The sequence below is a fragment of the Lathyrus oleraceus genome, chromosome 2 (genome assembly GCF_024323335.1).
Source record: "Lathyrus oleraceus cultivar Zhongwan6 chromosome 2, CAAS_Psat_ZW6_1.0, whole genome shotgun sequence".
Lineage (NCBI taxonomy): Eukaryota > Viridiplantae > Streptophyta > Magnoliopsida > Fabales > Fabaceae > Lathyrus > Lathyrus oleraceus.
The window spans coordinates 103,078,100-104,231,532 of NC_066580.1; the positions used below are offsets into that span (position 1 = coordinate 103,078,100).

General features: G+C 39.6%; 1 protein-coding gene, 2 non-coding genes and 1 pseudogene across 3 annotated transcripts; 1 reads left to right on the forward strand and 3 right to left on the reverse strand.

Annotated features, from left to right (window-relative positions):
* Window positions 1–191,155: 191,155 nt before the first annotated feature.
* Window positions 191,156–191,255, reverse strand: LOC127124962 (uncharacterized; annotated as a pseudogene).
* Window positions 191,256–665,892: 474,637 nt separating this feature from the next.
* On the reverse strand, window positions 665,893–665,999 carry LOC127124153 (small nucleolar RNA R71). The gene has a single exon (XR_007803783.1). It is a non-coding gene; the product is annotated as a small nucleolar RNA R71 (small nucleolar RNA).
* Window positions 666,000–732,334: 66,335 nt separating this feature from the next.
* On the forward strand, window positions 732,335–732,441 carry LOC127125055 (small nucleolar RNA R71). The gene has a single exon (XR_007804520.1). It is a non-coding gene; the product is annotated as a small nucleolar RNA R71 (small nucleolar RNA).
* Window positions 732,442–1,074,122: 341,681 nt separating this feature from the next.
* Window positions 1,074,123–1,074,734, reverse strand: LOC127122099 (uncharacterized). Its single transcript, XM_051052502.1, has one exon. The coding sequence runs from the start codon at window positions 1,074,732–1,074,734 to the stop codon at window positions 1,074,123–1,074,125; it is 612 nt and encodes a 203-aa protein (XP_050908459.1).
* Between the last annotated feature and the right edge of the window lie 78,699 nt (window positions 1,074,735–1,153,433).

The following is a 1,153,433-nucleotide window of genomic DNA, read 5'->3' on the forward strand; positions in this document are numbered from 1 at the left end:
ATCCACACTACCGGCTTGAGCAAAAGTAGTAGCTTCGTTGATGAGGAAATCAGATGGGAACCCAAATAATCCTCCTTTCTTCACGCAATGAGCCTCTATCTCAGACTTCTTCAAGTGAAGAGCTTCAACAATAATACTAGATTGGGGAATCACCTCCAATCCACTAAAAGGCACTCTACTAGAAATAGGTATCCCCAAAAGATGAGAATACTCCTCCATGGTAGGCATAAGCTGATAATCTAGGAAAGTGAAACAATGGTAGAGGGGATCATAGAACTGAACTAGCACACTCAAGAGTCCTTCAACCACATCAGCAGACAAGATGGAAAGAAGCTTCCCATGATGTTGTTTGAAGTCAATGGGATCTAATACAAAAGATGCTAGCTTCCTTAACTCTTTCAAGTCAGGACATCTGAAACTGTACTTCTTAGTGTTCCTTCGTCCATAATCCATAGTCTGAAAATATTTGCAAATGATACCTTAGTTCCTTGAAATTTTCGTGTGATGAATGTTATGATGCGCATGAATGCATGAATGCAACAATCACAAATAAGGGATCACACACAAGGCAAATAAAGGTCATGGGATGAATCAAGTCATTGTCAAGATCAATCATCAATTTTGGTGGATTATGGTTTACACCTTATCAAAACCCAAGTCAAGAGCATGGAGTTTGGGTAAGAACCATCCCAAAGGAGTGAACTAAGGATAAAAACTTGTGGGTCATGTTCTAAAAAGTTCCCAGAGTCTTAATTCCATTTATCGGATATTACATGTTAAGATGACTGACTCATCGACCCATAATATTCTCAAGAGAACCTCGTCTAAGTGTAGTATCGTGTAACAATTGTTATCAAGTTTACACTTGAACAGTCTCCGCACTACGTCCTAAATAGGCCAAGAGGGAGGAGATGTTCTACGGTCCTCAGCTTCTCAGACCCAATTAGAGATAGTAATGCCAAACCACAAGTCTCCACTGAGCAGATGGGTCTCAAGCCAACTTGTTAAGAACTAATCCACACAAGTCGAAGATGACTATACCATCTTCCTATCTTAATTTCACTCAAGTTCGGGTTAGAACTTATCTCACCACTCAGAGATCACCAAGCATAACAAGCAGATCATATCACACATACATATAAACAAACATCACATATATACAAATATATACACACTAAAAGTAGGCTAAACCCACTGGAGACTACTCCGCAGCAGAGTCGCCACTTAATTTCTGTAGCGGTAAATTCATGATCATCAAGCTATGGATAAGCTAGAGATCAAATAACTAGAGTCGCCACCGCGCTTTTATTGTTTCCAAGGGAAAAGGTAAAAAAGTACGAACAAAACCCAAAAGTAAGAATTTTTCAAATCAAAACTAATAAAATGTCAGAGACTACAGGTAATGGGGTTGTTTACACAAAGGGAAGGTGTTAGCACCCAATGTGTCCTAGGTACTCCTAGGGAGCCCTTTTTGTATGCATATGTACTTGATATAAAGTGATGTTTACAAACAAATAGAATGGGGGGATGAGAAAAGAATTCATTAATTATATTTTTTTTGTTTTACAAGACCTTCGGTCTTGTGCCTACGTACCAACATAAAAATGAAGAATCAAAACCTCGTACTTCGTGATACAAATTTAAAAGTGGATGCATTTCTTTTTAACAAAAATTGAGTTTGAAATTCACTAAGGCCTAAAAATGTTTTGAATGAGTTAGTTCTTTTTTGGATTTTTGAAAGTTTAAGTCAAGTATAATTACATTTATTCACAAGTTTGATTTAAGAAAAGAAGTTTGAAAAATGCAATGGCATAAGATAAGTTCAATCAAAGAAGGTTTTGAAAAAGAGAGGGAGAGATTTTGAAATTAAAGAAAGTGGGGAGAAGATGTAGAGACTATCCTATCTACAAAATTAAAAGTTTAGAGTTGAAAAGATTTGACCAAATGGGTAGCAATCCAATAGACAAGAACGTCAATAGAAACCCAGAATTCTCTTGGACTTTTAGAATCAAGCAACACACAAATGCACAATTATATTAACCTTGAAGAGCAAAGGCATCAAATAAAGATGGCCACATCCAAGCTTATCCATTCCATGATCTTCTTCAAAATAGCCCATGTAACAGATGAATTTCACAAGTCACAGGTTCAAAATAACAGCTTCACAATGATCATGTTGCAGATGAACTCAAAAGGATCTTGAATGATGTATCAGATGATGTTTCAAATTGCAAGCACTTGGTTTCTCAATAAGTTGGCATTTTCCAAGTTCTTTAGCATAGGAATACTGCCTAAATTCTAAGTCCACATGCCCAAGATCAAGCCAACAGTCCACACAAAAGTTTTTTAGGGTTTTTGTTGTTATTATGTACATTAATTGTCAAAGACCACCCAAACAAACAAAGTATACACAAACAAAATATATCACACAATATGGTTCAATGGCAAATGTATAAAAGCTAGAAGTGAATGGCATTAAAGTAAAGGGCTTGAAATTAAAAGTTAGTAGTTAATAGGTTAGAAGTTAGTATTGTTTTGCTTTTGCTTTTCATTTTAAGACATTCTTTGGAGAACACTCAACCCACTTATCACAAGCATGGCTCCTTGATCCAAGATATCTTCCAAAGGAAGAAAAAAAGGTCAAGTTTCCACATAATACCATGAAATAGGGGAGACTTACAATCTCACTAACTAGAATGCTTATGCCTTTTATGTCTCAAATTTAGCACTATGTTAAGCAATCGTAATTGGAGTTATGTAGAAGTCACAACTATTTGAGGTCGGGCAATAGAATTTTGGTGTTAATGCATGTTAGAGACATAGTATAAGAGACTATGCTCATGAAACATACCACACACAAAAAAAATATGCAAAAGGTGTGGCCTAATCTCATCCATACTCATGTTAATTTTTCAATCAACTAGCCTTAGGATTTTGAGATATCATAGGTCAAATGGAATCAATGAATGAAGAAGGGGAATGAGATGAAGTGGGAGGGGAATAGGTGAAAACACAAAGTGGTCAAAGGAGGACTTTTACCAAATTAATATCATTCATTCATTTTGGGAGATGGAATATACATTCTATCAATCCCCTAAATCCAATGAAATTAATTTGACAAAGTCAAATCAACCTTGACCAAGGCCCAACAACAATAATCAAACTCAAACAAGTCATCACAATTGGTCCACAATTTTTTTTTGGCGTTTAATCAAATTAAAAATACTAAAATAAGGCATTTAAATTAAATATGGTTTGTCAAATTCCTAAAACTTCATCAAAACACCAAAGAAATGGCCATGAGATTTATCAGAGGTTAAACAAGGTCAAAAGGCCTTGGAGATAAAATTTCATAATTTTTGGACATTTAAAAGTACTTTTAAACAATTAAAAACAAATGCAAAATCAATTAAATCATGAAAAATATTAATAATGATCCAAAAAATAATTTTAATTCAGAATATGAAAGAGGAAATTTTTTGGTGAAACTCCCATTTTTTTTGTATAAATATTAAAATTAATATGAATTAATGAAAATAAAAGGATTAAAATGAAAATTAAATGATTAGAGGAAACGTGGACCACTTGATCTCCCTCATTCATTGAGGTGGCAGATTAAATGGACACAAGCGCGCAATCCACGATACGCCTGAGTCAGCGTGCCACAGGAAAGGTAATTCAAACCAACGCACGAGATTATTTCATTTTAAATGGATCATGTGGCTCTGAACACGCCAACTAACCACCAGAGCTACAGCTCCGGTCTCCTTTTTAGGCGAGCCTCGCCGGACTGGTTTAGTCATAACCATCACCAAAATTAAAAAGAAGGACATGATTTCAAAGTAAAAATGGGACTGAGTACGAATCTAACCTCAATTTATCCTAACTCCAAGTATATTGAGAGATACATGGAGTTGAACTTTGAGGTACATGAACTGAGTTGCTTCGATTTGGCCTCAAAGCAACTCAATCTTCTTGCCTACTTTGGTAGGACTTCAGAAAACCAAAGAATCAAGAGAATTGAGCAAGATTGGCAGAGAATCTAAGAGATTAAAATATCTGGAAAATACCTTCAATGTAGGTCTGGATTCAGCTATTCTTTCCTTGGCTCGTGCTTGATCTCACTCCAAATGCTTGCATAAGAATAATTGAATGCTCAAAAGGTCTTGGATCCCTGGAGTTTTGAACCTCAAAACAGTGAGAATTCAAACTCAATTTCAAGTGAAATTCTCAGGATTATCCTTTGGAGTGAGAGGGTTAGAGGTTTGGGATCAAAGTTGGCGCGAACGTGTCTGAAATTCTGAGCATATGGAGCTCTATTTATAGCCAATTCAATTGATATTTGCACACTTGAAGTGAACTTCCAAAGTTAGCAATGTGTGATGCATGAGTGCATGGGCGTGTGCAGGCTGAAGTCATGTTGGAATGCTAGGCAATTGTACATGGATGCTTGAAGTTCAATTTTGCCAAATGATGATACCATGTTCAATCCATGCGCAGTCTATTCATTTCTTGTCCAAAATGAATGAACTTGGACCTTTTGGAAAGGTTAGATCAAGAGGAACAAGTTTCATGTTCAAAACTTTTCAAGTTGGAGCTTGGAACTTGACTAATTTTGAGGTGGAATTTTGGAAATTTTAAGATATTGAAAATATTTCTAAGTGTCAAGCCATATGTCTCAATATTCCACATTGCTTAACTTTTTATGTGAGTTTCAAATGAGAAAAGTGTCTTCACCAAAGTTGTAGCTCTTTCAAACACCTTTAAAATGGTAACCAATTTCATTTCATTTGGATTCGAAATGATAGAGTTATGAATTTTTGAAGTTTGGAAAAATCACTTGATCAATGGTACAGGTCAAAAGTGACCTATAATGTAACCTCATATCACAGGCTCATAAAAGTTGAATTAGCTCTCACTACAAACATAAAAGTTTAATTAGACCTCTTTAATTTGATTGTGCAACTTGGAAATATTTTATCTCATACAAATTGAGCAAGTTATGGCCTTGGGAACTTTCAAATTAGGGTTTAGACAAAATGACCTATAATGTCATTTAAACTAAGTTTTCTCTTGGAATAATTTTCATACGGTGAAAATTGTAGGAGATAGGGTGTAGGGAGACCCAGTTTTGATCAGATGAATTCATCTGGCCAACCACCATCAACCAACTTGTTAATCTTCAATTCGCTTGACTTTATAGGCTCATGGTAGATCATATATACATAATATGATGAATTTTGAACTGTCCCTTGAGAAATTTGATCAATTGGTGAGATAGCTTGTTGGAGAAGTTACTCAAGATACCCAATCAAACTAGGGTTTCCAAGGCAAATCACCCTTAAACTCTTGAAGAAAACTTGATCAATATAACATGTAGAGATCATTGGGACTCATATATGATGTTTATGACCATCCTTGAATCAATACATGGTTGTGCTCTTTGTCATGAGGGTCTCAAACCCTAGATGTGAACTTGATAGATCAATGGAGATCATGCCCTACCTATAAAGGATTTAGGCAAATGCAAAGACATACTTTTGGTATTTTGGTTAGTGAAATGATAAAATACAAGTATGATACAATCCGATAGTGCTTGATGATCTCTGCCAAAACAAACCCTATGAAAAAGGTGTAAGGAGGATACCAAGGTATGATCCCAATGTTAATGCATATGATGGAATTGCATGAGGAATCTTAGGGTCAAAATTGGGGTCTTACAACCACTACCGGTTACTGGGCAGAAGACCGCAAAAAGGAGGAAACCCGTCATCCATAGAAAGCCAAAAAGGGAGAATATCCGTCATAGGTTAGGATGAACATATCAAGGATAAACTACCGGGGAAACACAAGACGAATCCGATTGGAAAAACCAGAGGGAGTAGATTACTATCATCGGGTATTGGGTAAGAGTAAGGTACTCACAAATCAAGAAGAATATTACCAAATACTGGGTAACAGACTCTCAGGGGACCAAAAGCATCTATCTAGGTAAGGTCTAGAAAGTGATAGTCAATCAAAGACTCGACCTGTGAGGATATAACTCTAGGGGAGTGGTTCCATCCAGATAATCAACTTGGGAGGAAGCTGAAATGATAATCATCCACGAGGAAATAACTCAGGGGGGAATGGGAAAGGTTAAATTCTTTTTGCTTAAGAGGTTAACACTCTACAATTGAGGGAGGACAGACACACCAAATCAGCGTGGGGGAATGATATCACCGTAGCAGAAGACCAGAAAAAAATAATGAATCAAGAAGTGCAATAATAATGCAATAATGAAATTTATATGAATGTATATGTATATATATATATATGCCTATGTATATGTATATGTATATATGATGATTATGCTTGACAAAACAACCACAAAGGATACAAATGTCACTGATCTGAATCATCGCTATAACACTCGGCTAATCTCGATGGGATGGAGGCACCAACTGGAGAAAAAGAGTCGGGGACATACATAAATCATCCACCTCAAAATAGCTCGACCTTAACTGAGGAAAGAGAGAAGATCCGCTGAGGATCTGCATCATCAACTCGGCGGGGAATTTTAGGTTAACACCATATTAGAATGGGACACAACATTGGAGAGGACCACAAAATACTGCTCAAGAATCCATGATGACAGGGATCAGGAATGAACTATGCTGGCGACTTAAGGAGAAACAAAACCTTGCACTGGACCTATGCAAACCATTGAGAATACATGCTTACAACTCAGTTGAGGAGGAGATCTCAAAACTTAGTTGGGGAAACTGAAATGCTGAACAACTTGTTTGGGAAAGACCAACAATGCTTTGCACTCCTAAGACTTACCTACTCTTAGACTGCTGTTGATATTCCTTATTCAGATCGATTGCTCTTTTTAAAGTAATTGCTTTTGTAATTTTAAGAAAAAAATTATTTTGATTTTGATTGATTTTAAAATTCTCATCATAAAAATATATTTCTATTTAGCTGAAAGATAAATAAGAGGTGAAACAATTGGATAAAAAGCTCAATTTTATTTAATAGAATTGTAGTCCGTAAATGACAAGACTCCATAGATCTTTACAAAAGTTAAAAGATGTTAATTTACATGGAAAATGGCTACATTGAATACAATGACCACTAATCCTTATGCCAACTTCAATTTCCAATATGCTCTTGGCTTTGGTTGAAGATGATAAATCAGAACCAAATGACTTACTCAAAAGTGTTCTTAGATTGGAGATAAACCGAATGCAGTTACTTGCAATAATCCCTAATTTTTGTATAAATTTCCCCAAGTTAGGGTACTCAACCTATCAAGATAAATCTTTCTGTTTTATGTCTCTAATTTTTGCCTGGATCGCCCTTTAGGGTTTTCAATCCACTGAGATGCTCATATTTGCATAACCCTCCATTTCGAGTTTTCAACTTAGCGAGATGTTCTTTTCTTTTTAGGCTAAGTATTTCTTGACTACATCGGCATTCACAAGACAAGTGAACTCTTCACCATCCATAATTATAAGAATCAAAGCACCGCCTAAAAAGGCTCTCTTGACAACATATGGGCCTTTATAGTTAGGAGTTCATTTTCCCCTAGCATCAAGTTTGAAAGATATGATCTTTTTGAGCACAAGGTCATATTGTCGGAACACACGAGGCCTGACCTTCTTATCAAAATTTTTCTTCATTCTTTGTTGATATAACTGACCATGACATATGGTAGTTAATCTCTTCTCTTTAATCAAATTCAGCTGATCATACTAGGTCTGACACCATTACGCCTCAGTCAACTTGGCTTCGATTAAGATATGCAATGATGGGATCTAAATATCTATTGGGAGTACAAATTCCATGCCAAAAACAAGTGAGAAAGGGGTTTCCCCTATTGAAATGTGGATGGATGTACGATACCCATGTAAAGCAAATAGGAGCATCTCACGCCAATCCTTGTAGGTTACAACCATCTTCTAAATGACTCTCTTGATGTTCTTATTTGCAGCTTCGACGACCCCATTTATCTTAGGTCTGTAGGCAGAAGAATTATAATGTGCCTTTTTGTATTCTTTGCAAAGAGCTTCCACCATATTATTGTTCAAGTTCGATCCATTATTAGTAATGATCTTACTTGGCACACCATAATGGAATATAATCTGATTCTTGATAAACCTTACAACACCTTGCTTGGTTACATTCCCATACAATGCCGCTTCAACCCAGTTTGTGAAGTAGTCAATAGACCTCAGAATGAAACGATGTCCATTCGAAACTATGGGCCTAATCATACCAATCATATCAACTCCCTACATCGAGAAGCGCCATGGAGAGGAAATGATATTCAACAGTATCGAGGGAACATGAATCTTATTTGCATAAATTTGACACTTGTGGCATTTCTTCACAAACAGGCAACAATAAGATTCCATTGTCAGCCAATAGTAACCTACTTTCAACATCTTCTTAGCCATAGCATGTCCATTGGAATGGGTACCAAAGGAACCTTCATAGACTTCAGTCATCAACAGGTTTGCTTCGTGTCTATCCACGCATCTGAGCAAAACCATATCGAACTATCTCTTGTAAAGCACATCACCATTCAGGTAGAAGTTTCCAACTAATCTTCTCAAAGTCTTCTTATCTTTCAAAGATGCCCCATGCAGTTGATATCAAAATACCAAGGTTTTTAATCTTTGATCACTTCAACAACAAACACATGAGCTGGCCTATCAAGACGCATCACAATCAAATTAGGAACTTCATTCCAAAACTTTACCACAACCATCGAGGCCAAAGTTGCAAGAGTATCTGCCATCCGATTTTCATCTAGAGGGATATGATGAAACTCAACCTTTGTAAAAAAAGTTGAAATCCTTGCGTAATCTCTATATTGTATCAAACCGGGTTGATTCGTCTCCCATTCAACTTTGATCTGATTTACAACCAAAGTTGAGTCTCCATAGACGTCAAGATACTTGATTCTAAGATCAATGGCCTCTTCATACCCCATAATGCAAGCTTCATACTCAGCCATATTGTTCGTACAATTGAAAGTGAATCTAGTTATAAATGGAACATGTCTGCCTTGAGGAGCATTAATCACTTCCCCAATGCCATTACGATAATGATTAACAGCTCCATCAAGTACCATACCCCAACGGGAACCAGGTTCTGGCCCTTCTTCAACCAATGGTTCATCACAATCTTTCATTTTCAGGTACAAAATCTCTTCATCAGGAAAATCCTCCTAGTTAAAGCAGGTTTCTCAAAAATATACTTGATTAGATCCATTTTGGATATCAACCAAGTAATATGACTCAACATATATTGGCGCAGACACTTAGCAGCCCAAGCCAGTGCGCAATAAGTCTTTGAAGCACAGAATATCGAGTCTCACAGTCGGTGAACTTCTTACTGAGGTAGTAAATAACATATTCTTTCTTTCCAGTTTCATCTTGTTGTCCTAGAACACAACCCATACATTCATCAAGCATATCCAAATACATGATCAAAGGTCTTCCTTCAACAGATAGAGACATAATTGGAGGCTTAAGCAGATACTCTTTGATACTTTCAATAGCTTTATGGAAATCCTTGGTCCAATCACAAGACTGATCTTTCCGAAGAAGCTTGAATATAGGTGCACACGTGATGGTCATATGCGAAATAAATCTCGAGATGTAATTCAAGCGGTCGAGAAAAACTCTAACTTGCTTCTCAGTTTTGGGCTAAACCCACTAGGGAAGTATCAGAATTCCCCAGCAGAGTCGCCACTTTTCTATAGTGTGGTATTCGTTACCTTATGGTTTATTGACTAAAACAAAAGTAAACATACAATTCGAGTCGCCACCGCACTTTTATTTATCCAAAGGAAAGGCTAAAAAGCGAACAAAAGCCAAGTAAGAAGTTTTATCAAATCAAAAACTAATAAAAATGTCAGAGATCTGGGTAAGGGGGTTGGTTATGAAATGGGAAGGTTTTAAGCACCCAAAACATCCTTATTACTCTGAGTCCTTTTTGCAAATGTGTATTGTAGGTTGGTGTAGCGGGGTATTTGTTAGGTTTAGATTTATTGACTAAATCAAAAGTAAATCATACAACTCGAGTCGCCATCGCACTTTTATTTATCCAAAGAAAAGGTTAGAAAGCGAACAAAAACCGAGAAGTTTTATCAAATCAAAAACTAATAAAAATGTCAGAGATCTGGGTAAGGGGGTTGGTTATGCAATGGGAAGGTTTTAAGTACCCAAAACATCCTTAGTACTCTAAGGGAGCCCTTTTTGCAAAGTTGTATGGTAGGTTGGTATTTGTGAAAAATATTTGTGCAAACATGATTGGGGAGATGAGAAAAGAATATACAAATTATTTACAATTTTTGTTGTTTGAATGGATAAACCCATTGCCTACGTACCATCACAAAGGCAGGATCAAAACCTCGTAGTTCGGGGTAAAAATCTCAAAAGATTGGTGAGTTGATTTGATCAAAAGGAGATTCAGATCAAAATTGTTGAGATGTAAACCTTTGAAGTGCAGCTTTGATGAACACGATCCAACCAGACTCTTGCTTGCAGGTTGATCTTGAGATATGGTATGAGTGCAAGGCTAAGGAATAAGTATTGAAGATCAACTGATTTTGTTGAAATTCAAACTTGAAAAGAGAAGTAAAAATTCAAAATTCCTTTGGTGTGAGGTTGGGTATGGATTTCAGCAGAGCTTTAGGCGCCTTCTGGTTGATAATTGAATGAAGCAAGGTTCCTATTTATAGCTTAAATGCAAGGCAAGGTGAGGAGAAACTCGTGTGCATGATCATTGGGTCCTCCATGCATGGGCCTGTACACGCGCATGTGAGGCCCAAAACCAATTGGAAATGCAAGCTGAAGTCACTTGGAGTTGAAATTGATGTGCATTCTGAGTTGCATTGGCTTGTGCATGAAGTTTCATCATGAATTCCATAATTGGGCATAAATGTTCCCCTCTTTGAAAGTCACTCATAGGAAATCCAAACATAGTCATGTGAATAATGGTTGGAAAGGTCTTCTCATAAGGAACAAAAACTATGTTGAACAAAAATCCATTTGGAGTTTGGAAAATTGTGAAAACTGGCCATGAAGTTTGATGTACAAAACATGCCTTTGAAATATTTGTCAAAAGTGACCAACTTCAAGCCCTTCTTTTTCAATGATGCAGGCCTCAAATGAAAACGACTCTCACATCAAAGTTGTAGTTGTTTTCAAGATAATCAACTTGGACTTAACTTTTGCATCATTTGGAGTTTTTATGAGAAAGTTGTGGGCACTGGAAGTTGGACTTTTTCAAGATCCAATGGCTTTGGTCCAAAGTGACCTATAATGTTTTGTATTATCACATGTGTTTATTTTAGTATTATGATGTTTTGTCCAACATAACATTTTAAGCAGACATCTCAAAATTTCCCATGCAATTGGTTTCACCTCAAAATCATAAAAAATGAAGGAGTTAGGTCCTTGGGAAGTTGACCCAAAATTAGGGTTTCAATAAAAATGACCTATAATGTTTTGAGATGAATGATGACCTTCCAAGTTTCAAATGAATTTTTGGTAAACAGGAAAGTTGTTCATATGGTTAGTAAGAACATTTTATCTCTTAGGGTCATCTTCATGTGACAAACACATCAAAAGTTAGGTCTCAGTGGATCTCAGTTTGGTCAGATGACTTGATTGGTCAACATCTCAAGGCCAAACTTCAAATCTTGATGAATGAATGATTGAGGACACTAACATAGGCACATATATGCATAAAATAATGAATAAAAGAACTTCCCTTGATTTAATTTGATCATAGGTTGAGGTTGCTTCATGAGCATGGCATAGTCAATGCACAACTGAATTAGGGTTTCCTTGGGAAACAAGCCTCAAGCCCTTTGGGTTATCTTAATCAAATTGACAAATTGAGATGCTTGGGAGACATATATGATTATTGAGAGATTTGGGAACCATTTTCATGCTTACTTTCATCCTCCTCTGGCCACTTCATTGAGCATATGAGCCTTCTAGGAGCAAAGGATCTCATGATTACTTGAGCTTCAAAACAAAATATGTTAGTGACATATTTTGTGCTTTTTGTTCGTAAAAAAAATAAGGAAAGCAATAATATACAATTCAAGCATGCTTGGTGGTCTCAAACCAACTCAAACAGGTCCCAACCCTAGGGTTAAGAATCCAAGATGCTATGATCCTTGAGGCAAATGCAATGACCAATGACATGATGCCATGAGGGATCTTAGGGTCAAAATTAGGGTCTTACAGATGCCCCTATTTAAGGTCATTCTAGCTGGAGATATGAAGGTTAAAATCTTCGTCTCGACGAGGTATAATGGACTTAAATAATAACAAAGAGACGGATTTTGGTCCCTAAGAGACCTCATAATGCAGATGTATGCATGCAACAGTTAATACTCTATGGGGATATGTGTCCACGAAGGAAAAAAGAAATCAGGAGAAACTGAGAATCCATAAGAGTAATAGACTCACTAGAGAGACAAAGACTCTGGGGAAAATAGGGTAAGAATGCGTCAGCAGGTCATGACTTGAAAACTTGTTGGGAGACACGAAGGGATTCCATGAAAATAAATCAATGGAAAGACTCGAGCTGACGCCAAGATGCATGTATTGGGGTATATGCCAATACAGTAAAATTATCCACAAAGGATACTTCGGATAAAAATCCGGACTCAGGTGGGGATGTCCATAAAGGACTCAGCTGAGGAGGAAAGCAACGAGATATTACCGATTACTGGGTAATAACTCAAAGAGAGACATGTGATCAAACACCGGTATAAGGGTGAGAGAACAACACACTCATAGAAAAAAATATCTAAGACCGGTATAAGGGTGAGAGATATTAATCATCCAAAACATATGAGGAAGACCTAAAATTAGGCATATTTCAACTCAGAAAAATCTGACTCCACATGGGACAAAAAAGTCATAATAGGGAGAAGTGAAATTCTGGTATCAGATATAAGATGTCGAAGGTAATGTTACGACACTGATATCTGCTAACACATAATGGATAAAATAAACATAATGGTAAAGCAAATAACACAAGCAATTGTTAACCCAGTTCGGTGCAACTCACCTACGTCTGGGGGCTACTAAGCCAGGAAGGAAACTCACTAAAATAGAATTAGTTCAAAGACTCTCCGTACACTTCAATAAGTTAAAGTCTTTCTCACCTAATCTCTACCCGTGCAATTTCTACCTAAGCACTATTAGATATGAGAAACCACTCACTTCCCTTACAATCACACATCAGTGATTTTAAACAACAATCCCTTGTGAAAAGAAAATACTTTTCAATTACACATTCTTGATTTTACTTCACAGTTTCAATCAAGAAGACACACTCTTGATCTTGCTTCAAAGCTTTGATCAAGAAGACACACACTCTTGCTTAACAGCTTTAGAGTGACAAATTACAACCACAAATCAGTCCAATTCAATCATCAATGGATGACTTGAATGACCTACAAGTCTTATGACTAAACAGACACAAACCCTAGCTCTCTCTCTATATTTCGCTCAGTCTTGGTTGTGTGTTCAAACAGGTTTTCTAAGTCCCTTTTTGTAGAAGCATTTTGCTGGGCTTGGACATCTTGAAAACCCTAAATCTATTTTCCAATCAAATATTTTTATAACAGCTGGTTAGATCTCTTTGGAAAATAAGTAAATCTGGTTGTAATCCATGATTGAATGCGTCAGCTAGCCATATCTTCAATCATCTAAAGATTGCCATTAATTGTGCAATCACAAAACACCAGACATTTATACTGAATGTTCTGTGTACAGGATGTCATGACATCGAGTCTGACATCCTGGAAAAATCCTGCATAATCCAATAATTCCTTTTATAGCTTTTAGCAGGTACAACCATATCAGATGCCATGACATTATGTATGTCATCTGAAACAATCCTGCATGAACATATCTTTCATTTAAGCTCCAGCAGGTACATCCAATATCAGAAGCCTTGTCATTGTATGTGGCATTCTAAAACAATCCTGCATGCACATGTTCTTGAACTCCAGCAGGTACATAGGTTATCTCATGTTAAGACATCACACATGACATCTTGTGAACACTCTTTGTTTTATCAAAATTGCTGCCAACACTTAGAATCAGCAAGAACAAGGAAGGAACACCAGGGATACCTGTTACTTGGCATATGATAGGTGACCAACCAGTCGTGAATTAGGGAATATTTCCAAGACACTCATCATCCGAAAGGAGGGCTGAAAAAGCAAACTCGAATACAGGATCGCATGGAAGATTATCCACAACCGGTTACTGGGTTAATAAAGGATAGATCGACCGAAAAGAAAGGACATCAGGATACCGGCTACTGGGTATAAAATGATGACCAATCCAAAGGAGAAACAATCACTACCAAGCAAAGGGTTAATGAAAGATGACTCGCTAGGGATACATTGACAAGAGCAATGATCTAGAAGATATATCACTGGTTACTAGGTGATATACTCAAAAATGAAGGAATATCAATACCGAATATTGGATAAAGATAACCAACAAAGAGGGAATTACATCTACCGGCTACTTGGTAGAAAACCACAAAAATAGGACTTACAACTACCGGTTACTGGGTAGAAGGCCAGGAATCCGCTGGGGAGAGAATGAACAATTACTGTTTACTGAGTAATTGATCATATGAACCACAGGGAACTGCAGGGGAAATAATAAGAAAGGGGTCAATCTAGAAACAAACTAGAAAGACACAATGAAACAAGACGCAACACAATGAGGATATAACTCAGGGGGGTAATTCCATCCCAATACATATTTAGGGGGGGGACTGAAATAATAATAATCCACGAGGACATAACTCAGTGGGGAATGTAGAAGGAAAGATAAACATTTTATGCCTACGAGGTTGACTCTATTTGGAGAGATCAGACAAGCATCTGCTTAGAGAAGAATATTTCACCAATAACAGGAGATAACAAGCAAAGATATATGGAAAAAGATGCAACATGAATATCTGAATGCTATGATTATGCATGTATATGCGTGGTTTATGTATGATTAATGCTGACAAACAGACATATCTAACACAAACAAGTCCAAGAATCAACGGGCAGACATCCGGTATAACATCTCAAAAGAGAAGGCCAGGCCCACCGGAGAAAATCCAATCTGGTGGGGAGCATATAATACCAAGACACCAATCACCGCTAGGGATCAAGCAGAGTCGTTGCCAGGGTCAAAGACTAATGTCGGGGATCAGAGACCACTGTTGGGGATTAGCAAAAGATCACAGCTATCAACTGCCAGGGATCTTCCAATAGTTCTCGGGAATATGCAGAGATATTGATAAGATCTGTCATAAAATAACTCTACTGGGGATCTTATCAGGGGATGATGTGAAATTCTCTGTGGGGAACAAACATCAATCAAACATTTTCTTCTAACCGCTGAAGAAACATCTCTGCTACCGGGAGAAGAAACAAACTGCTCAGCTGGGGAAGCTATAGAGTCACCGCCAGGGATTGGCTGCTGAACAGACAAAAGGTCCGATGTAGAGAAAACTCTATCGGGGAGCTCAACACGGATAAGATCCCTCGTAGAAGAAACACTAATGGGGAACTTATCAGGGGAAAGGATATGAAACTCTATGGGGAACAACCACCAAACAAAAGTTTCAACAAATAAAACACTTCCTTCCATCTGCCGGAGAAAGAACCAATGCTCCATTGGGGAAGGACACAACATCTTCACCACCAGTCCTGCTAGGAGGAAACCTTCCAATAAGGAGGGGAAAACAGATATCAAGCTCTGATTAGGCAACTCCACTGGGGAAGACTGAAGGCGATCATACTGGGGATAATCTGCTGCTAGCAACCCTTACGGGGATGAGTTCTAAGTCAACCTGCTGGGGAGAGACTACAAGCCTAACCTGCTGAAGATTTCCACTCATGCTGGGGAATGCCTGCCTGCTCTGCGGGAGATTTCCATTTATGCTGAGGGAAAGGCCAACTTCCTCGGCAATAGATAGCATATCAATTTTTTTTAATCAATTTATAAGGGATTTTAGATCAGTCCACACAAGGGATGACAACCATATAATGGATAAAACACATATGCTAGACTCAGACTCTCTGGGGATCTAAGGATGGAGGTATACATATCTCCCAAAAGATCAAGGCCAAAACTCCAGATTCCCTGGGGACTTCATGTATCACCTTTCTCTGTGCTTGCTGAGGAGACAACCTGAAAGATGATGAAGAGAAAAAAAATATGCTAGGAATATGAACAAATGTCTTACCCTTTTGGAAATTGTACTATCCTTGGGAGAGCACTGAAGATGTTCCATATATCCTCTCAATCATTGTGAATGTTCACTTTGTTTAAAAACGGTTTTACAAAAACTTTATTTGTCTAAAACAATGATATTTATCAATCAAAACATGCAAACATTTGTTATGCAGAAACAAATAAGAATGCAAAGAATTGGTTAAAGACTCAAATTTATTTGATAGAATGGTAGTCGGCAAATGGCGAGACTCCATGGATCTTTACAACTTTGAAAGTGGTGATATATATTAGAAAAAAGGCTACATTGAACATAATGACCATTTCTCCACCAAATCTGAATCCAATGTATTTGAATCTTCAGTTGACTGAGCGAGAATCTTTGACAAAAGACGGCCTGTAGAACAAAGTCTTGACAGGATGCAGTTACTTGCCAAATCCCTAATTTTTGCCTAGATTTCCCCAAGGTTAGGTAATCAATCTAACGGGATATATATATTCATTTATTTCATGTCTCTAACTTTTGCCTGGATCGCCCTTTCGGGTTTTCAATCCACCGAGACGCTCATTTTTGCCTAAGTCGCCCTTTCGGGTTTTCAACTTAGCGAGTTGTTCTCTTTTGTTTTAGGCGAAGTATTTCTTGACTGCATCTGAATTCACAAGAAGAGTGAAATTCTCCCCATTCATAGCTGTAAGTATCAAAGTACCGCCTGAAAAGGCTCTCTTAACAACATATGGACCTTCATAGTTTGGAGTCCACTTTCCCCTGGAATCGGGCACGAAAGACAAGACTTTCTTGAGCACGAGGTCACCTTCGAAGAACACACGAGGCTTGACCTTATTATCAAAGGCACTCTTCATCCTTTGCTGATACAACTGACCATGGCACATGGCAATTAATCTCTTCTCTTCAATTAAATTCCACTGGTCATAACGACTCTGAACCCATTCAGCCTCAGTCAACTTGGCTTCCATCAAGACTCTCATTGATGGGATCTCAACCTCCACGGGGAGCACAGCCTCCATGCCATATACAAGAGAGAAAGGGGTTGCCCCTGTTGAAGTGCGGACATATGTACAATAGCCATGCAAAGCAAATGGCAACATCTCATGCCAATCCTTGTACGTAACAACCATCTTCTGGATAATCTTCTTGATATTCTTGTTAGCAACTCAACAACCCCATTCATCTTGGGTCTATAAGGTGAAGAATTATGATGTGCAATCTTGAACTCGCTACACAACTCTTTCATCATCTTGTTGTTCAAGTTAGATCCATTATCAGTAATGATCTTGTCTGGCACACCATAATGGCATATGAGTTGATTCTTGATAAACTTCACGACCACCTGCCTGGTCACATTCGCGTAAGATGCCGCTTCAACCCACTTGGTGAAGTAATCAATTTCTATGAGAATAAAACGGTGACGGTTTGACGCCCTTGGCTCTATCATGCTAATCATGTCAATTCCCCACATAGAGAAAGGCCATGGTGAGGAAATAACATTCGAAAGTGTCGGGGGAACATGAAACTTATCCACATAAATCTGACACTTGTGGCATTTCTTCACATATTTGCAGCAGTCAGACTCCATTGTCAGCCAATAGTAACATGCTCTCAACATCTTCTTTGCCATGGCATGTCCATTGGAATGAGTACCAAATGAACCCTTATGGACTTCAGTCATCAACAGGTGTGCTTCGTGTCTATCCACGCATCTGAGTAAAACCATGTCAAAATTCCTCTTATAAAGCACATCACCATTGAGGTAGAAACTACCAGATAACCTCCTCAAAGTCTTCTTATCTTTAACAGATGCCCCAGGCGGGTAAATCTGACTTTGGGGAAAACATTTGATATCATAATACCATGTCTTATCATCTTTCACCTCTTAAACTGCAAATACATGAGCTGGTCTATCCAAGCGCATCACAGTAATATTGGGGACTTCATTCCAGAATTTCACCAATATCATCGAAGCAAGCGTAGCAAGAGCATCTGCCATCCAATTCTCATCTCGAGGAATATGATGGAAGTCAATCTCAGTAAAGAACGTTGAAATCCTCCTTGCATAACCTCTATATGGGATGAGGCCAGGCTGATTCGTTTCCCATTCACCCTTAATCTGATTAACAACAAGGTCCGAATCACCATCAACATCAAGATGTTTGATCCTAAGATCAATACATTCTTCCAATCCCATAATACAGGCCTCATACTCCTCATATGATTCGTGCATTTGAAAGTTAGCCTTGCCTTAAAAGGAAAATGCGCACCCTGAGGAGTTATAATCACTGCCCCAATACCATTTCCATACTGATTAACAGCGCCATCAAACACCATACCCCACCGGGAACCAGGCTCTAGCCCTTCATCGAGCGTAGGCTCATCGCAATCTTTCATCTTCAAATACAGAATCTCTTCATCAGGGAATTCGTACTGAACAGACTGATAATACTCAATTGGTTGATGAGCCAAGTGGTCAGCCAGGATACTACCTTTAATAGCTTTTTGAGCTCGATACTCAATGTCATACTCAGACAACAGAATCTGCCAATGGGCGATCGTCCTAGTTAAAGCAGGCTTCTCAAAGATATACTTGATTCGATCCATTTTGGATATCAACCAGGTCGTATGATTCAACATATACTGGCGTAAATGCTTAGCAGCCCAAGCCAAAACACAACATGTCTTCTCAAGCATTGAGTATCGAGACTCACAATCAGTGAACTTCTTGCTCAGATAGTATATAGCATACTCTTTTTTTCCTTATCCATCTTGCTGACCAAGGACACAATCCATAGAGTCATCAAGCACAGTTAAGTACATAATCAGTGGTCTCTCTTCAACAGGCGAAGACAGAATCAGAGGCTCACACAGATACTCTTTGATACTGTCAAAGGCCTCTTGGTAATCCTCGGTCCAATCATGACACTGATCTTTCTAGAGGAGCTTGAATATAGGCGTACATGTGGCAGTCATGTGGGATATAAATCTGGAAATATAATTCAAGTGGCCAAGAAAACTTCGGACTTGCTTCTCAGTTTTGGGCGCAGGCATCTCTTGTATTGCTTTGACCTCGGCAGGATCAACTTAAATACCTCTTTCAACTTCAATACCTCTTTCACTAACACTTGTTCGGACTTAGACGAAGTTTGTACTTCCTTAAACGCTGAAAAAGCTTCAACAAGTGCTCTACATGTTCAATTTCCTTTTTCGACTTCGCAATCATATCATCAACATATACCTCGATCTCCTTGTGAATCATATCATGAAACAAGGTAGTCATAACACGTTGATACGTTGCTCCAGCGTTCTTAAAACGGAAGGGCATCACTCGATAATAGAATGTTCCCCAAGGTGTGATGAATGATGTCTTCTCCATATCCTCGGGTGCCATTTTAATCTGATTATAACTGGAAAATCCGTCCATAAATGAGAAGACATTGAATTTAGTCGTATTATCTACCAACATATCAATGTGTGGTAGAGGAATATCATCTTTCGGACTAGCTTTATTCAAGTCTCGATAGTTCACACATATTCGGACTTTTCCATCATTCTTAGGCACGGGCACAATATTGGCCACCCATTGAGGATATGTAGAAGTCACCAGAAACCCCGCATCAATTTGCTTATGAACTTCTTCTTGAATTTAGACAAGGCTTGGAATGGAGTCCCAACCTCATCCTCAGCATCAATATAGGAGAAGCAAGATAAATGACTGACCAAGAGAGCCTTCTCTCCCCCTATCACCACCAACTTCTTATTCTTAACGAATTTCAACTTTTGGTGTAGGGTGGATGTCACGGAGCCTGCCTCGTGAAAACATGGTCTGCCAAGCAAACAGCTGTAAGACAAATTGGGATCTCAACTTCGCCAATCACAGTTTTGCGTGATCCATCAAAAGCTTTGACTACCACTTCGCTCTGCCTCATGGGAGGCCCCTGATATGAAAGTTTGGCCAGAGTGGATTCTGGCAACACATTGAGCGATGACCCTGTGTCTACCAGCACATTAGACAAGGAATCCTCCTTGCAGTTCATGGAAATGTGTAGAGCCAAATTGTGGTCTTTTCCCTCCTCGGGAAGATCAGCATCACAAAAGCTCAAATTGTTACAAGCAGTTATGTTTGCAATGAGGCTATCAAACAGTTCAATTGTGACATCAGCAAAGATAGGACAGATATCTTTGATGGAGTTTGAGGCAGCTAATCAAAAACATTATACTCACTCCTCTTGACGAGACTCAGCATCTCATCACAGTCCTCTTTCAGAATTCCATTCTGGCCAACAGGGAGAGGAGCTTTAGTATATTTATCAACAATAAGTGTCGAATTCGGAGAAGAAGAAGTCCCCATAGGACTGGCAGAATTATCAATAGCATCAGCTCTTCTCATGTCATCTTGGGTTTTCGGCGGTGCCGAGAAAACACGACCATTACGGGTCACACCACTGACATCAGATATACTCACAACAGAACTGGAGGGCAACGACACCTCCTTCCCATCTTCTAACACAACTGCGTTATATCTATAGGGAACAACTTTATCTGCAGAGTACGGGACAGGGCATGCTGGCTTGATTATAAGAGATGGAGAAGCCTTATTCTTGCTGCCATCATGTAAGACCCCAATTTTGTCCCCAAGATCCCTCATGGCATCATATCATAACATATCATTGCCTCAAGGATCATTGTGCACCTTGCTTATTTCCCTGTGGGTGGGTTATCTTTTTTAGAGTGATTCTTGATCACCAGGCATGTTTTGCATTTGTATAACATTGCTTTTCTTTTTACCACTAATCAAAAGTACAAAAATATGTCATCTAACCTTTGTCTTGCAGATGAAGCAATCACAGGTCAAAGCAGTCAAAGGCAGTCATTGAGCAATAAATGGTGGCCATTCTTGAGAATTTGGACCCCATGATCATTCACAAGATCTTACATGAGCTATGATGTCATTTTGAAGCAAAATCCCAAGTGGTAGAGGCTTGAACTTCATCTGAACATTGCCAGGTCATCTGAAGACCTAGAAAAGTCAATTGCCAAGTCAACTGTGGATTTGGAGGTGGGAAGTGATTAGAGATACTTCATTGATGTTCAAACAAGACTCATTTGACATTTCAAACATCAACATTGAAGAAAATAAAGTCAGGTCAAAACTTTCCAAAAATAGAAAGTGACCTATAATTCAAAATTGCCAAAAATGGAAAGGTTTTAACCTAACTTCAATTTTAAATTACATCATCAAGAAAGCTTCAAATGAAATTTTGTTGAACATGAAAGTTGTAGATCTTTCTCTCCCATTTCCAAAAAGTCCAAGATCATCAATTTTGCATGTGTGGTTAAGGAGATATGATCAAAACTTGACAAAGCGTGCATGGAGATTCAAATGGGCATAACTTCTCAACCAAAGCTCCAAATTGGATGGCTCTTTTTTGTACATTCTTCTTTTGACCTATACTTTCTAAATCTTGCATTACATGACATGAATCATCATCACATGAACATTGGCCACTTCACTTGATTTTTGGAGGGAAAATATGAAGTTTAAAATTGGTCAATTATTTGAACATTCTATCATTGCCAATAGCTCCAAATTGGATTTTTAAGTGAATTTGAACACAATCCCGTGCACTGTTCATCATGCATTTTCATGCATAGGGTGAAATCCCAATTTTGCATTTGCACTCCATTTTGGCTAATTCCAATTACCATTGCCTAAACATGATTAGAAGCATGATTAGTGGGAGGTATATAACACAAACCCTAACTGTTTTCAGCGGAGAACACTCATAATTTCAGATCTAGATCTAGAATTCCAAAAATTTTCTCTCAATTTTTCTTGCAATTTCTTCAAACACAAACCATTTCCATTGCTTGATCCTGGTTCCTGAAGTATCATTGAGTGGATTTGCACGTGGAATCAAGAGATTTGGTGCAGTTTTGAAGCATGCTCGAAGCTTGATGCATTAATGGTGAACTCAAATTCTGGTGAAATCAAGAGCAATTGAACCTCAATTCTTCCTCCAATCATCCATACAAGTGTTCTAGAAGAGCTTTTGAGCATTGCAAGGCCTTGGATCCATCGAATTTCAGTTCTGTTTCTTCAAGAGGTACATAAGTTGCTTAAGTTCATTTGAACTATTGCTTGGTTGCTTAACCATTTAGGTATAACCTCTCTTCTTCATGTAGTCTGGAAGACCTGTCCTGTTATTTGGGCAGGCACCTGTCTGAAGTCCTCCTTAAGAGGCCATGTTCTTGTGTGTTTATTTTTGTGCTAAGTAGGAAAATTCCGTTGATAAGGCAATTGGCAGATAAAAGAGATGTGTAATCCATCTCCTGCTATTCAATGTGTCATCCCCTTGCTCACATAACATGTTGATGCATTGTGGATATTAACCCAAGATCTTATAGAGTCAATCACTTGTGGAGAAGAGTTCCAACTTTCTGAACTCCCACACTTTCTATTGTTTAAAGCTCTCCCCGGCCAGGGATAAGAGCTATGAGGCACACCCCTCATCTCCATTTCATCTGCTTCACCATAACTCTCAATGTTAGGGTTAAGAGCTCAAATTACCCCATTCCAGTTGGCTGTAAAGCCTAACCTTGCTTGAGCCTAATTGCTTGTGTATAGTGTGTGCTATTTGACTTGTTGGTTTGATTGCTTGGCTCATCTGTGCATGTTTGCTTATGTGTGCCTTTGTGCATTTATTATCATTAATGGTACATCATTTCATAATCATTGTTCATATCTTTGTGATCATTTTGTTTTGAGGAGTCAATTGTAAGTCCATTTATTGGCAGTTGTTTCCTATGACCATTGAGGAGTCAATTGTAAGTCCATTTATTGGCGTTTGTTTCCTGTGATTTGGTAGGAGTCGAGTATAAGACCATTTATTGGCAACTTGTTTCCTCTTGCTTATTGCATCTTGTCTGTTTTTGTGAGGAGTCAATTGTAAGTCCATTTATTGGCATTTGTTTCCTATGATCCTTCTTTGTGAGACTAGTATAAGTCCATAGATTGGCATCTGGTATCCACCTTTTGTTTCTTTGTTTTGTGAGACTAGTATAAGTCCATAGATTGGCATCTGGTATCATTCTTTGTTTTAGGAGATTGGTATAAGTCCAGTGATTGGCATCCGGTATCCATCTTTGTTGGCTTTGTCTGATACATTATTTACCTGTTATTTGCTCATTGCCTATTCCAAAGGAATCACTTGGATCATCTTCTATATGATCTCAAGAGGTGAACATCTAAGAAGTTTTACATCCCTTAACCCTCACCCTTTTTGTCCTAAACCTCCTTTTGCTTGATGAATTCAAAAACTTGAAATAATTATTGTGCAAACACTTTCATTTCTTTTCAAATTAGAAACCTGGGCCTCAAGCCCTTGATTTTCAAACTTCATTTTTGATTATACTTCTTTTGAATTGAATTCTAATCATACTTTGACTTCTTTTGTGAATACATTCTAATTGGTTAATCCAACGCATTCAATTGTTTTGTGGCTTTGTCCATTCTTGATAAGTTTTTCATACATTAGCCATAGGTTTCAATTATCATAGTGGTTGATGTTAATCTCACCGTATCCTTAGTGAGTTGATTGTAAGTCTTCCATACTTATTATAGGGTTAACCCCTCACTAGTATGTTGAAGCCATCCTCGCATGGTGGATTGTTGATTCAGGTCGAGTTTTCTCCCGTTGATAATGAAAGACCTGAGGGCTTTTGTTTTAAAATGAATTCACTTACTTTTGGAAATCTTTTAGCCGAACTACGGCGTTTTGATCCTTGCCTTCCATGGAAAGGTACGTAGGCAACGGGTTCATCCGTTCAAACACAAAAATAATAAATTGTATATTCTTTTCTCATCCCTTCATCCATGTTTGCACAATAAATATTTCATAAACAAATAACCTTTCGTACAACAAGTGTGAAAAGGGCTCCCTAGGAGTACCTAGGACGTTTTGGGTGCCTAACACCTTCCCATTGCGTAATTTACCCCTTACCCCGATCTCTGATCTTTTCATTAGTTTTCTATGTGTAAAACTTCTTAGGATTTTGTTCGCTTTTTAGCCATTCCTTTGGATAAATAAAAGTGCGGTGGCGACTCGATTCCTTGTATACTTTGCTTTTGGTTTAATCAATAAATCATAAAGTGACGAATACACCGCTACAGAAAAATGGCGACTCTGTTGGGGACTATCCTTGGTGGTTTTGCCTACTTTTCACCCTTGTTGTGTGATATTGTTTATTTGTTATTTGACATATTTTTGTACAATTTGGGATAACTGTATTGATTGTAATGTTTGAATTGCTTGATATACAATTGCTGTTTGCTTTGGTGATCTCTGTGAGATGAGTTCTATACCCGAACTCGAGTGCACCTTAGGATAGGAGAAAGGCATAGTCTTGTTGACTGGTGTGGAGTATTCATTAGCCAGTTGACTTGCGAGCCCATTAACTTGGTGGAGGTCATGTTGGATTAATAATGTCACACAAGTTATTTATGGTTAGGCATTATTCTTTCAATCATGTGCCGTAGAAGCCAAGGACCTTAGTTTACCAAGCCCATCTTGGCCTATTTTAGGACGTAGTGCGGTGGTCGTTCAGATGTAAGATCTGATGCGATTGTTACGCGATTCTACACTCATAAGAGTCTCTCTTGAGAATATTTTTGGAATACGAGTATTCGTTCCTCCGATAATATTCGAAAGATGGGACGATGATTATGGGAACCTCTGGTAGAACATGTCTGGCAGGTTTAAACCCTAGTACACTCCCTTTGGGTGGTTCTTAACCGAGACTCCATGCTCGTGATTGTCAGCAAACCCGTGATTCATGGTTGAGTCATTCAGACAACCTTAATATCAATGGAACCTGGGTGTTGATAAGGTGAAAACCATAATCCACCAAAACGGATGATTGATATTAAGGATGATTGAGCCGGTTCATGTACCGTTAATATCAATGGAACTTGGGTGTTGATAAGGTGAAAACCATAATCCACCAAAATGGATGATTGATATTAAGGATACTATGAGCTTTCCCATGACCTTTGTTTGGTGTGATTTGCTTGATCCTTGAGTGTGATTGTTGCATTCATGAATTCACGCATTCATCTGCATTCATGTCATCAGAAAAAACAGAAAATTTTCAAGGAACTTAAAGGGTTTATTTGCAAAATTGTCAGACATGGAAAGACCAAAAAGGCATACGAAGAAGTACAGCTTTAGACAGCCCGATGTGAAAGAGTTAAGGAATCTGACATCTTATGTATTAGATCCCTTGGGTTTCAAAGCTCGGTATGGGAAGCTTCTGCCTCTGTTGACTACTCAGGTCGATGAGGGATTGATGAATACTCTGGCGCAGTTTTATGATCCTCTGTATCACTGCTTCTCTTTTCCGGACTTTCAGCTGTTGCCTACGCTTGAGGAGTATTCTCATCTGTTGGGTATTCCTATTCTGGATCAGGTGCCGTTCAGTGGCTTGGAGAGTATTCCGACTGCTCGAGAGATCGCAGACTTGTTGCAATTAGATGAATCCCTGATTAAAGCTCATATGACTACCAAAGGTGGAATTCAGGGTCTTCCTTCTGATTTCCTCATCGCTCAAGCTACTGTTTATGGGAAGGCCATGAGTGAGGATGCCTTTGAGGCTTTATTTGTGCTGCTCATCTATGGGTTGGTATTATTCCCCAACATCGACAAATTTGTGGATGTGAACGCTATTAGGATCTTTTCTATTCTTAATCCCGTTCCTACTCTATTGGGTGATGCCTATGTCTCTTTGCATCTGAGGAATGCAAAGGGTGGAGGAGTTATTGTGTGCTGTTTGCCTCTGTTGTACAAGTGGTTTATTTCGCACTTGCCGCAGACGCTTGCTTTCAAGGAGAACAAGGGATGTCTACGGTGGTCTCAGAGACTTATGTCTCTCACTAATGATGATATCTCTTGGTATGATCGCGTGTATGATACAGTTCAGATCATTGATTAATATGGTGAATTCCCTAATGTGCCTCTTCTTGGTACATGTGGTGGGATCAGCTACAATCCTATCTTAGCACGTCGTCAGCTTGGGTTCCCCCTAAAGGATAAACCTCATAACATTCTGTTAGAAGGTGTGTTCTTTCAGGAGGGTAAAGATCCCCAAGGCCTGAAAGCCAGGATGGTCCGCGCTTGGCGCAATATTCATAAGAAGGGTAGAAATGAGTTGGGTCCGAAGAATTGCATTACTTTCGAGCCATATACTTCTTCGGTCAGACAGAGAGCTTCTGAGTACCTTATGTCGTATGATCATCCGAGACCTACACCGTTGGATGTGGCTGGGCCTTCAACCCTCCCCAACCAAGGCGTAGAGGAGTTGAGAGAAGAAGACCTTTCACGTGCCTGGATCCGTGAAAGAGAAGAGTTGCTTCAACAACTTAAGGAGAAGGACGCTCTGATTGAGTTCCTCGAGCATCAGGTGATAGATGATCCTAATGATACCTGGACTTCTCTGCTTCCTCAGTCTTCCAAATTCTGGAAGAGGAAGTACGATCGACTTGCTAAGGAGAAAGCGGACATGGAAGAAGCCTATGAGAGAGAGATCAAGAAGCTTTGTGCATCTCGTCTTCCAGCATCCCGAGCTTCTAGGGATCCATAGGATGTTTATTTTCCTTTTCCCTTGTAATGATAAAAAATGTTGTACTTCTTTGTCTTGAATATATTTGATGAGATATTTTCCATATGCAATTAAAATGATTAATATTCGAAAATTGCAAATAATACCCTAAGGGTTCCTTGAAAATAAAAACAACGCATATGCACAAGCATTGCATGCATCATTTTGCATAAGCAGGTATCGTTCTTGATCTCCTTGTCTGTGGCCTAACTCTGTGCTCTTCATTTATTTTGAAGACAAGCTGACTCACCGGTACTATACCAGAGCCAATTCTGCTAGAGTGACGGATCAACTAGAACAAGAGAACAGAGAGCTGAAGGAAGAGGTCGCCCGTTTGAGTGCTCTGATGGAGCAATTCTTGGCTGCTCAGAATCAACCTTCTCCGCCTCCTGCAAATCCTCCCCAGAGGACTGTTATATCAGAAGTGGTTGCTCCGACAGTGCCAGCTGCCAGTGCTCATTTCATGCTGAATGCCATGCCAGCCGGGTTTCTGTGGGGTATGCCTCCAGGTTTCATGCTAGATATTCCAGCTCCAACTTTTGCTTCTATGCCGGCACCTAGCCCGGTCCTTGCTGCTCCTCCTCTTGTCGTGCATACCATTCCCAGGGTAGACGACACCATATATCATTCTGAGCCGTTTGAGGGCCCAGATGTTAATGAAAAGATGGATGCGATGAATGACCAATTCCTCGAGCTCCGAAAGGAATTGAAGACCCTTCGAGGGAAAGATTTGTTTGGCAAGTCTGCTGCTGAACTTTGCCTGGTTCCCGATGTGAAGATTCCGGTCAAGTTCAAAGTCCCTGACTTTGAGAAGTATAAAGGGAACACCTGCCCTCTCGCTCACCTGGTTATGTATGCCAGGAAAATGTCTACTCAGACAGATAATGATCAGCTTCTGATTCATTACTTTCAGGATAGTTTGTCCGGTGCGGCTCTTCGGTGGTATATGAGCCTTGATAGTGCAAACATCCGATCCTTCAACGACCTTGGCGAAGCCTTCGTCAAGCAGTACAAGTACAATGTTGATATGGCGCCTGACCGTGATCAACTCAGGGCCATGTCTCAGAAGGATAAAGAGACATTTAAGGAATACGCCCAGAGGTGGCAAGAGCTGGCAGCTCAGATTACTCCTCCGCTGGAAGAGAAAGAGATGACTAAGATCTTTTTGAAGACTCTTAGCTCATTTTATTATGAGCGGATGGTTGCGAGTGCTCCCTCTGATTTCACCGAGATGGTGAACATGGGGATGCATCTGGAGGAAGGAGTCCGTGACGGACGTCTGTCGAAGGATGAGAGCTCTTCTAAACGGTATGGGGCGTTTAAGAAGAAGGATGGGGAGCCACATGCTGTGCAATCCCATGCTAAACCAAGAAGACCCTCTGTTAAGAGGAAGCCTGTGCGTCATGCCAGCGGTCAGCATCAGGTGGCTCATATAGCACCTGTTTTCAGAGATAATGCTCAGCAATATCAGCAGCCTAATCAGCATCAGCAACAACCTCAGTATCAACAGCAACATCGTCCACAGCAACAGGCTTACCAGCCTCGTGGTAGCACCGGTAATCAGGCCAATCTGAATTATGATAGGAAAAAGATCACTTTTGATCCCATTCCTATGTCATATGCTAAGTTATATCCCTCTTTAATAGAGCGGAAACTGGTTACTCCCAGGGAGCCTCCGGCTGTACCTGCTAACCCGCAGTGGTGGTACAAGCCCGATCAACATTGTGTTTATCATTCTGGTGCTCCGGGACACAACATTGAGAATTGCTTTCCGTTGAAGACTAAGGTTCAAGACCTTATGCGATGCGGTATACTGAGCTTCGAGGACTTAGGCCCCAATGTTACGAAGAACCCATTGCCCGAGCATGGGAAATCAGTGAACATGGTCCAGGGGTGCCCTGGGAAATATAAAGTCAAATATGTCAGCCATATTCGACAGTCATTGGTCGAGTTGCATCGTTTGCTGTGTGAGTACAGCTATATGGAGCATGACCATGACAAATGCCGCATTTGCTCCGTCAATAGACTAGCTTGTTGCCAAGTGCGAAGAGAGCTTCAAGAGCTGTTAGATGAAGGTACTATAGAGATTCTTCAGAACCGAAATGTTGATGAAGATGAACCAGAGGTGAATGTTATCTCTTCTATGTTCAAATTGCCCGAGCCTGTTGTCATCCGTTATGATGGTAGCAAGCAGAAGGTCTCTCCTTCTCTGATAATTAAGCCTGCAGGCCCTGTGCCTTATTCTTCGGATAAAGCTATTCCCTTTCGTTATAACCCCGTTGCTGTGGAAGATGGGAAAGAAGTGCCTTTGCCTTCAACTTCCGTGGTTAATATTGCTGATGTGAGTGGGTTGACCCGTAGCGGTCGTGTGTTTTCTGCACCCCCGAAGCCTCATGTTGCTTCTGATTCTGCTGAGCGTCCGGTTGGGACTGCGGTGAATGTTCAGAATCCGACACCTGTTGCTAAACCCTCCTCTGTACAAAAGACTCCTGCTTCTTCTGTTGGCCCTAGTGGCACTGTGAATGAAGAATGTGATGAGATGCTGAGGCTCATCAAGAAGAGTGAGTACAACGTTGTAGACCAACTTCTACAAACGCCGTCCAAGATCTCCATATTATCTTTGCTACTGAATTCAGAACCCCATAGGGAGGCTCTGCAGAAAATTTTGGACCTGGCTTACGTTGATCACGATGTCACAATAGAACAGTTTGACAGTATTGTTGCAAACATTACTGCTTGCAACACTTTGAGTTTCTGTGACGCTGATCTCCCTGAGGAGGGAAGAGACCACAACATGGCTTTACATATTTCTATGAACTGCAAGACTGACGCCATGTCCAACGTGTTGGTGGACACTAGGTCATCTCTAAATGTATTGCCGAAGACCACTCTTTCAAGATTGTCATATCAGGGGCCTCCCATGAGGCAGAGTGGTGTTGTTGTAAAGGCTTTTGATGGGTCGCGTAAAACTGTGATTGGGGAAGTGGATCTCCCAATCAAGATTGGACCAAGTGATTTCCAGGTTACCTTCCAGGTTATGGATATCCACCCATCTTATAGCTGTCTCCTTGGCAGACCATGGATTCACGAGGCTGGCGCCGTGACATCCACCCTACACCAGAAGCTGAAATTCGTGAAGAATAAGAAACTGGTTGTGGTAGGGGGAGAAAAGGCTCTCCTGGTTAGCAACTTGTCTTCTTTCTCATATATTGATGCTGAGGATGAAGTTGGAACGCCTTTCCAAGCTTTATCTATTGCTGAGCCGATTGAGAAGAAGTCTCCTTCATTTGCTTCCTACCGTGATGCGAAACTGGCCATTGAATGTGGTGCAGTTGCTGGTTTAGGGAAGATGATTGAGCTTGAAGACAATAAATCCCGGGCTGGCATTGGCTATTCGTCTGGGGCATTCAACGAGCAAGGTTTGTTCAAGAGTGGAGATTTCATCCATGTTGATCAGACTGAAGAAGCTGCTGCTATCTTGGAAGAGGATGTAGAGGATTTGAGCAACTTCATCATACCTGGTGGTGTCTGCCACAATTGGGTCGTTGTAGATATTCCTACAGTCATTCATAGATCAGAGTAATGATTCACTTTGTTTAAAACCCTTCTCCCATGCCAAAAGGAGAAGTGATGACATTGTTGGCAGCATTTATAGAATGATATTTCATTCAATTAATGCATTGTTAAACATTTGTTTTTCCATTTGTTTTCACTTTTTGCTTTTGCATGAAATCAGTGATCACAAAAAACCATAAAAACAAGAATAAAAGCAATCTTTTTCATCTGCATAATGGTTTGCTTGTTTAAATTCTAAAGTTTTTATTATCCAAAATCATTATGCAGGTTGATTCTAAAACCCATTGAACATAATGATCCAACGCCACCTCCCAATTTTGAATTCCCTGTATTCGAGGCAGAGGAAGATGATGTTGAAGGGGTTCCTGATGAGATTACCCGTCTCCTTGAGCACGAGAAGAAGATCATTCAGCCGCACCTTGAAGATCTGGAAACAGTCAACTTGGGGTCTGAAGATTGTATTCGTATGGTGAAGATTGGGGCACTCCTTGAAGAGTCTGTCAAGAAGGGGTTGAATAGTTTGCTATGAGAATATTCAGATATCTTCGCTTGGTCGTATGAAGACATGCCAGGTTTAGATACAGATATTGTGCAAGATCAAAGATATGGCAGTGAAGATCAAAGAGGAAGTTCAGAAGCAAATTGATGCGGGGTTTCTGGTGACTTCTACGTATCCTCAATGGGTGGCCAATATTGTGCCTGTGCCTAAGAAGGACGGAAAAGTTCATATGTGTCTTGATTACAGAGATTTGAATAAAGCTAGTCCGAAAGATGATTTTCCTCTGCCACACATTGATATGTTGGTAGACAATACAGCTAAATTCAAAGTCTTGGGGAAGACAACATTCATCATACCTTGGGGAACATTCTGTTATCGAGTGATGCCCTTCGGTCTGAAGAACGTCGGAGCCACGTATCAACGAGATATGACTACCTTGTTTCATGATATGATGCACAAGGAGATAGAGGTCTATGTTGATGATATGATTGCTAAGTCCCGAACGGAAGTTGAACATGTTGAGCATTTGTTGAAGCTTTTTCAGGGTTTGAGGAAGTTTAGGCTTCGTCTGAATCCGAACAAATGTACATTTGGAGTCCGTTCCGGCAAGTTGTTGGGTTTTGTTGTCAGCGAGAGAGGTATTGAGGTTGATCCTGCAAAGGTCAAAGCAATACAAGAGATGCCTGCACCCAAAACTGAGAAGCATGTCCGAGGTTTTCTTGGCCGCTTGAACTACATTTCCAGATTTATATCCCACATGACTGCCACATGTGCGCCGATATTCAAGCTCCTTCGGAAAGATCAGTCTCATGATTGGACCGAAGATTGCCAGAAAGCTTTCGACAGTATTAAAGAATATCTGTCTGAACCTCCGATCTTGTCTCCGCCAGTGGAAGGAAGACCTCTGATCATGTATTTGACTATTCTTGAAGACTCGATGGGTTGTGTACTCGGTCAGCAAGATGAATCAGGGAAGAAAGAATCTGCTATATACTACCTCAGTAAGAAGTTTACTGATTGTGAGTCTCGATACTCTATGCTTGAGAAGACGTGTTGTGCTTTGGCTTGGGCTGCTAAGCGTTTGCGCCAGTACATGATAAATCATACAACTTGGTTGATATCCAGAATGGATCCAATCAAGTATATCTTCGAGAAGCCTGCTTTAACTGGGAGGATTGCCCGTTGGCAGATGTTATTGTCTGAGTATGATATCGAGTATCGAGCTCAGAAAGCTATCAAAGGTAGTATCTTGGCTGACCATTTAGCGCACCAGCCGATTGAAGATCATCAATCTGTTCAGTACGACTTCCCAGATGAGGAGATTCTGTATTTGAAAATGAAAGATTGCGATGAGCCTACACTTGATGAAGGTCCGGAACCTGGTTCTAGATGGACGATGGTGTTTGATGGCGCTGTAAATCAGTATGGAAATGGTATTGGGGCAGTAATCATTACTCCTCATGGAACACATATTCCTTTTACAGCAAGGCTAACTTTCAAATGCACGAATAATATGGCTGAGTATGAGGCCTGTATCATGGGACTGGAAGAATGTATTGATTTGAGGATCAAGCATCTTGATGTGTATGGTGATTCGGCCCTAGTTGTTAATCAGATAAAGGGTGAATGGGAGATGAATCAGCCTGGTCTCATTCCATATAGGGATTATGCGAGAAGGATTTCAACGTTCTTTACAGAAGTTGACTTTCATCATATTCCTCGAGAGGATAATCGGATGGAGGATGCTCTTGCTACGCTTGCTTCCATGATTGTGGTCAAGTATTGGAATGAAGTTCCCAACATTGCTGTGATGCGGTTGGATAGACCAGCTCACGTATTTGCAGTTGAAGAAGTCAAAGATGATAAGCCTTGGTATTTTGATATCAAGAATTTCCTTCAGAACCAGGTCTACCCGCCTGGGGCATCTGTGAAAGATAGGAAAACTTTGAGAAGGTTGTCCAGCAGTTTCTACCTCAGTGGTGAAGTGTTGTATAAGAGAAATTTTGACATGGTTTTGCTCAGATGCGTGGATAGACACGAAGCAAACCTGTTGATGACTGAGGTCCATGAGGGTTCATTTGGTACTCATTCCAATGGACATGCCATGGCTAGAAAGATGTTGAGAGCAGGCTACTATTGGCTGACAATGGAGTCTGACTGCTGCAAATATGTGAAGAAATGCCACAAGTGTCAGATCTATGCGGATAAGATTCATATTCCTCCGACACTTCTGAATGTGATTTCATCACCATGGCCTTTCTCTATGTGGGGAATTGATATGATTGGCATGATTGAGCCGAAAGCGTCCAATGGACACAGGTTTATTCTCGTAGCAATTGATTACTTCACCAAATGGGTTGAAGCCGCTTCGTATGCGAATGTGACCAGGCAGGTGGTTGTGAAGTTTGTCAAAAATCAGCTGATTTGCCGTTATGGTGTGCCAGATAAGATCATTACTGATAATGGATCTAATCTGAATAATAAGATGATGGATCAGTTGTGCGCTGAATTCAAGATTGCACACCATAATTCTTCTCCCTACAGACCTAAGATGAATGGGGCTGTTGAAGCTGCTAATAAGAATATCTAGAAGATTATCCAGAAGATGACTGTCATGTACAAAGATTGGCATGAGATGCTGTCATTTGCTTTGCATGGTTATCGTACATCTGTCCGCACTTCAACAGGGGCAACCCCTTTCTCTCTTGTTTATGGCATGGAGGCTGTTCTCCCAGTAGAGTTGGAGATCCCATCAATGAGAGTCTTGATGGAAGCCAAGTTGACTGATGCTGAATGGATTCAGAGTCGTTATGACCAGTTGAATTTGATTGAAGAGAAGTGATTGACTGCCATGTGTCATGGTCAGTTATATCAGCAGAAAATGAAGAAAGCATTCGATAAGAAGGTCAAGCCTCGTGTGTTCCGAGAAGGTGACCTCGTGCTCAAGAAAGTTTTGTCTTTCGCGCCCGATTCCAGGGGCAAGTGGACTCCAAACTACGAGGGTCCATATGTTGTGAAGAGAGCCTTTTCAGGCGGTGCTTTGATGCTTACAACAATGGATGGGGAGGATTTCCTCGTCCTGTGAATTCAGATGCACTCAAGAAATACTTTGCCTAAAAAAAAGTATGAAAGAAAAACAGAATAGCTCGCTAAGTGGAAAACCCGAAAGGGCGGCTTAGGCAAAAATGAGCGTCTCGGTGGAGAACCCGAAAGGGCGATCCAGGCAAAAATTAGAGACATGAAAAAAAAATATTTGTATCCCGCTAGATTGAGTACCTCACCCTGGGGCAATCTAGGCAAAAATTAGGGATTTGGCAAGTAACTGCATCCTGACAAGACTTTCTGTTCCGCAGTTGTCCTTTCGTCAGAGATTCTCGATTCGTCGTCAACTGAAGCTTCGAATACATCGAGATTCAAATTGGTAGAGAAAGGATCATTATGTTCAATGTAGCCCTCTTCCAATATATCACTGATTTCAAATTTGTACAGATCTATGGAGTCTTGCCATTCGCAGGCTACCATTCCATCAAATAAATTTGAGCTTTTTATCCAAATTATTTGCACTCTTATTTGTTTCAATTCAACAAATATTTTGCATGTTTTAATTGATAAAATGTCATTGTTTCAAACAAATAAATTTTTCAAATTGTTGTTTTAAACAAAGTGAACATTCACAATGATGAAAGGATACTCAAGAATATCTCAGTGCTCTCCCAAGGGTGGCATGATTTCCAACAGGTAGGATATTTGTTCATATTCCTGGCATGGCTGTATTCTCTTTCTGCAGAATGTTATTTGGGGTTTCTCCCCAAGCAGAGTTGTTGGTAGGGTTGTTCCCTAAGCAGAGCTTTTGTTGGGGTTGTTCCCCAAGCAGAGTGCTTGTTGAAGACTTCAGTTTCTTCTCCAGCAGTAATCTCTCCTCAGCATGGTTGCTTTCCTTTTTGGAAGATTCAGTGGTTGGTGGGTTGACACCCCGGTACTTCGTCTGTTTCCTCAACACAGGCGCTGGCGGAGTTGTTGCTATCTCTCCATCAGAGTGCTTATTCCTTCAGCAGAGTGGTGATAATTTTCCTCCTCAACGGTTGTTGAAAGGTTCAATATTTGGTGGGTTGATCCCCAGTTCTCCTTCTTCTCCCCTTGTGGAGTCGCCTGTAGATCCCCCAGTGGATTCGCCAGTAGATTGGTGGTACGGTGGATTGTATCTGTGATTTCCCTCCAGAGGCCCCGGCAGAGTTGATATCCTCGACTGGGTTGCTGTTGTGGCAGTTTCTGCCTGTTGAAATCTTTGTTTTCCCCAATAGGGTCGGTTGATGATATATCATCCATAGATTTGGTTGATTTCCTGATGCTTTTGATCCCCCAATAGAGTGGCTTGCGGCAGAATCTACTTGTGAGATCTTCTTTTCTCCCTCGGTGGGTTGTTCCCCAGTGGAGTAGCTGATAGTTCCCCAGTAGAGTTGCTGGTGCAGATAATTTCTACTTGTGTGATCTCTTCTCCCTTAGTGGGTTGTTCCCCAGCAGAGCTATTTGGAGTTGCTCTTCGTAGCAGTTCTTGTTTGTGCAGTGAACTCTTGTTCCCAGTTTGATACTGAGGTTCCCCTGCAGAGATTTCAGGACTTCTCCTTTTCCCCTACAGACTGGTCTTTGTGGCAGTTTTGCCTGTTGTGACTTTCTGTTCCTCCAATTGGTTTGATTATTGATCCATCACTCAGAGATTTTTTGATTTTCCTGATATCTCTGATCTTTTGCTTCCCCGCAGATCTTTGCTTTTAGCATGTAGATCTCCAGCAGATTGGCTTTCCAGTTGGATTTCTTGGGTTTCCTCTGGAAGTGTAGTACCGGGCGTTGATTCCTGGGCCTGTTTGTGTTAGACATGTCTGTTTTGTCAGCATTCATCAAACAAAAATTACGCATATTCATGCATATTTTCAGCATTCAGATATTCATATTGCATTTTTGCCATATATCTTTTGTTTGTTGTTCCCTGCTATGGTGATATAGATCTCCTTTGTAGATCTCCCCAACCAGATGTCGGGTGTCCAATCTCTCAATATAGAGTCGGCCCCATAAGCAGAAAGTGTCTGTCATTCCTTCTGCAGTTCCCCACTGAGATATATCCTCGTGGATGACGGTTTCTTCCGTTTCTTCCCAACACATATATTGGGATGGATTTTCCTATTTGAGTTATATCCTCATTAGGACGAGTCTTGATTCAGTTTGCCTTTTCGGTTCAATCCCGAATTGGCTTTTTGTCATTTGTTTCTTGTGCTTCCCTGTGGAATAAATGAATGAATTGCCCAGTAACCGGCAATAATTCTTTTTATCCCCAGCGGAATCGTTTGGGCCTCTACCCTTATACCGGTAGTTGTAAGTCCTTTGTTCCTTTCCTCTTGGCGGAATTTGTGGTTATATACCTTTTATTCCTCAGCAAGAGTTTGTGGTTTGTTATAAACCCTATGTTGTTTCCCGTGCGGATTTGTGATTCTTTTATTCCCCACACGGAGTTGTTGGTTTTCTACCCAGTATTCGGTAGATGTAAACCCTAATCCTTTTTATCCTCATCAGAGTTGATGGCTACTACCCCGTATTCGGTAGTTGTAAGTTCTATCTCTTTTCCCCTAGCAGATGTAACCTTTGTGGTTCGTTCTGGTTGATGGTGATTTTGTGGTTTTCTACCTCGTATTCGGTAGTTGTAAATCCTATGTTGTTGTGGTTGTATCCCCAACAGAGTTGGTACTTCCTTGTGGAGTAAGTTGAATAATTGCTCAGTATTTGGCATTCATTCACCTTATCCCTCACTGAGTCTTTGGTTTTCTACCCAGTAGTCGGTAGTGTTAAACCTTTTGTTTTCTCAGCCAGAATTTGGTCTTCTACCCCGTATTCGATAGTTATAAACCCTAATTTCTCCTCTTGGCAGAGTTAACCTTGTTGTTCATCCTAACCGATGATGGTTACTCTTTGTGGTTGTCTTAATCCAGTATTCGATGTTGATATTCCTCCCTTGCTGTTGGGTAGTTGCTCTTGAGTAAGCACTTGTATCCCCAGCAAATCTTCTTCTGGATAATTGCCGTTTGCTTGCAATTTTATCCCCTTTGAAGTCGCCAGCAAGTCCTTGTGGGTAATTGCTGTTTATGCAGTTCATCCCTAGCGGGTCATCTTTCATTTACCCTTTTGTTGGTAATGTTGTTGCTCCCTTTGATTGGTCATCTTTATATACCTAGTTTTGGTATCCCGATGCCTTTCTTTTCAGTCGATTTATCCTTTATTAACCCAGTAACCGGTTGTGGATAATCTTCCATGCGAGTATGTTATCCACGTTCTGACGGTAATGGATAATATATCTCATGCACTCTTCAGTCGAAGCCTATTGTGTTTCCCCAGTCGAGTAAGATTCGTTTTCCCTTCTGCGGAATCGAATATTTGTTTGTCTCCTGGATGATTGTCGTATGCTTGCAATTTATCCCCTGTGAGTTGTCTTTCGTTTACCCTGTTGTTGTTGGTAACGATCGTCTCCCTTTTTGGTTAGTCACCTTTTATATACCCAGTTATCGGTATCTCTGGTGTCTCTTCCTTTCAAGTATATTATTCACGTTCTGACGGTAATGAATAATATATCTCATGCGCTCTTTTGTTGGAGTCCTTTGTTGATTTTCCCCAATTGAGTAAGATTCATATTCTTTGTAGAATCGAATACCCATCCTTTAAACCGGTTTGTGTTTTGGATGATGAGTGTTTTGGCATATATACCAATCCACGTTTTCGGTAGGTCGCCTATTATATACCCAGTAACCGGTATCCCTGGTGTTTCCTTCCATGCGAGTATATTATCTACGTTCTGACGGTAATAGATAATATATCTCATGCAAGTATACTATCCACGTTCTGACGGTAATGGATATTATATCTCATGCGCTCTTTGGGTTTGTGTCCCCAGCTGAGTAAGATTCGTTTTCCCGTTGTGGATTCGAATGTCCATCCTGTAAGTCGATTTGCTTTTTCAAGCCCTCCTTTCGGATGATGAGTGTTTTGGTATATACCAATTCACGCTTTGGTTGGTCACCTATTATATACCCAGTAACCGGTATCCCTGGTGTTCCTTCCTTTCTGCTCCCTATTATGACCTTGGTCCCCTGTGGAGTCAGATTTTCCTGAGTTGATGTACCTTTTTCAGGTCTTTCTCAGATGTTTGGTTGATTGATATATCTCACCCTTATACCGGTCTTAGATATTCATTCTTCCTGAGTTTGTTACCCTTATACCGGTAATACCTCATTCTTTGGTGCTTCCCCAAGAGAGTCTCTTTGTTAGACATTTCTCCAGTGGGTTTCCTGTGGTGATTTTTTACCCTTTTGTTGTATTGGCGTTTTCCCCAATATATGCAATTTTCCCCGGCATGGAGATTCTTTGTGAATCTTTTCCCTAGTCCGAGTCCGGATTTTTATCCGAAGTGTCCTTTGTGGATAGTTTGAGTCAGCTTGAGTCTTTCCAATGGATATGTATTCCTTTGGTATCCTTCTTTTCCCCAGTTTGAGTCCTTCACTCCCTAGTGAGGTCTCCAGTCCAGTCGTGTTTTGTTCACGCAGTGTCTAATTCTTGTTTCCCTTAATTCAGAGTCGTGTCCTGCTCACGCATTCTTTTCCTTTTTCTTATCCCCTTGAGAGTCCTGTTAGAGTCTCTGTTCCTGGTGAGTGTATTACTCCGATGGATCGTCTTTTCTTCTTTATGGACCCATATTCCCCACAGAGTTTGTTTCTTTTACATGCATACATCTGCATCATGAGGTCTCTTAGGGATCAAAATTTGTCTCATTACTGTTATTTAAGCCCATTCTACCGCGTCGAGATGAAGATTTCTAAACTTCACTTCTCCGGCTAGAATGACCTTAAATAGGGGCATCTGTAAGACCCCAATTTTGTCCCCAAGATCCCTCATGGCATCATATCATAACATATCATTGCCTCAAGGATCATTGTGCACCTTGCTTATTTCCCTGTGGGTGGGTTATCATTTTGAGAGTGATTCTTGATCACCAGGCATGTTTTGCGTTTGTATATCATTGCTTTTCTTTTTACCACTAATCAAAAGTACAAAAATATGTCATCAAACCTTTGTCTTGCAGATGAAGCAATCACAAGTCAAAGCAGTCAAAGGCAGTCATTGAGCAATAGATGGTGGCCATTCTTGAGAATTTGGACCCCATGATCATTCACAAGAGCTTACATGAGCTATGATGTCATTTTGAAGCAAAATCCCAAGTGGTAGAGGCTTGAATTTCATCTGAACATTGCCAGGTCATCTGAAGACCTAGAAAAGTCAACTGCCAAGTCAACTGTGGATTTGGAGGTGGGAAGTGATTAGAGATACTTCATTCATATTCAAACAAGACTCATTTGACATTTCAAACATCAACATTGAAGAAAATAAAGTCAGGTCAAAACTTTCCAAAAATAGAAAGTGACCTATAATTCAAAATTGCCAAAAATGGAAAGGTTTTAACCTAACTTCAATTTCAAATTACATCATCAAGAAAGCTTCAAATGAAATTTTGTTGAACATGAGAGTTGTAGATCTTTCTCTCCCATTTCCCAAAAGTCCAAGATCATCAATTTCTCATGTGTGGTTAAGGAGATATGATCAAAACTTGACAAAGTGTTCATGGAGATTCAAATGGGCATAACTTCTCAACTAAAGCTCCAAATTGGATGGCTCTTTTTTGTACATTCTTCTTTTGACCTATACTTTCCAAATCTTGCATTACATTACATGAATCATCATCACATTAACATTGGCCACTTCACTTGATTTTTGGAGGGAAAATATGAAGTTTAAAATTGGTCAATTATTTGAACATTCTATCATTGCCAATAGCTCCAAATTGGATTTTTAAGTGAATTTGAACACAATCCCGTGCACTGTTCATCATGCATTTTCATGCATAGGGTGAAATCCCAATTTTGCATTTGCACTCCATTTTGGCTAATTCCAATTACCATTGCCTAAACATGATTAGAAGCATGATTAGTGGGAGGTATATAACACAAACCCTAACTGTTTTCAGCGGAGAACACTCATAATTTCAGATCTAGATCTAGAATTCCAAAAATTTTCTCTCAATTTTTCTTGCAATTTCTTCAAACACAAACCATTTCCATTGCTTGATCCTGGTTCCTGAAGTATCATTGAGTGGATTTGCACGTGGAATCAAGAGATTTGGTGCAGTTTTGAAGCATGCTCGAAGCTTGATGCATTAATGGTGAACTCAAATTCTGGTGAAATCAAGAGCAATTGAACCTCAATTCTTCCTCCAATCATCCATACAAGTGTTCTAGAAGTGCTTTTGAGCATTGCAAGGCCTTGGATCCATCGAATTCCAGTTCTGTTTCTTCAAGAGGTACATAAGTTGCTTAAGTTCATTTGAACTATTGCTTGGTTGCTTAACCATTTAGGTATAACCTCTCTTCTTCATGTAGTCTGGAAGACCTGTCCTGTTATTTGGGAAGGCACCTGTCTGAAGTCCTCCTTAAGAGGCCATGTTCTTGTGTGTTTATTTTTGTGCTAAGCAGGAAAAGTCCTTTGATAAGGCAATTGGCAGATAAAAGAGATGTGTAATCCATCTCCTGCTATTCAGTGTGTCATCCCCTTGCTCACATAACATGTTGATGCATTGTGGATATTAACCCAAGATCTTATAGAGTCAATCACTTGTGGAGAAGAGTTCCAACTTTCTGAACTCCCACACTTTCTATTGTTTAAAGCTCTCCCCGGCAAGGGATAAGAGCTATGAGGCACACCCCTCATCTCCATTTCATCTGCTTCACCCTAACTCTCAATGTTAGGGTTAAGAGCTCAAATTACCCCATTCCAGTTGGCTGTAAAGCCTAACCTTGCTTGAGCCTAATTGCTTGTGTATAGTGTGTGCTATTTGACTTGTTGGTTTGATTGCTTGGCTCATCTGTGCATGTTTGCTTATGTGTGCCTTTGTGCATTTATTATCATTAATGGTACATCATTTCATAATCATTGTTCATATCTTTGTGATCATTTTGTTTTGAGGAGTCAATTGTAAGTCCATTTATTGGCAGTTGTTTCCTATGACCATTGAGGAGTCAATTGTAAGTCCATTTATTGGCGTTTGTTTCCTGTGATTTGGTAGGAGTCGAGTATAAGACCATTTATTGGCAACTTGTTTCCTCTTGCTTATTGCATCTTGTCTGTTTTTGTGAGGAGTCAATTGTAAGTCCATTTATTGGCATTTGTTTCCTATGATCCTTCTTTGTGAGACTAGTATAAGTCCATAGATTGGCATCTGGTATCCACCTTTTGTTTCTTTGTTTTGTGAGACTAGTATAAGTCCATAGATTGGCATCTGGTATCATTCTTTGTTTTAGGAGATTGGTATAAGTCCAGTGATTGGCATCCGGTATCCATCTTTGTTGGCTTTGTCTGATACATTGTTTACCTGTTATTTGCTCATTGCCTATTCCAAAGGAATCACTTGGATCATCTTCTATATGATCTCAAGAGGTGAACATCTAAGAAGTTTTACATCCCTTAACCCTCACCCTTTTTGTCCTAAACCTCCTTTTGCTTGATGAATTCAAAAACTTGAAATAATTATTGTGCAAACACTTTCATTTCTTTTCAAATTAGAAACCTGGGCCTCGAGCCCTTGATTTTCAAACTTCACTTTTGATTATACTTCTTTTGAATTGAATTCTAATCATACTTTGACTTCTTTTATGAATAAATTCTAATTGGTTAATCCAACTCATTCAATTGTTTTGTGGCTTTGTCCATTCTTGATAAGTTTTTCATACATTAGCCATAGGTTTCAATTATCATAGTGGTTGATGTTAATCTCACCGTATCCTTAGTGAGTTGATTGTAAGTCTTCCATACTTATTATAGGGTTAACCCCTCACTAGTATGTTGAATCCATCCTCGCATGGTGGATTGTTGATTCAGGTTGAGTTTTCTCCCGTTGATAATGAAAGACCTGAGGGCTTTTGTTTTAAAATGAATTCACTTACTTTTGGAAATCTTTTAGCCGAACTACGGCGTTTTGATCCTTGCCTTCCATGGAAAGGTACGTAGGCAACGGGTTCATCCGTTCAAACACAAAAATAATAAATTGTATATTCTTTTCTCATCCCTTCATCCATGTTTGCACAATAAATATTTCATTAACAAATAACCTTTCGTACAACAAGTGTGAAAAGGGCTCCCTAGGAGTACCTAGGACGTTTTGGGTGCCTAACACCTTCCCATTGCGTAATTTACCCCTTACCCCGATCTCTGATCTTTTCATTAGTTTTCTATGTGTAAAACTTCTTAGGCTTTTGTTCACTTTTTAGCCATTCCTTTGGATAAATAAAAGTGCGGTGGCGACTCGGTTCCTTGTATACTTTGCTTTTGGTTTAATCAATAAATCATAAAGTGACAAATACACCGCTACACATCATATCTGACAACAACAGGTTCTGGTATTCTGAAAACAAGGGATATAACATTCACTTCATCCTCATCACGATTCTGAAGTATCCCGATCACACCCTAATCCTCTCTCGTTGCCAGTGCACACTCGACATCTGTCATGGTCATGCTCATAATGACTATATCCACATAACAGTCATAATCTCATCTTTCAGATATTATTGGATAAACGACTACTCGTATTCCAAAAATAGGCAAAGATGGGCTAGGTATTCTAAGGTCCTTGGCTTCTAAGGTATATATTGGAAAGAGTAATGCCTAACCACGACTACTCGGGTGACATTATTGATCCCGACAAAACCTCCACCAAGTGAATGGGCTTGTAAGTCAACTTGCTAAGGAATAACTCCACACAAGTCAACAAGACTATGCCATTCTCCTATCATCAGTGCACTCGAGTTCGGGTACAGAACTCATCTCACAAGAGACCACCAAGCACACAAGCAATTGATATATCAAGCAAATCATTCATTACAAACAATGTAGTCATCCCATATTTGCACAAAAAATATGTCACAAATAAATATAAACATACAATACAACAAGGCAAAAAGTAGGCTAAACCCACTAGGAATAGTGTTACTCCCCAGCAGAGTCGCCACTTTTCTGTAGCGGGGTATTCGTCACCTTTAGATTTATTGACTAAATCAAAAGTAAATCATACAATTCGAGTCGCCACCGCACTTCTATTTATCCAAAGGAAAGGTTAGAAAGTGAACAAAAACCGAGAAGTTTTATCAAATCAAAAACTTATAAAAATGTCAGAATTCTGGGTAAGGGGGTTGGTTATGCAATGGGAAGGTTTTAAGCACCAAAATCATCCTTAGTACTCTAAGGGAGCCCTTGTATGGTAGGTTGGTATTTGTGAAAAATATTTGTGCAAACATGATTGGGGAGATGAGAAAAGAATATACAATTTATTTATAATTTTTGTTGTTTGAATGGATAAACCCATTGCCTACGTACCATCACAAAGGTCGGATCAAAACCTCGTAGTTTGGGGTAAAAATCTCAAAAGAATGGTGAATTGAATTGATTAGATTTATTGACTAAACCAACAATCCACCGTGTGAGGAGAGGTTCAACATACTAGTGAGAGATCCACCCTATTATAAGTATGGAAGACTTATAGTCCAATCAATAAGGATAAGGTGAGGTTTACATCAACCACTATGATAAATCAAACCTTTGGCTAATGTTTATCAAAAGGTTTTAACAAAGGTGGTCATTGGAACCACAAAAATCACTTGAAGTGAGTTGTATTTACAAGTTAGAAGTATTCACAAAATGAAGTCAAAGTTGACTTAAGATTCATATCAAAATAAGTATTAATGAAAAGAGTTAGAAAAATCAAAGGCATAAGGCCTAAGTTTCTAATTTGAAAACAATGTCAATGTTTGCACAAAATGAGTTTGGCTTGGGTTAGAGTGAAGAGAAGAATAGAAAGGCTAGTCCTAAACAAGCAAAGATGAGAGAAGAGAATAAAACCCTTGGAGTTCCTTTCTTGAGATCATAAAGATGATTCAAGATGCTCCTTTCCTTTGGACTCAGCAATTAACTCAAGCAATCAAACAAATATTCAATCAAGCTCCTAGGAACTCCATTTGGTTTGTCTCTCTTAACTTGGATGCTTATGACAATGGTCCTTCTAACTATCTCAAGTTTGGAATCCCTATCACACAAGAACAAACAATCAAAAAGTTCACAATGAAATAAGAGGAATTGACAAAGAGAGAGTTTAGATTAGGGGTCCTTTCTAGTCAACTTCAAGATTTAAGGATTCTAAAGGCATGAGGCCTAGTTGCTCTTCAATCAATTTTAGCATTCTAAAGGCATGATGCCCAGTTGCTCTTGAACTCCATTAAGCATAGGTAAGGTCCTAATTCTAAGTCCTTTCTCCTTTTTTCATTGGGTTCACACAAACAAAGACAAAACAAGCACAAGGCAATAATATATTTACACAATAATATGCTCAAGTGAGCAAAAAGAAAATAGCATAAACATAAACATGAGCTCGAGTGAGCAAAAGGAAAAGGCAATATGAATAAATGAGCAAGAAATTAAATTGAATTAAAGTAAATTGCAAGAATTAAATGCTTGAATTAAAACTCAGGAGCATGGAGTCTGAATGAAGCCTGAATGGTAAGCCATTATGAACTGAAGTTTGTACAATTGATTCTTTCCAATGATGCAGCCATGTTAAAGCCATGCACATATCTAGCAATCTTTGTCCAAAACGCATGAACTTGGTTTTTCTGGAAAGCTTAGATCAAGGGGAACAAGTTTTATGTTGAACACTTTTTTCAGTTGGAGCTTGGAACATGGAGAATTTTGAGGTGGAATTTGTAAATTTCAACACGTTCAAAATTTTTCTAAGTGTCAAGCCATATATCTCAATATTCCACCTTGCTTAACTTTTTATGTGAGCTTCAAATGAGAAAAGTGTATTCATCACAGTTGTAGCTCTTTCAATGACCTTCAAAATGGTAACTAATTTCATGTCATTTGGGTTTAGAATGATAGAGTTATGCATTTTTGAAGTTTGGAAAAATCACTTGTTCAATGGTATAGGTCAAAAATGAACTATAATGTATCCTCATATCACATACTGATAAAAGTTGAATTTACTTTCACTCCAAACATAAAAGTTGAAGTAGACATCTTGAATTTGATTGTGCAACTTGGAAATCTTTTATCTCATAAAAATTGAGCAAGTTATGGCCTTGGTAATCTGCGGGTTAAAATTGGGGTCTTACAGTAGACATGTATAAGGATTGGCATGAGATGCTACCTTTTGTGTTGCACGGTTATCGTACGTCAGTATGTACCTCAATAGGGGTAACCCCTTATTCCTTGGTTTATGGCATGGAAGCAGTCCTCTCTATAGAAGTGAAGATCCCCTCGATGAGAGTCGTGATGGAGGCTAAATTAGACGAGGCGAAATGGGTTCAAGCAAGGTTCGATGAGCTCAACCTTATTGAAGAGAAGCGCCTAAAAGCATTATGTCACGGTTAATTCTATCAGAGGCGTCTTAAGAAGGCATTCGACAAAAAAGTTTGTCCTAGGGTATTCCATGAAGGAGACTTAGTGTTAAAGAAAATCCTGCCCAATCACAAGGATTCCAGGGGAAAATGGACACCAAATTATGAAGGTACATTTGTGGTGGTTAGATATTTTTCCAGAGGCGCTCTAATCCTAACAACTATGGACGGTGATGAATTGCCACTCCCCACAAATGTTGATACAGTCAAAAAGTACTTTGCTTAAAAAAGGGTGGAATAATAAAAGCCCCTAAATCGAAAACCTAAAAGGGCGATCTAGGCAAAAAATGGCTATCCTGGTGAATTGAAAACCCGAAAGGGCGATCCAGGCAAAAATTAGGGAAAAAAATAAAAAAATTCTGACTCGTTGAGTTGAAAAAATTAGGGATTAATTCCAAAGCAAAGAACTACACTTTCAGGCATTTATCATTTACCTGAAGAGGAAGAACCAATCTACTTGACTTTTTCAAAGGCAAGGTACTCGGACCGTCAAAGACATAAGGATCATAACAGTGTTGAAACTCAATGGGAACACAATTTTTATTGGCATTTTGTATTTATGCACATCAATTACCTCACTAAGGAATTGCATCTTTATGAAGAATTACCCATTCAAGGGTTAAATCAATAAAAATAGAAATTTTCTTATCAAGGTTGTGCCCAAATTACTTTTGTAATTATCTGTTTGTTTCCAAAGTTCCTTTATTTTTTATAAACATCATTCTTAAAATTTTTGGAGAAAATAAAACACGTATGTAAGCAAAATGATAAAATCACTCTTGAGATATCAGTAAGGGAGTACTCATAGCCTCCAAGATTGTTCTTGTTGCATAAAGATGCTGGATCATTCAAAGATAACCAGGGTCATTCCCATTGCTAGCAGTTCAATTTCCTTTAAAAGTGTACTCATGTGCAGCTTGTCACCAGCAAGTCTCTAGTGCAATTTTGAGATAAGCATTAACAAATTATGGCGTAGCTAAAAGTATCGATTGTTGAAAAGTCTGAACCCCTCAATAGCTCGAAATTCCCAAATATATTTCCAAATATCTACAAAAGCATTGGAGCCTGATTTCCATTAGGCCTCCCCGATGACAGAAAGTCCACAATGTTGGCATCTTCATAAAAACAAAATTCCTTCATTGGGGCAAACAAAAAACCTTTGTCTGCAAAAAGGCAACGCAAAAAGGGGTATACCCCAATTACTCGTTTGCATTCCCACATACATGACGTGCATCATTTCATGCATTGTTTTCCTGCCAAAATAGGAAAATTAATCAAAAACAATCATATCAATCATCTTCATATTTAGGCATAGCCTTATACAAAAATATCAACAAAAAAAAACTCGCATTCCTACATGCACATCCTAAATATCCCTAGCAATTGCATACTTGCCTACATCTCATGCATCATTCCATGCATGGTGCTTCAATCTGAAATGGAACATCATACAAAAAAGCATGACATAATTCAGGATTCGGGATCAATCATACACATCCTGGGATGTCCTCATTTAATTCAATGGAGTTATTATCCTGCATTGTACCTGTGGAGGTATTTCCCAGTAGTCATTCTTCAAGTTTATGATTGATAACGATATTCCCCAACATCTTTGTTATCATTTCTCCCTAAGCAGAGGTTACCCTAAAAAGTATCTTATGAGATTTTCCCTTGCAGAGCATTTCTAGTAAATCTCCTCCAAAAGGGAGTCTTTTCTAAAAATTCCCCCCGACAGACAAACATTTGAGATACTGCTTCATTTATCTACTTCAGATACTGCTTCATTCATCTGGAGAATCTCATTTATCTGTTCCAGATATTGCTTCATTAACCTGGAGAATCTTCTTTATCTGTTTAAAATGCTGCTTCATTAATTTGGAGAGTCTTATATGTCGTTAGAGGTACTGTTGTACTATCCTCGTAGAGTCTTAGAATCAATTAAGGTATTATTCCCCCATGTTGGAATATCTTAATTATATCATATAAGATGCAGCTTCGATTGATACAGAGAATCTCATTTATCTGTTCGAGACACCGCTTCATTAACCTGAAGAATCTTGTGTATCTATTTGAAATGTTGCTTCATTAATTTGAAGAGTCTTATTTGTCTTTAGAGATACTTCTCTAGTATCCTCGGAGAGTCTTAGATTTAACTAAGGTATCATTCCCCCATGTTGGAATATCTTAATTATATAATATAAGATGTTTCTTCGATTGATACAGAGAATCTCATTTATCTGTTCGAGTTACTACTTCATTAACCTGAAGAATCTCGTTTATCTGTTTGAAATGCTGCTTCATTAATTTGAAGAGTCTCATTTGTCTTTAGAGGTACTGCTCTAGTATCCTTGGAGAGTCTTAGATTCAATTAAGGTATCATTCCCCCATGTTGGAATATCTTAATTATATCATATAAGATACTGCTTCGATTGATACAGAGAATCTGATTTATCTGTTCGAGATACTGCTTCATTAACCTGAAGAATCTCATTTATCTGTTTGAAATGTTGCTTCAATAATTTGAAGAGTCTCACCTGTTTTCAGAGATACTGCTCTAGTATCCTCGGAGAGTCTTAGATTCAATTAAGGTATCCTTTCCCACGTCAGAATATCTTGATTATATCACATAAGATGTTGCTTCGATTGAGACAGAAAATCTCATTTTGTCTATTTGAAATGTTGTTTTTATTAATATGAAGAGTCTCATTCATTTTTAGAGATATTTCCCTAGCACCCTCGGGGAATTTCATGTGTTTAACTCAAGACACTGCTCTGCTAATGCTAAGAAAATCTTAGGTACAACTGAGGTATCAAATCTTAGGGATCTTTACTTGACCAAACCTTCATAAAACCTAGTCAGGTCTCGCATTCTTTGTTAGTTTCCCAACCCTAAGTTCTCCTAAATTTTTCATCATTCATTTCTAGAATTCATCTGCTTCCTTCATCTATGGAGTTTCATTCTATTATTTCTTGGTCCATAACCCATGACTTGTTCATACGTTGGTTATGCTGATTTCATCTAAATTACTTCAAGTATGTGGTTTTTCTTTGGTTTGTTCATTTGGTGCCCTTTGATTTATGCAACTTCATTCCTAGTTGGCTCTTGCTAGGGCATAAGGTTTCTTTTAAGTCTTATATCATCCCCACATGGTCCAACGGTTTTGTCATAGTTCTTTTATTGTTTATTCATGAATCTTTGGTTTAAGTGGTAATGATGTTCACATAATCATTTTCAATATATATATTGTAGTTCAAAAGTCAATTTGAGTCATTCCCATGCAATGTCATTCAAGTCCATTCGTTCTTAAATAATCACCAAAAGACAAAGTTCCTTTATGCATAGATTGTTCCACATCCATACATATAAAATTACAAGTTTGACCTTTTCTTGAACAATTGACTTTTTTGGTCAACCCGAACTGATCAAAGTCAACTAACTTACATTGAACACCATAAAAACTTAACCTAATCCATCTTGTTTGGTTCATCACCTGATTCCATTCTTACTTGTTTCCACTTTGATTTCTTTCAAGGCAAGCTACACTTGTTTATGGCATGACTACGAAAATTAACCAGGCCGAGGCACTTTTGCTTACAACGAACATGTTTAAGATATCAACGTTTAACTCTTTGGGGAATAAAACAGGGATTAGAAATACCTTTTTACTGGGTAGAATGCAACATCCTAATTTTCCATACCTTAAATAATATATATGATTATAATTGAGATTTTAACATCGCTAATTATTACAAACTAAACATTGAAACTAGCAGCTATAATAATTAACTTATCAACTAATTACTCTTAATTTTATTATTAATATTATTATTCAATTTAAATATCATCGTTTTATTTTACAAACTAAACTATGAAATTAGTCATTTAAATACTGAATTTTAAGTTAATTAATTATCCATATTATTTTAAGTTATTTTTACTTTTTTTACTTTTGGGATCTAGAAGGTTGATCAGTCGCCTACAATCCCGATGGGGATTATTATTTATGCATGCCAGGCAAGATGAGGGTCTTGGCCTGAATCCTCAGGGATGATCGACTTATAACACCTGGACTCCATGTGAAGTTAGGTGGCATAGCTCTTGGTAATTGGGAGTACGTTGGTGGCATGTGGTCTTGTGATATCTGATCTTGGTAAATGGGATAGGTATCCTCGACAAGGTTTAATGGCCTGAGTCAGCATATAGTTCAGGGATGCATTAGAATAAACACTTATAGAGTATAGATAAATATGGGATAAAGATATGCCTGTTCGAATAATTGTGTGGTTGTCATATATATATATATATATATATATATATATATATATATATATATATATATATATATATATATATATATATATATATATATATATATACACACACACACACACATATATATATATATATATATATATATATATATGTATTACTATTTTACATCCTATTCCCCCTTTTAAACTTGTACGTAAAACTTAGCCCTGTATTGTTTTTGTCTTACATCTTTGGATTGATCTATGACGATCAGGCGACGAGCTAGACCATTTAGGAGGGAAGGCTATGGAGTGACAAATTAAGATAATGTCAAGGCTGAAGGTTGCTAGTGTTTTGTCAAACGCTTATCACATCTTTACTAGTACATAATGTTATATACAGTCAGTATAAGTGTCAGTCCTATTGGACTTAGGAGGTCCTTCTGTTAAGCTTTCTTTTGATTTTCTTCATGTACTATTATTTTAAGTTTTATCTATGTGGCAAGGCCACTAGTCTTAACGGTGTCAAAATTTATGTAAAACATATTTGAAGCATATATATGTGAAGTAGTATATTTTAATTAATTCAGTCTTGTTATTTAAAATTTTTAAATTTTTTGTATTTTATTTTAGAATTTCACTAATGGGACATAGGCTGTCTCATTTAATGGTATCAGAGCTGGCCGATTCAGCTCGGACCGTAAGTGTTTAGAGTTATACTGACTGTATCAAGTTGGATTCCAAATCGGATGATAACTTTTCTTTTGCGTGTTGAGTCTTCCTCTTGATAGCCTTCTAATATACTGATCTAGGAAGTGTCTTTAACACACTTAACTTATTCTTCTTTCTTTTTCCCCCAACGGTCACAAACCCACGGTTACGTAACAGACATTCACAAAATTCACTATATAAATACTTCACACCTATTCATTATTTTCATATCAATTTCAATGTACTTATCCATACCTTACGAATGGCTAAATGTTTTCTTTTATTCATCACTCTTCTTGTCATTATCTTGTTTCTTATTGGTATTATCAAGCATGAAGAATTAGGTAAAGATTTCTTAGCAATAATGATAATTATAGTTTTACCATTACTAGTCTTAGCTTGGTTTATTAATAAAGGTTTTTAAATGAAACATGATCATGGTTTTTGTAATCGTTATTGAATAAATTGATATGCTTTTGTTTATACACTAAATATTGATTATCTTTGCCAAAATTCTATATATAATCATAACTAACGTTAAGCATTAATTCAACATATTAAACATAACATTGCATGTGAGAGAATTGACAAAATCCTTATCGATGATTTATTCATTGGGATATAAATATACATATTTATTATGTTCTTTATGTCTTGTGGATGATTGAACCTAATAACTTATCCTTTTCAGGAAGTTATGGTTCAGAACGCCAGAAATGTGAGGCGTGGTAGGAGTGCTGGTAGAGGCGCTAGTAGAGGTGTAGGTAGGAATGTGAGTGGTGAAGCTACTCCCAAGGGGTAGCTAACATCCCCATGGGACGAGAAGATCATTCCAAAACTGGAACAAACTCTCAAGCTGACACTCGAGATGTTCATGAACTTGCTGCGGCTGTGTTACTTCAAACACAACAAAATGCGTAAATCCTGCAAATCACTCGTGATCATCAACTTTTTCAGCAACAACAAAGAGAAACTGGGCATGAAGATACGGGATTGAACTCGTTTCTGAAAGGTAAACCACCACAGTTTGGTGGTGACTTTAATCCAAAGGGTGCTGAAAAATAGTAGCAAGAGATAGAGAAGATATTTTTTTCACTCACTGTAGAGAGAATAGAAGAGTCGGTTATGAAACATTCATGTTGACAGGCGATGCTAAAGCCTGGTGGAGAGGAAAACATAGATTATTGGAAGAGGAAGGAAGAGAGATCAACTAGATCTTGTTCAAAGAAGAATTTTGGGGGAAGTATTTTCCAAAGCTATGTAGGAAAGAGAAGGAGAGAGAATTCCAGAACCTGCGTCAAGGTGTAATGACGGTATGAGAGTATACTAGAAAGCTTGAATCCTTGCTAAAGTATTCTGAATTTTACCGCCTGCATCCAAGGGAAGAATGGATGTGTGAAAAGTATCAAGATGGATTGAAATATGATATCTAGAGGGCGGTTCTACCTTTGCATATTATGCGCTTTAGTGAGCTGATAGAAAGATGTTTGGAGTTGGAAGGAATTGACAGTAGGAAGAATCAATATGGATCAGGAGTACCAACCGGAAACAACAATCACAAGGGCCTCCTCTGCCTCCCACTGGTTATCGCATGCGTTTCACTATCCTTTCTCTTACTGAAACTACTCCCATACTTCTTGCTAGTCGACGCCTCATCTTTCGACAATCTTCCTTCACGGACCCCTTCTTCAAGTCTCATCCCCATATTTAAAATTTCAGTAAAGTCAATAGGGGCACTGGAGATCATACGTTCATAGTAAAATGAACTCAGGGTTTTGAGAAAGATTTTTGTCATCTCCTTCTCCTCCAAAGGAGGAGTGATCTGGGCAGCCAACTCCCTCCAACGCTGGACATACTCTTTGAATGTCTCATTGCCTTTCTGAGACATGGACCTCAACTGGTCCCTATCCGGCGCCATATCCACGTTGTACTTATACTGTTTCACAAAAGCCTCACCTAGGTCATTGAAAGTCCGTATGCTTGCACTATCTAACCCCATGTACCATCGGAGTACAACACCTATCAGGCTATCCTGGAAATAGTGAATCAGCAGCTGGTCATTATCTATCTGGGTTGACATCGTGCGGGCATACATCACAAGATGAATGAGTGGGCAAAAGTTTCCTTTGTATTTCTCAAAGTCAGGAACTTTGAATTTCACTTGCATTTTAACATTGGGCACTAAGCACAGTTCAACAACACTCTTCCCAAACAGATCTTTGCCTCTCAGCGTTTTCGATTCCTTGCGCAACTCAAGAAATTGATCCTTCATCTCGTCTGTCTTCTCATAGACATCTGGGCCCCCACACGGCTCGGAATGATGGATGGTGTCTTCTACACACGACAAAGTATGCACAACTGGAGGTGGCACAGACATGACCGGGCTAGATGCCGTCATGGAAGCAAAAGTGGGAGCGAAACCTTCTGGCACAAAATTCGGAGGCATTCCCCAAGGGAATCCAGCAGGCAGATTCAGAGCGAAGTGGGCGGTGGCAGCAGGCACTGTAGAGGTAACAACTTCAGAAATGACCGTCCTCCCGGGAAGAGTTGTAGGAGTTGGAGAAGCTTGGCTTTGGGCAGCAAGAACTGACTCCATCATGGCAGTCATCCGGGCAATCTCCTCATTCAAGTCTCGATTCTCTTTCTCAAGGTGTTCCATGATCTTTGGACGATTAGCTTTCGTGTTGTACCGGTGAGTCAGCTTGGCTAAAGCACAGAAGAACATCAATCAGACACCTGGAAAAAACCTGCAAATGCAAATGATGCATGATATGCAATGCTTGATTATTTTTATTTTCCAAGGAACTTACTATATCATTTGCAAAATATAAAAAATTGAAATGGCAATTGTAAAAAAATCTCTTTTTATTTTATATAAATTGGAAGGATTACACTGAGTACCATTTCTGAAACCAAAATAAAAGATACAAGAGAAAAGGAGACTAAACATCCTAAGGATCCCTAACAACAGTGTAGGAAGATCTGGTTGAAGGCGCGTACTTCCTTCGAATGCGACGAATCTCGGTCTCAAAAGAAGCCTTCATCTGAGTCTTCTCGAGGACAAGCTGGTCAACAATCTTCTTCCAAGCAACAGATGTCTGGGGCATGCTAGAAAATGAAACCTTTGGCTCTCTCTGACTCTTCGTCACTCGGTCTTCAAGTAGCTCAATCAGTGCATATTTCTCCATAGACTCTAACTGCAACTCTTCATGCTTCTTGCTCAAAGCATGGAAACGCTCTTCCCACATATCTTTCTCTTGCTTCATCTTGATGAGCGCGTCTTCCAACTCCTCTACATCTTGGTTAGGGAGAGTTAATGGATCGACCACAACCATAGACATAGATCTTTCACAAGGATAAGGCATCTTCAACTCCATAGCTATTTTCTTCACCCAAAGAGTGTAAGCTTCCAAAGCTACACAATTCCACGGGCCAAGCTCGGATCTTCCTTTCCTATGCACATTATGCCAAGCATGCACAATCTTCTTCTTCAAATGTTGGTGATCTTTACCGTCTTGATAGAAAAGACCTTCTAACAACATGTTATTAGGTTTACCTCTCAAGGGGAACCCAAGTTGACGAAGGGCCAAAGCAGGGTTGTAGTTAATTCGTCCTTGTGTACCAATGAGAGGCACATTAGACAATTCACCACAACTATCAATAATCTCCACATGGCTTCAGTACGGATCATACCAAACTATATCATAATTAGTGAGACACATGAGTCTCTAAGACCACCTTAGACATTGTTTGTTCTCTAAAAAAGCATGCGTCTGAGGCAAGTGCGAAATAAACCACTTGTACAGAAGAGGAATACAACAGACAATAGTTCTCCCACCCTCAAGTGAAGAGCTTCACGAATAATATTAGATTGGGGATTCTCCTCCAATCCACTAAATGGTACTCTACTAGAGACAGGTATCCCCAAAAGATGAGAATACTCCTCAAAGGTAGGCACAAGCTGAAAATATGGGAAAGTAAAATAATGGTAGAGAGGATCATAGAACTGCACCACTACACTCAAAAGTCCTTCAACCACATCAGCAGACAAAATGGACAGAAGCTTCCCATGACGTTGTTTCAAGTCCAAGGGATCTAATACAAAAGATGATAGCTTCCTTAACTCTTTCAAGTCGGGACATCTAAAACTGTACTTCTTAGTGTTCCTTCGTCCACAATCCATGGTCTGAAAATATTTGCAAATGATACCTTAGTTCCTTGAAATTTTGTGTGATGAATGTTATGATGCGCATGAGATGCATGAATGGAACAATCACAAGTAAGGGATCACACACAAGGCAAACAAAGGTCAAGGGATGAATAAGGTCATTGTTATGATGCGGATTATGGTTTACACCTTATCAACACCCAAGTTCCATTGATATTGACAAGACTTGATTGGATAAACCAAGAATCAAGGGTTTGTTGCAAGTCACGAGCATGGAGTCTGGGTAAGAACCATCCCAAAGGAGTGAAGTAAGGATAAAAATTGTAGATCATGTTCTAAATAGTTCCCAGAGTCTTAATTCCATCTATCGGATATTACAGGTTAAGATGACTGACTCATCGACCCATAATATTCTGAAGAGGAACTCGTTTGAGTGTAGTATCGAGTAACAACTGTTATCAAGTCTACACTTGAATAGTTTCCGCACTACATCCAAAATAGTCCAGGATGGGTTAAATATTCTAAAGGTCCTCAGCTTCTCAGACCCAATTAGAAATAGTAATGCTTAACCATAAATACTTGTGTGACATTTCCAAATCCAAAGGAGTCTCCACTGAGCAGATGGATCTCAAGCCAACTTGTTAAGGACTACTCCACACAAGTCGAACATGACTATACCATCCTCCTATCTTAATTGCACACAAGTTCGGGTTAGAACTAATCTCACCACTCAAAGACCACCAAGCACAACAAGCAGATTATATCACACATACATATATATATACAAACATCACCTATATAAAAATATATTCACACAAAAAGTAGGCTAAACCCACTGGAGACTACTTCCCAGCAGAGTCGCCACTTAATTTCCGTAGCGTGAAATTCATGATCATCAAGCTATTGACAAGCTACAGATCAAATAACAAGAGTCGCCACCGTGCTTTTATTGTTTCCAAGGGAAAAGGGAAAAAGTATGAACAAAACCCAAATAGTAAGAAGTTTTCAAATAAAAACTAATAAAAGTCAGAGATCACAGGTAAGGGGGTTGGTTACACAGAGGGAAGGTGTTAGCACCCAAAGTGTCCTAGGTACTCCCAGGGAGCCCTTTTTGTGTGCATATGTATTTTGTACAAAGTGATGTTTACAAACAAATAGAATGGGAGGATGAGAAAAGAATTCATTAATTATATTTTTGTGTTTGACAAGACCTTCGATCTTGTGCCTACGTACCAACATACAAGATGAGGGATCAAAACCTCGTAGTTCGTGCTATAAATTTCAAAATGAGTGTGTTGGTTTTAACAAAATTTAAGTTTGAAAGGCACAAAGGCCTAAATTGATTTGAATGAGTTAGTTCTTTTTGGCTTTTTTGAAGGATTAAGGCAAGTATTGTTAAGTTCATTTACAAGTTTGATATAAAACAGTATGTTTGAAAATGCAATGACATAAGGCCAAAGTTTCTATCTTTTTGAAAAATGGTCAAAGTTTAGAACAAAAGAGTTCACACAAAGAAGTTTTTGAAAATGGAGGGAGAGATTTTGAAATTAAAGGAGTGCGGAGAAGATGAAGAGACTAACTTATGCACAAAAATTTAAAAGTTTAAAGTTGAAAAGATCTGACCAAATGGGAGCATTCCAATACACAAGTATGTCAGTAGAAACCCATAATTCCCCTGGACTTTTAGAATCAAGCAGCACACAAATGCACAATTATATCAATCTTGAAGAGAAAAGGCATCAAATAAAGATGGCCTCATCCATGCATATCCACTTCATGATATTCTTCAAAATAGCCTATGTAGCAGATGAATTCCACAAGTCACAGGTTCAACAAAATACCTTAACAATGATCAATGTTGCAGATGAACTGGAGAGATCTTGAATGATGTATTTGTAAGAACAAAATTAGTTCTACAATAGAATTCCAGGATTTTGATGATAACAAAGGATGAAACCAAAAATGGCACCCTAACAAAAATTCTCTAAGTGTGCAGGACTCTGAACAGCAACAAAGGAATCTGATCGTCTTATCAGATACAAACGTTGATCAAATACAAAGTTCCAGAAGATCAGACGCATCTGAGAAAGAAGTGTGTCCAAGAAGTTCTGAATCTGAGCAAAGCAAGATAGAAGGAAGAACCAGAAGCTCTAAACATCCACGGGTCTTAGTTCTGATGATCTGATAGACCAGTACTCTCAGAAGCTCTGATGTAACCTCAATATTAATTCCTTCTGATGTAAAACTCCGAGATAACAAAGATTCTGATGAAGATTCTCCTAATCCAGAAAGAGTAACGGAAAGAAATTCTTCAAATGGAAAGGAAGTATTTTTAGAAAGAAATCATTCAGGGAGACAAATTGGTTATGGCAAGAAACACAGAAGTAATGACAATGAATGCTCATCAAACGCCCATATTCTGTCATCACTCCAACGGTCCTTCTCACCACTATATAAAGGACATCCTACTTCATTGAGAGATATACAACAACGCACAGAAAAATTCTTTACATTCTCTCTCAGTTTCTCACGAGCTGCCTCTCATACGTGAAAACACCTGTTTAAATATTCTGCTGTAATATTTGCTTACTCTTAGAAGCACTCTCCATTACCAATTTCTTTTACTATATTGCTTTTGTTCCTCAAGTGACTCTGTGCAGTCTGTATACTTGGGAGGACTAAGAGATCATTCTCTTAGACGTTTGGTTGTATTAATCTTTCAAGTTAGTGGATTAAGTCCTTTTTGAAGGCGAAATCACCTTGGCCGAGTGGACTGGAGTAGCTTTGTGTTATAAGCGAACCAGTATAAAATTTTGTGTGTTCTTACTTTTTAAAAAGCTTTTAATTTCTAAAACAATTCAAACCCCCCTTTCTTGTTTTTCTCACCTTCAGTTGGTATCAGAGTTTCGGCTCTGTTATTGATTTTGTAATCAAACACTTAACAGTGTAGAGAGATCCAGAAAGAGAAAAACTATGGCCAACACCAATGAAAGAGATAGTTACAACGTTAAGCCTCTAGTGTTTGATGGAGAGAAATTCTATTACTGGAAAGATAGAATTTAAAGTTTCTTTCTGGGCTATTATGCTGATCTCTGGGACATTGTCACAGTTGGATACAAATCTCCTGTAACAGATGCTGGAGTTGCCGTTTCCAGAAGCAAAATAACATGTGCTCAAGTGAGCAAAGGAAAAAGCAAATGGATAATATGTGCAAGAATAGTAAATTGCATAAAAGTAAAGAGCAATAAGTAAATTTTAATTGTTAATGGTTAGTGTTAGTAGTTAGTGTGCCATAAGGCAAATTTAGCGCTATGTTAAGCAATCGTAATTGGACTTATGTAGAAGTCACAACTATCTGAGGCCGGTCAATAATAATGTAGGCACCAACACAAGTTAGAAGTCTTGATTAGTGAACCAAGCTCCAACAACTTGCCATGCCAAAAAGAAAAAAGAGAATTGATCGTGTATTGGTTTAAGCCTTTTGCATGATTTAGAAAACAACCTATCCTTAATGCAAAGCCATTCACTTGATCAATTGATCAAGATGAATTAGATTTGAATCAAGGAAGATTAAGTCTCCCTAATCAATGCTAACTTATCAACCTTCAACACATTTATCAAAGAGAAAGAAGAAGAAGAAGAAGAAGGAGATGGAGAATGGATAAGGAAGTGGAAATGGAAAGATCAAAATGCATAAAGTGAAATAAGATGTACCAATCCATATGTATTGACCAAATGACATTGAAAGTCAAAGTCAAACAATAAGAAATCAGAAGTGAGATGAAGATTGGAGATTGAACAATAAGCATAATATTTTTGGCATTTTTAATATTAAAATAAACTTGAATTAAAAATAAAAGAATGGTCAAACTTCAAAATCACTTCAAATCGACCTTGAAAGGTCCAAGTGATTTATCCTAAGTTCAACAAGGTCAAACTCAGTTTGACAAAAAATTTCAGCATTTTTAAAAGTCAGAAACTATTTTTAATCAATTAAAAATGAATAAAAATAACCTAATTGAATTAAAATCTCAAATAAATCTCAAATCAATTATAAAATTGATGAGAATATTTTTCATAGATCCATCATCATTCAAATAGGTTAGGAAAATATTTTTGTATTTTTTGAATATCAAAAACTAATTAAAATGAATTAAAAATAACCAGAAAAGAGAAAATTCACAAAAAATATCAAATTACAAAATAAAAAAGATTAAAAATCATAAATAGAAACTAGAAATTATTTGGAGAAGAATGTAATTGGTTCCATATTTTTTGGATTCAAAATGAAGAAGATATGAATTTTTGAAAATAATGGAAATAAAAGAAATTAAAACAGAAATTCAGAAAATAGAAAAAACCACAAGCATCTGATCAAGCCTCATTAATTGACGTTGCTGATCAGACGGATATCAAAGTTGTATATCTTTTCAAGATAATCAAAATGGACTTGAATGTTGCATCATTTGGATTTTTGGTGAAAGAGTTATGGGCACTTGAAGTTGGACTTTTTTGCCTTTCAATGCATTTGGCCCAAAATGACTTATAATGTCTTGCATTATCACATGTAATTCCTTTGAGATTTTGAAATTTTGTTCAACATAACATTTGAATTAGACATCTTAATCTTTCCAATACATTTGATCCCATCTCAAAATCATAAAAAATGCATGAGTTATGTCCTTGGGAAGTTGACCCAAAATTAGGGTTTCAGTCAAAATGACCTATAATGTCTTGGAGTGGGAGATGACCTTCCAAGCTTCAAATCATATTTTGATGAACATCAAAGTTGTTCATATTGTCCTTACGAATATTTTTGCTTTTGGTATCATCTCCATTTGACCAATACACAAAAAGTTAGGTCTCAGTGCATTTCAAAATAGTCAGATGAATTGACTGATCACCTTCTCAAGTCCATGACTCATATCTTGATGAATTGATGATTGAGGACACTCAAATAAGTTCAAATATGTATGGAATGAAGAATTAAAGAACTTCCCTTGATTGTGTTTGACCATGGGCTGAGGTTGCTTCATGAGCAAGGCATTGTGGTGCTCAAGCTACAAACAAAAGATGTTAGTGACATATTTTTGTGCTTTTGGTTAGTAAAAAAAATGAGAAAAGCAATAATATACAATTCAACATGCTTGGTGATCTCCAACCACTCACAAGAGGTCCCACTCAAAGGCAAAGGGAACCAAGATGCTAATGATCCTTGAGGAAATGCAAATGCAATGTTATGATGCCATGAGGGATCTTAGGGGCAAAATTGGGGTCTTACAGATGCCCCTATTTAAGGTCATTCTAGCCGGAGAAGTGAAGGTTAAAATCTTCGTCTCGACAGGCTATAATGGGCTTAAATAATAACAAAGAGACGAATTTTGGTCCCTAAGAGACCTCATGATGCGAATGTATGCATGCAAACGGGGATTAAAAGTCATTGTATGGGACAGAGACTCCGTCGGGGATTAAAAGGATAGAGATGTGTGAGCAGGTCACGACTTGAAACTTGTTGAGAGACACGAAGATAATCCATGAAATAAATCAAAGGAAGGACTCGAGTTGACTCGAAGATGCATGTATTGGGGAATATGCCAATACAGCCAAAAATTATCCGCAACGGATACTTCGGATAAAAATCCGAACTCAAGTGGAGGAAGATCCTAACAAAACTCTCCTGGGGAAGCAATGGGAGGCGGTATTACCGGTCGCTGGGTAATAAGCTCAAAGAGACGTGTGATATGAACACCGGTATAAGGGTGAGAGAACAACATGCTCGGGAAGAATGAATATCTAAGACCGGTATAAGGGTGAGAGATATCAATCAACCAAATCATCTGAGGAAGACCTAAAAAGGTACATCTCAACTCAGGAAAATCTGACTCCACAGGGGACAAAAATTCATAATAGGGAGCAGAAGGAAGGAACACTAGGGATGCCGGTAACTGGGCATATAATAGGTGACCAACCATAGCGTGAATTGGGGAATACTCCCAGAACACTCATCATCCAAAAAGAGGGCAAAAAGCAAACTCGATTATAGGATGGACATTCGATTCCAAAACAGGGATACGAATCTAACTCGACTAGGGAAGAACAAAAGACTTCGACCAAAGAGTGCATGAGATATATTATCTATTACCGTCAGAACGTAGATAATATACTCGCATAGAAGATTATCCACAACTGGTTACTGGGTTAATAAAGGATAAATCGACCGACAAAGAAAAGCATCGGGATACCGAAATTAGGTATATAATGATGACCACTCAATGGGAGCAACAAACATTACCGGCAACTGGTATATGAAAGATGACTTGCTGGGGATAAATTGCCTAATCAGAGCAATTATCCAAGAAAAATGAGGGAATATCAACACCGAATATTGGATAATGATAACCGTCAATGAGGGGATTACATCTACCGGATACTGGGTAGAAAACCACGGAAGAATAACCGTCATCGATTAGGATAAACAAAAAGGTTAACTCTGCAAGGGGAAAATATAGGGTTTACAACTACCGGTATGAAGGTAGAAAACCACAGACTCCGTCGGGGATAAGATGAATGATTACTGATTACTGAGCAATTATTCATTTATACCGCGGGGAAACAGGAAACAAGTCACAAGGAGCCAATTTAGGATCAAACTAAAGAGGCCAACTGAATCAAGACTCCTCCTAGTGAGGATATAACTCAGCAGGGAATCCCATCCCATTATATGTGTTAGGGGAAGCAAAAACAACCATTGTCCACGAGGATACAACTCAGTGGGGAATGTGGCAGGAAAGATAAACACTTTCTGCTTAAGGGGCTGACTTTACATTGAGGGATCAGGCACCGACATTTGCTTGGGACATGTATTACCCACTTGCAGGGGATAACAAACAAAGATATATGGAAAAGAATGCAATATGAATATCCGAATGTTTGAAAAATTATATGCACACATGCGTGGTTTATGTATGATGAATGCTGACAAACAGACATTTCTAACACAAACAGCTCCAAGGGATAAGTACACAAACATCCGGTACTACATCTCAAGAGAGAAAGCCAGGTTCATCGGAGAGTATCCAATATGATGAGGGCAAGAGAACCAGGAAGCAAAGATCCCTGCGGGGGATGAACATCAGTAATTCCAGTTGGGGAAATGAGTTATTGCACAGATAAAGATCTGCCGCAACAGTTCTACTGGGGCATCTATCCGAGGAAGTAAAGGGATTCTGGGGATCAAACACCAAGTACCATACTCACCAAAGAGGTCACATCTGCTGACGAGGAAAGGTCACTACCCTGCTGAAGGGGAAAAGTGGTTAATATCTTACCAAACACTCCACCCAGTAGGAAAACCAACAAAAGGCACTGGAGGAGGAAGATATAGTCATGCTAGGAATATGAACAAATGTCCTACCCTGTTGGATCATACCATCTTTGGGAGAGCACTGAGGATCTCCTAAGTATCCTTTCGTCATTGTGAATGTTCACTTTGTTTAAAAATAAGTTATGAAAAATTCGATTATTCAAAACAATGATATTTTCTCAATTAAAACATGCAAAACATTTGCTGAATAGAAACAAATAAGAGTGCAAATAATTGGATAAAAGGCTCAAATTTATTTGATGGAATGGTAGTCTGCAAATGGCAAGACTCTATAGATCTTTACTAATTTGAAATTGGTGATATATATTAGAAAAGGGCTACATTGAACATAATGACCATTTCTCCACCAATTCTGAATTCGATGTATTTGAAGCTTCGGTTGATGACGAATGAGCAAGAATCTTTGACGGATGACAGTTGTAGAACAAAATCTTGTCAGGATGCAGTTACTTGCCAAATCCCTAATTTTTGCCTAGATTGCCCCAGGATGAGGTACCCAATCTAGCGGGATACATATATTCATTTTTTTCATGTCTCTAACCTTTGCCTGGACCACCCTTCCGGGTTTTCAATCCACCGAGACGCTCATTTTTGCCTAAACCGCCCTTTCGGGTTTTCAACTTAGCGAGCTATTCTGTTTTTATTTTTAGGCGAAGTATTTCTTGATTGCATCTGAATTCACAGGACGAGTGAAATCCTCCCCTTCCATAGTTGTAAGTATCAAAGCACCGCCTGAAAATCCTCTCTTAAAAACATATGGACCTTCATAATTTGGAGTCCACTTGCCCCTGGAATCGGGCGTGAAAGACAAGACTTTCTTGAGCACAAGGTCACCTTCTTGGAACACACGGGGCTTGACCTTCTTATCAAAAGCTTTCTTCATTCTCTGCTGATACAATTGACCGTGGCACATGGCCGTCAATCTCTTTTCTTCTATCAAGTTCAATTGGTCATAACGACTCTGAACCCATTCAGCGTCAGTCAACTTGGCTTCCATCAAGACTCTCATTGATGGGATCTCCACCTCTAATGGGAGTACAACCTCCATGCCATAAACAAGAGAGAAAGGGGTTGCCCCTGTTGAAGTGCGAACAGATGTGCGATATCCATGTAAGGCAAATGGCAGCATCTCATGCCAATCTTTGTACGTGACAACCATCTTTTGGATAATCTTCTTGATATTCTTATTAGCAGCTTCAACAGCCCCATTCATCTTGGGTCTGTAAGGAGACGAATTATGATGCGCAATCTTGAACTCACTACACAATTCTTTCATCATTTTGTTGTTCAAGTTAGATCCATTATCAGTAATGATCTTATCTGGCACACCATAACGACATATGAGTTGATTCTTGATAAACTTCACAACCACCTGCCTGGTCACATTTGCATACGATGTCGCTTCAACCCATTTGGTAAAGTAATCAATTGCTACGAGAATAAATCTGAGTCCATTAGACGCTTTCGGCTCTATCATGCCAATCATGTCAATTCCACACATGGAGAAAGGCCATGGTGATGAAATCACATTCAAAAGTGTCGGAGGAATATGAATCTTATCTGAGTAAATCTGACACTTATGGCATTTCTTCACATATTTGCAACAGTCAGACTCCATTGTCAGCCAATAGTAGCCTACTCTCAACATCTTTCTAGCCATGGCATGTCCATTGGAATGAGTACCAAATGAACCCTCGTGGACCTCAGTCATCAACAGGTTTGCTTCGTGTCTATCCACGCATCTGAGCAGAACCATGTCGAAATTTCTCTCGTAAAGCACATCACCATTGAGGTAGAAACTTCCTGATAATCTCCTCAATGTCTTCCTATCTTTCGCAGATGCCCCAGGCTGGTAAATCTGGTTCTGAAGGAAACACTTGATATCATCATACCATGGCTTATCATCTTTTACTTCTTCTACTGCAAATACATGAGTTGGTCTGTCCAAGCACATCACAGTGATATTGGGGACTTCATTCCAAAGTTTAACCACAATCATCGAAGCAAGTGTAGCAAGAGCATCTGCCATCCGATTCTCATCTTGAGGAATATGATGGAAGTCAACCTCAGTAGAGAACGTCGAAATCCTCCTCGCATAATCCCTATATGGAATGAGGCCAGGTTGATTCGTTTCCCATTCACCCTTAATATGATTAACAACGAGGGCCGAATCACCATATACATCAAGATGCTTGATCCTTAGATCAATGCATTCCTCCAATCCCATAATACAGGCCTCATACTCAGCCATATTATTCGTGCATTTGAAAGTTAGCCTTGCTGTAAAAGGGATATGTGTGCCCTGAGGAGTAATAATCACTGCCCCAATACCATTTCCATACTGATTTACAGTGCCATCAAACACCATACTCCATTTGGAACCAGGCTCTGGCCCTTCATCGAGTGTAGGCTCATCGCAATCTTTCATTTCCAAATACAAAATCTCCTTAACTGGGAAGTCATACTGAACTGACTGATAATCCTCAATCGGCTGATGTGCCAAGTGGTCAGCCAAGATACTAACAACATCTGCCAATGGGCAATCCTCCCTGTTAAAGCAGGCTTCTCGAAGATATACTTGATTGGATCCATTATGGATATCAACCAAGTCGTATGACTCAACATATAGTGGCGTAAGCGCTTAGCAGCCCAAGCCAAAGCACAACATGTCTTCTCAAGCATTGAATATCGAGACTCACAATCGGTGAACTTCTTGCTTAAGTAGTAAATATCATATTCTTTCTTCCCTGATTCGTCTTGCTGACCAAAGACACAACCCATTGAGTCTTCAAGTACAGTCAGATACATAATCAAAGGTCTTCCTTCCACGGGTGGAGACAGGATCAGAGGCTCAGACAAATACTCTTTAATGCTATCAAAAGCTTTCTGGCAATCCTCGGTCCACTCATGGGACTGATCTTTCCGGAGGAGCTTGAATATCGGTGCACATGTGGAAGTCATGTGGGATATGAATCTGGAAATATAATTCAAGCGGCCAAGAAAACCTCGGACTTGCCAGAACGGACTCCAAATGTACACTTGTTGGGATTCAGACGAAGCTTATACTTCCTCAAACGCTGAAAAAGCTTCGACAAGTGCTCTACATGTTCAATTTCCATTCTTGACTTGGCAATCATATCATCAACATATACCTCGATTTCCTTGTGCATCATATCATGAAACAAGGTGGTCATAGCTCGTTGATACGTGGCTCCGGCGTTCTTCAAACCAAAGGGCATCACTCGATAACAGAATGTTCCCCAAGGTGTGATGAATGTTGTCTTCTCCATATCCTCGAGTGCCATTTTGATCTGGTTATATCCAGAAAATCCATCCATAAAAGAGAAGACATTGAATTTAGTTGTATTATCTACCAACATATCAATATATGGTAGAGGGAAATCATTTTTCGGACTAGCTTTATTCAAGTCTCTATAGTCCACACACATCCGGACTTTTCCATCTTTCTTAGGCACGGGCACAATATTGGCCACCCATTAAGGATATGTAAAAGTCACCAGAAACCCCGCATAAATTTGCTTCTGACCTTCCTCTTTGATCTTCACTGCCATATCAGGATGATTTCTCCTGAGCTTCTGCTTTACAGGCACGCACTCAGGCTTCAAAGGCAAGAAGTGTTGCACGATATCAGTATCTAGACCCGGCATGTCTTCATATGACCAGGCAAAGACGTCGATGTATTCTCGTAGCAATTCAATCAACCCCTTCTTAACAGATTCTTCCAGGAGTGCCCCAATCTTCACTTCTCGCACACAATCTTCAGACCCCAAGTTGACTGTTTCCAAATTCTCGAGATGCGGCTGAATGATTTTTTCTTCATGCTCAAGTAAACGGGTAATCTCGTCAGGAATGTCTTCATCATCCTCTTCTTCCGCCTCAAATATAGGGAATTCAAAGTTGGGAGTTGGTGTTGGGTCATTATGTTCAATGGGTTTGATCAACCTGCATAATGATTTTGGATATGAAAAGCTTTAGAATTCAAACAAGGCAAATCATTATGCAGATGAAAAGATTGATTTTATTCTATTTTTTGAGGTTTTATATGATCACCAATTTCATGCAAAAAAGCGAAAAGGGAAAATAATTGGAAAAACAAACATTTAACATGAATCATATTGAATGAAAATATCATTGTATTTATGCGCCAACAATGTCATCACTCCTCCTTTTGGCATGGGGAGGAGGGTTTTTAAACACAATGAACATTACTTCGACTTATGGATAACTGTTGGAATATCCAGAGCGACCCAATTATTGCAGATTCCCCCAGGGATGACGAAGTTGCCAGAATCCTCTTCGTCTTCTTCCAAGATGGCAGTGGCGTCCTCGCCTTGACTGGTGTGGATGAACCCTCCACTCTTGAACAGCCCTTGGGTGTTGAAGACCCCAGATGAAAAACCTATGCCAGCCCGAGACTTGTTGTCTTCTAGCTCAATCATTTTTCCTAAACCAGCGGTTGCACCACGCTCGATGGCCAACTTTGCATCTTTGTAGGAAGCAAATGAAGGAGTTCTCTTCTCAATAGGTTCAGCAATAGATAAAGCTTGGAAAGGAGTTCCAACTTCATCCTCAGCGTCTATATACGAGAAGGAAGACAAATGGCTAACCAGGAGAGCCTTTTCTCCCCCTACCACCACCAACTTCTTATTCTTCACAAATTTCAGTTTCTGGTGTAGGGTGGATGTCACGGCACCTGCCTCATGAATCCATGGTCTGCCTAAGAGACAGCTATACGATGGGATAATGTCCACAACCTGGAAGGTAATCTGGAAATCACTTGGTCCAATCTTGATTGGGAGATCAACTTCCCCAATCACAGTTTTGCGAGACCCATCGAAGGCCTTCACAACTACTCCACTCTGCCTCATGGGAGGCCCTTGATAAGATAGCTTCGAGAGAGTGATTTTTGGCAATACGTTTAATGATGACCCAGTGTCCACCAGCACATTGGACATGGCGTCGTCTTTGCAAGCCATAGATATATGTAATGCCAAGTTGTGGTCTCTTCCCTCCTCGGGGAGATCAGAGTCACAAAAACTCAAGTTGTTGCAAGCAGTAATTTTTGCAACAATGCTATCGAATTGTTCTATCGTGACATCATGATCTACATATGCCACATCCAAAACCTTTTGCAGAGCCTCTCGGTGTGGTTCTGAATTCAAAAGCAAGGATAGCACCGATATCTTGGATGGCGTTTGTAGAAGCTGGTCTACAATATTGTACTCGCTTCTCTTGATGAGCTTCAGCATCTCATCGCAGTCTTCTTTCATATTGCCGCTTGGGCCAACAGAAGCAGGATTTTTTAATGTAGAGGAGGGCTTAACCACATGTGCCGGATTGAGAGTGCTCACAGCATTCCCAATCGGGCGTTCAACAGAATCAGCATTAGCTTGAGGCTTTGAGGGTGCTGAAAATACACGACCGCTACGTGTCAGACCGCTAACTTCAACAATATTGACAAAAGACAAATATGTCAAGGACACCTCTTTCCCATTTTTTACTACGACAGCATTGTAGCGATAAGGGACCGCCTTTTCGGAAGAGTACGGTACTGGTCCAACTGGCTTGATGGTTAATGCGAGAGAAACCTTTTGCTTGCTACCATCATACATGATGATAACAGGCTCATGGATTCGGAATACTAGAGAAATTACGTTGACCTCATCAGCATCTTCGTCAACATTTATGTTTTGAAGGATCTCAATAACTTCTTCGTCCAGCATTTCTTGAACATCTTTGCGCACCTGGCGACAACCTCTTTGATTGACAGAACAGACTCGGCATCTATCATGGTCATGCTCATAATGACTATAATCACATAGAAAACGATGCATCTCGACCAGAGATTGTCGAATATGACTGACATATTTGACTTTGTACTTGCCAGGGCAGCCCTGGACCATGTTGACAGACTTCCCATGCTCGGGCAATGGGTTCTTCTTTATGTTAGGACCTACGTCCTCGAAACACAGAATGCCACACCTTACAAGGTCTTGAACCTTGGTCTTCAAAGGGTAACAATTCTCCACGTCATGGCCGGGAGCACCTGAATGGTAAACACAGTGTCATTCGGGCTTATACCACCACTGGGGGTTAATAGGTATAGCCGGTGGGTCTCGCGGAGTAATCAACTTCCTCTCCATCAAAGAGGGATATAAATCTGCATACATCATCGGAATAGGATCGAAGGTGACCCTTTTCCTCTCGTAACTCGTGCTGGTTTGATTACTGTTTTGAGGCTCGTAGGCCTGCTGTTGCGGACGGTGCTGTTGATGCTGATATTGCGGATGTGGTTGCTGATTGTTGTTATGTTGCTGGTACTGCTGATTATCTCTAAAAACAGGTGCTATATGAGCCACCTGGTGCTGGTTACCGGCGGGACACACGGTCTTCCTCCTCACAGAGGGTCTTCTTGGTTTCACATGGGAGGTCACAGCATGTGCCTCTCCATCTTTCTTCTTCGCAAACAACCCATAACGTTGGCAGAAGAGCCTTCTTCTCTAGTCAGACGTCCTTCTCTAACCCCTTCTTCTAGTCGCATCCCCATATTCACCATCTCGGTGAAGTCAGAAGGAGCACTAGCGATCATCCGTTCATAATAAAAAGAACTCAAGGTCTTCAAAAAGATCTTAGTCTTCTCTTTCTCTTCTAGCGGAGGCACGATCTGTGTTGCTAACTCTCGCCACCTCTGGGCGTACTCTTTAAAGGTTTCCTTGTCCTTCTGGGACATGGCTCTCAATTGATCCCTATCGGGAGCCATATCCATATTGTACTTGTATTGTTTGATGAAGGCCTGTCTAAACCCATGTACCAACGCAGAGCGGCACCAGACAGATTGTCCTAAAAGTAGTGGATGAGCAATTGGTCATTGTCGGTCTGAGTCGACATTTTCCTGGCATTCATGACTAGATGGCTGAGAGGGCAGGTATTTCCCTTGTATTTTTCAAAGTCAGGGACCTTGAATTTCACAGGGATCTTCACATTAGGAACCAAGAAGAGTTCGGCAGCAGACTTGCCGAAAAGATCCTTTCCTCTGAGAGTTTTCAATTCCTTGCGAAGCTCAAGAAATTGATTGTTCATAGCATCCATCTTCTCATAGACATCTGGGCCCTCAGACGGCTCAGAATGATAGATGGTGTCGTCTACTCTGGGCAAAGTATGCACGACTAGAGGAGGAACAGCAAGGACCGGGCTAGATGCCGACATAAAAGCAAAGGTGGGAGCAGGACCCTCGGGCATAAAATTGCGAGGCATCCCCCACGAGAATCCGGTTGGCATGGCCGTCGGAGCAAAGTGTGCACTGGCTGCAGGTACAGTCGAGAGGACAATCTCAGAGATGACTGTCCTCTGGGGAGGAGTTGAAGGTGTCGGAGAAGACTGGCTCTGGGCAGCCAAGAATGATTCCATCAAGGCACTTAATCTGGCCACTTCCTCTTTCAGCTTGCAGTTCTCTTGTTCCAGATGATCCATCAGTCTTGAAATGTTGGCTCTGGTGTAGTACCGGTGAGTCAGCTTGTCTTCAAAATGAATGAAGAAAACAAAGTTAGACCAAAGGACAAGAAGCCGGGAACAAAACCTGCTTATGCACATGATGCATGCAATGTTTGTGCATATGATTTGTTTTTTTATTTCAAAGGAACTTTAGGGTTCTATTTGCAAATTTTGGAAATATTAAACACTTTTATATGGAAACATAATATCTGGGAAATATTTTATACCAAAGAAGTACAACACTGGTAACCAAACATAATACAAGAGAAAAGGGAAATAAACATCTTATGGATCCCTAGAAACAGTCATCTAAAGCTCGGGACACAGGAAGATAGGATGCACGAAGCCTCTTCACCTCCCTCTCGTAGGCTGCCTCCATATTCGCCTTCTCCTTGGCGAGTCGATCGTACTTCCTCTTCCAAAACCTGGAAGACTGAGGAAGTAGAGAAGTCCATGTATCATTAGGATCATCAATAATCTGATGTTCGAGAAACTCTATCAAAGCATCCTTCTCCTTGATCTGCTAAAGCAACTCCTCTCTTTCACGGATCCAAGCACGTGATCGGTCTTCGTCTCTCAACTCCTCTACTCCTTGGTTAGGGAGGGTTGAAGGCCCAACCATAACCAAAGGTGTAGGTCTCGGATACTCGTAAGGCATGAGATAATCAGACACTCTCTTCCTAACCCAAGCAGTGTAAGGCTCCATAAAACACAATTCTTAGGACCCAAGTCTTTCCTTCCTTTCCTATGAATCTTGCGCCAAGCGCGGACCATCCTGCCCTTCAAGTTTTTGGGATCTTTACCCTCCTGAAAGAACACACCCTCTAACAGAAGGTTATTGGGTTTATCCTTTAGGGGGAACCCAAGCTGACGACGTGCCAAAGCAGGGTTGTAGTTAATCCCACCACATGTACCAAGTAGAGGCACATTGGAGAATTCACCACAAGAGTCGATAATCTGCACACCATCATACACACGGTTGTACCAAAAGATATCTTCATTGTAAGACCCCAATTTTGTCCCTAAGATCCCTCATGGCATCATAACATTGCATTTGCATTGCCTCAAGGATCATCAGCATCTTGGTTCCCTTTGCCTTTGGGAGGGACCTCTTGTGAGTGGTTTGAGATCACCAAGCATGCTTGAATTGTATATCATTGCTTTTCTCATTTTGTTTACTAACCAAAAGGACAAAAATATGTCACTAACATCTTTTGTTTGTAGCTTGAGCAATCACAAGGTCCAAAACTTCTAGGAGATCATTGGTACAAAGACATGGTCAAGAGGAGATGAAAGCATGCATGGTAATGGTCCCCAAAGCTCTCATCCATCAAATATGCCTCCCTAGTACCTCAATGCATCATTTTTATCAAAGAAAGTCAAAGGGTTTGAGGTCTTGTTCTTCAAGGAAACCCTAATTCATCTGTGCACCACAATGCCTTGCTCCTGAAGCAACCTCAGCCCATGGTCAAATATAATCAAGGGAAGCTCTTTAACTCTTCATTTGATGAATATTTGAACTTATTTGAGTGTCCTCAATCATCAATTCATCAAGATATGAGGCATGGACTTGAGAAGTTGATCAGTCAATTCATCTGACTATTTTGAAATGCACTAAAACCTAACTTTTTATGTGTTGGTCAAATGCAGATGGTTCCAAAATAAAAAATGTTCTTAAGGACAATATGAACAACTTTAATGTTCATCAAATTTGGATTTGAAGCATGGAAAACCATCTGCCATTCCAATACATTATAGGTCATTTTGACTGAAACCCTAATTTTGGGTCAACTTTCCGAGGACATAACTCATTCATTTTTTATGATTTTGAGGTTGGATCAAATTAATTGGAAAGATTAAGGTGTCTACTTCAAATGTTATGTTGAAAAAATTTCAAAATCTCAAAGGAAATACATGTGATAATGCAAGACATTATAGGTCCTTTTTGACCAAAGGCATTAAAAGGCAAAAAAGTCCAACTTCAATTGCCCATAACTATTTCATCAAAAGTCCATTTTGATTCTCTTGAAAAGATCTACAACTTTTATGTTGGAGGTTTTTCCATTTGAAGCTTGCATCATCAAAACAGAAGGGCTTGAAAGTTGGCCAATTTTAGAAACCTTGCCTTGACATATCTTGCACCTTGCACTTTAAACTCAAATTTCATAAATTTCCACACTTCAAATGAGTTTTTGTCCAACATAACACTTGTTCCTTATACAAAGAACTTTCCAACCATTACCCACATGCCTATGTTTGGACTTTCTAAATGGTACTTTCGAAGAGATGAAGGTTTAGGTACAAATGAGGAATTCCCTTGAAATCTTGGTACATAAGCAATTGCCTTGCAAAGTCACACGTCCAAATTCATTTGGCTGATGCTCAGAGTTCATTTGGCATTGTTTTTGGGCCTTGTGCATGATCATGCCAGCCCATGAAATGAATCTTCACATGCCATGCACACGGATTGATCACAAGCTTCTTGCCACTTCCTCTATAAATAGAGACCTCATTCCATTCATTTCAGACGCCTGATTCAACCTGAAATGCTGCAGAATTCTCTCCATAACCATCACTAAAGAAGCAATTGCATTTCTCTCAATTTTTTTTTCAGATCTAAAATTCAACTTCATCTGGTTGAATTCTTAGATCTAATGCTTCTAAACCTTCAACATTCATCTCAGTGAACTTCTGTTTTAGCAAAGCAAGCAAGGCATCTCAGTGAACTTCTGTTTTAGCAAAGCAAGCAAGCAAGCAAGGCATCCAACTGGTATTTTCTTCGATTCTCCTCATCCATTGACCTATTTGCTTGGATCCTGTGTTGGCTGAAGTCCTCTCAATAGAGGCACCATGTTTATGCTTCTAATTTTTGAAATTCATTGAGTTCATGATGAACACCAGATTTTTCAACTTCGGATTTCTCAAATTATAGAAATCTTGAATGAAAATGGATGGTATAGGGATGATGTACATCATCCCAGCTTTCTAATGATGTATAGATCGCATGATTTGCTTAAGGTTTGGATCTCTGTAAATGTGGCCGGAAACTACAAGCTCACCGGAGAAGACGGTGGCTCCGGTGGCTGCTTCATTGCCAGATTTAATCTGGACCGTGTGATGGTGTTTCCAGATTCGATCCCATGTGTCCAATGTTATGACCTTTTTAAATGCATCATGCGCTTCATTTGACCAAGGCACATGGTAGGCGCGCATCTCTGGAGCGTATGATCTGCCAGCTCAATTAATGTGCTTAAGTCTAACGCTCCTTGTTTTTTTTGCATTTTTTATTTTCTTTAATTCCTTTTATTTCAAAAAATCATATCTCTCTCATTTTTTATCCAAAAATGATGGGACCAATTGCATTATTTCCCAAATAATTTCTAGTTTCTATTTTTGATTTTTAATAATTTTTATTTAGTCATTTGATATTTTTTATGGATTTTCTCTTTTCTGGTTATTTTTAATTCATTTTAAATAGTTTTTGATATTCAAAAAATGCAAAAATATTTTCCTAACCTATTTGAATGATGATGGATCCATGAAAAATATTCTGATCAATTTTTGAATTGATTTGAGATTTATTTGAGATTTTAGTTCAATTAGGTTATTTTTATTCACTTTTAATTGATAAAAATAGTTTCTGACTTTTAAAAATGCTGAAATTTTTTGTCAAACTTTGTTTGACCTTGTTGAACTTGGGATAAATTACTTGGACCTTCCAAGGTTGATTTGAAGTAATTTTGAAGTTTGCCCTTTCCATTTATTTTTAATTCAAGTTTATTTCAAATATTAAAAAAATGCCAAAAATATTTTATTCATTTTTTGACTTCCAATCTTCATCTCACTTCTGTTTTTGATTGTTTGACCTTGACTTTCAATGTTATTGGTCAACATATGAGGATTTGTACATTGTATTTCATTTAATGCACTTTAATTTTGCCATTTCCATTTCTCTTATCCATCTTCTTCTTATTCATCTTCTTCTTTTTTTTTCTTTTTGATCAATGAGTTGAAGGTTGATAAGTTAGCATTGGTTAGGGAGATTTAATCTTCCTTGATTCAAATCTAATTCATCTTGATCAAGTGATCAAGTGAATGGCTTTGCATTAAGGATAGGTTGTCTTTTAAATCATGTAAAAGGCTTAAACCAATACAAGATCAATTCTCATTTTCTTTTTTGGCCTGGCAAGTTGTTGGGACTTGGTTCACTAATCAAGACTCCTAACTTATGTTGTTGCCTACATTATTATTGACCGGCCTCAGATAGTTGTGACTTCTACATAAGTCCAATTACGATTGCTTAACATAGCGCTAAATTTGCCTTATGGGACACTAACTACTAACACTAACTATTGAGAATTAACATTTACTTTATGAAATTTACTTTTATGCAATTTACTATTTTTGCACATATTATCCATTTGCTTTTCTCTTTGCTCACTTGAGCACATGTTTATGTTAATGCCATTTGCCTTTTGCTCACTTGAGCATGAAGTTGTGTATATATTATTGTGCTTGTGTTTTTGTTTTGATTGTTGTGGACCAAATGCAATGAAATGGACTTAGTTTCTAGGACTTTCCCTATGCAAAGAAATGGAGAATTGTACTTAGATTCTAGGACCTTCCTTATGCAAAATTGGAGTAAAAGGACCTTAATGATGAAGATGGATTAGAAGGATCAAATCTCTAAACTCACTCTTGTCCATTCTTGTTTTACTTCATGGAACTTTTGATGTGTGTGCTTTTGTGCTAGGAGTTTCCATTTGAGCTTAATTGGAGGACCATTGCCATGTTCATCCAAGTGAAAGATACAAGACACATTGAGGATCTCTTATGAGACTTGTTTGATTGCTTATGCTTTGTGATTGCTTATTCCAAAGGATGGGAGTTACTTGGATCATCAATATGATCTCAAGCCAAAACTTTTTGTGCAAACATTTAACCTTTGTTTCCAACATTAGAAACCTAAGCCTTATGCTTTTGATTTTCAAACTTTCTTTTTTTACAATACTTATTTTGAATTGAATCCTGAAGTCAACTTTGACCATTTTTGTACATACTTCTAATTGGTAAGTATAACTCATTCAAATGTCTTTTTGTGGTTCCAATGGCCACTTTTCTTTTTTTAATCAAATTTTCCATAACCTTTAGCTATTAGGTTTGAGTTATCTTTGTGGTAGATATAATACTCACCTATATCCTTAGTGATGGACAATCAGTCTTCCATGCTTATTAAAGAGTTAACCCCTCACTAGCATGTTGAAGTTATCCTCACATGGTGGATTTGTGGTTTGGTTGAGTTTTCACCCTTTGATAACAAAAGGCCTTAAGGCTTTTGGACCAATCAATTCACCAACCCATTTTTGAGATTTTTACCCCGAACTACGACGTTTTGATCCTATTCTTTTTATAAGTTGGTACGTAGGCAATGGGTTTATCCATTCAAACACAAAATATAAATAACTTGTACATTCTCTTCTCATCTCTTCACTCATGTTTGCACAAACCCATTTTTACAAAAGACAACAACCTTACAACAAGTATGAAAAGGGCTCCCTAGGAGTACCTAGGATGTTTTGGGTGCCTAACACCTTCCCATTGCATAACCAACCCCCTTACCCAGATCTCTGTTTCTTTTACTAGTTTTTGTTAAAACTATTAAGTTTTTGTTCGCTTTCTAACCATTCCTTTGGATAAATAGAGATGCGGTGGCGACTCGACTTGTATGATTTACCTTGGATTTAGTCAATATCTCTAATGGTAACGAATACCCCGCTACAGAAAAGTGGCGACTCTGTTGGGGATCATTTGCCTAGTGGGTTTTGCCAACTTTTCATGCTTGTTGTATTGTATTATCTTGTGACATATTTTTGTGCAATTTGGGATTACTGTATTGTATGTAATGATTGATTTGCTTGATATTAATTCCTTGTATGCTTAGGGATCTTTGTGAGATGAGTTCTATACCCGGACTCGAGTGCACTTAGGATAGGAGAATGGCGTAGTCTTGTTGACTTGTGTGGAGTTATTCCTTAGCAAGTTTACTTGCAAGTCCATTCACATGGTGGAGGTCATGTTGGGATCAATAATGTCACACAAGTAAGTTGTGGTTAGACATTACTCTTTCCAATATAGACCTTAGAAGCCAAGGACCTTAGTTTACCAAGCCCATCTTGGCCTATTCTTAGGATGTAGTGCGAAAGTCGTTCAAGTGTAAGATTTGATACGATTGTTACGCGATACTACACTCATAAGAGTCTCTCTTGAGACTATTTTTGGAATACGAGTAGTCGTTTCTCCGATAATATCTGAAAGATGGGATGATGACTATGGGAACCTCTTGTAGAACATGTTTGGCAGGTTTAAACCCTAGTACACTCCCTTTGGGTGGTTCTTAACCTAAACCACATGCTCGTGACTTGCAACAAACCCTTGATTCATGGTTGATCCGTTCATGTATCCTTAATATCAATGGAACTTGGGTGTAGATAAGGTGTAAACCATAATCCACCAAAATGGATGATTGATATTAAGGATAACATGATCCATCCCATGACCTTTGTTTGGTGTGCTTTGCTTGATCCTTGAGTGTGATTGTTGCATTCATGCATTCATGCACTCATTTGCATCCATATCATCAATAATGAAAAAAAGATTCAAGGAACTTAAGGGGTTTATTTGCAAAATTTTCAGACATGGAAAGACAAAGAAGGAATACAAAGAAGTACAGTTTCAGACAACCAGATCTGAAAGAGTTAAGGAATATGACATCCTATGTATTAGATCCTTTGGGTTTCAAAGCTCGTTTTGGGAAGCTTCTTCCTCTTCTGACTACTCAGGTGGACGAAGGGTTGATGAGTGTATTGGTGCAGTTTTATGATCCCTTGTACCGTTGCTTCATGTTTCCGGATTTCCAGCTTTTTCCTACGCTTGAGGAGTATGCCTACCTTGTCGGTATACCTATTCTAGACCAGTTGTCGTTCAGTGGCTTGGAGAGTATTCCTACTTCTCAAGAGATAGCTGACATGTTGCACATAGATGAATCTCTGGTTGGTGCTCATATGACTACCAAAGGTGGAATTTAAGGTCTCCCTTCTGAGTTCCTCATTGCCCAAGCTACTATCTATGGGAAGGCCATGAGTGAGGATGCCTTTGAAGCCATATTTGTACTTCTCATCTATGGATTGGTATTGTTCCCCAACATCGACAAGTTTGTGGATGTGAATGCTATTAGGATCTTTTCGACTCTTAATCCCGTTCCTACTCTGTTGGGTGATACCTATTCCTCTTTGCATATAAGGAATGCCAAGGGTGGTGGTGCCATTGTGTGCTGTTTGCCTCTGTTGTATAAGTGGTTTATTTCTCACTTACCGCAGACGGTCGCCTTCAAGGAAAACAAGGGATGTCTACGGTGGTCCACGAGACTTATGTCTCTCACTAATGATGATATCTCTTGGTATAACCGTGTGTATGATGGTGTGAAGATTATTGACTCTTGTGGTGAATTCTCCAATGTGCCTCATCTTGGTACATGTGGTGGGATTAACTACAACCCTGTTTTAGCACGTCGTCAGCTTGGGTTCCCCCTAAAGGATAAACCTAATAACATTCTGTTAGAGGGTGTGTTCTTTCTGGAGGATAAAGATCCCCAAGGCTTGAAGGGAAGAATGGTTTGCGCTCGGCGCAAGATTCATAGGAAAGGAAGGAAGGAGTTAGGTCCTAAGAGTTGCATCGCTTTGGAGCCTTACACTACTTGGGTTAGGAAGAGAGCGTCCAAGTATCTCATGCCTTACGAATATCCGAGACCAACACCTTTGGTTATGGCTGGGTCTTCAACCCTCCCTGACCAAGGAGTAGAGGAGTTGAGAGACGAAGACCTATCACGTGCCTGGATCCGTGAAAGGGAAGAATTGCTTCAGCAGATTAATGAGAAGGATGCTTTGATTGAGTTCCTCGAACATCAGGTTATTGATGATCCTGATGATGCATGGACTTCTCTACTTCCTCAGTCTTCCAAGTTTTGGAAGAGGAAGTATGATCGACTCGCCAAAGAGAAGGCAGATATGGAGGCAGCATATGAGAGGGAAGTGAAGCGGCTTCGTGCATCTTATCTTCCTGTGTCCCGAGCTTTAGATGATTGTTTCTAGGGATCCATAGGAAGATTATTTTCCTTTTCTCTTGTATATGATTGACAATGTTGTACTTCTTGTCCCTGATATTATTTTATGAGATATTTCCATATGTGATGAATATTTCCAAAATTTGCAAATAAAACCCTAGAGTTCCTTTGAAATAAAAACAAATCATACGCACGAGCATTGCATGCATCATGTGCATAAGCAGGTTTTGTTCCCGGCTTCTTGTCCTGTGGTCTAACTCTGTGTTCTTCATTTATTTTGAAGGCAAGCTGACTCACCGGTACTACACTAGAGCCAACATTTCAAGACTGATGGATCAACTAGAGCAAGAAAACCGTGAACTCAAAGAGGAAGTAGCCAGACTAAGTGCTTTGATGGAATCATTCTTGGCTGCCCAGAGCCAGTCATCTCTGACATCTTCAACTCCTCCCCAGAGGACAGTTATCTCTGAGATTGTTTCATCAACTATGCCTGCAGCCAGTGCACACTTTGCTCCGACAGCCATGCCAACCGGATTTCCATGGGGGATGCCTCCCAATTTCATGTCTGAGGGTCCTGCTCCTACCTTTGCTTCTATACCGGCATCTAGCCCGGTCCTTGCCGTTCCTCCTCCTGTCGTGCATACCATGCCCAGGGTAGACGACACCATCTATCATTCTGAGCCATCTGAAGGCCCAGATGTCTATGAGAAGATGGACGATATGAATGATCAATTCCTTGAGCTCCGCAAGGAATTGAAAACTCTTAGAGGAAAGGATCTTTTTTGCAAGTCTGCTGCCGAACTATGCTTGGTCCCCAACATAAAGATCCCTGTAAAATTCAAGGTCCCTGACTTTGAAAAGTACAAAGGAAATACTTGTCCTCTCAGCCACCTGGTCATGTATGCTAGGAAGATGTCGACTCAGACCGACAATGATCAGTTACTCATCCACTACTTTCAGGACAGTTTGTTCGGTGCCGCTCTGCGTTGGTATATGGGTTTAGACAGCACGAACATTCGATCCTTCAACGATCTTGGCGAGGCCTTCGTCAAGCAGTACAAGTACAATATGGATATGGCTCCCGATAGGGATCAATTGAGGGGCATGTCCCAGAAGGACAAGGAAACATTTAAAGAGTATGCCCAGAGGTGGCGAGAGGTGGCAGCGCAGATTGTGCTTCCGCTAGAAGAGAAGGAAATGACCAATATCTTTCTGAAGACCTTGAGTTCATTCTATTATGAACGGATGATTGCTAGCGCTCCTTCTGACTTCACCGAGATGGTGAATATGGGGATGCGTCTAGAAGAAGGGGTTAGAGAAGGGCGTCTAACCAGGGAAGAAGGCTCTTCTGCCAAATACTATGGGGCATTTGCAAAGAAGAAAGATGGAGAGGCACATGTTGTGATCTCCCATATGAAATCTAGAAGACCCTCTGTGAGGAGGAAGATTATGCGTCACGTCAGTAACCAGCACCTGGTGGCTCATATAGCACTTGTTTTCAGAGACAATCAATAGTATCAGCAACATAGCAACAATCAGCAACCACATCCGCAATGTCAACAACAACAGCACCGTCCGCAGCAGCAGGCCTACCAGCCTCGAAACAGTAATCACACCAGCACGAGTTACGAGAGGAAAAGGGTCACCTTTGATCCTATTCCAATGACGTACGCAGAATTATATCCCTCTTTGATAGAGAGGAAATTGATTACTCCGAGAGACCCACCGGCTATACCTGCTAACCCCCAGTGGTGGTATAAGCCTGAGTTACATTGTGTCTATCATTCTGGCGCTCCCGGCCATGACGTGGAGAATTGTTACCCTTTGAAGACCAAGGTTCAAGACCTTATGAGGTGTGGCATTCTGTGTTTCGAGGACGTAGGTCCTAATGTGAAGAAGAACCCATTGCCCGAGCATGGGAAATCTGTTAATATGGTCCAGGGTTGCCCTGGCAAATACAAAGTCAAATATGTCAGTCATATTCGACATTCTCTTATCGAAATGCATCATTTGCTATGTGAATACAACCATTATGAGCACGACCATGATAGATGTCGAGTATGCTCTGTTAACCGATTGGGTTGTTGCCAGGTGCGCAAGGATATTCAGGAAATGTTGGACGAAGGAGTCATTGAGATTCTTCAGAATAGGAATGTTGACGAAGATGAGCCTGAGGTCAACGTGATTTCCCCAGTATTCCGGATGCCCGAACCTGTTATCATCAAGTATGATGGTAGCAAGCAGAAGGCTTCTCTTGTTCTTATCATTAAGCCTGCCGGTCCAGTACCATATTCTTCTGAAAAAGCAATTCCCTTTCACTACAACGTTGTTGCTGTGGAAGATGGGAAAGAGGTGTCCTTGCCATCTTCCTCTATCGTTAACATTGCGGATGTAAGTGCTTTGACCCACAGTGGTCGTGTGTTTTTAGCACCTCCCAAGCCCCAGGCTAATGCTGATTTTGTTGAATGCCCGATTGGGAATGCTATGCGCACTCCGAATCCGCCGCCTGTTGCTAAGTCTTCCTCTACATTGATAACTCCTGCTTCTGTTGGCCCAAGCGGCAATGTGAAAGAAGACTATGATGAGATGCTGAGGCTCATCAAGAAAAGTGAATACAATGTTGTAGACCAGCTTCTACAAACGCCATCCAAGATATCGGTGTAATCTTTGCTCTTGAATTCAGAACCACATAGAGAGGCTCTGCAGAAAGTTTTGGATGTGGCATATGTAGATCATGATGTCACAATAGAACAATTCGATAGCATTATTGCAAACATTATTGCTTGTAACAATTTGAGTTTCTGTGACTCTGATCTCCTTGAGGAGGGAAGAGACCACAACTTGGCTTTACACATATCTATGAACTGCAGAGACGACGCCATGTCCAATGTGCTGGTGGACACCGGGTCATCACTAAATGTATTTCCAAAAACCACTCTTTCAAAGCTGTCATATCAAGGGCCTCCCATGAGGTAGAGTGGAGTAGTTGTGAAAGCTTTCGATGGGTCGCGTAAAACGGTGATTGGGGAAGTTGATCTCCCAATCAAGATTGGACTAAGTGATTTCCAGATTACCTTCCAGGTTATGGAAATTCACCCATCGTATAGCTGTCTCTTAGGCAGACCATGGATTCACGAGGCAGGCGCCGTGACATCCACCCTACACCAGAAACTGAAATTTGTGAAGAATAAAAAGCTGGTGGTGGTAGGGGGAGAAAAGGCTCTCCTGGTTAGCCATTTGTCTTCCTTCTCATACATAGATGCTGAGGATGAAGTTGGAACTCCTTTCCAAGATTTATCTATAGCTGAGCCTATTGAGAAGAGAACTCCTTCATTTGCTTTCTATAGAGATGCGAAGTTGGCCCTTGAGTGTGGTGCAACTGCTGGTTTAGGAAAAATGATTGAGCTAGAAGACAACAAGTCTCGGGATGGCATAGGTTTTTCTTCTGGGGTTTTCAACGAGAAAGGGTTGTTCAAGAGTGGAGGATTCATCCACACTAGTCAGGATGAAGAATCTGTTGCTGTCTTGGCAGAAGATACAGAGGATTCTGGAAATTTCATCATCCCTGGAGGGGTCTGCAATAATTGGGTCGCTGTGGATATTCCTACAGTTATCCACAAGTCAACGTAATGATCACTTTGTTTAAAAACCCTTCTCCCACGCAAAAAGGAGGAGTGATGACATTGTTGGCGCATAAATACAATGATATTTTCATTCAATAAATTCATGTTAAATGTTTATTTTCCAATTATTTTCCCTTTTTGCTTTTGCATGAAGTTGGTGATCACATAAAACCTTAAAAAATAAAATAAAATCAATCTTTTCATCTGCATAATGATCTGCCTTGTTTGATTTCTAAAAGCTTTTCATATCCAAAATCATTATGCAGGTTGATCAAACCCATTGAACATAATGATCCAACACCATCTCCCAATTTTGAGTTCCCTGTATTCGAGGCAGAAGAAGATGATGTTGCAGAGATTCCTGACGAGATTACCCATTTACTTGAGCATGAAGAGAAGATCATTCAGCCGCATCTTGCGAATCTGGAAACAATCAACTTGGGGTCTGAGGATTGTGTTCGTGAAGTAAAGATTGGGGTACTCCTTGAAGAATCTGTCAAGAAGGGGTTGATTGAATTACTACGAGAATATGTTGATGTCTTTGCATGGTCATATGAAGACAGGCCTGGTCTAGATACAAATATTGTGCAACATTTCTTACCTCTAAAGCCTGAGTGCGTGCCTGTGAAGCAGAAGCTCTGAAGAACTCATCCTAATATGGCAGTGAAGATCAAAGAGGAAGTTCAGAAGCAAATTGATGCAGGATTTCTGGTGACTTTTACATATCCTTAATGGGTGGCCAATATTGTGCCCGTGCCTAAGAAAGATGGAAAAGTCCGGATGTGTGTGGACTATAGAGACTTGAATAAAGCTAGTCCGAAAGATGATTTCCCTCTACCATATATTGATATGTTGGTAGATAATACAACTAAATTCAATGTCTTCTCTTTTATGGATGGATTTTCTGGATATAACCAGATCAAAATGGCACTCGAGGATATGGAGAAGACAACATTCATCACACCTTGGGGAACATTCTGTTATCGAATGATGCCCTTCAGTTTGAAGAACGCCGGAGCCACGTATCAACGAGCTATGACCACCTTATTTCATGATATGATGCACAAGGAGATTGAGGTATATGTTGATGATATGATTGCAAAGTCGAAAACGGAAGTTGAACATGTAGAGCACTTGTTGAAGCTTTTTCAGCGTTTAAGGAAGTACAGACTCCGCCTGAATCCGAACAAGTGTACAGTTGGAGTCCGTTCTGGCAAGTCATTGGGCTTTATCGTCAGTGAAAGAGGTATTGAGGTTGATCCCGCAAAGGTCAAAGGAATACAAGAGATGCCTGCGCCCAAAACTGAGAGGCAAGTCCGAGGTTTTCTTGGCCGCTTGAATTATATTTCCCGATTTAAATCCCACATGACTGCCACATGTGCACCAATATTCAAGCTCCTCCGTAAAGATCAGTCCCAAGATTGGACCGAGGATTGCCAGAAAGCTTTCGATAGTATTAAAGAGTATCTGTCTGAACCTCCGATCCTGTCTCCGCCCGTGGAAGGAAGACCTTTGATCATGTATCTGACTGTTCTTGAAGACTCAATGGGTTGTGTCCTTGGTCAGCAAGACGAATTAGGGAAGAAGGAGTATGCTATTTACTACCTGAGCAAGAAGTTCACCGATTGTGAGTCTCGATACTCAATGCTTGAGAAGACATGTTGTGCGTTGGCTCGGGCCGCTAAGCGCTTACGCCAATATATGATAAATCATACGACATGGTTGATATCCAGAATGGATCCGATCAAGTATATCTTCGAGAAACCTGCTTTAACAGGGAGGATTTCCCGTTGGAAAATGTTGTTATCTGAGTATGATATTGAGTATCGAGCTCAGAAGGCTATTAAAGGTAGTATCTTGGCTGACCACTTGGCACATCAGCCTATTGAAGATTATCAGTCAGTTCAATATGATTTCCCAGATAAGGAGATTCTGTATCTGAAAATGAAAGATTGCGATGAGCCTACACTCGATGAAGGGCCAAAGCTTGGTTCTAGATGGAGTATAGTATTTGATGGTGCTGTAAATCAGTATGGAAAAGGTATTGGGGCAGTGATTATTACTCCTCAGGGCACACATATTCCTTTTACAGCAAGGCTAACTTTCAGATGCACGAATAATATGGCTGAGTACGAGGCCTGCATTATGGGATTGGAAGAATGCATTGATCTAAGGATCAAGCATCTTGATGTATATGGTGATTCGGCCCTCGTTGTTAATCAGATTAAGGGTGAGTGGGAAACGAATCAGCCTGGTCTCATTCCATTAATGGATTATACGAGGAGGATTTCAACGTTCTTTACTGAGGTTGACTTCCATCATATTCCTCGAGATGAGAATCGGATGGGAGATGCTCTTTCTAAACTTGCTTCATTGATTATGGTCAAACATTGGAATGAAGTCCCCAATATCATTGTAACGCGCTTGGACAGACCAGCTCATGTATTTGCAGTAGAAGAAGCGAAAGATGATAAGCCGTGGTATTATGACATCAAATGTTTCCTTCAGAACCAGGTATACCCTCCTCGGGCATCTGTAAAAGATACGAAAACTGTGAGGAGATTATCCGGCAGTTTCTACCTCAATGGCGTTGTGCTTTATAAGAGGAATTTTGACATGGTTTTGCTCAGATGCGTGGATAGACACGAAGCATACATGTTGATGACTGAGGTCCATGAGGGTTCATTTGGTACTCATTCCAATGGACATGCCATGGCTAGAAAGATGTTGAGGGCAGGCTACTATTGGCTGACAATGGAGTCTGACTGCTGCAAATATGTAAAGAAATGCCATAAGTGTCAGATCTATGCGGATAAAATTCATATTCCCCCGACATTTCTGAATGTGATTCCATCACCATGGCCTTTCTCTATATGGGGAATTGACATGATTGGCATGATAGTGCCGAAAGCGTCCAACGGACACAGATTTATTCTCGTAGCAATTGATTACTTCACCAAGTGGGTTGAAGCGGCATCATATGCAAATGTGGCCAGGCAGGTGGTCGTGAAGTTTATCAAGAATCAGCTTATATGTCGGTATGGTGTGCCAGATAAGATCATTACTGATAATGGATCTAACTTGAACAACAAAATGATGAAAGAGCTGTGTAGTGAGTTCAAGATTGCGCATCATAATTCTTCTCCCTATAGACCCAAGATGAATGGGGCTGTTGAAGCTGCTAATAACAATATTAAGAAGATTATCCAGAAGATGGTTGTCACGTATAAGGCTTGGCATGAGATGTTGCCATTTGCTTTACATGGATATCGGACGTCTGTCCGTACTTCAATAGGGCAACCCCTTTTTCTCTTGTTTATGGCATGGAGGCTGTACTCCCTGTAGAGGTGGAGATCCCATCAATGAGAGTCTTGATGGAAGCCAGGTTGACTGATGCTGAATGGGTTCAGAGTCGTTATGACCAACTGAATTTGATAGAAGAGAAGAGATTGACTGTCATGTGCCATGGTCAGTTATATCAGCAGAGAATGAAGAAAGCTTTTGATAAGAAGGTCAAGCCTCGTGTGTTCCGAGAAGGTGACCTTGTGCTAAAGAAAGTCTTGTTTTTTGCGCCTGATTCCAGGGGCAAGTGGACTCCAAACTATGAAGGTCCATATGTTATTAAGAGAGCCTTTTCAGGCGGCGCTTTGATACTTACAACTATGGATGGGGAGGATTTCACTCGTCCTGTGAATTCAGATGCAGTCAAGAAATACTTCGCCTAAAAATAAAAACAGAATAGCTCGCTAAGTTGAAAACCCGAAAGGGCGGCTTAGGCAAAAATGAGCGTCTCGGTGGATTGAAAACCCGAAAGGGCGGTCCAGGCAAAAGTTAGAGACAATAAAAAATGATGAATATTTGTATCCCGCTAGATTGAGTATCTCACCCTGGGGAAATCTAGGCAAAAATCAGGGATTTTGCAAGTAACTGCATCCTGACAAGACTTTGTTCTACAATTATCATCCGTCAGAGATTCTTGTTCATTCGTCATCAACCAAAGCTTCGAATACATCGAATCCAGAATGGGTGCAGAAATGGTCATTATGTTCAATGTAGCCCTTTTCCAATTATATCACCAATTTCAAACTTGTAAAGATCTATGGAGTCTTTCCATTTGCAGACTACCATTCCATCAAATGAATTTGAGCCTTTTATCCAGTTATTTGCACTCTTATTTGTTTCTATTCGACAAATGTTTTGCATGTTTTAATTGAGAAAATATCATTGTTTTGAAAAAATGAATTTGTCATAAATTGTTTTTTAAACAAGGTGAACATTCACAATGACAAAAAGATACTTAGGAGATTCTCAGTGCTCTCCCAAGGATGGTATGATCTCCAACAGGGTAAGACATTTGTTCATGTTCCTGGCATGGCTGTATTTTTTCTTCCTACGAAACCTTGGGTGGTTTGCTTTATGAGATATTCACCACTCTCCCCTTCAGCGGGGTAGCAACCTTTCCTCCTCAACATATGTGACCTCCCTGGTGGGTACTGTACTTGGCGGTTGATCCCCAGAATCCCTTACCTCCTCGGATAGATTCCCCAGTAGAGTTGCTTATGTGGCAGATTCTACCTGTGCAATAAACTTTTTTCCCAGTTGTGACTGATGATTCTTCCTCTGCAAAGATTTTGTTGTTTCCTGGTATCTCCGATCCCCGCCAGATTGGATACTCTCTGGTGATTTTGGCTTTCTCCCCTGAGATGTAGTACCGGACGTTTGTATGTTGTATTCCTGTGAAGCCTGTTTGTGTTAAAAATATATGTTTGTCAGCATTCATCATACATAAACCACGCATGTGTGCATATATTTTTCGAACATTCAGATATTCATATTGCATTTCTTTCCATATATCTTTTGTTTGCCATCCTCTGATAGTTGGTAATATATTTCCAAGCAGATATCGGTGTCTGATCCCTCAATATAGAGAGTCATCCCCTTAAGCAGAAAGTATTTATCTGTCCTTCCGCATTCCCCACTAAGTTATATCCTCGTGGACGACGGTTGTTTTCGCTTCCTCCCAACACATATATTGGGATGGGTTCCCCTATTGAGTTATATCCTCATTAGGACGAGTCTTGATTCAGTTCGCCTCTTTGGTTTGATCCTAAATTGGCCTCTTGTGACTGTTTCTTGTGTTTCCCCGTGGTATAAATGAATAATTGCTCAGTAACCAGTAATCATCCATCCTATCCCCGGCGGAGCCTGTGGTTTTCTACCCTTGTACCGGTAGTTGTAAACCCTATTTTCTCCCCTTTGCAGAGTTAACCTTGTTGCTCATTCTAGTCGATGATGGTTACTTTTCCGTGGATTTCTACCCCGTATCCGGTAGATGTAATCCCCTCCTTGATGGTTATCATTATCCAACATTCGGTGATGATATTCCCCTTGTCTCTTGGATAATTGCCCTGTTTAGGCAGTTTATCCCCCAACAAGCCCTATTTCATTTACCGATTGTCGGTAATGTTTGTTGCTCCCTTTGATTGGTCATCATTATATACCTAGTTTTGGTATCCCGATGCCTTTCTTTCTCGGTCGATCTATCCTTTATTAACCCAGTAACCGGTTGTGGATAATTTATCCATGCGAGTGTATTATCTATGTTCTGACGGTAATAGATAATATATCTCCTGCACTTTTTGGTCGAAGCTTTTTTGTTCTTCCCCAGTTGAGTAAGATTCGCATCCCTGTTTTAGAATCGAATGTCCATCCCTTAATCGAGTTTGCTTTTTTCCCTCTTTTTGGATGATGAGTGTTTTGGGAATATTCCCCAATTCACGCTTTGGTTGGTCACCTATTATATGCCCAGTAACCGACATCCCTGGTGTTCTTTCCTTCTGCTCCCTATTATGACTTTTGTCCCCTGTGGAGTCAGTTTTTCCTGAGTTGAAATATACCTTTCTAGGTCTTCCTCATATGATTTGGTTGATTAATATCTCTCACCCTTATACCGGTCTTAGATATTCATTCTCCCCGAGCATGTTGTTATTTCACCCTTATATCGGTGTTCAGATCACACGTCTCTTTGAGCTTATTACCCAGTAACCGACAATACCTTATCCCGTTGCGTCCCCAGCAGAGTCCTTTTTTGGATATGCCCGGTGAGTTCCCTTAGTGGATTATCCTCACCTGAACCCGGATTTTTATCTGAAGTATCCATTGTGGATAATGTTGTTGTGCTGGCGTATTCCCCAACACATGCACCTTCGAGTCAGCTCGAGTCTTTCCATTGGATTTACTCCCTTTGGAATTCTGTTCCCCAAGTTTTGAGTCGTGACCTGCTCACGCGTCTTCACCCTGTACTTCCCCAAAGTCTCTATCTCCCTAGTGAGGGTATTACTCCTATGGATTGTCGTTTTCTCCGGGTTTCTTTTCTTCTTTGTGGACACATATCCCCACAGAGTTTTTATCCTTTGCATGCATACATCTGCATCATGAGGTCTCTTAGGGACCAAAATTCGTCTCTTTGTTATTATTTAAGCCCATTCTATCCCGTCGAGACGAAGATTTTAACCTCCACTTCTCCGTTTAGAATGACCTTAAATAGGGGCATCTGTAAGACCCCAATTTTGTCCCTAAGATCCCTCATGGCATCATAACATTGCATTTGCATTGCCTCAAGGATCATTAGCATCTTGGTTCCCTTTGCCTTTGGGAGGGACCTCTTGTGAGTGGTTTGAGATCACCAAGCATGCTTGAATTGTATATCATTGCTTTTCTCATTTTGATTACTAACCAAAAGCACAAAAATATGTCACTAACATCTTTTGTTTGTAGCTTGAGCAATCACAAGGTCCAAAACTTCTAGGAGATCATTGGTACAAAGACATGGTCAAGAGGAGATGAAAGCAAGCATGGTAATGGTCCCCAAAGCTCTCATCCATCAAATATGCCTCCCTAGTACCTCAATGCATCATTTTGATCAAAGAAAGTCAAAGGGTTTGAGGTCTTGTTCTTCAAGGAAGCCCTAATTCGTCTGTCCACCACAATGCCTTGCTCCTGAAGCAACCTCAGCCCATGGTCAAATATAATCAAGGGAAGCTCTTTAACTCTTCAATTCATGCATATTTGAACTTATTTGAGTGTCCTCAATCATCAATTCATCAAGATATGAGGCATGGACTTGAGAAGTTGATCAGTCAATTCATTTGACTATTTTGAAATGCATTGAGACCTAACGTTTTATGTGTTGGTCAAATGGAGATGGTTCCAAAAGAAAATATGTTCTTAAGGACAATATGAACAACTTTCATGTTCATCAAAATTTTATTTGAAGCCTGGAAAACTATCTGCCATTCCAATACATTATAGGTCATTTTGACTGAAACCCTAATTTTGGGTCAACTTCCCAAGGACATAACTCATTCATTTTTTATGATTTTGAGGTGGTATCAAATGCATTGGAAATCTTAATATGTCTAGTTCAAATGTTATGTTAAACAAAATTTCAAAATCGCAAAGGAAATTCATGTGATAATGCAAGACATTATAGGTCCTTTTTGACCAAAGGCATTAAAAGGCAAAAAAGTCCAACTTCAAGTGCCCATAACTCTTTCATCAAAAATCCAAATGATGCAAACTTTAAGTCCATTTTAATTTTCTTGAAAAGATCTACAACTCTGATGTTGGAGGTTTTTCCATTTGAAGCTTGCATCATCAAAACAGAAGGGCTTGAAAGTTGGCCAATTTTAGAAACCTTGCCTTGACATATCTTGCACCTTGCACTTTAAACTCAAATTTCATAAATTTCCACACTTCAAATGAGTTTTTGTCCAACGTAACACTTGTTCCTTATACAAAGACCTTTCCAACCGTTACCCACATGCCTATGTTTGGATTTTCTAAATGGTACTATCGAAGAGATGAAGGTTTAGGAACAAATAAGGAATTCATTTGAAATCTTGGTACATAAGCAATTGCCTTGCAAAGTCACACGTCCAAATTCATTTGGCTGATGCTCAGAGTTCATTTGGCATTGTTTTTGGGCCTTGTGCATGATCATGCAAGCCCATGCAATGAAGCTTCACATGCCATGCACACGGATTGATCACAAGCTTCTTGCCACTTCCTCTATAAATAGAGACCTCATTCATTTCATTTCAGACGCCTGATTCAACCTGAAATTCTGCAGAATTCTCTCCATAACCATCACTAAAGAAGCAATTGCATTTCTCTCAATTTTTTTTCAGATCTAAAATTCAACTTCATCTGGTTGAATTCTTAGATCTAATGCTTCTAAACCTTCATCATTCATCTCATTGAACTTCTGTTTTAGCAAAGCAAGCAAGGCATCGTGCTCAAATTACCAGAACTCAAGCTCACACTCCAACTGGTATTTTCTTCGATTCTCCTCATCCATTGACCTATTTGCTTGGATCCTGTGTTGGCTGAAGTCCTCTCAATCGAGGCACCATGTTTATGCTTCTAATTTTTGAAATTCATTGAGTTCATGATGAACACCAGATTTTCCAACTTCGGATTTCTCAAACTATAGAAATCTAGAATGAAAATGGATGGTACAGGGATGATGTACATCATCCCAGCTTTATAATGATGTATAGATCGCATGATTTGGTTAAGGTTTAGATCTCTGTAAATCTGGCCGGAAACTGCAAGCTCACCGGAGAAGACGGTGGCTCCGGTGGCTGCTTCATTGCCAGATTTAATCTGGACCGTGTGATGGTGTTTCGAGATTCGATCCCATGCGTCCAATGTTATGACCTTTTTAAATGCATCTTGCGCTTCAGTTGACCAAGGCACATGGTAGGCGCGCATCTCTGGAGCGTGTGATCTGCCAGCTCAATTAATGAGCTCAGATCTAACGCTCCTCGTTTTTTTGCATTTTTTATTTTCTGATTTTTATTTTCTTTAATTCCTTTTATTTCAAAAAATCACATCTCTCTCATTTTTTATCCAAAAATTATGGGACCAATTGCATTATTTCCCAAATAATTTCTAGTTTCTTTTTTTGATTTTTAATAATTTTTATTTTGTCATTTGATATTTTTTGTGAATTTTCCCTTTTTTTGTTATTTTTAATTCATTTTAAATAGTTTTTGATATTCAAAAAATGCAAAAATATTTTCCTAACCTATTTGAATGATGATGGATCCATGAAAAATATTCTCATCAATTTTTGAAATGATTTGATATTTATTTGAGATTTTAGTTCAATTAGGTTATTTTTATTCATTTTTAATTGATTAAAAATAGTTTCTGACTTTTAAAAATGCTGAAATTTTTTGTCAAACTTTGTTTGACCTTGTTGAACTTGGGATAAATTACTTGGACCTTCCAAGGTTGATTTGAAGTAATTTTGAAGTTTGACATTTTCCAATCTTCATCTCACTTCTGTTTTTGATTGTTTGACCTATACTTTCAATGTTATTGGTCAACATATGAGGATTGGTACATTGTATTTCATGTAATGCACTTTAATTTTGCCATTTCCATTTCTCTTATCCATCTTCTTCTTATTCATCTTCTTCTTCTTTTTTCCTTTTGATCAATGAGTTGAGGTTGATAAGTTAGCATTGGTTAGGGTGATTTAATCTTCCTTGATTCAAATCTAATTGATCTTGATCAAGTGATCAAGTGAATGGCTTTGCATTAAGGATAGGTTGTCTTTTAAATCATGTAAAAGGGTTAAACCAATACAAGATCAATTCTCATTTTCTTTTTTGGCATGGCAAGTTGTTGGGACTTGGTTCACTAATGAAGACTCCTAACTTGTGTTGTTGCCTACATTATTATTGACCGGCCTCAGATAGTTGTGACTTCTACATAAGTCCAATTACGATTGCTTAACATAGCGCTAAATTTGCCTTATGGCACACTAACTACTAACACTAACTATTGACAATTAACATTTACTTTATGCAATTTACTATTTTTGCATATATTATCCATTTGCTTTTCTCTTTGCTCACTTAAGCACATGTTTATGTTAATGCCATTTGCCTTTTGCTCACTTGAGCACATAATTGTGTATATATTATTGTGCTTGTGTTTTTGTTTTGATTGTTGTGGACCAAATGCAAAGAAATGGACTTAGTTTCTAGAACTTTCCCTATGCAAAGAAATGGAGAATTGGACTTAGATTCTAGGACCTTCCTTATGCAAAATTGGAGTAAAAGGACCTTAATGATGAAGATGGATTAGAAGGATCAAATCTCTAAACTCACTCTCGTCCATTCTTGTTTTACTTCATGGAACTTTTGATGTGTGTGTTTTTGTGCTAGGAGTTTCCATTTGAGCTTAATTGGAGGACCATTGCCATGTTCATCCAAGTGAAAGATACAAGACACATTGAGGATCTCTTATGAGACTTGTTTGATTGCTTATGCTTTGTGATTGCTTATTCCAAAGGATGGGAGTTACTTGGATCATCAATATGATCTCAAGAGAGGGACTCCATTGTGGTTTTGATTCTTCATCCCTCATCTTTTTGCTTTGCTTAGGACTTAGCCCTTCTTCTTCTTCTCTTCACTCTAACCCAAGCCAAAACTTTTTGTGCAAACATTTAACCTTTGTTTCCAACATTAGAAACCTAAGCCTTATGCTTTTGATTTTCAAACTTTCTTTTTTTACAATACTTATTTTGAATTGAATCCTGAAGTCAACTTTGACCATTTTTGTACATACTTCTAATTGGTAAATATAACCCATTCAAATGTCTTTTTGTGGTTCCAATGGCCACTTTTCTTTTTTTTAATCAAATTTTCCATAACATTTAGCTCATAGGTTTGAGTTATCTTTGTGATAGATATAATACTCACCTATATCCTTAGTGATGGACAATGAGTCTTCCATGCTTATTGTAACACCCTTCTAAAATACCCCAAATATTTAATTAAAATAACAATATGTCAATCAGAGTAAATATGCAATTAAGGGTGTCACACAATATTTCACACCATTCACCAATATAACTGTCATGCTCTTTTATTAATTCAAAACATCAGCATTTGCATAAAACGCAGCGGATAGAAATCTCATCAATCATGTAAAACATGTAACACATTACATGTAAACTGGTTCAACAACCAACAATAAAACAATTAAAAACATCCCGTCCCGATGTTACATCTATCAGAGCATGACCCACTAAGGAGACTACACTAGACTCCAAGCACTAGCTTCTACTCAATCACTGCTCGTTACCTGAAAAATAGTTGTAAGGGTGAGTTCCTCAGTCGATATAATAAGCATTATAAAATCTCATGTAATGTTAAGTAAATAACACATTTCATCACCCTAACCATATCACAACTTCAGCAACGACAACATCAACTCATAATCATCCACATACTCAACACAACCACAAAACACACGTATAATATTGGAATACATCCATTCATATTATACGCCATACATACATTATGCAATGAGACTCCATGCATGCGGTACCGACTATTCGTGAACATATAGTTCAACTTCACCGACCAATCCAGGTACGGCTACCAAGCTCACTAGTCCCACTCATTTGAGACCTAGTGACTCACATCACTAATTCCTCACCATGGGAATTAGCTACCACCCCAAGGGCCATGCTATGCACGCTAATTCACCTAGCATGCAAACATCAACAACAGTCCAAAATGACTAACATCACTAATTCCTCACCATGGGAATTAGCTACCACCATAAAGGCCACATTATGCATGCTAATCACCTAGCAATGCAACATCACAACAATAATCCACAATGGACCTATGCTCACACTCTAAGCCATAAACAGTCCATTCACAAACACATGCATAATATATACATTCACAACATTATGCATACAATCATACATCATCAACATATTCATCACATAATCAAATTATGTTATCTCACATAATCAATCACAGCATTAGCACACTCTACTAATACCCCTTCTACTCAAAACAATGGGAAATGATCCCTATTACATCATACGCCAACATAGGCCAAACATCAAATGTGTACACAATATTTAGATAACAATTTTCCCACTTTCCAACAGTGTTAACCGGTTAACGCCCTGGGTTAACCGGTTAACGCAGACAGAACACGCTTTCTGGCAAAACGCAACAGTGTTAACCGGTTAACGCCCTGGGTTAACCGGTTAACGCAGACAGAACAACAATTTTCACAAATCACAACAGTGTTAACCGGTTAACGCCCTGGGTTAACCGGTTAACGCAAGCAAAACAGCAATACATCACAATTCCTAACAGTGTTAACCGGTTAACACCCTGGGTTAACCGGTTAACGCAAGACAGAAAGCTGTTCCTGCGCTAACACGAAGCAGAATGCAGAATTCTCCGCATTTTCCGCCGTTGAAGGACTTCCGGACCTCCGATTCCAATTCCGTAAAAAGCTATACGTTCGGGAAATCACTACCTAACCAATTACAGATTCAATTACGGTTTTCACATCATCTATTCATCACAATTTTTCAACATTCATAATCCAATTAGGGTCAAATCAACGGCTTATCACTACCCATTACATGCTAACCCATAATACCCATTAAACGACGATAAACCCCCCTTACCTGAGTTAATCCGGCGAATCTTTAAGCTTCAAGCTTTTCCGTTCTTCAACCCTTGCCCTCTTGCTCTTCCTCTTGCCCTTTCTCCACTTTCTCAATCGCTTCTCTGTTTCACGTGAAAACTCTTTTTACCAAATGGAACTCTTTTTCCTTATTTCCAACTTATATATTTTCCAATAATTATTATTCCAATAATAATAATAATAATAATCCAATAATTCCAATTATTTAATTAAATTAATAAATATAATATTAACTTAAATTAAATAATTATCTTATTTTTATCGTGGTGTTACAACTCTCCCCCACTAAAAGAGTTTTCGTCCTCGAAAACATACCTCAAGCGAATAATTCCGGATAAGACTCCTTCATCTGACTCTCAAGTTCCCAAGTCACATTGCCACCTGCTGGTCCTCCCCAACCTACCTTCACCAAGGCAATCTCTTTACCCCGCAACTGCTTCAACTCTCGATCCTCGATCCTCATAGGTGATGTTTCAACAGTCAGGTTATCTCTCACCTGTACATCATCTATTTGGACTACATGCGACGGATCATGAATGTACCTCCTCAACTGAGACACATGAAAAACCTCATGCAAATTCGCAAGTGATGGCGGTAAAGCGATACGATAGGCTACCTCCCCTATCCTTTCCAAAATCTGATAAGGACCAATAAATCGAGGTGTCAACTTCTTCGACTTCAAAGCTCGACCAACCCCAGTTATCGGAGTAACACGAAGAAACACATGATCTCCCTCTTGGAACTCAAGTGACTTCCTCCTCTTGTCGTGATAACTCTTCTGACGACTCTGAGCAATCCTCATCTTCTCCTGAATCATCTTAATCTTTTCCGTAGTTTGTTGAACAATCTCCGGTCCAACCACAGCACTCTCACCGGACTCATACCAACATAAAGGTGTCCGACACCTCCTACCATACAAAGCTTCAAACGGTGCCATACCAATGCTCGAATGAAAACTATTGTTGTAGGTAAACTCAATCAAAGGTAAATAACAATCCCAAGCACCTCCCTTTTCCAAAACACAAGCTCTCAAAAGATCCTCTAGTGACTGAATCGTCCTCTCAGTCTGACCATCAGTCTGCGGGTGATATGCAGAACTCAATCTCAGCTTAGTTCCCAAAGCCCTCTGCAAACCTTCCCAGAACTTCGATGTAAATCTAGGATCTCTGTCCGAAACAATACTCGACGGAATACCATGCAAACTTACAATCTTCTCAATATACAACTCAGCCAATCTCTCTAACGGATAGTCCATTCTGATCGGAATGAAATGAGCCGACTTCGTCAATCTATCCACAATTACCCAAATAGCTTCAAAATTCTTACTTGTCCTCGGTAAACCAGAAACAAAATCCATACTGATACTATCCCACTTCCACTCTGGAATAGCCAACGGTTGCATTAGCCCAGACGGCTTCTGATGCTCAATCTTCGACTTCTGACAAGTCAAACAAGAATAAACAAAACTCGCAATTTCTCTTTTCATTCCCGGCCACCAAAATAACTTCTTCAAATCATGATACATCTTCGTAGCTCCAGGATGAATACTCAAACCACTACGATGTCCTTCCTCAAGAATACTCTTCTTAAGTTCGGTAACATCTGGAATACACACCCGACTACCAAATTTCAAAATACCATTCTCATCAACTCTGAATTCACCACCTTGACCTTGATTCACTAGAGTCAACTTGTCAACCAAAAGCACATCGGATTTCTGACCTTCTCTAATCTCGTCCAGAATACCACTCGTTAACTTCAACATTCCCAGTTTAACACTGTTGTGAGTACTCTCACACACCAAACTCAAATCTCTAAACTGCTCAATTAAATCCAATTCCTTAACCGTTAACATAGACATATGTAAGGATTTCCGACTCAATGCATCAGCCACTATGTTTGCTTTACCCGGATGGTAATTCAAACCAAAGTCATAATCCTTCAGAAACTCTAACCATCTCCTCTGTCTCATATTCAGCTCTTTCTGATCAAACAGATACTTTAAACTTTTATGGTCACTGAAAACCTCAAATCTTGACCCATACAAGTAATGCCTCCATAACTTCAGAACAAATACCACAGCTGCCAACTCTAAATCGTGTGTTGGATAGTTCCTCTCATGAACCCTCAGCTGTCTCGAAGCATAAGCTATAACCTGCTTATTCTGCATCAACACACCACCCAAACCCAACAATGAAGCATCACAGTAAACCTCAAATGGTTCCGACGAACTCGGTAATATCAGAACAGGAGCAATAGTTAACCTTCTCTTTAACTCTTGGAAACCTTCTTCACATTTTGAGTCCCAAACAAACGCTTGCCCTTTTCTAGTCAACATCGTCAACGGTAACGCCAACTTAGAAAATCCCTCAATGAACTTCCTATAATAACCAGCCAAACCAAGAAAACTCCTTATCTCAGAAACTGACTTCGGAGCTTCCCACTTAGATACCGCTTCTATCTTAGAAGGATCAACAGCAACACCACCTCTTGAAATCACATGACCAAGAAAACTAACCTCTTCTAACCAAAATTCACACTTTGACAGTTTAGCAAATAACTTCTTTTCTCGCAGAACTCCTAAAACCACTCTCAAATGCTCAGCACGCTCTTCTTCAGATTTCGAATACACCAAAATGTCATCAATAAACACCACAACAAACTTATCTAGGTACGGATGGAAAATCCTATTCATATACTCCATAAATACTCCAGGCGCATTAGTCACACCAAAGGGCATTACAGAATACTCATAATGTCCATACCTTGTTCTGAAAGCAGTCTTCTGAATATCCTCAGTTTTCACACGTATCTGATGATACCCAGATCTCAAATCTATCTTGCTGAACAAACTCGCACCAACCAACTGATCCATCAAATCATCAATCCTCGGCAAAGGATACCGATTCTTGATCGTCACTTTATTCAGTTGCCTGTAGTCCACACACAACCTCATAGTACCTTCTTTCTTCTTAACCAATAACACTGGTGCACCCCACGGTGACACACTCGGACGAATAAATTTCTTATCCAATAGCTCTTCCAACTGACTCTTCAATTCAGTTAACTCAACAGCAGACATACGGTATGGAGCCATCGATATCGGTCTAGTACCAGGTACCAAATCAATCGAGAACTCAACTTCACGCTCTGGCGGTAATTCATTCACTTCTTCAGGAAACACATCAGGAAAATCACACACCACAGCTAGATCGCAAATCACCAGTTTGTCTTTAGCCTCCAAAGTCGCTAACAGCATAAACAACTCTGCCCCATCTGCTACTGCCTCATTCACTTGCCTCGCTGATAGAAACAAACTCTCTCCTTCCTCCATCTCAGGAAAGATCACAGTCTTATCAAAACAATTGATAGAAACTCGGTTAAACACCAACCAGTTCATACCCAAGATAACATCAATCTGCACTAGTGGAAGACACACTAGGTCCATCCTAAAGTCTCTACCAAAAATACTCAAAGGACAATTCAAACAAACTGAAGTAGTAGTCACTGAACCCTTCGCAGGAGTATCAATCACCATACTTCCATGCATCTCAGATATCTCTAACTTAAGTTTCACAGCACAATCCAAAGATATAAAGGAATGAGTCGCACCTGTGTCAATAATAGCTACAAGAGGAAAGCCATTAATATAACACGTACCTCGGATCAAACGATCATCTGCAGAAGTCTCAGAACCCGATAAAGCAAAGACCTTGCCTCCCGACTGGTTCTCTTTCTTCGACTTAGGACACTGTGGACTGATATGACCCACTTCTCCACAGTTGAAACAAGTCAGAGTCTTCAACCGGCACTCTGCAGCCAAATGACCACCTTTTCCACACTTGAAACACTTCTTCTCAGCACTGGTACACTCGTGGAAACGATGTCCCGCTTGACCATATCTGTAACACTTAGCAGGGGCACTGGAGTCTCCCCCACTAGACCTCTTCATCACACCCTGTCTCTGAAAACCTTTGCCAGCTGCATACGGTTTTCCACGGTCGTTCTGATTCTTGCCTTTCCTATCAACCCTTTGCTGATAGCTCTCTACTCTGGCCTTGGTATCCTATTCAAAAATCCTGCAACAGTCCACCAAGTCAGAAAACACTCTAATCCGCTGATACCCAATAGCCTGCTTGATCTCGGGACGCAACCCGTTCTCAAACTTCACACATTTCGAAAATTCTCCAGCAGCCTCATTATAGGGAGTGTAATACTTCGACAGCTCTGTGAACTTAGCAGCATACTCAGTAACAGACCGATTGCCCTGCTTCAATTCCAAGAACTCTATCTCTTTCTTTCCTCTAACATCCTCTGGAAAATACTTCCTCAGGAATCTCTCTCTGAACACAGCCCAAATGATCTCAGCATTTCCAGCAGCTTCCAACTCAGTGCGGGTAGCAACCCACCAATCATCTGCTTCCTCTGACAGCATATGCGTACCGAACCTGACCTTCTGGTTATCGGCACACTCAGTCACTCGGAAGATTCTCTCGATCTCCTTCAACCACTTCTGAGCGCCATCTGGATCGTATGCTCCCTTGAACATTGGAGGATTATTCTTCTGGAACTCACTCAGTTGACGAGCAGCTCTCATTCCCACAACATTCGGATTCCCTCCAAGTACTCCAGCTAGCATACCCAGAGCCTCAGCAATCGCAGCATCATCTCTACCTCTTCCAGCCATCCCTATTCTGAAAACCCAACAAGCTAAAACAATAAGTACTGATAGGGTTACACAACACCTATCCCGTACAGGGGAAACAGAATAATTACGACTCGACTCGACCGACTATGCTCTGATACCACTAATGTAACACCCTTCTAAAATACCCCAAATATTTAATTAAAATAACAATATGTCAATCAGAGTAAATATGCAATTAAGGGTGTCACACAATATTTCACACCATTCACCAATATAACTGTCATGCTCTTTTATTAATTCAAAACATAAGCATTTGCATAAAACGCAGCGGATAGAAATCTCATCAATCATGTAAAACATGTAACACATTACATGTAAACTGGTTCGACAACCAACAATAAAACAATTAAAAACATCCCGTCCCGATGTTACATCTATCAGAGCATGACCCACTAAGGAGACTACACTAGACTCCAAGCACTAGCTTCTACTCAATCACTGCTCGTTACCTGAAAAATAGTTGTAAGGGTGAGTTCCTCAGTCGATATAATAAGCATTATAAAATCTCATGTAATGTTAAGTAAATAACACATTTCATCACCCTAACCATATCACAACTTCAGCAACGACAACATCAACTCATAATCATCCACATACTCAACACAACCACAAAACACACGTATAATATTGGAATACATCGATTCATATTATACGCCATACATACATTATGCAATGAGACTCCATGCATGCGGTACCGACTATTCGTGAACATATAGTTCAACTTCACCGACCAATCCAGGTACGGCTACCAAGCTCACTAGTCCCACTCATTTGAGACCTAGTGACTCACATCACTAATTCCTCACCATGGGAATTAGCTACCACCCCAAGGGCCATGCTATGCACGCTAATTCACCTAGCATGCAAACATCAACAACAGTCCAAAATGACTAACATCACTAATTCCTCACCATGGGAATTAGCTACCACCATAAAGGCCACATTATGCATGTTAATCACCTAGCAATGCAACATCACAACAATAATCCACAATGGACCTATGCTCACACTCTAAGCCATAAACAGTCCATTCACAAACACATGCATAATATATACATTCACAACATTATGCATACAATCATACATCATCAACATATTCATCACATAATCAAATTATGTTATGTCACATAATCAATCACAGCATTAGCACACTCTACTAATACCCCTTCTACTCAAAATAATGGGAAATGATCCCTATTACATCATACGCCAACATAGGCCAAACATCAAATGTGTACACAATATTTGGATAACAATTTTCCCACTTTCCAACAGTGTTAACCGGTTAACGCCCTGGGTTAACCGGTTAACGCAGACAGAACATGCTTTCTGGCAAAACTCAACAGTGTTAACCGGTTAACGCCCTGGGTTAACCGGTTAACGCAGACAGAACAGCAATTTTCACAAATCACAACAGTGTTAACCGGTTAACGCCCTGGGTTAACCGGTTAACGCAAGCAAAACAGCAATACATCACAATTCCTAACAGTGTTAACCGGTTAACACCCTGGGTTAACCGGTTAACGCAAGACAGAAAGCTGTTCCTGCGCTAACACGAAGCAGAATGCAGAATTCTCCGCATTTTCCGCCGTTGAAGGACTTCCGGACCTCCGATTCCAATTCCGTAAAAAGCTATACGTTCGGGAAATCACTACCTAACCAATTACAGATTCAATTACGGTTTTCACATCATCTATTCATCACAATTTTTCAACATTCATAATCCAATTAGGGTCAAATCAACGGCTTATCACTACCCATTACATGCTAACCCATAATACCCATTAAACGACGATAAACCCCCCTTACCTGAGTTAATCCGGCGAATCTTTAAGCTTCAAGCTTTTCCGTTCTTCAACCCTTGCCCTCTTGCTCTTCCTCTTGCCCTTTCTCCACTTTCTCAATCGCTTCTCTGTTTCACGTGAAAACTCTTTTTACCAAATGGAACTCTTTTTCCTTATTTCCAACTTATATATTTTCCAATAATTATTATTCCAATAATAATAATAATAATAATCCAATAATTCCAATTATTTAATTAAATTAATAAATATAATATTAACTTAAATTAAATAATTATCTTATTTTTATCGTGGTGTTACACTTATTATAGGGTTAACCCCTCGCTAGCATGTTGAAGTTATCCTCACATGGTGGATTTGTTGTTTCGTTGAGTTTTCTCCCTTTGATAACAAAAGACCTTAAGGCTTTTGGATCAATCAATTCACCAACCCATTTTTGAGATTTTTACCTCGAACTACGAGGTATTGATCCTATTCTTTTTATAAGTTGGTACGTAGGCAATGGGTTTATCCATTCAAACACAAAATGTAAATAACTTGTACATTCTCTTCTCATCTATTCACTCATGTTTGAACAAACCTATTTTTACAAAAGACAACAACCTTACAACAAGTATGAAAAGGGCTTCCTAGGAGTACCTAGGATGTTTTGGGTGCCTAACACCTTCCCATTGCATAACCAACTCCCTTACCCAGATCTCTGTTTCTTTTACTAGTTTTTGTTAAAACTATTAGGTTTTTGTTCGCTTTCTAACCATTCCTTTGGATAAATAGAAGTGCGGTAGCGACTCGACTTGTATGATTTACCTTGGATTTAGTCAATATCTCTAATGGTAACGAATACCCCACTACAATCATTAGTGAGAGACATGAGTCTCGTGGACCACCGTAGACATCCCTTGTTCTCCTTGAAGGCGACCGTTTGCGGTAAGTGAGAAATAAACCACTTGTATAACAGAGGCAAACAACATACAATGGCACCACCACCCTTTGCATTCCTCATATGCAAAGAAAAGTAAGTGTCACCTAACAGAGTCGGAACGGGATTAAGAGTAGAGAAAATCTTAATAGCGTTCACGTCCACAAACCTGTCGATGATGGGGAACAATACCAACCCATATATGAGAAGTACAAATATGGCTTCAAAGGCATCCTCACTCATGGCTTTCCCATACATAGTAGTATGAGCAATGAGGAACTCAGAAGGGAGACCTTGAATTCCAACTTTGGTAGTCATATGAGCACCAACCAGAGATTCATCTATATGTAACATATCTGCTATCGCTTGAGAAGTAGGAATACTCTCGAAACCACTTAACGACAACTGGTCTAGAATAGGTATACCCACAAGGTAGGCATACTCCTCAAGGGTAAGCAAAAGCTGGAAGTCGGGAAACGTGAAACAACGGTACAAGGGATCATAAAACTGCACCAATACACTCATCAACCCTTCGTCCACCTGAGTAGTCAGAAAAGGAAGAAGCTTCCCAAAACGAGTCTTGAAACCCAAGGGATCTAGTACATAGGATGTTGAGTTCCATAACTCTTTCAAATCTGGTTGTCTGAAATTGTACTTCTTTGTATTCCTTCTTTGTCTTTCCGTGTCTGAAAATTTTGCAAATAAACCCCTTAAGTTCCTTGAAAATTTTCTTCATTATTGATGATATGGATGCAAATGGGTGCATGAATGCATGAATGCAACAATCACACTCAAGGATCAAGCAAAGCACACCAAACAAAGGTCATGGGATGGATCATGTCATCCTTAATAACAATCATCCATTTTGGTGGATTATGGTTTCCACCTTATCAACACCCAAGTTCCATTGATATTAAGGATACATGAACGAATCAACCATGAATCAAGGGTTTGTTGCGAGTCACGAGCATGGAGTCTCGGTTAAGAACCACCCAAAGGGAGTGTACTAGGGTTTAAACCTGCCAGACATGTTCTACAAGAGGTTCCCATAGTCATCATCCCATCTTTCGGATATTATCGGAGAAACGACTACTCGTATTCCAAAAATATTCTCAAGAGAGACTCTTATGAGTGTAGTATCGCGTAACAATTGTACCAAATCTTACATTTTAACGACTTTCGCACTACATCCTAAGAATAGGCCAAGATGGGCTTGGTAAACTAAGGTCCTTGGCTTCTAAGGTCTATATTGGAAAGAGTAATGTCTAACCACAACTTACTTGTGTGACATTATTGATCCCAACATGACCTCCACCAAGTGAATGGACTTGCAAGTCAACTTGCTAAGGAATAACTCCACACAAGTCAACAAGACTACGCCATTCTCCTATCCTAAGTGCACTCGAGTCCGGGTATAGAACTCATCTTACAAAGATCCCCAAGCATACAAGGAATTAATATTCAAGCAATTCAATCATTACATACAATACAGTAATCCCAAATTGCACAAAAATACGTCACAAAACAATACAATACAATACAACAAGTATGAAAAGTAAGCAAAACCCACTAGGCAAATTTATCCCCAGCAGAGTCGCCACTTTTCTGTAGCGGGGTATTCGTTACCATTAGAGATATTGACTAAATCCAAGGTAAATCATACAAGTCGAGTCGCCACCGCACTTCTATTTATCCAAAGGAATGGTTAGAAAGCGAACAAAAACTGTAAGACCCCAATTTTGTCCCTAAGATCCCTCATGGCATCATATCATATCATATCATTGCCTCAAGGATCATTGCACCTTTGCTTCCCTCCTAGTGGGTGGGTTATCTTTTGAGTGTGATTCTTGATCACCAAGCATGCTTTGCATTTGAATATCATTGCTTTTCATTTGTTTACTAACCAAAAGTACAAAAATATGTCATCTAACCTTGTTACTTGTAGATAAAGCAACCATTAGGTCAAGACAGTCAAAGTCAGCCATTGAGCAATAGATGGTGGCCATTCTTGAGAATTTCGGCACCATGATCATTCATCAAGAGTTCATATGAGTTGTGATATCATTTGGAATCAAGATCTCAAGTGGTAGAGGCTTGAAATTCATCAAGGCATTGTTCAGTCAGGTGAAACCCTAGAAAAGTTAACACAAGTCAACTGTGCATTCAATCATGGACTTGAAGGTGGGAGATGGTTAGAAAGGCCTTATTCATGTCCATGCAAGTCTCATTTGACATTTCAAACATCAACATTGAAGGATTTGAGGTCAGATGAAAAGTTTCCAAAAATAGCAAGTGACCTATAATTTCAAACTGCCAAAAATGGAAAGGTCTTCTCCTCAAATTTACATCATCAAGCAAGCTTCAAATGAAATTTTGTCCAACATGAAAGTTGAAGATATTGCTATCACCTTTCCAAAAAGTCCAAGAACATCAATTTCTCATTTGTGGTTGGCAAGTTATGATCAAATCATTGTCAAGGATTTTTGAACTTCAACAAGGCATAACTTTTAAACCAAAAGGCCAATTCATGTGGTTCTTTTTGGAGCAATTTTCTCTTGATGTGCACTATCATAATCATGCATCACCTTTCATTAAAACTCATCACAAAGAAAGTGCATTTTTCACTTGATTTCATTTTGAATTTTGGTGGGAAAATGTGAATTTGAAAAATAGGCATTATTTTCACTTCAAACCAATTGCCTTTGCCTCCAAACAGATTTTTGAGCTTGCTCCAAGTGAAAAACGAGCACTGTAGCATGCCATGCACATGTGAGGGTATTTTGGCCAAAATTGCATAACACTCCCATTTCACTTAATCCATTGCATTTTGCTTAATCATGATTAACAAGTTTGATTAGCAGGTGGTATAAAAACATAATCATAACAGAAATGCTAAAAAAAACAACTTCACATTTTCAGATCTAAAGTTTTCATCTCAAAAATTCTCTCAAACTTTTCATCGAGTTCTTCATTTCCTTGGCTTGTTTCTTGGTTTGTTGATGATCCATAAGCATTATTGAAGATTGTTGAGGGAAGATCTTGGAGAATTCTTGAAGAAATCGTGACTGTTGGAGCATTTGCATCTTCCATGGCAATTGGAGTTTTAAGAAGAATCGAGCATTGCTGAGTTACTTCTTTGCATCCATTCATCTTCCTCATCATTGTAGAACTTCTGTTTCACACTTCCAGGACCTGAGAAGCACGATCCCAGCTCTGCACCTTCATAGAGGTTAGAACTCGATTGCTCCAATTCTTGAAATAATGATGTGCCTCTTGTAGATCGTGGAACATAGGTCATTCTGCACTTTAGATCTCTTGATTTCATTGAGTTTTGAGAAAGTTATGTTGATTTGAATGTTGATTGATGAAACTTATTTTGATCGATGCATTTGATATGGTTAGATTTAGGTTAAATCAATGTTGTATTGTTGATGTGTGTTGAATGATGATTCAAATGATGTATGTTTCATAAATTTCTGGAATGGTTTGTTGTTGCTGATTATGAACGTGATGAACACGCATGAGTTCGTTAGGGTTTAGTTTCCAGAAGTGTTTTGATCCGCCTGGCCGTGTTTTTGCATGAATTTTGTGTTTATCTCCCGGTGCGTTTCATTAAGTGAGCGCCACATTTGAAAATTGGCACGGTTCGAGTCTGGCTTCCAGCATTCATATATTTTGCTTTTTGCATTTTATTCCAATTATGCTTTTCATGTTCATATGCTCCTTTCACTTTTTTTTAATTTTTCTTTCCATTCAAAAAATCATAACTCTCAAAGTAATGATCCAATTTACATGAGATTTTTTGTATAATGTTCATCACCATGTCTTCTATATTTTGATGATTTTTACTGAATTTGTGCTCGGTTGGATTTAAAAATTGCCTAGGGTTTATGTTTACATGTCATTCATTGCACATTGCTCGCCATTTCTTTTATGAAATCATGATGCTTGATCCAATGGAGCTGAAATTTTACATGCATAATCTAGACATTTTGACTGATCTTTTGGTATAGAGTTTGTGATTTTTGCATGTCTGGATGTTGAGTTATGATGTGATTATTGGAGGTGTGACAATGTGTGTCACACCATTTCTTGTTCATGTTGCTGATTTTATTTACCATGCCATTTGATTGCCAATTGATCTGAATTTTTGCATGATGCTACTTCTGGATGTTAAGTTTGAGCATGAATTTTTTTTGTAGAATTTTTGGATTGATTTCCAATTTGTTTGAGATTTTATCTTCTGGCTTGTCATGTTTGGACTTTTGATAAGTGTTGAACTTAAATGATTTGTGAAATTCTTATACCTTATCATATGAGCTTGAAATTTTGTACATTGATTCTTAACATGTTGGAGTTCATTTTGGCTTTGGTTTGGATCATTTATCATTTGTCATCACTGTTTTATGCTTGTGTGAACTTGATGTACCATTTGTGGTCTTGCTTGAGCTTGTTTATGCTTACCTTGACTTGATGATTTTCATTGACATGCTTATGCTTATCCAATTGCCATGATTTTTGGTGTATTGATCATTTGATCTGTCCTGTTTATGCATGGTTTTTCTTGGAATTTATTGAGCCATTCTTGTTTTGATTTGAATTGATTCATTCTGTTTGCCTCATTGAGCTTCCAACTTGCACACTTTGACATGATTGCTTTGTGAAACGATGTTGGTGAATGCTATGGATATGGGACCACTTGGATATTGTTCTTGATTGATTAATCTTGATCTTGGTCAATTTTCATGTTCTGTTTTAAATTTTTTTGCCCATCTTTGACCCTAGGACTTGTCCTAGAGGTTTGCTTCTCATGTTTGAGTTTGATTTTCAGGTTAAGGAAGCATATGGTCACAATTGGATTGATTCACTTGATTGAATGGTTTATTTGGTTTATCTTGACTAATTTGATTTGTTTTGTAGGATGCACTTAGCTCATTTGAGTTGAGTTTGTGCCTTGCACATTGTAGCCCTACTTGTTTGATTGTACATTGTCTGGTTGACTGTTGGATTGTCTGTTTATCTATTTGACTTTTTACTGATTGAGTTGGATTGTTTTTAGGTACATTAGTTGCTAAAGTTCATTATGAACTTGCTTTTGCTTTACTTTATAGCCTAAGCATTGAGGTAGAATTTCTTTTCTTCATGTAGTCTGGAGGACCTGGCCTGTTACTTGGCCAGGCACCTGTCTGAAGTCCTCCTTAAGAGGCCATGTTCTTGTGTGTTTATTTTTGTCCCCAAGCAGGAAAAGCCCTTTGATAAGGCAATTGGTAGATAAAAGAGATGTGTAGTCCATCTCCTACTATTCTGTGTGTCATCCCTTTGCTCACATCACATGTTGATGCATTGTGGATCTTAACCCAAGATCTATAGAGTCAATAAATTGTGGAGAGAGTTCCAACTTTCTGAACTCCCACACCTTCTGATATTTGAAACTCTCCCTGACCAGGGATAAGAGTCATGAGGCACACCCCTCATATCCTTTTCATCTGCTTCACCTTAACTCTCAATGTTAAGGTTAAGAGCACCATTTACCCTAATCCAATTGACTGTAAAGTCTAACCCTTGCTTGAGCCCAATTGCTTGTGTATAGTGTGTGCTATTTGACTGGTTTGATTGATTGATTGGTTCATCTGTGCATGTTTGCCTATGTGTTGCCTTTGTGCATTTATCATCATTAATTGTACATTATTGCATGATCATCATTTCATATCTTTGTGACCTTCTTTGGTTTGCCCATTGAGGAATCAACTGTAAGTCCATCAATTGGCCTTTGTTCCTATGATTTGGAAGGGATTGAGTGTAAGACCATTTCATTGGCCACTTATGTCCTCTTTGCTTATTGCTTGTGCTGGTTTGTTGTATGTGAGGATTCAATTGTAAGTCCATGTTGTTGGCATTTGTTTCCTATGATCATATGTTGGAGGTTAGTATAAGTCCAGATAGATTGGCATCTGACATCCATGTTTTGTCTTGATCTTTGGAGATTGGTATAAGTCCAGATAGATTGGCAACCGGTATCCAGGTTTTGTTTTGCTTTGGGAGACTAGTATAAGACCATTTATTGGCATCTGGTATCTTTGTTTGTTTTAGGAGATTGGTGTAAATCCATTTATTGGTATCCGGTATCCACCTTTTGTTTAGGAGATTGGAGTAAGACCAGTTATTGGCATCCGGTATCCATTTGCTTTGTTTGTTTGTTATTGCTCGTTTGTTGCCTATTCCAAAGGACACACTTGAATCATCTTCTATATGATTTCAAGAAGTGAACCCTTTTGAGAAGTTTTACACTCCTTTATCCATTCACCCTCTTTGTTCCAAAACCCCTTTTCACATGTTGCTTTCAAACTTGAAATAAATATTGTGCAAACATCTTCATGTCTTTTCAAATTAGAAACCTGGACCTTAAGTCCTTGATTTTCAAACTTCACTTTTGATAATACTTCTTTCTGAATTGAATCATAATCATACTTTGACCATATTTTGTGAATACTCATAATCAATTAACTTCACCCATTCAATTGTTTTGATGGCTTTGTCCATTCTTGTTAAGTTTTTCATACATTAGCCATAGGTTTCAATTACCATAGTGGTTGATGTAAATCTTACCTTATCCTTAGTGAGTTGATTGTAAGTCTTCCATACTTATTATAGGGTTAACCCCTCACTAGTATGTTGAAGCCATCCTCGCATGGTGGATTGTTGATTCAGGTTGAGTTTTCTCCCATTGGTAATGAAAAACCTTAGGGCTTGTGTTTTAAAATGAATTCACCAATTTTTGGAAATCTTTTAGCCGAACTACGGCGTTTTGATCCTTACCTTTGATGGAAGGTACGTAGGCAACGGGTTCATCCGTTCAAACACAAAAACAATAAAAATTGTACATTCTTTTCTCATAATCCCATTCATGTTTGCACAATAAATATTTCATAACAAATAACATTTTCATACAACAATTGTGAAAAGGGCTCCCTAGGAGTACCTAGGACGTTTTGGGTGCCTAACACCTTCCCATTGCGTAATTTACCCCTTACCCAGATTCTCTGATCTTTTCATTAGTTTTCTATGTGTAAAACTTCTTAGGCTTTTGTTCGCTTTTTAGCCAATCCTTTGGATAAATAAAAGTGCAGTGGCGACTCGAATTCTTTGTATGCTTTGCTTTTGGTTTAATCAATAAATCATAAAGTGACGAATACACCGCTACAGAAAAGTGGCGACTCTGCTGGGGAATTACATTAGACCTTCCTCAGTGGGTGTTGCCTACTTTTCACCCTTGTTGTGTGATATATTGTTATCTGTTATTTGACATATTTTTGTACAATTTGGGATAACTGTATTGATTGTAATGTTTGAATTGCTTGATATACAATTGCTGTTTGCTTTGGTGATCTCTGTGAGATGAGTTCTATACCCGAACTCGAGTGCACTCTAGGATAGGAGAATGGCATAGTCTTGTTGACTGGTGTGGAGTATTCCTTAGCCAGTTGACTTGCGAGTCCATTCACTTGGTGGAGGTCATGTTGGATTAATAATGTCACACAAGTTATTTGTGGTTAGGCATTATTCTTTCAATCATGTGCCTTAGAAGCCAAGGACCTTAGATTACCAAACCCATCTTGGCCTATTTTTAGGACGTAGTGCGGAGGTCGTTCAGATGTAAGTTCTGATGCGATTGTTACGCGATACTACACTCATAAGAGTCTCTCTTGAGAATATTTTTGGAATACGAGTATTCGTTCCTCCGATAATATCCGAGAGATGGGACGATGATTATGGGAACCTCTGATAGAACATGTTTGGCAGGTTTAAACCCTAGTACACTCCCTTTGGGTGGTTCTTAACCGAGACTCCATGCTCGTGACTCTCAGCAAACCCGTGATTCATGGTCGAGTCGTTCAGACAACCTTAATATCAATGGAACCTGGGTGTTGATCAGGTGTGAAACCTAAATCCACCAAAACGGATGGTTGATATTAAGGATGTTCGAGCCGGTTCATGTACCGTTAATATCAATGGAACTTGGGTGTTGATCAGGTGTAAAACCTAAATCCACCAAAACGGATGGTTGATATTAAGGATGCTCGAGCCGGTTCATGTACCGTTAATATCAATGGAACTTGGGTGTTGATAAGGTGAAAACCTAAATCCACCAAAATGGATGATTGATATTAGGGATACAATGAGCTTTCCCATGACCTTTGTCTGGTGTGCTTTGCTTGATCCTTGAGTGTGATTGCTGCATTCATGCATTCATGCATTCATCTGCATTTCATGTCATCAGAAAAATGGAAAAATTTTCAAGGAACTTAAAGGGTTTATTTGCAAAATTTTCAGACATGGAAAGACCAAAAAGGCATACAAAGAAGTACAGCTTTAGACAACCCGATGTGGAGGAGTTAAGGAATCTGACATCCTATGTATTAGATCCCTTGGGTTTCAAAGCTCGCTATGGGAAGCTTCTGCCTCTGTTGACTACTCAGGTTGATGAGGGTTTGATGAGTACTCTGGCTCAGTTTTATGATCCTCTGTATCACTGCTTCTCTTTCCCGGACTTCCAGTTGTTGCCTACTTTGGAGGAGTATTCTCATCTTATTGGGATCCCGATTCTGGATCAGGTGCCGTTCAGTGGCTTAGAGAGTATTCCGACTGCTCGAGAGATTGCAGACTTGTTGCATATAGATGAAGCTTTGATTAAAGCTAATCTGACTACCAAAGGTGGAATTCAGGGTCTTCCTTCCGAGTTCCTCATCGCTCAAGCTACCGTTTATGGGAAGGCCATGAGTGAGGATGCCTTTGAGGCTTTATCTGTGCTGCTTATCTATGGTTTGGTATTATTTCCCAACTTCGACAAATTTGTGGATATGAACGCCATTAGGATCTTCTCAGTTCTTAATCCCGTTCCGACTTTGTTGGGTGATGCCTATGTCTCTTTGCATCTGAGGAATGCAAAGGGTGGAGGAGTTATTGTGTGTTGTCTACCTCTGCTGTACAAGTGGTTTATTTCGCACTTGCGGCAGACGCTTGCTTTCAAGGAGAACAAGAGTTGTCTACGGTGGTCTCAGAGACTCATGTCTCTCACTAATGATGATATCTCTTGGTATGATCGCGTGTATGATACTGTTCAGATCATTGATTATTGTGGTGAATTCCCTAATGTGCCTCTTCTCGGTACATGTGGTGGGATCAGCTACAATCCTATTCTAGCACGTCGTCAGCTTGGGTTCCCCCTAAAGGATAAACCCCATAACATTCTGTTAGAAGGTGTGTTCTTTCAGGAGGGTAAAGATCCCCAAGGCCTGAAAGCCAGATTTGTCCGCGCTTGGCGCAATATTCACAAGAAGGGTAGGAACGAGCTAGGTCCGAAGAACTGCATCGCTTTGGAGCCATACACCTCTTGGGTCAGATAGAGAGCTGCCGAGTACCTGATGCCATATGATCATCCGAGACCTACACCGTTGGATGTGGCTGGACCTTCAACCCTCCCTGACCAACGTGTAGAGGAGTTGAGAGAAGAAGACCTTTCACGTGCCTGGATCCGTGAAAGAGAGGAATTGTTGTAGCAGCTCAAGGAGAAGGATGCTTTGATTGAGTTTCTCGAGCATCGGGTGATCGACGATCCGAATGATACTTGGACTTCTTTGCTTCCTCAGTCTTCCAAATTCTGGAAGAGGAAGTATGATCGACTTGCGAAGGAGAAAGCGGATATGGAAGCAGCCTATGAGAGAGAGATCAAGAAGCTTTGCGCATCCCGTCTTCCAGCATCCCGAGCTTCTAGGGATCCATAGGATGTCTATTTTCCTTTTCTCTTTGTAATATGATCAAAATTGTTGTACTTCTTTGTCTCGATTATATTGAATGAGATATTTCCCATATGATATTAAATGCTTAAAATTCAAAATTGCAAATAAATACCATAAAAGTTCCTTGAAAAATAAATAAAGCATATGCACAAGCATTTCATGCATCATCTTGCATAAGCAGGTATCTTGTTCTAGTCTTCTTGTCTGTGGCCTAACTCTGTGCTCTTCATTTATTTTGAAGACAAGCTGACTCACCGGTATTATACAAGAGCCAATTCTGCAAGAGTAATGGATCAACTAGAGCAAGAGAACCGAGAATTGAAGGAAGCGGTCGCTCGTCTGAGTGCTTTGATGGAGCAGTTTCTGTCTGCTCAGAATCAACCTTCTCCACGTCCTGCAACTCCTCCCTAGAGGACAGTTATTTCAGAGGTCGTCGCTTCGACCGTGCCTGCTGCCAGTGCTCATTTTATGCCGCCTACAATGCCAGTCAGGTTTCCTTGGGGTATGCCTCCGGGTTTCATGCCGGATATTCCTGCTCCAACTTTTGCTCATATGCCGGCATCTAGCCTGGTCCCTGTTGCTGCTCCTCCTGTCGTGCATACCATGCCGAGGGTAGACGACACCATCTATCATTCTGAGCCGTCTGAGGGCCCATATGTCAATGAGAAGATGGAGGCTATGAATGATCATTTCCTTGAGCTGAGAAAGGAATTGAAGACCCTCCGAGGGAAAGATCTTTTTGGCAAGTCCGCTGCTGAGCTTTGCCTTGTTCCCGGTGTCAAAATTCCAATCAAATTCAAAGTGCCTGACTTTGAAAAATATAAAGGGAACACCTGCCCTCTTGCTCATCTGGTCATGTACGCCAGAAAGATGTCTACACAAACGGATAATGATCAGCTGCTGATTCATTATTTCCAGGATAGTTTGTCGGGTGCGGCTCTCCGTTGGTATATGAGCCTTGATAGCGCAAACATCCGGTCCTTCAATGATCTTGGCGAAGCCTTCGTCAAGCAGTACAAGTACAATGTTGATATGGCGCCTGACCGTGACCAGCTCAGGGCCATGTCTCAGAAGGATAAAGAGACATTCAAGGAGTACGCCCAGAGGTGGCGAGAGCTGGCAGCTCAGATTACTCCTCCGCTGGAAGAGAAGGAGATGACTAAGATCTTTTTGAAGACTCTTAGCTCATTCTATTATGAGCGGATGGTAGCGAGTGCTCCCTCTGATTTCACCGAGATGGTGAACATGGGGATGCGTTTGGAAGAAGGAGTTCGTGAAGGACGATTGGCTAAAGATGAGAGCTCTTCTAAACAGTATGGGGCGTTTAAGAAGAAGGATGGAGAGGCACATGCTGTGCAATCCCATGCCAAGCCAAGAAGACCCTCTGTTCAGAGGAAGCCTGCACGTCGTGCAAGTCATCAGCACCAGGTGGCTCACGTAGCACCTGTCTTTAGGGATAGTGCTCAATATCAGCAACCTCAGCAGCATCAGCATCAACAACAGCCTCAATATCAACAGCAACACCGTCCACAGCAACAGGCTTACCAGCCTCGTGGCAGTACTACCAATCAGGCTAATTTGAGTTATGATAGGAACTTCGATCCGATTCCTATGTCATACGCCGAATTGTATCCCTCCTTGTTGGAGAGAAAGTTGGTTACTCCAAGGGATCCTCCTGTTGTGCCTGCGAATCCCCAGTGGTGGTACAAGCCAGACCAACACTGTGTGTATCACTCCGGTGCTCCGGTCACAACATAGAAAACTGCTTTCCGTTGAAGACCAAGGTGCAAGACCTGATGAGATGTGGCATTCTGAGCTTCGAGGACTCAGGCCCGAACGTTACGAAGATCCCATTGCCCGCGCATGGGAAATCTGTGAATATGGTCCAGGGGTGTCCTGGGAAATACAAAGTCAAATATGTCACTCATATTAGACAGTCATTGGTCGAATTACATCGTTTGCTATGTCAGTATAGCTATATGGAGCATGACCATGACAAATGCCGCATCTGTTCTGTGAATCGTTTGGGGTGTCGCCAAGTGCGAAGAGAACTTCAAGAGTTGCTAGATGAAGGTACCATTGAGATTCTTCAGAATCGAAATGTTGATGAAGATGAACCAGAGGTCAATGTGATCTCTCCTGTGTTCAAGATACCCGAGCCTGTTGTTATTCGTTATGAGAGCAGCAAGCCGAAGGTTTCGCCTTCATTAGTAATCAAGCCTGCAGGCCCTGTGCCTTATTCTTCAGATAAAGCTGTTCCGTTCAGATATAATCCCGTTGCTGTGGAAGATGGGAGGGAAGTGTCGTTGCCTTCAACTTCTATTACCAACATTGCTGATGTAAGTGGATTGACCCGGAGTGGTCGTGTGTTCTCTGCGCCCAAGCCTCAGGCAAGGGTTGTTGCTTCTGACACTGTTGAGCGTCCGGTTGGGACCGCTGTGAATGTTAAAAATCCGGCACCTGTTGCCGAACCCTCCTCTGTACAAAAGACTCATGCTTCTTCAGTTGGCCCGAGTGGCATTGTGAATGAAGAGTGTGATGAGATGCTGAGGCTCATCAAAAAGAGTGAGTACAATGTTGTAGACCAGCTTCTACAAACGCCGTCCAAAATCTCCGTTTTATCTTTGTTGCTGAATTCAGAACCTCATAGGGAGGCTCTGCAGAAAGTATTGGACCTGGCATATGTTGATCATGACGTCACGATTGAACAGTTTGATAGTATAGTTGCAAACATTACTGCTTGCAACACCTTGAGTTTCTGTGACGCTGATCTCCCTGAGGAGGGAAGAGACCACAACATGGCTCTACATATTTCTATGAATTGCAAGTCTGATGCCATGTCCAACGTGCTGGTGGACACTGGATCATCTTTGAATGTATTGCCAAAAACCACACTCTCAAAGTTGTCATATCAAGGGCCTCCCATGAGGCAGAGTGGTGTTGTTGTGAAGGCTTTCGATGGGTCGCGTAAGACCGTGATTGGGGAAGTTAATCTCCCAATCAAGATTGGACCAAGCGATTTCCAAGTTACCTTCCAGGTAATGGATATCCACCCATCGTATAGCTGTCTCCTTGGTAGACCATGGATTCACGAGGCTGGCGCCGTGACATCCACCCTACACCAGAAGCTGAAATTTGTCAAGAACAAGAAACTGGTTGTGGTAGGGGGAGAAAAGGCTCTCCTGGTTAGCCACTTGTCTTCTTTCTCATATATTGACGCTGAGGATGAAGTTGGAACTCCTTTCCAAGCTTTGTCTATTGACGAACCAATTGAGAAGAAGTCTCCTTCATTCACTTCCTACCGTGATGCGAAGCTGGCCATTGAAAGTGGTGCAGTTGCGGGTTTGGGGAAGGTGATTGAGCTTGAAGATAATAAATCCCGGGCTGGCATTGGCTATTGTTCTGGGGCATTCAATGAGCAAGGTTTGTTCAAAAGCGGAGGTTTCACCCATGCTGATCAACCTGAGGAAGAAGCTGCTGCTATCTTAGAAGAGGATGCAGAAGATCTGAACAATTTCATCATACCTGGTGGCGTCTGCCACAATTGGGTTGCTGTAGATGTTCCTACAGTCATTCATAGATCAGAGTAATTGTTCACTTTGTTTAAAACCCTTCTCCCATGCCAAAAGGAGAAGTGATGACATTGTTGGCAGCATTTTATACAATGATATTTTCATTCAATTAATGCATTGTTAAACATTTGTTTTTCCATTTGTTTTCACTTTTTGCTTTTGCATGAAATCAGTGATCACAAAAAACCATAAAAAACAAGAATAAAAGCAACCCTTTCATCTGCATAATGGTTTGCTTGTTTAAATTCTAAAGTTTTCATTAACCAAAATCATTATGCAGGTTGATTCTAAAACCCATTGAACATAATGATCCAACGCCATCTCCCAATTTTGAATTCCCTGTATTCGAGGCAAAGGAAGATGATGTTGAAGAGATTCCTGATGAGATTACCCGTCTCCTTGAGCACGAGAAGAAGATCATTCAACCGCACCTTGAAGATCTCGAAACAGTCAACTTGGGGTCTGAGGATTGTGTTCGTATGGTGAAGATTGGGGCACTTCTTGAAGAGTCTGTCAAGAAAGAGTTGATCAGTTTGCTACGAGAATATTCCGATATCTTTGCTTGGTCATATGAAGACATGCCGGGTTTAGATACAGATATTGTGCAACATTTCCTGCCTTTGAAGCCTGAGTGCGTGTCTGTGAAGCAGAAGCTCAGAAGAACTCATCCGGATATGGCAGTGAAGATCAAAGAGGAAGTTCATAAGCAAATTGATGCAGGGTTTCTGGTGACTTCTACATATCCTCACTGGGTGGCCAATATTGTGCCTGTTCCTAAGAAAGACGGAAAAGTCCGTATGTGTGTTGACTACAGAGATTTGAATAAAGCTAGTCCGAAAGATGATTTTCCCCTGCCACACATTGACATGTTGGTAGACAATACAGCTAAATTCAAAGTCTTTTCGTTTATGGACGGATTTTCCGGATATAATCAAATCAAGATGGCACCAGAGGATATGGAGAAGACAACATTCATCACACCTTGGGGAACATTCTGTTATCGAGTGATGCCCTTCGGTTTGAAGAACGCCGGAGCCACGTATCAACGAGCTATGACTACCTTGTTCCATGATATGATGCACAAGGAGATAGAGGTCTATGTTGATGATATGATTGCTAAGTCCCGAACGGAAGTTGAGCATATTGAGCATATGTTGAAGCTTTTTCAGCGTCTGAGGAAGTTCAGGCTTCGCCTGAATCCGAGCAAATGTACATTTGGAGTCCGTTCCGGCAAGTTGTTGGGTTTCGTTGTCAGCGAGAGAGGTATTGAGGTTGATCCTGCAAAGGTCAAAGCAATACAAGAGATTCCTGCACCCAAAACTGAGAAGCAAGTCCGAGGTTTTCTTGGCCGCTTGAATTACATTTCCAGATTTATATCCCACATGACTGCCACATGTGCGCCGATATTCAAGCTCCTTCGGAACGATCAGTCTCATGATTGGACCGAGGATTGCCAGAAAGCTTTCGACAGTATCAAAGAATATCTGTCTGAACCTCCGATCTTGTCTCCACCTGTGGAAGGAAGACCTCATATTATGTATTTGACTGTTCTTGAAGACTCGATGGGTTGTGTACTTGGTCAGCAAGATGAATCAGGGAAGAAAGAATCTGCTATCTACTACCTCAGTAAGAAGTTTACTGATTGTGAGTCTCGGTACTCTATGCTTGAGAAGACGTGCTGTGCTTTGGCTTGGGCTGCTAAGCGTTTGCGCCAGTACATGATAAATCATACAACTTGGTTAATATCCCGAATGGATCCAATCAAGTATATCTTCGAGAAGCCTGCTTTAACGGGGAGGATTGCCCGTTGGTAGATGTTGTTGTCTTAGTATGATATCGAGTATCGAGCTCAGAAAGCTATCAAAGGTAGTATCTTGGCTGACTATTTAGCTCACCAGCCGATTGAAGATCATCAGTCTGTTCAGTACGACTTCCCTGATGAAGAGATTCTGTATTTGAAAATGAAAGATTGTGATGAGCCTACACTTGATGAAGGTCCGGAACCTGGTTCCAGATGGACGATGGTGTTTGATGGCGCTGTGAATCAGTATGGAAATGGAATTGGGGCAGTAATTGTTACTCCGCAAGGTTCGCATATTCCACTTACAGCAAGGCTAACTTTCAAATGCACGAATAATATGGCTGAGTATGAGGCCTGTATTATGGGACTGGAAGAATATATTGATTTGAGAATCAAGCATCTTGATGTGTATGGTGATTCGGCCTTGGTTGTCAATCAGATCAAGGGTGAATGGGAGACGAATCAGCCAGGTCTCATTCCGTAGAGAGATTATGCAAGGAGGATTTCAACGTTCTTTACAGAAGTTGACTTTCATCATATTCCTCGAGAAGATAATCGGATGGCAGATGCTCTTGCTACGCTTGCTTCCATGATTGTGGTCAAGTATTGGAATGAAGTACCCAATATTGCCGTGATGCGCTTGGATAGACCAGCTCACGTATTTGCAGTAGAAGAAGTAAATGATGACAAGCCTTGGTATTTTGATATCAAGAATTTCCTCCGGAACCAGGTCTACCCGCCTGGGGCATCTGTGAAAGATAGGAAAACTTTGAGAAGGTTGTCAGGCAGTTTCTACCTCAGTGGTGAAGTGCTGTATAAGAGAAATTTTGATATGGTTTTGCTCAGATGCGTGGATAGACACGAAGCAAACCTGTTGATGACTGAGGTCCATGAGGGTTCATTTGGTACTCATTCCAATGGACATGCCATGGCTAGAAAGATGTTGAGAGCAGGCTACTATTGGCTGACGATGGAGTCTGACTGCTGCAAATATGTGAGGAAATGCCACAAGTGTCAGATTTATGCGGATAAGATTCATATTCCTCCGACACTTCTGAATGTGATTTCGTCACCATGGCCTTTCTCTATGTGGGGAATTGACATGATCGGCATGATTGAGCCGAGAGCGTCCAATGGACACAGGTTTATTCTCGTAGCAATTGATTACTTCACCAAATGGGTTGAAGCCGCTTCGTATGCGAATGTGACCAGGCAGGTGGTTATGAAGTTTATCAAGAACCAGCTGATTTGTCGTTATGGTGTGCCAGATAAGATCATTACTGATAATGGATCTAATCTGAATAACAAGATGATGGATGAGTTGTGCGCTGAATTCAAGATTGCACACCATAATTCCTCACCTTACAGACCCAAGATGAATGGGGCTGTTGAAGCTGCTAATAAGAATATCAAGAAGATTATCTAGAAGATGACAGTTACGTACAAGGATTGGCATGAGATGCTGCCATTTGCTTTGCATGGATATCGTACATCTGTCCGCACTTCAACAAGGGCAACCCCTTTTTCTCTTGTTTATGGCATGGAGGCTGTTCTCCCAGTAGAGGTGGAGATCTCATCAATGAGAGTCTTGACGGAAGCCAAGTTGACTGATGCTGAATGGATTCAGAGTCGTTATGACCAACTGAATTTGATTGAAGAGAAGCGATTGACTGCCATGTGCCATGGTCAGTTATATCAGCAGAGAATGAAGAAAGCATTCGATAAGAAGGTCAAGCCTCGTGTGTTCCGAGAAGGTGACCTCGTGCTCAAGAAAGTCTTGTCTTTCGTACCCGATTCAAGGGGCAGGTGGACTCCAAACTATGAGGGTCCATATGTTGTTAAGAGAGCCTTTTCAGGCGGCGCTTTGATGCTTACAACAATGGATGGGGAGGATTTCACTCGTCCTGTGAATTCAGATGCAGTCAAGAAATACTTTTCCTAAAAAAAAAAGGTATATGCAAATGAAAAACAGAATAGCTCGCTAAGTTGAAAACCCGAAAGGGCGGCTTAGGAAAAAATGAGCGTCTCGGTGGAAAACCCGCGAGGGTGATCCAGGCAAAAATTAGAGACATAAAAAAGAAGTATATTTGCATCTCGCTAGATTGAGTACCTCACCCTGGGGCAATCTAGGCAAAAGTTAGGGATTTGGCAAGTAACTGCATCCTAACAAGACTTTCTGTTCCACAGCCGTCTTTTCGTCAGAGATTCTCGATTCGTCATCAACCGAAGCTTCGAATATATCGAGATTCAAATTGGTAGAGAAAGGATCATTATGTTCAATGTAGCCCTCTTCCAATATATATCACTGATTTCAAATTTGTACAGATCTATGGAGTCTTGCCATTTGCAGACTACCATTCCATCAAATAAATTTGAGCTTTTTATCCAATTATTTGCACTCTTATTTGTTTCAATTCAACAAATGTTTGCATGTTTTAATTGATAAAATGTCATTGTTTTAAACAAATAAATTTTATTTATTTTTTTTCAAAAAAAATTGTTGTTTTAAACTAAGTGAACATTCACAATGATGAAAGGATACTTAAGGATATTTCAGTGCTCTCCCGAGGGTGGCATGATTGCCAACAGGTAAGACATTTGTTCATATTCCTGGCTTGGCTGTATCCTCTTTCTCCTGTTCTGTTGTAGGGGTGTTCCCCAGGCAGAGTTTTTGTGAGGGTTGTCCCCTAAGCAGTGCTCGTTGAAGACTTCAGTTTCTTCTCCAGCAGTTTTATCTCCCCAGCATGGGTGTTTTCGTTTTGAGAAGATTCTGTAGTTGGTTGGTCTGAGACCCCAGTACCCCATCTCTCCCCAGTGCAGTTGCCGGTAGGAGTTGTTGCTTCTCTCCTCAGCACAATCGCTTTTTTTTGTTAGAAGACTCAGTAAGTCGGTGGGTGACACCCAGTATTTTACTCTCTTGCCCGGCAAAGTCGCTAGCAGAGTTGTTGCTATCTCTCCATTAGAGTGTTGTTCCTTCAGCAGAGCAGTGTTTATTCCCTCCTCGGCAGTTGTGGATGTTGTTCCTCAGAAGAGTCAGCATTTGGTGGTTGATCCCCAGCTCTCCATTGTCCCAAGTGGGTTTCTCCGTGAATTTCCCCAGTGGATTCGCCAGCAGTTTTGTGGCTTGGAGGATTGTGTTTATGCAAAATCCCCAAGAATGGTTCTCCTCGGCAGAGTCAGGATTGTATCTGTGGTATCCCCTCAGAATCTCCGCCAGAGTTGAAATCTTTGTTTCCCCAGGAGGGCCGGTGGGTGATCTATCATCCATAGATGTGGCTGATTTCCTGATGCTTTTGATCCCCAGTAGAGTGGCTGATTGCAGAATCTACTTGTGTGATCTATTCTTCTCCCGCAGTGGGTTGTTCCCCAGCGGAGTTGTTTGTGGTAGCTGCTTGTATTTCCCAAGTAGAAGTGCTTGTTGCAGGATTCTACTTGGATGATCTGTTCTCCTTAGTGGGTTGTTCCCCAGTGGAGTTAGTTCGGAGTTGCTTTCGTAGCAGTTCTTGCTTGTGCAGTAAGCTCTTGTTCCCCTGCAGAGATTTTGGGACCTCTCCTTTTCCCCAACAGATTTGTCTTTGTGGCCGTTGCGCCTGTTGTGACTTTCTGTGCTCCAGTTGGGATGATTGTTGATCCATTACTCAGAGGTTTTGTGATACCTCTGATCTTTTGCCCCTCGCAGATCTTTGCTTTTTAGCATGAAGATCTCCAGCAGATTGGCTTTCCGGTTGGATTTTTCCCCTGGAACTATAGTACCGGGCGTTTGACTCCTGGACCCTGTTTGTGTTAGATATGTCTGTTTTGTTGGCATTCATCAAAAATAAATCACGCATATTCATGCATACTCATAAACATTCAGATATTCATGTTGCATATTTTGCCATATCTTTTGTTTGTTGTTCTCTGCTTGGTGGTATAGATCTCCTTTATAGATCTCCCTAAGCAGATGTCGGGTGTTTAAATCTCTCCATATAGAGTCAGCCCCATAAGCAGAAAGTGTATGTTTTTCCTTCTGCAGTTCCCCACTGAGATATATCCTCGTGGATGACAGTTTCTTCCGTTTCCTCCCAACATATATTGGGATGGATTTTCCTATTGAGTTATATCCTCATTAGGATGAGTTTTGATTCAGTCTGTTTGTTCGGATTGATCCCGGATTGGCTATTTGTCAGCTGTTTCTTGTGTTTCCCTATGGAATAAATGAATGAATTGCCCAGTAACCGGCAATGATTCTTCTTATCCCCAGCGGAATCTTTTGGGCCCCTACCTAGTAGCCGGTAGTTGTAAGTCCTATGTTCCCTTCCTCTTGGCGGAATTCGTGGTCATATACCTTTTATTCCTCAACCAGAGTCGATTGGTTTTCTACCCAGTATTCGGTAGTTGTAAATCCTATTTTCCTGCTCTCCAGCAGTTTATGGTTTGTTACAAACCCCATTTTGGTGTCCCGTGCGGATTTGTGATTTCTTTCATTCCCCACGCGGAGTTGTTGGTTTTCTACCCAGTATTCGGTGGATGTAAACCCTAATCTCTTTATCCTCATCAGAATTGATGGCTACTACCCCGTATTTGGTAGTCGTAAGTCCTATCTCTTTTCCCCTAGCAGATGTAACCTTTGTGGTTCGTTCTGGTTATTGGCGGATTTTGCGCTGTTGTGGTTTTCTCCCCAGCGGAGTTTGTGCCTCGTGGATAATTGCCGGTTGCTAGCAATTTTATCCTCAGCCAATTTTTTTGGTATTCTACCCCGTATTCGGTAGTTGTAAACCCTAATTTCTCCCCTTTTGCAGAGTTAACCTTGTTGTTCATCCTAACCGATGATGGTTACTCTTTGTAGTTATCTTCATTCGTTGTTCGATGTTGATATTCCTCCTTGCTTGTGGTCAATTGCCGTATGCTCGCAGTTGCATTCCCAGCAGTCTTCTGGATCATTGCCGTATGCTTGCAATGTTATCCCTTTGAAGTCTCCAGTGGGACTTCTCACCGTTTGCTAGTGATTTGTTCCCCGGATCATTGATTATTTATCAATGTATCCCCAGCTAGTTTTGTGGGTAATTGCTGGATGCTTGCAATTCATCCCCAGCGGATCACCTTTCATTTACCCGTTTGCCTGGTAATGACTGTTGCTCCCTTTGATTGGTCATCATTATATACCTAGTTTTGGTATCCCGATGCCTTTCTTTTCGGTCGATTTATCCTTTGTTAACCCAGTAACCGGTTATGGATAATCTTCCATGCGAGTGTGTTATCCACGTTCTGACGGTAATGGATAATATATCTCATGCACTCTTCAGTCGAAGCCTTTAGTGTTTCCCTAGTCGGGTAAGATTCGTTATTCCTTTGTGGAATCGAATATTCTTTGTTTCTTGGATAATTGCCGGATGCTTGCAATTCATCCCTTGGAGTTGTCTTTCGTTTACCCGGATGCTTGGTATCGTTTGTCTCTCTTTTTGGTGAGGCACCGATTATATACCCAGTATCCGGTATCTCTGGTGTCTCTTCCTTTCGAGTATATTATTCACGTTCTGACGGTAATGAATAATATGTCTCCTGCGCTCTTTGGTTGGAGTCCTTTGTTGATTTTCCCCAGTAGAGTAAGATTCGTATTCTTTGTAGAATCGAATATCCATCCTTTAACAAGTTTATGTTCAGGATGATGAGTGTGTTGGCAGTAAAAACCAATCCACGTTTTCGGTAGATCACCTATTATATACCCAGTAACCGGTATCCCTGGTGTTTCTTACCATGCGAGTTTATTATCTACGTTCTGACGGTAATAGATAATATATCTCATGCGAGTATTCTATCCACGTTCTGACGGTAATGGATATCATATCTCATGCACTCTTTGGGTTTGTGTCCCCATTTGAGTAAGATTCGTTTTCCCGTTGTGGATTCGAATGTCCATCCTGTAAGTCAATTTGCTTTTTCAAGCTCTTCTTTTGGATGATGAGTGTTTTGGCAGTAAAAACCAATTCACGCCTTGGTCGGTCACCTATTATATACCTCGGTATCCCTGGTGTTCCTTCCTTTCTGCTCCCTATTATGACCTCGGTCTCTTGTGGAGTCAGATTTTCCTGAGTTGGTGTACCTTTTCAGGTTTTTCTCAGATGTTTGGTTGATTGATATCTCTCACCCTTATACCGGTCTTAGATATTCATTCTTCCTGAGCTTGTTACTCTTGTGCCGGTGACACCTCATTTCCTTGTTGCTTCCCCAGGAGAGTCTCTTTGTTAGACATTTCTCCAATGGAGTTTCTTGCTGTGATTTTACCCTGTGCTGTATTGGCGTTTTCCCTAATATATGCACTTTTCCCCGGCAGGGAGGTTCTTTGTGAATCTTTTCCTGGTCCGAGTCCGGATTTTTATCCGAAGTATCCTTTGTGGATAGTTTGAGTCAGCTTGTGTCTTTCCAACGGATGTGTTGTCCTCTGGGAATTTTCTTCTTTTCCCCAGTTTGAGTCCTTTGCTTCCCCAGTGAGGTCTCTAGTCCGGTTGTGTCTTGCTCACGCTGTGTCAGTTTTGTTTTTCCCCAAATCAGAGTCGTGTCCTGCTCACGCGTTTCCTTTTTCTTTCTATCCCCAATAAGAGTCCCCGTGAGAGTCTTGTTAGAGTCTCTGTTCCTGGTGAGTGTATTACTCCGATGGATCGTCTTTTCTTCTGTGCAAACCATATCCCCACAGAGTTTTTGCTTTTGCATACATACATTTGCATCATGAGGTCTCTTAGGGACCAAAATTTGTCTTATTATTGTTATTTAAGCCCATTCTACCGCGTCGAAATGAAGATTTCTAAACTTCATTTCTCCGGCTAGAATGACCTTAAATAGGGGCATCTGTAAGACCCCAATTTTGTCCCTAAGATCCCTCATGGCATCATATCATATCATATCATTGCCTCAAGGATCATTGCACCTTTGCTTCCCTCCTAGTGGGTGGGTTATCTTTTGAGTGTGATTCTTGATCACCAAGCATGCTTTGCATTTGTATATCATTGCTTTTCATTTGTTTACTAACCAAAATACAAAAATATGTCATCTAACCTTGTTACTTGTAGATAAAGCAACCATTAGGTCAAGACAGTCAAAGTCAGCCATTGAGCAATAGATGGTGGCCATTCTTGAGAATTTGGGCACCATGATCATTCATCAAGAGTTCATATGAGTTGTGATATCATTTGGAATCAAGATCGCAAGTGGTAGAGGCTTGAAATTCATCAAGGCATTGTTCAGTCAGCTGAAACCCTAGAAAAGTCAACACAAGTCAACTGTGCATTCAATCATGGACTTGAAGGTGGGAGATGGTTAGAAAGGCCTTATTCATGTCCATGCAAGTCTCATTTGACATTTCAAACATCAACATTGAAAGATTTGAGGTCAGATGAAAAGTTTCCAAAAATAGCAAGTGACCTGTAATTTCAAACTGCCAAAAATGGAAAGGTCTTCTCCTCAAATTTACATCATCAAGAAAGCTTCAAATGAAATTTTGTCCAACGTGAAAGTTGAAGATCTTGCTCTCACCTTTCCAAAAAGTCAAAGAACATCAATTTCTCATTTGTGGTTGGCAAGTTATGATCAAATCATTGTCAAGGATTTTTGAACTTCAACAAGGCATAACTTTTAAACCAAAAGGCCAATTCATGTGGTTCTTTTTGGAGCAATTTTCTCTTGATGTGCACTATCATAATCATGCATCACCTTTCATTAAAACTCATCACAAAAAAAGTGCATTTTTCACTTGATTTCATTTTGAATTTTGGTGGGAAAATGTGAATTTGAAAAATAGGCATTATTTTCACTTCAAACCAATTGCCTTTGCCTCCAAACAGATTTTTGGGCTTGCTCCAAGTGAAAAACGAGCACTGTAGCATGCCATGCACATGTGAGGGTATTTTGGCCCAAAGAAATGGCCATGAGATTTATCATAGGTCAAACAAGGTCAAACGACCTTGGAGAAAAAATTTCATAATTTTTGGACACTTAAAAATATTTTTAAACAATTAAAAACAAATGCAAAATCAATTAATTCATGAAAAATATTAATAATGATCCAAAAAATAATTTTAATTCATAATGTGAAAGAGAAAAATATTAGAAATTTTTGGTGAAAGTCCCATATTTTTTGGATCAATATTAGATTTAATATGAATTATTGAAGAAAATGCAAAAAAAAAAAAAAATCAGAAAATGCTAAATTACGTGGACCATCAGATCTCCTTCATTTATTGAGGTGGTAGATCTGATGATCCAAAACGCGCGTTCCATGTTCTCCGGTGAGCTCCACCGGACTGGTCAACATGAACCATCACCAAAAAAGAAACAGGGACATGATCTTAAAGAGAAAATGGCATTGAGCTCGAATCTGACCTTTAATTCCTCCATTTCGAAATATATTAAGAGATATGTGGAATTGAAATATGTGGTACATGATCTAAGTTGCTTCGATTTGACCTCAAAGCAACTCAATCTTCTGTCCTACATTGGTAGGACTTCAGAAAACCAAATAATCAATAGAATTGAGCAACAATTTAAGAGAATCGAATAGTTTAAAATTTTTGCAAATTACCTTCAATGGAGATCTGAATACGATGGATCTTGATCTGAATTGTGCTTGGCTTCACTTCAATTGCTTGCAGGAAGGGAATGGAAAGGTTTAGAAGAAATGGACTCCTGGAGAATTGAATTCCAAAACAGTGGAGACTCAAGCTCAAATTCAAATGAATTTATTAGGGTTATCCTATGAGAGTGAAGGAATTTCAGTGGGGATTCAAAGTTGGCGTAATGTGTGTGTTAATTCTGAGCAAATGCAACTGTATTTATAGATGAATCAAGTGATATTTGCACACTCACTTCCACCTTCCAAATTTGGCAAATGATGATGCCATGCTGCATGGGCGCGCATAGGCCCATGAAATGATGGTTTGAAGGTCCAAATTGAAGATCAGATACTTTGAAGATTGATTAGATTGCAAGGCAACTGAACATTGATGCTTGAAGTTGGATCCACGCCAAATGATATCATCCTGTTTAAGCGATGCGCAGCATATGCATTTCAAGTCCAAAATGAATTAATTTGAGCTCTTTGGGAAGGTGAGATCAATAGGAACAAGTTTGATGTTGAACACTTTTTCATTTGGCGGTTGGAACTTAGAGAAATTTGAGGTGGAAGTTTGGAAAAATTTCACATATCAAAATTTTTCCAAGTGTTAAGCCATATGTCTCAATATTATACCTTGCTTAACTTTTTATAGGAGCTTCAAATGAGAAAAGTGTCTTCATAAAAGTTATAGCTCTCTCAGAGACCTTCAAAATGGTCAGCAATTTCATGTCAGTTGGATTTGAAATGATGGAGTTATGCATTTTTGAGGTTTGGAAAAATCACTTGATCAATGGTATAGGTCAAAAGTGACCTATAATGTAGCTTCATATCACATGGAAATCCAAACATCAAAGTTGAATTAGACACATTTATTTTGATTGTGCAAATTGGAAATCTTTCATCTCATAAAAATTGAGCAAGTTATAGCCTTGGAAAGTTGACTTTCAAATTAGGGTTTAGACAAAATGACCTATAATGTTTCAACATAGAAAATGATTTCCCAAGCAAAACTATCTCTAGGTCTCCACATGAAAGTTGTTTGGAGTGGAATTTAGAGTAAGTTTTCTCCTGGAATCATTTTCATATGGTGAAAATTGTAGGATATAGGGTCTAGGGAGACCCAGTTTTGATCAGATGAATTCATTTGGTCAACCACCATCAACCAAATGGCTAATTCCCAATTCTCTTGACTTTCTTGGCTCATGGTAGATCACATATGCATAAGATGATGAAATTTGAAGTGTCCCTTGAGAAATTTGATCAATTGGTGAGATAGCTTATTGGAGAAGTTACCCAAGATTTCCAGTCAAACTAGGGTTTCCAAGGCAAATCACCCACAAATTCTTGAAGAAAACTTGATCAATATAACATGTAGGAATCATTTGGACTGAAATATGATGTTCATAACCATTATTGAATCAATTCTTGGTTGTACTTTTCTTGGTTGTACTTTTTGTTCATGAGGGTCTTAAACCCTATATGTGATCTTGATGAATCAATTAGATCATGAACTACCTACAAAAGAGTTAGGCAAATACAAAGACATATTTTTGGTATTTTGGTTAGTGAAAAATGATAACATACAAGTATGATATAATCACAAAGTGCTTGGTGATCTCTCCCAAAACAAAACATATGAAAAGGGGTAAGGGGAGGCCAAGGTATGATCATAATAGTAATGCTCATGATGGAAATGCATGAGGGATATTAGGGTAAAAATTGGGGTCTTACAACTGCCCCTATTTAAGGACATTTTAATTGAGGAGGCGAAGGTCAAAATCTTCAGCTCGACTCAGTAGAATGGGCTTAAATAACAACATGGAGAAACAAATTTTGGTCCCTAAGAGACCTCATGATGAATATGATATGAATGCAACAGCTAATGCTCTTTGGGGAAATATTTCCACAAAGGAAAAGAAATTAGAGAGACCGAAAGTCCGCAGGAGTATAATGCATTCCATAAGGAAAATCACTGGGGTGACAGAGACTCTGGGGGAAAAAAAGAGTTATGCGTAGGGCAGGCTACGACTTAAAACTATTAGGGACTAGAGGAATTCCATACAAAAATGGAGACTCAGCCGGGGAAATAACAACATCTGCAAGGGATACGAATAAGTCAAGATAGAACTGAAATACTCGACTCGTGCAGGGGGAAAAGCGATTTCACTAAAGAAATGCGCACTCAAATCAACTAGGGAAGAAAAACTTCAACACATGAGGAGCAAAAATCTATTATCTACTACCTATTACTGAGTGAGGAGATAATAAAGATCTGACAGAGAGAACATCCGTCATCGGTTAAGATGAACATATCAAGGATGACTCGTTGAGGAAAAGCCAGGAGGGAGTATTCATTACCGATTACTAGGTAAGAATAACCATGCTTGGAAAAACTGCAGAAAATAGGATTTACAACTACCAGTTACTGGGAAGAAGACCAAAGGCTGAGAGTATCCGTCATCGGTTAGGATGAACATATCAAGGATAAACTCAACAGGGAAGAAAATCTTTCATCGGTTAAGATGAACATATCAAGGATAAACTTGCATGGGGATGTCATGGAGGATATCCGTCATCGGTTAGGATGAACATATCAAGGAGATACAAACTGAACAAAAGGGGTATTACATCTATCGAAAACTGGATAGAAAACCTTCGGAGAGAGAATCCGTCACTGGTTAGGATGAACATATAAAGGATTAACTCTGCGAGGGGGCAAAGTAGGATTTACAATAACCGGTTACTGGGTAGAAGACCAAATCAAAGAGAAAATCTGTCACCGGTTAAAGTGAACATATCAGGGATAGACTTTGAAAAGGGGAGTAAAAATAGGGATTACATCTATCAGTTACTGGAGAGAATACCAAAGTTAAGAATATATGTCACTAGTTAAAGTGAACATATCAAGGATAGGCCCCACGGGGGAAGAAAAGATATCCGTCACCGGTTAAGATGAACATATCAAGGATATACTTTTCGGGGAATAGATCCACTAGGGATAACGCTGAGGAGAAAAGGGTACTTTTGCCGGGTATTTGGGCAAGAAGTAACACACTGCAAACTAAGAAGAATATTACCAGTTACTGGGTAATAGACTCTTAGTGGACCAAAACACCAAAGAAATGGCCATGAGATTTATCCAATTCCTAAAAATAATGCATTAAATTCAAATATGTTTTGTCCAATTCCTAAAATCTCATCAAAACACCAAAGAAATGGCCATGAGATTTATCATAGGTCAAACAAGGTCAAACGACCTTGGAGAAAAAATTTCATAATTTTTGGACACTTAAAAATATTTTTAAACAATTAAAAACAAATGCAAAATCAATTAATTCATGAAAAATATTAATAATGATCCAAAAAATAATTTTAATTCATAATATGAAAGAGAAAAATATTAGAAATTTTTGGTGAAAGTCCCATATTTTTTGGATCAATATTAGATTTAATATGAATTATTGAAGAAAATGCAAAAAAAAAAAAAAAATTCAGAAAATGCTAAATTACGTGGACCATCAGATCTCCTTCATTTATTGAGGTGGTAGATCTGATGATCCAAAACGCGCGTTCCATGTGTTCCTGAGTCAACCGCGTGGAAAATGAGGTAATCAAAACAAACACTCCAGATTAAAACGGGAAACATGGATCATGTGGTTCAGACACATGACACATCACCACCGGAGCCGGAGCTCCGGCCGCTTTCTCCGGTGAGCTCCACCGGACTGGTCAACATGAACCATCACCAAAAAAGAAACAGGGACATGATCTTAAAGAGAAAATGGCATTGAGCTCGAATCTGACCTTTAATTCCTCCATTTCGAAATATATTAAGAGATATGTGGAATTGAAATATGTGGTACATGATCTAAGTTGCTTCGATTTGACCTCAAAGCAACTCAATCTTCTGTCCTACATTGGTAGGACTTCAGAAAACCAAATAATCAATGGAATTGAGCAACAATTTAAGAGAATCGAACAGTTTAAAATTTTTGCAAATTACCTTCAATGGAGATCTGAATACGATGGATCTTGATCTGAATTGTGCTTGGCTTCACTTCAATTGCTTGCAGGAAGGGAATGGAAAGGTTTAGAAGAAATGGACTCCTGGAGAATTGAATTCCAAAACAGTGGAGACTCAAGCTCAAATTCAAATGAATTTATTAGGGTTATCCTATGAGAGTGAAGGAATTTCAGTGGGGATTCAAAGTTGGCGTAATGTGTGTGTTAATTCTGAGCTAATGCAACTGTATTTATAGATGAATCAAGTGATATTTGCACACTCACTTCCACCTTCCAAATTTGGCAAATGATGATGCCATGCTACATGGGCGCGCATAGGCCCATGAAATGATGGTTTGAAGGTCCAAATTGAAGATCAGATACTTTGAAGATTGATTAGATTGCAAGGCAACTGAACACTGATGCTTGAAGTTGGATCCACGCCAAATAATATCATCCTGTTTAAGCGATGCGCAGCGTATGCATTTCAAGTCCAAAATGAATTAATTTGAGCTCTTTGGGAAGGTGAGATCAATAGGAACAAGTTTGATGTTGAACACTTTTTCATTTGGCGGTTGGAACTTAGAGAAATTTGAGGTGGAAGTTTGGAAAAATTTGACATATCAAAATTTTTCCAAGTGTTAAGCCATATGTCTCAATATTATACCTTGCTATCTTTTTATAGGAGCTTCAAATGAGAAAAGTGTCTTCATAAAAGTTATAGCTCTCTCAGAGACCTTCAAAATGGTCAGCAATTTCATGTCAGTTGGATTTGAAATGATGGAGTTATGCATTTTTGAGGTTTGGAAAAATCACTTGATCAATGGTATAGGTCAAAAGTGACCTATAATGTAGCTTCATATCACATGGAAATCCAAACATCAAAGTTGAATTAGACACATTTAATTTGATTGTGCAACTTGGAAATCTTTCATCTCATAAAAATTGAGCAAGTTATAGCCTTGGAAAGTTGACTTTCAAATTAGGGTTTAGACAAAATGACCTATAATGTTTCAACATAGAAAATGATTTCCCAAGCAAAACTATCTCTAGGTCTCCACATGAAAGTTGTTTGGAGTGGAATTTAGAGTAAGTTTTCTCTTGGAATCATTTTTATATGGTGAAAATTATAGGATATAGGGTCTAGGGAGACCCAGTTTTGATCAGATGAATTCATTTGGTCAACCACCATCAACCAAATGGCTAATTCCCAATTCTCTTGACTTTCTTGGCTCATGGTAGATCACATATGCATAAGATGATGAAATTTGAAGTGTCCCTTGAGAAATTTGATCAATTGGTGAGATAGCTTATTGGAGAAGTTACCCAAGATTTCCAGTCGAACTAGGGTTTCCAAGGCAAATCACCCACAAATTCTTGAAGAAAACTTGATCAATATAACATGTAGGAATCATTGGGACTGAAATATGATGTTCATAACCATTATTGAATCAATTCTTGGTTGTACTTTTCTTGGTTGTACTTTTTGTTCATGAGGGTCTTAAACCCTATATGTGATCTTGATGAATCAATGAGATCATGAACTACCTACAAAAGAGTTAGGCAAATACAAAGACATATTTTTGGTATTTTGGTTAGTGAAAAATGATAACATACAAGTATGATATAATCACAAAGTGCTTGGTGATCTCTCCCAAAACAAAACATATGAAAAGGGGTAAGGGGAGGCCAAGGTATGATCCTAATACTAATGCTCATGATGGAAATGCATGAGGGATATTAGGGTAAAAATTGGGGTCTTACAACTGCCCCTATTTAAGGACATTTTAATTGAGGAGGCGAAGGTCAAAATCTTCAGCTCGACTCAGTAGAATGGGCTTAAATAACAACATGGAGAAACAAATTTTGGTCCCTAAGAGACCTCATGATGAATATGATATGAATGCAACAGCTAATGCTCTTTGGGGAAATATTTCCACAAAGGAAAAGAAATTAGAGAGACCGAAAGTCCGCAGGAGTATAATGCATTCCATAAGGAAAATCACTGGGGTGACAGAGACTCTGGGGGAAAAAAAGAGTTATGCGTAGGGCAGGCTACGACTTAAAACTATTAGGGACTAGAGGAATTCCATACAAAAATGGAGACTCAGCCGGGGAAATAACAACATCTGCAAGGGATACGAATAAGTCAAGATAGAACTGAAATACTCGACTCGTGCAGGGGGAAAAGCGATTTCACTAAAGAAATGCGCACTCAAATCAACTAGGGAAGAAAAACTTCAACACATGAGGAGCAGAAATCTATTATCTACTACCTATTACTGAGTGAGGAGATAATAAAGATCTGACAGAGAGAACATCCGTCATCGGTTAAGATGAACATATCAAGGATGACTCGCTGAGGAAAAGCCAGGAGGGAGTATTCATTACCGATTACTAGGTAAGAATAACCATGCTTGGAAAAACTGCAGAAAATAGGATTTACAACTACCAGTTACTGGGAAGAAGACCAAAGGCTGAGAGTATCCGTCATCGGTTAGGATGAACATATCAAGGATAAACTCAACAGGGAAGAAAATCTTTCATCGGTTAAGATGAACATATCAAGGATAAACTTGCATGGGGATGTCATGGAGGATATCTGTCATCGGTTAGGATGAACATATCAAGGAGATACAAACTGAACAAAAGGGGTATTACATCTATCGAAAACTGGATAGAAAACCTTCGGAGAGAGAATCCGTCACTGGTTAGGATGAACATATAAAGGATTAACTCTGCGAGGGGGCAAAGTAGGATTTACAATAACCGGTTACTGGGTAGAAGACCAAATCAAAGAGAAAATCTGTCACCGGTTAAAGTGAACATATCAGGGATAGACTTTGAAAAGGGGAGTAAAAATAGGGATTACATCTATCAGTTACTGGAGAGAATACCAAAGTTAAGAATATATGTCACTAGTTAAAGTGAACATATCAAGGATAGGCCCCACGGGGGAAGAAAAGATATCCGTCACCGGTTAAGATGAACATATCAAGGATATACTTTTCGGGGAATAGATCCACTAGGGATAACGCTGAGGAGAAAAGGGTACTTTTGCCGGGTATTTGGGCAAGAAGTAACACACTGCAAACTAAGAAGAATATTACCAGTTACTGGGTAATAGACTCTTAGTGGACCAAAACACCAAAGAAATGGCCATGAGATTTATCCAATTCCTAAAAATAATGCATTAAATTCAAATATGTTTTGTCCAATTCCTAAAATCTCATCAAAACACCAAAGAAATGGCCATGAGATTTATCATAGGTCAAACAAGGTCAAACGACCTTGGAGAAAAAATTTCATAATTTTTGGACACTTAAAAATATTTTTAAACAATTAGAAACAAATGCAAAATCAATTAATTCATGAAAAATATTAATAATGATCCAAAAAATAATTTTAATTCATAATATGAAAGACAAAAATATTAGAAATTTTTGGTGAAAGTCCCATATTTTTTGGATCAATATTAGATTTAATATGAATTATTGAAGAAAATGCAAAAAAAAAAAAATCAGAAAATGCTAAATTACGTGGACCATCAGATCTCCTTCATTTATTGAGGTGGTAGATCTGATGATCCAAAACGCGCGTTCCATGTGTTCCTGAGTCAACCGCGTGGAAAATGAGGTAATCAAAACAAACACTCCAGATTAAAACGGGAAACATGGATCATGTGGTTCAGACACATGACACATCACCACCGGAGCCGGAGCTCCGGCCGCTTTCTCCGGTGAGCTCCACCGGACTGGTCAACATGAACCATCACCAAAAAAGAAACAGGGACATGATCTTAAAGAGAAAATGGCATTGAGCTCGAATCTGACCTTTAATTCCTCCATTTCGAAATATATTAAGAGATATGTGGAATTGAAATATGTGGTACATGATCTAAGTTGCTTCGATTTGACCTCAAAGAAACTCAATCTTCTGTCCTACATTGGTAGGACTTCAGAAAACCAAATAATCAATGGAATTGAGCAACAATTTAAGAGAATCGAAGAGTTTAAAATTTTTGCAAATTACCTTCAATGGAGATCTGAATACGATGGATCTTGATCTGAATTGTGCTTGGCTTCACTTCAATTGCTTGCAGGAAGGGAATGGAAAGGTTTAGAAGAAATGGACTCCTGGAGAATTGAATTCCAAAACAGTGGAGACTCAAGCTCAAATTCAAATGAATTTATTAGGGTTATCCTATGAGAGTGAAGGAATTTCAGTGGGGATTCAAAGTTGGCGTAATGTGTGTGTTAATTGCAACTGTATTTATAGATGAATCAAGTGATATTTGCACACTCACTTCCACCTTCCAAATTTGGCAAATGATGATGCCATGCTGCATGGGCGCGCATAGGCCCATGAAATGATGGTTTGAAGGTCCAAATTGAAGATCAGATACTTTGAAGATTGATTAGATTGCAAGGCAACTGAACATTGATGCTTGAAGTTGGATCCACGCCAAATGATATCATCCTGTTTAAGCGATGCGCAGCGTATGCATTTCAAGTCCAAAATGAATTAATTTGAGCTCTTTGGGAAGGTGAGATCAATAGGAACAAGTTTGATGTTGAACACTTTTTCATTTGGCGGTTGGAACTTAGAGAAATTTGAGGTGGAAGTTTGGAAAAATTTGACATATCAAAATTTTTCCAAGTGTTAAGCCATATGTCTCAATATTATACCTTGCTTAACTTTTTATAGGAGCTTCAAATGAGAAAAGTGTCTTCATAAAAGTTATAGCTCTCTCAGAGACCTTCAAAATGGTCAGCAATTTCATGTCAGTTGGATTTGAAATGATGGAGTTATGCATTTTTGAGGTTTGGAAAAATCACTTGATCAATGGTATAGGTCAAAAGTGACCTATAATGTAGCTTCATATCACATGGAAATCCAAACATCAAAGTTGAATTAGACACATTTAATTTGATTGTGCAACTTGGAAATCTTTCATCTCATAAAAATTGAGCAAGTTATAGCCTTGGAAAGTTGACTTTCAAATTAGGGTTTAGACAAAATGACCTATAATGTTTCAACATAGAAAATGATTTCCCAAGCAAAACTATCTCTAGGTCTCCACATGAAAGTTGTTTGGAGTGGAATTTAGAGTAAGTTTTCTCCTGGAATCATTTTCATATGGTGAAAATTGTAGGATATAGGGTCTAGGGAGACCCAGTTTTGATCAGATGAATTCATTTGGTCAACCACCATCAACCAAATGGCTAATTCCCAATTCTCTTGACTTTCTTGGCTCATGGTAGATCACATATGCATAAGATGATGAAATTTGAAGTGTCCCTTGAGAAATTTGATCAATTGGTGAGATAGCTTATTGGAGAAGTTACCCAAGATTTCCAGTCAAACTAGGGTTTCCAAGGCAAATCACCCACAAATTCTTGAAGAAAACTTGATCAATATAACATGTAGGAATCATTGGGACTGAAATATGATGTTCATAACCATTATTGAATCAATTCTTGGTTGTACTTTTCTTGGTTGTACTTTTTGTTCATGAGGGTCTTAAACCCTATATGTGATCTTGATGAATCAATGAGATCATGAACTACCTACAAAAGAGTTAGGCAAATACAAAGACATATTTTTGGTATTTTGGTTAGTGAAAAATGATAACATACAAGTATGATATAATCACAAAGTGCTTGGTGATCTCTCCCAAAACAAAACATATGAAAAGGGGTAAGGGGAGGCCAAGGTATGATCATAATACTAATGCTCATGATGGAAATGCATGAGGGATATTAGGGTAAAAATTGGGGTCTTACAACTGCCCCTATTTAAGGACATTTTAATTGAGGAGGCGAAGGTCAAAATCTTCAGCTCGACTCAGTAGAATGGGCTTAAATAACAACATGGAGAAACAAATTTTGGTCCCTAAGAGACCTCATGATGAATATGATATGAATGCAACAGCTAATGCTCTTTGGGGAAATATTTCCACAAAGGAAAAGAAATTAGAGAGACCGAAAGTCCGCAGGAGTATAATGCATTCCATAAGGAAAATCACTGGGGTGACAGAGACTCTGGGGAAAAAAAGAGTTATGCGTAGGGCAGGCTACGACTTAAAACTATTAGGGACTAGAGGAATTCCATACAAAAATGGAGACTCAGCCGGGGAAATAACAACATCTGCAAGGGATACGAATAAGTCAAGATAGAACTGAAATACTCGACTCGTGCAGGGGGAAAAGCGATTTCACTAAAGAAATGCGCACTCAAATCAACTAGGGAAGAAAAACTTCAACACATGAGGAGCAGAAATCTATTATCTACTACCTATTACTGAGTGAGGAGATAATAAAGATCTGACAGAGAGAACATCCGTCATCGGTTAAGATGAACATATCAAGGATGACTCGCTGAGGAAAAGCCAGGAGGGAGTATTCATTACCGATTACTAGGTAAGAATAACCATGCTTGGAAAAACTGCAGAAAATAGGATTTACAACTACCAGTTACTGGGAAGAAGACCAAAGGCTGAGAGTATCCGTCATCGGTTAGGATGAACATATCAAGGATAAACTCAACAGGGAAGAAAATCTTTCATCGGTTAAGATGAACATATCAAGGATAAACTTGCATGGGGATGTCATGGAGGATATCCGTCATCGGTTAGGATGAACATATCAAGGAGATACAAACTGAACAAAAGGGGTATTACATCTATCGAAAACTGGATAGAAAACCTTCGGAGAGAGAATCCGTCACTGGTTAGGATGAACATATAAAGGATTAACTCTGCGAGGGGGCAAAGTAGGATTTACAATAACCGGTTACTGGGTAGAAGACCAAATCAAAGAGAAAATCTGTCACCGGTTAAAGTGAACATATCAGGGATAGACTTTGAAAAGGGGAGTAAAAATAGGGATTACATCTATCAGTTACTGGAGAGAATACCAAAGTTAAGAATATATGTCACTAGTTAAAGTGAACATATCAAGGATAGGCCCCACGGGGGAAGAAAAGATATCCGTCACCGGTTAAGATGAACATATCAAGGATATACTTTTCGGGGAATAGATCCACTAGGGATAACGCTGAGGAGAAAAGGGTACTTTTGTCGGGTATTTGGGCAAGAAGTAACACACTGCAAACTAAGAAGAATATTACCAGTTACTGGGTAATAGACTCTTAGTGGACCAAAACACCAAAGAAATGGCCATGAGATTTATCCAATTCCTAAAAATAATGCATTAAATTCAAATATGTTTTGTCCAATTCCTAAAATCTCATCAAAACACCAAAGAAATGGCCATGAGATTTATCATAGGTCAAACAAGGTCAAACGACCTTGGAGAAAAAATTTCATAATTTTTGGACACTTAAAAATATTTTTAAACAATTAAAAACAAATGCAAAATCAATTAATTCATGAAAAATATTAATAATGATCCAAAAAATAATTTTAATTCATAATATGAAAGAGAAAAATATTAGAAATTTTTGGTGAAAGTCCCATATTTTTTGGATCAATATTAGATTTAATATGAATTATTGAAGAAAATGCAAAAAAAAAAAATCAGAAAATGCTAAATTACGTGGACCATCAGATCTCCTTCATTTATTAAGGTGGTAGATCTGATGATCCAAAACGCGCGTTCCATGTGTTCCTGAGTCAACCGCGTGGAAAATGAGGTAATCAAAACAAACACTCCAGATTAAAACGGGAAACATGGATCATGTGGTTCAGACACATGACACATCACCACCGGAGCCGGAGCTCCGGCCGCTTTCTCCGGTGAGCTCCACCGGACTGGTCAACATGAACCATCACCAAAAAAGAAACAGGGACATGATCTTAAAGAGAAAATGGCATTGAGCTCGAATCTGACCTTTAATTCCTCCATTTCGAAATATATTAAGAGATATGTGGAATTGAAATATGTGGTACATGATCTAAGTTGCTTCGATTTGACCTCAAAGCAACTCAATCTTCTGTCCTACATTGGTAGGACTTCAGAAAACCAAATAATCAATGGAATTGAGCAACAATTTAAGAGAATCGAAGAGTTTAAAATTTTTGCAAATTACCTTCAATGGAGATCTGAATACGATGGATCTTGATCTGAATTGTGCTTGGCTTCACTTCAATTGCTTGCAGGAAGGGAATGGAAAGGTTTAGAAGAAATGGACTCCTGGAGAATTGAATTCCAAAATAGTGGAGACTCAAGCTCAAATTCAAATGAATTTATTAGGGTTATCCTATGAGAGTGAAGGAATTTCAGTGGGGATTCAAAGTTGGCGTAATGTGTGTGTTAATTCTGAGCAAATGCAACTGTATTTATAGATGAATCAAGTGATATTTGCACACTCACTTCCACCTTCCAAATTTGGCAAATGATGATGCCATGCTGCATGGGCGCGCATAGGCCCATGAAATGATGGTTTGAAGGTCCAAATTGAAGATCAGATACTTTGAAGATTGATTAGATTGCAAGGCAACTGAACATTGATGCTTGAAGTTGGATCCACGCCAAATGATATCATCCTGTTTAAGCGATGCGCAGCGTATGCATTTCAAGTCCAAAATGAATTAATTTGAGCTCTTTGGGAAGGTGAGATCAATAGGAACAAGTTTGATGTTGAACACTTTTTCATTTGGCGGTTGGAACTTAGAGAAATTTGAGGTGGAAGTTTGGAAAAATTTGACATATCAAATTTTTTCCAAGTTTTAAGCCATATGTCTCAATATTATACCTTGCTTAACTTTTTATAGGAGCTTCAAATGAGAAAAGTGTCTTCATAAAAGTTATAGCTCTCTCAGAGACCTTCAAAATGGTCAGCAATTTCATGTCAGTTGGATTTGAAATGATGGAGTTATGCATTTTTGAGGTTTGGAAAAATCACTTGATCAATGGTATAGGTCAAAAGTGACCTATAATGTAGCTTCATATCACATGGAAATCCAAACATCAAAGTTGAATTAGACACATTTAATTTGATTGTGCAACTTGGAAATCTTTCATCTCATAAAAATTGAGCAAGTTATAGCCTTGGAAAGTTGACTTTCAAATTAGGGTTTAGACAAAATGACCTATAATGTTTCAACATAGAAAATGATTTCCCAAGCAAAACTATCTCTAGGTCTCCACATGAAAGTTGTTTGGAGTGGAATTTAGAGTAAGTTTTCTCCTGGAATCATTTTCATATGGTGAAAATTGTAGGATATAGGGTCTAGGGAGACCCAGTTTTGATCAGATGAATTCATTTGGTCAACCACCATCAACCAAATGGCTAATTCCCAATTCTCTTGACTTTCTTGGCTCATGGTAGATCACATATGCATAAGATGATGAAATTTGAAGTGTCCCTTGAGAAATTTGATCAATTGGTGAGATAGCTTATTGGAGAAGTTACCCAAGATTTCCAGTCGAACTAGGGTTTCCAAGGCAAATCACCCACAAATTCTTGAAGAAAACTTGATCAATATAACATGTAGGAATCATTGGGACTGAAATATGATGTTCATAACCATTATTGAATCAATTCTTGGTTGTACTTTTCTTGGTTGTACTTTTTGTTCATGAGGGTCTTAAACCCTATATGTGATCTTGATGAATCAATGAGATCATGAACTACCTACAAAAGAGTTAGGCAAATACAAAGACATATTTTTGGTATTTTGGTTAGTGAAAAATGATAACATACAAGTATGATATAATCACAAAGTGCTTGGTGATCTCTCCCAAAACAAAACATATGAAAAGGGGTAAGGGGAGGCCAAGGTATGATCATAATACTAATGCTCATGATGGAAATGCATGAGGGATATTAGGGTAAAAATTGGGGTCTTACAACTGCCCCTATTTAAGGACATTTTAATTGAGGAGACGAAGGTCAAAATCTTCAGCTCGACTCAGTAGAATGGGCTTAAATAACAACATGGAGAAACAAATTTTGGTCCCTCAGAGACCTCATGATGAATATGATATGAATGCCACAGCTAATGCTCTTTGGGGAAATATTTCCACAAAGGAAAAGAAATTAGAGAGACCGAAAGTCCGCAGGAGTATAATGCATTCCATAAGGAAAATCACTGGGGTGACAGAGACTCTGGGGGAAAAAAAGAGTTATGCGTAGGGCAGGCTACGACTTAAAACTATTAGGGACTAGAGGAATTCCATACAAAAATGGAGACTCAGCCGGGGAAATAACAACATCTGCAAGGGATACGAATAAGTCAAGATAGAACTGAAATACTCGACTCGTGCAGGGGGAAAAGCGATTTCACTAAAGAAATGCGCACTCAAATCAACTAGGGAAGAAAAACTTCAACACATGAGGAGCAGAAATCTATTATCTACTACCTATTACTGAGTGAGGAGATAATAAAGATCTGACAGAGAGAACATCCGTCATCGGTTAAGATGAACATATCAAGGATGACTCGCTGAGGAAAAGCCAGGAGGGAGTATTCATTACCGATTACTAGGTAAGAATAACCATGCTTGGAAAAACTGCAGAAAATAGGATTTACAACTACCAGTTACTGGGAAGAAGACCAAAGGCTGAGAGTATCCGTCATCGGTTAGGATGAACATATCAAGGATAAACTCAACAGGGAAGAAAATCTTTCATCGGTTAAGATGAACATATCAAGGATAAACTTGCATGGGGATGTCATGGAGGATATCCGTCATCGGTTAGGATGAACATATCAAGGAGATACAAACTGAACAAAAGGGGTATTACATCTATCGAAAACTGGATAGAAAACCTTCGGAGAGAGAATCCGTCACTAGTTAGGATGAACATATAAAGGATTAACTCTGCGAGGGGGCAAAGTAGGATTTACAATAACCGGTTACTGGGTAGAAGACCAAATCAAAGAGAAAATTTGTCACCGGTTAAAGTGAACATATCAGGGATAGAATTTGAAAAGGGGAGTAAAAATAGGGATTACATCTATCAGTTACTGGAGAGAATACCAAAGTTAAGAATATATGTCACTAGTTAAAGTGAACATATCAAGGATAGGCCCCACGGGGGAAGAAAAGATATCCGTCACCGGTTAAGATGAACATATCAAGGATATACTTTTCGGGGAATAGATCCACTAGGGATAACGCTGAGGAGAAAAGGGTACTTTTGCCGGGTATTTGGGCAAGAAGTAACACACTGCAAACTAAGAAGAATATTACCAGTTACTAGGTAATAGACTCTTAGTGGACCAAAACACCAAAGAAATGGCCATGAGATTTATCCAATTCCTAAAAATAATGCATTAAATTCAAATATGTTTTGTCCAATTCCTAAAATCTTATCAAAACACCAAAGAAATGGCCATGAGATTTATCATAGGTCAAACAAGGTCAAACGACCTTGGAGAAAAAATTTCATAATTTTTGGACACTTAAAAATATTTTTAAACAATTAAAAACAAATGCAAAATCAATTAATTCATGAAAAATATTAATAATGATCCAAAAAATAATTTTAATTCATAATATGAAAGAGAAAAATATTAGAAATTTTTGGTGAAAGTCCCATATTTTTTGGATCAATATTAGATTTAATATGAATTATTGAAGAAAATGCAAAAAAAAAAAAATCAGAAAATGCTAAATTACGTGGACCATCAGATCTCCTTCATTTATTGAGGTGGTAGATCTGATGATCCAAAACGCGCGTTCCATGTGTTCCTGAGTCAACCGCGTGGAAAATGAGGTAATCAAAACAAACACTCCAGATTAAAACGGGAAACATGGATCATGTGGTTCAGACACATGACACATCACCACCGGAGCCGGAGCTCCGGCCGCTTTCTCCGGTGAGCTCCAACGGACTGGTCAACATGAACCATCACCAAAAAAGAAACAGGGACATGATCTTAAAGAGAAAATGGCATTGAGCTCGAATCTGACCTTTAATTCCTCCATTTCGAAATATATTAAGAGATATGTGGAATTGAAATATGTGGTACATGATCTAAGTTGCTTCGATTTGACCTCAAAGCAACTCAATCTTCTGTCCTACATTGGTAGGACTTCAGAAAACCAAATAATCAATGGAATTGAGCAATAATTTAAGAGAATCGAAGAGTTTAAAATTTTTGCAAATTACCTTCAATGGAGATCTGAATACGATGGATCTTGATCTGAATTGTGCTTGGCTTCACTTCAATTGCTTGCAGGAAGGGAATGGAAAGGTTTAGAAGAAATGGACTCCTGGAGAATTGAATTCCAAAACAGTGGAGACTCAAGCTCAAATTCAAATGAATTTATTAGGGTTATCCTATGAGAGTGAAGGAATTTCAGTGGGGATTCAAAGTTGGCGTAATGTGTGTGTTAATTCTGAGCAAATGCAACTGTATTTATAGATGAATCAAGTGATATTTGCACACTCACTTCCACCTTCCAAATTTGGCAAATGATGATGCCATGCTGCATGGGCGCGCATAGGCCCATGAAATGATGGTTTGAAGGTCCAAATTGAAGATCAGATACTTTGAAGATTGATTAGATTGCAAGGCAACTGAACATTGATGCTTGAAGTTGGATCCACGCCAAATGATATCATCCTGTTTAAGCGATGCGCAGCGTATGCATTTCAAGTCCAAAATGAATTAATTTGAGCTCTTTGGGAAGGTGAGATCAATAGGAACAAGTTTGATGTTGAACACTTTTTCATTTGGCGGTTGGAACTTAGAGAAATTTGAGGTGGAAGTTTGGAAAAATTTGACATATCAAAATTTTTCCAAGTGTTAAGCCATATGTCTCAATATTATACCTTGCTTAACTTTTTATAGGAGCTTCAAATGAGAAAAGTGTCTTCATAAAAGTTATAGCTCTCTCAGAGACCTTCAAAATGGTCAGCAATTTCATGTCAGTTGGATTTGAAATGATGGAGTTATGCATTTTTGAGGTTTGGAAAAATCACTTGATCAATGGTATAGGTCAAAAGTGACCTATAATGTAGCTTCATATCACATGGAAATCCAAACATCAAAGTTGAAATAGACACATTTAATTTGATTGTGCAACTTGGAAATCTTTCATCTCATAAAAATTGAGCAAGTTATAGCCTTGGAAAGTTGACTTTCAAATTAGGGTTTAGACAAAATGACCTATAATGTTTCAACATAGAAAATGATTTCCCAAGCAAAACTATCTCTAGGTCTCCACATGAAAGTTGTTTGGAGTGGAATTTAGAGTAAGTTTTCTCCTGGAATCATTTTCATATGGTGAAAATTGTAGGATATAGGGTCTAGGGAGACCCGGTTTTGATCAGATGAATTCATTTGGTCAACCACCATCAACCAAATGGCTAATTCCCAATTCTCTTGACTTTCTTGGCTCATGGTAGATCACATATGCATAAGATGATGAAATTTGAAGTGTCCCTTGAGAAATTTGATCAATTGGTGAGATAGCTTATTGGAGAAGTTACCCAAGATTTCCAGTCGAACTAGGGTTTCCAAGGCAAATCACCCACAAATTCTTGAAGAAAACTTGATCAATATAACATGTAGGAATCATTGGGACTGAAATATGATGTTCATAACCATTATTGAATCAATTCTTGGTTGTACTTTTCTTGGTTGTACTTTTTGTTCATGAGGGTCTTAAACCCTATATGTGATCTTGATGAATCAATGAGATCATGAACTACCTACAAAAGAGTTAGGCAAATACAAAGACATATTTTTGGTATTTTGGTTAGTGAAAAATGATAACATACAAGTATGATATAATCACAAAGTGCTTGGTGATCTCTCCCAAAACAAAACATATGAAAAGGGGTAAGGGGAGGCCAAGGTATGATCCTAATACTAATGCTCATGATGGAAATGCATGAGGGATATTAGGGTAAAAATTGGGGTCTTACAACTGCCCCTATTTAAGGACATTTTAATTGAGGAGGCGAAGGTCAAAATCTTCAGCTCGACTCAGTAGAATGGGCTTAAATAACAACATGGAGAAACAAATTTTGGTCCCTAAGAGACCTCATGATGAATATGATATGAATGCAACAGCTAATGCTCTTTGGGGAAATATTTCCACAAAGGAAAAGAAATTAGAGAGACCGAAAGTCCGCAGGAGTATAATGCATTCCATAAGGAAAATCACTGGGGTGACAGAGACTCTGGGGGAAAAAAAGAGTTATGCGTAGGGCAGGCTACGACTTAAAACTATTAGGGACTAGAGGAATTCCATACAAAAATGGAGACTCAGCCGGGGAAATAACAACATCTGCAAGGGATACGAATAAGTCAAGATAGAACTGAAATACTCGACTCGTATAGGGGGAAAAGCGATTTCACTAAAGAAATGCGCACTCAAATCAACTAGGGAAGAAAAACTTCAACACATGAGGAGCAGAAATCTATTATCTACTACCTATTACTGAGTGAGGAGATAATAAAGATCTGACAGAGAGAACATCCGTCATCGGTTAAGATGAACATATCAAGGATGACTCGCTGAGGAAAAGCCAGGAGGGAGTATTCATTACCGATTACTAGGTAAGAATAACCATGCTTGGAAAAACTGCAGAAAATAGGATTTACAACTACCAGTTACTGGGAAGAAGACCAAAGGCTGAGAGTATCCGTCATCGGTTAGGATGAACATATCAAGGATAAACTCAACAGGGAAGAAAATCTTTCATCGGTTAAGATGAACATATCAAGGATAAACTTGCATGGGGATGTCATGGAGGATATCCGTCATCGGTTAGGATGAACATATCAAGGAGATACAAACTGAACAAAAGGGGTATTACATCTATCGAAAACTGGATAGAAAACCTTCGGAGAGAGAATCCGTCACTGGTTAGGATGAACATATAAAGGATTAACTCTGCGAGGGGGCAAAGTAGGATTTACAATAACCGGTTACTGGGTAGAAGACCAAATCAAAGAGAAAATCTGTCACCGGTTAAAGTGAACATATCAGGGATAGACTTTGAAAAGGGGAGTAAAAATAGGGATTACATCTATCAGTTACTGGAGAGAATACCAAAGTTAAGAATATATGTCACTAGTTAAAGTGAACATATCAAGGATAGGCCCCACGGGGGAAGAAAAGATATCTGTCACCGGTTAAGATGAACATATCAAGGATATACTTTTCGGGGAATAGATCCACTAGGGATAACGCTGAGGAGAAAAGGGTACTTTTGCCGGGTATTTGGGCAAGAAGTAACACACTGCAAACTAAGAAGAATATTACCAGTTACTGGGTAATAGACTCTTAGTGGACCAAAACACCAAAGAAATGGCCATGAGATTTATCCAATTCCTAAAAATAATGCATTAAATTCAAATATGTTTTGTCCAATTCCTAAAATCTCATCAAAACACCAAAGAAATGGCCATGAGATTTATCATAGGTCAAACAAGGTCAAACGACCTTGGAGAAAAAATTTCATAATTTTTGGACACTTAAAAATATTTTTAAACAATTAAAAACAAATGCAAAATCAATTAACTCATGAAAAATATTAATAATGATCCAAAAAATAATTTTAATTCATAATATGAAAGAGAAAAATATTAGAAATTTTTGGTGAAAGTCCCATATTTTTTGGATCAATATTAGATTTAATATGAATTATTGAAGAAAATGCAAAAAAAAAAAAATCAGAAAATGCTAAATTACGTGGACCATCAGATCTCCTTCATTTATTGAGGTGGTAGATCTGATGATCCAAAACGCGCGTTCCATGTGTTCCTGAGTCAACCGCGTGGAAAATGAGGTAATCAAAACAAACACTCCAGATTAAAACGGGAAACATGGATCATGTGGTTCAGACACATGACACATCACCACCGGAGCCGGAGCTCCGGCCGCTTTCTCCGGTGAGCTCCACCGGACTGGTCAACATGAACCATCACCAAAAAAGAAACAGGGACATGATCTTAAAGAGAAAATGGCATTGAGCTCGAATCTGACCTTTAATTCCTCCATTTCGAAATATATTAAGAGATATGTGGAATTGAAATATGTGGTACATGATCTAAGTTGCTTCGATTTGACCTCAAAGCAACTCAATCTTCTGTCCTACATTGGTAGGACTTCAGAAAACCAAATAATCAATGGAATTGAGCAACAATTTAAGAGAATCGAAGAGTTTAAAATTTTTGCAAATTACCTTCAATGGAGATCTGAATACGATGGATCTTGATCTGAATTGTGCTTGGCTTCACTTCAATTGCTTGCAGGAAGGGAATGGAAAGGTTTAGAAGAAATGGACTCCTGGAGAATTGAATTCCAAAACAGTGCAGACACAAGCTCAAATTCAAATGAATTTATTAGGGTTATCCTATGAGAGTGAAGGAATTTCAGTGGGGATTCAAAGTTGGCGTAATGTGTGTGTTAATTCTGAGCAAATGCAACTGTATTTATAGATGAATCAAGTGATATTTGCACACTCACTTCCACCTTCCAAATTTGGCAAATGATGATGCCATGCTGCATGGGCGCGCATAGGCCCATGAAATGATGGTTTGAAGGTCCAAATTGAAGATCAGATACTTTGAAGATTGATTAGATTGCAAGGCAACTGAACATTGATGCTTGAAGTTGGATCCACGCCAAATGATATCATCCTGTTTAAGCGATGCGCAGCGTATGCATTTCAAGTCCAAAATGAATTAATTTGAGCTCTTTGGGAAGGTGAGATCAATAGGAACAAGTTTGATGTTGAACACTTTTTCATTTGGCGGTTGGAACTTAGAGAAATTTGAGGTGGAAGTTTGGAAAAATTTGACATATCAAAATTTTTCCAAGTGTTAAGCCATATGTCTCAATATTATACCTTGCTTAACTTTTTATAGGAGCTTCAAATGAGAAAAGTGTCTTCATAAAAGTTATAGCTCTCTCAGAGACCTTCAAAATGGTCAGCAATTTCATGTCAGTTGGATTTGAAATGATGGAGTTATGCATTTTTGAGGTTTGGAAAAATCACTTGATCAATGGTATAGGTCATAAGTGACCTATAATGTAGCTTCATATCACATGGAAATCCAAACATCAAAGTTGAATTAGACACATTTAATTTGATTGTGCAACTTGGAAATCTTTCATCTCATAAAAATTGAGCAAGTTATAGCCTTGGAAAGTTGACTTTCAAATTAGGGTTTAGACAAAATGACCTATAATGTTTCAACATAGAAAATGATTTCCCAAGCAAAACTATCTCTAGGTCTCCACATGAAAGTTGTTTGGAGTGGAATTTAGAGTAAGTTTTCTCCTGGAATCATTTTCATATGGTGAAAATTGTAGGATATAGGGTCTAGGGAGACCCGGTTTTGATCAGATGAATTCATTTGGTCAACCACCATCAACCAAATGGCTAATTCCCAATTCTCTTGACTTTCTTGGCTCATGGTAGATCACATATGCATAAGATGATGAAATTTGAAGTGTCCCTTGAGAAATTTGATCAATTGGTGAGATAGCTTATTGGAGAAGTTACCCAAGATTTCCAGTCGAACTAGGGTTTCCAAGGCAAATCACCCACAAATTCTTGAAGAAAACTTGCTCAATATAACATGTAGGAATCATTGGGACTGAAATATGATGTTCATAACCATTATTGAATCAATTCTTGGTTGTACTTTTGTTCATGAGGGTCTTAAACCCTATATGTGATCTTGATGAATCAATGAGATCATGCCCTACCTACAAAAGAGTTAGGCAAATACAAAGACATATTTTTGGTATTTTGGTTAGTGAAAAATGATAAAATACATGTATGATATAATCATAAAGTTCTTGGTGATCTCTCACAAAACAATACCTATGAAAAGGGGTAAGGAGGATGCCAAGGTATGATCCCAATGCTAATGCTCATGATGGAAATGCATGAGGGATCTTAGGATCAAAATTAGGGTCTTACACATATGATATGAATGCTAAAAATAAACTCTCTGTGGGGGAAAATTTCCACAACGGAAAAGAGTTCAGAGAGACTGAAAGTTCGTAAGGAAAACTCACTAGGAGATAGAGACTCTGGGGATAAAGGGTTATGCGTAGGCCAGGCTACAACTTAAAAACTGCTGGGGGACACAAGGAATTCCAAACAAATGGAAAGACTCAGCCAGGGGGAATTAGATAGATCAGAATAAAAGTGAAATACTCAAACCAAGCAGGAATAATGATTTCACTAAGGAAATGCGCACTAATCTCAACTGGGGAAGAAACATTCTTCAACACAGGATGAGCTGAAATATATTATCCATTCCCAATTACTGGGTATGGAGATAATAAAATCTGATAGACAGGACATTCGCTACGAGTTAGGGTAAACATATCAAGGATGACTCACTGAGGGCCACCATAAGGCGTATTCATTACTTGTTAGTAGGTAAGAATAGACTTGTTGGGAAAAAGCCAAAAATAGGATTTACAACTACCGGTTACTGGGTAGAAGACCAAAAGGAGAGAATATTCGTCACCAGTTAAAGTGAACATATCAAGGACAATACTCAGAGGAAAGAAAATTCGTCATCGGTTAGGATGAACATATCAAGGATAGACTTGCTTGGGGATGTTAATGAGGATACCCGACATCGGTTAGGATGAACATATCAAGGATAAACCGCCTAAACAAAAAGTAAGAATTACATCTATCAAATGTTGGATAGAATACCATCAAAGAGAATATCCATCACCGATTAGGATGAATATATCAAGGATAGAATCTGAGGGGAAGAATAGGGAATACATCTATTATTTACTAGATAGAATAACAAAAGAGAATATTCGTCACCGGTTAGGATGAACATATCAAGGATAAACTCTGCAAAGGAAAAAAAAACAGGATTTACATCTATCGGTTACTAGGTAGAAGGCGACGAAGAGAAGGAAACTCGTCATCGGTTAGGATGAACATATCAAGGATTAACTCTCTAGGGAACAAAATAAGGATTACAACTACCTTTTTACTAAGTAGAATACCATCAAAGAGAGAATATCTGTCACCAGTTAGGATGAACATATCAAGGATAAACTCTGCAAGGGAAGAAAATATCCGTCATCGGTTAGGAGGAACATATCAAGGATATACTTCCTGGGAGACATGAAAACAAATCCGCTGGAGAGAAAAAAGGGGGGGGGGGAGGGTTACCTTTTTCGGGTATTGGGAAAGAAGTAACAAAGTGCAAACTAAGAAGAATATTATCAGTTACTGGGTAATAGACTCTTAGGGGACCAGGAATATATATCTAGGTAGGATCTAGAAAGAAACGATCAATCAAGACTCAACCCAATGAGGACATAACTCAAGAGGAATGATTCCACCCAGATAAACAACTAGGGAGAAGCTGAAATAGCAATCCACCATCAGGAAATAACTCAGTGGGGAAAGGAGAAAGGTTAAAGTCTTTCTGCTTAAGTGGCTGACACATTACAATTGAGGGGGGGACAGCAACACCAAACTGGGATGGGGATAAAGTACCACCATAACAGAGAATAAAAATCAAGAGAATGAATCTCAAAATATAATGATGCAATACTAGAGTTATATGAGTGTATATGTATATGTATATATATATATATATATATATATATATATATATATATATATATATATATATATATATACATATATATATATATATATATATATATATATATATATATATACATATATATATATATATATATATATATATATATATATATATATGATGATTATGCTAACAAAACAATCCTAAAGGATACAAAATTTTGTTGGTTTGAATCATCGATAGAGTTCTCGGCCAATCCACTAAAGAGGGAAACAACTGCTGGAGAAAAGAGAGATGGACATCCCAAAGGTTCGACCCTAGCTGGGGAAGAAAAGAGGAGGTCTGATGAGGAAACTATTACCCATCTTGTGGGGAATTTTAGGTCAACACCATATCAAATGAGAGACAACCCTACCGGGGAGCAAACACAAATAGTTGCGCTGAAACCAGGCGGAAACTCTGACTAGGGCTAAATCTGATGGCGACTTGTGGGGAATCAATGTTCTGCCGAAACTAGTGCAAACTGCTGCAACGAAATGTCTACATTCAGCTGGAGAACCAACATAGACTCAGCTGGGAGAAAGGGGAATTAATAGTTGGGGAAATCAACAAACACCGGGTGCTAATCATGCTACCGGGGATGAAAGAGTTATCGTACCTACTGCTTGGGAAGACCCAATAATGCTCCAATTTTAGGGCTTATTACTTTCAAACCACTGTTGATATTCCTTTTAATGAAATCGATTGCTTAAAATTAATGCTTTTATATGTTTAAGAAAATATGTTTTTAATTAAAACTTTAATTTAAAAAATGATCATAATAAAAATTGAAAAATATTTGGCTGAATTAAATGAGAGTAGAAACAATTGGATAAAAGCTCAACTTTATTTAATAGAATGGTAGTCTGTAAATAATAAGACTCCATAGATCTTTTAAAAAAGTTGAAAATGGTAATTTACATGGAAAAGGCTACACTGAATACAATGATCACTAAATCCTTCTTCCAACTCTCGATTGCTTAAAATTACTTTCACAACCAAAGTTGAATCTCCATAGACGTCCAAATACTTGATTCTGAGATCAATGGCCTCTTCAAACCCCATAATGCAAGCTTCATATTCTGCCATGTTATTTGTACACTTGAAAGTTAATCAAGCTGTAAATGGGAAATGCGTTCCTTGAGGGGTAATAATTACTTCCCCAACGCCATTACCATACTAATTAATAGCTCCATCAAATACCATGCCCCAACGGGAACAAGGTTGTGGCCCTTCTTCAAGCAATGGTTCATCACAATCTTTCATTTTTAAGTACATGATCTCTTCATCAGTAAAATCATACTGCACTGATTGATAATCTTTTATGGGTTGGTGAGCCTAATGGTCAGCCAAGACACTACCTTTGATTACTTTCGGAGATTGGTATTCAATATCATACTCTGATAACAACATCTGCCAACGGGAAATCCTCCTAGTTAAAGCAGGCTTCTCATATATATACTTGATTGGATCCATTTTGGACATCAACCAAGTGGTATGATTCAACATATATTGACGCATACGCTTAGCATCCCAAGCCAATGCGCAACAAGTTATCTCAAGCATAGAATACTGAGTCTGATAATCGGTGAACTTCTTACTGAGGTAGTAAATAGCACATTCTTTCTTCCCAGTCTCGTCTTGCTGACCTAGAACACAACCCATACTATCTTCAATCATAGTCAAATACATGATCAATGGTCTTCCTTCCACAGGCGGATACAGAATCGGAGGCTCAAGCAAAAACTCCTTGATACTATCAAAAGCTTTTTGGCAGTGTTTGGTCGAATCACAAGACTAATCTTTCCGAAGAAGCTTGAATATAGGCTCCCATGTGGCAGTCATGTGTGAAATAAATCTTAAGATATAATTCAAGCGGCCGAGAAAACCTCTGACTTGCATCTTATTTTTGGCCGCATGCATCTCTTGTATTGCTTTGACCATGGTAGGATCAACTTCAATACCCTTCTCGCTGACAACAAAGCCCAATAACTTACTAGAACGAACACCAAATGTACACTTATTGGGATGCATGCGGAGTTTATACTTCCACAAACGCTGGAATAACTTCAACAAATTGTCAACATGTTCCTCTTCATCAATAGATTTAGCAATCATATCATCAACATAGACTTCAATCTGTTTATGCATCATATCATGAAAAAGAGTAGTTGTTTCTCTTTGGTAAGTTGCACCAGCATTCTTTAAACCGAAAGGCATCACTATATAACAGAATGTTCCCCAGGGTGTAATGAATGTGGTCTTCTCCATATCTTCGGGTGCCATCTTGATCTGATTATATCCAAAAAATCCGTCCATAAATGAAAAGTCATTGAATCTAGTTGTGTTATCTACCAACATATCAATGTGTGGCAGAAGGAAATCATCTTTCGGACTGGCTCTATTCAAATATCTATAATCAACACACATGAGGACTTTTCCATCCTTCTTCGGAACGGGCACAATACTGGCCACCCACTGCGGATACTCAGCAGTCACAAGGAAACCGGTGTCAATCTGCTTTTGAACTTCTTCTTTGATCTTCATTGTCATATCAGGATGAGTTCTCCTTAACTTTTGTTTGACTGGCGGGCATTCTGGCTTCAACCATAATCTATGATCCACAATCTCAGAATCTAACCCAGACATGTCTTGATAGGACCAAGCAAACACATCTGAATATTCTCGGAGAAGATCAATCAACCCCTCCTTCACTTCAGGACATAGTCGAGACCCAATCACACCTTCCTTCACGTCATCCTCGGAACCCAGGTTGAATAAATCAATTTGCTCTTCGAATGGGTGAATGGCTTTTTCCTCCTGCTCAAAAAGACGGGACAATTCATCACTTACTTCTTCATCACTTTCCTCCTCAGCCTTAAACACAGGGAATTCAAAATTTGGAGAAGGAGAAGGATCATTGTATTCAATGGGGTTAGAAACCAACTTGCATAATGATTTAATATTTTAATTTTAGAGAAGTGAATTGTGACCAAATATTATGCAGATGGACAATTATTTTATTTATTTATATTTTTTGTGATTACCATTTTCAGAATAAAGAAAAAAGTTAAAATAAAACATCATAAATGTGGATGAATATAATTATACTTTATTGATGATCAAATTTGAAAATGCCCAAATAATGTTCACTTTTCTGTTAGGCATAGGAGAAGGATTTTCAAAAACAAATAAAAGCAATTACTTAGATCGATGCATAATAATAGGAATATCAACAGGAGTCCAATTGTCGCAAACTTTTCCATGCGTCACAAAATTGGTGCATTCTTCATCTTCATCACCCACGATCACTGTAACTAAGTGTTCCTCATTACCATGAATGAACCCTCCGCTATCGAAACTGTGTCGCGCATCTTGAACTTTAACCACTAACGAACCTCGTTGGAAACCCAAATCGGCTCTGCTCTTGTTGTTCGAGACCTCTACCATCTGTCCCCACTAATTTGACTGACCATCTTCAACAATTCTCAACGCATCTTTAAATGAGGGCATGGGTGCCCCACTCTCTTTTCCTCAACAATAGATAAGGCTTCGAAAGGAGTTCCAACCTTATCCTCAGCTTCTACATAAGAGAAAGATGACAGGTGGCTGACCAACAACGCCTTCTCCCCACCAACAATAACTAGCTTCCCATTCTTGACAAATTTTAATTTCTGATGCAACGTTGAAGTAACGGCTCCTGCCTTATGAATCCATGGCCTTCCCAACAAACAGCTATAGGCCCAATGGATATCCATTACTTGGAAAGTAATCTGAAAATCACTCGGACCTATCTTCACTGGAAGGTCCACTTCACCTATCAGAGTCTTGCGAGAACCGTCAAAAGCCTTGACGATCACGCCACTATATCTCATAGGATCTCCTTGGTACGACAGCCAGGAAAAAGTTGACTTAGGAAGTATATTCAATGAGGAATCGGTGTCACCCAAAACATTTGACAAAGCATCTTATTTACAATTCATCGAGATGTGTAGTGCCAAGTTATGATTTGTACCCTCCTCAGAGATTTCTTCATCACAAAAACTGAGATTGTTATAGAAAATGATGTTAGCCACACTATGATCAAACTGATCCACCATAACATCATGTTCCGCACAAGCTTTCTCTATAACTTTTTGCAGTGCTTCTCTGTGTGTTTTTGAATTCATTAGCAGAGACAAAACTGATATTTTGGAGGGAGTTTGGAGCAACTGCTCCACCATATTGAATTCACTCTTTTTAATCAATCTGAGCACTTCATCATCGTCGCTAGACTTCAAACCGCTGGATTTACCAGACTGCACTTTGGAACACTAGCATAATCTACCAGAGGCGCATCAACCTTCTTGCTAACAGATATATCTTCCATATTTTTTTGGAACACCGACCCAAAAACACAACCATTATGGGTCACCTTAGTAACATCAACTATGCTCACAATAGAACTGGTCGTAGGCAAAGGAACCTCTTGACCATTCTCTAACATGGTTGCGTTATACTGATATAGAACATCTTTATTAGATGATGTAAGACCCTAATTTTGACCCTAAGATCCTGAAGGAGAATTGCCATCCAAGGCGCAGCGGAATTTAAAAATTTCTCCATTTAGTGATCCTTACGAATGGGCATGATCAGTGATAGAATCGTTACCTCTTGTGGCGATCACGAATGTTGAACGATGACAATGTCTCTACTCAGTCCACACGAACGGATTCCTTCAATCTCAGTGCTAGCTGCTACGAATGAAGGCTTTGAGTGAGAGAGAGAGAGAGGGAAACGAAATTCCAATTAGTGTTACAATGCTTCTACCTAAGGGTTCTATTTATAGAACCACTTGTGTGGGCTTCAAGCTAAAAAGCCCACTTAAGTGTATCTTGGCCCATATCTTATAATATGCCCAAAATCACTTAAGTATTTGGTACCTTACCATATTTCATATTCCATTTAAGTGCACCATACCTTACGGTGTTCCTTAGTTACTTTATCTCTCATCAATCCGTTCTTTGTGTGTGACCCTGTAGGTTTTCGTGACTTTGGCAATTATATTAAATCACGCATTTAACATAATAAATAGTGAGCGGTATCTAGCAACATATCACTACTACCCAAGACACGAAAATGTCATGTGATCTGACTAATCCTTTTGTGATAATAATTATGTGTATAATTACCCTTTTGCCCTTATGTCTATATTGAGCACAAGGCATAGACCGTGTCATCCTTGTCCAGTTCAATATTGGGCCCATAGACATTTATCCTGCTACGCAGGATGGGCAAATTCCATCTAGGTCACTCATGTCCCTCAGCATGCTTTGTGGAGTACCCATCAACTGTCTTTATGGTTATCCAGTTACGGACAACGTTGGATCAGCAATAAAGCACTCGACTCTACTTCTAGGGTCCATAGTGGTTTCAAGTCGAAGAGTGTTATACACCATTATCACTATGAGAATAACTTATGACACTTTGCATAACATTCTATATAGTATTCTCATAGCGGGTCAATCCTGTATAAATATTACTCTTAATATTTATACTTATGTTTAAGACTTGATAACTCTTTATCCATGATCCATGAGATGTGATCATCAGTCTACAAACATAATAGTCTCCATGCTTTAATGTTATCCCACTTCACAATAAAGCTCGACTACGGATACTTTAAGAATAGTGTCCTTATGTTTAATGTGATCTCATGATTAAGTCATACTTGATACATTAAACGGACTATCTATTCCAGGGACTTTATTAAACAAACATAATAAAGAAAAATGCCTTTAATTATTAATAAATAATTCGATACAAGTACCAAAAGTATTGTCCTCTAGGGATTACATCAACAATCTCCCACTAGCACTAGAGCCAATCAGACATATCCCTAATGCCCATAGATCTAGTATGGCCATCATGCTTCTGTTGCGCAAGAGGCTTTGTCAGTGTGGGTCAGCAATATTGTCAAGTGTGGTTACTCTACATATTTTCACATCTCCTCTATCTATTATCTCTCAAATGAGGTGATAACGCCTGAGTATGTGTTTGGATCGTTGGTGAGATCTAGGCTCCTTAGCTTGTGCGATAGCACCATTGAACTTTTCTAGCTCACAGCGCCACCGTTTAAGCAAAACACATAACCATTGGAATCATTCATATTAAAGCGTCTCAGCACTTTGTCTATGTACTCTGACTTAGGCCAAGCAATTTTGTGATCTATCTCTATAGATTCTGATTCCTAATATATAGGCTGCTTCACCTAGGTCCTTCATCGAAAAGCATTTCCCCAACCAAGACTTTACTTGTTGCAGGGTAGGGATATCGTTTCCAATGAGTAATATGTCATCTACATATAATACCAGGAAAACGATCATGCTCTCACTAACCTTCTTGTAGACACAAGGCTCATGTTCGTTCTTGATCCATGAGTGATACATCACCTTGATCAATTATGAGATATCAATATCTCTCAGGTAGGTGACGTATCCTGCCTGACCTACACTTGTCTTGTTCTACTTGAGCAGGTTGCTCTTACACAACTACTTGTGTTTCATGCTCTAATTCCTCCATAGGTGTATCTATGCTTTGTGATTCTTGAATTTCTTGAAGCTCTACTTTCCTCCCACTGATTCCTTTGAAAATAAAATCCTTTTCTAGGAAAACTCCAGTTCGAGCGATAAACACTTTTCCCTAAGAAGGATTGTAGAAGTAATACCCTCTTGTTTCTTTAGGATACCCCACAAATAAGCATTTGTCAGATTTAGGCTCAAGCTTAGTTGAAATTTGTCGTTTCACATAAACCTCGCAACCCCAAATCTTCATGTAAGACATATGTGGTTTCTTACCACTCCATATCTCATATGGTGTCTTCTCAACCTTTTGGATGGAACACGGTTAAGTGTATAAGCTGATGTCAATAGTGCATGTCCTCAAAAGAAGTTTGGAAGATCGGTGTGACTCATCATGGATCGGACCATGTCTAACAGGGTTTGATTTCTTCTCTCAGATACACCATTCCATTGGGGTGTTCCAGGAGGAGTAAGTTGGGATAGGATCCCACACTCTTTCAGATGGTCATCAAACTCTAGGCTTAAATATTCACCACCTCGATCTGATCGAAGAGTTTTAATATTCTTACCTAGTTGGTTTTGTACTTCATTCTTGAATTCCTTGAACTTTTCAAAGGACTCTGATTTGTGTTTCATTAAATACACATAACCATATCTACTGAAATCATCAGTGAATGTGATGAAGTACTGAAAACCTCCTTTGGCTGGTATGTTCAGTGGTCCACATACATCAGTATGTATGAGGGTCAAAAGATCATTAGCTCTTTCGCCTTTTCCTGTGAATGGAGACTTTGTCATCTTTCCAATTAAACAAGATCAACATGTCTCATATGATTTATAATCAAAAGAGTCCAAGAGTCTATCTTTATGGAGTTTGGGAATGCGCTTCTCATTTATGTGGCCTAATCGACAATGCCAAAGGTAAGTTGGATTTAACTCATTAGGTTTCATCCTTTTAGTATTAATGTTATAAATAGGCATTTCAAGATCAAGGACATATAGTCCATTGTTCATTTGTGCAGTAGCATAGAATATATCATTCAAATAAATTGAGCAACAATTGTTCTTTATTAGAAATGAAAAACCAAACTTGTCCAAACAAGAAACGGAAATAATATTCGTGCTAATTGCAGGTACATAATAACAGTTTTCTAACTGAATTCTTAAACCACTAGGTAAAGTCAATACATAAGTCCCTACGGCTAAAGCTGCAACCTTTGCTCCATTGCCAACTCGTAGGTCAACTTCACCTTTTGCCAAATCTCTACTCCTTTTTAGTCCCTGCACATTTGTACAAATGTGAGAACCGCATCTAGTATCTAATACCCATGATGCAAAAGTAGATAAATTAATTTCAATAACAAAAATACCTGAAGTTGAAGTCTCTACTCCATTCTTCCTATCTTCCAGTGTTCGGTCTTACTGCAATGGAAGCAGGTGCCTTCTTTTGCTATGCCTCCACTAGGCTTTAAAGCAGCAACGGTGGGTTTGGGTTTGGCAACTTCCTTGCCTTTCCCTTTATCACTCTGCTTGGTGGGCCTTTTGTTCTGTCCCTTTCCATTTCCGATCATCAGAATGGACTTCCCTTTTGACTTCAGATTCTGCTCAGCAGTTCTTAACATTCCTAGCAGTTCAGGAAGAGATTTGTCCATATCATTCAATAAATATAAACATACAATACAACAAGCAAAAAGTAGGCTAAACCCACTAGGAAAATCAAGTCCCCAGCAGAGTCGCCACTTTTCTGTAGTGGGGTATTCGTTACCTTTAGATTTATTTACTAAATCAAAAGTAAGCATACAATTCGAGTCGCCGCCTCACTTCTATTTTTCCAAAGGAAAGGTTAGAAAGCGAACAAAAACCAAGTAAGAAGTTTTATCAAATCAAAAACTAATAAAGATGTCAGAGATCTGGGTAAGGGGGTTGGTTATGCAATGGGAAGGTTTTAAGCACCTAAAACATTCTTAGTACTCTAAGGGAGCCCTTTTTGCAAAGTGTATTGTAGGTTGGTATTTGTGTAAATATTTGTGCAAACAAGATTGGGGAGATGAGAAAAGAATTTATACATATTTACAATTTTGTTGTTTGAATGGATGAACCCATTGCCTAAGTACCATCACAAAGGTAGGATCAAAACCTTGTAGTTCGGGCTAAAAATCTCAAAAGATTGGTGAATTGATTTGATCAAAAGCCTTAAGGTCTTTTGTTATCAAAGGGAGAAAACTCAACCTAAACCAACGATCCACCATGTGAGGAGAGCTTCAACATACTAGTGAGGGATCCACCCTATAATAAGTATGGAAGACTTATAGTCCAATCACTAAGGATAAGGTGTGGTTTACATCAACCACTATGATAATTCAAACCTATGTCTAATATTTATGGAAAAAGTTTAACAAAGGCAGCCATTGGAACCACAAAAATCACTTGAAGTGAGTTGGATTTACAAATTAGAAGTATTCACAAAATGAGGTCAAAGTATGAATTAAGGTTCATTTACAATGAGTATTAGTTAAAAGTGTTTGGAAAATCAAAGACATATGGCCTAGGTTTCTAATTTGAAAACAATGTCAAAGTTTCCACAAAGATGAGTTTGGCTTGGGTTAGAGTGGAGAGAAGAAAAGAAGGGTTAGTCCTGAACATGAAAAGATAAGAGAAGAGATAAAACCCTTGGAGTTCCTTTCTTGAGATCATAAAGATGATTCAAGATGCTCATTTCCTTTGGACTTAGCAATTAACTCAAGCAATCAAACAAATATTCAATCAAGCTCCTAGGATCTCCACTTGTCTTGTCTCTCATAATTTGGCTATTCATGACAATTGTCCTTCTTACTATCTCAAGATTGGAATCCCTATCACACAAGAACAAACAATCAAAAGGTTCACAATACAAATAAGAGAAATGGACAAAGAAAGAGTTTTGGATTAGGGGTCCTTTGAAGTCATCTTTTAAGATTTAGCATTCTAAAGGCATGAGGCCTAGTTGCTTTTTAACAAATTTAGAATTCTAAAGGCATGAGGCCTAGTTCCTCTTGAACTCCATTAAGCATAGGTAAGGTCCTAATTCCAAGTCCTTTCTCCTTTTTGCATTAGGTTCACACAGACAATCACAAAACAAGCACAAAGCCACAATATATATTATTCACAATAATGAGCTCAAGTGAGCAAAAGGAAAATAGCATAAACATAAAATATGAGCTCAAGTGAGCAAAGGGAAAAGGCAATATGAATAAATGAGCAAGAAATTAAATTGCATTAAAGTAAATTGCAAGAATTAAATGCTTGAATTAAAGTTAGTGTTAGTAGTTAATGTTAGTGTTTCATAAGACAATTTAGCGCTATGTTAAGCAATCGTAAGTGGACTAATGTAGTAGTCTTACCTATCTGAGGCCGGTCAATAAAATTATAGGCATATAAAAACAAGTTAGAGATCATGACTAGTAAGCCAAGCTCCTACAACTTACCATGCCAAAAGAAAAAAAGGAAGGCCTTGTATGGATTTTAAGTTTTTTGCTTGACCAAGAAGCAACTTATCTTGGACACAAAGCAACTCACTCGATCTTTGATCAAGTTGAGTTTGATTTGGATCAAAGAAGGTTAAGCCTCTCATATGTCAAGGCTAACCACAAATCATTAACTCGTTGGCCAAAATAAAAAGAAGAAGAAGATGAAGATGAAATGAAATGGATAAAGGAGAATTCAAATGACATAATCAAAACACAATGATCAAATATGAATGAAATCAACATCAACCAATGATAAACAGAAGTGAAATGAAGATTAGAAGTCAATAAAGGTCAAACATATTTTTTGTATTTATGGAATTAAAATAAAACATAAAATAAAATGAACAAAGTATGGTCAAACTTCAAATTCAATTCAAATCAACTTGGATAAGTCCAATTGAATCATCATAAGTATAACATGGTCAAACAAGGTTTGACAAGTTTTCTCAACATTTTTTGAAAATAGAAACTATTTTTAAACAATTAAAAAATCAAGAAAAATAACACAAAGAAATTAAAATCTCAAATCAATTAAGAAATTGATGAGAATATTTTTCATAGATTTATCATCATCGATATGTGTTGAGAAAATATTTTTGGAATTTTTGGATATAAAAAAGTATTTAAAATGTATTAAAAACTATTAAAAACAAAATAATTCACAAAAAATATTAAATGGAATCACAAAAATAATTGAAAATCAAATTATGAAACTAGATTTTTCAAGAAAAATTTTAGTGTTGGTCTCATATTTTTGTGATTCCGAATAAGATAGTTATGAATTTTTGAAAATAAATGGAATAAAAGAAAATAAAACAGAAATTGGAAAAACATGAAAAATCAGGAAGCGCATGATCCACTTCATTAAATGACTTGGACACAATAAAAGGTTCAGAGGCGCGTGTGTACCATGGTCCACAGTCAAACGCGAAGTAAAACGAATTAAAATAAGTCAGCTGAATCATTGGCCATGATTAGAACACTGAAGCCTCATCCAAGGGCCTGGAATCATCCACGTGGGGACGGTGGTGGAAACCACCGTCTTCTCCGGTGAAACAATTGATTCCGGCCACCAGTTGCAGGTTTTTAAACCTCAAATAAAATGCACAAACCATATACCAAAATGAAGATGGGGTGATGTACATTACCCCTGTAACCGTGGATTTCTCTCAAGATCTCTATGGAATGAGAAATCTGAGCTTGAATTTCCAGGTATGAAAACTGAAATGCTTCAATTCACAAAATCAAAGCCACCACTGGCTTGCCTCTCACACGAGGACTTCAGAAAACCGTTTGAACACAAGCAATTCACATTATATGATGAGATTCAGATCAAAACAGTTTGAACATCTACCTCTGAAGAGCAGTTTTATGTAGCACGATCCACTCAATCTCTTTCTTCCAACTTGATCCTGAGATGATGATGATGCAAGGCTTAGGAATTGGAACCTGAAGATCAACCAAGGAAGTTGAAATTCAATTTTGAATTTGAGAAAATAAAATCAGAATTCCTTTAAGTGAGGTTGGGATTTGAATTCAGTAGAGCTTCAGGTAGCCTTAAGGTTGAGTTTAGAATGAGCATGGCATGGTATTTATAGTTGAGCTGCAATGGAAGTGAGGTAAAACTCGTGTGCATGAAGCTTTGGGTCCTCCATGCATGGGCCTGTGCAGGCGCATGGGAGGCCCAAACTCAAGTGGAAATGCAAGCTGAACTCATTCCAAGTTGAATTGGACGTGCAATTTGAATTGCAATTGCTTGTTCATGAATATTCAATGTGAATTTCATAATTGGGCCTAAATGTTCCCCTCTTCGAAAGTCACACATAAAAAATCCAAACTAAAATTCTGGTATCAGATATAAGATGTCGAAGGTAATGTCACGACACTAATATCTGTTAACACACACAGGATAAAGATACAGAATGGTAAAGCAAATGACACAAGCAATTGTTAACCCAGTTCGGTGCAACTCACCTACGTCTGGAGGCTACCAAGCCAGGAAGGAAATTCACTAAAATAGAATTAGTTCAAGGACTCTCCGTACACTTCAACAAGTTATAGTCTTTCTCACCTAATCTTTACCCCTGCAATTTCTACCTAAGCACTCTTAGATATGAGAACCCACTCACTTCCCTACAATCACACATGTGATCTTAAACAACAATCCCTTGAGAAAAGAAAATACTTTTCAATTAGACACTCTTGATTTTACTTCACAGTTTCAATCAAGAAGAGACACTCTTGATCTTGCTTCACAACTTTGATCAAGAAGACACACACTCTTGCTTAACAGCTTTAGAGTGACAAATTACAACCACAAATTAGTCCAATTCAATCATCAATGGATGACTTGAATGCCTTACAAGTCTCACGACTAAACAGACACAAACCCTAGCTCTCTCTCTATATTTCGCTCAGTATTAGTTTTGTGTTCAAAAAGGTTTTCTAAGTCCCTTTTTATAGAAGCATCCAGCTGGGCTTGGACATCTTGAAAACCCTAAATTATTTTCCAATCAAATCTTTTTATAACAGCTGGTTAGATCTCCTTGGAAAATAAGTAAATCTGGTTGTAATCCATGATTGAATGCGCCAGCTAATCAGATCTTCAATCCTACAAAGATTGTCGTTAATTGTGCAATCACAAAACACCAGACATTCACACTGAATGTTCTGTGTACAGGATGTCGTGACATCGGGTCTGACATCCTGGGAAACTCCTGCATAATCCAATAATTCCTTTTATAACTTCCAGCAGGTACAACCATATCAGATTCGATGACCTTGTGTATGTCATCTGAAACAATCATGCATGAACATGTCTTTCATTTAAGTTCCAGCAGGTACATCCAATATCAGAAGCCATGGCATTGTATGTGGCATTCTGAAACAATCCTGCAGGAACATCTTCTTGAACTCCAGCAGGTACATAGGATATCTTATGTTAAGACATCACACATAACATCTTGTGAACATTATTTGTTTTACCAAAATTGCTACCAACACTTAGAATCAACAAACTCCCCCTTTTGCAAATTTTGGTTAAAACATATATCTGTCCTTTTTGTTCACAAGGTAAACTATCAGCAGTTAAACAACTTAACAGTAGTTTAAAGAGCAGCAGAAGCAACACAATTACTAGCTTATATTTACTAGTAATACACACATGCACAAGGGTACTTCTCCTCCCCCTAAATATGTGCAACAAAAATAGAATTACTAGTTATTGATGCAACTAGTAAGACACACAAATGCACAAGGGTACCCCTTCTCCCCCTAAATTTGTGCACACAACAAACAGTCTCTATGAACATAACAGCTACTGTAACTCCAGCACCTGTACCAGCCAGAATGTCATTCTGACATCTGCTTCAACAACAACACTTGTGCACCATATCAGACATCCTCTTTGACACCTGTGCACTTCCTTTAATAATAGTTGTCCTCCAGCTATATACATCTCACAACTTCCACAACAGCTTTCATATCAGCACTTCTCCCCCTTTTTAGTAAAAATTGACCAAAGGTGACCTTTTTCCAAAAAAATAAAACTTCAGTCTTTCAAACATCAGCATCAGAATAGCTTCCAGCCACACAGTCTAATCTTTGCCATAGCATAGTTTACCCAGTCAGAAATATCCTCTGGGATAACCACAAACTCCTTTACTTGCTATAGGTTCTCATGAACACAAATCCCCAACTTCCCACTTAAACATTCAAATTGATTGGAATCCAAAGCTTTAGTGAAAATGTCTGCTAATTGCTTTTCAGTAGTAACATGCTCCAGAGTTATGATCTTCTCTTCTACAGGTTCTCTGATGAAGTGATGACGAATGTCAATGTGCTTTGTCCTGCTATGTTGAATAGGATTTTTGGAAATATTTATGGCACTCAGGTTATCACAGTATAATGTCATGACTTCTTGTGTGACATTGTATTCAAACAACATCTGCTTCATCCAGACCAGTTGAGAACAGCTACTCCTAGCTGCTATGTATTCAGCTTCAGCAGTGGATAGAGATACACAGTTTTGTTTCTTGCTAAACCATGAAATCAGATTGTTCCCCAAAAAGAAGCATCCCCCAGATGTGCTTTTCCTATCATCAACACTTCCAGCCCAGTCAGTATCACAGTAACCAGCCAACATGGATCCAGATCCATGTGTATACAACATCCCATAGTCACTGGTGCCATTGACATATTTCAGTATTCTCTTCACTTGGTTTATGTGACTGACTTTTGGTTCATCTTGATACCTAGCACAAACACCTACAACAAATGCAATGTCAGGTCTGCTTGCTGTGGGATATAGCAGACTTCCTATCATGCTTCTTTATAGACTCTGATCTACACTGACACCATTTTCTTCTTTGGAGATTTTCACATGAGTAGGAGAAGGTGTCCTTTTATGGCTTGCATTTTCCATGCCAAACTTCTTCACAATGTTCTTGGCATACTTGCTTTGAGATAGAAAGATAGAGTCTTCCATCTGTTTGACTTGTAGCCCAAGAAAGTAGGTCAGTTCTCCAACAAGGCTCATCTCAAACTCAGATTGCATTTGTCTAACAAAATGTTCAACCATCTGTTCTAACATCCCACCAAATACAATGTCATCTACATATACTTGTGCCACCATGAGCTTTCCTCCTTCATTCTTCACAAACAGAGTTTTTTCAATACCTCCTTTCCTCTATCCATTGTCAGTAAGGATTACTGTGAGTCTCTCATACCAAGCCCTGGGATCTTGCTTCAACCCATAGAGGGCTTTTTTTAATTTGTACACATGTTGTGGAAGATTTGGATCTATGAATCCTTTAGGCTGTTCAACATATACTTCTTCATTTAAGTAGCCATTCAGGATGGCACTTTTTACATCCATTTGAAACAGCTTAAATTTCAGAATACATGCAACTCCATGCAATAGTCTAATGGACTCAAGGCGAGCTACAGGAGCAAATGTTTCATCAATGTCTACTCCTTCAACTTGAGTATATCCTTGAGCTACTAATCTAGCTTTGTTTTTAGTAACAACCCCTTGTTCATCAGATTTATTCTTATATACCCACTTTGTTCCTATGACATTTACTCCTTCAGGTCTAGGAACCAATTCCCATACTTCATTCCTCTTGAATTGGCCTAACTCCTCTTGCATGGCATTGATCCAGAACTCATCAGTCAAGGCTTCCTTGATATTTCTGGGTTCAATCTTTGACACAAAGTAGCCATGTGAGATCACTTCCCTTGATCTAGTAGTGACTCCTTTATCTGGATCTCCTATGATAAGATCTTTGGGATGATCCTTCTAAATTCTGATAGAGGGTCCCTGGTTGATTTTGTCATCTTCAGGTTCAGCTTGAGGAGGTTCTTCTTCCTTATCTTTGTCTGAGAAGTCAGCTGGAGAATCATTTAGAGATGTCTCGACATCGTCTGTGACATCCGTCTGTTGGTCATCAACCACAACATTAATGGATTCCATCAATACATTAGTTCTGGAATTAAAGACCCTGTAAGCTCTGTTGTTTGTTGAATAGCCCAGAAATATTACTTCATCACTTTTGGGATCCATCTTCCTTCTTTGCTCACGATCAGCCAGGATATAGCATTTGCTACCAAATACATGGAAGTATTTGACTGTAGGTTTTCTTCCTTTCAAGACTTCATAAAGGGTTGTGGGAGTCCCTTTCTTTAATGTCACTCTGTTGTGAACATAGCAGGCTGTGTTCATGGCTTCAGCCCAAAAATGATAGGGCAATTTCTTAGCATGAATTATAGCTCTAGCTGATTCTTGAAGAGTCCTATTTTTTCTTTCCACCATACCATTTTGCTGGGGAGTGATGGAAGATGAGAACTCATGATGAATTCCTTCTGAAGAGCAGAATTCAGCAAATTTGTTATTCTCAAACTCCTTCCCATGATCACTTCTAATTTTGACAACAGGACTTTCTTCTTCCCTTTGAAGTTTTAGACAAAGCTCCTTAAAGACTTTAAATACATCATATTTTTCTCTTATAAAATTGATCCAGGTGTATCTTGAGAAATCATCCACCACCACATATGCATATTTCTTCCCACCAAGGCTTTCTACTTGCATGGGTCCCATCAAGTCCATATGAAGGAGTTCTAGGATTTTGGTAGTTATGTCATGTCTGAGCCTCTGGTGTGACATCCTTGTTTGTTTTCCAATCTGACCAAGAGGCCACAAGACTCCTCTTTTGTTTCTTAAGGTAGGTCCTGTCGCATCACGCAAAAAACCGGCGGGAAAACAAGAACAACAGAGCCGCCACCGTGCGTTATTTATCCCAAAAGAGGGAAAGGAAACGCTCAGAGTAAACCTGGGAAAAGACATGGTCTCGCGACCAGAGAGAAATGGGATCGGGAGTCGGTTATGCGAAGGGAAGGTATTAGCACCCCTACGCATCCGTCGTACTCGACGGGATCCACGCGCAATAGGAAGGAAAAATGGTTGCTGAAAACACTGCTCACACACACACGCACTGGCTGAAAGAGACACAAGAAAACAAACAAGACTGAAACTGAACTCGGCAGGATGTCGCATCCTGGGCCTACTTAGTCTATCAGGCATAGACATCATAGTCGAAGTAGTTCGGACTGGGGAAACGACACGTGCTCGCTAGGATATCGCATCCTATGCATACGTATCTCCTTTGGACGAAGGAGAATCAGAGCATTCGTAGCTCGGCTGACACGCACACAAAACAAACACTGGCAAAGGCAAACGTGGAGCCTGAATGCCAATCACTGGACTTACATCAGCATCCGAACCAAAACACACACAAAGAGGCAAACGTGGAGCCCGAATGCCAATCACTGGACTTACATCAGCATCCGAACCAAACACACGCACACTGGAACCTAACTGCCACTCGATGGACTTACATCAGCTTCCAAGCACACAACAAGACAAAACAAAGACACAGGCGCCCGGAGAGATCTGCTCATCTTCTGCCTACGTACCTCATCTGGTATGAGGATCAGGGCGACGTAGTTCCCCTACGCAGGGATAAAGGACTAGCCTAACCAGATAACAGAGGGAGACACAACACTAGGGAGACTACGACTCGAGCCTAGATGTTATCATGCAAATTCATCCCTAAGTTAAGGTTTCTAGCTAACTTGCACAGGAAGCCAGACTATCCTAATCATGACTTGCACAGGAAGCAAGCCACACCCGCACTTAACTTGCACAGGAGGCAAGCCAAGCAAAACCTAACTTGCACAGGAAGCAAGTCTAAACTAACCCTAACTTGCACAGGAAGCAAGTCAAACAAACATACAAGCACAGGTAGCACACACTATACACAAGCAAGTGGCTCAAACAAGGCTAGGTTTTAGTCGAGGGGTCATATCAACCTCAACAAACAAACCTCTGGAACTGGGTAAATGTTGCTCTTAACCTTGCCATTGAAAGACTAAGGTGAAGCAGATGAAAGGTGAGTGAAGATAAGACTTCACAACTCTTATCCCTGGCCTGGGAGAGCTTAAGACAAGAATGTGTGGGTTCAGAAAGTGGGAACCCTTCTACACATTTGAAACTGACTCAACTGTACGATTGTACAAGATCTTGGGTTTGTATCTACAATGCATCAACACAGTGGTGTGAGCAAAGCAGATGACACACTGAATAGCAGGGGATAGATTGCTTATCCCTTGGGTTCTGCCAATTGCCTCTTCACTTAGGAGGTCTTTGACTCTATGCAAGGACAAAATTAAACATCCACAAACATTGCCTCTTAAGGAGGACTTCAGACAGTTGCCTGGCCAAGTAACAGGCCAGGTCTTCCAGACTACATGAAGTTAGGAAGTTATACCTCAATGCAAATTGCTTATACAAGCAAAGCAAAGCAAAAGTTCACAAGGAACTAAGCAACTAAAAGCACCTGAAACAGTCAAGCAGATGTTAGTATGCAACTTCAAAACAAAGCAAAAAGAAACAGACATCAACAGTTAATTAGAGGCAAATGGATGTGCAGGGTATAAGGCTTAAGGCATGTGAGCCAAGCCACCTACAAAACAAACAAGTTAGATAATGATATTTAAGCAAGCTCAATCAAAAAGAATTGGTCTCATTGGTCATTTGTTGGTCAACCTGAAAACATAAGCTCAAAGGTGAGTAACAGGACCACTAGGACAAGCCTAGGGTCAAAAAGGAATGAAAAAGTCAAAACAGCAAAGGGAAAGCATCCAAAATCATGTTCAAACAATTAAGAAACACAACCAATTGGGTTCACATTCATATCAATCATCATCATCATTTCATGAACAAATTGGGTCAAGGTATAGCAAACATAAGCTCATAGAAGTCAACAGCAAGACTTAACTCAAAAGCAATCTTAAACATTTCCAAAAATCACCAAATAAATCATGATCAATCACAACCCACTGCATGGTAAGCATGTCAAATTTCATCTCATTTGGACAAGTGGAAGGCAGTCAATGAAAATCAGAAAGTCAAAGCAATTTTGAACATGCTCAAAGAAGTCAACCAAACATGCATCAACTTAGAAAAATCATAAATCAGAAATGGTGTATGATAAATGAATGGGACTAAAACCATGTCAAAGATTAGGGTGTCTAGTTATCTCATGTAAAATTTCATGTCCATCTAATAAAGTATGAGAATTTCACAAATGAAATGGGAACATGTGTCACAAAAGGTCAACATATGACTAAACAGGGGAGAAAATCTCAAAAAATTAGGAAATGCCACAAATAATTCCAAGAAAATTCACATGTAAACTAGACATACAAGAGTAGGTTCATGCAAAAAATCAGATCAATTGGAGGTCAAGAAGCATGGATCCAAAAATCATGAAGTTGGACATCAATGGTGTGACACAAATTGTCACACCCTAATTCAAAAATTCATAACTCACAATCCAGGTAAGATAAATTCACAAACTCTACACCAAAATCACCATGAGTGTGTCTAGTTTAAACACAAAAAAATTTGGGAGCCATTGGATAAAGTATCACCATTTCACAAATGTTTTGGCAAAGGGTACAAAATATGCATACATGTCACAAACCCTAATACCAATTAAAATCTATCCATGCAAAAATTCTGGAAAAATCATGATAAAATAATAGAGATTCAGATGAACACAACACAAAAATTCCCATGAAATTTGGATTTGAGATGGATAAGTTATGATTTTTTCAAATAAGCCATGCCAAATGAAATAAAAATTGAAATTAAATGAATTAAAATGGATTAATTAAAAACCGGATGGCATTCTTGTAATTTCTTGGACCACTTATTGAAACACGGTCGTTTTGGCCACGAAAATGAAATGTTCCTATTGGTTGTTGACTAACAGACCATGCCATGCACGTGAAGAAAACAGAAATTCTGGGAAATGGATTTTGAAATTAGGGTTTCTACACAGTAACAGTACCTTCATCTCCTTCAAATCGTGTTTCATAAAAATTTCCAGAAATCCAAATTGAGCATACATAAATGATCAGCACAGCATGGCAAACACGAATCCATCATTGGTTTTCATTAAAACACACTAACAATCATGAATCAAAGCTAAACATATTCAAACATCAGATTTCAAGTCAACATATCTTTTAGCATAGGCAACCATTTGACATGATTCAAACTTCAAAATGATTAGCATGGTGTGATCTAACTAAAGCATATAATGTTTTTTGGAATGGTTAAGGTCGAGGATTTACCAAATTTGAAGAACAGCTGTGGTGCAGTTGTTGTTTGGTCGTTTTGAAGTGAAACAGTTGCTCTTTATGCTTCTATAAGGTGGATGGAGGAAGAATCTTGGCTTCAAGAAGCTTGCTCGCGCTTGAATCTCACTCTGCCATGGCTGTGCTCTTTGAAAACAGTGCTAGAAAAGGAGCTTCCAGTTGGGAAAATATGGTTGCAAAGAGTCCACAATGATGCTTGGATGGTGAATAAACAATGACTTGCTCGAGTTCTTTGGAGCTTTTTGACTGATTTTGGAAAATGCAAGCAAGATGGAATTTTAGAGAGAGTGGAGTTCTTCTGTTTGGAGGCTGCAACTAGGGTCTCTAAGTGACAGAAAATCATGATAAAATCTGCTGTTTTTGTGGTACAAATCATGGTCCATGAAAATGTGGGATGTAGTTGTTGAAACATGTACTTTCTTTCCAATTTTCAAGCAAGTAGGGATGGCTGTATGTACTGCATAAAAATGACTTTGCAACATGTCTCAAATGCATTTTCAGAACATGTTTGATTGGTAGAATTGGTTAGAAATGATTATTTTGAAAAGTCAAAATTCAACTCACTTGAAATTAATTAAGGCAAGTTCAAAAAGGCCATTTTGATCCATGAGGTTTTGGTGCATGAGGGTTACATATTTGGAAAGAGGGGATCAAATGTGACTTGTAGGAAAAAACCCCACCCAAATTGGCCAAATGGTTTGAGAGATATGGCCTTTTGAAGTTCAAGAATTTCTGAAAATGATTTGATCATAACTTGCCAAACATACATGGGAATTGAGTGTTCTTGGACTTTTTGGAAATGGGAGAACAAGATCTTCAACTTTCATGTTGGGCAAAAATTCATTTGAAGCTTGTATCATGATGTAAGTTTGAGGATCAAGACTTTCCATTTTGGGCAGGTTACAATTACAGGTCCAGTTTCCATTTTTGGAAATTTTTGATCTGGCTTCAAATTCTTCCATGATGGTGTTTGACATGATATATGAGGCCTATTGGGACATGAATAAGCTCTCTCAAACCAAATCCAACCATCAAAACCATAAAATCAACCACAGTTGACCAAGTTTGACTTTTTAGGGTTTCTGACTGACTGTGCATTGACTGGTGACTTCTGAACATCCAATCCTTGACTTAATCACTTCAAATGGATCCCCAAGTCATGTGAACATGTTGGACCATCCCTAGGGCCTTGGCTCCTTGAGAATTATGCTTGCTTGCTTGATTGACTGATCTCCTGATCAGTTTGACCTAATTTCTTGATTGGCTTGCACTTGAGGCAAAAGGGACAATGCAATGCTATGCAGTGGACCATGTTATGCTATGACCTAATATGAGAATGCATGGACAATGATAGGTGCAAATTTGAGGTGCTACAGCTGCCCCTATTCAATCAGCTGGGAACCCGAATGGATGAGAGCAACGGCTGTCAGACTTTCAGGGTAAACAGGGATTGAATACCAAGAACCGTAGAATTTGCACAACAGGGATCCACCAATGGAAACGTCCACTGGGACTTATTACTGGGTATATATTTTTTTGGTTTTGTTTTTAAAGGGTACGAACACATCCAGACATCACAACGATGGTGAATGGGAAAAGACAACACAACTAGATGCCAACGGACAACTAGGAAAAACTCAACGTTTACCAAGACCAACGGAGAGGTAACCAGACATTAATGAATGACTGGAAGAGATACAATCATACGTCAACGGACGAAATGGGAAAAACTCAACGTTTACCAAGACCAACGGAGAGGTAACCAACTGGGGAATGGTACAACTAGACATCACCGGATGACTAGGAAAAACTCGACGTTTATCGACACCAACGGAGAGGAGGAAACTCTTCTGGGAGAGTGAACATATCCAAATTATCAACGGATGATCGGGAAAAACTCGACGTTTACCGACACCAACGGAGGGGAGGACTACTGCTGGGGAGACAGAACACAACCAAATCATCAACGAATGATTGGGAAAAACTCGACGTTTATCGACACCAACGGAGAGGAGGATTAACTGGGGACGACCCTATGGGGAAAGATATCAACTATACGCCAACAGACGCATAGGAAAAACTCGACGTTTATCGACACCAACGGAGAGGAGGAATACTTCACTAGGGAAGAAGGACACAACCAAATCATCAACGGATGATCGGGAAAAACTCGACGTTTATCGAAACCAACGGAGAGGTAACTCTGCATGGAGAGGGGTACAACTAGACATCATCGGATGACTAGGAAAAACTCGACGTTTATCGACACCAACGGAGAGGAGGAAACTCTACTGGGGAGAGTGAACACAACCAAATCATCACAGATGATTGGGAAAAACTCGACGTTTATCGACACCAACGGAGAGGAGGAATACTTCACTAGGGAAGAAGGACACAACCAAATCATCAACGGATGATCGGGAAAAACTCGACGTTTATCGAAACCAACAGAGAGGTAACTCTGCATGGAGAGGGGTACAACTAGACATCATCGGATGACTAGGAAAAACTCGACGTTTATCGACACCAACGGAGAGGAGGAAACTCTACTGGGGAGAGTGAACACAACCAAATCATCACAGATGATTGGGAAAAACTCGACGTTTATCGACACCAACGGAGAGGAGGAATACTTCTTTGATCTGACAATCGGAAATTGGCCTGAACGCCACTTCGGTCTGAATACCGGAAAATTGGCCTGAATGCCATAAGTACATCGACCTGATCGTCGGAAACTTCTTCGGCCTGAATACCGGAAAATTGGCCTGAGTGCCATAAGTACATCGACCTGATCGTCGGAAACTTCTTCGGTCTGAATACCGGAAAATCATAAGTACATCGACCTGATCGTCGGAAACTTCTTCGGTTTGAATACCGGAAAATTGGCCTGAGTGCCATAAGTACATCGACCTGATCGTCGGAAACTTCTTCGGTCTGAATACCGGAAAAAACATAAGTACATCGACCTGATCGTCGGAAACTTCTTCGGTCTGAATACCGGAAAATTGGCCTGAGTGCCATAAGTACATCGACCTGATCGTCGGAAACTTCTTCGGTCTGAATACCGGAAAAAACATAAGTACATCGACCTGATCGTCGGAAACTTCTTCGGTCTGAATACCGGAAAAAACATAAGTACATCGACCTGATCGTCGGAAACTTCTTCGGTCTGAATACCGGAAAAACATAAGACATATTATCTATAGCCGTCCAAACGTAGATAATACACTTGCATGGAAGATTATCCATAACCGGGTTGTAGGTTGTTAAATGGATAAACGACCGAAAAGAAAGGCATCAGGGTACCAGGACTAGGTAGGCAAAAGATGACTAATCAAAAGAGGATAAAGTTGCTTACTCGGAGCAAGTATCCAAAAAGAAGGGGAAGACCCAATGGGGACAATACTGCTTGATCAAGGCAAGTATCCAGAGGGGAAAGAATATCAATACCGCAAAGAGGGGATTACATCTACCGGTTTGTAGGCAGAAAACCACAGAAAGGTAACCAGTCATCGATAGGATGAGCACAAAGGGTTAACTCCAACAAGGGGATGAAAGTGGGATTTTACAACTACCAGCTAGTAGGTAGAAAACCACAAAGATAGGACTTACAACTACCGGTTTGTAGGTAGAAGCCACCAAACGATCTGCTGAGAGACGGAGTGAGAAAAAAGGATTTACAACTACCGAGTAGTGGGTAGAAGACCGTAAAGAAAGGACTTACAGCTACCGGTTCGTAGGTAGAGGCCAACAAATTCCGCTGAGGATAAGATGAGTGAGTGCTGGATAGTGAACGACCATTCATTTATGCCCCAGGGAAGTACAGGAGACAGCCAACAGGAAGCCAATTTAGGATCGATCCAAAAAGGCAGACTGAAACAAGACTCTTCCTAATGAGGAAAGAACTCAGTAGGGAAAACCCATCCCGTTAGGGAGGGAACGGAAACAACCGTCATCCACGAGGATGTATCTCAGTGGGGAAATGGCAGGAAAGGATAGACACTTTCTGCTTAAGGGGTCAACTCTATATGGAGAGATCAGACACACCCAACTCTGCTAGGAAAATCTATTGGAGAGATCTGTATCAACAAATAGCAGGAGACAACCATCAACAGATACACGGCAACAGCTGCACCATGAGTATCCGAATGCTATGATTATGCATGTATGCATTCTACCTAAAATGTATGATGAATGCTGACAAACAGACATGTAAACACACAGGTCCAGGAATCAACCACCCGGTACTACTCTTCTTCCATAGGGAATGCCAAAACACCAGAGAGCAAACGCGATCTACTGGGAATCGGGATATCAGGGAACAACACCATCCTACGGGGAGAGGAGAAGACTGCTCTGCTGGAGAGAGGAATGCTAACGTCTTCAGTAAACACTCTGCTTGGGGAACTGCCCCACAAAAGTATTCCAACAGCAACCTTGCTGGGAATGCCCCACGGTAGGGCTCAAACAAACCTACTGGAGATGCCCCACAATAGGGCTAATAGGGACTTGGAGAAACAATGCTGCACTGTCGGGGACATGAAGATGAACAACTTAAATCAACACTGCATCGGGCAACTTCACTGAGGAGAAACCAAAAGAGGTTCGACAGGAGAAAGATAAAGTTATGCTCGAGATACGAACAAATGTCTTACCTGTTGGTAATCATACCACTCTCGGGAGAGCACTGCGGATCTCCTAAGTATCCTTCCATCATTGTGAATGTTCCCTTTGTTTAAGAACAATTTTTTTGAAAATTTTTGTTTATTTTGAAAACAATGATACTTTATCAATTAAAACATGCAAAACGTTTGTTGAGTTGAAACAAATAAGAGTGCAAATAATTGGATAAAAGCTCAAATTAATGTGATGGAATGGTAGTCTGCAAAGGGCGAGACTCCATAGATCTGTACAAGTTTGAAATCGGTGATATATATTGGAGAGGGCTACATTGAACGTAATGACCTTTCCTCTACCATTCTGAATTTTCGATGTATTCAAAGCTTCAGTCGACGATGAATCGAGAATCCCTGACGGATGACAGATATAGAGCACAGTCTTGTCAAGATGCAGTTACTTGCCAAATCCCTAATTTTTGCCTAGATTGCCCCAGTGTGAGGTGATCAATCTAGCAGGATGCAAATTCTTTTTTTTTTTCAATGTCTCTAACTTTTTCCTGGACCGCCCTTTCGGGTTTTCAATCCACCGAGACGCTCCTTTTTGCCTAAGTCTCCCTTTGGGGTGTTCGACTTAGCGAGCTATTCTGTTTTTTTCTTTTAGGCGAAGTATTTCTTGACTGCATCAGAATTCACAGGACGAGTGAACTTCCATCCATTGTTGTAAGTGTCGAAACACTGCCTGAAAAGGCTCTCTTGACAACATATGGACGTTCATAGCTTGGAGTTCACTTGCCCCTGAATCGGGCACGAAAGACAAGACTTTCTTGAGCACAAGGTCACCTTCTCGGAACACACGAGGCTTGACCTTCTTGTCGAATGCTTTTTCACTCTCTGCTGATATGACTGACCATGACACATGGCAGTTGATCTCTTCCTTTCGATCGGATTCACTTGGTCGTAGTGACTCTGAATCCATTCAGCATCAGTCAACTTGGGACTTTGAGGGTGCTTTTGTTTATTTTGTTTCTTTCCTTTTGATTTTGCTTTTGATTTTGCTTTTGATTTCTTTTGATTTTGATTTTTTTTTTTTTTTTGATTTTGCACCCTCTTCTCTTTTTTTTTGCTTGTTTTTTCTTTTGATGCCCCAGTTGGCTGTTCTGCTGATTCTCGAGATACAACTAAGCGATCTTCTTTTCTTGCTCAAGAAGTCGGGAAATACCGTCAGGAATCCCTTCAACATCATCTTCGTCCGCTTCGAATACAGGGAATTCAAAATTGGGAGATGACGTCGGATCACTATGTTCAATGGGTTTAAGAAACAACCTGCATAATGATTTTGAGCATAAAAAGCTTTTTGGAAATCAAACAAGACAATCGTTATGCAGATGAAAAGATTGCTTTTATTCTTGTTTTTAGGGTTTTTTGTGATCACCAATTTCATGCAAAAAGCGAAAAGGGAAAACAATTGGAAAAACAAATGTTTTAACATGAATTTATTTGAATGAAAATATCATTGCACAAAATATTGCCAACAATGTCATCACTTCTCCTTTTGGCATGGGGGAAGGGTTTTTAAAACAAAGTGAATATTACTCTGACTTATGAACAACTGTAGGAACGCCCACAGTGACCCAATTGTGATAGATCCCTCCAGGGATGACAAATGTCAGAATCCTTTGCACCAGCAGCTTCTGTTTTTGAACAACCCTCTTTGTTGAAGATCTCAGAAGACAAGTCAACGCCAGCCCGGGACTTGTTATCTTCAAGCTTGATTAACACGGGGACCTAAATCCTCCAAGATCAGAATACCTGACCTCACAAGGTCTTGAACCTTCATCTTCAGCTGGAAACAACTATCCACATCATGACCAGGAGCACCCGAATGATACACACAATGCTGATCAGGCCTATACCACCACCGAGGGTTGACGGGTATGGGCGGCGGGTCTCTGGGAGTAATCAAGTTCCGCTCTAACAGAGAGGGATACAGTTCGGCGTAGGACATGGGGATTGGATCAAAAATGATCTTCTTCCTCTCATTACTCGTATTGGCTTGATTACCATTGTGAGGCTGGGAAGCCTGCTGCTGAGAACGATGTTGTTGATGCTGATATTGCTGAGTTGGTCTTCTCTGTTGCTGTTGAGGTTGAGTTGCTGGAATAGTCACAGCAGCAGCCTGACGATACTGTCCTCTGTTCACACTCCTCCGTCGGTGCACAACATTTGTTTCACTTTCTCCCCTTTTGGATGCCCCAGAGGATGGTTTCTTAGAACCGGAAGAACTTGAAGAGCCAGGATGGCGAACCGGAGCGCGGGTTGCTCTGACATTAACAGTCTCTGCAGCAAGAGGTTGTTCACTGATTCTGATCCTCCTCAATTCATCACTCACGGCATAATCATTGACGAGAATAGTGACAGCAGCATTCTCATGAACGGGTACACCCACTGGTGAAGCACGGTGGACTGGTGGAATCACGGCTTCCAGTCTCTGGGCTAAGGCACGCAGCTCCTCTTGCCCCTGAACAACTCCTTGCATCATTGTCGTGAACTGGGCCATGTTTGCCCTCATCTCGGCCAATTCTGCCTGAACCTGATCCATAATCCTCTGATGATTGAGTCTGGTTGAGTACCGATGCGGTCTTCGATCAGCTATCCTGTCTCAGTCAGGAACCAAAGTGGGAAGTCTCTCCCAAGCATGTCCGCAATGCAAGGATGTGCATGATATGCATGATGTGCATGATATGGGTACTATTTTGTCATGAATGATCCTGATAAAGGATATGCGTATGCGAGTTAACTTTTTTCTTTTTTTTTTCATGCATTATTATTTTTTGAAAATAAACATGCTATGATGCAAATGATGCAACATGACTGGTCAGGCTGTGCATCTCAAGGTACAGGGTCAAAGCTTCGGCTTGAACTCTTGAACCACAAACATCTGAAACCCAAAGTCAATCTGATCAACTGGCATCTGAACCCATTCTGAGGAGCCAAAACACTATCTGAGCGAGTACCCACAGATTCAGCCCAGGGATCCAAAATAAACGGAACCCTCTGATCAATACCAGGGTCAAACCTCCGGCGTCCAGAAATATATGTCCAGAATTCATAGTCACCATCAATACTGGGAGTCACCAACTGTACCTGTAATAATGATCAAACCCTTCCCCACTCACGGGTGTCATCTAGGCCAGGGTAAGGTCGAGAGAAACGCAGCATAAATAACCTTTCGCAAAATATCATCCTGTGCACACCCGATGTATGCACCGATAATATCCCACCAGGGTCTGAACTGCTCGTGATATCAATGTTCCGCTAAGTGGCGTACACCACCCGCTTCCCATGAATCACTCTATTCCTAGGTTTCCTAGATTTCACTCATAGCCTGGGTATTGGGCCTTTTACCTCGAGTAATCCCACCCCAAACAGAGAAACACAGCCATCACAGTAGATGAAAATGAATGAATGCAAACATTAATGCACATAATAAATGCAAACAGTAAATGTACATATATACAATGAATGCAATAAATAACAGCACAAAGCAACCAAAACCCTAACCTAGAGAGCGCTAGGAGAGACTCGCTCAGGCAAGATGGACCAGCAAGAGGTCAACTTCACTATTATCCCCAGCAGAGTCGCCAGCTGTCGCATCACGCGAAAAACCGGCGGGAAAACAAGAACAACAGAGCCGCCACCGTGCGTTATTTATCCCAAAAGAGGGAAAGGAAACGCTCAGAGTAAACCTGGGAAAAGACATGGTCTCGCGACCAGAGAGAAATGGGATCGGGAGTCGGTTATGCGAAGGGAAGGTATTAGCACCCCTACGCATCCGTCGTACTCGACGGGATCCACGCGCAATAGGAAGGAAAAATGGTTGCTGAAAACACTGCTCACACACACACGCACTGGCTGAAAGAGACACAAGAAAACAAACAAGACTGAAACTGAACTCGGCAGGATGTCGCATCCTGGGCCTACTTAGTCTATCAGGCATAGACATCATAGTCGAAGTAGTTCGGACTGGGGAAACGACACGTGCTCGCTAGGATATCGCATCCTATGCATACGTATCTCCTTTGGACGAAGGAGAATCAGAGCATTCGTAGCTCAGCTTCCAAGCACACAACAAGACAAAACAAAGACACAGGCGCCCGGAGAGATCTGCTCATCTCCTGCCTACGTACCTCATCTGGTATGAGGATCAGGGCGACGTAGTTCCCCTACGCAGGGATAAAGGACTAGCCTAACCAGATAACAGAGGGAGACACAACACTAGGGAGACTACGACTCGAGCCTAGATGTTATCATGCAAATTCATCCCTAAGTTAAGGTTTCTAGCTAACTTGCACAGGAAGCCAGACTATCCTAATCATGACTTGCACAGGAAGCAAGCCACACCCGCACTTAACTTGCACAGGAGGCAAGCCAAGCAAAACCTAACTTGCACAGGAAGCAAGTCTAAACTAACCCTAACTTGCACAGGAAGCAAGTCAAACAAACATACAAGCACAGGTAGCACACACTATACACAAGCAAGTGGCTCAAACAAGGCTAGGTTTTAGTCGAGGGGTCATATCAACCTCAACAAACAAACCTCTGGAACTGGGTAAATGTTGCTCTTAACCTTGCCATTGAAAGACTAAGGTGAAGCAGATGAAAGGTGAGTGAAGATAAGACTTCACAACTCTTATCCCTGGCCTGGGAGAGCTTAAGACAAGAATGTGTGGGTTCAGAAAGTGGGAACCCTTCTACACATTTGAAACTGACTCAACTGTACGATTGTACAAGATCTTGGGTTTGTATCTACAATGCATCAACACAGTGGTGTGAGCAAAGCAGATGACACACTGAATAGCAGGGGATAGATTGCTTATCCCTTGGGTTCTGCCAATTGCCTCTTCACTTAGGAGGTCTTTGACTCTATGCAAGGACAAAATTAAACATCCACAAACATTGCCTCTTAAGGAGGACTTCAGACAGTTGCCTGGCCAAGTAACAGGCCAGGTCTTCCAGACTACATGAAGTTAGGAAGTTATACCTCAATGCAAATTGCTTATACAAGCAAAGCAAAGCAAAAGTTCACAAGGAACTAAGCAACTAAAAGCACCTGAAACAGTCAAGCAGATGTTAGTATGCAACTTCAAAACAAAGCAAAAAGAAACAGACATCAACAGTTAATTAGAGGCAAATGGATGTGCAGGGTATAAGGCTTAAGGCATGTGAGCCAAGCCACCTACAAAACAAACAAGTTAGATAATGATATTTAAGCAAGCTCAATCAAAAAGAATTGGTCTCATTGGTCATTTGTTGGTCAACCTGAAAACATAAGCTCAAAGGTGAGTAACAGGACCACTAGGACAAGCCTAGGGTCAAAAAGGAATGAAAAAGTCAAAACAGCAAAGGGAAAGCATCCAAAATCATGTTCAAACAATTAAGAAACACAACCAATTGGGTTCACATTCATATCAATCATCATCATCATTTCATGAACAAATTGGGTCAAGGTATAGCAAACATAAGCTCATAGAAGTCAACAGCAAGACTTAACTCAAAAGCAATCTTAAACATTTCCAAAAATCACCAAATAAATCATGATCAATCACAACCCACTGCATGGTAAGCATGTCAAATTTCATCTCATTTGGACAAGTGGAAGGCAGTCAATGAAAATCAGAAAGTCAAAGCAATTTTGAACATGCTCAAAGAAGTCAACCAAACATGCATCAACTTAGAAAAATCATAAATCAGAAATGGTGTATGATAAATGAATGGGACTAAAACCATGTCAAAGATTAGGGTGTCTAGTTATCTCATGTAAAATTTCATGTCCATCTAATAAAGTATGAGAATTTCACAAATGAAATGGGAACATGTGTCACAAAAGGTCAACATATGACTAAACAGGGGAGAAAATCTCAAAAAATTAGGAAATGCCACAAATAATTCCAAGAAAATTCACATGTAAACTAGACATACAAGAGTAGGTTCATGCAAAAAATCAGATCAATTGGAGGTCAAGAAGCATGGATCCAAAAATCATGAAGTTGGACATCAATGGTGTGACACAAATTGTCACACCCTAATTCAAAAATTCATAACTCACAATCCAGGTAAGATAAATTCACAAACTCTACACCAAAATCACCATGAGTGTGTCTAGTTTAAACACACAAAAATTTAGGAGCCATTGGATAAAGTATCACCATTTCACAAATGTTTTGGCAAAGGGTACAAAATATGCATACATGTCACAAACCCTAATACCAATTAAAATCTATCCATGCAAAAATTCTGGAAAAATCATGATAAAATAATAGAGATTCAGATGAACACAACACAAAAATTCCCATGAAATTTGGATTTGAGATGGATAAGTTATGATTTTTTCAAATAAGCCATGCCAAATGAAATAAAAATTGAAATTAAATGAATTAAAATGGATTAATTAAAAACCGGATGGCATTCTTGTAATTTCTTGGACCACTTATTGAAACACGGTCGTTTTGGCCACGAAAATGAAATGTTCCTATTGGTTGTTGACTAACAGACCATGCCATGCACGTGAAGAAAACAGAAATTCTGGGAAATGGATTTTGAAATTAGGGTTTCTACACAGTAACAGTACCTTCATCTCCTTCAAATCGTGTTTCATAAAAATTTCCAGAAATCCAAATTGAGCATACATAAATGATCAGCACAGCATGGCAAACACGAATCCATCATTGGTTTTCATTAAAACACACTAACAATCATGAATCAAAGCTAAACATATTCAAACATCAGATTTCAAGTCAACATATCTTTTAGCATAGGCAACCATTTGACATGATTCAAACTTCAAAATGATTAGCATGGTGTGATCTAACTAAAGCATATAATGTTTTTTGGAATGGTTAAGGTTGAGGATTTACCAAATTTGAAGAACAGCTGTGGTGCAGTTGTTGTTTGGTCGTTTTGAAGTGAAACAGTTGCTCTTTATGCTTCTATAAGGTGGATGGAGGAAGAATCTTGGCTTCAAGAAGCTTGCTCGCGCTTGAATCTCACTCTGCCATGGCTGTGCTCTTTGAAAATAGTGCTAGAAAAGGAGCTTCCAGTTGGGAAAATATGGTTGCAAAGAGTCCACAATGATGCTTGGATGGTGAATAAACAATGACTTGCTCGAGTTCTTTGGAGCTTTTTGACTGATTTTGGAAAATGCAAGCAAGATGGAATTTTAGAGAGAGTGGAGTTCTTCTGTTTGGAGGCTGCAACTAGGGTCTCTAAGTGACAGAAAATCATGATAAAATCTGTTGTTTTTGTGGTACAAATCATGGTCCATGAAAATGTGGGATGTAGTTGTTGAAACATGTACTTTCTTTCCAATTTTCAAGCAAGTAGGGATGGCTGTATGTACTGCATAAAAATGACTTTGCAACATGTCTCAAATGCATTTTCAGAACATGTTTGATTGGTAGAATTGGTTAGAAATGATTATTTTGAAAAGTCAAAATTCAACTCACTTGAAATTAATTAAGGCAAGTTCAAAAAGGCCATTTTGATCCATGAGGTTTTGGTGCATGAGGGTTACATATTTGGAAAGAGGGGATCAAATGTGACTTGTAGGAAAAAACCCCACCCAAACTGGCCAAATGGTTTGAGAGATATGGCCTTTTGAAGTTCAAGAATTTCTGAAAATGATTTGATCATAACTTGCCAACCATACATGGGAATTGAGTGTTCTTGGACTTTTTGGAAATGGGAGAACAAGATCTTCAACGTTCATGTTGGGAAAAAATTCATTTGAAGCTTGTATCATGATGTAAGTTTGAGGATCAAGACTTTCCATTTTGGGCAGGTTACAATTACAGGTCCAGTTTCCATTTTTGGAAATTTTTGATCTGGCTTCAAATTCTTCCATGATGGTGTTTGACATGATATATGAGGCCTATTGGGACATGAATAAGCTCTCTCAAAGCAAATCCAACCATCAAAACCATAAAATCAACCACAGTTGACCAAGTTTGACTTTTTAGGGTTTCTGACTGACTGTGCATTGACTGGTGACTTCTGAACATCCAATCCTTGACTTAATCACTTCAAATGGATCCCCAAGTCATGTGAACATGTTGGACCATCCCTAGGGCCTTGGCTCCTTGAGAATTGTGCTTGCTTGCTTGATTGACTGATCTCCTGATCAGTTTGACCTAATTTCTTGATTGGCTTGCACTTGAGGCAAAAGGGACAATGCAATGCTATGCAGTGGACCATGTTATGCTATGACCTAATATGAGAATGCATGCACAGTGATAGGTGCAAATTTGAGGTGCTACAGGTCCCACATTCAGTTTTAATATGACCATACCCATTACACTCATAGCACTGAACTTCTTTGGGATTTTCTTCAGACTTTGTTTTCTTACCAAAGTTGTTGGATTTACTGATGTCAGATGTGATGTTCTTGACATTACCCTTTGCTCTCACATCTACCTTTTTCATCAGTCTGTTGAACTGTCTTCCCAGCATTGCTATCTCATTTGCCAGGTCTTCATCAATATCTTGACCACCTTCCTCATCTTCCTCTTCAGTGTTTGACATAAATGCTATGCTCTTGGCTTTCTTTTCAGCTCCATCACATATTCCCATCTCAAATGTTTGGAGGGATCCAATTAGCTCATCAACTCTCATATTTGAGATGTCTTGAGATTCTTCTATGGTTGTTACTTTCATAGCAAATCTCTTGGGGAGTGATCTGAGTATTTTTCTTACTAACTTTTCATCTGACATCTTCTCACCCAAAGCTCCAGAGGCATTGGCAATTTCAAGGATACTCATGTAGAATTCATGAATATTTTCATCTTCTTGCATCCTTAAGTTTTCAAACTTGGTGGTGAGCAATTGTAGTCTAGACATTTTCACTCTAAAGGTGCCTTCATGAGTGGTTTTGAGAATGTTCCAAGCATCTTTAGCTACTTCACAGGTGTTTACTAATCTGAAGATGTTCTTGTCCACTCCATTGAAGATGGCATTCAATGCTTTAGAATTTCCAAGGGCTAGGTCGTCCTCCTCCTTGGACCATTGTTCTTAAGGCTTTTTCTCAGCAGTGGCTTCTCCTTCTTTAGTAACTACAGGGTGCACCCAGCCTGTCAACACAGTCTTCCAAGCCTTGTTATCAAGAGATTTTAGAAAGGCTACCATTCTAGGTTTCCAATAGTCATAATTAGAACCATCCAAAATTGGTGGCCTGTGAACAGATCATCTATCTCTTTCCATTGTACCAGAAAGTATTGCCCCTAGATCTCACCCAGAACCAGAGCAGGATGCCTGCTCTGATACCAATTGAAATTCTAGTATCAGATATAAGATATCGAAGGTAAGGTCACGACACTAATATCTGTTAACACACATAGGATAAAGATATGGAATGGTAAAGCAAATGACACAAGCAATTGTTAACCCAGTTCGGTGCAACTCACCTACGTCTGGGGGCTACCAAGCCAGGAAGGAAATTCACTAAAATAGAATTAGTTCAAAGACTCTCCGTACACTTCAACAAGTTACAATCTTTCTCACCTAATCTCTACCCGTGCAATTTCTACCTAAGCACTCTTAGATATGAGAACCCACTCACTTCACTACAATCACACCTGTGATCTTAAACAACATTCCCTTGAGAAAAGAAAATACTTTTCAATTACACACCTTTGATTTTACTTCACAGTTTCAATCAAGAAGACACACTCTTGATCTTGCTTCACAACTTTGATCAAGAAGACACACACTCTTGCTTAACAGCTTTAGAGTGACAAATTACAACCACAAATCAGTCCAATTCAATCATCAATGGATGACTTTAATGGCTTACAAGTCTCACGACTAAACAGACACAAACCCTAGCTCTCTCTCTATATTTCGCTCAGTATTGGTTGTGTTCAAACAGGTTTTCTAAGTCCCTTTTTATAGAAGCATCCAGCTGGGCTTGGACATCTTGAAAACCCTAAATCTTTTTTCCAATCAAATCTTTTTATAACAGCTGGTTAGATCTCCTTGGAAAATAAGTAAATCTGGTTGTAATCCATGATTGAATGCGCCAGCTAATCAGATCTTCAATCATACATAGATTGCCATTAATTGTGCAATCATAAAACACCAAACATTCACATTGAATGTTCTGTGTACAGGATGTCGTGACATCGGGTCTGACATCCTGGGAAACTCCTGCATAATCCAATAATTCCTTTTATAACTTCCAGCAGGTACAACCATATCAGATGCTATGACCTTGTGTATGTCATCTGAAACAATCCTGCATGAACATGTCTTTCATTTAAGTTCCAGCAGGTACATCCAATATCAGAAGCCATGACATTGTATGTGGCATTCTGAAACAATCCTGCATGAACATGTTCTTGAACTCCAGCAGGTACATAGGATATCTCATTTTAAGACATCACACATAACATCTTGTGAACATTCTTTGTTTTACCAAAATTGCTGCCAACACTTAGAATCAACACAAACATAGGCATGTGAGTAATGGATGGAAAGGTCTTCACATAAGGAACAAAATCTATGTTGGACAAAAGTTATGGGCACCTGAAGTTGGACTTTTTCAAGATTCAATGGTTTTGGTCCAAAGTGACCTATAATGTTTTTTATTATCCCATGTGTTTCTTTTAGGATTATGAAATTTTGTCCAACATAAAATTTAAATTAGACATCTTATGCTTTACAATGAAATTGGTCTCGCCTCAAAATCATAAAAAATGAAGAAGTTAGGTCTTTGGGAAGTTGACCCAAAATTAGGGTTTCAGTCAAAATGACCTATAATTTTTTGAAATGACTGATGACCTTCCAGGTTTCAAATGAATTTTTGATGAACATGAAAGTTGTTCATATGGTTCTTAATAACATTTTTTCTCTTGGGGTCATCTTCATTTGACAAACACATAAAAAGTTAGGTCTCAGTGGATCTCAATTTGGTTAAATGACTCGACTGGTCAACTTCTCAAGTCCAAACTTCAAATCTTGATGAATGAATGATTGAGGATACTCACATAGGCTCATATATGCATTAAATAGTGAATGAAATTACTTCCCTTGATTGAATTTGATCATAGGTTGAGGTTGCTTCATGGGCAAGGCACAGTCAATGCATAATTGAATTAGGGTTTCCTTGGGACACAAACATCAAGCCCTTTGGTTTATCTTGATCAAATTGGAAAATTGAGATACTTGGGAAACATATATGACGATTGAGAGGTTTGTGATCCATTATCATGCTTGCATTCATCTTCATCTGGCCACTTCATTGGGCATAGGAGCCTCCTAGGAGCAAGGGATCTCATGATTGCTTGAGCTTCAAAACAAAACAAGTTAGTGACATATTTTTGTGCTTTTGGTTAGTAAAAAACATAAGAAAAGCAGTAATATACAATTCAAGCATGCTTGGTGGTCTCAAACCAACTCACACAAGTCCCTACCCAAGAGTAAGGAGCCACACATGCTATGATCCTTGGGGAAATGCAATGAGCAATGATATGATGCCATGAGGTATCTTAGGGTCAAAATTAGGGTCTTACAGATGCCCCTATTTAAGTTCATTCTAGCCGGAGATATGAAGGTTAATATCTTCGTCTCAACATGGTAGAATGGGCTTAAATAATAACAAAGAGACGAATTTTGGTCCCCTAAGAGACCTCATGATGCAAATGTATGCATGCAAAAGTTAATACTCTATGGGGAAGAATGGCCACAAAGAAAAAGAAATCAAGAGAAACTAAAAATCCATAGGAGTAATACGCTCACTAGGGAGACAGAGACTCTGGGGAGAAATAAGGGTAAAATGCGTGAGCAGGTCACGACTTAAACTTGCTGGGTGACCCGAAGGGATTCCATGAAAATAAATCAATGGAAAGACTCGAGCTGATGCAAAGATGCATTTATTGGGGAATATGCCAATACAGCAAAACTATCTACATAGGATACTTCGGATAAAAATCTGGACTCGGATGAGGAATATCCAATAAGGGAATCAACCGAGGAAGAAACAATGAGATATTACCGGTTATTGGGTAATAAACTCAAAGAGAGACATGTGATCAAAAATACCGGTATAATGGTGAGAGAACAACACGCTCAGGGAGAAAGAATATCTAAGACCGGTATAAGAGTGAGAGATATCAATCATCCAAAACATCTGAGGAGGACCTAAAAGGTAATATCTCAACTCAGGAAAATCTGACTCCACAAGGGACAAAAAGTCACAACAGGGAGCAAAAGGAAGGAACACCAGGGATACCGGTTACTGGGCATATAATAGGTGACCAACTGAAATTCTAGTTAATAGACTTTCGATGTCACACTGGATGTTATGACATCCAATTCTGCGGAGACAGGAATGATGCAGAACGTAAATGTAAAGTGCAGTAAATAACACAGACAATTGTTTACCCAGTTCGGTGACAAACACACCTGCGTCTGGGGGCTACCAAGCCAGGGATGAAATCCACTATAAGTAGTATTAATTTAGGACTTAAACCAACTGTTTAATCCTATCACTTGAGACCTACCCAATGCAATTTCAATCTTAAACTAAGATCAGAGTTCCTACTCACTCCCCCTCAATCACCACAGTGATTACAACCTTTAATAAGTTTAAAGTCAATGGCGAAGTTATACTTCAAACAACTCTTGATTGTGCTTAACAGCTTTAATCAAGAAACACAGCACTCACGCTTAAAAGCTTAGAGTGACACAACAATTACAACTCAATGAACACCCTAGTCCAATGCAATCATCTAGGTGATAATTGCTTGGCTCACAAGTTACACCTAATACAAGACACAAATAAAAATACAGCAGTGAAGTATGATGGTACAATGAATGCTTCACGCTTAAAACCCCTGAAATCTGAAAGTAGGATTACCATCCTTTTATAATGCAGCACTTGGGCCTTGTACTTGTATTTCCTAAAATTAAGGTTAAGCAAGTTATCCTAATTTCCACATATTTGGGTACTAATAAATAGGCTATTTGTTAGGTTCATTAATTGTAGCTCAGTTGTTAGTTTCCTGGATTTTAGCTCAGCTGTTAGATTCCTGAAAAATAGCCTGAGAAAAATACTGAAACAGAAAAACTAACCATCCTACACTTTATCATATGCTGCCAGGAATGAATGTCATAACATTCAGTTTGACGTCCAGAACATAGGCCATATGCTAGGTCTGTTATTCTCCTGAAAAATAGACTGTACTAAATGTTGAACTGTAAAAGACCAACCAGTCTATAATTCAGTATCAGTTGTCAGAGATAAATGTCATAACATTCAGTTTGACATTTAGACAATAGGCCATATGCCAGGTCTGTTATTCTCCTGAAAAACAGACTGAAATAAATACTGAACTGTAGCAGAAAAACCAACCTGCCTATAATTCAGTATCTGCTGTCAAGGATGAATGTCATAACATTTAGTTTGACATTCAGACAATAGGCTATGTGCCAGGTCTAATACTCTCCTGAAAAACAGACTGAACTAAATACTGAGCTATAACAGAAAAACCAACTATTCTATAGTTCAGTATCTGCTGTCATGGATGAATGTCATAACATCCAATTTGACATTCAGTAAATCCTGTATTAGCTAATCCTGCAGCATACTACTCAAGCATGTCATGACATCAGTCAAGACATCAGAGTACAGTTAGTGTTTTAACACAAAATGCATTCAATCAAACATCTACAAACTCCCCCTTTGGCAAATTTTTGGCTAAAACAACTTGGCATCACAACAGAGTTCACAGCAGCGGAAAACACACATCCTAGAAGATACTTAACATAGCTAATACACTCAGCACACATAGAGGTTGAACAGCAACACACTCAGCACACATAGAAGTTTAAAAAAAACTTCAAACAACAGCAGCACAAGCTCTGGATTAGAGGATCTTCAACATCTGTTCAAGCATAACAAATTTGTTGTCCTGGGGTACAGGTGTTACTCCCCCTTTTTTTCAAAAATGTTGCCAAAGCAACACTTAAACTTATAGACCAAAACAAAATAAAATTACACACAATTTTCAGAAACACAATCTTGATTTTACTTCACAGTTTCAATCAAGAATACCTCTTCTTGATCTTGCTTCACAACCTTGATCAAGACAACACCCACTTGATCTTGCTTCACAGCTTTGATCAAGTAGACACAAACTCTGGCTTCACAGCAGGTACAACCATATCAGATGCCATGACTTTGTGTATGACATCTTGAAACACTCCTGCATGAACATGTTCCTTAACTCCCGCAAGTACATATGCTGTCTCATGTTAGGATATCCCCTTAACATCTTGTTAACACACTTGTTGCAAGTGAAATAGCTATGATCTGTTGACCAATAAGAGCACACTTTCAATTGTTTAATAGTTTGAAATATTAAACAATACATTCCTAACATCCTTGGTTGCTATAAATCCTCAGAAAGGCATATTCCCAATTTTCCCCTTAAATTTTCAAACTGAGTAGCATCCAAAGCCTTTGTGAATATGTCAGCAAGTTGTAGTTCAGTAGCTACATGTTCCAAGGTAATCACTTTGTCTTCCACCAGATCTCTGATGAAGTGATGTCTAATGTCAATATGTTTGGTCCTGCTGTGTTGGATGGGATTCTTTGAAATATTAATGGCACTGAGATTGTCACAGAACAATGTCATGACATTTTGAGAGACATTGTACTCAGTCAGCATCTGTTTCATCCACACCAGTTGGGAACAACTACTTCTAGCTGCTATGTACTCAGCATTTGCAGTGGACAATGATACACAGTTCTGCTTCTTGCTGAAGCACGATATGAGATTGTTTCCCAAAAAGAAACATCCTCCTGATGTGCTTTTTCTATCATCAGCACTCCCAGCCCAATCAGTATCACAATACCCAGATAAGACATGCTCAAAGCCATGAGAGTATAGCATACCATAGTCACAAGTCCTATTGATATACTTGAGGATTCTCTTACCTTGATTTAAGTGACTCACTTTGGGTTCTGCTTGGTATCTAGCACCCACACCAACTGCATAGGCAATATCAGGTCTATTGGCAGTTAGATATAGTAGACTACCTATCATGCTTCTATACAAGCATTGATCAACACTAGAACCTCCTTCATCTTTAGTTAATTTTAAATGAGTAGGGCAGGAGTTCTTTTATGACTAGCATTATCCATACCAAACTTCTTAACTATGTTCTTGGCATATTTGCTTTGGGAGAGAAATACAAAATCCTCCATTTTGTTAACTTGCAGTCCAAGAAAATAAGTCAATTCCCCAACCAGACTCATTTCAAATTCAGATTGCATCTGGTTAACAAAATGTTTCACCATCTTATCTGACATTCCACCAAAGACAATATCATCCACATTAGTTTGGGCAATCATGATTTTTCCATTTTCATCCTTCACAAACAAGGTCTTATCTATCCCTCCTTTTTTGTACCCATTAGAGGTCAGAAATTCAGTCAACCTCTCATACCAAGCTCTAGGAGCTTGCTTCAACCCATACAAAGCTTTCCTCAACTTGTAAACATGTTTTGGCAGGTTAGGATCACAGAACCCTTTAGGTTGTTCCACATAGACTTCTTCATTCAGGTAGCCATTTAAAAAGGCACTCTTCACATCCATTTGGAACAATTTGAACTTCAGAATGCAGGCAACACCTAACAGCAATCTTATTGATTCAAGCCTGGCAACTGGTGCAAAAGTCTCGTCAAAATCAACCCCTTCAACTTGAGTATATCCTTGTGTCACCAGTCTTGCTTTATTCCTAGTGATTACTCCTTTTTCATCAGACTTGTTCTTATAGATATACTTGGTACCAATAATGTTAGTCCCTTCAGGTCGTGGAACTAACTCCCAAACTTCATTCCTTTTAAACTGCTCCAGTTCATCTTGCATGGCATTGATTCAATATTCATCAGTCAGGGCTTCTTTCACATTTTTTGGTTCAACCTTGGATACAAAACAGGAATTTGAGCTATTCTCCCTTGATCTGGTAGTCACACCACTATTGGGATCCCTGATAACATGAAATAATATCACATTCTACGACTCGATTTAATTAAATTATATTATTATTTACTTCAAATTACTTCATTTTATTCGATATTACTCGGTATTTTCTTTCTATTTATCTCAGGTAGCTTATTTGAAGCACAAGTGAAAAAGGGAAGAAAAGGAGGTGCAAAAAGAAAGGAAGAGAAGCAAATTCCACCAGGCCAAAGCCCAGCCCAAAAGCACAAGCGCTGCGCCTGTGACGAGCGTCACACAAGCTGTGACGAGCGTCACACCCTGCCTACTTGTGTTACGAGCGTAACACATGGTGTGACGAGCGTCACACCATTCCCCTATATTTTTGGCTTCAGAAGCGCAACAAAGACGTTGAGGCCTATTGTTACGCTTGACCATTTGCAACGTGAAGACTCTTTACACGGAAGAGCTTTGGAAACAGTTACAACAAGTGACCAATATAAATAGTAGTTTTTGGAAAACCCTACGGGACTCTTCTTCGCCGTTTTCTCTTTTTCGCGCTTTTTCTCTTCCAGCAGTGCAAGCATATTTTACAGCATTATTTTTTACAGTCTTTATATTTCTTTTTCCTTTGCAATTTCTATTTTCTTTTCCAGCAATTAATTAATTTTTCGCACAATAATTTCTACACCGGAAATTATTGTGTACCTTTTACTAGATCTAACCTTACGTTAGATCCTAGATTTTTATTCCTTCATTTTTATTTTTCTGTCTGATTGAAGAATTCAAGAACAAATCCAACCGGTCTGTGGTGAATGTTCAAGACTGCTATTAATTACTCAGGTTCTTTAATTATTGTTTGAATTTATATATGCCCTGCTTTATTGTTGATTTATATTATTTGCCTGAGATGAATTTCTTTATGCATGATAATTATTTAGATCTGTTTAGCATGTCTGGCTAATTTATTTAGGTATCGGTATGTAGAGTAAGCGGAATGAAGGAATCAAAACTAAGTTGGTTTAATTAAGTTTAAAATTAAAATCACTCTTTTCACGGTCTCAATTTACAGGTTTAATAACAAGGTTTTTGTACGAAAGTAAAAGACATAAAGAAGTTAAAATCAATAGAACGAGAGTTTGAGTTTTTGACTGGACAGTGTAAATTGGACATTAATTCTAGATCAGGGCGAGAGCAATTTTTAGAGTTAATTAAATTCTAATCTTTTTCAAAAAGTATTTTAAAGGTTGAATGTGAGGACGAGAGTTAAGCATTTGAATTTAATTATATAACCTAAGTCAACAGAGCGAGAGTTTGAGACAAGGGTGTTTAAACGATTAGTGTTTTCTTAAAAAGAGTTTCTACGGATTCTATTGTTTTCAAAAAGTGGTTTTTGACTTAACTAATAAGTGACATCTACGTTAATATAAAATCATAGTTTATTCAACAGAGCGAGAGTTTGAGATAAGACTTTTAATCAATAGTGTCAACTGAAAAGATTTATTTTAAAACCAAGAAACCAACGAAGAATTGATTCCCTAATTACGACGAACTGCATACCGATATCCGCTTAATTGATATTTAATCTAGATCTTAGTTTAGTTTCTTTATTTTTCCCCCAAACAACCAAAATATCATCTGCCTTAGCTTTACGAAGTAACCTTAGAAAACGGTATATCGATTCATAAGTCCCTGTGGGATCGATATCTTTTAAAACTACGCGATAGAACTGTGCACTTGCAGTTTGTACCCCAATTCGACTCATAAAGTCGCGATCAAGTTTTTGGCGCCGTTGCCGGGGATGGCAGAACCAGCTCGTGCTCTTCGAGATTACGCCGCCCCATCACAAGATGAGCCGCATTCGAGTATTGCTCCACCCGCAATCGAAGCAAACAACTTCGAACTTAAACCTTCATTGTTGCAGGCAGTGCAACAAAACCAATTCTCTGGAAATCCTACCGAGGATCCAAACCTTCATTTATCCGTATTTGTCCAATACGCTGATACTGTTAAAGCTAATGGTGTCACTTCAGAGGCAATTCGACTTCGTCTTTTTCCTTTCTCGTTACGAGATAGCGCTAGAAGATGGCTTCAGTCTCTTCCTTCCAACTCAGTCACCACGTGGAACGAGTTGAAGAAAGTCTTCCTTGCTCGATATTTTCCGCCGAGCAAAACAGCTATGTTAAGAGCTCAGATAAATGGATTTAAACAGAAAGATAACGAGTCTCTTTTCGAAGCATGGGAAAGATACAAAGACACGATGAGACTTTGTCCACACCATGGTTTAGAGGACTGGTTAGTAATTCATACCTTCTATAATGGTCTCTTGTACAACACGAGGTTAATAATATACGCCGCCGCAGGTGGTGCACTAATGAACAAACCTTATGCTGATGCTTACCAACATATCGAAAGCATGGCTCAAAACCACTATCAGTGGGGAAGCGAACGAACAATGGTAGAAAAACCTCAAACGAAAACTGGCATGTACGAGATAAGTAACCTTGATCATGTTAACGCAAAAGTGGATGCTCTGGTCCAGAAAATTGAAAGTTTAAATGTATCACCTCCAGCAGTCGTGGTTGCTATAACTCAGAATTGCGAAGTCTGTGGAATCCAAGGTCACACTCATGCAGATTGTCAACTCCTAACAGGAATCCAAGCGGAGCAAGTAAACTATGCTCAAGGAAGCCCCTACTCGCATACCTATAACTCAAATTGGAAGAATCATCCTAATTTTTCATATAAGAGTAATAATGCTTTATACGCACCTGGACAAGCTCCAAATCAAGCCCCAGCTATACCTCCGGGATATCAAAATCCGATCCCATCTACACCTAACAATAACGTTCCTAGGAAATCCAACTTGGAAATCATGATGGAGAACTTCATAGCTTCTCAACAGCAAACCAATAAAGATTTCTTAAACCAGAATGTACACACTGGCGAACAAATCAAACAACTAGCAAGTAAAGTAGATGCCCTGGCTACTCATAACAAAATGCTGGAAACACAAATATCACAAGTAGCTCAACAAAAAGCGCCCACTGCTGCCCCAACTAGTACATTTCCTGGACAGCCCCAACCTAACCCGAGAAGCCACGCTCATGCAATCATACTAAGAAGTGGAACGGAAGTGGAAGGACCGTCTGATCCAAGAACTGAGAACCAAAACTCTAAAAAGTCAACTGAGGAAGAAAATAAACCTAAGGAAAAGGAAGAGAGTAATAAGGAAACCGTAGAAAAGAAAGAACCTTATATACCTCCACCACCCTATAAACCACCTATTCCTTACCCTCAAAGGCTTATTAAAACCAAAGATGTGGGCCAATTTAGAAAATTTGTTGACCTACTGAAACAATTAAACGTCACAATTCCTTTTACAGAAGCTATTACGCAGATGCCCTCATATGCCAAGTTCTTAAAAGAAATTCTTTCTAATAAAAGGAAACTTGAAGATAACGAAACCGTTACACTCACTGTTGAATGTAGCGCTATAATCCAGAATATGCCTCCTAAACTTAAAGATCCGGGTAGTTTCTCTATACCCTGTCACATAGGAAAATTTGTCATCGACAAAGCCTTATGCGATTTAGGAGCCGGTATTAGTGTTATGCCTTTATCCATATGCAAGAAACTTGAAATGGGAGAATTAAGACCAACTAAAATGTCTGTGCAACTAGCGGATCGTTCTGTTAAATATCCTGTAGGAATTCTTGAAAACGTTCCCGTTCGCATAGGTCAATTCTACATTCCAACCGATTTTATAATTATGGACATTAGAGAAGATGAAGTTACACCCATTATACTGGGAAGACCGTTCTTAGCAACTGCCGGTGCAATCATAGACGTAAAACGAGGACGACTCACTTTCGAAGTGGGAGAAGAGAAAATTGAGTTCATTCTTTCCCAATTTTTGAAAGCACCTGCAATAGAAGACACGTGTTACTTCATGGATATCATTGATGAATGCATAAAAGAAACAGAGTTAGAAAATCACAAATCATCTGACTATCTTATAGAAGACAAACTTAGCCAATGTTTGGCAATAACACCGGACCCTACGCAGTGCCTTAAGAAACAAACCCTAGACCTGAAAACACTTCCCAAAAATCTGAGATATGAATTCCTAGACTTAGAACTTGAACGACCAGTGATAGTTAATGCAGACCTAGGAAAACTCGAAACAGAAAAACTCCTGCATATCTTAAGAAAATATCCAACCGCACTAGGATACAACATCACCGATCTTAAAGGAATAAGTCCTTCTATTTGTATGCACCGCATCATGCTAGAAGAATACTGTAAAACTTCTAGGGAACACCAGAGGAGACTAAACCCGATCCTAAGTGAGGTAGTGAAGAAGGAAATAACCAAGTTATTAGAGGCAGGTATCATATATCCTATATCTGATAGCAAATGGGTTAGTCCTGTACATGTAGTACCGAAGAAAGGAGGTATAACAGTTATTGAAAATGAAAAAGGAGAAACTATAACCAAACGAATCGAATCGGGATGGAGAATATGCATTGACTATAGGAAACTAAACAAAGCAACCCGAAAAGATCATTTCCCTTTACCATTCATTGATCAGATGTTAGAACGCTTAGCAAAACATTCTCATTTCTACTATCTAGACGGTTATTCAGGCTTCTTTCAAATACCAATTCATCCTGATGACCAAGAAAAAACAACGTTCACATGTCCTTTTGGTACCTTCGCCTATCGACGAATGCCGTTTGGCTTGTGTAATGCTCCTGCAACCTTCCAAAGGTGCATGATGGCAATATTCGCCGATTTTCTCGAAAACATCATGGAAGTCTTTATGGATGAATTTTCCGTATGCGGACAAAGCTTTGAAGAATGCCTTGAGAACCTAGAAAGAGTTCTAGAGCGATGTGTAAAAGTGAACCTAGTACTTAATTGGGAAAAATGTCACTTCATGGTACAAGAAGGAATTGTTTTAGGACATATCATCTCAAATAGAGGAATTGAAGTAGACAAAGCCAAAATAGAGGTAATCGAAAACCTTCAACCTCCGAAAACTGTGAGAGAAGTACGAAGCTTCTTAGGACATGCCGGTTTTTACCGACGATTCATTAAAGACTTCTCTAAAATAACTAAACCTTTAACTAGGCTATTGATGAAGGATGCTGAATTCATATTCGACAATAAATGTTTAGAAGCATTTCAAACGCTTAAACAAGCATTGATCTACGCACCCATAATGCAGACACCAGATTGGAATGAACCATTCGAAATAATGTGTGATGCCAGTGATTACGGTGTGGGTGCCATTTTAGGACAACGAAAGGATAAAAAGCTTCACGTTATATATTACGCAAGTAGAACTCTAGATGAAGCACAAATGAATTACGCAACAACTGAGAAAGAACTTTTAGCAGTAGTATTTGCGTTAGATAAATTTCGTTCTTACTTGGTCGGAGCCAAAATAATCATTTACACTGACCACGCTGCTATCAAGTACCTCTTAACAAAAAAGGATGCTAAACCTAGACTCCTAAGGTGGATCTTGTTGCTACAAGAGTTCGATTTGGAAATCAAAGACAAGAAAGGAACTGAAAACGTAGTAGCAGATCACCTCTCTAGACTCGAGAACCTTGAACCGGAAAGAACATCAATCAACGATGATTTCTCGTACGATAAACTTATAGCTACTTTGGGAGAAAATAACGCTGATAAACAGGTAGAAACCACCTTAGCTATATCTGTTACACCATGGTACGCTGATCTCGTAAATTATTTAGCTGCCGGAATAGTTCCACCTACTTTATCCTACCAGCAGAAGAAACGATTCTTCTATGACATAAAACACTATTACTGGGATAACCCCTTACTCTTTAAAAGAGGCCCCGATGGTATTTTCCGTCGGTGTATACCCGAAGAAGAGGTAGAAAATATCATCCAACACTGTCACTCCGCTCCTTATGGTGGACATGCAAGTACATCCAAGACCTGCTCTAAAATCCTACAAGCCGGTTTTTATTGGCCAAATATATGGAAGGATGTGCATGCGGCTATTAAGAAATGTGATAGATGTCAACGCACAGGAAACATATCTAGACGTGACGAGATGCCACAAAAGGGCGTTTTGGAAGTAGAGATTTTCGACGTGTGGGGGATAGACTTCATGGGACCTTTTCCATCCTCTTTCGGTAACAAATACATACTCGTGGCAGTTGACTACGTACCAAAATGGATTGAAGCTATAACTTCTCCAACAAACGACACACGAGTAGTAACTAGACTCTTTAAGAATATAATATTTCCAAGATTTGGTGTCCCAAGAATAGCAGTCAGTGATGGTGGATCGCATTTCATATCCAAGGTACTCGAAAAACTATTGTTTAAGTATGGCGTAAGGCATAGAGTCGCGACACCTTACCACCCTCAAACCAGTGGGCAAGTGGAAGTGTCTAACAGGGAGATTAAACAAATATTAGAAAAAACAGTCGCCACCTCAAGGAAAGACTGGTCATTGAAATTACCAGAAGCTTTATGGGCTTATCGAACTGCTTACAAAACTCCCATAGGGACAACCCCATTTAAGCTTATCTATGGAAAATCTTGCCACCTCCCGGTAGAATTAGAACATAAAGCCTACTGGGCTATTAAAAATCTAAATTTAAACTATAAGGCCGCCGGTGAAAAGCGAATCCTTGACATAAACGAATTAGAGGAACTCAGAAGAGACGCTTACAAAAATGCCAGAATCTACAAAGAAAGAACAAAACAATGGCATGACAAACGCATATCAAGGAAAATCTTCAAACAAGGCGATACAGTCCTTTTATTTAACTCTAGGCTAAAGTTGTTTCCAGGAAAACTACGATCTAGATGGTCAGGTCCTTTTCATATCACCAATGTCTTTCTCAGTGGAGCAGTAGAAATAAAAGGAAAATCCATTGAACCATTTACCGTAAACGGGCAACGTCTAAAACATTATCACTATGCAGAAAACAATGAAGATTCGCAAGTCTTGCACTTAGACGAAATGCCTCCAGAATTTATAGATTATATTTGATAGTTTTTATGTCGAGCTTGCGACATTAAACAAATCGCTTAGTAGGAGACAACCCACAAATATTTATTTATTTTATTTTATTTCTTCCTTAATTATTCTTTTAAATTTTGTTTAGTATTCATTCTTAATTTATTTTAATTTATTAAAAACTTTTCTCTTCTTCTTTCGGCATTTGGCCAAATCCTGACCAAAACTCTTGTTTTTCTTTTCTCTAGCTAACACTAACCTGATGGGACAAATTGATCGTATGGGTATCAAATTCAGAGGGAAAGCTCAGAAACAAAAGTTTGAGGAACTAGCCACGAGAGAGATGCTACCTAGTCTGTATGATGATGACTGGGCAATGACTGCCCTTGGACTAAGAGAAAGTGTCCTGTATTTGCTGAGTCAGATAGGGTGGGAAACCTCTCCTATCCGTAGACATTTCGTCACTTACCGAAGACTAACACTAGAATTCCTTAGCTCCCTGATCTACCTACCCAGCCATGGAAAAGGAATAAGCAGAGGTTTCATCCAGTTCAGAATGTTTAACATGGAGTACCAATTTAATATTCAAGACTTTACCAACCTTTTAGGTTTCCCTACCTCCCTTGATACATTCACAGTAAGCCAAGAAGAACTTTTTGAATATAGAGAACTTGAACACTTTTGGGGAAGCTTGACTGGAAATGACGATCCCGAGGAACATGAGTTTCCCTCTGGAAACATACATAACCCGGCCTTCCGTTATTTCCATAAGATCCTGACCCACACCTTATTTGGGAAGAAGCCAAACAGTACCTCAGTTTCACGTGATGAACTCTTCATCATATTTTGTGCTTCCCAGAACCGTCCAGTAAACGGTGCCACTTTTATGTTAGCAAATTTTGACCACCTTATCCAAGATGAACGAGCACCAATTCGAATAGGCGGTTTGATAACCATGATTGGAAATGCTATCGGATTACGTCAGCCTATGCTTGACTTAAGCCCTTTTTGTGGCATTACGATTATGAGTATACCCTTCCTCTTCAACACTATGTTTATAGCAAACCTAGGATCTGAAGAGTTTGAGCTTATAATTAATAACCAAGTTCTTTGCCTTTTCACCTTGCCTAGTCCTAGGACTAGTGTTCATAACCGCAATAACTGGCTCTACAATCTGAACGCAACACCCTCTCCAGCTAGATCCACTGAATCCATCCAGGACTATGAGATTTGTGATGACCAGATCCCTTATGCTGAATCTGACCCTCAGACACCATTTGGTTATTATGATATCGACCCTCCTCCTCAACCTGTCCCGACCGAAGAGTCGGCATTACCTAATCCCAGACATCATATGCCCGGAGATAATTATAACACCATCATTCAAGCCTTGATGTCCGAACAGGACGCCCTCAGAGAAGAGCTAGCTAACATGGGACAAGAATTTTTGGGTTACATGAGCAGTATGACAAATCAGTTCCACGAATTGCTATACCGTGTTAACTCCTTTGCTCCTCCGGCCAGAGATTATGCAGATGGATAGAAGTTGTTTTTCTTAGTTATTTAGTTTTAGTTAGATTATTCATTAATGTTGTTTCAAACTATGTTCGTATTTGTTTTTCTTTTTCGCATGTTTGCTTTTGTCTTCCATTGTTACATTATGACTATTTTATGAAGCTATTGATTTATTTTACTTTATTATGAATTATGCAATATCTAGCAATAATGCTCTCTACTGTTGCTACTTACATAACTTTTTAGAGAAAAATATATTTATGCAATATTATGGAAAGTAGAATAGCATGCAAGGCAATTTAGAAGTATCACAATAGCAAAAATAAAATAAAATATGCATAAGAAAATAACAGCAATTAACTATAATGGTAAAAACAAAGTACGTTGCCAGAATGACTGTGTGACGAGCGTCACACAATCCATTACGGTCGTCACACCAAGTGCCTATGACGCCCGTAACGCCCGTGTCACGAGCGTGACACCGTCTGGCTGTGTGAACGTTGCCAACCGTTGGAGACACGACCGTTGCACCACTTCACCTTTTTACCTTCCCCATTTATTCACATTTACCCACATTTATTTACTTTTCAACCACTTCCTTTCCATCTTCCAAATTTTTCCTATAAAAACCCACCATACCTTTCTTCATAAACCACAAATCATTCTATAAACTACATTTCTTCCTATTACCTTTACTTCTTTCAAACCACTTATCGATATGGCGGGCAACCAAGCTTTCGGAAATATCATCTTCCGATCCGAAGATGATAATTATCAAAGGGAGCAATTCGAACGTTTCCAACAACGAGGTGTCACCTCTACCAGGTATCCTGATTTAACTTGTCTACAAGAATTAGGATTACTTCAAGGTATAGAATGGATGCTTCGTCTTGCTGATTTAACCTTTCTATGCACGCATAATCAACCTACCTACCCATCCCTAACCTTAGAATTTTTAAGTTCCTATTCGTACAACACTCCCACCGGTGAAGACGAATTCGTAACCGGCACCGCAACCTTCCGTATGTTCAACACCGAGTACTCTCTATCCCAAAACCAATTGAGTACCATGCTACAGTTCCCCATAGAAGGTCAAGTCTACCCCAGAATCCCTCCAAACTCAAACTGGAACACAGTTGCCGCCTTCGACCTCTTTAGGAAAATATCCGGTGTAGATGCCAACAACTAGGAAGAGCTCCTTGTTTCCCATATACATAACCCAACTATCCAGTACTTTATCCGCATCCTGCAAAACACAGTTTTTGGAAGACCGAACAACAGCAAAGTCAACGCAAAGGAATTATTCTTCCTCGAATGCGTCTTCGAACCAGATACTAAGGTAAACGCCGCCTCCTTCCTACTTCATCATATTCGTACCCTATGTGCTAGAGGCCGTCAACCTTTTGTAATTGGTGGATTAATCACCACCATAGCACTTGGCTTAAACCTAGGGGACCGACTCCAAACTTTAGAATCTTTACCTCCCCTATTTATGGATATAAGCTATTGTCGGTCCAGCCGCCTAATTAAGAACAGAGTAGGTGGAAAATATTACCTTATGGTGAATAACCAGGCAGTCCCAAGCGTTGTTCTACCCAACATTACCCTAACAGATGTCACCAACCCCAACCGCCACCTCTATGATCTGAATGCTCCCGAAGCTACCGAGCCTTCACATGCAAACCCGTCTATAGACGAGTTCGAAGAAATGGAGCAAGGTGATCATGCTCCTGCACAACAATCAGTCCCGCTCAACCCTTCCGATAATGCAGCTGATCCATCCTCACGACGTCGTCGACGAAGAAGGCCTGCAACCAACGACGACATCATGGATGCTATTGATGGTATGCAAGTGCAGAATCTCGAAATGATGCAAATGATGCGCCAGATGCAACAACAACAGGAAGCGAGGAATGCCATAACCGATCAGCGGTTCACTGAGTTGCTCAGCAGGTTTGACGACTTAGAAGTACGTCAACGATCACCAGGTCCAAGAACAAGAGGCGGAAGGCAGCATTGACTTTACTTTTCTTTTCTTTTCCCTTTTTTGTATTTCTTTTGTTTTCTTTGAAACATTGGGGACAATGTTTCATTTAAGTGTGGGGAGGAAAACCGTGTTCTTTCTATTTTTCCTTTTTCAAGTATGTACTTTTCTTTTCATTGTTATTTCCCTTAATTTATAAATATATATATATATATATATATATATATATATATATATAATATATATATATATATATATATATATATTAAGTTAAGTCCCAAGTGTGAAAAATTTCTATTATCTATTCCCTCAAAATTTCCATGAGCCATAACAAAAATTCAACACACTCAGTAAGTATAAAGGTTGCTCATTTTATCGAACTTGAGACAAATTAACACAAAAACTATTACCGCCAAACACTCTAAACAAACCTCAACTTGTTAGATCAGAAAGGCACCTGTTATACAAGTCCCTGGACTTTTAACTTTATAGTAACCCCGAGTAGTTTATACAAGAAGTCAGCACCATCTTAATAGCAAACTACGTGGAGGGCCGATGAACATAAGTGAATGATTCCCAAAATAAAGAGAAAAATATATATATATCAGGAAATGCACTAATTAAGTTAGGTGATCCTTACCAGATCATTTAATCTAAAGGTTGCAGATCATACGAAAGCATAATACAAAAGATCCATTATGAGTTGGTTCAGCAGGTATCTGGTACTGAACTTGGTAGGGCGGACTACGGTCCGATCCCCCGCAATTTACAATGGATTAAATAACGAAGTTATCTGACTCATGTACCAGAGCTTCAAGCCGAAAAGGGGATCAGAATCACTAACCGGTCACTCCACTATGTGCGCGAAAAGATAAAGGGCTTAATATGATTTCGCTAGAATGAAAACGGGTGAAATAAGAGTAAAAGAACTAGGTTAGTTATAATAGCAGTGACTCGAACTGGTTTGCATAAGGTGAGGTTACCTGAGGTTGTAACGGTAGTTGTTGATGTCAAGATTAAACTCAAGTTGCTTCTAAACAAAATCTATTTGCAACCTAGTACGAATTGATGTGTGTTTTGAAATTTCATCTGGCTAAATTTTTCTATACTGTATTTTGCTTGAGGACAAGCAAAGGTCTAAGTGTGGGGGAGTTTGATAACATGAAATAATATCACATTCTAGGACTCGATTTAATTAAATTATATTATTATTTACTTCAATTTACTTCATTTTATTCGATATTACTCGGTATTTTCTTTCTATTTATCTCAGGTAGCTTATTTGAAGCACAAGTGAAAAAGGGAAGAAAAGGAGGTGCAAAAAGAAATGAAAAGAAGCAAATTCCACCAAGCCAAAGCCTAGCCCAAAAGCACAGGCGCTGCGCCTGTGACGAGCGTCACACAAGCTGTGACGAGCGTCACACCCTGCCTACTTGTGTTACGAGCGTAACACATGGTGTGACGAGCGTCACACCATTCCCCTATATTTTTGGCTTCAGAAGGGCAACAAAGACGTTGAGGCCTATTGTTACGCTTGACCATTTGCAACGTGAAGACTCTTTACACGGAAGACCTTTGGAAACAGTTACAACAAGTGACCAATATAAATAGTAGTTTTTGGCAAACCCTACGGGACTCTTCTTCGCCGTTTTCTCTTTTTCGCGCTTTTTCTCTTCCAGCAGTGCAAGCATATTTTACAGCATTATTTTTTACAGTCTTTATATTTTTTTTTCCTTTGCAATTTCTATTTTCTTTTCCAGCAATTAATTAATTTTTCACACAATAATTTCTACACCGGAAATTATTGTGTACCTTTTACTAGATCTAACCTTACGTTAGATCCTAGATTTTTATTCCTTCATTTTTATTTTTCTGTCTGATTGAAGAATTCAAGAACAAATCCAACCGGTCTGTGGTGGATGTTCAAGACTGCTATTAATTACTCAGGTTCTTTAATTATTGTTTGAATTTATATATGCCCTGCTTTATTGTTGATTTATATTATTTGCCTGAGATGAATTTGTTTATGCATGATAATTATTTAGATCTGTTTAGCATGTCTGGCTAATTTATTTAGGTATCGGTATGTAGAGTAAGCGGAATGAAGGAATCAAAACTAAGTTGGTTTAATTAAGTTTAAAATTAAAATCACTCTTTTCACGGTCTCAATTTATAGGTTTAATAACAAGGTTTTTGTACGAAAGTAAAAGACATAAAGAAGTTAAAATCAATAGAACGAGAGTTTGAGTTTTTGACTGGACAGTGTAAATTGGACATTAATTCTAGATCAGGGCGAGAGCAATTTTTAGAGTTAATTAAATTCTAATCTTTTTCAAAAAGTATTTTTAAAGGTTGAATGTGAGGACGAGAGTTAAGCATTTAAATTTAATTATATAACCTAAGTCAACAGAGCGAGAGTTTGAGACAAGGGTGTTTAAACGATTAGTGTTTTCTTAAAAAGAGTTTCTACGGATTCTATTGTTTTCAAAAAATGGTTTTTGACTTAACTAATAAGTGACAGCTGTAGCACCTCAAATTTGCACCTATCATTGTACATACATTTTCATATTAGGTCATAGCATATCATGGTCCACTGCATAGCATTGCATTGTCCCAGTTGCCTCAAGTGCAAGCAAGTCAAGAAATTAGGTCAAACTGATCAGGAGATCAGTCAACCCAGCAAGCAAGGGTGTTTCTCAAGGAGCCATGGCCCTAGGGTTGGTCCAACTTGTTCACATGACTTGGAGGTCCATTTGAAGTGTTTAAGTCAAAGATTGGAGGCTCAGAGGTCATCAGTTCATGCACAATCAGTCAGAAACCCTAAAAAGTCAAGCTTGGTCAACTGTGGTTGATTTTATGGTTTTGATGGATGGATTTGGTTTGAGAAAGCTTATTCATGTCCCAATAGGCCTCATATATCATGACAATCAATATCATTGAAGAATTTGAAGCCAAACAGAAAACTTCCAAAAATAGAAACTGGACATGTAATTTTAACTGCCAAAAATGGAAACTTCTTGATCCCAAACTTACATCATGATACAAGCTTCAAATGAATTTTTGCCCAACATGAAAGTTTAAGATCTTGTTCTCCCATTTCCAAAAAGTCCAAGAACTCTCAATTCCCATGTGTGGTTGTCAAGATATGATCAATTCATTTTCCAAAATTCTTGAACTTCAAAAGGCCATATCTCTCAAACCATTTGGCCAAATTTGATGGGGTTTTTTCCTACAAGTCCTATTTGTTCCCCTCTTTCCAAAAATGTATTCATCATTCATCAAAACCACACCATGCAAAATGGAATTTTTGGACTTGTCTTCATTAAATTCAAGTATGGTGCAAAAAGTGACTTTGTGAATTAAGTATTTTCAGTCAATTTGGCCAATTGGGATTTGTTTGGCATGATATTTGAGACATGTTCAAGGCCCAAACTCGGGCAGACCTTACACCTCCATGTGCATTTGGTTAAAACTTAGCAATTTGGCATTTGGCTTCATTTAAGTTAAACATGCTTAGCACCTTCATTAGCAATGTTAAACAGAAGTATAAAATCAACTTTTCTGCAAATTGAACCCTAGCTGCAGCCTCTAATACACAGAAAACTCTCATTCTCTCTCAATCAACATTTTCACATCTTGGCTTTTCTGCTCAAAATCTCCAAAAGACCACGAGCCCTCTTGGTTGTTCCATGATCTAACCAACATTTGAGAGCCATTTGGAGCATCAAACCCCAACTGCACAGCCATTTTCGAGCTCTGTTTCCTCAAGACACTTCAATGGCCAATTTCGATTTAAGCTAGATTTGAGTGGGCTGAGCTAAACTTCTTCAAGAATACATCATTTGGGACTAAGACCTTCATCTGTTCGAGCTCATACTAGCCAAACAACGACTGTTTCCTCCATTTCTTCCAAATCAAGTAAGATTTCGAGTTCTTCTTTTCTCAAAATTTTGCTATGCCATGTGTAGTCCTTGCTTTGCTGAGTATTGTGAACCTTGTATCATTTGAAATGGTTGAGTTATGCATGAGAAATCTGGATTTTAATTTTTATGCTCAAATAAGTTTTTGCTCGATTTGCTTTGTTCAAGATGAATTAGTGAAAATGGATGTCATATTCGTGTTGTGTGTTGATTGCTGATCATATTGATATGCTCGATTTTATTTTCTAGAAAGTTTGGTCATGAGTGATTGTTGATGATGAACACCGTTACTGTACAACGAACCCTGGACACTGTTGGAAACCCTAAATTTCCCAGAAATTCATCGCGTCTGCATGTGCACTGTTCCATTCCATAACAACCAATCAGAACATTTTATTTTGGTAGGCTATGCGCAGCGTTTTGGTTAATGAGTGTGGTATTCACAAAATTGCCATCGGTCAACCACCTTTGACTTGCTAAACCATGTTATGTGTTCATTTTGTTCCAAATTGTTACTCAACTTACAAAATTCCTAATTCACTCGTTTCAATTCCAAAATTCATGAAATTTTTTTCATCATGTTCATGAGAATGTCTACCTTTTTATCATGATTTTTAATGATTTTTTGGTTGGCTGGATTTTAAATGGTATTAGGTTTCTTGACATGTATGCACATTTTACACCTTTTGCCATTTCTTTTGTGAAATTGTGATGATGTATCCAATGCCCCTGAAATTTTTTGTGGTTAATCTACACTCATTCATGTTTGTTTTGATGTAGAGTTATTGAATTTATCATGTTTGGTTGTTAAGATATGAATTTTTGAAGTAGGGTGTGACAACTTGTGTCACACCATGGATATGCAATTTCATGAATTTTGATGACATGCTTCCTGACTTCCAATTGACCTAAATTTTTGCATGAACCTTCTCTTATGTGTCTAGTTGACTTGTGACTTTTTTTGGATTTATTTGAGCCATTTCCTAATTGTTTGAGTTTTTTCTTCCCTGCCTAGTCAGATGTTGACTTTATGTGATACATCTTGCCATTTCATTTGGGAAATTCTCATACTTTATTGGATGATCATGAAATTTTACATGTGCATACTAGACATCTTAAGCTTTGCACTGGTGTTGATCCCATTCATTTCTCATCTGTTGTTATGGAGTTATGATTTTTTGAAGTTGATACATGTTTGTTTGACTTCTTTGAGCATGCTTGAAATTGTTTTGACTTCCTGATTTTAATTGACCATCTTCCCATGATCCAAATGAGCTGAAATTTTATATGCATGTCATTATGTGGATTGTGATTGACCATGATTTATTTGGTAATTTTTTGAAATGTTCATGTTTGCTTTTGAGCTGAGTCTTGCTGTTGACTTTTATGAGCCCTCATTTGCCATGCTTTGACTTCTTTTGCTTATGAATTGAGGATGATGCATGATATAAACTTGAAACCAATTGGGTATGCTTCTTAAATGTTTGAATTTGATGTTGATTGGATATGGCTTGCTGTTTTGACTTTCTCATTTATTTTTGACCCTAGGCTTGTCCTAGTGGTCCTGTGGCTTATAATTGAGTTCATGTTTCAGGTTAAGCTACAAGTGCTTCAAAGAAACTTTTGCAAGTTGATTGGGTTTATCTGTTTATCATGAGCTAACCTTTGTTTTGTAGGTGGCTTGACTCATATGATTTGGGTCTTGTGCTTTTGCACATTTGTCTGTTGATTTAACTGTTCATTCCTACTTCCTTTTGCTTAAACTTTTGAACTGTGTACTGATCTGTTTGACTATTTCAGGTACCATTAGTTGCTTAGAACTTGCTTTGCTTTGCTATTTAGCAATTTGCTTTGAGGTAATCCCTTAATCTTCATGTAGTCTGGAAGACCTGGCCTGTTACTTGGCCAGGCAACTGTCTGAAGTCCTCCTTAAGAGGCAATGTTTGTGTATGTTTAATTTGTCCTTGTACATATGCAAAGTCCTCCTAAGTGAAGAGGCAATTGGCAGAACCAAGGGATAAGCAACCTATCCCCTGCTAGTCTGTGTGTCACTCACATTGCTCACACTACCTGTGTTGATGCATAGTGGGTAAAAACCCAAGATCTATAGAGTCTAACTTGTGGAAAGAGTTCCCCCATTCTGAACTCCCACACCTTCTGATATTGAAATGCTCTCCCTGGCCAGGGATAAGAGCAATGAGGCACACCCCTCATCTCCTTTCATCTGCTTCACCTTGGCTCTCAATGTCAAGGTTAAGAGCACCATCACCCATTTCCAGAGGTTTGTTTGTTGAGGTTGATATGACCCCTCGACTAAAACCTAACCCTTGTGTGAGCCCCTTGTGTGTATATAGTGTGTGCTACCTGTGCTTGTATGTTTGTTTGACTTGCTTCCTGTGCAAGTTAGGTTTAGTTTAGAGTAATCCTTGTTTGCTTTCGCCCTCGTTGCGATCCTTTCTCTCGCCCTCGTTGCGATCGAGCCTTTTCCTTTCTCTCGCCCTCGTTGCGATCGAGACTTTTCCTTCCTCTCGCCCTCGTTGCGATCCTTTCTCTCGCCCTCGTTGCGATCGAGACTTTCCTTTTCTCTTGCCCTAGTTGCAATCGAGACCTTTGTGCCTCCGTAGCCGAACTACGGCAACTCTGATTCTCATGTCCAGATGAGATACGTAGGCACGAGATGCGATGTCTTGTCGAGTTTGACTAACAACTAACACTAATTCTTTTCTCTCGCCCTCGTTGCGATTGAGATCTCCCCTTTCTCTTGCCCTAGTTGCAATCGAGACCCTTGCTTCCTGTGCAAGTCTTGTTTAGGATAGGCTGGCTCCCTGTGCCAGTTAGCTAGAAACCTTAACTTAGGGTTGACCTTTGCATGACAACATCTAGGCTCGAGTCGTAGTCTCCCTAGTGTTGTGTCTCCCTCTGTTATCTGGTTAGGCTAGATCCTTTATCCCTGCGTAGGGGAACTACATCGCCCTGATCTTCACACCAGATGAAGTATGTAGGCAGGAGATTGAGCTGATCTCTCCGGGCGCCCTTTTTCTTTTTGTGTGAGTTGTCTGACAGTTGCTAGGCTCGAGTGCCTGACTCCTTAGCAATCTGTTGTCCGCTTGTTTGTGTGTGTGCTTGACAGTTATAGGCTCGAGTCCCCGACTCCCTATTAACTTGTTATGTTGTTGTGTGCTTGGAAGCCGATGTAAGTCCATCGAGTGGCATTTGGGTTCCAGTGTGCGTGTGTTTTGGTTCGGATGCTGACATAAGTCCAGTGATTGGCAGTCGGGCTCCACGTTTGCCGTTGTCTTGTTTTGTTTGTGTGCGTGTCAGCCGAGCTACGAATGCTCTGATTCTTCTCTCGTCCGAGAAGATACGTATGCATAGGATGCGATATCCTAGCGAGCATGTGTCGTCTCCCCAGTCCGAACTACTTCGACTCTGATGTCTATGCCTGATAGACTAAGTAGGCCCAGGATGCGACATCCTGCCGAGTCAGTCTCAGTCAGTCTCTTTTGTCTCTTTCAGCCAGTGTGTGTGTGTTTGAGCAGTGTTTAGCAACCAATATTCCTTCCTTTTGTGCGTGGATCCCATAGAGTACTACGGATGCGTAGGGGTGCTAATACCTTCCCTTCGCATAACCGACTCCCGAACCCATTCTCTTTGGTCGCGAGACCATGTTCTTTCCTAGGTTTACTTCGAGCGTTTCCTTTCCCTCTTTTGGGATAAATAACGCACGGGGGCGGCTCTGTTGTTTCTTTCTTTTCCCGCCGGTTTTTCGCGTGATGCGACAGCTGGCGACTCTGCTGGGGATCATAGAGAAGTTGACCTGTGCTGGTCCATCTTCCCTAAGCGAGTCTCTCCTAGCGCTCTCTAGGTTAGGGCTTTGGTTGCTTTTTGCTGTTATTTATTGCATTCATTGTATATATGTGCATTTATTATTTGCATTTATTGTTTGCATCAATGTTTGCATTCATTCATTATCATCTGCTGTGCTGTCTGTGTTTCTCTGTTTGGGGGTGGGAGTCACTTGAGGTAAAAGGTCCAATACCCAGACCATGAGCGAAATCTAGGAAACCTAGGAATAGAGTGATTCATGGGAAGCGGGTGGTGTACGCCACTTAGCGGAACATTGATATCACGAGCAGTTCAGACTCTGGTGGGATATTATCGGTGCATACATCGGGTGTGCACAGGATGATATTCTGCGAAAGGTTATTTATGCTGCGTTTCTCTCGACCTTACCCTGGCCTAGACGACACCCGTGAGTGGGGAAGGGTTTGATCATTTTAACAGGTACAGTTGGTGACTCTTGGTACTGATGGTGACTACGAGTTATATTTCTGGACGCCGGAGGTTTGACCCTGGTATTGATCAGAGGGTTCCGTTTATTTCGGATCCCTGGGCTGAATTTGAGGGTACTCGCTCAGATGGTGACTCAGTTCTCCAGACTTGGGTTCAGATGCCAGTTGATCAGATTGACTTTGGGTTTCAGATGGATTGTGACTCCGAATTCAAGCCGAAGTTCTGACCCTGTGCCTTGAGACGCACAGCCTGACCCGTCATGTTGCATCATTTGCATCATAGCATGTTTATTTTCAAAAAAATAGTAATGCATGAAAAAAGTTAACTCGCATACGCATATCCTTTATCAGGATCATTCATGACAAAATAATACCCATATCATGCATATCATGCACATATCATCCTTGCATTGGAGACATGTTTGGGGACGTGACTTCTCACTTTGGGTTTTGACTGAGAGAGGATTGTTGATCATCGTCCGCACCGCAACCAGACTCAATCATTAGAGGAGTATGGATCAAGTCCAAGCTGAGTTGGCTGAGATGAGGGCAAACATGGATGAAGATGAAGGTTCAAGACCTTGTGAGGTCAGGTATTCTGATCTTGGAGGACTTAGGTCCCAATGCTAATCAAGTTTAAAGACAGCAAGTCCCGGGCCGACATTGACTTTTCTTCTGAGGTCTTCAACAAAGAGGGTTGTTCAAAAGCAGAAGCTGCTGATGCAAAAGATACTGACAGTTGTCATCCCTGGGGGGATCTATCACAATTGGGTCACTGTGGGCTTTCCTACAGTTGTTCACTAAGTCAGAGTAACAATCACTTTGTTTAAAAACCCTTCTCCCATGCCAAAAGGAGAAGTGATGACATTGTTGGCAACATTTTGTGCAATGATATTTTCATTCAAATAAATTCATGTTAAACATTTGTTTTTCCATTTGTTTTCCCTTTTCACTTTTGCATGAAATTGGTGATCACAAAAAACCCTAAAAACAAGAATAAAAGCAATCTTTTCATCTGCATAACGATTGTCTTGTTTGATTTTCAAAGAGCTTTTCATATCAAAATCTTTATGCAGGTTGTTTCTCAAACCCATTGAACATAATGATCGGACGTCATCTCCCAATTTTGAATTCCCTGTATTCGAAGCGGACGAAGATGATGTTGAAGGGATTCCTGACGAGATTTCCCGACTTCTTGAGCAAGAAAAGAAGATCACACTCAGCTGCATCTCGAGAATCAGCAGAACAGCCAACTGGGGCATTATCAAAAAAAAAAGAAAAAAAGAAAAAAGGAAAGAGGAGGGTGCGAAATCCAAAGAAAATCAAAAGAAATCAAAAGCAAAATTAAAAAAAAAAAAGAAAAGCAAGGAAAAAACAAAAGAGAAATAGCACCCTCAAAGTCCCAAGTTGGCTGATGCTGAATTCGATCGAAAAGAAGAGATCAACTGCCATGTGTCATGGTCAGTCATATCAGCAGAGAGTGAACAAGAAGGTCAAGCCTCGTGTGTTCCGAGAAGGTGACCTCGTGCTCAAGAAAGTCTTGTCTTTCGTGCCCGATTACAGGGGCAAGTGGACCCCAAGCTATGAACGGCCATGTGTTGTCAAGAGAGCCTTTTCGGGCAGTGCTTTGACACTTACAACAATGGATGAATAAGTTCACTCGTCCTGTGAATCCTGATGCAGTCAAAAAATACTTTGCCTAAAAAAAAAAACAAAAAGAAAAAAGCAAAAGCTCGCTAAGTCAAACACCCCAAAGGGCGACTTAGGCAAAAAGGAGCGTCTCGGTGGATTGAAAACCCGAAAGGGCGATCCAGGCAAAAGTTAGAGACATTGAAAAAAAGAAGAAGAATTTGCATCCCGCTAGATTGAACACCTCACACTGGGGCAATCTAGGCAAAAATTAGGGATTTGGCAAGTAACTGCATCTTGACAAGACTGTGCTGTACATCTGTCATCCGTCAGGGATTCTCGATTCGTCGTCGACTGAAGCTTTGAATACATCGAAAATTCAGAATGGTAGAGGAAAGGTCATTATGTTCAATGTAGCCCTCTCCAATATATATCACTGATTTCAAACTTGTACAGATCTATGGAGTCTCGCCCTTTGCAGACTACCATTCCATCACATCAATTTGAGCTTTTATCCGTTTATTTGCACTCTTATTTGTTTTAACTGAACAGATGTTTTGCATGTTTTAACTGATAAAGTATCATTGTTTTCAAAATAAACAAATTTTTCAAAATTGTTCTTAAACAAAGTGAACGTTCACAATGATGGAAGGATGCTTAGGAGATCCGCAGTGCTCTCCCGAGGGTGGTATGATTACCAACAGGTAAGACAATTGTTCGTATCTCGAGCATGACTGTATCTTTGTCCTGCAGAACCTCGTATGGTCTCTCCTCATTGAAGTTGCCCGATGCAGTGTTGTTTGAAGTTGTTCATCTTCATGTTCCCGACAGTACACGTTCTTCCTCCAAATCCCTGTTAGCTCTATTGTGGGGCATCCCCAGTAGAGTGCTGTTTGAGCCCTATAGTGGGGCATCCCCAGCAAGGTTGCTGTTGAAATACTTTTGTGGGGCAGTGCCCCTAGCAGAGTGTTTATTGAAGACTTCAAATTTCCTCTCTCCAGCAGAGCAGTCTTCCTCTCTCCCCCAGCATAGTTGCTTTTCGTTGAAGATTCAGTATTTCGTGGATTGACATCCCAATACTCCAGCATGTCCTCAGATAGATCCCTCAGTGGAGTTGTTTGCATAAGGAGCTTTATCAATGCCTATCTACTCTCATCAGAGATCTGGTCGCTTCTCGGTATCTCTGATTTTCATCACGAGTTGTTATGGCGCGTCCGCCAGTATGTTGAACTCTGTTCTCCGGTTGTGACTGACGATCCCTCCGGAAGCCTCTTGTGGCTCTTCCTCCCCTGCAGGATGAGGACTCTGGTTTTCCCTCCGGATGGTTGATTCCCGGACCTGTGTGTTGAACATGTCTGTTTGTCAACATTCATCATACATTTTAGGTATAAAACATACATGCATAATCATAACATTCAGGTACTCATGTTGCAGTTGTTGCCGTGTGTCTGTTGATGATTGCATTCTGCTATTTGGTAATACCAATCTCTCCAGTAGATTTTCCTCAAGCAAATATGGGTGTGTCTGATCTCTCCATGTAGAGCTAACCCCTTAAGCAGAAAGTGTCTATCCTTTCCTGCCATTTCCCCACTGAGATACATCCTCGTGGATGACGGTTGTTTCCGTTCCCTCCCTACACGGGATGGGTTTTCCCTATTGAGTTCTCTCCTCATTAGGATGAGTCTTGTTTCAGTCTGCCTTTTTGGATCGATCCTAAACTGGCTTCCTGTTGGCTGTCTCCCGTGCTTCCCTGGGGCATAAATGAATAGTCGCTCACTAACCGGCACTCATTCATTTTATCCTCAGCGGAATTTGTTGGCTTCTACCTACGAACCGGTAGTTGTAAGTCCTATTTTTGTGGTTTTCTACCCACTAGCTGGTAGTTGTAAAATCCCACGTTCTCCCCTTGGTGGAGTTAACCCTTTGTGCTCATCCCGATGATGACTGGTTACTTTTCCGTGGTTTTCTGCCTACTAACCGGTAGATGTAATCCCCTCTTTGCAGTTATCAGTATCCGGTTTGCGGTATTGGTATTCTTTTCCCCTTTGGATACTTGCCTTGATCAAGCAGTATTGTCCCCATTGGGTCTTCCCCTTCTTTTTGGGTATTTGCTCCGAGTTAGCAACTCTGTCTTCTTTTGATTGGTCGTCTTTTGCATACCTAGCCTGGTACCCTGATGCCTTTCTTTTCGGTCGTTTATCCATTTAACAACCTGCAACCCGGTTATGGATAATCTTCCATGCGAGGTTATTATCTACGTTTTGACGGCTATAGATAATATATCTCATGCACTCTCTGGGCAATCTTTCGATTGTTATCTCCAGCGGAGTAAGATTCGTATTCCTTGTGGAATCGAATGTCCATCCTTTAACAAGACTGCTTTTCTAGCCCTCTTCAGGATGTTGAGTGTTTTGGAAAACAAACCAATTCCCGCTTTGGTCGGTCACCCGTTTCATACCTACAACTCGGTATTCTTGGTGTTCCTTCCTGTTTGCTCGCTGTCGTGACCTTGTTCCCCAGTGAAACCCCCTGCAAGTGTTCAGCCTTGCCCTGTCATCTTGTGGATGTCAGTATCCCGTCAGCACCCGCGTGTGTTGTTTCTTTGGTGTTGGTAAACACCATCCGTCGGTGATTTCCAGTCATGCGTAAGTGTCTGGTCTTCTTTGGTGTCGGTAAACACCATCCGTCGGTGATTTCCAGTCATGCGTAAGTGTCTGGTCTTCTTTGGTATCGGTAAACACCATCCGTCGGTGATTTCCAGTCATGCGTAAGTGTCTGGTCTTCTTTGGTGTCGGTAAACACCATCCTTCGGTGATTTCCAGTCATGCGTAAGTGTCTGGTCTTCTTTGGTGTCGGTAAACACCATCCGTCGGTGATTTCCAGTCATGCGTAAGTGTCTGGTCTTCTTTGGTGTCGGTAAACACCATACGTCGGTGATTTCCAGTCATGCGTAAGTGTCTGGTTTTCTTTGGTGTCGGTAAACACCATCCGTCGGTGATTTCCAGTCATGCGTAAGTGTCTGGTCTTCTTTGGTGTCGGTAAACACCATCCTTCGGTGATTTCCAGTCATGCGTAAGTGTCTGGTCTTCTTTTGATGTCGGTAAACAGCCTCTTTCGATGTTCATAACGTCGCTCTCCCTTCCCTAGTGAAGTTTTCCTCCTCTCCGTTGGTGTCGATAAACGTGAGTCTCCCTTTCGTCCTATGACGTCTGGTTGAGTTTTCCTCCTCTCCGTTGGTGTCGATAAACGTGAGTCTCCCTTTCGTCCTCTGACGTCTGGTTGAGTTTTCCTCCTCTCCGTTGGTGTCGATAAACGTGAGTCTCCCTTTCGTCCGTTGACGTATGGTTGTATCCCTTCCAGTCATTCATTAATGACTGGTTACCTCTCCGTTGGTTCCGGTAAACGCTGAGTTTTTCCTAGTTGTCCGTTGGCATCTAGTTGTGATTTCTTTTCCCATTCATCGTCGTTGCGATGTCTGGATGTGTCCATACCCTTTGAAAGCAAAAACCAAAAATATTATATCCAGTTGGTGCAAATTTCTACGGTTCTTAGTATTCAATCCCTGTTTACCCTGAAAGTCTGATAGCCGTTGCTATCATCCATTCGGGTTCCCAGTTGATTGAATAGGGGCAGCTGTAGCACCTCAAATTTGCACCTATCATTGTACATACATTTTCATATTAGGTCATAGCATATCATGGTCCACTGCATAGCATTGCATTGTCCCAGTTGCCTCAAGTGCAAGCAAGTCAAGAAATTAGGTCAAACTGATCAGGAGATCAGTCAACCCAGCAAGCAAGGGTGTTTCTCAAGGAGCCATGGCCCTAGGGTTGGTCCAACTTGTTCACATGACTTGGAGGTCCATTTGAAGTGTTTAAGTCAAAGATTGGAGGCTCAGAGGTCATCAGTTCATGCACAATCAGTCAGAAACCCTAAAAAGTCATGCTTGGTCAACTGTGGTTGATTTTATGGTTTTGATGGATGGATTTGGTTTGAGAAAGCTTATTCATGTCCCAATAGGCCTCATATATCATGACAATCAATATCATTGAAGAATTTGAAGCCAAACAGAAAACTTCCAAAAATAAAAACTGGACCTGTAATTTTAACTGCCAAAAATGGAAACTTCTTGATCCCAAACTTACATCATGATACAAGCTTCAAATGAATTTTTGCCCAACATGAAAGTTTAAGATCTTGTTCTCCCATTTCCAAAAAGTCCAAGAACTCTCAATTCCCATGTGTGGTTGTCAAGATATGATCAATTCATTTTCCAAAATTCTTGAACTTCAAAAGGCCATATCTCTCAAACCATTTGGCCAAATTTGATGGGGTTTTTTCCTACAAGTCCTATTTGTTCCCCTCTTTCCAAAAATGTATTCATCATTCATCAAAACCACACCATGCAAAATGGCATTTTTGGACTTGTCTTCATTAAATTCAAGTATGGTGCAAAAAGTGACTTTGTGAATTAAGTATTTTCAGTCAATTTGGCCAATTGGGATTTGTTTGGCATGATATTTGAGACATGTTCAAGGCCCAAACTCGGGCAGACCTTACACCTCCATGTGCATTTGGTTAAAACTTAGCAATTTGGCATTTGGCTTCATTTAAGTTAAACATGCTTAGCACCTTCATTAGCAATGTTAAACAGAAGTATAAAATCAACTTTTCTGCAAATTGAACCCTAGCTGCAGCCTCTAATACACAGAAAACTCTCATTCTCTCTCAATCAACATTTTCACATCTTGGCTTTTCTGCTCAAAATCTCCAAAAGACCACGAGCCCTCTTGGTTGTTCCATGATCTAACCAACATTTGAGAGCCATTTGGAGCATCAAACCCCAACTGCACAGCCATTTTCGAGCTCTGTTTCTTCAAGACACTTCAATGGCCAATTTCGATTTAAGCTAGATTTGAGTGGGCTGAGCTAAACTTCTTCAAGAATACATCATTTGGGACTAAGACCTTCATCTGTTTGAGCTCATACTAGCCAAACAACGACTGTTTCCTCCATTTCTTCCAAATCAAGTAAGATTTCGAGTTCTTCTTTTCTCAAAATTTTGCTATGCCATGTGTAGTCCTTGCTTTGCTGAGTATTGTGAACCTTGTATCATTTGAAATGGTTGAGTTATGCATGAGAAATCTGGATTTTAATTTTTATGCTCAAATAAGTTTTTGCTCGATTTGCTTTGTTCAAGATGAATTAGTGAAAATGGATGTCATATTCGTGTTGTGTGTTGATTGCTGATCATATTGATATGCTCGATTTTATTTTCTGGAAAGTTTGGTCATGAGTGATTGTTGATGATGAACACCGTTACTGTACAACGAACCCTGGACACTGTTGGAAACCCTAAATTTCCCAGAAATTCATCGCGTCTGCATGTGCACTGTTCCATTCCATAACAACCAATCAGAACATTTTATTTTGGTAGGCTATGCGCAGCGTTTTGGTTAATGAGTGTGGTATTCACAAAATTGCCATCGGTCAACCACCTTTGACTTGCTAAACCATGTTATGTGTTCATTTTGTTCCAAATTGTTACTCAACTTACAAAATTCCTAATTCACTCGTTTCAATTCCAAAATTCATGAAATTTTTTTCATCATGTTCATGAGAATGTCTACCTTTTTATCATGAATTTTAATGATTTTTTGGTTGGCTGGATTTTAAATGGTATTAGGTTTCTTGACATGTATGCACATTTTACACCTTTTGCCATTTCTTTTGTGAAATTGTGATGATGTATCCAATGCCCCTGAAATTTTTTGTGGTTAATCTACACTCATTCATGTTTGTTTTGATGTAGAGTTCTTGAATTTATCATGTTTGGTTGTTAAGATATGAATTTTTGAAGTAGGGTGTGACAACTTGTGTCACACCATGGATATGCAATTTCATGAATTTTGATGACATGCTTCCTGACTTCCAATTGACCTAAATTTTTGCATGAACCTTCTCTTATGTGTCTAGTTGACTTGTGATTTTTTCTGGATTTATTTGAGCCATTTCCTATATGTTTGAGTTTTTTCTTCCCTGCCTAGTCAGATGTTGACTTTATGTGATACATCTTGCCATTTCATTTGGGAAATTCTCATACTTTATTGGATGATCATGAAATTTTACATGTGCATACTAGACATCTTAAGCTTTGCATTGGTGTTGATCCCATTCATTTCTCATCTGTTGTCATGGAGTTATGATTTTTTGAAGTTGATACATGTTTGTTTGACTTCTTTGAGCATGCTTGAAATTGTTTTGACTTCCTGATTTTAATTGACCATCTTCCCATGATCCAAATGAGCTGAAATTTTATATGCATGTCATTATGTGGATTGTGATTGACCATGATTTATTTGGTAATTTTTTGAAATGTTCATGTTTGCTTTTGAGCTGAGTCTTGCTGTTGACTTTTATGAGCCCTCATTTGCCATGCTTTGACTTCTTTTGCTTATGAATTGATGATGATGCATGATATAAACTTGAAACCAATTGGGTATGCTTCTTAAATGTTTGAATTTGATGTTGATTGGATATGGCTTGCTGTTTTGACTTTCTCATTTATTTTTGACCCTAGGCTTGTCCTAGTGGTCCTGTGGCTTATAATTGAGTTCATGTTTCAGGTTAAGCTACAAGTGCTTCAAAGAAACTTTTGCAAGTTGATTGGGTTTATCTGTTTATCATGAGCTAACCTTTGTTTTGTAGGTGGCTTGACTCATATGATTTGGGTCTTGTGCTTTTGCACATTTGTCTGTTGATTTAACTGTTCATTCCTACTTCCTTTTGCTTAAACTTTTGAACTGTGTACTGATCTGTTTGACTATTTCAGGTACCATTAGTTGCTTAGAACTTGCTTTGCTTTGCTATTTAGCAATTTGCTTTGAGATAATCCCTTAATCTTCATGTAGTCTGGAAGACCTGGCCTGTTACTTGGCCAGGCAACTGTCTGAAGTCCTCCTTAAGAGGCAATGTTTGTGTATGTTTAATTTGTCCTTGTACATATGCAAAGTCCTCCTAAGTGAAGAGGCAATTGGCAGAACCAAGGGATAAGCAACCTATCCCCTGCTAGTCTGTGTGTCATTCACATTGCTCACACTACCTGTGTTGATGCATAGTGGGTAAAAACCCAAGATCTATAGAGTCTAACTTGTGGAAAGAGTTCCCCCATTCTGAACTCCCACACCTTCTGATATTGAAATGCTCTCCCTGGCCAGGGATAAGAGCAATGAGGCACACCCCTCATCTCCTTTCATCTGCTTCACCTTGGCTCTCAATGTCAAGGTTAAGAGCACCATCACCCATTTCCAGAGGTTTGTTTGTTGAGGTTGATATGACCCCTCGACTAAAACCTAACCCTTGTGTGAGCCCCTTGTGTGTATATAGTGTGTGCTACCTGTGCTTGTATGTTTGTTTGACTTGCTTCCTGTGCAAGTTAGGTTTAGTTTAGAGTAATCCTTGTTTGCTTTCGCCCTCGTTGCGATCCTTTCTCTCGCCCTCGTTGCGATCGAGCCTTTTCCTTTCTCTCGCCCTCGTTGCGATCGAGCCTTTTCCTTTCTCTCGCCCTCGTTGCGATCGAGACTTTTCCTTTCTCTCGCCCTCGTTGCGATCCTTTCTCTCGCCCTCGTTGCGATCGAGACTTTCCTTTTCTCTTGCCCTAGTTGCAATTGAGACCTTTGTCCCTCCGTAGCCGAACTACGGCAACTCTGATTCTCATGTCCAGATGAGATACGTAGGCACGAGATGCGATGTCTTGTCGAGTTTGACTAACAACTAACACTAATTCTTTTCTCTCGCCCTCGTTGCGATTGAGATCTCCCCTTTCTCTTGCCCTAGTTGCAATCGAGACCCTTGCTTCCTGTGCAAGTCTTGTTTAGGATAGGCTGGCTCCCTGTGCCAGTTAGCTAGAAACCTTAACTTAGGGTTGACCTTTGCATGACAACATCTAGGCTCGAGTCGTAGTCTCCCTAGTGTTGTGTCTCCCTCTGTTATCTGGTTAGGCTAGATCCTTTATCCCTGCGTAGGGGAACTACATCGCCCTAATCTTCACACCAGATGAAGTATGTAGGCAGGAGATTGAGCTGATCTCTCCGGGCGCCCTTTTTCTTTTTGTGTGAGTTGTCTGACAGTTGCTAGGCTCGAGTGCCTGACTCCTTAGCAATCTGTTGTCCGTTTGTTTGTGTGAGTTGTCTGACAGTTGCTAGGCTCGAGTGCCTGACTCCTTAGCAATCTGTTGTCCGCTTGTTTGTGTGTGTGCTTGACAGTTATAGGCTCGAGTCCCCGACTCCCTATTAACTTGTTATGTTGTTGTGTGCTTGGAAGCCGATGTAAGTCCATCGAGTGGCATTTGGGTTCCAGTGTGCGTGTGTTTTGGTTCGGATGCTGACATAAGTCCAGTGATTGGCAGTCGGGCTCCACGTTTGCCGTTGTCTTGTTTTGTTTGTGTGCGTGTCAGCCGAGCTACGAATGCTCTGATTCTTCTCTCGTCCGAGAAGATACGTATGCATAGGATGCGATATCCTAGCGAGCATGTGTCGTCTCCCCAGTCCGAACTACTTCGACTCTGATGTCTATGCCTGATAGACTAAGTAGGCCCAGGATGCGACATCCTGCCGAGTCAGTCTCAGTCAGTCTCTTTTGTCTCTTTCAGCCAGTGTGTGTGTGTTTGAGCAGTGTTTAGCAACCAATATTCCTTCCTTTTGTGCGTGGATCCCATAGAGTACTACGGATGCGTAGGGGTGCTAATACCTTCCCTTCGCATAACCGACTCCCGAACCCATTCTCTTTGGTCGCGAGACCATGTTCTTTCCTAGGTTTACTTCGAGCGTTTCCTTTCCCTCTTTTGGGATAAATAACGCACGGTGGCGGCTCTGTTGTTTCTTTCTTTTCCCGCCGGTTTTTCGCGTGATGCGACAACAGCTACGTTAATATAAAATCATAGTTTATTCAACAGAGCGAGAGTTTGAGATAAGACTTTTAATCAATAGTGTCAACTGAAAAGATTTATTTTAAAACCAAGAAACCAACGAAGAATTGATTCCCTAATTACGACGAACTGCATACCGATATCCGCTTAATTGATATTTAATCTAGATCTTAGTTTAGTTTCTTTATTTTTCCCCCAAACAACCAAAATATCATCTGCCTTAGCTTTACGAAGTAACCTTAGAAAATGGTATATCGATTCATAAGTCCCTGTGGGATCGATATCTTTTAAAACTACGCGATAGAACTGTGCACTTGCAGTTTGTACCCCAATTCGACTCATAAAGTCGCGATCAATCCCCTATGATAAGATCCTTAGGGTGGTCTTTCTGAATTCTGATAGAAGGCACCTTGTTGGATGCATCTACCTCAAATTCAGGAGGAGTATCCTGTACATCTTCAGTCTTGACTGGTATGTCTGTTGAAGTCTCAAGGAATGTTCCAACATCCTTTATGGCATTGGATCCTTCATCTTTATCATCCACAATCACATTTATGGATTCCATCAGGACATTGGTTCTGGAGTTGAAAACTCTGTAAGCTCTGCTGTTAATAGAGTATCCTAGGAATATACCCTCATCACTTTTGGGATCCATTTTCCTTCTCTGTTCACGATCTGTAAGAATGTAACATTTGCTTCCAAAGATATGAAAGTACTTCACAGTAGGTTTTCTGCCTTTCCATATTTCATACAGGGTGGAAGAGGTTCCTTTTCTCAAGGTAACTCTATTGTGAACATAGCAAGTTGTATTCATAGCTTCAGCCCAAAAGTGCATAGGAGGCTTCTTTGCATGAATCATAGCTCTAGCAGATTCTTGAATAGTTCTGTTTTTCCTTTCAACTATCCCATTTTGCTGAGGAGTAATAGGTGAGGAAAACTCATGACTTATTCCTTCAGCTGAGCAGAACTCGTCAAACTTGGAATTTTTAAACTCCGTCCCATGGTCACTCCTAATTCGGAAAACACAACTATCCTTTTCCCTTTGGAGTCTGATGCACATATCTTTGAAGACATCAAATGCATCTGATTTTTCTCTAATGAAGCTTATCCATGTGTATCTGGAATGGTCATCAACAACCACATAAGCATATCTCTTCCCACCCAGACTTTCAACCTGCACAGGTCCCATTAAGTCCATGTGCAAAAGTTCCAGAGTTTTGGATGTTGTAGGATGTCCCAGCTTAGGATGTGACATCTTGGTTTGCTTGCCAACCTGGCATTCTCCACAGACTCTTCCTTCAATAATAAGCAGCTTTGGGATTCCTCTAACTGCTTCCTTGGATATGATCTTTTTCATTCCTCTTAAATGAAGATGTCCAAGACGTCTATGCCACAGCTTCACCTCCTGTTCTTCCTTGGCTGAGGAGCAAATTGAGGAGTAGTTTGGGACTTTAAGTTCCCATAAATAACAATTATCTTTGGATCTGGATCCTCTCATAACTTCCTGATTATCTCCATTCGTCACAACACATAATTCCTTAGTGAACTGAACATAGAAACCTTGATCACACAGTTGGCTTATGCTGATGAGATTAGCAATTAGTCCTTTTACTAACAGCACATTATTCAATTCTGGAACTCCAGAACTGTCCAGCTTACCAACACCTTTGATTTTTCCTTTAGCAACATCACCAAAGGTCACATAACTGGTAGTATGAGGTTGTATATCCACCAATAAGTTCTCCATACCTGTCATATGTCTTAAGCAGCCACTATCAAAGTACCAGTCTTCTCTGGTAGATGCCCTTAGAGTTGTGTGAGCTAATCTAGCAACCCATTGTTGTTTCTTGATGGGGGCATTATGCTTAGATGCCTTCTGCTCAGGTCTGATTTGAGGGGTCTGGTTAGGGTAACCATGCAACCTGTAACAGAAGGGTTTTATGTGACCAAATCTTCCACAGTAGTGACATCTCCATCTTTGAAATTTCTTTTTCTGATGGTTAATCCTCCTGTTTCCCCGATGTTGTGACATTGGCTGTGACTTCTGCTTGATTTTCTGAACTTCAGCCTTTGAGCTTTTGTGTTCAGTTTAGGATTTCTTAGCAAAGCCTAATCCAGACATGGTTCCTGATTTCTGTCCCACCTTTAAAATCTCTTCCAAAATGTCAGTTCCTTTATTCAGCATTCTGATGGATTTTGTCATTTGATCTAGCTTAGAGGTCAGGAAGGTTATCTCACCATTTAGACCATCTATGACTGTCAGATGCTTCTTCTTCTCAGCTTCCAGCTCCTTGATGAGTGTCTTCTGCTTTTCTCCTTGTATACACACTTCTGCACTTTTGATACATAGCTCTTTATATGAAGCAGCAAGTTCATCAAAAGTAAGTTCATCTCCACTTGAGTCATCATCAGAGGCACAGACACTCGTTAGTGCAGTGACATGTTTAGCAGATTCTCCTTCAGATTCACTCTCAGAGTCTCCTTCAGACCAGGTGAAAGATAGTCCCTTCTTTTGCATCTTGAGGTACGTAGGACATTCAGCTCTAATGTGTCCAAAACCTTCACATCCATGACACTGGATTCCCTTGCCTTGGTTAAACTTTTCTTCAGATGTTGATCTTTTACTGAAGTCAGACGAAATATTCTTGACATTTGGTCTCCCTTTTTTATCAATCTTCTTTATGAACTTGTTGAACTGTCTTCCAAGCAGGGCTATAGCTTCTGATATGCTTTCATTACCTCCAATGCTTCCTTCTTCTGAATCCTCTTCAGTATTTGATATGAAATTTATGCTTTTGTTCTTCTTTTCAACATTCTCACACAGGCCCAATTCAAAGGTTTGGAGAGAACCAATAAGCTCATCAACCTTCATATTGCAGATATCTTGAGCCTCTTCTATAGCAGTGACCTTCATGGAAAATCTCTTGGGCAATGATCTGAGAATCTTTCTTACAAGTTTTTCTTCAGACATTTTCTCTCCTAAGCCACCAGAAGTGTTGTCAATTTCAAGAATATTCATGTGGAAGTCATGAATAGTCTCATCCTCTTTCATCCTCAGATTTTCAAACTTGTTGGTCAGCATCTGAAGTTTAGACATCCTCACCTTGGAGGTACCTTCATGAGTTGTTTTGAGAGTATCCCAAACTTCTTTAGCCAGCTCACAGTGATGCACCAGTCTGAAAATGTTCTTATTTATCCCACTGAACAGTGCATTCAAGGCCTTAGAGTTTCCAAGGGCTAATGCCTCTTGCTCTTTGTCCCACTCTTCTTCAAGAACTTGCATAATGATTCCATCTTTACCTGTCTTCGTTGGATGTTCCCATCCTTTGTTGACATCTCTCCAGACCTTGCTATCCAGAGACCTCAAGAATGCTATCATACGAGGTTTCCAGTCATCATAGTTAGAACCATCCAGCATGGGTGGTCTATTTGAGAATCCTACATCCTTGTCCATGGTACTAGAAAGTAACGTCCCTAGATCTCACCTAGAAATTAACAGGATGGGTGCATGCTCTGATGCCAATTGAAATTTTAGTTAACAGACTTTCGATGTCACACTGGATGTTATGACATCCAATTCTGCGCAGATAGGAATGATGCAAAACGTAAAATGTAAAGTGCAGTAAATAACACACACAATTGTTTACCCAGTTCGGTGACAAACACACCTACGTCTGGGGGCTACCAAGCCAGGGAGGAAATCCACTATAAGTAGTATTAATTGAGGACTTAATCCAACTGTTTAATCCTATCACTTAAGACCTATCCAATGCAATTTCAATCTTAAACTAAGATCAGAGTTCCTACTCACTCCCCCTCAATCACCACAGTGATTACAACCTTTAATAAGTTTAAAGTCAATGGAGAAGTTATACTTCAAACAACTCTTGATTGTGCTTAACAACTTTAATCAAGAAACACAACACTCACGCTTAAAAGCTTAGAGTGACACAACAATTACAACTCAATGAACACCCTAGTCCAATGCAATTATCTAGGTGATAATTGCTTGGCTCACAAGTTACACCTAATACAAGACACAAATAAAAATACAGCAGTGAAGTATGATGGTACAATGAATGCTTCACGCTTAAAACCCCTGAAATCTGAAAGTAGGATTGCCATCCTTTTATAATGCAGCACTTGGGCCTTGTACTTGTATTTCCTAAAATTAAGGTTAAGCAAGTTAACCTAATTTCCACATATTTGGGTGCTAACAAATAGGCTATTTGTTAAGTCCATTAATTGTAGCTCAGTTGTTAGTTTCCTGGATTTTAGCTCAACTGTTAGATTCCTGAAAAATAGCCTGAGAATAATACTGAAACAGAAAAAATAACCATCATACACTTTAGCATATGCTGTCAGGAACGAATGTCATAACATTCAGTTTGACGTCCAGAACATAGGCCATATGCTAGGTCTGTTATTCTCCTGAAAAACAGACTGTACTAAATGTTGAACTGTAAAAGACCAACCAGTCTATAATTCAGTATCAGCTGTTAGAGATAAATGTCATAACATTCAGTTTGACCTTTAGACAATAGGCCATATGCCAGGTCTGTTATTCTCCTGAAAAACAGACTGAAATAAATACTGAACTGTAGCAGAAAAACCAACCTGCCTATAATTCAGTATCTGCTGTCAAGGATGAATGTCATAACATTCAGTTTGACATTCAGTCAATAGGCTATGTGTCAGGTCTGTTACTCTCATGAAAAACAGACTGAACTAAATACTGAGCTATAACAGAAAAACCAACTATTCTATAGTTCAGTATCTGCTGTCATGGATGAATGTCATAACATCCAGTTTGACATTCAGTAAATCCTGTATTAACTAATCCTGCAGCATACTACTCAAGCATGTCATGACATCAGTCAAGACATCTAAGTACAGTTAGTGTTTTAACACAAAATGCAGCCAATCAAACATCTACACCAACCAGACGTGAATTGGGAACATATCCAAGGCACTCATCATCCGAAGAGAGGGCTGAAAAAGCAAACTCGACTTACATGATGGACATTCGATTTTGCAAGGAAACACGAATCTTACTCAACTGGGGAAGAAAAAGACTTCGACTGAAGAGTGCATGAGATATATTATCTATTACCGTCAGAACATAGATAACATACTTGCATGGAAGATTATCCATAACCGGTTACTGGGTTAATAAAGGATAAATCGACCGAAAAGAAAGGACATCGGGATACCGGTGTAAGACCCCAATTTTGGACCCTAAGATCCCTCATGGCCCATATCATTCATATCATGGCCTCAAGGATCATTGCACGCCTTTGTACCCTAGTAGTGGGTAGATTGCCTTGTAGGTTTGTTTCTTGATCACCAAGCATACTTTGCATTTGTATATCTTTGCTTTTCATATGTTTATTATTCAAAAAGTACAAAAATATTGTCAGTCTAACCTTGTTGCTTGCAGTTGAAGCAATCATCAGAAATTAGGTCAAAGTCAGTCATTGATCAGTCAAAGCAATGGATGGTGGCCATTCTTGCAGAATTTGGGCACCATGATCATAATCAAAGGTTCATATGATTTGTGACATCATTTGAAGTCAAGTTCTCAAGGAATTAGGGTTTGGAAATCATCAGAAGAGGTTCAGTCATTCAAAACCCTAGAAAAGTCAAACTTGGTCAACAGTTGATTTAATCAGTGATTTGATGGATAGAATTGATCTGAAGGAGTTCATTCATGCTTGTATAAGCCTCATCTATCATGTTCAACCTCATCATGGAAGAAAATCAAGTCAAACAGAAATTTTCCAGAAATAGCAAGTGGACCTGTAATTTCAACTGCCAAAAATGGAAACTTCTTGATCTTAAACTTACATCATGATACAAGCTCCAAATGAATTTTTGCCCAACATGAAAGTTGAAGATCTTGTTCTCCCATTTTCAAAAAGTCCAAGAACTCTCAAATCCCATGTGTGGTTGTCAAGATATGATCAAATCATTTTCACCAATTTCTGAACTTCAAAGAGCCATATCTCTCAAACCATAAGGCCAAATTTGGTGGGGTTTTTTCCTACAAACCACATTTTTCATCCTCTTTCCAAAAATATAAATTTCATGACCTAAAACCTTGCCAATCAAAATGGCATTTTTGGACCTTTTGCATTTAAATTCAAAGTTTGACCAAACTTTGACTTTTTGAGTTTTTGACTTTTTCTTGATTTGGTCAATTGGGAAATGTTCCATATCACATTTGTGACTTGTTCCAATCCCAAAACCATCATCATACCACCATTTTCCCATCATTTTGAATCAAAATGCAAATTTGGCAATTTGGCAAAAGAAGCTTCACAAAAGTAAAAATCAGTACAGCATTTCACTTGTACAACCAAAGCAGCAGAAATGCAGTCTGTTTCCAGCCTGTTGCAAGCCCACTCGACCAGCCACTACACCTCCTCTTTCACTTGCTTCCAAATTAGCAAAATGCAAAAGCTTCATTTTCAAGCTAAGCAAGCTTAGCACTCCTTAATCCAACTCTAAACAGACCCTTATAAGGGACTTTTCAGCATTTCTAAACCTAGTTTTTGCAGCCTACATCACAGAAAAAGACACTTTCTCCCTTTCTTGCACATTGGCCAAAAGAGAATTTCTGCAGAACCATCAAAAGAAACTCGAATGCCCTTGGTTCCTCCCTGCTTTAGACAACATTTAGAGTCTTTTTGAACCAGTGAAACCCTGCTGGAACTCCATCCTCAAGCTCTGTTTTCCTCAGTCCCTTCCAATGGCAGATGGTTATTTGTTTGTTTCCAAGCTTCCTTGAGTCGAGAGAACTTCAATATCCAACATTTCCAAGCATAAACACTATCTGTTTCAAGGAGGATCATCAAGAACATCACTGTTGCACGATTTCCTCCAAAACAAGTAAGCAATTCGACTTCCTCCTTTTACCATGCCATGATGTGCTTTGAATAGTTTGTTTGATGCTGATTCAAATGAATGATAGCTTGCTTGAAATGGTTATGTCATGGCCAAGAAATCTGGATTTCATGTTGTGTGTCCAAACTTATTTCTGTTCGATTCACCTTGCTTGCTTTGATTCCTCAAAATGTGATGCTATATTATTGTTCCTTGATGATTAATGATGCTGTTGGTATGATTGATTGTGGATTCTGGACATCTTGAAATTTCAATCTGCATATTACTGATGAAGGCATGCTGCAGTTTTGAAACATTATTGTATGCTGTTGTTTGCTTGCTTTATGAACATTACCAATACCATGCTAGTGTTTTGTGTGCTTGGTTGATGATCATGAAACTGAATATGAATGCCCTGTTATTGTTCATGATGAAAGTATGAAGATACTTGATACATAAATTTTGCTGTGGTTTTCAAACTTATGCCATGCCTGGAGATCCCACTTGATTTGTTTGGTGTGTTTGCTTAAAAGTTGCATGAACCTTTTTGCTTACCATGTTAAGTGAGTTTATGTTGATGTTGGTGATACCATGATGTTTATCCCTGCTGTTTAGCTGTTTTCGAGCTGCCAAGAGAATTTCATGATTATGCTTGTTTGTTGTTGGTTAATGATGTTTTGATGTCACATAAGTACATAGGCCTTGCCATTTTGTGTCTTGCTCGAAATCTAACTGATGATGATGCTTGCTGTTATTTTGCAACGGTAATTTTTGTCCAGGAAATTCCACTTGTTGTGTTTGGCTTGTTGTTATTTTGATGTTGCATAATAATTGCCATTGGCCATGATGATTGATTGTGCCTGTTTGAAGTTGGCTGTGTGATGATGAACGCTGTTATGATGATGTTGTTTTGCTGTTAATGCTCATTGCCATATGCTGGATATGTTTTTGTTCATGTCCATGAATGCTGACTGTTTACAAGTGAATGCTGATTATTTACAAATGCCATGCTATTGTTTTGTGTTGTTTGATCTGTTGATGAAGAATGATGGATGTTGCTTTTATTTAAACCAAATACTTTGTCCGTAATTATGCTATACTTGGTCGAGTTTTGTTCATGATGATTGCTTAAAGGACCATGTTGTGCTGTTGTGTGATGTTGTTCAAATTTGTTTGATGTTGAGGAGCTTGCTTGAAGTGCCACGACCATTGCTGTTGTTGAAAATGCTAGGCTGCTATGTGCTGTTGTTTGTTCTGCTTTGTTTGGTCGAATGAACATGATAGACATGAACCATGCTCTTCTGCTGTTATGCTACTACCATGCTGTGTTGGTTGAATGAGGAACATTGATGTTCAATACCATGTTGTTGCTGTTGTTTGTTTTGGTTGGTGCTGCATGATGAGGTTACATTGCTTTGTTTTGATTATTGACATTGGTTACAGTTGATGCTTGAATGTTGAACAATTGATATTGGAGTTGTATGCTGTGTGTAAACCCCTAGTATTGCATGAAAACCCAGATAATTCAAGGTTGATTGACTGCTGTTTGCTATATGTTGCAATGCCATGTTATTGTATGATGTTGCTTGAAGCTTGTTTCTATGAGCTGAGCATATTGTATGCTGTTTGTTTGGATGCTTGTTGGTTGGAACTTCACTTGACGATTTTGATGAACACATTATGCTGCAAATTGATGATGAATACCATATATGCTGCTGTTGTTGAAACCTTGGCCTTTCCAGAAACCATGTTTTATGAGGATTGTCTATTGTTGTTACTCATGCTGCTTGAAGTATTTCAAAACCATGCTGCATTTTTGAAATCCCATGAGCATATCCCTTGCTGTTGTTTTAAAACCAATACCATGCTGATTGTTTACAGCTGCCATATTAATTATGCTATGCTTGGTCTAGTTTTGGTTCATTGGATGATGAATATACTTTGCTGCTGTTTGAAAATGAATACATGTGTGCTGCTATTTAAACCAAACATCCTGTTGTTTTTCCAGAAAACTGGCTTATGTATGTTGACTGCTGTTTGTTATATGATCATCATGGTTGTGTTACATTTGTGGTTTCCACGTGGCTGTTTAATTTTATTTGATGATGAGACATGATGATGACTGCTTGCTGCAGCTTAGAGAGCTTTGCCTAGGAATGTTCCTGCTTGTTTTGTTTTGATGTTTATGACAGGAAGCGCATTGAGATTTTCCTGCTGTTGGCTTGATGATGATAATTACATGATGATAACATTGAATGATGAATGCTTTATGCTGTTGTTAGTTGTTTATTTGTTGGAATCTCAATGGATGATGATGTTGATGACCTCAATGTTGATTACATGATGAACCATGCTAGTTAAACCTTGTTGTTGTGATTGCTTGCCCAAATTTTATGTGATGATGTTGTTGAACCCTGCTTGCTATAACATGTTGTCCATGTGCTATTGTTGGATTTTATTGTAACTGCTTGATGATGAGTGCACTGTTGTATTGAACCAAATATCATGCCCAGAAAAATCCATTGAATTATGCTTGTCATGTTTGGTTGTTGTTGGTTAATGATACATGTTGGACTTGGTGCATATGCTGTCTGCTTGATGTTGTTGTTGGTCGAATTCTGTTGTTGCTGTTGTTGCAATGCCATGTATGCTAGAAATCCCAAGGGTTTGTGTGAAAAAACCAGAAATTTGAATTGTGTGGTTGGTTACTGTTTGATTGGCTGAGAGCCAATCAAAACATTTCAACACCTTTGCCTTATGCTGTGTCGTTTCATTTAAGTTGGCAGAAATTACACAATTGCCACGCTGATTTTCCTTGTTGACCATTGTTTCATGTTTGTTTGCTTATGCTTCATCCATTTATCACTCAAGTTCCATAATTTAGTTCTCATTCAATTTTCATCAAAAAATTATGAATTTTTTTCCTCATACTCATGAATGTGTCTAGAATTTTATTGTGAATTTTAATTATTTTTCCATTGGCTGGTTTTTTAATGATAAATATTTTCTTGACATGTGTGCCAAAATGATACATTGTGCCATTCTCTTTGTGAAATTGTCATATTGCATCCAATGAGCTTGAAATTTTTTGTGGTAGAACTAGACACATTGACTTTCATTTCCATATAAAGTTTGTGCATTTATCATTTGTGGATTGATAGTTATGATTTTTTGAAGTTGTGTGTTGCATTTGGGGCTATACCATGATCATGCATTCTCACAAATTTTGTTCACACACTTCCTTACATCCAAATGATCCCAAATTTTGCATGAATGATCCCTTGTATGTCTAATTGAGGTATGAATTTTCTTGGAATTAATCTTGCTGTTTTCCATTTAATTGAGAATTTTCTTCCATACTTGGTCATTTGTTGACTTTTTGTGCTATGCATTGCCAAATCTTTTGTGAAATTCTCAAATCTTATTGTATGATCATGAAATTTCATATGTAATAACTAGACATCTCAAGCTTTGCATTGGTGTTAATCTCACTCATTTCTCTTTTGTTTTCAAATTGATATGATTTTTTGAAGTTGACCCATGCTTGTTGACTTTCACCATGCTTATTTGAACTTGGTATAACTTCTTGATTTTACTTGACTGCCTTCCTCTCATCCAAATGCCATGAAATTTTACATGTATACCATGTTAGATGTTAGGATTGAGTGAGATTTATTTCATGATTTTTGAAAATGCTTGAGTTGACTTTTGAATGAAGTCTTTGCTGTTGACTTTTGTATGCCTCCTTTGCTATGCTTTGCATTCTTTGGCTTATGAAATGACCTTGATGCATGATATAAGTTTGAATCCAATTGTGTTTGATTCCTACATGATTGAATTTGACTTTGATTGAATATTGCTTGCTGCCTTGACCTTTTTCTTTCATCTTTGACCCTAGGCTAGTCCTAGTGGTCTTCTAAGCTTATGTTGAGTTCATCTGTTTCAGGTTGAGCTACAATACCCCCAAAGACCTTTCAATTTTGATTGAGTTGGTTTGTTTATCATGTGCTAACATTTGTTTTGTAGGTGACTCATATGCTTGAGTCTTGGTGCCTTGCACAATTGGTCCCTCTGTGGTTGACTATTGGTCTATTTCCTTTTGATTTTGATTGTTGACTTGTTTACTAATGAGTTTGACTTTTTCAGGTACTTTAGTTGCCTAAGTTCTTTGAACTTGCTTGCTTGCTTTGCTATTTAGCATTTGCTTTGAGGTATAAATACTTCTTCTTCATGTAGTCTGGAGACCCGGTCTGTTATTTGACCGGGCAAACTGTCTGAAGTCCTCCTTAAGAGGCGATGCCTGTGTTTGTTTATATTTGTCCTAAGCAGGAAAAGTCCTTCAAGTAAGGCAATTGGTGGAAGGTAGGGATAAGCAATCTATCCCCCACTATTCAGTGTGTCCTCTCTTTGCTCCCAGTACCTGGTTGAAGCAATGAGATAAATACCCAAGATCTAATCGAGTCAATAATGTGGAGAGAGTTCCTATTTTCTGAACTCCCACACTTTCTTTGATGCTCTCTCTGATATGAGATTGAAGCAATGAGGCACACCCCTCATTTCCTATTCATCTGCTTCACCTGAGCCCCTCAATGGCCAGGTTAAGAGCGACCTTCACCTATTACAGTGGACTTTCAAAGTCAAACCCTCTTGTGTGAGCCCCTTTGTTTGGCTATAGAGTGTGCTGTTTGATATTCATTGCTTGATTGATTGCTTCATATGCACTTGTTTGCCTGTATGTTATGCATCTATCATCATCATCAATTGCCATTAATGCATGATCATCTCATTTGCTTTTTGTGATGCTATCATTGTTGCTTGCCCATTGAGGACAATTGTAAGTCCATTTCTTTTGGCCTTTGTTCCTGTGATATGGAAGGATAGAGTGTAAGACCTCATTGGTCACTCATATCTTCTGTTATTTGTTGTATGTGAGGATACAGTTATAAGTCCCTGTAAGTTGGCATCTGTTATCCTGTGATCATAATTTGATCTGTTTAACTTGTATGTGAGGTTGCAGTTATAAGTCCCTGTAAGTTGGCATCTGCTTTCCTGTGATCATAGTTTGTTCATCTGTTTGTGTGAGAGGTTGCAATTATAAGTCCCTGTAAGTTGGCATTTGCATTCCTGTGATCATATTGTTGCTTTTGTTCTTGTATGTGAGGATCCATTGTAAGTCCCTGTGATGTGGCATTGGATTTCCTGTGAGCATACTGTGGAGTTAACCTAAGTCCAGATAGATTGGCAGTTGACTTCCCTGTTTCATTTTTGTTTTCTTCTGAGGAGATTAGTGTAAGACCATTGAGTGGCATCTGATATCCTGTTCTGTTTTAGGAGACTGGTGTAAATCCATTTATTGGTATCCGGTATCCGCTTTTTATTTCTTTGCCTGCGGAGATTAGTGTAAGACCATTGAGTGGCATCTGATATCCCGTTTTGTTTTAGGAGATTGGTATAAGACCATTGATTGGCATCCGATATCCGCTTTTGCTTGCTTTGCTTGTTTGTTAATTATTAATTGCTATTCCAAAGGACACACTTGAATCATCTGCTATATGATTTCAAGAAGTGAACCTTCTAAGAAGTTTTACTATCCATCTTCATCCATTCACCCCCATTATGTCTTAGAACCTTTTTTCACACTTTATTTTCAAACTTGGCATAAGTGTTGTGCAAACATCTTCATGTTTTCAAATTTAAAAACCTGGACTCAAGTCCTTGACTTTTTCAAACTCCATTTCATAATACTTATTGGAATTGACTTTAATCATACTTTGACTCCATTTTCATAATCATAATCAGTAACTTCACTCATTCACTTGTTTTGGCTTTGTCCATTAATCTTTTCATACATGAGCTATAGGTTTGATTTATCTTAGTGGTTGATGTTAATCTCACCTTCTGTCTTTAGTGATTGAATTGTAAGTCTTCCTTGCCTATTATAGGGTTAACCCCTCTCTGGCAAGTTGAAGCTGTTCTCACATGGTGGACGTTGTTGTTTGTATAAGGTTGAGTTTTCTCCCGTGGATAACGTAAGACCTAGGGTTTGTGTTTAAAATTGAACCTAACCCACTTTGGAAATCTTTTAGCCGAACTACGGCGTTCTGATCCTTACCTTTGATGGAAGGTACGTAGGCAACGGGTTCATCCGTTCGAACCCAATAAATAATAAAAATGTATATTCTTTTCTCACCATCCCAATCATGTTTGCACAATCTTTATGTCATAACAAATAATAATCTTTTACAACAAGTGTGAAAAGGGCTCCCTAGGAGTACCTAGGACGTAGTGGGTGCCTAACACCTTCCCATTGCGTAATTTACCCCTTACCCAGAATCTCTGATCTTTTTATTAGTTTTCTACGTGTAAAACTTCTTAGGCTTTTGTTCGCTTTTTAGCCAATCCTTTGGATAAATAAAAGTGCGGTGGCGACTCGAAAATTTCAATGTATCTCATAGCTTATGATTTAATTAATAGATCATATAGCGACGAATACACCGCTACAGAAAAGTGGCGACTCTGCTGGGGAATATCGATCCTTGGTGGTATTGCCTACTTTTCACCCTTGTTGTGATATATTATTATTTGTCGTTTGACATATTTTTGTACAATTTGGGATCACTGTATTGATTGTAATGTGTGAATTGCTTGATATACATTTGCTGTTTGCTTTGGTGATCTGTGAGATGAGTTCTATACCCGAACTCGAGTGCACTCTAGGATAGGAGAATGGCATAGTCTTGTTGACTGGTGTGGAGTAGTCCTTAGCCAGTTGACTTGCGAGCCCATTCACTTGGTGGAGGTCATGTTGAACTAATAATGTCACACAAGTTATTTGTGGTTAGGCATTATTCTTTCAATCATGTTCCGCAGAAGCCAAGGACCTTAGTTTACCAAACCCATCTTGGCCTATTTTTAGGACCGTAGTGCGGAGGTCGTTCAGATGTCAGTTCTGATACGATTGTCACGCGATACTATACTCATAAGAGTTTCTCTTGAGAATATTCTTGGAATACGAGTATTCGTTCCTCCGATAATATTCGAAAGATGGAACGATGATTATGGGAACCTCTGATAGAACATGTCTGGCAGGTTTAAACCCTAGTACACTCCCTTTGGGTGGTTCTTAACCGAGACTCCATGCTCGTGACTCTCAACAAACCCGTGATTCGTGGTTGAGTCGTTCAAACATTGTTAATATCAATGGATCCCGGATCAGGTGTAAAACCTAAAATCCACCAAAGCGGCTGGTTGATATTAGGAATGTTTGAACCGGTTCATGTACCGTTAATATCAATGGAACTTGGGTGTCGATAAGGTGAAAACCTAAATCCACCAAAATGGATGATTGATATTAGGGATACATAGAGCTTTCCCACGACCTTTGTTTGGTGTGCTTTGCTTGATCCTTGAGTGTGTTTGTTGCATTCATGCATTCACGCATTCATCCGCATTCATGTCATCAAAAGAGAAAATTTTCAAGGAACTTAAAGGGTTATTTGCAAAATTTTCAGACATGGAAAGACCGAAAAGACATACAAAGAAATACAGCTTCAAGCAGCCCGATGTAAAAGAGTTAAGGAATCTGACATCGTATGTATTAGATCCCTTGGGTTTCAAAGCTCGCTATGGGAAGCTTCTGCCATTGCTGACTACTCAGGTGGATGAGGGATTGATGAGCACTCTTGCTCAGTTCTATGATCCGCTCTATCATTGCTTCTTATTTCCGGACTTCCAGTTGTTGCCGACTTTGGAAGAATACTCTCACCTTATTGGGATTCCGATTCTGGATCAAGTGCCGTTCAGTGGCTTAGAGAGTATTCCATCTGCTCAAGAGATTTCCAGTCTGTTGCACATAGATGAAGATCTGATTAGAGCTAATCTGACTATCAAAGGCGGAACTCAGGGTTTTCCTTCCGAATTCCTCATTGCCCAAGCTACCTTTTATGGGAAGGCCATGAGTGAGGATGCCTTTGAGGCTCTATTCGTATTGCTTATCTATGGATTGGTGCTGTTTCCCAACTTTGACAAGTTCGTCGACATGAACGCTATTAGGATCTTTTCAGTCCTTAATCCAGTTCCGACCTTGTTGGGTGATGCATATGTCTCCTTGCATCTGAGGAATATGAAGAATGGAGGAGTCATCGTCTGCTGTTTACCCCTGCTGTACAAGTGGTTTATTTCGCACTTGCCGCAGACAGTTGCTTTCAAGGAGAACAAGGGATGTCTACGGTGGTCTCAGAGACTCATGTCTCTCACCAATGATGATATCACCTGGTATGATCGCGTGTATGATACCGTCCAGATCATTAATTCTTGTGGTGAATTCCCCAATGTGCCTCTTCTTGGTACATGTGGTGGGATTACCTACAACCCTACGCTTGCACGTCGTCAGCTTGGGTTCCCCCTAAAGGATAAACCCCATAACATTCTGTTAGAAGGTGTGTTCTTTCAGGAGGGTAAAGATCCCCAAGGCCTGAAAGCCAGATTTGTCCGCGCTTGGCGCAATATTCGCATAAAGAGTAGGAATGAATTGGGTCCAAAGAACTGCATTGCTTTGGAGCCATATACCTCTTGGGTCAGACAGAGGGCTGCTACCTACCTGATGCCGTATGATCATCCGAGACCTACACTGTTGGATGTGGCTGGGCCTTCAACCCTCCCTACCCAACGTGTAGAGGAGTTGAGAGAAGAAGACCTTTCGCGTGCCTGGATCCGCGAGAGAGAGGAATTGCTGCAGCAGCTCAAGGAGAAGGATGATATGATTGAATTTCTCGAGCACCGAGTGATCGACGATCCGAACGACACTTGGACTTCTCTGCTTCCTCAGTCTTCAAATTCTGGAAAAGGAAGTATGATCAACTTGCAAAGGAGAAAGCTGATATGGAGGCTGCCTATGAGAGAGAGATCAAGAAGTTGTGCACTTCTCGTCTTCCAGCATCCCGAGCTAATAGGGATCCATAGGATGTTATTTACCTTTTCTCTTTGTAATATTTAAAAGAATGCTGTACTTCTTTGTCCTAATACTTTGAATGAAATATTTTCCATGAGTAATCAAAATGTTTAAATATTCGAAATATTGCAAATGAATACCTTGAGGGTTCCTTGAAAATCAAAGCATTTGCACAAGCATTTCATGCATCATTCCTGCATAAACAGGTACCCATTTTTCTGGTCTTCTGGTTCTAACCCTTTGATCTTCATTTATTTTGAGACAAGCTGACTCACCGGTATTATACGAGAGTCAACTCTGCCAGAATTATGGAGCAATTGGAACAAGAGAACCAGAGTCTGAGAGATGAAGTCGCCAGACTTGGCGCTCTGATGGAGCAACTTCTTGCTGCCCAGAATCAGCCTGTTCCTCAACCAGCAACTCCGGTTCAGCGGACGGTTATTTCTGAAATAGCTACATCAACGGTGCCTGTCAGTGCCCATCAGCCGAACGCCATGCCTCCCGGTTTTCCTTGGGGGATGCCTCCTGGCTTGATGCCCGATCTGCCAGCTCCAACGTTTGCACGAATGCCGGCATCTAGCCCGATCCCTACTCCTGTTCCTCCTGTCGTGCATACCATGCCTAGGGTAGACGACACCATTTATCACTCTGAAGCGTCTGAGGGCTCAGATGTTCATGAAAAGATGGATGCTATGAACGACCAATTCCTCGAGCTGAGAAAGGAATTGAGAACTCTTAGAGGCAAAGATCTCTTCGGCAAGTCAGCAGCCGAACTTTGTCTAGTTCCCGGTGTGAAGATACCAGTTAAATTCAAGGTCCCAGACTTTGAAAAGTATAAAGGGAACACTTGTCCTTTGGCACACTTGGTCATGTATGCCAGAAAGATGTCCACGCAGACCGACAACGATCAACTCTTGATCCACTACTTCCAAGACAGTTTGTCTGGTGCTGCTCTCCGTTGGTACATGAGCCTGGACAGTGTCAACATCCGCTCTTTCAACGACCTTGGCGAAGCTTTCGTCAAGCAATATAAATACAACGTTGACATGGCGCCTGACAGAGATCAACTCAGGTCTATGTCACAAAAGGACAAGGAGACATTCAAGGAGTACGCCCAGAGATGGCGTGAGCTGGCAGCTCAAATCACTCCACCATTAGAAGAGAAAGAGATGACCAAGATCTTTCTGAAGACTCTTGGATCATTTTATTATGAGAGAATGGTGGCCAGCGCTCCCTCTGATTTCACCGAGATGGTGAACATGGGGATGCGTCTTGAAGAAGGCGTCCGAGAAGGACGATTAGCTAAGGATGATGGTTCTTCCTCTAAGCGGTATGGAGCGTTTAAGAGGAAAGAAGGTGAAGCGCATGCTGTGCAGTCTCAGCCAAAGCATCGAAGACCCTCTGTTCAGAGGAAGCCTGCACATCGTGCCGGACATCAGCATCAGGTGGCTCATGTGGCACCTGTATTCAAGGATAATGCTCAACAGTATCAGCATCAGCAGCAATATCCACAACCGCAATATCCACAGCAACAGCAGCGTCCACAGCAACAGGCTTACCAGCCTCGTGGAAGTACAACCAATCAGGCTAATGTGAACTATGATAGGAAGAAGGTCAGCTTCGACCCGATTCCGATGACATATACAGAGCTTTATCCCTCCTTGTTGGAGAGGAAGTTGGTTTCTCCCAGGGATCCTCCTGCTATTCCTACCAACCCGCAATGGTGGTACAAACCAGACCAGCATTGTGCCTACCATTCCGGTGCTCCGGGCCACAACGTTGAGAACTGTTTCCCGCTGAAGAGTAAGGTTCAAGACCTTATGAGAAGTGGAATTCTGAGTTTTGAGGACTCTAACCCGAATGTCACCAGGAACCCATTGCCTTCGCATGGGAAGTCTGTCAACATGATCCAGGAGGACCTTGGGAAGTACAAGGTGAAGTATGTCAGCCACATCCGGCAGTCATTGGTTGGATTACATAAGATGCTGTGCCAGCACAGCTATTTGAAGCATAACCATGACCAGTGCCGCGTCTGCTCGGTCAATCGTTTGGGTTGTGACCAAGTACGCTGTGAACTTCAGAAGATGTTGGATGAAGGTACCATTGAGATTCTCCAGAATCGCAATGTGGATGTAGTTGAGCCCGAAGTGAGTGTCATCTCCCCGGTGTTCAAATTGCCAGAGCCCGTTGTTATTCGGTATAATAGCAACAAGCCTAAGGCATCACCTGCTTTGATTATTAAGCCAGCCGGCCCTGTGCCCTATTCATCTGATCAAGCCGTACCTTTCCGGTACAATCCTGTTGCTGTCCAGGATGGGGTTGAGGTACCTCTGCCGTCTACTTCTGTGACCACTATCGCTGATGTTAGTGGGTTGACTCGCAGTGGTCGTGTCTTTTCCGCACCTGTCAAAGCTCCTGCTGTTTCTTCTGAATCTGTTGAGCGTCCTGTGGGGACTGCTGTGAATGTTCAGAATCCGGCACTTGCTGTTGCCCAACCTTCCTCGCCTGTACAAAAGACTCCTGTTTCTTCAGTTGTTGGCCCGAGTGGCATTACTGATGAAGAATCTGATGAGATGCTGAGGCTCATCAGAAAGAGTGAGTACAATATTGTAGACCAGCTTCTACACACGCCCTCCAAGATTTCCATTCTTTCTCTATTGCTGAATTCAGAGCCTCATAGGGAGTCTCTGCAGAAAGTCTTGGACCTGGCGTACGTCGATCACGACGTCACCTTGGAACAATTTGATAGCATTGTTGCAAACATTACCGCTTGCAACACTCTGAGCTTTTGTGACGCTGATCTCCCTGAGGAGGGAAGAGACCACAACATGGCTTTACATATATCCATGAATTGCAAATCTGATGCAATGTCCAATGTACTGGTGGACACTGGATCGTCCCTTAATGTATTGCCAAAATCCACACTCTCTCGTTTGTCGTATCAAGGTCCTCCTATGAGGCAGAGTGGGGTTGTTGTAAAAGCTTTTGATGGGTCGCGTAAGACCGTGATTGGGGAAGTTGACCTCCCAATCAAGATTGGACCAAGTGATTTCCAGATCACTTTTCAAGTAATGGATATTCACCCATCATACAGCTGTCTCTTGGGCAGACCATGGATTCACGAGGCTGGCGCCGTGACATCCACCCTACACCAAAAGTTGAAGTTTGTGAAAAACAAGAAATTGGTTGTAGTAGGGGGAGAAAAGGCTCTCCTGGTCAGTAATCTATCTTCTTTCTCGTATATTGATGCAGAGGATGAAGTTGGGACTCAGTTCCAAGCTTTATCTATTGATAAACCAATCGAGAAGAAGTCTCCTTCATTCACTTCCTACCGTGATGCGAAGCTGGCCATTGAATGTGGTGCAGTCGCTGGATTAGGGAAAGTGCTTGAACTTGAGGATAACCGATCCCGGGCTGGCATTGGCTTTGGTTCTGGGGCATGCAATGAGCAAGGTCTGTTCACAAGTGGAGGATTCATCCATGCTGATCAACCTGCAGAAGAGGAAGCTGCTGCTATCATTGAAGAAGAAGATGCAGAAGACTTGAACAATTTTGTTATTCCTGGTGGTGTCTGCCACAATTGGGTCGCTGTGGATGTTCCTACAGTTATCCATAGATCAGAGTAATTGTTCATTTTGTTTAAAACCCTTCTCCCATGCCAAAAGGAGAAGTGATGACATTGTTGGCAAAGCATATATACAATGATATTTTCATTCAATTTTTGCATTGTTAAACATTTGTTTTTCCTTTGTTTTCACTTTTTGCTTTTCTTTATGAAATCAGTGATCACAAAAAACCATAAAAACAAAAATAAAAGCTGTAAAAGCAACATTTTCATCTGCATAATGATTTGCTTGTTTAAATTCTGAAGTTTTTTCTTAACCAAAATCATTATGCAGGTTGATCCTAAAACCCATTGAACATAATGATCCAACGCCATCTCCCAATTTTGAATTCCCTGTATTTGAGGCAGAGGAAGATGACGTTGAAGAGATTCCTGATGAGATCACCCGTCTCCTTGAGCACGAAGAGAAGATCATTCAGCCGCATCTCGAAGACTTGGAAACAGTCAACTTGGGGTCTGAAGATTGTGAGCGCCTGGTGAAGATTGGGGCACTTCTTGAAGAGTCTGTTAAGGAAGATTTGATCAGCTTGCTACGAGAATATTCAGATATCTTTGCTTGGTCCTATGAAGACATGCCGGGTTTAGATACAGATATTGTGCAACATTTCCTGCCTTTGAAGCCTGAGTGCGTGCCTGTGAAGCAGAAGCTCAGAAGAACTCATCCAGATATGGCAGTGAAGATCAAAGAGGAAGTTCAGAAGCAAATTGATGCGGGGTTTCTGGTGACTTCGACATATCCTCAATGGGTGGCCAATATTGTGCCTGTTCCTAAGAAGGACGGAAAAGTCCGTATGTGCGTTGATTACAGAGATTTGAATAAAGCTAGCCCAAAGATGATTTTCCTCTACCACACATTGACATGTTGGTAGACAATACAGCTAAATTCAAAGTCTTTTCCTTTATGGACGGATTTTCCGGATATAATCAAATCAAGATGGCACCAGAGGATATGGAGAAGACAACATTCATCACACCTTGGGGAACATTCTGTTATCGAGTGATGCCCTTCGGTTTGAAGAACGCCGGAGCCACGTATCAACGAGCTATGACTACCTTGTTTCATGATATGATGCACAAGGAGATAGAAGTCTATGTTGATGATATGATTGCTAAGTCCCGAACGGAAGTTGAGCATATTGAGCATTTGTTGAAGCTTTTTCAGCGTTTGAGGAAGTTCCAGCTTCGTCTGAATCCGAACAAATGTACTTTTGGAGTCCGTTCCGGAAAGTTGTTGGGTTTTGTGGTAAGTGAAAGAGGTATTGAGGTTGATCCTGCAAAGGTCAAAGCAATACAAGAGATGCCCGCACCCAAAACTGAGAAGCAAGTCCGAGGTTTTCTTGGCCGCTTGAACTACATTTCCAGATTTATATCCCACATGACTGCCACATGTGCGCCGATATTCAAGCTCCTCCGGAAAGATCAGTCTCATGATTGGACCGAGGATTGCCAGAAAGCTTTCGACAGTATCAAGGATTATCTGTCCGAACCTCCGATTTTGTCTCCGCCAGTGGAAGGAAGACCTCTGATTATGTACTTGACAGTTCTTGAAGACTCGATGGGTTGTGTACTCGGTCAACAAGATGAATCAGGGAAGAAGGAGTTTGCTATTACTACCTCAGTAAGAAGTTTACTGATTGTGAGTCTCGGTACTCTATGCTTGAGAAGACGTGCTGTGCTTTAGCTTGGGCAGCTAAGCGTTTGCGCCAGTACATGATAAATCATACAACTTGGTTGATATCCAGAATGGATCCAATTAAGTATATCTTCGAGAAGCCTGCTTTAACCGGGAGGATTGCCCGTTGGCAGATGCTGTTGTCTGAGTATGATATCGAGTATCGAGCTCAAAAAGCTATCAAAGGTAGTATCTTGGCTGACCATCTAGCGCACCAGCCGATTGAAGATCATCAGTCTGTTCAGTATGACTTCCCTGACGAGGAAATTCTGTATTTGAAGATGAAAGATTGTGATGAGCCTACACTTGATGAAGGTCCAGAACCTGGTTCCAGATGGACGATGGTGTTTGATGGCGCTGTTAACCAATATGGAAATGGAATTGGGGCAGTAATCATTAATCCCCAGGGTTCGCACATGCCATTTACAGCAAGGCTAACTTTCAAATGCACGAATAACATGGCGGAGTATGAAGCCTGTATTATGGGACTTGAAGAATGCATTGACTTAAGAATCAAGTATCTTGATGTCTATGGTGATTCAGCTTTGGTTGTCAATCAGATCAAAGGTGAATGGGAGACAAATCAGCCAGGTCTCATCCCATACAGAGATTATGCAAGGAGAATTTCAACTTTCTTCACAGAAGTTGAATTTTATCATATTCCTCGAGAGGATAATCGGATGGCAGATGCCCTTGCTACGCTTGCTTCCATGATTGTTGTCAGATGGTGGAATGATGTCCCCAATATTACTGTGATGCGCTTGGATAGACCAGCTCACATTTTTGCAATCGAAGAAGTGAAAGATGACAAGCCTTGGTATTTTGATATCAAGAATTTCCTCCAGAACCAGGTTTACCCGCCTGGGGCATCTGTGAAAGATAGGAAAACTTTGAGAAGGTTGTCAGGCAGTTTCTACCTCAGTGGTGAAGTGCTGTACAAGAGAAATTTTGATATGGTTTTGCTCAGATGCGTGGATGGACACGAAGCAAACCTGTTGATGACTGAGGTCCATGAGGGTTCATTTGGTACTCATTCCAATGGACATGCCATGGCTAAGAAAATGTTGAGAGCAGGCTACTATTGGCTGACAATGGAGTCTGACTGTTGCAAGTATGTGAAGAAATGTCACAAGTGTCAAATTTATGCGGATAAGATTCATATTCCTCCGACACTCCTGAATGTGATTTCATCACCATGGCCTTTCTCTATGTGGGGAATCGACATGATCGGTATGATTGAGCCGAAAGCGTCCAATGGACATCGTTTTATTCTCGTAGCAATTGATTACTTCACCAAATGGGTTGAAGCTGCGTCGTACGCGAACGTAACCAGACAGGTGGTTGTGAAGTTTATCAAGAATCAGTTGATTTGCCGTTATGGTGTGCCAGAGAGGATCATTACTGATAATGGATCCAATCTGAATAACAAGATGATGGATGAGTTGTGCGCTGAATTCAAGATTGCACACCATAATTCCTCTCCTTACAGACCTAAGATGAATGGGGCTGTTGAAGCTGCTAACAAGAATATCAAGAGAATTATCCAGAAGATGACTGTCACTTACAAAGATTGGCATGAGATGCTGCCATTTGCTTTGCATGGATATCGTACGTCTGTACGCACTTCAACAGGGGCAACCCCTTTCTCTCTTGTTTATGGCATGGAAGCCGTTCTCCCAGTAGAGGTGGAGATCCCATCAATGCGAGTCTTGATGGAAGCCAAGTTGACTGATGCTGAATGGATTCAGAGTCGTTATGACCAGTTGAATTTGATCGAAGAGAAACGATTAACTGCCATGTGTCATGGTCAGTTATATCAGCAAAGAATGAAGAAAGCATTCGACAAGAAGGTCAAGCCTCGTGTGTTCCGAGAAGGTGACCTTGTGCTCAAGAAAGTTTTGTCTTTCGCGCCCGATTCCAGGGGCAAGTGGACTCCAAACTACGAGGGTCCATATGTTGTTAAGAGAGCCTTTTCAGGCGGAGCTTTGATGCTTACAACAATGGATGGGGAGGATTTCACTCGTCCTGTGAATTCAGATGCAGTTAAGAGATACTTTGCCTAGAAAAAAAAAGTATATGCAAATGAAAAAAAAGAATGGAAAAAACAGAATAGCTCGCTAAGTTGAAAACCCGAAAGGGCGGCTTAGGCAAAAATGAGCGTCTCGGTGGAGAACCCGCAAGGGTAATCCAGGCAAAAATTAGAGACTTGAAAAAAAAGAGATATATTTGCATCCCGCTAGATTGAGTATCTCACTCTGGGGCAATCTAGGCAAAAATTAGGGATTTGGCAAGTAACTGCATCCTGACAAGACTTTCTGTTTCATCAGTCGTCATTTCGTCAGAAGATTCTCGATTCGTCGTCAACTGAAGCTTCGGATACATCGAGATTCAAATTGGTAGAGAAAGGATCATTATGTTCAATGTAGCCCTCTTCCAATATATATCACTGATTTCAAATTTGTACAGATCTATGGAGTCTTGCCATTTGCAGACTACCATTCCATCAAATCAATTTGAGCTTTTTATCCAATTATTTGCATTCTTATTTGTTTCAATTCAACAAATGTTTTGCATGTTTTAAATTGATAAAAATGTCATTGTTTTAAACAAATCAAGTTTTTCAAAATTTTTGTTTTAAACAAAGTGAACATTCACAAGATTGAAAGGATACTCAAGAATATCTCAGTGCTCTCCCGAGGGTGGCATGATTCCCAACAGGTAAGACATTCGTTCATATTCCTGGTTTGGTGGTATCTTCTTTCTTCAGATCTTTGTTGAGGCTGTTCCTCAAACGGAGTTGTTGTTGGGGTTGTTCCCCAGTACAGTCGCAAGTGATGTGTTGTTGAAGACTTCGTGCTCTCCAGCAGCAGTTTTCCCTAGCATGGGTGTTTTCTTGAGAAGTTTCGGTGGTTGATGGTTTGTCATCTTGGTGCCCCGTCACTTTCTTCAGTGGGTCGTATACCCCAGACTTTATTTGTCTTCTCAGCACAGTCATGAGCATAACTGATTGATTGATACTCCCCTCGGAGTCGTGAGTAGAGCTGCTATTAATATCCCCGCCAGAGTTGCAAGTGGAATTGTTACCGCTTTTCCCCATGCAGTGTGCCAGCAGGATTTGTCTGTTTCCTCAGCACGATCGCTTGCTTTTTGAAGACTCGGTAAGTCAGTGGTTTGATACCCGGTACTTTACCTTTTCCCCGGCGAAGTCGTCTGCGGAATTGTTGCTATCTCTCCATCAGAGTTTTTCTCTTCAGCAGAGCAGGATTTATTTTCCTACTCAGTGGTTGTTTGGGTTGACATCCCAGTATTTGCAACCATCTTTTCCTCAGCTTAGTCTGCAGAGTGCTTGTTGTGGCAGTTTCGCCCGTTGATACTCTTTCAATCCCCGATATGGTCGGAGGATGGCTCTAGCCTCCAGTGAACGGATTTATTTCCTGACTGTTTTGTGATCCCCAGTAGAGTGGCTTATATTGCAGAATCTACTTGTTGTGATCAGTTTGCTATATATATCCTCCCCAAGTGGAGTGGATCGTTGCAGAATTTACCTGTTTGGTTTGTCCTCCCTCAGTGGTTTGTTCCCAAGAGAGTAGCCGACAGTTTTCCCCAGTAGAGTTGCTTATGCAGTCAGATTCTATTTGGATGATATCAGTCTCCCTCAGTGGGTTGTTCCCCAGTGGAGTTGTGTGGATTTGCTTCTACAGCAGTTTGTGCTTGTACAATGCACTTTTTGTTTCTCAGTTGACACTGGGATCCCCTGCGGATACCTTTGGGATTTCTCTTGTTCCCCTACAGATTCGTCTTGGTGGCCGTATCGCCCGTTGTGACTTTCTGTACCCTGTTTGGGTTATCTCTGATTCTCTGTTTCTTCAGCAGTACCTGCAGATCTTTGCTTTATGGCATGTAGATCTCCGCAGATTGGCTCTCCAGCTGTTTTTTTTTTTTTTCCCTGGAAGTATAATACCGGACGTTTGATTCCTGAACCTGTTTGTGTTAGAATTGTCTGTTTTGTCAGCATTCATCAAACATAAATCACGCATATTCATGCATATTCATAAACATTCAGATATTCATGTTGCATTTCTTGCCATATATCTTTTTTTTGTCGTGTCTCCTGCTATGGTGATATGGATCTCTTTACAGATCTCCCCAAGCAAATGTCGGGTGTTATAAAGCTCTCCATATAGAGTCAACCCCATAAGCAGAAAATGTTGTCTTTCCTTCTGCAGTTCCCCACTGAGATATATCCTCGTGGATGACGGTTGCTTCCGTTTCCTCCCAACACATATATTGGGATGGATTTTCCTATTTGAGTTATATCCTCATTAGGACGTGTCTTGATTCAGTCTGTCTTTTCGGATCATTCCCGAATTGGCTATTTGTCAGATATCTTGTGCTTCCCAGTGGGTTGTTCCCCAGCGGAATGTTTTTGGTTTTCTACCTACTACCCGGTAGTTGTAAATCCTATTTTCCTGCTCTTCAGCAGTTTGTGGTTTGTTATAAACCCTATTTTGGTTTCCCGTGCGGATTTGTGATTTATTCTATCCCCACGCGGAGTTGTTGGTCTTCTACCCCGTATTCGGTAGATGTAAACCCTAATTTTGTGGTTATCTTCATTCAATATTTGATGATGATGTTCCTTTGCTGGTATAAGTTGCTCAGATCAGCACTTATACCCTTAGCAAGTCTTTTGTGGATAATTGTCGTATGCTAGCAATTTTATCCCCAGTGGGTCTTTTCACCGTATGCTAGTGATTTGTTCCCTGGATCATTGATTCTTTATCAATGCATCCCCAGCTAGTCCCTGTCGATAATTGCCGGATGCTTGCAATTTATCCTCAGCAGATCGCCTTTCATTTACCCTTTTGTTGGTAATGTCTGTTGCTCCTTTTGATTGGTTATCATTATATACCTATTTTGGTATCCCGATGCCTTTCTTTTCGGTTGATTTTATCCTTTGTTAACCCAGTAGCCGGTTGTGGATAATCTTCCATGCGAGTATATTATTCACGGTCTGCCGGTAATGAATAATATATCTCATGCACTCCTCAGTCGAAGCCTTTTGTGTTTCCCCAGTCGAGTAAGATTCGTTATTTCCCTTTGCGGAGTCGAATATTCTTTGTTGTCGGATAATTGCCGGATGCTTGCAATTTATCCCTTTGAGTTGTCTTTCGTTTACCCGGATGCTTGGTATCGATTGTCTCTCTTTTTGGTTAGTCACCTATTATATACCCAGTAACCGGTATCTCTGGTGTCTTTTCCTTTCGAGTATATTATTCACGGTCTGCCGGTAATGAATAATATATCTCATGCGCTCTTTAGTTGGAATCCTTTGTTGATTTTCCCCGACTGAGCAAGATTCGTATTCTTTGTAGAATCGAATAGCCATCCTTTAACCAGTTTGTGTTTCGGATGATGAGTGTTTTGGAAGTGAAATCCAATTCACGTTTTCGGTAGATCACCTATTATATACCCAGTAACCGGTATCTCTGGTGTTTCTTACCATGCGAGTTTATTATCTACGTTCTGACGGTAATAGATAATATATCTCATGCGAGTAATCTTATCCACGGTCTGCCGGTAATGGATATTATATCTCATGCACTCTTTGGGTTTGTGTCCCCAGTTGAGTAAGATTCGTTTTCTCGTTGTGGATTCGAATGCCCATCCTGTAAGTCGATTTGCTTTTTCAAGCCCTCCTTTCGGATGATGAGTGTTTTGGAAGTGAAAACCAATTCACGTCTTCGGATTTTATCCTATAAATAACCCAGTAACCGGTTCAGGATAATTTTCCTTTCGAGTATATTATTCACGGTCTGCCGGTAATGAATAATATGCCTCATCTGAGTATTCTATCCACGTTCTGACGGTAATGGATATTATATCTCGTTCACTCTTGAGTCAATCTTTTGATTGTTTTCCCCTCAGAGTAAGATTCATTTTTCTTGTGGAATTGAATGTCCATCCTAAACAAGTCTGCTTTTCTAGCTCTCTTCAGGATGATGAGTGTTTTGGAAGTGAAATCCCATTCGCGCTTTGGTCGGTCACCTGTTATATACCCAGTAACCGGTATCCTTGGTGTTCCCTCCTTTCTGCTCCCTATTATGACCTCGGTCCCCCTGTGGAGTCAGATTTTCCGGAGTTTGTTACCCGTATGCCTGGTAACACCTCATTTCTTTGTCGCCTTCCCCAGTGGAACCTTTTGTTGTTTCTCCTCCAGGAGTCAGCTTGTGTCTCTCCAATGGATTTATTTTCCATTTTGGAATTCTTTCCCAGTGTGAGTCCTTCACCCCCCAGTGAGTTCTCCAGTCTGTTTTTCTGTTTTCCTTAATCAGAGTCGTGTCTTGTTCACGTTATGTCAGTTTTGTTTTTCCCCAGTTTAGAGTCGTGTCTTGTCCACACATTTCTTTTTCTTTTATTATCCCCATAGAGTCTTGTTAGAGTCTCTGTTCCTGGTGAGTATATTACTCCGATGGATCGTCTTTTCTTCTGTGTGAACCATATTCCTCACAGAATTTGTATCTTTTGCATACATACATTCGCATCATGAGGTCTCTTAGGGACCAAAATTTGTCTCATTACTGTTATTTAAGCCCATTCTACCGCGTCGAGATGAAGATTTCTAAACTTCACTTCTCCGGCTAGAATGACCTTAAATAGGGGCATCTGTAAGACCCCAATTTTGGACCCTAAGATCCCTCATGGCCCATATCATTCATATCATGGCCTCAAGGATCATTGCACGCCTTTGTACCCTAGTAGTGGGTAGATTGCCTTGTAGGTTTGTTTCTTGATCACCAAGCATACTTTGCATTTGTATATCTTTGCTTTTCATATGTTTATTATTCAAAAAGTACAAAAATATTGTCAGTCTAACCTTGTTGCTTGCAGTTGAAGCAATCATCAGAAATTAGGTCAAAGTCAGTCATTGATCAGTCAAAGCAATGGATGGTGGCCATTCTTGCAGAATTTGGGCACCATGATCATAATCAAAGGTTCATATGATTTGTGACATCATTTGAAGTCAAGTTCTCAAGGAATTAGGGTTTGGAAATCATCAGAAGAGGTTCAGTCATTCAAAACCCTAGAAAAGTCAAACTTGGTCAACAGTTGATTTAATCAGTGATTTGATGGATAGAATTGATCTGAAGGAGTTCATTCATGCTTGTATAAGCCTCATCTATCATGTTCAACCTCATCATGGAAGAAAATCAAGTCAAACAGAAATTTTCCAGAAATAGCAAGTGGACCTGTAATTTCAACTGCCAAAAATGGAAACTTCTTGATCTTAAACTTACATCATGATACAAGCTCCAAATGAATTTTTGCCCAACATGAAAGTTGAAGATCTTGTTCTCCCATTTTCAAAAAGTCCAAGAACTCTCAAATCCCATGTGTGGTTGTCAAGATATGATCAAATCATTTTCACCAATTTCTGAACTTCAAAGAGCCATATCTCTCAAACCATAAGGCCAAATTTGGTGGGGTTTTTTCCTACAAACCACATTTTTCATCCTCTTTCCAAAAATATAAATTTCATGACCTAAAACCTTGCCAATCAAAATGGAATTTTTGGACCTTTTGCATTTAAATTCAAAGTTTGACCAAACTTTGACTTTTTGAGTTTTTGACTTTTTCTTGATTTGGTCAATTGGGAAATGTTCCATATCACATTTGTGACTTGTTCCAATCCCAAAACCATCATCATACCACCATTTTCCCATCATTTTGAATCAAAATGCAAATTTGGCAATTTGGCAAAAGAAGCTTCACAAAAGTAAAAATCAGTACAGCATTTCACTTGTACAACCAAAGCAGCAGAAATGCAGTCTGTTTCCAGCCTGTTGCAAGCCCACTCGACCAGCCACTACACCTCCTCTTTCACTTGCTTCCAAATTAGCAAAATGCAAAAGCTTCATTTTCAAGCTAAGCAAGCTTAGCACTCCTTAATCCAACTCTAAACAGACCCTTATAAGGGACTTTTCAGCATTTCTAAACCTAGTTTTTGCAGCCTACATCACAGAAAAAGACACTTTCTCCCTTTCTTGCACATTGGCCAAAAGAGAATTTCTGCAGAACCATCAAAAGAAACTCGAATGCCCTTGGTTCCTCCCTGCTTTAGACAACATTTAGAGTCTTTTTGAACCAGTGAAACCCTGCTGGAACTCCATCCTCAAGCTCTGTTTTCCTCAGTCCCTTCCAATGGCAGATGGTTATTTGTTTGTTTCCAAGCTTCCTTGAGTCGAGAGAACTTCAATATCCAACATTTCCAAGCATAAACACTATCTGTTTCAAGGAGGATCATCAAGAACATCACTGTTGCACGATTTCCTCCAAAACAAGTAAGCAATTCGACTTCCTCCTTTTACCATGCCATGATGTGCTTTGAATAGTTTGTTTGATGCTGATTCAAATGAATGATAGCTTGCTTGAAATGGTTATGTCATGGCCAAGAAATCTGGATTTCATGTTGTGTGTCCAAACTTATTTCTGTTCGATTCACCTTGCTTGCTTTGATTCCTCAAAATGTGATGCTATATTATTGTTCCTTGATGATTAATGATGCTGTTGGTATGATTGATTGTGGATTCTGGACATCTTGAAATTTCAATCTGCATATTACTGATGAAGGCATGCTGCAGTTTTGAAACATTATTGTATGCTGTTGTTTGCTTGCTTTATGAACATTACCAATACCATGCTAGTGTTTTGTGTGCTTGGTTGATGATCATGAAACTGAATATGAATGCCCTGTTATTGTTCATGATGAAAGTATGAAGATACTTGATACATAAATTTTGCTGTGGTTTTCAAACTTATGCCATGCCTGGAGATCCCACTTGATTTGTTTGGTGTGTTTGCTTAAAAGTTGCATGAACCTTTTTGCTTACCATGTTAAGTGAGTTTATGTTGATGTTGGTGATACCATGATGTTTATCCCTGCTGTTTAGCTGTTTTCGAGCTGCCAAGAGAATTTCATGATTATGCTTGTTTGTTGTTGGTTAATGATGTTTTGATGTCACATAAGTACATAGGCCTTGCCATTTTGTGTCTTGCTCGAAATCTAACTGATGATGATGCTTGCTGTTATTTTGCAACGGTAATTTTTGTCCAGGAAATTCCACTTGTTGTGTTTGGCTTGTTGTTATTTTGATGTTGCATAATAATTGCCATTGGCCATGATGATTGATTGTGCCTGTTTGAAGTTGGCTGTGTGATGATGAACGCTGTTATGATGATGTTGTTTTGCTGTTAATGCTCATTGCCATATGCTGGATATGTTTTTGTTCATGTCCATGAATGCTGACTGTTTACAAGTGAATGCTGATTATTTACAAATGCCATGCTATTGTTTTGTGTTGTTTGATCTGTTGATGAAGAATGATGGATGTTGCTTTTATTTAAACCAAATACTTTGTCCGTAATTATGCTATACTTGGTCGAGTTTTGTTCATGATGATTGCTTAAAGGACCATGCTGTGCTGTTGTGTGATGTTGTTCAAATTTGTTTGATGTTGAGGAGCTTGCTTGAAGTGCCACGACCATTGCTGTTGTTGAAAATGCTAGGCTGCTATGTGCTGTTGTTTGTTCTGCTTTGTTTGGTCGAATGAACATGATAGACATGAACCATGCTCTTCTGCTGTTATGCTACTACCATGCTGTGTTGGTTGAATGAGGAACATTGATGTTCAATACCATGTTGTTGCTGTTGTTTGTTTTGGTTGGTGCTGCATGATGAGGTTACATTGCTTTGTTTTGATTATTGACATTGGTTACAGTTGATGCTTGAATGTTGAACAATTGATATTGGAGTTGTATGCTGTGTGTAAACCCCTAGTATTGCATGAAAACCCAGATAATTCAAGGTTGATTGACTGCTGTTTGCTATATGTTGCAATGCCATGTTATTGTATGATGTTGCTTGAAGCTTGTTTCTATGAGCTGAGCATATTGTATGCTGTTTGTTTGGATGCTTGTTGGTTGGAACTTCACTTGACGATTTTGATGAACACATTATGCTGCAAATTGATGATGAATACCATATATGCTGCTGTTGTTGAAACCTTGGCCTTTCCAGAAACCATGTTTTATGAGGATTGTCTATTGTTGTTACTCATGCTGCTTGAAGTATTTCAAAACCATGCTGCATTTTTGAAATCCCATGAGCATATCCCTTGCTGTTGTTTTAAAACCAATACCATGCTGATTGTTTACAGCTGCCATATTAATTATGCTATGCTTGGTCTAGTTTTGGTTCATTGGATGATGAATATACTTTGCTGCTGTTTGAAAATGAATACATGTGTGCTGCTATTTAAACCAAACATCCTGTTGTTTTTCCAGAAAACTGGCTTATGTATGTTGACTGCTGTTTGTTATATGATCATCATGGTTGTGTTACATTTGTGGTTTCCACGTGGCTGTTTAATTTTATTTGATGATGAGACATGATGATGACTGCTTGCTGCAGCTTAGAGAGCTTTGCCTAGGAATGTTCCTGCTTGTTTTGTTTTGATGTTTATGACAGGAAGCGCATTGAGATTTTCCTGCTGTTGGCTTGATGATGATAATTACATGATGATAACATTGAATGATGAATGCTTTATGCTGTTGTTAGTTGTTTATTTGTTGGAATCTCAATGGATGATGATGTTGATGACCTCAATGTTGATTACATGATGAACCATGCTAGTTAAACCTTGCTGTTGTGATTGCTTGCCCAAATTTTATGTGATGATGTTGTTGAACCCTGCTTGCTATAACATGTTGTCCATGTGCTATTGTTGGATTTTATTGTAACTGCTTGATGATGAGTGCACTGTTGTATTGAACCAAATATCATGCCCAGAAAAATCCATTGAATTATGCTTGTCATGTTTGGTTGTTGTTGGTTAATGATACATGTTGGACTTGGTGCATATGCTGTCTGCTTGATGTTGTTGTTGGTCGAATTCTGTTGTTGCTGTTGTTGCAATGCCATGTATGCTAGAAATCCCAAGGTTTGTGTGAAAAAACCAGAAATTTGAATTGTGTGGTTGGTTACTGTTTGATTGGCTGAGAGCCAATCAAAACATTTCATCACCTTTGCCTTATGCTGTGTCGTTTCATTTAAGTTGGCAGAAATTACACAATTGCCACGCTGATTTTCCTTGTTGACCATTGTTTCATGTTTGTTTGCTTATGCTTCATCCATTTATCACTCAAGTTCCATAATTTAGTTCTCATTCAATTTTCATCAAAAAATTATGAATTTTTTTCCTCATACTCATGAATGTGTCTAGAATTTTATTGTGAATTTTAATTATTTTTCCATTGGCTGGTTTTTTAATGATAAATATTTTCTTGACATGTGTGCCAAAATGATACATTGTGCCATTCTCTTTGTGAAATTGTCATATTGCATCCAATGAGCTTGAAATTTTTTGTGCTAGAACTAGACACATTGACTTTCATTTCCATATAAAGTTTGTGCATTTATCATTTGTGGATTGATAGTTATGATTTTTTGAAGTTGTGTGTTGCATTTGGGGCTATACCATGATCATGCATTCTCACAAATTTTGTTCACACACTTCCTTACATCCAAATGATCCCAAATTTTGCATGAATGATCCCTTGTATGTCTAATTGAGGTATGAATTTTCTTGGAATTAATCTTGCTGTTTTCCATTTAATTGAGAATTTTCTTCCATACTTGGTCATTTGTTGACTTTTTGTGCTATGCATTGCCAAATCTTTTGTGAAATTCTCAAATCTTATTGTATGATCATGAAATTTCATATGTAATAACTAGACATCTCAAGCTTTGCATTGGTGTTAATCTCACTCATTTCTCTTTTGTTTTCAAATTGATATGATTTTTTGAAGTTGACCCATGCTTGTTGACTTTCACCATGCTTATTTGAACTTGGTATAACTTCTTGATTTTACTTGACTGCCTTCCTCTCATCCAAATGCCATGAAATTTTACATGTATACCATGTTAGATGTTAGGATTGAGTGAGATTTATTTCATGATTTTTGAAAATGCTTGAGTTGACTTTTGAATGAAGTCTTTGCTGTTGACTTTTGTATGCCTCCTTTGCTATGCTTTGCATTCTTTGGCTTATGAAATGACCTTGATGCATGATATAAGTTTGAATCCAATTGTGTTTGATTCCTACATGATTGAATTTGACTTTGATTGAATATTGCTTGCTGCCTTGACCTTTTTCTTTCATCTTTGACCCTAAGCTAGTCCTAGTGGTCTTCTAAGCTTATGTTGAGTTCATCTGTTTCAGGTTGAGCTACAATACCCCAAAGACCTTTCAATTTTGATTGAGTTGGTTTGTTTATCATGTGCTAACATTTGTTTTGTAGGTGACTCATATGCTTGAGTCTTGGTGCCTTGCACAATTGGTCCCTCTGTGGTTGACTATTGGTCTATTTCCTTTTGATTTTGATTGTTGACTTGTTTACTAATGAGTTTGACTTTTTCAGGTACTTTAGTTGCCTAAGTTCTTTGAACTTGCTTGCTTGCTTTGCTATTTAGCATTTGCTTTGAGGTATAAATACTTCTTCTTCATGTAGTCTGGAGACCCGGTCTGTTATTTGACCGGGAAAACTGTCTGAAGTCCTCCTTAAGAGGCGATGCCTGTGTTTGTTTATATTTGTCCTAAGCAGGAAAAGTCCTTCAAGTAAGGCAATTGGTGGAAGGTAGGGATAAGCAATCTATCCCCCACTATTCAGTGTGTCCTCTCTTTGCTCCCAGTACCTGGTTGAAGCAATGAGATAAATACCCAAGATCTAATCGAGTCAATAATGTGGAGAGAGTTCCTATTTTCTGAACTCCCACACTTTCTTTGATGCTCTCTCTGATATGAGATTGAAGCAATGAGGCACACCCCTCATTTCCTATTCATCTGCTTCACCTGAGCCCCTCAATGGCCAGGTTAAGAGCGACCTTCACCTATTACAGTGGACTTTCAAAGTCAAACCCTCTTGTGTGAGCCCCTTTGTTTGGCTATAGAGTGTGCTGTTTGATATTCATTGCTTGATTGATTGCTTCATATGCACTTGTTTGCCTGTATGTTATGCATCTATCATCATCATCAATTGCCATTAATGCATGATCATCTCATTTGCTTTTTGTGATGCTATCATTGTTGCTTGCCCATTGAGGACAATTGTAAGTCCATTTCTTTTGGCCTTTGTTCCTGTGATATGGAAGGATAGAGTGTAAGACCTCATTGGTCACTCATATCTTCTGTTATTTGTTGTATGTGAGGATACAGTTATAAGTCCCTGTAAGTTGGCATCTGTTATCCTGTGATCATAATTTGATCTGTTTAACTTGTATGTGAGGTTGCAGTTATAAGTCCCTGTAAGTTGGCATCTGCTTTCCTGTGATCATAGTTTGTTCATCTGTTTGTGTGAGAGGTTGCAATTATAAGTCCCTGTAAGTTGGCATTTGCATTCCTGTGATCATATTGTTGCTTTTGTTCTTGTATGTGAGGATCCATTGTAAGTCCCTGTGATGTGGCATTGGATTTCCTGTGAGCATACTGTGGAGTTAACCTAAGTCCAGATAGATTGGCAGTTGACTTCCCTGTTTCATTTTTGTTTTCTTCTGAGGAGATTAGTGTAAGACCATTGAGTGGCATCTGATATCCTGTTCTGTTTTAGGAGACTGGTGTAAATCCATTTATTGGTATCCGGTATCCGCTTTTTATTTCTTTGCCTGCGGAGATTAGTGTAAGACCATTGAGTGGCATCTGATATCCCGTTTTGTTTTAGGAGATTGGTATAAGACCATTGATTGGCATCCGATATCCGCTTTTGCTTGCTTTGCTTGTTTGTTAATTATTAATTGCTATTCCAAAGGACACACTTGAATCATCTGCTATATGATTTCAAGAAGTGAACCTTCTAAGAAGTTTTACTATCCATCTTCATCCATTCACCCCCATTATGTCTTAGAACCTTTTTTCACACTTTATTTTCAAACTTGGCATAAGTGTTGTGCAAACATCTTCATGTTTTCAAATTTAAAAACCTGGACTCAAGTCCTTGACTTTTTCAAACTCCATTTCATAATACTTATTGGAATTGACTTTAATCATACTTTGACTCCATTTTCATAATCATAATCAGTAACTTCACTCATTCACTTGTTTTGGCTTTGTCCATTAATCTTTTCATACATGAGCTATAGGTTTGATTTATCTTAGTGGTTGATGTTAATCTCACCTTCTGTCTTTAGTGATTGAATTGTAAGTCTTCCTTGCCTATTATAGGGTTAACCCCTCTCTGGCAAGTTGAAGCTGTTCTCACATGGTGGACGTTGTTGTTTGTATAAGGTTGAGTTTTCTCCCGTGGATAACGTAAGACCTAGGGTTTGTGTTTAAAATTGAACCTAACCCACTTTTGGAAATCTTTTAGCCGAACTACGGCGTTCTGATCCTTACCTTTGATGGAAGGTACGTAGGCAACGGGTTCATCCGTTCGAACCCAATAAATAATAAAAATGTATATTCTTTTCTCACCATCCCAATCATGTTTGCACAATCTTTATGTCATAACAAATAATAATCTTTTACAACAAGTGTGAAAAGGGCTCCCTAGGAGTACCTAGGACGTAGTGGGTGCCTAACACCTTCCCATTGCGTAATTTACCCCTTACCCAGAATCTCTGATCTTTTTATTAGTTTTCTACGTGTAAAACTTCTTAGGCTTTTGTTCGCTTTTTAGCCAATCCTTTGGATAAATAAAAGTGCGGTGGCGACTCGAAAATTTCAATGTATCTCATAGCTTATGATTTAATTAATAGATCATATAGCGACGAATACACCGCTACAACCGGTTACTGGGTTAATAAAGGATAAATCGACCGAAAAGAAAGGACATCGGGATACCGGTTACTGGGTATAAAATGATGACCAATCAGAAGGAGAAACAATCATTACCAAACAAGGGTAAATGAAAGATGACTCGCGAGGGATAAATCGCCTGACAAAAGCAATCATCCAAGAGATATATCATCGGTTACTGGGTGGTATACTCAAAATTGAGGGAATATCAAGATCGAATATTGGATAAAGATAACAAACAAATAGGGGATTACATCTACCGGTTACTGGGTAGAAAACCACAAAAATAGGACTTATAACTACCGGCTACTGGGTAGAAGGCCATAGAAATATCTACTGGGGAAGATGGACAATTACTAGTTACTGAGTAATTGAACAACCGAACCACAGGGAATTGCAGGGGAATAACAAGAAGGGAGTCTATCCGGGAACAAACCAGAAAGGCACAATGAAACAAGACTCAACCTAATGAGGATATAACTCATGGAAGTAATTCCATCCCAATACATATTTAGGGAGGAAACTGAAACAATAATCATCCACGAGGACATAACTCAATGGGGAATATAGAAGGAAAGATAAACACTTTCTGCCTATGAGACTGACTCTATATGGAGAGATTAGACACAAACATCTGTTTGGGGAGAATATTTCACCAATAGCAGGAGATAACAAGCAAAGATATATGGGAAAGAATGCAACATGAATATCTGAATGCTATAATTATGCATGTATATATGGTTTATGTATTATTAATGTTGACAAAGAGACACATCTAACACAAACAGGTCCAAGAATCAAATGGACAGATATCCGGTATAACATCTCAAAAGAGAAAGGCCAGGCCCACAGGAGAAATCCAATCTTGTGGGGAGCAACAAATACCAGGAAACACCAATCACCGCTGGGGACAAAGACCACTACTGAAGATCATAGACCGCTGTTGGGGATCAGCACAAGGTCACAGCTATCAACTGTCGAGGATCTTCCAACAATTCTTGGGAATACACAGAGATATTGATAAGATATGTCAGAGAAGAACTCTACAGGGGATCTTATCAGGCAATAATATGAAATTCTGTGGGGAATAACCACCTGCCAGAAACACATCAATTAAGTATTCTCTTCTAACCGCTGAAGAAACATCTTTGCTACCGGGAGAAGGAACAAATTACTCTGCTAGGGAAGGAAACAACACATCTTCCTCAAAGTCCCTTAATACTGGAAAATGTCTTCCATTCGGAGGGGACACCAATGTCAAACTAGGATCAGACAAAGACAACTAGGGAACACACAGAGTCACCGCCAGGGATTTGCGCTGAACAGACAAAAGATCTTTTGTAGAGGAAACTCTACTGGGGAATCCAACACGGATAAGATCCGTCGTAGAAGAAACTCTACTGGGGAACTTATCAAGGGATGATATGAAACTCTGTGGGGAACAACCACCAAACTGGAGTTCTAACAATCAACACACTTCCTCTTATCTGCTGGAGAGATATCTCTGCTAGGAGGAGAGAGAACAAACTGCTCCGCTGGGGATGGACACAACATCTACACCACCAGCTCCGCTAGGAGGAAACTTTTCCAATAAGGAGGGGAAAACAAATTATCAGGCTCTGATCAAGCAACTCCATTGGGGATAGACTGTAGGTGATCCAACCAGGGACAGACTGCTGTGAGAAACCCTACTGAGGATGAGTTGTAAGCCATACTTGCTGGGGAGAGACTGCAAGTATCTCCGGGGGAACTGTCTTGGTTGAATTCTCCATCAACACGCGCCATGTTAGGGATGAAAAGGGGAATAAACCCTTCACCAACTGCTCTAGGCAAATACTACTGAGGAGATATCTGAAAGATAGCCATGTAGGGAACACATGCTCCCTCTACTGAGGACTTCTACTTACGTTGGGAATTCCTGCTTACTCTGCTGGAGATTTCCATTTATGCTGGGGGAAGACCAACTTCCTCATGAATAGATAGCATATCAACTTTTATCAATCTATAAGGGATTTTAGGTCAGTCCATACAAGGGATGACAACCATATAATTGATAAAGCACAAATGCTAGACTCAGACTCTTTGGGGAGTTGAGGATGTTTGAGATAGAGGTATACACATCTCCAAAAAGATCAAGGCCAAAAGTCCAGACCCTCTAGGGAATCGATGGTGGATCACCCTCCTCTGCGCTCGCTGAGGAGACAACCTGAAAGATGATGAAAGAGGATACAAACATGCCAGAATATGAACAAATGTCTTACCCTTTTGGAAATCATACTATCCTTGGGAGAGCACTGAAGACATTCCATTTATCCTTTCAGTCATTGTGAATGTTCACTTTGTTTAAAAACAGTTTATAAAATCTTTATTTGTTTAAAACAATGATATTTATCAATTAAAACATGCAAACATTTGTTAAACATAAACAAATAAGAGTGCAAAGAATTGGATAAAGGCTCAAATTTATTTGATAGAAGGGTAGTCCGCGAATGGGGAGACTCCATGGATCTTTACAAATTTGAAATTGGTGATATATATTGGAAAAACGGCTACATTGAACATAATGACCGTTTCCCCACCAAATCTGAATCCAATGTATTTGAAGCTTCAGTTGACGATGACTGAGCGAGAATCTTTGACAGAAGACGGTTGTATAACAAAGTCTTGTCAGGATGCAGTTACTTTCCAAATCCCTAATTTTTGCCTAGATTGCCCAGGGTAAGGTACTCAATCTAGCGGGATATATATTCATTTTTTCATGTCTCTAACTTTTTCCTGGATCTCCCTTTCGGGTTTTCAATCCACTGAGACGCTCATTTTTTGCTTAAGACGCCCTTTCGGGTTTTCAACTTAGCGAACTATTCTGTTTTTATTGATTTTTAGGCGAAGTATTTCTTGACTGCATCTGAATTCACAGGACGAGTGAAATCCTCCCCATCCATAGTTGTAAGTATCCAAGCACCGCCTGAAAAGGCTCTCTTAACAACATATGAACCTTCATAGTTTGGAGTCCACTTGCCCCTGGAATCGGGCGCGAAAGACAAAACTTTATTGAGCACGAGGTCACCTTCTCGGAACACACGAGGCTTGACCTTTTTATCAAAGGCTTTCTTCATCCTTTGCTGATATAACTGACCATGGCACATGGCAGTTAATCTCTTCTCTTCAATCAAATTCAGTTGGTCATAACGACTCTGAACCCATTCAGCTTCAGTCAACTTGGCGTCCATCAAGAATCTCATCGATGGGATCTCAACCTCCATGGGGAGCACAACCTCCATGCTATATACAAGAGAGAAAGGGGTTGCCCATGTTGAAGTGCGGACAGATGTACGATAGCCATGCAAGGCAAATTGCAGCATTTCATGCCAATCTTTGTACGTAACAACCATCTTCTAGATAATCTTCTTGATGTTCTTGTTAGCAGCTTCAACAGCCCCATTCATCTTGGGTCTATAGGGAGAAGAATTATGATGTGCAATCTTGAACTCGCTACACAGCTCCTTCATCATCTTATTATTCAAGTTAGATCCATTATTAGTAATGATCTTGTCTGGCACACCATATCGGCATATGAGTTGATTCTTGATAAACTTCACAACTACTTGCCTGGTCACATTCGCATACGATGCCGCTTCAACCCACTTGGTGAAGTAATCAATTGCTACGAGAATAAACCAGTGACCATTTGACGCCTTTGGCTCAATCATGCCAATCATGTCAATTCCCCAAATGGAGAAAGGCCATGGTGATGAAATAACATTCAGAAGTGTCGGGGGAATATGAATCTTATCCGCATAAATCTGACACTTATGGCATTTCTTCACATATTTGCAGCAGTCAAACTCCATTATCAGCCAATAGTAGCTTGCTCTCAACATCTTCTTTGCCATGGCATCTTCATTGGACTTCAGTCATTAACAGGCCTGCTTCGTGTCTATCCACGCATCTGAGCAGAACGATGTCAAAATTCCTCTTATAAATCACATCACCATTGAGATAGAAACTGCCAAATAATCTCCTCAAAGTCTTCTTATCTTTAACAGATGCCCCAGGCGGGTGAATTTGACTCTGAAGAAAACATTTGATATCATAATACCATGGCTTATCATCTTTCGCTTCTTCAATTGCAAACACATGAGTTGGTCTATCCAAGCGCATCACAGTGATATTGGGGACTTCGTTCCAATATTTCACCATAATCATGGAAGCAAGCATAGTAGGAGCATCTGCCATCTGATTCTCATCTCGGGGAATATGATGGAAGTCAACCTCAGTAAAGAAAGTTAAAATCCTCCTCGCATAATCTCTGTATGGGATGAGGCCAGGCTGATTCGTCTCCCATTCACCCTTAATCTGATTAACAACAAGGGTCGAATCATCATAAACATCAAAATGTTTGATCCTAAGATCAATACATTCTTCCAAACCCATAATACAGGCCTCATATTCCGCCATATTGTTCGTGCATTTGAAAGTTAGCCTTGCTGTAAAAGGAAAATGTGTTCCCTGAGGAGTAATAATCACTGCCCCAATACCATTCCCACATTGATTAACAGCGCCATCGAATACCATATCCCATAAAGAACCAGGCTCTGGCCCTTCATCGAGCATAGGCTCATCGCAATCTTTCATCTTCAAATACAGAATCTCCTCGTCTGGGAAGTCGTACTGAACAGACTGATAATCTTCAACTGGTTGGTGTGCCAAGTGGTCAGCCAGGATACTACCTTTAATAGCTTTTTGAGCTCGATACTCAATGTCATACTCAGACAACAACATCTACCAACGGGAAATCCTCCCAGTTAAAGCAGGCTTCTCAAAGATATACCTTTAATGGATCCATTTTGAAAATAAATGTGAATTGGTGATGGGCCTGGCATGTGGGGTGCTGAAAGTAAGCGCTGGAAGCCTAGTCCACATGAAAATTCCAGCGTGACATTAATGTGTAACGTTTTAATCTAAAAATCATGTAAACATGCAGGTCAATTGGTCAAGTGGAATTTTAAGTCACTAAATGACAAAAGCGAATGGGCGGACGAGGTCATAAGGTGAGCGCGTGATCCAGCGGCTTACAGAGTGACACGACATTGTCTCTTTCATGCAAACTAAAACCTAGGCCCATGCAGCTAAAACGCGTGAAAAACGCAGCGTGTTCTTCCATTTTTCCACATAACAATGCTCATACTATAGTGTACCAAACATCATGAAGTAAAAACCAAAGTTCTAGTATGGAACGAGTAGATCATCATGGTATTTTATTTCAGTGAAAATAGTGGCCTTAGCATGAAGAAAAGTGAGCAACAAGACAAGCATATGAACATGGATATAACAGAAAACAATAGCATAAACTCAAGCTCAAAAACAATGCCTCATGGTGAGGGCTTCATAGATAAGCAAGGCACAATAACAACATGATGATGAACATGGTATAATGGCATGAAAAAAACAGTAATAAGCATTGCATAATGATGAGCATAAGAAGCTATACATGTCCATGGAAGAAAGAGTAAAAGCTTACCTAGTGGAAAACAATCCACTACTTCTTGATAGTGGAGGAGTGGAAGGAAATGAGATGCTCTTGGTGCTTCAATGCTTGTGAAATGGAAATGGAAGGAAAGCAACCTTGTCCACTTGCCTTTGCTCTTTTTTGAAAATCCCAGCCTCCCCCTTCAGATTAGGGTTTCAAAGCTTTAAATATGTAGGGTTTAAAGTGTTTAATGGGCTTGAAGTGTTTGGTTTTGGTTATGTGCACTATGATACAAAAGTGGGGTGGTGAAAGCAAGATATAATTGTGGCAAAACTTAAGTTAATGAACAACAAAAGTACATGGCCAAATGAGGTAAAGAGTGTGTTGGTCGATTTTATGGTCTCGCTGCAGCAGGGCATGGCTTGAAAATAAGTTCAAGAGGGTGACTTTAGGACTATGTATCTTAATGAATACATGACCAAATGACAACGCAATGCAAACAGTAGGAAGAGTGCATGGAGCTTAACATTTTTCATGTTGAACACAAATTGAAATGATGAGTGGAAAGGGGTGAAAATGGCCATGAAATCGTGTCTCATCATCTGCAAAATGGCTGGGCCAGTTTGGCCTAAATGCTGCCTAAAAATTCAGTTCATGATGCCAACTTTAGATGAGTGCATCTCTCAAACCAATGATCCAAATGGGATGATTCCAAAAGGATGTGAAAGAGGAAATGGAAAGGTAAAATTTTAATGAAGAAAGTATTTTCAAAAGATGCCTTGAAATGCAAGAAATCTGGCCAAGAAGTCTTGATAAATTTTGCAGATTTTGGACTTAGAAAATTTTCTAAGTGTCCTAAAATAATGTCTTACTTTGACCAAGCATAACTTACTCAATATTAATCCAAATGAAGCAAACTTTATATCTCTAGAAAGCTTGGAACAAGAGGAACAACCTTCATGTTGGAGAAATTTTCGAATGGAGCTTGAATCTTGATGGAAAATGGGCTTAAAGTGGGTGTAACAATCATGAAAACTTGCCCTAAATGGAAAGTCAACTATTTCCAAATTTAATAACTTTTTTAATTCCTGATTAAATGATGAATCCATGATCCAACCTTGATCAAATTTGACATGTAGGATCCCTTAGCCATGGATTTTGAGATTCCACTTTCAAAATGTCAGGAGTTGACTTTTCTGGCCCCACAGTTGACTTTTCCCAAACTGTCTGATTCCAGATTCCATTGATCAACTGAAACACCTCTGGCTCAAATAAAGAGCTGATTTTTTGTATGTAGACCCTTGTGGACATATGGAGGGCCATGGAAAAGAGTTTCACCCAAGGAATCAGAAATAAACCGATTTTATACCAAACCCTAATTTAGGGCAAAAATAATCAGGAACTGATTGCACTGATTGCCAATGGATCTTTCTGAGATAATTGTGAATCTTCCTAGGCCAAGATGCCTCTCCAGTCATGAAAATGATGAGCCCCTCTACTTACAATCAAACATTGCCAGTTGCAGGTAGCCACAAAACCCTAATTTCCTGATTAAATCCAGATGCACACTCTAAGAGTTATGAATCTTCCGCTGATGAACCAAGGACCATAATAAGACATATGGAACCCCTTGAGACCCTTGAGACTTGTATAAATAGAAAATGAAGTCCAATTCTCAATCTTGCTTTATGTGGGCTCCCTCTGGTTAAGGAGTGGTCAATCAAACCCTGATTTCCAAGTCACAAATGCAGTATGCAATGAGTATGACCTAGTATGATGCTAGTGAAATGTAAGACACAATCCCATGCTTCCAAGAAAAATGAAGGGTAAATTTTTGGGTATTACAGGGATGAATCAAGTCATTGTCAAGATCAGTCATCCATTTTGGTGGATTATGGTTTACACCTTATCAACACCCAAGTTCCATTGATATTGACAAGACTTGATTGGATCAACCAAGAATCAAGGGTTTGTTGCGAGTCACGAGCATGGAGTTTGGGTAAGAACCATCACAAGGGTGTGAACTAAGGATAAAAACCTGTAGATCATGTTCTAAAAAGTTCCCAGAGTCCTAATTCCATCTATCGGATATTACAGGTTAAGATGACTGACTCACCGACTCATAATATTCTCAAGAGAAACTTGTCTGAGTGTAGTATCGCGTAACAACTGTTATCAAGTCTACACCTGAACTGTTTCTGCACTACGTCCTAAGTAGGCCAAGATGGGTTAGGTGTTCTAAGGTCCTCAGCTTCTCACACCCAATTAGAAATAGTAATGCCTAACCACAAATACTTGTGTGACATTTCCAAATCCAAAGGAGTCTCCACTGAGCATATGGGTCTCAAGCCAACTTGTTAAGGACTACTCCACACAAGTCGAACATGACTATACCATCCTCCTATCTTAATTGCACTCAAGTTCGGGTTAGAACTTATCTCACCACTCAGAGATCACCAAGCATAACAAGTAGATTATATCACACATACATATATACAAACATCACATATATACAAATATATTCACACAAAAAGTAGGCTAAACCCACTAGAGACTACTCCCCAGCAAAGTCGCCACTTAATTTATGTAGGGGGAAATTCATGATCATAAAGCTATTGACAAGCTAGAGATCAATTAACAAGAGTCGCCGCCGCGCTTTTATTGTTTCCAAGGGAAAAGGGAAAAAGTACGAACAAAACCCAATTAGTAAGAAGTTTTCAAATAAAAACTAATAAAAATCAGAGATCACAGGTAAGGGGGTTGGTTACACAGAGGGAAGGTGTTAGCACCCAAAGTGTCCTAGGTACTCCTAGGGAGCCCTTTTTGTGTGCATATGTATTTTGTACAAAGTGATGTTTACAAACAAAATAGAATGAGGGGATGAGGAAATAATTCATTAATTATATTTTTGTGTTTGACAAGAACATCGGTCTCGTGCCTACGTACCAACATGAAAATGAGGGATCAAAACCTCGTAGTTCGTGCTATAAATTTCAAAATGAGTGTGTTGGTTTTAACAAAATTTAAGCTTGAAAGGCACAAAGGCCTGAAAATGGTTTGAATGAGTTAGTTCTTTTTGGCTTTTCGAAAGTGTAAGTCAACTATAATTAAGTTTATTTACAAGTTTTAGAACAAAAATAGTTCGCACGAAGATGTTTTTAAAAATTGAGGGAGAGATTTTGAAATTAAAGAAATGGGGAGAAGATGAAGAGACTACCCTATGCATAAAAATTTAAAATTTTAAAGTGTAAGACCCTAATTTTGACCCTAAAATCCCTCATGGCATCATAACATTACTCATTTGCATTTGCCTCAAGGATCATAGCATCTTGGTTCCTTAACCCTTGGGTTGGGACTTGTGTGAGTTGGTTTGAGACCACCAAGCATGCTTGAATTTTATATTATTGCTTTTCTTATTTTGTTTACTAACCAAAAGCACAAAAATATGTCACTTTGTTTGTTTTGAAGCTCAAGGAATCATGTGATCCAAGGCTCCTAGGAGGCCCCTATGCTCATTTATATGGCCAAATGAAGATGAAAGTAAGCATGACAATGGTTCACAAACCTATCAATCATCATATATTCCTCCCAAGTATCTCAATTTGCCAATTTGGTCAAGATAAACCAAAGGGCTTGAGGATTGTTTCCCATGGAAACCCTAATTCAACGGTGCATTGATTGTGCCTTGCTCATGAAGCAACCTCAACCTATGATCAAATACAATCAAGGGAAGTTCTTTCATTCATCATTCTATGCATATATGAGCTCATGTGAGTGTCCTCAATCATCAATTCATCAAGATTTGAAGTTTGGCTTTGAGAAGTTGATCAGTCAAATCATCTGACTATTTTGAAATCCACTAAGACCTAACTTTTGATGTGTTTGTCAAATGAATATGACCCCAAGAGAAAAAATGTTCTTAAGAACCATATTAACAACTTTAATTTTAATAAAAAATACATTTGAAACTTGGAAGGTCATCATCCATTTCAAAACATTATAGGTCATTTTGACTGAAACCCTAATTTTAGGTCAACTTACCAAGGATCTAACTCCTTCATTTTTCATGATTTTGAGGTGAGACCAAGTGCATTGGAAAGTTTAAGATGTCTAATTCATTTTTTATGTCTAACAAAATTTCATAATCCTAAATGAAATACATGTGATAATACAAAACATTATAGGTCACTTTGGACCAAAGCCATTGAAATGTGAAAAAGTCCAACTTCAAGTGCCCATAACTTTCTCATAAACAATCTGAATGATGCAAAATATAAGTTCAAATTTATTGTCTTGAAAATATCTACAACTTTTATGTTGAAGTTTTTTTAATTTGAGGATTGCATCATTGAAACAGAAGGGCTTGAAGTTGGTCCATTTTGGCAAAATTTCCATATACATGTTTTGTACCTTGAACTTCATGGCCTATTTTTAATAATTTCCAAACTCCAAATGGATTTTTATTCACCATAACATTTGTTCCTCATGTAAATACCCTTCCAACCATTACCCACATGCCTATGTTTCAACTTTGCAAATGGCATTTTCGAAGAGGAGAAGTTTTGGTTTCAATTATGCATAACATGATAAAACTCCATGCACAAGCTTACACATTACAATCTGCACATCCAATTTCATTTGGCTGATGTTTAGCACTCAATTGCCATTGCTTTTGGGCCTCCCATGCGCCTGTACAGACCCATGCATGGAGGACCCAACTTCACATGAACACGAGTTTCTTCATGCATTGCATCACCCTTGCCTATAAATAGAAGGCTTCTTTCACTTCAAACTTCAACCTAAAGGCGCCTAAAGTTCTACAGAATTGAATCCCTAACCTTCAATCAAAGGAATTTTGATTTCTCTCTCAATTTTTCAAGCTCAGATTTCAACTTCATTGGTTGATCTCTGAACTTCAATTCCTAAGCTAGCTTCTTTGTTACCTCAAGAGCAAACTGCATCAAAGAATTGGAGTGGATCAAGCATTGAAAGGCTGCACTTCAAAGGTTTCTATTCAAACTGTTTTCATTCGAATCTCCTTGGATATTGATCATTTTTTGTGTTGGTTGGTACATTTGAAGTCCTAATGTGAGAGGCAATTGGTTTATGCTTTTAATTTTGTGAATTGAGTAAGTTCAGTTTGAACACCATAATTTCCATCTCAGATTTCTCTCTCTATAGAGATCTAGAGTGGAAACCAAGGGTACAGGGGTGATGTACATCACCCCAGCTTTCTAGTGATGTATGGATCGTGTATAATGATAAAGGTTTGAAAATCTGGAATTCTGGCCGGAACAGTGAGTCTCACCGGAGAAGACGGTGGTTTCCACCACCGTCCGCACGTGGATGAGTTCTTGGCCCTTGGATCTGGCTCTTGGGATCTAATCTTAGACGTGCTTTGTTTTGAGTTATTTTAATGCATCGTGTTTCTCTATTGACCAAGGTCTACCATGCGTGCGTGTCTCCCGGCCTTCTGATCAGCCACGTCAATTAATGAAGTGGGATCCAAGCGCTGTGGATTTTTCCAATTTTTAATTTATGTTTTAATTTTCTTTTATTCCAATTATTTTTAAAATTTTCATAACTTCTTTATTTGGAATCACACAAATATGGGACCAATTGCAAAAAATTTCTCTTGAATTATAGTTTCTAAAAATGATTTTTAATTATTTTTGTGATTCCATTTAATATTTTTTGTGAATTATTTCTTTTCTGGTTATTTTTAATTCATTTAAAATACTTTTCAATATCCAAAAATGCGAAAAATATTTTCTTAACATCTTTGAATGATGATGGATCTATGAAAAATATTCTCATCAATTTCTTAATTGATTTGAGATTTATTTGAGATTTTAGTTCAATTATGTTATTTTTCTTCATTTTTAATTGTTTAAAATTAGTTTCTGTTTTCAACAAAAATGATGAAAAGTTTTGTCAAACCTTGTTTGACCATGTTGAACTTATGATAATCCAATTGGACTTTTCCAAGTTGATTTGAATTGGATTTGAGGTTTGACCTTTATTTGTTTATTTTAATTCAAGTATTATTTTAATTCCAAAAAATACCAAAAATATTTTTATTGTTTCTTGACTTCTAAGCTTCATCTCACTTATGTTTACCATTGATTGATGTTGATTCCATTCATATTTGGTTAATGTGTGTTGGTTATGTCCTTTGAATTTCAATTATGTACATTCCATTTCCATCTTCTTCTTCTTCTTCTTTTTCCTTTTTGACCAATGAGTTAATGATTGGTGGTTAGCCGTGACATATCAGAGGCTTAACCTTCTTTGATTCAAATCAAATTCATCTTGATCAAAGATCAAGTGAATTGCTTTGCATTAGAGATAGGTTGCTTCTTGGTCAAGGAAAAAAACCTAAATCCATACAAGGTCATTCTTTTTTTCTTTTGACATGGCAAGTTGTAGGAGCTTGGCTTACTAGTCATGATCTCTAACTTGTGTTTGTTTCCTATAGTTTTATTGACCGGACTCAGATAGGTGTGACTACTACATTAGTCCACTTACGATTGCTTAAGAAGGCGCTTTTGACGTCCATTTGAAAAAGCTGAAAATTCATTGAACATGCGTAAGCAAGTAATAAACGGATAGCTTCTAACCTTGCAACCGGAGCAAAAGTTTCCTCAAAGTCGATTCCTTCTTCTTGATTGTACCCTTGAGCGGCCAATCTTGCTTTGTTTAGAACAATTATCCCATTCTCATCAAGCTTGTTCTTAACCACCCATCTTGTTCCAATGATGTGCTTACCACTTGGTCTAGGAACAAGTTCCCAAACTTGATTTCTCTCGAATTAGTTTAATTATTCTTACATAGCAATAATCCATTGATCATCTTTTAGAGCTTCATCAATTTTGGAAGGTTCTATTTGCGAAACAAACGCCATGTTTAAGCATGCATCCTTGAGATTCAATCTTGTAGCGACACCTTGACTAATGTCACCAATTACTTTGTAAATGGGATGATCTCTATGAGTTCTCCATTCCTTAGGTAGATCATTTTCATTTGACTCTAGTTGAATCGGTGGTTCTTGATCCTTGTTTGAAGTATCTTCTTTAGGAATTTCTACAAAATCATCATCATCATCACAAACAACAATATCCTCTTTCAAGGGGTTAGATTCATCAAACTTAACATGCATGGATTCTTCTATATTTAAAATTCTTTTATTATAAACTCTGTATGCCTTACTTGTAAGAGAATAACCAAGAAAAATACCTTCATCCAATTTTTCGTCGAACTTACCAAGGTTGTCTTTGTCATTGTTTAGGACAAAGCACTTGCATCCAAAAATGTGAAAGAAGGAGATGTTGGGTTTCCATCCTTTAAAGAGTTCATATGGAGTCTTCTTTAGGATAGGTCTTATGTTAACTCTATTGCTTACAAAACATGCCGTGCTAACCGCATCCGCCCAAAAATACTTAGGAATATTTGAGTCGCTCAGCATTGTTCTTGCAAGTTTCATCATTGACCTATTCTTTCTTTCAACTACTCCATTTGTTGTGGAGTCCTTGGAGCCGAGAAGTTGTGAAATATTCCTTGATCTTCGCAAAAATCTTCAAAGGAGGTATTCTGGAATTCTACACCATGATCGCTTCTTATGGAGGCAATTGTTAATGATTTCTAATTTTGAATCCGTTTTGCATACTTCTTGAATGCTTTGAATGCATCACTTTTCTGCACTAAAAAGAAAGTCCAAGTATATCTAGAATAATCATCAAAAATAACTAAGGCATATAAGTTACCTCTGAAGCTTCTTGTTCTTGATGGACCAAATAAGTCCATGTGTAATAGTTGTAGTGGCCTAGAAGTGGACACCACATTTTTGGATGTGAAAGTTGACTTGGTTTGCTTCCCATTTTGACATGCATCGCAAAGCCTATCTTTGATGAATCCTATCTTTGGAAATCCAATGACAAGGTCATGTTTTACTAACTTGTTCAGGTGCTCCATGTGAATGTGAGCAAATCTCTTATGCCATAACCATGAGTCGTTGTTATTTGCCACAAGACACTTAACCTTCAAAGAAACATCGTCAAGGGAAATCATGAAAATATTATTAATTCGCTTACCTACAAGCATTACCTCTTGTGTGATTTCGTCTTCAATTAAGCATTCATCTTTTGTGAACCTTATTTTGAATCCTTTGTCACAAAGTTGGCTTATGCTCAAGAGATTGTGCTTTAGTCCTTCGACATATAGCACATCTTCGATGGATATGAAATTTGGTGCACCTACTTTTCCTATGCCAAGAATTCTTCCTTTGTTGTTATCTCCATAAGTAACATAACCCTTGGCCTTAAGCTTTAGATCTGAAAATTTGTGCACATCACCGGTCATATGCTTGGAGCACCCACTATCCAAATACCAAAGATTTGTTATGGCCTTCAAGCATACCTACAAAACAAAGTTAAGTTTTGTTAGGTACCCAAATTGCTTTGGGTCCTTTATAATTAGTACCTTTCTCAACCCAAACATAATGCCCTTTTGCTACACTAAAATTTCTAATGTAGCAAGCATTAGGTCTATGGCCAATAATACCACAATAAAAACAGGTTGGTTCAAAATTGCTTTTGTATCTAGGAACGAAAGGCTTTTTCTTGATAAACTTTTTCTTTTTAGGATGTTGATGCACAACTTTTGGTGTGTTGACTCTTTCTTTTGGAGGTTGATCCTTAGGCCTTATAAAGATAGTTTTACTTGTACTTAGTTTAGAAAATTTGGAGTAACCAAGTCCACTTTTGTCATTTGAGTACCTTTGTTGGCTAAGAACCCCTTCCAAACCAATTTTTCCTTTGTCATATCTTTCAAGGACTATTTTAAGTTGGACAATTTGGAACGAGAGAGACTCACACTCTAGACATACAAAATTCTTCTTTTCACTAATCATCTCTTGTTTCTTATTTTCAAAAACTTCAATCTTTTCTTCCAAGGAAGAAATTTGTTTCTTTTGAGATGATATAGTTTTATAGAGAATTTTGCACTCATTTAACAATTCATTAATTGCATCTTGTGCATCATCATTAAAAATATAAAAGTCATTACTAACCTCTTCTTCCTCATCGGAATGATGTGAAGCCATTAGCGCCAAGTTTGCACGTTCCTCGCTATCCGATCCAGATGAAGAACTAATTTCATTGTCCTCCGATGCAAGATATGCCTTTTTATTCTTGAAGTCCTTCTTGCTCTTGAATCATTCTTTCTTTGAGAGTTTAGGACATTCCGGCTTTATGTGGCCTTGCTTTCCACATTCGTAGCATGTTACATCTTGCGTAGATGTGGTGGCCTCCTTTTTCCTGAAATTTCTATTCTTTTTAGCGTTAAAGGATTTATCATTTTTGTTGAAGAACTTACCGAGCCTTTTAACAAGGAGCATGAAATTCTCATCTTCCTCCAATGCATCATCATCTTTATCTTCTTTTGAGTCTACCTTCAAGGCAATCCCTTTAGATTTCTTTTCTTGGCTTTCATGTTTCTCAAGCCTTCCAAGTTCTAACTCATGTTCTTGAAGTTTGCCAAAGAGTGATGCGGACGTCATTGTTGAAAGACTTTTCTTTTTGGAGATAGCCGTCACCTTTGGTTGCCATTCTCGAGTCAATGATCTTAGTACTTTAAGATTGATATCGTCATTTGTAAATCTTTTTCCGAGAGCAATCAAGTGGTTTGTCAAGTGAACAAATCACTTTTGTAGCGCCACGATGGATTCTCCGGCAGCATTCTAAACATTTCATATTCTTGACTTAATGTATTCAACCTTGATCTTTTTACTTCGGCGGTGCCTTCATGTGTCTCTACTAAGGTGTCCCATATTTCTTTCACCGACTTACATTGAGATATGCGGAAGAACTCATCCATGCTTAAAGCACTTTGAAGAATGTTTATTGCTTTCTTTTCATTTAAGATTTTTTTTCTTATCATCTTCATCGTACGGACTCTTTATCTTTGGAGTACCAACGCCATTGATCACACTCGTAGGATTATGTGGACAATTTTCAACGGCTTCCCATATGCCTTCTCCTTGGGCTTCTAGATGTGCCTTCATACGGATCTTCCAGAAATCAAAATATTCTCCAGAGAATGGTGGTGGTTTGTTACTACTTCCACCATCTTTAAAAACCGGATTCGTGCTAGCGGAAGCCATGCAGATCTTTTAGGAACAGGTTACCTATAACCTGCTCTGACGCCAAATGTAAGTTTAAGGACTGCCTTAGAGGGGGGTAAATGAGGCACTTGGACGATTTTCCGGATTTTCTACGGTTTATTGAATTTTACTTTCTTGAAGACCTTATGTGATGAAATGCGGTAAAGTGCAGAAAGTAAAGAACACCATGATGTATAGTGGTTCCCCTCACAGATCGAGAGTACTCCACTCCCCTTTCAACACGAAAGAGAATTTCACTATAATGTTAGATACTTAGAACAAGCCTCTAACTAAGTAATCAAGAACAATCCTCTTGAAAACTTAACCAACAAGAAAACAAAACAATCCTTCCTTTTCTTAACACTTATATCCAACAATCCTGGATCATAAGCAATATACCTAAAACCAAACAATCCTTGGTACTTAGGATTTTACAAAGTATTTGAATGAATATTTGATTAATTGTATGTATAAGACTTTAATCAATTGATTAGAGTCTTCTTCTCTTTCAATATGAAATTTCAATGGCATAATCTCTAAGTGCTCAAGAATACTTTTTGAAGAAAACGATATGAAAATTCTTTTTCCAAAAGTATCTTAATATGAGAAATAGATGAAGATTGAATGTAGAGAGATTTTGCAAATTGTTTTGAAAAGAGGTGAAATTTGCAATGAAAATATGAAAATTATTTATAGTATGAATGCATCCCTTCAATCATAACAAGACAATGTTTAGAAAGGAAATCAGATAATTGATCATGAAAAGATGCAAGCTTTAATCATGGAAAGTTATGATGAAATGGTGCAATTGATGATGAAATAATTTTTCATATTTTTCAAAATATTTCCAGCATCAGTCGATTGACATACTCAACCAATCGATTGACATAACTTAAAAAGTGAAAAAATAGACTAAGATCAATCGATTGTCATGAAGCATCAATCGATTGGTTCTGATTGAAAAACGAAAAAATTTAAAACAGAAAGATTGATCAATCGATTGGCATGTAGCATCAATCGATTGACATGTCCATAATTTTGAAAAAATTTCTAAGTTAAAACTTTTGCACATGTAATTTTTAAACACTATTTAAAAATAATTAACCATGATAAAAATAATTTTTAGAATGATAATTTTTAATGCATGATAAAAACTTATGAGCACTAGGAGTATTTTGTCAAGAGTCTCATATACCTATATTAGATTCATGAAGGCTTGAGCAAAGTTGAAGTAATATACTTTTTCCATTCTTTTTGATTGTGGAGAGCTTGATATGTTGTCTTCATCAAAACCTTGTAGGATGCTTGTCTTCACATCTTGTGGTTAAGTGTTTCCACTCATAATTCAGAATATGGAATACCGACTCATAAGTTTGAATAGTTTCTCCTTTCATATCGCCTATACACAACTCACACTTTATGAGGTCTTTCAGATTGTAACGGGGCTTGGGTTATGGTGTGGATATTCAAACAAAATGAGAAACACGTGGTTTTTGGTTCAGAGTCAATGTTACTATTATTTTCACTGCATTGGTTCATTTTCCTTCTTTTCCTTTCTTAAAATTCTCTCTATTTTTTAGCTCGGGTTTTTCTTTGCTATTCTTGTTTTGCAACCGAGTGCCCTTCCTTGGCTAGTGCTTCTTTTGAACCCTCAAGTTGTTTTTATTTTTTTATTTTTTTCACGATGATTCTCTCTTTATTTTTTTCGCACTCACCTTGGCTTTTGAAACTTATGGGGTTTTACCCTAAAACTTAGAATTTCAACACAGCTTAATAATATCAACTTTACTCTGAACATGGTAAGGAAGTGTTTTGGCCGTGGGGTACATTTACGGGGTTAAACAAACAATGGATACAGGCTCAAATGGGGTTTACAACGGATATAATTATTGGGACGACTAGAAAGGCTCAAGGTTATATTCAAACAACGTGCCTCAATGTGTGTAGATATGCAGTGACAGTCCTAGAGAATCGACGCAAATTTAGAGTGATAAAGACATACCTGAATATCGCTCATGATGATGAATGTTTTTGGCTTTCTATGACTCACCCTGTTAGGTAAAGCTTTGACAGTATCCACAGTACCTCTAGTATGGTGCGACTTCTTCCTTACTTCGGAATTCATAGGGCACTTATGTTGGTTAAGCTGTATACGTTGTGTCCGATCTTTCTTCTTTAGCAGTGTCGACTTCCTGGGAAGATCCTTCACAACAAGCAATGGTAAGTGGAGTGATCAATTCATCCACTCCCAGTCGTGATCATTACTAATTTCACAATAGCACCACAGACCTGAAACACTTGCAGCTTAATGTACCCTAAAACAAAAACACAAAATATAAAAACATAATAAAGTAAAATAAAAAAAATTATTAGAAAAGTAACAAAATACTGAAAATAACATAAACTCTCCCCCACACTTGAACCAAACGTTGGCCTCAATGTTTGCGAACAAGAGCGAAGGAGGAAACTCACAGTACTCTACTAAGGAGGTGGGTGTGGAAAATGCAGCAACAATTGCCGCATCATGAGGATCATTTCATCCAACATTTCCCCCCTGTCGGGCTTGCTCGATACCTTGATGTGTTTGCCCAGTCCTTATGTTTCCGAACTGAGTTTGTACCCAGGTCCATTTGTCGGCGGACTAGGAAGAGGATCCTGCATCCTGTAGGACAGGCTCCGGAGGTGGGAGTGCAAACTGTTCCTGAGGTTCCTCCTCTTCTGCTTTTGTGGCATCCATATGGTCACCTGCAAACTACTCACCTGTAGCAAAGTGCTCAGTGTCGTGGCCTTCCTCAAGGTTGGGGTCAGCACTTACATATAGCCAGTTTGCACAGTCATTAATACTTACTCTGTCCGGATTCAGAATAGCCATAATAAACCGTTTATGGATAAGAACATAATAATAAGTGGGAGCAACAGCAATCATACCTTGTTGTATCAGAGCTGACATGTCAATTTTAGATTTACCTACAACCGGAGTGTCTTCAAGTAAAACCGCATGATACCCGAAGTGTTCAGCAATTTGGGTGATCATGTCGCCGACAGAGATGCTTCCAGAGTCCGCTCGGCCAACCCTGCCAAGATAATCAGCTGCAAAGACAGCTACATTGATGGTTTTGTTTTGCGCCATCGAGTACATAAAAAATACCTCCCGCTGAGTGGCTACACCTGTGCTATCACCCCATCCGAACAGGGTGTAAGCCAAACCCTTATGGGCATAGCGAAAACACGGTTTCTAGATGCGGGAGGAGTTAGCACCCTTGGAGGTGTAATTCGTCCTCCCCTTGATGGCAATCCAGAAGTCTTTTGGTGAAAACTCATCTGGGACCGCTCCCGGTCCGTACAGTGGGAGTCGGAGTATCCCTGCCAAATCTTCCACAGAAAATTCATGATAGTTATTAAATAGACGAAAATGTAAAGTCCCAAAATAGTACCGGGTGGTGTCAATCCATCTCTTTTCGAGTTGGAATACCAGCATGCTTAGGAATTTGAGCTTGATGCGCTCATATGTCGGCGCTTCAAGGCTCATAAACTTCAACGCTCATAAGTGTCTCATTGTGTCCTGAGTCACATTGCATACATATAACCATATATTTTTGTGAATGGATGTGATATTATGGTGATGTTGATTGTGTATAAAATGTGTGTTATGTTGTATGTTCCTCTACCTTCGCATTCTTTACACTGTTCATATTGAATGTCGTTTCTTACCCCTTTGCTTCATGTTGTCCATCATGGGTATCTTGCAAATAATAAAGAGTGATCATTGTTGTTGTGTGTGGAAGGTTACTTGTTGGAGCTACTCTTTGTTTTATTTATTTATTGCTTTATCGCACTTAAGTGGTTTAAATGCTCTGATCGTGTAACATTGGGGGTGGTAGTTTGTTATGTTTTGATCAATGTTGATTTTGGTGTTGGAGAAGTTTATTAAATATTTATGAAGTTTTAATGAGGTTGTTATAATATGATTTTAGTTGCATGATAATAATTTGTTGATGAATTTTTGGAGGATTGTCGTTAGTGACACCTTAAATTATCGAGTAATGCTTTTTATATAAGTTTCTGAGTTTCTGGTGTTACAATATATAGTTTATGCTATGTATTGATGATTTTGTTATTTTTAATAAGATTTAGTTTGTTTTATCTTGTTTGTTGTTTAAGGTTTGTTTTTGATGAATGTTATTGATGAATGTGGTTGCTAAAGTTTGTTTAAAAGATGATTTTATTATATCTTATGTAGTTTGAGTGTTTTTCCAACCCCTTACCAAATATATAAATTTTTAGAATGCATTAGAAAATTATAATATGATAGATAAGTTATATTAGAAAACAAGTTACACGTTCAATTCTAGACAATAATTCTTCATCCCGTTAAATGCCCTTCATTGTTTAACCATTAGAACTTTGTTTAATGCTTCTAGTTTTTCAACCGTCCATTTCTCCACCTATAATTTTGTTTGCAAAGTAAATAATATTTTGGTAAATAAACTAGAGGTGAAGAAAGGGGAGGTTGAAGAAATAGGAGCATTAAACCAATTTATAACCGTTAAATAGCAAAATACGGATAAGGAGTTGAAGATTTCCTGTTTAGCAATGAACGTGTAACTTGTTCTTCTAATATAACTTAATTGTCATATTATAATTGTTCTAATATAACTTAATTGTCATATTATAATTGTTCTTGATAAACAATTTTGGATCATTTCTCTAATTATCATAACAACTCCGACTTGGACCTTTTAGAGCCCTGTAAATTGAGTTTGTGATGTGCATGGAACTTATTGTCCGACATCATAAAAATCCCAAGATGTACAATAATGTTCTAGGTCAGCTTGAAAGGTTATATGTTTAGGGAGCATTGATGAAATAACCATTCCGCATACTCCCTCTATCTCAAAGTATGTGTCCTCTTTACGATTTTCACACTTTTGAAGATAATGATTAATTGTGTTGATTTCAATGATAAAACGAATGTCATTTACTAAAATAACCTTATTTATAATAGGTAATGAAGTAGTTACATGATTGTAAAGAACAATCATTGTTAAGTGTTATGCATTAAAGAATATCACAATGGTTGTTTGAAGTAACCGCACAATGATTGTTTGAAGTAACAGTTGTGATAGGTAGCGATCTACATAACTTATAATCACGGTCGCACGATCGAGGATGAAAATATCGTATATACAAGCACATCTTATCTTACAACAGTTGGTCAGACGTGGTGGTGTCTTTTTTCCAACCGTTGTGAAATAATGTTTACGTGGTAGTGACAATTTTGTTTAGTCTACGTTTAATTTCACATTTTTAATGTTCAAAATTCAGTTTTGCTTCAAGAATTAACTAGCTTGACTTTAAGATTTATAACTTTTGAATTCAATCATGATTTTTATAGTGAAATTTATTGTTGAAATCATCTTTATTTAAATATATCTTAACAAAATTAGTTTACATTCAATTTACTTTTGATCAAAAATGATTTTATAACATCAGCTTATTCAAGATAAAATTTTATTTCCGTAAATGAATTCAATCGGATACTGATTTCTTTGTTAATGAAATCCATCAAATTCAATTACGCAACATTTACATATACATTCAAAATAATAAATGATCATATTCAAAATTTAAAATGCATTCTACATTTGTCTTGGCCATATTCTACCACTAAATATTAAAATTGTATCTGTTTGAAAGAATTGGGTGGTAGAATCAACACACATACAAATAACCTCCAAGTTATACAGATCTGTATAGCCTGAACTATCTTAATTATAGGGTGGTCCAACAAGAAATGTTTGTCCTAATAATAAATGATCCGCTTATTAAGGGATATGATCTTCAAACTTTATGCTTCGTGGGTTGATTTTGACAGTGATGTTAACACGGTTTGTATCTGTTTGAAATAATTGGATCGTAAAATCAACACACAGAACAAAAAATATTTTCATATTTATCTCTTAACTATTACTCTCACGACACAAGTTAACCTTATCTTATGTTAATGTTATAAAATCATTTTTGATCAAAAGTAAATTGAATGTAAACTAATTTTGTTAAGATATATTTAAATAAAGATGATTTCAACAATAAATTTCACTATAAAAATCATGATTGAATTCAAAAGTTATATATCTTAAAGTCAAGCTAGTTAATTCTTGAAGCAAAACTCAATTTTGAACATTAAAAATGTGAAATTAAACGTAGGCTAAACAAAATTGTCACTACCACGTAAACATTATTTCACAACGGTTGGAAAAAAGATACCACCACGCCTGACCAACTGTTGTAAGATAAGATGTACTTGTATATACGATATTTTCATCCTCGATCGTGCGACCATGATTATAAGTTATGTAGATCGTTACCTATCACAACTGTTACTTCAAACAATCATTGTGTGGTTACTTCAAACAACCATTGTGATATTCTTTAATGCATAACACTTAACAATGATTGTTCTATACAATCATGTAACTACTTCATTACCTATTATAAATAAGGTTATTTTAGTAAATGACATTCCTTTTATCATTGAAATCAACACAATTAATCATTATCTTCAAAAGTGTGAAAATCGTAAAGAGGACACATACTTTGAGATAGAGGGAGTATGCGGAATGGTTATTTCACCAATGCTCCCTAAACATATAACCTTTCAAACTGACCTAGAACATTATTGTCCATCTTGGGATTTTTATGATGTCGGACAATAAGTTCCATGCACATCACAAACTCAATTTACAGGGCTCTAAAAGGTCCAAGTCGGAGTTGTTATGATAATTAGAGAAATGATCCAAAATTGTTTATCAAAAACAATTATAATATGACAATTAATATGACAATTGTTTATCAAGAACAATTAAAACGTTTTTTATTCTTCTACGATCCAATTATTTCAAACAGATACAATTTTAATATTTAGCAGGAGAATATGGCCAAGACAAATGTAGAACTGTATTTTAAATTCACTTTTTAAATTGTGGATTGATTTTTTTAAGAGTTTGATTTCATTTATTCTCATCTTTAACCTTACATTAATATGGGACTATAAAATTTTCTGTATTAGAATGACTATTTTTTAGTGATTAATTTATAAATATAAATAACTTATTTATAATAATACATTAACATAAATAAATGCTGTGATTAAAAATTAAAATTTTGACCAACAATTTACTTCATTCAATTCACTAACGATATCAATTGAGTTATCCAGTGATCTTAACTACTTTTAGTTGTATTTAACATTGAAAAATAGCCAATAAGAAAGTATTAAGCCGTATAAGTCCAAAACCAAGAACAATAATAAAAAAAAAAATTTAGAAATATCTAAAATAAAATTTTAATAATAACTATTCTAATCAAATTTCATTTAGAGTTTTTTTCGAAAATTATGCTATACTATCAAAATTATTTATAAAAAAATAAAAACAAACCGTGTTTACATCACTGTCAAAATCAACCCACGGAGCATAAAGTTTGAAGATCATTTCCCTTAATAAGCGGATCATGTATTATTAGGACAAACATTTCTTGTTGGACCACCCTATAATTAAGATAGTTCAGGCTATACAGATCTGTATAACTTGGAGGTTATCTTCATGTGTGTTGATTCTACCACCCAATTCTTTCAAACAGGTACAATTTAATATTTAGTGGTAGAATATGGCCAGGACAAATGTAGAATGCATTTTAAATTTTGAATATAATCATTTATTATTTTGAATGTATATGTAAATGTTGCGTAATTGAATTTGATGGATTTCGTTAACAAAGAAATAAGTATCGGATTGAATTCATTTACGGAAATAAAATTTTATCTTGAATAAGCTGATGTTATAAAATCATTTTTGATCAAAAGTAAATTGAATGTAAACTAATTTTGTTAAGATATATTTAAATAAAGATGATTTCAACAATAAATTTCACTATAAAAATCATGATTGAATTCAAAAGTTATAAATCTTAAAGTCAAGCTAGTTAATTCTTGAAGCAAAACTCAATTTTGAACATTAAAAATGTGAAATTAAACGTAGACTAAACAAAATTGTCACTACCACGTAAACATTATTTCATAACGGTTGGAAAAAAGATACCACCAAGTTTGACCAACTGTTGTAAGATAAGATGTGCTTGTATATACGATATTTTCATCCTCGATCGTGCGACCGTGATTATAAGTTATGTAGATCGCTACCTATCACAACTGTTACTTCAAACAATCATTGTGCAGTTACTTCGAACAACCGTTGTGATATTCTTTAATGCATAACACTTAACAGTGATTGTTCTATACAATCATGTAACTACTTCATTACCTATTATTAATAAGGTTATTTTTGTAAACGACATTCGTTTTATCATTGAAATCAACACAATTAATCATTATCTTCAAAAGTGTGAAAATCGTAAAGAGGACAAAGCCTTTTTGCATAGGGAATGTTGCCTAATTCTAAGTCCAAAGCTCAAATCAAATCCAACAGTCCACACAAAGATTTTTTAGGCGTTTTTGTTGTTTATTAGGTATGTTAAGGTCCTTAAACCACAAATACAAACAAGATACACAAGCAAGTATATACAATCGCAATATATGGCTCAAGTGAGCAAAGTGAAAATGACATTAAAATAAACAAGTAAAATGGTATGTATAATGGCAAATGATAAATGGATTGAATTTAAATTGCATAAGGTAAATGACTTGGAATTAAAAGTTAGTCAAATGATAGTTGATTAGATGTTAGTGGAGTTTTGCTTTTTTAATTGTTTAAGTCATTCTTTGGAGAACACTCGACCCACTATTTACAAGCATGGATCATTGAACCAAGACATCTTCCAAAGGAAGGAAAAAATGCCAAGTTTCCACACAATACCATGAAAGGGGGGAGACTTACAATCTCACTTACTAGAATGTTATACCTTTGTGTCAAAATTTAATGCTATGTTAAGCAATCGTAATTGGACTTATGTAGAAGTCACAACTATCTGAGGTTGGACAATAGAAATTTTGGTGTTAATGCATGTTAGAGATATGGTATAATGAATCATACTCCTAAAACATACCACACACAAAAAGAAAATGATCAAAGGATGGACCTAATCTCATCCATACTTGTATTGGTTCATCTAACATGAAGTTATTAATGAACCGGCTAGCCTTAGGATATTGAGATGTCATTGGTCAATGAGGGGGATGGGATTGAAGATGAAGAGGGAGGGGAAATGAGACAAACACTAATTGGTCATGGGAGGAATTTTATCAAATTAAAATCGTTCATTCATTTTGGGAGATGAAATGTACATTTCATCAATCCCCTAAATCCAATCATTTTAATCCAACAAAAGTCAAATCAACCTTGACCATGGCCCAAACACATAGTCAAACTTCAAAAGTCAATAAAAATGGCTCAACACAATTTATTCACAATTAAACAATTAATAATCCAATTAAAATGCATTAAAATTCAAATAGGTTTGGTCAAAAACATAAAACCTCGTCAAAACACCATATAAATGGCCAACAAATTTATCATAGGTCAAACAAGGTCAAAGGACCTTGGCCAAAAAATTTCATTATTTATGAAAAGTCAGAAGTATTTTAAAACAATTAAAAATATGCACAAAACAAATTAAATCGTGAAAAATATCAATATTGATCCAAAAAATAATTTTAATTCAGAAAATAAAAGAGAATAATATTTGTTTTTTTTTTGTGAAAGTCCTATATTTTTTGGATCAATAATGAAATTAATATGAATTAATTAAAATAAAGCAATTAGAAGAAATAAACAGAATTTCAAAAAACTGTGGACCATCTGATCTCCCTCATTAATTGAGGTGGCAGATCAGATGGATCAGAGCGCGCGTTCCACATAGGCCTTGGTCAACTGAGACACACATGTGGTAATCAGAAGCAATGCCCAAGATTAAAACAAATTGAAAGGATCATATGGTTGAGATGCTTTCAACACATCGCCGGAACCAGAGCTCCGGTCTTCTTCTCCAGTGGACCTCACCGGACTGGTTCACCTTTAACCATCACCAAAATGAAAAAGCAAGACATGGATTTAAAGAAAAAATGCTCAGGATCTCGAATCTGGCCTCAATTAAGTTCAATTCCAAGTATATTAAAAGATATAGTGATTTGAAATTTGAGAATCATGAACTGAGTTGCTTCGATTTGACCTCAAAGCAACTCAATCATGTTGCCTACATTGGTAGGACTTCGGCAAACCAAAAATCAACAAGATCTAATTCCCTTCGAGTTGATCTAATTCCACTTGATCTTGATCTGGATTTGATTGATTTCTCCTCCTCTTGCTTACAGAAACCAAATGAGATGAAAAGGGAAGTGAATTTGTGGAGCTTGAACTTCCAAATAGAAGGTGAAGTTCAAGCTCGATTTCAAGAGAAACCTTCAGAAATTCTATGGCAGTGGGGGGTTTGAATCGGTCTAGAAAAGCTTGGGGAAGGTGTTGATGATGAATCTGAAGCTTTAAGCTTGTTTAAATAGGCAATGCACTTGATATTTGTACCACTTGAAAATTGGACAAATTTGGAAACCTCCTTGCGTGGGTGCATGGGCAATGATTTGGGCCTTGAGAATGATGCAATCCACTTTCAATTCGTGTGCAAAGAACACTGAATGCATCATGTGTAAGCATGCAAAAGAATTTGAACATTTGAAATCCAATCTTACCAAAACACTTTCCATAACAAAGCGACGTGCAAGTACCTCAATTTTGATCCAAATGAGATGATCTTGGATGTGTTTTAAAGGTGAGATTAAGGGGAACAACTTTCATGTTGAACACTTTTTCATTTGAAGCCTGGATCATGATGAATTTTGAGGTGGAAGTTTGGGAAATCAAACATATTTGAAAATTATCTAAGTCCCAAGCCAAATGTTCACTTCTTCCACCTTGAATAACTTTTTCTATGGACTTAAAGTAAGAAACGTTCCTTCATAAAAGTTATAGCACTTTCAAATCTATTAATTTTTGTCACAAATTTGACCTCGTTTGGATTTGTCATGAAGGAGTTATGCATTTTAGAAGTTGAGGAAAATCACTTGTTCAATGGTATTGGTCCAAAATGACCTATAATGTTTCCTCTTGGAACATGCATTTTCAATTTGAATTTGCACTTCCTCAAAACATAAAAGTTTAATTAGACATATTTAATTTAATCATGGATTTCGAATGGCTTTCATATCATAAAAATTGAGCAAGTTATGGTCTTGGAAAGTTGACCTCCAAACTAGGGTTCAGACAAAATGACCTATAATATTTCACCATAAAAAATGACTTTCCAAGAACAACTAGCTCTTCACTTCAACATGAAAGTTGTTTGGAATGTCATGTAGAAAAACTTTTCTCTTGGAATAATTTTCATATGACAAAAGTTGTAGGAGAGAGGGTCTAAGGAACCCCAATTTTAACCAATTGAGTTTCTTTGGTCAACAACCATGAACTAACTTGCTAACTGGACAATCTCTTGACTTTTGGGACTCATGGAGGATAATATATGCATAAGATGATGTAATTTTATGTATCCCTTAAAATATTTGATCAATTGTTGAAGAAACTTGTTGAAGAAGTCATACAAGATACCCAGATGAATTAGGGTTTCCAAGGCAAACCAACTCCGAACTCTTGATGATTTCTTGATCAAAATAACATGTGAAGAACATGGGTATTTGTAGCGGGAAATTCATGATCATCAAGCTATTGACAAGCTAGACACCAAATAACAAGAGTCGCCACCGCGCTTTTATTGTTTCCAAGGGAAAAGGGAAAAAAGTACGAACAAAACCCAAAAGTAAGAAGTTTTCAAATAAAAACTAATAAAAGTCAGAGATCACAGGTAAGGGGGTTGGTTACACAGAGGGAAGGTGTTAGCACCCAAAGTGTCCTAGGTACTCCTAGGGAGCCCTTTTTGTGTGCATATGTATTTTGGTAGAAAGTGATGTTTACAAACAAATGGAATGGGGGGATGAGAAAAGAATTCATTAATTATATTTTTGTGTTTGACAAGACCTTCGGTCTTGTGCCTACGTACCAACACAAAAATGAGGGATCAAAACCTCGTAGTTCGTGATACAAATTTAAAAATGGATGCATTGCTTGTAACAAAATTTACGTTTGGAAGGCACAAAGGCCTAAAAATGGTTTGAATGAGTTAGTTCTTTTTTGCTTTTTAAAATTTTAAGTCAAGTATAGTTATGTCTATTTACAAGTTTGATTTAAGAAAAGAAGTTCAAAATGCAATGGCATAAGGCCAAAGTTTCTATCTTTTTTGCAAAAGTGGTTAAAGTTTAGAACAAAAGTAGTTCACACAAAGAAGATTTTGAAAAATGGAGGGAGAGATTTTGAAATTAAAGAAATGGGGAGAAGATGAAGAGACTATCCTATGCACAAAATTTAAAAGTTTAGAGTTGAAAAGATCTGACCAAATGGGTAGCGATTCAATAGACAAGAATGTCAATAGAAACCCAGAATTCCCTTGGACTTTTAGAATCAAGCAACACACAAATGTACAATTATATTATCTTGAAGATCAAGGCATCAAATAAAGATGGCCACATCCAAGCTTATCCATTCCATGATCTTCTTCAAAATAGCCCATGCAACAGATGAATTCCACAAGTCACAGGTTCAAAATAATAGCTTCACAATGATCATGTTGCAGATGAACTTAGAGAGATCTTGAATGATGTATCAGATGAAGTTCAAATTGCAAGCACTTGGTTTCTCAACAAATTGGCATTGGCCAAGTCCATTAGCATAGGAAGGTTGCCTAGATTCTAAGTCCATTTGTCCAAGGTCAAGCCAACAGTCCACTCAAAAGTTTTTTAGTGTTTTTTGTGGTTATTATGTACATTGATGGTGAAAGACCACACAAACAAGCAAAGTATACACAAGTAAAATATATCACACAATATGGTCCAAATGGACAAAGTGAAAATTGCATTAACATAAACAATTAGAATGATATGAACAATGGAAAATGAAATAGAGTGTTAAAAGTAGATTGCATTAAAGTAAAATCTTGAAACTAAAAGTTAGTAGTTAGTAGGTTAAAGTTAGTATTGTTTTTCTTTTTCTTTTCTTTTCAAGACATTCTTTGGAGAACACTCAACCCACTTATCACAAACATGAATCCTTGAGCCAAAACATCTTCCAAGGGAAGAAACGAAGGCCAAGTTTCCACATAATACCATGAAAGAGGGGAGACTTACAATCTCACTAATGAGAATGCTTATGCCTTTTATGTCACAAATTTAGCGCTATGTTAAGCAATCGTAATTGGACTTATGTAGAAGTCACAACTATTTAAGACCGGGCAATAGAATTCTGGTGTTAATGCATGTTAGAGACATAGTATAATGGACTATGCTCATGAAATATACCATACGCAAAAAGAATATGCAAAAGGTGTGGCCTAATCTCATCCATACTGTCGCAACGCGAAAAACAACCGACGGGAAAAATACAGAGCCGCCATGGACGCTATTCATCCTATGATGGAAAGGGAGCGCAGGACTAACCTAAGAAAGGGAAAGGAACGGTCTTACGACCAGAGATTGCAAGGTACGGGAGTCGGTTACGCAAGGGGAAGGTATTAGCACCCCTCACGTCCGCCGTACTCGACGGGATCCACGCTCAAAAGAATAGAATAAGGTTGCTTATAAACTGCTCAAAGAAATTGCACACACTGGAATAATAAACAAGTGAAAGAAGATGGAGGAAGGGGACTCGACAGGATGTCGCATCCTGGGCCTACGTAGTTTGTCAGAAACAAATATCAGAGTCAACGTAGTTTGGGGAAGGGAGGCATGCTCGCTAAGACATCGCGTCTTATGCCTACGTATCTCATCTGGAATGAGAATCAGAGCTGTCGTAGTTCGGCTAACGCACACCGAAACAAAACACCAAAAAGAGACGCTGAGACGTCAAAGGAAACACTCAAAAGGAAACGGAATGCCAATACGTGGACTTATATCCGACTCCAAACAACAAAACAAACAAGGAAACAAAATGCCAATACATGGACTTACATCCAACTCCAAACAGACAACACAAACAAGGAAACATAATGCCAATATATGGACTTACATCCGACTCCAAACAATAGCACACGCTAACCAGCGAATACCAAAGAAAAAGGTTCTCCTTACGAACCATAGCAAAGTAACCGAATATCCAAAGATGAACCCCAAGTGAGTGATAACCGTCACAAAAGAACCCCAAAGATGATAACCATCATCACAAATGAACCCCAAAGATGATAACCATCATCACAAATGAACCCCAAAGATGATAACCATCATCACAAATGAACCCCAAATATGATAACCATCATCACAAATGAACCCCAAAGATGATAACCATCATTACAAATGAAATAACTGAAGAAATCCCCAAGGTATAAACATACCACACACACCCACGCTGAACCAACGGGTACTCACACCGAAGATAACAAATGAAGGGTAAACACACAGAGACCCAAAGAAAGAAAAAGGGAAAGACAAACTAATAGGGAGACTGACTCGAGCCTAATAGTTGTCACACAAACAAAAAGAGACGCTGAGACGTCAAAAGAAACAAAAAGGTTGAAAAAGAAAAAGGGTGACCACACACACAATAAAACAAAAGGGTGCCCGGAGAGATCTCGCTCGATCTCCTGCCTACGTATCTCATCTGGTATGAGAATCAAGGCGACGTAGTTCCCCTTAACAGGGGAAAAACATTCTCCTAACCAGAGACCAGGGGAATAACAAACTAAATAGGGAGACTAGAGCTCGTGCCTAATAGTTGTCATGCAATCCATAATCCCTAAGTTGAGGTCTCTAACAAGAGTTTGACTCACACAGGAAGCGAGTCAACTCAAGTCTAAACTCTACATACGTTCAACATCCTCAGAAGTTAATCGTACGACTCCTACAGAAAAGGAGATGAGAAGTGGAATGCAAATAAACATCAACACAAATGAACAAGCATCACACGCTATATACAAACAAGAGGCTCAGACAAATGGTTGGGCTTTAGTCAAGAGGGGTCATATCAACCTCGACAAACAAGCCAAAACTTTAGGGGTGTTCTGAAGCTCTTAACCACTAACATTGAGAGTTAGGGTGAAGCTGATGAAAGGTGGTAATGAGGGTTAGACCTCATGCTCTTAACCCTGGCCTGGGTGAGCTCAAATCAAAGAAAGCGTGGGGATCCAGAAAGAGGGACCCTATTCCACTTGACTGACTCTATACAAAGATCTTGAGTACATTGTTTAAGAGCATCAGCACGTAATGCGAGCATAATGAACGACTCACTGAATAATAGGGGATTGATTGCTAATCCCTTCTATCTGTCAATTGCCTCATTTGGAGGACTTATCAAGTAACACATGCCTCATTTAGAGGTCTTTGGCACAAATGTAAACAATCACAATCAGAGCCTCTTAAGGAGGACTTCAGCCAAATGCCTGCCAAAAAGGTGGCAGGACTTCCAGACTACATGGAGAAAGAAAGTAGCTACCTAAGTGGTGTATCAACCACACTCCAAAGCAAAGCTCAAGCAAGAGCTAGCAACTAATGTACCTGTACAAAAGCTAACCAGTTAGTATCTCAGACAACCAATCAGAAAACAGTGGAACTTTTCAATATCTACACAATGCAAGTCACAAGTGCAAGCACTCAAGTGAATTCATCACATCAATGGACCTACAACACAACAATAGTTAGTAATCAAAAGCATCTTGCGTCTCAAATAATGAGACCACACCAACCATCAAAGCTAAATGCTCAAACCTGAAACACAAAGTACAATTAGTATGTGTACAAACCACTAGTACCAAGACTAGGTTCAAAAGCAAGTCAAATGACCAAAACAGAATTCAATATTTTGCACAAAGCACATTCAATCAATCAAGAAAAGGTCCTCAAAAGGACCAACATCAATTCATAGGGCAAAGGCATCAAATGATTCATGTAAAGCAAATACCAACAAGTGAGCACAAAATGGATAATCAAATTAGAAAATCCAAATCAAAACAGAAAAGCATCCAATGGCTATGAAACTTTTTATGCAATTTTATCATGTTGTGAACAAACATCATGCAAAAAATTAAATCTAGAAGAGCTCAAATGGTATATGAATGAAAATGCACAAATGCAACATCCAAAAATGTGACACAAATTGTCACACTACATGTTCATGTGTCCAAAACAGTGATGGCATATGATAAAAATCCCAAACCAATTCTCAAAAATCATATCACATGTGAAGATCAAGCACACCAAATTTCAGATCAATTGGATCAACATATAGCATTTCACAAGGCAATGAATGTAACATGTCAAATTTGGCATAATGTTCAATCACAAAATCACAATTAAAAATCCAGAACCAAACTAATCATGAAATAAATCCTATAAAAAACTAGAGATTAAAACAAGAATGTGAAAAAAAAATTGGGATCAATTTGAAGCATTCTACTATTTTTTATGATTTTCTAAAGTTGAACAAAAATAATGGAATAAAATAAAATAATATGGAAAATAGGAGGGAAAATGAAGTTTCGAATAATATTCAGAATATGCATCCAGGCAGGTTTGAACACACGCTCCAAGGGAAATAAGAATGCAAATGAAATAAATTCAGAAAACATGCGTACGTCAGGATCGAACTCACGCTCCCAAGGGAAATGAGAATGTTCAAAATAAAATCAGAAACAATGCAATGCCAAGGATCGAACGCAAGCACTGAAGGATCAAAGGCGCCTGAATCAAAATGTTGCGCATCATTAATGCGCTGGCAGCCACATAAGCGTGGTCAAACACGCGTGGCTTGGTCAAGTGGACGTGAACCAATGAAACAGCCAGGCCAGCTCTCACGTGTACGCATGCGTGGACAAAACCCTAGCAGAATTGCAGACGGCGGCGGACGGCAGTAACAACCGTCTTCTCCGGCGGAGCAACAAGAAAATTTTCCAGAATTTTGCAACCGATACACCATTCGAAAGGTCTTATCATGCAGATCACGAATATCATATTAAAACAACCTAAAACCTCATGGATTCTACAGATCGAGCAAAAACATTTTGGATCTCAAAACTTGAATATCATCCTACATGTTCATTATGTAACCAAATCAAGATCTAAACCTATCAGCATGCTCAGGGGAACTAGATCTACACAATCATGGCAAGAAATTGGCAAAATAAGAGAATCGAATTTCACCTACCTGAACTTGCAGTGATCTAAACTCGTGTCCTCAAGCTTCCAAACTCTCCAGATCTTCTTCCTCAACCTTGCTGTGAAGCTTTATGCACAAAGAATCCACTGAAACCTCCTCAATCCACTTCAATTTCGAAATTCGATCTGCTTGATGAAGCTTTGGATCTGCACGAAATCTTGCTCAATCCTTCAAACCACGCGTTGATTCTTGCTCAGTGATGCTCCATGATCATGATTATGCAAAGAAATTGAGGAATTATGTGAAGAAATGCAAGAATCGAAGAGAGAGAAAAAATGGAGGGAATATGGAAAATTCAAGATCTGAAGTTCTGTTATTCTCTTGCAAAACAGTTAGGATTTAGCTTATATACCACCTGTTAATGACTTTGCTAATCACAATTTTCCTTGGCTAAACATGATTAAGGAGATGTGAGGTGTTTTGCAAAAATGGCAAGTGTGCTTAGCATGTCCAATCCACACGTGAACAGTGCCATGCTGAGCCTCAATTTCACTTAAAATCAGCCAATAGTCAACATTTGAATGGTATTTTGCTTGCATGATTAACCAAATTTGAATTATCAAAATTCCCTCCAAAATGTACATGTATGAACCAATGGTCGTGTGAGCTTCTTTCATGCAAGGCAAGGCTTGATTTGAGAAATATTGGTCACAAGGAGTATTTTGAAAAAAGAATGGACCAATTTGGAGTTTTGTAGCAAAAGTTATGTCACTTTGAACTTCCATGCACACTTTGTGATCATCTAGGACTTTTTGAAAATGGGAGAGAAAGATCTACAACTTTCATGTTCACCAAAAATCCATTTGAAGCTTCTTTGATGTTGATAAGTCAAATTGAATGTGGACCAAAAACTTGCCATTTTTGGAAACTTAAAATTACAAGTCATTTTCCATTTTTGGAAACTTTTGCCATGACTTCAAAATCTTCAAGATATATGTTTAGAATGATGAATGGACCTCTTTTGAACATGATTGAGGTGTTTAATTTCATCTCCCCATCCTCAAAGTCCTCAGTTGACTGCACAGTTGACTGGTTTGGTCCACAGATGACCTTGAAATGCCCTGATGAACTTGAGCCTTTACCACTTGATGAAATGGCTCCAAAATGAAACCTTACCTTATGTAAGCTCCTTATGACAACCATGTGATCCTCATCTCAATAAAATACCTCATCTCCTTGAGAAATAAAATGATACTCAAGACCTTTGAAGAATCAAGAAACCCTAATTGAAGTGCAAACCCTCAGATGGTTGATCATCGATTCATAGAAACCCTCAGGCTTGAATCATGTCACTTCTCCATCTTTGAAAAGACTCTGGAGGGTGACTTTTCTTGTTTTCATATGATATGCAAAATGCAATGCCTAATGTCCTAAAATGAAATGCAATGTGTCAAACTAGTCCCAAGAAGAGGAGGACAAATTTTGAGGTGTTACAGCTGCCCCTATTCAATCCACTGTGAACCTACCGATATGAATAGCCTCGGCTTTCAGATGATCAGGATGAAGAGTGGTTGAATACCAAGAACAAACGAAACAATTTGCACTCCGCTGGAAAATCACACTGAAGTGAAGTAAGAATTCCTGTCAGAATCGGCAAAGAAATAATCTTGAAATAAAAATCCGTCTGGTACGGTGCGAGTCGATCTGAATACCAAAAAAGAATATTAACCTGGATACCAAAATAAATGGTACACGGAAATAACCATGGCCTGAATGCCGCTCCTCAGTCTGAATACCTGAATCCTGGCCTGAATGCCGCAAGCTGCGTCGATCTGAACGTCGGAAGCTTCCTTGATCTGAACATCGGAAAATTGGTATGAATGCCCACTTCGGCCTGAACACCGGAAACCTGGCCTGAATGCCGCAAGCTGCGTCAATCTGAACGTCGGAAGCTTCTTCGATCTGAACATCGGAAAATTTGGCCTGAATACCACAAGTTGCGTCGACCTGAACATCGGAAACTTCTTCGATCTGAACATCGGAAAAACTGGCTTGAATGCCACTTCTGCTGGGGATTTTTTCCTTGTTATGATTATCATTTTTTTTTGCTTTTCTTGAACCCCAAAACTTCTTTGATTGATTTTTTTTTTCTTGAACCCCAAAACAAATATTTTCTCTTTCGCGCGATTGATCCCTGATGGCCGCATTTGAACCCCGACAACTTCATGTCACTCTTGCTGCCAAACAATGAACCTCGTTCTCCATTTGAACCCCGGTCGCCTGACGATAACTCGCGATCGTCGTCGTGAACCCCATTCTCCAGAAAACACCCCGTGTCTCCTTTTCTCCATTTGAACCCCGTTCTCCAGAAGACACTCTACGTCTCCTTTTCTCCATTTGAACCCCGTTCTCCATTTTCCCGCGCTAATTCCGTTGGCAATGCCGGAAATAACACCGAACACCACTCTGATGGCGACATACCAGAGGGAACACCTTCACAAAAGGAAGGTAACATGTGTGTTTCTTCACTTGAAGACACCCATAACGACTTCTGTTGGCCTCGCCAAAGTCTAAGGTGACACATGATCAGAAGACAATCCTGAGGACCTCATCCCGGATACAATCTTCAATTGCAGTTGAACCCCGTTCTCCAGAAAACACCCCGTGTCTCCAGAAAATGCCCAGCACTTCCTTTTCTCCATTTGAACCCCGTTCTCCAGAAAATGCCCAGCACTTCCTTTTCTCCATTTGCCCATTTTTTGCGCTGATCGCGTAATGTTCTCTGATCTTCATTTCCATCTCCGCCCGACGGAAACTCTTCCTCCAATATCGCGCTACTGGGGAATATCGTTGACCTAACGTCACGATGCTAAACTCCTCAGAGTAACATCTTCCAACTTCCATCTCCGCATGATGGAATTTTTTCCTCCAATATCGCACTACTGGGGAATACTGTCGATTCAGAATCACGATGCCAAACTCCTCAGAGTAACATCTTCCAACTTCCATCTCCGCCCGACGAAATTTTCCTCCAATATCGCACTACTGGGGAATACTGTTGATCCAGAATCACGATGCCGAACTCCTCAGAATAACATCTTCACCAACCAGCTAAACCAATTCTCAAACGGTAACCACGGCTTGAGTCGCGCTTATGCTTGCAATGCTGATGCATGATTTTTTACAGCGTAATGCTCCATAACCATGGGAATGCTACGCAATGAGTTATGCAATATGCTATGCTTTTCTAAATGATGAATGTATAAGAGATATCCCCCCCAAGGGACGACACGAGCAACTCTGTTGAGGAACTCGATATCGCTCCAATCTCCACCCTACTGGGTAATAGCACTGCTGTTGGGGAAGGGATAATCCTCACTGGGGATGACCTCTATTGATCTCGATCCTCTTGGGGACTTCGCCGGGGAAGAAACTAACAACACACACCTCCGCTGGGGAAACAACAACCTTCAGGCCTGCTGGGGAAATAACAATCTCCACCATGCTAGGGGAAACAACACACTTCAGACTTGGTTGCCGAGGAAACACCGACCTCAAATCCGCTGGGGAGATATGGAAAATTTGACATGGAACACCTATCGACTCATCGAACACTGGTATTCACCATCTAACCATAGTGTCAACTTCTCACTTTTGAGAGCTTCTGGACTCATCCGGTCTTTTCGATTCACCATCTTGTATTCTCGACTTCTTCCTACTTCAAGAAGATCGACCTCCTTAGATTCATGCCAACTCTCCAGTCCTAAGACTTTGAAGAGTCTTCTTGATTAACCCTCTAGGATCGTCGCAATTCTTTCGCCATCCTTTCACCATTCTCCAACTCCTTGTCCCTGATCGGACTTCAAAGGAATCTTTTGTCAAAAACGCTTCGCGTCATAACCTGCAAGTGAGTGAAAATAAACAACAGCACCTGCAAAAGAGATCGTTAGATAAAATGTGCCCCAGGCATGCCAAAATTTCAACACCCAGGTCACTCAACCTTTCAAATAAGATTTCAAGTTTTCAATCCTATAAACATGCATTGGAAGGGACCCCTATGTCTCAAAATGCAAAGATTCTTTATCAAAATAAACGGATGTTTTTGAAATCAAAGCGGTAATGAAAACAAAAACAAAATTATTTGACTGAATATGCATTTTAGTGATTGAAAAAAGTGGCCTGTAACTGAGCAAAACACAGGAAGCAATCCCTGAAAAGAGGTAATTGCGCACAAAAGGAAAATCTATCCTAATGGCAATGTGAACCCGTGATCTCATCGAGTTCCAACTCGGTTACACCCCATATGTCCTCAAGACTCTCCATGCTTTCTGCCTTCTGAACAAGACGCTTCCGACCGATCTCTGCCGGGGATTATCCATGTGTCTCAACCAAAGTATAAACGATCATGCTAGACGCAGTTGTTCGTTTCATTCCCTCTTTTGCCTGGACCGCCCTTTCGGGTTTTCAGTCCACCGGGATACCCTTTTTTTGCCCAAGCCGCCCTTGTGTGGTTTTCGACTTGCCGGGTGTACAGTTTTTTTCTTTTTACCCCTAATTTTTGCCCGAACCTTTTCCTTTTTTTGGTTCGCCAGGATGCCCATTTTTGCCTGGACTATTTTATTCTTTTCGTCCAGCGGGTCTCTTATACGAAGTATTTTTTAACTGCGTCCGCATTCACAGGGGATGGAAAATCCTCACCATCCATGGTCGTCAACAACAAGGCTCCGCCAGAGAAAACCTTCTTGACCACGAATGGACCTTCATAATTGGGGGTCCACTTGCCCCGACGATCGTTCTGAGGAGGAAGGATCCTTTTCAACACCAGATCTCCCACATGGTACACACGAGGTCGCACCTTTCGGTCAAAAGCGCGCTTCATTCGTTGCTGGTACAATTGCCCATGACAAATGGCCGCCAGCCTCTTTTCCTCAATCAGGCTCAACTCTTCATACCGAGTCCTTATCCATTCAGCCTCTTCCAATTTCACATCAATCAGGACTCTCAATGACGGAATCTGGACCTCAACCGGTAGCACGACTTCCATCCCATACACAAGCGAGAAAGGCGTTGCCCCAGTAGATATACGCACCGAGGTTCGATACCCATGCAATGCAAACGACAACATCTCATGCCAATCCTTATAGGTCACGACCATTTTCTGCACAATCTTCTTAATATTCTTATTAGCCGCCTCGACCGCCCCATTCATCTTCGGAAAATAAGGAGAAGAATTGTGATGCTCGATCTTGAACTCCCGGCACAGTTCTTCCATCATCTTGTTGTTGAGATTAGAACCATTATCAGTAATGATTCTTTCGGGAACCCCATATCTGTAAATGATGTCTCTCTTGAGGAACCTGGCAACGACCTGTTTCGTCACGTTTTCATAAGACGCCGCTTCCACCCACTTGGTGAAGTAATCGATAGCCACTAATATGAACCGGTGCCCATTCAAAGCCGTAGGCCCGATCTTTCCGATCATATCAATGCCCCACATAGCAAACGGCCATGGAGATGACATCAAACTCAACGGGTTTGGGGGCACGTGCACCTTGTCAGCATAAATCTGGCATTTATGACACTTCCGCACGAAGTTGAAACACTGAGCCTCCATTGTCATCCAGTAATAACCAGCCCTTAACAATTTTTTCACCATCGCCTTCCCACTGGCATGGGTACCAAACGACCCCTCGTGCACTTCTTTCATCAATTGGCTTGCTTCTTTGTCATCGACACACCTGAGCAAAACCCAATCAAAATTCCTTTTGTACAAAACCCCATCCTTATTCAGATAGAACGCCATGGCCAACCTCCTCAGAGTCTTTCGGTCCTTTTTAGACGCTCCCTCAGGATAATTTTGGGTCTCCAGATAATGCTTGATGTCGTAATACCACGGCTTTTCATCATCAGGTGATGTTTTGACAGCAAACACATAAGCCGGTCTATCCAGTCGTCCCACTTCAACACTAGGGAATTGATTCCACCACTGCACTTTAATCATAGAGGCCAGAGTAGCCAAAGCATCTGCCAAAGGATTCTCTTCTCTTGGCAGATGGTGCAATTCCATCTTGGTGAAAAACGTCAACAATCTTCTCGTATAGTCCCGGTATGGAATTAAATGAGATTGATGCGTATACCATTTCCCGTTAACCTGGTTCACAACCAAAGCTGAATCTCCATAGATAACAAGGTTCTTGATCCGCAAATCAATCGCCTCTTTGACACCCAAGATACAAGCTTCGTATTCAGCCACATTGTTGGTGCATTTAAATGTTAGCCGGGCAGCAAAAGGAATGTGGGATCCCTTCGGCGTAACCAAAACAGCACCAACTCCACTACCATTCACGTTAACGGCCCCATCAAACATCAGAATCCATTCGGATTTAGGGTCAGGCCCCTCCTCCGGGATAGGTTCCTCACAATCTTTCGATTTGAGAAACGTGATGTCCTCATCAGGGAACTCAAATTTCATCGGTTGATAATCCTCAACGGGTTGCTGGGCGAGGTAATCAGACAATACACTCCCCTTTATTGCTTTTTGAGAGGTATACTGAATATCATATTCAGTCAAAATCATTTGCCATCTCGCAACCCGTCCGGTCAATGCTGGCTTCTCAAATACATACTTGATCGGATCCATCTTGGAAATCAACAAAGTGGTATGATCCAGCATATACTGTCTCAGTCGGCGAGCAACCCATGCCAAAGCACAACAAGTTTTCTCGAGCAGTGAATATCTTGTTTCACAGTCGGTAATCTTTTTGCTAAGGTAGTAAATTGCATGCTCTTTTCGATAAGACTCGTCATGCTGCCCCAATACACACCCCATAGACCCCTCGAGGACTGTCAAGTACAAAATTAACGGTCGTCCCTCCACAGGAGGCATCAGAATCGGAGGCTCCTGCAAATATTCTTTTATTTTTTCAAATGCCGCTTGGCAATCATCATTCCACCTAACCGTTTGATTTTTTCTCAACAACTTGAATATGGGTTCACACGTGGCTGTTAGATGAGATATGAACCGTGAAATGTAGTTCAATCTACCTAAGAAACCACGAACCTCCTTTTCTGTTCTCGTTTCAGGCATTTCCTGTATCGCTTTTACTTTAGCAGGATCAACCTCGATTCCTCTTTCACTCACAATAAACCCCAGCAACTTACCAGACCGCACTCCAAAAGTGCACTTATTCGGATTCTACCTCAATTTGAATTGTCTCAACCGGTCAAACAGCTTGGCCAAGTCTACCAAATGCCCCTCTTCTGTTTGGGACTTTGCTATCATATCATCAACATAGCATTCAATCTCATGATGAATCATATCATGAAACAAAGTCACCATAGCTCTTTGATATGTGGCACCGGCATTCTTGAGACCGAATGGCATCACCTTATAGCAAAAAGTGCCCCATGGTGTGATGAACGTAGTTTTCTCCATATCATCTGGCGACATTTTAATTTGGTTATAGCCAGAAAAGCCATCCATGAAAGAAAACACCGAGAATTGAGTTGTATTATCTACCAACACATCGATGTGAGGTAATGGGAAATCATCCTTCGGGCTAGCTTTGTTCAAATCTCGGTAGTCCACACACATCCTCACATTTCCATCCTTCTTCGGCACCGACACAATGTTCGCGACCCAAGGCGGATAATTAGTGACAGCTAGGAAACCAGCATCCAACTGCTTCTGTACTTCCTCTTTGATTTTCATGGCCATATCAGGTCGAGTTCTGCGCAACTTCTGCTTCACTGGAGGACAGTCTTCTCTCAATGGCAACTTGTGCACAACAATATTGGCATCCAACCCTGGCATATCTTGATAAGACCAGGCGAAGATATCAACATACTCTTTCAACAGCGCTACCATTCTGCTCTTGACATTTACCTCCAAAGCGGCCCCAATTTTTACTTCCTTTCTGACCTCCTCGGTACCCAGATTGATAATCTCGACTCGCTCTTCGTGCGGTTGAATCACCTGCTCCTCTTGTTTCAACAACCTGGCTAATTCTTCCAGCAGTTCACCATCTTCTTCGCCTTCTTCTTCAGCATGATAGATCGGATTGTCGAAGTCATATGAGGGTGTAACAGGATTGTTATCAATGAGATCCGGAGAATAATTGCATCTGCATGAATGTTGATTCATGCATTGCTTTTAGAACCGGGGCGAAGCAAATTAAAAGGAAGAAAATGAAAACAAACATTGCCATTTTTATATATTTTTTTTAAACTGCAAAAATAAATGAAAAACAGGGAACACCGCTTTTAACGCGAAAACATCCGTTTATTAATGATGCAAATAATGCAAAATGAAACACATGAGGTGGCCCTTACAATGAACCCTTATGTTTCGGGCAAAACGTATGGCTTTCATGCAGACAAAATTGAAAAACAGAAATATTACTCTTCACGTAGAGTGACAGTGATGATCTTTTCGGCCTTCCAGTTCTGGATCTCCATCCCTGGTACGCACAGTTTTATCCACGAGTCGAGCTCGCAGTCACTGTCGATCTCTTCACCCACCGCACAGATGTGATCTGGATCTTCAGCAATTACACCCACCATCACCTGACCATGCGACGACATGGGATTAACATTAACATTCGACGATGGTGCAAAATTATTGGCTTTAGAATCTACCAAGTCTTGAACGACATGCTTAAAAGCTTTACAACCCTCAATGTTATGCTCAGGTGCACCAGAATGGAACTCGCACTTGGCATTCTCATCATAGCTGGCAGGCCTCTAATCTGGTCTTACCGGAGCCAACGTCCTCGGCTAAACCAACCCAAGATCTTTCAGCTTCTTTAACAGAAAGGAGTGCAGGTTAATTATCAGCAGGAATTGTTACTACAACAGTGTGCTGGTAGTAACGATCCCTACTATGTCCTCTCTAGGCATACACAGAACTCGTGTCACCCTCCTTCTTATGCTGACCGTTACCAGAGGGCTTCTTCGATCCAGATGACGAAGCACTTCCCTGTATCTTCCCCATTTTTAGCCAGCTTTCAATTCTCTCACCAGCCACTACAATGTCTGCAAAACCAGTGACAGGGCAACCCACCATCCTTTCAGCAAAAGCCCCCTAAAGGGTACCCATGAACAGATCAGACATCTCTCGATCCTTTAACGGAGGTTGAACTCTGGCAGCCAACTCCCTCCACCTTTGTGCATATTCTTTAAACCCTTCATTTGGCTTCTGAGACATACCCTGCAGCTGGGTACGGCTAGGTGCCATGTCAGCCTTGAATTGGTACTATTTAAAGAAAGCATCTCCCAAGTCCTGCTAGCTCTTGATATCCGATGATCTCAACTTGGTATACCACTCCAGAGACCCACCAGACAAGCTGTCCTTGAAGAAGTACATCCAGAGCTTCTGATCCATGGTATAGGCAGATATTTTTCGGACAAAGGCCTGAAGATGAGTTTCCGGGCAAGAACTCCTATTGTACTTATCAAACGTGGGCACTTTAAACTTTTGTGGGATCACAATCCCCTCAACCAGCCCCATGTTTGTCATATTGATAGCCCCAGGAGAGGTATGGCTTTCCAGAGCCCTGATCTTCTCTGCTAGTATCTGAATCTCTTTATTTGGTGGTTGAACACCGTACTGACCAAACTGCTCGTTCAACACAAAGAACTGATCTTCTTCCTTATCCTCCACAGCCCCAAAGAAAGGAGAAAACTGATTATCCTTCAGAGGACCTGGCCCACCGCCCGCAGCGAAACCAAAACCACCACCATTGTTGAGGACTACACCAACAGTAGTTCCCTTCCTTCTGGGATCTCCACCATCCCTAGAACCACCAAGACCATTGTTGGAGGTACCCTCTTGATTATTACCACTATTGGCATCCGAAGCCCGCTCAAGCTTCTCCACTTTATCGGCGAGTGCTTTCTGCCCCAAGGCGAACCCTTGCATGGCACTGATTAACTCACCCATCTTGTCTTTCAGCTCGAGAATTTCAGCGTTGGGTAGATCCATCAGTTTGGATTTGTTACGTCTGGTAGGGTATCTGTGCGGACGAGCTACGTGCAAAGGAATGATTCTGCGTGCGCGAGCAATGATTCCTGAAACAATCAAACATGTTAGAAACTGACACCTGCAAAACAGAAGACAGGTTATTATGACTCACGCATGAATGCAATGTCTATCCGTATGAGGAACATTCTGTCCTTTGATTCTGGCTTCATCGAGACGGATAATAGTTTGATAATAACATTCTGACATCAGGATGTCTCTCAACCAGAATCTCAATCGAGAATGTACCCTGAGTATGGATAGACATGAGTTAAATGCGGATGAATGCAAAATGGGAATGATGCAGATGCATGAATGCAAGTCACAGTGCCATCCTCCAAGTCATCTGAACATCAACTGTACGGAAATTCCGGTCTCTGAACTGATCACAACCATCTGACGGACCGAGTAACCACAAATCCAACTTGGGGGGTTCCGAAATAAACGGAACGGAGGATACATCACCATCATCACAGGAAATCCACCGAACGGATAACAACAAGATCCTCTGAACAAGTACCCTCAAATTCAACCTGGGGATCCAAAATAAACGGAACCCACTGATAAATACCACAGACAGAACTCCGGCGTGTCAGAAATAAATCCATAAATCCAACTCATAAATAGGACCCAGATCAAGAACTGAACCATTAGTTACCATCAAAGAGTCACCAACAGAACCTGTATCTGTAATAATCAAACCCTCCCCTCACAGGTGAATTCTAATAAGGTCATCCTAAGGCGGATAATGGTCTCGACGATCGGACAAGATACTCAACGGGTTTGCACTTTCGGGTGTGCCGTTGCAACTCTCATAAGATCATCTAAACCAAAGATCCCGGAAAGAAAGGTCACCGAAGTCAACAACTCAAAAGAGATAACTCAACCATAGTGGAGACTCCACCAGGAAGAGCTCTCTCAAAAGAACCTCGTCCGGCTGTGGTATGTCACGTCGCAACATCATGCTGATCCAACATGTGAGGAGACGTGAGACCACGCTAATCCTAGGTGTATACCCGGGCCTGGGTTTTAGCCCCACTCAGAACACCCACCCCAAGTCAAAGGAACCAAACCTGTCCAGAATCCAGCATAGTGATAATATGATGCATGCAAACATATATGCAAATATATACAGTCACAGTATAATAATCATAAATGTAATAAATAAAGCAGTAAAAGCAACCCAAACTACCCTAAAGGGCGCTAGGATTGACTCGCTTAGGGAAGATGGACCAGCAAGAGGTCAACTTCGTTTCCCCAGCAGAGTCGCCAGCTGTCGCAACGCGAAAAACAACCGGCAGGAAAAATACAGAGCCGCCACCGACACTATTCATCCTATGACGGAAAGGGAGCGCAGGACTAACCTAAGAAAGGGAAAGGAACGGTCTTACGACCAGAGATTGCAAGGTACGGGAGTCGGTTACGCAAGGGGAAGGTATTAGCACCCATCACGTCCGTCGTACTCGACGGGATCCACGCTCAAAAGAATAGAATAAGGTTGCTGCTAAACTGCTCAAAGAAATTGCACACACTGGAATAATAAACAGGTGAAAGAAGATGGAGGAAGGGGACTCGGCAGGATGTCGCATCCTGGGCCTACGTAGTTTGTCAGAAACAAACATCAGAGTCAACGTAGTTCGGGGAAGGGAGGCATGCTCGCTAAGACATCGCGTCTTATGCCTACGTATCTCACCTGGAATGAGAATCAGAGCTGTCGTAGTTAGACTAACGCACGCCGAAACAAAACACCAAAAAGAGACGCTGAGACGTCAAAGGAAACACTCAAAAGGAAATAAAATGCCAATACACGGACTTATATCTGACTCCAAACAACAAAACAAACAAGGAAATAGGATGCTAATACATGGACTTACATCCAACTCCAACAAACAACACAAACAAGGAAACAGAATGCCAATATATGGACTTACATCCGACTCCAAACAACAGCACACGCTAACCAGCGAATACCAAAGAAAAAGGTTCTCCATGCGAACCATAGCAAAGTAACCGAATATCCAAAGATGAACCCCAAGTGAGTGACAACCGTCACAAAAGAACCCCAAAGATGATAACCATCATCACAAATGAACCCCAAAGATGATAACCATCATCACAAATGAACCCCAAATATGATAACCATCATCACAAATGAACTCCAAAGATGATAACCATCATTACAAATGAAATAACTGAAGAAATCCCCAAGGTATAAACATACCACACACACCCACGCTGAACCAACGGGTACTCACACCGAAGATAACAAATGAAGGGTAAACACACAGAGACCCAAAAAAAGAAAAGGGGAAAGACAAACTAATAGGGAGACTGATTCGAGCCTAATAGTTGTCACACAAACAAAAACAGACGCTGAGACATCAAAAGAAACAAAAAGGTTGAAAAAGAAAAAGGGTGACCACACACACAAAAAAAACAAAAGGGTGCCCGGAGAGATCTCGCTCGATCTCCTGCCTATGTATCTCATCTGGTATGAGAATCAGGGCGACGTAGTTCCCCTTAACAGGGGAAAAACATTCTCCTAACTAGAGACCAGGGGAATAACAAACTAAGTAGGGAGGCTAGAGCTCGAGCCTAATAGTTGTCATGCAATCCATAATCCCTAAGTTGAGGTCTCTAACAAGAGTTTGACTCACACAGGAAGCGAGTCAACTCAAGTCTAAACTCTACATACGTTCAACATCCTCAGAAGTTAATCGTACGACTCCTACAGAAAAGGAGATGAGAAGTGGAATGCAAATAAACATCAACACAAATGAACAAGCATCACACGCTATATACAAACAAGAGGCTCAGACAAATGGTTGGGCTTTAGTCAAGAGGGGTCATATCAACCTCGGCAAACAAGCCAAAACTGTAGGGGTGTTCTGAAACTCTTAACCACTAACATTGAGAGTTAGGGTGAAGTTGATTAAAGGTAGTAATGAGGGTTAGACCTCATGCTCTTAACCCTGGCCTGGGTGATCTCAAATCAAAGAAAGCGTGGGGATCCAGAAAGAGGGACCCTATTCCACTTGACTGACTCTATACAAAGATCTTGAGTACATTGTTCAAGAGCATCAACACGTAATGCGAGCATAATGAACGACTCACTGAATAACAGGGGATTGATTGCTAATCCTTTCTATCTGTCAATTGCCTCATTTGGAGGACTTATCAAGTAACACATGCCTCATTTAGAGGTCTTTGGCACAAATGTAAATAATCACAATCAGAGCCTCTTAAGGAGGACTTCAGCCAAATGCCTGCCAAAAAGGTGGCAGGACTTCCAGACTACATGGAGAAAGAAAGTAGCTACCTAAGTGGTGTATCAACCACACTCCAAAGCAAAGCTCAAGCAAGAGCTAGCAACTAATGTACCTGTACAAAAGCTAACCAGTTAGTATCTCAGACAACCAATCAGAAAACATTGGAACTTTTCAATATCTACACAATGCAAGTCACAAGTGCAAGCACTCAAGTGAATTCATCACATCAATGGACCTACAACACAACAATAGTTAGTAATCAAAAGCATCTTGCGTCTCAAATAATGAGACCACACCAACCATCAAAGCTAAATGCTCAAACCTGAAACACAAAGTACAATTAGTATGTGTACAAACCACTAGTACCAAGACTAGGTTCAAAAGCAAGTCAAATGACCAAAACAGAATTCAATATTTTGCACAAAGCACATTCAATCAATCAAGAAAAGTTCCTCAAAAGGACCAACATCAATTCATAGGGAAAAGGCATCAAATGATTCATGTAAAGCAAAGACCAACAAGTGAGCACAAAATGGACAATCAAATTAGAAAATCCAAATCAAAACAGAAAAGCATCCAATGGCTATGAAACTTTTTATGCAATTTTATCATGTTGTGAACAAACATCATGCAAAAAATTAAATCCAGAAGAGCTCAAATGGTATATGAATGAAAATGCACAAATGCAACATCCAAAAATGTGACACAAATTGTCACACTACATGTTCATGTGTCCAAAACAGTGATGGCATATGATAAAAATCCCAAACCAATTCTCAAAAATCATATCACATGTGAAGATCAAGCACACCAAATTTCAGATCAATTGGACCAAAACATAGCATTTCACAAGGCAATGAATGTAACATGTCAAATTTGGCATAATGTTCAATCACAAAATCACAATTAAAAATCCAGAACCAAACTAATCATGAAATAAATCCTATAAAAAACTAGAGATTAAAACAAGAATGTGAAAAAAAAATTGGGATCAATTTGAAGCATTCTACTATTTTTTATGATTTTCTAAAGTTGAACAAAAATAATGGAATAAAATAAAATAATATCGAAAATAGGAGGGAAAATGAAGTTTCAAATAATATTCAGAATATGCATCCAGGCAGATTCGAACACACGCTCCAAGGGAAATAAGAATTTAAATGAAATAAATTCAGAAAACATGCGCACGCCAGGATCGAACTCACGCTCCCAAGGGAAATGAGAATGTTCAAAATAAAATCAGAAACAATGCAATGCCAAGGATCGAACGCAAGCACTGAAGGATCAAAGGCGCCTGAATCAAAATGTTGCGCATCATTAATGCGCTGGCAGCGACATAAGCGTGGTCAAAGACGCGTGGCTTGGTCAAGTGGACGTGACCAATGAAATAGCCAGGCCAGCTCTCACGTGTACGCATGCGTGGACAAAACCCTAGCAGAATTGCAGACGGCGGCGGACGGTAGTAACAATCGTCTTCTCCGACCGTCTCCGACGGAGCAACAAGAAAATTTTCCAGAATTTTGCAACCGATACACCATTCGAAAGGTCTTATCATGCAGATCACGAATATCATATTAAAACAACCTAAAACCTCATGGATTCTATAGATCGAGAAAAACATTTTGGATCTCAAAACTTGAATATCATCCTACATGTTCATTATGTAACCAAATCAAGATCTAAACCTATCAGCATGCTCAGGGGAATTAGATCTACACAATCATGGCAAGAAATTGGCAAAATAAGAGAATCGAATTTCACCTACCTGAACTTGCAGTGATCTAAACTCGTGTCCTCAAGCTTCCAAACTCTCCAGATCTTCTTCCTCAACCTTGCTGTGAAGCTTTATGCACAAAGAATCCACTGAAACCTCCTCAATCCACTTCAATTTTGAAATCCGATCTGCTTGATGAAGCTTTGGATCTGCACGAAATCTTGCTCAATCCTTCAAACCACGCGTTGATTCTTGCTCAGTGATGCTCCATGATCATGATTATGCAAAGAAATTGAGGAATTATGTGAAGAAATGCAAGAATCGAAGAGAGAGAAAAAATGGAGGGAATATGGAAAATTCTAGATCTGAAATTCTGTTCGTCTCTTGTAAAACAGTTAGGATTTAGCTTATATACCACCTGTTAATGACTTTGCTAATCACAATTTGCCTTGGCTAAACATGATTAAGGAGATGTGAGGTGTTTTGCAAAAATGGAAAGTGTGCTTAGCATGTCCAATCCACACATGAACAGTGCCATGCTGAGCCTCAATTTCACTTAAAATCAGCCAATAGTCAACATTTGAATGGTATTTTGCTTGCATGGTTAACCAAATTTGAATTATCAAAATTCCCTCCAAAATGTACATGTATGAACCAATGGTCGTGTGAGCTTCTTTCATGCAAGGCAAGGCTTGATTTGAGAAATATTGGTCACAAGGAGTATTTTGCAAAAAGAATGGACCAACTTGGAGTTTTGTAGCAAAAGTTATGTCACTTTGAACTTCCATGCACACTTTGTGATCATTTGGCCATAACTTCTCAACCAATCATCATATGAACATGATCTAGGACTTTTTGAAAATGGGAGAGAAAAATCTACAACTTTCATGTTCACCAAAAATCCATTTGAAGCTTCTTTGATGTTGATAAGTCAAATTGAATGTGGACCAAAAACTTGCCATTTTTGGAAACTTGAAATTACAGGTCATTTTCCATTTTTGGAAACTTTTGCCATGACTTCAAAATCTTCAAGATATATGTTTAGAATGACGAATGGGCCTCTTTTGAACATGATTGAGGTGTTTAATTTCATCTCCCCATCCTCAAAGTCCTCAGTTGACTGCACAGTTGATTGGTTTTGTCCATAGATGACCTTGAAATGCCCTGATGAACTTGAGCCTTTACCACTTGATGAAATGGCTCCAAAATGAAACCTTAGCTTATGTAAGCTCCTTATGACAACCATGTGATCCTCATCTCAATAAAATACCTCATCTCCTTGAGAAACCCTAGCTGGAAGAATGTCATTGATTAGGGTTGACCAGAGGTCAGAACCCTAATCCAAAGGAACTTGAGAATGAACAATGAAGCCCTTGATGATGATAAAACCATGATGATGGTAATATATCCTTGGAAATAAAATGATACTCAAGACCTTTGAAGAATCAAGAAACCCTAATTGAAGTGCAAACCCTCAGATGGTTGATCAGCGATTCATAGAAACCCTCAGGCTTGAATCATGTAACTTCTCCATCTTTGAAAAGACTCTGGAGGATGACTTTTCTTGTTTTCATATGATATGCAAAATGCAATGCCTAATGTCCTAAAATGAAATGCAATGTGTCAAACTAGTCCCAAGAAGAGGAGGGCAAATTTTGAGGTGTTACACATACTCATGTTAATTTTTCAATTAACTAGCATTAGGACTTTGAGATATCATCGGCCAAATGAAATGAGTGAATGAAGAAGAGGAATAAGATGAAGTGGGAGGGGGATGAATGAAATCCCATATTGGTCAAAGAAGGACTTTTACCAAATTAATATCATTCATTCATTTTGGGAGATGGAATGTACATTCCATTAATCCCCTAAATCCAATGATATTAATTTGACAAAGTCAAATCAACCTTGACCAAGGCCCAACAACAATAGTCAAACATAAACAAAGTCATCATAGAGCAGTTTGATAACATTGTTGCAAAGGGTGTTGGACGTGGCATACATGGATCATGATGTCATAATAGAGCAGTTTGATAACATTGTTGCAAATATAACCGCTTGCAACAATTTGAGCTTCTGTGATACTGATCTTCTCGAGGAGGGAAAAGACCAAAATTTAGCTTTACATATATCTATGAACTATAAGGATTATGCCTTATCCAATGTGTTGGTGGACACAGGATCATCACTCAATGTATTGCCAAAGTCCACTCTTGCTAAACTTTCATATCAGGGGCCTCCCATGAGGCAGAGTGGAGTGGTTGTGAAGGCGTTTGATGGATCGCGTAAAACTGTGATCGAAGAATTAGAACTCCTAATCAAGATTGGACCTAGTGATTTCCAGATCACTTTCTAGGTCATGGATATTCATCCGTCTTATAGCTATTTGCATGGCAGGCCATGGATTCACGAGGCAGGCGCCGTGACATCCACCCTACACCAAAAGTTGAAGTTCATGAAGAACAAGAAGTTGGTGGTGATAGGGGAGAGAAGGCTCTCTTGGTCAGTCATTTATCTTTCTTCTCCTATATTGATGTTGAGGATGAGGTTGGAACTCCATTCCAAGCCTTCTCTATTGCTGAGCCTTCAAGGAAAGGACTTTCTTCGTTTGTCTCCTATAATGATGCGAAGTTGGCCATTGAGCATGGTGCAACTATTGGTTTGGGGAAAATGATCAAGTTGGAAGACAACAAGGCCTGAGCTGGCATAGGGTACTCTTCTGGTGTTTCCAATGATCGTGGGATATTCCAGAGTGGAGGATTCATCCATACAGTTAAAGATCAGGAAGTTGTTGTCGTTGTGGAAGATGATGAATAGGAAGACCTTGGCAACTTTGTTATACTCGGAGGAATCTGCAATATTTGGGTCGTCGTTGATGTTTCAACAGTTATCCATAAGTCAACGTAATGTGTTCATTTTGTTCAAAAAACCCTTCTCCCATGCCAAAAGGAGAAGTGAAAATATTGTTGGCATAATTTGATTAATACAATGATATTCATTCAATAATCGCATGTTAAATGTTTGTTTTTCTCAAATTATTTTTCCTTTTCACTTTTTTTCATGAATTTGGTGATCACTATAAAACCCTAAAAAAGAATAATATCAATCTTTTCATCTTCATAATGATTTGCCTTGTTTGAATTCTGAAATCTCTGTTATACTCAAAATCATTATGCAGGTTAATCATACCCATTGAACATAATGATCCAACACCATCTCCCAACTTTGAGTTCCCTGTATTTAAGGCAGAAGAAGATGATGTTGAAGATATTCCTTATGAGATTACCCGTTTGCTTGAGCACAAGGAGAAGGTTATTCAGCCACATCTTGAGAATCTGGAAACAGTCAACTTGGTGTATGAGGACTACCTTCGTGAAGTGAAGATTGGGGCACTCCTTGAAGAGTCTGTTAAGAAGGGGTTGATTGAGTTACTACGAGAATATGTCGACGTCTTTGCCTGGTCGTATGAAGACATGCCTGGTCTAGATACTGATATCTTGCAACATTTCTTACCGTTGAAGCCTGAGTGTGTGCTGGTGAAGTAGAAGCTTAGAAGAACTGATCCTGATATGGCAGTGAAGATTAAAGAAGAAGTTCAGAAGCAAATTGATGCAGGGTTTCTGGTGAATTCTACATATCCTCAATGGGTGGCCAATATTGTGCCTGTGCCTAAGAAAGATGGAAAAGTACGAATGTGTGTGGATTACCGTGACTTGAATAAAGCTAGTCAAAAAGATGATTTTCCTCTACCAAACATTGATATGTTGGTAGATAATACGACTAAATTCAATGTCTTTTCCTTTATGGACGGATTTTCCGGTTACAATCAGATTAAAATGGCACTCGAGGATATGGCGAAGACAACATTCATCACACCTTGGGGAACATTCTGTTATCGAGTGATGCCCTTCGGTTTTAAGAACGTCGGAGCCATGTATCAACGAGCTATGACCACCTTGTTTCATGATATGATGCACAAAGAGATCAAGGTGTATGTTGATGATATAATTGCAAAGTCGAAATGAAAGTTGAACATGTAGAACACTTGTTGAAGCTTTTCCAGCGTTTGAGGAAGTACAAACTCCGCTTGAATCCGAACAAGTGTACATTTGGAGTCCGTTCTGGCAAGTTATTGGGTTTTATTATCAGCGAGAGAGGTATTGAGGTTGATTCTGCCAAGGTCAAAGCAATACAAGAGATGCCTGCGCCCAAAACTGAGAAGCAAGTCTGAGGTTTTCTTTGCCGCTTGAATTACATTTCGAGATTCATATCCCACATGACTGCCACATGTGCACCTATATTCAAGCTCCTCCAGAAAGATCAGCGTTATGATTGGACCAAGGATTGCCAAAAAGCCTTTGACAGTATCAAGGAGTATCTGTATGAGCCTCTGATTTTGTCTTTGCCTATTGAAGGGAGACCGTTGATTATGTACTTAACCGTGCTTGATGACTCTATGGGTTGTGTATTGGGTCAGCAAGATGAATCAGGGAAGAAAGAATATGTGATATACTACTTGAGTAAAAAGTTTACTGATGTGAGTCTTGGTACTCAATGCTTGAGAAGACATGTTGTGCTCTGGCTTGGGCCGCTAGTATATGTTGAATCATACGACTTGGTTGATATCTAGAATGGATCGAATCAAGTATATATTTGAGAAGCCTGCTTTAAGTGGGAGGATTTCCCGTTGGCAGATGCTGTTATCTGAGTATGATATCGAGTATGGAGCTCAAAAAGCTATTAAAGGTAGTATCTTGGCTGACCATCTGGCGCATCAACCATTTGAAGATTATCAGTCTGTGCAGTATGACTTCCGTGATGAGGATATTCTATATTTGAAGATGAAATATTGTGATGAACCTACGCTCGACGAAGGGCCAGAGCCTGGTTCCCGATGGGGTATGATGTTCGTTGGCGCTGTTAATCAGTATGGAAATGGTATTGGGGTAGTGATTATTACTCCTCAAGGAACACATTTTCCTTTTACAGCAAGGCTAACTTTCAAATGCACGAATAATATGGCGGAGTATGAGGCTTGTATTATGGGTTTGGAAGAGTGTATTGATCTTAGGATCAAACATCTTGATGTTTATGGTGATTCGGCCCTTATTGTGAATCAGATTAAGGGTGAATGGGAGACGAATCAGCCTGGCCTCATCCCATATAGAGATTATGCGAGGAGGATTTCAACTTTCTTTACTAAGTTTGACTTCCATCATATTCCGTGAGATGAGAATCAGATGGCAGATGCTCTCGCTACGCTTGCTTCAATCATTGTAGTGAAGTATTGGAATGAAGTCCCCAATATTACTATGTTGCGCTTGGATAAACCGGCTCATGTGTTTGCAGTTGAGGAGGTGAAAGATGATAAGCCGTGGTATTATGATATCAAGTGTTTTCTCCAAAGTCAGACTTACCCGCCTGGGGCATCTGTTAAAGATAAGAAGACTTTGAGGAGATTATCTGGCAGTTTCTACCTTAATGGTGACGTGATTTATAAGAGGAATGTTGACATGGTTCTGCTCATATGCGTGGATAGAGACAAAGCAGACTTGTTGATCACTGAAGTCCGTGAGGGTTCATTTGGTACTCATACCAATGGACATGCTATGGAAATGAAGATGTTGAGAGCAGGCTATTATTTGCTGACAATGGAGTCTGACTGCTGCAAATATGTGAAGAAATGCCACAAATGTCATATTTATGTGGACAAGATTCATATCCGCCCGACACTTCTGAATGTTATTTCCTAACCTTGTCCTTTCTCCATGTGGGGAATTGACATGATTGGCATGATTGAACCAAAAGCGTCAAACAGTCACCATTTTATTCTCGTAGCTATTGATTACTTCACCAAGTGGGTTGAAGTAGAATCATATGCAAATGTGACCAGGCAGGTGGTTGTGAGGTTTATCAAGAACCAACTCATATTCCGATATGGTATGCCAGACAAGATGATTACTGATAATGGATCATTACTGATAATGGATCAAACTTGAACAACAAGATGATGAAAGAGCTGGTTTGAAGAACGTCGGAGCCACGTATCAACGAGCTATGACCACCTTGTTTCATGATATGATGCACAAAGAGATCAAAGTGTATGTTGATGATATGATTGCTAAGTCGAAACGAAAATTGAACATATAGAACACTTGTTGAAGCTTTTCCAGCGTTTGAGGAAGTACAAACTCCGCTTGAATCCGAACAAGTGTACATTTGGAGTCCGTTCCGGCAAGTTATTGCGTTTTATTATGAGCGAGAGAGGTATTGAGGTTGATCCTACCAAGGTTAAAGCAATACAAGAGATGCCTGCGCCCAAAACTGAGAAGCATGTACGAGGTTTTCTTGGCGGCTTGAATTACATTTCGAGATTCATATCCCACATGACTGCCACATGTGCGCCTATATTCAAGCTCCTCCGGAATGATCAGCGTTATGATTGGACCGAGGATTTCCAAAAAGCCTTTGACAGTATCAAGGAGTATCTGTCTGAGCCTCCGATTTTGTCTCTGCCTGTTGAAGGGAGACCGTTGATTATGTACTTGACCGTGCTGGATGACTCCATGGGTTGTGTTTTGGGTCAGCAAGATGAATCAGGGAAGAAAGAATATGCGATATACTACTTGAGTAAAAAGTTCACTGATTGTGAGTCTCGGTACTCAAAGCTTGAGAAGACATGTTGTGCTTTGGCTTGGGCCGCAAAGCGCTTACGCCAGTATATGTTGAATCGTACGACTTTGTTGATATCCAAAATGGATCCAATCAAGTATATCTTTGAGAAGCCTGCTTTAACTGGGAGGATTTCCCGTTGGCAGATGCTGTTATCTGAGTAGAATATCGAGTATCGAGCTCAAAAAGCTATTAAAGGTAGTATCTTGGCTGACCATTTGACGCATCAACCAATTGAAGATTATCAGGCTGTGCAGTATGACTTCCCTGATGAGGAGATTTTGTATTTGAAGATGAAAGATTGTGATGAGCCCACGCTCGATGAAGGGCCAGAGATTATTACTCCTCAAGGCACACATTTTCCTTTAGTAGCAAGACTAACTTTCAAATGCACGAATAATATGGCAGAGTATGAGGCTTGTATTATGGGTTTGGAAGAATGTATTGCTCTTAGGATCAAACATCTTGATGTTTATGGTGATTCGGCTCTTGTTGTTAATCAGATTAAGGGTGAATGGGAGAGGAATCAGCCTGGCCTCATCCCATATAGAGATTATGCGAGGAGGATTTCAACTTTCTTTACTAAGGTTGACTTCCATCATATTCCGCGAGATGAGAATAGGATGGCAGATGCTCTCGTTACGCTTGCTCCAATGATTGCTGTCAATTATTGGAATGAAGTTCCCAATATTATGGTGATGTGCTTGGATAGACCCGCTCATGTGTTTGGAGTTGAGGAGGTGAAAGATCATAAACCATGGTATTATGATATCAAGTGTTTTCTTCAAAGTCAGACTTACTCGCCTGGGGCATCTTTTAAAGATAAGAAGACTTTGAGGAGATTATCTGGGAGTTTCTACCTTAATGGTGATGTGCTTTACAAGAGGAATTTTAACATGGTTTTGCTCAGATGCATGGATAGACACGAAGAAGACCAGTTGATGACTGATGTCCATGAGGGTTCATTTGGTACTCATTCCAATGGACATGGTATGGCTAAGAAGATGTTGAGAGTAGGCTACTATTGGCTGACAATGGAGTCTGACTGCTGCAAACACATGAAGAAATGCCACAAGTGTCAGATTTATGCGGATAAGATTCATGTTCCCCCGACACTTCTGAATGTTATTTCATCACCATGGCTTTTCTCCATGTGGGGAATTGACATGATTGGCATGATTGCATCCAAGGCGTCGAATGGTCACCGTTTTATTCTCGTAGCTATTGATTACTTCACCAAGTGGGTTGAAGCGGCATTTTATGCAAATGTAACCAGGCAGGTGGTTGTGAAGTTTATCAAGAACCAACTCATATGCCGGTATGGTGTTCCAAACAAGATCATTACCGATAATGGATCTAACTTGAAAAATAAAATGATGAAAGAGTTGTGTAGCGAGTTCAAGATTACAAATCATAATTCTTCTCCCTGTAGACCCAAGATGAATGGGGCTGTTGAAGATGCTAACAAGAACATTAAGAAGATTATTCAGAAGATGGTTGTTACATACAAAGATTGGCATGAGATGTTGCCATTTTCTTTGCATGGTTATTGTACATCTGTTCGCACTTCAACAGGGGCAACCCTTTTCTCCCTTGTATATGGCATGGAAGTTGTGCTCCCCGTAGAGGTCGAGATCCCATCAATAAGAGTGTTGATGGAAGCCAAGTTGATTGAGGATGAATGTGTTCAGTGTCGTTATGACCAACTGAATTTGATTGAAAAGAAGAGATTAACTGCCATGTGTCATGGTCAGTTTTATCAACAAAGAATGAAGAAAGCCTTTTATAAGAAGGTCAAGCCTCGTGTGTTCCGAGAAGGTGACCTCGTACTCAAGAAAGTGTTGTCTTTTGCGCCCGATTCCAAGGGCAAGTGGACTCCAAACTATGAAGGTCCATACGTTGTTAAGAGAGCCTTTTCAGGCGGTGCTTTGTTGCTTACAACTATGGATGGGGAGGATTTCACTCGTCCTGTGAATTTAGATGCAGTCAAGAAATACTTCGCCTAAAAATAAAAACAGAATAGCTCGCTAAGTTGAAAACCCGAAAGGGCGGCTTAGGCAAAAATGAGCGCCTCGGTGGATTGAAAATCCGAAAGGGAGGTCCAGGCAAACGTTAGAGACATAAAAAAATAATGAATATACATATCCCGCTAGATTGAGTACCTCACTCTGGGGCAATCTAGGAAAAAATTAGGGATTTGGCAAGTAACTGTATCCTGACAAGACTTTGTTCTACAACTGTCATCTATCAAAGATTCTCGCTCAGTCGTCGTCAACTGAAGCTTCAAATACAGTGGATTCAGAGTTGGTGGAGAAACGATCATTATGTTCAATTTAGCCCTTTTGCCATGTATATCACCAGTTTCAAATTTGTAAAGATCCATGGAGTCTCTCCATTTACGGACTACCATTCTATTAAATAAACTTGAGCCTTTATCCAACTCTTTGCACTCTTATTTGTTTCTGATTAACAAATGTTTGCATGTTTTAATTAATGAATATGATTGTTTTAAACAAATAAAGTTTTCATAAATAAACTCTTTTAAACAAAATGAATATTCACAATGACAGAAAGGATAATTAGGATGTCCTCAGTTCTTTCCCAAGGATAGTATGATCACCAAAGGGTAAGACATTTGTTCATATTCTGGCATTCCTATATCCTCTTCATCGACTTTCAGTTGACTCCCCAGCGAGCACAGAAAGAATAGTACATTATCAGCTTCCTAGAGAGTCTGATATGGGAAGTCGTTTTTGATGGAAATAGATTGATCTATCCAATTGGATTTCTTGCTCCTAGCAGACTTGGTGGATGTTCATCCAATGCGTTCCCGGATAGTTTGTTTGTGCATACATGCTTATTTCCCCGTGGAGTCTTAATAATCCGTGATTGGTTGTATGGTTGATCTGTGGGTGATCCCTTCTATTCCAGTTCTTGCTCTGATCTTTTAGAGACGTGTATCTTTCTATATCAGGCGTTAGCATTTTGTGTTTTGTCAATTATACGGTTGTCATCCCTTGTGAGGACTGACCTAAAATCCCTTATAGATCGATATAAGTTGATATGCTATTCTACTCACGAGGATTTTGTCTTTCCGCAGCATGAGCAGAAGTTCCCAACGGAGTAAGCATGTGTTCACTGCAGAGCTATCTTTCCAGATAACTGTCTCCTCAGTAGGAAGTTACCTAGAGCAATTGGTGAAGGGCTTGTTTCCCTTTTCATCCCTGGCATGTCGTTTGTTGACAAAGGATTTATTCCCATTTTTTTCCTCAGCCAAGGTAGTTCCTTTTAGAACATTTGCATCTTGTCCCTAGTAGGGTTGCTTGATCCAAGCTTGATGTTAGCATTGAGAGTTGGTATTGCATGTGTTTATTCCCTTCCCTAGTGGAGCAAAATGCTATTTTTCCCCCTTTGTAGAGTTTCCTCTCCAGCGGATAGAAGGGAGTGTTTTGATGTGCATCTGGTTGGTGGTTGTTCCCCATGGAGTTTCACATCATTCCTTGATAAGTTCTCCAGTAGAGTTTCTTCTTTGGCGGATCTTATCGTCTTTGTTAACCACCTGTCCCCGAGAGAGTTGATGGAATCTCCTGGGCAGATTTTCTGCATCTTCCTTATGTGAGGATTGTTTGCCCCTAGAAGACTCCTCCTGTGCAAAGTATTGTTTCTTGCAGTTGGAAGCTTTGACTTTCCTCATCCCAGTTGTGGTCGACGTCTTCCCATGTTTATTCTTCTTCCAGAGATAATCCCCACCAGAGTTGAGTTCTCTGTTTGGTTATCTTCTTTCGCTGCTCTTGAATACATCTTCTTTGTATCCTCAGCGAGTGTAGCATTTGGATAGGCTTTGATATCCCTGATGATTTATTTTCATTTTTGCTCGGGTTGTTCCCCAAACTGATTTCTCTAGTAGGCTTTGCCCTTCTTGTTGAGATGTTGTGCCAGGTGTCCATTCGTGATTCTTGGACCTATTTGTGTTAGACATGTCTGTTTGTCAACACCATTCATACGCAAATCATGCATATACATGTATAATCATAGCATTCAGATATTCATTATTGAATTCATTCCATATATCTTTGCTTGTTATCCACTGCTATTGGTGAAATATTCTTCCCCAAGCAGATGGTTGTGTCTGATCTCTCCATATAGAGTCAGCCCCATAGGCAGAAAGTGTCTATCGTTTCTTCGTTCTTCCCCACTTAGTTATAACCTCATTGGGATGAGTCTTGTTTGATTATGTCTTTCTAGTTTGTTCCTAGATTGACTTTCCTATCTGGTTATCCCCTGCAATTCCCTGTGGTTTAGTTGTTCAATTACTCAGTAACCAGTAATTGTCCATCTTTTCCCCAGTGAATCTTGTGGCATTCTACCCAGTGAACGGTAGTTGTAAGTCCTATTTCTGTGGTTTTCTACCCATTAACCGGTAGATGTAATCCCCTCTTTGTTGGTTATCTTTACCCAGTGACCGATATTGATATTCTTTCGTTTTGAGTATACCACCTAGTAGCCGGTGATATATCTCTTGGATAATTGCTTTTATCAGGCAATCTATCCCTTGTGAGTCATCTTTCATTTACCCTTGTTTGATAATGGTTGTTGCTCCTTCTAACCGGTCATCATTTTATACCCAGTAACCGGTATCCCGATGTCTTTTCTTTTCGGTCGATTTATCCTTTATTAAACCAGTAACCAGTTTTGGATAATCTTCCATGCGAGTATGTTATCTACGTTATGACGGTAATAGATAATATATCTCATGCGCTCTTCAGTCGAAGTCTTTTTCTTCCCCAGTTGAGTAAGATTCGGATTTCCTTGTGGAATCGAATGCCCATCTTGTAAGTCGAGTTTGCGGTTTTTTTAGCCCTCCTTTCGGATGATGAGTGTCTTGGATATGTTCCCAATTCACGCCTGGTTTGTCACCTATTATATGCCCAGTTGTAAAGGCAAATTGTCAGACAACATACAATCACAAGTTTCGATGATGACAAATGACCACCATGGACGAATCGGCATTGTCGATTCCACGTCTACAAACAAATGCAACACATCACCTACCATATCCTTTCCTATGCTCATCTAAATCGGTTATAATTCTTAAAACATATGTGGACAAAGTGTGATCATGACGTAATGCATGAAAATCACAAAATACGAATTTTTGCAGGTTTGAAGGCCTTGAGTCGACCATAAGGGTCGGCGCATAGCCCCCGGGTCAGCACATGCTTGCTTGAGCCGACCACAGGTCGGCGCATGGCATAGTTCAGTTGGCCACGAGTCAGCTCATGGAACACTTGAGTCGACCATAGGGGTCGGCGCCTTTCCCATGGGTCAGCTCATGGAATACTTGAGTCGACCATAGGGGTCGGCGCATTTCCCACGGGTCAGCGCACGCCGACCTATGGTCGACCGCTCGTGCGTGAACTCAGTTTTCTGAGTATTTTTCCACTGTTTGAAAAGCTGTTATTTTGGTTGAAAAGCTAGTTACTATAAATAGAAGTCAAATCACTTTTATCAACTAACATTTGTCAAATTGATTTCAAGTGTTCAAGGAAACAAGAAAGAGTGAAATAGGTGTCCAAGATTCATCATCTTCATCTTCAACATCTCACAACACATCAACTACACACAACCATTTTTGATGTGCTTCGTGTTCGGTTAAAGGTGATAAGGTTCGAAGCTGAGATTGGAGAATCCGGTTCAGGTTGAAGCTTGTGGCAGGTTCTTTCTTGAATAAAACCGTTAGGGTTTTGTCCTCCAAGACCGGTTTGTGTTTGGGGGGTTTTGGACGAATTGCTTCATTAATATTCAGCCGGGCCGAGGGTTTGAAGAACGGAAGGTTCTTTAACAAAGGGGCTGGAATCGGAGGTCTATCAACATCAATCGAAAGTCTTGATTCATCTTGAATCAAGGAACAAGGAGAGGAAGCAGCATTCAACACCTTGAGAGTTCTGTTGTTTACTTGCTTTGCAATTCTTGTATAAACGGTTAAATTCAACAGGTGATATCTATCAAATCATCTCAATTCTAGTTTTAGAATTGAGGGCAGACGTACCCCGAAGCGAGGACGGCGGGGGAACTGCCTCATCAAATCTCTGTCTTCTTTAATTTTCTGCATAATTGCTTTTCAGCTTAAAAATTAAGTGATTTTAGTTTAAGCAATTTTACCAAACATTGATATAAATTGAGTAAGAGATTAAAACTTTGTTTTTGAATCCAAAGTACATTAGTATATTGTACTAGATCAATTTGAATTACTTACTCAACACAAATATCACTTGGAGTGTTTATGCACACCAAGTGTTTGATAATTTGCCTAAACCAAAGTTGTCTTAAGTTTGTATCTAGTTTGATTTGGTATTTCGATCATTGGAACTAGGAATCCTAGTAAGTGAAACATATCATTGATTGTGCAATTAGTGTAGTGATTTGTATTTCACTTTATCTCTAATCCATTAGCTTAACGCATATCCGGTTTTCCAATAACGGTTCGTTTTAGACTAATATTTTCCTCGGCCGCTTCCGCACTTAAAACAATTTTTCAAAACCAATTTTAATTGGTAGCGCCGACTCAAGTTTTTAATTGGGATCTATTCAACCCCCCCTTCTAGATCCGTGCCATAGTCTAACAAGTGGTATCAGGAGCTCCGGTTCACTCCGTGCTTCAAAATATAACTTTGATAGAAAATGGCTAACGAACCTAAAGGGGCTTATAATAGAGCTCCCGTTTTCAATGGTGAAAATTATAGTTATTGGAAAGACTGTATGCGGGTGCACATAAATTCCATAGATAGAAAAATATTGAACGTTATTCTCAATGGTCCAATTGAAATAACCATGACCAATGAGAACAATGAATTAGTGCCTAAGCCCGAAGCACAATGGACCGATGATGATGAAAAGAAATACAATTATGATTGGAAAGCCAAAAATATCCTAATCTCCTCATTAGGTGTAGATGAATACTATCGTGTATCCCATTGTCCTACTGCTAAGGCCATGTGGGATTCACTACAAATTGCCCATGAGGGGACGAACGATGTTAAGTTGGCTAGAATCAACACACTAACACAAGAGTTTGGTCTCTTTTTCATGGAGCAAGGGGAAACCATTGCTGACATGCAAAAGAGATTCACTCATCTCATCAATCGATTACATTCACTTGGTAGGCCTGTTTCCAATGATGTTGCTACTAATAAGATCTTGAGATGTCTTAACAGGGAATGGCAGCCGAAAGTGACCGCCATCAAAGAAGCAAATGATCTTACCACATTAGACTTGACAACATTATTTGGCAAACTACAAGAGCACGAACAAGTACTCTTGAGCCTAGAACAACACGAAAAGAAAGAAAAGAAGGACAAAGCAAAGGTGAGTGAAAAGAAATCAATAGCTCTAAAGACTTCCTCCTCAAAGTCTCAAGCAAAAGAGCAAAGTGATTATTCATCGAGCGACGAAGAAGAAGAGGACAAGAGTGAAGATATGGGGCTGTTCGTTAAACGCTACAATCGTTACGTGAGAAAGAACGACATCCAACACTCCGAGAAGAACTTGGTAAACTTCCGGAAACAATCTAGGTACTCTAAAAATGATGACTCAAAAGGTAAAATGACTAGAGGGTCGTGCTATACGTGTGGAAAGCCGGGTCATTACAAACCGGACTGTCCAATGAACAAAAAGACAAAGGAAAAGGAATCATACAAATCACACAAGAAATCATCAAAGCCAAGGAGAGCATACATAGCTTGGGAAAGCGATAGCGACTCCTCAGATGATGAAAGTTCTAGTGATGAAGATGAAAATGCAAACCTATGTCTCTCTGCTCATCAAAAGAACAAAAAGAAACAGGTACGACATGCTAAATATGAAAAATCCTCTAGTATGTCTCATCATGAATTGCAAAATGCTTTTGATACTTTACACTGTGAAGCGAAAGAGGCCTTTAAAAGGCTTGCCTCAAATAAGAAATTTTTTTCTCATTTGGAACATAAAATTCAACAATCCGAAAGGAAACTTGAGGCACTTAAAGCTTCTATAGTGGAAAGCACAAAAACAAGTTATGAGGACCTTAGAAGTAGAATGATGAAATTTGGGTGTGATACTTGTTACATTTGGCAAGGTGAAGTAAGAAACCTAAAGGCCAAACTTGACAAGGCTCTTGAGCCCAAGATTACCTTTGCTATCGACAAATCAAACTTTCGAAAAAGTATGGTTAATCCATATCAAAAATATAAATATGTTATAAAGGATGAAGATAGCAAAAGCAATCAAAATTTAAATTTCTCTTGTCTTTATTGTTGCAAGAAAGGCCACTCCATTGCTAAATGTAGGTTTAGGAGATTTTTAGTTCCTAAAGGCATTTATCAATGGATGCCCAAATGCAACTATTTCGTTCCTCACCATTCAGGACCCAATAAGCCATTGGGTACCTTCTCTTGTTAATTATATTGCCATAGGTACAATGCCTCGAGACTACCGAGAGAAGATGGGTTCTCGACAGTGGATGCTCAAGGCACATGTCAGGAGACATATCACTCTTCATTGACTTCGTGGCTAAGAAGAAGGGATATGTAACTTATGGTGACAACAACCGTGGAGCAATACTTGGTAAAGGTAGTGTAGGTAACCCTTCTTCCACTACTATTTCTGATGTATTGCTTGTCGAATGTCTTAAACACAATCTACTTAGCATCAGTCAATTATGTGACAAAGGATACAATGTATCATTTTCAAAAGGCTGTTGCAAAATTGTACATAATGATGATAAGAAGAATATGTTTAAAGGCCTGCGTGTGAACAATGTCTATATGCTTGACTTAAATGAAGTATCGTTAACAAGTAACAAATGCCTTGTAACAATGAGTGAAGATTCATGGTTATGGCATAGGCGTTTAGCACATGTTAACTTTGACTTACTAAACAAAGTAGTCTCAAAAAATCTAGTCCTAGGTCTCCCCAAAATTAAGTTCACCAAGGATCACCTTCGTGATGATTGTCAAAAGGGGAAGCAAACGAGGATCTCATTTAAATCCAAAAATATCGTTTCAACAACGAGACCTCTCGAGCTTCTTCATATGGATTTATTTGGGCCATCTAGGATTAAAAGTCTAGGAGGAAACTATTACGGTTTCGTAATAGTGGACGACTTTTCTCGATTTTGTTGGACTATTTTTTTAGTAAGCAAGAGCGATACGTTCGCCGCCTTTGAAAGATTTGCTAAGCTTTCCCAAAATAAACTAAATACAAACATTGTTGCAATTAGAAGCGATCATGGGGGTGAGTTCGAAAATCACTTATTTGAAGAATATTGCGGTAACCATGGTATTGATCATAACTTCTCCGCTCTACGTACTCCTCAACAAAATGGGGTTGTGGAGCGTAAAAATCAAATTTTGGAAGAATTGGGAAGAACAATGATCAACGTAAGTGGCTTACCGAAATATTTTTGGGCCGACGCCATAAGTACGACTTGTTATGTTCTGAATAGGGTGCTCATTCGCCCCATTCTGAATAAAACACCGTATGAGCTTTTAAAAGGGCGAAAGCCAAATGTTTCTCACCTACATGTTTTTGGTTGCAAATGTTTCATATTGAACAATGGAAAGGAAAACTTGGGAAAATTCGATGCCAAGGCTGACGAAGGTATTGATCGCTCGACTGGGTGAGTCGAGAATGGGATACAAACTGCAAGTGCACAGTTCTATCGCGTAGTTTTAAAAGATATCGATCCCACAGGGACTTATGAATCGATATACCGTTATCTAAAGTTACTACGTAAATCTAAGGTGAAAATGTTTGATTGTTTGGGGAAAAGCTAAGAGCTAAACTAATATCTAGATTAAATATTAATAAAACGGATATCGGTATGTAGTTCGTCAAAACTAGGGAATCAAGTCTTTGTCGGTTTCTTGGTTTTAAAATGAATCGTTTCGGTTAACTTTATTGGTTAAAGGTTCTATCTCAAACTCTCGCTCTGTTGAATAAACCATGATTTTATATTAATGTTGCTGTCACTTATAATTAAGTCAAAAACCATATTTTGAAAACAATAAAGTTGCAGAAACTCCTTTTAAGAAAATACTGACCGTTTTAAACACCCTTATCTCAAACTCTCGCTCTGTTGACTTAGGTTATACAATTAAATCCAAATGCTTAACTCTCGTCCTCACATTCAATCTTTAAAAATACTTTTTGGAAAAGGTCAGAATTTAATTAACTCTAAAACTTGCTCTCGCCCTGATCTAGAATTAATGCCTAACTTACACTGTCCAGTTAAAATCTCAAACTCTCGCTCTATTGATTTTAACTTCTTTATGTCTTTTACTTTGGTAAAAAATCTTGTTATTGAACCTGTAAGTTGAGACCATAAAAAGATTGATTTTGATTTTAAGTTTAGATAGACCGACTCAGTCTCGATCCCTTATTCTGCTTACTTTACATACCGATACCTAGGCAAATTAGCCAGACATGCTAAATAAACAAGAATTTATATCATGCATAAACAGACTCATTCCAGGCAGGCAATATGAATAAACAATAGAATAAAACATAAAAAAATTAAATAACAATTAAAGAACCTGAATGCGTAATACAATGGTCTTGAACACTCCACCACAAGCCGGTAGGATTTGTTCTTCGATTCTTCAATTAAGCAGTAAAATAAATCAAGGAAATAAAACTCGAATATAACGTAAGGTTAAATCCGGTATAAAGTTGCACAGTAGTTTCCGGTGTAGAAACTATTACGCGAAAAATATCTAAAAGCTAAAAACGGGGAAGATAAATTGCAAGGGAAAAAAAGAAAGTAAAGCTTGCAAAAGAAATAAATAAAATGAACAATGCTGGAAAGGAAGAAAAATAAGCAAAGGCGTGAAAGGAAAATTTGGCAGAGCTTCCGCAAAACTGAGCGTGCAAAAACTGTCTGTGGCAAAGAGAGGAGATGGCTATTTATAATAGCCTTGGTAACTGCCTTGCGTTTCCTACGAGTCTTCAGCATGGCTAAATACACGGCTTGGGAATAGGACACGAAGTCCTCAACGTTACTTCCATTCTTCTGAGAGCGTAACTTGCGCCAAAAAGCTAGTGGACTGGTGTGACGCTCGTCACACCATGTGTGACGTCCGTCACAAGGCTACTTCGCGTGACGCTCGTCACAACCCTTGTGACGCCCGTCACAGGGGCAACGTGCGCTTTCTTTTGGGCTGGGCTTGGTCTTGGTTATTTGTTTCCTTTTTATTGCTTTTTACACCTCCTTTTCTTCCCTTTTTCACTTTTGCTTCAAAATGGGTACCTGATGTAAATAGAAAAGAAATACTGCATAATATCTGATAAAATGGGATAAATTAAAGTAAATGATAATATAATCTAATTAAATTAAGTCTTAAAATGTGATATAATTTCATGTTATCAGGTATCTTCCTCGGATACTCTCAATCTAGCGAAGCATATAGAATATACAACAAACGATTACTTGCTGTAGAAGAGTCTATACATGTCACTTTTGATGAATCCAATCCGAGAAACGTCGGAAAGGGTAGTGTTTTTCATGGTGCAGGTACATCTACCGAAGACATACTCAAAGGTGGCGAGCCGGGGATTGATCAACCCGACATAGTCAAAATTGAGAAGGATAAAGATGTACATCATGAGGAAACCGAGGTAGCTCATCCGCCTTCAAACGATGATCTCCCTCAAGCTTGGAAGTCCTCCAAAGACCATCCAATCGACAACATTCTCGGAGATATCTCAAAGGGTGTTACAACTCGATCTAAGCTAAGTAATTTCTGTTATCACTTCGCTTTCGTTTCGCAAATTGAACCTAAAAACCCTAAAGAAGCCCTACTCGATGAACACTGGTTTTTGTCAATGCAGGAGGAACTTAATCAGTTCACCAGAAATGAAGTTTGGGACCTTCTCCCTCCTCCGCGAGATCATCGAGTAATCGGCACCCGATGGGTGTTTAGGAGCAAGCTGGACGAAAACGGGGTAATAACCCGTAATAAGGCGCGTTTAGTCGCGCAAGGGTATAACCAAGAGGAAGGCATCGACTATGAGGAAACTTATGCGCCGGTTTCCCGACTCGAGGCTATACGCCTTCTCCTTGCCTTCGCTTGTGCGAAAGACTTTAAACTATTCCAAATGGATGTTAAAAGTGCATTTCTTAACGGTCACATAAATGAAGAGGTTTACGTCGCACAACCTCCGGGTTTCGAATCTCATGAGTATCCTGATCATGTTTATAAACTAAAAAGGGCTTTGTATGGCCTCAAACAAGCTCCCAGAGCTTGGTATGAGCGACTAAGCAAATTTCTACTCGATCAAGGTTACTCAAGAGGAAAGGTTGACACAACCCTCTTCATTAAACGTCAAGGAAAGCACTTGATATTAGTGCAAATTTATGTAGATGATATCATATTTGGGTCTACTAACATGAATCTTGTGAGAGAATTTTCAGACCTTATGCAGGGCGAATTCGAGATGAGTATGATGGGGGAGCTCACATACTTTCTCGGTTTGCAAATTAAACAGCTCAAAGAAGGAACTTTCGTGAGCCAGACAAAGTACTGTTTGGACCTTATCAAGAGATTTGACATGGCAAAAGCTAAGGCCATAGACACCCCCATGCCTACTTGTACAAACTTGAACAAAGATGAAGACGGTAAGGAAGTAGATGTAAAACGGTATAGAGGTATGATTGGATCACTCCTTTATCTTACTGCTTCTTGTCCCGATATTATGTTTAGCGTATGCATGTGCGCAAGATATCAATCATGTCCCAAGGAATCCCATCTAAAAGTTGTCAAACGAATACTTCGATACCTATCCGGTACTCCGAAGTATGGACTATGGTATTCCAAAGGTAATGATTGTTCATTGGTAGGTTTCTCCGATTCCGATTTTGCCGGTTGCAAATCGGATAGGAAAAGCACCAGTGGCACTTGTCACTTATTTTCAAACTCTTTGGTCAGTTGGCACAGCAAGAAACATGTTTCAGTTGCTTTGTCAACCGCCGAAGCAGAATACGTTGTCCCCGGTAGTTGTTGTGCCCAAATCCTATGGATTAAGCAACAACTATTGGATTTTAACCTCAAACTTGAACGTATTCCCATTTTTTGTGACAATACAAGTGCCATTAACCTGACCAAGAATCCTGTGCTGCATTCTCGCACCAAACACATCGAAATTCGACACCACTTTCTTCGGGATCATGTAGAGAAAGGTGACATTGTATTTGAACATGTTAATACTGAACATCAACTAGCGGACATCTTCACAAAGCCGCTAGCTACTGAACCTTTCTTTCATATCCGCCGAGAACTTGGTATTCTCGATATTTCGGAACGGGCACTATAATCTGCTGTTTTACCTTATTCCATTTAAGACTATAATCTTGTACTCCTAACAAGTTGATGTTGTTGCAAGCACAAGTTTATTGTTCACCAAGTCACTCAGGCATCGAGGTGATACTGTTCCCTCTCTCTCTCTCTCTCTCTCTCTCTCTCTCTCTCTCTCTCTCTCTCTCTCTATCTGCAAAGTTTCATGGTTAAAATAGCTATACCACATCACGATATTGTATATATATGCATGATGTATCTCTTTGGATGTTTATTGCTGTATGGCATTTTAATTATGCATCAAACTGGTCAACGCATGTGCAGAATAGTGAAAAACTGAAATTTTGTCTGTATGAGTCGACCGTAACAGGGCTATGGTCGACGCACACTTAACACTTTTTGTGATTTCTCAAAAATCAAACAGTATGCGTCGACGCATACAGAGGTATGGTCGACGCATCGCTTAAAAATTCTGTTTTTCTGCAGAAAAATTTAAACCATTTCATGCATCCACATTAAAAAAAAACCATCATTAAGTATGCATTTACATTCCATTACCTTTCAAACTACCCACTACCTTGTAACCTGCATCTACCTAGTGTCTATTGTCCCTTAATCTTTCATCTTCCCAAAACCCTAACCTTTCCTCTACAAATAGGGAAAAAAACCTCTGTCTAGTAAAATCACTCTCAAAAACCCTCACAAACCTTCACTCTCTACCCACACACACTAAGTTTCAAACCTGCTCAAATGGCTTCCACATCTCGCAGACCTACCGGCAAGAGATCCCGAGAATCATCCGCCGCATCTCTACCCATCTCCGCTTTGTCGTTAGTTCCACCACCTCGCGTCGAATCCTTCAACAAAGATATCGACAAAAGAGGAGTTGTTCGACAACATGCGTTCTACAAGCTTACCGCCGAACGCATGCACCTCGTAGAAATCATGGCTCTGCTACAGCATCAAGGCATTGTCAAATTCTTGGAATGCAACGCTAAGTACAGCGAAGACTTAGTCCGGGTGTTCTACGCCGGCATTCATGATAAGTTTCGCGGGCACAAGTTTCACTCCAGAATCGGCACGACAAAGGTATCACTTAAGTCAAATGTCTGGAACCAGTATTTTGATATGTCATTGGATGATGCTGAAAATCCTCTAGCTGAGGTAACTGACTCTCACCAAATAGAAGGTTACGAGTTTAAGAGTGCATTGAATGATATGCTGAAACGACCATATCCTGATCATATTGTTAACAGTGACTCGTTCCCACGAACTGTCACTGCCGGCAAGCTGAAAACCGGAGAACGGATTCTTCAGTGGATTGTTTCTCGCATCCTGCGACCAAAGAAAGGTGGTCTCTCCAGAGTTGAACAGGCTGAGGTTCATCTCATGTACATTCTGAAGAATAAGCAGAAAATCAACTGGCCCTACTACATTGCCAGTAGGATGTTCAGCCTACGTGATTCCGGACGAGGAACGGCTCTTGCCTACGGATCCTTCATTCAAGAAATCCTTACTGCAGTCGATGTCAATCATCCGTCCTTTCCGTATACCTCCATCTCATCAGACAAAGAGTTCAGCCCATAAACACTGTCTATGATGGGATATTTTTGGTGTGATGAGCGAAGGATGTACAAGTTTGTTCGAAGAGGAAATGTTCCTCCGCCTGTTGCAGCAGATGATGATAGTGATGACAGTGAAGAAGAAGAAGATGAAGAGGAAAATGAAGAAGAGGAAGCAGGACAAGCCTATGATCACCATGGTGGAGATAATAGTCTTCCACAAGTTGATAGTCACGACTACTCCGACTCCGCTTCGGTTCAACATTCACATTCAACTGAAGAAGATGTCCCCATCTGGGGTGGCTGGGGTGAATGGCAACATACGGGCTGGTAAACTCAACGTCAATTCTACCAGCCGTATCACCAGGATGATGAAGAATCTCCTCCGTCTCCTCCACAGCACACAAACTCCTCAGAATTGTTGGATATGATGCGAAACATGCAGCTAGCACAACAATCCTTCATGCAAACTTAGGATGAGCGCTATGCTCATATTAGCAGTCAAATTCAAGCCCAAAATGAGCGGCTCGACACCCTCTCTACTAGCTTGAATGACCGGTATGCAGCCTTTTCGGAAACATTTGACCGCCAGGAACGGTCGGTCGACGGGAGTCTCAAGCATTTGAGCGGTGTTGCCGAATACCTATCTACTCTAGCTGACCCCTACAAAAACCCGGGCATCTGTTACCATCCAGGACACCACCATTAGGACATAGACCTTCATATGCACTTTATATTTTGCTTGTTGTTTTGAATGTATTCATCTTTCTGTTTTGCCTGTTTGTGCAACATTAATTTTAATGTGTATCTTCCTTTAATTAATGATTATCACTCAGAAATGATATTGGTGTGATATTATTATCTGTTTGTGTTATTTCCTGTTGAATATTTTGTTACGTTGAATAATCATTCCTTGTCTCTTTTTGATGTTGTCAAAGGGGGAGAAGTGTACAAAAGCAGACAGCCAAAAATGTTCACCACAACTAACAGTCGTTTTTTTGCAGATAGCCTTAGGTTACAAAAGAAAGGGGGAGTGTGCATAATGTGTCAATACTGCATGTTGTTTGTCTCGTTGGTTTTGCACAGGTTGTCATCATAAAAAAGGGGGAGTATGTAAAGGCAAATTGTCAGACAACATACAATCACAAGTTTCGATGATGACAAATGACCACCATGGACGAATCGGCATTGTCGATTCCACGTCTACAAAAAAATGCAACACATCACCTACCATATCCTTTCCTATGCTCATCTAAATCGGTTATAATTCTTAAAACATATGTGGACAAAGTGTGATCATGACGTAATGCATGAAAATCACAAAATACGAATTTTTGCAGGTTTGAAGGCCTTGAGTCGACCATAAGGGTCGGGGCATAGCCCACGGGTCAGCACATGCTTGCTTGAGCCGACCACAGGTCGGCGCATGGCATAGTTCAGTTGGCCACGGGTCAGCTCATGGAACACTTGAGTCGACCATAGGGGTCGGTGCCTTTCTCACGGGTCAGCTCATGGAATACTTGAGTCGACCATAGGGGTCGGCGCATTTCCCACGGGTCAGCACACGCCGACCTATGGTCGACCGCTCGTGCGTGAACTCAGTTTTCCGAGTATTTTTCCACTGTTTGAAAAGCTGTTATTTTGGTTGAAAAGCTAGTTACTATAAATAGAAGTCAAATCACTTTTATCAGCTAACATTTGTCAAATTGATTTCAAGTGTTCAAGGAAACAAGAAAGAGTGAAATAGGTGTCTAAGATTCATCATCTTCATCTTCAACATCTCACAACACATCAACTACACATAACCATTTTTGATGTGCTTCGTGTTCGGTTAAAGGTGATAAGGTTCGAAGCTGAGATTGGAGAATCCGGTTCGGGTTGAAGCTTGTGGCAGGTTCTTTCTTGAATAAAACCGTTAGGGTTTTGTCCTCCAAGACCGGTTTGTGTTTGGGGGTTTTTGGATGAATTGCTTCATTAATATTCAGCTGAGCGAAGGTGATTGAGAAGAGGAAGTCTTCATCAGTCTAGTAGCGGATTCGGTGATATTGAAGGGAAGGCTTCGGGTTCGATTCGTTGTGGTTGAGATCAGCCGGGCCGAGGGTTTGAAGAACGGAAGGTTCTTTAACAAAGGGGCTGGAATCGGAGGTCTATCAACAACAATCGAAGGTCTTGATTCATCTTGAATCAAGGAACAAGGAGAGGAAGCAGCATTCAACACCTTGAGAGTTCTGTTGTTTACTTGCTTTGCAATCCTTGTATAAACGGTTAAATTCAACAGGTGATATCTATCAAATCATCTCAATTCTAGTTTTAGAATTGAGGGCAGACGTACCCCGAAGCGAGGACGGCGGGGGAACTGCCTCATCAAATCTCTGTCTTCTTTAATTTTCTGCATAATTGCTTTTCAGCTTAAAAATTAAGTGATTTTAGTTTAAGCAATTTTAATTAAGTGATATAAATTGAGTAAGAGATTAAAACTTTGTTTTTGAATCCAAAGTACAATAGTATATTGTACTAGATCAATTTGAATTACTTACTCAACACAAATATCACTTGGAGTGTTTATGCACACCAAGTGTTTGATAATTTGCCTAAACCAAAGTTGTCTTAAGTTTGTATCTAGTTTGATTTGGTATTTGGATCATTGGAACTAGGAATCCTAGTAAGTGAAACATATCATTGATTGTGCAATTAGTGTAGTGATTTGTATTTCACTTTATCTCTAATCCATTAGCTTAACGCATATCCGATTTTCCAATAACGGTTCGTTTTAGACTAATATTTTCCTCGGCCGCTTCCGTACTTAAAACAATTTTTCAAAACCAATTTTAATTGGTAGCGCCGACTCAAGTTTTTAATTGGGATCTATTCAACCCCCCCTTCTAGATCCGTGCCATAGTCTAACACCAGTAACCGGTATCCCTGGTGTTCCTTCCTTCTGCTCCCTATTATGACTTTTTGTCCCCTGTGGAGTCAGATTTCTCCCTGAGCGTGTTGTTCTCTCACCCAGTACCCGATGTTTTGATGTCATGTCTCTCTCAGAGTTTATTACCCAGTAACCGATAATATCTCGTTGTTTCTTTCTTAGCTGAGTCCTTTGTGGACATCCCCGTCTGAGTTCGGATCTTCTTATCCGATGTATCCTTTATGGATAATTTTGCTGTATTGGCATATTCTCCAATAGATGCATTTTTGCGTCAGCTCGAGTCTTTCCATCGATTTATTTTTATGGAATCCCTTCGTGTCTCCCAACAAGTTTTCAAGTCGTGACCTGCTAACACATTTTTACCTTATTTCCCCTAGAGTCTCTATCTCCCTAGTGAGTGTGTTACTCCTATGGATTCTTCAGTTTCTCCTGATTTCTCTTCCTTCGTGGCAATTATTCACCATGAAGATTTTATTTTGCATGCATACATTTGCACCATGAGGTCTCTTAGGGACCAAAATTTGTCTCTTTGTTATTATTTAAGCCAATTCTATCTCGTCGAGACGAAGATTTTAACCTTCATATCTCTGGCTAGAATGACCTTAAATAGGGGCATCTGTAAGACCCTAATTTTGACCCTAAGATCCCTTATGGCATCATGTTTTTGCACAAGTGCATTGCCGGATCATAGTATGTTTGGCTCCTTAACCTTAGGGTTGGGACTTGTTTGAGTGTTTTGAGACCACCAAGCATGCTTGTATTGTATATTATTGCCTTTTTTATTTTAATTACTAACCAAAAGCACAAAAATATGTCACTAACTCTTTTTGTTTTGAAGCTCAAGTGATCATGCGCTCCCATGCTCCTAGGAGGCTCCTAAACCCAATGAAATGGCTAGATGAAGATGAGAAAAAGCATGAAAATGGTCCACAAAGCTCCTAATCACCATATATGTCTCCCATGTATATCAATTTGCCAATTTGATCAAGATAACCCAAAGGTCTTGAGGATTATTTCCCAAGGAAACCCTAATTCAACTGTGCTTTGATTGTGGCTTGCTCATGAAGCAACCTCAACCTATGATAAAACTTAATCAAGGGAAGTTCTTTCATTCATTATTTTATGCATATATGATCCTATTTGAGGATCCTCAATCATTCATTCATCAATATTGGAAGTTTCGCCTTGAAAAGTTGACCAGTCAAGTCATCTGACTAAATTGAGAATCGCTGAGATATATCTGTTGATGTGTTTTTCAAATGAAGATAACCCCAAGAGCAACAAATGTTCTTAAGAACCATATTCACAACTTTCATGTTCATCAAAAATCCATTTGAAACATGGAAGGTCATCATTCATTTCGAAACATTATAGGTCATTTTGACTCAAACCCTAATTTTGGGTCAACTTACCAAGGACATAACTTCCTTAATTATTATGATTTTGAGGTGAGACCAAATGAATTGGAAATCTTGAGATGTCTACTTAAAATGTTATGTTGTACAAAATTTCATAATCCTAAAAGAAATATATGTGATAATACAAAACATTATAGGTCATCTTGGACCTAATTCATTGAATTTGAAAAAGTACCCAACTTTAGATGCCCATAACTTTGTCATACAAAACCCAATTGATGCAAACTTTGAGTCTAAGTTGATCATATTGAAAAGATCCACAACTTTGGTGTTGGAGGTTTTTCTATTTGAAGCTTGTATCATGAATGCAGAAGGGCTTGATTAGGCTTACTTTTGGTGAAATTTTTCAAAGGTGACTTAAACATGTTTTGTACTCGGTTCTTCCAGGCCAGTTTTCATTAATTTCCAAATGCCAAATGAATTTTTGCCCAAAATGACTTTTGTACCATATTTCCAGGGCTTTCCAACCATTACTGACAATGCTATTTTGGATTTACCATGTGTGAGTTTCGAAGACCTCTTCATTTATGTACAATTTGGCATTTTTATGATGAAAATTAATGTGCAACCCAATTCCCTCCAAAATGCACGTCCAATTACTCTTCAAATGAACTCAACATGGTTTTGCACCCATCATTGGGCCTTCCATACTCCTCTACAGGCCCATGCATATCCAATTTCAAATGCCATGCACACGATGGAAGCATGATGCACAACCAATTTCAGCTATAAATAAACACTCCTTCTCATTCATTCATCAACCTTTTGGAGATCTGATACGCTGCATCATTGAAACCATAGCCATACCAAAGGAATTTTTTCAGAATTTTTTCTCACTTTCGAGTTTGAAATTCAACATCATTAGTTGATTTTCAAAGCTTAATTCCTTAACCATTATGGATCACCTTGCCACGTTTTAATCCTGATCATCCATTATGTTTACTTGTTTTAATTCATAATGTCACGCGTTTGACTTGGACACACGTTGCGTCCTCACATCTGAGCCATCCATCCTTGCCACGTCATTTAATGAACCCATTCTGTGGCGCTGGTTTTTTCTATTCTATCTATTTTCATTTTATTTTCAGTTAATTCCTTTGATTTTAAAAAATTCAGAAAATATTTATTTGAAGTCATAAAAATATGAGACCAATGCCAAATTTTTTCTTGAAAAATCTAGTTTCATATTTTGATTTTTAATTATTTTTGTGACTTCATTTAATATTTTTTGTGAATTATTTGGTTTTTAATAATTTTAATTCATCTTAAAATACTTTCTGACTTTTGAAAAATTCAAAAATATTTTCATAGCATTTATGGATCATGATAAATCAATGAAAAATAGTCTCATCAATTTCTTATTTGATTTGAGATTTATTTGAGATTTTAATTCATTTTGTGCTATTCTTAATTGTTTTTATTTGTTTTTAATTTCTTCCTTATTTCAAAAATTGATGAAAAAATTAGTCAAAGCTTGTTTGATCATGTTAGACCTATGAGAATTTAATTGGACTTGTTAAAGTTAATTTGAATTGAATTTGAGGTTTGACCTTATATGTTTATTTTTTATTTGGGTTTTATTTTAAGTAAAAAAAAAAAAAATTATTGTTGACTTGTTGACTTGTAATCTTCAATTGATTGATGATGACTTGATTCACATTTGATCTATTGGACTTGATGCTTGTCTTCTTTTCCATTTCCTTTCATCTTCATCCCATTCTTTTCATCATTGGCCAATGAGTTAAAGTCTTATGGTTGGTCTTGAAAAATGAGAGGTTTAACCTTCTTTGATCCAAACCAAACTCAACTTGATCCATGATCAAGTGAGTTGTTTTATGTCCAAGATAGGTTGCTTCTTGGTCAAGCAAAAAACCTAAAGTCAATACAAGGCCCTTCCCCTTTTGTTTTGGCATTGCAAGTTTATGGAGCATGGCTTACTAGTCATGATCTCTAACTTGTGTTATTTTCCTATAGTTTTATTGACCGGACTCAGATAGGGGTGACTACTACATTAGTCCACTTACGATTGCTTAACATAACGCTACATTGTCTTATGACAAGCTAACATAATTACACTAATTACTAACTTTAATTTGAGCATTTAATTTCTTGCCATTTACTTTTAATGCCATTTATTTCTTGCTAATTATTCATATTGATTTTCCCTTTGCTCACTTGAGCCCATATTTTATGTTTATGTCACTTTTCTTTTTCTCATTTGAGCCCATTATTGTATATAAATATATTCCTATCTTGTCTTTGTTTTGTGTTTGTTTGTGTGAACCAAATACAAAAGGGAGAAATGACTTAGAATTAGGACTTACCTATGCTTAAAGAAGTTCAAGAGCAACTAGGCCTCATGCCTTTAGAATGCTAAACTTGTTGAAAAGCAACTAGGCCTCATGCCTTTAGAATGCTAAATTTCAAAGATGACTTTAAAGGACTTCTCATCTAAACTTATTCTTTGACCATTCCCCTTATTGTGTTGTGAACTTTTTGATGTTTGCTTTTGTGTGATAGGGATCTTACTTTGAGTTTGTGAAAAGAGGACCATTGTCATGAGTAGCCAAGTTAAGAGACAAGATAAATGGAGATCTTAGGAGCTTGAATCTAAATTGTTTGATTTCTTGTTTGTGTGTGCTAAGTCCAAAGGAATGGAGCATCTTAAGTCATCCCTATGACTTCAAGAAAAGGAACTCCAAGGGTTTATCTTTCCCCTCTTATCTTTGTTTGCTTTAAGATTATCCCTTCTCTTCTTCTCCCCACTCTAACCCAAGCCAAAATCATTTTCCAAACTTTGACTTTGTTTCAAATAAGAAACCTAGGCCTTATGCCTTTGACTTTTCAAAACTCTTTTCATAAATACTCATTGTAAATAATCTTAATCCAACCTTGACTTAATTTTGTAAATAAGTTTAACTTGTAAATGTAACTCATTTCAAGTTATTTTATGGTTCCAATGGCCACCTTATTAAAACCTTTTCATAAACATTAGTTATAGGTTTGAGTTATCATAGTGGTTGATGAAAATCTCACCTCATCCTTAGTGATTGGATTATAAGTCTTCGATGCTTATTATAGGGTTCACCCCTCACTAGTATGTTGAAGCCTTCCTCACATGGTGGATTGTTTTTTTAGGTTGAGTTTTCTCCATTTGATAGCAAAAGACCTTAAGGCTTTTGGTCAAATCAATTCCCCAATCTTTGGATTTTTACCCGAACTACGAGGTTTTCATCCTCCTTTGTGATGGTACGTAGGCAATGGGTTCATCCATTCAAATAATGAATTTGTAAATATAATCTATTCTTTTATCATTCTCCAATCTTTTGCACAAATCTTTTCACAAATACCAACCTACAACACATATTTGCAAAAAGGGTTCCCTCAGAGTACAAAGGATGTTTTGGGTGCGTAAAACTTTCCCGTTTCATAACCAACCCCCTTACCTAGATCTTCTGACATTTTTATTAGTTTTTTTTATTTGAAAAAACTTCTTACATGGCTTTTTTTCGCGTTTTAGCCTTTCTTTTGGACAAATAAAAGTGCGGTGGCGACTCGAATTGTATGTTTACTTTTGGTTTAGTCAATAAACCTAAAGGTAACTAAAACCCCGCTACAAAGGGGTTGATTAATCTTCTTCGAGAATATTCAGATGTGTTTGCTTGGTCCTATCAAGACATGCCTGGGTTGGATTCTGGGATTATGGAGCATAGATTGTCGTTGAAGCCAGAATGCCTGCCAGTCAAGCAGAAATTGAGAAGAACGCATCCTGATATGGCTGTGAAAATCAAAGAGGAAGTTCAGAAGCAGATTGACGCCGGTTTCCTTGTGACTGTTGAATATCCCCAATGGGTGGCCAATATTGTCTCTATGCCGAAGAAAGATGGAAAATTCCGCATGTGTGTTGACTATAGAGATTTGAATAAAGCCGGTGCGAAAGATGATTTCCCTCTGCCACACATTGATATGTTGGTAGACAATACTGCTAAATTCAAAGTCTTTTCATTTATGGATGGATTTTCCGGATATAACCAAATCAAGATGGCACCCGAAGATATGGAGAAGACCACATTCATTACACCCTGGGGAACATTCTGTTATAGAGTGATGCCTTTCGGACTAAAGAATGCTGGTGCGACTTACCAGAGAGCAATGACTACTCTTTTTCATGATATTATGCATACAGAGATTGAACTATATGTCGATGACATGATTGCTAAATCAATTGATGAAGAGGAACATGTTGAGCATTTGTTTAAGCTATTTCAGTGTTTAAGGAAATATCAACTCCGCTTGAATCCCAATAAGTGTACTTTAGGTGTTCGTTCTAGTAAGTTGTTGGGCTTCATTGTCAGTCAAAAGGGTATTGAAGTTGATCCTGCCAAGGTCAAAGCAATACAAGAGATGCCTGTGCCCCAAAACTGAGAAGCAAGTCAGAGGTTTTCTCGGCTGCTTGAATTATATTTCCATATTCATTTCCCACATGACTGCAACGTGTGCACCTATATTCAAGCTTCTTCGGAAAGATTAGTCTTGTGATTGGACCGAAGACTGCCAGAAAGCATTTGATAGTATCAAAGAATATTTGCTTGAGCCTCCGATTTTGTCTCCACCTGTTGAAGGAAGACCTTGATCATGTATTTGATTGTGCTCGAAGATAGTATGGGCTGTGTTCTTGGTCAGCAAGATGAGACTGGAAAGAAAGAATTTGCAATCTACTACCTCAGTAAAAGGTTCCCCGACTGTGAGACTCGGTATTCTATGCTTGAGAAAACTTGTTATGCATTGGCTTGGGCTGCTAAGCGTCAACGTCAGTATATGTTGAATCATACCACTTGGTTGATATCCAAAATGGATCCAATCAAGTATATATTTAAGAAGCCTGCTTTAATTGGGAGAATTGCCTGTTGGCAGATGTTGTTATCAGAGTATGATATCGAATACCGATCTCAGAAAGCGATTAAAGGTAGTATCTTGGCTGACAATTTGGCTCACCAACCAATTGAAGATTATCAGTCAGTGTAGTATGACTTGCTTGATGAAGAGATTTTGTACTTGAAAATGAAAGATTGTGATGAACCATTGCTTGAAGAAGGGCCAGAACCTGGTTCCCGTTGGGGCATCGTATTTGATGGAGTTGTTAATCAGTATTGTAATGGCATTGGGGAAGTGATTATTACTCCTCAAGGCACAAACAACATGGCAGGATATGAAGCTTGCATTATGTGGCTTGAAGAGGCCATGAATCTCAGAATCAAGTATTTGGATGTTTTCGGTGATTCAGCTTTGGTGGTAAATCAAATCAAAGGTGAATGGGAGACGAATCAACCCGGTTTGATACCATATAGAGATTATGCGAGGAGAATTTCAACTTTCTTTACAAAGGTTCAATTTCATCATATTCCTCGAGATGAAAACCGGATGGCAGATGCTTTTGCAACGTTGACATCAATGATTATAGTGAAATATTGGAATGAAGTTCCCAATTTATCAGTAATGCGTCTTGATATGCCAGCTCATGTATTTGTTGTTGAAGAGATTAAAGACGAGAAGTTGTGGTATTACGACATCAAAAGTTTCCTCCAAAGTCATATATACCCGCCTGGGGCATCTTTGAAAGATAAGAAGACTTTGAGAAGATTAGTCGGTAATTTCTACTTGAATGGTGATATACTGTATGAGAGAAACTTCGACATGGTTTTGCTCAGATGCGTGGATAGACACGAAGCATACTTGTTGATGATCGAAGTGCACGAAGGTTCCTTTGGTACTCATTTCAATGGACATGCAATGACGAAGAAAATGTTGCGAGCAGGTTACTATTGGCTGACAATGGAGTGTGACTGTTGCAATTTTGTGAAGAAATGCCACAAGTTTCAAATTTATGCTGATAAGATTCATGTTCCTCCGACACTTTTGAATGTTATATCTTCCTCATGGCCCTTCTCCATGTGGGGAATTGATATGATTGGGATGATTGAGCCCAAAGCTTCGAATGGAAATCGTTTCATTTTGGTGGCAATTGACTACTTCACAAAATGGGTTGAAGATGCATCGTATGCAAATGTAAGGTTTATCTAGAATTAGATAATATGCCGTTATGGTGTGCCAAGTAAGATCATTACTGACAATGGATCGAACTTGAATAACAATATGGTGGAAGCTCTTTGCAAAGACTTCAAGATTGCACATCATAATCTTTCTCCCTACAGACCCAAGATGAATGGGGTTGTTGAAGCTACGAATAAGAACATCAAGAAGATTATCCAGAAGCTGGTTGTCACATATAAGGATTGGAATGAGATGCTCCCATTTGCGTTGCATGGGTATCGTACATCCGTCCGTACTTCAACAGGGGCAACCCCTCTCTCTTGTGTATGGTATGGAAGCAGTGCTCCCCATAGAGGTTGAGATTCCTTAATGGTGTCAGACTAGGTTTGACCAGTTGAATTTTATTGAAGAGAAGAGATTGACTGCCATGTGTCATGGTCAGTGTCGCAACCTAAAAAAAATGCGAATAAACAACCGGCAAAAAAAGAATACAGAAGAGTCACCACCGTTCGTTATTTATCCCAAAGGAGGGAAAGGAAACGATCGAAGAAAACCTGAAGAGAAAGGAAAAGATAAGGTCTCGCAACCAAATCTTGGGTTCGGGAGTCGATTATGCGAATGGAAGGTATTAGCACCCCTACGCATCCGTAGTACTCTACGGGATCCACTCTTGTTGTTTTAGTCTAAAGGGTGTAGGTTTATCTAATGTACTATTTACTAAAAGATAGTCAAAAGAAAATGACTCGCACGGATGTCGCATCCACTGCATACGTATCTCACATGAATATGAGAATCAGAGTCTTCGTAGCTCGGCTACCTATGAGTTAAAGAGAAGTATGCTCGCTAAAACATCGCGTCTTATGCCTACGTATCTCATCTAGAATGAGAATCAAAGCAAAACGTAGTTCAGCTAACTACGGGAACAAGGGGTCTCGATTGCAACTAGGGCAAGAGAAAGGGAAGGTCTCGATCGCAACGAGGGCGAGAGAAAAGAATCGCAGCAAGGGCGAAAGCAAGCAAGGATTAGTTGTTAGTCGTCAGTCAAACTCGGCAAGACATTGCATCTCGTGCCTACGTATCTCATATGAACATGAGAATCAGAGTTGCCGTAGTTCGGCTAAACTAGGGGTTAAGGATTGCCATATGAACATGGACTTACAGAAGAGGACACTAGATGTGTCAAAGGAAAGTGGGCAATGTGTTCAACGTCCTAACAGTATGTGTCGCAACTCGCTGAACCGAGTCTTAGGCTGTTACCTCTTGGCAATAGAACGGATTGACATGCCACAAGATAGGAGACGCACGGAAGGTCTAAAAGTGGGGAAGCTCTGCCCTAGAGTTGTCATGCAATGTGGACCTATGTGTTAGGATTTACAAATGGGAAATATCTACCTAATTTAGCATGCAAAGAAAAAGGGAATACTACCTATGTTATCATACAAAGAAAAAAGGGAATTCTACCTATGTTATCATACAAAGGGTTCTACCTAATGGGTGCTACCTAAACGGAACAAGAGTCGACGGATGGAGCAAGGAGAGGAACCAAGGATAAGGGTAGATGGCGATGCCTGAGGCAATCGACTTACAGGTAGATGGCGATGCATGAAGCAATCGACTTACAAGAGAAATGACGATGCCTGAAGCAATCGACTCATAAAAGGGTGGATGAATACGTGCTGGTTTTGTTAAGTTTTGAAAATGATTACTCGACTTTGGATCGAGGTTTTGATCTTGTTTTGAAATGGTTATCGGATGTTCGTTTTAATTCTTGTATTAACAGATGAATAAAGAATGAAAGAATAGACATTATACACTTCATGGGAGAGGGGTACATTTGTTATGAATGGGGATGGTTCATGGCAATCTCACAATAAAAATATATGCCTCATACATCATACAAGTAGGCAACAAATATTAATCAGATCAGACAAGTAATCAGGTGGATAATTGAATCAAAGAATCAAACAATGAAATAAGGAGCATTAAACAAAGCATGAGAAGTATAAACATGTTAAACAATCAAACAATAGTAGCATGGATGAAAGAAACAAGTATAAAAAAAATATCAGATGAATCAGACAGATGAAACTATGCACACAAAGGATCACTGAATAATTTAATCGGGAAATGATGCAAGCATCAAATAAAATCAAGATGAAGGACCTCCAATACATGGCATCTGAGATGAACAAGGGAGGATAAAAAGATCTCTTCAATTGCCCTAAGCAATCCCTAAGTCAAACATCAATCATAGAAAAGTCAATTGAAAAGTCAAGTCAACTTAAAAAATATGGAATAAATAGTAAATTAATCAAGAAAATTATGAAAAATTAAAGTAACTAAGGTGGGGTCAGGACATCATCATCCCCCAAAAAGATTTTAAAAATAATGAAAACTAGTGCCTAAACTAATTAAAATAAAATAGAGGTCAAACTAGGAGTCAACCAATCAAAGTAATTATCAAATAATAGAAAATTGTGAAATAAAAAATTCAAGAAAAGGTCAGGTTGACCATGAGACATTAGCCAACCCTCATCCCAAAAATCAGAACCTAAAAATAATTTAAAGTTATGAAAATAAAAATCACAAAAAAAAGTATGCTAATATGAACCATTTAGAATAAATAATTAAAATAAAATATTAATATTAAATAAATACGAAAATAAAAATTAAATAAAATTAAATAAGACATTAAGAAATGTGGAAAATATTTTTTGGTATTTTAATGAATAAAGAAAATATTTTTAAGAATTAAAAAAACAAAACAGAAAAATAAAATAAGAATTAAAAATGAAAATGAAAATAAAAGTGAATGGATCATGGGCCAAGCGCGTGGGGTGTGGACAGCGAATGATGGAAAGCCCAAAGCCTAAATGAGCAGGCGTGACACTTAAATGAAATAACAATTTAATTTTGAATATCATGTAAACATGTGCATCAATCGGTCAAGCCATTTTAAGTCACAAAAGGACAAACAAAACGTGCACAGCCAAGATTGCAGCATGCGTGCTTGATCAAGCGACTCATGTGACGACACATGGTCGTCCTCTCCAAAAAACCCTAACACCATGCAACAGCAACACGAAAACGCAAATGGAATTTCTCCAACTTCCTAACAATAATGCTCATGCCATAGTTCACCAAATGACACGAAGTAAAAATCAAAACTCAAGTATGGAATGAGTAAAACATCATGGTGTCTTATTTTGAAGGAAATGAAGGCTCAAACATGAAGGAAAGTGGAAACAAGATGGCCACATGAACACGGATACAACAGAAATTCAACAACACCAACTCAAACTTAATGGCAATGCCTCATGTTGAGGGCTTCATAAACAAACATGGCATAGTATTAACAACATAAAGCGAGCATGGAATGGCATGGCAAACATGATGAACAAGAATGGTATGCATAGAAAAAACAGGAATGAACAAGCATGAATATGGCCATGGAAGAGAGTGATAGAATGCTTACCTAGTGGAAATTAGTCCACTACTTCCTTATAGTGGAGGAATGGAAGGAAAGAAGATGTTGCTTTGGTGCTTCAATGCTTTACCTTGAGAAATGGAAATGGAATGAAAACAGCCTTGCCAACTTGCCTTTGTTTTCTTTGCTCGAATGTTTTTCAGCCTCTCTTCAGATTAGGGTTTCAAGCTCTTAAGTATGATGGATCTAACATTCTAAATGGGCTTGCAAATGTTTGTTTTGGTTCATGAGCAAAATGCAATACAAAAAGTGAGGTGGTGAAAGAAAGCTTCTAATTTTGGCAAAACTTAAGTGAGTGGACAAAAGAGTACATGGTCAAATGAGGTAAAGAATGTGGGCTGGTCGATTTTGCAGCTTGACTCGGTTGTCTTGTGAAGCATAAAAATAGTCCAAGATGAGGACTTTGTGACTTTGTATTTGATGAGCACATGACCAAATGGTGAAACAATGCAAACAGTAGAAAGAGTTCATGGAGCTTAACATCTTTCATGTTGGACACAAGTTGAGATGATGAATGGAAGAAGGTGAAAAGTGGCCTTAAACTTCAGGTTCCATCATGCCAAAAGGTTGGGCCAGTTTGGCCTAAATGCTGCCTAGAAATTCAGTTCATGATGCCAACTTTAGATGAGTGTATCTCTCCAACCAATGATCCAATTGAGATGATTCCAAAAGGATGTGAAAGAGGACATGGCAAGGTGTAATTGTTGTGAAGAAAGTATTTTCAAATGGTGCCTTGAAGTGCAATAAATATGGCCAAAAAGTCTGGACAAACTTTGTAGATTTTGGGACTTAGAAAATTTTCTAAGTGTCTTAAAAAAAATGTCTCACTTTGACTAGGCATAACTTTCTCAATATTGATCCAAATGGAGCAAACTTTATATCTCTAGAAAGCTTGAAACAAAAGGAACAACTTTCATTTTGGAGAAGTTTTCAAATGTAGCTTGTATCTTGATGGAAAATGGGCTTAAAGTGAGTGCAACAATCATGAAAAATTGCCCTAAATGGAAAGTCAACCATTTCCAAATTTAGTAACTTTTCCAACTCCTGATTAAATGATGAATCCATGATCCAACCTTGATCAAATTTCACATGTAGGCTCCCTTAGGCATGGATTTTGAGATTCCACTCTCAAAATGACACGAGTTGACTTTTCTAGCCCCACACTTGACTTTTCCCCAACTGTCTGATTCCCAATTCCATTGATCAATTGAAGCACCTCTGGCTCAAATAAGGAGCTGATTTTTGTATGTAGACCCTTGTGGGCATATGGAAGGCCATGGAAAAGAGTTTCACCCAAAGAATCAGAAATAAACTGATTTTATACCAAACCCTAGTTTTAAGGCAAACTGATCAAGAACTGATTGCACTGATTGCCAATGGATCTTTCTGAGATAATTGTGAATCTTCTTAGGCCAAGATGCCTCTCAAATAATGACATGAATGAGCTCCTCTACTTCCAACCAAATATTGCCTGTTGCAGTAGCCATGAAACCCTAATTTCTGATTAAATCCATATGCACAGTCTGAGAGCTCTGAATCCTCCACTGATGAACTGAGGACCACAATAAGACACATGGACCCCCTTGAGACCCTTGCGACTTGTATATTTAGAAAATGAAGTCCAATTTTCAATCTTGTTTTGTGTGGGCTCCATCTGTTAAGGAGTGATCAATCAAAACCTGATTCCCAAGTTTCTAATGCAGTATGCAATGGGTATGACTTAGTATGATGCTGATGAAATGTGGAACATAATCCCATGCTTCCAAGAAGAATGAAGGGTAAATTTTAGGGTATTACAGTCAGTTCTATCAGCAAAGGATGAAGAAAGGTTTTGATAAAAAGGTCCAACCTCGTGTATTCAGAGAAGGTGACCTTGTGCTCAAGAATATTTTATCATTCAAGCCAGATTTCAGAGGAAAATGGACTCCTAATTATGAAGGCCCATATATGGTTAAGAGAGCCTTTTCAAGTGGGGCATTGATTCTTACAACTATGGATGGTGAAGAGTTCACTCGGCCTGTGAACGCAGATGCAATCCAGAAATACTTCGCCTAAAAAATAAAAGAATAGCTTGCTAAGTTGAAAACCCGAAAGGGCGACTTAGGTAAAAATGAGTGTCTCGGTGGATTGAAAACCCGAAAGGGCGATCCAGGCAAAACTTAGAGACATAAAATATGTTGGTTCTAAGTGTTGGCAGCAATTTTGGTAAAACCAAGATTATTCACAAGTTGTCACATATGATGTCCTAACATAATATATCTTGTACCTGCTGGATGTTTAAAACGTGATTATGCAGGATTTTTACTGAGATTTCAGACCTGATGTCATGACATCTGTATACAGAACATTCAGTCTGAATGTTATGTATTATGTGATTGCGTTTTTAATGGTAATCTATGTATGATTGAATATATGATTAAACACGCTATCAATCAGTAATTACAACGTGATTAAATTATTTTCCAAAGAGATCTAATCAACTGTCATGGGAAGATATGAATAGAAAATAGTTTTAGGGTTTTAGGATGTCCAAGCCCAGCCAAATGCTTCTATAAAAAGGACATGGAAAACCTAATTTTATACACAGGAAATAACAAACAAAATTTTGAGAGAGAATAAGAGTTTTAGTCTTGTGTGGTCGTGTGAATTTTAAGCCATTCATTTCATCCATAGAAGATTAAATTGGTCTGATTTTTGAGTTGTAATTTGTCACTCAAAGCTTTTAAGCATGAGTGTGTGTCTACTTGATTGAAGCTGTTAAGTAAGATCAAGTGTGTGTCTTTGAAGAGTGTCTTCTTTTCATTGTAATTCTAGTTCAATATCACTGGTGTGATTGAGGGGAGTGAGTGGGATCTCATATCTAACAGTTCTTAGGTATAAGTCACACGGGTAGAGATTAGGTGAAAAAGACTCTAACTTGTGTAGTTTACTGAGAGTCTTTGAACTGATTCTATTTAGTGGATTTCCTTCCTGGCTTGGTAGCCCCCAGACGTAGGTGAGTTGCACCGAACTGGGTTAACAATTGCTTGTGTCTCTTGCGTTACTGTGGTTTATCTTTTATCCTGTTTGTATTGTTCAGATATTAGTGTCGTGACATTACCTTCGACATCTCATATCTGATACCAGAACTTCAAAATAGAAAGAATTTTCCGATAAGTTGAGTACCCCACCTCGGGGCAACTTATGCAAAAATTAGGAATTATGGTAAGTGACTCCATTCTGCTGATCTTCAATGTTTTGAAGACTTGGTAGAGCACAAGGGTTGACATTAATTCATCTCCAGCAGCGGTCAAGAGCACAGTGGATATCAAGAGTTGGTAGAAGGATTAAGGATCATTTGTATTCAATGTAACCCTTTTCCATGTAAATTACCATTTTTGACTTTGTAAAATCTATGGAGTCTTGTCATTTACAGACTACCATTCTATTAAATAAAGTTGAGCTTTTATCCAATTGTTTCTACTCTTATTTACTTCAGCCAATAGTTTTAAATTTTATTATGATCATTTTGAAATTAAATTTTTAAATCGAAACAAGTTTTCTTTAATATATAAAAGCAAGGCTACTATTTTGGATGGATCCAACTATGACTACTGGAAACCTCGAACGGTAGCCTTCCTAAAATCTCTGGATAATAAGGCTTGGAAGGTTGTGTTAACAGGCTGGGAACATCCAGTAGTTACTAAGGAAGGAGAAGCTACAACTGATAAGAAGCCTGATGAATAATGGACCAAGGAGGACGATGATCTAGCCCTTAGAAATTCTAAAGCATTGAATGCTATATTCATTGGAGTAGACAAGAATATCTTCAAATTGGTAAACAACTGTGAGGTGGCTAAAGATGCTTAGGACATTCTCAAAACCACTCATGAAGGCACCTCTAGAGTGAAGATGTTAAAGATGCTTGGGATATTCATGAATTTCATATGAATATCCTTGAAATTGCTAATGCCTCAAGAGCCCTGGGAGAGAAGATGTCAGATGAAAAATTAGTAAGGAAAATACTCAGGTCACTCCCTAAGAGATTTGCTATGAAGGTGACAGCCATAGAAGAGTCTCAAGACATCTCCCTAATTGGATCTGAAAAGAACGCCAAAAGCATAGCCTTCATGTCAAACACTGAGAAGGAAGAGGAGAAAGGTGGTCAAGATATCGATGAAGATCTGGAAAATGATGTAGCAATCCTGGGAAGACATTTCAACAGACTTTTGAGAAAGATGGATGTAAGATCTAAGGCTAATGTCAAGAACATCTCATCTAACATCAGTAAATCTAACAATGTTGGAAGAAGAACAAGGTCATATGAAAATCCCAAAGAGGGAAAAGGAGTTCAGTGCCATGAATTGATGGGTATGGACACATTAGAACTGAATGTGGAACCTACCTCAAGAAACAGAAGAGGAGTCTTGCTGCCACTTGGTCTGATGAAAGTGAAACAGAAGAGTCTGCAAATCTTGTGACTGCCTTGACTGGAAGATGGGGTTCTGATGAAGACTCAAGTGATGATGAAGTAACCTTTGAAGATTTGGGCACTACCTACAGAAAGTTGTGTCACAAAAGTGCAGAAGTGTATCAATAAGTCGAAAGCCAGAAGAAAGTGATAACACAGTTGGAGAATGAGAAGGCAGAACATGTGGAAACCATCTCCAAGTTGAAGACTGAAGCTGTATTCTTGAATTCTAAACTGGATGAGATGACCAAGTATGTAAGAATGCTAAACATTGGATCTGACACCTTAGACAAAATTCTCCAGACTGGACAAATAATAGGAGACAAATCTGGCATTGGGTTCAACAAATCTAAGCCTGAGTGCAGTTACACTGGTGGCAAACCTAAATCCAAACCTAAGTGCAGCCATATTGATAGCAAACCTGTGATGTCACATCATATGTCACAATATCATAAAGGAAGACAGCAGAAAGGAAAACACCAAAGATGGAGATGTCATTACTGTGGAAAATTTGGCCACATAAAGCCTTTCTGTTACAAGCTGTATGGCTATCCTAGTCCTGCTCATCATCAACCTAGACCCAAACATCACAAACTTGTCAATAAAAAGCAAAGGGTTCCTAGGACTAATGCTACAAGTCTGGTAGCTCACACTTCGTTCAGAGTTTCAGCCAAAGAAGATTGGTATTTTGATAGTGGGTGCTCTAGACACATGACTGGAAACAAAAACCTGCTAACTGGCCTTCATCCTCATGCCACAAGCTATGCAACCTTTGGTGATAGAGCAAAGGGTGAAATCAAGGGGATTGGTAAGCTTGATTGCCCTGGAGTTCTTGACCTTGACAATGTCCTACTTGATAAGGGATTGACTGGAAATCTAATAAGCATCAGTCAACTGTGTAACCAAGGTCAAAATGTAAACTTCACAAAAACTGAATGTCTGATTACTAACAAAGAAAATGAAGTAATCCTGAAAGGAGTCATGCCTAAAGACAACTGTTACATGTGGAGTTCTCAAGAAACTGGTTATTCTTTGATGTGAACTTTAGCCAAAGAAGAAGAAGTGAAGATATGGCATCAAAGATTGGGCCATCTGCATCTTAAAGGTATGAAGAGGATTATATCTGTTGAAGCTGTTAGAGGAATTCCTAACTTGAAGATTGATGAAGGAAAAGTCTGTGAAGAATGTCAGATTGGAAAACAGACAAGGATGTCACACTAGAAGCTCATACATGACACCACTTCCAAAGTTCTGGAACTCCTCGATATGGATTTGATGGGACTCATGCAGGTGGAAAGCCTTGGTGGGAAGAAGTATGCATATGTAGTGGTGGATGACTTCTCCAGGTACACCTAGATCAATTTTATAAGAGAAAAATTTGATGTTTTTGAAGTCTTCCAAGATCTTTGTCTAAAACTTCAAAGAGAAAAGGAATGTTCAGTTATCAAATTTAGAAGTGATCATGAGAAGGAATTTGAGAACAACGAATTTGCTGAATTATGTTCTTCAGAAGGAATTCATCATGAGTTCTCATCTCCCATTACTCCCCAGCAAAATGGTGTGGTGGAAAGGAAAAATAGAACCTTTCAAGAATCAGCCAGAGCTATGATTCATGCTAAGAGATTGCCTTACCACGTTTTGGCTGAAGCTATGAACACAGCCTGCTGTGTTCCCAACAGAGTGACCTTGAAGAAAGGGACTCCTAAAACCCTATATGAAGTCTGGAAAGGGAGAAGACCTACAGTCAAATACTTTCATGTGTTTGGTAGCAAATGTTATATCTTGACTGATCGTGAACAAAGAAGGAAGATGGATCCCAAAAGTGATGAAGGAATTTTCCTGGGATACTCAATAAACAGCAGAGCATATAGAGTCTTTAATTCCATAACAAAAGTAATGATGGAGTCTATCAATGTTGTGGTTGATGACCAACATACTGATGTCACAGACGATGTTGAGACATCTGGGAATGATCCCCCAGTTGACTTCTTAGACAAAAATAAGGAGAGTGAACCTCCTCAAGTTGAACCTGAAGATGAAAAAATCAACAAGGGACCTTCCATCAGAATTCAGAAGGATCATCCTAAAGATATCATTATAGGAGATCCAAATAAAGGAGTGTCGCATTACGCGAAAAACCGGCGGGAAAACAAGACAACAGAGCCGCCACCGTGCGTTATTTATCCCAAAAGAGGGAAAGGAAACGCTCGAAGTAAACCTGGAAAAGACATGGTCTCGCGACCAAAGAGAATGGGATCGGGAGTCGGTTATGCGAAGGGAAGGTATTAGCACCCTTACGCATCCGTCGTACTCGACGGGATCCACGCACAAAAGGAAGGATAAAGGTTGCTAAAACGCTGCTCACAAACATCAAACACTGGCTGAAAGAGACACAGAAAACAAAAGAAACTAACTCGGCAGGATATCGCATCCTGGGCCTACGTTGTCTGTCAGGCACAGACATCAGAGTCGACGTAGTTTGGGACAGGGGAAACGTGCTCGCTAGGATGTCGCATCCTATGCATACGTATCTTCTCTGACAGAAGAAGAATCAGAGCACTCGTAGCTCGGCTCACGCACGCCAAACAAAACCACACAGGAAACTGACTGCCAATCGCTGGACTTACGTCAGACTCCACACAGACGGGCAAACATGGAGATCGAATGCCAATCGCTGGACTTACATCATACTCCGAACCAACAAACACACACACACAGGAAACCAACTGCCAATCGCTGGACTTACGTGAGGCTCCAAACAAAACAAACCAGACACAGGAAACCAACTGCCAATCGCTGGACTTATGTCGGACTCCAACACACACAAGGGGTTGAAAAAGAAAAAGGGCGCCCGGAGAGATCAGCTCATCTCCTGCCTACGTACCTCATCTGGTATGAGGATCAGGGCGACGTAGTTCCCCTACGCATGGAAAGAACTTCTAACCTAACCAGAGACTGGGAAATGACCAACTAGAAGGGAGACTAACTCGAGCCTAATAGTTATCATGCAAATTCACCATGGTCCTAGGTTGAAGTTTCTATCTAACTTGCACAGGTAGCAAGCTATCCTAAACAGCACAGGCAAAGCAAACAATCACAAATAGCACACACTATATACAAACAAAGTGGGCTCACACAAGGTTAGGCTGTGAAACACAAGCCAACTGGAATCGGGTGATGTTAGCTCTTAACCCTAACATTGAGAGTTAGGGTGAAGCAGATGAGATGGGAAGTGAAGATAAGACTTCACAGCTCTTATCCCTGGCCTGGGAGAGCTTCAGACAAATGAAAGTGTGGGAGTTCAGAAAGTTGGAACTCTTCTCCACATATGACTGACTCAACTAGATCTTGGGGTTAATATCCACAATGCATCAACATGTAATGTGAGCAAAGGGATGACACACTGAATAGCAGGAGATGGATTGCACATCTCTTTTATCTGCCAATTGCCTCATAAAGGTCTTTTCCTGCTTAGCACAAAAATAAACAAACACAAGCATTGCCTCTTAAGGAGGACTTCAGACAGGTGCCTGCCCAAGTAACAGGACAGGTCTTCTAGACTACATGAAGCCAGTGAGTTATACCTCAAGTGGTTAAGCAACCAAGCAAAGCAAAAGCAAGTTCACAATGAACTTAAGCAACTAAATGTACCTGAAAACAATCTAACTCAATCAGTATACAACTCAAAAAGTCAAACAGACAACCAATGGTCAACAGTTAATAGACAAGGTCAAACAAGCAAGGCAATAATGTGCAAGGCACAAGCTCAACTCAAATGAGCTAAAAGCCACCTACAAAACAAATCAAGGTTAGTCAACCTCAACCAAATAATCCAACTCAAGCAATATGAATCAATCCTCATGGCCATATGCTTCTTATCCTGAAAACAAAGCTCAAACATAAGCACCAACCACTAGGACAAGGCCTAGGGTCAAAGAGGGAGAAATAATTTAAAACAGAACATGAAAACTGACATGAATTAACTTCAATCCAATAAGAACATCATCCAAAAAGTTCCACATCCATATCATGCACCAAATTCATTTCACAAATCAAATAAGACAAAGCATGCAAGTTAGAAGCTCATTGAAGCAACAGAATGAACACATCCACATTAATTCAAAAATGGCTCAATAAATCCCAAGAAAAATCATGGCTAAACAGCACACATAACATGATCAACACACCAAAAATCAAGGCATTTGGAGAGGTTTAAGCATATCAATCAAATTCATCAAGTCAAGGTAGGCACAAACAAGCTCAAATTAAGCATCAAATGCTACATCAACTTAGCACAAGCCTAAAACAGAATTGACAAATGATAAAAACATCCAATCAAAGCCAAAATTAACTTCAAAGTGTCTAGAATCAATGTGCAACATTTCACATTCATAGGATAAACAACCATCATTTCACAAATCATTGAAGTTCATGACTATTCAAAAGTCCACAAATAGTCATCCAGAAAGAAAAATACCAAACAAATCAGAAATCAATCCAAAAATTCCAAGAAAATTCATGATCAATCCTAACATCCAGAAGAAACATCATGCAAAAAATCACATCATTTGGCATTCAATTGGAATGGCAAAGAAATTCAACAAGTTGAGCAAGGAATGGTGTGACACACATTGTCACACCTACATTAATCAGATCATATCTCAACAACCAGAAATGCTAAAAATGCAAACTCAACACCAAAATGTCAATTAAGATGTCTAGTTTAAGCATGCAAAGTTTCACAGGCATTGGATTAAATCTCATCATTTCACAAAGCAAATGGCAAGCAAGGTCAAGAAAACACATGCATACACAAACCCTAAGCCAAAATATTTTTCAACCGTGCACAATTTCTGAAAAAAAATCTCATAAAATACTAGACATGATAAGGAGAATAATGCAAAAAATCTCATGTTATTTGGATGGATATTCATGGAGTTATGAATTTTTGGAAGTGAGTGAAAAATAAAAAAACATGTATGAACATAGCATGAGAAAAGGAAATAAAATGGAATGGCATTTTGGAAAAGTTCACAGCCAGGAATCGAATGGTGGAGAATTTTGAATTGAGGCGCTCAACATGTGAAACGCGCCGTTTCACTAAAGTACGTGGCAAGGGCAAGCAGCGAGAGCCAATCATAATGCCACGCCAAGCTGAGCTGGACCAATGCATGGTCACTAACACAAAAACACATGCAGAAAGCGCTCACGAAGATCAAACACAATCTGGAAACATAAAACCCTAGCATTCATGCGCATTCATACGTGTTCTTGAGCTCAAGAACACATTTGTCCAGAAATTCACTACCAGCACACCATTGGATTCGTCTTTCAACATACAACACTAATCTAAGCTCAATTTAACCTAATTCCACATGTATCCAGAGATTCAAGCCAAAGAAGTTTCATGTATCGACCTTAGATCTAACACATCTCACTCGTTTCTCCATGGAATTTAATGAAACAAAGCTCAGCATAACCACTAATGAAAGATCTACAATATGCATACAATCATTTCAAGAATTATGAGAATCGAATCCTAACCTTCAAGAAGCTACAGAACTGGAATCAGTGGCTTTAGGCCTGGAAAAGCAGCAACAGATCTTCTTCAACTCTTGGATGAATGAATGGATGAAGAACAATAGCTTAATCTTGCTCGATCTGGCCAGAAACTCCAACTTCCATTGATGGAGGTGAGCTTCAACAGTTCCAAATCAGCTCGAAAATTAATGGATCTTGCTTCCAAAATGTCCAATTATGCTTGTGGATCAAGGATTGATCAAGAACAAGGCAAGGTTTGTGAAGAATTTTGATGAAAAAGTGAGAGAACCAAATGAAGAAAATTGTGAAATGGATCTAGATCTGAGAATTATGAAGTGTTAATCCCATTTTTGTTATGATTATGCTATATATATGTTGTGCTAATGATGTATGTTAGTCACAATTAAGCCAATGCAAGTGGATTAGTGAAATTGAAGGTGTAATGCTAATTTGCAAATTCACCCTATATGCATGAAGACCAATTCTACAGTGCACGATTCTGGTTTGAATTCACTTGGAAATGTTGTTTTTAGCCAAATGCAAGTGATACAATATGAAAACAATGCATAGTTTTTGAATTTGGAATTTCCCTCCAAAATTCAAATGAAAATGCAAATATTTTTGTGATCAAAATGCATGGCTTATGATGCATGAATTGGATAGTAGAGATCAAGAGAGAAATGTTACAAAAAGAACCACTCCATTTGGCCTTATGGTTCAAAAGTTATGCATGCTTGAAGTTCAAATTCATTTGACCATGATTGATCCATATCTTTTCAACCATACATGAGAAATTCATGTTCTTGGACTTTTTGGAAATGGGAGAACAAGATCTTCAACTTTCATGTTGGACAAAATTTCATTTGAAGCTTTCTTGATGATGTAATCTTGAGGAGAAAACCTTTCCATTTTTGGCAATTCCAAATTACAGGTCACTTACTATTTCTGGAAACTTTTCATCTGACCTCAAATTCTTCAACGTTGATGTTTGAAATGTCAAATGAGACTTGTATGGACATGAATGAGGCCTCTCTAACCATCTCCCACCTTCAAATCCATGATTGAACTAATAGTTGACTTTGGTTGACTTTTTAGGGTTTCAGATGAATTGATCATGAACTGATGAGCTTTGAGCATCCAACCTTTGGCCAAACCACTTCAAAATGATCCTTGAATCATATGAACTCAATATACCAACCCTAGGGCTTTGCTTCCATAGGAAATGCACTTGCTTGCTTGCACAACTTAATCTCCTGACCAGTCTTGACTGATGACTTGATGAACTATGTAATGAACAATGCAATGTTAATGACCTAAAATGAAAATGTATATACAAATGGTAGGTGCAAATTTGAGGTGCTACAAGGAGTCACAACTAGATCAAGGGAAGTGATCTCACATGGCTGCTTTGTCTCCAAGATTGAGCCTAAGAATGTAAAGGAAGCCTTGGCTGATGAGTTCTGGATTAATGCCATGCAGGAGGAGTTAGGTCAATTCAAGAGGAATGAAGTATGGGAATTGGTTCCTAGACCTGAAGGAATAAATATCATAGGTACAAAGTGGGTGTATAAGAATAAATCTGATGAACAAGGGGTGGTTACTAAAAACAAAGCAAAATTAGTAGTACAAGGATATACTCAAGTTGAAGGAGTGGATTTTGATGAAACATTTGCTCTTGTAGCTCTCCTTGAGTCCATTAGACTATTGCTTGGAGTGGCATGTATTCTGAAATTCAAATTGTTCCAAATGGATGTAAAAAGTGTCTTCTTGAATGGCTACTTAAATGAGGAAGTATATCTTGAACAGCCTAAAGGATTCACAGATCCAAATCTTCCAAAGCATGTGTACAGATTAAAGAAAGCCCTCTATGGGTTGAAGCAAGCTCCTAGGGCTTGGTATGAGAGACTCACTGTGTTCCTCACTAACAATGGATACAGGAAAGGAGGTATTGACAAGACCCTATTTGTGAAGAATGAAGGAGGAAAACTCATAGTGGCACAAATATATGTAGATGATATTGTGTTTGGTGGGATGTCAGATCAGATGGTCGAACATTTTGTTAGACAAATGCAGTCTGAGTTTGAGATGAGCCTTTTTGGAGAGCTGACCTACTTTCTTGGGCTACAAGTCAAGCAGATGGAAGATTCTATCTTTCTATCTCAAAGCAAATATGGCAAGAACATTGTTAAGAAGTTTGGCATGGAGAATGCAAGTCATAAAAGGACACCTGCTCCTACACATTTGAAAGTCTCCAAAGATGAAAATTGTGTTAGTGTAGATCAAAGTCGATACAAAAGCATGATAGGAAGTCTGCTATATCTCCCAGCAAGAAGACCTGGCATTGCATTTGTTGTAGGTGTTTGTGCTAGATATCAAGATGAACCAAAAGTCAGTCACATAAAGCAAGTGAAGAGAATACTGAAATATGTCAATGGCACTAGTGACTATGGGATGTTATATACTCATGGATCTAGATCTATGCTGACTGGTTATTGTGATGCTGACTGGGCTTGATGTGCTGATGATAGGAAAAGCACATCAGGAGGATGTTTCTTCTTAGGGAACAATTTGATATCATGGTTTAGCAAGAAACAAAATTGTGTGTCCCTATCCACTGCTGAAGCTGAATACATAGCAGCTGGGAGTAGTTGTTCTCAACTAGTTTGGATGAAACAAATGTTGACTGAATATAATGTCACACAAGATGTCATGACATTGTACTATGACAACCTGAGTGCTATAAATATTTCCAAAAATCCTATTCATCACAGCAGGACAAAACACATTGATATTCATCATCACTTCATTACAGAACTTATGGAATAGAAAATCATAGCACTAGAGCATGTTACTACTGAAATGCAATTAGCTGACATATTTACAAAGGCTTTGGATGCTAATCAAGTTAAATGTTTAAGAGGAAAATTGGGGATATGTATTCATGAGAATTTATAGCAATTAAAGTGGAGTGGAAAAGGTAATCAAAATATTGTCTGCCCACTTAAAAGAAAGTGCCCCATTTATGGTAAAGCATTACCTAGTATTGGAACTACCATCTATACCATTTTCGCACGCTACCTTAACACAACCACTTCCATCTTCATCAAACTGTATCGTTCATCTCTGCTAGGCCAACCAAAATTATTTCACAAGTTCAACAAAATGTCACAACATCCCTCATCTTCTGGTTCAAAACCCACTCACAAAGCAAGAACTCCCTACATGGATTTTCTGGATGAAGACGTTTTGGAAGTTATTCCTCTTTCAGTAATCCCAGGAGACGCCCCTGGTCCATCTTCCACGGCAGGAAACACTCAAGGTAACAATTCTGACAACCCTCTTCCTAAGGATGACATGTATTATACAGATCGTGTCATTAGGAATCTGGTCACAAGGATCCTAAATGAAGGATACTCAGTCAAGGGAGTTTTGACTCCTCTGTCTAGAAGGGACCCCTCACCTGAGGTGGAACCTCAGAATGAGAAAGATGATGATTCATATAGGTCAGAGAAAGATATTGCTGCTCAGGGACTGTGTTCTCTAGGAAAAACCTTGCCTAGTAAGAAACCTGTAGATGCTTCTCAGTTTAAGAAGCATGAAACTCCTAAGAAGGTGATTCATTTGGAGGGAGAAAGCTCAGATGAGGAAGATGACACCTTAATTTATCACTTGAAACCAAGTGTTGCAGAGAAGATAAAGACCAAGAAAGGCAGGTATGTGGCTGAGATGAGGACAGCCAGAACTAGTAAGAAGGTTGCTTCTGTAGGTCCTTCAAAATCATGGAGTAAAGTAGAGGTCAAGAAGAGAAAGGTCAGAGAAAGTTCTGACTCTGAAGATGATGTCGAAGACGATGTCCCAGACATCTCTCCTGCTAAAAAGAAAATTGCTAGAAAATCTCCAACTAAGGTTGCTGCTGTGCATTTGGATAACATTTCATTTCATTTGGAAGATGGTCCAGCCAAGTGGAAATTTGTGATACAAAGGAGAGTTGTTGTGAAAAGGGAGTTAGGGAAGGAGGATGTGGAAGTGGAGGAGGTTATGAAGTTGATCAAGTCTTTTGGTTTGATGAAGACAGTTAGTACATTACCCCAATGTTTTGAAGGTCTGGTGAAGGATTTTTGTGGTAAATATCCCAGAGGATATTTCTAACAAGAACAACAAAGAATTTTGCAAGGTATTTGTGAGAGGAAGGTGTGTAAGGTTCTCCCATACTGTAATCAATAAGTTCCTAGGGAGAGTAACAGAAGGTGCTATTGAGTTAGAGGTCACAGATAATGAAGTCTGTGGGACAATCACTGTTGGTCAAGTCGAGGAATGGCCAAGCAAAAAGCATCTATCTGCTGGCAAATTAACTGTAAAATATGCTATCTTGCATAAGATAGGTTCAGCCAACTGGGTGCCAATAAACCATATCTCAACAATCTCTAATGTTCTTGGAAGGATAATCTATGATATTGGAACCAGGCTCAACTTTCATTATGGAAGGTTCAAGTTTGAACAAATTGTTAGACATGCCTCCACTAATGCAGTAATGCTTCCAATTGCCTTTCCCTCAATCATTTATGGAATAATTTTAAGCCAACAACCTGGTATTTTAAACACAAGTGATATCCCCAGTAGAAGGAAGCCTCCATTGTCCATTCATTACAAGTTATTTGAAGGCAGTCATGTCAATGACATTGTCATGCATCTGCAATGAAGAAGCCAACCTCTCAAGGTGGCCTGATTGCTCAATTGAAAGTAACGTGTAAGGAGTTGGAAACTAGGATTAGGGTGGCTAAGGCTAGGAAAGAGGCTTTAGAGGTTCTTATTAGTAGGTTGGAGCAAGAAGAGAGGGATAAGGTTGGTGAAGCCAAGGAGACAGATGCCCACACCTCAAGTGAGAGGTCTAATTCTCAAGATCAATCTAGTGGCAGTCTAGATCTGAAGGTGAAGAAGATGCTACCTCCTCAGATTGAGTTGGGGTGAAGATGTCCCTCCTGTTATGATGACATGTGTGTTCTGGATGCTGTTTTGGATGCTTGGATGTTTTGATGTTTTTCTGTTTGATGTTTGTAGTTTTTTTTTGCAGTCCTTTTTGATGCCATGATGTAATATTTGGGCTCTTTATGAGTTCTCTGGATTTCTGATTATCTCAGCTATTGCAGCTGTGTATAATTATGGTTATGTACCACCTGACATTGTGTTTTAACTTTTTATATGTTATAACATCCTTTGTAACATTCTCTGCTGGACTGATTGACATTTATTTTGTCTAATTGGTCACTTTGGTCTATTTTTACTAAAAAGGGGGAGAAGTTATTATGTGGAGAGATGCAGTTAATGTATGGAGATGTGGAGAGCTACAGTTATTATGTGTTGATGTAGCTAGCTAGGCTAAACAGATGACATCTAATGATGTTGAACAAAATGATATTATGTGAAGTTGAAGAAGATGTCTGAACAAAATAATGTTTTGTGTTGCACAAGTGATGTTGAAGGTGATGTCAGAGGGTGACTCTGAATGTTACAGGTGTTGTTGTTGTTGAAGGAGATGTCTGTGTTGAACAAAAATTAGGGGGAGAAGAAGTACCCATGTGATTATTGTGTGTATTACTAGTTGATAATATAGCTAGTAATTGTGTGGTTATTGCTTCTGCTGCTGCTTAACTACTGATATGTGTGTACTCTTGTGAACAAAGAGACTGATATATGTTTTAGCCAAAATTTACCAAAGGGGAGTTTGTTGGTTCTAAGTGTTGGCAGCAATTTTGGTAAAACCGAGAGTGTTCACAAGTTGTCACATGTGATGTCTTAACATAAGATATCTTGTACCTGCTGGATGTTTAAAATGTGATTATGCAGGATTTTTACTGAGATGTCAGATCCGATGTCATGACATCTGTATACAGAACATTCAGTCTGAATGTTATGTATTATGTGATTGCGTTTTTAATGGAAATCTATGTATGATTGAAGATATGATTAAACACGCTATCAATCAGTAATTACAACGTGATTAACTTATTTTCCAAAGAGATCTAATCAACTGTCATGGGAAGATATGAATGGAAAATAGTTTTAGGGTTTTATGATGTCTAAGCCCAGCCAAATGCTTCTATAAAAAGGACATGGAAAACCTTATTTTATACACAAGAAATAACGAACGAAATATTGAGAGAGAATAAGAGTTTTAGTCTTGTGTGGTCGTGTGAATTGTAAGCCATTCAATTCATCCATAGATGATTGAATTGGTCTGATTTTTTAGTTGTAATTTGTCACTCAAAGCTTTTAAGCATGAGTGTGTGTCTACTTGATTGAAGTTGTTAAGTAAGATCAAGTGTGTGTCTTTGAAGAGTGTCTTCTTTTCATTGTAATTCTTTTTCAATATCACTGGTGTGATTGAGGGGGAGTGAGTGGGATCTCATATCTAAGAGTTCTTGGGTAGAAGTCACACGGGTAGAGATTAGCTGAAAAAGACTATAACTTGTGTAGTTTACTAAGTGTCTTTGAACTGATTCTATTTAGTGGATTTCCTTCCTGGCTTGGTAGCCCCCAGAGGTAGGTGAGTTGCACCGAACTGGGTTAACAATTGCTTGTGTCTCTTGCATTACTGTTGTTTATCTTTTATCCTGTTTGTATTGTTCAGATATTAGTGTCGTTACATTACCTTCGACATCTCATATCTGATACCAGAATTTCAAAATAGAATGAATTTCCCGATAAGATGAGTATCCCACCTCGAGGTAACTTATGCAAAAATTAGGAATTATGGTAAGTGGCTGCATTCTGCTGATCTTCAGTGTTTTGTAGACTTGGTTGAGCACAAGGGTTGAAATTAATTCATCTCCAGCAGCAGTCAAGAGCACAGTGGATATCAAGAGTTGGTAGAAGGATTAAGGATCATTTGTATTCAATGTAACCCTTTTCCATGTAAATTACCATTTTCGACTTTGTAAAATCTATGGAGTCTTGTCATTTACAGACTACCATTCTATTAAATAAAGTTGAGCTTTTATCTAATTGTTTCTACTCTTATTTACTTCAGCCAATAGTTTTAAATTTTATTATGATCATTTTGAAATTAAATTTTTAAATCAAAATCAGGTTTTCTTTAATATATAAAAGCAAGAATTTTTCCAAAGCAAGTAAAAGGAATATCAACAACATTTCAATGGATAACAAGTCCTTAAGTGTGAAGCATCAGAGGTTTCCTAAGCAGTTAACCCTTCGAGTATCCCTAGACATTAGTGTTGATTCAATTCCTCGGTGGAGCATTTGATCCTCAGCGGAATTTATTTATCCCCAACTGATTTGGCTGATACCTTGCGACATCTTGTTTTTCCCAACATAATTTCTACTGTCACCAACAGAGTTTTTGCCTTCTCCAGCGAAGCTTGTATCTCCTCAGCAAGGTTGATCTTCAGAGATGTTTGATCTTCCCCATTTTTATGGTGTTAACCTAAAATTCCCCACATATTGGATCTTCTATCCTCAGCAGATCTCTGTCGTCCTCAGCTAGGGTTGAGCCTTTAGGAGGTTAATCTCTTTATTCTCCAACTGTTGTCTCCATATTTTGTGTGGATTGACCGAGGATTGTAACGTTGGTTCAAATTCTTTGCGACACCTCCGTATCCTTTGTGATCGTTTTGTCAACATAACCATATATATACATAAACATTCATATAAATTCATAATTGGCATATCTCGCATCTTCATTTTTGATTTGTTTGAGATTCATATTCTCTGTTATGGCGGTACTTTATCCCCATACCAAATCTAGTGTCTATCCTCTTTCAATTGTAGAGTGTCAGCCCCTTAAGCAGAAAGACTTTAACCTTTATTTGTTTCCCCACTGAGTTTGTTTCCTCGTGGATGGTTGTTATTTCCGTTTCCTCTCCAGCAAATTTTCTGGATGGAATTACTCCCCTTGAGTTATCTCCTCATTGGTTTGAGTCCTGATTGACCGTTTTCTTTCTAGCTCTTACCTAGATAGATATTTTGGTCCCCTAAGAATCTATTACCCAGTAACTGGTAATATTCTTCTTAGTTTGGAGTTTGTTACTACTTGCCCAATACCTGACAAAAGTACCCTTTTTCTCCTCATTGGAGTCCCCAGGAAATATATCCTTGATACGTTCATCTTAACCGGTAACAAATATCTTTTCTTCCCCCGCAAGAGTCTATCCTTGATATGCTCACTTTAACCAGTGACGGATGTTCTCACCTTTGGTATTCTACCTAGTAAAAAGGTAGTTGTAATCCCTATTTTTGTTCCTCATAGAGTTAATCCTTAATATGTTCGTCTTAGCCGATGACGGGTTTTCTTCTCCTTGTGGTCTTCTGCTCGGTAACCGGTAGTTGTAAATCCTACTTTTCTCTTGTCTGGAGTCTATCCTTGATATGTTCACTTTATCCAGTGACATATTTTCTCTCTATTGGTATTCTATTCAAAGTATATCCTTGATATGTTCATCTTAACCGGTGATGGATTTTCTCTTTGATTGGTCTTCTACCCAGTAACTGGTAGTTGTAAACCCTGCTTTGTCCCCTCGCAGAGGTAATCCTTGATATGTTCATCCTAACCGGTGACAGATTTTCTCTCCGACGGTTTTCTATCCAGTTTTCGATAGATGTAATTCCTTCATTTTTGTTCAGTTGGTATATCCTTGATATGTTCATCCTAACCGATGACGGGTATCCTCCTTGACATTTCCAGGCAAGTCTATCCTTGATATGTTCATCCTAACCGATGACGGGTTTTCTTCCCTATTAAGTTTATCCTTGATATGTTCATCCTTACCGATGATGGATACTCTCACCCTTGGTCTTCTCCCCAGTAACTGGTAGTTGTAAATCCTATTTTCTATAGTTTTCCTCAACAAGGTTATTCTTACCCAGTAACCGGTAATGAATACTCCCTCCTGGCATTTCCTCAGCGAGTCATCCTTGATATGTTCATCTTAACAAATGACGGATGTTCTCTCTATCAGATCTTTATTATCTCCTTACCTAGTAACAGGTAGTAGATAATAGATTTATGCTCCTCCTATGTTGAAATTTTATTTCTCCCTAGTTGAGTTGAATGCGCATTTCCTTAGTGAAATTGTTGTTCCCCTGCATGATTCGAGTACCTCAGTTTTATCCTGACTTATTCGTATCCCCCGCAGATGTTTGTTTCCCCGACTGAGTCTTTCCATTTTTTATATGGATTTCCTCGAGTCCCCCAGTAGCTTTAAGTCGTAGCCTAGCCTACGCATAAGTCCTTTTTATCCCCTCAAAGTCTCTGTCTCCCTAGTGAGTTTTCCTCACGGAATGCATTTATACTCCTGGGGACTTTCGCTATCTCTGATTTCTTTTCCTTTGTGGCAGTTTTCCTTACGGAATGCGTTTGTACTCCTGCAGACTTTTGCATTCATATCATATGCATCATGAGGTCTCTTAGGGACCATTATTTGTTTCTATATGTTGTTATTTAAGCCCATTCTACTGATTCGACATGAAGATTTTAACCTTCGCCTCCTCAGTTATAATGTCCTTAAATAGGGGCAACTGTAAGACCCCAATTTTGACCCTACGATCCCTCCTGTAATTCCATCATAAGCATTAGCATTGGGTTCATACCTTGACATCCTCCTTACCGCTTTTCATTGGGTTTGTTTTGGGAGAGATCACCAAGTACTTTGTGATTATATCATACTTGTATTTTATCATTTCACTAACCAAAATACCAAAAATATGTCTTTGTATTTGTCTAACTCTTTTGTAGGTAGGGGATGATCTCATTGATTCATCAAGAGCACATCTAGGGTTTGAGACCCTCATGAACAAAGATCGCAACCAAGAATTGATTCAGTAATGGTTATAAGAATCATATATGAGTCCCAATGTTATCTACATATTATATTGATCCAGTTTTCTTCAAGAGTTTGAGGGTGATTTGCCTTGGAAACCCTAGTTTGACTGGGTATCTTGAGTAACTTCTCCAACAGGCTATCTCACCAATTGATCAAATTTCTCAAGGGAAACTTCAAAATTCATCATCTTATGCATATATGTTCTACCATGAGCCAAGAAAGTCAAGAGAATTAGAAATTAGCAAGTTGGTTGATGGTGGTTGGCCCGATGGATTCATCTGATCAAAACTGGGTCTCCCTAGACCCTATCTCCTACAATTTTCACCATATGCAAATGATTCCAAGAGAAAACTCAGTCTAAATGACATTCTAAACAACTTTCATTTTGATACCTAGAATATGGTTTGCTTGGAAAATCATTTTCTATGTCGAAACATTATAGGTCATTTTGTCTAAACCCTAATTTGAAAGTCAACTTCCCAAGGCCATAACTTACTCAAATTTTTATGAGATGAAATATTTCCAAGTTGAAAAATCAAATTCAATGTGCCTACTTCAACTTTGATGTTTGGATTGGGAGCTAATACAACTTTTTTGAGCATGTGATATGAGGTTACATTATAGGTCACTTTTGACCTATACCATTGATCAAGTGATTTTTCCAAACTTCAAAAATGCATAAATCTATCATTTCAAATCCAAATGACATGAAATTGGTGACCATTTTGAAGTTCTTTGAGAGAGCTACACCTTTCATGAACACACGTTTCTCATTTGAAGCTCATATAAAAAGTTAAGCAACATGGAATATTGAGACATATGGCTTGACACTTAGAAAAATTTTGATATGTCAAAATTTTCCAAACTTCCACCTCAAATTTCTCCAAGTTCCAAGCTCCAAATTAAAAAGTGTTGAACTTAAAATTTATTCGTCTTAATCTCACCTTTCCAAAGAGCTCAAATTCATTCATTTTGGACAAGAAATGCATAGGCTGCGCATGGCATAAACAGGGTGATATCACTTGTCAAGGATCAAACTTCAAATATCAATGCACACTTGCCTTGAAATCCAAGCTCAATTCATACCATCTGGTATTCATTTGTGGACCTCAAACAATCATTACATGGGCCTGTGCGTCCCCAAGCACACTTGCATCACCATTTGCCAAAATTGGAAAGTGAATTTGAAGGTGCAATTATCCTTTGCTTCAGCTATAAATAAAGCTTCAATTGCTCAGAAATGAAGACCCATTGACACCAGCTTTGCTTCCCCATTTCAAACCCTCACTTTGCAAAGGATAAGCCTGAAAAATTCTCTTGAATTTGAGATTGAATTTCCACCGTTTTGAAATTTAATTCTCCAGGAATCCATAGCTTCTTAACCATTCAATCCTTCTCCTAGAAGCAAGTGGAGTGAGATCAAGCACAAGCAAGATCAAGATACATTGAATCTAGACCTACATTGAAGGTATTTTCAAGAAGCATTTGTCAGAAGTAATACCCTCTTGTTTCTTTAGGATACCCCACAAATAAGCATTTGTCATATTTGGGCTCAAGCTTAGTTGAAGTTTGTCGTTTCACATAAACTTCGCAACCCCAAATCTTCATGTAAGACATATGTGGTTTCTTACCACTCCATATCTCATATGGTGTCTTTTCAACCTTTTTGGATGGAACACGGTTAAGTGTGTAAGCTGCTGTCAATAGTGCATGTCCCCAAAAGGAGTTTGGAAGATCGGCGTGACTCATCATGGATCGGACCATGTCTAACAGGGTTCAATTTCTTCTCTCAGATACACCATTCCATTGGGGTGTTCCAGGAGGAGTAAGTTGGGATAGGATCCCACACTCTTTCAGATGGTCATCAAACTCTAGGCTTAAATACTCACCACCTCGATCTGATCGAAGAGTTTTAATATTCTTACCTAGTTGGCTTTGTACTTCATTCTTGAATTCCTTGAACTTTTCAAAGGACTCTGATTTGTGTTTCATTAAATACACATAACCATATCTACTGAAATCATCAGTAAATGTGATGAAGTACTGAAAACCTCCTCTGGCTGGTATGTTCAGTGGTCCACATACATCAGTATGTATGAGGGCCAAAAGATCATTAGCTCTTTCACCTTTTCCTATGAATGGAGACTTTGTCATCTTTCCAATTAAACAAGATCTGCATGTCTCATATGATTCATAATCAAAAGAGTCCAAGAGTCCATCTTTATGGAGTTTGGAAATGCGTTTCTCATTTATGTGGCCTAATCGACAATGCCAAAGGTAATTTGGATTTAACTCATTAGGTTTCATCCTTTTAGTATTAATGTTATAAATAGGCATTTCAAGATCAAGGACATATAGTCCATTGTTCATTTGTGCAGTAGCATAGAATATTTCATTCAAATAAATTGAGCAACAATTGTTCTTTATTATAAATGAAAAATCAAACGTGTCCAAACAAGAAACGGAAATAATATTCCTGCTAATTGCAGGTAAATAATAACAGTTCTCTAACTGAATTATTAAACCACTAGGTAAAGTCAATACATAAGTTCCTACGACTAAAGCAGCAACCCTTGCTCCATTGCCCACTGTAGCGGTGTATTCGTCACTTTATGATTTATTGATTAAATCAAAAGCAAAGCATACAATGAATCGAGTCGCCACCGCACTTTTATTTATCCAAAGGATTAGCTAAAAAGCGAACAAAAGCCTAAGAAGTTTTACACATAGAAAACTAATGAAAAGATCAGAGAATCTGGGTAAGGGGGTTAATAACGCAATGGGACGGTGTTAGGCACCCAAAGCGTCCTAGGTACTCCTAGGGAGCCCTTTTCACAATTGTTGTATGAAATGTTATTTGTTATGAAATATTTATTGTGCAAACATGAATGGGATGATGAGAAAAGAATATACAATTTTTATTGTTTTTGTGTTTGAACGGATGAACCCGTTGCCTACGTACCTTTCCATGGAAGGTAAGGATCAAAACGCCGTAGTTCGGCTAAAAGATTTCCAAAAATTAGTGAATTCATTTTAAAACACAAACCCTAAGGTTTTTCATTACCAATGGGAGAAAACTCAACCTGAATCAACAATCCACCATGCGAGGACGGCTTCAACATACTAGTGAGGGGTTAACCCTATAATAAGTATGGAAGACTTACAATCAACTCACTAAGGATAAGGTAAGATTTACATCAACCACTATGGTAATTGAAACCTATGGCTAATGTATGAAAACTTAACAAGAATGGACAAAGTATGATTATGATTCGATTCAGAAAGAAGTGTTATCAAAAATGAAGTTTGAAAGTCAAGGGTTTAAGACCCAGGTTTCTAATTTGAAAAGACATGAAGACGTTTGCACAACATTTATTTCAAGTTTTGAAAGCAACATGTGAAAAGGGGTTTTTAGAACAAAAAGGGTGTGATGGATAATGGAGTGTAAAACTTCTCAGAAAGGTTCACCTCTTGAGATCATATAGAAGATGATTCAAGTGTGTCCTTTGGAATAGGCAACAATGAGCAATAACAAGTAAGCAAAACAAACGGATATCGGATGCCAATTACTGGACTTATACCAATCTCACTGCAGCACAAACAAACGGATACCGGATGCCAATCTATCTGGACTTATTCCAATCTCCTAAAACAAAACAATGATACCAGATGCCAATTACTGGGCTTATACTAATCTCACAAAGGAAAACAAAACATGGATATCAGATGCCAATCTATCTGGGCTTACTCTAATCTCCCAAAACAAAACAAAACATGGATGTCAAATGCCAATCTATCTGGGCTTACTCTAACCTCCAACAGATGATCACGGGAAACAAATGCCAACAACATGGACTTACAATTGAATCCTCACATACAACAAACAAACACAAGCAATAAGCAAAGAGGACATAAGTGGCCAATGAAATGGTCTTACACTCAATCCCTTCCAAATCATAGGAACAATGGCCAATTAATGGACTTACAGTTGATTCCTCAATGGGCAAACCAAAGATGGTCACAAAGATATGAAATGATGATCATGCTATAATGAGAAATTAATGATGATAAATGCACAAAGGCAAACAAGCAAACATGTACAGATAGAGGAACCAACAAGAAATCAATGATTCAGTTAGCACACACTATATACAAGCAATTAGGCTCAAGCAAGGGTTAGACTTTAAAGTCAACTGGAATAGGGTAAATGTCGCTCTTAACCTTAACATTGAGAGTTAAGGTGAAGCAGATGAAAAGGATATGAGGGGTGTGCCTCATTGCTCTTATCCCTGGTCAGGGAGAGCTTCAAGTGATAGAAGGTGTGGGAGTTCAGAAAGTGGGAACTCTCTCCACAAGTTATTGACTCTATAGATCTTGGGTTAAGATCCACAATGCATCAACATGTTATGTGAGCAAAGGGATGACACACAGAATAGTAAAAGATGGACTACACATCTCTTTTATCTACCAATTGCCTTATCAAAGGACTTTTCCTGCTTGGGGACAAAAATAAACACACAAGAACATGGCCTCTTAAGGAGGACTTCAGACAGGTTCCTGGCCAAGTAACAGGCCAGGTCTTCCAGACTACATGAAGAATAGAAATTCTACCTCAATGCTCAAGCTATCAAGCAAAGAAAAACAAGTTCACAATGAACTTAGCAACTAATGTACCTGAAAACAATCCAACTCAATCAGTATACAAGTCAAAAAAAGTCAAACAGACAGTTAAGAATCAACAGTCAACAGACATAGTCAACAAACTAGCAACAATGTGCAAAGCACAAGCTCAACTCAAATGAGCTAAAAGCCACCTACAAAACAAATCATAGTTAGTCAAGATAAACCAAATAAACCATTCAATCAAGTGAATCAATCCAAATGTGACCATATGCTTCCTTAACCTGAAAACCAAGCTCAAACATGAGAAGCAAACCACTAGGACAAGGCCTAGGGTCAAAGAGGGAGAAATAATTCAAAACAGAACATGAAAATTGACAAGAATCAACCTTAATCAATTAAGAATAAAATCCAGAAGGTCTCATGTCAAAAACATCAATCAATTTCATTTCATAAATCAAATAAGGCAAAGCATGCAAGTTGGAATCACATTGAAGCAACAGAATGAACACAAGCATATCAATTACAAAATGGCTCAATAAATCTCACGAAACATCATGGATAAACAGCACCCATCAAAGGACCAACACACCAAAAATCATGGCATTTGGACAAGTATAAGCATGGCAATCAAATTCATCAAGGCAAGGTAGTCACAAGCAAGCTCAAATAGGACCTCAAATGATACATCAACTTAAGGAAATCCTAAAACAGAGATGACAAATGATAAATGACTCAAACCAAAGCCACAATAAGCTTCAATGTGTCTAGAAAACATGTGCAAAATTTCAAGTTCATATGATAAAGCATAAGAATTTCACAAATCATGAAAGTTCAACACTCTTCAAAAGATCAAACATGGCAATCCAGAAAGAAAAATATCAAACAAATCAAAAATCAATCCAAAAATTCTACAAAAATGCATGATCAATCCTAACATCCAGAAGAGGCATCATGCAAAAAATCACATCATTTGGCATTTAATTGGCATGGTAAAGAAAATCAACAAGTCAAGCAAGCAAAGGTGTGAAACACATTGTCACACCTACATTAAACAGATTATATCTCAACAACCAAAAATGCTAAAAATGCAAACTCAACAGCAAAATGTCAATTAGGATGTCTAGTTTAAGCATGTCAATTTTCAGATTCATTGGATTAACCATCATCATTTCACAAAGAAAATAGCAAGCAAGGTGCAAGATAGCATATGCATGAACAAACCCTACGCAATTTAAAAATCCAACCGAGCACAAATTCTGGAAAAATCATCATAAAATAGTAGACATCATGAAGATCATTGTGCACAAAACCTCATGTGATTTGGATAAGTATTTATGGAGTTATGATTTTTTGAATGAAGAGAAAAATTGAAAAATACATGATGAAGTAGCATGAACATGGATGAGTGAAATGAAATAATTCAGCAAGGCAAGTTGGAAAATGATGGAGCCAAGGATCGAATGGATGCACAATTCAAAAGGAAAGGCGCGCGCTATCAAAACACGGTCGTTTAGACCAAACCCTAGGCGCATGCATGCATGCTGGGAAACGTAAATCCGCAGGAAAAGCTCATGAATCCGCAGGAAAAAACGCATGTAATGCTATGAATGTTATAAGAGAATCCGCAGGTAATTTCCAGCCAGCAAGAACATGATGAAGATCTTCATGATCTTCATCAACGATTTTCCAGAAAAATTGAAAGTTTCCAGAAACACAAATCATGCATTGCATCATGTAGATCCAACATCCAGCATCAATAATCAACAGTTATTCCATCAAATAACATCATATCAAGCGTCAATCGAGCAAAATGAAAATCAATAACCAAACTTAAATCAATCGGTTCTCTCTCAATATAGCATGGAATTACACGAAACGAAGCTCAGAATCATCACACAAACGAGATCTACAACATTCCTATCACAAAAATGAGAAAAGAGAGAGTCGAATTCCACACCTCTTGAAGAGCAGCTTTCAAAATCGTGTGTTCCTGGCCTTGTAATGCTTGGATCTTTCTCTTGCGAGCTTGTGTAGTGTATTGGAGAAGTTCTTGATGCTTAATTGAGCTTGAATCAACAGTTTGAAGAATTCACCATTGATGAACTCTTGCTTGGAACAACTTGAAATGGCACGAATTCAAGTAGATCCTGCTTGAATGTTGCTCAGTGATGATGCTTGATGATGAACAGAGCAAGAACAATGCAAGTTGCTTCAAGAAAATGAGAGAAAAAAATTGAGAGCAAAAATTTCAGATCTGAAAAAATGAATTGTGGTTAGGGTTTTTCTGTTATGATTTCACTTATATACTCCTAATTAACCAAACTTAAACATGATTAATCAATTGGTAATGAAAAATTAGTGAAAACAAAGTGTTTGGACAAATTGGCAAAATCACCCTTATGCATGTGCATGGCAATGAACAGTGCACGTGATGCTGAGTTAAATCCACTCCAAATGCTGTTTAGAACCAAATGCCATTGGAAAAATGTAAAGGCAATGCATATTTTCCAAATTGGAAATTTCCCTCCAAAATTTAAATGAAAATGCCAATATTTTTGCGATGGGAATTGATGAAATGTAATGCATGATTTGGATAGTAGAGATCAAGAGAGAAATGTTCCAAAAAGAACCACTTCAATTGGCCTTTTGGTTCAAAAGTTATGCAAGCTTGAAGTTCAAATTCCATTGGCAATGATTGATCCATAATTTCTTAACCACACATGAGAAATGGATGTTCTTGGACTTTTTGGAAATAGGAGAGAAAGATCTACAACTTTCATGTTTAACAGAATTTCATTTGAAGCATTTTTGGTCATGTAATCTTGAGGAGAAAACCTTTCCATTTTTGGCAAATCCAAATTATAGGTCACTTTCTATTTTTGGAAAGTTTTCATCTGACTTTATTTTCTTCAATGTTGATGTTTGAAATGTCAAACGAGACTTGTTTGAACATGAATGAAGTATTTCTAGGCTCTTCCCACCTCCAAATCCAACAGTTGACTGGCAGTTGACTAGTTAGGGTTTCAGTTGACTGAAGAATGCCTTGATGAGATTCAAGCCTCTACCACTTGATTTTGATTCAAAATGATATCATAACTCATATGAACTCTTGTGAATGATCAATGGTGCCCAAATTCTCAAGAATGGCCACCATCTATTGCTCAATGAATTTCCTTTGACTGGCTTGACCTAGTGTTGCTTCATCTGCAAGTAACAAGGTTAGATGACATATTTTTGCACTTTTGGTTAGTAATCAAATGAAAAGCAATAATATACAAATGCAACACATGCTTGGTGATCAAGAATCACTCTCAAAAGATAGCCCACCCACAGGGAAGGAAGCAAAGGTGCACAATGATCCTTGAGGTGATGAATGATATGATATGATGCCATGAGGGATCTTAGGGACAAAATTGGGGTCTTACACCCACTCGTAGGTCGACTTCACCTTTTTCCAAATCTCTACTCCTTTTTAGTCCCTTCACATTAGTACAAATGTGAGAACCGCATCCAGTATCTAATACCCATGATGCAGAAGTAGATAAATTAATTTCAATAACAAAAATACCTGAAGTTGATGTCTCTACTCCATTCTTCTTATCTTCCAGGTACTTTGGGCAGTTTCTCTTCCAGTGTCCGGTCTTACCGCAATGGAAGCAGGTGCCTTCTTTTGCTATGCCTCCACTAGGCCTTAAAGCAGCAACGGTGGGTTTGGGTTTGGCAACTTCCTTGCCTTTCCCTTTATCACCCTGCTTAGTGGGCCTTTTGTTCTGTCTCTTTCCATTTCCGATCATCAGAATGGACTTCCCTTTTGGCTTTAGATTCTGCTCGGCAGTTCTTAACATGGCGAGCAGTTCAGGAAGAGATTTGTGCATATCATTCATATTGAAATTTAGGACAAATTGACTGAATCTATCTGGCAACGATTGCAAGATCAAATTAGTCGCAAGTTCCTTTTCGAGGGGAAAACCCAATCTCTCAAGGTTTTCCACATACCCAATCATCTTGAGCACATGGGGACCTACAGGGGCTCCCTCAGCTAACTTGCTTTGAAAAAGGGCTTTTGAAACTTCAAACCTCTCATGCCTTGCTTGCTCTTGATAGAGCATCTTCAGGTGTTCGATCATATCGAACGCTGACATGTTCTCATGTTGCTTTTGCAATTCTGAGTTCATGGTGGCTAGCATGAGACAAGCAGTTTCATTGACATCATCAACATGCTTCTTATAAGTATCTCTATCTGTCTTAGATGCAGAACTAGGAGGTTCCTCTTCAGGAACAGGTTTCTCCAAGACATACAGCTTTTTATCATGTTTGAGGACAATCCTCAGGTTTCGGTGCCAATCCAGAAAATTTGTCCCAGACAATTTTTCTTTGTCAAGGATGGATCGCAAGATGTTGTTAGAGGTGTTTGTTGTCATGGTAATCTACATAAGAATTAATGAAAATATAAGTATCATTGACATATTTAATTAGGCCTTTAATTAAATATGCTCCCACTATTTTACTCAAAACAAATGACCCTCATCATTTAATTCGGAAAATCCCGTTGGAAGATTTTTTAGTGGGTCGAGATCCATATTTCACATCGTTCTAAGTCCGCGTAGGCGGATTACACAAAACTAGGTTATTTAGGTAGGAACTCCTTCCAATTGTATCTCATACAACTCTCGAAAATTTCAGTTGGGTGAATAACTCCTTATTCCAATCCATCATATGGATCATTCCCAACTCTTGCTTCTAAACATATATAATCTTATTATAATTTGTTTAGTTAAGTTTGACCCATTGTTTTAACAGTTGGATATTACAATTATCCCATCGCACCTTACTAATATAGAACATGCACCTCGCGTAGGTGAAACCTACATTATCCGATACTAGTCTTGATGAGTGTTAAAACTTGGAAAGCATAAACTTAATATTTAATTTGAGGGAATTTGCAATTATTCTGATCTCACCGGCTTATTTATCATATAAATTGTCTCTCACATGCATCAACATACATTCACATGCATCAACATACATACATACATAATGAAACAGTTATGGCCCCTAGCGCAGTTGTTTTCCCAGGCCAATGAGAGAACCTAAGCTAACCTAATAACGATCTAAGCTTCTCCAAGCAAGATCTTCAAGGTTGTCCTCCTTTGGCAATGACTTCTTTGCTTTCTTCATGACATTACATTACATATAGAAACTCGTTTTACATACGAGGGAGTGAGATGAGAAAAGAAGTTACATTGAGAGATTAAAAGAGAGGCACGACACGCAGGTCATATTTTAAAACTCAAAAACAAAATAAAGGAAAACTAAGGCCATAACCGATCACCACAAGACAATAATAAACATATTATTATTAATTCCTTTAATTAATTAAAACCAAATTAAATCTCGACGACCGATCACATTACACAGAGTTAGCCGAACGAGTGAATTTTGCCTTGCGTTAGCCGGTTAACCTAATGCGTTAACTGGTCAACACTATTTGAAACCTGTTCAAAATTGTTTTCTGCCTTGCGTTAACCGGTTAACCAAATGCGTTAACCGGTTAACACTGTTTGAAAATCTCTTAGAAGGCAGTATTTCTTCTTGCGTTAACCGGTTAACCAAATGCGTTCACCGGTTAACACTGTACAAAAATTTGTTAGAAAGCACAACTCTTGTGCAGTCACAACCCCAATCGCATAACTCTCTGACAACACAACCCTTGTGCTGTCACTAACCCTGATGCACCAATTTCAGACCGTCAAACACATCTCGATTGTTGATTCTGTATGATTGATCAACACGTCATTGCTTCACCATACTAATGTCGGATCAAGAAGCAAATGACCATTGATCCCTCAAAGGAAAACAACCATTGAGTGTTTGAATGAACGAAACAAGAACACTATATCATATATAATGTATTTTGCATCAGGATTACATATATCATATATATAACTTGATCGATCTCAATTTAATCTTTGATTCATTCTGTCTTTAATCGTATTAATACAAAAAATAAACAGTTATCAGATTCATGGTTTCGTAAGTGGCTCTGATACCACTAAAGGATAATTGCCATCCAAGGCGCAGCGGAATTTAAAAATTTCTCCATTTAGTGATCCTTACGAATGGGCATGATCAGTGATAGAATCGTTACCTCTTGTGGCGATCACGAACGTTGAACGATGACAACGTCTCTACTCAGTCCACACGAACGGATTCCTTCAATCTCAGTGCTAGCTGCTACGAATGAAGGCTTTGAGTGAGAGAGAGAGGGAAACGAAATTCTAATTAGAGTGACAATGCTTCTACCCAAGGGTTCTATTTATAGAACCACTTGTGTGGGCTTCAAGCTAAAAAGCCCACTTAAGTGTATTTTGGCCCATATCATATAATATGCCCAGAATCACTTAAGCGTGTGGTACCTTACCATATTTCGTATTCCACTTAAGTGCACCGTACCTTATGATGTTCCTTAGTTACTCTATCTCTCATCAATTCGTCCTTTGTGTGTGACCCTGTAGGTTTTCGCGACGTTGGCAATTATATTAAATCACGCATTTAACATAATAAACAGTGAGCGGCATCTAGCAACACATCACTGCTACCCAAGTCACGAAAATGTCATGTGATCTGACAAATCCTTCTGTGATAATAATTATGTGTATAATTACCCCTTTGCCCTTATGTCTATATTGAACACAAGGTATAGACCGTGTCATCCTTGTCCATTTCAATATTGGGCCCATAGACATTTATCCTGTTACGCAGGATGGGCAAACTCCATCTAGGTCACTCATGTCCCTCAGCATGCTTCGTGGAGTACCCATCAACTGTCTTTATGGTTATCCAGTTACGGACAATGTTTGATCAGCAATAAAGCACTCGACTCTACATCTAGGGTCCATAGTGGTTTCAGGTCGAAGAGTGGTATACACCATTATCACCATGTGAATAACTTATGACACTTTGCATAACTTTCTATATAGTATTCTCATAGCGGGTCAATCCAGTATAAATATTACTCTTAATATTCATACCTATGTTTAAGACTTGATAACTCTTTATCCATGACCCATGAGATGTGATCATCAATCTACAAACATAATAGTCTTAATGCTTTAATGTTATCCCACTTCACAATAAAGCTCAACTACGGATACTTTAAGAATAGTGTCCTTGTGTTTAATGTGATCTCATGATCAAGTCACACTTGATCTAGAAAACGGACTATCTATTCCAGGGACTTTATTAAACAAACATAATAAAGAAAATGCCTTTTATTATTAATAAAAAATTCGATACAAGTACCAAAAGTATTGGCCTCTAGGGCTTACACCAACAAGTTCCACCTTGCCAAACGTTTTATGTGAGCTCCAAATGAGAAATGTGTCTTCATCAAAGTTTTAGATCTTTCAAAGACCTTCAAAATGGTAACCAATTTGACATCATTTGAATTTAGAATGAGAGAGTTATGTTTTTTTGAAATTGAGGAAAAAAGGACATATAATGTATCCCCATATCACATGCTCTTAATATTTGATTTAACTCTCACAACAAACATCAAAGTTGAAGTAGACATGCAACTTGGAAATTTTTCATCTCATAAAAATTGAGCAAGTTATGGCCTTGGGAAGTTGACTTTCAAATTAGGGTTTAGACAAAATGACCTATAATGTTTCAACATAGAAAATGACTTTCCAAGCCAAATTAGCTCTAGACCTCAACATTAAAGTTGTTTGGAATGTCATTTAGAGTAACGTTTCTCTTAGAATCATTTTCATATGGTGAACATTGTAGGAGATAGGATCTAGGGAGAGCCTATTTTGATCAGATGAATTCATCTGGCCAACCACTATCAACCAACTTGCTAGCTTGCAAATCTCTTGACTTTTTAGGATCATGGTAGATCATATATGCATAAGATGATCAATTGGTGAGGAATCTTGTTGAATAGGTTACTCAAGATACCCAGACAAACTAGGGTTTCCAAGGGAAACCACCTCCAAACTCTTGAACAATACTTGATCATACTAACATGTAAAGATCAATGGGACTCATATATGATGCTTAGAGATGTTGTGGATCAATCCTTGGTTGTGCTCTTAGCCATGAGGGTATAAACCCCTAGATATGAACTTGATAGATCAAATGTGGATCATGCCCTACCTACAAAAGAGTTAGGAAAATGTAAAGACATATTTTTTGTATTTTGGTTAGTAAAATGATAATATACAAGTATGATACAATCACATAGTGCTTGGTGATCTCTCCCAGAACACACCCTAATGAAAAAGGGTTAAGGAGGATGCCAAGGTGTGATCCCAATGCTAATGCATATGTTGAAATTGCATGAGGGGTCATAGGGTCAAAATTGGGGTCTTACACAATGCACATGCTTTCATGGGCGTGTACAGGCCCATGAAGCAATCCAATTAGGTCCATAATCAACTGAAATGAGGTCTTCATGAAGCTTGAGTGGCAAGGCAAATTTAATTGATCATTTGAAGCTTGAATCTTGCCAATTGATACAGGCTTGTTTACACCATGCACATACCCATCAAAATTAGTCCAAAATGAATGAATTAAGACTCTTTAGAAAGCTTAGATCAAGAGGAACAAGTCTCATGTTGAACACTTTTTCATTTGGATTTTTTATAATGGTGAATTTTGAGGTGGAAGTTTGGAAATTTCAACATGTTGAAAAAATTTCTAAGTGTCAAGTCCATTATTCAATTATTCCACCTTGCTTAACTTTTTATATGAGCTCCAAATGAGAAACGTGTCTTCATCAAAGTTGTATATATTTCAAAGACCTTAAACATGGTCACCAATTTGACATCATTTGTATTTATAATGAGTAAGTTATGCATTTTTGAATTTGAGGAAAATCACTTGTTCAATGGTATTGGTCCAAAATGACCTATAATGTATCCTCATATCACATGCTCATAAAAGTTGATTTAACTTTCACTCCAAACATCAAAGTTGAAGTATATACATTGAATTTGATTGTGAAACTTTGAAATCATTCATCTCATTAAAAATGAGCAAGTTATGGCCTTGGGTAGTTGACTATCAAATTAGGGTTTAGACAAAATGACCTATATGGTTTCAACATAGAAAATGACTTTCCAAGCAAAATTAGCTCTAGACCTCAACATGAAAGTTGTTTCAAATGTTATTCAGAGTAACGTTTCACTTGAAATCATTTTCATATGATGAAATGTGTAGGAGATAGGGTCTAGGGAGACCCAGTTTTGATGAGATGAATTTATCTGGCCAACCACCATCAACCAACTTGCTATCTTGCAATTCTCTTGACTTTTTTGGCTCATGGTAGATCATATATGCATAACAAATTCCAAACTCTTAAGGAAATATTGATCAAAATAAAATGTAGAGATCATAGGGACTCATATGTGATGCTTAAAGGCATTGTGGATCATTCCTTGGTTGTTCTCTTAGTAATGAGGGTCTCAAACCCTATATGTGAACATGATAGATCAATGGTGATCATGCCCTACCTACAAAAGAGTTAGGCAAATACAAAGACATATTTTTGGTATTTTGGTTAGTAAAATGATAATATACAATTATGATACAATCACATGGTGCTTGGTGATCTCTCCTAAAAAAAACCCAATGAAAGAGGGGTAAGGAGAATGCCAAGGTATGATCCCAATGCTAATGCATAAGATGAGATTGCATGAGGGATCTTAGGGTCAAAATTGGGGTCTTACAGCTGCCCCTATTTAAGGACATTCTACTTGAGGAGGTGAAGATTAAAATCTTCGCATCGACTCAGTATAATGAACTTAAATAAAAAAAACATATAGAAATAAATTTTCGTCGGGACATCTGAAATTGTACTTCTTAGTGTTCCCTCATTAAATCTAACATGAATTGATTCTTCCACAATTTTGGTTTCTGTGTTGTATACTCTGTAGCCTTTAGAGCATTCTGAGTATCCTAACATAATACCTTTTTGTGCTTTTGAATCAAACTTGTTCATGTGTTTTTTAGTATTAAGAATAAAGCAAGAGCATCCAAAAGGATGAAAATAGGAAATGTTGGGTTTTCTTCCCTTACACAGTTCATAGGGAGTCTTCTCCCGAATAGGTCTTATAGAGATTCTATTCTGAATATAACACGTTGTATTTACTGCTTCAGCCCAAAAGTGCTTAGCCACATTTGTTTCATTGATAATGGTTCTGGCCATCTCTTGGAGTGTCCTATTCTTCCTTTCTACAACTCCATTTTGTTGTGGAGTTCTAGGACAGGAGAAATCATGGGATATTCCATTAGAGTCAAATAGTTCCTTATTTTCAAATTCTCCACCATGATCACTTCTGACTCTGATGATTTTAGAGTCAAATTCATTTTGCACTTTGAAACAAAAGCTAGTGAATACAGAGTGTGACTCACTCTTGTGCTTTAGGAATTTTACCCATGTCCAGCGACTAAAATCATCACCAATAACTAGTCCATATTTCTTTCAATTTATTGATGTTGTTTTAATAGGACCAAACAGATTAATGTGAAGAAGTTCCAGAGGCTTAGAGGTGGAAACAATATTTTTCTTTTTAAAAGATGTTTTTGAAAATTTTCCTTTCTGACATGCTTCACACAGAGGATTTGAAGAAAACTTCAGCTTAGGTAGACCTCTGACTAAATCGAGTTTATTTAACTGAGATAGTTTTCTCATGGTAATGTTGCCCAAGCGTCTATGCCATACCCATTGCTCTTCATGAACAGACATCAGACATTTCACATTTTGTTCTTTTAAGTGTGAAAGATTTATTTTGTAAATATTGTTTTTCCTCTTGTCAGTGAATAGGACTGTTCCATTGTTCTGATTAAATGCTTTACATGTTTTTTTTTATTGAAGATTACGTCATAGCCGCTATCACTTAATTGACTTATTGATAACATATTATGCATTAATCCTTCTAGATGGAGAGAATCAGATATAGAGGGAAGAGTACCATTACCAATAGTTCCGGAGCCTCTGATCCTTCCTTTCTGATTTCCTCCGAAACCTACGAAGCCAACAACTTTAAGTTCCAGGCTTTGGAACATACACTTTCTTCCTGTCATGTGTCGCGAGCATCCAGAGTCCAGGTACCATGACTCGTGTCTTAACTCTGTTGCATAACATATCTGCAACATAAACAATCTTATCCTTTGGTACCCAGAATCTTTTGGGTCCATTGTGATTAGTTTTCCAAGAGTTTCTTAACACTTTGGGTTTTCTGGCATTATCAAAACGTTGTGCTTGTGTATGTGTGTAGTGATAAAAAAAAGGAGATTTAGGTTTGTCATTAGTGGAAGATTTATCTTCACTAGGATCATACCCAATTCCTCTTCTATTGTTCTAACTAACCCCATAAATCATGGATGCCATTCTACTTCTCTCTATCCCATTCTTCAGAAACTGTTGAAAGGATTTTTAATATTCATAAATTACTATGTTTGAAGTTTGTGGAGCTTGAGATAATGCTTCTTCAAGTTTTAAGCATTGTTTATTTGTGGAATCTCTTTCTAATGTTAAAATTCGATTTTCGTCTTTTAGATCAGAAATTGTTATCTCAAGTTTACCAAATTCTTCGAGGGTTTCTTCAAGAACCTCTTTTACAACTCTAAATTTTTGTTTATAGTTTCTGATATGAGTTTAGAGTTTCAGGCAGGCATGATTCAAGGTCAGAGCGAGAAAGATCAGAAAATACGTCTTCAGATTCAGATTCTACATCGGATGTATTCTTGGAGGTGGTAGCCATGAGTGCAACATTTTCCTGTTCATCACAGTCTGATTCTGAGGAATCTGATCGACTATCATCCCAGGTAGCCATTAGTCCCTTTTTGGTTCTGAAGGAACTTTTCTTGAAATTTTCTCTTCTAGAGCTTTCTTTCTTAAACTTGGGACATTCGTTTCTGTAATGACCTGTTTTCTCACATTCATAACAAGTCATATCTTTGTTAGATTTACCTCTTGAAGTGGATTCTGATCGATCTCCTTTGGGTCTTGGTTTTCTGAAGTTATTATTCCTTTTTCTCCATAGATGTTTCACTCTTCTGGTTAAAAGGGATAATTCTTCTTCATCATCAGAGTCTTCCTTTTCAGAGTCATCAATGTCTTCTTCTTCAGCCTGGAAGGCTTTGTTTCTATCTGATTTGCGTCTTTCTGATATGGACTTTAGTGCTACAGACTTCATCTTCCTCCAGTTCTATCTCGTGACTTATGAGTGAACTGACGAGTTCTTCAAGGCTGATGTTGTTCAAATCCTTTGATAGTTTTAAGGCTATGACCATAGGTCTCCATTTCTTTGGCTAGCTTCTGACGATCTTTTTGACATGATCCGCAGTTGTATGTCCTTTATCTAGCACTTTGAGTCCTGCAATTATGGTTTGGAATCTAGAAAACATTACCTCTACAACTTCATCGTCTTCCATTTTGAAGGCTTCATATTTCTGGATTAGAGCCAGAGCCTTTGTTTCTTTGACTTGAGAATTTCCTTCGTGATTCATCCTTAGGGAGTCAAGTATTTCTTTAGATGTTTCCTTGTTGGTGATTTTTTCATATTCATTATAGGAAATGGCATTGAGAAGTATCGTTCTAGCTTTGTGATGGTTCTTGAATTCACGCTTCTGATCATCTAACATTTTGCTTCTGGGAATAGCAACTCCAGCGTCTATCACAGGTGGTATGTAGCTGTTTACTGTGGAAATTGGTAAACAATCGCTGGTTTTCCCTAGGCCTTGAAACTAAGGGTTACTTGCAGGATGGACCAGTTGATCCTAAGACATGTGCTAGTGCAAGTGTGGCTTATTCAATTTAACAAAACAACTTTGTGAGGAACAGAGCCTGAAAAAGTATTGAACAAACACAGGTTTTTTCCACACGAAGAGGTTTAAATGATGCTATAGCCTATGGGTGACTCGTGACTGACATCACTACAACATTCAAAAGAAGTACACGACGAGCACGCTTTTGGTGAACTCTATTATCATAATAGAATCAGTGTCGATAGCATAGACGACAACGTAAAGTGAAAACTCAAAAGTAAATGAAATTAAAATAAAATGTTCAACGGGAACAATTGAAAAGTAAGGAAGTTGCATTGAAATAAATGTGGTGATTCACGTTAATAGCACTCTTAAAAACACTTGCTTCCTCATGCTGGGAATGGGACGTTGTTTACAAGTGATTTTTAGTACAAAGTGAACACCCCGAGCCCCTTGTGGGATATCCTATTTATACTAAACTAAAGAAACTACCTACAGGCCAAAACTCCTAGAAACTAGCAGACGTCGTGCCACACGATCTGCAAACTGCTCTATCCACGTTCTGCAAACTACTTCATATTCTAGCGCTTTATTCTTCTTTTAACTGCTAGTAATTTTCCAATTTCAAACTTCTCCCGCCCAGGTATTTAGGGCGACGCTGTCTTCGATGTGTTTGGCACAACCCAAAAATCCTTAAGTCCCAATCTTCATTTCAGTCGACGGAATGGCTTTTCGACCAAACGTGCTTCTTCTGTTGGCTTCATCCCTTGATAACTTAAGTTTTTCTCAACTCTTGCTTATCTCAGGCACATCTCCACCCTTTGATGGGGTATAAACCCTAAATTCACAAGACCCTTTCATTAATTACGCCATCGACATGCCTTAGAGATTTCTCGTGGTAACAAAATGCCCCCCAGAGATGCCATTTTCGAATGTCGATGTTTGTGAGATGATGGCATCTTTGAGATGTCCGCTTGCTCCTTACTGCTTCCACTTCTACTTAGTGGGACACCTGTTTTCCCCACGCTGATGACGTCAAATAATTATGACGACCGTTTCCTTTTTCCTCGAGACGCACAAAATCACGTCTCCATCACTTCACGTATTTATGACCAAAACGTGCTTACTGTTAAACTGCCTTCTCACCTCCATGTGTCTACAGACGTGGGAACATGAGCATACGAGTCGAAAATAGAAGATCAAACATTCACTCTTCCTTTTCTCAGGGTTTAACCCTTATAAAACCCCTGTTCCTTCTTCTTCTTTTCTTTTTTCTCCCTTTGCTTTAGCAAACGATAATCTCATACACTCTGTGTTAGTAAAAAAAGCAACCCTTCTTCTCCAAAAAACTTCCACTTCTTCCATGGCTAGCTCAAGTAAAAGTAAAGCATTTCCCTCCGCTGCTAAGCTCACAAATACTTTCACCATTGATGATAATGAGTACGTTCCTGAGCCTCCATTTGCAGAAGAGAAGGCAAAAATCTGGTGTTCTCAGGTATTGATCCCTTTCTCCTTGGCTGACGAACCTTTAGCATTTTTAGGTCCTCTTCCAGAAAATCGCCTCCCTGAGACAACCAAAACAAATTCCCTTTTCCCCACCAGTCATCTCTCTGAACCCTTGGTTTCGGCCCAAACGCATTTTTCCCTTCGTTATGTCGACAGGAATTTTAGGACTGCTCCTCCCAAGAACTGTCCTATGTTTTGCGCCTGGATGGATCAATTGGAAACAGAGAAAATCAACCATTGGAAAAGGACAGGTATCTACACCCTTCTACATATTTCCCGTTGTGGCCCTCCTCAATCTTGTGGCATGTTACTGGCTGCCCTTCAATTTTGGGATAGTTCGACAAACTCTTTCCATACCAAGTGTGGCATGATTACGTTGACACTCATGGACGTTGCTGCCATCACTAGCTTAAAACCGACTGATGAAGTCTTCGACTGCGAAGCCGTAGCACCAATCCCTCTGCGGTTTGACGTTGGTGACTCTCGTAAGCCAACCTACAACAATTTTATTGATCACCATGCCACCTCCTCAGGCCCTGTGACCACTGAAGAACACGTGGCTTTTCTGACTCTGTGGCTATCTCGCTTCGTTTTTTCTCTAGATCTATGCAGATAGCCAAATATTGTGCTCTCTTGGCAACCCAGCTGCACCAAGAGCGCGACATCGCTCTGGGCCAATTAATTTTGGCTTTTCTTTATGAATCTTTGTCTGAATTTGTTTGCCAAATCAAGCTCTTTGACCTTGAGAATTCAAAGAAGAAAAATGTTTTGGTCCATGGACCCTTTTGGGCTCTTACGACTGTGGCTCAACGCCACTTTCTCTAAGGACATAGCACCCTATGGGATGAGGAGGGTTGCGTGTCCCCCAGAAGAAAGACACCTCATTTGGAAGTGGCTGATCCCTTTGACGCCCATCGACAAAAATTTTCCTGACGTCAAGGTATTCCGCCTCTTGTTCAACATCATGTTGACCCGTGCCAAATTTCTTCCTTCTATGGCCCCTTTCAGCCGTTGAACTGAAGGTCCTGCATGGCTCACCAGGGATTTTCCTCCAACTGAAGATGAGCATAGAAGTGAAACCTTCTTCCTCTGGAGACGTCTTCTCGTCCCTCGATTTCTGTCGGCTGAAACCTCCGGTAGCAACCCTGGTCTAGTTGCTTATCAACCTAACTTGGTAGCCAGACATTTTGGCCTTTGCCAATTTATTTCCAAGTCCTTGTATTCCTCTCCTAAATTACTCACAAATATCCTTTGTGATCAACCCTGGAGTATGATCCAGGAAGATCTTGAGACCCTCTGAGAAAACCGACAAAAGCTCCACTCAACTCCCTTTCGACCAGCCTTCTTCTGCACCAAAGGGTTTGATTATTGGTGGCAGTCGTATCTTGCTGTTTATATTGGCTCTCCTGAGGCCAAACTATCTGAACTAACTCAGGCTTTTGGGTATTTGCAGGAGAAATCGACCAAGTGTAAGGCTCTCCATGCCAAACAAATTCGCGCTTTTCAGAACTATTTCCAAGTTGTCTGTCGACGAGATAATCTTCGTCGAACCATCTTTGAGGCCGCGTCCGAATTAAAGGAGAAGGTAACCGACAGGCTCCCAAAACTTAAAATCCCTGGTTACGCGAAAGACAAGTATCTTTACGCCCTTCATTTTGGAAACATCAAGTTCCCTCCTTTGCCATCTAGCCCCTTGGCCGCTCGTTTCCAGAGTGGTTTTATTGTTCCGTTTCACACGTACCAAATGCCTATAAGAAAAAGGCCGACAGAATGGTCCCGACGAAGCATTATTTGTCCGACTACTCAGGGCCACTTCATATTGATCCTCAATATGTTAGCGTGTTCGAATCCACACAACTTGGTAACAGTTTTCTAGAAAGCTACCACTTCCTTTTCGTTGGATTTTGCCGCTTACTTGCTTTTTATGTTTCTTTACGGCGACCCCTCTAGACCCTGTGGATCACGTTCTTGTCAATGAACCCACCCTTTCGAATCAAGAGGCTCAGGCTCGACTCTGGCTGAATTGTCGTTTTCTCTTACCTCGGTATTTTATTCTTAACCGTTATTTCCTCTCCTGCAGGCTACTCTTAAGGATTCCTCTGGTGATGATGGGCGACCTATTGCCCAAGTTTTGAAAAAGCCCAGTTCTTCGTTATGCGTCTATGTGAAGCAATCTCACTCAACCTTGTGATTTCTCTAAGGAAAACAATACAAGGTCTCTAACTTCTAACTTATGTGTAGGGTCAACCACGTTCGACAGACCCAACTGTCTTCTCTCACTCCAAGAAATCCAAAAAACACAAACACTCTGCCGCCCCAGGATCTGAGGTATTTATTGTCGGCTTGTCTGATCTTCTGACTAGAATATCCGCTTATAACCGTTCTTCATGTCTGCAGCCGCCTCCCCAGCCGAGTCAACCATCTTTTCAGCATTCCCATAAATCCAAAGGCCATCAGGGCCACAAACGAAAAAAGCACGATTCTCCCTCCAGGAGCGGTGAAGCCAAGAAAAAGAAACATCAGAAAGTGATCACTCCAGAGGCTCCTGCTTTAGATGCCGACACTATTATAGTCGATACTTCCATCCTTAATAAAGCTCCTACTCCAGCTTTGGGGGCTTCGCAATCGACCAGTACCCCCGCTGCTGCTGTCTTGGGGGAAAAAAATCCAGAGGTTGTCTCCCCTACACCAACACAGGTAGTCATTTGTTTCACTATCTTTTGCATTGAATTACTGGACTTTTCTTACAGACATCTTTTCCCTTTACAACAGGCTGATGCTTCTGGTGAGCCATCTCACCCTGTCGCCGACTATACTCCCTTGACGCCAGCTTCTTCTCCAACTCACCCACTACACTCTATCGACACCGCTGGTGAGTTCATTAGCTTCCCTATCTAGATTAGCGATAGTGACTCTGATTCAGTCACTAGTCCTGCAACGCACACAGATTCCAGTTCGATTAGTTCTGACTCTAGTCTTTCTTTAGCTTCCTTGCCTTTGCATGATTCAAGGGGACCATTGGATGTCGGCACCACCAAAAACCAACCTTCTCAAACTACTCCTCTGTCAGCTACTTCTCCTTCATCTTCCCAGGGGCCGGAAATAAAGCGTTCTGCCCTAGAAGCAATTGCTAGGCTTCGTGACCTGGTGAAATCACGTGATGCTTCTTCTGATTCTGAGCAGCTTCACCACTCTAGCAAAATGGGTTCTGAGGCGTCGAAAACCAAGGTTTTAATGGAAAAGGTTCGTTTTCAAGCCTTGAATCCAGACCTCCCTTCTATGCTTATGCATGAACCTGCCGTCGGCCCAGAGATCTTGCACGTGCTTTCCTTACTTAAAGATCTTCAGCTTTCAGAATATGCTAAGCGTGCGACGACCGCTTTAGAACAACTTCTGGTTCCCATGCTGCGCCATCTCGACATTGTTAGGGAAAATGAACGCCAGATTGTATCCACTAAGGCCTTTGTGAAGGAGAAATGGGAGTTGGTGATGAATGCGGACGTAGAGGTCACCAAGTTGCTGGGGACGATTGAGGAGAATAAAAAAGAATTGGCCTCAAAACAAACAAGGGCTGTTGAGATACGCTAGGAAATTAATGAACTTCAGTGTCAAATTGCTGTGTTGGATATTAAATTAGAGTCAGTTGCTGAGGAGGAGTCGAGTATTGTCGACCAGGTTATAAAACCTACCCAAGCCACTATGGAGCAGACCATCAGTGATGCCTTGGAGGTAGCTGAAGAACTTTCCACTGTTGAAAAGAAGCTGGCACAACTTAAAGTCCAGGCCGACACCTTGGAACCTACGTCTCTCCATTAAAACTTTGAGCTTCAATCTTTTCAATCCAAATTCGGCCAACTTTGACCGCTTTTATTTTTTGTGTAATATTTGAACAATTGCTTTTTGCCAATTTTTTATGTCATCATTCTATTTCAGCATTGTGTATATTTATTTTCTATGCCTTTCATAGCTGGTTTCAAACATAGTTTTCTCCAACCTAGTTTATTCGACAGTCATTTAGTCTGTCAAAATCTTGACCTCTTGAAGGAGAGACCTATACTTTTTCAAGTATTTTCCATTTACCCTCAAGATTCGCCTATCTGGTGCCAACTATTCGACCTCATAGGCGTTATTAGAGAAGACCTGCAAAACCTTAAACGGTCCTTCCTAATTTGGGGACCATTTACGAAAAACTCTATCATTTCTATCCATAGGCAAGATCACTCTCCAAACTAAATCGTCAACAGCGAACATTTTGCCTTTCACCTTCTTATTGTAGGCTATGGCGACTTTTTCTTTCTGCCTTTGTAGTGAATCTAAGGCTAACATTCTCTGCTCATCTAAATCGACCAGTTCGTCTGTCATCATGCTCCAATAATCTTCAGAAGGTATTTCATATTGCCTTTGGGTTCTGACTGCCTGAACCTGAATCTCTTCTAGTAACACTGCATCGTGCCCATATAACAGTCGAAATGGAGTTGTTCCAATTGCTTCTTTTGGCGATGTTCGACATGCCCACAAAGCTTGATCTAACGTCTTATGCCAATTTCTCGGCTTCTTGCCTATATGTTTCTTTATTAGGCTAATGATCACTTTATTGGCCGCTTCGACTTGGCCATTTTCCTGTGCGTAATAGGGGGTAGAAGTCAATAATTTGATTCCCACTTCTTTTGAAAAATCTTGCACTTTTCGACCAATAAAGACTGACCCCTGGTCGTTTGTAATTGTTTCTGGGATACCAAATCTGCAGATGATATGACTTTGGATAAAGTCTATTACAGCCTCTTGGTCTACATTTGTCAATGCTACGACTTCGACCCATTTTGTGAAGTAGTCGATACCGACCAAAACATACCTTTGTTGTTTCGATGAAGCTGGTTTTATTTCTCCAATAACATCCAATGCCCACCCTCAGAAAGGCCAGGTCTACGTAATTGTATGCAACTCGCTTGCAGGCACCTGCTGTATGCCCCCATGCAATTGGCATTCCTAGCAGCTTTAAGAAAATTCAATGCAATCTTTCAACATTGAAGGCCAATAAAATCCTGAGTGCATCAAGAGCCATTTCATCTTCAGTCCCGCTTGATGCGCCCCACACGCTCCACTATGTATACTAGACACAACCACATATGCCTCACTTTCTCCTAGGCATTTTAGTAAAACTCCTTCAACTGTCTTTTTGAACAATTCATCATTCACCAAGACGTAGCTAAGGGCCTTATATTTTACCTTTCGATCTGTCTACCCTATAGGATTACGTAAATAATCAACTAGCGGTTTTCGCCAATCACTTCCTCCCTCGTCGTCGATGGTTAGAATTTCAAAATGATATTTATCTAAAGCTCCAAACTTTATAATCGACAAATCTGCTGGTGATAACAATGTCGCTCATACCTTCTCTCTTACTTGGACCTCTTCTTCATCCTGGTCTTTCGACGCTTTGTACCCTAAAGCCTCCTGCGCCAAATCGTTTTCTCTCTTGTTCTCTTTCCGTGGTATATGCTGGAGGTTGACTTGCCCAAACCTCTTGAGTAATCTGATGGTAACCACGAAATACATGATTATGTTTTCTTTAACACACCTGTATTCTTTTGATACCTGCTTAATCCCTAACTCAGAGTCTCCCATAATTTCGACATTCCTTGCCCCCAATTCTAGCAGTAGTTCAAGTCCTGTAATCAACGACTCATATTCTTCTTCATTATTTGTGCATACCCCTTCAATTCTGTATTTGAACTTTGCTGGAATTCCATATGGAGAAATTATGACTCCTCCTATCCCAGATGCATGCTTATGCCTTGAACCGCCGAAGTATAATCTCCATGGCACTATGTCTACGTAATTTTGCGCCATTTCAACCATTGAATGGTCGACAAGGAAATCTTCCACTACTCGCCCTTTCATTGCTTTCAAGGGCACTTATGTTAGAGAGTACTTAGTTAACGCTAAAGCCCATTTACCAATTCGACTATGCAAAATTGGTTTAGATAATATGTGCTTAATAATATCAAAGTGAGAAGATACGTACACATCAACAGGATTAATATATTGCTTTAGTTTCATACAAGAGAAATACATGCATAGACATAGTTTTTTTATATCACTATACCTAGTTTCAGGATCATTAAGCATTCGACTAAGGTAATACACAAGTCTTTCGACACATTTTTCATCCTCTTGGACTAACATACTTCCTATAGTCGATTCTGAGGTGTAAGACCCCAATTTTAACCCTAAGACCCCTCATGGCATCATAGCATTGCATTTTTGCACCTTGCCTCAAGGATCATAAGCATATTGGCCCTTATCTTTGGGTAGGATCTCTTGAGAGTTGGTTTGATATCACCAAGCATGCTTGAATTGTATATTATTTCTTTTCTCATTTTACTCACTAACCAAAAGCACAAAAATATGTCACTAACATCTGTTGTTTGTGGCCTGAGCAGTCACAAGATCTAAAGCTTCTAGGAGATCCTATGTACATTGATATGGCCAAGGAGAGATGAAAGCAAGCATGGAAATTGTTCCCAAAAGCTCTCATCCATCAAATATGCCTCCCAAGCATCTAAATTCATCATTTTGATCAAAGCAAACCAAAGGGTTTGAGGTTTGTTTCCCAAGGAAACCCTAATTCATCTGTTCATCAACTGTGCCTTGCTCATGAAGCAACCTCAACCTATGATCAAAATCAATCAAGGGAAGTTCTTTAATTAATCATTTCATGCATATTTGAACTTATTTGAGTTTCCTCAATCATCAATTCATCAAGATATGAGGTGTAAACTTGAGAAGTTGATCAATCAATTCATCTGACTATTTTGAAGTAGACTGAGACCTAACTTTTTATGTGTTTGTCAAATGGAGATGTCCCCAAGATAAAAAATGTTATTAAGAACCATATGAACAACTTTCATGTTCATCAAAAATTGAGTTGAAGCTTGGAAGGTCATCATCCATTTCAAAACATTATAGGTCATTTGTACTGAAACCCTAATTTTGGGTCAGCTTCCCAAGGACATAACTCATTTATTTTTCATGATTTTGAGGTGGTATCGAATGCATTGGAAATATTAAGATGTCTACTTCAAATGTTATGTTGAGAAAAATTTCAAAATCCTAAAAGAAATACATGTGATAATGCAAAACATTATAGGTCACTTTGGACCAAATGCATTAAAATGTGAAAAAGTCCAACTTCAAGTGCCGATAACTTCTTCATCAAAAATCGAAATGATGCAAAATTTAAGTCCAAATTGATTGTCTTGAAAATATATACAATGTTGATATTGAAAATGTTGTCATTTGGGGCTTGCATCATTGAAACAGAAGGGCTTCAACTTTGGCCATTTTTGAAATTCTCACATGTACATGTTTTGCACCCTACACTTCATGACCACTTTTCATCAATTTCCAAGTTTCAAATGAAGTTTTTATCAACATAACAAATGATCCTCATGCAAAAAGCTTTTCAACCATTACTCATAAGGATGTGTTTCAAGTATGGACATGGCATTTTCGAAGACATGAACATATTGGTGCATTTTTGAAAATCAATTAAATTTGCATTGCATGAGCCAATACTACACCATTTGCACATCCAGTTTGCATATGCTGATGATTAGCTGCCAAATCCAAGTGGAATTGGTCCCTCCATACGCCTGTACAGGCCCATGCATGGAGGCCCTTTCCATTCATGCAACACTTTGATCATGCATTTCAGCCATGCTTTTGCTATAAATACAATGCTCATGCCTCTCATTTCAGCAACCTAAAGGCGCCATAAATGCTGCACGACTAATCCCTCAACCACACTCAAAAGGAACTCACCAATTTTCTCTCAATTTTTCAGATCTAGAATTCAATTTCATTGATTACTTTTTAGATCTAAAGTTCCTTAGCCTTCCTCACTTTGATCCAAAGAACAAACTGCAAGCATTAACTTCAAGAAATCGGGCCTTCAAACTTTGCAAATCAGAGGTTTACTTCAGTTTTTATTTTCTTCGAATCTGCTCATATTTTGCTTGTTTCTTGCTGTTATTGTGTGATCTGAAGTCCTCTCCATAGAGGCATTTGATTTGAGCCTTGAATTTTTAAATTCTAGCAAGTTCAGTTAAACACCATAGAAATTCCATCTCTGATTTCTCTCAATGTAGAAACCTAGAGTGGATTTGGTTGGTACATGGGTGATGTACATCACCCCAGCTTTCAATTGGTACCTAGATCGTGGCATTTGGTGCACGTTTGTTTCTCTGTAAATTTTGCCTTCGTCGGAAGCTGGCCGGAGAAGACGGTGGTGCAGGTCACCGTCCAATCTCCAGATTGAATCTGAACCATTCATTTGCTTTTCCATATTTAATCTCGTCCACTCAATGTTATGACTTATTTAATGGAACTATGTGATTCAGTTGACTAGTGTGTATGGTGAGCACGCGCCTCATGTCCACGTGATGATCCACGTCAATTAATGAAAGTGCATCAGACGCTCCACTTATTTTCCATTATTTTAATTTTTTATTTTATTTTCTTTTATTTCTTTTAATCCCATTTCATTTTAAAAATTCATATCTCCTTCATTATTTGTCCAAAAAATGTGAGGCCAATTGCATTTTTCTCCTTTTAATTTCTAGTTTCTAAAAATGATTTTTAATATTTTTTATTTTATCATTTGATATTTTTTAGGAATTTTCTCTTTTCTAGTTATTTTTAATTCATTTAAAATAGTTTTTGATATTCAAAAAATACAATAATATTTTTCCAACCTCTTTGAATGATGATAGATCTATGAAAAATATTGTCATCAATTTATTAATTTATTTGAGATTTTAATTCAATTAGGTTATTTTTATGCATTTTCAATTGATTAAAAATAGTTTCTGACTTCTAAAAATGCTGAAATTTTTTGTCAAACTTTGTTTAACCTTGTTGAACTTAGGATAATTTACTTGGACTTTTAAAAGTTGATTTGAATTGAGTTTGAAGTTTAACCTTTCTTTATTATTTTAATTCGAGTATTATTTTAATTGTGAAAAATACCAAAAATATTTTATTTGTTTCTTGACTTCTAATCTTCATTTTGCTTTTGATTACTATTGTTTGACCTTGATCTTCTCTATCTTTGGTCAATGCTTGTTGATTATCTCATTCCATTTCCATTAATGTACTTTAATATTCATCTTCATCTTCTTCTTCTTCTTCTTCTTCTTTTTCTTACTTTGATCAATGAGTTAAAGATTGGTGGTTAGCCTTGATACATGGGAGGTTTAACCTTCCTTGATTCAAATCTAATTCATCTTGATCATGGATCAAGTGAATGGCTTTGCATTAAGGATAAGTTGCTTCCTAATCAAGCAAAGAACCTAAATCAATACAAGATCATTTCTCATCTTCTTTTTGGCATGGAAAGTTGTAGGAGCTTGATTCACTAATCAAGATCTCTAACTTGTGTTGTTGCCTACATTACTATTGACCGGCCTCAGATAGTTGTGACTTCTACATAAGTCCAATTACGATTTCTTAACATAGCTCTAAATTGCCTTATGGCACACTAACTCTAACACTAACCATTAACCATTAACATTTAATTCTTGCTCTTTACAATTATGCAATTTACTATTCTTGTACATATTATTCATTTGCTTTTTCCTTTGCTCATTTGAGCACATGTTTATGTTAATGCAATTTTCCTTTTGCTCACATGAGCACATAATTGTGTATATATTATTGTGCTTGTGTTTTGTTTAATTGTTGTGGACCAAATGCAAAAATGGACAAAATGGACTTAAATTCTAGGACATTCCCTATGCAAAATGGAGTAAGAATGCTTTAATGTTGAAGATGGATTAGAAGGACTAAACCTATAAACTCATTCTTGTCCATTCTTGATTTACTTCGTGGAACTTTTTGATGTGTGTGCTTTTGTGCTAGGGAATCCTATTTGAGCCAAATTGAAGAACCATTGTCATGTGCTTCAAAGAGAAAGATATAAGAGCCATTGAGGATCTTCTAAGAGCTTGCTTGATTGATTTGATTGCTTGAGTATACACTTATTTGCTTGCTTATTCCAAAGGATGGGAGCTACTTGGATCATCAATATGATCTCAAGAGAGGAACTCCATTTGTGGTCTTCTTTCTTATCCTTCATCTCTTGTATGATTTGGACTTTAGCCATTCTTCTTCTTCCCTTCACTCTAATCCAAGACAAAACATTTGTGCAAACATTAACACTTGTTTTCAAACATTAGAAACCTAAGCATTATGCTTTTTATTTTCAAAACTTTCTTTTCATAACACTTATTTTGAATTGAATCTTTAAGTCAACTTTGACCATATTTTGTAAATACTTTTCATTGGTAAGTATAACTCATTCAAATACTTTTTATGGTTTCAATGGCCACTTCTTATCAAAAACTTTTCATAACCTTTAGCTATCCTTGAGGTAGATATAATACTCGCCTATATCCTTAGTGATGGACAATGAGTCTTCCATGCTTATTATAGGGTTAACCCCTCGCTAGCATGTTGAAGCTATCCTCACATGGTGGATTTGTGGTTTTTGGGTTGAGTTTTCTCCCTTGGATAACAAAAGACCTTAAGGCTTTTGGACCAATCAATTCACCAACTTGTTTTTTTGAGATTTTTACCCCGAACTACGAGGTTTTGGTCCTAATCTTTTTTAAGATGGTACGTAGGCAATGGGTTAATCCATTCAAACACAAATTATAAATAACTTGTATATTCTTTTCTCATCTCTTCAATCATGTTTGCACAATTTTTTTTTTCACAAAATACCAACCTTACAACAAGTGTGAAAAGGGCTCCCTAGGAGTACCTAGGATGTTTTGGGTGCTTAAAACCTTCCCATTGCATAACCAACCCCCTTACCCCGATCTCTGACATTTTTACTAGTTTTTGATTCGATAAAGCTATTAGGTTTTTGTTCGCTTTCTAACCATTCCGTTGGATAAATAGAAGTACGGTGGCGACTCGACTTGTATGGTTTACCTTGGATTTAGTCAATATGTCTAATGGTAACGAATACCCCACTACAGAAAAGTGGCGACTCTGTTGGGGACATTTGCCTAGTGGGTTTTGCCTACTTTTCATATTTGTTGTATTGTATATTATTTTGTGACATATTTTTGTGCAATTTGGGATTACTGTATTGTATGTAATGATTGAATTGCTTGAATATTAATTATTTTATGCTTGGTGATCTTTGTGAGATGAGTTCTATACCCGAACTCGAGTTCACTTAGGATAGGAGAATGGCATAGTCTTGTTGACTTGTGTGGAGTTATTCCTTAGAAAATTGACTTGCAAGCGCATTCACTTGGTGGAGGTCATGTTGGGATCAATAATGTCACACGAGTAGTCGTGGTTAGACATTACTCTTTCCAATATAGACTTTAGAAGCCAAGGACCTTAGTTTACCAATCCCATCTTGGCCTATTTTTAGGACGTAGTGCGAAGGTCGTTCAAGTGTAAGATATGATACGATTGTAACACGATACTACACTCACAAGACTCTCTCTTGAGAATATTTTTGGAATACGAGTAGTCGTTTATCCGATAATATCCGAAAGATGGGATGATGACTATGGGAACCCCTTGTAGAACATGCTTGGCAGGTTTAAACCCTAGTACACTCCCTTTGGGTGTATCTTAACCAAGACTCCATGCTTGTGACTTTCAACAAACCCTTGATTGATGGTTGATCCGTTCTTGTGTATCCTTAATATCAATGGAACTTGGGTGTTTATAAGGTGTAAACCATAATCCACCAAAATGGATGATTGATATTAAGGATGACATGATCCATCCCATAACCTTTGTGTGGTGTGCTTTGCTTGATCCTTGAGTGTGATTGTTGCATCCATGCATTCATGCATCCATTTGCATCCATATCATCATTAATGAGAAAATTTTCAAGGAACTTAAGAGGTCAATTTGAAAATTTTCAGACATAGAAAGGCAAAGAAGGAATACGAAGAAGTACAGTTTCAGACAACCTGACTTGAAGGAGTTAAGGAATTTGACATCCTATGTACTAGATCCCTTGGGTTTCAAGGCTCGTTATGGGAAGCTTATATCTATTCTGGCTACTCAAGTGGACGGAGGTTTCATGAGTGTATTGGTGCAGTTCTATGATCCCTTGTACCGTTGCTTCACATTTCCGGATTTCCAACTTTTGCCCACGCTTGAGGAGTATGCCTATCTTGTGGGTATACCTATCCTAGACCAGTTGCCGTTCAGTGGCTTAGAGAGGGTTCCTACTTCTCAAGAGATAACTGATATGTTGCATATAGATGAATCTCTGGTTGGTGCTCATATGACCACCAAAGGTGGAATTCAAGGTCTCCCTTCTGAGTTCCTCATCGCTCAAGCTACTATGTATGGGAAGGCCATGAGCGAGGACGCCTTTGAGGCCATATTTGTACTTCTCATCTATAGGCTAGTGTTATTCCCCAACATCGACAAGTTTGTGGATGTGAACGCTATTAGGATTTTCTCTACTCTTAATCCCGTTCCGACTCTATTGGGTGACACTTACTTCTCTTTGCATATGAGGAATGCAAAGGGTGGTAGTACCATTGTGTGCTGTTTGCCTCTGTTGTACAAGTGGTTTATTTCGCACTTGCCGCAGACGGTCGCCTTCAAGGAGAACAAAGGATGTCTATGGTGGTCCACGAGACTTATGTCTCTCACTAATGATGATATCTTTGGGTACAACCGTGTATATGATGGTGTGCAGATTATCAACTTTTATGGTGAATTCTCTAATGTGCCTCTTCTTGGTACATGTTGTGGGATTAACTACAACCCTATTTTGGCTGGTCGTCAGCTTGGGTTCCCCCTAAAGGATAAACCTAATAGCATTCTATTAGAAGGTGTATTCTTCCAGGAGGGTAAAGATCCCCAAGGCTTGAAGGGAAGGATGGTTCGCCCTTGGCTATGGTAAAGATCCCCATAGGAAGGGAAGGAGAGAGCTGGGTCCGAAGAACTGTATTGCTTTGGAACCCTATACCTCTTGGGTTAGGAGGAGAGCTTCCGAGTACCTCATACCTTATGAGTATCCAAAACCTACGCCTTTGGTTATGGCTGGGCCTTCAACCCTCCCTGACCAAGGAGTAGAGGAGTTGAGAGACGAAGACCGTTCACGTGCCTGGATCCATGAACCAGAGGAGTTGCTTCAGCAGATTAGAGAGAAGGACGCTTTGATAGAGTTCCTTGAGCACCAGGTTATTGACGAGCCTGATGATGAATTGACTTCTCTTCTTCCTCATTCTTCCAAGTTTTGGAAGAGGAAGTATGATCAACTCGCCAAAGAGAAGGCATATATGGAGGCAACCTATGAGAGGGAGGTGAAGAGGCTTCGTGCAGCTTATCTTCCGGTCTCCAGAGCTTTAGATGATTGCTTCTAGGGTTCCATAGGATGTTCATTTTCCTTCTCTCGTGTATTGTATTTGGTTACCAAGACCGAACTTCTTTGGTGTAAAAATATTTTCCAGATATCATTGATATGTTATTTCCATATATGTCTAAATAATTAATATTTTCAAATATTTGCAAATAGGACTCTAAATTTCCTCTGATAAATTAAATAAATCATATGCACAAGCATTGCATGCATCATGTGCATAAGCAGGTTTTGCTCCAGGTTTCTTGTTCTATGGTCTAACTCTGCGTTCTTCATTTATTTTGAAGACAAGCTGAGTCACCGGTACTACACTCGAGCCAACGCATCAAGACTGATGGATCATCTAGAGCAAGAGAACTGTGAACTCAAGGAAGAAGTGGCCAGATTGACTGCCCTGATGGAGTCTTTAATGGCCGCCCATAGCCAGTCGTCTTTAACACCTTCAACTCCTCCCAAGAGGACAATCATCTCTGAGATTGCCTCTCCAACAGTGCCTGTGGCCAACGCCCACTTTGCACCAACTGCTATGCCAACCGGGTTTCCTTGGGGGATGCCTCCCAATTTTGTTCCTGAGGGTCTCTCCCCTACATTTTCTTCTCTGCCGGCATCTAGCCCGGTCCTTGCCTTTACACCTCTTGTCGTGCATATTATGCCCTGAGTAGACGACACCATCTACCTCTCTGAGCCGACTGAGGGCTCAGATGTCTATGAAAAGATGGATGCTATGAACGATCAGTTTCTTGAGCTCCGCGAGGAATTCAAAACTCTTAGAGGAAAGGACCTCTTCGGCAAGTCTGCTGCTGAACTCTTCTTAGTCCCAAACGTCAAAATCCCTGTAATGTTCAAAGTACCTGACTTTGAAAAGTACAAGGGAAATACTTTCCCTCTCAGCCACCTGGTTATGTATGCCAGGAAGATGTCGACTCAGACCGACAACTATCAACTTCTCATTCACTATTTCCAGGACAGTTTGTCCGGTGTTGCCCTTAGATGGTATATGGGCTTGGACAGCGCGAACATCCGATCCTTCAATGATCTTGGCGAAGCTTTTGTCAAGAAATACAAGTATAACATGGATATGGCTCCCGATAGGGATCAATTGAGAGCCATGTCCCAGAAGGACAAGGAAACATTCAAAGAGTACGCTCAGAGGTGGCGAGAGCTAGCAGCACAGATTGTGCCTCCGTTGGAGGAGAAAGAAATGACTAAGATCTTCCTAAAGACCTTGAGCTCATTTTACTATAAGCGGATGATTTCCAGCGCTCCTTCTGATTTCACCAAGATGGTGAACATGGGGATGCGTCTAGAGGAAGGAGTCAATGAAGGGCGCCTGACCAGAGAAGAAAGCTCTTCTACCAAACGATATGGGGCGTTTGGAAAGAAGAATGATGGTGACGCACATGTTGTGACCTCCCATGTTAAACCTAGAAGAGCCTCAGTAAGGAGGAAGACCGTGCGTCCTGCCGGTAATCAGCATCAGGTGGCTTACGTAGCACCTGTTTTCAGAGATAATTAGCACAACAATAACCAGCAACAGCAACATCAACAATATCAACAACAACACCATCCTCAACAGCAGGCCTACCATCCTCAAAACAACAATCAGACTAGTACAAGCTATGAGAGGAAGAGGGTCACCTTTGATCCTATTCCTATGACCTATGCAGAGCTCTATCCCTCTTTAATAGAGAGGAAGTTGATTACTCCACGAGACCCACCGACTATACCTACCAACCCTCAGTGGTGGTATAAGCTTGAGCTACACTGTGTTTATCATTCCGGTGCCCCCAGACATGACGTGGAAAATTATTACCCGCTGAAGACCAAGGTTCAAGACCTTGTGAGATGTGGTATCTTGTGTTTCAAGGACGTAGGTCCCAATGTGAAGAAGAACCCATTGCCCGAGCATGAGAAATCCTCTGTCAACATGGTCCAGGGTTGCCCTTGTAAATATAAAGTCAAATATGTCAGCCATATTCGACAATCGTTGGTCCAGATGCACAGAGTGTTGTGTGAATACAGTCATTATAAGCATGACCATGACAGATGTCGAGTTTGCACTATTCATCAGAGAGGATGTCGCCAAGTCCGTAAAGATATCCAAGAAATACTGGATGAAGGTGTAATTGAAATACTTCAGAATCGCGATGCTGATGATGAAGTCAATGTGATATCTCTGGTATTTCGAATCCCAGAGCCTGTTGTCATCCGGTAGGATGGCAGTAAGCAGAAGGCTTCTCCCTATTTGATTATTAAACCAGTTGGCCCTATGCCATACTCTTCTGATAAAGCTGTCCCCTATCGCTACAATGATGTAGCATTGGAGGATGGGAAGGAGGTGCCCCTGCCCTCTACTTCTGTTGTTAATATTGCCGACGTCAGCGGCTTGACCCGTAGTGGTCGTGTTTTCTCGGCTCCGCCGAAACCTCAAGCTGACACCAGAAGGGCTGATGTTGCTGATTGTGTTGTACGCCCGGTTGGGAATGTTGTTATTGCTCTGAATCCGACACTTGTCGCCAACAAACCTGCCACTGTTATAAGAACTCCTGTCTCTGCTGGCCATAGTGGCACAATGAAAGAAGACTGTGATGAGATGCTGAGGCTCATCAAAAGGAGTGAATACAACGTTGTAGATCAGCTTCTACAAACTCCATCAAAGATCTCTATGCTATCTTTGGTGATGAATTCAGAACCACACCGTGAAGCTCTGCAGAAGGTGTTGGATGTGGCGTATGTAGATCATGAAGTCACAATAGAACAATTTGATAGTATTGTTGCAAACATTACCGCTTGTAACAATTTGAGTTTTTGTGATGCCGATCTCCCCGAAGAGGGAAGAAACCACAATTTGGCACTACACATATCTATGAGCTGTAAGGATGCTGCCATGTCCAATGTGCTGGTGGACACTGGATCATCACTGAATGTGTTGTCGAAATTCACTCTTACTAGATTGTCATATCAGGGGCCTCCCATGAGGCAGAGTGGAGTAGTGGTTAAAGCTTTTGATGGGTCTCGCAAAACTTTGATTTGAGAGGTTGAACTCTCAGTCAAGATCGGACCGACTGATTTCCAGATCACTTTTCAGGTCATGGATATCCACCTATCATATAGCTGTCTGTTGGGCAGACCATGGATTCACGAGGCAGGCGCCGTGACATCCACCCTACACCAGAAACTGAAATTTGTCAAAAACAAGAAGCTGGTGGCGGTAGGGGGAGAAAAGGCTCTCCTGGTTAGCCATTTGCCTTCCTTTTCTCACATAGATGCTGAGGATGAAGTTGGAACACTGTTCCAAGCTTTATCTATTGCTGAGCCTACTAAGAAAGGAATTTCTTCATTTGCGTCCTACAATGATGCTAAGTTGGCCATTGAGCATGACACAACTACCGGTCTAGGACAAATGATCAAGCTGGAAGACAAGAAATCCCGGGCTGGCATAGGGTATTTTTCTGGCGCTTTCAATAAGCATGGGCTGTTTCAGAGTGGTGGGTTCATCCACACTGTTCAAGACGAGGAAGATGTTGCTTTTGAGGAAGAGGATGCAGAGGAAGATTCTGGAAACTTTGTCATCCCTGGAGGGGTCTGCAATAATTTGGTCTCTGTTGATGTTCCAATAGTTTTCCATAAGTCAACGTAATGTTCATATTGTTCAAAAAACCCCATCTCCCATGCCAAAAGGAGGAGTGATGACATTGTTGGCTCATTAATACAATGATATTTTCATTCAATAAATTCATGTTAAATGTTTGTTTTTCCAATTATTTTCACTTTTTGCTTTTTTTGGCATGAAATTGGTGATCACATAAAACCTCAAAAATAGAATAAAATCAATCTTTTCATCTGCATAATGATTTGCTTTGTTTGAATTCTAAAATCTCTTTTATCCCAAATCAATTATGCAGGTTGATCAAACCCATTGAACATAATGATACAACACCATCTCCCAACTTTGAGTTACCTGTATTTGAGGATGAAAAAGATGATGTTGAATAGATTCCTGATGAGATTACCCGTTTGCTTGAGCACGAAGAGACGATCATTCAGCCGCATCTTGAGAATCTGGAAAAAGTCAACTTGGGGTCTGAAGATTGTGTGCGAGAAGTGAAGATTGGGGCACTTCTGGAAGAATCTGTCAAGAAGGGGTTGAAAGAGTTGCTACGAGAATACGTCGACGTCTTTTCCTGGTCATACAAAGACATGCCTGGTCTAGATACTGATATCGTGCAACATTTCCTGCCTTTGAAGCCTGAGTGTGTGTCTGTGAAGCAGAAGCTCAGAAGAACTCATCCTGAGTTGGCAGTGAAGATCAAAGAAGAAGTTCATAAGCAAAGTGATGCGAGGTTTCTAGTGACTTCTACATATCCTCAATGGGTGGCCAATATTGTGCCCGTGCCTAAGAAAGACGGAAAAGTCCGAATGTGTTTGGACTATAGAGACTTGAATAAAACTAGTCCGAAATATGATTTCCCTCTACCACATATTGATATGTTGGTAGATAATACAGCTAAAGTCAATGTCTTCTCATTTATGGACGGATTTTCCGGATATAACCAGATTAAAATGGCACCCGAGGATATGGAGAAGACAACATTCATCACACCTTGGGGAACATTCTGTTACCGAGTGATGCCCTAAGGTTTGAAGAACGCCGGAGCCAAGTATCAACAAGCTATGACTACCTTGTTTCACGATATGATGCACAAGGAGATCGAGGTATATGTTGATGATATGATTGCAAAGTCGAGAACGGAAGTTGAACATGTATAACACTTGTTGAAGCGATTTCAGCGGTTGAGAAAGTATAAGCTTCGCATGAATCCTAACAAGTGTACATTTGGAGTCTGTTCTGGCAAGTTATTGGGCTTTATTGTCAGCGAGAGAGGTATTGAGGTTGATCCTGCAAAGGTCAAAGCAATATAAGAGATGCCTGTGCCCAAAACTCAGAAGCAAGTCCGAGGTTTTCTTGGCCGCTTGAATTATATTTCCAGATTCATATCACACATGACTGCGACATGTGCGCCGATATTCAAGCTCCTCTGGAAAGATCAGTCTCATGATTGGACTGAGGATTACCAAAAAGCCTTTGACAGTATTAAAGAGTATCTGTCTGAGCCGCCGATTTTGTCTCCACCTGTGGAAGGGAGACCGTTGATTATGTATTTGACAGTTCTTGAAGACTCAATGGGTTTTGTCCTTGGTCAGCAAGACGAATCAGGGAAGAAAGAGTATGCTATTTACTACCTGAGTAAGAGGTTCACCGACTGTGAGTCTCGATACTCGATGCTTGAGAAAACATGTTGTGCTTTGGCTTGGGCTGTTAAGCGCTTACGCCAGTATATGTTGAATCATACGACTTGGTTGATATCCAAAATGGATCCGATCACGTATATCTTTGAGAAGCCTACGTTAACTGGAAGGATTGCCCGTTGGCAGATGTTGTTATCTGAGTATGATATTGAGTATCGAGCTCAGAAAGCTATTAAAGGTAGTATCTTGGCTAACCACTTGGCACATCATCCAACCGAGGATTATCAGTCAGTTCAGTATGACTTCCCAGATGAGGAGATTCTATATTTGAAAATGAAAGATTGTGATGAGTCTAGCGAACACCCACGGCGAAGACATCACATTCAGAGGATTTGGCGGCACATGGAGCTTATCAGCATAAATCTGGCATTTATGACACTTCCGAGCATATTTGAAACAATCAGATTCCATGGTCATCCAGTAATAACCCGCTCTCAATAATTTCTTAGCCATTGCCTGTCAGCCAGCATGAGTACCGAATGAGCCTTCATGAACTTCCTGCATTAACATGTCCGCTTCGTGTCTATCCACGCATCTGAGCAAAACCATGTCATCTTTGTTCAAGAAGAAACTGCCTGCCAATCTTCTAAAAGTCTTTCTATCATTGTTGGATGCCCCTGTAGGGTACTCTTGATTCTTTAGAAAGCACCTGATGTCGTGATACCAGGGCTTGTCATCAACTACCAGTTCAGCAGCAAACGCATACGCGACCCTATCAAGGCGCAAAACATCGATCCTGGGAACACAGTAACACCGAATCACCTTGATCATGGATGATAGAGTAGCAAGAGCATCTGCCATCTAGTTCTCATAACGAGGTATATGATACAACTTTACGATCGTGAAGAAAGTCAACAGTCTTCTCGTGTAGTCTCTGTAGGGAACCAGATTAGGCTGGAGAGTGTTCCAATCACCATTCACTTGATTGATTACTAGAGCTGAATCTCCGAAAATGTCCAGAGTCTTGATACTCAAATCAATGGCTTGCTCAATACCCAAGATGCAGGCCTCATACTCAACTTCATTATTGGTGCACTCGAAAATCAGACGAGCGGTGAAAGGCATGTGGGCCCCTTTCGGAGTGGTAATGACATCACCAATTCCACTTCCCTTGGCATTGACGGCCCCATCAAACATTAACGTCCAGTTTTCATCAGGATCAGGTCCCTCCTCAACAACTGGCTCTTCACAGTCTTTCATCTTGAGGAACATGATGTCTTCATCTGGAAAATCAAACTTCATTGGCTCATAGTCTTCGATCGGCTGTTGAGCAAGATAGTCTGACAGAATACACCCCTTGATGGCTTTCTGGGATGTATACTGGATGTCGTACTCTGTCAGTACCATTTGCCAACGAGAAACCCTTCCGGTGAGAGCTGGCTTCTTAAATATGTACTTGACTAGATCCATATTGGAGATCAGTAAGGTTGTGTGAGTCAGCATGTATTTTCTCAATCGCTTAGCAGCCCATGCAAGTGCACAACATGTCTTCTCAAGCATTACGTATCTCGACTCGCAATCTGTGAATTTCTTACTTAGGTAGTAGATGGCATGCTCTTTCCTACCTATCTCGTCTTGTTGACCGAGAACACAACCCATAGAATTGTCAAGTATTGTCAAGTACATAATCAACGGTCTCCCTGGGGCTGGAGGCATAAGGGTTGGAGGATTCTGCAAATACTCTTTTATCTTCTCGAAAGCCCTTTGACAGTCATCATTCCACCTGATAGCCTGATCTTTTCTTAGCAATTTGAATATTGACTCACACGTGGCTGTTAGGTGTGAGATGAACCTTGCAATGTAGTTCAACCTCCCTAAGAAACCACGGAATTGTTTTTCTGTTCTCGGCTCAGGCATTTCCTGTATCGCTTTCACTTTATCAGGATCCACCTAAATCCCTTTTCCACTAACAATAAAACCCAACAGCTTTCCAGATCTCACCCCGAAAGTGCACTTGTTCGGATTAAGCCTCAGCTTGAATTTCCTCAAACGCTTGAACAGTTTCTGCAAATTCACCAAATGTTCTTCTTCTGTCTGAGATTTGGCAATCATATCGTCAACATAAACCTTGATTTCCTGATGAATCATATCATAGAAAAGAGTTACCATAGCTCGTTGATATGTTGCCCCAACGTTTTTCAGACCAAACGGCATCACCTTGTAGCAGAAGGTGCCCCATGGGGTTATGAAAGTTGTCTTCTCCATGTCTTTTGGTGCCATATTGATTTGATTATAGCTAGAAAAGCCATCCATGAAGGAGAATACCGAGAACTGAGCCGTGTTATCCACCAAAACGTTGATGTGAGGTAATGGGAAATCATCTTTGGGACTAGCTCTGTTCAGATCCCGATAGTCAACACACATCCGTACCTTTCCATCCTTCTTGGGTACGAGAACGATGTTTGAAACCCATGGCGGATAGTTTGTAACTGCTATAAACCCTGGGTCCAACTGATTTTGCACTTCTTCCTTTATCTTGACAGCCATCTCTGGTCTTGTTCTTCTGAGCTTCTGCTTGACCGGAGGACAACCCTCTTTGAGAGGCAAACGGTGTACCACGATGTCTGTGTCAAGCCCTGGCATGTCCTAATAAGACCAGGCGAAGATGTCAACATACTCTTGCAGCAGTTCAATCAAACCATTCTTCACATAATCTCCCAAAGCAGCCCCTATCTTGATTTCTTTCTTGGCGTCCTCGATGCCGAGATTAATCACTTCAGTAGACTCTTGATGCGGTTGAATGACCCTTTCCTCCTGTTTTAACAGCCTGGCAAGTTCTTCAGGGAGTTCACAGTCTTCATCACCCTCTTCTTCTGCTTGAAAGATCGGATTTTCAAATTCGAAGCGAGCCATAGGAGAACTGTTACCAATAGGATCTGGTGACGTGCATCTGCATGAGTGATGGTATGTGCTTATGAGTGTCAATAGTGAGTGAAAACTAAACAGAACATTGCCAAATATTTTTTGATTTTTTGGTTTTTGAAAACTGCAAAAATAGAAAGTCAGTGAACAATGTTTTTGAATGCAAAAAGACGTCCCTTATTTATGATAAAAAATGCAGGTAATCACATAGATGAGCCCTACAATGAGTCATTACGCCCTCGGCGGAACGTATGACTTGGACATGCATGAACAAACAAAGAAAAATTACTCCTCAAGAAGAGTGACTTGGACAATCTCTTCAGAAGACCAATTGTTGATGACTTCACCCGGGACCCTCGGACGCACCCAGTTGTCAATGTCGCAATCACTATCCCCGTCTTCTTCGTTGATTACAGGGATTTGGCCATACTGAATGATTCCAGCACTGGAGAAAGTAATCGGCCCCTGACGAGTCTGAGGCGTTGAAGTTGTAGAAGTCAGAGCTGGCTGATACCCAATCCCAAACTTGTCTTGTTTTGCAGGTAAATCCAACAAACGTCCCCAACCGGGAGCAACACCAGAATTTACCACGACCTGTGCCTGCTTGAAGGACGAGATAGAGGCACCCACTTTGACCTCTTCCACCGGAGCTGCATCCTTGATTTGATTTGCTTCAAAGGCCTGGCACAGGGTCTCATGAATTTCACCTTCTACTTCTACATACTTGAACGTAGACAGGTTACTGACCAGAATGTCCTCCTCACCACAAACAGTGACAATTCGTCCGTTGACTAGGAATTTGATCTTATGATGTAAAGTTGAGGAGACTGCCCCAGCATTGTGGACCCAAGAACGTCCCAGCAGGAAACTAAAGGAAGGACTGATATCCATCACATAGAAGACGGTGTTGAAGGTTTTTGATCCAATCAGAATTGGCAATTCTACTTCTCCAAACACCGACCTCTTAGAACCATCGAAGGCTCTCACCACGAGATCAGAAGGCTTCAAGACCAGACCTTCTACTTCTAACCTTGACAGGGCTCTCTTGGGTAGCACATTGAGAGAGGAACCTGTATCCACCAGAACATGTGACAACACAGTGTCTTTGCATTCCATCGAGATGTGCAAAGCCTTGTTATGATTGCGTCCAGCTGGTGTTAAGTCAGAATCAGTAAAACCCAACCCGTTGCTTGCATGAACATTTGCATCGATCCCTTCTAGTTGGTTTACTGAGATCTCTTGAGGCACATATGCAGCATTTAGGACCTTCAGAAGTGCCTCCCTGTGTGCCTCCGAACATAACAGGAGTGAGAGAATAGATATCTTAGACGGCGTCTGAATCAACTGATCAACTACCTTGTAGTCACTTTTCTTTATAATCCTTAAAAGCTCGTCAACGTCCTTCGTGAAAGCATGCTCTGAGCCAGCCTGGTGTGCAAAGGTACCCTCATTCACAACTTGTTTGCCTGTGGTCTTTGCCGCGGCGTCAGCATTATCAGCTTGGGTAACCGGTGGTGAGAACAGTCTGCCACTGCGGGATCTTTTATTTCCACTTCAGATTCAGACCTCTGATTCTGCACCTCTTCTGTTTTCAGTGGTTGTTCCACTCCATGATCATGCGTGTACACACTTCCCCCATAATTCCAAGGAATGGCCCTTTCGCTGGTGAAAGGTAAATGACCAGGGGTCGTGATGATCATAGTGGATGGTCGCACTGGTGGCACCGGTTGCGCTTCTAGCATATTGATCTGAGCAGTTGGGTAGAAAATGGTGATAGTAGCAACATCACAGTCATACTCAGAAATCTCATTCATTGAAATGCAAGCCTCCGAAACATCGGAATCAAGTTCAATTACATCAGAATCAACCACGTTGTTTGGGATATCGACAACAACATTGGAAAAATTAAATACATCAACGGGAATTACACAATCAACAGGATCAACATTTGTGAATTCATCAGCAGCATCTTTAAACACCTCTTCAGCAACCCCTTCAACAGTCTCTTGGACAGACAAGTCTTCAACCTGGAGGATACCATTGTCGAGCAAGGCCTGGATACCTTGTTGCAGCTTCAAACAACCTCCATTCTTAGTGGCCCAATCCAAACAACCCTTCCCACAACCGGGGAAAACATCGGCCTTCAGCAAGCAGTCTTTAATCTCCAACAGCGGAGTCTTCAACTTCAGCACATCTCTGACGAGTTTGACTTCTCCTTCCACCAAATTAACATTTGCACCACCATGTCGCGGCATGAGATTGTTGACAACATTAGGAGCCGGCGCAAAGTTGATGGTCTTTGAATCTATGAGGTCCTGAACTACGTGCTTAAAAGCTTTGCAGTTCTCAATGTTGTGGCCAGGTGCCCCATAGTGGAAGTTACACCTAGCGTTGGCGTCATATCCCACCAGAAGCCTGCTGATAGGAGAAGCCAGAGTGCGTAACTGCACGAGTTATAATTGTTGAAGGCTAGGAAGGAACTGAGCGTACGGAATTGGAAGAGTGTCGAAATGCCTGTCCATCATCTTTTGCCTCTGTTGGTAGGCGGGTCTGTTACCCGGTTGCTGTAGTTGGTATTGATTATGTTGATGTTGTGGTTGTTGTTGTTGTACTGGTGTTGCAGCTGCAATGGTCACAGCTGCAACATACGGTTGCTGATGGTAAGTCTGAAAATTGTTCCTTCTGATACCCCTGCTCTGATATGCAGACAAAGATTTGGCATCCCCCTCTCTCCGCTTCTGTCCTTGTATGAACGACTTCTTCACCCCTGATGATGATCCAACTCCACTCTGGATCTTGCAGGTCTTCAAGTAGTTCTTCACCCTCTCACCAGTAGAGACTACATCAGCAAAGTTGGAGGCGTTGCAACCCACCAGACGCTCCAAGTAAGGTCCGGGCAGAGTGTCCATGAACATGTTGGCCATTTCCTTCTCCAACGTTGGAGGCTGAACACGGGAAGCTGTCTCTCTCCAGCGTTGAGCATATTCCCTGAAGCATTCATTGCTTTTGAGAGACCGATTCTGAAGTTGGGATCTGTCCGGGGCCATATCAGCATTGTACTGATACTACTTTATAAAGGCCTCAGCCAGGTCTCTCCAGCAGCGGATGTGGGCTCTGTCCAACCTCATGTACCATTATAGGGATGCCCTAGCTAGGCTGTCCTGAAAGAAGTACATAAGCAGCTTCTCGTCATCGGAGTATGCAACCATCTTGTGGAAGTAGGCTTGCACATGAGTCTTTGGGCAAGAGCTGCCATTGTATTTGTCAAAGACTGGGACTTTGAATTTCGGTGGCACCGTCACACCTGGGACCAGCCCCAAGTCAGCAACATCTACTCCGATAACATTCTGTCCTTCTACAGCCTTCAGCCTCTCCTCCAATCTCCTGATCATCGGGTCCACAACATGGCCCATGCCAAAATCCTCCTGCATCAAGGTGAACTGATCCTCCTGATCATCACGAACGGGTTGTTGATTAGGGTTAGCGCGTGGGATCCGGATAGGCCCCGGTCCACTGGGTCCGTTAACTTCTCCAACTGGATGATCAATTACCGTCTCTGGTTGAGTAGTGGAGGGATTCCTTTGCATCATCTGTCTGAGCTCTTGCTGTCCTTGAGCCACCCCCTGGACCACATCCATGAATTGGTTCATGCGGATTCTCATCTCGGCGAGTTCTGCTTGTAGGCCCTCCATAGCTCTCTGTTGATTTCGTCTAATACCGTACCGGTGAATGCCTGAATCAGATATCCTGCTAGTGGAACACCAAACAAATGAGAACACCATTACAGTACCTGTTATGCAAGACATGCAAATGAATATGTAAATTTAATGACATGTTTATCAATTCCAAAGGGTATTCTACCCCCTTGATAATACGTTTACCACTGAAGGTTTAGCATTATACGTTTACCACTGAAGGTTTAGCATTATTACGGGATAAAAGACCTCCACTGACTCCCCTCAATAGGATATCCTAAAAGCAATTTCCCAGCATCGGGGTCCTCGGGTTGAGAAGCGAAAATGCGCCCACCAGAGCTAACATAAACGCGTCTCGAAGGAGAGGGCTCGACTGAGTTCTCGGGAAATGGTCACCAGAGTTGACGATTTCTAAAGGAACATCTGTCGTTATGGAACACCCATAGGACAGAATATATCCAAAAGAAACCTCGTCTGGATGTGGGTCTCATGAACGACTTAATGTAGCAACATGCTATGCATGCCTCATGACTATCCATTCTAACACCTGTGTGTACGCTCAAGCCTGGGTAGTGGGCTTATCTCTCATAGAACATCCCACCCCAACAAACAACCAACCCAACAGTAGATACAGCAAATACAACAATGATATGTACACAATGCAATAAGATAAAGCAGGTAAATGCTGGAAACTAAATAACTGTACAAAAGAATAAACACCAAAAAAATAAGAAACCTACAAAAGCTAGGAGGGACTCACTTAGGGAAACCGGGTCCCCAGCAGAGTCGCCAGCTGTTGCAGCCTAAAAAAAAGAGATGCGAAAAAACAACCGGTGAAAAGAGAAATGATAGAAGAGTCACCATCGTGCGTTATTTATCCCAAAGGAGGGAAAGGAAACGCTTGAAGTAAACCTGAAAAAAAAGAAAAGGAAAAGACAAGGTCTCGCAATCAAATCTTGGGTTCGGGAGTCGATTATGCGAAGGGAAGGTATTAGCACCCCTACGCATTCATAGTACTCTACGGGATCCACTCTTGTTGTTCTTGTCTAAAGGGTGTGTGTTTATCTAATGTACTATTTACTAAAAGAAAGGTCAAAAGAAAATGACTCGCACGGATGTCGCATCCACTGCATACGTATCTCATCTGAACATGAGAATCATAGTCTTCATAGCTCGGCTACCTATGGGTTAAGGAAGTGATTGCTCGCTAAGACATCGCGTCTTATGCCTACGTATCTCATCGGGAATGAGAATCAGAGCAAAACGTAGTTCAGCTAACTACGGGAACAAGGGTCTCGATTGCAACTAGGGCAAGAGAAAGGGAAGGTCTCGATCGCAACGAGGGCGAGAGAAAAGAATCTCAACAAGGGAGAAAACAAGCACGGATTAGTTGTTAGTTGTCAGTCAAAAAAGGAACTCGGCAAGACATCGCATCTTGTGCCTACGTATCTCATTTGAACATGAGAATCAGAGTTGCCGTAGTTCGGCTACATAGGGATTGCCATCTGAACATGGACTTACAAAAGAGGACACAAGTTGTGTCAAAGGAGAGTGGGCGATGTGTTCACGTCCTAGCAGCAGGTGTCGCAGCTCGCTGAATCGAGTCTTAGGCAGTTACCTCTTTGCAATAGAACGGAGTGACATGCCACAGGATTGGAGACGCACGGAAGGTTTAAAAAATGGGGAAGCTCTGCCCTAAAGTTGTCATGCAATGTGGACCTAAGTGTTTAGGATTTACAAATGGGAACATCTACCTAATGTTAGCATGCAAAGAATAAGGGAATTCTACCTATGTTATCATACAAAACAATAAGGGAATTCTACCTATGTTATCATACAAAGGGTTCTACCTAATGGGTGCCACCTAAACGGAACAAAAATCGATGGATGGAGCAAAGAAAGGAACCAGGGATAAGGGTAGATGGCGATGCATGAAGCAATCGACTTACAGGTGGATGGCGATGCATGAAGCAATCGACTTACAAGAGAAATGGCGATGCATGAAGCAACCGACTTACAAAAGGAATGGATGAATACGTGTTGGTTCTGTTAAGTTTTGAAAATGAATACTCGACGTTGGATTGAGGTTTTGATCTTGTTTTTGAAATGGTTATCGGATGTTCATTTTAATTCTTTTATTAACATATGAATAAATAATGAAAGAATAACATTATACACGTCATGGGGAGAGGGGTACATTTGTTATGAATGGGGATTGTTCATGGCAATCAAACAATAATATATGCCTCATACACCATACAAGTAGGCAACAGTTAATCAAGCAAATCAGATATAAACAGGTATGTAATTGAATCAAAGAATCAAATAATGGAGCATTAAACAATGCATGAGAGGTATAGACATGTTAAGCAATCAAACAATAGAAGCATGGATGAAAGAAACAAGTATAAAAAATATCAGATGAATCAGACATGTGAAACTATGCACATAAAGGATCACTGAATAATTTAATCGGGAAATGATGCAAGGTTCAAATAAAATCAAGAAGAGAGACCTCTAATACATGGCATATGAGATGAACAAGGGAGGATCAAAAGATCTCTTCAATTGCCCTAAGCAATCCCTAAGTCAAACATCAATCATAGAAAAGTCAACTTAAAAAATATGAAATAAATAGTAAATTAATCAAGAAAATTATGAAAAATTAAACTAAGTTAGGTGGGGTCAGGACATCATCATCCCCCAAGAGGATTTTAAAAAAAATGTGAATTAGTGTATAAATTAATTGAAATAAAACAGAAATCAAATGAAAAGTCAACAAAGCAAACTAGGTCAAAAATAAATCCAAAATAAATTGAAAATGAGAAATAAAATCCCAAGAAAAGGTCAGGTTGACCATGAGACATTGGTCAACCATCATCCCAAAAATCATAAGTTAAAAATAAATTTAAGCTATGAAAATAAAATTAATAAAAACAAGTGTGTTAAAATGGACTATTTGAAACAAATAATTAAAATAAAATATTAACATTAAATAAAATATGAAAATAAAAATTAAATAAATTAAATAAAACATTAAGGAAAGTAAAAAATATTTATTGGTATTTTTATGAATAAATAAAATATTTTTATTAGTTAAAAAACAAAACAGAAAAATAAAATGAATTAAAAGGTAAAAATAAAAATGAATAGAATAAAGGTGATGGGCCAGGCAAAGTGTGGGGTGCGAACAGCAGGTGAAGCCAAGGCCCGGTCCAAGTGATCAGTGTGACACATAAAATAAAAATGTCATTTCAAATAAACATGTGAACAAAGCATCAATCGGTCATGTGGATTTAAGTCGCTAGAGGACAAAATAAAGCTGGACGGACGAGATCAAAACAAGCGCGCGCTATCTAAGGGCCAGGAAGACGACACGCCATGTCTCTTTCATGCAACATGAAATAACCTAACAACATGCATAGTGGATTCGCGAAAACGCAAGCCATTTCTTCCATTTTCCACACAAGATTTCTCATGCTACGGTGCTCCAAATGAGATGAAGTAAAAACCAAAGTTCTAGTACTAGATGAGTAGAACATAATGGTATTTTGTTTCATTAAAAATAAGGACTTTAGCATGGTGAAAAGTAAACAACAAAGGAGATACACGCACACGGATATGACATAAATTGCACAACACAAACTTAAGCTTAGTAGCAATGCCTCATGGTGAGGGCTTTACAAGCATGCATAACATAACATTAACATGAAAAAGAGCATGCAACAAGCATGGCATAATGGAAAAGTAAGCATGGTAAAGGCATGAATAAGTATCACAATGGCATGAACAACATGATGAAAAAACATGGCAAGCATAACAAAACAGTAATGAACAAGTCAAAGGATGCTTACCTAGTGGAAAACAGTCCACTACTTCTTAGTGGTGGAGAAAATAGAAGAGGAAAATGAGGTGCTTTACAAACTTGTGAAATGGAAATGAATGGAGAGCAACCTTGTCCACTTGCCTTGCTCTTACTTAGGTCGAAAATATAGCAGCCTCCCTTCTGATTAGGGTTTTGATGTCTTAAATATGTATGGTTTAAAATGTTTAATGGGCTTGCAATGTTTGTTTGGATTCATGAACAACATGTGTAAAAAGTGATGCAAAAGGTGAGGTGTATTAGAAGATCTATTGTGGCAAAACTTAAGTGAGTGAACATAAAAGTGCATGACCAAATGAGGAAAAGCATGTGGCTGGTCGTTTTTGTGGTCTAACTGGTTTGGCTTGGTCTGGCAAGAAAACAACTCAACAGGGTGACTTTAAGACCTTGTATCTTGATGAGTATGTAACCAAATGGCAAGGCAATGCAAACAGTAGAAAGAGGGCATGGAGCTTAACATCTTTCATGTTGAACACAACTTGAAATGATGAGTGGAAAGAGGTGAAAAATGGCCATAAAGTTCAGGTTCCATAACTGCAAAATGGTTGGGCCAGTTTGGCCTAAATGCTGCCTAAAAATTCAGTCCATGATGCCAACTTTAGATGAGTGCATCTCCCAAACCAATGATCCAAATGGGATGATTCTAAAAAGGTGTGAAAGAGGAAATGGCAAGGTACAATTGTCATGAAGAAATTGTTTTCAAAAGATACCTTGAAGTGCCAGAAAACTGGCCCATAAGTCTTGACAATTTTTACAAATTTTGGACTTAGAAAATTTTCTAAGTGTCCTAAAATAATGTCTCACTTTGACCAAGCATAACTTTCTAAATTTTAATCCAAATGAAACAAACTTTATTTCTCCTGAAAGCTTGGAACAAGAGGAATAACTTTCATGTTAGAAAATTTTTCAAATGGAGCTTGCATCTTGATGGAAAATGGGCTTAAAGTGGGTGCAACAACCATGAAAACTTGCCTTAAATGGAAAGTCAACTATTTCGAAATTTAGTAACTTTTCCAACTCCTGATTAAATGATGAATCCATGATCCAACCTTGATCAAATTTCACATGTAGGCTCCCTTAGGCTTGAATTTTGAGATTCCACTTTCAAAATGTCAAGAGTTGACTTTTCTGGCCCCACAATTGACTTTTCCCAAACTATCTGATTCCCGATTCCATTGATCAATTGAAGCACCTCTGGCTCAAATAAAGAGCTGATTCTGTATATGTAGACCCTTGTGGACATATGGAGGGCCATGGAAAAGATTTTCACCCAATGAATCAAAAATAAACCGATTTTATACCAAACCCTAGTTTTAGGGCAAAATGATCAAGAACTGATTGCACTGACTGCCAATGGATCTTTCCGAGATAATTGGGAGTCTTCCTAGACAAAGATGCCTCTATAATAATGACATGAATGAGCCCCCTTTTCTTCCCACCAAACATTGCCTGTTGCAGATAGCCACGAATCCCTGATTTTTGATTAAATGCAGATGCACACTCTGAGAGCTCTGAATCTTCCACTGATGAACTATAGACCACCATAAGATACCTGGACCACCTTGAGACTTGTGTATTTGGAGGATGAAGTTCAATTCTCAGTCTTGCTTTGTGTGGGCTCCCTCTAGTTAAGGAGTGGTCAATCAAACCCTGATTTCTCAAGTCAACGATGCAGTATGCAATGAGTATGACCTAGTATGATGCTAATGCAATGTGAAACATAATTCCATGCTTCCATGAAAAATGAAGGGTAAATTTTGGGGTATTACAACATGCTCTATTGTCGACTCACCAGATTCTCCCCCAAACTTAGTGTATTTAGGCATTTTCATTCCCCTAGGTGCCTCCGTTTGGAGAATAAATTCAGCCAATAGGGAGGCGTATAATGGCCTTTGCAATGTGGCACCCATACCATTTCTAGCCATAATCCTTTCGACAATAGTTATCGAATTATTTTCTACTGCTAAGTCTTCTTATCGATGTTGATCGACAATTTGATCAACATCTTGGTGTCGGTTAACCAATACCATCTCGTTACGTCCTTCTACTCCTGATTTAATGCCTTGATTTTGTTGGGGTCTAAGGATCTGTCCCTCGTGGACTATCTCATCTTCTGCTGCCCCTATCTCTATCTGAACAAGAACGATTTGCCTAACCACTTGCGCCATCTGTAAAGTCGGTGCCCCCAGAAAATTACATAAGCGCGTCAATTGATTCGCCACCTACCTATTTGTTTCAGCAGATTCCTGTATCACTAGATTTAAAAACTGTACCCATTTGATTGGTTAACATATTAACCAACTCATGGTTACTATCATCCATTAGCTGCCTCAACACTCCTATTGAAGTGTTCGACAGCGGCATGGTGCTATTCTGAGTATTATTCCTAACATTGCCCCCTTGCGATGATCCTTGCAAGAAGGGATTCGTGTTTTGAGCGTTGTCTGAAAACAATGTTGCACTTGATGTCGACTGATATCCTGACATTAAGGAATACGACATTCTATAAAGAGGATATGTGGTTCCAACGTGAGGCACATAAGGTCTGAACAACGTTATCGTTGATCCTGAACCCCCCGGTGGAGGTAAAGGAATTGATGCTCCAACCGCACCCGTAGTCGACACCATTGAGGTTGCACTTTTCATTCGCGGAAAAGTGGCAACCTGTAAGATTACTGTTTTCGTAGTGGATAAAGTTCCTCGTGGCACTTAATCTGTATTGGAATCTGACAATTTCAAAGTTTCTCGTGGCTTACTATATAGCTTTCTTGAATTTTTTTTTCTAGAGATGTCTTTCTTCAACTTAGGACATTCATTTCTGTAATGACATGTTTCCTTACATTCATAACAAGTTATATCTTTGTTAGATTTACCTCTTGAAGTTGATTCTGATCGATCTCCTTTGGGTCTTGGTTTTCTGAAGTTATTATTCCTTTTTCTCTAGAATTGTTTTACTCTTCTGGTTAAAAGGGATAATTCTACTTCATCGTCAGAGTCTTCCTTTTCAGAGTCATCAATGTATTCTTCTTCAGCCTGGAAGGCTTTGTTTCTATCTGATTTGCGTCTTTCTGATCTGGACTTTAGTGCTACAGACTTGATCTTCTTTTGAGGCTTATCTTCCTCCAGTTCTATCTCGTGACTTCTGAGTGAACTAACGAGTTCTTCAAGGCTGATGTTGTTCAGATCCTTTGATAGTTTTAAGGTTGTGACCATAGGTCTCCATTTCTTTGGCTAGCTTCTGACGATCTTTTTGACATGATCCGCAGTTATATATCCTTTATCTAGCACTTTGAGTCCTGCAATTAATGTTTGGAATCTAGAAAACATTACTTCTACAGCTTCATCGTCCTCCATTTTGAAGGCTTCATATTTCTGGATTAGAGCCACAACCTTTGTTTCTTTGACTTGTGAATTTCCTTCGTGAGTCATCCTCAGGGACTCAAGTATTTCTTTAGCTGTTTCCTTGTTGGTGATTCTTTCATATTCATTGTAGGAAATGCCATTGAGAAGTATCGTTCTGGCTTTGTGATGGTTCTTGAATTCACGCTTCTGATCATGTGACATTTTGCTTCTGGGAATAGCAACTCCAACATCTGTCACATGTAGTGTGTAGCCAATTGTGACAATATCCCAGAGATCAGTGTCGTAGCCCAGAAAGAAACTTTCAATTCTGTCTTTCCAGTAATCAAATTTCTCTCCATCAAAGATTGGAGGTTTAGCGTTGTAACTATCTCTTTCATTGGTGTTGGCCATAATTTTTCTCACGCTGGATCTCTCTACACTGTTAAGTGTTTGATTAGAAAATCAATAATATAGCCGAAGCTCTAATACCAATTGAAGGTTGAGAAAAACAAGAAACAGGGGTTTGAATTGTTTTGGAAATAAAAGCTTTTTCAGAAATAAGCATACATAGAATTTTATATTGGTTCTCTTGAAAATCAAAGCTACTCCAGTCCACCCGGCCAAGGTGATTTCGCCTTCAAAAAGGACTTAATCCACTAATCTTGAAAGATTACACAACCAATCATCTAAGAGAGTAATCTCTTAGCCCTCTCAAGTATGCAGACTGCGCAAAGTCACTTGAGGAAATAATTTAAGCAAAAATAAGTTATAATGTAAAGTGATTCTAACAACAATCAAGTATTACAGAAAAATATGAGAGCAAAAGCTTTTCACGTAGGAGCAGCAGCTCGTGAAAATGAGAGAGAGTGTAAATGATATTTCTGTGTGTCTCAGGTGTGTCTCTCTAGAAAAGTAATTCGTCCTTTATATAGTAGTTGTGAAGGACCGTTGGAGTGATGACAGAATCTTGGTCATTGAAGAACAATTAATGTCATTACTTCTGTTGTTTCTTTCTAAAACCATTTTGTCCGCCCCTTTAATTCTTTCTTTAAATACTTCCTTTCCATAGTGAGATTTATTTCCGTTACACATTCTGGACTTGTGAATCTTCATCAGAGTCTTGATGTACCAGAGTTAGTCTTCAGAGTATGATTACGTCTGACTTCTTCCAAGCTTCTCTATGTTCTAGTCTTCTTATGTATTAGAGTCTAAAACCAGTAGTCTGTTGGAGCTTCTGACTTTTTGCTGTCTCTCTTTGATCAGAATCAGAATGTTCTGGATGTATTCCTTTCTTAGTAGCGTCTAATCATCTAATACTTTATATCTGACATAAGTTTGTATCTGATGTATGGTCAGAATCCTGCGTGAGTGTTCAGAGTCCTGCATGAATGTTCAGAGTCCTGCACACTTAGAAAAAATCTCGTTAGGGTGCCTTTTTGGGTTTCATCCTTTGTTATCATCAAAATCTTAGATATTTATTGTAGAACCAACTTTGTTCTTACAGCCATCAGCGCGCTTCCACCATAGTTACCAGTCAACGCGTAACACAAGTGGTAATTACAAGCAACGCGTGAGATTAAAACATTTTGAAAAATATCAACGGCTCTGAACCTATCCAGCACATCACCGGCGCTAAACCTCCGGTCACCTTCTCAAGCGAGCCTCGCCGGACTGGTTCAGTCATCACCATCACATAAATGAAAAAGGAGAACATAATCTGAAAGAAAATATGGTGTAGAGCACGAATCAGACCTCAATTTTAACGAACTCCAAAGATATAGAAAGATATGAGGAGTTGAATTTTGAGGTGTGTCAACTGAGTTGCTTCGATTTGACCTCAAAGCAACTCAATCTTCTTGCCTACATTGATAGGACTTCACACAACCAGCGATCCAAGAGAATTGATAAGAATTGAGTGAGAATCAAAGAGATGAAAATTTCTGGAAAATACCTTCAATGTTGTGCAAAACTTGATCTTACTTGCCTAAATCCTTGCTTGATCACACTCAGGAAGCTTGCAAAAGTGGTTTGGGAATGGAACAAAGTTTTTGAATCTCCAAACAGTGAGATTCAAACTAAATTTTCAAATAAAAACTTCTCAGGTTTTCCTTTAAATTGTGAGGGTTCGAAGAGAGGGGGAAAAGCTGGAGTGCAAAGGTCTTTTCAAGTGAGCTCAGGGGGCTTGTATTTATAGAAATTGCGAGTGTTATTTGCACACTTGAACTTGCTTTCAAATTTGGCAAGGTCATGCACAAGCTTGCATGGGCCTGTATAGGCCCATGAAGCAATCCATTTTGATCCAAATGCATCTGAAATGAAGCTGAAATGAAGCTTGAATGGCAAGGCAATGCTATGTGACGTTTTGAACATTTGATCTTTCCACTTGATGCAGACTTGTTAAGACCATGCACACACGTAGCAAACCTTGTCTAAAATGGATGAACTATGACTCTTTGGAAACCTTAGATCATGGGGAACAACTCTTATGTTAAACACTTTTCCATTTGGATCTTGGATAAAGGTGAATTTTGAGGTGTAAATTTGGAAATTTCAACATGTTGAAAATTTTTCTAAGTCTCAAGTCATATACCTCAATGTTCTACCTTACCAAACGTTTTATGTGAGCTCCAAATGAGAAATGTGTCATCATCAGAGTTTTAGATCTTTCAAAGACCTTTAAAATGTTAACCAATTTGACATCATTTGGATTTATAATGAGAGAGTTATGCTTTTTTGAAGTTGAGGAAAAAATGACCTATAATGTATCCTCATATCACATGCTCATAATAGTTGATTTAGCTCTCACTCCAAATATCAAAGTTGAAGTAGACATGCAACATGGAAATGTTTCATCTCATAAAAATTGAGCAAGTTAGTGCCTTGGGAAGTTGACTTTCAAATTAGGGTTTAGACAAAATGACCTATAATCTTTCAACATATAAAATGACTTTCCAAGCCAAATTAGCTCTAGACGTCAACATTAAAGTTGTTTGGAATGTCATTTAGAGTAACGTTTCTCTTAGAATCATTTTCATATGGTGAAAATTGTAGGAGATAAGGTCTAGGGAGACCCTATTTTGATCAGATGAATTCATCTGGCCAACCACCATAAACCAAATTGCTAGCTTGCAAGTCTCTTGACTTTTAAGGCTCATGGTAGATCATATATGCATAACATGATCAATTGGTGAGGAAGCTTGTTGAACAAGTTACTCAAGATATCCAGACCAACTAGGGTTTCCAAGGCAAACCACCTCCAAATTCTTGAACAATACTTGATCAAAGTAACATGTAAAGATCAATGAGACTCATATATGATGCTTAGAGACATTGTGGATCAATCCTTGGTTGTGCCCTTAGCCATGAGGGTATTAACCCCTAAATATGAACTTGATAGATCAAATGGGGATCATGCCCTACCTAGAAAAGAGTTAGGAAAATGTAAAGACATATTTTTGGTATTTTGGTTAGTAAAATGATAATATACAAGTATGATACAATCACATAGTGCTTAGTGATCTCTCCCAAAACACACCCTAATGAAAAAGGGGTAAGGAGGATGCCAAGGTGTGATCCCAATGCTAATGCATATGATGAAATTACATGAGGGATCATAGGGTCAAAATTGGGGTCTTATGCAATGCACATGCTTTCATGGGTGTGTACAGGCCCATGAAGCAATCCAATTAGGTCCATAATCAACTGAAATGAGGTCTTCATGAAGCTTGAGTGGCAAGGCAAATTTATTTGATCATTTGAAGCTTGAATCTTGCCAACTGATACAGGCTTGTTTACACCATGCACAGACCCATCAAAATTAGTCCAAAATGAATGAATTGTGACTCGTTGGAAAGATTAGATCAAGAGGAACAAGTCTCATGTTGAACAATTTTTCATTTGGAACTTTTATCATGGTGAATTTTGAGGTGGAAGTTTGGAAATTTCAACATGTTGAAAAAATTTCTAAGTGTCAAGTCCCATATTCAATTATTCCACCTTGGTTAACTTTTTATATGAGTTCCAAATGAGAAACGTGTCTTCATCAAAGTTGTATATATTTCAAAGAACTTAAAGATGTTCACCAATTTGACATCATTTGGATTTATAATGAGTAAGTTATGCATTTTTGAATTTGAGGAAAATCACTTGTTCAATGGTATTGGTCCAAAATGACCTATAATGTATCCTCATATCATATGCTCATAAAAGTTGATTTAAATTTCACTCCAAACATCAAAGTTAAAGTATATACATCCAATTTGATTGTGAAACTTGAAAATCTTTCATCTTATAAAAAATGAGCAAGTTATGGCCTTGGGTAGTTGACTATCAAATTAGGGTTTAGATAAAATGACCTATAATGTTTCAACATAGAAAATGACTTTGCAAGAAAAAATAGGTCTAGGTCTCAACATGAAACTTGTTTTGGCTCATGGTAGATCATATATGCATAAGATGATGGAATTTTAAGTGTCCCTTGAGAAATTTGATCAATTGTTGAAGAAGCTTGCTGAAGAAGTTACTCAAGATACCTTGATAAACTAGGGTTTCCAAGGCAGACCAACTCCAAACTCTTGAAGAAATCTTGATCAAAATAAAATGTAGAGATAATAGGCACTCATATGTGATGCTTAAAGGCATTGTGGATCATTCCTTGAATGTGCTCTTAGCAATGAGGGTCTCAAACCCTAGATGTGAGCATGATAGATCAATGGTGATCATGCCCTACCAACAAAAGAGTTGGGCAAATACAAAGACATTTTTTTGGTATTTTGGTTAGTAAAATGATAATATACAATTATGATACAATCACATGGTGCTTCGTGATATCTCCCAAAAAAAACCCAATGAATGAGGGGTAAAGAGAATTCCAAGGTATGATCCCAATGCTAATGCATAAGATGAGATGGCATGAGGGATCTTAGGGTCAAAATTGGGGTCTTACAACTGCCCCTATTTCAGGACATTCTACTTGAGGAGGTGAAGATTAAAATCTTCGCATCGACTCAGTAGAATGGACTTAAATAAAAAAACATATAGGAATAAATTTTCGTCCCTAAGAGACCTAATGGCATATGATATGAATGTAAAAAAAAATTCTCTGTGGTGAAATATGGCCACAAAGTAAAAGAAATCAGAGAGAGCGAAGGTCCGCAGGAGCATAATACATTCCATAAGGAAAACTCACTAGGGGAAGAAATTCAAGAATCACAAAGCATTGATACACCTATGGAGAAATTAGAGCAGGAAACACAAGTAGTTGTGGAAGAGCAACCTGCTCAAGTAGAACAAGACCATCGTAGGTCAAGCAAGATATGTCACCTACCTGAGAGATATGGATATCTCATAATAGATCAAGGTGATGTATTACTCATGGATAAAGATGAGCTTGTGACCTACCAAGTAGCCATAACTGGTCCCGAGTCTGAGAAGTGGCTAGAAGCCATGAAATCTGAAATGGATTCCTTGTACACAAACCAAGTTTGAACCTTGGTAGAGCCTCCTGTAGGAGTTAACCCTATAGGATGCAAGTGGGTCTTCAAAAAGAAGACTGACATGGATGGTAAGGTACATACCTATAAGGCAAGACTGGTTGCGAAAGGATATAAACAAATTCATGGGGTTGACTATGATGAAACCTTTTCACCAGTTGCAATGCTTAAATCTGTTCGGATTTTACTTGCTATCGCTGCATATCATGATTATGAAATATGGCAGATGGATGTCAAAATTGCTTTCCTTAATGGGAATCTTCTTGAGGATGTGTACATGACACAACCTGAAGGATTTGACATACCAGAAGAAGCCCAAAAGATATGTAAGTTATAAAGGTCAATCTATGGATTGAATCAAGCTTCCAGAAGCTGGAATCTTTGTTTTGATGAAACAGTAAAACAATATGGATTCATCCAGAACGAAGATGAGCCTTGTGTCTACAAGAAGGTTAGTGGGAGCATGATCGTCTTCCTGATATTATATTTAGATGACATATTACTCATTGGAAACGATGTCCCTACCCTGCAACAAGTAAAGTCTTGGTTGGGGAAATTCTTTTCAATGAAGGACCTAGGTGAAGCAGCCTATATATTAAGAATCAGAATCTATAGAGATAGATCATAAAAAATGCTTGGCCTAAGTCAGAGTACGTACATAGACAAAGTGCTGAGACGCTTTAACATGCATGATTCCAAGAAAGGATTCATACCTATGCAACATGGCCTGTTGTAGCGGTGTATTCGTCACTTTATGATTTATTGATTAAATCAAAAGCAAAGCATACAAGATAGAGTCGCCACCGCACTTCTATTTATCCAAAGGAATGGCTACAAAGTGAACAAAAGCCTAAGAAGTTTTACACATAGAAAACTAATAAAAGGTCAGAGATCTGGGTAAGGGGGTAATTATGTTGTGGGAAGGTGTTAGGCACCCACAACATCCTTAGTACTCTAAGGGAACCACTTTTCACAACTTGTTGTTTCAATTTATTTGTTTATGAAATATTTTTGTGCAAACATTGATTGAAGGGATGAGAGAAGAATATACAATTTTATTATTTTTGTGTTTGGATGGATGAAACCCATTGCCTACGTACCTTTCATGAAAGATATTGATCAAAACGCCGTAGTTCGGCTAAAAGATTTCCAAACAGTGAGTGGATTGATTTTAAACAAAAGCCCTAAGGTCTTTCATTATCAACGGGAGAAAACTCAACCTGAACCAACAATCCACCATGTGAGAACAGCTTCAACACATTAGTGAGGGGTTAACCCTATAATAAGCATGGAAGTCTTACAATTCAATCACTAAGGATGTGGTGAGATTTACATCAACCACTATGATAATTCAGATCTATGGCTTATGCATGAAAATATTGATTAACAAGTGGACAACGACCACAAAAGCAATTGAGTGAGTGAAATTAACCATTTGGAATTATTCACAAAATGAAGTCAAAGTTGACATTAAATTCAATTCAGAAGAAGTATTGTGAAAATGAAGTTTGAAAATCAGAGGCTTAAGGCCTAGGTTTCTAGTTTTGAAAACAGGTGAGAATGTTTGCACAAAAGTTTTCTGGTTTTTTGGTTAAGAATGAAAACAAGGTTCAGAGTTAAGCACAAAAAGGGTGAGGGTTAAGGGACAAAGCCACAGAAAAGAGTTGCTTTCTCAAGATCATAGAAATGATCCAAGGAAGTTCGTTTGGAATAGGGCAACACAAAGCAGATAACAGGTAAAACATGTATCAGAGACAGCCAAAATAAAAAGGAAACCAGATGCCAATCAATGGACTTATACTAGACTCACAAAACAAAGATGGATATCAGATGCCAATCTATGGACTTACACTAGCCTCACAAAGCAAAGAACACATGGAAACCAGGTGCCAATCTATGGACTTATACTAGCCTCACAAAACAAAGATGGATACCAGATGCCAATCTATGGACTTATACTAGCCTCACAAAGCAAAGAAAACATATGCAATAAGCAAGAGGAAACAAGTTGCCAATAAATGGTCTTACACTCGACTCCAAGGAAAAGGAATGCCAATTAATGGTCTTAGTTCCAACTCCTACCAGATCCCAGGAAACAAATGCCAATAACTGGACTTACAATTGACTCCTCAATGGACAAAACAAAATGTCACAAAGTATGAACAATGATCATGAAATGATATACAATTAATGCTCAAAGATGAAAACAATGCACAGAGGCACACACAAACAATTATGCACAGATGGACAAATAAGCAAACAAGCAGTCAATTATCACACACTATACACAACCAAGGGGCTCAAGCATGGTTGGGCTTTAGTCAAGGGGTCCTATCGACCTTGACAAACAAGCCAAATACTGGAATGGGTAGTCAGGCTCTTAACCTCTAACATTGAGAGTTATGGTGAGCAGATGAAATGGAGATGAGGGTTATGCCTCAGAGCTCTTAACCCGGGCCTGGGTGAGCTTGAATCAATAGAATGTGTGGGAGTCCAGAATGAGGAACTCTATTTCACAATGACTAACTCTATGTACAAGATTTTTGGTTTTTATTCAAAATGCATCAACACATGGTGTGAGCAAGATGAAGAACTCAACTGAATAGCATGGGATGGATTACACATCCCTTTTATCTGCCAATGTCTATTCACTTAGGAGGTCTTTACATGTACATGGCACAAATATAAACAAACAAAAACATGGCCTCTTAAGGAGGGCTTCAGACAGGGGCCTGCCAATAACAGCAGGTCTTCCAGACTACATGGAGATCAAGGAAAATACCTAAGTGGTATGCCAACCACAAGCAAAGCAAAGCAACTCAAATAATCAGTTAAAGCGGCTAAAGTACCTGTAAGAAAAGCTAAAACAGTCAATATTTACAGTCAGACAAATCAGACAATTAACAACAGTCAGACAACCAATCATCAGACAACAGTGGAGCAAGGCATAAGATGCAAGCAAACTAAATTGATTCACCATCCAAAAGACCTACAAAACAAGCAAGGTTAGTCAACCAAAATAGCTTGTATCTCAAGTGATGAGATTATATCAACCAATGTGGCTAATTGCTTTGAAACCTGAAATGCACAGCTCAAATTGTGAGAACAAACCACTAGCTCAAAGGCTAGGGTCAAAAGTGAAGCTAAAAGCCAAAACAGAAGCTAAAACTCAACATGAATCATCTTTAATCAATCATGAACATGTCCTAAAAAGGACCAAGTCAAAATCATCAAGTACAGGCATTTCATAAGCAAGCTATGGCAAAGACAATTTCAAAGCACATATTTGGTCATTAAGAATCAAAATTCTATATCAAAATAGAAATGACTCAAACAATTCTGGAAATTTTTATGATCACACAACATGTCCAATAGAATCATCATACCAAAAATCATAAACAGAGGAGCTCATTTGGTATGGAAATGAAAATGTACAAGTTGAACATCTAATTGTGTGACACACATTGTCACACCATGCAATCATGTGCATAAAACAGAAATGAAAAATGAGAAAAATTCACAATCAAGCCTCAAACATCCATCAACATGTTAAGAATCATCATGCAAAATTTCATGGCATTTGGATCAATATCAAGCATTTCACAATGGAAAGAACAAGGCAATGTCACATATGCACACATGTTCAAAGAATCTAGCACTAATAAAAATCCAGCCATGCACAACTCCAGATATTTGCATCAAAAAAATAGAAGACATTCCAAGGATCATGTAGCAAAAAACCTGGAATTATTTGGATCATTTTTCAATTTAATATGCATTTTCAAAGTTGGAAAAAAATATGAAATCAACATGGATCATGTACATGTAATTATGGAGGGAAAGGTAAAATGCTAAATCAATTTGAAAAATGGCGCCAGGGAGATTCGAACCATGTAGCATTTCAAATGAGCGCTGAAATGAAAATAATATCCAATGTGTATGAAGCAGGAATCGAATGGAGGGAACATATGAAACGCTGAGTTTCATTTATTGACCTGGCGTCCAAGTCACGGTCAAAGCGCATGTGGCGCTTGGTCAAGAGAACATTGGCCAATGGAATAGCCAAATGGACGCACACGCAAGCATATGAATAGGACAAAACCCTAGACACATCAGCATGAACCAGACGGCGACACTTGCAGCCACGTACGGTGGAAAACACCGTCTTCCTCGTGAAGACGGTGAGGAACAGTAACAACATCAATAAAATTTTTCCAGAATTTGTCAAACTTTATACCATTCGAACCGTTACAACATGTAGATCACATATCAACCAATATTTAAGCCTAAATCATCATGAATCATGTAAATCGAAGCAAAAAAAATTTAGCATTCAAAACTTCAATCAAGCATATCTCACTCAATAATCGTCCATTTCACACGAAATTTTCATCAGCATACTCAGCATTCAATGATCTACACTAACATTGCAATGGATTGAAGAATTATGAGATTCAAAAAACCTACCTCTTGAAGAGCAGTTCCTGAAAACGCACGATTCAAAGCCTTGCAAGCTGCAGATCTATTCCTGAAGTGATGTCTTGAAGCTTTGTGCAATAATTGGAGCTTGTAGTGGTTTAGATCTTGCTCAAATCTGAACTTCCATACTTGTATTCTTGAACTTGCACAGCACGATTCTGGTCCAAATTTGATGATCCAATGCTTGATCTACACTAAATCAATACCAGAGAACAAGAATATGGAAGAAAATAGCAATGTTATGTGAAGAAAATTTGAATTATGATTGAGAGAAAATTTTGGAGGAAAGAAGTTTTAGATCTAGAAATGGTGAAAATACTCCAAATTTTGTTAGGGTTTTGTATTTATATGATGTCCTAATCATGCTGAAAAGGTTAATTAAGCTTAGTTAATGGTGATTAGCAAAAATAAGTTGTGTGGCAAAAATATGAAAATTGGTGGTGCATGGAGTAATCTCACGTGAACAGTACCATGTACATGGTCAAAGTCACTCAAAAACTTCTAATGTACACAATGGCAATGGTGATTTGTTCCCATGATGCACCAATTTCAAATTTGCCATTTTCCCTCCAAAATAGGCATGGAATAGCAAATGATCATATGATGCAATTTCAATCAATGTGATGAATGATTTGGAAAGTTCATGTCATGAGAAGAAAAATGCAAGAAGAGCCACTCAATTTGGAGTTATGAATCAAAAGTTATGGCCTTTTGAAGTTCCATGCACACTTGGCAATGATTGGACCATATCTCCTCAACCATTCATCAGATGCTCATGATCTTGGACTTTTTGGAAATGGGAGAGAGAGATCTTCAACTTTCATGTTTGACAAAAATTTATTTGAAGCATCTTTGACGTGGGAAAGTTGAGTTGAAGTTGGACCAAAAACTTTCCATTTTTGGAAACTTGAAATTATAGGTCACTTTCCATTTTTGGAAACTTTTGCTTTGACTTCAAATTCTTCAACATTGATGTTTGACATCATGAATAAGCTGTGTTTGAACATGAATGGGATGAAGAATCTCAATTTCACACTTCAAAGCCCTCAGTTGACTTTCAGTTGACTGCTTTGGCCCTTAGATGACCTGAAAATGTTCTAATGAACTTGGGCTTCAACCACTTGGGGAATTTGCTCCAAAATGAACCTATAGCTCATATAAGCTCCATATAATGATCATATGACCTATATCTCAATGGAAACTTCATCTCTTGCACAAAGGCTTCACTTGAATTGCCTTGACCTGTTGACTGCTTAAGCTGCAAGACAAATGTTAGATGACATATTTTTGTACATTTTTGGTTAGTGATTAAAAGAAAAGCAATGATATATAAATGCAAGCAATGCTTGGTGATCAAGAACCACTCTCAAAAAGATCCCACCCACAGGGAAGGAAGCAAGGTGTCCAATGATCCTTGAGGTTATGCAATGCTATGATATGATGCCATGAGGGATCTTAGGGACAAAATTGGGGTCTTACAGATGCCCCTATTTAAGGTCATTCTAGCCGGAGAAATGAAGGTTAAAATCTTCATCTCGACGCGGTAGAATGGGCTTAAATAACAATAATGAGACAAATTTTGGTCCCTAAGAGACCTCATGATGCGAATGTATGAATGCAAAACAAACTATCTCTGTGGGGAATATGGGTCCACAAAGAAGAAAAGAAAATCAGGAGAAAAGTTACATCCACAGGAATGATACACTCACTAGGAACACAGAGACTCAAACGGGGACTCTCATGGGGATAAGAAAAGAAAAGAATGTGTGAGCAGGACACGACTCTGAATTAGGGGAAAAAAGAACTTGACACTGCGTGAGCAGGACACGACTCGACTGGAGACCATACTGGGGAATGAAGGATTGACATTGGGGACAAGAGTTCCAAAGGGAAACACATCCGATGGAAAGACTCAAGCTGACTCAAAAATGCATGTATTGGGGAAAACGCCAACACAGCAAAACTATCCACAAAGGATACTTCGGATGAAAATCCGGGCTCGGACTAGGGAAAGATTCAGACAGAACCTCCCTGACGTGGGAAAAAATTGCATATATTGGGGAAAACGCCAATATAGCAAAAGGGAAAGATCACAACAGAAATACTCCGCTGGGGGATGTCTAACAAAGACTCTCCAGAGGAAGCAGAAGGGGTGAGATGTTACCGGTTACTGGGTAACAAACTCAAAGAGACATGTGATCTAAACACCGGTTACTGGGTGAAAGAACAACAAGCTCAGGAAGAAAGAATATCTAAGACCTGGTATAAGGGTGAGAGATATCAATCAACCAAACATCCGAGAAAGGCCTGAAAAAGGTACATCAACTCAGGAAAATCTGACTCCACAGGGGACCAAGGTCATAATAGGGAGCAGAAAGGAAGGAACACCAAGGAACACCAGAGAAAGACGTGAATTGGTTTTTACTGCCAAAACACTCATCATCCAAAAGGAGGGCTTGAAAAAGCAAATCGACTTATAGGATGGACATTCGACTCCGCAAAGGGAAAACGAATCTTACTCAATTGGGGAAGGACAGAAGACTTCAACCAAAGAGCGCATGAGATATATCATCCATTATTGTCAGAACGTGGATAGTATACTCGCATGGAAGGAACACCAGGGATACCGGTTACTGGGCATATAATAGGTGACCGACCGAAACGTGAATTGGTTTTTACTGCCAAGACACTCATCATCCTGAAGAGAGCAAAACGCAAACTTATTAAAGGATGGATATTCGATTCTACAAAGAATACGAATCTTAATCCGATGGAGAAACAATCAAAAGATTTGACCAAGGAGTGCATGAGATATATTATCTATTACCGTCAGAACATAGATAATATACTCGCATGGAAGGAACACCAGGGATACCGGTTACTGGGCATATAATAGGTGACCAACCGAAAAGAGAAACAATCGTTACCAACAACAACAGGGTAGACGAAAGATAACTCACTGGGGATAAATTGCAAGCATACGACAATTATCCAGGAGACATATCACCGGTTACTGGGAGATACGCTCAAAGAGGGTGGAAACAAAGAATATTCGATTCCGCAAAGGAATACGAATCTTACTCGACTGGGGAAACACAACAGGCTTCGATTGAAGAGTGCACGAGATATATTATCTATTACCTTCAGAACGTAGATAATATACTCGTATGGAAGATTATCCACAACCGGTTACTGGGTTAATAAAGGATAAATCATCCGAAAAGAAAGGCATCGGGATACCAAAATTAGGTATATAATGATGACCGATCAAAGGGAGCAACAAACATTACCAACAAAAGGGTAAATGAAAGATGACTTACCGGGGATACATTGATAAGAATCAATGATCCGGGGAACATATCACTGGCAAACGGTGAAAGGACCCACTGGGGATAAAGTTGCTAGCATACGGCAATTATCCACAAGGAAGAGGGAAAATCTGTTGGGGATACAATTGCTTACTCAGAGCAATCACCCAGAAGAGAAAGGGAATATCAACATCGAATTATGGATGAAGATAACCACAAAGAGGGGATTACATCTATCGAATACTGGGTAGAAAACCACAGACGAGTAACCGTCATCGGTTAGGATGAACAACAGGGTTAACTCTGCACAGGGGAGAACAAAGGATTTACAACTACCGAATACTGGGTAGAAGACCAGAGACTCAGCTGAGGATAAGGCGAATATTGCCGGTTACTGAGCAATTATCCATATGTTCCACAGGGAAGCACAGACTCCGCTGGGGAGACAACAACATAGGATTTACAACTACCGAATACTGGGTAGAAAACCACAAAATCCGCCATCAACCAGGATGAACCACAAAGGTTACCTTTGCTAGGGGAATAGAGATAGGACTTATAACTACCGGTTACTAGGTAGAAGCCACAACTCTGATGAGGATACAAAAGTAGGGTTTACAACTACCGAATACTGGGTAGAAAACCAAAGCCTCTGCGTGGGGAGCGAAAGGATCACAACTCCGCACGGGGGAAAACAAAATAGGGTTTATAACTACCAGTTACTGGGTAGAAAACCACAAACTCTGTGGAGAGCAAGAAAATAGGATTTACAACTACCGAATACTGGGTAGAAAACCACAAAGGATCTTGCTGAGGAACAACAAGTTTACAAATACCAATCACTAGGTAAACAACCACAGATTCCGCAAAAGAGGGAAAAAGGTATAAAAGATTTACAACTACCGGTTACTGGGTAGAAAACCACAAAGATAGGACTTACAACTACCGGTTACTGGGTAGAGGCCACAAATTCCACTGAGGATAAAGTGAATGATTGTCGGTTACTGAGCAACTATTCATTTATACCACAGGGAAGCACAAGAGACAGTCACAAAAGGCCAATTTAGGATCAAACTAAAATGGCAAACTGAATCAAGACTCGTCCTAATGAGGATATAACTCAATAGGGAACACCCATCCCGATATATGTGTTGGGAGGAAACAGAAACAACCGTCATCCACGAGGAAATATCTCAGTGGGGAACTGCAGAAGGAAAAACAGACACTTTCTGCTTAAGGGGCTGACTCTATATTGAGAGATTAGACACCCGACATCTGCTTGGGGAGATCTACTGGGGAGATCTATATCACCAATCGGCAGGAGACAACAAACAAAAGATATATGGCAAAAATGCAACATGAATATCTGAATGTTGAAAGTATGCATGAATATGCGTGATTTATGTTTGATGAATGCTGACAAAACAGACATTTCTAACACAAACAGGTCCAGGAACCAAACGCCCGGTACTACACCACAGAGAGAAAGCCAGGATCACCAAAGAATAACCAATTCGTTGGGATCAAAGACAACAAGGATCATCTGCAAGGGATGAATCAACAGTCTCAACTGGGAAAGAGGAGTTCACTACACAGGCGAAAACTGCCACCAAAGCAACTCGAAACAACTCCACTGGGGGAAAACCCACTGAGGGAGAAAAGATCACACAAATAGATTCCTCCATACGAGCAACTCTACTGGGGATCGGCGATATCACCAAATCTCTGCAGGGGAGAAATCATCACAGATACAATCCATCCTGCCACCAATCTACTGGAGATTTACCTGAGGAAGAGAAGGAGAGTCGGGGATCAACCACCAAATACCGAACCTTCCAAAAAGAAAACACAACTGCTGAAGAGGAAAGAATCACTGCTCTGCTGAAGGGAGGGGAGGTGAAAACCTCAACAATCACTCTGAATAGGGAGAGGTCTAACAAAGGCTCTGCTCAACAAAATCTGTTCAGGAGAAATTCCAACAAACACCCTGCTCAGGGGAAAAAACAGAATCTCAACAGAAGCTCTGCTTGGGGAGCAACCCCTACAACCATCTGGAGAAAGAGGATACAGCCATGCCAGGAATATGAACAAATGTCTTACCCTGTTGGAAATCATGCCACCCTTGGGAGAGCACTGAGAAATTCTTAAGTATCCTTTTATCATTGTGAATGTTCACTTTGTTTAAAAAATTATTTTGAAAAATTTGTTTATTTAAAACAATGATATTTTATCAATTAAAACATGCAAAACATTTGTTGAATTGCAACAAATAAGAGTGCAAATAATTGGATAAAAGCTCAAATTCATTTGATGGAATGGTAGTCTGCAAATGGAAAGACTCCATAGATCTGTACAAATTTGAAATCGGTGATATATATTGGAAGAGGGCTACATTGAACATAATGATCCTTTCTCTACCAATTTGAATCCGATGTATTCGAAGCTTCAGTTGGCGACGAATCGAGAATCTCTTACGAAAAGACAGTTGTGAAACAGAAAGTCTTGTCAGGATGCAGTTACTTGCCAAATCCCTAATTTTTGCCTAGATTGCCCCAGGGTGAGGTACTCAATCTAGCGGGATGCAAATATACTCTTTTTTTTTTCATGTCTCTAATTTTTGCCTGGATCACCCTTTCGGGTTTTCAATCCACCGAGACGCTCATTTTTGCCTAAGCCGCCCTTTCGGGTTTTCAACTTAGCGAGCTATTCTTTTTTTTTTACTCTTTTTTTTTAGGCAAAGTATTTCTTGACTGCATATGAATTCACAGGACGAGTGAAATCCTCCCCATCCATAGTTGTGAGCATCAAAGCTCCGCCTGAAAAGGCTCTCTTGACAACATATGGACCCTCGTAGTTTGGAGTCCACTTGCCCCTGGAATCGGGCGCGAAAGACAAGACTTTCTTGAGCACGAGGTCACCTTCTCGGAACACACGAGGCTTGACCTTCTTATCGAATGCTTTCTTCATTCTCTGCTGATACAACTGACCATGGCACATGGCAGTTAATCGCTTCTCTTCAATCAGATTCAACTGGTCGTAATGACTCTGAATCCATTCAACATCAGTCAACTTGGCTTCCATCAAGACTCTCATTGATGGGATCTCCACGTCTACTTGGAGAACAGCCTCCATGCCATAAACAAGAGAGAAAGGGGTTGCCCCTGTTGAAGTGCAGACAGATGTACGATATCCCTGCAAAGTAAATGGCAGCATCTCATGCCAATCTTTGTACGTGACAACCATCTTCTGGATAATCTTCTTGATATTCTTGTTAGCAGCTTCAACAGCCCCATTCATCTTGGGTCTGTAGGGAGAGGAATTATGGTGTGCAATCTTGAACTCAGCGCACAACTCTTCCATCATCTTATTATTCAGATTAGATCTATTATCAGTAATGATCTTATCTGGCACGCCATAACGGCAAATCAGCTGATTTTTGATAAACTTCACGACCACCTGCCTGGTCACATTCGCATATGATGCGACTTCAACCCATTTGGTGAAGTAATCAATTGCTACGAGAATAAACCTGTGTCCGTTGGACGCTTTCGGTTCAATCATGCCGATCATGTCAATTCCCCACATGGAGAAAGGCCATGGTGATGAAATCACATTCAGAAGTGTCGGAGGAATATGAATCTTGTCCGCGTAAATCTGACATTTGTGGCATCTCTTCACATATTTGCAGCAGTCAGACTCCATTGTCAGCCAATAGTAGCCTGCTCTCAGCATTTTTCTAGCCATGGCATGTCCATTGGAATGTGTACCAAATGAACCCTCATGGACCTCAGTCATCAACAGGTCTGCTTCGTGTCTATCCACGCATCTGAGCATAACCATGTCAAAATTTCTCTTGTAAAGCACTTCGCCATTGAGGTAGAAACTGCCTGCTAGTCTCCTCAAAGTTTTCTTGTCTTTCGCAGATGCCCCAGACGGGTAAATCTGGCTCTGAAGGAAATTCTTGATATCAAAATACCAAGGCTTATCATCTTTGACTTCTTCCACTGCAAATACATGAGCTGGTCTGTCCAAGCGCATCACAGCGATATTGGGAACTTCATTCTAATACCTCACCACAATCATGGAAGCAAGCGTAGAAAGCACATCTGCCATCCGATTATCCTCTCGAGGAATATGATGAAAGTCAACTTCTGTAAAGAACGTTGAAATCCTCCTCGCATAATCTCTGTATGGAATGAGACTTGGCTGATTCGTCTCCCATTCACCCTTGATCTGATTGACAACCAAGGCTGAATCACCATACACCTCGAGGTGCTTGATCCTCATATCAATGCATTCTTCCAATCCCATAATGCAGGCTTCGTACTCAGCCATATTATTCGTGCATTTGAAAGTTAGCCTTGCTGTAAAAGGAATATGTGTGCCCTGAGGAGTAATGATTACTTCCCCAATTCCATTTCCATACTGATTTATAGCGCCATCAAACACCATCGTCCACCTGGAACCAGGTTCTGGACCTTCATCAAGTGTAGGCTCATCGCAATCTTTCAATTTCAAATACAGTATCTCCTCATCTGGGAAGTCGTACTGAACAAACTGATGATCTTCAATCGGCTGATGTGCCAAATGGTCAGCCAAGATACTACCTTTGAATGCTTTCTGAGCTCGATACTCGATATCATACTCAGATAACAACATCTGCCAACGGGCAATTCTCCCAGTTAAAGCAGGCTTCTCAAAGATATACTTGACTGGATCCATTCTGGATATCAACCAAGTTGTATGATTTATCATGTACTGGCGCAAACGCTTAGCAGCCCAAGCCAAAGCACAACACGTCTTCTCAAGCATAGAGTATCGAGACTCACAATCAGTGAACTTCTTACTCAGGTAGTAGATAGCAGATTCTTTCTTTCCCGATTCGTCTTGCTGACCGAGTACACTACCCATCGAGTCTTCAACAGATATGATCGGAGGTTCAGACAGATATTCTTTGATACTGTCGAGAGCTTTCTGGCAATCCTCGGTCCAATCAAGAGACTGATCTTTCCGGAGGAGCTTGAATATCGGCGCACACGTGGCAGTCATGTGGGATATAAATCTGGAAATATAATTCAAGCGGCCAAGAAAACCTCAAACTTGCTTTTCAGTTTTGGGCGCAGGCATCTCTTGTATTGCTTTGACCTTTGCAGGATCAACCTCAATACCTCTCTCGCTGACTATAAAGCCCAATAGCTTTCCAGAACGGACTCCAAATGTACACTTGTTCGGATTCAGACGAAGCTTGTACTTCCTCAAACGCTGAAAAAGCTTCAACAAATGCTCAACATGTTCAACTTCCGTTCGTGACTTAGCAATCATGTCATCGACATAGACCTCTATCTCCTTGTGCATCATATCATGAAACAAGGTAGTCATAGCTCGTTGATACGTGGCTCCGGCGTTCTTCAAACCGAAGGGCATCACTCGATAACAGAATGTTCCCCAAGGTGTGATGAATGTTGTCTTCTCCATATCCCGGGTGCCATCTTGATCTGGTTATATCCGGAAAATCCGTCCATAAAGGAAAAGACTTTGAATTTAGCTGTATTGTCTACTAACATATCAATGTGTGGTAGAGGAAAATCATCTTTTGGACTAGCTTTATTCAAATCACGGTAATCAACACACATACGGACTTTTCCGTCTTTTTTAGGCACAGGCACAATATTGGCCACCCGTTGAGGATACGTAGAAGTCACTAGAAACCCCGCATCAATTTGCTTCTGAACTTCCTCTTTGATCTTTACTGCCATATCTGGATTAGTTCTTCTGAGCTTCTGCTTCACAGGCATGCACTCAGGCTTCAAGGGCAGGAAATGTTGCACAATATCTGTATCTAGACCTGGCATGTCTTCATACGACCAAGCAATGATATCGGAATATTCTCGTAGCAAACTGATCAACCCTTTCTTGACAGACTCTTCAAGGAGTGCCCCAATCTTCACGGTTCGAACACAATCTTCAGACCCCAAGTTGACTGTTTCCAGATTCTCAAGGTGCGGCTGAATGATCTTCTCTTCGTGCTCAAGAAGACGGGTAATCTCGTCAGGAATCCCTTCAACATCATCTTCCTCTGCTTCAAATACAGGGAATTCAAAATTGGGAGATGGGGTTGGATTATTATGTTCAATGGGTTTTAGAATCAACCTGCATAATGATTTTGGTTAATAAAAAACTTTAGAATTTAAACAAGCAAATCATTATGCAGATGAAAAGATTGCTTTTATTCCTATTTTTTAGGGTTTTTTGTGATCACCGATCTCATGCAAAAAGCAAAAAGTGAAAACAAAATGGAAAAACAAATGTTTAACATGAATTTATTGAATGAAATATCATTGTATATATGATGCCAACAATGTTATCACTTCTCCTTTTGGCATGGGAGAAGGGTTTTTAAACAAAGTGATTATTACTCTGATCTATGAATGACTGTAGGAACATCTACAGCGACCCAATTGTGGCAGACCCCACCAGGGATGACAAAGTTTTCAATATCCTCTGCATCCTCTTCCAAGATAGCAGCAACTTCTTCAGCTTAAGCGGCGTGGATGAAACCTCCACTCTTGAACAAACCTTTCTCATTGAAGACCCCAGAAGAATAGCCAATGCCAGCCCGGGACTTATTATCTTCAAGCTCAATCATTTTTCCTAGACCAGCAACTGCACCACATTCAATGGCCAGTTTCGCATCTCGATAGGAAGCAAATGAAGGAGACCTCTTCTCAATCGGCTCGGCTATAGATAAAGCTTGGAAAGGCATTCCAACTTCATCCTCAGCATCAATATATGAGAAGGAAGACAGGTGGCTAACCAGAAGAGCCTTTTCTCCCCCTACCACAACCAGTTTCTTATTCTTGACAAATTTCAGCTTCTGGTGTAGGGTGGATGTCACGGCGCCAGCCTCGTGAATCCATGGTCTACCAAGGAGACAACTATAAGATGGGTGGATATCCATAACCTGAAAGGTGATCTGGAAATCACTTGGTCCAATCTTGATCGGGAGATTAACTTCCCCAATCACAGTCTTACGCGACCCATCGAAAGCTTTCACAACAACAACACTCTGCCTCATGGGAGGCCCTTGATATGACAATCTAGAAAGAGTGGTCTTCGGCAATACATTCAGAGATGACCCAGTGTCCACCAGCACGTTGGACATGGCGTCGTTCTTGCAATTCATGGAAATATGTAAAGCTATATTGTGGTCTCTTCCCTCCTCAGGGAGATCAGCGTCAAAGAAACTCAAAGTGTTGCAAGCAGTGATGTTTGCAACAATGTTGTCAAACTGTTCTATAGTGACATCATGATCAACATAAGCCAAGTCCAAGACTTTCTGCAGAGCCTCCCTATGGGGTTCTGAATTCAGAAGCAAGGATAGCACGGAGATCTTGAACGACGTTTGTAGAAGCTGGTCTACAACGTTGTACTCACTCTTCTTGATGAGCCTCAGCATCTCATCACAGTCTTCATTCACAGTGCCACTAGGGCCAACAGAAGAAGTAGAAGTCTTTTGTACAGAGGAGGGTTTGGCAACAGGTGCCGGGTTCGGAGGATTCACAGCATTCCCCACCGGACGCTCAACACAGTCAACTCTAGCATGAGGCTTCGGGGGTGCAGAAAACACACGACCGCTACGGGTCAACCCACTCACATCAGCTATATTCACAACATAGGATGAAGGCAACGACACTTCTTTCCCATCTTCCACAGCAACAGGATTATAGCGGAAGGGAACTGCTTTATCTGAAGAATAAGGCATAGGGCCTGCAGGCTTGATGATCAGGGAAGGAGAAACCTTCTGCTTGCTACCATCATATCGAATGACAACAGGCTCAGGTATCTTGAACACAGGAGAAATCACATTCACCTCTGGTTCGTCTTCATCAACGTTCCTGTTCTGAAGAATCTCAATAGTCCCATCATCTAGCAACTCTTGCAGATCCTTTCGCACTTGGCGACAACCCAATCTATTGACGGAGTAGATACGGCATCTGTCATGGTAGTGCTCCAGATGATTGTAATCACACAGTAGACGATGCAACTCAACCAATGACTGTCGAATATGGCTAACATATTTGACCTTATATTTGCCAGGGCAACCTTGGACCATGTTAACAGACTTCCCATGCTCGGGCAATGGGTTCTTCGTAACATTGGGGTCTGAGTCCTCAAAGCTCAGAATGCCGCATCTTATAAGGTCTTAAACCTTAGTCTTCAAAGGAAAGCAGTTTTCCACATTATGACCCGGAGCACCGGAGTGGTAAACACAATGTTGATCAGGCTTATACCACCACTGCGGGTTAGCAGGTATAGTTGGAGGATCCCTTGGAGTAATCAATTTTCGCTCTATCAAAGAGGGATACACCTCTGCATATGATACCGGAATCGGATCGAAAGTGATCTTCTTCCTCTCATAACTCGGACCAGCTGGATTACTGTTGCGAGGCTGGTAGGCATGCTGCTGAGGGCGATGCTGTTGCTAATGATACTGTTGAGATTGTTGTTGATTATTGTGTTGCTGATGATGACATTGCTGATTATCTCTGAAGACAGGTGCTATGTGAGCCACCTGGTGCTGATTGCTGGCATGACGCACAGGCTTCCTCTTGACAGAGGGTCTTCTTGATTTGACATGGGATTGCACAGCATGTGCCTCCCCATCTTTCTTCTTAGCAAATGCCCCGTATCGTTTGCTAGAAGAGCCTTCATCCTTGGTCAACCGTCCTTCACGGACTCCTTCCTCCAATCTCATCCCCATGTTCACCATTTCAGTGAAATCAGAGGGAGCACTAGCGATCATCCGCTCATGATAAAATGAACTCAAAGTCTTCAGAGAGATTTTGGTCATTTCCTTCTCTTCCAGCGGAGGAGTAATCTGAGCTGCAAGCTCTCGCCACCTCTGGGCGTACTCTTTAAATGTCTCTTTGTCCTTCTGGGACATGGCCCTGAGCTTATCACGATCGGGAGCCATATCCACATTGTATTTGTACTGCTTGACGAAGGCTTCGCCAAGATCATTGAAGGAACGGATATTTGCACTGTCCAAACTCATATACCATCGCAGTGCAGCACTGGACAGACTGTCCTGGAAATAATGAATCAGCAGTTGACCATTATCCGTTTGAGTAGACATTTTCCTGGCATACATAACCAGGTGGCTGAGAGGGCAAGTGTTCCCCTTGTACTTCTCAAAGTCTGGGACTTTGAATTTGACAGGTATCTTCACACCGGGAACCAAACACAGTTCAGCAGCAGATTTGCCGAACAAGTCCTTTCCTCGAAGCGTCTTCAATTCCTTGCGGAGTTCAAGAAATTGGTCATTCATCGCATCCATCTTCTCATGAACATATGGGTCCTCAGACGGCTCAGAATGATATATGGGGTCGTCCACCCTAGGAATGGTATGCACGACAGAAGGAGGCATTGCAAGGACCGGGCTAGATGCCGGCATGGAAGCAAATGTTGGTGCTGGAATATCGGGCATAAAACCAGGAGGCATCCCCCAAGGAAACCCGGGCGGCATGGCAGTTGGCACAAAATGGGCACTGGCAGCTGGCACAGTTGACGAAGCAACCTCAGATATAACAGTCCTCTGGGGAGGAGTTGCAGGCGTCGGAGACGGCTGATTCTGTGCAGCTAAGAATTGCTCCATCAAAGTAGTGAGTCTGGCGACTTCGTCCTTCAGCTCACGATTCTCTTGCTCTAGGTGATCCATTAGTCTGGAAGAGTTGGCTCTGGTGTAGTACCGATGAGTCAGCTTGTCTTCAAACTAAATGAAGAGCACAGAGGTAGGCCACAGACAAGAAGACCGGAACAACACCTGCTTATGCAAATGATGCATGAAATACTCGTGCATATGCTTTGTTTTTTTTTATTTCAAAGGACCTTTTAGGGTATTATTGGCAAATTTTGAAATATTAAGCATTTAATCGCATATGGAATATATCCCATCAAATATATTTGAGAAAAGAAGTACAACATTGTCAATTATATTACAAGAGGAAAGGAAAATAAACATCCTATGGATCCCTAGAAGCTCGGGATGCCAGAAGATAAGCTGCACGAAGCTTCTTAATCTCTCTCTCACATGCTGCTTCCATATCCGCCTTGTCTTTGGTAAGTCTGTCATACCTCCTTTTCCAGAACTTGGAAGACTGAGGAAGTAGAGAAGTCCATGCATCGTTCGGATCGTCGATCACCTGATGCTCGAGGAACTCAATCAGAGCGTCTTTCTCCTTGAGCTGTTGAAGCAACTCTTCTCTTTCACGGATCCAGGCACGTGAAAGGTCTTCTTCTCTCAACTCCTCTACGCCTTGGTTAGGGAGGGTTGAAGGCCCAGCCACAACCAAAGGTATAGGTCTCGGATAGTCATAAGGCATGAGATACTCAGATGCTCTCTTCCTTACCCAAGTCGTATACGGCTCCAAAGCAATGCAGTTCTTCGGACCCAATTCACTTCTACCCTTCTTGTGAATCTTGCGCCAAGCGCGAACCATCCTGGCTTTCAGGCCTTGGGGATCTTTACCCTCCTGAAAGAACACACCTTCTAACAGAATGTTATTAGGTTTATCCTTTAGGGGGAACCCAAGCTGACAACGTGCTAATATCGGGTTGTAGCTAACCCCACTACATGTACCAAGAAGAGGCACATTGGAGAATTCACCACAAGAATCAATGATCTGGACACCATCATATGCACGATCATACCAAGAAATATCATCATTAGTGAGAGACATGAGTCTCGTAGACCACCGTAGACATCCCTTGTTTTTCTTAAAAGCGACCGTCTGAGGTAAGTGAGAAACAAACCACTTATACAACAAAGGCAAACAGCACACAATAGCGCCACCACCCTTTGCATTCCTCAAGTGCAAAGAGACATAGGTATCACCCAACAGAGTCGGAACGGGATTAAGAGCAGAGAAGATCCTAATGGCGTTCACATCCACAAATTTGTCGATGTTGGGGAACAATACCAATCCATAGATGAGAAGCACAAATATGGCTTCAAAGGCATCCTCACTCATGGCCTTCCCATAAACGGTAGCTTGAGCGATGAGGAACTCATAAGGAAGACCTTGAATTCCACCTTTGGTAGTCATATGAGCTTTAACCAAGGATTCATCTATGTGCAACATGTCAGCTATCTCTTGAGAAGTAGGAATACTCTCCAAGCCATTGAAATTAACTGGTCCAGAATAGGAATACCCACAAGATGAGCATACTCCTCGAGGGTAGGCAATAGCTGAAAGTCTGGAAAAGTGAAGCAGTGATACAGAGGATCATAGAACTGCACCAAAGTACTCATTAACCCTTCGTCAACCTGAGTAGTCAGAAGAGGCAGAAGCTTTCCATAACGAGCTTTGAAACCCAAGGGATCTAATACATAAGATGTTAGATTCCTTAACTCTTTCAGATCGGGCTGTCGAAAGCTGTACTTCTTTGTATGCCTTTTTTGTCTTTCCATATCTGAAAATTTTGCAAATAAACCCCTTATGTTCCTTGAAAATTTTCTTTTTATCTGATGATATGGATGCAAATGAATGCATGAATGCAACAATCACACTCAAGGATCAAACAAAGCACACCAGACAAAGGTCATGGGATGGTTCATATTATCCCTAATATCAATCATCCATTTTGGTGGATTATGGTTTTCACCTTATCAACATCCAAGTTCCATTGATATTAACGATAGTTGAACGGATCAACCATGAATCACGGGTTTGTTGTGAGTCACGAGCATGGAGTCTCGGTTAAGAACCCCCTAAAGGGAGTGTACTATGGTTTAAACCTGCCGAACATGTTCTACCAGAGGTTCCCATAGTCATTATCCCATCTTTCGAATATTATCGGAGGCACTAATACTCATATTCCAAAAATATTCTCAAGAGAGACTCTTATGAGTGTAGTATCGCGTAACAATCGCATCAGATCTTACATCTGAACGACCTCCGCACTACGTCCTAAAAATAGGCCAAGATGGGCTTGGTAAACTAAGGTCCTTGGCTTCTAAGGCACATGTTGAAAGAATAATGCCTAACCACAAATAACTTGTGTGACATTATTAATCTAACATGACCTCCACCAAGTGAATGGACTCGCAAGTCAACTTGCTAAGGAATAACTCCACACAAGTCGACGAGACTATGCCATTCTCCTATCATAGGGTGCACTCGAGTTCGGGTACAAAACTCATCTCACAGAGATCACCAAGCAAGCAAGCAATTGATATATCAAGCAATTCAAGCATTACAATCAATACAGTAATCCCAAATTGTACAAAAATATGTCATAAACAAATAGACAAATATGATACAACAAAGTGTGAAAAGTTGGCAAACCCACTAGGAAGATTGATGTCCCCAGCAGAGTCGCCACTTTTCTGTAGCGGTGTATTCGTCACTTTATGATTTATTGATTAAATCAAAAGCAAAGCATACAAGATAGAGTCGCCACCGCACTTTTATTTATCCAAAGGAATGGCTAGAAAGCGAACAAAAGCCTAAGAAGTTTTACACATAGAAAACTAATAAAAGGTCAGAGATTTGGGTAAGGGGGTAATTATGTTGTGGGAAGGTGTTAGGCACCCACAACATCCTTAGTACTCTAAGGGAACGACTTTTCACAACTTGTTGTATCAATTTATTTGTTTATGAAATATTTTTGTGCAAACATTGATTGAAGGGATGAGAGAAGAATATACAATTTTATTATTTTTGTGTTTGGATGGATGAAACCCATTGCCTACGTACCTTTCATGAAAGATAAGGATCAAAACGCCGTAGTTCGGCTAAAAGATTTCCAAACAGTGAGTGGATTGATTTTAAACAAAAGCCCTAAGGTCTTTCATTATCAACGGGAGAAAACTCAACCTAAACCAACAATCCACCATGTGAGAACAGCTTCAACACGCTAGTGAGGGGTTAACCCTATAATAAGCATGGAAGTCTTACAATTCAATCACTAAGGATGTGGTGAGATTTACATCAACCACTATGATAATTCAGATCTATGGCTAATGCATGAAAATATTGATTAACAATTGGACAAAGGCCACAAAAGCAATTGAGTGAGTGAAATTAACCATTTGGAATCATTCACAAAATGAAGTCAAAGTTGACATTAAATTCAATTCAGAAGAAGTATTGTGAAAATGAAGTTTGAAAATCAGAGGCTTAAGGCCTAGGTTTCTAGTTTTGAAAATAGGTGAGAATGTTTGCACAAAACTTTTCTGGTTTTTTGGTTAAGAATGAAAACAAGGTTCATAGTTAAGCAAAAAAAGGGTGAGGGTTAAGGGACAAAGCCATAGACAAGAGTTGCTTTCTCAAGACCATAGAAATGATCCAAGGAAGTTCCTTTGGAATAGGGCAACACAAAGCAGATAACAGGTAAAACATGTATTAGAGACAGCCAAAATAAAAAGGAAACCATATGCCAATCAATGGACTTATACTAGACTCACAAAACAAAGATGGATACCAGATGCCAATCTATGGACTTACAATAGCCTCACAAAGCAAAGAACACATGGAAACCAGGTGCCAATCTATGGACTTATACTAGCCTCACAAAACAAAGATGGATACCAGATGCCAATCTATGGACTTATACTAGCCTCACAAAGCAAAGAAAACATATGCAATAAGCAAGAGGAAACAAGTTGCCAATAAATGGTCTTACACTCGACTCCAAGGAAAAGGAATGCCAATTAATGGTCTTAGTTCCAACTCCTACCAGATCACAAGAATCAAATGCCAATAACTGGACTTATAATTGACTCCTCAATGGACAAAACAAAATGTCACAAAGTATGAACAATGATCATGAAATGATATACAATTAATGCTCAAAGATGAAAACAATGCACAGAGGCACACACAAACAATTATGCACAGATGGACAAATAAGCAAACAAGCAGTCAATTATCACACACTATACATAACCATGGGGCTCAAGCATGGTTGGGCTTTAGTCAAGGGGTCATATCGACCTTGACAAACAAGCCAAATACTTGAATGGGTAGTCAGGCTCTTAACCTCTAACATTGAGAGTTAGGGTGAGCAGATGAAATGGAGATGAGGGTTATGCCTCATAGCTCTTAACCCGGGCCTGGGTGAGCTTGAATCAATAGAATGTGTGGGAGTCCAGAATGAGGAACTCTATTCCATAATGACTGACTCTATGTACAACATTTTTGGTTTTTATTCAAAATGCATCAACACATGGTGTGAGCAAGATGAAGGACTCAACTGAATAGCAGGAGATGGATTACACATCCCTTTTATCTTCCAATGCCTCTTCACTTAGGAGGTCTTTACATGTACATGGCACAAATATAAACAAACAAAAACATGGCCTCTTAAGGAGGGCTTCAGACAGGTGCCTGCCAATAACAGCAGGTCTTCCAGACTACATGGAGATCAAGGAAAATACCTAAGTGGTATGCCAACCACAAGAAAAGCAAAGCAACTCAAATAATGAGTTAAAGCGGCTAAAGTACCTGTAAGAAAAGCTAAAACAATCAATATTTACGTTCAGACAAATCAGACAATTAACAACAGTCAGACAACCAATCATCAGACAATAGTGGAGCAAGGCATAAGATGCAAGCAAACTAAATTGATTCACCATCCAAAAGACCTACAAAACAAGTAAGGTTAGTCAACCAAAATAGCTTGTATCTCAAGTGATGAGATTATATCAACCAATGTGGCTAATTTCTTTGAAACCTGAAATGCACAGCTCAAATTGTGAGAACAAACCACTAGCTCAAAGGCTAGGGTCAAAAGTGAAGCTAAAAGCCAAAACAAAAGCTAAAACTCAACATGAATCATCTTTAATCAATCATGAACATGTCCTAAAAAGGACCAAGTCAAAATCATCAAGTACAGGCATTTCATAAGCAAGCTATGGCAAAGACAATTTCAAAGCACATATTTGGTCATTAAGAATCAAAATTCTATATCAAAACAGAAATGAATCAAACAATTCTGGAAATTTTTATGATCACACAACATGTCCAATATAATCATCATACCAAAAATAATAAATAGAGGAGCTCATTTGGTATGGAAATGAAAATGCACAAGTTGAACATCTAATTGTGTGACATACATTGTCACACCATGCAATCATGTGCATAAAACAGAAATGAAAAATGATAAAAATGCACAATCAAGCCTCAAACATCCATCAACATGTTAAGAATCATCATGCAAAATTTCATGGCATTTGGATCAATATCAAGCATTTCACAATGGAAATAACAAGGCAATGTCACATATGCACACATGTTCAAAGAATCTAGCACTAATAAAAATCCAGCCATGCACAACTCCAGAAATTTGCATCAAAAAAATAGAAGACATTCCAAGGATCATGTAGCAAAAAACCTGGAATCATTTGGATCATTTTTCAATTTAATATTCATTTTCAAAATTGGAAAAAAATATGAAATCAACATGGATCATGTACATGTAATTATGGAGGGAAAGGTAAAATGCTAAATCAATTTGAAAAATGGCGCCAGGGAGATTCGAACCATGTAGCATTTCAAATGGGCGCTGAAATGAAAATAATATCCAAAATGTATGAAGCAGGAATCGAATGGAGGGAACATATGAAACGCTGAGTTTCATTTATTGACCTGGCGTCCAAGTCACGGTCAAAGCGCATGTGGCGCTTGGTCAAGAGAACATTGGCCAATGGAATAGCCAAATGGACGCACACGCAAGCATATGAATAGGACAAAACCCTAGACACATCAGCATGAACCAGACGGCGGCGCCTGTAGCCACGTACGGTGGAAAAGACCGTCTTCCTCGTGAAGACGGTGAGGAACAGTAACAACATCAAGAAATTTTTTCCAGAATTTGTCAAACTTTATACCATTCGAACCGTTACAACATGTAGATCACAGATCAATCAATATTTAAGCCTAAATCATCATGAATCATGTAAATCGAAGCAAAAACAATTTAGCATTCAAAACTTCAATCAAGCATATCTCACTCAATAATCGTCTATTTCACACGAAATTTTCATCAGCATACTCAGCATTCAATGATCTACACTAACATGGCAATGGATTGAAGAATTATGAGATTCAAAAAACCTACCTCTTGAAGAGCAGTTCCTAAAAACGCACGATTCAAAGCCTTGCAAGCTGCAGATCTACTCCTGAAGTGATGTCTTGAAGCTTTGTGCAATAATTGGAGCTTGTAGTGGTTTAGATCTTGCTCAAATCTGAACTTCCATACTTGTATTCTTGAACTTGCACAACACGATTCTGGTCCAAATTTGATGATCCAATGCTTGATCTACACTAAATCAATACCAGAGAACAAGAATATGGAAGAAAATAGCAATGTTATATGAAGAAAATTTGAATTATGATTGAGAGAAAATTTTGGAGGGAAGAAGTTTTAGATCTAGAAATGGTGAAAATCCTCCAAATTCTGTTATGGTTTTGTATTTATATGATGTCCTAATCATGCTGAAAAGGTTAATTAAGCTTGGTTAATGGTGATTAGCAAAAATAAGGTGTGTGGCAAAAATATGAAAATTGGTGGTGCATGGAGTAATCTCACGTGAACAGTACCATGTACATGGTCAAAGTCACTCAAAAACTTCTAATGAACACAATGGCAATGGTGATTTGTTCCCATGATGCACCAATTTCAAATTTGCCATTTTCCCTCCAAAATAGGCATGGAATAGCAAATGATCATATGATGCAATTTCAATCAATGTGATGAATGATTTGGAAAGTTCATGTCATGAGAAGAAAAATGCAAGAAGAGCCACTCAATTTGGAGTTATGAATCAAAAGTTATGGCCTTTTGAAGTTCCATGCACACTTGGCAATGATTGGACCATATCTCCTCAACCATTCATCAGATGCTCATGATCTTGGACTTTTTGGAAATGGGAGAGAGAGATCTTCAACTTTCATGTTTGACAAAAATTTATTTGAAGCTTCTTTGACGTGGGAAAGTTGAGTTGAAGTTGGACCAAAAACTTTCCATTTTTGGAAACTTGAAATTATAGGTCACTTTCCATTTTTGGAAACTTTTGCTTTGACTTCAAATTCTTCAACATTGATGTTTGACATCATGAATAAGCTGTGTTTGAACATGAATGGGATGAAGAATCTCAATTTCACACTTCAAAGCCCTCAGTTGACTTTCAGTTGACTGCTTTGGCCCTTAGATGACCTGAAAATGTTCTAATGAACTTGGGCTTCAACCACTTGGGGAATTTGCTCCAAAATGAACCTATAGCTCATATAAGCTCCATATAATGATCATATGACCTATATCTCAATGGAAACTTCATCTCTTGCATAAAGGCTTCACTTGAATTGCCTTGACCTGTTGACTGCTTAAGCTGCAAGACAAATGTTAGATGACATATTTTTGTACATTTTTGGTTAGTGATTAAAAGAAAAGCAATGATATATAAATGCAAGCAATGCTTGGTGATCAAGAACCACTCTCAAAAAGATCCCACCCACAGGGAAGGAAGCAAGGTGTCCAATGATCCTTGAGGTTATGCAATGCTATGATATGATGCCATGAGGGATCTTAGGGACAAAATTGGGGTCTTACACCTGTGTCTGTCAAAAATACAATCCCCTTCAACTAAGGAAGAAAGGGATCGCATGAATAAGATTCCATATGCATCTGCAATAGGATCTATCATGAATAAGATTTCAAATGGATTTTTGGTGAACACGAAAGTTGTAGATTTTTGTCTCCCCTTTCCAAAAAGTTTTAATTCATGTCCATATGAAGAATGGTTGAGAAGTTATGGTCATTTGATAACAAAGTGTGCATGGAAATTCAAAATGGCATAACTTTTGATGTAATGCTTCAAATTGGTTCATTCTTTTTGCAAAGTGCTTCTCATGTTCAAGGCATCTCAAAGTAACATCATTTGGCTCAATTGTGCAAAGGAATCATGGTCAAATGTTCATTATTTCACACAAGTTCATTTTGAAGTAAATCTTCACCATTCATTTTTGGCTTGAGATGTAAGTAAAATAATCCTCAAATCCTGACCCTTGGTTATTCTTGAGTGAATTAAAGCCCTAGCATGGGAGATCACACGTGAATTATGGCCATGGGAGCTTAATTTTCATTTTTTGCAACTGGCTTCATAACTCACTAATCATGATTAGTACAAGGCTAATGTGGTTATCAATGTCATTAACAAGGTATATAAATGGGAAAACCCTAATCATAATTGCCATAACAACCATTTCAGATCTAGAATTCAAGAGTCTCTCCAAAAATTTCTCTCAATCGAATTTGATTTTTCTCCACACAAGCCTCAAATATTATTACATATTCTTGATCCTCATGCGTCACTGATCAAGAATCATCCATTGTTTGGTGCAATTCATCAAGAAATCGTGCAGTTCAAGTGCTTCATCATGTGGATCGGATTTGGAAATTAAGGAGCATCCAAGAGGTTTCAGCCATTGTTTCTTGCTCAAAGCTTCAAAGGAAGTTCAAGGAGGTTGATCTGGAGCAGTAGAGCTTGAGAGATCGCGGTTTCAGAGGTCTTCATTTCCAGTTGATGCAATTTTCGATCTCTCCTTTTGCTATTTTTTTGATCATAGACTTGTAGATCGTGCTGTGTAGATCATGGACATATGCTTAGAATTGAGAATGAGGGAGTATTAAGGATGTAGTGTTGAATGGAAGTTTGGATTTAGAAACTTTCTCTCTTCGATTTGAAAAACCTAGGAGGAATTAGGAGAAACTAAGTGGAGATTTGGAACCAGCGTGGAAAACCGAGTGGAATGATGTAAGCCTGGGGAAATTTTGGAAAATTTTGTGGAGGCGCCACCGTAGGGCTCGCCGGAGAAAAAAACCGGAGCGGAGCTCCGGCGTCTGCGTGTGTTTAGGGTTTAGCTGACGTAGGAGGCCATGTGTACATTGCGTGGATATTTGATTGGATGAGAACGTGTTTGACCAAGCCACGCGTGCGTTGAAGCTGACTGTGTGTGATGACTGGGTTTAATGAAACGCAGCGTTTCATCTGTTTGAATCTGGACCGTGGATTTAAGATGCGCGCCAGATCCAATGGTTGTGGTTTTTTCCGAGTTTATTCAAATAATTTCGTTTCCCTCCATTTTCTTTTTATATTTCAATTATTTTGGTCAGTTTGTTTAATTCATAAAAAATGCAAAAATGATCCAAATGAGTCCCAATTTTTTTTGATAGTTTTGTATTGGTGTCTCCTTTTTTATGGTTCTAAATTCATGAATTATTGATGTCTGGATTTTTAGATGGGAATTTTTTAATTGATGTTGTGCCAAATTGACCTAGTGCATTCAATGTATTGTGAAATCCTCATTTTTGAGCCATTCGATCCACTCTTTTGCATACATGACATTCATACATGACATGAATTATTGGTCACTGGTTTGGATTTTTTCTCACATGTTATCATCATTTTTGACACATAGAGAAAAGTGTTACAATTTGTGTCACATTTTTGACATTGAATTGGTGCATTTTTGTTCACATAGCATTTGCATCATTCTGGACTTGAGTTTATGCATGTTGAACATTCATGGCATGAGAAACTTATACAAAAAATCTCAAAGTCATTGCATGCATTTCTGATTTGGTATGAATTTTCTAAGTTGGAAGCTCATTTTGTGCATATTTTTTAGGCTTTTTGAAGCATTTGAATGATATTTGGAGTATGGTGGATCTTTGGCCATGGTGATTGGTGTTTAGGGGTTCATATGGTTCTGTTTGGGGCTTGTGATTTGATTCATCTCATGCCATTGGTTGTTTATGCTTTGTTGTGTTGATTGGATGTACATAAGCTAACTTTGTTGTTTTGTTTCAGGATTGGATACTTAGCATTGGTAATTGGGTTTGTTCTCACTTTGTGAGATGCAAATACATTGAGTACTGACCTATTGTTGTTTTGTACGGTTTTAATCGATGTGGTGAGCTCATGAGCTCATTTGAGTGCAAGGGCACTTATGCACTGAATTGTGTAACTGTTAGAGGGTTTCACTGCTTGTTTTTTGGTTTTATGACTGAAGTACTGACTGTTTAGTCTTTGTACAGGTACCTTAGTTGCTTTCTTGCTTTAGCTCTTTCTTAAGCTTTGGATTGTGGTTGACACACCACTCAGGTAGTTAGCTTCTTACTTCATGTAGTCTGAAGTCCTGTCACCTTTTTGGCAGGCATTTTGCTGGCAAGTCCTCCTTCAAAGGCTCTGTTTGTGTTTGTTTAAAATTGTGCTCAAAGACCTCCAAGAAGAGGCATGTGTTATTGGATAAGACCTCCAAGAGAAGAGGCAATTGACGGATAAAAGGGATTAGTAGCCAATCCCCCGTTATTCAGTGAGTCGTTCTTTATGCCCGCACTACATGCTGATGCTTCTGAACATGTGCCCCAGATCTTTGTCCAGAGTCTGTCAAGTGGAAAAGGATCCCACTTTCTGGATCCCCACACTTTCTTTGTCATGAGCTCACCCTGGCCAAGGTTAAGAGCATGAGGTCTCATCCTCATTACCGATTTGATCAGCTTCACCCTAACGTTCAATGTTAGTGGTTAAGAGCTACAGATTACCCTTTACAGTTTGGCTTGTTTGTCGAGGTTGACATTACCCCTCTTGACTAAAGCCCACCCATTGTTTGAGCCTCTTGTATGGATATAGTGTGTGATGTTTGTTTACTTGTGAGTTAAGTTCTTGTTAGAGACCTCAACTTAGGGATGTTGATTGCATGACAACTATTAGGCTCGAGTCTGAATCTCCCTATTAGTTTGTTGTTTCCCTGGTCTCTGGTTAGGAGAGTGTTTTACCCCATGGAACTTTTGATGTGTGTGCTCTTGAACTAGGAGTTTCCATTTGAGCTTAATTGGAGGATCATTACCATGTTCATCCAAGTGGATGATACAAGATACATTGAGGATCTCTTATGAGACTTGTTTGATTGCTTATACTTTGTGCTCGCTTATTCCAAAGGATGGGAGCTACTTGGATCATCAATATGATCTCAAGAGAGGAACTCCTAGTGTGGTTTCATTTTTTATCCCTCATCTTTTTGTTTTCCTTAGGACTTAGCCCTTCTTCTTCATCTCTCCACTCTAACCCAAGCCAAAACCCTTTTTGTGCAAACATTTAACCTTTGTTTTCAACATTAGAAACCTAAGCCTTATGCTTTTGATTTTAAAACTTTCTTTTCATAACACTCATTTTGAATTGAATCTTTATGTCAACTTTGACTACTTTTGTATATACTTCTAATTGGTAAATATAACCCATTCAAATTTCCCTTTTGTGGTTCCAATGGCCACTTTCTTAATCAAAATTTTCCATAACCTTTAGCTATTAGGTTTGAGTTATCCTTGTGGTAGATGTAATACTCACCTATATCCTTAGTGATGGACAATGAGTCTTCCATGCTTATTATAGGGTTAACCCCTCACTAGCATGTTGAAGCTATCCTCACATGGTGGATTTGTGGTTTGGTTGAGTTTTCTCCCTTTGATAACAAAAGACCTTAAGGCTTTTGGACCAATCAATTCACCAATTTGTTTTGAGATTTTACCCCGAACTACGAGGTTTTGATCCTAATCTTTTTATAAGATGGTACGTAGGCAATGGGTTTATCCATCCAAACACAAAATGTAAATAAACGTGTATATTCTTTTCCCATCTCTTCAATCATGTTTGCACAAACAAAATTTCACAAAACAAACAACCTTTGCAACAAATGTGAAAAGGGCTCGCTAGGAGTACCTAGGATGTTTTGGGTGCCTAACACCTTCCCATTACATAACCAACCCCCTTACCCAGATCTCTGTTTCTTTTACTAGTTTTTGTTAAAACTTTTTAGGTTTTTGTTCGCTTTCTAACCATTACTTTGGATAAATAGAAGTACGGTGGCGACTCGACTTGTATGGTTTACCTTGGATTTAGTCAATATCTCTAATGGTAACGAATACCCCGCTACACAGATCACATGACATTTTCGTGTCTTGGGTAGCAGTGATGTGTTGCTAGATACCGCTCACTGTTTATTATGTTAAATGCGTGATTTAATATAATTGCCAACATCGCGAAAACCTACAGGGTCACACACAAAGGACGGATTGATGAGAGATAGAGTAACTAAGGAACACCGTAAGGTACAATGCACTTAAGTGGAATACGAAATATGGTAAGGTACCACACGCTTAAATGATTATGGGCATATTATAAGATATAGGCCAAAATACACTTAAGTGGGCTTTTTAGCTTGAAGCCCACACAAGTGGTTCTTTAAATAGAACCCTTGGGTAGAAGCATTGTCACTCTCTTGAAATTTCGTTTCCCTCTCTCTCTCACTCAAAACCTTCATTCGTAGCAGCTAGCACTGAGATTGAAAGGAATCCGTTCGTGTGGACTGAGTAGAGGCGTTGTCATCGTTCAACGTTCGTGATCGCCACAAGAGGTAAAGATTCTATCACTGATCATGCCCATTCGTAAGGATCATTAAAGGAGAAATTTTAAATTCCGCTGCGTTTGTGATCGCCTTACTCCTTCAGTGGTATCAGAGCCACTTACGAAACCCTGAATCTGATAATTGTTTATTTTCTGTATTAATATGATTAAAGACAGAATGAATCAAAGATTAAATTGAGATTGATCAAGTTATATATATGATATAAGTAATCCTGATGCAAAATACATTATATATGATATAGTGTTCTAGTTTCATTCACTCAAACACTTAATGGTTGTTTTCCTTTGAGCGATCAATGGTCGTTTGCTTCTTGATCCGACATTAGTATGGTGAAGCAATGACGTGTTGATCAATCATACTGAATCAACAATCGAGATGTGTTTGACGGTCTGAAATTGGTGCATCAGGGTTAGTGATGGCACAAGGGTTGTGTTGTCAGAGAGTTATGCGATTGGGGTTGTGACTGCACAAGAGTTGTGCTTTCTAACAGATTCTCGTACAGTGTTAACCTGTTAACGTATATGGTTAACCGGTTAACACAAGACGAAATACAACCTTTTAAAAGATTTTCGAACAGTGTTAACCGGTTAACGTATTTGGTTAACTGGTTAACGCAATACGGAATACTGTTTTCTAAAAGATTTTCAAACAGTGTTAACCAATAACATATATGGTTAACCGGTTAACGCGAAACGGAATACAGCTTTCTAACAGTTTTTCAACAGTGTTAACCGGTTAACGTATTTGGTTAACTGGTTAACGCAAAATAGAATACAAATTATGAACAGATTTTCAAATAGTGTTAACCGGTTAACGCAAAACAGAATACAAATTATGAACAGATTTTCAAACAGTGTTAACCGGTTAACGCAAGGCAAAATTCACCCGTTCGGCTAATTCTGCGTAATGTGATCGATCATCGAAATTTAATTTGGTTTTAATTAATTAAAAGAATTAATAATAATAATAATGTGTTTATTATTGTCTTGTGGTGATCGGTTATGGCCTTAGTTTTCCTTTATTTTGTTTTGGGTTTTAAAATACGACCTGCGTGTCATGCCTCTCTTTTAATCTCTCAATGTAACTTATTTTCTCATCTCACTCCCTCGTATGTAAAACGAGTTTCTTTATGTAATGTAATGTCATGAAGAAAGCAAAGAAGTCAGTGCCAAAGGAGGACCACCTTGAAGATCTTGCTTGGAGAAGCTTAGATCGTTATTAGGTTAACTTAGGTTCTCTCATTGGCTTGGGAGAACAATTCCGCTAGGGGCCATAACTGTTTCATTATGCATGTTGATGCATGTGTATGTATGTTGATGCATGTGAATGTATGTTGATGCATGTGAGAGACGATTTATATGATAAATAAGCCGGTGAGATCAGAATAATTGCAATTCCCTCAAACTAAAATATTAAGTTTATGCTTTCCAAGTTTTAGCCCTCATCAAGACTAGTATCGGATAATGTAGGTTTCGCCTACGCGAGGTGCATGTTCTATATTAGTAAGGTGCGATGGGATAATTGTAATATCCAACTGCTAAGACAATGGGTCAAACTTAACTAAAGATTTTATAATAATATTATATGTGTTTGCTTTCCAAGTTTTAGCATTCATCAAGACTGGTATCGGATAATGTAGGTTTCGCCTACGCGAGGTGCATGTTCTATATTAGTAAGATGCGATGGGATAATTGTAATATCCAACTGCTAAAACGATGGGTCAAACTTAATTATAATAATATTATATATGTTTAGAAGCAAGAGTTGGGAATGATCCATATGATGGATTGGAATAAGGAGTTATTCACCCAACTGAAATTTTCGAGAGTTGTATGAGATACAATTGGAAGGAGTTCCTACCTAAATAACCTAGTTTTGTGTAATCCGCTAGAAAATCTTCCAACGGGATTTTCCGAATCAAATGATGAGGGTCATTTGTTTTGAGTAAAATAATGGGAGCATATTTAATTAAAAGGCCTAATTAAATATGTCAATGATACTTATATTTTCATTAATCCTTATGTAGATTACCATAACAACAAACACCTCTAACAAACATTTTGTGATCAATCCTTGACAAAGAAAAATTATCTGGAGAAACCTGTTCCTGAAGAGGAACCTCCTAGTTCTGCATGTCAATGATGCAAATGAAACTGCTTGTCTCATGCTAGCTACAATGAACTCAGAATTGCAAAAGCAACATGAGAACATGTCAGCGTTCGATATGATCGAACACCTGAAGATGCTCTATCAAGAGCAAGCAAGGCATGAGAGGTTTGAAGTTTCAAAAGCCCTTTTTCAAAGCAAGTTAGCTGAGGGAGCCCCTGTAGGTCCCCATGTGTTCAAGATGATTGGGTACGTGGGAAACCTTGAAAGGTTGGGTTTTCCCCTCGAAAACGAACTTGTGACTGATGTGATCTTGCAATCGTTTCCAGATGGATTCAATCAATTTGTCCTAAATTTCAATATGAATGATATCGACAAATCTCTTTCGGAACTACTAGCCATGTTAAGAACTGCTGAGCGGAATCTGAAGACAAAAGGGAAGTCCATTCTGATGATCGGAAATGGAAAGAGATAGAACAAAAGGCCCACCAAGCAGGGTCATAAAGGGAAAGGCAAGGAAGTTGCCAAATCCAGACCCACTATTGCTTCTTTGAAGCCTAGTGGAGGCATAGCAAAGACAGGCACCTGCTTCCATCGCGGTAAGACCGGACACTGGAAGAGAAACTGCCCAAAGTACTTGGAAGATGACAAAATCTCCATTCACAGGAAAAGGTGAAAGAGCTAATGATCTTTTGGCCCTCATACATACTGATGTATGTGGATCACTGAACATACCAGCCAGAGGAGGTTTTCAGTACTTCATCACATTTACTGATGATTTCAGTAGATATGGTTATGTGTATTTAATGAAACACAAATCAGAATCCTTTGAAAAGTTCAAGGAATTGAAGAATGAAGTACAAAACCAACTAGGTAAGAATATTAAAACTCTTCTATCAGATCGATGTGATGAGTATTTAAGCCTAGAGTTTGATGACCATCTAAAAGAGTGTGGGATCATATCCTACTCCTCCTGGAACACCCATATGGAATGGTGTATCTGAGAGAAGAAATCGAACCCTGTTAGATATGGTCCGATCCATGATGAGTCACGCCGATTTTTCAAACTCTTTTTGGGGACATGCACTATTGACAGCAGCTCACACACTTAACCGTGTTCCATCCAAAAAGGTTGAGAAGACACCATATGAGATATGGAGTGGTAAGAAACCACATATGTCTTACATGAAGATTTGGGGTTGCGAAGTTTATGTGAAACGACAAATTTCAACTAAGCTTGAGCCCAAATCTAACAAATGCTTATTTGTGGGGTATCCTAAAGAAACAAGAGGGTATTACTTCTACAATCCTTCTGAGGGCAAAGTGTTTGTCGCTCGAACTGGAGTTTTCCTAGAAAAGGATTTTATTTCCAAAGGAATCAGTAGGAGGAAAGTAGAGCTTGAAGAAATTCAAGAATCACAAAGCATCGATACACCTAGGGAGGAATTAGCGTAGGAAACACAAGTAGTTGTGGAAGAGGAACCTGCTCAAGTAGAACAAGACCAGCGTAGGTCAAGCAAGATACGTCACCTACCTGAGAGATATGGATATCTCATAACAGATCAAGGTGATGTATTACTCATGGATAAAGATGAGACTGTGACCTACCAAGAGGCCATAACTGGTCCCGAGTCTGAGAAGTGGCTAGAAGCCATGAAATCTGAAATGGATTCCATGTACACAAACGAAGTTTGGACCTTGGTAGAGCCTCCTGTAGGAGTTAACCCTATAGGATGCAAGTGGGTCTTCAAAAATAAGACTGACATGGATGGTAAGGTACATACCTATAAGGCAAGACTGGTTGCAAAAGGATATAAACAAATTCATGGGGTTGACCATGATGAAACCTTTTCACCAGTTGCAATGCTTAAATCTGTTCGAATTTTACTTGCTATCGCTGCATATCATGATTATGAAATATGGCAGATGGATGTCAAAACTGCTTTCCTTAATGGGAATCTTCTTGAGGATGTGTACGTGACACAACCTGAAGGATTTGACATACCAGAAGAAGCCCAAAAGATATGTAAGTTACAAAGGTCAATCTATGGATTGAAGCAAGCTTCCAGAAGCTGGAACTTCGTTTTGACGAAACAGTAAAATAATATGGATTCATCAAGAACGAATATGAGCCTTGTGTCTACAAGAAGTTTAATGGGAGCATGATCGTGTTCTTGGTATTATATGTAGATGACATATTACTCATGGAAAAGATGTCCCTACCCTGCAACAAGTAAAGTCTTGGTTGGGGAAATGCTTTTCTATGAAGGACCTAGGTGAAGAAGCCTATATATTAGGAATTAGAATCTATAGAGATAGATCATAAAAACTGCTTGGCCTAAGTCAGAGTACGTACATAGACAAAGTGCTGAGACGCTTTAACATGCATGATTCCAAGAAAGGATTCATACCTATACAACATGGCCTGTGTCTGTCAAAAACACAATCCCCTTCAACTAAGGAAGAAAAGGATCGCATGAATAAGATTCCATATGCATCTGCAATAGGATCTATCATGTATGCCATGTTATGTACTCGACCAGATGTCTCGTATGCTTTAAGTTCAACGAGTAGGTACCAATCTGATCCTGGTGATGCCCATTGGGTAGCTGTCAAGAATATCCTTAAGTATTTGAGAAGGACTAAGGACTCATTCTTGATATATGGAGGTCAGGAAAAGTTGGCTGTAATTGGATACACCGATGCTAGCTTCCAGACAAATAAGGATGACTTTAGATGGCAATCTGGTTATGTGTTTTACTTAAACGGTGGCGCTGTGAGCTGGAAAAGTTCAAAGCAAGATACAGTTGCGGATTCTACAACCGAGGCCGAGTATATTGCTGCCTCAAGTGCAACAAAGGAAGCTGTTTGGATCAAAAAGTTCATTAGTGAACTTGACATAGTTCCTAGCATTGTGGATCCCGTTGGTCTCTATTGTGATAACAATGGTGCTATCGCACAAGCTAAGGAGCGTATATCTCACCAACGATCCAAACACATACTTAGGCGTTATCACCTCATTCGAGAGATAATAGATAGAGGAGATGTAAAAATATGTAGAGTACCTACACTTGACAATATTGCTAACCCACTAACAAAGCCTCTTGCGCAGCAGAAGCCTGATGGCCATACTAGATCTATGGGCATTAGGGGTATGCCTGATTGGCTCTAGTGCTAGTGGGAGATTGTTGCTGTAAGCCCTAGAGGCCAATACTTTTGGTACTTGTATCGAATTATTTATTAAAAATAAAAGGCTTTTTCTTTATTGTGTTTGTTTAATAAAGTCCCTGGAATAGCTAGTCTTTAATGTATCAAGTATGACTTAATCATGAGATCACATTAAACATAAGGACACTATTCTTAAAGTATCCGTAGTCGAGCTTTATTGTGAAGCGGGATAACATTAAAGCATGAAGACTATTATGTTTATAGACTGATGATCACATCTCATGGATCATGGATAAGGAGTTATCAAGTCTCAAACATAGGTATGAATATTAAGAGTAATATTTATACTGGATTGACTCGCTATGAGAATGCTATATAGAATGTTATGCAAAGTGTCATAAGTGATTCTCATGGTGATAATGGTGTATACCACTCTTCGACCTGAAACCACTGTGGACCCTAGATGTAGAGTCGAGTGCTTTATTTCTGATCCAACGTTGTTCGTAACTGGATAACCATAAAGACAGTTGATAGGTACTCCACATAGCATGCTAAGGGACATGAGTGACCTAGATGGAATTTGCCCATCCTGCGTAACAACATAAATGTCTATGGGCCCAATATTGAACTGGACAAGGATGACACGGTCTATGCCTTGTGTTCAATATAGAGATAAGGGCAAAAGGGTAATCATACACATAATTATTATCACAGAAGGATTTTTCAGATCACATGACATTTTTGTGTTTTGGGTAGCAGTGATGTGTTGCTAGATATCGCTCACTGTTTATTATGTTAAATGCGTGATTTAATATAATTGCCAACATCGCGAAAACCTACAGGGTCACACACAAAGGACGGATTGATGAGAGATAGAGTAACTAAGGAACACCGTAAGGTACGGTGCACTTAAGTGGAATACGCAATATGGTAAGGTATCACACGCTTAAATGATTATGGGCATATTATAAGATATGGGCCAAAATACACTTAAGTGGGCTTTTTAGCTTGAAGCCCACACAAGTGGTTCTATAAATAGAACCCTTGGGTAGAAGCATTATCACTCTCTTGGAATTTCCTTTCCCTCTCTCTCTCACTCAAAGCCTTCATTTATAGTAGCTAGCACTGAGATTGAAAGGAATCCGTTCGTGTGGACTGAGTATAGGCGTTGTCATCGTTCAACGTTCGTGATCGCCACAAGAGGTAAAGATTCTATCACTAATCATGCCCATTCGTAAGGATCATTAAAGGAGAAATTTTAAATTCCGCTGCGTTTTGGATCACCTTTCTCCTTCATATATATATATATATATATATATATATATATATATATATATATATATATATATATATATATATATATATATAATATATATATATATATATATATATATATATATATATATATATATAAATACTTGCAACAACTTGATATGACCATAAAAAATCTCTTTCATTTATATGATTGGAAGGATTACACTAAGTCCAATTTCAGAAACCAAATGAAAAATACAAGAGAAAAGGAGACTAGTCATCCTAAGGATCCCTAACAACAACGTCAAAAGATCTTGTTGCAGACGCGTACTTCCTTCAAATGCGTCGAATCTCAGTCTCAAAAGAAGCCTTCATCTGAGTCTTCTCGAGGACAAGCTGATCAACAATCTTCTTCCAAGCAACGAAAGGCAGAGGCATGCTAGAGGAAGATGAAACCTCTGGCTATCTCTGTCTCTTTGTCACTCGGTCTTCAAGTAGCTCAATAAGTTTTTCTTTGTCCTTAGACTCAAGCTGCAACTCCTCATGATTTTTGCTCAAAGCATGGAAACGTTCTTCCCACATATCCTTCTCTCGTTTCATCTTGGCGAGTGCGTCTTCCAACTCCCCTACATCTTGGTTAGGGAGAGTTAATGGCTCAACCACAACCGTAGACATAGGTCTTTCACAAGGATAAGGAGTCTTTAACTCCAAAGCTCTCTTTTTCACCCAAAGAGTGTAAGCTTCCAATGTTACACAATTGCGCAGACCAACCTCAGATCTTCCTTTCCAATGCACATTATGCCAAGCATGCACAATCTTATGCTTCAAATGTTGGGGATCTTTACCCTCTTGATAGAAAAGACCTTCTAACAAGGTGTTATTAGGTTTGTCTGTCAAGGGGAACCCAAGTTGGTGACGAGCCAAAGCAGGGTTGTAGTTAATTCATCCTTGTGTTCCAATGAGTGGCACATTATAGAATTTACCACAACAATCAATAATCTCCAAACTGCTTATGGAAGGATCATACCAAACTATATCATCATTAGTGTGATACATAAGTCTCTGAGACCACCGTAGACATTGTTTGTTCTCCACAAACGCAGGTGTCTGAGGAAAGTGCGAAATAAACCACTTGTACAAGAGAGGAATGAAACAGACAATAGTTCCACCACCCTTAGAATTCCTTAGATGCAAAGAGAAGTACATATCACCCAACAAAGTAGGCACAGGATTCCTAATCAAGAAAATTCTAATGGCATTAACATCAACAAAACCGTCAATGTTAGGGAACAAAGCTAATCCATAAATGAGCAACACAAAGATGGATTCAAAAGCATCCACACTACCGGCTTGAGAAAATGCATTAGCTTCCTTGATGAGGAAATCAGATGGAAACCCAAACAATCATCCTTTCTTCACCCAATGAGCCTCTATCTCAGACTTCTTGAAGTGAAGAGCTTCAACAATAAGATGATATCTACGAATCTCTTCCAATCCACTAAACGGTCCTTTGTTAGAAACAAGTATTCCCAAGAGATGGGCATACTCCTCCAACATAGGCACAAGCTGATAATCTGGAAAAGTGAAGTAACGGTAGAGAGGATCATAAAACTACACTAACACACTCAAGAGTCCTTCAACCACATCACCATATAAGATAGACAAAAGCTTCCCATGGCGTTGTTTGAATTCCAATGGATCTAATTCAAAAGATGCTAGCTTCCTTAACTCTTTCAAGTCGGGACATCTGAAAATGTACTTCTTAGTGTTCCTTTGTCCATAAGCCATGGTATGAAAATATTTTTCATATAAAACCTCAGTTCCTTGAAATTTTCGTGTGATGAATGTTATGATGCGCATGAATGCAACAACTACAAATAAGGGATCACACACAAGGTAAACAACCAAAGGTCAAGGGATGAATCAAGTTATTGTCAAGATCAATCATCCATTTTGGTGGATTATAGTTTTTACCTTATCAACACCAAAGTTCCATTGATATTGACAAGATTTGATTGGATCAACCAAGAATCAAGGGTTTGTTGTGAGTCACGAGCATGGAGTCTAGGTAAGATCCATCCCAAAGGAGTGAACTAAGGATAAAAACCTGTAGATCATGTTCTAAAAAGTTCCCATAGTCTTAATTCCATCTATTAGATATTATAGGTTAGGATGACTGACTCATCAAGCCATAATATTCTCAAGACAAACCCGTATGAGTGTAGTATCACGTAACAACTGTTATCAAGTCTACACTTGAACAGACTCCGCACTATGTCCTAAATAAGCCAAAAGGAGTTAAATGTTCTACGATCCTCATCTTCTCAGACCCCAAATCATAGATAGTAATGCCTAAACACAAATACTTGTGTGACATTTCCAAATCCAAAAGGGTCTCCACTGGGTAGATGGATCTCAAGCTAACTTGTTAAGGACTATTCCACACAAGTCGAACATGACTATACCATCCTCCTATCCTAATTGCGCTCACCACTCAGAGATCACCAAGCACAACAAGAAGATTATATCATACAAACAAATATACAATTATATACACACAAAAATATGGTCCAATAGTCCAATAGTCCAATAGGATGTTTTGCCTAAACTCTAAGTCCAATAGTCTCAAATCAAACCAACATTCCACACAAGTAATTTTTTTAGGGTTTTTGTTCTTATTATGTACATTAATGGTCAAAGACCCCACAAACAAACACAATATACACAAACAAGATATATCATAAAATATGGTCCAAGTGGACAAAGTGAAAATGACATTAACATAAATAATTATAATGGTATGAATCATGGCAAATGAATAAGGCTTAAAATTAAATTGCATTGAAAGTAAAGGAGTTGAAATTAAATGTTAGTTGTTAATAAGTTAAAAGTTAGTATTGCTTTTGCTATACTTTTCTTTTAAGTCATTCTTTGGAGAACACTCAACCCACTTATCACAAGCATGCATCCTTGAACCAAGATATCTTCCAATGGAAGGAAAAAAGGCCAAGTTTCCACATAATACCATGAAAGAGGGGGGACTTACAATCTCACAAACTAGAATGTTATGCCTTTTGTTTCAAAATTTAGCGCTATGTTAAGCAATCATAATTGGACTTATGTAGAAGTCACAACTATTTGAGGTCGGACAATAGAATTTTGGTGTTAATGCATGTTAGAGACATAGTATGATGAACTATGCTCATGAAACATACCACACACAAAAAGAATATGCAAAGTGGGGGGCCTAATATCATCCACACTTAAGTTGATTTTGCAATCAACTAACCTTAGGATATAGAGATATCATAGGTCAATGACATGATTGCATAAAGAAGGGAAACGACACGAAGAGGAAGGGGAAATGGATCAAACTCAAATCGGACAAAGGAGGACTTTTACCAAGTTAATATCATTCATTCATTTCGGGAGACGGAATGTACATTCCATTAATCCCCTAAATCCAATGATCTTAACCTAACAAAGTCAAATCATCTTTTACCAAGGCCCAACAACACAGTCAAACTTCCAAAGCCAATCAAAATGGCTCTACATGATTTATTTGTCATTTATTCCATTAAAAATACTAAAAATAACACAATATATTAAATATGGTTGGTGAATTTCCTAAAACCTCATCAAAAGTATTTTTAGACAATTAAAAATATTCACAAAATCAATTAAATCATGAAAAATATTAATAATGATCCAAAAAATAATTTTAATTCGGAAAATGAAAGAAGATTTTATTTAAATTTTTTTGGTGAAACTCTCATATTTTTTGGATAAATATTTAAAACTCCAAATATGTACGCTCCTTATTAAAACATTTCAAACTCATCACACATCTGGTAATCAATATGTACGCTCCTTATTAAAATATTTCAAACTCACCTAATGGCTCTGGACCACGCCACATCATTGCCGGAGCAAAGCATTGGTCATCTTCTCAGGCGACCTTGGCCGGAATGGTCCGTTCATCACCACATCATAAATGAAAAAAGAGGACATGATCTTTCAGAAAAATGGCGTAGATCGCGAATCTGAACTCAGTTTTAACTAACTCCAAATATATAGAGAGAGATATGGAGTTGAATTTTTAGGTATGTCAATTGAGTTTCTTCGATTTGACCTCAAAGCAACTCAATCTTCTTGCCTACATTGGTAGGACTTCAGACAACCAAAGATCCTAGAGAATTGATGAGAATTGAGAGAGAATCGAATAGAAGAAACATATGGAAAAATACCTTCAATGTTGTGCAGAAATGGATCTCTCTTGCTTCAATCTGTGTTTGATCTTGCTTAGTTAGCTTGTAGAAGTAGCTTTAGATTGGTGCAAAGATTTGGATCTTAGAGTTTTTGAATCTCCGAACAGTGAGATTTAAACTCAATTTTCAAGTGAAAATTCTCAGGTTTTCCTTTCAAATGTATGGGTTTCAAGTGTGGGAGGAAAAGTTGGCGTGCAAGGTCCTTTGAAATGAGCATAAAGGGCCTCTATTTATAGCAAAATGAAATGTTATTTGCACACTTGAAAATTTGTCCAAATTTGGGAATGCAATGCACATGCTTGCATGGGTGTGTACAGGCCCATGAAGTAATCCTATTAGGTCCATAATCAACTGAAATGAGGTTTGCATGAAGCTTGAATGGAATGGCAAAGTTAAATGATCCTTTGAAGCTTGAATCTTGCCAACTAATGCAATTGTGGTTACACCATGCGCAGACCCCTCAAACTACAACCAACATGAATAAATTAGGACTCTTTGGAAAGCATAGATCATGAGGAACAACTCTTATGTTTAACACTTTTCCATTTGGAACTTGTATCATGGTGAATTTTGAGGTGGAAGTTTGGAAATTTCAACATGTTGAAAAAATTTCTAAGTGTCAAGTCAAATTCTTCATTATTCCACCTCGGCTAAGTTTTTATGTGAGCCCCAAATGAGAAACGTGTCTTCATCAAAGTTATACATCTTCCAAAGGAATTCAAAATGGTCACCAATTTGACATCATTTGGATTTAGAATGAGTGAGTTATGCATTTTTTATGTTGACGAAAATCACTTGTTCAATGGTATTGGTCCAAAAAGACCTATAATGTATCCTCATATCACATGCACATAAAAGTTGTTTTAGTTCTCAATCCAAATATAAACGTTGGAGTAGACATCTTGAATTGGATTGTGCAACTTGAGAATCTTTCATCTCATAAAAATTGAGCAAGTTATGGCCTTGGAAAGTTGACTTTCCAATTAGGGTTTAGACAAAATGACATATAATGTTTCAACATAGAAAATGACTTTACAAGAAAAATAAGCTCTAGATCTCAACATGAAAGTCGTTTGGAATGTCATTTAGTTGATCTTGATATGATTTTAATATGATGAAAATTGTAGGAGATAGGGTCTAGCGAGACCCAGTTTAGATCAGATAAATTTATCTGGCCAACCACCACCAACCGACTTGCTATCTTCCAATTATCTTGACTTTTTAGGATCATGGTAGATCATATATGCATAAGATGATGGAACTTCAAGTGTAACTTGATAAATTTGATCAATTTGTGAAGAAGCTTGTTGTAGAAGTTACTCAAGATACCCAAATAAACTAGGGTTTCCAAGGCAAACCAATTCCAAACTCTTGAAGAAATCTTGATCAAAATAACATGTAGAGATCAATGGGACTCATATGTGATGCTTAAAGGCATTGTGGATCATTCCTTGGTTGCGCTCTTAGCAATGAGGGTCTCAAACCCTAGATGTGAACATGATAGTTCAATGGTGATCATGCCCTACCTACAAAAGAGTTAGGAAAATACAAAAACATATTTTTGGTATTTTGGTTAGGAAAATGATAATATACCAGTATGAAACAATCAAAGGGTACTTGGTGATCTCTTCCAAAACAAACCCAATGAAATAGGGGTAAGGAGAATGCCAAGGTATGACCCCAATGCTAATTCATAAGATGAGATGGCATGAGGGATCTTAGGGTAAAAAATGGGGTCTTACATAATGCACCAATTTCAGATCGTTAAACACACTTCGATTGTTAATTCAATATGATTGTTCAACACGTTATTGCTTCACCATACTAATGTCGGTTCAAGAAGCAAATTACCATTCATCGCTCAAAGGAAAACAACAATTAAGTGTTTGAATGAACGAAACAGAAACAATATATCATATATACCGTATTTTGCATCAAGATTACTTATATCATATATATAACAGAAACAGTATATCATATATACCGTATTGGCCACAAATAAGAAGTTTTCAAATTAAAACTAATAAAATGCCAGAGATTCGAAGTAAGGGGGATGGTTACATAGAGGGAAGGTGTTAGCACCCAAAGTGTCTTAGGTACTCCTAGGAAGCCCTTTATGTGTCCATATGTGTTCTTGTACAAATAATGTTAGCAGGCAAATAGAATGGGGGGATGATAAAAGAATTCATTAATTATGTTTTTGTGTTTGACAAGACCTTCTGACTTGTGCCTACGTACCAACATAAAAATGAGGGATCAGAACCTCGTAGTTCGTGGTATAAATTTCAAAGTGGATGAATTGTTTTTAACAAAAATTTATGTTTGAAAGGAACAAAGGCCTAAAAATGGCTTGAATGAGTTAGTTCTTTTTTTTTGTATTTGAAAATTTTAAGTCAAGTATAGTTCAGTCTATTTACAAATTTGATTAAGAAAAGAAGTTTGAAAATACAATGACATAAGGCCAAAGTTTCTAGTTTGCAATATGGTCTAAGTTTTAGAAAAAACAAGCACAAACAAAGAATTTTTTAAAAGGAGGGAGAGATTTTGAAATTTAAGAAATGGGGAGAAGATGAAGAGACTAATCCTGAGCATAAATTTCAAAGTTAAGAGTTGAAAAAATATGATCAATGAGCTGCAATCCAACAGACAAGAATGTCATTTAGAAACCCAAATTCCCTTGGACATTAGAATCAAGCAACAAATAATGCACACAATATCAATTTTAAGATCAAGGCATCAAATAAATATAGCCCCATCCAAGCATAGCAACTCAATGATCTTCTTCAAATTTGCCCATGTAGCAGATGAATTCCACAATGCACAAATCACAGGTTCAAAATAACAGCTTCACAATGATCATGTTGTAGATGAACTCAAATGGATCTTCAATGATGTATGAGATGAAATTTCAAACTACAAGCACTTGGTTACATGAAAGTTGGCATTGGCCAAGTCCTTTGCACAGGGAGTGTTGCCGAAATTCTAAGTCCAACAGTCTCAGATCAAACCAATAGTCCAGACAAGATATTTTTCAGGGTTTTTGTTCTTATTATGTACATTAATGGTCAAAGATCACACAAACAAACACAAACAAAATATATCATAAAATATGGTCCAAGTGGAAAAAAGGAAAATGACATTAACATAAAGAATTAGAATGCTATGAATAATGGCAAATGAATAAGGCTTAAAAATAAAGTGTACTAAAAATAAATGACTTGAAATTAAATGTTGGTTGTTAATGAGTTAGAAGTTAGTATTGCTTTTTCTTTTCTTTTATGTATAAGTCATTCTTTGGAGAACACTCAACCCACTTATCACAAGCATGGATCCTTGAACCAAGACATCTTCCAAAGGAAGGATAAAAGGCCAAGTTTCCATACAATACCATGAAAGAGGGGAGACTTACAATCTCACTAACTAGAATGCTATGCCTTTTTGTGTCAAAATTTAGCATTATGTTAAGCAATCGTAATTGGACTTATGTAGAAGTCACAACTATTTAAGGCCGGACGATAGAATTTTGGTGTTAATGCATGTTGGAGACAAAGTATGATGAACTATCCTCATGAAACATACCACACACAAAAAGAATATGCAAAAGTGGGGGGCCTAATCTCATCCATACTCATGTTGATTTTACAATCAACTAGCCTTAGGATATAGAGATATCATAGGTCCATGACATGAACGCATAAAGAAGGGGAATAAGATGAATAGGGAGGGGTAATAGATCAAACTCAAATTGGACAAAGGAGGACTTTTACCAAATTAAGATCATTCATTCATTTTGGGAGATGGAATGTACATTCCATCAATCCTCTAAATCTAATGATCTTATCCTAACAAAGTCAAATCAACTTTGACCAAGGTCCATCAACACAAGTCAAACTTACAATGTCAATCAAAATGGCTCTACACAATTATTTGACATTTATTCAATTAAAAAAACTAAAAAATAATACATTAAATTAAATATGGTTGGTCCAATTCCTAAAACCTCATCAAAACCCCAAATAAATGGCCATGAGATTTATCATAGGTCAAACAAGGTCAAAGGACATTTGAGAAAAAAATTCAGAATTTTTGGAAACTTAAAAGTATTTTTAAACAATTAAAAATATTCACAAAATTAATTAAATCATGAAAAATATTAATAATGATCCAAAAAATAACTTTAATTCAAAGTATGAAAGAAGAAATAAAAAATAAAAATCAAAAAATAAAAAAAATGTGGACCACTTGATCTGCCTCATTAATTGAGGTGGTAGATCAAGTGGATCTGAGCGCACGTTCCACCATGCACCAAGTCAAATATTCCACACGCGTGGTATTCACATGGGACGCCTCAGATTAAAACATTTTAAAACGCATCAATGGTTGTGAGTCGTGCCATATCACTGCCGGAGCCAAAGGCCGGTCATCTTCTCCGATGACCCTGGTCGAACTGGTTCAATCATCACCATAACATAAATGAAAAAGGAGGAAATGATCTGAAAGAAAAATTGGCGTAGATCACGAATATCACCTCAATTTTAACTAACTCCAAATATATAGAGATATGTGGAGTTGAGTGTTGAGGTGTGTCAACCGAGTTGCTTCGATTTTACCTCAAAGCAACTCAATCTTCTTGCCTATATTGGTAGGACTTTAGACAACCAAAGATCCCAGAGAATTGATGAGAATTGAGTGAGAATCGAAGAGAAGAAAAAATCTGGAAAATACCGCAATGTTGTGCAGAACTTGATCTCCATTGCTTCAATTCGTGTTTGATCTAGCTCAAGTAACTTGTATAAGTGGCTTAGGATTGGTACAAAGCTTTGGATCCTGGAGTTTTTGAATCTCCAAACAGTGAGATTCAAACTCAATTTTCAAATTAAAATTATTAGGTTTTCCTTTCAAATGTGAGGGTTTCAAGTGTGGAGGCAAAGCTGGCGCGCAAGGATCTTTTGAAATGACCACAGAGGGTCTCTATTTCTAGCAAAATGGAATGTTGTTTGCACACTTGACAATTTGTCCAAATTTCGCAATGCCATGTTCATGCTTGCATGGGCGTGTATAGGCCCATGAAGTAACTCAATTAAGTCCAAAATCAACTATGCTGAGGTCTGAATGAAGCTTGAATGGAAATGAAATGTTAAATGATCCTTTGAAGCTTGACTCTTGCCAAGTAATATAGATGTGTTTACCCCATGCGGAGACCCCTCAAACTTCATCTAAAATGAATGAATTAAGACTCTTTGGAAATCTTAGATCAAGAGGAACAACTCTTATGTTGAACACTTTTCCATTTGGAACTTGTATCATGGTGAATTTTGAGGTGGAAGTTTGGAAATTTCAACATGTTGAAATATTTTTTTAAGTGTCAAGTCACATACTTCATTATTCCACCTTGGCTAACTTTTTATGTGCGATCCAATTGAGAAAAGTGTATTGATCAAAGTTGTATCTCTTTCAAACATCTTCAAAATGGTCATAAATTTGACATTATTTGGATTTAGAATGAGTGAGTTATTCATTTTTGAATTTGAGGAAAATCACTTGTTTAATGGTATTGGTCCAAAATAACCTATAATGTATCCTTATATCGCATGCTCATAAAAGTTGATTTATATCTCACTCCAAACATTAAAGTTGAAGTTGACACCTTGAATTTGATTTTAAAACCTGGAAATATTTCATCTCATAAAAATTGAGCAAGTTATGGCCTTGGGAAGTTGACTTTCAAATTAGGGTTTAGACAAAATGACTTATAATGTTTCAACATAGAAAATGATTTTCCAAGCAAACTCAACTCTAGACCTCAACATGAAAGTTTTTTGTAATGTCATTTATAGTAACTTTTCTCTTGGAATAGTTTTCATAGGATTAAAATTGTAGGAGATAGAGTCTAGGGAGACCCAGTTTTGATTAGATAAAATCATCTGGCCAACCACCATCAACCAACTTGCTAATTTACAATTATCTTGACTTTTTAGTCTCATGGTAGATCATATATGCATAAGATGTTGAATTTTGTAGTGTCCCTTGAGAAATATGATCAATTGGTGAAGAAGCTTGTTGAGGAAGTTACTCAAGATACCCACTCCAACTAGGGTTTCCAAGGCAAACCAACTCCACACTCTTGAAGAAATCTTGATCAAAATAACATGTAAAGATCATTGGGACTCATATATGATGCTTATAGACATTTTAGATCATTCCTTGGTTGTGATCTTAGTAATGAGGGTCTTAAACTCTAGATGTGAACTTAGTAGATCAATGGTGATCATGCCCTACCTGCAAAAGAGCTAGGAAAATACAAAGACATATTTTTGGTATCATTGTTAGTAAAAATGATAATATACAAGTATGATACAATCACATGATGCTTGGTGATCTCTCCCAAAACAAACCCAATGAAATAGGGGTAAGTAGGATGCTAAGGTATGATCCCAATGCTAAAGCATGTGATGAGATTGCATGAGGAATCATAGGGTCAAAATTGGGGTCTTACGCAACTGCACAAGTGCTTCTGCATAAGGGTTCTGTTTATAGAACCACTTGTATGGGCTGCCAAAATCACTTAACCGTGTGGTACCTTACAATAATTTGTATTCTACTTAAGTACACTGTACCTAACGATGTTCTATAATTCACTTAAGTGCACCGTTCCTTACGGTGTTCCTTAGTTACTCTATCTCTCATCAATTCGTCCTTTTGTGTGTGACCCTGTAGGTTTTCACGACATTAACAATTATATTAAATCACATATTTAATATAATAAACGGTGATCCGTATCTAGAAACACATAACTGCTACCCAATACACGAAAATGTCATGTGATTTGACAAATCCTTTTGTGATAATACTTATGTGTATAATTACCCTTTTGCCCTTATGTCTATATTGAACACAAGGCATATACCGTTTCATCCTTGCCCAGTTCAATACTGGGCTCGTAGACATTTATCTTGTTACGCAGGATGGGCAAATTCCATCTAGGTCACTCATGTCCCTCAACATGCTTCGTGGAGTACCCATCAACTGTCTTTATGGTCATCCAGTTACGGACAATGTTTGATCACCAATAAGGCACTCGACTCTACATCTAGAGTACATAGTGGTTTCAGGTCAAAGGGTGGTATACACCATTATCACCATGAGAATAACTTATGCCACTTAGAATAACATTCTATATAGTATTCTCATAGCGGGTCAATCCAGTATAAATATTACTCTCAATATCCATACTTATGTTTAAGACTTGATAACTCCTTATCCATGATCCATGAGATATGATCATCAGTCTATATACTAATAGTATTAATGCTTTAATGTTATCCCACTTCACATCAAAGCTCGTCTATGGATACTTTAAGAATAGTGTCCTTATGTTTAATGGGATCTCATGATTAAGTCACACTTGATACATTAAACGGACTAGTTATTCTACGGACTTTATTAAACAAACATAATAAAGAAAAAACCTTTTATTATTAATAAATAATTCGATACAAGTACCAAAAGTATTGGCCTCTAGGGCTTACACCAACACGCAATTCCATCGACCTTTGCTCTAATAAACAATTGCTTTAGGTGATACATCATCCCTCGGCTGGGTCTCTCAAACATGGAATTCTGTTTTTCCACCACGCCGTTATTTATGACATAGTCGCACATAGGTTTTCCTTCGTCTGTCTCATCTGGCATAAAATCTCTCTCTGTGTCAGAGACTTCGGATACCATGTCGTGTTCAACTGGTAACACTGATACAATGCCACAGTTTACAACAAAATCATCACCATAAACGTCATCTTTGTTTTCGTCATTCATATCTTTGTCGAACTACTCATCAGACTGGGGTAGTATTCAGGCTCTCCTTCCGCTGGTCGGGGGGAATACTCAGGCTCTTCTTCCTTCAATTCGCCCCCGCTTCGTGGCTGCTTCTCGACCTCTGACTAACATTCCACATTTTGAGTGGCTATTACTACCTTCTTTCCTGTCGAGTTGACATTCATGGCCATTGTCTGATTGGCCACCATTTTTCCTTGTCCTAAACCTTTGGTATCAGTTTCTTTTGTCTAGTGGTTTCCGAAGGTTTCAACTGTGGAGTGGTAACGTCCTTCCCAGCTTTTCGTTTTAGTGGTAGAGTCTCCATTGTGTCCTAGTCTTTGGATTCTTTCTTTGTAGTTAGGAGATATTGCATAGCCCCTTTCCTTCTCTAGAGATGTTGTTTCTTACTCTAACACTCTCCATTTTGGTTGTTTGCCCCCTTTTTGTTTGATAGACTCTATCCACTTTTCCTGTGGAATGTCAGTCGGAGGAATGAATGTCTTTGGTCGGGAGTGCTAAAATTATCTTCTATAATCTTATTCCGCCTAGGTGCCACATGCTTGTGGAACACAAATTGTGGGACAACAAGTTTCTCCTCTTTCACAACCTTGTTGTTTGCCTCTAATTACTTGGCAGTTTTATCGTCGAACACCACATTGCACTTTGGGCATAACAGAGCCTTTGACCCATTCTCTTTTCACTTCTCTTGGAATTCTGATAAGCTTTCGCCTGGTTGGGGATTAGCCGACTTTGCCTTCCTTTCAGCCTTATTCCTGAAACCCTCAGTAGTTTCGACCATCAGCACTTCAAAAGATTCAGCTAGGGAAGTTTCTTTTAGAACCTCTATGAGACCATCAGTAGTCTCAACCATCATGCATTCGAGAGGCTCCGCGTACAAAGCTTCTTCCACCTTTAGGGGGTCAGAGTCCACCTACATTTTTGGCCTTTCTCCAAACTGGAGCCTTCCTTCTTTCAGAGCTTTTTACACTAAATCCCTAAAAGGAACACATGGGTGTGTTTTGTGACCAAGGAAAATATGAAATTTATAGAATCCCCTTTTTCTATTTTGTTTTAGGGGTGATCTTTTAAACCCTGAGGGACGATAATCTGACCATTTTTCAGTAACAAATCAAAGATTTCGTCACACTTAGACATGTCAAACGTATAGGTCTTAGCTATGTATTTGTCTGTTTTTTCTAGTTCAATAGGGTTTTACCCATTCGAGGGTTTTAACACCTTACACGCATATGGAGGCCCGGGCTTAAGTTATTCCACGCTAACCTCGCTTATATCGATTATATGTTTGTCGTTGGAAGAAACTCATTCGAATGCGATATAGGACACTTTTTCCTTTTTACGATATCGACCCACCTTGGACTTCTCAGATTTCAAGAGTTCGATACGTCCAACTCGGTTGGCCAATTGGGCCATATCTCTAAGATATTGAGTATCCAGTTTTTTCCTGATAGAATAATCTAAACCCCCCACCTCCATCTCGACTAACTCGTGCTCAAGGACTTGAGTAAAGAATCTCTCTTTCAACAGTCTAAACTTGTTTAGGTATTGATCAGCTGACTCAGCAACCTTCCGCTTAACGGAAACTAGCTCTTTTAGGCTAATCTTCGATTGCCCCATGTAAAATAGTTCATGCAACAATCTCTCCAACTGTGTCCACGTTTGGATCGACTGTGGAGGTAGCATTGTGAACCACGTTTGGATCGACTTGGGAAGTATTTGAACTTCAAATCCTCATTGTTCGCCATGTCGCCAACCTCGGTCTGGTACCTGGCCACATGTCCGACAGAGGAATTCTTAGTATCCCAGCGAACTTGGTAAATTTCAGGACTTTCCACCCCCTAGGCAATTCTGTCTGTAAGACAAAATCTGGAAAAGGTGAAGAGTAAGTCGGACTATATGCAGGGACTTATTCCGTATCGTACGATGATCCATTGGACGATAGCTTCTAGGTTCTGTTCCCCCATGGCTGCTTCGTGTTGAACTTGTCTGACCACCTTGTCAGGATCCTGGTTACGGTTAACCATTACCACGGGGGGCCTTCATGTCAACCTTCGAATCTGTTCGAATTCCTGATATTCTTGTTCGACAATATCGTTCATCATTTCCTCTTGTTGAGCTGGTGTTTTTGGTCGAGGAGGAGGCGTAGGGTTTCGACGGACTGGAGCCCTTGGGGCTCTAAAAAGGTCCCATATCCTTGTCATTTGGGTTGTCAATTGCTGGTACCTCTGCATTGAATATTGGATCAAAGGCCTTGTAATGGTACCCATTTGCTGAGTTAGCATGTGTACCATTACATGATTACTCTCGTCTATCTATTGTCTCATAACGACGTCAGAATTTGACGTAAAAGTTGGGACAGACTGAGACGTCATTCCAAAACCTAGGGGTCGGCCAAATGGGGTTGTCAAAGGTCCAAACCCCTAGTAACGGGGGAATGGGGATGATGAGGTATCATTGTAATTCCAACCGAGGTTATGCGTACTTGTCATAAACTCAATCAACATTCCCAACATTTGATGCATGGGGACTGTGAAACTGGGCATATTGATCGAAAAAATAGCAATTGTACTATTTTTCCTGTTATAGTAATAAAGGAGAAATCCCCGAATGTCGATCTCAAGGACTGCAAGTTAATATTGAATTCAATTCATCGTTCAATTAAAAAAAAGTTATAGTTGGAGTTTTTAAATTCAAAATTATAAAAAATAAAGGCAAAATAAAATAATAGTGAAAAATAAGGGTTTGCAAGGTGTAAGACCCTAATTTTGACCCTAAGATCCCTCATGGCATCATGTTATTGGACTTGTTTGAGTGTTTTGAGATCACCAAGGATGCTTGTATTGTATATTATTGCTCTTCTTATTTCTATTACTAACCAAAAGCACGAAAATATGTCACTAACTCTTTTTGTTTTGAAGCCCAAGTGATCATATGCTCCAATGCTCCTAGAAGGCTCCTAAGCCCAATGAAATGGCTTGATGAAAATGAGAAAAAGCATGACAATGGTCCACAAAGCTCCTAATAACCATATATGTCTCCTAAGTATCTAAATTTTCCAATTTGATCAAGATAACCCAAAGGGCTTGAGGATTGTTTCCCAAGGAAACCCTAATTCAACGGTGCTTTTACCGTGCCTTGCTCATGAAGCAACCTTAACCTATGATCAAATTTAATCAAGGGAAGTTCTTTCATTCATTATTTTATGCATATATGATCCTATTTGAGGATCCTCAATCATTCATTCATCAATATTGGAAGTCTGGCCTTGAAAAGTTGACGAGTCAAGTCATCTGACTAAATTGAGGATCACTAAGATATAACGTTTGATGTGTTTATAAAATGAAGATGACCCCAAGATAAAAGATGTTCTTAAGAACCATGTAAACAATTTTAATGTTCATCAAAAATCTATTTGAAACTTGGAAGGTCATCATTCATTTCAAAACATTATAGGTCATTTTGACTGAAACCCTAATTCTAGGTCAATTTACCAAGCGCATAACCTCCTTAATTTTTATGATTTTGAGGTCAGACCAAATGAATTGGAAATCTTGAGATGTCTACTTCAAATGTTATTTTGGACTAAATTTCATAATCCTAGAATAAATACATGTGATAATACAAAACATTATAGGTCATCTTGGACCTAATTCATTGAATTTGAAAAAGTACCCAACTTCGAATGCCCATAACTTTTTCATAGAAAATCCAAATGATGCAAACTTTGAGTCTAAATTGATGACCTTGAAAAGCTCTGCAACTCTGATGTGGTAGGTTTTTCCATTTGAAGCTTTGATCATGAAACCAGAAGGGCTTGATTAGGCTTACTTTTGGTGAAATTTTTCAAAGGTGACTAAAACATGTTTTGTACATGGATTTTCCAGGCCAGTTTTTATTAATTTCCAAATGGCAAATGAATTTTTTCCCAACATGACTTTTTTTCCTTATTTGAAGGGCTTTCCAACCATAACTCACAATGTTTTTGTGGATTTACCATGTGTGAGTTTCGAAGACCTCTTCATTTATGTACAATTTGGCATTTTTATGATGAAACTTAATGCGCAAGCCAGTTCCCTCCAAAATGCACGTCCAATTACTCTTCAAATGAACTCAACATGGTTTTTCACCCATCATTGGGCCTTCCATACGCCTATACAGGCCCATGCATATCGAATTTCAAATTCTATGCCCACGAGGGAAGCATGATGCACAACCAATTTCAGCTATAAATAAATACTCCTTCTCATTCATTCATTAACCTTTTGGAGAACTGAAACGCTGCAGCATTTAAACCATAGCCATACCAAAGGAATTTTTTCAGAATTTTTTCTCACTTTCGAGCTTGAAATTCAACATCATTAGTTGATCTTCAAAGCTTAATTCCTTAACCTTTCATCTCCACTACATCCCTAGAGCAAAGAGGAACCAAGATCTTGAAGGAATCGTGACCTGAAGAGCTTCAACTCAGAGGTATACCTTCAAACTTTTTGGATCTAGAACTTGCAATTCAATGTACCTTTCTCTTGTTTATGTGTGAAATTCTGGTAGAGTCAGATTTCAGATGTTCTACTCCAAGTCATGACATCTGATCCAACATTGTACCTGATACAGCAGGACAATTATACTCATTAAACCCTATACTGATATACACTCATTCACAGATGCCACACCATCTGCTACTATATTACCATAGAATGGAAGAATACCCAGTTCTGTCCATCTGGTACAATGACTCAACAACGATCAGATATAGCACTAAATTCTGTTGAATCTGTACAGTTATCAGCGTGATGTCTCAATAGTGATTTGAACATCACCTGCTACAGTATTATAGTTTGCTAGCCTTGTACTTGTATCTCCTGAATTTAAGGTCAAGCAAGTTAACCTAATTTCCACAGGTTAGGGTACTAATGTAGCACCTCAAATTTGCACCTCCCATTTTGTACATTCATTTTTCATGTTAGTTCATTAACATTATATTGTCCATTGCATAACATTACATTGTCCATTGCATAACATTGCATTGTCCATTTGCCCAAGTGCAAGCCATCAGCTAGACTGGTCAGGAGATCCAGTTGTGCAAACAAACAAGTGCATTTCCTTTTGAAGCAAAGCCCTAGGGTTGTTTCAGCAAGTTCATATGACCTAGGGATCATTTTGAAGTGGTTTAGCCAAAGGTTAGATGTTCAGAAGTCATCAGTCATTGCACAATGCATCTGAAACCCTAGAAAGTCAACTAAGGTCAACTGTGCAAGAAATCATGGATTTGAAGGTGGGAGATGGTTTGAAAGGCCTCATTCATGTCCATACAAGTCTCATTTGACATTTCAAAGATCAAGATTGGAGAATTTGAGGTCAGATGAAAAGTTTTCAAAAATAGCAAGTGACCTGTAATTTCAAACGGCCAAAAATGGAAAGGTTTTCCCCTCAAGATTACATGTCCAATAAAGATTCAAATGAAATTTTGTCCAACATGAAAGTTGAAGATCTTACTCTCGCCTTTCTAAAAATTTCAAGAACATGAATTTCTCATGTGTGGTTGAAGAATTATGATCAAATCATTGTCAAGCAAATTTGAAGTTCAAGAAGGCATAACTTTTGAACCAAATGGCCAAATCATGTGGTTCTTTTTGGAACATTTCTCTTTTGATCTCTTTTATCCAATTCATGCATCACATTTCATTAATTCTCATCATAAAAATATTGCATTTTTCATTTGAATGGAATTTGAAATTTGGAGGAAAAAAGTCCAATTCAAAAATATGCATTTTCCACACTTCCAATCACTTGCACTTGGTCTTAAACAACATTTGGAGTGTGTTTGGTTAAAATTTCGTGCACTGTAGCAAGATTTTCATGCACATGAGGTGAATTGCATAATTTGGCATAACACCTTCATTTCCCTAATCACTTTGGTTTTGGCTAATCATGCTTAACAAACCTCATTAGCAAATCATATATATTGCTAATCCTAACAGAATTCACAATTAACACTTCATTCAAACCAGATCAAGATCAAAATTGCAAATCTCACACACTTTTTCTCTCCATTTTTCTGCAAGTTTCTTCACAATCCTTTGCTATTTCTCCATTGATTCATCATCCACAAGTGCTATTGGAGCTTCTGCAAGCAAGATTTCATCATTTTCAAGTTGAATCAAGAACTGTTGAAGCAAGCTTCATTCATGGCAGTTGCGAATTTGAGTTGTATCAAGAACAAGTGAGCATTGGATCTTCGTCCATTCATCCAGTTAGGAGTTGAAGAGGATCTGTTTCAACCTTACAAGTCCTGAAAACCTCAAATCCAACTCTGCACTTCAAACAAGGTCAGGAATCGAATTCTATAATTCATGCAATGACTATAGGCGTTTTGTAGATCTTTGATCCATGAGCATGCTGAACTTTGTAGTTTTAAATTTCATCGAGAATTAAGAAAGATATGCTGATTTTAAGATTGATGTGCAAAACTTCTTTTGTTCGATCCGTTCGTGTTAGCAAGAATTAGGATAAATTGATGTTGGATTGTTGATGTGCTTGGAAAGATGAAGCTATTGATATGTTCATTTTTTATTTTGGTGACAAAATGTTCTTGAGCCTGGATTTGATGAAGAACGTATGAAGCTGATGATGAACCCTAGCTTTCTTTTCCCAGAAACGTGTTTGATCTGTCTTAAGCCTTGCTTGCATGTTTTTCGTGTTTTTTCGCCCATGCACCAATCACGCCATGCCACATCACTTAATGAAACGGCGCGTTTCATTAAGTGAGCGCCTCAATTCAAAAACCTGGCCGGTTCGATACCTGGCTGGATACTTTTCAATATTGCTTTGGCATTTTATTTCATTAGGCTTCACATGTTCTTACCATGCCTTTCATCATTTTTTATTTTTTTTCCACATTAAAAAAATCATATCTCAATGATGGATTGTCCAATTGATGTGAGATTTTTTGCACAATGTTCATCATGATCCCTACTTTTTTTTGATGATTTTTCCAGAAATTATGCACGTGTGGATTTTAATGTGGCCTAGGGTTTATGTTTGCATGCCATTTCTTTCACCTTGCTTGCCATTCCTTTTATGAAATGAAGATGATTGATCCTTTGAAGCTGAAAATTTGCATGTGTAAAATAGACATCCTAATTGACATTTTGGCATTGAGTTTGCTATTTTTGCATTTCTGGTTTGTGAGATATGATCTGATCAATATAGGTGTGACAATGTGTGTCACACCATTTCTTGTCCAACTTGTGGATTTTCATTACCATGCCATATGAACTTCAATTGATCCATATTTTTGCATGTTGATTCTTCTGGATGTTAAGTTTGATCATGAATTTTTATGGAATTTTTGAGTGCATTTCCGATTTGTTTGAGATTTTCTCTTCTGGTTAGTCATGTTTGGACTTTTGTTGAGTGTTGAATTTAGATGATTTGTGAAATCCTTGATGTTTATCCTATGAGCTTGAAATTTTTCACATGTGTTCTAGTCACTTTGAAGTTTCCCATGGCTTTGGTTTGATACATTTATCATGTATGGATTCTGTTTTATGCTTGCTTGAAGTTGATGTATGAAATTGTGCTTCATTTGAGTTGCTTTGTGCATACCTTGCCTTATGGATTTTATTTGACATGCTTCCCTTTGTCCAAATGACTTGAATTTTGGTATGATGATCATGTTATGAATGCTGTTTAGCCATGATTTTTCTTGGGATTTATTGAACCATTCTTGAGTTGATGTGGATTGGTTCTTTCTGTTTGCTTCAATGAGCTTTGAACTTGCATGCTTTGCCTCATTTGCTTTATGAAATGAAATTAGTGTATGATATGAACATGAGACCACTTGGACATTGTTCCTAATTGATTGAGCTTGATTATTGTCAATTTTCATGTTCTGTTTTGGATTATTGCTCCCTCTTTGACCCTAGGCCTTGTCCTAGTGGTTTGCATCTCACATTTGAGCTTTGTTTCAGGTTGAAAAGCACAATTGCCATGCTTGATGATATTCACTCATTTGGAGTTGATCCATTGCTTGTTGATGACTAATTTTGAGTTTATTTTGTAGGCTTTGAAGCTTAAGCTAGGCCTTGTGGCTTGCACCTTTGTGCATTGATGCTTGTTTGTCTGTTTATGTACAGTTGACTGTTGACTTCTAGTCTGTCTGTTTGACTTTGTGAATTATATATTGACTGAGTTAGATTGTTTTCAGGTACCTTAGTTGCTATAGTTCATTGTGAACTTGCTTTGGCTTTGCTTGATAGCTTGAGCATTGAGGTATAACATCTCTTCTCCATGTAGTCTGGAAGACCTGGCCTGTTACTTGGCCAGGCATCTGTCTGAAGTCCTCCTTAAGAGGCGATGCTTGTGCTTGTTTACTTTTGTGCCAAGCAGGAAAAGATGTTTGATAAGGCAATTGGCAGATAAAAGAGATGTGCAGTCCATCTCCTGCTAGTCAGTGTGTCTTCCCTTTGCTCACATTACATGTTGATGCATTGTGGATACTAACCCAAGATCCTTGTACAATTGTGTCAGTCATATGTGTAGAAGGGTTCCAACTTTCTGAACCCACACATTCCTTTGTCTGAAGCTCTCCCAGGCCGGGATAAGAGTTGTGAAGTCTTATCTTCACTTCCCATTTCATCTGGCTTCACCTTAACTCTCAATGTTAAGGTTAAGAGCTAACATCACCCGATGCCAGTTGGCTTGTGTTTCACAGCCTAACCCTTGTGTGAGCCCACTTTGTGTGTATATAGTGTGTGCTATTTGTGATTGTTTGATTGCTTTGCCTGTGCTGTATAGGATAGCTTGCTCCCTGTGCAAGTTAGATAGCAACCTTAACTTAGGGATGATATGCATGATAACATCTAGGCTCGAGTCGTAGTCTCCCTAGTTGTGTCTCCCTCTGTATCTGGTTAGGCTAGTCCTTTGTCCCTGCGTAAGGGAACTACGTCGCCCTGATCCTCATACCAGATGAGGTACGTAGGCAGGAGATGAGCTGATCTCTCCGGGCGCCCTTTTGTTTTGTTTGTGTGAGTTGTTTCTCCTTTTCTGGTTGGAGTCCGATGTAAGTCCAGCGATTGGCATTCGGTTTCCAGTTTCTTTGTTTGGAGTCCAATGTAAGCCCAGCGATTGGCATTTGGTTTCCAGTGTGCGTGTGTTTGGTTCGGAGTCTGATGTAAGACCAGGGATTGGCATTCGGATTCCAGGTTTGCCTGTTTGTGTGGAGTTTGACGTAAGTCCAGCGATTGGCAGTCGATTTCCTGTGTTGTTTTGTCTTACGTGCGTGAGCCGAGCTACGAGTGCTCTGATTCTTCTTAGTCCAAGAAGATACGTATGCATAGGATGCGACATCCTAGCGAGCACGTTTCCCCTGTCCGAACTATGTCGACTCTGATGTCTGTGCCTGATAGACTACGTAGGCCCAGGATGTGATATCCTGCCGATTTCAGTTTCTTTTGTTTTCCTGTGTCTCTTTCAGCCAGTGTTTGATGTGTGTTTGAGCAGCGTTTTAGCAACCATTTTCCTTCCTTTTGTGCGTGGATCCCGTCGAGTACGACGGGTGCGTAGGGGTGCTAATACCTTCCCTTCGCATAACCGACTCCCGATCCCATTCTCTTTGGTCGCGAGACCATGTCTTCTCCAGGTTTACTTCGAGCGTTTCCTTTCCCTCTTTTGGGATAAATAACGCACGGTGGCGGCTCTGTTGTCTTGTTTTCCCGCCGGTTTTTCGCGTAATGCGACAGCTGGCGACTCTGCTGGGGATACAAGAGAAGTTGACCTCTTGCTGGTCCATCTTCCCTAAGCGAGTCAGTCCTAGCGCTCTCTAGGATAGGGTTTAGGTTGCTTGTGTTGCTCTATTTATTGCATTTATGATCATTATGTTGTATATATGTGCATATCTGTTTGCATGCATCATACTGTCATCATGCTGTCTCCTGTACAGGTGGTTCCTCTGATTGGGATGGGTGTTCTGAGTGAGGCCCAATACCCAGGCCTGAGCATACACCTAGGATTAGCGTGGTCTCATGTTTCTTCACATGTTGTACGACATGATGAGGAGACGTGTCACCACAGCCGGACGAGGTTCATTTGAGAGAGTCCTTCCGGGTGGAGTTATTCCGCTTAGGTCAGATTATCTCTTTTGGGCTATTGACTTCGGTGACCGTTCTTTTCCGGATCTTTGGTTTAGACGATCTTAAGAGAGCTACAACGGCACACCCGAAAGGGCAAATCCGTTGAGTATCTTTGCCCGATTGTCGAGACCATTATCCGCCTTAGGATGACCTGATTAGAATTTACCTGTGAGGGGAGGGTTGATTCTTACAGATGCATGTTCTGATGGTGACTTTGTTGGTGATTATTGGTTCAACTGTTGATCAGAGTCCTATTTATAAGTCGGATTTATGGATCTATTTCTGGACGCCAGAGGTTTGACCTTGGTATTGATCAGAGGGTTCCGTTTATTTCAGATCCCTGGGCTGAATTTGTGGGCACTCGCTCAGATAGTGATTTGGTTCTGAAGATTGGGTTTCAGATGACTTTGGGCTCAGTTGACTTTGGGTTTCAGATGATTTGTGGTCCCGAGTTCAAGCCGAAGCTTTGATCTTGTGCTCCGAGATACTCAGCCAGCCAGTCTTGCCTGCATGCATTTGCATCATGCCCATTTTGCATTCATCTGCATGTAACACATGTCTATCCGTACTCAGGGTCAATTTTTTGATTGAGATTCTGGTCGAGAGATATCCAGATATCAGAATGTTGTTGTTGAAATATCATCCGTCTCAATGAAGCTAGAATCAAAGGACATTCCTCATACGGATAGACATTGCATGTGTGAGTCATACTAACAGGTTTGCTGTTTTGTAGGTGTCAGTGTCTAACTGGTGCGCCTAGCCCTTCCGTTCAGATATCTCAGACTAATGGATTCTCCCAACGCCGATGTCCTCGAATTGAAAGAGATGATAGGGGAGTTGTTCAAAGTCGTGCAAGGGCTCTCCTTGGGGCAGAAGGCGATTGCTGAGAGGTTGGATAGGATTGAAAGCTGGATGACAAAGGAGAAAATTCAGGGGAATGCTCCGTCATCTGTGGTACAGAAACCCTCTGGCAATAGTCAGCTCAAGAAGGTCGAATCAAGTGGTGTGCCTGCCAGAAAGGAGCACGGTAAAGATCGGTACCACCCGTATGCCGCTGTTGCAACCACTCCTGTTGGTAGTTCATCGGTGCCACAGCAACAACCACTACCTCAACAGAAAGTACTGAGAGCTAAGAGCCAAGTCAAGAAGGGGAAGCCAGATCGTCAGTTTGATGAGCCGCCTGTGACTTATACTCTCCTGTTCAAAAGGTTGAGGGATCTGGGGTTAGTCCGGCCAAGGATATTGATTCCCGTAGAACAGCAGCGGAGGCCTCCAAACTATGATGAGAATGCCAGGTGCGAATTCCATTCCGGGGCACCCGGACACAGCATTGAGGGTTGTAGAGCTTTCAAACATGTCGTCCAGGACATGGTGGACTCTAAGGTTATCAGCTTGGCACAGATAATGAATGACGAGGTCAACCCCGTACCCAGGAAGGGTCCTATAAAAGTGAAGAAGGTGAAAAAGGACAAGAGAGGAGTGGAGGTGACTGAGGAGGATCAGTTAAAAGTTCCAATGTCTGTGGTCCCAAAACTTCTGATGAAGGATGGAGCTTTCCCTAGTATTGATAATTGTTGTGCGGCCGTCACCACAGAGGGGTGTGTATTGAAGGGGGATACGACCCAGAGGATGAAGGAAGTGGAAACGGACAGTGAAAAACTTGAAACACTAAGCCGAGCAGTCGAAACCGTCAAGGTGGAGAATGCCGTTGTTGTTGAGAAAGAGAAAAAGCTGTCCATTTCTTCTTATAAACAAGCCCTAGAGGTGGTGAAGAACCAAGAGGCCCAAGGCTGGGGCAGGATCATTGACATAGTGGTAAAGGCAGACATGTTTGGGGTCGGCTATCAGCCAGATCAAGAGTCGTCTAGACCAAACAGAAGATGTCGTCCATCGTACACCTTTGTCAGTGCAGGAATGCTGGATCCTGATCATGCCTGTTCAGTGGGTGAAGAGATCGATAGTAACCGCGAGCTTGAGTTGTGGATAAAGTCGTGCGTACCAGAGAATTGGAAGGCCTCAAAGATCGCCACTGTCACTCATCCTGAAGTGTAGTATTTCTGTTTTTCAATTTTGTTTGCATGAAAGCAATACGTTTTGCCCGAAACGTACTGGTCCATTGTAAGGGCCATCTCATGTGTTTCATTGTGCAACATTTTGCATCAGTAATAAATGGATGTTTTTGTGATTTAAAAGCGGTGTTCCCTATTTTTCATTTATTTTCGCAGTTTAAAAAATAAAAAATGGCAATGTTTATTTTCATTTTTCTTTCCTTTTGATTCGTCTAGTTCCGACCTCAAAAGTGATTATCCTCCTGATCTCATTGATAACAATTCGGCTACACCTTTGTATGACTTCGACAATCCGATCTATCATGCCGAAGAATAAGGCGAGGAAGATCGTGATCTGGCGGAATTAGCCAGGTTGTTAAGACAAGAGGAGAGGGTGATTCAACCGCGCAAGGAGAGATTCAAGATTGATATTCCAGGCACCGCCGAGGTCAGAAAGTGAAAATTGAGGCCGCTTCAGAGGCGAGTCGAGAGCAGAATGGTAGCACTGTTAAGAGAGCATGTGGATACCTTTGCCTGGTCGTGTCAGGATATGCCAGGTCGGGTACCAATGTCGTTATACGCAAGCTACCATGGAGAGAAGAATGTCCTCTAGAGAAGCAAGACGCCGGTGCCACGTATCAGAGTGACTTTGTTTCATGGTATGATTCATCGTAGAATCAAATGCTATGTTGATGACATGATAGCAAAGTCCCAAGCAGAAGAAGGGGCATCTGGTGGATCCGGGGCAAATTGTTTGACCAGATCGAAACTACTCAGACTGAGGTTGAGTCCGAACCAGTGCACTTGTGGAGTGCTGTCCGGTAAGTTGCCGAGGTATTGTGAGCGGATAAGAGGAATCGAGGTCGATCCTGCTAAAAAAAAAAAAAAAAAGGAGAAAAAAAAAAGAAAAAGATATAAAGAAAAAGAAAAAGCAATGCGAGAAATGCCTGAACCGAAAACAAAAAAAAGAGAGCAAACGGTCAGGTGGATATTGCCAAGGGGCATCGAAAAAAGAATAAGTTGCAGGAACCTCTGATTCTGTTAATCTGGTACTTGACAACCCTCGAGGGGTCTATGAGGTGCTTATTGTGTCAGCATGACAAGTCTGGTTGAAAAGAGCATGCAATTTACCTTAGCAAAGAGTTTACCGACTGTGAAACAATACATTCACTGCTCGAGAAAACTCGTTGTACTTTGGCATAGGCTGCTCGCCGACTGAGACAGTTATGCTGGTTCATACTACTTCGTGGATTTCCAAGATGGATCTGATCAAGTATATGTTTGAGAAGTCAACATTGATCGGACGGGTTGCGAGAAGGCAAATGATGTTGATTAAATACAGTATTCAGTACACCTCTCAGAAAGCAATCGAGGGGAGTGTATTGTCCGTTTACATCGCCATGCAACCCATTGAGGATTATCAACCAAGGAAGTTTGAGTTCCCTGATGAGGACATCTCGAGGTGCTCAAATTGAAAGATTGTGAGGAACCGATCCCGGAGGAGGGGCCTGACCCTGAATCCGAACGGATTCTGATGTCTGATGGGGAGGTTAATATGGATGAGTTAGTGCCGTGTTGGTTGCGCCAAAAAGATCCCACATGCCTTTTGTTGCCCGGATAACATTGGAATGCACCAACAATGATGGCCGAGCACGAAGCTTGTATCCTGGGTATCAATCTGTGATGCGTACGTCTACTGGCGCAACGCCGCGCTCGCTCGTGTATGGGATAGAAGTGGTATTACCTACAAAAGCCTAAATCCCATTGTGGAAAGTCCTGATGGATGAGAAATTAGAGAAGGCTGAGTGGATTAGGACTTGGTATGACACGTTGGGCCTGACTGAGGAAAAGAGGCTGGCTGTTATTTGTCATGGGGCAGTTGTAACCAGTGACTGAAGCGTGTTGTTAACCAAGAAGTGCGACCTCGTGGGTATCATGAGTATGGTGTTGAAAATGATCCTTCCTCCTCAACGATCGTGGGGCAAATGGATATACAGTTATGGATCCCATTCGTGGTCAGAAGGGTTTTCTCTGACAAAGCTTTGTTGTCGACGACCACGGATGACGAAGATTTCCCATCCCCTGTGAATGCGGACGCAGTTAAAAAATACTTCGTAAAGAGACCCGCTGGACGAAAAGAACAAAAGAGTCCGGGCAAAAATGGGCATCCCGGCGAACCAAAAAAGAAAAAAAGAAAAGGTTCGGGCAAAAGTTAGGGAAAATGAAAAACTGTACACCCGGCAAGTCGAAAACCCCACAAGGGCGACTTGGGCAAAAAAGGGTATCCCGGTGGACTGAAACCCGAAAGGGCGGTCCAGGCAAAAGAGGGACTGAAACGAACAACTGCGTCCAGCATGATCGTTTGTGCTTATGACTTGGATAATCTCCGACAGAGATCGATCGGAAACGTCTTGTTCAGAAGACAGAAAGTGCGGAAAGTCTTAAGGACATATGGGGCGTAACCGAGTTGGAACCCGATGAGATCACGGTTTCACATTGCCTTTAGGGTAGATTTTTCCTTTTGTGCGCAATCACCTCTTTTCAGGGATTGCTTCCTGTGTGTTGCTCGGTTTTGAGCCATCTTTCTTTTTCCAGTCAATAAAATGCGTGTTCAGTCAAATAATTTTGTTTTTGTCTTCATTACCGCTTTGATTGCGAAAACATTCGTTTATTTTGATAAGAATATTTGCATTTTGTAACATAGAAGTCCCTTCCGATGCATGCTTACAAGGTTGAAAGCGTGAAATCTTATCCGGAAGTTTGAGTGACCTAGGTGTTGAAATGTTGGCACGCCTGGGGCACGCTTTTATCTAACGATCTCTTCTGCAGGTGCTGTCAGCTTGTTCACTCACTTACAGGTTATGATGTGAAATACTTTGACAAGAGATCCCCTCAGAGTCCAATCAGGGGCAAGGGATAGAAGAACGGTGAAAGGACGACGAAAGAAGGACGACGATCCTGGAGGGTAATCAAGAAGACTCTTCAAAGTCTGAGGACTGGGAAGTTTGAATGAATCCCAGGAGTTCGATCCCCGTGGAGTACGGAGGAGTCGGGAATACAAGGTGAGGAATCAGAAAAGTCCAGAGGAGTCTGGGAGTTCTCAAAAGTGGAAAGTCAACACTATGGTTGGATGATGAATGCCAGTGTTCGACGAGTCGAAGGGTGGTCCCTGTCCAATAGGTCGTATCTCCCCAGTGGATGTAAGAGTATCATCTTCCTGGCGGATTCGAGATTGGTTGCCTCCTCAGCAAGCCTGAAGGTTACCATATCCCCAGCTGAGTTGTGATTGTTTTCCAAGTCTGAAGTTGTCTTCCCAGCAGAGGTTGTGTTGATGGTTTTCCTCTAGCGAAGTCCCCAAGCGGATCGGGTTCGGCGGGGTTATCCCCAGTAGAGGTAAGCATTGTTTGCTCCTCTAGTAGAGTAATCCCCAAGCAGTTCGGGTTCGATGGAGGTCATCCCCAACAAAGGTTGTCTTTCCCCAGCAGGGTGGAAATTGAGGTGGTAATGAAATTCTCAGCGCAGTTCCTGGAGCTCCCCGGTGTTTTCTCTGGAAGGAGATGTGTTTTTTATGCATTCATCATTTAGATAAGCATAGCATATTGCATCATTAGTGCGTAGCATTTCCATGATCATGGGGCATTGCGCTAAAAGAAACTCATGCATCAGCATTGCAAACATATCCATTAGCCCGAGGCCGTGGTGACTATCCGAGAATGGGTTGTTGGAAAGAGTTTAGCATTGCGCCGTTGGATTGATTTCAGAATTGGGTTCCCCAGCAGGGTTGAGAGGTTGGTGTTTTCCCAACAAGTGACTCCTTAGTCGAGCGGGTATCCCCAACATTGTTAATCTCCCCAATTGGTAGCATCTTGCCAGCTTGGATCTTTTCCCTAGTAGATGTGGGTGTGTCTGATCTCTCCATATAGAGTCGACCCCTTAAGCAGAAAGTGTCTGTCATTTCCTTCTGCACTCCCCACTGAGTTATATCCTCGTGGATGACGGTTGTTTCCGTTCCCTCCCCACACATAATGGGATGGGTTTTCCCTAGTGAGTTCTTTCCTCATTAGGATGTCTTGATTCAGTCTGCCTTTTTGGATCGATCCTAAACTGGCTTCCTTGTGGCTGTCTCTTGTGCTTCCCTATGGTATAAATGAATAGTTGCTCACTAACCGGCACTCATTCATCTCATCCTCAGCGGATTTTGTTGGCTTCTACCTATGAACCGGTAGCTGTAAGTCCTATCTTTGTGGTCTTCTACCTACTAACCGGTAGATGTGAATCCTCTGTTCTGCCCTGTTGTGGAGTTAACCCCTTATGCTCATCCTAGTGATGACGGTTACTTTTCTGTGGTTTTCTGCCTACGAACCGGTAGATGTAATCCCCTCTTTGTGGTTATCATTATCCAGTTGGTATTGGTATTCCTTTCACCTTTCGGATATTTGCTTTGGTGAAGCAACTTTATCCCCAGCGGGTTTTCCCCTTCCTTTTGATTGGTCATCTTTACATACCTAGTCTCGGTATCCCGATGCCTTTCTTTTCGGTCGATCTATCCATTTAACAACCAACCCGGTTATGGATAATCTTCCATGCGAGTGTATTATCTACGTTTTGACGGCTATAGATAATATATCTCATGCGCTCTTGGTCGAAGTTTTGTCCTCCTCAGCTGAGTAAGATTCGTATTCCGTGTGGAATCGAATGTCCAACCTCTAACAAGATTGCTTGTCTAGCCCTCTTCAGGATGATGAGTGTTTTGGGACACAAACCAATTCACGCTTTGGTCGGTCACCTGTTTTCATGCCTATACCCGGTATTCTTGGTGTTCCTTCCTGTCTGCTCTCTGTTGTGACCTTGATCCCCAGTGAGCTACCTCTCCGTTGGTTTCGATAAACGTTGAGTTTTTGCCTATTCGTCCGTTGACGTATAGTTGTGCATCTTTCCCAACAGTAGTCCTCCTCTCCGTTGGTGTCGATAAACGTTGAGTTTTTCCTAGTTGTCCGTTGACATCTAGTTGTATCCTCCCCACAGGTCATCCGTTGATGTCTGTTTACCTCTCCATTGGTTTCGATAAACGTTGAGTTTTTCCCAATCGTCCATTGACGTTTGGTTGAGTCATTATTTTCTCTCCCCAGAAGGGTTTACCTCTCCGTTGGTTTCGATAAACGTTGAGTTTTTCCTATTCGTCCGTTGACGTGTAGTGACATATTTCCCCTCAGAGTTACTTCTCTGTTGGTTTCGATAAACGATGAGTTTTTCCCGATCGTCCGTTGACGTTTGGTTGTGTTAACTTTTCCCCAATAGCTTCTCCTTCTCCGTTGGTGTCGATAAACGTCGAGCTTCTCCTTCTCCGTTGGTGTCGATAAACGTCGAGTTTCTCCCTTTCGTCCGTTGACGTCTGGTCGAGTATTCCCAACATCCGTTGATGTCTGGTTACCTCTCCGTTGGTTTCGATAAACGTCGAGTTTTTCCTGGTCGTCCCCAGTAGCGTACCTCTCCGTTGGTTTTGGTAAACGTCGAGTTTTTCCTAGTTATCCGTTGACATCTAGATGCATTTCTTTCTCCCTTTCGTCCGTTGACGTCTGGTCGAGTCTTCCCAGTCATTCATTAATGATTGGTTACCTCTCCGTTGGTTTTGGTAAACGTCGAGTTTTTCCTGGTCGTCCCCAGTAGAGTTACCTCTCCGTTGGTTTCGGTAAACGTTGAGTTTTTCCCATGTCGTCCGTTGACGCATGGTTGTATCCCTCTCTTTCCCATTCATCCGTTGATGTCTGGTTACCTCTCCGTTGGTCTCGGTAAATGTTGAGTTTTTCCTATTCGTCCGTTGACGTCTAGTTGTGGTTTCTATTCCCATTCATCGGCTTTCGATGTCTGGATGTGGCTTTACCTTTTGGAAAAAACAAAAATACCCAGTAATAAACATCAGATCCCATGTGGAGTTACTGTTGGATCCTCGCAGTGTGCAAATTTCTACGGTTCTTGGTATTCAATCCCTGTTTACCCTGAAAGTCTGACAGTCGTTGCTCTCATCCATTCGGGTTCCCAGTTGATTGAATAGGGGCAGCTGTAGCACCTCAAATTTGCACCTCCCATTTTGTACATTCATTTTTCATGTTAGGTCATTAACATTACATTGTCCATTGCATAACATTACATTGTCCATTGCATAACATTGCATTGTCCATATGCCCAAGTGCAAGCCATCAGCTAGACTGGTCAGGAGATCCAGTTGTGCAAGCAAACAAGTGCATTTCCTATTGAAGCAAAGCCCTAGGGTTGGTTCAGCAAGTTCATATGACCTAGGGATCATTTTGAAGTGGTTTAGCCAAAGGTTAGATGTTCAGAAGTCATCAGTCATTGCACAATGCATCTGAAACCCTAGAAAGTCAACCAAGGTCAACTGTGCATGAAATCATGGATTTGAAGGTGGGAGATGGTTTGAAAGGCCTCATTCATGTTCATACAAGTCTCATTTGACATTTCAAAGATCAAGATTGGAGAATTTGAGGTCAGATGAAAAGTTTTCAAAAATAGCAAGTGACCTGTAATTTCAAACGGCCAAAAATGGAAAGGTTTTCCCCTCAAGATTACATGTCCAATAAAGATTCAAATGAAATTTTGTCCAACATGAAAGTTGAAGATCTTGCTCTCACCTTTCCAAAAAGTCTAAGAACATGAATTTCTCATGTGTGGTTGAAGAATTATGATCAAATCATTGTCAAGCAAATTTGAAGTTCAAGAAGGCATAACTTTTGAACCAAATGGCCAAATCATGTGGTTCTTTTTGGAACATTTCTCTTTTGATCTCTTTTATCCAATTCATGCATCACATTTCATTAATTCTCATCACAAAAATATTGGATTTTTCATTTGAATGGAATTTGAAATTTGGAGGAAAAAAGTCCAATTCAAAAATATACATTTTCCACACTTCCAATCACTTGCACTTGGTCTTAAACAGCATTTGGAGTGTGTTTGGTTAAAATTTCGTGCACTGTAGCAAGATTTCCATGCACATGAGGTGAATTGCATAATTTGGCATAACACCTTCATTTCCCTAATCACTTTGGTTTTGGCTAATCATGCTTAACAAACCTCATTAGCAAACCATATATATTGCTAATCCTAACAGAATTCACAATTAACACTGCATTCAAACCAGATCTAGATCAAAATTGAAAATCTCACACACTTTTTCTCTCCATTTTTCTGCAATTTTCTTCACAATCCTTTGCTATTTCTCCATTGATTCATCATCCACAAGTGCTATTGGAGCTTCTGCAAGCAAGATTTCATCATTTTCAAGTTGAATCAAGAACTGTTGAAGAAAGCTTCATTCATGGCAGTTGCGAATTTGAGCTGTATCAAGAACAAGTGAGCATTGGATCTTCGTCCATTCATCCAGTTAGGAGTTGAAGAGGATCTGTTTCAACCTTACAAGTCCTGAAAACCTCAAATCCAACTCTGCACTTCAAACAAGGTCAGGAATCGAATTCTATAATTCATGCAATGACTATAGGCGTTTTGTAGATCTTTGATCCATGAGCATGCTGAACTTTGTAGTTTTAAATTTCATCGAGAATTAAGAAAGATATGCTGATTTTAAGATTGATGTGCAAAACTTCTTATGTTCGATCCGTTCGTGTTAGCAAGAATTAGGATAAATTGATGTTGGATTGTTGATGTGCTTGGAAAGATGAAGCTATTGATATGTTCATTTTTGATTTTGGTGACAAAATGTTCTTGAGCCTGGATTTGATGAAGAACGTATGAAGCTGATGATGAACCCTAGCTTTCTTTTCCCAGAAACGTGTTTGATCTGTCTTTAGCCTTGCCTGCATGTTTTTCGTGTTTTTTCGCCCATGCACCAATCACGCCATGCCACATCACTTAATGAAACGGTGCGTTTCATTAAGTGAGCGCCTCAATTCAAAAACTTGGCCGGTTCGATACCTGGCTGGATACTTTTCAATATTGCTTTGGCATTTTATTTCATTAGGCTTCACATGTTCTTACCATGCCTTTCATCATTTTTTATTTTTTTTCCACATTAAAAAAATCATATCTCAATGATGGATTGTCCAATTGATGTGAGATTTTTTGCACAATGTTCATCATGATCCCTACTTTTTTTTGATGATTTTTCCAGAAATTATGCACGTGTGGATTTTAATGTGGCCTAGGGTTTATGTTTGCATGCCATTTCTTGCACCTTGCTTGCCATTCCTTTTATGAAATGAAGATGATTGATCCTTTGAAGCTGAAAATTTGCATGTGTAAAATAGACATCCTAATTGACATTTTGGCATTGAGTTTTCTATTTTTGCATTTCTGGTTTGTGAGATATGATCTGATCAATATAGGTGTGGCAATGTGTATCACACCATTTCTTGTCCAACTTGTGGATTTTCATTACCGTGCCATATGAACTTCAATAGATCTGAATTTTTGCATGTTGATTTTTCTGGATGTTAAGTTCGATCATGAATTTTTATGGAATTTTTGAGTGCATTTCCAATTTGTTTGAGATTTTCTCTTCTGGTTAGTCATGTTTGGACTTTTGTTGAGTGTTGAATTTAGATGATTTGTGAAATCCTTGATGTTTATCCTATGAGCTTGAAATTTTGCACATGTGTTCTAGACACTTTGAAGTTTTCCATGGCTTTGGTTTGATACATTTATCATGTACGGATTCTATTTTATGCTTGCTTGAAGTTGATGTATGAAATTGTGCTTCATTTGAGTTGCTTTGTGCATACCTTGCATTATGGATTTTATTTGACATGCTTCCCTTTGTCCAAATGACTTGAACTTTGGTATGATGATCATGTTATGAATTCTGTTTAGCCATGATTTTTCTTGGGATTTATTGAACCATTCTTGAGTTGATGTGGATTGGTTCTTTCTGTTTGCTTCAATGGGCTTTGAACTTGCATGCTTTGCCTCATTTGCTTTATGAAATGAAATTAGTGTATGATATGAACATGAGACCACTTGGAAATTGTTCCTAATTGATTGAGCTTGATTATTGTCAATTTTCATGTTCTGTTTTGGATTATTGCTCCCTCTTTGACCCTAGGCCTTGTCCTAGTGGTTTGCATCTCACATTTGAGCTTTGTTTCAGGTTGAAAAGCACAATTGCCATGCTTGATGATATTCACTCATATGGAGTTGATCCATTGCTTGTTGATGACTAATTTTGAGTTTATTTTGTAGGCTTTGAAGCTTAAGCTAGGCCTTGTGGGTTGCACCTTTGTGCATTGATGCTTGTTTGTCTGTTTATGTACAGTTGACTGTTGACTTCTAGTCTGTCTGTTTGACTTTGTGAATTGTATATTGACTGAGTTAGATTGTTTTCAGGTACCTTAGTTGCTATAGTTCATTGTGAACTTGCTTTGGCTTTGCTTGATAGCTTGAGCATTGAGGTATAACATCTCTTCTCCATGTAGTCTGGAAGACCTGGCCTGTTACTTGGCCAGGCACCTGTCTGAAGTCCTCCTTAAGAGGCGATGCTTGTGCTTGTTTACTTTTGTGCCAAGCAAGAAAAAACCTTTGATAAGGCAATTGGCAGATAAAAGAGATGTGCAGTCCATCTCCTGCTAGTCAGTGTTTCTTCCCTTTGCTCACATTACATGTTGATGCATTGTGGATACTAACCCAAGATCCTTGTACAATTGTGTCAGTCATATGTGTAGAAGGGTTCCAACTTTCTGAACCCACACATTCCTTTGTCTGAAGCTCTCCCAGGCCGGGATAAGAGCTGTGATGTCTTATCTTCACTTCCCATTTCATCTGGCTTCACCTTAACTCTCAATGTTAAGGTTAAGAGCTAACATCACCCGATGCCAGTTGGCTTGTGTTTCACAGCCTAACCCTTGTGTGAGCCCACTTTGTGTGTATATAGTGTGTGCTATTTGTGATTGTTTGATTGCTTTGCCTGTGCTGTATAGGATAGCTTGCTCCCTGTGCAAGTTAGATAACAACCTTAACTTAGGGATGATATGCATGATAACATCTAGGCTCGAGTCGTAGTCTCCCTAGTTGTGTCTCCCTCTGTATCTGGTTAGGCTAGTCCTTTGTCCCTGCGTAGGGGAACTACGTCGCCCTGATCCTCATACCAGATGAGGTACGTAGGCAGGAGATGAGCTGATCTCTCCGGGCGCCCTTTTGTTTTGTTTGTGTGAGTTGTTTCTCCTTTTCTGGTTGGAGTCCGATGTAAGTCCAGCGATTGGCATTCGGTTTCCAGTTTCTTTGTTTGGAGTCCAATGTAAGCCCAGCGATTGGCATTCGGTTTCCAGTGTGCGTGTGTTTGGTTCAGAGTCTGATGTAAGACCAGCGATTGGCATTCGGATTCCAGGTTTGCCTGTTTGTGTGGAGTTTGACGTAAGTCCAGCGATTGTCAGTCGATTTCCTGTGTTGTTTTGTCTTGCGTGCGTGAGCCGAGCTACGAGTGCTCTGATTCTTCTTAGTCCAAGAAGATACGTATGCATAGGATGCGACATCCTAGCGAGCACGTTTCCCCTGTCCGAACTACGTCGACTCTGATGTCTGTGCCTGATAGACTACGTAGGCCCAGGATGCGATATCCTGCCGAGTTCAGTTTCTTTTGTTTTCCCGTGTCTCTTTCAGCCAGTGTTTGATGTGTGTTTGAGTAGCGTTTTAGCAACCATTTTCCTTCCTTTTGTGCGTGGATCCCGTCGAGTACGACGGATGCGTAGGGGTGCTAATACCTTCCCTTCGCATAAGCGACTCCCGATCCCATTCTCTTTGGTCGCGAGACCATGTCTTCTCCAGGTTTACTTCGAGCGTTTCCTTTCCCTCTTTTGGGATAAATAACGCACGGTGGCGGCTCTGTTGTCTTGTTTTCTCGCCGGTTTTTCGCGTAATGCGACAACTAACAAATAGGATATTTGTTAGGTCCATTAATTGTAGCTCAGTTGTCAGTTTCCTGGATTTTAGATCAGCTGTTGACTCCCTGAGGAATAGCCTGAGAAAACTGCTGAATCATAAAACAACTAATCATGCTACAATTTAGCATGCGCTGTCTGAACTGGATGTCACAACATTCAGTTTGACAACCAGAGCATATGCCAGGTACCAACTCTGTTATTTTCTTGAAAACAGATTGTGCTAAATGTTGTTCTGTAGCAGACCAATCTGTCTATACTTCAACATCAGCATACACTATTAAATGTCAAAACATCCAGTTTGACATTTACACAAAGAACCATATGCTAGGTCTGTTCTCCTCTTGAGAAACAGACTCAGATAAATACTGAACTGAAGCAGAAGGCTCACCCTGAATATTGTTTAGTATATGTTGTCAATGGTGAATGTCAAAACATTCTGATTGACATTCAATAAGTCTGCTATGTACCAGGTCTGTTATTCTCTAGATGAATAAACTGAAATACATGCTGAGTTATAACAGGCAGGATTATAACGTGCAGAAAGAAAAACAAACACAAGAAATTGTTAACCCAGTTCGGTGCAACATTACCTACTCTGGGGGCATACCAAGCCAGTAAGAAGATCCACTATCAGCAGTATTAATTCAGAGTTAAACTCCCCCGTTTACAACTCTTCACTTAATCCCTACCCAATGCAATCTATACCTAGGAACTCCTAGATAGAAACCTCCAGTTTCCATTCATATCACAACAATTTCAAAGTAATACTAAACACCTTGAACTTGCTTCACAGCTTCATTCAAGATCATAACAACTCATACCTACAGGCTTTGAGTCACAATTACTCTCAGTTTTGGAACACTGAGAAACACATGGTAACCTTCCCACAGGTTGGGAGGTTTACCTTACACATACCCCTAATTTTTCATTCTAAAAGGCTTACAAAAACTAGGTTACAATATGCTATTTATAACCTAATCACCCAACTGGATTTGGGCCTTCAGAAATCGCAGCAAACTTCTTCTTTGCTGTTACAAAGTCAGCAGAAACTTTCTGCTACAAACAAGGTCTTTAAGATTTTAGTTCCTAAAATCTCTCCATATATATCTCCATATTTGAAGCCTATATATTCTGATTGAGTCTTTAAGACCTCCACATGGAAGTTAGGATATTCACCAAATATCCTCACTAATCCCAGAATATATACTGAATTACTTAATTTAGTTTTCTACACATGTGCGATGTCACAGGCATGATGTGGTGACATCGTACATGACATGTTGGTCCAGATGTTGAACTTCTTCAACCCAACATATTAAAACAACAGAGATGATTACATTATTTGTTTTACAAAATTAATGCCAATCCTAAGGTATTATCAATCTCCCCCTTTGGCAAATTTTAGCTAAAACAAATAAGCCTCTGTCATTATCTCCACCACCACAAACACCAAAGTTGGTGTACATGAGAAAGTAGAGGTACAAGGCGCAACTGCATCACAACCCTTCCCTTCACCAGGAGGGCTTCCTGAAGAATATGTAATGCTGAGTACATAGACAATGTAACTCAGATCACAAGACACAGCTGTCTTCTTAACTCAGATCACAAGACACAAGAGGTATACCCTGTTAGGGACTTTTGTGCCTGAACCCAACTTCTGCTGCGAAGTACAATATTTTGCTTGCTTCTGGTACAAACTCAGGATAATATTTCTCTCCCCCTTTTTAGCTAAACATTTGTAAAGGAACCCTTCACAAAACCAGATCCAGGTGCAGTTTGCCCAAACTATAACATACCCCATGGTTTAGAGGGAATGGAATGTTTCTCTTTTGAGAAGAGTAGCGTTGTTACCTCCTTTAAATAGTCTAGCCCGTGCTTAGGAATTAACGATAGGAATAAATGCTTGGTCAAGATTCACTAATGTTTGCTGAGAAACAGTCAGAGAATCACCAACAAAATCTCAGACTATCTTTGAATACCTTTTATAGCTCTTGATTGTTTCTTTTCCAAAACAACAGTTCCAGTGCATGGAGACTATTCCATATATGCAGTCAGACACGTTGCACGCGATGTCTTAACATTCACGTGGCTTTTGCCTGCATTCTTCCTATCAACATTTCCTAAGACCACTTTCGTACCTCCAGTTGAAACGTGACATTTGGCATCACTACATCCAAAGTCACAAGCAGCAGTAGGTGGTTACTCCCCCTGAACCACACAGCTGTAACATTCAGGCTTGTCCGAATATATCAACAATATTAGACACATCACATCTATATTTCCTCAAGACTGTGAGTTTTAGAGGGAAATAACAATATTGTCCAAGGCAATGTCATGACATCCGGTCAGACATTCTTCTGCTCACTCAGCCTTTATACTCACCACATCATCTCAATAACTAACAAGGTGCCATAGCTTGTTATCTGAGAACACATTGACCACAAGTTTGATGATTACTTGCAGCACAAGGACAGAACTCTCCTTGTCATGAACAACCAATTCTCCTCTTGTACTTGGAGATCACACATGACCATATCCAGCACCCCACAGTTGGACCTGCACATACTTCCTGATTCAAAGAGATCCCAGACCACTTGATGAATGGAAAACATAAGACGAATCTTCATGTCTTCAAGAGCACACCCTCTGTTCAACCCTCTTAGCTGAACACATCCACACTCTGTGTCAATCTCTCTTCTAACCAGAGCAGAAAACCACTTCACAAAATGTTCTAACATGAGTTAGGACATCCTTCACAACATACCTCCATCTGATACTCTTCAGATATCATTGAGTTATTGGCTTGATCCATAAGAGCCCAGACAGAACTTGGGACATATACATTCTCATCCCATTACAAGAGATAATCTCCCATAGATAGCTCAGAACTCCTACCATAAGCTCCAAGAGATGAATAGAAAACACCTCCTTTTGTCTTTAACTTACTACTTTTCTGCTCAAAAGTAATTTGTCTCAGATTTTCCTCAAGAATAATCAGTTGCCAGATGTTGATCATCTTGATTGTTCGTACTCACTTCTGAGATAGACGAACTGCCACTGGTTGATTACCTCCTTCATGAATCCTCATATGAAAAAGTCAAATGCCACTTTTTGACCTCTCCAAGTTTATCAGACTTCTCCCAAAGATATGCAGACCTTCCAAGTGAGACTTGAACTTCAAGCTACATGTTAAACAAAACTTAGATTCTCTAAGACATGAACATGTAACATCTTCTCCATCCAACAACTCCAAAGAACTGCAATGAGAACGATCTTTTTGAGGTACCCAATCTACAACTCTGTAGACCCTTCTATCTTAAGTTGATGTGCCACTTCACCAACTAAGATTCTGATGTTGAACCAAATGTCACAACATTGTGTTCTAACATCTAGCTGTTGAATTCAGCTCCTTCTTCTGCCACTTGAAAGAACATCCTCCCTACACAGAACACGAGTTCAATACTCTCATAGACTTGATTGTGGAACCAAGTTTGAGTAAACAACCTCCATCCTGCAGGTTTGCAGTTAAGTCATCCAAGCTCACACCTTGATGAATCCATGCTTCTTCTCCAAAGACATCAGACACTCTGATGCATGAGTCTTCAGAAGGACCAGTTAGAGACTAACCCTTCAGCTATACCAAGGATTCCACTTCCTAAAGCAAGGTTGTTTCCATGATGTCAAGAATGCTGCCACTTATTCTTAACTCCAAAATGTGCATTAGCCAATGCATTTCCTTACCTAGATCAGAAGTAGACTGATCCAAGTAACCACCATCAAGACTATGATGTCTTCTTCTTCTTGTACACACCAAGGATGAACATGTTTTTTGCCAGGAAACCTTTTCAGAGATCATATGCTTTTGCTGCCACCAAAGTGATAGAGCATAAATCAATATACTATCCTTCCTGGGGTTCTGCACAGGGTCTTGAAGAAGTGATGTTTCAACATCTTTAAGAACATCAGTTATCTTGGGCTCCAAGGATAATCAATTAAATACTTGTACTTGGCACAAGTAGACATTGATCTTAAATCCTTTCCCAATTTTCCTTTCAGATACTTCCACCATAAGAATACTTTGAGAATAATCTTCTAGTGTCAACATCTTCTGCTTGCAAGCACCTCAACAGTTCTGAGAATCTTTCCAGATTACATTCACCCTTAGGAATGAGAGAGATGAATCCTTCCGTGCAAATGTGTCACACAACAACCAGAACCCATGTGACACAGGTCAACAACCAGCCATACCCTAGGCTGATCAAATGTGAGGAGGTTAACCACAACTCCCCCTCAAATTAACAATCATGGAACTCCACACTAATAACCATGCATTGTACACAGATGTCTCAACATGACATACACCATCCCTACCAGTGGCAACTAACTCTATGATTTATGCGTATACCTACTCCAATCACACCAATCAGATTCCAGCCGACCATAAGTGCTACAGAACCATCAATCAATAGTAGATATGCATTGCCAGAACATACTACCTCAACCAATCTCTGAATCTTCATATTCTCACTCCTTGAAAGAACTGCCACTTCTGAACATGGTGTTTGAATAACACGATTCATGGTCCCAATCCTCTTACATGATACAACAATCAGGTTATCCCATTTTTGACTCCTAACATCCAGGGGACTTGTCTTCCAACACAACGTAGTACTTCAGGGAACAACTATCCAACCCTGATCAATCTACAGGAATAAGACAAACAACAGGAAATTGCACCATGTCACATCTCAACCAGCTTCACTTCTAGAGATTAGACGTCTAAAAGTGACCTTCTTGAGCACACACACAGTTGACCCTACCCTTGTCAACTTTGTACCCACAGATGTCTCCTCTTCCAGGTCAGGAGTAGGTTCCTAACACAGGTATCCTTTTGTTTGACACCTAAAAACATCTGCTCTTCAACCAGCATCTTTATACTTGTTAAACAACATGTTCTAACATCACATAGAACATTAGTTTCACCTCCTTGGAACAAACCTCCTTGAAGGTCTTCAATGTCTTCATATACACTACCCAAGAGTGTGAAAGAATCAGTGATCAGGTGATTCTTACCATGATGAGTGGACTTGTGGAAGCTCAAGTATTCTTGACATCTTCAGTAGATTATGATGAAATCTTGAATACAACAGCCTTTCACCCACATGAGGGGAAACTATTTCAGAGTTTGAGTTTTGCCAGGTATTATTCAGCGGATATCATAATACACCTCAACCTATGAACACACACTTCACCAGATCAGCTTCCACGAACATACCAAGTTTGAATATGATTCAATACTAGCACAACAGTCACACACAAAGGCCAATTGCCAACCTCTAAAGACATGTACACACAGTTTCTGTCATGAATAATCCATCCACCTTCCACAGATTCCAACATCTGTACTAGCATAACTTCTTGCAAGATACCAGAAAGTATCACCCATGGATCTCATCCATAACCAGAATAGGATGCCTGCTCTAATACCATTTGAAATTCTGGTAGAGTCAGATTTCAGATGTTCTACTCCAAGTCATGACATCTGATCCAACATTGTACCTGATACAGCAGGACAATTATACTCATTAAACCCTGTACTGATATACACACATTCACAGATGCCACACCATCTGCTACTATATTACCATAGAATGGAAGAATACCCAGTTCTGTCCATCTGGTACAATGACTCAACAGCGATCAGATATAGCACTAAATTCTGTTGAATCTGTACAGTTATCAGCGTGATGTCTCAATACTGATTTGAACATCACCTGCTACAGTATTACAGTTTGCTGGCCTTGTACTTGTATCTCCTGAATTATAAGGTCAAGCAAGTTAACCTAATTTCCACAGGTTAGGGTACTAACAAATAGGATATTTGTTAGGTTCATTAATTGTAGCTCAGTTGTCAGTTTCCTGGATTTTAGATCAGTTGTTGACTCCCTGAGGAATAGCCTGAGAAAACTGCTGAAACAGAAAACAACTAATCATGCTACAATTTAGCATGCGCTGTCTGAACTGGATGTCACAACATTCAGTTTGACAACCAGAGCATATGCCAGGTACCAAGTCTGTTATTTTCTTGAAAACAGACTGTGCTAAATGTTGTTCTGTAGCAGACCAATCTGTCTATACTTCAGCATCAGCTTACACTATTAAATGTCAAAACATCTAGTTTGACATTTACACAAAGAACCATATGCTAGGTCTGTTCTCCTCTTGAGAAACAGACTCAGATAAATACTGAACTGAAGCAGAAGGCTCACCCTGAATATTGTTCAGTATATGTTGTCAATGGTGAATGTCAAAACATTCTGATTGACATTCAATAAGTCTGCTATGTACCAGGTCTGATATTCTCTAGATGAACAGACTGAAATACATGATGAGTTATAACAGGCAGGATTATAACATGCAGAAAGAAAAACAAACACATGAAATTGTTAACCCAGTTCGGTGCAACATCACCTTCTCTGGGGGCATACCAATCCAGGAAGAAGATCCACTATTAGCAGTATTAATTCAGAGTTAAACTCCCCCGTTTACAACTCTTCACTTAATCCCTACCCAATGCAATCTATACCTAGGAACTCCTAGATAGAAACCTCCAGTTTCCATTCATATCACAACAATTTCAAAGTAATACTAAACACCTTGAACTTGCTTCACAGCTTCATTCAAGATCATAACAACTCATACCTACAGGCTTTGAGTCACAATTACTCTCAGTTTTGGAACACTGAGAAACACATGGTAACCTTCCCACAGGTTGGGAGGTTTACCTTACACATACCCCTAATTTTTCATTCTAAGAGGCTTACAAAAACTAGGTTACAATATGCTATTTATAACCTAATCACCCAACTGGATTTGGGCCTTCAGAAATCGCAGCAAACTTCTTCTTTGCTGTTACAAAGTCAGCAGAAACTTTCTGCTACAAACAAGGTCTTCAAGATTTTAGTTCCTAAAATCTCTCCATATATATCTCCATATTTAGATCCTATATATTTTGATTGAGTCTTTAAGACCTCCACATGGAAGTTAGGATATTCACCAAATATCCTCACTAATCCCAGAATATATACTGAATTACTTAATTTAGTTTTCTACACATGTGCGATGTCACAGGCATGATGTGGTGACATCGTACATGACATGTTGGTCCAGATGTTGAACTTCTTCAACCCAACATATTAAAACAACAAAGATGATTACATTATTTGTTTTACAAAATTAATGCCAATTCTAAGGTATTATCAATGTGTTTTTCTGAAGTCCTCACACTTGAGGCAAGCCAATGATGGTTTCAATTTTCCATTTCGTGCACTTTCACTTTGAACACCATGATCTTCCACTTCACATTTCTCTCAGCGTAAGAAGAGTAAGGAAGTTCCATGGCTACAGTGGTGATCTCTATGACACGAGCTTCAATTTCATGTCCTTATTTTCCATTTTTGTTAAAAAAAAAAAATCTCTGCAACTTGTGGCCAGAGGTTGTTGTTCCACCAGAGAAGATGGTGGTTTCCACCACCATCACCACGTGTACACATCCACAGCCTTTGGATTTGGTTCTCACGTTTTAATCATGTGCATCCATTATGTGTACTTCATTTAATTCATTATGCCACGCGGTTGACTTGGTTGCACGTTGCGCCCTCATATCTGAGCCATTAATCCATGCCACGTCAACTAATGAATCTCATCTTGTGGCTGCGCATTTTTTATTTATTTCTATTTTCTTTTAATTTCAGTTAATTCCTTTTATTTTAAAAAATTCATCAAAAATTTATATGACGTCATATAAATATGAGACCAATTCCAAAAAAATTCCTTAAAAATCTTGTTTCATATTTTGATTTTTAGTTATTTTTGTGACTATATTTAATATTTTTTTGAGAATTATTTGCTTTTTTAAAAGTTTTAATTCATTTTAAAATACTTTCTGACTTTTGAAAAATCCAAAAATATTTCCATAGCAGTTATGGATCATTATAAATCAATGAAAAATAGTCTCATCAATTTCTTATTTAATTTGAGATGTATTTGAGATTTTAATCCATTTTTTGCTATTTTTTTATTGTTTTTAATTATTTTTAATTGCTTTCTGATTTCAAAAATTGTTGAGAAAATTAGTCAAAGCTTGTTTGACCATGTTGAACCTATGAGAATTTAATTGGACTTGTTGAAGTTGATTTGAATTGAATTTGAGGTTTGACCTTATTTGTTGATTTTTATTTTCATTTTTATTTTAATTCAAAAAAATACCAAAAAATTATTGGTGACTTGTAACCTTCATTTCTTTTCTGTTTGGTGTTGATTGATGTTGGTTTGATCCACATATGATCAATTGGATTTGATACTTGTCTTCTTTTTCCCTCCCTTTCATCTTCATCCCATTCTCTCCATCAACGGCCAATGAGTTAAGTTCTTATGGTTGGTCTTGACAAATGAGAGGTTTAACCTTCTTTGATCCAAACCAAACTCAACTTGATCCATGATCAAGTGAGTTGTTTTGTGTCCAAGATAGGTTGCTTCTTGGTCAAGAAAACAACCTAAAGACAATACAAGGTCCTTCCCCTTTTGTTTTGGCATGGCATGTTTATGGAGTTTGGCTTACTAGTCATTACCTCTAACTTGTGTTATTTGCTTATAATTTTATTGACCAGCCTCAGATAGGTGTGACTACTATATTAGTCCACTTACGATTGCTTAATATAGCGCTACATTGTCTTATGACAAGCTAACATAACCTCCACTAATTACTAACTTTAATTTGAGAATTTAATTTCTTGCCATTTACTTTTAATGCCATTTATTTCTTGCTCATTATTCATATTGCTTTTCATTTTGCTAACTTGAGCACATATTTTATGTTTATGTCATTTTTTCTTTTGCTCATTTGAGCCAATTATTGTATATAAATATATTGTTATCTTGTGTTTGTTTTTTTTGAACCAAATGCAAAAAGGAGAAAGGACTTAGAATTAGAACTTACCTATGCTTAATGGAGTTCGAGAGCAACTAGGCCCCATGCCTTTAGAATGCAAAACTTGTTGAAGAGCAACTAGGCCTTGTGCCTTTAGAATGCTAAATTTCAAAGTTGATCTTAAAGGACTTCTCATCTAAACTTACTCTTTGTCCATTCCCCTTATTATGTTATGAACTTTTTGATGTTTGATTTTGTGTGATAGGGATCTTACTTTGAGTTTGTGAAAAGAGGAACATTGTCATGAGTAGCCAAGTTAAGAGAGACACGCCAAGTTGAGATCCTAGGAGCTTGAATCCAAATTGTTTGATTTCTTATTTGTGTGTGCTAAGTCCAAAAGAAAGGAGCATCTTGAATCATCTTTCTGATTTCAAGTAAAGGAAATCCAAGGGTTTATCCTTCCTCTCTTATCTTTGTTTGCTTTAGGACTATCCCTTCTCTTCTTCTCCCCACTCTAACTAAGCCAAAAATGTTTTTCCTCCAAACTTTGACTTTGTTTCAAACTAGAAACCTAGGCCTTATGCCTTTGACTTTTCAAAACTCTTTTCATAAATACTCATTGTAAATAATCTTAATCCAACCTTGACTTCATTTTGTAAATATGTTTAACTTGTAAATATAACTCATTTCAAGTTGTTTCGTGGTTCCAATGGCCACCTTATTAAAACCTTTTCATAAACATTAGTTATAGGTTTGAGTTATCATAATGGTTGATGTAAATCTCACCTCATCCTTAGTGATTGGATTATAAGTCTTCCATGCTTATTATAGGGTTAACCCCTCACTAGTATGTTGAATCCTTCCTCACATGGTGGACTGTTGGTTTAGGTTGAGTTTTCCCCCTTTGATAAGAAAAGACCTTAAGGCTTTTGGTCAAATCAATTCACCAATCTTTGAGATTTTTACCCGAACTACGAGGTTTTCAACCTCCTTTGTGATGGTACGTAGGCAATGGGTTCATCCATTCAAATATTAAATTTGTAAATATAATCTATTATTTTCTCATCCCTCCAATATTTTGCATAAATCTTTTCACAAATACCAACCTACAACACATATTTGCAAAAAGGGTTCCCTTAGAGTACTTAGGATGTTTTGGGTGCGTAAAACCTTCCCATTTCATAACGAACCCCCTTACCTAGATCTCTGACATTTTTATTAGTTTTTTATTTGAAAAAACTTCTTACTTGGTTTTTGTTCACTTTTTAGCCTTTCCTTTGGACAAATAAAAGTGCGGTGGTGACTCGAATTGTACGTTTACTTTTGGTTTAGTCAATAAACCAAAAACCCCGCTACAAAAAAGTGGCGACTCTGCTGGGGAAAATTTCTCTAGTGGGTTTAGCCTACTTTTTGCTTATTTGTGTTGTATGGTTATATTTATTTGTGACATATTTTTGTGCAACTTTGGGATGAATGTATTGTTTGTAATGTATGAATTGCTTGATATATTAATTGCTTGTATGCTTGGTGGTTTCTTGTGAGATGAGTTATGTACCCGAACTCGAGTGCACTTATGATAGGAGAATCGCATAGTCTTGTTGACTTGTGTAGAGTTATTCCTTAACAAGTTATCTTGCAAGCCCATTCACTTGGTGGAGGTCTTGTTGGGATCAATAATGTCACACGAGTAGTCGTGGTTAGGAATTACTCGTTCCAATAGGAACCTTAGAAGCCAAGGACCTTAGATACCTAGCCCATCTTGGCCTATTTTAGGACGTAGTGCGAAGATCGTTCAAGTGTAAGACTTGAGGCGATTGTTATGCGATACTAGACTCATAAGAGTCTCTCTTGAGAATATTTTTGGAGGACGAGTAGTCATTTTATCCAATAATATCCTAAAGATGGGATGATGACTATGGGGACCTTTTAGAACATGAGCGTCAGGTTTAACCATAGTACACTCCCGTTGGGTGGTTCTTAACCGAGACTCCATGCTCGTGACTTACAACAAACCTATGATTCGCGGTTGATCCGTTCTCGTATATCCTCAATATTAATGGAACTTGGGTGTTGATAAGGTGTAAGCCATAATCCACCAAAATGGATGATTGATATTGATGATGACTTGAGCCATTCCGTGACCTTTGTGTGGTGTGACTTGCTTGATCCTTGAGTGTGTTTATTGCATCCATGCATTCATACATTCATTCGCATTCATGTCATCAATAATAAAGGTTTTTCAAGGAACTTAAGAGGTCTATTTGCAAATTTTTAGACATGGATAATGTTGTGGCCTAAAAATATAGTATGCGAAAAAACAACCGGCGAGAAAAGGAATGACAGAAGAGTCGCCACCGTGCGTTATTTATCCCAAAGGAGGGAAAGGAAACGCTCGAAGTAAACCTGGAAAAAGGAAAGGAAAAGACGAGGTCTCGCAACCAAATCTTGGGTTCGGGAGTCGATTATGCGAAGGGAAGGTATTAGCACCCCTACGCATCTGTAGTACTCTACGGGATCCACTCTTGTTGTTCTTGTCTAAAGGGTGTGGGTTTATCTAATGTACTATTTACTAAAAGAGGGGTCAAAAGAAAATGACTCGCACGGATGTCGCATCCAATGCATACGTATCTCATATGAATATGAGAATCAGAGTCTTCGTAGTTCGGCTGCCCTATTGGTTAAGGATAAGGGTGCTCGCTAAGACGTCGCGTCTTATACCTACGTATCTTATCTGGAATGAGAATCAGAGCAAACCGTAGTTCGGCTAACTACGGGTTAAAGATGAACGACGTTACTGCGCAATCTACCGGATGCTCGACCTTTGGAGACTTACTCGCTTGTAGTTGAAGGAGTTAACGTTTTCTTAGGAGAAGAAAAATCAATGAGTTGTTTGGGTTTTGGGAATGCTCATGCAAAAGGAAGTCCTAGACGAAGGAACCGTGCTACCTTAATTGACATGCCAACGAGAGACTATACGAAGCCTAGCAATCCTATGGGGAGACAATCACACCATACAAAACCAACATGCATAAAGTAAACATGCCAACCAGAGGGCTAAAACATTCGTGGGTAGGGCTTTAGTCAAGAGGGGTCATATCAACCTCGGCAAACAAGCCATGGAAGGGTAATCAAACGGGATCTTAACCACTGACACTGAACGCCAGGGTGAGCAAATCAAAAGGGTAATGAGGATAAGACCTCGTAGCTCTTAACCCTGGACAGGGTGAGCTCATGACAAAAAAGTGGGGATTCATAAAGGTGGAACCCTCTCCACTGACCGACCGGACAAAAGATCTTGGACTTTTGTTCTGAAGCATCGACACGTAGTGTGAGCATAAAGGACGACACACTGAATAACGGGGGATTGGCTACTGATCCCTTTTATCCGTCAATTGCCTCTTCGTGGAGGTCTTTGGCACAAAAGTAAACAAACAAAAGAAAACATTGCCTCCTATTGAGGTCTTCCAGCTAAGAAAGCGGTTAAATACGGGAAAGATAAAGGGATCAAGAGATCTACCACACGGATAAAAATCCGAAGTAATAGCAACTAAAGAAGCAAGAAACCCGGTGATCTCTCAAGCTGGCACCATCAAAGAAAGCGAGTCAGTACAAGTAATCGAAATAAATCTCCAAGGGGTATCCCACATATAAAGTAGAATACCACGCAAGCTATCTCTTCAAGAGTCATGAGAGCCCTCACAAAAAACTCAACAAACAGGTTAGAGAAACAAGATGGGGTGCAATCAAGAGTTGCCCCAAACAAAAGAAACATGACAACAAAGCGTCAGGTAAACAGTGCACGGATGCAGGAGAAAGCATGTCCTAACAAACACCAAACAGATTAAAGAGCAAAAACAACTTTTGTCACGCTCGCTACTGCATCGCTTAGCGAAGGCTTAGCGAAGCTTCACTGTGGATTCGCCTAGCGAAGATGCTCGCGAATGCCTGCGGGTTCTGGATTCTTCTCTGATAACAGTCCGATTTCGGTAACCCCAAACGTTATGGTACATATTTCAGAAATTAAACGATAAACATTCAAGGCATTTTTTTACACATTCATGCATATCTAAACCTGTGGGCAAAACCTAACGATACCCACTCTTCCCAATTCACCATAATACCTCATGCATTTAGAAATTTCAAATTGAAAGCATAAAATAATGGGAATAAGGAAAACCTGGTTGGAGAGATCGAATGAAATTGAATTGCCCGGTTGGGTTTGCAAAGAAATCTTAGGGTTTATACGAGATGGAATTGATAGAGGTGATTCTGTGCAAATGAGTTTTTTTATTCAGTGTCCGGAGGCTGCTCTGAATCTTGTTAGCTTCTTCTGCAGCTATTTCTCTTCTCTCTCTGGTCTCTCCTTTCTTTAGGTCAGGGTTTTTTGGGAGATGGAAGTCTAGAATTTATAACCTGATTTTCGTGGCTTTGTGGGCTTAAAATGAGAGAGGTCCAAGTCCAAGATTTTTCTGTTATATATTTTTTATTTTTAAAACGCGTGAGCTTCGCCTAGCGAAGGATCTGCTCGCCTAGCGAGCATGAGAGTTCAAGTTCGCTAAGCGAACCACGCTGCTCGCCTAGCGAGAATGACAGCTCAGGAACATTTCTTTGCTCCTTCAAGATTAGCGTTTTGAATGATGAATAGGCCCCATTTGAACATGTTGGAAGTAACTCAAGTCATTCCCTTTTGTTGACTGATCACCTAGATAGAATCCACAAAAATGTCTTGGATGATATTCTAGCTTCTTGGAGCTAATTCTGATTGACATGATGAAATGCAATATGAAATGTTAAATGACCTAAAAATGAATGCATGAATAAGGGGGGCAAATTTGAGGTGCTACAGCTGCCCCTATTCGACCTATTCGATCAACTGGAGACCCGAAAAGAAGATAGCAGCGGCTTTCGCACTTTCGAGGTATCAAGGGATTGTATACAATAAAAGCCTGAAAATTTGCACCGAAGTGAAGTGAAGTAACAATGCCTGTCAGAATCGGCAAAGAGGTGGTCTTGAAAGAAGAATCCGTCTGATACGGTGAGAGTCGGTCTGAATATCGAAAAAGAATGTTAACCTGGATACCAAAATAAATGGTAACACAGAAATATCCATGGCCTGAATACCGCTCATCCGTCTGAATGTTGGAAATGACTTTGATCTGAGCATCGGAAGATATGAGATTATTAATATCGGTTTGAACACCGAGAGACTGGCCTGAATGCCACTTTGGTCTGAATACCGGAAATCTGGCCTGAATGCCACAAGTTGCGTCGACCTGAATGTCGGAAAATTCTTCGATCTGAACATCGGAAAATTAGCCTGCATGCCACTTCGGTCTGAATACCGGAAACCTGGCCTGAATGCCACAAGTTGCATCAACCTGAACATCGGGAACTACTTCGATCTGGACATCGGAAAACTGGCCTGAATGCCGCTTCGGTCTGAATACCGGAAACTTGGCCTGAATGCCACAAGTTGCATTGACCTGAACGTCGGGAACTTCTTCGATCTGGACATCAGAAAATTGGCCTTAATGCCACTTCGGTCTGGATACCGGAAACTTTCATGCCTGTCAGTATCGGCAGAAATAGGGAAAGATAATTGAGGCGGCACGTGGGCCAACGACCTATGCTGGGGATAATAGGTCATGAACACCCTTTAGTCTGAGCACTAGAAACAAATTATGGCTTATCACTTGGGATACCGAGAATGTTTTATGCTTTATATGCATATGTTTGAATTTTTCGATGGCGGAATGATTCATGAAAATGGAAATGCTACGCGATTTGGGAGGATGCAATGCAATATGATTCTACATGCAGGGATGCAAAATGCTTGATTAGATAAAATGCTCAGATGAGGCAAGGAGTTCTGTTGGGGAAATGATCACCATCCTTTGGACCTTGGCAAGGCTGTTGGAGATGCACAACACAAAGAACACTATGAAGAAATGACCCGCTACACTGTGTTTTGGCAAATAACAAAATACCGAGGCTCTGACTGGGGAGAGAACGACACTGAAAACTTGTTGTTTAGGAAAGCGACAGTGGTTCTGGAAACCATAATCTCCGAGAGAGACGACTTAGCAGGGGAAGCAAACACTGATACGGTACCGAGATTTTACTTCAAGGAAAGAGACTATGGATCTAGTGTCGAGATCATCGATCTAGCATCGAACTCTGAGGAGCAGCCGCTTCTGCTGGGCAGATATAGTCTGCCACTGTCAACTCCGCTGGGGGTACACAGTCTGGCACTGTCAACTCCACTGGGGAGTGTATAATCTGAAACACCTGCTTGGGGAAGTACAATAGTGAGAGCACGCTAGGAATTGAAGAATCCAACGCTCGGACTAGCTCTGCAGGGATAAGATACCAAATTCCAACTGTTGAGGAAAAACATCCGCGATCATTTGATGGAGACTTTAAGGAAATGCCCTGAGTGTACCTGTTCTGAATAGACGATCCCAAGCACTTAAAATTTGCAGCAATTTTAAATGTTTATTAAGCATGTACCTATAAAGCTCTTATGATTCATGATGCAATGTTTATCAAAAATTCGGACATCATTTTTGCAAACAAAACAGTAAAATGAAAATGAACACAAAGATGTACTGAATAACATGATTTTATTGATTGAGTGGCCTCTGAATAGGCATTTACATCAGGAAGCAATCCCTGGAAAGAGGTAATTGCATAACAGATAAAAACAGAAATTAATCTAATGGCAATGTGAAATGGATTTCTATCGGGTTCCAATTCTGCTATGACTCGCTCGTCTTCAAGATCCTCCAGATGATCAGCTTTCCGAAAAAGGTGATTGGACTGTTTCCTATCCTTCGGAAGTTTCCGGTTATCGACACGAGATGATATTCAGAACTACTCAGAACACAGTCATTCGCTTAATCCCTAACCTTTGCCTGGATCGCCCTTTTCGGGTTTTCAATCCACCGGGATACCCATTTTTGCCTAAGTTGCCATTTCAGGTTTTCAACTTACCGGGTGTACAATCTTTCCCTTTATTTTTATTTATTTATTTATTTATTTATTTTTCTTTTTTTTTAATTCCAAATTTTTGCCTGAACCTTTTCATTTTCTTGGTTCGTCGGGACGCCCATTTTTTTTGCCTGGACTATTCTTTTTATTGTCCAGCGGGTCTATTTTATGCGAAGTATTTTTTAGTTGTGTCTGAGTTCACAGGGGAAGTGAAGTTTTGACCATCCATAGTTGCAAGCATTAAGGCTCCACCATCGAAAACCTTGGTGACAATATACGGTCCATCATAGTTAGGAGTCCACTTGCCCCTGTGATCTGTCTGAGGAGGAAGGATCCTTTTCAACACTAGATCTCCAACTTGGAAGCATCGAGGACGCACTTTCTGATCAAAGGCCCTCTTCATCCGACTCTGATACAACTGCCTATGACAAATGGCTTCCATTCGCTTCTCTTCGATAAGACTCAACTCATTGAACCTTGTCCGAATCCATTCAGCTTCGTCTAACTTGACATCCAACAGGACTCTTACGGAAGGAATCTCCACTTCAACAGGTAGGACTGCTTCCATACCGTACACAAGGGAGTAAGGGGTTGTCCCGGTCGATGTACGTACTGAAGTACGATACCCATGCAAGGCGAAGGGTAGCATCTCGTGCCAATCTTTGTACGTGACAACCATCTTCTGCACAATCTTCTTTATGTTCTTATTTGCTGCCTCAACAGCACCGTTCATCTTAGGACGATAAGGGGAAGAATTGTGATGCTGAATATTGAAGTTCTGGCACAACTCCTCCATCATTTTGTTATTGAGATTATAACCATTATCAATAATGATTCTTTCGGGAATCCTATAACAACAAATGATTTCTTTCTTAATGAATCGGGCGACCACATGTCTGGTGACCTTCGTGAACGATGCTGCTTCGACCCACTTGGGGAAATAGTCGATGGCAACAAGGATGAAGTGATGCCCATTGGAGGCGGTCGGCTCAATCTTTCAAAACATATCAATGCCCCACATAGCAAAAGGCAAAGCCGAAGACATCACATTCAGAGGACTTGGCGGCACATGCACCTTATCAGCATAAATATGGCATTTATGACACTTTCGAGCATATTTGAAACAATCAGATTCCATGGTCATCCAGTAATAACCCGCTCTCAACAATTTCTTAGCCATTGCATGTCCGCCGGCATGAGTACCGAAGGAGCCTTCATGAACTTCCTGCACTAACATGTCTGCTTCGTGTCTATCCACGCATCTGAGCAAGACCATGTCGAAATTCCTCTTATACAGCACATCGTCTTTGTTCAAGAAGAAACTACCTGCCAATCTTCTTAAAGTCTTTCTATCATTGTTGGATGCCCCTACAGGGTACTCTTGATTCTTCAGAAAGCACTTGATGTCGTGATACCAGGGCTTGTCGTCAACTACCAGTTCAGCAGCAAACACATACGCGGCCCTGTCGAGGCGCATAACATCAATCCTGGGAGCATAGTTCCACCGAGTCACTTTGATCATGGAGGATAGAGTGGCAAGAGCATCTGCCATCTGATTCTCATCACGAGGTATATGATACAGCTTTACTATTGTGAAGAAAGTCAATAGTCTTCTTGTGTAATCTCTGTAGGGGACCAGATTAGGCTGGAGAGTATTCCAATCACCATTCATTTGATTGATTACTAGAGCTGAATCTCCGAAAATCTCTAGGGTCTTGATTCTCAAATCAATGGCTTGCTCAATACCCAAGATACAGGCTTCGTACTAAGCTTCGTTATTGGTGCATTCAAAAGTCAGACGAGCGGTGAAAGGCATGTGGGCACCTTTCATAGTAGTAATGACAGCACCAACTCCACTTCCTCTGGCATTGACAACCCCATTGAACAACAAAGTCCACTTTTCATCTGGATCAGGTCCCTCCTCAACAACTGGCTCTTCACAGTCTTTCATCCTGAGGAACGTGATGTCTTCATCCGGAAAATCAAACTTCATCGGCTCATAATCATCAATCGGCTACTGAGCAAGATAGTCTGACAGAATACTCCCTTTGATGGCTTTCTGGGATGTATACTGGATGTCGTACTCTGTTAGTACCATTTGCCAACGAGCAACCCTTCCGGTGAGAGCTGGCTTCTCAAATATATACTTGACTGGATCCATTTTGGAGATCAGTAAGGTTGTGTGAGTCAGCATGTATTGTCTCAATCGCTTAGAGGCCCATGCAAGTGCAGAACATGTCTTTTCAAGCATTGAGTATCTTGACTCGCAGTCTGTGAATTTCTTACTCAGGTAGTAGATGGCATGCTCTTTCCTACCTGTCTCGTCGTGTTGACCGAGAACGCAACCCATGGAATTGTCTAGTACTGTCAAGTACATAATCAGCGGTCTCCCTGGGACTGGAGGCATAAGGATAAGAGGATTCTGCAAATACTCTTTTATCTTTTCAAACGCCCTTTGACAATCGTCATTCCACCTGATATCCTGATCTTTTCTTAGCAACTTGAAAATTGGCTCACACGTGGCTGTTAGGTGAGAGATGAACCTTGCAATGTAGTTCAACCTCCCTAAAAAACCACGGACTTGTTTCTCTGTTCTTGGCTCAGGCATTTCTTGTATCGCTCTCACTTTGGCCGGATCCACCTCAATCCCTTTTTCACTAACAATGAAACCCAACAGTTTTCCAGATCTCACCCCGAAAGTACACTTGTTCGGATTAAGCCTCAGCTTGAATTTTCTCAAACGCTCAAACAGTTTCTGCAGATTCACCAAATGTTCTTCTTCTGTCTGAGATTTGGCAATCATATCGTCAACATAAACCTCGATTTCATGATGAATCATATCATGGAAAAGAGTCACCATCGCTCGTTGATATGTTGCCCCAGCATTTTTCATACCAAACGGCATCACCTTGTAGTAGAAGGTGCCCCATGGGGTTATGAATGTTGTCTTCTCCATGTCTTCTGGTGCCATCTTGATTTGATTATAGCCAGAAAAGCCATCCATGAAGGAGAATACCGAGAACTGAGTTGTGTTATCCACCAAAACGTCAATGTGAGGTAATGGGAAATCATCCTTAGGGCTAGCTCTGTTCAGATCCCGGTAGTCGACACACATCCGTACCTTTCCATCCTTCTTAGGTACTGGAACAATGTTTGCAACCCATGGCGGATAATTGGTGACTGCTAGAAACCCTGCATCCAACTGTTTCTACACTTCTTCCTTTATCTTGACAGCCATCTCTGGTCTTGTTCTTCTGAGCTTCTGCTTGACCGGAGGACAACCTTCTTTGAGAGGCAAGCGGTGTACCACGATGTCTGTGTCAAGCCCGGGCATGTCCTGATAAGACCAAGCGAAGATGTCAACATACTCTTGCAGCAATTCAATAAACCCCTTCTTCACATCATCTTCCAAAGCAGCCCCTATCTTGATTTCTCTCTTGGCGTCCTCGGTGCCAAGATTAATCACTTTAGTAGTCTCTTGATGCGGTTGAATGACCCTTTCCTCTTGCTTTAATAGCCTGGCAAGTTCTTCAGTGAGTTCACAGTCTTCATCACCCTCTTCTTCAGCTCGAAAGATTGGATTTTCAAAGTCGAAGCGAGCCATAGCAGAATTGTTATCAATAGGATCCGGTGATGTGCGTCTGCATGAGTGACGGTATGTGCTTATGAGTGTGAAAAAAAAGAGTGACAACCAAACACAACATTGCGAAATGTATTATTATTTTTTTGAAAACTACAAAAATAGAAAGACAGTGAACAAAATATTTGAATGCAAAAAGACGTCCTTTATTTATGATAAAAAATGTAGGTAATCACATAGATGAGCCCTACAATGAGTCATTACGCCCTGGGCGGAACGTAAGACTTGGACATGCATGAATAAACAAAGAAAAATTACTCCTCCAGAAAAGTGACTTGGACAATCTCCTCAGAAGACCAATTGTTGATGACTTCACCCGGGATCCTCGGACGCACCCAGTTATCGATGTCGCAATCACTATCCCCATCTTCTTTGTTGATTGCAGAGACCTGGCCGTACTGAATGATACCAGCACTGGAGAAAGTAATCGGCCCCTGACGAGTCTGAAATGTTGAAGTTGTAGAAGTCAGAGTTGGTTGATACCCAATCCCGAACTTGTCTTCTTTCATTGGTCGAATGCCTGAGTTAGCTATCCTGATAGTGGAGTACCCAATAAACTGAGACCATTGCGGCGGTACCTGTTATGCAAGACATGCTGATGCAAATGCAATGACATTTTTATCAATTCCAAAGGGCATTCTACCCCCTTGATTCCATTCTCACATTTGATAAACAGTGTAAGAAGAAAACCCCGACTAGAATCAAAAAAGAAGATATAAACCCCTGGGAATAGATAAACATGTGTTAAATGATATGAATGCAAACTGATGTGATGCAATGCAGTGACATGGAAATCAGGATTGCTGTATCCGCTTGAACAACTGTCAGGTCGCACTGTCTGAAGAGAAACCCACTGAGGAATATAATACAAGATAAAAACTCTGCTCCAGAAAACCGGGTTGGTTGGAGGTTAAGGTTTCCTGAATTTAGCCCGCCCCTCACTAGTAGGTTCTAAGAACAGAAGCTCGTCAACTTAGCCCTTCAGTCGAGAATAATACGTTTACCACTGAAGGTTTGGCATTATTACGGGATAAAAGACCTCCACTGACTCCCCTCAACAGGATATCCTAAAGCAAGTTCCCAGTCTCGGGGTCCTCGGATTGAGCAAACGAGAATGCGCCCACCAGAGCTAACATAATCACGTCTCGGAGGAGAGGCCTCAACTGAGTTCTCGGGAAATGGTCACCAGAATCGACGATTTCTAGAGGAAAATCGGTTGTTATGGAACACCCATAGGACAGAATATATCCAAAAGAAACCTTGTTTGGAATGTGGGTCTTCATGAACGACTTAACGTAGCAACATGCCACGCAAGCCTCATGACTATCCACTCTAAAACTTGTGTGTACGCTCAAGCCTGGGTAGTGGGCTTATCTCTCGTAGAACATCCCACCCCAACAAACAAACAATCCACAGAATCCAACAGATACAGCCATGATATGTACATGAACGCAATAAAGCAAGTAAATGCTGAAAAATAAATAACTGCATAAAAGAATAAACACCCAACCAACAAGAAAACCTACAAAAGCTAGGAGGGACTCGCTTAGGGAAACCGGGTCCCCAGCAGAGTCGCCAGCTGTCGCGGCCTAAAAATATAGTATGCGAAAAAACAACCGGCGAGAAAAGGAATGACAGAAGAGTCGCCACCGTCCATTATTTATCCCAAAGGAGGGAAAGGAAACGCTCGAAGTAAACCTGGAAAAAGGAAAGGAAAAGACGAGGTCTCGCAACCAAATCTTGGGTTCGGGAGTCGATTATGCGAAGGGAAGGTATTAGCACCCCTACGCATCCGTAGTACTCTACGAGATCCACTCTTGTTGTTCTTGTCTAAAGGGTGTGGGTTTATCTAATGTACTATTTACTAAAAGAGGGGTCAAAAGAAAATGACTCGCACGAATGTCGCATCCACTGCATACGTATCTCATCTGAATATGAGAATCAGAGTCTTCGTAGCTCGGCTGCCCTATTGGTTAAGGATAAGTGTGCTTGCTAAGACGTCGCGTCTTATGCCTACGTATATCATCTGGAATGAGAATCAGAGCAAACCATAGTTCGGCTAACTACGGGTTAAAGATGGACGACGTTACTGCGCAATCTACCGGATGCTCGACCTTTGGAGACTTACTCGCCTGTAGTAGAAGGAGTTAACGTGTTCTTAGGAGAAGAAAAATCAATGAGTTGTTTGGGTTTTGGGAATGCTCATGCAAAAGGAAGTCCTAGACGAAGGAACCGTGCTACCTTAATTGACATGCCAACGAGAGACTATACGAAGCCTAGCAATCCTATAGGGAGACGATCACACCATACAAAACCAACATGCATAAAGTAAACAGCCAACCAGGGGGCTAAAACATGCTAGGGTAGGGCTTTAGTCAAGAGGGGTCATATCAACCTCGACAAACAAGCCATGGAAGGGCAATCAAACGGGCTCTTAACCACTGACACTCAACGCCAGGGTGAGAAAATCAAAAGGGTAATGAGGATAAGACTTCGTAGCTCTTAACCCTGGACAGGGTGAGCTCATGACAAAAAAGTGGGGATTCAGAAAGGTGGAACCCTCTCCACTGACCGACCGGACAAAAGATCTTGGGCTTTTGTTCTGAAGCATCGACACGTAGTGTGAGCATAAAGGACGACACGCTGAATAACGGGGGATTGGCTACTAGTCCCTTTTATCCGTCAATTGCCTCTTCGTGGAGGTCTTTGGCACAAAAGTAAACAAACAAAAGAAAACATTTCCTCCTATTGAGGTCTTCCAGCTAAGAAAGCGGTAAAATGCCGGAAAGATAAAGGGATCAAGAGATCTACCACATGGATAAAAATCCGAAGTAATAGCAACTAAAGAAGCAAGATACCCGGTGATCTCTCAAGCTGGCACCATCAAAGAAAGCGAGTCAGTACAAGTAATCAGAATAAATCTCCAAGGGGTATCCCACAAATAAAGTGGAATACCACGCAAGCCATCTCTTCAAGAGTCATGTGAGCCCTCACAAAAAACTCAACAAACAGTTTAGAGAAACAAGATGGGGTGCAATCAAGAGTTGCCCCAAACAAAAGAAACATGACAACAAAGTGTCAGGTAAACAGTGCACGGATGCAGGAGAAAGCATGTCCTAACAAACACCAAACAGATTAAAGAGAAAAAAACAACTTCTGTCACGCTTGCTACTGCATCGCTTAGCGAAGGCTTAGCGAAGCTTCACTGTGGATTCGCCTAGCGAAGATGCTAGCGAATGCCTGCGGGTTCTGGATTCTTCTCTGATAACAGTCCGATTTCGGTAACCCCAAACCTTATGGTACACATTTCAGAAATTAAACGATAAACATTCAAGGCATTGTTTTACACATTCATGCATATCTAAACCTGTGGGAAAAACCTAATGATACCCACTCTTCCCAATTCACCATAATACCTCATGCATTTAGAAATTTCAAATTGAAAGCATAAAATAATGGGAATAAGGCAAATCTGATTAGAGAGATCGAATGAAATTGAATTGCTCGGTTGGGTTTGCAAAGCAATCTTAGGGTTTATACGAGATGGAATTGATAGAGGTGATTCTGTGCAGATGAGTTTTTTTCTTCAGTGTCCGGAGGCTACTCTGAATCTTGTTAGCTTCTTCTCCAGCTATTTCTCTTCTCTCTCTGGTCTCTCCTTTCTTTAGGTCATGGTTTTTTGGGAGATGGAAGTCTAGAATTTATAACCTGATTTTCGTGGCTTTGTGGGCTCAAAATGAGAGAGGTCCAAGTCCAAGATTTTTCTGTTATATATTTTTTATTTTTAAAACGCGTGAGCTTCGCCTAGAGAAGGATCTGCTCGCCTAGCGAGCATGACAGTTCAAGTTCGCTAAGCGAACCACGCTGCTCGCCTAGTGAGCATGACATCTCAGGAACATGCCTTTGCTCCTTCAAGATTAGCGTTTTGAATGATGAATAGGCCCCATTTGAACATGTTGGAAGTAACTCAAGTCATTCTCTTGTGTTGACGGATCACCCAGATAGAACCCACAAAAATGTCTTGGATGATATTCGAGCTTCTTGGAGCTAATTCTGATTGACATGATGAAATGCAATATGAAATGTTAAATGACCTAAAAATGAATGCATGAATGAGGGGGGCAAATTTGAGGTGCTACAGATAAGAAAAGAAGGAATACGAAGAAGTACTGTTTCAGACAACCCGACTTGAAAGAGTTATGGAGTTTGGCATCTTATGTATTAGAGCCTTTGGAGTTCAAACCTCTCCATGGGAAGCTTCTGTCTATTCTTTCTACTAAGGTGGATGAAGGTCTGATGAGTGTGTTGGTGAAGTTCCACGATCCTCTGTATCGATGCTTCACTTTTCAGGATTTCCAGCTTTTTCCTACATTAGAGGAGTATGCCTATCATGCGGGTATACCCATTCTTGATCAGTTTCCATTAAGTGGTTTGGAGAAGATTCCGTATTCTCAAGAGAATGCTGACATGCTTCATGTAGAAGTATATGACATTGTTGCCAATATGACTACCAAGGGTGGAATTCAAGGTCACCCATCTGATTTTCTAATCGCCAAAGCTACCTTGTTTGGGAAGGCCATGAGTAAGGAAGCTTTGGAAGCCATATTTGTACACCTCATCTATGGGCTAGTGTTATTCCCCAACATCGACAACTTTGTGGATGTGAACGCTATTAGGATTTTCTCTTCTCTTAATCCCGTTTCGACTCTGTTAGGTGACACTTATTTCTCTTTTCATATGAGAAATGCAAAGGGTTGTGGTTCCAATGTGTGTTGTCTTCCTCTGTTGTACAAGTGGTTTATTTCGCACTTGCCTCAGACGCTTGCCTTCAAGGAGAACAAGGGATGTCTATGGTGGTCCACGAGACTTATGCCTCCCACTAATGATGATATCTCTTGGTATAATTGTGTTTATGATGGCTCTCAGATTATTGACTCTTGTGGTGAGTTCTCCAATGTGCCTCTTCTTGGTACATGTGGTGGAATTAACTACAACCCTGCTTTGGCTCGCCGTCAGCTTGGGTTCCCTTTAAAGGATAAACCTAAAAACATTTTGTTGGAAGGCTTGTTCTTTCAAGAGGGTAAAGATCCCCAAAACTTGAAGGATAGGATGGTCCGTGTCTGGTGCAAGGTTCATAGGAAAGGGAGGAATGAGCTTGGTCCGAAGAATTGTGTTGCTTTGGAACCTTACACCTCTTGGGTAAGGAAGAGAGCTCTTGAGTACCGCATGTCGTACGAATATCCGAGACCTACCCCTATGGTTATGGTTGGGGCTTCAACCCTCCCTAATCAAGGAGTAGAGGAGTTGAGAGACGAAGACCGGTCGCGTGAATGAGTTCGTGAGCGTGAGGAACTTCTTAGGCAGCTCAAAGATAAGGATGCAATGATAGAGTTTCTAGAGCAACAGGTTATTGATGAGCCTGATGATGTGGTTACTTCTCTTCTTCCTCACTCATCTAGGGTTTTGAAGAGGAAGTATGGTCAGCTCGCCAAGGAGAAGGCTGATATGGAAGCAGCTTATGAGAGAGAGGTAAAGAGGCTTCGAGCGACTTATCTTCCAATCTCGAAGGCCGATATGGAAGCAGTTTATGAGAGGATGTTTATTCTCCTTTTCTCTTTTATTGTATTTTGTTACCAAAACTGTACTACTTCCTTAGTGTAAAAAGTTTCCAAATATTATTGCTATGAGTATTCCATATATGTCTTAAAAGTTCAATATTTTCCAAATGTTTGCAAATAGATCTCTATAAAGTTCCTCTAATAAAGATCGCTAGACTGACTGCCATGATGGAGTCAGTTCTGGCCGCGCAAGGTCAAGCTTCACCAACTCCTGCAACTACTCACGCGAGGATGGTCATTTCTGAGGTAGCTACTTCAACGGTGCCTGCTGCTACAGCCCACTTCGCTCCACCTATGCCACCTGGATTCCCTTGGGAATGCCATCCAACTTCATGCCAAAGGGTTTTGCCCCTACTCTTGCTTCTATGCCGACATCTAGCCCAGTCTTGTCTGTGCCACCTCCCGTTGTGCACACTCTCCCCCGTGTAGAAAACACCATTTATCATTCTGAGCCATCTGAGGGCCCGGACGTATATGAGAAAATGGACGAGATGAAAGATCAATTCCTCGAGCTGCGCAAGGAACTGAAGACTTTGAGGGCTAAGGACCTCTTTGGAAAGAGTGCTGCTGAGTTGTGCTTCGTGCCCAACGTTAAAATCCCTGTTAAACTCAAAGTGCCTGAATTTGAGAAGTACAAGGGAAACAAATGCCCACTCAGCCATCTTTTAATGTATGCTCGCAAGATGTCAACCCAAACCGACAACGATCAACTGCTGATTCACTACTTTTAGGATAGCCTGACAGGTGCTGCGCTCCCAGGTATATGGGGCTGGAGAGTGCAAGCATCCACACTTTCAACGATCTAGGCGAGGCTTTTGTGAAACAATATAAATATAATGTGGATATGGCTCCAGACAGTGACCAATTGAGGGCGATGTCCCAAAAAGACAAGGAGCCCTTCAAGGATTACGCCCAGAGGTGGCGAGAATTGGCAGCTCAGATAGTGCCACCCTTGGAGGAGAAGGAGATGACAAAGATCTTCCTGAAGACTTTGAGCTCTTTCTATTACAAGCAAATGATTGCTAGTGCTCCCTCGGACTTCACAAAAATGGTGAATATGGGAATGAGGTTAGAGGAGGGAGTCCGTGAAGGATGTTTGTCTCGTGATGATGGTTCCTCAACAAAGAAATATGGAGGATTTGCTAGGAAGAAAGAGGGGGAGGCTCATGTTGTGTCTTCCCATGTTAAAAGAAGACCCTTTGTAAAGAGGAGAGAAGTCTGACTGACTGTCAACCAACACCAGGTGGCTCATATAGCACCTGCTTTAAGAGAAGCTCAACAACCACAACAACAACATCGTCAACAACAACAGGCTTACCAGCCTCGCAACAATAACAACACCAGCACCAGCAACTACGAGAGGAAGAGGGTGAGTTTTGACCCGATTCCGATGACATATGCTGAACTTTATCCTTCCTTAATTGATAGGAAGCTAATAACTCCGCATGATCCTTCTGTTGTGCCAGCCAATCCTCAATGGTGGTACAAGCCCGAACATCATTGTGTATATCATTCTGGTGCTCCCGGACATGACGTGGAGAATTATTTTCGTTTGAAGACCAAGGTGCAAGACCTGGTGAGGAGTGGGATACTGTTCTTTGAGGACGTAGGCCCAAATGTAAAGAAGAACCCATTGCCCGAGCATGGGAAATCAACTCTTAATATGGTTCAGGGGTGCCCTGGAAAGTATAAAGTCCTTTATGTGAATGACATAAGGCAATCCTTGGTAGAGATGCATAAGTTGTTGTGTGAACACGTCCATTATGAGCATGATCATGATAGGTTCCAAGTGTGCACTATCAATGAAAGAGGATGCCGTCAAGTGAGAAAGGACATCCAAGAGATGATAGATCAAGGGATGATTGAGATACTTCAGAATCGTAATGAGGATAAAGTTGATGCTATCACTCTTGTGTTTAAAATTCCTGAGCCTGTTGTTATCAAGTATGATGGAAGCAAGAAGAGAGTATCGCGAACTCTTGTGATTAAGCCAGCGGGTCCTGTCCCGAATGTATCAGACAAGGTGGTCCCATACCGTTATAAAGTTGTTATGCTAGAAGATGGGAAGCAGGTGTCGTTGCCCTCAACCTCTATTGTGAGCATTTCCGATGTTAGTGGAGTGACCCGTAGTGGTTGTGTTTTCTCGACTCAACTGAAATCCCATGAAGACGTTGTGAAGAGAGTTGTTGTTAGTCCTGCTGGTCCCGAGGGGAAATCTAATAATACTCCTATCCTGGTTGGCCAGTCTGGCATGTTGAAGGAGGATGGTGATGAGATGCTAAGGCTCATCAAGAGGAGTAAACACAATGTTGTGGATCAATTGCTTCAAACTCCATCAAAGATATCTATCTTATCTTTGTTGATGAATTCAGAGCCACACCACGAAGCGTTGCAGAGGGTGTTGGAGGTGGCATGCATGGATCACGATGTCACGATTGAGCAGTTTGATAGCATTGTTGCAAATATAACCGCCTGCAACAACTTGAGCTTTTGTGATGATGATCTTCCCGAGCAGAGAAAAGACCACAATTTGGCTTTACACATATCTATGAATTGTAGAGATGATGCCCTGTCCAATGTGTTGGTGGACACAGGGTCATCACTCAATGTATTTCCAAAATCCAATCTTGCTAAACTTTCATATCAGGGGCCTCCCATTAGGCAGAGTGGAGTGGTAGTGAAAGCTTTTGATGGATCACGTAAAACTTTTGATGGATCATATAGCTGTTTGCTTGGTAGACCATGGATTCACGAGGCAAGCGCCGTGACATCCACCCTACACTAAAATTTGAAGTTTGTTAAGAACAAAAAGTTGGTGGTGATAGGGGGATAGAAGGCTCTCTTGGTCAGCCATTTATCTTTCTTCTCCTATATTGATGTTGAGGATGAGGTTGGGACTCTGTGTTAGACTATGGCACGGATCTAGAAGGGGGGGGGTGAATAGATCCCAATTAAACTTTGAGTCGGCGCTACCAATTAAAAATTGGTTTTGAAAAATTGTTTTAAGTGCGGAAGCGACCGAGGAAAATATAGTCTAAAACGAACTGTTATTGGAAAACCGGATATGCGTCAAGCCTATGGATTAGTGATAATGTAGAATATGAATCACTACACTAGTCACACTATCAAGGATTTGTTTCACTAGCTAGGATTTCTAGTTCCAATGATTCAAACACCAAACCAAACTAGATACACAACTAAGATGATTTTGGTTTAGGCAAATTATCAAACACTTGGTGTGAAAAAACACTCCAAGTGATATTTATGTTGAGTAAGTGATTCCAATTAATCTAGTACAATATCCTATTGTACTTTGGATTCAAAAACAGAGTTTTAACCTCTTACTCAATTAATATCAATGTTTGATAAAAGTGCTTATGCTAAAATCACTTAATTTTTAAGCTAAAATCAATTATGCAGAAAATTAGAGAAGACAAGGATTTGATGAGGCAGATCCCCCGCCGTCCTCGCTTCGGGGTACGTCTGCCCTCAATTCTAAAACTAGAATTGAGATGATTTAATAGATATCACCTGTTGAATTTAACCGTTTATATAAGGATTGCAAAGCAAATATACAACAGAACTCTCAAGATGTTGAATGTTGCTTCCACTCCTTGTTCCTTGATTCAAGATGAATCAAGCCCTTCGATTGTTGTTGATAGACCTCCGATTCCAGCCCCTTTGTTGAATAACCCTCAGTTCTTCAAACCCTCGGCCTGGCTGATCTCAGCTACAACGAATCGAACCCGAATTCTTCCCTTCAATATCACTTAATCCGCTACTAGATTGACGAAGACTTCCTCTTCTCAATCACCTTCGCTCAGCTGAAAATTGATGAAGAAATTCGTCCAAAAACCCCCAAACACACACCAGTCTTGGAGGACAAAACCCTAACGGTTTTATTCAAGAAAAAACCTGCCACAAGCTTCAACCCGAACCGGATTCCCCAATCTCGACTTCGAACCTTATCACCTTTAACCAATCACAAAGCACTTCAAAAATGGTTGTGTGTAGTTGATGTGTTGTGAGATGTTGAATATGAAGATGATGAATCTTGGACACCTATTTCACTTTTTCTTGTTTCTTTGAACACTTGAAATCAATTTGACAAATGTTAGTTGATACAAGTAACTAACCTTCTATATATAGTAACCAACTTACCAAACAAAATTAACAGCTTTTCAAACAGAGTGGAAAATGCTCAAAAACTGAATTTGCGCACGAGCGGTCGACCATAGCAGGTCTATGCGTCGATGCATGGCCTGCAATTTTGGACAGACTAAAGAATGCTTCAGTATGCGTCGACCATAGGTCGGCGTGCGCTGACCCGTGGGAAAATGAAAGTTTCATGTGCCGACCCTGTGGTCGACTCAAGTCTTCCATGCGCTGACCCGTGGCCAACTGCACTATGCCATGCGCCGACCTATGGTCGACTCAAGCCACCATGCGCTGACCAGTCACCAATTGGTCTATGTTATGCGCTGACCCGTGGCTCATGCGCCGACCCTTGTGGTCGACTCAAAACCTGCAAATTTGCAAAAATTCATATTTTTGTGGTTTTTCATGCATTTTGTCATGATCACATTTTATCCACATATGTTTTATGAAATATAGCAGTTTTAGATGAGCATAGAGAAGGATATGATGGGTGATATGTTGCATTTGTTTGTAGACGTGGAATCGACAATGCCGATTCATCCGTGGTGGTCATTTGTCATCATCGAAACTTATGATTGTATGTTGTCTGACAATTTGCCCTTACACTCTGTTCCAAGCCTTGTCTATTGCTGAGCCTTCTAGGAAAGGACTTTCTTCATTTGTCTCCTATAATGATGCGAAGTTGGCCATTGAGCATAGTGCGACTACTGGTTTGGGGAAAATGATCAAGTTGGAAGATAATAAGTCCTGGGCTGGCATAGGGTACTCCTTTGGTGTTTCCAATGATCTTGGGCTGTTCCAGAGTGGAGGTTTCATCCACACCGTTGAAGAACAAGAAGCTGATGTCATCACTAAAGAAGATGAAAAGGAAGACCTTGGTAACTTTGTCATACCTGGAGGAATCTGCAATAATTGGGCCGCTATTGATGTTCCAACAGTTACCCATAAGTCAACGTAATTTGTTCATTTTGTTTAAAAACCCTTCTCCCATGCCAAAAGGCGAAGTGAAGACATTATTGGCGTAATTTGATTAATACAATGATATTCATTCAATAATCGCATGTTAAATGTTTGTTTTCCAAATTATTTTTTCTTTTTGCTTTTTTCATGAAATTGGTGATCACTATAAAACCCTAAAAAAAGAATAAAATCAATTTCCATCTGCATAATGATTTGCCTTGTTTGAATTCTGAAATATCTTTTATACTCGAAATCATTATGCAGGTTAATCAAACCCATTGAACATAATGATCCAACACCATCTCCCAACTTTTAGTTCCCTGTATTTGAGGCAGAAGAAGATGATGTTGAAGAGATTCCTGACGAGCTTACTGATAACACTAAAACTCACCGTATTTTCGACTCCGATTTCGCATGCATTTTTGTAGTTTTATTGTCATTTTATTGTGTTATTACTATGTTTCTCTTTGTTTTCAGGTTTTTACTTTAATCGGAGCCCCGATCGAGAAAAGGAGTGAAAAAGAGCTAAAAACCCTAAAATTCAGTATTTTGTACTTGTGGCTTCCACCATGGCTGGCGCCATAGACCCTGCCATGACGTGTTCAAGCTCAAATTCCCTCAACTGCCACGTTCCCCACTACTTCCACTAGGGCGCCTCAGATTGGCCCTGTGGCGGGCGCCATGGCCTTGTGGCGGGTGCCACAAGAGGAAAAGTTTTCCCTCCCATTTTTAAGTTGAAGGGCATCCTTGTCATTTCCATCTTTTTACTTGCTTATAAATAGAAACTCAAAATCACTTTTTCAATCATCCAAACTTAGAACAGAGACAAACTCATAGCAACTTTGTTTCACTTAGGCATATATTCAGTATTTTAAAGTGGTAATCACTTCGCATTGGGGTGTTACAACAATTGTGTAATCGAGTATGTGATCGAGTATGTAATCGAGTTTGGAGCACTTTGGAAGGAAGATAATCCTGCCGTCATTTTCATTTCCGCTTTGCAATTTACTCAACCCTCTGATTGGAGCAGGTTTCTATTACTTTGCCTTTACTTTATTTATTTCTCGCGCTCGCTTTACTTTATTTATTTCCTTGCACTCGCTTTACTTTATTGATTTCCTTGCACTCGCACTACTTTATTTATTTCCTCGCACTCGCTTTACTTTGTTTATTCCTCGCACTCGCTTTAATTTATTTATTTCCCGCACTCGCTTTACTTTTATTTATTTCCCGCACTCGCTTTACTTTATTTATTTCCCGCACTCGCACTACTTTTATTTACTTTCCGCACTCGCACTACTTTTATTTAAATTTAAACGCACTTTTATTTTACCATGTCCAACTAAATCTATAAGGTTAGAATGTAAGGATCGTAATTGAACCGATAATCCGTACAATTGTTCGTAGAAACACTTAAGGGCTATTTTAACTTTCAACTTAAGTTTTCCCGCACTTAATTTCCGTTGGGTAAGATCGAAATTCGTCCAACGTCTATTTAAACTTAATTGTTTTTAACTATTTCAAAAACAGCGAAAGCGCTTTGTTTAGTTCATTAGGAGTCTTAATTTAAGAAGAAAAGAGATTTTCAAACAATTTTCGGACGCGTTTATAAGTTTAGAGTCTGGTTCGTGAGAACCTCTTTTGGTTAAGAAATCCAGGTTAAAATACTTTTCAACTTAGTCAAGATACTATATTTCTTAAAAATAAGTTTACTACTCTAACGCAATGCGCGCCTTTTTATAAGTGACAATAAGAGGGTTTTATTAGGGAGTACAACTCGGTTCTGAATACGCGAAAGCGACCGTTCCTGTTAAATTAGTTCTTTCCAAAGTAGGAAACATTGTCCATAAGTAGTTCTATTTACAAGTACTTGGATTATTAATTGATTATGTGAATTACATTCGATCCTATCTTTATTAATTGAACTTTATTCAACACATTACTTTTCATTGCACACTCTAAAAACCCCTATTTTGATTACCTAAGATAAATACCATAACAATAGATAACGATAGATTGACACTTGGTCTCTATGGATTCGACCATCTTTTATATTACTCTGACGCGTTCGTATACTTGCGAAAAGCACGCATCAATTGCCCGTCTGCTTGAGCACGAAGAAAAGATCATTCAGCCACATTTTGAGAATCTGGAAACAGTCAACTTGGGGTCTGAAGACTGCATTCGTGAGGTGAAGATTGGGGCACTCCTTGAAGAGTCTGTTAAGAAGGGGTTGATTGAGTTGCTACGACAATTTGTCGACATCTTTTCTTGGTCGTATGAAGACATGCCTGGTCTAGATACTGATATCATGCAACATTTCTTGTCGTTGAAGCCTGAGTGTGTGCCTGTAAAGCAGAAACTCAGAAGAACTCATCCTGATATGGCGGTGAAGATTAAAGAAGACGTTCAGAAGCAAATTGATGCGGGGTTTCTGGTGACTTCTACATATCCTGAATGGGTGGCCAATATTGTGCCTGTACCTAAGAAAGATGGAAAAGTACGAATGTGTGTGGATTATCGTGACTTGAATAAGAGTAGTCCAAAAGATGATTTTCCACTACCACACATTGATATATTGGTAGACAATACAACTAAATTCATTGTATTTTCCTTTATGGACGGATTTTCCGGTTATAATCAGATTAAAATGGAACCCGAGGATATGGAGAAGACAACATTCATCACACCTTGGGGAACATTCTGTTGTCGAGTGATATGATGCACAAGGAGATCGAGGTGTATGTTGATGATATGATTACCAAGTTGAAAATGGAAGTTGAAAATGTAGAACACTTGTTGAAGCTTTTCCAGCGTTAGAGGAAGTACAAGCTCCGCTTGAATCCGAACAAGTGTACATTTGGAGTCCGTTCCGGCAAGTTATTGGGATTTATTGTTAGTGAGAGAGGTATGGAGGTTGATCCTTCCAAGGTCAAAGCAATACAAGAGATGCATGCGCCCAAAACTGAGAAGCAAGTTTGAGGTTTTCTTGGCCACTTGAATAACATTTTGAGATTTATATCCCACATGACTGCCACATGTGCGCCTATATTCAAGCTCCTCCAGAAAGATCAGCGTCATGATTGGACCGAGGATTGCCAAAAGGCCTTTGACCTTATCAAAGAGTATCTGTCCGAGCCTCCAATTCTGTCCCCGTCTGTTGAAGGGAGACCATTGATTATGTACTTGACTGTGCTTGATGATTCCATGGGTTGTGTCCTTGGTCAGCAAGATGAATCAGGAAATAAAGAGTATGCAATATACTACTTGAGTAAGAAGTTTACTAACTATGAGTCTCGGTACTCAATGCTTGAGAAGACATGTTGTGCTTTGGCTTGGGCAGCTAAGCGTTTAAGCCAATATTCGTTACCTTTAGATTTATTGACTATATCAAAAGTAAATCATACAATTCGAGTCGCCACCACACTTCTATTTATCCAAAGGAAAGGTTAGAAAGCGAACAAAAACCGAGAAGTTTTATCAAATCAAAAAATAATAAAAATGTCAAAGATCTGGGTAAGGGGGTTGGTTATGCAATGGGAAGGTTTTAAGCACCCAAAACATCCTTAAAACTCTAAGGGAGCCCTTTTTGCAAATGTTGTATGGTAGGTTGGTATTTGGGAAAATATTTGTGCAAACATGATTGGGGAGATGAGAAAATAATATACAAATTATTTACAATTTTGTATTTGAATGGATAAGCCCATTGCCTACGTACCATCACAAAGGTAGGATCAAAACCTCGTAGTTCTGGGTAAAAATCTCAAAATAAGTTGGTGAATTGGTTTGTCAAAAGCCTTAAGGTCTTTTGTTATCAAAGGGATAAAACTCAACCTAAACCACAAATCCACCATGTTAGGAGAGCTTCAACATACTAGTGAGGGATCCACCCTATAATAAGTATGGAAGACTTATAGTCCAATCACTAAGGATACAAGTGAGGTTTACATCAACCTCTATGATAACTCAAACCTAATAGCTAATGTTTATGAAAAAGCTTTGGCAAAGGTGGCCATTGGAACCACAAAAACAATTGAGTGAGTTATATTTACAAATTAGAAGTATTCACAAAATAAAGTCAAAGTTGATTTAAGGTTCAATTCAAAATAAGTATTATGAAAAATGTTTGAAAAATCAAAGGCATAATGCCTAGGTTTATAATTTTGAAAACAATGTCCATGTTTGCACAAAATAAGTTTGGCTTGGGTTAGAGTGGAGAGAAGAAGTGAATGGCTTGGTCCTAAACATGCAAAGATGAGGGAAGAGAAATAAAACCCTTGGAGTTCCTTCCTTGAGATCATAAAGGTGATCCAAGTTGCTCTTTTCCTTTGGACTTAGCAAGCAATTAACTCAAGCAATCAAACAAATCATCAATCAACCTCCTAGGATCTTCCAATTTGGATTTGTCTCTCTTATCTTGGATGCTCATGACAATGGTCCTTCTAATTTGCTCAAGTTTGGGATCCGTATCACACAAGAATAACCAAATCAAAAAGTTCCATAATGCAATAATAGAAATGGACAAAGAGAGAGTTTAGATTAGGGGTCCTCTCAATTCAACTTCAAGATTAAGCATTCCAAAGACATGAGTCCTAGTTGCTCTTCAACATATTTAGCATTCTAAAGGCATGAGGCCTAGTTGCTCTTGAAACTCCATTTAGAATATGTGAGGTCCTAATTTTATGTCCTTTCTCAAGTGGGCAAACGGCGAAAGACAATATGAATAAATGAGCAACAACTAAAATTGCATTAAAGTAAATTGCAAGCATTAAATGCTTGAATTAAAAGTTAGTCATTAGTAGTTTGTGTTAGTGTGCCATGAGGCAATTTAGCGCTAAGTTAAGCAATCGTAAGTGGACTAATGTAGTAGTCACACCTATTTGAGGCCGGTCAATAAAACGATAGGCAACTAAACACAAGTTAAAGATCATGACTAGTAAGCCAAGCTCCTATAACTTGCCATGCCAAAAGAAAAGAAGAATAACCTTGTATGGATTTCAGGTTCTTTGCTTGACCAAGAAGCAACCTATCTTGGACACAAAACAGTTCACTTGATATTTGATCAAGATGAATTTGATTTCGATCAAAGAAGTTTAACCTCTCATATTTCAAGGCTAACCACAAATCATTAACTCATTGGTCAAAAGAAAAAGAAGAAGATGAAGATGGAAATAGAATATACAAAAATGAAAAGTCAAATGACATAACCAAAACACGTTGATCAAACATGAATAGTATCAACATCAATCAATGGTAAACAGAAGTGAAATAAAGATTATAAGTCAAGAGAGGTCAAACATATTTTTGGTATTTTTTGGAATTTAAATAATACATAAAATAAAATGAACAAATAAGGTCAAACTTCAAATCCAATTCAAATCAACTTGGATAAGCCCAATTGGATCATCATAAATCTAACAAGGTCAAACATGGTTTGACAAAATTTCTCACCATTTTTTGAAAACAGAAACTATTTTTAAACAATTAAAAATGAAGAAAAATAACATTATTGGACTAAAATATCAAATAAATCTCAAATCAATTAAGAAATTGATGATAATATTTTTCATAGATTCATCATCATCCAAAGATGTTAATAAAATATTTTTAGCATTTTTGAATATCAAAAAGTATTTTAAATGAATTAAAAATAACCAGAAAAGAAATAATTTACAAAAAATATTAAATGGAATCACAAAAATAATTAAAAATCATTTTATGAAACTAGAATCCCAACCTGTAAGACCCTAATTTTGACCCTAAGATCCCTCATGACATCATAACATTGCATTTGCATCTTGCCTCAAGGATCATAAGCATCTCGGCTCTTACCTTTGGGTGGGACCTCTTGAGAGTTGGTTTGAGATCACCAATCATGCTTGAATTGTATATTATTGCTTTTCTCATTTTGTTTACTAACCGAAAGCACAAAAATATGTCACTAACATCTTTTGTTTGTAGCTTGAGCAGTCACAAGGCCTAAGGCTTTTTAGGACATCCTATGTGCATTGATATGGTTAAGAGAAGATGAAAGCAAACATGGAAATGGTTCCCAAATCTCTCATCCTTAAAATATGCCTCCCAAGTGTCTCAATTCATCATTTTGATCAAAGCAAATCAAGGGGTTTGAGGCTTGTTTCCCAAGGCAACCCTAATTCATCTATTAATCAACTATGCCTTGCTCATGAAGCAATCTCACCCCATGGTCAAATGAAATCAAGGGAAGTTATTTAACTCATAATCTCATGCATATTTGAACTTATTTGAGTGTCTTCAATCATCAATTCATCAAGATATGAGGTTTGGACTTAAGAAGTTTATCAGTCAATTCATCTGACTATTTTGAAATACATTGAGACCTAACTTTTGATATGTTTGTCAAATGGAGATTACCCTAAGAGCAAAACTCTTCTTAAGGACCATATGAATAACTTTCATGTTCATAAAAAATTGATTTGAAGCTTGGAAGGTCATTATCCATTCCAAGACATTATAGGTCATTTTGACTGAAACCCTAATTTTGGGTTAAATTCCCAAAAACATAACTCATTCATTTTTCATGATTTTGATGTGGGATCAAATGCATTGGAAAGATTAAGATGTATAATTCAAATGTTATGTTAAGAAAAATTTCAAAATCTCAAAATAAATACATGTGATAATGCAAAACTTTATAGGTCACTTTGGACCAAATGCATTGAAATGTGAAAAAGTCCAACTTCAAGTGCCCATAAATTCTTCATAAAAATTCCAAATGATGCAAAATTTAACTCCAAATTGCTTTCCTTGAAAATATCTAAAACTTTGATGTTGAAGATTTTATCATTTTGAGCTGGCATCACTGAGAGAGAAGGGCTTGAACTTTGGCCAATTTTGAAAATCTCACATGTGCATGTTTTGCACCCTACACTTCATGTCCACTTTTCACCAATTTCCAAGGCCCAAATGGAGTTTTGATCAACATAAAAAATGATCCTTATGATATAAGATTTCCATCCATTACTCATAAGATGGTGTTTCTATTTTTGACATAGCATTTTCGAAGGCTTGAGCATAATAGTGCAATTTTGGAAAATCATTTAATTTGCATTGCATGAGCTACTACCACCCAATCTGCACGTCCAATTTGCTTTCATCATGCATCAGCTACCAAATCCAGTTGGAATTGGGCTCTCCATGCGGCTGTACAGGCCCATGCATGGAGGCCCTTTCCATTCATGCAAGGTTGTGATCATGCATTTTAGCCATGCCTTGCCTATAAATACAATGCCATAGCTTCATGATTTCTCAACCTGAAGGCGCCCCAAATGTTGCTAAACTGAAATCACAACCCTCACTAAAGGAACTATCTCACTTTTCTCTCAAATTTTCAGATCTAAACTTTGGTTTCCTCAAGGAATTGTGACTCCAAGCCCTACAAATCAGAGGTTTACCTCAACTGTTATTTTCTTCGAATCAGCTTGCATAGTGCTTATTTCTTGTTGTTATTGTGTGATCTGAAGTCCTCTGCATAGAGGCAACATTATTGTGCTTTCAATTTTCAAAAATCATGAAGTTCATATGAACACCACAGATCTTCCACCTCTGATTTCTTTCAATATAGAGATCTAGAGTAGATTTGGTTAGTACAGGGGTGATGTACATCACCCCAGCTCTCGATTGATGCCTGGATCGTGTCTTTTGGTTACCATTTGAATCTCTGCAAATTTGGACTTGGCCAGAGCTTGGCCGGAGAAGATGGTGGCGCTGGCCACCGTCTGGTCTCCAGATTTGATCTGGATCGTCCATTCCCTTTTCCATATTCAATCTCACATGTCCATTGTTATGACTTTTTATTTGGCATGGTGTATCACAGTTGACTGGCGCATTGGTGAACGCGCGCTTCTTAGCCGTGTGATGATCCACGTCAATTAATGAAGCTTCATCAAGCGGTCCACGCATTTCCTTATTTTCTAATTTCTGATTTTAATTCTTTTATTTATTTTAATTCCATTTCTTTTTAAAAATTCATAACTCCTTCATTATTGGTCCAAAAATTATGAGGCCAATTGCATTTTTCTCCTTTTAATTTCTACTTTCTAAAAATGATTTTTAATATTTTTTATTTTATCATTTGATATTTTTTAGTAATTTTCTCTTTTCTGGTTATTTTTAATTCATTTAAAATATTTTTTGATATCCAAAGAATACAAAAATATTTTTCCAACCTCTTTGAATGATGATAGATCTATTAAAAATATTCTCATCAATTTATTAATTGATTTGAGATTTATTTTAGATTTTAGTTCAATGCTTGTTAATTATCTCATTCCATATCTATTAATGTACTTTAATTCTTCATCTTCTTCTTCTTCTTCTTCTTTTTCTTTTTTTTATCAATGAGTTAAAGATTGATGGTTAGCATTGATACATGGAGGTTTAACCTTCCTTGGTTCAAATCTAATTCATTTTGATCATGGATCAAGTGAATGGGTTTGCATTAAGGATAGGTTGCTTCCTAATCATGCAAAGAACCTAAATCAATACAAGATCATTTCTCATCTTCTTTTTGGCATGGCAAGTTGTAGGAGTTTGATTCACTAATCAAAATCTCTAACTTTTGTTGTTGCCTACATTATTATTGACCGGCCTCAGATAGTTGTGACTTCTACATAAGTCCAATTACGATTGCTTAACATAGCACTAAATTGCCTTATGGCACACTAACTCTAACACTAACTATTAACCATTAACATTTAGTTCTTGCTTTTTACATTTATGCAATTTACTATTCTTGTGCATACTATTCATTTTCTTTTTCTCTTTGCTCACTTGAGCACATGTTTATGTTAATGCAATTCGCCTTTTGCTCACTTGAGCACATAATTGTGTATATATTTTTGTGTTTGTGTTTTGTTTTGATTGTTGTGAACCAAATTCAAAAATGGACCAATGGACTTAGTTTCTAGGACATTGCCTATGCAAATTGGAGTAAAAATGCCTAATGTTGAAGATGGATTAGAAGGACCAAATCTCTAAACTCAATCTTGTCCATTCTTGATTTATTTCATAGAACTCTTTGATGTGTTTGCTTTTGTGCTAGGGAATCCTATTTGAGCCAAATTGAAGAATCATTGCCATGTTCATCCAAAGTGAAAGATACAAGAGCCATTGAGGATCTTCTAAGAGCTTGCTTGATTAATTTGATTGCTTGAGCTTACACTATTTGCTTGCTTATTATAAAGGATGGGAGCTACTTGGATCATCAATATGATCTCAAGAAAGGAACTCCATTTGTGGTCTTATTTCTTCTCCTTCGTCTCTTGTATGTTTAGGACTTAGCCATTCTTCTTCCTCCCTCCACTCTAACCCAAGCCAAAACTTTTGTGCAAACATTAACACTTGTTTTCAACATTAGAAACCTAAGCATTATGCTTTTGATTTTGAAACTTTCTTTTCATTACAATTATTTTGAATTGAATCTTTAAGTCAACTTTGACCAGATTTTGTAAATACTTTTCATTGGTAAATATAACCCATTCAAATAATTTTGTGGTTTCAATGGCCACTTTCTTAATCAAAACTTTTTCATAACCTTTAGCTATTAGGTTTTAGTTATCCTTGAGGTAGATGTAATACTCACCTATATCCTTAGTGATGGACAATGAGTCTTCCATGCTTATTATAAGGTTAACCCTCACTAAGATGTTGAAGCTATCCTCACATGGTGGATTTGTGGTTTTAGGTTGAGTTTTCTCCCTTGTATAACAAAAGACCTTAAGGCTTTTGAACCAATCGATTCACTAACTTGTTTTGAGATTTTTACCCCGAACTACAAGGTTTTGATCCTAATCTTTTTTAAGATGGTACGTAGGCAATGGGTTTATCCGTCCAAAAACCAAAATGGTAAATAAATTGTACATTCTCTTCTCATCTCCTCAATCATGTTTGCACAAATAAATTTTCACAAAATACCAACCTTACAACAAGTGTGAAAAGGGCTCCCTAGGAGTACCTAGGATGTTTTGGGTGCTTAAAATCTTCACATTGCATAACCAACCCCCTTACCCCGATCTCTGACATTTTGACTAGTTTTTGATTCGATAAAACTTTTAGGTTTTTGTTCGCTTTCTAACCATTCCTTTGGATAAATAGAAGTGCGGTGGCGACTCGACTTGCATGGTTTACCTTGGAGTTAGTCAATATCTCTAATGGTAACGAATACCCCGCTACAGAAAAGTGGCGACTCTGTTGGGGAATTTTGCCTAGTGGGTTTTGCCTACTTTTCATATTTATTGTATTGTATTGTATATTACTTTGTGACATATTTTTGTGCAATTTGGGATTATTGTATTGTATGCAATGATTGAATTGCTTAATATTAATTCCTTGTATGCTTGGTGATCTTTGTGAGATGAGTTCTATACCCGAACTCGAGTGAACTTAGGATAGGATAATGGCATAGTCTTGTCAAGTTGTGTGGAGTTATTCCTTAGCAAGTTGACTTGCAAGCCCATTCACTTGGCGAAGGTCATGTTGGGATCAATAATGTCACACGAGTAGTCGTGGTTAGGCATTACTCTTTCCAATATAGACTTTAGAAGCCAAGGACCTTAGTTTACCAAGCCCATCTTGGCCTATTTTTAGGACGTAATGCGAAGGTCGTTCAAGTGTAAGATTTGATACGATTGTTACGCGATACTACACTTATAAGAGTGTCTCTTGAGAATATTTTTGGAATACGAGTAGTCATTTATCCGATAATATCCGAAAGATGGGATGATGGCTATGGGAACCTCTTGTAAAACATGTTTGGAAGGTATAAACCCTAGTACACTCCCTTTGGGTGGTTCTTAAACGAGACTCCATGCTCGTGACTTGCAGCAAGCCTTTGATTCATGGTTGATCCGTTCTTGTATCCTTAATATCAATGGAACTTGGGTGTTGATAAGGTGTAAACCATAATCCACCAAAATGGATGATTGATATTAAGGATGACATGATCCATCCCATGACCTTTGTTTGGTGTGCTTTACTTGATCCTTGAGTGTGATTGCTGCATTCATGCATTCATGCACCCATTTGCATCCATATCATCAATAATGAGAAAATTTTCAAGGAACTTAAGAGGTCTATTTGCAAATTTTCAGACATGGAAAGACAAAAAAGGAATACGAAGAAGTAGAGTTTCAGACAACCCGACTTGAAAGAGCTAAGGAATTTGACATCCTATGTATTAGATCCCTTGGGTTTTAAGGCTCGTTATGGGAAGCTTCTATCTATTCTGACTACTCAAGTGGATGAAGGATTAATGAGTGTATTGGTGCAGTTCTATGATCCCTTGTACCGTTGCTTCACATTTCCGGATTTCCTGCTCATGCCCACGCTTGAGGAATATGCCTATATTGTGGGTATACCTATCCTGGATCAGTTCCCATTCAGTGGCTTAGAGAGGGTGCCTACTTCTCAAGAGATTTCTGATATGTTGCATATAGATGAATCCCTGGTTGGTGCTCATATGACTACCAAAGGTGGAATTCAAGGTCTCCCTTCTGAGTTCCTCATTGCTCAAGCTACTATGTATGAGAAGGCCATGGGTGAGGACGCATTTGAGGCCATATTTGTACTTCTAATCTATGGGCTAGTGTTATTCCCCAACATCGACAAGTTTGTGGATGTGAACGCTATTAGGATTTTCTCTGCTCTTAATCCTGTTCCGACTCTGTTGGGTGACACTTACTTTTCTTTGCATATGAGGAATGCAAAGTGTGGTGGTACCATTGTGTGATGTTTGCCTCTGTTGTACAAGTGGTTTATTACGCACTTGCCACAGACGGTCGCCTTCAAGGAGAACAAAGGATGTCTACGGTGGTCCACGAGACTTATGTCTCTCACTAATGATGATATCTTTTGGTACAACCGTTTATATAACGGTGTGCTGATTATCAACTCTTGTGGTGAATTCTCCAATGTACGTCTTCTTGGTACATGTGGTGGGATGAACTACCACCCTATTTTGGCACGTCATCAGCTTGGGTTCCCCTTAAAGGATAAACCTAATAACATTCTGTTTGAGCACTAGGTTATGGATGATCCTGATGACGCATTGACTTCTCTTCTTTCTCAGTCTTCCAAGTTCTGGAAGAGGAAGTTTGATCGACTCGTCAAAGAGAAGGCAGATATGGAGGCAGCCTATGAGAGGGAAGTGAAGAGGCTTCGTGCAACTTATCTTCCAGTCTCCCGAGCTTTAGATGATTGTTTATAGGGTTCCATAGGATGTTCATTTTCCTTCTCTCTTGTATTTGGTTACCAAGACTGTACTTCTTTGGTGTAAAAATATTTTCCAGATATTATTGATGGGATATTGCATTATATGTCCAAATAATTAATATTGTTCAAATATTTGCAAATAGGACTCTAAAGTTCCTCTGATATAAAAAATTAAATCATATGCACAAGCATTGCATGCATCATGTGCATAAGCAGGTTTTGCCCCAGCCTTCTTGTTCTATGGTTTAACTCTGTGTTCTTCATTTATTTTGAAGACAAGCTGACTCACCGGTACTACACCTGAGCCAACGCATCAAGACTAATGGATCATTTGGAGCAAGAGAACCGTGAACTCAAGGAGGAAGTAGCCAGATTGACTGCCCTAATGGAATCATTCATGGCTGCCCAAAGCAAGTCGTCTTCGAAACCTTCAACTCCTCCCAGAGGACAGTCATCTCCGAGATTACCTCTTCAAATGTGCCTGCGGCCAGCGCCCACATTGCACCAACAACTATTCCAGTCGGGTTTCCTTGGGGGATGCCTCCCAACTTTATTCCTGAGGGTCCTGCGCCCATTTTTGCTTCTCTGCCAGCATCTAGCCCGGTCCTTGTCGTTCCACCTCCTGTCGTGCATACTATGCCCAGAGTAGACGACACCATTTACAATTTTGTGCCGTCTGAGGGCCCTGATTTCTATGACAAGATGGATGCTATGAATGATCAGTTTCTTGAGCTCCGCAAGGAATTGAAAACTCTCAGAGGAACGGACCTCTTCAGCAAGTCTGCTGCTGAACTCTGCTTGGTCCCAAACGTCAAAATCCCTGTAAAGTTCAAGGTGCCTTACTTTGAAAAATACAAGGGAAATACTTTCCCTCTCAGCCACCTAGTTATGTATGGCAGGAAGATGTCGACTCAGACTGACAATGATCAGCTTCTTATTCACTACTTCCATGACAATTTGTCCGGTGCTGCCCTGAGATGGTATATGGGCTTGGACAATGCGAACATCCGATCCTTCAATGATCTTGGTGAGGCCTTCGTCAAGCAATACAAGTATAACGATGATATGGCTCCCAATAGGGATCAATTGAGGGCCATGTCCCAAAAGGATAAGGAAACTTTCAAAGAGTACGGCTAGAGGTGGCGAGAGTTAACAGCACAGATACTGCCCCCGCTGGAGGAGAAACAAATGACCAAGATCTTCTTAAAGACCTTGAGCTCATTTTACTATGAGAGGATGATTGCCAGCGCTCCTTCTGATTTCACCGAGATGGTGAACATGGGGATGCGCCTAGAGGAAGGAGTCTGGGAAGGACGCCTGACCAGAGAAGAAGGCTCTTCTGCCAAACGATATGGGGCGTTTGGAAAGAAGAAAGATGGTGAGGCACGTGCTGTGACCTCCCATGTTAAACCAAGAAGACCCTCAGTAAGGAGGAAGACCGTGCATCCTGCCGGTAACCAGCATCAGGTGGCTCACATAGCACCTGTTTTCAGAGATAATCAGCAATATCAGCATCCCAATAATAATCAGCAACAGCAACATCAACAATATCAACAACCGCAGCACCGTCCTCAACAGCAGGCCTACCATCCTTGAAATAAAAATCAAGCCAGTACAAGCTATGAGAGGAAGAGGGTCACCTTCGATCCTCTTCCTATGACCTATGCCGAATTGTATCCCTCTTTGATAGAGAAAAAATTGCTTACTCCACGAGACCCCCCGGCTATACCTACCAACCCTCAGTGGTGGTATAAGCCTGAGCTACAATGTGTTTATCATTTCGATGCTCCCGGACATGACGTGGAAAATTGTTACCCGCTGAAGACCAAGGTTTAAGACCTTGTGAGATGTGGTATCTTGTGTTTCGAGGACGCAGGTCCTAATGTGAAGAAGAACCCATTGCCTGAGCATGGGAAATCCTCTGTCCACATGGTCCAGGGTTGCCCTGGTAAATATAAGGTCAAATATGTCGGCCATATTCGACAGTCATTGGTCCAGATGCACAGACTGTTGTGTGAATACATTCATTATGAGCATGACCATGACAGATGTCGAGTTTGCACTGTCAATCAGAGGGGATGTCGCCAAGTCCGTAAAGACATCCAAGAAATGCTGGATGAAGGAGTAATTGAGATACTTCAGAATTGATATGTTGATGATGATGATGAAGTCAATGTAATATCTCCGTATTTCAGATCCCTGAGCCTGTTGTCATTCGATATGATGGTAGCAAGTAGAAGGCCTCTCCCTCTTTGATCATTAAACCAGCTGGCCCTGTGCCATACTCTTTTGATAAGGCGGTTCCCTATCGCTACAATGTTGTGGCATTGGAGGATGGGAAGGAGGTGCCCATGCCCTCTACTTCTGTTGTTAGTATTGCCGATGTCAGTGGCCTGACCCGTAGAGGTCGTGTTTTCTCAGCTCCGCAGAAACCCCAAGCTGATGTCCGAAGGGCCGATGTTACTGATTATGCTGAACGCCCGGTTGGGACTGCTGTGAATGCTCCAAATCCGGAACTTGTTGCCAATAAAACTGCCTCTGTCGTGAGAGCTCATGTCTCTGTTGGCCAGAATGGCAATACGAAAGAAGACTGTGATGAGATGCTAAGGCTCATCAAAAGGAGTGAGTACAACGTTGTAGATCAGTTTCTACAGAAGCCATCAAAGATCTCTGTGTTATCTTTGTTCATGAATTCAGAACCACATCGAGAAGCTCTGCAAAAGATGTTGGATGTGGCGAATGTATATCATGAAGTCACAATAGAACAATTTGACAGTATTGTTGCAAACATCACTGCTTGTAACAATTTGAGTTGTTGTTATGTTGATCTCCCCGAGGAGGGAAGAGACCACAATTTGGCATTACACATCTTTGTGAGGTGTAAAGATGATGCCATGTCCAATGTGTAGGTGGACACTGGATCATCACTGAATGCCAAAATCCACTCTTGCTAAATTGTCATACTAGGGGCCGCCCATGAGACAAAGTGGAGTAGTGGTTAAAACTTTTGATGGGTCCTGCAAAACATTGATTGGAGAGCTTGAACTCCCAGTCAAGATTGGACCAAGTGACTTCCAGATCACTTTTCCAGTCATGGATATTCACCCATCATATAGCTGTCTGTTGGGCAGACCATGGATTCACGAGGCAGGCGCCGTGATGTCCACCCTACACCAGAAATTGAAGTTTGTCAAAAACAAGAAGCTGGTGGTGGTAGGGGGAGAGAAGGCTCTCCTGGATAGCCATTTGTCTTCCATTTCTTACATAGATGCTGAGGATGAAGTTGGAACGTCGTTCCAAGCTTTATCTATTGCTGAATCCACTAAGAAAGGAACTTCTTCATTTGTGTCCTATAGTGATGCTAAGTTGGCCATTGAGCATGGTACAACTATTGGATTGGGGAAAATGATCAAGCTGGAAGACAACAGATCCCGGGCTGGCAGAGGGTATTCCTCTGGCGTTTTCAACAAGCATGGGTTGTTTAAGAGTGGTGGATTCATCCACACTGTTCAAAATGAGGAAGCTACTGCTATTGTGGAAGAGGATGCAGAGGAAGATTCTGGCAACTTTGTCATCCTTGGAGGGGTCTGCAATAATTGGGTTGCTGTTCATGTTCCAACAGTTATCCATTAGTCAAAGTAATGTTCATTGTGTTTAAAAACCCTCCTCCCATGCCAAAAGGAGGAGTGATGGCATTGTTGGCTGATAAATACAATGATATTTTCATTCAATAAATTCATGTTAAATGTTTGTTTTTCCAATTATTTTCACTTTTTTCTTTTTGCATGACATTAGTGATCACATAAAACCCTAAAAAATAGAATAAAATCAATCTTTTCATCTGCATAATGATTTGCCTTGTTTGAATTCTAAAGTTTTTCATATCATCTCCCAACATTGAGTTCCCTGTATTTGAGGCGGAAGAAGATGATGTTGAAGAGATTCCTGACGAGATCACCTGTCTACTTGAGCACGAAGAGAAGATCATTCAACCACATCTCGAGAATCTGGAAACAGTTAACTTCGGGTCTGAAGATTGTGTGCGAGAAGTGAAGATTGGGGCACTCCTAGAAGAGTCTGTTAAGAAGGGGTTGATTAAGTTGCTACGAGAATACGTCGACGTCTTTGCCTAGTCATATGAAGACATGCCTGGTCTAGATACTGATATCGTGCAACATTTCCTACCATTGAAGCCTGAGTGCGTGCCTGTGAAGCAGAAGCTCAGAAGAACTCATCCTGATATGGCAGTGAAGATTAAAGAGGAAGTTCAGAAGCAAATTGATGCGGGGTTTCTGGTGACTTCTACATATCCTCAATGGGTGGCCAATATTGTGCCCGTGCCTAAGAAAGATGGAAAAGTCTGAATGTGTGTGGACTATAGAGACTTGAATAAAGCTAGTCCGAAAGATGATTTCCCTCTACTACATATTGATATGTTGGTAGATAATACAGCTAAATTCAATGTCTTCTCGTTTATGGACGGATTTTCCGGATATAACCAAATTAAAATGGCACCCGAGGATATGGAGAAGACAACATTCATCACACCTTGAGGAACATTCTGTTATTGAGTGTTGCCCTTCGGTTTGAAGAACGCCGGAGCCACGTAACAACGAGCTATGACTACCCTGTTTCATAATATGATGCATAAAGAGATCGAGGTATATGTTGATGATATGATTGCAATGTCAAGAACGGAAGTTAAGCATGTAGAGCACTTGTTGAAGCTTTTTCAGCTTTTGAGGAAGTATAAGCTTCGTCTGAACCCTAACAAGTGCACATTTGGAGTCCGTTACGGCAAGTTATTGGGCTTCATTGTCAGTGAAAGAGGTATTGAGGTTGACCCGGCCAAGGTCAAAGCTATACAAGAGATGCCTGCGCCCAAAACTGAGAAGCAAGTCCGAGGTTTTCTTGGTCGCTTGAAGTATATTTCCAGATTTATATCCCACATGACTGCCACATGTGCGCCGATATTCAAGCTCCTTCGGAAAGATCAGTCTCATGATTGGACCAAGGATTGCCAGAAAGCCTTTGACAGTATCAAAGAGTATCTATCTGAGCCGCCGATTTTATCTCCACCTGTGGAAGGAAGACCATTGATTATGTATCTGACAGTTCTTGAAGACTCAATGGGTGTTGTTCTTGAAGACTCAATGGGTGTTGTCCTTGGCCAGTATATGATAAATCATACGACTTGGTTGATATCCAAAATGGATCCAATCAAGTATATCTTTGAGAAGCCTGCTTTAACTGGGAGGATGACATGTTGGAAGATGTTGTTGTCTGAGTATGATATTGAGTATCGAGCTCAGAAGGCTATAAAAGGTAGTATCTTGACTGACCACTTGGCACATAAACCAATTGAAGATTATCAGTCAGTTCAGTATGACTTCCCAGATGAGGAGATTCTGTATTTGAAAATGAAGGATTGTGATGAGCCTACGCTTGATGAAGGGCCAAAGCCTAGTCCCCGTTGGAGCATGGTGTTTAATGGCGCTGTAAATCAATATGGAAATGGTATTGGGGCAGTGATTATTACTCCTCAGGGCACACATTTCCCTTTTACAGCAAGGCTGACTTTCAAATGCACAAATAATATGGCTGAATATGAGGCCTGTATTATGGGATTGGAAGAGTGTATTGATCATAGGGTCAAGCATCTTGATGTTTATGGTGATTCGGCGCTTGTTGTTAATCAGATTAAGGGTGAATAGGAGACGAATCAGCCTGGCCTCATCCCATATAGAGATTATGCAAGGAGGATTTCAACATTCTTTATTGAGGTTGACTTCCATCATATTCCTCGAGATGAGAATCGGATGGCAGATGCACTTGCTACGCTAGCTTCAGTGATTGTGGTTAGACTCTGGAATAAGGTCCCCAATATCACTGTGACGTGCTTGGACAGACCAACTCATATATTTGCAGTAGAGGAGGTGCAAGATGATAAGCCATGGTATCATGATATCAAGTGTTTTCTTCAAAGCCAGATTTACCCGCCTGGGGCATCCGTGAAGGATAGAAAGAGTTTAAGGAGATTATCAGGAAGTTTCTACCTCAATGGCGATGTGCTTTGTAAAAGGAATTTTGACATGGTTTTGCTCAGATGCGTGGATAGTGTAGCGGGGTATTCATTACCATTAGAGATATTGACTAAATCCAAGGTAAGCCATATAAGTCGAGTCGCCACCACACTTCTATTTATCCAAAGGAATGGTTAGAAAGCGAACAAAAACCTAAAAGTTTTAACAAAAGCTAGTAAAAGAAACAGAGATCTGAGAAAGGGGGTTGGTTATGCAATGGGAAGGTGTTAGGCACCCAAAACATCCTAGGTACTCCTAGGGAGCCCTTTTCATACTTGTGAAGGTTGTTGTCTGGTGAAAAATTTGTTTGTGCAAATATGAATGAAGAGATGAGAAGAGAATATACAAGTTTATTTACATTTTTGTGTTTGGATGGATAAACCCATTGCCTACGTACCATCTTAAAAGATTGGGATCAAAACCTCGTAGTTCGGGGTAAAAAACTCAAAATGAGTTGGTGAATCGATTGGTCCAAAAGCCCTAAGGTCTTTTGTTATCAAAGGGAGAAAACTCAACCAAACCACAAATCCACCATGTGTGGATAGCTTCAACATGCTAGTGAGGGGTTAACCCTATAATAAGCATGGAAGACTCATTGTCCATCACTAAGGATATAGGTGAGTATTACATCTACCTCAAGGATAACTCAAACCTAATAGCTAAAGGTTATGGAAAATTTGATTAAGAAGGTGGCCATTGGAACCACAAAAGCACATTTGAATGGGTTATATTTACCAATTAGAAGTATGTACAAAAAATGGTCAAAGATGGCTTAAGGATTCAATTCAAAATAAGTGTTGTAAAAAAGAAAGTTTGAAAATCAAAAGCATAAGGCTTAGGTTTCTAATGTTTGAAAACAATAATTAAATGTTTGCACAAAAGGTTTTGGCTTGGGTTAGAGTGGAGAGAAGAAGAAAAATGGCTAAATCCTATGCAAAACAAAAAGAGAAGGGATAAAGGAATCAAAACCATAATGGAGTTCCTCTCTTGAGGTCATATTGATGATCCAAGTAGCTCCCATCCTTTGGAATAAGCAACCACAAAGTATAAGCAATCAAACAAGTCTCACAAGAGATCCTCAATGTATCTTGTTTCTTCCACTTAGATGAACATGGCAATGGTCCTCCAATTAAGTTCAAATGGAAACTCCTAGCACAAAAGCACACACATTCAGCATCAGTCAACTTGGCTTCCATCAAGACTCTCATTGATGGGATCTCCACCTCTACTGGGAGTACAACTTCCATGCCATAAAGAAGAGAGAAAGGGGTTGCCCGTGTTGAAGTGTGGACAGACGTACGATATCCATGCAAAGCAAATGGCAGCATTTCATGCCAATCTTTGTACATAACAACCACCTTCTGGATAATTTTCTTGATATTCTTGTTAGCAGCTTCAACAACCCCATTCATCTTGGGTCTGTAAGGAGAAGAATTATGATGTGCTATCTTGAACTCACTACACAGCTCTTTCATCATCTTATTGTTCAAGTTAGATCCATTATCAGTAATGATCTTATCTGGCACACCATACCGGCATATGAGTTGATTCTTGATAAACTTCACGACCACCTGCCTGGTCACATTTGTGTATGACGCCGCTTCAACCCACTTGGTGAAGTAATCAATTGCTACGAGAATAAATTTGTGTCCATTGGACGCTTTCGGTTCAATCATGCCAATCATGTCAATTCCCCACATGGAGAAAGGCCATGGTGATGAAATCACATTTAGAAGTGTCGGGGGAATATGACTCTTATCCGCGTAAATCTGACACTTATGGCATTTCTTCACGTACTTGCAGCAGTCAGACTCCATTGTCAGCCAATAGTAGCCTGCTCTCAACATCTTTCTAGCCATGGCATGTCCATTGGAATGAGTACCAAATGAACCCTCATGGACCTCAGTCATTAACAGATCTGCTTCGTGTCTATCCACGCATCTGAGAAGAACCATGTCAAAGTTTCTCTTATAAAGCACATCGCCATTGAGGTAGAAACTGCCTGACAATCTCCTCAAAGTCTTCCTATCTTTCACAGATGCCCCAGGCGGGTAAATCTGGCTCTGAAGGAAACACTTAATGTCATAATACCATGGCTTATCATCTTTCACTTCTTCAAATGCAAATACATGAGCTGGTCTATCCAAGCGCATCACGGTGATATTGGGAACTTCATTCCACAATTTAACCATAATCATTAAAGCAAGTGTAGCAAGAGCATCTGCCATCCGATTCTCATCTCGTGGAATATGATGGAAGTCAACTTCAGTAAAGAACGTTGAAATCCTCCTCGCATAATCCCTATATGGAATGAGACCAGGCTGATTCGTTTCCCACTCACCCTTAATCTGATTAACAACAAGGGCCGAATCACCATAAACATCAAGATGCTTGATCCCGAGATCAATGCATTCCTCCAATCCCATAATACAGGTCTCATACTCAGCCATATTATTCATGCATTTTAAGTTAGCCTTGTTGTAAAAGGAATATGCGTGCCCTGAGGAGTAATAATCACTGCCCCAATACCATTTCCATACTGATTTACAGCGCCATCAAACACCATACTCCATCTGGAACCAGGCTCTGGCCCTTCATCAAGTGTGGGTTCTGTAGCGGTGTATTCGTCGCTATATGATTTATCGATTAAACCATAAGCAAAGCATACAATGAATTTCGAGTCGCCACCGCACTTTTATTTATCCAAAGGACTGACTAAAAAGCGAACAAAAGCCTAAGAAGTTTTACACGTAGAAAACTAATAAAAAGATCAGAGAGTCTGGGTAAGGGGTAAATTACGCAATGGGAAGGTGTTAGGCACCCACTACGTCCTAGGTACTCCTAGGGAGCCCTTTTCACACTTGTTGTATAAAATTGTTATTTGTTATGACATAAGTATTGTGCAAACATGATTGGGATGATGAGAAAAGAATATACAATTTTTATTGTTTTTGTGTTCGAACGGATGAACCCGTTGCCTACGTACCTTCCATCAAAGGTAAGGATCAAAACGCCGTAGTTCGGCTAAAAGATTTCCAAAAGTTAGTGGATTCAATTTTAAACACAAGCCCTAAGGTCTTTCGTTATCCACGGGAGAAAACTCAACCTTATACAAACAACAAGTCCACCATGTGAGAACAGCTTCAACTTGCTAGTGAGGGGTTAACCCTATAATAAGCAAGGAAGACTTACAATTCAATCAACTAAGGACAAATAGGTGAGATTGACATCAACCAACTAGGATAAATCAAACCTATAGCTCATGTATGAAAAGATTAACAATGGACAAAGCCAAAACAATTGAATGGGTGAAGTTAACTGATTATGATTACGAAAGTAGAGTCAAAGTATGATTAAGATTGATTTGAAAGAAATATTATGAAAATGAGTTTGAAAAGTCAAGGACTTGGGGTCCAGGTTTTTAGTTTGAAAACATGAAGACGTTTGCACAATATCTATCTCAAGTTTGAAATCAAAGTGTGAAAAGGTTTAGGACATAATGAGGATGAATGGATGAGGATGGATTGTAAAACTTCTTAGAAGGTTCACCTCTTGAAATCATATAGGAAATGATTCAAGTGTGTCCTTTGGAATGGAAATGAATAATAACAAACAAGCGAAAGAAGAAAGTCAACAAAAGCGGATACCGGATGCCAACCACTGGACTTATACCAATCTCCTAAAACAAAACTGGATATCAGAGGCCACTCTATGGACTTATACTAATCTCCTCAACAAAGAAATAAAAAGTGGGTACCGGATACCAATAGATGGATTTACACCAATCTCCTAAACAAAGAAACAAGGATATCGAAAGCCAATAGATGGACTTATTCCAATCTCCTAAAACAAAACGAAACTTGGATACCGGATGCCAATCTGTCTGGGCTTATACCAATATCCAACACATGATCATAGGAAAGCAAATGCCAACTTGCAGGGACTTACAATTGCATCCTCACATAAACAAAGAAAAGCAAAACATGGATGTCAGATGCCAATCTATCTGGGCTTACTCTAACCTCCACAGTATGGTCCTAGGAATACAAATGCCAACTTGCAGGGACTTACAATTGCATCCTCACATACCACAAACAAATGCATCAAGCAAAGAGAAGATGAGTGGCCAATGAGATGGTCTTATACTCACTTCCATATCATAGGAGCAATGGCCGAAGGAATGGACTTACAATTGTCCTCAATGGGAAAACAACAAAGATATGTCACAGAGATAAATGAAATGATCATGCACTAATGAGCAATTAATGATGATGAAATGCATAAAGCATACAAGCAAACATGTGCATATGAAGCAAGCAATTAATCAATGAAGTCATTCAGCACACACTATAACCAAACAATGAGGCTCATACAAAGGGTTAGGCATTGAAGCCAACTGGAATAGGGTTAATGGTGCTCTTAACCTTGCCATTGAGGGGCTAAGGTGAAGCAGATGAAAAGATATGAGGGGTGTGCCTCATCACTCTTATCCCTGGTCAGGGAGAGCATTGAATATCAGAAGGTGTGGGAGTTCAAAAAGTAGGAACTCAATCCACAAGTTAGACTCTATAGATCTTGGGTTTTTACTCACTATGCATCAACACAAGTAGTGGAGCAAGGTGAGTGACTCACAGAATAGTAGGAGATAGGCTACATATCTCTTTGATCTACCAATTGCCTCAAATGAGGACTTTTCCTGCTTAGGACAAATGTAAACACTCAAAAACATTGCCTCTTAAGGAGGACTTCAGACAGTTGCCTGGCCAAGTAACAGGCCAGGTCTTCCAGACTACATGAAGAATAAGGAAATATACCTCAATGAAAATTGCTATTAAGCAAAGAAAATCAAGTTCTTAAAGAACTAAGCAACTAATGGTACCTGAAACCAGTCAAAAAGAATCAGTACACAACTCAAAGTTAAAGCAAAGTGAGATAATGATCAACAGTCAACACAATCAGATAAATGTGCAATGCACAAGGCTCAAGGCATGTGAGCCAAGCAACCTACAAAAACAAATAAGTTAGTCATGATAAACAAACAAGCTCAATCAATTTGTATTGATCTCTTTGGGTATTTGTTGCTTAACCTGAAAACATGAACTCAAACATGAGCAACAGGACCACTAGGACAAGCCTAGGGTCAAAAGGGGATGAGAAAGTCAAAACAGCAAGTGAAATCCAATCAAAATCAAGTTCAAACATTCAAGAAGTAAACTCAATTGGTTTCAAGTTCATATCATGCACCATCATGATTTCATAAACAAATTAGGTCAAAGCATGGCATATGGAAGCTCATAGAAGTCAACAGCAAGACTTAACTCAAAACCAATCATAGACATTTCAAAAAATCATCAAATAATTCATGTTCAAACATCAACCATAACATGATATGCATATAAAATTTCAGCTCATTTGGATCAAAGGAAGTAGGTCAATGAAAATCAGAAAGGCAAGGCAAGTTCAAGCATACTCAAAGAAGTCAACCAAACATGTACCAACTTCAATAAATCATAAATCAGTGACAACATATGAGAAATGAATGGGATCAAAACCATGGCATAGTTTACGATGTCTACAAATCACATGTCAAATTTCAAGTTCATCCAATAATGCATGAGAATTTCACAAATCATATGAGAACATGTGTCACAAAAAGTCAACATATGACCAAACAGGGGAGAAAATCCCAAACAAATAGGAAATGCCATCAATAAATTCCAGGAAAAATCACATGTAAACTAGACATCCAAGAGTACATTCATGCAAAAATTCAAGCTAATTTGAGTTCAAGAAGCATGGTATTAAAAATCAAGAAATGGGACATCAATGGTGTGACACAAATTGTCACACCCTAATTCAAAAAATCATAACTCACAAACCAGCAACGATAAATTCACAAACTCTACACCAAAATCACCATGAATGTGTCTAGTTTGAGCACAAAAGTTTCAAAGGCATTGGATAAAGCATCATCATTTCACAATTGATTTGGCAAAGTGTACAAAAAATGGACACATGAACAAAATCCTAGCACAATTAAAAATCCATCGATGCCAAAAATCTGGAAAAAATATGATAAATAACTAGAGATCATGATGAACAATTAGCAAAAAACCCCATGAATTTTGGATCAAAAATGAGTGTGATATGATTTTTCAAAGATTGGGATCAAAATGAAATAATTATTGAAATAACATGATTTAACTAATTAAATAAATCCGGGCGTGGCAAAATTATAATTACTTGGAACTTTTAGTGAAACGCAGCGTTCCAAACAGCCTGCGTGTCACTCAGCAAATGGCGCATGGCAATGTAACAGTGCAACTTTCATGCAAAAACACAAACAACAACAGCCAAACGCGTTCTGGAAAAAACAGCCCTAGGGTTTGCTACAGTAGATATCATCATCTTGTTCATCATTCGTGAAAAAATTTCTTGCCCAGAAATGGAAAACCAACATACCAATCAAACAAGCAAACGATGCACATCACAAATCCAACCATAATTTCCACTAAATCGAACTATCAACCAAGAACCAAGCAAAAACATATTTGAGTGTGAAACTTTAAATCCATGTATTTCTCTCAATATGCAACCATTTTTAATGACTCAAAGCTCATTGTAACCAGCATAACAAGGTCTATTTAAAGCACATCATGATTTTGGAAATAGAGAGAGTCGAAAACTTACTAAATCTGCAAGGCAGTGGTGAAACAGAAGTGATTAGGCCATGAAAGGTCGAAACAGATGTTCAATAAGCTTCCAGAAGGTGAATGGGAGGAGGAATTTGGCTCAGCAACCTTTGAAATGGCTCAAGATGAAATCTGCCATGGGAGAGCTTCTTCAAAACAGTCCATGAAAGAGGCTTTACAGTTGAGAAATGACCTTTACAATAGCTTCCAAAAGGTTGGCCAATGATGAAACAAGCAAGCAAGAATCGTGCTCTTTGAGGTTTTCAGCAAGAATTTCAAAATGAAGGAATGGTGTGTTTTAGAGAAGAGAGTTTTTCTGTTTGTGATGTTGTGGCTGCTAGGGTTTTCAGAGTGAAAATGATGTATATATGTGCTGTTTAATGTTGGTAAGCATGATTAATGAAAGTGGTAATCCAAATTGCTAATGAAGTGTGTTTTTGCTAATTTGTGCATTTCACTTCAAGTTGCATGTGCATGAGCCAAAAGCTGCGAATTGGGCCTCAAACATATTCCAAATGAGTTTTCTGAACTATTGCAAGTGGTAAAAATGGTTGGAATTGGTTATTTTGAAAACTCAATTTTTCAACCCACTTAAATTAATTCATGCTACCTCAAAAATGCCATTTTGATTGGTGAGTTTTTGGTAAATTGTGATGACAAATTTGGAAAGAGGGCATCAAATGTGACTTGTAGCAAAAAACCCCACCCAATTTGGCCAAATGGTTTGGAAGATATGGCCTTTTGAAGTTCAAAAATGTTTGAGAATGATTTGATCATAACTTGCCAACCATAAATGGGAATTGAGTGTTCTTGGACTTCTTGGAAATGGGAGAACAAGATCTTCAACTTTCATGTTGAGCAAAAATTCATTTGAAGCTTGTATGATAATGTAATGTTGGGGAGAAGAACTTTCCATTTTTGGCAAAGTCCAATTATAGGTCAACTTTCTATTTTGGGAAATTTCTTGTTTGACTTCAAATTCTTCATTGTGGATGCTTGACTTGTTATATGAGGCTTATATGGACATGAATGAGACCTCTCAAACCAATTCCCATCATCAAATCACTGATTAAATGCATAGTTGACCAAGGTTGACTTCAGTTGACTTTGCTAGGGTTTTGCTTGACTGAACCATGTTCTGATGAATTCCAAACCCTAATCACTTGAGATCTTGATTCCAAATGATGTCACAACTCATATGAACTCTTGATGATTGATCATGGTGCCCAAATTCTTCAAGAATGGCCACCATCCATTGCTTAATGACTGATTTGACTGTTTGACTATAGATTGCTTCATCTGCAAGTAACATGGTTAGATGACAATATTTTTGTACTTTTGGTTAGTAAACAAATGAAAAGCAAAGATATACAAATGCAAAACATGCTTGGTGATCAAGAACCACACTCACTAGGTATCCCACCCATTAGGAGGGAAACTAGGGCATGCAAAGATCCTTGAGGCAATGATATGATATGATATGGGCCATGAGGGATCTTAGGGCCAAAATTGGGGTCTTACAGATGCCCCTATTTAAGGTCATTCTAGCCGGAGAAGTGAAGTTTAGAAATCTTCATCTCGACGCGGTAGAATGGGCTTAAATAACAGTAATGAGACAAATTTTGGTCCCTAAGAGACCTCATGATGCAAATGTATGCATGCAAAAGACACAAATTCTGTGGGGAATATGGTTCACACAGAAGAAAAGACGATCCATCGGAGTGATACACTCACCAGGAACAGAGACTATAACAAGACTCTTGTTGGGAATAGACAAAACTGATACAGCGTGAACAAGACACGACTCTGATTAGGGAAACAAAAATCAGATTGGAGACCTCACAAGGGAGTGAAGGACTCACACCGGGGAAAAGAACTCCAAAGGAAAATAAATCCATTGGAAAGACACAAGCTGACTCCTGGGGAGAAGCAACAGGAAACTCCACTGAGGAAGCACCAAAGAAAATGAGGTGTTACCGGTATAAGGGTAACAAACTCAGGAAGAATGAATATCTAAGACCGGTATAAGGGTGAGAGATATCAATCAACCAAACATCTGAGAAAGACCTGAAAAAGGTACATGAACTCAGGAAAATCTGACTCCACAAGGGACCAAAGGTCATAATAGGGAGCAGAAAGGAAGGAAACCAAGGATACCGAGGTATATAATAGGTGACCGACCAAAGCGTGAATTGGTATATATGCCAAGACACTCATCATCCTGAAGAAAGCTAGAAAAACAGACTTGTTTATAGGATGGATATTCAATTCCACAAGGAATATGAATCTTACTCTGCGGAGAAAACAATCAAAAGATTGACCCAAGAGTGCATGAGACATATTATTCATTACCGGCAGACCGTGAATAATATACTCGAAAGGAAGAGACACCAGAGATACCGGAGTATATAATAGGTGACCTACCAAAGACGTGAGTTGGTATATATGCCAAAACACTCATCATCCGAAAGGAGGGCTTGAAAAAGCAAATCGACTTACAGGATGGACATTCGAATCCACAACGGGAAAACGAATCTTACTCAACTGGGGACACAAACCCAAAGAGTGCATGAGATACAATATCCATTACCGGCAGACCGTGGATAAGAATACTCGCATGAGATTTATTATCTATTACCGTCAGAACGTAGATAATAAACTCGCATGGTAAGAAACACCAGAGATACCGAGGTATATAATAGGTGATCTACCGAAAACGTGAGTTGGTATATATGCCAAAACACACATCATCCAAAACACAAACTGGTTAAAGGATGGACATTCGATTCTACAAAGAATACGAATCTTACTCGACTGGGGAATATCAACAAAGGACTCCAACCAAAGAGCGCATGAGACATATTATTCATTACCGGCAGACCGTGAATAATATACTCGAAAGGAAAAGACACCAGAGATACCGAAGTATGTAATAGGTGACTAACCAAAAAAAGAGACAATCGATACCAAGCATACAGGTAAACGAAAGACAACTCAAAGGATAAATTGCAAGCATCCGGCAATTATCCGACAACAAAGAAATATTCGATTTCACAAAGGCGAAAAAAATGAATCTTACTCGACCAGGGAAACCACGAAAGGCTTCGACTGAAGAGTGCATGAGATATATTATTCATAGCCATCAAAACGTGAATAATAACCTCGCATGGAAGATTATCCTTAACCAGGTTGTAGGTTGTTTATAGGATAAAGTCCGAAAAGAAAGGCATCGGGATACCAGAATAGGTAGATAATGATGACCATTCAAAGGGAGCAACAAACATTACCAACAAAGGGGGTAAATGAAAGAAGACTCGCTGGGATGCATTGATGACAATCAATGATCCGGGGAACACAATCACTGACAAAAGGTGAAAGGACCCGCTGGGGATAAAATTGCTAGCATACGGCAATTATCCACAAAAGACTTGCTGGGGTTATAAGTGCTTATCTGAGCAACTTATCCAAGCGAAGGAAAAAAATCAACATCAAACATTAGATGAAGATAAACCACAAAGAGGGGATTACATCTACCAAAAGAAATTGGATAGAAAACCACAGAAGAGTAACTGTCATCGGTTGGAATGAACAACAAAGTTAACTCTGCCAGTGGAGAAAACAGGGTTTATAACTACCGACTTGGGGGTAGAAAAACCGCAAAGATAGGACTTACGACTGCTGGTTTGTAGGCAGAGGGCCAAACTCTGGTGGGGATAACCACAAAATTAGGGTTTACATCTACCGAATACGGGGTAGAAGACCAACAACTCTGCGTGGGGATAAAACAAATCACAAATCCGCACGGGAAACCAAGATAGGGTTTATAACAAACCACAAACTGCTGGAGAGCAGGAAAATGGGATTTACAACCACCGGTATGAGGTAGAAAACCAAAACTCTGGCTGGGGAATAAAAGGTGTATAACCACAAGTTCTGTCAAGAAAGCCAAGAAAAATAGGACTTATAACTACCGGTATGAGGGTAGAGGCCCAAAACTACTCCGCTGGGGAACAACCCACTGGGAAGCACAAGACATTTGACAAATAGCCAATTCGGGAATAATCCGAAAAGACGGACTGAACCAAGACATGTCCTAATGAGGATGTAACTCAAATAGGAAAATCCATCCCAATATATGTGTTGGGAGGAAACGGAAGAAACCGTCATCCACGAGGATATATCTCGGTGGGGAACTGTAGAAGGAAAGACAACAGACATTTTCTGCTTATGGGGCTGACTCTATATGGAGAGATTTTGACACCCGACATCTGCTAGGGGAGATCTATAGAGAAGATCTGTATCACCTGTTGCAGGAAACAACAAACAAAGGATATATGGCAAGAAATGCAACATGAATATCTGAATGTTTATGAATATGCATGAATATGCGTGATTTATGTTTGATGAATGCTGACAAAACAGACAATTCTAACACAACAGGTCCAGGAACTAAACGCCCGGTATTATACTTCCAGGGGAAAACCAGCTGGAGAGCCAATCTGCGGAGATCTATATGCTGTAAAGCAAAGATCTGCGGGTACTGCTGAAGAAGCAGAGGATCAGAGATATCAGGAAACAACCCAATCAGGGTACAAAAAGTCACAACAGGCAAAACAGCCACCAAGACGAATCTGTTGGGGAACAAGAGAAAATCTCGAAGATCCGCAGGGGATCCCAGTGTCAACTGAGAAACAAACGGTGCGTTGCATAAGCACGAATTGCTGTAGAAGCAACTCCACAAACTCCGCTGGGGAACGACCCACTGAGGGAGAATGTATCACACAAGTAGATTCTGCAACAAGCCACTCTACTCGGGGAGAATATACATAGCCAGCTGATCACACAAGTAGATTCTGCAATACAAGCCACTCTACTGGGGATCACAAACAGTCAGGAAATCAATCCATTCTCTGGATGCTAGAGCCATCATCCGACCATACTGGGGATTGAAGGAGTATTCAACAGGCAAAACTGCCACAACAAACGCTCTGCAGACTACGCTGAGGAAAAGATGGATGCAATATACTGGGATGTCAACCCAAATCAACCACTGAGTAGGAAAATAAATCCTGCTCTGCTGAAGAGAATAAGCACTCTGATAGAGAGAAATCAACAACTCTACAGACGACTTCGTCGGGGAAAAGGTAAAGTACCGGGTATCAAACCGCCGACTTACCGAGTCTTTTAAAAGGAAAACGACCGTGCTGAGGAAACAGACAACTCTGTTGGCACCTGCACTGGAGAGAGTGACGACAACTCTGCTTGCGAATGTGCTGAGGAGACAAATAAAGTCTGGGGCAGGCGACCCACTAGAGAAAGTGACGGGGCACCAGGATGACAAACCATCAACCGCCGAATCTTCTACAAGGAGATCATGCCACCCTCGGGAGAGCACTGAGATGTTCTTGAGTATCTTTTCACATTGTGAATGTTCACTTTGCTTAAAACAACAATTTTGAAAAAATTTGATTTGTTTAAACAATGATATTTTACCAATTAAAACATGCAAAACATTTGTTGAATTGAAACAAATAGGAGTGCAAATAATTGGATAAAAAGCTCAAATTGATTTGATGGAATGGTAGCCTGCAAATGGCAAGACTCCATAGATCTGTACAAATTTGAAATCAGTGATATATATTGGAAGAGGGCTACATTGAACATAATGATCCTTTCTCTACCAATTTGAATCTCGATGTATCTGAAGCTTTAGTTGACGACGAATCGAGAATCTTCTGACGAAACGATGACTGTTGGAACAGAAAGTCTTGTCAGGATGCAGTTACTTGCCAAATCCCTAATTTTTGCCTAGATTGCCCCAGGGTGAGGTACTCAATCTAGCGGGATGCAAATATTCTCTTTTTTTTTTTTTTTCAAGTCTCTAATTTTTGCCTGGATTACCCTTGCGGGTTCTCCACCGAGACGCTCATTTTTGCCTAAGTCGCCCTTTCGGGTTTTCAACTTAGCGAGCCATTCTGTTTTTCATTTGCATATACTTTTTTTTTAGGCAAAGTATCTCTTGACTGCATCTGAATTCACAGGACGAGTGAAATCCTCCCCATCCATTGTTGTAAGCATCAAAGCTCCGCCTGAAAAGGCTCTCTTAACAACATATGGACCCTCGTAGTTTGGAGTCCACTTGCCCCTGGAATCGGGTGCGAAAGACAAGACTTTCTTAAGCACGAGGTCACCTTCTCGGAACACACGAGGCTTGACCTTCTTATCGAATGCTTTCTTCATTCTCTGTTGATATAGCTGACCATGGCACATGGCAGTTAAACGCTTCTCTTCAATCAAATTCAACTGGTCGTAACGACTCTGAATTCATTCAGCATCAGTCAACTAGGGACTTGAGGGTATCATTTTCTTTTTTCCTTTGGAAAAATTTTGAAATTTTTTTTCCTGATTTTTGATTTTTTCTTATTTTTCACCTTCTTTCTTCTCCTTTTTTTTTTTTTGATTGCATTTGCAATGCCCCAGTTTGACTGTTTTGCTGATTCTCGTGATACAGCTGAATGAGCTTCTTTCGTGCTCAAGAAGACGGGTAATCTCATCAAGAATCCCCTTCAACATCATCTTCCTCTGCCTCAAATACAAGGAATTCAAGATTGGGAGATGGCGTTGGATCATTATGTTCAATGGGTTTAGAAATCCCTGCATAATGATTCTGGATAATGAAAAGCTTTTGAATTTTAAGCAAGCAAATCATTTATGCAGATGAAAAAGCTATTTTTGTTTTTCAGGGTTTTTTGTGATCACTGATTTCAGCAAAAGCAAAAAAGTGAAAACAAATGGAAAAACAAATGTTTAATAATGCATTAATTGAATGAAAACATCATTGTATTAAATGCTGCCAACAATGTCATCACTCCTCCTTTTGGCATGGGAGAAGGGTTTTAAACAAAATGAACAATTACTCTGATCTATGGATGACCGTAGGAACATCTACAGCGACCCAATTGTGGCAGACACCACCAGGAATAACAAAGTTGTTCACATCTTCTGCATCCTCTTCCAAGATAGCAGCAGCTTCTTCAGGTTGATCGGCATGGATGAATCCTCCACTCTTGAACAAACCTTGCTCAATATATGCCCCAGAACAGATAGCCAATGCCAGCCCGGGATCGGTTAATCAGGAATAAATCCATCAACTGCACTTAGTCTGGCAAATTCCTCCTTGAGTTCACAACTTTCTTGCTCAAAACGGTCCATCAATCTGGCAGATATGGCTCTGGTGCAGTACCGGCGAGGTGCGTCTTCAAAATAAATGAAGATCGCAGGGTCAGACCACAGGACGGGAGACCGGAACAAAACACCCGCTTATGCAAATGATGCATGAAGTGTTTGTGCATATGCTTGTTTTTATTTCAAAGGAACTCGAGGGTTTTATTTGCAAACTTTGAAATATTTAAGCATTTTGATCGTATATGAGAACATCTCATCAGATATATCAGGTGAAAAAATTTTCCGGTTTTTTCCATGTTTGAAAATTTTTGCAAATAAACTCCTTTGAGTTCCTTGAAAATTTTCTTTTTATCTGATGATATGGATGTAGATGAATGCATGAATGCATGAATGCAACAATCACACTCAAGGATCAAGCAAGTCACACCAAACAAAGGTCATGGGAAAGCTCATTGTATTCCTAATATCAATCATCCATTTTGGTGGATTTAGGTTTTCACCTTATCGACACCCAAGTTCCATTGATATTAATGGTACATGAACCGGCTCTAACATCCTTAATATCAACCATCCGTTTTGGGGGATTTAGGTTTTATACCTGATCAACGCCCAGGTTCCATTGATATTAAGGTTGTTTGAACGACTCAACCACGAATCACGGGTTTGTTGAGAGTCACGAGCATGGAGTCTTGGTTAAGAACCACCCAAAGGGAGTGTACTAGGGTTTAAACCTGCCAGGCATGTTCTACTAGAGGTTCCCATAATCATCATTCCATCTTTCGAATATTATCGGAGGAACGAATACTCGTATTCCAAAAATATTCTCAAGAGAAACTCTTATGAGTGTAGTATCGCGTAACAATCGCATCAGAACTTACATCTGAACGACCTCCGCACTACGTTCCTAAAAACAGGCCAAGATGGGTTTGGTAAACTACGGTCCTTGGCTTCTAAGGCACATGATTGAAAGAATAATGCCTATCCACAAATGACTTGTGTGACATTATTAATCCAACATGACCTCCACCCAGTGAATGGACTCGCAAGTCAACTGGCTAAGGAATACTCCACACCAGTCAACAAGACTATGCCATTCTCCTATCCTAGAGTGCACTCGAGTTCGGGTATAGAACATATCTCACAGATCACCAAAGCAAACAACAATTGTATATCAAGCAATTCAAGCATTACAATCAATACAGTTATCCCAAATTGTACAAAAATATGTCATATAACAAATAATAATATATCACAACAAGGGTGAAAAGTAGGCAATACCACCAGGGAAGGTCTAATCTTATTTCCCCAGTGGAGTCGCCACTTTTCTGTAGCGGTGTATTCGTCGCTATATGATTTATCGATTAAACCATAAGCAAAGCATACAATGAATTTCGAGTCGCCACCGCACTTTTATTTATCCAAAGGACTGGCTAAAAAGCGAACAAAAGCCTAAGAAGTTTTACACGTAGAAAACTAATAAAAAGATCAGAGAGTCTGGGTAAGGGGTAAATTACGCAATGGGAAGGTGTTAGGCACCCACTACGTCCTAGGTACTCCTAGGGAGCCCTTTTCACACTTGTTGTATAAAATTGTTATTTGTTATGACATAAGTATTGTGAAAACATGATTGGGATGATGAGAAAAGAATATACAATTTTTATTGGTTTTGTGTTCGAACGGATGAACCCGTTGCCTACGTACCTTCCATCAAAGGTAAGGATCAAAACGCCATAGTTCGGCTAAAAGATTTCCAAAAGTTAGTGGATTCAATTTTAAACACAAGCCCTAAGGTCTTTCGTTATCCACGGGAGAAAACTCAACCTTATACAAACAACAAGTCCACCATGTGAGAACAGCTTCAACTTGCTAGTGAGGGGTTAACCCTATAATAAGCAAGGAAGACTTACAATTCAATCAACTAAGGACAAATAGGTGAGATTGACATCAACCAACTAGGATAAATCAAACCTATAGCTCATGTATGAAAAGATTAACAATGGACAAAGCCAAAACAATTGAATGGGTGAAGTTAACTGATTATGATTACGAAAGTAGAGTCAAAGTATGATTAAGATTGATTTGAAATAAATATTATGAAAATGAGTTTGAAAAGTCAAGGACTTGGGGTCCAGGTTTTTAGTTTTAAAACATGAAGACGTTTGCACAATATCTATCTCAAGTTTGAAATCAAAGTGTGAAAAGGTTTAGGACATAATGAGGATGAATGGATGAGGATGGATTGTAAAACTTCTTAGAAGGTTCACCTCTTGAAATCATATAGGAAATGATTCAAGTGTGTCCTTTGGAATGGCAATGAATAATAACAAACAAGCGAAAGAAGAAAGTCAACAAAAGCGGATACCGGATGCCAATCACTGGACTTATACCAATCTCCTAAAACAAAACTGGATATCAGAGGCCACTTTATGGACTTATACTAATCTCCTCAACAAAGAAATAAAAAGTGGATACCGGATGCCAATAGATGGATTTACACCAATCTCCTAAACAAAGAAACAAGGATATCGAAAGCCAATAGATGGACTTATTCCAATCTCCTAAAACAAAACGAAACTTGGATACCGGATGCCAATCTGTCTGGGCTTATACCAATATCCAACACATGATCATAGGAAAGCAAATGCCAACTTGCAGGGACTTACAATTGCATCCTCACATAAACAAAGAAAAGCAAAACATGGATGTCAGATGCCAATCTATCTGGGCTTACTCTAACCTCCACAGTATGGTCCTAGGAATACAAATGCCAACTTGCAGAGACTTACAATTGCATCCTCACATAACACAAACAAATGCATCAAGCAAAGAGAAGATGAGTGGCCAATGAGATGGTCTTATACTCACTTCCATATCATAGGAGCAATGGCCGAAGGAATGGACTTACAATTGTCCTCAATGGGAAAACAACAAAGATATGTCACAGAGACAAATGAAATGATCATGCACTAATGAGCAATTAATGATGATGAAATGCATAAAGCATACAAGCAAACATGTGCATATGAAGCAAGCAATCAATCAATGAAGTCATTCAGCACACACTATAACCAAACAATGAGGCTCATACAAAGGGTTAGGCATTGAAGCCAACTGGAATAGGGTTAATGGTGCTCTTAACCTTGCCATTGAGGGGCTAAGGTGAAGCAGATGAAAAGATATGAGGGGTGTGCCTCATCACTCTTATCCCTGGTCAGGGAGAGCATTGAATATCAGAAGGTGTGGGAGTTCAGAAAGTAGGAACTCAATCCACAAGTTAGACTCTATAGATCTTGGGTTTTTACTCACTATGCATCAACACAAGTAGTGGAGCAAGGTGAGTGACTCACAGAATAGTAGGAGATAGGCTACATATCTCTTTGATCTACCAATTGCCTCAAATGAGGACTTTTCCTGCTTAGGACAAATGTAAACACTCAAAAACATTGCCTCTTAAGGAGGACTTCAGACAGTTGCCTGGCCAAGTAACAGGCCAGGTCTTCCAGACTACATGAAGAATAAGGAAATATACCTCAATGCAAATTGCTATTAAGCAAAGCAAAGCAAGTTCTTAAAGAACTAAGCAACTAATGGTACCTGAAACCAGTCAAAAAGAATCAGTACACAACTCAAAGTTAAAGCAACGTGAGATAATGATCAACAGTCAACACAATCAGATAAATGTGCAATGCACAAGGCTCAAGGCATGTGAGCCAAGCAACCTACAAAAACAAATAAGTTAGTCATGATAATCAAACAAGCTCAATCAATTTGTATTGATCTCTTTGGGTATTTGTTGCTTAACCTGAAAACATGAACTCAAACATGAGCAACAGGACCACTAGGACAAGCCTAGGGTCAAAAGGGGATGAGAAAGTCAAAACAGCAAGTGAAATCCAATCAAAATCAAGTTCAAACATTCAAGAAGTAAACTCAATTGGTTTCAAGTTCATATCACGCACCATCATGATTTCATAAACAAATTAGGTCAAAGCATGGCATATGGAAGCTCATAGAAGTCAACATCAAGACTTAACTCAAAACCAATCATAGACATTTCAAAAAATCATCAAAACATTCATGTTCAAACATCAACCATAACATGATATGCATACCAAATTTCAGCTCATTTGGATCAAAGGAAGTAGGTCAATGAAAATCAGAAAGGCAAGGCAAGTTCAAGCATACTCAAAGAAGTCAACCAAACATGTACCAACTTCAATAAATCAAAAATCAGTGACAACATATGAGAAATGAATGGGATCAAAACCATGGCAAAGTTTAAGTTGTCTACAAATCACATGTCAAATTTCAAGTTCATCCAATAATGCATGAGAATTTCACAAATCATATGAGAACATGTGTCACAAAAAGTCAACATATGACCAAACAGGGGAGAAAATCCCAAACAAATAGGAAATGCCATCAATAAATTCCAGTAAATATCACATGTAAACTTGACATCCAAGAGTACATTCATGCAAAAATTCAAGCTAATTTGAGTTCAAGAAGCATGGTATTAAAAATCAAGAAATGGGACATCAATGGTGTGACACAAATTGTCACACCCTAATTCAAAAAATCATAACTCACAAACCAGCAATGATAAATTCACAAACTCTACACCAAAATCACCATGAATGTGTCTAGTTTAAGCACAAAATATTTCAAAGGCATTGGATAAAGCATCATCATTTCACAATTGATTTGGCAAAGTGTACAAAAAATGGACACATGAACAAAATCCTAGCACAATTAAAAATCCATCCATGCCAAAAATCTGGAAAAAATATGATAAATAACTAGAGATCATGATGAACAATTAGCAAAAAACCCCATGAATTTTGGATCAAAAATGAGTGTGATATGATTTTTCAAAGATTGGGATCAAAATGAAATAATTATTGAAATAACATGATTTAACTAATTAAATAAATCCGGGCGTGGCAAAATTGTAATTACTTGGAACTTTTAGTGAAACGCAGCATTCCAAACAGCCTGCGTGTCACTCAGCAAATGGCGCATGGCAATGTAACAGTGCAACTTTCATGCAAAAACACAAACAACAACAGCCAAACGCGTTCTGGAAAAACAGCCCTAGGGTTTTGCTACAGTAGATATCATCATCTTGTTCATCATTCGTGAAAAAATTTCTTGCCCAGAAATGGAAAACCAACATACCAATCAAACAAGCAAACGATGCACATCACAAATCCAACCATAATTTCCACTAAATCGAACTATCAACCAAGAACCAAGCAAAAACATATTTGAGTGTGAAACTTTAAATCCATGTATTTCTCTCAATATGCAACCATTTTTAATGACTCAAATCTCATTGTAACCAGCATAACAAGGTCTATCTAAAGCACATCATGATTTTGGAAATAGAGAGAGTCAAAAACTTACTAAATCTGCAAGGCAGTGGTGAAACAGAAGTGATTAGGCCATGAAAGGTCGAAACAGATGTTCAATAAGCTTCCAGAAGGTGAATGGGAGGAGGAATTTGGCTCAGCAACCTTTGAAATGGCTCAAGATGAAATCTGCCATGGGAGAGATTCTTCAAAACAATCCATGAAAGAGGCTTTACAGTTGAGAAATGACCTTTACAATAGCTTCCAAAAGGTTGGTCAATGATGAAACAAGCAAGCAAGAATCGTGCTCTTTGAGTTTTTCAGCAAGAATTTCAAAATGAAGGAATGGTGTGTTTTAGAGAAGAGAGTTTTTCTGTTTGTGATGTTGTGGCTGCTAGGGTTTTCAGAGTGAAAATGATGTATATATGTGCTGTTTAATGTTGGTAAGCATGATTAATGAAAGTGGTAATCCAAATTGCTAATGAAGTGTGTTTTTGCTAATTTGTGCATTTCACTTCAAGTTGCATGTGCATGAGCCAAAAGCTGCGAATTGGGCCTCAAACATATTCCAAATGAGTTTTCTGAACTATTGCAAGTGGTAAAAATGGTTGGAATTGGTTATTTTGAAAACTCAATTTTTCACCCCACTTAAATTAATTCATGCTACCTCAAAAATGCCATTTTGATTGGTGAGTTTTTGGTAAATTGTGATGACAAATTTGGAAAGAGGGCATCAAATGTGACTTGTAGCAAAAAACCCCGCCCAATTTGGCCAAATGGTTTGGAAGATATGGCCTTTTGAAGTTCAAAAACTTTTGAGAATGATTTGATCATAACTTGCCAACCATAAATGGGAATTGAGTGTTCTTGGACTTCTTGGAAATGGGAGAACAAGATCTTCAACTTTCATGTTGGGCAAAAATTCATTTGAAGCTTGTATGATGATGTAATGTTGGGGAGAAGAACTTTCCATTTTTGGCAAAGTCCAATTATAGGTCAACTTTCTATTTTGGGAAATTTCTTGTTTGACTTCAAATTCTTCATTGTGGATGCTTGACATGTTATATGAGGCTTATATGGACATGAATGAGACCTCTCAAACCAATTCCCATCATCAAATCACTGATTAAATGCACAGTTGACCAAGGTTGACTTCAGTTGACTTTGCTAGGGTTTTGCTTGACTGAACCATGTTCTGATGAATTCCAAACCCTAATCACTTGAGATCTTGATTCCAAATGATGTCACAACTCATATGAACTCTTGATGATTGATCATGGTGCCCAAATTCTTCAAGAATGGCCACCATCCATTGCTTAATGACTGATTTGACTGTTTGAGTGTAGATTGCTTCATCTGCAAGTAACATGGTTAGATGACAATATTTTTGTACTTTTGGTTAGTAAACAAATGAAAAGCAAAGATATACAAATGCAAAACATGCTTGGTGATCAAGAACCACACTCACTAGGTATCCCACCCATTAGGAGGGAAACTAGGGCATGCAAAGATCCTTGAGGCAATGATATGATATGATATGGGCCATGAGGGATCTTAGGGCCAAAATTGGGGTCTTACAGGTTCAACGCAATCTTTCATTTTCAAATACAAAATCTCCTCATCCGGGAAGTCATACTGAATTGACTGGTAATCCTCGATCGGCTGATGTGCCAAGTGGTCAGCCAAGATACTACCTTTAGTAGCCTTCTGAGCTCGATACTCGATATCATACTCAGATAACAACATCTGCCAACGGGCAATCCTCCCTGTTAAAGCAGGCTTCTCGAATATGTACTTGATTGGGTCCATTCTGGATATCAACCAAGTCGTATGATTTATCATATAGTGGCGTAAACGCTTAGCAGCCCAAGCCAAAGCACAACATGTCTTCTCAAGCATTGAGTATCGAGACTCACAATCAGTGAACTTCTTACTTAAGTAGTATATAGCATACTCTTTCTTCCCTGATTTATCTTGCTGACCAAGGACACAACCCATTGAATCTTCAAGAACAGTCAGATACATGATCAATGGTCTCCCTTCCACAGATGGGGACAGAATCGGAGGCTCAGACAGATACTCTTTAATACTGTCAAAGGCTTTCTGGAAACCCTCGGTCCAATCATGAGACTGATCTTTCTGGAGGAGCTTGAATATTGGCTCACATGTGGCAGTCATGTGGGATATGAATCTGGAGATGTAATTCAAGCGACCAAGAAAACCTCGGGCTTGCTTCTCAATTTTCGGCGCAGGCATCTCTTGTATTGCTTTGACCTTTGCAGGATCAACCTCAATAACTCTTTCACTGACGATAAAGCCCAATAACTTGCCAGAACGGACTCCAAATGTACACTTGTTGGGATTCAGACGAAGCTTATACTTCCTCAAACGCTGAAAAAGCTTCAACAGGTGCTCTACATGTTCAACTTCCGTTCTTGACTTTGCAATCATGTCATCAACATATACCTCGATCTCCTTGTGCATCATATCATGAAACAAGGTAGTCATAGCTCGTTGATACGTGGCTCCGGCGTTCTTCAAACCGAAGGGCATCACTCGATAACAGAATGTTCCCCAAGGTGTGATGAATGTTGTCTTCTCCATATCTTCGGGTGCCATCTTAATCTGATTATATCCGGAAAATCCATCCATAAATGAGAAGACTTTGAATTTAGCTGTATTGTCTACCAACATATCAATATGTGGTAGAGGGAAATCATCTTTTGGACTAGCTTTATTCAAGTCTCTATAGTCCACACACATCCGAACTTTTCCATCTTTCTTAGGCACAGGCACAATATTGGCCACCCATTGAGGATACGTAGAAGTCACCAGAAACCCCACATCAATTTGCTTATGAACTTCCTCTTTGATCTTCACTGCCATATCAGGATGAGTTCTTCTGAGCTTCTGCTTCACAGGCACGCACTCAGGTTTTAAAGGCAGGAAATGTTGCACAATATCAGTATCTAGACCAGGCATGTCTTCATATGACCAGGCGAAGACATCAACATATTCTCGCAGCAATTCAATCAACCCCTTCTTAACAGATTCTTCCAGGAGTGCCCCAATCTTTACCTCTCGCACACAATCTTCAGACCCCAAGTTGACTGTTTCCAGATTTTCAAGATGTGGCTGAATGATCTTCTCTTCATGCTCAAGTAAACGGGTAATCTCATCAGGAATCTCTTCAACATCATCTTCCTCTGCCTCAAATACAGGGAACTCAAAATTGGGAGATGGTGTTGGATCATTATGTTCAATGGGTTTGATCAACCTGCATAATTATTTTGGATATGAAAAGCTTTAGAATTCAAACAAGGCAAATCATTATGCAGATGAAAAGATTGATTTTATTCTATTTTTTAGGGTTTTATGTGATCACCTAATTTCATGCAAAAAGCAAAACGGGAAAATAATTTGGAAAAACAAACATTTAACATGAATTTATTGAATGAAAATTTCATTGTATTTATGTTGCCAACAATGTCATCACTCCTCCTTTTGGCATGGGAGAAGGGTTTTTAAACAAAGTGATCATTACGTTGACTTGTGGATAACTGTAGGAATATCCACAGCGACCCAATTGTTGCAGATCCCTCTAGGGATAATGAAATTGCCCGAATCCTCTACATCCTCTTCCAAGACCGCAGCAACCTCTTCATCTTGACCGGTGTGGATGAAACCTCCACTCTTGAATAGCCCTTTCTCATTGAAGATCCCAGAAGAAAAGCCAATGCCAGCCCGGGACTTGTTGTCCTCCAACTCAATCATTTTCCCTAAACCAACAGTTGCACCACACTCAATGGCCAACTTTGCATCTTTGTAGGAAGCAAATGAAGGAGTTCTCTTCTCAATAGGCTCAGCTATAGATAAAGCTTGGAAAGGAGTTCCAACTTCATCCTCAGTATCTATATACGAGAAGGAAGATAAGTGGCTAACCAGGAGAGCCTTTTCTCCCCCTACCACCACCAGTTTCTTATTCTTCACGAATTTTAGCTTCTGGTGTAGGGTGGATGTCACGGCGCCTGCCTCATGAATCCATGGTCTGCCTAAGAGACAACTGTACGATGGGTGAATGTCCATAACCTGGAAGGTAATCTGGAAATCACTTGGTCCAATCTTGATTGGGAGATCAACTTCCCCAATCACAGTTTTACGCGACCCATCGAAGGCCTTCACAACTACTCCACTCAGCCTCATGGGAGGCCCTTGATATGCTAGTTTCGAGAGAGTGGACTTCGGCAATACATTCAGGGATGACCCAGTGTCCACCAGCACATTGGACATGGCGTCGTCTTTGCAGTTCATGGGGATGTGTAAAGCCAAGTTGTGGTCTCTTCCCTCCTCAGGGAGATCAGAGTCACAGAAACTCAAATTGTTACAAGCAGTGATGTTTGCAACAATACTATCAAATTGTTCTATAGTGACGTCATGATCTACATATGCCACATCCAAAACTTTCTGCAGAGCCTCTCTATGTGGTTCTGAATTCAGAAGCAATGATAACACGGATATTTTGGATGGTGTTTCTAGAAGCTGGTCTACAACATTGTACTCGCTCCTTTTGATGAGCCTCAGCATCTCATCACAGTCTTCTTTCTCATTGCCACTAGGGCCAACAGAAGTAGGAGTTTTCAGTACAGATGAGGGTTTAACAGCAAGTGCCGGATTCGGAGGTCCCACAGCGTTCCCAATCGGGTGTTCAACAAAATCAGCATTAGCTTGAGGCTTTGGTGGTACTGAAAACACACGACCGCTGCGGGTCAAACCACTAACATCTGCGATATTAACAACAGAGGCAGATGGTAAAGACACTTCTTTCCCATCTTCTACATCAACAGCGTTGTAACGAAAGGGAATTTCTTTTTCGGAAGAGTACGGTACAGGACCGACAGGCTTAATGATCAGAGCAGGAGAAGCCTTCTGCTTGCTACCATCATACTTGATGATAACAGGTTCGGGTATCCGGAATACTGGAGAAATCACGTTGACCTCAGGCTCATCTTCGTCAACATTCCTATTCTGAAGAATCTCAGTAACTCCTTCATCCAGCATTTCCTGAAGATCTTTACGCACCTGCCGATAACCCAATCGGATAACAGAGCAGACTCGACATCTATCATGGTCGTGCTCATAGTGACTATAGTCATATAGCAAACGGTGCATCTCGACCAAAGACTGTCGAATATGACTGACATATTTGACATTGTATTTGCCAGGGCAGCCCTGGACCATGTTGACAGATTTCCAATGCTCGGGCAATGGATTCTTCTTCACGTTAGGACCTACGTCCTCGAAACACAGAATCCCACACCTCACAAGGTCTTGAACCTTGGTCTTCAAAGGATAGCAATTCTCCACGTCGTGGACGGGAGCACCAGAATGATAAACACAATGTAATTCGGGCTTATACCACCATTGAGGGTTAGCAGGTATAGCCGGTGGGTCTGTCAGAGTAATCAGCTTCCTCTCTATTAAAGAGGGGTATAACTCTGCATACGTCATCGGAATAGGATCGAAAGTGACCCTTTTCCTCTCGTAACTCGTGCTAGTTTGATTACTGCTTCGAGGCTGGTAGGCCTGCTGTTGCGGACGGTGCGGTTGTTGTTGATATTGCTGATGTGGTTGCTGATTGTTGCTATGTTGCTGATATTGTTGATTGTCTTTGAAAACAGGTGCTATATGAGCCACCTGGTGCTGGTTACTGGCGGGACGCACATCCTTCCTCCTCACAGAGGGTCTTCTTGGTTTCACATGGGAGGTCACAGCATGTGCCTCTCCATCCTTCTTCTTTGCAAACGCCCCATAACGTTTGGCAGAAGAGCCTTCTTCTCTGGTCAGACGCCCTTCTCTAACCCCTTCTTCTAGACGCATCCCCATATTCACCATCTTGGTGAAATCAGAAGGAGCGCTAGCAATCATCCGCTCATAAAAGAATGAACTCAAGGTCTTGGTCATCTCCTTCTCTTCTAGCGGAGGTACGATCTGTGCTGCCACCTCTCGCCACCTCTGGGCGTATTCTTTGAATGTTTCTTTGTCCTTCTGGGACATGGCCCTCAATTGATCCCTATCGGGAGCCATATCCATATTGTACTTGTATTGCTTGACGAAGGCCTCGCCAAGGTCGTTGAAGGATTGGATGTTCGCACTGTCTAACCCCATGTACCATCTCAGGGCAGCACTGGACAGACTGTCCTGAAAGTAGTGGATGAGTAATTAGTCATTATCGGTCTGAGTTGACATCTTCCTGGCATACATGACCAGATGGCTGAGAAGACAAGTATTTCCCTTGTATTTTTCAAAGTCAGGGACCTTGAATTTCACAGGGATCTTCACGTTGGGAACTACATAGAGATCGACAGCAGACCTGCCAAAAAGATCCTTTCCTCTGAGAGTTTTCAATTCCTTGCGAAGCTCAAGAAATTGATCATTCATAGCGTCCATCTTTTCATAGACATATGGGCCTTCAGACGGCTCAGAATGATAGATGGTGTCGTCTACCCTGGGAAGAGTATGCACAACAGGAGGAGGAACAGCAAGGACCGGGCTAGATGCCGACAGAGAAGCAAAAGTGGGAGCAGGACCCTCAGGCATGAAATTAGGAGGCATCCCCCACGGAAATCCGGCTGGCATGGCTGTTGGAACAAAGTGTGCACTGGCTGCAGGCACAGTTGAGGAGACAATCTCGGAGATGACTATCCTCTGGGGAGGAGTTGAGGGTGTCGGAGAAGACTGGCTCTAGGCAGCCATGAATGACTCCATCAGGGCAGTCAATTTGGCCACTTCCTCCTTCAGCTCACGGTTCTCTTGCTCTAGATGATCCACCAGTCTTGCAGAGTTGGCTCTAGTGTAGTACCGGTGAGTCAGCTTGTCTTCAAAATAAATGAAGAGCACAGAATTAGACCACATGACAAGAGACCGGAAACAAACCCTGCTTATGCACATGATGCATGCAATGCTTTTGCACATGATTTGTTTTTATATTTCAAAGGAACTCTAGGGTTTTACTTGCAAATTTTGGAATCATTTAACATTTATCGCATATAGAAATATCTCATAAAATGATATCAGGGAAAAGAAGTATAGCATTGTCAATCATGTACAAGAGGAAAGGAAAATAATCATCCTTTGGATCCCTAGAAACAATCATCTAATGCTCAGGACACATGAAGATAAGATGCACGAAGCCTCTTTACTTCCTCCTCATAAGCTGCCTCCATATCCGCCTTCTCTTTGGCGAGTCGATCGTACTTCCTCTTCCAAAACCGGGAAGACTGAGGAAGTAGAGAAGTCCATGCATCATTAGGATCATCAATAACCTGATGCTCAAGGAACTCTATCAAAGCGTCCTTCTCCTTAATCTGCTGAAGCAACTCTTCACGTTCACGGATCCAGGCACGTGATAGGTCTTCGTCTCTCAACTCCTCTACTCCTTGATTAGGGAGGGTTGAAGGCCCAGCCATAACCAAAGGTGTAGGTCTCGGATACTCGTAAGGCATGAGATACTCAGACGCTCTCTTCCTTACCCAAGCAGTGTAAGGCTCCAAAGCGATGCAATTCTTAGGGCCCAACTCCTTCCTTCCTTTCTTATGAATCTTGCGCCAAGCGTGGACCATCCTAGCTTTCAAGCCTTGGGGATCTTTACCCTCATGAAAGAACACACCCTCTAACAAAATGTTATTAGGTTTATCCTTTAGGTGGAACACAACCTGACGACGTGCCAAAACAGGGTTGTAGTTAATCCCACCACATGTACCAAGAAGAGGCACATTGGAGAATTCACCACAAAAGTCGATAATCTGCACACCATCATACACACGGTTATACCAAGAGATATCATCATTAGTGAGAGACATGAGTCTCGTGGACCACCGTAGACATCCCTTGTTCTCCTTGAAAGCGACCGTCTGAGGTAAGTGAGAAATAAACCATTTATACAACAGAGGCAAACATCACACAATGGCGCCACCACCCTTTGCATTCCTCATATGCAAAGAGAAATAGGTATCACCCAACAGAGTCAGAACGGGATTAAGAGTAGAAAAGATCCTAATAGCGTTCACATACACAAACTTGTCGATGTTGGGGAACAATACCAACCCATAGATGAGAAGTACAAATATGGCTTCAAAGGCATCCTCACTCATGGCCTTTCCATAGATAGTAGCTTGAGCAATGGGGAACTCAGAAGGGAGACCTTGAATTCCACCTTTGGTAGTCATATGAGCACCAACCAGAGATTCATCTATGTGTAACATGTCAGCTATCTCTTGAGAAGTAGGAATACTCTCCAAGCCACTGAACGACAACTGATCCAGGATAGGTATACCCACAAGATAAGCATACTCCTCAAGGGTAGGAAAAAGCTGAAAGTCCGGAAACGTGAAGCAACGGTACAAGGGATCATAAAACTGCACCAATACACTCATCAATCCTTCGTCCACCTGAGTAGTCAGAAGAGGAAGAAGCTTCCCAAAACGAGCTTTGAAACCCAAGGGATCTAGTACATAGGATGTCAGATTCCTTAACTCTTTCAAATCTGGTTGTCTGAAACTGTACTTCTTCGTATTCCTTCTTTGTCTTTCCATGTGTGAAAATTTTGCAAATAAACCCCTTAAGTTCCTTGAGAATTTTCTTATTATTTTGATGATATGGATGCAAATGGGTGCATGAATGCATGAATGCAACAATCACACTCAAGGATCAAGCAAAGTACACCAAACAAAGGTCATGGGATGGATCATATTATCCTTAATATCAATCATCCATTTTGGTGGATTATTGTAAAACCTCAAAATTTGCACTCCTCTTCTTGGGACTAGTTTGACATATTGCATTGCATATTATAGGGTATTAGGCATTGCATTTTTGCATATCATCTGAAAATAAGGAGGTCATCCTCCAAAGTCTTTTCAGAAGATGGAGATGTTACATGGTTCAAGCCTGAGGGTTTCCATGGATTGATGATCAACCATCTGAGGGGTTTGTACTTCAATTAGGGTTTCCTGATCCTTCAAAGGTCTTGAGCATTATCTTGTTTGCAAGGATATATTACCATCATCATGGTTCTATCCTCATCAAGGGTTTCATTGTTCATTCTCAAGTTCCTTTGGATTAGGGTTCTGACCTCTGGTCAACCCTAATCAATGACATTCTTTCAATCAGGGTTTCTCAAAGAAAGGAGGTATTTGCTGATGAAAAGGATCACATGGTTATCATATTGAGCTTACATGAGCTAGGGTTTTATTTCTGAGCAATTTCCCCAAGTGGTGGAGGTTCAAGCTAATCAGGGCATGTCAAGGTTATCTGTGGACAAAAAAGTCAACTATGCAGTCAACTGAGGGCTATGAGGTTGGGAAATGAGTTTCAACACCTCAATCATGTTCAAAAGAGGTCCATTTGTCATTCTAATCATCTATCCTGAAGATTTTGAGGTCATGTCAAAAGTTTCCAAAAATGGAAAGTGACCTGTAATTGAAAGTTTCCAAAAATGGCAAGTTTTTGGTCCACATTCAACTTGACTTTTCAACATCAAAGAAGCTTCAAATGGATTTTTGGTGAACACGAAAGTTGAAGATCTTCCTCTCCTCAATTCAAAAAGTCCTAGATCATGTCCATTTGATGATTGGTTGAGAAGTTATGGCCAAATGATCATCAAGTATGCATGGAGGTTCAACATGGCATAAATTTTGATTCAAAACTCCAAATTGGTCCACTCTTTTTGCAAAATGCTTGTCTTGACCAATACTTTCCAAATCAACCATTGCCTTGCATGGAAAAAGCTCATGTGATAACTTGTTCATTCATGTGCTTTTTGGAGGGAAAATCCATAATTTGAATTTGGTTCAAGATGCAAGCAATTTAACCATTCCATGTTGATTATTGGATGTTTTTAAGTGAAATTGGACCCTTGCATGGCTCTGTTCACGTGCACATGACCACATGATGTCACATTTTGCATTTTTTGCAAATACTCCATATTTCACTAATCCTAATTAACCATTGTCTAATTGTGATTACAGCATCATTAGTGGATGGTATATAAGCTTAATCATAACAGAATTTGCCATAACAACAATTCTAGATCTGAAAATTTCGTTTCCCTCTCAATTTTCTCTCTCTTCAATTTTCAAATTTCTTCATAAAATTCCATGAAATTCTTGCATAATCTGGTTTATCATGCATCATTGAGTAGGAATCAAGGTTTTGTTTGAAGAATTTGGTCAAGAATCGTGCAGATCCAAAGCTTGAACATGAACATGGAAGCTTCAATTTGAGCTAGATCCACGTGCCTTCAACCATCAATTCGTGCAGAAAGCTTCAATAGAGGATTGAGGAAGAAGATCTGGAACTTGTGGAGGCTTGAACACACGGTTTTTGGTCACTGCATCTCAAGTAGGTTGAAATTCGATTCTCACCATTTGCTATTTCATGTACATAATCATGTAGGTCTCTTGATGCTGAACATGCTGATATAGTTAGATTTGAATTTGGTTTAGAATTGAGGAAGATATGTGGAATATAAGTTTAGATCTAGGAACTTCTCGCCTTCGATTTGAACGATCCATGGAGAATTAGGCTTAGATAATGTGATATTTGGATTCTACACTGAAAGACCTTTCCAATGATACAAAATTTGTTGGATTCTGGAAAAAAAATTGCAGCTCCGCCGTGTACACGGTCGGAGAAGACGACCGGAACTACTGTTCCGGCGTCTGGTATAGTGCTAGGGTTTAGGCCTTAAACGCTGCGTTTTGTTCAATTAGCGCTTGTAACCGTCCACTCCTCTGTTCGATACCTCACTGTGCATATTTAATTTGACTTTCCCTTAAGCGCGCCTGTAACCTTCATAACCTCTGTTCGATTCCATGCTGGTGTGGTTTTTTTGAATTTAATCTTGAGCGCGCTTGTAACCTTCAGGACCTGTGTTCGAAACCTAGCGCCTGGTTTTGCTAATTTCCAATTGAATTTTACTGGAGCGCCTTTGATTGGCTTGGCCTGTGTTCAATACTTGGTGGATGCATGTTTCCATTTTCTTTCACATTTCATTTCCACATGATTATTTCATTCATTATTTCATTTATTTTCTTCAACTTCAAAAATTCATTAAAAATAGTAGGATTATCCAATTTGATCCAAACTTTTTTCCACACATTTGTTTAAATGTCTAGTATTTTTTCATATGATTTTCATGATTTTTTGAGTGCTGGATTTTTACTTTGTGATTTTTGTTTGAACATGATGCCATAATGATATGTTGCATTCATTTGATTGTAAAATGTTCATGGTTTATCCAATTGCCTTGAAATTTGACATGCTGAAACCTAACATGTGACATGATCTTTTGGATTTTGTTTGGCATTTTTATCATTTTCTACCATTGTGTTGGACACATGAACATATGTTGTGACATTTGATGTAACATTTTGTGCCTTGTACTTGTGCACTTTCTGTGTGAGTCAAACTCTTGTTAGAGACCTCAACCTAGGGTTTTAGTTTGCATGACAACTATTAGGCTCGAGTCAGTCTCCCTTTTAATTCGTTGTTTCCCCTGGTCTCTGGTTAGGAGAAAGTTTCTCCCCTGTTAAGGGGAACTACGTCGCCCTGATTCTCATACCAGATGAGATACGTAGGCAGGAGATCGAGCGAGATCTCTCCGGGCCCCTTTTCTTTTTCTGTGTGTGTTTTGCTTGACAGCTATTAGGTTCGAGTTCCAGACTCCCTATTAGTTTGTTATTTCCCCTGTTAAGGGGAACTACGTCGCCCTGATTCTCATACCAGATGAGATACGTAGGCAGGAGATCAAGCGAGATCTCTCCGGGCAACCTTTTGTTTTTTTTTGAGTGTGCTCAACCTCTTTGTTTCTTTTGACGTTTCAGCGTCTCTTTGTGTTTGTGCGACAACTATTAGGCTCGAGTTCCAGACTCCCTATTAGTTTGTCAATCCGATAAACTCCTTCTTTGGTGTTCGCTGGTTAGCGTGTGCTATTTGTTCGGAGTCGGATGTAAGTCCATCTATTGGCATTCTGTTTCCTGTTTGTTTTGAGGAGTCGGATGTAAGCCCATCTATTGGCATTATGTTTCCTTGTTGAGTTTTTCTTTTGACGTCTCAACGTCTCTTTTTGGTGTTTTGTTTCGGCGTGCATTAGCCGAACTACGACAGCTCTGATTCTCATTCCAGATGAGATACGTAGGCATAGGATGCGATGTCCTAGCGAGCATGCCTCCCTTTTCCCCGAACTACGTTGACTCTGATGTTTGTTCCTGACAAACTACGTAGGCCCAGGATGCGACATCCTGCCGAGTCCATTCCCTCCGTCTTCTTTCACCTGTTTTATTATTCCAGTGTTTGCATTCTCTTTAAGCAGTTTATTAGCAACCTTTTCCTATTCTTTTGAGCGTGGATCCCGTCGAGTACGGCGGACGTGAGGGGTGCTAATACCTTCCACTTGCGTAACCAACTCCCGTACCCTACAATCTCTGGTCGTAAGATCATTCCTTCCCCTTGTTAGGTTAGTCCTGCGCTTCCTTTCCATCATAGGATGAATAGCGTCGGTGGCGGCTCTGTTTTTTTTCCGCCGGTTGTTTTTCGCGTTGCGACAATTATGGTTTACACCTTATCAACACCCCAGTTCCATTGATATTAAGGGTGCATGACCAGATCAACCATGAATCAAGGGTTTGTTGCAAGTCACGAGCATGGAGTTTAGGTTAAGAACCACGCAAAGGGAATGTACTAGGGTTTAAACCTGCGAAACATGTTCTACAAGGGGTTCCCATAGTCATCATCCAATCTTTCGGATATTATCGGAGAAACGACTACTCGTATTCCAAAAATATTCTCAAGAGACACTCTTATGAGTGTAGCATCGCGTAACAATCGTATCAAATCTTACACTTGAACGACTTTCGCACTACATCCTAAGAATAGGCCAAGATGGGCTTGGTAAACTAAGGTCCTTGGCTTCTAAGGTCTATATTGGAAAGAGTAATGTCTAACCACAACTTACTTGTGTGACATTATTGATCCCAACATGACCTTTACCAAGTGAATAGACTTGCTAAGGAATAACTCCACACAAGTCAACAAGACTATGCCATTCTCCTATCCTAAGTGCACTCGAGTTCGGGTATAGAACTCATCTCACAAAGATCACCAAGCATACAAGGAATTAATATTCAAGCAATTCAAACATTACATACAATACAGTAATCCCAAATTGCACAAAAATATGTCACCAAACAATACAATACAACAAGCATGAAAAGTTGGCAAAACCCATTAGGCAAGCAGTTTATCCCCAGCAGAGTCGCCACTTTTCTGTAGCGGGGTATTCGTTACCATTAGAGATATTGACTAAATCCAAGGTAAGCCATACAAGTCGAGTCGCCACCGCACTTCTATTTATCCAAAGGAATGGTTAGAAAGCGAACAAAAACCTAAAAGTTTTAAACAAAACTAGTAAAAGAAACAGAGATCTGGGAAAGGGGGTTGGTTATGCAATGGGAAGGTGTTAGGCACCCAAAACATCCTAAGTACTCCTAGGGAGCCCTTTTCATACTTGTGAAGGTTGTTGTCTTGTGAAAAATTTGTTTGTGCAAACATGATTGAAGAGATGAGAAGAGAATATACAAGTTTATTTACATTTTTGTGTTTGGATGGATAAACCCGTTGCCTACGTACCATCTTAAAAGATTAGGATCAAAACCTCGTAGTTCGGGGTAAAAATATCAAAACGAGTTGGTGAATCGATTGGTCCAAAAGCCCTAAGGTCTTTTGTTATCAAAGGGAGAAAACTCAACCAAACCACAAATCCACCATGTGAGGATAGCTTCAACATGCTAGTGAGGGGTTAACCCTATAATAACCATGGAAGACGCATTGTCCATCACTAAGGTTATAGGTGAGTATTACATCTACCTCAAGGATAACTCAAACCTAATAGCTAAAGGTTATGGAAAATTTGATTAAGAAGGTGGCCATTGGAACCACAAAAGCACATTTGAATGGGTTATATTTACCAATTAGAAGTATGTATAAAAAATGGTCAAAGTTGGCTTAAGGATTCAATTCAAAATAAGTGTTGTAAAAAAGAAAGTTTGAAAATCAAAAGCATAAGGCTTAGGTTTCTAATGTTTGAAAACAATAATTAAATGTTTGCACAAAAGGTTTTGGCTTGGGTTAGAGTGGAGAGAAGAAGAAGAATGGCTAAATCCTAAGCAAAACAAAAAGAGAAGGGATAAAGGAATCAAAACCACAATGGAGTTCCTCTCTTGAGATCATATTGATGATCCAAGTAGCTCTCATCCTTTGGAATAAGCAACCACAAAGTATAAGCAATCAAAAAAGTCTCACAAGAGATCCTCAATGTATCTTGTTTCTTCCACTTAGATGAACATGGCAATGGTCCTCCAATTAAGCTCAAATGGAAACTCCTAGCACAAAAGCACACGCATCAAAAGTTCCATGAAGTAAAACAAGAATGGACAAGAGTGAGTTTAGAGATTTGGTTCTTCTAATCCATCTTCACCATTAAGATCCTTTTACTCCAATTTTGCATAAGCAAGGTCCTAGAAACTAAGTCCAATTCTCCATTTCTTTGCATAGGGAAAGTCCTATAAACTAAGTCCATTTCTTTGCATTTGGTTCACCACAATCAAAACAAAACACAAGCAAAATAATATATACACAGTTATGTGCTCAAGTGAGCAAAAGGCAAATGCCATTAACATAAACATGTGCTCAAGTGAGCAAAGAGAAAAGAAAATGAATAATATGTGCAAGAATAGTAAAGTGCATTAAAGTAAATTGCATAAAGTAAATGTTAATTCACAATAGTTAGTGTTAGTAGTTAGTGTGCGATAAGGCAAATTTAGCGCTATGTTAAGCAATCGTAATTGGACTTATGTAGAAGTCACAACTATCTGAGGCCGATCAATAATAATGTGGGCAACAAACACAAGTTAGGAGTCTTGATTAGTGAACCAAGTCCCAACAACTTGCCATGACAAAAAGGAGAAGAGAATTGATCTTGTATTGGTTTAAGTCCTTTGCATGATTTAGGAAACAACCTATCCTTAATGCAAAGTCATTCACTTGATCAATTGATCAAGATGAATTAGATTTGGATCAAGGAAGATTAAGTCTCCTTAGTCAATGCTAACTTATCAACCTTCAACTCATTGATCAAAAAAGAAAAAAGAAGAAGAAGAAGAAGGAGATGAATAAGAGAAATGGAAATGACAAAATTAAAGTGCATTACCTGAAACATCATGTACCAATCCTCATATGTTGACCAATAACATTGAAAGTCAAGGTCAAACAATCAAAAACAGAAGTGAGATGAAGATTGGAAGTGAAGAAAAGAATAAACAATTTTTGGCATTTTTTTTAATATTTAAAATAGACTTGTATTAAAAATAAATGGAAAGGTCAAACTTCAAAACTACTTCAAATCAACCTTGAAAGGTCCAAGTAATTTATCCTAAGTTCAACAAGGTCAAACAAAGTTTGACAAAAAATTTCAGCATTTTTAAAAGTTAGAAACTATTTTTAATCAATTAAAAATGAATAAAAATAACCTAATTGAACTAAAATCTCAAATAAATCTCAAATCGATCCAAAAATTGATGAGAATATTTTTCATATATCCATCATCATTCAAATAGGTTAGGAAAATATTTTTGTATTTTTTGAATATCAAAAACTATTTAAAATGAATTAAAAATAACCAGAAAAGAGAAAATTCACAAAAAATACCAAATGATGAAATAAAAAATATTAAAAATCAGAAATAGAAACTAGAATTTATTTAGGAAATAATGCAATTGGTCCCATAATTTTTGGATTGAAAATGAGAGAGATATGATTTTTTGAAATAAAAGTAATTTAAGAAAATAAAAACAAAAATTATAAAATGCAAAAAAAGGAGGAGCGTTGGATCTGAGCTTATTAATTGAGCTGGCAGATCACACGCTCCTAAGGCGCGCGCCTATGGTGATCCTTAGTCAATGCACGCACATGTGAAACAATAGAAAGTCATAACAAGCAATGGCTAAGATTCAATCTGGGAAATAGATCCAATGGCCAGGATTCAAACTGGATATGATGAAGCCACCAGAGCCACCGTCTTCTCCGGTGAGCTTGGATTTTCTGGCCAAATTGCAGAAATTAAAAAGGCAACCAAAACGTGCGATCTATACATCATTAGAAAGCTCGGATGATGTACATCATCCCTATACCATCCATTTTCTTTCTAGATCTCTATAGTGTGAGAAATCAGAGATGGAAAAATCTGGTGTTCATCATGAACTCAATGAATTTCAAAAATTAAAAGCATAAACATGATGCCTCCATTGAGAGGACTTCAGCCAACACAAAATCTAAGCCAATAGGTCAATGAATTAGGAGAATCGAAGAAAATACCAGTTGGAATGTAAGCTTGAATTCTGGTGATTTGAACACGATGCTTTGCTTGCTTTGCTAAAACAGAAGTTCAATCAGGTGAGTGATGAAGGTCTAGAAGCATTAGATCTGAGAATACAACCAGATGACGCTGAATTCTAGATCTGAAAAATTTGGAGAGAAATGTAATTGCTTCTTTAGTGATGGTTAGGGAGAGAATTCTGCAGCATTTCAGGTTGAATTAGGCGTGTGAAATGAGTGAAATGAAGTCTTTATTTATAGAGGAAATGGCAAGGAGAGTGTGAAAGGATCCGTGTGCATGGCATGTGAAGCTTAATTGCATGGGCTTGCATGATCATGCACAAGGCCCAAAAACAATTCCAAATGAGTTTTGCACACCAGCCAGATGGAATTGGACGTGTGAAATGCAAAGGCAATTGCTCATGTAGCAAGATTTCAAGTGAATTCTCCATTTGTACCTAAACAATCATCTCTTCGAAAGTACCATTTAGAAAATCCAAGCATAGGCATATGGTTAATGGTTGGAAAGGTATTTGTATTAGGAAAAAATGTTATGTTGGACAAAAACTCATTTGAAATGGGGAAATTTATGAAATTTGAGTTTAAAGTGTGATGTGCAAAATATGTCAATGCAAGGTTTCTAAAATTGGCCAACTTTCAAGCCCCTCTGTTTTGATGATGCAAGCTTCAAATGGAAATACCTCCAACATCAAAGTTGTAGATCATTTCACGAAAATCAAAATGGACTTAAATTTTGCATCGTTTGTATTTTTTATGAAGAAGTTATGGGCACTTGAAGTTGGATTTTTTTTGACTTTTAATGTCTTTGACCCAAAAGGACCTATAATGTCTTGCATTACCACATGTATTTCCTTTGAGATATTGAAATTTTGTTCAACATAACATTTGAAGTAGACGTCTTAAGCTTTCCAATTCATTTGATCCCACCTCAAAAGCATAAAATATGAATGAGTTATGTCCTTGGGAAGTTGACCCAAAATTAGGGTTTTAGTCAAAATGACCTATAATGTATTGGAATGGCATATTGTTTTCCAAGCTTCAAATCAAATTTTGATGAACATGAAAGTTGTGCATATTGTCCTTAAGAACATTTTTGCTTTTGGAACCATCTCCATTTGACCAACACATAAAAAGTTAGGTCTTAGTGCATTTCAAAATAGTCAGATGAATTGACTGATCAACTTCTCAAGTCCATGACTCATATCTTGATGAATTGATGATTGAGGACACTCAAATAAGTTCAAAGATGCATGAAATGATGAATTAAATAACTTCCCTTGATTGTATTTGATCATGGGCTGAGGTTGCTTCATGAGCAAGGCATTATGGTGCAGAGATGAATTAGGGTTTCTCTGAAGAACAAGATCTCAAACCCTTTGACTTGCTTGATCAAAATGATGCATTGGGATGCTAGGGAGGAATATTTGATGGATGAGAGTCTTGGGAACCATTACCATGCTTGCTTTCATCTACTCTTGACCATGTCTTTGTACCAATGACCTCCTTGAAGCTTTTCACCTTGTGATTGCTCAAGCTACAAACAAAAGATGTTAGTGACATATTTTTGTGCTTTTGGTTAGTAAATGAAATGAGAAAAGCAATGATATACAATTCAAGCATGCTTGGTGATCTCAAACCACTCACAAGGAGTCCCATCCAAAGGTAAAGGGAACCAAGATGCTTATGATCCTTGAGGTTATGGAGGCAACCCCTTTCTCTCTTGTTTACGGCATGGAGGTCGTGCTCCCAATAGAGGTGGACATCCCATTATTGAGAGTCTTGATGGAAGCCAAGTTAACTGATGCTGAATGGGTTCAGAGTCGTTATGACCAACTGAATTTGATGGAAGAGAAGAGATTGACTGCCATGTGCCATGGCCAGTTATATCAGCAAAAGATGAAGAAAGCCTTTGATAAGAAGGTCAAGCCTCGTGTGTTCCGAGAAGGTGACCTTGTGCTCAAGAAAGTCTTGTCTTTCGCGCCCGATTCCAGGGGCAAGTGGACTCCAAACAATGAAGGGACATATGTTGTTAAGAGAGTCTTTTCAGGCGGTGCTTTGATACTTACAACTATGGATGGGGAGGATTTTACTCATCCTGTAAATTCAGATGCAGTCAAGAAATACTTCGCCTAAAATAAAAATAGAATAGCTCGCTAAGTTGAAAACCCGAAAGGGCGGCTTAGGCAAAAATGAGCATCTCGGTGGATTGAAAACCCGAAAGGGTGATCCAGGCAAAAGTTAGAGACATAAAAAATAAACATGTATACCGCTAGATTGCGTACCTCACCCTGAGGCAATCTAGGCAAAAATTAGGGATTTAGCAAGTAACTGCATCCTGACAAGACTTTGTTCCACAACTGTCATCTCTCAAAGATTCTCGCTCAGTCACCGTCAACGGAAGCTTCGAATACATCGGATTCAGATTTGGTGGAGAAATAGTCATTATGTTCAATGTAGCCCCTTTTCCAATATATATCACCAATTTCAAATTTGTAAAGGTCCATGGAGTCTTGCCATTTGCAGACTACCATTCCATCAAATAAATTTGAGCCTTTATACAATTCTTTGCACTCTTATTTGTTTCTATTCAAACAAATGTTTTGCATGTTTTAATTGAGAAATATCATTGTTGTAAATAAATAAAATTTTCATAAATTGTTTTTAAACAAAGTGAACATTCACAATGACAAAAAAGATAATTAGGAACATCTTTAGTGCTCTCCCAAGAATGGTATGATTCCTAGAAGGGTAAGACATTTGTTCATATTCCCAGCATACTTGTATCCTCTTCATTACCTTTCAGGTTGTGTCCTCCGCAGGCACAGAAGAAGGTTGTATCTCCAACTAAATCCCCAGGAAGTTTGGGAGTTCTGGGTGTGATCTCAATCTTCTAGACCCCCATTGAGTCTGGATTTAGCATTCTTGTGTTATCAATTATATGGTTGTCATCCCTTATGTGGATTGACCTAAAATCCCTTATAGATTGATAAATTGAATATGCTAATCTTCCCGAAGGAGTTGATATTCCCTCTCTTCAAGTAAGAAATTCCCCTCAGTGTGAGCTGGAAATCCCCAGTATAAGTGGAGTTTTCATCAAGTTTGATTTGTAGCTTTTCCTCTATGGACTTGTCTACTTTTGATCTCCAGCAATTTTGCTCCTCGACCATCCTCAGCAGGGTTGATCCCACTCCTACTCCCCAATATGGTCACCAGCAGGGTATCCCCGGTAGTTTCCTACGGGTAATCCTTGATTCAGTCGATAACATTATTTCCCTCATGGAGTTGTCTGATCAGAGCCCGTTCGTGGTTTCCTCCCGAACAAAGGGGTTGATAAAGATGTTTATCCTTCCTTCCTCAGCGGAGTAGTGGCCCTTCCTCCTCGGCAGATATGATTTCTTTAGCAGTGCAGAGATGTGGTGACTTTGGAACCTTCTGATTGGTGGTTGTCAAGAAATGAACAAAAATATTTTTGGCAGTTTTTAATATTAAAATAAACTAGAATGAAAAATAAAAGAAAAGGTCAAACTTCAAAATCACATCAAATCAACCTTGAAAGGTCCAAGTGATTTATCCCAAGTTCAACAAGGTCAAACAAAGTTTGACAAATTTTTTTAGCATTTTTAAAAGTCAGAAACTATTTTTAATCAATTAAAAATGAATAAAAATAACCTAATTAAACTAAAATCTCAAATAAATATCAAATCAATTAAAAAATTGATGAGAATATTTTTTATAGATCCATCATCATTCAAATAGGTTAGGAAAATATTTTTGTATTTTTTGAATATCAAAAACTATTTAAAATGAATTAAAAACAACCAGAAAAGAGAAAATTCATAAAAAATATCAAATGTCAAAATAAAAAATATTAAAAATCAAATTAAGAAACTAGAAATTATTTGGAGACTAATGCAATTGGTCCCATATTTTTTGGATTAAAAATGAGAGAGTTATGAATTTTTGAAATAAAAGGGAATTAAAGAAAATAAAATCAGAAATTAAAAAATGTGAAAAATCAGGAAGCGTTGGATCACGTTCATTAATTGACATGGCCAATCTGATGGTCCTGGAGCGCGCGCGCATGGTGAGCCTTGCTTCTGAACTTCCTCTTTAATCTTCACTGCCATATCAGGATGAGTTCTTCTGAGCTTCTACTTCACAAGCACACACTCAGGCTTCAAAGGCAGGAAATGTTGCACGATATCAGTATCCAGACCAGGCATGTCTTCATACGACCAGGCAAAGACGTCGACAAATTCTCGCAGCAACTCAATCAACCCCTTCTTAACAGATTCTTCCAAGAGCGCCCCAATCTTTACTTCTCGAACACAATCTTCATACCCAAGTTGACTGTTTCCAAGTTCTCGAGATTCGGCTGAATGATCTTCTCTTCGTGCTCAAGCAGACGAGTAATCTCATCAGGAATCTCTTCAACATCATCTTCTTCTGCCTCAAATACAGGGAACTCAAAGTTGGGAGATGGTGTTGGATCATTATGTTGAATGGGTTTGATCAACCTGCATAATGATTTTGGATATAAAAGAGATTTTAGAATTCAAACAAGGAAAATCATTATGCAGATGAAAAGGAGGTCTCTCCTTTCTTTAGGTCATGGTTTTTTGGGAGATGGAAGTCTAGAATTTATAACCTGATTTTCGTGGCTTTGTGGGCTCAAAATGAGAGAGGTCCAAGTCCAAGATTTTTCTGTTATATATTTTTTATTTTTAAAACCCGTGAGCTTCGCCTAGAGAAGGATCTGCTCGCCTAGCGAGCATGACAGTTCAAGTTCGCTAAGCGAACCACGCTGCTCGCCTAGCGAGCATGACAGCTTAGGAACATGCCTTTGCTCCTTCAAGATTAGCGTTTTGAATGATGAATAGGCCCCATTTGAACATGTTGGAAGTAACTCAAGTCATTCCCTTGTGTTGACGGATCACCCAGATAGAACCCACAAAAATGTCTTGGATGATATTCGAGCTTCTTGGAGCTAATTCTGATTGACATGATGAAATGCAATATGAAATGTTAAATGACCTAAAAATGAATGCATGAATGAGGGGGGAAAATTTGAGGTGATACAGATAAGAAAAGAAGGAATACGAAGAAGTATTGTTTCAGACAACCCGACTTGAAAGAGTTATGGAGTTTGGCATCTTATGTATTAGAGCCTTTGGAGTTCAAACCTCGCCATGGGAAGCTTCTGTCTATTCTTTCTACTAAGGTGGATGAAGGTCTGATGAGTGTGTTGGTGAAGTTCCACGATCCTCTGTATCGATGCTTCACTTTTCCGGATTTCCAGCTTTTTCCTACATTAAAGGAGTATGCCTATCATGTGGGTATACCCATTCTTGATCAGTTTCCATTCAGTGGTTTGGAGAAGATTCCGTATTCTCAAGAGATTGCTGACATGCTTCATGTAGATGTATCTGACATTGTTGCCAATATGACTACCAAGGGTGGAATTCAAGGTCACCCATCTGATTTTCTAATCGCCAAAGCTACCTTGTTTGGGAAGGCCATGAGTAAGGAAGCTTTGGAAGCCATATTTGTACACCTCATCTATGGGCTAGTGTTATTCCCCAACATCGACAACTTTGTGGATGTGAACGCTATTAGGATTTTCTCTTCTCTTAATCCCGTTCCGACTCTGTTGGGTGACACTTATTTCTATTTTAATTTGAGAAATGCAAAGGGTTGTGGTTCCAATGTGTGTTGTCTTCCTCTGTTGTACAAGTGGTTTATTTCGCACTTGCCTCAGACGCTTGCCTTCAAGGAGAACAAGGGATGTCTATGGTGGTCCACGAGACTTATGCCTCTCACTAATGATGATATCTCTTGGTATAATTGTGTTTATGATGGCTCTCAGATTATTGACTCTTGTGGTGAGTTCTCCAATGTGCCTCTTCTTGGTACATGTGGTGGAATTAACTACAACCCTGCTTTGGCTCGCCGTCAGCTTGGGTTCCCTTTAAAGGATAAACCTAAAAACATTTTGTTGGAAGGCTTGTTCTTTCAAGAGGGTAAAGATCCCCAAAACTTGAAGGATAGGATGGTCTGCGCCTGGTGCAAGGTTCATAGGAAAGGGAGGAATGAGCTTGGTCCGAAGAATTGTGTTGCTTTGGAACCTTACACCTCTTGGGTAAGGAAGAGAGCTCTTGAGTACCGCATGTCGTACGAATATCCGAGACCTACCCTTATGGTTATGGTTGGGCCTTTAACCCTCCCTAATCAAGGAGTAGAGGAGTTGAGAGACGAAGACCGGTCGCGTGAATGAGTTCGTGAGCGTGAGGAACTTCTTCAGCAGCTCAAAGATAAGGATGCAATGATAGAGTTTCTAGAGCATCAGGTTATTGATGAGCCTGATGATGTGGTTACTTCTCTTCTTCCTCACTCATCTAGGTTTTTGAAGAGGAAGTATGGTCAGCTCGCGAAGAAGAAGACTGATATGGAAGCAGCTTGCGAGAGAGAGGTAAAGAGGCTTCGTGCGACTTATCTCCCAATCTCGAAGGCCGATATGGAAGCAGTTTATGAGAGGATGTTTATTCTCCTTTTCTCTTTTATTGTATTTTGTTACCAAAACTGTACTACTTCCTTAGTGTAAAAAGTTTCCAAATATTATTGCTATGAGTATTCCATATATGTCTTAAAAGTTCAATATTTTCCAAATGTTTGCAAATAGATCTCTATAAAGTTCCTCTGATAATGATCGCTAGACTAACTGCCATGATGGAGTCAGTTCTGGCCGCGCAAGGTCAAGCTTCACCAACTCCTGCAACTACTCACGCGAGGATGGTCATTTTTGAGGTAGCTACTTCAACGGTGCCTGCTGCTACAGCCCACTTTGCTCCACCTATGCCAGCTGGATTCCCTTGGGAATGCCATCCAACTTCATGCCAAAGGGTTTTGCCCCAACTCTTGCTTCTATACCGACATCTAGCCCAGTCTTGTCTGTGCCACCTCCCGTTGTGCACACTCTCCCCCGTGTAGAAAACACCATTTATCATTCTGAGCCATCTGAGGGCCCGGACGTATATGAGAAAATGGACGAGATGAAAGATCAATTCCTCGAGCTGCGCAAGGAACTGAAGACTTTGAGGGCTAAGGACCTCTTTGGAAAGAGTTATGCTTAGTTGTGCTTGGTGCCCAACGTTAAAATCCCTGTTAAACTCAAAGTGCCTGAATTTGAGAAGTACAAGGGAAACAAATGCCCACTCAGCCATCTTTTAATGTATGCTCGCAAGATGTCAACCCAAACCGACAACGATCAACTGCTGATTCACTACTTTTAGGATAGCCTGACAAGTGCTGCGCTCCCAGGTATATGGGGCTGGAGAGTGCAAGCATCCACACTTTCAACGATCTAGGCGAGGCTTTTGTGAAACAATATAAATATAATATGGATATGGCTCTAGACAGTGACCAATTGAGGGCGATGTCCCAAAAAGACAAGGAGCCCTTCAAGGATTACGCCCATAGGTGGCGAGAATTGGCAGCTCAGATAGTGCCACCCTTGGAGGAGAAGGAGATGACAAAGATCTTCCTGAAGACTTTGAGCTCTTTCTATTACAAGCAAATGATTGCTAGTGCTCCCTCGGACTTCACAAAAATGGTGAATATGGGAATGAGGCTAGAGGAGGGAGTCCGTGAAGGACGTTTGTCTCGTGATGATGGTTCCTCAGCAAAGAAATATGGAGGATTTGCTAGGAAGAAAGAGGGGGAGGCTCATGTTGTGTCTTCCCATGTTAAAAGAAGACCCTTTGTAAAGAGGAGAGAAGTCCGACCGACTGTCAACCATCACCCGGTGGCTCATATAGCACCTGCTTTAAGAGAAGCTCAACAACCACAATAACAACATCGTCAACAACAACAGGCTTACCAGCCTCGCAACAATAACAACACCAGCACCAGCAACTACGAGAGGAAGAGGGTGAGTTTTGACCCGATTCCGATGACATATGCTGAACTTTATCCTTCCTTAAATGATAGGAAGCTAATAACTCCGCGTGATCCTTCTGTTGTGCCAGCCAATCCTCAATGGCGGTACAAGCCCGAACATCATTGTGTATATCATTTCGGTGCTCCCGGACATGATGTGGAGAATTGTTTTCCTTTGAAGACCAAGGTGCAAGACCTGGTGAGGAGTGGGATACTGTTCTTTGAGGACGTAGGCCCAAATGTAAAGAAGAACCCATTGCCCGAGCATGGGAAATCAACTCTTAATATGGTTCAGGGGTGCCCTGGAAAGTATAAAGTCCTTTATGTGAATGACAGAAGGCAATCCTTGGTAGAGATGCATAAGTTGTTGTGTGAACACGTCCATTATGAGCATGATCATGATAGGTTCCAAGTGTGCACTATCAATGAAAGAGGATGCCGTCAAGTGAGAAAGGACATCCAAGAGATGATAGATCAAGGGATGATTGAGATACTTCAGAACCGTAATGAGGATAAAGTTGATGCTATCACTCTTGTGTTTAAAATTCCTGAGCCTGTTGTTATCAAGTATGATGGAAGCAAGAAGAGAGTATCGCCAACTCTTGTGATTAAGCCAGCGGGTCCTGTCCCGAATGTATCAGACAAGGTGGTCCCATACTGTTATAAAGCTGTTATGCTAGAAGATGGGAAGCAGGTGTCGTTGCCCTCAACCTCTATTGTGAGCATTTCCGATGTTAGTGGAGTGACCCGTAGTGGTTGTGTTTTCTCGACTCAACCGAAATCCCATGAAGACGTTGTGAAGAGAGTTGTTGTTAGTCCTGCTGGTCCCGAGGGGACTTCTTCCTGTTGTGAAGGGTGTTGACCCTGTTGTTGTTAAATCTAATAATACGCCTATCCTGGTTGGCCAGTCTGGCATGTTGAAGGAGGATGGTGATGAGATGCTAAGGCTCATCAAGAGGAGTAAACACAATATTGTGGATCAATTGCTTCAAACTCCATCAAAGATATCTATCTTATCTTTGTTGATGAATTCAGAGCCATACCACGAAGCGTTGCAGAGGGTGTTGGAGGTGGCATGCGTGGATCATGATGTCACGATTGAGCAGTTTGATAGCATTGTTGCAAATATAACCGCCTGCAACAACTTGAGCTTTTGTGATGATGATCTTCCCGAGGAGGGAAAAGACCACAATTTGGCTTTACACATATCTATGAATTGTAGAGACGATGCCCTATCCAATGTGTTGGTGGACACAGGGTCATCACTCAATGTATTTCCAAAATCTAATCTTGCTAAACTTTCATATCAGGGGCCTCCCGTTAGGCAGAGTGGAGTGGTAGTGAAAGCTTTTGATGGATCACGTAAAACTGTGATTGGCGAATTAGAACTCCCGATCAAGAATGGACCTAGTGATTTCCAGATCACTTTCCAGGTTAAGGATATCCATCCTTCATATAGCTGTTTGCTTGGTAGACCATGGATTCACGAGGCAGGCGCCGTGAGATCCACCCTGCACTAAAAGTTGAAGTTCGTTAAGAACAAAAAGTTGGTGGTGATAGGGGGATAGAAGGCTCTCTTGGTCAGCCATTTATCTTCCTTCTCCTATATTGATGTTGAGGATGAGGTTGGGACTCTGTGTTAGACTATGGCACGGATCTAGAAGGGGGGGGGGTTGAATAGATCCCAATTAAACTTTGAGTCGGCGCTACCAATTAAAAATTGGTTTTGAAAAATTGTTTTAAGTGCAGAAGCGGCCGAGGAAAATATAGTCTAAAACGAACTGTTATTGGAAAACCGGATATGCGTCAAGCCTATGGATTAGTGATAATGTAGAATATGAATCACTACACTAGTCACAGTATCAAGGATTTGTTTCACTAGCTAGGATTTCTAGTTCCAATGATTCAAACACCAAACCAAACTAGATACACAACTAAGATAATTTTGGTTTAGGCAAATTATCAAACACTTGGTGTGCAAAAACACTCCAAGTGATATTTATGTTGAGTAAGTGATTCCAATTAATCTAGTACAATATCCTATTGTACTTTGGATTCAAAAACATAGTTTTAACCTCTTACTCAATTAATATCAATGTTTGATAACAGTGCTTATGCTAAAATCACTTAATTTTTAAGCTAAAATCAATTATGCAGAAAATTAGAGAAGACAAGGATTTGATGAGGCAGTTCCCCCGCCGTCCTCGCTTCGGGGTACGTCTGCCCTCAATTCTAAAACTAGAATTGAGATGATTTAATAGATATCACCTGTTGAATTTAACCGTTTATACAAGGATTGCAAAGCAAATATACAACAGAACTCTCAAGATGTTGAATGTTGCTTCCACTCCTTGTTCCTTGATTCAAGATGAATCAAGCCCTTCGATTGTTGTTGATAGACCTCCGATTCCATCCCCTTTGTTGAATAGCCCTCATTTCTTCAAACCCTCGGCCCGGCTGATCTCAGCTACAACGAATCGAACCCGAATTCTTCCCTTCAATATCACTGAATCCGCTACTAGATTGACGAAGACTTCCTCTTCTCAATCACCTTCGCTCAGCTGAAAATTGATGAAGAAATTTGTCCAAAAACCCCCAAACACAAACCAGTCTTGGAGGACAAAACCCTAACGGTTTTATTCAAGAAAAAACCTGCCACAAGCTTCAACCCGAACCGGATTCCCCAATCTCGGCTTCGAACCTTATCACCTTTAACCAATCACAAAGCACTTCAAAAATGGTTGTGTGTAGTTGATGTGTTGTGAGATGTTGAAGATGAAGATGATGAATCTTGGACACCTATTTCACTTTTTCTTGTTTCTTTGAACACTTGAAATCAATTTGACAAATGTTAGTTGATACAAGTAACTAACCTTCTATATATAGTAACCAACTTACCAAACAAAATTAACAGCTTTTCAAACAGAGTGGAAAATGCTCAAAAACTGAATTAGCGCACAAGCGGTCGACCATAGCAGGTCTATGCGTCGATGCATGGCCTGCAATTTTGGACAAACTGAAGAATGCTTCAGTATGCGTCGACCATAGGTCGGCGTGCGCTGACCCGTGGGAAAATGAAAGTTTCATGCGCCGACCCTGTGGTCGACTCAAGTCTTCCATGCGCTGACCCGTGGCCAACTGCACTATGCCATGCGCCGACCTGTGGTCGACTCAAGCCACCATGCGCTGACCAGTCACCAACTGGTCTATGTTATGCGCTGACCCGTGGCTCATGCGCTAACCCTTGTGGTCGACTCAAAACCTGCAAATTTGCAAAAATTCATATTTTTGTGGTTTTTATTGCATTTTGTCATGATCACATTTTATCCACATATGTTTTATGAAATATAGCAGTTTTAGATGAGCATAGAGAAGGATATGATGGGTGATATGTTGCATTTGTTTGTAGACGTGGAATCGACAATGCCGATTCATCCGTGGTGGTCATTTGTCATCATCGAAACTTATGATTGTATGTTGTCTGACAATTTTCCCTTACACTCTGTTCCAAGCCTTGTCTATTGCTGAGCCTTCTAGGAAAGAACTTTCTTCATTTGTCTCCTATAATGATGCGATGTTGGCCATTGAGCATAGTGCAACTACTGGTTTGGGGATAATGATCAAGTTGGAAGATAATAAGTCCTGGGCTGGCATAGGGTACTCCTTTGGTGTTTCCAATGATCTTGGGCTGTTCCAGAGTGGAGGTTTCATCCACACCGTTGAAGAACAAGAAGCTGCTGTCATCACTGAAGAAGATGAAGAGGAAGACCTTGGTAACTTTGTCATACTTGGAGGAATCTGCAATAATTGGGCCGTTGTTGATGTTCCAACGGTTACCCATAAGTCAACGTAATTTGTTCATTTTGTTTAAAAACCCTTCTCCCATGCCAAAAGGCGAAGTGAAGACATTGTTGGCGTAATTTGATTAATACAATGATATGCATTCAATAATCGCATGTTAAATGTTTGTTTTCCAAATTATTTTTGCTTTTTGCTTTTTTCATGAAATTGGTGATCACTATAAAACCCTAAAAAGAGAATAAAATCAATTTCCATCTGCATAATGATTTGCCTTGTTTGAATTCTGAAATATCTTTTATACTCGAAATCATTATGCAGGTTAATCAAACCCATTGAACATAATGATCCAACACCATCTCCCAACTTTTAGTTCCCTGTATTTGAGGCAGAAGAAGATGATGTTGAAGAGATTCCTGACGAGATTACTGATAACACTAAAATTCACCGTATTTTTGACTCCGATTTCGCATGCATTTTTGTAGTTTTATTGTCATTATATTGTGTTATTACTATGCTTCTCTTTGTTTTCAGGTTTTTACTTTAATCGGAGCCCCGATCGAGAAAAGGAGTGAAAAAAAGCTAAAAACCTAAAATTCAGCATTTTGTACTTGTGGCTTCCACCATGGCTGGCGCCATAGACCCTGCCATGACGTGTCCAAGCTCCACTTCCCTCAACTGCCACGTTCCCCACTACTTCCACTAGGGCGCCTCAGATTGGCCTTGTGGCGGGCGCCATGGCCTTGTGGCGGGCGCCATGGCCTTGTGGCGGGCGCCACAAGAGGAAAAGTTTTCCCTCCCATTTTTAAGTTGAAGGGCATCCTTGTCATTTCCATCTTTTTACTTGCTTATAAATAGAAACTCGAAATCACTTTTTCAATCATCCAAACTTAGAACAGAGGCAAACTCATAGCAACTTTGTTTCACTTAGGCATATATTCAGTATTTTAAAGTGGTAATCACTTCGCATTGGGGTGTTACCACAATTGTGTAATCGAGTATGTGATCGAGTCTGTAATCAGGTTTGGAGCACTTTGGAAGGAAGATAATCCTGCCGTCATTTTCATTTCCGCTTTGCAATTTACTCAACCCTCTGATTGGAGCAGGTTTCTATTACTTTTCCTTTACTTTATTTATTTCTCGCGCTCGCTTTACTTTATTTATTTCCTTGCACTCGCTTTACTTTATTGATTTCCTTGCACTCGCACTACTTTATTTATTTCCTCGCACCCGCTTTACTTTGTTTATTCCTCGCACTCGCTTTAATTTATTTATTTCCCGCACTCGTTTTACTTTTATTTATTTCCCGCACTCGCTTTACTTTATTTATTTCCCGCACTCGCACTACTTTTATTTACTTTCCGCACTCGCACTACTTTTATTTAAATTTAAACGCACTTTTATTTTACCATGTCGAACTAAATCTATAAGGTTAGAATGTAAGGATCGTAATTGAACCGATAATCCGTACAATTGTTCGTAGAAACACTTAAGGGCTATTTTAACTTTCAACTTAACTTTTCCCGCACTTAATTTCCGTTGGGTAAGATCGAAAGTCGTCCAACGTCTATTTAAACTTAATTGTTTTTAACTATTTCAAAAACAGCGAAAGCGCTTTGTTTAGTTCATTAGGAGTCTTAATTTAAGAAGAAAAGAGATTTTCAAACTATTTTCGGACGCGTTTATAAGTTTAGAGTCTGGTTCGTGAGAACCTCTTTTGGTTAAGAAATCCAGGTTAAAATACTTTTCAACTTAGTTAAGATACTATATTTCTTAAAAATAGGTTTACTACTCTAACACAATGCGCGCCGTTTTATAAGTGACAATAAGAGGGTTTTATTAGGGAGTACAACTCGGTTCTGAATACACGAAAGCGACAGTTCCTGTTAAATTAGTTCTTTTCAAAGTAGGAAACATTGCCCATAAGTAGTTCTATTTACAAGTACTTGGATTATTAATTGATTATGTGAATTACATTCGATCCTGTCTTTATTAATTGAACTTTATTCAACACATTACTTTTCATTGCACACTCTATGGATTCGATAGATTGACACTTGGTCTCTATGGATTCGACCATCTTTTATATTACTCTGACGCGTTCGTATACTTGCGAAAAGCACGCATCAATTGCCCGTCTGCTTGAGCACGAAGAAAAGATCATTCAGCCACATTTTGAGAATCTGGAAACAGTCAACTTGGGGTCTGAAGACTGCATTCGTGAGGTGACGATTGGGGCACTCCTTGAAGAGTCTGTTAAGAAGGGGTTGATTGAGTTGCTACGACAATTTGTCGACATCTTTTCTTGGTCGTATGAAGACATGCCTGGTCTAGATACTGATATCATGCAACATTTCTTGTCGTTGAAGCCTGAGTGTGTGCCTGTAAAGCAGAAACTCAGAAGAACTCATCCTGATATGGCGGTGAAGATTAAAGAAGACGTTCAGAGGCAAATTGATGCGGGGTTTCTGGTGACTTCTACATATCCTGAATGGGTGGCCAATATTGTGCCTGTACCTAAGAAAGATGGAAAAGTACGAATGTGTGTGGATTATCGTGACTTGAATAAGGGTAGTCCAAAAGATGATTTTCCACTACCACACATTGATATATTGGTAGACAATACAACTAAATTCATTGTATTTTCCTTTATGGACGGATTTTCCGGTTATAATCAGATTAAAATGGCACCCGAGGATATGGAGAAGACAACATTCATCACACCTTGGGGAACATTCTGTTGTCGAGTGATATGATGCACAAGGAGATCGAGGTGTATGTTGATGATATGATTACCAAGTTGAAAATGGAAGTTGAAAATGTAGAACACTTGTTGAAGCTTTTCCAGCATTTGAGGAAGTACAAGCTCCGCTTGAATCCGAACAAGTGTACATTTGGAGTCCGTTCCGGCAAGTTATTGGGATTTATTGTTAGTGAGACAGGTATGGAGGTTGATCCTTCCAAGGTCAAAGCAATACAAGAGATGCATGCGCCCAAAACTGAGAAGCAAGTCTGAGGTTTTCTTGGCCACTTTTATAACATTTTGAGATTTATATCCCACATGACTGCCACATGTGCGCCTATATTCAAGCTCCTCCAGAAAGATCAGCGTCATGATTGGATCGAGGATTGCCAAAAGGCCTTTGACCTTATCAAAGAGTATCTGTCCGAGCCTCCGATTCTGTCTCCGCCTGTTGAAGGGAGACCATTGATTATGTACTTGACTGTGCTTGATGATTCCATGGGTTGTGTCCTTGGTCAGCAAGATGAATCAGGAAGATTATTTACACGTTTGTGTTTGAATGGATAAGCCCATTGCCTACGTACCATCACAAAGGTAGGATCAAAACCTCGTAGTTCTGGGTAAAAATCTCAAAATAAGTTGGTGAATTGGTTTGTCAAAAGCCTTAAGGTCTTTTGTTATCAAAGGGAGAAAACTCAACCTAAACCACAAATCCACCATGTTAGGAGAGCTTCAACATACTAGTGAGGGATTCACCCTATAATAAGTATGGAAGACTTATAGTCCAATCACTAAGGATACAAGTGAGGTTTACATCAACCTCTATGATAACTCAAACCTAATAGCTAATGTTTATGAAAAAACTTTGGCAAAGGTGACCATTGGAACCACAAAAACAATTGAGTGAGTTATATTTACAAATTAGAAGTATTCACAAAATAAAGTCAAAGTTGATTTAAGGTTCAATTCAAAATAAGTATTATGAAAAGAGTTTGAAAAATCAAAGGCATAATGCCTAGGTTTCTAATTTTGAAAACAATGTCAATGTTTGCACAAAATAAGTTTGGCTTGGGTTAGAGTGGAGAGAAGAAGTGAATGGCTTGGTCCTAAACATGCAAAGATGAGGGAAGAGAAATAAAGGTGATCCAAGTTGCTCTTTTCCTTTGGACTTAGCAAGCAATTAACTCAAGCAATCAAACAAATAATCAATCAAGCTCCTAGGATCTTCCAATTTGGATTTGTCTCTCTTATCTTGGATGCTCATGACAATGGTCCTTCTAATTAGCTCAAGTTTGGGATCCGTATCACACAAGAATAACCAAATCAAAAAGTTCCATAATGCAATAATAGAAATGGACAAAGAGAGAGTTTCGATTAGGGATCCTCTCAATTCAACTTCAAGATTAAGCATTCCAAAGACATGAGTCCTAGTTGCTCTTCAACATATTTAGCATTCTAAAGGCATGAGGCCTAGTTGCTCTTGAAACTCCATTTAGAATATGTGAGGTCCTAATTCTATGTCCTTTCTCAAGTGGGCAAACGGCGAAAGACAATATGAATAAATGAGCAAGAACTTAAATTGCATTAAAGTAAATTGCAAGCATTAAATGCTTGAATTAAAAGTTAGTCATTAGTAGTTTGTGTTAGTGTGCCATGAGGCAATTTAGCGCTAAGTTAAGCAATCGTAAGTGGACTAATGTAGTAGTCACACCTATTTGAGGCCGGTCAATAAAACGATAGGCAACTAAACACAAGTTAAAGATCATGACTAGTAAGCCAAGCTCCTATAACTTGCCATGCCAAAAGAAAAGAAGAATAACCTTGTATGGATTTCAGGTTCTTTGCTTGACCAAGAAGCAACCTATCTTGGACACAAAACAGTTCACTTGATATTTGATCAAGATGAATTTGATTTCGATCAAAGAAGTTTAACCTCTCATATTTCAAGGCTAACCACAAATCATTAACTCATTGGTCAAAAGAAAAAGAAGAAGATGAAGATGGAAATAGAATATACAAAAATGAAAAGTCAAATGACATAACCAAAACACGTTGATCAAACATGAATAGTATCAACATCAATCAATGGTAAACAGAAGTGAAATAAAGATTATAAGTCAAGAGAGGTCAAACATATTTTTGGTATTTTTTGGAATTGAAATAATACATAAAATAAAATGAACAAATAAGGTCAAACTTCAAATCCAATTCAAATCAACTTGGATAAGTCTAATTGGATCATCATAAATCTAACAAGGTCAAACAAGGTTTGACAAAATTTCTCACCATTTTTTGAAAACAGAAACTATTTTTAAACAATTAAAAATGAAGAAAAATAACATTATTGGACTAAAATATCAAATAAATCTCAAATCAATTAAGAAATTGATGATAATATTTTTCATAGATTCATCATCATCCAAAGATGTTAATAAAATATTTTTAGCATTTTTGAATATCAAAAAGTATTTTAAATGAATTAAAAATAACCAGAAAAGAAATAATTTACAAAAAATATTAAATGGAATCACAAAAATAATTAAAAATCATTTTATGAAACTAGAATCCCAACCTGTAAGACCCTAATTTTGACCCTAAGATCCCTCATGACATCATAACATTGCATTTGCATCTTGCCTCAAGGATCATAAGCATCTCGGCTCTTACCTTTGGGTGGGACCTCTTGAGAGTTGGTTTGAGATCACCAAGCATGCTTGAATTGTATATTATTGCTTTTCTCATTTTGTTTACTAACCAAAAGCACAAAAATATGTCACTAACATCTTTTGTTTGTAGCTTGAGCAGTCACAAGGCCTAAGGCTTTTTAGGAGATCCTATGTGCATTGATATGGCCAAGAGAAGATGAAAGCAAACATGGAAATGGTTCCCAAATCTCTCATCCTTAAAATATGCCTCCCAAGTGTCTCAATTCATCATTTTGATCAAAGCAAATCAAGGGGTTTGAGGCTTGTTTCACAAGGCTACCCTAATTCATCTATTAATCAACTATGCCTTGCTCATGAAGCAATCTCAACCCATGGTCAAATGAAATCAAGGGAAGTTATTTAACTCATAATCTCATGCATATTTGAACTTATTTGAGTGTCTTCAATCATCAATTCATCAAGATATGAGGTTTGGACTTAAGAAGTTGATCAGTCAATTCATCTGACTATTTTGAAATACATTGAGACCTAACTTTTGATATGTTTATCAAATGGAGATTACCCTAAGAGAAAAACTCTTCTTAAGGACCATATGAACAACTTTCATGTTCATAAAAAATTTATTTGAAGCTTGGAAGGTCATTATCCATTCCAAGACATTGTAGGTCATTTTGACTGAAACCCTAATTTTGGGTTAACTTCCCAAAAACATAACTCATTCATTTTTCATGATTTTGAGGTGGGATCAAATGCATTGGAAATATTAAGATGTATAATTCAAATGTTATGTTAAGAAAAATTTCAAAATCTCAAAATAAATACATGTGATAATGCAAAACATTATAGGTCACTTTGGACCAAATGCATTGAAATGTGAAAAAGTCCAACTTCAAGTGCCAATAACTTCTTCATAAAAATTCCAAATGATGCAAAATTTAACTCCAAATTGCTTTCCTTGAAAATATCTAAAACTTTGATGTTGAAGATTTTATCATTTTGAGCTGGCATCACTGAGAGAGAAGGGCTTGAACTTTGGCCAATTTTGAAAATCTCACATGTGCATGTTTTGCACCCTACACTTCATGTCCACTTTTCACCAATTTCCAAGGCCCAAATGGAGTTTTGATCAACATAAAAAATGATCCTTATGATATAAGCTTTCCATCCATTACTCATAAGATGGTGTTTCTATTTTTGACATAGCATTTTCGAAGGCTTGAGCATAATAGTGCAATTTTGGAAAATCATTTAATTTGCATTGCATGAGCTATTACCACCCAATCTGCACGTCCATTTTGCTTTCATCATGCATCAGCTACCAAATCCAGTTGGAATTGGGCTTTCCATGCGGCTCTACAGGCCCATGCATGGAGGCCCTTTCCATTCATGTAAGGTTGTGATCATGCATTTTAGCCATGCCTTGCCTATAAATACAATGCCATAGCTTCATAATTTCTCAACCTGAAGGCGCCCCAAATGCTGCTAAACTGAAATCACAACCCTCACTAAAGGAACTATCTCACTTTTCTCTCAAATTTTCAGATCTAAACTTTGGTTTCCTCAAGGAATTGTGACTCCAAGCCCTACAAATCAGAGGTTTACCTCAACTGTTATTTTCTTCGAATCAGCTTGCATAGTGCTTATTTCTTGTTGTTATTGTGTGATCTGAAGTCCTCTGCATAGAGGCAACATTATTGTGCTTTCAATTTTCAAAAATCATGAAGTTCATATGAACACCACAAATCTTCCATCTCTGATTTCTTTCAATATAGAGATCTAGAGTAGATTTGGTTAGTACAGGGGTGATGTACATCACCCCAACTCTCGATTGATGCCTGGATCGTGTCTTTTGGTTACCATTTGAATCTCTGCAAATTTGGACTTGGCCAGAGCTTGGCCGGAGAAGATGGTGGCGCTGGCCACCGTCTGGTCTCCAGATTTGATCTGGATCGTCCATTCCCTTTTCCATATTCAATCTCACATGTCCATTGTTATGACTTTTTATTTGGCATGGTGTATCACAGTTGACTGGCGCATATGGTGAACGCGCGCTTCTTAGCCGTGTGATGATCCACGTCAATTAATGAAGCTTCATCAAGCGGTCCACGCATTTCCTTATTTTCTAATTTCTGATTTTAATTCTTTTATTTTTTTTAATTCCATTTCTTTTTAAAAATTCATAACTCCTTCATTATTGGTCCAAAAACTATGATGCCAATTGCATTTTTCTCCTTTTAATTTCTACTTTCTAAAAATGATTTTTAATATTTTTTATTTTATCATTTTATATTTTTTAGTAATTTTCTCTTTTCTGGTTATTTTTAATTCATTTAAAATATTTTTTGATATCCAAAAAATACAAAAATATTTTTCCAACCTCTTTGAATGATGATAGATCTATGAAAAATATTCTCATCAATTTATTAATTGATTTGAGATTTATTTTAGATTTTAGTTCAATGCTTGTTAATTATCTCATTCCATATCTATTAATGTACTTTAACTCTTCATCTTCTTCTTCTTCTTCTTCTTTTTCTTTTTTTATCAATAAGTTAAAGATTGATGGTTAGCATTGATACATGGAGGTTTAACCTTCCTTGGTTCAAATCTAATTCATTTTGATCATGGATCAAGTGAATGGGTTTGCATTAAGGATAGGTTGCTTCCTAATCATGCAAAGAACCTAAATCAATACAAGATCATTTCTCATCTTCTTTTCGGCATGACAAGTTGTAGGAGTTTGATTCACTAATCAAAATCTCTAACTTGTGTTGTTGCCTACATTATTATTGACCGGCCTCAGATAATTGTGACTTCTACATAAGTCCAATTACGATTGCTTAACATAGCACTAAATTGCCTTATGGCACACTAACTCTAACACTAACTATTAACCATTAACATTTAGTTCTTGCTTTTTACATTTATGCAATTTACTATTCTTGTGCATACTATTCATTTGCTTTTTCTCTTTGCTCACTTGAGCACATGTTTATGTTAATGCAATTCTCCTTTTGCTCACTTGAGCACATAATTGTGTATATATTTTTGTATTTGTGTTTTGTTTTGATTGTTGTGAACCAAATTCAAAAATGGACCAATGGACTTAGTTTCCAGGACATTGCCTATGCAAATTGGAGTAAAAATGCCTAATGTTGAAGATGGATTAGAAGGACCAAATCTTTAAACTCAATCTTGTCCATTCTTGATTTATTTCATAGAACTCTTTGATGTGTGTGCTTTTGTGCTAGGGAATCCTATTTGAGCCAAATTGAAGAATCATTGCCATGTTCATCCAAAGTGAAAGATACAAGAGCCATTGAGGATCTTCTAAGAGCTTGCTGATTAATTTGATTGCTTGAGCTTACACTATTTGCTTGCTTATTCCAAAGGATGGGAGCTACTTGGATCATCAATCTGATCTCAAGAAAGGAACTCCATTTGTGGTCTTATTTCTTCTCCTTCATCTCTTGTATGTTTAGGACTTAGCCATTCTTCTTCTTCCCTCAACTCTAACCCAAGCCAAAACTTTTGTGCAAACATTAACACTTGTTTTCAACATTAGAAACCTAAGCATTATGCTTTTGATTTTGAAACTTTCTTTTCATTACACTTATTTTGAATTGAATCTTTAAGTCAACTTTGACCAAATTTTGTAAATACTTTTCATTGGTAAATATAACCCATTCAAATACTTTTATGGTTTCAATGGCCACTTTCTTAATCAAAACTTTTTCATAACCTTTAGCTATTAGGTTTTAGTTATCCTTGAGGTAGATGTAATACTCACCTATATCCTTAGTGATGGACAATGAGTCTTCCATGCTTATTATAAGGTTAACCCTCACTAACATGTTGAAGCTATCCTCACATGGTGGATTTGTGGTTTTAGGTTGAGTTTTCTCCCTTGTATAACAAAAGACCTTAAGGCTTTTGGACCAATCGATTCACCAACTTGTTTTGAGATTTTTACCCCGAACTACAAGGTTTTGATCCTAATCTTTTTTAAGATGGTACGTAGGCAATGGGTTTATCCGTCCAAAAACAAAAATTGTAAATAAATTGTACATTCTCTTCTCATCTCCTCAATCATGTTTGCACAAATAAATTTTCACAAAATACCAACCTTACAACAAGTGTGAAAAGGGCTCCCTAGGAGTACCTAGGATGTTTTGGGTGCTTAATATCTTCACATTGCATAACCAACCCCCTTACCCCGATCTCTGACATTTTGACTAGTTTTTGATTCGATAAAACTTTTAGGTTTTTGTTCGCTTTCTAACCATTCCTTTGGATAAATAGAAGTGCGGTGGCGACTCGACTTGCATGGTTTACCTTGGAGTTAGTCAATATCTCTAATGGTAACGAATACCCCGCTATAGAAAAGTGGCGACTCTGTTGGGGAATTTTGCCTAGTGGGTTTTGCCTACTTTTCATATTTATTGTATTGTATTGAATATTACTTTGTGACATATTTTTGTGCAATTTGGGATTACTGTATTGTATGCAATGATTGAATTGCTTAAATATTAATTCCTTGTATGCTTGGTGATCTTTGTGAGATGAGTTCTATACCCGAACTCGAGTGAACTTAGGATAGGATAATGGCATAGTCTTGTCAAGTTGTGTGGAGTTATTCCTTAGCAAGTTGACTTGCAAGCCCATTCACTTGGTGAAGGTCATGTTGGGATCAATAATGTCACACGAGTAGTCGTGGTTAGGCATTACTCTTTCCAATATAGACTTTAGAAGCCAAGGACCTTAGTTTACCAAGCCCATCTTGGCCTATTTTTAGGACGTAATGCGAAGGTCGTTCAAGTGTAAGATTTGACACGATTGTTACGCGATACTACACTCATAAGAGTGTCTCTTGAGAATATTTTTGGAATACGAGTAGTCATTTATCCGATAATATCCGAAAGATGGGATGATGACTATGGGAACCTCTTGTAAAACATGTTTGGAAGGTATAAACCCTAGTACACTCCCTTTGGGTGGTTCTTAAACGAGACTCCATGCTCGTGACTTGCAGCAAGCCCTTGATTCATGGTTGATCCGTTCTTGTATCCTTAATATCAATGGAACTTGGGTGTTGATAAGGTGTAAACCATAATCCACCCAAATGGATGATTGATATTAAGGATGACATGATCCATCCCATGACCTTTGTTTGGTGTGCTTTTCTTGATCCTTGAGTGTGATTGTTGCATTCATGCATTCATGCACCCATTTGCATCCATATCATCAATAATGAGAAAATTTTCAAGGAACTTAAGAGGTCTATTTGCAAATTTTTAGACATGGAAAGACAAAGAAGGAATACGAAGAAGTAGAGTTTCAGACAACCCGACTTGAAAGGGCTAAGGAATTTGACATCCTATGTATTAGATCCCTTGGGTTTTAAGGCTCGTTATGGGAAGCTTCTATCTATTCTGACTACTCAAGTGGACGAAGGATTAATGAGTGTATTGGTGCAGTTCTATGATCCCTTGTACCGTTGCTTCACATTTCCGGATTTCCTGCTCATGCCCACGCTTGAGGAATATGCCTATATTGTGGGTATACCTATCCTGGATCAGTTCCCATTCAGTGGCTTAGAGAGGGTGCCTACTTCTCAAGAGATTTCTGATATGTTGCATATTGAGGAATCCCTGGTTGGTGCTCATATGACTACCAAAGGTGGAATTCAAGGTCTCCCTTCTGAGTTCCTCATTGCTCAAGCTACTATGTATGAGAAGGCCATGAATGAGGACGCCTTTGAGGCCATATTTGTACTTCTCATCTATGGGCTAGTGTTATTCCCCAACATCGACAAGTTTGTGGATGTGAACGGTATTAGGATTTTCTCTGCTCTTAATCCTGTTCCGACTCTGTTGGGTGACACTTACTTTTCTTTGCATATGAGGAATGCAAAGGGTGGTGGTACCATTGTGTGATGTTTTCCTCTGTTGTACAAGTGGTTTATTACGCACTTGCCACAGACGGTCGCCTTCAAGGAGAACAAAGGATGTCTACGGTGGTCCACGAGACTTATGTCTCTCACTAATGATGATATCTTTTGGTACAACCGTTTATATAACGGTGCGCTGATTATCAACTCTTGTGGTGAATTCTCCAATGTACCGCTTCTTGGTACATGTGGTGGGATTAACTACCACCCTATTTTGGCACGTCATCAGCTTGGGTTACCCTTAAAGGATAAACCTAATAACATTCTGTTAGAGGGTGTCTTCTTTCAGGAGGGTAAAGATCCCCAAGGCTTGAAGGGTAGAATGGTTCGCGCTTGGCGCAAGATCCATAGGAAGGGAAGAAAGGAGCTTGGTCTGAATAACTGTATCGCTTTGGAACCCTATACCTCTTGGGTTAGGAGGAGAGCTTCTGAGTACCTCATGCCTTACAATTATCCAAGACCTACACCTTTGGTTGTGGCTGGGCCTTCAACCCTCCCTGACCAAGGAGTAAAGGAGTTGAGAGACGAGGACCGTTCACGTGCCTGAATCCGTGAACGAGAGGAGTTGCTTCAGCATATCAGAGAGAAGGATGCTTTGATAGAGTTCCTTGAGCACTAGGTTATGGATGATCCTGATGACGCATTGACTTCTCTTCTTCCTCAGTCTTCCAAGTTCTGGAAGAGGAAGTTTGATCGACTCGTCAAAGAGAAGGCAGATATGGAGGCAGCCTATGAGAGAGAAGTGAAGAGGCTTCGTGCAACTTATCTTCCAGTCTCCCTAGCTTTAGATGATTGTTTATAGGGTTCCATAGGATGTTCATTTTCCTTCTCTCTTGTATTTGGTTACCAAGACTGTACTTCTTTGGTGTAAAAATATTTTCCAGATATTATTGATGTGATATTGCATTATATGTCCAAATAATTAATATTGTTCAAATATTTTCAAATAGGACTCTAAAGTTCCTCTGATATAAAAAATTAAATCATATGCACAAGCATTGCATGCATCATGTGCATAAGCAGGTTTTTCTCCAGCCTTCTTGTTCAATGGTTTAACTCTGTGTTCTTCATTTATTTTGAAGACAAGCTGACTCACCGGTACTACACCTGAGCCAACGCATCAATACTAATGGATCATTTGGAGCAAGAGAACCATGAAATCAAGGAGGAAGTAGCCAGATTGACTGCCCTAATGGAATCATTCATGGCTGCCCAGAGCAAGTCGTCTTCGAAACCTTCAACTCCTTCCCAGAGGACAGTCATCTCCGAGATTGCCTCTTCAAATGTGCCTGCGGCCAGCGCCCACAATGCACCAACAGCTATTCCAGCCGGGTTTCTTTGGGGGATGCCTCCCAACTTTATTCTTGAGGGTCCTGCGCCCATTTTTGCTTCTCTGCCAGCATCTAGCCCGGTCCTTGTCGTTCCACCTCCTGTCGTGCATACTATGCCCAGAGTAGACGACACCATTTACAATTCTGTGCCGTCTGAGGGCCCTGATGTCTATGACAAGATGGATGCTATGAATGATCAGTTTCTTGAGCTCCGCAAGGAATTGAAAACTCTCAGAGGAACGGACCTCTTCAGCAAGTCTGCTGTTGAACTCTGCTTGGTCCCAAACGTCAAAATCCCTGTAAAGTTCAAGGTGCCTTACTTTGAAAAATACAAGGGAAATACTTTCCCTCTCAGCCACCTAGCTATGTATGCCAGGAAGATGTCGACTCAGACTGACAATGATCAGCTTCTTATTCACTACTTCCATGACAATTTGTCCGGTGCTGCCCTGAGATGGTATATGGGCTTGGACAATGCGAACATCCTATCCTTCAATGATCTTGGTGAGGCTTTCGTCAAGAAATACAAGTATAACGATGATATGGCTCCCAATAGGGATCAATTGAGGGCCATGTCCCAGAAGGATAAGGAAACTTTCTAAGAGTACGACCAGAGGTGGCGAGAGTTAACAGCACGGATACTGCCCCCGCTGGAGGAGAAACAGATGACCAAGATCTTCTTAAAGACCTTGAGCTCATTTTACTATGAGCGGATGATTGCCAGCGCTCCTTCTGATTTCACCTAGATGGTGAACATGGGGATGCGCCTAGAGGAAGGAGTCTGGGAAGGACGCCTGACCAGAGAAGAAGGCTCTTCTGCCAAACGATATGGGGCGTTTGGAAAGAAGAAAGATGGTGAGGCACATGTTGTGACCTCCCATGTTAAACCAAGAAGACCCTCAGTGAGGAGGAAGACCGTGCGTCCTGCCGGTAACCAGCATCAGGTGGCTCACATAGCACCTGTTTTCAAAGATAATCAGCAATATCAGCATCCCAACAATAATCAGCAACAGCAACATCAACAATATCAACAACCGCAGCATCGTCCTCAACAGCAGGCCTACCATCCTCGAAACAACAATCAAGCCAGTACAAGCTATGAGAGGAAGAGGGTCACCTTCGATCCTCTTCCTATGACCTATGCCGAATTGTATCCCTCTTTGATAGAGAAAAAATTGATTACTCCACGAGACCCCCCGGCTATACCTACCAACCCTCAGTGGTGGTATAAGCTTGAGCTACACTGTGTTTATCATTCCGGTGCTCCCGGACATGACGTGGAAAATTGTTACATGCTGAAGACCAGGGTAAAGACCTTGTGAGATGTGGTATCTTGTGTTTCGAGGACGAAGGTCCTAATGTGAAGAAGAACCCATTGCCTGAGCATGGGAAATCCTCTGTCCACATGGTCCAGGGCTGCCCTGGTAAATATAAGGTCAAATATGTCAGCCATATTCGACAGTCGTTGGTCCAGATGCACAGACTGTTGTGTGAATACAGTCATTATGCGCATGACCATGACAGATGTCGAGTTTGCACTGTCAATCATAGGGGATGTCGCCAAGTCCGTAAAGACATCCAAGAAATGCTGGATGAAGGAGTAATTGAGATACTTCAGAATTGAAATGTTGATGATGATGATGAAGTCAATGTAATATCTCCGGTATTTCGGATCCCTGAGCCTGTTGTCATTCGATATGATGGTAGCAAGTAGAAGGCCTCTCCCTCTTTGATCATTAAACCAGTTGGCCCTATGACATACTCTTTTGATAAGGCGGTTCCCTATCGCTACAATGTTGTGGCATTGGAGGATGGGAAGGAGGTGCCCATGCCCTCTACTTCTGTTATTAGTATTGCCGATGTCAACGGCCTGACCCGTAGAGGTCGTGTTTTCTCGGCTCCGCAGAAACCCCAAGCTGATGTCCGAAGGGCCGATGTTACTAATTATGCTGAACGCCCGGTTGGGACTGCTGTGAATGCTCCAAATCCGGAACTTGTTGCCAATAAACCTGCCTCTGTCGTGAGAGCTCATGTCTCTGTTGGCCAGAATGGCAATACGAAAGAAGACTGTGATGAGATGCTAAGGCTCATCAAAAGGAGTGAGTACAACGTTGTAGATCAGTTTCTACAGAAGCCATCAAAGATCTCCGTGTTATCTTTGTTCATGAATTCAGAACCACATCGAGAAGCTCTGCAAAAGGTGTTGGATGTGGCGAATGTATATCATGAAGTCACAATAGAACAATTTGACAGTATTGTTGCAAACATCACCGCTTGTAACAATTTGAGTTGTTGTGATGCTGATCTCCCCGAGGAGGGAAGAGACCACAATTTGGCACTACACATCTTTGTGAGGTGTAAAGATTATGCCATGTCCAATGTGTTGGTGGACACTGGATCATCACTGAATGTGTTGCCAAAATCCACTCTTGCTAAATTGTCATACCAGGGGCCGCCCATGAGACAGAGTGGAGTAGTGGTTAAAGCTTTTGATGGGTCCTGCAAAACTTTGATTGGAGAGCTTGAACTCCTAGTCAAGATTGGACCAAGTGACTTCCAGATCACTTTTCCAGTCATGGATATTCACCCATCATATAGCTGTCTGTTGGGCAGACCATGGATTCACGAGGCAGGCGCCGTGACGTCCACCATACACCAGAAATTGAAGTTTGTCAAAAACAAGAAGCTGGTGGTGGTAGGGGGAGAGAAGGCTCTCCTGGATAGCCATTTGTCTTCCATTTCTTACATAGATGCTGAGGATGAAGTTGGAACGCCGTTCCAAGCTTTATCTATTGTTGAACCCACTAAGAAAGGAACTTCTTCATTTGTGTCCTATAATGATGCTAAGTTGGCCATTGAGCATGGTACAACTATTGGATTGGGGAAAATGATCAAGCTGGAAGACAACAGATCCCGGGCTGGCAGAGGGTATTCCTCTGACGTTTTCAACAAGCATGGGTTGTTTAAGAGTGGTGGATTCATCCACACTGTTCAAAATGAGGAAGCTAGTGCTATTGTGGAAGAGGATGCAGAGGAAGATTCTGGCAACTTTGTCATCCTTGGAGGGGTCTGCAATAATTGGGTCGCTGTTCATGTTCCAACAGTTATCCATTAGTCAAAGTAATGTTCATTGTGTTTAAAAACCCTCCTCCCATGCCAAAAGGAGGAGTGATGGCATTGTTGGCTGATAAATACAATGATATTTTCATTCAATAAATTCATGTTAAATGTTTGTTTTTCCAATTATTTTCACTTTTTTCTTTTTGCATGACATTAGTGATCACATAAAACCCTTAAAAATAGAATAAAATCAATCTTTTCATCTGCATAATGATTTGCCTTGTTTGAATTCTAAAATCTCTTTATATCCAAAATCATTATGCAGGTTGATCAAACCCATTGAACATAATGATCCAACACCATCTCCCAGCATTGAGTTCCGTGTATTTGAGGCGGAAGAAGATGATGTTGAAGAGATTCCTGACGAGATCACCTGTCTACTTGAGCACGAAGAGAAGATCATTCAACCACATCTCGAGAATCTGGAAACAGTTAACTTGGGGTCTGAAGATTGTGTGCGAGAAGTGAAGATTGGGGCACTCCTAGAAGAGTCTGTTAAGAAGGGGTTGATTAAGTTGCTACGAGAATACGTCGACGTCTTTGCCTAGTCATATGAAGACATGCCTTGTCTAGATACTGATATCGTGCAACATTTCCTACCTTTGAAGCCTGAGTGCATGCCTATGAAGCAGAAGCTCAGAAGAAATCATCCTGATATGGCAGTGAAGATTAAAGAGGAAGTTCAGAAGCAAATTGATGTGGGGTTTCTGGTGACTTCTACATATCCTCAATGGGTGGCCAATATTGTGCCCGTGCCTAAGAAAGATGGAAAAGTCCGAATGTGTGTGGACTATAGAGACTTGAATAAAGCTAGTCCGAAAGATGATTTCCCTCTACTACATATTGATATGTTGGTAGATAATACAGCTAAATTTAATGTCTTCTCGTTTATGGACGGATTTTCCGGATATAACCAGATTAAAATGGTACCCGAGGATATGGAGAAGACAACATTCATCACACCTTGAGGAACATTCTGTTATTGAGTGTTGCCCTTCGGTTTGAAGAACGCCGGAGCCACGTATCAACGAGCTATGACTACCTTGTTTCATAATATGATGCATAAAGAGATCGAGGTATATGTTGATGATATGATTGCAATGTCAAGAACGGAAGTTAAGCATGTAGAGCACTTGTTGAAGCTTTTTCAGCTTTTGAGGAAGTATAAGCTTCGTCTGAACCCTAACAAGTGCACATTTGGAGTCCGTTACGGCAAGTTATTGGGCTTCATTGTCAGTGAAAGAGGTATTGAGGTTGACCCGGCCAAGGTCAAAGCTATACAAGAGATGCCTGCGCCCAAAACTGAGAAGCAAGTCCGAGGTTTTCTTGGTCGCTTGAAGTATATTTCCAGATTTATATCCCACATGACTGCCACATGTGCGCCGATATTCAAGCTCCTTCGGAAAGATCAGTCTCATGATTGGACCAAGGATTTCCAGAAAGCCTTTGACAGTATCAAAGAGTATCTATCTGAGCCGCTGATTTTATCTCCACCTGTGGATGGAAGACCATTGATTATGTATCTGACAGTTCTTGAAGACTCAATGGGTTGTGTCCTTGGTCAGCAAGACGAGTCAGGGAAGAAAGAATATGATATTTACTAACTGAGTAAGAAGTTCACTGATTATGAGTCTCGATACTCGATGCTTGAGAAAACATGTTGTGTTTTGGCTTTGGCTGCTAAGCGTTTATGCCAGTATATGATAAATCATACGACTTGGTTGATATCCAAAATGGATCCAATCAAGTATATCTTTGAGAAGCCTGCTTTAACTGGGAGGATTGCCCGTTGGCAGATGTTGTTGTCTGAGTATGATATTGAGTATCGAGCTCAGAAGGCTATAAAAGGTAGTATCCTGGCTGACCACTTGGCACATAAACCAATTGAAGATTATCAGTCAGTTCAGTATGACTTCCCAGATGAGGAGATTCTGTATTTGAAAATGAAGGATTGTGATGAGCCTACGCTTGATGAAGGGCCAGAGCCTGGTCCCCGTTGGAGCATGGTGTTTGATGGCGCATTAAATCAATATGGAAATGGTATTGGGGCAGTGATTATTACTCCTCAGGGCACACATTTCCCTTTTACAGCAAGGCTGACTTTCAAATGCACAAATAATATGGCTGAATATGAGGCCTGTATTATGGGATTGGAAGAGTGTATTGATCATAGGGTCAAGCATCTTGATGTTTATGGTGATTCGGCGCTTGTTGTTAATCAGATTAAGGGTGAATGGGAGACGAATCAGCCTGGCCTCATCCCATATAGAGATTATGCAAGGAGGATTTCAACATTCTTTATTGAGGTTGACTTCCATCATATTCCTCGAGATGAGAATCGGATGGCATATGCACTTGCTACGCTTGCTTCAATGATTGTGGTTAGACTCTGGAATAAGGTCCCCAATATCACTATGATGTGCTTGGACAGACCAACTCATATATTTGCAGTAGAGGAGGTGGAAGATGATAAGCCATGGTATCATGATATCAAGTGTTTTCTTCAAAGCCAGATTTACCCGCCTGGGGCATCCGTGAAAGATAGAAAGACTTTAAGGAGATTATCAGGCAGTTTCTACCTCAATGGCGATGTGTTTTGTAAAATGAATTTTGACATGGTTTTGCTCAGATGCGTGGATAGTGTAGCGGGGTATTCGTTACCATTAGAGATATTGACTAAATCCAAGGTAAGCCATACAAGTCGAGTCGCCACCGCACTTCTATTTATCCAAAGGAATGGTTAGAAAGCGAACAAAAACCTAAAAGTTTTAACAAAAACTAGTAAAAGAAACAGAGATCTGAGAAAGGGGGTTGGTTATGCAATGGGAAGGTGTTAGGCACCCAAAACATCCTAGGTACTCCTAGGGAGCCCTTTTCATACTTGTGAAGGTTGTTGTCTTGTGAAAAATTTGTTTGTGCAAACATGATTGAAGAGATGAGAAGAGAATATACAAGTTTATTTACATTTTTGTGTTTGGATGGATAAACCCATTGCCTACGTACCATCTTAAAAGATTAGGATCAAAACCTCGTAGTTCGGGGTAAAAATCTCAAAATGAGTTGGTGAATCGATTGGTCCAAAAGCCCTAAGGTCTTTTGTTATCAAAGGGAGAAAACTCAACCAAACCACAAATCCACCATGTGTGGATAGCTTCAACATGCTAGTGAGGGGTTAACCCTATAATAAGCATGGAAGACTCATTGTCCATCACTAAGGATATAGGTGAGTATTACATCTACCTCAAGGATAACTCAAACCTAATAGCTAAAGGTTATGGAAAATTTGATTAAGAAGGTGGCCATTGGAACCACAAAAGCACATTTGAATGGGTTATATTTACCAATTAGAAGTATGTACAAAAAATGGTCAAAGTTGGCTTAAGGATTCAATTCAAAATAAGTGTTGTAAAAAAGAAAGTTTGAAAATCAAAAGCATAAGGCTTAGGTTTCTAATGTTTGAAAACAATAATTAAATGTTTGCACAAAAGGTTTTGGCTTGGGTTAGAGTGGAGAGAAGAAGAAGAATGGCTAAATCCTAAGCAAAACAAAAAGAGAAAGGATAAAGGAATCAAAACCACAATGGAGTTCCTCTCTTGAGATCATATTGATGATCCAAGTAGCTCCCATCCTTTGGAATAAGAAACCACAAAGTATAAGCAATCAAACAAGTCTCACAAGAGATCCTCGATGTATCTTGTTTCTTCCACTTAGATGAACATGGCAATGGTCCTCCAATTAAGCTCAAATGGAAACTCCTAGCACAAAAGCACACACAGTCAGCGTCAGTCAACTTGGCTTCCATCAAGACTCTCATTGATGGGATCTCCACCTCTATTGGGAGTACAGCTTCCATGCCATAAAGAAGAGAGAAAGGGGTTGCCCGTGTTGAAGTGCGGACAGACGTATGATATCCATGCAAAGCAAATGGCAGCATTTCATGCCAATCTTTGTACGTAACAACCATCTTCTGGATAATTTTCTTGATATTCTTGTTAGCAGCTTCAACAGCCCCATTCATCTTGGGTTTGTAAGGAGAAGAATTATGATGTGCTATCTTGAACTCACTACACAACTCTTTCATCATCTTATTGTTCAAGTTAGATCCATTATCAGTAATGATCTTATCTGTCACACCATACCGGCATATGAGTTGATTCTTGATAAACTTCACGACCACCTGCCTGGTCACATTTGTGTATGACGCCGCTTCAACCCACTTGGTGAAGTAATCAATTGCTACGAGAATAAATTTGTGTCCATTGGACGCTTTCGGTTCAATCATGCCAATCATGTCAATTCCCCACATAGAGAAAGGCCATGGTGATGAAATCACATTTAGAAGTGTCGGGGGAATATGAATCTTATCCGCGTAAATCTGACACTTATGGCATTTCTTCACGTACTTGCAGCAGTCAGACTCCATTGTCAGCCAATAGTAGCCTGCTCTCAACATCTTTCTAGCCATGGTATATCCATTGGAATGAGTACCAAATGAACCCTCATGGACCTCAGTCATTAACAGGTCTGCTTCGTGTCTATCCACGCATCTGAGCAGAACCATGTCAAAGTTTCTCTTATAAAGCACATCGCCATTGAGGTAGAAACTGCCTGACAATCTCCTCAAAGTCTTCCTATCTTTCACAGATGCCCCAGGCGGGTAAATCTGGCTCTGAAGGAAACACTTAATGTCATAATACCATGGCTTATCATCTTTCACTTCTTCAACTGCAAATACATGAGCTGGTCTATCCAAGCGCATCACGGTGATATTGGGAACTTCATTCCACAATTTAACCACAATCATTGAAGCAAGTGTAGCAAGAGCATCTGCCATCCGATTCTCATCTCGTGGAATATGATGGAAGTCAACTTCAGTAAAGAACGTTGAAATCCTCCTCGCATAATCCCTATATGGAATGAGACCAGGCTGATTCGTTTCCCACTCACCCTTAATCTGATTAACAACAAGGGCCGAATCACCATAAACATCAAAATGCTTGATCCTGAGATCAATGCATTCCTCCAATCCTATAATACAGGCCTCATACTCAGCCATATTATTCATGCATTTTAAGTTAGCCTTGCTGTAAAAGGAATATGCGTGCCCTGAGGAGTAAAAATCACTGCCCCAATACCATTTCCATACTGATTTACAGCGCCATCAAACACCATACTCCATCTGGAACCAGGCTCTGGCCCTTCATCAAGTGTGGGTTCAACGCAATCTTTCATTTTCAAATACAAAATCTCCTCATCTGGGAAGTCATACTGAATTGACTGGTAATCCTCGATCGGCTGATGTGCCAAGTGGTCAGCCAAGATACTACCTTTAATAGCCTTCTGAGCTCGATACTCGATATCATACTTAGATAACAACATCTGCCAACGGGCAATCCTCACTGTTAAAGCAGGCTTCTCGAAGATGTACTTGATTGGGTCCATTCTGGATATCAACCAAGTCGTATGATTTATCATATACTGGCGTAAACGCTTAGCAGCCCAAGCCAAAGCACATCATGTCTTCTCAAGCATTGAGTATCGAGACTCACAATCAGTGAACTTCTTACTTAAGTAGTATATAGCATACTCTTTCTTCCCTGATTCATCTTGCTGACCAAGGACACAACCCATTGAATCTTCAAGAACAGTCAGATACATGATCAATGGTCTCCCTTCCACAGGTGGGGACATAATCGGAGGCTCAGACAGATACTCTTTAATACTGTCAAAGGCTTTCTGGCAACCCTCGGTCCAATCATGAGACTGATCTTTCCGGAGGAGCTTGAATATTGGCGCACATGTGGCAGTCATGTGGGATATGAATCTGGAGATGTAATTCAAGCGACCAAGAAAACCTCGGACTTGCTTCTCAGTTTTGGGTGCAGGCATCTCTTGTATTGCTTTGACCTTTGCAGGATCAACCTCAATAACTCTTTCACTAACGATAAAGCCCAATAACTTGCCAGAACGGACTCCAAATGTACACTTGTTGGGATTCAGACGAAGCTTATACTTCCTCAAACACTGAAAAAGCTTCAACAGGTGCTCTACATGTTCAACTTCCGTTCTTGACTTTGCAATCATGTCATTAACATATACCTCGATCTCCTTGTGCATCATATCATGAAACAAGGTAGTCATAGCTCGTTGATACGTGGCTCCGGCGTTCTTCAAACCGAAGGGCATCACTCGATAACAAAATGTTCCCCAAGGTGTGATGAATGTTGTCTTCTCCATATCCTCGGGTGCCATCTTAATCTGATTATATCCGGAAAATCCATCCATAAATGAGAAGACTTTGAATTTAGCTGTATTGTCTACCAACATATCAATATGTGGTAGAGGGAAATCATCTTTTGGACTAGCTTTATTCAAGTCTCTATAGTCAACACACATCCGAACTTTTCCATCTTTCTTAGGCACAGGCACAATATTGGCCACCCATTGAGGATACGTAGAAGTCACCGGAAACCCCGCATCAATTTGCTTATGAACTTCCTCTTTGATCTTCACTGCCATATCAGGATGAGTTCTTCTGAGCTTCTGCTTCACAGGCACGCACTCAGGTTTTAAAGGCAGGAAATGTTGCACAATATCAGTATCTAGACCAGGCATGTCTTCATATGACCAGGCAAAGACATCAACATATTCTCGCAACAATTCAATCAACCCCTTCTTAACAGATTCTTCCAGGAGTGCCCCAATCTTTACCTCTCGCACACAATCTTCAGACCCCAAGTTGACTGTTTCCAGATTCTCAAGATGTGGCTGAATGATCTTCTCTTCAATGGGTTTGATCAACCTGCATAATGATTTTGGATATGAAAAGCTTTAGAATTCAAACAAGGCAAATCATTATGCAGATGAAAAGATTGATTTTATTCTATTTCTTAGGGTTTTATGTGATCACTTAATTTCATGCAAAAAGCAAAAAGGGAAAATAATTTGGAAAAACAAACATTTAACATGAATTTATTGAATGAAAATATCATTGTATTTATGTTGCCAACAATGTCATCACTCCTCCTTTTGGCATGGGAGAAGGGTTTTTAAACAAAGTGATCATTACGTTGACTTGTGGATAACTGTAGGAATATCCACAGCGACCCAATTATTGCAGATCCCTCCAGGGATAATGAAATTGCCCGAATCCTCTGCATCCTCTTCCAAGACCGCAGCAACCTCTTCATCTTGACCGGTGTGGATGAAACCTCCACTCTTGAATAGCCCTTTCTCATTGAAGATCCCAGAAGAAAAGCCAATGCCAGCCCGGGACTTGTTGTCCTCCAACTCAATCATTTTCCCTAAACCAGCAGTTGCACCACACTCAATGGCCAACTTTGCATCTTTGTAGGAAGCAAATAAAGGAGTTCTCTTCTCAATAGGCTCAGCTATAGATAAAGCTTGGAAAGGAGTTCCAACTTCATCCTCAGCATCTATATACGAGAAGGAAGATAAGTGGCTAACCAGGAGAGCCTTTTCTTCCCCTACCACCACCAGTTTCTTATTCTTCACGAATTTTAGCTTCTGGTGTAGGGTGGATGTCACGGCGCCTGCCTCGTGAATCCATGGTCTGCCTAAGAGACAGCTGTACGATGGGTGAATGTCCATATCCTGGAAGGTAATCTGGAAATCACTTGGTCCAATCTTGATTGGGAGATCAACTTCCCCAATCACAGTTTTACGCGACCCATCGATGGCCTTCACAACTACTCCACTCTGCCTTATGGGAGGCCCTTGATATGCTAGTTTCGAGAGAGTGGACTTCGGCAATACATTCAGGGATGACCCAGTGTCCACCAGCACATTGGACATGGCGTCGTCTTTGCAGTTCATGGAGATGTGTAAAGCCAAGTTGTGGTCTCTTCCCTCCTCAGGGAGATCAGAGTCACAAAAACTCAAATTGTTACAAGCAGTGATGTTTGCAACAATACAATCAAATTGTTCTATAGTGACGTCATGATCTACATATGCCACATCCAAAACTTTCTGCAGAGCCTCTCTATGTGGTTCTGAATTCAAAAGCAATGATAACACGGATATTTTGGATGGTGTTTGTAGAAGCTGGTCTACAACATTGTACTCGCTCCTTTTGATGAGCCTCAGCATCTCATCAGAGTCTTCTTTCTCATTGCCACTAGGGCCAATAGAAGTAGGAGTTTTCAGTATAGAGGAGGGTTTAACAGCAAGTGCCGGATTCGGAGGTCCCACAGCGTTCCCAATCGGGCGTTCAACAAAATCAGCATTAACTTGAGGCTTTGGTGGTATTGAAAACACACGACCGCTGCGGGTCAAACCACTAACATCTGCGATATTAACAACAGAGGAGGATGGTAAAGACACTTCTTTCCCAGCTTCTACAGCAACAGCGTTGTAACGAAAGGGAATTGCTTTTTCGGAAGAGTACGGTACAGGACCGACAGGCTTAATGATCAGAGCAGGAGAAGCCTTCTACTTGCTACCATCATACTTGATGATAACAGGTTCGGGTATCCGAAATACTGGAGAAATCACGTTGACCTCAGGCTCATCTTCGTCAACATTCCTATTCTGAAGAATCTCAATAACTCCTTCATCCAGCATTTCCTGAAGATCTTTACGCACCTGGCGACAACCCAATCGGTTAACAGAGCAGACTCGACATCTATCATGGTCGTGCTCATAGTGACTATAGTCACATAGCAAACGGTGCATCTCGACCAAAGACTGTCGAATATGACTGACATATTTGACATTGTATTTGCCAGGGCAGTCCTGGACCATGTTGACAGATTTCCCATGCTCGGGCAATGGATTCTTTTTCATGTTAGGACCTACGTCCTCGAAACACAGAATCCCACAACTCACAAGGTCTTTGTCGCATTACGCGAAAAACCGGCGGGAAAACAAGACAACAGAGCCGCCACCGTGCGTTATTTATCCCAAAAGAGGGAAAGGAAACGCTCGAAGTAAACCTGGAAAAGACGTGGTCTCGCGACCAAAGAGAATGGGATCGGGAGTCGGTTATGTGAAGGGAAGGTATTAGCACCCCTACGCATCCGTCGTACTCGACGGGATCCACGCACAAAAGGAAGGATAAAGGTTGCTAAAAACTGCTCACAAACATCAAACACTGGCTGAAAGAGACACAGGGAAACAAAAGAAACTAACTCGGCAGGATATCGCATCCTAGGCCTACTTAGTCTATCAAGCATAGACATCAGAGTCGAAGTAGTTCGGACGGGGGGAAACGTGCTCGCTAGGATAGCGCATCCTATGCATACGTATCTTCTCTGACAGAAGAAGAATCAGAGCACTCGTAGCTCGGCTCACGCACGCCAAACAAAACAACACAGGAAATCGACTGCCAATCGCTGGACTTACGTCAAACTCCACACAAACAGGCAAACCTGGAATCCGAATGCCAATCGCTGGGCTTACATCAGACTCCGAACCAAACACACGCACACTGGAAACCAACTACCAATCGCTGGACCTACGTCGGACTCCAACAAAAAAACTGGAAACCGAATGCCAATCGCTGGACTTACATTGGACTCCAACCAGAAAAGAGAAACAACTCACACAAACAAAACAAAACAACTCACACAATCTGGTATGAGGATCAGGGCGACGTAGTTCCCCTACGCAGGGACAAAGGACTAGCCTAACCAGATACAAAGGGAGACACTACCAGGGAGACTACGACTCGAGCCTAGCAGTTATCATGCAAATCATCCCTAAGTTAAGGTTTCTAGCTAACTTGCACAGGGAGCAAGTTATCCTAAAGCACAGGCGAAGCAAAGCAAACAATCACAAATAGCACACACTATATACACACAAAGTGGGCTCAAACAAGGGTTAGGCTGCAGAAGCAAGCCAACTGTATCGGGGTGATGTTAGCTCTTAACCCTAACATTGAGAGTTATCCCTGGCCTGGGAGAGCTTTAGACAAAAGAAGTGTGGGTTCAGAAAGTGGGAACCCTTCTACACTTATGACACTAACTCAACTGCATAACTGTACAAGGATCTTGGGTTAATATCCACAATGCATCAACACAGTGGTGTGAGCAGAGAGATGACTCAACAAGAATAGCAGGAGATGGATTGCACATCTCTTTTATCTGCCAATTGCCTTATCAAAGGTCTTTTCCTGCTTGGGACAAAAGTAAACAAGCACAAGCATTGCCTCTTAAGGAGGACTTCAAACAGGTGCCTGGCCAAGTAACAGGCCAGGTCTTCCAGACTACATGGAGTTAGGGTCATTATACCTCAATGCTCAAGCTATCAAGCAAAGCAAAAGCAAGTTCTCAAGGAACTATAGCAACTAAGGTACCTGAAAACAATCTAATATGATCAGTATACCAGACAAACAAAAGTCAAACAGAAAATTACAAGTCCACAACACAAACAGATAACAAGCATCAATGCACAAAGGTGCAAGCCACAAGGCATAAGTACAAGTCTCAATGCCTACAAAACAAGCTCAAAGTTAGTCATAAGCAAGCAATAAACCAACTCCAATTGAGTGCACATCATCAAGTATAAGCAATTGTGCTCTTTCACCTGAAACAAAGCTCAAACATTAAGCACTAACCACTAGTACAAGACTAGGGTCAAAATGGGAGCAATAAACCAAAACAGAACATGAAAATCATCAAAAATCAAGTTCAATCAAAAAGGAACCAAATCCAAGTGGTCTCATATTCATATCATCAACCAATTTCATTTCATAAGGCATCTAGTGCAAAGCATGGAATTTGAAGCTCATAGAAGCAAACAGAATGATTCAATCCACATCAACTCAAAAACAATTCATTAAACCCCAAGAAAAATCATGTCTAGACAGCATCCATCAATTGATCACCATACCAAATTTCAAGCCATTTGAATAAAGGGAAGCAAGTCAAATAAAATCCACAAGTCAATGCAAAGCAAAACAAGCTCAAACAAGGCACAAATTCATGCATCAACTTCAAGCAAGCACAAAACAGAATTGGCACAAGATAAATGGATCACACCAAAGCCATGGCACACTTCAAGGTGTCTAGAATACATGTGTAAAATTTCAGGTCCATCCAATAAACAACAAGAATTTCACGAATCAAATAAGATCATGACTCACAAAAAGTCCACAAATGGTCAAACAGAAAAGAAATTCTCAAACAAATTGGAAATGCACTCAAAAAATCCACAAAATTTCATGATCAAACTTAACATCCAGAAGAGTCAACATGCAAAAATTCAGATTATTTTGAGTTCATATAGCATGGTAACAAAAATCCACAAATTGGACAAGAAATGGTGTGACACACATTGTCACACCCATATTGATCATAGCACATCTCACAAACCAGAAATGATAAAATCACAAACTCTATACCAAAATGCTCCTAGAGTTGTATAGTATAAGCATGCAAATTTTCAGCTCCATTGGATTAAGCATCAGAATTTCACAATCAAAATAGTGAGCAAGGTGCAAGAAATGACATGTATGAACATTCCCTAGCCAAAATGAAAAAACACACGTGCACAATTTTTGCAAAAATCATCATAAAATAGTAGACATGGCAAGGATCATGGCACAAAAAATCTCACATCAATTGGACAAATGGTTTGAGAGTTATGAATTTTGGAATGGCATGAAAAAATAAAAAAATGATGAATGAAGGCGTGTGAACATGTGAAGCTTAATGAAGAAAAATGCCAAAGCTGATGTTGAAAATGTTCCAGCCAGGTATCGAACCGCTGGTGAATTCGAATAGGGCGCCACTTAAGTGAAACGATGCGTTTCACTTAAGTCCAGTTGGCAATGAGAACGAATCTAAGCCAATCAAAGTGACACGGTATGCACAGGTGGACCACTACATGACCTCTAACATCCAAACGCATGCAGGCTAGGCTAGAATGGATCAAACACATATTCTGGGAAGGAAACCCTAATGTTCATCATCATCTTCATACGCTGTTCATCATCAAGATCCAACCATTCCAGAAATTTATGAAATATACATCATTCGAACCACCTTTCATCACTCATCAACAATACATCATTAATTTAACCTGATTCTAATCATATCAAACAAATCGAGCAAGGAAAGTTTTGCACATCAAAATTGAAATCCACATATCTTTCTCAATTCTTGATGAAATTCAAAAATATAAAGTTCAGCATGCTCGACATGGAAAGATCTATCAAACACATAGCACAATTTCATGAATCAAGAGTATCGAATTCCAACCTCTATGAAGATGCAGATCTGGAATCGTGGTTGTTTGGCCTTGTAGTATGCAAACAGAACTTCTTTGATGCTCCAGGAGATGAATGAGTGTAGATCCAATGCTCAATGATGCTTGATGTAGCTCAAAAATGCAACTGCCATTGATGGAGCTTGATGTAACAGTTCCAAGTTCTGCTCGAAATGGATGAATTCTTGCTTGCAGAAGCTCCAACAACACTTGCAGATGATGAACCAATGGAGAAATAGCAAAGGATTGTGAAGAAATTCGCAGAACAATGGAGAGAAAAAGTTGAAAGAATTTGCAATTTTCAATCTAGATCTGAGATGAATGAATGTTAATTGCATTTTCTGTTAGCATTAGCCTTATATATCATGGGTTAATGAAAATGCTAATCACAATTAGCCAAATGCCTCGGTAATTAGTGAAATGAGTGTTTATGTGCAAATTGCTAATTCACCTCATGTGCATGGAGTGCATGCTACAGTACACGAAATTGGTCCTAAATCCATTCAAAACTCTGTTTGTAAGCCAATGGAAATGTTGCCAAGTGTAAACAATGCATTATTTTAAGATTTGAAAATTCCATCCAAAAAATCAAGTGAAAAATCAAATAATTATGTGATGAGGATGCATGACTTGTGATGCATGATTTGGATAGTGCATGTTAAGACATGAATGTGCAAAAAAGAACCACTCCATTTGGCCTTTTGGTTCAAAAGTTATGCATGTTTGAAGTTCTTATTGACTTGGCAAAGATTGATCCATAACTTTCCAACCATACATGAGAAATTCATGTTCTTGGACTTTTTGGAAATGGGAGGACAAGACCTTCAACTTCCATGTTGGACAAAATTTCATTTGAAGCTTTCTTGATGATGTAAACTTGAGGAGAAAACCTTTCTATTTTTGGCAATTTCCAATTACAGGTCACTTACTATTTTTGGAAACTTTTCATCTGACCTCAAATTCTTCAATGTTGATCTTTGTAATGTCAAATGAGACTTGTATGGACATTAATAAGGCCTCTCTAACCATCTCCCACCTTCAAATCCATGATTTCAGGCATAGTTGACCACAGTTGACTTTCTAGGGTTTCAGATGAAATTCAGCTTGACTATTGAGCTTTGATCATCCAATCTTTGGCCAAACCACTCCAAAATGATCCCTAGATCATATGAACTTGATGAACCAATCCTAGGGATTTTCTTCAATAGGAAATGCACTTGCTTGCTTGCACAACTGGATCTCCTGACCAGTCTTGGCTGATGACTTGCACTTGGGCAATGGACAATGCAATGCTATGCAGTGGACAATGTAATGTTAATGACCTAAAATGAGAATGTATGTACAAAATGGTAGGTGCAAATTTGAGGTGCTATAGTCTTGAACCTTGGTCTTCAAAGGATAGCAATTCTCCACGTCATGGCCGGGAGCACAAGAATGATAAACACAATGTAATTCGGGCTTATACCACCATTGAGGGTTAGCAGGTATAGCCGGTGGGTCTGTCGGAGTAATCAGCTTCCTCTCTATTAAAGAGGGGTATAACTCTGCATACGTCATCAGAATAGGATCGAAAGTGACCCTTTTCCTCTCGTAACTCGTGCTGGTTTGATTACTGCTTCGAGGCTGGTAGGCCTGCTGTTGCGGACGGTGCTGTTGTTGTTGATATTGCTGATGCGGTTGCTGATTGTTGCTATGTTGCTGATATTGTTGATTGTCTTTGAAAACAGGTGCTATATGAGCCACCTGGTGCTGGTTACTGGCGGGACGCACATCCTTCCTCCTCACAGAGGGTATTCTTGGTTTCACATGGGAGGTCACAACATGTGCCTCTCCATCCTTCTTCTTTGCAAACGCCCCATAACGTTTGGCAGAAGAGCCTTCTTCTCTGGTCAGACGCCCTTCTCTAACCCCTTCTTCTAGATGCATCCCCATATTCACCATCTTGGTGAAATCAGAAGGAGCGCTAGCAATCATCCGCTCATAATAGAATAAACTCAAGGTCTTCAGAAAGATCTTGGTCATCTCCTTCTCTTCTAGCGGAGGTACGATCTGTGCTGCCACCTCTCGCCACCTCTGGGCGTATTCTTTGAAAGTTTCTTTGTCCTTCTGGGACATGTCCCTCAATTGATCCCTATCGGGAGCCATATCCACATTGTACTTGTATTGCTAGACGAAGGCCTCGCCAAGGTCGTTGAAGGATCGGATGTTCACACTGTCTAACCCCATGTACCATCTCAGGGCAGCACCGGACAGACTGTCCTGAAAGTAGTGGATGAGTAATTAGTCATTATCGGTCTGAGTTGACATCTTCCTAGCATACATGACCAGATGGCTGAGAGGACAAGTATTTCCCTTGTATTTTTCACGTTGGGAACTACATAGAGATCGGCAGCAGACCTGCCAAAAAGATCCTTTCCTATGAGAGTTCTCAATTCCTTGCGAAGCTCAAGAAATTGATCATTCATAGCGTCCATCTTTTCATAGACATATGGGCCTTCAGACGGCTCAGAATGATAGATGGTGTCGTCTACCCTGGGAAGAGTATGCACAACAGGAGGAGGAACAGCAAGGACCGGGCTAGATGCCGGCAGAGAAGCAAAAGTGGGAGCAGGACCCTCAGGCATGAAATTAGGAGGCATCCCCCACGGAAATCCGGCTGGCATGGCTGTTGGAACAAAGTGTGCACTGGCTGTAGGCATAGTTGAGGAGACAATCTCGGAGATGACTATCCTCTGGGGAGAAGTTGAGGGTGTCGGAGAAGACTGGCTCTGGGCAGCCATGAATGACTCCTCTACTCCTTGATTAGGGAGGGTTGAAAGCCCAGCTATAACCAAAGGTGTAGGTCTCGGATACTCGTAAGGCATGAGATACTCATACGCTCTCTTCCTTACCCAAGCAGTGTAAGGCTCCAAAGCGATGCAATTCTTAGGGCCCAACTCCTTCCTTCCTTTCTTATGAATCTTGCGCCAAGCGCGGACCATCCTAGCTTTCAAGCCTTGGGGATCTTTAGCCTCCTGAAAGAACACACCCTCTAACAAAATGTTATTAGGTTTATCCTTTAGGGGGAACCCAACCTGACGACGTGCCAAAACAGGGTTGTAGTTAATCCCACCACATGTACCAAGAAGAGGTACATTGGAGAATTCACCACAAGAGTCGATAATCTGCACGCCATCATACACACGGTTATACCAAGAGATATCATCATTAGTGAGAGACATGAGTGTCGTGGACCACCGTAGACATCCCTTGTTCTCCTTGAAAGCGACCGTCTGAGGTAAGTGAGAAATAAACCATTTATACAACAGAGGCAAACAGCACACAATGGCGCCACCACCCTTTGCATTCCTCATATGCAAAGAGAAATAGGTATCACCCAACAGGTCAGAACGGGATTAAGAGTAGAAAAGATCCTAATAGCGTTCACATACACAAACTTGTCGATGTTGGGGAACAATACCAACCCATAGATGAGAAGTACAAATATGGCTTCAAAGGCATCCTCACTCATGGCCTTTCCATAGACAGTAGCTTGAGCAATGAGGAACTCTGAAGGGAGACCTTGAATTCCACCTTTGGTAGTCATATGAGCACCAACCAGAGATTCATCTATGTGTAACATGTCAGCTATCTCTTGAGAAGTAGGAATACTCTCCAAGCCACTGAACGGCAACTGATCCAGGATAGGTATACCCACAAGATAAGCATACTCCTCAAGGGTAGGAAAAAGCTGAAAGTCCGGAAACGTGAAGCAACGGTACAAGGGATCATAAAACTGCACCAATACACTCATCAATCCTTCGTCCACCTGAGTAGTCAGAAGAGGAAGAAGCTTCCCAAAACGAGCTTTGAAACCCAAGGGATCTAGTACATAGGATGTCAGATTCCTTAACTCTTTCAAATCTGGTTGTCTGAAACTGTACTTCTTCGTATTCCTTCTTTGTCTTTCCATGTGTGAAAATTTTGCAAATAAACCCCTTAAGTTCCTTGAGAATTTTCTTATTATTTTGATGATATGGATGCAAATGGGTGCATGAATGCATGAATGCAACAATCACACTCAAGGATCAAGCAAAGCACACCAAACAAAGGTCATGGGATGGATCATATTATCCTTAATATCAATCATCCATTTTGGTGGATTATTGTAACACCTCAAAATTTCCACTCCTCTTCTTGGGACTAGTTTGACACATTGCATTGCATATTTTAGGGTATTAGGCATTGCATTTTTGCATATCATCTGAAAATAAGGAGGTCATCCTCCAAAGTCTTTTCAGAAGATGGAGATGTTACATGGTTCAAGCCTGAGGGTTTCCATGGATTGATGATCAACCATCTGAGGGGTTTGTACTTCAATTAGGGTTTCCTGATCCTTCAAAGGTCTTGAGCATTATCTTGTTTGCAAGGATATATTACCATCATCATGGTTCTATCCTCATCAAGGGTTTCATTGTTCATTCTCAAGTTCCTTTGGATTAGGGTTCTGACCTCTGGTCAACCCTAATCAATGACATTCTTTCAATCAGGGTTTCTCAAAGAAAGGAGGTATTTGCTGATGAAGAGGATCACATGGTTATCATATTGAGCTTACATGAGCTAGGGTTTTATTTCTGAGCAATTTCCCCAAGTGGTGGAGGTTCAAGCTAATCAGGGCATGTCAAGGTCATCTGTGGACAAAAAAGTCAACTATGCAGTCAACTGAGGGCTATGAGGTGGGGAAATGAGTTTCAACACCTCAATCATGTTCAAAAGAGGTCCATTTTTCATTGTAAACATCTATCCTGAAGATTTTGAGGTCATGTCAAAAGTTTCCAAAAATGGACAGTGACCTTTAATTGAAAGTTTCCAAAAATGGCAAGTTTTTAGTCCACATTCAACTTGACTTTTCAACATCAAAGAAGCTTCAAATGGATTTTTGGTGAACATGAAAGTTGAAGATCTTCCTCTTCTCGTTTCAAAAAGTCCTAGATCATGTCAATCTGATGATTGGTTGAGAATTTATGGCCAAATGATCATCAAGTATGCATGGAGGTTCAACATGGCATAACTTTTGATTCAAAACTCCAAATTGGTCCACTCTTTTTGCAAAATGCTTGTCTTGACCAATACTTTCCAAATCAACCATTGCCTTGCATGTAAAAAGCTCATGTGATAACTTGTTCATTCATGTGCTTTTTGGAGGGAAAATCCATAATTTGAATTTGGTTCAAGATGCAAGCAATTTAACCATTCCATGTTGATTATTGGATGTTTTTAAGTGAAATTGGACCCTTGCATGGCACTGTTCACGTGCACATGACCACATGATGTCACATTTTGCATTTTTTGCAAATACTCCATATTTCACTAATCCTAATTAACCATTGTCTAATTGTGATTACAGCATCATTAGTGGATGGTATATAAGCTTAATCATAACAGAATTTGCCATAACAACAATTCTAGATCTGAAAATTTCATTTCCCTCTCAATTTTCTCTCTCTTCAATTTTCAAATTTCTTCATACAATTCCATGAAATTCTTGCATAATCTGGTTTATCATGCATCATTGAGTAGGAATCAAGGTTTGGTTTGAAGAATTTGGTCAAGAATCGTGCAGATCCAAAGCTTGAACATGAACATGGAAGCTTCAATTTGAGTTAGATCCACGTGCCTTCAACCATCAATTAGTGCAAAAAGCTTCAATAGAGGATTGAGGAAGAAGATCTGGAACTTGTGGAGGCTTGAACACACGGTTTTTGGTCACTGCATCTCAAGTAGGTTGAAATTCGATTCTCACCATTTGCTATTTCATGTACATAATCATGTAGATCTCTTGATGCTGAACATGCTGATATAGTTAGATTTGAATTTGGTTTAGAATTGAGGAAGATATGTGGAATATAAGTTTAGATCTAGGAACTTCTCGCCTTCGATTTGAACGATCCATGGAGAATTAGGCTTAGATAATGTTATATTTGAATTCTACAATGAAAGACCTTTCCAATGATATAAAATTTGTTGGATTCTGGAAAAAAAATTGCAGCTCCGCCGTGTACACGGTCGGAGAAGACGACCGGAACTACTGTTCCGGCGTCTGGTATAGTGCTAGGGTTTAGGCCTTAAACGCTGTGTTTTGTTCAATTAGCGCTTGTAACCGTCCACTCCTCTGTTCGATACCTCGCTGTGCATATTTAATTTGACTTTCCCTTAAGCGCGCCTGTAACCTTCATAACCTCTGTTCGATTCCATGCTGGTGTGGTTTTTTTGAATTTAATCTTGAGCGCGCTTGTAACCTTCAGGACCTGTGTTCGAAACCTAGCACCTGGTTTTGCTAATTTCCAATTGAATTTTACTGGAGCGCCTTTGACTGGCTTGGCCTGTGTTCAATACTTGGTGGATGCATGTTTCCATTTTCTTTCACATTTCATTTCCACATGATTGTTTCATTCATTATTTCATTTATTTTCTTGAACTTCAAAAATTCATTAAAAATAGTAGGATTATCCAATTTGATCCAAACTTTTTTCCACATATTTGTTTAAATGTCTAGTATTTTTTCATATGATTTTCATGATTTTTTGAGTGCTGGATTTTTACTTTGTGATTTTCATAATGATATGTTGCATTCATTTGATTGTAAAATGCACATGGTTTATCCAATTGCCTTGAAATTTGACATGCTGAAACCTAACATGTGACATGATCTTTTGGATTTTGTTTGGCATTTTTATCATTTTCTACCACTGTGTTGGACACATGAACATATGTTGTGAAATTTGATGTAACATTTTGTGCCTTGTACTTGTGCATTTTCATTCATACACCAATTGAGCTCTTCTAGACTTGAGTTGACTCACTTCCTGTGTGAGTCAAACTCTTGTTAGAGACCTCAACCTAGGGTTTTAGTTTGCATGACAACTATTAGGCTCGAGTCAATCTCCCTTTTAGTTCGTTGTTTCCCATGGTCTCTGGTTAGGAGAAAGTTTCTCCCTTGTTAAGGGGAACTACGTCGCCCTGATTCTCATACCAGATGAGATACGTAGGCAGGAGATCGAGCGAGATCTCTCCGGGCCCCTTTTCTTTTTCTGTGTGTGTTTTGCTTGACAGCTATTAGGTTCGAGTTCCAGACTCCCTATTAGTCTGTTCTTTCCCCTGTTAAGGGGAACTACGTCGCCCTGATTCTCATACCAGATGAGATACGTAGGCAGGACATCAAGCGAGATCTCTCCGGGCAACCTTTTGGTTTTTTTTAGTGTGTTCAGCCTCTTTGTTTCTTTTGACGTTTCAGCGTCTCTTTGTGTTTGTGTGACAACTATTAGGCTCGAGTTCCAGACTCCCTATTAGTTTGTCAATCCGATAAACTCTTTCTTTGGTGTTCGCTGGTTAGCGTGTGCTATTTGTTCGGAGTCGGATGTAAGTCCATCTATTGGCATTCTGTTTCCTGTTTGTTTTGAGGAGTCGGATGTAAGCCCATCTATTGGCATTTTGTTTCCTTGTTGAGTTTTTCTTTTGACGTCTCAACGTCTCTTTTTGGTGTTTTGTTTCGGCGTGCGTTAGCCGAACTACGACAGCTCTGATACTCATTCCAGAGGAGATACGTAGGCATAGGATGCGATCTCCTAGCGAGCATGCCTCCCTTTTCCCCGAACTACGTTGACTCTGATGTTTGTTCCTGACAAACTACGTAGGCCAAGGATGCGACATCCTGTCGAGTCCATTTCCTCCGTCTTCTTTCACCTGTTTTATTATTCCAGTGTTTGCATTCTCTTTGAGCAGTTTATTAGCAACCTTTTCCTATTCTTTTGAGCATGGATCCCGTCGAGTACGGCGGACGTGAGGGGTGCTAATACCTTCCCCTTGCGTAACCGACTCCCGTACCCTGCAATCTCTGGTCGTAAGACCATTCCTTCCCCTTCTTAGGTTAGTCCTGCGCTTCCTTTCCGTCATAGGATGAATAGCGTCGGTGGCGGTCTGTTTTTTTTCCGCCGGTTGTTTTTCGCGTTGCGACAATTATGGTTTACACCTTATCAACACCCAAGTTCCATTGATATTAAGGGTGCATGACCAGATCAACCATGAATCAAGGGTTTGTTGCAAGTCACGAGCATGGAGTTTAGGTTAAGAACCACGCAAAGGGAATGTACTAGGGTTTAAACCTGCCAAACATGTTCTACAAGGGGTTCCCATAGTCATCATCCCATCTTTCGGATATTATCGGAGAAACGACTACTCGTATTCCAAAAATATTCTCAAGAGAGACTCTTATGAGTGTAGTATCGCGTAACAATCGTATCAAATCTTACACTTGAACGACTTTCGCACTACATCCTAAGAATAGGCCAAGATGGGCTTGGTAAACTAAGGTCCTTGGCTTCTAAGGTCTATATTGGAAAGAGTAATGTCTAACCACAACTTACTTGTGTGACATTATTGATCCCAACATGACCTCCACCAAGTGAATAGACTTGCAAGTCAACTTGCTAAGGAATAACTCCACACAAGTCAACAAGACTATGCCATTCTCCTATCCTAAGTGCACTCGAGTTCGGGTATAGAACTCATCTCACAAAGATCACCAAGCATACAAGGAATTAATATTCAAGCAATTCAAACATTACATACAATACAGTAATCCCAAATTGCACAAAAATATGTCACCAAACAATACAATACAACAAGCATGAAAAGTTGGCAAAACCCATTAGGCAAGCAGTTTATCCCCAGCAGAGTCTCCACTTTTATGTAGCGGGGTATTCGTTACCATTAGAGATATTGACTAAATCCAAGGTAAGCCATACAAGTCGAGTCGCCACCGCACTTCTATTTATCCAAAGGAATGGTTAGAAAGCGAACAAAAACCTAAAAGTTTTAACAAAAACTAGTAAAAGAAACAGAGATCTGGGAAAGGGGGTTGGTTATGCAATGGGAAGGTGTTAGGCACCCAAAACATCCTAGGTACTCCTAGGGAGCCCTTTTCATACTTGTGAAGGTTGTTGTCTTGTGAAAAATTTGTTTGTGCAAACATGATTGAAGAGATGAGAAGAGAATATACAAGTTTATTTACATTTTTGTGTTTGGATGGATAAACCCGTTGCCTACGTACCATCTTAAAAGATTAGGATCAAAACCTCGTAGTTCGGGGTAAAAATCTCAAAACAAGTTGATGAATTGATTGGTCCAAAAGCCTTAAGGTCTTTTGTTATCAAAGGGAGAAAACTCAACCAAACCACAAATCCACCATGTGAGGATAGCTTCAACATGCTAGTGAGGGGTTAACCCTATAATGAGCATGGAAGACTCATTGTCCATCACTAAGGATATAGGTGAGTATTACATCTACCACCAAGATAACTCAAACCTAATAGCTAAAGGTTATGAAAGATTTGATTAGGAAAGTGGCCATTGGAACCACAAAAGGACCTTTGAATGGATTATATTTACCAATTAGAAGTATATACAAAAATGGTCAAAGTTGACTTAAAGATTCAATTCCAAATAAGTGTTATGAAAAGAAGGTTTGAAAATCAAAAGCCTAAGGCTTAGGTTTCTAATGTTTGAAAACAATGGTTAAATGTTTGCACAAAAAGTTTTGGCTTGGGTTAGAGTGGAGAGAAGAAGAAGAATGGCTAAGTCCTAAGCAAAACAAAAAGATGAGGGAAAAGAGATCAAAACCACACAAAGAGTTCCTCTCTTGAGATCATATTGATGATCCAAGTAGCTCCCATCCTTTGGAATAAGCAATCACAATAATAGTAAGCTCAAGAAATCAAACAAGTCTCTTAAGGGATCTTCAATGCATCTTGTATCTTTCATTTTGGGTGAACATGGCAATGGTCCTTCAAATTTAGCTCATAGAATCCCCTAGCACAAAAGCACACACATCGAAAGTTCCATGAAGTAAATCATTAATGGACAAGAGTGAGTTTAGAGATTTGGTCCTTCTAATCCATCTTTATCATTAAGATCCTTTTACTCCAATTTTTCATAGGGAATATCCTAGAAACTAAGTCCATTTGTCCATTTTTGCATAGGGAAAGTCCTAAGATCTAAGTCCACTTCTTTGCATTTGGTCCACAACAATCAAAACAAAAACACAATCACAATAGTATATACACAATTATGTGCTCAAGTGAGCAAAAGGAAAATGGCATTAACATAAACATGTGCTCAAGTGAGCAAAGGAAAAAAGCAAATGAATAAGATGTGCAAGAATAGTAAATTGCATAAAAGTAAAGTGCAATAAGTAAGTGTGAATTGTTAATGGTTACTGTTAGTAGTTAGTGTGCCATAAGGCATATTTAGCGCTATGTTAAGCAATCGTAATTGGACTTATGTAGAAGTCACAACTATCTGAGGCCGGTCAATAATAATGTAGGCAACAACACAAGTTAGAAGTTTTGATTAGTGAACCTAGTTCCAATAACTTGCCATACCAAAAAGAAGAAGAGAATTGATCTTGTATTGGTTTAAGCCTTTTGCATGATTTAGAAAACAACCTATCCTTAATGCAAAGCCATTCACTTGATCAAATGATCAAGATGAATTCGATTTGGATCAAGGAAGATTAAGTCTCCCTAATCAATGCTAACTTATCAACCTTCAACTCATTGATCAAAAAACAAAAAGAAGGAGAAGAAGGAGATGGATAATGGAAATAAAAATGGCAAAAATACAAATGCATTAAATGAAATAAAATGTACCAAGCATCATATGTTGACCAATAACATTGAAAGTCAAAGTCAAACAATCAAAAACAGAAGTGAGATGAAGATTGGAAGTCAAGAAATGAACAAAATATTTTTGGCATTTTTTAATATTAAAATAAACTTGAATTAAAAATAAAATAAAAGGTCAAACTTCAAAATCACTTCAAATCAACCTTGAAAGGTCCAAGTGATTTATCCCAAGTTCAACAAGATCAAACAAAGTTTGACAAAAAATTTCAGCATTTTTAAAAGTCAGAAACTATTTTTAATCAATTAAAAATGAATAAAAATATACTAATTGAACTAAAATCTCAAATAAATCTCAAATCAATTAAAAAATTGATGAGAATATTTTTCAAAGATCCATCATCATTCAAATAGGTTAGGAAAATATTTTTGTATTTTTTGAATATCAAAAACTATTTAAAGTGAATTAAAAATAACCAGAAAAGAGAAAATTCATAAAAAATATCAAATGTCAAAATAAAAAATATTAAAAATCAAATTAAGAAACTAGAAATTATTTGGAGACTAATGCAATTGGTCCCATATTTTTTGGATTAAAAATGAGAGAGTTATGAATTTTTGAAATAAAAGGGAATTAAAGAAAATAAAATCAGAAATTAAAAAATGTGAAAAATCAGGAAGCGTTGGATCAAGTTCATTAATTGACATGGCCAATCTGATGGTCCTGGAGAGCGCGCGCATGGTGAGCCTTGGTCAAACGCGTCACACAAAGAATTAAAAAAAGTCATAACATCTAAAGGCTGAGATTGAATCTGGAGATGAGATCCAACGATCCAGATTCAAACTGGCAATGGACGGTCACCGGAGCCACCTTCTTCTCCGGTGAGCTTCCAAATTCCGGATAGATTTGCAGGTTTTCAAACCTTCACCATTTTGCACGATCCTTACACCAAAATGATGCCGGGGTGATGTACATCACCCCTGTAACCTTGAATCACACTCAAGATTCCTATAGGTTATGAAATCTGAGGTGGAAGATCCAGGTATGAAAAATGCAGATCAAAGAAAAGCGAAATTGAAGCTACCACTAGCTTGCCTCTCAAGTGAGGACTTCAGAAAACACTTTGGCTAGGCAAATAGATCAAAGAAATGAGAGATTCGAAGCAAATAAGTTTGAACAACAACCTTTGAAGTGCAGCTTTACAGGTCTTAATCCACTCCAAATCTTTTGTGCAATGTGTTCTTGAGGTAACAAGGAAGCAAGGCTTAGGAATTTAAATTCAGAGATCAATAAATGAAGTTGAAATCTGAACTGTAAAATTGAAATGGAAAACTCAGAATTCCTTTAATGGAGGTTGGGATTTCACTTGTGCAGAGCTTCAGGCGCCATTAGGTTGAGAATTGAAAGAAGAGGAGCATGTATTTATAGCTGAGCTTGAAGCAATGCAAGGCAATACTCGTGTGCATGAGAATTGGGTCCTCCATGCACGGGCCTGTACAGGCGCATGTGAGGCCCAAAAGCTGATGCAAATGAATGTTGAACACAAACCAAGTTGAATTGGACGTGTAATTTGAATGGCATTTGCCTGTGTATCAAGATTTCATGTGAATTCCATATTTGGACTAAAATGTTCCCTTCTTCGAAAGTCCCATTTAGAAAATCCAAACATAAGCATGTGAGTAATGGTTGGAAAGGTATTGGTGTAAGGAACAATTGTCATGTTAGGCAAAAATCCATTTGAAGTGTGGAAATTGGTGAAATTGGAGTTTAAAGTGTAATGTGCAAAACATGTCAAGGCAAGGTTTCCAAATTTGGCCAATGTTCAAACCCCTCTTTCTCAATGATGAAAGCCTTAAATGAAAACACTTCCACATAAAAGTTGTAGATCTTCTCAAGACAATCAAAATGGACTTAAATTTTGCATCATTTGGATTTTTGATGAAAGAGTTATGGGCACTTGAAGTTGGACTTTTTTGCCTTTCAATGCATTTGGTCCAAAAGGACCTATAATGTATTGCATTATCACATGTATTTCCTTTGCGATTTTGAAATTTTTTTCAACATAACATTTTAAGTAGACATCTTAAGATTTCAAATGCATTTGATCCCACCTCAAAATCACAAAAAATGAATGAGTTGTGTCCTTGGGAAGTTGACCCAAAATTAGGGTTTCAGTCAAAATGACCTATAATGTCTTGGAATGGATGATGACCTCCAAGCTTCAAATCAAGTTTTTATGAACATGAACGTTGTTCATATTGTCCTTAAGAACATTTTTTCTTTTGGAATCATCTCCATTTGACCAAATAGTCAGATGAATTGACTGATCAACTTCTCAAGTCCATAACCCATATCCTGATGAATTTATGATTAAGGACACTCAAATAAGTTCAAATATGCATGAAATGATGAATTAAAGGACTTCCCTTGATTGCATTTGACCATGGGCTGAGATTGCTTCATGAGCAAGGCATTGTGGTGCACAGATGAATTAGGGTTTCCTTGAAGAACAAGACCTCAAACCCTTTGACTTGATTTAATCAAAATGATGAATTGAGATGCTAGGAAGGCATATTTGATGGATGAGAGCTTTGGCAACCATTACCATGCTTGCCTTCATCTTCTTTTGGCCATGTCATTGCACAGATGATCTCCTTGAAGCCTTTGACCTTGTGATTGCTCTAGCTACAAACAAAAGATGTTAGTGACATATTTTTGTGCTTTTGGTTAGTAAAAAAAATAAGAAAAGCAATGATATACAATTCAAGCATGCTTGGTGATCTCAAACCACTCACAAGAGGTCCCACCCAGAGGCAAAGGGAACCAAGATGCTAATGATCCTTGAGGCAATGCAAATGCAATGTTATGATGCCATGAGGGATCTTAGGGACAAAATTAGGGTCTTACAGGCACCACCACCCTTTGCATTCCTCATATGCAAAGAGAAAAAAGTGTCACCCAACAGAGTCGAAACGGGATTAAGAGAAGAGAAAATCCTGATAGCGTTCACATCCACAAAGTTGTCGATGTTGGGGAATAACACTAGCCCATAGATGAGAAGTACATATATGGCTTCAAAGGCGTCCTCACTCATGGCCTTCCCAAACATAGTAGCTTGAGCAATGAGGATATCAGATGGGAGACCTTGAATTCCACCTTTGGTAGTCATATGAGCACCAATAATAGATTCATCTATATGCAACAGATCAGCAATCTCTTGGGAAGAAGGAACTCTCTCCAAGCCAATGAACGACAACTGATCTAGGATAGGTATACCCACAAGATAGGCATACTCCTCAAGCGTAGGCAAAAGCTGGAAATCTGGGAAAGTGAAGCAAAGGTACAAGGGATCATGGAACTGTACCAACACACTCATCAGACCTTCATCCACCTGAGTAGAAAGAATAGACAGAAGCTTCCCATGGCGAGCCTTGAACTCCAAGGGGTCTAATACATAGGATGTCAAACTCCTTAACTCTTTCAAATCGGGTTGTCTGAAACTGTACTTCTTTGTATTCCTTCTTTGCTCATCCATGTTTGAAAATTGGAAAATAGACCTCTTAAGTTCCTTGAAAATTTTCTCATTGTTGATGATATGGATGCAAATGAATGCATGAATGCATGGATGCAACAATCCCACTCAATGATAAAGCAAGACACACCACACAAAGGTCACAGTATGGATTAAGTCATCCTTAATATCAGTCATCCATTTTGGTGGATTATTGTTTACACCTTATCAACACCCAAGTTCCATTGATATTAAGGATATACGAGAACCGATCAATCGTGAATCAAGGGTTTGTTGCAAGTCACGAGCATGGAATCTCGGTTAAGAACCATCCAAAGGCAGTGTACTATGGTTAAACCTGACAATCATGTTCTACAAGAGGTTCCCATAGTCATCATCCCATCTTTCGGATATTATCGGATAAACGACTACTCGTATTCCAAATATATTCTCAAGAGAGACTCTTATGAGTGTAGTATCGCGTAACAATCGTATCAAATCTTACACTTGAACGATCTTCGCACTAAGTCCTAAAATAGGCCAAGTTGGGCTAGGTAATCTAAGGTCCTTGGCTTCTAAGGCATACATTGGAAAGAGTAATGCCTAACCACGACTACTCGTGTGACATTATTGATCCCAACATAACCTCCATCAAGTGAATGGGCTTGCAAGTCAACTTGCTAAGGAATAACTCCACACAAGTCAACAAGATTATGCCATTCTCCTATCATAAGTGCACTCGAGTTCGGGTATAAAACTCATCTCACAAGAGACCACCAAGCACACAAGCAATTGATATATATCAAGCAATTCATACATTACAAAACAATACAGTCATCCCAAATTTGCACAAAAATATGTCACAAATAATATAAACATACAATAAAACAAAGGCAAAAAGTAGGCTAAACCCCACTAGGAAGCATCTTTCCCCAGCAAAGTCGCCACTTTTCTGTAGCGGGTGTAGCACCTCAAATTTGCACCCCCTACTCATGCATTCATCTCATTTTTTTAGGTCATTAACATTGCATAGTACATTGCATCTTATTAGTCAAGATTGGCATCAAGAGGATTCATCTGTGCAAGAGACCTAGTATTTCCTTGAGATGGAAGGCCACATGATTATTCACAAGAGTTTATATGATCCAAGGGTTCATTTTGAAGTAACTTGACCAAGTGTTAGAGGCTCAAAGTCATTAGTACATGTCCAGGTCATCTGAGGCCAATAAAAGTCAACTGCAAGTCAACTGAGGGCTAGGAGGTGGAGAAATGGTTTGAGACACTTCATTCATGTCCAAAAGAGGTTCATTCATCATGACAAGTGTCTACATTGAAGATTTTGAAGCCAGATCAAAAGTTTCCAAAAATGGAAAGTGACCTGTAATTTCATGTTTCCAAAAATGGCAAGTTTTTGGACCAACTTCAACTTGACTTTCCAACACCAAAGAAGCTTCAAATGAAATTTTGTCCAACATGAAAGTTGAAGATCTTTCTCTCCCATTTCCAAAAAGTCCAAGATCATGAATTTATGATGAATGGTTAAGGAGTTATGATCAAATCATTGCAAAGTGTGCATGAAACTTCAACAAGCCATATCTTTTGAACCAAAACTCCAAAATGGAGTGCCTCTTTTTGCATTTTGCTCCTCATGACATATATTTTCCAAATCATTCATTACATGGCATGAAATTTATTCACATAATCATTTGGCCATACATGTGATTTTTGGAAGGAAAACCATGAATTTAAAATTGGTACATCATATGAGTTTTTTAACCATTCCAACATGTGCATGGGATGATTTTAAGAGTATTTGAATGGTGCATGTGCACTGTTCACGTGGGATTGCCATGCATAAGGTGAAATTGCAATTTGTGCATACACCTTATATCTTCCTAATCTTTCATTAACCTTGGCCTAATTACAATTTCAGAGTAATTAGGAGATGGTATAAAGGCTTAATTGTAATTGTTTCATTCATTACACACATTTTCAGATCTAGAATCCTCTTTCACTCTCAATTTTCTCTTCATTGATTTTTCAAAATTCTACACATAAACCTGGATTTTCCTTGCATAATCATGAACATGGAGTGTTATTGAGCAAGATTCAACGTGTATTTGGTGGATTTCATCTCAGATTCGTGCATACCACAAGCTTGAATGCATTAATGGAAGTTCCAAATTGAGCTTGATTCAGGTCTTTTCACGTGCCATTTCTTGCATCTAACTTCAGTGGAGCTCATAGGAAGTGAATCTGGAAAGCTTGAAGCCTTGAGGACACTGTTTTGGTCGCTGCTCTTCAAACAAGGTGAATTTCGACTTTCACTTTTCTTCTTTTTATGTGCCTAGACTTATAGATCTTCTCATGCTGATTAATCTGATCTAAATTTCATGTGAAATGGTTGAGTATTGGCTGTGATATGATGATTTAAAGTTTGATATGCTTAGATGTTTCCCTTCATTTCTCATTATCCATGATGTTTTTGGCCAAAATAGTGATGGATCTATGATCTACATGTTATGAGCTTTCCAATGATGTATTCATTTCAAAAATCTGGAAAAAAATTGTTGTTCGTTACTGTTCATCCACCGTCTTCATGAAGAAGACGGTGGTTTCCGCCCTTGCGCCGCCGTGCACTGCTGGCTAGGGTTTTGCCCACACTTGAGGCCACGCATGCGTCCATTTGGCCTTTTGATTGGCCTACGTTCTTTTGACCAAGTCCACATGTACTTGGACTGCTGTGTTGGCACGCCAACGCATTAATGAAACGACCGTGTTTCAGGTCCCAGCGTGCGTACAGGCTTCGATTCCCACTGGATGCGTTTTGTGTTTTATTTCTTTTTTTTCCAGCGCATTTTTTCTCACACCGAGTTTGATTCCAGCCTGAGCCATGTTTTCAAATTAATTTTTCATTTTACCTTTCCCTCCATTTTACCATGTACATGATCCATTTTACTTCATATTTTTTTTCCACTTTCAAAAATCATAATAAATTGAATATTGATCCAATTAATTCCCAATTTTTTTCTACATGATCATGTGTTTGTCTTTTATTTTTTTGTTGTGGTTTTATGATTTTATCATTCTTGGAAATTAAAATGTGTTGAATTGTTTGAACATGTATGAATTTGTACCATGCCTCATTCAAATTGATGTGAAATGCTCAATAATGATCCAATTGACATGAAATTTTGTGTGCTGATTCTCAACATGTTGTGTGATTTTTGAGGCTTGGTTGTGCATTTTTAGCATTTTCCTTTTCTGTTTTAGGCATGTGTTAATACGGTGTGACAATGTATGTCACACAATTTGATGTTGATCTTATTCATTTTCATTGCCTTATCAAATGAGCTCCTCTGTTTCCAATTTTTGGCATGATGATTGTGTTTGACATTTTGTATGCTCATAAAGATTTCCATGATTGTTTGTGTCATTTCTGTTTTATTATGGAATTTTGATTCTTGTTGACCAATTGTATGCACCTTTTGCTTGCCTTGCCTTCTCTTGGTTGAATGATGACTTTGCTTAATGCTTTTGACTTGGTCCTTTTTAGGACATGTTCTTACTTGTTTAAAGTTGCTTCATGTTGAGTATTAGCTTCTGTTTTGAATTTTTTCTTCACCTTTGACCCTAGGCTTTGCCCTAGGGGTTTGTACTCATCTTTTGAGTTTTGGATTTCAGGTTCAAGCTTATAGTCCTAAGGGATGATGTTGATCTCATGATTTGAGATGCCTTTACTTTGTCCACTAACCCTTGCTGTTTGTAGGTCATTTAAGATGATGAAACAATTTGAATGCTTGCACATAAAGCTTGCTTGTTGTGTATATTGGGAACGACTATTGTTAACTGTTGATTGTTTGTCTGAACATAGTACTCATTGTTTAGCTTTTCTCACAGGTACATTAGCTGCTTTAGTTCATTACTTGAACTTTGCTTTGCTTGTGGTTGGCATACCACTTAGGTAATATTATTTCTCCATGTAGTCTGGAAGACCTGCTATCTTTGGCAGGCACCTGTCTGAAGCCCTCCTTAAGAGGCAATGTTTGTGGCTGTTTATGTTTGTGCCATGTACTTCAAAGATCTCCTAAGTGAAGAGGCAATTGGCAGATAGAAGGGATGTGCAATCCATCCCCTGCTATTCCGTTGAGTCATTCATCTTGCTCGCACTACGTGCTGATGCATTTTGAATAAACACCCAAGATCATTGTCCAGAGTCAGTCATGTGGAGTAGGGTCCCTCATTCTGGATCCCCACACTTTCATTGAGTCAAGCTCACCCAGGCCCGGGTTAAGAGCTATGAGGACCAGTCCTCATTACCTTTCATCTGCTCACCCTGACGGTCAATGTCAGTGGTTAAGAGCCCTCGGATACCTTTCCAGTTGGCTTGTTTGTCAAGGTTGATATGACCCCTTGACTAAAGCTTCACCCTTGATGTTTGAACCCCTTGTTGGTGTGTTTACTTCATGTTGTATGTGTTTGTGTGGTGTGATTGTATCCCATAGGATTGCTAGACTTCGCATAGTCTCTCGTTGGCATATCAATTAAGGTAGCACGGTTCCTTCGTCTAGGACTTCCTTTATTGCGTGAGCTTTCCTAAAGCACAAACAAACTTGATCCCCTCTTAAGGACACGTTAACTCCTTCTACTACAGGTGAGTAAGTCTCCAAAGGTCGAGCATCCGGTAGATTGCGTAGTGACGTTGTTCACCTAAAAAACACAAAACCAACAGAAATAGTTTAGCCGAACTACGACAACTCTGATTCTCATGTCCAGATGAGATACGTAGGCACGAGATGCAATATCTTGTCGAGTTTGACTGACAACTAACTTTGATTCTTTTCTCTCGCCCTCGTTGCGATTGAGACCTTCCCTTTCTCTTGCCCTAGTTGCAATCGAGACCCTTCTGCTTTGTTTGTTTGGAGTCTGATGTAAGCCCAGCGATTGGCCTTCGGTTTCCTGTTTCGTTTGTGTGTGTGTTCGGAGTCAGATGTAAGACCATTGATTGGCTGTCTGTTTCCTATTTCTTTTGTGGAGTTGGATGTAAGCCCAGCGATTGGCATTCCATTTCCAGTTTGTGTTTGTGTGTTCGCTTCGACGTCTCAGCGTCTTCTTTCAGTGTTTTGTTTTGGCGTGCGTTAGCCGAGCTACGAGTGCTCTGATTCTTGCTCTGGTTAGAGAAGATACGTATGCATAGGATGCGATATCCTAGCGAGCACGTTTCCTGTTTCCCCCGAACTACGTCGACTCTGATGTTTGTATCTGACAAACTACGTAGGACCAGGACGCGACATCCTGCCGAGTTAGCTTCTTTCGTCTTTCATCTGTGTTTTATTCCAGTCTTGTGCAGTTTTGAGCAGTTATTTAGCAACGTTTCTTCTATTCTTTTGAGCGTGGATCCCGTCGAGTACGATGGATGCGTAGGGGTGCTAATACCTTCCCTTCGCATAACCGACTCCCGATCCTATCAGTCTCTGGTCGTAAGACCATTTCCTTTCCAGATTTACTTCGAGCATTTCTTTTCCCTCCTTTGGGATAAATAACGCACGGTGGCGGCTCTGTGTATTTTTCCCGCTGGTTTTTCGTGTATGCGACAGCTGGCGACTCTGCTGGGACACTAGAGAAGTTGACCTATTGCTGGTCCATCTTCCCTAAGCGAGTCAATCCTAGCGCTCTTTAGGGTAGTTTTGGTTGCTTTTACTGCGTTATTTATTGCATTTATGATTATTATGCTGTGATTGTATATGTTTGCAATATGCTTGCATCTATGTTTGCATGCATCATATTTTCATTGTGCTGGCTGTGTATCTGTCTCTCTGTGGGGTGGGAGTCACAAGAGGTAAAAGGCCCAATACCCAGGCTATGAGCGAACTTTAGGACACCTAGGAATAGAGTGATTCATGGGAAGCGGGTGGTATGGCGCCACTTAGCGGAACATGACATCACGAGCAGCTCAGATTCTGATGGGGTATTATCGTTACATACATCTGGTATGTATATGATGATATTCTTGAAAGGATCGTTTATCCTGCATTTCTCTTGACCTTACCCTGGCCTATATGACACCCATGAGTGGGGAGGGAATGAATCATTTACAGGTACTATTGGTAACTTGTGTTCGGTGACCGTGTTCTGTTGGTGACTTTGGTTCTTGTTGGTGACCTGGTTCTGAAGTATGGGTTCCAGATGATCTTGGTCTATGGTTTCCGGTTCCGAGTTCGTGGCGAAGTTTTGAAGCTGTGGCTTGTGATACACAGCCAACCAGTCATAATTGCATCATTTGTATCATAGCATGTTTATCTTCAAAAAAATAATGCAAAAAAAAAATGATAAAAAAAAAAGAGAAAAAGCTAACTTGTACATGCATATCATTTCTCAGGTTCATTCAGGAGTCTGTTCACAGTGAGAGATGGCAGCCATTCCAGAGTTGAAGAGGAAGACTTGCACCTACAGTTTCTACCGTGAGCCATTGACGTCCTTGGTAGAGTTGAGCAATCTTGTGACCGGCTGTAATCAGAAGGTGTTTGATGATCAGTATGGGGATATTCTGATGTTGTTGAAGATGGTGATTGACCCAGTACCGTTGCAGACTCTCTTACAGTTCTATGATCCAGATCTCCGTTGCTTCACTTTCCAGGACTATCAGTTAGCGCCCACTCTTGAAGAGTATTCCATCCTTATGAATGTCCAAATCAGATACCAAGTGCCTTTCCTGGATGTGCCAAAGGAGGTGGATTTCAGGGTTGTTGCTAAGGCTCTCTATTTGAGTATTAAAGAAGTGAGTGACAATTGGAAACCAAGTGGTGATGTCGTGGGATTGTCTTTGAAGTACTTGGTGAGAATGGCTAAGGAGGAAGCGAAAAAAGGGAATTGGGAAGCTTTCAATGCTCAGTTAGCAGTCATGATCTATGGAGTTGTCTTGTTCCCGAGTATGCCTAATTTTGTGGACCTTGCAGCAATCACTATTTTCATTGGAGGAAACCCGATTCCTACCTTGTTAGCTGACACTTATTATGCTATACACAGCAGGCATGGTAAGGGTGGAGCTATCAGGGGTTGTCTCCCTTTGATACTCAGATGGTTCTTGTCCTTTCTACCAACCAGTGGACCTTTTGTGGATACTCAGAACACTCATAAGTGGACTCAGCGGATCATGTCACTCACCTCTTATGATATCAAGTGGCAAGCTTACAGGATGAATGTGCGTAATGTCATTATGAGTTGTTGAGGGTTTCGTAATGTCCCACTCATAGGAACTAAGGGTTGCATCAATTACAACCCGGTTCTTTCTCTCCATCAGTTGGGGTTTGTCATGAATGAAAAGCCACTAGATGCTGAAATAGCTGAGAGTGTGTACTTTGAGAAACGGAGTGATCTTGCAAGATTGGAGAAAGTGGGAAAGGCTTGGGAGAATATTGGTGTGAAGGATGGATCCGTTTTAGAGAAGAAGTTTGCAATTGCTATGCCGGCTTACATTGAGTGGGTCAAGGAAAGAGTTGGAACTTTGTTGCTACCATATGATAGGATGGAACCATTGCAGGAGCAACCGCCTTTGATCCTTTCTGAGAATGTGTCTGCTGAGTATTACAAACAAGCCTTAATGGAGAATCGCCGGTTGAAAGAGAAGGAACAAGAGATTCAGATGGAGCTTTACAAAGCCAAAGCTGATAAGTTGAGTTTGGCTCACAAACTCAAAGGAGTGCAGGGTGAAAGTGCTAGTAGATTGGGAAGCAAAAAGAGGTCCTATGAGGAGATAAAAGCAATGTTGGATGGAGAACACCGTGAATGCTTGAGGTTGCAAAGAGCGGAAGCCAATTACCAAAAGAAGATACGAGACTTGGAAAGGAAGCTTAAAGACAAGGATATTCAGTTGAAGAAGGAGGTAGACCTAAGGCATGCATCAGAGAGCCAGCTTGGAGAAGAAGTTGTGGAGCTCAGAAGGCAACTGAAGGAGAAGCTCACTCCTTTACCTGATTGTTCAGAATATGACCGGTTGATTGATCGGTGCCAGTACCTGAAGACTCTCATTCCTGGAGGACGACTTTCTTAGTTTGTCTTGTTGTTTATTTTGAGAATCACCTCCAGGATTGTTGGATGGGATTCCTTGTTCTACTCTGATGATTTGAATTTGTGTTTGAACTATGTTTGTATGATCCTTTTTGCTCATGGTTATAGATGAGAATGTTGATGTTTCACTCTTGCTCCTTGTCCTGTGTAGGTTGCTTCTTTGATGTTTATGTTGCAGGTTGCCATTTTTCCAAAGTGAATAAGGCTCTTGAATGCCTGAGAAATGATAAAACATAGCATATGCATCATATGCCGCATGCGCATCATACACATATCATTCTTGCATTACAAGTATTCTTGAAGAAGACTTCTCATTCTGGTTCCTGTTTCAGGCAGGATTGCTGATCGTTGTCCGCACCGCTACGCGACAAGGTTGAATCAACAGAGAAGCATGGATCAAGTTCAGGCTGAATTGGCAGAGATGAGGGCTAACATGGCCCAGTTCATGAATATGATGCAAGGGGTTGCGCAAGGGCAAGAGGAACTTCGAGCCCTGGTCCAGAGACAGGAAGTTGTGATTCCACCTGTCAACCGTACTTTGCCAGAGGGAGACCCAGTCAATGACACTGTTACTGCTGCTATTCCCATCAACAACTATGCTGTGGGTGATGAGTTGAGGGGTATCAGAATCAACGGACAACCTATCGCTCCAGAGACTGCTAATGTTAGAGCAACCCGTGCTCTAGTTTGTCATCCTGCCCCGCGGGTTGAAAGACAAGAAGATATGTTTACTCCCCTCAGTGATGATGATGAGGTTGGATGGACTGAAGAGAGGGATAGGAAGGTTGATGCCCTAGCTGAGAAAATTCGTGCTATGGAATGTCAGAACTCTTTGGGGTTTGATGTTACGAATATGGGATTGGTTGATGGGCTGAGGATCCCTTACAAATTCAAGGCGCCATCCTTTGACAAATATAATGGCACTTCTTGTCCTCGCACCCATGTGCAGGCTTACTTTAGAAAAATCTCCGCATGTACTGACGATGAGAAGATGTGGATGTACTTTTTCCAAGACAGCTTGTAAGGAGCGTTTTTGGACTGGTACATGGATCTGAAGAGAGAGTCTGTTAGAAGCTGGAGGGACTTGGGTGAAGCCTTTCTGAGACAGTATAAGCACAATATGGATATGGCTCCGAGCAGAACCCAACTGCAGAGCTTGTTCCAGAAGTCTGGTGAAAGCTTCAAAGGGTACGCCCAGAGGTGGCGTGAATTAGCGGCAAGGGTGCAACCTCCGATGCTGGAAAGAGAGCTGACTGACATGTTTATTGGAACATTACAGGGTGTGTTTATGGACCGCATGGGAAGTTGCCCGTTCGGTAGCTTTTCTGACATTGTTATCTGTGGAGAGAGGACTGAGAGTTTTATCAAAGCAGGGAAGATTCAAGATTCTGGTTCTTCATCTTCAAGTTCGAAGAAGCCATTCTCTGGGGCACCCCGAAGGAGGGAGGGTGAGACTAATGTTGTGCATCACCGGAGGAATACAAACAGAGGACATTATCGTCAAATCGCTGCTCTAACTATCCCAGCACCCCAACCTCAAAGAGGACCGCCACAACAACATCAACATCAACAACAACAACAACAACGCCCCTTTCAGCCAAGACAGAGAATGCCGGATCGTCGTTTCGACCCGTTGCCGATGATATATGCTGAGTTACTTCCTGAGCTGCTCAGGTTGGGGTTTGTTGAGCTTCGCACCATGGCTCCGTTGACGAAGATACCTGCTGGGTACGATGCCAATGTCCGTTGCGACTTTCATTCCGGTGCACCTGGGCATCATATTGAAAATTGTCGGGCTTTCCATCATAAGGTCCAGGATTTGATTAATGCCAAAACAATCAATTTCGCTCCTATTCCGAATGTCGTGAATAACCCTATGCCTCAACATGGTGGGCCCAGGGTGAACAGTGTGGAAGGAGAGGAAGCTGTAGATTTGATAGTCAGTGTGGATGAGGTTCAGACGTCGCTGATTGTGGTAAAAGAGCGTCTGCTGAAAGAGGGAGTGTTCCCTGGCTGTGATGAAGGTTGTTCAGATTGCGCTAATCAAGAGAATGGTTGTGAAAAGCTGAGAAGCGGTATCCAGGGTCTGATTGATGAAGGTTGCCTGCAGTTTAGTCGGGCTGTGAGAGATCGTGGGGTGGTGTCAACTGTCACCATTTATTTCAAACCGTCTGAGGGTCCCGGACGTGCTCTAAGAACTGTTAATGCACCCGTAACTATCGGTGCTCCTGTAACCATATCTGCGCCAGTAACTGTTGGTGCTCCTACCACTATTGCTGTTTCTGGTATAAGACCTGTTGAGAACAGTAAGGCAGTCCCTTGGGAAGTACGATAATGCTTTCCGCAATAACAGAAGGTCAGAAAGTCAGACCAGACCGGTGAGTCAGGCTCCAGTGACAATTGGTGTGACAAACAGAACTCATGTAAATGTTGGTCTGGCTGTGGACAATGTGGGAGGACCTGGAGGGTTTACTAGAAGCGGTCGTCTGTTTTCACCACAGACTTTGAGAGATAACAACGCTGAGGCTCTTGCCAAAGCAAAGGGAAAGCAAGCTGTGGTTGAGGAAGGACCTGTACAGAAGGAGGCGCCTAAGGGTTCATTTGAGAAAGATATGGAGGAGTTCATGAAGATCATTAAGAAGAGTGATTATAAGATTGTGGACCAACTGAACCAAACTTCGTCCAAAATCTCTATCCTTTATCTGTTGTTGTGTTCTGAGGCACACCGTAACGCCTTGCTGAAAATGTTGAATCTGGCTTACGTGCCCCAGGAGATTTCGGTCAATCAGCTCGAGGGTGTTATTGCTAATGTGAGCACGAGACATGGGTTGGGGTTCATAGATCTGGATTTGACGCCTGAGGGTCGCAATCACAACAGAGCCCTACATATCACCATGGAGTGTAGAGGCGCGGTGCTGTCGCATGTGTAGGTTGACACTGGCTCCTCGTTGAATGTGTTGCCCAAGAAGGTTTTGAGCAAGCTTGATGTTGAAGGGGTTGTTCTCACGCTGAGTGATCTCATTGTTCGTGCATTTGATGGATCCAAGCGATCAATTTTTGGTGATCACGTTGCCCATGAAGGTAGGCCCAAAAGTGTTCGATATTGTCTTCTATGTGATGGATATTCAACCAGCATATAGTTGTTTACTGGGGCGTCCCTGGATACATGGGGCTGGAGCAGTGTCGTCAAATCTCCATCAGAAGCTGAAGTATGTATGGAATGGTCAGATTGTAACTGTGTGCGGCGAGGAGGACATTCTTGTGAGCCATTTATCCTCTTTCAAGTATGTGGAGGTGGATGGCGAGATCCATGAAACTCTGTGCCAAGCCTTCGAGACCATTGCTATTGAGAAGGTGGCTTTTGTGGAGCAGAAGAAACTAGGTGTCTCAATTGCGTCCTACAAGCAAACTGTGGAGGTTGTTAATTCTGGTAATGCAGAAGGCTGGGGCAAGATGGTTGACATGCCCGTGAAGGAAGACAAATTCGGCATTGGTTATCAGCCTCTTCAGTCAGAGCAGGGTGTTCAGAAAGGGCCGTGTACCTTCACCAGCGCTGGATTGATGAATCATGGTGACGTCTTTGCAACCGGTAGTGAAGATGGTGACATTGATTATGATGTGGACAACTGGGTGCGCCCGTGTGCTCCAGGGGAGATGGTGAGCAATTGGACAGCCGGAGAAATAGTCCAAGTTACTCTTCAGACAGAGTAATTTTCTTTTGTTTTTTCATTCTGCATAAAAATCCTACGGTCTGCCCGAGGCGTAGTGGTTCATTGTAGGGCCACATCATGTTTGAATTTTCAGTGATTATCATTAATAAAGGACATTTTGCAAACAAATTTGTGCTCACTGTCTTTCAGTTTTTATTTTCATTTTCAAAACAATAAAAATCGCAATGTTTTTGTTTTTTGTGACTTTCTTGAACTCTTTTCTAAAATAAAGCATTGAACATCGTTCGTGCAGAATTGATCTGGCGGACTCCATTAAAAAAAATTTTGTTATGGCTCAGTATGATTTCGATGATCCCATTGACCAAGCTGAAGAGGAGAGTGAAGAAGATTGTGAACTCCCCAAAGAATTGGTCAGATTATTGAAGCAGGAGGAGAGGGTCATCCAACCTCATCAGGAGGAGTTGGAAGTTGTTAACCTTGGTACTGAGGACGCTAGGAAAGAGATCAAGATCGGGGCTGCTTTAGAGGAATCTGTCAAGAGAGGGCTGATTGAAATGTTGAGAGAATATGTGGAGATATTCGCATGGTCATATCCAGATATGCCTTGGTTGGATACAGATATTGTGGTGCACAGGCTACCTCTCAAAGAAGACTGTCCTTCGGTAAAGCAATAGCTTCGTAGAACTAGTCCTGATATGGCTGTAAAAATCAAAGAAGAGGTTCAGAAACAGTTGGATGCGGGTTTTCTGGCAGTTACCAGTTATCCCCCTTGGGTGGCCAACATCGTTCCCGTGCCGAAGAAGGATGGTAAAGTCAGAATGTGTGTCGATTACCGAGATTTAAACAGAGATAGTCCAAAGGATGACTTCCCATTATCTCACATTGATGTATTGGTTGATAACACTGCTCAATCTTCGATTTTCTCTTTCATGGATGGATTCTCTGCCTATAATCAGATCAAGATGGCGCCAGAAGACATGGAAAAGACGACATTCATCACACCTTGGGGCACGTTCTGCTATAAGGTGAGGCCATTTGGGCTGAAGAATGCTGGTGCTACCTATTAGAGGGCTATGACGACTCTCTTTCATGACATGATGCACAAAGAAATTGAAGTGTACGTGGATGATATGATTGCGAAGTCTCAGACAGAAGAGGAGCACTTGGTAAACTTGCAGAAGTTGTTTGAAAGGCTGAGAAAGTTCAAACTGAGGCTGAATCCAAACAAGTGCACGTTTGGGGTGAGATCCGGGAAGCTGTTAGGCTTCATTGTCAGTGAGAAGGGGATTGAGGTTGATCCAGCGAAAGTAAAAGCTATTCAAGAAATGCCTGAACCAAAAACGGAAAAGTAGGTCCGTGGGTTTTTAGGGAGACTGAACTACATTGCACGGTTCATATCTCACCTAACCGCTACGTGCGAACCGATATTCAAATTGCTAAGAAAAGATCAAGCAATCAAGTGGAACAATGACTGTCAAAAAGCTTTTGATAAGATAAAAGAATATTTGCAGAAACCTCCAATCCTTATACCTCCAGTTCCTGGGAGGCCTCTGATAATGTACCTTTCAGTAACAGAGAATTCGATGGGGTGTGTATTGGGACAGCATGACGAGTCTGGTCGAAAAGAGCATGCTATATACTACCTTAGCAAAAAGTTTACCGACTATGAAACAAGATATTCACTGCTCGAGAAAACTTGTTATGCTTTGGCATGGGCTGCTCGCCGACTGAGACAGTATATGTTGAACCATACTACCTTGTTGATTTCTAAGATGGATCCAGTGAAGTACATCTTTGAAGAGCCGGCTCTTACCGGGCATGTTGCTCGTTGGCAGATGATTTTAACTGAGTATGATATCCAGTATACGTCGTAGAAGGCCATCAAGGGTAGTATTCTGTCTGATTACCTTGCCGAGCAACCGATTGATGATTATCAGCCGATGATGTTTGAATTCCCTAATGAAGATGTCATGTACTTGAAGATGAAAGATTGTGAAGAGACTCTTGTTGAGGAAGGACCGGATCCTGATGACAAGTGGACACTGATGTTTGATGGGGCAGTAAATGTGAATGGAAACGGTGTTGGGGCAGTACTCATCAATCCCAAAGGTGCACACATACCTTTTTCTGCCCGATTGACTTTTGACGTAACCAACAACGAAGCTGAGTATGAGGCTTGTATCATGGGGATTGAAGAAGCCATCGATTTAAGGATCAAAACTCTGGATATTTTGGGAGATTCCGCTCTAGTGATTAACCAAGTCAATGGAGATTGGAATACTCATCAGCCGCATTTGATTCCTTATCGAGATTACACCAGAAGGATCCTGACTTTCTTCAAGACAGTGAAGTTGTATCATGTACCCCGAGATGAAAATCAGATGGCTGATGCCTTGGCTACTTTGTCTTCTATGATCAAAGTCCATTGGTGGAATCATGTGCCACATGTTGCTGTGAATCGACTCGAGAGGCCTGGGTATGTGTTTGCAGCCGAGTCTGTTGTTGATGAGAAGCCGTGGTACTATGATATTAAGAATTTCCTCAAAAGCCAGGAGTATCCTGAAGGAGCGTCAAAGAATGACAAAAAGACCCTGAGAAGGCTAGCTGGAAGCTTTTATTTGAATCAAGATGACGTGTTGTACAAGAGAAACTTTGACATGGTTCTGATCAGATGCGTGGATAGACAGGAAGCAGACATGTTGATGCAAGAAGTACACGAGGGTTCGTTCGGTACCCATGTTGGTGGTCATGCAATGTCCAAGAAGTTTTTAAGAGCCGGTTATTACTGGATGACTATGGAATCCGATTGTTTCAAATACGCTCGGAAGTGCCATAAATGTCAGATCTATGCAGATAAAGTGCACGTACCACCAAGCCCTCTGAATGTCATGAATTCGCCTTGGCCATTCGCGATGTGGGGCATCGATATGATTGGGAAGATTGAACCTACTGCTTCTAATGGACATCGCTTCATCCTGGTCGCGATTGATTACTTCACTAAGTGGGCGGAAGCAGTTTCCTATGCTAATGTTACCAAGCAAGTGGTTGCCCGATTCATTAAGAAGGAGATTATCTGTCGTTATGGGGTGCCTGAAAGAATCATCACTGATAATGGTTCGAATCTCAATAACAAGATGATGAAGGAACTTTGCAAAGATTTTAAGATCGAACACCACAATTCTTCTCCTTACAGACCAAAGATGAATGGTGCTGTAGAGGCGGCAAACAAGAACATTAAGAAGATTGTGCAGAATATGGTCGTGACGTACAAGGATTGGCATGAGATGCTGCCTTTTGCTTTGCATGGGTACCGTACCTCAGTACGTACGTCAACCGGGGCAACCCCTTACTCCCTTGTGTATGGTATGGAAGCAGTCCTACCAGTTGAAGTGGAGATTCCTTCTCTAAGAGTCCTGTTGGATGTCAAGCTAGACGAAGCTAAGTGGGTTCGGACAAGGTTTAATGAGTTGAGCCTTATTGAGGAGAAGCGGTTAGCAGCTGTGTGTCATGGGCAACTGTATCAGAGAAGGATGAAGAAAGTCTTTGATCAGAAAGTACATCCTCGAAGCTATCAGACAGGTGATTTGGTTTTGAAGAGGATCCTTCCTCCCGGTACAGATAATAGGGGCAAGTGGACTCTGAATTACGAAGGTCCATATGTTGTTAAGAAGGTATTCTCTGGTGGAGCCTTGATGCTTACAACTATGGATGGTGAAGATTTTTCGTCCCCTGTGAACTCAGATGTAGTCAAAAAATACTTCGCATAAATTGACCCGTTGGACAAAAAGAATAAAAAGTCCAGGCAAAAAAGGGCATCCCGGCGAACCAAGAAAAAAAAAGAAAAGGTTCGGGCAAAAGTTAGGGATAAAGAATAAAAAATATATGTACACCCGGTAAGTCGAAAACCCGCAAGGGCGGCTTAGGCAAAAATGGGTATCCTGGTGGATTGAAAACCTGAAAGGGCGATCCAGGCAAAAGAGGGATTAGAGCGAAGACTACAGTCTGAGTTATGTGTACTTCATTGCGCTTCAGTGTCTACCATCTCGAAGGATAGGATCGGTCCAATCACTCTTCTCAAAAAGCAAGGAATTTGGGGGAAATTAAGGGTATACGAGTCATAACAGAATTGGAAAATAGTGGATGCCGCATTCACATTGCCAATAGGATAGTTTATTTCCTCTTTTGGCGCAATTACCTCTTCCTAGGAATTGCTTCCTGATGTATTTGCCTTTATAGGCCATTTTCAATCAATAAAAGTCGTTATTCAGTCAATTTGCTCTCTTGTTTTTACTTTACTGTTTTGTTTGCAAAAACGTCCGAATTTTTGATAAACATTGCATATAAAAACATGAAGGCTAGACAATAATGTGCAGAAAGATAAACATTTGAAAATCATTTTGAATGTTGATTACACTTGGGTGTATTTTGTCCGTACAATCCCCTGGGGCATGTATGTCTTGCTGTTTTGCAGGTCACTATCTTTTGATTGCTGGCTAAAGTAGGTGAGCCACAGTTTGTTCAAAGTGTTTTAACACTGTCCAGTAGTGTGAGAGGTTGGGTTGTCCAAAGCAAGCTCAGTGTTTGTCTCCCCAGCGAGGCCAAGATATGTGTTGCCTCAGCAGTCAGGCCTGAAGTTGATTGCAATCCCTAGCAGGGTTGAGGATGTTTTTTCTCGGCCAGGTTTGAAGGTCGCCCTTCTCCCCAGCAAGTCTGAGGACTGTTAGTTCCCCAGCGAGTCGGAAAATTGTTATTTCCCCAGCGGAGGTGTCTGTAGGTAATTTGTTCCTCAGCAGCCAGGTAATCTGTCCCCACAGAGTTGGAAGATCGAATCAGAGTTGTGAGCTCAAAAGCGATCGTGTACTTTCCCAGCAAGAGCTTTCCTCCCTTTGCATCTTGCATGTAGTAATCATCATTTGCATTTGCATCCTCAAATCGCGTAGCATTTCCAATCGAATATGGAGCATTACGCCATGAAAAACTCAAACATACGCATACATGTGTTAAACCAGATCGGATCATATCCCCAGCAGAGGCGGATCATTTTGCAACATCTGTATGGCACATTTGGGCAGTTGCTCCTGACAGCATTCAGAATTGATAATATCCAGAGAGATTCAGTTCCTCAGCCGTCCGTGAAAGGAAAGTTTGATTCTCCCCAGTGAGGTCCCCGGAAAGTGTTTGGCCTTGTCTTGACATATGTATATGTCATCCTTGTGATACCGGTAAGTGTCATGTCAACACCCGTGTATGTTCTCTCTTTGGTGTCGGTAAACATCATATTTCGATGTCGGTAAACATCGAGTCTCATCCCAGTCATCGGTAAATGTTTGGTCGTCCTTTTTGATGTGGGTAAACATCATCTTTCGATGTCGGTAAACATCGAGTCTCATCCCAGTCATCGGTAAATGTCTGGTCGTCCTTTTTTGATGTCGGTAAACATCATCTTTCGATGTCGGTAAACATCGAATCTCATCCCAGTCATCGGTAAATGTCTGGTCGTCCTTTTTTTTTTATGTCGGTAAACATCATCTTTCGATGTCGGTAACATCGAGTTTTTCCAGTCATCGGTAAATGTCTGGTTGTGTATCTTTTTTCCCAGTCATCGGTAAATGTCTGGTTGTGTATCTGTTTTTTTCCAGTCATCGGTCAATGTCTGGTCATGTATCCTTCCTTTGATAAATATCAAAATCACCAGTAGAGTCGTCGGTAAACGTCTTGTCTGGTTCCAGTTGTAAATATCTTTTTCCTCCCTAGTTGGAGATGCCATCGGTAAATGGCCCCGCTTCCTTGATATCAGTGTATGTCAAGTCGACTATTCCAAGCCGCCATCGGTAAATGGCCTCGCTTTCTTCGATATCGGTAAATATCGATTGCCCAGCTTAGTCGCCATCGGTAAATGGCATCGCTTTCTGTGACATCTTTTCCCCAGCAACCATCGGTAAATGGTCTCGCTGACGTTGATATCGGTAAATATCAAAAGTTGTTTTGAAGCCACCATCGGTAAATGGTCTTGCTTCCTTTTAATTTCAAAATCCCAGTTGAAGCCACCGTCGGTACATGGTCCCGCTTCCTTTCGATGTTGTTTCCCAGCCGCCATCGGTAAATGGCCTCGCTGACGTTGATATCGGTAAATATCAAGTTTCCAGTAAAGCCGCCATCGGTAAATGACCTCGCGTTTCTTTGATTCATCCCTCGCAGAGTGCAAATTCTACGGTTCTTTGGTATTCAATCCCTGTTTACCTTGAAGGTCTGACAGTCGTTGCTCTCATCCGTTCAGGTTCCCAGTTGATTGAATAGGGGCAGCTGTAGCACCTCAAATTTGCACCCCCTACTCATGCATTCATCTCATTTTTTTAGGTCATTAACATTGCATAGTACATTGCATCTTATCAGTCAAGATTGGCATCAAGAGGATTCATCTGTGCAAGAGACGTAGTATTTCCTTGAGATGGAAGGCCACATGATTATTCACAAGAGTTTATATGATCCAAGGGTTCATTTTGAAGTAACTTGACCAAGTGTTAGAGGCTCAAAGTCATAAGTTCATGTCCAGGTCATCTGAGGCCCATAAAAGTCAACTGCAAGTCAACTGAGGGCTAGGAGGTGGAGAAATGGTTTGAGACACTTCATTCATGTCCAAAAGAGGTTCATTCATCATGACAAGTGTCTACATTGAAGATTTTGAAGCCAGATCAAAAGTTTCCAAAAATGGAAAGTGACCTGTAATTTCAAGGTTCCAAAAATGGCAAGTTTTTGGACCAACTTCAACTTGACTTTCCAACATCAAAGAAGCTTCAAATGAAATTTTGTCCAAATGAAATCTTTCTCTCCCGTTTCCAAAAAGTCCAAGATCATGAATTTATGATGAATGGTTAAGGAGTTATGATCAAATCATTGCAAAGTGTGCATGAAATTTCAACAAGCCATATCTTTTGAACCAAAACTCCAAATGGAGTGCCTCTTTTTGCATTATGCTCCTCATGACATATATTTTCCAAATCATTCATTACATGGCATGAAATTTATTCACATAATCATTTGGCCGTACATGTGATTTTTGGAAGGAAAACCATGAATTTAAAATTGGTACATCATATGAGTTTTTTAACCATTCCAACATGTGCATGGGATGATTTTAAGAGTATTTGAATGGTGCATGTGCACTGTTCACGTGGGATTGCCATGCATAAGGTGAAATTGCAATTTGTGCGTACACCTTATATCTTCCTAATCTTTCATTAACCTTGGCCTAATTACAATTTCAGAGTTATTAGGAGATGGTATAAAGGCTTAATTGTAACTGTTTCATTCATTACACACATTTTCAGATCTAGAATCCTCTTTCACTCTCAATTTTCTCTTCATTGATTTTTCAAAATTCTACACATAAACCTGGATTTTCCTTGCATAATCATGAACATGGAGTGTTGTTGAGCAAGATTCAACATGTATTTGGTGGATTTCATCTCAGATTCGTGCATACCACAAGCTTGAATGCATTAATGGAAGTTCCAAATTGAGCTTGATTCAGGTCTTTTCACGTGCCATTTCTTGCATCTAACTTCAGTGGAGCTCAAAGGAAGTGAATCTGGAAAGCTTGAAGCCTTGAGGACACTGTTTTGGTCGCTGCTCTTCAAACAAGGTGAATTTTGACTTTCACTTTTCTTCTTTTTATGTGCCTAGACTTATAGATCTTCTCATGCTGATTAATCTGATCTAAATTTCATGTGAAATGGTTGAGTATTGGCTGTGATATGATGATTTAAAGTTTGATATGCTTAGATGTTTCCCTTCGATTCTCATTATCCATGATGTTTTTGGCCAAAATAGTGATGGATCTATGATCTACATGTTATGAGCTTTCCAATGATGTATTCATTTCAAAAATCTGGAAAAAAATTGTTGTTCGTTACTGTTCATCCACCGTCTTCATGAAGAAGACGGTGGTTTCCACCCTTGCGCCGCCGTGCACTGCTGGCTAGGGTTTTGTCCACACTTGAGGCCACGCATGCGTCCATTTGGCCTTTTGATTGGCCTACGTTCTTTTGACCAAGTCCACATGTACTTGGACTGCTGTGTTGGCACGCCAACGCATTAATGAAACGACCGTGTTTCAGGTCCCAGCGTGCGTACAGGCTTCGATTCCCACTAGATGCGTTTTGTGTTTTATTTCTTTTTTTTCCAGCGTATTTTTTCTCACACCGAGTTCGATTCCAGCCTGAGCCATGTTTTCAAATTAATTCTTCATTTTACCTTTCCCTCCATTTTACCATGTACATGATCCATTTTATTTCATATTTTTTTTCCACTTTCAAAAATCATAATAAATTGAATATTGATCCAATTAATTCCCAATTTTTTTCTACATGATCATGTGTTTGTCTTTTATTTTTTGGTTGTGGTTTTATGATTTTATCATTCCTGGAAATTAAAATGTGTTGAATTGTTTGAACATGTATGAATTTGTACCATGCCTCATTCAAATTGATGTGAAATGCTCAATAATGATCCAATTGACATGAAATTTTGTGTGCTGATTCTCAACATGTTGTGTGATTTTTGAGGCTTGGTTGTGAATTTTTAGCATTTTCCTTTTCTGTTTTAGGCATGTGTTAATATGGTGTGACAATGTATGTCACACAATTTGATGTTGATCTTATTCATTTTCATTGCCTTATCAAATGAGCTCCTCTGTTTCCAATTTTTGGCATGATGGTTGTGTTTGACATATTGTATGCTCATAAGAATTTCCATGATTGTTTAAGTCATTTCTGTTTTAATATGGAATTTTGATTCTTGTTGACCAATTGTATGCACCTTTTGCTTGCCTTGCCTTCTCTTGGTTGAATGATGACTTTGCTTAATGCTTTTGACTTGGTCCTTTTTAGGACATGTTCTTACTTGTATAAAGTTGCTTCATGTTGAGTATTAGCTTCTGTTTTGAATTTTTTCTCCACCTTTGACCCTAGGCTTTGCCCTAGGGGTTTGTACTCATCTTTTGAGTTTTGCATTTCAGGTTCAAGCTTATAGTCCTAAGGGATGATGTTGATCTCATCATTTGAGATGCCTTTACTTTGTCCACTAAACCTTGCTGTTTGTAGGTCATTTGAGATGATGAAACAATTTGAATGCTTGCACATAAGGCTTGCTTGTTGTGTATATTGGGAACCACTGTTGTTAACTGTTGATTGTTTGTCTGAACATAGTACTGATTGTTTAGCTTTTCTCACAGGTACATTAGCTGCTTTAGTTCATTACTTGAACTTTGCTTTGCTTGTGGTTGGCATACCACTTAGGTAATTTCTTTTCTCCATGTAGTCTGGAAGACCTGCTATCTTTGGCAGGCACCTGTCTGAAGCCCTCCTTAAGAGGCAATGTTTGTGGCTGTTTATGTTTGTGCCATGTACTTTAAAGACCTCCTAAGTGAAGAGGCAATTGGCAGATAGAAGGGATGTGCAATCCATCCCCTGCCATTCCGTTGAGTCATTCATCTTGCTCGCACTACATGCTGATGCATTTTGAATAAACACCCAAGATCATTGTCCAGAGTCAGTCATGTGGAGTAGGGTCCCTCATTCTGGATCCCCACACTTTCATTGAGTCAAGCTCACCCAGGCCCGGGTTAAGAGCTATGAGGACCAGTCCTCATTACCTTTCATCTGCTCACCCTGACGGTCAATGTCAGTGGTTAAGAGCCCTCGGATACCTTTCTAGTTGGCTTGTTTGTCAAGGTTGATATGACCCCTTGGCTAAAGCTTCACTCTTGATGTTTGAGCCCCTTGTTGGTGTGTTTACTTCATGCTGTATGTGTTTGTATGGTGTGATTGTATCCCATAGGATTGCTAGACTTCGCATAGTCTCTCGTTTGTATGTCAATTAAGGTAGCATGGTTCCTTCGTCTAGGACTTCCTTTATTGCGTGAGCTTTCCTAAAACACAAACAAACTTGATCCCCTCTTAAGGACACGTTAACTCCTTCTACTACATGTGAGTAAGTCTCCAAAGGTCGAGCATCCGGTAGATTGCGTAGTGACGTTGTTCACCTAAGAAACACAAAACCAACAGAAATAGTTTAGCCGAACTACGGCAACTCTGATTCTCATGTCCAAATGAGATACGTAGGCATGAGATGCAATGTCTTGTCGAGTTTGACTGACAACTAACTTTGATTCTTTTCTCTCGCCCTCGTTGCGATTGAGACCTTCCCTTTCTCTTGCCCTAGTTGCAATCGAGACCCTTCTGATTTGTTTGTTTGGAGTCTGATGTAAGCCCAGCGATTGGCCTTCGGTTTCCTATTTTATTTGTGTGTGTGTTCGGAGTCAGATGTAAGACCATTGATTGGCTGTCTGTTTCCTGTTTCTTTTGTGGAGTTGGATGTAAGCCCAGCGATTGGCATTCCATTTCCAGTTTGTGTTTGTGTGTTCGCTTCGACGTCTCAGCGTCTTCTTTCAGTATTTTGTTTTGGCGTGCGTTAGCCGAGATACGAGTGCTCTGATTCTTGCTCTGGTTAGAGAAGATACGTATGCATAGGATGTGATATCCTAGCGAGCACGTTTCCTGTTTCCCCCGAACTACGTCAACTCTGATGTTTGTATCTGACAAACTATGTAGGACCAGGACCCGACATCCTGCCGAGTTATCTTCTTCCGTCTTTCATCTGTGTTTTATTCTAGTCTTGTGCAGTTTTGAGCAGTTATTTAGCAACCTTTCTTCTATTCTTTTGAGCGTGGATCCCGTCGAGTACGATGGATGCGTAGCGGTGCTAATACCTTCCCTTCGCATAACCGACTCCCGATCCTATCAGTCTCTGGTCGTAAGACCATTTTCTTTCCAGGTTTACTTTGAGCGTTTCCTTTCCCTCCTTTGGGATAAATAACGCACGGTGGCGGCTCTGTGTCTTTTTCCCACCGGTTTTTCGCGTATGCGACAGCGGGGTATTCGTTACCTTTAGATTTATTGACTAAATCAAAAGTAAATCATACAACTCGAGTCGCCACCGCACTTCTATTTATCCAAAGGAAAGGTTAGAAAGCGAACAAAAACCTAGAAGTTTTATCAAATCAAAAACTAATAAAAATGTCAGAGATCTGTGTAAGGGGGTTGGTTATGCAATGGGAAGGGTTTAAGCACCCAAAACATCCTTAGTACTCTAAGGGAGCCCTTTTTGCAAATGTTGTATGGTAGGTTGGTATTTGCGAAAATATTTGTGCAAACATGATTGGAGAGATGAGAAAAGAATATACAAATTATTTACAATTTTGTGTTTGAATGGATAAACCCATTGCCTATGTACCATCACAAAGGTAGGATCAAAACCTCGTAGTTCGGGGTAAAAAACTCAAAATAAGTTGGTGAATTGGTTTGTCAAAATCCTTAAGGTCTTTTGTTATCAATGGGAGAAAACTCAACCTAAACAACAAATCTACCATGTGAGGAGAGCTTCAACATACTAGTGAGGGATCCACCCTATAATAAGAATGGAAGACTTATAGTCCAATCACTAAGGATACATGTGAGGTTTACATCAACCTCTATGATAACTCAAACCTAATAGCTAATGTTCATGAAAAAGCTTTGGCAAAGGTGGCCATTGGAACCACAAAAACAATTGAGTGAGTTATATTTACAAATTAGAAGTATTCACAAAATAAAGTTAAAGTTGACTTAAGGTTCAATTCAAAATAAGTATTATGAAAAGAGTTTGAAAAATCAAAGGCATAATGCCTAGGTTTCTAATTTTGAAAACAATGTCAATGTTTGCACAAAATAAGTTTGGCTTGGGTTAGAGTGGAGAGAAGAAGAGAAGGGCTAGGTCCTAAACATGCAAAGATGAGGGAAGAGAAATAATACCCTTGGAGTTCCTTCCTTGAGATCATAAAGATGATCCAAGTTACTCCTTTCCTTTGGACTTAGCAAGCAATTAACTCAAGCAATCAAACAAATAATCAATCAAGCTCCTAGGGTCTTCCAATTTGGATTTGTCTCTCTTATTTTGGATGCTCATGACAATGGTCCTTCTAATTAGCTCAAGTTTGGGATCCCTATCAAACAAGAATAAATAAATCAAAAAGTTCCACAATGCAATAATAGAAATGGACAAAGAGAGAGTTTAGATTAGGGGTCCTTTCAATTCAACTTCAAGATTAAGCATTCTAAAGGCATGAGTCCTAGTTGCTCTTCAACGTATTTCGCATTCTAAACACATGAGGCCTAGTTGCTCTTGAAACTCCATTTATCATAGGTGAGGTCCTAATTCTAAGTCCTTTCTCCTTTTGCATTGGGTTCACACAAACAAAACAAAACAAGCACAAGGCAATAGTATATACATAATAATGTGCTTAAGTGAGCAAAAGGAAAATGACATAATCATAAACATGAGCTCAAGTGAGCAAAGGGCAAAAGAAAATATGAATAAATGAGTAAGAACTTAAATTGCATTAAAGTAACCTGCAAGAATTAAATGCTTGAATTAAAAGTTAGTCATTAGTAGTTAGTGTTAGTGTGTCATGAGGAAATAAGCCATGCATATGCAAAGAAGGTTAAGCCTCTCATATGTCAAGGCTAACCACAAATCATTAACTCATTGTTCAAAAGTAATAGAAGAAGATGAAGATGGAAATACAAGGTACAAAAATGAAAAGTCAAATGACATAACCAAAACACATTGATCAAACATGAATAGAATCAACATCAATCAATGGTAAACAAAAGTGAAATGAAGATTAGAAGTCAAGAAAGGTCAAACATATTTTTGGTATTTTTTGGAATTGAAATAATACATAAAATAAAATGAATAAATAAGGTCAAACTTCAAATCCAATTCAAATCAACTTGGATAAGTCCAATTGGAACATCATAAGTCTAACAAAGTCAAACATGGTTTGACAAAATTTCTCACCATTTTTTGAAAACAAAAACTATTTTTAAACAATTAAAAATGAAGAAAAATAACATTATTGGAATAAAATCTGAAATAAATCTCAAATCAATTAAGAAATTGATGAGAATATTTTTCATAGATTCATCATCATCCAAAGATGTTAAGAAAATATTTTTGGCATTTTTGAATATCAAAAAGTATTTTAAATGAATTAAAAATAACCAGAAAAGAACTAATTCACAAGAAATATTAAATGGAATCACAAAAATAATTAAAAATCATTTTATGAAACTAGAATTTAAGAGAAAATTTTTGCAATTGGTCCCATATTTTTGTGATTCCAAATAAAGATGTTATGAATTTTTAAAATAAAATGGAATAAAAGAAATTAAAACAGAAATTAATAAAAGAGAAAAATCCTGAGGCGTCATCAGACACCCAGGAAGGGCGCGCGTGTGGTGAGTGTTAGTCAACAGCGTGGCATCATGCATTAAAGTAAGTCATAACATTCAACAGCTAGCATTAGATATGAGATTCATCATCCAAGGGCCACTGTTTGGACACATGGGGACGGTGGTGGAAACCACCGTCTTCTCCGGTGAGAAGGCCTTCTCCGGCCACCAGTTGCCGGTTTTAAAACCTCAACTAAAACACGCGATCCATATACCATTCGAAATCTGGGGTGAAGTACATCACCCCTGTAACCTTAGTTTCTTCTCAAGATTCTTTTGGAAGAAGAAATCTAAGTTTGAAAAATGAGGTGTTCAATTTGAACTTGTCCAATTCACAAAATTAAAACCACAAATCAATTGCCTCTCACATGAGGACTTCAGAGATGCCAACCAAACCAAACAATGCACAAGAATAAGAGAGATTCGAATCAAAACAGTTATGGTGAAAACCTTTGAAGTGAAGCTTTTAAGAGCTTGATCCAATCCAATCCTCGAGTGCAACTTGATCTTGAAGTAACAATGAAGCAAGGTTAAGGAATTAGAAGCTGAAGATCAACCAGGGAAGTTGAAATTCAAGCTTGAAAAGTGAACTGAAATTTCAGAATTCCTTTGAGTGAGAGGTTAGGGAAGCAATCCAGCAGGGTTTCAGGCGCCTTCAGGTTAAGATTTGAAGCGAGCAATTCCTTCTATTTATAGCCATAGTTGATCCAAGGTGTGGGAATCTCGTGTGTGCATGAACTTGGGTCCTCCATGCATGGGCCTGTACAGGCGCATGTGAGGCCCAAAAGCAATTGTAATTGAGTGTTGAACACTAATGAATGAAGTTTGGACGTGCAGATTGATCACAAAACTTCACCTCTTCGAAAATGCCAATTGGAAAATCCAAACATAAGCATGTGGGTAATCGTTGGAAAGGTCTTGACATAAGTAACAAATGTTATATTGAACAAAAATTCATTTGGAGTGTAGAAAATATTGAAAAATATCCATGAAGTTTAAGGTACAAAACATACATTTGAAAATTTTGCCAAAATGGACCAACTTCAAGCCCTTCTGTTTCAGTGATGCGAGCCTCAAATGAAAAAACCTTCAACATCAAAGTTGTATACCTTTTCCAGACAGTCAATTTGGAATTAAAGTTTACATCATTTGGATTTTTGATGAGAATGTTATGGGCACTTGAAGTTGGACTTTTTCACATTTCAATGGCTTTGGTCCAAAGTGACCTATAATGTTTTGTATTAACACATGTGTTTCTTTTAGGATTACGAAATTTTTTCCAACATAACATTTGAAGAAGACATCTTAAAATTTCAAATTCATTTGGTCTTACCTCAAAATAATAAAAAATGAAGGAGTTAGGTACTTGGGAAGTTGACCTAAAATTAGGGTTTTAGTCAAAATGACCTATAATGTTTTGAAGTGAATGATGACCTTCCAAGTTTCAAATGGATTTTTGATGAACATGAAAGTGTTGAATATGGTACTTAAGAACATTTTTTCTCTTGGGGTCATATTCATTTGACAAACACATTAAAAGTTAGGTCTCAATGGATTTCAAAATAGTCAGATGATTTGACTGATCAACTTCTCAAAGCCAAACTTCAAATCTTGATGAATAAATGATTGAGGATACTCACTGTAAGACCCCAATTTTGACCCTAATATCCCTCATGGTGTCATAACATTGCATTTGCAAAGCCTCAAGGATCATAAGCATCTTGGTTCCCTTTGCCTTTGGGTGGGACCTCTTGTGAGTGGTTTAAGATCACCAAGCATACTTGAATTGTATATTATTGCTTTTCTTATTTTTTTACTAACCAAAAGCACAAAAATATGTCACTAGCATCTTTTGTTTATAGCTTGAGCAATCACAAGGTCAAAGAGCTTCAAGGAGATCCTTTGTGCAAAGATATGGCCAAGTGAAGATGATAGAAAGCATGGTAATGGTTCCCAAAAGCTCTCAATTCATCATGTTGATGAAAGCAAGTCAAAGGGCTTGAGGTTTGTCCCCTAAAGAAACCCTAGTTCATATGGGTACCACAATGCCTTGCTCTTGAAGCAACCTCAGCCCATGATCAAATACAATCAAGGGAAGTTCTTTAATTCATCATTTCATGCATATTTGAACTTATTTGAGTGTCCTCAATCATCAATTCATCAATATATGAGTCATGGACATGAGAAGATGATCAGTCAATTCATCTGACTATTTTGAAATGCACTGAGACCTAACTTTTTATGTGTTGGTCAAATGGAGATGATCCCAAAAGAAAACATTTTCTTAAGGACAATATGAACAACTTTCATGTTCATCAAAAATTGATTTGAAGCTTGGAAGGTCATCTCCCATTCCAAGACATTATAGGTCATTTTGACTGAAACCCTAATTCTAGGTCAACTTCCCAAGGACATAACTCATTCATTTTTTGTGATTTGGAGGTGGGATCAAATGCATTGGAAAGCGTAAGATGTCTACTTCAGATGTTATGTTGAACAAAATTTCAAAATCTCAAAGGAAATACATGTGATAATGCAAGACATTATAGGTCCTTTTGGACCAAACGCATTAAAAGGCAGAACAGTCCAACTTCAAGTGCCCAAAACTCTTTCATCAAAAATCCAAATGATGCAAAATTTAGATCCATTTTGATTGTCTTTAAAAGATCGACAACTTTGATGTTTGAGGTTTTTTCATATGAGGCTTGCATCATCAAAACAGAAGGGCTTGAAGATTGGCCAAATTTAGAAACCTTGCCTTGACATGTTTTGCACCTTACACTTTAAACTCAAAATTTACTAATTTCCACACTTCAAATGGAGTTTTGTTCAACATAGCAATTGATCCTCATGTCAAGACCTTTCTAACCATTACCCACAAGGCCATGTTTTATTTTTGGAAATGGCATTTTCGAAGGGGGGAATATTTTGGTGCATTTATGGAAACTTGATTCAAACTCATTGCACACTCGAATTACCTTACATCTGCACGTCCATTTCAGATCAAATTGACTTCAGCTTGCCATTCCAATAAGATTTGGGCCCTCCATGCGCCTGCACAGGCACATGCATGGAGGCCCTCTTCATTCATGCACACGGGAATTCACCTTGCTTGCCTTGCCATTTGCTATAAATAAGTGTGCTCAGCTCCACTATTCTTCACCCTGAATCAATCTGAAATGCTGCAGAAATCAAAACCTATCCATCACTAAAGGAATTTCTACTTTCTTCTAAAAAATTCAGATCTGAATTTCAACTACCTTGGTTGATTTTCAGACCTACAATTCCTTAGCCTTGCTTCAACTTCATCACTAGATCCTACTGCGAGCTTTAGTTGAGAAGAATCGTGCTCTCTAGACCTGCATTTCAAAGGTGGATATCAGAACTTTTTCTCTTCGAAACTCATTGTTCCTTGCTTATTTCTTGAGTTCCTTGGCTTGGCTGAAGTCCTCTTATTAGAGGCATTTGATTTGTGCTTTCAATTTTGTAAAAACATGAAGTTCAGCATGAACACCATATTTTTCTTCTTCTGATTTCTCTTTCTATGGAGATCTAGAAGAGAAACTAATGGTACAGGGGTGATGTACATAACCCCAGCTTTCCAATGATATGAGGATCGCTCGTTTTCATTAAGATTTCATGCCCTGCAACTTTGGCCAGAATCTCCATGCTCGCCGGAGAAGACGGTGGTGTACACCACCGTCCGTTTGCCAGGTTGAATATGGTCCCTTGGATCTAATCTCCACCTTCCATCTTTATGACTTTTTTTAATTCATGGTGCTTCTCATTGACTGAGGTTCATGGTGCGCGCTCTTGCCAATGCCATTGGATCCTCCACGTCATTTAATGAGATACAATCCAACGACTCCTGATTTTTGCTATTTTTCATTTTCTGATTTTATTTTCTTTAATTCCCTTTTATTTCAAAAATTCATAACTCTTTCATTTTAATTCCAAAAATTATGGGACCAATTGCATTCTTCTCCAAATAATATCTAGTTTCTAATTCTGATTTTTAATATTTTTTATTTTATCATTTGATATTTTTTGTGAATTTTCTCTTTTCTGGTTATTTTTAATTCATTTTAAATAGTTTTTGATATTCAAAAAATACAAAAATATTTTCCTAACCTATTTGGATGATGATGAATCTATGAAAAGTATTCTCATCAATTTTATAATTGATTTGAGATTTATTTGAGATTTAATTCAATTAGGTTATTTTTATTCATTTTTAATTGATAAAAAATAGTTTCTGACTTTTAAAATGCTGAAATTTTTTGTCAAACTTTGTTTGACCTTATTGAACTTAATATAAATCACTTGGACCTTTCAAGGTTGATTTGAAGTGATTTTGAAGTTTGACCTTTCTTTTATTTTTAATTTAAGTTTATTTTAATATTAAAAATGCCAAAAATATTTTTCTTATTGTTTGATGTCCAATCTTCATCTCATTTCTGATCTTTCATTGTTTGACTTTGACTTTCAATGTCATTTGGTCAATACATATGGATTGGTACATTTTATTTCACCTTATGCACTTTATTCTTTCCATTTTCCTTTTTCATTATTCATCTCTTTCTTCTTCTTCTTCTTTTTCTTTTGATCAATGAGTTGAAGGTTGATAAGTTAGCATTGATTAGGGAGACTTAACCTTCTTTGATTCAAATCTAATTCATATTGATCAATTGATCAAGTGAATGGCTTTGCATTAAAGATAGGTTGTTTCCTAAATCATGCAAAGGACTTAAACCAATACAAGATCAATTCTCTTCTTCTTTTTGGCATGGCAAGTTGTTGGAACTTGGTTCAATAATCAAGACTTCTAACTCGTGTTGTTGCCTACATTATTATTGACCGGCCTCAGATAGTTGTGACTTCTACATAAGTCCAATTACGATTGCTTAACATAGCGCTAAATTTGTCTTATGGCACACTAACTACTAACACTAACCATTAACCATTAACATTTACTTTTTGCACTTTACTTTTATGCAATTTACTATTCTTGTACATATTATTCATTTGCTTTTTCCTTTGCTCACTTGAGCACATGTTTATGTTAATGCCATTTGCCTTTTGCTCACTTGAGAACATAATTGTGTATATACTATTGTGCTTGTGTTTTGTTTTGATTGTTGTGGACCAAATGCAAAAATGGACAAATTGACTTAGTTTCTAGGACATTCCCTATGCAAAATTGGAGTAAAAGGACCTTAATGATGAAGATGGATTAAAAGGACCAAGCCTCTAAACTCACTTTTGTCCATTCTTGATTTGCTTCATAAAACTCTTTGATGTGTGTGTTCTTGTGCTAGGGATTCCACCTTGATTCAAATTTGGGGAACCATTGCCATGAGCTTCTAAGAGAAAGAATTACAAGATGCCTTGAAGAGCCTTCCAAGAGTTCATTTGATTGATGTTTGCTTGAGTTTATGTTTATGTGATTGCTTGTTCCAAAGGAGGGGAGCTACTTGGATCATCAATATGATCTCAAGAGAGGAACCCCATTGTGGTTTTGTTTCTTTATCCCTCACCTCTTATATGCTTAGGATCTTAGCCTTTCTTCTTCTTCTCTCCACTCTAACTCAAGCCAAAACTTTTGTGCAAACACTTAACATTTGTTTTCAAAATTAAAAATCTAAGCCTTATGCTTTTGATTTTCAAACCTTCTTTTCATAACACTTATTTTGAATTGAGTCTTTAAGTAAACTTTGACCATTTTGTATATACTTCTAATTGGTAGATATAACCCATTCAAATGTCTTTTTTGTGGTTCCAATGGCCACTTCCCTAATCAAATTTTTCATAACCTTTAGCTGTTAGGTTTGAGTTATCTTGGTGGTAGATGTAATACTCACCTATATCCTTAGTGATGGACAATGAGTCTTCCATGCTTATTATATGGTTAACCCCTCACTAGCATGTTGAAGCTATCCTCACATGGTGGATTTGTGGTTTTAGGTTGAGTTTTCTCCCTTGGATAACAAAAGACCTTAAGGCTTTTGGAACAATCAATTCACCAACTTGTTTTGAGATTTTTACCCCGAACTACGAGGTTTTGATCCTAATATTTTTTTAAGATGGTACGTAGGCAATGGGTTTATTCATCCAAATACAAAATGTAAAAAACTTGTATATTCTCTTCTCATCTCTTCAATCACAAAAACAACAATCTTACAACAAGTATGAAAAGGGCTCCCTAGGAGTACCTAGGATGTTTTGGGTGCCTAACACCTTCCCATTGCATAACCAACCCCCTTACCCAGATCTCTGATTTTTCTTTTACTAGTTTTTGTTAAGACTTTTAGGTGTTTGTTTGCTTTCTAACCATTCCTTTGGATAAATAGAAGTGCGATGGCGACTCGACTTGTATGTTTACCTTGGAATTAGTCAATATCTCTGATGGTAACGAATACCCCGCTACAGAAAAGTGGCGACTCTGCTGGGGAATAAGATTTGCCAAGGGGGTTTTGCCTATTTTTCATATTTTGTTGTATTGTATTATTTCGTTTTGTGACATATTTTTGTGCAATTTGGGATTACTGTATTGTATGTAATGATTGAATTGCTTGAATATTAATTCCTTGTATGCTTGGTGATCTTTGTGAGATATGTTCTATACCCGAACTCGAGTGCACTTAGGATAGGAGAATGGCATAGTCTTGTTGAGTTGTGTGGAGTTATTCCTTAGCAAGTTGATCAATAATGTCACACAAGTAGTTGTGGTTAGACATTACTCTTTCCAATATGGACCTTAGAAGCCAAGGACCTTAGTTTACCAAGCCCATCTTGGCCTATTCTTAGGATGTAGTGCGAAAGTCGTTCAAGTGTAAGATTTGATACGATTGTTACGCGATACTACACTCATAAGAGTCTCTCTTGGGAATATTTTTGGAATACGAGTAGTCGTTTCTCCGATAATATCCGAAACATGGGGTGATGACTATGGGAACCTCTTGTAGAACATGTTTGGCAGGTTTAAACCCTAGTACACTCCCTTTGGGTGGTTCTTAACCGAGACTCCATGCTCGTAACTTGCAACAAACCCTTGATCCGTGGTTGATCCGTTCATGTATCCTTAATATCAATGGAACTTGGGTGTTGATAAGGTGTAAACCATAATCCACCAAAATGGATGATTGATATTAAGGATAATATGATCCGTCCCATGACCTTTGTTTGGCGTGCTTTGCTTGATCTTTGAGTGCGATTGTTGCATTCATGCATTCATGCACCCATTTACATCCATATCATCAATAGTAAGAAAATTTTCAATGAACTTAAGAGGTCTATTTGCAAATTTTCAGACATGGAAAGACAAAGAAGGAATACAAAGAAGTACAGTTTCAGACAACCAGATTTGAAAGAGTTAAGGAATCTGACATCCTATGTACTAGATCCCTTGGGTTTCAAGGCTCGTTTTGGGAAACTTCTTTCTCTTCTGACTACTCAGGTGGATGAAGGATTGATGAGTGTATTGGTGCAGTTTTATGATCCATTGTACCGTTGCTTCACGTTTTCCGGACTTCCAGCTTTTGCCTACACTTGAGGAGTATGCCTATCTTGTGGGTATACCTATTCTAGACCAGTTACCGTTCAGTGGTTTGGAGAGTATTCCTACTTCTCAAGAGATAGCAGAAATGTTGCACATAGACGAATCTCTGGTTGGTGCTCATATGACTATCAAAGGTGGAATTCAAGGTCTCCCTTCTGAGTTCCTCATCGCTCAAGCTACTGTGTATGGGAAGGCCATGAGTGAGGATGCCTTTGAAGCCATATTTGTACTTCTCATCTATGGGTTAGTATTGTTCCCCAACATCGACAAGTTTGTGGATGTGAACGCTATTAAGATTTTCTCTACTCTTAATCCCGTTCCGACTCTGTTGGGTGACACTTATTTCTCTTTGCATATGAGGAATGCAAAAGGTGGTGGTGCCACTGTATGCTGTTTGCCTCTGTTGTATAAGTGGTTTATTTCTCACTTACCACAGACGGTCGCCTTCAAGGAGAACAAGGGATGTCTATGGTGGTCCACGAGACTTATGTCTCTCACTAATGATGATATCTCTTGGTATAACCGTGTGTATGATGGTGTGCAGATTATGGACTCTTGTGGTGAATTCTCCAATGTTCCTCTTCTTGGTACAAGTGGTGGGATTAACTACAACCCTGTTTTGGCACGTCGTCAGCTTGGGTTCCCCCTAAAGGATAAACCTAATAACATTCTGTTAGAGGGTGTGTTCTTTCAGGAGGGTAAAGATCCCCAAAACTTGAAGGGCAGAATGGTCCGCGCTTGGCGCAAGATTCATAGGAAAGGTAGGAAAGACCTGGGACCTAAGAACTGTGTCGCTTTGGAGCCTTACACTACTTGGGTTAGGAAGAGAGCGTCTGATTATCTCATGCCTTACGAGTATCCAAGACCTACACTGTTGGTTATGGCTGGGCCTTCAACCCTCCATGACCAAGGAGTAGAGGAGTTGAGAGACGAAGACCGATCACATGCTTGGATCCGTGAAAGAGAAGAGTTGCTTCAGCAGATCAAGGAGAAGTACGCTTTGATAGAGTTCCTCGAACATCAGGTTATTGATGACCCTGATGATGCATGTACTTCTCTACTTCCTCAGTCTTCTAGATTTTGGAAAAGGAAGTACGATCGACTCGCCAAGGAGAAGGCAGATATGGAGGCAGCCTACGAGAGGGAGGTGAAGAGACTTCGTGCATCCTATCTTCCTATGTCCCGAGCTTTAGATGATTGTTTCTAGGGATCCATAGGATGATTATTTTCCTTTTCTCTTGTATATGGTTACCAATGCTGTACTTCTTTGGTGTAAAATATTGCCCAGATATTATGATTCCGTATAAAAGTGTTTAATATTTCCAAAATTTGCAAATAGAACCCTAAAATTCCTTTGAACAAATCATATGCACAAACATTGCATGCATAATGTGCATAAACAGGTTTTGTTCCCGGCTTCTTGTCCTGTGGTTTAACTCCGTGTTCTTCATTTATTTTGAAGACAAGCTGACTCACCGGTACTACACCAGAGCCAACATTTCAAGACTGATGGATCATTTGGAGCAAGAGAACCGCGAGCTGAAAGAGGAAGTGGCCAGATTAAGTGCCTTGATGGAATCCTTCATGGCTTCCCAGAGCCAGTCTTCTCCAACACCTTCAACTCCTCCCAGAGGACAGTCATCTCTGAGATTGTCTCCTCGATTGTGCCAGTAGCCAGTGCACACTTTGCTCCAACGGCCATGCCTGCCGGATTCCCGTGGGGGATGCCTCCCAATTTCATGCCCGAGGGTCCTGCTCCCACCTTTGCTTCTATGCCGGCATCTAGCCCGGTCCTTGCTGTTCCTCCTCCTGTCGTGCATACCCTGCCCAGAGTAGACGACACTATCTATCATTTTGAGCCGTCCGAGGGCCTAGATGTCTATGAGAAGATGGACGCTATTAACAATCAATCTCTTAAGCTTCACAAGGAAATGAAAACTGTCAGAGGAAAGGATCTTTTCGACAAGTCCGTTGCCGAACTCTGCTTGGTTCCTAATGTGAAGATCCGTGTGAATTCAAGGTCCCTGACTTTGAAAAATACAAGGGAAATACTTGCCCTCTCAGCCACCTGGTCATGTATGCCAGGAAGATGTCGACTCAAACCGACAATGACCAATTGCTCATCCATTACTTTCAAGACAGTTTGTCCGTTGCTGCTTTGCGTTGGTACATGGGTTTAGACAGTGCGAACATCCGATCCTTTAACGATCTTGGCGAGGCCTTCGTCAAGCAATACAAGTACAATGTGGATATGGCTCCCGATAGGGATCAATTGAGAACCATGTCCCAGAAGGACAAGGAAACATTAAAAGAATACGCCCAGAGGTGGCGAGAGGTAGCAGCACAGATCGTTCCCCCGCTAGAAGAGAAAGAGATGACTAAGATCTTCTTGAAGACCTTGAGTTCTTTTTATTATGAGCGGATGATTGCTAGCGCTCCTTCTGACTTCACTGAAATGGTGAATATGGGGATGTTCTAGAAGAAGGGGTTAGGGAAGGGCGTCTAACAAGAGAAGAAGGCTCTTCTGCCAAACGTCATGGGGCATTTGCAAAGAAGAAAGATGGAGAGGCACATGCTGTGACCTCCCATATGAAACTAAGAAGACCCTCTGTGAGGAGGAAGACCGTGCGTCCCGCCGGTACCCAACACCAGGTGGCTCATATAGCACCTGTCTTCAGAGATAATCAGCAGTACCAGCAACATAACAACAATCAGCAAACACATCCGCAATATCAACAACCATGGCACCGTCCGTAATAGCAGGCCTACCATCCTCGAAACATTAATCAAACCAGCACAAGTTACGAGAGGAAAAGGGTCACCTTCGATCCTATTTCGATGACGTATGCAGAGTTATATCCCTCTTTGATAGAGAGGAAGTTGATTACTCCGCGGGACCCACCTACTATACCTTCTAACCCCCAGTGGTGGTATAAGCCCGAATTACACTGTGTTTACCATTCTGATGCTCCCGGCCACGACGTGGATAATTGTTACCCTTTGAAGACCAAGGTTTAAGACCTTGTGAGGTGTGGCATCCTGTGCTTCGAGGATGTAGGTCCTAATGTAAAGAAGAACCCATTGCCCGAGCATGGGAAGTCTGTCAACATGGTCCAGGGATGCCCTGGCAAGTACAAAGTCAAATACGTCAGTCATATTCGACAGTCTCTGGTCGAGATTCATCGTTTTCTATGTGATTATAGTCATTATGATCATGACCACGATAGATGCCGAGTATGTTCTGTTAATCAAAGAGGTTGTCGCCAGGTGCGCAGAGATGTTCAAGAAATGCTGGATGAAGGAGTTATTGAGATCCTTCAAAAGAGAAATGTTGACGAAGATGCTGATGAGGTCAACGTAATTTCACCAGTATTCCGGATCCCCGAGCCTGTTATCATCATGTATGATGGTAGCAAGCAGAAGGTTTCTCCCGCATTAACCATCAAGCCAGCCGGACCAGTACCATACTCCTCTGAGAAGGCAATTCCCTATCGCTGCAATGTTGTCGCAGTAGAAAATGGGAAAGAGGTGTCCTTGCCGCCCTCATCTGTTGTTAACATTGTTGATGTAAGTGGTTTGACCCGTAGTGGTCGTGTATTTTCAGCACCTTCAAAGCCTCAAGCTAATACTGATTTTGTTGAACGCCCGATTGGGAATGCTGTGAGCACCCCGAATTCGGCACTTGTTGAATTCAGAACCACACCGAGAGGCTCTGCAGAAGGTGTTGGATGTGGCATATGTGGATCACGATGTCACGATAGAACAACTCGATAGTATTGTTGCAAACATTACTGCTTGTAACAACTTGAGTTTTTGTGACTCTGATCTTCCCGAGGAGGGAAAAGACCACAACTTGGCATTACATATATCTATGGGTTGCAAAGACGACGCCATGTCCAATGTGCTGTGACATCCACCCTACACCAGAAACTGAAATTTGTGAAGAATAAGAAGCTGGTGGTGGTAGGGGGAGAAAAGGCTCTCCTGGTTAGCCATTTGTCTTCTTTCTCGTATATAGATGCTGAGGATGAAGTTGGAACTCATTTCCAAGCTTTATCTATTGCTGAACCTATTGAGAAGAGAACTCCTTCATTTGCTTCCTACAAAGATGCAAGGTTGGCCATTGAGCGTGGTGCAACTGCTAGATTAGGGAAGATGATTGAGTTGGAAGACAAAAAGTCTCGGGCTGGTATAGGCTATTCTTCTGGTGTCTTCAATACACAAGGTCTGTTCAAGAGTAGAGGGTTCATCCACACTTGTCAAGACGAGGAGGCTGTTGCCATCTTGGAAGAGGACGAAGAGGATTCTGGCAACTTCGTCATCCCTGGGGGAATCTGCAATAATTGGGTCGCTGTGGATATTCCAACTGTTATCCATAAGTCAAAGTAATGATCATTATGTTAAAAACCCTTCTCCCATGCCAAAAGGAGGAGTGATGACATTGTTGGCGCATAAATACAATGATATTTTCATTCAATAGATTCATGTTAAATGTTTGTTTTTCCAATTATTTTCCCTTTTCGCTTTTGCATGAAATTGGTGATCACATAAAACCCTAAAAATAGAATAAAATCAATATTTTCATCTGCATAATGATTTGCCTTGTTTGAATTCTAAAGCTTCTCATATCCAAAATCATTATGCAGGTTGATCAAACCCATTGAACATAATGACCCAACACCATCTCCCAACTTTGAATTCCCTGTATTTGAGGCGGAAGAAGATGATGTTGAAGAGATTCCTGACGAGATTACCCGTCTAGTTGAGCATGAAGAGAGGATCATTCAGCCATATCTCGACAATCTGGAAACAGTCAACTTGGGGTCTGAGGATTGTGTGCGAGAAGTGAAGATTGGGGCACTCCTGGAAGAGTCTGTCAAGAAAGGGTTGATTGAATTGCTACGAGAATACGTTGATGTCTTTGCCTGGTCATATGAAGACATGCCTGGTCTAGATACAGATATTGTGCAACATTTCCTACCTTTGAAACCTGAGTGCGTGCCTGTGAAGCAGAAGCTCAGAAGAACTCATCCTGATATGGCAGTGAAGATCAAAGATGAAGTTCAGAAGCAAATTGATGCGGGGTTTCTGGTGACTTCTACATATCCTCAATGGGTGGCCAATATCGTGCCCGTGCCTAAGAAAGATGGAAAATTCCGGATGTGTGTGGACTATAGAGACTTGAATAAAGCTAGCCCGAAAGATGATTTCCCTCTACCACACATAGATATGTTGGTAGATAATACGGCTAAATTCAATGTCTTCTCATTTATGGACGGATTTTCCGGATTTAATCAGATCAAGATGACACTCGAGGATATGGAGAAGACAACATTCATCACACCTTGGGGAACATTCTGTTATCGAGTGATGCCCTTCGGTTTGAAGAACGCCGGAGCCACGTATCAACGAGCTATGACTAACTTGTTTCATGATATGATGCACAAGGAGATCGAGGTATACGTTGACGATATGATCGCTAAGTCAAGAACGGAGGTTGAACATGTAGAGCACCTGTTGAAGCTTTTTCAGCGTTTGAGGAAGTATAAGCTTCGTCTGAATCCCAACAAGTGTACATTTGGAGTCCATTCCGGCAAGTTATTGGGCTTTATTGTTAGTGAAAGAGGTATTGAGGTTGATCCTGCAAAGGTCAGAGCAATACAAGAGATGCCTGCGCCCAAAACTGAGAAGCAAGTCCGAGGTTTTCTTGGCCGCTTCAATTACATTTCCAGATTCATATCCCACATGACTGCCACATGTGCGCTGATATTCAAGCTCTTCCCGAAAGATCAGTCCCATGATTGGACCGAAGATTACGAGAAAGCTTTCGAAAGTATTAAAGAGTATTTGTCTGAGCCTCCGATCCTGTCTCCGCCCGTGGAAGGAAGACCATTGATTATGTATCTGACTGTTCTTGAAGACTCAATGGGTTGTGTCCTTGGTCAGCAAGACGAATCAGGAAAGAAAGAGTATGCTATTTACTACTTGAGCAAGAAGTTCACCGATTGTGAGTCTCGATTCTCAATGCTTGAGAAGACATGTTGTGCTTTGGCTTGGGCTGCTAAGCGCTTACGCCAGTATATGTTGAATCATACGACTTGGTTGATATCCAGAATGGATCCAATCAAGTATATCTTCGAGAAGCCTGCTTTAACAGGGAGGATTGCCCGTTGGCAGATGTTGCTATCTGAGTATGATATTGAGTATCGAGCTCAAAAGGCTATTAAAGGTAGTATCTTGGTTGACCACTTGGCACATCAGCCGATTGAGGATTATCAGTCAGTTCAGTATGACTTCCCGGATGAGGAGATTCTGTATTTGAAGATAAAAGATTACGATGAGCCTACACTCGATGAAGGGCCAAAACCTGGTTCCAAATGGAGTATGGTGTTTGATGGCGCTGTAAATCAATATGGAAATGGTATTGGGGCAGTGATTATTACTCCTCAGGGCACACATATTCCTTTTACAGCAAGGCTAACTTTCAAATGCACGAATAATATGGCTGAGTATGTGATCACACTAAAATTTACGTATTTTCGACTCCGATTTCACATGCATTCTAGTTGTTTTATTATCATTTTATTGTGTTATTACTATGTTTTCCTTTGTTTTTCAGGTTTTTACTTTAATCGGAACCCCGATCGAGAAAAGGAGTGAAAAAGGGCTAAAAACCCTAAAATTCAACATTTTGTGCTTATGGCCTACCCCATGGCGGGCGCCACAGACCAAGCCATGACGTGTCCAAGTCCAACTTCCTCAACTCCCACGTTCCCCCACTTCATCCACTAAGGCGCCCCACTTTGTGCTTGTGGCGGGCGCCATTGGCTTGTGGCGAGCGCCACAAGAAGGAAACGGTTTCCTCTATTTTCAAGTTGAAGGGCATCCAAGTAAATTCCACCTTTTTTATTTGCTTATAAATAGAAACACGAATTCAATTTTACAATCATCCAAACTTAGAGCAGAGGCAAACTCAGAAGCAATTTTGTTTCACTTAGGCATATATTCAGTATTTTATAGTGGTAATCGCTTCGCGTTGGAGTGTTACCACAATTGTGTCATTAAGTCTGTGATAGAGTCTGTAATCGAGTTTGGAGCACTTTGGAAGGAAGTTAATCCTGCCGCCATTTTCTTTTCCGCATTGCAATTTACTCAGCCCTCCGATTGGAGCAGGTTTTTATTACTCACCTTTACTTTATTTATTTCCCGCACTCGCCTTTACTTTATTTATTTCTCGCACTCGCTTTTACTTTATTTATTTCCCGCACTCGCTTTTACTTTATTTATTTCTCGCACTTGCTTTTACTTTGTTTATTTCCCGCACTCGCTTTACTTTTATTTATTTCCTCGCACTCGCTTTAAATTATTTACTTTCCGCACTTGCACCACTTTTATTTACTTTCCGCACTTGCACTACTTTTATTTCTTTTAATGCACTTTTACTTTACCATGTCTAGCTAAATTTATAAGGTTAGAATGTAACGATCATAATTGAACCGATAATCCATACAATTGTTTGTAGAAACACTTAAGGGCTATTTTAACTTTCAAATTAAGTTTTCCCGCACTTCAATTCCATTGGGTAAGATCGAAAGCCGTCCAACATCTTTTTAAACTTAATTGTTCTTAACTATTTCAAAAACAGCGAAAGCGCTTTGTCTAGTTCATTAGGAGTTTTTAACATTAAGAAGAAAAGAGATTTTAAAACTATTTTTGGACGCGTTTATAAGTTTAGAGTCTGGTTCGTGAGAACCTCTTTTGGTTAAGAAATCCAGGTTATAATACTTTTCAACTTAGTCAAGATACTATATTTCTTAAAAATAGGTTTACTACTCTAACGCAATGCGCGCCTTTTTATAAGTGACAATAAGAGGGTTTGATTAGGGAGTACAACTCGGTTCTGAATACGCGAAAGCGACAGGTCCTGTTAAATTAGTTCTTTTCAAAGTAGGAAACACTGCCTATAAGTAGCTCTACTAGCAAGTACCTGGATTATCAATTAATTATGTGAATTACATTCGACCCTGTCTTTATTAATTGTCTTTATTTCGAACTTTACTTTTCAATTGCACACTACAAAAACACCTATTTTGATTGCCTTTGATAAACACCATAACAACAGATAACGATAGCTTGACACTTGGTCTCTGTGGATACGATAATCTTTTATATTACTCTGACGCGTTCGTATACTTGCGAACACCGCATCAAGTTTTCCAACGCATCAAGTTTATGGCGCCGTTGCCGGGGACCAATTTCATCAAATTTCATTATCCTGTTGTTATATCTTTTAGACTTAGGATATTTCCCGCCGGTCAATGCGAAGAACTCGCAGCACCGGAAGTTTAAATTTAGTATACCCTCTGGCGGAACCTGAACGTTATGCTCGCGCACGTTTATTGTTTCATAGAATTAAGAGAGCTATGGCCGAAGATCAAAACCAAAGACCTCTTAAAGATTTCGCTCAACCATCTAACGAAAAACCTAGTTCTAGTATAGTAAACCCAACCATTCCAGCCAATAATTTTGAACTTAAACCATCCCTGTTGCAACTAGTGCAACAGAGACAATTCGCGGGTCTCGCTACCGAGAACCCTAACCAACATTTAAAAATATTTCTTCAATTAGCAGATACTTTTAAAACCAATGGAGCTTCTCCTGAGGCAATACGTTTAAGATTATTTCCTTTTTCCCTTAGAGATAAAGCCCTATCATGGTTAGATTCCCTTCCACCCAATTCCATTACGACTTGGGATAACCTTAGAAGAGTTTTTCTTGCTAGATATTTTCCCCCGAGTAAGACCGCCGTTCTTCGAAACCATATAACTAGATTTACCCAAAACCCAGGAGAATCGTTGTTCAAAGCTTGGGAGAGATATAAAGAGTTGTTACGAGCATGCCCACATCATGGCTTAGAAAATTGGTTAATCATTCAAACCTTCTATAATGGACTTCATTACAACACAAATATGACCATCGACGCTGCCGCAGGCGGCGCTCTGATGAACAAACCTTACCCTGAAGCTAGTGCCCTCATCGAGGATATAGCTCAAAACCATCAATCATGGGGAGTTGAACGAGCGACAATGGAGAAGAAGGAAGCCCAAGGAGGAGTGCATGAACTAAGCTCTATAGACATGATGCAAGCTAAAATGGACGCATTAGCCCTTAAGGTCGAGCATATGTACACGAACCCGAATATTGTAGCCGCAGTTTCGTTGGATTGTGAGATATGTGGAACCCAAGGACATCAATCTGCAGAATGCAGTCTGTTAAACGAAACCCACTCTGAGCAAGTGAACTACACCCAAGGGAACCCATATTCGAATACCTATAACCCTGGATGGAGGAATCACCCTAACTTCTCCTATAAAAACAATAACCCTATTCAAAATAATGCACCTCTGAGGACTAGTTATCAAGCCCCTAGATCAAATCAACCTATGCAGCCTGTACCACCAAAGCCGAGCCTTGAGAAAATTATGGAAAATTTTATCACCGCTCAAAGCCAACAAAACAAGGAGTTCATGAACCAAAACATTCATGTTAACGAATTGATTACTCAGTTAGGAACCAAGGTTGACCAAATAGTTACTCATACCAAGATGCTTGAAACCTAGATCTCTGGTAGCTTTAAACCAAGCCCCTCAGACTACACCTGGAGGACAATTCCCTGGACAACCTCAACAAAATCCGAGAGGACAAGCCAATGCCATTACCCTATGAAGTGGGAACGCTTATGATGAGCCACCAAACCCAAGAGTGAATGAACCCGAAACTTCTAAGGAATGTACCAAACCCACAGACGAACTAAAGGAACCAGAGGAATATGAAAACCAGGAAGGTCGAGAGAAAGGAGAAGAACCTAAAGATAAAATTTACGTACCACCCCCACCATATAAACCACCTATACCATATCCCCAAAGACTCAAACAAACCCAGATCAATAAACAGTAAATTTATTAAAGTTATAGAAAAACTTCATGTAGAAACCCCTTTCACAGAAGCCATTACCCAAATACCTTCTTATGCAAAGTTTCTGAAACACATCCTTACCCACAAACGAAGACTTGACGATCCGAAGTCTTTGGAATGTAATGCTATTTCCGAGGACCAATTAGCAAAGAAAGATAAAGATCCTGGAAATTTCTCCATTCCTTGCCTTTTGGGTAATCATGTCATCGATAAAGCTTTTCTAGACTTAGGAGCTAGTGTGAGCTTAATGCCTTTAGCAGTTTGTGAGAGATTAAACTTAGGAGAATTACAACCCACTAAGATGTCACTTCAGTTAGCCGATAGATCTGTCAAATATCCGATAGGCATTTAGAAGATGTTCCTGTTAGGATAGGTCAACTATTTATCCCTACTGATTTTATTATCATGGACATCAAAGAGGACAATGATATACCAATCCTTCTAGGTAGACCGTTCTTATCGACTGCAGGAGCCATAATAGATGTCAAGAAAGGAAAGTTGACATTTGAGGTAGGTGACGAGAAAATAGAATTTATACTTTCGAAATTTCTTATGGCACCTGTGATGGGAGACTCGTTTTATGCCTTAGATATCATTGATGAATGTGTTAGAGAATTAGAACAAAAAGAAATTATTAAGTTACCATCAACCCCCATAAAGGAAGATGATGACTTTAAAGAACCTTACATCGATGATAACCTTTACGAATGTTTATCCCTTACTCCAGATCCTATGCCATGCCCTAAGAAACCAACCTTAGAACTTAAGGAACTGCCTAAGAACCTGAGATACGAGTTCCTCGATGAAAAGATGAACCGCCCAGTTATAGTCAGTGCTACCTTGAGCCAAGAGGAGACGAACCAACTTTTAAACGTTTTACGAAGATATCCCGCAGCCTTAGGATATAATATCTATGACCTGAAAGGTATAAGCCCATCCGTATGCATGCATCGGATTTCGCAAAAAGAAGATTCAAAACCCTCTAGGGAGCATCAGAGAAGAATAAACCCTATAATGAGTGATGTTGTTAAGAAGGAAGTTCTTAAGTTACTTGAGGCAGGAATAATCTACCAGATCTCGGATAGTAAGTGGGTGAGCCCTGTGCATATAGTACCTAAAAAGGGAGGCATCACAGTCGTGCAAAACGATAAAGGCGAACATGTAGCAAAACGTTTAGAAGGAGGATGGCGGATGTGTATAGATTATAGAAAATTAAATAAAGCAACTAGGAAGGACCATTTCCCTTTACCGTTTATAGACCAGATGTTGGAGCGTCTAGCCAGACACTTTTACTTCTATTATCTAGATGGATACTCTGGATCCAAATACCTATTCACCCAGAAGATCAAGAAAAAACTACCTTTACATGCCCCTGTGGAACCTTTGCCTACAGACGAATGCCTTTCGGCCTCTGTAACGCCCCAGCTACCTTCCAACGCTGCATGATGTCAATCTTCGCAGATTACCTAGATGGTATCATGGAAGTGTTTATGGATGATTTCTCGGTTTGCGGATTCAATTTTCATAATTGTCTTGCTAACCTTGAGAAAATCCTGGAGAGATGCGTGGAGGTGAACCTCGTGCTAAATTGGGAAAAATGTCATTTCATGGTGACTGAAGGAATAGTTTTAGGATATATAGTTTCCGAAAAAGGTATAGAGGTAGATAAAGCTAAAATAGAAGTTATAAAAAACCTAAAACCCCCTAAAACCATCAGAGAAGTCCGAAGCTTTCTTGGACACGCTGGATTCTACCGGCGTTTTATTAAGGACTTCTCCAAAATAACTAAACTGTTAACCGGACTTTTAATGAAAGATGCTAAATTCATTTTCGACGAAAAATGTAATGATGCATTTACTCTTTCAAAGCAAGCATTAGTATCTGCACCCATTATGAAACCACCTGATTGGTCAGAACCTTTCGAGATAATGTGCAATGCTAGTGATTATGCAGTTGGAGCCGTTCTAGGACAAAGGAAAGATAAAAAATTACATGCCATTTATTATGCCAGTAGAACCCTAGATGCTGCCCAGCTTAATTACGCAACAACCGAAAAAGAATTACTCGCTGTAGTTTTCGCTATAGACAAATTTAGATCTTATCTAGTAGGAGCATAAATTATTGTTTACACCGATCATGCTGCCATTCGTTACCTATTAAGTAAAAAAGATGCCAAGCCCAGGTTACTCCGATGGATTCTATTGCTACAAGAGTTTGATTTAGACATAAGAGATAAAAAAGGCACTGAAAATGTAGTAGCCGATCACCTTTCTAGGCTAGAACATCTAAAACCTGAACTAATACCCATAAACGATGATTTCGCCTATGATAGACTGATAGCTAAAGTAGAAACCATTTAAGATAATAACCTAGATCCTTTTGAGCATTCCCAAAATTCCTTAGCAATAAATAACGTACCCCTGTATGCAGATTTCGTTAATTACCTACCTGCTGATATAGTACCCCCTGATCTTGACTACCACCGCAAGAAGAAATTCTTCTACGATGTGAGAAACTTCTATTGGGACGAACCACTCCTTTTCAAAAGGGGTAAAGATGGCATTTTTCGCCGTTGCGTTCCAGAAGAAGAGGTAAATAGTATTATCGAGCATAGTCATTCTGCACCTTATGGTGGACATGCAAGCACCTCTAAGACATATGCCAAGATTCTTCAAGCTGGCCTATTCTGGCCTACCATGTGGCGTGATGTCTATGCTTTCATTGTCAAGTGTGATAGATGCCAACGCACTGGAAACATTTCAAGACGTGATGAAATGCCCTTAAGAAACATTCAGGAAGTAGAACTCTTTGACGTATGGGGTATAGATTTCATGGGACCTTTTCCACCATCCTTAGGAAACAGGTATATCTTAGTAGCTGTAGACTATGTGTCTAAGTGGATTGAAGTTATAGCTGCACCCACAAACGACACTAGGGTAGTAATCAAACTATTTAAAAACTATATATTCCCTAGATTTGGAACACCACGTTTAGTCATAAGCGATGGAGGATCACACTTTATATCGAGAATATTTGACAAACTTTTAAGAAAATATGGAGTTAGGCATAGAGTAGCAACACCATACCATCCACAAACTAGTGGCCAAGTAGAAGTATCTAATAGGGAGATAAAACAGATCCTAGAGAAAATTGTTTCTATTTCTAGGAGAGACTGGTCTCAGAAGCTTCAAGAAGCATTATGGGCCTATAGAACCGCTTTCAAAACCCCTATAGGAACTACTCCTTATCAACTAGTTTATGGAAAATCCTGTCACTTACCATTCGAGTTAGAGCATAAGACCTATTGGGCCATTAAAACTTTGAATTTAGACTACCTAGCCGTTGGAGAAAAGCGTACCCTAGACATTCATAAATTAGAAGAGCTTAGGCAATCTGCCTACGAGAATGCAAAAATATATAAAGAGAGGACAAAAGCCTATCACGACAAAAGAATAATAAAGAAAAACTTCAATATAGGCGATTTTGTTCTCCTTTTCAACACTAGGTTACGACTCTTCCCTGGAAATCTACGTTCAAGATGGACTGGTCCTTTCGAAGTATCCAAGATTCTGAGATCCGGAGCCGTAGAAATCAAGAACGATACCTGTAGCCCATTCATTGTAAATGGACAAAGACTGAAGCTCTATGAAGGAGGAGACATTCCAGCATACTAATCGAGCCACACCCTGATTGATCCACCGATTCCTACTACTACAGGTGTATAAATTCTAACCGTCAAGCTAATGACGTTAAACAAGCGCTGCGTGGGAGGCAACCCATGGTTTTTCTTTTCATTTTACTTTTTTCGCATTTATTTACATTTTTTTTTTATTTTATTTTATCTTATTTTGCATTGAGACTAAAGTTTGAATGGTTTGTATTTTCAGGATCACTTTCCTAACTTTTACAGGATGCAGGGTTTTGATGACATGCATGTTGCCTATAAAGACAATGCTCAGAGGGAGCGCTACATTGCTTTATACCAGCGCCCTATGGCACCCACACGTTACCCTGATCAGCATTGTATGGAGGCACTGGGTATCGAGCCTAGTATCCGATTCCTTAGCCACCAGCTTCACTGGGATGAATTTGCTGATGACTTGAGCAACACATATAGGAACCTGACTTTGGAGTTCCTGAGTTCATTCGACTATGACCCATATTCTGGACCAGATGGGAATGCCGCTTTCAGACGTTTTGGAGTTGAGTACTCCTTCAGCCAGAAAGAGTTCGGCGACCTGTTGGGTTTCCAGACTACTCCTGATGCTATCCCGGAGACACCTTTGGGATATTTCCTGGGTAAGGAAGTGGAGAAGTTTTGGAGTGATATATCAGGTGGCGGAAGCCAGGATCCATCTACACAGTTATCTTATGTCATACATAACCCAACCTTCAGATATTTTCAGATGATATTAGCACATTCCTTCTTGGGAAGACCGGATGCAGAGACACTACTGAGTGAAGAGGAGATCTTCCTATTATTTTGCGCATCCCAGTCTCGCCCAGTAGCATGTGGGAACTTTTTATTGAATAATCTCAGAGGTATCTCTAGATCCACCGAAGGAGTCATCCATGTTGGTGGAATCATCACATAGATTGCTGTCGCTTTAGGTTTATCTCGCAAGCTGTCACATCTTCGGATCTACTGTGGATACACTACCATGGACATCGATTTCTGTTTGACCAGAGGATTGATGAGGAGAGCCTCTTTCCACACATGTCAGTTCCGATTGCTAGTCGACAGTGAGGTTATCCATTACTTTACACTGCCAGACCCTATGATGACTAGTGTGCATGATCCAGCGAATTGGAGTTATGCTCTAGAGAGCCAGGGAGAGACCGTCGAGGCACCGAGATCACCACCCGCTGCTGAATACACACCTGCACCACCATCTCCTAGAATCACTGTTTTCTCTAATAATCATTCATTGCAGACACCAGACATACGCACCCAGATTGCTGAGTGCCGTAGAGAGATTGCAGAGCTTAGACAGGAAGTGGCGGACCTAACTTTACAGATAGGAGTGTCTGATCTCACCCATGCTACTGAAGTCGATTGTCTATATCAGGAGATCGCAGAGCTCAGGCAGGAGATAGCCGTGCTCCGTGGATCCGCTTAGGCAGACCATACCCCTAATACCTGATCTCACCATTTCATTTCATTTTATCTCTCTTTTATATATTTATCGTATTTGCATTATCTATTTTATATTTTCGCATTTGGCATATTATACAGACTACTACTATACATTAGTATTTCTATTTTTATCTATATATATTTTATATTTATTTTATTTTGCATTTTAATTTTTCAGTTATTTATTTATTTATATTTAATTTCTGTTTTTTTGTTTTTGTTTCAGTTTCGCTTTTTAATTTCGTTTTTATTTTTATAAAATTATGCAAGTCAAAGAAACTAGGAGAGTCACAAGACAAATGCTATCCAGACCCCTCAAAGCCAAAAGACAAGAGCAGCCCAAACCAAAGGACCAAAATCTGGCCCAGCCAGATTTTGCCTTGTGGCGCCCGCCACAATGTCTGTAAATGGTCGGGGCAGACCCCTTTTTCTTCACCATTTTTGCAACTTACAACCTCCAAAACCCATTTTTCACCTTGGAAAAAAGTCCTTGAACCCCCAAAAAACTCATACTTTCCTAACCATCATACCACACATATCATTGTTCCACTTTCCGTTTTTGATTTCATCCGCCGGATTTTGTAAAAATCCAACCTTTTTCACCAACCACTTCATCTTCTTCATCCACATTTAAAGAGCATTAAAATGGAGTTCAACGGATTCATTCTTCGAGGAGGGAAACCAGGGGAGAGACAAAGAAAAATCATTGAACGGTTGCAAAATCGGGAAATCCTCCCGACAAGGTATGTTGACGAAAATTGTCTCTATACTTTAGGTATCTACCATAGCGTTTTCCATTTATTAGACATCTTAGGTTTGCATAATTTCTTTACCATCAAAGAACCCACCTATGAGCGGTTGACAATCGAATTTCTAAGTTCCTTAATTTTTATTGTCAACCCTAACACTGCTAGCACAGTCGGTACTGTCCAATTTAGAATGTTTGCTGTTGAATACCAATTCAGTACCGATGAACTAGCCAGTCTGTTAGGGATCCCTCATGGGGAAGGTGCCATTTGTGAGGCCCCTTTGGATTCCGAATGGTCTGTTGAGGTATTTTCCTTCTGGGAGCGTTTATGAAACACTTCCATTAACTCTTTTGAAGGAGTTCTTGCCTCAACTATCCATAACCCGACCATCAGAGTTTTTAGATATCTGTTGGCATGCACTATTTTTGGCCGGGAGAATCCAAATAAGGTTAATGCCAAAGAGCTTCTATATTTGCAAGGAAGCCTCACAAATAGGAAAATTAATTTGGTTCCGTTCATGCTCGCCCATATGATTTTAACTCTGAATAAGGCGGGACCGATTTCTTTTGGTGGATTGATTACGTCTATTGCTCGGGCACTTAACCTGAACAATGAGATGGCTACCCTAGACCCCTTACCTCCTCGCACAATTAACTTAAAATTTTTGAGAGACATGAAATTGTGTCGCTCAAGCAGTGAAGGAGGTTATACACTTATGATTCATGGTGTAGCCATCCCATCTGTTATTCTACCTTGCACCAGACGTACAGATATACGTGATGAGAGGAATTGGACCTACGATTTAGATGCTCCACCTGTTTTGGGTCCTCTTCCTCCTAACATTCCTGATGAGGCGGAACCAGACACTGATGATGAATATGATCGGAGAGAGAGATCTCCCGTACCACATGTGTCCCCCCATCATCCTTCACCACCACACACCGCACCATCTTCTTCTTCTGCAGGTACCACTCCTGGCTTCTATATTACAGAGGAGATGTGGCGTGACCACCTGGCTAGAGAGCAAAGGCGTGACGACCTACTCTCTACCCTCCAGCAACAAATAACGGGTAATATGAATTTCATGCAAGAATCACATCGGAGAACAGACAGGTCCTACGACACTGCTCTACAGTCCCTGCAAGTGATCACCAATACGCAAGCCCGTCAGCAACACCACCACCGTCAGCATATTGCTCTCATAGAAAACACTCAGGGTACCATCTTAGGTCACCTTCGAGACATGAAGACCGCTCAGGATGCCCTGCAGGCGAGGATGGATCCGAGAGACCGTCGTCGTACCCGATCTCGTTGTCCACCTCAGGATGGCGAGGGCACTAGTGGTCAGCAATAGGTTGCCAGGTAACTCTTCCCTTATCTTATTTCGAAACATTGGGGACAATGTTCGATTTAAGTGTGGGAGGAGCATTTATCATTTTCCTTTTATTTCTAGTTTTATTTGCTGTTTTTTAGACTGTTTATTTCCTTTCAGTTGTTTAATTTCCCTTTTAGTTGTTTATTTTGCTTTTTAGTATAATGCATGAGTCTGATGAGTCACCAAATATAGTAGACCCTTAGTACAATCCTACCTCCCCATACCTTTAGCCCCACCAAAAATTTTTTTGCAAAAAGAAAATAGTGTTATTTCGAAAGTTTTCAGGTTTTAAGGACATGTTTTGAGTAAGGATGCGGTGACTTGGGAGAACTTTGCGAAACATCAGTATCTGTTTTAGCACCATAGACTTCGTAAATATAGGAATCATTCCCGAAACCCCATATACCATGGCCTTAATCATCATTTCCGTATAAGTCCTTAGTAGTTTATCTCAGCAGTCAGCTCCGGCCTACGCATCCTATACGTAGGGGACCGATGCAAATAAGTGAATGATCCAAAAAAAATAAAAAAATAAAAGAAAGAAAAAAAGCAACCCTGGTATAGGTGACCCTCACAAAGTCATTTAAACCAAAGAATTGTAAAAAATTGCTACAAAAAGAAAAAGAAAATGAAAAAGAAAAACAGTAGTCACTGCTAGTTGGTTCAGAGGTATCTGGCACTGAACTCGGTAGGACGGATTACAATCCGATCCCCCACAACTACAGTTGGGTCCAATAAAAGGGTTTACACATGTTTATGTGCCAGAAACTCCAAGCTCTGATCATAATCACTAACAGGCCACTCTACTACGAAGCATGTACGGATAACGGGCTTAATGTGATTGCACCTGAATGAAAAGGACACAAAAAGAGATGAAGAGGCAGGCCTAGGTATTTGTAGCAGTGTATTCGTCACTTTATGATTTATTGATTAAATCAAAAGCAAAGCATACAATGAATCGAGTCGCCACCGCACTTTTATTTATCCAAAGGATTGGCTAAAAAGCGAACAAAAGCCTAAGAAGTTTTACACATAGAAAACTAATGAAAAGATCAGAGAATCTGGGTAAGGGGGTTAATTACGCAATGGGAAGGTGTTAGGCACCCAAAACGTCCTAGGTACTCCTAGGGAGCCCTTTTCAAAATTGTTGTATGACATGTTATATGTTATGAAATATTTATTGTGCAAACATGAATGGGATGATGAGAAAAGAATATACAATTTATTATTTTTATGTTTGAACGGATGAACCTGTTGCCTACGTACCTTTCCATGGAAGGTAAGGATCAAAACGCCGTAGTTCGGCTAAAAGATTTCCAAAAGTGTGTGAATTGATTTTAAAACAAAATCCCTAAGGTCTTTCGTTATCCACGGGAGAAAACTCAACCTTATACAAACAACAAGTCCACCATGTGAGAAAAGCTTCAACTTGCTAGTGAGGGGTTAACCCTATAATAAGCAAGGAAGTCTTACACTTCAATCACTAAGGACAAAAGGTGAGATTAATATCAGCCAACTAGGATAAATCAAACCTATGGCTAATGTATGAAAACATATCAAGAATGGACAAAGCCACAAAACAATTGAATGAGTTGGATTAACCAATTAGGATTTATTCACAAAAGAGGGTCAAAGTATGATTAAGATTCAATTCAGAGAAGTATTATCAAAAGTGAAGTTTGAAAGTCAAGGACTTAAGGTCCAGGTTTCTAATTTGAAAAGACATGAAGATGTTTGCACAATATTTATTTCAAGTTTTTGAAGTAACATGTGAAAAGGGAGTTTTGGAACAAAGAGGGTGAATGGATAATGGAGTGTAAAACTTCTCAGAAAGGTTCACCTCTTGAAATCATATAGAAGATGATCCAAGTGTGTCCTTTGGAATAGGCAATAAATGAGCAATAACAAATAAGAAGAACAAATGGATACCGGATGCCAATTGCTGGACTTATACCAATCTCACTGAAGCACAAAAGAATGGATACCGGATGCCAATCTATCTGGACTTATACCAATCTCCTAAAACAAAACAAATGATACCAGATGCCAATCACTGGGCTTATACTAGTCTCACAAAGGAAGAAAGAAAACAGGATACCGGATGCCAATCTATCTGGACATATACCAATCTCCTACCATATCACAGGAAACAAATGCCAATAACTGGACTTATAATTGACTCCTCAATGGTCATAGGAAACAACTGCCACTAAATGGACTTACAGTTGACTCCTCAAAACAAAATGATCACACAGATATGAACAATGATTATGCAACTATGTACAGTTAATGATGATAAATGCACAAAGGCACCACATAAGCAAATATGCACATATGAATCAGGTAATCAAACAAACAAGTCAATTAGCACACACTATATACAAGCAATTAGGCTCAAACAAGGTTAGACTTTACAGTCAACTGGAATGGGGTAAGTGTTGCTCTTAACCTTAACATTGAGAGTTAAGGTGAAGCAGATGAAAAGGAGATGAGGGGTGTGCCTCATAGCTTCTATCCCTGGCCTGGGAGAGCTTTGAATATTAGAAGGTGTGGCAGTTCAGAAAGTTGGAACTCTTCTCCACAATTTATTGACTCGATAGATCTTGGGTTAAGATCCACAATGCATCAACATGTAATGTGAGCAAAGGGATGACACACTAAATAGAAGGAGATGGACTACACATCTCTTTTATCTACCAATTGCCTTATCAAAGGACTTTTCCTGCTTAGCACAAAAATAAACACACAAGAACATGGCCTCTTAAGGAGGGCTTCAGACAGGTGCCTGGCCAAGTAACAGGCCAGGTCTTCCAGACTACATGAAGAAGAAAGGTTATACCTAAGTGGTTAAGCAACCAAGCAAAAGCAAGTTCACAATGAACTTAAGCAACTAAGTACCTTCAAGAAGCAACAGAAGTGAAATTGCACGATTCAGGTCCTGGAAAGCAGAAACAGATGATCTCCAATGCTTAGATGAATGAATGGATGAAGAATAGTAGCTCAACAGTGCTTGATCTTTCTTGAATCTTCAACTTCCATTAATGGATGCAAGGTTCAACAGTCCTCGAATCAGCTCAATTCTTCTAGATCTTGCTTCCAAAACCTTCAATGATGCTTGTGGATGATGAACAAATCAAGAACAAGGCAATGCTTATGAAGAATTTGGATGGAAAAGTTGAGAGAAAATTGGAAGAGAAATTTCTAGATCTGAGATTTATGAATTGTGGTTATCATTTTCTGTTAGGATTAGCTATATATATGCTCTCCTAATGATGCTTGTTAATCATGCTTAAGCTAATGCCAAGGGATTAAGGAAAAAGGAGTGTTTTGGCTAATTTGAAAATTCACCCTCATGCATGAGCATGGTGCATGAACAGTGCACGTGGCTCACTTGATTTCACTTAAATTTTCATTTTGGAGCTAAATGCATTGGTGTATCATTCAAATAATGTACCAATTTCAAATTATAATTTTGCCCTCCAAAAATTCAAGTGCAATGCAAGTAATCATGTTATGAGAATTGATGAGATGTAATGCATGAGTTGGATAGTAGAGTTCAAGAGAGGAATTTAGCAAAAAGAACCACTCCATTTGGTCATTTGGTTGAGAAGTTATGCACTTTTGAAGTTCAATCCACACTTGGCTATGTTTTGATCATATCTCCTCAACCACAAATGAGAAATTCATGTTCTTAGACTTTTTGGAAAGGTGAGAGCAAGATCTTCAACTTTCATGTTGGACAAAATTTCATTTGAAGCTTTCTTGATGATGTAACCTTGAGGAGAAAACCTTTCCATTTTTTGGCAATTCCAAATTATAGGTCACTTACTATTTTTGGAAACTTTTCAATTGACCTCAAATTCTTCACTGTTGATGTTTGAAATGTTAAATGAGACTTGTATGGACATGAATGAAGTATTTCTAGGCTCTTCCCACCTCCAAATCCAACAGTTGACTGGGCAGTTGACTGGCTAGGGTTTCAGTTGACCTGGCTATGTTCTGATGAAATTCAAGCTTCTACCACTTTGGATTTTGATTCAAAATGATGTCATGGCTTATATGAACTCTTGTGAATGATCATGGTGCCCAAATTCTCAAGAATGGCCACCATCTATTGCTCAATGAATGCCTTTGACTGCTTTGACCTAGAATTGCTTCATCTGCAAGTAACAAGGTTAGATGACATATTTTTGTACTTTTGGTTAGTAAACAAATGAAAAGCAATGATATACAAATGCAAAACATGCTTGGTGGTCAAGAATCACTCTCAAAGAAAAACCCACCCACAAGGAAGGAAGCAAAGTGCACAATGATCCTTGAGGTAATGAATGATATGATATGATGCCATGAGGGATCTTAGGGACAAAATTGGGGTCTTACAGATGCCCCTATTTAAGGTCATTCTAGCCGGAGAAGTGAAGTTTAGAAATCTTCATCTCGACGCGGTAGAATGGGCTTAAATAACAGTAATGAGACGAATTTTGGTCCCTAAGAGACCTCATGATGCAAATGTATGCATGTAAAAGACACAAACCCTGTGGGGAATAGGGGTCCACAAAGAACAGACGATCCATCGGAGTAATACACTCACCAGGAACAGAGACTTTAACAAGACTCTCACGGGGACTCTTATTGGGGATAGAAGAAAAAAAATGCGTGAGCAGGACACGACTCTGAATTAGGGGACAAACTGACACTACGTGAATGAGACACGACTGGACTAGAGACCTCACTGGGAAGCAAATGACTCACACTGGGGATCAGAAGAATTCCAAAGGACAACACATCCACTGGAAAGACACAAGCTGACTCAAGACTATCCACAAAGGATACTTCGGATAAAAATCCGGACTCGGACCAGAAAAAGACTCACAAAGAACCTCCCTGGCGGGGAAAATTGCATATATTGTGGAAAACACCAATACAGCAAAGGGTAAAATCACCACAAGAAAAACTCCACTGGAGAAATGTCTTAACAAGAGACTCTCCTGGGGAAGCGACAAAGAATGAGGTGTTACCGGTATAAGGGTAACAAACTCAGGAAGAATGAATATCTAAGACCGGTATAAGGGTGAGAGATATCAATCAACCAAACATCTGAGAAAGACCTGAAAAAGGTACATCAACTCAGGAAAATCTGACTCCACAGGGGACCAAGGTCATAATAGGGAGCAGACAGGAAGGAACACCAGGGATACCGAGGTATATAATAGGTGACCGACCAAAGCGTGAATTGGTATATATGCCAAAACACTCATCATCCGAAAGGAGGGCTTGAAAAAGCAAATCGACTTACAGGCTGGACATTCGAATCCACAACGGGAAAACGAATCTTACTCAGCTGGGGAAACAAACCCAAAGAGTGCATGAGATATAATATCCATTACCGTAAGAACGTGGATAGAATACTCGCATGAGATATATTATCTATTACCGTCAGAACGTAGATAATAAACTCGCATGGAAGGAAACACCAGGGATACCGAGGTATATAATAGGTGACCTACCGAACACGTGAATTGGTATATATGCCAAAACACTCATCATCCAAAACACAAACTTGTTAAAGGATGGATATTCGATTCTACAAAGAATACGAATCTTACTCTACTGGGGAAAATCAACAAAGGACTCCAACCAAAGAGCGCATGAGACATATTATTCATTACCGTCAGAACGTGAATAATATACTCGAAAGGAAGAGACACCAGCGATACCGGTTAGGGCATATAATAGGTGACCAACCAAAACGAGAGACAATCGTTACCAAGCATACGGGTAAACGAAGGACAACTTAAAGGGATAAATTGCAAGCATCCGGCAACTATCCAACAACAAAGAATATTCGATTCCGTAAAAAGGAATAACGAATCTTACTCGACTGGGGAAACACAAAAGGCTTCGACTGAAGAGTACATGAGATATATTATCCATTACCGTCAGAACGTGGATAACACACTCGCATGGAAGATTATCCACAACCGGTTACTGGGTTAATAAAGGATAAATCAACCGAAAAGAAAGGCATCGGGATACCAAACTAGGTATATAATGATGACCAATCAAAGGGGAGCAACAACATTACCAACAAAAGGGTAAGTGAAAGAAGACCCGCTGGGGATACATTGATACAAAATCAATGATCCGGGGATAAATTGCATAAACAGCAATTATCCACAAGGACTTGCTGGCGAATTCAAAAGGGGATAACATTGCGAGCAAACGACAATGATCCACAAGACTTGTTGGGGATAAAATTGCTAGCAACCGGCAATTATCCAACTGTACCACATGGCACAAACTCCGCTGGGGAGAAAAACCACACCAAAATAGGATTTACAACTACCGAATACGGGGTAGAAGACCACAAAATCCACCATCAACCAGAATGAACCACAAAGGTTACATCTGTTAGGGGAAAAGAGATAGGACTTACGACTACCGAATACGGGGTAGTAGCCAACAACTCTGATGAGGATAAAAAGAATTAGGGTTTACATCCACCGAATAGTGGGTAGAAAACCAACAACTCCGCATGGGGAATGGAAGAAACACCAATCCGCACGGGAAACCAAAATAGGGTTTATAACAAACCACCGACTCTTGCCGAGGAACAAAAGGTATATAACCACAAATTCCGTCAAAAGGGCAAGGAACATAGGACTTACAACTACCGGTATAAGGGTAGAGGCCCAAAAGATTCCGCTGGGGATAAGAAGAATTATTGCCGGTTACTGGACAATTCATTCATCTATTCCATAGGGAAGCACAAGAAACAGCTGACAAATAGTCAATTCGGGATCAATCCGAACAGACAAACCGAACCAAGACTCGTCCTAATGAGGATATAACTCAATAGGAAAATCCATCCCAATATATGTGTTGGGAGGAAACGGAAGACACCGTCATCCACGAGGGTATATCTCAGTGGGGAACTGCAGAAGGAAAGACAGACACTTTCTGCTTATGGGGCTGGCTCTATATGGAGAGATTTAAACACCCGACATCTGCTTGGGAAGATCTATAAAGGAGATCTATATCACCAAGCAGGAAGTCAAACAAAATATATATGGCAAAAGAAATGCAACATGAATATCTGAATGTTTATGAGTATGCATGAATATGCGTGATTTATGTTTGATGAATGCTGACAAAACAGACATTTCTAACACAAACAGGCCCAGGAATCAAACGCCCGGTACTATACTTCCAGAGGAAAGCCAAAGAGGTCCAACTGGAAAGCCAATCTGCTGGAGATCTACATGCTAAAAAGCAAAGATCTGCAGGGAGAACCAGAAAATCAGAGATATCACAAAATCTCTGAGGGATGGATCAATCAACATCCCAACTGGGGAACAGAAAGTCACAACAGGCAACAACAGCCACAAAGACATATCTGTTGGGGAATGGAGAAATCCCAAAATCTCTGCAGGGGAACAAGAGCTTACTGCACAAGCAAGAACTGATATGAAGAGCAACTCCGAAATAACTCCATTGGGGAACAACCCACAAAGGGAGAACAACATCATCCAAGTAGAATCCAACTGCACAAGCAACACTACTGGGGAACACAAGCAGCCACTACAAACAACTCCACTAGGGAGCAACCCGATGAGGGAGATAATAAATCACATAAGCAGATTCTGCAATAAACCACTCTGCTGAGGGGAGAAACCATTCCGCTGGCGACTGCACTTGGGAGTGACGGGGTACTGGGATCTCAAACCACCAATTACCGAATCTTCCAAAAGGAAAACACCCATGCTGCGAGACTACTGCTAGAGAAGAAACTGAGTCTTCAACAACCACCCTGCTTGGGGAACAACTCCAACAAGGGCTCCGCTTAGGGAACAACCCTAACAACAAAACTGGAGAAAAGGATACATCCAATCCAGGAATATGAACAAATGTCTTACCTGTTGGAAATCATGCCACCCTTGGAAGAGCACTGAGAAGTTCTTAAGTATCCTTTCATCATTGTGAATGTCACTTTGTTTAAAACAATAATTTGAAAAATTTATTTGTTTAAAACAATGACATTTTATCAATTAAAACATGCAAAACATTTGTTGAATTGAAACAAATAAGAGTGTAAATAATTGGATAAAAGCTCAAATTTATTTGATGGAATGGTAGCCTGCAAATGGCAAGACTCCATAGATCTGTACAAATTTGAAATCATTGATATATATTGGAAGAGGGCTACATTGAACATAATGATCCTTTCTCTACCAATTTGAATCTCGATGTATCCGAAGCTTTAGTTGACGACGAATCGAGAATCTCTGACGAAAAGACAGTTGTGGAACAGAAAGTCTTGTCAGGATGCAGTTACTTGCCAAATCCCTAATTTTTGCCTAGATTGCCCCAGGGTGAGGTACTCAATCTAGCGGGATGCAAATATTCTTTTTTCAAGTCTCTAACTTTTGCCTGGATTACCCTTTCGGGTTTTCCACCGAGACGCTCATTTTTGCCTAAGCCGCCCTTTCGGGTTTTCAACTTAGCGAGCTATTCTGTTTTTCTTTTGCATATACCTTTTTTTTTAGGCAAAGTATTTCTTGACTGCATCTGAATTCACAAGACGAGTGAAATCCTCCCCATCCATTGTTGTAAGCATCAAAGCACCGCCTGAAAAGGCTCTCTTAACAACATATGGACCTTCGTAGTTTGGAGTCCACTTGCCCCTGGAATCGGGCGCGAAAGACAAGACCTTCTTGAGCACGAGGTCACCTTCTCGGAACACACGAGGCTTGACCTTCTTATCGAATGCTTTCTTCATTCTCTGCTGATATAACTGACCATGGCACATGGCAGTCAATCGCTTCTCTTCAATCAAATTCAACTGGTCATAATGACTCTGAATCCATTCAGCATCAGTCAACTTGGCTTCCATCAAGACTCTCATTGATGGGATCTCCACCTCTACTGGGAGAACAACCTCCATGCCGTAAACAAGAGAGAAAGGGGTTGCCCCTGTTGAAGTGCGGACAGATGTACGATAACCATGCAAAGCAAATGGCAGCATCTCATGCCAATCTTTGTATGTAACTGTCATCTTCTGGATAATTTTCTTGATATTCTTATTAGCAGCTTCAACAACCCCATTCATCTTAGGTCTGTAAGGAGAGGAGTTATGGTGTGCAATCTTGAACTCAGCGCACAACTCATCCATCATCTTATTATTCAGATTAGATCCATTATCAGTAATGATCTTATCTGGCACACCATAACGGCAAATCAGCTGGTTCTTGATGAACTTCACGACCACCTGCCTGGTCACATTCGCATACGAAGCGGCTTCAACCCATTTGGTGAAGTAATCAATTGCTACGAGAATAAACCTGTGTCCGTTGGACGCTTTCGGTTCAATCATGCCGATCATGTCAATTCCCCACATAGAGAAAGGCCATGGTGATGAAATCACATTCAGAAGTGTCTGAGGAATATGAATCTTATCCGTATAAATCTGACACTTGTGGCATTTCTTCACATATTTGCAGCAATCAGACTCCATTGTCAGCCAATAGTAGCCTGCTCTCAGCATTTTTCTAGCCATGGCATGTCCATTGGAATGAGTACCAAATGAACCCTCATGGACCTCAGTCATCAACAGGTTTGCTTCGTGTTTATCCATGCATCTGAGCAAAACCATATCAAAATTTCTCTTGTACAACACTTCACCACTGAGGTAGAAACTGCCTGACAACCTTCTCAAAGTTTTCCTATCTTTCACAGATGCCCCAGGCGGGTAGACCTGGTTCTGGAGGAAATTCGTGATATCAAAATACCAAGGCTTGTCATCATTCACTTCTTCTACTTCAAATACGTGAGCTGGTCTATCCAAGCGCATCACGGCAATATTGGGCACTTCATTCCACCGTCTAACCACAATCATGGAAGCAAGCGTAGCAAGCGCATCTGCCATCCGATTATCCTCTCGAGGAATATGATGAAAGTCAACTTCTGTAAAGAAAGTTGAAATCCTCCTCGCATAATCTCTGTATGGAATAAGACTTGGCTATTCGTCTCCCATTCACCCTTGATCTGATTGACAACTAGGGCCGAATCACCATACACATCAAGATACTTGATTCTCAAATCAATACATTCTTCCAGTCCCATAATACAGGCTTCGTACTCAGCCATATTATTCGTGCATTTGAAAGTTAGCCTTGCTGTAAACGGAATATGCGAACCTTGAGGAGTAATGATTACTGCCCCAATTCCATTTCCATACTGATTCACAGCGCCATCAAACACCATCGTCCATCTGGAACCAGGTTCCGGACCTTCATCAAGTGTAGGCTCATCACAATCTTTCATTTTCAAATACAGAATCTCCTCGTCTGGGACGTCATACTGAACAGACTGATGATCTTGAATCGGCTGGTGCGCTAAATGGTCAGCCAAGATACTACCTTTGATAGCTTTCTGAGCTCGATACTCGATATCATACTCAGACAACAACATCTGCCAACGGGCAATCCTCCCGGTTAAAGCAGGCTTCTCGAAAATATACTTGATTGGATCCATTCTGGATATCAACCAAGTTGTATGATTTATCATGTGCTAGCGCAAACGCTTAGCTGCCCAAGCCAAAGCACAACACGTCTTCTCAAGCATTGAGTACCGAGACTCACAATCAGTAAACTTCTTACTGAGGTAGTAGATAGCAAATTCTTTCTTCCCTGATTCGTCTTGCTGACCGAGGACACAACCCATCGAGTCTTCAAGCACAGTCAAATACATAATCAGAGGTCTTCCTTCTACAGGCGGAGACAAGATCGGAGGTTCGGACAAATATTCCTTGATACTGTCGAAAGCTTTCTGGAAATCCTCGGTCCAATCATGAGACTGATCTTTCCGAAGGAGCTTGAATATCGGCGCACATGTGGCAGTCATGTGGGATATAAATCTGGAAATGTAGTTCAAGCGGACAAGAAAACCTCGGACTTGCTTCTCAGTTTTGGGTGCAGGCATCTCTTGTATTGCTTTGACCTTTGCAGGATCAACTTCAATACCTCTCTCGCTGACAACGAAACCCAACAACTTGCCGGAACAAACTCCAAATGTACATTTGTTCGGATTCAGGTGAAGTCTGAACTTCCTCAGGCGCTGAAAAAGCTTCAACAAATGCTCAACATGTTCAACTTCCGTTCAGGACTTAACAATCATATCATCAACATAGACCTCTATCTCCTTGTGCATCATATCATGAAACAAGGTAGTCATAGCTCCGGCGTTCTTCAGACCGAAGGGCATCACTCGATAACAGAATGTTCCCCAAGGTGTGATGAATGTTGTCTTCTCCATATCCTCGGGTGCCATCTTGATTTGGTTATATCCGGAAAATCCGTCCATAAAGGAAAAGACTTTGAATTTAGCTGTATTATCTACCAACATATCAATGTGTGGTAGGGGGAAATCATCTTTCGGACTAGCCTTATTCAAATCTCTGTAATCAACACACATACGGACTTTTCCGTCCTTCTTAGGCACATGCACAATATTGGCCACCCATTGAGGATATGTAGAAGTCACCAGAAACCCCGCATCAATTTGCTTCTGAACTTCCTCTTTGATCTTCACTGCCATATCTGGATGAGTTCTTCTGAGCTTCTGCTTCACAGGCACGCACTCAGGCTTCAAAGGCAGGAAATGTTGCACAATATCTGTATCTAAACCCGGCATGTCTTCATACGACCAAGCAAAGATATCGGAATATTCTCGTAGCAAACTGATCAACCCCTTCTTGACAGACTCTTCAAGAAGTGCCCCAATCTTCACCATACGAACACAATCCTCATACCCCAAGTTAACTGTTTCCAGATCCTCGAGATGCGGCTGAATGATCTTCTTCTCGTGCTCAAGGAGACGGGTAATCTCATCAGGAATCTCTTCAACATCATCTTCCTCTGCCTCAAATACAGGGAATTCAAAATTGGGAGATGGTGTTGGATCATTATGTTCAATGGGCTTTAGAATCAACCTGCATAATGATTTTGGTTAATGAAAAACTTTAGGATTTAAACAAGCAAACCATTATGCAGATGAAAAAGATTGCTTTTATTCTTGTTTTTTAGGGTTTTTTGTGATCACTGATTTCATGCAAAAGCAAAAAGTGAAAAAAAATGGAAAAACAAATGTTTAACAATGCATTAATTGGATGAAATATCATTGTATTAAATGCTGCCAATCAATGTCATCACTTCTCCTTTTGGCATGGGAGAAGGGTTTTGAACAAAGTGAACCATTACTCTGATCTATGAATGACTGTAGGAACATCTACAGCGACCCAATTGTGGCAGACTCCACCAGGTATGATGAAGTTGCTCAGATCCTCTTCATCCTCTTCTAAGATAGCAACAGCTTCTTCAGTCTGATCAGCATGGATGAAACCTCCACTATTGAACAAACCTTGCTCGTTGAATGCCCCAGAAGAATAGCCAATGCCAGCCCGGGATTTGTTGTCTTCAAGCTCAATCATCTTCCCTAAACCAGCAACTGCACCACATTCAATGGCCAATTTTGCATCTTTGTAGGAAGAAAATGAAGGAGACTTCTTCTCAATCGGCTCAGCAATAGACAAAGCTTGGAACGGCGTTCCAACTTCATCCTCAGCATCGATATATGAGATAGAAGACAAGTGGCTAACCAGGAGAGCCTTTTCTCCCCTTACCACAACCAGTTTCTTGTTCTTGGCAAATTTCAGCTTCTGGTGTAGGGTGGATGTCACGGCGCTAGCCTCGTGAATCCATGGTCTACCAAGGAGACAGCTATAAGATGGGTGGATATCCATAACCTGGAAAGTAACTTGGAAATCACTTGGTCCAATTTTGATTGGGAGATCAACTTCCCCAATCACGGTCTTGCGCGACCCATCAAAAGCCTTCACAACAACACCACGCTGCCTCATGGGAGGCCCCTGATATGACAGTATCGAAAGAGTGGTCTTTGGCAATACATTTAGAGATGATCCAGTGTCCACCAGCACGTTGGACATGGCATCAGTCTTGCAATTCATAGAGATATGTAGAGCCATGTTGTGGTCTCTTCCCTCCTCAGGGAGATCAGCGTCACAGAAACTCAAAGTGTTGCAAGCAGTGATGTTTGCAACTATACTGTCAAACTGTTCAACGGTGACATCATGATCAACAAAAGCCAGATCCAAAACTTTCTGCAGAGCCTCCCTATGGGGTTCTGAATTCAGCAGCAAAGATAGAACGGAGATCTTGGACGGTGTTTGTAGAAGCTGGTCTACAACATTGTACTCACTCTTCTTGATAAGCCTCAGCATCTCATCACACTCTTCATTCACAGTGCCACTCGGGCCAACAGAAGAAGCAGGAGTCTTTTGTACAGAGGAGGGTTTGGCAACAGCAAGTGCCGGGTTCTGAACATTCACAACAGTCCCAACCGGACGCTCAACAGTATCAGAAACAACATGAGTCTTCGGGGGTGCCGAAAACACACGACCACTACGGGTCAACCCGCTCACATCAGCAATATTGGTAACAGAAGTTGAAGGCAACGGCACTTCCTTCCCATCTTCCACAGCAACAGGATTATATCTAAAAGGAATAGCTCTATCCGAAGAATAAGGCACAGGGCCTGCAGGCTTGATTACCAATGAAGGAGAGATCTTCGGCTTGCTACCATCATAGCGGATGACAACAGGCTCGGGCAACTTGAACACAGGAGAAATAACATTCACTTCTGGTTCATCTTCATCAACATTACGGTTCTGAAGAATCTCTATAGTACCTTCATCCAATAGCTCTTGAAGCTCTCTTCGCACTTGGCGACAACCCAGTCTATTAACAGAGCAAATGCGGCATTTGTCATGGTCATGCTCCATATAACTGTACTGACACAGTAAACAATGTAATTCGACTAATGACTGTCTAATATGACTGACATATTTGACTTTATATTTCCAAGGGCACCCCTGGACCATGTTCACTGATTTCCCATGCTCGGGCAATGGGTTCTTTGTAACATATGGGCCTGAGTCCTCGAAGCTTAGAATGCCGCATCTCATAAGGTCTTGCACCTTGGTCTTCAACGGTTAGCAGTTCTCTATGTTATGACCCGGAGCACCGAAATGATACACTCAGTGTTGGTCTAGCTTGTACCACCACTGAGGGTTGACGGGCACAGCAGGAGGGTCCTTGGGAGTAACCAGCTTCCTTTCCAACAAGGAAGGATACAATTCAGCGTATGACATAGGAATTGGATCGAAGTTGATCTTCTTCCTATCATAATTCAGATTGGCTTGGTTACTAGTGCTGCCACGAGGCTGGTAAGCCTGTTGCTGTGGACGATGTTGCTGCTGATACTGAGGTTGTTGCTGATGCTGATGTTGATTAGGCTGCTGATACTGCGAATTATCTCTGAAAACAGGTGCTATATGAGCCACCTGATGCTGATTACCGGTACGGCGTACTGGCTTCCTCTGAACAGAGGGTCTTCTTGGTTTAGCATAGGACTGCACAGCATGTGCCTCCCCATCTTTCTTCTTAAACGCCCCATACCGTTTAGAAGAGCTCTCATCCTTTGACAAACGTCCTTCACGGACTCCTTCCTCTAGACGCATCCCCATATTCACCATCTCGGTTAAATCAGAGGGAGCGCTTGCAACCATCCGCTCATAATAGAATGAGCTAAGAGTCTTCAAAAAGATCTTAGTCATTTCTTTCTCTTCCAGCGGAGGAGTAATCTGAGCTGCCGGCTCTCGCCACCTCTGGGCGTACTACTTAAATGTCTCTTTATCCTTCTGAGACATGGCCCTGAGTTGATCACGGTCAGGCGCCATATCAACGTTATACTTGTATTGCTTGACGAAGGCTTCTCCAAGATCGTTGAAGGATCGGATGTTTGCGCTATCCAGGCTCATATAGCAGCGAAGAGTCGCACCGGACAAACTATCCTGGAAGTAATGAATCAGAAGCTGATCATTATCTGTTTGCGTAGACATTTTCCTGGCGTACATGACCAGGTGAGCAAGAGGGCAGGTGTTCCCCCTATACTTTTCAAAGTCAGGAACTTTGAATTTGACTGGAATTTTAACACCGGGAACAAGGCAAAGTTCAGCAGCAGACTTGCCAAACAGATCTTTCCCTCTGAGGGTCTTCAATTCCTTTCGCAGCTCAAGGAATTGATCATTCATTGCTTCCATCTTCTCATTAACATCTGGGCCCTCAGACGGCTCAGAATGATAGATGGTGTCGTCTACCCTGGGAACGGTATGCACGACAGGAGCAGAAGCAGCAAGGACCGGGCTAGATGCCGGCATAGAAGCAAAGGTAGGCGCTGGAATATCTGGCATGAAACCCGGAGGCATACCCCAAGGGAACCCGGCTGGCATGGCATTAGGCATGAAATGAGCACTAGCGGCAGGCACAGTCGGAGCAACGACTTCAGATATAACCGTCCTCTGGGGAGGAGTTGCAGGAGGCGGAGAAGGTTGATTCTGAGCAGACAGAAACTGCTCCATCAAAGCACTCAAACGGGCCACTTCTTCCTTCAGCTCTCTGTTCTCTTATTCAAGTTGATCCATCACTCTTGCAGAATTGGCTCTGATATAGTACCGGTGAGTCAGCTTGTCTTCAAAATAAATGAAGAGCACAGAGTTAGGCCACAGACAAGAAGACCAGAACAACCTGCTTATGCAAAATGATGCATGAAATGCTTGTGCATATGCTTTGTTTTTATTTCAAGGAACTTTTAGGGTATTTATTTGCAAATTTGAATTTTAAGCATTTAATATCATATGGAAAATTTCTCATCAAATATATTTGAAACAAAGAAGTACAGCATTGTTGATTATTACAAAGGCAAAAGGAAAATGAACATCCTATGGATCCCTAGAAGCTCGAGATGCTGGAAGACGAGATGCACAAAGCTTCTTGATCTCTCTCTCATAAGCAGCTTCCATATCCGCCTTCTCCTTTGCAAGTCGATCATACTTCCTCTTCCAGAATTTGGAAGACTGAGGAAGCAGAGAAGTCCAAGTATCTTTCGGATCATCGATCACCTGATGCTCGAGAAACTCAATCAGAGCGTCCTTCTCCTTGATTTGCTGAAGCAACTCCTCTCTTTCACGGATCCAAGCACGTGAAAGGCCTTCTTCTCTCAACTCCTCTACACGTTGGTTAGGGAGGGTTGAAGGCCCAACCACATCCAACGGTGTAGGCTTCGGATGATCATATGGCATAAGATACTCAGAAGCTCTCTGTCTGACCCAAGAGGTATATGGCTCCAAAGCAATGCAATTATTCGGACCCAATTCGTTCCTACCCTTCTTATGAATATTGCGCCAAGCACGGACAAATCTGGCTTTCAGGCCTTGGGGATCTTTACCCTCCTGAAAGAACACACCTTCTAACAGAATGTTATGAGGTTTATCCTTTAGGGGGAACCCAAGCTGACGACGTGGTAGAATAGGATTGTAGTTGATCCCTCCACACGTACCAAGAAGAGGCATATTAGGGAACTCACCACAATAATCAATGATATGAACAGTATCATACACGCGATCATACCAAGAGATATCATCATTAGTGAGAGACATGAGTCTCTGAGACCACCGTAGACATCCCTTGTTCTCCTTGAAAGCAAGCGTCTGCGGCAAGTGCGAAATAAACCACTTGTACAGCAGAGGCAAACAGCACACAATAACTCCTCCACCCTTTGCATTCCTCAGATGCAAAGAGACATAGGCATCACCCAACAGAGTCGGAACGGGATTAAGAACTGAGAAGATCCTAATGGCGTTCGCATCCACAAATTTGTCGAGGTTGGGAAATAATACCAATCCATAGATGAGCAGCACAAATAAAGCCTCAAAGGCATCCTCACTCATGGCCTTCCCATAAACGGTAGCTTGAGCGATGAGGAAATCAGAAGGAAGACCCTGAATTCCACCTTTGGTCGTCAGATTAGCTTTAATCAAAGATTCATCTATGTGCAACAAGTTTGCGATCTCTCGAGCAGTCGGAATACTCTCTAAGCCAATGAACGGCACCTGATCCAGAATCGGAATACCCAACAGATGAGAATACTCCTCCAAGGTAGGCAACAACTGGAAGTCCGGGAAAGAGAAGCAGTGATACAGAGGATCATAAAACTGCGCTAGAGTACTCATCAGTCCCTCATCAACCTGAGTAGTCAACAGAGGTAGAAGCTTCCCATATCGAGCCTTGAAACCCAAGGGATCTAATACATAAGATGTCAGATTCCTTAACTCTTTCACATCGGGTTGTCTAAAGCTGTACTTCTTTGTATTCCTTTTTGGTCTTTCCATGTCTGAAAATTTTGCAAATAAACCCTTTAAGTTCCTTGAAAATTTTCTTTTTTTTCTGATGACATGAATGCAGATGAATGCATGAATGCAACAATCACACTCAAGGATCAAGCAAATCACACCAGACAAAGGTCATGGGAAAGCTCATTGTATCCCTAATATCAATCATCCATTTTGGTGGATTATGGTTTTCACCTTATCAACACCCAAGTTCCATTGATATTAACGGTACATGAACCGGCTCAAACATCCTTAATATCAACCATCCGTTTTGGTGGATTTAGGTTTACACCTTATCGACACCCAAGTTCCATTGATATTAAGGATGTCTGAACGACTCAACCATGAATCACGGGTTTGCTGAGAGTCACGAGCATGGAGTCTCGGTTAAGAACCACCCAAAGGGAGTGTACTAGGGTTTAAACCTGCCGAACATGTTCTATCAGAGGTTCCCATAGTCATCATCCCATCTCTCGGATATTATCGGAGGAACGAATACTCGTATTCCAAAAATATTCTCAAGAGAGACTCTTATGAGTGTAGTATCGCGTAACAATCGCATCAGATCTGACATCTAAACGACCTCCGCACTACGTCCTAAAAATAGGCCATGATGGGCTTGGTAAACTAAGGTCCTTGGCTTCTAAGGCACATGATTGAAAGAATAATGCCTAACCACAAATAACTTGTGTGACATTATTAATCCAACATGACCTCCACCAAGTGAATGGACTCACAAGTCAACTGGCTAAGGAATACTCCACACCAGTCAACAAGACTATGCCATTCTCCTATCCTAAGGTACACTCGAGTTCGGGTATAGAACTCATCTCACAGAGATCACCAAAGCAAACAGCAATTGTATATCAAGCAATTCAAACATTACAATCAATACAGTTATCCCAAATTGTACAAAAATATGTCAAATAACCAATAAACAAATATCATACAACAAGGGTGAAAAGTAGGCAAAACCATCAAGGATATGTTATCCCCAGCAGAGTCGCTACTTTTCTGTAGCGGTGTATTCGTCACTTTATGATTTTTTGATTAAATCAAAAGCAAAGCATACAATGAATCGAGTCGCCACCGCACTTTTATTTATCCAAAGGATTGGCTAAAAAGCGAACAAAAGCCTAAGAAGTTTTACACATAGAAAACTAATGAAAAGATCGGAGAATCTGGGTAAGGGGGTTAATTACGCAATGGGAAGGTGTTAGGCACCCAAAACGTCCTAGGTACTCCTAGGGAGCCCTTTTCACAATTGTTGTAGGACATGTTATTTGTTATGAAATATTTATTGTGCAAACATGAATGGGATGATGAGAAAAGAATGTACAATTTATTATTTTTGTGTTTGAACGGATGCACCCGTTGCCTACGTACCTTTCCATGGAAGGTAAGGATCAAAACGCCGTAGTTCGGCTAAAAGATTTCCAAAAGTGTGTGAATTGATTTTAAAACAAAAGCCCTGAGGTCTTTCGTTATCCACGGGAGAAAACTCAACCTTATACAAACAACAAGTCCACCATGTGAGAAAAGCTTCAACTTGCTAGTGAGGGGTTAACCCTATAATAAGCAAGGAAGTCTTACACATCAATCACTAAGGACAAAAGGTGAGATTAATATCAACCAACTAGGATAAATCAAACCTATGGCTAATGTATGAAAACATATCAAGAATGGACAAAGCCACAAAACAATTGAATGAGTTGGATTAACCAATTAGGATTTATTCACAAAAGAGGGTCAAAGTATGATTAAGATTCAATTCAGAGAAGTATTATCAAAAGTGAAGTTTGAAAGTCAAGGACTTAAGGTCCAGGTTTCTAATTTGAAAAGACATAAAGATGTTTGCGCAATATTTATTTCAAGTTTTTGAAGTAACATGTGAAAAGGGAGTTTTGGAACAAAGAGGGTGAATGGATAATGGAGTGTAAAACTTCTCAGAAAGGTTCACCTCTTGAAATCATATAGAAGATGATCCAAGTGTGTCCTTTGGAATAGGCAATAAATGAGCAATAACATATAAGCAGAACAAATGGATACCGGATGCCAATTGCTGGACTTATACCAATCTCACTTAAGCACAAAAGAATGGATACCGGATGCCAATCTATCTGGACTTATTCCAATCTCCTAAAACAAAACAAATGATACCAGATGCCAATCACTGGGCTTATACTAGTCTCACAAAGGAAGAAAGAAAACAGGATACCGGATGCCAATCTATCTGGACTTATACCAATCTCCTACCATATCACAGGAAACAAATGCCAATAACTGGACTTATAATTGACTCCTCAATGGTCATAGGAAACAACTTCCACTAAATGGACTTACAGTTGACTCCTCAAAACAAAATGATCACACAGGTATGAACAATGATTATGCAACTATGTACAAATAATGATGATAAATGCACAAAGGCACCACATAAGCAAATATGCACAGATGAATCAGGTAATCAAACAAACAAGTCAATTAGCACACACTATATACAAGCAATTAGGCTCAAACAAGGTTAGACTTTACAGTCAACTGGAATGGGGTAAGTGTTGCTCTTAACCTTAACATTGAGAGTTAAGGTGAAGCAGATGAAAAGGAGATGAGGGGTGTGCCTCATAGCTTCTATCCCTGGCCTGGGAGAGCTTTGAATATTAGAAGGTGTGGGAGTTCAGAAAGTTGGAACTCTTCTCCATAATTTATTGACTCTATAGATCTTGGGTTAAGATCCACAATGCATCAACATGTAATGTGAGCAAAGGGATGACACACTGAATAGCAGGAGATGGACTACACATCTCTTTTATCTACCAATTTCCTTATCAAAGGACTTTTCCTGCTTAGCACAAAAATAAACACACAAGAACATGGCCTCTTAAGGAGGGCTTCAGACAGGTGCCTGGCCAAGTAACAGGCCAGGTCTTCCAGACTACATGAAGAAGAAAGGTTATACCTAAGTGGTTAAGAAACCAAGCAAAAGCAAGTTCACAATGAACTTAAGCAACTAAGTACCTTCAAGAAGCAACAGAAGTGAAATTGCACGATTCAGGTCCTGGAAAGCAGAAACAGATGATCTCCAATGCTTAGATGAATGAATGGATGAAGAATAGTAGCTCAACAGTGCTTGATCTTTCTTGAATCTTCAACTGCCATTAATGGATGCAAGGTTCAACAGTCCTCGAATCAGCTCAATTCTTCTAGATCTTGCTTCCAAAACCTTCAATGATGCTTGTGGATGATGAACAAATCAAGAACAAGGCAATGCTTATGAAGATTTTGGATGAAAAAGTTGAGAGAAAATTGGAAGAGAAATTTCTAGATCTGAGATTTATGAATTCTGGTTATCATTTTCTGTTAGGATTAGCTATATATATGCTCTCCAAATGATGCTTATTAATCATGCTTAAGCTAATGCCAAGGGATTAAGGAAAAAGGAGTGTTTTGGCTAATTTGCAAATTCACCCTCATGCATGAGCATGGTGCATGAACAGTGCACGTGGCTCACTTGATTTCACTTAAATTTTCATTTTGGAGCTAAATGCATTGGTGTATCATTCAAATAATGTACCAATTTCAAATTATAATTTTTCCCTCCAAAAATTCAAGTGAAATGCAAGTAATCATGTGATGAGAATTGATGAAATGTAATGCATGAGTTGGATAGTAGAGTTCAAGAGAGGAATTTAGCAAAAAGAACCACTCCATTTGGTCATTTGGTTGAGAAGTTATGCACTTTTGATGTTCAATCCACACTTGGCCATGTTTTGATCATATCTCCTCAACCACAAATGAGAAATTCATGTTCTTCGACTTTTTGGAAAGGTCAGAGCAAGATCTTCAACTTTCATGTTGGACAAAATTTCATTTGAAGCTTTCTTGATGATGTAATCTTGAGGAGAAAACCTTTCCATTTTTTGGCAATTCCAAATTATAGGTCACTTACTATTTTTGGAAACTTTTCAATTGACCTCAAATTCTTCACTGTTGATGTTTGAAATGTTAAATGAGACTTGTATGGACATGAATGAAGTATTTCTAGGCTCTTCCCACCTCCAAATCCAACAGTTGACTGGGCAGTTGACTGGCTAGGGTTTCAGTTGACTTGGCTATGTTCTGATGAAATTCAAGCTTCTACCACTTGGGATTTTGATTCAAAATGATGTCATGGCTTATATGAACTCTTGTGAATGATCATGGTGCCCAAATTCTCAAGAATGGCCATCATCTATTGCTCAATGAATGCCTTTGACTGCTTTGACCTAGAATTGCTTCATCTGCAAGTAACAAGGTTAGATGACATATTTTTGTACTTTTGGTTAGTAAACAAATGAAATGCAATGATATACAAATGCAAAACATGCTTGGTGATCAAGAATCACTCTCAAAGAAAAACCCACCCACAAGGAAGGAAGCAAAGTGCACAATGATCCTTGAGGTAATGAATGATATGATATGATGCCATGAGGGATCTTAGGGACAAAATTGGGGTCTTACAGATTGTGGGATAATATGGGTTGGTTAATATAAGAATGAAGTTTATGTCCGTATTTGCGTATTAGTGTCATCATGATACCCTTAGTTCACTCAGTTAGTACCTATCACTTCATCCCGACTTGAACTTAAAATTTCTACCTGAAGCACTCGTTTACACAAATTTTCTTTTATGAGCTTTTCAATGTTTTGCTTGAGGACAAGCAAAGGTTTAAGTGTGGGAGAGTTTGATCACACTAAAATTTACGTATTTTCGACTCCGATTTCACATGCATTGTAGTTGTTTTATTATCATTTTATTGTGTTATTACTATGTTTTCCTTTGTTTTCAGGTTTTTACTTTAATCGGAGCCCCGATCGAGAAAAGGAGTGAAAAAGGGCTAAAACCCCTAAAATTCAGCATTTTGTGGTTATGGCCTACCCCATGGCGGGCGCCACAGACCAAGCCATGACGTGTCCAAGTCCAACTTCCTCAACTCCCATGTTTCCCCACTTCATCCACTAAGGCGCCCCACTTTGTGCTTGTGGCGGGCGCCACAAGAAGGAAACGGTTTCCTCTATTTTCAAGTTGAAGGGCATCCAAGTAAATTCCACCTTTTTTATTTGCTTATAAATAGAAACGCGAATTCAGTTTTACAATCATCCAAACTTAGAGCAGAGGCAAACTCAGAAGCAACTTTGTTTCACTTAGGCATATATTCAGTATTTTATAGTGGTAATCGCTTCGCATTGGAGTGTTACCACAATTGTGTCATTAAGTCTATGATAGAGTCTGTAATCGAGTTTGGAGCACTTTGGAAGGAAGTTAATCCTGCCGCCATTTTCTTTTCCGCATTGCAATTTACTCAGCCCTCCGATTGGAGCAGGTTTTTATTACTCGCCTTTACTTTATTTATTTCCCGCACTCGCCTTTACTTTATTTATTTCTCGCACTCGCCTTTACTTTATTTATTTCCCGCACTCGCTTTAACTTTATTTTTTCCCGCACTCGCTTTTACTTTATTTATTTCCCGCACTCGCTTTTACTTTGTTTATTTCCCGCACTCGCTTTACTTTTATTTATTTCCTCGCACTCGCTTTAAATTATTTACTTTCCGCACTTGCACCACTTTTATTTACTTTCCTCACTCGCACTACTTTTATTTATTTTAATGCACTTTTACTTTACCATGTCTAGCTAAATTTATAAGGTTAGACTGTAAGGATCATAATTGAACCGATAATTCGTACAATTGTTCGTAGAAACACTTAAGGGCTATTTTAACTTTCAAATTAAGTTTTCCCGCACTTCAATTCCGTTGAGTAAGATCGAAAGCTGTCCAACGTCTTTCTAAACTTAATTGTTCTTAACTATTTCAAAAACAGTGAAAGCGCTTTGTCTAGTTCATTAGGAGTTTTTAACATTAAGAAGAAAAGAGATTTTAAAACTATTTTCGGACGCGTTTATAAGTTTAGAGTCTGGTTCGTGAGAACCTCTTTTGGTTAAGAAATCCAGGTTATAATACTTTTCAACTTAGTCAAGATACTATATTTCTTAAAAATAGGTTTCCTACTCTAACGCAATGCGCGCCTTTTTATAAGTGACAATAAGAGGGTTTGATTAGGGAGTACAACTCGGTTCTGAATACGCGAAAGCGACAGTTCCTGTTAAATTAGTTCTTTTCAAAGTAGGAAACACTGCCCATAAGAAGCTCTACTAGCAAGTACCTGGATTATCAATTAATTATGTGAATTACATTCGACCCTGTCTTTATTAATTGTCTTTATTTCTAACTTTACTTTTCAATTGCACACTACAAAAACACCTATTTTGATTGCCTTTGATAAACACCATAACAACAGATAACGATAGCTTAACACTTGGTCTCTGTGGATACGATAATCTTTTATATTACTCTGACGCGTTCGTATACTTGCGAACACCGCATCAAGTTTTCCAACGCATCAGTATGAGGCCTGTATCATGGGATCGGAGGAGTGCATTGATCTAAGGATCAAGCATCTTGATGTTTATGGTGATTCGGCCCTCGTTGTTAATCAGATTAAGGGTGAATGGGAAACGAATCAGCCTGGCCTCATTCCATATAGGGATTATGTGAGGAGGATTTCAACATTCTTTACTGAGGTTGACTTCCATCATATTCCTCGAGATGAGAATCAGATGGCAGATGCTCTTGCTACACTTGCTTCGATGATTGTGGTAAAACTTTGGAATGAAGTTCCCAATATCACTGTGATGCGTTTGGACAGACCAGCTCATGTATTTGCAGTAGAAGAGGTGAAAGATGAGAAGCCATGGTATTATGACATCAAGTGTTTCCTTCAGAGCCAGTCTTACCCGCCTGGGGCATTTGTGAAAGATAAGAAGACTCTGTGGAGATTATCAGGAAGTTTCTACCTCAATGGTGATGTGCTCTATAAAAGGAATTTTGACATGGTTCTACTCAGATGCGTGGATAGACACGAAGCAGACCTGTTGATGACTGAGGTCCGTGAGGGTTCATTTGGTACTCATTCCAATGGACACGCCATGGCTAGAAAGATGTTGAGAGCAGGCTACTATTGGCTGACAATGGAGTCTGACTGCTGCAAATATGTGAAGAAATGCCATAAGTGTCATATTTATGCGGATAAGATTCATATTCCCCCGACACTTCTGAATGTGATTTCATCACCATGGCCTTTCTCCATGTGGGGAATTGATATGATTGGCATGATAGAGACAAAAGCGTCCAATGGACACAGATTTATTCTCGTAGCAATTGATTACTTCACTAAGTGGGTTGAAGCAACATCATATGCTAATGTGACCAGGCAGGTGGTCGTGAAGTTTATCAAGAGTCAACTCATATGCCGATATGGTGTGGCAGATAAGATCATTATTGATAATGGATCTAACTTGCACAACAAAATGATGAAAGAACTGTGTAATGAGTTCAAGATTACACATCATAATTCTTCCCCTTACTGACCCAAGATGAATGGGGCTGTTGAAGCTGCTAATAAGAATATCAAGAAGATTATCCAGAAGATGGTTGTCACGTATAAAGATTGACATGAGATGCTACCATTTGCTTTACATGGATATCGTACATCTGTCCGCACTTCAACGGGGGCAACCCCTTTCTCTCTTGTTTAGGGCATGGAGGTTGTACTCCCAGTAGAGGTGGAGATCCCATCAATGAGAGTCTTGATGGAAGCCAGGTTGACTGATGATGAATGGGTTCAGAGTCGTTATGACCAGCTGAATCTGATAGAAGAAAAGAGATTGACTGCCTTGTGCCATGGTCAGTTATATCAGCAAAGGATAAAGAAAGCTTTTGATAAGAAGGTGAAGCCTCGTGTGTTCCGAGAAGGAGACCTTATGAAGGTCCATATGTTGTTAAGAGAGCCTTTTCAGGCGGTGCTTTGATACTGACAACTATGGATGGGGAGGATTTCACTCGTCCTGTGAATTCAGATGCAGTCAAGAAATACTTCGCCTAAAAATAAAAACAGAATAGCTCGCTAAGTTGAAAACCCGAAAGGGCGGCTTAGGCAAAAATGAGCGTCTCGGGGGATTGAAAACCCGAAAGGGCGGTCCAGGCAAAAGTTAGAGACATAAAAATAAATATATCCCGCTAGGTTGAGTACCTCATTCTGGGAAAATCTAGGCAAAAATTAGGGATTTGGCAAGTAACTCCATCTTGACAAAACTTTGTTCTACAACTGTCATTCGTCAGAGATTCTTGTTCATTCGTCATCAACCGAAGCTTCAAATACATCGGGTTCAGAATTGGTGGAGAAATGGTCATTATGTTCAATGTAGCCTTTTTCCAATATATATCACCAATTTCAAATTTGTAAAGATCTATGGAGTCTTGCCATTTGCAGACTACCATTCCATCAAATAAATTTGAGCCCTTTACCCAATTATTTGCACTCTTATTTATTTCTATCCAACAAATGTTTTACATGTTTTAATTGAAAAAATATCATTGTTTTAAATAATCTAATTTTTCATACTTTGTTTTTAAACAAAATGAACATCACAATGACATAAGGATACTTAAGAGATCTTCAGTGCTCTCCCAAGGATGGTATGATCCCCAACAGGGTAAGACATTTGTTCATATTCCTTGCATGATTGTATCTCCTTCCTCCGGGGCCTTTTGAGGTTTTCTACGGAGCAGAGTGTTTGGTAAAATATTCACCACTTTCCCCTTCAGCAGAGTAGCGACCTTTCCTCCTCAGCAGATGTAATCTTTTGGGAAAGTACGGTATTTGGCAGCGACCTTGGAAGCCTCTTGTTTGGTGGTTGTTTCCCCACAGATCCCCCCACTTCCTCGGATAGATTCCCCAGTAGGGTTGCTTATGCGGCGGATTTTATTTGTGCAATAACTCCTGCCCCAGCTGGAATGACTGACGTTCATTCCCCTTCATAGATCTTTGCTTCCTGGTATCTCTTTCCCTCATCAGATTGGATACTCTCCGGTGAACCTGGCTTTCTCTCTTGAGATGTAGTACCGGATGTTTGTGTACTTATCCATTTGGAACTGTTTGTGTTAGAAATGTCTGTTTGTCAGCATTCATCATACATAAACCACACATGTGTGCATATAGTTTTCAGACATGCAGATATTCACATTGCATTCTCTGCCATATATCTTTGTTTGTTATCCCCTGCTAGTGGGTAATACATTTCCCAAGCAGATGTCGGTGTCTGATCCCTCAATATAGAGTCAGCCCCTTAAGTAGAAAGTGTTTATCTTTCCTTCCATATTCCCCACCGAGTTATATCCTCGTGGACGATGGTTATTTCTGTTTCTTCCCAACACATATATTGGGATAGATTTCCCTATTGAGTTATATCCTCATTGGGACGAGTCTTGATTCAGCTTACCTCTTTAGTTTGATCCTAGATTGGCTTCTTATGATTCGTTTCGTGCATTCCCCTGTGGTATAAATGAATAATTGCTCAGTAATCAATAATCTTTCATCTTATCCCCGGCGGAGTCTGTGGTTTTCTACCCTTGTATCGGTAGTTGTAAACCCCATTTTTACCCCTTGCAGAGTTAACCTTTTGTTCATCCTAATTGATGACGGTTACTCCTCCGTGGTTTTCTACCTAGTATCCGGTAGATGTAACCCCCTCCTTGACGGTTATCATTATCCAATATTTGGTGTTGATATTCCCTCGTTCTTTTGGATAATTGTTGTAATTAAGTAGTTTATCCCCAGCAAGTCATCTTTCGTTACCGGTTCTGACGGTAATAGATAATATCTCTCATGCACTCTTTGGTCGAAGCCTTTTGTTCTTCCCTAGTTGAGTAAGATTCGTATCCCTTTGTGGAATCAAATGTCCATCCCATAATCGAGTTTACTTTTAGCCCTCTTTTGGATGATGAGTGTTTTGGGAATATTCCCCAATTCACGCCTTGGTTGGTCACCTATTATATGCCCAGTAACCGGCATCCCTGGTGTTCCCTCCCTCTGCTCCCTATTATGACTTTTGTCCCCTGTGGAGTCAGAATTCCTGAGTTGAAATATACCTTTTAGGTCTTCCTCAGATGATTTGGTTGATTGATATCTCTCACCCTTATACCGGTCTTAGATATTCATTCTCTCGGAGCATGTTTTCCCCGCACCCTTATGCCAGTGGGATCACATGATCTCTTTTTGACCTTATTACCCAGTAACCGGTAATACCTCATTTGTTATTTCCTCAACGGAGTCCTTAGTGGACATCCCCACCTAAGTCCAGATTTTTATCCGAAGCATCCGTTAAGGATAATTTTGCTGTATTGGCATATTCCCCAATACATGCATCTTCGAGTCAGCTCGAGTCCTTCCATTGATTTATTTCATGGATTCTCTTTGTGTCTCTCAGCAAGTTTCAAGTCGTGACCTGCTCACGTGTTTTCATCCCTCTAATCCCCGGTAGAGTCTCTGCCCCATAGAATGGATTATTCATAGGAATCGTCGGTTTCCTCCTGATCTTTGTCTTTGTGGACACATATCCCTAGAGAGTTTTACCATTTGCATGCATACATCTGCATCATGAGGTCTCTTAGGGACCAAAATTCGTCTCTTTGTTATTATTTAAGCCCATTCTACCCCGTCGAGACGAAGATTTTAACCTTCACTTCTCCGGCTAGAATGACCTTAAATAGGGGCATCTGTAAGACCCCAATTTTGACCCTAAGATCCCTCATGGCATCATAACATTGCATTTGCAAAGCCTCAAGGATCATAAGCATCTTGGTTCCCTTTGCCTTTGGGTGGGACCTCTTATGAGTGGTTTAAGATCACCAAGCATACTTTAATTGTATGTTATTGCTTTTCTTATTTTGTTTACAAACCAAAAGCACAAAAATATGTCACTAACATCTTTTGTTTATAGCTTGAGCAATCACAAGGTCAAAGAGCTTCAAGGAGATCCTTTGTGCAGAGATATGGCCAAGTGAAGATGATAGCAAGCATGGTAATGGTTCCCAAAAGCTCTCATCCATCAAATATGCCTCCCTAGCATCTCAATTCATCATGTTGATCAAATCAAGTCAAAGGGCTTGAGGTTTGTCCCCCAAAGAAACCCTAGTTCATCTGGGTACCACAATGCCTTGCTCTTGAAGCAACCTCAGCCCATGATCAAATACAATCAAGGTAAGTTATTTAATTCATCATTTCATTCATATTTGAACTTATTTTAGTGTCCTCAATCATCAATTCATCAAGATATGAGTCATGGACTTGAGAAGTTGATCAGTCAATTCATCTCACTATTTTGAAATGCACTGAGACCTAACATTTTATGTATTGTTCAAATGGAGATGATCCAAAAAGCAAACATGTTCTTAAGGACAATATGAACAACTTTCATGTTCATCAAAAATTGATTTGAAGCTTGGAAGGTCATCTCCCATTCCAAGACATTATAGGTCATTTTGATTGAAACCCTAATTCTGGGTCAACTTCCCAAGGACATAACTCATTCATTTTTTATGATTTTGAGGTGGGATCAAATGCATTGGAAAGCTTAGGATGTCTACGTAAAATGTTATGTAGAACAAGATTTCAAAATCTCAAGGGAAATACATGTGATAATGCAAGACATTATATGTCTTTTTGGACCAAATGCATTAAAAGGCAAAAAAGTCCAAATTCAAGTGCCCATATCTCTTTCATCAAAAATCCAAATTATGCAAAATATAAGTCTATTTTGATTGTCTTGAAAAGATCTACAACTTCTATGTTGGAGGTTTTTTCATTTTAGGCTTGCATCATCAAAACAGAAGAGCTTGAACATTGGCCAAATTTAGAAACCTTGCCTTGACATGTTTTGCACCTTACACTTTAAACTCAAAATTCACTAATTTCCACACTTCAAGTGGAGTTTTGTTCAACATAGAAATTGATCCTCATGTCAAGACCTTTCCAACCATTACCCAGAAGGCCATGTTTTATTTTTGGAAATGGCATTTTTGAAGGGGGGGATATTTTGGTGCATTTATGGAAACTTGATTCAAACTCATTGCACACTCCAATTACCTCACATTTGCACGTCCATTTCAGATCAAATTGACTTCAGCTTGCCATTCCAATAATATTTGGGCCCTCCATGCGCCTGTACAGGCCCATGCATGGAGGCCCTCTTCATTCATGCACACGGGAATTCACCTTGCTTGCCTTGTCATTTGCTATAAATAAGTGTGCTGAGCTCCACTATTCTTCACCCTGTATCAATCTGAAATGCTGCAGAAATAAAAACCTATCCATCACTAAAGGAATTTCTACTTTCTTCTAAAAAATTCAGATCTGAATTTCAACTACCTTGGTTGATTTTCAGACCTACAATTCCTTAGCCTTACTTCATCTTCATCACTAGATCCTACTGCAAGCTTTAGTTGAGAAGAATCGTGCTCTCCAGATCTGCATTTCAAAGGTGGATATCAGAACTTTTTCTCTTTGAAACTCATTGTTCCTTGCTTATTTCTTGAGTTCCTTGGCTTGGCTGAAGTCCTCTTATTAGAGGCATTTGATTTGTGCTTTCAATTTTGTAAAAACATGAAGTTCAGCATGAACACCATATTTTTCTTCTTCTGATTTCTCTTTCTATGGAGATCTAGAAGAGAAACTAATGGTACAGGGGTGATGTACATCACCCCAGCTTTCCAATGATATGAGGATCACTCGTTTTCATTAAGATTTGATGACCTGCAACTTTGGCCGGAATCTCCATGCTCGCCGAAGAAGACGGTGGTGTACACCACCGTCCGTTTTCCAGGTTGAATATGGGCCCTTGGATCTAATTTCTAGATCTAATCTCCACCTTTCATCTTTATGACTTTTTTTAATTCATGGTGCTTCTCATTGACTGAGGTTCATGGTGCGCACGCTTGCCAATGGCATTGGATCCTCCACGTCATTTAATGAGATACAATCCAACGCCTCCTGATTTTTGCTATTTTTCATTTTCTGATTTTATTTTCTTTAATTCCCTTTTATTTCAAAAATTCATAACTCTTTCATTTTAATTCCAAAAATTATGGGACCAATTGCATTCTTCTTCAAATAATTTCTAGTTTCTAATTCTGATTTTTAATATTTTTTATTTCATCGTTTGATATTTTTTGTGAATTTTCTCTTTTCTGGTTATTTTTAATTCATTTTAAATAGTTTTTGATATTCAAAAAATACAAAAATATTTTCCTAACCTATTTGGATGATGATGAATCTATAAAAAATATTCTCATCAATTTTATAATTGATTTGAGATTTATTTGAGATTTTAATTCAATTAGGTTATTTTTATTCATTTTTAATTGATAAAAAATAGTTTTTGAATTTTAAAAATGCTGAAATTTTCTGTCAAACTTTGTTTGACCTTATTGAACTTAGGATAAATCACTTGGACCTTTCAAGGTTGATTGGAGTGATTTTGAAGTTTGACCTTTCTTTTATTTTTAATTCAAGTTTATTTTAATATTAAGAATGCCAAAAATATTTTGCTTATTGTTTGATCTCCAATCTTCATCTCATTTCTGATCTTTCATTGTTTGACTTTGACTTTCAATGTCATTTGGTCAATACATATGGATTGGTACATTTTATTTCACCTTATGCACTTTATTCTTTCCATTTTCCTTTTTCATTATTCATCTCTTTCTTATTTTTCTTCTTTTTATTTTGATCAATGAGTTGAAGGTTGATAAGTTAGCATTGATTAGGGAGACTTAACCTTCTTTGATTCAAATCTAATTCATCTTGATCAATTGATCAAGTGAATGGCTTTGCATTAAAGATAGGTTGTTTCCTAAATCATGCAAAGGACTTAAACCAATACAAGATCAATTCTCTTCTTCTTTTTGGCATGGCAAGTTATTGGAACATGGTTCAATAATCAAGACTTCTAACTTGTGTTGTTGCCTACATTATTATTGACCGGCCTCAGATAGTTGTGACTTCTACATAAGTCCAATTACGATTGCTTAACATAGCGCTAAATTTGCCTTATGGCACACTAACTACTAACACTAACCATTAACCATTAACATTTACTTTTTGCACTTTACTTTTATGCAATTTACTATTCTTGTACATATTATTCATTTGCTTTTTCCTTTGCTCACTTGAGCACATGTTTATGTTAATGTCATTTGCCTTTTGCTCACTTGAGCACATAATTGTGTATATACTATTGTGCTTGTGTTTTTTTTTATTGTTGTGGACCAAATGCAAAAATGGACAAATGGACTTAGTTTCTAGGATATTCCCTATGCAAAATTGGAGTAAAAGGACCTTAATGATGAAGATGGATTAAAAGGACCAAGCCTCTAAACTTACTCTTTTCCATTCTTGATTTGCTTCATAAAACTCTTTGATGTGTGTGTTCTTGTGCTAGGGATTCCACCTTGATTCAAATTTTGGGAACCATTGCCATGAGCTTCTAAGAGAAAGAATCATAAGATGCCTTGAGGAGCCTTCCAAGAGTTCATTTGATTGATGTTTGCTTGAGTTTATGTTTATGTGATTGCTTGTTCCAAAGGAGGGGAGCTACTTGGATCATCAATATGATCTCAAGAGAGGAACCCCATTGTGGTTTTGTTTCTTTATCCCTCACCTCTTGTATGCTTAGGATCTTAGCCTTTCTTCTTCTTCTCTCCACTCTAACCCAAGCCAAAACTTTTGTGCAAACACTTAACATTTGTTTTCAACATTAGAAACCTAAGCCTTATGCTTTTGATTTTCAAACCTTCTTTTCATAACACTTATTTTGAATTGAGTCTTTAAGTCAACTTTGACCATTTTGTATATACTTCTAATTGGTAAATATAACCCATTCAAATGTCTTTTTTGTGGTTCCAATGGCCACTTCCCTAATGAAATTTTTCATAACCTTTAGCTGTTAGGTTTGAGTTATCTTGGTGGAAGATGTAATACTCACCTATATCCTTAGTGATGGACAATGAGTCTTCCATGCTTATTATAGGGTTAACCCCTCACTAGCATGTTGAAGCTATCCTCACATGGTGGATTTGTGGTTTTAGGTTGAGTTTTCACCCTTGGATAACAAAAGACCTTAAGGCTTTTGGACCAATCAATTCACCAACTTGTTTTGAGACTTTTACCCCGAACTACGAGGTTTTGATCCTAATCTTTTTTTAAGATGGTACGTAGGCAATGGGTTTATCCATCCAAACACAAAATGTAAATAACTTGTATATTCTCTTCTCATATCTTCAATCATGTTTGCACAAACAAATTTTCACAGAAACAACAATCTTACAACAAGTATGAAAAGGGCTCCCTAGGAGTATCTAGGATGTTTTGGGTGCCTAACACCTTCCCATTGCATAACCAACCCCCTTACTCAGTTCTCTGATTTTTCTTTTACTAGTTTTTGTTAAAACTTTTAGGTTTTTGTTCGCTTTCTAAACATTCCTTTGGATAAGTAGAAGTGCGGTGGCGACTCGACTTGTATGTTTACCTTGGATTTAGTCAATATCTCTGATGGTAACGAATACCCCGCTACACTCACATAGGCTCATATACGCATAAAATAGTGAATGAAAGAACTTACCTTGATTGTATTTGATCATAGGTTGAGGTTGCTTCATGAGCAAGGCACAGTCAATGCACAGTTGAATTAGGGTTTCTTTGGGAAGCAATCCTCAATCCCTTTGGATTATCTTGATCAAATTGACAAATTGAGATATTTAGGAGGCATATATGATGATTGAGATCTTTGTGAACCATTTTCATGCTTGCTTTCATTTTCATCTGGCCACTTCAATGGGCATAGGAGCCTCCTCGGAGCCTTGGATCTCATGATTGCTTAAGCTTCAAAACAAAAGATGTTAGTGACATATTTTTGTGCTTTTCGTTAGTAAACAAAATAAGAAAAGCAATAATATACAATTCAATCATGCTTGGTGGTCCCAACCCAAGGGTAAGGAGCCAAGATCCTATGATCTTTGAGGCAAAATGCAATGAGCGATGTTATGATGCCATGAGGGATCTTAGGGTCAAAATTAGGGTCTTACAATATTCAAAATGGATCATATCAAGTATATATTTGAGAATCCTACGTTAACTAGGAGGATTGCCCGTTGGAAGATGTTGTTGTCTGAGTATGATATCCGATATCGAGCTCAAAAAGCTATTAAAGATAGTATCTTGGCTGGCCATTTGGCGCATCAACCAATTGAAAATTATCAGTCTGTGCAGTATGACTTCCCTGATGAGGAGAATCTGTATTTGAAGATGAAAGATTGTGGTGAGCCCACCCTCGATGAAGGGCCAGAGCCTGCTTCCCGATGGGGTATGGTGTTCGATGGTGTTGTCAATGAGTATGGAAATGGTATCAGGGCAATGAATATTACTCTTCAAGGCACACAGTTTCCTTTTACAGCAAGACTAACTTTCAAATGCACGAATAATATGGCAGAGTATGAGGCTTGTATTATGGGTTTGGAAGAATGTATTGATCTTAGGATCAAACATCTTGATGTTTATGGTGATTCGGCCCTTGTTGTTAATTAGATTAAGGGTGAATGGGAGACGAATCAGCCTGGCCTCATCCCATATAGAGATTATGCGAGGAGGATTTCAACTTTCTTTACTAAAGTTGAATTTCGTCATATTCCTCGAGATTAGAATAGGATGGTGGATGCTCTTGCTACGCTTGCTTCAATGATTGCTGTCAATTATTGGAATGAAGTTCCCAATATTACGGTGATGCGTTCGCATAGACCCGCTCATGAAGTTCTCGTAGCTATTGATTACTTCACCAAGTGGGTTGAAGCGGCATCGTATGCAAATGTGACCAGGAAGGTGGTTATGAAGTTTATCAAGACCCAACTCATATGACGATATGGTGTGCCAGACAAGATCATTACCGATAATGGATCTAACTTGAACAATAAAATGATGAAAGAGTTGTGTAGCGAGTTCAAGATTGCACATCATAATTCTTCTCCCTATAGACCCAAGATGAATGGAGTTGTTGAAGCTGCTAACAAGAACATCAAGAAGATTATTCAGAAGATGGTTGTTACGTACAAAGATTGGCATGAGATGTTGCCATTTTCTTTGCATGGTTATCATACATTTGTTCGCACTTCAACAGGGGCAACCCATTTCTCCCTTGTATATAGCATGGAAGTTGTGCTCCCTATAGAAGTCGAGATCCCATCAATGAGAATCTTGATGGAAGCCAAGTTGACTAAGGCTGAATGGGTTCAGAGTCGTTAAGACCAACTGAATTTGATTGAAGAGAAGAGATTAACTGCCATGTGTCAAGGTCAGTTGTATCAGCAAAGAATGAAGAAAGCCTTTGATAAGAAGGTCAAGCCTCGTGTGTTCCGAGAAGGTGACCTCGTGCTCAAGAAAGTCTTGTCTTTCGCACCCGATTCCCGGGGCAAGTTGACTCCAAACTATGAAGGTCCATACGTTGTTAAGAGAAGCTTTTCAGGCGGTGCTATGTTGATTACAACTATGGATGGGGAGGATTTCCCTCGTCCTGTGAATTCAGATGCAGTCAAGAAATACTTCACCTAAAAATAAAAACAGAATAGCTCGCTAAGTTGAAAACCCGAAAGGGAGGCTTAGGCAAAAATGAGCGTCTTGGTGGATTGAAAACCCGAAAGGGCGATCCAGGCAAAAGTTAGAGACATGAAAAAAAAAATATATATATATATATATATATATATATATATATATATATATATATATATATATATATATATATATATATATATATATCCCGCTAGATTTAGTACCTCACCCTGGGGCAATCTAGGCAAAAATTAGGGATTTGGCAAGTAACTACATCCTGACAAGACTCTGCTCTACAGCTGTTGCCTGTCAAAGATTCTCGCTCAGTCATCGTCAATTGAAGCTTCGAATACAGTGGATTCAGAGTTAGTGGAGAAAGGATCATTATGTTCAGTGTAGCCCTTTTTCCATATATATCACCAATTTCAAATTTTTAAAGATCCATGGAGTCTCACCATTTGCGGACTACCATTCTCTTAAATAAATTTGATCCTTTATCCAATTCTTTGAACTCTTATTTGTTTATGTTTAACAAATGTTTGCATGTTTTAATTGATGAATATCATTGTTTTAAACAAATAAAGTTTTCATGAATAAACTATTTTTAAACAAAGTGAACATTCACAATGACTAAAAAGATAGGTGGAATGTCTTCCGTGCTTTCCCAAGGATAGTACGATCACCAAAGGGTAAGACATTTGTTCATGTTCTGGCATTCTTATATCCTCTTCATCAGCTCTCAAGTTGTCTCCCCAACGAGCGCAAAAAGAATAATATATCATCAGCTTCCTAGAGAGTCTAGCACTAGCATTTGTGTTTTATCAATAATATGGTTGTCATCCCTTGGGGGGGACTAACCTAAAATCCCTTATAGATTGATAAAAGTTGATATGCTTTAAGTGGATAGTATTCCTTATCTCATTATCCTGACAATTTACTCATGAGGAAGTTTGTCTTTCCCCAGCCTGAGTAAGAATCTCCAAGAGAATAAGCATGAGATAATTGTTTCCCCAGTGAAGTCGCCAGCTGATGGGGGGCTTATTTCCCTTTTCATTTCATTTTTAAAAGAAGTATCCCTGGTATGTCTCTTGTGGATGAAGGATTTATTTCCAATTTCTCCAGCCAGGGTAGTCCCCTCGAGAGCATTTGCAACTTGTCCCCAGTAGGGTTGCTTGATCCAAGCTTGATGTTGGTATCTTCTTTGGGTCTGACGTTTTCTTCTAGCATTGAGATCTGGTATTGGATGTGTTTATTCCCTTCCCTAGTGGAGCAAAATGCTATTTTTTCCCCCTTTACAGAGTTTCCTCTCCAGCAGATAGAAGGGAGTGTTTTGATGTGCATCTGGTTGGTGGTTGTTCCCCAAGGAGTTTCACATCATTCCTTGATAAGTTCCCCAGTAGATTTTCTTCTTTGGCAGATCTTATCGTCGTTGTTAACCACCTATCCCCGAGAGAGTCGATGGAATCTCCTAGACAGATCTTCTGCATCTTCCTTATGTGAGGATTGTTTGCCCCTAGAAGACTCCTCTTGTGTAGAGTATTGTTTCTTGCAGTTGGAAGCTTTGACTTTCCTCATCCCCAACTGTGGTCGATGTCTTCCCATGTTTATTCTTCTTCCAGAGATAATCCCTGCCAGAGTTGAGTTCTCTGTTTTTCTCTTCCTTCGCTGCTCCTGAATATATCTTCTTTGTATCCGCATCGAGTGTAGCTTTGGGATAGGGTTTGATATCCTCGATGATTTATTTTCATCCTGCTCGAGTTGTTCCCAAGCTGAGTTCTCCAGTAGGCTTTGCCCTTCTTGGTGAGATGTTGTTCGGTTGTCCATTCGTGATTCTCGGACTTGTTTGTGTTAGATATGTTTATTTGTCAGCATTAATCATACACAAATCATGTGTATACATGCATAATCATATCATTCAGATATTCATGATTGCATTCTTTGCCATATATCTTTGCTTGTTATCCGCTTCTATTGGTGGAATATTTTCCCCAAGCTGATATTTGTGTCTGATCTCTCCATTTAGAGTCAGCCCCATAGGCAGAAAGTGTCTATTATTCCTTCTTTCTTCCACACTGAGTTATGTTCTCGTGAATGATAATTATTTCAGTTTCCTCCTCAGTTATGTATCAGGATGGAATTACTCCCCTGAGTCATATCCTCATTGAGATGAGTCTTGTTTGATTGTGTCTTTCTAGTTTGTTCCTAGATTGACTTTCCTTTCTTGTTATCCCATGTAGTTCCCTGTGGTTCAGTTGTTCAATTCCTCAATAACCAATAATTGTTCATCTTTTTCCCCAGCGGGTTGTGGCCTTCTACCCAGTAACCGGTAGTTATAAGTCCTATTTATGTGGTTTTCTACCCATTAATCGGTAGATGTAATCCCCTTTTTGTGTGTTATCTTTACCCAGTAACCGATATTGATATTCCTTCATTTTGAGTATACCACCCAATAACCGGTGATATATCTCTTGGATAATTTCTTTTATCAGGCAATTTATCCCTTGTGAGTCATCTTTCATTTACCCTTGATTGGTAATGGTTGTTGCTCCTTCTGATCGGTAATCATTTTATACCCAGTAACCGGTATCCCGATGTCTTTTCTTTTCGGTTGATTTATCCCTTATTAACCCAGTAAACGTTTGTGGATAATCTTTCATGCAAGTATGTTATCTACGTTATGATGGTAATAGATAATATATCTCATGCGCTTTTCACTCAAAGTATTTTTCTTCCCCAGTTGAGTAAGATTCGTATTTCCTTGTGGAATCTAATGCCCATCCTATAAGTCGGGTTTGCTTTTTCAGCCCTCCTTTCGGATGATGAGTGTCTTGGATATTTTCCCAATTCACGCCCGGTTGGTCACCTATTATATGCCCAGTAACCAGTATCCTTGGTGTTCCTTCCTTCCGCTCCCTATTATGACTTTTTGTCCCCTGTGGAGTCAGATTTTCCTGAGTTGAGATGCCCATTTTGGGTCCTCCTCAGATTATTTCAGATGTTTGATATCTCTCACCCTTATGTCGGTCTTAGATATCCTTTCTCCCTGAGCGTGTTATTCTCTCACCCGGTAACCGGTGTTTCGATAACATGTCTCTCTTTGAATTTATTACCCAGTAGTTGGTAATATCTCGTTATTGCTTCCTCAGCTGAGTCCTTTATGGACATCCCCGTCTGAGTCCGGATTTTTATCCGATGTATTGGCATATTCCCCAATACATGCATATTTGCGTCAGCTCGAGTATTTCCATCGATGTATTTTCGTGGAATCCATTCGTGTCTCCTAGCATGTTTTCAAATCGTGACCTGCCCATGCATTTTTACCTTATTTCCCCCTAGAGTCTCTGTCTCCCTAGTGTGTTACTCCTATGGATTTTTTAGTTTCTCCTGATTTCTTTTTCTTCGTGGAAAGTATTTACCATGAAGACTTTATTTTGCATACATACATTTGCATCATGAGGTCTCTTAGGGACCAAGATTCGTCTCTTTGTTATTATTTAAGCTCATTCTATCTCGTCGAGATGAAGATTTTAACCTTCATTTCTCCGGCTAGAATGACCTTAAATAGGGGCATCTGTAAGACCCTAATTTTGACCCTAAGATCCCTCATGGCATCATGTTACTGCACAAGTGCATTGCCTCAAGGATCATAGCATGTTTGGCTCCTTAACCCTAGGGTTGGGACTTGTTTGAGTGTTTTGAGATCACCAAGCCTTCTTGTATTATATATTATTGGTCTTCTTATTTTTATTACTAACCAAAAGCACAAAAATATGTCACTAAGTCTTTTTGTTTTGAAGCTCAAGTGATCATGTGCTCCAATGCTCCTAGGAGGCTCCTAATCCCAATGAAATGGCTAGATGAAGATGAGAAAAAGCATGACAATGGTCCACAAAGCTCCTAATCACCATATATGTCTCCCAAGTATCTCAACTTGACAATTTGATCAAGATAACCCAAAGGGCTTGAGGATTGTTTCCCAAGGAAACCCTAATTCAACTGTGCTTTGACTGTGCCTTGCTCATGAAGCAACCTCAACCTATGATCAAATTTAATAAAGGGAAGTTCTTTCATTCATTATTTTATGCATATATGAGCCTATTTTAGGATCCTCAATAATTCATTCATCAAGATTGGAAGTTTGGCCTTGAAAAGTTGACCAGTCAAGTCATCTGACTAAATTAAGGATCACTAAGATATAACATTTGATGTGTTTGTCAAATGAAGATGACACCAAGAGAAAAAATATTCTTAATAACCATATTAGAAACTTTAATGTTCATCAAGAATCCATTTGAAACTTGGAAGGTCATACTTCATTTCAAAACATTATAGGTCATTTTGACTGAAACCCTAATTCTGGGTCAACTTACCAAGGGCATAACCTCCTTAATTTTTATGATTTTGAGGTGAGACCAAATTTATTGGAAATCTTGAGATGTCTAATTAAAATGTTATATTGGACAAAATTTCATAATCCTAAAATAAATACATGTGATAATACAAAACATTATAGGACATATTGGACCTAATTGATTGAATTTGAAAAAGTACCCAACTTCAAATACCCATAACATTGTCATAGAAAATCCAAATGAAACAAACCTTTAGTTTAAATTGATCATCTTGAAACGATATTCAACTTTGATGTTTGAGGTTTTTCCATTTGAAGCTTGAATCATGTAAATAGAAGGGCGTGATTGGGCTTACTTTTGGTAAAAAAATTCAAAGGTGACTTAAACATGTTTTGTACTTGGATCTTCCAGGCCAACTTTCATTAATTTCCAAATGCCAAATGAATTTTTTCCCAACATGACTTTTGTTCCTTATTTTATTGGCCTTTCAACCATTACTCACAATGCTATTTTGGATTTACGATGTGTGAGTTTCGAAGACCTCTTCGTTTATGTACAATTTGGCATTTTTATGATGAAACTTAATGTGCAAGCCAGTTCCCTCCAAAATGCACGTCCAATTACTCTTCAAATGAACTTAGCATGGTTTTGCACCCATCATTGGGCCTTCCATACGCCTGTACAGGCCCATGCATATCCAATTTCAAATGCCATGCACACGAGGGAAGCATGATGCACAACCAATTTCAGCTATAAATAAACACCTTCTCATTCACTCATCAACCTTTTGGAGATCTGAAGCGCTGCAGCATTGAAACCATAGCCATACCAACATGATTTTTTCAGAATTTTTTATCACTTTCGAGCTTGAAATTCAACATCATTAGTTGATCTTCAAAGCTTAATTCCTTAACCTTTCATCTCCACTGCATCCCTAGAGCAAAGAGGAACCAAGATCTTGAAGGAATCGTGACCTGAAGAGCTTCAATTCAGAGGTATACCTTCAAACTTTTTGGATCTAGAACTTGCAATTCAATGTAGCTTTCTCTTGTTTGTGTGTTTTCTAAAGTCCTCACACTTGAGGCAAGCCAATGGTGGTTTCAATTTTCTATTTCGTGCACTTTCAGTTTGAACACCATGATCTTCCACTTCACATTTCTCTCAACGTAGGAAGAGTGAGGAAGATCCATGGATACAGTGGGGATCTCCATCACACGAGCTTCAATTTCATGTCCTTATTTTCCATTTTTGTTAAAAAAAATTCTCTGGAACTGGTGACTGGAGGTTATTGTTCCACTTGAGAAAATGGTGGTTTCAACCACCATCACCACATGTACACATCTACAGCCTTTGGGTTTGGTTCTCACGTTTTAATCGTGTGCATCCATTATGCCACACGGTTGACTTGGTTGCACGTTGCGCCCTCATATCTGAGCCATTAATCCATGCCACGTCAATTAATGAATCTCATCCTGTGGCTGCGCATTTTTTATTTATTTCTATTTTCTTTTAATTTTAGTTAATCCTTTTATTTTCAAAAATTCCTAAAAAAATTATTTGAAGTCATAAAAATATGTGACCAATTCCAAAAAAATTCTTGAAAAAACTAGTTTCACATTTTGATTTTTAATTATTTTTGTGACTTCATTTAATATTTTTTGAGAATTATTTGGTTTTTTAATAGTTTTAATTCATTTTAAAATACTTTCTGACTTTTGAAAAATCCAAAAATATTTCCATAGCATTTATGGATCATGATAAATCAATAAAAAATAGTTTCATCAATTTCTTATTTAATTTGAGATTTATTTGAGATTTTAATCCATTTTGTGCTATTTTTAATTGTTTTTAATTGCTTTCTGACTTCAAAAATTGTTGAGAAAATTAGTCAAAGCATGTTTGACCATGTTAAACCTATGAGAATTTAATTGGACTTGTTGAAGTTGATTTGAATTGAATTTGAGGTTTGACCTTATTTGTTAATTTTTATTTTCATTTTTATTTTAATTCAAAAAAATACCAAAAAACTATTGTTGACTTGTAATCTTCATTTCTTTTCTGTTTGGTGTTGATTGATGTTGGTTTGATCCACATTTGATCTATTGGATTTGATACGTGTCTTCTTTTTCCCTCCATTTCATCTTCATCCCATTCTCTCCATCAATGGCCAATGAGTTAAGTTCTTATGGTTGGTCTTGACAAAAGAGAGGTTTAACCTTCTTTGATCCAAACCAAACTTAACTTGATCCATGATCAAGTGAGTTGTTTTGTGTCCAAGATAGGTTGCTTCTTGGTCAAGCAAATAACCTAAAGACAATACAAGGCCCTTCCCCTTTTGTTTTGGCATGGCAAGTTTATGGAGTTTGGATTACTAGTCATGATTTCTAAGTTGTGTTATTCGTCTATAGTTTTATTGACCGGCCTCAGATAGGTGTGACTACTACATTAGTCCACTTACGATTGCTTAACATAGCGCTACATTGTCTTATGACAAGCTAACATAACCTCCACTAATTACTAACTTTAATTTGGTCATTTAATTTCTTGCCATTTACTTTTAATGCCATTTATTTTTTGCTCATTATTCATATTACTTTTCATTTTTCTCACTTGAGCACATATTTTATGTTTATGTCATTTTTTCTTTTGCTCATTTGAGCCCATTATTGTATATAAGTATATTGTTATCTTTTGTTTGTTTTTGTATTTGTTTTGTGTGAACCAAATGAAAAAAGGAGAAAGGACTAAGAATTAGGACTTACCTTTGCTTAAAGGAGTTCAAGAGAAACTAGGTCTCATGCCTTTAGAATGCAAAACTTGTTGAAGAGCAACTAGGCCTCATTCCTTTAGAATGCTAAATTTCAAAGTTGATCTTAAAGGACTTCTCATATAAACTTACTCTTTGTCCATTCCCCTTATTATGTTGAGAACTCTTTGATGTTTGCTTTTGTGTGATAGGGATCTTACTTTGAGTTTGTGAAAAGAGGACCATTGTCATGAGTAGCCAAGTTAAGAGAGACAAGCCAAATGGAGATCCTAGGAGCCTGAATCTAAATTGTTTGATTGCTTGTTTGTGTGTGCTAAGTCCAAAAGAAAGGAGCATCTTGAAACATCTCTATGATTTCAAGAAAAGGAACTCCAAGGGTTTATCCTTCCTCTCTTATCTTTGTTTGCTTTAGGACTGGCCCTTCTCTTCTTCTCCCCATTCTAACCAAGCCAAAAATCTTTTTTCTCCAAACTTGGACTTTGTTTCAAACTAGAAACCTAGGCCTTATGCCTTTGACTTTTCAAAACTCTTTTCATAAATACTCATTGTAAATAATCTTAATCCAACCTTGACTTCATTTTGTAAATAAGTTTAACTTGTAAATATAACTCATTCCAAGATGTTATGTGGTTCCAATGGCCACCTTATTAACCTTTTCATAAACATTAGTGTAGCGGGGTATTCGTTACCATTAGAGATATTTACTAAATCCAAGGTAAACCATACAAGTCGAGTCGTCACCGCACTTCTATTTATCCAAAGGAATGGTTAGAAAGCGAAGAAAAACCTAAAAGTTATATCGAATCAAAAACTAGTAAAAATGTCAGAGATATGGGTAATGGGGTTGGTTATGCAATGGGAAGGTTTTAAGCACCCAAAACATCCTAGGTACTCCTAGGGAGCCCTTTTCATAAGTGTTGTTCTAGTCTAAAGGGTGTAGGTATATCTAAAGTACTATTTACTAAAAGGAAGGTTAAAAGAAAATGACTCGCAAGAAGGTCGCATCCACTGCCTACGTATCTCATCTGAGTATGAGAATCAGAGTCTTCGTAGCTCGGCTACCTATGGGTTAAAGATAAGTGTGCTCGGTAAGACGTCGCGTCTTATGCCTACATATCTCATCTGGAATGAGAATCAGAGCAAAACGTAGTTCGGCTAACTACGGGAACAAGGGTCTCAATTGCAACTAGGGCAAGGAAAAGCGAAGGTCTCGATCGCAACGAGGGCGAGAGAAAAGAATCGCAGCAAGGGCGAAAGCAAGCAAAGATTAGTTGTTAGTCGTCAGTCAATCTCGGCAAGACATCGCATCTCGTGCCTACGTATCTCATCTGAACATGAGAATCAGAGTTGTCGTAGTTCGGCTAACTAGGGGTTAAGGATTGCCATCTGAACATGGACTTACAAAAGAGGACACCAGCTGTGTTAAAGGAAAGTGGGCAATGTGTTCAACGTCCTAGGAGTAGGTGTCGCAGCTCGCTGAATCGAGTCTTAGGCAGTTACCTCTTTGCAATAGAACGGACTGACATGCCACAAGATCGGAGACACACAGAAGGTCTAAACGTGTGGAAGCTCTGCTCTAGAGTTATCATGCAATATGGACCTATGTGTTAGGATTTACAAAGGGGAACATCTACCTAATGTTAGCATGCAAATAATAGGGGAATTCTACATTATGTTATCATACAAAGGGTTCTACCTAATGGGTGCTACCTAAACAGAACAAGAGTCGATGGATGGAGTGCGAAGAGGAGTTACGGATAAGGGTAGATGGCGATGCCGGAGGCAATCGACTTACAGGTAGATGGCGATCCCTGAGGCAGTCGACTTACAAGAGGATGGATGAATGCGTGTTGGTTCTGTTAAGTTTTGAAAATGATTACTCGACGTTGGATCGAGCTTTTGATCTTATTTTGAAATGGTTATCGGATGTTCGTGTTAATTCTTGTATTAACAGGTGAATAAAGAAATAAAGAAATAAATATTATACACTTTGTGGGAGAGAGGTGCATTTGTTATGAATGGGTATTGTTCATGGCAAACAAACAATAAGAATATATGCCTCATACATCATACAAGTAGGCAACAGTTATCAATCAGATCGGATAAATAAACAATATATAATCAAACCAAAGAATCAAATAATGGAGCATTTAAACAATGCATGGGAGTATGAACATGTTAAATAATCAAGCAATAGAAAGCATGAATGAGAGAAACAAGTATAAAAGATAACAGATGAATCAAACAGATGAAAATATGCCCACGAAGGGTCCACTGAATAATTTAATCAGGAAATGAGGTAAGGACCAAATAAAATCAAGGTAAAAGGCCTCTAATACATGGCATATGAGATGAACAAGGGAGGATCAACAGATCTCTTCAATTTCCATAAGCAATCCCTAAGTCAAACATCGATCATAAAGAAGTCAACTGAAAATTCAAGTCAACTTAAAAAATAACAAATAAATAGAAAATTAATCAAGAAAATTATGAAAAATTAAACTAAATAAGGTGGGGTCAGCCATCATCATCCCCCAAAAATATTTTAAAAATAATGAAAATTGGCACGTGAATTAATTAAAATAAAACATACATCAAACCAAAAGTTAATTAATAAGACTAGGTTAGAAATAAATCAAGAATAAAGAGTAAATTAATCAAGAAAATTATGGAAAATTAAACTAAATAAGGTGGGGTCAGGGAATCATCATCCCCCAAAAATATTTTAAAAATAATGAAAATTGGTACGTGAATTAATTAAAATAAAACAGAAGTCAAATTAAAAGTCAACCAACCAAACTAGGTCAAAAATAAATCCAAAAGAAATTGAAAATGTGAAATAAAACTCCAAGAAAAGGTCAGGTTGACCATGAGACAGTGGTCAACCTTCATCCCGAAAATCAACTGCTAACCATAATTTTAAGTCATAAAAAGAAAATCAATAAACAAAGTGTGTTAAAATGGACCATTTAAAATAAATAATTAAAATAAAATATTAATATTAAAAAAATACGAAAATAAAAATTATATAAAATTAAATAAAACGTTAAGAAAAGTGAAAAATATTTTTGGGTAATTTTATGGACGAAGAAAATATTTTAATAAAAAAAAGAAATATGAAAATGAAAGGATTAATGGTTATGAACATGGTAAGCAAACGCAGATATATCAAAACATGGCCATGGAAGAGATGATTACCTAATGGAAAATAGAAGTGGAATGGAATCTAATATGTGATGAAGCTTTGCCTCCTTGCCACGAAATTCCAATGCCCTTTTATTGTTAGGGTTTCAGCTTCTTAAATAGGGTGGATTAGGTGTTTTCATGGGCTTTTTAATAAGTGATTTATCCATAAGAATAAAAGTGTGAAGTGAGGTGTAAAAGGTTGTTATTTTGGGCCAAACTTAAGTGAATGGATGTCAATTCATGGCCAAAAGAGGTAAAAAAACGTGACTGGTTTGTGCACCATGCTTAGAAAATCTGATTGGGCCTGCAAGGCCCAAAATCTGCCTAGAAAATCAAGTCATGGTGCCCACTTGAAATGAATGTATCTCTCAAACCATGGATCCAAATGAGATGATTCCAAAAGGATGTGAAAGAGGACATGTCAAGGTACAATTTTTGTGAAGAAAGTATATTCAAATAATGCCTTGAAGTGCAAGAAAACTGGCCAAGAAGTCTTGACAAATTTTAAAGATTTTGGACTTAGAAATTTATCTAAGTGTCCTAAAATGATGTCTCACTTTGACTAAGCATAACTTTCTCAATTGTAATCCAAATGGAGCAAACTTTATATCTCTAGAAAGCTTGGAACAAGAGGAACAACTTTCGTAATCCACAGACCTTAGATACCTAGCCCATCTTGGCCTATTTTAGGATGTAGTGCGAAGGCCGTTCAAGTGTTAGATTTGATACGATTGTTATGCGATACTACTCTCGTAAGAGTCTCTCTAGAGAATATTTTAGGAATACGAGTAGTCGTTTTATCTGATAATATCCGAAAGATGAGATGATGACTATGGGGACCTTTTTAGAACATGATTGTCAGGTTTAACCATAGTACACTTCCATTGGGTGGTTCTTAACCGAGACCCCATGCTCGTGACTTACAACAAACCCGTGATTCGCGGTTGATCCGTTCTCGTATATTCTCAATATCAATGGAACTTGGGTGTTGATAAGGTGTAAACCATAATCCACCAAAAAGGATGATTGATATTGACAATGACGTGAGCCATCCCGTGTCCTTTGTGTGATGTGACTTGCTTGATCCTTGAGTGTGATTGGTGCATCCATGCAATCATGCATTCATTCGCATTCATATCATTAACAACAAAGAGTTTTCAAGGAACTTAAGAGGTCTATTTGTAAATTTTCAGACATGGATGAGCAAAGAAGGATTACGAAGAAGTACTGCTTCAGACAACCCGACTTGAAAGAGTTAAGGAGTTTGACATCTTATGTATTAGAGCCTTTAGATTTCAAAGCTCACCATGGGAAGCTTCTGTCTATTCTTTCAACCAAAGTGGATGAAGGTCTGATGAGTGTGTTGGTGTAGTTCTATGATCCCTTGTATCGGTGCTTCACTTTTCTGGATACTTAACATATAATCAGAGTAAATAAACATGCATATAAACAAAAGGGCGTCACATTGACGTTTTCAAAAACTAAAAGCTTTCAAAAACCAACATCATTCCTCATCAATATACGATACACCTGGTTATTTAAAATAACACATTTCAATTATCATGAATATTCAAGAATATACGTTCGCAGCAGAAAATAATGAATATCCATGCACTTCATAAAATGATTCATGTCCCATACCATGATCATCTCTCAATAGTCTCTTCATGATAAACTAAAACCATGTCCAGAATATTTGGCACTATGGCCTCTCAAACCGCAAATTTCAAATAAACATGTTCACAAGTAATAACATAATACGTATCCAAATCAGATATGAGTTCAATACTACTATTCTACCCCGTGTTACATGACCAGAGCATTGACTCACTACTTAGTCTCTAAAACAAAGCACCGAAGCTTTCCAGCTAATCTCGAGTGAGCTACCGTCTACTTACTTCAACAATACTACTCTGGAGTATCTGCACGATGCCATGTAAAGCAACATTCAAACAGAAGGGTGAGAAATCAAATCATTATGAAGAAGTATAATAAAGCACAATGATTAAATCAACAATGAACGGAATTCATCACACCTTGTATAACCATGTCGATAATATTAACCAACATATATTTCACATGTTTCAAGCGTACATCAAAACTCAAGGAATATAATATTCAAATCCAATATTATATTCCCAAATATACACACAACTACAAATATCACATAAGCACATATTTTGCCAAATTATGTATCCAAACATCACCAAATTCAATTACCATATCTCATACACACCTCACAATCACATCAATGCATACATTCAATTATCACATAACTCTAATGTGACTCAATGCAAGACACGTGGCTCTATGCATGTGGTATGATGTGTGGTGTTTCACAAGTATACGAACGCGTCAGAGTAATATAAAAGATTGTCGAATCAACAGAGACCAAGTGTCAATCTATCGTTATCTATTGTTATGGTGTTTATAAAAGGCAATCAAAATAGGTGTTTTTAGAGTGTGCAATGAAAAGTAAAGTATTGAAATAAATTTAATTAATAAAGACAGGGTCGAATGTAATTCACGTAATCAATTAATAATCCAAGTACTTGCTAATAGAGCTACTTATGGGCAATGTTTCCTACTTTGAAAAGAACTAATTTAACAGGAATTGTCGCTTTCGCGTATTCAGAACCGAGTTGTACTCCCTAATCAAACCCTCTTATTATCACTTATAAAAAGGCGTGCATTGCGTTAGAGTAGTAAACCTATTTTTAAGAAATATAGTATCTTGACTAAGTTGAAAAGTATTATAACCTGGATTTCTTAACCAAAAGAGGTTCTCACGAACCAGACTCTAAACTTATAAACGCGTCCGAAAATAATTTTAAAATCTCTTTTCTTCTTAATGTTAAAATCTCCTAATGAACTAAACAAAGCGCTTTCGCTGTTTTTGAAATAGTTAAAAACAATTAAGTTTAAAAAGACGTTGGACAACTTTCGATCTTACCCAACGGAATTGAAGTGCGGGAACACTTAATTTGAAAGTTAAAATAGCCCTTAAGTGCTTCTACGAACAATCGTACGGATTATCGGTTCAATTACGATCCTTACATTCTAACCTTATAAATTTAGTTAGACATGGTAAAGTAAAAGTGCATTAAAGTAAATAAAAGTAGTGCAAGTGCGGAAAATAAATAAAAGTAGTGCGATGTGGAAAGTAAATAATTTAAAGCGAGTGCGAGGAAATAAATAAAGTAAAGCGAGTGCGAGGAAATAAATAATTTAAAGCGAGTGCGAGAAAGTAAATAAAAGTAAAGCGAGTGCGGGAAAATGAATAAAAGTAAAGCGAGTGCGGGAAAATAAATAAGATAAAGACAAGTAATAAAAACCTGCTCCAATCGGAGGGTTGAATAAATTGCAAAGCGGAAATGAAAATGGCGGCAGGATTAACTTCCTTCCAAAGTGCTCCAAACTCGATTACAAACTCTATCACAGACTTGATTACACAATTGTGTTAACACTCCAATGCGAAGCGATTACCACTTTAAAATACTGAATATATGCCTAAGTGAAACAAAGTTGCTCTGAGTTTGCCTCTGCTCTAAGTTTGGAAGATTGTAAAAGTGATTTCGAGTTTCTATTTATAAGCAAGTAAAAAGATGGAAATGACAAGGATGCCCTTCAACTTGAAAATGGGAGGGAAAAACTTTCCTCTTGTGGCGCCCGCCACAAGGCCATGGCGCCCGCCTCAAGCACAAAGTGAGGCGCCTTAGTGGAAGTAGTGGGGAACGTGGAAGTTGAAGGAAGTTGAGCTTGGACACGTCATGGCAGGGTCTATGGCGCCAGCCATGGGGTAGGCCACAAGTACAAAATGCTGAATTTTAGGGCTTTTGGCCCTTTTTCGCTCCTTTTCACGATCGGGGCTCCGATTAAAGTAAAAACCTGAAAACGAAGAAGAACATAGCAATAACACAACAAAATAACAATAAAACAACTAGAATACATGTGAAATCGGAGTCGAAAATACGGCAAATTTCAGTGTTATCAAACTCTCCCACACTTAAACCTTTGCTTGTCCTCAAGCAAAACATTAAAAAGCTCATAAAAGAAAATTTGTGTAAACGAGTGTTTTAGGTAAAAATTCTAAGTTCAAGTCGGGATGTAGTGATAGGTACTAACTGAGTGAACTAAGGGTATCATGATGACACTAATCCGTAATTACGGACATAAACTTCATTCCTATATTAACCAACCCATATTATCCCACAATACATAGGCCTGCCTCTTCATCTCTTTTTGTGTCCTTTTCATTCAGGCGCAATCACATTAAGCTCGTTATCCGTATATGCTTCGTAGTAGAGTGGCCTGTTAGTGATTATGATCTGAGCATGGGGTTGCTGGCATATAAATATGTGTAAACCCTTTTATTGGACCCAACTGTAGTTGTGGGGGATCGGATCGTAATCCGCCCTACCGAGTTCAGTGCCAGATACCTCTGAACCAACTAACAGTGGGTAAGTTTTTCTTTTTCTTTTTCTTTTTCTTTTTGTAGCAAATTTTTACAATTCTTTGGTTTAAGTGATTTTGTGAGGGTCACCTATACCGGAGTTTCCTTTTTGCTTTCTTTTATTTTTTTGTTTTTTGGATAATTCACTTATTTGCATCGGTCCCCTACGTAGAGGATGCGTAGGCCGGAGCTGACTGCTGAGATAAACTACTGAGGACTTATACGGAAATGATGATTAAGGCCATGGTATATGGGGTTTTGGGAGTGGTTCCTATATTTACGAAGTCTATGGTGCTAAAATAATAACGATGTGTCGTAGGACCTGTCTGTCCTCCGCTGCGATTCTTGCATGAAGCTCATGTTATTCGCCAACTGTTGTTGGATGGTAGAGAGTAGGTCGTCACGCCTCTGCTCTCTAGCCATGTGGTCTCGCCACATCTCCTCCGTAATATAAAAGCCAGGAGTGGTACCTGCAGAAGAAGAAGATGGTGCGGTGTGTGGTGGTGAAGGATGATGGGGGGACACATGGGGTACGGGAGATCTCTCTCTCCGATCATATTCATCATCAGTGTCATGTCCCGCCCCATCAGGAATGTTAGGAGGAAGAGGACCCAAAATAGGTGGGGCATCTAAAGCGTAGGTCCAATTCCTTTCATCTCGTACATCTGTACGTCTAGTGCACGGTAAAACAACAGACGGGATGGCTACACCATGAAACATAAGCATATAGCCTCCTTCTCTCCTCGAGCGGCACAATTTCATGTCTCTCAGAAATTTTAGGTTAATTGTGCGAGGAGGTAAGGGGTCTAGGGTAGCCATCTCATCATTCAGGTTAAGCTCCCGCGCAATAGATGCAATCAATCCACCAAAAGAAATCGGTCCCGCTTTATTCAAAGTTAAAGTCATATGAGCAAGCATGAACGGGACAAAATTAATTCGTCTATTTGTGAGGCCTCCTTGTAAAAATAGAAGCTCTCTAGCATTAACCTTATTTGGATTCTCCCGGCCAAAAATAGTGCATGCCAACAGATATCTAAAAACTCTGATGGTCGGGTTATGGATAGTTGAGGCAAGAACTCCTTCAAAAGAGTTTATGGAAGTGTTCGATAAACGCTCCCAGAAGGAAAATACCTCAACAGACCATTCGGAATCCAAAGGGGCCTCACAAATAGCACCGTCCCCATGAGGGATTCCTAACAAGCTGGCTAGTTCGTCGGTACTGAATTGGTATTCAATAGCAAATATTCTAAATTTTACAGTACCAACTGTGCTAGCAGTGTTAGGGTTGACAATATAAATTAAGGAACTCAAAAACTCAATTGTCAATCGCTCATAGGTAGGTTCTTTATTGGAAAAGAAATTATGCAAACCTAAATTATCTAATAAATGAAATATGCTATGATAGATACCTAAAGTGTAGAGACAGTTTTCATCAACATACCTTGTCGGGAGGATTTCTCGATTTTGCAATCGTTCAATAATTTTTCTTTGTCTATCCCCCGGTTTCCCTCCTCGAAGAATGAATCCGTTAAACTCCATTTGAAAGCTCTTGAAAAGTGATGAAGAAGATGAAGTGGTTTGTGAAAAGGTTGGATTTTTACGAAATCCGACGGATGAAAATGAAAATTGTAATCGGAAAGATGATTTGTACGGTGTGGTGGTTAGAAAAGTATGAGCTTTTTGTGGGTTCAAGGATGTTTTTCCAAGGTGAAAAAATGGGTTTGGAAGGTTGTAAGTTGCAAAAATGGTGAAGAAAGGGGTTTTGCCCCGACCTTTTACAGACGCTGTGGCGGGCGCCATAGGGTCTATGGCGGGCGCCACAAGGCAAAATCTGGCTGGGCCGGATTTTGGTCTTTTGGCTTGGGCTTCTCTTGTCTTTTGGCTTTGAGGGGTCCGGATAGCATTTGTTTTGTGATTTTCCTAGCATCATTGACTTGCATAGTTTTATAAAGGTAAAAACAAAAATAAATAAATGAAACTGAAACAAAAATTAAATATTAGACTAATAAATAAATAAATAACTTAAAAATTAAAATGCAAATAAAACAAACATAACACATATATAGATAAAAATAGAAATACCGATGTATAGATGTAGTTTATATAATATTCCAAATGCGATAAAATAAGATGAGTTATGTAAATACGAGAAAAATAAAATAAAAGAAAGATAAAATAAGATGAAATGGTGAGATCATATAGTAGGGATGTCATCTTCCTGAGAGGATCCACGGAGCATGGCTACCTCCTGCTTGAGATCTGCGATCTCCAAATATAGACAGTCGGCTTCAGTAGCATGGGTGAGATTAGACACTCCCATCTGTAAAGTGAGGTCAGCCACCTCCTATCTAAGCGCTGCAATCTCTCTACGACACTCAACAATCTGAGTGCGGATGTCGGGTGTCTGCAATGAAAGATTATTAGAGAAAACAATGATTCTGGGAGATGGTGGTGTAGGCGTGTATTCAGCAATGGGTGGTGATCTTGGTTCCTCAACAGTCTCTCCCTGGCCCTCCAGAGCATAACTCTATTTCGCTGGATCATGCACACTGGTCATCATAGGATCTGGCAGTGTGAAATAGTGGATAGCCTCGCTGTCGACTAGCAATCGGAACTGACATGGGTGGAAAGAGGCTCTCCTCATCAACCCTCTGGTCAAACAGAAGTCGATGTCCATGGTAGTGTACCCACAGTAGATCCGGAGATGTGACAGCTTGCGAGACAGACCTAAAGTGACAGCAATCTGCGTGATGATTTCGCCCACATGGATGACTCCTTCGGTAGATCTGGAGATACCGCTGAGACTGTATAATAAAAAGTTCCCACATGCTACTGGGCGAGACTGGGATGCACAAAATAATAGGAAGATCTCCTCTTCCCTCAGTAGTGTCTCTGCATCCGGTCTTCCCAGGAAGGAATGTGCTAATATCATCTGAAAGTATCTGAAGGCGGGGTTATGTATGACATGAGACAGCTGCATAGATGGATCCTGGCTTCCGCCACCTGAGATATCACTCCAAAAATTCTCAACCTCCTTACCCAGGAAATATCCCATAGGTGTATCCGGGATAGCATCAGAAGTGGTCTGGAAACCCAATAAGTCGCCGAACTCTTTCTGGCTGAAGGGGTACTCAACTCCGAAAAGCCCGAAAGCAGCATACCCATCTGGTCCAGAGTATGGGTCATAGTCGAATGAACTCAGGAACTCCAAGGTCAGGTTCCTGTAGGTGTTACTCAAGTCATCTGCAAACTCGTCCCAATGAAGCTGGTGGCAAAGGAATCGAATACTCGGCTCGATACCCAGTGCCTCCATACAATGCTGATCAGGATAACGTGTGGGTGCCATAGGGCGCTGATACAAAGTGATGTAGCGCTCCCTTTGAGCATTATCTCTATAGGCCACGTGCATGTCATTGAAATCCTGCATCCTGTAAAAGTTAAGAAAGTGATCCTGAAAATACAAATCATTCAAATCTTAGTCTCAATGCAAAATATGGTAAAATATAATAAAAATTAAATTAAATAAATGCGAAAAATTAAAATGAAAGAAAAACCATGGGTTGCCTCCCACGCAGCGCTTGTTTAACGTCAATAGCTTGACGATTAGAATTTATACACCTGTAGTAGTAGGAATCGGTGGATTAATCAGGGTGTGGCTTGAGTAGTATGCTGGAATGTCTCCTCCTTCGTAGAGCTTCAGTCTTTGTCCATTTACAATGAATGGACTAAAGGTATCGTTCTTGATTTCTACGGCTCCGGATCTCCGGATCTTGGATACTTCGAAAGGACCAGTCCATCTTGAACGTAGCTTTCCAGGGAAGAGTCGTAACCTAGAGTTGAAAAGGAGAACAAGGTCGCCTATATTGAAATTTTTCTTTACTATTCTTTTGTCGTGATAGGCTTTTGTCCTCTCTTTATATATTTTTGCATTCTCGTAGGCAGATTGCCTAAGTTCTTCTTATTTATGAATGTCTAGGGTGCTCTTTTCTCCAGCGGCTAGGTAGTCTAAATTCAAAGTTTTAATGGCCCAATAGGCCTTATGCTCTAATTCGAATGGTAAGTGACATGATTTTCCATAGACTAGTTGATAAGGAGTAGTTCCTATAGGGGTTTTGAAAGCGGTTATGTAGGCCCATAATGCTTCTTGAAGCTTCTGAGACCAGTCTCTCCTAGAAATAGAAACATTTTTCTCTAGGATTTGTTTTATCTCCCTATTAGATACTTCTACTTGGCCACTAGTCTGTGGGTGGTATGGTGTTGCTACTCTATGCTTAACTCCATATTTTCTTAAAAGTTTGTCAAATATTCTCGATATAAAGTGTGATCCTCCATCGCTTATGACTAAACGTGGTGCTCCAAATCTAGGGAATATATAGTTTTTAAATAGTTTGATTACTACCCTAGTGTCGTTTGTGGGTGCAGTTATAGCTTCAATCCACTTAGACACATAGTCTACAGCTACTAAGATATACCTATTTCCTAAGGATGGTGGGAAAGGTCCCATGAAATCTATACCCCATACATCAAAGAGTTCTACTTCCTGAAAGTTTCTTAGAGGCATTTCATCACGCCTTGAAATGTTTCCAATGCGTTGGCATCTATCACACTTGACAATGCAAGCATAGACATCACGCCACATGGTAGGCCAGAATAGGCCAACTTGAAGAATCTTGGCGTATGTCTTAGAGGTGTTCGCATGTCCACCATAAGGTGCAGAATGATAATGCTCGATAATACTATAAACCTCTTCTTCTGGAACGCAACGGCGAAAAATGCCATCTTTACCCCTTTTGAAAAGGAGCGGTTCGTCCCAATAGAAGTTTCTCACATCGTGGAAGAATTTCTTCTTGCGGTGGTAGTCAAGATCAGGGGGTACTATATCAGAAGCTAGGTAATTAACGAAGTCTGCATACCAGGGTACGTTACTTATTGCTAAGGAATTTTGGGAATGCTTATAAGGCTCTAGGTTATTATCTTCAATGGTTTCTACTCTAGCGATCAGTCTATCATAGGCAAAATCATCATTTATGGGTACTAGTTCAGGTTTTAGATGTTCTAGCCTAGAAAGGTGATCGATTACTACATTTTCAGTGCCTTTTTTTATCTCTTATTTCTAAATCAAACTCTTGTAGTAATAGAATCCATCGGAGTAACCTGGGCTTGGCATCTTTTTTACTTAATAGGTAACGAATGGCAGCATGATCGGTGTAAACTATAATTTTTGCTCCTACTAGGAAAGATCTAAATTTTTCTATAGCGAAAACTATAGCGAGTAATTCTTTTTCGGTTGTTGCGTAGTTAAGTTGGGCAGCATCTAGGGTTCTACTGGAATAATAAATGGCATGTAATTTTTTATCTTTCCTTTGTCCTAGAACGGCTCCAACTGCGTAATCACTAGCATCGCACATTATCTCAAAAGGTTCCGATCAATCAGGTGGTTTCATAATGGGTGCAAATACTAATGCTTGCTTTAAAAGATTAAATACGTTATTACATTTTTCATCGAAAGTGAATTCAACATCTTTCATTAAAAGTCTGGTTAAAGGTTTAGTTATTTTGCAGAAGTCTTTAATGAAACGCCAGTAGAATCCAGCGTGTCCAAGAAAGATTCGGAATTCTTTGATGGTTTTTGGGGGTTTTAGGTTTTCTATAACTTCTATTTTAGCTTTGTCTACCTCTATACCTTTTTCGGAAACTATATGTCCTAAAACTATTCCTTCGGTTACCATGAAATGACATTTTTCCCAGTTTAGCACGAGGTTCACCTCCACGCATCTCCCCAGGATTTTCTCAAGGTTAGCAAGAAAATTGTGGAAATCAAATCCGCAAACCGAGAAATCATCCATAAACACTTCCATGATACCATCTAGGTAATCTGCAAAGATGGACATCATGCAGCGTTGGAAAGTAACTGGGGCGTTACAGAGGCCGAATGGCATTCATCTGTAGGCAAAAGTTCCATAAGGGCATGTAAAGGTAGTTTTTTCTTGATCTTCAAGGTGGATAGGTATTTGGAAGAATCCAGAGTATCCATCTAGATAACAGAAGTAAGAGTGTCTGGCTAGACGCTCCAACATCTGGTCTATAAATGGTAAAGGGAAATGATCCTTCCTAGTTGCTTTATTTAATTTTCTTTAATCTATACACATCCGCCATCCTCCTTCTAAACATTTTGCTACATGTTCGCCTTTATCGTTTTGCACGACTGTGATGCTTCCCTTTTTAGGTACTACCTGCATAGGGCTCACCCACTTACTATCCGAGATCTGGTAGATTATACCTGCCTCAAGTAACTTAAGAACTTCCTTTTTAACAACATCACTCATTATAGGGTTTATTCTTCTCTGATGTTCCCTGGAGGGTTTTGAATCTTCTTCGAGCAAAATCCGATGCATGCATACGGATGGGCTTATACCTTTCAGGTCAGAGATATTATATCCTAAGGTTGAGGGATATCTTCGTAAAACGTCTAAAAGTTGGTTCGTCTCCTCTTGGCTCAAGGTAGCACTAACTATAACTGGACGGTTCATCTTTTCATCGAGGAACTCATATCTCAGGTTCTTAGGCAGTTCCTTAAGTTCTAAGGTTGGTTTCTTAGGGCATGGCATAGGATCTGGGGTAAGGGATAAACATTCGTAAAGGTTATCATTGATGTAGGGTTTCTTAAAGTCATCATCTTCCCTTATGAGAGTGGATGGTAACTTAATTGTTTTTATAATTTCTTTTTGTTCTAATTCTCTAACACATTCATCAATGATATCTAAGGAATAACACGAGTCTCCCATCACAGGTGCCATAAGAAATTTCGAAAGTATAAATTCTATTTTCTCGTCACCTACCTCAAATGTCAACTTTCCTTTCTTGACATCTATTATGGCTCCTGTAGTCGATAAGAATGGTCTACCTAGAAGAATTGGTATATCATTGTCCTCTTTGATGTCCATGACAACAAAATCAGTAATGATAAATAACTGACCTATCCTAACAGGAACATCTTCTAAAATGCCTATCGGATATTTAACAGATCTATCGGCTAACTGAAGTGACATCTTAGTGGGCTATAATTCTCCTAAGTTTAAACTCTCACAAACTGTTAAAGGCATTAGGCTAACACTAGCTCCTATGTCTAGAAAAGCTTTTTCGATGACATGATTACCCAAAAGGCAAGGAATGGAGAAATTTCCAGGATCTTTATCTTTCTTAGCTAATTTGTCCTCGGAAATAGCATTACATTCCAACGGCTTCGGATCGTCAAGTCTACGTTTATTGGTAAGGATGTCTTTGAGAAACTTTGCATAAGAAGGTATTTGGGTGATGGCTTCTGTGAAAGGGATTTCTACATGAAGTTTTTCTATAACTTTAATAAATTTTTGATACTGTTTATTGATCTGGGTTTGTTTGAGTCTTTGCGGATATGGTATAAGTGGTTTATATGGCGGGGGTGGTACGTAAGTTTTATCTTTAGGTTCTTCTCCTTTTTCTCGACCTTCCTGGTTTTCAGATTCCTCTGGTTCCTTTACTTCGTCCGTGGGTTTGGTACATTCCTTAGAAGTTTTGGGTTCACTCAATCTAGGGTTTGGTGACTCATCATAAGCGTTCCCACTTCGTAGGGTAATGGCATTGGCTTGTCCTCTCGGATTTTGTTGAGGTTGTCCAGGGAATTGTCCTCCAGGTGTAGTCTGAGGGGCTTGGTTTAAAGCTACCTGAGAGATCTGGGTTTCAAGCATCTTAGTATGAGTAACTATTTGGTCAACCTTGGTTCCTAACTGAGTAATCAATTCGTTAACATGAATGTTTTGGTTCATGAACTCCTTGTTTTGTTGGGTTTGAGCGGTGATAAAATTTTCCATAATTTTCTCAAGGCTAGGCTTTGGTGGCACAGGTTGCATAGGTTGATTTGATCTAGGGGCTTGATAACTAGGTCTCGGAGGTGCATTATTTTGAATAGGTTTATTGTTTTTATAGGAGAAGTTCGGGTGATTCCTCCATCCAAGGTTATAGGTATTCGAGTATGGGTTCCCTTGGGTGTAGTTCACTTGCTCAAAGTGGGTTTTGTTTAATAGACTGCATTCTGCAGATTGGTGTCCTTTGGTTCCACATATATCACAATCCGACGAAACTGCGGCTATAGTATTCGGGTTTATGCACATATGCTCGACTTTGAGGGCTAATGCGTCCTTTTTAGTTTGCATCATGTCTATAGAGCTTAGTTCATGCACTCCTCCTTGGGCTTCCTTCTTCTCAACTGTCGCTCGTTCGACTCCCCGTGATTGATGGTTTTAAGCCATATCTTCGATGAGGGCACTAGCTTCAGGATAAGGTTTGTTCATCAGAGCACCGCCTGCGGCAACGTCGATGGTCATCTTTGTGTTATAGTGAAGTCCATTATAGAAGGTTTGAATGATTAACCAATTTTCTAAACCATGATGTGGGCATGCTCGTAACAACTCTTTATATCTCTCCCAAGCTTCGAACAACGATTCTCCTTGGTTTTGGGTAAATCTAGTTATATGGTTTCGAAGAACGACGGTCTTACTCGGGGGATAATATCTAGCAAGAAAAACTCTTCTAAGGTTATCCCAAGTCGTAATGGAATTGGGTGGAAAGGAATCTAACCATGATAGGGTTTTATCTCTGAGGGAAAAATGGAATAATCTTAAACGTATTGCCTCAGGAGAAGCTCCATTGGTTTTAAAAGTGTCTGCTAATTGAAGAAATATTTTTAAATGTTGGTTTGGGTTGTCAGTAGCGAGACCTGCGAATTGTCTCTGTTGCACTAGTTGCAACAGGGATGGTTTAAGTTCAAAATTATTAGCTGGGATAGTTGGGTTTACTATACTAGAACTAGGTTCTTCATTAGATGGTTGAGCGAAATCCTTAAGAGGTATTTGGTTTTGATCTTCGGCCATAGCTCTCTTAATTTTATGAAAGAATAAACGTGCGCGAGCGTAACGTTCAGGTTCCGCCAGAGGGTATACTAAGCTTAAACTTCCGGTGCTGCGAGTTCTTCGCATTGACCGACGGGAAATAACCTAAGTCTAAACGATATAACAACAGGGAAATGAAATTTGACGAAATTGGTCCCCGGCAACGGCGCCAAAAACTTGATGCGTGGTGTTTCGCAAGTATACGAACGCGTCAGAGTAATATAAAAGATTGTTGAATCCACAAAGACCAAGTGTCAATCTATCGTTATCTATTGTATGGTGTTTATCAAAGGCAATCAAAAGAGGTGTTTTTGGCTTGTGTACAATGAAAAGTAAAGTATTGAAATAAATTTAATTAATAAAGACAGGGTCGAAGGTAATTCACGTAATCAATTAATAATCCAAGTACTTGCTAATAGAGCTACTTATGGGCAATGTTTCCTACTTTGAAAATAACTAATTTAACAGGAAATGTCGCTTTCGCGTATTCAGAACCGAGTTGTACTCCCTAATCAAACCCTCTTATTGTCACTTATAAATAGGCGCGCATCGCGTTAGGGTAGTAAACCTATTTTTAAGAGATATAGTATCTTGACTAAGTTGAAAAGTATTATAACCTGGATTTCTTAACCAAAAGACGTTCTCACGAACCAGACTCTAAACTTATAAATGCGTCAAAAAATAATTTTAAAATCTTTTTTCTTCTTAATGTCAAAATCTCCTAATGAACTAAACAAAGCGCTTTCGCTGTTTTTGAAATAGTTAAACACAGTTAAGTTTAAAAAGACGTTGGACGGCTTTCGATCTTACCCAACAGAATTGACGTGCCGGAAAACTTAATTTGAAAGTTCAAATAGCCCTTAAGTGCTTCTACGAACAATCGTACGGATTATCGGTTCAATTACGATCCTTACATTCTAACCTTTTAAATTTAGTTAGACATGGTAAAGTAAAAGTGCATTAAAGTAAATAAAAGTAGTGCGAGTGCGAAAAATAAATAAAAGTAGTGCGAGTGCGGAAAGTAAATAATTAAAAGCAAGTGCGAGGAAATAAATAAAGTAAAGCGAGTGCGAGGAAGTAAATAAAAGTAAAGTGAGTGCGGGAAAATAAATTAAAGTAAAGCGAGTGCGGGAAAATAAATAAGATAAAGACAAGTAATAAAAACCTGCTCCAATCGGAGGGTTGAATAAATTACAAAGCGGAAATGAAAATGGCGGCAGGATTAACTTCCTTCCAAAGTGCTCCAAACTCGATTACAGACTCTATCAGAGACTTGATTACACAATTGTGGTAACACTCCAATGCGAAGCGATTACCACTTTGAAATACTGAATATATGCCTAAGTGAAACAAAGTTGCTATGAGTTTGCCTCTGCTCTATGTTTGGATGATTGTAAAAGTGATTTCGAGTTTCTAATTATAAGCTAGTAAAAAGATGGAAATGACAACGATGCCCTTAAACTTGAAAATGGGAGGGAAAAACTTTCCTCTTGTGGCGCCCGCCACAAGGCAATGGCGCCTACCACAAGCACAAAATGAGGCGCCTTAGTGGAAATAGTGGGGAACGTGGAAGTTGAGGGAAGTTGAGCTTGGACACGTCATGGCAGGGTCTATGGCGCCAGCCATGGGGTAGGCCACAAGTACAAAATGCTGAATTTTAGGGTTTTTGGCTCTTTTTCGCTCCTTTTCTCGATCGGGGCTCCGATTAAAGTAAAAACCTGAAAACGAAGAAAAACATAGCAATAACAAAACAAAATAACAATAAAACAACTAGAATGCATGTGAAATCGGAGTCGAAAATACGGTAAATTTCAGTGTTATCATGGTACCGCAATGTGAACACAATGTTTCACCACTTTCCGATTCAATATCTAGAATCCAAGTCACGCTTTCGATCCGGACAAGATCAAAGCCACTACGTCTATTTCCAATTAAGGATCAACGTCTACTACGCCTATTTCCAATTAAGGATCAATGTCTATGTGAACCCACAGTTTCACCGCTTTCCGATTCAATATCTAGAATCCAAGCCACTACGTCTACTTCCAATTAAGGATCAACGTCTGCTACGCCTATTTCCATTCAAGGATCAACGTCTAATACCATGTGAACCCACAGTTTCACCTCTTCCACCATGAAGTCGACCATGCCATGAATGAAAGTACAAATACCAACACATATGCAATTAAGATCATCTCTACCATCTTAGCATTCCACATATCACCATAATTCAACTCTATGAATTATCCACCAATGGTACATATACACATTCATAACAATATATCATTCACAAATATAGGCTAATTACCAACTACGTACACTTAGATTTCATTTCAAATGAATACAACTTTTCAAATCTCATTTTTTTCATTTTTCAACAGTGGTAACCGGTTAACGCTTGGTGGGTAACCGGTTAACACAAAACATAATCAATTTCCTGCGCAGATTTACAAGCAAGTAACCGGTTAACTCTCGGAGGGTAACCGGTTAACACAAAATAGAATCAACTTCTGGGCAAGTTTTTAGCAAGTAACCAGTAAACGCTCGGTGGGTAACCGGTCAACGTCCTAGCAGTAGGTGTCGTAGCTCGCTGAATCGAGTGTTAGACAGTTACCTCTTCGCAATAGAACAGACTGACATGCCACAAGATCGGAGATGCACGAAAGCTGTCAAAGTGGGGAAGCTCTACACTAGAGTTGTCATGCAGTATGGACCTATGTGTTAGGATTTACAAAGGGGAACATCTACCTAATGTTAGCATGCAAAGAATAGGGGAATTCTACCTATGTTATCATACAAAGGGTTCTACCTAATGGGTGCTACCTAAACGGAACAAGAGTCGACGGATGGAGCGCGAAGAGGAGTTAAGGATAAGGGTAGATGGCGATGCCGGAGGCAATCGACTTACAGGTAGATGGCGATGCCTGAGGCAATCGACTTACAAGAGGATGGATGAATGCGTGTTGGTTCTGTTAAGTTTTGAAAATGATTACTCGACGTTGGATCGAGCTTTTGATCTTATTTTGAAACGGTTATCAGATGTTCGTTTTAATTCTTGTATTAACAGGTGAATAAAGAAATAAAGAAATAAATATTATACACTTTATGGGAGAGGGGTACATTTGTTATGAATGGGGATTGTTCATGGCACACAAACAATAAGAATATATGCCTCATACATCATACAAGTAGGCAGCAATTATCAATCAGATCGGATAAATAAACAATATCTAATCAAACCAAAGAATCAAATAATGGAGCATTTAAACAATGCATGGGAGTATGAACATGTTAAATAATCAAGCAATAGAAAGCATGAATGAGAGAAACAAGTATAAAAGATAACAGATGAATCAAACAGATGAATCAAGGTAAAAGGCCTCTAATACATGGCATATGAGATGAACAAGAGAGGATCAACAGATCTCTTCAATTGCCATAAGCAATCCCTAAGTCAAACATCGATCATAAAGAAGTCAACTGAAAATTCAAGTCAACTTAAAAAATAACAAATAAATAGCAAATTAATCAAGAAAATTATGAAAAATTAAACTAAATAAGATGGGGTCAGGACATCATCATCCGCTAAAAATATTTTAAAAATAATGAAAATTGGCACGTGAATTAATTAAAACAAAACATAGGTCAAACCAAAAGTCAATTAATAAGACTAGGTTAGAAATAAATCAAGAATAAATAGTAAATTAATCAAGAAAATTATGAAGAATTAAACTAAATAAGGCGGGGTCAGGAAATCATTATCCCCCCAAAAGATTTTAAAAATAATGAAAATTGGTACGTTTATTAATTAAAATAAAACAGAAGTCAAATTAAAAGTCAACCAACCTAACTAGGGCAATAATAAATCCAAAATAAATTGAAAATGTGAAATAAAATTCCAAGAAAAGGTCAGATTGACCATGAGACAGTGGTCAACCTTCATCCCAAAAATCAAATGCTAACAATAATTTTAAGTCATAAAAAGAAAATCAATAAACAAAGTGTGTTAAAATGGACCATTTAGAATAAATAATAAAAATATAATATTAATATTAAAAAAATAAGAAAATAAAAATTATATAAAATTAAATAGAACGTTAATAAAAGTGAAAAATATTTTTGGGTAATTTTATGGACGAAGAAAATATTTTAAATAAGAAAAAGAAATATGAAAATGGAAGGATTAATGCTGATGAACATGGTAAGCAAGCGCAGATATATCAAAACATGGCCTTGGAAGAGATGATTACGTAATGGAAAATAGAAGTGGAATAGAATCTAATATGTGATGAAGCTTTGCCTCCTTGCCACGAAATTCCAATGCCCCTTTAGGGTTAGGGTTTCAGCTTCTTAAATAGGGTGGATTAGATGTTCTGATGGGCTTTTTAATAAGTGATTTATCCATAAGAATAAGAGTGTGAAGTGAGGTGTAAAATGTTGTTATTTTGGGCCAAACTTAAGTGAATGGATGTCCAATGCATGGCCAAAAGAGGTAAAAAACATGGCTGGTTTGTGCAGCATGCTTAGAAAATCTGATTAGGCCTGCCAGGCCCAAAATCTGCCTAGAAAATCAAGTCATGATGCCCACTTTAAATGAATGTATCTCTCAAACCATGGATCCATATGAGATGATTTCAAAAGGATGTGAAAGAGGACATGGCAAGTTACAATTGTTGTGAAGAAAGTATTTTCAAATAATGCCTTGAAGTGCAAGAAAACTGGCCAAGAAATCTTGACAAATTTTGAAGATTTTGGACTTAGAAATTTATCTAAGTGTCCTAAAAAGATGTCTCACTTTGACTAAGCATAACTTTCTCAATTCTAATCCAAATGGAGTAAACTTTATATCTCTAGAAAGCTTGGAACAAGAGGAACAACTTTCTTGTTGGAAAATTTTTCAAATGGAGCTTTTATCTTGATGCAAAATGGGCTTAAAGTGAGTGCAACGATCATGAAAACTTGCCCTAAATGGAAAGTCAAGCATTTCCAAATTAAGTAACTTTTACAATTCCTGATTAAATGATGAATCCATGATCCAACCTTGATCAAATTTCAATGTAGGATCCCCTAGGCATGGAATTTGAGATTCTACTCTCAAAATGTCAGGAGTTGACTTTTCTGGCCCCACAGTTGACTTTTCCCAAACTTTCTGATTCCCGATTCCATTGATCAATTGAAGCACTTCTAGCTCAAATAAAGAGCTTATTTTTTGTATGTAGACTGTTGTGGACATATGGAGGTCCATGGAAAAGAGTTTTACCCAAAGAATCAGTAATAAACTGATTTTATACCAAACCCTAGTTTTAGGGCAAAATGATCAGGAACTGATTACACAGATTGCCAATGGATCTTTCTGAGATAATTGTGAATCTTCCTAGGACAAGATGCCTCTCTAATCATGACATGGATGAGCTCCTCTACCTCCAACCAAACATTGCCTATTGCAGGTAGCCATGAAACCCTAATTTCTGATTAAATCCAGATGAACACTCTGATAGCTTTGAATCCTTCACTAATGAACTGAGGACCATAATAAGATACCTGGACCCCCCTGAGACCCGTGAGACTTGTATACTTATAAAATGAAGTCCAATTCTCAATCTTGCTTTATATGGGCTCCTTCTGTTAAGGAGTGATCGATCAAAACCTGATCTCCATGTCACTAATGCAGTATGCAATGAGTATGACCTAATATGATGCTAATGAAGTGTAAAACATAATCCTATGCTTCCAGGAAAAATGAAGGGTAAATTTTGGGGTATTACAGCTGCCCCTATTCAGTCAACTAGAGACCCGAAAGGAAGATAGCAACGGCTTTCGCACTTTCGAGGTATCAAGTGATTGAATACGATAAAAGCCCGAATATTTACACTGAAGTGGAAAAATGAAGTAACAATGCCTGTCAGAATCGGCAAAGAGGTGGCCTTGAAAAAGAATCCGTTTGGTACGGTGAGAGTCAGTCTGAACACCGAAATAAGGAATGTTAGCCTGAATACCAAAATAAATGGTAACACAAAAATAACCATGGCCTGAATGCCGCTCATCAATCTGAATACTGGAAATGACTTCGATCTGAGCATCGGACGATACTTAATTATCAAACATCGGTCTGAACACCGGGAAACTGGCCTGAATGCCGTTTCGGTTTGAATATCGGAAAACTGGCCTGAATGCCACTTCAATCTGAATACCGGAAACTTAGCCTGAATGCCACAACTTGCGTCGACCTGAACGTCGGGAACTTCTTCGTTCTGAACATCGGAAAACTGGCCTGAATGCCACTTCGGTCTGAATATCGGAAACTTTCATGCTTGTCAGCATCGGCAGAAATAGGGAAAATGATAATTGAGGCGGCGCCTGGGCCAACGTTCCTGCTGGGAATAATAAAGATAAGTCATGAACAATCTTCAGTCTGAGTACTGGGATCAACTTTTGGCTTATCACTTGGGATACTAAGAATGCCTTATGCTTTACATGCGTATGTTTGAATTTTTCAATGGCGTAATGCTCCATGAAAATGGAAATGCTACACAATTTGGGAGGATGCAATGCAATATGATTCTACATGCAGGGATGCGAAATGCTTGATTAGAGAGAACGCCAAGCTGAGGCAAGGAATTCTGCTGGGGAAATGATGCACAGCACAAAGAACTCTGTGGGGAAATGATCCGCCACACGGTGTTCTGGCAAATAACAAAATACCGAGGCTCTGACTGGGGAGAGAATGGCACTGAAAACTTGCTGCTGAGGAAAGCGACAGTGATTCTGGAAACCATAATCTGCGAGAGAGACGACTCAGCAGGGGAAGCAAACACCGATACGGTACCGAGATTCTACTTCAAGGAAAGAGACCATGGGTCTAGCGTCGAGATCATCAATCTGGCATCGAACTCTGAGGAGCAGCCGCTTCTGCTGGGAAGATACAGTCTGGCACTGTCAACTCCGTTGGGGATATACAGTCTGACAATGTCAACTCCGCTGGGGATATACAGTCTGACACTGTCGACTCTACTGGTGAATGTATAATATGAAACAAATGCTTGGGGAAGTACAACAGTGAGAGCATGCTGGGGATTGAAGAATCCAACGCTCGGACCAGCTCTGCAGGGATATGATACCAAATTCCAACTGTTGAGGAAAAACATCCGCGATCATTTGATGGGGACCTTAAGGAAATGCCCCGAGTGTACCTGTTCTGAATAGACGATCCAAAGCACTTAAAATTTACAGCAATTTTCAATGTTTATTAAGCACGTACCTGTAAAGCTCTTATGTTTCATGATGCAATGTTTATCAAAAATTCGGACGTCATTTTTGCAAACAAAATAGTAAAATGAAAATGAAAACAGAGATATACTGAATAACATGATTTTATTGATTGAGTGGCCTCTGAATAGGTATTTACATCAGGAAGCAATCCCTGGAAAGAGGTAATTGCACAACAGATAAAAACAGAAATTAATCTAATGGCAATGTGAAATGGATTTCTATCGGGTTCGAATTCTGCTATGACTCGCTTGTCTTCAAGATCCTCCAGATGATCAGTTTTCCGAAAAAGGTGATTGGAATGTTTCTTATCCTTCAGAAGTTTCTGGTTATCGACACGAGATGATATTCAGAACTACTCAGAATGCAGCCATTCTCTTAATCCCTAACTTTTGCCTGGATCGCCCTTTCGGGTTTTCAATCCACCGGGATACCCATTTTTGCCTAAGTTGCCCTTTCAGGTTTTCAACTTACCTGGTGTACAATGTTTTCATTTTTTAATCCCTAACTTTTGCCCGAACCTTTTTCATTTTCTTGGTTCGCCGGGATGCCCATTTTTTTGCCTGGACTATTCTTTTTATCGCCCAGCGGGTCTATTTTATGCAAAGAATTTTTTAACTGCGTGTGAGTTCACAGGGAAAGTGAAGTTTTCACCATCCATAGTTGCAAGCATTAAGGCTCCACCATCAAAAACCTTGGTGACAATATACGGTCCATCATAGCTAGGAGTCCACTTGCCCTTGTGATCTGTCTGAGGAGGAAAGATCATTTTCAACACCAAATCTCTGACTTGGAAGCATCGAGGATGCACTTTCTGATCAAAGGCTCTCTTCATCCGACTTTGATACAACTGCCCATGACAAATGGTTGTCATTCGCTTCTCTTCGATAAGACTCAACTCATTGAACCTTGTCTGAATCCATTCAGCTTCGTCTAACTTGACATCCAGCAGGACTCTTAGAGAAGGAATCTCCACTTCAATAGGTAGGACTGCTTCCATACCATAGACAAGGGAATAAGGGGTTGCCGGGTCGATGTACGTACTGAAGTACGGTACCCACGCAAGGCGAAGGGTAGCATCTCATGCCAATCTCTGTACGTAATAACCATCTTCTGCATAATCTTCTTAATGTTCTTATTTGCTACCTCGACAGCACCGTTCATCTTAGGACGATAAGGGGAAGAGTTGTGATGTTGAATGTTGAAGTTCTTGCACAACTCTTTCATCATTTTGTTATTGAGATTAGAACCATTATCAGTAATGATTCTTTCGGGAATCCCACAACGACAAATGATTTCTTTCTTGATGAATCGGGCAACCACATGTCTGGTGACCTTCGCAAATGACGCTGCTTCGACCCACTTGGTGAAATAGTCGGTGGCAACAAGGATGAAGTGATGCCCATTGGAAGAAGTCGGCTGAATCTTTCCAATCATATCAATGCCCCACATAGCAAACGGCCACGACGAAGACATCACAATCAGAGGATTTGGCAGAACATGCACCTTATCAGCATAAATCTGGCATTTATGACACTTCCGAGCATATTTCAAACAATCAGATTCCATGGTCATCCAGTAATAACCCGCTCTCAACAATTTCTTAGCCATTGCATGTCCGCCGGCATGAGTACCCAAGGAGCCTTCATGAACTTCCTGCATTAACATCTCCGCTTCGTGTCTATCCATGCATCTGAGCAAAACCATGTCGAAGTTCCTCTTATATAGCACATCGTCTTTGTTCAAGAAGAAACTTCCTGCCAATCTTCTCAATGTCTTTCTATCATTGTTGGATGCCCCTGCAGGGTACTCTTAATTCTTCAGAAAGCATTTGATGTCGTGATACCAGGGCTTGTCATCAACTACCAGTTCAGCAACAAACACGTACGCGGCCCTATCAAAGCGCATAACATCGATCCTGGGAGCATAATTCCACCGAATCACCTTGATCATGGAGGACAGAGTAGCAAGAGCATCTGCCATCTGGTTCTCATCACGAGGTATATGATACAACCTTACTGTTGTGAAGAAAGTAAACAGTCTTCTCGTGTAGTCTCTGTAGGGGACCAGATTAGGCTGGAGAGTATTCCAATCACCATTCACTTGATTGATCACTAGAGCTGAATCTCCGAAAATATCCAGAGTCTTGATTCTCAAATCAATGGCCTGCTCAATACCCAAGATACAGGCTTCATACTCAGCTTCATTATTGGTGCACTCGAAAGTCAACGAGCGGTGAAAGGCATGTGGGCACCTTTCGGAGTGGTAATGACAGCACCAATTCCACTTCCTTTGGCATTGACGGCCCCATCAAACGTTAAAGTCCACTTTTCATCTAGATCGGGTCCCTCCTCAACAACTTGCTCTTCACAGTCTTTCATCTTGAGGAACATGATATCTTCATCCGGAAAATCAAACTTCATCGGCTCATAATCATCAATCGGCTGCTGAGCAAGATAGTCTGACAGAATACTCCCTTTGATGGCTTTCTGGGATGTATACTGGATGTCGTACTCTGTCAGTACCATTTGCCAACGAGCAACCCTTCCGGTGAGAGCTGGCTTCTCAAATATATACTTGACTGGATCCATTTTGGAGATCAGTAAGGTCGTGTGAGTCAGCATGTATTGTCTCAATCGCTTAGCAGCCCATGCAAGTTCACAACATGTCTTTTCAAGCATTGAGTATCACGACTCGCAATCTGTGAATTTTTTACTCAAGTAGTAGATGGCATGCTCTTTCCTACCTGTCTCGTCGTGTTGACCGAGAACATAACCCATGGAATTATCGAGTACTGTCAAATACATAATCAGCAGTCTCCCTGGGACTGGAGGCATAAGGATTGGAGGATTCTACAAATACTCTTTTATCTTCTCGAAAGCCCTTTGGCAATCATCATTCCCCCTGATGGCCTGATCTCTTCTCAACAATTTGAATATTGGCTCACACGTGGCTGTTAGGTGAGAGATGAACCTTGCAATGTGGTTCAACCTCCCTAAGAAACCACAGACTTGTTTTTCTGTTCTTGGCTCAGGCATTTCTTGTATCGCTTTCACTTTGGCCGGATCCACCTCAAATCCTTTTTCACTAACAATGAAACCCAACAGTTTTCCAGATCTCACCCCGAAAGTACACTTGTTCGGATTAAGCCTCAGCTTGAATTTCCTCAAACGCTCAAACAGTTTCTGTAAATTCACCAAATGCTCTTCCTCCGTCTGGGATTTGGCAATCATATCATCAACATAAACCTTGATTTCATGATGAATCATATCATGGAAAAGAGTTACCATAGCTCGTTGATATGTTACCCCAACATTTTTCAGACTAAACGGCATCACCTTGTAGAAGAAGGTTCCCCATGGGGTTATGAAAGTTGTCTTCTCCATGTCTTCTGGTGCCATCTTAATTTGGTTATAGCCAGAAAAGCCATCCATGAAGGAGAATACCGAGAACTGAGCCGTGTTATCCACCAAAACGTCGATGTGAGGTAATGGGAAATCATCTTTAGGACTAGCTCTGTTCAGATCCCGGTAGTCAACACACATCCGTACCTTTCCATCCTTTTTAGGTACTGGAACGATATTTGCAACCCATGGCAGATAATTTGTAACCGCTAGAAACCCTGCATCCAACTGGTTTTGCACTTCTTCCTTTATCATGACAGCCATCTCTGGTCTTGTTCTTCTGAGCTTCTGCTTAACCGGAGGACAATCCTCTTTGAGAGGCAAACGGTGTACCACAATGTCTGTGTCAAGCCCTGGCATGTCCTGATAAGACCAAGCGAAGATGTCAACATACTCTTGCAGCAATTCAATCATCCCCTTCTTCACATTATCTTCCAAAGCAACCCCTATCTTGATCTCTCTCTTGACGTCCTCGGTGCCGAGATTAATCACTTTAATAGACTTTTGATGCGGTTGAATGACCCTTTCTTCCTGTTTTAACCTGGCACGTTCTTCAGGGAGTTCACAGTCTTCATCAGCCTCTTCTTCAGCTTGAAAGATTGGATTTTCAAAGTCGAAGCGAGCCACAGCAGAATTGTTATCAATAGGATCCGGTGACGTGCATCTGCATGAGTGATGGTATGTGCTTATGAGTGTGAACAAGAAGTGGAAACTAAACAAAACATTGCAGAATGTATATATATATATATATTATTTTATTTTTGAAAACTGCAAAAATAGAAAGACAGTGAACAAAATATTTGGATGCAAAAAGACGTCCTTTATTTATGATAAAAAATGCAGGTATCCACATAGATGAGCCCTATAATGAGTCATCACGCCCTGGGCGGAACGTAAGACTTGGATATACATGAATAAACAAAGAAAATTACTCTTTAAGAAGAGTGACTTGGATAATCTCTTCAGAAGACCAGTTGCGGAGAACTTCACCCGGGACCCTTGGACGGACCCAGTTGTCAATGTCGCAATCACTATCCTCATCTTCTTTGCTGATTCCTTCGGGTACCATATCGGTGAATGCCTGAGTCAGCTATCCTAATAATGGAATACCAAACAAGATGAGAACACTGCGACGATACCTGTTATGCAAGACATGCTAATGAATATGCAAATGCAATGACATGTTTATCAATTTCAAAGGGTATTCTACCCCTTGATTCCAGTCTCACATTAGATAAACAGTGTAAGAAAACCCCAACTAGAATCAAGAAGAAGATATAAACCCCTGGTAATAGATAAACATGATACATGCAATGCTTATGATTTAATTTTTATATCAAAGGAACTTTAGAGTCTTATTTGCAAATTTTGGAAATACTAAACGTTTATCACATACGAAAATATCACGTCAATTAATATTTGGAAATATTTTTACGCCAAAGAAGTACAGTCTTGGTAACCAAATACAATACAGGAGAGAAGGAAAATGAACATCCTATGGATCCCTAGTAGCAATCGTCCAAAGCCCTCGAGACCGGAATATAAGTTGCACGAAGCCTCTTCACCTCCCTTTCATAGGCTGCCTCCATATCTACCTTCTCTTTGGCGAGTCATTCATACTTCCTCTTCCAAAACTTGGAAGACTGAGGAAGTAGAGAAGTCAATGCGTCATCAGGATCATCAATAACCCGGTGCTCAAGGAACTCTATCAAAGCATCCTTCTCTCTGATCTGCTGAAGCAACTCCTCTCGTTCACGGATCCAAGAACGCAAACAGTCTTCGTCTCTCAACTCCTCTACTCCTTGGCTAGGGAGGGTTGAAGGCCCAGCCACAACCAAAGGTGTGGGTCTTGGATACTCATAAGGCATGAGGTACTCGGAAGCTCTCCTCCTAACCCAAGAGGTATAGGGTTCCAAAGTGATACAGTTCTTCAGACCTAGCTCCTTCCTTCCTTTCTTATGGATCTTACGCCAAGCGTGGACTATCCTTCCCTCTAAACCTTGGGGATGTTTACCCTCCTGAAAGAACACACCCTCTAACAGAATGTTATTCGGTTTATCCTTTAGGGCAAAATGGTTAACACACAGAGGCAAACAACACACAATGGTACCACCGCCCTTTGCATTCCTCATATGCAAAGAGAAATAAGTGTCACCCAACAGAGTAGGAACGGGATTAAGAGTAGAGAAAATCCTAATGGCGTTCACATCCACAACCTTGTCGATGTTGGGGAATAACACTAGCCCATAGATGAGAAGTACAAATATGGCCTCAAAGGCGTCCTCACTCATGGCCTTCCCAAACATAGTGGCTTGATCAATGAGTAAATCAGGCGGGAGACCTTGAATTCCACCTTTGGTAGTCATATGAGCACCAATAATAGATTCATCTATACGAAACAGATCAGCAATCTCTTGAGAAGAAGGAACTCTCTCCAAGCCACAGAACGACACCTGATCTAGAATAGGTATACCCACAAGATAGGCATACTCCTCAAGCGTGGGCAAAAGCAGGAAATCCGGAAAAGTGAAGCAACGGTACAAAGGATCATAGAACTGCACCAACACACTCATTAGACCTTCATCCATTTGAATAGCCAGAATAGATAGAAGCTTCCAAGGGATCTAATACATAGGATGTCAAACTCCTTAACTCTTTCAAGTCGGGTTGTCTGAAACTGTACTTCTTCGTATTCCTTCTTTGCTTATCCATGTCTGAAAATTTGCAAATAGACCTCTTAAGTTCCTTGAAAATTATCTCATTGTTGATGATATGGATGTGTATGAATGCATGAATGCATGGATGCAACAATCACACTCAAGGATCAAGCAAATCACACCACACAAAGGTCATGGGATGGATCAAGTCATCCTTAATATCAATCATCCATTTTGGTGGATTATGGTTTACACCTTATCAACACCCAAGTTCCATTGATATTAAGGATACACAAGAACGGATCAACCACAAATCAAGGGTTTGTTGCGAGTCGCGAGCATCAACTCTTGGTTAAGAACCACCCAAAGGGAGTGTATTATGGTTAAACCTGACAATCATGTTCTACAAGAGGTTCCCAAAGTCATAAATTAAGAGCATAAACATGTTGCCTTCATTGAAAGGACTTCAGCCAACACAAAATCACAGCCAATAGGTCAATGAATTAAGAGAATCGAAACAAATACCAGTTGGAGTTCAAGCCTGAGTTCTGGAGATTTGAGCTTGAAACCTTGCTTTCTTTATCAAAACAGAAGTTCTATGAAGTGTATAATGAAGGTCTAGAAGCACTAGATCTATGAATACAACCAGATGTAGTTGAATTCGAGATCTGAAAATTTTAAGAGAAATGAAACTTGCTTCTCTAGTGATGGTTGGGGAATGAATTCTGCAGCGTTTCAGGTTGGAATTGGGTCTCAAAATGGAGGGAATGAAGCATGTATTTATAGCTGAATTGGCAAGGAAAGGGTGGAAGGATCCGTGTGCACAAATTTGGATACCACTTGCATGGGCTTGCATGATCATGCACAAGGCCCAAAAGCAATGCCAATTGCAAGCTGAGTTCAAATGCCAACGGTTTGGACGTGTAATTTTCTCTGAATTGGCTTGTGCAACAAGGTTTCAACATGAATTCCACAATTGAACCTAATCATTCACCTCTTCGAAAATACCATTTAGAACAACCAAGCATAGGCATATGGGTAATGGTTCGAAAGGTCTTTGTATGAGGAACAAATGTTATGTTGGTCAAAAGTCCATTTGGAATGTGGAAATTTATGAAATTTGAGTTTAAAGTATGATGTGCAAAACATGTCAAGGCAAGGTTTCTAAAATTGGCCAACTTTCAAGCCCTTCTGTTTTGATGGTGCAAGCTCCAAATGGAAAAACCTCCAACACTAAAGTTGTAGATCTTTTCAAGAAAATCAAAATGGACTTAAATTTTGCATCATTTGGATTTTTTATGAAAGAGTTATGGGCACTTGAAGTTGGACTTTTTTGACTTTTAATGCCTTTGGTCAAAAAGGACCTATAATGTATTGCATTATCACATGTATTTTCTTTGAGATTTTGAAATTTTGTCCAACATAACATTTGAAGAAGACATCTTAAGCTTTCCAATGCATTTGTCCCCACCTCAAAATTATAAAAAATGAATGAGTTATGTCCTTGGGGATTGACCCAAAATTAGGGTTTCAGTCAAAATGACCTATAATGTATTGGAATGGAAGATCGTCTTCCAAGATTCAAATAAATTTTTGATGAACATGAAATTTGTTCATATTGTCCTTAGTAACATTTTTTCTTCTGGAACCATCTTCATTTGACTAACACATAAAAAGTTAGGTCTCAGTGCATTTCAAAATAGTCAGATGAATTGACTGATCAACTTTCCAAGTTCATGACTCATACCTTGATGAATTGATGATTGAGGATACTCAAATAAGTTAAAATATGCATGAAATGAAGAATTAAAGAACTTCCCTTGATTGTATTTGATCATGGGCTGAGGTTGCTTCATGAGCAAGGCATTGTGATGCACAGAGGAATTAGGGTTTCTCTGAGGAACCAACCTCAAATCCTTTGACTTGCCTTGATCAAAAATGATGAATTGAAACACTAGGGAGGCATATTTGATGGATGAGAGCTTTGGGAACCATTACCATGCTTGCTTCCACCTCCTCTTGGCCATGTCTTTGTACCAATGACCTCCTAGAAGCTTTTGTCCTTGTGATTGCTCAAGCTACAACCAAAAGATGTTAGTGACATATTTTTGTGCTTTTGGTTAGTAATCAAAAAATGAGAAAAGCAATGATACACAATTCAAACATGCTTGGTGATCTCAAACCACTCACAAGGAGTCCCACCCAAAAGCAAGGGAACCAAGATGCTCAAAGATCCTTGAGGCTATGCAATGCAATGTTATGATGCCATGGGGATCTTAGGGGCAAAATTAGGGTCTTACAGCAGGTTTTTAGCAAGTAACCGGTTAACGCTCGGTGGGTAACCAGTTAACACAAAACAGAATGCAGAATTTTCTGCATTTTTCATCGTTGGAGGACTTTCGGACCTCCGATTTCGATTCCGTAAAAAAGCCAAACGTTCAGAAAATTATGACTCATGCAATACTCTAAGTATATAACGTTAATTTGCAGTTTTAACACAATCAAATCACCACAAATCAAGAGTACTCATCAAAACCTAACAATTTCAAACAACCATACAAAATTAGGGATTTTAACCCAAACATACTTCTACCCATTGACTCAATCATACTAACCCATAATAATAAGGATTCTCCCCCTTACCTCTTCAATTTTCTGGAAACCTTAGCTTCTCTCTGGTTCTTCCCCTCTTCTCCTTACTTTTCCTCTTTTCTTTCTCTGTTGCCGTCAAATGATCAAAATAATCCTACTCCTCACTCTCCTCACCTCTTATATTCTAGTATTATATTTGGGCTTAAAGAGTGATACATCTAATTTAATTATTAGGCCCAATAATACCTAGTATTATAATATCTCTATTTAATTCAAATAAATTAAACCAACACAATATACACACCAAGTTAATTAATATAATCAATTATCATACTACCTAACAACCAATTAATTACTTAACACTCCAAATAAATAAAATAAAATATAATAGTAATAATATAAGAAATAATTACTAAAATTGGGTTGTTACAACTCTCCCCCACTTAAAAGATTTTCGGCCTCGAAAATTTACCTCAAACGAACAACTCCGGATACGATTCCTTCATCTTATCCTCGAGTTCCCAAGTAATATTGCCATTGGCGGCTCCGCCTCATATCACTTTCACCAAAGAAATCTCCTTACCACGAAGCTTCTTCACTTCTCGATCTTCAATTCGCATAGGTGATGTATCAACCGTCAAATTATCCCGCACTTGAACATCATCTAATGGAACAACATGCGATGGATCCGCAAAGTACCTCCTCAATTGAGACACGTGGAACACATCATGAAGATTAGAAAGTGACGGTGGTAATGCAATCCGATATGCCACTTCACCTACCCTCTCGGAAATCTGATAAGGACCAATGAAACGCGGCGTCAACTTACGCGACTTCAAAGCTCTACCAACACCCGTTATTGGCGTAACTCGAAGAAACACATGCTCATCTTTCTCAAACTCAAGAGCCTTCCTCCTCTTATCATGATAACTCTTTTGACGACTCTGAGAAGCCTTCATCTTCTCTTGGATCATCTTAATCTTATCCGTAGTCTCTTGAATCAACTCGGGTCCAACCACAACACTCTCCCCCGATTCGTACCAACACAAAGGAGTTCTACACCTTCTGCCATAAAGAGCCTCAAAAGGTGCCATTCCAATACTCGAATGGAAACTGTTGTTATACGTAAACTCGATCAAAGGCAAGAAACTATCCCAATTTCCTCCTTGTTCCAAAACACAAGACCTCAAAAGATCTTTCAGTGACTGAATAGTCCTCTCCGTTTGACCATCAGTTTGCGGATGATATGCCGAACTCAAACGCAACTTCGTACCCAAAGCACTTTGCAAACCTTCCAAAAATCTCGAAGTGAACCTCGGATCTCTATCCGAAACAATGCTCGACGGAATACCATGCAAACACACAATCCTCTCGATGTACAACTTAGCAAGTCTCTCCATCGAATAATCCATCCTCATCGGAATAAAATGAGCACACTTCGTCAACCTGTCCACAACGACCCAAATCGCCTCACAATTACTCGATGTTCTCGGCAAACCCGAAACAAAATCCATAGAGATGCTATCCCACTTCCACTCAGGAATAGATAACGGTTGCATCAAACCAGACGGCTTTTGATGTTCAATCTTTGACTTTTGACAAGTCAAACATGAATACACAAATTCCGCTACATCCTTCTTCACATCTTTCTCAAGTCTTGATACATTTTAGTAGCACCAGGATGAATACTCAGACCACTTCTATGCCCTTCCTCGAGAATCATCTTTCTCAAATCCGGAACATCCGGAACACAATCTCGATCACGACACCTCATGATACCATTCTCATCAATCCGAAAGTCACCACCTTTACCTTGATTAATCAATGTCATGACATCGACTAATTTAAAATCTGACTTCTGACCTTCTCTAATCTCGTCAAGAATGCCACACGTAAGCTTCAACATACCAAGCTTAACACACGAAGACGTCGCTTCACAAACCAAACTCAAATCTCTAAATTGCTCCAACAATTCAAACTCTCGAATCATCAACATAGACATGTGCAATAACTTCCTACTCAATGCATCGGCTACCACATTCGCCTTTCCAGGATGATAATTCAAACCAAAATCATAATCTTTCAAGAATTCCAACCATCTTCTTTGCCTCATGTTCAATTCTTTCTGATCGAACAAGTACTTCAAACTCTTGTGATAACTAAACACCTCAAATCTCGATCCAAACAAATAATGTCTCCAAAACTTCAACACAAACACAACGGCGGCCAACTCTAAATCATGTTTCGGATAATTCCTCTCATGAACTTTAAGTTTCCTTGAAGCATAAGCTACCACTTGCCCTTTTTGCATCAGAACACCTCCCAAACCCAACAAAGAAGCATCACAATACACAATGAAAGTTTCTAACGGATCTGGTAAAATCAAAATAGGAGCCGTAGTCAATCTTCTCTTAAGCTCTTGAAAATTCGCTTCACACTGTGAAGTCCAAATGAAAGCTTGACCTTTCCTAGTCAACTGCGTCAATGGTAACGACAACTTAGAAAATCCTTCAATGAACTTCCTATAATAACCATCCAAACCAAGGAAACTTCTAATCTCAGCAACAGACTTAGGAGCTTCCCACTGAGATATAGCTACAATCTTCGTAGGATCCACAGAAATACCACCACTCAAAATCACATGTCCAAGAAAACTTACTTCACTCAACCAAAACTCACATTTGGAGAGTTTAGCAAACAACTTCTTCTCTTTCAACACCGATAACACAACCTTCAAATGCTCGGCATGATCCTCTTTACTCTTGGAATAAATCAATATATCATCGATGAACACAACAACAAACTTATCCAGATAATCATGAAAAATTCTATTCATATACTCCATAAATACACCAGGTGCATTAGTCACACCAAAAGGCATCACGGAGTACTCGTAGTGACCGTACCCTGTACGAAAAGCAGTCTTTTGAATATCCTTAGCCTTTACACGAATCTGATGATACCCAGACCTCAAATCAATTTTGCTAAACACACAAGCTCCAACCAGCTGATCCACCAGATCGTCAATCCTCGGAAGTGGATACTTGTTCTTAATCGTCACTTTATTCAGTTGTCTATAATCAACACATAATCTCATAGAACCTTCTTTCTTCTTGACCAACAGAACAGGTGCACCCCACGGCGACACACTAGGACGAATAAACCTCTTCTCAAGAAAGTCTTCAAGTTGACTCTTCAACTCTTTCAACTCAGAAGCAGACATTCTATATGGAGCCATCGATACAGGACTAGTTCCAGGAACTAAATCAATCGAAAACTCAACCTCACGTTCCGGCGGTAAATCACTTATATCTTCCGGAAATACCTCCGCAAACTCACGAACTATTGGCAATTATTCAATCGTCCTCATCTCACGAATATCCAAAGTCGCCAAAAACATAAACAACTCGGCACCATCTTGCACCGATTCATCAACTTGCTTAGCAGACACAAACCAATCTTCCTTAGCACCAACCTCAGGAAAAATAACCGTCTTCCCGAAACAGTTGATATACACCCGATTAAAGTCTAACCAATTCATACCCAAAATCACATCCAGTTGCTCTAAAGGAAGGCAAACTAAATCAATTCCAAAATCCCTACCAAAGATACTCAACGGACAATTCAGACACACATAAGAAGTAGAAACAGAACCCATAGCAGGTGTATCAATAACCATACTTCTACGCATATCAGATAATATAAGATTCAATCTCTTAGCACAATCCAAATAAATGAAAGAATGTGTTGCACCGGTATCAATAATGGCAGTCAAAGGGGTACCATTAATAAAGCACGTACCTTGGATTAGCCTATCATCGGTAGTGGCCTCCGCACCAGACAATGCAAACACCTTTCCCTTCGCTTGCTCCTTCTTCGGCTCATCACATTTGGTACTAATATGACCTTTCTCACCACAATTGTAACAAGTCACACTCGAACCAACTCCACACTGGTTTGCTCTGCGACCACCCTTGCCACACTTGAAACACGTCACAGAATCCTTACTACAATCAACAGCACGATGACCTTCAACGCCACATTTGAAACACTTAAGTGGAGTAGAAGATCCTCTCCCACTTGGCTTCTTGCCAAAACCAGATTATCTCCTTTTGTCATCATACGATTTCCCACGATCCTGGTTTTTCCCCTTCAAACTCTTGTAAAAAGAAGCACTTTCCCTACTATCCTCATCATAAATCCGACTCTTGTTAATCAACTCCGCAAAACGAAGAATCTGTTGGTAACCAATGGCCTTCTTGATATCATGTCTCAAGCCATTCACAAACTTCAAACATTTAGATATCTCAGCATTAGCAATGTTGTAATGAGGACAATACTTGATAAGCTCCTGAAATCTAGCAGCATATTCAGCAACAATACCATTTCCTTGCTTCAATTCAAGGAACTCCACCTCTTTCTTCCCACGATAATCTTCTGGAAAATAGTTCTCCAAGAAGACATCACGGAAAAGGGCCCAAGTAACCTCAATGTTGTCTCCTTCAAACCTCTGAAGAGTGTTACTCCACCAATCTTCAGCTTCCTTCTCAAGCATACGAGTACCAAACTGCACTTTCTGAGCATCAGTACAGTTCATGACTCTGAAGATCTTCTCAATTGCCTTCAGCCAAGCTTGAGCTTTATCAGGTTCATGCTCACCCTCAAAGACAGGAGGATTGTTCCGCTGGAATCTCCCTAAAGCACGGAACTCATCAGCATCTCCATGTCGATTACTAGCATTCGCTTGAGGGATCTGACCAATGGAGTCAGCCAACATCCTCAGCGCCTCAGCAATGGCATCATCATTCCTGCCTGCAACCATCGTCCTGAACAGCCCGAACAACCAGACAAACAGTATTAATCGTGTCAGATACACAAATCAATTACAACAGGATTGGAAAACCCTAACGACTATTAACCAACTAGTTGACCATGCTCTGATACCACTAATATAACACCCCTTTTTCTACCCCAAAATACTTAACATATAATCAGATTAAATAAACACGCATAAAAACAAAAGGGCGTCACATCGACGTTTTCAAAAACTAAAAACTTTCAAAAACCAACATCATTCATCATCAATATACAATACACCTGGTTATTTAAAATAACACATTTTAATTATCATGAATATTCAAGAATATACGTTCGCAGCGGAAAATAATGAATATCCATGCACTTCATAAAATGATTCATGTCCCATACCATGATCATCTCTCAATAATCTCTTCAAGATAAACTAAAATCATATCCAGAATATTTGGCACTATGGCCTCTCAAACCGCAAATTTCAAATAAACATGTTCACAAGTAATAACATCATACGTATCCAAATCAGATATGAGTTCAATACTACTAATCTACCCCGTGTTACATGACCAGAGCATTGACTCACTACTTAGTCTCTAAAACAACGCACCGAAGCTCTCCAGCTAATCTCGAGTGAGCTACTGTGTACTTACTTCAGCAATACTACTCTGGAGTATCTGCACGATGCCATGTAAAGCAACATTCAAACAGAAGGGTGAGAATTCAAATCATTATGAAGAAGTATAATAAAGCACAATGATTAAATCAACAATGAACGGAATTCATCACACCTTGTATACCCATGTCAATAATATTAACTAACATATATTTCACATGTTTCAAGCATACATCAAAACTCAAGGAGTATAATATTCAAATCCAATATTATATTCCCAAATATACACACAACTACAACTATCACATAAGCACATATTTTTCCAAATTATGTATCCAAACATCACCAAATTCAATTACCATATCTCATACACACCTCACAATCACGTCAATGCATACATTCAATTATCACATAACTCTAATGTGACTCAATGCAAGACATGTGACTCTATGCATGTGGTACCGCAATGTGAACCCAACATTTCACCACTTTTCGATTCAATATCTAGAATCCAAGTCACGCTTCCGATTCGGACAAGATCAAAGCCACTACGTCTATTTCCAATTAAGGATCAATGTCTGCTACGCCTATTTCCAATTAAGGATCAAGGTCTATGTGAACCCACAATTTCACCGCTTTCCGATTTAATATCTAGAATCCAAGCCACTACGTCTATTTCCAATTAAGGATCAATGTCTGCTACGCCTATTTCCATTCAAGGATCAACGTCTAATACCATGTGAACCCACAATTTCACCGCTTCCACCATGAAGTCGACCATGCCATGAATGAATGTACAAATACCAGCACATATGCAATTAAGATCATCTCTACCATCTTAACATTCCACATATCACCATAATTCAACTCTATGAATTATCCATCAATGGTACATATACACATTCATAACAATATATCATTCACAAATATAGGCTAATTACCAACTACGCACACTTAGATTTCATTTCAAATGAATACAACTTTTAAAATCTCATTTTTTTCATTTTTCAACAGTGGTAACCGGTTAACGCTCGGTGGGTAACTAGTTAACATAAAACAGAATCAATTTCCTTTAAGCAAGTAACCGGTTAACGCTCTGTAGGTAACCGGTTAACACAAAACAGAATCAATTTCCTGCGCAAATTTTCAAGCAAGTAACCGGTTAACGCTCGGAGGGTAACCCGTTAACACAAAACAGAATCAACTTCTTGGCAGGTTTTTAGCAAGTAACCGGTTAACGCTCGGTGGGTAACCGGTTAACACAAAACAGAATGCAGAATTTTCTGCATTTTTCATCGTTGGAGGACTTTCAGACCTTCGATTTTAATTCCGTAAAAAGCCAAACATTCAGAAAATTGTGACTCATGCAATACTCTAAGTATATAACGTTAATTTGCAGTTTTAACACAATCAAATCACCACAAATCAAGATTACTAATCAAAACCTAACAATTTCAAACAACTATACAAAATTAGGGATTTTAACCCAAACATACTTCTACCCATTGACCCAATCATACTAACCCATAATAATAAGGATTCTCCCCCTTACGTCTTCAATTTTCTGGAAACCTTAGCTTCTCTCTTGTTCTTCCCCTCTTCTCCTTACTTTTCCTCTTTTCTTTCTCTGTTGCCGTCAAATGGTCAAAATAATCCTACTCCTCACTCTCCTCACCTCTTATATCCTAGTATTATATTTGGGCTTAAAGAATGATACCTCTAATTTAATTATTAGGCCCAATAATACCTAGTATTATAATATCTCTATTTAATTCAAATAAATTAAACCAACAAAATATACACACCAAGTTAATTAATATAATCAATTATTATACTACCTAACAACCAATTAATTACTTAACACTCCAAATAAATAAAATAAAATATAATAGTAATAATATAAGAAATAATTACTAAAATTGGGTTGTTACATGCTTCATGTAGATGTATCTGACATTGTTGCTCATATGACTAGCAAAGGTGGAATTCAAGGTCTCCCATCTGATTTTATCATTCCCTAAGCTACTTTGTTTGGGAAGGCCATGAGTGAGGACGCTTTTGAAGCCATATTTGTACTACTCATCTATGGGCTAGTGTTATTTCCCAACATCGACAATTTTGTGGATGTGAACGCTATTAGGATTTTCTCTTCTCTTAATCCCATTCCGACTTGGTTGGGTGACACTTATTTCTCTTTACATATGAGGAACGCAAAGGGTGGTGGTTCCATTGTGTGTTGTCTGCCTCTATTGTACAAGTGGTTTATTTTGCAGTTTCCTTAGACGCTTGCCTTCAAAGAGAACAAGGGATGTCTACGGTGGTCTGCGAGACTCATGTCTCTCACTAATGATGATATCTCTTGGTATAACCGTGTTTATGATGACATTCAGATTATTGACTCTTTGGTGAATTCTCTAATATGCCTCTTCTTGGTACATGTGGTGGAATTAACTACAATCCTGCTTTGGTTGCCGTAAGCTTGGGTTCCCCTTAGAGGATAAACCTAACAACATTTTGTTGGAAGGTGTGTTCTTTCAAGAGGGTAAAGATCCCCAGAACTTGAAGAATAGGATGGTCCGCGTCTGGCGCAAAGTTCATAGGAAAGGGAGGAATGAGCTTGGTCCGAAGAATTGCATTGCTTTGGAACCCTACACCGCCTGGGTGAGGAAGAGAGTTCTTGAGTACCGCATGCCCTACGATTATCCAAGACCAACCCATATGGTTATGGTTGGGCCTTCAACCCTCCCTAACCAAGGAGTAGAGGAGTTGAGAGATGAAGATCGGTCGCATGCATGGGTTCGTGAGCGTGAGGAACTTCTTCAGCGGCTCAAAGATAAGGATGCAGTGATAGAATTTCTAGAGCATCAGGTTATTGATGAGCCTGATGATGTGGACATAACAGGCTGTGCTAACAGCATCAGCCCAAAAGTATTTTGGTAATCCACCCTCATTAAGCATTGTTCTTGCCAACTCCTCTAAAACACGATTTTTACGCTCCACAACGCCATTTTGTTGTGGAGTGCGAGGGGCTGAAAAGTTGTGCTCAATGCCATACTTGTCACAAAACTTCTCAAAGTGATAATTTTGAAACTCACCACCATGATCGCTACGAATTGTAACTATTTTGGAATTCATTTTGTTTTGGGACAGATTTGCAAAATTTTTAAAAGCAGAAAAAGTTTCATCTTTGCTATGAAGGAATATAGTCCAAGTGAATCTAGAGTAGTCGTCAACTATCACAAAGCCATAGTAATTTCCACCTAGGCTCTTTGTCCTAGAAGGTCCAAAGAGGTCCATATGGAGAAGCTCAAGGGGTCGTGAAGTTGAATTACATTTTTAGATTTAAAAGACACCCTTGTTTGCTTTCCCATTTGGCACGCGTCACATAGGTGGTCTTTTGAAAATTTTATTTTTGGTAGACCGACTACTAGATCCTTAGATACAACCTTGTTTAGCAAATCGAAGTTAACATGAGCTAAACGTCTATGCCAAAGCCAAGAATCATCATTCAAGGTGACTAGACATTTAGTATTTGTTAACGGTACATCAAACAAGTCAAGCATATAGATGTTGTTTACTTTACCTTCCAAAAAAGAGAAGATATGTTTGTCGGAAGCTAGTCGTTTAAAAGCATCTACAGCTTCGTTATGCAGTTTTTCAAAAGCTATTTTTAGTTCAGAAAAAGACATAGAGGAGAAATTATTGTAGTAGACTTGTTTTACCTTTTTGTCATTGTTTTTCTTCTTGTGGTAGGACAGATTTTTTGTGTGAGCCATAAGGCACAGATTTGCAGCTTCATCACCATCACTTGAGCTTTGTGTGCTTCATGAATCACTATCACTTTCCCATGCAATATACGCTCTTCTTTGTTTGCTGTACCCTTTTGGTGAATCTTTTCTTTGGTCCTTATACTTCGTAGGGCAGTCCGTTTTAAAGTGTCCGGATTTCCCACAATTAAAGCATGATCCTCTTCCTCTACTCTTCTTGTTCTCTTCTTGTTTCGAATTTGTAGATTGTTTTCGAAACATCATGAGATTTTTGTCGGAATGCTTGACTCCATTCTTTCGAATGAACCTATTGTATCTCCTTACAAACAGTCCCATTTCCTCATCATCCGTGTCTTTGTCACTACTTGAATCATTGTCGCTTTGCTCTTTTCGTGAGGACTTAGAGCTAGAGGCCACAAGAGCTATTGGCTTCTTCTCTCCCTCTTTGTCTCTTTTCTTTTCCTTCTCCTTCTTACTTTTATTCTCATATTTTTCAAGACTTTCCAAAGCTTGCTGATGTTCTTCCAGCTTTCCAAACAGTGTTGTAATCGTAAGTCTTGTAAGATCGTTGGCTTCCTTGATTGCTGTAACTTTAGGTTGCCACTCCCTGCTAAGACACCTGAGAATTTTATTAGTAGCAATTTCATTGGAAATAGGTTTTCCAAGAGCATTCAATCGGTTAGTTAGATGGGTGAATCTCTTTTGCATGTCGGAGATGGATTCTCCTTGTTTCATGCGAAAGAGCTCAAATTCTTGATTGAGTGTGTTAATGCGGGACTGTTTTACTTCAGTAGTACCCTCATGGGCAACTTCTAAAGCGTCCCACATTTCTTTAGCTGTCGTGCAATGGGATACTCTATAATACTCATCAACACCAAGTGCTGAAATTATCATGTTTCGAGCTCTCCAATCACACGACCACTTTTTCTCATCTTTCTCATTCCAATCATCTTCTGGTTTAGGTACTATGGCGCCAGCCGCATTAGTCATTGTAATTTGAAACGGACCGTTTTCAATGGCAACCCATACTAACCTATCCACAGAATTTATATGAACTCGCATGCAGTCTTTCCAGTAGCCATAATTTTCATCGTTGAAAATAGGCGCTCTATTATACGCCCCCTTTGGTTCAGAATCCATACTGTTACAGGCAGCCACAGAGCACCAGCGAGCCGGCGCTCTGATACCACTTGTTAGACGGTGTGGCTAGTGATCGAGAGGGGGGGTGAATAGATCACCTCTTTATAATTAACGGATTTAACGTTTAATCAGAGTTTTCAAAAACAGCGGAAAAAGCAGTCCCGAATCGACTTCCGTCTATTCTGAACTGCTACTAGAAAGCCGGACACGCAAGTGCAGTTGCTGGATTTTAATGAGAATGACAGAAATGATACACACAGAATTTTAACAGATTGAATGCGCTTATCCTCAAATTCTATTTCCAATGAACACAATCAAGTTAACCGTTTTGTCAAACAGTTGGTGTGTGTGTGTTTGAAGATAAACAGCAATGGAGTATGACTAAAGGTTTTATTATCACTGCTGTCCAGAAAAATGATCAATCACCACACACTAACAGAAATTGCAAAACAGTTTTGAAACGTAAAGAAGATTAAGGTAAGAGTACGATACGCAGAGATTTGTTAAGGAAGTTCCCCACGTCGTCCTCGCGTGTGGGTACGTCTCCCTCTCAATTTCAAATGAAATTGAGAACTTTGATTATCAATTATTGCCGAATCCGTTGATACAAGGTTTTGATACAAAGACAGAATTTCTAAACTCCAAGAACCTCTTCTTGTATAAACCTTCACTTGATCTGAGCTCGATCAAGATTTTCCTGCACAAAGTTGCAAACAATTCACCGGTTCCACGACCTGCTTGCGAAATCCCCCGATCTCCAAACGCAATGTTGCGGCTGAATTTGTTCTGCAAATGTGACTCCCAAACCCTCAAGAACACACCAGTTCTTGAAGGACAAACCAGTAGGTTTTTCCTAGAAACCCCCTTCAATCTTCGACTCAGCTAGATCCTCGATCGTTCCACTTCAACCCACAGCTAGATCCTTGATCGTACCACTGAACGTTATCTCAATGCTTCTTTAATCCAAAGAACAAGAATTGTTATGTGTAAATGTTCTTGAAGAAGAGTGATTGAGAAAATGAAGAAGATGAAGTCTCTTTCAGGTTTCTATGTGCTCACAAACAATTGCTCCAACACTGCTTTTGATCTGTGTTCAATTGTTTTCCCTCAATGAATTCGTTGCTTTGTCTGCTGTTGAAACCTGTTATTATATGCTGCAAAAACAGTTGCTGTTATGACATAAAACAGATTCATGTATTGATACATGCAGGGTGTGTATCGATGCATACTGTAAGTTGTGTGAATTTTTGGTGAAATCAATTAATCATGTATCGATGCATAACTCGTGTGTATCGATGCATGTGATTTTTACACTAATATGTATCGATGCCTACTGCACATGTATTGATGCACAGGCTGTCTCAAGTGGTCATGTATCGATGCAGAATTCGTGTGTATCGATGCATAGAGTTTTTGCCCTTCCATGTATTGATGCATGGCTCGTATGCATCGATGCATACTGAACAGAAATTGTTTTGTGATTAATCATATGCTACATGTATCGATGCAGAGGCTCATGTATTGATACATACTGATATAAAATGCATTTTAATTGTTATTTGAAGGGAATTTTCAATGGAGATTTATATGTATGTTTTAAGCAACAATAAAGTGGGATGATGGACAAAATAAGAACACAAATATATCATGTAATGCAATGCACAATCAATTTGGATGATGATCATACAATTTGCTATCATTAAAAATTAATTCAAGTTAAAGAATTCTTTCACAAACTCCCTCTTTTTGATGATGGCAAATTTGGCAAGATGTGTGATACTCCCCCTGAGTTTGTGCATATTTCTCCCTCTTTGTCAACATCAAAAAGAGGAACATAGTTATCAAGCAGAAAGTGTAGCAGGGCATGGCAAAAATGGATAATAGGCTATCAATCACAAAGAAAGAAGCCGCAAGTTAAAGAATCATTCACAAAGAATCATTCAAAAAGTAAGGGCAATAACAAATAGGGGTAAACAGAAACTGAAAAGCATTTTAAGTGTGCGAGCGAGTTTAAGAGTTACATAAGCTAAACCATATATTGTGCAACAAAATAAAACATGAGCAATATGAAATGAAATGCAGTGAGATGAAAGGGTGGTTGGTTAATTTGGATTGTTTCCACCACAGGACTCCTCATCGTGTCTGTCAGGATCTCGGTAGCTTGGCGGAGGCGGAGGAGGAGGCATTGTGTCTGGATTTTGGCCCATGAAGGAGTATCGCCTAAATCGATTCTGAACTTCAATGCTTCTAAAGCTGTCCATAATCCCAGGATTTTCACGACAATCATCCATAAAGCCGGACATTTCGTTGTAGAAAACCTGATGCCATTTTACCAAGTCTTGGTGCCAAGCGTGTTGATTGTGATACACCCGTGTATGCTCATCATGCCAGTCCCGATGCTCGTTGTGCCATTCAGTTTGTTGAACATGCCAGTACCGTGCTTCTTCATGGCGTTCTTTGTTGACGATTTCCATCTGTTGAAGCATGTGAGTGATGTCCGCATTTGGTGTTGAGGCTGAAGTACCACCGGCGAATGGAGGGGCTGTAGGTTCAGGTACGTAGTTGGTGGGAGACCACCTTCGTGGCACCCACTCACCCCAACCAGTATTGGCCTCAGCTTGAGGCACATCTGTTTCAGGCGCTTCCTGCATTTCTTCATCAGGTTGTTCTTCAGCAACATGGATGCGTTCAGAAGGCACGTCAAAGTTGTAAATGCTGGTTTTGGATTTTCTTTCAAAAAAGTAGAAGCATTTGCGGTCTTTGTCCCATCGATATCCCATATGCGATAGAGTGGCAGAATCAAATTCTTGAGCTGCAGATGGAGATAGGAGAGGCACAATAGGTATTGTAACTTTCCAGAACTTGAGAATTTTCATTACTTGAGAGGCATACCCTAGAGCCACAGTTTTGGAGCTGTCTCGCACATAAAATAGACGTTTTACAAAGTAGTTCGCCCAATTTAAGTGAATCTTATTTTGCAGAATGTAGAGAAGATGTATGCTAGGCCTATCCAACCGAGAGTGGCCACTGTTGGTTGGACGCAGAATGTGTGTAATGATCCAGTGAAGAATACGCGGAGTTTGTTTGATCATACCTGACGTGACGTGTTCGTCCTCACTCAACGGTCTATCAATCTTTAGGATAGAAGTTGTAAAGTCCTTCAGGTCAAATTCAGGATCAAAATGCAGGTCATGCCAGGACTTGAAAGCCATCGACGGAAGCGGCATTTGAAACACTGTTTCCCAATTACAGGCTTCAAAGGTATATGTTCTGACTCCGATAGAACACCGGAACATATAGCCTGTACCAGTTTGTAAACCAGCATAAAAGGCCCGGATGAAATCCTCATGATACTCATCTTTTGTAGATAGAAAGGACCCAAGTCTTTGTGCATGTAACAGTTCAACTACTTCATTTAGGTGCAAATGAACAGCATCTGTTTTATCAAAGATATGAGGTTTCATTACCAACCTGGCCTTGAAGGATTCCTCAAATTCAGCAGCAATGGCAGGATGAAGAATGTCTAAGGCATTTGAAGGAACATCTGGTGGTTGCTGAGACGTACCGGCTGCTTCCTTTCCCTTTCCTTTTCCTTTGGCTCTGGCTGGAATAGTGCGTGGAGGCATGGTGATATGAGATTTAGGGTTTTACCAAGTTTGTGAGAGAGAGTGAGGATGAGAAGGATTAGGGTTAGCCACTGGTTTTTAGGTTTTTGAGGTCAGATGAGATGAAGTAATGAGATAGGAAGTGAGATGATTGGCTGATGTGTCGATGCATGAGAGAGAAAGAAGTGCATTTAATGCAGATATCATCAGTATGTATCGATGCAGATAGTCATGCGTCGATGCCTAGTATTCAAAATTGTCATGTGTATCGATACATGCGATGGATGCGTCGATGCCAAGTGTTTACAATTGCCCTGTGTATCGATACATGCGATGGATGCATCGATACATCCTGAAGCAGTTTTTAAAAAAATTGAATTTTTGAATATATGGATCGATGCAGGCTTCGTTTGTGTCGATGCATACTGATGCTGAACCAGTTTTTAATGAGTTTTACTGCAGTATGAGTATGCATTATGCATTGTTATGACGATTATGCTCAACAAAGATTCAGAAGTCAAATTTTAGTGTGTACACAATATGGTCAGGAGTATATGCATTCAAATTTTGTATCAACTAGAGTAAGAACATTTGATGTAACATACACAATCACTTAGCAATAAGAAAATTGTAGAAAGGATTGATATTACCTCTGTTGGAGACTTTTGTAATGTGTAATTGACATCTAAAACAGCTCTTATCAACCATGGTGAGGCATAATATAATTAAGAGATAACATGCTTATGACATCAATTGAGAAAGATCTAAGATTCCCAATTCGCGACGAATGTTGAAGAAAGGTTCCGTTGCCAATGGTTTAGTGAAAATATCAGCGAGCTGATTTTTGGAATCAACGTGCTCAAAGACAACGTCTTCTTTTTCAACATGATCACGAAGGAAATGATGTCTAATCTCTATGTGTTTAGTGCGTGAGTGTAAAACAGGGTTTTTAGTAAGGTTTATGGCACTAGTGTTGTCACATTTGATAGGAATACGTTTGAGTTGAATGTTGAAGTCTTGTAGTTGCTGCTTCAGCCATAAAATCTGAGCGCAACAACTGCCGGCTGCAACGTATTCTGCCTCTGCAGTTGACAAAGCCACAGAAACTTGCTTTTTGCTATGCCAACTGACCAAGGAGTTTGAAAACAGGTGACATGTGCCACTTGTGCATTTCCTATCTGATTTGCAGCCAGCAAAATCAGAATCGGAGTACCCTACTAAGCTACAATCACTTCCTTTGGAATACCAAAGGCCATATTTAGGTGTTCCGTGAAGGTATCTAAATATGCGCTTTACCGCTTTAAGGTGCGATTCCTTAGGATTTGACTGATAGCGTGCACACATACAAACACTAAACATGATGTCGGGCCTAGAAGCAGAAAGATACAAGAGAGATCCGATCATACCTCTGAACCTTTTGACATCTACACTCTTACCATGCTCATCCTTGTCTAGATTTCCGTTGGTAGGCATTGGGGTGTCAATCGATTTTGAGTCATTCATTCCAAAGCGCTTGAGTAGTTCTCTGCAGTATTTTGTTTGACATACTGCTGTACCCTCATCAAGTTGCTTTATTTGCAGTCCTAGGAAGTAGTTCAGCTCCCCCATTAAACTCATCTCAAATTCACCCTGCATAACCTTAGAAAATTCTTCGACCAAGTGTATGTTAGTTGAACCAAATATGATATCGTCGACATAAACTTGAACTAAAAGAATGTGTTTCCCTTTGTGTTTAATAAAGAGAGTATTGTCCACTTTACCTCTTGAATATCCATGATCAATTAGGAATTTGCTAAGCCTTTCATACCAAACCCGAGGGGCTTGTTTAAGACCATACAAAGCTCTTTTTAATTTGTAAACATGATCTGGATTTTCAGCATTTTCAAAACCGGGAGGTTGTGAAACATATACTTCTTCATTTATGACACCATTAAGAAAGGCACTCTTTACGTCCATTTGGTAAAGCTTAAAATCCTTAGAACACGCATAGGCAAGCAAAAGACGTATAGCTTCGAGGCGAGCAACTGGAGCATAAGTTTCCTCATAGTCTATGCCCTCCTCTTGGTTATATCCTTGTGTTACTAAGCGTGCCTTGTTCCTAGTAATCACTCCGTTTTCATCAAGCTTGTTTCTAAAAACCCACTTAGTGCCTATGATATGATGATCTCGCGGACGAGGGACAAGTTCCCAAACGTCATTTCTTTTAAATTGATTAAGCTCTTCTTGCATGGCCATTAGCCAAAATTCATCAATCAAGGCCTCTTTGGCATTTTTAGGTTCTACTTGTGAAACAAACGCGAAGTGAGAACAAAAGTTACTTATCTTAGACCGGGTCATTACTCCCTTTGAAATGTCTCCCAAAATGTTGTCAATGGGATGGTCTTTTGAGGATCTCCAAGCTGTTGGAAGATCATTCACTTCAGCTGTCTTTTCTTCCTCAATTTCTTCATGACTTGTATCTTCCTCCTTCTCATGGTCAGCTGTTTTGGACTGATCAATTTCCTCAACAGCTTCCTTGAGTATGTCTTCTGTAGATACACCTGTGTCATCAAAAGAAATACCTTTTCCGACATTTTTCGGATAAGACTCATCAAAAGAAACATGAACCGACTCTTCAACAGTAAGTAAACGCTTATTATACACTCTATATGCTTTACTTGACATTGAGTAACCAAGAAAAATACCTTCATCCGCTTTTGCATCAAACTTCCCAATGTTTTCCTTACCGTTATTCAAGACAAAACATTTACAACCGAATACGTGAAGATGTGACAAGTTTGGTTTTCTTCCTTTCAAAAGTTCATAAGGAGTTTTGTTCAAAATAGGGCGAATTGAGATTCTGTTTAGGATATAACAGGCTGTGCTAACAGCATCAGCCCAAAAGTATTTTGGTAATCCACCCTCATTAAGCATTGTTCTTGCCAACTCCTCTAAAACACGATTTTTACGCTCCACAACGCCATTTTGTTGTGGAGTGCGAGGGGCTGAAAAGTTGTGCTCAATGCCATACTTGTCACAAAACTTCTCAAAGTGATAATTTTGAAACTCACCACCATGATCGCTACGAATTGTAACTATTTTGGAATTCATTTTGTTTTGGGACAGATTTGCAAAATTTTTAAAAGCAGAAAAAGTTTCATCTTTGCTATGAAGGAATATAGTCCAAGTGAATCTAGAGTAGTCGTCAACTATCACAAAGCCATAGTAATTTCCACCTAGGCTCTTTGTCCTAGAAGGTCCAAAGAGGTCCATATGGAGAAGCTCAAGGGGTCGTGAAGTTGAAATTACATTTTTAGATTTAAAAGACACCCTTGTTTGCTTTCCCATTTGGCACGCGTCACATAGGTGGTCTTTTGAAAATTTTATTTTTGGTAGACCGACTACTAGATCCTTAGATACAACCTTGTTTAGCAAATCGAAGTTAACATGAGCTAAACGTCTATGCCAAAGCCAAGAATCATCATTCAAGGTGACTAGACATTTAGTATTTGTTAACGGTACATCAAACAAGTCAAGCATATAGATGTTGTTTACTTTACCTTCCAAAAAAGAGAAGATATGTTTGTCGGAAGCTAGTCGTTTAAAAGCATCTACAGCTTCGTTATGCAATTTTTCAAAAGCTATTTTTAGTTCAGAAAAAGACATAGAGGAGAAATTATTGTAGTAGACTTGTTTTACCTTTTTGTCATTGTTTTTCTTCTTGTGGTAGGACAGATTTTTTGTGTGAGCCATAAGGCACAGATTTGCAGCTTCATCACCATCACTTGAGCTTTGTGTGCTTGATGAATCACTATCACTTTCCCATGCAATATACGCTCTTCTTTGTTTGCTGTACCCTTTTGGTGAATCTTTTCTTTGGTCCTTATACTTCGTAGGGCAGTCCGTTTTAAAGTGTCCGGATTTCCCACAATTAAAGCATGATCCTCTTCCTCTACTCTTCTTGTTCTCTTCTTGTTTCGAATTTGTAGATTGTTTTCGAAACATCATGAGATTTTTGTCGGAATGCTTGACTCCATTCTTTCGAATGAACCTATTGTATCTCCTTACAAACAGTCCCATTTCCTCATCATCCGTGTCTTTGTCACTACTTGAATCATTGTCGCTTTGCTCTTTTCGTGAGGACTTAGAGCTAGAGGCCACAAGAGCTATTGGCTTCTTCTCTCCCTCTTTGTCTCTTTTCTTTTCCTTCTCCTTCTTACTTTTATTCTCATATTTTTCAAGACTTTCCAAAGCTTGCTGATGTTCTTCCAGCTTTCCAAACAGTGTTGTAATCGTAAGTCTTGTAAGATCGTTGGCTTCCTTGATTGCTGTAACTTTAGGTTGCCACTCCCTGCTAAGACACCTGAGAATTTTATTAGTAGCAATTTCATTGGAAATAGGTTTTCCAAGAGCATTCAATCGGTTAGTTAGATGGGTGAATCTCTTTTGCATGTCGGAGATGGATTCTCCTTGTTTCATGCGAAAGAGCTCAAATTCTTGATTGAGTGTGTTAATGCGGGACTGTTTTACTTCAGTAGTACCCTCATGGGCAACTTCTAAAGCGTCCCACATTTCTTTAGCTGTCGTGCAATGGGATACTCTATAATACTCATCAACACCAAGTGCTGAAATTATCATGTTTCGAGCTCTCCAATCACACGACCACTTTTTCTCATCTTTCTCATTCCAATCATCTTCTGGTTTAGGTACTATGGCGCCAGCCGCATTAGTCATTGTAATTTGAAACGGACCGTTTTCAATGGCAACCCATACTAACCTATCCACAGAATTTATATGAACTCGCATGCAGTCTTTCCAGTAGCCATAATTTTCATCGTTGAAAATAGGCGCTCTATTATACGCCCCCTTTGGTTCAGAATCCATACTGTTACAGGCAGCCACAGAGCACCAGCGAGCCGGCGCTCTGATACCACTTGTTAGACGGTGTGGCTAGTGATCGAGAGGGGGGTGAATAGATCACCTTTTTATAATTAACGGATTTAACGTTTAATCAGAGTTTTCAAAAACAGCGGAAAAAGCAGTCCCGAATCGACTTCCGTCTATTCTGAACTGCTACTAGAAAGCCGGACACGCAAGTGCAGTTGCTGGATTTTAATGAGAATGACAGAAATGATACACACAGAATTTTAACAGATTGAATGCGCTTATCCTCAAATTCTATTTCCAATGAACACAATCAAGTTAACCGTTTTGTCAAACAGTTGGTGTGTGTGTGTTTGAAGATAAACAGCAATGGAGTATGACTAAAGGTTTTATTATCACTGCTGTCCAGAAAAATGATCAATCACCACACACTAACAGAAATTGCAAAACAGTTTTGAAACGTAAAGAAGATTAAGGTAAGAGTACGATACGCAGAGATTTGTTAAGGAAGTTCCCCACGTCGTCCTCGCGTGTGGGTACGTCTCCCTCTCAATTTCAAATGAAATTGAGAACTTTGATTATCAATTATTGCCGAATCCGTTGATACAAGGTTTTGATACAAAGACAGAATTTCTAAACTCCAAGAACCTCTTCTTGTATAAACCTTCACTTGATCTGAGCTCGATCAAGATTTTCCTGCACAAAGTTGCAAACAATTCACCGGTTCCACGACCTGCTTGCGAAATCCCCCGATCTCCAAACGCAACGCTGCGGCTGAATTTGTTCTGCAAATGTGACTCCCAAACCCTCAAGAACACACCAGTTCTTGAAGGACAAACCAGTAGGTTTTTCCTAGAAACCCCCTTCAATCTTCGACTCAGCTAGATCCTCGATCGTTCCACTGCAACCCACAGCTAGATCCTTGATCGTACCACTGAACGTTATCTCAATGCTTCTTTAATCCAAAGAACAAGAATTGTTATGTGTAAATGTTCTTGAAGAAGAGTGATTGAGAAAATGAAGAAGATGAAGTCTCTTTCAGGTTTCTATGTGCTCACAAACAATTGCTCCAACACTGCTTTTGATCTGTGTTCAATTGTTTTCCCTCAATGAATTCGTTGCTTTGTCTGCTGTTGAAACCTATTATTATATGCTGCAAAAACAGTTGCTGTTATGACATAAAACAGATTCATGTATTGATACATGCAGGGTGTGTATCGATGCATACTGTAAGTTGTGTGAATTTTTGGTGAAATCAATTAATCATGTATCGATGCATAACTCGTGTGTATCGATGCATGTGATTTTTACACTAATATGTATCGATGCCTACTGCGCATGTATTGATGCACAGGCTGTCTCAAGTGGTCATGTATCGATGCAGAATTCGTGTGTATCGATGCATAGAGTTTTTGCCCTTCCATGTATTGATGCATGGCTCGTATGCATCGATGCATACTGAACAGAAATTGTTTTGTGATTAATCATATGCTACATGTATCGATGCAGAGGCTCATGTATTGATACATACTGATATAAAATGCATTTTAATTGTTATTTGAAGGGAATTTTCAATGTAGATTTATATGTATGTTTTAAGCAACAATAAAGTGGGATGATGGACAAAATAAGAACACAAATATATCATGTAATGCAATGCATAATCAATTTGGATGATGATCACACAATTTGCTATCATTAAAAATTAATTCAAGTTAAAGAATTCTTTCACATGGTCATATCCTCTTTGTCATCTTTCAGTTATTTCATCAGCAATAAGTTGTTTAGATCAGTTGATGAAGGGATTATTTCGCTTTTCATCCCCAGCATGGCACGTGTTGACGAAGGATTCGTTTCCGATCCCCTCAGCCTAGGCAGTTTCCTTCAAGGGTTGCTCACAGTCCATCCCCAGTAGGGTTGTGTGATCCGAGCTTTATAATTTGCATCCGCTTCGAGTCTAAAGAGCTCTTCCAGTATTGAGGGATTTTGAGGAAGATGTGTTGGATCCTTCCCTAGCGGAGCAAATTGTTCTTTCTCCCTTTAGCAGAGATGTCTCTCCAGCAGTTAGAAGGGAATGCTCGATAGATGTGTATCTGTTTGGTGGTTGTTCCCCACAGAATTTCACATCATCCCTTGATAAGATCCCCAGTGGAGTTCTTCTACGATAGATCTTATTGGTATTCAGCCACCTGTTCCCAAGAATTGTTGGAAAATCCCCGGCAGCCGGAAGCGGTGACTTTACCTATCCCCAGCGGTGGTCTATGTCTCCTGGTATTAGATCATCCCCACCAGAACTGATTTCTCCTATGGGCCTTGTCCTTATTTTTTAAAGATATTGCGTCGGACGTCCGTCCATTAATTCTCAGACCTGTTTGTGTTAGATATGTTTGTTTGTCAACATTAATCATACACAAATCATGCATATACATGCATAATTATAGCATTCAGGTATCCATGTTGCATTCTTTGCCATATATCTTTGCTTATTATCTCTTGCTATCAGTGAAATGTTCTTCCCCAAGCAGATGTTTGTGTCTGATCTCCCCATATAGAGTCAGCCTCATAGGAAGAAAGTGTCTATCTTTCCTTCTTTATTCCCCACTGAGTTATGTCCTCGTGGATGATTATTGTGTCAGTTTCCTCCCCAGTTATGTATCGGGTTGGAATTATTCCCCTGAGCTATAACCTCATTGGGTTGAGTCTTGTTAATTGTGTCTTTCTAGTTTGATCCTAGATTGACTCCTTTCTTGATTATCCCCTGCAGTTCCCTATGGTTTAGTTGCTCAATTGCTCAGTAACCAGTAATTGCCCATCTTTTCCCTAGTGGATTTTGTGGTCTTCTACCCAGTAACCGGTAGTTGTAAGTCCTATGTCTGTGGTTTTCTACCCATTAACCGGTAGATGTAATCCCCTATCTGTTGGTTATCTTTACCCGGTAATCGGTATGGATATTCCTTTGTTTTTGAGTATACCACCCAGTAACTGGTGATATATCTCTTGGATAATTACTCTTGTCAATGTATCCATGACGAGTCATCTTTCATTTACCCTTTTTCGGTAATGATTGTTTCTCCTTCTGATTGGTTGTCATTTTATACCCAGTACCCGGTATCCCGATTTCCTCTCTTTTTTCGGTCGATTTATCCTTTATGAACCCAGTAACCGGTTGGGGATAATCTTCCATGCGAGAATGTTATCTATGTTATGACGGTAATAGATAATATATCTCATGTTCTCTTCAGTCGAAGACTTTTTCTTCCCCAATTGAGTAGGATTCACATTCCTTTTGTGGAATCGAATGCCCATCCTCTAAGTCGAGTTTGCTTTTTCATCCCTCCTTTCGGGTGACGAGTGTCTTGGATATGTTCCCAATTCACGCCTGGTTGGTCACCTATTATATGCCCAGTAACCGGTATCCCTGGTGTTCCTCACTTTTGCTCCCTATTATGACGTTTTGTCCCCTGTGGAGTTAGATTTTCCTGAGTTGAGATGTGCCTTTTGGATCCTCCTCATATGTTTTGGATGATTGATATCTCTCACCCTTATACCGGTCTTAGATACTCTTTCTCCTTGAGTGTGTTGTTCTTTCACCCAGTAACCGGTGTTTTGATGACATGTCTCTCTTTGAGTTTATTACCCAATAATCGGTAATACCTCGTTGTTTCTTCCTCAGCTGAGTCCTTTGTGGACATCCCCGTCTGAGTCCGGATTTTTATCCGAAGTATCCTTTGTGGATAGTTTTGTTGTATTAGCATACTCCCCAATACATGCATCTTTGCGTCAGCTCGAGTCTTTCCATCGATTTATTTTCGTGGAATCCCTTCGTGTCTCCCATCAAATTTTTAAGTCGTGACCTGCTCACGCATTTTTACCTTATTTCCCCCAGAGTCTCTGTTTCCCTAGTGAGTGTGTTACTCCTATGGATTTGTCAGTTTCTCCCGATTTCTTTTCCTTCGTGGCAAGTATTCACCCTGAATATTTTATTTTGCATACATGCATTTGCATCATGAGGTCTCTTAGGGACCAAAATTCATATCTTTGTTATTATTTAAGCCCATTCTACCTTGTCGAGACGAAGATTTTAACCTTCATATCTCCGGCTATAATGACCTTAAATAGGGGCATCTGTAAGACCCTAATTTTGACCCTAAGATCCCTCATGGCATCATATCATTTGCTCAATGCATTGCCTCAAGGATCATAGCATGTTTGGCTCCTCAACCTTATGGGTGGGACTTGTGTGAGTGTGTTGAGACCACCAAGCATGCTTGTATTGTATATTATTTCTTTTCTTATTTGTTTACTAACCAAAAGAACAAAAATATGTCACTAAACATTTTTGTTTTGAAGCTCAAGTGATCATGTGCTCACAATGCTCATAGGAGGCTCCTTAGCTCAATGAAGTGGCTAGATGAAGATGAGAACAAGCATGACAATGGTCCACAAAGTTCCTAATCATCATATATGTCTCCCAAGTGTCTCAATTTTCCAATTTGATCAAGATAACCCAAAGGGCTTGAGGATTGCTTCCCAAGGAAACCCTAATTCAACTATGCATTGATTGTGCCTTGCTCATGAAGCAACCTCAGCCTATGATCAAATTTAATACGGGGAAGTTCTTTCATTCATTATTTTGTGCATATATTAGCTTATTTGAGGATCCTCAATCATTCATTCATCAAGATTTGAAGTTTGGCCTTGAGAAGTTGACCAGTCAAGTCATCTAACTAAACTGAGGATCACTGAGACATAACTTGTGAGGTGTTTGTCAAATGAAGATTACCCCGAGAGAAAACATGTTCTTAGGAACCATATGAACAACTTTAACGTTCATCAAAAATTCATTTGAAACTTGGAAGGTCATCATTCATTTCAAAACATTATAGGACATTTTGACTGAAAACCTAATTTTGGGTCAACTTCCCAAATACCTAACTTCCTTAAATTTTTTATGATTTTGAGGTGAGACCAAATGAATTGGAGATTTTAAGATGTATAATTCAAATTTTATGTTGGACAAAATTTCATAATCCTAAAAGAAACACATGTGATAATACAAACCATTATAGGTCACTTTGGACCTAAGTCATTGAATTTAAAAAATGCCCAACATCAAGTGCCCATAAATTTCTCATGAAAAAACCAAATGATGCAACATTTAAGTCTAAACTGATCATCTTGAAAAGATATACAACTTTGATGTTAGAGGTTTTTCCATTTGGAACTTTCATCATTGAAACAGAAGGGCATGAAGATGCTTGCTTTTGGTGAAAATTTTCAAAGGGAACCTAGACATGTTTTATACCCAAACCTTCACAGCCAGTTATCATAAATTTCCAAACTCCAAATGAATTTTTGTCTAACATGACTTTTGTTCCTTATTTCAATGTATTTCTAACCATTACTCATATTAATCTTTTGGACATTCCATGTGTGAGTTTCGAAGAGCTTTCTATTTAGGTCCATTTTTGCATTTCACTTTGTAACTTCATGTGCAAGCTATTTCCATCACAATTGCACGTCCAGTTCACTTTCAGATGGTATCAGCATGGATTTGCATTCATTCATGGGCCTCACATGCGCCTGTACAGGCCCATGCAAGGAGGATTCAAACTTCATGCACACGAGCCAAGCATTGCCTTGCATCACATTTCAGCTATAAATAGAAGCTCATTCTCATTTAAATGGGAACCAAGTGGAGATCTGAATTGCTGCTGAATTGAAATCCAAACCCTCACTAAAGGAATTTTCAGTTTTCATTCTCTTTTTCAAGCTTGAATTTCAACATCATTAGTTGATCTTTAAAGCTCAATTCCTTAACCTTGCACCATCATCACACTTCCAGAGCAAAAGTAGATCAAGAGCTTGGACAATTCGTGTTGTTTAAAGATCCATTTCAGAGGTAGAACAGAAAACTTTCTTGATCTAAATCTTGCAATATAATATCAATTTCTTTGGTTTATCTCGTTTTCTGAAGTCCTCATACATGAGGCAGGCCAGTGGTGGTCTTAATTTTGCAAATCGTGCCATTTCAGTTCATGCATCACGATCTTCAAGCTCACGTTTCTCTCTAAATAGGAACTGTGAAGAAGATCCATGGTTATAGGGGTGATGTACATCACCTTAGCTTCATTTTGATGTCCTCAGTTATCATTTTCATTAAACTTCATTTCCCTGCGCGGGGTGGCCGAATCTGGTTAGATCGCCGGAGAAGATGGTTGTTTCCACCACCATCCCCATGTAGTAGCCTCCCAGCCATTGGATCTTGTATAAACGTTTTAATCTTGACCATTGCACATGTTAACTTATTTTAAATCACGGTGTTGCGCACTTGATTCCAATGCATCGTGTGACCGCACCTCTGAGCCCTATGATCATTGCCACGTTAATTAATGAGATGATCCGGTGGCTGTGCATTTTTTCTATTTTCTTATTTTATTTGTTAATTCCATTTAATTCATTTTATTTTCAAAAATTCATAAATATTTTATTTGAAGTCACAAAAATATGAGACCAATGCAAAAAAAATTGTTGAAAAATCTAGTTTCATATTTTGATTTTTAATTTTTTTGTGACTTCATTTAATATTTTTTGTGAATTATTTGATTCTTAATAGTTTTAATTCATTTTTAATTACTTTCTGATATTTGAAAAATCCAAAAATATTTTCTTAATACATTTGATCATTTGTGTTTGATACTTTATTTCTCTTTCCATCCATTTCTTCTTCATCCCATTTCTTTTTATTTTTGGCCAATGAGTTAATGTCTCATGGTTAGTCTTGACAAATGAGAGGTTTAACCTTCTTTGATCCAAATCAAACTCAACTTGATCCAAGATCAAGTGGGTTGCTTTGTGTCCAAGATAGATTGCTTCTTGGTCAAGCAAAAAACCTAAAGTCCATACAAGGCCTTTCTCTTTTCTTTTGGCATGGTAAGTTTTTGGAGCTTGGCTTACTAGTCATGATCTCTAACTTGTGTTTATTTGCCTATAGTTTTATTGACTGGCCTCAGATAGGTGTGACTACTACATGAGTTCACTTACGGTTGCTTAACATAACGCTAAATTATCTTATGACAAACTAACATAACCATACTAACTACTAACTTTAATTTGAGCATTTAATTTCTTGCCATTTACTTTAATGCCATTTACTTCGTGCTCATTTATTCATATTGCCTTTTCATTTTGCTCACTTGAGCACATCTTTTATGTTTATGCCATTTTCCTTTTGCTCATTTGAGCTCATTATTGTACATAAATATATTGTTGTCTTGTGGTTGTTTTGTCTTTGTTTTGTGTGAACCCAATGCAAAAAAGGAGAAAGGACTTAGAATTAGGACCTACCAATGCTTAAAGAAGTTCAAGAGCAACTAGGCCTCATGCCTTTAGAATGCTAAACTTGTTGAAGAGAAACTAGGCCTCATGCCTTTAGAATGCTAAATCTCAAACTTTACTTCAAAGGACTTCCTTTCGAAAACCTATTCTTTGTCCATTCCTCTTATTCTGTTGTGAACTTTTTGATGTTTGCTCTTGTGTAATAGGGATTCCATCTTGAGATAGTAAAGAGGACCATTGTCATGAATAGCCAAGTTAAGAGAGACAAGCCAAATGGAGATCCTATGAGCTTGAATCTAATTTGTGTGATTGCTTGAGTGATTACTAACTCCAAAGGAAATGAGCATCTTGAATCATCTTTGTGATTTCAAGAAAAGGAACTCCAAGGGTTTTATCTTCTCTCTTATCTTTGTATGCTCTAGGACTAGCCTTTCTCTTCTCATCCTCACTCTAACCCAAGCCAAAATATTTTATCCCAAACGTTGGCACTTGTATCAAATTAGAAACCTAGGCCTTATGCCTTTGACTTTTCACAAATCTTTTCATTAATACTCATTGTGAATGAATCTTAATCCTACTTTGACTTAATTTTTGTAAGTACATCTAACTTGTAAATCCAACTCACTTCAAGTTAATTTTGTGGTCCCAATGGCCACCCTTGTTAAAACCTTTCCATAAACATTAGTCATAGGTTTGATTTATCATAGTGGTTGATGTGGATCTCACCTTATCCTTAGTGATTGGATTATAAGTCTTCCATACTTATTATAGGGTTAACCTCTCACTAGTATGTTGAAGCCTTCCTCACATGGTGGATTGTTAGTTTAGGTTGAGTTTTCTCCCTTTGATAACAAAAGACCTTAAGGCTTTTGATCAAATCAATTCACCAATCTTTGAGATTTTTACCCCGAACTACGAGGTTTTGATCCTACCTTTGTGATGGTACGTAGGCAATGGGTTCATCCATTCAAAGAACAAAATTTGTAAATATAATATATTCTCTTCTCATTCCCGCAATCTTTTGCACATATTTTAACAAATACCAACCTACAACACACATTTGCAAAAAGAGGTTCCCTTAGAGTACTAAGGATGTTTTGGGTGCGTAAAACCTTCCCATTTCATAACCAACCCCCTTACCTAGATCTCTGACATTTTTATTAGTTTTTGATTTGATAAAACTTCTTACTTGGCTTTTGTTCGCTTTTTAGCCTTTCCTTTGGACAAATAAAAGTGCGGTGGCGACTCGAATTGTATGTTTAATTTTGGTTTAGTCAATAAACCTAAAGGTAACGAAAACCCCGCTACAAGTACGTAGGCAATGGGTTCATCCATTCAAACAATAAATTTGTAAATATAATCTATTCTTTTCTCATCCCTCCAATCTTTTGCACAAATCTTTTCACAAATACCAACCTACAACACATATTTGCAAAAAGGGTTCCCTTAGAGTACAAAGGATGTTTTGGGTGCGTAAAACCTTCCCATTTCATAACCAACCCCCTTACCTAGATCTCTGACGTTTTTATTAGTTTTTGATTTTAAAAAACTTCTTACTTGCCTTTTGTTCGCTTTTTAGCCTTTCCTTTGGACAAATAAAAGTGCGGTGGCGACTCGAATTGTATATTTACTTTTGGTTTAGTCAATAAACCTAAAGGTAAAGAAAATCCCGCTACACAAGGTAAGAGGAACAATGCCAGGGAAGGTGTATGATTTATCCCTGCAACAACTCTGAGTCACTATTATATCAACAAATATCAATTACTACCAGTTCTCAAGGGTGTTTTCTCCCATGTCCTTGGTGAGAAAACCTTTAATCATTCTACCCTAATTTCTAAGTTCATGGGCAATTAGGTTGAAATTAAGCTTTATTATATCATGAATGCTCTGAGTCATATAGGGTATCCCTAGTCTTAGGTGATATCTACTGCAGAGTAACCTAATGAAAACCTTACCAATGGTGGTCCAGCCTAATCGATAACCACACAACAATCTCGATTGGTCTGAAAGAGAATGCATTAAGCACATCAAAAGATTTCCGTAAAAACAATATTATAAATGCAATCATAAACTCATAGTTATTACAAATCTAAATCAGGGACACCCCCTAGCATTGGGGGGTTTAGCTACTCATATAGTTTAAAATAAATTCAAGAATAAAAATACACATTACAAGTAATTAGATAACTTGGATGTTCAATCCTTTCCGCTCATGAAAACCTTCCGCATTCCAAATTCCTTGATCGTCTGAAAAAAAATTGTTCGCCTCGTTCCAAGATGATCTTTTCTTTGGTAGAAGGTTCTCTTATATAGTGAAAATTCCAAGAAAAGGTGGACAACTCCAAAAATATCTTCACAAGCCCGATGATCCAAAGCCCGTAAAAAAAGGAAATTATGGGTCTGGGTTGACACGGTCCATGTCAGCTGATACTTGTGGCCGTGTTAGCTCACTACGTAGCTTGACACGCCCATGGGGGCTCAACACGACCGAGGAAAATGCCCGACACGAGCCGTGTCAGCTGACACGGCCGGTCATGTCAGGCTACTGTTTCATCTTTTATCCTCCTTCTACCTGACACGACCCGTTTCAGGTGACACAGGTGGCCGTGTCAGGCCTCCTGTACTGAAGATTTTCCATTCCTTCGCTTGCCTGAATTCTGCACCGTCTCGCTCTGAGTTCCTCGATTCTTCCACCGGGTCCTGTTGGAAAAAAAAACAGACATCCTACTAATTAGTCACCATTTGCATTAAGTTTTTGTTACTGATCCGACAAGAAACCGAGGATTTTGAGACACTGTTCAAGCATTTGTAGTACTTTTCAAGGCAATTTTACTTTGAGTATAATAATTAAGCATTTCCATTCATTGTTACATTTTAATTATATTTTTCTGATTTTATACGTGGGATATCTATGTTTTTGTCCGACAGGTCCAGGTAGAAGAACCAAGGAACTCAGAGCAAGACAATGCGAGATTCTGACAAGCAAAGGAGTGGAAAACCCCAGTACAGGAGGCCTGACACGGCCACCCATGTCACCTGACACGGGTCGTGTCAGGAAACATCCCCAGCCGTGTTGTAACACCCCGATAAAAATAAGATGACTATTTAAATTAAGGTAATAGTATATTTATTAATTTAATTAAATAATTGGAATATTATTATTGGGATTATTATTATTGGATTATTATTATTATTATCATTATTGGAATAAAAGTTGGAATTAGAAAAGGTCCCATTTGGTAAAAAGGGTTATTTTCACGTGAAAAGGAAAAAGAGACAGAAAGTGGAAAAGGGCAAAGAGCCAGAGAACAAAGGTGGAGAAGAGGAGAGCTTGAAGCTGAAGGATTGCCGGATTAACTCAGGTAAGGGGGGTTTATCATCGTTTAATGGGTATTATGGGATAACATGTAATGGGTAGTCATAAACCGTTGATTTGCCTCTGATTTGAATGATGCATGATGAAATTGTGAACCTTTCGGATGAACGAAATCTGGATTAAAATCGAAGGAAATTCGTAGGAATTAGATGCAATAGTGTTAGAATGTGTGAGATCGAATGGGGTATGATTCGTGTTAGATGATATGAACGATTTCTGTGTAAAATTTGGACTGTGGAAGGTTGAATTGGATAGTTCTCGTAGCAGAGAAGACCATAGCAGATCTGGAAATCTGGTTTCTGGTCATACGCGTATGGCACTAGGCAATACGCGTATGAGATGGCCTGGTACGCGTATGGCACTAGGCAATACGCGTATGGGATGGCCTGGAGGGGAGAAAACTGGCGTTGATACGCGCCATACGCGTGTGATATGCGTAGCATATGAGTGGTACGCGTATGGATGAGGCCATACGCGTATGAATGAAGAAGATGTTGTTTTGAACGTAGTTTTGCCTCTGGTGGTACGCGTATGGGGAAGTGGTACGCGTAGCATACGCATATGAGATAGGTGATACGCGTATGGGATTGGCTGAGGAATGGGCCATACGCGTATGGGACTAGGCAATACGCGTATGGGCAGGACTGTGATTTTTCTGAGCTGTTGTCGTGCAGTTTTTGGTTGTTTCAGCTGAGTGATGTAATTTAGCTGATGTATGATGTATTAGGGATTATTTCCCGCTGTTTTGAGCAGTGTAGGTATTAGTAGAGTGTGCTAATACTGTGATTATTCATTGGCATGACATGACATGATTTTGTGATAAATGCTGATGATGTATAATTGTATGCATAATGCTGTGAATGTATGTATTATGTGGAATGGACTGTTTTATGGCTTAGAGTGTGAGCATATGTCCATTGTGGATTATTGTTGATGATTTTGCATTGCTAGGTGATTTAGCATTGCATATTGTGGCCTTTATGGTGGTAGCTAATTCCCATGGTGAGGAATTAGTGAGTTAGTCATTATGGACTGTTGTTGATGTTTGCATGCTAGGTGAATTAGCGTGCATAGCATAGCCCTTGGGGTGGTAGCTAATTCCCATGGTGAGGAATTAGTGAGTGAGTCACTAGGTCTCAAATGAGTGGGACTAGTGGGCTTGGTAGCCGTGCCTGGATTTGGACGGTGAGGTTGAACTATATGTTCACAAATAGTCGGTACCGCATGCATGGAGTCTCATTGCATAATATATGTATGGCGTATAATATGAATGGATGTATTCCAATATTATACGTGTGTTTGTGTTGACATTGAGTATGATGATTGAGTTGATGTGCCGTGACTGAATGTGTGATGTGATTAGGGTGATTAATGTGTTAAATTACTTAACATGACATGATGTTTTATAATGCTTATTATATCGATTGAGGAACTCACCCTTACACTATTTTTCAGGTAACGAGCAGTGATTGAGAAGAAGCTAGTGCTTGGAGTCTAGTGTAGTCTCCTTAGTGGGTCATGCTCTGATAGATGTAACATCGGGACGGGATGTTTTAAATGTTTTATTGTTGGTTGTGAACCATTTTACATGTAATGTGTTACATGTTTTGCATGATTGAATTGGTCTCTATCCGCTGCGTATTATGCAAGGGTTTACTTTGTTTTAATAAAAGAGCATGACAGTTATTGTGGTGAAATGGTTGTGTGACACCCTTAATTGCATATTTACTCTGATTGATATATTGTTATTTAATTAAATATTTGGGGTATTTTAGAAGGGTGTTACATTAGTGGTATCAGAGCATAGTCGGTCGAGTCGAGTCGTAATTATTCCGTTTCCCCTGTACGGGATAGGTGTTGTGTAACCCTATCAATACTTATTGTTTTAGCTTGTTGGGTTTTCAGAATAGAGATGGCTGGAAGAGGTAGAGATGATGTTGCGATTGCTGAGGCTCTGGGTATGCTAGCTGGAGTACTTGGAGGGAATCCGAATGTTGTGGGAATGGGAGCTGCTCGTCAACTGAGTGAGTTCCAGAAGAACAATCCTCCAATGTTCAAGGGAGCATACGATCCAGATGGTGCTCATAAGTGGTTGAAGGAGATCGAGAGGATCTTCCGAGTAACTGAGTGTGCCGATAACCAGAAGGTCAGGTTCGGTACGCATATGCTGTCAGAAGAAGCAGATGATTGGTGGGTTGCTACCCGCACTGAGTTGGAAGCTGCTGGGAATGCTGAGATCACTTGGGCTGTGTTCAGAGAGAGATTCCTGAGGAAGTATTTTCCAGAGGATGTTAGAGGAAAGAAAGAGATAGAGTTCTTGGAATTGAAGCAGGGCAATCGGTCTGTTACTGAGTATGCTGCTAAGTTCACAGAGCTGTCGAAGTATTACACTCCCTATAATGAGGCTACTGGAGAATTTTCGAAATGTGTGAAGTTTGAGAACGGGTTACGTCCCGAGATCAAGCAGGCTATTGGGTATCAGCGGATTAGAGTGTTTTCTGATTTGGTTGACTGTTGCAGGATTTTTGAACAAGATACCAAGGCTAGAGCGGAGAGCTATCAGCAAAGGGTTGATAGGAAAGGCAAGAATCAGAATGATCGTGGGAAACCGTATGCAGCTGGCAAAGGTTTCCAGAGACAGAGTGGGATGAAGAGGCCTAGTGGGGGAGACTCCAGTGCCCCTGCTAAGTGTTACAGATGTGGTCAGGCTGGACATCGTATCCATGAGTGTACCAGTGCTGAGAGGAAGTGTTTTAAGTGTGGAAAAGGTGGCCATTTGGCTGCAGAGTGTCGGTCGAAGACTGTGACTTGTTTCAACTGTGGAGAGGTGGGTCATATCAGTCCACAGTGTCCTAAGCCGAAGAAAGAGAACCAGTCGGGAGGCAAGGTCTTTGCTTTATCGGGTTCTGAGACTTCTGCAGATGATCGTTTGATCCGAGGTACGTGTTATATTAATGGCTTTCCTCTTGTAGCTATTATTGACACAGGTGCGACTCATTCCTTTATATCTTTGGATTGTGCTGTGAAACTTAAGTTAGAGATATCTGAGATGCATGGAAGTATGGTGATTGATACTCCTGCGAAGGGTTCAGTGACTACTACTTCAGTTTGTTTAAATTGTCCTTTGAGTATTTTTGGTAGAGACTTTGGGATGGACCTAGTGTGTCTTCCACTAGTGCAGATTGATGTTATCCTGGGTATGAACTGGTTGGTGTTTAACCGAGTTTCTATAAATTGTTTTGATAAGACTGTGATATTTCCTGAGAGTGAGGAAGGAAAGAGTTTGTTTCTATCAGCAAGGCAGGTGAATGAGGCAGTAGCAGATGGGGCAGAGTTGTTTATGCTGTTAGCGACTTTGGAGGCTAAGGATAAACTGGTGATTCGCGATCTAGCCGTGGTGTGTGATTTTCCTGATGTATTTCCGGAAGAAGTGAATGAATTGCCGCCAGAGCGTGAAGTTGAGTTCTCGATTGATTTGGTACCTGGTACTAGGCCAATATCGATGGCTCCGTATCGTATGTCTGCTGTTGAGTTAACTGAATTGAAGAGTCAGTTAGAAGATCTGTTGGATAAGAAATTTATTCGTCCGAGTGTGTCACCGTGGGGTGCACCAGTGTTATTGGTTAAGAAGAAAGAAGGTACTATGAGGTTGTGTGTGGACTACAGGCAATTGAATAAAGTGACGATCAATAATCGGTATCCTTTGCCGAGGATTGATGATTTAATGGATCAGTTGGTTGGTGCGAGTGTGTTCAGCAAAATAGATTTGAGATCGGGTTATCATCAGATACGTGTGAAAACTGAGGATGTTCAGAAGACGGCTTTCAGAACAAGGTATGGACATTATGAGTATTCTGTAATGCCTTTTGGTGTGACTAATGCGCCTGGAGTATTTATGGAGTATATGAATATGATTTTCCATCCGTACCTAGACAAGTTTGTTGTGGTGTTTATTGACGATATTTTGGTGTATTCGAAATCTGAAGAAGAGCATGCTGAGCATTTGAGAGTGGTGTTAGGAGTTCTGCGAGGAAAGAAGTTATTTGCTAAACTGTCTAAGTGTGAATTTTGGTTAGAAGAGGTTAGTTTTATTGGTCATGTGATTTCAAGAGGTGGTGTTGCTGTTGATCCTTCTAAGATAGAAGCGGTAGCTAAGTGGGAAGCTTCGAAGTCAGTTTCTGAGATAAGAAGTTTTCTTGGTTTGGCGGGTTATTATAGGAAATTCATTTAGGGGTTTTCTAAGTTGGCGTTACCGTTGACGATGTTGACTAGAAAGGGGCAAGCGTTTGTTTGGGACTCAAAATGTGAAGAAGGTTTCCAAGAGTTAAAGAGAAGGTTAACTACTGCTCCTATTCTGATATTACCGAGTCCGTCGGAACCATTTGAGGTTTTCTGTGATGCTTCATTGTTGGGTTTGGGTGGTGTGTTGATGCAGAATAAGCAGGTTATAGCTTATGCTTCGAGACAACTAAGGGTTCATGAGAGGAACTATCCGACGCACGATTTAGAGTTGGCAGCCGTGGTATTTGTTCTGAAGTTATGGAGGCATTACTTATACGGGTCAAGATTTGAGGTTTTCAGTGACCATAAAAGTTTAAAGTATTTGTTTGATCAGAAAGAGCTGAATATGAGACAGAGGAGATGGTTAGAGTTTCTGAAGGATTATGACTTTGGTTTGAAGTACCATCCGGGTAAAGCAAACGTAGTGGCTGATGCATTGAGTCGGAAATCATTGCATATGTCTATGTTAATGGTCAAAGAATTGGATTTAATTGAGCAATTTAGAGACTTGAGTTTGGTGTGTGAGAGTACTCACAATAGTGTTAAATTGGGAATGTTGAAGTTAACGAGTAGTATTCTGGATGAGATCAGAGAGGGTCAGAAATCCGATGTGCTTTTGGTTGATAAGTTGACTCTAGTGAATCAAGGTCAAGGTGGTGAATTCAGAGTTGATGAGAATGGTGTTTTGAAATTTGGTAATCGGGTGTGTATTCCGGATGTTACCGAACATAAGAAGAGTATTCTTGAGGAAGGACATCGTAGTGGCTTGAGTATTCATCCTGGAGCTACGAAGATGTATCATGATTTGAAAAAGTTATTTTTGGTGGCCGGGAATGAAAAGAGAAATTGCGAGTTTTGTTTATTCTTGTTTGACTTGTCAGAAGTCAAAGATTGAGCATCAGAAGCCGTCTGGGCTAATGCAACCGTTGGCTATTCCAGAGTGGAAGTGGGATAGTATCAATATGGATTTTGTTTCTGGTTTACCGAGAACAACTAAGAATTTTGAAGCGATTTGGGTGATTGTTGACAGATTGACAAAATCGGCTCATTTTATTCCGATCAGAATGGATTATCCGTTAGAGAGATTAGCCGAGTTATATATTGAGAAAATTGTAAGTTTGCATGGTATTCCATCGAGTATTGTTTCGGACAGAGATCCTAGATTTACATCGAAGTTCTGGGAAGGTTTGCAGAGGGCTTTGGGAACTAAGCTGAGATTGAGTTCTGCATATCATCCGCAGACTGATGGTCAGACTGAGAGGACGATTCAGTCACTAGAGGATCTTTTGAGGGCTTGTGTTTTGGAAAAAGGAGGTGCTTGGGATTGTTATTTACCTTTGATTGAGTTTACCTACAACAATAGTTTTCATTCGAGCATTGGTATGGCACCGTTTGAAGCTTTGTATGGTAGGAGATGTCGGACACCTTTATGTTGGTATGAGTCCGGTGAGAGTGTTGTGGTTGGACCGGAGATTGTTCAACAAACTACAGAAAAGATTAAGATGATTCAGGAGAAGATGAGGATTGCTCAGAGTCGTCAGAAGAGTTATCACGACAAGAGAAGGAAGTCACTTGAGTTTAAAGAGGGAGATCATGTGTTTCTTCGTGTTACTCCGATAACTGGGGTTGGTCGAGCTTTGAAGTCGAAGAAGTTGACACCTCGATTTATTGGTCCTTATCAGATTTTGGAGAGGATAGGGGAGGTAGCCTATCGTATCGCTTTACCGCCGTCGCTTGCGAATTTGCATGAGGTTTTTCATGTGTCTCAGTTGAGGAGGTACATTCCTGATTCGTCGCATGTAGTCCAACTAGATGATGTACAGGTGAGAGATAACCTGACTGTTGAAACATCACCTATGAGGATCGAGGATCGAGAGTTGAAGCAGTTGCGGGGTAAAGAGATTTCTTTGGTAACGGTAGCTTGGGGAGGACCAGCAGGTGGCAATGTGACTTGGGAACTTGAGAGTCAGATGAAGGAGTCCTATCCAGAGTTATTCGCTTGAGGTATGTTTTCGAGGACGAAAACTCTTTTAGTGGGGGAGAGTTGTAACACCCCGATAAAAATAAGATGATTATTTAAATTAAGTTAATAGTATATTTATTAATTTAATTAAATAATTGGAATATTATTATTGGGATTATTATTATTGGATTATTATTATTATTATTATCATTATTGGAATAAAAGTTGGAATTAGAAAAGGTCCCATTTGGTAAAAAGGGTTATTTTCACGTGAAAAGGAAAAAGAGACAGAAAGTGGAAAAGGGCAAAGAGCCAGAGAACAAAGGTGGAGAAGAGGAGAGCTTGAAGCTGAAGGATTGTCGGATTAACTCAGGTAAGGGGGGTTTATCATCGTTTAATGGGTATTATGGGATAACATGTAATGGGTAGTGATAAACCGTTGATTTGCCTCTGATTTGAATGATGCATGATGAAATTGTGAACCTTTGGGATGAACGAAATCTGGATTAAAATCGAAGGAAATTCGTAGGAATTAGATGCAATAGTGTTAGAATGTGTGAGATCGAATGGGGTATGATTCGTGTTAGATGATATGAATGATTTCTGTGTAAAATTTGGACTGTGGAAGGTTGAATTGGATAGATCTCGTAGCAGAGAAGACCATAGCAGATCTGGAAATCTGGTTTCTGGTCATACGCGTATGGCACTAGGCAATACGCGTATGAGATGGCCTGGTACGCGTATGGCACTAGGAAATACGCGTATGGGATGGCCTGGAGGGGAGAAAACTGGCGCTGATACGCGCCATACGCGTGTGATACGCATAGCATATGAGTGGTACGCGTATGGATGAGGCCATACGCGTATGAATGAAGAAGATGTTGTTTTGAACGTAGTTTTGCCTCTGGTGGTACGCGTATGGGGAAGTGGTACGCGTAGCATACGCGTATGAGATAGGTGATATGCGTATGGGATTGGCTGAGGAATGGGCCATACGCGTATGGGACTAGGCAATACGCGTATGGGCAGGATTGTGATTTTTCTGAGCTGTTGTCGTGCAGTTTTTGGTTGTTTCAGCTGAGTGATGTAATTTAGCTGATGTATGATGTATTAGGGATTATTTCCCGCTGTTTTGAGAAGTGTAGGTATTAGTAGAGTGTGCTAATACTGTGATTATTCATTGGCATGACATGACATGGTTTTGTGATAAATGCTGATGATGTATAATTGTATGCATAATGCTGTGAATGTATGTATTATGTGGAATAGACTGTTTTATGGCTTAGAGTGTGAGCATATGTCCATTGTGGATTATTGTTGATGATTTTGCATTGCTAGGTGATTTAGCATTGCATATTGTGGCCTTTATGGTGGTAGCTAATTCCCATGGTGAGGAATTAGTGAGTTAGTCATTATGGACTGTTGTTGATGTTTGCATGCTAGGTGAATTAGCGTGCATAGCATAGTCCTTGGGGTGGTAGCTAATTCCCATGGTGAGGAATTAGTGAGTGAGTCACTAGGTCTCAAATGAGTGGGACTAGTGGGCTTGGTAGCCGTGCCTGGATTTGGACGGTGAGGTTCAACTATATGTTCACAAATAGTCGGTACCGCATGCATGGAGTCTCATTGCATAATATATGTATGGCGTATAATATGAATGGATGTATTCCAATATTATACGTGTGTTTGTGTTGACATTGAGTATGATGATTGAGTTGATGTGCCGTGACTGAATGTGTGATGTGATTAGGGTGATTGATGTGTTAAATTACTTAACATGACATGATGTTTTATAATGCTTATTATATCGATTGAGGAACTCAACCCTTACACTATTTTTCAGGTAACGAGCAGTGATTGAGTAGAAGCTAGTGCTTGGAGTCTAGTGTAGTCTCCTTAGTGGGTCATGCTCTGATAGATGTAACATCGGGACGGGATGTTTTAAATGTTTTATTGTTGGTTGTGAACCATTTTACATGTAATGTGTTACATGTTTTGCATGATTGAATTGGTCTCTATCCGCTGCGTATTATGCAAGGGTTTACTTTGTTTTAATAAAAGAGCATGACAGTTATTGTGGTGAAATGGTTGTGTGACACCCTTAATTGCATATTTACTCTGATTGATATATTGTTATTTAATTAACTATTTGGGGTATTTTAGAAGGGTGTTACACGTGTCAAGGGAGCCATGGGCGTGTCACGAGAACATTAGGCTGACACGGCTACCAGTGTCATCTGACACGGGCCGTGTCAGCCTAGGATAAAAATTTCCCTTTTAAGTGGGCTTTTGAGTATCGGGATTTTCGGACATGTCCACCTGTTGCTTGGGAATTTTCAATATAAAAGAGGACATTTAACCTAAGATAAGATCATCCTGGAACAAGGAAAAACACAGTATTATCCTGCAATCAAGTATTACAGAGAGCAAGGTGTACGGAGAGTTGAAGGTTTTCATGAGCGGAAGCGATTGAAGATCGAAGTCATCCAATTACTTGTAATATGTAATTTTTATCTTGCATTCGTTTTAAACAATCTGAGTAGCTAAACCCCCCAATGCTAGGGGGTGTCCCTGATTGAGAATTGTAACGAATTTGAGAGTACATTTTCATTTATAATATTATTTTTACGGTAACCTTTTGATATGTTTAATGTTTTCTCTTTCGGACCAATCGAGATTGTTCTATGGTTATCAATTAGGCTGGACCGCCATTGGTAAGGTTTTCATAAGGTTACTCTGCAATAGATATCACCTAGGAATAGGGATACCCTGTATGAACCAGAGTGTTCTTGATATAATAAAGCTTAACTTCACATTAATTGCCTATGGACATAGAAATTAGGGTAGATTGATTAAAGGTTTTCTCACCAAGGACTTGGGAGAAAATACCCTTGAGAACTGGTAGTAATTGATTTTTGGTGATGCAATAGTGACTCAGAGTTGTTACAGGGATAAATCATACATCTTCCCTTGCATTGTCCCTCTTATCTTGCAAACCCTTTTTTTCTTCCTCCTTTGCCTTTGCCTTTATTTTTATATTGTTACATAGAAAAACCAAATTAATCCTTTTTGTTTAATTGAATGATAATTTGAACTCAATATTGACGTGCAGTTCTTGAGATCGACATTCGGGGAATTTCCCCATTATTACTCTAAAAGGCAAAATAGTACACTTGTTATTTTCCCGATCAAGTTTTTGGCCCGTTGCATAGGACTGCCAAAATATAGAGTTTAATTTTAAATTCAATTAAAATTTTTTTGCTCTGCAATAAAATTATTTTTCTGTCATTTATAATTTACTAATTTGTGTATGCGAGGAGAACCCTCAGCTGAATTTCTTTTTGACACTGAGATCGAGAGAACCCGTCACAGAAGACGCAGAAACCAAAGAAGAAAGTACCTTTGATCACTCAGAAGTCAAAGAACCAATGGTTGAAGTTCCTCTTATTCCACCTCCTCCACCTCCAGAAAGACTCCTTGGTGACTATTGAGGTGCAAACGCACCGGGTGGTCGACTGACCATTGTCAACTAACCGGTGAATGTGACTAATTTTCAACTACATCCTAGCACAATCAATCAATTGGAAAGAAAACCTTTCACCGAAAAGTTTAATGAAGATGCCAACAAACACCTGCAAAGATTTCTGACCATGAGCACCACGTTGGAAATTAATGGTCATACTGATGAAGAAAAAAAATTAAGAATGTTCTCGTTCACTTTAGCTTAAGATGCGGAAGAGTGGCTCTACTTTCTTCCAGCCGACAGTATCACATCATGGGAAGAAATGGAAACAACATTCTTAAATGAGTACTTTCCAGCATCAGTATTCCTGAGAAAATGATATGAAATCCTTAATTTCAAACAAAAGGATGGTGAATAATTGGGAGACGCCTACAAAAGATTCAAAAGGGTCTTGGTAGCGTGTCCAACTCATAATACCTGTGAGATCCCAATTTTGTCCCTAAGATCCCTCATGGCATCATATCATATCATTGCCTCAAGGATCATTGTGCACCTTTGCCTCCTTCCCTGTGGGTGGGCCATCTTTTGAGTGTGGTTCTTGATCACCAAGCATGTTTTGCATTTGTATATCATTGCTTTTCATTTGTTTACTAACCAAAAGTACAAGAATATTGTCATCTAACTTTGTTACTTGCAGCTGAAGCAACACTAGGTTAAGACAGTCAAAGGCATTGATTGAGCAATGAATGGTGGCCATTCTTGAGAATTTGGGCACCATTGATCATTCACAAGAAGTTCATATGAGTTGTGATATCATTTGGAATCAAGATCTCAAGTGGTAGAGGCTTGGATTTCATCAGGGCATAGCTAGGTCAGCTGAAACCCTAGCAAAGTCAACACAAGTCAACTGATGGTCAACTGTTGGATTTGGAGGTGGGAAGAGCCTAGAAATAATTCATTCATGTTCAAACAAGTCTCATTTGACATTGCAAAGATCATCATTGAAGAATTTGAGGTCAGATGAAAAGTTTCCAAAAATAGTAAGTGACCTGTAATTTCAAACTGCCAAAAATGGAAAGGTCTTCTCCTCAAGATTACATGTCCAAGAAAGCTTCAAATCAAATTTTGTCCAACATGAAAGTTGAAGATCTTGCTCTCACCTTTCCAAAAAGTCCAAGAACATCCATTTCTCATGTGTGGTTGGCAAAATATGATCAAATCATTGTCCATGGAATTTGAACTTCAATAAGGCATAACTTTCACACCAAAAGGCCAATTCATGTGGTTCTTTTTGGAGCAATTTTCTCTTGATCTCTATTATCATAATCATGCATCACATTTCATTAAAACTCATCACAAAAAAAGTGCATTTTTCACTTGATTTCATTTTGAATTTTGGTGGGAAAATGTGAATTTGAAAAGTGTGCATTATTTTCATTTCAAACCAATTCCATTTGCCTCAAAACAGATTTTAAGACTTGTTTCAAGTGAAATTCGCACTGTTCCATTGGCCACATATGCATGAGGGTGATTTTGGCAATTTGCATAAACCATTCCATTTCACTAATTACTTGCATTATGGCTAATTAGGATTAACAAGCTTCATTAGCAGAGGGTATATAACCTTAATTCTAACAGAATTCATCAAGAACAACTCCATAATTTCATATCCAAAATTTTTCATCTCAAATTCTCTAAACTTTTTTCTTCATTTTTCTTCATTTCTTTTGCTTGCTTTTCGATCTATTCATCATTTACCAGCATTGTGAAGATCTGTTGAAGCAAGATTGTGAAGAATTCTTGAAGAATCGTGACTGTTGAAGCATAGCATCTCCCATGGCAGCTGAGATTTCAAGAAGAATCAAGCATTGTTGAGCTGAAATCTTGCATCCATTCATTCATTCAAGCAACATAGAACGTCTGTTTTCGCATTTTAGGACTTGAGAAGCACGATTCCAGCTCTGCATCTTCATAGAGGTTAGAATTCGATTGCTCTAATTCAGGAAATTATCATATGCATTATGTAGATCTTGGAATGTAGGTCACACTGAGCTTTGGATCTTTGAAAACCATGCAGTATTGATGTAGTTATGTGGATTTGAATGTTGACATGTGAAACTTCCATTGCTCGATTCTTTAAACATGTTTAGAATTAGGTTAAATTAATGTTGGATTGATGATGTGTGATGTGAGAGGATTCGAATCATATGTGTTTCATGAGTTTTTGTGCATATTTGTTCTTGGTGATGAAGAACACGATGAACAATGGATGAATGCTAGGGTTTTAATTTCCAGATCGTGTTTGATCTTGTGTAGCCTTGCCTGCATGCGTTTTTGTGTTTTCCGTTCATGTATTGGGCCATGTGTTGGTTTTTGGTTGGCTAGTGTTTCATTTAAATGAAATGCGGCGTTTTACATGGCGCGCCTTGGACACTTTCAAATCCACACACGGTTCGAATCCGGACCAAAGCACCTTCTATTTTGGCTTTTGCATTTTAATTCATTTCATCATCTATATTCATGTTACTTCATTCATGTGTTTTTTATTTTTTCCCCTCATTAAAAAATTCATAACTCTCAAAATAATGCTCCAATTCACATGAGACTTTTTTCACCTTATTCCTTATCATGTCTACTATTTTATGGATATTTTTACAGAATTTGTGCACGGTTGGAAAAAATAATTGCCTAGGGTTTATGTTTACATGTGATTTCTTGCACAATGCTTGCCATTTCTTTCATGAAATCATGATGCTTGATCCAATGAAGCTGAAAATTTACATGTTTAATCTAGACACTTTGAGTGATCTTTTGGCTTTGAGTTTGTATTTTTATCATGCCTGGTTGATGAGTTATGATGTGATCAATATAGGTGTGACAATGTGTGTCACACCATTTCTTGTCCAACTTGCTGATTTTATTTACCTTGCCAAATAATTGCCAAATCATTTGAATTTTTGCATGATGCTACTTCTGGATGTTAGGTTTGATCTTAAATTTTTTTAGAATTTTGGATCCATTTCCAATTTGTTTGAGATTTTCTCTTCTGGCTTGTCATGTTTGAAATTTTGTTGAGTGTTGAACTTTCATGATTTGTGAAATTCTTATGCCTTATCATATGAGCTTGAAATTTTTCGCATTGATTCTAGACACATTGAAGTTTGTCTTGGCTTTCGTTTGGTTCATTTATCTTATGTCATTTCTGTTTTAGGATTGCCTTAAGTTGGTGTATCATTTGTGGCCTCCTTTGAGCTTGTTTTTTCCTACCATGGCTTGTTGATTTTCTTTGCCATGCTTATACTTGTCCAAATGCCATGATTTTTGGTGTGTTGATCCTTTGTTGTGTTCTGTTTAAGCATGATTTTTCTTGGAATTTATTGCGCCATTTTTGATTTGATATGCTTGTGCTTATTCTGTTGTTCCAATGTGATCCCAACTTGCATGCTTTGCCTTATTTGAGTTGTGAAATGAAATTGGTTGATGATATGAACATGAGGCCTTCTGGATTTTATTCTTAATTGATTAAACTTGATTCTTGTCAATTTTCATGTTCTGTTTTGAAATATTTCTCCCTCTTTGACCCTAGGACTTGTCCTAGAGGTTTGCTTCTCATGTTTGAGCTTGATTTTCAGGTTAAGGAAGCATGTGGTCACAATTCGATTAATTCACATGGCTTGAGTTGGTTTATTTGATTCTTATGGGCTAACTTTGACTTGTCTTGTAGGATGCTTTAGCTCATTTGAGTTGAGCTTGTGCTTTGCACCTTGTAGCATGATTATTGATTGTATATAGTCTGTTGACTGTTGGCTTATCTGTTTAACTCTTTTGACTTGTATTTTGATTGAATTGGATTGTTTTCAGGTACCCTTAGTTGCTATAGTTCATTGTGAACTTGCTATTGCTTTGCTTGATAGCTTAAGCATTGAGGTAGAATTTATTTTCTCCATGTAGTCTGGAAGACCTGGCCTGTTACTTGGCCAGGCACCTGTCTGAAGTCCTCCTTAAGAGGCCATGTTCTTGTGTGTTTATTTTTGTCCCCAAGCAGGAAAAGTCCTTTGATAAGGCAATTGGTAGATAAAAGAGATGTGTAGTCCATCTCCTACTATTCTGTGTGTCATCCCTTTGCTCACATTACATGTTGATGCATTGTGGATCTTAACCCAAGATCTATAGAGTCAATAATTGTGGAGAGAGTTCCAACTTTCTGAACTCCCACACCTTCTGATATTCAAAGCTCTCCCTGACCAGGGATAGAAGCAATGAGGCACACCCCTCATATCCCTTTCATCTGCTTCACCTTAACCCTCAATGTTAAGGTTAAGAGCACTATTTACCCCATTCCAGTTGACTGTAAAGTCTAACCCTTGCTTGAGCCTAATTGCTTGTATATAGTGGGTGCTACTTGACTTGCTTGATTGATTGATTGATTCATTTGTACATGCTTGCTTGTGTACCTTTGTGCATTTATCATCATTTATTGCTCATTATTGCATGATCATCATTTCATATCTATGTGACCATCTTTGGTTTGCCCATTGAGGAATCAACTGTAAGTCCATTAATTGGCCTTTGTTCCTATGATTTGGAAGGGATTGAGTGTAAGACCATTTCATTGGCCACTTATGTCCTCTTTGCTTATTGCTTGTGTTTGTTTGTTGTATGTGAGGATTCAATTGTAAGTCCATGTTGTTGGCATTTGTTTCCCATGATCATCTTTTGGAGGTTAGAGTAAGCCCAGATAGATTAGCATCTGACATCCATGTTTTGTTTTGTTTTGGGAGATTAGAGTAAGCCCAGATAGATTGGCATCTGATATCCAGTTTCTTTCTTCCCTTTGTGAGACTAGTATAATACCAGCAATTGGCATCTGGTATCATTGTTTTGTTTTAGGAGATTGGTATAAGTCCAGATGTATTGGCAACCGGTATCCATTCTCTGTGTTTCAGTGAGATTGGTATAAGTCCAGTAATTGGCTTCCGGTATCATTTGTTTTTCTTATTTGTTATTGCTCATTTGTTGCCTATTCCAAAGGACACACTTGAATCATCTTCTATATGATTTCAAGAGGTGAACCTCCTGAGAAGTTTTACACTCCATTACCCATTCACCCTTTTTGTTCCAAAACTCCCTTTTCACATGTTGCTTTCAAACCTTGAAATAAATGTTGTGCAAACATCTTCATGTCTTTTCAAATTAGAAACCTGGACCTTAAGTCCTTGATTTTCAAACTTCACTTTTGTTAATACTTCTTACTGAATTGAATCATAATCATACTTTGACCATATTTTGTGAATACTCATAATCAATTAACTTCACCCATTCAATTGTTTTGATGGCTTTGCCCATTCTTGTTAAGTTTTTCATACATTAGCCATAGGTTTCAATTACCATAGTGGTTGATGTAAATCTTACCTTATCCTTAGTGAGTTGATTGTAAGTCTTCCATACTTATTATAGGGTTAACCCCTCACTAGTATGTTGAAGCCATCCTCGCATGGTGGATTGTTGATTCTGGTTGAGTTTTCTCCCATTGGTAATGAAAAACCTTAGGGCTTGTGTTTTAAAATGAATTCACTAACTTTTGGAAATCTTTTAGCCGAACTACGGAATTTTGATCCTTACCTTTGATGGAAGGTACGTAGGCAACGGGTTCATCCGTTCAAACACAAAAACAATAAAAATTGTACATTCTTTTCTCATCATCCCATTCATGTTTGCACAATAAATATTTCATAACAAATAACATTTTCATACAACAATCGTGAAAAGGGCTCCCTAGGAGTACCTAGGACGTTTTGGGTGCCTAACACCTTCCCATTGCGTAATTTACCCCTTACCCAGATTCTCTGATCTTTTCATTAGTTTTCTATGTGTAAAACTTCTTAGGCTTTTGTTCGCTTTTTAGCCAATCCTTTGGATAAATAAAAGTGCGGTGGCGACTCGATTCCTTGTATGCTTTGCTTTTGATTTAATCGATAAAATCATAAAGTGACGAATACACCGCTACAGAAAAGTGGCGACTCTGCTGGGGATTATCACAGACCTTCCCTGGCGGTATTGCCTACTTTTCACCCTTGTTGTATGATATTTGTTTATCTGTTATTTGACATATTTTTGTACAATTTGGGATAACTGTATTGATTGTAATGTTTGAATTGCTTGATATACAATTGCTGTTTGCTTTGGTGATCTCTGTGAGATGAGTTCTATACCCGAACTCGAGTGCACTCTAGGATAGGAGAATGGCATAGTCTTGTTGACTGGTGTGGAGTATTCCTTAGCCAGTTGACTTGCGAGTCCATTCACTTGGTGGAGGTCATGTTGGATTAATAATGTCACACAAGTTATTTGTGGTTAGGCATTATTCTTTCAATCATGTGCCGTAGAAGCCAAGGACCTTAGTTTACCAAGCCCATCTTGGCCTATTTTTAGGACGTAGTGCGGAGGTCGTTCAGATGTAAGTTCTGATGCGTTTGTTACGCGATACTACATTCATAAGAGTCTCTCTTGAGAATATTTTTGGAATACGAGTATTCGTTCCTCCGATAATATCCGAGAGATGGGACGATGATTATGGGAACCTCTGGTAGAACATGTCTGGCAGGTTTAAACCCTAGTACACTCCCTTTGGGTGGTTCTTAACCGAGACTCCATGCTCGTGACTCTCAGCAAACCCGTGATTCATGGTTGAATCGTTCAGACAACCTTAATATCAATGGAACCTGGGTGTTGATAAGGTGAAAACCTAAATCCACCAAAACGGATGATTGATATTAAGGATGATTGAGCCGGTTCATGTACCGTTAATATCAATGGAACTTGGGTGTTGATAAGGTGTAAACCTAAATCCACCAAAATGGATGATTGATATTAGGGATACAATGGGCTTTCCCATGACCTTTGTCTGGTGTGACTTGCTTGATCCTTGAGTGTGATTGTTGCATTCATGCATTCATGCATTCATCTGCGTTCATGTCATCAGAAAAATAAGAAAATTTCCAAGGAACTTAAAAGGGTTTATTTGCAAAATTTTCAGACATGGAAAGACCAAAAAGGCATACAAAGAAGTACAACTTTAGACAGCCCGATGTGAAAGAGTTAAGGAATATGACATCTTATGTATTAGATCCCTTGGGTTTCAAAGCTCGTTATGGGAAGCTTCTGCCTCTGTTGACTACTCAAGTTGATGAGGGACTGATGAGTACTCTGGCGCAGTTTTATGATCCTCTGTATCATTGCTTCTCTTTCCCGGATTTCCAGTTATTGCCTACTTTGGAGGAGTATTCTCATCTGTTGGGTATTCCGATTCTGGATCAGGTGCCGTTCAGTGGCCTAGAGAGTATTCTGACTGCTCGAGAGATTGCAGACTTGTTGCACATAGATGAATCTTTGATTAAAGCTAACCTGACTACCAAAGGTGGAATTCAGGGTCTTCCTTCCGAGTTCATTATCGCTCAAGCTACCGTGTATGGGAAGGCCATGAGTGAGGATGCCTTTGAGGCTTTATTTGTGCTGCTCATCTATGGATTGGTATTGTTTCCCAACTTCGACAAATTTGTGGATATGAACGCCATTAGGATCTTCTCAGTTCTTAATCCCGTTCCTACTCTGTTGGGTGATGCCTATGTCTCTTTGCATCTGAGGAATGCAAAGGGTGGAGGAGTTATCGTGTGCTGTTTGCCTTTGCTGTACAAGTGGTTTATTTCACACTTGCCGCAAACGCTTGCTTTCAAGGAGAACAAGAGTTGTCTACGGTGGTCTCAGAGACTCATGTCTCTCACTAATGATGATATCTCTTGGTATGATCGCGTGTATGATACTGTTCAGATCATTGACTATTATGGTGAATTCCCTAATGTGCCTCTGCTTGGTACATGTGGTGGGATCAACTACAATCCTATTCTAGCACGTCGTCAGCTTGGGTTCCCCCTAAAGGATAAACCTCATACCATTCTGTTAGAAGGTGTATTCTTTCAGGAGGGTAAAGATCCCCAAGGCCTGAAAGCCAGATTTGTTCGCGCTTGGCGCAATATTCATAAGAAGGGTAGGAATGAGTTGGGTCCGAAGAATTGCATTGCTTTGGAGCCATATACTTCTTGGGTCAGACAGAGAGTTGCCGAGTACCTTATGCCATATGATCATCCGAGACCTACACCGTTGGATGTGGTTGGGCCAACCCTCCCTAATCAACGTGTAGAGGAGTTGAGAGAAGAAGACCTTTCACGTGCTTGGATCCGTGAAAGAGAGGAATTGCTGCAGCAGCTCAAGGAGAAGGACGCTCTGATCGAGTTTCTCGAGCATCAGGTGATCGACGATCCGAATGATACCTGGACTTCTCTGCTTCCTCAGTCTTCCAAATTCTGGAAGAGGAAGTATGATCGACTTGCAAAGGAGAAAGCGGATATGGAAGCAGCCTATGAGAGAGAGATCAAGAAGCTTTGTGCATCTCGTCTTCCAGTATCCCGAGCTTCTAGGGATCCATAGGATGTTATTTTCCTTTTCTCTTTGTAATATGATCAAATGCTATACTTCTTTGTCTCAAATATATTGAAGGAGATATTTTCCATATGAAATTAAAATTCTTAAAAATTCAAAATTTGCAAACAAATGCCCTAAGGGTTCCTTGAAAAATAAAGCATCTGCACGAGCATTTCATGCATCATTTTGCATAAGCAGGTACCTTGTTTCTGGTCTTCTTGTCTGTGGCCTAACTCTGTGCTCTTCATTTATTTTGAAGACAAGTTGACTCACCGGTATTATACCAGAGCCAATTCTGCCAGAGTAATGGATCAACTAGAGCAAGAGAACCGAGAACTGAAGGAAGAGGTCGCTCGTCTGAGTGCTCTGATGGAGCAGTTTTTGTCTGCTCAGAACCAACCTTCTCCGCCTCCTGCAACTCCTCCCCAGAGGACTGTTATCTCAGAGGTCGTCGCTCCGACTGTGCCTGCCGCCAGTGCTCATTTTGTGCCCAATGCAATGCCAGCCGGGTTTCCTTGGGGTATGCCTTCGGGTTTCATGCCTGATATTCCTGCCCCAACCTTTGCTCATATGCCGGCATCGAGCCCGGTCCCTAATGCTGCTCCTCCTGTCGTGCATACCATGCCTAGGGTAGACGACACCATCTATCATTCTGAGCCGTCTGAGGGCCCAGATGTTAATGAGAAGATGGAGGCTATGAATGATCAATTCCTTGAACTGAGAAAGGAATTGAAGACTCTCAGAGGGAAAGATCTTTTTGGCAAGTCTGCTGCTGAACTTTGCCTTGTTCCCGGCGTAAAAATTCCAATCAAATTCAAAGTGCCTGACTTTGAAAAGTATAAAGGGAACACCTGCCCTCTTGCTCACCTGGTTATGTATGCCAGAAAGATGTCTACTCAAACAGGTAATGATCAGCTTCTGATTCATTATTTCCAGGATAGTTTGTCTGGTGCGGCTCTTCGCTGGTATATGAGCCTTGATAGTGCAAACATCCGGTCCTTCAACGATCTTGGCGAAGCCTTCGTCAAGCAGTATAAATACAATGTTGATATGGCGCCTGACCGTGATCAACTCAGGGCCATGTCCCAGAAGAATAAGGAGACATTCAAGGAGTACGCCCAGAGGTGGCGAGAGCTGGCTGCTCAGATTACTCCTCCGCTAGAAGAGAAGAAGATGACTAAGATCTTTTTGAAGACTCTTAGCTCATTCTATTATGAGCGGATGGTAGAAGTGCTCCCTCTGATTTCACCGAAATGGTGAACATGGGGATGCGTCTGGAAGAAGGTGTCCGTGAAGGACGATTGGCTAAAGATGAAAGCTCTTCTAAACGGTATGGGGCGTTTAAGAAGAAGGATGGAGAAGCACATGCTGTGCAGTCACATGCCAAGCATAGAAGACCCTCTGTTCAGAGGAAGCCTGCACGTCGTGCAAGTCATCAGCATCAGGTGGCTCATATAGCACCTGTCTTCAGGGATAGTGCTCAATATCAGCAGTCTCAGCAACATCATCAACAGCAACCTCAGTATCAGCAGCAGCACCGTCCACAGCAACAGGCTTACCAGCCTCGTGGCAGCACTACAACCAGGCTAATTTGAGCTATGATAGGAAGAAGATCAGCTTCGATCTGATTCCTATGTCATACGCTGAGTTGTATCCCTCCTTGTTGGAGAGAAAGTTGGTTACTCCCAGGGATCCTCCTGCTGTGCCTACGAATCCTCAATGGTGGTATAAACCAGATACACACTGTGTTTATCATTCCGGTGCTCCGGGTCATAACATCTACAATTGCTTTCCGTTGAAGACGAAGGTGCAAGACCTGATGAGATGTGGCATTCTGAGCTTCGAGGACTCAGGCCCCAACGTTACAAAGAACCCATTGCCCGAGCATGGGAAATCTGTGAATATGGTCCAGGGGTGTCCTGGGAAATATAAAGTCAAATATGTCAGCCATATTAGACAGTCACTGGTCGAATTACATCGTCTCCTGTGTGAATACAGTTATATGGAGCATGACCATGACAAATGCCGCATATGTTCAGTTAATCGTCTGGGTTGTCGCCAAGTGCGAAGAGAACTTCAAGAGTTGCTAGATGAAGGTACCATTGAGATTCTTCAGAATCGCAATATTGATGAAGATGAACCAGAGGTCAATGTTATATCTCCTGTGTTCAAGTTGCCCGAGCCTGTTGTCATCCGCTATGATGGCAGTAAGCCGAAGGTCTCTCCTTCATTGGTAATCAAGCCTGCGGGTCCGGTGCCTTATTCTTCGGATAGAGCTGTTCCGTTCAGATATAATCCCGTTGCTGTGGAAGATGGGAGAGAAGTGTCGTTGCCTTCAACGTCTGTAACCAACATTGCCGATGTGAGTGGGTTGACCCGTAGTGGTCGTGTGTTTTCTGCACCTCAAGCGAAGGTTGTTGCTTCTGATACTGTTGAGCGTCCGGTTGGGACCGCTGTTAATGTTAAGAATCCGGCACCTGTTGCCGAACCCTCCTCTGTAAAAAAGACTCCTGCTTCTTCGGTTGGCCCGAGTGGCGTTGTGAATGAAGAATGTGATGAGATGCTGAGGCTCATCAAAAAGAGTGAGTACAATGTTGTAGACCAGCTTCTACAAACGCCATCCAAGATTTCTGTCCTATCTCTGCTGCTGAACTCAGACCCTCATAGGGAGGCTCTGCAGAAGGTTTTGGATCTGGCTTATGTTGATCATGATGTCACCATAGAACAGTTTGATAGTATTGTTGCAAACATCACTGCTTGCAACACTTTGAGTTTCTGTGACGCTGATCTCCCTGAGGAGGGAAGAGACCACAACATGGCCCTACATATTTCTATGAACTGCAAATCTGATGCCATGTCCAACGTACTTGTGGACACTGGATCATCCTTAAATGTATTGCCAAAATCCACACTCTCTCGATTGTCGTATCAAGGGCCTCCCATGAGGCAGAGTGGTGTTGTTGTGAAAGCTTTCGATGGGTCGCGTAAGACTGTGATTGGGGAAGTTGATCTCCCAATCAAGATTGGACCAAGTGATTTCCAAGTTACCTTCCAGGTAATGGACATCCACCCATCATATAGCTGTCTCCTTGGTAGACCATGGATTCACGAGGCTGGCGCCGTGACATCCACCCTACACCAGAAGCTGAAATTCATCAAGAACAAGAAACTGGTTGTGGTAGGGGGAGAAAAGGCTCTCCTGGTTAGCCACTTGTCTTCTTTCTCGTATATTGACGCTGAGGATGAAGTTGGAACTCCGTTCCAAGCTTTATCTATTGATGAACCGATTGAGAAGAAGTCTCCTTCATTCACTTCCTACCGTGATGCGAAGCTGGCCATTGAAAGTGGTGCAGTTGCTGGTTTGGGGAAGGTGATTGAGCTTGAAGACAATAAATCCCGGGCTGGCATTGGCTATTCCTCTGGGGCATTCAACGAGCAAGGATTGTTCAAGAGTGGAGGATTCATACATGCTGATCAATCTGAAGAAGCTGCTGCTATCTTGGAAGAGGATGCAGAGGACTTGAGCAACTTTGTCATACCTGGTGGTGTCTGCTGCAATTGGGTCGCTGTAGATGTTCCTACGGTCGTCCATAGATCAGAGTAATTGTTCACTTTGTTCAAAACCCTTCTCCCATGCCAAAAGGAGAAGTGATGACATTGTTGGCAGCATTTAATACAATGATATTTTCATTCAATTAATGCATTGTTAAACATTTGTTTTTCCATTTGTTTTCGCTTTTTGCTTTTTGCATGAAATCAGTGATCACAAAAAACCATAAAAACAAGAATAAAAGCAACCCTTTTTAATCTGCATAATGGTTTGCTTGTTTAAATTCTAAAGTTTTTCATTAACCAAAATCATTATGCAGGGATTTCTAAACCCATTGAACATAATGATCCAACGCCATCTCCCAATCTTGAATTCCCTGTATTTGAGGCAGAGGAAGATGATGTTGAAGGGGATTCCTGATGAGATTACCCATCTTCTTAAGCACGAAAAGAAGCTCATTCAGCTGTATCATGAGAATCAGCAAAACAGTCAAACTGGGGCATTACAAATGTAATAAAAAAAAAAAGAGGGTGAAAAAGAAGAAAAAATCAAAAATCGGGAAAAAAATTTCAAATAGAAAAAAAAGTATACCCTCAAAGCCAAGTTGACTGATGCTGAATGGATTCAGAGTCGTTATGACCAGCTGAATTTGATTGAAGAGAAGCGATTGACTGCCATGTGCCATGGTCAGTTATATCAGCAGAGAATGAAGAAAGCATTCGATAAGAAGGTCAAGCCTCGCGTGTTCCGAGAAGGTGACCTCGTGCTCAAGAAAGTCTTGTCTTTCGCGCCCGATTCCAGGGGCAAGTGGACTCCAAACTACGAGGGTCCATATGTTGTTAAGAGAGCCTTTTCAGGCGGTGCTTTGATGCTTACAACAATGGATGGGGAGGATTTCACTCGTCCTGTGAATTCAGATGCAGTCAAGAAATACTTTGCCTAAAAAAAAAGTATATGCAAATGAAAAAAACAGAATAGCTCGCTAAGTTGAAAACCCGAAAGGGCAGCTTAGGCAAAAATGAGCGTCTCGGTTAAAAACCCGCAAGGGTAATCCAGGCAAAAATTAGAGACATGAAAAAAAAAAGAGTATATTTGCATCCCGCTAGATTGAGTACCTCACCCTGGGGCAATCTAGGCAAAAATTAGGGATCTGGCAAGTAACTGCATCCTGACAAGACTTTCTGTTCCACAGCCGTCTTTTCGTCAGAGATTCTCGATTCGTCGTCAACTGAAGCTTCGAATACATCGAGATTCATATTGGTAGAGAAAGGATCATTATGTTTAATGTATCCCTCTTCCAATATATATCACTGATTTCAAATTTGTACAGATCTATGGAGTCTTGCCATTTGCAGACTACCATTCCATCAAATAAATTTGAGCTTTTATCCAATTATTTGCACTCTTATTTGTTTCAATTCAACAAATGTTTTGCATGTTTTAATTGATAAAATGTCATTGTTTTAAACAAATAAAATTTTCAAATTGTTGTTTTGAACAAAGTGAACATTCACGGTGATAAAAGGATACGTAAGAATTTCTCAGTGCTCTCCCAAGGGTGGCATGATTTCCGACAGGTAAGACATTTGTTCATACTCCTGGTTTGGTTGTATCCTCTTTATCCTGCTTTTATTGTAGGGGTTGTTCCCCAAGCAGAGTTGTTGTTAGGGTTGTTCCCTAAGCAGTGTTGGTTGTTGAAGACTTAGTTTCTTCTCCAGCAGCTATCTCCCCAGCATGGGTGTTTTCATTTTGAGAAGATTCTGTAGTTGGTGGTTTGATACCCCAGTACCCCATCACTCCCTAGTGCAGTTGCCGATAGGAGTTGTTGCTTCTCTCCTCAGCACGGTCGCTTTCTTTTGGAAGACTCAGTAAGTCGGTGGGTGACACCCGGTATTTTACTCTCTTCCCCGGCAAAGTCGCTAGCATAGTTGTTGCTATCTCTCCATCAGAGTGTTGTTCCTTTAGCAGAGCAGTGTTTATTCCCTCCTCAGCAGTTGTGGGGTTCTTCTCAGAAGAGTCAGCATTTGGTAGTTGATCCCCAGCTCTCCTCCCTATTCCCAGTGGGTTCCTCAGTGATATCCCCAGTGGATCTGCCAGTAGATTTTGTGGCTTGGTGGATTGTATGTATGCAAAATCCCCAAGAGGTGATAATCCCCGACAGAGTCAGGATTGTATCTGTGATAATCCCCTCAGATTCTCCGCCAGAGTTGAAATCTCTGTTTCCCCAGTAGGGCCGGTTGGTGATCTATCATCCATAAGATTTAGTTGATTCCATGATTGCTTTTGATCCCCAGTAGAGTGGCTTGTTGCAGAATCTACTGGTGTAATCTATTCTTCCTTCCTCAATGGGTTGTTCCCCGATGGAGTGGCTACTTGCATTATTCCTCAGGTAGAGTTGCTTGTGCAGCCAGATTCTACTTAGATGATCTGTTCTCCCTTTGTGGGTTGTTCCCCAGGGGAGTTATTTCGGAGTTGCTTTCGTAGCAGTTCTCGCTTGTGCAGTGAGCTCTTTTTCCCCTGCAGATGTTTTGGGATTTCTCTCATTCCTCTATGGATTTGTCTTTGTGGCCGTTGTGCCTGTTGTGACTTTCTGTGCTCCAGTTGGGATGATTGTTGATCCATCATTCAGAGATTTTGTGATATCTCCGATCTTTTGCCTCCCCGCAGATCTTTGCTTTTCAGCTTGAAGATCTCCAGCAGATTGGCTTTCCAGTTGGATTCTCTCAGGAAGTATAGTACCGGCCGATTGATTCCTGGGCCTGTTTGTGTTAGAATTGTCTGTTTTGTCAGCATTCATCAAACATAAATCACGCATATTCATGCATAATCATAAACATTCAGATATTCATGTTGCATTTTTGCCATATATCTTTTGTTTGTTGTTCCCTGCTATGGTGATATAGATCTCCTTTATAGATTTTCCTAAGCAGATGTCGGGTGTTTAAATCTCTCCATATAGAGTCAGCCCCATAAGCAGTAAGTGTCTGTATTTCCTTCTGCAGTTCCCCATTGAGATGTATCCTCGTGGATGACGGTTTCTTCCGTTTCCTCCCAACACATATATTGGGATGGATGTTCCTATTGAGTTATATCCTCATTAGGACGAGTCTTGATTCAGTCTGTCTTTTCGGTTTGATCCCGAATTGGCTACTTGTCAGTTGTTTCTTGTGTTCCCTGTGGAATAAGTGAATGAATTGCCCAGTAACCGGCAATAATTCATCTTATCCCCAGCGGAGTTTGGGCCTCTACCCAGTAACCGGTAGTTGTAAGTCCTATGTTCCCTTCCTCTTGGCGGAATTTGTGGTTATATACCTTTCATTCCTCAGCCAGAGTCGATTTGGTTTTCTACCCAGTATTCGGTAGTTGTAAATCCTATTTTCTTGCTTCCAGCAGTTTGTGGTTTGTTATGAACCCTATTTTGGTTTCCCGTGCGGATTTGTGATTTCTTTCATTCCCCACGCGGAGTTGTTGGTTTTCTACCCAGTATTCGGTGGATGTAAAACCTATTCTTTTTATCCTCATCAGAGTGAATGGCTACTACCCCGTATTCGGTAGTCGTAAGCCCTATCCCTTTTCCCCTAGCAGATGTAACCTTTGTGGTTCGTTCTGGTTGATGGTGGATTTTGTGTTGTTGTGGTTTTATTCCCAACGGAGTCTGTGCTTTTAGTGGATGATTGTCGGATGCTAGCAACCCTATCCCCAGTTGAGTTTGTGGTATTCTACCCCGTATTCGGTAGTAGTAAACCCTAATTTGCTCCCCTTTGCAGAGTTAACCTTGTTGTTTATCCTTTTTGATGATGGTTACTCTTTGTGGTTATCTTCATTCGGTATTCGATGTTGATATTCCTCCTTGCTTCTGGATAATTGCCGGTTGCTAGCAATTTTTATCCCCAGCAGTCTTCTGGATCATTGCCGTATGCTCGCAATGTTATCCTTTTTGAAGTCGCCAGCAAGTCCTTGTGGATAATTGTTGTTTATACAATTTATCTCCGGATCATTGATTGTGTCTCAATGTATCCCCAGTGAGTCTTCTTTCATTTACCCGTATGCTTGGTAATGATTGCTTCTCCCTTTGATTGGTCATCTTTATATACCTAGTTCGGTATCCCGATGCCTTTCTTTTCGGTCGATTTATCCTTTATTAACCCAGTAACCGGTTGTGGATAATCTTCCATGCGAGTATGTTATCCACGTTCTGACGGTAATGGATAATATATCTCATGCACTCTTCAGTCGAAGCCTTTTGTGTTTCCCTAGTCGAGTAAGATTCGTATGTCCTTGCGGAATCGAATATTCTTTGTCGGATAATTGCCGGATGCTTGCAATTTATCCCTTTGAGTTGTCTTTCGTTTACCCGGATGCTTGGTATCGATTGTCTCTCATTTTGGTTGGTCACCTATTATATACCTCGGTATCTCTGGTGTCTCTTCCTTTTCGAGTATATTATTCACGTTCTGACGGTAATGAATAATATATCTCATGCGAGTATTCTATCCACGTTCTGACGGTAATGGATATTATATCTCATGCACTCTTTGGGTTTGTGTCCCCAGTTGAGTAAGATTCGTCTTCCCGTTGTGGATTCGAATGTCCATCCTGTAAGTCGATTTGCTTTTTCAAGCCCTCCTTTCGGATGATGAGTGTTTTGGCAGTAAAAACCAATTCACGCCTTGGTCGGTCACCTATTATGTACCTCGGTATCCCTGGTGTTCCTTCCTTTCTGCCCTCTATTATGACCTCGGTCCCCTGTGGAGTTAGATTTTCCTGAGTTTATGTACCTTTTTCAGGTCTTTCTTAGATGTTTGGTTGATTGATATCTCTCACCCTTATACCGGTCTTAGATATTCATTCTTCCTGAGTTTGTTACCCTTATACCGGGACATCTCATTCCTTGTTGCTTCCCCTGGAAAGTCTTTGTTAGATTTCCCCAGCGGAGTTGTGTTTCTCTTGGTGTTGTTGTATTGGTGTTATCCCCGTACATGCATTTTGTGAGTCAGCTTGAGTCTTTCCAATGGAAGTGTTTTCCTTTGGAATTTCTTTCTCTCCCCAGTTTGAGTCCTTTGCTTCCCCAGTGAGGTCTCCAGTCCAGTCGTGTCTTGTTCACGCTATGTCAGTTTTGTTTTCCCCCAAATCAGAGTCGTGTCCTGCTCACACATTCTTTTTCTTACTATCCCCAATAAGAGTCTCCATGAGAGTCCTGTTAATGTCTCTGTTCCTGGTGAGTGAATTACTCCGATGGATCATCTTTTCTACTCTGTGGACTCTATTCCCCACAGAGTTTGTGTCTTTTGCATGCATACATTTGCATCATGAGGTCTCTTAGGGACTAAAATTTGTCTCATTACTGTTATTTAAGCCCATTCTACCGCGTCGAGATGAAGATTTCTAAACTTCACTTCTCCGGCTAGAATGACCTTAAATAAGGGCATCTGTAAGATCCCAATTTTGTCCCTAAGATCCCTCATGGCATCATATCATATCATTGCCTCAAGGATCATTGTGCACCTTTGCCTCCTACCCTGTGGGTGGGCCATCTTTTGAGTGTGGTTCTTGATCACCAAGCATGTTTTGCATTTGTATATCATTGCTTTTCATTTGTTTACTAACCAAAAGTACAAGAATATTGTCATCTAACTTTGTTACTTGCAGCTGAAGCAACACTAGGTCAAGACAGTCAAAGGCATTCATTGAGCAATGAATGGTGGCCATTCTTGAGAATTTGGGCACCATTGATCATTCAAAAGAAGTTCATGTGAGTTGTGATATCATTTGGAATCAAGATCTCAAGTGGTAGAGGCTTGGATTTCATCAGGGCATAGCTAGGTCAGCTGAAACCCTAGCAAAGTCAACACAAGTCAACTGATGGTCAACTGTTGGATTTGGAGGTGGGAAGAGCCTAGAAATACTTCATTCATGTTCAAACAAGTCTCATTTGACATTGCAAAGATCATCATTGAAGAATTTGAGGTCAGATGAAAAGTTTCCAAAAATAGTAAGTGACCTGTAATTTCAAACTGCCAAAAATGGAAAGGTCTTCTCCTCAAGATTACATGTCCAAGCAAGCTTCAAATCAAATTTTCTCCAACATGAAAGTTGAAGATCTTGCTCTCACCTTTCCAAAAAGTCCAAGAACATCCATTTCTCATGTGTGGTTGGCAAAATATGATCAAATCATTGTCCATGGAATTTGAACTTCAATAAGGCATAACTTTCACACCAAAAGGCCAATTCATGTGGTTCTTTTTGGAGCAATTTTCTCTTGATCTCTATTATCATAATCCTGCATCACATTTCATTAAAACTCATCACAAAAAAAGTGCATTTTTCACTTGATTTCATTTTGAATTTTGGTGGGAAAATGTGAATTTGAAAAGTGTGCATTATTTTCATTTCAAACCAATTCCATTTGCCTCAAAACAGATTTTAAGACTTGTTTCAAGTGAAATTCGCACTGTTCCATTGGCCACATATGCATGAGGGTGATTTTGGCAATTTGCATAAACCATTCCATTTCACTAATTACTTGCATTATGGCTAATTAGGATTAACAAGCTTCATTAGCAGAGGGTATATAACCTTAATTCTAACAGAATTCATCAAGAACAACTCCATAATTTCAGATCCAAAATTTTTCATCTCAAATTCTCTCAACTTTTTTCTTCATTTTTCTTCATTTCTTTTGCTTGCTTTTCGATCTATTCATCATTTACCAGCATTGTGAAGATCTGTTGAAGCAAGATTGTGAAGAATTCTTGAAGAATCGTGACTGTTGAAGCATAGCATCTCCCATGGCAGCTGAGATTTCAAGAAGAATCAAGCATTGTTGAGCTGAAATCTTGCATCCATTCATTCATTCAAGCAACATAGCACGTCTGTTTTCGCATTTGAGGACTTGAGAAGCACGATTCTAACTCTGCATCTTCATAGAGGTTAGAATTCGATTGCTCTAATTCAGGAAATTATCATATGCATCTTGTAGATCTTGGAATGTAGGTCACACTGAGCTTTGGATCTTTGAAAACCATGCAGTATTGATCTAGTTATGTGGATTTGAATGTTGACATGTGAAACTTCCATTGCTCGATTCTTTAAACATGTTTAGAATTAGGTTAAATTAATGTTGGATTGATGATGTGTGATGTGAGAGGATTCGAATGATATGTGTTTCATGATTTTCTGTGCATATTTGTTCTTGGTGATGAAGAACACGATGAACAATGGTTGAATGTTAGGGTTTTAATTTCCAGATCGTGTTTGATCTTGTGTAGCCTTGCCTGCATGCGTTTTTGTGTTTTCCGTTCATGTATTGGGCCATGTGTTGGTTTTTGGTTGGCTAGCGTTTCATTTAAATGAAACGCGGCGTTTTACATGGCGCGCCTTGGACACTTTCAAATCCACACACGGTTCGAATCCGGACCAGAGCACCTTCTATTTTGGCTTTTGCATTTTAATTCATTTCATCATCTATATTCATGTTACTTCATTCATGTGTTTTTTAATTTTTCCCCTCATTAAAAAATTCATAACTCTCAAAATAATGGTCCAATTCACATGAGACTTTTTTCACCTTATTCCTTATCATGTCTACTATTTTATGGATATTTTTACAGAATTTGTGCACGGTTGGAAAAAATAATTGCCTAGGGTTTATGTTTACATGTCATTTCTTGCATAATGCTTGCCATTTCTTTTATGAAATCATGATGCTTGATTCAATGAAGCTGAAAATTTACATGTTTAATCTAGTCACTTTGAGTGATCTTTTGGCTTTGAGTTTGTATTTTTATCATGCCTGGTTGTTGAGTTATGATGTGATCAATATAGGTGTGACAATGTGTGTCACACCATTTCTTGTCCAATTTGCTGATTTTATTTACCTTGCCAAATAATTGCCAAATCATTTGAATTTTTGCATGATGCTACATCTGGATGTTAGGTTTGATCTGGAATTTTTGTAGAATTTTTGGATCCATTTCCAATTTGTTTGAGATTTTCTCTTCTGGCTTGTCATGTTTGAACTTTTGTTGAGTGTTGAACTTTCATGATTTGTGAAATTCTTATGCCTTATCATATGAGCTTGAAATTTTGTGCATTGATTCTAGACACATTGAATTTTGTCTTGGCTTTGGTTTGGTTCATTTATCTTATGTCATTTCTGTTTTAGGATTGCCTTAAGTTGGTGTATCATTTGTGGCCTCCGTTGAGCTTGTTTTTGCCTACCATGGCTTGTTGATTTTCTTTGCCATGCTTATGCTTGTCCAAATGCCATGATTTTTGGTGTGTTGATCCTTTGTTGTATTCTGTTTAAGCATGATTTTTCTTGGAATTTATTGAGCCATTTTTTATTTGATATGCTTGTTCTCATTCTGTTGTTCCAATGTGATCCCAACTTGCATGCTTTGCCTTATTTGAGTTGTGAAATGAAATTGGTTGATGATATGAACATGAGGCCTTCTGGATTTTATTCTTAATTGATTAAACTTGATTCTTGTCAATTTTCATGTTCTGTTTTGAAATATTTCTCCCTCTTTGACCCTAGGACTTGTCCTAGACGTTTGCTTCTCATGTTTGAGCTTGATTTTCAGATTAAGGAAGCATGTGGTCACAATTGGATTAATTCACATGGCTTGAGTTGGTTTATTTGATTGTTATGGGCTAACTTTGACTTGTCTTGTAGGATGCTATAGCTCATTTGAGTTGAGCTTGTGCTTTGCACCTTGTAGCTTGATTATTGATTGTATATAGTCTGTTGACTGTTGGCTTATCTGTTTAACTCTTTTGACTTGTATACTGATTGAATTGGATTGTTTTCAGGTACCCTTAGTTGCTATAGTTCATTGTGAACTTTCTATTGCTTTGCTTGATAGCTTAAGCATTGAGGTAGAATTTCTTTTCTCCATGTAGTCTGGAAGACCTGGCCTGTTACTTGGCCAGGCACCTGTCTGAAGTCCTCCTTAAGAGGCCATGTTCTTGTGTGTTTATTTTTGTCCCCAAGCATGAAAAGTCCTTTGATAAGGCAATTGGTAGATAAAAGAGATGTGTAGTCCATCTCCTACTATTCTGTGTGTCATCCCTTTGCTCACATTACATGTTGATGCATTGTGGATCTTAACCCAAGATCTATAGAGTCAATAATTGTGGAGAGAGTTCCAACTTTCTGAACTCCCACACCTTCTGATATTCAAAGCTCTCCCTGACCAGGGATAGAAGCAATGAGGCACACCCCTCATATCCCTTTCATCTGCTTCACCTTAACCCTCAATGTTAAGGTTAAGAGCACCATTTACCCCATTCCAGTTGACTGTAAAGTCTAACCCTTGCTTGAGCCTAATTGCTTGTATATAGTGGGTGCTACTTGACTTGCTTGATTGATTGATTGATTCATTTGTACATGCTTGCTTGTGTACCTTTGTGCATTTATCATCATTTATTTCTCATTATTGCATGATCATCATTTCATATCTGTGTGACCATCTTTGGTTTGCCCATTGAGGAATCAACTGTAAGTCCATTAATTGGCCTTTGTTCCTATGATTTGGAAGGGATTGAGTGTAAGACCATTTCATTGGCCACTTATGTCGTCTTTGCTTATTGCTTGTGTTTGTTTGTTGTATGTGAGGATTCAATTGTAAGTCCATGTTGTTGGCATTTGTTTCCCATGATCATCTGTTGGAGGTTAGAGTAAGCCCAGATAGATTGGCATCTGACATCCATGTTTTGTTTTGTTTTGGGAGATTAGAGTAAGCCCAGATAGATTGGCATCTGATATCCAGTTTCTTTCTTCCCTTTGTGAGACTAGTATAAGACCAGCAATTGGCATTTGGTATCATTGTTTTGTTTTAGGAGATTGGTATAAGTCCAGATGTATTGGCAACCGATATCCGTTCTCTGTGTTTCAGTGAGATTGGTATAAGTCCAGTAATTGGCTTCCGGTATCATTTGTTTTGCTTATTTGTTATTGCTCATTTGTTGCCTATTCCAAAGGACACACTTGAATCATCTTCTATATGATTTCAAGAGGTGAACCTCCTGAGAAGTTTTACACTCCATTACCCATTCACCCTTTTTGTTCCAAAACTCCCATTTCACATGTTGCTTTCAAACCTTAAAATAAATGTTGTGCAAACATCTTCATGTCTTTTCAAATTAGAAACCTGGACCTTAAGTCCTTGATTTTCAAACTTCACTTTTGTTAATACTTCTTACTGAATTGAATCATAATCATACTTTGACCATATTTTGTGAATACTCATAATCAATTAACTTCACCCATTCAATTGTTTTGATGGCTTTGCCCATTCTTGTTAAGTTTTTCATACATTAGCCATAGGTTTCAATTACCATAGTGGTTGATGTAAATCTTACCTTATCCTTAGTGAGTTGATTGTAAGTCTTCCATACTTATTATAGGGTTAACCCCTCACTAGTATGTTGAAGCCATCCTCGCATGGTGGATTGTTGATTCTGGTTGAGTTTTCTCCCATTGGTAATGAAAAACCTTAGGGCTTGTGTTTTAAAATGAATTCACTAACTTTTGGAAATCTTTTAGCCGAACTACGGCGTTTTGATCCTTACCTTTGATGGAAGGTACGTAGGCAACGGGTTCATCCGTTCAAACACAAAAACAATAAAAATTGTACATTCTTTTCTCATCATTCCATTCGTGTTTGCATAATAAATATTTCATAACAAATAACATTTTCATACAACAATCGTGAAAAGGGCTCCCTAGGAGTACCTAGGACGTTTTGAGTGCCTAACACCTTCCCATTGCGTAATTTACCCCTTACCCAGATTCTCTGATCTTTTCATTAGTTTTCTATGTGTAAAACTTCTTAGGCTTTTGTTCGCTTTTTAGCCAATCCTTTGGATAAATAAAAGTGCGGTGGCGACTCGATTCCTTGTATGCTTTGCTTTTGATTTAATCGATAAATCATAAAGTGACGAATACACCGCTACAATACCGATCAGACCGAACAAATGCAGATGTTCGTTAATGGGATGAAAATAAAAACAAAATAGTTGATTGATACAGCAGATGGTGGCTCAACAAATTTCTTAACATCCACTGGTATTAAGAGGATTATTGAAGCAATAGCTGCCAATGAGCATCTAGAATTATACGACAGGTGTACTAGTCAGCTAGATGGGGTGATTGATATAAAATTAGAGACAAATAAAATCTGTCTGGAAGACACAGTTGCTGCCGAAGTAGACAAGAAGTTTAAAGCTATGAATATAGGTACTCAACAAATAGCTCAGGTCTAGCCGGCTCAGGCTACCCCTTATGAAATCTGTAATGGACCTCATCACACGGTTTATTGCTTTTCTACCCCCCAACAAATTGAAGAGATAAAATTCTTGAAGCAGAATAATCCATACTCTAAAACTTACAACCCAGGTTGGAAGAATCATCTGAATTTCTCCTAGAAAGATCAGAGAGGGAATGTTCTGCAACGAGGTATAGGGCAATATAAGACTTAGTATCAACAACAACAGCAACAACAGGCACCTAAAAAGGGTGAATAGGAAATCTCGAAGTCCAAATGGGTTACATAGAACAACAGTTAGCTTCAAATTCTTAAGCCCCGGGTACCCTACATAGTGGTACGGTAACAAAGCCGCGGGAACATAACACTATTAACGCTGTCATAACCCGAAGTGGGAAGTCAACAGAGGAAAACAATATGGAGAAAGATGGATTGTTAGAAGTGGTTTTAAAAATTAAGGAAATAAAGGACCAAGATGAAAAAGTGGTACTACCACCTGTCATGGAGAAAGAAAAGGTGCCAAAACCAGTCATCAAACTCCCTTACCCTTAAAGACAGAAGAAGAAAGATCAACATGAAAAAAAATTGAGGTTCCTGAATATGTTCAAAAAGCTTGAAATAAACATCACTTTTTCTGAGGCATTAGAACAAATGCCAATATATGCCAAGTTCAGGAAAGACATCATCTCCAAGAAGCGTTCCACAAATATAGACCCGATCATCCTAACTGAAACATGCAGTGCCATTCCCCAAGGTATGAAAATCCAAGTCTAAAAGAAAGACAGGGGATCGGTTACTATTCCGTGCACTTTTAATGATAGAAAATTCAAGAAGGATCTGATTGACTTAGGAGCAAGTGTAAGCTTGATGCCACTATCCATCTATAAGAAATTAGGCATTGGCACCGTTCAAGATACTCGAATGACACTTCAGTTTGCGGATCGCTCTGTTAGGCGACCTTATGGGATTGTGGAAGATGTTCTTGTAAAAATTGACAAGTTTGTTTTCCCAGTTCACTTCGTCATTCTAGAAATGCCTGAAGATGAGGAGATTCCTCTCATATTGGGCAGACCATTCTTGGAAATAGGACGGTGTATGATAGACATCGAGGAAGGAACAATGACCCTCAAAGTCTATGAAGAAGAGTTAAAAATCGATGTGAGAAACACAATCCAATACAAAGATGATATTGGTACAAGCCATACTATAGAGATAATAGATTAAGTAATTGCTCAAGAAATTGAAAACTATATACCCAGTCATCATTAGAACGTGTCTTAAGTCTATCGATTTTTGAATGTAATGAAGATGAAGGGGAGTCTGAGGTGCTCGCTATGATGGAAAAACAACCTAAATGGCTTAGATATAGACCACACCGGTGGGAAGATTTGAGACCACCACCATCAGATGTCACTGAAGAACCCAAAACACGGGTAAATTTAAAGCAGCTACCAACAAATCTGAAGTATGTATTTCTGGATACTGGAAATAAAATACCTAGCTATTATCAATGCCAGTCTACAAAGTGTCCAAGATGCAAAACTCATTCAAGTGCTAAAAAATACAAAGGTGCAATCGGATGGGCAATTTAGGACTTGAAAGGTATAAGCCCGACCGTTTGCATGCACAAGATCTTAATGGAAAATAATCATAAACCGGCTGTGCAACCATAACGAAGACTTAACCCAACCATGAAAGAAGTGGTACGCAAAGAGGTTGTAAAATTGTTGGACGCAGGCTTAATTTATCCTATTTCCGACAGTTCTTGGGTAAGTCCAGTCCATGTGGTACCAAAAAAGGGGGCTCTACGGTGATAAAAAATGAGAATAATGAGTTAATTCCATCCAGAACTGTTACACGTTGGAGAGTGTGCATAGACTACAAGAGACTAAACATGGCAGCACGAAAGGACCACTTTCCGTTACCATTTATTAATCAAATGCTGGAAAGGTTAGTCGGACACAATTACTATTGTTTCCTTGATGGGTACTCGGGGTACAACCAGATTGTTGTTTCCCCTGAAGATCAAGAGAAGACTATATTCACATGCTCCTATGGTATTTTTTGCTTATAGAAGAATGCCATTTGGGTTGTGCAACGCATCAGCCACTTTTCAAAGGTGTATGACATCAATCTTTGTTGACATGCTCGAAAAGGAAATGGAAGTATTATGGATGACTTTTCAGTATTCGCTTCTTCATTTGATAAATGTTTAACTAACTTGTCACTTGTGTTAGAAAGATTCCAGTAAACAAATTTGATCCTAAATTGGGAAAAGTGCCATTTCATGGTATGTGAAGGTATAGTGTTGGGACACAAGATCTCCAACCGAGGTATCGAAGTCGACATAGAAAAAGTTGAGGTAATAGCTAATTTACCACCTCCGGTAAATGAAAAAGGCGTCCTAAGCTTCTTGGGACATTCGGGGTTCTACCGCAGGTTCATAAGAGATTTCTCCAAGATCGCAAAACCACTAACTAGCCTTCTGGTGAAGGATACACCGTTCATATTTGACAAAGAGTGCAAACAAGCCTTCGAGACCTTGAAGAAGGAACTTGTGTCATCCCTCATAGTTGTTTCCCCTGATTGGTCTCTCCCTTTTGAGATAATGTGCGATGCTAGTGATAATGCATTACGGGCAGTATTAGGGAAACGAAAGGAGAATCTTTTGCATGTGATATATTATGCAAGCCACGTATTGAACCCTGCCTAAATGAACTATACAACCACCGAAAAAGAGCTCTTGGCGGTTGTGTATGCATTTGATAAGTTCATATCCTATTTGTTGGGATCAAAGGTAATTGTGTATACCATGCAGCGATGCATCCTACTACTACAAGAGTTCAACTTGGAAATCAGAGACAAAAAGGGGAGTGAAAACACTGTTACTGATCAACTGTCTCGGATGACTCCGATTCAAGAAACAAAAGAAACACACCCCATCAGAGATGAGTTCACCGACGAACGTATCCTAGCCATTACGCATATCCCCTGGTTTGTAGATTACGTGAACTTTGTGGTAGGTGGACTAATACCTGATGACTTTGACTCTAATAGAAGAAAAAAGTTTTTTCATGATTGCAGGTTTTATGTGTGGGACGATATGTTCCTGTAAGAAAAGGGAATAAATGGCCTGGTGAGAAGATGTGTTCCGGAGGAAGAGCAAATGGACATCCTCAAAGCTTGTCACAACTCAGAATTTGGAGGACATTTTAGCGGAGGTAGAACTGCAACAAAAGTCCTCCAGTCTGGACTGTACTGGCCTACACTGTTCAGAGATGCACAAGAGATAGTAAAAGAATGCGACAAATGTCAGAGGACAGGAAACATATCAAAGAGAAATCAGATGCCTCAGAATTCCATGTTAAAAGTAGAACTGTTCAATGTGTGGGGAATAGATATTATGGGACCCTTCCCACCGTCCTTTTGAAAGCAATACATTCTGGTTGCAGTTGACTATGTTTCAAAATGAGTGGAAGCAGTAGAACTACCCACGAATGATGTGAAACTGGTGATGAATTTCTAAAAGAATTGTATCTTCGCGCGGTTTAGGGTACCAAGAGAACTAATTAGTGACGAAGGTACCCACTTTCTGAACAAGTTGATGGAGAACCTGCTAAGGAAATACAATTTAAATCATAAAATCGCCACACCGACCCATCCCCAAACCTGTGGATAGGTTGAGGTGTCAAATCGGCAGATCAAGCAGATTCTAGAAAAGACAGTTTGTGCATCGCAAAAAGATTGGTCGATCAAGCTAGAGGATGCACTCTGGGCATACCGAACAACGTTCAAAACCCCCATAGGCATGTCCCTAAACCAATTGGTCTATGTTAAAACTTGACAATTGTCGCTCGAACTGGAGCACATGGCATTTTGGGCTACCAAATTTCTCAACTATGATCTGTCCAAAGCGGGGAAATCTCGGATCCTTCAATTACAAGAGCTGGAATAATTCAGAAATCGAGCATATGAGAATGCCAAGATATACAAAGAACAAACCAAAACATGGCACGACATGCGCATTCAGAAGAAAGAACTTCAGGAAGGATAACTGGTCTTATTATTTAATTCAAGGTTGAAGTTATTCCCTGGGAAACTAAAGTCGAGATGGTCGGGACCCTTTATGATACAAAAAGTATTTCCGCATGGAGCCGTTGAACTGAGAAATCCTGCAAACGGAGACACATTTAAGGTGAATAGGCAGAGTCAAACCGTACCTGCAAGACCAGGAAGGTGGTCTGATAGACAAAATTTGTCTCATCTGAACAGACGGAGAACCGTCGAGTCATGCGACCTTAAACGCATCGCTTCGTGGGAGGCAACCCACGCATTTTTCATTCTAATCAGTTATGTATGTTTGTAGGTTTACACAGGAGCTCTACAAGGAGGGGAACATAACTTCAATAAATGTATAAGTCATGACAAATGGATAAATAACATGACTAGAGCAGCTTGACACGGCCACCCATTTCAGCTGATACGGGCCGTGTCAGAAGGGTGAAGAACCAGGTCAACAAATGAAATAACAGTGGCCTGACACGAGCAGCCGTGTCAACTGACACGGCCTGTGTCAGGAACACTGAAGGTTGAGAAAATTTGGTGATGGAAAGTGGCCTGACACGGGCAACCGTGTCAGGAACACTGAAGGAAAAACGTAAAAGTGGTGATGGACAATGGCCTGACATGGGCGGCCGTGGCAGCTTACACGGCCCGTGTCAAGCAGACGGGATTTTTGAAAAAAAATTAAAATTTAAAATTTTTTGTGGGCCCGACCTATTTATTCCACCTTAACCACACTTTAACCACCTTTTACCTTATCATTATCAGATTTTTCTTTCCACTCTCCATATTCTCTCTCATCAATATCATCATTACCACTCTCTCTATCTCTAAACCCTCACAAACTCCATTAAAACCCACATCTCAAAGCTGGAATAACCACCACTTCCACTACCCTATTGCCAAAACACCCTTCACGAATATTACTCCACTCGTCATACCCGTTCTAACCACGGTTTCGGAATTTTTTAACACCCTATTTCAAAAAAAAACTATTTTTGCAGGTCCAAAATGCCCCCGAGGAGAATTCTCACCAGAAAGCAACAGCTTTCTGAGGTGTCAAGGTCACGGAAGCGATCGAGCCGGAACCCAAATCCGCATAATATCCTATTTGACAATTTAGAATAAGAGAAGCGATATCAAGTCCACCGGAAATGGAAGGTCACACCTACCAGGTACATGTGCAAGCACACTCTAAACACTTTAGGCTGAAAATTGAGGTGTATCGTATGTTCCACGTCTTAGGAATGTTGGAAATTATGAGCCTGGAAGCGCTGACATATGAGCGCATCACGCTCGAATTCCTCAGCATGTTAGAATTCCAACTTGAAAAGAGATGGATCGACACTACCAGATATTATTTTGGGACTTTGCGTTTCCGCCTGTTCAACAACTATCATGAATTTTCTGTAGAGGAATTAGCAGGGACACTCTGACTCCCATTGTACGGACCAGGAGCGGTCCCGAATGGGTTTTCGCCAAAGGATTTCTAGGTTGCCATCACAGGGACGACGGATTACACCTCCAAGGGTGTTAAGGCCTCCGGCATCCAGAACCCATGTTTCCGTTATGCTCAGAAGGGTTTGGCCTACACCCTGTTAGGAAGAGGTGATAGCACAAGGGTAGCCACTCAGAGGGAATTATGTTTTATGTACTCAATGGCACAAAACAAATCCATCAACGTGCCTTTGCAGCTGACTATCTGGGAAGAGTTGGTTGAGCAGACTCTGGAGGCATCTCCGTAGGCGGCATGATCACCCAAATTGCTGAACATTTTGGGTATCAGGCTGTTTTACTCGAAGACACGCCAATTATAGGTAAACCCAAAATTGATATGTCAGCTCTGATTCAACAAGATACGGTTGTTGTGGCTCCGACTTACTATTTGTAAGCCCCAATTTTGACCCTAAGATCCCTCATGCCATCTCATCTTATGCATTATCATTGGGATCATACCTTGGCATTCTCCTTACCCATTTTTCATTGGGTTTATTTTGGGAGAGATCGCCAAGCACCATGTGAATGTATCATACTTGTATATTATCATTTTAATAACCAAAATACCAAAAATATGTCTTTGTATTTTCCTAACTCTTTTGTAGGTAGGGCATGATCACCATTGATCTATCATGTTCGCATCTAGGGTTTGAGACCCTAATTGCTAAGAGCACAACCAAGGAATGATCCACAATGTCTTTAAGCATCATATATGAGTCCCAATGATCTCCACATGTTATTTTCATCAAGATTTCTTCAAGAGTTTGGATTTGGTTTGCATTGGAAACCCTAGTTCATTTGGGTATCTTGGGTAACTTCTTCAACAGTCTTCTTCACCAATTGATCCAATTTATCAATGGAAACTTAAAATTACATCATTTTATGCATATATGATCTACCATGAGCCCCAAAAGTCAAGATAATTGCAAGATAGCAAGTTGGTTGATAGTGGTTGGCCAGATTAATTCATTTGATCAAAAGTAGGTCTCCCTAGACCATATCTCCTACAATTCTCATCATATGAAAGTGATTCCAAGAGACGAGTTACTCTAAATGACGTTCCAAACAACTTTCATGTTTAGGTCTAGAGATAATTTTTCTTGGAAAGTCACTTTCTATGTTGAAACATTATAGGTCATTTTGTCTAAACCCTAATTTGAAAGTCAACTTCCCAAGGCCATAACTTGCTCAATTTTTATGATATGAAATATTTCCATGTTTCAAAATCAAATTTAAGATGTCAACTTTAACTTTGATGTATGGTGTGAGAGCTAAATCAACTTTTATGAGCATGTGATATGAGGATACATTGTAGGTCATTTTGGACCAATACCATTGAACAAGTGATTTTCCTCAACTTCAAAAATTAATAACTTACTCATTCTAAATCCAAATGATGTCAAATTGGTGATGATTTTGAAGGTCCTTGAAAGAGATAAAACTTTTACGAATACACTTTTCTCATTTGGAGGTCATATAAAAAGTTAAGCAAGGTGGAATAATTGAATATGTGACTTGACACTTAGAAAAAAATTTCAACATGTTGAAATTTACAAACTTACACCTCAAAATTCATCATGATTCAAGTTCCAAATAGGAAAGTGTTCAACATAATATATGTTCCTATTGATCTAAGCTTTCCAAAGAGTCCTAATTAATTCATTTTGGACTAAGTTTGATGGGTCTGCGCATGGTGTAAACAGGCCTATATCAGTTGGCAAGATTCAAGCTTCAAATGATCAAATGACTTTGCCTTGCCACTCAAGCTTCATGCAGACCTCATTTTAGTTAATTATGGACTTAATTGGATTGCTTCATGGGCCTGTACATGCCCATTCAAGCATGAGCTTTGCATTGCCAAACTTGGACAACTTTTCAAGTGTGCAAATAACACTTCATTTTGCTATAAATAGAGGCCGTTTAATCTCATTTCAGAGGACCTTGCGCGCCAGCTTTGCCTCCCACACTTGAAACCCTCACATTTGGAAGGAAAACCTGAGAATTTTCACTTGAAAATTGAGTTTGAATCTCACTGTTTGGAGATACAAAAAACTCCAAGACCTAAAGCTTTGCACCAATCCTAGGTCACTTCTGCAAGCTACCTGAGCAAGACCAAACACAAATTGAAGCAAGAGAGATCCATTTCTGCACAACATTGAAGGTATTTTTCCATATTTTTCTTCTCTTTGATTCTCTCTCAATTCTTATCAATTCTCTTGGATCTTTGGTTGTCTGAAGTCCTACCAATGTAGGCAAGAATATTGAGTTGCTTTGAGGTCAAATCGAAGCAACTGAGTTGACATACCTCAAAATTCAGCTCCACATCTCTCTCTATATATATTTGGAGTTAGTTAAAATTAAGGTCAGATTCGTGATCTACGCCATTTTTTCTTTAAGATCATGTCCTCTTTACTCCGGTAATGATGTGGCATGGTCCAGAGCCATTAGATGAGTTTGAAATGTTTTAATCAGGAGCATACATATTGATTACCAGGCATGTGATTAGTTGACTCAAGCGCATCAGGAACACGCACGCTCAACCACTTGATTTTCCATCTCAATTAATGAGGTAGATCAAGTGGTCCACGTTTTTTTGATTTTTCTGATTCTAATTTTTATTCCTTTGATTTTCATTAATTCATATTAAATTTAATATTGATCCAAAAAATATGAGAGTTTCACCAAAAAATTTTAAATAAAATCTTCTTTCATTTTCTGAACTAAAGTTCTTTTTTGGATCTTTATTGATATTTTTCATGATTTAATTGATTTAGTGAATATTTTTAATTATTTAAAAATACTTTTATGTTTCCAAAAATTCTAAATTTTTTTCTTCAAGGTCCTTTGACCTTGTTTGACCTATGATAAATCTCATGGCCATTTCTTTGGTGTTTTGATGAGGTTTTAGGAAATTGACCAACCATATTTAATTCAATGTATTATTTTTAGTATTTTTAATGGAATAAGAGCCAAATAAATTGTGTAGAGCCATTTTGATTGACTTTTTAAGTTTGACTTGTGTTGTTCGGCCTTGGTCAAAGTTGATTTGATTTTGTTAGGTTAAGAACATTGGATTTAGGGGATTGATGTAATGTATATTCCATCTCCCAAAATGAATGAATGATCTTAATTTGGTAAAAGTTCTCCTTTGTCCAATTTGAGTTTGATCCATTTCCCCTCCCTTTTCATCTTATTTCCCTTCTTTATGCATTCATGTCATGTACCTATGATATCTCTATATCCTAAGGCTAGTTGATTCCAAAATCAAGAAAAGTATGGATGAGATTAGGCCCCCACTTTTACATATTCTTTTTATTTTTGGTATGTTTCATGAGTATAGTTCATCATACTATGTCTCTAACATGCATTAACACAAAAATTATATTGCCCGGTCTCAAATAGTTGTGACTTCTACATAAGTCCAATTACGATTGCTTAACCTAGTGCTAAATTTTGAGACAGGCATAGCATTCTAGTTAGTGAGATTGTAAGTCTCCCCTCTTTCATGGTATTATGTGGAAACTTGGCCTTTTTTCCTTCCTTTGGAAGATGTCTTGGTTCAAGGATCCATGCTTGTGACAAGTGGGTTGAGTATTCTCCAAAGAATGACTTAAAACAAAAGCAAAGAAAAAGCAATACTAAATTTTAACTTATTAACAACTAACATTTAATTTCAAGTCCTTTACTTTCAATGCAATTCAATTTTAGGCCTTATTCAGTTGCCATTATTCATACCATTATGACTTTTTATGTTAATGTCATTTTCACTTTGTCCACTTGGACCATATTTTGTGATATATCTTGTTTGTGTATATTGTGTTTGTTTGTGTGGTGTTTGACCAACAATGTACATAATAAGAGCAAAAACCCTAAAAAATATCTTGTGTGGACTGTTTTGTTTGATCTGAGACTATTGGACTTAGAGTTTAGGCAACACTCCCTATGAAAAGGACTTGTCCAATGCCGACATTCATGTAACCAAATGCTTGAAATTTTAAAACATCATTTGATACATCATTGAAGATCCATTTGAATTCATCTACAACATGATCATTGTGAAGCAGTTATTTAGAACCTATGCCATCTGTCTTTATGGAATTCATCTGCTACATGGGCAAAGTTGAAGAAGATCATGCAGTTGCTAAGCTTGGATGTGGCTATCTTTATTTGATGCCTTTCTCTTCAAGTTGATATTTTGTGCATTGTTTGTTGCTTGATTCTTTTGTCCAAGGGAATTTGGGTTTCTATATGACATTCTTATCTATTGGATTGCAGCCCATTGGTTAGATCTTTTCCACTCTTAACTTTTAATTTATGCTTAGGATTAGTCTCTTCATCTCCTCCCCACTTCTTAAATTTCAACTCTCTCCCTCCTTTTAAAAACTTCTTTGCTTGTGCTAGTTTTCTAAACTTAGACCATATTGCAAATTAGAAACTTTGTCCTTATGCCATTGCCTTTTCACACTCATTTTTCTTAAACCAAACTTGTAAATATACTTAATTATACCTGACTTAAAATTTTCAAAAGCCAAAAAGAACTAACTCATTCAAGCCATTTTAAGCCTTTGTGCCTTTCAAACTTAATTTTTTGTTAAAATTCAATGTATCCACATTGAAATTTATACCACGAACTACGAGGTTTTGATTTGAAAACTTCTTATTTGTGAGTTGTGTTCGTACTTTTCCCTTTTCCCTTGGAAACAATAAAAGTGCGGTGGCGACCTTTGTTATTTAATGTCTTGCTTATCCATAGCTTGATGATCATGAATTTACCGTTACACTATTCTGTGCTTATCCATAAACAGTTTATTATAGCTCTGCCGGATTCGGATAGAGTTGGTATTACTGACAGGAAAACTGGTTGTATGTAAGTGGTGACCCTGACACTAAGGAAGGCCACAACACTGAGCATTTTGCTGTAGGTGAGCAGTTTGTCGATGACCAGGTGGATGCCACAGAGGTAGAAGAAGAGGAACCTCAAGAACAATTTGTACCCCCACATCAGGAGCCTACCCAGCAGAAGGCAGGATCCTCTTCCTGGTCCACTGACCAATGGACCTGAGTACAAACTGAGTTGGGTGACTTAAGGACAGAGCAACAACGAAAAGGCTTTGAGCAAGCCCGACAGGGGGAAATGCGACAATTGATCCTGCATTTTTCACACCCACCTCCTCAATAGGGTACTGTGAGTGTCCTCATTCGCTCTTGTTCGCAAACATTGAGGCCAATGTTTAGTTCATGTGTGGGGTAGATTTTATGTTTTTATTGTTATTTTAAGTATTTTGTTATTTTCAATATTTTGTTAATTTACTTTATTACATTCTAGATTTGGTTTTTCTGTTTGAAGGTACATTATGCTGCGAGTGTTTCAAGTCTGTGGTGATATTGTGGAGTTAGTAATGATCACGACTAGGAGTGGATGAAAGGATCACTCCACTTACCATTGCTTGTTGAGAAGGATCTCCCCAGGAAGTCGACACTGGTGAAAAAGAAATATCGGACGCAACGTATACAGCTTAACCAACATAAGTGTCCTGTACATTCTGAAGTAAGGGAGAAGTCGCACCAGGCTAAAAAGTATTATGGATATTGTCAAAGCTTAACCTAACAGAGTGAGCCACAGAAAGCCAAACACATTGATCATCATGAGTGATATTCCGATATGTCTTTATCACTCTAAATTTGCGTAGATTCTTTGGGACTGTCACTGCATTATTACACACACTGAGGCACGTTGTTTGAAATTAACCTCTAGCCTTTTTAGCCACCCCAAATAATTTTATCCCTTGTAGACCCCATTTGAGCCTGTATCCATTTGTTTGTTTAAACCCCGTAAATGTACCCCTTGGCCAAAACACTTCCTTACCTTGTTCAGAGTCATGTTAATATTATTAAACTGTGTTGAAAAGCTAAGTTTGGGGTAAAAACTACAAGAGTTCCAAAAGCTCAGGTACGTGCGAAAACAAAGAAAAAAAAGTAGAAAATCATCGACAGAAAAAGAAAAAAAAATACAAATAAACTCTAAGGTTCAAAAGAAGCACGAGCCAAAGAAGGGCACTCTGTTGAAAAATAGAAAAATAAAAGAGAAATTGAGCGAAATATAAAAGAAAAACAAACCAATACAGTAAGCATGATGGTGACATTGACTCTGAACCAAAAACCACTTGTTTCCCATTTCTTTGAATATCCACACCTTAACCTAAGCCCCGTTACAATTCGAAAGACCTCAAAAGTTTGTGTGTTGTGTGTAGATGATATGAAAAGTGAAATTCTGGTATCAGATATCAGATGTCGAAGGTAATGTTACGACACTAATATTTGTTAACACACAATGGATAAAAAATACAGAATGGTAAAGCAAATAACACAAGCAATTGTTAACCCAGTTCGGTGCAACTCACCTACGTCTGGGGGCTACCAAGCCAGGAAGGAAATACACTAAAATAGAATTAGTTCAAAGACTCTCCGTACAATTCAACAAGTTACAGTCTTTCTCACCTAATCTCTACCCGTGCAATTTCTACCTAAGAACTCTTAGATATGAGAACCCACTCACTTCCCTACAATCACACACCAGTGATTTTAAACAACAATCCCTTGTGAAAAGAAAATACTTTTCAATTACACACTCTTGATTTTACTTCACAGATTCAATCAAGAAGACACACTCTTAATCTTGCTTAACAGCTTTGATCAAGAAGACACACACTCTTGCTTAACAGCTTTAGAGTGAAAAATTACAACCACAAATCAGTCCAATTCAATCATCAATGGATGACTTGAATGACCTACAAGCCTTACGACTAAACAGACACAAACCCTAGCTCTCTCTCTATATTTCGCCCAGTCTTGGTTGTGTATTCAAACAGGTTTTCTAAGTCCCTTTTTATAAAAGCATCCAGCTGGGCTTGGACATCTTGAAAACCCTAAGTCTATTTTCCAATCAAATCTTTTTATAACAGCTGTTTAGATCTCCTTGGAAAACAAGTAAATCTGGTTGTAATCCATGATTGAATGCGCCAGCTAATCATATCTTCAATCATCCAAAGATTGCCATTAATTGTGCAATCACAAAACACCAGACATTCATACTGAATGTTCTGTGTACAGGATGTCATGACATCGGGTCTGACATCCTGGAAAAATCCTGCATAATCCAATAATTCCTTTTATAACTTCCAGCAGGTACAACCCTATTAGATGTCATGACCTTTTGTATGTCATCTGAAACAATCCTGCATGAACATGTCTTTCATTTAAGCTCCAGCAGGTACATCCAATATCAGAAGCCTTGTCATTGTATGTGGCATTCTGAAACAATCATGCATGAACATGTTCTTGAACTCCTGCAGGTACATAGGATATCTCATGTTAAGACATCACACATAACATCTTGTGAACACTCTTTGTTTTAACAAAATTGCTGCCAACACTTAGAATCAACAAACTCCCCCTTTGGCAAATTTTGGCTAAAACATATATCTGTCCTTTTTGTACACAAGGTAAACTATCAGCAGTTAAACAACTTATCAGTAGTTTAATCAGCTGCAGAAGCAAAACAATTACTAGCTATGGCTACTAGTAATACACACATGCACACAGCAATAGCAGAACAGCTTCACAGCCCTTTGTACACCATCTTCATCCCATCATACCATGCTTTACCACAGGAAGGAACCATTAATCAGAAGAAGATGTATCACCTTCACCTTCACTTTCACCTTCAGAGCTTTCAGAACTTTCAGATCTCCCACTGGTTTGGGCTTTTGCATCTGAATTTTTAGCAGCCTTCTCCATTTCTTTCTTTTCCATGCTGCAGATAAGGACTTCCAAAGCTTCTTTTCTTGCCTTGGCTATTCTTATTCCATTATCCAGTTCCTTGCAGGTATCTTTCAGTTGATCAATTAAGCTTCCTTGAGATACAGGCTCTCTTCTGGCAGATGTCATGACAACATCATTTACGTGACTTCCCTCAAACAGCTTATAATGAATGGAAAGAGGGGACTTTCTCCTGCTTGGAATGTCACTTGTACTCAGGATGTCTGGTTGTTGGCTCAGGATAATGCCACAAATAAGGGAAGGGAAGGCAATAGGTAACTTCACAGCATTTGTAGAAGCATGTCTGATGGTTTGATCAAATATAAATTTGCCTAAATCATAGTTAACACTTGTTCCAATTGCATGAATAATTCTTCCAAGATTAATGGAGATAGTAGAGACATGATTAGTAGGCACCCAATTAGCTGAACCAATCTTGTGTAAGATGGCATATTTAACAGTGAGTTTCCCAGCAGATAAGTATTTCCTACTAGGCCATTCCTTAACTTGTCCAGCTGTGATAACCCTACAGACCTCATTGTCTGTAGTCTCTAGGTCCCCTCCTCCATCAGTTCCTCTCCCTAGGAACTTGTTGATGATGGTAGCTGAAAGTTTCACACACTTACCCCTTACAAAAACTTTGCAGACCTCCCTGCTGCTTCTTTCACAAATCTCCTCAGGGATGTTCACAATGAATTCTTTGACCAACCCCTCACAGCACTAAGGCAGAGCAGTCACAATTTTCATAAGACCAGCTGCCTTAATTAACTCTATGACTTCCTTTACTTCACTTGCCTAGTTTCCCAATTCTCTTTCAACTGCTACCCTTCTTTAAGTGACAAACTTCCATTTGGCAGCACCATCTTCTACGTGAAAAGAGATATTATCTAGATGAACAACAACCACTTTGTTTGGAGATCTCTTTATAGACTTCCTTTTAACAAGGGAGATGTCTGGGACATCATATTCGACATCCTCATCAGATTCAAAACTCTCACTTTCTTTCGTCTTCCTAACCTCTACTTTACTCCAAGACTTGGAGGGACCTATACCAGCAACCTTTTTATCTCTCCTAGCTGTCCTTTTCTCAGCCATACTCTTCCTTTTTCTCAGTTTATTAGCTACACTTGTTTTCACAAGATTGACCAAAGTGTCATCTTCTTCCTTAGACCTTTCTTCCTCAATATCCTGAGCAGTATCAGGGGACATGCTAGGTAAGTTTTTTCCAAGAGAACATAGTCCCTCAGCAGCTACTTCCTTTTATGTCTTAGATGAGTCATCATCTTTCTCAGCTTGGGTTTCCACCTCAGGAGAGGGATCCCTTCTGGACAAAGGGGTAAACATATCCTTGACTCCATGTTCTTCATTCAGTATCCTAGTAACTAGGTTTCTTATGGTGCGATCAGTAAAGTGCATGTCCTCTTTATCAGAAGATTTTTCAGGAGTGTTACCTTGCTTAGCTCCAGCCATGGAAGAGGAGCCTGGGACGCCACCTGGTATCATACGCAGAGGAGTCACGTCCATCAAGTCTTCATCTAGAAACTCCATGGAGGGAGTTCTTGTATGAAGGGGTTTTGAGCTAGATGATGATGGATGTTTAGACATTTTGTTGAACTTTTGAGGAAAATTTATTTGCCCTATCAGAGGTTCTCTGAGTAGTTTGATGAAGATGGAAAGAATTGTGTTCAGGCATAGCGTGCAAATGAAATAGATACTATTTCCAATACTAGGTGATGATTCATTATTAATGTGGTTTTTTCTTTTCATTGGGCAGACAATATTTTTGTTACCTTTTCCACTCCACATTAATTGCCATATTTTCTCAAGAAACCAAGCACCTAATTTCCTCCTTTCATATTTCAGTTGGACATCAGTCTTGTTAGTTAGTTGCATTTCATGCTGTAGACCTATGAGTTTTTTTTTCACATATTTTCTAAATGAGGGATGACAGCAAATAATGTACTTGGTCCAGCTGTTCTAAATATGATCTTTGGACATAGGTGTCCCATACATGTTGTCATAATACAATGTCATGACATCGAGTGTGACATTGTATATAATTATCAGTAGTTTCATCCAACCTGGTTGAGAATTGTTGCTTTCATCTGATATACTTTCTATCTCAATCTTCCTTGCACACTCAATTCCAGCCAAGCTCTCACTAACTTCAGATTGCATACCACCAGTCATATGTTCCCTTTTTTCAGATGTTTGGGCCATCATGACCTTCTCTTCCTTGAGGTTAGATCTTAGCTTCTGGAGTAACATCCTTGTTTGACATTTTTCATTTCCCTTGAAGGTTCTTCTAGCAACTGTACTCATCTTAGTGGGGTCATCCATTTGAGAGCTCCACATGTTGCAGTTGTTTTTGGTCCTGATTCCTTTCATAATTACTTCACTGTCTTTGTTAACAATCAGACATTCAGTTTTAGTGAAGATGATATTTAGACCTTGAACCCCTAGATGACTGATGCTTATTAGATTTGAAGTCAAGCCCTTGACCAGTAGAATATTGTCAAGTTTAGGAGCTCTAGGACACTCAAGCTTGCCTATCCCCTTCATTTCACCTTTTACTCCATCACCAAAGGTTACATAGCTTATGTCATGAGGGTGAAGATTAGTTATCAAGTCTGAGTTTCCAGTCATGTGTCTAGAACATCCACTATCAAAGTACCATTCTTCTTTGTGAGCTATTAGACTTGTAACATTCTTCTGTGCTGTTTGGGTCTGGGTTGATAGTGAGTATGTTGATGAACAGGGGTAGGGTAACCATACAGCTTATAGCAGAAGGGCCTTGAGTGTCCAAATTTCCCACAGTAGTGACATCTCCATCTTTGGTGTTTGCCTTTCTACTGTTTTCTCCTCTGATGATATGACATATGATGTGACATCTTAGGACTGCTCTTACTATTGCTGCATTTAGGTTTAGCTTGAGGTTTATAGCCAGTGTAACTGCTTTCAGCCTTAGATTTATGGTACCCTATTCCAGATTTGGCTCCTGTGATTAGTCCAGTTTGGAGAATCTTGTCTAAGGAGTCAGATCCATTGTTTAGCATCCTTACATACTTGGTTGTCTCCTTTAGTTTTGAGTTTAAGAGCATAACTTCAGTTTTTAGCTTGGAGATGGTTTCCACATGTTCTGCCTTTTCATTCTCCAGTTGTGCTATCTTCTGGCTCTCAACTTGTTGACTTTCATCTAGCTTGACCTTCAGAGCCACAACTTCTGTTTTCAATTTGGAGATGGTTTCCAAGTATTCTACCTTCTCATTCTCAAGTTGAGCTATTTCTTTCTTTTAATTTAAAACCTGCTTGCTCAGCTCTACACTTTTATGACAGAACTCCTTGTAGGTAGAGGCCAATTCCTCAAAGGTTACTTCACCATCACTTGAGTCTTCATCAGATCCCCATCTTCCAGTCAAAGCAGTCACAAGATTTGCAGCCTCCTTTGTATCACTCTCATCTGACCAGGTGGCAGCAAGACTCATCTTCTACTTCTTGAGGTAGGTTCCACATTCTGTTCTAATGTGTCCATACCCATCATATTCATAGCACTTTACTTCTTTCCCTTCTTTGGGCTTCTCCTCTAACCTTACTCTTCTTCCATTGTTGATGTCAGATGAGATGTTCTTGACATTTGCCTTGGATCTTACATCCATTTTCTTTAACAATCTGTTGAACTGTCTCCCCAACATTGCAACTTCATTGGCCCACTCTTCATCCACATCTTGACTGTTTTCCTCTTCTGTGTTAGATATGAAGGCAATGCTTTTGGTTTTCTTTTCAGTTCCATCATTGAATCCCATCTTAAAGGTTTGGAGGGAACCAATTAGCTCATCTACCCTCATGTTGGAAATATCTTGAGACTCTTCTATAGCAGTCACCTTCATTGCAAATCTCTTAGGAAGTGACCTGAGTATTTTCCTTACCAGTTTTTCATCTGTCATCTTCTCTCCTAGGGCTCCTAAAGCATTAGCAATTTCAAGGATACTCATGTGAAATTCATGAATGTTTTCGTCTTCTTTCATCCTTAAGTTTTCAAACTTGGAGGTGTGCAGCTAAAGTCTAGACATCTTTACCCTCGAGGAGCCTTCATGAGTGGTCTGAGAATGTCCCAAGCATCTTTGGCCACTTCACAGTTGTTTACCAGCCTGAAAATATTCTTGTCTACCCCATTGAATATTTCATTCAAGGCTTTAGAGTTTCCAAGTGCAAGATCATCCTCCTCCTTGGACCATTGTTCTCCAGGCTTCTTAGTGGTGGCTTCTCCTTCGTTAGTAATGACAGGATGCACCCAACCTGTTAACACAGCTTTCCGAGCCTTGTTATCAAGGGATTTCAGAAACGCTACCATTCGAGGTTTCCAATAGTCATAGTTAGAACCATCCAAAATTGGTGGCCTATGAACAAATCCTCCATCTCTCTCCATTGTACCAGAAAGTATTGCCCCTAGATTTCACCCAGAACCAGAGCAGGATGCCTGCTCTGATACCAATTGAAATTCTGGTATCAAATATAAGATGTCGAAGATAATGTTACAACACTAATATTTGTTAACACACAATGGATAAAAAATACATAATGGTAAAGCAAATAACACAAGCAATTGTTAACCCAGTTCGGTGCAACTCACCTACGTCTGGGGGCTACCAAGCCAGGAAGGAAATACACTAAAATAGAATTAGTTCAAAGACTCTTCGTACACTTCAACAAGTTACAGTCTTTCTCACCTAATCTCTACCCGTGCAATTTCTACCTAAGCACTCTTAGATATGAGAACCCACTCACTTCCCTACAATCACACACCAGTGATTATAAACAACAATCCCTTGTGAAAATAAAATACTTTTCAATTACACACTCTTGATTTTACTTCACAGTTTCAATCAAGAAGACACACTCTTGATCTTGCTTAACAACTTTGATCAAGAAGACACACACTCTTGCTTAACAGCTTTAGAGTGACAAATTACAACCACAAATCAGTCCAATTCAATCATCAATGGATAACTTGAATGACCTATAAGTCTTACGACTAAACAGACACAAACCCTAGCTCTCTCTCTATATTTCGCTCAGTCTTGGTTGTGTATTCAAACAGGTTTTCTAAGTCCCTTTTTATAGAAGCATCCAGCTGGGCTTGGACATCTTGAAAACCCTAAATCTATTTTCCAATCAAATCTTTTTATAACAGCTGTTTAGATCTCCTTGGAAAATAAGTAAATCTGGTTGTAATCCATGATTGAATGCGCCAGCTAATCATATCTTCAATCATCCAAAGATTGCCATTAATTGTGCAATCACAAAACACCAGACATTCATACTGAATGTTCTGTGTATAGGATGTCATGACATCGGGTCTGACATCCTGGAAAATTCCTGCATAATCCAATAATTCCTTTTATAACTTCCAGCAGATATAGCCATATCAGATGTCATGACCTTGTGTATGTCATATGAAACAATCCTGCATGAACATGTCTTTCATTTAAGCTCCAGCAGGTACATCCAATATTAGAAGCCTTGTCATTGTATGTGGCATTCTGAAATAATCCTGCATGAACATGTTCTTGAACTCCAGCAGGTACATAGGATATCTCATGTTAAGACATCACACATAACTTCTTGTGAACACTCTTTGTTTTACGAAAATTGCTGCCAACACTTAGAATCAACAAAAAGAGAGACTATTCAAACTTGCGAGTTCATATTGCATATTCTGAATTATGAGTGGAAACACTTAACTCCGAGAGAATTGGTGAGAATGTGATATAAGCTAATAGGTGAAACGGTGCTTTGAAGTGGGAGTGCGACTGAAAACTCACAAGGAAAATCAGAACTTATAGAAGGAAGAGAGAAGACGTTAGCGAATGATCTCAGCAGTGTTAGGAAGCATAAAGAATCTTGGGGAGTGACACATAGTGTCATCTGAAACATTAAAATCACGAAAATATAATGTAAACATGACAATGAATGGAAATGCTCAAATATTATACGGGAATTAAAGTTGACTCCAAATGTACCAAAATGCTTGCACAATGTCTCAAAATCCTCGGTTTCTTATCGGATTAGTAACGAAAACTTAATGAAAATGGTGACTGATCACAACCCCAAACTTAGCTCATTACTTGTCGTCAAGTAATGTTTCAAATGACACTACACGTAACTTCCCAAGATTCTTCATTTTTCCTGACACTGCTGAGATCATTCCCTAACGCATTCACTCTTCCTTATATAGTTATTTCTTTTCCTTGTGAGTTTTCAGTTGTACTTCCACTTCGAGGCATCGTTTCACCTGTCAGCTTATATCACATTCTCACCAAGTCTCTTGAGGTTAAATGTTTTCACTCATAATTTAGAATATGGAATACTGACTCATAAGTTTGAATAGTTTCTCCTTTCATATCGCCTACACACAACACACACTTTTTGAGGTCTTTCAGATTGTAACGGGGCTTGGGTTATGGTGTGGATATTCAAAAGAAATGGGAAACAATTTGTTTTTGGTTCAGAGTTAATGTTACTATTATTTTCACTGTGTTGGTTCATTTTCCTTCTTTTCCTTTCTTAAAATTCTCTCTATTTTTTTAGCTCGGGTTTTTCTTTGTTATTCTTGTTTTGCAACCGAGTGCCCTTCTTTGGCTAGTGCTTCTTTTGAACCCTCGAGTTTATTTTCTTTTTCTCTTTTTTTTTTCACGATGATTCTCTCTTTAGTTTTTTCGCACTCAACTTGGCTTTTGAAACTAATGGGGTTTTACCCCAAAACATAGAATTTCAACACAACTTAATAATATCAACTTGACTCTGAACAGGGTAAGGAAATGTTTTGGCCGCGGGGTACATTTACAGGGTTAAACAAACAATGGATACATGCTTAAATGGGGTTTACAATGGATATAATTATTGGGACGGATAGAAAGGCTCAAGGTTATGTTCAAACAACATTCCTCAGTGTGTGTAGATATGCAGTGACAGTCCTAGAGAATCTACACAAATTTAGAGTGATAAAGACATACCTGAATATCCCTCATGATGATCAATGTGTTTGGCTTTCTATGACTCACCCTGTTAGGTAAAGCTTTGACAATATCCACAGTACCTCTAGTATGGTGCAACTTCTTCCTTACTTCGGAATGCACAGGACACTTATGTTGGTTAAGCTGTATACGTTGCGTCCGATCTTTCTTCTTCAGCAGTGTCGACTTCCTGGGAAGATCCTTCACAACAAGCAATTGTAAGTGGAGTGATCATTTCATCCACTCCAAGTCGTTATCATTACTAATTTCACAGTAACACCACAGACCTGAAACACTTGCAGCATAATGTACCTTAAAACAGAAAAATCAAATATAAAAACATAATAAAGTAAAATAAAAAAATTATTAGAAAAGTAACAAAATAATGAAAATAACATAAACTCTCCCCACCCTTGAACGAAATGTTGGCCTCAATGTTTGCGAACAAGAGCGAAGGAGGAAACTCATAATACTCTACTAAGGAGGTGGGTGTGGAAAATGCAGCAACAATTGCCACATCATGAGGCTCATTTCATCCAACATTTCCCCTTTTCGGGCTTGCTCGATACCTTGTCGTGTTTGCCCAGTCCTTATGTCGCCCAACTCAGTTTGTACCCAGGTTCATTGGTCGTTGGACCAGGAAGAGGATCCTGCATTCTGTAGGACAGGCTCCGGAGGTGGGGGTACAAATTGTTCCTGAGGTTCCTCCTATTCTGCTTCTGTGGCATCCACATGGTCACCGATAAACTGTTCACATGTAGCAAAGTGCTCAGTGTTGTGGCCTTCCTTAGTGTCGGGGTCAACACTTACATATAGCCAGTTTGCTCAGTCAGTAATACTAACTCTGTCCGAATCTGGAATAGCCATAATAAACCGTTTATGGATAAGAAAAAAATAATATGTGGGAGAAACAACAATCATACCTTGCTGTATCAGAGCTGACATGTCAATTTTAGAATTACCTGCAACCAGAGTGTCTTCAAGTAAAACCGCTTGATACCCGAAGTGTTCATCAATTTGGGTAATCATGTCGCCGACAGAGATGCCTCCAGAGTTCGCTCGGCCAACCCTGCCAAGATAATCAACTGCAAAGGTAGCTACATTGATGGTTTTGTTTTGCACCATCGAGTACATAGGAAATACCTCCCGCTGAGTGGCTACACCTGTGCTATCACCCGGTCTAAAAAGTGTCTAAGCCAAACCTTTTTGGGCATAGCGGAAACATGGGTTTTGGATGCCGGAGGCATTAGCACCCTTGGAGGTGTAATTCGTCCTCCCCTTGATGGCAATCCATAAGTCTTTTGGCGAAAACTCATTTTTGACCGCTCCCGATCCATACAGTGGGACTCAGAGTATCCCTGCCAATTCTTCCACAGACAATTCATGATAGTTATTGAACAGACGGAAACGTAAAGTCCCAAAATAGTACCTGGTGGTGTCGATCCATCTCTTTTCGAGTTGGAATTCGAGCGTGCTTAGGAATTCGAGCGTGATGTGCTCATATGTCGGCGCTTCAAGGCTCATAAACTTTAACGCTCATAAGTGTCTCATTGTGTCCTGAGTCGCATTGCATACATATAACTATATATTTTTGTGAATGGATGTGAGATTATGGTGATGTTGATTGTGTATAAAATGTGTGTTATGTTGTATGTTTCTCTACCTTCGCATTCTTTACACTCTTCATATTGAATGTCGTTTCTTACCCCTTTGCTTCATGTTGTCCATCATGGGTATCTTGCAAATAATCAAGACTGATCATTGTTGTTGTGTGTGGAAGGTGTCTTGTTGGAGCTACTCTTTGTTTTCTTTATTTATTGCTTTATCGCACTTAAGTGGTTTTAGTGCTCTGATCGTGTAACATTGGGGGTGGTAGTTTGTTATGTTTTGGATCAATGTTGATTTTGGTGTTTTAGAAGTTTATTAAATATTTATGAAGTTTTCTTGAGGTTGTTCTAATATTATTTTAGTTGCATGATAATAATTGGTTGATTAATTTTTGGAGGGTTGTCGTTGGTGACACCTTAAATTATCGAGTAATGCTGTTTATATAAGTTTCTGAGTTTATGGTGTTACAATATATAGTTTATGCTATGTGTTGATGATTTTGTTATTTTTAAGAAGATTTAGTTTGTTGTATCTTGTTTGTTGTTTAAGGTATGTTGTTGATGAATGTGGTTGTTAAAGTTTGTTTAAAAGATGATTTTATTATGTCTTATGTAGTTTGAGTGTTTTTCCAACCCCTTACCAAATATATAAATTTTTAGAACGCATTAGAAAATTATAATATGATAGATAAATTATATTAGAAACCAAGTTACACGTTCAATTTTAGCCAATAATTCTGCATCACGTTATATGCCCTTCATTGTTTATCCGTTAGAACTTTGTTTAATGCTTCTAGTTTTTCAACCGTCCCTTTCTCCACCTCTAATTTTGTTTGCAAAGTAAATAATATTTTGGTAAATAAACTAGAGGTGAAGGAAGGGGAGGTTGAAGAAATATGAGCATTAAACCAATTTATAACCGTTAAATAGCAAAATACGGATAAGGAGTTGAAGGTTTCCTATTTAGCAATGAACGTGTAACTTGTTCTTATAATATAACTTAATTGTCATATTATAATAGTTCCTAATAAACAATTTTGGATCATTTCTCTGAAGTGATTCAGGTGAGACCACAAACACAATAGAAATTTGATGTTTGGGAGGTTTGTTTAGAAGAGAGGAATGTCCACCATTTTTGTGGTCTTCTATGTTTTCCCGTGTATCAGTCTCTCCTCCCTCATTTGTTTGGTCTCAAGGACCTATATATTTACACGCCTTCCCCCTTGGATACTTAAGAGGCGTGGTTTTAATAGGTTTTAGTAACCATTATAATTTGTAACCAATTCATCATTGTTTGTTCCAGGAATATCATAACAACTCCGACTTGGACCTTTTAGAGCCATGTAAATTGAGTCTGTGATGTGCATGGAACTCGTTGTCCGACATCATAAAAATCCCAAGATGTACAATAATGTTCTAGGCCAGATTGAAATGTTATATGTTTAGTGAGCATTGATGAAATAACCATTCCACATACTCCCTCTATCTCAAAGTATGTGTCCTCTTTACGATTTTCACACTTTTGAAGATATTGATAAATTGTGTTGATTTCAATGATAAAACGAATGTCATTTACTAAAATAACCTTATTAATAATAGGTAATGAAGTAGTTACATGATTGTATAGAACAATCATTGTTAAATGTTATGCATTAAAGAATATCACAACGGTTGTTTGAAGTAACCGCACAATGATTATTTGAAGTAACAGTTGTGATAGGTAGCGATCTACATAACTTATAATCACGGTCGCACGATCGTGAATGAAAATATCGTATATACAAGCACATCTTATCTTACAACAGTTGGTCAGATGTGGTGGTATCTTTTTTCCAACCGTTGTGAAATAACTTTTACGTAATAGTGACAATTTTATTTAGTCTACGTTTAATTTCACATTTTTAATGTTCGAAATTGAATTTTGCTTCAAGAATTAACTAACTTGACTTTAAGATTTATAACTTTTAAATTCAATCATGATTTTTATAGTGAAATTGATTGTTGAAATCATCTTTATTTAAATATATCTTAACAAAATTAGTTTACATTCAATTTACTTTTTATCAAAAATGATTTTATAACATCAGCTTATTCAAGATAGAATTTTATTTCCGTAAATGAATTCAATCGGATACTTATTTCTCTGTTAATGAAATCCATGAATTTCAATTACGCAACATTTACATATACATTGAAAATAATAAATGGTTATATTCAAAATTTAAAATGCATTCTACATTTGTCTTGGCCATATTCTACCACTAAATATTAAAACTGGGTGGTAGAATCAACACACATAAAGATAACCTCCAAGTTATACAGTGATGTTAACGGAAATTGGGTGGTCCATCAAGAAATGTTTGTCCTAATAATAAATGATCCGCTTATTAAGGGAAATGTTCTTCAAATTTTATGCTCCGTGGCTTTATGCTCCGTGGCTTTATGCTCCGTGGGTTGATTTTGACAGTGATGTTAACACGGTTTGTTTTTACTTTTTTATAAATAATTTTGATAGTATAGCATAATTTTCGAAAAAACTCTAAATGAAATTTGATTAGAATAGTTATTATTAAAATTTTATTATTTTAGATATTTCAATGTTTTTTTTGTTTATTATTGTTTTTGGTTTTGGACTTATAGGACTTCTTACTTTCTTACTGGCTATTTTTCAATGTTAAATACAACTAAAAGTAGTTAAGATCATTGAATAACTCAATTGATATAGTTAGTGAATTGAATGAAGTAAGTTGTTGGTCAAAATTTTAATTTTTAATGACAGCATTTATTTATGTTGATGTATTATTATAAATAAGTTATTTATATTTATCAATTAATCACTAAAAAATAGTCATTCTAATAAAGAAAATTTTATAGTCCCATATTATTGTAAGGTTAAAGATGAGAATAAATGAAACCAAACTCTTAAAAAAGTCAACCGACAATTTTAAAAGTGAATTTAAAATACAATTCTACATTTGTCTTGGCCATATTCTACTGCTAAATATTAAAATTGTCCTGTTTGAAATAATTGGATCGTAGAATCAACACACAGAAAAAAAAACGTTTTTTCTTAACTATTACTTTCACGACACAAGTTAACATTATCTTAAATTTAAATATGTTAAAAATATGAAATATTAATGTCGATTAATAAACACAAATTACTAAATGGTTTAACAAATATAAAAATAAATTATTAAAATGAAGTTTAATATCATAATAGGATTAATATAAAATATTATTCTTGTTTATTTAAATATGATTTTAAAGATTTTTTATGACCTATGCCTGACTTATTTCACTAAATAAGGTTTTATAAAGGCCTAACTATTTTTAGGCATCCACCTAACCTATTTTGATTCCTAATTAAAATTTTAATGCAAATCATACTATACTTGTTAATGGAATTCATAAACTATAGCTATAGCATAGTAGTTAATTAATTTCATACACCATTATAAATAATATTAATCATAATTTTTATGATTATATTACTACATTTGATGGAGGAGGCCTCATGAAGAGAGGACCGAATAAAACTCAATAGAAATGAGGTGTTTAAATGGGGCAAGCACGATTGAAAAATATGGGAGTTTGTGACATGATATCACGCTATTGTTCGCAACAATCTCTAGCCTTCATATCAAGGTTTACTTGCAGGACCGACTACAAAGTTATAGACTAATATGTGTTGAGTATATGGTGTGTTTGTTGATAAAATGTTTGGGTCAAATAGAACAATAAATAAAATGCTTGCAAATAGAAGTGCAGTAAAAGTAAAGACGGTAAAAGCAAGATAAAGATATAAATGAACAAAACAAATGAAATAACTTGATAAGTTAAATGGTTTGAAAGTAAATGTGAAAGCAGGTGTACATTTTGCAAGAAGTAAACTCATTTCTCTTAGACGCTTGATACTTCAAGTGTTTTCCTATTGCAATGTTACAAATGTCACCCTTAGAAATGAGAAGCACATATACTTAAATAGTAAAAAAAAATTGTTATGAGGTTATGACTCATTCATGATGCGCCACGTGTCGGAGCCTGTCAACCCACGTCTCTAGTAACTTCCCATGTTCTACTTCCAACGATCGGGGTCTATCATGGCACGTTTCACTTCGACTTCGACAGGATCACCCCTTCCGTTGACTTTGCTTTCTTGAATTCTCCCACCGTCGACATCACTTTTGACCGCATATATGTTGTCCTGATTTTGCTCCGTCGTGGTCAAAGTTTGCTAGCTAACAAATTGCCTCCCTAAAAGGCCAATTTTGACCGAGAGACGCTTTGACCGAGAAACTTGTCTTTTTGACTTTCTAAATTTTGGTTGGATGCCCAATCGTTAATGATGCTCTGCACATTGATTATTTTTCCTACGCAATAATTTCCCATAAAAATACCATAATTAGAAGCTACTTCCTAGGTCGTGGGTTTTCAACTAACGCTACTAACTTTCCCACTACCACTTAGTCGGACAGCTGTCGTCAATCGACCGACCCTTGGTTGCCATTCTGTTTGCCTATAAATACCACTTTTTCTTCTTCAACATTTTCTTTCTGCTTCTGCATCTGCACATTTTCTCTTCAATCCTTCCAAGTGATATTACTCTCTGTAGCGGTAAATTCATGATCATTAAGTTATGGATAAATTTAATGTCAATAAAACCAGAGTCGCCACCGCGCTTTTATTTTTTCCAAAGGAAAAGGGAAAAGTACGAACAAAACCCAAAGATAAGAAGTTGTGAAATCAAAACTAATTAAATGTCAGAGATTACAAGTAAGGGGGTTGGTTACAAAGAGGGAAGGTGTTAGCATCCAAAGTATCTTAGGTACTCCTATGGAGCCCTTTTTATGTGTGCAGGTGTTTTGGTCTAAAATGATATTTGCAATAAATTTAATATGGGTGTAGCGGGATAATGGTTACCATTAGAGATATTGACTAAATCCAAGGTAAACCATACAAGTCGAGTCGCCACCACACTTCTATTTATCCAAAGGAATGGTTAGAAAGCGAACAAAAACCTAAAAGTTTTAACAAAAACTAGTAAAAGAGAAACATAGATCTGGGTAAGGGGGTTGGTTATGTGATGGGAAGGTGTTAGGCACCTAAAACATCCTAGGTACTCCTAGGGAGCCCTTTTCATACTTGTGGTAAGGTTGTTTGTTTTGTGAAAAATTTGTTTGTGCAAACATGATTGAATAGATGAGAAGAGAATATACAAGTTTATTTACATTTGTGTTTGGATGGATAAACCCATTGCCTACGTACCATCTTTAAAAAAGATTAGGATCAAAACCTCGTAGTTCGGGGTAAAAATCTCAAAATAAGTTGGTGAATTGATTGGTCCAAAAGCCTTAAGGTCTTTTGTTATCAAATGGAGAAAACTCAACCAAACCACAAATCCACCATGTGAGGATATCTTCAACATGCTAGTGAGGGGTTAACCCTATAATAAGCATGGAAGACTCATTGTCCATCACTAAGGATACAGGTGAGCATTACATCTACCACAAAGATAACTCAAACCTAATAGCTAAAGGTTATAAAAAATTTGATTAAAGAAGTGGCCATTGGAACCACAAAAAAGACATTTGAATGGGTTATATTTACCAATTAGAAGTATATACAAAAATGGTCAAAGTTGATTTAAAGGTTCAATTCAAAATAAGTATTATGAAAAGAAGGTTTGAAAATCAAAAGCATAAGGCTTAGGTTTCTAATGTTTGGAAAGAAATGTTAAATGTTTGCACAAAAGTTTTGGCTTGGGTTAGAGTGGAGGGAAGAAGAAGAAAAGCTAGGTCCTAAGCAAAGCAAAAAGATAAGGGATAAAGAAACAAAACCACAAAAGGAGTTCCTCTCTTGAGATCATATTGATGATCCAAGTAGCTCCCATCCTTTGGAATAAGCAATCACAATAATAGTAAGCTCAAGCAATCAAACAAGTCTCTTAGGAGATCCCCAATGTATCTTGTCTTTCACTTTGGATGAACATGGCAATGGTCCTTCAATTTGAGCTAATAGAATCCCCTAGCACAAAAGCACACACATCAAAAGTTTCATGAAGTAAACCAAGAATGGACAAGAGTGAGTTTAGAGATTTGTTCCTTCTAATCCATCTTCATCATTAAGGTCCTTTTACTCCATTTTTGCATAGGGAAAGTCTTAGAATCTAAGTCCATTTCTTCATTCTTTGCATAGGGAAAGTCCTAAAACCTAAGTCCATTTCTTTGCATTTGGTCCACAACAATCAAAACAATAACACAAGCACAATAGTATATACACAATTATATGCTCAAGTGAGCAAAAGGCAAATGGCATTAACATAAACATGTGCTCAAGTGAGCAAAGGAAAAAGCAATTGGATAATATGTGCAAGAATAGTAAATTGCATAAAAGTAAAGAGCAAAAAGTAAATGTTAATTGTCAATAGTTAGTGTGCCACAAGGAAAATTTAGCGCTATGTTAAGCAATCGTAATTGGACTTATGTAGAAGTCACAACTATCTGAGGCCGGTTAATAATAATGTAGGCAACAACACAAGTTAGAAGTCTTGATTAGTGAACCAAGTTCCAACAACTTGCCATGCCAAAAAAGAAGAAGAGAATTGATCTTGTATTGGTTTAAGCCTTTTGCATGATTTAGAAAACAACCTATCCTTAATGCAAAGTCATTCACTTGATCAATTGATCAAGATGAATTAGATTTGAATTAGATTTAAATGTGATCGATTCTTTGGACATGTATGCAAATGTGACATGCTTCATTCATTCTATTGTGAAATGCTCATACATTGGCCAATTGATTTGAAATTTGGTATGCTGATTCCCAACATGTTGCCTGATTTTTGAGGCTTGGTTGTGTATTTTTATCATTTTTCATCTCTGTTTTATGCACATGATTGTATGGTGTGACAATGTGTGTCACACAATTTGATGTCAATTGAGCTCTTCTGTTTCCAATTTTTGGCATGATGATTGTGTTTGACATGTTGTGTGCACATAAATATTTCCGTGGTTGTTTGATTCATTTCTGTTTTAATATGGAATTTTCATTCTTGATGACCAATTGTGTGCTTTGAAATTGCCTTTGCCATATCTTGCTCTTGTGATGACTTTGCTTGATGCTTTAGACTTGGTCCTTTTTAGGACATGTTCTTACTTGATTAAATGTGATTCAAGTTGAGTATTAGCTTCTGTTTTGACTTTTTGCTTTGCCTTTGACCCTACTCTTTGCACTAGTGGTTTGTACTCACATTTTGAGCTTTGCATTTCAGGTTTAAGCAATTAGTCCTAATGGATGATGCAATCTTATGACTTGAGATGCAAATTTGCTTTGTCCACTAACCTTTGATATGTTGTAGGTCCCTTGGTGATGAACTCACTTGAGTTGCATTTGACTTGCCTTATGTGCTTATTGGTTGTAACACTGTTGACTGTTTGGTTGTCTGGATGTGAATATTGACTTGTTTGATTTTCTTACAGGTACATTAGCCGCTTTAACTCATTGCTTGAGTTGCTTTGCTTTGCTTGTGGTTGGCATACCACCTAGGTAATCATCCTTTAACTCCATGTAGTCTGGAAGCCCTGTCGTTTCTGTTTGGCAGGCATTTGTCTGAAGTCCTCCTTAAGAGGCAATGTCTGTGATTGTTTATATTCGTGCCATGTACTTCAAGTCCTCCTAAGTGAAGAGGCAATTGGCAGATAGAAGGGATTTGCAATCAATCCCCTGCTATTCAGTTGAGTCTTTCATCTTGCTTGCACTACGTGCTGATGCATTTTGAATAAACACCCAAGATCTTGTATATAGAGTCAGTCAAGTGGAGTAGGGTCCCAAATTCTGGACCCCATCGTTTTCATTGATTTGAAGCTCACCCAGGCCCGGGTTAAGAGCTATGAGGTCTTACCCTCATTACCTTTTCATCTGCTCACCCTGACGGTCAATGTCAGTGGTTAAGAGCCTCAGACACCCCTTCCAGTGTTGGCTTGTTTGTCGAGGTTGATACGACCCCTCGACTAAAGCCCAGCCTTGTATGAGCCACTTGTTTGCATATAGCGTGTGATACCTGTTCACCTGTGCTTGCTTATTTGCTGTTTAGGCTAGCTTGCTTCCTGTGCGAGTTAGGATCTGATTAGAGACCTCAACTTAGGGATCGTTTGCATGACAACTAAGGTAGCACGGTTCCTTCGTTTGCTAGGTTTGCTAGACTTCGTATAGTCTCTCATTGGCATGTCAACTAAGGTAGCATGGTTCCTTCGTTTAGGACTTCCTTTCTTGCATGAGCATTCCTAAAACACAAACAAACTCTTTGATTTTCTTTTCTTAAGGACACGTTAACTCCTTCTACTATAGGTGAGTAAGTCTCCCAAGGTCGAGCATCCGGTAGATTGTGTAGTGACGTCGTTCACCTAAAAAACACAAAACAAATAGAAATAGATTAGCCGAGCTACGGTGCTCTGATTCTCAATCCTTCTTGAGATACGTATGCAGCAGGGTAGGGCCTGTGCGAGCAATAACTCTTTGTTTTCCCTACTTTGATTTTCTCTCTTTTGCATTGCATATAGGAATTTTACACACACCTTTAGACATAGACTAGCAAACGTGGATCCTGTGGAGTACCACAGACGTGAAGGGGTGCGATAACCTTCCCTTCACGTAACCGGCCCCCTTACTCAATTTTCTTTGGTTCGAGACTTGTTTTATCCGTTCCTTCTAGGTTATGCAGTACTACCTTTCCCTCCTCTTGGGATAAAAGTACATAGCTGGCGACTCTATCCTTTTCCCTCTCGCCACTCTTTTTCGCGTTTGTACCTGGATCTGGGAAATCCTGGGGAGCGACACTCATGCCTCTTATTTCAGCAACCTGAAGGCGCCTGAAACTCTGTTGGATTGAATCCCTACCCTCACACCAAAGGAACTCTCTCTTTTCTTCAAAAAATTTCAGATCTAGAATTCAGTTTCCTCGACTGTTTTCTTTGATCTAAAAGTTCCTAGACCTCTTCACCTTGATCCATTGCACTTCTGTTTTGATAAAGCAAGCAAGGTTTCGTGCTCAATTCACCAGAACTCAAGCTTGCACTCCAACTGGTAATTCCCTCGATTCTCTTCATCCATGGACCTTTTTGCTTGGATCTAATGTTGGCTGAAGTCCTCTCAATAGAGGCATGTGATTTGTGCTTTCAATTTTGCAAAAAGATGAAGTTCATGATGAACACCATCATACTTCCAGCTCTGATTTCTCCAATTATAGGGATCTAGAGTGGAAGTGCATGGTATAAGAGTGATGTACATCACTTCCTCTTTCGATTGATATATAGATCGCCTCATTTGGTGGCCATTTGCGTTTCTGCATTTTTTTTGGACATGGCCGGAACCTGGGAAGATCACCGGAGAAGATGAAGTTTCCGGTGGCTTCATCGTGTCCAATTTGAATTTGGACCGCTTGATTTAATTTCCAGATGCAATCATAGCCATTGCTTGTTATGACCTTTTATTCTTTCCCGTGTGCACGCATTGACTGTGGTGTTTCATGAGCGCGCGCCTCTGGATCCTTGGATCTGCCAGCTCAATTAATGAGCTCAGATCCAAGGGCTCTCGTTTTTTGCATTTTTTTTAATTTCTGTTTTTATTTTGTTTATTTCCTTTTATTTCAAAAAACCATATCTCTCTCATTTTAATTCCAAAAAATATGGGACCAATTGCATTATTTCCCAAATAAATTCTAGTTTCTATTTCTGATTTTTAATATTTTTTATTTTGTCATTTGATATTTTTTGTGAATTTTCTCTTTTCTGGTTATTTTTAATTCGTTTTAAATAGTTTTTGATATTCAAAAAATACAAAAATATTTTCCTAACCTATTTGGATGATGATGGATTTATGAAAAATATTCTCATCAATTTTTGAATTGATTTGATATTTATTTGAGATTTTAGTTCAATTAGGTTATTTTTTATTCATTTTTAATTGATTAAAAGTAGTTTCTGACTTTTAAAAATGCTGAAATTTTTTGTCAAACTTTGTTTGACCTTGTTGAACTTGGGATAAATCACTTGGACCTTTCAAGGTTGATTTGAAGTGATTTTGAAGTTTGACCTTTCCATTTATTTTTAATTCAAGTTTATTTTAATATTAAAAAATGTCAAAAATATTCTACTCATTTCTTGACTTCCAATCTTCATCTCACTTCTGTTTTTGATTGTTTGACCTTGACTTTCAATGTTATTGGTCAACATATGAGGATTGGTACATGATATTTCACTTAATGCATTTATATTTCTTTACTTTTTCCATCTCCATTCTTCATCATTCATCTCCTTCTTCTTCTTCTTCTTCTTTTCTTTTTGATCAATGAGTTGAAGGTTGATAAGTTAGCATTGATTAGGGAGATTTAACATTCCTTGATTCAAATCTAATTCATCTTGCTCAATTGATCAAGTGAGTGGCTTTGCATTAAGGATATGTTGTCTTTTAAATCATGCAATTGACTTAAACCAATACAAGATCATTTCTCTTCTTCTTTTTGGCATGGCAAGTTGTTGGGACTTGGTTCACTAATCAAGACTCCTAACTTGTGTTTGTTGCTAACATTATTATTGACCGGCCTCAGATAGTTGTGACTTCTACATAAGTCCAATTACGATTGCTTAACATAGCGCTAAATTTGCCTTATGGCACACTAACTACTAACACTAACTATTGACAATTAACATTTACTTTATGCCATTTACTTTATGCAATTTACTTTAATGCAATTTACTATTCTTGCACATATTATTCATTTTCTTTTTCCTTTGCTCATTGGAGCACATGTTTATGTTAATGCCATTTGCCTTTTGCCCACTTGGGTCTATAATTGTGTATATATTATTTTGCTTGTGTTTTGTTTTGATTGTGGTGAACAAAAACGCAAAGAAATGAACTTAGTTTCTAGGACCTTCCCTATGCAAAGAAATGGAGAATTGGACTTAGATCTTAGGACCTTTCCTTATGCAAAAGTGGGGCAAATGGACCTTAATGATGAAGATGAACTTTGAAAGGACTATCTTCTAAACTCACTCTTGTCCATTCTTTGATTTGTTTATGGGATTTTTGATGTGTGTTTTCTTGTGCTAGGGGATTCCAACCTTGAGTAACTTAGAGGAACTATTACCATGAACATCCAAAGTGAAAGATGCAAAAGCCATTGGAGGATTCCTAGAAGCATAATCTGTGTGTTTGATTGCTTGAAATATTTGCTTGTGATTGCTTATTCCAAAGGATGGGAGCTACTTGGATCATCAATATGATCTCAAGAGAGGAACTCCTAGTGTGTTTCATTTTCTTATCCCTCATCTTTTTGCTTCACTTAGGACTTAGCCATTCTCCTTCTTCTCTCCACTCTAACCCAAGCCAAAACTGTTTTGTGCAAACATTTCATTTGTTTTCAACATTAGAAACCTAAGCCTTATGCTTTTGATTTTCAAACCTTCTCTTCATAATACTTATTTTGAATTGAACCTTTTAATCCACTTTGACCATTTTTGTACATACTTCTAATTGGTAAATATAACCCATTCAAATTTCTTTTGTGGTTCCAATGGCCACTTCTTAATCAAATTTTTCCATAACCTTTAGCTATTAGGTTTGAGTTATCTTTGTGGTAGATGTAATACTCACCTTTGTCCTTAGTTATGGACAATGAGCCTTCCATGCTTATTATAGGGTTAACCCCTCACTAGCAAGTTGAAGCTATCCTCACATGGTGGACTTGTGGTTTTAGGTTGAGTTTTCTCCCTTTGATAACAAAAGACCTTAAGGCTTTTGGACCAATTCACCAACTCATTTTTAAATTTTTACCCCGAACTACGAGGTTTTCATCCTAATCTTTTTTAAGATGGTACGTAGGCAATAGGTTAATCCATTCAAACACAAAATGTAAATAAACTTGTATATTCTTCTCTCATCCCTTCAATCATGTTTGCACAAACAAAATTTCACAAAAACAAATAACCTTTACAACAAAATGTGAAAAGGGCTCCTTAGGAGTACCTAGGATGTTTTAGGTGCCTAACACCTTCCCATTACATAACCAACCCCCTTACCCAGATCTCTGTTTTCTTTTACTAGTTTTTGTTAAAACTTTTAGGTTTTTGTTCACTTTCTAACCATTCCTTTGGATAAATAGAAGTGCGGTGGCGACTCGACTTGTATGAGTTACCTTGGATTTAGTCAATATTTCTAATGGTAACCAATACCCCGCTACAATAACCATTTCTCCACCAACTCTGAATCCGATGTATTTGAAGCTTTGGTTGATGATGAACGAGCAAGAATCTCTGACGGATGATAATTGTAGAACAAAGACTTGTCAGGATGCAGTTACTTGCCAAATCCCTAATTTTTTGCCTAGATTGCCCCAGGATGAGGTACTCAATCTAGCGGGATACATATATTCATTTTTTCATGTCTCTAACTTTTGCCTGGACCGCCCTTTCGGGTTTTCAATCCACCGAGACGCTCATTTTTTGCCTAAGCCGCCTTTTCAGGTTTTCAACTTAGCGAGCTATTCTGTTTTTGTTTTTTAGGCGAAGTATTTCTTGACTGCATCTGAATTCACAAGACGAGTGAAATCCTCTCCATCCATAGTTGTAAGTATCAAAGCACCGCCTGAAAAGGCTCTCTTAACAACATATGGACCTTCATAGTTTGGAGTCCACTTGCCCCTGGAATCGGGCGTGAAAGACAAGACTTTCTTAAGCACAAGGTCACCTTCTCGGAACACACGAGGCTTGACCTTCTTATCAAAAGCTTTCTTCATCCTCTGCTGATATAACTGACCATGGCACATGGCAGTCAATCTCTTCTCTTCAATTAAATTCAGTTGGTCATAACGACTCTGAACCCATTCAGCATCAGTCAACTTGGCTTCCATCAAGACTCTCATTGATGGGATCTCCACCTCTAATGGGAGTACAACCTCCATGCCATAAATAAGAGAGAAAGGGGTTGCCCCTGTTGAAGTGCGAACAGATGTGTGATATCCATGTAAATCAAATGACAACATCTCATGCCAATCCTTATATGTGACAACCATCTTCTGGATAATTTTCTTGATATTCTTGTTAGCAGCTTCAACAACCCCATTCATCTTGGGTCTATAAGGAGAAGAATTATGATGTGCAATTTTGAACTCACTACACAGCTCTTCCATCATTTTGTTGTTCAAGTTAGATCCATTATCAGTAATGATCTTATCCGGCACACCATACCGGCATATGAGTTGATTCTTAATAAACTTCACGACCACCTGCCTGGTCACATTCGCATATGATGCCGCTTTAACCCACTTGGTAGAGTAATCAATTTCTACGAGAATAAATCTGTGTCCATTAGACGCTTTCGGCTCTATCATGCCAATCATGTCAATTCCCCACATGGAGAAAGGCCATGGTGATGAAATCACATTCATAAGTGTCGGGGGAATATGAATCTTATCCGCATAAATCTGACACTTATGGCATTTCTTCACATATTTGCAGCAGTCAGACTCCATTTCTCTTATAAAGCACATCACCATTGAGGTAGAAACTTCCTGACAATCTCCTCAAAGTCTTCCTATCTTTCACAGATGCCCCGGGCGAGTAAACCTGGTTCTGAAGGAAACTTTTGATGTCGTAATACCACGGCTTATCATCTTTCACCTCTTCTACCGCAAACACATGAGTTGGTCTGTCCAAGCGCATCACAGTGATATTGGGGACTTCATTCCAAAGTCTGACTACCATCATTGAAGCAAGTGTAGCAAGAGCGTCTGCCATTCGATTCTCATCTCGAGGAATACGATGGAAGTCAACCTCAATAAAGAATGTTGAAATCCTCCTCGCATAATCTCTATATGGAATGAGACCAGGCTGATTCGTTTCTCATTCACCCTTAATCTGATTAACAACGAGGGCCGAATCACCATAAACATCAAGATGCTTGATCCTTAGATCAATGCATTCCTCCAAACCCATAATACAGGCCTCATACTCAGCCATATTATTCGTGCATTTGAAAGTCATCCTTGTCGTAAAAGGAATATGTGTGCCCTGAGGAGTAATAATCACTGCCCCAATACCATTTCCATACTGATTTACAGCACCATCAAACACCATACTCCATCTGGAACCAGGCTCTGGCCCTTCATCGAGTGTAGGCTCATCACAATCTTTCATTTTCAAATACAGAATCTCCTCATCTGGGAAGTCATATTGAACTGACTGATAATCCTCAATCGGCTGATGTGCCAAGTGGTCAGCCAAGATACTACCTTTAATAGCCTTCTGAGCTCGATACTCAATATCATACTCAGATAACAACATTTGCCAACGGGCAATCCTCCCAGTTAAAGCAGGCTTCTCGAAGATATACTTGATTGGATCCATTCTGGATATCAACCAAGTCGTATGATTCAACATATACTGGCGTAAGCGCTTAGCAGCCCAAGCCAAAGCACAACATGTCTTCTCAAGCATTGAATATCGAGATTCACAATCGGTGAACTTCTTGCTCAGGTAGTAAATAGCATACTCTTTCTTTCCTGATTCGTTTTGCTGACCAACGACACAACCCATTGAGTCCTCCAGAACAGTTAGATACATAATCAAAGGTCTTCCTTCCACGGGCGGAGACAGAATCGGAGGCTCAGACAGATACTCTTTAATACTATCGAAAGCTTTCTGGCAATCCTCGGTCCAGTCATGAGACTGATCTTTCCGGAGGAGCTTGAATATCGGCGCACATGTGGCAGTCATGTGGGATATGAATCCGGAAATATAATTCAAGCGGCCAAGAAAACCTTGGACTTGCTTCTCAGTTTTGGGCGCAGGCATCTCTTGTATTGCTTTGACCTTTGCAGGATCAACCTCAATACCTCTTTCACTGACGATAAAGCCCAATAACTTGCCGGAACGGACTCCAAATGTACACTTGTTGGGATTCAGACGGAGCTTATGCTTCCTCAAACGCTGAAAAAGCTTCAACAAGAGCTCTACATGTTCAACTTCCGCTCTTGACTTAGCGATCATATCATCGACATATACCTCGATCTCCTTGTGCATCATATCATGAAACAAGGTAGTCATAGCTCGTTGATACGTGGCTCCGGCGTTCTTCAAACCGAAGGGCATCACTCGATAACAGAATGTTCCCTAAGGTGTGATGAATGTTGTCTTCTCCCTATCCTCGAATGCCATCTTAATTTGATTATATCCGGAAAATCCGTCCATAAATGAGAAGACATTGAATTTAGCTGTATTATCTACCAACATATCAATGTGTGGTAGAGGGAAATCATCTTTCGGACAAGCTTTATTCAAGTATCTATAGTCCACACACATCCGGACTTTTCCGTCTTTCTTAGGCACGGGCATAATATTGGCCACCCATTGAGGATACGTAGAAGTCACCAGAAACCCCACATCAATTTGCTTCTGAACTTCCTCTTTGATCTTCACTGCCATATCAGGATGAGTTCTTCTGAGCTTCTGCTTCAAAGGCACGCACTCAGGTTTCAAAGGTAGGAAATGTTGCACAATATCAGTATCTAAACCTGGCATGTCTTCATATGACCATGCAAAGACATCGACATATTCTCGTAGCAATCCAATCAACCCTTTCTTAACAGGCTCTTCAAGGAGTGCCCCAATCTTCACTTCTCGCACACAATCTTCAGACCCCAAGTTGACTGTTTCCAGATTCTCAAGATGCGGCTGAATGATCTTCTCTTCATGCTCAAGTAGACGAGTAATCTCATCAGGAATCCCTTCAACATCATCTTCTTCCGCTTCAAATACAAGGAATTCAAAGTTGGGAGATGGTGTTGGGTCATTATGTTCAATGGGTTTGATTAACCTGCATAATGATTTTGGATATGAAAGCTTTAGAATTCAAACAAGGCAAATCATTATGCAGATGAAAAGATTGATTTTATTCTATTTTTTAGGTTTTATGTGATCACCAATTTCATGCAAAAAACGAAAAGGGAAAATAATTGGAAAAACAAACTTTTAACATGAATTTATTGAATGAAAATATCATTGTATTTATGCGCCAACAATGTCATCACTCCTCCTTTTGGCATGGGAGGAGGGTTTTTAAACACGGTGAACATTACTTCGACTTATGGATAACTGTTGGAATATCCACAACGACCCAATTGTTGCAAACCCCACCAGGGATGATGAAATTGCCAGAATCCTCTGTATCTTCTTCCAAAATGGCAGCAGCTTCTTCTCCTTGACTGGTGTGGATGAACCCTCCACTCTTGAACAACCCTTGCGAATTAGAAACCCCAGAAGAATAACCGATGCCAGCCCGAGACTTATTGTCTTCTAGCTCAATCATTTTCCCTAAACCAGCAGTTGCACCACGCTCATGGCCAACTTTGCGTCTTTGTAGGAAGCAAATGAAGGAGTTCTCTTCTCAATAGGCTTCTTGCTCTTCACAAATTTCAGTTTTTGGTGTAGGGTGGATGTCACGGCACCTGCTTCGTGAATCCATGGTCTTCCTAGGAGACAGCTATACGATGGGTGAATGTCCATAACCTGGAAGGTAATCTGGAACTCACTTGGTCCAATTTTGATTGGGAGATCCACTTCCCCAATCACCGTTTTGCGAGACCCATCGAAAGCCTTCACAACTACTCCACTCTGCCTCATGGGAGGCCCCTGATATGACAGTTTTGAGAGAGTGGATTTTGGCAATACGTTTAATGATGACCCAGTGTCCACCAGCACATTGGACATGGCGTCGTCTCTGCAACCCATAGATATATCCAATGCCAAGTTGTGGTCTTTTCCCTCCTCGGGGAGATCAGAGTCACAAAAACTCAAGTTGTTACAAGCAATAATGTTTGCAATAATGCTATCGAATTGTGCTATCGTGACATCATGATCTACATATGCCATATCCAAAACCTTCTGCAGAGCCTCTCGATGTGGTTCTGAATTCAAAAGCAATGATAACACCGAGATTTTGGATGGCGTTTGTAAAAGCTGGTCTACAACATTGTATTCGCTCCTTTTGATGAGCTTCAACATCTCATCGCAGTCTTCTTTCACATTGCCGCTCGGGCAAACAGAAGCAGGAGTTTTCAAAGTATAGGATGGCTTAACAACAAGTGTCGGATTCGGGGTGCTCACAGCATTCCCAATCGGGCGCTCAACAAAATCAGCATTAGCTTGGGGCTTCGAAGGTGCTGAAAACACACGACCGCTGCGGGTCAAACAACTAACATCCGCAATGTTAACAACAGAGGAAGATGGAAAGGACACTTCTTTCCCATTTTCTATCGCGACAACATTGTAGCGATAGGGAATTGCTTTTTCAGAAGAGTATGGTACTGGTCTGGCTGGCTTGATGGTTAATGCGGGGGAAACCTTCTGCTTGCTACCATCATACTTGATGATAACTGGCTCGGGTATCCGGAACAACGGGGAAAACACATTGACCTCGGGCTCATCAGCGTCTTCGTCAACATTTCTATTTTGAAGGATCTCAATAACTCCTTCATCCAGCATTTCTTGAACATCCTTGCGCAACTGGCGACAACCTCTTTGATTAACAGAACAGACTCGGCATCTGTCGTGGTCATGTTCATAATGACTATAATCACATAGCAAACGATACATCTCGACCAGAGATTGTCGAATATGACTGACATATTTGACTTTGTACTTGCCAGGGCAGCCCTGGACCATGTTGACAGATTTCCCATGCTCGGGCAATGGGTTCTTTTTCACATTAGGACCTACGTCCTCGAAACACAGAATGCCACACCTCACAAGGTCTTGAACCTTGGTCTTCAAAGGATAACAATTCTCCACGTCGTGGCCGGGAGCACTCGAATGGTAAACACAGTGTAATTCGGGCTTATACCACCACTGGGGGTTAGCAGGTATAGCCGGTGGGTCTCGCGGAGTAATCAACTTCCTCTCTATCAAAGAGGGAAATAACTCTGCATAGGTCATTGGAATAGGATCAAAGGTGACCCTTTTCCTCTCGTAACTCGTGCTGGTTTGATTACTGTTTCGAGGCTGGTAGGCCTGCTACTGCGGACGGTGCTGTTGTTGTTGATATTACGGATGTGGTTGCTGATTGTTGTGATGTTGCTGGTACGGCTGATTATCTATGAAGACAGGTGCTATATGAGCCACCTAGTGCTGGTTACCGGTGGGATGCACGGTCTTCCTCCTCACAGAGGGTCTTCTTGGCTTCACATGGGAGGTCACAGCATGTGCCTCTCCATCTTTCTTCTTCGCAAACGCCCCATAACATTTGGCAGAAGAGCCTTCTTCTCTGGTTAGACGTCCTTCTCTAACCCCTTCTTCTAGACGCATCCCCATATTCACCGTCTCAGTGAAGTCAGAAGGAGCGTTAGCAATCATCCGCTCATAATAAAAAGAACTTAAGGTCTTCAAAAAGATCTTAGTCATCTCATTCTCTTCTAGCGGAGGTACGATCTGTGCTGCTAACTCTCGACACCTCTGGGCGTACTCTTTGAATGTTTCCTTGTCCTTCTGGGACATGGCTCTCAATTGATCCCTATCGGGAGCCATATCTACATTGTACTTGTATTGCATGACGAAGGCCTCGCCAAGATCGTTGAAGGATCGAATGTTCGCACTGTCTAAACCCATGTACTAACGCAGAGCGGCACCGGACAGACTGTCCTGAAAGTAGTGGATGAGCAATTGGTCATTGTCGGTCTGAGTCGACATCTTCCTGGCATACATGACCAGGTGGCTGAGAGGACAAGTATTTCCCTTGTACTTTTCAAAATTAGGGACCTTGAATTTCACAGGGATCTTTACATTAGGAACCAAGCAGAGTTCGGCAACAGACTTGCCGAAAAGATCCTTTCCTCTGAGAGTTTTCAATTCCTTGTGAAGCTAAAGAAATTGATCGTTCATAGCGTCCATCTTCTCATAGACATCTGGGCCTTCAGACGGCTCAGAATGATAGATGGTGTCGTCTACTCTGGGCAGAGTGTGCACGATAGGAGGAGGAACAGCAAGGACCGGGCTAGATGCCAGCATAGAAGCAAAGGTGGGAGCAGGACCCTCGGGCATGAAATTGGGAGGCATCCCCCACGGGAATCCGGTAGGCATGGCTGTTGGAGCAAAATATGCACTGTCTGCAGGCACAGTTGAGGAGACAATCTCAGAGATGACTGTCCTCTAGGGAGGAGTTGAAGGTGTCGGAGAAGACTGGCTCTGAGCAGCCATGAATGATTCCATCAAGGCACTTAATCTGGCCACTTCCTCCTTCAGCTCGCGGTTCTCTTGTTCTAGGTGATCCATCAGTCTTGAAATGTTGGCTCTGGTGTAGTACCTGTAGCGGTGTATTTGTCACTTTATGATTTATTGATTAAATCAAAAGCAAAGCATATAATGAATCGAGTCGCCACCGCACTTTTATTTATCCAAAGGAATGGCTAAAAAGCGAACAAAAGCCTAAGAAGTTTTACGCATAGAAAACTAATGAAAAGGTCAGAGATCTGGAAAAGGGGGTAATTATGTTGTGGGAAGGTGTTAGGCACCCACAACATCCTTAGTACTCTAAGGGAACCACTTTTCACAACTTGTTGTATCAAATTATTTGTTTATGAAATATTTTTGTGCAAACATTGATTGAAGGGATGAGAGAAGAAAATACAATTTTTATTATTTTTGTGTTTGAACGGATGAACCCGTTGCCTACGTACCTTTCCATGGAAGGTAAGGATCAAAACGCCGTAGTTCGGCTAAAAATTTCAAAAAAAAGTGAGTGGATTGATTTTAAACAAAAGCCCTAAGGTCTTTCATTATCCACGGGAGAAAACTCAACCTTATACAAACACACATCCACCATGTGAGAAAAGCTTCAACTTGCTAGTGAGGGACCATGCCCTATAATAAGCAAGGAAGTCTTACAATTCAATCACTAAGGACAAAAGGTGAGATTAACATCAACCACTAAGATAATTGAGATCTATGGCTAATGTATGAAAACTTATCAAGAATTGACAAAGCCACAAAACAATTGAATGAGTGAAATTAACCAATTAGGATTATTCACAAAATGAAGTCAAAGTATGATTAGAATTCAATTCAAAAGAAGTATTGTGAAAATGAAGTTTGAAAATCAGAGGCTTAAGGCCTAGGTTTCTAGTTTTGAAAAGAAATGAGAATGTTTGCACAAAAGTTTTCTAGTTTTGGGTTAACATGCAAATGGAGGTTTAAAGAAACAAAAGGTGGGAGGGTGAGGAAGTAAAACTTCTTAGGTGTTCACCTCTTGAGATCATATGTAGATGATCCAAGTGATTCCTTTGGAATAGGCAACAAGCAGATAACAAATAAACAATGAATCAGAAATAGCCAAAACATGGATACCAGATGCCAATCTATGGACTTATACTAGTCTCACAAAACAAACATGGATCCCAGATGCCAATCTATGGACTTATACTAGTCTCACAAAACAAAGAAACATGGATACCAGATGCCAATCTATGGGCTTATACTAGTCTCCCAAAGCAAAGATGGATACCAGATGCCAATCTATGGACTTATACTAGTCTCCCAGGAAGAGGAATGCCAATTAAATGGTCTTAGTTCCAACTCCCACCAGATCATAGGAAACAACTGCCAATAACTGGACTTATAATTGACTCCTCAATGGACACAACAAAATGTCACAAAGTATGAACAATGATTATGAAATGATATACAATTAATGCTCCAAGATGAAAGCAATGCACAAAGGCACACACAAACAAATATGCACAGATGAACAAGTAAGAAAACAAGCAAGTCAATTATCACACACTATACACAATCAATAGGCTCAATCAAGGTTAGGTTTTAGTCAAGGGGTCATATCGACCTTGACAAACAAACCAACTGGAAATGGGTGTCTTGAGCTCTTAACCGTAACATTGAGAGTTAGGGTGAAGCAGATGAAATAGAAATGAGGGGTGTGCCTCATAGCTCTTATCCCTGGCCTGGGAGAGCTTTAATCAATAGAAAGTGTGGGAGTTCAGAATGAAGGAACTCTTCTCCACAATGACATGACTCTATGTACAAGATTTTTTGGTTTTTATTCAAAGTGCATCAACATATTGTGTGAGCAAGATGAATGACACAACAGAATACCAGGGGATGGACTACACATCCCTTTTATCTGCCAATTGCCTCTTAAGAGGACTTAACCTGCTTGGCACAAAATTAAACAAACAAAAACATGGCCTCTTAAGGAGGGCTTCAGACAGGTGCCTGCCAATAACAACAGGTCTTCCAGACTACATGAATAATAGGGATTATACCTAAGTGGTATGCCAACCACAAGCAATAGCAAAGCAAAGTTCAAACGAACTTAAAGCAACTTAAGTACCTGTGTAAACAACTAAACAAATCAGTACAATACTCAGACAAACAGACAACAGTCAACAGCAAACAGACAATCCCAATGTACAAAATATCAGCCATAAGGCAAACTCAAGTGAATTAGCATCAACCTACAAAACAACCAAATGTTAGCAATCAATAGTAAATATCAACATTCAAATGATGAAGCAACATCAACCATGGAGATTAAGTGCATGGTCCTGAAATTCAAAACTCACATGTAAGTCCAAACCACTAGGTCAAAGCCTAGGGTCAAAGGTGGAGAAAAAATTCAAAATAGGAGCTAATTTTCAACACAATTCAACTTGAAACACATATTAACATGTCCTAAAAAGTACCAAAACAAAATCAACAAGCAAAGGCATTTCATGTGCAAGGGAAGTCAAAGACAATTTCAAAGCTCACAAAGGGACATTGAGAATGAAAAATCCAAATCAAAACAGAAATGATTCAAATAATTCTGAAAAAATTCATGAGCATTCAACACATCCAACATGATCATTATACAAAAAATCAGAAGCATCCAAGTTCAAATGGCATGGAAATAAAATGGCACATGCTAGACATCCAAAGGTGTGACACAAATTGTCACACCATGCAAACATGTGTATAAAACAGAAATGGCAAATGATAAAAATACCAAACCAAGCCTAAAACATCCATTAACATGTTAGGAACAATCATGCAAAATTTCAAAGCATTTGGATTAAAATCAAGCATTTCACAATAGAAAGAGCAAGGCAAGTTCACAAAAGCACATATGTTCACATATTCTAGCACAATCCAAAATCCAGCCATGCACAACTTCAGAATTTAACATCATCAAATAGAGGACATCTCAATGAACAATTAGAAAAAAACCAGGTATTTTTTGGAGCATTTTTCAAATTGATATGAATTTTTAAAGTTGACAAAAAAATGAAAATCAAAATGAAGCATGTAGGTGAAATATGGAGGGAAATCATAAAAATGTAAATGAATTTGAATAATTGCATGCGCCAGGAATCGATCCATGTATGAATTTGAATGAAGCGCGCGCTGTACATGAAACGCACCGTTTCATTAATGACTGGACAAGCCAGTCAACAGTCAAGCGCTATGTGGCACGGTCAAAGCAATGTGAACCAAACAAAACGCTAGCAAGGCAATTACATGGACGAATAAAAACAAAACCCTAGGGCCAACTCAGCAAAACCAGAGTGGACGCTAATCCGTCGCAAATCCGACGCTACTTCGTCTTCCTCATGAAGACGAAGATGAACAGTGCATGAACTTCATACCAGTTTCCAGAATTTTCCAGAAATCATAAAATCATACATCATTTCAAAGCATTTTCAATGGTGATTACAGATCAACAAACAACTAAGCCTAATTCATCATAACAAGAGAGAATCGAGCAAAAGAAAAATGGAGCACAAAACTTGAATCACACATATCTCATGCTATAGTGCATCACTTCACATGAAATTTTCACCAGAATCATCAGCAACATGAGATCTACAAGAATATGCTAATGAATTGCAAAATTAAGAGATTCGAAACTTGACCTCTTGAAGAGCAGATTCTTGAATTCGCACGATCCAAAGCCTTGAATGATCCAAATCCACTCTATAATACTTGTAATGATGTTTGATGAAGAAATTGAAGCTTGGCAGGTGCTGGATCTAGCTCAAAACAGAATTTCCATCTTCACCTTCATGAGCTTGCTACACTTGATTCTTGCACGAATTCCACAATCCAAAGCTTGATCTGCACTATATCAAAGCCAGAGAACAAGAATATGGAAAGAAAAAGCAATGTTATGAAGAGAAAATTTGAATTATGAATGAGAGAAAATTTTGGAGGGAGAGAGAATTTGGATCTTGAAATGGTGAAAAAATGATTAACCCCCCTGAAAATTCTGTTAGATTTAAGTATTTATATGAAGTCCTAATCACATTGCTAATCCATACTTAACTTGGTTAATCAAAATAAGGTGTTTTGCAAAATTTCAAAAATGCATGGTGCATGGACTAATCCCATGTGAACAGTACCATTTGTTTCATCAATTACACTTAAAATCATTTTTTAAGCCCAATGGCAATGGTAGAAAGTTCCCATGATGCACCATTTTTGAATTTTGCAATTTCCCTCCAAAAAAGGCATGGAATAGCAAATGATCATGTGATAAAACTTCATGCAATGTGGTGAATATTTTGAAAAGCTCATGTCAAGAGAAGCAAAATGCAAAAAGAACCACCAAATTTGGAGTTATGGATCAAAAGATATGGCCATTTGAATTTCCAGGCACCCTTGGCAATGATTGGACCATATCTCCTCAACCATTCATCATAAATTCATGATCTTGGACTTTTTGGAAATAGGAGAGAGAGATCTTCAACTTTCATGTTGGGCAAAAATTCATTTGAAGCTTCTTTGATGTTATAAAGTTGAGTTGAAGTTGGACCAAAAACTTTCCATTTTTGGAAACTTGAAATTATAGGTCACTTTCCATTTTTGGAAACTTTTGCTTTGACTTCAAATTCTTCAATGTTGACATTTGACATGATGAATGAGCATTGTTTGGACATGAATGAGATGAAGAAACTCAATTTCACACTTCAAAACCCACAGTTGACTTTTCAGTTGACTGCATTGGCCTCAGTTGACCTGACAATGTTCTGATGAATCTGAGCTTCAACCACTTGGGGAATTTGCTCTAAAATGAACCCATAACTCATATAAGCTCAAAATAATGATCACATGGTCCTCATACCAAGAAAATACCATCTGCTCTTTGTACCATGAATTCACCTGATGCCTTGACCTGTTGATTGCTTAAGCTGCAAGTAACAAAGGTTAATGACATATTTTTGTACATTTTTGGTTAGTGATTAAAAGAAAAGCAATGGTATACAGATGCAAGGAATGCTTGGTGATCAAGAACCACTCTCAAAGAGATATCCCACCCACAAGGAAGGAAGCAAGGTGTCTAATGATCCTTGAGGCTATGCAATGATATGATATGATGCCATGAGGGATCTTAGGGCCAAAATTGGGGTCTTACAGATGCCCCTATTTAAGGTCATTCTAGCCGGAGAAGTGAAGGTTAAAATCTTCATCTCGATGCGGTAGAATGGGCTTAAATAACACTAATGAGACAAATTTTGGTCCCTAAGAGACCCCATGATGCGAATGTATGAATGCAAAACAAACAAACTCTGTAGGGAATAGGGTCCACAAAGAAGAAAAGAAAATCAGGAGAAAAGATACATCCATAGGAATGGTACATTTCCTAATGAAACAGAGACTCAAACGGGACTCTCATGGGTATAAGAAAAAGAAAAGACTGCGTGAGCAGGACACGACTCTGAAGTAGGGGAAAAAAGAACTTGACACTGCGTGAGCAGAACACGACTCGAAACTGGAAACTATACTGGGGAATAGAGGACTGATACTAGGGAAAGAGAGTTCCAAAGGGAACAAAACCAAAGGAAAGACTCAAGCTGACTCAAAAATGCGTGTATTGGGGAAAACGCCAATACAGCAAAACTATCCACAAAGGATACTTCGGGTAAAAATCCGGACACAGGCTGGGGAAAGATTCACACAGAACCTCCCTGCCGGGGAAAAAATGAATATATTGGGGAAAACGCCATTATAGCAAAAGGGAAAAGGATCACTGTAAGACCCCAATTTTGTCCCTAAGATCCCTCATGGCATCATATCATATCATTCATTGCCTCAAGGATCTTTGTGCACCTTGCCTTCTTTCTTAGTGGGTGGGTTATCTTTTGAGTGTAGTTTCTTGATCACCAAGCATGTTTTGCATTTGTATATCATTGCTTTTCATTTGTTTACTAAACAAGAGTACAAAAATATGTCATCTAACCTTGTTACTTGCAACTGAAGCAACACTAGGTCAAGACAGTTAAGGGCATTCTTTGAGCAATGAATGGTGGCCATTCTTGAGAATTTGGGCACCATTGATCATTAACAAGAGTTCATATTAGCTATGATATCATTTTGGATCAAGATCTCAAGTGGTAGAGGCTTGGATCTCATCAAGGCATTCTTCAGTCAACTGAAACCCTAATCAGTCTACTGCCAATCAACTGTTGGATTTGGAGGTGGGAAGAGCCTAGAAATACTTCATTCATGTTCAAACAAGTCTCATTTGACATTTCAAACATCAACATTGAAGGAAATAAAGTCAGATGAAAACATTCCAAAAATAGAAAGTGACCTATAATTTGAATTTTCCAAAAATGGAATGGTTTTCTCCTCAAGATTACATGACCAAAAATGCTTCAAATGAAACTTTGTTGAACATGAAAGTTGTAGATATTTCCCTCCCATTTCCAAAAAGTCCAAGATCATCCATTTCTCATGTGTGGTTGAAGAGTTATGATCAAATCATGACGAATGGAATTTGAACTTCAAGTGTGCTTAACTTTTGAACCAAAAGGCCAAATGGAGTGGTTCTTTTTGGAGCATTTTTCTCTTGATCTCTACTATCATAATCATGCATTACATTTCATCAATTCTCATCACAAAAATATTGGATTTTTCACTTGAAATTTATTTGAATTTTGGAGGGAAATCTCCAATTTAAATAATATGCATTGCCTTTACTTTTTTCCATTGGCATTTGATTCAAAATGACATTTGAGGTGCATTTCAAGCAAGCCACGAGCACTGTTCCAATGGCATGCATGCATAAAGGGTGATTTTGCCATTTTGCATCAACATTCCAATTTCACTAATCCTTGGAGTTTTAGGCTAAACATGATTAACAAGCTTCATTAACAGATGGTATATAACTCTAATCATAACAGAAAATGCTAACAACAACTTCATAATTTCAGATTTGAAAATTTCACTTCAATTTTCTCTCAACTTTTTCATCGATTTTCTTCATATCCTTTGCTTTGCTTTTGATCTGTTCATCATCTACATGCATAATTGAAGCAGAGTGAAGCAAGATCTTGTAGAATTCTTTAAGAATCGAAGCTGTTGAAGCTTGTGCATAACCATGGCAGTTGAAGTTTCAAGAGAGATCAAGCCTTGTTGAGCTGTTCTTCATCATCCATTCATCTATCCAAGCAGTATAGAGCATCTGTTTCATAGTTCCAGGCCTTGAATCAAGCAAATTAACTTCTGCATCTTCATTGAGGTTAGATTTCAAATGCTCCAATTCTTGAAATAATCATGTGCTTATGGTAGATCTTGCATCACTGGTTATGTTGAGCTTTGGATCTCTTGATTTCATTAAGTATTGAAGTAGTTATGTTGATTTGAAGTTGGATATGTTAAACTTCTCTTGCTCGATCCATGCGTATCATGTAGAATTAGGTCAAATGAATGCTGGATTGTTGATGTGTGATGTGAGATGAATCTATTGGTATGTGTTTGGTGAATTTCTGTGCATGTTGGATCTTGATGATGATGAACACGATGAACTGTATGAATGTTCTAGGTTTTCTTTTCCAGATGCTTGTTTGATCCATTCCTTCGCTGATTGCATGTATTTTCATGTTATAACTCATGCATTGGTCCACATCATCATACACATGGCCATTTGATTGGTTCGGTTTAATTGCCTTTGCCACGTAATTTAATGAAGCGCTGTGTTTTGGCAGCCAGCGCGCTTCATTCAAAATTTTACTCGGTTCGATTCCGAGTTCAAGCATTTTTCAAAGCTGCCTTGCATTTTAATTCATTTCATCATCCATGATCATGCTACTTCATCATGCATTTTTTTTTAATTTTCCTCTTCATTCAAAAATTCATAACACATTAAATACTTATCCAAATCACATGAGGTTTTTTCACAATGATCTTCATGATGTCTTCTTTTTTTTGGATATTTTTCCAGAATTTGTGCACGGTTGAAAATGTTTTTGGCCTAGGGTTTGTGGTTGCATATGCTTTCATGTACCTTGCTTGCCTTTTCCTTTGTGAAATGATGATGGTTGATCCAATGAATGTGAAAATTGGCATGCTTAAACTAGACATCCTAATGAACATTTTGGTGTTGAGTTTGCATTTTTATCATTTTTGGCTGTTGAGATATGATGTGATTAATGTAGGTGTGACAATGTGTGTCACAGCATTTCTTGTCTAACCTGTTGATTTTCTTTACCATGCCAAATAAGTGCCAAATCATCTGAATTTTTGTGTTATACTTGATATACATGTTAGGATTAATCATGATTTTTTGTAGAAATTTTAGATCCATTTCTTGATTTGTTTGATATTTTTCTTTCTGGATTGCCATGATTGAACTTTTGATGAGTGTTGAACTTTCATGATTTGTGAAATTCTTATGCTTTATCATATGGACTTGAAATTTTGCACATGCATTCTAGACACATTGAAGTTTGTTGTGGCTTTGGTTTGAGTCATTTATCATTTGTCATCTCTGTTTTAGGATTGCCTTAAGTTGATGTACCATTTGTGGTCCTATTTGAGCTTGTTTGTGCATACCATGACTTGATGAATTTGATTGCCATGGTTATACTTGTACAAATGCCATGATTTTTGGTGTGTTGATCCTTGGATATGTTCTGTTTGACAATTTTTTTTCTTGAGATTTATTGAGCCATTTTGGAATTAATATGCTTGTGTTCATTATGTTGCTTCAATGTGATTCCAACTTGCATGCTTTGCCTCATTTGAAGTGTGAAATGAATTTGGTATATGATTTTGACATGAGACCTTTTGGATGCTATTCTTAATTGATTAAGCTTGATTCTTGTCAATTTTCATGTTCTGTTTTGAATTATTTCTCCTACTTTGACCCTAGGCCTTGTCCTAGTGGTTTGCTTCTCATGTTTGAGCTTGGTTTTCAGGTTAAGGAAGCATGTGGTCACAATTGGATTGATTCACTTGATTGAATGACTTATTTGGTTTATCTTGGCTAACCTTTATTGGTTTTGTAGGTGGCTTGTAGCTCACTTTGAGTTGAGCTTGTGCTTTGCACATTGTTGCTTGTTTGTTGACTATGTCTGTTGACTGTTGATTCTTAACTGTCTGTTTAACTTTTTGATTTGAATACTGATTGAGTTGGATTGTTTTCAGGTACCTTAGTTGCTATAGTTCATTGTGAACTTGCTTTTGCTTTGCTTGATAGCTTAAGCATTGAGGTATAACATCTATTCTTCATGTAGTCTGGAAGACCTGGCCTGTTACTTGGCCAGGCACCTGTCTGAAGTCCTCCTTAAGAGGCCATGTTCTTGTGTGTTTATTTTTGTCCCCAAGTAGGAAAAGTCCTTTGATAAGGCAATTGGTAGATAAAAGAGATGTGTAGTCCATCTCCTACTATTCTGTGTGTCATCCCTTTGCTCACATTACATGTTGATGCATTGTGGATCTTAACCCAAGATCTATAGAGTCAATAATTGTGGAGAGAGTTCCAACTTTCTGAACTCCCACACCTTTTGATATTTGAAGCTCTCCCTGACCAGGGATAGAAGCTATGAGGCACACCCCTCATATCCTTTTCATCTGCTTCACCTTAACTCTCAATGTTAAGGTTAAGAGCAACATTTACCCCATTCTAGTTGACTTTAAAGTCTAACCCTTGCTTGAGCCTAATTGCTTGTATATAGTGTGTGCTAACTGAATCATTGATTGCTTTTTGGTTCATTCATCTGTACATGTTTGCTTGTTTGCCTTTGTGCATTTATCATCATTAATTGCTCATTATTGCATGATCCTCATTTCATATCTTTGTGACCTTCTTTGGTTTGCCCATTGAGGAATCAACCATTAATTGGCCATTGTTCCTATGATTTGGAAGGGATTGAGTATAAGACCATTTCATTGGCCACTTATGTCCTCTTTGCTTATTGCTTGTGTTTGTTGGTTGTATGCGAGGATTCAATTGTAAGTCCATGTTGTTGGCATTTGTTTCCCATGATCATCTGTTGGAGGTTAGTATAAGTCCAGATAGATTGGCATCTGACATCCATGTTTTGTTTTGTTTTGGGAGATTGGAGTAAGCCCAGATAGTTTGGCATCTGATATCTAGGTTTTGTTTTGCTTTGTGAGACTAGTATAAGCCTAACAATTGGCATCTGGTATCATTGTTTTATTTTAGGAGATTGGTATAAGTCCAGATAGATTGGCATCCGGTATCCGTTTGTTTGTGCTTCAGTGAGATTGGTATAAGTCCAGTAATTGGCATCCGATATCCATTTGTTTTGCTTATTTGTTATTGCTCATTTGTTGCTTATTCCAAAGGATGCACTTGAATCATCTTCTATATGATTTCAAGAAGTGAACCTTTCTGAGAAGTTTTACACTCCATTATCCATTTACCCTCTTTGTTCCAAAATCCCTTTTCACATGTTGCTTTCAAAACTTGAAATAATTATTGTGCAAACATCTTCATGTCTTTCAAATTAGAAACCTGGACCTTAAGTCCTTGATTTTCAAACTTCACTTTTGATAATACTTCTTTCTGAATTGAATCATAATCATACTTTGACCATCCTTTTGTGAATATTCATAATCAATTAACTTCACCCATTCAATTGTTTTTTGGCTTTGTCCATTGTTGATATGTTTTCACACATTAGCCATAGGTTTCAATTACCATAGTGGTTGATATAAATCTTACCTTATCCTTAGTGAGTTGATTGTAAGTCTTCCATACTTATTATAGGGTTAACCCCTCACTAGTATGTTGAAGCCGTCCTCGCATGGTGGATTGTTGATTTTGGTTGAGTTTTCTCCCATTGGTAATGAAAAACCTTAGGGCTTGTGTTTTAAAATGAATTCACTAACTTTTGGAAATCTTTTAGCCGAACTACGGTGTTTTGATCCTTTACCTTTTATGGAAAGGTACGTAGGCAACGGGTTCATCCGTTCCAACACAAAAACAATAAAAATTGTACATTCTTTTCTCATCATCCCATTCATGTTTGCACAATAAATATTTCATAAAAAATAACATTTCGTACAACAATTGTGAAAAGGGCTCCCTAGGAGTACCTAGGACGTTTTGGGTGCCTAACACCTTCCCATTGCGTAATTTACCCCTTACCCATATTCTCTGATCTTTTCATTAGTTTTCTATGTGTAGAACTTCTTAGGCTTTTGTTCACTTTTTAGCCAATCCTTTGGATAAATAAAAGTGCGGTGGCGACTCGATTCATTGTATGCTTTGCTTTTGGTTTAATCAATAAATCATAAAGTGACGAATACACCGCTACAGAAAAGTGGCGACTCTGCTGGGGATAACATTAGATCTTCCCTGGTGGTATTGCCTACTTTTCACCCTTGTTGTATGATATTTGTTTATCTGTTATTTGACATATTTTTGTACAATTTGGGATGACTGTATTAATTGTAATGTTTGAATTGCTTGATATACAATTGTTGTTTGCTTTGGTGATCTCTGTGAGATGAGTTCTATACCCGAACTCGAGTGCACTCTAGGATAGGAGAATGGCATAGTCTTGTCGACTGGTGTGGAGTATTCCTTAGCCAGTTGACTTGCGAGTCCATTCACTTGGTGGAGGTCATGTTGGATTAATAATGTCACACAAGTTATTTGTGGTTAGGCATTATTCTTTCAATCATGTGCCGTAGAAGCCAAGGACCTTAGTTTACCAAGCCCATCTTGGCCTATTTTTTAGGACGTAGTGCGGAGGTCGTTCAGATGTCAGTTCTGATGCGATTGTTACGCGATACTACACTCATAAGAGTCTCTCTTGAGAATATTTTTGGAATACGAGTATTCGTTCCTCCGATAATATCCGAGAGATGGGACGGTGATTAGGGGAACCTCTGTTAGAACATGTCCGGCAGGTTTAAACCCTAGTACACTCCCTTTGGGTGGTTCTTAACCAAGACTCCATGCTCGTGACTCTCAGTAAACCCGTGATTCATGGTTGAGTCGTTTAGACAACCTTAATATCAATGGAACTTGGGTGTTGATAAGGTGTAAACCTAAATCCACCAAAACGGATGGTTGATATTAAGGATGTTTGAGCCGGTTCATGTACCGTTAATATCAATGGAACTTGGGTGTTGATAAGGTGTAAACCTAAATCCACCAAAATGGATGATTGATATTAGGGATACAATGAGCTTTCCCATGACCTTTGTTTGGTGTGCCTTGCTTGATCCTTGAGTGTGATTGTTGCATTCATGCATTCATGCATTCATCAGCATTCATGTCATCAGAAAAAGAAAATTTTCAAGGAACTTAAAGGGTTTATTTGCAAAATTTTCAGACATGGAAAGACCAAAAAGGCATACAAAGAAGTACAGCATTAGACAGCCCGATGTGAAAGAGTTAAGGAATCTGACATCTTATGTATTAGATCCCTTGGGTTTCAAGGCTCGTTATGGGAAGCTTCTGCCTCTGTTGACTACTCAGGTTGATGAGGGACTGATGAGTACTCTGGCGCAGTTTTATGATCCTCTGTATCACTGCTTCTCTTTCCCGGACTTCCAGCTTTTGCCTACTTTGGAGGAGTATTCTCATCTGTTGGGTATTCCGATTCTGGATCAGGTGCCGTTCAGTGGCTTGGAGAGTATTCCGACTGCTCGAGAGATTGCAGACTTGTTGCACATAGATGAATCTCTAATTAAAGCTAATCTGACGACCAAAGGTGGAATTCAAGGTCTTCCTTCCGAGTTCCTCATCGCTCAAGCTACCGTTTATGGGAAGGCCATGAGTGAGGACGCCTTTGAGGCTTTATTTGTGCTGCTCATCTATGGATTGGTATTATTTCCCAACTTCGACAAATTTGTGGATATGAACGCCATTAGGATCTTCTCAGTTCTTAATCCCGTTCCGACTCTGTTGGGTGATGCCTATGTCTCTTTGCATATGAGGAATGCAAAGGGTGGAGGAGTTATTGTGCGCTGTCTGCCTCTGCTGTACAAGTGGTTTATTTCGCACTTGCCGCAGACGCTTGCTTTCAAGGAGAACAAGGGATGTCTACGGTGGTCTCAGAGACTTATGTCTCTCACTAATGATGATATCTCTTGGTATGATCGCGTGTATGATACTGTTCAGATCATTGATTATTGTGGTGAATTCCCTAATGTGCCTCTTCTCGGTACATATGGTGGGATCAACTATAATCCTATTCTAGCACGTCGTCAGCTTAGGTTCCCCCTAAAGGATAAGCCCCATAACATTCTGTTAGAAGGTGTATTCTTTCAGGAGGGTAAAGATCCCCAAGGCCTGAAAGCCAAATTTGTCCGCGCTTGGCGCAATATTCATAAGAAGGGTAGAAATGAATTGGGTCCGAAGAACTGCATCGCTTTGGAGCCATATACTTCTTGGGTCAGACAGAGAGCTGCCGAGTACCTTATGCCATATGATCATCCGAGACCTACACCGTTGGATGTGGCTGGGCCTTCAACCCTCCCTAACCCACGTGTAGAGGAGTTGAGAGAAGAAGACCTTTCACGTGCTTGGATCCGTGAAAGAGAGGAATTGCTGCAGCAGATCAAGGAGAAAGACGCTCTGATCGAGTTTCTCGAGCATCAGGTGATCGATGATCCGAATGATACTTGGACTTCTCTGCTTCCCTAGTCTTCCAAGTTCTGGAAGAGGAAGTATGATCGACTCGCGAAGGAGAAAGTGGACATGGAAGCTGCTTATGAGAGAGAGATCAAAAAGCTTTGTGCATCTCGTCTTCCAGCATCTCGAGCTTCTAGGGATCCATAGGATGTTCATTTTCCTTTTCCCTTGTAATAGTAAAAAAATGCTGTACTTCTTTGTCTCAAATATATTGAATGAGAAATTTTCCATATGATATTAAATGATTAAAATTCAAAATTGCAAATAAATACCCTAAAGGTTCCTTGAAAAACAAAGCATATGCACAAGCATTTCATGCATCATTTTGCATAAGCAAGTATCTTCTTCTGGTCTTCTTGTCTGTGGCCTAACTCTGTGTTCTTCATTTATTTTGAAGACAAGCTGACTCACCGGTATTATACCAGAGCCAATTCTGCAAGAGTGATGGATCAGTTAGAACAAGAGAACAGAGAGCTGAAGGAAGAAGTGACCCGCTTGAGTGCTTTGATGGAGCAGTTTTTGTCTGCTCAGAATCAACCTTCTCCGCCTCCTGCAACTCCTCCCCAGAGGACTGTCATCTCAGAAGTCGTTGCTCCGACTGTGCCGGCTGCTAGTGCTCACTTTATGCCTAATGCCATGCCAGCCGGGTTTCCTTGGGGTATGCCTCCGGGTTTCATGCCAGATATTCCTGCTCCAACTTTTGCTTCTATGCCGGCATCTAGCCCGGTCCTTGCTGCTGCTCCTCCTGTCGTGCATACCATTCCCAGGGTAGACGACACCATCTATCATTCAGAGCCGTCTGAGGGCCCAGATGTTAATGAGAAGATGGAAGCAATGAATGACCAATTCCTTGAGCTGCGAAAGGAATTGAAGACCCTCAGAGGGAAAGATCTGTTTGGCAAGTCTGCTGCTGAGCTTTGCCTTGTTCCCGGTGTAAAAATTCCGATCAAGTTCAAAGTGCCTGACTTTGAAAAGTATAAGGGGAACACCTGCCCTCTTGCTCACCTGGTTATGTACGCCAGGAAAATGTCTACGCAAACAGATAATGAACAGCTTCTGATTCATTATTTCCAGGATAGTTTGTCCGGTGCGGCTCTTCGCTGGTATATGAGCCTTGATAGTGCAAACATCCGATCCTTCAATGATCTTGGCGAAGCCTTCGTCAAGCAGTACAAATATAATGTTGATATGGCGCCTGACCGTGATCAACTCAGGGCCATGTCCCAGAAGGATAAGGAGACATTCAAGGAGTACGCCCAGAGGTGGCGAGAGTTGGCTGCTCAGATTACTCCTCCGCTAGAAGAGAAAGAGATGACTAAGATCTTTTTGAAGACTCTTAGCTCATTCTATTATGAGCGGATGGTAGCAAGTGCTCCCTCTGATTTCACCGAAATGGTGAACATGGGGATGCGGCTGGAAGAAGGAGTCCGTGAAGGATGATTGAGTAAAGATGAGAGCTCTTCTAAACGGTATGGGGCGTTTAAGAAGAAAGATGGGGAGGAACATGCTGTGCAGTCCCATGCTAAGCCAAGAAGACCCTCTGTTCAGAGGAAGCCTGCACGTCGTACTGGTAATCAGCATCAGGTGGCTCATATAGCACCTGTCTTCAGAGATAATTCGCAGCCTCAGCAACATCAACATCAACAACAACCTCAGTATCAACAGCAGCATCGTCCACAGCAACAGGCTTACCAGCCTCGTGGCAGCACTAATAACCAAGCCAATCTGAATTATGATAGGAAGAAGATCAGCTTCGATCCAATCCCTATGTCATACGCTGAATTGTATCCTTCCTTGTTGGAAAGAAAGCTGGTTACTCCCAGGGATCCTCCTGCTGTGCCCGTCAATCCTCAGTGGTGGTACAAGCCAGACCAACACTGTGTGTATCATTCCGGTGCTCCGGGACACAACATCGAGAACTGCTTTCCGTTGAAGACGAAGGCGCAAGACCTTATGAGATGCGGCATACTGAGCTTCGAGGACTCAGGCCCCAATGTTACGAAGAACCCATTGCCCGAGCATGGGAAGTCAGTGAACATGGTCCAGGGGTGTCCTGGGAAATATAAAGTCAAATATGTGAGTCATATTAGACAGTCGTTGGTCGAGTTGCATCGATTGCTGTGTGAATACAGTTATATGGAGCATGACCACGACAAATGCCGCATTTGTTCTGTTAATAGACTGGGGTGTCGCCAGGTGCGAAGAGAGCTTCAAGAGCTATTGGATGAAGGAACCATAGAGATTCTTCAGAACCGCAATGTTGATGAAGATGAACCAGAAGTAAATGTTATTTCTCCTGTGTTCAAGATGCCTGAGCCTGTTGTCATCCGTTATGATGGCAGCAAGCCGAAGGTCTCTCCTTCATTGGTAATCAAGCCTGCAGGCCCTGTGCCTTATTCTTCGGATAGAGCTGTTCCCTTCCGGTACAATCCCGTTGCTGTGGAAGATGGGAAGGAAGTGCCTTTGCCTTCAACGTCTGTAACCAATATTGTTGATGTGAGCGGGTTGACCCGTAGTGGTCGTGTGTTCTCTGCACCCCGAAGGCTCATATTGTTTCTGATTCTGTTGAGCGTCCGGTTGGGACGGCTGTTAATGTTCAGAATTCGGCACTTGTTGTTGCCAAACCCTCCTCTGTACAAAAGACTCCTGCTTCTTCTGTTGGCCCGAGTGGCACTGTGATTGAAGAATGTGATGAGATGCTGAGGCTCATCAAGAAGAGTGAGTACAATGTTGTAGACCAGCTTCTACAAACGCCATCCAAAATCTCCGTTTTATCTTTGCTGCTGAATTCAGAACCCCATAGGGAGGCTTTGCAGAAAGTTTTGGACTTGGCGTATGTTGATCATGATGTCATCATAGAACAATTTGACAGTATAGTTGCAAACATCACTACTTGCAACACTTTAAGTTTCTGTGACGCTCATCTCCCTGAGGAGGGAAGAGACCACAACATGGCTTTACATATCTCTATGAATTGCAAGTCTGATGCCATGTCCAACGTGTTGGTGGACACTGGATCATCCTTAAATGTATTGCCAAAGACCACACTCTCGATTGTCGTATCAGGGGCCTCCCATGAGGCAGGGTGGTGTTGTTGTGAAGGCTTTTGATGGGTCGCGTAAGACTGTGATTGGGGAAGTTGATCTCCCAATCAAGATCGGACCAAGTGATTTCCAAGTTACCTTCCAGGTAATGGATATCCACCCATCTTACAGCTGTCTCCTTGGTAGACCATGGATTCACGAGGCTGGCGCCGTGACATCCACCCTACACCAGAAGCTGAAATTCGTGAAGAACAAGAAACTGGTTGTGGTAGGGGGAGAAAAGGCTCTCCTGGTTAGCCACTTGTCTTCTTTCTCGTATATTGATGCTGAGGATGAAGTTGGAACTCCGTTCCAAGCTTTATCTATTGCTGAGCCGATTGAGAAGAAGTCTCCTTCATTTGCTTCCTACAAAGATGCAAAACTGGCCATTGAATGTGGTGCAGTTGCTGGTTTAGGGAAGATGATCGAGCTTGAAGACAATAAATCCCGGGCTGGCATTGGCTATTCCTCTGGGGCATTCAACGAGCAAGGTTTGTTCAAGAGTGGAGGATTCCTTCATGCTGATCAATCTGAAGAAGCTGGTGCTATCTTGGAAGAGGATGCAGAGGATTTGAGCAACTTCATCATTCCTGGTGGAGTCTGTCATAATTGGGTCGCTATAGATGTTCCTACAGTCATCCATAGATCAGAGTAATTGTTCACTTTGTTCAAAACCCTTCTCCCATGCCAAAAGGAGAAGTGATGACATTGTTGGCAGCATTTAATACAATGATATTTCATTCAGTTAATGCATTGTTAAACATTTGTTTTTCCATTTGTTTTCACTTTTTGCTTTTGCATGAAATCAGTGATCACGAAAAACCCATAAAAACAAGAATAAAAGCAATCTTTTCATCTGCATAATGGTTTGCTTGTTTAAATTCTAAAGTTTTTCATTAACCAAAATCATTATGCAGGTTGATTCTAAAACCCATTGAACATAATGATCCAACGCCATCTCCCAATTTTGAATTCCCTGTATTCGAGGCAGAGGAAGATGATGTTGAAGAGATTCCTGATGAGATTACCCGTCTCCTTGAGCATGAGAAGAAGATCATTCAGCCGCATCTTGAAGATCTGGAAACAGTCAACTTGGGGTCTGAAGATTGTGTTCGATTGGTGAAGATTGGGGCACTTCTTGATGAGTCTGTCAAGAAGGAGTTGATCAGTTTGCTACGAGAATATTCAGATATCTTTGCTTGGTCGTATGAAGACATGCCGGGTCTAGATACAGATATTGTGCAACATTTCCTGCCTCTGAAGCCTGAGTGCGTGCCTGTGAAGCAGAAGCTCAGAAGAACTCATCCAGATATGGCAGTGAAGATCAAAGAGGAAGTTCAGAAGCAAATTGATGCGGGGTTTCTAGTGACTTCTACATATCCTCAATGGGTGGCCAATATTGTGCCTGTTCCTAAGAAGGACGGAAAAGTCCGTATGTGTGTTGATTACAGAGATTTGAATAAAGCTAGTCCGAAAGATGATTTTCCTCTACCACACATTGATATGTTGGTAGACAATACAGCTAAATTCAAAGTCTTTTCGTTTATGGACGGATTTTCCGGATATAATCAAACCAAGATGGCACCCGAGGATATGGAGAAGACAACATTCATCACACCTTGGGGAACATTCTGTTATCGAGTGATGCCCTTCGGTCTGAAGAATGCCGGAGCCACGTATCAACGAGCTATGACTACCTTGTTTCATGATATGATGCACAAGGAGATAGAGGTCTATGTTGATGATATGATTGCCATGTCCCGAACGGAAGTTGAGCATATTGAGCATTTGTTGAAGCTTTTTCAGCGTTTGAGGAAGTTCAGACTTCGTTTGAATCCGAACAAATGTACATTTGGAGTCCGTTTCGGCAAGTTGTTGGGTTTTGTTGTTAGCGAGAAAGGTATTGAGGTTGATCCTGCAAAGGTCAAAGCAATACAAGAGATGCCTGCACCCAAAACTGAGAAGCAAGTCCGAGGTTTTCTTGGCCGCTTGAACTACATTTCCAGATTTATATCCCACATGACTGCCACATGTGCGCCGATATTCAAGCTCCTTCGGAAAGATCAGTCTCATGATTGGACCAAGGATTGCCAGAAAGCTTTCGACAGTATCAAGGAATACCTGTCTGAACCTCCGATCCTGTCTCCGCCTGTAGAAGGAAGACCTCTGATTATGTATTTGATTGTGCTTGAAGACTCGATGGGTTGTGTCCTCGGTCAGCAAGATGAATCAGGGAAGAAAGAATCTGCTATCTACTACCTCAGTAAGAAGTTTACTGATTGTGAGTCTCGGTACTCTATGCTTGAGAAGACGTGCTGTGCTTTGGCTTGGGCAGCTAAGCGTCTGCGCCAGTACATGATAAATCATACAACTTGGTTGATATCCAGAATGGATCCAATTAATTATATCTTCGAGAAGCCTGCTTTGACTGGGAGGATTGCCCGTTGGCAGATGTTGTTGTCTGAGTATGATATCGAGTATCGAGCTCAGAAAGTTATCAAAGGTAGTATCTTGGCTGACCATTTAGCGCACCAGCCAATTGAAGATCATCAGTCTGTTCAGTACGACTTCCCTGATGAGGAGATTCTGTATTTGAAAATGAAAGATTGTGATGAGCCTACACTTGATGAAGGTCAGGAACCTGGTTCCAGATGGACGATGGTGTTTGATGGCGCTGTGAATCAGTATGGAAATGGAATTGGGGCAGTAATAATTAATCCTCAAGGTTCACATATTCCGTTTACAGCAAGGCTAACTTTCAAATGCACGAATAACATGGCTGAGTATGAGGCATGTATTATGGGACTGGAAGAATGTATTGATTTGAGAATCAAACATCTTGATGTATATGGTGATTCGGCCCTGGTTGTCAATCAGATCAAGGGTGAATGGGAGACGAATCAGCCAAGTCTCATTCCGTACAGAGATTATGCGAGGAGGATTTCAACGTTCTTTATAGAAGTTGACTTTCATCATATTCCTCGAGAGGATAATTGGATGGCAGATGCGCTTGCTACACTTGCTTCCATGATAGTGGTTAGACGGTGGAATGAAGTCCCCAATATTGCCGTGATGCGCTTGGATAGACCAGCTCACGTGTTTGCAGTAGAAGAGGTAAATGATGACAAGCCTTGGTATTTTGATATCAAGAATTTCCTCCAGAACCAGGTCTACCCGCCTGGGGCATCTGTGAAAGATAGGAAAACTTTGAGAAGGTTGTCAGGAAGTTTCTACCTCAGTGGTGAAGTGCTGTATAAGAGAAATTTCGATATGGTTTTGCTCAGATGCGTGGATAGACACGAAGCAAACCTGTTGATGACTGAGGTCCATGAGGGTTCATTTGGTACTCATTCCAATGGACATGCCATGCCTAGAAAGATGTTGAGAGCAGGCTACTATTGGCTGACAATGGAGTCTGACTGCTGCAAATATGTGAAGAGATGCCACAAGTGTCAGATTTATGCGGACAAGATTCATGTTCCTCCGACACTTCTGAATGTGATTTCATCACCATGGCCTTTCTCTATGTGGGGAATTGACATGATCGGCATGATTGAACCGAAAGCGTCCAATGGACACAGGTTTATTCTCGTAGCAATTGATTACTTCACCAAATGGGTTGAAGCCGCTTCATATGCGAATGTGACCAGGCAGGTGGTCGTGAAGATCATTACTGATAATGGATCTAATCTGAATAATAAGATGATGGATGAGTTGTGCGCTGAGTTCAAGATTGCACACCATAATTCCTCTCCTTACAGACCCAAGATGAATGGGGCTGTTGAAGCTGCTAACAAGAATATCAAGAAGATTATCCAGAAGATGGTTGTTACGTACAAAGATTGGCATGAGATGCTGCCATTTGCTTTGCATGGATATCGTATGAGATGTTGCCATTTGCTTTGCATGGATATCGTACATCTGTACGCACTTCAACAGGGGAAACCCCTTTCTCTCTTGTTTACGGCATGGAGGCTGTTCTCCCAGTAGAGGTGGAGATCCCATCAATGAGAGTCTTGATGGAAGCCAAGTTGACTGATGCTGAATGGATTCAGAGTCGTTATGACCAGCTGAATTTGATTGAAGAGAAGCGATTGACTGCCATGTGCCATGGTCAGTTATATCAGCAGAGAATGAAGAAAGCATTCGATAAGAAGGTCAAGCCTCGTGTGTTCCGAGAAGGTGACCTCGTGCTCAAGAAAGTCTTGTCTTTCGCGCCCGATTCCAGGGGCAAGTGGACTCCAAACTATGAGGGTCCATATGTTGTTAAGAGAGCCTTTTCAGGCGGAGCTTTGATGCTCACAACAATGGATGGGGAGGATTTCACTCGTCCTGTGAATTCAGATGCAGTCAAGAAATACTTTGCCTAAAAAAAAAGTATATGCAAATGAAAAACAGAATGGCTCGCTAAGTTGAAAACCCGAAAGGGCGGCTTAGGCAAAAATGAGCGTCTCGGTGGAGAACCCGCAAGGGCGGTCCAGGCAAAAATTAGAGACATGAAAAAAAAAAGAAATATTTGCATCCCGCTAGATTGAGTACCTCACCCTGGGGCAATCTAGGCAAAAATTAGGGATATGGCAAGTAACTGCATCCTGACAAGACTTTCGGTCCCGCAGCTGTCATTTCGTCAGAGATTCTCGATTCGTCGTCAACTGAAGCTTCGAATACATCGAGATTCAAATTGGTAGAGAAAGGATCATTATGTTCAATGTAGCCCTCTTCCAATATATATCACTGATTTCAAATTTGTACAGATCTATGGAGTCTTGCCATTTGCAGGCTACCATTCCATCAAATAAATTTGAGCTTTTATCCAATTATTTGCACTCTTATTTGTTTCAATTCAACAAATGTTTTGCATGTTTAATTGATAAAATGTCATTGTTTTAAAACAAATAAATTTTTTCAAAATTTGTTGTTTTAAACAAAGTGAACATCCACAATGATGAAAGGATACTTAAGAATTTCTCAGTGCTCTCCCAAGGGTGGCATGATTTCCAACAGGTAAGACATTTGTTCATATTCCTGGCTTGGCTGTATCCTCTTTCTCCTGAGTTGTTGTTGGGGTTGTTCCCCGAGCAGAGCTTTTGTTGGGGTTGTTCCCTAAGCAGAGTGCTTGTTGAAGACTTCAGTTTCTTCTCCAGCAGTGTTATCTCCCCAGCATGGGTGTTTTCCTTTTGGAAGATTCGGTAGTTGGTGGTTGAGACCCTGGTACCCTGTCACTCTCCTCAGCGCAGTCGCCTGCAGGGTTGTTGATATGATATACTGCATATGCTATGTCTCTCCATCAGAGCACTTGTCGAGGTTTTCACCTTTTATCTCCCTTCAGCAGGGCAGTGATTGTTTTTCCTCCTCAGCAGTTGTGGGTGTTCCCCTCAGAAGAGTCAGCATTTGGTGGTTGATCCCCAACTCTTCTCCCTATCCCCAGTGGGTTCCTTAGTGAATTCCCCAGTGGATCCGCTAGTAGATTTATGGTTTGGTGGATTGTATGTATGCAAAATCCCCAAGAGTTGGTATCCTCGACAGAGTCAGGGTTGCATCTGGGATAATCCCCTCAGAGTTTCCGCTAGAGTTGAAACCTCTGTTTCCCCAGTTGGGTTGGTTGGTGATCTATCGTCCAGAGGTTTGGTTGACTTCCTGATTGCTTTTGATCCCTGGTAGAGTGGCTTGTTGCAGAATCTACTTGTGTGATCTATTCTTCCTCCTCAGTGGGCGTATTCCCCAATGGAGTGGCTGCTTGTTATCCCCAGGTAGAGTTGCTTGCGCAGTTGGATTCTACCTGGATGATCTGTTCTCCCTTTGTGGGTTGTTCCCCAGCGGAGTTATTTCGGAGTTGCTTTCGTAGCGGTTCTCGCTTGTGCAGTAAGCTCTTGTTCCCCTGCAGAAATCTTGGGATTTCTCCCATTCCCCAACAGATTTGTCTTTGTGGCTGTTGTTGCCTGTTGTGACTTTCTGTGCCCTAGTTGGGTTGATGTTGATCCATCACTCAGAGATTTTGTGATATCTCCGATCTTTTGCCTCCCCGCAGATCTTTGCTTTTCAGCATGTAGATCTCTAGCAGATTGGCTTTCCAGTTGGACCTCTTTGGCTTTCCCCTAGAAGTATAGTACCGGGCGTTTGATTCCTGGGCCTGTTTGTGTTAGAATTGTCTGTTTTGTCAGCATTCATCAAACATAAATAATGCATATTCATGCATATTCATAAACATTCAGATATTCATGTTGCATTTTTGCCATATATCTTTTGTTTGTTGTTCCCTGCTAGGGTATTATAGATCTCCTTTATAGATCTCCCTAAGCAGATGTCGGGTGTTTAATCTCTCCAAATAGAGTCAGCCCCATAAGCAGAAAGTGTCTGTCTTTCCTTCTGCAGTTCCCCACTGAGATATATCCTCGTGGATGACGGTTTCTTCCGTTTCCTCCCAACATATATATTGGGATGGATTTTCCTATTGAGTTATATCCTCATTAGGATGAGTTTTGATTCAGTCTGTTTGTTCGGATTGATCACGAATTGACTATTTGTCAGCTGTTTCTTGTGTTCCCTGTGGAATAGACGAATGAATTGTCCAGTAACCGGCAATAATTCTTCTTATCCCCAGCGGAATTTTTTTGGGCCTCTACCCTTATACCGGTAGTTGTAACTCCTATGTTCCCTTCCTCTTGGCGGAATTTGTGGTTATATACCTTTCATTCCTCAGCTAGAGTTGTTGGTTTTCTACCCAGTATTCGGTGGATGAAAACCCTAATCCTTTTTATCCTCATCAGAGTTGTTGGCTCCTACCCCGTATTCGGTAGTCGTAAGTCCTATCTCTTTTCCCCTAGCAGATGTAACCTTTGTGGTTCATTCTGGTTGATGGTGGATTTTGTGGTCTTCTACCCCGTATTCGGTAGTTGTAAATCCTATTTTGTTGTGGTTTTTCTCCCTAGCGGGGTTTGTGCCTTGTGGTACAGGTGGATAATTGCCGGATGCTAGCAATTTTATCCCCAGCAGTCTTCTAGATCATTGCCGTATGCTTGCAATGTTATCCCTCTGAAGTCGTTAGCAAGTTCTTGTGGATAATTGCTGTTTATGCAATTCATTCCCGGATCATTTGATTTTGTATCGATGTATCCTCAGCGAGTCTTCTTTCATTTACCCGTTTGCTTGGTAATGTTGTTGCTCCCTTTGATTGGTCATCTTTATATACCTATTTTGGTATCTCGATGCCTTTCTTTTCGGTCGATTTATCCTTTATTAACCCAGTAACCGTTTGTGGATGGTCTTCCATGCGAGTATGTTATCCATGTTCTGACGGTAATGGATAATATATCTCATGCACTCTTCAGTCGAAGCCTTTTGTGTTTCCCTAGTCGAGTAAGATTCGTATTTCCTTTGCGGAATCGAATATTCTTTGTTGGATAATTGCCGGATGCTTGCAATTTATCCCTTTGAGTTGTCTTTCGTTTACCCGGATGCTTGGTATCGATTGTCTCTCTTTTTTGGTAAGACACCTATTATATACCCTAACCGGTATCTCTGGTGTCTCTTCCTTTCGAGTATATTATTCATGTTCTGACGGTAATGAATAATATGTCTCATGCGCTCTTTGGTTGGAGTCCTTTGTTGATTTTCCCCAGTAGAGTAAGATTCGTATTCTTTGTAGAATCGAATATCCATCCTTTAACCAGTTTGTGTTTTGGATGATGAGTGTTTTGGCAGTAAAAACCAATTCACGTTTTCGGTAGGTCACCTATTATATACCCAGTAACCGGTATCCCTGGTGTTTCCTTCCATGCGAGTATATTATTCACGTTCTGACGGTAATGAATAATATATCTCATGCGAGTATTCTATCCACGTTCTGACGGTAATGGATATTATATCTCATGCGCTCTTTGGGTTTGTGTCCCCAGTTGAGTAAGATTCGTTTTCCCGTTGTGGATTCGAATGTCCATCCTGTAAGTCGATTTGCTTTTTCAAGCCCTCCTTTCGGATGATGAGTGTTTTGGCAGTAAAAACTAATTCACGCCTTTGGTCGGTCACCTATTATATACCTCGGTATCCCTGGTGTTCCTTCCTGTCTGCTCCCTATTATGACCTCGGTCCCCTGTGGAGTCAGATTTTCCTGAGTTGATGTACCTTTTTCAGGTCTTTCTCAGATGTTTGGTTGATTGATATCTCTCACCCTTATACCGGTCTTAGATATTCATTCTTCCTGAGTTTGTTACCCTTATACCGGTAACATCTCGTTCCTTTGGCTTCCCCTGGAAAGTCTTTTCTAGATTTCCCCAGCGGAGTGGTGTTTCTATTTGTGTTGTTGTAGTGGTGTTCTCCCCAGTACACGCATTTCGCGAGTCAGCTTGAGTCTTTCCAATGGAAGTGTGTTCCTTTGGAATTTCTTCTTCTCCCCAGTTTGAGTCCTTTACTTCCCCAGTAAAGTCTCCAGTCTGATGTGTTGTCTTTCCCTAATTCAGAGTCGTGTCCTGCTCACGCTTTCTTTTTCTTTCTATCCCCAATAAGAGTCCCCATGAGAGTCTTGTTAGAGTCTCTGTTCCTGGTGAGTGTATTACTCCGATGGATCGTCGTTTCTTCTTTGTGGACCCTATTCCCCACAGAGTTGTGTCTTTTGCATGCATACATCTGCATCATGAGGTCTCTTAGGGACCAAAATTTGTCTCATTACTGTTATTTAAGCCCATTCTACCGCGTCGAGATGAAGATTTCTAAACTTCACTTCTCCGGCTAGAATGACCTTAAATAGGGGCATCTGTAAGACCCCAATTTTGTCCCTAAGATCCCTCATGGCATCATATCATATCATTCATTGCCTCAAGGATCTTTGTGCACCTTGCCTTCTTTCTTAGTGGGTGGGTTATCTTTTGAGTGTAGTTTCTTGATCAGCAAGCATGTTTTGCATTTGTATATCATTGCTTTTCATTTGTTTACTAACCAAGAGTACAAAAATATGTCATCTAACCTTGTTACTTGCAGCTGAAGCAACACTAGGTCAAGACAGTTAAGGGCATTCATTGAGCAATGAATGGTGGCCATTCTAGAGAATTTGGGCACCATTGATCATTCACAAGAGTTCATATGAGCTATGATATCATTTTGGATCAAGATCTCAAGTGGTAGAGGCTTGGATCTCATCAAGGCATTCTTCAGTCAACTGAAACCCTAATCAGTCTACTGCCAATCAACTGTTGGATTTGGAGGTGGGAAGAGCCTAGAAATACTTCATTCATGTTCAAACAAGTCTCATTTGACATTTCAAACATCAACATTGAAGGAAATAAAGTCAGATGAAAACATTCCAAAAATAGAAAGTGACCTATAATTTGAATTTGCCAAAAATGGAAAGGTTTTCTCCTCAAGATTACATGACCAAAAATGTTTCAAATGAAACTTTGTTGAACATGAAAGTTGTAGATCTTTCCCTCCCATTTCCAAAAAGTCCAAGATCATCCATTTATCATGTGTGGTTGAAGAGTTATGATCAAATCATGGCCAATGGAATTTGAACTTCAAGTGTGCTTAACTTTTGAACCAAAAGGCCAAATGGAGTGGTTCTTTTTGGAGCATTTTTCTCTTGATCTCTACTATCATAATCATGCATTACATTTCATCAATTCTCATCACAAAAATATTGGATTTTTCACTTGAAATTCATTTGAATTTTGGAGGGAAATCTCCAATTTAAAAAATACGCATTGCCTTTACTTTTTTCCATTGGCATTTGATTCAAAATGACATTTGAGGTGCATTTCAAGCAAGCCACGAGCACTGTTCCATTGGCATGCATGCATAAAGGGTGATTTTGCCATTTTGCATCAACATTCCAATTTCACTAATCCTTGGAGTTTTAGGCTAAACATGATTAACAAGCTTCATTAACAGATGGTATATAACTCTAATCATAACAGAAAATGCTAACAACAACTTCATAATTTCAGATTTGAAAATTTCACTTCAATTTTCTCTCAACTTTTTCATCGATTTTCTTCATATCCTTTGCTTTGCTTTTGATCTGTTCATCATCTACATGCATAATTGAAGCAGAGTGAAGCAAGATCTTGTAGAATTCTTTAAGAATCGAAGCTGTTGAAGCTTGTGCATAACCATGGCAGTTGAATTTTCAAGAGAGATCAAGCCTTGTTGAGCTGTTCTTCATCATCCATTCATCTATCCAAGCAGTATAGAGCATCTGTTTCATAGTTCCAGGCCTTGAATCAAGCAAATTAACTTCTGCATCTTCATTGAGGTTAGATTTTGAATGCTCCAATTCTTGAAATAATCATGTGCTTATGGTAGATCTTGCATCACTGGTTATGCTGAGCTTTGGATCTCTTGATTTCATTAAGTATTGAAGTAGTTATGTTGATTTGAAGTTGGATATGTTAAACTTCTCTTGCTCGATCCATGCGTATCATGTAGAATTAGGTCAAATGAATGCTGGATTGTTGATGTGTGATGTGAGATGAATCTATTGGTATGTGTTTGGTGAATTTCTGTGCATGTTGGATCTTGATGATGATGAACACGATGAACTGTATGAATGTTCTAGGTTTTCTTTTCCAGATGCTTGTTTGATCCATTCCTTCGCTGATTGCATGTATTTTCATGTTATAACTCATGCATTGGTCCACATCATCATACACATGGCCATTTGATTGGTTCGGTTTAATTACCTTTGCCACGTAATTTAATGAAGCGCTGCGTTTTGGCAGCCAGCGCGCTTCATTCAAATTCTTACTCGGTTCGATTCCGAGTTCAAGCATTTTTCAAAGCTGCCTTGCATTTTAATTCATTTCATCATCCATGATCATGCTACTTCATCATGCATTTTTTTTTTAATTTTCCTCTTCATTCAAAAATTCATAACACATTAAATACTTATCCAAATCACATGAGGTTTTCTTCACAATGATCTTCATGATGTCTTTTTTTTTTTGGATATTTTTCCAGAATTTGTGCACGGTTGAAAATGTTTTTGGCCTAGGGTTTGTGGTTGCATATGCTTTCATGTACCTTGCTTGCCTTTTCCTTTGTGAAATGATGATGGTTGATCCAATGAATGTGAAAATTGACATGCTTAAACTAGACATCCTAATGAACATTTTGGTGTTGAGTTTTCATTTTTATCATATTTGGCTGTTGAGATATGATGTGATTAATGTAGGTGTGACAATGTGTGTCACACCATTTCTTGTCTAACCTGTTGATTTTCTTTACCATGCCAAATAAGTACCAAATCATCTGAATTTTTGTGTTATACTTGATATACATGTTAGGTTTGATCATGATTTTTTGTAGAATTTTTAGATCCATTTTTTGATTTGTTTGATATTTTTCTTTTTGGATTGCCATGATTGAACTTTTGATGAGTGTTGAACTTTCATGATTTGTGAAATTCTTATGCTTTATCATATGGACTTGAAATTTTGCACATGCATTCTAGACACATTGAAGTTTGTTGTGGCTTTGGTTTGAGTCATTTATCATTTGTCATCTCTGTTTTAGGATTGCCTTAAGTTGATGTACCATTTGTGGTCCTATTTGAGCTTGTTTGTGCATACCATGACTTGATGAATTTGATTTCCATGCTTATACTTGTACAAATGCCATGATTTTTGGTGTGTTGATCCTTGGATATGTTCTGTTTAGCCATGTTTTTTCTTGAGATTTATTGAGCCATTTTGGAATTAATATGCTTGTGTTCATTATGTTGCTTCAATGTGATTCCAACTTGCATGCTTTGCCTCATTTGAAGTGTGAAATGAATTTGGTATATGATTTTGACATGAGACCTTTTGGATGCTATTCTTAATTGATTAAGCTTGATTCTTGTCAATTTTCATGTTCTGTTTTGAATTATTTCTCCTTCTTTGACCCTAGGCCTTGTCCTAGTGGTTTGCTTCTCATGTTTGAGCTTGGTTTTCAGGTTAAGGAAGCATGTGGTCACAATTGGATTGATTCACTTGATTGAATGATTTATTTGGTTTATCTTGGTTAACCTTGATTGGTTTTGTAGGTGGCTTGTAGCTCATTTTGAGTTGAGCTTGTGCTTTGCACATTGTTGCTTGTTTGTTGACTATGTCTGTTGACTGTTGATTCTTAACTGTCTGTTTAACTTTTTGATTTGAATACTGATTGAGTTGGATTGTTTTCAGGTACCTTAGTTGCTATAGTTCATTGTGAACTTGCTTTTGCTTTGCTTGATAGCTTAAGCATTGAGGTATAACATCTATTCTTCATGTAGTCTGGAAGACCTGGCCTGTTACTTGGCCAGGCACCTGTCTGAAGTCCTCCTTAAGAGGCCATGTTCTTGTGTGTTTATTTTTGTCCCCAAGCAGGAAAAGTCCTTTGATAAGGAAATTGGTAGATAAAAGAGATGTGTAGTCCATCTCCTACTATTCTGTGTGTCATCCCTTTGCTCACATTACATGTTGATGCATTTTGGATCTTAACCCAAGATCTATAGAGTCAATAATTGTGGAGAGAGTTCCAACTTTCTGAACTCCCACACCTTCTGATATTTGAAGCTCTCCCTGACCAGGGATAGAAGCTATGAGGCACACCCCTCATATCCTTTTCATCTGCTTCACCTTAACTCTCAATGTTAAGGTTAAGAGCAACATTTACCCCATTCCAGTTGACTTTAAAGTCTAACCCTTGCTTGAGCCTAATTGCTTGTATATAGTGTGTGCTAACTGAATCATTGATTGCTTTTTGGTTCATTCATCTGTACATGTTTGCTTGTTTGCCTTTGTGCATTTATCATCATTAATTGCTCATTATTGCATGATCCTCATTTCATATCTTTGTGACCTTCTTTGGTTTGCCCATTGAGGAATCAACTGTAAGTCCATTAATTGGCCATTGTTCCTATGATTTGGAAGGGATTGAGTATAAGACCATTTCATTGGCCACTTATGTCCTCTTTGCTTATTGCTTGTGTTTGTTGGTTGTATGTGAGGATTCAATTGTAAGTCCATGTTGTTGGCATTTGTTTCCCATGATCATCTGTTGGAAGTTAGTATAAGTCGAGATAGATTGGCATCTGACATCCATGTTTTGTTTTATTTTGGGAGATTGGAGTAAGCCCAGATAGTTTGGCATCTGATATCCAGGTTTTGTTTTGCTTTGTGAGACTAGTATAAGCCCAGCAATTGGCATATGGTATCATTGTTTTATTTTAGGAGATTGGTATAAGTCCAGATAGATTGGCATCCGGTATCCGTTTGTTTTGCTTATTTGTTATTGCTCATTTGTTGCCTATTCCAAAGGATGCACTTGAATCATCTTCTATATGATTTCAAGAGGTGAACCTTTCTGAGAAGTTTTACACTCCATTATCCATTTACCCTCTTTGTTCCAAAATCCCTTTTCACATGTTGCTTTCAAAACTTGAAATAATTGTTGTGCAAACATCTTCATGTCTTTCAAATTAGAAACCTGGAACTTAAGTCCTTGATTTTCAAACTTCACTTTTGATAATACTTCTTTCTGAATTGAATCATAATCATACTTTGACCATCCTTTTGTGAATATTCATAATCAATTAACTTCACCCATTCAATTGTTTTGTGGCTTTGTCCATTGTTGATATGTTTTGACACATTAGCCATAGGTTTCAATTACCATAGTGGTTAATGTAAATCTTACCTTATCCTTAGTGAGTTGATTGTAAGTCTTCCATACTTATTATAGGGTTAACCCCTCACTAGTATGTTGAAGCCGTCCTCGCATGGTGGATTGTTGATTTTGGTTGAGTTTTCTCCCATTGGTAATGAAAAACCTTAGGGCTTGTGTTTTAAAATGAATTCACTAACTTTTGGAAATCTTTTAGCCGAACTACGGAGTTTTGATCCTTTACCTTTTATGGAAAGGTACGTAGGCAACGGGTTCATCCGTTCAAATATAAAAACAATAAAAATTGTACATTCTTTTCTCATCATCCCATTCATGTTTGCACAATAAATATTTCATAACAAATAACATTTCATACAACAATTGTGAAAAGGGCTCCCTAGGAGTACCTAGGACGTTTTGGGTGCCTAACACCTTCCCATTGCGTAATTTACCCCTTACCCAGATTCTCTGATCTTTTCATTAGTTTTCTATGTGTAAAACTTCTTAGGCTTTTGTTCGCTTTTTAGCCAATCCTTTGGATAAATAAAAGTGCGGTGGCGACTCGATTCATTGTATGCTTTGCTTTTGGTTTAATCAATAAATCATAAAGTGACGAATACACCGCTACAATCACAACAGAAATACTCCGCTAGGGATATCTAACAAAGACTCTCCAGGGGAAGCAAAGGGGATGAGATGTTACCGGTTACTGGGTAACAAGCTCAAAGAGACATGTGATCTAAACACCGGTTACTGGGTGAAAGAACAACAAGCTCAGGAAGAAAGAATATCCAAGACCGGTATAAGGGTGAGAGATATCAATCAACCAAACATCTGAGAAAGACCTGAAAAGGGTACATCAACTTAGGAAAATCTGACTCCACAGGGGACCAAGGTCATAATAGGGAGCAGAAAGGAAGGAACACCAGGGATACCGGTTACTGGGTATATAATAGGTGACCAACCAAAGACGTGAATTGGTTTTTACTGCCAAGACACTCATCATCCAAAAGGAGGGCTTGAAAAAGCAAATCGACTTACAGGATGGACATTCGACTCTGCAAAGGAAAACGAATCTTACTCAATTGGGGAAAGACAGAAGGCTTCAACCAAAGAGCGCATGAGATATATTATCCATTACCGTCACAAAGTGGATAGTATACTCGCATGGAGGGAACACCAGGGATACCGGTTACTGGGTATATCATAGGTGACCGACCGAAACGTGAATTGGTTTTTACTGCCAAAACACTCATCATCCAAAAGGATGGACATTCGATTCTACAAAAAATACGAATCTTACTCCGATGGCGAAACAATCAAAAGATTTTGACCAAGGAGTGCATGAGATATATTATCTATTACCGTCAGAACATAGAAAATATACTCGCAAGGAGGGAACACCAGGGATACCGGTTACTGGGTATATAATAGGTGACCAACCGAAAAGAGGAACAATCGTTACCAACAACAACAGGGTAGATGAAAGATAACTCACTGGGGATGAATTGCAAGCATACAGCAGTTATCCAGGAGACATATCACCGGTTACTGGGAGATACACTCAAACAGAGGGAAAACAAGAATATTCGATTCCGCAAAGGAATACAAATCTTACTCGACTGGGGAAACACAAAAGGCTTCGACTGAAGAGTGCATGAGATATATTATCTATTACCGTCAGAACGTAGATAATATACTCGCATGGAAGATTATCCACAACCGGTTACTGGGTTAATGAAGGATAAATCATCCGAAAAGAAAGGCATCGAGATACCAAAACTAGGTATATAATGATGACCAATCCAAGGGAGCAACAAACATTACCAACAAAAGGGCAAATGAAGATGACTCACAGGGGATGCATTGATAAGAATCAATGATCCGGGGAACAAATCACTGGCATACGGTGAAAGGACCCGTTGGGGATAAAATTGCTAGCATACAACAATTATCCACAAGGGAAGATCTGCTGGGGATAAAGTTGCTAGCATACGGCAATCATCCTCAAAAAGACCTGCTAGGGATACAATTGCTTACTCAGAGCAATCACCCAGAAGAGAGAGGGAATATCAACATCGAATACTGAATGAAGATAACCACAAAGAGGGGATTACATCTACCGAATACTGGGTAGAAAACCACGGAAGAGTAACCGTCATCGGTTAGGATGAACAACAAGATTAACTCTGCACAGGGGAGAACAAAGGATTTACAACTACCGAATACTGGGTAGAAGACCAAAGGCTCTGGCTGAGGAAACAAGAGGTTTACCACTACCGACTACTGGGTAGAAAACCAAAGACTCAGCTGAGGATAAGGTGAAATAATTGCCGGATACTGAGCAATTATCCAACTATTCCACAAGGAAGCAACAACTCCGTTAGGGAGAAAACAACAACATAGGATTTACAACTACCGAATACTGGGTAGAAAACCAAAAAATCCGCCATCAACCAGGATGAACCACAAAGGTTACCTCTGCTAGGGGAAAAGAGATAGGACTTATAACTACCGGTTACTGGGTAGAAGCCACAACTCTGATGAGGATACAAAAGTAGGGTTTACAACTACCGAATACGGGGTAGAAGACCATCACCTCTGCGTGGGGAGCGAAAAAATCACAACTCCGCACGGGAAAAACAAAAATGGTTTATAACTACTAGTTACTGGGTAGAAAACCACAAACTCTGCTGGAGAGCAAGAAAAATAGGATTTACAACTACCGACTACTGGGTAGAAGACCACAAACACTTGCTGAGGAACAACAAGTTCACAAATACCAATCACTGGGTAAACAACCACAGATTCCACCGAAGGAAAAAGGTATAAAGGATTTACAACTACCGGTTACTGGGTAGAAAACAAAAAAGATAGGACTTACAACTACCTGTTACTGGGTAGAGGCCCCAACAAGACTTCACTGGGGATGAGATGAAATATTGCCGGTTACTGGGCAAACATTCATTTATTCCACAGGGAAGCACAAGAGACAGTTAAAAAAGGCCAATTTAGGATCAAGCTAAAAGGCAAACTGAATCAAGACTCATCCTAATGAGGATATAACTCAAATAGGGAAAATCCATCCCAATATATGTGTTGGGAGGAAACGGAAACAACCGTCATCCACGAGAGAGTATCTCAGTGGGGAACTGCAGAAGGAAAAACAAACACTTTCTGCTTGTGGGGCTGACTCTATATTGAGAGTTTAGACACCCGACATCTGCTTGGGGAGATCTACTGGGGAGATCTATATCACCAATTAGCAGGAGACAACAAACAAAAGATATATGGCAAAAAATGCAACATGAATATCTGAATGTTGAAAATATGCATGAATATGCGTGATTTATGTTTGATGAATGCTGACAAAACAGACATATCTAACACAAACAGACCCAGGGAACAAACGCCCGGTACTACACTTCCAGAGGAAAATCCAAGAAATCCAATTGGAAAGCCAATCTGCTGGAGATCTGAATGCTAAAAAGCAAAGATCTGCTGAGAAAATCAGAGATATCAAAGGAATCACCAAATCTCTGAGCGATGGATCATCAATCAACCCAACTGGGGAACAGAAGTTCACAACAGGCAGAAACTGCCACGAAAGCAAATTTGTTGGGGACGCAGAGAAATCACGAGATTTCTGCAGGGGGATTATCATTCTCATCTGAGAAAAGGAGCTCACTACACAGGTGAAAACTGCCACCAAAGCAACTCCAAACAACTCCACTGGGGGGAAAAAGCCCACTGAGGGAGAACAGATCACACAAGTAGATTCTGCCACACAAGCCACTCTACTGGGGATCAAGGGACATCACCAAATCTCTCCAGAGGAGGAATCATCACAGATACAATCCACCATACCACAAATCTACTGGGAATTTATCTGAGGCAGAGAAGGGGAATTGGGGATCAACCACCAAATACTAACCCTTCCAAAAGAAACACAACTGCTGAGGAGGAAAGAAACACTGCTCTGCTGAAGGGAGGGGAGGTGAAAACCTCAACAAGCACTCTGAAGGGGGAGATAGCATAGATGAAGTACATCATACCAACAACTCCGCTGGCAACTACACTGAGGAGGGTGACGAAGTACCGGGATGTCAACCCATCAACTACCGAATCTTCCACAAGGAAAGCACCCACGCTGGGGAGAGAATATTGCTGAAGAGGAAAGTTGAAGTCATCAACAAGCACTCTGAATGAGGAGGAGTCATAATAAAGGCTCCGTTCAACAAAAATCTGTTCTGGGAGAAATCCCAACAAACACCCTGCTTAGGGGAAAAAATCTCAACAGAAGCTCTGCTTGGGGAGCAACCCCAACAACAATCTGGAGAAAGAGGATACAATCATGCCAGGAATATGAACAAATGTCTTACCCTATTGGAAATCATGCCACCCTTGGGAGAGCACTGAGAAATTCTTAAGTATCCTTCTATCATTGTGCATGTTCACTTTGTTTTAAAAACAATTTTGAAAAAAAAAATTGTTTGTTTAAAACAATGACATTTAATCAATTAAAACATGCAAAACATTTGTTGAATTGAAACAAATAAGAGTGCAAATAATTGGATAAAAGCTCAAATTTATTTGATGGAATGGTAGTTTGCAAATGGCAAGACTCCATAGATCTGTACAAATTTGAAATCGGTGATATATATTGGAAGAGGGCTACATTGAACATAATGATCCTTTCTCTACCAATTTGAATCCGATGTATTCGAAGCTTCAGTTGACGACGAATCGAGAATCTCTGACGAAAACACAGCTGTGGAACAGGAAGTCTTGTCAGGATGCAGTTACTTGCCAAATCCCTAATTTTTGCCTAGATTGCCCCAGGGTGAGGTACTCAATCTAGCGGGATGCAAATATACTTTTTTCATGTCTCTAATTTTTTCCTGGATCGCCCTTTCGGGTTTTCAATCCACCGAGACGCTCATTTTTGCCTAAGCCGCCCTTTCAGGTTTTCAACTTAGCGAGCCATTCTGTTTTTATTTTGCTCTTTTTTTTTAGGCAAAGTATTTCTTGACTGCATCTGAATTCACAGGACGAGTGAAATCCTCCCCATCCATAGTTGTGAGCATCAAAGCTCCGCCTGAAAAGGCTCTCTTGACAACATATGGACCCTCGTAGTTTGGAATCCACTTGCCCCTGGAATCGGGCGCGAAAGACAAGACTTTCTTGAGCACGAGTTCACCTTCTCGGAACACACGAGGCTTGACCTTCTTATCGAATGCTTTCTTCATTCTCTGCTGATACAACTGACCATGGCACATGGCAGTCAATCGCTTCTCTTCAATCAGATTTAACTGGTCATAACGACTCTAAATCCATTCAGCATCAGTCAACTTGGCTTCCATCAAGACTCTCATTGATGGGATCTCCACCTCTACTGGGAGAACAGCTTCCATGCCGTAAACAAGAGAGAAAGGGGTTTCCCCTATTGAAGTGCGGACAGGTGTACGATATCCATGCAAAGCAAATGGCAGCATCTCATGCCAATCTTTGTATGTGACAACCATCTTCTGGATAATCTTCTTAATATTTTTGTTAGCAGCTTCAACGGCCCCATTCATCTTGGGTCTGTAGGGAGAGGAATTATGGTGTGCAATCTTGAACACAGCGCACAACTCTTCCATCATCTTATTATTCAGATTAGATCCATTATCAGTAATGATCTTATCTGGCACACCATAACGGCAAATAAGCCGATTCTTGATAAACATCACGACCACTTGCCTGGTCACATTCGCATATGATGCGGCTTCAACCCATTTGGTGAAGTAATCAATTGCTATGAGAATAAACCTGTGTCCGTTGGACGCTTTCGGTTCAATCATGCCAATCATGTCAATTCCCCACATAGAGAAAGGCCATGGTGATGAAATCACATTCAGAAGTGTCGGAGGGATATGAATCTTGTCCGGATAAATCTGACACTTGTGGCATCTCTTCACATATTTGCAGCAGTCAGACTCCATTGTCAGCCAATAGTAGCCTGCTCTCAGCATCTTTCTAGCCATGGCATGTCCATTGGAATGAGTACCAAATGAACCCTCATGGACCTTAGTCATCAACAGGTCTGCTTCGTGTCTATCCACGCATCTGAGCAGAACCATGTCAAAGTTTCTCTTATAAAGCACTTCGCCATTGAGGTAGAAACTGCCTGCTAATCTCCTCAAAGTTTTCCTGTCTTTCACAGATGCCCCAGGCGGGTAAACCTGGTTCTGAAGGAAATTCTTGATATAAAAATACCAAGGCTTATCGTCTTCGACTTCTTCAACTACAAATATATGAGCTGGTCTGTCCAAGCGCATCACAGCGATATTAGGAACTTCATTCCAATATCTCACCATAATCATGGTAGCAAGCGTAGCAAGCGCATCTGCCATCCGATTATCCTCTCGAGGAATATGATGAAAGTCAACTTCTGTAAAGAACGTTGAAATCCTCCTCGCATAATCCCTGTACGGAATGAGACTTGGCTGATTCGTCTCCCACTCTCCCTTGATCTGATTGACAACTAGGGCCGAATCACCATACACATCGAGGTGCTTAATCCTCAGATCAATGCATTCTTCTAATCCCATAATACAGGCTTCATACTCAGCCATATTATTCGTGCATTTGAAAGTTAGCCTTGCTGTAAAAGGAATATGTGTGCCCTGAGGAGTAATGATTACTGCCCCAATTCCATTTTCGTACTGATTTACAGCGCCATCAAACACCATCGTCCACCTGGAACCAGGTTCTAGACCTTCATCAAGTGTTGGCTCATCGCAATCTTTCATTTTCAAATATAGAATCTCCTCATCTGGGAAGTCGTACTGAACAGACTGATGATCTTCAATCGGCTGGTGTGCTAAATGGTCAGCCAAGATACTACCTTTGATAGCTTTCTGAGCTCGATACTCGATATCATACTCAGATAACAACATCTGCCAACGGGCAATTCTCCTAGTTAAAGCAGGCTTCTCGAAGATATACTTGATTGGATCCATTCTGGATATCAACCAAGTTGTATGATTTATCATGTACTGGCGCAAACGCTTAGCAGCCCAAGCCAAAGCACAACACGTCTTCTCAAGCATAGAGTATCGAGACTCATAATTAGTGAACTTCTTACTCAGGTAGTAAATAGCAGATTCTTTCTTTCCCGATTCGTCCTGCTGACCCAGGACACAACCCATCGAGTCTTCAAGAACAGTCAGATACATGATCAGAGGTCTTCCTTCTACAGGCGGAGACAAGATCGGAGGTTCAGACAGATACTCTTTGATACTGTCGAAAGCTTTCTGGCAATCCTCGGTCCAATCAAGGGACTGATCTTTCCGAAGGAGCTTGAATATCGGCGCACATGTGGCAGTCATGTGGGATATAAATCTGGAAATGTAATTCAAGCGGCCAAGAAAACCTTGGACTTGCTTTTCAGTTTTGGGCGCATGCATCTCTTGTATTGTATTGACCTTTGCAGGATCAACCTCAATACCTCTCTCGCTGACTATAAAGCCCAATAGCTTGCTAGAACGGACTCCAAACGTACACTTGTTCGGATTCAGACGAAGCTTGTACTTCGTCAAACGCTGAAAAAGCTTCAACAAGTGCTCAACATGTTCAACTTCCGTTCGCGACTTAGCAATCATGTCATCAACATAGACCTCTATCTCCTTGTGCATCATATCATGAAACAAGGTAGTCATAGCTCGTGGATACTTGGCTCCGGCGTTCTTCAAACCGAAGGGCATCACTCGATAACAGAATGTTCCCCAAGGTGTGATGAATGTTGTCTTCTCCATATCCTCGGGTGCCATCTTGATCTGGTTATATCCGAAAAATCCGTCCATAAAGGAAAAGACTTTGAATTTAGCTGTATTGTCTACCAACATGTCAATATGTGGCAGAGGGAAATCGTCTTTTGGACTAGCTTTATTCAAATCTCTGTAATCAACACACATACGGACTTTTCCGTCTTTCTTAGGCACAGGCACAATGTTGGCCACCCATTGAGGATACGTAGAAGTCACCAGAAACCCCGCATCAATTTGCTTCTGAACTTCCTCTTTGATCTTCACTGCCATATCTGGATGAGTTCTTCTGAGCTTCTGCTTCACAGGCACGCACTCAGGCTTCAAAGGCAGGAAATGTTGCACAATATCTGTATCTAGACCTGGCATGTCTTCATACGACCAAACGAAGATATCGGAATATTCTCGTAGCAAACTGATCAACCCCTTCTTGACGGACTCTTCAAGGAGTGCCCTAATCTTCACTGTCCGAACACAATCTTCAGACCCCAAGTTGACTGTTTCCAGATTCTCAAGATGCGGCTGAATGATCTTCTTCTCGTGCTCAAGGAGACGGGTAATCTCATCAGGAATCCCTTCAACATCATCTTCCTCTGCTTCAAATACAGGGAATTCAAAATTTGGAGATGGCGTTGGATCATTATGTTCAATGGGTTTTAGAATCAACCTGCATAATGATTTTGGTTAATGAAAGACTTTAGAATTTAAACAAGCAAATCATTATGCAGATGAAAAGATTGCTTTTATTCTTGTTTTTAGGGTTTTTTGTGATCACCGATTTCATGCAAAAAGCAAAAAGTGAAAACAAAATGGAAAAACAAATGTTTAACATGAATTTATTGAATGAAATATCATTGTATATATGATGCCAACAATGTCATCACTTCTCCTTTTGGCACGGGAGAAGGGTTTTTAAACAAAGTGAACATATTACTCTGACTTATGAATGACTGTAGGAACATCTACAGCGACCCAATTGTGACAGATCCCGCCAGGGATGACAAAGTTGTCAATATCCTCTGCATCCTCTTCCAAGATAGGAGCAGCTTCTTCAGCTCGATCGGCGTGGATGAAACCTCCACTCTTGAACAACCCTTTCTCATTGAAGACCCCAGAAGAATAGCCAATGCCAGCCTGGGATTTATTATCTTCAAGCTCGATCATCTTCCCTAACCCAACAACTGCACCACATTCAATGGCCAGTTTCGCATCACGATAGGAAGCAAATGAAGGAGACTTCTTCTCAATCGGCTCAGCTATAGACAAAGCTTGGAAAGGCGTTCCAACTTCATCCTCAGCATCAATATATGAGAAAGAAGACAGGTGGCTAACCAGGAGAGCCTTTTCTCCCCCTACCACAACCAGTTTCTTATTCTTAATTAATTTCAGCTTCTGGTGTAGGGTGGATGTCACGGCGCCAGCCTCGTGAATCCATGGTCTACCAAGGAGACAACTATAAGATGGGTAGATATCCATAACCTGAAAGGTGACCTGGAAATCACTTGGTCCAATCTTGATTGGGAGATCAACTTCCCCAATCACGGTCTTACGCGACCCATCGAAAGCTTTCACAACAACACCACTCTGCCTCATGGGAGGCCCTTGATATGACAATCTAGAAAGAATGGTCTTTGGCAATACATTTAGAGATGACCCAGTGTCCACCAGCACATCGGACATGGCGTCGTTCTTGCAATTCATGGAAATATGTAAATCCATGTTGTGGTCTCTTCCCTCCTCAGGGAGATCAGCGTCACAGAAACTCAAAGTGTTACAAGCAGTAATGTTTGCAACAATACTATCAAACTGTTCTATCGTGACATCATGATCAACATAAGCCAGATCCAAAACTTTCTGCAGAGCCTCCCTATGGGGTTCTGAATTCAGAAGCAACGATAGCACGGAGATTTTAGACGACATTTGTAGAAGCTGGTCTACAACGTTGTACTCACTCTTCTTGATGAGCCTCAGCATCTCATCATAGTCTTCATTCACAATGCCACTAGGGCCAACAGAAGAAGCAAGAGTCTTTTGTACAAAGGAGGGTTTGGCAACAGGTGCCGGGTTCGGAGGATTAACAGCATTTCCTACCGGACGTTCAACGCAGTCAGCCTTAGCCTGAGGCTTCGGGGGTGCAGAAAACACACGACCACTTCGGGTCAACCCACTAACATCAGCAATATTCACAACGGAGGATGAAGGCAACGACACTTCTTTTCCATCTTCCACAGCAACAGGATTATAGCGGAAGGGAACTGCTTTATCTGAAGAATAAGGCACAGGGCCTGCAGGCTTGATGACCAGAGAAGGAGAAACCTTCTGCGTGCTACCATCATAACGAATGACAACAGGCTCAGGTATCTTGAACACAGGAGAAATCACATTCACCTCTGGTTCATCCTCATCAACATTCCTGTTTTGAAGAATCTCAATAGTCTCATCATCTAGCAACTCTTGCAGATCTCTACGCACTTGGCGACAACCCAGACGATTGACAGAGCAGATACAGAATTTGTCATGGTCGTGCTCCAGAATGACTGTAATCACACAGTAGACGATGCAACTTGACCAATGACTGTCGAATATGGCTTACATATTTGACCTTGTATTTGCCAGGGCAACCCTGGACCATGTTAACCGACTTCCCATGCTCGGGCAATGGGTTCTTCGTAACATTAGGGCCTAAGTCCTCGAAGCTCAGAATGCCGCATCTCATAAGGTCTTGAACCTTATTCTTCAAAGGAAAGCATTTCTCTACATTGTGACCCGGAGCACCCGAGTGATAAACACAATGTTGATCAGGCTTATACCACCACTGAGGGTTAGCAGGTATAGCCGGAGGATCCCTTGGAGTAATCAATTTCCGCTCTATTAAAGAGGGATACAGCTCTGCATATGTTACTAGAATCGGATCAAAGGTGATCTTCTTCCTTTCATAACTCGGACCAGCTGGATTACTGTTGCGAGGCTGGTAGGCCTGCTGCTGAGGGCGATGCTGCTGATGATGATACTGTGATTGCTGCTAATTAGGATGCTGCTGATGCTGATATTGCTGATTATCACGGAAGACAGGTGCTATATAAGCCACCTGATGCTGATTGCTGGCATGACGCACAGGCTTCCTCTTCACAGAGGGTCTTCTGGATTTAGCATGGGATTGCACAGCATGTGCCTCCCCATCTTTCTTCTTCGCAAACGCCCCATATCGCTTACTAGAAGAGCCTTCATCCTTGGATAACCGTCCTTCCCGGACTCCTTCCTCTAATCGCATCCCCATGTTCACCATTTCAGTGAAATCAGAGGGAGCACTAGCGATCATCCGCTCATAATAAAATGAACTCAAAGTCTTCAGAAAGATTTTGGTCATTTCCTTCTCTTCCAGCGGAGGAGTAATCTGAGCTGCAAGCTCTCGCCACCTTTGGGCGTACTCTTTAAATGTATCTTTGTCCTTCTAGGACATGGCTCTGAGTTGATCCCGATCGGGAGCCATATCCACGTTGTATTTTTATTGCTTGACGAAGGCTTCGCCAAGATCATTGAAGGAACGGATGTTTGCACTGTCTAGACTCATATACCATCTCAGTGCAACACCGGACAAACTGTCCTGGAAATAATGAATCAGCAGTTGATCATTATCTGTTTGAGTAGACATTTTCCAGGCATACATAACCAGGTGGCTGAGAGGGCAGGTGTTCCCCTTATACTTCTCAAAGTCTGGGACCTTGAATTTGACAGGTATCTTAACACCGGGAACTAAGCAGAGTTCAGCAGCAGATTTGCCGAACAAATCCTTTCCTCGAAGGGTCTTCAATTCCTTGCGGATTTCAAGGAATTGGTCATTCATTGTATCTATCTTCTCATTAACATTTGGGCCCTCAGACGGCTCAGAATGATAGATGGTGTCATCTACCCTAGGAATGGTATGCACGACAGGAGGAGGCATCGCAATGACCGGGCTAGATGCCGGCATGGAAGCAAATGTGGGTGCTGGAATATCAGACATGAAACCAGGAGGCATTCCCCACGGAAACCCGGGCGGCATGGCTGTTGGCACGAAGTGGGCACTGGCAGCAGGCACCGTTGATGAAGCAATCTCAGATATAACAGTCCTCTGGGGAGGAGTTGCAGGTGTCGGAGACGGCTGATTCTGAGCAGCTAGGAATTGCTCCATCAGAGCGGTGAGTCTGGCGACTTCATCCTTCAGTTCACGATTCTCTTGCTCTAGATGATCCATTAGTCTGGAATAGTTGGCTCTGGTGTAGTACCGATGAGTCAGCTTGTCCTCAAAATAAATGAAGAGCAAAGGATCAGATCACAGACAAGAAGACCGGAACAACACCTGCTTATGCAAAGGATGCATGCCATGTTTGTGCATATGCTTTGTTTTTATTTCAAAGGAACTTTTAGGGTATTATTTGCAAATTTTGAAATATTAAGCATTTTAATCGCATATGGAAAATATCTCATCAAATATATTTGAACAAAGAAGTACAGCATTGTCAATTATATTACAAGAGAAAAGGAAAATAAACATCCTATGGATCCCTAGAAGCTCGGGATGCCGGAAGATAAGATGCACGAAGCCTCTTGATCTCTCTCTCATATGCTGCTTCCATATCCGCCTTCTCTTTGGCGAGTCTGTCATACCTCCTTTTCCAAAACTTGGAAGACTGAGGAAGTAGAGAAGTCCATGCATCGTTCGGATCGTCGATCACCTGATGCTCGAGGAACTCAATCAGAGCGTCCTTCTCCTTAAGCTGTTAAAGCAACTCTTCTCTTTCCCGGATCCAGGCACGTGAAAGGTCTTCTTCTCTCAACTCCTCTACGCCTTGGTTAGGGAGGGTTGAAGGCCCAGCCACAACCAAAGGTGTAGGTCTCAGATAATCATAAGGCATGAGATACTCAGATGCTCTCTTCCTTACCCAAGTCGTATACGGCTCCAAAGCAATGCAGTTCTTCGGACCCAATTCACTTCTACCCTTCTTGTGAATCTTGCACCAAGCGCGGACTATCTTGGCTTTCAGACCTTAGGGATCTTTACCCTCCTGAAAGAACACACCTTCTAACAAAATGTTATTAGGTTTATCCTTTAGGGGGAACCCAAGCTGACGTCGTGCTAATATAGGGTTGTAGCTAATTCCACCACATGTACCAAGAAGAGGCACATTGGAGAATTCACCACAAGAGTCAATGATCTGGACACCATCATATGCACAAGATGAGCATACTCCTCGAGGGTAGGCAATAGCTGAAATTCTGGAAAAGTGAAGCAGTGATACAGAGGATCATAAAACTGCGCCAAAGTACTCATCAACCCTTCGTCAACCTGAGTAGTCAGAAGAGGCAAAACCTTCCCATAACGAGCTTTGAAACCCAAGGGATCTAATACATAAGATATCAGATTCCTTAACTCTTTTAGATCGGGTTGTCGAAAGCTGTACTTCTTTGTATGCCTTTTTGGTCTTTCCATATCTGAAAATTTTGCAAATAAACCCCTTAAGTTCCTTGAAATTTTTCTTTTTATCTGATGATATGGATGCAGATGAATGCATGAATGCATGAATGCAACAATCACACTCAAGGATCAAGCAAGGCACACCAGACAAAGGTCATGGGATGGTTCATATTATCCCTAATATCAATAATCCATTTTGGTGGATTATGGTTTTCACCTTATCAACACCCAAGTTCCATTGATATTAACGATACATGAACTGTTCAACCATCCTTAATATCAATCATCCATTTTGGTGGATTATGGTTTGCACCTTATCAACACCCAAGTTCCATTGATATTAACGATAGTTGAACGGATCAACCATGAATCACGGGTTTGTTGTGAGTCACGAGCATGGAGTCTCGGTTAAGAACCACCCAAAGGGAGTGTACCATGGTTTAAACCTGCCGAACATGTTCTACCAGAGGTTCCCATAGTCATCATCCCATCTTTCGAATATTATCGGAGGAACGAATACTCGTATTCCAAAAATATTCTCAAGAGAGACTCTTATGAGTGTAGTATCGCGTAACAATTGCATCAGATCTTACATCTGAACGACCTCTGCACTATGTCCTAAAAATAGGCCAAGATGGGCTTGGTAAACTAAGGTCCTTGGCTTCTAAGGCACATGTTGAAAGAATAATGCCTAACCACAAATAACTTGTGTGACATTATTAATCCAACATGACCTCCACCAAGTGAATGGACTGGCAAGTCAACTTGCTAAGGAATAACTCCACACAAGTCGACGAGACTATGCCATTCTCCTATCATAGGGTGCACTCGAGTTCGGGTATAGAACTCATCTCACAGAGATCACCAAGCAAACAACAATTGGTATATCAAGCAATTCAAGCATTACAATCAATACAGTAATCCCAAATTGTACAAATATATGTCATAAACAAATAGACAAATATGATACAACAAAGTGTGAAAAGTTGGCAAACCCACTAGGAAGACAAAGTCCCCAGCAGAGTCGCCACTTTTCTGTAGCGGTGTATTCGTCACTTTATGATTTATTGATTAAATCAAAAGCAAAGCATACAATGAATCGAGTCGCCACCGCACTTTTATTTATCCAAAGGAATGGCTAAAAAGCGAACAAAAGCCTAAGAAGTTTTACGCATAGAAAACTAATGAAAAGGTCATAGATCTAGGAAAGGGGGTAATTATGTTGTGGGAAGGTGTTAGGCACCCACAACATCCTTAGTACTCTAAGGGAACCACTTTTCACAACTTGTTGTATCAAATTATTTGTTTATGAAATATTTTTGTGCAAACATTGATTGAAGGGATGAGAGAAGAAAATACAATTTTTATTATTTTTGTGTTTGAACGGATGAACCCGTTGCCTACGTACCTTTCCATGGAAGGTAAGGATCAAAACGCCGTAGTTCGGCTAAAAATTTCAAAAAAAAGTGAGTGGATTGATTTTAAACAAAAGCCCTAAGGTCTTTCATTATCCACGGGAGAAAACTCAACCTTATACAAACACACATCCACCATGTGAGAAAAGCTTCAACTTGCTAGTGAGGGTCCATGCCCTATAATAAGCAAGGAAGTCTTACAATTCAATCACTAAGGACAAAAGGTGAGATTAACATCAACCACTAAGATAATTGAGATCTATGGCTAATGTATGAAAACTTATCAAGAATGGACAAAGCCACAAAACAATTGAATGAGTGAAATTAACCAATTAGGATTATTCACAAAATGAAGTCAAAGTATGATTAGAATTCAATTCAAAAGAAGTATTGTGAAAATGAAGTTTGAAAATCAGAGGCTTAAGGCCTAGGTTTCTAGTTTTGAAAAGAAATGAGAATGTTTGCACAAAAGTTTTCTAGTTTTGGGTTAACATGCAAATGGAGGTTTAAAGAAACAAAAGGTGGGAGGGTGAGGTAGTAAAACTTATTAGGTGTTCACCTCTTGAGATCATATGTAGATGATCCAAGTGATTCCTTTGGAATAGGCAACAAGCAGATAACAAATAAACAATGAATCAGAAATAGCCAAAACATGGATACCAGATGCCAATCTATGGACTTATACTAGTCTCACAAAACAAACATGGATCCCAGATGCCAATCTATGGACTTATACTAGTCTCACAAAACAAAGAAACATGGATACCAAATGCCAATCTATGGGCTTATACTAGTCTCCCAAAGCAAAGATAGATACCATATGCCAATCTATGGACTTATACTAGTCTCACAAAGCAAAGAAAACATGGATACCATATGCCAATCTATGGACTTATACTAGTCTCCCAGGAAGAGGAATGCCAATTAAATGGTCTTAGTTCCAACTCCCACCAGATCATAGGAAACAACTGCCAATAACTGGACTTATAATTGACTCCTCAATGGACACAACAAAATGTCACAAAGTATGAACAATGATTATGAAATGATATACAATTAATGCTCCAAGATGAAAGCAATGCACAAAGGCACACACAAACAAATATGCACAGATGAACAAGTAAGCAAACAAGTAAGCAAACAAGTAAGTCAATTATCACACACTATACACAATCAATAGACTCAATCAAGGTTAGGTTTTAGTCAAGGGGTCATATCGACCTTGACAAACAAACCAACTGGAAATGGGTGTCTTGAGCTCTTAACCCTAACATTGAGAGTTAGGGTGAAGCAGATGAAATGGGAATGAGGGGCGTGCCTCATAGCTCTTATCCCTGGCCTGGGAGAGCTTTAATCAATAGAAAGTGTGGGAGTTCAGAATGAAGGAACTCTTCTCCATAATGACATGACTCTATGTACAAGATTTTTTGGTTTTTATTCAAAGTGCATCAACACATTGTGTGAGCAAGATGAATGACACAACAGAATAGCAGGGGATGGACTACACATCCCTTTTATCTGCCAATTGCCTCTTAAGAGGACTTAACCTGCTTGGCACAAAATTAAACAAACAAAAACATGGCCTCTTAAGGAGGGCTTCAGACAGGTGCCTGCCAATAACAGCAGGTCTTCCAGACTACATGAAGAATAGGGATTATACCTAAGTGGTATGCCAACCACAAGCAATAGAAAAGCAAAGTTCAAACGAACTTAAAGCAACTTAAGTACCTGTGTAAACAACTAAACAAATCAGTACAGTACTCAGACAAACAGACAACAGTCAACAGCAAACAGACAATCCCAATGTAGAAAATATAAGCCATAAGGCAAACTCAAGTGAATTAGCATCAACCTACAAAACAACCAAATGTTAGCAATCAATAGCAAATATCAACATTCAAATGATGAAGCAACATCAACCATGGAGATTAAGTGCTTGGTCCTGAAATTCAAAACTCACATGTAAGTCCAAACCACTAGGTCAAAGCCTAGGGTCAAACGCGGAGAAAAAATTCAAAACAGGAGCTAATTTTCAACACAATGCAACTTCAAACACATATTAACATGTCCTAAAAAGGACCAAAACAAAATCAACAAGCAAAGGCATTTCATGTGCAAGGGAAGTCAAAGACAATTTCAAAGCTCACAAAGGAACATTGAGAATGAAAAATCCAAATCAAAACAGAAATGATTCAAATAATTCTAGAAAAATTCAAGAGCATTCAACATATCCAACATGATCATCATACAAAAAATCAGAATCATCCAAGTTCAAATGGCATGGAAATAAAATGGCACAAGCTAGACATCCAAAGGTGTGACACAAATTGTCACACCATGCAAACATGTGTATAAAACAGAAATGGCAAATGAGAAAAATACCAAAATGAAGAATTTCACAATAGAAAGAGCAAGGCAAGGTCACAAAAGAAAGAGCAAGGCAAGGTCACAAAAGAACATATGTTCACATATTCTAGCACAATCCAAAATCCAGCCATGCACAACTTCAGAATTTAACATCATCAAATAGAGGACGTCTCAATGAACAATTATCAAAAAACCAGGTATTTTTTGGAGCATTTTTCAAATTTAAATGAATTTTTAAAGTTGACAAAAAAAATGAAAATCAAAATGAAGCATGTAGGTGAAATATGGAGGGAAATCCTAAAAATGTAAATGAATTTGAATAATTGCATGCGCCAGGAATCGATCCATGTATGAATTTGAATGAAGCGCGCGCTGTACATGAAACACACCATTTCATTAATGAATGGACAAGCCAGTCAGCAGTCAAGCGCTATGTGGCACGGTCAAAGCAATGTGAACCAAACAAAATGCTAGCAAGGCAATTACATGGACGAATAAAAACAAAATCCTAGGGCCAACTGATCAGTCACCATTTATGCTAGGTATTTCGCTATTTAATCGTAAATAAGTCAGGTAAACTGCGTAAACTTAAGCATTTTTGGTTAGATAGAAGCTCAATTCTATAATATGGAGTGTGTTGTTACTTATGAGTTTCTTGAGGATATTTTACACTTTTGGGTATGTTAGCAGGTCAAAAACTAGTTTGGAAGCTCAGGGAATCAAGCGTCAGATGCGAAATTGAGCCAGAGCAAGAAAACAGAAGAAAAAATCAATTCTTGGAGAACCTGCCGCCCATACGCGTATGGCCTTACATGATATGCGTATGGACCTTCCCAGTACGCGTAGCATACGCGTATGACCAGAGGGGTGGAATATCAAGCAAAAAGACAAGCTTCTGGTGATACGCGTATGGGAGTTAGCAATACGCGTATCAGATGCTGTCTTACGTGCAATACGCGTATGAGACAGAGCAATACGCGTATCATATACTGTCATACGTGCAATACGCGTATGAGACAGAGCAATACGCTTATGAAGCCCAGAATCCGGAAAAGCCCAACTGCGTAGCTATTTATACGGGAGAACACGATTTTGTGGGGGTTGGACAATTTTGGGAGAAAAAAGAAGCGTTGGAGAACTGTTGAAGATTGATTTCTCAAGAAATTCTATAATGACAACAATTTCTATCTTTGTTTTTATTTCTAGGGGGGTGACCTTGATTCTGAATGTGACAGATTTTATGTTTATGAGTGCATTGACTATTTCTTCTTCTCAATTGATTTGTTCTTATTACTGTTCTTTATGCTTTATTCGTCGGACCAACGAATGATGATTAATATGAATAGTTTAAGCTGGACAGCGATTATTCATTGATCTGTATAAGAACTTTGGATAGTAAAAATCACCTAGGACTAGGGATTTTCTATCTGACCGGAAATTCTTGATATTCGAATGCTTGAGTATGAACTTAATTATTTATGGACATAGTAATTAGGTTACATAATCAAATGTCTTTTCACTAAGGACTTAGGAATAGATACCCTTGAGGACCGGAATCAATCGGACAAGATTATTGTCTAAGCCTTCATAAATTATATCTGTTACAGGAAGTTTCATTCACCGTACCCTAGTAATCTACTCTAATTTATCTCTCGTTCAACCATTTTATTTGTTTTATTTATTTGCAATTGCTAGTATCATTACTCATATCACAAAAACCAAAGCTTTTTGTCTAATTGAAACAATCGATAAACTCTGTATCGTCAAGCAGTCCTTGAGATCGACCAACGGGGAATTTCCCTTTTATTACTATAGTGAGAAAAATAGTACACTTGCTATTTTCCCATCACCAACTCAGCAAAACCAGAGTGGACGCTAATCCGTCGCAAATCCGACGCTACTTCGTCTTCCTCATGAAGACGAAGATGAACAGTGCATGAACTTCATACCAGTTTCCAGAATTTTCCAGAAATCATAAAATCATACATCATTTCAAAGCATTTTCAATGGTGATTACAGATCAACAAACAACTAAGCCTAATTCATCATAACAAGAGAGAATCGAGCAAAAGAAAAATGGAGCACAAAACTTGAATCACACATATCTCATGCTATAGTGCATCATTTCACATGAAATTTTCACCAGAATCATCAGCAGCATGAGATCTACAAGAATATGCTAATGAATTGCAAAATTAAGAGATTCAACACTTGACCTCTTGAAGAGCAGATTCTTGAATTCGCACGATCCAAAGCCTTGAATGATCCAAATCCACTCTATAATACTTGTAATGATGTTTGATGAAGAAATTGAAGCTTGGCAGGTGCTGGATCTAGGTCAAAACAGAATTTCCATCTGCACCTTCATGAGCTTGCTACACTTGATTCTTGCACGAATTCCACAATCCAAAGCTTGATATGCACTATATCAAAGCCAGAGAACAAGAATATGGAAAGAAAAAGCAATGTTATGAAGAGAAAATTTGAATTATGAATGAGAGAAAATTTTGGAGGGAGAGAGAATTTGGATCTTGAAATGGTGAAAAAATGATTAACCCCCCTGAAAATTCTGTTAGATTTAAGTCTTTATATGAAGTCCTAATCACATTGCTAATCCATACTTAACTTGGTTAATCAAAATAAGGTGTTTTGCAAAATTTCAAAAATGCATGGTGCATGGACTAATCCCACGTGAACAGTACCATTTGCTTCATCAATTACACTTAAAATCATTTTTTAAACCCAATGGCAATGGTAGAAAGTTCCCATGATGCACCATTTTTGAGTTTTGCAATTTCCCTCCAAAAAAGGCATGGAATAGCAAATGATCATGTGATAATAATGCATGCAATGTGGTGAATATTTTGAAAAGCTCATGTCATGAGAAGCAAAATGTAAAAAGAACCACCAAATTTGGAGTTATGGATCAAAAGATATGACCATTTGAATTTCCATGCACCCTTGGCAATGATTGGACCATATCTCCTCAACCATTCATCATAAATTCATGATCTTGGACTTTTTGGAAATGGGAGAGAGAGATATTCAACTTTCATGTTGGGCAAAAATTCATTTGAAGTTTATTTGATGTTGGAAAGTTGAGTTGAAGTTGGACCAAAAACTTTCCATTTTTGGAAACTTGAAATTATAGGTCACTTTCCATTTTTGGAAACTTTTGCTTTGACTTCAAATTCTTCAATGTTGACATTTGACATGATGAATGAGCATTTCTTGGACATGAATGAGATGAAGAAACTCAATTTCACACTTCAAAACCCACAGTTGACTTTTTAGTTGACTGCATTGGCCTCAGTTGACCTGACAATGTTCTGATGAATCTGAGCTTCAACCACTTGGGGAATTTGCTCCAAAATGAACCCATAACTCATATAAGCTCAAAATAATGACCACATGGTCCTCATACCAAGAAAATACCATCTGCTCTTTGTACCATGAATTCATCTGATGCCTTGACCTGTTGATTGCTTAAGCTGCAAGTAACAAAGGTTAATGACATATTTTTGTACATTTTCGGTTAGTGATTAAAAGAAAAGCAATGGTATACAAATGCAAGGAATGCTTGGTGATCAAGAACCACTCTCAAAGAGATATCCCATCCACAAGGAAGGAAGCAAGGTGTCTATTGATCCTTGAGGCTATGCAATGATATGATATGATGCCATGAGGGATCTTAGGGCCAAAATTGGGGTCTTACAGTACCCGTGAGTCAGCTTGTCTTCAAAATAAATGAAGAACACAGAGTTAGACCACAGGACAAGAAGTCGGGAACAAAACCTGCTTATGCACATGATGCATGCAATGCTTGTGCATATGATTTTTTTTTATTTCAGAGGAACTTTAGGGTTCTATTTGGCAAATTTTGGAAATATTAAACATTTTTATATGAAACATAATATCTGGGAAATATTTTATACCAAAGAAATACAGCATTGTTAACCATATACAAGAGAAAAGGAAAATAATCATCCTATGGATCCCTAGAAACAATCATCTAAAGCTCGGGACACAGGAAGATAGGATGCATGAAGTCTCTTCACCTCCCTCTCGTAGGCTGCCTCCATATCCGCCTTCTCTTTGGCGAGTCAATCATACTTCCTCTTCCAAAACTTGGAAGACTGGGGAAGTAGAGAAGTCCATGCATCATCAGGATCATCAATAACCTGATGTTCGAGGAACTCTATCAAAGCATCCTTCTCCTTGATCTGCTGAAGCAACTCTTCTCGCTCACGGATCCAAGCACGTGATCGGTATTCGTCTGTCAACTCCTCTACTCCTTGGTCAAGGAGGGTTGAAGGCCTAGCCATAACCAAAGGTGTAGGTCTCGGATACTCGTAAGGCATGAGATATTCAGACGCTCTCTTCCTAACCCAAGCAGTGTAAGGTTCCATAGCAACACAATTCTTAGGACCCAACTCTTTCCTTCCTTTCCAATGAATCTTGCGCCAAGCACGGACCATTATGCCCTTCAAACCTTGGGGATCTTTACCCTCCTGGAAGAACACACCCTCTAACAGAATGTTATTGGGTTTATCCTTTAGGGGGAACCCAAGCTGACGATGTGCCAAAACAGGGTTGTAGTTAATCCCACCACATGTACCAAGAAGAGGTACATTGGAGATTTCACCACAAGAGTCAATAATCTGCACACCATCATACACGCGGTTGTACCAAGAAATATCATCATTAGTGAGAGACATGAGTCTCGTGGACCACCGTAGACATCCTTTGTTCTCCTTGAAAGCGACCGTCTGAGGTAAGTGAGAAATAAACCACTTATACAACAGAGGCAAACAACACACAATGGCGCCACCACCCTTTGCATTCCTCATATGCAAAGAGAAATAGGTATCACCCAACAGAGTCGGAACAGGATTAAGAGTAGAGAAAATCCTAATAGCGTTCACATCCACAAACTTGTCGATGTTGGGGAATAACACTAACCCATAGATGAGAAGTACAAATAGGGCCTCAAAGGCATCCTCACTCATGGCCTTCCCATACATAATAGCTTGAGCAATGAGGAACTCAGAAGGGAGACCTTGAATTCCACCTTTGGTAGTCATATGGGCACCAACCAGAGATTCATCTATATGAAGCATATCAGCTATCTCTCGAGAAGTAGGAATACTCTCCAAGCCACTAAACGGAAAATGGTCTAGAATAGGTATACCCACAAGGTAGGCATACTCCTCAAGTGTAGGCAAAAGCTGGAAATCTGGAAACGTGAAGCAACGGTACAAGGGATCATAAAACTGCACCAATACACTCATCAACCCTTCATCCACCTGAGTAGTCAGAAGAGGAAGAAGTTTCCCAAAACGAGCCTTGAAACCCAAGGGATCTAATACATAGGATGTCAAATTCCTTAGCTCTTTCAAGTCTGGTTGTCTGAAGTTGTACTTCTTTGTATTCCTTCTTTGTCTTTCCATGTCGTAAAATTTGCAAATAAACTCCCTTAAGTTCCTTGAAAAAATTTCTTCATTATTGATGATATGGATGCAAATGGGTGCATGAATGCATGAATGCAACAATCACACTCAAGGATCAAGCAAAGCACACCAAACAAAGGTCATGGGATGGATCATATCATCCTTAATATCAATCATCCATTTTGGTGGATTATGGTTTACACCTTATCAACACCCAAGTTCCATTGATATTAAGGATACATGAACGGATCAACCATGAATCAAGGGTTTGTTGCAAGTCACGAGCATAGAGTCTCGGTTAAGAACCACCCAAAGGGAGTGTACTAGGGTGTAAACCTGCCAAACATGTTCTACAAGAGGTTCCCATAATTATCATCCCATCTTTCGGATATTATCGGAGAAACGACTACTCGTATTCTAAAAATATTCTCAAGAGAGACTCTTATGAGTTTAGTATCGCGTAACAATCGTATCAAATTTTACACTTGAACTACTTTCGCACTACATCCTAAGAATAGGCCAAGATGGGCTTGGTAAACTAAGGTCCTTGGCTTCTAAGGTCTATATTGGAAAGAGTAATGTCTAACCACAACTTACTTGTGTGACATTATTGATCCCAACATGACCTCCACCAAGTGAATGGACTTGCAAGTCAACTTGCTAAGGAATAACTCCATACAAGTCAACAAGACTATGCCATTCTCCTATCCTAAGTGCACTCGAGTTCGGGTATAGAACTCATCTCACAAAGATCACCAAGCATACAAGGAATTAATATTCAAGCAATTCAATCATTACATACAATACAGTAATCCCAAATTGCACAAAAAATGTCACAAAACAATACAATATAATACAACAAAATATGAAAAGTAGGCAAAACCCACTAGCGATGTCCCCAGCAGAGTCGCCACTTTTCTGTAGCAGGGTATTCGTTACCATTAGAGATATTGACTAAATCCAAGGTAAACCATACAAGTCGAGTCGCCACCGCACTTCTATTTATCCAAAGGAATGGTTAGAAAGCGAACAAAAACCTAAAAGTTTTAACAAAAACTAGTAATAGAGAAACAGAGATCTGGGTAAGGGGGTTGGTTATGTGATGGGAAGGTGTTTGTTTGTTTTGTGGTAAGGTTGTTTGTTTTGTGAAAAATTTGTTTGTGCAAACATGATTGAAGAGATGAGAAGAGAATATACAAGTTTATTTACATTTGTGTTTGGATGGATAAATCCATTGCATACGTACCATCTTTAAAAAAGATTAGGATCAAAACCTCGTAGTTCGGGGTAAAAATCTCAAAACAAGTTGGTGAATTGATTGTTTGAGCACCTAAACACACGATTTCCATCACTGCCATTTCAAGTAGGTGCAATTCTCGTCCTCTCTTTTTGCAATTTTATGTATATAATCATGTAGATCTCTTGATGCTGAACATGCTGATATAGTTAGATTTGAATTTGGTTTAGAATTGAGGAAGATATGTGAATTGGAAGTTTTGTTCATGAAAATGTTTGTGTTCGATCCATGAAACCTAGGTAGAATCATGAAAAACTAAGTTGAGATTTGGATTCCTTGTTGAAAACCGGTTCCAATGATGTATGCTTTTGTGATTTCTGGAAAAATCCACGGCGGCGCTCCGCCTGGCTGGCCGGAGAAGACGGTTGAAACAACCGTCCGCCGTCGTCTGGTTATGAATACTAGGGTTTCCTGGCCTTTGTACTAAACGCTGCATTTTGGCGCTTCTTGGACCGTCCATACGCGCGTTCGAATCCTGGCTTAGTGCATTTTTGTATTCCAGTTAATTTTTCCTTCGGCGCGCTTGGAACCTTGCTTGCAAGGGTTCGATACCTGGCCATGCATTTTCAGAATTTTACTTGAGCACTTATTTTGATCCTTGCTAGCGTGGGTTCAATACCTGACGTTTGCATGTTTTTTAATTTCATTTTGGTATTCTCATTTGACTGTGAGCGCGTGTGTTCGAATCCTGCTGAATGCATATGCTGATTTCCATTTGAATTATCATTTTCCCTCCTATTTTTCTATTATACTACATATTACATGTTCATCTTCTAAAAATCACCAAAAATAGTAGGATGATCCAATTTCACTTCTATTTTTTTTCACATGTTTGTTTAAATGTCTAGTATTTTTTCATATGATTTTCATGACTTGTTGAGTTCTGAATTTTTATTTGTTGATTTTTGATTGAGCCTTGTATCATTTTGACATGCTACATTCATTTGCTTGTGAAATGCTCATGTTTAATCCAATTGGCTTGAAATTTTGCATGCTTAATCCCAACATGTGACTTGATTTTTGAGAATTGGTTTGGCATTTTTACCATTTGATAACACTGTTTTGGACACATGAACATGTAGTGTGACATTTGGTGTAACATTTTGTGCCTTGCCTTTGTGCATTTTCATTCATACACCAACTGAGCTCTTCTGAATTTAATTTTTCGCATGATTCTTGCTTATAACATGAAGTACTCACATAAAAAAATTCATGATCATTGGATACATTTCTGTTTTAATTTGGATTTTATAACTTGATTGTCCATTTGGTGCTCATTTGTTGGTCTTTGTTTTACATGAATCATTTGGTGGCTTTGTCTTATGGTTTGGTTTTGGTCCTTTTGAGGACTCTTTCTTGTTTGATTGAATGTGCTACATGTGAAATATTGACTTCTGTTTTGGTCATTTGACTTGCTTTTGAACCTAGTCTTTGAACTAGTGATTTGTATGCATACTAATTGTGCTTTGTGTTTCAGGTTTGAGCATTTGGCACTAATGGTTGGTTTGGTCACTATTTGGCACTAATGGTTGTGTTTCAGGTCCATTGATGTGATGAACTCACTTGAGTGCTTGCACTTGTGACTTGCATTGTGTAGATATTAAAAAGTTCCACTGTTGTCTGTTAGTTTTCTGAGACACTAACTGGTTAGCTTTTGTACAAGTACATTAGTGGCTAGCTAGCTTTCGCTTAAGCTTTGGAGTGTGGTTGATACACCACTGAGGTAGTTTAGCCCTCTTTCTCCATGTAGTCTGGAAGCCCTGCCACTTTTTTGGCAGGCATTTGGCTGAAGTCCTCCTTATGAGGCTCTGATTGTGTATGTTTATATTTGTGCCAAAGACCTCCAAGTGAGGCATGTTACTTGATAAGCCCTCCTAAGTAAAGAGGCAATTGACAGATAGAAGGGATTAGCAATCAATCCCCTGTTAGTCAGTGAGTCGTTCACTATGCTCGCACTACGTGCTGATGCTCTTGAACAATGTACCCAAGATCCTTGTATAGACTCAGTCAAGTGGAATAGGGTCCCTCTTTCTGGACCCCCACGCTTTCTTTGATTGGAGCTCACCCAGGCCAGGGTTAAGAGCATGAGGTCTAACCCTCTTTACCACCTTTCATAAGCTTCACCCTAACTCTCAATGTTAGTGGTTAAGAGCTTCAGCATACCCCTACAGTTTTGGCTTGTTTGTCGAGGTTGATATGACCCCTCTTGACTAAAGCCCAACCATTTGTCCGAGCCTCTTGTTTGTATATAGAGTGTGATGATTGCTGGCATGTTTATCTACTTTCTGCTTCTCATCTCCTTTTTTGTAGGAGTCGTACGATCAACTTTCGAGGAAGTTAAACGTATGTAGAGATAGACTTGAGTTGACTCACTTCCTGTGTGAGTCAAACTCTTGTTAGAGACCTCAAAATAGGGTTATTTGTTTGCATGACAACTATTAGGCTCGAGTCAGTCTCCCTTTTAGTTTGTTATTCCCTTGGTCTCTGGTTAGGAAAGTTTCTCCCCTATTAAGGGGAACTACGTCGCCCTGATTCTCATACCAGATGAGATACCTAGGCAGGAGATCGAGCGAGATCTCTCCGGGCAACCTTTTGTTTTTTTTGAGTGTGTTCAACCTCTTTGTTTCTTTTGACGTCTCAGCGTTTCTTTGTGTTTGTGTGACAACTATTAGGCTCGAGTTCCAGACTCCCTATTAGTTTGTCAATCTGATAACCTTTCTCTTTAGTATTCGCTGGTTAGCGTGTGCTATTGTTTGGAGTCGGATGTAAGTCCATGTATTGGCATTCTGTTTCCTTGTTTGTTTTGTTGTTTGGAGTCAGATGTAAGTCCATCTATTGGCATTCTGTTTCCTGTTTGTTGTTTGTTTGTTTTGAGGAGTTAGATATAAGTCCATCTATTGGCATTCTGTTTCCTTGTTCTCTTTTGTTTGGAGTCGGATGTAAGTCCATGTGTCGCATTACACGAAAAACCGGCGGGAAAAAGAAACACAGAGCCGCCACCGTGCGTTATTTATCCCAAAGGAGGGAAAGGAAACGCTCAAAGTAAACCTGGAAAGGAATGGTCTCACGACCAAAGACTGATAAGATCGGGAGTTGGTTATGTGAAGGGAAGGTATTAGCACCCCTACGCATCCGTCGTACTCGACGGGATCCACGCTCAGAAAGAATAGAAGAAAGGTTGCTAAAACTGCTCAAAACACTGCACACACACTAGAAGGAAACACAGATGGAAGAAGACGGGAGAAGGGATACGGGGGATGTGCTCGCTAGGATATCGCATCCTATGCATACGTATCTTCTCTAACCAGAGAAGAATCAGAGCACTCGTAGCTCGACTAACGCACGCCAAGCAAAACGCTGAAAGAAAACGCTGAGACGTCAGAGCAGACACACAAACACAAACTGGAAACCGACTGCCAATCGCTGGGCTTACGTCAGACTCCGGACAAAACACACAACATGGGAAACCGACTGCCAATCGCTGGACTTACGTCAGACTCCAAACACACAACCACACACAGGAAACCGACTCGAGCCTAGAAAGAACTTCTATCCTAACCAGAGACTAGGGAGATAACAGACTACTAGGGAGACTACGACTCGAGCCTAGAAGTTGTCATGCATACGATCCCTATGTTGAGGTCTCTAATCCTAACTTGCACAGGAGGCAAGCTATCCTAAACAGCACATAAGCAAACACAAGCACAAGTATCACACACTATATGCAATCAAATGGCTTACACAAGGCTGGGCTTTAGTCAAGGGGTCATGTCAACCTCGACAAACAAGCCAATTGGAAAAGGGTGTTGTTAGCTCTTAACCCTAACATTGAGAGTTAGGGTGAAGTAGATGAAATGGGAGATGAGGGTAAGACCTCATAGCTCTTATCCCTAGCCTGGGAGAGCTTTAATCAATAGAAAGTGTGGGAGTTCAGAATGAAGAAACTCTTCTCCACATGACTGACACAACAAGATATTGGGTTTTTATTCAAAGTGCCTCAACACATGGTGTGAGCAGGATGCATGACACAACTGAATAGCAGGGGATGGATTACACATCCCTTCTATCTGCCAATTGCCTCTTAAGAGGACTTAACCTGCTTGGCACAAAATTAAACAAACAAAGACATGGCCTCTTAAGGAGGGCTTTAGACAGGTGTCTGCCAGTAACAGCAGGTCTTCCAGACTACATGAAGATTAGGAATTATACCTAAGTGGTATGCCAACCACAAGCAAAGCAAAGCAAAGTTCAAATGAACTTAAAGCAACTTAGGTACCTGTGGAAACAACTAAACCAATCAGTACAGAATTCAGACAAACAGACAACAGTCAACATCACACAGACAATCCCAATGTACAACAAACAAACCATAAGGCAAACTCAAGTGATTTATCATCAACCTACAAAACAACACTGTTAGCAATCAATAGCAAATATCAACATTCAAATGATGAAGCAACATCAACAATGGAAATGTATACTTGAACCTGAAATTCACAACTCAACATGTCAGTCCAAACCACTAGGTCAAAGCCTAGGGTCAAAAAGGGATCAAAAAGCCAAAACAGCACTTGATATTCAACACAAAGTATGTTTATTCAATCAAGAGTGTGTCCTAAAAAGGACAAAACCAAAATCAATAAGCAAGGCCATGTCATAAGCAAGAGAAGTCAAAGACCAATTCAAGGCATACATTTGGGCATTAAGAATGAAAGTTCCAAATCAAAACAGGAATGATTCAAATAATTCTGGAAAAATTAATGAGCATTCAACACATCAAACATGATCATCATACCAAAAATCAGAAGCATCAATGATCATTTGATATGGAAATTAAATTGCACAAGTTGAACAACCAAATGTGTGACACAAATTGTCACACCATGCAAACATGTGTGTAAAACAGAATTGGCAAATGAGAAAAATACCAAATCAAGCCTCAAACTTTCATTAACATGTCAAGAAGAATCATGCAAAAGTTCAAGCAATTTGGATCAATATCAAGCATTTCATGATAGAAAGAGCAAGGCAAGGTCCTAAAAGCACATATGTTCACATATTCTAACACCATTCAAAATCCAGCCATGCACAACTTCAAAATTTATCATCATAAAAAACTAGACAAGCAGAGGATCATTTTGCAAAAAATTGGGAATGATTTGGATTAATATTCAATGAGTTATTAATTTTTTAAGTTGGATAAAAAGATAAAATCAAAATGAACATGACATATGAAATAAGGAGGGAAAAGTAAATTCTGATGAATTTGAAAACTGGCGCATGTGGGATTCGAACATGGTACGAATTCAAAATGCGCGCGCCAAGCACGAAACGCTGCCGTTTCGCCTGAAAACCCTAACCAAGCCAAATTGGACGCTAATCCGTCGCTAGTTGGACGCTAATCTGGAAAACTTCATCTTCTTCACGAAGATGAAGATGAACACTGGAGCTCAAGAACAAATTTCCCAGAATCACGAAATCTTTACATCATTTCAAAGATCTTTCCATGGTGATTATAGATCAACAAAAAACTAAGCCTAATTCCTCCTAACAAGTTCAAATCGAGCAGAAACATTTCAACATGTCAAACTTCAATCACACATATTTCATGTTATAGTGCACCATTTCATGTGATTTTTAGCTCAGAATCACCAGTGTTAAAATATCTACACAAATATGTACATGGATTGGCAAATAATTGAGATCGAATTTCCACCTTCTTGAAGATCAATTGGCTAAAACAGTAGGTTCAGGTCCTCAGTCACGCCCAGATCCACTCTATCAACTCTAATATGAAGCTTTGTGTAGGTATGGATGCTTGATTCCTCTTGATTCCAGCTCAATTTTGAATATCCATTATCACCTTCAAGCTTGTAGCATGCACGATTTTGAGCAGAAATTCACCAAATGCACGTTGAATCACACTCTAAACTTCACCAGGATCAACAGTTCACCAAGAGAAATGGTGCTTATGCGTGGAATTTTGAAGTTCTTTCTGAGAGAAATTTTGGATCAAAACTCAAAAACTAGATCTGATACTGTGTCTTATGATCAATACAGTTGCAATTAAGCTTATATATGCCCCGCTAATTAATCTGAAATCATGATTAGGCCAAAGCTAATTGAGATTAGAAGAATATAAGGTGCATGCACAATTTGACAATTTCACCTCATGCATGGAATGGCCACGTGAACAGTGCACAATGAAGGCCCAAAATCACTCAAAATCAACCCATGCACACATTAGAATTGGAATTATATGCATGTGATCAACCAATTTTGATTTTGGCAATTTTCCTTCAAAAACTTCATGAATAAGCAAATGATCATATGTTCAAATTTCAAGCCATGTGATGAGGTATTTGGAAAATTTATGTCACGAGGAGAATTGTGCAAAAAGGAGCACTCAAGTTGGAGTCTTGTTTCAAAAGATATGGCCATTTGAAGTTCCAAGCACACTTTGCCATGATTTGATCATAACTCCTTAACCATTCATCATAAATTCATGATCTTGGACTTTTTGGAAATGGGAGAGAGAGATCTTCAACTTTCATGTTGGAAAAAAATTCATTTGAAGCTTCTTCGATGTTGGAAAGTTGAGTTAAAGTTGGTCCAAAACTTGCCATTTTTGGAAACTTGAAATTACAGGTCACTTTCCATTTTTGGAAACTTTTGATATGGCTTCAAAATCTTCAAGGTAGATGTTTGACATGTTGAATAACCTCTTTTAGACATGAATGAGGTGTCTCAAACCATTTCTCCATCTCCTAGCCCTCAGTTGACTTGCAGTTGACTTTTATGGGCCTCTGATGACTTGAAATTGAACTGTGAACTTTGAGCCTCTAACACTTGGTCAAATTGCTTCAAAATGATCTTTGGTTCATTGTAAGCTCTCTAGAATACTCATAGGGCCTTTATCTCATGGAAGAACCCTTGCTCTCTTTCACAGATGAATCCTCCTAACCAGTTTTGACTGATGAAATGCAATGTACTATGCAATGTTAATGACCTAAAAATGAAATGAATGTACAAATGGGGGGTGCAAATTTGAGGTGCTACAGCTGCCCCTATTCAATCAACTGGGAACCTGAACGGATGAGAGCAACGGCTGTCAGACCTTCAAGGTAAACAGGGATTGAATACCAAAGAACCGTAGAAACTTGCACTCTGCGATGGATGAATCAAAGAAAAGAAAGTTCACCAATGGTAACTTCAATTGGGATCTGATATTTATCACTGGACCAGACAAGACGTTTACCAACGACTCCACTGGGGATTTTGATTTTTATCAGAAAAAAGAACCACGACCAGACATCGAAAGATGATGAATGGGAAGAGAAATCACGACTAGACGCCAAAGGACAACTAGGAAAGACTCGACCAGACATCAGCGGATGAATGGGAGAAAGAGAAACCACGACTAAACGCCAAAGGACGAACAGGAAGGACTCAACCAGACATCAACAGATCAATGGGAGAAACTCGACGTTTACCGACACCAACGGAGAGGTGACCAGACATCAACGGATGACTGGGAAGACTCAACCAGACGTCAACGGACGAACGGGAGAAACTCGACGTTTACCGACACCAACGGAGAGGTGACCAGACATCAACGGATGAATGGAAAAGGATACAACCAGACGTCAACGGACGAATGGGAAAAACTCGACGTTTACCGACACCAACGGAGAGGTGACCAGACATCAACGGATGTATGGAAAAGGATACAACCAGACGTCAACGGACGAATGGGAAAAACTCGACGTTTATCGACACCAACGGAGAGGTGACCATACATCAACGGATGAATGGAAAAGGATACAACCAGACGTCAATGGACGAATGGGAAAAATTCTACGTTTACCGACACCAACGGAGAGGTGACCAGACATCAACGGATGACTGGGAAGACTCAACCAGACGTCAACGGACGAATGGGAGAAACTCGACGTTTACCGACACCAACAGAGAGGTGACCAGACATCAACGGATGACTGGGAAGACTCAACCAGACGTCAACGGACGAATGGGAGAAACTCGACGTTTACCGACACCAACGGAGAGGTGACTAGACATCAACGGATGACTGGGAAGACTCAACCAGACGTCAACGGACGAATGGGAGAAACTCGACGTTTACCGACACCAACGGAGAGGTGACCAGACATCAACGGATGACTGGGAAGACTCAACCAGACGTCAACGGACGAATGGGAGAAACTCGACGTTTACCGACACCAACGGAGAGGTGACCAGACATCAACGGATGAATGGAAAAGGATACAACCAGACGTCAATGGACGAATGGGAAAAACTCGACGTTTACCGATACCAACGAAGAGGTGACCAGACATCAACGGATGACTGGGAAGACTCAACCAGACGTCAACGGACGAATGGGAGAAACTCGACGTTTACCGACACCAACGGAGAGGTGACCAGACATCAACGGATGACTGGGAAGAGAAAGAATGCTACGAACATCAAAAGATGATGTCCACAGACACCAAAAGGACCCACACATGGATCAACACGACACCTACTGGTATCACAAGGATGACATTTACATATGTCGAGACACGGCCAATCACTTGTCGGGGGCTATGCTGAGGAGGCAAGCTTTCCTTTCAATGACGGGTGAGGAAATAAACCTCTTTGGGGTTTGTTGATTCTGAACGCTGTCAAGAGCAACTGCAGCAACTGTGCCATTCAGATGTTGCAAAACGATCCACCTCTGCTGGGGAATTGATCCAAGCTTGCAAGATGCTACCAATTTTGTGGGGAGTAGCATTGCTGTTGATACCCACTCGACTAAGGAGTCACTTGTTGGGGAAACACCAACCTTTCAACCAGGCTGGGGAAACCCATTCTGAAATCGACCCAATGACCCAATCGTTGCGATGCTAAACCCTTCTGAATAACATCTTCACCTACCACTTGAACCCATTCTCGGATGGTCATCACGGCTTAGAGCTAGTCTATGCTTGCAATGCCGATGCATGAGTTTTTTCAGCGCAATGCTCCCTAATCATGGAAATGCTACGCACTAATGATGCAATATGTCATGCTTATCTAAATGATGAATGCATAAAAACATGTCCCCTCCAGGGACAACACCGGGGAGCTCGAGGAACTCTGCTGAGGAATTCAATATCATCCCAATCTCCACCCTGCTGGGGAATAGCATTGCTGTTGGGGAAAGGGTGATCCTTGCTAGGGATAATCTCCACCGAACCCGATCCGCTTGGAGACCTCGCTGGGGGAAGCAAACAATGCTTATCTCTAGTGGGGATAAATTTCACCGAACCTGATCCGCTTGGGGACCTCGCTGGGGGAAAACCATCAACACAACCTCCGCTGGGAAACAACAACTCAACCCTCCTCTGGGGAGTGGCATTCTTAACCCTCTGGGGAGTGGCATTCTTAACCCTGCTGGGGAGATCTGGCCTATTCGACATGGAACGCCCATCAACTCGTCGAACATTGGCGTTCACTATCCAACCAACCACCGTGTCAGCTTTCCACTTTTGAGAGCTCCTAGACTCATCTGGTCTCTCCTGATTCACCACCTAGTATTCTCGTCTTTTCTTTGCTTCGAGACAATTGATCTCCTCAGATCTGGGCTCACTCTCTAATCTTCAGACTTTGAAGAGTCTTCTTGATTACCCTCTAGGATCGTCGTCGCAATTCTGTCACCGTCTTTTCCCCGTTCTTCTATCCCTTGCCCCTGATTGGACCCTGCGGGGATCTCTTTTTTCAAGGGCTTCATATCACAACCTGCGAGTGAGTAAAAATATCTAACAGCACCTGCAAAAGAGATCGTTAGATAAAAACGTGCCCCAGACGTGCCAAAATTCCAACACTTAGGTCACTCAAACTTCCGAATAAGATTTCACGCTTTCAATCTGATAAGCATGCATCGGAAGTGACCTCTATCTTTCAAAATGCAACGATTCTTATCAAACTAAACGGATGTTTTTGCAATCAAAGCGGTAATGAAAACAAAAACAAAATTATTTGACTGAACATGCACTTTATTGACTGAAAAAAAAATGTGGCTCGTAACAGAGCACACAGGAAGCAATTCCTGAAAGGAGGTAATTACGCACAAAAGGAAAAATCAATCGTAATGGCAATGTGAAACCGTGACCTCATCGAGTTCCAACTCAGTTACACCCCATATGTCCTCAGGACTCTCCGCACTTTCTGCCTTCTAAACAAGACGCTTCCGATCGATCTCTGTCTGGGATTATTCAAGTCATATCCAAAGCACAAACGATCATGCTAGACGCAGTTGTTCGTTTCATTCCCTCTTTTGCCTGGACCGCCCTTTCGGGTTTTCAGTCCACCGGGATACCCTTTTTTGCCCAAGTCGCCCTTGTGGGGTTTTCAACTTGCCGGGTGTACAGTTTTTTTCTTTTTATCCCTAATTTTTGCCCGAACCTTTTCTCTTTTTTTTTTCAGATCGCCGGGATGCCCATTTTTGCCTGGACTCTTTTATTCTTTTTGTCCAGCGGGTCTTTTTTTTTTACGAAGTATCTTTTAACTGCGTCTGCATTCACAAGGGATGGGAAATCCTCGTCATCCGTGGTCGTTGACAACAAGGCTCTGCCAGAGAAAACCTTCTTTACCAAGGATGGACATTCATAACTGTATATCCACTTGCCCCACGATCGTCTTGAGGAGGAAGGATCCTTTTCAATACCAGCTCTCCCACGTGGTACGCACGGGGTCGCATTTTTCGGTCAATAACACGCTTCATTCACTGGGTACAACTGCCCTATGACAAGTAACTGCCAGTCTCTTTTCCTCAATCAGGCTCAACGCGTCATACCGAGTCCTTATCCACTCAGCCTTCTTCAATTTTACGCCCACCAGGACTCTCCATGATGAAATCTGGACCTCAAATGATAGCACCGATTCTTTCTCATACACCCGCGAAGAAGGCGCTGCCCTAGTAGATCCACGCACCGAGGTTCGATACCTAGGATACCAGCTTCGTACTCAGCCACCATGTCCTCGGTGCATTCAAGTGTTATCCGGGCAGCAAACGGAATGTGGGATCCCTTTGGCGTAACCAAAGCAGCACTAACTCATTCACATTAACCCCCCCCCCCCATCAGACATCAGAATCCGCTCGGATTCAAGATCAGGCCCCTCCTCCGGGATCGGTTACTCACAATCTTTCGATTTGAAAACCTCAATGTCCTCATCAGGGAACTCGAACTTCTTCGGTTTATAATCCTCAATGGGTTGCTGGGCGAGATAACCGGACAATATACTCCCCTTGATTGCCTTCTGAGAGGTATACTGAATATCGTATTCAATCAAAATCATTTGCCCTCTCGCAACCTCTCCGGTCAATGCTAGCTTCTTAAACACATACTTGATCGGATCCATCTTGGACATCCACAAAATGGTATGAACCAGCATACACTGTCTCAGTCGGCGAGCAGCCTATGCCAAAGTACAGCAAGTTTTCTCGAGCAGTGAATGTATTGTTTCACAGTCGATAAACTTTTTGCTAAGGTAAATTGCATGCTCTTTTCGACCAAACTCGGCATGCTGCCCCAGTATACACCTCATAGACCCCTCAAGGGCTATCAAGTACAGAATTAACGATCGTCTCTCCACGGGAGGCATCAGAATCAGAGGTTCCTGCAACTTATTCTTTTATCTTTCAAACGCCCCTTGGCAATCATTATTCTACCCGACCGTTTGATCTCTTTTTTTTATTTTTTTTATTTTTTTATTTTTTTATTTTTTTATTTTTATTTTGTTAGCAGGATCAACCTCGATTCCTCTTATCCGCTCACAATAAGCCTCAGCGTTTTACCGGACAGCACTCCACAAGTGCACTGATTCGGGCTCAACCTCAGTCGGAGTTGTCTCAACCGGTTGAACAACTTGCCCCGGTCTACCGGATGCCCTTCTTCTGCTCGGGACTTTGCTATCATGTCATCAACATAGCATTTGATTCCATGATGAATCATATCATGAGACAAAGTCACCATGGCTCTTTGATACATGGCACCGGCGCTCTTGAGACTGAACGACATCACCTTATAGCGCAAAGTGCCCCATGGTATGATGGACGTTGTTTTCTCCAAATCATCTGGCGACATTTTGATCTGATTACAGCCCGCAAAGCCATCCAGGAAAGAAAACACCGAGAACTGAGCTGTATTATCTACCAACACATCGATGTGGTCATCTTTCAGACTGGCTCTGTTCAATCTCGGTAGTCCACCCGCATTCTCACCTTCTCATCCCTTTTCGGCACCGGCTTCTACTTCATTGGAAGACAGTCTTCTCTTAATGGTAGCTTGTTGTCGCATCGCGCGAAAAACCGGCGGGAAAAGATGAACAACAGAGCCGCCACCGTGCGTTATTTATCCCAAGAGAGGGAAAGGAAACGCTCGAAGTAAACCTAGGAAAGAACATGGTCTCGCGACCAAAGAGAATGGGTTCGGGAGTCGGTTATGCGAAGGGAAGGTATTAGCACCCCTACGCATCCGTAGTACTCTACGGGATCCACGCACACTAGAAAGGAAAATTGGTTGCTAAACACTGCTCAAATATTCACGCACACTGGCTGAAAGAAATGAAAGAGACTGACTGAAACTGGACTCGGCAGGATGTCGCATCCTGGGCCTACTTAGTCTATCAGGCATAGACATCAGAGTCAAAGTAGTTCGGACTGGGGAAACAACACATGCTCGCTAGGATGTCGCATCCTATGCATACGTATCTTCTCGGACGAGAGAAGAATCAGAGCATTCGTAGCTCGGCTGACACGCACACAAACAAACTAGACAAAGGCAAACATGGAGCCTGAATGCCAATCACTGGACTTATGTCAGCATCCGAACCTAAAACACACGCAAAGAGGCAAACGTGGAGCCCAAATGCCAATCACTGGACTTACATTGACATCCGAACATAAACACACACACACTGGAACCCAAATGCCAATCGATGGACTTACATCGGCTTCCAAGCACACAACAACACAACAGGTTGATAGGGAGTCGGGGACTCAGCCTATAACTGTCAAGCAACACACACAAAAAGAAAAAGGGCGCCCGGAGAGATCAGCTCAATCTCCTGCCTACATACTTCATCTGGTATGAAGATCAGGGCGATGTAGTTCCCCTACGCAGGGATAAGGATCTAGCCTAACCAGATAACAGAGGGAGACACAACTAGGGAGACTACGACTCGAGCCTAGATGTTATCATACAAATCATCCCTAAGTTAAGGTTTCTAGCTAAGTGGCACAAGGGCCAACCTATCCTAAGTATGGCTCACACAGGAAGCAAGCCACACACACTTAACTTGCACAGGAAGCAAACCAAGCAAAACCTAACTTGCACAGGAAGCAAGTCTAAACTAATCCTAACTTGCACAGGAAGCAAGTCAAACTATCCTAACTTGCACGGGAAGCAAGTCAAACTATCCTACAAGCACAGATAGCACACGCTATATACAAACAAGTGGCTCAAACAAGGGTTAGGTTTTAGTCAAGGGGTCATATCAACCTCAACAAACAAACCTCTGGAACTGGGTGAATGTTGCTCTTAACCTTGCCATTGAGGGGCTAAGGTGAAGCAGATGAAAGGATGAAATGAGGATGAGACCTCACAGCTCTTATCCCTGGCCTGGGAGAGCTCAAGACAAGAATGTGTGGGTTCAGAAAGTGGGAACCCTTCTACACATTTAAAACTGACTCAACTGTGCAATTGCACAAGATCTTGGGTTTGTATCTGCAATGCATCAACACAGTGGTGTGAGCAAAGCAGATGACACACTGAATAGTGGGGGATAGATTGCATATCCCTACCTTCCACCAATTGCCTCTTCTCTTAGGAGGACTTTGACTCTATGCAGGGACAAAAGTAAACATCCACAAACATGGCCTCTTAAGGAGGACTTCAGACAGTTGCCTGGCCAAGCAACAGGCCAGGTCTTCCAGACTACATGAAGACAAAGAGACATACCTCAATGCAAATTGCTTATACAAGCAAAGCAAAGCAAAAAGTTCACAAAGAACTAAGCAACTAAAGCACCTGAAACAGTCAAGCAAAGGTTAGTATGCAACTTCAAACAAAACAAACAGAAACAGACAACAACAGTCCATTAAAGGCACATGGATGTGCAAGGCACAAGGCTTTAGGGCATGTGAGCCAAGCCACCTACAAAACAAAGGGGTTAGACAATGATACTTGAGTAAGCTCAATCAAAAGAATTGGTCTCAATGGCCATTTGATGGTCAACCTGAAAAACACAAACTCAAAGGTGAGTAACAGGACCACTAGGGCAAGCCTAGGGTCAAAAGTGAATGAGAAAGTTAAAACAGCAAAGGGCAAGCATCCCAAACCATGTTCAAACAATTAGGAAACAAAACCAAATGGGCTCACATCCATATCAATCATCATCATCATTTCATGAACCATTTAGGTCAAAACATGGCAAACAGAAGCTCATAGAAGTCAACAGCAAGACTTGCATCAAAAGCAATCTAAACATTTTCCAAAAATCACCAAATAAATTATGATCAAACCTAACACATAGCATGGTAAGCATGTCAAATTTCATCCCATTTGGACAAATGGAAGGCAGTCAATGAAAATCAGAAAGTCAAAGCAATTTTGAACATGCCCAAAGAAGTCAACCAAACATGCATCAACTTAGAAAAATCATAAGTCAAGAATGGTGTATGATAAATGAATGGGACTAAAGCCATGGCAAAGATGAGGATGTCTAGTTATCTCATGCAAAATTTCATGTCCATCTAATAAAGTATGAGAATTTCACAAATGAAATGGGAGCAAGTGTCACACAAGGTCAACATTTGACTAGGCAGGGAAGAAAAATGTCAAACAAATGGAAAATAGTTCAATTAAATCCAAGAAAATTCACAAGTCAACTAGACATACAAGAGTAGGCTCATGCAAAATTTCAATCCATTTGGAGGTCAAGAAGCATAGCAATGAAAATCATGAAGTTGGTCATCAATGGTGTGACACAAATTGTCACACCCTAATTCAAAAAATCATATCTCACAAACCACAAATGATAAATTCACAAACTTTATACCAAAATCACCATGAATGTGTCTAATTTAAGCACAAAAAATTTGGGAGCCATTGGATAAAGTATCATCATTTCACAAAGGTTTTGGCAAGATGTACAAAATTTGGTCACATGTCACAAACCCTAAGGCCATTTAAAAACCAACCATCCAAAAATTCTGGAAAAATAATGATAAAAAAGTAGAGATTATGATGAACACAACACAAAAAATCCCATTGAATTTGGATCCAAAATGAGCAAGTTATGAATTTTGGAAGATTGATGAAATAATTGAAGAAATTAATTGAATTTATATGGAGAAAATGGCATTTTTGTAATTCTCTGATTCACTTAACCAAACACAGTCGTTTTGGGCACAAAATGAAATGTTTTCATTGGTTGGTGAGTGAAAAGCCAGGCCACACGAAAATGGGAAGAAATCTGGGAAAATTGGGATTAGGGTTTGTGTTCAAAAATCATAATTTCACAATCTTGCCCAAAAATCAAAATTGAACACATGGAAATGATCAGCAAGCAATGGCAAACAAGAATCTATCACCCTTTTTCATTGAAAACTCGTGTGTATCATGAATCGAGCACAAACACATTTCCACATTAAACTTGTTTTCAAAATATCTTCATGAACACACAAACATTTCAAAAAATAAACACATCATGATAACCAGCATGGAAAGGCCTTTTGAAAACATATCACAATTTGACAAAAGGGGAAGGTCAAAATCCATACCTATTTTGAAGGGCAGTTTGTGTTCTTGATGTTGTTTTGTGATGCCTTGCCAAAACATATGAGCTTTAAGCTTTCCAATGATGGATAATGGTGATGGTATGGCTCAAGACATTTTGGAAGTGCTTAGATCATGGACTGTCATGGCTGAGAATTTCTGACAGAAAGTTGAGAAATGCAAAGATGGATTCTTAGAAAATGAGATGAAGTTGGCTGTTGGTGTTGCTGCTGTAACTGTTGTTGTTGTAATTTGGCCAAGGATAGTTTGTTGGTTTTGTTGGTTTGGTACTGCAGGGTTCAGGCAACTTTGGTTCTACTGTTGTTGCTGCAGTTGGGTGGTGTGAGAGCAAGGGTTAAGGTTCAGGCTTTTGGTCTTTTACAGCAAAAACTGGAATATGCAGGATGTATAGTGTGATGGTTACAGCTAGGTTGCTTCTGTTTTGTTTTTGACAGGATCCTTGGAATGCAAATAGCAGGGCTAACCTTGGTTCTTGCAGGGTTTTGGTGTTCTTATGTTGGACAGGGAATTTTGAGAGACAAAGCCAATAGCTAGGTCAGGTTTGAGAGAGTGCATACTGCTAGCAATTGGTTTGTTTTGGTGAGGTTTTGGTGCTGTTTAGGAGAGGGTGTTGGTTTGTGGCAGCTGTTTGGGATGCAAATAGCAGGCCTAGTCTTGAATGAATGTGATTTCTTTTGTTGCCAGGCAGGGTGGATGCTGGTTATGTTTGGTTCTATGGCAGGTTTTTTCCAAAATCGTCTAATGGCAAGGTGAGGGGCCTTTTTAGAATGAATGAAGTGTGCTTGGTCTGTTAATGGTCTTGGACAGGAAAAATGCAAGGTGAGGGCAAGGTTGTTAGCAAGTTCTTTTTCTTGAGGGATGGCTAAGGGTGTGTGTAAGTTTGAGAATCACCATCCAAAGAAAATGAAATGCTGTTGTTGGTTTTATGACAGGAAAAGTGGTGCTTCAACTTTGTTGTCCTATGTTGCTTTGTGGTGTTAACTGTGTTTCAAGAGTGGCAGCAAAAAGATAAAAAGAAAACCCTGCTGTTTTGTTGCTGGTTCTGCAATGTGTTTTTTTTCTTTTGAGTTTTACAGGTTTTCTTTAAGAAAATGGCCAAGGGTGTTTGTGGTCTTGTTGGCTTGGCTGTTACTCATGACAGGTAGTGAGGAGCATTGTGCAAGGCAAGTTAGGTTTAGGTCTACTTGTTTTGAACAGGAGGAGTGATATGCCAAATAGCAGGATTTATGTCATTTGGAGGCTTGGAAAAGGAAAGGGAGAATGCAAAGCAAGGTGGTGGAGGTTTGAAAAGGATGAGAAGGCAAGTGTTTGGCCTGTTAGTTTCTCATGACAGGAAGAGGGGGCTTCTCATTTGCTGTTCCAAAATTGCCTTTTGTTTGGCAAAGTTTGAGTTGTTTTGAAACTTGGTCAGAAAATGCAATGTAGCAGGTGAGTTGGAGTGAGTGTGGTTTGCTGTAGCAGTGTTTTTGTTTTGAGCAATTGCCAAAGTCCTCTCCCTGCTGCAGTATTGTGACAGACCCTAGAAGAGAAAATGCCAAAGTGTTTTTTGTGGTATGGTTGTTTGTTCTATGTGTGTGTGTATGACAGAAAATGATGCAAATGGCAAGGCTTGGTTTTTTTGCAAGTGAGGTTATGGAGAATGGGAAGTTGGTTGGCTGTTTGTGACAGGAAAATGAGGGTGGAAGCTATGCCAATGCAGGGTTTGGTTCCTAGTGTTTTTTGACAGAAAATCCAAGTGAGCAAAGGTTCTTTTTGTTGGAAAATAAGTGGGAGTTGTTTTTGTTATGCTCCTTGCTTCACAATGATCAATATGAATGTGTCATCCAAAATTCCCATGCTTCAGTCCTTTTTTCCCATCTTTTTTGCCAGCCCTTGTGCATCAGTCAGTTTTGTTAGAATGAGAATGCCCTCCTTCATTTGCCTTGGCCAAATGGTTTTTTGTGCCATGCTGCCCCTTGCTGCTACCAGTTTCATGACAGGAAGTACCCCTACCATATGCTGTTGGCTGCTGTTGCTGTCCTTTTGTTGACAGAAAATCCTGAATTCTGCTGCATTAAATATGGCATGGTATGGTTATTCTTAATTGCACAGCAGGGTGAGGTTTTTAGAGAGTGAGTGGTATGCAATTGGTTATGTGGCTGTGTTATGTGTGTGTCCAAAACAGAGAATGATGGCCCAAAAATTCTGCTATGTGAGAGTAGTACAAGGCAAGGTTGCAAGAGGTATGGTTCATGAATTGGACATGTCCTTTTGCCAAAATTCAAGTGAGCAAGCATGGCTATGTGTACTTGTTGGTGTATGGCTGCACAATGAGGCTCACCATGACAGAAAAAATGGTCAAGAATGCTGCATAATGATGCTGGTACAAAGCATGGTTGTGGAAAGCAAGGACAAGCATGGTGCAATGGTACTTTTCTTGCAATTCAAGTAACCAAGTATAGATTCACATGTGCTGCATAATTTGACTTTGCAAACACACTTAAAATGATATTTATGAGCTGTCCCAATTGGCCAAATGCTGAAAAAATGTTTGAGTCAAAAAGTCAACTCTTGGTCAAACTTACATTTAAATGAAAAAGGTCAAAATATGCCATTTTTATTGGTGAAGTTTTGGCTCATGAAATTTATATTTTTGGAAAGAGGGGATCAAATGTGACTTGTAGGAAAAAACCCCACCAAAATTGGTCAAACGGTTTGAGAGATATGGCCTTCTGAAGTTCAAGATTTTCTGAAATCGATTCGATCATAACTTGCCAACCACACATGGGAATTGAGAGTTCTAGGACTTTTTGGAAATGGGAGAACAAGATCTTCAACTTTCATGTTGGGCAAAAATTCATTTGAGGCTTGTATCAAAATGTAAGTTTGAGGATCAAGACTTTCCATTTATGGCAGGTTTCAGTTACAGGCCCAGTCTCCACTTTGGGAAATTCATGATCTGGCTTCAAATTCTTCCATGATGGTGTTTGGCATGATATATGATGACTATTTGGACATGAATGAACTCTCACAAACCAAATCCAATCATCAAATCACTGATTAAATGGACAGTTGACCAACAGTTGACTATTAGGGTTTTTGTCTGATTATGCATTGACTGATGACTTCCAAACCCTAATTCCTTGAGAACTTGACTTCAAATGATGTCTCAAGTTGTATGGACTCTTGATTATTGACCACGGTGCCCAAATTCCACAAGAATGACCACCATCCACTGCTTTGACTGACAGTTGACTTTCTTTGACTTTTGACTGTCTGTGTATGAACTGATGACCTCTGAGCCTTCAATCCTTGACCAGAATACTTCAAATAGACCTTCAAGCCATGTGAACTTGTTGCACAAACCCCAAGGCCTTGATTCAATGAGAAATTCTTTTGCTTGCTTGGTTGACTGATCAGGAGATTAGTTTGACCTAATTCTTGATTGCTTGCTCTTGAGGCAACTGAGGGACAATGCAAATGCTATGCAATGGATCATGATATGTTATGACCTAACATGAAAATGTATGTACAATGATAGGTGCAAATTTGAGGTGCTACAGCTGCCCCTATTCAATCAGCTGGGAACCCGAATGGATGAGAGCAACGGCTGTCAGACTTTCAGGGTAAACAGGGATTGAATACCAAGAACCGTAGAATTTGCACAGTACAGGGATCCACCAATGGAAACGTCCACTGGGATTTGATATTTATTGCTGGGTATATATTTTTTTGGTTTGGTTTTTTTTTTTTTAAGGGTACAGCCACATCCAGACATCGCAATGACGATGAATGGGGGAAAGAAATCACAACTAGATGCCAACGGACAACTAGGAAAAACTCGACGTTTACCAAGACCAACGGAGAGGTAACCAGACATTAATGAATGACTGAAAAGGATACAACCATTTGCCGACGGACGAAATGGGAAAAACTCAACGTTTACCAAGACCAACGGAGAGGTAAATCCACATGGGGATAGGTACAACTAGACGTCATAGGACGAATAGGAAAAACTCGACGTTTATCGAAACCAACGGAGAGGTAACTCTGCATGGAGAGGGGTACAACTAGACATCATCGGATAACTAGGAAAAACTCGACGTTTATCGAAACCAACGGAGAGGTAACTCTGCATGGAGAGGGGTACAACTAGACATCATCGGATAACTAGGAAAAACTCGACGTTTATCGACACCAACGGAGAGGAGAATACTTCTTGGGAAGGAGGACACAACCAAATCATCAACGGATGATCGGGAAAAACTCGACGTTTATCGACACCAACGGAGAGGAGAATACTTCACTTGGGAAGGAGGACACAACCAAATCATCAACGGATGATCGGGAAAAACTCGACGTTTATCGACACCAACGGAGAGGAGAATACTTCACTTGGGAAGGAGGACACAACCAAATCATCAACGGATGATCGGGAAAAACTCGACGTTTATCGACACCAACGGAGAGGAGAATACTTCTTCGGTCTGAATACCGGAAAATTGGCCTTGTGCCATGAGTACATCGACCTGATCGTCGGAAACTCCTTCGGTCTGAATACCGGAAAATTGGCCTTGTGCCATGAGTACATCGACCTGATCGTCGGAAACTCCTTCGGTCTGAATACCGGAAAATTGGCCTTGTGCCATGAGTACATCGACCTGATCGTCGGCAACTCCTTCGGTCTGAATACAGGAAAAACAAAAGACATATTATCTATAGCCGTCAAAACGTAGATAATACACTCGCACGGAAGATTATCCATAACCGGGTTGTAGGTTGTTAAATGAATAATCGACCGAAAAGAAAGGCATCTGGGTACCAGACTAGGTATGCAAAAGATGACCAATCAAAAGAGGATAAAGTTGCTTATTCAGAGCAAGTATCCAAAAAGAAGGGGAAGACCCACTGGGGACAATACTGCTTGATCAAGGCAAGTATCCAGAGGGGAAAGAATGTCAATATCACGAACCGGATACTGGTAACTGCAAAGAGGGGATTACATCTACCGGTTAGTAGGAAGAAAACCACGGAAAAGTAACCAGTCATTGATAGGATGAACACAAAGGGTTAACTCCAACAAGGGGATGAAAGTGGGATTTTACAACTACCAACTAGTAGGTAGAAAACCACAAAGATAGGACTTACAACTACCAGTTTGTAGGTAGAGGCCAACAAATTCGGCTGAGGATGAAATGAATGAGTGCCGGTCAGTGAGCGACTATTCATTTATGCCCCAGGGCAGCACAAGAGATAGTCAACAAGAAGCCAATTTAGGATCGATCCAAAAAGGCAGACTGAATCAAGACTCATCCTAATGAGGAAAGAACTCAATAGGGAAAACCCATCCCATTAGGGAGGGAACGGAAGCAACCGTCATCCACGAGGATGTATCTCAGTGGGGAAATGGCAGGAAAAGATTGACACTTTCTGCTTAAGGGGTAGACTCTACATGGAGAGATCAGACACACCCATATCTGCTTAAGGAAAAAAGACCCAAGCTGGCAAGATGCTAACAATTGGGAGTAACACTGATGGGGATACCCACTCGACCGAGGAATCACTTGTTCGGAAAACACCAACCTCTCGACCATGTTGATGAACCCAATTCTGAAGCCGATCCAATGGCGCGATGCTAAACTCTTTCCAACAACCCAATCTTGGCTGGTCGCCACGGCCTAGGGCTAATGGATATGCTTGCAATGTAGATGCATGAGTTTTTTCTTGCTTTACATAATGCCCCATGATTATGGAAATGCTATGTACTAATGATGCGATATGCTATGCTTATCTAAATGATGAATGCATAAACACACGTCTCTTTTAGAGACAACACCGGGGAACTCCAGGAACTGTGCTAGGGATCCTATAACCATGTCAACTTCCATCCTGCTGGGGAAAGACAAACCTTGCTGGGGAGAAACCATCAACACAACCTCTGCTGGGAAGGCAGCTTCAGACTTGGAAAACAGTCACAACTCCGTTGGGGATACAGATATCAGTCTACTACAGAAACCCGTCCAATCCACTGGTAGGATGAACTCTGCTGGAGAAATAAATGCTACTCCATTAGGGACGACCCAACCAATCCATATGTAGGAGAATCACTGCTGGAGATGTATTTCATGAGACCCGCTCCGCTCGGGGAACTTGCTGAGGAAAACCACACCATTCTGCTGAGGAGAACAATCCTTATGGAGAGAACAACCACCGTAGCAGTGAGAGTAACAACTCTGTTGAGGATGATAACACGTCATATCATACTGGAGATGAATTCCTACAAACCTGCTTGGGATAAGCACTCACGGCCATACTGGAGATGATAGCATCACAAAACCAATTTGGGGGACACATCAACAGTCTACTGATAAACTCCACTAGGGGACTCCCGGGGAGAATAACTGCCAGGCGCTCAGCGGGAATTCTCAACTGAGGAAATCTGCAAGCATAGGCCTGCTGGGGAGAAGCAATCCTTAGATCTGTTAGGGAAAGAAGGTACTGTCCACAGGTATCCTTGCAGGGGAAATAACGCTGATAGCTTCAATACTGGTTTGGGCCGGGACGTGACGACCTTCAGGCTTGCTGAGGAGACAACGATCTCGAATCTGCCAGGGAGATCACACTCTTAATCCTCTGGGGAGATACAGCTTGTTCGACAGGGATGTCGGTCGACTCGTCGAACATTGGTATCCATCATCCACCCATAGTGTTGACTTTCCACTTTTAAGAACTCCCAGACTCTTCTGGACTTTTCTGCTCCATCATCTTGTATTCCAAATCACGTCCGTACTCCACGGGGATCGAACTCCTGGTATTCATACAAATTTTCCAATCATCAGACTTTGAAGAGTCTTCTTGATTAATTTTCCAGGACCGTGGTCGTAATCCTTCACCGTCTTTTCACGGTTCAACTATTCCTTGCCCCTGATTTGGACTCTGAGGGGATCTCTTGTCAAAAAGGTTCATATTACAACTGGCAAGTGAATGAAGATGTCTAACAGCACCTGCACAAGATATCGTCAGATAAAACGTGCCCCAGGTATGCCCCAGGTGTTCTGATATTTCAATACTTAGGTCACTCAGACTTCCAAGTAAGATTTCCAGATTTCAATCTCAAAAGCATGCATCAGAAGGGACCTCTATGTTTCAAAACGCAACTATTCTTATCAACATAAACGGATGTTTTCGTAATCAAAACAGTAATGACACAAAAACAAAATTTACTTGATCGAACACACGCTTTATTTGACTGGAATAAAAGATGGCTCACAATTGAGCAACACACAGGAAGCAAACCCTGGAAAGAGGTGATTGCATACAAAAGGAAAAATCTATCCTAATGGCAACGTGAAACCGTGATCTCATCGGGTTCCAGCTTAGTTACACCTCATATGTCCTCAGGACTTTCCGCACCTTCTGTTTTCTGAACAAAACGCTTCCGATCGGTCTCTGTCGGAGATTATCCAAGTCATCATGAGCACAAATGATCATGCTGGACGCAGTTGTTCGTTTCATTCCCTCTTTTGCCTGGACCGCCCTTTCGGGTTTCAGTCCACCGGGATACCCTTTTTTGCCCAAGTCGCCCTTACGGGTTTTCAACTTGCCAGGTGTACAGTTCTTTTCTTTTATTTTTATCCCTAACTTTTGCCCGAACCTTTCTCTTTTTCTTTTTCTTGGTTCGCCGGGATGCCCATTTTTGCCTGGACTCTTTATTATTTATGTCCAGCAGGTCTCTTTTACGAAGTATTTTCTAACTGCGTCCGCATTCACAGTAGATGGAAGATCGTCGTCATCCGTGGTCATAAACAACAAGGTCCTGTCAGATGGGACCCTCTTGACCACGAACGGACATTCATAACTGTTTGTCCATTTGCCCCACAATCGTCTTGAGGAGGAAGGATCCTTTTCAACGCTACATCTCTCATACAGTACGCAAGAGGTCACACTTCTCGGTAACTGTCCTATGTCAAGTAACTGTCAGCCCTCTTCCTCAGCCGGACCCAACGTGTCATTCTGTGTCCTTATCCATTCAATCTTCTTTGATTTCTCACACATCTGTGAGGAAGACACTGCCCCAGGTAGATACACATCCCTAGGTTCAATATCCAGGATACAGACTTTATGTTCAGCCACCATTGTTGGTGTAACCAATTGTGATCCGGGAAGCACTAACTTATTCACCTCATCTCATTCCCCCTCAGACATCGGAATCCGTTCGGATTCGGGGTCAGACCCCTCCTCCGGGATCGGTCACTCTCAATCTTTCGATTTGAGTACCTCGAGATGTCCTCATCAGGGACCTCAAACTTCCTTGGTTGATAACCTTTCCATGGGTCGCTACTAGCTTCTCAAACACATATCTGATCAGATCCATTTTGGACATCCACAAAGTGTTATGAATCAACATACACTGTCTCAGTCGGCGAGCAGCCTATGCCGAAGTACATCAAGTTTTTTCGAACAGTGAATGTATTGTTTCACAGTCGATAAACTTTTTGCTTAGGTAAATTGCATACTCTTTTCGACAAGACTAGTCATGCTGACTCAGTACGCACCTCATAGACCCCTCGAGGGCTGCCGAGTACCAGATTAACAATCATCCCCCTGGGAAGCATCGGAATCAGAAGTTCCTGCAATTTATCCTCTTTTTTTTTTTTTTTTTTTTTTTTTTTTTTTTTTTTTTTTTCGCAGGATCAATCTTGATTCTTCTGATTCGCTCACAACAAGCCTTGGTAGCTTGATGGACAACACTCCATAAGTGCACTGATTCAGACTTAAAAGTATGAGTTATCTCAACTGGTCAAACAACTTGCCCCAAGTCTACCGGATGCCCCTGTTTTGCTTGGGACTTTGTCATCATGTCATCAACATGGCATTTGCTTTCACGATGAATCATATCACGAGACAAAGTCACCGTAGACCTCTGATACGTGGCACCGGCCTCATGTGACGGAACGACATCAACTTAGACCAAGAAGGTACCCCTCGTGTGATGGACCTGGTTTACTTCATATTATCTGGCAACAATTCAATCTGGTCTTGGCCAAGAAGCCATCCACGAAGATAAACACTGAGACCTGAGCCATATAATCAACCAATACCTCATTGTGATGTACCGGGAATCCGTCTTTCTGATTAGCTCTGCTCGCATCTTGATAGTCTATTCACACCTTCTCTCTTTCTCATCCTTTGTCGGCCTCAGCTTTTGCTTTCTAACCTCGGCGGAGCTTGGAGTAACAATCTTGAATCGCTCCTCGTACGGTTGAATCACCTTCTCCTCTCGTTTCAATGACCTGGCTAATTCCAGTAAATCACAATCTTCTTCGCCTTTTTTCTCTGGCATGATAGGTCGAATTGTCGAAGTCATACAGAGGTGTAACCAAATCGTTATCGGTGAGATCAGGAGAGCAATCACTTTGGAACGAGACAAAATCAAAAGGAAAGAGAATGAAAAAACGTTGCCATTCTTATTTGTTTTTCCCTTTTTTTTTTTTAAAAATTGCAGAATTAAATGAAAAACAGGGAACACCGCTTTTAACTACAAAAACATCCATTCATTACTGATGCAAAATGTTGCATAATGAAACACATGAGATGGCCCTTACAATGGACCATTACGTTTCGGGCAAAACGTATGGCTTTCATGCAAACAAAAATTGAAAAACAGAAATACTACTCTTCAGAATGAGTGACAGTGACGCTCTTGGAGGCCTTCCAATTGCCTGGTACGCATGACTTTATCCACGCCTCAAGCTCGCGGTCGTTGTCAACATCTTCAACCACTGAACGGGCATGACCAGGATCCAACATTCTTGCACTGACGAAGGCGTACAGTGGACGACATCCTCTGTCTGGTCTAGACGACTCTAAATCCGGATGATAACCGACTCCAAACATGTCTGCTTTTGCCACGATGTCAATGATCCTTCCCCAGCCTTGGGTCTCTTTGTTCTTCACCACTTCCAGAGCCTGTTTATAAGAAGAAATGGACAGCTTCTTCTCTTTCTCAGTGACACGGACATTCTCCACCTGGATGGTTTCAACTGCCAGACTGGGTGCTTTGCATCTTACATTATCCACTTCTACCTTCTTCATCCTCTGGGTCGGGTCCTTTATCAACATACACTCTTCTGTAGTGACAGTTGCACAAGTATTATCAGCAGCAGGTAAGGCTCCATCCTGTAGCAGAAGTTTTGGAAACATAGCCTTTGGACCTTTTAGCTGACCCTCTTCAATCATTTCTACTCCTTTCTTGACCTTCTTCACCATCTTGACTTTTACAGGACCCCTTCTGGGCGCAGGGTTGACATCTCCCTTCATAATCTGGGCCAAGTTAATGGTCTCGGAGTCCACCATGTCCTGGACGACATGCTTAAAAGCTCTACAGCCCTCAACGTTGTGTCCGGGTGCCCCAGAGTGAAATTCGCACTTGGCATTCTCATCATAGTTTGGTGGCCTCTTCTGCCGTTCTAGGGGAATCAATATCCTTGGCCGTACTAACGCAAGATCCATCAACCTTTGGAACAGATGGGCGTAAGTCACGGGTGGTTCCTCAAACTGACGATCCTCATTCTTCTTCTTCACCTGGCTCTTAGCTCCTGGCGTCTTCTGCTGAGGTGGCAGTTGTTGCTGTTGAGCAAGGGGATTGCTGACAGGAATGGTTACAGTGGCAGCATAAGGATGATAACGGTCTTTGCTACGCTCTTTCTTTGCAGACACACCAACTGGCTCAACTTTCTTCTTGAATGGACCACTGTCGGAGGGTTTCTCTGCTACAGTACCAGAAGGTTTGTTCACTTCGGAGGACGGAGCCTTCCCCTGGACTTTCTCCACTATCAACCATTTCTCAATTCTTTCCAATCGCTCAGACATGGCCTTCTGTCCCAAGGCAAGCCCTTGCACAACACTGAACAAGTCCCTCATCATCTCTTTCAGCTCAAGGATGTCGGTGTTGGGAAGATCCATCAGCTTGGATCTGTTGACCCCCAACAAGTTATCTGAACAGACGAGCTATGCGCACCGGTTGAATACTGAAACCTACAAAACAGCAAATGGGTTAGTATGACTCACACATGCAATGTCTGTCCATACTAGGAATATTCAGTCCTCTTTTTTTTCTGGTTTCATCGAGACAGATAAAATTTCATCAACAACATTTTGACATCTGGATGTCTCTCAACCGGGGTTTTTAATTTAAAAATAATGGACCCTGAGTACGGGCAGACATGAGTTGAATGCAGATGAATGCGAGATGATATAATGCAAATGCATGAATGCGGGCCTTTGTGCCACCAAGTCATCTGAAAGCCCAACCCTTCTCTGAACCAGTCATATCTGTGGGATCAAGTCACCATAAATCCGACTTGGGGGGTTCCGAAATAAACGGGACCGGAGATTATATCACTTATCTTTACAGGAACAACCACTAAACGGGTGGCAAACGGATCCTCTGAACAAGTACTCCCAACTCAGCCCGGGGATCCGAAATAAACGGAACCCGCTGATAAACCACGGACAAAACTCTGGCGTCCCAGAAATAAATGCCCCATAATTCACAGTCACCATCAGTACCAAGAGTCACCAACAAAACACCAACCAATCAGCAACTGTACCTGTTAAAATGATCAAACCCTTCCCCACTCACGGGTGTCGTCTAGGCCAGGGTAAGGTCGAGAGAAACGCAGCATAAATAACCTTTCGCAGAATATCATCATGTGCAAACCCGATGTATGCACCGATAACATCCCACCAGGGTCTGAACTGCTCGTGATATCAATGTTCCGCTAAGTGGCGCCATACCACCCGCTTCCCATGAATCACTCTATTCCTAGGTTTCCTAGATTTCACTCATAGCCTGGGTATTGGGCCTTTTACCTCATAGAACTCCCACCCCTCAGAGAGAAACAGACAACCAGCCAGGTGAACAAATGAATATGAATGCAAACATAATTACAAACATAAATGCAAACAACAGACAATGAATGCAAACAGTAAATAATGAATGCAATAAATAAACACAGCACAAAGCAACCAAACCCTAACCTAGAGAGCGCTAGGAGAGACTCGCTTAGGGAAGACGGACCAGCACAGGTCAACTTCTCTATATTCCCCAGCAGAGTCGCCAGCTGTCGCATCGCGCGAAAAACCGGCGGGAAAAGATGAACAACAGAGCCGCCACCGTGCGTTATTTATCCCAAGAGAGGGAAAGGAAACGCTCGAAGTAAACCTAGGAAAGAACATGGTCTCGCGACCAAAGAGAATGGGTTCGGGAGTCGGTTATGCGAAGGGAAGGTATTAGCACCCCTACGCATCCGTAGTACTCTACGGGATCCACGCACACTAGAAAGGAAAATTGGTTGCTAAACACTGCTCAAATATTCACACACACTGGCTGAAAGAAATGAAAGAGACTGACTGAAACTGGACTCGGCAGGATGTCGCATCCTGGGCCTACTTAGTCTATCAGGCATAGACATCAGAGTCAAAGTAGTTCGGACTGGGGAAACAACACATGCTCGCTAGGATGTCGCATCCTATGCATACGTATCTTCTCGGACGAGAGAAGAATCAGAGCATTCGTAGCTCGGCTGACACGCACACAAACAAACTAGACAAAGGCAAACATGGAGCCTGAATGCCAATCACTGGACTTATGTCAGCATCCGAACCTAAAACACACGCAAAGAGGCAAACGTGGAGCCCAAATGCCAATCACTGGACTTACATTGACATCCGAACATAAACACACACACACTGGAACCCAAATGCCAATCGATGGACTTACATCGGCTTCCAAGCACACAACAACACAACAGGTTGATAGGGAGTCGGGGACTCAGCCTATAACTGTCAAGCAACACACACAAAAAGAAAAAGGGCGCCCGGAGAGATCAGCTCAATCTCCTGCCTACATACTTCATCTGGTATGAAGATCAGGGCGATGTAGTTCCCCTACGCAGGGATAAGGATCTAGCCTAACCAGATAACAGAGGGAGACACAACTAGGGAGACTACGACTCGAGCCTAGATGTTATCATACAAATCATCCCTAAGTTAAGGTTTCTAGCTAAGTGGCACAAGGGCCAACCTATCCTAAGTATGGCTCACACAGGAAGCAAGCCACACACACTTAACTTGCACAGGAAGCAAACCAAGCAAAACCTAACTTGCACAGGAAGCAAGTCTAAACTAATCCTAACTTGCACAGGAAGCAAGTCAAACTATCCTAACTTGCACGGGAAGCAAGTCAAACTATCCTACAAGCACAGATAGCACACGCTATATACAAACAAGTGGCTCAAACAAGGGTTAGGTTTTAGTCAAGGGGTCATATCAACCTCAACAAACAAACCTCTGGAACTGGGTGAATGTTGCTCTTAACCTTGCCATTGAGGGGCTAAGGTGAAGCAGATGAAAGGATGAAATGAGGATGAGACCTCACAGCTCTTATCCCTGGCCTGGGAGAGCTCAAGACAAGAATGTGTGGGTTCAGAAAGTGGGAACCCTTCTACACATTTAAAACTGACTCAACTGTGCAATTGCACAAGATCTTGGGTTTGTATCTGCAATGCATCAACACAGTGGTGTGAGCAAAGCAGATGACACACTGAATAGTGGGGGATAGATTGCATATCCCTACCTTCCACCAATTGCCTCTTCTCTTAGGAGGACTTTGACTCTATGCAGGGACAAAAGTAAACATCCACAAACATGGCCTCTTAAGGAGGACTTCAGACAGTTGCCTGGCCAAGCAACAGGCCAGGTCTTCCAGACTACATGAAGACAAAGAGACATACCTCAATGCAAATTGCTTATACAAGCAAAGCAAAGCAAAAAGTTCACAAAGAACTAAGCAACTAAAGCACCTGAAACAGTCAAGCAAAGGTTAGTATGCAACTTCAAACAAAACAAACAGAAACAGACAACAACAGTCCATTAAAGGCACATGGATGTGCAAGGCACAAGGCTTTAGGGCATGTGAGCCAAGCCACCTACAAAACAAAGGGGTTAGACAATGATACTTGAGTAAGCTCAATCAAAAGAATTGGTCTCAATGGCCATTTGATGGTCAACCTGAAAAACACAAACTCAAAGGTGAGTAACAGGACCACTAGGGCAAGCCTAGGGTCAAAAGTGAATGAGAAAGTTAAAACAGCAAAGGGCAAGCATCCCAAACCATGTTCAAACAATTAGGAAACAAAACCAAATGGGCTCACATCCATATCAATCATCATCATCATTTCATGAACCATTTAGGTCAAAACATGGCAAACAGAAGCTCATAGAAGTCAACAGCAAGACTTGCATCAAAAGCAATCTAAACATTTTCCAAAAATCACCAAATAAATTATGATCAAACCTAACACATAGCATGGTAAGCATGTCAAATTTCATCCCATTTGGACAAATGGAAGGCAGTCAATGAAAATCAGAAAGTCAAAGCAATTTTCAACATGCCCAAAGAAGTCAACCAAACATGCATCAACTTAGAAAAATCATAAGTCAAGAATGGTGTATGATAAATGAATGGGACTAAAGCCATGGCAAAGATGAGGATGTCTAGTTATCTCATGCAAAATTTCATGTCCATCTAATAAAGTATGAGAATTTCACAAATGAAATGGGAGCAAGTGTCACACAAGGTCAACATTTGACTAGGCAGGGAAGAAAAATGTCAAACAAATGGAAAATAGTTCAATTAAATCCAAGAAAATTCACAAGTCAACTAGACATACAAGAGTAGGCTCATGCAAAATTTCAATCCATTTGGAGGTCAAGAAGCATAGCAATGAAAATCATGAAGTTGGTCATCAATGGTGTGACACAAATTGTCACACCCTAATTCAAAAAATCATATCTCACAAACCACAAATGATAAATTCACAAACTTTATACCAAAATCACCATGAATGTGTCTAATTTAAGCACAAAAAATTTGGGAGCCATTGGATAAAGTATCATCATTTCACAAAGGTTTTGGCAAGATGTACAAAATTTGGTCACATGTCACAAACCCTAAGGCCATTTAAAAACCAACCATCCAAAAATTCTGGAAAAATAATGATAAAAAAGTAGAGATTATGATGAACACAACACAAAAAATCCCATTGAATTTGGATCCAAAATGAGCAAGTTATGAATTTTGGAAGATTGATGAAATAATTGAAGAAATTAATTGAATTTATATGGAGAAAATGGCATTTTTGTAATTCTCTGATTCACTTAACCAAACACAGTCGTTTTGGGCACAAAATGAAATGTTTTCATTGGTTGGTGAGTGAAAAGCCAGGCCACACGAAAATGGGAAGAAATCTGGGAAAATTGGGATTAGGGTTTGTGTTCAAAAATCATAATTTCACAATCTTGCCCAAAAATCAAAATTGAACACATGGAAATGATCAGCAAGCAATGGCAAACAAGAATCTATCACCCTTTTTCATTGAAAACTCGTGTGTATCATGAATCGAGCACAAACACATTTCCACATTAAACTTGTTTTCAAAATATCTTCATGAACACACAAACATTTCAAAAAATAAACACATCATGATAACCAGCATGGAAAGGCCTTTTGAAAACATATCACAATTTGACAAAAGGGGAAGGTCAAAATCCATACCTATTTTGAAGGGCAGTTTGTGTTCTTGATGTTGTTTTGTGATGCCTTGCCAAAACAGATGAGCTTTAAGCTTTCCAATGATGGATAATGGTGATGGTATGGCTCAAGACATTTTGGAAGTGCTTAGATCATGGACTGTCATGGCTGAGAATTTCTGACAGAAAGTTGAGAAATGCAAAGATGGATTCTTAGAAAATGAGATGAAGTTGGCTGTTGGTGTTGCTGCTGTAACTGTTGTTGTTGTAATTTGGCCAAGGATAGTTTGTTGGTTTTGTTGGTTTGGTACTGCAGGGTTCAGGCAACTTTGGTTCTACTGTTGTTGCTGCAGTTGGGTGGTGTGAGAGCAAGGGTTAAGGTTCAGGCTTTTGGTCTTTTACAGCAAAAACTGGAATATGCAGGATGTATAGTGTGATGGTTACAGCTAGGTTGCTTCTGTTTTGTTTTTGACAGGATCCTTGGAATGCAAATAGCAGGGCTAACCTTGGTTCTTGCAGGGTTTTGGTGTTCTTATGTTGGACAGGGAATTTTGAGAGACAAAGCCAATAGCTAGGTCAGGTTTGAGAGAGTGCATACTGCTAGCAATTGGTTTGTGTTGGTGAGGTTTTGGTGCTGTTTAGGAGAGGGTGTTGGTTTGTGGCAGCTGTTTGGGATGCAAATAGCAGGCCCAGTCTTGAATGAATGTGATTTCTTTTGTTGCCAGGCAGGGTGGATGCTGGTTATGTTTGGTTCTATGGCAGGTTTTTTCCAAAATCGTCTAATGGCAAGGTGAGGGGCCTTTTTAGAATGAATGAAGTGTGCTTGGTCTGTTAATGGTCTTGGACAGGAAAAATGCAAGGTGAGGGCAAGGTTGTTAGCAAGTTCTTTTTCTTGAGGGATGGCTAAGGGTGTGTGTAAGTTTGAGAATCACCATCCAAAGAAAATGAAATGCTGTTGTTGGTTTTATGACAGGAAAAGTGGTGCTTCAACTTTGCTGTCCTATGTTGCTTTGTGGTGTTAACTGTGTTTCAAGAGTGGCAGCAAAAAGATAAAAAGAAAACCCTGCTGTTTTGTTGCTGGTTCTGCAATGTGTTTTTTTTCTTTTGAGTTTTACAGGTTTTCTTTTAAGAAAATGGCCAAGGGTGTTTGTGGTCTTGTTGGCTTGGCTGTTACTCATGACAGGTAGTGAGGAGCATTGTGCAAGGCAAGTTAGGTTTAGGTCTACTTGTTTTGAACAGGAGGAGTGATATGCCAAATAGCAGGATTTATGTCATTTGGAGGCTTGGAAAAGGAAAGGGAGAATGCAAAGCAAGGTGGTGGAGGTTTGAAAAGGATGAGAAGGCAAGTGTTTGGCCTGTTAGTTTCTCATGACAGGAAGAGGGGGCTTCTCATTTGCTGTTCCAAAATTGCCTTTTGTTTGGCAAAGTTTGAGTTGTTTTGAAACTTGGTCAGAAAATGCAATGTAGCAGGTGAGTTGGAGTGAGTGTGGTTTGCTGTAGCAGTGTTTTTGTTTTGAGCAATTGCCAAAGTCCTCTCCCTGCTGCAGTATTGTGACAGACCCTAGAAGAGAAAATGCCAAAGTGTTTTTTGTGGTATGGTTGTTTGTTCTATGTGTGTGTGTATGACAGAAAATGATGCAAATGGCAAGGCTTGGTTTTTTTGCAAGTGAGGTTATGGAGAATGGGAAGTTGGTTGGCTGTTTGTGACAGGAAAATGAGGGTGGAAGCTATGCCAATGCAGGGTTTGGTTCCTAGTGTTTTTTGACAGAAAATCCAAGTGAGCAAAGGTTCTTTTTGTTGGAAAATAAGTGGGAGTTGTTTTTGTTATGCTCCTTGCTTCACAATGATCAATATGAATGTGTCATCCAAAATTCCCATGCTTCAGTCCTTTTTTCCCATCTTTTTTGCCAGCCCTTGTGCATCAGTCAGTTTTGTTAGAATGAGAATGCCCTCCTTCATTTGCCTTGGCCAAATGGTTTTTTGTGCCATGCTGCCCCTTGCTGCTACCAGTTTCATGACAGGAAGTACCCCTACCATATGCTGTTGGCTGCTGTTGCTGTCCTTTTGTTGACAGAAAATCCTGAATTCTGCTGCATTAAATATGGCATGGTATGGTTATTCTTAATTGCACAGCAGGGTGAGGTTTTTAGAGAGTGAGTGGTATGCAATTGGTTATGTGGCTGTGTTATGTGTGTGTCCAAAACAGAGAATGATGGCCCAAAAATTCTGCTATGTGAGAGTAGTACAAGGCAAGGTTGCAAGAGGTATGGTTCATGAATTGGACATGTCCTTTTGCCAAAATTCAAGTGAGCAAGCATGGCTATGTGTACTTGTTGGTGTATGGCTGCACAATGAGGCTCACCATGACAGAAAAAATGGTCAAGAATGCTGCATAATGATGCTGGTACAAAGCATGGTTGTGGAAAGCAAGGACAAGCATGGTGCAATGGTACTTTTCTTGCAATTCAAGTAACCAAGTATAGATTCACATGTGCTGCATAATTTGACTTTGCAAACACACTTAAAATGATATTTATGAGCTGTCCCAATTGGCCAAATGCTGAAAAAATGTTTGAGTCAAAAAGTCAACTCTTGGTCAAACTTACATTTAAATGAAAAAGGTCAAAATATGCCATTTTGATTGGTGAAGTTTTGGCTCATGAAATTTATATTTTTGGAAAGAGGGGATCAAATGTGACTTGTAGGAAAAAACCCCACCAAAATTGGTCAAACGGTTTGAGAGATATGGCCTTCTGAAGTTCAAGATTTTCTGAAATCGATTCGATCATAACTTGCCAACCACACATGGGAATTGAGAGTTCTAGGACTTTTTGGAAATGGGAGAACAAGATCTTCAACTTTCATGTTGGGCAAAAATTCATTTGAGGCTTGTATCAAAATGTAAGTTTGAGGATCAAGACTTTCCATTTATGGCAGGTTTCAGTTACAGGCCCAGTCTCCACTTTGGGAAATTCATGATCTGGCTTCAAATTCTTCCATGATGGTGTTTGGCATGATATATGATGACTATTTGGACATGAATGAACTCTCACAAACCAAATCCAATCATCAAATCACTGATTAAATGGACAGTTGACCAACAGTTGACTATTAGGGTTTTTGTCTGATTATGCATTGACTGATGACTTCCAAACCCTAATTCCTTGAGAACTTGACTTCAAATGATGTCTCAAGTTGTATGGACTCTTGATTATTGACCACGGTGCCCAAATTCCACAAGAATGACCACCATCCACTGCTTTGACTGACAGTTGACTTTCTTTGACTTTTGACTGTCTGTGTATGAACTGATGACCTCTGAGCCTTCAATCCTTGACCAGAATACTTCAAATAGACCTTCAAGCCATGTGAACTTGTTGCACAAACCCCAAGGCCTTGATTCAATGAGAAATTCTTTTGCTTGCTTGGTTGACTGATCAGGAGATTAGTTTGACCTAATTCTTGATTGCTTGCTCTTGAGGCAACTGAGGGACAATGCAAATGCTATGCAATGGATCATGATATGTTATGACCTAACATGAAAATGTATGTACAATGATAGGTGCAAATTTGAGGTGCTACACTTGTGTACCGCGATATTGGTATCCGACCCTGGCATATCCTGATACAACCAGACGAAGATATCAACATGCTCTTTCAACAGGGCTACCATTCTGCTCTCAACTCGCCTCTGAAGCGGCCCCAACTTTCACTTCCTTTCTAACCTCGGCGGTGCTTGGAATAACAATCTCGAATCGCTCCTCGTGCGGTTGAATCACCTTCTCCTCTTGTTTCAACAACCTGGCTAATTCCAGCAGATCACAATCTTCTTCGCCTTCTTCTTCGGCATGATAGCTCGGATTGTCGAAGTCATACAAAAGTGTAACCGAATTGTTGTCAATGAGATCAGGAGGATTGTCACTTTTGAAGTCGGAACAAGATGAATCAAAAGGAAAGAAAATGAAAATAAACATTGCCATTTTTATTTTTTAAACTGCAAAAATAAATGAAAGACAGGGAGCACCGCTTTTACTACAAAAACATCCATTTATTAATGATGCAAAATGATGCAAAATGACACATGAGGTGGCCCTTACAATGGACCATTACGTTTCGGGCAAAACGTATGGCTTTCATGCAAACAGAATTGAAAAACAGAAATACTACTCTTCATGATGAGTGATGGTGATGATCTTTGAGGCCTTCCAGTTTCCTGGTACGCACGATTTTATCCACGACTCAAGCTCGCGGTCACGGTCAATCTCTTCCCCCACTGCACAGGCGTGACCTGGATCCAGCATTCCAGCACTGATGAACAGGAACGGTTGACGACGTCCTCTATTTTGTCTAGACGAATCTTGATCTGGCTGATAGCCAACCCCAAACATATCTGCTTTCACCACCATGTCTATGATCTTTCCCCAGCCTAGGGCTTCTCCGTTCTTCACCACTTCCATGGCCTGTTTGTAAGAAGAAATGGACAGCTTCTTCCCTTTCTCAGCACAGATGGCCTTCTCTACCTTGACGGTTTCAACTGCCTGACTTGTTGTTTCAAAATTTTCACCGTCCATTTCTACTTCCATCATCCTCTGAATCGTTTCTCCCATCACCACACACCCGTTTGTGGCGACAGCCGCACAACAATTATCAACACTAGGGAAAGCTCCACTCTTCATCAGATGTTTCGGGACCACAGACATTGGAGTTTTTAACTGATCTCCATCAGTCACCTCTATTCCTCTCTTGTCCTTTGACATCACTTTCACCTCTACAGGACCATGCATTGGCACGGGGTTAACATTATCATTCAGTATCTATGCCAAACTGATGGCCTTAGAATCCACAATATCTTGGACAGCATGCTTAAAAGCTCTACAACCCTCAATGTTATGTTCGGGTGCTCCAGAATGGAACTCGCACTTGGCATTCTCATCGTAGTTTGCAGGCCTCCGATGCAGTTCTACAGGAACCAATATCCTTGGCCGAACTAACCCAAGATCCCTCAACCTCTTGAACAGAAGGGTATAAGTCACGGGTGGCTTATCAAACTGACGATCCCTCGTCCCCTTCTTCACTTGGCCCTTAGCTTTCTGTGCTTTCTATTGAGGTGGCGGTTGTTGCTGTTGTACAGGTGGATTACCAACAGGAGTGGTTACAGTGGCAACATAATGGTGGTAACGATCCTTACCGCGTTCTTTTTTGGCCTGCACACCACCTGATTCAACCTCCTTCTCGGGCTGACCATTGCCAGAGGGCTTCTTTACCACGGATGACGGAGCCTTTCCCTGAACTTTCTCTGTTATTAGCCATTTCTCAATCCTCACCACCCTCTCAGCAATTGCTTTCTGCCCCAAGGCAAACCCCTGCACTACTTTGAACAGCTCTCTCATCATCTCTTTCAATTCGAGAATGACGGTGTTGGGTGGATCCATCAGTCTGAGATATCTGAACGGAAGAGTTATGCGCACCGGTTATATACTGACACCTACAAAACAGAAAACAGGTTAATATGACTCACACATGCAATGTCTATCCGTACTAGGAATATTCTGTCCTTTGATTCTGGCTTCATCGAGACGGATAATATTTCATCAATAACATTCTGACATCAGGATGTCTCTCGACCAGAATCTCAATCAAAAACGGACCCTGAGTACGGATAGACATGGGTTAAATGCAGATGGATGCGAAATGGGAATGATGCAAATGCATGCAGGCAGGTCACTGTGCCATCTTCCAAGTCAACTGAGGATCAATTGTACTGGACCGGTCTCTGAACTGATTACAATCATCTGAGGGCCCGAGTAACCATAAATCCAACTTGGGGAGTTCCGAAATAAACGGAACCGGAGGATATATCACCATCATCGAGGAAATCCACTGAACAGATGACAACCAGATCCTCTGAACAAGTGTCCTCAAATTCAACCCGGGGATCCGAAATAAACGAAACCCGCTGATAGATATCACGGACAAAATTCCGGCGTGTTAGAAGCAAGTACCCATAAGTCCATCTGAACCATAGTCACCATCTGTACCTGCAAATGATTCAATCCCTCCCCACTCACGGGTGTCATCTAGGCCAGGGTAAGGTCAAGAGAAACGCAGGATAAGCAACCCTTTCAAGAATATCATCATATACACACCAGATGTATGCAACGATAATACCCCATCAGGATCTGAACTGCTCGTGATATCATGTTCCGCTAAGTGGCGCTATACCACCCGCTTCCCATTAATCACTCTATTCCTAGATGTTCTAAAGTTCACCCATAGCCTGGGTATTGGGCCTTTTACCTCTTGTAACTCCCACCCCACAGAGAAACAGAGACACAGCCAGCACAATGATAATATGATGCATGCAAACATATAATGCACATATATACAATCACATCATAATCATAAATGCAATAAATAAAGCAATAAAAGCAACAAACCCTATCCTAAAGAGCACTAGGACTGACTCGCTTAGGGAAGATGGACCAGCAAGAGGTCAACTTCTCTTTAGTCCCCAGCAGAGTCGCCAGCTGTCGCATTACGTGAAAAACCGGCGGGAAAAAGAAACACAGAGCCGTCACCGTGCGTTATTTATCCCAAAGGAGGGAAAGGAAACGCTCGAAGTAAACCTGGAAAGGAATGGTCTCACGACCAGAGACTGATAGGATCGGGAGTCGGTTATGCGAAGGGAAGGTATTAGAATCCCTACGCATCCGTCGTACTCGACGGGATCCATGCTCAGAAAGAATAGAAGAAAGGTTGCTAAAACTGCTCAAAACACTGCACACACACTGGAAGGAAACACAGATGGAAGAAGACGGGAGAAGGGATACGGGGGATGTGCTCGCTAGGATATCGCATCCTATGCATACGTATCTTCTCTAACCAGAGAAGAATCAGAGCACTCGTAGCTCGACTAACGCACTCCAAGGAAAACGCTGAAAGAAGACGCTGAGACGTCAGAGCAGACACACAAACACAAACTGGAAACCGACTGCCAATCGCTGGGCTTACGTCAGACTCCGGACAAAACACACAACACGGGAAACCGACTGCCAATCGCTGGACTTACGTCAGAATCCAAACACACAACCACACACAGGAAACCGACTGCCAATCGCTGGACTTACGTCAGACTCCAAACGCACACAAGAGGGTTGAAAAATAAAAGGGCGCCCGGAGAGATCAGCTCATCTCCTGCCTACGTACCTCATCTGGTATGAGGATCAGGGCGACGTAGTTCCCCTTAATAGGGAAAGAACTTCTATCCTAACTAGAGACTAGGGAGATAACAAACTACTAGGGAGACTACGACTCGAGCCTAGAAGTTGTCATGCATATGATCCCTATGTTGAGGTCTCTAATCCTAACTTGCACAGGAGGCAAGCTATCCTAAACAGCACATAAGCAAACACAAGCACAAGTATCACACACTATATGCAATCAATTGGCTTACACAATGCTGGGCTTTAGTCAAGGGGTCATGTCAACCTCGACAAACAAGCCAACTGGAAAAGGGTGTTGTTAGCTCTTAACCCTAACATTGAGAGTTAGGGTGAAGCAGATGAAATGGGAGATGAGGGTAAGACCTCATAGCTCTTATCCCTGGCCTGGGAGAGCTTTAATCAATAGAAAGTGTGGGAGTTCAGAATGAAGAAACTCTTCTCCACATGACTGACACAACAAGATCTTGGGTTTTTATTCAAGTGCCTCAACACATGGTGTGAGCAGGATGAATGACACAACTGAATAGCAGGGGATGGATTACACATCCCTTCTATCTGCCAATTGCCTCTTAAGAGGACTTAACCTGCTTGGCACAAAATTAAACAAACAAAGACATGGCCTCTTAAGGAGGGCTTCAGACAGGTGCCTGCCAGTAACAGCAGGTCTTCCAGACTACATGAAGATTAGGAATTATACCTAAGTGGTATGCCAACCACAAGCAAAGCAAAGAAAAGTTCAAATGAACTTAAAGCAACTTAGGTACCTGTGGAAACAACTAAACCAATCAGTACAGAATTCAGACAAACAGACAACAGTCAATATCACACAGACAATCCCAATGTACAACAAATAAACCATAAGGCAAACTCAAGTGAGTTATCATCAACCTACAAAACAACACTGTTAGCAATCAATAGCAAATATCAACATTCAAATGATGAAGCAACATCAACCATGGAAATGTATACTTGAACCTGAAATTCACAACTCAACATGTCAGTCCAAACCACTAGGTCAAAGCCTAGGGTCAAAAAGGGATCAAAAAGCCAAAACAACACTTGATATTAAACACAAATCATGTTTATTCAATCAAGAGTGTGTCCTAAAAAGGACCAAACCAAAATCAATAAGCAAGGCCATGTCATAAGCAAGAGAAGTCAAAGACCAATTCAAGGCATACATTTGGGCATTAAGAATGAAAATTCCAAATCAAAATAGGAATGATTCAAATAATTCTGGAAAAATTCATGAGCATTCAACACATCCAACATGATCATCATATAAAAAATCAGAAGCATCAAAGATCATTTGATATGGAAATTAAACTGCACAAGTTGAATAACCAAATGTGTGACACAAATTGTCACACCATGCAAACATGTGTGTAAAACAGAATTGGCAAATGAGAAAAATACCAAACTAAGCCTCAAACATCCATTAACATGTCAAGAAGCATCATGCAAAATTTCAAGCAATTTGGATCAATATCAAGCATTTCATGATAGAAAGAGCAAGGCAAGGTCCTAAAAGCACATATGTTCACATATTCTAACACCATTCAAAATCCAGCCATGCACAACTTCAAAATTTATCATCATAAAAAACTAGATAAGCAGAGGATCATTTTGCAAAAAATTGGGAATGATTTGGATTAATATTCAATGAGTTATGAATTTTAAGTTGGATAAAAAGATAAAATCAAAATGAACATGGCATATGAAATAAGGAGGGAAAAGTAAATGCTGATGAATTTGAAAACTGGCGCATGTGGGATTCGAACACGGTACGAATTCAAAATGCGCGCGCCAAGCACGAAACACTGCCGTTTCGCCTGAAAACCCTAACCAAGCCAAATTGGACGCTAATCCATCGCTACTTGGACGCTAATCTGGAAAACTTCATCTTCTTCACGAAGATGAAGATGAACAGTGGAGCTCAAGAACAAATTTCCCAGAATCACGAAATCTTTACATCATTTCAAAGATCTTTCCATGGTGATTATAGATCAACAAAAAACTAAGCCTAATTCCTCATAACAAGTTCAAATCGAGCAGAAACATTTCAACATGTCAAACTTCAATCACACATATTTCATGTTATAGTGAACCATTTCATGTGATTTTTAGCTCAGAATCATCAGTGTTAAAATATCTACACAAATATGTACATGGATTGGCAAATAATTGAGATCGAATTTTCACCTTCTTGAAGATCAATTGGCTAAAACAGTAGGTTCAGGTCCTCAGTCACGCCCAAATCCACTCTATCAACTCTAATATGAATCTTTGTGTAGGTATGGATGCTTGATTCCTCTTGATTCCAGCTCAATTTTGAATTTCCATTATCACCTTCAAGCTTGTAACATGCACGATTTTGAGCAGAAATTCACCAAATGCACGTTGAATCACACTCTAAACTTCACCAGGATCAACAATTCACCAAGAGAAATGGTGCTTATGCGTGGAATTTTGAAGTTCTTTTTGAGAGAAATTTTGGATCAAAACTCAAAAACTAGATCTGAAACTGTGTGTTATGATCAATACAGTTGCAATTAAGCTTATATATGCCCCGCTAATTAATCTGAAATCATGATTAGGCCAAAGCTAATTGAGATTAGAAGAATATAAGGTGCATGCACAATTTGACAATTTCACCTCATGCATGGAATGGCCACGTGAACAGTGCATAATGAAGGCCCAAAATCACTCAAAATCAGCCCATGCACACATTAGAATTGGAATTATATGCATGTGATCAACCAATTTTGATTTTGGCAATTTTCCTTCAAAAACTTCATGAATAAGCAAATGATCATATGTTCAAATTTCATGCCATGTAATGAGGTATTTGGAAAATTCATGTCATGAGGAGAATTGTGCAAAAAGGAGCACTCAAGTTGGAGTCTTGGTTCAAAAGATATGGCCATTTGAAGTTCCAAGCACACTTTGCCATGATTTGATCATAACTCCTTAACCATTCATCATAAATTCATGATATTGGACTTTTTGGAAATGGGAGAGAGAGATCTTCAACTTTCATGTTGGACAAAAAATCATTTGAAGCTTCTTTCATGTTGGAAAGTTGAGTTGAAGTTGGTCCAAAACTTGCCATTTTTGGAAACTTGAAATTACAGGTCACTTTCCATTTTTGGAAACTTTTGATCTGGCTTCAAAATCTTCAAGGTAGATGTTTGACATGTTGAATAACCTCTTTTAGACATGAATGAGGTGTCTCAAACCATTTCTCCATCTCCTAGCCCTCAGTTGACTTGCAGTTGACTTTTTTGGGCCTCTGATGACTTGAAATTGAACTGTGAACTTTGAGCCTCTAACACTTGGTCAAATTGCTTCAAAATGATCCTTGGTTCATTGTAAGCTCTCTAGAATACTCATAGGGCCTTTATCTCATGGAAGAACCCTTGCTCTCTTGCACAGATGAATCCTCCTAACCAGTTTTGACTGATGAAATGCAATGTACTATGCAATGTTAATGACCTAAAAATGAAATGAATGTACAAATGGGGGGTGCAAATTTGAGGTGCTACACCATGTATTGGCAGTGTGTTTCCTTTGAGTGTTTCTTTTGACGTCTTAGCGTCTACTTTCGGTGTTTTGTTTCGGCGTGCGTTAGCCGAACTACGACAGCTCTGATTCTCATTCCAGATGAGATACGTAGGCATAAGACGCGATGTCTTAGCGAGCATGCCTCCTTTTCCCGAACTACGTTGACTCTGATGTTTGTTCCTGACAAACTACGTAGGCCCAGGATGCGACATCTTGCCGAATCCATTCCCTCTGTCTTCTTTCACCTGTTTATTCCAGTGTGTGCAATTTCTTTGAGCAGTTTAGCAGCAACCTTATTCTATTCTTTTGAGCGTGGATCCCGTCGAGTACGGCGGACGTGAGGGGTGCTAATACATTCCCTTGCGTAACTGACTCCTGTACCTTGCAATCTCTGGTCGTATGACCGTTCCTTTCCCTTTCCTTAGGTTAGTCCTGCGCTTCCTTTCCGTCATAGGATGAATAACGTCGGTGGCGGCTCTGTATTTTTTCCGCCGGTTGTTTTTTCGTGTTGCGACAGCTGGCGACTCTGCTGGGGATCTTTGTTGACCTCTTGCTGGTCCATCTTCCCTAAGCGAGTCAATCCTAGCGCTCTTTAGGGTAGCTTGGGTTACTTTTACTGTTTTATTTATTGCATTTATGATTATTATACTTTGACTGTATATATTTGCATATATGTTTGCATGCATTATATTATTACTGTGCTGGATTCTGGACAGGTGTGGTTCCTTTGATTTGGGGTGGGTGTTCTGAGTGGGGCTAAAACCCAGGCCCGAGTATACACCTAGGATTAGCGTGGTCTCACGTTTCCTCACATGTTGGATCAGCATGTTGTTGCGACGTGACACACCACAGCCGGACGAGGTTCTTCTGAGAGAGCCCTTCCATTTGGAGTATTCCACTCTGGTTGGGTTACCTCTTTTGAGCTGTTGACTTCAGTGACCGTTCTTTCCCGGATCTTTGGTTTAGATGATCTTATGAGAGCTGCAACGGCACACCCGAAGGGGCAAACCCGTTGAGTATCTTGTCTGATTGTCGAGACCATTATCCGCCTTAGGATGACCTTGTTAGAATTCACCTCTGAGGGGAGGGTTTGATTATTATAGTACAGGTTCTGTCAGTGATTCTGTGATGGTGACTTTGGTTTAGTTGGATTTATGGATATTTATTTCTAACACGCCTGAGTTCTATCCGCGGTATTTATCAGAGGATCTTGTTGTTATCCGTTCAGAGGCTTTCTTGTGATGATGATGATATATCCTCCAGTTCCGTTTATTTTGGAACTCCCCAATTTGGATTTATGGTTACTCAGTCCCTCAAATGGTTGTGATCAGTTCAGAGACCGGAACTTCAGTACAATTGATGTTCAGACGACTTGGAGGATGGCACTGTGACTTGCATTCATGCATCTACATCATTCCCATTTTGCATTCATCCGCATCCAACTCGTGTCTATCCATACTCAGGGTACATCCTCGATTGAGATTCTGGTTGAGAGACATCCTGATGTCAGAATGTTATTGTCAAATTATTATCCGTCTCGATGAAGCCAGAATCGAAGGACAAAATGTTCCTCATACGGATAGACATTACATTCATCCGTGAGTCATAATAACCTGTCTTCTGTTTTGCAGGTGTCAGTTTCTAACATGTTTGATTGACTCAGGAATCATTGCTCGCGCACATAGAATCATTCCCTTGCACGTAGCTCGTCCGCACAGATACCCTACCAGGCGCAACAAATTAAAACTGATGGATCCACCCAACGCTGACATTCTCGAGCTGAAAGAGAAGATGAGTGAGTTGGTCAACGTCATGCAAGGGTTTGCCTTGGGGCAGAAAGCGATCGCCGAGAAGGTGGAGAGGATTGAAAGCTGGATGGAAATGGGAAAGATACAGGGAAATGCTTCGTCGTCTGGATCGAAGAAGCCTTTTGGTAATGGTCAGCGTAAGAAGGAGGGTGACACGAGTGTTGTGTATGCCCAAAAGGGACACGGTAGGGATCATTACCACCCGTATGCTGCTACAGTAACGATTCCTGCTGGTAATCAATCTGTACAACAGCAACAGCAGCCCCCTCAACAGAGAACACAGAGAGCTGGGTACCAAGTGAGAGGAAGGATGGCAGACCGTCAGTTTGATAGGCCACCCATGACGTATGCCTTTCTGTTTAAGAAGTTGAAGGATCTTGGGTTGGTTCAGCCGAGGATGCTGACTCCGCTAAGACCAGATCAGATGCCTGCAAGTCACGATGAGAACGTCAAGTGCGAATTCCATTCTGGTGCACCCGGGCATAACATTGAGGGTTGTAGAGCTTTTAAGCACGTTGTCCAAGACTTGGTAGACTCCAAGGCCATCAATTTTGCACCATCGCCAAATCTTAACGCTAATCCCATGTCGGCGCATGGTCAGGTGATGGTGGGTGTAATTGCTAAAGATCCAGATCGCGTCTGTGCGGTGGGTGAAGAGACTGACAGTGACAGTGAGCTTGACTCGTGGATAAAATTGTGTGTACCAGGGATGGAGATCCAGAACTGGAAGGCCGAAAAGATCATCACTGTCACTCTACGTGAAGAGTAATATTTCTGTTTTTCAATTCTGTTTGCATGAAAGCCGTACGTTTTGCCCGAAACCTAATGGTCCATTGTAAGGGCCACCTCATGTGTTTCATTTTGCAACATTTGCATCATTAATAAAAGGATGTTTTTCACATTAAAAGCGGTGTTCCCTGTTTTTCATTTATTTTTGCAGTTTAAAAAATAAACAATAACAATGGCAATGTTTGTTTTCATTTTTCTTCCTTTTGATTTGTCTCGTTTCAGCTCTAAAGCGATGCATGAATCAACATTCATGCAGTTGCGATCATTCTCCGGATCTCATTGATAACAATCCTGTTACACCCTCATATGACTTCGACAATCCGATCTATCATGCCGAAGAAGAAGGCGAAGAAGATTGTGAACTACCGGAGAAGTTAGCCAGGTTGTTGAAACAAGAGGAGAAGGTGATTCAACCGCACGAGGAGCAAGTCGAGATTGTTAATCTGGGTACCGAGTAGGTCAGAAAGGAAGTGAAGGTTGGGGCCGCTTTGGAGGTGAATGTGAAGAGCAGAATGGTAGCATTGTTGAAAGAGTATGTTGATATCTTCGCCTGGTCTTATCAGGATATGCCAGGGTTGGATACCGATATCGTTGTACACAAGTTGCCATTGAGAGAAGATTGTCCTCCAGTGAAGCAGAAGTTGCGCAGAACTCGACCCTTGATGGCCATGAAAATCAAAGAGGAAGTACAGAAGCAGTTGGATGCTGGTTTCCTAGCTGTCACTATTTATCCGCCTTGGGTCGCGAACATTGTGCCGGTGCCCAAGAAGGATGGAAAGGTGAGGATGTGTGTGGACTACCGGGATTTGAACAGAGCTAGCCCAAAAGATGATTTTCCATTACCTCACATCGATGTGTTGGTGGATAATACAACTCAGTTCTCGGTGTTTTCCTTCATGGATGGCTTTTCTGGCTATAATCAAATTAAAATGTCGCCAGATGATATGGAGAAAACAACGTTCATCACACCATGGGGCACTTTTTGTTATAAGGTGATGTCATTCAGTCTCAAGAATGCCGGTGCCACGTATCAAAGAGTTATGGTGACTTTGTTTCATGATATGATTCATCATGAGATTGAATGTTATGTTGATGACATGATAGCAAAGTCCCAGGCGGAAGAGGGGCATTTGGTAGACTTGGTCAAGCTGTTTGACCGGCAGAGACAATTCAAATTGAGGTTGAATCCGAATAAGTGCACTTTCGGAGTGTGGTCCGGTAAGTTGCTGGGGTTTATTGTGAGCGAAAGAGGAATCGAGGTTGATCATGCTAAAGTAAAAGCAATACAAGAAATGCCTGAACCGAGAACAGAGAAGGAGGTTCGTGGTTTCTTAGGTAGATTGAACTGCATTTCACGGTTCATATCTCATCAAACAGCCACGTGTGAACCCATATTCAAGTTGTTGAGAAAAGATCAAACGGTCAGGTGGAATGATGATTGCCAAGCGGCATTTGAAAAAATAAAAGAATATTTGCAGGAGCCTCCGATTTTGATGCCTCCTATGGAGGGTCGACCGTTAATTCTGTACTTGATGGTCCTCGAGGGGTCTATGGGGTGTGTACTAGGGCAGCATGACGAATCTGGTCGAAAAGAGCATGCGATTTACTACCTTAGCAAAAGTTTACCGACTGTGAAATAAGATATTCACTACTCGAGAAAACTTGTTGTGCTTTGGTATGCGCTGCTCGCCGACTGAGACAGTATATGCTGATTCATACCACGTTGTTGATTTCCAAGATGGATCCGATCAAGTATATATTTGAGAAGCCAACATTGACCGGACGGGTTGCGAGATGGCAAATGATTTTGACTGAATACGATATCCAGTACACTTCTCAGAAAGCAATTAAGGGGAGTGTATTGTCTGATTACCTCGCCCAATAACCCATTGAGGATTATCAACCGATGAAGTTTGAGTTCCCTGATGAGGACATCATGTTTCTCAAATCGAAAGATTGTGAGGAACCGATCCCGGAGGAGGGGCCTGGCCCTGAGTCCGAATTGATTTTGATGTTTGATGGGGCCGTTAATGTGAATGGTAGTGGAGTTGGTGTTGTTTTGGTTACGCCGAAGGGATCCCACATTCATTTTGCTGCCCGACTAACGTTTGAATGCACCAACAATGTGGCTGAATGTGACCTATAAGGATTGGCACGAGATGTTGCCATTTGCATTGCATGGGTATCGAACCTCAGCGCGTACGTCTACTGGGGCAATGCCTTTCTCACTTGTGTATGGGATGGAAGCCGTGCTACCAGTTGAGGTCCAGATTCCTTCATTGAGAGTCCTGATGGACGTGAAATTGGAAGAGGCTGAATCGGTAAGGACTCGGTATGAAGAGTTGAGCCTGATTGAGGAAAAGAGGCTGGCGGCCATTTGTCATGGGCAGTTGTACCAGCAGCGAATGAAGCGTGCTTTTGATCGAAAGGTGCGACCTCGTGTGTATCATGTGGGAGATATGGTGTTGAAAAGGATCCTTCCTCCTCAGAACGATCGTCGGGGAAAGTGGACACCCAATTATGAGGGTCCATTCGCGGTCAAGAAGGTTTTCTCTGGCGGAGCCTTGTTATTGACGACCATGGATGGCAAGGATTTTCCATCCCCTGTGAATGCGGACGCAGTTAAAAAATACTTCGTATAAGAGACTCGCTGGACGAAAAGAGTAAAATAGTCCAGGGAAAAATGGGCATCCCGGCGAACCAAAAAAAATGATGAAAAAAGGTTCGGGCAAAAATTAGGGAAAAAAAGAAAAAAACTGTACACCCGGCAAGTCGAAAACCCCACAAGGGCGGCTTGGGCAAAAAAGGGTATCCCGGTGGACTGAAAACCCGAAAGGGAGGTCCAGGAAAAAGAGGGAATGAAACGAACAACTGCGTCTAGCATGATCGTTTGTGCTTTGGATATGACACGTGGATAATTCCCGGCAGAGATGGGTCGGAAGCGTCTTGTTCAGAAGGCAGAAAGCACGGAGAGTCTTAAGGACATATGGGGTGTAACCGAGTTGGAACTCGATGAGATCACGGGTTCACATTGCCATTAGGATAGATTTTCCTTTTGTGCACAATTACCTCTTTTCAGGGATTGCTTCTTGTGTATTGCTCAGTTATGAGCCACCTTTTGTTCAACCAATAAAATGCATATTCAGTCAGATAATTTTGTTTTTGTTTTCATTACCGCTTTGATTGCAAAAACATCCGTTTATTTTGATAAAGAATCTTTGCATTTTGAGACATAGGGGTCCCTTCCAATGCATGTTTATAAGATTGAAAACCGGAAATCTTATTCGGAAGGTTGAGTGACCTGGGTGTTGAAATTTTGGCACGCCTGGGGCACGTTTTATCTAACGATCTCTTTTGCAGGTGTTGTTAGTTATTTTCAATCACTTGCAGGTTGTGATGTGAAGCTTTCCGACGAAAGATCCCCAGTGGAGTCCAATCAGGGACAAGGAGTGAAGAATGGTGTAGAGACGGCGAGAGAATTACGACGATCCTAGAAGGTTAATCAAGAAGACTCCTCAAAGTCTGAAAGATGGAAAGTTGACACTGTGGATAGATGGTGAATGCCAGTGTTCAACGAGTCGACAGGTGTTCCGTGTCAAATATTCTGTATTTTCCCTAGCAGGGTCGGGAATTTTATCTCCCCAGCGGGTTCGAGATCGGTGTTTCCTCAGCAGCCAGGCTTGAAGTTTGCTGTTTCCCCTAGCAGGGTTGAGAGTGTTATTTCCCCAGCAAGTCTGAAGGTTGCTGTTTTCCCAACGGAGGTGTGTGTTGGTAGTTTCTTCCCCAGCGAAGTCCCCAAGCGGATCGAGTTCAGTGGAGGTCGTCCCCAGTGAAGATTACCCTTTCCCCAGCAGCAGTGCTATTCCCAAGCAGGGTGGAGATTGGAGCGATATCGAGTTCCTCGAGCTCCCCAGTAGAGTCCCCTGAGGGGGATACTTTTTATGCATTCATCATTTAGATAAGCATAGCATATTGCATACCTAGTTGCGTAGCATTTCCATGGTTATGGAGCATTACGCTGTAAAACTCATGCATCAGCATTGCAAGCATAAGCTAGTCTCAAGACGTGGTTACCGTTCGAGAATTGATTTAGCTGGTTGGTGAAGATGTTACTCTGAGGAGTTCGGCATCGTGATTCTGGATCAACAATATTCCCCAGTAGCGCGATATTGGAGGAAAAATTCCGTCGTGCAGAGATGGAAGTTGGAAGATGTTACTCTGAGGAGTTCGGCATCGTGATTCTGAATCGACAGTATTCCCCAGTAGTGCGATATTGGAGGAAAAATTCCGTCGGGCGGAGATGGAAATGAAGATCGGAGAACGTTATGCGATCAGCGCGACTCAAGCCGTGGTTACCGTTTGAGAGTTGGTTTAGCCGGTTGGTGAAGATGTTACTCTGAGGAGTTCGGCATCGTGATTCTGGATGAACAGTACCCCCAAGTAGTGCGATATTGGAGGAAAATTCCATCGTGCGGAGATGGAAATGAAGATCAGAGGACGTTACGCGATCAGCGCGACTCAAGCCGTGGTTACCGTTTGAGAGTTGGTTTAGCCGGAATAGGAAGATGTTACTATGAGGAGTTTTGCATCATGAGGTTGGATCAACAATATTCCCCAGTAGTGCGATATTGGAGGAAGAAGTTCCGTCGTGCGGAGATGGAAGTTAGAGGATGTTACGCGATCAGCGCGAAAATTGGGCAAATTGAGAAAAGGAGACGCAGAGTGTCTTCTGGAGAACGGGGTTCAAATGGAGAAAAGGAAGTGCTGGGCATTTTCTGGAGAACGGGGTTCAACTGGAGATTGGAGTTGAAGATTGTATCCGGGATGAGGTCCTCAGGATTGTCTTCTGATCATGTGTCACCTTAGACTTTGGCGAGGCCAACAGAAGTCGTTATGGGTGTCTTCGAGGGAAGAAATGCACATGATTACCTTCCTGTCGTGAAGGTGTACCCTCTGATATGTCGCCATCAGAGTGGTGTTTGGTATTATTTTCGACGTTGCCAACGGAATTAGCATGGAAAATGGAGAACGGGGTTCAAATGGAGAAAAGGAAGTGCTGGGCATTTTCTGGAGAACGGGGTTCAAATGGAGAAAAGGAGACACGGGGTGTTTTCTAGAGAACGGGGTTCAAATGGAGAAAAGGAGACGCAGAGTGTCTTCTGGAGAACAGGGTTCAAATGGAGAAAAGGAAGTGCTGAGAATTTTCTGGAGAACGGGGTTCAAATGGAGAAAAGGAAGTGCTGGGCATTTTCTTGAGAACGGGGTTCAACTGGAGATTGGAGCTGAAGATTGTATCCGGGATGAGGTCCTCAGGATTGTCTTCTAATCATGTGTCACCTTAGACTTTGGTGAGGCCAACAAAAGTCGTTATGGGTGTCTTCGAGGGAAGAAATGCACATGATTACCTTCCTGTCGTGAAGGTGTACCCTCTGATATGTCGCCATCAGAGCGGTGTTTGGTGTTATTTCCGACGTTGCCAACGGAATTAGCATGGAAAATGGAGAACGGGGTTCAAATGGAGAAAAGGAAGTGCTGGGCATTTTCTGGAGAACGGGGTTCAAATGGAGAAAAGGAGACACGGGGTGCTTTCTGGAGAACAGGGTTCAAATGGAGAAAAGGAGACGCAGAGTGTCTTCTAGAGAACGGGGTTCAAATGGAGAAAAGGAAGTGCTGGGAATTTTCTGGAGAACGGGGTCCAAATGGAGAAAAGGAAGTGTTGGGCATTTTTTGGAGAACGGGGTTCAACTGGAGATTGGAGCTGAAGATTGTATCCGGGACAGGGTCCTCAGGATTGTCTTCTGATCATGTGTCACCTTAGACTTTGGCGAGGCCAACAAAAGTCGTTATGGGTGTCTTCATGGGAAGAAATGCACATGATTACCTTCTTGTCGTGAAGGTGTACCCTCTGGTATGTCGCCATCAGAGTGGTGTTTGGTGTTATTTCCGACATTGCCAACGGAATTAGCATGGGAAAATGGAGAACGGGGTTCAAATGGAGAAATGGAAGTGCTGGGCATTTTCTGGAGAAGGGGTTCAAATGGAGAAAAGGAGACACGGGGTGTTTTCTGGAGAATGGGGTTCACAACGACGATCGCGAGTTATCCTCAGGCGACTAGGGTTCAAATGGAGAACGAGGTTCATTTTTTGGCAGCAAGTTTGACATGAAGATTGTCAGGGTCCAAATGTGGTGATCAGGGATTATCCGCGCAAAATTAATCGAAAAATTGTGGGGTTCAAGAAAAGCAAAAAATCAAAAATAAAAAAAAATAAAAAAAAAAATCAAAAAAAAAAAGTTTGGGGTTCAAGAAAAGCAAAAAAATATAATAATCCCCAGCGGAGCGCAAATTGTTCGATTGTTCTTTATATTCCACCACTTTTTCACCCGGATCATATGAAGCTGAGCCTGTTCATATCGACGGGTTCACATCAGATTGGATAGGGGCAGCCTGTTCATGACTTATTATCCCCAGCATAGGTCGTTGCCCCGCGTGCCGCCTCGATTATCATTTTCCATATTTTCTGCCGATGCTGGCAGGCATGAAGAGATTTCCGGTGTTCAGACCGAAGTGGCATTCAGGCCAGTCTTCCGGTGTTCAGACCGAGGTGGCATTCAAGCCAGTTTCCGACGTTCAGGTCGACGCACTTGTGGCATTCAGGCCAGTTTCCGATGTTCAGATCGAAGAAGTTTCCGACGTTCAGGTCGACACACTTGTGGCAGTCAGGCCAAGTTTCCGGTATTCAGACCGAAGTGGTATTCAGACCAGATTTCCGGTGTTCAGACCGATATTAATACTCTCATATTCCGATGCTCAGTATTCAGACTGATGAGCGGCGTTCAGGCCATGTTTATTCTTGTGTTACCATTTATTTTGGTATCCAGGCTAATATTCTTTTTCGGTATTCAGACCGACTATCACCGTACCAGACGGATTTTCCTTTTAAGATCACTTCTTGGTATTCAACCACTCTTCACTCTGATCATCTGAAAGTCGAGGTTGTTCATATCGACAGGTTCACAGTGGATCGAATAGGGGCAGCTGTAACACCTCAAAATTTGCCCTCCTCTTCTTGGGACTAGTTTGGCATATTTCATTTCATGTTTTAGGACATTAGGCGTTGCATTTTGCATATCATATGGGAACAAGAAGGTCATCCTCCAAGGTCTTTTCAGAAGATGGAGAAGTTACATGATTCAAGCCTGAAGGTCTCTATGAATTGATGATCAACCATCTGAGGGCATGCACTTCAATTAGGGTTTCCTGATCCTTCAAAGGTCTTGAGCATTATCTTGTTTACAATGATATATTACCATAATCATTGTTCTATCATCATCCAATGATATATTACCTCTGGATTAGGGTTTTGACCTCTAGTCAACCCTAATCAGTGGCTTTCTTCCAGCCAGGGTTTCTCAAGGAGATGAGGTATTCTATTGAGATGGAGATCACATGGTTATATTGAAAAGCTTACATGAGCTAGGGTTTCATTTCTGAGCCATTTCCCCAAGTGGTGGAGGTTCAAGCTGATCAGGGCATGTCAAGGTCATCTGAGGACCAAAAAGTCAACTGTGCAGTCAACTGAGGGCTATGAGATGGGGAAATGAGTTGAGACACCTCAGTCATGTTCAAAAGAGGTCCATTTGGCATTTCAAACATCTATCTTGAAGATTTTAAAGTCATGGAAAAAGTTTCCAAAAATGGAAAGTGACTTGTAATTTCAAGTTTCCAAAAATGGCAAGTTTTTGGTCCACATTCCACTTGACTTATTAACATCAAACAAGTTTCAAATGGATTTTTGTTGAACATGAAAGTTGTAGATCTTTCTCTCCCCTTTCCAAAAAGTCACAGATCATGTCTATCTGATGAATGGTTGAGAAGTTATGGCCAAATGATCACAAAGTATGCATGGAAGGTCAACATGGCATAACTTTTGCTTCAAAACTCCAAATTGGTCCACTCTTTTTGCAAAATGCTCCTTGTGACCAATACTTTCCAAATGAATCAATTCCTTGCATGAAAGAAGCTCATATGATCATCTGTTCATACATATGCATTTTGGAGGGAATTTTGATAATTCAAATTTGGTTGATCAAACAAGCAAATTAACAATTCCATGTTGATTGTGGGATGATTTTAAGTGAATTTATGCCTCAGCATGGCACTGTTCACGTGCACTTTGGCCATGCTAGGTGTATTTGGCAATTTTGCATTACACCTCATATTTCCCTAATCATGTTTAGCCTTTGCAACTTGTGATTAACAACATCATTACCAAGCCATATAAAAGCCTAATCATAACTGTTTTTGCTCATAACAACAATTTTAGATCTGAAAATTTCCATTCCCTCCATTTTTTCTCTCACTTCAAACTTCAAAATTCTTCACACAAACCTTGATTCTCTTTGCATATTCTTACTTCTTATGGAATTCTGAGCAAGGATTAACCATTATTCGTGGCAATTGAGCAAGATTTGGATCTATTCAAGTGTATGAACATGTTGATGGAACTTGAAATTTGAGCAAGATCCAAGAGCTTTCAACCACTATTTCTTGCACCAAGCTTCATAGGAGGATTATTGGAGCATATCTGGAGAGTTTGAGCACCTGAACACACGATTTCCATCACTGCCATTTCAAGTAGGTGCAATTTTCGTCCTCTCTTTTTGCAATTTTATGTATATAATCATGTAGATCTCTTGATGCTGAACATGCTGATATAGTTAGATTTGAATTTGGTTTAGAATTGAGGAAGATATGTGAATTGGAAGTTTTGTTCATGAAAATGTTTGTGTTCGATCCATGAAACCTAGGTAGAATCATGAAAAACTAAGTTGAGATTTGGATTCCTTGTTGAAAACCGGTTCCAATGATGTATGCTTTTGTGATTTCTGGAAAAATCCACGGCGGCGCTCCGCCTGGCTGGCCGGAGAAGACGGTTGAAACAACCGTCCGCCACCGTCTGGTTATGAATGCTAGGGTTTCCTGGCCTTTGTACTAAACACTGCGTTTTGGCGCTTCTTGGACCGTCCATACGCGCGTTCGAATCCTGGCTTAGTGCATTTTTGAATTCCAGTTAATTTTTCCTTCAGCGCGCTTGGAACCTTGCTTGCAAGGGTTCGATACCTGGCCATGCATTTTCAGAATTTTACTTGAGCGCTTATTTTGATCCTTGCTAGCGTGGGTTCAATACCTGGCGTTTGCATGTTTTTTAATTTCATTTTGGTATTCTCATTTGACTGTGAGCGCGTGTGTTCGAATCCTGCTGAATGCATATGCTGATTTCCATTTGAATTATCATTTTCCCTCCTATTTTTCTATTATACTACATATTATATGTTCATCTTCTAAAAATCACCAAAAATAGTAGGATGATCCAATTTCACTTCGATTTTTTTTCACATGTTTGTTTAAATGTCTAGTATTTTTTCATATGATTTTAATGACTTGTTGAGTTCTGAATTTTTATTTGTTGATTTTTTATTGAGCCTTGTATCATTTTGACATGCTACATTCATTTGCTTGTGAAATGCTCATGTTTAATTCAATTGGCTTGAAATTTTGCATGCTTAATCCTAACATGTGACTTGATTTTTGAGAATTGGTTTGGCATTTTTACCATTTGATAACACTGTTTTGGACACATGAACATGTAGTGTGACATTTGGTGTAACATTTTATGCCTTGCCTTTGTGCATTTTCATTCATACACCAACTGAGCTCTTATGAATTTAATTTTTTGCATGATGCTTTATTTTAACATGAAGTACTCACATAAAAAATTTCATGATCATTGGATACATTTCTGTTTTAATTTGGATTTTATAACTTGATTGTCCATTTGGTGCTCATTTGTTGGTCTTTGTTTTACATGAATCATTTGGTGGCTTTGTCTTATGATTTGGTTTTGGTCCTTTTGAGGACTCTTTCTTGTTTGATTGAATGTGCTTCATGTGAAATATTGACTTCTGTTTTGGTCATTTGACTTGCTTTTGAACCTAGTCTTTGAACTAGTGATTTGTATGCATACTAATTGTGCTTTGTGTTTCAGGTTTGAGCATTTGGCACTAATGGTTGGTTTGGTCACTATTTGAGATGCAAGTTGCCCTGATTACTAACTCTTATTGTGTTGTAGGTCCATTGATGTGATGAACTCACTTGAGTGCTTGCACTTGTGACTTGCATTGTGTAGATATTGAAAAGTTCCACTGTTGTCTGTTAGTTTTCTGAGATACTAACTAGTTAGCTTTTGTACAGGTACATTAGTGGCTAGCTAGCTTTTACTTAAGCTTTGGAGTGTGGTTGATACACCACTGAGGTAGTTTAGCCCTCTTTCTCCATGTAGTCTAGAAGCCCTGCCACTTTTTTGGCAGGCATTTGGCTGAAGTCCTCCTTATGAGGCTCTGATTGTGTATGTTTATATTTGTGCCAAAGACCTCCAGGTGAGGCATGTTACTTGATAAGTCCTCCTAAGTGAAGAGGCAATTGACAGATAGAAGGGATTAGCAATCAATCCCCTGCTAGTCAGTGAGTCGTTCACTATGCTCGCACTACGTGATGATGCTCTTGAACAATGTACCCAAGATCCTTGTATATAGTCAGTCAAGTGGAATAGGGTCCCTCTTTCTGGACCCCCACGCTTTCTTTGATTGGAGCTCACCCAGGCCAGGGTTAAGAGCATGAGGTCTAACCCTCATTACCACCTTTCGTAAGCTTCACCCTAACTCTCAATGTTAGTGGTTAAGAGCTTCAGCATACCCCTACAGTTTTGGCTTGTTTGTCGAGGTTGATATGACCCCTCTTGACTAAAGCCCAACCATTTGTCTGAGCCTCTTGTTTGTATATAGAGTGTGATGATTGCTGGCATGTTTATCTGCTTTCTGCTTCTCATCTCCTTTTCTGTAGGAGTCGTACGATCAACTTTCGAGGAAGTTGAACGTATGTAGAGATAGACTTGAGTTGACTCACTTCCTGTGTGAGTCAAACTCTTGTTAGAGACCTCAAAATAGGGTTATTTGTTTGCATGACAACTATTAGGCTCGATTCAGTCTCCGTTTTAGTTTGTTATTCCCTTGGTCTCTGGTTAGGAAAGTTTCTCCCCTGTTAAGGGGAACTACGTCGCCCTGATTCTCATACCAGATGAGATACGTAGGCAGGAGATCGAGCGAGATCTCTCCGGGCAACCTTTTGTTTTTTTTTAGTGTGTTCAACCTCTTTGTTTCTTTTGACGTCTCAGCGTCTCTTTGTGTTTGTGTGATAACTATTAGGCTCGAGTTCCAGACTCCCTATTAGTTTGTCAATCTGATAACCTTTCTCTTTAGTATTCGCTGGTTAGCGTGTGCTATTGTTTGGAGTCGGATGTAAGTCCATGTATTGGCATTCTGTTTCCTTGTTTGTTTTGTTGTTCGGAGTCGGATGTAAGTCCATCTATTGGCATTCTGTTTCCTGTTTGTTGTTTGTTTGTTTTGAGGAGTTAGATATAAGTCCATCTATTGGCATTCTGTTTCCTTGTTCGCTTTTAATTGGAGTCGGATGTAAGTCCATGTATTGGCAGTCTGTTTCCTTTGAGTGTTTCTTTTGACGTCTCAGCGTCTACTTCGGTGTTTTGTTTCGGCATGAGTTAGCCGAACTACGACAGCTCTGATTCTCATTCCAGATGAGATACGTAGGCATAAGACGCGATGTCTTAGCGAGCATGCCTCCTTTCCCCGAACTACGTTGACTCTGATGTTTCTTCCTGACAAACTACGTAGGCCCAGGATGCGACATCCTGCCGAGTCCATTCCCTCCGTCTTCTTTCACCTGTTTATTCCAGTGTGTGCAATTTCTTTGAGCAGTTTAGCCGCAACCTTATTCTATTCTTTTGAGCGTGGATCCCGTCGAGTACGGAGGACGTGAGGGGTGCTAATACCTTCCCCTTGCGTAACCGACTCCCGTACCTTGCAATCTCTGGTCGTATGACCGTTCCTTTCCCTTTCCTTAGGTTAGTCCTGCGCTTCCTTTCCATCATAGGATGAATAGCGTCGGTGGCGGCTCTGTATTTTTTCCGCCGGTTGTTTTTTCACATTGCGACACATGCAAAAGAATTTGAACATTTGAAATCCAATCTTGCCAAAACACATTCCATAATAAATCCATCCGTAAGTCCCTCAATTTTGATCCAAATGAGATGATCTTGGATGTCTTATAAAGGTGAGATTAAGGGGAACAACTTTCATGTTGAACACTTTTTCATTTGAAGCTTGGATCATGATGAATTTTGAGGTGGAACTTTGGGAAATGAAACATATTTGAAAATTATCTAAGTCCCAAGCCAAATGTTCACTTCTTCCACCTTGAATAACTCTTTATATGGACTTCAAATTAGAAAAGACCCTTCATCAAGTTACATCTATTTCAAACCTATTTATTTTGGTTACAAATTTGACCTCATTTGGATTTGGCATGAAGGAGTTATGCATTTTAGAAGTTGAGGAAAATCACTTGTTCAATGGTATTTGTCCAAAATAACTTATAATGCTTCCTCTTGGAACATGCATTTTAAACTTGAATTTGCACTTCCTCCAAACATAAAAGTTGAATTAGACATATTGAGTTTGATCATGGATTTTTAATGGCTTTCCTATCATAAAAATTGAGCAAGTTATGGTCTTGGAAAGTTGACCTCCAAACTAGGGTTCAAACAAAATGACCTATAACCTTTCACCATAAAAAATGACTTTCCAAGCACAAATAGCTCTTGACTTCAACATGAAAGTTGTTTGGAATGTAATATAGAGAAACTTTTATCTTGGAATAATTTTCATATGACAAAAATTGTAGGAGATAGGGTATAGGGAACCCCAGTTTTGACCAGTTGACTTTCTTTGGTCAACCACCATGAACCAACTTGGTAACTTGAAAAAATCTTGACTTTTGGGAATCATGGAGGATCATATATGCATAATATTATGTAATGTTATGTATCCCTTAAAACATTTAATCAATTGTTGAAGAAACTTGTTGAAGAAGTCACACAAGATACCAAGATGAATTAGGGTTTCCAAGGAAAACCAACTCCAAACTATTGATGATTTCTTGATCAAAATAACATGTGAAGAACATGGGTATCCATATATGGTACTTAGAGCCAATGTGAAGCATTTCTTGATTGATCTCCTTGCATTGAGGGTCTCAAACCCTATATATAAGCTTGATAGAGCATAGGTGAGCATACACACTACCTACAAAAGTAACAAACTACATATTGACATATTTTTGGTATTTTGGGTTAGTAAACAAATAAAAATAAAGTATGATACAATCAAATATGCTTGGTGCTCTCTCCCAAGGCAAAACCAATGAATGAGGGGTAAGGAGGATGCCAAGTTGTAATCCCAATGCTAATGCATATGACGAGATAGCATGAGGGGTCTTAGGGTCAAAATTGGGGTCTTACAACTGCCCCTATTTAAGGACGTTCTAGCTAAGGAGATGAAGGTTAAAATCTTCGTATTGACTCAGTAGAATGGACTTAAATAACAACATATATAAACAAATTTTGGTCCCTAAGAGACCTCATGATGCATATGATATGAATGTAAAAATAATCTCTCTGGGAGAATTGTTGCCACAAAGGAAAAGAATTCGGAGAGACTGAAAGTCCACGGGAGCATAATGCATTCTGTAAGGAAAACTCACTAGGGAGACAAAGACTTTGGGGATAAAAGATTATGCGTAGACCAGGCTACGACATAAAACTGCTCAGGGACACGAGGGATTCCATGGAAGTAAATCAATGGAAAGACTCAGTCGGGGATAAAAAGAAAATCCACAGGGGAAACAGGTATATCAGAATAAAACTGAATGCCTAAACCAAAAAGGAAACAAAGATTTCACTGAGGAAATACGCACTCGAACTCAACTTGGGAAGAAAAGATATTCGACGCAGGAGTAATAGAAGTATATTATCCACTATCAGTTATTGGGTAAGGAGATAACATAATCTAGCAGAGAGGACATCCTTCTATCGACTTCAATATCCGTTCTACTTTTGGCTTTGGTTGAAGATGAATCAGAACCAAACGCTGTGCTCAAGAATGTCTTCAAGACTGAAGATCAACCTAAGGGAGTTACTTGCCATAATCCCTAATTTTTGCATAAATTTCCCCAAGGTGGGGTACTCAATTTATTGGGATAAATTTTTCTGTTTTATGTCTCTAACTTTTGCCTGGATCATTCTTTCGGGTTTTCAATCCACCGAGACGCTCATTGTTGCCTAAGTTGCCCTCTCGGTTTTTCAACTTAGCGAGTTGTTCTTTTCTTCTTTAGGCGAAGTATTTCTTAACTGCATCAACATTCACAAGACGAGTAAACTCTTCACCATCCATAGTTATAAGAATCAAAGCACCGCCCGAAAAGGCTATCTTAACAACATTTAGGGCTTCATAATTTGGAGTCCATTTTCCCCTAGAATCTGGTTTAAGATAGAATCATCTTGAGCACAAGGTCACCTTCTCTAAATACGCGAGGCCTGACCTTCTTATAAAAAGCTTTCTTCATTCTCTACTGGTATAATTTTCCATGGCACATGGAAGTTGTAGCGGTGTATTCGTCGCTATATGATTTATCGATTAAACCATAAGCAAAGCATACAATGAATTCGAGTCGCCACCACACTTTTATTTATCCAAAGGACTGGCTAAAAAGCGAACAAAAGCCTAAGAAGTTTTACACGTAGAAAACTAATAAAAAGATCAGAGAGTCTGGGTAAGGGGTAAATTACGCAATGGGAAGGTGTTAGGCACCCACTACGTCCTAGGTACTCCTAGGGAGCCCTTTTCACACTTGTTGTATAAGATTGTAATTTGTTATGACATAAACATTGTGCAAACATGATTGGGATGATGAGAAAAGAATATACAATTTATTATTGGGTTTGAACGGATGAACCCGTTGCCTACGTACCTTCCATCAAAGGTAAGGATCAAAACGCCGTATTTCGGCTAAAAGATTTCCAAAAGTTGGTGGATTCAATTTTAAACACAAGCACTGAGGCTTTTCATTATCAATGGGAGAAAACTCGACCAAAACCAACATCCACCATGCGAGGATAGCTTCGACGTACTAGAGGGGTTAACCCTGTTTTCAGTACGGAAGTCTTACTGTCGACTCACTAAAGATAAGGTGAGGTTTACATCAACCACAATGATAATTGAAACCTATGGCTAATGCATGAAAAGATTAACAATGGACAAAGCCAAAACAAGTGAATGGGTGAAGTTAATTGATTGTGATTATGAAAGTGGAGTCAAAGTATGATTAAGATTGATTTGGAAGAAGTATTATGAAATGGAGTTGAAAAAAGGTCAAGGACTTGGGGTCCAGGTTTTTAATTTGAAAAACATGAAGACGTTTGCACAAGATCTATGTCAAGTTTGAAATCAAAGTGTGAAAAGGTTTAGGACATAATGAGGATGAATGGATGAAGATGGATTGTAAAACTTCTTAGAAAGTTCACCTCTTGAAATCATATAGGAGATGATTCAAGTGTGTCCTTTGGAATAAGCAATGGATAATAACAAACAAACAAGAAAGTCAACAAAAGCGGATACCGGATGCCAATCACTGGTCTTATACCAATCTCCTAAAACAGAACGGGATATCAGAGGCCACTCAATGGTCTTACACTAATCTCCTCAAAAGAAAACAAAGATGAAATATGAAAGTCAACTGCCAATCTATCTGGACTTAGGTTAACTCCACATATGCTCATAGGAAAACCAATGCCACGTTACAGGGACTTACAATGGATCCTCACATACAAGAACAAAAGCAACACATGATCATAGGAAAGCAAATGCCAACTTACAGGGACTTACAATTGCAACCTCACATATAAACAAACAAACCAACTTATGATCACAGGAGAGCAAATGCCAACTTACAGGGACTTATAATTGCAACCTCACATATAAACAAACAAACCAACTTATGATCACAGGAGAGCAAATGCCAACTTACAGGGACTTATAATTGCATCCTCACATAAACAAACAGGAGCAAAACATGGATGTCAGATGCCGATTTATCTGGGCTTACTCTAACTTCCACAGTATGGTCCTAGGAATACAAATGCCACATCACAGGGACTTACAATTGCATCCTCACATACAAAGAAACAAGCATCAAACAAAGAGATGAGTGCCCAATGAAATGGTCTTACAACTCACTTCCATATCATAGGAACAATAGCCAATGAATGGTCTTACAATTGTCCTCAATGGGCAAACAACAATGACAAGTCATAAAGACAAATGAGATGATCATGCACTAATGGGCAATTAATGATGATAAATGCATACAGCAAACAAGCAAACATGTGTATGTGAGATAAACAATCAATCAATGAGAATCAAACAGCACACTCTATAACCAAACAAGGAGGCTCATACAAGAGGGTTAGGCACTGAGGCCAACTGGAATAGGGTCAAAGATTGCTCTTAACCTTGCCATTGAGAGGCTAAGGTGAAGCAGATGAAAGGAGATGAGGGGTGTGCCTCATTGCTCTTATCCCTGATCAGGGAGAGCATTTAAATATCAGAAGGTGTGGGAGTTCAGAAAGTAGGAACTCTCTCCACATTATTGACTCGATAGATCTTGGGTTTTGATCTCAATGCTACAACCATGTAATGGGAGCAAGGAGAAGACTCACAGAATAGTAGGAGATAGGTTGCTTATCTCTTTGATCTACCAATTGCCTTATTTAAAGGACTTTTCCTGCTTGGGGATAAAATTAAACACACACAAGCATTGCCTCTTAAGGAGGACTTCAGACAGTTGCCTGGCCAAGTAACAGGCCAGGTCTTCCAGACTACATGAAGAAAAAGGGATTATACCTCAAAGCAAATTGCTAAATAGAAAAGAAAAGCAAGTTCAAAGAACTTAAGCAACTAATGGTACCTGAAATAGTCAATCAAATCAGTACACAGTTCAACAGTTTAAACAAAAGGAAAGGAAACAACAGTCAACACAGAGAGACAAATGTGCAAAGCACAAGACTCAAATTATATGAGTCAAGCCACCTACAAAACAAAGGTTAGCTCATGATAAACAGATAAACCCAAATCAACTTGCAAAAATTTATTTGAAGCATTTGTTGCTCAACCTGAAACAATGAACTCAAACATAAGCCAGGGGACCCCTAGGACAAGCCTAGGGTCAAAAATGAATGAGAAAGTCAAAACAACAAGTCATATCCAATCAAGATCAAATTCAAACATTTAAGAAGCAAACCCAATTGGTTTCAAGTTCATATCATGCATCATCATCATTTCATAGACCAAAGAAGTCAAAGCATGGCAAATGAGGGCTCATAGAAGTCAACAGCAAGACTCAGCTCAAAAGCAAACATAATCAATTCCAAAAATCACCAAATAATTCATGCTCAATCACAATCCATATCATGACATGCATATAAAATTTCAGCTCATTTGGATCATGGGAAGATGGTCAATTAAAATCAGAAAGTCAAAACAATTTCAAGCATGCACAAAGAAGTCAACCAAACATACATCAACTTCAAAAAATCATAACTCAATGACAACAGATGAGAAATGAATGGGATCAACACCATGGCAAAGCTTAATATGTCTAGTATGCAAATGTAAAATTTCATGATCATCCAATAAAGTATGGGAATTTCCCAAATGAAATGGCAAGATGTATCACACAAAGTCAACAATTGACTAGGCAGCGTAGAAAAATCTCAAGCAATTAGGAAATGGCATAATTAATTCCAAGAAAAATCACAAGTCAACTAGACATATAAGAGAAGGTTCATGCAAAATTTCACATTAATTGGAGGTCAGGAAGCATGTCAACAAAAATCATGAAATTTCATATCAATGGTGTGACACAAATTGTCACACCCTACTTCAAAAATTCATATCTTAATAACCAGATAAGATAAAATCAAGAACTCTACATCAAAACAAACATGAATGAGTGTAGATTAAGCACAAAAAGTTTCAGGGCAAATGGATACATCATCATCATTTCACAATTGAATTGGCAAGATGTACAAGATATGCATACATGTTAAAAACCCTAATGCCATTTAAAATTCGACCATGCAAAAAATCATTAAAAATCATGATAAAAACGTAGACATTCATGTGAATATGATGCAAAAATTTTCATGAATTTTGGAATTGAATTGAGTGAATTATGATTTTTGGAAGATGAGGTAACAATTTGGAACAAATGAGCAAAATAAACATGATTCAATGGTCAAAGTGGTTGACCGGTGGCAATTTTGTAATTATCACCCTCATTAAACAAAACGCAGCGCATCAGCCAAGCAAATGAAATGTTCTCATTGGTTGTCACCAATGGAACAGTAACTCAAGTCCAACATACACGTTCAAACACAGAAATCTGGAAATGCAATTAGGGTTTGCTACAGTAACAGTGTGTGTTCATCTTCTCCAAAAATCGTGGAAAACAAACATGCCCAGAAACAGCAAATGAGCATGGCAATCGAAACAACAAACATCCAGCATGCATATTCCAAACATCATTTGCATTGAATCCAACTAGTTAACATGAATCGAGCAAAAATCATCATGAACAACAAATTTCATTTCCAGATATTTCACTCAATACTCAACCATTTCACATGATGCAAAGCTCATAACAATCAGCATAGCAAGCTCTATTTAAAACATGGCATGGTTTAGAGAAAGAAAGTGGTCGAAACCTTACTTGTTTTTGAAGAAAGTTGGGATTCAGTTGCTATTTGGCTAGTATGAGCTCGAACAGATGAAGGTCCTAGCCCCAAATGATGGATTCTTGAAGAAGTTTAGCTCAGCCCACTCAAATCTAGCTTAAATCGAAACTTGCCATGGAAATGTCTTGAAGAAACAGAACTCGAAAATGGACTTCCAGCTGGTGTTTTGTGCTTGAAAAGACTTCCAAATGACGGCTAGGTGATGAAACAATGAAGGTAGCTCGTGGTCCTTTGGGAGTTTTAGCAGAAAAATGCAAAGTGAAGAAAAGGAAATTGAGAGAGAATGAGAGAATTCTGTGTGTTTGAGGCTGCAACTAGGGTTGCAATTCACAGAAAAAGTGATTTTATACTTCTGTTTTACATTGCTAAACAAATGCTAATCATGATTATCACAAATGAAGTGAATTTGCTCTTTTGCTAATTTTCCAACATATGCACATGGGGTGTGTGATTCTGCACGAATTGGGCCTCAAGCAAGTTTCAAATATCATTTCCAACAAGTTCCAATTGGCCAAATGTGTAAAAAATGTCTAATTCAAAAAGTCAACTTTGCACCACACTTGAATTTAATTAAGACAAGTCCAAAAATGCCATTTTGCATGGTGTGGTTTTGATGAATGATGAATGCATTTTTGGAAAGAGGGGAACAAATAGAGCTTGTAGGAAAAAACCCCACCAAAATTGGTCAAATGGTTCATGAGATATGGCCTTTTGAAGTTCACAAATGTTTGAAATTGAATTGATCATATCTTGCCAACCATACATGGGAATTGGGTGTTCTTGGACTTTTTGGAAATGGGAGAACAAGATCTTCAACTTTCATGTTGGGAAAAAATTCATTTGAAGCTTGTATCATGATGTAAGTTTAAGATCAAGAAGTTTCCATTTTTGGCAAATTTGAATTACAGGTCAACTTTCTATTTCTGGAAATTTCCTGTCTGACTTTATTTTCTTCCATGATGATGTTTGACATGATATATGAGGCTTATATGAGCTCCTTCAAATCAATTCCCACCATCAAATCACTGATTAAATCCACAGTTGACCAAGTTTGACTTTCTAGGGTTTTGCATGATTGAACCACTTCTGATGAATTCCAAACCCTAATTCCTTGATATCTTGATTCCAAATGATGTCATAAGTCATATGAACTCTTGATTATTGATCATGGTGCCCAAATTCTGCATGAGTGGCCACCATCCACTGCAATGCCTGATTTTGACTGATTTTGACCTAATTGGCTGATGATTGCTTCAGCTGCAAGTAACAAGGTTAGAATGACAATATTTTTGTACTTTTTGGTTAATAACATATGAAAAGCAAAGATATACAAATGCAAGACATGCTTGGTGATCAATAACCACACCCACAAGGCAACCTACCTACTAGGAGGGAAGCTAGGGTTTGCAATGATCCTTGAGGCCATGATATGATATGATATGGGCCATGAGGGATCTTAGGGCCCAAAATTGGGGTCTTACAGAAGTCAACCTCTTATCTTCGATCAAATTCAAATGATCATACCTGGTCTGACACTATCCAACTTCTGTAGACATGGCTTCCACCAAGACACGCAATGATGGGATCTTAACCTCTACTGGGAGCACGACCTTCATACCATAAACAAGTGAGAAAGGGGTTTCCCCTGTTGAAGTGCAGATGGAAGTACGATACCCGTGCAAAGAAAATGGGAGCATCTCATGTCAATCCTTGTAGGTCACAACCATCTTCTGAATGATCTCCTTAATTTTCTTTTTTGTAGCTTCAACAACTCCATTCATCTTGGGTTTGTAGGGAGAAGAATCATGGTGTGCAATCTTGAAGTCTTTGCAAAGAGCTTCCACCAAATTATTGTTCAAGTTAGATCCATTATCATTAATGATCTTACTTGGCACAACATAATGACATATAATCAGATTCTTGATAAACCTCACAATAACTTGCTTGGTTACATTCGCATACAATGCCGCTTCAACCCACTTTGTGAAGTAGTCAATAGCTACCAAAATGAAACGATGTCCATTCAAATCTTTGGGCTCAATCATGCCAATCATATCAATTCCCCACATGGAGAAGGGCCATGGGGAGGAAATGACGTTCAACAGTGTCGGAGGAACATGAATCTTATCTGCATATATTTGACACTTGTGGCATTTCTTCACAAACTTGCAATAGTCCGATTCCATTGTCAACCAATAGTAACCTGCTCTCAACATATTCTTTTCCATAGCATGCCCATTGGAATGAGTACCAAAGGAACCTTCATGGACTTTAGTCATCAGTAAGTCTGCTTCGTGTATATCCACACATCTGAGTAGAACCATATCGAAGTTTCTCTTGAAAGGCACATCACCATTCAAATAGAAGTTGCCAGCTAATCTTCTCAAACTTTTCTTATATTTCAAAGATGCCTCAGGCAGGTAAGTCTGACTTTGGAGGAAACACTTAATATCAAAATACCACGGCTTTTCATCTTTGATCTCTTCAACGGCAAACACATGAGCTGGCCTATCAAGACGCATCACAATCAAATTAGGAACTTCACTCCAGAACTTTACCAAAATCGTTGAAGCCAATGTTGTGAGAGCATCCGCCATCCGATTTTCATCTCGAGGTATATGATGAAACTCAACCTTTGTAAAGAAAGTTGAAATGCTCCTCGCGTAATCTATATATGGTATTAAACCGGGGTGATTCGTCTCCCATTCACCTTTGATCTGATTCACAACAAAAGTTTAATCTCCATAGACGTCTAAATACTTGATTCTGATATCAATGGCCTCTTCAAATCCGATAATGCAAGCTTCATACTCAGCCATATTATTCTTACACTTGAAAATTAATCTAGCTGTAAATGGAAAATGTGTGCCTTGAGGAGTAATAAACACTGCCCCAATGCCATTACCATACTGGTTAACAGCTCCATCAAATACCATGCCCCAACAGGAACCTGGTTTTGGCCCTTCTTCAAGCAATGGTTCATGACAATCCTTCATTTTCAAGTATAAGATCTCTTCATCAGGAAAATCATACTGCACTGACTGATAATCTTCAATTGGTTAGTGAGCCAAATGGTCAGCCAAGATACTACCTTTAATATGCCCAAGAATGTTCGCTTCTCCCTTAGGCATAGGAGAAGGATTTTCAAAAATAATAAAAACAATTACTTAGAGCGATGAAAAATAACAGGAACATCAACAACAATCCAATTGTTGCAAACCTTTCCATGCGTCACAAAATTGGTGTAGTCTTCATCTTCGTCACCCTTTATTACAGCAGCTGAGTGTTGTTCATTACCATGGATGAACCTTCCACTACGGAAACTAAGTTGCAAATCTTCAACTTTAACATAAGACGAACCTTGCTGAAATCCCAATCCGGCCCGTTTCTTGTTCTCGGCGACCTCTACCATACGACCTCACTGATCTGAACTGCCATCTTCAATAATCTTATGAGCATCTTTGAAAGAGGAAATGGGTGCCCTAACTTTATTCACTTCAACAATAGATAAAGCTTGGAATGAAGTTCCAACCTCATCCTCAGCTTCCACATATGAGAAAGACGACATATGACTTACCAACAACACCTTCTCTCCACAAACAATGACGAGCCTTCCATTCTTCACAAATTTCAACTTTTGGTGCAAAGTGGATGTCACAGCTCCAGCCACATGTATCCATGGCCTTCCCAAAAAGCAGCTATAGGCCGGGTGGATATCCATTACTTGGAAAGTAATTTGAAAATCACTCGGACATATCTTCACGGGAAGGTACACTTCACCAATAACAGTCTTGCGAGAACCATCAAATGCCTTGACAATCACACCACTGTACCTCATAGGGGCGCCTTGATACGATAACCTTGACAAAGTTAATTTAGGGAGTACATTCAACGAAGAACCGGTATCAACCAACACATTTGACAATGCATCTTCCTTATAGTTCATAGATATTGTAAGACCCTAATCTTGACCCTAATATCCCTCAGGGCATCATATCATTTGCACAAGTGCATTGCCTTAAGGATCATAGTATGTTTGGCTCCTTAACCCTAGGGTTGGGACTTGTGTGAGTGGTTTGAGACCACCAAGCATGCTTTCATTGTATATTATTGCTTTTATTATTTTTATTAGTAACCAAAAGCACAAAAATATGTCACTAACTCTTTTTATTTTGAAGCTCAAGTGATCATGTGATCCCATGCTCCTAGGAGGCTCCTAAGCTCAATGAAATGGCTAGATGAAGATGACAAAAAGCATGACAATGGTACACAAAGTTCCTAATCATCATATATGTTTCCCAAGTATCTCAATTTTCCAATTTGATCAAGATAACCCAAAGGGCTTGAGGATTGTTTCCCAAGGAAACCATAATTCAACTTTGCCTCAACTGTGCCTTGCTCATGAAGCAAACTCAACCTATGATCAAATTTAATAAAGGGAAGCTCTTTCATTCATTATTTTATGCATATTTGAGCCTATTTGAGGCCCCTCAATCATTCATTCATCAAGATTGGAAGTTTGGCCTTGAAAAGTTAACCAGTCAAGTCTTCTGACTAAGCTAAGGGTCAATGAGATACAACTTTTGATGTGTTTGTAAAATGAAGATGACCCCAAGAGGAAACATATTCTTAAGAACCATGTGAAAAAATTTAATTTTCATCAAAAATCCATTTGAAACTTGGAAGGTCATCATTCATTTCAAAACATTATAGGTCATTTTGACTGAAACCCTAATTTTGGGTCAACTTCCTAAGGACCTAACTTCCTTATTTTTTATGATTTTGAGGTGAGACCAAATGAATTGGAAATATTAGGATGTCTAATTCAAATGTTATGTTGGACAAAATTTCATAATCCTAAACAAAATACATGTGATAATACAAAACATTATAGGACACCTTGGACCTAAGTCATTGAATTTGAAAAAGTGCCTAATTTCAAATGGCCATAAATTTTTCATGAAAAATCCAAATGATTCAAAACTTAAGTCTAAAGTGATCATCTAGAAAAGGTCTACAACTTTCATGTTGGAGGTTTTTCTATTTGAAGCTTTCATCATGCAGATAGAGGGGTTTGAAGAGGCTTGCTTTTGGTGAAAATTTTCAAAGGGTGACTTAGACATGTTTTGTGCCTAAACTTTCACAACCAGTTTTCATTAATTTCCAAATGCCAAATGAATTTTTTCCCAACATGACTTTTGTCACTTATTCCAAGGGCTTTCCAACCATTACTCACATTACTTTTTTGGACTTTCCATATGTGAGTTTCAAAGAGCCTTCTCTTTATGTTCATTTTTGCATTTCATGTTGAAACTTCATGTGTAAGCGAATTCCACTTCAATTACACATCCAATTCCATTCCATTTGAGTTCATCTTGGTTTTGCACCCATCATTGGGCCTCACATGCGCCTGTACAGGCCCATGCAAGCAAGGCTCAAATTCCATGCAGACGAGGGAAGCATGATCTCAACCACATTTCAACTATAAATAAAGCTTCATTCTCATTCATTTTTCAACCTGGTGGAGACCTGAAGTGCTGCAGAATTGAAATCCCAACCATTATCAAAGGAATTTTTAGATTTTTCTCTCCTATTCAAGCTTACAATTCAACATCATTAGTTAATTTTCAAAGCTCAATTCCTTAACCTATCATCTCCATCACACTTCTAGAGAAAAAGCAGATCAAGATCTTGAAGAATTCGTGGCCTTAGAAGCTCCATTTCAGAGGTAGAACCTCAAACTTTTTGGATCTAGATCTTGCAATTCAATGTGATTTTCTTTAGTTTATGTGGTTTTCTTAAGTTCTCACACTTGAGGCAGGCCAGTGGTGGTCTGAATTGTTCATTTCGTGCGTTTCCAGTTGACATACCATGATCTTCCATCTCACATTTCTCTCTAAATAGGAAGAGTGAGGAGGATCCATGGATACAGTGGTGATGTACATCACCTGAGCTTCATTTTGATGTCCTTACTTTTTATTTTCATTATAATTTTTTTCCCTGCGCGTGGTGGCCAGAATCTGGTATCTCACCGGAGAAGATGGTGGTTTCCACCACCATCCGCATGTGTGTGCTTCCCATCCTTTGGATCGTGGCTCAATGTTATAATCCTGAGCGTCCATTGTGATTACTTGATTTAATGCATTATGTTGCGCGCTTGACTTGAGTCTACCATGCGTACTCGCTTCTGAGCCTTTGATCCTTTCCACGTCAATTAATGAGTTTGATCTGGTGGATGTGCTTTTTTCTATTATTCCTATTTTTTTTAATTTCAGTTAATTCCTTTTATTTTCAAAAATTCATAAAAAATTTATCAAAAATATGAGACAAATGCCAAAAATTTTCTTGAAAAATCTAGTTTCATATTTTCACCATTTTTGTGACTTCGTTTAATATTTTTTGTGAATTATTTCATTTTTAATTACTTTCTGATATTAAAAAAATCCAAAAATATTTTCCTAACACCTATGGATAATGATAAGTCAATGAAAAATAGTCTCATCAATTTCTTATTTGATTTGGGACTTATTTGAGATTTAAATTCATATTGTGTTATTTTTTATTGTTTTTAATTGTTTTTAAATAGTTTCTGATTTCTAAAATTGTTGAATTTTTTCTTGTCAAAGTTTGTTTCACCATTTTAGACCTATTAAAATTTAATTGGACTTGTTGAAGTTGATTTGAATTAAATTTGATGTTTGACCATATTTTGATTATTTTATTTTGCATTTATTTTTAATTAAAAAAATACCAAAAAGTTATGGATGACTTGTTGACTTATAATCTTCATTTCTTTTCTGTTTAGCATTGATTGATGATGACTTGGTTCACATTTGATCAATTGAGTTTGATACTTGAATTCTCTTTCTCTCCATTTCATCTTCATCCCATTCTTTTATCATTTGGCCAATGAGTTAATGCCTTATGGTTGGTCTTGACAAATGAGAGATTTAACCTTATTTGATCCAAACCAAACTCAACTTGATCCAAGATCAAGTGAGTTGTTTTGTGTCCAAGATAGGTTGCTTCTTGGTCAAGCAAAAAAACCTAAAGTCCATACAAGGCCCTTCCCCTTTTGTTTTGGCATGGCAAGTTTGTGGAGCTTGGCTTACTAGTCATGATCTCTAACTTGTGTTTATTTTCCTATAGTTTTATTGACCGGCTTCTGATAGGTGGGACTACTACATTAGTCCACTTACGATTGAATAACATAGCGCTACATTGTCTTATGACAAACTAACATAACCATACTAATTACTAACTTTAATTTGGGCATTTAATTTCTTGCAATTTACTTTAATGAAATTTATTTCTTGCTCATTTATTCATATTGCTTTTCATTTTGCTCATTTGAGCACATACTTTATGTTTATGTCATTTTTTTCTTTTGCTCATTTGAGCTCATTATAGTATATAAATATATTGTTGTCTTGTGATTATTTTGTCTTTGTTTTGTGTGAACCCAATGAAAAAAGGACTTAAAATTAGGACATACCCATGCTTAAAGGAGTTCAAGACCAATTAGGCCTCATGCCTTTAGAATGCTAAACTTGTTGAAGAGAAACTAGGCCTTATGCATTTAGAATGCTAAATTCCAAAGTTGAGTTTAAAGGACATCTCATATAAACTTATTCTTTGTCCATTCCCCTTATTGTGTTATGAACTTTTTGATGTTTGCTATTGTGTGATAGGGATTCCATCTTGAGATAGTAAAAATGACCATTTTCATGAGTAGCCAAGTTAAGAGAGACAAGCCAAATTGAGATCCTAGGAGCTTGAATTTAATTGTGTGATTGCTTGCTTGCGTGTTAAGTCCAAAGGAAAGGAGCATCTTGAGTCATCTCTATGATTTCAAGAAGAGGAACTCCAAGGGTTTATCTTTTCTCTCTTATCTTTGAATGCTTTAGGACTAGCCTTTCTCTTCTTCTTTCCACTCTAACCCAAGCCAAAGATTTTTTCTTCAAACTTTGACTTTGTTTCAAACTAGAAACTTAGGCCTTATGCCTTTGACTTTTTAAAACCATTTTCATCAATAATCATTTGTGAATAAATCTTAATCCAACTTTGACTTCATTTTGTAAATAAATCTAACTTGTAAATATAACTTATTTCAAGTTTTTTTTGTGGTTCCAATGACCACCTTATTAAAACCTTTTCATAAACATTAGTCATAGGTTTGAGTTATCATAGTGGTTGATGTAAATCTCACCTCATCCTTAGTGTTGGATTATAAGTTTTCCATGCTTAATATAGGGTTAACCCCTCACTAGCATGTTGAAGCCTTCCTCACATGGTGGATTGTTGGTTTAGGCTGAGTTTTCTCCCTTTGATAACAAAGGACCTTAAGGCTTTTGATCAAATCAATTCACTAATCTTTGAGACTTTTACCCCGAACTACGAGGTTTTGATCCTCCTTTGTGATGGTACGTAGGCAATGGGTTCATCCATTCAAACAATAAAATCTGTAAATATAATCTATTCTCTTCTCATCCCTCCAATCTTTTGCGCATATTTTCACAAATACCAACCTACAACACATATTTGCAAAAAAGGGTTCCCTTAGAGTACTGAGGATGTTTTGGGTGCGTAAAACCTTCCCATTTCATAACCAACCCCCTTACCCAAATCTCTGACAATTTTATTAGTTTTTGATTTGAAAAACTTCTTACTTGGCTTTTGTTCACTTTTTAGCCTTTCCTTTGGACAAATAAAAGTGTGGTGGCAACTCGAATTGTATGTTGACTTTTGGTTTAGTCAATAAACCTAAAGGTAATGAAAAACGCCGCTACAGATATTTGCAGCGCTAGGTTGTGATTTCTGCCTTCCTCGGAAAGTTCTTCATCACAAAAACTCAAGCTATTGTAGGAAGTGATGTTAGCCACGATGTGGTCAAACTGATCAACAGTTACATCATGCTCTACGTAAGCTTGCTTCAACACTTTATGCAATTCTTATCTGTGCGCTTCTGAATTCATAAGCAGAGACAACACTGAAATCTTCGAAGGAGTTTGGAGCAACTGCTCCACCACATTGAATTCAATCTTCTTTATCAAACGAAGTACCTCATCATTATCATTAGGCTTCAAACTGTTGGATTCACTAGACTGATCTTTTGGAGCACTAACCAAATTTACTGCGGGTACATCAACCTTCTTACCACCATTTTCTACATTCTCTTTTGGAAAGATAGGTCCAAAAACACGACCGTTACGGGTCACCTTTGCTATATCAACAATGTTCACAACAGAATTGGTCGTAGGCAACGGAACCTCTTGACCATTCACCAACATGGTAGCATTATAGTGACATGGAACAACTCTATCGAATGCATACGGGACGGCGCCCGCTAACCGTATCAGTAATAACGGTACCGATCTATTGATGTTGTTACTACTGCTGCTATCGAACTGAATCACTACCCGCTCCGGGGTTCTAAACACTTGCACTATAACATTCACATCGTGACCCAAATGACGGGACTGGAAAATCAGAATCATACCTTCATCCATCAACCTTTGGATATGTCTCTTGACAATGACGCACCCTCGAGGGTTCACTGCAGATTGCACAACCATCATGGTCATGCTCACAATCATTCACCATGCAAATGTCCTTGTGCATTGCTACGAAGGACCTTCTCATAAAGCGGACGTCATAGATTTTGAACTCTCTAGGATAACCATCTACCATATTAACAGAGGAATTACCATGAGCAGGAAATGGGTTAACTTTCACATTCGGCGCACGGTCCTCAAAGGACACCATCCCACTCTTCACTAGCTTCTTGACCTCATACTTAAATGGGTAGCAATTTTCAATATCATGGTCGGGATCCCCTTGATGAAAGGAACAATGGAGTTTGGGCTTGTACCACCATGGAAGTGGTTCTGGAATTTATGGCGAATTTCTTGGTTGAAGGAGGTTCTTGAGAACCAGTGACAGATAAAGTTCAGCATATGTCATAGGAATAAGGTCGAACGAGACCTTCTTCCTCTCGAATTTTTGTTGTTGTTATGATTATTATTGGTGTTGTTGTTGTACTTGTTTGTTCATTGTTGCAGCTATTGCTGACGTTGTTGTTGAACTGACATTGACTGATTGTTAGAAAATACTGGAATAACGGATGAAACTTGATGATGATGTTGACGTGGTTGCGGATTTATTTTGTTGTGAGGCCTCCTCTGCCTCCCCATAGATACTGAGTTAGTTTCACCTTCCTTCTTTCTAGCAAAACTACCTTTGTATTTCTTGCTTGATGATACCTCTTCCTTAGACAAACGTCCCTCACGGACACCTTCCTCTAATCTCATCCCTATGTTTACCATTTGGGTAAAATCATTGGGGGCACTAGCAATCATGCGCTCGTAATGAAATGAACTCACGGGCTTGAGGAAAATATTGGTCATCTCTTTTTCTTCCAATGGAGGATTGATATGCGCAGCAAGCTCTCTCCACCTTTGGGCGTACTCTTAAATGTCTCTTTCTCCTTCTAAGACATCGACCTCAGCTGGTCTTTATCTGGCGCCATGTCTATATTGTACTTATACTTCTTCACAAAAGCTTCACCCAAATCATTGGATGTGCGAACACTTGCACTATCCAACCCCATGTACCATCTCAGAGTTGCACAGGTCAATAACTGATCATTATCAGTTTGTGTCGACATTTTCCTGGTATACATGACAAGATGGCTAAGTGCACTAGAATTTCCCTCATACTATTTGAAATTCTGGTGTAGTCAGAGTTCAGATGTTCCACTCCAAGTAATGACATCTGATCCAACATTGTTACTAATACAGCAAGATAGTTATACAAATTAACACCCAGTACTGATATGCACACATTCACAGATGTCACGACATCTGCTACTATATCACCATAGAATGGAAGAACACCCAGTTCTGTCCATCTGGTACAAAGACACAACAGAGATCAAACATAGCACTTACTTCTGTTGAGCCTGCATAGTTATCAGCATGATGTCTCAACATTAATTTGAACACCACCTGTTACAGCATTACAGGTTAACCTTCTTTTATAACAGACAGAATTATAACGTGCAGAAGGTAAAAACACAAGTAATTGTTAACCCAGTTCGGTGCAACATCACCTACTCTGGGGGCATACCAAGCCAGGAAGAAGATCCACTATCAGTAGTATTAATTTAGAGTTAAACTCCCCTGTTTACAACTCTTCACTTAATCCCTACCCAATGTAATCTATACCTAGGAACTCCTAGATAGAAACCTCCAGTTTCCATTCCTATCACTATAAATACAATGTAATGCTAAACAACTTGAACTTGCTTCACAGCTTCGTTCAAGACCATAACAAACTCTTACCTACAGGCTTTTAGTTACAAATAATCTCATGCCTTCGAGCACTGAGAAACACATGGTAACCTTCCCACAGGTTGGGAGGTTTACCTCACACACACCCCTAATTTTACATTATTTGAGGCTTACAAAAACTAGGTTATAATCTGCTATATACAACCTAAACACCCAACTGGATTTGGGCCTTCAGAAAACGCAACAAACTTCTCCTTTGCTGTTACAAGGCCAGCAGAAAACTTCTGCTACAATCAAGGTCTTCAATCTTTTACTTCCTAAAATATCTCCATATTCGGAAACTGTATATTCACCAAATATTCTGATTGAGTCTTCAAGACCTCCATAAATAACGCCACATAGGATTCTAACTAGTCCCAGAATATTGAATTAGTTAACACATAACAGAATTAACTAATTCAGTTTTATACACAGGCGCGATGTCACAGTCACGATGTTATGACATCCTACATGACATGTTGGTCCAAATGTTGAACTTCTTCAACCCAACATATTAAAACAACAAAGGTGATTACATTATTTGTTTTACAAAATTAATGCCAATCCTAAGGTACTAACAATCTCCCCCTTTGGCAAATTTTAGCTAAAACAAATAAACATTACACTAGACACCACATCCCAATATGGGTCTGCACTTCTTCTTTGTCATGGTCAGCACCATCACCAACCCCAACTTTGGTGTACATGAAGAAGAAGCTGTACAAGAATCAGCTGCATCACAACCCTTCCCCTTAACCCTAGGGCTTCCTGAAGAATATGTAATGCTGAGTACATAGATAATGTAACTCAGATCACAAGACACAACTGTCCTCTTAACTCAGATCACAAGACACAACTGATATACCCAGTTAGTGACTTTTGTGCCTGAACCCAACTTCTGCTCGCTACCACATTTTGCTTGCTTCTTGTACATTCTCAGGAAAATGTTTCTCTCCCCCTTTTTAGCTAAACATTTATAACTGAAACCTTCACAAAACCAAATCCAGACGCAGTATGCCCAAATCTTAACAAACCCCATGGTTTAGAGGGAATGGAATGTCGCTCTTGTGAGAAGAGGAGTGCTGATACATCCTTTAAATAGGCCGGACCGTGCTTAGAAATTAACAGTAGGAGTAAATGCTTGGTCAAGATCCATAAATATTTGCTGAGAATCAGTCAGAGAATCACCAAGAATATCCCAGACTATCTTAGAATACCTTTTATAGCTCTTGACTGTTTCTTTTCAAAAACAGCAGTTCCAATGCATGTAGACTATTTCATAAATGCTGTCAGAGACGTTGCAAGCGATGTCTTAACATCCAACACGGCTTTTGTCTGCATTCTTCATGTATTCTCCCTATCACCATTTCCCAAAACCACTTTCTTACCTCCAGTGGTAGCTTGACATCTAGCACCACACTATTGTCCAAGGCAATGTCATGACATCCGGTCAGACATTCTTCTGCTCACTCAGCCTTGACCCACACCACATCATCCCAATAACTAACACAGTGCCATACCTTGTTATCTGAGAACACATAGACCACAATTTTGATCATTACTTGCAGCGCAAAGACAGAACTCCCCCTGTCATGATCAACCCACTCTCCTCTTGAAACTTGGAGATCACACATGAATATATCCAACACCCCAAAGTTGGAACTTCACATACTTTCTGATTCAAAGAGAACCCAGACCACTTGACGAATGGAAAATATAAGACGCATCTACATGTCTTCAAGAGCACACCCTCTGTTCAACCCTCTTGGCTGAACACATCCACACTCTGTGTCACTCTCTCTACTAACCAAAACCACTTCACAAAATGTTCTAACATAAGTTAGGACATCCTTCACAGCATAACAAAGAACACCATCTAATAATCTTCAGATATCACTAAGTCACCAACTTGATCCAAAAGAAACCAAACACAAATTGGGACATATACATTTGTAAGACCCCAATTTTGTCCCTAAGATCCCTCATGGCATCATATCATATCATTGCATTGCCTCAAGGATCATTGTGCACCTTGCTTTCTTCCCTATGGGTGGGTTATTTTTTGAGAGTGATTTCTTGATCACCAAGCATGTTTTGCATTTGTATATCATTGCTTTTCTTTTTATCACTAACCAAAAGTACAAAAATATGTCATCTAACCTTTATCTTGCAGATGAAGCAATCACAGGTCAAAGCAGTTAAAGGCAGTCATTGAGCAATAGATGGTGACCATTCTTGAGAATTTGGACACCACAATCATTCACAAGAGTTCATATGAGCTATGATATCATTTTGAATCAAAATCCCAGGTGGTAGAGGCTTGAATTTCATCAGAATATTGCCAGGTCATCTGAAGGCCTAGAAAAGTCAACTGCACAGTCAACAGTGGATTTGGAGGTGGGAAGTGATTAGAAATACTTCATTCATGTTCAAACAAGTCTCATTTGACATTTTAAACATCAACATTGAAGAAAATAAAGTCAGGTCAAAACTTTCCAAAAATAGAAAGTGACCTATAATTCAAAATTGCCAAAAATGGAAAGTTCAACTTCAAATTACATCATCTAAAAAGCTTCAAATAAAATTTTGTTGAACATGAAAGTTGTAGATCTTTCTCTCCCATTTCCAAAAAGTCCAAGATCATCCATTTCTCATGTGGGGTTAAGGAGATATGATCAAAACATGGCCGAGTGTACATTGAACTTCAAATGTGCATAACTTCTCAACCATAGCTCCAATTCAAGTGGTTCTTTTTGCTAATTTCTCATTTTGACCTCTAATTCCAAATCTTGCATAACATTGCATAATTTGTCATTTCATGAATATTTGCCAATTCTTGAATTTTTGGAGGGAAATCTTGAAATTTAAAATTGGTGAATTATTTGAGCATTTTGCCATTTCCAATGATTTTAAAAATTCATTTTAAGTGAAATTAACTTGAACTCGTGTACTGTTCACATGCCATTTTCATGCATGAGGTGAATTTGCTAATTTGCACTTACACCATCATTTTGCTAATCCACTTTGCCAATTGCTTAAACATGATTAAGGGATGATTAACACAGCATATATATAGTAAATCCTAACTGTTTTTCTGCTAACAACAATCACTTTTTTCAGATCTAGAATTTTTCACACTTTTTTTTTCTCTCAAAATTTTCTCTCCAATTCTTCAACAATTTGCATTTCCTTTGGTTGATTCATGCTTCTGGAGAGTTCTTGAGCAAGATTGAAGGAGGATCCATAGCAATTCGTGCAGTTTTGTTCATACTTGAAGCTTGAGCTCAACAATGGTGGATTCAAATTTTTGAGGATTCGTGCACATCTAAGCCTCAATTCTTCATCCAATCATTCACACAAGAATTTTAGAAGACTCTTGGATCATTGCAAAGGCTCGAATCCAGCTAATTCCAGCACTGGTCTACAAGAGGTCATAAAATCAACTCTCATAATCTTGATTTCCATTGCCATAATGTTATGGATCTTGTGATGCTGAATAGTTTAGGCTTTGAATCAATGAATTTCGTGCAAAATTGAGTGAGATTCGATGAATTGAAGTTTTGATGTTGAAACTTTCATTTTTTCTCCATCTTATAAAAATCATATCTAATTGAAAATACATCCAAAAAATATGAGGATTTTTGTGTTATGTCACATTTTCTGTCTATTATTTTTAGGTTATTTTTACACAAATTGTGCCTGGCTAGAAAATTATTTTGCCTAGGGTTTGTGTATACATGTCCATTTTATACCTTGCCTTGCTTCTCCATTTGTGAAATGCTGAGTTTTAATCCAATGATTTTGAAAATTGACATGTTGAAACTAGACTCTTGGCTTGACATTGTGGTTTTTGTTTGGTATTTTTACCATTTGTGGTTTCTGTTTATGATCATGTGAATGTAGGTGTGATAATGTGTGTCACACCTTTGCTTGTTCATCTTGTTTGATTAATTTTCCATGCCAAATGAATTCCAAATGCCTTGATTTTTTGTATGATACATGATATGGATGTTGTGAATGCCCATGATTTTTTGTGGAATTTTTGGATTGATTTCTGGTTTGATTGAGATTTTTCTTTCTGGATGGTCATGTGTGAGCTTTTGAATTGCCTTGATGTTCATTTGTTTGTGAAATGCTTGTGCTTTATCCTATGAATGTGAAACTTTGCACATTGTTTCTAGACATGTTAAAGATTGTTTTGGATTTGGTTTGAGGTTTTTACCTTGATTCATTTCTGTTTTAGGCTTGTGCTAAGTTGGTATGCCAAGTGGTGTCATATTTGAGATTGTTATGTTTGCCTTGACCTATGCAATTTGATTACCATGCCTAATCATGTCCAATTGCCCTGATCTTTTGTGTGTTGATCATGTTGTATGTTCTGTTTACTCATGAATTTTGTTGAGATTATTTGAATCATTTTTGAATTAATGTGCATTTGTTCATTTTGATGTCACAATGTGCTTTCAACTTGCATACCTTGCCTTCTTTGATCATGAAATGAATTTGGTATATGCTAATGATATGAGACCTTTTGGACTGTGTTCTTAATTGATTGAAGTTGATTCATGTTAATTTTCAGCTTCTGTTTTAAATTTTTCTCCATCTTTGACCCTAGGCTTTGACCTAGTGGTTTGCTTCTCATGTTTGAGCTTTGATTTCAGGTTGAACATCCAAGTTATATGGTTCATTATGCTTCAACACTTGAGCATTTGATGTTTGCCTTTGACTACTAACATTGTGTGTTTTGTAGGGTGTTAACTCATTTGAGCTTGACTTGTGGCTTATGCCTTTGCTTATTGGGTTTGACTGTTGATATTGACTGTTGTTTGATTGTCTGAGTTGTATACTGATTTGTTTGATGTTTCCACAGGTACATAAGTTGCTTAAGTTCACTTTGAACTTGCTTTTGCTTGGTTGCTTAACCACTTAGGTATAACCTCTCTTCTTCATGTAGTCTGGAAGATTTGTCCTGTTACTTGGGCAGGCACCGGTCTGAAGCCCTCCTTAAGAGGCCATGTTCTTGTGTGTTTATTTTTGTGCTAAGCAGGAAAAGTCCTTTGATAAGGCAAATGGCAGATAAAAGAGATGTGTAATCCATCTCCTGCTATTCAGTGTGTCATCCCTTTGCTCACATTACATGTTGATGCATTGTGGATATTAACCCAAGATCTATAGAGTCAATCATTTGTGGAGAAGAGTTCCAACTTTCTGAACTCCAACACTTTCTAATATTCAAAGCTCTCCCAGGCCAGGGATAGAAGCTATGAGGCACACCCCTCATCTCCATTTCATCTACTTCACCTTAACCCTCAATGTTAAGGTTAAGAGCACAACATTACCCCATTCCAGTTGACTGTAAAGTCTAACCTTGTTTGAGCCTAATTGCTTGTATATAGTGTGTGCTAATTGACTTGTTTGGTTGATTACTTGATTCATCTGTGCATATTTGCTTATGTGTGCCTTTGTGCATTTATCATCATTAATGGTGCATAACTTCATAATCATTGTTCATATCTTTGTGATCACCTTGTTTTGAGGAGTCAACTGTAAGTCCATTTATTGGCAGTTGTTTCCTATGACCATTGAGGAGTCAATTGTAAGTCCAGTTATTGGCATTTGTTTCCTGTGATATGGTAGGAGATTGGTATAAGTCCAGTGATTGACATCCGGTATCCTGTTTTCTTTCTTTCCTTTGTGAGACTAGTATAAGTCCAGTGATTGGCATCTGGTATCATTTGTTTTATTTTAGGAGATTGGTGTAAGTCCAGTAATTGGCATCCGGTATCCATTCTTTTTGCTTCAGTGAGATTGGTATAAGTCCAGTAATTGGCATCCGGTATCCATTTGTTTTGCTTATTTGTTATTGCTCATTGCCTATTCCAAGGGAATCACTTGAATCATCTTCCATATGATTTCAAGAGGTGAACATCTAAGAAGTTTTACACTCCCTCACCCTCCATCCTTTTGTTTCTTAAACCTCCATTTTGCATGCTAATCCAAACTTGAAAACTATTGTGCAAACATTTTCATCTCTTTTCAAATTAGAAACCTAGGCCTTAGGCCTTTGACTTTTCAAACTTCATTTTCTAAATACTTCTTTGAATTGAATTCTAATCATACTTTGACCATCTTTTGTGAATAAATCCTAATTGGTTAATCCAACTCATTCAATTGTTTTGTGGCTCTGTCCATTCTTGACAAGTTTTCACACATTAGCCATAGGTTTGATTTATCCTAGTTGGTTGATGTTAATCTCACCTTTTGTCCTTAGTGATCGAACTGTAAGACTTCCGTACTGAAAACAGGGTTAACCCTTCTAGTACGTCGAAGCTTTTCTCACATGGTGGACTTGTTGTTTGTATAAGGTTGAGTTTTCTCCCGTGGATAACGAAAGACCTTAGGGCTTTTGTTTTAAAATGAATCCACTCATCTTTTGGAAATCTTTTAGCCGAACTACGGCGTTTTGATCCTTACCTTCCATGGAAAGGTACGTAGGCAACGGGTTCATCCGTTCAAACACAAAAACAATAAAAATTGTATATTCTTTTCTCATCCTTTCAATCCATGTTTGCACAATAAATATTTCATAAACAAATAACATTTCGTACAACAAGTGTGAAAAGGGCTCCCTAGGAGTACCTAGGACGTTTTGGGTGCCTAACACCTTCCCATTGCGTAATTTACCCCTTACCCAGACTCTCTGATCTTTTCATCAGTTTTCTATGTGTAAAACTTCTTATGCTTTTGTTCGCTTTTTAGCCATTCATTCTGATAAATAAAAGTGTCGTGGCGACTCGATTCTTTGTATGCTTTGCTTTTGATTTAATCAATAAATCATAAAGTGACGAGTACACCGCTACAGAAAAGTGGCGACTCTGCTGGGGATAACATTAGACCTTCCTCAGTGGGTATTGACTACTTTTCACCCTTGTTGTATGATATTGTTTATTTGTTATTTGACATATTTTTTTACAATTTGGGATAACTGTATTGATTGTAATGTTTGAATTGCTTGATATACAATTGCTGTTTGCTTCGGTGATCTCTGTGAGATGAGTTCTATACCCGAACTCGAGTGCACCTTAGGATAGGAGAATGGCATAGTCTTGTCGACTTGTGTGGAGTATTCCTTAGCAAGTTGACTTGCGAGTCCATTCACTTGGTGAAGGTCATGTTGGATTAATAATGTCACACAAGTTATTTGTGGTTAGGTATTATTCTTTCAATCATGTGCCTTAGAAGCCAAGGACCTTAGTTTACCAAGCCCATCTTGGCCTATTTTTAGGACGTAGTGCGGAGGTCGTTCAGATGTCAGATCTGATGCGATTGTTACGCGATACTACACTCATAAGAGTCTCTCTTAAGAATATTTTTGGAATACGAGTATTCGTTCCTCCGATAATATTCGAAGGCTGGGATGATGACTATGGGAACCTCTGATAGAACATGTTCGGCAGGTTTAAACCCTAGTACACTCCCTTTGGGTGGTTCTTAACCGAGACTCCATGCTCGTGACTCTCAGCAAACCCGTGATTCATGGTTGAGTCGTTCAGACATCCTTAATATCAATGGAACCTGGGTGTCGATAAGGTGAAAACCATAATCCACCAAAACGGATGATTGATATTAAGGATGATTGAGCCGGTTCATGTACCGTTAATATCAATGGAACTTGGGTGTTGATAAGGTGAAAACCATAATCCACCAAAATGGATGATTGATATTAAGGATACAATGAGCTTTCCCATGACCTTTGTCTGGTGTGATTTGCTTGATCCTTGAGTGTGATTGCTGCATTCATGCATTCGTGCATTCATCTGCATTCATGTCATCAGAAAAATCAGAAAATTTTCAAGGAACTTAAAGGGTTTATTTGCAAAAAAATTCAGACATGGAAAGACCAAAAAGGCACACAAAGAAGTACAGCTTTAGACAGCCCGATGTGAAAGAGTTAAGGAATCTGACATCTTATGTATTAGATCCCTTGGGTTTCAAAGCTCGTTATGGGAAGCTTCTGCCTCTGTTGACTACTCAGGTTGATGAGGGACTGATGAGTACTTTGGCTCAGTATTATGATCCTCTGTATCACTGCTTCTCTTTCCCGGATTTCCAGTTGTTGCCTACCTTGGAGGAGTATGCTCATCTTGTGGGTATTCCCGTTCTGGATCAGGTGTCGTTCAGTGGCTTAGAGAGTATTCCGACTTCTCGAGAGATTGCAAACTTGTTGCACATAGATGAATCTTTGATTAAAGCTAATCTGAATACCAAAGGTGGAATTCAGGGTCTTCCTTCCGAGTTCCTCGTTGCTCAAGCTACTGTTTATGGGAAGGCTATGAGTGAGGATGCCTTTGAGGCTTTATTCGTGCTGCTCATCTATGGTTTGGTATTGTTCCCCAACATCGACGAATTTGTGGATGTGAACGCCATTAGGATCTTTTCAGTTCTTAATCCCGTTCCGACTCTGTTGGGTGATGCCTATGTCTCTTTGCTTCTGAGGAATGCAAAGGGTGGAGGAGTTATTGTGTGCCGTTTGCCTCTGTTGTATAAGTGGTTTATTTCTCACTTACCGCAGACGGTTGCTTTCAAGGAGAACAAGGGATCTCTACGGTGGTCTACGAGACTTATGTCTCTCACTAATGATGATATCTCTTGGTATAATCGCGTGTATGATACTGTTCAGATCATTGATTATTGTGGTGAATTCCCTAATGTGCCTCTTCTTGGTACATGTGGTGGGATCAGCTACAATCCTATCTTAGCACGTCGTCAGCTTGGGTTCCCCCTAAAGGATAAACCTCATAACATTCTGTTAGAAGGTGTGTTCTTTCAGGAGGGTAAAGATCCCCAAGGCCTGAAAGCCAGGATGGTCCGCGCTTGGCGCAATATTCATAAGAAGGGTAGAAATGAATTGGGTCCGAAGAACTGCATTGCTTTAGAGCCATATACTTCTTGGGTCAGACAGAGAGCTTCTGAGTATCTTATGCCATATGACTATCCGAGACCTACACCGATGGTTGTGGCTGGGCCTTCAACCCTCCCTAACCAAGGCGTAGAGGAGTTGAGAGAAGAAGACCTTTCACGTGCCTGGATCCGTGAAAGAGAAGAGTTGCTTCAGCAAATCAAGGAGAAGGACGCTCTGATTGAGTTTCTCGAGCATCAGGTGATCGATGATCCGAATGATACTTGGACTTCTCTGCTTCATCAGTCTTCCAAATTCTGGAAGAGGAAGTATGATCGACTTGCGAAGGAGAAAGCGGACATGGAAGCGGCTTATGAGAGAGAGATCAAGAAGCTTTGTGCATCTCGTCTTCCAGCATCCCGAGCTTCTAGGGATCCATAGGATGTTTATTTTCCTTTTCCCTTGTAATAGTCAAAAATGCTGTACTTCTTTGTCTCGAATATATATTTGATGAGATATTTTCCATATGTTATTAAACGCTTATTATTTCAAAGTTTGCAAATAAAACCGTCGAGTTCCTTTGAAATAAAAACAAAGCATATGCACGAGCATTACATGCATCATTTGCATAAGCGGGCGTTGTTCTCAACCTTTGGTCCTGTGGTCTGATCCCCGTGCTCTTCATTTATTTTGAAGACGCACCTCGCCGGTACTACACTGGGTTATCTCTGCCTGATTGATGGATCATTTTGAGCAAGATAATTGTGAACTCAAGGAGGAATCTGCCAGACAGAGTGTTGTTGATGGATTTATTCCTGGTTAGCCATTTGTCTTCTTTCTCATATATTGATGCTGAGGATGAAGTTGGAACGCCGTTCCAAGCTTTATCTATTGCTGAGCCGATTGAGAAGAAGTCTCCTTCATTTGCTTCCTATCGAGATGTGAAATTGGCCATTGAATGTGGTGCAGTTGCTGGTTTAGGGAAGATGATTGAGCTTGAAGACAACAAATCTCGGGCTAGCATTGGCTATTCTTCTGGGGCATTCAACGAGCAAGGGTTGTTCAAGAGTGGAGGTTTCATCCATGCTGATCAGACTGAAGAAGTTGCTGCTATCTTAGAAGAAGATGCAGAGGATTTGAGCAACTTCATCATACCTGGTGGAGTCTGCCATAATTGGGTCGCTGTAGATGTTCCTACAGTCATTCATAGATCAGAGTAATGGTTCACTTTGTTCAAAACCCTTCTCCCATGCCAAAAGGAGAAGTGATGACATTGTTGGCAGCATTTATACAATGATATTTCATTCAATTAATGCATTGTTAAACATTTGTTTTTCCATTTGTTTTCACTTTTTGCTTTTGCATGAAATCAGTGATCACAAAAAACCCTAAAAACAAGAATAAAAGCAATCTTTTTCATCTGCATAATGATTTGCTTGTTTAAATTCTAAAGTTTTTTTATTAACCAAAATCATTATGCAGGGATTTCTAAACCCATTGAACATAATGATCCAACGCCATCTCCCAATTTTGAATTCCCTGTATTCGAGGCAGAGGAAGATGATGTCGAAGGGGATTCCTGATGAGATTACCTGTCTTTTTGAGCATGAAAAAAAGCTCATTCAGCTGTATCTTGAGAATCAGCAAAACAGTCAAACTGGGGCATTACAAATGTAATCAAAAAAAAAAAAAGAGAGAGGGTGAAAAATAAAAAGAATCAAAAATCAAAAAAAAAAAAATTCTCTCCAAAAGGAAAAAAGAAAAAAGAAAAAGTATACCCTCAAATCCCTAGTTGACTGATGCTGAATGGATTCAGAGTCGTTATGACCAACTGAATTTGATTGATGAGAAGCGTTTGACTGCCATGTGTCATGGTCAGTTATATCAGTAGAGAATGAAGAAAGCATTCGATAAGAAGGTCAAGCCTCGTGTGTTCTGAGAAGGTGACCTTGTGCTCAAGAAAGTCTTGTCTTTCGCGCCCGATTCCAGGGGCAAGTGGACTCCAAACTATGAGGTTCCATATGTTGTTAAGAGAGCCTTTTCAGGCGGTGCTTTGATGCTTACAACAATGGGTGGGGAGGATTTCACTCGTCCTGTGAATTCAGATGCAGTCAAGAAATACTTTGCCTAGAAAAAAAGTATGCAAAAGAAAAACAGAATAGCTCGCTAGGTTGAATACCCGAAAGGGCGGCTTAGGCAAAAATGAGCGTCTTGCTGGAGAACCCGAAAGGGTAATCCAGGCAAAAGTTAGAGACAGAAAAAAGTATATTTGCATCCCGCTAGATTGAGTACCTCACCCTGGTGCAATCTAGGCAAAAATTAGGGATTTGGCAAGTAACTGCATCCTGACAAGACTTTCTGTTCCACAGCCGTCTGTTCGTCAGAGATTCTTGATTCGTCGTCGACAGAAGCTTCGAATACATCGAGATTCAAATTGGTAGAGAAAGGATCATTATGTTCAATGTAGCCCTCTTCCAATATATATCACTGATTTCAAATTTGTACAGATCTATGGAGTCTTGCCATTTGCAGGCTACCATTCCATCAAATCAATTTGAGCTTTTTATCCAATTATTTGCACTCTAATTTGTTTCAATTCAACAAATGTTTTGCATGTTTTAATTGATAAAATGTCATTGTTTTAAACAAATAAACTTTTCAAATTGTTGTTTTAAACAAAGTGAACATTCACAATGATGAAAGGATACTCAAGAATTTCTCAGTGCTCTCCCAAGGGTGGCATGATTTCCAACAGGTAAGAAATTTGTTCATATTCCTGGCTTGGTTGTATCCTCTTTCTCCGGCTTTGTTGTTAGGGGTTGTTCCCCAAGCAGAGTTTTTGTTGGGGTTGTTCCCTAAGCAGAGTGCTTGTTGAAGACTTCGTTTTCTTCTCCAACAATTTTGTCTCCCCAGCATGGGTGCGTTCCTCTGGAAGATTCGGTAGTTGGTGGTTTGGGACCCCGGTACCCAGTCACTCTCCCCAGTGCAGTCGCCAGCGGAGTTGTTGCTTCTCTTCCCAGCATGGTTGCTTTCTTTTGAAGATTCCGTGGATGGTGGATTGACATCCCGGTACTTTACCACTTTCCTCAGCGCAGTCGTCTGCAGAGTGTTGATATGATATACTGCACTTTATGCTATATCTCCCCATCAGAACACTTGTTGAGGTTTTCACCTCTTATCGCCCTTCAGCAGAGCAGTGATTATTTCCGCCTCCGCAGTCGTTGGGTTTCTCTTGGAAGGTTCAGCATTTGGTGGTTGATCCCCAGCTCTCCTCCTCATTCCCAGTGGATTCTTCAATGGATTCCCCAGTGGATCTACCAGCATATTTGTGGTATGGTGGGTTATATCTGTGTGATTCCCCAGAGTCCCCGCCAGAGTTGGTATCCCCAACAGAATCAGGATCCCCGCCAGAGTTGTTTTCCCCAGTAGGGTTGGTTGGTGATCTATCATCCAGAGATTTGGTTGATTTCCTGATGCTTTTGATCCCTAGTAGAGTGGCTTGTTGTAGAATCTACTTGTGTGATCTATCTTTCCTCTCAGTGGGTTTATCCCCCAATGGAATGGCTGACAGTATTCCCAATAGAATGGCTTGTGCAGTTAGACTCTACGTGGATGATCTGTTCTCCCTTTGTGGGTTGTTCCCCGGCGGAGTTATTTGGAGTTGCTTTCGTAGCAGTTCTCGCTTGTGTAGTGATCTCTTGTTCCCCTGCAGATATTTTGGGACCTCTCCCATTCCCCCAACAGATTTGTCTTTGTGGTCGTTGTTGCCTGTTGTGACTTTCTGTTCCCCAGTTGGGATGATTGTTGATCCATCACTCAGAGATTTTGTGGTTTCCTGATATCTCTGATCTTTTGCCTCCCTGCAGATCTTTGCTTTTCAGCTTGAAGATCTCCAGCAGATTGGCTTTCCAGTTGCTTTTTCCCCTGGAAGTGTAGTACCGGGCGTTTGATTCCTGGATCCTGTTTGTGTTAGATATGTCTGTTTTGTCAGCATTCATCAAACATAAATCACGCATATTCATGCATACTCATAAACATTCAGATATTCATGTTGCATTTTTTTTTGCCATATATCTTTTGTTTGTTGTTTCCTGCTATGGTGATATAGATCTCTTTATAGATCTCCCCAAGCAGATGTCAGGCGTTTAAATCCCTCCATATAGAGTCAGCCCCATAAGCAGAAAGTGTCTGTCTTTCCTTCTGCAGTTCCCCACTGAGATGTACCCTCGTGGATGACGGTTTCTTCCGTTTCCTCCCAACACATATATTGGGATGGATGTTCCTATTGAGTTATATCCTCATTAGGACGAGTCTTGATTCAGTCTGTCTTTTCGGATCGATCCCGAATTGGCTATTTGTCAACTGTTCTTGTGCTTCCCTGTGGAATAAATGAATGAATTGCCCAGTAACCGACAATAATTCCTTTTATCCCCAGCGGAATCTTTTGGGCCTCTACCCTTATACCGGTAGTTGTAAGTCCTATGTTCCTTTTCCTCTTGGCGGAATTTGTGGTTATATACCTTTTATTCCTCAGCCAGAGTCGATTGGTTGTCTACCCAGTATTCGGTAGTCGTAAATCCTATTTTCCTGCTCTCCAGCAGTTTGTGGTTTGTTATAAACCCTATTTTTGTTTCTCGTGCGGATTTGTGATTTCTTTCATTCCCCACGCGGAGTTGTTGGTTTTCTGCCCCGTATTCGGTAGATTGTAAACCCTTCTTTTTATCCTCATCAGAGTTGTTGGCTACTACCCCGTATTCGGTAGTTGTAAGTCCTATCTCTTTTCCCCTAGCAGAGGTAACCTGTGTGGTTCGTTCTGGTCGATGGTGGATTTTGTGTTGTTGTGGTTTTATCCCCAACGGAGTCTGTGCTTTCTTGTGGATAATTGCCGGTTGCTAGCAATTTTATCCCCAGTTGAGTTTTGGTTTTCTACCCCGTATTCGGTAGTCGTAAACCCTAATTGCTCCCTTTGCAGAGTTAACCTTGTTGTTCATCCTAACCGATGATGGTTACTCTTTGTGGTTATCTTCATCCAATATTCGATGTTGATATTCCCTCCTTGCTCCTGGGTAATTGCCGTTTGCTAGCAATTGTATCCCCATCAAGTCTTTTTGTGGATAATTTCCGGATGCTTGCAATTCATCCCCAGCGAGTCTTCTTTCATTTACCCGTTTGCTTGGTAATGATTGTTGCTCCCTTTGATTGGTCATCTTTATATACCTAGTTTTGGTATCCTGATGCCTTTCTTTTCGGTCGATTTATCCTTTATTAACCCAGTAACCGGTTGTGGATAATCTTCCATGCGAGTATGTTATCCACGTTCTGACGGTAATGGATAATATATCTCATGCACTCTTCAGTCGAAGCCTGTTGTGTTTCCCCAGTCGAGGAAGATTCGTAGTTCCTTTTGTGGAATCGAATATTTCTTTGTTCTTGGATAATTGTCGGATGCTTGCAATTTATCCCCTGTGAGTTATCTTTCGTTTACCCTGTTGTTGTGGTATCGGTTGTCTCTCTTTTTGGTTGGTCACCTATTATATGCCCTAACCGGTATCTCTGGTGTCTATTCCTTTCGAGTATATTATTCACGTTCTGACGGTAATGAATAATATGTCTCATGCACTCTTTGGTTTGAGTCCTTTGTTGATTTTCCCCAATGGAGTAAGATTCGTATTCTTGGTAGAATCGAATACCCATCCTTTAACAAGTTGGTGTTTTGGATGATGAGTGTTTTGGCATATATACCAATTCACGTTTTCGGTAGGTCACCTATTATATACCCAGTAACCGGTATCTCTGGTGTCTCTTCCTTTTCGAGTATATTATTCATGTTCTGACGATAATGGATATTATATCTCATGCACTCTTTGGGTTGGTCCCAGCTGAGTAAGATTCGTTTTCCCGCCGTGGATTCGAATGTCCATCCTGTAAGTCGATTTGCTTTTTCAAGCCCTCCTTTCGGATGATGAGTGTTTTGGCATATATACCAATTCACGCTTTGGTCGGCCACCTATTATATACCCAGTAACCGATATCTCTGGTGTCTCTTCCTTTTCGAGTATATTATTCACGTTCTGACGGTAATGAATAATATATCTCATGCACTCTTGGGTCAATCTTTTGATTGTTTTCTCCGCAGAGTAAGATTTGCATTCTTTACAGAATCAAATATCCATCCTATAAACAAGTCTGCTTTTCTAGCTTTCTTCAGGATGATGAGTGTTTTGGCATATATACCAATTCACGACTTGGTCGGTCACCTATTATATGCCCTAACCGGTATCTCTGGTGTTCCTTCCTTTCTGCTCCCTATTATGACCTTGGTCCCCTGTGGAGTCAGATTTTCCTGAGTTGATGTACCTTTTTCAGGTCTTTCTCAGATGTTTGGTTGATTGATATCTCTCACCCTTATACCGGTCTTAGATATTCATTCTTCCTGAGTTTGTTACCCTTATACCGGTAACACCTCATTCTTTGTTGCTTTCCCAGGAGAGTCTCTAGTTTAGACCTTCTCCAGTGGAGTTTCTTGTGGTGATTTTTACCCTTTTGCTGTATTGGCGTTTTCCCCAATATATGTAATTTTCCCCAGCAGGGAGATTCTTTGTGAATCTTTTTCCTTGGTCCGAGTCCGGATTTTCATCCGAAGTATCCTTTGTGGATAGTTTGAGTCAGCTTGTGTCTTTCCAATGGATGTGTTTTCCTTTGGAATTCTTTCTTTCCCCAGTGTGAGTCCTTCTCCCTAGTGAGGTCTCCGGTCCAGTCGTGTCTTGTTCGCGCTGTGTCATTTTTCCCTAATTCAGAGTCGTGTCCTGCTCACGCATTTCTTTTTTCTTATCTCCATTAGAGTCCTATTAGAGTCTCTGTTCCTGGTGAGTGTATTACTCCGATGGATCGTCTTTTCTTCTTTGTGGACCCATATTCCCCACAGAGTTTGTTGTGTCTTTTGCATGCATACATCTGCATCATGAGGTCTCTAAGGGACCAAAATTTGTCTCATCACTGTTATTTAAGCCCACTCTTTCAAAACTGTCATATTAAGGACCTCTCATGAGGAAGAGTGGAGTAGTTATGAAAGCTTTTGATGGGTCGCGTAAGACTGTGATTGGGGAAGTTGATCTCCCAATCAAGATTGGACCAAGTGATTTCCAAATTACCTTCCAGGTTATGGACATTCACCCATCGTACAACTGTCTCTTGGGCAGGCCATGGATTCACGAGGCAGACGTCGTGACATCCACCCTACACCAGAAGCTGATATTCATGAAAAACAAGAAACAGGTAGTGGTAGGGGGAGAAAGGGCTCTCCTGGTTAGCCACTTGTCTTCCTTCTCGTACATAGATGCTGAGGATGAAGTATGAACTCCTTTCCAAGCTTTATCTATAGTTGAGCCTATTGAAAAGAGAACTCCTTCATTTGCTTCCTACAGAGATGCAAAGTTGGCTATCGAATGTGGTGCAACTGCTGGCTTAGGAAAAATGATTGAGCTAGAAGACAATAAGTCCCGGGCTGGCATTGGCTTTTCTTCTGGGGTCTTCAATGCACAAGGGCTATTCAAGAGTGGAGGTTTTATCCACACTGATCAGGATGAAGAAGCTGCTGCTGTCTTAGAAGAGGATGCAGAGGACTCTGACAATTTCATTATCCCTGGAGGGATCTGCAACAATTGGGTCGCTGTGGATATTCCTACAGTTATCCACAAGTCAGCGTAATGATCACTTTGTTTAAAAACCCTTCTCCCATGCCAAAAGGAGGAGTGATGACATTGTTGGCAACATAAATACAATGATATTTTCATTCAATAAATTCATGTTAAATGTTTGTTTTCTCAAATTATTTTCCCTTTTTGCTTTTGCATGAAATAGGTGATCACATAAAACCCTAAAAAATAGAATAAAATCAATCTTTTCATCTGCATAAAGATTTGCCTTGTTTGAATTCTAAAGCTTTTCATATCCAAAATCATTATGCAGGTTGATTTCTAAACCCATTGAACATAATGACCCAACGCCATCTCCCAATATTTCGTTCCCTGTATTTGAGGCAGAGGAAGATGATGTTGAAGAGATTCCCGATGAGATCACCCGTCTACTTGAGCACGAAAAGTAGATCATTCAGCCACATCTTGAGAATCTGGAAACAGTCAACTTGGGGTCTGAGGATTGCGTGCGAGAGGTCAAGATTGGGGCACTCCTGGAAGAATCTGTTAAGAAAGGGTTGATTGAATTGCTACGAGAATATGTCGATGTCTTCGCTTGGTCTTATGAAGACATGCTTGGTATAGACACTGATATTGTGTAACATTTCCTGCCTTTGAAGCCTGAGTGCGTGCCTGTGAAGCAGAAGCTCAGAAGAACTCATCCTGATATGGCTGTGAAGATCAAAGAGGAAGTTCATAAGCAAATTGATGCGGGGTTTCTGGTGACTTCTACATATCCTCAATGGGTGGCCAATATTGTGCCCGTACCTAAGAAAGATGGAAAAGTCCGGATGTGTGTGGATTATAGAGACTTGAATAAAGCTAGTCCGAAAGATGATTTCCCTCTACCACATATTGATATATTGGTAGACAATACAGCTAAATTCAAAGTCTTCTCATTTATGGATGGATTTTCCAAATATAATCAGATTAAAATGGCACCCGAGGATATGGAGAAGACAACACTCATCACACCTTGGGGAACATTCTGTTATTGAGTGATGCCCTTCGGTTTGAAGAACGCCGGAGCCACGTATCAACGAGCTATGACTACCTTGTTTCATGATATGATGCATAAGGATATCGAGGTATATGTTGATGATATTATTGCTAAGTCATGAACGGAAGTTGAACATGTAGAACACCTGCCGAAGCTTTTTCAGCGTTTGAGAAAATATAAGCTTCGTCTGAATCCCAACAAGTGTACATTTGGAGTCCGTTCTGGCAAGTTATTGGGTTTTATTGTCAGTGAAAGAGGTATTGAGGTTGATCCTGCAAAGGTCAAAGCAATACAAGAGATGCCTGCGCCCAAAATTGAGAAGCAAGTCCGAGGTTTTCTTGGTCGCTTGAATTACATTTCCAGATTCATATCCCACATGACTGCCACATGTGCGCCGATATTCAGGCTCCTCCGGAAAGATCAGTCTCATGATTGGACCGAGGATTGCCAGAAAGCCTTTGACAGTATTAAAGAGTACCTGTCTGAGCCTCCGATTCTGTCTCCACCTGTGGAAGGGAGACCATTGATTATGTATTTGACTGTTCTCGAAGATTCAATGGGTTGTGTCCTGGGTCAGCAAGATGAATCAGGGAAGAAAGATTATGCCATCTACTACTTAAGTAAGAAGTTCACTAATTGTGAGTCTCGATACTCAATGCTTGAGAAAACATGTTGTGCCTTGGCTTGGGTTGCTAAGCGCTTACGCCAATATATGATAAATCATACGACTTGGTTGATATCCAGAATGGACCCAATCAAGTACATATTCGAGAGGCTTGCTTTAACTGGGAGGATCGCCCGTTGGCAGATGTTGTTGTCTGAGTATGATATTGAGTATCGAGATCAGAAAGCTATCAAAGGTAGTATCTTGGCTGACCACTTGGCACATCAACCGATCGAGGATTATCAGTCAGTTCAGTATGACTTCCCGGATGAGGAGATTCTATATTTGAAAATGAAAGATTGTGATGAACCCACACTCGATGAAGGGCCAGAGGCTGGTTCCCGATGGAGTATGGTATTTGATGGCGCTGTAAATCAGTATGGAAATGGTATTGGGGCAGTGATTATTACTCCTCAGGGCACACATATTCCTTTTACAGCAAGGCTAACTTTCAAATGCACGAATAATATGGCTGAATATGAGGCCTGTATTATGGGATTGGAGGAATGCATTGATCTTAGGATTAAGCATCTTGATGTTTATGGTGATTCGGCCCTTGTTATCAATCAGATTAAGGGTGAGTGGGAGACGAATCAACCTGGTCTCATTCCCTATAGGGATTATGCAAGAAGGATTTCAACGTTCTTTACTAAAGTGGACTTCCATCATATTCCTCGAGACGAGAATAGGATGGCAGATGCTTTTGCTACACTTGCCTCCATGATTATGGTCAAACTGTGGAATGAAGTTCCCAATATCACTGTGATGCGCTTGGACAAACCCGCTCATGTATTTGCAATTGAAGAAGTGAAGGATGATAAGCCATGGTATTATGATATCAAGTGTTTCCTTCAGAGCCAAATTTACCCACCTGGGACATCTGTGAAAGATAGGAAGACTTTAAGGAGATTATCAAGCAGTTTCTACCTCAATGGCGAAGTGCTTTACAAGAGAAATTTTGACATGGTCCTGCTCAGATGCGTGGATAGACACGAAGAAGACCTGTTAATGACTGAGGTCCATGAGGGTTCATTTGGTACTCATTCCAATGGACATGCCATGGCTAGAAAGATGTTGAGAGCAGGTTACTATTGGCTGACAATGGAATCTGATTGCTGCAAGTACGTGAAGAAATGCCATAAGTGTCAGATTTATGCGGACAAGAATCATATTCCCCCGACACTTCTGAATGTGATTTCATCACCATGGCCTTTCTCCATGTAGGGAATTGACATGATTGGCATGATAGAGCCGAAAGCGTCCAATGGACACAGATTTATTCTCGTAGCAATTGATTACTTCACCAAGTGGGTTGAAGTTGCGTCATATGCAAATGTGACCAGGCAGGTGGTCGTGAAGTTTATCAAGCATCAGCTCATATGTCGATATGGTGTGCCAGATAAGATCATTACTGATAATGGATCTAACTTGAACAACAAGATGATGAAAGAGCTGTGTAGCGAGTTCAAGATTGCACATCATAATTCTTCTCCTTACAGACCCAAGATGAACAGGGTTGTTGAAGCTGCTAACAAAAATATCAAGAAGATTATCCAGAAGATGGCTGTTACGTACAAAGATTGGCATGAGATGCTGCCATTTGCTTTGCATGGATACCGTACATCTGTCCGTACTTCAACAGGGGCAACCCCTTTCTCTCTTGTTTATGGCATGGAGGCTGTACTCCCAGTAGAGGTGGAGATCCCGTCAATGAGAGTCTTGATGGAAGCCAAGTTGACTGATGCTAAATGGGGTCAAAGTCGTTATGACCAACTGAATCTGATTGAAGAGAAAAGATTGACTGCCATGTGCCATGGTCAGTTATATCAGCAGAGAATGAAGAAAGCTTTTGATAAGAAGGTCAAGCCTCGTGTGTTCCGAGAAGGTGACCTAGTGCTCAAGAAAGTCTTGTCTTTTACGCCCGATTCCAGGGGCAAGTGGACTCCAAACTACGAAGGTCCATATGTTGTTAAGAGAGCCTTTTCAGGCGGTGCGTTGATGCTTACAACTATGGATGGGGAGGATTTCACTCGTCTTGTGAATTCAGATGCAGTCAAGAAATACTTCGCCTAAAAAAAAACAGAATAGCTCGCTGAGTTGAAAACCCGAAAGGGAGGCTTAGGCAAAAATGAGCGTCTCGGTGGATTGAAAACCCGAAAGGGCGATCCAGGCAAAAGTTAGAGACATAAATATATATATATATATATATATATATATATATATATATATATATATATATATATATATATGTATGTATATATATATATATCCCGTTAGATTGAATACCTCATCCTGGGGCAATCTAAGCAAAATTAGGGATTTGGCAAGTAACTGCATCCTGACAAGACATTGTTCTACAACTGTCATCCATCGGAGATGCTCGCTCAGTCATCATCAACTGAAGCTTCAAATACATCGGATTCGGAATTGGTGGAGAAATGGTCATTATGTTCAATGTAGCCCTTTTCCAATATACATCACCAATTTCAAATTTGTAAAGATCTATGGAGTCTTGCCATTTGCAGACTAGCATTCCATCAAATAAATTTGAGCCTTTTATCCAATTATTTGCACTCTTATTTGTTTCTATTCAACAAATGTTTTGCATGCTTTAATTGAGAAAATATCATTGTTTTAAACAAATAAATTTTTTCACAAATTGTTTTAAACAAAGTTAACTTTCACAATGATGAAAGGATACTTAAGAGACCCTCAGTGCTCTCCCAAGGATGGTATGATCTCCAACAGGGTAAGACATTTGTTCACATTCCTGGCGTGACTGTATCTTCTTCCCCCAGATTTGTTGTGGTTTAGTCCACCAAGTAGAGTGATTGTTAAGGTTATGCACCTCCCCTCCCTTCAGCAGAGTAGTGCTTTTTCCTCCTCGGCAGATGTGTTCTCTTTGGAATGTTCGGTATTTGGTGGTTGATCCCCAGATTTCCTTCATTTCCTCGGATAAATCCCCAGTAGAGTTATTGGTGTGGTGGATTTTATCTGTGATGGTTCATTCCCCGCAGAGATATTGTTGTTTCCTGGTATCTCTGATCCCCGGCAGATTGATTAGTCTTCGGTGATCCTGGCTTTCTCTCTTAAGATGTAGTACCGGGTGGTTGATTCCTGGACCTGTTTGTGTTAGATATGTCTGTTTGTCAGCATTCATCAAACATAAACCACGTATATACATGCATAATTATAACATTCAGATATTCATGTTGCAATTCTTTGCCATATATCGTTGTTTGTTGTCTCCTGCTATTTGGTGGTATATATTTCCCAAGCAGATGTGTGCGTCTGATCTCTCCATATAGAGTCCGCTCCATAGGCAGAAAGCGTTTATCCTTTCTTCCATATTCCCCACCAAGATATATCCTCGTGGATGACGATTGTTTCCGTTTCCTCCCAACACATATATTGGGATGGGTTCCCCTACTGAGTTATATCCTCATTAGGGCGAGTCTTGATTCAGTGTGCCTCTTTGGCTTGATCCTAAATTGGCATCTTATGACTGTTTCCTTTTGCTTTCATGTGGTATAAAGGAATAATTGCTCAGTAATTATTCATATTATCCCCGACGGAGTCTGTGGTTTTCTACCCTTATACCGGTAGTTGTAAACCCTATTTTCTTTGCAGAGTTAACCTTGTGTTCTTCGTAATCGATGATAGTTACTTTTCCGTGGTTTCCTACCCAGTATCCGGTAGGTGTAATCCCCTCTTTGGTGGTTGTCTTCATCCTATGGTCGGTGTTGATATTCCCTCTTTTGCCTGGATAGTTGTCCTGACTACGCAATTTATCCCCAGCGGGTCATCTCTCGTTTACCCTTTTGCTGTTGGTAACGGTTGTTTCCCCCCTGAATTGGTCATCATTATATACCTAGTTTCGGTATCCCGATGTCTTTTTCTTTTCGGTCGATTTATCCTTTATTAACCCAGTAACCGGTTGCGGATAATCGTCCATGCGAGAATATTATCTATGTTCTGACGGTAATAGATAACATATCTCATGCACTCTTTGGCCGAAGTCTTTTTTGCTTCCCCAGTCGAGTAAGATTCGTATCCCCTTTGTGGAATCGAATATCCATCCTGTAATCGAGTTTACTTTTAGCTCTCTTTTGGATGATGAGTGTCTTGGGAATATTCCCCAATTCACGCCTTGGTTGGTCACCTATTATATGCCCAGTAATCGGTATCTCTGGTGTTCCTCCCTTTCTGCTCCCTATTATGACTTTTTTGTCCCCTGTGGAGTCAGAGTTCCTTAGTTGAAATATACCTTTTAGGTCTTCCTCAGATGTTTTGAACTTTTGATATCTCTCACCCTTATACCGGTCTTAGATATTCATTTCTTCCTGAGCATGTTGTATCTCTCACTCTTATACCGGTGTTCAGATCACATGTCTCGTTGAGCTTATTACCTAGTAACCGGTAGTACCTCATCTCGTTGATCACATGTCTCTTATACCGGTCCCTTAGTGGATTGTTTTCGCCCGAATTTTTATCCGAAGTACCCCTTGTGGGTAGTTTTGGCTGTATTGGCATATTCCCAATACAGGCATCTTTGAGTCAACTCGAGTCTTTCCATTGGTCTTTTCCCTTTGGAATTCCGCTCCCCAAGCTTTGAGTCGTGACCAGCTCACGCATTTTTATCCTTCTTCTATCCCCATAAGAGTCCCCAGGATCTTGGTCCCATTGAGTGAATTACTCATATGGATTATCAGTATCTTCTGATTTCATTGCCTTTGTGGATGCATATCCCCATAAAGTTTTACCTTTTGCATACATACATTCGCATCATGAGGTCTCTTAGGGACCAAAATTCGTCTCTTTATTTTTATTTAAGCCCATTCTACCTCGTCGAAACGAAGATTTTAACCTTCCCTTCTCCGGCTAGAATGACCTTAAATAGGGGCATCTGTAAGACCCCAAGTTTGTCCCTAAGGTCCCTCATGGCATCATCACATTGCATGGCATAGCCTCAAGGATCTTTAAGTATCTTGGTTCCCCTTGCCTTTGGGTGGGACTCCTTGTAAGTGGTTTGAGATCACCAAGCATGCTTGAATTGTATATCATTGCTTTTCTCATTTTATTTACTAACCAAAAGCACAAAAATATGTCACTAACATCTTTTGTTTGTAGCTTGAGCAATCACGAAGTCCAAAGCTTCTAAGAGGTCCTTGATACAAAAACATGCCCAAGAGGAGATGAAAGCAAGCATGGTAATGGTTCCCAAAGCTCTCATCCATCAAATATGCCTCCCTAGTATCTCAATTAATCATTTTTTATCAAAGCAAGTCAAAGGATTTGAGGTTTGTTCTTCAGAGAAACCCTAATTCATCTGTGCACCACAATGCCTTGCTCATGAAGCAACCTCAGCCCATGATCAAATAAAATCAAGGTAATTTCTTTGATTAATCATTTCATGCATATTTGAACTTATCTGAGTATCCTCAATCATCAATTCATCAAGTTATGAGTCATGAACTTGAAAAGTTGATCAGTCATTCATATGACTATTTTAAAATGCACTGAGACCTAACTTTTTATGTGTTGGTCAAATGGAGATGGTTCCAAAAGAAAAAATGTTCTTAAGGACAATATGAACAACTTTCATGTCCATAAAAAATTGATTTGAAGCTTGGAAGACCATCTTCCATTCCAATACATTATAGGTCATTTTGACTGAAACCCTAATTCTGGGTCAACTTCCCAAGAACATAACTCACTCGTTTTTTATTATTTTAAAGTGGCATCAAATGCATTGGAAAGCTTAATATGTCTACTTCAAATGTTATGTTGAACAAAATTTCAAAATCTCAAAGAAAAAACATGTGATAATGCAAGACATTATAGGTCCTTTTTTTACCAAAGGCATTAAAAGTCAAAAACATCCAACTTCAAGTGCCCATAACTCTTTCATAAAAAATCCAAATGATGAAAAATTCAAGTCTATTTTGATTGTATTCAAAATATCTACAACTTTGATGTTGGATGTTTTCCATTTGGAGCTTTCATCATCAAAACAGAAGGGCTTGAAAGTTGGCCAATTTTAGAAATCCTGCCTTGACATGTTTTGCACATCACCCTTCAAGCTCAAGATTCACTAATTTCCAAGGCCCAAATGAAGTTTTGATCAACATGACATTTGTTCCTTATGCAATAAGCTTTCCAACCATTACTCATAAGCTTGCATTTTGATTTTGGGCATGGCATTTTCGAAGGCTTCAATGAAATAGTGGATTTTATGAAAATCATTCCAATTGCCATGCATGATCCATTGACATCTAATCTGCACGTCCAATTCATATTTGGTGAGGTATATCTTGCAATTCCAATCAGAATTGGGCCCTCCATGCGCCTGTACAGGCCCATGCATGGAGGCCCTCTTCTCCCATGCACACGAGTTTGATGATGCTTGCAGCTCCCTCCATCTATAAATACAATGCCTTGCCCTCTCAATTCTTCAACCTGAAGGTGCCTGAACCTCTGCTGAATTGAATCTCCACCCTCACACCAAAGGAACTCTCTCTTTTCTCTAAAAATTTCAGATCTAGAATTCAGTTTCCTCGACCGTTTTCTTAGATCAAAAAGTTCCTAGACCTCTTCACCTTGATCCATAGAACTTCTGTTTTGATAAAGCAAGCAAGGTTTCAAGCCCAAATCACCAGAACTCAAACTTGAACTCCAACTGGTATTTTCTTCGATTCTCCTAATCCTTTGACCTATTGGCTGTGGTTTTGTGTTGGCTGAAGTCCTCTCAATAGAGGCATCATGTTTATGCTTTTGAATTTTGCAATTCATTGAGTTCATGATGAACACCAGATTTTTCCAGCTCTGATTTCTCACATTATAGAGATCTAGAAGGAAAATGGATGGTATAGGGATGATGTACATCATCCCAGCTTTCTATTGATGTATAGATCACACGTTTTGGTTGCCTTTTTATTTTTTGCAATTTGGCCGGAATCTGGGAAGCTCACCAGAGAAGACGGTGGCTCCGGTGGCTTCATCCTCTCCAGTTTGAATCTGGACCGTGTGATTCATTTCCCAGATTGAATCCTGATCTTTCTTTGTTATGACTTTTCTTTTATTTCCATGTGCACGCATTGACTTGGATACACCATAAGTGCGCGCTGAGGATCCTTAGATGTGCCACCTCATTTAATGAGGTTGATCCAACGTGCCAGGATTTTTCTCATTTTCTGAATTTCTTTTTATTTTTGTTTAATTCCTTTTATTTCAAAAAATCATATCTCTCTCATTTTTAATCTAAAAAATATGGGACCAATTGCATTATTTCCCAAATAAATTCTAGTTTCTATTTCTGATTTTTAATATTTTTTATTTCATCATTTGATATTTTTTGTGAATTTTCTCTTTTCTGGTTATTTTTAATTCATTTTAAATAGTTTTTGATATTCAAAAATGCAAAAATATTTTCCTAACCTATTTGAATGATGATAGATCTATGAAAAATATTCTCATCAATTTTTGAATTTATTTGAGATTTATTTGAGATTTTAGTTCAATTAGGTTATTTTTATTCATTTTTAATTGATTAAAAATAGTTTCTGACTTTTAAAAATGCTGAAATTTTTTGTCAAACTTTGTTTGACCTTGTTGAACTTAGGATAAATCACTTGGACCTTTCAAGGTTGATTTGAAGTGATTTTGAAGTTTGACCTTTCTTTAATATGTTAATTCAAGTTTATTTTTAATATTTAAAAAATGCCAAAAATATTCTATTCATTTCTTGACTTCCAATCTTCATCTCACTTCTGTTTTTGATTGTTTGACCTTGACTTTCAATGTTATTGGTCAACATATGAAGATTGGTACATTTTATTCCATTTAATGCATTTTGTTTTGTCATTTCCATTTTCACTTATCCATCTTCTCCTTCTTCTTCTTCTACTTCTTTTCTTTTTGATCAATGAGTTAAAGGTTGATAAGTTGGCATTGATTAAGGAGATTTAACATTCCTTGATTCAAATCTAATTCATCTAGATTAATTGATCAAGTGAATGGCTTTGCATTAAGGATATGTTGTCTTCTAAATCATGCAAATGACTTAAACAAATACAAGATCAATTCTCTTCTTCTTTTTGGCATGGCAAGTTGTTGGGACTTGGTTCACTAATCAAGACTCCTAACTTGTGTTTGTTGCCTACATTATTATTGACCGACCTCAGATAGTTGTGACTTCTACATAAGTCCAATTACGATTGCTTAACATAGCGCTAAATTTTCCTTATGGCACACTAACTACTAACACTAACTATTGACAATTAACATTTACTTTATGCAATTTACTTTTATGCAATTTAGTATTCTTGCACATATTATTCATTTGTTTTTCTCTTTGCTCACTTGAGCACATGTTTATGTTAATGCCATTTGCCTTTTGCTCACTTGAGCACATAATTGTGTATATATTATTTTGCTTGTGTTTTGTTTTGATTGTGGTGAACCAAAATGCAAAGAAATGGACTTAGTTTCTAGGACTTTCCCTATGCAAAGAAATGGAGAATTGGACTTAGATCTTAGGACCTTTCCTTGTGCAAAATTGGAGTAAATGGACCTTAATGATGAAGATGGATTAGAAGGAACAAATCTCTAAACTCACTCTTGTCCGTTCTTGTTTTACTTCATGGAACTTTTGATGTGTGTGCTTTTATGCTAGGAGTTCCTATTTGAGCTTAATTGGAGGACCATTGCCATGTTCATCCAAGTGTAAGATACAAGATACATTAAGGATCTCTTATGAGACTTGTTTGATTGCTTATACTTTATTGATTTCTTTGTTCCAAAGGATGAGAGCTACTTGGATCATCAATATGATCTCAAGAGAGGAACTCCTAATGTGGTTCATTTCCTTATCCCTCACCTTTTGTTTTACTTAGGACTTAGCCCTTCTTCTTCTTCTCTCCACACTATCCCAAGCCAAAACCTTTTTGTGCAAACATTTAACTATGATTTTCAAACATTAGAAACCTAAGCCTTATGCTTTTGATTTTAAAACTTCCTTTTCATGACACTTATTTTGAATTGAACTTTTAAGTCAACTTTGACCATTTTTGTACATATTTTTAATTGGTAAATATAACCCATCTAAATGTCTTTTTGTGGTTCCAATGGCCACCTTCTTAATCAAATTTTCCATAACCTTTAGTTATTAGGTTTGATTTATCTTTGTGGTAGATGTAATACTCACCTATATCCTTAGTGATGGACAATGTGTCTTCCATGCTTATTATAGGGTTAACCCCTCACTAGCATGTTGAAGCTATCCTCACATGGTGAATTTGTGGTTTGGTTGAGTTTTCTCCCTTTGATAACAAAAGACCTTAAGGCTTTTGGACCAATCAATTCACCAACATATTTTGAAATTTTTACCCCGAACTACGAGGTTTTGATCCTAATCTTTTTTAAGATGGTACGTAGGCAATGGGTTAATCCATTCAAACACAAAATGTAAATAAATTTGTATATTCTTTTCTCATCCCTTCAATCATGTTTGCACAAATAAATTTTCACAAAAAATAACAACCTTTACAACAAGTGTGAAAAGGGCTCCCTAGGAGTACCTAGGATGTTTTGGGTGCCTAACACCTTCCCATTGCATAACCAACCCCCTTACCCAGATCTCTGTTTTCTTTTACTAGTTTTTGTTAAAACTATTAGGTTTTTGTTCGCTTTCTAACCATTCCTTTGGATAAATAGAAGTGCGGTGGCGACTCGACTTGTATGATTTACCTTGGATTTAGTCAATATTTCTAATGGTAACGAATACCCTGCTACAGGATGCGTCGAATCTCAGACTCAAAAGATGTCTTCATCTGAGCCTTCTTGAGGACAAACTGATCAACAATCTTCTTCAAAGCACCGGAAGGCTGAGGCATACTAGAGGAATATGGACCCTCTGGATATCTCTGTCTCTTCAATGCTCGGTCTTCAAGAAGTTCGATAAGCGCATCTTTATCTTTAGACTCAAGCTACAACTCCTCATGCTTTTGGCTCAAAGCATGGAACCGCTCTTCCCACATATGCTTCTCTAGCTTCATCTTGGCGAGTGCGTCTTCCAACTCCTCTATATCTTGGTTAGGGAGAGTTGATGGCTCAACCACAAACATAGAAATAGGTCTGTCACAAGCATATGACATCTTCAATTCCAAAGCTCTCTTATTAACCCAATTAGTGTAAGCTTCCAAAGCTACACAGTTGCACGAACAAAGCTCGGATCTTCCTTTCCTATGAACATTATGCCAAGCATGCACTATCTTCTGCTTCAAATGTTGGGGATCTTTACCCTCTTCACAGAAAAGACCTTCTAACTGAGTGTTATTAGGTTTGTCTCTCAAGGGGAACCCAAGGTGACAACGAGCCAAAATAGGGTTGTAATTGATTCCTCCTTGTATATCTATGAGAGGAATATTAGAGAATTCACCACAACTATCAATAATATCCAAGCTACCCAATGCAGAGTCATACCAAATAATATCATCACTAGTGAGGTACATAAGTCTCTGAGACCACCGTAGACATTTTTTGTTTTCCACAAAAGCAGGTGTCTAAGGCAAGTGCGAAATAAACCATTTGTACAAAAGAGGAACACAACACACAATAGTCCCACCACCTTTAGAATTCCTCAAGTGCAAAGAGAAGTACATATCACCCAATAGAGTAGGCACATGATTGCCAATCAAGAAGATTCTAATGGTGTTAACATCAACAAAACCGTCAATGTTAGGGAACAAAGCCAAACCCTATATGAGCAACACAAAGATAGATGACTTTAAAAGCATCAACACTATCGGCTTGAGAAAAAGCAGTAGCTTTACCAATAAGGAACTCAAAAGTCAACCCAAACATTCCTCCTTTCTTCACCCAATGAGCCTCAATCTTAGACTTCTTCACCCACTTTTTCAGAAACAAGTATTCCTAAGAGATGGGCATACTCCTCCAACGTAGGCATAAGTTGATAATCGGGAAAAGTGAAGCAACGGTAGAGAGGGTCATAAAAATGAACCAACACACTCAAGAGTCCTTCAACCACATTAGCAGATAACATAGATAGAAGCTTTCCACAATGTTGCTTGAAGTCCAAGGGATCTAATACAAAAGATGATAGCTTCCTTAGCTCTCACAAAGTGGGGCATCTGAAATTGTACTTCTTAGTGTTCCTTCATCCACAATTCATGGTCTGAAAATATTTGCAAATAAAACCTCAGATCCTTGAAGTTATTTTTTGTGTGATGAATGTCATGATGCGTATAAATGCATGAATGCAACAATCACAAATAAGGGATCACACACAAAGAAAACAAACAAAGGTCAATGGATGAATCAAGTCATTATCAAGATCAATCATCCATTTTTGTGGATTATGGTTTTCACCTTATCAACACCCAAGTTCCATAGATATTGACAAGACTTGATAGGATCAACCAAGAATAAAGGGTTTGTTGTGAGTCACGAGCATTGAGTCTTAATTCCGTCTATCGGATACTATAGTTTAGGATGACTGACTCATCAACCCATAATTTCTCAAGAGAAACTCGTCTGAGTTTAGTATTGTGTAACAACTGTTATCAAGTCTACACTTGAACAGTCTCCACACTACGTCCTAAAGAGGCCAAGTTGGGTTAAATGTTCTACGTTCCTCAACTTCATGGACCCCAAATCAGAGAAAGTAATGCCTAACCACAAATGACTTGTGTGACATTCATAACTCCCAAAAGGTCTCCACTAAGTAGATGTGTCTCAAGCCAACTTGTTAAGGACTACTCCACACAAGTCAAACATGACTATACCATCCTCTTATCTTAATTGCACTCAAGTTTGGGTTAGAACTTATCTCACCACTCAGAGAACTCCAAGCACAACAAGCAGATTATATCGTACAAACAAATATAAAACATCAAATATACAATTATATACACATAAAAAAGTAGGGTAAACCCACTCAGGACTACTCCCCAGCAGAGTCACCACTTAATTTCTGTAGAGGTAAATTCATGATCATTAAGCTATGGATAAACCTAATGCCAATAAAACTAGAGTCGTCACCGTGCTTTTATTGTTTCCAAAGGAAAAGGTAAAAGTACGAACAAAACCCAAAGATAATAAGTTTTCAAATCAAAACTAATAAAATGCCAGAGCTTACAAGTAAGGGGGTTGGTTATACAGAGGGAAGGTGTTAGCACCCAAAGTGTCCTTACCCCTCTTTTAGTGGGTTTGTTTTGGGAGAGATCACCAAGCACCATGTGATTATATAATACTTGTATATTATCATTTTTTTTACTAAGCAAAATACCAAAAATATGTCTCTGCATTTTCCTAACTCTTTTGTAGGTAGGGCATGATCACCATTGATCTATCAAGTTCACATCTAGGGTTTAAGACCCTCATGGCTAAGAACATAAACCAAGGAAGGATCCACAATGTCTCTAAGTATCATATATGAGTCCCAATGATCTTTACATGCTATTTTGAGGTCTTTGCGCCCCATGGTTAAGAAAGAAATACTCCAGCTTCCCCACAACAGGTGGCTCCCAGGGTATTTGACTCCCCTTGTTTCACCAACTCGGGAATTTTTCTCTTGGGCGTAGTAAGGTGTGGAAGTAACCAACCTAAAACCTGTTTCAACGACGAACTCTTGCATCTTTCGATCAACAAAAACTGAGCCTTGATCTGTAGTAATGGTTTGAGGAATCCCAAACCTATACACAATATGTTTTTGAATAAATTCGATCATAGTCTCTTCATCTAGTTTTACCAAGGGATAACTTTTATCCATTTCGTAAAGTAGTCTATTACGACTAGGATAAACTTTTGTTGTTTGGACGAGACTGGTCGAATCTCACCAATGACATCTAATGCCAGCCCGCAATAGGGCCATGGCTTGATAATTGCATGCAACTCGATTGCTGGTACATGTTGGATGCTTGCGTGCATCTGACATTCTTGGCACCCTTTGGTAAAATCCATACAGTCTTTTAACATACTTGGCCAATAAACACCTTGTCGATATAAGAACCATTTCATTTTATGGTTGGCTTGGTGTTCCCCACAGGTTCCATTGTGTACCTCAGATATTGCCAAGTAGGCTTCTATATCTCCAAGGCACTTGAGCAATACACCTTCTGGAGTGTTCTTCAATAACTCATTTCCGAGGACTACGTAACTTAAAGCTTTATACATTGTTTTCCTGTCAGTGTTTCCGACTGGATTTTCCAACTACTCTATGATTTGTTTTCTCTAATCTAATTGCGATAAATTTTCAATGGCAAAAATTCGGTGCCTTGCAAAAATTTCTAAAATTTCAAGAAACTTATTGTTACTGCTGAAGACGCTGAAGACCTCTGCCCCCCAACTTTTAGGATTGCCATATTAGGTGACGGAGAGACATTTGACACCATCTTTTCCTTTACCTCAATAATATCTTTGAGTTTTTCTTTCGATAACTTGTAACCAGAGGCAATTTGTTCTAATTTGTTGGCTTCTTGATTCTTCATTCTAGGCATATGCATGATGCTAGCAACCTCGAAGCACTCTAATAGTTGCATCGCCATTATGAAATACATCAGTAGATTTTCTTTAATGCACTTGTATTCTTGTGTGATTTTTCTGATCACTAGCTCCAAATCTCCTTTTATTTAGACCTTTTTGGCCGCAAAGTCCCTTAAGATTTTGAGACCGGTTATTAGGGCTTCTTCCTTTGCTTCGTTATTGAAACACTTTTCGTCGACTTTACATTTAAACTTCGTCGGAATATCTTGTGGGGACAATATTAACATCGGAACTCCTATTCCATTTTTATGACTTGACCCGTCGAAGTATAACCTCCAAGGAATTGAGTCAACCATGTTCAGTTAAGGTTCGACTATGGCATGATCCACAATAAAATCGGCCACTATCTGGCCTTTCATAGCCCTCAAAGGCTTATATGTTAAAGAAATTTTTGTTAATGCTAGTGCCCATTTCCCAATTCAACTATGTAGAATGAGTTTCGACAACATATGTTTAATAACATCATAATGAGACGAAACATAAACATCAATCGATTTTATATATTTCTTTAATTTCATACATGAGAAGTACAGGCACATGCAGAGTTTTTCAATCATATTATACCTAGTTTCAGCGTCTATCATAATCCGACTGTGGTAATAGATGGGTCTGTCGACACCACTATTATCCCCTTGATCTAACATACTTCCTATGGTCGTATCCAACGCAACAATATACAAACTCATATTCTTATTCCTACTATGCGGTAACAAAATAGGAGGATTTGTGAGGTACTCCTTGATGGCGTCGAAAGCCTCCAGCTGCTCTTGCCCCCGGTGAAAATTACTCTCCTTCTTGATCTTGAGTAGTGGCTATAGTGGTAAATTCATGACCATTAAGCTATGGATAAACTTAACTTCAATAAAACCAGAGTCGCCACCGCACTTTTAATGTTTCCAAAGGAAAAGATAAAAATTACGAACAAAACCCAAAGATAAGAAGTTTTCAAATCAAAACTAATAAAATATGAGAGATTACAGGTAAGGGGGTTGGTTACACAGAGGGAAGGTGTTAGCACCCAAAGTGTCCTAGGTACTCCTAGGGAGCCCTTTTTCTGTATGTATGTGTTTTGGTATAAAATAATGTTTGCAATAAATAGATTGCGGCAATGAGAAAAGAATTCATTAATTATATTTTTTCTTTGACAAGACCTTCGGACTTGTGCCTACACCAACATAAAATGAGGGATCAAAACCTCGTAGTTCGTGGTATCAATTTCAAAGTGAGTGAATTTCTTTTAACAAAAAATTTAAATTTAAAAGAGGCACAAAAGGCATAAAAGAGTTTGAATGAGTGTTGTAGCGGTGTATTCGTCGCTATATGATTTATCGATTAAACCATAAGCAAAGCATACAATGAATTTAGAGTCGCCACCGCACTTTTATTTATCCAAAGGACTGGCTAAAAAGCGAACAAAAGCCTAAGAAGTTTTACACGTAGAAAACTAATAAAAAGATCAGAGAGTCTGGGTAAGGGGTAAATTACGCAATGGGAAGGTGTTAGGCACCCACTACGTCCTAGGTACTCATAGGGAGCCCTTTTCACACTTGTTGTAAAAGATTGTTATTTGTTATGACATAAGTATTGTGCAAACATGATTGGGATGATGAGAAAAGAATGTACAATTTTATTATTTTTGTGTTCGAACGGATGAACCCGCTGCCTACGTACCTTCCATCAAAGGTAAGGATCAAAACGCCGTAGTTCGGCTAAAAGATTTCCAAAAGTTAGTGGATTCAATTTTAAACACAAGCCCTAAGGTCTTACGTTATCCACGGGAGAAAACTCAACCTTATACAAACAACAAGTCCACCATGTGAGAACAGCTTCAACTTGCCAGTGAGGGGTTAACCCTATAATAGGCAAGGAAGACTTACAATTCAATCAACTAAGGACAAATAGGTGAGATTGACATCAACCAACTAAGATAAATCAAACCTATAGCTCATGTATGAAAAGATTAACAATGGACAAAGCCAAAACAAGTGAATGAGTGAAATTAATTGATTGTGATTATGAAAAGAAAGTCAAAGTATGATTAAAGTTAATTCAAAAGAAGTATTATGAAATGGAGTTTGAAAAAAGTCAAGGACTTGGGTCCAGGTTTTTAGTTAGAAAAAGCATGAAGATGTTTGCACAATATCTATGTCAAGTTTGAGATCAAAGTGTGAAAAAGTCTAGGACATAATGAGGATGAATGGATGAAGATGGTTTGTAAAACTTCTTAGAAGGTTCACCTCTTGAAATCATATAGAAGATGATTCAAGTGTGTCCTTTGGAATGGAAATAAGCAATAACAAAATAAATAAAGAAATGATACTGGATGCCACTCAATGGTCTTACTCCAATCTCACAAACAAAAGCGGATATCGGATACCAATAGCTGGATTTACACCAATCTCCTAAAACAGAAATGGATATCAGAGGCCACTCAATGGACTTACACTAATCTCCTCAAAAGAAAACAAAGATGAAATATGGAAGTCAACTGCCAATCTATCTGGACTTAGGTTAACTCCACATATGCTCATAGGAAAACAATGCCACATTACAGGGACTTACAATGGATCCTCACATACAAGAACAGAAGAAACACATGATCATAGGAAAGCAAATGCCAACTTACAGGGACTTATAATTGCAACCTCACATACAATCAAACAAACCAACTTATGATCACAGGAAAGCAAATGCCAACTTACAGGGGCTTACAATTGCATCCTCACATAAACAAACAGAAGCAAAACATGGATGTCAGATGCCAATTTATCTGGGCTTACTCTAACTTCCACAGTATGGTCCTAGGAATACAAATGCCACAGCACAGGGACTTACAATTGCATCCTCACATACAAAGAAACAAGCATTAAACAAAGAGATGAGTGGCCAATGAAATGGTCTTACAACTCACTTCCATATCATAGGAACAATAGCCAATGAATGGTCTTACAATTGTCCTCAATGGGCAAACAACAATGATAATGTCACTCAGACAAATGAGATGATCATGCACTAATGGGCAATTAATGATGATAAATGCATACAGCAAACAAGCAAACATGTGCATATGAGATAAACAATCAACCCAATGAAGTCAATCAGCACACACTATAACCAAACAAGGAGGTTCATACAAGAGGGTTAGGCACTGAGGCCAACTGGAATAGGGTCAAAGATTGCTCTTAACCTTGCCATTGAGAGGCTAAGGTGAAGCAGATGAAAGGAGATGAGGGGTGTGCCTCATTGCTCTTATCCCTGATCAGGGAGAGCATTTGAATATCAGAAGGCGTGGGAGTTCAGAAAGTAGGAACTCTCTCCACATATTAGACTCTATAGATCTTGGGCTTGGATCTCAATGCTACAACCATGTAATGGGAGCAAGGAGAAGACTCACAGAATAGTAGGAGATAGGTTGCTTATCTCTTTGATCTACCAATTGCCTTATTTGAAGGACTTTTCCTGCTTGGGACAAATATAAACACACACAAGCATTGCCTCTTAAGGAGGACTTCAGACAGTTGCCTGGCCAAGTAACAGGCCAGGTCTTCCAGACTACATGAAGAAGAAGGGATTATACCTCAAAGCAAATTGCTATTAAAGCAAAGCAAAGCAAGTTCAAAGAACTAAGCAACTAATGGTACCTGAAATAGTCAAACAAATCAGTACATAGTTCAAAAGTTTAAATCAGAAGGAAGTAGAAACCAACAATCAAAACAGACAGGCAAATGTGCCAAGCACAAGACTCAAATCATATGAGTCAAGCCACCTACAAAACCAAGAGGTTAGCTCATGATAAACAAATAAACTCAATCAAATTTGCATGATCTCTTTGAGGCATTTGTAGCTTAACCTGAAAACATGAACTCAAGCATAAGCCACAAGACCACTAGGACAAGCCTAGGGTCAAAAATAAATGATAAAGTCAAAACAGCAAGGGATAGTCAACCAAAATCAAGTTCAAACATTTAAGAAGCAAACTCAATTGGTCCCACATTCATATCATTCATCATCATGATTTCATAAGCAAAAGAAGTCAAAGCATGGCAAATGAAAGCTCGTAGAAGTCAACAGCAAGACTTAACTCAAAACCAACCATAAACAATTCCAAATATCATCAAATAATTCATGCTCAATCACAATCCATAACATGACATGCATATAAAATTTCAGCTCATTTGGATCATGGGAAGATAGTCAATGAAAATCAGAAAGTCAAAGCAAGTTTAAGCATGCTCAAAGAAGTCAAACAAACATGTATCAACTTCAAAAATTCATAACTCAAGGATAACACATGATAAATGAATGGGATCAACACCATGGCAAAGCTTAGGATGTCTAGTATGCACATGTAAAATTTCATGATCATCCAATAAAGTATGAGAATTTCCCAAATGTAATGGCAAGATGTGTCACACAAAGTCAACATTTGACTAGACAGGGGAGAAAAATCTCAAACAATTAGGAAATGGCATAATTAATTCCAAGAAAATTCACAAGTCAACTAGACATATGCAAGTAGGTTCATGCAAAATTTCACATCAATTGGGGGTCAGGAAGCATGTCAACAAAAATCATGAAATTGCATATCATTGGTGTGACACAAATTGTCACACCCTACTTCAAAAATTCATAACTCAGCAACCAAATAAGATAAATTCAAGAACTCTACATCAAAATCACCATGGATGAGTGTAGATTAAGCACAAAAAATTTCAGGGTCATTGGATGCATCATCATCATTTCACAATGGTTTTGGCAAAAGGTATAAAATATGCATAGATGTCAAGAACCCTAATGCCATTAAAAATCCAGCCATCCAAAAAATCAGAAAAAATCATGATAAAAAAGTAGAGATCAAGCAGGGCATGATGAAAAAAAATTTCATGAATTTTGGATTTGAAATGCACGAGTTATGATTTTTGTAAGATGAGCATCAATTTGGAATAAATGAACAAAATGAACATGGTTTAACAAGTCAACATGTTGACCGGTGGCACAATGGTAATTCTGGGCATCACTAATCAAAACGGTGCGCATCAGCCAAGTAAAACCAAATGTTCTGATTGGTTGTTATGGGAATGGAACAATGAAGTGCAGGCATGCAATACGTGAACAGGGATTTCTGGAAAACTATTAGGGTTTCAACATAGCAACAGTAACTTCATCTTCTCCATTCAAATCGAAAATTTCAAAGTGCCCAGAAATCACGATTAACCACACCAATCGAACCAGCAAAGTATGAATAGCACAAATCCAGCAATAGATTTCATTAAATCATCCTAAGCAAAGCAAATCGAGCAAAAACATGTTTGAGCATAAAAATTAAAATCCAGATTTCTCATGCATAACTCAACCATTTCATGTGATTCAAGTTGCATTGTAATCAGCAATGAGTAATCTACCATAAGCATAGCATGGATTAGAGAAAGAAGGTGGTCGAAACCTTACTTGTTTTTGAAGAAATGGAGGAAACAGTTGTTGTTTTGATGATACAAGCTCCAACAGAGGTCCACAAAGCTTCCAAAAGATGTATGGTTGAATGACTTTAGCTCAGTGATGCTTGAAAATGCTTAAACCGAACATTGCCATGGAAGTGTGCTTTGAAAAACAGAACCGATGAGGCTGCTACAGTTGGTGTTTTATGCTTGAAATGAGCTTACAATTGTTGGTAGATGGTGAAACCACAAAGGGTTGCTCGAGTCTTTGGAGTTTTTTGCAGAAAAATGCAAAGATGTGAAAATCGAAATTGAGAGAGAATGAGAGTTTTCTGATGTTAGATGGCTGCAGCTAGGGTTGAATTTGCAGAAAATGTCTTTAAATACTTCTGTTTTAAGTTTTGTTAATGAAGTGCTAAGCAAGATTAACTTAAATGAAGCCAAATGCCAAATTGCTAAGTTTGAACCAATTGCACATGGAGGGTGTGGTCTGCCCGAGTTTGGGCCTTGAACATGTCTCAAATATCAATTCAAACAAGTTCCAATTGACCAAAATGTCTAAAAATGGTTATTTCACAAAGTCATTTTTGCACCATACTTGAATTTAATGAAGACAAGTCCAAAAATGCCATTTTGCATGGTGTGGTTTTGATGAATGATGAATGCATTTTTGGAAAGAGGGGAACAAATAGGACTTGTAGGAAAAAACCCCACCAAAATTGGCCAAATGGTTTGAGAGATATGGCCTTTTGAAGTTCACAAATGTTTGAAATTGAATTGATCATATCTTGCCAACCATACATGGGAATTGGGTGTTCTTGGACTTTTTGGAAATGGGAGAACAAGATCTTCAACTTTCATGTTGGGCAAAAATTCATTTGAAGCTTGTATCATGATGTAAGTTTAAGATCAAGAAGTTTCCATTTTTGGCAAATTTCTTGTCTGACTTTATTTTCTTCACTGTGGATGCTTGACATGATATATGGAGCTTATATAGGCATGAATGAGACCTCTCAGACCAAATCCCATCATCAAATCACTGATTAAATGGACAGTTGACCAAGTTTGACTTTCTAGGGTTTTGCATGATTGAACCACTTCTGATGAATTCCAAACCCTAAATCCTTGAGACCTTGATTCCAAATGATGTCCCAAGTTATATGAACTCTTGATTATTGATCAGGGTGCCCAAATTCTGCAAGAATGGCCACCATCCACTGCAATGACTGACTTTGACTGATTTTGACCTAATTGTTGATGATTGCTTCAGTTGCAAGCAACAAGGTTAGATTACAATATTTTTGTACTTTCTGGTTAGTAAACATATGAAAAGCAAAGATATACAAATGCAAGGCATGCTTGGTGATCAAGAATCAAACTCACCAGGCAACCTATCCACTAGGAGGGAAGCTAGGGCATGCAATGATCCTTGAGGCCATGATATGATGTGATATGGGCCATGAGGGATCTTAGGGCCCAAAATTGGGGTCTTACAAGTGTTAGTTTTTTTTGTCTTTTGAAATTTTAAGTCAATATGATTAGATTCATTTACAAGTTTGAATAAGAAAGAGTTTAAAAATGAAATGGCATAAGGCCAAAGTTTCTAATTTGCAAAAAAATCTAAGTTTTGAAATCACAAGCAAAGAAGGTTTTTGAAAAGAGGGAGAGATTTGAAATTTAAGAAGTGGGAGGAGATGAAGAGACTAATCCTAAGCAAAAAATAAAAGTTAAGAGTTGCAAAGATACGACCAATAGGATGCAATCAAATATATAAGAAAGTCATATAGAAACCCACATTTCCTGTCGACTTTAGAACCATGAAATATCAATAAACAAGTAGCAAGATGAAGAACAAGGCATCAAATAAATATAGCCACATCCAAGCTAAAAGCTTCATAGTCTTCTTCCTAATCTTCCCCATGTATCAGATGACATACTTCTTAAATGGCTCAAACTAAGGCATTAGACACAGGTTCAAAGTAACATTTGCATCAAGACCAATATAGTAGATGAATTCATGAAGATCTTCAACACTTGCATCAGATGAATATTCAAATCACAAGAACTAGATTTCAGAAATGTTGGCATTGGCCAAGTCCTTTTACATAGGGAATGTTGCCTAATTCTAAGTCCAAGGCTCATATCAAATCCAACAGTCTACACAAACATTTTTTAGGGTTTTTGTTGTTTATTAAGTATTTTAAGGTCTTAAGACCACAAACACAAACAAAATACACAAACAAATATATACAACCACAATATATGACTCAAGTGAGGAAAGTGAAAATGGCATTAAAATAAACAAGCTAAATGATATGTATACTGGAAAATGATAAATGACTTGAATTTAAATTGCATAAAGTAAATGACTTGAAATTAAAAGCAATAACAAAAGTTAGTCAAATTGTGAGTTGGTTAGATGTTAGTGAAGTTTTGCGTTTCAATTGTTCAACGAGAGGGATGAGATAGAATGGGATTGAAGATGAAGAGGGAGGGGAAATAAGAAAAACACAAATTGGTCATGGGAGGAATTTTATCCAATTAAAATCATTCATTCAATTTGGGAGATGAAGTATACGTTTCGTCAGTCCCCTAAATCCAATGATTTTAATCCAAGAAAAGTCAAATCAACCATGACCAAGGCCGAAACATATAGCCAAACTTCACAAGTCAATAAAAGTGCCTCAACAATATTTCTACACAATTAAAAAATTAAAAATCAAATTAAAATGCATTAAAATTCAATTATGTTTGATCAAAAATCAAAAACCTCTTCAAAACACCAAATAAATGGCCAAGAGATTTATCATAGGTCAAACAAGGTCAAAGGACCTTGGAGAAAAAATTTCATCATTTTTGAAAAGTCAGAAGTATTTTTAAATAATTAAAAATATGCACAAAAACAATAAAATCAAGAAATATATCAATATTGATCCAAAAAATAATTTTAATTCAGAAAATGAAAGAGAAAAATATTTGAATTTTTTTGGTGAAAGTCCCAAATTTTTTGGACCAATAATGAAATTAATATGAATTAATTAAAATAAAGCAATTAAAAGAAATAAACAGAAATTCAAAAAAAACGAGAACCATCTGGTCTCCCTCATTAATTGAGGTGGCATATCAGATGGTGATCAATGTGTTTTCCACATGTTCCCTAGTCAACTGAAACACATGCGTGGTAATCAGAACCAATGCACGAGATTAAAACATTTTAAAAAGATCCTATGGTTGAGATGCTTGCCAACACATCGCCGGAGCCAAAGCTTCGGCCTTCTTTTCCAGTGGACCTCATCGCACTGGTCCACCTTCAACCATCACCAAAATTAAAGAGCAAGACATGGATTTAAAGAAAAATTCCCAGGAGTTCGAATCTGGCCTCAATTTTGTCCGATTCCAAGTATATGAAAAGATACATGGAGTTGAATTTTGAGGATCATGAACTGAGGTGCTTCGATTTGACCTCAAAGAAACTCAATCTTGTTGCCTACATTGGTAGGACTTCATCAAACCAAAAATCAACAAGAATAACGGAGAATGGAGAGAAAAACGAAGAGAAGAAGTTGCTGAAATCTCACATTCGAGGAGCTTCAGAATTGCTTGATCTGACTTCCAATTTGGCTTGGCTCGACTCTAGAAGCTTCAGAATTGCTTGATCTGACTTCCAATTTGGCATACAACAGAGTCGACATCGAACCTTATTTATCCCTAAAGGGAAGGGAAAACATCGATAAAACCTAGGGGAAAAGAGATATGCTGGGTAAGGAAGTCGGTTATGCAAGGGGAAGGTATTAGCACCCAAAACATCCATGGTACTCCATGGGAACCGTTGTGGCTGTTCTCGCTCGAATAGGTGTGATATCTAAAATTACTCGCAAAAGAATAAGGGCAAAGGAAAGGAAAGAGATAGAGTGCTCGGTGAGGATTAGGGCCCTCAGGGAACTAGAGGCAGGAGGTGGAAAGAAATGTGATCAAAGTATGGTCTGAACCAAAGGGTAATGTTGTTTTGAGTTCCAAAAGAGGGTGAAAACGTGAACCCAAGAGTAAACTTGTATGAACCGACAAGTGAGGGCATATAACACTCATATCATTATATTGGAACAACCGAAAAAAAGAGGAATTAGGTGTTTGGGGTAAGAGCCAAACAACTCTTGGTTCACAAGGAGGTACAAGATGGAGCACAAAGGTATAGTGTATTTAGCTCAAATATAACTGGTATATCACATGGAGTGAAGGAAGGTAGAATATGAATATATCATGAAGATGAATGGAATAAAGTGACCGAAGTCTCGGAATAGAATATCTGGTGATAAGTGACTGAAGAAATATTGTTTAAAATCGAAAGGTGAAAGTGTATTGGAATCCATAAGAGAAATGAGATTTCTACCATAGAGGGAAACAACTTTGACCGCAACAGGGTGTTAACTAAAAAAGAAGGAATTAAATGTTTGGTTCGAGGACCAAACAACTCTAGGTATGAAATGCGGACTATTCGTTAAGTGTCCTAAATTGGTATATATGGAATTCCAAAGAAAGTGTATCTCGATGTCAAATAGAAAGTATGTCACTAGATGAAAGATTTATGATCGAATGTAGGTAAAGAATAGTGAAAGATATGAGTGATTCCCTAAGGCGAAGGAGGAATACTTAGAAGTATGCTCGCCAAGGATTCGCATCCTTGTGCCTACATATTCTCATCATGCAATAAGAAAGTCAGAGAAATCGTTGTTCAGAACTAAGAGAATAGAGAGAGAGAGAGAGAGAGAGAGAGAGAGAGATGTTTGTCTAAGCGACAGGGACTCACAAGACCAACACATCTTCGAGGACGAATTGCAGTACTGGAGTGCAAGGAGTCGTGTGTCACTTGCTGGGGAATTGACAATTCGAGATCAAATCAGGATAGTAGCTTGGATCCAAGGAAGGGATAAACTCTTATTCGAAGAGCAAAGTGGCGTGTTAGCCGAAAAACGATGAATTAAATGTTTGGGGTAAGGGACAAACAACTCTCGATTGAGGAGGTGGGCTGTCGTTATCTTCCTAAAAGGATAGACAAGGAGTCCAGGGAGAAGTGTGATTGATCTCAAAAAGGTGGTATAAGACTGAATGAATGGAGAATGATTGATTGAATAGACAAGATAGGTTGATAAATAAGATATAGATAAGATAGCTCGTGAAGAAACCAGGTTCTCTTGCCTACGTACCCTTATAGTCCAATGAGAAAATCAGAGCTTTCGTAGTTCAGCCCACTTGGGCTGAAAACAAGATGATGGTGGTAAAAGAGATGAATGATTGAGATTGAAATGATTTGAATGGAATAAAGAGACTTGATAGTTACTGGAGGATAATCACACTAAAGTATATGGGTAAAGTTGGATACGATAAGCAACGAGTCAAACGTATCGCACCCAAAGATATGCAGAATGAGTGAAGGAAAGCTCTAGTCTCATTCCTTCTTTACCACTTAAGGCTCGTGGCATGTAACTCTCGTCTTAACTTTCAAGGGGAGAGAGGAGAATCTTTGTAGTTATTTCTTGTTTTGATGAATTAAATAAGAGGATGAAGTGATAAGAGACTTGATAGTGGATTAATAGGAATCACACTAAAGTCTATGAATAAGGGAGAACGATTTGAATATTTGGGGCATACGCCCCATACGCAAAGTCGCTCTAGACGAGGATGGGAGAGACTCCGTCTCGTCATTCCTTATTACTTAAGACTCGAAGCGCATGATACTTCTCTTGACTGACAAGTTGCTGGTGAAGAATCTTCGTTGTTATTCCTTGCGTTGATGATGATATTATGTGAAGAAGAATTGGTAGTTTAATCGATTCGTATTGTACTAAAGTCTATGAATAAGGGCGAACGCTTTGAATATTCGGGGAATACGCCCCATACGCAAAGTCGCTATAGACAAGGATAGGAGAGACTCCACCTCATCATTCCTCATTACTTAAGGCTCATTTCGTACAATTTGAATTGTATTTACCAAGTGTTGACCTTTTATTTATCTTGTATAATCCGCTGCTTGGTGTGACTGAGGATGCCTTGATTGAAGATCTTATCTCGAGGCCTTAAGCTCCACAGCTTGGAAGAAAAGTCTTATTAAGTGACCAAGGGTCTTTTGGTCACTCGACTTAGATTGTGGGATTATACAAGTTCAAAGGATTTAATTAATCAAAATTTCTTTTGATCAATTTAATCATGTTTTTTGTTTTTTGTTTTTAGGGAACTAGGTTTGGATCTAATCAAAATTTGTAATTGTTAGAAACTACCCTTAGGGATCATGCATTAGAAATCCTAAGGGAGCATGTGCAAATTGGTCAAAATATTGATTAAAAGGCCTATGTTAGGTCCTAAGATTGTAAGGAAGTGATTGAATTCTATGTCATATTCTAATCCTAAAGGGATCATGCAATTATATCACAAAAATACCAAAATAAGCCCATAAGGGTAAAATGGTCATTTACAAAATATGTCAAATTCTATCCATGGCCTAAAGTTGATTAAATCCTAAAGATGAATTCTAATCCTAATGTTGAAAAATGTCACGATTCTAAATTTAATCAAAGGCTAATCATTCCTAATCAAAATTCCTAATTAAAATTCTAAGGAAAAAACCTAATTAAGTTCTAATGAAAATTCTAATTAAACTCTAATATCCTAATGAAAATCCTAATATGCTAATGATTAAGATTCAAATTCTAATTGTCAATGACTAACCTAATTAAACTAATATTATGCTAATTAGCTTAATTAAATTCTAAAAATATAATAAAAGAAATTGTCATTAAACTAGGAGAGGTGAATTGGAAAATAGAGGTGCAAACAATATTTGATTAATGGGCTGCAGAATGAGCCCAATGTAATTTTTTTTGGTGCAGGAAGCAAGATTCCAAAAAAGTGGTGTGTGGAACAAAAAACAGGAATGGGCCACGTCTGGGCCCAATGTCAACCCAAGCATTTCTAGGGGGTGCATGTTGGAGACGTGGTGAATTAATAAATAACCAATGGGCTTGGTTGAGCCCAGTTCAACATCTTTCCAAAAGGCACTAGGGGTGTATCAACAATACAATATGTATGATATGTAATTCCATGGGCCTTACACAAATTGTGCCCAATATCCATTCCCTTTTATTCTCACTAGGAGTGTTAGTAATGTATGGTATGTTAAAAGTAATCCCATGGGCCTGCTGACTTAAGCCCAATCCTCTCTCCTCTGTTGACTTGTCTAAGTCAACAGAGTTCAAAATCTTTCACTGCACGCTCATCCTCACATCCGCTCACTATGGCTCACCGTGGATCACCACACCGACGTCCATCGCCGATGCCGGTAGCGACTTACACCTAACCACCACCACCATTGGATGCACAAAATCAAGCTAAGCATGACTATGGGAATATAATTGTGAAACCGCCCTTGTATCAGTTGAATCGAATAGCTAAACGGAAGAGCCCTAGATATCTACAAGTCAAATTAGATGGTGCTTGGTGCAAATCAATCCCTAATACTATGGGGCTTCAATTTCCTACCTCAGATACTACAACTTGGTGTTCTTAAAGCAAGAAAATGCAACTAAATAAGAAATGACATACCGGAGAAGATGATCGGAAAATCCACCGGTAAGTTTCCTGAACTTGATTCTTTCTTCCTTCTTCTTCTTCCCTTTCTTCTTCTTCTTCTTCTTCTTCTTCTTCTGAACTAGAACAGTGAAAGGAGAATGTGGTGGCTTAGCTCAAGTGAAATTGAAGAGAGTGATTGCAGAGAGTGATTGCACAGGATTACACAGGGTTGTCCAAGGGTTCTGAAATTGTGAATGATGAGTTTCTTAAATAGAGCTTAGGTTTGTAAAGTGTTAGCTTTGGAATGAGGTTAGGAATTAGTTGAGGATGGCTTGGAGTTAGTTAGGGATGACTCACTGAGTTGATAGCAAACTCAATTAGTTAACTCAGTTGGTTAAGTTGGTTAATGTTGGTTAATGAATGAGTGAAATGAGCTTTGACTGGCTACTGCAGATTAAAATTAGATTACAGTCATGTTGAAATCATTTTGATGACCTGTTATTCATGTTGCAGGTTGGGACCTTAAGTGACTCTAGTTTGGTTTGAAGTGAAGAATAGATTGTAGTGTGAGTGTTAATAGACTGGTTGTAGCAGGTAACATTAGACTTAGGGTTGAGTGATTGGATCAAATGTAACTTGATGAACTAGTGAATGTCAAACACAAGTGTGCTTGTGCTTGTACTTTAAAAGATGAATGTGATCCTTGGTTTATGCTTTGGTCCAATGTTTCATGAGTTCAATTTCCACTGTATGTATTCAAATCCTTGCCTTTGCTTGTTTCTTTTGCTGCAGTAGGTTTGGCCTATCATGTTCAAACCAGGGTTATCCATGGTAGCAAGCTTGGAAAATGCTTGGCTTTGAAAAGTACACCACTATGATGAAGATGCAATGTTTCTATGTTCTTGACCGTGCATTCTATGTAAGTCACTTTTCAGTTCAGCAGGCATGTGGCTAATCATGGTTTAATTTCTTATTAAAATGCAAGGTGAAAACCATGTGCTTAAATTGACATGGATTGGTAGTGTCCTGCTGTACAGGGGAATACTCACATGGCCCTTTTTTACACATGATAACCCTTGTTGATGTGCATGTCCATTGATGGATTTTAATTATGTAAATTACAGCTGGTGTGCAATCACAGGTGAAGCAGGAGTGGGTCATGTGAAGCAAGCCATTGGGTCCACAATGCAGATGTCTCATGGCTGCTAATGATGATGATGGCATGATGAATTTGATGGTTCCACTACAGGTCAGGATAATGGTATGGAATTTCAAAGTTTGGACTGCTCCTTACATTACATTGTCTCACTGAGCCAATGCATGATGATTGTATGGTATGCTGCCTATTTGCAACAAGTTGATGGCCTGCTGTTCCAAACCCCAACCTGGCCAATGTTCCTGGAGTAGGTGAGATCCCTCTTGGTTTTGCTTAGTGCTCCATGACATTGCATTCAGTGGCTAGCCTCAATAGGATTTTATATTTGGTAAGTGAGTCTTAGATTTAGTACATGTCTGGCTTGGTCTTGTTGATGTAACCAGTTAGGTAGGCTTAGGAGTTGGTATGCACATAGTTTGATAGCCCATTGATGATGGCTTGCTGATAACTTATCCTGATCTATTGTTGCTTCCAATGCTGTTGTTTTCTTTTGAATGCAAGTCAACATGCCTAGGTTTCCATTACCCTGTACTTTTGTTGCTTTGATTCTTCTTGAACAGCGTGCAGGTTTTGTGGTCCTGTTATGCATGTCATGGGCTACCACATATAGGTGATACAGGGCCTGCTCAGGTGTGTATGTTGTTGCTTGGGACAGGCCTTGGTGACTTGATGCAGATTGGTGCAGAATACTTACAAAGGTTGTTTTGCAAAATGATTTGAAATTGGTTCTACAACAAATTTTTTTATGACTTAAAAGCTTGACATTGAAAAAGAACATAACTTGACTGAGAATATATATTAACAAGGCCATGAAATGAGGGTATAAGATTAGGGTTTGAATCAGATATACATGAATCAAATGGCATGATTAGCAAATGGCTTATGACACAAGAAGACTAGTTGTTTGGATGACCAAGACCATAGGTGTATCAATAATCACCTGAGCAATGCCATGACTTTAGGCAAAAATCCATGCCCATAGAAGACCAAAGTAGGGTTAGGCCAAACATATTGATAAAAGGTGAAGATTGAGGGGTCATGGATGCACAGTTAGGCCACCAAGTTCATCTGATTCACCATCTCCCAGATTTGGGTTTCCCTGAGGCTTACCCCTCAAGCAAGTATTTTGAATCAAGCCATAGGCTCCAACCATCAGTCCTCTAGTGTGTGAACGTTCATTAGGGTTTTGAAGACAAAGACAAGGCCTAGGGAAGCTCCATGAGATCATGTCTTGAGGAATTAGGGTTTTAAAGACAAAGACAAGGCCTAGGGAAGCACCATGAGATCATGTCTTGAGGAATTAGGGTTTTGAAGACCCTAAAAGATTGCCTGGTGAAGCTTTTGTTGACTCAAACATTTACCACCATCATTAGGGTTTCATATCCCCCATGCTGGTGACATGGTTGGCCCATGTCCTTGGGCTTTGGTATCCACACAAACCCTAGGTTTATAAGTCCAAGTTTCTTCTAAATCCATGTGGAATGATGCATGTGGGTGAATTATGAATGTAGGTAAGTTATCTCCTGATCAAGTGATTGGACTAATAGGTGAGAAAAGGGAAGGGCAAATTTCAGGGTACAATAGCTGCCCCTATTTAATCTTCTTGAAACTAAATACCATAATTGCGGGAGCTTTTCGGGAATTCGAGGTGGAAGGTGATTAAATACCTACGTACCCAAAATTTTCCCAAACAGGTGGTCGAAGTTCTATCACCAGTGTAGGGAAGATGCTTTATGTAGTGCATGATATATGCTTATTGATGGTTGTTGGCCAGATGAATTCATCTGATAAAAACTGGGTCTCCCTAGGCCCTATCTCCTAGAATTTTCACCATATGAAAATGATTCCAAGATAAAACTTACTCTAAATGACATTCCAAACAACTTTCATGTTGAAACCTAGAGCTAGTTTTTCTTGGAAAATCATTTTCTATGTTGAAACATTATAGGACATTTTGTCTAAACCCTAATTTGAAAGTCAAATTCCCAAGGCCATAACTTGCTCAATTTTTATGAGATGAAATATTTCCAAGTTGCACAATCAAATTAAAAGTGTCTAATTCAACTTTGATGTTTGGAGTGGGAGCTAATTCAATTTTTTTGAGCATGTGATATGAGGTTACATTATAGGTCACTTTTGACCTATACCATTGATCAAGTGATTTTTCCAAACTTCAAAAATGCATAACTCTATCATTTTAAATCTAAATGACATTAAATTTGTGACCATTTTGAAGGTATTTGAGAGAGATACAACTTTGATGAAGACACGTTTCTCATTTGAAGCACATATAAAAAGTTAAGCAAGGTGGAAGATTGAGACATATGGCTTGACACATAGAAAAATTTTGATATGTCAAAAATTTCCAAACTTCCACCTCAAATTTCTCCAAGTTGCAAGCTCCAAATGAAAAAGTGTTGAACATGAAAGTTGTTCCTCTTGATCTCACCTTTCCAAAGAGCTCAAATTAATTCATTTTGGACAAGGAATGCATAGGCTACGCATGGCATAAACATGGTGACATCACTTGGCAATGATCAAACTTCAAATCCAAATGCACACTTGCCTTGCAATCCAAGCTGAATTCAGACTATCTAACATTCATTTGTGGACTTATGGCAATGATTTTATGGGCCTATGCGCGCCCATGCACCCATGCATTATCAATGACCAAATTTGGAAAGTGATTTCAAGTGTGCAAAAAGCAATGGATTCAGCTATAAATAGAGCCTCATATGCTCATCAATAGACACACATTCGTGCCAGCATTGATCCCCCATCTCTAACCCTCACATTACAAACGATAAACCTGAGAAATTCATTTGAATTTGAGGTTGAATTTCTACTATTTAAAAATTCAAATCTTCAAGAATCCACAGCCTTTTAAGCATTCAATCCTTCTTCTACAAGTATTTGGAGTGAGATCAAGCATGAGCAAGATCAAGATAAGTTGAATCCAGACCTCCATTGAAGGTATTTTCCAGAAATTTTGATCTCTTCGATTCTCTCAAATTCTTGCTCAATTCTATTGATTCTTTGGTTGTCTTATTTCCTACTAATGTAGGGAAAAAGATTGAGTTGCTTTGAGGCTAAATCGAAGCAACTCAGTTCATGTACCTCAAATTTCAACTCCATGTATCTCTCAATATACTTGGAGTTAGAGTGAATTGAGGCCAGATTCGAGCTCAGTGCCATTTTTACTTTGAAATCATATCCTTGTTTTTAATTTTGGTGATGGTTGATGGTGGACCAGTCCGGTGAGGTCCACCCGAGAAGAAGATCGGAGCTACAGCTCCGGCCATGCGCTGGCATGTCTCACAGCCACAGGATCCATGTAATTTGTTTTAATCATGATTGTTCCTTTTGAATACCAATGTTATGGCGCACTGACTCATGTGCACGGTGGAACGCGTGTTTCTAACCACTTGATCTGCCACCTCAATTAATGAGGGAGATCAAGTGGTCCACGTTTTTTCTGATATTTTAATTTTCATTTTTATTGCATTATTTTCAATCATTCATATTAAATTCAATATTGATCCAAAAAATCTGGGACTTTAACCAAAAAATTTCAAATATTTTTCTCTTTCATATTCTGAATTAAAATTAATTTATGGGACATTATTAATATTTTTCATGAATTAATCGATTTTTCATTTTTTTTATTGTTTAAAAATATTTTTAAATGTCCAAAAATTAAGAAATTTTTTCTTCAAGGTCCTTTGAACTTGTTTGACCTATGATAAATCTCATGGCCATTTCTTTGGTGTTTTGATGAGATTTTATGAATTGGACAAACCATATTTAATTTAAATGCACAATTTTAGTATTTTAATTTGAATAAATGCCAAATAAATTTGTTGACCAATTGTAATGACTTGTTTATGTTTAACTCTTGTTGTTAGGCCTTGGTCAAGGTTGATTTGACTTTGTCAAATTAATATCATTGGATTTAGGGGATTGATAGAATGTACACTCCATCTCCCAAAATGAATGGATGATATTAATTTGGAAAAGTCCTCCTTTGACCAATTTGTGATTTAATCCATTCCCCTCCCTCTTCATCTCATTCCCCTTCTTTATGCATTCATCTTATTTGGCCTATGATGTCGCAAAGTCCTAATGCTAGTTGATTGAAAAATATACATGAGTATGGATGAGATTAGGCCTCACCTTTTGCATATTTTTTTGTGTGTGGTATGTTTCATGAGCATATTCCATTATACTATGTCTCTAACATGCATTAACACCAAAATTTTATTGCCCGACCTCAAATAGTTGTGACTTCTACATAAGTCCAATTACGATTGCTTAACATAGCTCTAAATTCTAGTTAGTGAGATTGTAAGTCTCCCCTCTTTCATGGTATTGTGTGGAAACTTGGCTTTCTTTCCTTCCTTTGGAAGATGTTTTGGCTCAAGGATTCATGCTTGTGATAAGTGGGTTGAGTGTTCTCCAAAGAATGTCTTGAATTGAAAAGCAAAAGCAAAACAATACTAACTTCTAACCTATTAACTACTAACTTTTAATTTCAAGCCTTTACTTTAACGCAATTTACTTTTAGAACTTTATTTCATTTGTCATTGTTCATATCATTCTAATTGTTTATGTTAATGCAATTTTCGCTTTGTCCATTTGGACCATATTGTGTGATATATTTTTTTTCTGTATACTTTGCTTGTTTGTGTGGTCTTTGACCATTAATGTACATAATAATAACAAAAACCCTAAAAAACTTTTGAGTGGACTGTTGGCTTGATCTTGGACAAATGGACTTAGAATATAGACAACCTTCCTATGCTAAAGGACTTGACCAATGCCAATTTGTTGAGAACCAAGTGCTCGCAATTTGAAACTTCATCTGTTACACCTTTGGAAACACCTCTAAGTTCATGTGCAACATGATCATTGTGAAGCTGTTATTTTGAACCAGTGACTTGTGGAATTCATCTGTTACATGGGCTAATTTGGAGAAGATCATAGAATGGATAAGCTTGGATGTGGCCATCTTTATTTGATGCCTTTCTCTTCAAGATAATATAATTGTGCATTTGTGTGTTGCTTGATTCTAAAAGTCCAAGGGAATCCTGGGTTTCTATTGACATTCTTGTCTATTGGATTGCTACCCATTTGGTCAAATCATTTCAACTCTTAACTTTTAACTTTGTACATAGGATAGTCTCTTCATCTTCTCCCACTTCTTTAATTTCAAAATGTCTCCCTCCATTTTTCAAAATCTTCTTTGTGTGAACTACTTTTGTCCTAAACTTAGACTACTTTTGCAAAAAGATAGAAACTTTGGCCTTATGCCATTGCATTTTCAAACTTCTTTTCTTAAATCAAACATGTAAATAGACTTAACTATACTTGACCTAAACTTTCAAAAAGCCAAAAACAACTAGGTTTTGATAAAAGTAATCCATCCACTTTGAAATTTGTATCACGAACTACGAGGTTTTGATCCCTCATTTTCATGTTGGTACGTAGGCACAAGTCCGAAGGTCTTGTGAAACACAAAAATATAATTAATGAGTTCTTTTCTCATCCCCCCATTCTATTTGTTTGTAAACATCATTTTGTACAAAATCCATATGCACACAAAAAGGGCTCCCTAGGAGTACTGGACACTTTGGGTGCTAACACCTTCCCTCTGTGTAACCAACCCCCTTACATGTAATCTCTGACATTTTATTAATTTTGATTTAAAAACTTCTTACTTTTGGGTTTTGTTCGTACTTTTTCCCTTTTCAATTGGAAACAATAAAAACGCAGTGGCGACTCTTGTTATTTGATCCCTAGCTTGTCCATAGTTTGATGATAATGAATTTCCCGCTAGAGAAATTAAGTGGCGACTCTCCTAGGGAGTAGTCTCCAGTGGGTTTAGCCTACTTTTTGTGTGTATATATTTGTATATATGTGATGTTGGTATATATGTATGTGTGATATAATCTTTTTGTTGTGCTTGGTGATCTCTGAGTAGTGAGATAAGTTCTAACCCGAACATGAGTGAAATTAAGATAGGAGGATGATATAGTCATGTTCAACTTGTGTTGAGTAGTCCTTAAAAAGTTGGCTTGAGATCCATCCGCTCAGTGGAGACTCCTTTGGATATGGCAAATGTCACACAAGTATTTGTGGTTAGGCATTACTATTTTCTAATTGGGTCCGAGAAGCTGAGGACCTTAGAACATTTAACCCATCTTGGCCTATTTAGGACGTAGTGCGGAAACTGTTCAAGTGTTGACTTGATAAAAGTTGTTACACGATACTACACTCAGATGAGTTTCTCTTGAGAATATTATGGGTCGATGAGTCAGTCGTCTTAACCTGTAATATCTGATAGATGGAATTAAGACTCTGGGAACTTTTTAGAACATGATCTACAGGTTTTTAACCTTAGCACTCATTTGGGATGGTTCTTACCCAGACACCATGCTCGTGACTTGCAACAAACCCTTGATTCTTGGTTGATCGAACAAAGTCTTGTCAATATCAATGGAACTTGGGTGTTGATAAGGTGTAAACCATAATCCACCAAAATGGATGATTGATCTTGACAATGACTTGATTCATACCTTGACCTTTGTTTGGCTTGCGTGTGATCCCTTATTTATGATTGTTGCATTCATGCATTCATGCGCATCATAATATTCATCACAAGAAAATTTCAAGGAACTAAGATATCATTTGCAAATATTTTCAGACCATGGATTGTGGACGAAGGAACACTAAGAAGTACAGTTTCAAATGTCCCGACTTGAAAGAGTTAAGGAAGATAGCATCTTTTGAATTAGATCCCTTGGACTTCAAACAACGTCATGGAAAGCTTCTGTCCATCTTGTCTGCTGATGTGGTTGAAGGGCTTTTGAGTGTGCTAGTGCAATTCTATGATCCTCTTTACCATTGTTTCACTTTCCCTGATTTTGAGCTTGTGCCTACCTTGGAGGAGTATTCTCATATTTTAGGGATACTTATTTCCAGTAGAGTACCTTTTAGTGGATTGGAGGAGATTCCCCGATCTACTATCATTGCTAAAGCTCTTCACTTGAAGAAGTCTGAGATAAAGGCTCATTGGGTGAAGAAAGAAGGGTTATTTGGGTTGCCATCTGTTTTCCTCATCAAGGAAGCTACTACTTTTGCTCAAGATGGTAGTGTGGATGCTTTTGAGGCTATAATTGTGTTACTCATTTACACATTAGCTTTGTTACCTAACATTGATGGTTTCGTTGATGTTAACTCCATTAGACTTTTTTGGGTGATATGTATTTCTCTTTGCATCTAAGGAATTCTAAGGATGGTGGAACGATTGTCTATTGCATTCCTCTTCTGGACAAGTGGTTCATTTCGTACTTGCCTTAGACACCTGCTTTTGTGGATAACAAACAATGTATAAGGTGGTCTGAGAGACTTATGTCTCTCACTAATGATGATATAGTTTGGTATGATTCGTCTTTGAGTAGTTTGGAGATTATTGATAGTTGTGGTGAATTCTCTAATGTGCCTCTCATTGGTACACAATGAGGAATTAACTACAACCCTGCTTCGGCTCGTCGTCAACTTGGGTTCCCCTTGAGAGACAAACCTAATAACACTTTATTAGAAGGTCTTTTCTATCAAGAGGGTAAAGATCCCTAACATTTGAAGCAGAAGATTGTGCATGCTTGGCATAGTGTGCATAGGAAGGGAAGATCCGAGTTGGTCCACGCAATTGTGTAGCTTTGGATGCTTACACTCTTTGGATGAAGAAGAGAGCTATGGAGTTGAAGATGCCTTATCCTTGCGAAAAACCTATGACTATAGTTGTGGTTGAGCCATTAACTCTCCCTAACCAAGATGTAGAGGAGTTGGAAGACACACTCGCCAAAATGAAGCAAGATAAGGTTATGTGAGAAGAGCATTTTCGTGCTTTGAGCAAGAAGCATGAAGAGTTGCAGTTGGAATCTATGGACAAAGATGTGCTTATTGAGCTACTTGAAGATCGAGTGACGAAGAGACAGAGAGAGCCAAAGGTTTCATCGTCTAGCATGCTTAGCCTTTCGTTGCTTGGAAGAAGATTGTTGATCAGCTTGTCATCGAGAAGACTCAGATGAGGGCTTCTTTTTAGACCGAGATCCGTCGCATTCGAAGGAAGTACGCGCCTTCAGCCAGATCTTCTGACATTGTTGTTAGGGATCCTTAGGATGACTAGTCTCCTTTTCTCTTGTATCTTTTTATTTTGGTTTATGAAAATGTTTTCAGTGTAATCCTTCCAATTTTTATAAACAAAAAGAGATTTTTGGTCATATCAAATTGTTGCAATTGCCATTTAAACATTATATATTGCAAATGATAGAGTAAGTGCCTGGAAAATAAAAATAATCAAGCATTCCATTTCATGCATCATTTGCATAAACAGGTTTTTGCCAGATGTCTGATTGGTGTTTCTTCCGAGCTTTGGCCAAGTTGACTCACCGGTACAATACCCGAGCCAATCATCTAAAAATCATGGAACATTTGGAGCAAGAGAACAGAGAGAAGAAGGATGAGATCACCCGTCTGACTGCCATGATGGAGTCAGTTCTTGCTGCTCAGAACCAAGCTTCTCAAACACCTGCAACTCCTCCCGCGAGGACTGTTACTTCAGACGTGACTACCTCTACCATGCCTGCTGCTACCGCCCACTTCGTGCCGAATATGCCTGCTGGATTCCCATGGGGAATGCCGCTGTAGCGGGGAATTCATGATCATCAAGGTATTGACAAGCTAGAGATCAATTAACAAGAGTCGCCACCGCGCTTTTATTATTTCCAAGGGAAAAAGGAAAAAGTACGAACGAAACGCGAAATGATAAGAAGTTTTCAAATAAAAACTCATAAAAGTCAGAAATCACAGGTAAGGGGGTTGGTTACACAGAGGGAAGGTGTTAGCACCCAAAGTGTCCTAGGTACTCTTAGGGAGCCCTTCTTGTGTGCATATGTATTTGGTATAAAGTTACGTTTACAAACAAATAGAATGGGGGGGGTGGGTGAGAAAAGAATTCATTAATTATATTTTTGTGTTTGACCAGACCTTCGGTCTTGTGCCTACGTACCAACATAAAAATGAGGGATCAAAACCTCGTAGTTCGTGATACAAATTTCAAAGTGGATGCATTGATTTTAACAAAATTTAAGTTTGAAAAGCACAAAGGCCTAAATATGGTTTGAATGAGTTGGTTCTTTTTGGCTTTTTGAAAGTTTAAGTCCAGTATAGTTAAGTTTATTTACAAATTTGATTTAAGAAAAAAAGTTTGAAAGTCAATGGCATAAGGCCAAAGTTTCTATCTTTTTGCGAAAGTGGTCAAAGTTTAGAACGAAAGTAGTTCACACAAAGAAGATTTTTAAAAAGTGGAGCGAGAGATTTTGAAATTAAAGAAATGGGGAGAAGATGAAGAGACTATCCTATATACAAAAATTAAAAGTTTAGAGTTGAAAAGATCTGACCAAATGGGTAGCAATCCAATAGACAAATATGTCAATAGAAACCCAGAATTCCCTTGGACTTTTAGAATCAGACAACACACAAATGCACAATTATATGATCTTGAAGAACAACGCATCAAATAAAGATGGCCTCATCCAAGCTTATCCATTTCATGATCTTCTTCAAGATGACCCATGCAACAGATGAATTCCATAAGTCACAGGTTCAAAATAACAGCTACACCATGATCATGTTGCAGATGAATTTAGAGGTCTTCAAAGATGTATCAAATGAATTTCAAATTGCAAGCACTTGGTTCTTCAAAAAGTTGGCATTGGCCAAGTCCATTAGCATAGGAATGTTGCCTAAGTTCTACGTCCATTTGTCCAAGGTCAAGCCAACAGTCCATTCAAAAGTTTTTTAGGGTTTCTTGTTGTTATTATGTACATTAATGGTCAAAGACCACACAAAAAAACAAAGTATACACAAACAAAATATATCACAAAATTGGTCTAAATGGACAAAGTGAAAATTGCATTAACATAAACAATTAAAATGATATGAACAATTACAAATGAAATAGAGTGCTAAAAGTAAATTACATTAAAGTAAAAACTTGAAATTAAAAGTTAGTAGTTAGTAAGTTAGGAGTTAGTATTTTTTTTGCTTTTCATTTCAAGACATCCTTTGGAGAACACTCAACCCACTTATCACAAGCATGGATCCTTGAACCAAAACATCTTCCAAAGGAAGGAAAGAAGGCCATGTTTCCACATAATACCATGAAAGAGGGGAGACTTCAATCTCACTAACTAGAATGCTTATGCCTTTTATGTCATAAATTTAGCGCTATGTTAAGCAATTGTAATTGGACTTATGTAGAAGTCACAACTATTTGAGGTCGGGCAATAGAATTTTGGTGTTAATGCATGTTGGAGACTAGCATTAGGACTTTGTTTTTATGTGTATACAGGTGTGGCCAACATGCATTAACAAAGTATAAACAAAAAATATGCAAAAGGTGTGGCCAAATCTCATCCATAGTCATGTCAATTTTTCAATCAACTAGCATTAGGACTTTGAGATGTCATAGGCCAAATGGAAATGAATGAATGAAGAAGAGGAATGAGATGAAGTGGGAAGGGGATGAATGAGATCACAAATTGGTCAAAGGAAGACTTTTACCAAATTAATATCATTCATTCATATTTGGAGATGGAATGTACATTCCATTAATCCCCGAAATCCAATGCTATTAACTTGACAAAGTCAAATCAACCTTGACCAAGGCCCAACAACAATAAGCAAACTCAAACAAGACAACACAAATGGTCAACAAAATTAAATTGGCATTTATTCAATTAACAATAGTAAAATAGTGCATTTAAATCAAATATGGTTTGTCCAATTCCTAAAATCTCATCAAAACACCAAAGAAATGGCCATGAGATTTATCATAGGTCAAACAAGGTCAAAGGACCTTGGAGAAAAAATTTCATACATTTTGGACATTTAAAAATATTTTTAAACAATTAAAAACAAATGCAAAATCAATAAATTCATGAAAAATATTAATAACGATCCAAAAAATATTTTTAATTCAGAATATGGAAGAGAGAAATATTTGAAATTTTTTGGTGAAAGTCCCATATTTTTTGGATCAATATTCAATTATTGATAATAAAGCAAATAAAATGAAAATTCAAAAAAATCAAAATTACGTGGACCATCTGATCTCCCTCATTAATTGAGGTGGCAGATCAGATGGCCAGGAGCACGCGTTCCACATAGGCATTAGTCAACAGCGCTCCACTATTGGTATTTAAAACCAATGCTCAAGATTAAAACGTGATGGATGGATCCTGTGGTTCAAAGCCTTGCCAACTCATCGCCAGAGCCAGAGCTCCGGTCATCTTCTCTGGTGGACCTCACCGGACTGGTCCACCATGAACCATCACCAAAAAGAAAAACAAGGACATGATCTTAAAGAAAAAATGGCACTGAGCTCGAATCTGACCTCCATTCACTCCAATTCCAAGTATATTGAGAGATACATGGAATTGAAATTTTAGGTGCATGAACGTGTTGCTTCGATTTGACCTCAAAGCAACTCAAACTTCTTGCCTACATTGGTAGGACTTCAGACAATCAAAGAATCAATAGAATTTAGCAAGAATTTAAGAGAATCGAAGAGTTCAAAATTTCTGGAAAATACCTTCAATGAAGGTCTGGATTTGATGGATCTTGATCTTGCTTGTGCTTGGTCTCACTCCACTTGCTTGTCGGAGAAGGAATGAATGGTTAAAAAGCTATCGACTCCTAGAGAATTGAATTTCAAAACAGTGGAGATTCAAGCTCAAATTCAAAAGAATTTTTCTTGCTTATCCTTTGAGATGTGAGGGTTTGAAATGGGGGATCAAAGCTGGGGCCAATGTGTATCAAATTTTGAGCAATTGAAGCTCTATTTATAACTGAAATGGTTGATAATTGCACACTCACATTCACTTTCCAATTTTGGCGAATGGTGATGCAATGGTGCATGGGCGCGCATAGGCCCATGAATTGATTGTTTGAGGTCCATAATTGAATATCAGATGGTCTGAAGTAAGCTTGGATTTCATGGCAAATGCACATTGATGTTTGAAGCTTGATCCTTGCCAAGTGATGTCACCCTGTTTAAGCCATGCGCAGCCTATGCATTTCTTGTCCAAAATGAATTAATTTTAGCTATTTGGAAAGGTGGGATCAAGAGGAACAACTTTCATGTTCAACACTTTTTCATTTGGACCTTGGAACTTGGAGAAATATGATGTGGAAGTTTGGAAATTTTTGACATATCAAAATTTTTCTAAGTGTCAAGCCATATGTTTCAATATTCCACCTTGATTAACTATTTATAGGAGATTTAAATGAGAAACGTGTCTTCATCAAAGTTGTAGCTCTCTCAAAGACCTTCAAACTGGTCACCAATTTCATGTCATTTGGATTTTAAATGATAGAGTTATGCATTTTTGAAGTTTGGAAAAATCACTTGATCAATGGTATAAGTCAAAAGTGACCTATAATGTAGCCTCATATCACATGCTCAAAAAAGTTGCATTAGCTCCTAATCCAAACATAAAGGTTGAAGTAGACACATTGCATTTGATTGTGAAACTCGGAAACCTTTCATCTCATAAAAATTGAGCAAGTTATGGCCTTGGGAAGTCGACTTTCAAATTAGGGTTTAGACAAATGACCTATAATGTTTCAACATAGGAAATGATTTTACAAGCAAAACTAGCTCTAGGTCTCAACATGAAAGTTGTTTAGAATGTAATTTAGAGTATGTTTTCTCTTGGAATCATTTTCATATGGTGAAAAATGTAGGAGATAGGGTCTAGGGAGACCCAGTTTTGATAAGATGAATCCATCTGGCCAACCACCATCAACCATATATTATTGGAGAAGTTATTCAAGATACCCAGTCAAGCTAGGGTTTCCAAGGCAAATCAACCTGAAACTCTTGAAGAAAACTTGATCAATATGACATGTAGAGAACATTTGGAATCATATATGATGTTCATAACCATTATTAAATCAATTCTTGGTTGTGCTCTTTGTTCATGAGGGTCTCAAACCCTAGATGTGATCTCGATGAATCAATGAGTTCACGCCCTACCTACAAAAGAGTTAGACAAATACAAAGACATATTTTTTGTATTTTAGTTAGTGAAATGATGAAATACAAGTATGATATAATCACAAAGTGCTTGGTGATCTCTCCCAAGACAAACCCAATGAAAAAGGGGCAAGGAGGATGCCAAGGTATGATCCCAATGCTAATGCTTATGATGGAATTGCATGAGGGATCTTTGGGTCAAAATTGGGGTCTTACAGCCGCCCAACTTTGTGCTAGAAGGCTTTGCGCCTACATTTGCTTCCATGCCGGCATCTAGCCCGGTCATGTCCGTGCCACCTCCCGTTGTGCACACTTTGGCTCGCGTAGAGGATACCATCTATCATTCCGAGCCGTCTGAGGGTCCGAATGTTTATGAGAAGATGGACAAGATGAAATATCAGTTTCTTGAGATGCACAAGGAATTGAAGACGCTGAGAGGTAAAGATCTGTTTGGGAAGAGTGCTGTCGAGTTGTGTTTTGTGCCTAATGACAAGATCCCGGTGAAGTTCAAAGTTCCTGACTTTGAAACATATTAGGGGAACTCTTGTCCGCTCAGTCATCTTGTGATGTATGCCTGCAAGATGTCTACTCAGACTGACAATGATCAATTGCTTATTCACTACTTCCAAGATAGTCTAATTGGTGTTGTACTTTCAACGACTTGGGAGAAGCTTTTGTGAAGCAATATAAGTATAATGTGGACATGGCGCCAGATAGAGACCAGTTGAGGTCTATGTCTCAAAAGGACAAAGAGGCATTTAAAGAATACGCGCAAATATGGAGGGAGTTGGCTTCCCAGATCACTCTTCCTTTGGAGGAGAAAGAGATGACAAAGATCTTCTTGAAAACTCCGAGTTCATTTCATTATGAACGCATGATCGCTAGTCCCCCTAGTGATTTTACCGAAATGGTAAATATGGGGATGAGCCTTGAGGAAGGAGTCCGTGAGGGACGATTGTCAAGAGATAAGGCGTCAACAAGCAAGAGATATGGTAGAAACTTTGGTAAGAAGAAGGATAGTGAGACCAACGCAGTAATTAGTGGGAGGCAGAGGAGGCCTCGAATCTAAAGAAATCTACCACCCCGTCAACATCATCATCATCAAGTGTCATCCGTAACTCCGCTATTTTCTAATCAATAAGCAACACCAATTCAACAACAACAACAACATCAACGTCAACAACAACAATCGCAACAAAGAACGAACACCTACAACAACAACAATACCAACAACAATCTTCATTAGCAAAATTTTGAAAGGAAGAAGGTCTCTTTGACCCAATTCCTATGTCATATGCAGAGCTGCATCCCTCGCTAGTTCTCAAGAACTTAATTTAACTGAGGAACCCATCGCAGATCCCAGAACCACTTCCCTGGTGGTATAAACCTGAGCTCCGTTGTGCTTTTCATCAAGGAGCACCCGGACACGATATTGAAAACTGTTATCCATTGAAGTATGAGGTTCAAAAGCTTATGAAGAGTGGATGGTGTCCTTTGAGGACCGTGCGCCAAATGTGAAAGCAAATCCTTTGCCCGCTCATGGGAACTCTTCAGTGAATATGGTGAACGGTTGTTCTGGAGAATTCAAATTTTATGTCGTCCGGTTTATCCGAAGATCTTTGGTGCAGATGCATAAGGATATTTGTATGGTGAGTGACTGTGAACATGACCATGATGGTTGTGTTGTTTGTAGTGTGAATCCAAGAGGCTGTGATGTAGTGAAAAGGGACATCCAACGTCTGATGGATGAAGGCATGATTCAAATTGTTCAATCTCCTCATGTAGACGACAACGTCAATGTCACAATGCACATTTTCAAACAAAAAGAGCGGTTGGTAATTCAATATAACAACAACAACAATAAGAATGTCAGTCAAAGATCAATATCGATGTTGGTAATACGGTTAGCGAGCCCAGTCCCGTATTCATCTGATAAGGTTGTACCGTACCAGTCCAATGCTACAATGATAAAAAATGGTTAAGAGGTCCCATTACCTACGACTAGTTCGGTAGTGAGCATTGTTGATGTTACACCGGTGACCTGCAGTGGTTGAGTGTTTGGGCCAGTGTTCCTAGAAGAAAAAGAGGAAACGATTATTGGTAAGAAGGTAGAGGTGCCTAGCATAGATCCGATTGGTTGTTCAAAAGATAAGTCTAGTGAATCCAGCAAATTGAAAACCAATGATGCTGATGATGTACTCCGATTGATCAAAAGGAGCGAGTTTAATATGGTTGAGCAACTGCTCCAAACCCCCTCAAAAATCTTTGTGTTGTCTCTGCTAATGAATTCTGAAGCACAAAGAGAAGCACTACAGAGAGTTCTTGAACAAGCATACATAGAGCATGATGTTACTGTGGATCAGTTTGATCACATCGTGGCTAACATCACATCATGTAATAATTTGAGCTTCTGCAATGAAGAACTCCCTGAGGAGGGAAGAAATCATAACCTCGCTTTGCATATTTCAATGAACTATAAGGAAGATGCTTTGTCAAATGTGCTTGTTGACACCGGTTCGTCACTAAATATGCTTCTGAAGTCAACTTTGTCAAAGCTATCTTACCAAGGAGCGCCTATGAGGTATAGCGGTGTAATTGTCAGAGCCTTTGATGGTTCGCGCAAGACAATAATTGGTGAAGTGGACCTTCCAATCAAGATAGGTCTGAGTGATTTTCAGATTACTTTTCAAGTAATGGATATCCACCCGGCCTACAACTGTTTATTGGGAAGGCCATGGATTCACGAGGTAGGAGTTGTTACCTCCACTCTGCATCTGAAATTGAAATTGGTCAAGAATGGCAAGCTAGTGATTGTTGGTGGAGAGAAGGCGCTGATGGTTAGCCACCTGTCATCTTTCTCTTATGTTGAAGCTGAGGATGAGGTTGGAACTTTGTTCCAAGCCTTGTCTATTCCTGCTGAAAAGAGTGTTGGGGCACCTATGTCCTCATTAAAAGATGCACAGAAGATTGTTGAAGAAGGTGTTGTTGATCAGTGGGGGAGCATGGTAGAGGTCTCCGAAAATAAAGGCAGAACCGGTTTGGGGTTCCAGAATGGCTCATCAATTACAAGATCCGAAGATATGCAACTCAGCTTCCGTAGCGGAGGGTTCATTCATGGCAATGAACAACACTTAGCTGCTGTGCTAGAGGAAGACTGCACCAACTTTGTAACGCATGGAAAGACATGCAAAAATTGGACAGTTGTTGATATTCCTGTTATTTTGCATCGATCTAAGTAATTGCTTTTATATTTTAAAATCCTTCTCCTATGCCTAATGGAGAAGTGAACATTGTTTGGGCATTTTAAATTGATCATTAATAAAATTAATTCTATTCATCCACATCTTTGATGTTTATTTTTACTTTTTGCTTTATTCTGAAAATGGTAATCACAAAAAACCTAAATAAACAATATAATTGTCCATCTGCATAATATTTGGTCATTATGCAGGTTGGTTCCTAACCCCATTGAATACGATGATCCTTCTCCTTCTCCAAATTTTGAATTCCCTGTGTTTGAGGCCGAAGAGGAAAGTGATATACACGTAAGTGATGAATTGTCTCGTCTTCTTGAGCAAGAGGAAAAGATTATTCAGCCGTTTGAAGAGCAGATTGAGCTAGTCAACTTGGGTTCTGAAGATGATGTGAAGGAAGTCAAGATTGGGTCTCGACTGTGTCCAGATGCTAAGAAGGGGGTGATTGATCTTCTTCGAGAGTACTCAGATGTGTTCGCTTGGTCCTATCAAGACATGCCTGGGTTATATTATGTAATTGTGGAACATAGATTGTCGTTGAAGCCAGAATGCCCGCCAGTCAAGTAGAAGTTGAGAAGAACGCATCCTGATGTGGCCGTGAAGATCAAAGAGGAAGTGCAGAAGCAGATTGATGTCGGTTTCCTTGTGACCACTGAGTATCCGCAATGGGTGGCCAATATTGTGCATGTGCCGAAGAAAGATGGAAAAGTCTGCATGTGTGTCGACTATAAAGATTTGATATGTTGGTAGACAATACTGTTAAATTCAAAGTCTTTTCGTTTATGCATGGATTTTCCAGATATAATCAGATCAAGATGGCACCCGAAGATATGGAGAAGACCACATTCATTACACCCAGGGGAACATTCTGTTATAAAGTGATGCCTTTCGGTCTAAAGAATGTTGGTGCGACTTACTAGAGAGCAATGACTACTCTTTTTCATGATATGATGCATAAAGAGATTGAAGTATATGTTGATGACATGATTGGTAAATCAATTGATGAAGATGAACATGTTGAGCATTTGTTGAAGCTATTCCAGCGTTTGAGGAAGTATAAACTCCACTTGAATCCCAATAAGTGTACTTTTGGTGTTCGTTCTGTAAGTTGTTGGGCTTTATTGTCAGTGAGAAGGGTATTGAAGTTGATCCTGCCAAGGTCAAAGCAATACAAGAGATGCCTGCGCCAAAAACTGAGAAGCAAGTCAAAGGTTTTCTCGGCTGCTTGAATTATATTTCCAGATTCATTTCCCAAATGACTGACACTTATGCGCCTATATTCAAGCTTCTTCGGAAAGATCAGTCTTATGATTGGAACGAAGATTTCCAGAAAGCTTTTGACAATATCAAAGAAAGCTTTTCCAGTCAGTACAATATGACTTTCCTGATGAAGATATTTTGTACTTGAAAATGAAAGATTGTCATGAACCATTGCTTGAAGAAGGGCCAGAACCTGGTTCCGTTGGGGCATGGTATTTGATGGAGATGTTAATCAATATGGAAATGGCATTGGGGAAGTGATCATTACTCCTCAAGGAACGCATCTACCATTTACAACTAGATTGACTTTCAAGTGTACAAACAACATGGTAGAATATGAAGCTTGCATTATGGGGCTTGAAGAGGCCATGAATCTCAGAATCAAGTATTTAGATGTCTTTGGAGATTCCACTTTGGTTATGAATCAGATCAAAGGTGAATGGGAGACAAATCAACCCGGTTTAGTACCATATAGAGATTATACGAGGAGGATTTCAACTTTCTTTACAAAGGTTGAGTTCCATCATATCCCTCGAGATGAAAACCGGATGGCAAATGGTCTTGTAACGTTGGCGTCAATGATTGTAGTGATGTATTGAAATGAAGTTCCCAATTTATCTGTAATGAGTCTTGATAGGCCAGCTCATGTGTTTACTATTGAAGATATTAAAGACGAGAAGCCGTGGTATTACGACATCAAATGTTTCCTCCAAAGTCGGATTTACCCGCCTGGGGAATCTTTGAAAGATAAGAAGACTTTGAGAAGATTAGCAGGTAATTTCTACTTGAATTGTGATATACTGTACAAGAGAAACTTCGACATGGTTTTGCTCAGATGCGTGGATAGACACAAAGCAGACTTGTTGATGACCGAAGTGCATGAAGGTTCCTTTGGTACTCATTCCAATGGACATGCAATGGCGAAGAAGATGTTGCGAGCAGGTTACTATTGGCTGCCAATGGAATCTGATTTTGCAATTCGTGAAGAAGTGCCACAAGTGTCAAATTTATGCTGATAAGATTCATGTTCCTCCGACACTATTGAATATTATCTCTTCCCCATGGCCCTTCTCCATGTGGGTAATTTATATGATTGGGATGATTGAGCCCAAAGCTTCGAATGGACATGGTTTCATTTTAGTGGCCATTGAGTACTTCACAAAATGGGTTGAAGCGGCATCGTATGCAAATGTGACTAAGCAAGTTGTTGTAAGGTTTATTGATCGGGAAAATAGCAAGTGTACTATTTTTACCGATGTAGTAATGAAAAGGAACTATCCTGAATATCGATCTCGAGGACTGCGTAGGAACTATCGGTGTTGATAATGATTCAATTAAACAAAAGAACCTTTGGTTGGTAAGTGAAGAATAAATTTTCTCTGTAAAATATAAAGGAAAAGTAGAGAATTTTCTCACGCAGTAAAGTTAAGCATGCTAGGTCCGGGGTGTACGAATTGCTTTGAAATAAACTTAATCCTTATTTTATAACATCTAGGTTAGAATGATTCAATATGATTCTTAAGAGTAGTTTCCCCTAATTCCTTAGCCAGAAACCATTAACATTCAATTTTAAATCCCAATTCCTTAGCCATTCAAAAGAATATTAATCCCATGTATGAATATCAAGAATTTCCCATCATCACTATTAGATCCTCATTCCTAAGAGAAATCAGCGATGTTATTATACACATGGTGATAAAGGGATTTGTCCGACCTCCTTTACCTCCATATCAATACCTAATTTTCCAATACGGCAAGCATTACACTCGTGTATAACAAATTGAATTCATAAAAACATAAACATTCATAAAATTGTAGGAAGAAGGTTCATTATAAAAGCAATTCAGGGACACCCCCCTAGCATAGGGGGGTTTAGCTCGTCATACTATTCAAAGAAGGTACAAATTTAAGATTAGACATTACAAGAGATTAGATAGCCTCGATCTTCAATTGCTTCCACGCTTGATAATCTCCGTTCTCCAAAAATCTTGATTCCCTTTTCTTTTCCCCGTCGTCCCCCTTTTCTTCTTTTCCTTAGGTCTAAATAGTGCAGTACACATTACAGCCAAGCAAAAAAGTCAAAAATGCCCTCCGGGATCACTTACATGAGTGAAAACAAGAAAACAGAAAATTCAGCGCACCTGCCAACACGGGTCGTGCCAAGCAACACGGCCAGCCGTGTTGGCTCTCTGGTTTTTGCATGGGAAGAAGTTGAACTTGCAGCACGGGCCGTGTCAGGAGACATGGGCCGTGTTTGGCTTCAGGATTTTATTTTTTTCTTTAACTCTTCCATCCTCTTCCATTGTTTAACTTGGCACTTCCGACTCTTCAACTACTTCTGAAACATGCACAATACCACGGAAACGACATCAAACGCATCTAAAAACATAAATTAACACCTAAAGCAAAATAAGAATAAAAATACTCAAATATGAAATACTTAAAACTTAAACACTAAAACTCAAAATAAAGTGTTACCACATCGATGAATTTGGACCGAAAACATGTTGAAACTCAAGTAAAATGGTGACCAATCACAACCCCAAACTTATCTCATTGCTTGTCCTCAAGTGATGCAAGAGACAACAAACAGTGGTCACCCCAGAATTCCTTTTCACCACTATACAACCGATGTTATTCGCACCGAGTTTCCTACCTTCATGGTCAAGATTTCGGCCACCCGATCCGAACTATCCGCTACACCTTACAGTCCAGCACCTCTTCACCTGCAAGCTTTTCATACATATCACACAATCTCTCAGGGTTAGCACTCAAGATTCAGCATATGCAATATCGACTCTTAGTTTTTGAATAAATTCTACTTCTATTACACAAACATATTTCACACACTTTAGGAGGACTTAGGGTTGTAACGGGGCTTAAGACAGGTGGGATAAACAACAAACGGATACACAAGGGTTTTTGGGCTCGGCACTCATGCTATTTTTCTTGTACCTATGCTTATTTTGATATAAAGGGGTTCGACATCGACTATTTAACTTTACTCAACAGATTGAGTATTGCAAATGTACTCAAGTCGTTTAGTTGGGACAAGTGCGTTTTTATCAGTTCTATTTTTCTTTTCTCCTCTTTTTTTGTTTTTTCGGAGCATTCAAGAAGCCTCGAATCTATTTTTTCTTTTTCTCTTTTCTTGTAACAATTTTTTCGCACGCTTGTACCTTTTTTGTATTAGATGCACCACCCCAAACTTAGAATTCAACACAGTTTCAAAATCCACAACATTTATGTCGAGCAAGGGTAAAAGAGATTATTATATATTTTTTTCTTTTTCTGGCCATAGGGTAACATAAGTGGTTTAAAAAAACAACCAAAATGGTTAAAGGCTCAACAGGGGTTTGAAACGGATAAAACGTACAAGGGTGGCTGGAAAGGCTCGAGGTTAACAAAAAAATGTGCCTCATTGTGTCTCTTAATGCAGTGCTATGTCAGTAGAACGTACGCAAAATCAGAGCGATAGAGTCATACCTGGATTAACTCTCATGATGATATCTTAGTATTTGGCTTTTTGTAGTCTCACCATGTGGGGTAAACTTGCAGGTTCCAAAACACTCTCTGTGTAATGTGGCTTCTTTTTGGTTCGGGTGTACCATACTTCTATCTCAATCCAGCTTTCATCACACTGCGTCCAACAATAGTTTTTCTTCGACTGCATAAATTTCCAAGGTGCCTCGGGAGAGTAAGTTCAGGTTGTGTCTTTCATCCACTAAACATCATTCTATCACGCCTCTGGTTTTTATCCATCAATCTGTAACCCAACACCCAAACAGTAGAAAATAAAAGAAATCATAGTTAACTTCAAAAATTGAAAAACCAAAATGGAAAATAACTAAAACTGAAATAGTGAAACAAAAACTAAAACAATGAAAAGAACCCCCCCACACTAGAACTAAACATTGACCCCAATGTTTAAGCCCGAATGCAAGAGGGACTTACAGTGCCTACTGCGTTGGAGGAGGTGTAAGACCCCAATTTTTGACCCTAAGATCCCTCATGGCTTCATAGCATTACATTGCATAGCCTCAAGGGTCATCGAGCATCTTGCTTCCTTTCTCTGTGGGTGGGGTCTCTTTGTGAGTGGTTTTAGATCACCAAGCATGTTTTCATTGTATATCATTGCTTTCCTCGTTTTTGTTTGCTAACCAAAAAGCACAAAAATATGTCATTAACCTTTATTACTTGCAGCTTAAGCAGTCAACAGGTCAAGCACACCAAGTGAATCCTTTGTGTAAGGGATGAGGTATTTTCTTAAGATGAAGACCATTTGATCATTCTAAAGAGCTTATATGAGCTAGGGTTTCATTTTGAAACAATCCCTCAAGTGGCAAAGGCCCAAGTTCATCAAGGCATTTCCAGGTCATCTGAGGACCAAATAATCAACTGTACAGTCAACTGAGGGCTATGATCTGGGGAAATGAATTTTTTACACCTCAATCATGTTCATACAAGGCCTATTCATCATATCAAACATCCATCTTGAAGATTTTGAAGTCATGGCAAAAGTTTCCAAAAATGGAAACTGACCTGTAATTTCAAGTTTCCAAAAATGGCAAGTTTCTGGTCCACATTCAAATTGACTTATGAACATCAAATATGATTCAAATGGATTTTTGGTGAACATGAAAGTTGAATATCTTTCTTTCCCCTTTTCAAAAAGTCCTATATCATGATCATCTGATGAATGGTTGGGAAGTTATGGCCAAATGATCACAAAGTATGCATGGAAGTTCAAAGTGGCATAACTTTTGATTCAAAACTCCAAATTGGTCCACTCTTTTTGCAAAATTCTCCTTGGGACCAATACTTTCCAAATGAATCATTGCCTTGCATGAAAGAAGCTCATATGATCACTTGTCCATACATGTGTATTTTGGAGGGAAATTTGATAATTCAAATTTGGTTGATCATACAAGTCAAATACCATTTCCATCATGACTATCGGCTGATTTTAAGTGGAATTGAAGCATAACATGGCACTGTTCACGTACACATGACCACATGCTAAGCACACTTGCCATTTTTGCACTACACCTCATATTTCCTTAATCAAGATTAACCATTGCTTAATTGTGATTTCAGTGTGATTAAGGGATCATATATAAGCTAAATCATAACTGTTTTGCAAAAAAAGGAACAAAATTTCAAATCAAAATTTTCATTTTCCCTCCATTTTTCTCTCACTTTGATTTTCATTTTTCTTCACACAACTCTTCAAGATTCTTGTAGATTCATACTCCTGGTGTAATTCTGAGCAAGAATCAACGCGTGGTTTGAAGAATTGAGCAAGATTTCGTGCAGATCCAAAGCTTCATCAAGTAGATCGGATTTCAAAATTGAAGTGGATCAAGGAGGTTTCAGTGGATTCATTATGCATAAAGCTTCACAGCAAGGTTGAGGAAGAAGATCTGGAAGTTCTGGAAGCTGGAGATCACGATTTTTGATCATTGCATTTCAAGTAAGTGAAAATTCGATCCTCTTATTTTGTCAATTTCTTGCCATGAATGTATAGATCTAGTTACACTGAGCATGCTGATATGATTTGTTTTGAAAATGGATGAGTATTGAGTCTGTTATATGAACTGGAATTTTTGATGTCAATAATGTTTCCCTTCGATCCGTGCGTGTTAGTGAGATTTAGGCTGAATGAACATGATATTCGGATTCTACATTGCAAGAGCTTTCCAACCATATATAATTTGTCAATTTCTGGAAAAAAAATTCATGTTGCTCCGCCGGAGACGGCCGGAGAAGACGGTTGTTACCGCCGTCCGCCGCCGTCTGCAAGTGCTAGGGTTTCGCCTGGCTTTTGAATGAAACACAGCGTTTCATTAGGCTTCTGGACCTTGCTAGCGCGCGTTCGAGACTTGGCTAATTCATTTTCTGAATTTCGTTTGAATTTCTCATTTCCCTTGCTTGCGTGTTGCTGACTGTGTGCTAGCGTAGCAGTTTGATTGGTTACCATGCTTTGACCTTGCTTATGTGTACATTTGACTGCTGACTTGTGATGCCACGCATTTTAATGAAACGGTGTGTTTTAGCTTTCAAATGTGGACCGTTTGATCATGCTTTCGCGCTTAATCTGATGGATGAGAATATTCCAGATTTATTTCAAATATTATATCCCTCCATATTTCATTTCATATTTCCATTTTATTTCATGCATCTTTAAAAAATCATTAAAAATTGAAAAATGTCCAAATTGAGTCCAACTTTTTTTCACATTCTTTTTTTGATCTCTAGTTTTTTATAGGATTTATTTCATGATTTGTCTGATTCTGGATTTTTAATTGTGAATTTTTGTTTGAGTCCTGTGCTGATTTGATATGTCATGACAAATGCTTTGTGAAATGCTATGTGTTTATCCAATTGATCTGAAATTTGGTGTGCTTGATCTTCACATGTGATATGATTTTTGAGAATTGATATGGAATTTTTAGCATTTTATATCACTATTTTGGACACATGAACATATAGTGTGACAATTTGTGTCACATTTGTTGCCTTGCATTTGTGCATTTTCATTCATGTACCATTTGAGCTCTTCTGGTTTTAAGTTTTTGCATGATGTTTGCTCATAACATGATAGGCTTACATAAAATATTTCATAGCCATTAGATGCTTTTCTGTTTTGATTTGGATTTTCTAATTTGATTATCCATTTTGTGCTTATTTGTTGGTCTTTGTTTTACATTGATCATTTGATGCCTTTGCCTTAGGAATTGGTTTTGGTACTTTTGAGGACATGTTCTTGATTGTTTTAATATGCTTTGTGCAAAATATTGAGTTCTGTTTTGGTCATTTGACTTGCTTTTGAACCTAGTCTTTGTACTAGTGATTTGTATACATACTAATTGTGCTTTGTGTTTCAGGTTTGAGCATTTAGCTATGATGGTTGGTTTGATCTCACTTTTTGAGATGCAAGTTACTTTGATTACTAACTCTTGTGGTGTTGTAGGTCCTTTGATGTGATAAACTCATTCGAGTGCTTGCACTTGTGACTTGCATTGTGTAAAACTGTTGAATGATCCACTGTTGTCTGTTGGTTTTCTGAATATAATATTAACTGTTTGGCTTTTGTACATGTACATTAGTTGCTAGCTCTTGCTTGAGCTTTGCTTTGGAGTGTGGTTAATACACCACTTAGGTAGCCACTCTTTTACTCCATGTAGTCTGGAAGTCCTGCCACCTTTTTGGCAGGCATTTGGCTGAAGTCCTCCTTAAGAGGCTCTGATTGTGTATGTTTACATTTGTGCCAAAGACCTCCGAGTGAGGCATGTTACTTGATAAGTCCTCCTAAGTGAAGAGGCAATTGACAGATAGAAGGGATTAGCAATCAATCCCCTGTTATTCAGTGAGTCGGTCATTATGCCCGCACTACGTGCTGATGCTCTTAACAATGTACCCAAGATCTTTGTATAGAGTCAGTCAAGTGGAATAGGATCCCTCTTTCTGGATCCCCATGCTTTCTTTGATTCAAGCTCACCCAGGCCAGGGTTAAGAGAATGAGGTCTCATCCTCATTACCATATTTCATCACCTTCACCCTAACTCTCAATGTTAGTGGTTAAGAGCTTCAGAACACCCCTACGGTTTTGGCTTGTTTGTCGAGGTTGATATGACCCCTCTTGACTAAAGCCCAACCATTTGTCTGAACCTCTTGTTTGTATATAGAGCGTGATGATTGCATTGTGTGTGTTTGCATTTGTTGCTTGTTTGTTTGAGGAGTTAGATGTAAGACCATCTATTGGCTTTCTGTTTCCTATTTGTTGTTTGGAGTTAGATGTAAGACCATTTATTGGCTTTCTGTTTCCTATTTGTTGTTTGGAGTTGGATGTAAGTCCATTGATTGGCATTCTGTTTCCATTTATTGTTGTTCTCTTATGAGACTTGCTTATTTGCTTTTACCTTGCGTTGCCTTATTCCAAAGGAAGGTACTTACTTGGATCAACCATATGATCTCAAGAAAGCAACCCTTGTGTGTGGCTTTTGTTCCTCATCCCCCACCTCTTGCATGCTTAACCTTGATCTTTTTTCATCCTTAACCCAAACCAGAAAACTTTTGTACAAACATTTTCACTTTTTTTCAACATTAGAAACCTAGGCCTTATGCCTTTGATTTTCAAACTTTCTTTTCATAATACTCATTTTGAACTGAATCTTTAAGTTAACTTTGACCATGTTTGTGAATACTTCTAATTGGTTAATTCAACTCACTCAAATGTCTTTTGTGGTCCGTATGTCCATTTCTTAATCAAATTTTTCATGCATTAGCCATAGGTTTGAGTTATCTCAGTGGTTGATGTAAATCTCACCGCATCCTTAGTGGTTGGATCGTAAGCCTTCCATGCTTATTATAGGGTTAACCCCTCACTAGCATGTCGAAGCTGTCATCACATGGTGGATTGTTGGTTTAGGTCGAGTTTTCTCCCTTTGATAACGAAAGACCTTAAGGCTTTTGTTTAAAATCAATCCACTCACTTGTTTTGAAATGTTTTAGCCGAACTACGAGGTTTTGATCCTTATCTTTCATGAGAGGGTACGTAGGCAATGGGTTTATCCATCCAAACACAAAATGTAAATAAACTTGTATATTCTTTTCTCATCTCTTCAATCGTGTTTGCACAATAAATTTTTCATAAACAATAACTTTTGCAACAAGTTGTGAAAAGGGCTCCCTAGGAGTACCTAGGATGCATTGGGTGCCTAACACCTTCCCTTTGCATAACCAACCCCCTTACCCAGATCTCTGACCCTCTTTTACTAGTTTTGTTTGTAAAACTTTTTAGGTTTTTGTTCGCTTTCTAACAATTCCTTTGGATAAATAGAAGTGCGGTGGCGACTCGACTTTGTATGATTTACCTTGGATTTAGTTAATATTTCCAATGGTAACGAATACACCGCTACAGAAAAGTGGCGACTCTGCTGGGGAACACCAATTTCCTAGTGGGTTTTGCCAACTTTTCACACTTGTTGTACTATATTGTTATGACATATTTTTGTGCAATTTGGGATTACTGTATTGTTTTTAATGATTGAATTGCTTGATATATCAATTGCTTGCATGCTTTGGTGATCTTTGTGAGATGAGTTCTATACCCGAACTCGAGTGCACCCTATGATAGGAGAATGGCATAGTCTCGTCGACTTGTGTGGAGTTATTCCTTAGCAAGTTGACTTGCGAGTCCATTCACTTGGTGGAGGTCATGTTGGGATCAATAATGTCACACAAGTAAGTTATGGTTCGACATTACTCTTTCTAATATAGACGTTAGAAGCCAAGGAACTTAGTTTACCAAGCCTATATTGGCCTATTTTTAGGACGTAGTGCGGAGGTCGTTCAAATGTAAGATTTGATGCGATTGTTACGCGATACTACACTCATAAGAGTCTCTCTTGAGAATATTTTTGGAATACGAGTATTCGTTTCTCCGATAATATTCGAAAGATGGGATGATGACTATGGGAACCTCTTGTAGAACATGTTCGGCAGGTTTAAACCATAGTACACTCCCATTTGGTGGTTCTTAACTGAGACTCCATGCTCGTGACTCGCAACAAACCCGTGATTCATGGTTGATCCGTTCATACATCCTTAATATCAATGGAACTTGGGTGTCGATAAGGTGAACACCATAATCCACCAAAATGGATGATTGATATTAAGGATAATATGAGCCATCCCATGACCTTTGTTTGGTGTGCTTTGCTTGATCCTTGAGTGTGATTGTTGCATTCATGTATTCATGTATTCATGCATTCATCTGCATCCATATCATCAGATAAAAAGAAAATTTTCAAGGAACTTAAGGGGTTTATTTGCAAAATTTTCAGACATGGAAAGACATAAAAGGCATACAAAGAAGTACAACTTCCGACAACCCGATCTGAAAGAGTTAAGGAATCTGACATCCTATGTATTAGATCCCTTGGGTTTCAAAGCTCGTTTCGGGAAGCTTCTTCCTCTTCTGACTACTCAGGTGGATGAAGGGTTGATGAGCGTGTTGGCGCAGTTTTATGATCCTCTGTATCGTTGCTTCACTTTTCCGGACTTTCAGCTGTTGCCCACCCTTAAGGAGTATGCTTATCTGGTGGGTATACCTATTCTGGATCAGTTGTCGTTCAGTGCCTTGGAAAGTATTCCTACTTCTCAAGAGATAGCTGACATGTTGCACATAGATGAATCCTTGGTTCGTGCTCATATGACTACCAAAGGTGGAATTCAAGGTCTCCCTTCTGAGTTCCTCATCGCTCAAGCTACTGTTTATGGGAAGGCCATGAGTGAGGATGCCTTTGAAGCCATATTTGTACTTCTCATCTATGGATTGGTATTGTTCCCCAACATCGACAAGTTTGTGGATGTGAACGCCATTAGGATCATCTGTGCTCTTAATCCCGTTCCGACTCTGTTGGGTGATACCTATTTCTCTTTGCATCTGAGGAATGCAAAGGGTGGTGGCGCTATTGTGTGTTGTTTGCCTCTGTTGTATAAGTGGTTTATTTCTCACTTACCTCAGACGGTCGCCTTCAAGGAGAACAAGGGATGTCTACGGTGGTCCACGAGGCTTATGTCCCTCACTAATAATGATATCTCTTGGTATAACCGTGTATATGATGGAGTGCAGATCATTGACTCTTGTGGTGAATTCTCCAATGTGCCTCTTCTTTGTACATGTGGTGGGATTAACTACAACCCTATTTTAGAACGACGTCAGCTTGGGTTCCCCCTAAAGGATAAACCTAATAACATTCTGTTAGAGGGTGTGTTCTTTCAGGAGGGTAAATATCCCCAAGGCTTAAAGGGCAGAATGGTTCGCGCTTGGCGCAAGGTTCACAAGAAAGGCAGGAAGGAGTTGGGTCCTAAGAATTGCATAGCTTTGGAGCCGTACACTGCTTGGGTAAGGAAGAGAGCATCTGAGTATCTCATGCCTTACGATTATCCGAGAGAATCTGAGTATCTCATGCCTTAAGATAAAGCAGATATGGAAGCAGCCTTTGAGAGAGAGGTGAAGAAGCTTCGAGCATCTTATCATCCTGTTCCCTAAGTATCAGATGATCTGTTTATAGGGATCCATAGGATGATTATTTTCCTTCTCTCTTGTAATGATTGACAATGCTGTACTTCTCAAAGAGGAAGTTGCCATACTGAGTGCTTTGATGGAATCTTTCCTGGCTGCCCAAAACCAGTCTTCTCCGACGCCTTCAACTCCTCCCTAGAGGACAATCATTTCTGAGATTGTTTCCTCAACTGTGCCTGCAGCCAGTGCATACTTTGTGCCAACAGCCATGCCAACCGGGTTTCCGTGGGGGATGCCTCCCAACTTTATGCCTGAGATTCCTGCTCTGACTTTTGTTTCCATGCCGGCATCTAGCCCGATCCTTGCTGTTCCTCCTCCTGTCGTGCATACCATGCCTAGGGTAGACGACACCATCTATCATTCTGAGCCGTCTGAGGGCCAAGATGTCAATGAGAAGATGGATGCTATGAATGACCAATTTCTTGAACTCCGCAAGGAATTGAAGACCCTTCGAGGAAAGGATTTGTTTGGCAAGTCTGCTGCCGAACTATGCTTAGTTCCCAATGTCAAAATTCCTGTGAAATTCAAGGTCCCTGACTTTGAGAAATACAAAGGGAACACTTGCCCTCTCAGCCACCTGGTCATGTATGCCAGGAAGATGTCAACTCAAACGGATAATGATCAACTGCTTATCCATTACTTTCAGGACAGTCTATCCGATGTTGCACTGTGTTGGTATATGGGACTAGACAGTACGAACATCCGTTCCTTCAATGATCTTGGCGAAGCCTTCGTCAAGCAGTACAAATATAATGTGGATATGGCTCCCGATCGGGATCAGCTCAGGGTCATGTCCCAGAAGGACAAAGAAACGTTAAAAGAGTACGCCCAGAGGTGGCGAGAGTTGGCGGCACAGATTACTCCTCCGCTAGAAGAGAAAGAAATGACCATGATCTTTCTGAAGACCTTGAGTTCATTCTATTATGAGCGAATGATTGCTAGCGCTCCTTCTGACTTCACCGAGATGGTGAACATGGGTATGCGTCTAGAGGAAGGGGTTAGAGAAGGACGACTAACCAAAGGAGAAGGCTCTTCTGCTAAACATTATGGGGCGTTTACGAAGAAGAAAAATGGAGAGGCACATGCTGTGACTTCCCATGTTAAATCCAGAGGACCCTCTGCAAAGAGGAAGACCGCGCGACCAGCCGATAACCAGCATCAGGTGGCTCATATAGCACCTGTCTTCGGAGATAATTCACAATATCAGCATAATAATCAGCAATCACCTCAGCAATATCAGCAACAACAACATCGTCCTCAACAGCAGGCCTACCAACCTCGCAACAGTAATCAAGCCAGCACGAGTTATGAGAGGAAGAAGATCACTTTCGATCCGATTCCGATGTCATATGCAGAACTGTATCCCTCTTTGATAGAGCGGAAATTGATTACTCCAAGAGACCCACCGGCTATACCTGTTAACCCTCAGTGGTGGTATAAGCCTGAGTTGCATTGTGTGTATCATTCGGGTGCTCCCGGCCACGACGTGGATAATTGCCTTCAGCTGAAGATCAAGGTTTAAGACCTTGTGAGGTGTGGTATTCTGAGCTTTGAGGACGTAGGTCCTAATGTTAAAAAGAACCCATTGCCCGAGCATGAGAAGTCAGTTAACATGGTCCAGGGTTGCCCTGGCAAATACAAGGTCAAATATGTTAGCCATATTCGACAGTCGTTGGTTGAGTTGCACCGGTTGCTGTGTGAGTACAGTCATTTGGAGCACGATCATGATAAATGCCGAATCTGCTTTGTTAACAGATTGGGTTGTCGCCAAGTGCGTAAAGATCTTCAGGAATTGTTGGACGAAGGAACCATCGAGATCCTTCAGAATAGGAATGTTGACGAAGATGAACCAGAAGTGAACGTCATTTCCCCAGTGTTTCGAGTGCCCGAACCTGTTATCATTAAGTATGATGGTAGCAAGCAGAAGGTTTCTCCTTCTCTGATTATCAAGCCTGCCGGTCCTGTACCGTATTCTTCCGAAAAGGAAATCCCATTTCGTTACAATGTTGTGGCTGTGGAAAATGGGAAAGAGGTGACGTTGCCATCCTCTGCTGTAGTGAATATTGCTGATGTGAGCGGTTTGACCCATAGCGGTCGTGTGTTTTCAGCACCCCCGAAGCCTCAGGCTAAGGCTGACTTTGTTGAGCGTCCGGTTGCGAATGCAATAAATGCTCCGAATCCGGCACCTATTGTTAAACTCTCCTCTGTACAAACTCCTACTTTTGTTGGCCCTAGTGGAAATTTGAAAGAAGACTGTGATGAGATGCTGAAGCTCATCAAGAAGAGTGAGTACAACGTTGTAGACCAGCTTCTACAAACGCCATCCAAAATATCTGTGTTATCTCTGCTTCTGAATTTGGAACCCCATAGGGAGGCTCTGCAGAAAGTTTTGGATGTGGCATATGTTGATCATGATGTCACAATAGAACAGTTTGACAGCATTGTTGCAAACATTACTGCTTGTAACAATTTGAGTTTCTGTGACTCTGATCTCCCTGAGGAGGGAAGAGACCACAACATGGCTTTACACATATCCTTGAATTGTCAAAATGACGCCATGTCCAACGTACTGGTGGACATTGGGTCATCCCTAAATGTATTGCCGAAATCCACTCTCTCCAGATTGTCTTATCAAGGGCCTCCCATGAGGTAGAGTGGAGTTGTTGTGAAAGCTTTTGATGGGTCGCGTAAGACTGTGATTGGGGAAGTTGATCTCCCAATCAAGATTGGGCCAAGTGATTTCCAGATTACCTTTCAGGTTATGGATATTCACCCATCATATAGCTGTCTCCTAGGCAGACCATGGATTCATGAGGCAGGCGCCGTGACATCCACCCTACACCAGAAGCTGAAATTCGTGAAGAATAAGAAACTTGTTGTGGTAGGGGGAGAAAAGGCTCTCCTGGTTAGCCACTTGTCTTCCTTCTCATACATAGATGCTGAGGATGCAATTGGAACTCCTTTCCAAGCTTTATCTATAGTTGAGCCTGTTGAGAAGAGAAGTCCTTCATTTACTTCCTATAGAGATGCGAAATTCGCCATTGAATGTGGTGCAATTGCTGGTCTAGGAAAAATGATTGAGCTTGAAGACAATAAGTCTCGGGATGGCATTGGCTTTTCTTCTGGGGTCTTCAATGAGAAAGGGTTGTTCAAGAGTGGAGGTTTCATCCACGCCGGTCAGGACGAGGAAGCTGCTGCTGTCTTGGAAGAGGATGCGGAGGACTCTGACAATTTTGTCATCCCCGGTGGGATCTGCGACAATTGGGTCGCTGTGGATGTTCCTACAGTTATCCACAAGTCAGCGTAATGATCACTTTGTTTAAAAACCCTTCTCCCATGCCAAAAGGACAAGTGATGACATTGTTGGCAACATTAATACAATGATATTTTCATTCAATAAATTCATGTTAAATGTTTGTTTTTCCAATTGTTTCCCTTTTCACTTTTTGCATGAAATTGGTGATCACATAAAACCTAAAAACAAGAATAAAATCAATCTTTTCATCTGCATAATGATTGCCTTGTTTGATTTCTAAAAAGCTTTTTATATCCAAAATCATTAGGCAGGTTGATTTCTAAACCCATTGAACATAATGATCCAACGCCATCTCCCAATTTTGAATTCCCTGTATTCGAGGCAGAGGAAGATGATGTTGAAGGGATTCCTTACGAGATTACCCGTCTACTTGAGCATGAAAAGAAGATCATTCAGTTGCAACTTGAGAATCTCGAAACAGTCAAATTGGGGTTTTACATATGTAATAAAAAAAAAGGGGGGTGAAAAAAAAATCAAAAAAAAAAAGAAGAAGAAATATAGAGAAAAAATAAAAGAAAAAATGGTACCCTCATACCCCAAGTTGACTGATGCTAAATGGGTTCAGAGTCGTTACGACCAGCTGAATTTGATTTAAGAAAAGCGATTGACTGCCACGTGTCATGGTCAGTTATATCAGCAGAGAATGAAGAAAGCATTCAATAAGAAGGTCACGCCTCGTGTGTTCCGAGAAGGTTACCTTGTGCTCAAGAAAGTCTTGTCTTTCGCGCCCTATTCCAGGGGCAAGTGGACTCCAAACTATGAAGGTCCATATGTTGTCAAGAGAGCCTTTTCAGGCGGTGCTTTGATACTTACAACTATGGATGTGGAGGATTTCACTCGTCCTGTGAGTTCAGATGGAGTCAAGAAATACTTTGCCTAAAAATAAAAACAAAATGGCTCGCTAAGTTGAAAACCCGAAAGGGCGGCTTAGGCAAAAATGAGCGTCTCGGTGGATTGAAAACCCGAAAGGGCGATCCAGGCAAAAATTGGAGACATGAAAAAACGAGTATTTGCATCTCGCTAGATTGAGTACCTCATCCTGGGGCAATCTAGGCAAAAATTAGGGATTTGGCAAGTAACTACATCCTGACAAGATTGTGTTCTACATCTGTCATCCGCCGGAAATTCTTGATTCGTCGTCAACTGAAGCTTCGAATACATCGAATTCGGAATTGGTGGAGAAATGGTCATTATGTTCAATGCAGCCCTTTTCCAATATATATCACCAATTTCAAACTTGTACAGATCTGTGGAGTCTTTCCATTTGCAGGCTACCATTCCATCAAATAAATTTGAGTTTTTATCCGATTATTTGCAGTCTTATTTGTTCCTATTCAACAAATGTTTTGCATGTTTTAATTGATAAAACGTCATTGTTTTGAAAACTAAATTTTTCATAAATTGTTTTTAAACAAAGTGAATGTTCACAATGACACAAAGATACTTAAGAGATCCTCAGTGCTCTCCCAAGGGTGGTATGATTCCCAATAGGGTAAGGCATTTGTTCATATCCCTTGCATCGCTGTATCTTCCTCCTCCGGGCCCCTATTATGGTTCATCCCCAATAGAGTGTTGTTTGAACCCTTTCGTGGTTCATCCTCAGTAGAGTGTTGTTTGAACATTATTGTGGGGCAGTTCCCAAGCAGAGCGCTTGTGGAAGATTTAAACCTTCATCTCTCTAGCAGAGCAGCAATCTTTCCTCACCAGCAGGTGTGATACTCTCTGGAAGATTCGGTATTTGGTGGTAGATCCCCAGATTTCCTTCGGATATATCCCCACCAGAGTGGTTGGTGTGGTGAACTTTATCTGTGTTGGTTCATCCCTGAGGGGTATGTTTGTTGAGGTGTTCACCCCTCTCCCTTTCAACAGCAGAGCCGAGATCCTCTCTCCTCAGCAGGACGTGATCTCCTTGGTGGGTTTGGTACTCGGCGTTTGATCACCAGTTTCGTCTCATCTCTTCCGAAGTGAAGTCGTCCGCAGAGTTGTTTTTGTGGCTGTTTCTGCCTGTGCAATGAACTCTTTTCTCCGGTTGTGACTGATGATCCCTCCGGAGCCTCTTATGTTTTCCTCCCCTGCAGAGATGTTGTTGTTCCTTGGTATCCAGTCTCCGGCAGATTGCTCTTTGCTCTCTGGTGATTTTGGCTTCCCTCTTGAAAGGGAATTACCGGGTGGTTGATTCCTGGACCTATGTGTGTTAGACATGTCTGTTTTGTCAGCATTCATCATACATAAATCATGCATATATGCATAATCATAACATTCAGATATTCATGTTGCATTCTTTGCCATATATCTTTTGATTGTTGTCTCCTGCTGATTGGTGATATAGGTCTCCCCTGTAGATCCCCCCAAGCAGATGTGAGTGTGTCTGATCTATCCATATAGAGTCAACCCCTTAAGCAGAAATTGTTTACCTTTCCTTCTGCACTCCCCACTGAGTGATATCCTCGTGGATGACGGTTGTTTCCGTTCCCCCCAACATATATATTGGGATGGGTTCCCCTATTGAGTTATTTCCTCATTAGGATGAGTCTTGATTCAGTTTGCCTTTTTGGTTTGATCCTAGATTGGCTCCTTGTGACTGTTTCTTGTGCTTCCCTGTGGTATAAATGAATAGTTGCTCACTAATCAACACTCATCCATCTTATCCTCAGCGTAATTTGTGGCCTTCTACTCACAAATCGATAGTTGTAAATCCTACTCTTTTTATCCTCAGCTGAGTCTGTTGGTATTCTACCCAGTAACCGGTAGATGTAATCCCCTCTTTGACGGTTATCATTATCCAATATTCGGTCTTGATATTCCCTCCTTTTTGTGGATGATTGCTCTGAATAAGCAATTTTATCCCCAGTGGGTCCTCTTTCATTCACCGTTTGCCGGTAATGTTTGTTGCTCCCTCGATTGGTCATCATTATATACCTGTTTTGGTATCCCGATGCCGTTCTTTTCGGTCGATTTATCCTTTATTAACCTACAACCCGGTTGTGGATAATCTTCCATGCGAGTATATTATCTACGTTATGACGGCAATAGATAATATATCTCATGCACTCTTCAGTCGAAGTTTTGTCTTTCTTCAGTTGAGTAAGATTCGTATTCCTTGTGGAATCGAATGTCCATCCTTTAACAAGTTTGCGTTTTGCTCTCTTTCAGGATGATGAGTGTTTTGGAACACACACCAATTCACGATTTCGGTTGATTTATCCTTTATTAACCTACAACCCGGTTGTGGATAATCTTCCATGCGAGTATATTATCTATGTTATGACGGCAATATATAATATATCTCATGCACTCTTCAGTCGAAGTTTTGTCTTTCTTCAGTTGAGTAAGATTCGTATTCCTTGTGGAATCGAATGTCCATCCTTTAACAAGTTTGCGTTTTGCTCTCTTTCAGGATGATGAGTGTTTTGGAACACACACCAATTCACGATTTCAGTTGATTTATCCTTTAACAACTTACAACCCGGTTGTGGATAATCTTCCATGCGAGTATATTATCTACGTTATGACGACAATAGATAATATATCTCATGCACTCTTCAGTTGAAGCCTTTTGTCCTTCCCCGGTGGAGTTTCCCGAGTGGATTGTCTTTGTCCGGATTTTTATCCGAAGTATCCTTTGTGGATAGTTGTTGCTGTGTTGGCGTTTTCCCCAATACGTGCATTTTCCCTGGTAGGGAGGTTTTGTTCAATCTTTCCCCAGCCCGAGTCCGGATTTTTTATCCAAAATTTCCCTCAGTTTGTTGTCTTTCCATTAATTTATTCCCTTTGAAATTCTTTCTCAGTTTCAAGTCGTGACCTGCTCACGCATTTTTTTTCTTTTTCTTCCCTTTATTCCCCAATAAAGTCTCCAGCTTTGAGTCGTGACCTGCTCACGCTTTTTTTTCTTTTTATCCCCGTGAGAGTCCCCGGTAGAGTCTCTATTCCTGGTGAGTGTATTAATCCAACGGATTGTCTTTTCTTCTATGTGGACGCATATCCCCACATAGATTTGTTTGTTTTGCATGCATACATGTGCATCATGAGGTCTCTTAGGGACCAAAATTTGTCTCTTTGTGAATATTTAAGCCCATTCTATCTCGTCGAGACGAAGATTTTAACCTTCACTTCTCCGGTTAGAATGACCTTAAATAGGGGCATCTGTAAGACCCCAATTTTTTACCCTAAGATCCCTCATGGCTTCATAGCATTACATTGTATAGCCTCAAGGGTCATTGAGCATCTTGCTTCCTTTCTCTGTGGGTGGGGTCTCTTTGTGAGTGGTTTTAGATCACCAAGCATATTTGCATTGTATATCATTGCTTTCCTCATTTTTGTTTGCTAACCAAAAAGCACAAAAATATGTCATTAACCTTTGTTACTTGCAGCTTAAGCAGTCAACAGGTCAAGCACACCAAGTGAATCCTTTGTGCAAGGGATGCGGTATTTTCTTGAGATGAATACCATTTGTTCATTCTAAAGAGCTTATATGAGCTAGGGTTTCATTTTGAAACAATCCCTCAAGTGGCAAAGGCCCAAGTTCATCAAGGCATTTCCAGGTCATCTGAGGACCAAATAATCAATTGTACAGTCAACTGAGGGCTATGATCTGGGGAAATGAATTTTTTACACCTCAATCATGTTCATACAAGGCGTATTCATCATGTCAAACATCCATCTTGAAGATTTTGAAGTCATGGCAAATGTTTCCAAAAATGGAAAGTGACCTGTAATTTCAAGTTTCCAAAACTGGCAAGTTTCTGGTCCACATTCAAATTGACTTATCAACATCAAATAAGCTTCAAATGGATTTTTGGTGAACATGAAAGTTGAATATATTTCTTTCCCCTTTTCAAAAAGTCCTATATCATGATCATCTGATGAATGGTTGGAAGTTATGGCCAAATGATCACAAAGTATGCATGGAAGTTCAAAGTGGCATAACTTTTGATTCAAAACTCCAAATTGGTCCACTCTTTTTGCAAAATTCTCCTTGTGACCAATACTTTCCAAATGAATCATTGCCTTGCATGAAAGAAGCTCATATGATCACTTGTCCATACATGTCCATTTTGGAGGGAAATTTGATAATTCAAATTTGGTTGATCATACAAGTCAAATACCACTTCCATCATGACTATTGGCTGATTTTAAGTGGAATAGAAGCATAACATGGCACTGTTCACATACACATGACCACATGTTAAACACACTTGCCATTTTTGCACTACACCTCATATTTCCTTAATCAAGATTAACCAATGCTTAATTGTGATTTCAGTGTGATTAAGGGATCATATATAAGCTAAATCATAACTGTTTTGCAAAAAAAGGAACAGAATTTCAGATCAAAATTTTCATTTTCCCTCCATTTTTCTCTCACTTCGATTTTCATTTTTCTTCCCACAACTCTTCAAGATTCTTGTAGATTCATACTCTTGGTGTAATTCTGAGCAAGAATCAACGCGTGGTTTGAAGAATTGAGCAAGATTTCGTGCAGATCCAAAGCTTCATCAAGTAGATCGGATTTCGAAATTGAAGTGGATCAAGGAGGTTTCAGTGGATTCTTTATGCATAAAGCTTCACAGCAAGGTTGAGGAAGAAGATCTGGAAGTTCTGGAAGCTGGAGAACACGATTTTTGATCACTGCATTTCGAGTAAGTGAAAATTCGATCCTCTTATTTTGTCAATTTCTTGCCATGAATGTATAGATCTAGTTACACTGAGCATGCTGATATGATTTGTTTTGAAAATGGATGAGTATTGAGTCTGATATATGAACTGGAATTTTTGATGTCAATAATGTTTCCCTTCGATCCGTGCGTGTTAGTGAGATTTAGGCTGAATGAACATGATATTCGGATTCTACGTTGCAAGAGCTTCCCAACCATATATAATTTGTCAATTTCTGGAAAAAAAATTCATGTTGCTCCGCCGGAGACGGCCGGAGAAGACGGTTGTTACCGCCGTCCGCCGCCGTCTGCAAATGCTAGGGTTTCGCCTGGCTTTTGAATGAAATGCAGTGTTTCATTAGGCTTCTGGACCTTGCTAGCGCGCGTTCGATGCTTGGCTAATGCATTTTCTGAATTTCGTTTGAATTTCTCATTTCCCTTGCTTGCGTGTTGCTGACTGTGTGCTAGCGTAGCAGTTTGATTGGTTACCATGCTTTGACCTTGCTTATGTGTACATTTGACTACTGACTTGTGATGCCACGCATTTTAATGAAACAATGTGTTTTAGCTTTCAAATGTGGACCGTTTGATCATGCTTTCGCGCTTAATCTGATGGATGAGAATATTCCAGATTTATTTCAAATATTATATCCCTCCATATTTCATTTCATATTTCCATTTTATTTCATGCATCTTTAAAAAATCATTAAAAATTGAAAAATGTCCAAATTGAGTCCAATTTTTTTTCACATTATTGTTTTGATCTCTAGTTTTTTATAGGATTTATTTCATGATTTGTCTGATTCTGGATTTTTAATTGTGAATTTTTGTTTGAACCCTGTGCTAATTTGATATGTCATCACAAATGCTTTGTGAAATGCTATGTGTTTATCCAATTGATCTGAAATTTGGTGTGCTTGATCTTCACATGTGATATGATTTTTTAGCATTGATTTGGAATTTTTAGAATTTGATATCACTGTTTTGGACACATGAACATATAGTGTGACAATTTGTGTCACATTTGTTGCCTTGCATTTGTGCATTTTCATTCATGTACCATTTGAGCTCTTCTGGTTTTAATTTTTTGCATGATGCTTGTTCATAACATGATGGACATACATAAAAAATTTCATAGCCATTAGATGCTTTTCTGTTTTGATTTGGATTTTCTAATTTGATTATCCATTTTGTGCTCATTTGTGGGTCTTTGTTTTACATTGATCATTTGATGCCTTTGCCTTAGGAATTGGTTCTGGTCCTTTTGAGTTCATGTTCTTGATTGTTTGAATATGCTTTGTGCAAAAATTGAGTTCTGTTTTGGTCATTTGACTTGCTTTTGAACCTAGTCTTTGTACTAGTGATTTGTATACATACTAATTGTGCTTTGTGTTTCAGGTTTGAGCATTTAGCTTTGATGGTTGGTTTGATCTCACTTTATGATTACTAACTCTTGTGGTGTTGTAGGTCCTTTGATGTGATGAAATCATTCGAGTGCTTGCACTTGTGACTTGCATTGTGTAAAATTGTTGAATGATCTACTGTTGTCTGTTGGTTTTCTGAATATAATATTAACTGTTTGGCTTTTGTACAGGTACATTAGTTGCTAGCTCTTGCTTGAGCTTTGCTTTGGAGTGTGGTTGATACAACACTTAGGTAGCCACTCTTTTACTCCATGTAGTCTGGAAGTCCTGCCACCTTTTTGGCAGACATTTGGCTGAAGTCCTCCTTAAGAGGCTCTGATTGTGTATGTTTACATTTGTGCCAAAGACCTCCGAGTGAGGCATGTTACTTGATAAGTCCTCCTAAGTGAAGAGGCAATTGACATATAGAAGGGATTAGCAATCAATCCCCTGTTATTCAGTGAGTCGTTCATTATGCTCGCACTATGTGCTGATGCTCTTGAACAATGTACCCAAGATCTTTGTATAGAGTCAGTCAAGTGGAATAGGATCCCTCTTTCTGGATCGCCATGCTTTCTTTGATTCAAGCTCACCCAGGCCAGGGTTAAGAGCATGAGGTATCATCCTCATTACCACATTTCATCACCTTCACCCTAACTCTCAATGTTAGTGGTTAAGAGCTTCAGAACACCCCTACAGTTTTGGCTTGTTTGTCGAGGTTGATATGACCCCTCTTGACTAAAGCCCAACCATTTGTCTGAGCCTCTTGTTTGTATATAGAGCGTGATGATTGCATTTTGTGTGTTTGCATTTGTTGCTTGTTTGTTTGAGGAGTTAGATGTAAGACCATCTATTGGCTTTCTGTTTCCTATTTGTTGTTTGGAGTTAGATGTAAGACCATCTATTGGCTTTCTGTTTCCTATTTGTTGTTTGGAGTTGGATGTAAGTCCATTGATTGACATTCTGTTTCCATTTATTGTTGTTCTCTTTTGAGACTTGCTTATTTGCTTTTACCTTGTGTTGCCTTATTCCAAAGAAAGGTACTTACTTGGATCATCCATATGATCTCAAGAAAGCAACCCTTGTGTGTGGCTTTTGTTCCTCATCCCCCACCTCTTGCATGCTTAACCTTGATCTTTTTTCATCCTTAACCCAAACCAGAAAACTTTTGTGCAAACATTTTCACTTGTTTTCAACATTAGAAACCTAGGCCTTATGCCTTTGATTTTCAAACTTTCTTTTCATAATACTCATTTTGAATTGAATCTTTAAGTCAACTTTGACCATGTTAGTGAATACTTCTAATTGGTTAATTCAACTCACTAAAATGTCCTTTGTGGTCCGTATGTCCACTTCTTAATCAAATTTTTCATGCATTAGCCATAGGTTTGAGTTATCTCTGTGGTTGATGTCAATCTCACCACATCCTTAGTGGTTGGATCGTAAGCCTTCCACGCTTATTATAGGGTTAACCCCTCACTTGCATGTCGAAGCTGTCATCACATGGTGGATTGTTGGTTTAGGTCGAGTTTTCTCCCTTTGATAACGAAAGACCTTAAGGCTTTTGTTTAAAATCAATCCACTCACTTGTTTTGAAATCTTTTAGCCGAACTACGAGGTTTTGATCCTTATCTTTCATGAGAGGGTACGTAGGCAATGGGTTTATCCATCCAAACACAAAATGTAAATAAACTTGTATATTCTTTCTCATCTCTTCAATCGTGTTTGCACAATAAATTTTTCATAAACAATAACTTTTGCAACAAGTTGTGAAAAGGGCTCCCTAGGAGTACCTAGGATGCATTGGGTGCCTAACACCTTCGCTTTGCATAACCAACCCCCTTACCCAGATCTCTGACCCTCTTTTACTAGTTTTATTTGTAAAACTTTTTAGGTTTTTGTTCGCTTTCTAACCATTCCTTTGGATAAATAGAAGTGCGGTGGCGACTCAACTTTGTATGATTTACCTTGGATTTAGTTAATATTTCCAATGGTAACGAATACACCGCTATAGGAGGGTTTGTGGAAATTGCAACATCATCTGCTGCATCATCCTTTGAATATCATCAATGGCAGCACCTTGACGGAGCTTCTCTGTCACGATCCGATCAATCACCGCCCCCTGGCGAGCCTGCTCGACACGGAACTGATCCATGTCCATGGGTGTCCATCCAGCAGAGGAGGATCCCATACCTCGATGGTGAGAGGTGTAAGGGTACGGAACACCCCTCTCCCTTGCCGGTGCATCTTCCTCCATCGTTTCACCTGCACGAAAATCATCTTCTCCCGCCTCTTCGGGGTTAACAGAAGTATACAACCAATTCTCATTATTATCAACATTAGTTTTATCAGTGTTCGGTAATCGGAATAGCCGGCGTGTCCGACTTACCAACACATAACCATGACGGCTTTGTTAGAGCATTCCTTGTGTGCACAGGGCATTGAGGTCAAGCTTACCCAACGCATGCATCGGGGTCTTTCCATCCAAAACCGGCCTACACCACACCATTCAGCAATTTGTGTGATCATATCGCCCACCGAAATGGCACCTGAGCTGGCACGCCCCATGGTATCTAAATGGTCGGCGGCGAATGCCACCACATTCACGGGTTCTTTATTAACCATGGCATGCATCAAATATAGCTCTCTTTTTGCAGCTACCCCTGTACTATCTCCTCGTCCGAACAAGGTGAACGCTAACCCTTTTTGCGCATATCGGAAACACGAGTTTTGAATCCATGAGGCCTTTGCACTTCGGGGTTCATACTGCGGTAAACCTGTAATTGAAGACCAAAAGGAACCTGCAGAAAACTCATTTGGCACTGCCCCGGGTCCTACCAATGGTAACCGGAGGCATTGCCCAAGCTGAATAACCGACATCGAATAATCTTCATTATAAAGCCGGAAACTCATAGTACCAAAATATTCATAAACATGACCAGTCCAATTCTTTTCCAGTTTAAATTTAACAGTGCTTAGGAACTCTAAAGTGATGCGTTCATAGGAAGGCACATCAGCATGCATAAATTCAAAAATACCTAAATTGTGGAATATTTGAGATACATCATCTAGAATTCCTAAAGCACTCATAGTATCATCACAAACATACCTTGTAGGTACAAGCTTCCTTTTAAGGTGAGTTTTGTACCTTTCAACATGGTCATCATCCTCAAAAATAATTCTGTGTGCATTTCGCATCCTCTGGGCCCTTTGTCTCGGCCTTGAGGGCTCTACCACAGCCTTTCCTCGCTCGGCTCTTTTGGGGGGCATAATGGTCACCTGAAAAGTTAGCGGAAAAAAAACAGTGGAGATAGAGAAAAAGATTACCGTCACGGTGTAGAGTGAAGGTGGTTATGGAGTTTGAGAGGTTTGAGAGAAAAATAGGATTGGAGAAGATGAAGTGGCTGAAAAGTGAGTGGGGTAGTGGTAAAAAGTGTTTAAAAACGTGTGGGCCCCACTCCAACGTCTCTTAAAATTAAAAAAAAATTCTGAGTTACGCACTGCAACACGGCCCGTGCTGGCCCACACGGCCGGCCGTGTTGCACCTCTAGAAAATGTATGAGGATTTGGCAATTGAGCAACACGGCCCGTGCTGGCCCACACGGCTGGCCGTGTTGCACCTCTGGAAAATGTATGAGGATTTGGCACGCCCAGCAACACAGCCCGTGCTAGCCCACATGGCCGGCCGTGTTGCCTTGTTTTGTCTTATATTTTTCTCTTTTCAAGTGTACTGCTGAACACCTCAGTTGTTACCCCATTCGAATTTTCCACGTCACTAGTAGCACACTGCGACTAACTACAAACATTCAAACTCAAAAATAGAAACAAAAAAAATCATTAGAGAGAAAAATATGAAAACCCGTGGGTTGCCTCCCACGAAGCGCTTCGTTTAACGTCGCATGGCTCTACGGTTGTTCATCTCACCCTGTGAGACGAACAACATGTATTTGGCCACTCTCTTGCCCTTGGTAATACGGCTTTAACCTCTGACCATTGACTTTGAAGGTATCCCCGTTCGCTTGATTCTTTAATTTAATTGCTCCATGAGGGAAAACTTTGTGAACAACAAACGGTCCTGACCATTTGGATCTCAGCTTCCCAGGGAATAACTTTAATCGAGAATTATACAAAAGGACCAGTTATCCTTCATAAAACTCTTTTCTCACTATCCTTTTATCATGCCATTTCTTCGTTTGATCTTTATAGACCTTAGCATTCTCATAAGCACGATTCCAAAATTCTTCTAATTCGTGGAGCTGAAGGATCCGAGAACTTCCTGCCTTGGATAAATCCATATTCAAAAATTTCGAAGCCCAGAATGCCTTGTGTTCTAATTCAAGAGGTAAATGGCATGCCTTGCCATAAACTAATTGGTACGGCGACATACCAATTGGCGTTTTGAAAGCCGTTCGGTAAGCCCAAAGTGCATCATCCAACTTGCTTGCCCAATCCTTGTGAGATGAGTTTACGGTCTTTTCAAGGATTTGTTTGAGTTGCCTATTTGACACTTCCACCTGCCCACTAGTTTGAGGGTGGTATGGAGTAGCAATTCGATGCTTCACATTGTATTTCAAGAGTAGCTTCTTCATTAGATGATTCAGAAAATGTGTTCCTTCATCACTTATTAAAGCTCTTGGCACTCCGAACCTAGCAAAGATAGTCTCCTTTAGAAACCTGATCACCACTCGAGCATCATTAGTTGGTAAGGCCACGGCCTCCACCCACTTTGAGACATAATCCACCGCCAGTAAGATGTATTGCTTCCCAAAAGATGGTGGAAAAGGACCCATGAAATCGATACCCCACACATCAAAGAGTTCAACTTCTAGCATGGCATTTTGGGGCATCTGATTTCTTTTTGAGATGTTGCCCGTTCTCTGACATTTGTCGCACTCTTTAATTATTTGTTGAGCATCTTTGAACAGAATTGGCCAGTATAACCCAGATTGGAGAACTTTGGCGGCAGTTCTATCACCACTAAAGTGTCCTCCATAGTCGGAGTCGTGGCATGCTTTCAACACATCCCTTTGTTCCTCCTCTGGAACACATCTCCTAACCAGTCCATCCACTCCTCTCTTATACAAGAAAGGATCGTCCCACAAGTAAAACCTGCAATCATGCAAAAACTTTTTCTTCTTGTTAGAATCAAAATCATCGGGGATTCCCCCACCTACCAAATAGTTCGCATAATCTGCGAACCAAGGCACTCCATTGACAGCGAGGATGTGTTCATCGGAGAACTCATCCTTTATTGGACGCTTGTCTTCTGTTTCTTCTATAGGTGACATTCGGGAGAGGTGATCGGCAATAGTGTTTTCACATCCTTTCTTATCACGAATCTCCATATCAAACTCTTGAAGGAGTAAGATCCACCTAAGCAGTCTTGGCTTAGAGTCCTGTTTAGAAAAAAGATACTTCAAACCAGCATGGTCAGTATAAACAATGACTCTAGAACCCAGCAGATATTGCCTGAATTTATCAAAGGCGTACACTACAGCTAACAACTCCTTTTCAGTCGTTGCATAATTCATCTGTGCGGGGTTCAGCACATGACTAGCATAATAAATGACATGTAACAATTTTTCTCGATGCTGCCCAAGAACTGCCCCGACTGCAATATCACTTGCATCACACATTATCTCAAAAGGTAAAGACCAGTCTAGGGCTACAACAATTGGTGCTGATACTAATTTTTGCTTTATTGTTTCAAACGCTACAGCACACTCTTTATCAAAAACAAAGGTATTATCCTTAACTAAAAGAGTCGTTAAGGGTTTTTCTATTTTAGGGAAATCTCTTATGAACCTACGGGAAAAACCTGCATGCCCTAAGAAACTTCTAATACCTTTTTCATTCATCGGTGGGGGAAGTTTTGACATGACTTCAATGTTTGCTTGGTCCACTTCTATTCCTTTGTAGGAAATTGTGTGACCCAAGACTATCCCTTCACGTACCATGAAGTGACACTTCTCCCAGTTTAGGATTAGATTTGTTTGTTGGCACCTTTCTAACACAAGAGCAAGGTTAGTCAAGCAATTATCAAAGGACTTACCAAAAACTGAGAAATCATCCATGAAGACTTCCATATGCTTCTCAAGCATATCCGCAAAGATTGATTGCATGCATCTCTGAAAAGTTGCTGGTGCATTACATAACCCGAATGGCATCCTTCTGTAGGCAAAAATACCAAAGGGGCATGTAAATGCGGTCTTCTCCTGATCCTCTGGCGCAACAGCTATCTGATTGTATCCAGAGTAGCCAACGAGGAAGCAATAATAGTCATGACCGGCTAGCCATTCCAACATCTGATCAATGAATGGTAAGGGAAAATGGTCCTTCCTTGTGGCAAGATTCAATCTTCTATAGTCGATGCATACCCGCCATCCAGTGACTGTCCTTGTGGGTATCAACTCATTCTTCTCATTTTTTATCACAGTAGTTCCACCTTTCTTTGGCACCACATGAACTGGACTTACCCACGAACTATTAGATATGGGATAAATCATACCTGCATCTAACAGTTTAACCACCTCTTTTCTGACTACTTCCTTCATTGCTGGGTTAAGTCGTCGTTGAGGTTGGACAACCGGCTTGTGATCATCTTCCATGAGAATTTTGTGCATGCATATTGTAGGGTTTATTCCCTTCAAATCTTCAATAGACCAGCCGATAGCACTCTTATGTTTTTTTAAAACTTTGACAAGCTTATTTTCCTGAAGAACTTCTAGATGTGAACTTATGATGGCCGGGCACTTACTCTCTGTGTCTAGGAAGACATATTTGAGGTTCTCCGGTAGTTGTTTCAATTCGGTCCCCATCTTTTGTTCATCTTTCTTTTCTTCCACTAAGGGTTGCCTTAAATCTTCCCACCGGTTGTGTCGATAACCTTTAAAAGGTGGTGATGCTTCCATCATGGCTAATACTTCCATATCTTTCTCGTCAACTACTTCCTCTTCGTTAAAAATTGATAAGCTCAACACCCTTTCCAAGGGTAATTTTCGTGTTGTCAAGCTATTTTTCTTTTCACATATTTGATCGATTGTCTCAATATGTTGACTAGTGGCAACCTCATCCTTGTACTTCATGGTGTTTCGCACATCAATTTTTAACTCTTCATCATACACTTTCAGAGTCATCGTGCCTTCTTCTATGTCGATCAAACATCTCCCGGTCTCTAAAAATGGTCTCCCCAAAATGATTGGTATCTCTTCATCTTCTGGCATTTCCAAAATGACAAAATCCCCTAGAAACACAAACTTATCGATCTTTACTAGCACATCTTCTACTATCCCATAAGGTCACTTCACAGAGTGGTCAGCAAACTGGAATGTCATTCATGTATCTTGAATTTTACCTATCCCCAACCTCTTATAGATGGATAGAGGCATAAGACTTACACTCGCTCCCAAATCAATTAGAGCTTTCTTGAATGATCTATCTCCAACGGTACAAGGATTAGTCATAGAACCTCAATCCTTCTTCTTCACCGGAACCTTCATACCCTGCAAAATGGCACTACAAGTTTCCGTTAGAATAATCGGGTTAGTCTCTATGGTTCGCTTCTTTGAGATGATGTCTTTCATAAACTTTGCGTAGGTAGGCATTTGCTCAAGCGCCTCCAAGAACGGAATGTTTAGCTCAAGATTTTTAAACATCTCCAAGAACTTCTCAAAGTTTTTCTCATGCTGCCCTTTCTTCTTATTTCTTATTGGGAATGGCAGTTTGACGACCAGTTTTGGATCAATAACTTTATCTTTGACCCCTCTTTCATCACTAGTAACCTCTTCATTTGCAACCTCATTTTCTTTTATCTCTAGTTCAACTTCAAGCAATAAGTCTTCTTCTTCAGAACTCTTCTCAGATACTTCTTTCGACTTACCATTCCTTGTGGTCACCGCATTCACATGATTATTTTCTCTTGGATAAGTAATCGTAGAACTTGGTAAAATGCCCTGTTGTTGAGAACCCGCTAGTTGTTGGGCTATCTGACTCATTTGTATTTCAAGATTCTTAATTGAAGCACCTGTGTTTTTTAGTTTACTTCGAGTCTTTTCTTGAAATTGAGAGCTTTGAGCAGCCATCTTCTCAATGGCAAGCTCCCAATCAGCTTTTCTTGGTACCTGTTGCTGAAATTGTTGTTGAGGTTGTTGATACGGTTGTTGTTGCTGAGGTCGAAATTGTTGTTGTTGTGGTTGGTTCTACACATTTCCTTGTTGATCCTTCCATGAGAAATTTGGATCGTTTTTCCAACCCGGATTGTATGTATTTGAATAAGGGTTGTTCTGCCTTAGAAACTTGATCTCCTCAATTTGTTGTGTGGTTGCAACGCAATGTGCGGTAAGATGAGGTCCTCCACAAATTTCTCAATTACTAGCTTGAGTTGGTTGAACCGGTTGAACCTGTGCCACAATTTGAGTATCAATAGCCATCTTCTTCAGTCTCCTTTCTACTTCAGCTGCTATTTGATCTTCCATCTTCACCACTTGACTTTCCAATTTCAGGTCAATTATCCCTTCGGGTTGACTAACACTGCGGTCATACAACTCCAGGTGCTCATTGGCTGCAATGGCTTCGATAATCTTTTTAGTACCAGTGGTTGTTGTAAAGTTGGTTGAGCCACCAGCTGCTGTGTCAATGAGTTGCTTAGTCTTCATTCGAAGACCATTTACAAAATTCTGCATTTGCTCCGTTGCATCCATATTATGAGTAGGACATGCAACCAACAATCGTTTGAACCTCTTATACGCATCTCCAAGTGACTCTCCTTCCTTCTGTTTAAAATTCACTATGTCATACCTCTTTCGGATGTATACATAGGCCGGAAAGTACTCATTGAGAAAAGTTGTCTCCATCTGTTGCCATGTTGCGATGCTTCCAGCAGGTAAAGAGTAGAACCACTCTTCAGCATCTTCTGACAATGTAAACGGAAACATGACCAGCTTCTTAGCTTCCTCAGAATGCCCCTCAATCTTTAACGACGTAGTCATAGTCAGAAACCTTTGCAAATGCTTGTTGGCATCTTCGTTAATTTTTCCTGAGAAATGTCTCCTTTCTAGTTGCCGTATCGTTGAGGGGTGAAGTTGAAAGTGGGCAACATTGACGGGTTGATTTACGATTGTCATCCTTCCAAGCGGGGCATTTGCTCCCACGTAATCACCTAATAGTCTCTCCACAGGAGGTGGGTCAGATGCCATAGTTTCAGACTCGATATCCGGATTTTCAGAATCAGAGTGTTCCGAATGAATTGAAACGGTTCCCTCTTTCTCAAAATCAGAAACTATCAGCGGTTCTTTTGTCGCTTCCAGTCTGTCATGTCTGGCTTTTCTGATTCGTGCTCGCAACGATCGTTCTGGTTCTGCGTTAAAAAGAAATTCAGCTGAGGCCTTACCTCGCATAAAAATATTAGACAATTGTTAGGATAAGCAAAGTGAAATAAACAAATAAAGTAAAGTAAAATTTTAGTTGCAGAGCAACAAAATTCCAATTGAATAATTATTAACATATAGTTTGGCAGTCCCCGGCAACGGCGCCAAAAACTTGATCGGGAAAATAGCAAGTGTACTATTTTTACCGATGTAGTAATGAAAAGGAATTATCCGGAGTATCGATCTCGAGGACTGCGTAGGAACTATCGGTGTTGATAATGGTTCAATTAAACAAAAGTACCTTTGGTTGGTAAGTGAAGAATAAATTTACTCTGTAAAATATAAATGAAAAGTAGAGAATTTTGTAACGCAATAAAGTTAAGCATGCTAGGTCTGGGGTGTATGAATTGCTTTGAAATAAACTTAATCCTTATTTTATAACATCTAGGTTAGAATGATTCAATATGATTCTTAAGAGTAGTTTCCCCTAATTCCTTAGCCAGAAACCATTAACATTCAATTTTAAATCCCAATTCCTTAGCCATTCAAAAGAATATTAATCCCATGTATGAATATCAAGAATTTCCCATCATCACTATTAGATCCTCATTCCTAAGAGAAATTAGCGATGTTATTATACACATGGTGATAAAGGGATTGTCCGACCTCCTTTACCTCCATATCAATACCTAATTTTCCAATACGGCAAGCATTACACTCGTGTATAACAAATTGAATTCATAAAAACATAAACATTCATAAAATTGTAGGAAGAAGGTTCATTACAAAAGCAAAGAATGTTTATGGTGGAAGCTCTTTGCAAAGACTTCAAGATTTCACATCACAATTCTTCTCCCTACAGACCCAAGATGAATGGGGTTGTTGAAGGTGCGAATAAGAATATCAAAAAGATTATCCAGAAGATGGTTGTCACGTATAAGGATTGGCATGAGATGATCCCTTTTTCTTTGCATGGGTATCGTACATCCATCCGCACTTCAACAGGGGCAACCCTTTTCTCTCTTGTTTATGGTATGGAAGCAGTGTTCCCCGTAGAGGTTGAGATTCCTTCATTGCGTGTGCTCATGGAAGCCAAGTTGATTGAGGCTGAATGGTGTCAGACCTGGTTTGATCAACTGAATTTGATTGAAGAGAAGAAAATAACTGCCAATGTGTCATGGTCAGTTGTATCAGCAAAGAATGAAGAAAGCTTTTGATAAGAAGGTCACACCTCGAGTGTTCAGAGAAGGTGACCTTGTGCTCAAGAAGATTTTATCGTTCAAACCAGATTCTAGAGGAAAATGGACTCCTAATTATGAAGGCCCATATGTTATTAAGAGAGCCTTTTTAGGTGGTGTATTAATACTTAAAACTATGGATGGTGAAGAGTTCACTCGTCCTGTGAACGCAGATGCAGTCAAGAAATACTTCGCCTAAAAAGAAAAGAACAACTCGCTAAGTTGAAAATCCGAAAGGACGATTTAGGCAAAAATGAGCGTCTCGATCGATTGAAAACCCGAAAGGGCGATCCAGGGAAAAATTAGAGACATAAAACAAAAGTATTTCCCGATAAGTTGAGTACCCCACCTTGGGGAAACTTATGCAAAAATTAGGGATTATGGCAAGTAACTGCATTCTGCTGATCTTCAATATTTTGAAGAATTGTTTGAGCACAAGGGTTGACATCAGTTCATCGCCAGCGGTCAAGAGCACAGTGGATATCAAGAGTTGGTAGAAGGATTAAGGATCATTTGTATTAAATGTAACCCTTTTCCATGTAAATTACAATTTTCAACATTGTGAATCTATGGAGTCTTGTCATTTACAAACTACCATTCCATTAAATAAAGTTGAGCTTTTATCCAATTGTTTATACTCTTATTTACTTCAGCCAATAATTTTAAATTTTATTATGATCATTTTGAAATTAAATTTTTAAAAATAAAAATCAAGTCTTTTCCTAAATATATAAAAGCAAGAATTTTTCAAAGCAATTAAAATGAATATCAACAACATTTCGATGGATAGCAAGTCCTTAAGTGCGAAACATCAGAGGTTCCCCAAGCAGTTAACCCTTCGGGTATCCTTAGACGTTTGTGTTGATTCAGTTCCTCGGTGGAATGACTGATCCTCAGTGGATTTCCTTTCCTCGTTCCCAGCTGTTTGTGTTGATTCAGATACCCTGCAGCATGTTGTGTTCCTCGACAGAGTTTCTTCCTTCCCCGGTGAAGCTTGTATTTCCTCAGCAAGGTTGATCTTCAGAGATGGTTGATCTTTCCCTAGTGGATCGCATTGGTTTCCCCACCAATCGCTATTCAACTTGCTCCTAGTCAGAGTTTCCTCCTGGTTTCTGAGCAGCTTTTGTTATGATTTTTCTTTGTAGGGTTGTCTCCCATTTTTATGGTGTTGACCTAAAATTCCCCACAAAGTTGATATGTTCTATCCTCAGCAGATATCCTCCTTGCCCATCTAGGTTTGAGCCTTTGGGATGTTGATCTCTCATTTCTCCAACAGTTGTCTCCATATTTTGAGGATTGACCGAGGATTATACCGGTGGTTCAAAATTCTTTGCGACACCTTTGTATCCTTTGTGATCGTTTTGCCAGCATAATCATAATATATACATATACATATACATTCATATAATTTCATAATTTGCATATCCTACATCTTTATATTTGACTTGTTTGAGATTTTTATTCTCTGTCATGGCGATATTTTATCCCCATATCAAATTTGGTGTTTGTCCTCCTTCAATTGTAGAGTGTCAGCCCCGTAAGCAGAAAGACTTTAACCTTTCTCCGATTCCCCACCGAGTTTGTTTCCTCGTGGATGGTTGTTATTTCAGTTTCCTCTCTAGTGGATTTTCCGGATGGAATTCCTCCCCTTGAGTTATGTCCTTATTGGGTTAAGTCTTGATTGACCGTTTTATTTCTAGCTTTTACCTACATAGATACATTGGTCCCCTAAGAGTCTATTACCCAGTAATTGGTAATATTCTTCTTAGTTTGCAGTTTGTTACTTCTTGCCCAATACCCGGCAAAAGCACCTTTATTCTCTCCTCAGTAGAGTCTCTAGTGGATCTATTCCCCAAGAAGTATATCCTTGATATGTTTATCCTAACAGGTGACGAATATCTTTCTTTTCCCTCCCTGAGTCTTTCTTTGAAGCTCATATAAAAAGTTAAGCAAGGTGGAATATTGAGACATATGGCTTGACACTTAGAAAAATGTTGATATGTAAAAAATTTCCAAACATCCACCTCAAATTTCTCCAAGTTGCAAGCTCCAAGTGAAAAAGTGTTGAACATGAAAGTTGTTCCTCTTGATCTTACCTTTCCAAAGAGCTCAAATTCATTCATTTTGGACAAGGAATGCATAGGCTACGCATGGCATAAACATGGTGACATCACTTCGCAAGGATCAAACTTCAAATCCAAATGCACACTTGCCTTGCAATCCAAGCTGAATTCAGACTATCTAACATTCATTTATGGACTTTTGGCAATGATTTTATGGGCCTATGCGAGCCCATGCACCAATGCATTATCAATGACCAAATTTGGAAAGTGATTTCAAGTGTGCATAAAGCAATGGATTCAACTATAAATAGAGCCTCATATGTGTAAGACCCTAATTTGGATCCTAAGATCCCTCATGGCATCATGTTATTGCACAAGGGCATTGCCTTAAGGGTCATAGCATGTTTGGCTCCTTAACCATAGGGTTGGGACTTGTGTGAGTGTTTTGAGACCACCAAGCATGCTTGTATTGTATTTTATTGCTTTTACTATTTGATTACTATCCAAAAGCACAAAAATATGTCACTAACTCTTTTTGTTTTGAAGCTCTAGTGATCATGTGTTCCAATGCTCCTAAGAGGCTCCTAAGCTCAATGAAATGGCTAGATGAAGCTGAGGAAAAGCATGAGAATGGTCCAAAAAGCTCAAAATCATCATATATGTCTCCCAAGTATATCAATTTGCCAATTTCATCAAGATAACCCAAAGGGCTTGAGGATTGTTTCCCAACGAAACCCTAATTCAACTGTGCTTTGGCTGTGCCTTGCCCATGAAGCAATCTCAACCTCTGATCAAATTTAAGCAAGGGAAGTTCTTTCATTTATCAGTTTATGCATATGTGAGCCTATTTGAGAATTCTCAATCATTTATTCATTAAGATTGAAAGTTTGGCCCTGAAAAGTTGACCAGTCACGTCATCTGACTAAGCTGAGCACCATTGAGATATAACTTTTGATGTGTTTGTCAAATGAATATGACTGTACAAGAAGAAATTGTTCTTAAGAACCATATGAACAACTTTTATGTTCATCAAAAATCCATTTGAAACTTGGAAGGTCATCATTCATTTCAAAACATTATAGGTCATTTTGACTGAAACCCTAATTGTGGGTCAACTTACCAAGGGCATAACTTCCTCAATTTTTATGATTTTGAGGTGACACCAAATTTTGGAAATCTTGGACAAAATTTCATAATCATAAAATAAATACATGTTATAATACAAAACATTATACGTCATCTTGGACCCAATTCATTGAATTTGAAAAAGTACCCAACTTCAAATGCCCATAACTTTGTCATAGAAAATCCAAATGATGCAAACTTTTAGACTAAATAGATCATCTTGAAAATATCTACAACTTTGATGTTGGAGGTTTTTCAAATTGAAGCTTTCATCATGAAAACAGAGGGGTTTGATTAGGTTTGCTTTTGGTGAAAATTTTCAAATTTGACTTAAACATGTTTTGTACTTGGATTTTCCAGGCCAGATTTCATTAATTTCCAAATGCCAAATGAATTTTTGCGCAACATGACTTTTGTTCCTTATTTCAAGGGCTTTCCAAACATTACTCACATTACTCTTTTGGACTTTCGATTCGTGAGTTTCGAAGACCTTTCCATTTATGTGCATTTTGGTATTTCATGATGAAACTTGAATGTGCAAGCTAGTTCCCTCCCAAATGAATGTGCAAATCCTTTCCAGGTGAAGTCAACAAGCTTTTGCACCCATCATTGGGCCTTCCACACGCCTGTACAGGCCCATGCACATCCATGTTCAATTTTCATGCACACGAGAAAAGTGTGTGATCAGCCAAATTTAGCTATAAATAGAGGTTCCCTCTCACTCATTCATCAACCTTTTGGAAATCTGAATTGCTGTAACATTGAAACCATAGCCATACCAAAGGAATTTATTCAAAACTTTTCTCACTTTCGAGCTTGAAATTCAGCATCATTAGCTGATCTTCAAAGCTTAATTCCTTAGCCTTTCACTTCCACTCCATCCCTAGAGCAAAGAGGAGCTAAGATCTTGAAGGATTCGTGGCCTGAAGTGCTCTAATTCAGAGGTATACATTCAAACTTTTTGGATCTAGAACTCTCAATTCAATGTAGCATTCTTTTATTTGTGTGGTTTTCTGAAGTCCTCATAATTGAGGCAAGTCATTGGTGCTTTCAATTCACCATTTCATGAGCTTACAGTTGGAACACCATGATCTTCCACTTCACATTTCTATGAATATAGGAAGAGTGAGGAAGATCCATTGGTATAGTGATGATCTCCATCACACGAGCTTCATTTCCATGTCCTTGTTTTCCATTTTCATGAAACTTTTTTTCTCTGCAATTGGTGGCCGAATTTTGTTGACTTGCAGGAGAAGACGGTGGTTTCCACCACCACCACAACGTGTCTTGTCTCCTGGCCATTGGATCCGATGTTATTCTATTTTCTTTTATTTTTAGTTAATTCATTTGATTTTCAAAAATTCATAAAAAATTCATTTGAAGTCATAAAAATATGAGACCAACTCCAAAAATTTTCTAGAAAAATCTAGTTTCACATTTTGATTTTTAACTATTTTTGTGACTTCATTTGATATTTTTCATGGATTATTTGATTTTTAATAGTTTTAATTCATTTTAAAATACTTTCTGACTTTTGAAAAATCCAAAAATATTTTCATAGCATTTATGGATCATGATAAATCAACGAAAAATAGTCTCATCAATTTCTTATTTGATTTGAGATTTATTTGAGATTTTAATCCATTTTGTGCTATTCTTAATTATTTTTAATTGTTTTTAATTTCTTCCTGATTTCAAAAATTGATGAGAAAATTAGTCAAGCTTGTTTGACTATGTTGAACCTATGAGAATTTAATTGGACTTTTTGAAGTTGATTTGAATTGAATTTGAGGTTTGACCTTATTTGTTTATTTTTATTTTCATTTTATTTTAATTAAAAAATACCAAAATTAGTCATTTAATTGTTGTCTTGTTGACTTGTTGTCTTCATTTCTTTTCTGTTTGGTGTTGATTGATGATGATTTGATTCACATTTGATCAATTGGATTTGGTTGTGGTCTTCTTTTTCCCTCCCTTTCATCTTCATCCCTTTCTTTCCATCAATGGCCAATGAGTTAAAGTTTTATGGTTGATCTTGACAAATGAGAAGTTTAACCTTCTTTGATCCAAACCAAACTCAACTTCATCCAAGATCAAGTGAGTTGTTTTGTGCCCAAGATAGGTTGCTTCTTGGTCAAGCAAATAACCTAAAGTCAATACAAGGCCATTGCCTTTTTGTTTTGGCCTCAAATAGGTGTGACTACTACATTCGCCCACTTACGATTGCTTCACATAGCGCTACATTGTCTTATGACAAACTAACATAACACTAACCACTAACTTTAATTTGAGCTTTTAATTTCTTGCCATTTACTTTTAATGCCATTTATTTCTTGCTCATTATTCATATTGATTTTCCCTTTGCTCACTTGAGCACATGTTTTATGTTTATGTCATTTTTCTTTTACTCATATGAGCCCATTATTGTATATAAATATATTGCTATCTTGTGTTTGCTTTGTGTTTGTTTTGTGTGAACCAAATGCAAAAAGGAGGAAGGAATTAGAATTAGGACTTACCTATGCTTAAAGGAGTTCAAGAGTAACTAAACCTCATGCCATTAGAATGCAAAACTTGTTGAAGAGCAACTAGGCCTCATGCCTTTAGAATGCTAAAATTCAAATTTGACTTCAAAGGACTTCTCATCCAAACTTATTCATTGTCCATTCCCCTTATTGTGTTGTGAACTTTTTGATGTTTGCTTTTGTGTGATAGGGATCCCACCTTGAGATTGTGAAAAGAGACAAGCCAAATGGAGATCCTAGGAGCTTGAATTCCAATTGTTTGATTGCTTGTTTGTATGTTAATTCCAAAGGAAAGGAGCATCTTGAATCATCTATATGATTCCAATAAAAGGAACTCCAAGGGTTTATCTTTCCCCCTTTTATCTTTGTATACTTTCGGATTAGCCCTTCTCTTCTTCTCCCCCACTCTCACCAAGCCAAATATCTTTTTCTTCAAACTTTGACTTTGTTTCAAATTAGAAACCTATGCCTTTGGCCTTTGACTTTTCAAAACACTTTTCATAAATATTCATTGTAAATAAATTCTAATCCAACTTTGACTTCATTTTGTAAATAAATCTAACTTGTAAATATAACTCACTTCAAGTTGTTTTTGTGGTTCCAATGGCCACTTATTAAAACTTTTCAAAAACATTAGTCATAGGTTTGAGTTATCATAATGGTTGATGTAAATCTCACCTCATCCTTTGTGGTTGGATTATAAGTCTTCCATGCTTATTATAGGGTTAACCCCTCACTAGCATCTTGAAGTCTTCCTCACATGGTGGATTGTTGGTTTAGGTTGAGTTTTCTCCCTTTGATAACAAAAGACCTTAAGAATTTTGGTCAAATCAATTAACCAATCTTTGAGATTCTTTACCCCGAACTACGAGGTTTTGATCCTCCTTTGTGATGGTACGTAGGCAATGGGTTCATCCATTCAAACAACAAAATTTGTAAATATAATCTATTCTTTTCTCATCCCCCCAATCTTTTGCACAAATATTTTCACAAATACCAACCTACAACACATATTTGCAAAAAGGGTTCCCTTAGATTACTAAGGATGTTTTGGGTGCGTAAAACCTTCCCATTTCATAACCAACCCCCTTACCCAGATCTGTGACATTTTTATTAGTATTTGATTTGAAAAACTTCTTACCTTGGCCTTTGTTCTCTTTTTAGCCTTTCCTTTGGATATATAAAAGTGCGGTGGCGACTCGAATTGTATGTTTACTTTTGGTTTAGTCAATAAACCTAAAGGTAACGAAAACCCCGCTACAATATGCTCAGCAATCAATACACATTCGCGCCAGCTTTGATCCTCCATCTCTAACCCTCACATTGCAAAGGATAAACCTGAGAAATTCATTTGAATTTGAGGTTGAATTTCCATTATTTTGAAATTCAAATATCCAGGAATCCATAACCTTGTAAGCATTCAATTCATCTTCTGCAAGCATTTGGAGTGAGATCAAGCACGGGCAAGATCAAGATCAGTTGAATCCAGACCTCCATTGAAGGTTTTTTCTAGAAATTTTGATCTCTTCGATTGTCTCAAATTCTTGCTCAATTCTATTGGTTCTTTGGTTGTCTGAAGTCCTACCAATGTAGGAAAGAAGATTGAGTTTCTTTGAGGCCAAATCGAAGCAACTCAATTTATGTACCTCAAATTTGAACTCCATGTATCTCTCAATATACTTGGTGGTAGAGTGAATTAAGGCCAGATTCGAGCTCAGTGCCATTTTTACTTTGAAATCATGTCCTTGTTTTTAATTTTGGTGATGGTTAATGGTGGACCAGTCCGGTGAGGTCCACCAGAGAAAAAGATCGGAGCTACAACACCTGCCATGCGCTGGTATGTCTCACAGCCACATGATCCATGTAATTTGTTTTAATCATGATCGTTCCTTTTGAATATCAATGTTATGGCGCACTGACTTATGTTCATGGTGGAACGCGTGTTTCGGACCACTTGATTTGCCACCTCAACTAATGAGGGAGATCAAGTGGTCCACATTTTTTCTGATATTTTAATTTTCATTTTTATTGCATAATTTTCAATAATTCATATTATATTCAATATTGATCCAAAAAATATGGGACTTTCACCAAAAATTCCAAATATTTTTCTCTTTCATACTCTGAATTAAAATTATTTTTTGGATCACTATTAATATTTTTCATGAATTAATTGATTTTGCATTTGTTTTTAATTGTTTAAAAATATTTTTAAATGTCCAAAAATTATGAAACTTTTTCTCCAAGGTCCTTTGACCTTGTTTGACCTATGATAAATCTCATGGCCATTTCTTTGGTGTTTTGATGAGATTTTAGGAATTGGACAAACCATATTTAATTTAAATGCACTATTTTAGTATTTTAATTTGAATAAATGCCAAATAAATTTGTTGACCAATTGTGATGACTTGTTTAATTTAAACTCTTGTTGTTGGGCCTTGGTCAAGGTTGATTTGACTTTGTCAAATTAATATCATTGCATTTAGGGGATTGATGGAATGTATGTTCCATCTCCCAAAATGAATGGATGATATTAATTTGGTAAAAGTCCTCCTTTAACCAATTTGTAATTTAATCAATTCCCCTCCTTCTTCATCTCATTCTCCTTCTTTTTGCATTCATCTTATTTGGCCTATGATGTCTCAAAGTCTTAATGCTAGTTGATTGAAAAATTGACATGAGTATGGATAAGATTAGGCCACACCTTTTGCATATTCTTTTTGTGTGTGGTATGTTTCATGAGCATAGTCCATTATACAATGTCTCTAACATTCATTAACACCAAAATTTTATTGCCCGACCTCAAATAGTTGTGACTTCTACATAAGTCCAATTATGATTGCTTAACATAATGCTAAATTTGTGACATAAAAGGCATAAGCTTTCTAGTTAGTGAGATTATAAGTATCCCCTCTTTCATGGTATTGTGTGGAAACTTGATCTTCTTTCCTTCCTTTGGAAGATGTTTTGGCTCAAGGATTCATGCTTGTGATAAGTGGTTGAGTGTTCTCCAAAGAATGTCTTGAAATGAATAGCAAAAGCAAAACAATAATAACTTCTAACCTATTAACTACTCACTTTTAATTTCAAGCCTTTACTTTAACGTAATTTACTTTTAGCACTTTACTTCATTTGTCATTGTTCATATCTTTCTAATTGTTTATGTTAATGCAATTTTCACTTTGTCCATTTGGACCAATTGTGGGATATATTTTGCTTGTGTATACTTTGCATGTTTGTGTGGTCTTTGAACATTAATGTACATAATAATAACAAAAACCATAAAAAACTTTTGAGTGGACTGTTGGCTTGATCTTTGACAAATGGACTTAGAATTAGGCAACCTTCCTAGCTAAAGGAGTTGGCTAATGCCAACATGTTGAGAACCAAGTGATTGCAATTTGAAACTTCATCTGATACACCTTTGATGGCATCTCTAAGTTCATCTGTAACATGATCATTGTGAAGTTGTTATTTTGAACCTGTGACTTGTGGAATTCATCAGTTACGTGGGCTATTTTGGAGAAGATCATGCAATGGATAAGCTTGGATGTGCCCATCTTTATTTGATGCCTTGCTCTTCAAGATAATATAATTGTGCATTTGTGTGTTGCATGATTCTAAAAGTCCAAGGGAATTTTGGGTTTCTATTGACATTCTTGTCTATTGGATTGCTACCCATTTGGTCAGATCTTTTCAACTCTTAACTTTTAATTTTATACATAGGATAGCCTCTTCATCTTCTCCCACTTCTTTAATTTCAAAATCTCTCCCTCCATTTTTCAAAATCTTCTTTGTGTGAACTACTTTTGTCCTAAACTTAGACTACTTTTGCAAAAACATAGAAACTTTGGCCTTATGCCATTGCATTTTCAAACTTCTTTTCTTAAATCAAACTTGTAAATAGACTTAACTATACTTGATCTAAACATTCAAAAAGCCAAAAATAACTAACTCATTCAAACCATTTTAGGCCTTTGTGCCTTTCAAACTTAATTTTGGTATGTAGGCACAAGTCCGAAGGTCTTGTCAAACACAAAAATATAATTAATGAATTATTTTCTCATCCCCCCATTCTATTTGTTTGTAAACATCATTTTGTACAAAATACATATGCACACAAAAAGGGCTCCTTAGGAGTACCTAGGACACATTGGGTGCTAATAATGCGGTGTTTCGTAAGTATACGAACGCGTCAGAGTAATATAAAAGATTGTCGAATCCACAGAGACCAAGTGTCAATCTATCGTTATCTATTGTTATGGTGTTTATCAAAGGCAATCGAAATAGGTGTTTTGGAGTGTGCAATGAAAAGTAAAGTGTTGAATAAAGTTCAATTAATAAAGACAGGGTCGAATGTAATTCATGTAATCAATTAATAGTCAAAGTACTTGCTAATAGAACTACTTATGGGCAATGTTTCCTTCTTTGAAAAGAACTAATTTAACAAGAACTAACGCTTTCGCGTATTCAGAACCGAGTTGTACCCCCTAATCAAACCCTCTTATTGTCACTTATAAAAAGGCGCGCATTGCATTAGAGTAGTAAACCTATTTTTAAGAAATACAGTATCTTGACTAAGTTGAAAAGTATTATAACCTGGATTTCTTAACCAAAAGAGGTTCTCACGAACCAGACTCTAAACTTATAAACGCGTTCGAAAATAGTTGTAAAATCTCTTTTCTTCTTAAGTTAAAAACTCCTAATGAACTAAACAAAGTGCTTTCGCTGTTTTTGAAATAGTTAAAAACAATTAAGTTTAAAATGACGTTGGACGGCTTTCGATCTTACCCAACGGAATTGAAGTGCGGGAAAACTTAAGTTGAAAGTTAAAATAGCCCTTAAGCATTTCTACGAACGATTGTACGGATTATCGGTTCAATTGCGATCCTTACATTCTAACCTTATAAATTTAGTTAGACATGGTAAAGTAAAAGTGCATTAAAATAAATAAAAGTAGTGCGAGTGCGGAAAGTAAATAAAAGTAGTGCGAGTGCGAGGAAATAAATAAAGTAAAGCGAGTGCGAGAAATAAATAAAGTAAAGCGAGTGCGAGGAAATAAATAATTTAAAGTGAGTGCGAGGAAATAAATAATTTAAAGCGAGTGCGAGGAAATAAATAAAGTAAAGCGAGTGCGAGGAAATAAATGAAAGTAAAGCGAGTGCGGGAAAATAAATGAAAGTAAAGCGAGTGCGGGAAAATAAATAAGATAAAGACAAGTAATAAAAACCTGCTCCAATCGGAGGGTTGAGTAAATTGCAAAGCGGAAATGAAAATGGCGGCAGGATTAACTTCCTTCCAAAGTGCTCCAAACTCGATTACAGACTCTATCACAGACTTGATTACACAATTGTGGTAACACTCCAATGCGAAGCGATTACCACTTTAAAATACTGAATATATGCCTAAGTGAAACAAAGTTGCTCTGAGTTTGCCTCTGCTCTAAGTTTGGATGATTGTAAAAGTGATTTCGAGTTTCTATTTATAAGCAAGTAAAAAGATGGAAATGACAAGGATGCCCTTCAACTTGAAAATGGGAGGGAAAACTTTTCCTCTTGTGGCGCCCGCCACAAGGCCGTGGCGCCCGCCACAAGGTCGTGGCGCCCGCCACAAGACCATTTTGAGGCGCCTTAGTGGAAGTAGTGGGGAACATGGCAGTTGAGGGAAGTTGAGCTTGGACACGTCATGGCAGGGTCTATGGCGCCAGCCATGGGGTAGGCCACAAGTGCAAAATGCTGAATTTTAGGGTTATTTAGCTCTCTTTCGCTCCTTTTCTTTATCGGGGCACCGATTAAAGTAAAAACCTGAAAACAAAGGAAAACATAGCAATAACACAACAAAATGATAATAAAACAACTAGAATGCATGTGAAATCAGAGTCGAAAATACGGTAAATTTCAGTGTTATCAAACTCTCCCACACTTAAACCTTTGCTTGTCCTCAAGCAAAACATTAAAAAGCTCATAAAAGAAAAATTGGTGTAAACGAGTGCTTCAGGTAAAAATTCTAAGTTCAAGTCGGAATGGAGTGATATGTACTAACTGAGTGAACTAAGGGTATCATGATGACACTAATTCGCAAATACGGACATAAACTTCATTCCTATATTAACCAACCCATATTATCCCACAATACCTAGGCCTGCCTCTTCATCTCTTTTTGTGTCCTTTTCATTCAGGCGCAATCACATTAAGTCCGTTATCCGTACATGCTTCATAGTAGAGTGGCCTGTTAGTTATTATGATCTGAGCATGGGGTTTCTGGCACATAAATATGTGTAAACCCTTTTATTGGACCCAACTGTAGTTGTGGGGGATTGGATCGTAATCCGCCCTACCGAGTTCAGTGCCAGATACCTCTGAACCAACTAGCAGTGGGTAAGTTTTTCTTTTTCTTTTTCTTTTTGTAGCAATTTTTTACAATTCTTTGGTTTAAATGACTTTGTGAGGGTCACCTATACCGGAGTTGCCTTTTTGCTTTCTTTTAGTTTTTTTTTGCTGGATCATTCACTTATTTGCATCGGTCCCCTACGTAGAGGATGCGTAGGCCAAAGCTGACTGCTGAGATAAACTACTGAGGACTTATACGGAAATGATGATTAAGGCCATGGTATATGGGGTTTCGGGAATGATTCTTATATTTACGAAGTCTATGGTGCTAAAATAATACTGATGTTTCACAAAGTTCTCCCAAGTCACCGCATCCTTACTCAAAACATGTCTTTAAAACCTGAAAACTTTCAGAATAACACTGTTTTCTTTTGCAAAAAATTTTTTCGGTGGGGCTAAAGGTATGGGGAGGTAGGATTGTACTAAAGATCTACTATATTTGGTGACTCGTAAGGTTCATGCATTATACTAAAAAGCAAAATAAACAACTAAAAGGAAATAAAAACAAATAAACTATCTAAAAACAGCAAAGAAAAGCGATAAAGGAAAAACGAACAAAACAATAAAGAAAAGACGATAGAGTCTCCTCCCACACTTAAATCGAACATTGACCCCAATGTTTCAAAATAACATAAGGGAAGAGTTACCTGACAACCTATTGCTGACCACTAGTGCCCTCGCCATCCTGAGGTGGACGACGGGATCGGCTACGACGACGGTCTCTCTGATCCATCCTCGCCTGCAGGGCATCCTAAGCGGTCCTCACCTCCCGAAGGTTACCCAAAATGGAACCTTGAGTGGCTTCAATGAGTGCCATGTGTCTCTGGTGGTAGTGTTGCTGACGGGCTTGTGAATCTGTGATCGTTTGCAGGGACTGTAGAACAGTGTCATAGGACCTATCTGTCCTCCGCTGCGACTCTTGCATGAAGTTCATATTATCCGCCATTTGTTGTTGGATGGTAGAGAGTAGGTCGTCACGCCTCTGCTCTCTAGCCATGTGGTCACGCCACATCTCCTCTGTAATATAGAAGCCAGGAGTGGTACCTGCAGAAGAAGAAGATGGTGCGGTGTGTGGTGGTGAAGGATGATGGGGGGACACATGGGGTACAGGAGATCTCTCTCTCCGATCATATTCATCATCAGTGTCATGTCCCACCTCATCAGGAATGTTAGGAGGAAGAGGACCCAAAACAGGTGGAGCATCTAAAGCGTAGGTCCAATTCCTTTCATCTCGTACATCTGTACGTCTAGTGCACGGTAAAACAACAGATGGGATGGCTACACCATGTACCATAAACATATAGCCTCCTTCTCTCCTCGAACGACACAGTTTCATGTCTCTCAAAAATTTTAGGTTAATTGTGCGTGGAGGTAAGGGGTCTAGGGTAGCCATCTCATCGTTCAGGTTAAGCGCCCAAGCAATAGACGTAATCAATCCACCAAAATAAATTGGTCCCGCTTTATTCAAAGTTAAAGTCATATGAGCAAGCATGAACGGGACCGAATTAATTCGTCTATTTGTGAGGCTTCCTCGTAAAAATAGAAGCTCTCTAGCATTAACCTTATTTGGATTCTCCCAGCCAAAAATAGTGCATGCCAACAGATATCTAAAAACTCTGATGGCCGGGTTATGGATAGTTGAGGCAAGAACTCCTTCAAAAGAGTTTATGGAAGTGTTTGATAAATGCTCCCAGAAGGAAAATACCTCAACTGACCACTCGGAATCCAAAGGGGCCTCACAAATAGCACCGTCCCCATGAGGGATTCCTAAAAAGCTGGCTAGTTCGTCGGTACTGAATTCGTATTCAACAGCAAACATTCTAAATCTGACAGTACCAACTATGCTAGCAGTGTTAGGGTTGACAATATAAATTAAGGAACTCAAAAATTCAATTGTCAACCGCTCATAGGTAGGTTCTTTGTTAGAAAAGAAATTATGCAAACCTAAATTATCTAATAAATGAAATATGCTATGATAGATACCTAAAGTGTAGAGACAGTTTTCGTCAACATACCTTGTCGGGAGGATTTCCCGATTTTGCAACCGTTCAATGATTTTTCTTTGTCTATCCCCCGGTTTCCCTCCTCGAAGAATGAATCCGTTAAACTCCATTTGAAAGCTCTTGGAAAAGTGATGAAGAAGATGAAGTGGTTTGTGAAAAGGTTGGATTTTTACGAAATCCGACGGATGAAAATGAAAGGGGTTATGCCCCGACCTTTTACAAACGCTGTGGCAGGCGCCACAGGGTCTATGGCGGGCGCCACAGGGTCTATGGCGGGCGCCACAAGGCAAAATCTGGCTGGGACGGATTTTGGTCCTTTGGCTTGGGCTTCTCTTGTCTTTTGGCTTTGAGGGGTCCGGATAGCATTGTTTTGTGATTTTCCTAGCATCATTGACTTGCATAATTTTATAAAAGTAAAAACAACAAAAAAATAAAAATAAAACTGAAACAAAAATTAAATATTAGACTAATAAATAAATAAATAACTGAAAAATAAAAATGCAAATAAAACGAAAAATAAGACATATATAGATAAAAATAGGAATATTGATGTATAGATGTAGTTTATATAATATTTCAAATGCGATAATATAAGATGAGTTACGTAAATACGAGAAAAATAAAAAAGAGATAAAATAAGATGAAATGGTGAGATCATATAGTAGGGATGTCATCTTCCTGAGAGGCTCCACGGAGCATGGCTACCTCCTGCTTGAGCTCTACGATCTCCTGATATATACAGTCGGCTTCAGTAGCATGGGTGAGATCAGACACTCCCATCTGTAAAGTGAGGTCAGCCACCTCTTGTCTAAGCTCTGCGATCTCTCTACAACACTCAGCAATCTGAGTGCGGATGTTGGGGGTCTGCAATGAAAGATTCTTAGAGAAAACAGTTATTCTGGGAGATGGTGGTGTAGGCGTGTATTCAGCAATGTGTGGTGATCTCGGCTCCTCGACGGTCTCTCCCTGGCCCTCCAGAGCATAACTCCAATTTGTTGGATCATGTACACTGGTCATCATAGGATCTGGCAGTGTGAAATAATGAATAGCCTCGCTTTCGACTAGCAATCAGAACTGACATGGGTGGAAAGAGGCTCTCCTCATCAACCCTCTGGTCAAACATAAGTCGATGTCCATGGTAGTGTACCCACAGTAGGTCCGAAGATGTAACAGCTTGAGAGACAGACCTAAAGCGACAACAATCCGCGTGACGATTCCGCCAACATGGATGACTCCTTCGGTAGATCTGGAGATACCGCTGAGACTGTATAACAAGAAGTTCCCACATGCTACTGGGCGAGACTAGGATGCACAAAATAATAGGAAGATCTCCTCTTCACTCAGTAGTGTCTCTACATCCGGTTTTCCCAAGAAGGAATGTGCTAATATCATCTGAAAGTATCTGAAGGCGGGGTTATATATGACATGAGACAGCTGCGTAGATGGATCCTGGCTTCCGCCGCCTGAGATATCACTCCAAAACTTCTTAACTTCCTTACCCAGAAAATATCCCATAGGTGTCTCCGGGATAGCATCAGAAGTGGTCTGGAAACCCAATAAGTCGCCGAACTCTTTCTGGCTGAAGGAGTACTCAACTCCAAAGAGCCTGAAAGAAGCATACCCATCCGGTCCAGAGTATGGGTCATAGTCGAATGAACTCAGGAACACCAGTGTCAGGTTCCTGTAGGTGTTACTCAAGTCATCAGCAAACTTGTCCTAGTGAAGGTGGTGGCTAAGGAATCGGATACTCGGCTCGATACCCAGTGCCTCCATACAGTGCTGATCAAGATAACGTGTGGGTGCCATAGGGCGCTGATACAGAGCGATGTAGCGCTCTCTCTGAGCATTATCTCTATAGGCCACGTGCATGTCATCGAAATCCTGCATCCTGTAAAAGTTAAGAAAGTGATCCTGAAAAATGCAAACCATTCAAATTTTTAGTCTCGATGCAAAATATGATAAAATAAAATAAAAATAAAAGTAAATAAATGCAAAAAAGTAAAATGAAAGAAAAACCATGGGTTGCCTCCCACGCAACGCTTGTTTAACGTCATTAGCTTGACGATTAGAATTTATACACCTGTAGTAGTAGGAATTTGTGGATCAATCAGGGTGTGGCTTGAGTAGTATGCTGGAATGTCTCCTCCTTCATAGAGCTTCAGTCTTTGTCCATTTACAACGAATGGACTACAGGTTTCGTTCTTGATTTCTACGGCTCCGGATCTCAGAATCTTGGATACTTCGAAAGGACCAGTCCATCTTGAACGTAGCTTTCCAGGGAAGAGTCGTAACCTAGAGTTGAAAAGGAGAACAAGATCGCCTATATTGAAGTTTTTCTTTACTACTCTTTTGTCGTGATAGGCTTTTGTCCTCTCTTTATATATTTTTGCATTCTCGTAGGCAGATTGCATAAGTTCTTCTAATTTATGAATGTCTAGGGTACACTTTTCTCCAGCGGCTAGGTAGTCTAAATTCAAAGTTTTAATGGCCTAATAGGCCTTATGCTCTAATTCGAAAGGTAAGTGACAGGATTTTCCATAAACTAGTTGATAAGGAGTAGTTCCTATAGGGGTTTTGAAAGCGGTTTTGTAGGCCCATAATGCTTCTTGAAGCTTCTGAGACCAGTCTCTCCTAGAAATAGAAACAATTTTCTCTAGGATTTGTTTTATCTCCCTATTAGATACTTCTACTTGGCCACTAGTCTGTGGGTGATATGTGTCGCATTACGCGAAAAACCGGCGGGAAAACAAGACAACAGAGCCGCCACCGTGCGTTATTTATCCCAAAAGAGGGAAAGGAAACGCTCGAAGTAAACCTGGAAAAGACATGGTCTCGCGACCGGAGAAAGATGGGATCGGGAGTCGGTTATACGAAGGGAAGGTATTAGCACCCCTACGCATCCGTCGTACTCGACGGGATCCACGCTCAAAAGAAAGGATAAGGTTGCTAGAAACTGCTCAACAACTGCACACAAGGCTGGAAAGAACACACAGAAAGACAAGAGAAACAGGACTCGGCAGGATATCGCATCCTGGGCCTACGTAGTCTGTCAGGCACAGACATCAGAGTCGACGTAGTTCGGGACAGCGAAAAACGTGCTCGCTAGGATGTCGCATCCTATGCATACATATCTTGTCTGACCGGAGAAGAATTAGAGCACTCGTAGCTCGGCTAACGCACGCCAAACAAAACCACATAGGAAACCGACTGCCAATCGCTGGACTTACGTCAGACTCCACACAAACAGGAAAACCTGGAGACCGAATGCCAATCGTTGGACTTACATCAGACTCCGAACCAACAAACACACACTGGAAACCAACTGCCAATCGCTGGACTTATGTCGGACTCCAAACACACACAAAAGGGTTGCAAAAGAAAAAGGGCGCCCAGAGAGATCAGCTCATCTCCTGCCTACGTACCTCATCTGGTATGAGGATCAGGGCGACGTAGTTCCCCTACGCAGGGAAAGAACTTCTAACCTAACCAGAGACTGGGAAATGACAAACTAGAAGGGAGACTAACTCGAGCCTAATAGTTATCATGCAAATTCACCATGGTCCTAGGTTGAAGTTTCTATCTAACTTGCACAGAGAGCAAGCTATCCTAAGCAGCACAAGCAAAGCAATCATACACACAATTAGCACACACTATATACAAACAAAGTGGGCTCACACAAGGTTAGGCTGTGAAACACAAGCCAACTGGAATCGGGTGTAGTTAGCTCTTAACCCTAACATTGAGAGTTAGGGTGAAGCAGATGAAATGGGAAGTGAGGATAAGACCTCACAGCTCTTATCCCTGGCCTGGGAGAGCTTCAGACAAATGAAAGTGTGGGAGTTTAGAAAGTTGGAACTCTTCTCCACATATGACTGACACAACAAAGATCTTGGGTTAATACCCACAATGCATCAACACAAGGTGTGTGAGCAAAGTGGATGACACACTGAAGAGCAGGAGATGGATTGCACATCTCTTTTATCTGCCAATTGCCTCATAGAGGTCTTTTCCTGCTTGGCACAAAAATAAACAAACACAAGCATTGCCTCTTAAGGAGGACTTCAGACAGGTGCCTGCCCAAGTAACAGGACAGGTCTTCCAGACTACATGAAGTCAGTGAGTTATACCTCAAATGGTTAAGCAACCAAGCAAAAGCAAAAGCAAGTTCAAAAGAACTTAAGCAACTTATGTACCTGAAAACAATCTAACCCAATCAGTTTACAAGTCAACCAATCAAACAGACAAACAACATTCAACATTAACAGTCAAACAGACAAGCAAGTAATGCAACAAGGTGCAAGCCACAAGCTCAACTTAAATGAGCTAAAATCCACCTACAAAACAACTCAAGATTAATCAACATTAACCAATTAGTCAACTCAAGCAAGTGAATCAATCCCATTATGGCCATGTACTTCTTAACCTGAAAACAAAGCTCAACTGTGAGAAGCAAACCACTAGGTCAAGGCCTAGGGTCAAAGATGGAGAAAGAAGTCAAAACAGAACATGAAAATTGACATGAATCAACCTAAATCAATTAAGAACACAATCCAAAAGTTCTCATGTCAATAGCAACAACCAACATCATTTCATAAGTCAATCATGGCAAGGCATGCAAGTTGAAAGCACATTGAGGCAACAGAATGAACAAATGCACATTAATTCAAAAATGATTCAATTAATCTCAAGAAAAATCATGGCTAAACAGAACACACAACATGATCATCACACAAAAAATTAGGGCAGTTGGACATGATTAGGCATGGTAATCAAATTCATCAAGTCAAGGTAATCAAAACAAGCTCAAATAGGATACCAAATTATACATCAACTTCGCACAAGCCTAAAACAGCATTGACAAATGATAAAGACCTCAAACCAAAGCCAAAACAAACTTCATCATGTCTAGAAACAATGTATAAAATTTCACATCCATATGATAAAGCACAAGCATTTCACAAATCAATGAAATTCAAGACTATTCAAAAGTGCACAAATGATGATCCAGCAAGAAAAATCTCAAACAAATCAGAAATGAATCCACAAATTCCAAGAAAAATCATGAGCATTCATAACATCCATAAGAGGCATCACACCAAAAATCACATCATTTGGAATTCATTTGGCTTGACAAATCAATTAATCAAGTTGAGCAAGCAAAGGTGTGACACACATTGTCACACCTACATTCACATGATCATAACTCAGAAACCACAAATGATAAAAATGCAAACTCAACACCAAAATGTCCAGCATGAAGTCTAGTTTAAGCATACAAAATGTCATAGGCATTGGATTAAAACTCATCATTTCACAAGAGATATGGCAAGGTATAGCACAAAATGAACATATGCACACAAACCCTAGGCCAAATACATTTCCATCCATGCACAATTTCTGGAAAAATAATGAAAAAAAACTAGAAACAATAAGGAGCATGATGCAAAAATCTACACATTTTTTGGATGATTTATCATTTAGTTATGAATTTTTAAAGTGAAAGAAAAATTAACAAAACATGTGAAATATGTATGAATGTGATATGGAGGGAAAAGAATAAAATGCAATGCCATTTGAATAATTGTATCATGCTGGAATCGAAGTGAGGTAAATATTCAAAATCTGGCGCCACATACATGAAACTCTGCGTTTCATTAAACGCAGGTGGCAGTCAAAGGTGACGTGGCCATGGTCAAACACACGGGAACCAATCAAAAGGCCATGCAATCAACGAGATGAACCAATACATGTTCAGCATTTCCAAAAACACATGCAACCACACGAAATTAGGTTTTGGAGGATCAAACAGGCTTTTCTGGAAATTTTCACATTAGCTTCATACGAGTTCATCATGTTCTTCATGCTCAAGAACAAAAGTGCACAGAAATTAAAAACAAGCACATCAATGCGTTCATCTCTCAACATACATCAAGGATCAATGCCTAGTTTAATCTAATTCAACATATATCAAGCAAATCGAATCAATTAAGTTTCACACATCAAACTTCAAATCAGCATAACTATCTCAATACAGCATGGAATTTTGTGAAACAAAGCTCAGATTGCTCAGCATTGAAGGATCTACAACTATCACTTAACAATTTCGTGAATTAAGAGATGAGATTTCTGACCTTGATGAAGATGCAGAAGTGAAACAGCTCGATTCAGGCCTTGCTAAGCACAAACAGATACTCCACAGCACTTGTATGGATGAATGAATGGAGAATTGATGTTTAATTGAGCTTGATTCCAACAGAAATTGCAACTGCCATGGATGAGCTTCAAGCTTTGAAATGCTTCCAATCTGCACGAAATCCCTTGGATCTTGCTTCAATAATGCTCCACCATGCTTATGGATGATGATTTGATCAAGAAAAAGGCAATGTGTTTGAAGAAAATCAAAGAAAATTGAGAGAAAAAGTTTGAAGAAAATTTTTAGATCTGAAAATGTGGTGATGTTAATGCTGAAATCTGTTAGGGTTTGGCTAATATACCTGCTCCTAATCAAGTCCTTAATCACACTTAAGCAAATGGAAAATGGATTAGTGAAAACAAGGTGTAAATGCAAATTTGGTAATGCACCTCTATGCATGGAAAACCAATGGAACAGTGCACGAAAATCTGACCAAATTCACTTGAAATGTTATTTGGGAGCCAATGCAAGTGTTGCCATGTTCAAGCAATGCATTATTTTTAAAATTTGAATTTTTCTCTTCCAAAATCAAGTGATTTTCCAAAAAAATATGTGATGAGAATGCATGGCATGTGATGCATAATTTGGATAGTAGAGGTCAAAACATGAATGTACAAAAAAGAACCACTCCATTTGGCCTTATGGTTTGAAAGTTATGCATGTTTGAAGTTCCATGTTCACTTGGCCATGTTTGATCCATATCTCCTCAACCACACATGAGAAATCCATGATATTGGACTTTTTGGAAAGGGGAGAGAAAGATCTTCAACTTTCATGTTGGACAAAATTTCATTTGAAGCTTTCTTGATGATGTAATCTTGAGGAGAAAACCTTTCCATTTTTGGCAATTTCAAATTACAGGTCACTTACTATTTTTGGAAATTTTTCATCTGACCTCAAATTCTTCAATGTTGATGTTTGAAATGTCAAATGAGACTTGTTTGGACATGAATGAGGCATCTCTAACCATCTCCCACCTTCAAATCCATGGTTGAACTGACAGTTGACTTTTGTTGACTTTCTAGGGTTTCAGATGAATTGTGCATTGACTGATGAGCTTTGAGCATCCAATGCTTGGCCAAATCACTTCAAAATGATCCTTGGGTCACATGAACTCATTGAACCAACCCTAGGGCTTTAATTTCATAGAAAATGCCCTTGTAGCCTTGCACAACTGAATCTCCTGACCAGTCTTGCCTGATGACTTGATGGACTATGCAATGGACAATGCAATGTTAATGACCTAAAATAAAATGAATGTACAAATGAGAGGTGCAAATTTGAGGTGCTACAGCTTCCCCTATTCAATCAACTGGGAACCTGAACGGATGAGAGCAATGGCTGTCAGACTTTCAAGGTACACAGGGATTGAATACTAAAGAACCGTAGAAATTTGCACTCTGCGGGATATGATACAAAGAAAAGCCAAGCCATTTACCGATGGCGGCTGCACGATAACTTCAAGAAAGCGAAACCATTTACCGATGGCTAAATACTGGAAACTTGATATTTACCGATATCAACTTCAGCGAGACCATTTACCGATGGCTGCTGGGAAACAACTTTCAAAAGAAGCAGGACCATTTACCGAGGGTGGCTTCAACTGAGAATTTGATATTAAAAGGAAGCAAGACCATTTACCGATGGTGGCTTCAAAACAACTTGATATTAAAAGGAAACAAGACCATTTACCGATGGTTGCTGCAAAGCAACTTGATATTTACCGATATCAACTTCAGCAAGGCCATTTACCAATGGCTGCTGGGAAGCAACTTGATATTTACCGATATCAACTTGAGGATTCGATATTTACCGATATCGAAGAAAGCGAGGCCATTTACCGATGGCGGCTAAACTGGGCATTCGATATTTACCGATATCAAAACAAACGGGGCCATTTACCGATGGCATCTCCAACTTGGGAGGAAAAAGATATTTGCAATTGGAAACCAGATAGGACGTTTACCGAAGACTCTACTAGGGATCTCTAGTTGGGGAACTACCAGACATTTACCGATGACCGGGGAAAATACTTGACGTTTACCGACATCGAAAGATGATGTTTACCGACATCAAAGAAAGGCGACCAGACATTTACCGATGACTGGGATGAGACTCGATGTTTACCGACATCGAAAGATGATGTTTACCGACATCAAAGAAAGGCGACCAGACATTTACCGATGACTGGGATGAGACTCGGTGTTTACCGACATCGAAAGATGATGTTTACCAACATCAAAGAAAGGCGACCAGACATTTACCGATGACTGGGATGAGACTCGATGTTTACCGACATCGAAAGATGATGTTTACCGACATCAAAGAAAGGCGACCAAACATTTACCGATGACTGGGATGAGACTCGATGTTTACCGACACCGAAACAATGGTGTTTACCGACACCAAAGAAAGGACACACACGGGTGCTGACATGATACTTACCGGTATCACAAGAATGACATCCTCAACACGTCAAGGCAAGGCTAACCACTTGCTGGGGGATCTCACTGGGGAGAATCAAGCTTTCCTTTCACAGACGAGCGAAGAACTAAGCTTCTCTGGGGAGTTATCAATCCTGAATGCTATCAGGAGCAACTGTAGCAAATGTGCTGTACAGATGTAGAACAACGATTCGCCTCTGCCGGGGATACGGTCTGATTAGGTTTAACACATGAATGCATATGTTTGAATTTTCTATGGCGTAATGCTCCATATTGAATGGAAATGCTACACGATTTGAGGATGTAATGATTACTACATGCCAAATGCATATGATGAACTCCTGCTGGGGAGCCAAAACTGATCAGGTACTCCAACTCTGTGGGGAGACTCTGCCTGAGGAATACTCTACGGGGGGAAAGGATCCCAATACACTCGGGGACTCCGCTTGGGAAACAATCAATGCGACTTCGCTGGGGAATCAACAAGGCGACTTCATTGGGGAGAGCCACCCACGGGTAGGATAAACTCCGCTGGAGATAATTTTCCGACCCTGATCCACTCGGGGAACCTGCTGGGGAAAACCATCAACACAAACCTCTACTCGGGAGCTCTGCTTGGGGAAAGAACTTCACGACCCTGACGAGGACAGCATAACTCTGGCGGGGAAAATAATATATCAGACCACGCTGGAGATAGACATCCACAACCCTGATAGGGATAAGCGCTCACGACCACGCTAGGGATAACAGTACCTCAAACCAGACTGCTGGGGAACAACACTCCACTGACACCTTTACTGGGGACACCACATCCTTCCAACTCAGTGGGGATAACCCATCCTCAAACTCAGCTGGGAACTCAACTGGGGAAATATCTGCTAGGGAATCGTCCTCACAGATGACATCCTACAAAACAGCACAACAAACATGCCCCAGGGGTTTGCATGGACAAGATACGCTCAAGTGTCCTCAACATTCAAAATGATTTTCAAATGTTTTATCTTTCTGCATATTATTGTTTAGCCTTCATGCTTTTATATGCAATGTCTATCAAAAATTCGGACGTTTTTGCAAACAAAACAGTAAAATAAAAACAAGAGAGCAATTTATCTGAATAACGACTTTTATTGATTGAAAATGGGCCTGAAAAGGCGAATACATCGGGAAGCAATTCCTAGAAAGAGGTAATTGTGCACAAAAGGAAAAAATCTATCCTAATGGCAATGTGAACACGACATCCACTATTTCCCAATTCTGTTATAACTCACAGATCATCAGTTCTCCTCCCAACTCCTTGCTTTCTGAGAAGAATGACTGGACCGATCACATCTTTCAAGATGGCAGACGACGAAGCGCGAAGTAGTACAGATTACTCAGACTGTAGTCTTCGCTTTAATCCCTTTTTTGCCTAAGCCGCCCTTGCGGGTTTTCGACTTACCTGGTGTACAAATTCTTTTCATTTTTATCCCTAATTTTTTCCCGAACCTTTCCTTTCTGTTTTTGGTTCGCCGGGATGCCCTTTTTTGCCTGGACTCTTTTATTCTTTTTGTCCAGCGGGTAAATTTATGCGAAGTATTTTTTGACTACATCTGAGTTAACAGGGGACGGGAAATCTTCACCATCCATAGTTGTAAGCATCAAGGCTCCACCGGAGAAAACCTTCTTAACAACATATGGACCTTCGTAATTAGGAGTCCACTTGCCTCTGTTATCTATACCGGGAGGAAGGATCCTCTTCAAGACTAGATCACCAGCTTGATAGCTCCGAGGATGCACTTTCTGATCAAAGGCTCTCTTCATCCTTCTCTGATACAACTGCCCATGGCCCACAGCCGCTAGCCGTCTCTCTTCGATAAGGCTCAACTCGTTAAACCTTGTTCGAATCCACTCGGCTTCGTCAAGCTTGACATCTAACAACACTCTCAGAGAAGGTATCTCCACTTCAACAGGTACGACTGCTTCCATACCATACACAAGGGAGTACGAGGTTGCCCCGGTCGACGTACGTACTGAGGTACGGTACCCATGCAAGGCGAAAGGCAGCATCTCATGCCAATCCTTGTACGTCACGACCATCTTCTGCACAATCTTCTTGATATTCTTGTTCGCCGCCTCTACAGCACCATTCATCTTTGGTCTGTAAGGAGAAGAATTGTGATGTTCAATCTTGAAATCTTTACAAAGCTCTTTCATCATCTTGTTATTGAGATTTAAACCATTATCAATAATGATCCTCTCAGGAACCCCATAACGACAGATGATTTCCTTCTTAAGGAACCGGGCAACCACTTGTTTGGTAACATTAGCATAGGAAGCTGCTTCCACCCACTTGGTGAAGTAGTCGATCGCAACCAGGATGAAGCGATGTCCATTTGAAGCAGTAGGCTCAATCTTCCCAATCATATCAATGCCCCACATGGCGAACGGCCAAGGCGAATTCATGACATTCAGAGGGCTTGGTGATACATGCACCTTATCAGCATAAATCTGGCATTTATGGCACTTCCGAGCGTATTTGAAACAATCGGATTCCATAGTCATCCAATAATAACCGGCTCTCAATAATTTCTTGGACATTGCATGACCACCAGCATGGGTACCAAACGAACCTTCATGCACTTCCTGCAACAACATGTTTGCTTCGTGTCTATCCACGCATCTGAGCAAGACCATGTCAAAGTTTCTCTTGTACAATACATCGTCCTGATTTAAATAAAAGCTTCCAGCTAGCCTTCCCAGGGTTTTCTTGTCATTCTTTGACGCACCTTCAGGATACTCCTGACTCTTGAGGAAGTTCTTGATATCATAGTACCACGGCTTCTCATCAACATCAGACTCAGCTGCAAACACATACGCAGGCCTCTCGAGTCGATTCACCGCAACGTGTGGCACATGATTCCACCAATGAACTTTGATCATTGAAGACAAAGTAGCCAAGGCATCAGTCATCTGATTCTCATCCCGGGGGACGTGATACAACTTCACCTTCTTGAAGAACGTCAGTATTCTTCTGGTGTAATCTCTATAAGGAATCAAATGCGGCTGATTGGTATTCCAATCTCCATTGACCTGGTTAATCACTAGAGCGGAATCTCCATAGATGTCAAGAGTTTTGATCCTCAAATCAATGGCTTCTTCTATCCCCATGATACAAGCCTCATACTCAGCTTTGTTGTTGGTGACGTCGAAAGTCAATCTGGCAGAAAAAGGTATATGAGCACCTTTAGGATTGATAAGCACTGCACCAACACCATTACCGTTCACATTCACAACCCCATCAAACATCAGCGTCCACCTGTCATCAGGATCCGATCCTTCCTCGACAAGAGGCTCTTCACAATCTTTCATCTTAAGATACATGATGTCTTCATCAGGGAATTCAAACATCATAGGCTGATAATCCTCAATCGGTTGCTCAGCAAGGTAGTCTGACAGGATACTACCTTTGTTAGCCTTCTGTGACGTGTACTGAATATCATATTCTGTTAACATCATCTGCCAACGGGAAACACGTTCGGTGAGAGTCGGCTTCTCAAAGATGTACTTCACTGGATCCATCTTAGAAATCAACAAGGTAGTATGGTTTAACATATACTGCCTCAGTCGGCGAGCAGCCCAGGCCAAAGCACAGCAAGTTTTCTCGAGCTGTGAATATTTGATTTCACAGTCGGTAAACTTTTTGCTAAGGTAGTATATGGCATGCTCTTTTCGACCAGACTCGTCATGCTGTCCCAATACACACCCCATCGAGTTCTCAGTCATTGATAGGTACATTATCAGAGGTCTCCCAGGAACTAGAGGTATAAGGATTAGAGGTTTCTGTAAATACTCTTTTATCTTGTCAAAAGCTTTCTGACAGTCATCATTCCACCTGATTGCTTGATTCTTTCTTAGCAATTTGAATATCGGTTCACACGTGGCAGTTAGGTGAGATACAAACCTTGCAATGTAGTTCAATCTCCCTAAAAACCCACGAACCTGCTTTTCAGTTTTCGGTTCAGGCATTTCTTGTATAGCTTTGACTTTCGCTGGATCAACCTCAATCCCTTTCTCACTGACAATGAAACCCAACAGCTTCCCAGATCTCACTCCGAACGTACACTTGTTCGGATTCAGCCTCAGTTTGAACTTTCTCAATCTGTCAAACAACTTCTGCAAATTAACCAGGTGCTCCTCTTCTGTCTGCGACTTCGCAATCATATCATCCACGTACACTTCAATCTTGTTGTGCATCATGTCATGAAAGAGAGTCGTCATAGCCCTCTGGTAGGTAGCACCGGCATTCTTCAGCCCAAATGGCATCACCTTATAGCAGAACGTGCCCCAAGGTGTAATGAATGTTGTCTTTTCCATGTCCTCTGGCGCCATCTTAATCTGATTATACCCAGAAAAACCATCCATGAAAGAGAAAACCGAGGATTGAGCCGTATTATCAACCAATACATCAATGTGAGGTAATGGGAAATCATCTTTCGGACTCGCTCTATTCAAATCCCGGTAATCGACACACATTCTAACTTTGCCATCCTTCTTCGGCACTGGAACGATGTTGGCCACCTGTAGCGGTGTATTCGTCGCTATATGATTCATCGATTAAACCTTAAGCAAAGCATACAATGAAATTTCGAGTCGCCACCGCACTTTTATTTATCCAAAGGACTGGCTAAAAAGCGAACAAAAGCCTAAGAAGTTTTACACGTAGAAAACTAATAAAAAGATCAGAGAGTCTGGGTAAGGGGTAAATTACGCAATGGGAAGGTGTTAGGCACCCACTACGTCCTAGGTACTCCTAGGGAGCCCTTTTCACACTTGTTGTATTAAATTGTTATTTGTTATGACATAAACATTGTGCAAACATGATTGGGATGATGAGAAAAGAATGTACAATTTTTATTGGTTTTGTGTTCGAACGGATGAACCCGTTGCCTACGTACCTTCCATCAAAGGTAAGGATCAAAACACCGTAGTTCGGCTAAAAGATTTCCAAAAGTTGGTGGATTCAATTTTAAACACAAGCACTGAGGCTTTTCATTATCAATGGGAGAACACTCGACCAAAACCAACATCCACCATGCGAGGATAGCTTCGACGTACTAGAGGGGTTAACCCTGTTTTCAGTACGGAAGTCTTATAGTCGACTCACTAAAGATAAGGTGAGGTTTACATCAACCACAATGATAATTGAAACCTATGGCTAATGGGTGAAAAGATTAACAATGGACAAAGCCAAAACAAGTGAATGGGTGAAGTTAATTGATTGTGATTATGAAAGTGGAGTCAAAGTATGATTGAGATTGATTCAAAAGAAGTGTTATGAAATGGGGTTTGAAAAAAAATCAAGGACTTGGGTCCAGGTTTTTAGTTTGAAAACATGAAGACGTTTGCACAATATCTATCTCAAGTTTAAAAGTAATGTGTGAAAAGGTTTAGGACATAATGGGGATGAATGGATGAAGATGGATAGTAAAACTTCTTAGAAGGTTCACCTCTTGAAATCATATAGGGGATGATTCAAGTGTGTCCTTTGGAATAGCAATGGATAATAACAAACAAACAAAGAAGAAAGCCAACAAAAGCGGATACCGGATGCCAATCACTGGGCTTATACCAATCTCCTAAAACAGAACGGGATATCAGAGGCCACTCTATGGACTTACACTAATCTCCTCAAACAAAGAAACTTGGATACCGGATGCCAATCTGTCTGGACTTATACCAATATCCAACATATGATCCTAGGAATACAAATGCCAACTTGCAGGGACTTACAATTGCATCCTCACATAAACAAAGAAAAACAAAACATGGATGTCAGATCCCAATCTGTCTGGGCTTACCCTAACCTCCACAGTATGGTCCTAGGAATACAAATGCCAACTTGCAGGGACTTACAGTTGTATCCTCACATACAAACAAACAAAGCAACTTATGATCACAGGAAAGCAAATGCCAACTTGCAGGGACTTACAGTTACATCCTCACATACAATCAAATGCATCAAGCAAAGATAAGATGAGTGGCCAAGGTGATGGTCTTATACTCACTTCCATATCATAGGAGCAATGGCCAATGGATGGTCTTACAATTGTCCTCAATGGGTAAACAGCAATGATAAGTCACAAAGACAGATGAGATGATTATGCATTGATGAGCAATTAATGATGATAAATGCATAGAGCATACAAGCAAACATGTGCATATGAAACAACAAGCAATCAATGAAGTCAATCAGCACACACTATAACCAAACAAGGAGGCTCATACAAAAGGGTTAGGCATTGAAGCCAACTGGAATAGGGTCACAGGTGCTCTTAACCTTGCCATTGAGGGGCTAAGGTGAAGCAGATGAAAGGATGTGAGGGGTGTGCCTCATTGCTCTTATCCCTGGTCAGGGAGAGCATTTGAATATCAGAAGGTGTGGGAGTTCAGAATGTGGGAACTCTCTCCACAGATTATTGACTCAATAGATCTTGGGTTTGGATCTCAATGCTTCAACCATGTAATGGGAGCAAGGAGAAGACTCACAGAATAGTAGGAGATAGGTTGCTTATCTCTTTGATCTACCAATTGCCTTATTTGAAGGACTTTTCCTGCTTGGGACAAAAGTAAACACACACAAGCATTGCCTCTTAAGGAGGACTTCAGACAGTTGCCTGGCCAAGTAACAGGCCAGGTCTTCCAGACTACATGAAGAATAAGGAATTATACCTCAATGCAAATTGCTTTTAAAGCAAAGCAAAGCAAGTTCAAAGAACTAAGCAACTAATGGTACCTGAAATAATCAAACAGAATCAGTACACCATTCAAAAGTCAAAGTAAAATGAGAATAGAATTAACAGTCAACATAATCAGATGAATGTGCAAAGCACAAGACTCAAATCATATGAGTCTAGCCACCTACAAAACAAAGAGGTTAGCTCATGATAAACAATCAAGCTTAATCAAATTGCATTGTTCTCTTTGAAGCATTGTTGCTTAACCTGAAAACATGAACTCAAACATAAGCAACAAGACCACTAGGACAATCCTAGGGTCAAAAGAGAATGAGAAAGTCAAAACAGCAAGTGATAGTCAACCAAAATCAAGTTTAAACATTTAAGAAGCAAACTCAATTGGTCCCACATTCATATCATTCATCATCATGATTTCATAAGCAAAGGAAGTCAAAGCATGGCAAATGAAAGCTCATAGAAGTCAACAGCAAGACTTAGCTCAAAACCAAACATAATCAATTCCAAAAATCATCAAATAATTCATGATCAATCACAATCCATAACATGACATGCATATCAAATTTCAGCTCATTTGGATCATGGGAAGATAGTCAATGAAAATCAGAAAGTCAAAGCAAGTTTAGGCATGCTCAAAGAAGGCAAACAAACATGTATCAACTTCAAAAATTCATAAATCAGTGATGACAAATAAGAAATGAATGGGATCAACACCATGACAAAGCTTAGGATGTCTAGTAATCACATGTCAAACCTCATGTTCATCCAACAATGTATGAGAATTTCACAAATGAAATGGCAACATGTATCACACAAGTCAACATTTTGGTCAAACAAGGGAGAAAATCCCAAACAATTTGGAAATGCCACAAATAATTCCAAGAAAATTCACATGTAAACAAGACATACAAGAGTAGGTTCATGCAAAAATTCACATCAAATTGAGGTCAGGAAGCATGGCATCAAAAATCATGAAATTGCACATCAATGGTGTGACACAAATAGTCACACCCTAATTGAAAAATTCATAACTCACAATCCAGATAAGATAAATTCACAAACTCTATATCAGAATCACCATGAGTGTGTCTAGTTTGTGCACAAAAAATTTCAGGGTCATTGGATATATCATCATCATTTCACAATTGAATTGGTAAAAGGTACAAAATATGCATACATGAACAAAACCCTAGCACCAATTAAAATTCACTCATCCAAAAAATCAGCAAAAATCATGATAAAATACTAGACATCAAGATGAACACAATGCAAAAATTTCCATGAAATTTGGATTAAAAATGAATGAGATGTGATTTTTGTAAAATGTTGAATCAAAATGAAATAAATATTGCATAAATAAAATGAATTGATTTAAATAAAAGGAACTGATGGCAATTCTGTAATAATTGAGACAAGTTAATGAAACGGTGCGCAGCACCCCCAGACGTGGCAAACAGCAATACGATCATGGCAATGGCACAGTAAAATTTCATGCAACAAAATGAAACACAACAGCCAAAACGCGATTTTCTGGAAAATGGCCATTAGGGTTCGCTACAGTACTCATCTTCTTCACCAAATTCGTTTCAAAATTTTTCAGAAATGGCAAAACAACATATCAATAGAACCAACAGGCAGTGCACATCATGAATCTAACCCTAATTTTCGTTGAATCAAGCTATCAACCAAGAACCAAGCCAAAACATGTTTGAACATAAATCTTAAAAATCAAATTTCTCACTCATCACTCCATCATTTTCATGGATGTAAAGCTCATTAGAATCAGCACATTAAGATCTACAATAAGCATAGCATGGTTTAGGAAATGGAGAAACTCGAAATCTTACCAAAACTGAAGCAAGGTGATGATTTGGATGTTGTTTGGTGGTTCTGGTTCAAAACAGATGAGGTTCCAAGCTCCAAAAGGTGAATGGTGAAGGATGTTTAGCTCAGGAGTCTTTGAAATGGCCCAACTCGAATCTTGCCATGGAAGTGTTCTTGAGTAGCAGTGCTTGTAAAGGGCTTTACAGTTAGTGGATCATGCTAGGAAGCTGCTCAAAAGTGATGGTAGATGATGAAAACACAAAAGCCAGCTCGAGTTATTTTGATTTTTTTTAGCAGAAAATCAAAGATGAAGAAATGAGATTTTTAGAGAGAATGGTTTTCTGTTTGGGTAATGTTGGCTGCTAGGGTTCCAATTCACAGAAAAAGTGGTATTTATTTGCTGTTTAGTGAGCTGCTAATGGAGTGTTAATCATGCTTTGCTAAAATGGCCATTTTGCTAATTGGAGCATTTTGGTTTGAGTGGTGAGGTGTAGGGTGCTATGCACGAATTTGGGCCTGCAAGCATGACCAAAACAACATTTCTGAATGTTTCCAATTGGCAAAATGGTTTATAAATGATTATTTTGAAAAGTCAAAATTCAACCTCACTTGAAATTAATTAAGGCAAGTTCAAAAAGGCCATTTTGCATGGTGATGTTTTGGTGCATGAGGATGACATTTTTGGAAAGAGGAGGTTAAATATGACTTGTTGGAAAAAACCTCACCAAATTTGGCCAAATGGTTTGAGAGATATGGCCTTTTGAAGTTCAAAAATTTTTGAGATTGAATTGATCATAACTTGCCAACCACACATGGGAATTGAGTGTTCTTGGACTTTTTGGAAATTGGAGAACAAGATCTTCAACTTTCATGTTGGGCAAAAATTCATTTGAAGCTTGTATCATGATGTAAGTTTAAGATCAAGAAGTTTCCATTTTTGGCAAATTTGAATTACAGGTCAACTTTCTATTTTTGGAAATTTCCTGTCTGACTTTATTTTCTTCACTGTGGATGCTTGACATGATATATGAAGCTTGTATAGGCATGAATGAGACCTCTCAGACCAAATCCCATCATCAAACCACTGATTAAATGGACAGTTGACCAAGTTTGACTTTCTAGGGTTTTGGATGACTGAAGCACCTTCTGATGAATTCCAAACCCTAATTCCTTGATATCTTGATTCCAAATGTTGTCACAAGTCATATGAACTCTTGATTATTGATCATGGTGCCCAAATTCTGCAAGAATGGCCACCATCCACTGCAATGCCTGACTTTGACTGATTTTGACCTAATTGGCTGATGATTGCTTCAGCTGCAAGTAACATGGTTAGATGACAATATTTTTGTACTTTTTGGTTAATAAACATATGAAAAGCAAAGATATACAAATGCAAGACATGCTTGGTGATCAAGAACCAACTCACAAGGAAACCTACCCACTAGGAGGGAAGCTAGGGCATGCAATGATCCTTGAGGCCATGATATGATATGATATGGGCCATGAGGGATCTTAGGGCCCAAAATTGGGGTCTTACAGATGCCCCTATTTAAGGTCATTCTAGCCGGAGAAGTGAAGTTTAGAAATCTTCATCTCGACGTGGTAGAATGGGCTTAAATAACAGTAATGAGACAAATTTTGGTCCCTAAGAGACCTCATGATGCAAATGTATGTATGCAAAAGACACAAATTCTGTGGGGAATATGGTTCACACAGAAGAAAAGACGATCCATCGGAGTAATACACTCACCAGGAACAGAGACTCTAATGAGACTCTAGTTGGGGATAAACAACGCTGACACAGCGTGAACAAGACACGACTCTGATTAGGGAATAACAGAAAACAGACTGGAGAACTCACTGGGGAGTGAAGGACTCACACTGGGGAAAAGAAAAATTCCAAAGGAAAATAAATCCATTGGAGAGACACAAGCTGACTCCTGGGGAGAAGCAACAAGAAAACTTCACTGAGGAAGCACCAAAGAAAATGAGGTGTCACCGGGTATAAGGGTAACAAAAAATCAGGAAGGAACACCAAGGATACCGGGTTGTAGGTATGTAACAGGTGACCGACCAAAGACGTGAATTGGTATGTGTTCCAAAACACTCATCATCCTGAAGAGAGCGAAAGCAAACTTGTTTATAGGATGGATATTTGATTCTGTAAAGAATGCAAATCTTACTCAGTTGGGGAAACAAACAAAGTGTTCGACAAAAGAGTGCATGAGATATATTATCTATAGCCGTCAAAACGTAGATAATATACTCGCATGGAAAATTATCCTGAACCGGGTTGTAGGTTGTTTATAGGATAAAATCCGAAATCGTGAATTGGTTTGTGTTCCAAGACACTCATCACCCTGAAGAAAGCTAGAACAGCAGACTTGTTTATAGGATGGATATTCAATTCCACAAGGAATATGAATCTTACTCTGCAGAGAAAACAATCAAAGGATTGACCCAAGAGTGAACGAGATATAATATCCATTACCGTCAGAACGTGGATAGAATACTCACAAAGGAAAATTATCCTGAACCGGGTTGTAGGTTGTTTATAGGATAAAATCCGAAATCGTGAATTGGTTTGTGTTCCAAGACACTCATCACCCTGAAGAAAGCTAGAACAGCAGACTTGTTTATAGGATGGACATTCGATTCCGCAAGGAATACGAATCTTACTCGACTGGGGGCACAAACCCAAAGAGTGCATGAGATGCAATATCCATTACCGGCAGACCGTGGATAAGAAACTCGCATGAGATATATTATCTATTACCATCAGAACGTAGATAATAAACTCGCATGGTAAGAAACACCAGAGATACCGGTTACTGGGTATATAATAGGTGATCTACCGAAAACGTGAGTTGGTATATATGCCAAAACACACATCATCCAAAACACAAACTGGTTAAAGGATGGGTATCCGATTCTACAGAGAATACGAATCTTGCTCAGCTGGGGAAAATCAACAAAGGATTCCAACTAAAGAGCGCATGAGATATATTATTCATTACCGGCAGACCGTGAATAATATACTCGAAAGGAAAAGACACCAGAGATACCGAAGTATATAATAGGTGACTATCCCAAACAGAGAGACAATCGATACCAAGCATCCGGGTAAACGAAAGACAACTCAAAGGGATAAATTGCAAGCATCCGGCAATTATCCGACAACAAAGAAATATTCGATTCCGCAAAGGGAAATAACGAATCTTACTCAACAAAGAAAACACAAAAGGCTTCGACTGAAGAGTGCATGAGATATATTATTCATTACCGGCAGACCGTGAATAATATACTCGCATGGAAGATTATCCACAACCGGTTACTGGGTTAATAAAGGATAAATCAACCGAAAAGAAAGGCATCGGGATACCAAACTAGGTATATAATGATGACCAGTCGAAGGGAAACAACAGATATCACCAACAAAAGGGTAAATGAAAAGCGATCTGCTGAGGATTCACTGGTGAGAATCAATGATCTGGGGAACACAATCACTGACACAAGGTGAAAGGACCCGCTGGGGATAAAATTGCTAGCATACGACAATTATCCACAACTTGCTGGGGATATAAGTGCTGATCTGAGCAACTTATCCAAGCAAAGGAAAAAATCAACATCAAGAACTAGATGAAGATAACCACAAGGGAAATTGTCATCGGTTAGGATGAACAACAAAGTTAACTCTGCAAGGAGAGAACAGGGTTTATAAATACCGGTTTGTAGATAGAAAAACCGCAAAGATAGGACTTACAACTGCTGATTTGTAGGCAGAGGGCCAAAAATCTGGTGGGGATAACCACAAAATTAGGGTTTACATCTACCGAATACGGGGTAGAAGACCAACAACTCCACGTGGGGGATAGAACAAATCACAAATCCTCACGGGAAACCAAAATAGGGTTTATAACAAACCACAAACTGCTGAAGAGCAGGAAAATAGGATTTACAACTACCGGTATGAGGGTAGAAAACCAAAAACTCTGGCTGGAGAATAAAAGGTGTATAACCACAAATTCTGCCAAGAAAGCCAGGAAAGATAGGACTTATAACTACCGGTTACGAGGGTAGAGGCCCAAAACTACTCCGCTGGGGAAACAACCCACTGGGAAGCACAAGACATTTGACAAATAGCCAATTCGGGAATAATCCGAAAAGACGGACTGAATCAAGACACGTCCTAATGAGGATATAACTCAAATAGGAACATCCATCCCAATATATGTGTTGGGAGGAAACGGAAGAAACCGTCATCCACGAGGATATATCTCAGTGGGGAACTGCAGAAGGAAAATCAACATTTCTGCTTATGGGGTTGACTCTATATGGAGAGATTTATAAACATCCGACATCTGCTTGGGGAGATCTGTAAAGAGATCTATATCACCATAGCAGGAGACACGACAAACAAAGGATACATGGCAAGAAATGCAACATGAATATCTGAATGTTTATGAATATGCATGAATATGCGTGATTTATGTTTGGTGAATGCTGACAAAACAGACAGTTCTAACACAAACAGGTTCAGGAACTAAACGTCTGGTATTATACTTCCAGGGGAAAAACCAGCTGGAGAGCCAATCTGCGGAGATCTATACGCTGTAAAGCAAAGATCTACGGGTACTGCCGAAGAAGCGGAGGATCATAGATATCAGGAAACAACCCAATCAGGGTACAGAAAGTCACAACGGGCAAAGCGGCCACCAAGACAAATCTGTAGGGGAACAAGAGAAAACCCAAGATATCTGCAGGGGATCCCAGTGTCAACCGAGAAACAAAAAGTGCATAAGCATGAACTGCTGTAGAAGCAACTCCACATAACTCCGTTGAGGAACAACCCACTGAGGGAGAATGATATCATCCAAATAGAATCTGACTGCATAAGCAACTCTACTGGGGAAAACTGTCGGCTACTCTCTTGGGGAACAACCCACTGAGGGAGGACAGATCAAACAAGTAGATTCTGCAACAAACCACTCTACTTGGGGAAAATATACATAGCAAACTGATCACAACAAGTAGATTCTGCAATATAAGCCACTCTACTGGGGATCACAAATAGTCAGGAAATCAATCCGCTCTCTGGAGGCCAAAGCCATCATCCGACCATACTGGGGATTGAAGGAGTATCCAACTGGCGAAACTGCCATAACAAGCATTCTGCAGACTACGCTGAGGAAAAGATGGTTGCAATATTGGGATATCAACCCAAATCAACCACTGAATAGGAAAATAAATCCTACTCTGCTGAAGAGAAAAAACTTTGATGGAGAGATAGCAACAATTCCGCAGACGACTTTGTCGGGGAAACAGTAAAGTACCGGGTATCAAACCGCTGACTTACCGAGTCTTCAAAAAGAAAGCGATCGTGCTGAGGGAACAGACGATTCCGCTGGCAACTGCACTGGGAAGAGTGACAACAACTCTACTCGCAAATCCGATGGGGATATCAACAACAGCTCTACTCATGACTGTGCTGAGGAGACAAATAAAGCCTGGGGCATACGACCCACTGGAGAAAGTGACGGGGCACCAAGATGACAAACCATCAACCGCCGAAACTTCACAAGAAAACACCCATGCTGGGAAAACTGCTGCTGGAGAAAACGAAGCCTTTCAACAACACTCTTCTTGCGACTATATTGGGGAACAACCCCAATAACAACTCTGTTCGAGGAACAGCCTCAACAAAGATCTGAAGAAAGAAGATACCACCCAAACCAGGAATATGAACAAATGTCTTACCTGTTGGAAATCATGCCACCCTCGGGAGAGCACTGAGATATTCTTGAGTATCCTTTCAATCTTGTGAACGTTCACTTTGTTTAAAACAAAATTTTTTTGAAAAATTTGTTTAAAACAATGACATTTTATCAATTTAAAACATGCAAAACATTTGTTGAATTGAAACAAATAAGAGTGCAAATAATTGGATAAAAAGCTCAAATTTATTTGATGGAATGGTAGCCTGCAAATGGCAAGACTCCATAGATCTGTACAAATTTGAAATCAGTGATATATATTAGAAGAGGGCTACATTGAACATAATGATCCTTTCTCTACCAATTTGAATCTCGATGTATCCGAAGCTTCGGTTGATGACGAATCGAGAATCTTCTGACGAAATGACGACTGATGAACCAGAAAGTCTTGTCAGGATGCAGTTACTTGCCAAATCCCTAATTTTTGCCTAGATTGCCCCAGAGTGAGGTACTCAATCTAGCGGGATGCAAATATCTTCCTTTTTTCAAGTCTCTAATTTTTGCCTGAATTACCTTTGCGGGTTCTCCACCGAGACGCTCATTTTTGCCTAAGCCGCCCTTTTGGGTTTTCAACTTAGCGAGCTATTCTGTTTTTTTTTTTTTTGCATATACTTTTTTTCTAGGCAAAGTATCTCTTGACTGCATCTGAATTCACAGGACGAGTGAAATCCTCCCCATCCATTGTTGTAAGCATCAAAGCACCGCCTGAAAAGGCTCTCTTGACAACATATGGACCCTCGTAGTTTGGAGTCCACTTGCCCCTGGAATCGGGCGCGAAAGACAAAACTTTCTTGAGCACTAGGTCACCTTCTCGGAACACACGAGGCTTGACCTTCTTATCAAATGCTTTCTTCATTCTCTGCTGATATAACTGACCATGGCACATGGCAGTTAATCGCTTCTCTTCAATTAAATTCAATTGGTCATAACGACTCTGAATCCATTCAGCATCAGTCAACTTGGCTTCCATCAAGACTCGCATTGATGGGATCTCCACCTCTACTGGGAGAACGGCTTCCATGCCATAAACAAGAGAGAAAGGGGTTGCCCCTGTTGAAGTGCGTACAGACGTACGATATCCATGCAAAGCAAATGGCAGCATCTCATGCCAATCTTTGTACGTGACAGTCATCTTCTGGATAATCCTCTTGATATTCTTGTTAGCAGCTTCAACAGCCCCATTCATCTTAGGCCTGTAAGGAGAGGAATTATGGTGTGCAATCTTGAATTCAGCGCACAACTCATCCATCATCTTGTTATTCAGATTAGATCCATTATCAGTAATGATCCTCTCTGGCACACCATAACGGCAAATCAGCTGGTTCTTGATAAACTTCACAACCACCTGTCTGGTTACATTCGCATATGAAGCGGCTTCAACCCATTTGGTGAAGTAATCAATTGCTACGAGAATAAACCGATGTCCGTTGGACGCTTTCGGCTCAATCATGCCGATCATGTCGATTCCCCACATAGAGAAAGGCCATGGTGATGAAATCACATTCAGAAGTGTCGGAGGAATATGAATCTTATCCGCATAAATTTGACACTTGTGACATTTCTTCACATACTTGCAACAGTCAGACTCCATTGTCAGCCAATAGTAGCCTGCTCTCAACATCTTCTTAGCCATGGCATGTCCATTGGAATGAGTACCAAATGAACCCTCATGGACCTCAGTCATCAACAGGTTTGCTTCGTGTCTATCCACGCATCTGAGCAAAACCATATCAAAATTTCTCTTATACAGCACTTCACCACTGAGGTAGAAACTGCCTGACAACCTTCTCAAAATTTTCCTATCTTTCACAGATGCCCCAGGCGGGTAGACCTGGTTCTGGAGGAAATTCTTGATATCAAAATACCAAGGCTTGTCATCTTTCACGTCTTCGATTGCAAATATGTGAGCGGGTCTGTCCAAGTGCATCACAGTAATATTGGGGACATCATTCCACCATCTGACAACAATCATGGAAGCAAGCGTTGCAAGAGCATCTGCCATCCGATTATCCTCTCGAGGAATATGATAAAATTCAACTTCTGTGAAGAAAGTTGAAATTCTCCTTGCGTAATCTCTGTATGGGATGAGACCAGGTTGATTTGTCTCCCATTTTCCCTTGATCTGATTGACAACCAAGGCCGAATCACCATAGACATCAAGATATTTGATTCTCAAATCAATGCATTCTTCAAGTCCCATAATACAGGCTTCATACTCCGCCATATTATTCGTGCATTTGAAAGTTAGCCTTGCTGTAAACGGAATGTGTGAACCTTGAGGAGTAATGATCACTGCCCCAATTCCATTTCCATATTGATTAACAGCGCCATCAAACACCATCGTCCATCTGGAACCAGGTTCTGGACCTTCATCAAGTGTAGGCTCATCGCAATCTTTCATTTTCAAATACAGAATTTCCTCGTCCGGGAAGTCATACTGAACAGACTGATGATCTTCAATCGGCTGGTGCGCTAGATGGTCAGCCAAGATACTACCTTTGATAGCTTTCGAGCTCGATACTCAATATCATACTCAGATAACAACATCTGCCAACAGGCAATCCTCCCAGTTAAAGCAGGCTTCTCGAAGATATACTTAATTGGATCCATTCTGGATATCAACCAAGTTGTATGATTTATCATGTACTGGCGCAAACGCTTAGCAGCCCAAGCCAAAGCACAGCACGTCTTCTCAAGTGTAGAGTACCAAGACTCACAATCAGTAAACTTCTTACTGAGGTAGTATATAGCAAACTCCTTCTTCCCTGATTCATCTTGTTGACCGAGTACACAACCCATCGAGTCTTCAAGAACTGTTAAGTACATAATCAGAGGTCTTCCTTCCACAGGCGGAGACAATATCGGAGGTTCAGACAGATAATCTTTGATACTGTCGAAAGCTTTCTGGCAATCCTCGGTCCAATCATGAGACTGATCTTTCCGGAGGAGCTTGAATATCGGCGCACATGTGGCAGTCATGTGGGATATAAATCTGGAAATGTAATTCAAGCGGCCAAGAAAACCTCGGACTTGCTTCTCAGTTTTGGGTGCAGGCATCTCTTGTATTGCTTTGACCTTTGCAGGATCAACCTCAATACCTCTTTCACTTACCACAAAACCCAACAATTTGCCGGAACGGACTCCAAATGTACATTTGTTCGTATTCAGGCGAAGTTTGAACTTCCTCAAACGCTGGAAAAGCTTCAACAAATGCTCGATATGCTCAACTTCCGTTCGGGACTTAGCAATCATATCATCAACATAGACTTCTATCTCCTTGTGCATCATATCATGAAACAAGGTAGTCATAGCTCGTTGGTACGTGGCTCCGGCGTTCTTCAAACCGAAGGGCATCACTCGATAACAGAATGTTCCCCAAGGTGTGATGAATGTTGTCTTCTCCATATCCTCTGGTGCCATCTTGATTTGATTATATCCGGAAAATCCGTCCATAAAGGAAAAGACTTTGAATTTGGCTGTATTGTCTACCAACATGTCAATGTGTGGTAGAGGAAAATCATCTTTTGGACTAGCTTTATTCAATCTCTGTAATCAACGCACATACGGACTTTTCCGTCCTTCTTAGGAACAGGCACAATATTGGCCACCCATTGAGGATATGTAGAAGTCACCAGAAACCCCGCATCAATTTGCTTCTGAACTTCCTCTTTGATCTTCACTGCCATATCTGGATGAGTTCTTCTGAGCTTCTGCTTCACAGGCACGCACTCAGGCTTCAAAGGCAGGAAATGTTGCACAATATCTGTATCTAAACCCGGCATGTCTTCATAGGACCAAGCAAAGATATCGGAATACTCTCGTAGCAAGCTGATCAAATCTTCCTTAACAGACTCTTCAAGAAGTGCCCCAATCTTCACCAGGCGAACACAATCTTCAGACCCCAAGTTGACTGTTTCCAAGTCTTCGAGATGCGGCTGAATGATCTTCTCTTCGTGCTCAAGGAGACGGGTGATCTCATCAGGAATCTCTTCAACATCATCTTCCTCTGCCTCAAATACAGGGAATTCAAAATTGGGAGATGGCGTTGGATCATTATGTTCAATGGGTTTTAGGATCAACCTGCATAATGATTTTGGTTAAGGAAAAAACTTTAGAATTTAAACAAGCAAATCATTATGCAGATGAAAAATGTTTGCTTTTTATTCTTGTTTTTATGGGTTTTTTGTGATCACTGATTTCATGCAAAAAAGCAAAAAGTGAAAACAAAGGAAAAACAAATGTTTAAACAATGCAATTAATTGAATGAAAATATCATTGTATATATGCTTTGCCAACAATGTCATCACTTCTCCTTTTGGCATGGGAGAAGGGTTTTAAACAAAGTGAACAATTTACTCTGATCTATGGATGACTGTAGGAACATCTACAGCGACCCAATTGTGGCAGACACCACCAGGAATAACAAAATTGTTCAAGTCTTCTGCGTCTTCTTCTTCAATGATAGCAGCAGCCTCTTCTTCTTCAGGTTGATCAGCATGGATGAATCCTCCACTTGTGAACAGACCTTGCTCATTGCATGCCCCAGAACCATAGCCAATGCCAGCCCGGGATCTATTATCTTCAAGTTCAAGCACTTTCCCTAATCCAGCAACTGCACCACATTCAATGGCCAGCTTCGCATCTCGATAGGAAGTGAATGAAGGAGACTTCTTCTCGATTGGTTCATCAATAGATAAAGCTTGGAACTGAGTTCCAACTTCATCCTCTGCGTCAATGTACGAGAAAGAAGACAGATGGCTAACCAGGAGAGCCTTTTCTCCCCCTACTACAACCAATTTCTTGTTTTTCACAAATTTCAGCTTCTGGTGTAGGGTGGATGTCACGGCGCCAGCCTCGTGAATCCATGGTCTGCCTAAGAGACAGCTGTAAGATGGGTGGATATCCATTACTTGGAAAGTAACCTGGAAATCACTTGGTCCTATCTTGATTGGGAGGTCAACTTCCCCAATCACGGTCTTGCGCGACCCATCGAAAGCTTTCACAACAACCCCACTCTGCCTCATAGGAGGACCTTGATATGACAATCTGGAGAGTGTGGATTTTGGCAATACATTAAGAGATGATCCAGTGTCCACCAACACATTGGACATTGCATCAGATTTGCAATTCATGGAGATATGTAAAGCCATGTTGTGGTCTCTTCCCTCCTCAGGGAGATCAGCGTCACAAAAGCTCAAAGTGTTGCAAGTAGTAATGTTTGTAACAATACTATCAAACTGCTCAAGGGTGACGTCGTGATCAACGTACGCCAGATCCAAGACTTTCTGCAAAGACTCCCTATGAGGTTCTGAATTCAGCAGCAGAGAAAGAATGGAAATCTTGGATGGCGTGTGTAGAAGCTGGTCTACAATGTTGTACTCACTCTTTCTGATGAGCCTCAGCATCTCATCAGATTCTTCATCAACAATGCCACTTGGGCCAACTGAAGAAACAGGAGTTTTTTGTACGGATGAGGAGGGTTTGGCAACATCAAGTGCCGGGTTCTGAACATTCACAGCGGTTCCCACAGGGCGCTCAACAGTATCAGAAACAGCAGCCTTGGCAGGCGCAGAAAATACACGACCACTTCGGGTCAACCCACTGACATCAGCAATAGTGGTTACGGAAGTGGAAGGCAAAGACACTTCGACCCCATCTTGGACAGCGACAGGATTATACCGGAATGGTACAGCTCGATCAGATGAATAAGGCACAGGGCCGGCTGGTTTAATAATCAAAGAAGGTGAAGCCTTTGGCTTGTTGCTATTGTAGCGAATAACAACGGGCTCAGGCAGCTTGAACACTGGTGATATGACATTCACCTCAGGTTCGACTACATCAACATTGCGATTCTGGAGAATCTCAATGGTACCCTCATTTAACATCTTCTGAAGTTCACGTCGGACCTGGTCGCAACCCAAGCGGTTAACCGAACAGACGCGGCACTTGTCGTGGTTATGCTCCAAATAGCTGTACTGACACAGCATCTTATGTAAATCAACCAACGACTGCCTGATGTGGCTGACATACTTAACCTTGTATTTCCCAAGGCACTCCTGAATCATATTCACAGATTTCCCATGCGGCGGCAATGGGTTCTTGGTGACATTCGGGCTTGAGTCCTCAAAACTCAGAATTCCACTTCTCATAAGGTCTTGCACCTTAGTCTTCAGTTGGAAACAATTTTCTATGTCATGGCCCGGAGCACCAGAGTGATAGACACAGTGCAGATCAGGCTTATACCACCACTGAGGGTTGACCGGTATAGCCGGAGGATCTCTCGGAGAAACCAACTTCCGCTCTATTAGAGAGGGATATAACTTCGCATAAGACATAGGAATCGGATCAAAACTGATCTTCTTCCTTTCATAACCCATGTTTGCTTGATTACTCGTACTCCCACGAGGCTGGTAGGCCTGTTACTGTGGACGAGATTGTTGTTGTTGGTATTGCGGTTGTTGATATTGCTGTTGATGCTGATACTGTTGAGGTTGATATTGCTGACGTTGAGGAGTATTGTCCTTGAAAACAGGTGCTACGTGAGCCACCTGGTGCTGATGACTGGAATGTCGTGCAGGCTTCCTCTGAACAGAGGGTCTTCTATGTTTCGGCTGAGACTGCACAGCATGCGCTTCGCCTTCTTTCCTCTTAAACGCCCCATATCGTTTAGAGGAAGAACCATCATCTTTGGCCAACCGTCCTTCACGGACACCTTCTTCAAGACGCATCCCCATGTTCACCATCTCGGTGAAATCAGAGGGAGCGCTTGCTACCATCCGCTCATAATAAAATGAGCCAAGAGTCTTCAGAAAGATCTTGGTCATTTCTTTCTCTTCCAGCGGTGGAGTGATCTGAGCTGCCAGCTCTCGCCATCTCTGGGCGTACTCCTTGAACGATTCCTTATCTTTCTGGGACATGGACCTGAGTTGATCTCGGTCAGGCGCCATATCGACGTTGTACTTATATTGCTTGACGAAAGCTTCGCCAAGGTCGTTGAAAGATCGGATGTTGACACTGTCCAGGCTCATGTACCATCTGAGCGCGGCACCGGATAGACTGTCTTGGAAATAATGAATCAAGAGTTGATCATTATCAGTCTGTGTTGACATTTTCCTGGCGTACATGACCAGGTGAGCTAGTGGACAGGTGTTCCCCTTATATTTTTCAAAGTCTGGGACCTTGAATTTGATCGGTATCTTGACACCGGGAACTAGGCAGAGTTCGGCTGCAGACTTGCCGAAGAGATCTTTGCCTCGAAGGGTCCTCAATTCCTTTCTCAGCTCAAGGAATTGGTCGTTCATATCATCCATCTTTTCATGAACATCTGAGCCCTCAGAAGCCTCAGAGTGATAGATGGTGTCGTCTACCCTAGGCATGGTATGCACGACAGGAGGAGCGGGAACAGGGACCGGGCTAGATGCCGGCATTTGAGCAAACGTTGGAGCTGGCAGATCAGGCATAAAGCCTGGAGGCATCCCCCAAGGAAAACCGGGAGGCATGGCATTGGGCTGATGGGTGCTGACTGGCACCGTTGAAGTAGAGACTTCAGAAATAACCGTCCTCTGAACAGGAGTTGCTGGCTGTTGAGCAGGCTGGTTCTGAGCAGCAAGGAGTTGCTCCATCAAAGCGCCAAGTCTGGCGACCTCTTCCTTTAGTTCTCGGTTCTCTTGTTCAAGTTGCTCCATCACCCTTGCTGAATTGACCCGCGTATAATACCGGTGAGTCAGCTTGTCTTCAAAATAAATGAAGAACAAAGGTTAGGACAAGAAGACCAGAAACAAAGGGGGTACCTACTTATGCAAGAATGATGCATGAAATGCTTGTGCAGATGCTTTGTTTTCAAGGAACCCTTAGGGTGTTGTTTGCAATATTTGAATATTTAAACATTTTAATTGCTCATGGAAAATATTTCATTTAATATATCAAAACAAAGAAATACAGCATTTTTGGATTCATTACAAAGAGAAAAGGTAAATGACATCCTATGGATCCCTAGAAGCTCGGGATGCTGGAAGACGAGAAGTGCACAACTTCTTGATCTCTCTCTCATAGGCAGCCTCCATATCAGCTTTCTCCTTTGCAAGTCGATCATACCTCCTCTTCCAGAATTTGGATGACTGAGGAAGCAGAGAAGTCCAAGTGTCGTTCGGATCGTCGATCACTCGGTGTTCGAGAAACTCGATCATAACATCCTTCTCCTTGAGTTGCTGCAGCAAGTCCTCTCTTTCACGGATCCAAGCACGCGAAAGGTCTTCTTCTCTCAACTCCTCTACACGTTGGGTAGGGAGGGTTGAAGGCCCAGCCACATCCAACAGTGTAGGTCTCGGATGATCATACGGCATCAGGTAGGTGGCAGCTCTCTGTCTGACCCAAGAGGTGTATGGCTCCAAAGCAATGCAGTTCTTTGGACCCAATTCATTCCTACTCTTCTTGTGAATACTGCGCCAAGCACGGACAAATCTGGCTTTCAGGCCTTGGGGATCTTTACCCTCCTGAAAGAATACACCTTCTAACAGAATGCTATTAGGTTTATCCTTCAGGGGGAACCCAAGCTGACGACGTGCGAGAATAGGATTGTAGGTAATCCCACCACATGTGCCAAGAAGAGGCACATTAGGGAATTCACCACAATAATCGATGATCTGAACGGTATCATACACGCGATCATACCAGGTGATATCATCATTGGTGAGAGACATGAGTCTCTGAGACCACCGTAGACATCCCTTGTTCTCCTTGAAAGAAACTGTCTGCGGCAAGTGCGAAATAAACCACTTGTACAGCAGGGGTAAATAGCAGACAATAACTCCTCCACCCTTCATATTCCTTAGGTGCAAAGAGACATAAGCATCGCCCAACAAAGTCGGAACTGGATTAAGAACTGAGAAGATCCTAATAGCGTTCATGTCCACGAACTTGTCGAAGTTGGGAAATAGCACCAATCCATAGATGAGCAGTACGAATAGAGCCTCAAAGGCATCCTCACTCATGGCCTTCCCATAAAAGGTAGCTTGGGCAATGAGGAACTCGGAAGGAAAACCCTGAATTCCGCCTTTGGTAGTCAGATTAGCTCTAATCAGATCTTCATCTATGTGCAACAGACTAGCAATCTCTCGAGCAGATGGAATACTCTCTAGGCCATTGAACGGCACTTGATCCAGAATCGGAATCCCAATAAGATGAGAATACTCCTCCAAAGTCGGCAATAGCTGGAAGTCCGGAAATAAGAAGCAATGATGCAACGGATCATAGAACTGAGCCAAGGTACTCATCAATCCTTCGTCAACCTGGGTGGTGAGCAGAGGTAGAAGCTTCCCATAACGAGCTTTGAAACCCAAGGGATCTAATACATATGATGTCAGATTCCTTAACTCTTTTACATCGGGCTGTTTGAAGCTGTACTTCTTTGTATGCCTTTTCGGTCTTTCCATGTCTGAAAATTTTGCAAATAAACCCTTTAAGTTCCTTGAAAATTTTCTCTTTTTCTGATGACATGAATGCGGATGAATGCGTGAATGTATGAATGCAACAAACACACTCAAGGATCAAGCAAGGCACACCAAACAAAGGTCGTGGGAAAGCTCTTTGTATCCCTAATATCAGTCATCCATTTTGGTGGATTTAGGTTTTCACCTTATCGACACCCAAGTTCCATTGATATTAACGGTACATGAACCGGCTCTAACATTCTTAATATCAACCAGCCGCTTTGGTGGATTTTAGGTTTTACACCTGATCCGGGATCCATTGATATTAACAATGTTTGAACGACTCAACCACGAATCACGGGTTTGTTGAGAGTCACGAGCATGGAGTCTCGGTTAAAAACCACCCAAAGGGAGTGTACTAGGGTTTAAACCTGCCAGACATGTTCTATCAGAGGTTCCCATAATCATCGTTCCATCTTTCGAATATTATCGGAGGAACGAATACTCGTATTCCAAGAATATTCTCAAGAGAAACTCTCATGAGTGTAGTATCGCGTAACAATCGCATCAGAACTGACATCTGAACGACCTCCGCACTACGTTCCTAAAAAATAGGCCAAGATGGGCTTGGTAAACTAAGGTCCTTGGCTTCTGCGGCACATGATTGAAAGAATAATGCCTAACCACAAATAACTTGTGTGACATTATTAATTCAACATGACCTCCACCAAGTGAATGGACTCGCAAGTCAACTGGCTAAGGAATACTCCACACCAGTCAACAAGACTATGCCATTCTCCTATCCTAGAGTGCACTCGAGTTCGGGTATAGAACTCATCTCACAGATCACCAAAGCAAACAACAATTGTATATCAAGCAATTCACACATTACAATCAATACAGTGATCCCAAATTATACAAAAATATGTCATATAACAGATAACAATATAGCACAACAAGGGTGAAAAGTAGGCAATACCACCAAGGATCGATTGTATTCCCCAGCAGAGTCGCCACTTTTCTGTAGCGGTGTATTCGTCGCTATATGATTCATCGATTAAACCATAAGCAAAGCATACAATGAAATTTCGAGTCGCCACCGCACTTTTATTTATCCAAAGGACTGGCTAAAAAGCGAACAAAAGCCTAAGAAGTTTTACACGTAGAAAACTAATAAAAAGATCAGAGAGTCTGGGTAAGGGGTAAATTACGCAATGGGAAGGTGTTAGGCACCCACTACGTCCTAGGTACTCCTAGGTAGCCCTTTTCACACTTGTTGTATTAAATTGTTATTTGTTATGACATAAACATTGTGCAAACATGATTGGGATGATGAGAAAAGAATGTACAATTTTTATTGGTTTTGTGTTCGAACGGATGAACCCGTTGCCTACGTACCTTCCATCAAAGGTAAGGATCAAAACACCGTAGTTCGGCTAAAAGATTTCCAAAAGTTGGTGGATTCAATTTTAAACACAAGCACTGAGGCTTTTCATTATCAATGGGAGAACACTCGACCAAAACCAACATCCACCATGTGAGGATAGCTTCGACGTACTAGAGGGGTTAACCCTGTTTTCAGTACGGAAGTCTTATAGTCGACTCACTAAAGATAAGGTGAGGTTTACATCAACCACAATGATAATTGAAACCTATGGCTAATGGTGAAAAGATTAACAATGGACAAAGCCAAAACAAGTGAATGGGTGAAGTTAATTGATTGTGATTATGAAAGTGGAGTCAAAGTATGATTGAGATTGATTCAAAAGAAGTGTTATGAAATGGGGTTTGAAAAAAAATCAAGGACTTGGGTCCAGGTTTTTAGTTTGAAAACATGAAGACGTTTGCACAATATCTATCTCAAGTTTAAAAGTAATGTGTGAAAAGGTTTAGGACATAATGGGGATGAATGGATGAAGATGGATAGTAAAACTTCTTAGAAGGTTCACCTCTTGAAATCATATAGGGGATGATTCAAGTGTGTCCTTTGGAATAGGAATGGATAATAACAAAAACAAAGAAGAAAGCCAACAAAAGCGGATACCGGATGCCAATCACTGGGCTTATACCAATCTCCTAAAACAGAACGGGATATCAGAGGCCACTCTATGGACTTACACTAATCTCCTCAAACAAAGAAACTTGGATACCGGATGCCAATCTGTCTGGACTTATACCAATATCCAACATATGATCCTAGGAATACAAATGCCAACTTGCAGGGACTTACAATTGCATCCTCACATAAACAAAGAAAAACAAAACATGGATGTCAGATGCCAATCTGTCTGGGCTTACCCTAACCTCCACAGTATGGTCCTAGGAATACAAATGCCAACTTGCAGGGACTTACAGTTGTATCCTCACATACAAACAAACAAAGCAACTTATGATCACAGGAAAGCAAATGCCAACTTGCAGGGACTTACAGTTACATCCTCACATACAATCAAATGCATCAAGCAAAGATAAGATGAGTGGCCAAGGTGATGGTCTTATACTCACTTCCATATCATAGGAGCAATGGCCAATGGATGGTCTTACAATTGTCCTCAATGGGTAAACAGCAATGATAAGTCACAAAGACAGATGAGATGATTATGCATTGATGAGCAATTAATGATGATAAATGCATAGAGCATACAAGCAAACATGTGCATATGAAACAACAAGCAATCAATGAAGTCAATCAGCACACACTATAACCAAACAAGGAGGCTCATACAAAAGGGTTAGGCATTGAAGCCAACTGGAATAGGGTCACAGGTGCTCTTAACCTTGCCATTGAGGGGCTAAGGTGAAGCAGATGAAAGGATATGAGGGGTGTGCCTCATTGCTCTTATCCCTGGTCAGGGAGAGCATTTGAATATCAGAAGGTGTGGGAGTTCAGAAAGTGGGAACTCTCTCCACAGATTATTGACTCAATAGATCTTGGGTTTGGATCTCAATGCTTCAACCATGTAATGGGAGCAAGGAGAAGACTCACAGAATAGTAGGAGATATGTTGCTTATCTCTTTGATCTACCAATTGCCTTATTTGAAGGACTTTTCCTGCTTGGGACAAAAGTAAACACACACAAGCATTGCCTCTTAAGGAGGACTTCAGACAGTTGCCTGGCCAAGTAACAGGCCAGGTCTTCCAGACTACATGAAGAATAAGGAATTATACCTCAATGCAAATTGCTATTAAAGCAAAGCAAAGCAAGTTCAAAGAACTAAGCAACTAATGGTACCTGAAATAATCAAACAGAATCAGTACACCATTCAAAAGTCAAAGTAAAATGAGAATAGAATTAACAGTCAACATAATCAGATGAATGTGCAAAGCACAAGACTCAAATCATATGAGTCTAGCCACCTACAAAACAAAGAGGTTAGCTCATGATAAACAATTAAGCTTAATCAAATTGCATTGTTCTCTTTGAAGCATTGTTGCTTAACCTGAAAACATGAACTCAAACATAAGCAACAAGACCACTAGGACAATCCTAGGGTCAAAAGAGAATGAGAAAGTCAAAACAGCAAGTGATAGTCAACCAAAATCAAGTTTAAACATTTAAGAAGCAAACTCAATTGGTCCCACATTCATATCATTCATCATCATGATTTCATAAGCAAAGGAAGTCAAAGCATGGCAAATGAAAGCTCATAGAAGTCAACAGCAAGACTTAGCTCAAAACCAAACATAATCAATTCCAAAAATCATCAAATAATTCAAGATCAATCACAATCCATAACATGACATGCATATCAAATTTCAGCTCATTTGGATCATGGGAAGATAGTCAATGAAAATCAGAAAGTCAAAGCAAGTTTAGGCATGCTCAAAGAAGGCAAACAAACATGTATCAACTTCAAAAATTCATAAATCAGTGATGACAAATAAGAAATGAATGGGATCAACACCATGACAAAGCTTAGGATGTCTAGTAACCACATGTCAAATTTCATGTTCATCCAACAATGTATGAGAATTTCACAAATGAAATGGAAACATGTATCACACAAGTCAACATTTTGGTCAAACAGGGGATAAAATCCCAAACAATTTGGAAATGCCACAAATAATTCCAAGAAAATTCAAATGTAAACTAGACATACAAGAGTAGGTTCATGCATAAACTCACATCAAATTGAGGTCAGGAAGCATGGCATCAAAAATCATGAAGTTGCACATCAATGGTGTGACACAAATTGTCACACCCTAATTGAAAAATTCATAACTCACAATCCAGATAAGATAAATTCACAAACTCTATATCAAAATCACCATGAGTTTGTCTAGTTTGTGCACAAAAAATTTCAGGGTCATTGGATATATCATCATCATTTCACAATTGAATTGGTAAAAGGTACAAAATATGCATACATGAACAAAACCCTAGCAGCAATTAAAATTCACTCATCCAAAAAATCAGCAAAAATCATGATAAAATACTAGACATCAAGATGAACACAATACAAAAATTTCCATGAAATTTGGATTAAAAATGAATGAGATGTGATTTTTGTAAAATGTTGAATCAAAATGAAATAAATATTGCATAAATAAAATGAATTGATTTAAATAAAAGGAACTGATGGCAATTCTGTAATAATTGAGACAAGTTAATGAAACGGTGCGCAGCACCCCCAGACGTGGCAAACAGCAATACGATCATGGCAATGGCACAGTAAAATTTCATGCAACAAAATGAAACACAACAGCCAAAACGCGATTTTCTGGAAAATGGCCATTAGGGTTCGCTACAGTACTCATCTTCTTCACCAAATTCGTTTCAAATTTTTCAGAAATGGCAAAACAACATATCAATAGAACCAACAGGCAGTGCACATCATGAATCTAACCCTAATTTTCGTTGAATCAAGCTATCAACCAAGAACCAAGCCAAAACATGTTTGAACATAAATCTTAAAATCAAATTTCTCACTCATCACTCCATCATTTTCATGGATGTAAAGCTCATTAGAATCAGCACATTAAGATCTACAATAAGCATAGCATGGTTTAGGAAATGGAGAAACTCGAAATCTTACCAAAACTGAAGCAAGGTGATGATTTGGATGTTGTTTGGTGGTTCTGGTTCAAAACAGATGAGGTTCCAAGCTCCAAAAGGTGAATGGTGAAGGATGTTTAGCTCAGGAGTCTTTGAAATGGCCCAACTCGAATCTTGCCATGGAAGTGTTCTTGAGTAGCAGTGCTTGTAAAGGGCTTTACAGTTAGTGGATCATGCTAGGAAGCTGCTCAAAAGTGATGGTAGATGATGAAAACACAAAAGCCAGCTCGAGTTATTTTGATTTTTTTTAGCAGAAAATCAAAGATGAAGAAATGAGATTTTTAGAGAGAATGGTTTTCTGTTTGGGTAATGTTGGCTGCTAGGGTTCCAATTCACAGAAAAAGAGGTATTTATTTGCTGTTTAGTGAGCTGCTAATGGAGTGTTAATCATGCTTTGCTAAAATGGCCATTTTGCTAATTGGAGCATTTTGGTTTGAGTGGTGAGGTGTAGGGTGCTATGAACGAATTTGGGCCTGCAAGCATGACCAAAACAACATTTCTGAATGTTTCCAATTGGCAAAATGGTTTATAAATGATTATTTTGAAAAGTCAAAATTCAACCTCACTTGAAATTAATTAAGGCAAGTTCAAAAAGGCCATTTTTCATGGTGATGTTTTGGTGCATGAGGATGACATTTTTGGAAAGAGGAGGTTAAATATGACTTGTTGGAAAAAACCTCACCAAATTTGGCCAAATGGTTTGAGAGATATGGCCTTTTGAAGTTCAAAAATTTTGGAGATTGAATTGATCATAACTTGCCAACCACACATGGGAATTGAGTGTTCTTGGACTTTTTGGAAATGGGAGAACAAGATCTTCAACTTTCATGTTGGGCAAAAATTCATTTTAAGCTTGTATCATGATGTAAGTTTAAGATCAAGAAGTTTCCATTTTTGGCAAATTTGAATTACAGGTCAACTTTCTATTTTTGGAAATTTCCTGTCTGACTTTATTTTCTTCACTGTGGATGCTTGACATGATATATGAAGCTTGTATAGGCATGAATGAGACCTCTCAGACCAAATCCCATCATCAAACCACTGATTAAATGGACAGTCGACCAAGTTTGACTTTCTAGGGTTTTGGATGACTGAAGCACCTTCTGATGAATTCCAAACCCTAATTCCTTGATATCTTGATTCCAAATGTTGTCACAAGTCATATGAACTCTTGATTATTGATCATGGTGCCCAAATTCTGCAAGAATGGCCACCATCCACTGCAATGCCTGACTTTGACTGATTTTGACCTAATTGGCTGATGATTGCTTCAGCTGCAAGTAACATGGTTAGATGACAATATTTTTGTACTTTTTGGTTAATAAACATATGAAAAGCAAAGATATACAAATGCAAGACATGCTTGGTGATCAAGAACCAACTCACAAGGCAACCTACCCACTAGGAGGGAAGCTAGGGCATGCAATGATCCTTGAGGCCATGATATGATATGATATGGGCCATGAGGGATCTTAGGGCCGAAAATTGGGGTCTTACACCACCCGCGGGGGATAAGTAGTTACTGACAAGAAACCCGCATCGAACTGCTTTTGAACCTCTTCCTTGATCTTAATAGCCATATCAGGACTCGTTCTCCGAAGCTTCTGCTTGACTGAAGGACAATCTTCTTTGAGAGGTAGCCTTTGCACCACGATATCAGTATCCAATCCAGGCATATCTTGATATGACCAGGCGAATACCTCCGCATACTCTCTCAGCATCTCAATCAACCTTCTCTTGACATCTTCTTTCAAAGCAGCCCCGATCTTAATATCTCTTCTGACGTCCTCAGTACCAAGATTAACAATCTCCAACTCCTCCTGATGAGGTTGGATGACCCTCTCCTCCTGCTTCAACAATCTGACCAATTCTTTAGGGAGTTCACAGTCTTCATCACTCTCCTCTTCAGCTTGGTAGATGGCATTATTGAAATCATACTGAGCCATAACAGAACTGTTCATAGTGGATTCTGTGAGATCACTTCTGCATGTTTAATGCTTTGTTTGAGAAAAAATAGTTCAAGAAAGTCACAAAAAACAAAAACATTGCCATTTTTATTTTTTGAAAAATGAAAACAAAAACAGAAAGACAGGGATCACAAAATTGTTTGCAAAACATCCTTTATTAATGATAATCATTGAAAACATGATGAGGCCGTACAATGAACCACTACGCCTTGGGCAGAACGTAGGGTTTTGTGCAGAATGAAAAAAAAACAAAAGAAAATTACTCTGTTTGAAGAGTAACTTGGACCACATCTTCGGCTGTCCAATTGTTGACTGACTCCCCTGGTGCACACGGGCGAACCCAGTTGTCCAGATCACAATCACTGTCACCATCTTCACTGCTGGCCGCAAAGATGTCGCCGTGATTCATCAGCCCAGCGCTGGTAAAGTTACTCGGACCTGTCTGCACACCCTGCTCCGCCCGCAGAGGTTGATAACCAATCCCGAACTTATCCTCTTTGATAGGCAAATCCACCATCTTGCCCCAGCCTTCAGCTCTGCCAGAGTCAACAACCTCCTTGGCCTGCTTATACGATGCAATTGAGGCACTTGGCTTCTTCTGCTCAGCAAAAGCCACCCTCTCAAGAGCAACAGTCTCAAATGCCTGGCATAAAGTTTCATGGATCTCGCCATCCACCTCTACATACTTGAAAGAGGATAGGTGACTCACCAGAATATCTTCTTCACCATACACGGTCACAATCTGACCGTTCCAGACATACTTCAACTTCTGGTGGAGAGTTGACGAAACTGCCCCAACTGCGTGAATCCAAGGACACCCCAACAAACAACTATATGCTGGCTGGATGTCCATCACATAGAAGACAATGTCGAAAACCTCCGGACCAATCTTCACTGGCAAGGTGACTTCACCAAATACAGAATGTTTGGATCCGTCAAATGCACGCACAATCAGGTCACTCGGAGTGAGCACAACCCCTTCAACATCAATCTTTTTCAAGATCTTCTTAGGCAACACGTTCAACGACGAACCCGTGTCTACCAGCACGTGAGACAACACTGCACCCTTACATTCCATGGTGATATGCAAGGCCTTGTTATGGTTACGTCGTTCAGGCGTTAAGTCTAGATCTGTGAACCCCACACCATGCCTGGTGCTCACATTAGCAATCACACCCTCCAGTTGGTTGACAGAAATCTCTTGAGGTACGTAAGCCAGATTCAGCATTTTTAACAAGGCATTACGGTGTTCCTCAGAGCACAGAAGCAATGAGAGGATAGAGATTTTGGACGGAGTCTGATTTAGCTGATCTACAATCTTGTAGTCACTCTTCTTGATTATCTTCATGAACTCCTCCACGTCTTTCTCGAATGAACCCTCAGGCGCCTCCTTCTGAGCTGGTTCTTCATCAACCACAACCTGTTTGCCCTTAGCCTTGGCGAGCGCCTCGGCATTATTATCTCTTAAAGTTTGCGGAGCAAACAGACGTCCACTTCTGGTAAAACCTCCTGACCCACCAACATTGTCCACAACTGGACTCACAACCACAGGAGTTTTCACTGGCACACCAATAGTCACAGGCGCTTGATTCACCGGCCTAAACTGATTCTCCGCCCTTCGATTGCTGCGATACGCGTTGTCATATTTCCATGGCACAGCCCGAGTATCAACAACCCTTCTGCCTGAAGCAACAATAGTGGTCGGATTACTGACGGTTACGGGAGCAGAGATGGTAACAGGAGTACCACTAGTTGTAGGCGCACTAACAACCCTCTGACAACGTCCCTCAGACGGTTTGAAGTAGATAGTGACGGTTGCCACCACCCCACGATCTCTAACAGCCCGACTGAATTGCAAACAACCTTCGTCAATCAAATTCTGAATACCAGCCCTCAACTGCATACACCCATTCTCTGAACCAGCGTAATCTGCACAACCCTCACAACAGCCTGGGAATACTCCCCCATTCAATAGACGGTCCTTCACAACAAACAGCGATGTTTGGACATCCTCAATACTGACCACCAAGTCCTCAGCTTCTCCCCCTTCGACATTGTTCACTCTGTGTGCACCATGCGGAGGCATAGGGTTATTCACAACATTCGGCACAGGAGCAAAATTGATAGTTTTAGCGTCAATTAGGTCTTGGACCTTATGATGAAAAGCCCGGCAGTTCTCAATGTGGTGCCCCGGTGCACCGGAGTGGAAATCACAACGAGCATTGGCGTCATACCCAGGTGGTATCGTTGTCAGCGGACCCATAGTGCGTAACTCAACAAACCCCAATCTGAGCAACTCAGGTAGCAACTTAGCATAGGTCATCGGTAACGGGTCAAAACGTCGATCAGGCATCCTCTGTCTCGGCTGATACGGACGTTGCTATTGTTGTTGTTGTGGCGGTTGTTGTTGAACCCTCTGTTGTTGTTGTTGACGAGGTTGAGGCGCCGGAATGGTTACAGCAGCAACCTGGCGATACTGATTTCTGTTTACATTTCTTCCACTGTGTTGCACAGCACTGGTTTCACCCTCTCTCCGGCGAGGTGCCCCAGCGAATGGTTTCTTCGATGATGAAGACCCAACATCTTGAATTTTTCCGGCTTTGATCAGGCTTTCAGTCCTCTCACCACAGATCACGACGTCTGAGAAACTACCGAATGGGCAACTTCCCATCCGGTCCATGAATACTCCCTGTAATGTCCCAATGAACATATCAGTTAACTCCCTCTCCAGCATAGGGGGTTGTACTCTAGCAGCCAATTCACGCCATCTCTGGGCGTACTCCTTGAAGCTCTCTCCAGATTTCTGACAAAGACCCTGCAACTGAGTCCGGCTAGGCGCCATGTCCATGTTATGTTTGTATTGCCTCAAGAAGGCCTCACCCAGATCTCTCCAACAGCGGATAGAATCTCTCTTAAGTTCCATGTACCAATCCAAGGAAGCCCCAGATAAGCTATCTTGGAAGAAATACATCCATATTTTCTCATCATCGGTGTAAGCAAAGATTTTCCGATAATATGCCTGCACATGGGTGCGAGGGCAAGAAGTACCATTGTACTTATCGAACGAGGGTGCCTTGAATTTGTAGGCAATCCTAAACCCCTCCACCAGGCCCATATTGGTCACATCAAAACCCAAGGAATTCTAACATTCCATGGCTCTTATCTTCTCAGCAAGGGCGTCAACTTTCCGATCCCTCTCTTCAACCCTTCCAACATCATCGTCTTCACTCAGCAGTGTGAACATGTCCTCTTGTCTATCAACAATCGGAGCAGGATGACGAACGGGAGCTCGGGTAGCTCTGGCATTGACAGTCTCTGCAGCAAGAGGTTGTCCGTTGATTCTGATCCCTCTTAATTCATCCCCTACAGCGTAGTCATTGGCGGGAACAACAGTAACATTCTCATGAACGGGTACACCCACCGGTGAAGCACGGTTGGACTGCGGAATCACGGTTTCTTGTCTCTGAACCAGGGCTCGAAGTTCCTCTTGACCTTGCGCAACCCCTTGCATCATCGTCATAAATTGGGCCATGTTAGCCCTCATCTCAGCCAACTCTATCTAAACTTGATCCATATTCCTTTGATGATTCAGTCTGGTTGAGTAGCGATGCGGTCTCTGATCAGCTATCCTGCCTGACACAGGAACCAGAGTGAGAAGTCACGAACGAGAACACCTGTTATGCGAAATGATATGAGTATGATGCTAATACATATGATGCACATGATATGTTCATTTCTCAGGCATTCAAAGAGCCTGATTCATCTTCGAAAGATGGCAACCTGCAGCAAAACAACACAGAAGCACAGAAACAACATACACAAGAGTGATGAGTACAAGGTGAAACCAACAACCTCATCCATAGATAAGAGCAACAAGAATCATACAACAAAGATTCAAAGATCCACACGGTCAAAGTACAGCAATGAATCCCTCCCAACAAGCCTGGGGGTGATTCTCAACATAAACATCAGAAATACAAGCTAAGACAAACGACTTCCAGGAATGAGCGTCTTCAAGTAATGACACTGGTCTATCAACATGTCACACTCTGAACATTCTGGCAAGGGAGTGAGCTTCTCCTTCAACTGTCTTCTGAGCTCTACAACTTCTCCTCCAAGTTGGCTCTCTGATGCATGTCTCAAGTCAACTTCCTTCTTCAACTGGATATCCTTGTCTCTGAGTTGCTTCTCCAAGTCTTTTATCTTCTTCTGATAACTGGCCTCAGCTCTCTGCAACCTCAAACACTCTCGGTGTTCTGCATTCAACAGGTTCTCCATCTCTTCATAGGATCTCTTCTTGCTCTTCACTCTAGCAATATCTTCACCCTGCATGTCTCTGAGTTGATGAGCCAGGTTCAACTTATCAGCTTTGGCTTTGTAGAGCTCCATCTGGGTATCTTGCTCCTTCTCTTTCAACCTACGATTCTCCATCAGGGCTTGCTTGTAGTGCTCAGCAGGTACACTCTCAGCAAGGATCAAAGGCGGTTGCTCTTGCAATGGCTCCATCCTATCATAGGGCAACAACAAAGCTTCCACTCTCTTCTTGACCCAATCAGTGTAATCAGGCATAACAATGGCAAACTTCTTCCCTAGAACAGCTCCATCCTTGACGCCAAGGGTCTTCCAAGCTCTTCCTACTCTCTCCAATCTGACAGGGTCACTCCGCTTCTCAAAATACACACTCTCGGCTATCTCAGCGTCAAGTGGTCTTCCATTCATCACAAACCCTAACTGGCGAAGAGAAAGAACCGGGTTGTAATTGATGCAACCCTTAGTCCCTACAAGTGGCACATTCCGGAACTCTCCACAACTCATAATAACATCCCGCACATCCATCCGGTAAGACTGCCACCTGATATCATATGAGGTAAGAGACATAACGCTCTGAGTCCACTTATGAGTGCTCTGGGTATCCACAAAAGGTCCACTGACTGGCAGGAGAGACAAGAACCATCTGAGCAAAAGTGGGAGACAGCATCTGATAGCCCCACCCTTACCATGCCTACTGTGGACAGCATAGTAAGTGTCAGCTAACAAAGTAGGAACCGGGTTTCCTCCAAGGAAGATAATGACTGCAGCATAGTCCACAAAGTTGGGCATACTTGGGAACAGGACAATCCCACAGATCATGATGGCCAACTGAGCATGAAAAGCTTCCCAATTTCCCTTCTCTGCTTCTCCTCTAGCTACCCTCAACAGAAACTTCAAAGGCAAACCCACAACATCCCCACTGGACTTCCAATTATCACTGACTTCTTTGATACCCAGATGGAGAGCTCTGGCAACAACTCTGAAATCAACCTCCTTAGGCACGTCCAAGAAAGGAACCTGATACCGGATAGGAACATTCATCAGAATGGAGTACTCTTCAAGAGTAGGCGCCAACTGATAATCCTGAAAGGTGAAGCAACGAAGCTCTGGGTCGTAAAACTGTAGAAGAGTCTGTAACGGCACTGGATCAACTACCATCTTCAACAGTGTCAGGATATCCCCATACTGGTCAACAAACCCCTTCTGATTACCACTGGTCACAAGGTTGCTCAACTCTATCAAGGATGTCAAAGGCTCACGGTGAAAACTGTAGGAACAAGTCTTCCGCTTCAACTCTGGGACTGTTGCCATCTCTATCAGTGAATAGAACTCCTGAATGAACCTGAGAAATGATATGCATGCAGAGATTAGCTTTTTCTTTTTTCCTTTCTTTTTCCAGTTTTTTTTATTGCATATTTTTTTTTTGAAAATAAACATGCTATGATGCAAATGATGCAGACAAGACTGGCTGGCTGTGCATCTCGGAACACAGGATCGAAGCTTCGGCTTGAAATCGGAACCACAATCCATCTGAAACCCAAAGTCATCTGCATCAATTCTGAACCGAGAGTCACCAACAGGATCACAAGTCACCAACAAGTCACCAACTGTACCTGTAATAATGATCATTCCCTCCCCACTCACGGGTGTCATCTAGGCCAGGGTAAAGTCGAAAGAAACGCAGCATAAATAACCCTTTCATAGAATATCATCATATACACACCCGAAGTATGTAACGACGATACCCCATCAGAGTCTGAACTGCTCGTGATATCAATGTTCCGCTAAGTGGCGCAATACCACCCGCTTCCCATGAATCACTCTATTCCTAGGTATCCTAGATTTCACTCATAGCTTGGGTATTGGGCCTTTTACCTCATGTAACTCCCACCCCGACAGAGAGACGACACAGCACAGCCAGATGAACAGATGAATATGAATGAATGCAAACATAAATGCAAACAATAAATGCAAACAATAAATAAATGAATGCAATAAATGAAACAGCAAAAGCAACCAAATCCTAACCTAGAGAGCGCTAGGAGAGACTCGCTTAGGGAAGATGGACCAGCAAGAGGTCAACTTCTCTTTATCCCCAGCAGAGTCGCCAGCTGTCGCATTACGCGAAAAACCGGCGGGAAAACAAGACAACAGAGCCGCCATCGTGCGTTATTTATCCCAAAAGAGGGAAAGGAAACGCTCGAAGTAAACCTGGAAAAGACATGGTCTCGCGACCGGAGAAAGATGGGATCGGGAGTCGGTTATGCGAAGGGAAGGTATTAGCACCCCTACGCATCCATCGTACTCGACGGGATCCACGCTCAAAAGAAAGGATAAGGTTGCTAGAAACTGCTCAACAACTGCACACAAGGCTGGAAAGAACACACAGAAAGACAAGAGAAACAGGACTCGGCAGGATATCGCATCCTGGGCCTACGTAGTCTGTCAGGCACAGACATCAGAGTCGACGTAGTTCGGGACAGGGGAAAACGTGCTCGCTAGGATGTCGCATCCTATGCATACGTATCTTCTCTGACCGGAGAAGAATCAGAGCACTCGTAGCTCGGCTAACGCACGCCAAACAAAACCACACAGGAAACCGACTGCCAATCGCTGGACTTACGTCAGACTCCACACAAACAGGAAAACCTAGAGACCGAATGCCAATCGCTGGACTTACATCAGACTCCGAACCAACAAACACACACTGGAAACCAACTGCCAATCGCTGGACTTATGTCGGACTCCAAACACACACAAAAGGGTTGCAAAAGAAAAAGGGCGACCGGAGAGATCAGCTCATCTCCTGCCTACGTACCTCATCTGGTATGAGGATCAGGGCGACGTAGTTCCCCTACGCAGGGAAAGAACTTCTAACCTAACCAGAGACTGGGAAATGACAAACTAGAAGGGAGACTAACTCGAGCCTAATAGTTATCATGCAAATTCACCATGGTCCTAGGTTGAAGTTTCTATCTAACTTGCACAGGGAGCAAGCTATCCTAAAAAGCACAGGAAAAGAAATCATACACACAATTAGCACACACTATATACAAACAAAGTGGGCTCACACAAGGTTAGGCTGTGAAACACAAGCCAACTGGAATCGGGTGTAGTTAGCTTTTAACCCTAACATTGAGAGTTAGGGTGAAGCAGATGAAATGGGAAGTGAGGATAAAACCTCACAGCTCTTATCCCTGGCCTGGGAGAGCTTCAGACAAATGAAAGTGTGGGAGTTCAGAAAGTTGGAACTCTTCTCCACATATGACTGACACAACAAAGATCTTGGGTTAATACCCACAATGCATCAACACAAGGTGTGTGAGCAAAGTGGATGACACACTGAAGAGCAGGAGATGGATTGCACATCTCTTTTATCTGCCAATTGCCTCATAGAGGTCTTTTCCTGCTTGGCACAAAAATAAACAAACACAAGCATTGCCTCTTAAGGAGGACTTCAGACAGGTGCCTGCCCAAGTAACAGGACAGGTCTTCCAGACTACATGAAGTCAGTGAGTTATACCTCAAATGGTTAAGCAACCAAGCAAAAGCAAAATCAAGTTCAAAATAACTTAAGCAACTTATGTACCTGAAAACAATCTAACCCAATCAGTTTACAAGTCAACCAATCAAACAGACAAACAACATTCAACATTAACAGTCAAACAGACAAGCAAGTAATGCAACAAGGTGCAAGCCACAAGCTCAACTTAAATGAGCTAAAATCCACCTACAAAACAACTCAAGATTAATCAACATTAACCAATTAGTCAACTCAAGCAAGTGAATCAATCCCATTATGGCCATGTACTTCTTAACCTGAAAACAAAGCTCAACTGTGAGAAGCAAACCACTAGGTCAAGGCCTAGGGTCAAAGATGGAGAAAGAAGTCAAAACAGAACATGAAAATTGACATGAATCAACCTAAATCAATTAAGAACACAATCCAAAAGGTCTCATGTCAATAGCAACAACCAAATTCATTTCATAAATCAATCATGGCAAGGCATGCAAGTTGAAAGCACATTGAGGCAACAGAATGAACAAATGCACATTAATTCAAAAATGATTCAATTAATCTCAAGAAAAATCATGGCTAAACAGAACACAAAACATGATCATCACACAAAAAATTAGGGCAGTTGGACATGATTAGGCATGGTAATCAAATTCATCAAGTCAAGGTAATCAAAACAAGCTCAAATAGGATACCAAATGCTACATCAACTTCGCACAAGCCTAAAACAGCATTGACAAATGATAAAGACCTCAAACCAAAGCCAAAACAAACTTCATCATGTCTAGAAACAATGTACAAAATTTCACATCCATATGATAAAGCACAAGCATTTCACAAATCAATGAAATTCAAGACTATTCAAAAGTGAACAAATGATGATCCAGCAAGAAAAATCTCAAACAAATCAGAAATGAATCCAAAAATTCCAAGAAAAATCATGAGCATTCATAACATCCGTAAGAGGCATCACACCAAAAATCACATCATTTGGAAATCATTTGGCATGGAAAATCAATTAATCAAGTTGAGCAAGCAAAGGTGTGACACACATTGTCACACCTACATTCACATGATCATAACTCAGAAACCACAAATGATAAAAATGCAAACTCAACACCAAAATGTCCAGCATGAAGTGTAGTTTAAGCATACAAAATGTCATAGGCATTGGATTAAAACTCATCATTTCACAAGAGATATGGCAAGGTATAGCACAAAATGAACATATGCACACAAACCCTAGGCCAAATACATTTCCATCCATGCACAATTTCTGGAAAAATAATGAAAAAAAACTAGAAACAATAAGGAGCATGATGCAAAAATCTACACATTTTTTGGATGATTTATCATTTAGTTATGAATTTTTAAAGTGAAAGAAAAATTAACAAAACATGTGAAATATGTATGAATGTGATATGGAGGGAAAAGAATAAAATGCAATGCCATTTGAATAATTGTATCATGCTGGAATCGAAGTGAGGTAAATATTCAAAATCTGGCGCCATATACATGAAACTCTGCGTTTCATTAAACGCAGGTGGCAGTCAAAGGTGACGTGGCCATGGTCAAACACACGGGAACCAATCAAAAGGCCATGCAATCAGCGAGATGAACCAATACATGTTCAGCATTTCCAAAAACACATGCAACCACACGAAATTAGGTTTTGGAGGATCAAACAGGCTTTTCTGGAAATTTTCACATCAGCTTCATACGAGTTCATCATGTTCTTCATGCTCAAGAACAAAAGTGCACAGAAATTAAAAACAAGCACATCAATGCGTTCATCTCTCAACATACATCAAGGATCAATGCCTAGTTTAATCTAATTCAACATATATCAAGCAAATCGAATCAATTAAGTTTCACACATCAAACTTCAAATCAGCATAACTATCTCAATACAACACGGAATTTTGTGAAACAAAGCTCAGATTGCTCAGCATTGAAGGATCTACAACTATCACTTAACAATTTCGTGAATTAAGAGATGAGATTTCTGACCTTGATGAAGATGCAGAAGTGAAACAGCTCGATTCAGGCCTTGCTAAGCACAAACAGATACTCCACAGCACTTGTATGGATGAATGAATGGAGAATTGATGTTTAATTGAGCTTGATTCCAACAGAAATTGCAACTGCCATGGATGAGCTTCAAGCTTTGAAATGCTTCCAATCTGCACGAAATCCCTTGGATCTTGCTTCAATAATGCTCCACCATGCTTATGGATGATGATTTGATCAAGAAAAAGGCAATGTGTTTGAAGAAAATCAAAGAAAATTGAGAGAAAAAGTTTGAAGAAAATTTTTAGATCTGAAAATATGGTGATGTTAATGCTGAAATCTGTTAGGGTTTGGCTTATATACCTGCTCCTAATCAAGTCCTTAATCACACTTAAGCAAATGGCAAATGGATTAGTGAAAACAAGGTGTAAATGCAAATTTGGTAATGCACCTCTATGCATGGAAAACCAATGGAGCAGTGCACGAAAATTTGACCAAATTCACTTGAAATGTTATTTGGGAGCCAATGCAAGTGTTGCCATGTTCAAGCAATGCATTATTTTTAAATTTTGAATTTTTCTCTTCCAAAATCAAGTGATTTTCCAAAAAAATATGTGATGAGAATGCATGGCATGTGATGTATAATTTGGATAGTAGAGGTCAAAACATGAATGTACAAAAAAGAACCACTCCATTTGGCCTTATGGTTTGAAAGTTATGCATGTTTGAAGTTCCATGTTCACTTGGCCATGTTTGATCCATATCTCTTCAACCACACATGAGAAATCCATGATCTTGGACTTTTTGGAAAGGGGAGAGAAAGATCTTCAACTTTCATGTTGGACAAAATTTCATTTGAAGCTTTCTTGATGATGTAATCTTGAGGAGAAAACCTTTCCATTTTTGGCAATTTCAAATTACAGGTCACTTACTATTTTTTGAAATTTTTCATCTGACCTGAAATTGTTCAATGTTGATGTTTGAAATGTCAAATGAGACTTGTTTGGACATGAATGAGGCATCTTTAACCATCTCCCACCTTCAAATCCATGGTTGAACTGACAGTTGACTTTTGTTGACTTTCTAGGGTTTCAGATGAATTGTGCATTGACTGATGAGCTTTGAGCATCCAATGCTTGGCCAAATCACTTCAAAATGATCCTTGGGTCACATGAACTCATTGAACCAACCCTAGGGCTTTAATTTCATAGAAAATGCCCTTGTAGCCTTGCACAACTGAATCTCCTGACCAGTCTTGCCTGATGACTTGATGGACTATGCAATGGACAATGCAATGTTAATGAACTAAAATGAAATGAATGTACAAATGAGAGGTGCAAATTTGAGGTGCTACAATATGGTGTTGCTACTCTATGCCTAACTCCATATTTTCTTAAAAGTTTGTCAAATATTCTCGATATAAAGTGTGATCCTCCATCGCTTATGACTAAACGTGGTGTTCCAAATCTAGGGAATATATAGTTTTTAAATAGTTTGATTACTACCCTAGTGTCATTTGTGGGTGCAGCTATAGCTTCAATCCACTTAGACACATAGTCTACAGCTACTAAGATATACCTGTTTCCTAAGGATGGTGGGAAAGGTCCCATGAAATCTATACCCCATACGTCAAAGAGTTCTACTTCCTGAATGTTTCTTAGAGGCATTTCATCACGCCTTGAAATGTTTCCAGTGCATTGTCATCTATCACATTTGACAATCCAAGCATAGACATCACGCCACATGGTAGACCAGAATAGGCCAGCTTGAAGAATCTTGGCGTATGTCTTAGAGGTGCTCGCATGTCCACCATAAGGTGCAGAATGACAATGCTCGATAATGCTACTTACCTCTTCTTGTGGAACGCAACGCGAAAAATTCCATCTTTACCCCTTTTGAAAAGGAGTGGTTCGTCCCAATAGAAGTTTCTCACATCGTGGAAGAATTTCTTCTTGCGGTGGTAGTCAAGATCAGGGGGTACTATATCAGCAGCTAGGTAATTAACGAAATTTGCATACCAGGGTACGTTACTTATTGCTAAGGAATTTTGGGGATGCTAATGAGGATCTAGGTTATTATCTTCAAAGGTTTCTACTCTAGCTATCAGTCTATCATAGGCGAAATCATCATTTGTGGGTAATAGGTCACGTTTTAGATGTTCTAGCCTAGAAAGGTGATCGGCTACTACATTTTCAGTGCCTTTTTTATCTCTTATGTCTAAATCAAACTCTTGTAGTAATAGAATCCATCGGAGTAACCTGGGATTGGCATCTTTTTTACTTAATACGTAATGAATGGCAGCATGATCAGTGTAAACTATAATTTTTGCTCCTACTAGATAAGATCTAAATTTGTCTATAGCGAAAACTACAGCGAGTAATTCCTTTTCAGTTGTGGCGTAGTTCAGTTAGGCAGCATCTAGGGTTCTACTGGCATAATAAATGGCATGTAATTTTTTATCTTTGCTTTGTCCTAGAACAGCTCCAACTGCGTAATCACTAGCATCGCACATTATCTCAAATGGTTCTGACCAATCAGGTGGTTTCATAATGGGTGCAGATACTAATGCTGGCTTTAAAAGATTAAATGCGTCATTACATTTTTCATCGAAAATGAATTCAGCATCTTTCATTAAAAGTCCAGTTAAAGGTTTAGTTATTTTGGAGAAGTCCTTAATAAAACGCCGGTAGAATCCAGCGTGTCCAAGAAAGCTTCGGACTTCTCTGATGGTTTTTGGTGGTTTTAGGTTTTCTATAACTTCTATTTTAGCTCTATCTACCTCTATACCTTTTTCGGAAACTATATATCCTAAAACTATTCCTTCGGTTACCATGAAATGACATTTTTCCCAGTTTAGCACGAGGTTCACCTCCACGCATCTCTCCAGGATTTTCTCAAGGTTAGCAAGACAATTGTGGAAATCAAATCCGCAAACCGAGAAATCATCCATAAACACTTCCACGATACCATCTAGGTAATTTGCAAAGATTGACATCATGCAACGTTGGAAAGTAGTTGGGGCATTACAGAGGCCGAACGACATTCGTCTGTAGGAAAAAGTTCCATAAGGGCATGTAAAGGTAGTTTTTTCTTGATCTTCGGGGTGGATAGGTATTTGGAAGAATCCAGAGTATCCATCTAGATAACAGAAGTAAGAGTGTCTGGCTAGACGTTCCAACATCTGGTCTATAAATGGTAAAGGGAAATGATCCTTCCTAGTTGCTTTATTTAACTTTCTATAATTTATACACATCCGCCATCCTCCTTCTAAATGTTTTGCTACATGTTCGCCTTTATCATTTTGGACGACTGTGATGCCTCCCTTTTTAGGTACTACATGCACAGGGCTCACCCACTTACTATCTGAGATCTGGTAGATGATACCTGCCTCAAGTAACTTAAGAACTTCCTTTTTCACAACATCACTCATTATAGGTGTAGCACCTCAAATTTGCACCTATCATTGTACATACATTCTCATATTAGGTCATAGCATAACATGGTCCACTGCATAGCATTGCATTGTCCCATTTGCCTCAAGTGCAAGATTATCAGGAGAATTAGGTCAAACTGATCAGGAGATCAGTCAATCAAGCAAGCAAGTGAGTTTTTTCATTGAGCCAAGGTCCTAGGGTTGGTTCAACATGCTCACATTACCTAGGGGTCCTTTTGAAGTGTTTTGGTCAAGGATTGGATGCTCAGAAGTCATTAGTCAATGCACATTTTACCAGAAAATAAAAAGTCAACCTTGGTCAACTGGGCCTGATTTTATGGTTTTGATGGTGGGATTTGGTTTGAGAGGGCTCATTCATGTTCAAGTAGGCCTTATATATCATGTCAAACATCATCATGGAAGAATTTGAAGCCAGACAAGAAATTTCCAAAAATAGAAAGTTGACCTGTAATTGAAATTTGCCAAAAATGGAAACTTCTTGATCCTAAACTTACATCATGATACAAGCTTGAAATTAATTTTTGCCCAACATGAAAGTTGAAGATCTTGTTCTCCCATTTCCAAAAAGTCCAAGAACACTCAATTCCCATGTATGGTTGGCAAGTTATGATCAATTCATTTTCAGAAATTTTTGAACTTCAAAAGGCCATATCTCTCAAACCATTTGGCCAATTTGGGTGGGGTTTTTTGCAACAAGTCACATTTGACATCCTTTTTCCAAATATGTAACCATCATTCACCAAAACATCATAGATCAAAATGGCATTTTTGACCTTACTTGAATTAATTTTAAGTGAAGTGAAAATTTGACTTTTTGAAATAACCATTTTTAATCATTTTGGCCAATTGGGAATGTTCTGAAATTGCATTTGAAACATGTTACCAAGCCCAATTCGTGCTGCAGCCCCTTGCACCTCACCATTTAAGCCAAAATGACCAATTAGCAAAGTTGTCATTTTTAGCAAATTTGGATTACCATACCACTTAACCATGCTTAGCAACATAAACAGAAGTATATATTGTTCTTTTTCGGCCAAATGAAGCCCTAGAAGCCTCTCATTCCAAACAGAACTCTCACTCTCTCAAATTTCCATCTTTCCATCTTTGAACTTTTCTGAAAAAAAATTGCACAACACTCGAGCTGGCCTTGGTTGTTACATGATATATCACCCTTGTTGAGCTCATTTAAAACATTTGAAAATCATTTTGAATGTTGAGGACACTTGAGCGTATCTTGTCCATGTATTCCCTGGGGCATCTGTTGTTCCGCTTCACAGGTCGTCACTTGTGAACATTCCACGGCAGTTCTTTCCCCAGACAGAGTCATCCTCCTAGCTATGGATTGTTTAAGTCTTCCCCAGCGAAGCAATTATCTCTCCAGCAGAGTTCATCCTACCAGTGGATTGGACGAGTTCCCATAGCAGGTCGATACCCGCATCCCCAGCTGAGTTGATTCTACCTGTGAATTATATGGGTCGTCCCCGGCAGAGTAACAGACATTTCCCAAAGCAGAGTTTGTCATGTCTGAGGTTTGTTTGAGCCTTATCCCCAGAGAGTTACCTGGTTTTGTCTTCCCCAGCGGAGCAGTTATTTCCCCAAGCGGAGTTTTTGTGAATTGATTGGGATATCCCCAGTAATTTACTCTTGTCTGTAGCAAGTGGTTTGCTTACTCCCCAGCGAGTTGCCTTGTCTTCCCCTAGTGGAGTTGTATGGATGTTCCCCAGCCGTTGTATTGTTCCCCCAGTGGATTGTATTGGAGTTTTCTCAGCACAGTCGTCCTGTGTATTCCCAGCGGAGTTTTCATCATTTCGCATTTTGCATGTAGTAATCATTGCATCCTCAAGACTGCGTAGCATTTCCATTCCATATGGAGCATTACGCCATAGAAAAATTCAAACATATGCATTCATGTGTTCGAAACCCCATCAGACCGTATCCCCGGCAGAGGCGGATCATTTCTTATTCAACATCAGCACATCACGTCTGCTACAGTTGCTTCAACGATATTCAGAATTATCCCCACAGAGGTTTATTTCCTCACCCGATGGTGACAGAAAGTTTGTTTCTCCCCAGTGAGACCCTCAATAAGTGATCAATTGTGCCTTGACATATCTAAGATGTCCGTTCTTGTAATACCAGTAAGTATCATGTCAACACCCGCGTGTGTTTCCTTTGATTGGTGTCGGTAAACACCATTGTTTCGGTGTCGGTAAACATCGAGTCTCACCCAGTCATCGGTAAATGTCTGGTCATTTTTGGTGTCAGTAAACACCATTGTTTCGGTGTCGGTAAACATCGAGTCTCACCCAGTCATCGGTAAATGTCTGGTCATTTTTTGGATGTCGGTAAACATCATCTTTCGATGTCGGTAAACATCGAGTCTTTCCCTCAGTCATCGGTAAATGTCTGATAATTCCCCAGCTAGGAATCCCCAGTAGAGTCATCTGTAAATGTCTTGTCTGGTTTCCAGTTGCAAATTTTTGTTTGTCTCTTCCCAATAAATTTCCTATTCCCAGTCATCGGTAAATGTCTGGTCATTCTTTTGATGTCGGTAAACATCATCTTTCGATGTCGGTAAACATCGAGTCTCATCCCAGTCATCGGTAAATGTCTGGTTATGCTTTGTTGCCTTGTTAATAAATCAAGACCCCCAGAAGTCGTCGGTAAACATCTTGTCTGATTCCACCACAAGGATTTTGGTTCCTCTTCAAGCAGAGATGCCATCGGTAAATGGCCCAGTTTTATTCGATATCGGTAAATATCGAATTCCCAGTTGCAGCAGCCATCGGTAAATGGTCTTGCTAAAGTTGACATCGGTAAATGTCAAGTTTCTTTGAAGCCATCATCGGTAAATGGTCTTGCTTCCTTTCTACATCAAGTTATTTCCCAGCAGCCATCGGTAAATGGTTTTGCTGAAGTTGATATCGGTAAATATCAAGTTCCCAGTTTTTAACCATCGGTAAATGGTTTTCGCTTTTCAAAAGTTGTTTCCCAGCAGTCATCGGTAAATGGTCTTGCTGAAGTTGATATCGGTAAATATCAAGTTCCCAGTTTTTAACCATCGGTAAATGGTTTTCGCTTTTCAAAAGTTTGTTTTCCCAGCAGCCATCGGTAAATGGTTTCGCTTGTCAGAAGTTTGTTTTTCCAGCAGCCATCGGTAAATGGTCTCGCTGAAGTTGATATCGGTAAATATCAAGTTTCCAGTTTCCAACCATCGGTAAATGGTTTTGCTTTTCTGAAGTTGTCATGCAGTTGTCATCGGTAAATGACGTGGTTCTTCTTGTATTATATCCAGTCGGAGCAAATTTCTACGGTCCTTTGGTATTCAATCCCTGTTTACCCTGAAAGTCTGACAGCCGTTGCTATCATCCATTCGGGTTCCCAGCTGATTGAATAGGGGCAGCTGTAGCACCTCAAATTTGCACCTATCATTGTACATACATTCTCATATTAGGTCATAGCATAACATGGTCCACTGCATAGCATTGCATTGTCCCATTTGCCTCAAGTGCAAGATTATCAGGAGAATTAGGTCAAACTGATCAGGAGATCAGTCAATCAAGCAAGCAAGTGAGTTTTTTCATTGAGCCAAGGTCCTAGGGTTGGTTCAACATGCTCACATGACCTAGGGGTCCTTTTGAAGTGTTTTGGTCAAGGATTGGATGCTCATAAGTCATCAGTCAATGCACATTTTACCAGAAAATAAAAAGTCAACCTTGGTCAACTGGGCCTGATTTTATGGTTTTGATGGTGGGATTTGGTTTGAGAGGGCTCATTCATGTTCAAGTAGGCCTTATATATCATGTCAAACATCATCATGGAAGAATTTGAAGCCAGACAAGAAATTTCCAAAAATAGAAAGTTGACCTGTAATTGAAATTTGCCAAAAATGGAAACTTCTTGATCCTAAACTTACATCATGATACAAGCTTCAAATGAATTTTTTCCCAACATGAAAGTTGAAGATCTTGTTCTCCCATTTCCAAAAAGTCCAAGAACACTCAATTCCCATGTATGGTTGGCACGTTATGATCAATTCATTTTCAGAAATTTTTGAACTTCAAAAGGCCATATCTCTCAAACCATTTGGCCAATTTGGGTGGGGTTTTTTGCAACAAGTCACATTTGACCTCCTCTTTCCAAATATGTAACCATCATTCACCAAAACATCATAGATCAAAATGGCATTTTTGACCTTACTTGAATTAATTTTAAGTGAAGTGAAAATTTGACTTTTTGAAATAACCATTTTTAATCATTTTGGCCAATTGGGAATGTTATGAAATTGCATTTGAAACATGTTACCAAGCCCAATTCGTGCTGCAGCCCCTTGCACCTCACCATTTAAGCCAAAATGACCAATTAGCAAAGTTGTCATTTTTAGCAAATTTGGATTACCATACCACTTAACCATGCTTAGCAACATAAACAGAAGTATATATTGTTCTTTTTCGGCCAAATGAAGCCCTGGCAGCCTCTCATTCCAAACAGAACTCTCACTCTCTCAAATTTCCATCTTTCCATCTTTGAACTTTTCTGAAAAAAAATTGCACAGCACTCGAGCTGGCCTTGGTTGCTACATGATATATCACCCTTGTTGAGCTCATTTCAAGTCACAAAAACCAACTGTAATCAAAAATCGCGACTGTTCCATTGAAGAGCACACACATGGCAGATTTTGATTTGAGTCATTTCAAGCCTTCTTGAGCCAAGTTTCTTTCACCATTCAACTTCAGGAAGCTCGTGGAGCAGCTGTTTCAGGCATTTGGCATCCATACATCACTGTTCCATCAGTTGCTTCAAAATCAAGTGAGTTTTCGATTTGCTCCATTTGCCAAACTATAGCATGCTTATGATAGGTCTTTTTGCCATGATTCTAATGAACTTTGAATTGATGAAAATGATTGCATATTGGCTGAGAAATCTGCTCTTTAAGTTTGATGCTCAAAGTTGTTTTTGCTCGATTCATGTTATTTAGCTTGATTTAATGCAATTGGATGATGTATTCTTGATGAGTGATGTTTGCTGGTCATGTTGGTATACTTAATTCCATTTTCTGGGCACATTTGTTTTTCACGAATTTTTGAGGAGGATGAAGTTTACTGTACAAACCCTAAATGTTCATGCCTCTGCCCAGATTTTTTTTCCCTGTTCACGTATGCATGGTACTGTGTCATCGCTCAGCCAATCAAATCATTTCGTTTGCCTTGCCCTGAACGCCGCGTCTTGATTAAGTTGGTCCATATTTACAAAAATGCCATCGCCCGTGCCATTGTCTCATTAAATCCATGTTATTTTCATTATTTATTTCATTTGATTGCTCCAACTTACAAAATTCATAACATCTTCATTTTAAATCCAAAATTAATGGGATTTTTTGCATCATGTTCATCACAATCTCTAGTTTTTTATCATGTATTTTCCAGAATTTTTGCATGAGTAGATTTTAAATGGTGCTAGGGTTTTGTTCATGTGCTCAATATTTTGTACACTTTGCCAAAACATTTGTTAAATGATGATGTTTTATCCTATGGCCTTGAAATTTTTTTTGCATAAACTAGACACATTAATGGTGATTTTGGTATAGAGTTTATGAATTTATCATCTCTGGTTGTTGAGTTATGATTTTTTGAAGTAGGGTGTGACAATTTGTGTCACACCATTGATGTGCAACTTGATGATTTTCATTACAATGCCTCTTGACCTCAAATTGGACTGAATTTTTGCATGAAGGTACTTGAGTATGTCTAGTTTACATGTGATTTTTCTTGGATTTATTTGTGGCATTTCCTAATTGTTTGAGATTTTTTTCCCCTGTTTGGTCATATGTTGACTTTTTGTGACACTTGTTACCATTTCATTTGTGAAATCCTCATACTTTATTAGATGGACATGAAATTTGATATGTGATTACTATACATCTTAAGCTTTGCCATGGTTTTAGTCCCATTTATTTCTCATATTCCATCCCTGATTTATGATTTTTTCAAGTTGATGTATGTTTGGTTGACTTCTTTGAGCATGCTTAAAATTTCCTTGCCTTTCTGATTTTCATTGACTATCTTCTACTTGTCCAAATGAGTTGAAATTTGACATGCTTACCATGCTTTGGGTTGTGATTGATCATGATTTATTTGATGATTTTTTGGAATGTTTAAGATTGCTTTTGAGTTAAGTCTTGCTGTTGACTCCTATGAGCTTCCAAATGCCATGCCTTGACCTAATTTGTTCATGAAATGATGATGATGATTGATATGAATGTGAAACCAATTGGGTTTGTTTCTTGATTGTTTGAACATGATTTTGGACACTTGCAATTTGCTGTTTTAAACTTTTCATCCCCCTTTGACCCTAGGCTTGTCCTAGTGGTCCTGTTACTCACATTTGAGTTCATGTTTTCAGGTTGACCAACAATTATCCAATGAGACCAATACAAATTGGTTGTGTGTGTTTGTTTATCATGACTAACCTATTTTTGTTTTGTAGGTTGCTTGGCTCACATGCCTTGAGCTTTGTGCATTGCACATTTGTCTGTTTGTGTTGACTGGTTGATATCTGTTTCCTTTTGCTTTAACTTTGAAGTTGTGTACTAATGTTGTCTGACTGGTTTCAGGTGCTTTTAGTTGCTCAGTTCCTTGTGAACTTTTGCTTTGCTTTGCTTGATAAGCAATTTGCATTGAGGTATACCTTTCTATCTTCATGTAGTCTGGAAGACCTGGCCTGTTACTTGGCCAGGCAACTGTCTGAAGTCCTCCTTAAGAGGCAATGCTTGTGTATGTTTACAATTTGTCCTTGTACATATGCAAAGACCTCCTAAGTGAAGAGGCAATTGGCAGAACCCAAGGGATATGCAACCTATCCCCTGCTATTCTGTGTGTCATCTGCTTTGCTCACACCACTGTGTTGATGCATTGCAGATACAAACCCAAGATCTTGTACAATTGTACAGTTGAGTCAGTTTCAAATGTGTAGAAGGGTTCCCACTTTCTGAACCCACACATTCTTGTCTTAAGCTCTCCCAGGCCAGGGATAAGAGCTGTGAAGTCTTATCTTCACTCACCTTTCATCTGCTTCACCTTAGCCCCTCAATGGCAAGGTTAAGAGCTAACACTACCCAGTTCTAGTGGTTTGTTTGTTGAGGTTGATATGACCCCTCAACTAAAACCTAGCCTTGATGTTTGAGCCCCTTGTTGGTGTGTTTATTTCATGTTGTATGTGCTTGTGTGGTGTGATTGTATCCCCTAGGTTTGTTAGACTCTGTGTAGTCTCGTTTGCATGTCAATTAAGGTAGCACGGTTCCTTCGTATAGGACTTCCTTTCTTGCTTGGGCTTTCCCTAAAACACAAACAAACATTATCCCCTCTTAAGGATACGTTAACTCCTTCTACTACAGGTGAGTAAGTCTCCAAAGGTCGAGCATCAGGTAGATTGTGCAGTGACGTTGGACAGCAGGAGAATCTATCAACAATTGGACAGCAGAAGAAGTGGTCCAAGTTACTCTTCTGACAGAGTAATTTTCTTTTGTTTTTTCATTTTGCATGAAAACCCTACGTTCTGCCCAAGGCGTAGTGGTTCATTGTAGGGCCTCATCATGTTTAAATGATTATCATAAATAAAGGACGTTTTGCAATCAAATTTTGAGATCTTTGTCTTTCTTTTTTTTGGTTTTTCACTTTTTCAAAATAATAAAAATGGCAATGTTTTTGTTTTTTGTGACTTTATTGAAATCTTTTTCTAAAAACAAAACATTAAACATGCAGAAGTGATATTTTGGCATCCACTGTGAGCGACTCTGTTATGGCTCCATATGATTTTGATAATCCTATCTACCAAGCTGAAGAGGAGAGTGAGGAAGACTGTGAACTCCCTGCAGAATTGGTCAGATTGCTGAAGCAAGAGGAAAGGGTCATCCAACCTCATCAGGAGGAGTTGGAAGTTGTTAATCTAGGTACTGAGGACGCCAGAAAAGAGATCAAGATTGGGGCTGCTTTAGAAGACTCTGTCAAGAGGAGGCTAATTGAGATGCTAAGAGAATATGTGGAAATATTCGCCTGGACATATCAAGACATGCCTGGGTTGGATACAGACATTGTGGTGCATCGGTTACCTCTTAGAGAAGAGTGTCCGTCGGTCAAGCGGAAGCTTTGCAGAACAAGTCCTGATATGGCTGTCAAGATCAAGGAAGAGGTTCAGAAGCAGTGGGATGCAGGTTTTCTGGCTGTTACCAGTTACCCACCGTGGGTTGCCAATATTGTTCCCGTGCCGAAGAAGGATGGCAAAGTCAGAATGTGTGTCGATTACCGGGATCTGAACAGGGCGAGTCCGAAAGATGATTTCCCATTACCTCACATCGATGTATTGGTTGATAATACGGCTCAATCCTCGGTATTCTCTTTCATGGACGGTTTCTCAGGCTATAACCAGATCAAGATGGCGCCAGAGGACATGGAAAAGACGACATTCATAACACCTTGGGGCACGTTCTGCTACAAAGTGATGCCATTCGGGCTGAAGAATACCGATGCTACCTATCAAAGGGCAATGACGACTCTCTTTCATGACATGATGCACAAAGAAATTGAAGTGTACGTGGATGATATGATTGCGAAGTCGCAGACGGAAGAGGAGCACTTGGTTAATCTACAGAAGTTGTTTGACAGACTGGTCAAGTTCAAGCTGAGGCTGAATCCAAACAAGTGTACGTTTGGGGTGAGATCAGGGAAGCTTTTAGGCTTCATTGTCAGCGAAAAAGGGATTAAGGTTGATCCAGCTAAAGTCAAAGCTATTCAAGAGATGCCTGAACCGAAGACGGAAAAGCAAGTCCGTGGGTTTTTAGGGAGGTTGAACTACATTGCAAGGTTCATATCTCATCTAACTGCCACATGTGAACCAATTTTCAAGCTGCTCAGAAAGAATCAGGCGATCAAATGGAATGATGATTGTCAGAAAGCTTTTGACGAGATCAAAGAGTATTTACAGAACCCTCCAATCCTGATTCCTCCAGTTCCAGGGAGACCACTGATAATGTACCTATCAGTTACCGAGACTTCGATGGGGTGTGTATTGGGGCAGCATGACGAGTCTGGTCGAAAAGAGCATGCCATATACTACCTAAGCAAAAAGTTTACCGACTGTGAAACAAGATATTCACTGCTCGAGAAGACTTGCTGTGCTTTGGCCTGGGCTGCTCGCCGACTAAGGCAGTATATGTTGAACCATACTACTCTGTTGATTTCTAAGATGGATCCAGTAAAGTACATCTTTGAGAAGCCAGCTCTCACCGGACGTGTTGCCCGTTGGCAGATGATCTTAACAGAGTATGACATTCAATACACGTCGCAGAAGGCCATCAAAGGTAG

What these genes read in the sequence shown, in the direction of transcription:
- LOC127122099 (XM_051052502.1), bottom strand. Translation starts at nt 1,074,734, where the DNA reads ATGGCTGCTCAAAGCTCTCAATTTCAAGAAAAGACTCGAAGTAAACTA.